This window comes from Arvicanthis niloticus, chromosome 29, assembly GCF_011762505.2.
Source record: "Arvicanthis niloticus isolate mArvNil1 chromosome 29, mArvNil1.pat.X, whole genome shotgun sequence".
Classification (NCBI taxonomy): domain Eukaryota; kingdom Metazoa; phylum Chordata; class Mammalia; order Rodentia; family Muridae; genus Arvicanthis; species Arvicanthis niloticus.
In genome coordinates this window covers 2,447,555-3,600,987 of record NC_133437.1, presented here as the reverse complement: position 1 = coordinate 3,600,987, position 1,153,433 = coordinate 2,447,555, and the positions used below count along the sequence as shown (strand labels likewise).

The window sequence follows — 1,153,433 nt, the reverse complement described above, 5'->3', positions numbered from 1 at the left end:
CTTAGAATATATTCAGAATAACAATGTTTTCATCAAGCTAATGAAACACATAGAAAGGAACATTCTGTCTAATTTTTAACCTAAGTAAAAATATATTAGGTAAACCTTTTACTATTCAATAAAGTAAGAATATATAATGATATAGTCTTTTAATAGAAAACAAACATTGGAAAGAATTTTTTAAAATTATCATTTTTAATTGATATGAACAAATCATGTTAGAGAAAATAGTAATTTCGTTGGTTATACATACTCTATAAGTTTGTTCATTAAAGTCTGTTCCATAAGGTCTATTCCAACATTCATGATATTACCTATAGGGTCAAGCTAACTTGCAATTCAAAGTAGACTGAAAATTTTATATTTTACTAACTTTTATTTGTAAGAAAAATATTTTATTTTTCTAATACAACTACAAATTTTCTCCTACTTTCCATTTCTAGTTAAGACATTGAAAGCTAATATTACAACCTATGCCAGATTTATTGAAAATATGAGGCCATTAAATCCCTTTCAGATTTGAGCACATTTAGATTTTAAAAAATATATTTATTAAAATTAGATCCAATTACATTATATAAAATATGAAAACTACTGAGGCCCAGTTCCAGGAGATCTGACAACTTCTAGACTAACAGGCATATGTATACACGCCTGCACATATATACATAATTAAAAATGAATCTTTAGGAAGCTAAAAGGTATTATACACACACACACACACACACACACACACACACACACGTCTGATAGATTGCACTCGAAAGGTGAGAGTGCCTGGCACCATGTGGAAGCCCATAATCCCAGCACTTGGAATGTGGAGATAGAAAGATTTCATCTTTGAAGTCAGTAAAGGCCATATAGCAAGAGTGTTTCAAAAACCAGAAAACCAAAAAGGTGAAGCTTAAAATGTATTAACTGAATTGGACCTACAGACACAAAACACATCAGAGTGATTAAATAGCTTTGAGAATTAATTCATGTTCAGTTTATAAAATATTCCAATTTATGATATTAAGAATATACTTGAGCAAGCAAACCTTTGCCATTCTGGTTAAAAGGGAGCAGTAAACTGAGCTGGGGCTAGGCACTCCTACAACTTGGTCAAGAAATATATGGCCAAACATCGGACTGAGCACAGGGACCCCAATGGAGGAGTTAAGGGAAGGACTGAAGGAGCTGAAGGCATTTGCAACCCAATAGGAAGAACAACAATATCAACCAACCAGACCCCTCCTCCAGAGCTCCCAGGGACTAAACCACCAAGCAAAGAGTATACAAGGTGGGGATCCATGGCTCCAGCTGGATATGTAGCACAGGATTGCCTTATCAGGCATCACTGGCAGGGGAGCCCTTGGTCCTGTGGAGGCTCGATACCCCAGTGTAGGGAAATGCCAGGGCACTGAGGCAGGAGTGGGTGGGCAGTTGGGGGAGCACCCTCATAGAGGAAGGGGTGGGTAGGGGGGTTGTGGAGGGCAAACTGGGAAGTTTGAAATGTAAATAAATAAAATACCAATGAAAAATAAAATTATCTCAAGGAAAAAAAGAATATACTTCAGAGTACTTTGTATTTAATATAGAGTTCAGTAAGCAGTGTGACAATGACTCGGTTAAACAAAATGCATCTGATACTTACTTATATAATTCAGGTAATGGTGACGTCAGAATTACTAACGTTGTGAAGAGAGTATTGCAATGAGTATGAATTTTAAAAATTTTATGGTTGTTATACTTATGAGGATTCAAAATTTCCTGTCCAGAAGCACAAATTGACCATAACATGTTCTCAGTGCATATTAAGATTGCTGTGATATCAAGTCTGTTGGAAAGAGAGAGAGAAAAGTATCATTTTAAATTAAATAGTGGTTTTGCTAGCCATATACTTCTAATCTGTGTCTCTAATAAGCTTATGTAAGAGTGGAGAGATATGGTTGGATATCAGAGATATCTACATAGATACACCCAAACCAAGAAGCACCAAAACCACCATTGAATGCCTATGGATGGCCATGACATTATGGATGTCCCGTAATGTCGTTACTTTTAGGAATGGCAAGAACTGCAATGGTGTTCTAGCAATGGTTTGAGGTTTGTTTGTTATGATTTAATATTTTTATATTTTTAGAACTTTATAAATAAATGCTGCATGAAAATATTCCTGTACCTCCATCCTGCTCCAATTTCTCCTGTGCTCTCTTTCAAATTTATGATCTCTTCTTTAATACTTGTTACATATAGGAATATTCTTCAAAAAAAGAATACTTGCTTTGTACTATCAGAAATCTCTTCCTGGAGAACAAAAGCTGGTCTTGAAATTTTGTGAGCAAAATAGGAGCTCACACACACACACACGCACGTGCACACACACATGCACCTCCCCCACCCTACCACACACAAACAGAATGTAGGTCAAAACTTGGTAGCGGAATATGTATCCATTTCATCCACATGTAAACCATCAGAAATAAGTCATAAGGTCAAGTAACATGTTCTTCCTGAGAGAGGGAGGGAAGAAGGCATGACAAAGTACAAATTGAAATGCCTATATACTCAGAAATTCCTAAAATTATATTTATTTCTGAAAGAAGACTGCATTATTTATCTTACTCATAAACATTTTACTTCTATTGCTCATATGTTTTTTGTTTAAGTTTTAAGTACATTTTATTGTAATCAACATACATGGATTGTACAATTTTTGAGGTCTAATATATCAACCCATGAATACAACATAAATAGAATATGTAAAATATATATTATATATTAGTAACATGTAACTCATGCATAAATCATATACATGTTATATGGAGACAAGTAGACTATAGTAACTAATGGTAATTATCATCTCAGGAAGCCTTGATTTTAGCTTTATTTACTTGTAATTGTTTATAGTTCTATTCCAAGATAAACACACACACACACACACACACACACACACATACACACACATACACACACACACACACACACATACACACATACACACACACATACACACACATACACACACACACACACACACATACACACATACACACACACACACACACACATACACACACACACACACACATACACACATACACACACACATACACACACATACACACACACACACACACACACACACACACACACACACATATACACACTCACTTTGATTTCTACAATAATACCTTCATATTAACCTTTCAAAATAAAGAAATGAGAAGTTGTAATTCTAAATTTGCATACCACTTTTGTACAATCATTTAGAACATAAGCCAATGTCTCTATAGTACTATTAATTAATTAAATATATAATTTATTTTATGATCTGACAGTAAATTCAAATTTGATTTTTACAAATATCTCATAATGATGGGCCACATAACAGCCAAAAGTGATTTATGGTTCCTTAGAAAGAGAAGATATTCTTTCCTCAAAAAAAAAAAAAAAAAAAAAGAATTTTATATCTATTTTTCAAAGTTCAATTGTTTTTTAAGTTCCATTTTATTTTTTAAACAGTTTGATCACTAAATAATTCAAAACAGCCTTTGCAAAATACTGTATGTATGAAACATTGTTGCAGGACCTAAATGTCTTCAAATCACAGTGTGCTTTACAAGAAGAGGCTCTTAGGAAATGAGCAGTCCTCCTGTGTCGAGGCCCGAGCTGCACCACATTTGGGGGCTAAAATGTTGGAACCTGCACTGCCAAAAGCCTTGGGGGCTAAATTGTTAGAGCCCACACTGCCCCAAACTGCTCCCGTCTGCCGTCTGCGGATAGGGGTTCAATAAGAGAGAGAGAGTGAGGACGGATGCAAGGAATGGAGACCCGACAGTGTGTGATTCAATCTCGTTTATTCTTCAGTCTCTCTTCTTCTCTCCAAGTCCCTAGTTCCAAGACCTAATCCTAGTTCCAGTTGTTAGTCTCTTTCCCAGTTCCAAGTGTCTAATGTCTAATGCCTAGTGTCTAATTCCAAGTTCTTCCTCCAAGTGCCTAATACCAAATAATCTGTTGCTTTCTTCTATCTGCCTCTCACCTATAATGTCTCATTTCTAAGCCACACCTTTAAGTCACGCCTTTAAGTCTTGCCCTTAGGTCTTGTCCTTAAGTCACACACCTTTAAGTCTCACACACCCAAGGGAAAATCCTGGGTATCTAAAACAAGATGTTATCAGAGTGTGCTCAGCTGTTGTAGGCTATTGTAATCAAGTCTCTTATCAGGGTATATGGCTCAAGATGGCTGCAAGGGTGATAGCCGCCTTCTGATGTTCTGATGGCTCCCCGAACTCCTGCCAAAACTAAAGACAAAGGCAAGTCTCTGATGTCTGTGGGACCCTTCTAAACCAGGGTTTGAATCGCATTACACCAAGTGTGTATAAAACAAAAGCCTACTTCTATGTAGCTCACTGTTATTGGTAAGCTCATTTGCATTATATTCACTACCAAAACACTAGAATTAAACTTATATTCAGTCTTTTTATCAAACCTAGTGTCTTTTGCTTCTCATTTTCTACAAATTCCCATTTTCTTCAGTTGGCTTTCAGCAATATAGAGATGGGCAAAAGGGAAAACAAGGGGAAAACCAGGACAATAAACTAGAATATGTTTATTGGGTTTTTTTTATTTTTTTGGTTTTGTGTGTACGTGCGTGTGCGTGGTGTGTGTGTGTGTGCATGCGCACGTGTGTGTTTTGAGGCAGGATTTCTGTGTGTAGCCCTTGATGTCCTGGAGTGCACTTTGTAGACCAGGTTGACCTCAAACTCAATGATCTGCCTGACTCTATCTCCCAAGTGCTGGGATCAAACATGTGCACGACCATGGTGGGTAAGTATGGGTTTAAAACAAAGTAGTTTCTTTACCAAAAATAGTTACTCCGTTGGAAAAGTATAGCAACTAAGTAAATAACCAAAACAAAACAAAATGGAAATGCTAAAATGCCTTGGTTGCCTAGGAGCAGGAGTCAACTTCTTGTCTCCACTGTTGCTTAGTTGCCGATTTCTCTGCTCTAGGGCCTTAATTTGCTCTTATCTTATTGTGTATATTTGACTTAGTCACACATGGGAACATTTCCTACAAGCAAAGGGGCTCACCTGTAACTGTGAGGTGAAGGAGCAGGAATATCATTCAGTTCCAAGTTCTACTTTCCTGCTTAAATGACTCAGATTTAAGAATGGGTACCCTCTCCTCTCAGATATTACAAATGCACTAAACATCCACGTTTTGTCTCGAGCATCAAAACCACATTCTGTTTTACAAGTTGATCTCGAAAACAGTCTCCCTGAAAAGAAGCATCTTTCCTTACCTTATCTGTGCAGTTCTCTTAGGACTGGGGTGGGCCCGGGCATATCTGGAGGCAAGCAGACCCAAGGATTTCTCCAGCAGCTCTGCTAGAATCTCCTGGGCCAGCTTAGGGGGCAGTATGGTCCAGAGATCATGATGCAGAGCCCAGCTGAAGTAATGCCACATCTGGATGGCGAAGGAACATCTTTCCCCCTGGCAAAATCATCACACATTAAACAACAGAGTAACATCTTCCAAAATGTCAGTGTTCTTCCTATGAACCTAATTAGTTCAGGCTGAAAGGAAATCATTGGAGAGTCTGCCATACTAGATGACCAAGAAAGATTTTAGATAAGATGTTAAACATCCCATTGACAAATGAACATATGTTTTATTTCACTTACAAATCAATTATTCTAGTGTAACTCCAGACCACAAGCATTTAACCTATATCTTGATCTACCTGCCTTCTACAATTCACTGTTAAGCATCAGCTTTGTAGCCATTTAACAAGTCATGCTGATTGTCTAAAACAAAACTCTGTTTACATTGTGTATGGGGGGGGGGCATTTTTCTGAGACAATTAGCATTACTGAGTTAATTTTTCAATTCTTTCAGATTCCATGTTGTCATGGGATGGGAGGACTGAAAACAAAAGTGTATTAAATCTTAGGCACATCCCCAAAACCAAGTGTGGTGCTTAACTACTGAAGAGGATGTCACGCTGCTTCATTGATGGTGCTTTGATAATAGTTTATCTAATTTCCACCATTTTTTAAAGCGTAGGCCCATATTACCAGCATTTAAGATTTTTACAAACTTCCGAGGTGTCAAACTCTCATTTTCCCCTAATTCCTCCAGAGAACTTGTCCATGTGCCAGCTTTTGCCTAACCTCAGAAGGAAACCAACAGTGGCCAGGCCAAAGGGGGCAGGCAGTAAGGAGAAGGTAGGGATTCACAAGCAAACACTAATTAGTAACATGCTTTGGGGGATATGTGATTTTGTTTGACCTCAGCCCTTCAAACAGAATCAAAAGATTATCTGAAATAGAAAGAATAGAATAGGTTCTTCAAATTTAATTTGATTATGTTAATATATCAAAACACAAGGCATGCAAATGTCCTATTTCATACCCAAACATGTCTCTTTTGCAATCTGCTGTGTCCACTAGCACTGTTTTCAAATACATGTTATCTGAGAAGTACCTGCTCCCATCTGGTGAGATGGATCTCTCCTTCAACCCAGTGCTGGAGTGGCTGGGGAGGGAGGATTGATGTGAGTTTGAAGCCAGGCTGAGCTACTTAACAAGTTCCAGGCCACTCTGAGTTACAAAATAAAATCCCATCTTAGAAAACAAGCAAAAAGATCCCGCCCTTCTCCTCATCCCAAAGTTATTAGCATCTCATTTCTTCAGATGGCATTATTTTGGCAGTTACATTGATTACCACAACATTGTAGACACTAAAATAATAGTGATTGATTTTCAAATGATAATACAAAAATGAATGGAACTATTATTCTTTCTGTAGGAAACTTAAGTCTTGAAACTATCACAGTTAAGTTCAAACAGAAAGGGACTTTGAGTAAGTGGTTTCTGACTTCCCAATTAGACGAGCTAAAAACTACTTAAAGAATAAAAAACCAAAGCAAACTTAGTTCTCCATTTGGTTTTGTGGTATGTTGTAGAAACTCTTGTCAAACTAAGCAAGGAATCTCAAAGCTTAATTTACTCAGAGCTTCAGAGGTTGTAAAGGAAAGGAACCCTTGAGCCCAGCTAATGCTGGGACAGCTGGTAAGGAAGGTGACTGAGTACCAGTGTGATCAACAAGATTGCCATGATTTTAAAATATAGAAAACCAGTTATAGCTATCCTTTAACACAGATATTTTATTTTCTGATCAAAATGTACTATGTGCATCTTAAAGACTATAAACTGTTTCATGCTTTTGAGGTAGGCTCACCAAAGTGCCCTTTGTTTTAGCAAGTCTTCCAAAACTAATATAATTCAGTATGGGTGTATGAGTGGTGGGGGTTTCATTAAGCTAAGTACGACTTTATTTTTTGACCTGTTTCCCTGCTTGTTGTCATTTCAACAGTATTCTGTAGTAAACATCTGTTTCTGGAAACCCATTACAATGTAAACAGATGTGAGCATTTGCTTAGATGATATATCAGGAATCAGCATCTGGGCTTTATGACAGAAGCCACTCAGCATTATCTCTGAACAGATAATTCTTTACTCTTTGACTATAAGAAAACACAAGTCACTAAAATTAAGCATATGTCAACTATACAGAAAGCTTAATTTTAAACATGCAATCTCAATACCCATTGTACCATCTGAGCAACACTTCAATGGAAAGGGCCTGGCTCTTTGGCTCCTGCAGCCTGACATGATTAGAATATAGAAGTGTGTGTGTCTACTTTACTTGCTATCATAAAACATGAGCAAACATCACTCCCTAGCTTGTAGATTTTTTCCGTTTTCTCTACTTCACTGTGCATGTGGGCATCGGGTTTTTCTGAGGTCCCCGTCCAACCCTTCATTTCCAATTAGCTGTGTATCATCTTGCTTTTCCTAATGTATTCCTTTTCTGCAAATCGGCTGACATGTGGCAGAGGAAGAAGAAAGGAGTCACTAAGCGAGATACAACCATGCCAGGTACAGCACTTGTCAGAACAGTTGAAAACCAGGGCTATTTTCTGAACCATCTTATTTTTGGTAAATAGAAAACGGGGTCACTTTATTTTCCCTCTACACACAAAGAACAAGCAGTAACTCTGCAATTAAATTGTAACTACTGACCATGTAAGTATAAGGAAACTCAAGCACCATGTAATCAGAGAGTAACAGTTTCTGTATTTCTGTTTTTGAAGCTAAAGCCTTGTCATAAGCTCTAAGAGCTGTGTGTTTGTTACATGATAATTTTTTTTTGGAAACATTCAGCAACTCCAATAACAGGTTCTCAGCACACACACTTATTATTTACAGGGAACAACTGTTCTATTCCTTGACTTGCATAAGAGGAAACAAAAAATATCCCGAGTATGTACCAAAATGATATCTATTCCTTGCTGAAAACATCATACAAAATTGTTCGTTAGTACCTGGACATATTGAAACAGTTTGAAACAGGATGGCGCCACTTTGTGTCTCTCTGTTTACCTCAAGGCAAGTAGAGTGCGCAGTGCTGCAGGGAGAGGGGAGACCAATGCTTTCTTTCTTATCTCAGGCTGCCAGCTGTACTGTTGCCCCTCAGTCTCTCACTCTGCTTACTGCTACCACTAATGTTTGAAGTACACTGAGTTTGGAAAATGATGTCTGAATGCTCTGTTTTAATAGCACCTATCATATCTCAGTCACAAAATACTGCCCATGTGGAGGAATGGCAAGAGAGATTGCTTAAAAAAAAAAAAAGAAAAAAAAAAAAAACCACTCTCCTTTTCTAAATATTCCACAGTGGCTCAGTCAATCAAGAAGAATGAAGATCCTAAGATGTCATCAATAAGAAATGTTGCAATGAAAAAGCTAAGAATGACAAGCTGGTCATTGAAACTTTTTAAACCTCAAAAAAAAAAATTAAAGATATATAAATATTTTAGCATTGCATGGAATTAATTTCAAACATTATGTGGTCTACATATAATCTGTGGGATTTAGTGAAAAAAAAAAAAAAAAAAAACTAGTAAAGACCGGCCGTGAAAATTTTAATTAATTCTCAGTTCGGTTGCGTTGGGGGATGACTTGGCTATCATTTGGTAGATGTTTGGGATTTTGAAACAAACTGAATGAAAGTAGTGAAGTACAAAATGTTAAGATGCATCTTAAAATGTGCTCTTAAGAATGAGAAGTAAAAAAAAATAAGCATAAATGTGGCAGTGGTTAATAACAAGGATTTATTAAACAGCATGAAACTACACACCAAGGAAAGGTGCAAGGACACATTAAACCGGTAGCTTTGGAAAAAACACAAAGGATCCAGCCAGCTCTTGTTATCTCTGAGTTGTCATTGAATCTCATTATACCCTGGTTCAGACAGTACTGCAATCCTGCAACTCAAATTAAGTTATTTTTACTTTTAAGCAGAAGGGGAGTTCTGATGTCTAATTTATTTCAGGTTTCTAAAGACAGTGTTTTTCCCAAATACAAATTCAATATTTAAAAAATATTATCCTAACAGGCTTCGTGTTTTAGTAATATGGAGCTCGTGTTTCTAATTAGCCAGAAAGCAGGTAGGCAGTAAAACATATTTGTGTAAAAAGGACGAATAGTAAACTTAACTTCACACCTCATAAAAAGCTTTGTAGTCATCCCAATGGTGGCTCTCAGCATCCTGTAAAATGCTTGTAGCAGAAACTCTGACGCAGTAGTCCGTAACCTGAAACTGTACAGTGTTGATGAATTCCTGATATCGCTGGACAGGCACCAGGAATATGGGTCTGTTCAGAGGGAATGATCAAAGAGACAGAGATTTAAGGCCTGTGCAGTAGGAGGTAACAACCCCCAGCACTACAAATGGTTTTCATTATTAGATATCAATCATTCATTTCCTCCCAAAGCTGAGGGCTGTATCCACATTCACTTTCCAAAAAGAAAAGTGGGGGGGGGGGGCCTGTCTTTGTTTTGCAAGTCCTTTGAAATGTACATCTGCTGTTCTACAAATATGCACTTCAACTGGAGACAAACTGTATTGTCAATACATCATTCAAAACTAAAAGTATTCTTTGTAAGCCTATTATTAGAGATCAGTGCATTATTTAGGCATTAGGTTATCATTGTTACTGGAGAACAACATACACTTGTCAGAATGAACTGTTCCAAAGCTATCACACATCTCATACACACTCTCTTTATTTTTTAAAAATTGTAATTTTGTAGTTGTTAATTATCTTATAAACTGTTTTAGAATAGTCTACTGAAATGAAGTGGTTTCTGCCATATTTTGTTTATAAATTCAAGTATGAATCACAACATCTGATGACTTATGAGAATTAAAGAAATAACATAACTGTATCCTACACTGAGCCAAATTTTTTCACTTTTATCTTCAGCTATTTATATCACACTTCTGTCTTTCATAGCTTAAGAGACTATGAAGCCTGAATAAAAAATATAGACTCGATTCTTGGGTTGCACTGGACTGGCACGTCCACATGCTCATTTCAAGGAGCCGTAGTAGGCTTTACAAAATGCATGTGTAACCAAAAAGACCACTTGATAGCAACCATGGCAATTTTTATCTCTATACAGAAAACATATTGTATTTTTAGACTACTAGTGCATGAGAATTAAGATTGGCAGATGCTCCCTCTTCAAATATTATGGATAGTTTATTACTAAATAGATGTCCTGCAATATGTTTACACTAGGCACAACGACGGATTGAAATCCGTTTATTCACTCTGTCAGCTCCTCCCAGCCTGTCAGATTGGAAGCAGAAGCAAGAAGTGAACATTTCTCGAATGTTTATATGCAGGACAGGAACAAGTTTGATTTTCCTTTTCTATGTGGTCAGTTTAACGTACATTAGGAAAAGTATAGAGTAAAATTCAGTCTTGTCTGCATTGTCATTGCAGAACAATGTGTGCTCTTTTATGCATGTCTCTATTGCCTTTGTTAGTATCTACACATTTGTTTAATATGACCCATATTTGACCTTTGAAACACTTCCTAATAAAGAAAGATGAAAATAATCCACCATGATTATATGCTCCTCACTGACTATTGTCAACATTTAAATTCCGTAAAGTCTGAAGAATGTGTGTTTCCCAAAGCGTGAACATCAACTTCATTTAGACACTCACTTCTTAGTTGTGTCTTTCATCAGATTATCATAGTGCATGAACCTCTGTGAGACATACGCCGCCGAGGACAGGATGATGTGCAGGTTCTTCAGAGGTGCTCTGGAAGGAACCTCCTTGCCTCGCTCCTGCAGTCTTTCCAGGACAGCTGTTGCCACTTTACAACAGGCCTCCACCAGGTTCTCTCTAATTTCCTGAGGAGAATCATCTCGGCATGCCAGGGCCAGTGGAAGCATTGTATCAAGCTTTTCCATGATGTCAGAACAAAACTAGGGAGAAATAAATGTGGCTCTGAGTTATTTGTATTCTGACAGCACTGTGTAATTTATATACAATGGAGCCAAATTCCTAAATAATGAATTTGGCATCAAACATAATGACCCAGCTTTATAACAATCTATTTTTCAGTTGTAGAAAGTTAAATGTTTCATGTCAAATAAGGAAATACCAATATGATGTCTCTCTATATATAACCTTCAAAGCTTATGATCACCAGACAGACATTATGAAAAACTCACAAGCCAGCTTTACATGACAATACTTTTATGTGTAACCATCAGAACTCAAAATAATATGTACTCTTGATATTAAGTTCACATTACTTTTGAATTTCACCTAGTTTTTTTTTTTTTTACTAAATTTCCACATATAAACATATTTTACTAAACAATACATAGAACATCCAGTTTGGCCTAAATAATTCAGAAGCAACAGGAATGATCCCATGTAATCTCTGCATATGGCTAAGGAGCAAGTGTTGCGTCTGTTTTTGCTATTTAATATGTGTCTGATCTCTTTGAAGGGAGAGGGGCTGAAGGCACCCTCTTGCCTCCAGTCATCAGTACTCCCCAGGAAGGGTTATGGAGCCTCGGGGTGACAAAAGGAGATAACACGGGGCTCTTATAGACACCCCACTGACTGCTGAGCTTACAGTGGGTTTACTGCAGAGAGACTCTACCGAATGAACTGCTTTATATCTACTCGGCAGGTTCTGGTGACTTTCAAAAAGGCTACGATAGCCACTCAGGTGGAAAGATTTTTAAAGCTCTCTGTAACACAGTTGGTTCCCTGTTAACCTCTCAAACTTCTCCTGCTTAGCCAGTACTTCCCAACTCACCGAGACCTCTTTTCAGGTGGCCTCGGAATAAACAAAGAGACTCGGGTCCTTTTGGTAGTTCTAGACTATAGATACCAAAGAAAATCAACAGTGTACTTTCCTTATAGGCTGCTTTTACAATCTTCCAAAAAGGAAGAGAATAAACATGAAGTGATGCCTCAGTAGGTGGCAGCAGATAGAAGAGATGTCATCTTATACTTGCCTTGGCGACTCTCTTTGGTTGTTCTTCCTCTGGAAACATGTGACCTTCTGGCCAAGCTTGTGAGACGTTTACAAGGTTTATACTGTAGCTCGCAGCTGAGATCCTTTCAGTTTGCTCCTGTTGGAGAACTTTTGTGGAAAAACCTTCGATGGCTGCTGATATGCTGTGTGCTATGGCAGGAGATACTTCTTTAAATGCATTTCTCCAGCCAAACTCCGGTAAAGCAGCCTGAAATATAAATGTATATAAAATCACATTCATTTAACTTAGGAACAAATTTTTTAATAGTTATAGATATAAAATTAGTACTTTCTTTCAACATATTGAATACAGGTATCCTTTTATACACTCTCAAAACCATTCTTACAACCTGAGAAATATTACCCTGTGAATGAAGCAATATACAAAAACACGTGCATTCTTTACACAGCAATAAACTGACATTTCACTTTAATTCCTCTGTGGATTTAATCAAAAACTCTTTTCAAAATTGGATCTTTTAAGTATAGTTCAATAAAACTGTCTTTAACGAAAGCTGAAAGCTACAGTTAGAGCCTATCACATAAAACAACCTTTAAACTCAATACATTTAATAAACTCTAGATTACATTTTTATAGCCTTTTTATGGTTTATTGTTAACAAGAATTGCAACATAAGTTAGCATTTAATATTCAATCTTTGATTTTTTTTTAACTCTGGATTCCAGATAAGCTAAAAAGAAAAACAGCAATAAAATAAATTTCTCAGAGAAACCACACATAGCATCTTTCTAGGTTTTAACTTGCTTAGAATTTTATTGATTCCCTTCATCCACAAAGGGATAGGCACTACTAGTTTTGTTCCAAGCAATGAGGACTTAAGGTGGTCTGCATTGCCCTGTATGTAGAAAGACCACCGCTGACGCCACAATCAATCTTTTCTTTAGTGTTTTCATGGTATATTTTTATTTTCTAGTCCGTTTTCATATGCAGCTCCTTCACATGGCATATATTTTCTTTTACAGTTTCTATCCAATATAGTTTGACCATATTCTTTCCACCCTACCCCGAGACTCGTCTACCCACTAACTTCATGTTGTTTCTCCAGCTTAAAACAATACAACAACAACAACAAATGAATGTCATATCCTTGGTGACCTAATTGGCTTTCATTACTGTGAGAAAGTACTATGAGCAAATGCAACTGAGGGATGGGAAGGGTTATTTGGCTTAAACATTGCACATACCAATCACAGTTAATCACTGAAGGAAGTCTCAAAAGAAGCTGGAGACAACACAGACACAGAAATCATGAAGGGGTGCTGCATACTGTCTTGCTCGCCACAGCTTGCTCAGCTCAGCTCTGTTCAATCTAGGAACAGAGTTGGCACTGCCCACAGTGGGATGGGTTCTCCAACATCAATCATCAACCAAGAAAATACTTCACAGACTCACCGACAGGTCAACCTGATGAAAAAGTCCTTCAGCTAAAGGTCCCTCTTCACAAATACCTTAGCTTGTGTCAAGTTGACAAAAACTAATTGGTACCCTTAGTTTAATTTTGTTTCAAGTCGTTGTCTCATGTGGAAATATATCTGTGAATATAAATGTCTTCCAAATTTCCCAATATACTCTAGAGTTCTAAATCTATTCATAGTAAGCGGATTAAATCTATGCTTAAGTATCACGCTCCGTTTTAGTGTACCTTGTTTGTAGTAACTTGTCACCTACTCCAGCTACAGAAGACTCTAGGCTAAATAAATGGCTCAGCAGTTGGGAGTGCTTGAATGCTCTTGCAGAGGACCAGAGTTCAGTTCCCAATGCACATCAGGTGACTTCCTACCTCGTTTAACTCCAGTCCCAGTAATCCAGTACCTTGCTTTCTGACCTTCTCTGGCACCTGCACACATGTATACATAACACTCCTGTACTCACATACATACATAGTAAAACTAATAAAAATAATTTTAAGGTAGATCCTGTGCCTTATATGCCTGGTTGAATATTGTTTTTTGATGGTTTCTACGGCCCCTTTAGTCTAAGAGTGCTGAAGTCAGGACTTGTGAAATGGCAAACAGGCTTGCTATGCAAACCTGAAGGCCTCAGCTTGGTGCCTGAAGCCCATGGTTCAAGGAAAGAACAGATGCCTGAACATTGTCCTCTGACCTCCACCTGGCATGTATGCATTTTCACTTGCACGCACACGCATGAACATGCACACATACACATTAATGAGTGAGAATCAATCTGTGAATTATAGATATCAGAATCATTAGCCTAATTTGTTATATGTACATCCAATTCAACAAAATTCTAAAACATTTTTTACAACTATAGAAAATACTAATTATGGTTTATATATACCTCATGAGCCTACAACTCGGTAGTCAAATAACACCTCTTGTTTTACTATAGTTAAAATGTAACGAAACTTTCCTGTCTAAATATTATTTGATCCTCTTTATCAACATAGAGCAGAAAGCAATCTCTTAATTAACCAGTAATTAACCTTATATATGAAGGTCAGAGGACAACTTTCAAGAATCTGGTCTTTCCTTCCACCTGAGATGCAGGCATCAAACTTAGGTCATTGGAGATGGAAAAATTACAGCCTGTGACATAACAGTATGTATTATTTATGATAAAAAATGTTAAAGAAATATACCTCTATAAAAATAAAAAGAAATAAACAAAGGCCCTAGTGTCTTTTCTTGCTTCTTTCTCCATTGAAGCACAAATATTCATTAAAATCTCCCATTTACAGAACATTTTTGGTAAAATTTGCAACTGATGGCTGTCAGTCTCTCCGTCCTTTCTTTTGCTTGTGCAAAGAACTACTCTTTCCTGTGGTAATTGATATGTGATTGTAATCTGCTCCTCCACGTGAATTCCCCTTCCACATATGAGAAACAAAGACCGTAAATCACTGCTCAAAATGAAAACCTGTATGTAGTGAAACCATCTTCTAAAAGTCTGTTTGTTTTCATGAAAGATTGCTTATTTCTCCTCTTCCCATCTGATATTTGGCATCACACACATTCCACTTAAAATAAAGAACATTTGTTAGTTAATCCAAGAAAACCAGGAGGAACTGAGTGCCTTTCTTTTCAGTTCACAAGAGTTAGGAAGTACTAAATCCTATCTTCTATTACCTAATGCTAGACTCATGGTGAGTTTTTCGATGCTCTGTTTCTGTTGAAGCTGTCTGAGCTAGGAAACTGTTATAAGTACAGACGCTGGTCTTTTAAAATATTTACACTGGGTATTACTAAGGATTAAGCGAGAAAGCAGAAACCTCTCAAAGAATTTTAAAAGGAAGTATTTAATGATAACTGTTATGGTTATATGGTATATCAGTGGTTCTCAACCTGTGGGCTCATACACTTTTAGGGTTGCATACCAGATACTTACATTAAAATTCATAACAGAATTGAAATTACAGTTACGAAGTAGCCAAAAATAACTTTGTGGTTGGGGTCACCACAACATGAGGAAGTGTATTAGAAGGTTGCAGCAGTAGGAAGAACCACTGCTTTATAGACACATGTTTGCACAGTGCTCCCAGAAGGTGCTCTTGTTTGGGGAGGCTGTGGAAATGTTAGAAAGTAGGGCACAGATGAACCAAGTAGGTCACTAAAGACATGGCTTTGGTTTGTAATGATTTTGGATGCTTCCTGTCCCACTCTCTGCTCCCAGTTTGTCACAATGACATGAACAGCCACCTCAGGCTCCTGCTGACATGGACTGAACTGCTTCCAGTGTTATGCTCCTCCTATCCCCATGACAAGATTAAATCAGAAACCATAAAACAAGTACATTCTTTCTTCCTTGATTAAGCTCCTTCTGACAGGTATTTTGTTACAGTGATGCAAGGATAACTAACAGCACCTTAGGTGAAGGACTGTTGGAGTGGCTAAGCAGAAACTGTGAAGCACAACTCAGCAGGGAGTCACAATCACACCTAGCACTGCAAAAGCAAAGGTACTGTGCTCTAAGAGACCGAGCCTGTCATCAGAAGCCAAAGTAAGGCACAGCTGCCAAGCGGCGCTATAGTCACATGCAGAATATGGTGTGACCCAAGTGCAACACCAAGAGTCACAACACTGCCTGGGGTTCACACAGGTGAACGGCAGGAAATTACAATTTTCTTCAGAAACTTCTGCACTCCAATACTTTATCAATACTTTTAATTATACAGACATTACTACAATCCAGAAAACAAGACAGCCTGGTAGACATGATTATGTCTTTTCAATGATTATCTGTGGTTTACATTCTCAACATACAGGTCCTGAGCCAATACAGGAACAAAATTTTCTTGACTTCTCTTTTTACAGCATTAAATGAACCTGACTATGCAAGAGAACAATGACCCACATTTGCTTTTGCAGACAGTCTTTTAGCTTGTTAGCTCGTATCACCTGCATGTGTTAATGGACTCTATCATGAGATTCTCATAGCTTTGCCCACAGTGTTTGAATCATGTCCACTGTCCCTCAGCCCTTTTTCCCCTCACTGCACTCACTAGTCTTGTCAAGTCTTGTCTAGTCTAGAATCCACACTTTGAGAGAAAATATCTCTTTGTCTTTCTGAGTCTTGCTCACTCATTTAATATGATAATTTCCTTCCATACAAATTGAGTGAACAAACAAAAGATCAGGTCAAAAGTCGTGTCCTCTCAGCTTACTGTCTTCATTTTCTTATATTTCAAAAACTATATATCTACAATGCACATGCATACTTTTGATTTATTAATGAAGAAATATATTATATACATGCCACATTGTTTTTATCCACCCAACCAACTGACAGATGCCTAGGATGACTCTCTAAGTTGGCGACTGTTAATGGAGACAGAATGAAAATGAGTAAGTAGCTCTCTCTAAAGTGTGGTGACTTAGACTACTCCTTGTGTGTCCCAAAGAGTGGCACAGGAAGCTCACATGGATACATTTATCTTTTTACTTTTTGGAGGCACCTCCACACTGATCTCTATCATGGCCGAACTAACTTATATTCCCACCAACAATTTATACGGATTTTTTTCCCCCAACATCCTTATCAACATCTGTTGTTTAGTTACTTGACAATAATACTTCTGGATTTTTGCCTAAAACTTCTGAGAAAGTTTCTATTAAGATTACTTTGAGGAAAAGAGAAAATGTGGATATTTTGATTCACAATAGACATACAGAAAGGTAATCATGTTATATGTAAATAAAATGTCTCACCTCTTTTACTGGTAATAAAGGCTCTGGTGGATCATTACTTTCCTTTGATATTTGCTTCTCAACCATGACTGCCCTGTTAGATGGCTCCAACATTCCTAAGGAAAGAGACGGATAAAAATACAAAGGCAGTGATTAAAAACAAAGAAGGAAAGAAAGAAAGGAAGGAAGGAAGCAAGGAAGGAAGCAAGGAAGGAAGGAAAACAGGGTTGCAGAGATGGCTAAGTCATTAAGAACACTTAGTGCTCTTTCAGAAAACCCAGGTTCTGTTCCCAGCACCTTCTTCAGGCAGTTCAAAACTGCCTCCAATTCCAGTTCCAGAAATGTGATGCTCTCTCGTCGTTGCCCCGCATGCATCCCAGACATTGCACAAATATGATGCACATACATATACTATGGCATGCACACATACATATCAAACAAATAAATTTCATTTTAAAAAACCAACTATTGTAGATGTAATTCACACATTAATTATACAGAAAAGCACATACACAGTAGATATATACAATAAACATACACATATGTGGATATATAGAGAATATAGTCAGTAAGACATAGGTTGGTGGCAGTATTACAATTATGCAGGCATATACCAGATACAGATTCCATTCACTATACAACTTAATGAAATGTATATGCTAATTATATTACTATTTGACACGCATGCACATAAATTTACACAAAAAGATCCTTTGTCTCAGTGTAGCTGAAATGGAAAGTTCCAGATTCAGTAACTGTCTCAAATAAATAATCTGGTGGGCCTGCAAGATAGTATTGCAAGTAAAGTCCCCTGCCTGATGACTTAAGTTTGGTCCTCACGACCTTATATCACAGAGAGAACAAACACCCATACATGCACAGAAACACACACACAGACAAACAATAAATGTAGCACAAATGCAAAATTACATAAGTTGGCGAGAAACTGAGATACCCAATGTTGACTTTTAGCCTCTACCTGTACATAAAAACATGCACATGTATCTGCACATGTATGTACACAAAAATACATAATACACCATCATCATCAACACCATCATTAAAGAACAAAATGCAAAGAAAAACAACAGTTTATCAGGTGAGAAGGTATGTTCTTAGTAATTACTAACCATGGTTAATTTCAAAAACACAAACACTGAGACAGACATGACATAATCAGTAACTCTTAAAAGGAACTATTTTTTGCAATGTTACATTTTATAATGAAGAAACTTACTCCTTCCCATAGTGGAAGAAGAGACTTTCAAAATGTAGTAAATAAATACAAGAAGAAATCGTTCCACTTTAACATCAAGATTGCATTAATCGTAGTTTGATTAAATGAATAATTTATCACTTACCTTTGTGTGGCTTGGAATTAGCATAGGATGATAAATGACATACTAGACCCCCAGTTTTCTTTAGCCTTTAAGGGATTTTAACAATTATTTTTTCTTTATTTTCTAAGCAAACCACATTGGTGGCTTTTTTCAGTAGAGATCTGACAAATAAATGTATTTAGTAGATGGGTGGTGTTTTCCTCTTTAATGTGGTTCTGTGAATTTAATTATGAATACTTTCTAAAGAATAAAGTTCCCCAGAAAAAAAACATATTCTATTCTGATGAAAGAGTTAATTTCAGCACTTGTGCACCCTGAATGCTAAAGAAACGCCTATTTAAGTAATCACACCTCCATTTCTGTTTGGATAAGTGTCCCCAAATAATGAGCAAGTTAAAACATTAGTTTCTAGTTTCTGGAGCTATTAGGATGTGGTAGATCAGTTAACAGATGAGTCCTAGTGAAAGAAAGGTCACCGAGGCCTGCCCTTGAAGGACAGACTGGATTTCTCCAAGAATAGCAAGTACTTTTAACTACCAAGCTATCCCTCCACCCCCAATGGATTTTCAACATCTTGCGATGATGTTGCATATTTGTTACAAATAAGATATTATATATGTTCACAGTTTCCCTTAGGATTTAGTCTTTATGCTAAATATTTCCGTAGACATTATCAAGTCTGTGACTTCATGTCTCTACTACTAATGTGTCACATGGAATGGTCTCACTGTTCTAAAGCTCTCCCTCTATAATCTATGCACCAGTCTTCCCGTTTCCTGTGAATGCAGATCATTTCAATGTTTATAGGTGTGTCTTTCTGTAGCACTATATAGTTGGAATTACTCAGTGTGTAATCTTTTTAGATTGCCTTCTTTTACTTAGCGATAAGCATCCTTGGTTCCTCCACATGATTTTGTGTCTTAATCATCTTATTTTTAGTTAATGAATAATATTCCATTGTATTGATATACCACATATTGTTTATTGACTCACCTACTGGAGTGTAAACAACTTAACTCAATAAACCAACTTCTAAGTTGCCTTCAAATTCTGGCAGTTATGAATAAAGCTGCCATAAACGTTTGTAGGCAGGCTTTTGTATGGACGTAAGTTTTCAACCCATTTGTATTTTCAACTCATTTTCAACTCATTCACCTGGAAGTGCAATCCTAGATCATATGGTAAGACTATGTTTAGCTTTGTACAACAGCACCGAACTGACTAACAAAGATGCTGTGTCAGTTCACACTCCTAACAGCAATGAATAGAGTTACTTTCGTGCTACATATATGACAGAAAGTGGTATTTTAGCATTTTGGGATTTTAGCTATTCTAATAGGTATATAGTAATATCTTGTTTTAATATGTGTTACCATGGTGATGTACTATTTTGTTGAATCTTTTCATATGCTTAGTCAGTCACCATCTGTCATCTTTGGTAAGATGTCTGTTCAGCTTTTTGATGTATTTTAAAATCAGGTTGTTTGTTGTCTTGTTGAATTTTAAAGGTTCTTCGTATATTTGGATATGAATCCATTATCAAACATGTATTTTGCAATTCTTATTTTTAGTTTGTGGCTTTTCATCTTCTTTGTGAACATGTCCATTTAACAACTATACATAAGAAACTTACCTTCCAGCTAGAGTAGTGCAAGTATCAGACAGTTATATTTCATGGTGACAAATGAAGTACAGAACACCTAAATGTTCATAAGTGAAAATCTAATGAAATTACATATAACAATGGCAAATGCTTCAGCATGGGTAGCAAACATGAATATGATTAGCATACAGATTTCATCAAGTTGTATATTTATAGCAGCTCTGTGTCTTGTATATGCTTTTTTCACTCTAATATTGGCATTGATCTACATCTTACTGAGTATATTCCTTATGTATCCATATATTTATGTGCCTATGTATATGCATCTACTGTGCGTGAAGTTTTCCCACACAGTTAGTTTTAACCTGATTTAATCTGTATATGTCAATTACTTTTACAATGGTTGAGTCTTTTCCGCCTTAAAAATTATTCTTTTGCTTTGTGTGTGTGTGTGTGTGTGTGTGTGTGTGTGTGTGTGTGTGAGAGTGTGTGCATCACATGCATGCAGGGCCTGCCACAGACAGAAGAGGGCAGTGGATTCCCAGGAACTGGAGTTACTAGCTGTTTGAGCTGCTCAAAGTGGGTGCTAGAACCTGTGCTGAAGTCTTCTCGAAGAGAAGAAAGGGCCCATAATGGTGAGCGACTTCTCTAGTTCTACTTGGTTCTTTTATAGTCAATTATCATGAATGAGTTTCCCTCTCTTTGCTCAGAAAATGTTTCTGAATTTTCTTATTTGTTAATAAATAGAATCTTTGTATAGTAATGAAAACAGTTTGTTATTTTAATATAGGAACATATGTAAATGTAGTTGTTTCAACCATAAGTAGACAAGTAGAAAGAACGAAGCAATTTCATCTTGAGTATATATATATATATATATATACATATATATATATATATATATATATCCTTTGGTTTGCTCAAAAACTTTATGGTATGCATAAAGTACTGTTCAAAACCAATTTGTCTGAATACTCCACAGAAGCCCATAAAATTATCTTATTTTAAGAGGTATTTACCCTGGAAGAATAACAGTATTTTGAAGTATAATCTTTGCATATCTGTTTTTGGAAATAACTATCTGCCATTGTTGAGCTGCAGTTTAAATCTTAGGAAAAAAGTTCACTACCTTATATTTAACATTAACTCCAGAATACATTGCATTTTAGTCAATAAACAGAGTGCTCAGATGGTAGAGACCATCTGCTTATCTTCAAGACAAGAAAATATAATGTTCTTAAGCTTTTTTTTTCTTTTGCTGGTGCATAACTGTAGATTGAGTAACTTTCCAGTACTTATATTAATTTTTAAAATATAATACCCCAAAATTAAAAGACCTTTAAGAAGCTTAACTTTAAGTGCAAAGGTAAGCAGGGTCATTTTTAGTCAGAATTCGTAATACTGGGTAAATGCTAATAAAATATTTCATGGAAACAACATTGCAACACTTTTATATTTCTTTGTAATTCAATTGGTCTATTTTAAAACTTGGCAAAATAAAATTCTATGAGTTCTTTGAACAACTGGGGAATTATTGTACCTACTTAAAATATATTTAAAAATTGTGTACACACTTTATTGTCTACTTTTGACTCACCACTTGAAAACATAGTTATCTGCATGAAATCAACAGTGTCCACTAGAAGCATATGCCTAGATTGTGAACCTCAGAAGAGCACAGAGGGTCACAAGAGTGCCAGCTGCTCACCAGCTTCCCCTATAGTGTTCTCTGTGGTCCACTTTACACTTCTGGCTAGTTTGCACACTGTCACTTTGCTTTCTTTCACAGGGACTGGAGGTTGGCAGTACTTCCCTGTGACATCCACTTTCACACCCAAATTGGTCTTCATAGGTTCCCATTGTGCGCTCTTCAAAGCAACTTGCCTTGTTGGCAGCTCCAAGTGGGAAGTACAAGTCTTTCTTTTCTTCCCTGCTCTTTTCTGGCTCACAAGCAACCTCCCACCAAAAGCTGAATCTGTAGAAGAGACTACATCCAAGAGATAATATCATAACAAAGTATGAAGAGAAGCCCAGGTGGCCACCTTGCAAATTTCCAATGTGGAAGCCTTCGACCTCTCTGCCCAAGAAACAGCTAAAGTCCTAGCGTAATGAGCTTTAGAAACCCTAGGAGCCTCTTTACCTTAACTACATACGCCTCCCTAATACAGTCCCTTAACCATAGAGCTAAGGAACGCTTAGAAGCCATTTGACCCCTCTTAAGACCCCCTAAGAGTACAGACAATCTTTCAGAAGATCTGAAATCTTTGATTCTTCTGAGCAAACCCTAAGTGTTCTTCTCACATCCAATTGAAGCAGCCATTGCGCTTTGTCGTTGCCGGGACTAAAGAGAAACGAGGACCAAGAAGCCTCCTGGTTTAGATAAATCTCAGATGCCACCTTTGGAAAAATTGAGGAACTGCCCCGAGAACTACTTAATTCTGAAGGAGCATCAGAAATGCCCCCCCAAAACCAAACCCATAAAATACCGTCACACAAAAGATGAGTGCACTAATGTACAGCCGAACAATGTCCTATCACTTTCTAAACGATGAGGTTAGAAAACCAGCAAATCTTATCAAACAAAAACAAATAAGTACAAATACTAATTTTTTTATTTCTTATAAAAGATTTCTCTTCTATCTACAAAATCTCTTGTTTTTAAAACATCTGGGCAATGGGGGAAAACCTTTGCTTTCTTCAGACTGTTTGGATTGAATAGTCTTACAAGGCCACTTTTTCAAAGCTCAGAAAATGTGTTCCAATGAACAAGCCACGTGGCTTGTCTCTTTACCCTTTGTCATCTTCTAACACAGAATTTCTAGCAAAGCATGTACAACGAGGTACTCTTTGGTTTCTATAGTCACTCAGCTTATCTATGAATCTACTGTGTGTGAAGTTTTCCCACACAGTTAGTTTTAACCTGCTTTAATCTGTATATGTCAATTACTTCTACAATGGTTGAGTCTTTTCCTCCTTAAGATTTATTCTTTTGCTTTGTGTGTGTGTGTTCCAGAGTGTATGTATGTATATCACATAAATGCAGGGATATATATATATATATATATATATATATATATATATATATATATTCTTATGTATCTTTTCTCTCCTGACTTGAGAAGCCAATGCTTTTCATAGGAACTGATTAGCACTGATAAACACAAAGAAATGTAAGTCCCCCCCCCCACACACACACCAATTTCCTTCAAGATCATCCTTTGGAGCCATTTATATAAAGTTGAGTAGAATCAAATCAGTTGTGGTGTTCTTGCATAAAACCCAGCCAAGAATAAACTAAAACTTATGAATTTCAACAACAAAGAATGCATATATCACAGGGGCCTGTGGGACACCTTGGAGGGGGAGGTTGTTTATTGCTAAACCTCACAACCTGAGTTCAATCCTTGGAACCCACATGGTGGAAAGAGAAAACCAATTTCTGAATGTTGTTTTGCTATCTCCATATGTGCATGTACACACACACACACACACACACACACACACACACACACACATTACATAAATGCAATAAACTTTTTGATTCCAAAAAATATTGTTAATTGGGATTACATGCAGGAAAAGAGAGGGTGGTATCATAGATATCACGGGAATTTTAGATGATTGTTTAATAGCATTTCTAGATCATCAACATGAAGTAAAAGTGGAGTAAATTAAAGAAATTTTATTATATTAAACTCATTAATCTATTCATTCCACAAAACTGTGTTAAATATATTCTGAAGGACAAAATTATTTTAAGTGTTTGGGAATTATTAAAAATATTTTTGGAACATAAAAAATATTTTGAAAAAATTTAAAAAATACATATATCAAAGAGATGTTCTATTATTGACATATTTCTTATACCCATCAATCAAAAATTATTTCTAAATATTAAATCTGATAACTCAAAATATGGTTTTAATGTATACTATGGTTAACATAGTATTAAAGTTTTTTATCAGTCATACAGCATTTGGTGACCAATTTTTAGATATTTTGATTTCCCATAACAATTACAATGCTGGCTTCTGAGTGTACAATGTCTCCAAGCCTCAGCAAGGCTCAGCCCTAATCTAATACAGTGGAATAAGCCTTTCTTTTTCTTAAAATTAACAGGTAACATCTCTCCTTCAATTCTTGGTTATTTCAGTTACTACTCTAACAACCTTAGTCATATGCCACTCTAGGAAGACAAAGCCCTTTCTCATAACTGATAAATAGTGCCCAGGGCTGAACTAGGATGAAAACAAGATCATTCCAGGAGAGAGACCTCGACATCCTGAAGTTCTCTCTCTTTATCATCTGAAATGAACTGTATATAGGTAAGTGAGAAAGCATTACCTTCGCTGGGCAGGATGGGTGAGTACCAGTGGGTAATATCAATTCTTTGAGGCCTTAACATATCGCCAATAATTTAGAAGTCTTAGTGATCAAGAATCTCTGAGCCCAAATCAACTTCATTTAGATAACCAGATAGTGTTCTCATTAACACGCAATTAAGTCTATCTACATTTCCAGTTTGACTTATGCTTAAAGCATTTTCTGTCTTATATTCTTGGTAGCATCCTAAGTCGGTATTCCACCCCCTCTTTTTTATGATAAACTGAAGTTTGGTAAAGAGATGATCATAGCTTGTGTCTAATTGGATTATGCACAAGAATTCACATGTGTAAGTCTGACTCCTGGCAGACACTGAACATGGACACTGCCATAGGTAGGACCTTGCACCACCCTTGTAAGGGTCCTCGCCTGAGTCAGTTTCATACGCTTTAGACGTTCTCCAAACTATGAGACAAATAACCCTCCTTCCTTTCTAAATTATCTAGGCTCACCTATTGTGTTACAGCAATAGTAAATGAACGAACATTCACTTTATACCACTTACTTTATATAACACTGTTATCTAATGTTAACCTGAAGGGTAGGAAGCTATTTAACTATGTTCAACACGGCACAAACGTCAACCCCACTATCTTTTCTAAGTTATAAGCCTAAGTAAATGAAGAAATACAAAACTCTACATAGAGAGAGGTTAGAGGGTTCTTTTTCTTAGACTGTGATTTACATGTTGAAAATTTTAGCTAGTTAATTCCTGTTTCCCTCAATTTGTTTTGAAGATGTAGCCATTCCCACAGCCATCTGTGAAAGAGAATTTTGTACATCTTTGAGAATAAAATGAAAACCCATACAAATACACACATGACAACAGAAATGTATATTGATGATTGCCTTTACGTTCTGCTGCTACTGTCAGAACCACCGCTTCAACCTACAAGGTAAAATGCTTTTCAGAGAGATGTTGCTCCAATTAACTTAGAACAAGATACTACAATTGCTTAGAACAATTTATAGTTAGTATTTGTAATAACTCACATTTGTTGATTGGTGATTATAGCCTTCAAACGTCTTATGTATGACTTAGTATGCTAAGCCATTTGATTTTTACAACTCCATTTTACATGTTGGAAACTGAAGTATCTGGCCCTAAAAATAAAGAAAGCTAGTGTACTCATATTAGCCTTCTCTGAGGACAAAAGAGCTAAGCCTTGGGAGACTAGGGATGCTGCGGCCACAGCCAGCTGGCTGGTTGGCAGCAGGAACACGGGGCTACACCACCCAGTCTGCCTTTTACAGGTCAGGCTGTGGTTATTTGGGAAGAGGGCAGGTATAATTTTAGTCAAAGACAATTATACGAATCATATTTAGGATGTGTTTGCCCATTAGAATTAAGGACTCTCAAAATACAAAAAGTAACTGTATACCATGCTAAATATTAATCTAAACAACTTCACAATATACTTCTTTCGAATAACAGTACAGATTTAAAGTGACAGGGAGCAATCAGAGAAAAATGTCCATGCACGCTTAACTGAAGAGCACAGTACCTGGAGAATTCCTGGGCAAAGTACGCAATGAAAGTGTTTCTTCAAACAGCTCCCAAATGTTGTTTTCCAGCTTCTCAAAGGATTCCATTAGCTGTGATAAGAACTTGAGTTCTTCTAAGGATAGTGAAGGGTGTCTTACCTTCTGTGAGCATGCAGGGCTGACTGGGAAGAGAACACAGACACTGTTGGACATTTTACTGATTTCTTTGGCAAGTGTTAGAATAATCTTTTTGATCTTATACACCATAAAATTAAAAAGATGCTTTGTAATTTAGGAAAGCTTGCTCATTAAGAAACGTATATAAAAATCTCCTAGGAGAATCATTTCTTCCAAGAAGCTAGAGAGAAATATTATCTTTGAGGTAATTAAGACAAATAATTAGATTGACTCACAGTTATAAACCAAAACTGATATTTTATATAGTTGTAGCTGTTTTCAGTCTAGCAAATTTTAACTCTGAACATGAGGAAACACCAGACAAAGTCAAAGGACATTCTATAAAATAGATTGTTATTACCTTTCCAAAAAACCCTCAAACTGATACAGTGTAGAAGAGTGGCAAAGGCGCAATGACTGAAGCCGTCATTCAATCAACAGTTTACTTGACTCTAAGGAATATCAATGGGGCAATTTGGGGAAAAATGATAATAATATCCATCATCCAATGCTCTGAAATCATGCTACGTAACTTTTTTATTTCAATTGAACTGTAGCTATGATAGACATAACTATTAATTTGAGGTAATTCTGGCAAATATAAGAATAAATATTTGCCACGTAGTCTTAACTTAAAAAAATAGTTTTGAAGAAAGAGGAAAAGAGAAGATGGCAAAGAGTTAAGAGACGGTCCACAAATGTAGACTTAAGGCAAATTAATCATACTTGTGCATTTGAAGAAAATTGGGAATTTCCCCTGGTATTCAGCTTTCTGAAATCTAAAATATAAAAGGAGAACATTTAAGCAACTCCTCAAACTGTTCTGTGTTCTATTTTGTATCATTAAAAAGAAACAGATCAATGTGTGAAAATGGTTATAAACTATATAACAGCTACATAGTCCATGAGGCCGTGCTTAAAAGTTCCTCTTGTCTGAATAAGTGTGGTGTATACAGTTTATACACACGAATTCAGCTTAAGCAAAGATTGATGGTTTTCCTCATAGCTACAGTGCCAGTCAAATCACACTGCCATTTAATGACAGCAGAAAACACCAGGTATTTAGGAGTAGAGAGAATAACTCCTTACAGGCACCTTTAATTTCAATTTGTTGCTTTTATTTTAGAAACGGATCACCAGATGGTATGTCTGACTATATGATTAAGGATTCAAAAAAAAAAAAAGTCTTTGTTTTAATTCCAGTTCTTAAAATGCATTTATAAGGATTAATTGTAATTAGCAGATTTGTAGTGCTCACCACAATAAGCAGAAACATTTTAGCATAACGCATGAAGGGTGCCAGTCAGAAACTAAGTCGGGAGCCGAGGAATCCATGTGAAAACCAGATTACTTTCCTCACGCGGATTTAGAAGGAAGGCTTCAGAGACTTTACAGGTAATCCATTTCACTTCCGCTAAGAAACTAAGATACTGGCATCAAACTTAATCCTACATAACTTAGTCTTTCAGCGAGTTCCACCCAAAACTCTCATTTCATCCCTGCAGGTAGTCTGAGAATGCTACCTACCGACCCCATCTGTGGAATTGAGTCCTAGTCCTAAAAAGCAAATAAGTATCTATGAGTACCTAAACTCTATATTCATCCGCACATTAACTATAGTCCCACGTATATAAATAAAACCCCATATCCAAAGAGCTCATCTTCTACCTATGATTGTTCTAGAAAGGTACACAGGTACAAGTACACACGCAGTATACGTAACAACACATTTCCCAAAAGCACTGTGCTCAAAGGAAAAGAGAAAGGAACACGGCATGTTCCACATAGTCGAAAACCAATTCCTTATCAGCCTGTGTTGGTGTGTATGTGTGCACGTGTGCGTGTGCATGTGCATTTATGTACATGTACATGGAAACTAGAGGCCAACCTTGGGCACCCTGAGGGAGCTATTTACTCCAGGTAAGAATTCTCTCCCTGGAACTCAGGGTTCCTAGAAGAGGTCTGGGTGTCCAGCTGTCCTTAAAGTCATCAGAGATTTCTTTTACCCTTGGTTTGTTTAAAAGAAGCACAAGGAGCCAGTAACCTTTTAAAGTCCTAAGATCCTTTTGGACCTCTCATAGTTTAAAAACAACTTACAAATTCTTTAAGAATCCTTGGTTTCTGGGTGGTGGGTGGAAGTGGCGTAAGGGGATAAAATCTGAAATGTAAATATAATGCCCAATAAAAAAATTTAAAAAAAAAAAGAATCCTTTCTAATGCTACACTAAGCAAGCCCACTCAACAATGTGATCTGGAATTAAACACTGTTAGACGTTTTTACTTGCATCCAACTGAAGTTTGGAATATTACAAACGATTTCAGAATAGCAAGGAAGCACCCTAAAAAACATCCTCAAGAGGTGAAACCCTATAACTTAATTGCCACTTATCTAAAATCATGTAGGGCCTGTGGATTCTCTATGATAAGGATTTAATCTCACGGCCCAGAGTTACAAGGACCTTGTATTGTACAAACAACAATATCAAAGACAAAGCCATTTTAATTCAATGACTCTTTATATCTTATTAAAGAAGGTCATATAATATGCATGACCTAAATCTAATCATTTTTGTCCCAAAGAAGCAAAGATTACTGAGGAGGTTCACTAATTAATAGTCCTTATTTCCTATCATTCTTAGACCAGAATTCTCCGAAGGGGCATTGTGAAGGCTCTTAATTTATGAGGAAAATAATTCTGTGATAAATTCATTTGGTGAAAGGCCAATTAAAACAAAATTAAGCACAGAGGATGGAAGTGCATTTCCCCAAACTTACTTATTTTCTCCACACTGTCTCACAGGACCAGTGTTCTAATCACCACATGTTACCTTAGGAATTCTATTACTGTGCTTCCAAGCCTCCTCATCACTCACCAGCATAGGACAAGAAATTTGTCTTGTACTGTTCATTATTATTCTCTGTTTTCACCTCACAAATCACCTGTTCAGAAAACTTCATCTGCATAGAACGAGGTGTTGTCCTTTCTAAACTAAGCCAATTTAGCATTTATTTATTCATTTATTAAATTATTGGTTTACTTAATTATTTACATCATAATGAAACAGTTTAGCTTTCAATGAAGCTTACACATACATAATTATACACAAGAACTAATATTCATTAACCAATTCATTAACAATTGAATTGCCAACTAATGCTGACTTAAATAGTCATTGCTTTGTTTACATGAATACCTCAGACATGATATGTACAAGAAATATTGTATCTAACAAACATATTAATATTATAAGGGAAAAATTAAAATATTAATTTAGAACAAGATTATCATCAATGAGCAGTGATTGCAAGTGTTAATAAAGTGCTAGGTGGCTATAATTCCTGTGCTCTGTTACTAATTCATCTCTTAAAACATAATATGAAATCTTATACTTTATTTTTAAACTCATATTATATACTTCTATAATAAGCTACAATTTTTAAAACTGAATGATTTTCAAACTTTTTTGGCCAAGGAACATCAGCCAATATACCAAAAAATCTATTCACTTTAGAGATTTTCAAGGAAAATAGCCCCTGGGCGGCCTTGTGTGATGATGAGTGTTTCTGTGTGCAGTGTGGATTTCTCCTCCCCAGGGAGATCTTTCACTCTGAGTGTGTGTGGCTCATTTTGATAGTATTCTAACCAAACCCTTGTAAACTGTTGCTCTTAATATCATCAAAATACTTTTAAAGAGTCATTTTTGAAAATTAATGAATGTATTCTAAAATTATCTTGTGGAAATTATCCACAAAATCAGTGTGAGGGCTAAAGAAAAATATCTGAGGCTCATGCATGGCTATGAAAGGAAAGAACAGTCCAGGACGCTACTAAACATGTGCAAAAGACAGAGGGAAACACTCAGTACTGCAAATAGCTATGAAAGCATAATCCTAATAATGATGTTTAAAATAATACTAAATGAATTATCATTTGTGGGTTTAGGTGGCACAGGCCTATGAATCACTACACTCCGGGGATGTTGGGAAAGGACTGTAAATTCAAGTTCAAGGTCAGCCTGGTCAATATAGCAAAGCCCTGTCTCAAAACAATAAACAGAATCCTTTGTGTTGGACAATTATTCTCTAGGTATTAGTATACCTAGATTTTGATTTTATGAAGTCGACTGAAGAGGAGATGTACAAAATCACAAATAAGTTTTCATGAAATTCCACTTTATCCATGCTCAAGTTTTTTAAATTAATTTTTAGGTTAGTAGACAAAGTAATGAGTTTCCTTATGGCAGCTCATTTGTTCCCATCCTCCATTATGGCCAATTAGTTGGGAGCAGTGGGGAAGGAGGCTGAATAAGAAGAGAGTACATGCACGCACGCACACACACACACACACACACACACACACACACACACACACACACCTTGTTCCCATCCTCCAATATGGCCAATTAGTTGGGAGCAGTGGGGAAGGAGGCTGAATAAGAAGAGAGTACATGCACGCACACACACACACACACACACACACACACACACACACACACACACACCTTCTTCCCATCCTCCAATATGGCCAATTAGTTGGTAGCAGTGGGGAAGGAGGCTGAATAAGAAGAGAGTACATGCACGCACGCACGCACACACACACACACACACACACACACACACACACACACCTATGAAACTGTCATGGAGAAAACCATTCCTTCCTTTTTTATGCTAACTTAAAACTTAATGTTAAAATGATGTCTTTATTATTTCTGGAAGAAATGTGGTGCAGGTGGAGGAAATTTTGAAAGGAAGGTTTCATGCAGTTGGCATGAACACAGAAAAACTTGGTAGAAGATAGACAGTAGAAGACTATTTTGTGTGAGTGTGTATGAGTGCATGCATATGTGTGTATGAGTGTTTAGGTATTTGTAGAAGTGTGTGTGTGTGTTCATTAACGTAGAGGTGGGAGTAAAATCAGCCTCAGTAATGCTGTCTGTCTCCTTCGATGTCAAGATCCATTGGTTTGGAGCTCGGCAAACAGGCCAGGCTTGCTGGCCAGCACATCGTCCTGTTTCTGCCTCCCCACGGTGGGATTTCAAACCAGTGCAGCCACACTCAGCATTCGTTCTAATGGAACGTGAGTTCTAGTGCTTGGGAGACAAGAATTGCATGGATTAAGCTCGCTTTTTAACTCTTAGCAGAAGTTCTTCAAAGACATTCTCAGAAATAAAAATCTCTCCCTGAGGCTAGAAACTGTCCAATGTTTTCATTTATGTTTCAGGATCCGACACAATCACACATACAAAGTAGAAACTAAAAAGAACTTGCTAGAAATAAAAACAAAAAACAAGAATGAGACCTCATGGGTCCTAGGATATAGATGGATTTGGTTAAAACAAATAAATGTCTTTTTCAAAGCAATAAATAATTCAATTTGTAAATAAAAATGATGGCACTCTATGAAGTCATATAGTATTTATCTGACAAAGGTATCTAAAAATCAATGCAATGCGATATGAAGTAGAGTCCTAAAATTTATTCTAAATATTATTTAATTTTTAATAATTCCTTACAAAACTAACTGGTTATTTAAAACATACTCAAGGTATTCTAGAATTCTTGCCCTAAAATTAAATGTGTGTCTGTGTATACATGTATATATAAAGTATATATTTATATAAGTATATCTGTAAATGCATAGTCATAAGGAATGTAAATTATAGACTACATATTTAAAAGCATTTTTGCTTACTCTCGCATAGACAGAATATTAATCCTGCTGTCTCCTAATAAGATGTAGCACACTGGAAATCAAACTAGAGAAATATTAGGGCTCCTCACATTGATCTGCAACAAGCAGCTTTTGAAAAAATATCAAACTCCAGCTAAATCAGATGAAACCACAGAAATGCAGGTAGTGGCTGAAAGCACATATTATTTTCCAAAACCATTAGCAACAGAATTCTTGTTAATAATAGCATTAAGATACTAGAGAAAAATGAGAAGCCGCAAAATCAGATAATCTGAGGCTGGTGGCTCAGGATAATAGGATGAAAGGCACACATTTCAGTTCTCCCAAGAAGGAACATTAGCCACCCTGTTATTGACTGTAAATGGATCCATTTTCAGTGAGCAGGAATTCTCAGTCCACCAAACAAGTGATGTAAGAAGAGGCGACACGCAAATGCTACTGAAAGTCTTATTATTCTGGATGATATTCATGACAGAATCCAAATGGAATATATTTGTTCCAGTAAAGGAAACTTTTAAACAGTACTATAACAAAATCATTGGGGACTGCACAGGGGCAGAGAAAGAGCAGCACTTTCTGCAGTACCCACGTCCCCTTCTGTGAGCAGGTAGAGCTTGGAGCCCAAAGCTGGGTTCCTTGAAGCTACAGCGGGGAGAAGCAGAATGAAAACACCACTACTCAGAGTTTGAAAAGAACTTTTTGGTCATGACAGTAGCTTGGAATATCACCAAGGACCTGTAGTCAGTCCTTTTTACATGTGCAAACAACAAAGTCCTCCCTCACTGACTTCCCTTCAAGTTTTACTACAAGATCCATTATTGCCAGTTCTTGTATAGTATGACTATTGGAAGTACAGATAGAAACTTAGATATGGAATCTGAGTTCAGAGCCAGGCACCACCTCTGGATAACTGTATGACATTGGAAGAGTTGTTTCATCTCTTTGTGGCTCAGTAGCCTACGAAGCTTAGCTGAGTTATCACAGCAGCTGGAAAGCAGGAAGTGCCATACACTTTACATATTATTGACACCTCCTCTGAATAGCCTGAGCTATGTTTTAGTGCCCAATACATCTGTTTCACCTCACATATACTTTCATTTAATCCGTTACCATGTCACATTGTATGTATCCATTTCTTACAGGGCTCTACCCCTAGACAAATAAACAAATAACAACAGTAGATAAAAGGAGAATTGGTCTTCCCCGGAGATGTGTCACATAATTGATTATCCAGTACTAAGTAGTCAACTCTGAAATCTTATACATAGAAGCAACACTAAACAGATTCGTTTACACATGTGTGTTTGTGTGTGTGCTTTTGTATCAAATAATAAATAAAAGAAGCCATGAATGACAGAGTAAGTGGAGAAGGGACATGGAAGAGGCTGAAGGAAGAAGAGGGAAGGGATAAATTATGTAATTATGGTTTAGTTTTTAAAGAAATTATATTTTATTTAAAATATGCTAATAAAACAGTAATGTTTTATTAGTGTGTATTAATATTGACAAATGTTAATATTCGCAATTCTATTCATATACCTATAATATCATATATCTATAATACACTAATTTTATATGAAATGCTGTGTACCAATCATGTCAATTTATTCCATATTAACTCCCATGTAAAATTTTTAATACAAAAGATTTGAAAGAAATAATTGTAGACATCACATGACATTTCACTCTGACTAAGCACTGCCGTTTAATTTATGGTTACTGTCCTCAAGGAAAGCATTCATGACATTGAGTGATGGTGCCATCCCAGGACCTTCCTTTGCAGATCTACTGTGCCAAAGCGTCACATGCTCTTTTGTTTGTTTATGGCTGTGCGTATTCATCATCGTTTTAGATATCAATGTAGCTTGTACATCTACATTCATGGAAACAATACTTGGCAGATAATTCTAAGAACTAGTGAGATGAGCTATGGATCATTTGATTTTGGCTTCCTAATTAGATCTGTCAGAGTCTTTCAGAGGTTCCCACTATGAAGACTTGGCAGTCACCACTAGTGTCTACTTTTCTTTGCAAGACTAAATTCAGTCCGGCTTTTACCTCATAACCTCCTTCTTGCTGTCCTCAAGTCATAGAAGTAAATGTCTTACTATAAATAAGTAGAGTACTCTCAACAGAGTACTAAAGTGGGCTCTGGGAAGTGAATGCACCAAGATAGAACAACTAACAGACTAATTCTTTCAGGATCCTAGACAAGTGCATTATAGAGCTAAATGGCTACTGATTTCATAGTGGTAAATGACAACTAAAGTGCTCTATTAGGAAAAGACGGAATGTTAACATAGTTCTTACTTGTACTTTCATTACACTCATTCTATTTGTTGTTACGTATGCATGTGTGTGTGTGCTGTTGCTTGTACGTGCACTGTATACATGCTTGAGAGTGCATGTGTAGGCTGGACACCAATGTTGGGTATGTTCCTCTGTCCCTCTCCATCTTGGTTTTTGAGACAGGGTCTCTCTCTGAAACTGCTGTTTATTGATTGGCTAGGATACTTGCCCAGTGATCTCTGGGTTTCTATCTACTTAGCCCTGGGGTTTCTGGTACAAGCTATCACATATGGCTTCTTTGTGAGGTCCTGGGAATTCAAACTTGGGTCCTTAACACTGAGCAGTAGAGCACTTTACCTTGGCCATCTCATCAGCTGCCATATCTTTCTTAGCCTTTACAAGACAGGTGTCAGGGTAAACTTTGCACCCATAGTCAGGACTGGCAGTAGTCACCCAAACAAGTGGATAGAGAGGGTCCTAGTGTTTGAAATCAGTCTTCTCCGCCTATCAAGAGCCTCTGCTTGACAAAGAGGTTTTCTCTCCACCCTTAAGAGTGACCACAGAGCTAATATCACTTTGCTTCACATGGCCAGGAAACTTACCAAAGGGTGGAGACAGAGTCATCTGAAGCCATTCTTGTGTGCCAGTGAGAAAAACTGAAAAGAAGCTGCTTCTATTGTTACCCTTTTACAGTTCTCAGGCGACACTGGCTCCATACACTGTTACCTAAACTTACTGCGTAGTGATAACAAAATTCTCTCACACTCCTCTGGGCCTTCTCTGGCAGGAAAAGTTGGTGTCACATTATCCGGAGAGCAGACTTCTTGCTATTTGACCAGGTGGGACACTCTACCCTGTACTGCACTCTATCTTTCTTGCTTGGTTTGTTTTGTCTAACCAAGGGCAGGAGCAAGAATATCTAATAAGAAATTAGTGTGAGCATCAAAGAACGGTCACATCAAATGCAGCCAATGACCGGACTCTGTCTAGAACAATTCTGGAATATTTTATCTGACTTTTGTTTTAAGGAAGTTTAACTCCCAGATGATCCTTTCAAAGAATACTCTAATAAAAAGACACCTCTAACATAATGAAGTAGATTTTCAATTTAAGTATTGTATGCTAATGGTCTATTATTAATAAAGTATCTCCTTAAATATCCTTTTCTCTGTGTAAAATTTTGCTAGAGTTCAGTTAATTACACCTCTTATCATAGGTGCTACTTTCTCTTATAATGAAAATTTAACCTATAGAAAAAATTTAAATGTTAACAATTCACTTTTACTATAGCCTCAGGTTGTATCTAAGAGTTGATAATTCACTTTTAAAGGGATAATGCCATGGCAGGGAAGTTACATGATCAGTTCTTAATGTAATATGTTAAAATAAATTTTAAAAATTTAGTGTGTGAATAAAAATAATGTCAACATCAAAAGGATGGATTTAAGACCTGACATATTTTCTAATTGAATCATAAGCTTTTAAAAGAGATTAAATAATGTACTTCTTTTATACTAAAAAACAAAGTATAAAATTCTCTTCATACTTCTTTTGGCTAAGGAGAAAATTATAATGCCTATGAAAATATGTTCAAAATTATTCTAAAAAGAGACGACAGCAGCGATTTCAAGTACCCACCTGGGAAGCTGTGCTCATGATCTTATTATTCTGTCAGATGACACAGGCCTTAAAGGTAGGGAGGACATTTCCCAGGTGTGATGGCACGTTGTCTAGGAAGTTTTATAGTTAATTGTACCATTTCAGCTGCCTTTCTCACCTAGAAAACTCTTATGCGGCCGTAAAGGTAAAGGCATATTTCCTTCCAATTTCACATAGGACTTAGGATGTCATCTTTTCCATTGTCTTCCTTGAAAGGCTACAGAAAGCATCTTCTTGTAAGTTTTACCTGGTAATTTAACTAAAATTTGCCTTGTGTCTGCAATGTATGCAACAAGTCACCATGAGATATAGCCCAGGTGTGACAGAGATGTAGCGTAAGACCCAAGAGCAGGGTGGGGTGACTCACATGTACCATGGCTCAGACTATATGCACTATAGCCCCTGTAATAATCTGGCCCATATCCTGGTTTGGAATGTCCTGTTAGAAATACTCACTGTATTTCTCTTTATAAATGGAAAGTCTGAAAACACACAAATGAAGGGGAATATTTTAAAATATTTAAACAATACAAAATTCAAGTTTCACCAAGTGGAGTTTCACTGGAACACATGATATGGTTGTGTTGTTACGATGCCTAATGAACTACAATGGTAAATTCAGCAGTTGAAACAAACTCTATGGCTATAAAAGCCTAACGTATGTACTTTCAACAGCCAGAGGAACTACACATCCATTTTTGCACCTCGACAGTAAGAATGCAAAACTAATTACAGGCTACTTGTTACTCTACATGCAAACGGATGGCTGAAAGGAAGTGAGACACTAAAGAGTAGACAGAAGAATCCACAACTAAAATTACTGAATGCAGGTTACATAGTAAAAACAATACCTAATGTCCTTTCTCACCTTCAAAGCTAACTAAGAACAATGGCTTCCCAGTGAATGACAATGTGAAGAGAGCCTTTGCATAACTCAGCCACAGTGCCAGAGTTCCAGTGAAGAGCAGGCATGTGGGCAGAAGCTGATTTCTCTGGATGTTTTAAATCTGTAAGATCTATTTTAGGGAAATATGAGCAAGATTTGGTCATCAATCAGTGCTAGTGCACACATTATAATTTATACAAAAGCCTTTCTTAAAATACCAAGAGCTAGCAATACTAATAGAAGAAAATTATAGGATAATTACAATGTGTTGAGTATCGTTTCCAGCATCCCAACTCTATTTCCCTTGGTTCCCTGCTCTGCGAGGGAAGTCGTAATCTTAGCATTTATGTCTGAGGCACAAATGAGTCACATAATTTGTGTAAGTATCACGTGCACCAGCCAGGACTTGAAGGAAGGCAGGAGGACCCCACGCTCCATGGTTCACTCAGGTGTGAGCATTCTATGCATCAGAATCAGCAGGAGAGCAACTTAACATGAAGGCTTCCGTGCCTGCTCCCAGAACTTTTAGTTCAGTGAGTCTGAGAGCTGACATGTAACTTTGTCCAAGGGTCCAGCTACTGAGATAAAAACCATACTTCTGCTCAAAAGCCTGTAAATAGCACTGTTGGTAATTGAAGTATCAAACACCTGCTTTCAGGGCTCTTGCTTATTTTTTCCTTAGCCACATATCATAGTTTGTTTTATTTTATTTTATTTTTTTTGTGCCCATTCCTCTTATAATAATGAGCTTATCCCACGGCAGTAGTCTTTGCTGAAACATTCTGAATTGAGGTACAAGGAAGCAGCTAGGGCATGAAGAGGGAATTGCTAAGGAGAATGCAACCCAAAGACTACAGAAGATCTGTGGACAAAGTGGTTACACAGTGTCTCCAAAATAGAATCTCCAGGCTGGATGAATCATCTGTGGTGGTATCTGATACCCTCTTCTGGTGTACTGGAAGACAGCGACAGTGTACTCACATACATAAAGAAAGGAAATATAAAACAGAAACAGAGGAATAGAATCTGTTCCTGTAATAGTGGTGCAGGTCTTAATCCTAACACTTGGGAGCCAGAGGCAGGTGGACCTATGAGTTCCAAGACAGCCTGATCCATAGAGTGAGTTCTGAGGCAGCCACGCTACACAGAGAAACCCTCTCTTGGAGAGATGATAGATAGATAGATAGATAGATAGATAGATAGATAAATAGATAGATAGATAGACAGATATTTAGTTAGATAGATAGATAGGTAGATAGATAGATAGATAGATAGATAGATAGATAGATAGATAGATAGATAGATATACTTTCCTTGATAGTAAGATTTTGGTCCAACTTTTTCTCCTTCCTGGGATTCCTAAAGGACTTTAGGCCTACATAAAACATTTAGTAATTATTTAATACGGTCCTACACTCTTCTCCCAATCTCTGGGTTGCTTTGAGTATTGGTGTGTGCCCATTCCCACACCTACCTAGAGCTGAAAGCACTTAAGATACCCTACAAAATCAAGCACCAACTTGATTTCAAATCTCAGGAGAAAGTTCCTGGGAAAAGTAGTCCAAAGTAGTTTCCACAAATAACATATTAGTAGTTAATCACCACAGAGTAGTTGGAGGTATGTATCAGAATGGGACTGAGCTCCAGGATAGTCCAGGTAGGACTCCAGGCTTGGATGATGAGAGAATCCAGAAGTCTTGAAAAGTAAGGATCCAGCTATCTGATTAATCCTGCCTTTGCCTACATCCCTCACAGTGGCATTTAAGCTTAGAGCCCACACTTGTTTTCCACACTGCAGAAAAGCAGCAGATACCAGGCACAGCTCCTTATCTTGTTCTGTCTCAGAGACGCCAGGACCTGTTCACCCTGCAACTAAAATGGTTTTATTTCATCTTGATCACCCTGAACTGATGTCAGAAAGGACCCCTACCTGTTGAATTATTTTCTTTCCAGAATTCTCCAACTGTTTGTCTGCATAACTCTTGGTAGCTATTCATATATTCATATCTAGATATCAAGAAATAAAATATGGGAGACAGAGATTGTATTCAATTTGGAATCCTCATTCATCTTGGAAAAATATTTTTTAAATGGTAGGGGCTCAATTAATAAATTGATTAGTTGGCTACCCATGTAGACAATTGTACCTCCTGATACTGATTTATTTTAAGAAAATTGTTCAGTTAAAAAATATTCATTGAATTCCTGGCATGTGTTAGTCAGTGGATTGGTTGCTGGAGAAAATAAATAATACTTGCCCTTGAGGTGTTTAGAGTCCATATGGGAAGACAGACCCCTAATTAGATATTTTAATAGAATATGCTAAAAGCATTGAGAAAGGCATATGGAGATGCTGTGGGAACAGGGATTGGGGGCTCTGGCTTGGAGAAAGCTTCCTAGAAGAAATGACACATGAGGCACCATAAAGCACCACAGGGAATAGGGCAAGGAAGGAGTGGGAGAAGACAGGGGTCCATGCTTATTGGGTAATCCCAGAGCTGGCTATCAGTTCAGAGGATGAAATCTAGGGAATGGAGAGAGGCACTGGAAGGCTGAAGAGAAGTGGGGGCTGGCTTTCCAGCACCATGTACCTGCAGCTCTATGGCAACCTTGACAAACAGCCACAGAAAAGCTCTAAACTGGAGAGTACAGTGTGCTTGGCAGATGCCTTACAAGAAAGCAAAAATAAGCACAGGGAATCCAATTAAGAGCAAACTGTCGGAACAGCTCAGATGAGAGGTGATAAGGGCCTAAACCAGGCCTAACTGGCACGCACAAAGCAAAGCAGAGATCGGAAATACTTACGTGGGGATGAAAATTAATAATCGTGATGATTTATTTTGATCATACGAAGTGGGAGATGGAAGGAAAGAAAGACAAGGAGTCATTACAGACTGCTTACTAGGGGCATTGACTTCGGCTGTGGAAAGGAGCAGGGTTAACGGGTGAGAATTATTGGTTACCCGAGAGCTCGGTGAGCCTATGTATCATCCACAAAAGTACAAGAGCAGCGTGTTGGTGCTGACCTAGATGTAGTACATACAGCAACTCAGATACATGTTTAGAATCATGAGGCAAATGGCACCTATGTCCTTTATTATTTCTAAAAGAGTTTCACTTTTCACTACTATTATGCATTTTGAAATTGAAAAAAAAAAGTTGATATAGCATTTCTAGAAACACACATTCAATACTTTAAAGCTAAAATAAAGGACTCTGGAAATATAGCTCAGTTGCTAGAGCGCTTGCCTAGCAATGTATGAATCCATGGCTCCAATCTCCGATGCTGCATGAAACCAGCTATGGTGGCCATGCATACAGGCAAGCACTCCAGAGGGAGGCAGGAGGATCAGAAGTTCAAGGTCATACTTAGCTACAAAGTTGAATGTGAGGCCAGCCTGGGCTACATGAGCCACTTCTTAAAAAAAAAAAAAAAAAGTAATAAAAGACAGGATAAAAAATTAGTGGTACAGGTTAATGATAGAGTACCTGCCTACTGAGTGCAGAGAGCTGGGTTCATAGACTGTGGGAATGATCAATATTCATTTGATATAAAATACATCAAATATTGATCGGCTTGTCATAAAGGTGTTGGTAAACATATTACCATATGACATCAAGTTACCCTGTAACACATTACTGTAGCTACTCATACATATAGGTATATACTTTAAATAAAGATAACAAAACATGTGCCAGATATTATGTGTGGTATCTCTATTAATACAGACATCACAAAGGAGGCTCCATTATCATTTTTATCTTATAGAGTAAATAGCAGATACTCATCGACAAAAAGAAATGTATGAAAGGTCCTATCACTGCTAAATAGAAAAACTGGTATGCAAAACAAGTGTGGCTAGCTCCAAAGCTCCTAAACACAACAAGATTATGCATTTGATATCCTTCCTCACAATGTTCTTGTCCCCTTTGCTCAGGCCTCTTCTGTTGGAAGACAGCAATAGCCTTCATAATCCAGAAGGAGGCATTAGAGCACAGCGATTTAGTGCCTTAGTTCAAAATACTTAATGAATTGACGTTAAAGTGAATTCATGCATTTCTGGGGAAATCCGTGCTTCTGAACAGGGTTTAAAACTCTGTCAGAAATTCGATGCCTCTGAAATATTACTTCAAGAAATTAAACTTTCTAAAATATGAGAAACTAAGAAACTGGGCAAACCCTAATGTTTATCAGTTGACCTATTAAATGATTGAATTATGATACATATAACATATAACTTAAAGCCTGTATAAAATTCATGCAGATGACTCTGAATTGATAAAAAAAAGATATGAAATAGTAATTGCAAAAATAATAGCACAGAAATTTGAAAAATGTATGTGATTAAATGTGGGCTAGCACATAATCCTCTGTTAAGATTACTCTAAGATGCTAGTATTAAGAGGAAAGACACCTGAAAAGATGGCTCAGTGGGTAAGTGCACTATCTGTTCTTCCAGAGGATCAAGGGTTCTATTCTCAACACCAATATTGATGGATAACAACTGTTTATAAGTTCAGTTCCAGGAGGTTAAGTCCTCTCAGGGCCTCGGCAGATGCCAGGCAGAAATACGGTACAACATAAACATACATGGGTAGAAAAAAAATTCATAAATTTTAAATTATAATAATTTAGAGCAAAAAGACTTGTACTTAAAATACACATGTATAAATGTGTATAAATAATTTAGGGTGAAAATATTTATTTTACTTAAATATACACATGCAAATATGTGTATGTTTATATAACAATTGGCAATAGTAGCCATGCTTTGCTTTTAAGAAGAAAAATAATTCTAAATCTAGTGAGCCTATATTTCAAAAGACTACGGGGAATCATATACAGATGTACTGTGGTATACCTATGTTACGGAATACCATGGCGCTGTGGGAAAGACAAGGTTATGCTAACACAGGAAATAGTCATTAAATATTAAATGATAAGTGCACAGTAGAGAAAAACATACTCGGGTTATGTCATTTTAAAAAAAATTACAAAGGTATTTATCATGATTATATGAGAAACTAAAGATTTCTAGCATATGAACAGAATGCTATTAACAGTGATGACCCTGGAGATCTGGAATGGCCAGAAGGAAACAAGGATGTTCACATTTTCCTTCCTGTCTGTTTTATATCTATTTTATAGTGATATATAAAGCAACACAAACAATTCTGAAATTGCAGTTGTGCCCATGGGTTTTTTCAAGTTTAATGGTATAAGAAAGTAGAGAACTTTAAGTATGAATTTCACTTGCTCAGTTTTTCTCCTTCCTCCCATATCTCACGAGTCTCTGTAATCACTCTGCTGAACAAACAAGTTCCTTCTAGCATTTTCTAGAACCATCTAAAGAACATCAACTTCCTCACTTCCTTCTGTTGCTAAATCTGAAGAAACATATCCAAGATGTTCAAATGTTTCATCCTCGCTGACTTTGTAACTTCAGAAGAACGAGTCCAGAAATACTGCTGATAGGAATTTTGGAATTGGTGCTATCTAATCCAGTGGTTCAAGCTGCTTTCTCATGAACATGCAACTTAAATTTTCTTTGGTAAAGTAAGCCTCTGGAAACCACTGCTGCCATACAAATAAGGATGCATGTCCCACCACTAATGTACTTCCTTCCGTGGGTACCACTTCATCATATTACTTCAGTCTCTTGAGTGTCTGCTCATGCCTCCACACTCTTCCTTCTGTCCATAAGCATCTCTACAGAAGACCAATGCACATGGATTCAGAAGGAAATACTGCCTCAGCTTCGGGAACTCATTAGTACCTTGTTAAGAAAAGGAAGTTACTTTGTGTCTTCCAGTCTGATATTTTCTAGGGATTTGCTCAGTTTTCTCAGAGCCAAGCTTCTCCACAACATCCTTTCTATGCCATGGTGAGGATCGAACTCAGGGCCTTAGGCTTCCAAGCTAAGTTCTCTACCACTGAGCTCAGCACTAAACTTTTAATCTTTACTTCAAAATGGCAGGGGAATAGAAAAGCACACTGTGGGAGACGATTTTGCCAACTTGTGCATTAAGGAACATAATGATAAGCATATATCTATAAGGCAAAAGGGCCTAAAGAAGAACGATGCATTTATAAATTGTTCTAATATCAAGAAACATACAGGAAGTGTTAATAGAACCCTAAAATATATTAAGGAAAGCTGTGGGTAGAAATTAGTGTTAGACTGCCAGCCTAGTATATGGCACAGCACTGGGTTTCATTCCCAGCACCACAAGAAAAGAATTTTATTTTATTATTGAAAATAGAGTTAGTCATATGATATATTCTGATTATGGTTCCTCTTCACCCAACTTCTCCCCAATTCCTCCCCCACCAAAATCCACATCCTTCCTTGATCTCTCTCATTAGAAAACAAACAGGCATGGGCCCCAGGAGAAAACTAGAGAAAAATCTTTAATAGGAATTTATTGATATAACTGTATTTATCAAGTATTTTTGATATTATAAGTAACAGAACAGTAGTAATGGAAACAAACAATGAAGGAGAATATTGCATAAGGCTAAATACCCCGTGTACCTTGTCTCAAATGAAGGAATGCCAGTGAATAACACAGTGCTGCAAGGTCATTCTGTCTTCTGTCTTCCATCAAACAAGGTTCAGAAAATAGCTGTTTGAGACATGTTTGTTGATCAAGACTTGAGCTTTGCTAGGTGACATGGGTGTGCTTGAGATGCACTCTTACTTTAGGTTGTCCCAAAGGGCTTATGAGAAGCTAGACAGAAGGCTGTGTCCTTCTTTGTTTCTGCTTCAAAGTGGAGCAAACAATACCAAAACAGCAAACAAACATTCCTAGTTCTGTGAATGATCTCATATAAAAACAAGATTTGCCTCGCAATGTGTAAGTAAATTATGCTGTTTAAAATGTATGAGTCTACTCTTCTGAAGAGACCCCACAAATCCTGAACAAGGGCTGCCTTATTAGAAACCTTATAATCAAAGTTGATATTTGCCATTATATCCATATCTGTCCACCTACCTACTTTATCTATCTATCTATCTATCTATCTATCTATCTATCTATCTATCTATCTCCCTACCTATGTATATACTTATCTATCTACCTACCTATCATATCTATCCACCTACCTCTATTATTGTTCTATTATTTATCGATAAAATAGATATCACTTATGTATCTTCACAGAAATATCAACTTAGTTTTAAGGGCCATTTTTCCTTTTATTTCCTGTTGTTTCTATTTTGCTTTGATACAGTGTTTTCCTCTGTATCCCAGGCTGCCCTGAAAATCACTATGTAGCACAAACTACTCTTGAACTTTAAATAATCCTCCAGCCTCAGTAGGCTTACACACATCGGCCACCATATTCGGCCACAATTTTCAAATTTAGTAAAAATTTATTGTGTAATAACTAAGGATATAAAATATGTATGCACTAGCATTTCACCAATGATGATTAAATGTTCCAATATAAGAGAACAGAGACAACTACTTTCATTTGACAGCTATGTCAAAATTTAGAATCAGTATAAAGATTGCTAAATCTTTTTTAATGACCCCTATTATATTTAAAAAGGCAAAGAATACAACTAAAGACTGACTACAAGTTCTCAGAGAAAAAAGACAAAACTAATGTTATATATGGCCTGTAGTTAACCATGAATACAAGCATAATCATAACTTACCAGAACATTCTAATTTTATTACAAGATTTGAGTTTATAAGTCTTTGCTATTATGTTAAATAACTCAGTCTTATGATATTTAGCATCCCTTTTGGTATATACCAAAATATACTTTTGATTAGTTACCACCAATTAAATATGTGACCCAAGTCACATTTGCTTCATGTTGGAAGATATCCGTTATGCACTAAATACTATTCACTTCACTTACCCTTTGTTAGTGAAAACAACGATTACAGCAAAGATTTGCCTCTAACAATCTTTTTTTTTTTTTAACCTGGCAATTTTCTATGATCCATAGAATACTACGCTATGTAAACCATAGTTGAGTTTCTGAGTGCTAACATGTAAAATCGTGGCTGCACAAAACACGCTTATAATATCAGCTGTGGAAGCAGAGCCAGGAGAATGTCTTGGGGCATGCTGGCCAGACAAGCTAGCTGATTGGTTAGACGTAAGTGTTGCAGAGATATCCTGTCTCAAAAGTAAGGAGGACAGTAATGGAGGAAAGTCCCTGAGTGCATAGTACAGCAGGTCACACCGGAAACTACTCAGTTCTTTAAAGGGCTGCTAGAGATAGGTAACTTTAATGATACAATAACATAGCTGCTAGCTTGATTATTTTAAAAACCAAAACATTTTGACCTGTGATATGAAAATTTCAATGCTGCAGCTTTAAATTTGTATAGTAAATGTTTAAAGTTTGACAGAATATTTAGTATTTGATAACAAAAGTGAGATATACACTCCTATGAGACATTAAAGTGAATAAACACAAATATCAACAGTTAAATCTTTTCCATTATATTGCCTAACTTTGTGCAGAAGCAACAGTAGCATAAAGCTACTTTCCTTTGACAAGGGAAGCTATTGCAAATGATCAATATTGGCTTCTAACTTTTGTCTATGCTTTTCTAATTTGGAGAAAAAAATACTTTATTTTCATGTCATGAGTGAATATAATAATGTTAAATGTTATTTGTTATTTAAAAAATAATTATGTAAAATCACTCTGGAAATCAGTCTGGCGGTTCCTTAGAAAATCGGACATTACCTGAGGACTCTGCTCTACCACTCCTGGGCATACACCCAGAAGATGCTCCAAAATATAACAAGGACATATGTTCCACTGTGTTCATAGAAGCCTTATTTATAATAGCCAGAAGCTGGAAACAACCCAAATGTCCTTCAACAGAGGAATGGATACAGCAAATGTGGTACACTTACACAATGGAGTACTACTCAGCTATTAAAAATAATGAATTCATGAAATTCTTGGGCAAATAGATGGAACTAGAAAATATCATCCTGAGTGAGGTAACCCAATCACAAAAGAATACACATGGTATGCACTCACTGATATGTGGATATTAGCTCAAAAGCTCGCATGACCCAAGTGACAAGACCACATGAAGCTTATGAAGAAGGAAGACCAAAGTGTGGGTGCTTTGTTCCTTCTTAGAAGGAGAAACAAAATACTCATGGGAACAAATATGGAGACAAAGTGTGGGACAGAAACTGAAGGAGGAACCGTCTGGAGACCATTCCATCTGGGTATCCATCCCTTGTGCAGTCACCAAAGGCAAATGCTGATGTGGATGCCAGGAAGTGCATGCTGACAGGAGCCTGATATAGCTGTCTCCTTAGAGGTCTGCCAGAGCCTGACATATACAGAAGCAGATGCTCACAGCTAACCACTGAACTGATCAAGGGGTTTCCAATGGAGGAGCTAGATAGAGAGAAGACTGAAGGAGATGAAAGGGTTTGCAGCCCCATGAGCAGAGTAATAATACCAACCAACCAGAGCTCCCAGGGTCTAAACCACCAACCTGGGAGCTCATAGGGAGGGAACCCATGGCTCCAGCTGTATATGTAGGGGAGGATGGCCTTGTCGGGCATAGGTGGGAAAGGAGGTCCTGGGTCCAGTGAAGGCTGGATGCCCCAGTGTGGGGGAATTTGAGGGCAGGGAGGTGGGAGTGGGTGGGTGGTTGGGGGCACACCCTCATAGAAGCAGGAGGAGGGAAGATGGGATATAGGGTTCCTGGGTGTGGTGGTGAGGAAAGGGGATAACATCTGAAATGTAAATAAAATATCCAATTAAAAATAATTATGGCAGTTATGTTATTCTAGCAATAAAGTGTATATATGTGTTCACCTATGTTCACATGCAAGTGAGCAGGAAGGCCAGAGGCTGATACTGGACTTTTTCCTCAACCACTGTGTTCCTTACTTTTGAGACAGGGTCTCTCACACTCATGTCTAACCAATTGGCTAGCTTATTTGGCTAGTATATCCCAAGGTATCCTCCTGCCTCTGCTTCCATGGCTGGTACTTAAGCATGTATCATGCACCCACATTTTTACACATTAGCGCTCAGAAACTCAATTCAGGTTTCCATGCTTGCATGGCAACACTCCGCCGTCTAGGCCATTTCCCCGGACTCCTAATATTACTTCATCTTTCCTGAGTCCTGAAAGTGTTATTAAGAATTACATTAATAAAGTAGGTTCTCTGTCTACAGAGAAATGATATTTATAAAGAACAGTGTCTTACTACTTTCCAACCAATTATCCAATTAAACCACTACACATTTACGTTACATTGGTGAGTGGAGATTTGTGTAGCATCCACTATGACTGTGCTGATGAAAGGCCCAAGTCTAGACAGTCACATGACAATGATGAAGCTCAGGTGTGTACAGCTTTTGAGGTTTCATATACAGCATCATTGAGTAATTAACGCACAATGACAGAAGATCAAATAAATGATTGAAGACGCAAAACAGAATGTGATGCCAAAGTTCTTTATTATTTCAACAGGGATAAAATGGACAAATTGTAAAACATTGTTCTAATTAAATTGATAAAAGAAATAATGAAAAAGTACAAAATTAGCCAAAATAACAATTTAAAGAGGTGAAATTGTAAAATAGTGGTTAAGAAAACTAAGAAAGAACTGAGATGTAGCCCAATGTTAGAATACTTGTATGTGTACAGCATGTATAATTGGAAGGCCCAGGGTTTTACGTCTAGCACTGCAAAAATTGTTGCAAAAAGATTTTTGGAAAAAAATTTACAAACTCGTACATATATAACATGTATAAAATGATTAAGATGAGAGAAGAAAAAAATCTTCATTAATGGCTTTATCAAATAATTTCAATTTTTCGTGGTTTATAATAATTCAATCAAAGATTTAAATAGTCATGTATTTAAACATACATTTAACAAGAGAAAGGGAGTCTGGTATGGTAGCACATGATGGAATCCAGCATTGAGAGGCTGAGACAGAAGGAAAACTGCAAGTACAAGGCCAACCTGCATTTATAGTGAAAAATGATAAAACAAAACCAAAACAAACAAAACCCAGTAACTCTCAAAGTCTAAACAAAATGTACTAAAAATAACAAAAAATGATAAAATGCTAAGGTTTAATGTTTATCATACAAATGAGAAAGAAAAATTGAAATTAAAATTATAGCAAATCAGATATAAAGTAGTTGCAGAGAAATAAGAACAAGGATTTGTAGCAATTGTGAACTTGGACAATGGAAGGAGTAGTTTGCCCAACAGGGACTGGGGAAATGCACTATTATAAGAAGCAATAATTACCTCAGATCTTGGTGAGACCACTTTGACATGACTCCTCAGCTATTGTAGGATCCTGCATTTATGGCAGCATCTATCTCCCCATCACTCCTGAGTAGTGGGAAACTAGACGGGGTGCTGGATGAGTCTGCGCTTACCAATGAAACATTATTGCATTTTCTAGGCACTAGTCACAAATTGACCTTTTATACTGTGGCATACAATGTTCTTTTTCTTTCTTTGGTAACTGTATTTTTTAACTATCTGTGCAGCTAGATAATAATAACTACTAATTTCCCAAAATTGCAAAAGACAACTTAGTATTTCTGCACAGCAGCTATAAGACACAATATTGCAGAACTGAATTATTACAAACAGTGCCAGCAGTTTTCTACACACAGTACTTAAGATAATAGTAAAAAATCTTCTTCATTACTGCATGCTAGTATTTTTTAACACTATAATTTATATAGGTTACAAAACATGTTCAAATCACACAGATATAACTACTATAGACCTGAGAAGTTATAAAGGGTTCTCAACCAAATCCCTTTGACCCTGTTAATGTCTGTTTCTTTTTAATCTAAGGCAAACATTGTTTGTAGTGTGCATTTGTTAAGTAATATGAAAAGGGGGTGGTAAATCCCCTAACAGTTGTTACAATTCCAGTATTTACCCACAGAGAGTTAAGTGATGTTTACAAAACAGAACAGATGCAGATGCCTACAGAAAGGTAAACAATTGTTGCATGGCTTCCTGCCAGACTCTGAACCAATACATTAAACTCCAAGTGAAGCACATTTCCCCTATGGATTGCACTTATTGCCACTTCATTTCCTATGTGCTGTGTCTCTCTATTGCTGTGGCTGGCACTAAGCTATTTCCAGTTCCTTGCTGACCCCTGAGGCCTGGTGCTACTACACACAGCCATTAGAGAAGGGAATTGCATGTGTCTGACATGGCCTGAAACCAATTATTTGATATTTTCTTCAGAATGATGCCCAACTCTGTTGGGGAATGAGCAATCATAAAATAATTTACCTCCTGATTTAATTTTTTCCTGCACAAATTAGTTGTAGACAGAGCTGACACACAGCTGCCTGTGACATAGCTCTGTCTTATCAAGATGATACTTGGAATGAAACAGCGAGGTCAGAATTGAATAGGTTGGGGAATCCTGCTTTAAAGAGGCATTGACAAGTTTATCAGATATACTGATCACATGTACTCTCTGTTGATTGAAAATGACAGAACCTCACCAAAGTCTCAGAGCAGCAGAGAAAAAGCACAAGGATGCAAGCCTATGAGATGGTTAATGCTTTTAAACACCTGTCTGCCTTCTTGTATGCTTTTGTGGACCATAAATGTCCAGATATAATTTTAAAATATATTAAAATCAAACGCACAATGGTTTGTCTTTGAATAATCTTCAATTTCATATACATGTTTTTATGGGATTCCTGTACATGTGAACATGTGCCTGTATCTGTATGTGTCTTATATTTTTTTCTTTGGCTCTTTTTTTCTCCAGTTTGTGAGTTTTTATTATCCCATTCAAGTGTGTTTATTTATTCATTTTATTATCATTCTTTAGATGTTTCTTGGGTTTGTAGTGAGAGATGAAAAGCTGTAGACCCAGATGGGGGGAGAGGTAGCAGGGAGCTGGGGGGGAGACCATGATAAGATGTTTACGTTGATAAAAAAAAAATCCTTATTTTCAATAAAAGAAAAATAAAAAAAAATGTGGTGGACATTACATCTTCCCAGATGTGCATCACACTTTTACTGTTTTCTTTTAAATAGCTAAAAATAAGGATTATCCATTTTAGCTATCTTCTTATAAATATATTTCATCCATTTTTTTCTTATTAAAATGATGCTGGAAAAACAATGCATAAAACAGCTTCTGGTGTTCTGAAGAAGAAATATAGCCCAGAGGCTTACATCTTTGAACACGTGCTGTGCGGTTGGCAGGGCTGTGTGGCGATACTAGGAAAACTTGAGCCAGGAGATCTCTTGATGGAGGAAATGCACTCTTCGGGTGGACTCAGAACCCATACTCCAGTTCCCTCTCTCTCTCAGCTTCCTGCTGTGCCCCCTGCTTTCCCCACCATTGTGGAATATCATTTCTTAAAAGAAAATAATAATTAAAAATAAAAAGACATAAATGTTAAAGGACATATTCTTCTGTAACTCAAGTCTCTAAAAGTATCTGTCCTAAAAACATAACAGACCTATTGTTTCCATTTTGTATTTTGTTGCTTTTAAATCATATTTTAAAAGGTAAAATATGAGACATCAGTTTTCAGTGAATATGAAAAGCTGGTATAAATTTGCATATATTCAAATGATAAAAAATTATAAAAACAGCACAAGCCTCTCGAAATGCAATGAGATCTACTAAATGAAAAGTTTCAATGAAATCTGTGCTGTCATATCCTGTTCATAAATTCAAGAAAGAATTTTTCTCATATTTATATTTTATATTTTAATTCTGCACTTGATTTTAGCTCTTAAATTTTAAGTGACTATAAGATTTGTCATTTTATCTCAATTCAGGTTCCAGGCACACCTCACTAGTCCAGAGCTTTATAGCACTTCTGATGATGACTATGACAAATGCCTATTCAAAGAATTCAGTCCTCCAAGAGTCAAAGGACTACTGCCTTACTGCATCACAAAAAGAACATTACCAATGACAGTTGCAATTGAAGCCAGTGCAGATTATGGTTAAGAAAGATAAAAGGCAGCATTAAAACATCTTCACAATACAGCTTCCTATGAGAGCAATCGTGTTTGGAAGTAATTTCTGTTTTATTTCAGGAGTGATTACTTCACAAACCTGGGTGCCCATCCAATAATCACACTGTAGTATTCCTTTGGCTAGTAGAAATATGACCACTACAATTAAAATTTAAAGTTTTTCTACCTTGGTGGACAAAAAATTGGCATTTATTCTCAAGTCAGCTTCATCATGACAATGTTCCAGAAATTTAAATAAACCATCAAATTGTGCCACCTTGTATATTCTCTGACCTCCCAGAATCCCAATGACATAATAGCCTCTCCCGGGACTTAGACTTGCAGCTGTCCTAAGCTCCTCTATGCTGTTAAAGAGTGGAGTGAAGTTCACTCTTCTATTTTTATTTTATGCTGAGTTGTCAGTTTAGCTTTGGATTGAGGCAACATACACTACTCTACAACTTAAAATAACTTTTCATGTCCTTACATGTGTGATTTAAATCTCCATTTAAGTAGTATAACCATCAAAATCCTTATGGGTGTTCTGGTAAGAACAGTAGTAAATTTAAAATATATGTGTAGATACAGGGAGTGTGATTCTATTTTAAGAATTTCTGACTGTAAATCCTTGAAGACATTTGAACATTTAGCCCAAAGCTCTGCATTACTCCTCATTTCCAAAAGTGCGGGGAAGACCAGCTCCTTAACTCAGTATAACCAGTTGTTTAACCTTTATAAACGTCTGTGTGGAGAGCCGCCCACACTCAGAAATGTCATTTCAGACAAGCTATTTCAACAGCTTTGGGGGTAAAAGACACAGATTTTCTCTCCTGTGGTCTGAATGCTTGTATTCACAGCCCCTAAGCTCATGCTCTCAATTTTCACTAATGTGATGTAGTGCTTTTATCCACAATCCTAAACTCATAGTCTAAAGTCTGAAGACAAAGGTGGGAGGATTTGTAGGTAGAAACTTTGAAGGGGATTGCAGGAGCATGCCCTAGATACACGATTGCTGTCCTCAGAGACTCAGAAATTTCCTTCCCCCATTTCTCCACAAAAAGAATCAGAAGAGATCTCACTAGAAGTAGCATCTGCTAGACACTTGACCTCAGACTTGCCAGGCTCTGGAACTTCTGACAAATATTTTTTGGTTAAGAACCCTCAACCTCACCCCTAACCCCACCCCAACCTTATCCCATGCCCCACATCTCTGGTGTTTTGCTATCTGTTTGGTGTTGTAATCTGGGTGGACTAAGACATTTTCTAAGGTAAAAATAAGCTGTTGAAGACAGGAATAGAAAACTATTTTCAGGCAGATATGCTTTATATTAAATGTTTGACTTCATAGATGTGAGGCTGACAGCTTATGAATTTTATACTTAACCATATTATAATAAAATGTTAAAATATAATGTATAGTTTAAAATATTATTTCCGTGACAAAGACTGCTATGGAAACAAGCACAATCACCAAAAACGTCAGGCCATTTAAAGTGATTTCTTTCTAAGAAGAAACGTGGGTTCATGTGCATACTAAGTCTCCTTCCTGAATAGGTATTTTAAAGTGTTTCTAGGTCCTAGCCACTGATAGTCTCTAGACCAAAATTCACTTCCTGAAAACCTGGAATGCTAGTTTAACAGTATTTAATGGTGATAATAAACGGCTCAGTGGAAAGAAGAAATGTGTTCATTGAGAGATTCATGATCTATGAACAATTTAACAGACAACAAAACTGAGAACCTAAATGAATCATTACATTCAGAAACTGGGTGTAATAAAATGGATAGTTTTAAGAGGGTAGAACAAAGGCCAGACAGGTTCTATGAGGTTCCATATGCCTTGGCAACTCAGTTCCCACAGAACACGGTGTCCTGGCTTGTGACAGCTCATGTGTATTTGTCCAACATTGTTTTCTGAACACAGAAAAGTTCCAAAATAAGTTTACTTACTTTGTGAATAATTTTATTTGAATTTTCTTTCCAATGATAGTTTTCAATTATTCCCATTCTGCTCTCACAAAAATCAAGAGCAAAACCTTCAGTATTTTAACCTTTGAAACTTTTTAGTTCAGTCCAGATAGCTTTATACCCTACCATAGAGATGTATGCACTGTGTGTTTATTGGTGCTCTAGTCACTCAAGTTCATCAACAGATGATGGAAATCTGGTCCATATATGAACTGGAATATTACTCATCTCTGAAGAAAGATGAAATCACAAAATTTACAGGAAATTCATGACCCTAGAATGTTAAAGTAGGCTCACACAATCTCACAAAGAAAAAAATTGCCTAATTGCCCTCATATGTAGATCCTAGTCTGAATGTACACTTGTATGTATAAACAAATGTACTTGTACATTGAGTATAACATGTAGACAGAGGGAGAAAAGATGACATCAGCCAGGTGATGAGAGAGCACAGACATGAGATCTTTATCTAGTGCTAGGTCAGGATTCTTTTGTGGGTTTTCTTTGTTTCTTGTGTTTTGTGTTTGGTTTTGTTTGTGTCTGTGTGGACGTGGTAGATATGTGTATAAGAATATAATTGATATGGAAATCATAAAATCCTAGGTGAAGATCATTTAGCTTTATAGCTTCTCAGTCTGGGTGTTTGAATGGCTATGTTAATCTAGTCGTGTGATTTTTTTTTATTTGCAAGTATATTACAATAAAGAGGTTTTTATTTTTTAAAAACATTAAATTCTAATAAGGTATACAAATCTCCAAGTGATTCCTCAGAAGAAACCAGGACACAGAATCATTTTTGATCTTCTGTTTATCATAACTGAACATCATAATTTAAAAATGTAACAAATGACACTATCTTTCTACCATTAAGATGAACAATCAGGTATTCCAAAGAGAGGAAGAGAGCAGATAGACAGCTGAAAGAAATTTAGTGTTTGCTCCTTTTTCCTCATGAGGAGCATGCCTACTACTGAAATTCACAGACATCCACTTCGTCTCTCACTGAATGTACTCTCCATCTCGTCTTTTTGTCTCTACAACCTTGAGAGGCTTGAAAGCACTGAGCAGCAAAAGCCAGGACAGAAATTTAGATTACACGCATGAGAAACTAAAGATTTCTGGACAGTAAGATACACATGTTACCTCTGATAACCCACACAGCCCATGCTTCTCATCATACTCATCATAAAGTGATGTTTTCTCTCACGTAGCATTTCCTGAGGTAGTAAAACTTTAGTGTAATAAAACTTTGCTTTTTAAGAAGCTTTGAGATATCCTAGGAGTGGTTCCACTTCTAATTCTAGTAACCTTGCAAAATTGAACATTTTCTAACCACAAAATATTGTCTAAAATTGCTGAACATTATAATTTCTAGTTGTGGAGCAGCAAAAAGAAGATAAAGAAAGAAAGAAAAATGTTCAAGCCTTCTATAAATATAATGTTAACTAACAGTTGCATTAATACATTAATGACAAAATGAATCTCAAACCTGACAACAAATTATCTCAATTTCTTCAGTGTATTAGTTTCTTTTAGCCAAACTTCTGGATTGAATATTGAATCTCAAGTATAAATTGTCTATTTACATCTCTTGGAATAAAATGATTCTCCATTCAGTCACCTTAAAAATTAAAAGGGACATTTTCCTTTTAGTGTAAAACTTTGACAGTTTTTTTCTTTCTAAATCTTTTCCAAATATAAAACCTAATGATGTGGCTTGGCATATCACTACTGTCATAGTTCCAAAATTCACATTGTTTAATTTTGTATGTGGAGAAATGAGTGTACATATACTAATAGAGAGTTTGACTCCCCCAAACCAATGCATAACAAATAGTTAAAATAGGAACTACTCTTCATATTTTAAAAGTACAAAAAACTGTCTCACAAGTCAACTCATTTAATAAGGACAAGAAGTTATATCAGTTAAGAAGAGCAGCTTTGTCATAATCTGTTTGAATATTATAGCAAGGTAATTAACATGTTAACATCTTGGGCTCTGTATCTAGAAAACAGAGATAATACTCAATATTTTAGGAACAACCTAAGAATCAACTTTTCTACCAGTATAGACAGTGGTCAGTGTTGCACATGGTGGGATAAAACAACAGGAAAAAGTGTTTACTGAATGAGTGACTACATATTTGTAGATAGGCATTGCGGAAAATGAAGATGATCAATGAGAAAAAAAATCAACAAAATTTATTTATTTATTTATTTATGTTCTGCAACTCTCATACTTCGATTATTTTTTATAAAATATATTCTAGATTATTTGTGCCTTATCAAAACTGAAGAATTAGAAAAGCCAAGGGTAACTTGCAACATAAAAATTTTACTGTAAATCTCAAAAGATTTTGATTGATCCTTTCTTTTCTTTTTTTTTTTTTTTTCCTTTCTTTTCTAAAGAGTATAAAGAAAAATAAGAGTTAAGTCTAGTTTCCCACTTTGCCTGTAGAGAGGCTCCTCAGAGAATGTCTACTGAGGAGTCATGAACAATATAGAATGGATGAGGCTGCTGGGTAAATCCCTTTTATAGTAAAAAAGGGAAAACAATACTCCTTAGTCCTGTTAATGGCATGGCCAGCTGTGAATATTCTAGAAAACTGAAGAAGGTCCTGGGCATGCATACAAGGACACGGTAGAACAACCCCTCACTCTTATCTTCTTTACACACAGAAAAACTAAGATTACTTAGGCCACCTCAGCTCATCCATCCATCTGCTGTAGTGAAAGAGTCCTAACTGCAAGCTGGTACAACCACTCTGGAAATCAGTCTGGCAGTTCCTCAGTTGGACATACCATTACGAGTGGATCTAGCTATACCACTCCTGGGCATATACCCGGAAGATGCTCCAACATATAACAAGGACACATTCTCCACTATGTTCATAGCAGCCTTATTTATAATAGTCAGAAGCTGGAAAGAACCCAGATGTCCTTCAACAGAGGAATGGATACAAAAAATGTGGTACATTTACACAATGGAGTACTACTCAGCTATTAAAAACAATGAATTTGAGAAATTCTTAGGTAAATGGATGGAACTAGAAATTATCATCCTGAGTGAGTTAACTCAATCACAAAAGAACACACATGGTATTTACTCTCTGATAAGTGGATGTTAGCCCAAAAGCTTGGAATAGCCAAGACTCAACTCACAGACCACATGAAGCTCATGAAGAAGGAAGACCAAGTGTGGATGCTTCAGTCCTACTTAGAAGGAGTAACAAAAATATTCAAGGAAGCAACTATGAAAACAAAGTGTGGGACAGAAACTGAAGGAGGGGCCATCTGGAGACCATTCCACCTGGGTATCCATCCCATGTGCAGTCACCAAAGGTAGACACTGATGTGGATGGCAGGAAGTGCATGCTGACAAGAGCCTGATATAGTTGTCTCCTTAGAGGTCTACCAAAGACTGACACATTCAGAAAGCAACGCTCAGACCACTGATCTGATCAAGGGTCCTCCAATGGAGAAGCTAGAGAGAAGACTGAGGGAGCAGAAAGGGTTTGTGGCCCCATGAGGAGAGCAACAATACCAACCAACCTGAGTTTCCCAAAGTCTAAACCACCAGCCTGGGAGCACATAGGGAGGGACCCATGACTCCAGCTGTTTATGTAGGGGATGATGGCCTCGTCGGGCATAGGTAGGAGAGGAGATTTTTGGTCCCATGAAGAATGAACACTGAGTGGGGGTGGGGGGATATTCGAGGGTGGGGAGGTGGGAGTGGGGGGTAGGTCAGGGCACATTCTCATAGCAGCATGAGGAGGGGGGATAGGATAGGAGGTCCCTTGGTGGTGGGGGAAATGGGGGTAAGGGGATAAAATCTGAAATGTAAATATATCCAATAAAAATAAATTAAAAAAAAAAAAGAAAGAAAGAATCCTAAGACAACTCCAGTCTGATACACTTCAAGTGAGCAACTTGAGCCATGGAAGGCTGCTGTTTTGTTTGTTTTCCCAAGACCTAGTCCTGAGGAATTACTTTTTTACTCACAGAGAAACTAGTAAGTGTTCAGAGTTACTTTTTGTGTGAAATTACTGTCCTTGCTTTCTATCTGTAGCCTTGCAAAAGAAAAACTGACTCTTCTGCAGGCAAAATACAGGTCATTAGTCATCCTTACCATGTGTGATTTAAATAATGCCAGGGAAAAGACATATGCACTTAAGTATACTGAATCCTTATATGGATTTAGGCATACCAAATACTTTCTAATCAACAATACAGAATAATAATTGTGTTCCTAATTCTTGTATGCGGTCCTAATTTCAAATTACCTGTTTGAAAACTCTCCTACAAAAGAAACAACAACAACAACAACAAAAAAAACCCTTCAAGACTAAATGTGAAACAAATGTGGTTATGAGGTAAAAGAGAAGACAAGCATAAATTACCAGAAATACTTTAAGGTGTAAACCCACAGAGAAATTCCACTTCTCACTTCTGCTTGCTGCCCACCTTCCTATAACAACTACAAGGGTAAGAGAGTGACTGCATTTTGCTATTCCTAAGCTTTTCTTAGGGAAAGGCAATTCTCCCAGAAACAGCTATTAAAGGGGTCTTTTACATCTTCTACTGTGACATGCAATGATATATACTGAGTCAGCTAATGTCTCTCTATCCATAGAAAGAACAGATTTGGTTATTCTTGGGGTCAAACTGTAGGCCTCACACTTGTAGAATCAGAAAAAGTTTAGACTTCAAAGGAGTCTTAGGTATTATCTAATGCAATCCTTTCAAAGATTCCAAGGTTAAATAACTTAGCAAATATAAAAAGCAACCTCTTACTTAAGGCAGTTTTGGAACTTTACAAATACTCAGGAGCATGCAAAGACTTTTGAGTCTTTCCTTTACAAGCTAACAAAGACTTTAAGAAGAGCTCAAGTAAGACATGGAGGGAGCTATCAAATTTATTCCACACTTTAAAGCCCCTAATTGTTTATTTCTATATGAAAATACGGAGATTCAACTTAAGTAAAATTTACTACTCAAAATATCTGTCTTCCCCAGATATTTAGAAAAGTGTATTTTAAATGTAGAAGAAATAATATAATTTATAATTAAAATTAATTTCCTTAATAATTCCAAACAGATATAGAAAAATGATTCTCCTGAAATAGGGTATCAAATCTGACCACATGTAAATATGATCTGACCTTCCAAAGAATAAATCTAGTTATAATCAAAATAATAACTTGAAATCTAAAGCTTTCTGGAAACTTTTTATTATGGTCTTCATGACACTCTGTTATGCTTGCAGACAGGAGGATGGCTGTCTTCTGAAAGACTCCACCCAGCAGCTGACTCACACAGATATAGACACTCACAGCCAAACAGTGGATGGAGCTTGAGACTCTCACGGAAAAATAGGAGGAAGGATTGCAGGCCCAAAGAGATAGGAACTGCATAGGAAGACCAACAGAGTCAATTAACTTGGACCCTTGGGGCTCTCAGGGTCTGAACTACCAACCAAAGAACATACACAGACTGGACCTAGACCTTCCCGAAACATAGCAGATGTGCAGCTTGGTCTTCAACTGGGTCTGCCCAACTGCAGCAGGCGCTATTCCAAAAGATGACGCCTGTCTGTACGATATGTTCTAGATGGGCTGCCTTGTCTGGTCTCAATGGGAGAGGAAGAGCCTGCTCTCATGGAGACTTGATATACCAGGGTGGGGGGATACCCGGGGACCCACCCTGTTCAGAGGAGAAGGGGAAGAGGGATGGAGAAAGGATTGTTGAGGCAGGCGAATGAAAGGGAGCCACTGAGTGGGTTGTAAAGTTAATAAGTTAAAAAAATAAAACCAGTAAACATCATAGCATAAACATTTAAGTAATATTTTCCTTATAATATTTGAAGGAAAACTATAAGCATGCAAAATAACAAGATACATCGAAAAGGTCATGGTTCTTAAACTCCTCTGGAAACTTGGTAAATACATGTAAAGACAAGGCCCATGACTGGGTGAAAGAGCAACTGGCCAGCTTGCACGAGGCCCGGGTTAACTCTCCAACACTGCAAAAACAAACAAACAAACAACACCAAGACACAAAACAACACGGCACACTGAATAGCTGAAATGGAGGCTCACATCTCTACTAAAGGTGGAAACAGATAGATTGTAGACATAGAGTTCATGTCCAGCATGGGCTATAGAATGCTCCTGCATAAAAATAATAATAACAATAATAAAAATAAAGATTATCTGCAACGCATTATTTTTTCTGGAAAAGATCACTAACTTATTGTGATTCTAAAGCCTTTATATTAGCATCATTTACTTCAAATAACAACAAGTAACTATAGATGCTCCGAGGAAATGTCATATCTGTGTCAATGTAAAAGACAAACGAAAGTTTTACCAAGATGATCAATTTAACGCTAGGTATAAGCTTAGACAGCAACAAATTTAAATGCCTATCTTGTACGTTATCACCAGAACATCAACAGAGAGAATGCTGGGAGGAAGGAAGGAAGAATAAGGAAGGAGGGAAGGAGAGAGGAAGGGAGGGATGGAGAAAGGAAGTGAGGAAGAGGAGGAAGAAATTATTAAAAACCCGGGAAGCTCCTTTCTATGTAGCTGTGGGCCTATTACCTCAGCAAGTCTCAGTTTCTCCATATAAAATATGAAGAACCATTTAAAAGATTAAATAAGCTAAAATGAATAAAGTACTATACAGTCCTATACATCATGACAAACAATAAACACTTTCTTTGATGCCCAAGAAACAGAAAAAAATAATCCACAGATACTGTGGGAAGAATGTCCATTCTCAACATAAAATCAGAGGCAATGAACAACTCACTAGGACCCAACTATAGAGTACAGTAGTGCACCCACACTGACCATGAGGAGCACATGCTCTTCAATGGCTTTGGTCGTCATAAGGATCCGGAGTCATGCAGACACCAATTTGAATCCTGAATTCACTTTATGACACTGCGGATATTGCTTAACATCTCGATTCGTTTCCTCCGCACTGTTTAATGGAGACGCTAATGGCTTGCACCTTGTCAGGTGGTCAGAAGGACTAAGTATGACAGTACAAGTCCCTATTTGAACCTATACATTTATACTTAAAAACAGTGTTTCTATACTATTCAGCAAAACAGCAATGACTCAAAGACCATACAGCTATACAATTATATTAAAGACAATAATTTCCCACTCAGTCAATCTACATTTTATTCCAAAAGGAATATAAATTATCATTGCTATTCTGAAAGTTATTTGTTAATACACAAATTTTGGTCATTGAAGCAAAATAATTTTGTTCTGAGACAAAACAAACCCATGCTTGTTACACTATAAAGTGCTTCTGATAGGGCGGCAATGACCCATTTGCTTTTCTTACCAATTCAGTGTCTGTCTCAGAATCTTAAATATGGCTTTTGCTAAATGAATCATTTGACATATAGTCAATAAGGCAGAACTAAATGATTTTCAGGTTGTCCACTTGATCAAGAGAGTTTGAAATGTCTATTACTGATAGAACATTTAATTCTATACTTTGAGACACAGTCTGATATGTGTCTCATGGTGGTTGAAAAAAGATATTATACAAAAACAACACCCCTTATATATGAGTCCTCAGTGTGAATACGAATCCTGACTGGGCACAAATAACCCAGTGTGAGTTAGTTTGTGAGTTAAAGATTTTAATTTTGTACATAAATTGGAATAAGAGAGAAAGGGTTCTCCTTAGCATAGTGCCTACTACATGGAAAACACTCACTTAAAAAGTGATTTATACAAAAGTGCAGATAACACCGATGGAGAAGAATCAATGCAATCAGGCTCTGCGAACTACTTCCACCGCTAACATTAGGATAGGCTACATACTTTGCCGCTCAATCACTCTAAGACTCATTAACAATTTGTGTATATTTTCAGCTACATGCTCTTATTTTCCATTATAAACTATATTTAGCCAAGACAAAACTTTTGTACACAAACATTTTATAAGTAGGCAGGATTTTGAAAAAAACATATTTTTAGAAAGCAAGCACAGACATAAAATGCATTTTAAAACTGTTAACAATGAAAATGCAAGTATGTTTGCTTGACAAAGGCTCACAGTGCACGTGAGTCAGATGAGCAGACCTCACTGTCATCCCAGAAACTGATTGACTCATCTATTATACTATGTGGGTATAAAGAAGTAAGTATAATATCCAAAGAAAAGACTAAAATTTTGGGAGAATACTAACTTATTTAAAAAATCATCTATCACATTAATTTTGATCTTCTGGTATTTTATTAAGAAAAATAAGTAAAACTGTGATATAGAAAATGTTAATGATAACAAATTCAAGAACACATAATAATTTATCAAGAGATAATTCTCAAATACTTAAATAATATAGTTTAAGAAAATAAATATCTCTTAGTTTTTATTTTGATTTTTCTCCAGTGGTGAAAAACTAAAACCATAACAAGAAAGTTTATTATAATGTATTTTTATTCTTTAATATTTTAAATAAAATTAAGAATTTTAAGTTTATTTTATTGTTTATGTTGTCATATAAAATAGAGATTTTTAAAATAATTCAAAAAGCAGTATGCCTCCTAAGCAACACAAAAAACTTGTGTGATTAGTATTTATAATTTCTAATTATTAGTATTGGCTAGCTAAATGTAAATTTAGGACCTCTAGTTTTAGTCAGTGTAAATCTAAACCAACTTTGAACAACATTTTGGCTTTGGACGATATAATACAGTAAAATCCATGCTCTTTGGTTGCACATATATTTGTACAAATTTATATTTGTATGCACCCATATATGAGTTTCTTTTATCTAATACTTTCCATTTGCTTTATGCATTCCAGAAAAATAAAACTTCATGTGGTTTACATTTTCAGTACCACTAATAAGTTAAAAAGAGAGGAAACACAACAACACTTATAGACAAAGGAACCATGAGTGGCCAGCTCTTCAGCTCATTTACTCTCTGGCTTAGTTTGCAACGGGATTTAACCAGTTTTCGACAACAGGAAAACCTGAAAGTTAAAGATGTGAAAGGCTAAAGTGAAATCAAACAGAAATGTAAATGTCACTAACCCAAAGCATGCACTGCTCCTCTGTGCTTGCTGCCGCTCTTGCTTGTTTTAACTACAGGAACAGCATTTTCTTTGAACTGCAGCTCAGAAAAATTTTCAAGAATTTTTGTCATTTCTTCTGTAAGTGTGTCCAGGTAAGTTTCATTAATGAAATGCACCACTAATGATGGAGCTAAAATTTCACATAGTACCTTAAAGTCCTCTTTTATCATTGAATATAACGTGAGCACTGTACTTTGGTATCCACATGCAATTCTTTCTAAATCTGTCTCTCCACTGCAGGAAGGAAGGGAGTCTTTCAGAAACGTACCCAGCAGTCTCTTCTGGATGTGTTGGTACTTGACAAGCACTTCTGATTCTGAGTAAAGCAGGAGGAATTGCTTCATACATTGATTTTTCAGTTCAATTTTTTGCTGAGAATTGTTTATCTCATTATATCTTTCTAACCTGTTAACTAAGAATCGCCGAAGATGTAGTCTTACATCATCCCAAATAGACTTTATATCCACAGAGGAGAAATCTTCAACAGAATGTATAGAAGTCCTGGAGAGGTGACAGAAGGTTGTCCCACCCAGAGAGTACAGGAATGAGATGCTTCTTTGACAGGAGAGGTCCCAGAGTAAATCCAGAATCATTTCTTCATGGTTTTCTTCATTATTCAATAAATATTGCTGATAAAAGTAAATTATAATATTGAAATGTGATTAAATCTAAGAATAAAAAAAATAATTTGGACAATTTTATAATTGGTTAAAATTTAGAATGAATATCCTATACTCCTCTATATCTTTTTGTCATACACTTGTGATTGAATCAGTGCTGACAGTAAACATTGTATTAACTTCTGTAGACTGGAGACGGCTGTAAAGTCCAACTGATTATCTGTCTGTTCAGTCACATGCAGCTTTTAGCCCCACTATTCCCTCCAGCCTCAGCTAGAGCAAGGCTGAAGCCTAAACATTTCTAAATACAGACTATAGAATAATACTGATTAAAACGAGTTTCTGAGACAAAATACATTCAAGATCATGTCGTAATTAATTCCTGGAAGACTTTTATGCCTGAGTAAATATACTTCCTATGACTCCCACCCAATACAACCTTTAAGATAATTCTTGAAATGAAATCATTAACTACAGTGGATGCCTAGGGGTTTCTAATAGCTGTCATCCTGAGAAATAAAATTTAATGCACTCTAAGATTTCAACTTTCATTTGAAGTCATTGCTGAGAACCATGTTAAGAAAGATTTTACTTTAAAATTTAACCTGAGAATATTTCTGCTCACTCTGAAGAAATAACTCAAAATAGGATAAAAAAATTTTCAGAAAAGCTCTCCAAAAGGTGATAGAAAATTACTCCTTTAGTCTTTCATGCTGGTAGAAAACAATGGTGGGACAATTAGGAATAATAAAGGAACAAAAAAATTACTTTCTTCTTGGACTCTGAATTGCACACACATTCTCCGTACATGGTGACTTTCCTAATTATATCCATTTCCAGCCAATACCAAAATTAGTTCATATTCTCTAAGTAGAAACAAGCTAATTAGAAAAGAAATGGAAGCAAGGCTCAAGTGGCATAAAAATTAGTTTGGCTTTGGAATTTCTTATTGGTGAAAATACCACAGGTATTATGTGTAACTCAGAAGTGAACAGCTAGACAAATTCCTGGAATTGACTTGCATTCACTCTAAGTACTGCGATGCACATTTAACATGTAAATATTACAGCAGATATGTATTTTATTATATAAACAACTTCTTCCATATATTCTCTGGTTTATTTATAATGAAAACTCTGTGACACTGATATCTCAATACCCTAATAATCTGATTTCTGGATAAGGATATCTGACATGGTACAGAAGAGAACTAGTTTTCAAACATCTTAGGAGTTTTTGGGTGAGGGACAGGATCTAGCATACGCTTGGTTTCATCCTCTCTGTCTCTCATCTCCATACGATCTAGTTCTTTAAAAATTTCTAGAAAGAAAATGTTTTCAGAGGGGCCAGGACCCAGCAGCACTAAGGCAATTAGATGTATCAGTTGTGTTATATTAGCTTTATGTTTATCTAACACAGCTAACAGCTAAATATTGTAAATATTTGATCAATCAAAGAATAGTAGACTACTGAGTTTTAAAATACATGTTTTGGATACATACTTAAATTTAAAAAATAACCTCAGTACAAGTATATTAAGAACCAGTTTCTTACCTAATTAATATTTTTTGTAAAAAAACAGATATATAAAGATGCCATCAAGACCAACACGATAGGAATGTAAAAACTTGATTAGGTAATTTTAATTTGAATCTGTTTTGATAACATGGTTATTTCCTAAAAAAAAATACTTCCTCACACAATTACGTGAAAAGACAAAATAATAACAACCACCACCACCACCACCACCACCACCACCCATAGGTCTTGCAGAAGACAAATGAGTTTGAACAAGACTAAAGTGGCCTTTGCCTTGCAGAAAATGACTTCTGTGTGACAGATTAAAAGATAATTGAAAGCTTTTGTTTTTAATTAAATGAAAACATATTATTGCATCAACATTAGTGAAATCCAATACTCATGGCTCCTAATAGAAATTAAAGGAAAAACTATATCCATATTTATTCTTCAAGGCTCCACCTTCAAGAGATAATGGGTAAAAAGAATTTTTTAAAAGTTTAAGGCTTTAGGGTATACATCTCTCTTTGCCTTCTTTGTATTACTTCATAAGCATGAAAGAGACAACTGTAACAATAATAACTGACAAAAACTATTTTCATCTGACTCTGTCATCCTAAACCATCTACAACCTCAAGATATTTTCACATCTGCCTTGGTCAATGTTTTTGATGTTAAGACAAAAATAGTTCTTTTCTCCCACTAAATTAAATTAAAACCACAGCCACAGAAATTCTGCTTCTTAAAAACTGTGCCGTTTCTATGAGAATCTGTTTTTATAACCTACTCACCCCACAGGTGAGGGTATAATAATAATAATAACTATTTTTGTTGTGGTTAACAAAAAATTTCTCGCAGGTTGGTGTCCAACAAGAATGAACTACATTTGGTAGAAGGAATTGTGTACATTTCTGCTTCAACTGAAACCAAACCCAACCTAACCTAACCTAACCAAACCAAACCAAACCAAACCAAACCAAACCAAACCAAACCAAACCAAACCAAACCCGGTAGTACTGTCAGCTGGGAATGCAGAGGGCAGAAGCTAAAGCCAGCTAACACACACAGTTAAGGGACTCTTGCTGGTTAGGATTTTGAGCAGGGAGAAATTCGGTGCTGGGGCAGAACATAGCATTTATTGAGTGTGAACGTCTTTAGAGAATTACAGATCTCATCAGAGTGCTGCTGCACATCACAGTAACAGTCACCCCGAGCAAGAATATTTAATTTTTATTTCCATACTTTGGTGCTAAATAATTCTTAAAATATGTCAAAGGATTTGATGGGAGAAAAAAGAGGATCAACACAAACAACATAAAAACATTCCCCAAGCCAAAGCCCCTACATAGGACATGCTGACGTTACCAACACAATAAATATTCACATATAGTAACTCATCCAGTTGTGTTCCCGGCTGCCCACTCTATCATAAAACTAATAATTTTTACCATTGTTTTGAGGAAGTTTATCAAATCTCCATGGGGAATGGATGGTGACTGAGATAAATTGTAATTGTAGCTAGTCAGCCATTTGAAGCAGTCACTTGTTGATTGCAGCTGCACACCTGGACAGAGATTGTTCACTTCAGACTGTATTTCTTTAATGCAATGTTCTATACTACAAAAAAGAAAAATAATTGTTTTTGGTAGAATGTAAGCAATATCATCTTACAATATTATATATTCTGAAAGGTTTACATGTTATGTGATTGTATATAATCTAAATCGATAACGTCATATAATACTCATGTGATATTAAAGTAGCAAGAAATGTGTTATTCATTGTAATTCATAGTTGGAACCGGAGTTCAATATTTTTATAGAAATACTGCAATTGGAGAAATATTAAATATCTAACTACTTTGAGATGCAATAGAAGTTCCCTTGCATTAAAATATATCTGAGGCATAAACGTAGTCTATAATAGAACTCTGGATAGTAGATACAAAACAGAGCATATACTTGATGACTGTGGAAATCAGAACCATATATTCTATGCCAAAAGGCACATGTGACACATGGAAGACTTCCATCAATGGAGAAATAAAAAGTCAAGAAGCAGTCACAGAGAGCATGTAATTTATAAGGTCATATACACAACATTAGTGCAGTTAGACACTTCCATGACATTCATCATTCTAAAGCTAAAATATATTTAAAAATACACACAAAAAGGCTGGAAGAAAATAAAAATAAATGTAATAGTAATGATACATGTGTGGTGGTTAGATGAAGTTTAAATCTTATTTTTCTTTATTTTCTAAGTTTATATAGCTCAAAGATCAGTTGCCTTATTTCCAAAAAAGTTTTAAAAATTCTAATTTCTACATATAATTCTTTGCTTATAAATTTTCTGTGGGGCGAAATGGTGAGTTCAGGCAGAGTGCCATCTGTTGCCACATGGATATGACATATGACTTTCTCATAATGGTGGCATATCTAGAATATGAATGATTATAGAAACAGAAGCCTTTAACACTGAACTGACCCAAGTCTGACAGTTGTGCGATTTTCATTTAGTACTATCAAGGAAAAATAGGAAAAGACAAAGTTACTATTTTAAAAGCACAATTTTTACTAATTACAGTTTCCCCATGATAGAACCATGGAGGATTTAGAATAGAAGCCAAGCTCTGTTTATTAAAATCAATTTTAAAAGTCTCTAACTTTATGAGGTGTGGGCTGCCCATAAAAATACACAGTAAAAGTCAGAGCAAAGCTTTTCAGAAGACTTCTGGACATGAGTAAATTTAAATGAAGTCACCTTGAAAAAAATAAAATTCTGAAAATCAAAGAGGTCTTTCATGAAAACAAAGAACTTAAAAGAAAAACAATACCTCCTCTAGTCACAGCCTCAGACTTTCCTGGTGGAATGGTCTTACTCATAAATACCAGTTCTAGATCTGACAAGAGAGTGGCCTGCCTTTTATTCTGGCCAGCATTTCTGTGGACTGAAAACCACAGTGTCTGAGGCATACGCTCCAACTCCAGATACCCTCATCCAAATGATTATTCTCTAGCACCCACACATGCCACACTCAGTACACAGCCCAGCAGTATACTGGAGAACCTGCAGCTGCTCTGCTTTTGTCAGCACTCCACCTCTCAGCTTATCTCCAATATCTGAATCTGGGCAGAGGCCAGGAACTGGTTTCTAAGCAGTGTAAAGCCTCCAGGGTACTGGATATTTTAATAATTTGTCCATACACTGATAAAGGGATTAAACAGTTACATTTCAAAGACCCTCCCTAGGTGCACAGAGCTAAGCTATACTTCCTTTCACTTGATTTTTCTTTCAGTCACCTATAAAATATCTTGTGAATCTGTCATTCACAGACCATGCGTCTTGTTTTAAAAACTCAATTATTTGATTTCATGTCAAATTATTATATAAAAGGCTATTTTCAAGATTTACGCTGCTAGTCGATTATGTAACCTAACAAATCATTATCTTTAATTTAGGTCAAATTTAGACAAAAAATTTAACTTTAAAGATAGTATTTTAAAAGACTATATTTCAAATACTTTCAATTATGCATAGTAATAGATATTAGTCTACGTTTTCTTTAACATATTTTGTTATTTTGAATTAAACATTTTCTAAGTACAGATTACTTCAAATTTCCTTTAGTAGCATAGTCTGCTATAAGAACATTACCAAGATAATTCAATAGTCATACAATACAATACAATAAGCACACTGATTGCTAGGACTCAAACATTAGTACAAAATTTGAAGAGTCTAAAAGTTATTAGACTTGCATCCATAAATGAGCCAATGTTCTGTAATATTAATGTCACAAGAAAAATAAAATGCCAACTATAGGATGATTAAGTGAGGAATGGTCATAAATTTAAAATAGAATTCCACTTACCAATAGGAAAAATGTAACAAACATGATCCTGAGGAGGAGAAACATGTGAAAAGACCCAGTATGGCAATGTTTGTGTAATAACTGGAAAGTGTTTCATACAACGCCATATTGTTCTGGGGCTGCAAACACGGGAACTGGATTTGTGGGGAAAAATACCGAAATGGTTCCCCAATCCTCACTCCAGCAGGGAAAGGAAGGGAGGAGATAACCTGGAGCATGTTAATGGGCTGCACTGATAACATCTTATATTTCACACTGGATACTGAGGAAGTATTTATAACAGTACACCATGTGTCTTCATGTTTCAACATTTCATTTTTATCAATTTATTTATTACTATGGTGTGTGTGTGTACATGTGTGTATGCCAGTTTATATATGTCTCAGAATACATGCGAAAGTCAAACACAATTTTTAGGAATCTTCTTCCACTGTAGGTTCTGTACATAGAACAGAGGTCATCAGACTTACAAAGGAAGAGCTATTGCCTGTTGAGCCATTTTATCAAGACACCTTTTCAACACTTTCTTAATAAAGCTGAATCTTGTGCTTTAATGCCATGATTTAATATCCTTGTTATTAATGTATACAAGTGGGCATATTTCTGAGAGCTGTTCATAAATGAATTCATGAACCACTTTAATGATGCAACACCAAAATGCTTTTCAAAATGTTTCTTTTTAATTTATTTAATATATGTAAGACTACATGACTTTGTGAACAACACACATCTGTGAATCTGTGGAAGGTAGAAGACATCAGATCTCTTGGAACTTGTGATGGTTTATGTATGCTTGGCCCAAGATGTGGTGCCATTAAGAGGTGTGTCCTTGTTGGAGTAGATGTGTCAGCATAGACATGTATTTTTAGACCTTTGTCTTAGCTGCCTGGAAGTCAGTCTTCCACTAGCAGCCTTCAGATGAAGATGTAGAACTCCCAGCTTCTCCTGCACCATGCCTGCCTGGACACTGCCATGCCCCTGCCTTGATGATAATGGACTGAACCTCTGAACCTGTAAGCCAGCCTTAATTAAATATTGGGGGTTAAAAGAACTTTTGAGGTATTTCATTCAACATTCACTTGTAGGTTCCTTAATTGTAAAAAACAGCTTAATTAATGGAGGTATTGTATCTAGTAGACTAAAACTGAATGCTAAATATATATGGTAGGGACTGTAATATATTCTAGAGATACATATAGTATAACACCATTTCGTGTCTAAAGAAATTCTGTTTAGCTAGATAGACAACCTGTTAGTAAGTAACTCTACTCCAGTAAAACTTGGTAAGTAGTGTGTACACTGTGCAAAGGATGCAGGGAGAAAGGAGCCCCGGAGCATGCCTATAAGTAGTATTGAAATAGCTTGTCCTGGTAAAAGATATTACATAAAAGAATACTCAAGTATGAGAAAGAAATTACAACATAAATTCTTAAAACCTAAGCCTGAGCTCTTGTAATGGTTCCTATATCATTTAAAATCCAATCTTTTCAATCAACTTATAAAATCATTAAAAAAGAAAAAAGAAAAGTAAAACTTACAAAAAGAACCTTTTAGACATACGGCTAAAATACATGTATACATAATTTATTTTTAGAATATTTTTCTGTTTTATTAGTTATTTGAGATTTTTGTACAACGTGTTTTAATCATATATAATCCCACCCTCTCCACTCACCCAACTTTGTGTCCTCTTTAAAACACACACACAAACACACACACACACACACACAGAAACATACACACAAAGCACATTTTGTGTTGTTGATATACTTCACTGGAGTGTTGTCAACCTACAAGGCCCCTGTGTGTATGTGGTTTTGTTGTTGTTGTTTTAAACATATAAAGCACATTTTGTGTTGTTCATATACTTCACTAGAGTATGGTCAACCGACCAGAACCCTTAAAGAAATCTGGCTCTCACTTTTTAGTAGCCACCAATTGCCAATAGCTTTCTAGAAAGAGAGGAAACTTTGTTCCTACCTCCTCCAAATGTTCTATACTGAGATTGTATCTGGCTTATGTAGGTTGTCATAACCACTGTGAGTTTATGTGTGCAACAGGCCTCCTGTACCCAGAAAACATTGTTTCCTGAGAAATAAACCCACCTGGATAGCTTCCACAGTGTTGGAAGGTGCTATGCATGTTAGCGAGGACAAAAGTAATCATCAATATTACCCAATCACAATCCTGGCAAGAGATAAGTTGTTAAGAAGTGTGGTACAATGGTGGCAAGGATGTCATGGGAGTAACCACCACTTGCTGTTAGGATTAAGGCCCACTCTCCTTAAGATAAAACCCATAGCTTCAGTATCCTTGGGATCAAGATCCTGTGGGCCATAGGCTCTACAGGAGAACCTACAGCTGCAGCTCGGTTAAGCAGCCATAGTACTAAATTGACTTTAATGACTGATTGTTATACTCATAATTTAATGTACCTGCTAACTCATCAGAGAAACATAGTTTTGCAGGTGATGCCAATTAGCAGAGAATGTTAGGATATTTTTTAAACTTTTATGTTCATAAATGCTATAGAAGGCATGCAGCAAACTCAAAGAAAATTTTGTTTATTTACTTTTATTATATATTTTATATATAATGTATTTTAATACATTTTAAATTAAAAATTGCAATGCTTTTACCCTTTCTTTCCTAACCAGGTTCCCCTTTCATGACCCGCCCCCCCCCCCCCCCACACACACACACTAGGCAACACTAGGATAATTGGCAAAAAATTAAAAAGTAGAAACTATGAATTTAGTCAGAGAAAGTTTAGGTGACCTTGTTGTTTGGGCCTAGCACCTGTGTCAGGAGAGGAGTGTTGGAATGCGCCTGCTCAAAAGAGAGGACACTGTGGCTCTGTGAGGTCTGACAAGTCTTAGTGAGAATCACAGTTGTGGACCTTTCTGTTTTCTCTTCCTGCAGCCTGGTCTTGCTTTGTATGCTGGGAGATTGACAGGGATTCTATCATACAGAGAATGAAGTCCAAACCAGACTGCAAACATAGGCAGTTAAAAAGAAGAGGAAATACTAATTTTATCTTCTTAATATTAACAAGAAATTGCTGGCAGAATTATAATAACAACAGTATTTTTCGAAATGATTTCATATCAAGTAATTTGTCATGGCGACAAAACATGCAAATTGCATGTGTGTGCACATCATCAGATTAATGGCTTTTTCATGAGAAGCCCAAGGTTTGTAGATGATTTAAAGATTTCTTTTGGTTACTTCCTCTCTGTAGACCTGTAAACTAACATGTCAGAAACTCAAATGAAAAATTTACAAGTGAAAATATTAGCAATGTGGAATATAAGTGGGTTTATGGGATCTCTACCTTCTTATGTTAAATTATGTGATACATTTATACAATGCTGGCTCCAAACAGCCTTATCCCATCATATCTCCCACCTCTTGGACTTTCCCAGTTCACAGTGGTGATTTCCAGACATGAAAAGAGTAGACATTTATATCAGTGTCAGCAAAATTGGATTTATGAACTACAAACAAGTATAATTTAAAAACAAAAGAATAAAATAAGATTTTAAAATATAACAGTATGTGTTTAAGTGGGACAGAAATCATTAATGCCATACTATAAGTCCAAAAGAGCTTCTGTACCTTCATATCTAATAAACTAGTAAGTTGAAGTCAGTTCAAAAACCGTTTCAAAGGCTTTATGCAAACTTTTTATTTCACTGTGGGTACAAATCCCAGTATTCATCTACAACAGTTTATTGACACTTTTGTGTTTAAAGTAAGTAACTCATTGCCTCTGACTTCTCTCCTCAAAAGTACAAGACACACAGCTTAGCTCGAGTGGAAATGAAGAAGTTCATGTGAGTATGACCAGAGAGAACGCTTGGTTCTCTTGACAGGTGACAGGTCAGTGACCTGGGCACACAGGTCCATTCTGGTGAATCACTGCTGTGGGAAGGTGAAAGACTCTGTGGCTCATAAAACTTGATGACATTAGGAAGAGGGAAAAGGAACTCACACTTAAGTTGTCAGGGTCACTGTAAGAAATACAGCTCGGGAAATTTAAGTATAAGAAAAAAATAATGTATTTAAGAGGGAGTTACTAATGTCTCTTTTCTTCTAAAAGTAATTTGGGAAACCCACATCATACAGGTGCTCATTACTCATTCACTGTGCACCATCAGGAGATAAACACAACTGTTAAAATACCAAATGCCAAGGGTAGGTAATTCACTACTGACGTGCAAGTGCAGCAAAAAGATTTGTCATGACATACAATTTTCTAAAAGCTATTCTGTTAGGAGGCAATACAGGAGTGCATAAATGATTTACACTCTTGTGCATCATAGTTATTATTCAGTATTTTATTTTTGAAAATATATGTACTCTATACTATTATGTTTATTCTCTAGAGCATAATAAAAACATAATTGAATTTGATGAAAAATAGACGTGATTCTAAATGTAGAATGCAGCACATAGAGTTACCTCCTTCTTTTATCCCTGGTGAAGATCAATGGTCACTTGAGGTTATAGGTTCATTTTTAATATATGGGCAAAAAAAGATATAATGTAAGAATTGTATTCCATACTATACTTTCTCATAAAATCAACAACAAATTTCAACCTGAATAATAATTTATGAATGCAAAAGTTTAATCATTATGATATTCTTAAATATGATTTTACTGATCAAGTGGGAGAAGGAAACTAAATAGAGATTTAGCAAGTAATGAAGTAATACATAACAAAAACATCATTCAAAATTTTGTTTTGATAGGGCCGAAGTTAAAATTATAACTAGCTCTGAAATTTACATAAATAACTTGTTAATCTATTTTATTTAATGTTCTTTTAATTTTCTTAGGTTGAAAAATATATCATATAATAGATAACAAATGTTACATAAATACAATTACATTACATTCTTATAAGTTACTTTATAATAAATATATATACTTAACTATATATATATATATATATATATATATACCTAAGTTTAACTTTACACATGAAATTAAAGAAAAAGATTTCCCTTTTCTTTCCTTTTTCTTAAAGCATTGGACTTAGAAGTTAATTGTAAGTATATATTTCTAACCTTGTTTTGTATCAGGATCTCACTATGTAGTCCCTAGACTTACTGCTATTCTCCTGCCTCTCCCTCCATCGTTCTGGGATTAGAGATATGTATATTCCTTGCTCCAAAATAATTGACAATTTTTAGGCCTTGTTTTCAGCAATTGTGAGCTCACACCATCATTTTATTCTGACACTTTATATTCAATTTTAATATTTAATATTTAAATTTTGCCCTTATCATACAAGTCAAGATTCTAATTTTGAAATATACTAATGAAAATCTGGAGCCAAGCATGATGGATCAAGCGTTTAATCTCAGCACTTGAAAGGCAGTGGCAAGCAGATCTCTGAGTTCAAATCCAGCCTGGTCTACAGAGTGAGTAGAACAGCCAGAACTACACAGAAAAACCCTGCCTCAAAACACTGTCACCACCTCCCATCCCAGAAAAAAAAAATAAATCTGTGATACTGAAATGTTTAAAAAGAATTAATAACAAAGTAATAACTGGAATTCACCTAGTAGTGCTTATATTTTATAACTTCTTAAAGGTAATCAGGTGCTTGAGGAGATGGCTCAGAAAGTACTGTTGGACTCTAAGTATCCAAAACCAAGGGACTCGCTCCCGCAGAGAACCCACAGGCAGGACTCTTGTCATAACATGAGGTTTATTGATACTGGTGCACCAGGACTCTCTTGTATGCAGACAAAAGAGAGAGTCCTGAATCAGAGCTGGGGTCATTTATCTACCAATATTCACAAGGCTCATAAAGGCAGTTTCACCTCTTAATCAATAACTATAAAGGCTGATTTTACATCCTTCTTAAGCTTGGTTTCCTTTCCAGTCTCTGTCCTTATTTACATCTGTATCTCACTCCCAATTTACAACTGTATCTTGCTCCAGGAGAATTCTTTTAAGTGACTGTTTACCCAGGTGTTTTATTGCCTCTATCTTGGGTTTTTTGTTCTTTTGAAATGTTTATTCAAGTCCCTGGGATGCACCCCAGGGGCAGCTAACACTTGAGTGTAAATTGAAACTCTGAGCCCAAGAATCTTTCATGTTGAGACCTAAAATTTCATTTTTACAATTTATTCTCACAGTACCTGTGTTCAGACTACAGCAAAAATGTCAAATTTATCTGTAATCCTAGAGTTTAGGATGTGGGGAGTAGATAAATAGATTCTGGGGCTTTATGGCCAGCAAATATAGTAGAAATGAAAAGCTTAGGTGCACAAGAATAATGACCAGATAAAGACAATTGTGTTCAATTTTGAGAATAGAGTCTAATCAATATCTTTTAAGAAGTTAGTAGTAAGAAAAACATGGCTATATAAAAGATAGTCCTAAACCCGCACTAGATAGTTTGTGTGAAAAAAACATGGAAACACCTTACCTTAAACAGTAGCAGGCATTTCCTTTGAAACAATTTAACTTAAACAATAGCCATAGTTACCTTGGAAACACTTTAACTTAAACAATTGCCATAGTTACCTTGAAAACACCCTAACTTAAACACTAGCAATAGTTACCTTGCAGCATTCTGCTCCATCTGTTCTCCAATGTCACTGAAGATCTGCTTAAACTCCAAATCTCCAGGAAATGAATTTAACAGACATTGCAGGTCAAATGAGTTATGGGAATATTTCTGTAATTCATCCATTCTGTGAAACAAGAAGAAAAACAAGTGATGACAAAATTAGGAATAGGATGCAGGAATGGACACATGCCCTCAAGTTGATACTGCATGAAAACCAATGATTTCAATTTGCAGACTCAGTGAAATAAAGGAGTTTGAGAATTAGGGTAGTATAAAGCTCATTAAGTTTTATTACTTAAATGTCATAATTTTTCAAACTTGTTTGTGACTTGAAAGTTGAAAAATGCATCAAGCCACAGACAGTATAAATATCCTATTGCTTTCCTCAGTATAACAGTATAATTAACCACAGCTAGAATAACCACGCAAGAAGGGTTGCGTAGCTGCAACCACGCGCACCACGCGCCCATCCTGGTCACCACAGACCTGGGAGCTGCACAACCACCTTTCAAGGCTTTATCTACCTTGGGCTTACCTTTACCTCTACGTAGAAAAACAAATGTAATTTTCCAGCAGCCCTCCTACCTAGCATTGATCCACTTACAAAGGAAAAATTAGTGTTCTCCAACAGTCTTATTAGGTATATAAACCATACTTAAGGGTAGGCCCATGCCCAGCAGTAGTCAACAGAAACGAAACTCAATCGTATGTTAGGAGTGGTTTTTTTTTTTTTTTTTTTTTTTCTCTCCTCATAATGCTTTGTCTGGGTAATTTTTTTTTAAGCTTACATGCCTTTTGCTTATATATTGTGGTTTCTGGTTTTGTGTTTTTATGTGATGTTTCTGTGTGCAAATATGGGTGTATCTACATCTGTCTGTGCTTCTTGTGTTTTTTTTTTGGGGGGGGGCTCTTTTGTTTGTGTGTTTGTTTTGTCCTATTTGTTTTTTTTTTTCATTTTATTTTAGCTTAATTTTATTTTTTTAGATGCTTGCTTGTTTGTTAATTTGAGACAAAGAGAGTGGATTTGCAAGGGCGGGGAGTTGGCGAGGATCTGGAATGAGCTGGGTAAAGAAAACTGTAATCAGGATATATTGTATGGAAAAACCACATGTTCTGACTATCAACATTTTAAGCACTCACACATTCTTCATGCATCCATCAAATGTTTGATAGGTGATATGCAGTGTGATAAGGGGCTGAAATGCAGCTGGGTCATGTTACTGTCCTTCCACTTAAGAAATGTTCATTTTAGCAAGAAAAATAATTTTAATTTTAAAACATAAAGGTATATATTTCACAAAAGATTATATTATAAGGCCTGGCGGTGGTGGCGCACACACTTGGGAGGCAGAGGCAGGCGGATTTCTGAGTTTGAGGCCAGCCTGGTCTACAGAGTGAGTTCCAGGACAGCCAGGGCTATACGGCTATACAGAGAAACCCTGCCTCAAAAAACCAAAAAAAAAAAAAAAAAAAAAAAAAAAAAAAAAAAAAAAAAAGATTATATTATAAAAAAGTGCTTTAGGTCAAGTAAATATTAGCATGGGTTAGGTTAAATGTCACAGAGCTGGAATAAACTGTGGACTATTTTAATTGGAAATACCGCTGCAGATTTCTAAAGAATAGGCCCATGTCTAAAAGAAAAAAAACTCAAGAAGCTGTGGAAGAAGCAAGAGGAGAGAATGACAAATTGATTTCTCAAGTACTCTGCTCAAAAAATTATTTAATCACATCTGCTCAGATTTCTCTGATGAAAACTAGTCACATGACCCAACTTGGAAGCAACATGGCGAAGAAGTGCTGCACCGTAGCTGTGCAGCTCACTGCAGGAGTCTCTTTACTACAGGTGATATTATGATTTAGATCTTAAATGTCATTCTCCAGGCACACATATGCTGCTTTATCACTGCTTCCCAGATACCATTCAGTGGATGGCTTTGCTTCACTGACATGGTACCCTCCATGATGGTCTGCCTTGCTTCAGGACCCAAATCACTAGGGCCAGGTAAAAAAATAAACCCTATAAAACTATAGGCTAAAGTAAGTGTTCCTTATAAACTGTCTAACCAAGAACTCTATCATAGCCATTGAAAGTTGACGAACACATGGAGATCATAAAGTTTGCCTTCTATCAGGGCAGTTCTTCTGGTTAATTTCAATACTTCCCTCTTATGTAGTTTTTTTTTTTTTTTTTCAAATCTCAGCATCTTGAACTGCAAGCCATACAGCTGAATGCAGTGAGTCTTGAAAACCTGGTGGTAGTAAGAGAACTCTAAACGTGAAGTGACCAAGCAGGAATGTAAAACCAAATGTCTAAAGTAGCCAGGATCTTTCTGGCAGCATTTGCTGTGCTGCACTGACTCTGGGTTTGAACACACTACAGTTCTCTTTACACCATGCATGCCACCATAGCACCCAGGAAAATGAGCACTCCCTGAAATACTTCAGCTCAGATTTGAGACTACTGTATGTTATCGACTGTAGTCGTTCTTCTGTGTGTTCGAAGTTTTCTCCTGTTAGAGAAACTAAGTAGTTTATTACAAAAAAAGAAAAAAAATTAATACTTTCCTACCGTTCTTCCTTAGCATATACAAATCACCAAATTTTTAAATAATACTGTGCTACAATTTTTTGTTTTATAAATTGATGTTTACGAGACAAAAAGCTGTCTCAGTAAGAAAATGCATGCAGAGAGCCTAGTCTGCTGACCTTTGCTTCATTTCAGGATCCATGTGGTGAAGGAAAAGGGACAACTCCTATAAGCTGACTTTGATTTCATATTCATATGTGACACACACACACACACCAAACAAAAGTAAAAACAAAAATTAAAAAAAAAACCTATAGAATTGCTGACTTGAATTTTTATTTGGGAAGGAAAGGGTAGGGGACCAGCAAGAGGAGAAGACGGTGCAAGAGAAGGATTGACAGTTATATGACATCAGTATATTGAAAGTTGTAAGTACAATAATGGATGTAAATATAGATAGGAAAAAAGTGTCCTCGGAACTACAAAAGAAAACAAAACCAGTGTAGTCTTTTTAAAGAGCACTGGGTTAAGTAGTAATAAACTAAGCTCTTCTTTGACATATACTTTGAAATGTTTATGATGGAAAGGTAAATTTAAAATTAAATAATATGAAGTCATAAGTGCTAATTATAACACCTTACCAAAATTGATGCTATAGTCAAAACATATAGTGAGCATTCATGTTATACAGATCTAATGTTTTGTTTATTTCTTTGTTATATAAAGCTATTAACATTAATCTATGTTGTATTTATAGGATGTAAAGAGTCTAAAACCTATTTTAGGTTAAAATATATTTACATATGTAATAAAGACTAATACAGTCTAATTTTGAGCATCACTCTCTTACTCTTACATGCTCATACAGCTTCCATTCCTGTCCAGCTCTGCTCCCCAGCTGTGCTCTAAGAGTCACTGCAGTTAAAGACTTAGTTATTCAAGACAAGACAACCTGCTAACCACACAACAAAAACCAAAAACAAGATCCTTCTTAAAAAAAAAAAGAGGACTCAGACTTCTGACATCAGTATAGATTAAGAATAGAAATAGACAATTTTCAGTTTAAATCAAGATGTTTCAAAAAAAACAAATGAGCAGATAGGTTAATGATTGTGGAATTAATAATTCTACAAAGAAGTTAAACTTATCTGTAGTCTATTAAATATTATGAGAAAATAATATTTTCTATGTATTTAGGTATATTCCTTTTAAATGTTTAGACTCATCAGCTTAGAGCACAGGCTCTAATCAAGAGTATCCAAATTTGATTCCCAGCACCCATATGGTGGCTCTCAACCACTCATAAATCCTAAGAAACCCCACACCTTTTCTGGCTCCTGTAGGCAACAAGGAGACAGGGCATACATTCAGGCTCAACACATAAAATAATAAAATATTTTTTGAATGTTGGCAAATATGGTTTTTAACATCATACAGACATGTTGATTATAATATCTTATGTGGTACATTTAATAATGGAAGCCTAAAAATGATTAAATAAATTTGTATTCTTTTGATAGATTAACAGCAGATTGGTTTTGTTCCCTTTAGAGGCACTTGCACTGTAGCACAGGTTCCTTGGAATATGCTATGGAGTTCAGGTTGGTCTTGCATTCCTCCTGAAGAATTCTAGCATTCTGAGAGGTGGAATATACAATCATATAAAGCCAGAATACTTTTATAAAAATTTTACTGTGATACATTCGTGCTATGAAAATACTGACTCTTCACAACAAGTGGAACCAAATATTTTAAGGAAGGACTTAATTCTAAAAGGGAGGTCATCTTGCATTTGAAAGTCGAAATCTCCAGTCATGTAGTCACAGATTATTTGGTTAGCGTAAGGATTCTTTTTTATATAAAGAAAAACATTAATCTTAAAAGTTATTCCAAATGAAAATCTTTATTCCAAAATGAAAAACCATTGTCTTCATTTATAAAATTACTATTTTCTGATGAATTTATTCATGACTTTTCATACAGGTTTATATTGTATGTTGAACACCTTCCACAACACTTTAAGACTTAGGAGAAAAAGTGGATAGGAATGAAGTTATAGGATATGATGTAGGTTTTTATCTGTGTTCATAATATACCATATCATATTCATGTTTCTGTGCCTATTCTTATTGGCTTGTTATTGAAAGGCCAGTACTTTGATATAACAAGGAATGAAACATCTTATGCTGGTCAGTGATGAATCCAAAATGGAAAGCATGACTTTTCAACATATACACACTTTGCAATGACATTCTATAATACCGATTTTAAATTTTCATTTGGCATGATCTTTTTTCCATTAATTTAAAATAGTAGTGCTTATTATATCAAACAAGAATAGCAGTCAGTCAATATTAATTGTTGCTTTTTAAGACTGTTAGAATTGTGCTTGAAGACATAACTAAGACGAATATCTGCAGATCACGTTTTAGCTCTGGAAGCATTTTAGCAGCTTCCCAGTGACTATGAGAAAATCTGAGTGCATTATCAACAGTCAGAATGTGCTGTAATAAAACAGTGGGCCAAGCCATACACAATCTAGAAAAGGTTCACATAGTAATGGTGAATCTCACTTGCCCTTTACTGTATTTTAGAATAATAACTACCCCTCTGGGCTACAGTTTTTTTTTCTTTTAACACACAGGATGATAAGAATTCCCATTTTACATTTCTTTTCTGTTTTTTAAAATATTAGCACACAGCTAATATTTTAAGACAAATCAGTAGAGGTTATAGGTGGGAAGAAGACAGAAAAGCGAGCACTGGACAGATCCAGGCTGAAACTGAGAAGGAAGCACAGCAGCCTTGTAACTTTCCCTCTGTGGAAAAGCAGTGAGAAAATTCACAAATCCGGGATCAGTCTGCCAAACAAATGTGCCCACAGTACATGACTGACATAAAATCCTACCATGTCTACCATGTCTACCATGTCTACCATGTCTACCATGTCTACCATGTCTACCACGTCAGCAGCCATGTGCAAAGCAGAATAAAGATTGTAAGGAACATGCAGGGTAATGTACAATGATTAACTGAAAATAACTGTTCCATAGATAGCTAAAGGAGTTTCACATGCTGCATTATACTAAGTTGGAATTAAACCACCATCATTTGATTGAATCCTGGTTCAGCCCATTTCCATGTGACTTTGTGAGTCACTCATCTCTGGAAAGGGAAAGTGTTCATGTTCTTTCTTCTAAAATGACATACATAAATTTTGTAGACTGTAAGGCTTCTAGGTAAAAATTAACTGTATTCTGCTAGTATTTGGAGAAAGTATACATTTTTAAATATCCCAAATCAATTCTTTCAATAAACCCGGCTGCTTAGTTCTTTAATAGTAGTTCTTTAATAGCATTTTCCCTTGAGTTCTTCCTTCCTTCCTTCTTTCCTTCCTTCCTTCCTTCCTTCCTTCCTTCTTTCCTCCCTCCTTTCTTCCCTCTCTCTCTCTTTTTTTTTAAAAGATTTATGTATTTATATTATGTATGTGAGTACACTGTCATTCTCTTCAAACACACCAGAAGAGGAAATTGGATCTTATTACAGATGGTTGTGAGCCACCATATGGTTGCTGGGAATTGAACTCAGGACCTCTGGAAGAGCAGTCAGTGCTCTTAACCACTGAGCCATCTCTCCAGCTCCTCTCTCTTTCTTTTCTTCTTTCTTTCTTTCTTTCTTTCTTTCTTTCTTTCTTTCTTTTCTTGTTTCTTATTTTCTTTCTTTCTTTCCTCCCCCTCCTTCCTTCCCTTCTTCCTTTCTTCCTTTTTTTTTCTTTCTATGAGACAGGTCTCACTCATTGGTTCAAGCAGACCTAGAACTGCTGGGCTCTTGTGACCTTCTTGCCTTACCTTGATGAGCTGAAGCTTCAGGAATTTCCTACTGTGCCCTGATAGCCATTTTGAATAGTCCTTTTCCTTTCCTAGCCAGAAAAATCAGTACTAGAACTATGGCTTAAAACTAATGATGGTGAAGAAGAGTTGTGAGGGGCAAGGCAGACTTTCACCAATACTCTGTACAGCAGGCTGAGTCAGAGTTACTCTGACTCGGCAGATGTCCCACTCAATAAAACGTATTTGAAGTCAACTGACTTTTGGGAGATTTATCTACAAAAAGAGACCACCTCCTAGCATCATATCTGCAGAAACCATTGTATATCTTTGACCTACTTTTCTGCATATCATTTTTTCTTTTACTGGCTCAGTTGAGTTGCTAGACAGATAAAATAAAATAAAATAAAAAAAAATACACTTTGGCCAGGTTATCATGCATAAACCTGGGACAGGTTTTTATTTTGGTGTGGCTATTTTTTAATTTTTCAATTATTCACAAAGTATTCTTATACTCATAGCTCAAGTATGGGTCTGGAATTGTTCTAAGTATTTCATATAGATGAACTCATTGAATTTTAGCATAACTTCAAAGGTTAAATATTATTATAATTCTGAGATTAAAGATGTGAAAAATGAGGCACAGAAAAGTTCATGCAAAGTACAAGGTCATAAGAAGTGAAGGCCCTGGGATCCAGACTACTTTAAAGACTGAAACAATGTGTGAGGAGCGGGTGAGCTTTAGCAAGGAGCAGGTTTGCTGGAACTCTGTTTCTTGGCAGTTTGCACACTGTGCATTTTTCCCTAACTGAGCCACAAGACTGGCTGCTTGAGGTGCACCAATGAGGCATGCCCACGTGGCAGGTGCTGATTGGGACAGGCAGGGGTATAAAACAGATGGCTGTTGAGAGAGATAACAGAAGACCATCTAGAGAGATAGGAGAAGAGCCTCTGAAAGAGAGGAGAGTAGGACCACCCAGAGAGATAACAGAAGACCACCCAGAGAGATAGGAGTAGGGCATCCAGAGAGATAGGAGAAAGGCATCCAGAGAGAGGAGAGATCAGAAAGGCATCCAGAGAGAGGAGAAGACTGAAGGGCATCCAGAGAAAGAGAGATAAGAAAAGGGCTTCCATAAAGAGAGAATGGTTAAGGATCCTGAATAAAACTGCGTTGAGAAGAACTCCGAGTTGTGTCGTCGTTGCGTTGTCCTTCCTGTCTGCTGGCCGGATAGAGAAGTGACAACAATGCTCTAACGATCTTCTGTATAGACTCAAGAGTTTTAAATAATTATTTATCTCCTAGGTGTTTCTTTTTTGCCACTCCCATTTGACAGCTTTCCCCAGCTTAGAACTATCATAAATGTATTATTTATGATGCATTTTATTATATATGATAAATTCATTATACTATACAATAGCAAATTTAAAATAAAAAATTATGAAACAATAAAAAAATTCCTCTAAATGTCAGCTATCCATGAACAGAACTGGTGACAGGTGATGAGTGTTTAGCCAGATAATTACTCATAATAAAGATGTATATGAACATTCTCTGTTGTAAACTTATTTGATTTATAATTTGAATTTATGTGTAAACTTGTGATGACCTTTGCCCAGTGATCATGCATTGTGACACATGTATAAGTGCTGAGGACAAAGGGAGGAGAGCAGTCTCTCTTTTTTTAGCACTCTTTATCCTGCTTTTCTTAGATTCCCTTATCCCCCTTTTCCTTTTTTCTTAGAGAGCTTTCATAGGAAACAATTTAGAACTTAGAAATAAATGCAAAAATCACTTTCATTTGTTCTTTCTTTCTTTTACCTGCATCTATTTTATGCTGAAGTTATTCATGTGCCATGAGCTTTTGTCTCTTCAGTTTCTTCTGGAATATCTTTTCCTTCTGTGCAACCTCCTCTTCTAGCTTTGGAACAATTTGTTCCTTCTCAATGAAGATAATCTCAATGTGGCGGAAGTAGGTCATGTATGGGCTAATCCAGCCATGAGCAATGTGAGTTTGTTGGCACATCCTTGTTCACCTGAATATGTTCAATGACTAGAGAATATACATCTTAACCCTTAAGCTCAGCACTACTCTCTGCATTTTTAAGCATGTGCAGCAAAAATTCAGCATTCTTTTTGGGCCACCATCCCTGTGTCCAGCCCCACTGTTTGACCTGGGTGCATATATCCTCTCTACCAGTATATTGCTGGAATGGCACACAGCTTTTTTAAAATGACATCCTTCAGATACTTGGTGGCTTTGTGAATATGCATACTCTTGATGGTCTGGGCAGTTTCCCGCGTGTTCTTAAAGTGAACATGAAGGTTTGAAACTCTTGATTTGCATGATTTTGTGGGATTTTCTGGGTCAAGAGAGTAGCGAACCATCTTCATAGGTCACCTCAATCACTTTTGAAAGTGTCCCTTTTTTTCCTGCAACTTTACCTATCAGGCTGAAAGGACTGAAAACTGGAGCTGAGCAGTTCCTGCAGAGATGGAACAAAGGCTACATTACTTAATCCCTTATTTTCTTTCCAGTGATTGAAAAAACAGCTGCTGTTTCATGCTGCAAAGGAGGGGAGGACTTCACATCTGGCATCACTGATTCATACCTCTGGATAGAAAACATAATTATTTGGGTTTTTTTCTCCTTTTTCTTTCTGGCATAGAGCTCAAATATTGTGAGGATCTTCCAAATTTCTTTTGTTATTCATGACTGAATTTCTTCCAAAAAGGTGACTCTTGATAGACCTGGAGTAGTTTTCTGAATGGGGCCTATCCATCAGTGGAACAAGTAGGTTGTTACTTCTAGTTCCCATTTCCTCCTATTCTCTTCAGTCTCCAAGGCAGATAAATGTACCTTAAATTGAGTTCAGTCACCCACAGCCAAGTATTTAATCAACCACTCCTATATAATGGCATAGATGTTCAGGGAGCTGTCAAGGTGAATAAGATATCCATGTCTTGAGAAGGTAGCACACCTAGAAAATACATAGAAACTGTGACACAATCCCCATCCTTACATTATTATGGTTATACTCTTTTCATAGCCCATACCAGTGTTGTCGCCTTTTGGATCGTTAGTTACTTTTCTCGATGATACAACAAATTATCCTGTAAACACAACTTAGGGGAAGGGAATCTTTACTTTGGTTTGAGGGAATACGGTCCAACATGGTGAGGAAAGTATAGAGGCTGGAGCATGAAGTAGCATGACATTGCATTCATACCTGGAAAGCAGAAAGAGATGACACTGGTTCTCAGTTCTCTATCTCTAGTTTTATTCAGTCTGGAGCTCCCATTCATAGATGGTACCTGAACACTTGAGTTGGGTTTTCCATATTCAATCACATCTCTCCAGAATAGTATCATAGACATACCCTACCATTGGTGATTTATAGACAATTTTTACCCAGTCTGAAGGAACATTATAAGAACATTTGAATTTGGATGTTGTCTTAGTAAGAGTTTCCATTGCCATAAGAGACACAATGACTAAAGTAACTCTTTAAAGAAAGTTAATTAGGGCTGGCTTACAGTTTCAGAGGTTCAGTCCATTATCATCACAGTGGGAAAAATGGCAGAATCTAGGCAGACTTGGTACTGGAGAAGGAGCTACATCTTGATCTGAAGGCAGCCAGGAGGATGATCTCATCAACACTAGGTAGAGCCTGAGCACAGGATCCTCAAAGCTCACCCCTACAGTGACATGCTTCCTCTAACAGGGCCACTCCACCTCCAATAATGCCACACCTTGTTTTAGAAAATATAGTTCTTCCTCCTGGTTTCATGCTCACAGAAATAAGACTCATACTCAAAATATATTTACAAGAACCTTGGCCATATAGCTAGGCTCTTCTCTGACTAGATATAACTTAAAATAATCCATTTATTCTGGCGCAGATTCTGCCACATAGCTGGTTACTTATGCTCAGATACAATGAGTGCTACTCATCACATCTTCCCAGTGAATCTCCAGCCCTCCTTCCCTCCCCAAATTCATTCCCTCCCGATGTCCCACCTTCTATTTTCTACCTAAGCCATACGCCATAGGTTTTTAATTGACAAATGATACATCTATACAATACACAAGATGTTCTCTCTACAAGGCATCCTAAGAATGCGACTTCCCATGGGACTAAGCGTATTCAAACCACCTCAGCTGTGCAGAGGGATAGGCTACTTGAAAAGACTACCTACAGGTAAATCTGAAATGAGGGAAGTATTTTTTTGTAAGTTAAAATATAATTGCAGGGCTAGAGAGATGGCTCAGCGGTTAAGAACACTGACTGCTCTTCCAGAGGTCCTGTGTTCAATTCCCAGCAACCACATGGTGGCTCAGAACCATCTGTAATGGGGTCTGATGCCCTCTTCTGGTGTGTCTGAAGAGAGCAATGGTATACTCATATGCATAAAATAAATAAATCTTTAAAACAAAACAAAAATATAATTGCAACACATCCCTCCTCTGCTTTTCTTTATCCAACCACCCCCATGAGACTTCTCCCAAATTGCTGACCATTTTTTGTTGCTGTAATATACACACACAAACACACACACATTTATTTATATATGCATAAATATAAGGACAACATATTCACTCTATTTAGTATACTTAGATGAATATGATTTCAGAGCTGACCAATTAGTAGCAGTTAAACTAATTAAAGGGCTCATTCCTGTAGAAGACTGTGTTTTCTTTATTGACTGTAGTACTGTATTTAGGGGTAGGTCCTTCTGAGATTTCTCCCATTCATTTTAGCATGTTTATTGGTGTTGTACTTATTAAGGTCTTGTTTAGGCAGCCATACTGTTAAATTAAAATGGGTATGTGTATACATACACATACATAATTTAAGTAGTTATGTCACTTGTGCTGATAATGATTCCCTTCAAGAGCTATTTTCTTTAAAAAACAAAAACTCCAGAACCAGGTCTGAGAAGCTCCCTCCCAAGTTATTGGACAGGGAAGTTGTAAGGAGCAGGTCCTTTTTTTTTTTTTTTTTTTTTTTTTTTTTTTTTTTTTGTAATAGGAAATTTTTGTAATTTCCTATTACAAAATAGGAAATATTACAAAATATTTTGTAATTTCCTATTACAAAATTTCCTATTACAAAATAATTTCCATTTTTGTAATAGGAAATAAAACAAGTCTGGACAATTCCAGAAAACAAGTTTGGACATGTTTTAAAGTACTATGATAATCAAAGGTTCACCTGCAATGAAGTCATAGCCCAGAGATAACCAGAAGCATCTGGTTATCTGACACACGTTGGCAGTAACCCCAATTCAAGCATAGAAGAGGAGCCCCGGCCGGAGCACTTCATCACACTGGTAGCCATAATTGGCTGGCGTGATCCTCTGTTCAGGCTTCCTCTGCAGCAGAGAGACCAAACATTCCGCTGCACCCGATCATCAAAGCAGCAGCGGAGAGGCCAACGCCCCTATCTTCGTGGTCAAGCACTCTCTGGACCTGAGCTGCTGGAAGCCACAGAATGCTCCTATCTTTGTGGTCAAGCACTCTCTGGATCTAAGCTCCTGGAAACTGCAGTCATAAGGACTCAGGTCATATAATTCATGAATAATGATGTACTTATTCCTATGCTTATTTCTTTGGTAATTAGCAACTTATTACTTGTGTTTATTGTACTGATATTGATAGGGGTAATTCATAGGAAATGTGGCAATACCTCGTTGTTACAATAGCTTTGGCATTGGTGATAATATATTGTTTGCTGTGCATTATTAAAGAACAATTAAATATCAAACTTCCATCTCTGGCACATTCTCTCCCCTCTCATGGAACTGACAATCACACAGTCAATCCTGTATAGGATTCCTGAGTGGAGAGGACCTGTCCCTCCTTTCCCTGCTGGGACCCTAAAACCTTATCACAACCTGCTCGTGACAGATAACATACTGGGCTTGCAACAGAAATCCAAGAAACTCCCAAAATAATATAGGCTAATTGCCATTGCCCAACATTTTCCAGATGTTGAAGGAAATTCACTATTGCTGGAAACACCACACACTTTGAAGACAGAACTAGAGGGTCTGCACTGGATCTGACCTGGAAGCCTGCTCTGTCTAAGGTATCAAACTTAAAAACATACAAACTTAAAAAAAGAAAAGACCCACATAGCAAGATATCCCTACAGGTTCAACAATGGTATTCATAACTTTGTAAAACCCAACAGCTATCTAATTGTCTCAGTAAATAGACAAGATCATGTCTGGTACTGGAAATCATACACTTACTTGGCACTAGTGAGGTTACCAATTTTAAAGAAGAACGTATTTCAACCAATTTATTAAACCAGCATTATTCCTAACTACATTTTATATATTTACCCACAGATAAGTGTAGGTATTACTTGTCATCAAAGAAACTTCTCTGCAACAGATGTAGATCATTATAGAAAACCATTATTGGTTAAAAGACAAAGGAAACTGTTCATAGTGTACTCAGCCCCACTTGCTGTGTCTATAACAATACAAATCCTGCACCTGAAAGTTCAGAGAATATCATGAAGGAGAGCCAGAAAGATTGTAAGAGCCAGAGGACCAGAAAATTGGCTTGAGACTATGTTTCCTCCAAATAACATGAACTAAGGGAAGTCTTAAAGGGACAGGCTGAACTCCAGGCAGTCTATGTTAAAATAAACTTAACTGAATTGCAGGACACCTAATTAGAGTCTACTTTGCTTATGGGCAATTGGATTCTTATTTTATAATTTTATCTGGTAATTTCACTACCCTGAGGGTTCTAAACAACACACAGAACGATTAGTCTCTCTGTTTTGATATATATTTGTATTTTTTTCTACCATAACTCTCTTGGATTGATACCTTAAAACAGTCTCCTAGCTTAGACCACCTTCACTAAGGATGCTTTGAGTAGAAAATTATAGCTATAAAAAATATTTGCCCTATCACGTAGGTATCTCTTAAAGGGAACATATAACTATAGTGACAAATTTATATATTGTGTTTTAACAGAAATAGGCTATCTATAATTGTGAATTAAGTATTTAGATAGGTTTAGACATTTTTAAACATTATTTTTTTAAATATACCTATAGTGAAAAGTCAGAATTTAACACTTAAGCTCTCAAACAAAATTAAATGTAATATCTCCAAACTCTTCTTCTGTTTCCATAAGTAAAAAAAAAAAAAAATTAGAAAGAAATAACTTTAAGGACTTGTTTGATTTAAAAATTCTATGATTTTAATTATGTAGTCTGCTTCAATATTAATATCCTGTTACACAGTCTTGGCAGAATACTTTTAAATGTATAGTTCAGTGGAAGGATGACTCACTGATGGTTATAACAAATTCATAAGAAGCAACTTGAAAGTCTATTTAAAAAGCAATCAGTGAAAATAAGTGTTGGATGTCTTCATGTTAAATCTAAAATTCTTCACTAAACTTGCTTTTTACGTTATTGGCTGCGCAACATATCCCAACAGTGACTATATCATATCAACAAAGTCATCATGATGCAAGCTGCAAATAATAGAGAGTGTCAATGTCAATTTCGCCCTCTCGCACTTGCTTCCCTTCACTTCATCTGATTTTAATAATCCCTGTCAAACCATAAACCGTCGAAATTACGCTCATGACACAGAAGCTTTCAAGAAGCAGACAGAATCTCAACTTTCATTTAGCAACTACAAAAGAAAGCTGTCCAGCTGGACAAATATTATTTCCACACTTGACAATCTCTACAGTTGAACATGCATTTTAATTTGAACTAAACCTGCCAGGAGTTTGATAGAAGCTTCTTGTTTTGTGTAGATTGACTCTTAGGATTACCAGACCGATGACTGTAACTGGGATGAAAGCACTACACCCAGCATTTTTCTGCTGGAAGATAAATCACACATCAAAGCTTAGAAAACAACAAACATATGATTTCTGTGTACAGATTTCTATATTAGGGCCTTTAATCACTAAATGAAATGCAAATGTACCTAACATATTCTTGATAGAGGATTTTGAAATGTAACCATAATAACTAAACTTGAAGGAAGTTAAAATTTTACACATATTTCCCACTGTTAATAGACTCTAAAGAGGAACTGTAAAGTGATTGTTAGTAATCACTTTGGAGAGCTACACTAGATCTTAGTCACAGAATGTTTGCCTAAGGTACACAGTGCCTTGAGTTCAGTCCCCAGCAGTGCAAAAACAAGTCCACCACCATCAATAACAATAATAATTGCTTCAGAAGAGATTCCACTTAAATGTCAACTTACAAGAAAAGTTTTACTTGACAATTAAAAAAAACATTTTTGATAACATAGCAAAATGCCATTCTTTAATAATCAATATGCCTTATATACACAGCAAAAAAAAAAAAAAGTTTTTCAGAAAAAAAACAATCATAGTAAAAATTATCACATTAGAAGCTAGGAAGATGGCGCAGTCTGTAAAGTGCTTGCCAGAACCTATTCAGCATCAACATAAAAAACTGGAGGATTGAGGGGGTTAAGTTTGAGTTGGTACATGCCTGTAGTCTCCATGATGCAAAATGAAGACAGAACAATCCATAGGGCTTGCTTTTAATTGCAGAACCACTGTGTTAATATTTAATATTTTGTTCTACAGCCTTGAAATTTATGTTTTAATTCTACAGTTCAATAGAAACATAGTTAATTCACTGATGGCTAAACCAAATTCATATGAAGCATGTTGTGTTAAGTATTTTATCAGGAGTTTCTACCCTGCCTTAGATAATTCAGTACCAGATAAAAGACACATATTTTATATTTAGGATAAGCCTTCAAAGCACTAGAGCTGGGCAGACATCTAAGCTCTAAGCTATTATGTCTACTTCCCAACTAATAACCCTGAGTTACAATTTGCCATGTTCCTCCTGGGCAACTCTTACTCCAATTGGATAGCCCTCATGGCCATGGTCTCATGATTCATTTACCCAAAAGTATTTCCACCATCTTTTTTTCCTCTCATGATTTTCTCCTATCTCTGACCCCAAGCCCAGGAACCAAAACCATACCTATTTCAGTTCTGCCCAATTACAGACTGTAGCCTTCTTTATTGACCAAGCAGGGATAACTTCCAGAGCAAGGTTACATAGCATTACTTGGTGTAAGTGAGGATCTCCTCCTGCCTGAGGCAACCAGGCCAGTATTTAGCATTACAATACCACGGACCAAACCAATGGTTTTAAATTAAGTAGCAAGGTTTGTAAAACAAAAACTGGTAAATAAGAGAGTTCACTCCTTGGCCTAGACAGAATTTCAGACTAAATATCAACAGAAGCAACTTAAAAGTCTTTTTGGAAGAACTGGCAAGCTCCAGATTAGTGAGAACTCCCAATCCAAAAATAAGGTAGAGAGAATAAGGTAAACACCTGACTTTACCCTTTGAGCTCCAACTGCTTATGAATACACCTGGACATGTACAACACAAACAAATGACAAAAGACTTGAAAAGGAATAATATAGTGTAAAACTATATGAAGAAATATTATCTATTTGAAGTTTAGTTTATCAGACATACTTAAAAGTTTTAAACCATATTTCTGGGAATATTTCAAGGACCAAACTTCTTCTAAACTTGGAGACCACACAAATGTCTCCTGGCATGCTTTCTCTCAACTCTCAACCTGCAAATCTGGATCGTTTTTTACCAATGGCGATTCATTGTCTCTTCTTCCCTAAACTCTATCTTGAACACTGTAAGATGGCCTTAGAAATAACTATGGATAAAAGCCTTGACTCTTTTTGTGGATAGAGGTGCACTCTGGGTCTTCAAAGGCACAAAGGCTTGGCTTGTATGTCCTAATTTTGTTCTGTCTTCTTGCTACTTTAATCTGTGAAAAGGATTCCTAATCAACTCCTCTTGTAAATACAGTAATAACTTAGGGCAGTTTTGTATTAATCTGGTAATTATCTCCCTACAAAGCTGAAAACACTATGGTAAGAAAAGTAGCTAAGATATCTTTGAGAGTTGTAAATATAACATAATGAACAGTTTACCATCCAGTAACTTTTTCTTTTCATTTTCCTAGACAGTTTCAAACAGGCTAGACAAGTCTCAATTTTCTATGTAGCTAAGAATAAGCTTGATCTTACAATCTTTCTGCCTCTACCTTCTGAGTGCTAGGATCAAAAATATTTGTATACTACCTAGTACATATATAGTACTAGGGATTGAATCACAAGCTTTGCAGATGTTGGTTTTGTATTCTTCCAAGTTATCTACATCTCCAGCCACCTGCCAGCTTTCACTACGTTCTGTTTAAGAGTACCAGAACATGCTTGGAAGTAGCCAGCAATTGTCTTAACCTAAGCAAACTAAATTCACTTTGCCTTTTTGAATCATCCCTTTCCCTGAGTCACTTTCTCTCCAGTCACCTTTGATTTCAAGAATAATGGGTCTCATAGATAAATGTGTGAGTAGTCAGAAATAACTACAGCCAGTGGCAATTTCATTATCCTTGAGAAGGCTGCTGGTGACATCCTTAGTTAATAATCAATAGGTCACAGTTTGACAAAGCTGCTTGACCATTATTTGTTGGGACAACTGGTCATATGCATTTGTGGGGGCATGCTTGCACACCCTCTGCAAGCCTAGAACTCTGGCAATATTTAGTTCCTTTTAGTAGCTTCCTATTTTTGTATCTCTTTGGGTCCTATGATTGGACAATTTCATCTACCTCTGTATTATCTGTTATACTCTGTATATTGGAATGCCTGTTCTAACTATTCAACTCTAGAGTGACTAACTCCCTTGGATAAACCAGGGGTATCAGAATCTTAACAAAACTTAATCTTACTATTGTCTTTATCAAACATTTTCTATACCTTGAGGTACATTTGATAGTTAATACTTTCAATACTAACCAATATATTCAAGTCAGAAATGTAACTATCCTATGTCTCAACATTCTCTCATCAACCAAATAGCTATAGCCTTCTATAAACTCCAGCTCTATTATCTGGATTGGTGCAGCACTATCCTTATTCTCCATATTTTTTAGATGATTACTTTCAAACTCATACTTTCTTCTACTACCAGAATGATCTTTTTAAGATAGAAAAAAAAATCATGTTTATAGAGTGATTTTAAGCTTGGATGACTTGGATTCACATAATTATATGAGAAAGAAAAATCAGCGAAAGAGTCAGTTTGTAGAGAGAAAACAGAATACTTATTATTAAATGGCTGGTTAGAAATTATGAAGGTTGGAGAATATTTGAATCCTTCATAAGTAATAGCCTATAAAACCACAGACTGGAATAGTAGAACACTAATTACTCACTATGAAGATCTGATTTACAGCTGTAGCCCTGGGAGAAGGCATGACACCCTAATCTGTCCCAAAAAGAATTAATAGGTAACTATCTAAATATGATTTCAGATATCTTGAATCTTGTAAGATTATTTCTGTATACAAGACTTTCTGAGAAAAGAAAAAGGATCAATGTAGTGGCTATTCCTGGTTGTCAACTTGAGTATATCTGGAATGAACTACAATCCAGAATTGGAAGGGCTCACCTGTGATCCTGATCTTGAGGTTGGGAGATACAAGTTTCTGACCTAGATCTTGATATAGAGATCTTGAGGCATAGTGTCTATGAATCCCAGGAGTCTAAGACAAGGAGATTTCCGAGTTCAAATTCAGCCTGGGACAAAACAAGTCCCAGATCCAGGCGTGGATCTGGGCCTTTAATCTGGGCCACACCTTCTGCTGGAGACCTACATAAGGATATTGGAAGAAGGAAGATTCTCTCTTTTTCACCTGCTTGCCTTGTGGGACTGAGCAACTGCTAGATCCTTGGACTTCCAATCAAAGGGGCTGCTGACCATTATTGGGGAGTTTGGCTACAGACTATAAATCATCAACAAATTCCCTTACTATCTAGAGACTACCCATAAGTTCTTCGACTCTAAGAGAACCCTGACTAACACAATCAACTATCACTGTTTTTTCATAGAGTCATTCCAAGAGACCCTATCCTTCACCTAGACAGGACTATGTTCGTCAGAAGAAGCTACCTGCTCTTAAGACTTCACATGGAACATTAATTCTGCTTGCAGAGGTCTCTTTGGCCACTGTCAACTCTCACCACTTGAGCATGTGCTCTTCTTTAATAAATTCTATCTACATTCTACACTATGATGTAGGTCTCAAGTTATCATGGGGTGTATAAGAACTAAGGAAACTGAGGAGAGTGCAGAGCAAGATAATTGCTATGATTAGATTTTTATACTTAAATCATTTATTCATTCTACATCTTTGAACTTTTCACTATTTTACATTTCCCTATCCTGCAACACTTAAAAACCACCATTCAGTGTCTAGTTCTAGTACTTCAATTACTTTAGATTCTACATGTTAATTAGAACATGTATATTTTGTGAAATGCTTGTTTTCACTTAGCATGATGTCTCTTGCCATTATCCTAATTGACCTAAATTTTTCTGAAAAATTTTTCATTGTGTATATAAAGCACATTGTCTTATATCCACTTATCTGTTGATAAACACTTAGACATGATACTAGTTTAAGTAAAGTATTTATTTTAGGAAAAAAAATTATAGTCTTCAGGATTGGAGGGATGGCTCAGCAGTTATGAATACTGGAAGGTCTTCCAAAGGACCCAGGTTTAACTCTCAGCATGCACATGGCAACTCAGAAATGTTCGTAACTCTAGTTTCAGGGGATCCAACACCCTCTTCTGGCCTCCATGGTCAAAAGGCATACATAGAATACACAAATAAATAAGCAGGCAAAATACTGAAGTATGTTATAAGAGTAATAAATTTAAATATTTTCTAAAAGAGAATTCTAGTCTGATATAAACATGCAGTCAAGCATTTAGGAAGGGGGAAAGAGAGCTCTGGAAGGGAACACTAACTCAAATACAAACAGAACGATAACATAATTTATTAGCTAAACTAGGAATGTTTGAAATTAAAAAGTAGTGCTAGAAACAATTAAAATTTAATTTAAAAGTATATATTAGTATAATAAAACAAATTCTATGATTTAGGTATATTTGTCTACCTATGCAATTATATTAATGATTGCTTTGAAAATAATGTTGCCTTCCAGGAACATGATTGTAATCTTACCACTTGGGAGGTTAAGGCAGGACAATTGTGAGATAAAGGCCAGCGAAAGCTATGCAGGAGTACACTGTCTCAAAATCCCCATATCAAAAAAAAAAAAAAAAAAAAAAAAAAAAAAACAAAAAAAAAAACAAAAAAGGCACAAAACATTGCTTATGATAATGCATATTCCATGACAGGTAAGGAAGGCTTTCTTGTCAGAATGACCTAAGACAGGCTCAGTCTGGTTTATGCAATAAAAAGGGGGAGATGGAGAGAGCTTTTGGGGCTGCCTGGCAGAAATCTGTCATCGGCCAAGGACAAGGAAATGGCCTCCTTGGAAGGAATCTGACATAGGCCAAGGACAAGGAAATGGACTGCAGGCAGGAATCTGACATTGGCCTGGAACAAAGAAGTAGTTTCAGGCAGAAATCTAAATCCTAGGCTAGAACAAAGAAAAAATTTCAGATGGGAATCTAAATCTTATGCTGGAACAAAGAAGTAATTATAGGTAAAAATCTAAATCTTAAGCTAGAACAAAGAAATAGGCTTCAGGTATGAAAACGATTTTGGGCTAGGACAGGGAAGTAGGCTCAGATATTTTGATCATCCTGATAACCCCTTAGAAATAGTGATCACAGGAGTGATCACAGGACTCTGTTTATTGTCATGCATGTTCTTTGATTATCTGGGTTTATTGTCTTCCTTGTACCTGGACTACTTGCATCTATTGTATTGCTAGTTCCTCAACCTAGAACTGACCTTAATACTTGCATGTAATTTAAACAGTATAAAGGCAAAAAGGGAGGAGGAGGGATGGGATAGGGGATTAATGGGTAGGGTGGGGAAGTGGGGAATGGGGAATGGAGTTCTGAAATGTAAATAAATAAAATATCAAATTTTTAAAAAGGCACAAAAGCATTTATTTCTTAAAAACATTGTCTAAAATAAAATAAATGTTTATGTTATTGCAATAAAAGCATATAGACAAATGTTATAGAGATGTATTCATGATATTAATTTATTTTTTGAGTTATTCAGAATCAAACACAAGATTTGCACTTGCTATGCCATCTGTGATGATTGGCATATGCTTGGCCCAGGGAGTGGCAATATTAGACAGTGTAACTTTTTTGGAATAGATTTGTCACTGTGGGCATGAGCTTTAAGACCCTTGTCCTTGCTGCCTAGAAGCCAGTCTTCTTCTAGCAGCCTTCAGATGAAAATGTAGAACTCTTACCTCCACCTGCACCATGCCTGCCTGGATGCCGTCATGTTCCCACCTTGATGATAATGATGAACCTCTGAAACTAGTAGCCAGCCCCAATTAAATGTTGTCCTTTTAAGTACTATTTGTTAAATATATACCACTCCTTGGTTGATATTGTTGTTAAGGAGCTATTATAAAATAAAATGTATTTTTAACAAGCAGTTATAGCTTTCTACTAGATTGAGGCACAAATTAATTTATTAATTAATTTTGTTTCTGGCAATGATTAAGCATATACCTCACACTCAGAAAAGTGTTCTATAGTAGAGGATTGAGGTTGCAGAATTTTTTTTATAAGGGCTAAATTATTACGAAGCCAATTCTGACTCTTCAATAGTAATAACAGAATAATGGTTTATGAATAGATTTAAAAAAAAAACAAAACAAAACAAAAAAAAACCTTGGTATAAAATAGTGATAAGAAGGCATGTTCAATATTAGCCATACTGTTCTGAGTTACTTGTCTAAATGGAAATGTTCAGACCAGAGATAGAGAAGTGTGAAAATTTTTGTGCTGTTTCTCTTGATGCTGCTGATATGACAGAGAACACTTATTGGAGACCACAGTTCAGAAAGAATGTAATCCATTACAGGAAGGAAAGCCTGGCTCCAGAATGGATGGGCCAGTAAACAAGGAAGAGGAAAGCCAATGCTCAGTGCTTGTTTTCTTTCTTCCCCATTTTATTCAGTCTTGAACTCCAGTCTAGGAGACAGAACTGCCAGTCCTCCGGGTGGGTTTTCCTTCCTCACTTAAAACTTCTGGAAGCACTATGAAAAACACACCCAAAATTAGATCTCAGGAATGACCTAGGTATTTCTTAACCCAATGAAGCTGATAACAAAAATAAACCACAACTCATCAATGACATACTACATAGAAGACCAAGATAGACAATAGGATTTCAACTTCTTAGATGATAGCCCACAGGCAAACAAACAAACCCTAAAGAGCTAATGCATGAGTGTTGAAATTTTTTAAAAATTACAAAGCATCACTTACCTGAAACACTGTCTTGACACTTTCTACTTCCTATTTTACTCTGTCCTAGTAATTTTCCCTTTTCTTAAATATTGTCTACCGATTCCAAATATACTTCAACCCCTTGCTTTAGTTCAAGACTTTTGTAGAAAAGAAAATTCTGTCATCATTTTGTAGGATTACCTATAAATATATGACTGATTGACTTAGAAAAGGGGCTCTCTAAGACAAGATGAAAAACAGAGAAGCAAAACAGAAAGCAAAATTGTAAGCATTTGCCTGGGGAGCACGGGCGAGCACGACACCAAGCCGTGGAACATAGAGGAGAAAGCATTTCACTGGGGAGCACTGATGGTTCTGACACCAAGCCATGGAACATAAACAAGGCAGCAGGCTGAGAGGCTGAAAACATTACGAAAGAGGACAATATTACAAAAGACATATCAACCAAAGTTCCCCCTCCTTTTTTCTCCTCAGTAGTGTCTGCCTATTACAATGATTTTCAAAAAGCACAGTCCAAAGCCAACTAAAACTGAATGACTAGAGACACTTGCTAAATACCTAAACACCTGGGCCATCCCAAATGCAGTAAATTAAATGCTTTCAGTTTAGCAACCCAAGCTGGCAGCATAAATCCTCCCCTGGGTATTCTTCTCACCAAGTATTTTTATCCTGATGCTTTTCACAGGTGAGCATGCAAAGCGTTACCCTCCAAGAACACACAGTCCCACCTCCTACTGTTGATGTGCTTCTTCGATGTTGTTAGGTGAGCATTTGCATACCAAACCACTATTCAACCAAGAACTCACGTGATTATGTCTGAATTATGTTCACACAGAAGGAAACAAACCAAGTTCTCTAGCTTCTAGCCTTTAAACAAACATGTCTACTTACCTAATCTTTCTGTATTATTTATAGTAAGAGGTTGGCCAAATGGCCTCATATCATATTATCTTTATCCAGTTTCCACTGACTTTGGTCTGTTATCTTCATACTTTAGCTTCCTGAGGAGCTGAGATAACAGAGCTGTGGCATGAGGCAGGGCACAGAAGCACAGACGCTTAAAACTGTAATATGACATTAACACATTCATTTTCATACAATCACGTATGTGATAGCTACTGGAACGCAGGGCCAAGGGTGACTGACACAGGAAGATTACTGCAGAAAACACATAAACAAAAGTTTGTGGTTTGGACTCAAACAGAAAGTATCTGAGTTTGTGGGTTTGTGATAAGCTTTTCTAAGAAAAAGTATTTGATAACTTATCACAGAAAGAACAACACGTATGAAGTGTGAATATATTCAAGGGTGGGAAGCAGCTGGCTGTGGTGACACACAACACTCAGGAGATGGAAACAGGAGGATCACAAATTTATGGGTAGCCTAAGCTACATAGTAAATTGCCAGCCGCTTTAAAAAAAAAAAAAAAAAAAAAGTAGCTGGAGACAGGAGTTAGTAAGGAGATGGCTCAGTCAGTAAAGTTTCTGCCATAAGTATACAAGGGCTTCAGTTCAGGATGATGGGATGTACACAGGTAAATATATAAAGCTCACTGGCTGGTGTAGTGGTTAGGTTTTTGTCTACTTGACACCAGTGAATTATGTGGGAGGAGGGTGCCTTTACTTGGAGGACTCCATCAGATTGCCCCAGGCAAGTCTGTGAAGCATTTTGATTAATAATTCAAATGGTAGGGGGCTCAGCCCATCATGCCACCCCTAGTCTTCAGTGGCATAAGAAAGCAGGATCAGGAGACCAGGAAAAGGAAACGAGTAAGAGGCATTTCACCATGGTATTTGCCTCAGTGTCTGCTTGTGGGCTTCTTACATTGGCATCTTTCAATGACAAACTAACCTATAAATCAAATAAACCCTTTCTTCCCCAAGTTGCTTTTGGTCATGGTCTTTATCACAGCAATAGAAACTCAACTAAGACAGCTAGCTACCAACACTGACTCAATGGGCTCCAGGCGCAATGAGAGAATCTGTCTGGAAAAAGAAGATAAAGGGCAATCAATCTTGAGGAAGAGCACTGGATGTTGACCCCTGACTACCACACACATACAGTGCACACATGTGCACATGCATAAACCCCACACATACACATAAAGTTGGGAACCACAGATAAGAAAGTGCCAGTTAGTTACAGAACAGAGAAGTGAATCCTTCATGTTGTGCACAGATTTACCCTTACAATCTGTAAAGAATGGCTTTACCTCTCATTTGGTTATAAAAGGTTCCTCAAACTAGAAATCAGAGGTAAGAAAAAACTCAGGCTGTTTGTTTCTAGAAACAACTCTAGGAAATTTTAAGTTTTTAAATTTTTAAAAATTTATGTGAGTATACTGTCCTCAGATGCCATCAGAAGAGGGCATCGATCCCATCACAGATGGTTGTGAGCCACCATGTAGTTGCTAGGAACTGAACTCTCTTGAGAAGAAAAATCAGTGCTTCTAACCACTGAGCTATCTCTCCAGCCCTCAGTGAAATTTTGAATGCTGAAAATTTTACCTAGAAGGAAAGTCCTGTTAATGTTCTGGAATTATTTTATTGTGTTCTTCATACAATTCCTTTCAGATAATTTCAATGTAGGTCATCTCCACTGTGTTTAACTACTAGATCTCTTACTAATGTACCTACAATGACAGCAAATCCACAAATTGGCACAAAGATAGAATTTCAATATCACACTTATCATACTTAAAACTTGAAGATTATTTTAAAAGATAGGTAATAGTCTACATATAAATACAGCACAGCTTAAAGTTGTTTATCCAGTTTGAGTCATTATTGTTAATAATGAAGATACTCAGTAGTTCCAAGAGTTAGTCTTTCTCATACACTCCAATGCGACATGAATACTGTGGGCCTGGCCTCCCATCTAAGCGTATGTACCCCAAACTCTGGAGTGGCATTTCTGTCTAAGTCCATCTGTATTACCTAGAAGCTACTTAAATTTCTCTCTAGCATGTCTACAACTAAAGGAATGCTATCAAGATCACACAAGTCAATCCACAGATTGCACTTTGAAGACTCTGTACCATATAGGAGGAACTCAGAAAGTGTTATCCCTTGGTATTATTGAACAAATATTAAAGTATATATTGCATCCCAATAGAAAGCCATTTTTGGAATCAAATGATCTAACAGAAACACTAAACTCAATGCTATTGTTCTTGTACAAGCAGTCACATCATTTCACACTGAAGGACATTGAATACAAAAGTGAGAGGCACTATGTGGCTTTATTAAATACAGACATCTAATACTTGTATGAATGAATCTGTATGCAGCTAGCTGGGTCTCAGCTATTTAAAGACCACATTTCATTTCTATGTCAGAAGACATTTTACGTAATGCAGGTACATAGTATGTTCCAATTCACTTATTTAAAAAGCTTTCTCTGAATTAGAAATATCTATATTTGCTTTAAAATTAAAATTCCCTCTTGCTGTTTAAGAACTGAGGTTTAGGGAAAAAAAAAAAAAAACCTTCAGAATTGTGGTGATTTAGGAATGATACATGTTAAGAACCAGTGGGTTGAAAATAGTAAAGTTAGGACTGAAATAAAGATAAAATTCCAACCTGAAAAATATCTCAGCATCTATCAGCAGACCTTTCTGTCTCACATGATCACCTTAATGTTTCATGTTTAATAATAATATCCGAAGCAAAAGTTTCCAACATTAAGTCACTAGGCTTAGGAACACAAGAACAGAATTGCAGAATTATACCAACATCATACCTTATTATTTAGTTTCATGTTTTTCTAAAGAAAATACATCTGCAAAACAAAACTTAAAAAGATGCCTAAGCTAACTTTTTTACTTGACATGGCAGGTATTAGCTGTCACTCAGTTCCAGGAAGCAAGAAACTTCACTTCTGTGTGACCTATTTATGCCACTTAGATTTATCAGATGCATTTTTTAATGACCTCAAACTAAAGAAAATGTGAAATCTATTTGAAAACTTGACATTAAGGTTGTGACACCAACCAAAACAACAGGAGAACTTAAAGTTAAACTGACAGAAAATCCCCAAATCAGCCTGTTACCCTCTAATTTAAAACACGGTTGCTTGGTGAAACAGTGATGGCACGTCAGCTGCTTCTTTGAAACTCCCAAATTTTGTCATTTGGTGTTTGTGTCATAACCTTAATATTATTTAAACATACTTTTAAATATCTATTATTTAAAAATATCTTGGAATTGAAGATATTCTAAAGCTTTGAAGAAGCCATCCTCAAAGAACTGCAATTCCTCATGTGCCACTTTTATTAGAAGCAGTGCATAAAACATTGGCTGTTGACAAATCTAATTCATTAAAAGGTGAGACGATGCATTTCCAGTCACTGGCTGGCATCATTATCTGCAGCCCCTTTTATCAATTATTCCTCTTTTCCCTTTGAGTGAACTTGTCAGAGTTCTCTCTCGGAGTCTGAGCACTATGCCTTACAGTGAATGCTTTCAACATGTTTAGACAAGTCACAAGCTAAACAAGCACTGGTATTTTATTTGTAGAAATGAGAAGGAGTAACACAAGGACAGACTATTTCATTCAATGCATTGATTTTTAACTAAAGACTAAGTCAGTTAGTGATGGTTTCATCTCACACAAAAGATTTTAAAACAGACTGTTTGTTTAGAGTAGGGAATTTCAAAGAAAGCAGCAATAAGAGAGACTGTGGCAGTCATCTACACCGGCAGGCAGAAAACTTGGTTTAAAATTGAATTGTGCTTCCCCTGACATCAGACACCAGGTATATCATAAGGCTGACAGCTGGCTGGCATGCTAACTTCCTAAAGAAATACACTAACTGTATTCTGCAAGAGGCCACAAGAATACAACTATAGAAACCTTGAAGGAACTGAGTAGGCAGAATACAAATTATTCAAAATATAAGGAAAAGCATTGCTTACTTAATTTTATTTTAGAACACTCTAAGAATAAGCAGGTCTTTAATCCTAAACAGATTAAAAACAAACAAACAAACAAACAAAAAACCAATTTCCTTGTGAGTTGTGAGTTGTTATCAGAAATGTTCCTTCAGCAGTCTTTTTCAAATCTGTAGTCAGACAATGCTTCATCACTGACACCATGGGGGAGGGGAACACACTCAAAACAAAGCCCTCTACTCTGATAGGAAAATTTCTTTCTTTTTTTTTTTATTGGATATTTTATTTACACTTCACATGCCATCCCCTTTCCCCATTCCCCCCCCCCCCTAGAAAACCCCTATCCCATGCCCCCTTTTCCTTTTTGCATTTATACATTTTTTAAAAAAATGTTAATCAAAGGCTTTATAAGTTTGGTAATGCTCAATCAGAAGTGTAACCCACTACCCAACCCAGACATATCAACTATCTTTGACTGGTGGAGATACGTGAACATCTGCCTCCCTGTCTCCACCCTCTTTCTCTCTCTCATCACCTAGCTTCTCCTCTCCTTCTTCTCCTCCTCTTACTCCTTCTCTTCCTCTCAGTACTCCTCCCACTCTAGCTCCTCCTACACATCACCCTTCCTGCCAAATCAAAACTTTTCTCTCAAAATACAATTAGAGCACAACCACGCCAACTTGTACTAATGAGGTACAAGACAGTCCCAACACCCAGTCCATCATCCTGCCGACCAACCAGAACCTCTGTCATCTATCCCAACCAAAACACTCAGTTCCGAACCTGGCTTTTTCCTTGGCCCCAGAATGAATGTCAGCTGAAGACCATCCACTCAAATCTTTTCTTTCAAGGTAAATAGCCAGGATTGGCTATGAGGCTATAAGTTTTCAACCCCATCAGGAGTTTACTATAATTGTGGGAAGCACAAAGCATAGTTTTCAAACCTTAGCCAATTTATAGAGACCTCTGAACACCTGGACACTCCGTCTACTGCAAAACTTTGGAGCATCCGTTCTTCCGCCTTCTGCCCCAGGATCATCTGACAGACCTTAGTGCTGCATAATTATTAAGGGCTGATCATTCTGTCCAGGCAGATATAATCAGTCGACCAATCTGCAAGTGTGTCCTTTTCTGGACTGTAATCCATCTGTAGATGGAAAGAGGCAACTCCTGTCTGATGGCTGTCTCACCACAACTGGAGTAACTCCAAAGATGCTCAATTTTTTTCTTAGAATTCAATACAGGAAGCTGTCAAGAGCAGACAGGTCTCTAATCAAAATGAACATCAATACAGAAATGTTTGTCACGTTAATTCTGTGGACTTCTGACATTTTGAAAACCAACTATCCAAGCAACGTAATCTGGACTGTTGTCTGTTAACTCCACTCAGCTATTTCTAAATAAAACATAGAAAACACCCTAACAATAAACTCCAAGCCATGAATTTTCTATAGTCCCTTAACTGGTACAATGCCTATGAGAGTAACAATATTCATCTCACTTTTATATCAAAAAGAAGCTCGTGCCAATGAAAACCTTAAAATTTGTAATCAAAGTAAATTGGTGCCATTTAAGAAATTATATCTTCATCTTGATAATAATTGTATAGATTTCTATCAATAGGTTATGGCTATGCAATAAATCCTAGCTAATCCTCTCTATTCCCACAAAACCACTACTTTTCCCTAGAAAGACAGCCCAATATTTATCACCTTAGTCCCCAAGCCCAGGGAATAGGGGCACTGACTCTTCATTAGCTTCTTCAAGCTGATTATGGACATTGAGATATTAGAAGAGGAGTGGGGGGAAGAGTGAATTGATAAGCCTCTGATGCTGTGTCTTCACTGCAGATAGGAAAATTTCTAATTTAATATTATGCCTATAGTTTGAACTCTGAATGAGCTATGTTGGGATAGATAAATAACAGCATGGTGGTTACGGACTACTGAAAAAAGAACCAGAGACCATAGGTACATCATAACAGTGGCACTTAAGCACTTAAAAACTTTACTTTCTAAATACTGATCATGCCTAAAGAACTTCAGTTCAAAGAGATTAAGGTCTAATGATATTCCTGGAGTTGTTAGGGTGACAGCCTGGCACCAGCACCCCAAGAAGTTAGGCTCTACCACTCATCTTCAATAGCTCAAAGAGACAAAGAACAGTAAAAAGCAGAGAAAGATTTAATCACTGTGGTCAAATTGAGATGAGAAACAGAGCAGTCCAGTGGCCCTTGACCCCAAATCCATCCTTCTGGTTCTGACAGTAGGTTTAGGATTAAACAGAAAGCAAGAGGTAAACACAAGCCAGCAGTCTGGGTCAAGGTGTGAGCCCATCTATCTCTGACCAACAATATCCCAGCTCCATCTCTCTTGAAAGGTAGTCTGACAAAGTGTCAGACCGTATGAATTATTTTTTTTCCTGGAGACAAGCTGCCCCTGTGACAAGCACCTGGTCTCATCCTTTCCTTCTCCTAGTAAGACTCCTGGGGAAATTTTAATCACTCAAGGTCTCAGTAGTTTGTTGAAGAAGTGATGTTAAAGGGAAAAGCAAGTATTTATTTCTCTTTAGGATACCTTTGGTCCTGGACCATGGAAAACAGACAATGTGACTCAATTCAACTGTTTTTGCTGTTTAGTTAGTTACCCATTATTCCAGGCAGTTTAATAAAGCCACCTTTTTCTCCCTTTACTAGGCAGTCTTGTTAAAAATAGGTCCTGTCCCTGTCATTTGGTATTTGTGTTACAATATTACTTAGCCATTCTCTAATATAAGCAATTTTTAAAGAGTGTCTATCTCTGTTAAAGATACTCAAGATAATTGAGATTCTTTTAAAATGATTCTGATTAAGTTGATTTATGGGTCTCCCTGAGACTCTGGTCCATGACTACAATTCCCTTGCCTAGGGAGTTTTTGTTCTCACATGTAATTCAGAACATCCTGTGATAGTATTTTAGTCTTTCGATTAAAAGTAAATACTAAGGAATTTAGTGAAATCGCATTGGTCAAATTGAGCAACAGGACAGCACTTAGTTTTTCCCCTATGGGATTGAACCTAGGACATTAAGCATACTAGGCAAGCACCCACCTATTAAGCTGCAACTCCAAACCATGACATTGAGGGTTTTTGTTTTTTTATTTTGGGGGAGGGGGGAGCAGTGGTAGGGAGTTGATGTTTGTTTTTTTTTTTGTTTTTTGTTTTTTTCAAGTCAGGGTTTCTCTTTGCAGTCCTGGCTGTCCTGGAATTCACTCTGTAAACCAGGCTAGCCTTGAACTCACAGATGTCTGCCTGCCTTTACGTCCTGAGTGCTGGTATTAAAGGAGTGCCACCACTGCCAGGCCATATTGAGTTTTCTAAACTATGTGTGTTATATGTCATTTCATGTATTACTTTCAGTGCTTTATTACTTTTCCCATAGGTGTTTCATGTATCTACTGATTGTTAGGTTTATTTATATGCACTTTACATTTTGAAAGTTATAATAATTTTATGTATTTGTCTGATGGTGTGTTTATCCAAAATAAAGCATCCCCGCACCACAGTGGTCATCAAACACAAGTTAATTTGAATCATGTCCAAAAATCTCTTTTTTCCCCTTTATTATGACTTATGCAAAGAAAAGGCCAATCATAAAGGCAAAAGTTAATTTTAATTCATCAACAATAGCCAAGTATTTTTTTCTAGAGGAAAAAAAGTCTACATTTGATATCTGGACAAAATTAAAAATTACCCAAAAGAAATCATAAATAATTAATAGAACATGCACATTTTCCATCAAACTAGAAAAATCAAGAGAAGAAAAAGTCTATCCACAAAACAAGACCAGAAGCAGGACTTCCCACTGTGGTCAAGAGTGATCCACAAATACTCCCCTTGAAAGGAAACTGTAGGGCTCGGCCAACCTGACAAGCAGCTAATAGTTCCACTTAGAATTTACTTGTAATGACATGAAAGTTAAAATACATTTTTTTCCCTTTCAAATAGATTATATTTTAAAACCTTTTAGTTTATTTTTGGTTTTTCGAGAGAAAGGTTTCTCTGAGTAACCATGGTTGTTGTAGGCCAGTCTAACCTCAGTCTCATAAAGACCTACCTGCCTCTGCCTCCTGAGTGCTGGGATTAAAGGCGTGGGCCATAATCATCAACTCTTCTAGGTTATATTTTGTTTATTGAATTTATTTAGCTCATTTTCTTTTAGTATATATTTCATTTCTTTGCCACATTCATATTAAAGCTAACTAAATTCTAGCATTTAATATAAAGAGTTTAAATGATTTTTTAAATTAAAATATAATTTTTGGATAGCAATAGGCTAGCTACTTTTGCTGCCATCAATTACAATTTAGTCAGTGCAAATGTTTATCCAGTTGAGGAAAGACCATTAGGACCAGAAACTTCCCTGCAATGGCCAAAGAGAATTCATTTAACATAACCATGCTGTCAGTGGAAGTAAAGATGCTGGAAGTGGGCAAGTGCAGGCAACTAACAATAACAGTTCTATTAGTCCCAGACCATCATGGTCATAATTGGAACAAATGGGCTTGAGCTTGGCCAAGTTAACCAGCATGAAAAAGGGAGACCAAGGAAGAACAAAGCTTGGATATGGGAAGCAAAGACAGACAAGGAGACAGCAGGAAGTAAAATCTGGTCTGTCTTATATACAGCACTCCTCCATCATTACAGAGATCCACAATGACTTGAGAGATTATAATTACTAACCTAGAAAGCTTAACCACAACTTCTAAACACAGGTGCCATCAAACTCCACAGCACAGGGTGAATCCTAGAAACCAATTGTATAACTAAAAACAAGACTTTAAAAATACAAACATTGCTGGGCAGTGGTGGTGCACACCTTTAATCCTAGCACTTGGGAGGCAGAAGCAGGCGGATTTCTGAGTTCAAGGCCAGCCTGGTCTACAGAGTGAGTTCCAGGACAGTCAGGGCTAAACAGAGAAACCCTGTCTTGAAAAAACAAAACAACAACAAAAAAAAACAAAAAACAAAAAAAACAAAAAAACCAAACATTTATGACCATATAACACTAAGTTTTACACACACACACACACACACACACAGACACACACACATAGTCACAATATATTTATTATAGGGATATTAATTTAAAAATAAAGTGGCAATGAAAATCTTAAGGAGTAAAAAAATTAAAAACAACAACAACAACAACAAAACCCAGAATCTAGAGTTGTGTTACAATATACGACCTAAAATGGGCAGTTTTTAATAAGATATAAAGATAGAAAAAAAAAGCCAGGAGTGATGGATTATTTACTCTCATATCGTTGGTTTAAAATAAAGAGTTTAAAGAAGATATTAAAAATATGTTCTACATGGGCATAATGCCACATACCTTTAATTCTAATACTTGGGAGGCAGAGGCTGAAAGAGCTCTGCTAATTTAGGGCCAGCACTGACTTGTTCATACAGTGAATTCCAGGAGAACCAGAGTTTCACAGTGAGACACTGTTTCAAAAATTTAATAGTATATATTTTTCAATAGAAAACAGATGAGGAAACTGGTAAGTGTGTAGATGGACACCTGTATACCAGCTACTTGGATGGTAGAGGCAGGAGGATTCCAAGTTCTCAGTCAGCATGAGCAAGAGAATGAACAATAAAAATATAGAAATGACCAAATGGAAATCCTGAGAAGAAAGCAACCACAATCAGGGAGGGAGGGACATGGGTGGGGGAGAGAGAGGGGAACATGATCTGGTATTGTGTAGAGGAAAAGGACTGAAATCCCTCAGGACCAGCAGAAAAAAATGGAAACATGCAACCTCTGGAGGTAGGAGGTTGAGAGGACCCTCCAGAATGTACCAGAGACATGGGAGGTGAGAGACTCTCAGAACTCAAAGAGAGGGACTTTAGATGAAATGTCCTACATTGAGGAGAAGAAACTTATAGAGCCCACCTCCAGCAGAAAGACAGGGCATCAAGTGAAGGAGGTGGTTGCCATCCCACAGCCAAAACTCTGACCCATAATTGTTCCTGTTTGAAAGAACTGCAGGGATGGAAATGGAGAGGAGCCTGAGGAAAAGAAGGTCCAGTGACAGTCCCAAAGTGGAATCCAGCTCAGGGGAGGCCCCAAGGCCTGACATTATTACTGAGGCTATGGAGTGCTCACAAAAAGAAACCTATCATGACTGTCCTCTGAAAGACCCAACAAGCAGCTGAAAGAGTCAGATGAAGATATCTGCATACAACCAATGGACAGAAGTTGCTGACCCCTGTGGTTGAATTAGGGGAAAGCTGGAAGAAGCTGAGGAGGAGGGTGACCCTGTAGGAGGACCAGCAGTCTCAATTAACCTGCACCCCCTCGAGATTTCTCAGACACTGGACACATATACAGCAGGAGACTGCCAGGTCTGGGTTTAGTCAGAGAAGATGTGCCTAACCCTCAAGAGACTGGAGGCCCCAGGGGGGTTAGATGTCTGGAGGGGTGGAGGATGGGGATATCCTCATGGAGACAGGGGGCCAGGGAGGAGGTATGGGATGTGGAACAGTTGGTGAACTGGGAGGGGAATAAAATCTGGGGTTTAAAATAAATAAATAAATAAATAAATAAATATTCTGAGGCATACAAAAAAAGAGACTGTCAGAGTAGATACATAAATAAATAAATAAGTCTAACCTTTTGTTATATGTAAAATATACATATTCTACTCAAAGACAGAGGTTTGTTATAAATACAAGAATAAAAATGTTCTAAGTAAAAGACCATGCAAATAATAGCCACAATAGGATTGAGTTCCGGTATTAATAACAAATGAGAGAGCTAATGAGACAGCTTACTCAGTAAGGTACTTGCCACACAAGCATGATCCCATATACCTAGAACCCACAAGAAGAGCCTGGAGCAGTACCTTATGCCTATGATCCCATTTCTGGGGAGATGGAGAGAATATGAGTAGAAAGAAATGGAAGAAGATACCTGATGTTAACCCCTGGTCTCTATAAACTTTTGTACCGACATGTGTACCCCACAGGCAAGCTTTAATAATTACTATTAGAGGTAAGAAGACTATTTTATGATGATATTTTGGTCAGTATCTAAATAACACATAACAATGTGAACAAATAGCCAATATTTGCAAGTTAGAAAACATATTTTTAAATAATTGCTATATTTAAAATAGAAGCTATTGAAAATAGTTTTACTAAATGCAAAACCACAAGTTTGCAGATTTTATGAAAAACAGCTACAATAAGAAACCATAAGAAACCTTCCTAGTTCATTCTGTGATGACAGTATTATCATTATTCTAAATCCTAACACAAGAGAGAGAGAAAACTTCCTCACTGAAAAAGAACTGAGACCAATATGCAAAATTCCTACTTCCAGAAGCTTGATAAAGGAGCCCAGTCCAAGTTAACCATGAAACAGAGAGGAGAAACAATAAAGAGTAACTTAAGTATTTTAAAATAATAAAGAATAATAGAGAAAATCAAATTGAATCTTATTTTCGATGCCATGGATCAAACAGAGTTGTCACAAATCTTAGTGACGTGCTCTGCCACTGAACTGTCACCAACCAGAACTCAACTACATACTTTAAAAGGAAACAAATTCAACAGACCTTTAGAAAAAAAAATAAAGGAAAAATGAAAGAGAAGACTCAAGTTACTAAATCAGGAAAATAAGAAAAAAACTTTAAAAATTGCTACTGATACATAAGTAAAATGTTCACAGGGATTCTAGAAATGATTATAGCATCGCGGTGCATCCTTCAGAGGACATTTATAGTGACAAGTCCTTGTGGTGCAGCACTGAGAGGGTAAATTTTATCCCTTATTAAGTTCGCAACTGCTAGTCTATAGAACTGTATTAAAACAAAACAGGCTTCTTTAATTTTTCATCTAAGTTCTAGGCTATAGGCTTGAATAAAAATACTAAGAACAAACAAATAGATGAATGAACAAGAGGAAGACAGAAAGAAAGAAAGAAAGAAAGAAAGAGAGAGAGAAAGACAGACAGACAGACTAAAAACAAAGTGAAAAATGACATTCCTAAATGTGGTCTACAGACTCCTGAGAGAACCCTGATATTCTTTCAGATGGTCTTAAATGTAAAAAGTATGTCCACTATCCCCACTCCCTATCAACATCGCTCTTTAAACTGAATTGATAAGGCAGGAGAAAGAAATTAAAGAAATACAAATGAACTATCCATATCTGCAGATGGCATAATATTATAATTTAGAGTATTCCAAAATTATACCAGAAAACTTCTGGAAACAATGAATTTAGCAGAGTAGACGTATATAACGTCAACTTGCACAAATCGGTAGTTTTTCTCTATACAGCAAACATACAAAGAAGAGATCATGGACACACGCCCATTCACAATAGCCTCAAAGAAAACAACAACAAAAACCTAAATAGCAATTGAAGGAGTTCTACAATAAAAACTTTAAAAATCTAAAGAAGGAGTTAGAGACAGACTCTAGAAAATAGAAGGATATCCCATGCTAATGGATTGGTAAAATCAAATGCCAAATATGACCATTCGACCAGAATCTATTAATACAGTTAATATAATTCCAATCAAAATGCCCATCTTGTTCTTTGCAAAAATAGAAAAAAAAATATAAAATTCATATGAAACCACCAAAAATCCTGGATAGCTAAAACAATTCTGAAAAAAAAAAGTTGGCAAGACTACAATTTCATATCTTAAGATACAATATACAGCCATAGTAATAAAAGCAATATAGCACTGACACAAAAACAAACAAGAGACCAATGGAACAAAACTGAATGGAAGACTCAAGCATGAGCACATACAACTTCAGCCACTTAATACTTGACTAAGACATCAAAAGCATATGCTGGGAAGGAGAAAGTATTTTCCCATATGGTGCTGAGAAAACTGCATATAGAAAAATTAAACTAAACTCGTATTCATCATTACCTTGCACAAAAACTAACTCTAAATGGATCAAAGACCTAGACTTGAAATCTAAAACACTGAAATTACTACAAGAAAGCATGCACAGTATCCTACATTATACAGGCGTCGGAAGACTTCCAAAATAGGACTCAATATGCCCAAATAGTAAGGCCAACAATTGACAAATGGGACTTCATAAAACTAACAAGCTTCTGCAGAGCTAAAGAAACAATCTGTCAAGTGAAGAGGAATCACATTGAAAGGAAGAGAATCTTTGCCAGCTAAAAATCTGACAGAGGATTTATATCCATAATATATAAAGAATTCAAAACACAAAGAATAGAAACAAATGACTTGTTAATAAAATGTACCTGGGATGAGAATAGAGAATTGTCAAAGGAGGAAAAGGAAGAGGAGAAAGGACAGGAGGAAGAGGAAGAACAGGAGGAGGGGAGAGCCATTGTGCCTAGAAATTAGGAAAATGCAAATCAAAACAACTAAGATTTCATTTTAATCTAGTCAGAATAACAAATATCAACAAAGGAACTGACAATAAATGCTGGAGAGAGTGTGGCATGGGACACACACAAATGTACACACACAGACACACAAACAGCCACACAAACACACACACACATACAAAGACACACACGTGCGCGCGCGCGCGCGCGCGCACACACACACACACACACACACACACACACACACACACACACACACACACCAGGACAGGATGACTTTCATTCACTGTTAGTGGAATTGCAAACTGACACAGCCACTATGAAAATCAGTGTGTAGAATTAAGAATTATGACCCAGCTACCCAGCTACCCAGCTACACTACTCCTAGGCATGTGCCCAAAAGAACTCAGCACCCTACTCTGCAGATGCTTGCTCAGCCATGTTCATTGCTACTATATTCATAACAGTGAGCAAAATGAAAACCCAAATGTTTTACAACAGACAAATGGATAATCAAAATCTGGTACAGGTATACTCTAAAATACTATACAGCTATAAAGAAAAACAAACTCATGAACTTCCCAGGTAAATGGATGGAACTAGAAAAGACCATATTGAGTAAGGCAATCCAGAACCAGAAAGGCAAACTTTGCATTCTCTCCCACTGGAGGCTCCTAGCTCCAAATCCTCAGAAGTGAATACATAGCCTGTATTAACTACAGAAATAGGACAGGAAGAGTGGACATCACTCCATGGCTTGTGGTCCACCTCTTCCACCTTTGCTACACTGCTCACTCAGAATTCTCCTTCTGTCAGTTGTTCTACTTATGAAAAGCTTTACCACTGCATTGAGCGTACCAAGATAGTCTAGAAAATATCCACTGTGTAAGAGAAAATGATGGGCAACCTTAATTTTACTTGGACTTAAACTTCTCTTTGCCATATACCATAAAGTAGCCCAGGTTCCAGGAAGAATCGCACCCTGCTTTCCAGGATTTGTTTCTTCAACATCACACTTGGAATAAATATTAATGCCAAGTTTGTTTAATAAAATTCTTGATGTAGGAGTAAGAATTACTAATTTTATTAATTAAACCTTTGTATATTGTATGCAGTGTCTCAAAATTAAACAAATTAGGCTATCAGTTTGCTAATTATGCTTCAAGAAAAACATCAAGCAGTATTTGTTGTCAAAAAATATCATTTGAACTTATAAAAAATATTAGACTTCTGGAAAATATGTATTTTAAGATGTTCCTGATGAAATTCTTTATGAAATGTATTAAGATTTGGGAGATCAGTATGTCTCACTGAAAACAATTCTTTTCCCCCCAAAAAGTCACTTCTTTATGGAACAGAATCATATGTCTGTAAAATGGTTAATCAAAGCATAAAACAGAGCAAGGAGTTTAGAGCAACAGTAGTCAGCTATGAACTGATGTGTCTCCAGATGCTACACTAAGAAGCTACCACTTGTTTGCCAAATTTTGGGGCAAGGTCAATGCATAATAGTCACAATTATCTGAGCAGACTCTCAGACTACTTTACAACTAACTGTAAATATAAGGCTACATTTTGTTCACTTATTTTAGCTAAAGCAACAGAGCAAAGCATACTGAGAATGGGAGAAGATCTGAAATTTAACTCCCTTTTACTAGGACAGACATTGAATACATTTTTAATACAAAACAATGCAGCTATTTCATTAATTTAATTAATGAAATAATAAAATTAATTACATTAATTTTAATGTTTGCTTGGGAAAATACAAGTTTTCTTTTAAAGGGTATTTTATTAATGATGTGGTATTGAAAGTGTTTCTATAAATACTTCATTTTAATTTATATTACAATAAATATGTAGATAAAGTTCAGTAAAAAAAAAAAAAAGAATTCAAAAAGGACAGGCTCTGGAGATCAACACAAGAATATAAAAAATTTAAGGCCAACTGACACTACAGAGGGAAACCTTGTCTCAAAGCACAACAGGGCTGGGGAAATAGAAGAGTATGTCACAAGAGTGTGAGGGCCTGACTCCTGCTTTATCCTCTATGACCTGAGATTACAGGTATGAGAAGCATCCCTGGCTAAAATTTTATTTTTTGACTACTTGAATGCAGAAATTTAGGTCACAACTTGTTATCCTTCTTGACATCTGCTTCTAGGTAAATTCCAACAATGTGCTTGTAGCACCAGCCACCACATTAAATTATATGTGTCATTTTATTTAATCTCCACAAAGGTACTATAAGGATTATTGTTATCTCTATTTTATGAATAAAGATAACAAGGAAAAAGAAACTAAGGGTTGGGATTTAAATTGGAATCGATATGGCTTCAATTCTTTGTCTCACTTTAAAGCAAAAACTTTAGTTTTTTAAAAAGCAAAACTATACAGACCTTCAATAAAAATTTTAGGGTCATTGGTATATTTTATACATTATCACATTTAACTGAGAAAATCCATAGAGGACCATTTTATTACTATTTGATAGATGGAGAAAGTATGTCTCAAGGTACTTAAGTAACACTTTCAGATAATAATTTAATAAACTTAATATATTATTACTTGGTTCTCTCTGAAATCAACTCTATTATACCGTGTGCCTAATTAAGGAGACAAATACCAGTTTAGTATGTATTATTACTACTTCTTTTATGTGCAGTGTATACCTGGGGTACATTAAGGTCTACCCTTGATCTCTGTATTTTGCTTTGGTGTTAGCCTTTGCAAATCAAATAGTAAAATAGCTGCTTAAACATATTGTTGGAATGGTAGGGGTGTGAGGAGTGAGTGAGTTGAAGTGTGTGACTAGGACACCTGTAAGTAGTGAGGATGTTAAATTCAGAATGCTCATCTGACCTAGAAGCTCCTCTGGCACTTGGTTGAGCCTTTCCACCTCACTACCAACCAAGGTGTGTATATAGGCGGCTTTCAGTCAACCCACAGAATGTGTAGGAGTTTAGAAGACTCTAGGAAACCAAGATGGCTGTCCCACTCATATGTATTGAGGAAAGACTGCCAAACGCTCCATTGTCTTGCTTTGTTTCACTTTTTCTTTTTAAACATGTATGTTCTAAAACAGCATGAAGGTTAGTAATCATTCAAGAACTTAAAAATCTACCCACACACATGCATATAGATACATACACACCACACAAATGCACACACATGATGAACGACGCTTAGATGAAGTCCTGGAATGACGAAAAGCTACTTTATCTCTTTGAATGGTTCAAAAAAAAATTGGCCATACTGAGTGTTTACAGAAAAGAAAACACCATGGGAGGCGACTTTGTGAGCTATGTAAGTAGGGCTGAACTCAGACTAGTATTTTGGTTGTTTATCCTATACAGGAAAACCTGCTTTTTCTTATCTCTTATAAAAATACCAGCCATTCAGCACACAATGCATCTAAAAAGTTTACATTGTATTGTGCATACAATGTGCTTTTTCCATTCATACAAGGTACTATTTAGGTTGATTTTTAGGGAGGATAAGAAGAGTATAAAGAGACTAATACATTACCCTTTACATTTTCTGATTTTTAAGTTTAAATATAATCCAGTCTATAAGTTATATAAAATTAAGTATGAGAGGAGTAGAAAGAGGCTAACATCTTATTACATATACCTTTAAATTGTCTGACTATTAAAATTTAAATATAATTAGTAAAAATTAACACTTTGATACTATTATATTAAATATATATATGTACATATATCCCATGTCATTATTTCTCTTTATTTAATGTTACAAGTGAGTAAATTTAAAAGACAAAAGGTTTTATTACAAAAAAATTTTTTACACTTCAAAATATGTATTTTACTATCACTTAGCAGTAGGGTGTCTAAGTGATGACACATTCCTGAGACTACATAGTATGCAGGCCCTAAAGCTCATCATACAGTAACAAAGTCATTAATATAGGAAATTCATGGAATATCATATAGTAACAAACATAGGAACATACAGTCATTAACAACATATAGTCAAACATATAGTCATTAACACAGGAAGATCATGGAATAAGGAAACAAGTAGGTCACAAGATAAACTGCTGAATATTAAATACTTTTATTTTTAAAGAGCACACACATAAATCTGAAATAATGTAGAAGATATGATGAGTAGGTATCTCTGAGTGGGGTTAAAGAGCAGGCTTTCATTTCCTTATTTTTGGCTTATTTGTTTATGCAAATATTTCTGTGAGAAATTAACCTTCAAGAGAGAAGGAAAAAGAATAAAGGAAAATACATGCCAATTCAACCCAGTACAGGCTGTGGTCGCACACAAAAATCAATGTACATAGTGAAAAGCCTAACATCTTTAACGTGCACACACTGTGTCTAGAGCTGACCTTAAACTCCAACTGCACCTTAGCTTCCACTAGCCTTCACTGCCATAAGTATCCAAATGACTTGTGACTGTTCTCCTTTCTCTACTCTTTCCTTCTTTCCTTGCACAATCCTCACTAAGCCCACACTCCTCCTTATCTTTCTCCATCAAGACTTTCTTCTGTATCCAGGAAGCAAATTCTTTACTCGGCATGCCACTGCCATGGTTTTCAGTAGAAATGTTTGTAAATGGCATCTGTAATAACTATTTCTATATATGACTTCATTTCATAGTATAGTATAAGGAAGGAGATTCTTCATCCTTATCTAATTGATAATGCACAGTTATCTCCATCAATAGTCTTTTAAAGATTTCAAGCACTTGTATGATAGGTATATTGAGTACGTTGTTTACATGTATGTATGTGAGTCACATGAGTGCCTGATGCCTGCAGAGCTCAGAAACAGATGTGGAATCCCCCTTCAATGTGTTACCGGTGGCTCTAAAGTACTAGGAGGCTGCTGGAAACCAAGCTCAGGTGCTCTGTAAGAGCCATCTCTCCAGCACCTGCATCAATCTTACATTGTTAAAAGACTAAGGGAGAATACAAAAATCTCTACTGTTTGAATGTCAACTGTAAGTCAGGCTGAGTGAGCCTTTAGATAGACCAACTTACATGATTTTTGTAGTATTCCTGTGGATCCACCATAAGGAAGCAGAAGCTCACAAAGGTCCCCTGACTGCTTGTGTAGAAGCTGATTTAAAAAAATAAAAAGGCTCATAATTAAAATCCAAAATGCCCAAAACTTGAATCTTGTCCATTTCACTACAAAAGCGTAAGTCCATGTTGCTCCCTGGGGATGACACAGTACACACAAAGGCCCACTGACCAAGGTTTTCTAGTATACTACAACTGCTATCAAGTAATATATTATCTACCCAACAAGGGGGTAAAATACCTTTATAGCCTATAATATATATTATATTGGTAAACTGCCATGTGCTATTTGACCTCATTGAATATGGGCCCTTAGCTCTTGGCCCATACATAACAGCACGCTACTTTTAAGAACAGCTAGAAGGCAAACTTTTTTCTTTTTTCTTTTTGTAATTGGTTATTTTATTTATTCACAGTTCAAATGTTATCCCCTTTCCCAGTTTCAAAAGATGTTACTGTTGTTTCTTTCCTGAACAGTGGGAAAGAGAAGCCAGAAGTTTAGCCCTGGAAAGCTCATCTTGGGAAGATCTAGCTGACTGCCTTGACTTCTCCACTTGGTTCCACTGCATGCTGTGAGGACTCACTTTGCTGATGTTATCTCTATCTGCTGTTATTTGTTGCTTTACTTAGAAGACTTACTCAAGCAGTCGGGACAAGGAACTCCAGCTGACTGCCTTAAAGGGCCTTTCACAGTCAGTTTTAACTACAGGTTTTGAGCACTTAGTCTGATGTTATTTTGCTACATATGTATCTCTTGCTATATATTCTTTTACTTTAGGTTGATAAATGATAAACTTACTCATTCAAATCTGAAAGTACAGCTATCATAGATCATGCTCTGTAACTAACAAAACATATGCATCACAGCTTGGCCAGGGCTAAAACCTAACTGGAGGTGATATGACAATTTTGTTAAAATTACAGCCTGGAGATACATTGGTTCAAATCACAGGTCTGATACTTATTAACTGTCTATGAACTTGGTCAATGTACAAAGCTACTCCTGCCTCAGCTTTATCATCTATATAAGAAGCATAATACTCCTAATACTGTGAGGACTGAAGATCACATTGCAGAGAAGACAGAAGGCAACCATAAATAGTTGACATTTATATGTAACATACACAAATTTATACATATTTATACATAATTTATATATACAGTTATTTATATGTATATTTATTTATTATTAAAATATAGTTATTATTTATATGTATTTATTAAATACATTTATATGTATTTATACACAAATGTGTGTCTGAATAGCTGCTTTTAGAGTTAGCTGGTCATCTAGCATTCATTTACCTTTGGGTTTAAACAATAAAATTGGCCAATGATCAGAATCTATATTATGCACAGCTGAAAATTACATAGGTCAATGAACATAGCCTTTAAATCTTGTAATCACCAAAGTTTACTATGTTTAATTATACTAAAGTACACATTGATTGACTTCTAATGTGATACATTATCAAATGACAGAGATGAGTGAGTTTTGACCTGTGTTCTTTTTGAAAGATTCTCTCTCTCTCCTTCTTTCTCTCCCTCTCTCTCTCACACACCCACAGAGAGAGACAGACAGAGAGACAGAGACAGAGAGAGAGAGACAGAGAGAGAGACAGAGACAGACAGAGAGAGACAGAGAGAGAAATAGTTCACACTCATCACATGTACAGATACCAGCAAAAGCCAGATGACATTGGATCACCTGGTGTTGAAGTTATAGAGCCATTGTAAGCCATCAGATGTGGGTACTGAGAAACAACTCCAGAATTCTAAATAAATAACAAGAACTCTTCCATCTCTACAGCCTGTTTTGTTGTTTGCTTTTGTGTCTTGTTTTGCTTTGTTCTGTTTTTGAGACAGGGTAAGATATAGCTCTGACTGGTCTTGAGGGACTAAGTGACTTTGAACTCCTAATGCTCCTGCACCCATCTTCCAAACACTGGACTTACAAGCACATGTCACCATGACAAATAAATACAGTAACAAGACAAGTTCCAGAGTTGGGAAGGCTGGAATCTCAGTGACAATTTTTTATGTTTATGTTTTGACCTCTCAGTTGCAATATAAAATATGTGCAGAGAGACAAGATTTTTCTTTTGTAAGCACTAACTGGTGAAATTAAACTGCTAGGCAGAAGGCAGAGACACCTGTGAGCATTCATGAAGTGCTATATGAATGTGAGTCACAAATAAGAACAGTGATTTTAAAAAAAAAAAAAGCTAGTTGCAATATGTAAAGAACATAAAATCTCCCTCAAAGTATTTATAGCTGTTTAAGATATAAGTTAAAAAAAATCAATAAGGTGACAATAGTTGTATCACTCAGAAATTATAAAAGTTCAGTGATTGCCCAGCGGTGGTGGCACACGCCTTTAATCCCAGCACTTGGGAGGCAGAGGCAGGCGGATTTCTGAGTTCAAGGCCAGCCTGGTCTACAGAGTGAGTTCCAGGACAGCCAGGGCTACACAGAGAAACCCTGTCTCGAAAAACCAAAAAAAAAAAAAAAAAAAAAAAAAAAAAAAAAGTTCAGTGATTAATCTAACAGGAGGTTAGAAAGATCAACATGCTTTCTTAGTTTTAATCTCAAAAGGCAACGGGGCACTTGTCTGATGCTTCGGGGTCTTTTAATTGAATATATGGCATTTTTCTTTTTTAAAAGATTTGTTTATGCATGTATTTTATGTATATGGTGTCTCTTCTGCATGTACACCTGCACACCAGAAGATGTCATTGACTCCCATGTTACTACAGTTATAGCCAGTTGTGAGCTGCCATGTGGGTGCTGGGAATTGAACGAGTGACCTCTGGAAGAGCAGAGTGCTCTATTAGTCACTGTACCATCTCTCTAGCCCCAATATTGTATTTTTCTTTATGGTAGATTCTAGACCTCTTTTGGGATTGACTGATTTGGAGAAACCAGAAAATTGTGATCAACGAATAACAAGGTGATTAGTGAACTCCCCTGAGAAAACTGCATTAATCAAGAAAGAGTAACATCTTTTGGGTCTTTGAATAAATGAGCATTTTCCCCTGAACTAGGCATTTGTCAGAAGCAATTCCTATTTATAACTTCTCTGGGTAACTCCAAATCTCCACCCAAAATTGTCCTGAATTATTCGCAGTGAAGGAGTTTAAAGTCCTAACCTTCCTTTCTGAAAGTATATCTGATTCTGGATCAATGATTTCCAAAATGTAAAACCTGTATCTAACGCTGATGCATATGCATAGGATTATAAGCATAATACCGTATCAGTAATGCACAGCAATAACAAAAACAGAAGCCATTTTTAACTCAAACCGAAGGAGAAATGTTCAATTAATTGTAAGTCAGGAATGTCCTGTTCCGAATGCAAGCAAAAGACACTGTCTACAGATGCCTGCTTGCTCTCCCAGTGAACTCTCAACTATTTTAGCAGTATTCAGTAATGGGAACATAATGCAACTTTCAAGAATCCAGGGTGACCAAACCCTGCGAATAGGAGACAGTACAAACACTGCCTGATAACTGGCACAGAGCCAGTAGTCTTCGGCCTCGCCTAGGAACACTTGGGGACTCAAGATCGACATCTTTGTTGGAGATAAGTCAAGCGAATGATGACAATAAACCGGATTCCAGGGCCTTGCCAGTCTCAAGGAGGATCAGGCAGCAGAGGAATGGACGGGTCTTTAGGGGCTCAACTCCAGTCCGCTCACTTCTCGGTCCCACCAACACGCGGCAGGTAAGCTGGCTGGCCGAAAACACCAGGCCGAGAAGCGAGGGAAAAGTCACTTACCAGTCTCCGCCTGTGGCGCGAATCCTGCAAGGGCCTGACGCGCCGGCCGGAGCCAAGTTGTCCACATCTCAGACAGTCCTGGCGACCGCTCGAGAGCGTCACTGACAACCACCCGGAAATGGTAAACTGCTTCCGGGGTCGCCGAGCGCGCGGCGGGAAATTATTTCCTAGAACCCAGATTATTGCAGCAGGGAGTGCCACGGTGCGAGTTGTCGCCCCTCCCGCCACCACCGGCGGCACCGCACGAAGAAAACAGCCCAGGAGCTTCTGTCGGCCGGGAAGGTAAAGCGCATCAGCTGGGAAGACGCCATTTACCGCGTTCTCAGGCCGCGCCTGTTATGTCCCGGCTATCCTCGCTGGGCCGCGGAGGCGCTTGGCGCTCGTGTTTTGCACAGCCTTGGTTCCTTCAAGGTGAACCCGGGGCTGGCGCCCGCTCCGGTAACCGAGCCCTCCGACCTCGGCCTGACCGGCCCCGCCAGGCTCAGGCCGCTGCCTAATGCCGGGGCTAGGCCGCTCGCGTCTCCCGTTTCCATAGAACCGCCTAGGATGCCTCACCCCGTCCCAGTTCTTGGACGCCAACAAACCTTAACTTCCGCGAAGGTGGCAGGGATTCCCAGGGCCTGCCTTCCATTAAGAGGAAAATTGAGACAGTCTTTCTCTCGGATGGAATGGTTTTTTTCACACCGAAACGCAAATGAGCTTTTATCTTAGCGGTACTGTAGGCTTTGAACAGCAGCGCGCGCGCACCTTTCCTAAAGGGAGGGTCTGTGTTCCTGGGCTTCCTGAGCATTTAAGACAACTCTAAGTGGTCTTGCAGAAATGTATTCCGCTTCTAAGGTCTGGCTAAATGGGCAAACACTGATTTGCCTTAATACCCCAAATCGGGATTTGGGACCTGTGGTTGATGGAACTTGATTTTAAATTCCCTAAGTTCTTTTGTGATAAATAACTGTCCTTTACAGAGGAGAGAGAGTGAGGAGAGAGAGAGAGAGAGAATATGAGAGAGAGAATGTGAATATTCCTTTGAGACGTTGGAAATGAACTGGATCCACAGTATACAGTTAATATGTTTGTTTCTCTGTCACGCCCCAGGTCTTATGTTGGTTTTCAAGTCATTCCTATGAATGGAATGTTTATTGTTTATTCTAGGTGTTCAGAACATAGCTGCTCATTTGAGTAGCTGTGTGTGAGAAGAAATTTGATTATTTGTAAGTTAACATTAAGAATTTTTCTTTTCACGAGCTAGGATGTTGAAACACTCGAATTTAGATATATCTTATTGTGAGACAGTCTTCAATAAGCAACTAAACTTCTATTAGACCTGTTTTCTAAATCGAGATTTTCTCATGCTTCATTGACTTAGGTGGAGGTCAGTTGTGTGATTTAGAATATTTTTGCTTTTGTAAAGCAGAAAGCTTAGAACATGTTTGTGTATGAAATAGTAGTCTGTTGTAATTCCTTTTCATAATCAAAGTTAAGAGCAGTTAAAATTCCATTCCGTGCATTCACAATTTCCATGGCTGCCTCTTTGATTTTTACGAAACCAATAGTATGGCCTTACTAATTAGATTGTATTTTCCGTTTGTTTCTCAGCTATATTATTCTACAAATCTTTCCACTATTTTAAAAACCATGTTAATATATTCAGTTCTCCGGAAGGTTAAAATGATAAAGCTAAAGGAGACTGAAGAATCTTTCAGAACTGTAGTGGAACATCACCTGTTCTTTTAATCGATTCCGACAAGATTATTTTGAAATTTAAAATATATTATTTTTAATAATATGTATGAAAAATTTCATTAATTGAGCCAAATATGTTTTGAGAGAAAAATAATAGAAACTTTTACCAAAAAGAAAAGTAACTCTTCAAAGTATTGCAGGAAATGTGTGAATATTTTAGATATTGGTATTATGTTTTTGAAAATGATTAATAATTATTTAAACTTCTTTATTTTGTTGCTCTTAAATGTCTCCTTACCCACATAGAAGATTCGTTTTCATGTGGTATTACCTTCCTGTTGTACTGATAGAAAATAGATTGCTTTGTAAAATTGCCTTGTAAAATTGTTTAAGAGAAGTAGATTAAGTCTAAAGTTTAAGCCAGGTTAGCAATGTAGAAATAGCCTTCCACAGTAACAGGCTTATCTTTGAATCTTGGTTTCACTGTTTATACAGATATGAATCCTCAAGGTAGGTTTTATTTATTTTTCTCTGCCCTCAGTACTAGGGATTGACTCAGTATTTATTTTCTTATCTAGCTTAAATTAGGTGTAGTTTCCAGCATTCCTACCAGTATCTTGAATTCTTTATCTGTATTTAGGTAGATTTAGTAGATAAATATCTGAAGTGTGTAGACTTGTAGACCACACTAGGTCCTTAATAAGAATTAACTCAATCATTTTAATTAATTAATCTTAGACTTGTGCTTTTCTTACTGAAAGCTGTCTTTGTGCAGTCTGTTTCCTAGGACTCCGTTAATCCTAAATTGAAAGTTGAGTCCAGCCAGCACCATGCATAGTGTTGGATAGATGGGAATATCTCTACATTTTTCTTCAGTCTCCCGTATTTTTTTCTTACTACAATCACATTTGATAATTCTCTGTTGCCAAATTCTCCATTAAAGGAATTAATGACTGTTCCTTTTTCTAGATTCAAGAATATCTCAGAAATCTCATCACTAGAGACTTGTGGGTTTTTTGTTTTGGTTTGTCTTTTGTGTGTTGCTTGTAGATTGAACCTAGGATCTTACACATGCCACATAGGCACTGTAACGTTGAACTCTATCCTCAATCCCTCTAGACCTCAGTTAAATAATTAGAGTCATGTCTTGGAAAGGTGGAACAGGAAGTAAGATGACTTCTTTCATGTTTATTTTGTGTGTGCATGTGTATATATGTTCCATCTGGGTATTGGGATCAAATCAAGTCTTCATCTTCTTGCCACTAACAGAATATGTTATAAAACAAATTCCAAAGACCTATTGAGTGATACTAGATCAAAGATTTATTTCCTAGGCCAGGATTCCAACAGTCCACCTGAAATTAAACAATTCAGAATCAGCAGAATATTACTCACATAGTGTTAGTCCTAAGATAGGAGTGTATGTATTGTAGTGTTGTAATGTAGCAGCATTGTAAAGCACAACTCCAGGGCTTTGGCCATACTCAATTTCATTGTAATTTTACGTTTAAATTTAATTTTTCAGTTAAATCTTTCAAATTTTGAATTCAAAGCAGTGAAATTAACTGTCCTGGAGACTTGTATATGCTTTCTAAAAGACTGTTCAAATAATCTCCAGTAAAAAAAAGGTTTTAAATCAAAATATTATCTTATAATAAAAACCAAGAGACTGCTAATTTTCAACATGTGATTTTAAAGCAATGGAAAAATAATCAAAAATTAAAGTATATACCCAAATTTTGTTATATGCTTGTTTTTCATACACACACAAAACTTATACAGTGGTATTATAACATAAAGAAATTAGAGATGATTTAAATTACTGTATTCTTGAACTTTTGAAATGTTCTACACTCAGTGTTTGTTGAAATTAAAAAACAAAAGTATGAGAGAGAGAGAGAGAGAGAGAGAGAGAGAGAGAGAGAGAGAGAGAATATGAGCGATTATAAAACACAATAGTGCAGAATAGGAAAGGTTTGCCCTCACTTGTTCCAAGAACTTTGTTAGGCACCTTGGCTTCTCTTTTCTGAAGCAGTGTTTTTAGCCAACTGTTGATTCTACCCTCTCACATACCGGACTTGCCTATCCTGTCGCATAGGGTCTATGCTGACCTCTGTCTTGTGTCATTGTTCTACCTCAGCCTGAAACCTTTGTTTTACTACCTATATTCCTGCCTGATCCTTGTTGTTATTGTTGTTGTTTTGGAGGATTTTTTTTTTGTTTGTTTCTTTGTTTTTGAGACAGGGTCTCACTGTAGCTGTTGTTGGCCTGGAACTCACAATGTAGACCAACAAAGCTGGCTTGAATCAGAGATCCACCTGCCTCTGTCTCCCAAGTGCTGGAGATTAAAGCTATACTCCACCATGCCTGACTGTCTCTTCTTTTCTTTCTAAATTTCCTTTTTAACATATTGTAGCTCCATTCTTCAAACATGTTCCAGTGCTGGCATATTGTAAAGAATTCAAATGTTCTATTTAAAAACATAGGATAGAATATCACAGTAATGAGAACTGTAGGTTTCCTGGTGCTTCTGGCTGACACCAACTGTCAAAGAATTTCAGGCATCAAGGATAGGCGGTGTTAGAGATATTTTAAGAAAGTCCACACCACAGCGACAGTTGCTTGCTATGTATAAAGGACAGCTCTGATCACAGGCACTCTCTCCTTAGTTTTGTGTTTTGTATGGTTCAGGGTAAGTACATTTTAAAGAATTATTAGTAGGAAGTTTTTAAAATATATACTACAAAGAACTTTTTTATAACTAGAAATATAATGATGTAAATTACTTTAAAGAGAAACATTTAGTTACTAAAAATGGTCTCTTTTATGTGATGTTGTCATCTGTGTTGATGCTTGAAGGTTCAGATCTCCCACTCTCGTACCCCCACCTCAGCTGAGGAGATAATGACATCTTTGTAGAAATGTCACTTGTATTAACTGTGGTATGTTATGGATTGTTTATTCTTTCCTGGCATTCAAAGATCTTTAGAAGGAAGCTCCTCCATACTTCAGAGCATACTACCTACAGAAAACGTAACCTTCCTTCAATTGCCTTGCTTATTGATATACATACACACACACATACACACACATATACACACATCCACACACACATACATACATACATACACACACAGACACACAAACACACACAGAGAAAGAGGTGGGGAGTTTAAATCATGGCTTCCTCTCAGAACTAGCTTGAGATCTATAAAAACACTGGTTAAATACCAAGACAATATTTATGGACACATTGAGTTTTACTTGGTTATTTCTGAAACAATGTATCATTTTCTAAATTATTAAAGAGTTTACTTAAATAATTCCTTTGAGTTTATAAAAAGTCCCCTAGTAACAGGCATATGCTATATGATACAAATGTATCTTATTGCATTAAGGACATGTTTGTAGTATTCTCTTTTAAGTCATTGACACATCATGCTGTTTATTGTTCTCTTAATCTTGCAAGATACGGAAGAGCTAGCAAACTAGAGCTCTTATATATAAAATTATCCATAGTCTATATTGCCATGCTTATGTGTGCATAAATTGTCCAATGTAGTCATATATATTTAAAGTCATAGGCCATCTTTGTCATGTAATATGATATTCCAAAACATTACTATGTTATATGAGCCTTTACCTCAGGTAAATAACATAATTACAGAAGACAATTAGATTAGTCTTGCCTTTCTAAAAACAGCTAACTTTGTGCATGTCCACAGTTTATAGTTCTCTGAAAGTTAACTAACACACCTCCTGTTTTTCTGATAAACTTGTGAATAAATGTCTTGTTTTCTGATTTGATTTTAAACGTATTCAAATAGTTTGAATCAGGATATTGTGTTTTATTCACTCTAGTTTCTTTTCCTGATTTTACATGAAAAGTTTCTGTTTCATATTAAGTGTTTTCCAAATAAGAAAATTACTTTAAAAATACTTTTGAGTTTTCTGCTGTTGTATACAGATGGTCTTATTTTCGTTATTATGAGACATTGTTTAGCAGAAAATGTTGACTAAATATATGGAGGTGATTATGGCGATTAAAGTGTATACTAAGGTTTATGGTTAAAAGAAAACCCTGCAAAAAAAAATATATATATATATATACACACACACACATTTTCAATACATTTAAATGCTTTAATAATTTATACCTAAAAACAAAGTATATTAAAATGTCACTTAATTCAAAATTTAAAGTACCAATTACTGATATAAAAAGAATAAAGTATAATAGATGTTCATATTTCTACAGAACATGTTATTTTCATACAGTATAATGTAATATTTAAAGGCAACTTGTTGATAATAGTGTTACAGAAATTTTGTTTTTACTCTCTTTTGATTATAGGAGGTAGGAAGGCATGGGAATTGACTGCAATGTCCCCTTCATAGTAGGCACGTGCTCGGATCCTAAGCTTCACCCTGTCCGTATCCCAATCACAGTTATTCCATAACAGTTTTAATGCCTCATGTTTTTAAGTTCTAAAAACTACTCTGATTTTTTTCCTTTTCATAATTTATTTAAAATAGCCTGGCACCTAGTTTGAAAACTTTTACTTGTAAATACATAAATAAAAATACAATTTGGAAAATATATACTATTTTTAAAAATCATAGCTTTCTCTCATGACTGCCTTTTGAGATCTATAAAAATATTGGTCAAATAGCAAAACAATTGTTATAGGTATATTGAGTTTTACTTGGTTATTTCTAAAACAATGTATCATTTTCTAAACAAAATTTATTAAAAGAATTACTTAAATAATTCCTTTGAATTAATGAAAGCAACTTTCTTCCCTAGTTACAGGCATATGCTGTATAATACAAGTGTATCTTCACTGTGTGGGTTTAGAGGGTTTTGAAATTAAACAATGTTTTTTCTTAAACTACAGTAAAATTCTTTGTAAAATTTATCTATATTGCTAGTCTGTATTATTTGGTATTGCCACTCAAGTTTTACCTATATTAACCTTGAAAATAATTTTTAAACTTAATACAGTAAAAAGATCCTTGCTCAAGGAAATATTTGTGTCTTATTGATCATAGAATTTTATAAATATAATTTTCCATGAAATACATACACATCAATGTACATTTTATAATTGTGTTCTAGCCAGATCAATGTCCTAAAACTTAACATTGAAGCATTGGCTTCGTTTGAAAGTCTCATTCTTAAAGATATTTTATGTTTTGCATCTGGGATTCAGTATTTTAGAGACTGACATTGTATACCTGTTGTCTCCTTACGCAGACAGAGATATAAGAGACAGACAGACAGAAAGATAAGTGGGCATGCATGCTCAAGGAGCTTCTTCCAAGCATGAGTAAAGGTAGAAAAAGGAACTGTAATTGCTTTACCCTAGTTACCCTTTCTCCACTTAGGAACTTTAAGTATGGAAAGAGAAAGTTTAGTCCTAACTCTGTATGATATTTTAAACATAAATAGTTTCAGTCTTAAGCCAGAATGCATTTTAACCTTTGGGTGGTGGTGGGAATAGTGTGTGTATCTGTATTTCTGTGTGCATGCATGTAAATGTGCATACATGTGTCTTTGAGCACATCCTCTCTCGTGTGTGTGTGTGTGTGTGTGTGTGTGTGTGTGTGTGTGTGTACAGTTGTCCTGATGTGTTAGACTTTGGTTCCAGGACTCTCCTCAGGTACCATAATTTCATCATCTAAATCACATAGCCCCTTTCATACTATAAATCCATCTCTCAGGAACTTAAAATACCTAATGTAGTAATAAAATACACGCTATGTAAACAGTTGTTACTTTATTTTGATTCTGGAATAGTGTTGAAAAGAAAAAAAAAAAACCTTTAAATCTTAGTTCAACTTCAAGGTTTTATTCCCCCCAAATATTTTACATCTATATTCTACAAATATGGAACTCATAGGTGTGTGAGGTGAGGTCTTGTTTTAGTCCTTCAAAATAAAATTCTGTAAAACATTCTTCACTTATTCGTTTGTTCAAATTGCTACACTTTTAAAACATTTTTTCTAATGTACATTGATTAAATCCAGGGCCATATTCTTGCTTAGTGTATATACTGTGCTCAACACTTAAAGGTAACTTTTATTTTTCTGAGAAGCAGTTGTTTCTTTGAAAGTTGAGCATAGCAACTATTTATGTTCTGACTATGGTATGAGATCCTGTTCTGCAGATGTTACAACAAACATGTCAGAGAAGACACCTTAAACACAAAGTACTTTGTGAATTGTATTTCATGAGTTGAGGTCCCATGAAAATGAAGTTAAATTAAAACCGTGTAGTTTTTCTGTTTACCTTTTGATAAAATTAGTACACACATCAGAGATATATTGTGCTATATTGACACACACGCATATGAGGGAGACTGTGTGGAGGGTGGGGAGAGAGGAAGAAATTAGAAGGTAGGCTAGAAACAAAAGTCGAAGTCTTTCTGCCTGTCTCTTCAATTATTTAATATAGATACTGTAGAAATGTGAGTTCTGTTAGTAACTATGCTCAGATTTACATAGGCCCCTATTGTGTGAACAGTCACAGTCAATGGTGTGATTTGAGTTCTGTTAGTAACTATGCTCAGATTTACATAGGCCCCTATTGTGTGAACACTCATAGTCAATGGTGTGATTTAAAGGGAAATAATATAATACTGGAGGCTTTCAATGGTGAAAGAATAACAAAAATGCACTTTTAAGGTTTTGAGAAATTAACTTGAAAGTGGTTTTTATTGTAGTAGCTATATTTAACATCATTGTTTACAAGTAAGCTTCACATGTTTAATTCATAATGTTTCATGTTTTTAGTTTCTTTTTAGTACTCATAATAGAGGAAAAATAAGTCAACTTTATGTGTGATATTTAACATCTGCTGTCTTCTGAATGTGTCTGTGCTAGATGGAAGCTGGTGCCCCAAAACATATCATCCAGATGACAGGGTTTAAGATGGAAGAGAAGGAGGCTCTGGTCAGATTGCTTTTAAAACTAGATTGCACTTTTATTAAGAGTGAGGTGAGTACAAAACCTACTAAAATGTTCAACATAGAGTTAAAAAATAAAATACTGACTTAAGAATCGTAAAATGCCCTTTGATAATGTAAGATTAAAAGTTTTTATTAAGAAATTCTCTCTGTAGTAACATTGCTTCACGTGGGTTCTTCCCTCCAGAAATATAAAAATTGTACACACCTTATAGCTGAACGACTGTGCAAGAGTGAGAAGTTTCTAGCAGCTTGTGCAGCAGGCAAGTAGACTCCTTTTCTCTAACGCATGAAAAAACTTAATGTTAGAGAAAGAAGCATTTTAAGTCTCTAGAAATATATTATGCTTATAATATCAGATATGCATATATTATTTTTAAAAAGATTTAGTTGATTTTTGCTTTATTCTGATTAAAATTTTTAACATATGAAATATATATTAAATAGAAATATTTACTTTGTCAAGATTAAGTTTTAGCAATTTAGATGTTTTGTTTAAGAAAACTATTTTAACAGAAAGATTAGGACAAGATGCCCAAACCTTAAAGTGTTAGTAGATCTGAGCCCTGTGTCCCTTTGTTCCCAGCTATCTCATTACAAATAAATGTGGTTCAGTCTTCAAGGTGGCTCTCCCTCAGTCTGTGCTGGGAAGCAGTGTCATCCTACTTTAGTTTTCTGAAATACCCAAGTTGAGATTTGGTTTATTCATCTCACCTTTTCTCACCACTGATATACCCATAGCTTTCTTCTGTGGTAATTGATGGTAATTGATTACAAAAGACACATTTGGATTCATCACTAACCTTTACAAACAAAACTATGCATTATTTCTGATGTTTAAAGATCATTGGTGCCCAGATAAAAAAAAAAAGAATATGTACGCTTCCTATAAAATTCACTCACTCAATAAATTTAGTATGACAATACAGTGAATGTTATTTAAATTAGTAAGTTAAATTAGTAATAATAGTTCAAGTGATGTTATATTTCATATTAAAACTTCAGAGTTCACTTAGTACTACTTAGTATTATGGCGATATAGCGTAGAAAAGATTATATACAATGTTCAGTGAAATTGAAGGCCTCTTGAAATTTATTCTAAAAATAATTTTGGCAGTCTGTCATAATCTCATGTACAAAAAGGATGTCTTTTAGTTGTTATTTGGTCTTTATTGTGTATCATTTACCAGAATTAAAATTCTTTTGTGACAGACAATTCATTTGCTTTCTAGGAAAATGGGTATTAACAAAGGATTACATAATTCACAGTGCCAAAAGTGGCAGATGGCTTGATGAAACAACTTATGAATGGGGATATAAAATTGAAAAAGATTCCCATTATTCACCTCAAATGCAATCTGCACCTAAAAGATGGCGTGAAGAACTGAAACGAACTGGTGCTCCCGGGGCTTTCCACACGTGGAAAGTGGTCCTCCTTGTTAGGGCTGATAAAAGGAGTGACTCTCTTGTAAGGTAAGCTGGATTTCAGAAATTTGAAGCAGTGAATGAATTCTTGTTTCTATGAATACCTTTTAATAGGTATGTTCAATTATTACTTAAAATGAGATACTTAAGGAAAGATATTCTTACAGCTGGGAAATTTATTTTTATTTAATAAATTTTTTGAGAACTTTATACATCAACCCTGCATCTACATCACTGCCACCCATCCACCATTCAACTCCTCTGCACACTTACTCCTGTAATTAATGATCACTCCCTCATTATTCTTACATGTACACACATACACATACATAGTTGCGTATAGAACCCACTGAGTCCATTTAGCATTGTACATATATAATGTACAGTGTACATAGCTTTATCTCAGGTGAGCCACCGTGCCCAAGCATGTGAGTTTCTTAGTAAAACAAAATTTGTTTTGTTGTTATTGTTTTGGTTTCTTAGTATAGCTACATTTTTTATTGGTTATTTTATTTACATTTCATATGTTATCACCCTTCCCTGTTTCCCCTCCACAACCCCCCTAACCCTACCCCCTACTCTCTCCCTCTATGAGGGTGCTCTGCCACTTGCCCACCCACTCCCGCCTCAGCGTCCTAGCATTCCCCTATGCTAGATCATGGACCCTCCACAGCACAAGGGGCTCCTCTCCCACTGATGCCAGATAAGGCCATCCTCTGCTACATTTCCAGCTGAAGCCATGGGTCCCCCATGTGTACTCTGGTTGGTGGTTTAGTCCCAGGGAGCTTTAGGGGGTCAGGTTGGTTGATGATGTTGTTCTTCCTATGGGGTTGCAGTCCCCTTCAGCTCCTTCAGTCCTTCCCTAACTCCTCCGTTGGGGTCCTCATGCTCAGTCCAATGCTTGGCTGCGAGCATTCACATCTGTATTGGTCCAGCTCTGTCAGAGCCTCTCAGGGGACAGCTGTACCAGGCTCCTGTCAGCAAGCCCTTCTTGGCATCAGTGATAGTTTCTGGGTTTGGGGTCTGCAGATGGGGATGGATCCCTAGGTGGGCAGCCTCTGCTCCACTCTTTCTCCCTGCATTACCTTTTTTGACAGGATGAATTCTGTAGTAATATTCTTGAGGTGGGTGGGTGGCCCCATCCCTCAACCGGGGGCCATGCCTATCCTCTGGATATGGTCTCTACAGGTTCTGTCCCCCTTTGTTGGGCATTATAGATGGGGTTTGATAATTCTGTTGGGGTCTGCAGGTTCTACCTGCTTTGTTAGGTATAAATGGATCTTGATTATTCTGATCTCTATTTTAGTTCTGGATATGGTCTCTGCAGGTTCTATCCCTTTGTTGGGTATTATGGATGGATATGGTGTCTACAGGTTCTATCCCTTTGTTGGGTATTATGGATGGATATGGTGTCTGCAGGTTCTGTCCCTTTGTTGGGTATTATGGGTGGATATGGTGTCTACAGGCTCTGTCCCTTTGTTGGGTATTATGGATGGGTCTAGATTAATCTGATCTCTATTTTAGTTCCATGTTATTTCTTTTCTCCAACTCGAGCCAAATAAAAGAAAAAGCACTACTTAGGAATTTTTCATTTTGAAGCATTCTTAAACTTTTGATAGTTTATTTTATTATCACAGAGGCTAGCTTGGGGTTTATATAGTTCTGTCTTTGTGGTTCATACTATCTTCACCATAATTTAATTTCACTTTTAAATATGAAGACTGTTTCTCTGTGAATGTGTGTGTACAGGTGCTTACACCCATGCACCCATTTGCAGAAGAGAACTCACATCTTTCTCATTACTCTTCACTTTATTTTTTGAGATATGTTCTCTCACAGAACCCAACTGATGTGGCTAGGCTCACTGGCTGGACAAGCTCTTGAGTTCCTCTTCTCTCTTTTCTAGTGCTAGACTCATACATGCACACCACTCTGCCTGGATTTTGATATGGGTACTGGAAATCCAAACTCAGTTTCTTATGCTTGTATGATAAATCTTTACCCACCAAGCCATCTCACCATTATTTAAAGGAATATTTTTAAAAGACTTCTGATTGCCTAAACTGTATTTTGAGCTTTTTTCTTTTTTAAAAAAACTCAGGGGTAGAACCTTAAATGTTTTATCTAAATGTATAAGCATTAAGATGCACCCATCTTAAGTACATAGTTAGTGAGTTTGGAGAAATTTATATAGTAATGTTAGCCTAACTATATCAAGATCTTTAAAGTTTAATGGTTTCTTGTATCTTTGTCTTTTAATTCTGGACTACCAACACCAGACAGTCGCTGGTTTCTTTTCTTATTACTGTGCTTTAAATGATTTGAGATTTGTTTGAATGATATACTTATTTAATCTGTCATCATTTGTCTTGTACTATAGTTAGGAGATTTATCATTTGTTAATTTTTTTAAAAAATTACTTCTTTTTCTGTGTTATATTTCACTATATGAATGTATTGCAGCCTATTATTTACTTTTTGATGGGCACCCTATTATTTACTTTTTTTTTTGTCTTTGCTAGTTAGGCTCCTTTTAATATTTGATCCAAATTAGTTATGTAGACATAATTCATTTCTCATAAGAAGTAGCTAGGAATTAAATTGTTTGCTGAAATGGTATGTTTATACTGAACATTACAAAAGGTTTTAAATTGTTTTCTAAAATAGTTGGGTCACATTTGCTTACCCTGGCAGAAGCACTGTGGTAGAGTACAGTTATTTGGACTCCTCTTGGCACTATTGCTCCTCTCAGTGGCTGTGTGTATGATCTGTGTGTAGAACGTGTGTTCTGGGTGGTCATACTCAGTTCTGCCTACCATCATCAACCCAATGTTTTGTTGTTGTAGCTTTATTGTGATCTTGGAATCAGTTAGCTTGAATCTTCAACTTCATATATTTTCTGAAACTTTTTGTAAACCTGGATTTTTAAAATTTCTACATGCTAGAATCAGCATGTGAATTTCAATTAAAAGCCAAGTTGAGGCTTTTACTAGGATTGTGCTTTATCCTTGGTCTTGACTTTGTGACAACTAAGATCTTAACATGGTTGACTGTTCCTGTGTACACACTATGTGTCTAACAGGGACTTTTAATGTCCTGTAGATTATGTTGCTTCTTTGTTAGATCAGATCTTGCTCTGTAGTCCTGGCCTGCCCTGAACTCATGATCCTCCTGGCTCTTCTTTGCAAGTACAGGGAAGTTCTGAAGTATAGTCCTGAGCCACAATACTAAGCATATGTCTTAGATTTCATTGTATAAATTTTACATCTATATTGCTAAATTTATTGCTTGCTGGTTTTGTATTTGGGGTAGCTATTACAAATCACTAAGAGTTTTTTTTTTTTTTTCTGTGTCTATGGTGATTCTTGGCTTTTCTCTTTTATTATTCTATTAAGGTTATTCTGGTAGATTCTTTATTTTAAAAAAATTTAGAGTGTTCAAGTATTTTGCCTCTGTGTGTGTGTATGTGTGTGTGTGTGTGTGTGTGTGTGTGTGTGTGTTTATATAGTGTTTTCAGTACCTTCAGAGGATTAAAGAGGGCATTGATTCTCTAGAACTGAAGTTAAAGACAGTTGTGGGCTGCAATGAGGGAGCATAGGACCAAAACCTGAGTTCCTTGCAAAAGCAATAAAGTGCTCTTAACTACTGAACATTTCTCACCCACACTGATTAGTCCTTAAAACTTAAACCAAATTTGTATTCTTGAAATAAACTGCATCATGATATATTGTTCATTTTCAATATATTACTCATTCTGTTTGCAAATACTTTGTTAGCGTTTTCTGTTTTCATTCTAACAAATGGCTTCACTGCATGTATTTTAAAGTTCATAGCATGTTTAATGATGACTTGTCTTCCATAATAGTAACTGTAAGTGAGGTGACTGAACTTACAATACGTTAGTAGAGAGAAATTTTTCGAGGGAACACACTGCTGGTCTGCCTCCGAGAATAGAGAACAGTTTGGCAGGAAAGTAAGCAAGGCTGTATGACAGTCAACAAGGCATAAGTGTTTGGGTTGATGGAGGCTGTTATGATTAATCTGGAACTAGATACCCTTGCCCAGGTAGTGGACCTTTGGAGTGGATAAGAGAGGTAGGTACTCTTTTTTTCTAGTAAATTTCACCCAGGCCCTGTGTGTGTGTGTGTGTGTGTGTGTGAGTGAAATTGTGCCCACTTATCTTTTTGTCTGTCTGTCTCTTATCTCTCTGTCAGCACTCTCCTATAATTTAAAAACAAGATGTGAGATTTCAGTTACTGATCAAATGCAAAGCCCCTCACTTCTTTCCATGATGGTCATGAACTAATGCTCTGAATTTCCATAAGTGCTTCTCGGACATTTGTGACGCCTCTGTTGGGAATTTTCTGTTTAGTTATATACTCTATTTTTTTATTGGGTTGTTTGGTGCTTTGGAGGTTTGGTTCTTGAGTTCTCTCTATATATTGGATATTGGCCCTCTTTCAGGTGTGTGTGGGGGGTAGGGGGGATTAGTGAATAATTTTTTTCCCAATCTGTAGGTTGCCGATTTGTCCTATTGACTATGTTTTTTGCCTTACAGAAGCTTTTCAGTTTCATGATGTCCCATTTATTAATTCTTGATCTTACACCTGAGTCATTGGAGTTCTATTTAGGAAATGTCCCCCCAATGCCCATGAGTTTGAGGCTCTTTCCCACTTTCTCTTCTATTAGATTCTATTAGTGTATCTGGTTTAATGTTGAGGTCCTTGATCCACTTGGACTTGAACTTTGAACAAGGTGACAAATATGGATCAATTTTCATTTTTCTACATACCAACAGCCAGTTAGACCAGCACCATTTATTGAAGATGCTGTCTTCTTTCCATTGTATGTTTTTAGCTTCTTTGTTAAAGAACAAGTGTCCATAAACATGTGGGTTTATTTCTGGGGCTTCAATTCTATTCCATTGATCGACCTATCTGTCTCTGTACTAATAGTATGCAATCTTTCTCACTATTTCTCTGTAGAAACCAGGTCAGGAATGGATATTCCCGAGAAGTTCTTTTATTGTTAAGAATTGTTTTCGCTATCCTGGATTTTTTTGTATTTCCATATGATACTGAGAATATTTCTTTCCATGTCTTCGAAGAATTGTGTTGGACTTTTGATGGAGATTGCATTGAATCTGTAGATTGCTTTTGATAGGGTGGCCAGTTTTACTATCTTAATCCTACTAATTCATGAGCATAGGAGATCTCTTCATTTTTTGAGGTCTTCGATTTCTTTCTTGACAGACTTGAAGTTCTTATTATACAGACTTTCACTTGTTTGGTTAGAGTTACCCCAAGGTATTTTATATTATTTGTGACTATTGTGAAGGGTGTTGTTTCCCTATTTTCTTCCTCAGACCATTTATCATTTGCATAAAGGAAGATGACTAAAATGTTTTGAGTTAATTTTATATCCAGCCACTTTGATGAAGTTGTTTCTCAGCTGTAGAAGTTCCCTGGTAGAATTTTTGGGGTCCCTTATGAATGCTATCATATCATTTTGCAAATAGTGACACCTTGACTTTTTCTTTGCCAGTTTGTATCCTCTTGATCTTCTTTTGTTGTCTAATTGCTCTGGCTAGGACTTTGAGTACTATACTGAATAGATGAGGAGGCAGTGAGCACCTTGTCTTATCCCTGAATTTAGTGGATTGTTTAAAGTATCTCTCCATTTAATTTGATATGCGCTGTTAATTTGCTATATAGTGCTTTTATTATGTTTAGGTATAGCCCTTGAATTCCTGATCTCCAATACGTTTAACATGAAGTGGTATTATATTTTGTCAAATGCTTTTTCAGCATATAATGAAATGATAATCTGATTTTTTTTCTTTAAATTTGTTTAAATAGTGGATTACGTTAATGGATTTTCTTATATTAAACCATATTGCTTCCCTGGGATGAAGGTTACTTGATCATGGTGAATAACAGTTTTAATGTGCTCTTGGATTCAGTTTGCTAGAATTTTATTGAATATATTTTGCATCTATAGTCTTAAGTGAAATTGGTCTGAAATTCTCTTTCTTTGTTGGGTCTTTGTGTGGTTTAGGTATGAGAGTAATTGTAGCTTCATAAAACGGTTAGGTAGTCTTTCTTCTCTTTTTATTTTATGGACTAGTTTAAGAAGTGTTGGTATTAACTCTTCTTTGAAAGTCTGGTAGATCTCTGCACTAAAATCATCTGGCCCTGGACTTTTTTGTGTTGAGAGGTTTTAAATGACTTCTTTGTTTTCCTTAGGGGATATGGGCCTCTTTAGATAGGTCACCTGCTCTTGATTTAACTTTGGTACATGGTATCTGTCTATGAATTTTCCTTTTAGCACTGCTTTCACTGTGTCCCATAAATTTGGGTATGCTGTGTCATTATTTTCATTGAATTCTAGGAAGTTTTTAATTTCTTTATTTTTTTTTTCCTGACCAAGTTATCATTAAGTATAGAGTTATTCAGTTTCTATGGATATCTGAGTTTTCTTATTATTATTTGTTGTTGTTGTTATTGAAGTTTAGCCTTAGTCAGTGGTGATCTGATAGAATGCATGGGATTATTTCAATCTTCTTGTATCTGTTGAGGTTTGTTTTGTGAGGTCAGTTTTGGAGAAAGTACCGTGAGGTGCTGAGAAGAAGATATATTCTTTTAGGGTGAAATGTTCATTTGAAATCCATTTGGTTCATAACTGCTATTAGATTCACTGTGTCCCTATTTAGTTTTTGTTCCAAAGACCAGTCTATTGGTGAGAGTCTCCCACTATAATTGTTTGGGGTTCAGTGTGTGGTTTTAGCTTCAATAAAGTTTCTTTTATGAATGTGGGTGTCTTTGCATTTGGGGCTTTCTCTTTGTGGATTTTTTTTTTTTTTTTTTTTTTTGATGAAAATGAAATTTCCTTTCCCATCTCTCTTGATAACTTTTTGGTTAAAAGTCTGTTTTATTGGAAATTAGAATGGCTACTCCCGCTTATTTCTTGGAACTGTATGCTTAGAAAACTTTTTTTCCAGCCTTTAATTCTAAGGTAGTGTCTGTCATTGTCATTTAGGTATGTTTTTTGCATACAGCAAAATGCTGGATCCTGCTGTGTGTCAGGTGTGTTAGTCTATGTCTTTTTATTGGGGAATTGAGTCTGTTGATATTGAGGCTGTTAGTTCCTGTTATCTTTGTTGTTATAGGTAACATCATGTGTACTTGATTCTCTCCTTTTGTTTTTCTTGTGAGATAGTTGATATCTTGTTTTTTCTTTGTTGTACTTACCCTCCTTGTGTTGGAGTTTTCCTTCTAGAATCCTATGCAGGTCTGGATTGATAGATGGGTATTGCTTAAATTTGGTTTTGTCATGGAGTATCTTGGTTTCTCCATCTATGATGATTGCTAGTTTTGCTTGTGTTCTCTTAGGATCTGCATGACCGCTGTCCCGGTTACTTTGGCTTTTAGGGTCTCTGTTGAGAAGTGTGGCTTATAGTTCTGATAGGTCTGCCTGTATATGTTACTTGGCCTTTTTTCCTTACAACTTTTAATATTATTTCTTTGTTCTGTGCATTTAGTGTTTTGATTATTATGATATGGGAGCATTTTTTTTTCTGCTCCAATCTGTTTGGTGTTCTATAGGCTTCTTGCACATTTATGGCCATCTTTTTCTTTCAGTTGGGGAACTTTTCTTCTGTGGTTTTGTTGAAGACATTTTCAGGTCCTTTGAGCCGGCAATCTTCACTTTCTTCTTTTCCTGTTATTCTTAGGTTTGGTCTTTTCATTGTGTCCTGGATTTCCTGTATGTTTTAAGTTAGTAGTTTTTTTCTGTTTTGAAATTTCTTTGACCATTTTGTCAATAACTTCTAAGGTATCTTCCCTGCCTGAAATTCTCTCTTCTATCTCTTGTATTGTTGTTGGTGCTTGCATGTGTAGCTCCTGCCCCCTTTCCTAGGTTTTCCATCACCAGGCTTGCCTCCATTTCTGTTTTCTTTATTTGTTTCTACTTCCATTTTTAGGATTTTACACTGCTTTGCTCAAGTCCTGCAACAAGTTTGATTGTGTTACATGACAGTCAAATTCTGTCTTGGATCAACGGCAAGAGAGACCTTCTGGTCTTCCCTGAAATGTTACATCTCAGCTTGTAGACCGATGTGAGATCCTGAACCAAATGTCTTTGGTTCTTCCTAGCTTCTTGGTTTTAAAAGCAATCTCTCTTTTATCATGGTGCATTGCAATAGGGGTTCTAACCAATTCTTTAAAATCAAGTAGGTTTTTTTTTCTACTCTTCACAGAAAAGCAGCCTGTTTTTTTCATCTGACTACAGGCAGAAGCTTTATCATTCTCCAGTAGTCTAGAGGTGTTGGGAGACGACTTTTAGCAGAAAGCAGCTATCAGCTTTGCAGTCATCTTGAGCCATATACCCTGACATGAGACTTGGATTACAATAGCCTACAACAGCTGAGCACACTCTGATAATCTTGGTTTAGATACCCAGGACTTTCCTTGGGTGTGTGAGATTAAAGGTGTGTGAGATTAAAGGTGTGTGACTTAAGAGTGTGACTTGGAGATCAGATTTAGAGACAAGACCTAAGGGCATGACTTAAAGGCAAGACTTAGAGGCATGGCTTAGAAATGAGACATATAAAAGCGAGAGGCAGACAGAAGAGAGATCAGAGAATCAGACACTTTAGAGAGTACAACTTAGAGAACAATTTAGAGGAACAGAGATTCAGACACTAGGAGCAGGAGTAGACATTAGACACTCGGAAGAGAACAATTTGGAGTAACAGAGATTGAGTACAGCTAGGAACTAGGAGGAGTACAACTAGGAACTTGGAACTCAAGACTTGGGACTTGGACTAGGAAGAGAGACTGAAGAATAAACGGGATTGAATCACACTCTGTCTGGTCTCCAGTCTTCCCATCTGTCCTCACTCTCTCTCTTGCTGAACCCCAACCCGTGGACCGGAGCGGCAGCTTGGGCCAGGATACAGTGGCCGCCAAGTGCGGAGTGGAGAGGGCCTCAACATTTTAGGCCGCCCAAAGTGGGCCAGCCTAAGCCCCAACATAGAGGTATTTTCATTATATTTTTTTTAAAAATATGATTTTTGTGCCTATATTTCAGTGGCAGGCAGTAGTAACCAACCCACTCCAGCCACCTAGGATGCTTCTTTTTGATTCGAACTTACCCTTTATCATAACTTACCTTTTTCATGAAAGTCCTGTGACTGAGAATATGTAAGTGAAGACATTTTCTTTTGACAGATTGCCAATGTACTGAACTGTCTCGTGAGCTATAGTTTGCCGGTAAATTTCTTTAAAACTTACCCTATTTGTCATGTTTTCTTCTGTTCTTTTTCTTTTCTTATTTTATTCTGAAAAAGTGAAATAGTTACTGTTCACGGGGCTTATCACTCTTGATTAGCTTAATATCTTGATTCTATCAGGCTCAAGAGAAGGTTGACTCTAGATTATTTGGCTTGTGTTGCTTTCTAGATCCTAAACACAAACAAAAACAGTAATTGGTACTTGAATATATATGTCTATGTGTAATCTTCTAAGTCCTAATGTAAAACTGTTTCTTAATATAAGTTTAAGGGTTTTTTTTCTTTGTTTTGTTTCGATTGGTGAAACAGGATCGTAGTTAAGTCCCAGATTGGCTCAGAATTTATTCATTTCACCTCAGAATGACTTCAAATTTAGTCTCCTTCTGCCTCTTCAAGTTCTGTGATTCTAGTTGTAGTCTACAAAACCTAGCCGATGACCAGACACTTAACGGACTTTTAGTAGAGTCTTAGTATCCTTGAGGTTCACAAGGTTTTCCTTGGAGCTGTATTTTGCCTTCCAGGATGACTGTTTTCTTAAATTTTTTCATTGTTGTTTTAGCTTTGTTGTGACTTGTTTATGTTTCAATATTCATGTTTCATATTATAGGTGTTAACTGTCCATAGTCCTCAGTGGCCTAAAGGAATGACTTTTTTTTTCAAGAAATTTTATTCCTATCCTTAAGGAAGTAATTTGGTGATTGAATGACCTCAATTTTTCTAATGCTTTGCTTTTCTCTCTTTTTTTTTTTTTCTTTCTTTCTTTTTTTTTTAAACATCTACATTTTTATTTAGAGTTTTGGAGGCTGGAAAGGCAAATGTCATTTTACCCAAAAGTTCTCCAAGTGGGATAACCCATGTTATTGCCAGTAATGCAAGAATCAGTGCTGAGAGAGAACAAGAAAACTTTAAGGCTCCATTTTATCCAATTCAGTATTTAGGAGATTTTCTCTTAGAGGTAAGTAAAATAAGTATTAGACATTTTTGAGTTTCTTTTTATGAAGTACCAAATGAATGAAGTGAAGATGTTCCAAGGAATAGGTTCTAAGCTCCCCTTTGGATGCCAAAGTTCAAAGATGCTCTACTCTCAAGCTCTTTATATAAAATAGCATAGAATTTTTATGTCATCTATATCCATTGTTACTGTCTATGTTAAATTGTCTCTATATTATTACAATGCCTGCAAGGATGTAAATACTTCATAACCAGCTATTGTACTCTGTGGAATTATAACTACAAGCCTGTACATGTTCAGGAGAGATTGGACATGATCATTATGTTGAATCCATGGATTTAGACATATAGACTAATGGACTAACTATATTAAAATTGACTTCTAAATTTTGAAAATGTAATAATTAGAAACATGAGAATGGTATATTTTAAGGCATTTATTCTCAATTTTTTAAATAGCCGAAAATATGGGTGTAGATTTGAAATAAGCTTAGGTATAAACTTGTTTTATTTTCAGTTTTTACTTTCAGATAAATGCTTTAGTGATGTATGCTAAAAGTAGTTTGAATTATTTTACTGTCACACTACAATAAGTAGCATAGGATGCATGTCATAAATTTGAGGTAACTGACTCTTGGGAAAGAGAGAAATATTTCTAAGATCTGGAAATAATTTGTTGACCTGTTTCCCCATCTCCCTACTTTGTCGTGTAATACCAATTCTTGAGTTTTTGAACAGGAATCAAACTCCAGAGGGAACTCCTAGTAGATAAGTGCAGATTAGTGGGAGCTTGGGGGTTTGTGAGCGCCATTTAGGAAGAGGCATGCTCCATCCACTGTACCTCACTACAGTGGGTACCATCCCCTGCTAATTGTACAGAATGCCAAAGACCTAGAGTCGTTTTCTTTTTTTCTTTTTTTCTTTTTTTTTTTTTTTTGTTTTTTGTTTTTTGGGTTTTTTTGTTTGTTTGTTTGTTTTTGTTTTTCAAGACAGGGTTTCTCTGTGTAGCTCTGGCTGTCCTGGAACTCACTCTGTAGACCAGGCTGGCCTTGAACTCAGAAATCCGCCTGCCTCTGCCTCCCAAGTGCTGGGATTAAAGGCGTGCGCCACCACCGCCCGGCTAGAGTCATTTTCCAACCCTCCCTTCTCTAATTTTCTTGTATTCAGTCCTTGCTATGTTGTTTTAATTCGATTTCATATGTTTCTGGAGTCAAACTGCTGCTCTTTTTTTTTTTCTAACTTCATACTAACATCAAATTTTTTCTTTTGCACCTAGACTAAATTTCTAATGATATTCTACTTTTGACTTTGTCTTTTCTATAATTATGCCCCAGTAACATTACACAGAACTTACCACATGGATTCTCATTTCAAATTTGTTAGATAAACAAAAATTATTGAAGTTATTTGAATCTTCAGAGAGCACACATAATTCATCTTTCTGTACTCACCTTTTTCTGGCGACAGTATGTCAGAAACTTAGTTTTAGTTCATGGGATGTATCTATTTGAACTATGGAAAAAGTCTTTATCCCTGACAATGATGCCCTAGGAATAAGCATGTGATCAGATCATTGGAAGATAGTAAGAAATATAAGAATTAAAATATTTCTTTTTCATTCTTAAAGAAAAAAGCCACCACAGAATTGCCTTTCTAGGTAATATTATGAAATAATTTTTTACTAGTATTCTTTGATCATGAATAGTTCTAGACTTAAAAAGATAGCAGAATGTTGAGATAGAATCTGGACACCCTAGAGATAGGTGCCTATAATTCCAGAATTCCTGAAGGCTGAAACCCAAAGAATGTAAGTTCCAGGCTAAGCTGAAGAGCAGGACTGTGTTACAGACAAACACAAAGTCTGAACTGCTGGTGATACCTGAGTTTCTGGATTTACGCCAAAACATTTGGCCTTCGTTGCCATTCTATCTGCTGATAATTGTCGAGTTAGTTTCAGTAGTTTTCTAGTACTTGCCACCAATGATTGAAAGTCATTCTTAATTTCTATTTATATCTGAATTACATTTTTCATGAAGATGATTGATTGGAGCACAATATGTAATAATCATACAGTCTTAATATATAATAATATTATAATGTTTAGTTTCTGAAGTATTAAAGAATAGCAAATATGTCAAAATAAGTAGCAGATACCATCTAGTTTATATACCAAGTTTTAAAATTCACCATCTTGTATGTATGTTCTGAATGAGACTGAAGTACATCAAGTCTAAGTAAGAAAAGCACATTGAAATTATGTCTGGGAAAAAATGAGAATGTTTACTTCCAATTCTGTGGCATAGAACGTATTGTATACCTCATATACTTCCTTTAAATATCATCTAAGAGTCATGGGATCACCTTTAAAATGTCATGGAGATTGACTGAATTAAAAATAACAGTCAAAAATACTATTGTGTTTAACATTTTAAAACTTTTAAGAAAGCTACCTGGCAGAATTAGGTTAATATTTAGTCTAAGTAGAAGACTGTTATTGTGCAATGCATTATAGATATGAAATAAGAGCAGATGTCTATCTCTGAGGTACTTTATTATTTAGTAGTGGAGAAAAACATGGAAATTATTAATTTCAATTTTTAGAAAGATATCAATTAGTTAAAAAGAATATGCAAAGTAAAGGAACACAGGGGGCAAAATTAATAATATATGTTAATTGTTGACCTAAGTAAGGTTTTTCAGATAGAAGAATGCTTAAACTTTGGACTGAATACTTAAGAAAACTAAGATCTGGGGAGATGGCTTCGTGGCTACAGTGTGAGGACCTGAGTTCAGGTTCTTTAGAACCCATGTAAAGCCAAACATGGTAGCATACATCTATGATTGCAGGGGAGATGGGTGATGAAGACAAGACTATCCTTTGAAGCCCATGGGCCAGTTAGCCTCTTATACACAACAGCAAACAATAAGAGATACTGTCTCAAACAAGGTGGAAGGTAATGATACCTGATCTTACCTCTATCGTGGCACATGTATAATATACACAATACACACACACACACACACACACACACACACACACACACACACACACACACACATCTTATATACACAAAATTTTTCTTAAAAGAAGGGAATACCAGGAAGCAGACTTTCTGAGTTAAAAAAATTTTTTTTGCCTAGATTTATACTTTACTTGTTCTGTGACATCAAGGAATGATTTGTTCTTTGAAACTAGTATGTTCTTAATGTGTGAAAGTTAAGCCCTAATCTCGCTGTAATTGTGAGAACTGTTAGTACTGCTGCTTTGTGCCAACAGACTGATCACTGTGGACACCATGCTAATTACTTTACACTCCTTCATATTTAAAAGTCTACTTCTATGAGGTTGATTTATAATCATTCCACGTAGAATGGATAAAATTGAGATACAGTGAAGTGAATAAATCACCCAACATCCCATAACTGTCATATTATCAGACTAAAGCAGCACTCAATAAACTTTGTTTCTTTACTAAAATCTATATTCTCAACTTCATTTGCCACACTTCCCATTTGTGGTATTTTTAGGTTTTATTCTGTAACTTTTTCTGTAAGTCGTTAAAAATTATGTAATAGCTTTAAACAAATCCATAAGATAGTTGTTAATGATGAAATCCCCATTTAAGAATCATGGGAACTATGGTTTGTATTGTTGCTCTCCCCATAGGGCCACAAACCTTTTTAGGTCCTTCAGTCTTCTCTTTAACTCCTCCATTGGGAACTCATGATCAGTTCAGTGGTTAGCTGTGAGCATCCACCTCTGTATATGTCAGACTCTAGCAAACCTCTAAGGATATGGCTCCTTTCAAGCTCCTGTTAGCATGTACTTCCTGGCATCCACATCACCGTCTGCCTTTGGTGACTGCACATGGGATGGATACCCAGGTGGAGCAGTCTCCGGACAGCCCCTCCTTCAGTTTCTGTCCCACACTTTGTCTCCATATTGGCTCCCATGAATATTTTGTTAGTCCTTCTAAGAAGGATCAAAGTACCCACACTTTGGTCTTCCTTCTTCATGAGCTTCATGTGGTCTGTGAGTTGTATCTTGGTTATTGCGAGCTTTTGGGCTAATATCCAGTTATCAGTGAGTGCATACCATGTGTGTTCTTTTGTGACTGGGTTATCTCACTCAGGAAGATATTTTCTAGTTCCATCCATTTGCCTAAGAATTTCACAAATTCATTATTTTTAATAGCTGAGTAATATTCCTTTGTGTAAATGTACCACATGTTTTGTATGCATTCCTCTGTTGAAGGACATCTGGGTTCTTTCCTGCTTCTGGCTATTATAAATAAGGCTGCTATGAACATAGTGGAGCATATGTCCTTGTTATATGTTGGAGCATCTTCTGGGTATATGCCCAGGTGTGGTATAGCTGGGTCCTCAGATAGTGCTATATCCAATTTTCTGAGGAACCACCAAACTGATTTCCAGAGTGGTTGTACCAGTTTGCAACCCCACCAACAGTAGAGGAGTGTTTCTCTTTCTACACATCCTCGCCAGCATCTGCTATTAAGCAGAGTTCTTGATCTTAGCCATTCTGACTTATGTGAGGTAGAATCTCAGGGTTGTTTTGATTTGCATTTTTCTGATGTCTAAGAATGTTGAACATTTCTTTAGGTGCTTCTTGGCCATTTGAGTCTCCTCAGTTGAAAATTCTTTGTTTAGCTATGTACCCCACTTTTTAATAGGGTTATTTGGTTGTCTGGAGTCAAATTTCTTGAGTTCTTTATATATATTGGATATTAGCCCTCTATCTGATGTAGGATTGGTAAATATCTTTTCCCAAGCTGTTGGTTACCTTTTGTCCTGTTGACAATGTCATTTACCTTACCAAAACTTTACAATTTTATGAGGTCCCATTTTTCAATTCTTGATCTTAGAGCATAAGCTCTAAGCCATGGTGTTCTGTTCAGGAACTTTTCCCCTGTGTCCAAGTATTCAAGGTACTTCCCCGCCTTCTCTTTTATTAGTTTTAGTGTATCTGGTTTTATATGAAGGGTCTTTATCCATTTGGACTTGAGCTTTGTACAAGGAGATAAGAGTGGATCAATTTGCATTCTACTACATGCTGACATGGTATCTGTCTAGAAAACTGTCCATTTCATGCAGATTTTCCAGTTTTGTTGAGTATAGGCTTTTGTAGTAGGATCTTAAGATTTTTTGAATTTCCTCAGTTTCTGTTGTTATGTCTACCTTTCGGTTCTGTTTTTATTAATTTGGATACTGTCTCTGTGCCCTTTGGTTAGTCTGGCTAACAGTTTATCTATCTTGTTGATTTTCTTAAAGAACCAGCTGCTGGGGTTTTTTTTTGTTTGTTTGTTTGTTTGTTTGTTTGTTTAATACTATTCATAGTTCTTTTTGTTTCTGTTTGGTTGATTTCTGAGTTTGATTATTTCCTGCCTTCTTTTTGTTCTAGAGTTTTCAGGTGTGCTATCAAGTTGTTAGTGTATGTTCTTTCCAGTTTCTTTTTGTGGGCACTTAGAGCTGTGAGTTTTCCTCTTAGCATTGCTTTCATTGTGTCCCATAAGTTTTTGTATGACGAGCCTTCATTTTCATTAAATTCTAAAAAGTCTTTAATTTTTTTCTTTATTTCTTCCCTGACCAAGTCATCATTCAGTAGAGTGTTGTTCAGTTTCCACCTGTATGACATTGTTTTTGTCATTATTAAAGACCTGTGGTGATCTGATAGGATACAAGGGATTATTTCAATCTTTTTGTATCTGCTGAGGCCTGTTTTGTGACCAATTATATGGTCAGTTTTGGAGAAGATACTATGAAGTGCTGAGAAAAAATGGATATTCTTTTGTCTTAGGATGAAATGTTCTGTAGATATCTGTTAAATCCATTTGGTTTATAACTTCTGTTAGTTTCACTATGTCTCTGTTTAGTTTCTGTTTCCATGATCTGTCCATTGCTGAGAGTAGGGTGTTGAAATACCCCACTATTGTTCTGTGAGGTGCCATGTGTGCTTTAAGTTTCTTTTATGTGCGAGCCCTTGCATTTGGAGCATAGATGTTCAGAATTGAGAGTTCATCTTGGTAATTTTTTCCTTTGACGTGTATGAAGTGTCCTTCCTTATCTTTTTTGAAAACCTTTAGTTGAAAGTCAATTTTATTCTATATTAGAATGGCTACCCCAGCTTGTTTCTTGAGGCCATTTGCTTGGAAAATTGTTTTCCATCCTTTTACTCTGAGATAGTGTCTGTCTTTGTCATTGAGGTGTGTTTCCTGTATGCCGCAAAATTCTGGGTCCTAGTTACCCAGTCTGTTAGTCTATGTCTTTTTATTGGAGAATTTAGTCCATTGATATTGAGAGATATTAAGAAAAAATAATTGTTGCTTCCTTGTACTTTTGTTATTAGAGGTGGAATTATGTTTGTGTAGCTATCTTCTTTTGGATTTGCTGGAAGATTAATTTCCTGCTTTTTCTAGGTTATAGTCATCCTCCGTGTGTTGGAGTTTTCCATCTATTGTCATTTGTAGGGCTGGATTTGTGGAAAGATACCATGTAAATTTGGTTTTGTCATGGAATATCTTGGTTTCTCCATCTATAGTGATTTGAGAGTTTTGCTGGGTATAGTAGTCTGGGCTGGCATTTGTGTTCTCTTGGGATCTGTATGATATATGTCCAGGATTTTCTGGCTTTTATAGTCTCTGCTGAGAAATCTAGTGTAATTCTTGTAGGCCTGCCTTTATAAATTACTTGACCTTTTCACTTACTCCTTTTAATATTGTTTTGTTTTGTGTATTTGATGTTTTGATTATTATGTGACGGAAGGAATTTCTTTTCTGGTCTAGTCTATTTGAAGTTCTGTGGGCTTCTTATATGTTCATGGGCATCTCTTAGGTTAGGAAAGTTTTCCTCTGTAATTTTGTTGAAGATGTTTACTGGCCCTTTAAGTTGGGAATCTTCACTCTCTATATCTATACCTGTTATCCTTGGTTTGGCCTTCTCATTGTGTCCTGGATTTCCTGGATGTTTTGGGTTAAGAGCTTTTTGCATCTTGCATTTTCTTTGACAGTTGTGTCAATGTGTCAATGTTTTCCATGGTATCTTCTGCACATGAGATTCTCTCTTCTATCTCTTGTATTCCACTGGTGATGCTTGCGTCTATGACTCCTGATCTCTTTCCTAGGTTTTCTATCTCTAGGGTAGTCTCCCTTTGTGATTTTTGATTGTTTATACTTCCATTTTTAGATCCTGGCTGGTTTTGTTTGATTTCTTCACTTGCTTGGTTGTGTTTTCTTACAATTCTTTAAGGGATTTTTGTGTTTCTTCTTTTAGGGCTTGTACCTGTTTACCTGTATACTCCTGTATTTCTTTAAGGGAGTTGTTTATGTCCTTAAAGCCCTCTATCATCCTCATGGGAAGTGATTTTAAATCTGAATCCTGCCTTTCAGGTGTGATGTGGTGTCCAGGACTTGCTATGTTAGGAGAACTGGGTTCTGATGATGACAGATAACTTTGGTTTCTCTTGCTTATATTCTTGAGCTTGCCTTTCACCATCTGGTTAACTCTAGTGCTACCTGCACTCACTGTCTCTGACTGGAGCCTGTCTTTCCAGTCATCTTGCTTGTGTCAGAACTCCTCAGAGTCCAGATGTCTCTGTGATCCTGTGATCCTGAGCTCCTCGGTAGAAGAGCTGCTCCTGGGACTCAGGCTGCCTCTGGGATCCTGAAATCCTGCTGCTCTGATGGCAGTAGTTTCTCTAGGATGGGTCAGGATATGGTGTCTACATGGGAGCAGATCAGCTAGGAGTCTGCCCCAGCCAAAAAGACCAAGCAAGGGGCAAACTTACTTTCTTTAATGAGCAGCTAGTAATTGCCAATAGTTCTTCAGCTAACCATGGGAACTATGTGTCTACTCCTACCCCAGTATTGAGATAATAGTCTGGCTTGAGCTTGACAGTTGTTTTAGGAGGATTTACTTGACTAAGAAAGTAATATGCAATTATATATTAAGTTGAAGCCCATAAACTATATACAATTGATATGCATTCTAACATTATTACACTTACTTAATGGCCTTAAAAAATTCATCACATACAGAAAGAAATTCAGAGTGATGAAGATTCTCAAATCAGTTCTGGTTGGATCAAATACAACAATCAAGAAAAAAGCAAAGATTTTAAGAAAGACATAGGATTTTTTGAAATCAAAGGTGCTGGAGAGAACATGTATAGAACTCAGGTAAAATGCTATGAGCTAGACATTCTCCGGTTTTTCCTAAAGAATTATAGAAGAGAGCCTGTTCTTGGTAAAAATACTTGAGATCTGAAAGCTAACATATCAACCTATATTTTTAGCCTATAAATTGAGCACATTGGACAATTTGTGTAGGTCTGTGTTTTAGGACTCATAGAAATACTGCATGTGTGCCTGTTGAGTTCCTCACGCATGCCACATTCTCAGCACGTGCTTTATAGAACGTTTCCTCGACTGTGAACACTGTTCATAAGCAACATAAAGTCAGATGTAGAGTTTGCATGCATAGAACAAAAAGTTTAAAGCAAATTATTTTGAATTAACATGGAAAAACAGACAACAGAAAAAACCCAGGAAGACTGCAGCTCTTGTGCAGTATTTCCGACATTAGTGATAAACAACAACAGCAAAAGCATTATTGGTTCTACTGTAGGAAAGAAAATGTTCATTTCATACTATGTTTAATAGGTTTATTTTGTTAGTTTATCAAATCAGTAACTCAGTAATTACTAGTCTAAACTGAAAGACTTTTATGCATAAGAGGCTTTTTAAATAGATGTATCTGAAACATGCATTCTAAATTCATATGAACTGTTTCTACATTTATCGAAGCATGTAAACTAATGAAATTATCACAATTGATACTGTTTTATTAAACAGAAAAAAAAATAGTTATTTTGTAAAAGATAAATTATTAAAATAAATTTAGGAGGACGTACATAAAACTAACAAATTTCTCATATCTAAAACAAAGTAGTTTGTAATACTCAATATTCTAAATTAAATAAGCAAGTTTACTAAGTATATCTGATAACTTATAAAATGTGGCAAACTAATGCATGTTTTCTGGTCCGTTTGTATAAGAAGGATGTATTAAAACTAACTTTACATTTTAAATTTAATCTCATGTGTTTTACAAACCTATTTTCCTGAGTTTTTTTATTGTGACTTCTGTGAGTTGTGTTGAAGCTATATTTAACCCAAAGTATAATTATTTTTATACACATGCAGAATAAAGTGGAAAATCATAATGAAAATGTTAATGATAGACTTATTCTGAGTGAACACCCCCCCAAAAAATTCAGAGACCTAAGAAAAGATATGAAATCTTTTAAAAAGAGAAATACATTCAGAAGACATGGACATGAGAATCAGGTAAAATGTCACAAATTAAAATACTCATTTTATCCTATAGATCCTTTCTAAATTTACCAAATACAATGTGAGTCATGAAATTTTTTGAGAAGTACATGTCCCAAAGTGGTATGAGACATTTATGCAGTGTTTTTTTGAAGGAAACAAAAATGTCTGTTGAGGAACTCACTTAACCTGGGAAAGAATCAGTCTTAGCAAGTTTTAGGACACCTCTGTGTCATTTCCTAACTCTGTCTTTTCCATTTACCCAGAAGTATCCCTTACTTTAGCATTTGTGTTATTTTCCTTGTTTTTCATTTAGTTTTTCTAATTAGGCGAATCCCAAACAGTAGTTAGCTATGACTGTTAATGAATATATATAGGTCAATTTTCATGGACATTTTCCTCACATACATGTTTTGTTATTTGACTATGTTACACTTTTAAACTTCATCCAGTTTTGTGTTCATAAGCATTTGGGTTTCTTTTTTGTTTTGTTTGAGGGGGGCATATTTTGTTGTTTGTTTTGTTTTGATTGGCTGTTTTGAAATTATCAAACAGTTCTGCTGTGAGCAGTGAATATTCTTTTGTGTAACTCTTGGTACAGATGTTCAGGGATTTCTTTGGCTGAGAATGTATTCCTGGGCATGAAGTTATTGATCATAAGGACAATGTATGTCACTTGTTCTTTATGATGCTTGGCTGGTTTCCCAAATATTTTTATTTGTTTGTTTTGGTTTGTTTTTCCACTTGCAAGTGGACGAGCTTTGGTGCATAGAGCACAGCTCTTTTGATTAATATGTTTTAATTATACTTATGTTGTAATCCTGTTTTAACCTATTGGATTTTGTAACAGTTCATTCATGTTCTGGTTTGTTTAATTGTGGTCAAAATACAGAAAGAAACTAAGAAAAAGGATAAAAATATCCAAAGGAGTTACATTTTGAGGAAAAAGAACAAAAAAGAAGGTTATTGCAAATCCGATGATGCCCAGGACACACTTAGAAGTACGTTAAGAAAGCACATGCATTACAGAGACCAGGTGAGACTATAAGGATAGATGGCTTTCGCTTTTCTTTATAACCTAGGCAGGTAATCTGATTCGTAAAGTTGCTTGCTGTATTTAATTCTATATACTTAAGAACAACTCTTGATTTAGTTTAGTATTTATAATTAACTATCTATAGTAAAATAGCTTTTATATGAATATGTAAGGAAATTTGAGCTAATCATGATTCTCAAATTTACGCTTTTTTTTTTATAAATTTAACAAAAGGAAAAGAAATATCTGGAATAGTGGTGAATTTCTTTGTTAATATTTTAAATAATTTTGAAATGTTAAGTACATTTTTCCTTCCTTTTGCTGCCTCCAAACCCTGTCATGTACTGCTCACCTTTCTCTTTCAAGTTCACAACCCCTGTTTTCCCTAATTATTGTACACATATATTATACATACGTGTGTGTGTGTGTGTGTGTGTGACCTAAATATAACCTCTTTCATAGATTGTTACTTATTGCATGTATGCTTTTAGGACTGACATTTTGGCACTGGACAATGTGTGATTTGCCTGGGGAAGCTTTCCCCCATCCAGTTTGGCATATCCATTGGTGCCATTGGTGTCTTCCTTGTTCCAGTCATGTTAGGCAGTCATGTTGGTGAAAGGTTATGGGTGTAGCTTCTGATGCAACTAGGAGACTCAGTCTCACATAAACTCCCTGATCCCCCTGGCTCTAAAATCACCTCCTCTTCCTCTAAGTCCCCTGAGCCTTAGGTGTGTTTTGTAGGTGTATCTATTGTGACGGGACTCTACAATTCTTCATATTGATTGTATGTAGTTTTCTGTAGTGGTCCCTGTCTGTTGCAAAGAGTTTTTTTAATGAGGGATGAAAACTACCCCTGTCTGAGGGTATAAAATTGCTATAGGGATTATGCTGATTTAGTAAATTAATAACCATGACTTCACTAGCACTGAGTAGTTATTTAGGTTTCTAGTACCAGGCACAATATTCCTCTTGTTGAATGGGCCTTACGTCCAATTAGAGAATTATTGGTTCCTACCATAGTATGTGTGCCACTACTGCATCCTTAAGATTATTGTGCCATGCTGTTGTTTGATGTGGTTCATAGCCCTCATAACTGGATAGGACTATTGGTTGCCTCCCTCCTTTTGAAGCTTGCATAGAATTTCTGAAGTGTATGATATCTTCAACAATAGGGATTTACCATCCATCTCTTGGAGAGTACAGATAGCCAAGGGCAATATGAGTAGGCTGTGTCTCCGGGGCATCCCTGGCCATCAACTCAGAAGAGGTCTTTTCATGTCTGCTCTTTTCATTGGGGTTTTTGTTGAGAGTTTCAAGGCTCTTGGAGAAGCACTGTGTAGCTGTTTTTGACAATGGAAAACACCACCAAAATCTCTACAAATGAAAATGTTGTTTCTACTCTTGTTCTTTTCTAGTGGGATACAGAACCATTTATAATAAAATTATTTGTCTTTTAAAGCATATTTTTTAGATAAGGTTTTTCTAAAATATAGCTTTGTTTTACATTCCAACCCAGAATATGTGTATATAGATTGAACCTTCTATAGCCAAAAATCAAAAGCCTCAAATTCTTGAGAATCAAATGCTTCTTAGTGACATATGATGTTGAAAACTTCTGATATAAAGCAGAAAACTATGCCTCACTTCATCTTAAGGGCTAAAGAAAACATGCTAGGTGGACTTAAGTGGTGCATAAAGTCACCGTCAGTTTATGTGTGTATAAGAAGCATCATGAACATAAGTTAATTTTTGTTTCAACTTGGGCTTTATGATAAGTTCAAATGAAATATTCTTTTAGGTGCTAAAGATGTGGCTCAGTGGTCTAGCCCTCGATCCAAAGAAATCACATATGAGTAGCAAGTAATATTTTGCAAAATTTAAGTGGGTTTTTTGTAGTCTTGTATTTTTATGTGTATTAAATACTGTTTTTAGTACAGTATCTAAAGTTCTTTACATGTATGCAGAAAGAAATGAAGAATTCTCTTCTTACTGATTGTGCCGAAGAATCAAAGACCAAGGATATCAAGACAAATGTGGATCTCACTGAAGTAAAAAATGCTTTAAAGAAGCAGATATACAGAGACATATATAGAGCTCAGGTAAGACTTATCACATTAATACTCCTTCTTTAGATTAAGATGTAAGTGACTGGTAAGTATGCTTGAATTAGTTTTTTTACCTCAGAGATTTGGTGTTTAGCGACGACTGTGGTGTGTGACTGGATACTTGTAGTCTGGGGTCTGCGACAGTCTAGTTTGTTGCACTACAACCTTTGTATCTATGATGAGTTAATGAAAGGATTTAAAAGTAAATGACTTTTATTTTTCTTGCTAAAACAGGGGCCTCTCTTTTTCTGTCTTTATACTTCCAGACTAGAAGTCAGACAGTTATCATTCTTGAAATTTATAACTCTATAGTAACAAAATTCAATACATTTTATGGCTTCATGGGCAGTTTATGTATTTTTTTTTTCTGCCAATTACTTGTTTGTATTATTTTCCATTGGTTTGCTTACTGAGGATCTTTGTAGAAGGTTCTTGAATCAGGATGTTACCTTTTTAAATATTTGTTGCAGGTATTTTTCATTACAGTCTTTTCTGAAAATTTACAAGTGCAAATATTTTAAAACAATACAAGTTTTTATGTATGATTGTTGAGAAAACTTGACTCGCTTCTAGACTCTTAGAGAAAATGGACTCTCCCTTATAGTTTTAACTACTAAAGTGCTAAGGACAATAGACAACTTCAGATTTCTAAAGTAAAAATGACATGAAGTTATTTTAATTAAGGAGACAATAGAATTGTTCTGTTCCTGAGAATGCTATTATTCTGAAATGGTGAAAGTTACTAATTTGAGCCAAAATGAGTATCAGATTAATTATAGCTATTAATCTGTTCTTGAATCTGTTTTGAATGTTTGTCTGAGGTTATGTGCTTTGTAAGCTGAAATATATTTTCAACTTAAACAGTTAAAATTTAATTATATGGTTGTTTTGTAGGCTGTCCGATACAACTGCATTAGAGCAGATAAACAGCCAGTATACAATGTAGAGGTAAGGTGCTTGGGGTTGGGTGCTGATTGGGGCAAAAAAGAAATGCTAATTTATTGTTTGTGATCAGAAATGGGTTGGGGAACCATTTTTCTATTGCAAAATATTTTCAACAAAGCTGTCAATAGTGTTGAGAATAATGAAAATGTACATGGTGTTCATGATAGGTGAAATATATATTCTTTTTTCATATTTTATACCTTTTATAAATACTACTTTTGTGTTAAATTCTTGTTCTAACACTTCCAAATATTTTATTTTCTTTATCACTATTCACTCTTTTATTTTCTTTATCACTATTCATTTTTTAAATGGATTGTTTTATTCCAACGTTTATTTAAATGTTTAATTTTGAAACTTAAAAGTCATATTATGACATTTAAATATTGTATGTAACTTTTTCAAAGCTCCACAATCACATATATAAGTTACTAAGTTTAGATATTTCCATTGTTAGAAATATCTTGATCAAGGAGGAATGTATTTTTAAACACTTCAGTTACATTTATATAAATCCATAGAATTGTCTTATGATTCTTTCATAATTGTTACTATAGATCTATAGTACTCTAGATCTGTATTGTATATTTGGTGCAGGGTATCTCAGTAGCTTTGAGCTTGTAAGCTATGTTCTGGCTATTGAACTTCAAAGAATTCACATGACTCTGTCTCCCTAGCACTAGAACTAAAAACATGAACCAATATGGATGGTTTTTTTGTTTTTGTTTTTTTTTTTTTAATATGGGTTCCAGTTATCAAACTTAATATTCTCAAGTTTGGAGACAAGCACTTGATCTGTCAGATTTTTTTTTTAGAGGAATATTTTATCTTACTGAAAAATAATATAACAGCTAATAACATTTTTGCATGTCTTCTAGTTATAAAATACAGTAACTCATTATTTGTTTTAGACCATAAAGGTTTAAAGGTCATGCAACCTGTCAAGTAGTAAAGACAGGAGTCATTTATATTACAGATGAGGGAATGAGAGTCTTTTATTTGGTCAAGATCTGATCTCAGAGTTCAACTTTTCTTCTTTCAGACATAAAATTATTTTTCCTTAGGTTAAAAATACAGAGTTCCCCAGAGGAATATTAAACTTAATTGAGAGCCTCATAGAGGGACAGTTCTTTAAAGAAGCCATTGAAGAGCTTTCCTCCTTACAAGCCCATTATATCCCTCCTGTGTGCCTTCTCCATGCCCTTCTAGAGAATGTTCTGCAGGTAAGGAGACCTTGTGCACTTAGAATTTTTTTTTTTTTGTTTTTTCAAAGAATGCTAAACTTTATGATTTTTTTTCAACCCATTTTTCCAGTTTTTCTATTTTTAACTATATTCAATTACTACTCTGTGTGACTTAGCTTCTTATCATCTCGAAATGTCCAAGAATCCTTTCTCTTGAAAAAGAAAAACCAGGATGGTTAGAATATATTGTATGAAAAAAATATTGTTCAATTTAAAAAGGAAAAGTAAATGTTACCTGATTTTATATTCTGTGTCTATAAAGTAACATAAATGCTGGATGATGGTGATCTAAAATGCTTCTACTAAGAGTCATTTTACTTTTGACGTACAGGCTACGTAACTGTAGTTCATAGGAGTAGTTTTAGTGGCGGCTATGGAAAAGAGGCTTTCTGTCATTTTCAGCAGGGTGCTGGTTTATACCACAGCAGCTATAAATGGTGCTGCAGGAATTTTAAAGATGAGCAAAGCTGGTATATAAGGAGTTTCTACTTTAACTTCCTTTAAAATGATCTTTGGGAACTCCTTCATCACTATCATCATGTGCTACCCTAACAGTAAAGATTTTCTGATGTGTAGTTCACAAGGGTAGGCTAGAATTACTGTTCTAGTTTTAAACTAAATTAACTGATAAAACTATGTTAACTACATTATTTTATTTTTATTTATTTATTTATTTATTTTAAACAATAGGATAACATAGATACATTTTCTGGTCGATACTTTCATATATTATCAGCTCTTCTTCATCTGCATCCTCCTTGGAAGTCACCAGCCATGTTAAGATACTACTTAGAGCTATTTCAGTGTCCAACTTGTATGAAAGGGGCCTGGGCTCTTGTGGAGGTGCTCATCAGGTATGTCATTTGATACGAAGACATTTTGTCTTATAGGTGTTTTACTGTGTTTTAGATACCAATTTTAAAAGTGTCTTCATACTTTTAGAAAAATATGAATGCTTGTGTTTTGTATTGTAAAACTTATAAAAAGGACAAATTGTGTTGATCGTGTTTGTCAATATTTTGTAAATATACTAAGTATATAAAATGGACTCCAAATAATAACAAATTTTAAAGGTTTTCGAAAATCATGAATTTGTGTATTTTTCAAAGAAAAATTATTGAGTATAAGTATTAACGTTTAGTCATCTATCAGTATATGCAATATCTATTTTAGGGGTTTATGTTACTATAAATAGACATTTGATTTTTTTAACCAGGACCTGTTGTTTTCCAGATATGTCATTATTCTATACATGTCATTTCTCTAGGTCTTCCTTTGTTTTCTGAGTGTTTCCAGGACTCTTTTCTATATTCTTTGTTTTAGCTAAACTTATCATTTTGTGATCTCTACTATAAGTTTATTTGATAGTCTTCTTTTATTGGGAAGACTGTTTTATTTATGTATCCACAAATTTCCTTCATATAAGAGAGAAAAGAGAAGGTAGGCAAAAGTTTGGCCTTTGCAAATTTCTTGAGAACACACCCAGGTTTTGTTGCAGAATAATTAGGAAGAAGCTTATCTCAAAGAGTAATGAGTATGGATGAGCTAAGTATTAGTCCTTTTACTAAAAACACTTGAGTCTGAGTCAGCACAGTGCTTCCCACAGTGTCAGGAGCACCTGTGTTCAGTCCACTGAACTGATGTTTGAAAAAGCTGGTATGGCCAGGAACCGGAGGTGCATGCCTTTAATCCTTGCACTGTAGAGGCAGAGGCAGGCAGATCTCTGAGCAGATCTCTGAGTTTGAGTCCAGCCGGTTCTGCAGAATGAGTTTTAGAGACCCAACAAAGAAAGAAAATTTCAGACCATAAATGTCGATGTAAAAATATTCAGTGAAATTCTAGCAAACCAAGTCCAAAAGTACATCAAAAGTGTCATTCACCATAATCAAGCAGGCTTCACCCCAGGGATTGAAGGTTGGATCATTATATGAAAACCCATTAACCTAATCCACTATTTAAACAAACTCAAAGAAAAACTTCATAGTACCATCTCATTAGATGCTGAAAAATCATTTAACAAAATACAACACCATTTCGTGTTAAAAGTATTGGAGAGATCAAGAACCCGAGGCACAATAGTGGATGCACAACAGAGGAATCTTGGATGGCTGAGAAGCATTTAAAGAAATGTTCAAAATCCTTATTCATCAGGGAAATGCAATCAAAACAACCCTGAGATTCCACCTGATACCAGTCAAAATGGCTGAAATCAAAAACTCAGGTGACAGCAGATGTTGGTGAGCATGTGGAGAAAGAGGAACACGCCTCCATTGCTGGAGGGATTGCAGGCTGGTGCAACCACTCTGAAAATCAATTTGGAACTTCCTCAGAAAAATAGAAATAGATCTACCTGGAGACCCAGCTCTACCACTCTTGGGCATATACCCAAAAGACGTCCCACTCTACCACTACAGGGTCACATGTTCTACTAGGTTTATAGCAGCCTTATTTGTGATAGCCAGAAGCTGGAAACCACCTAGATGCCCCTCAATGTAACAATGGATATTTAAAAAAAAAAAAAAAATGTGGTTCATTTACACAGTGGAATACTATTCAGCTATTAAGAAGGAGGGCATCTTGAGTTTTGCAGGCAAATAGGTGGAACTAGAAAATATCATCCTGAGTGAGGTATGACATACCCAAAAGGACATGCGTGGTATGTACTCACTAATAAGTGGATATTAGCCAAAAAATTACAGAATGCCCAGGATACAATCCACAGAACTCAAAAAGGTTACCAAGCCAAAGTGGCCCAAGTGAAGATGCTTCAGTCCCACTTGGGAGGGAGAAGGAAGCAGAAAACAGGAAAGGAGGGACCTGGGTGAGAGAAGGGAAGGGGAGGGGAAAGGGGGAACATGATCAGCTATTGAGCAGAGGGAACAGAAAAGAAGCCCAGAGACCAGCATAATGGAAGAAGACTGGCAACCTAGGGAGGTGGGGTGGGGGCCTCTACAATGTACCAGAGACCTGGGAGTTGAGTGACTGTCAGGACTCAAAGGGAGGGACCTCAGATGAAATCCCCATCAGTGGAGAGAGGGAACTCATGGAGTCCACCTCCAGTAGAAAGACAGGGCATCAAGTGGAGGGATGGGGCTGCCATCCCACATCAAAATTTGTGACCTAGAATTGTTCCTGTTTAAGTGTTCTGAAGAAACCAGACTAGCTTGGGATCCATCTCCAGGGGAAGCTCCAAGGCCTAACACTATTACTGAGGCTATGGTGTGCAGGAGCCTGACATGGCAGTCCTCTGAGAGGCTCAACAAATAGCTGAGTGAGACAGATGCAGATACTTTTACCCAACCATTGGACTGAAGTCAGGGACCCCTGTGGTTGAATTAGGGAAAGGCTAGAAGAAGCTGAGAAGGGCAGCCCTATAGGAAAACCAGCAGTCTCAAACCTGGACCCCCAAAATCTCAGACACTGAGCCACCAACCAGGCAGCTGGTCCAAGACCCCAGACACATACACAGTAGAGGACTGCCTGGTCTGGCCTTAGTGGGAGAAAATTCACCTAACCCTTGTGAGATTTGAGGACCCAGGGAGAGTGAGGAGGCCTGGCAGGCAGGGGCAGGGGTTACATCCTCTTGGAGACAGGAGGGAGGAGGAATGAGGAAAATTGTGGGAGGGTGGACCAGGAGGCGGGCAATGACTGGACTGTAAAAAAATAATAGTAATAAAAGTATAAATACATACTGCAGGGACTGGAAGGATGATGGCTTAGGAGTTTAGACACTTGGCCCACAATCTTCTGTGACTTTACTTCCAGGGGATCCAGTGCCCTTACCTTCCTCTTACCTCCGTGGGCACCAAATACACAGAGAGTTGCACAGGCATACATGCAGGCAGAAACATACACACATAAATTCAAGACATGTTTATTTAACAAGTGCATGCATGCATTATCATAGAACTGTACTAGCCAACGCTTCTTTCAAGTGCACAGGCCAAATTCAGGTGTATAGTAGAACATAGCAATTATTTAAACTTTTGCTGTAAATGATTATGATAGATGATGCAAAAAAAGTATTGAATTTTGAAAACTCTTAACTGTGAAGCCATTTACCCTCCTTATTAAGTAATGGAAATGAGATAATCATGGCTAAGGAAGGATGCTATAGTTAGTATTATAAACTGAAATTATAATGCATAATTTGCATCAAAAGGACTTGATGAAATTCCTGAGTCTTTTTTCTTACCTGAAATGGACAAAGAGAATACTTCAGTTGTTAAAATTTACCTTGAGACCAGAAAAACTGTTGTTGTATTAAGAACTAAACCTTTTAAATTTGTCATGATTTGAATTTAAAGGAAATATTAATAAAATTTTGTTGATCTTAGCTTAAATTTGTTTACGGTTTTATTCAAATTTTAAAGGTCTGAAAAAAGATCTCGTCCCCAAATCATCTAGTAACTTTATTTTTATGAGTTATTTAATTGAGTCCATATTTTTCAGGTCTTGTCTCTTCAATGAAGGTTTCTGCCATCAAATATCAGAAAATATTGGTTCTAAGGTGGTCCATCTCACATTGCTCAAATTTTTCTTTAATTTACTTGAAGGTGAAGTAAAGCATTTAAGTCAAAAGTAAGTGTCTATCACAAACGTCCTTCTGTAGTTCTGCTGTTTGCTGTTTAACTTAGAGAGAGGTTTGTTTCCTTTTTCAGACACAGCCGTGGCAGGGAAGGTTTGCATATGTCTTTTTTTTTACCCCCTTTCTCTTCAGTTCATATTTTCTTACTCTTCTTTTGGTAAAATATGTATTTTGGGAATTTATATTTATTTCTAAATGCTCTATAAAGCCATCAAATATCAGAAAATATGATTCTAAGGTGGTCCATCTTATATTGCTCAAGTTTTTCTTTAATACACTTGAAACTGAAGTATGGCATTGACTATATATTACTGACTTTTATTTAACTTAGATCATTTTCTCTATTGGTATATGTCCATTCATGTGTATGTATATATGGTGACCAGAGGTTCAATCCTGAGAGTGTCTCAGTACTATCCAGGCTGTTTATTGTGACAGGGATCTGTTGTTGTCCAGGAGCTCACAGAGAAGTGACCTATAGGCCCTAAGGACCTGCCTGCCTCCCCCTTTTGAGCACTGAGACTAAGTGGCCTTCACAATGCCTGCTTAAATTGATATACCAAGCCTATGAGGCCACTTTTAATATTTTATCCTTTATTATTGTCTTGTGTTATGTCGTGATAATTATATACTATCACCTTTCTCAAAAATTGGTAACATTCTTGTCTTATCAAAATAAATCTAGTAACTGCCATGATTAAATTGGCCTAATAATTTAATATTTGTTTATATTTTCATTAGGTTATGTGACTGGTCAGATTCTCAGAATCTAAAAGTAACAGAAAAGGCAATTCTTCATGAAATTTTTTGGTCAGGAAGTGAAACTTCAGGACTTTTGACAAAACCAGTAAATATGCTTTTGGAATGGACTATATATTCTCACAAGGAAAAATGCAAGTCTAATGATGTAAGTAGAATTTATATACAAAAGACTAAAGTCTATGGAAAAAACACAGTTAGTGCTCTTTATCTGTGTGTTTCAAAAATATGGATTTACCCAGTACATATAAAGATATTCAGAAAAGGTTTTATCACTACTGAACTTATATAGATTTCTTGTCATTATTAACATTGTGCTATAGTATTCATACACACAACATTTCAATTATATTAGTTACTGCAAGTGATCTATAGAGGATCTGAAGAATTTAGGAGGCTGGAGAGTATATATAGGCATCACAGTATACAGCAGGACTTTCTGCATACCTGCCAGTGATATAGATAATGACACAGAGGCCTTTTAAATATTTTATACCTTAGGCCTGTTCTAGGGCAGTCTCCCAGCTGCTCTAACTTAGCCTGACCAACTAGCCTACTTCTACCTAGTTTCTAGTTCTACCTCTCTGCTCTGCTCTGGTCTGTCCATTCATCTCCATTCCCTCTGTCAAACATATTCTCTCAGCCTTCTCTCTCTCCAGAAGTGCCACCCTCCACTTCCTGGCCAGTTATTGGCTGTCAGCCCTTTTATTACAGCCAATCAGATACAAATCTACATTGTCTTAGGCAAGAGAGGAAGGAATGATACCAAGATCCTGCCCTCATTTAGCTCTCAGCTGGTACAGAATTAACATTGAATATACCAATAATATTGAACGTAAGAGTCTTGAACATCCCTGAAGTTGGGAAACTGTACATTTTGAAATCTATGGTATGTTTATTGGAAGCAATCCAGGGAACAGATACTGGTAGATTTTTGTCCTTTGAAGTAGTGTGTTTTTCCTGTTCCTTTTATAGTTTGAATTTCTCCAAAAAATTTGAGCCCAATACTTTTTGCTATACAATTTATGTACTTGTAACAATCCTTCCTTAGAGGGCAGATTTTTCTTCATCTCTCAATTATGTGTAATATTCAGGAACAGTTATTTGGCCAATATCTTAAAGTCTGTAGTTAGTTATCATTCTAAATGTTTTATTTATGTTTACATTTCTTTTTCTTTCTTTCTTTCTTTTTTTTTTTTTTTTAATGAAAATGGTGCACTGAAAAAGTAGTTCATGCTGTTTTGGAGTATACCACATTAAAAAGTTTAGGTTTTGTTTAAAACTTACTAGATATTGATACTTGCTGAAACTTTTTTTTGTAAATACATTTTTACCTGGCATTGAAATTTATAATTTTATAATTGATTAGAGTACATTACCTATTTTCAGAGTGTCCTGGAACATTAAGTATAAGAAAATATTAAACTGTCTAAAACAAATATAAATGAACTTAAGATTAAGAGCTATGGTAAAGGATATTAAGGAACAATCCATCACCGAGACCTCAGTGGTCCACAGCCCAGCTGCTTGTAGTTGAACTGTATCATTTAAAGTAGGCATACACCTGAAAACACATGCAAGAAAATATACGCACCAAAGTTTGTATTTGGAATATAAATGGAAAATGAAAATATTATAAAATGGCAACCTGTGAGCAAAACAGAAATTCTTTAAAATGTTAAATCTATTTATTAAATATTATAAAATATTTAAAATGTATGACATATTATACTTATCATTCATACTATCCTAGCTGCTCTTATAAACACTATTACACGTTTTTTTCATATTTGTTACTTACAATATCCTAGAAGTAGGATTATTGTTCTTATGATATTATGAGTCACAAAAGCTAAATAAATGTTTCAATTTGAAAAAAAAATTGCATTTTTTTATCTTCAAAACTCAGGCACTGATCTGATCTTTACCGTACTGTCTGTTTTACTTAACTGAATTGGACTATCATCCCCTCTCTCTGCTTCTAAAACTTATGAGCAATTTCTTGTGTCATGTCCATTAGAATGTGAAGGGAAGCAGTCAATCACTTCCCTAAGAAAAAAGTTTGGGAATATGTTTATAGTACTGTAATTACATATAAAATACAGTTATCACATCAGTACTTGTACCTGTACATGTGAATGCATAGTACTGTGTTATAGAAGTGTACCTAGTTATGTGGGGACAGGAGCAGCATGTTTCCCTAGGTCTTAGTCAACGATGAAATGATATTTTTCTGTGTAATTGTAAACGAGATGAATTTAGATAACTTGACAAGGAATGATACCCGTTATATATTTTTATCTGAGGTTGATAGAGGAGGAAAATTGCTGAGTATTTTGTGTAGAACAATGTATGAGAGTATAAAAGAAATAAAGATTATATTTTGAGTGTATCAGAAAACATTAGTTGCCTTTCACAGTAATCTGCCTTTGGTGACTTACTGCCTATTTTTTAATATAAAGTCACACTTTTTAATCGTTCCTTTTATTCTTTCATCTTCTCTAATCTTGAATCATCTTCTTTTTAGTCTCTGTTTCTAATACTTCTATTTAATTACCTTTGGAGTACAATTGACCTTCTTTTCATATATTTAATACTTTAATTGAGGGTGTGATTGTTTTTTAAATAGTGTTTTCTTTTGTTAAGTTTGATTTCTTCTGACATATATAGTACTAAGGATTGAACCCAGGAGCTTCTTTTTATGCAAGCCAAGCAGTCTTACACCAAATAGTCTCACCAGTACTCCAGAGATATATATTCTAAGATTGCAAGTGGATGGTGACTTGTTATTATGAATAAGTTTTGTGTGATTGGCTGTGCTTGTCTGATAATTTCTAATAGGAAGTTATAGTGAAATGTTGTGTTTTTCTGCTTTCCGGAATTTACTGACCATTTCTTTTTGGCCCTGAAGGATATCAGAATGTGTTTTCACGGTACTTTTATAGCATTCTCTGTCACCAACTTGTTCTGTTTGTCAACAACTAGATCTATTTGCTAATTAATTAATTAATTAATTAATTTTGTTACATTTACATTACTTATTTCTGTCCTACATTTTTACAGGGCATTAGAGGTGCTTTTACTTTGTAAGTTTTCTTTATTTTATCAAACAGCTTTGTTTTATATATGGAAATGCCATGCTATGGGTAATTAAGATGTCATAGCTAGCAGTTAGGTAATATATTCTTTCAAGGCAGTAAACAGAGTAGTTTGTAGCGTAGAGAGATCTGGTAGCAAGCTCATCCTTAAAGAGTGAAATTCTGTGTCGTCTCCGGTTTCTTTTAAATAATTCCTCAGATCTGTTTATTAACTATTATTTAAATTTGTTAAACTTACACAATTTATTTCTGTCCTGAATTTTTGTAGAGGGTTTGGGGTGCTTTTCTGTATTTACAGAATTACTCACGTGGTGTTTTCATGACAGTTTTAGGTACTAAGTATTCCAGCTGTGTCTAGTACACTGCTAAACATTTTGACTGCGTTTTTAAGTTTTGTACCTCATAGTTATAGATCTTTTTTATTCCTGCCGTGATATGGTTTTTGTGTTTTTTTAATTCACTAAAAGGTGTCTCACTTTTTTCATGTGAACATTACAATAACAGTTATTTTGTATTTTTACCAGTTTTGCTTATTTCCATGTGTGAAGCCCTTTTTGTTCTTCCTTTGTTATCATTTCCCTGGTCCCCTGTGTTTTCCACTTTTAGTCTTTTATTTTCTCCTCTGTACTAGTTACCATTTACAATGTTTAATTTCTATTTTAATAACTATTTGTAGAAACAGTTTGTCAAAACCCAAAATACCTTTTTTACAGAGAGAGTTCTTTACTTCCTCCAAGAGCCTGAGTGTTCTGCCAGTGAAGGGTTTTCTTATCCCTGTGTCCATATCTGAGGGACTCTGGGTCCAAATGAAAAAGACTCACGTATCTGCAGTATTTGTCATTCACTCTCACTCTCAGAGGCCTGGCCTGTGGTGAATTAAGCCTCTGCCTATGGCCTTTCTCACCAGCTTCCCTTTGCTTACAGAAACCCCAATTCTGTATCTTCGCTGGTCATTTAGGATGTTTAAGACAAAGTTAGCTTGGGTTTGAGTCCTCCTTGGTTTTTATCAAATGTTTACATATCTTGGCATAACATTTCTTGTAACTGTAACTTAATGTTTATTTCAAAAAATGTTTTGTGTATTTTAGCTGACATTTTTGTTTTTCAAAACTGTTTATCAAAATTCCCAAGGCTTTCTTTAACACGATCACTGAATTTTAAAAATAAGAGAAAAATTTTAAGCTGGGCTTAATGGCGTATATCTGAATCCTACTTGGGAGGTAGAAACAAGAAGATCAGGTGTTCAGGTTGTCATCAGTTATATATAAAGTCAGCCTGGGCTTTATATGACACTGTTAAATTCCCTGGGAAGATAATGAACAGATGTCTCCTTACCCCAGATAGGGTACCAACTTCAAATTAAGGTAACTCTTTCACACATGTCTACCTTGACAAACCCATGAGTTTAACTAAGGTTATATGCAGGCGTATGAGTGAGGAGTCACCTACTAGAATATAGGAAGCTTACTAATACAGCCTGGAAGAAAAGCCTCCCCCACCTGTCACTCACACAACTAGGACCTGTGTAGAAACCCTGCAGAAGGGCAGTGTGGGCCACAGTGATACCGCCTTGGAGACGCCCTCCTCTCCTCTGTGAGATGATGGTAATGTCCTGGGAGGGTCTTTGTTCAGGTATCATAGCTATTCACATCTCTAGATGCCACATGACATGTCATGCCCAGAGGACAGAGTTCCTCAATACCCTATTTAAAACAACCTGAAAAAGTAAAATTGCTCCTAGGTATGGCTAGATTTTGGTTACCAAGTAATCCTATTGTGTGACTGTAGCTATGTTTAATTAATTGCACTTTATTTATATATTGCACTTTATTTATATTCTGTTTATGCATATGGGTGTGCACATGCTATAGCACACATACGGAGGTCAGAGGACAACTTGCAGAAGTCCATTTTCCCTTTCTACATTGTAGATAAATGGGGACAGTGTCAGGTTGTTAGGCTGGCTGGCAGATGCCTCTATCCATTAAGCCATGAAACTGGCCCCAAGTATCTGATGTTAAAGATAAATGCCTAGGAATGTAAACTACTCAAACAGATAGAGTTGTCTACAGCTTACTGACAGTCTAGGAAGGACTTATAAACTTATCCTTACAAATTACTGTTTGCCTTTTGCTTTACTTTTTATTCAGTATAATCATTTAGGATAGAAAATATTCCTTATAGAACCACCCCTTTTTATTCCTTTGATTACATAAGTGATATTGTTCCTCTAAAACTGAAAACAATAAAGCTTTTTCACAGTTTTACTAAAGTACAAGTCAACTATAGATAGCTTACTCAGCAAACATATAAGGACATAGAAATAAATTTATACATACGTACTCAAAGGTTTTGTTCAGATTTATAAGTAAACGCAACATATTTGAGAAGCAATCTGCAGCAAATTTTAGTAGCATCATTCCTAATACAAAAACTGGTTTTAAATCTCTCACATTTAAATGTCTTGAACTTACCAACTTACATTTTACTGTAATACCTTTCTGTTGGAATACTTAATTCTAACATTCATTCTTATACTTAATTAAATATTCTTTAGCAATTTCCAGTTTCAAGAATTCTGTGCATGTTCACAGACATCATTTTCTGTACTATAAAGCATTTGTTTCTTGATTTGCTGAGTTGAAGCATTCAATTTAAATCATTAGCTAAACAGAAGTCCTCAGTTATGCTAATATTGTTTTGTCATAATGTCAATCAGCAAGTATTGCCGAGTGGCACAGTGGCAGTGAATTTCATTGTCATTAATCTGAGAAAGCTTTGGGCTTTCCTTGGCAGAGATCAGAGGTGAGCCCAGTCAAGGTTAGGGAGCGAGTGCACATTTATAAAGCTTCGGTGGCTAGTTAGTCCCTCTTTTCTTTGCAATGTCCTTAACTGCTATTTAAGTATAACCCTACAGTTGTACATAGAAGTGGATGTTAGTTTGTATTTAGAGATAACTATTTTAAAATTTAAGTAACTTGCTGACAGCCTCCTAGCCTATCAGGGCCAGCCTTCATTAGAGGCCAGGTTTATTGTATCAGGCTTTCTCATATTTCTAATGCCAGAGTATAAAACAGGAAGAGGCATCCTGCTTGCATTTTTTTCAGCAGAGTAATTTGTCACAGATAGCAGTAGGAGTCAGAAAGAGCCAAAGACCAAGCTGGTAGTTTGTTCTTTGTTACAGTCTAATCAGCTTTGGTAGATTGTGAACTTTAATAAACAGATTCCTTATACTAACAGATAAAGAATTGTATTGACAGAATGTGCAATAATAGAATTTTACGTGTTAGAAAGACATTCTAAGGGTGTGTGTATAATGCAAATCATGTCTTTGTTTCTTTGCTGGTTCTTGGAGTAATTCATACTCTCTTTTTCAGACATTTCAAACATTTCAGTATTCCAAACTGGCCTTTTTTCCCCCTTTGATGGTTTACTTACAGTTTTCTTTTTTTTTCTTTTTTAATTTACTCACTTTACATATTGATCGCTGCCCGCCACCACCACCAAGTCAACCCCTCACATGGCCCCTCCCCCATCTCATCCTCCCTGCAGGGCTAGGCACATCCTCTTCCACTGAGGCCAGACAAGGCAGCCTAGTTATAGGATTGGATTCCATAGAATCCATAGCAACAGCTTTAGGGAGAAAACCTGTTCCAGTTGTTCGGGGACCCACATGAAGATCAAGTTGCACATTGGCTATATATGTATGGGGAGGCCTAGATCCAGCCCAGTTAGTAGTTCAGTCTCTGAGAGCCCCCAAGAGTTCAGATTAGTTGACTCTCTTGGTCTTCCTGTGGAGTTCTTATCCCCTTCTGGGCTCTCAATCCTCCCTCCATCTTCCATAAGAACTCTCTCCAGTGGTTGGTTGTTAGTCTCTGCATCTGTTTCAATCAGGTGCTGAGTGGAGTCTCTCAGAGGACAGCCATGCTAGGCTCCTGTCTGCAAGCATAACAGTATAATTAATAGTATCAGGTTGGTGCTTGCCCATGGGATGGGTCTCAAGTTGGCCTAGTTATTGGTTGGCTATTCCCTCAGTCTCTGCTCCATCCCCACCCCTGCATTTCTTGTAGATGGGCTAAATTTTTGGTGGAAAGTTGTGTGAGCAGGTTGGTGTCCCAATCGCTCCACTGGTCCTACCTGGCTACAGAAAGTGTCCTATTCAGGTTCCACATCATCACTACTATCAGTCTCAGCTAAGGTCACCCCTATTGATTCCTGGGAGCCTCTCCCATCTCAGGTCTCTGGCACATCCTCAAGATGTCCCCCACCCCTGCCAGCTGCAGATTTCCATACATTCTCCTGACCCTATCTGGCCCATTATCTTGTCTCTTCCCACACCTAATCCTGAATCCCCCATTCCCCTCTCCATCTCCTCTCCCACCCACTTCCTTTCCTCCATCTGCCTCCTTCTAAATGAAATTCAATCCATTTCCAAAGCATACATATTCCAGAAACCAGTAGCACTCAGTCAGCAAGATGATTCAGCAGGTAGAGAGGCATTTACCGATAAGCCTATGACCTGAGTTCCATCCCCAATTTCCAAATCAACTCTTGGAAGAGAATCAACTCTTGGAAGTTGTCCTCTGGCAACACCACATTTTCTGTGGCATGCCTTTGCCCTCTCTCCACACACAATAAAAGCATTAAAGAGATGTAATTTCAAATGCTTTAAGGAAAAAAACAGTTGCATTGTTTTCACACTGCCCTGTTTGGTCTTGGCCCTGTTGCTGTATGAATATGCTAGTTAAGAAAATAGTATGAAAGCATCCAAGTCCAGACTTTAAAGTGTCAATTTGTATAGAATTTTACCATCATGGGTACAAAATCGCCATATTCAGCTGACACATAGTAAAATAATTACAGAAATCATTTCTCAAAGTCACTGCAAGAGACCTTTATTCATATCAGTGTCAAGGTAAATTTTACATTAAATATTAATTTTAGGGCTGGAGTGTTAACTCATCAGTTAAGAGTACTTTTTACTTTTGCCAAGTACTCAGGTTCAATTCACAACAGCCCAATGGACTCAGAACCTTCTATAACTCCTGTCACAGGGACTCCACAGGCACCAAGCATGTCCATGGTGCACTTACATACATGCAGGCAAATACTCATATAAATAAAAATAATAAAAAAAGAAATACTAACTTTAAATTGAGATATACATATATATTGATTTATGTAAAATTAAAAGAAAGCCCCAACTAGTTGGTATTTTAGTGCTAGATTGTGATTTCTATATGAGCTTACCTACATAGACTATTTTTACTCAACAGTTTTAGAGTCTGGGGCCTCATATCTGATCCTGAATTATCGTACTTGAGACATATTTTTACATATCAGAATACACTGATTTTTCTCTTCTCTCCTGAGTATTGTCATTACTAGTATTCAGAAAATCATTGTGGTTGAAGTAACATCTTATAATATGTCTATAGACATGGCCAATTTCATAGCCTTTTGCTAACTTGAACGACATGAGAGAACTAAATGTTCAGAGTCACATCTGCAGATCAGCTTTACAAAGAATACAGTTGTTTTCCTGCAATGATTCAAGAGATTGCAGTTAACTCAGTAGTCTCTCAAATCATGTAAAGGGTTATGTTGATACTGCTGTTACAGCCATGCTAGATGCTAACTTCCCATACAACACAGCTGCAACTGTAAGATTTAAATCAAGCTTGAGTCCAGGGAGGAAAAAGTAGCAGTGTTTACATGCATGAATAGGATCAAGCCACATGTTTATTCTAACCCCAAATTATATCACAAGTGCTTTGCTTGTTTTAATTGTCAATTAACCATGCAGTTTAAAAATCTCTTCAGTCAAGTGCTTCAGGATATTTCTCCTAGATGTAATATGCTGCCAGAATGCAGCAAGCTGCCCAGTGGTATCATAAGACACCATGTCTTCACCCCTGCTATTGATCTTGACTCTGGGATTTCCTTCTGTGTCGCTGTTTGACAACACAGATGTATGTACTACTTGAGCATTTGTTTCTCTGGTTTTGCACAGCAAACCAGAAATAGAATTCCTAATTTCCAATGGCTTTTGAAACTCTCTAACATCTTACTCCTCGACACATTATTCTATAACATTTATTTCTTTGGTGTTCCAAAGTCATATGTGTGTGTTTATAAACATAAGTCTTCCTTGTTCTGATGTATTTAATACATGTTCATAATGTTATAAAATGCAATTATACTTTCTGGTTCAGTTTGTTGTTTTTTTTTTTTTAACTGAAAATAAATTCTTCTCCCCTATCATATATCCCAACCAGTTTCCTTTACCTCCACTCCTCCCAGGACCCCTTTACCAACCCTCTCTCCTGGATCTTGCTCTCTGTCTCCCATCGGAAAAGAGTAGGCATCCAAGAGACAAGAACCAAACATAATGAAACAAATACATTAAGAGGCTAGACCAGCTGACCCAACAGAATGAAAAGAGTCCCAAGAGCAGGCAAAAGAGTCAGTGAGCCACCCACTTGCTCGGAAGTCCAACAAAAGTACTCAGCATAATATACAAAGGACCTGGTGCTGATCCATTCATGCCCTGTGCTTGCCACTTATGTCTGGGAGCCTGTGCTCACAAGCTTTGCTCAGTTGATTCACTGGTCCTTGTTCTCCTACTCTCCTTCGTCCTTTCTGCTCTTACAGTCTTTTTGTCCCCTCTTCCATGGCATTCTCTGAGCTCCTGGTGAGGGCATTCAATATAGACCTGAGATGTAGACTGCATAATATCTATAGTGTCTGCTCCCGTCTGCTATGGGAGGAAGCCTCTGATGATGCTTTGATGCAGCACTGACCCCTGGCTATAGTTGGGAATCATGTCATTGTTTTTTTGTAAGTTTGTTTTGGTTTTTTTTGTTCATTTTTGGGTTTTAGATTTTTTGTTTGTTTGTTTTGAATTTTTAGATCAGTCATGTTTGGTTCTGCCATAGGTTTCTGGTTCCTAGCCACCCAAGCAGTGTTGGGCATGGGTTTCCTCTTGTGGAGTTGGGCCTCAAGTCAAATCAGACATATTTGGCCACTCCCACATTTCTGTGCTACTATTGCCTCAGCACATTTTACAAGCAGGACAGGTAGTAGGTCAAGATTTTGTAGCTTGGTTGGTGTCCATGTAATGATTTCCTAATAAAATACCTTCTATGCTTACAAGAAATTTGTCTGCAAGAGCAGAACTAAGTCCACGATTCACTGAGAGTTCAAAATGCATAGGGCTCTAACTCATAAGGCACAATGTGACGACTAAACCCAGCAGTTATAATCTATTCAAATGTAACATTTCTGTGCCTTGGACCGTTACTTAGTGATATTTTCATACATGCAACTTGTGTGGGAAACAAACAATAATATAGGTATTTCAACTAGTTTAATATCAGTTTTGAAAAGTGTTTATATTAAAATATGTTTAAGGGCCTGGAGAGATGGCTCAGTGGCTAAGACCACTGGCTACTCTTACAAAGGTCCTGAGTTCAATTCTCAGCAACCAGATAGGGGCTCACAACCATCTGTAACTGAATGATTTCATCTTCTGGTGTGCATGAAAATGGAGCACTTGTATACATAAAATAAATCTTTTTAAAAAATTTTTTTTAAATACTATTTTCTCACATCTTTAGCCTTATAGCTCATATGACTTTTTTAAATAAAAAAAGAGTAAAACATACTATAAAGTTTTAAATGCTATCTCATAGTTCTCAGAGGAATTTAATATTTAGTATAAAAGTGACAATATGAAAAATTTTTCACACTTTAAACTTGATCTCTATCTCCAAATTATTTCATTTTATTATAATTCAGTAGAACTTAGATTAGTGTATTTTTATAACAGACTTGTTGATTATTTTATTCATTAAATTTGTCTAGTCCTGGTATTTGAAGTAAAACTGATTCTAGCAGAGGCTCAATGGGTAATGTTACTTGCCTTGCAATCCTGAATTCCTGAGTTCAGTCCCTGAAATCCATAGTGGAAAAAGAAAACTAAGTACACAAAGTTGTCCACTGACATCTGCTTGTGCACAGTGGAATGTGCGTGCACACACACACACGCACACACACACACACCATATTGCACATACAATAATATTAAAATTTTTAGAAATACAAATAAGTCTGTATTTGGCTTATCAAAATAACAAATGTGTCTTCTTTCCTATAAGGCGTATATATTCTGCTAAGTAATAGCCACAGAAGCCTTGGATTTCCTCTTGATTTTAATATAAATAGTACCTGAATAAAAGACCTGATAGCTTCAGATAAATTTTCTATTGTTATAAGCTGTGGTTAAAAACTAGAAACCTTGGATTTATTAAACATTTTTTTATATGACGGTTGAATGAAAATTTTTAATCTGGAATCCTAAATACCCACAAATCCAAAAGTTACTGGCCACCATGATTCCACAATTGAAACATTTCATAGCTGACCTCATAAACAGATCTCAAACAAAACAGGTAAAATTACCTCTATAATATGTACAGAAGGTATATATGTACAAATAAGTTTCATATTTGGATTTGTATACCATTCTTAGAGTATTATTTTGTATTTATAGATAACTTCAAACTCAAAATTATCTGAAACCTGAAACAATTAAGAGTCCTAGTGGTTTCAGATGACAGATTGCATCGTTGTGGTGTGTGTTATGAGAGGCCTAGGATAGATGGAGAAGGAGGTCATTTGTTAGTATTCTTCCACTACCAACATATCCTGTATTTTTAGTCATGGACCTCTCAAAATGTAGTAAAAGTAAGCATTAAAAATAGAAAAGTTTTATATTTTTAATGTTTCAATAACATTTTCCCATCTTTATGCTAGGTTTTCAAACATGAACTGTCTTACTTACTGACTGGAATTCTTGGCACAGCAGTGGATTATTGGATCTTCCTTGGTATTCAAATGGGTAGAAATGTGATCCGACATATGTCTGATGACTTAGGAAGTTATATTTCTCTTTCCTGTGATGGTAAGTGTATCTTTGTTATGGTTACATTTTTAATCACTCATTCTGAATATTAGTTTCAAGTAACTTAAGGGGTCTATTCTTCAATGTATATTCTTATGAAGTTTTCTTTGAAATAATACACAGAGACAATATGAAAAGGAGTGAGAAATTCTTCTATAATGTTCCCAAAGTGCTTCAAAAAACTTATAATGTCTAAGCATTTAGACATAATTGAACTTGTATTACATTAAAAAAATTTTAAACATTAGTTTTTGAGAACTTCATGAGTACTGATTTTATTCCATTTCAGTCCCACACACTCCCAGTTAAATTTTCTCCTTTATTGTTATTACATGTATATGTGTATATATGTATAAATATATACATTTATGTGTGTATATGTACATATGTGTGAACATACACACACACATATACACATATGCACACATATATATTTATAAATGCAACCTGCTAAGTCCAAGTCCATTTAGTGTTTTGTGTGTTTGTGTGTGTGTGTGTGTTTGTGTGTGTGTATTTAGGGATGGCCATTTGGAGTTAAATCAGAACTCATCAAATGATAAACAGTCTGAGAAATAGGTTACAACACCCTTCACAATAGTCACAAATAATATAAAATATCTTGGGATAACTCTAACCAAGCAAGCGAAAGATCTGTATGGTAAGAAAGAAATCAAAGACGATCTCAGAAAATGGAGGGATCTCCCATGCTTGGTAGGATTAACATAGTAAAAATGGCCATCCTATCAATAGCAATCTGTAGATTCAACTCAATCTCCATCAAAATTGCAACACAACTCTTCGAAGACATGGAAAGAGCATTTCTTAATTTCATGTGGAAAAACAAAATACTCAGGATAGCATAAACAATTCTTAACAATAAAAGAACTTATAAGGGAATCGCCATCTGTAACATCAAACTGTACTACAGAACAATAGTGATAAAAACTACATGGTATTGGTACAGAGACAGACAGGTCAATCAATGGAATAGAACTGAAGACACATGGACACTTGACCTTTGACAAAGAAGCCAAAAATATACAATGGAAAAAAAGAAAGCATCTTCAATAAATGCTGCTGATCTAACTGGCTGTCTGTATGTATAAACATGAAAATAAATTTATATTTGTCACCTTGAACAAAGCTCAAGTCCAAGTGGATCTTGAAGAAGACTTTCTTAGCAGCTATTAGTTGCCTGTGTTTCTTAATGTAGGAACCTTGTGAGATCACTCCCATCCATGCTGGGATGGCAACTGGTGTTCTCATTGTGCAGGTCTTGTTTAGGGTACCATATTGTTAAGATTTCTTGAATATCTGACGTATAGAGAGGGGAGATACACACACACACACACACACACACACACACAGTCTTAGACGTTCTGAGGTTTCAGGCTCTTACAGTCTTTCTGAACCCTCTTCTATGGTGTTTCCTGAGCCTCTGCCATAGAAGTTATGATGTAAGGGAATTGATTGGGGATGGACTTCTCCCCTACAGATGGTTTTTTTTTTTTTTTTTTTTTTTACTTTTTAAACAATTATGGATTTCTTTGGAAGTCTCTGTTGTTTGGGGCAGAGCTCTTCAATGAGTGATGAGAGCTAGACTTAGTAGTGGATATTAGGTTAGGTATTTTGAATACTCTTGAAGTTGGGTCTGTTGCTATCATAATGCTAAATTCTATACCTGAAGTTCTAGGCCTGCAAGTGAATTCTCTCATTTACAAGGTTTTGTTGTGCAAACCTTGTTCTTTAATTTAAAACTATTGGTTAAATAAAATTGGCTACAGCTAGAGGGATTAGAGGTGGGTGGGTTTGGAGAGGAGGAGAGTGGTGAAGAGGGGAAGGAAGAAGAACTGGGAGGGAGGAGGAAGTTGCCATGGGAGGAGATGGACCACAAGTTTGATGGACAGACTGTTAATTTGTACTACTTAATTATCCTAAACAGTTTGTAATCGCTGCTATTAAAGGGACTGGGAGTAAACCTTGTCTTTTTAAATGAGTTGCATAAGCACAATGCCTATATAAAAGTTGAAACATATATATAGTATGTTGTAACAAAAATAATCGAAAATTTTGTATCAATATACAACAATTTATACCAATGAAAACCTTAAACCTATATTAGTATACAAAATTTTGTACTGATGTCACAAACTATAACCTTGTTTTTGTATTAATATACAAAATTCTATACCAATGTAAGATTATGGCTATAAAATGTTTTTTGGTTTAAGGGTAAATCTACCCCTATTTGTCCAATTTTTTACAATATTTCTATATCCCTGCATTTTCTTACCTAAGAAAGAAAAGGAAGGAAGGAAGGCTGGCAGGCAAGCAGGCAGGCAGGCAGGCAGGCAGGAAGGAAGGACAGATATTCTTGAGTCTAAGCTCCCTATTTTCTTTCCTCCCTGCCCAAAACCATAATTATTTATAATCATCCCTTCAAATAATAACATCTATAATTCATAAAATGACCAAAACCATTCCACCTCAACTTAAGAAACTGAGAACAATGGCCTTCTTACAATTGCTTCCTGCTGAACTGGTGTGAAAAATTCCTTTTTGGGGGGGGGCAATAAATTAGAAAATTGGTTAGTCTTAAGAAAGCTATTTTGCTCATGTATGAATTACTTTACTTTTGCAATTATCCTAATATGCATTTTTAAAAGAACCTCTTATTTTTGGGTCTATTCTTAACAGTATTATGCACAATTTCTATATTCTTCCTGCTCCCCATCATTTACTTTTTGTTTTGAAGTTTCTTATAAAATAAATGGAAGGAAAGATATTATTTAGGCAGTTTGCCAACAGAACTCTTTTCAGCAAGCACCTGAGGAAATATTCTAATCAGATCTAATTTAATCTTTCCCGTCTGCAGAATGAGAAGGTTTCCCTGAGACCTGGCATTTCCTAACTGCATAAATGGCTTCAGAACACCTAGCTGTTCCTTTGCTCCCTGCTTCATACCAGTAGCCTTACATTTCTAACTTCTTAAACTGCCTGCAGTTTAAGAAATGTGAAATTATATAATCCAGATTCTAAATAAGTAGCTGTAATGAAAACTAAACACACACATATGTAGAATTGATTTCTTAGGTTTCAAGTTATGGAATGGTTATGGAATGTTGTCTTAGTTAGGGTTTTTTTTCCACTCTGAAGAGACACCATGACCATGGCACATTTCTTTTCTTCTTCTTTTTTTTTTTTTTTTAAAGAAAAAAAAATCATTTAATTGGGACTTGCTTACAATTTCAGAGATTGAGTCTAATATTGTCACGGAAGGAAACATGGCAACATGCAGGTAGACATGGTGCTAAAGAAGGGGTGAGAGTTCTAAGTCTTGATCCACAGGCAGCACAAGGAGACTGTATGCCAAACTGCAAAGCATAGGAGACCTCAAAACCCACTCCAGCTGTAATACACTGCTTTCATCAAGGCCACGCCTATTCCAACACGGCTAGACCTCCTAACAGTGTCACTCACTCCCTGTGAGCCAAGCAATCACACATAATGTGTCTATGGGACAATTCTTATTCAAACCACCACCATTTAAAGTGTTTTCTTTCTTACATATATTTCTAAAAATGATCCAAATTAATATCTTTCTAAGTATTTTCTCAAGAAAGCTTAGTATTTAATATTTGTCAAGAGACATGTCGTAAGACCGGGCGGTGGTGGCGCACACCTTTAATCCCAGCACTTGGGAGACAGAGGCAGGTGGATTTCTGAGTTCGAGGCCAGCCTGGTCTACAGAGTGAGTTCCAGGACAGCCAGGGCTACACAGAGAAACCCTGTCTCGAAAAAACAAACAAGAGACATGTCGTAAGCAGCTTTTTGTATTCAAAACATAATTGAAGTATTTATCATGGTTTAGAGCAACAGAATTTTCTATGTATTTTAGTAACTAATGTTCTGTTCAAATCTTTATGAAGAATCTTTTGGACGTTATTGTTTCCCAGTTTCTTTTGTTGCTGTTGTTGTTATTTCTCTCTGGTTATTCCCACCTGTTTTGTTTGGGTTTGTTTTGTTTCTATATTTCTTTGCATTATTCTGTAGTTCAATTACTTTCTTTGTATTTTCTGACTCATTAGTAAAGATAGATGATTTTGGCCATTGCATCGTTTTCATTTTAAAAGAGAGATCCACCTTCCCCATTGACATTCAGTATAGTTGCTGAAGGATATAGTAGTTTTATGAGAACTAAGGCAGTATGTATTTCAGAAGTCAGACACAATCCTTTCTTTTTTTCGTTAGTAGATCTCATGGCCATCAGTTCCACATCAAAGCTTTAGTATTGTTTTTTTTTTTTCCACAACACTTCAGACAACTATCTGAAATTTGATTTTATTCTAATTGAAATTCTTTAGAGATTAGCATTACCTGGGGTTTAGAGTTCCCATTCATGTAAAATATCTAAATATCCCTTGCTCTTTAGTCCTAAGAAATTGTAGTAAGAAAACAACCTTACACAAAATAATAATATATAATGGCCGTGTTCCAATAACATTTTGTTTATATTCCATTTGCTGTTCTTTGAGTTAAACCAATTTCTTATGGCTTTGATGGAATAGAAAACATATCACTCCAACAATCTCAGGGTCATACAGATGGCCCTGGCTAAATTGGTGGATGCAGAAAACAAAAGGCAGACATGAGCATATGCTGATGACTGATCGATAGCAGGTAGCTAGTCGGGCTGGGAAGGAACTAAGCATTATATACATATATGACATTGACAGAGGATCGGTTGAATTATAAAATGTGAATTTATATCACAGCATAATTTTTTATATCTCAGAAAACCCTTAATAAACCTTCTTGTGTGCCCTTTTTTATACATGTCAATATATTTTCCTGATATTTTTATAATGTTTTGCTTTTTTAATGTTTTGTGTTAATTTTCCTATTTTGTTCTTTCTATAGTTCAGACTCATTAAATAATCTTTATATTTACTAATTATTTCAGTCAGAATATTTCCACTTCACTCATCCACTCCACAAATTATTTATATTGTAGTAGGAATTCAAGTACACTCTTTATATAATGTAGAAGGGTACAAACAAACGAAAAAAAAAAATGGCCCTCGTTGTTTCAGAACTTTCCAGGAAGTGTTTTGAATGCTGAAATTAGTTTACCATGACCAAGAGTTTTCTCTCAGTCAGGAGACTATCTTTTCACTGTGCTGTACAGAAGCCTTTAATTTCAGAAGGTTCCATTTGTCGATGGTTGCCTTTATTTCCTGAGCAGTCATTTTTACACAGAAAGTCCTTCCGGTGCCTGTATCCTCAGTTTTTGTTTTTTCTCTAACAGTCTAGAGTTTCAAGTCTTTCATTAAGGTGTATGTTCATTTGGAGTTGATGTTTGATATGAGATAAGGATCTAATTTCATTCTTTTACATTATGTATTTAGTTTTTCTGGCGCTAGTTCTTAAAGGCATCAATGTCAAAAACTAGTTGACTATAGGAGCCTAAACTTCTTTCTGGGATTTTTTTTTTTTATTCCATTTATTTATGTATCACAACTTATTTATATCATGCCTTTGTTATTTAATGGAAGCTCTTTTAGTATCCTGTTGATTGATCTCATTCTTTGTCATTCCATTGTGTTATTTTTGCTGCTATTTTTTAACTTTTTATTGATTCTTTGTGTATTTCACCTCATGCACCCAATGCCGTTCATCTCCCTACCCTTCCATATCTGCCCTCTGCCCTTAAAGAAAACAAAGAAAATAAATAAATAAAAATTTAAAAAAGTAAATCTGGCTGCAATATGTCACACAGGTTTGCCCAACAGCTTTACTTTCAAATGTTCAGTACAATGAATCACTGACATGGTTGAGGCCGCTGGCTTCTGCTATACTATCAATACTGAATCCTCACTTGGACTCCTCTCAGATGTCCTTGAGAACCAGCCCCTTCATACACTACAGCAGCTCATAGATGGGGTACACGTTAGGGTGAGCCAACTTATAGCCTTGGTGGTGGTTGCTCAGCCCAGAAACTCTCCTGTTTGTGGCAGCTAGCAAAAGGCGGGACTGGCTACCACCTCCTGGGCTCTTCAGGACTGTTCCTGCTAGAGATGGGGCCAGCTGTCCTACTCTCAAAACCTTGAGCCAGCTCTCCCTTACCAGCAAGGGGTGGGGCCAGTTACCCCATGTTGGGGCAGCTCTACTGTGCTGCCAGGTTACCCCATGTTGGGGCAGCTCTACTGTGCTGCCAGGTGAGATGCAGGGAGAGCCTGCTCTTCTGAATGTATGCTGCTATTTATATAGAAACTGTAGCAGAAAATTAGTATAATTGAATAGATGATATGGGAATTAGCTACCTGATAAAATGATGTTTATTTTTCAAATGCTGGCATATGTACCATAAAAAAATTTGTTTTGAAAAACAAGGAGCAGTGTATGTGTATGATATATAATATAAGTATATATTTATAATTTTAAGTGTTTCATATAAAATGTTTATATAAAACCATCTACAGTGGTTTAAAATTATAACTAAAGTTTATTGGCTTAAGAAATGTCACTCAATTGAGCACAATCCACAGTGAAGATACGGGGAATTGTATAAGATGTACTAATAACTGTTTTCACTTGTTTTTATAGACTTTTCTTCAAAAGAACTAGAGATCTTCATTTGTTCCTTTTCATCTTCCTGGCTTCAGATGTTTGTTGCAGAAGCAATCTTTAAAAAGCTGTGCTTACAGGGCCCCACTGCTGCGTGCTCTGAGCCACTCTCTCTTCAGAAAATAGTAAGCCCTGCCCTACTCAGGGAGTGGGTTGGTTGTTTGTTTTGTTTCTTTTTCTAAGACATTAGTTCATGAGTTCAGTTTAAATTCTTAGTTATTTCTCATAAGTAGACAAAACACAACTTATAAATCTTCCAACACATTAAGGAACTGGGTTTTTTGTTTGTTTGTTTGTTTTGTTTTTTGTCTTTGTTTTTTCTCAAAAATACATTAGTGGGGCACCGGAGAGGTGACTCCATGGTTAAAATCACTTGCTGTTCTTTCAGGGGACCCAACTTCAGTTCCTAGCATGTATGGATCTTCTGACTTTAGGCACACTGGTGTGCACCCACCCACTAAACACACTCACACACACTCTTTAAATACATAATAAAAATAAATCTTTTAAAGGATACATTTAATTATTTGGGGGAAAGAGTATAAAACAGTATTTCTGACTTTTGCCCTAATAAATCTTTTAAAACTACATCCAAAAATCTGTTAAATTTGATATTTGAAAAAGAAAACTTGGAAAGATGTATCCTACATACATATATGTATACATAAGCTGCATCTGTTCTCACTGTTGTGTCTTGGCCATGGTAGACACTAAGTTCTAATGCCTTAGTGCTGCTTCAGTCCACTGTTTGTTGTGATACTGGGCAGAGTGCTTTGCAACAGGACTGGTGGAAGAATACTTCCATTCCTTTTCCCATTTTTTCTGGACTTTGTCTTGAAGAAATCCATTAGTAAAATAGAAATAACAAAATATTTTGACTATAAGTCTTTTAAGTATAAAAATATATAAATCATCAAAAGTTGGATATGAGACTTAATCAAAAGAACTTTCCTAAGTGAGTATTAAAATTGAACTGGAAAGTATAATTATTTTCTAAAAGATCTACAAGATATTGACCAAATAATTACATAAGTAATTACACAGAACTGACAATGTTAATATTTAGTCATGTTTGGAGAAGATCATATAGCAACCTAGTTGTGAAATCAAGAAAATATAACGAGACTCAATAGGAAATTGATGAAGTAATTCCTTTTACTGTCTTTGTAGTTGTGATAATGATATAATATTATTTTGCAACAGATAGATTCTTATTTGCCAGTTTTGGGAAAAATGGACATACATGGGGCTGGAAAGAAGCAGATGCCAAAAAACTTCTGCCAGCGGTCTTGCCTAGAGTCTCAAAGAGCATTACTAATGCTGAATGGTGCAAAACAGAAGCAAGCAGAAAGTCGGCCTGATCTCTTGTAAGTAGTGCTGTTACTACAGCTGCACTTTGTTTTGGAATATGGGCTTTTCTCTGAAATTCCTGGTACTTTACGCTATCCTGGGTATTGTCTACATAAGTTGATTGAAAGAAAACTCAATTTTAGACCTATAGATTCATAAGCACTTTCCTTTTACTATACTGCCAAGACCATACTTCCTTCCTATAAGTGCTTTCTCAAAGAAATGAAACTGTTAATCAAGTCTCTGTTCCATAAGAATGTTGTCTGAAACAGAAAATACTACTCTTTTTTAATAGATAATATAAATAAGGTTTTAGATGCATATGATTTGCTATACTTCCTCAAAATGAGAGTCATCTTCAGTTGGAACTCTGGAGGTCCACTCTCTAACATAACGTTCAGCTTTATTTCCTCTACAAACTCTGGTTTCCTTGGTTTCCTCCTTGCCCATCATTCTACACTCATTACCTGTTTACTGAGCAGTTGGAGATATAGACTGATAAAGTAAAAAGGAATGCATCAAAATTTGCTCTCATGAGGTTGACATCATTTTAAAACTTGGAAATCAGTATGATTGAATGAGTAAGTGGGTTTAAGTTCAAAGCAGGATACATTTTAAAGGAGGAAAAATACTATCTTATGTATGCTGGCATGACTTCCTGAAAAACAAGCTTTTCTTGGTTTCCTTTCTTTTCAGAGAGTTAAATCGTGCTAAATGTTCCTCATCATTGAGAAAATTGAAAAAGAAGTCAGAAGGAGAATTGTCATGTTCCAAGGAGAATTGTCCCTCTTTGGTTACAAAGATGAATTTTCATAAAACTAATCTGAAAGGTACCCCAAATATCTGAATTAACTTATACTAAGAACTTTTCATACTTGTAGTCAGTACTTGGAAATCTCATACATTTGCTTTAATGAATGTTTGAACTTAAATATTGGACTAGGTCCAGGGAATACCTTAATGGATAATATAATATTTTTTGAACTCTCATGTATACAAAAGAACTGGTCATTTAGTAGCTAATGTAATAGAATATTCCTCCCTTTCTCACCCTGCCTTTCCAGATGCTAAGTGATGTGTGAATCTCCCTGAGCTCATTCCAGACTTGCCCTCCTTACTTTGCAATTCCACATCAACCTGTGCTGCTTACAATCAGTGTCTTCTGATTTGAAAGTATAATTCATTCTTCATCTCTTTTCAGTCATAGACATTTTGTGAACAAAGAGTGAGGAGCAGGCTATGTTACATAGCTGTGTTAAGCATATGGGCTCCTTTCTTCTAGGCACTGAGCCCAGACTGAAATGTGTTTGGCGTTTGGTTCTAACTGTACTGCAGCCTAAGTACCTAATGGATGGTATTGCAGGAATGGTGCTGTAAAAATTTTCTCTCATGCTCCTTTTACTTAGATGTCTTGTAACCTGAAAATGTATTATCTACAAGGGATCTCTACTTGGATAAATAAATTGCTAGATTTATAAGTTATTCTGTTTATAAACTATATCATATGTATTAAGTCATGCTGTGGATTAGCTCATGAAAATGGTGACAGCCAAGCTTTTATAATTGTTCCATGGAATAGACATTTTTATTCTGAGCCCATGTAGCTCAAAATATGAAGATTGTTAGATGAAAATTCAGATATTCTCTTCAAAGATCACTGTCTTTTTTTCTTTGTTTTATAGTTTAGAAGTAAAATGAATATGAATGACTTTAGGCTGAACAGCAGGAGTTGGTAGAGGAAGAAAATTGAGAAATGGAGAAAAACTTGAAGAGACTTTGCATGTAGAAGAAATGTTAAGTAGAAGTTGCAGAGATAATCTGTAAAACTGAGTAGTATAAAAACGTGCTGCTTAGTATTTTGTATAATAGGAACAAATAATGCCCATAGTCACTGATAAGTATTTAGCCACTTTTCTTAATGTCAAATTATGACTTAAATATAATCTTAGTTCAAGGAGCAGTGGGGAATGGATAATTTTGGCCAGCAGCAACTTACTCCAGTCCTCCAAGCAAAAACTGCCATTCTATGTGCTGCTGTTGTTCAGCTTTAAATGGTACTTAGAGACTTTTTTCAGCGTGCGTGCGTGCGTGCGTGCGTGCGTGCGTGTGTGTGTGTGTGTGTGTGTGTGTGGTGTTTATATTAAGATTCTCTCATTTCTCCCTCGGTGAGGTTGTCTGTGTGTGTGTGTGTGTGTGTGTGTGTGTGTGTGTGTGTTGTTTATATTAAGATTCTCCCATTTCTCCCTCTGTGAGGTTGTGTGTGTGTGTGTGGTGTTTATATTAAGATTGTCCCATTTCTCCCTCTGTGAGGTTGTGTGTGTGTGTGTGTGTGTGTGTGTGTGTGTGTGTGGTGTTTATATTAAGATTCTCCCATTTCTCCCTCTGTGAGGTTGTAGCCAAGCCAGACAGCCTATTGAGAAGCAGCAAACCATCTGTTAATGGATTTGAAGTTCTGAATTATACTTGAGTATGTAGAGGCACTTGTGCTTAGCCAGAAACATTCATTTGAATTAAGCTATAAATGCCGTATAGGAAAGAGCCATACATGGTAGCGTAGATTCATGAATAAATTTAAGAGAGGGCAGTTGCACTTTAAAACTTTTATTGCTACAAAACCAAGTATTTTTTGGTGTTCTCTGATCATTTGGGGTTTTTATAGCAGGATTGAAGCTTTAAACCTTGAACTGGGAGAGACAGTGCCTGTGTTAAAGCTTTCGTTGTAGCATTTCCTTGCTGAACTGCTGACAGAACAGAAGCTCTGGATTGCTGGGGTTCTTCCCACCCCACCTCTCTTTTTCTCTTTCTTTTCTTTTCTTTTCTTTCTTTCTTTTTTTTTTTTTTTTTTTTAATTCAAGAGATATTTAAACCAGCTGGAAGGGAAACCCCATAAATGATTGTCTGGCATGAGTCCAGACTTTCTAGTTCATGGCCTTTATTATTTTCTTTAGTTGATTCTTGTCTTCTTTGGAATAATCTATTAATTTTTTATGTCAGGGGAAACAGCTCTGCATAGAGTTTGCATAAAAAACCAAGTGGAGAAATTGATTGTTCTTCTCTCTTTGCCAGGAGTAGACATCAATGTTAAAGGTAAGTTCTCAGCGTCTGTGTGCTCTCATTCAGCATCGTACGATTCCTTACACAAAATAGTCTTATATCATGTTAAGAAAAATCAGTTAAGTAAATTTACCAAACGGATTTTAAAAATAGTTACCAGCCAAATTGAGGTAACTCATTATGTGATAATTTAGAACTAATAATATAAAATACTTTAGTAGCAATTCTCTGATCATATTCCAACGTTGATGTTTTAAAATTGCTTTTTATTTATTTTCATTTTTAAGTAGAAATATGATTATACTGAGTTCATTCTCGCCAATACTGTTTTTCATATTATGAAGCTCCTACAGAGTAATCGGAGGGGACTTGTGGAATATCAATACCTTGCAGCCGTCAGTACTTCTTCTGCTGTTTTAAAACTTGCCTTGATTTCTAATTTAGACAATGCTGGCTGGACGCCTTTGCATGAAGCCTGTAACTATGGCAACACAGAGTGTGTCCAGGAAATTTTGCAACGTTGTCCAGAGGTAGATCTGCTCACTCAAGTGGACGGGGTGACTCCTTTGCATGATGCACTGTCAAACGGACATGTAGAAATTGGCAAGCTGCTTCTACAGCGTGGGGGTGAGTGTGTTTGTCTTAAATGGCTTTTGATAAATTATCTAGGTTGTTGATGAATCCCGCGGAGGCAGATAACACTTTATATTTAAAAATCTGTAAGGAAAGATGCTTTTATATTATATAAAATAAAGTATAATGAAAAAGTAAGGACAAAAAGTCTTCTAAAATGTAGCCACCTTGTATTAGTTGTTTTAAGAATCATTTTCTAATATATATACTGTTAAAACCTATTAAGATTTATGTATGAAAGTATATTTTTGCAGTTGAAAGTATTGGTTTTAAATATTCCTTTAACTTAACGTGTATGATATCTTTGTGAACTGATAATTTCCTAAAGCTTGTTAGTAAGTGTGTTCAGTGCTTCTTGTGAGCACTTCGGTTTTCCATTCCTTTTTTATTACATATGTATGTAGTGTGTATGTATGTATAACTGGCTAAGCTAATATTATCTGTATAAGACATTCCTTTATAGAGTATAGAAAAATAGCCTAGGATATTTTCATTCATATTTACCATCAACTGTGTTGAAGTTGGATATTCAGGTGGTGTTAAGTACAGTGCAAGGCTTTTGTGAAGAGAATAACTTAAGCCCCATACCTGTCCACTGCTTTTTCTGATTCTTTCATTTTTAACTTCAGCAACTCCCTTTTTCGTGACATTCTGCATCTGAGCTATTACAAAATTTTGCTTCAAAATATTCAAACTAATTTGTGTCTTAAAAAAGAAACTCTGATAACTAGCTTGTAATATGAAAAACAGAAACATTTGTGTGACTATTGGTTTTGTGTTACTTTAACTTAGATTTTGTGTTTTATGCTATAAATAAAGCATTTCATTCTGCATAAAAACAAAAGACATATTCTCGATGTTTTTTTTTTTTCTGTGAGTATCTAAGAAAGCATGGATATATTACATGATGGCTTGAGAAACTTGGTTATTTATAGTCTTCTTCTGCCCCCTAAAGGCCTAAGTGTGTCTGTTTTACCAACACTGTTTCATAATGTATTTTTAGTTCTTCTACCTTTTCATTTAAATACTGTTAGTTTTATAAACCCAATGCTTTTTTTATTAAGTATTCTGTTGTTTTCTACTCAAAAGATTTAATCTGACATGCAAGCCAATATTCATTTCTGTATCAAATTATGTAAGTGATATAATAAGTATTGTTTAATGGAATCCAGCTGATTAGTATATTATAATATTAGATCAGCTGTGCTGATTTAGCAACAGTGTAGTATGTGGGTTAGTCTCTGATCTAGGAGAGAAAACCCACTTGTACTTAGGTTTGTCAAGATCCATTGGCTAAATTACATCTGTGTTGGTGGTTTGTTTGTTTGTTTGTTTTTCATGTTTGTTTGTGTTAGGTTGTTTATTTGTTGACTTATCTAGTCAGATTCTGAGTTTGAATCTTTATATGGTTTGACATTATCACTATGGCACCTCTATATAATCTATTCATTTCAAGACTTTCAGTCTTGCAAGCAATAATTTCAAGAATATATATTGCTAAAACTTTGTTTACTTCAGGTACTTGTAATGTTTTCCAAACAGAAATAAGTTAGAGTATTTTACTTTTGTTTTGAGATGTTAACAAAATGATAGATAATAAAATTTTCATTTGGAATTCTTTTTTCCCCACAAATTATACATCAGTCATGTAGCCTTTATATGTGTGGTTATAGTCATCATTAAGAGTTTTAGCACTTAGTAATCTATTCTTTCTGATGGTACAATGTGTCATAATGTCTCCTCCTATACTTTCATGTTGCTGCTTACATCTTTATGAGTGACTGCATAAAAGATTACCAGCTGTGATTGACAAGTGTACAGAGCACCACTGTACCTTGTCATGAACGGTTGCTTTGCACCTGTGTCACCCTCTCATACTCAGAGGAGGAACTGGAGTCCTGAGCATTTCAGTACCTTGCAAGTCCTAACTTTATTGGCAGACTTTTTCAGTTTTGGTTTGGTTTTGGCTTTGGTTCGATAGATCAAATATTGAGTTTGATTTAGAAATTTAACTTTGAAGTGTTTATGACTCCCTTGCCTTTGTGGACAGTAAACATTAGAAGGCTAAAGTGAAAATTGCACTGTATCTGTGCAGGGTCCTTATAGTTTTCACATTGCCAGGGTCTTTATTGATTTCACATAGTCAGTAATGGAAAGGAGACAGTTTTTTTTTTTTTCTTCTTACTAAGCTTCTGATTAATGTATTTTATTAATTTTTTCTGAGAGTACTGAAATTCTTGTTCTTAATTAATTGGCAGCAGGTAACGTTTTAAAAGCTGTTTTCACTTATCATATAGACCATGTTTAAGCAGAATTCATTAGTCAGTTGCCTAGAATTTTCAGTTTGTAAACACACCGTTATTGATTTGTATGGGCAGTTGCAATATATGATGTAGGCAGCTAATCAGCAGCAAGCATGATCAACAGAGTCCTGGGAGGCTGTTAGTTTTCTGGGGTGGGGGAAGAAAGCAGCAGTTAACCTAGCAAATAAAAGTGTTTTACTATTAACATTTTACATTTTCTTTTTCACAGGCCCAGAACTCTTACAGCAGAGAAACTCTAAGGGAGAGTTGCCGTTGGATCATGTGTTGTCCCCTAAAGACAAGGAAGAGCTATTTGCCATTACAAATATAGACGATACAGTGGACAACTTTCATGCTAAGACACAGAAGCATTTTTATCACCAACAGCTTGAATTTGGTTCATTTTTACTTAGTAGGATGTTGATTAACTTTTGTTCAATATTTGATTTATCTTCAGAATTCATCGTAGCTTTCAAAGGGTTAGGTCATCTAAATGAGTTGCTTATGGCATGCAGTAGTGATACAGAACCCACAAATGCACATTCTGACTGGTTACTGGATGTTTATGCTAGGAATATAAAGACGTTAAAGAAGCTTCCAAGTGTTCTTAAAGAACTGCCTGAGAATCTAAATGTATGTCCCGGAGTGCATACTGAGGCCTTATTGGTGACACTGGAAATGATGTGTCAGTCAATCACAGACGTGTCATGATTCCAGAAAGTGTGAGTCAGATTTCTGAACATGCAACATACTTTGTCACTTAGTAGATCCATAGCTTATGGGAAAATACTAATTTCAGTTATTCACTGACAGTGAATTTTCATAGCACTTATAAAACATCTACAGATCTAAAATACAGGCTCAAGATTTAACTCAGAAAGATACAATAATAGAATGAAGGAGTTTTGTTTGGTATAAAACGCTTTCACTAATTTTTAAAAAGCAAATTTGTTCTTCAAATATTTATTTATATTGTATATGTAGAAAAGTAACTTAACTTTTTTTTCAAATCAAAATGTTCTTTCCTCTGAGTTATGTAGGTCTTAAAATCATGGCAAGGCTATTCATTCAAATGTATATCTTTATACTTGTAAAAGTTGTTTCTTCTTCATAGGCCAGTGTTTAAGATGCCTTTGCTGTTCTGTGGTTCTAAAATAAACCTTTCTAGGACTTTAAATTGTTTTGTAGTCTTTAGTTTTTAAATACTAAGTGAACAACACAGTTTAACAGTTCAGATCTGCTCTGTGTTGTATGCTAGCAGAGCATGCGTGAAGCAGGGTTTTATTAACTTAAATCTATCGGTGCAAACATTTTGCCGCATACTAAGTTTTACTATTAAAATTTACAAGTAAGTTGGCCGTGGAATAATACATCTGAGGCATTTGAAATTTCAATATGCAGTATGAATTTTCACAGATTATTTCTGGTTTTTTAATATAAACTAATTTTGATATAATATATAAGCTGATTTTTTTATATAAACTAGTAGTTTATAACTTAAAAGACAGATTGTGACTATTAACTTACAAAATTGTAGTTCCTTCACTGGGGAGTAAGTCACATGGGGAAAAATTACAACTTAATTTAGATGTTATATAATTACGCATCCAACAGCAATCAATCTATTCAAGAGGCATACTTCAACTTTGTTTCACAAATGGATCTTTCAATAAGATAGAGGTGGTCAGTATCTTGTTACTGGCTTTATTATAATCCAAATAGACTATTACTTGCTGCCTTAATTCCTCCTCACTAATAAAAATTAAGATTCTTCTGTAAAATTTTACATATACTGTAAGAAATAGCATAAAAACGTGTTTGTTTTTTTTTTTTATTTACTTAATCTGCCAAAGTTTCTGAAAACATGAGTTATTAGTCACTGGGGAGGCTGAGTTGGGGAAATGACTGAGTTTGTGTCAGACTAGACTATGGTATGACCCTGCCAAGAGAAAGAAAAAGGACACAGAGAGACAAAGTGGGAGGAGGGAAGAGCAAAGAAAGGAACCAGAAATAGCTATTTGATCCCACATATGCAGGCAGGAGAGTGAGTAAAACTAACACTAACCTGAGAACAGGCTTTGACTCAGCTAGTGTTGACCTTTGGATAGTTTGTTTTAACCAAATTACAACGACTTTTTTCTGTTTTTGTTTTCTTACATACCAAATGGAAGTGTATATTTATCAACCAGTATTTATGATGCAATATCCAAAAACACTGAGGTGTCTCCAAGATGTCTTCCTGTAAAACACTGATTGTTTCACAAGCACAGGACCCTGTATTCCATGCTGAATGAAAACTGTGGTACATTTTAACTTACAATGAAGCACTTCAACATTCCAGTATTTGTTCTTTTATTTCTTGTATTTGTATTTTAAAAAACATAGTGTTGTCTTAAACCTATCTTAGAGGTCAAAAGGAAGAAGTTGTAAACAAAGTACTGAGTATTAACTTTAAGTTGGAGATTTTCCCTCAGGAGTTCTTTTATTGTCAAGACTTGTTTGTGGGGGACAAAAAGAAGGAAAATGAAGAAGAAAGAAAGAATAATAATAATAATAATAATAATAATAGTTTTGCTATCCTGGGTTTTTTGGTTTTTTAGATGAAATTGAGAACTGCTCTTTCTATGTCTTCGAAGAGTTGTGTTGGAATTTTGATGGAGATTGAGTTGAATCTACAGATTGCTATTGGTAGGATGGCCATTTTTACTATGTTAATCCTACCAAGCATGGGAGATCCCTCCATTTTCTGAGATCGTCTTTGATTTCTTTCTTACCATACAGATCTTTCGCTTGTTTGGTTAGAGTTACCCCAAGATATTTTATATTATTTGTGACTGTTGTGAAGGGTGGTTTTTCTCTGTTCTCTTTCTCAGTCCATTTATCATTTATATAAAGGAAGGCTACTGACTTATGTATTTAAGTGCTGAGTTATGCCGTTCTTCCCTGTGTTTTTCCAGAGTAGATACCACAGCTCCATGGGACTGTAGAGGAGAAAAACAAAAGCAGCGCCCATCCACAGTATCAGTGAAGATCAGAGAGGATTTACTGAGTCGTTAGGATTTGGCTTTCCTCGGGGTGGTTTATTGGCAGTTGTTAGAAGTTGTTTCTGTATCCTTAATTTTAGTTTCACTATACAGAATAAAGTATTCAGTGTATATATTTTCTGTACTTTACTACAAATGACCAGACAAAATTGGTTCTTCTAGTGTGAAACAATGGCAAATATTGTTTTAAATTCAACATTTTTTGAAAAACTAACAAGTGGTGTATTTCCCAAGAGCTGACTACAACAAATGATAAAAAGCTTACCATATGAGAAGGTAAATTAGAATTAAACACATTCGGATGTGTTTTCTTAGATGCTGTGGGAAGAAAATTAGTTTTGTATGTTTCTGGAATTTTTAGTAATTGTATCCTACTGGGTATAATTTTTAAATTGAAATACTGAGTTTGATAGTATAATCATTTGATAAATATTACTGTGGTAATTTATTTTAGAATAAATAGGCACTGGATGGGCTTTTGAAGTCTTAGTGCTCATTCTTAGACAAATATAACTACATTTAATGCTAGAATACTTCCATAAATACTAGAAAACATGTGTGCTTTGCTTGATGGAGTCATAGGAAAATGGATAGCTTTATGTGAAAATAAATTACTGATGGGTCATATAGCCTTGTGCCAGTGGTGAACTCAGTAAGAGCTGTCAGTGCTGCTCCTTAGTTGGTAGGAAAGAGTCTTCAGTGACTGATATGAGGAGCTTACTGCCTCCAACATTTGTTGGCAGGGCGTTCTCACCAATTGTATCTCATACTGAGATGGATAGACCCTACAAAACTCAGAATGATAATTATTTTTGTATCAAATGTGGATTGAGTTAGAAAGGTCAGTTGCAGCCTTATTAGAAAGGACCAGTTTGTGTGAGAACTAGACATAGAATAGTTAACTATTCCATGTAAACCAGATTATGTTATCAGAAAATCCAACTTAGAAGTTAAAATGAATTGCAGAAGGAAGACATATTTTATTACTTCTCTGATACAGGTTTAGAAATTATCAGGTACTAAATTACTTAGAAAAAGTTAAGTTGATTCTGAGCAAACTTTCAGTGCACTGACATTCTACTGAAGGAAGACTTTTAGAGGAATGTTTCATAAGACTTTTTAACATCAATAACAATTAAAGATTACTCTTAAAGTAAAGTCTGATCTTAGAGAATGTATAAAGTTATGCTCCTGACTCTAGCTTGAGAATACAACCATCATAAATATATCACTTTTATTTATTAAGACAAAATGTTATATAAATTGTTGGGGGAAAAATTGGTGAAATTGTTTGAATAAAAACAAGAGATTTACAAATATAAGTGATTAGCTTTCTTTAGATTATGGTCTATTTGGGGTTTTTTATGTTATAAGCTGTTTATGATTACATATATTTGAAATCATTGTAGCTTCTTTTAGAACAGTTATATATAATTTTGATTACAAAGGGATTTACATCAGTATATATGATTTTGATTACAAATGAATTTACATCAGCCTGTTTTTAAAGGCTTGAACTGAGTACAACTCTTCGTACTAAATATGAATGATTTTTTTTAAAATGATAGTTTTGTTGTTGAAGACATAACTATATTTATATCTCTTTAAGATAAATACAGTGAACTCTTTCTGGGTTTTAAAAGTGTGGGCTTATTAATAAAAAGAAACAGTATTATCAGAGTGACTAGTGATCAGTTATTCAGTAATCATAATAAAAGATGTATGTTACTTATATATAACATGGAACATTGGATATGTTGTCTTTAATGCCTTTAACAAGTGTAGGATCAAGAAGGGCTACTTTTTAAGCATCTGTACTTAATTCTGTCCAATTATGATTGAAATATTTTCTCCATTCAAATATTTTTTCCTTGATAAATCTGATCACCTTTTCTCCAAATATTATTAGATTGCAAGTGAACACATAAGTTGTTATTATTGATAGGAAATGGATTAGTACTTTGGACTCTAAGATTTAATTCTTTCAAAATATATTTAGCACTTCCCAACCAGCTTTGAATTTATATCAATCATTCTATCACTTCTTCTTGGTAGATGAACTGAAATGGCCAATGTTTCTCCATTCTTTTGTTCTCCGTCATGTTGTAGGGAAAAATCATTAATCTTAAAATGGTGAAAGAGCTTAGTTTGCTCTCAAGTGTCTTCACAACATCAATATCAGATCCTGAGTGGTTTATGTCTGGGTGCATGGTGAATTTTCTTGGGGGTATATCTATGTTGGGTTTCCCTTAAAAATGAACTTTTCTGGTTTGCATTGTTTATCTTTACAACAGTCATGAAATTACTGGTTATTAAGTAGAATTTTGTAAAATTAAGATGTACATTTTAAAATACTTCATCTAAAAAAGAAAAATTGGAAATTTTAAACCTGAGAAATGAGATGCTGGAAATAATTGAGGAATTTTCTAGCTAAAGGGATGAAAAAAGAAAAACTTTCTAAATGTTGTTGAATATACTGATTGAAATTACTGACTACTCAAGTCAGACAGAAGGTGTATAGACAGATCTTTTATCATGGATAAGCTACGTTCTTGGCTTTTTTTTTTTTTTTTTTTTTTTTTGAGCAGTTTTAATAAGCTAAACCAAGAGAGGGTGTAAAAGTAACTTTTATTCATCAGATGCAATTGTTGTACAGGAGGCTTAGTGCTAAATAAGCTCACCCTTTATAGTTTTTTTCTGAACTCTGGCTAGCTGGTTCAACTCAGCTCTTCTGATTCAAACTCTTCCATGCTGACTGATTCAATCTAGCATCTCTCAGTTTGACACTGAATTGCTCAGTTTGACACTGAATTGCTCTGCTTGACCTCATACTAAATCTGGCAATTTGTTGTAATCTTCTAGCACCTTCTGATTCTCTGGCTTATTCAATCTTCACTTGCAACCTGTCTCTCTAAAACTGTCCCAATGAAATTGCCTGTGCTTCCACAAACTGAACTGCTGCAAACTCAACTGCCAGGAAGTCCACTCCTCTGCACTGCCTCTCAACTGATTTCTCAGTACTGGGACTAAGGGAGTGAGTGTACCAACATACCAAGGTTTTCTGTATCTGGCTGGCCTTGAACTCAGAGATCTGCCTTGCTTCTGTGTCCTATGAATAAAGGCCTGTATGTATTGCAGTCAGAGTAGTCATGTTGATGGATTAAAATTCCTCTTCAAGAGGGTCTAGATGATGTTTTTATAGAGTGTTCTTATGGTTGAAATTCAATAAAAATAAGTGAAGAATAAAAATGCCAGTTAAAAATTATAGTATTTGAAGCAGTCTGTTCAATACGCAGGCTGGACTTAGGGTGTGTGCAGCTTGGTCTTCATGTGGGTCCTGAACAACTGGAACAAGGGCTACCCTAAAAGCTGTTGCCTGTAAGTGGGGTATGTTCTTCCAGCTGGGCTGCCTTGTTTGGCCTCAGTGGGAGGGGATGTACCTAGTCTCACAGAGAATTGAAGTGCCAAGGTAGGGGTATATCCAGGGGGGGCTCCCATTCACTCAGAGGAGAAGTGGAGGGGGATGAGGGGAAAGATTGTAGGAGGGGTTTACCAGGAAGGGGACAGTGAGCAGATGTAAAATGAATAACTTTTAAAAAAGCAAACAACAAAAAATAGTCTGTTCTGACTAGTGTTCAGGTCTTTCTTCAAGGTTAGATAAATCTAATTGTCTCAGCTACAAACACACTTATGTATAGAAATGTAATAGTGAAACTTAATATAATTAATATAATTTAAGGTATTAGTTAAAATTTTGAATTGTTGGGCTGGAGAGATGGCTCAGCAGTTAAGAGCACTGACTGCTCTTCCAGAGGTCCTGAGTTCAATTCCCAGCAACCACATGGTGGCTCACAACCATCTGTAATTGGATCCAATGCCCTCTTCTGGTGCATCTAAAGAGAGTGACAGTGTACTCACATACATAAAATAAATCTTTTTAATTTTTTTTCATTGTCTCTTTTTTTCATCACTTCAGATCTTATAAATTCTCTTTCAAAATACCATTAATTCATGCTGAGATGTCATTGAGAGAAGTGATGTTAGAGGGAGGGAGGGAGGCATCAAAAGCCATTCACCAAAAGTTCTCTAGATGCTTTTTGTTTTCCTTGGCCATTTTAATTTTGTGAGAGGTTTTTTTATTGTTTTTTTGTTGTGGTGTTTGTTGTTGTTGTTTGTTTGTTACAAAGATTTTTTTTCACTAAGCTTTTTTTTTTTTTTTGTAAAATATATTTTACAGTACCAGTACCCACTTACTTTAAAGCAGTGCTCCAAATCGAGTCTTTTTTGTTTTACATTTATTTACTTTGTATGTTTTTGGGGTGGGCTGGGGTGGGGGAGTATGAATGCCATGGATGTTAGAGGCCTATCCATGGGAATCCTTTCAATACTTGGGTCCTTGGATTTGAACTCAGGTCATCAGGTTTGGTGGTGGTGTCTCTACCCACTGAGCACTCTTGCTGGCCCATGAATCTGTTTTGATACCGTTTTAAAGTAAGCTAATTTTAAACTTGCATGTCCTCCATTTAATACATGTATGTAATGTACAGCCTTGAAGTCTGCCATTTTTTTCCAACGCTATGATTGGTGTCATCTGATGCAGAGCTCAGGTAGCTCAGTTGCCCTGTGCATTTCTTTGAGAGTGAATCTGACAACTCAGCTCATCGCCACCTTCAGTCTTAATGCTTCTTAGACTAGATCCTCACTAAAATTCAGTTGAAGATTGCCCATTACTCTTTAGTGGCCTTCTGAAGTGTCTTTCCGTATTTAACACAGAAAAGAGGAAACTGAGACTAAATGATATTTGTTTATTATTGGTTAGAAAATGAAAAAGCAATCAGAAGGCAGATAAACCCAGCAGTCCTACTGAGGATTTTAAGGGTACCTTGTCAGCTTGCTCTAGGGGACATCATAGTTTGTGCTCACTCCTACCCGTAATGAAAAATAGAATAAAATAAAAGACACGTACTGATGACGGTTTGTTATGGTTTGGGGGTTTTTTGTTTGTTTCCTAATATTTAAAGGGTGTTTGTTTGTTTGTTTGTTTGTTTTTGTCTCAGTACAAGGATTGAACCTAGGACCTGGCACCTCCAAGACAAGTATTCTACTATGGAACAATAGTCTCAACCCCTAGACAGCAGCCCCTCCCTTTTTTTTTCTACATCCTATAGGAAAATTATAAATGTCAAAGGACATCAAACAAATGGCATGTAAACTGTTCTTTGGGGAAAGTGCTTCTTTAAATGGGTGAAGGCATTTGATCTTCCCAGTAGGTTCTGTGTGCTTCAGAATTCTATAAACGTAAGAGGCAAAGCAGATCATTCTGTAAATTTGTTTAGAAATTGGGATTAGCTACTTCTATTATGCAAGAGGAATGACAAAAATCACAAATATATCCCCTTGCATTATAGAAAGTAGGAAGTTGTAGTCTGCAAATTTTATCTAGAACAGGCTACAAGTATTTTTGGTTTATAATTACTAGAATCACTACTGCGTAAGGCGGTGTGGAACTTAGTTATATGGGGGAATTTAGTCATAGAGGTTCTATTTCTCTAGTAGCTATAAAAAGATCTACTTGGGAAAAATATTAGCATTTCCTTCGCCTTGGCTCCCTCCTTTATGTGGTCCAACTGTCTCTGTGAACACTAACACTTGACTTTGTCTTCCCATAATGCAGAACATTATGCTTCCCATAATGCAGAACACAATTAACAATTGTTGAAATGATGGTTGCTCTTTTCTGTACAAATTTAGCTTTTCTTCCAAATCTGTCAGCACTTGAACCCAGACAAACCAAAACTCTTTAACGTTATTGAAGTCGACTTGAAGCTAGCCCTAAACCACAAGAGTGAGCCTGAATTATCCCTATGGGACAGGTAGTCTACTGTGGAGCAATAGACTCAACCTCCCTTCCACCAGTGCTCAGGATTTCTTTAACACCAAGGAAGGCCCTGAGTATACTCTGGCATAGCTATTTAACCGAAGCCCCGTCACCTGTTCACTGGAGAGAGCCAAGCAAGCCCTACTGGCTTGTTGCCTCTAAATATTGTTTTCAGCTTAGGCTATGAAAGTGAACAAGTTGAAATTCATTTGAGACCAATTATATGTTTGTCACCTTTTGTTGTTTTGTTGTTGTTTTGTAGAAGTTTTGTTTTTGTTTTCCCCTTTACTTTTAAACCAGAACTCCTGAAATAACACAAACGGAGTCCAGCAAACCTGTTTATTTTATATAAACACTTTGGGCATTATTACTGTGCACTTGCATACTGTTCCAATATAGCGATTTTCTTGGGGTGTTTGAAGCCTCAGATTCAGCTGGAGTAACTTCTGATGTGACTGCCAGTACACAAGCTGCCATTGGATGAATGTGGAAAATGAGCTGTAAAAGCATTTTCACAACAAGAGAACTTTCTGCTGGGTATTGTATTGTTTGTTTCAGTGAGTTTCAGCAATCATCAGTTGAAAGAATTATAAATGAAAGACACTTGACGACAGTTGTGTGTTTTTAATTCAACTGAACAGTTTTTAAGAAGGCTAACTCTAGGTACTTTAATTAGACTAGTGACACATGTCTGTACACAAACAAACATTCCAAACCCCAAAACTTGAACATGCATTAATTTAATAATAGCCAAGTCTTTTTGTCACAAGTATCATACTAGCTGTCTCGTATTTTAAAACCACCAGTCGCCTTATACATTTTTTTAAAGCTGAGTACCAAAATACTATTACAAAAGCATTGTAAGCATTTTTAAGGTTACTTAGTAAGTTTATAAATTTAGTGATAGCCTTTGAATAAGGCTCGCTATATTGCATTGCATTGGCCCATTGCATTGGTTTTGGTATTGGAGATGTTTGAATTTTGAAATCAAAGTGAAAGTTCCTGTGGTCCCTGGATAAAAAGGTTTAGCTGCTTCATTTCAGCACTTAACCCCACCTCTCAAGAACCTCTCAGTTTGAGTCTGACACAGAAGCAAAATGAACTATTAGTTAACAGCATGTTCAAGTGTTCATTACAAAGTAGATGTCTGATTTATCCCAGTTAATGGTGTGGAAGAATTCATTGTTCTTGAGGAAGAAATTAACCTCATCTGCCCCCTCATATATGATCTTACCCCCTCATATATAATCTAAATGACAAGCTGAAACACCCACCAAAGTTCAGCCTGATGAACCAATGGGTTTATTAGGCTTACTTACAGAGCATGGGTGACTCCAAAGCAGCTGCACTGGAAAGCCTTTGCTAGTATAAATGATGGCCCATTGCTGCATACATACAGATCCTTTTCAAGTAAACTGCACCCACCTATATATTCTAGCACTTCTTTAAGGCCACGTGTACTTAGGGCAGAATTGCATCCAAATTGCTGGAATAGCAGGCCCAGAGTCCGTCTACACCCATTTCTTTCATGAAGGGATGTCAACAGCAAGCATGACTGATGGTCTTTTATAAGCAGGTGCAGCTGATCTAAGGAAGATGGTAGTTCTTTTCAACAATGGCTGTAATTTAGAATGTAAATATAAATATAACTCATAGCATCTGTTATTTTTAGCTGTGCAAATAGATTGTTGAACCAAGGTTTTGTCTTTCCAGATAACTTGGAATATTTTCTTCAAAAATCTCATAAAACCAAAGGCATACACTAAAAATGCTTCTGTACAAGAAAATTTAAATCCTACTTGGCATTGTTTCTTTGGACCTATAAATATATTGATTTCTAATAGCAATGAGAACTTAAGGTAACTTTAATGATTCCAGCTAGTTTTCCCTGCTTCATTGGATGCTCACCATGCCAAAGGTTTACACCATTAAAAAAAATTATGCCATAGTTAGGGTTTCAGGAATAGTCCCATTCATACACACACACACACGCACATTCCCCAAGTGAAGTGTCATTAGTGAGTAGATGCACCCAGGACCCACCATGCATCTCTTAGAACAAAAGATTATACATAGAAAGATTTTCTTTTGTATTTAATGCAGTGAATATGTAGTCAACATTACTATTGAACTAAACATCTAAAATCTTACACAATGAAATAATCAAAATTAGTCATCTGTTAATGGTTACATCTACTAGGTACGTCTGTGGTTATAGAATGCCAAGCTTATAGACATTTGAATAGACATTGTCAGTACAGAACATAAATCTCACAAGAATAATCAGAATTTATACCAAACTAATGATCTCATCAATAAACTATGTAGTAGGTCAGCTTCATAATGTATGGTTTTTTAACAGTGATGGAATGCAGATGTACACATGTCATTTTAAACATGATACACTAAATAGAGCATATTGAGGTCAAAGTCTTTCTGTAGAAAGGGAATTTAATTGACATTCTTCCAAGCATAGTGTATAAACATCAAAATAGTCCTATTGTAAGAAATAGTATTTAACAACATATTTCTAAAATAAAAATACTTTAAAATCAGCTATGATGAGATTTAAAGAATCTTTAAAGTGAAATATATTATTTCTGCTTTTCTACATTGTCCCGCACAAGCCCCACCTTTACCTCACCCTGGTTGTTTATTAATAGCAATTAATAAAATAGTGCAAATCATTGTCTGCAGCAGCTTCCACTGAGGCTGGTTCCTCTAACAAATGAAGACATTTTCACCAACCAAAGGATCTCTGCAAAGGAATGTTCCCTTGATAGACCCTGGAATTAGTTTTAGGAATGCAGTTTGAAGTATAGAGTATGGTTAGTGAAACAATTTTAATGGAAACTGCCTTACAAGCAGTTTATTTTACAAAGCAGGTTTTCATGCATTATCAATGATCTTCCTTCATAAATGGTGTAATGAAAACACTGGCCTTTCACTTAGCCAGCTGCATTCTCCTCTCCATTAAAACTCACTAATGACAAAACATTATGCATTGAAGTAAATCAGTAGAGGACACTTAAATATTGCATTTCTTAATACACAAGGGCATAATTTGACACCAAATGCAGTAGGAATTTAGTTTGCTAATATTTTTTTGACAATTGGCTTGATAATTTGTTAAACATAGAGGTATATATAAAAATCCTGATATTCAATCATTTATAAACTTGGCAGTATTTATTTAATATAGTTCTGGAGAGATTTTAAGGTTTTAAATGGAATGATAGAAGGCTTAAAAGTCTTATTCCTAGATTCTCAGATTCTCTTAAAGGGATTGTGTGTATATGCAGACAGAAAAAGTTATGAATGTACCTGTAGCTTAAATTAGACTTAGCCATACATAATTTATTTACACAGGATTGGAAGTCGGGATGTAAGTTAAGTTGAAGTGCAACATTTCCATTATTCAAGCTTTGGGTTTCCCCTGTTTGAAATGTATAAACATAAAAAGAAAAAACACTGATGAATTACTTTTCAGATAAGAAATCGTTACATTACAAAAAAACCTAGAGATCAAATCGGCATTTACGTTTTATGGAGGGTTAACTAGAGCACAATTGAGCATTTCATCTGATATTCTGGTCCTTTCTCTGGTGATTAGAGAAATGTGTATCTTCCAGTTTTATAGCCATTATTTTATTTCATTTTGTTATATTAGTATCTATACTTAACAAGGCCTTCACAATCCACTAACTAAAATCCCTTATCAAGTTGAGTCTGTACAGAAGAAGTATGTTTTCGAAGACATATGTCTTTTGTACACTATTTACAAATGTTCTCGACCATGATAAAAAGGGGAAATAAATAAAAAGCAGAGAGGAAGTGCTGCGGAGGCTGACGAGTTTTTCTTTTATCTTCCCAGCCATGCTGGTCTCCTCGGTGTTGGGTGCTGTCTAGCCAAGGTTGTTTTTCTTCCTTTTATACGGGCTATGAGAATGATCTAGTTTCAGTTCTTGGTACTGCACCTGTTTAAACAGTTCAGAAAAAGACCAGTCACGCGGCCACTTCCTGGCAAAAGAAGGAAAAGCTAAGGATTGAGAGACTGCTTCGGGGCTGGGGAGAGGGCTGCTCTAGAAGCCAAGAGGGAGGCCCAGCTCAACCCCAGCTCAACAGGGGTTAGAGCTAAGTCAAAAGGGAGCTGCTGCCAGAAATTGCCTGCAGCCCTATGGGAACTTTGCTAGCCATGACCATAACACAATACAATGAAAGAAAATCGATCTCTATTTTTGAAGAGCTGAATAATGGGTTTTCTCAGGGTATTGTTGTTGATGGTGATGTTGTTTATTTGTTTGTATATTAAAGTCTTAATTCTCATCTAGCTGAGAGGTTCTCAACCTGTAGGTCGTGACCCCCCAGGGTGGGTCTAATAGTCCTTTCATATATATATCAGATATCCTGCATATCAGACATTTATCTTACAATTCTTAATAGTAGTAAAATTACAGTTAGAAAGTAGCAACAAGATAACTTTTATGGTTGGGGGTCACCACAACAGGAGGAACCGTATTAAAGGTCGAAGCATGAGGACAGTTGCGAACCACTGACCTAACGCATTTTTGTATATATGAAATGAAAACTCAACTGAAACTAATGTAAATTGCTATCACTAAACCTGTCCTCAAGACTGTGATTAAAACCTTTCTTATTTCACTTTGAAACAATTCATTTAGTACATATTAACCCCAAAGTATTTCAAACAATTTGTGAAATAGGTTTTGATATTTCAAATGTAGACATTTCTCCCTCATATAAAATATACATTAACATTGATCTTTAAAATTTATTGAATACATGCAATACACACGAATAATTTAACCACCCATTTTGCTTCTATCATCTCCATCTAAAAATTGTACTTTTTCTGCTTACATCTTGATGATGTCACTTCACTAACTCAGCTGGGCTTGGGTTGAGGCTCTCTTTGTATAAGGGGTTCCTTATGTGATGACTCTCCATCTCCTGCCTTCTATTCTTTATAGGTTTTTCTAGACTAATGCTAGGTTAGTTAAAGTCTTGCCAAAATCTGCAAAGGACTTTATTAACTTTATTAACCTGACTCTTGTGTAACCTTTGACATTCACCCAGAGCCATACTGTACCCAAGAAAGAGCAATAATAACGAAGCATACATACCACTTGTACATCTGAAGGAACTCTGGAAAGGAAGTCAAGCAGTTCATTGTTATCAATTGCATATGGACTCCGAAGCTTTTTTGTAAATTTATTAATTCCTAAAAAAGTGACATTTCAAACATTATTGAGTTCATTGCTGAGTGTGGAGTTAGGCAAAGCACATATCTGGAGAAAGTATTACAGTGATTTGAGCATTAACAACATGCTAACCCTTACCCTTGACAGGATAGCCTAGTATACCACCTCCCTTCAACTTTCCCAACTGAATTGCTGCTTGCTTTTTGTCTTTACACTGTATTGGCTTCTTCCCAGTAGGTGAGATTTGGGGAAAACAAATAGGGCTATCTAGATGGACTTGAGAGTCTTGCCTTATCAGATTCTCAATGTCAAAGTCCCCAGATTTTGCTTTCAGATTTGCTTTAGCCAGAATGACATTTGTGTGCTTACATGTCTGGATTGAGATTGTTAGGTAGTTTCTTGATTTCCTCCGTTGCAAAGGTATATATTTTAGGGGGAGAAGCTGCTGTTGAAAGCAAGCTAAATGTTTACAAGTCACACGACTATGATGATGCTTGGTTTTTGTTTGTTTAAGTTGAAATGAAAAATATTGCCATAAATTTTGGAAAAAAATGTTTTCAGGTTTGCATGAAATCAACACAGTGGAAACAGGAAGAAACCGGGACATCTTAGCTCTCAATGCATTTCTACAGAATGAACTTTTGTCATCTTGTCCTAGTCTCTTTCCAGCTCTGTGAGACTCGTGGCCTGGCTTTCTTGTTAACACTTCAGCAATTACCTAACACTAAAGAAATACATTCTGTATTTTTTCATTTGATGAAACAAGGCTAAAGCACATTCTGTCAAATTATTTTTAAGACAGCTACCCATTGAGGCTACACAAGTTACATAGCCAGATGTCCGCCTTCAGTTTCAGAGAAGTTAGGTAAGGTCAGTTGGGGGGATGGGTTCTTCACCACATGGCAATAGAGATAGTTCTGCAAGTCTGACCTTAGAACCTATGGTTATTCTCTGCCTGAAGGTCACCAATAAAACCAGATCTACATTCAAGGTCAGAGAAATGAATGAAATATTAGGGTTTAATAAACTAGAAAACAAGAATATGGTTTTAATAAATCCTTTGAGTAGGAAGGATGATCACTGAATTTCTGTAAGTGGTGGAAATTTGGAAAGAAAAATATAACCACTACTTCCTCTGCCCTGGGGCCTGGAGATAATACTAGTGTTTATAAAGACTAACAGGGTCTACCCAAGAGGAGAAAAGGAAAAAGAGAACAGGAATCCATCATCATTGTTATTACTTATTATTTTATTTTGTTATTTTATACTTAAGAATGTGTGTGTGAGAGTGTGTGTTTGTGCAACATGGGCCTCTAGGGGTTAAAATAGAGCCTTGTGTCCCTTGGGACTGGAGTTGTAGGCAATTGTGAACCACTGTGTGGGTGTTGGGAAACAAAACTGTGTCTTCTGCAAAATCAGTAAGTGCTCTTAGCTGCCAAGCCATCTCTCTTGCCCCCAAACCAGGAATCTTAAAACTAGATGGAGACTATTGGTCTCAATTCACTTTTCTTCTAGTATATCTCTTTAAAGAATTCTGGGACAAAAAAAAAAAATGAAAAAAAAAAAAAGTCCTCACATGGTCCTGTTATTTACAATATAAGCATTTTTTAATGTTAAGGCCCATGTTTAGTCTTTGTAACTTTTTTAAGTTTAGCAATCTTTGATTCATGCGTTCATTGGTGAGGGGCAAATAGAAAATATTCCTATATGGTGGTGACTCTTAAGGAGTGAAGAGTGAGTTTTCTAAACCAAAAATTTCACCAAGAAAGAAAAAGGAAAAGGAAAATTCTGTTTCAGTTCTACAGAATGGTGACACTGAACACTCCTGAGTGGACACCAAGCACCTCCCGAGTGGGACCCAGGGTCAAAGGGACTGTTGGAAACATGTGGCAAAGTTACATAAATATTAAGAGGAAATCCTTTAAAGCAGACTTTTCTAAAAAGCTTTCTTACTCAGCAGGCTTTTGTTGTTCCTAAGGAGCTTGTAAATGCAAGTCTTTTCCTGAGTTCTAAAAGTGACATTTTAAACAGGCAGCTAGTAACTTGTTTACAGATACTTCCACAAGATAAATACCACAGCAAAAAAGTATATTGTCCTAAATGTACCACATGGTTTAAAGTGCCTTTGTTGGCATTTAAGTGGTGAAAATAAATCAGACAAATCTAGATATCTAGACAAAGTTACACTTTGATATATGGAGAGTCTTTACCAGTACATGTTTATGGTATGGTGGCGGCTGTGGTGACAGATAAGAAAAATGCATTTTCCAGGTGGACCTAAATCCTTACGCTGCTGCGATTTTTAACTGACTGTCTCTTTTCATCATGGAGTACCTACATGACCATAAATACAGAGAACTACTGACAATATAACTCACCGCTTAAAAACAGTTTGTCCTTAGCTGCTAAACAGATGTTTGTGGCAGTTATTGTTTAAAAGCTTACTTACCCCAGACAAGAACAATGTACCTCAGTGGGATGAAGTACAGAATGACCGTGAACACACAGAGGGCTACAATGGCCAGCCAGCTTAAGAACGGGACAGTCCAGTTGAAAGTACTGAATGGAAAAGTGAGAAATCGGTAATGTGAACACTTCACACTTGTAGACAATGCTGAAAAGAAATGTGGTCTCGACTAACAGTCAGAGGGCATAGGGTAGTCATAGCCTGTTCAATTCATGAACATGGGGCCCAGGGAAAGGGTTTTGCCAGAGCCTCACCAGGTTGTCCCAGGAAGTTCACAGTCTAAAGCAATTACACAGCTTGGGTACCTTCCTATATAGTAAAAGTGTTTTTTCTCCTACTAAAACTATTACTTGTGTCTTTTTGATGTTTATACGATATGACGTTTCAGGGCCCACCATTCATTCTCCTAAAAAAGTCCATATTCCCATCTGAGAATACGACACTTACAACAATTGTCTGTAGGTGTGACTGTTAGAGCACTGTGTGAGATTTGAATTTCACAGTTCTTTTTAGGAAGGCTCACTTTCCGTTCTGGGTTGTTTCAAATGGAGCTGGAAATCAGCACAGGTCAGCTGGCTTTATGAACCGTCATTTGCTATCATTGTCCTTGCTTAGAAATGTATGGTTGATTAAGAACTAAAGCCAGTGCTCCTGCTCTTCTCCTTGTGCTTTTAGCACAGGGAAGCATGGTCTGTAGTGAATTTGTGGGATAAGCTGTGAAAAAGAAGTCCAAACCGGAAGCACATGATAGCAGGACAGAGCTGATATGTCTTTATTGTCACCATGCTGCTGCTGACTGATAACAGGAAAGGCTGGGGCACAGAACTTATAAGACAGTATTGGCTGTAAGATGCTGACAGGAACAGATTCTGGAGCAGTGGACAGGAGTTACAGGAAGAACTGACTTGCCATATTGACTCACTCTGTGAACCCAGCAAGCTAATAAAAAGAGTGAGAAGGTAGCAGATTCAGGTGTAGATTAGATGTACATGTGTATCAACATACAGTGTCACATACACTCAGTACAGTACACCCCAAATTTACAGTTTCACACTGCACTTTAGTAATAGGAAATGGGCCAAGGAAAGATTATTAAGAGGCTGAAGGAGAGAAAAGGATATGACTTTGTCTTTAAAATTCTGAGACAGTTGTATGGAGATACATTCAGAGGTGAAAAGAGATGAAGAGTTGAAATTCAGCACCAATGCATAAGTGAACATTCATTAAATAAAAAATAGACAAAATAAAATGCATTACCTTTGTAACATAAACAGACCAGATGATGACTCAAACTTTTGGTTTAAATAATTTAGTCCTTTTAAATTCTTTGTCCAAGGATAGGTCTGCAGAATACTATTGGTCATGAATAATAAATAATAGATATGAAACTCCGAAAGTACAGGCTTATACTGATAAGATCTGCCTTTCTTACACAGTTATTAAAATCTTTATAGGCCAGTCATCAAATAGATGACTAGCATGAGGCCACAGTACATCTGAGCTAACAGCTTCTGTCAATTCACTACTGTATTTTTTAAAAGGAAGTATTTCCTTCAGGAGGTGTGTTTGGGGTCAAGCATGGTGGTGGGTGCTCCTGATCTCATGCTGACACATGCCCACGATTCTGGCACACTTTTGTTGTTTCTCTGGATCAACTATTTCCTAAAATTATTTTTTTAATAGGAGACCCAATCTTGAGTTAATCTGGTTGTCCTTCAAGTCAGGCTTTTTAAAAACTTGTTTTTGTTGAGACAGGCTCTCAATATGTATCTCACAATAAACTCAAACTCATTCTTTCTTGAGATAGAGGCTGGAGAATCGAGTCCTAGGTCATCCTTGGCTACATAGTAAGTTCAAGGCCAGTCTGGTATTCATGAGACACATGAGATTCATGAGACACTCTCTCAAAAGGAAACAAAATGTATTAGTAAAAAATCATGTAAGATTAAGAATATAAATGCCAGCTGGGCATAGTAACATACACCTTTAATCTTAGCATTGGGGAAACAGAGGTAAGTGGATCTCTGTGAGTTCAACACTAGCCTGATCTACATATTTCCAGGAAAGCCAGTGCTACACAATGAGATCCTGACTAAAACATAAAAACAAAAATCCAGTTTCTTTTCTTTGCTTTTTTCCTCTCTCTCTCTCTCTCTCTCTCTCTCTCTCTCTCTCTCTCTCTCTCTCTCTCTCTCTCTCGTGTGTGTGGTGTTCCTCAGTTGTACATCTCAATGATGGGTGTGGTGGTGTGTGCCTTTCATCCCAGCACTTGGGCGACAGACACAGATGGTTCGCTGACTCCCAAGCCAGCCAGAGAGCGACACAGTGAGAATTTGTCTCAACAGTGAAAACAAATACAACACATATACATATAAAACAAAACCAACCTACCAAACGAAACATAAATGGGGCTGAATCATTGGCTCAGTGATAAAGAGCATTTGTTCTTGCCAAGGACCCAGTTTCCATTCTCAGCACCCACATGATGGATTACAACCATCTGCAACTCCAGTCACAGGGTTCCATTGCTCCCTGGGCTTGCCTTAGGCACATACATACACAAAAAGCATAACACTTACAATAAATAAATCTAAAAAATACTTTTAATTTAAAAGAATTCTTTTATAATTCAAAATTTCTATGAGTCTTTTTTTCCTAAGTGATGAAATGTGGATTACTTCTTGATGATATTAAACTTGGTAAAAATATAATTAGACCTCTACAGTACCGATCTATTAGGTCAGATTGTTTTGTTTTTCTACCATGACTTTATTTTTTTTTTAAGAAAAAAAAAGTTAATATGAAAAAAGCATGCTAAAATGCTTTTTAGGACAGTGTCATTTCTTCAAAGCTGCAAGCATGATGTCTTTCCAAAAAAATATGTTTCAAATTTCAGGCAGGAAATTGACAGAACTATCATAAAACCAAGGACTCAGGAAACAAAATAAATTACAGCAACCCTTAACAATAGATCATGCAAGAGTGACTTGTGCCTGACAGAATGCAGCCTGTCATTCTGAGAGTCAAAGAGACACTCCCATAAAAGACCAGGCTTCCCATGCCAGCACCACTTACTTCTTTATCCTTTCCCCAAGGGAAGCCACTTCATCTAGGATGTTCTGGACACTAACACAGACTTCCTGGATTGCATAGATTTTATTTATAAATCCTTTCTTTTCGCCATCCTAAAATGGAATAAAAACAAATTCTGAATGAGTAAAAGGTATGTATTGGTTCTTGCTTTATTCTTCGGACTGTCCTTCTCTTACATTTTTAAGGTTAAGTAAACTTCATCTCTATGAATGGATATTTGGAGACCCTGAAAGTTTGGGGGGGGGGGGGGAAATAACATGAGGAACAATGTAGCAGATGGCTGCAAGTCAAGAAAGTTGAGTTCTATTGCTCTCACCCTGATGGACAGAGACATGGAAGTAGAGCCTTGAGTGCAGGTGGAAAAGGAAGAATTGTCAAACCTGACACAAGACTCACTTAGCAAACCCAGCCTCTCTCCTCTTCACCAACCTCCCTCTCTTTGAAACATGGTCTTATGTAGTCCAGGTTCCGTGGAGCTTATTGTGTAGCTGAGCACGGCTTTAAACCCTTGGTTCTAGTCAACTATGCTAAGTGGTAGGACAACAGGCATGTGCTATCATACCACAAAGTTTTATGTAGAACTGGAGATCAAATGCAGGTTTTGCACATTATGAGTCCAGGGAGCCATCGGACAGGGGAGCCGTCCAGAGGAAGAGTAGGGTCAAGACATGTCCAAACCCCAGAAATATCATCCTGAGATCAGGAAAATTAGGATCACTCCATCCTTCCCCCACTCCACTCCCTTAACTCCCCAATCCCCACTCTACCCCAGGCCTGCATACTCTGGTCTATGCAGCCTGTGCCACTCGAAGGAGGTCATATAGCCTGACAGCTAGGGCGGCCTCCTCCTTAAAAGGTTATGTCCAGCAATATCTGAAGTTCTTCCCTATGCATATGAGGCCCTGGTCAATGATGTACACACTCCCTGAAGATTCTCTACCGACTCCCCAAAGGTTTAAATAAATAGCCTTTGTTCTTCCAATTAAGTAAGCTGTGTCATTGCAGGCTGTCTTCTGAGAGTCTGCTCTCTTTGGTGTCCACTACATTGTTTCTTACCTCACTCTCCCTATCATTATCCACTGGTTTTGATTTCCAGAGGTCATGCCATTACAGGTGGGGAAGCAGGCCAGCCTGGGCATGTCAGTGCATGCTGGGTAAGCACTCTAGTAATTGAACTGCAGGCCAGCTCATACCCAGTTTCTTGACACCACCACTTAGACACATTAACTGTATCTCTATATATGTCCTTGGATATTTTGTTTTCTATTTTCTATTGAAATCAAGGGTGTTCTGAAGAACCCTACCACTGAACTATATCTCTAGACTTGACCAAACAAATACTTCAATGGCATAAACTACTGGGCACAAACAAGAATACCTAGGAACAGTAACAACTGATTTAAAAAAAAATGACTAGTACTGAGATGCATTAAGTGGACACTCCTAGATCAGATACAAACCAATCTTCAAAATAATGTTCAGAGAGTCTACACTCATTTATACTGGTAGACAAAGTTCTAACACATCCTTTTTTGTACATACTTCAACTTGAATCTTGTAATCAAGCAATGCTTGTATACCAAGGAATGGGTAGGAGGAGATTAAGCATAACACGTCCTGTGAATGGTGTGAACCTAGGGAAATGTGCATAGTTTTGTAATTTTAGACCCAGAGGAAGAAATAGTGGTGGCCTTTCACGATGGAATTCAGCTTAGTAGCCTACCACCGCAGACACTTGCCTAGGTTGTTTGGTGGAGACCATCCAACCCTGATTCCATGACTCCATTTCTCCATGCCAACTTGAATGTCTATGGAAATATAGATCCAATTTCATTACTTTAACTTCTTTTGAACACTTGTGTACTATGCCAGAACACTTGAGACCTCATGTGGCAGTTAGTGCTTGCTGAAAGCAGCCAGGAAACTAGGATAATAATGTCATGCTGCACATTTGCATACTGACTTTCATTTTAGAAGGAGAGTCCAAACACTGCACTGTGAATACTTGGCCAGGCCTGATGTTCTGCCATTCTGCCACCTAGAAACCAAGAACAAGTGGATCACAGGTGCAAAGGATTCTTCCAAAGACTTCACAGTACTCTGGGACCAAGGCCATGTGGACCAACTTTCTAACTGATCATAATTGTAGATACCAATAAGAGTTCTTATTTTAAATACAATTTCAGTTGAAGAAATCTTCTACATTAGTCATCTTATGCCAAAAATATTGTCAAAAGACGTAGAAGCCTCATAATATGGGGAGTGATTAGATCCCCAGCATTCTCCATTTATTCTAAAGTCATCCTTTACTGGCCCTGACACACTGAGATACATCAATTTATTATGCTTCTCCCTCTTCATTTAACAAAGCAAAACATGAATTTCACTATGCAATTTTATGTAATTGTACATGTTAGATAAAGTAAATAGGCAGTGGCTCTTTCCACTTGTTCTCAAAGCTGCAAAGTTGACTTGACCCAGAGTGTTTTCTTCAAAGTACCAGATAAATTCTTTCATGTCAGGTAACAAAGTGTTCTAATTAATAACTTATTTATTCTTTATGTAGCAAAAAAAACCCACCCACACACACAAAACAAAACTCTGCAGGAGTGGGGTATGTGTCAGTGTTAGACTACATGTTTACCATATACACATCTCTGGCTTCAATCTCCAGCACAAAAGAAAGAGAAAGAACAAGTTAAATGCAGTGTTCATGTAGAAAAAAAGTCCACTCAGTACAAGGTTCCTATTCAAGGTTATGTGCTGTTCTTTCACGCTAACAATAAAGTACTTTGATATAACCTCACAAAATTATGAAAACAGTACCATATCTGTATTATAATTTAGAATATTGGAAGGGGTTGAATGTACAGATTTATTGCAGGTTCAACCAAACCCTTATGTTTGGAGTAGACAGAAATAGAGAGAATTTGATAAGCTGTTTTTACATTTGCTTGAAAGGTAAATATGTAACTGTAGTCAAGACATTCTTATAAAAGTGGAGAATAATGGGAAAGCATTTTATAGATCAAATATGTAATTAAAATAAGACACAGATATTGAGAGAATGTCGTATACATCATGCTGGGTGCATGCCAGCAATCCCAGCACTCAGGAAGTAGAGGCAGGATGACCAAGAGTACAAAGACATGAGATCCTGTCTCAAAAAAGTGGGATAGGGTTTCATCATATGGAAGGAACTTGTGAATGAGCAAGATAGTTGCCAACAATATTTAGGGAAAATTATGTTTAACCCTATGTTAAGTAAACTCTCAACTCTGTTAGATAATCCAAGTCTCATCAACGTCTACCTCAAATAGTGCTAAATATTCTCAACAAATCAGTTAAAAGTTGAGGCTATACACAGATTATGAAAAGACAATATAGATATTTACTTACATTGATAGGAAAGAATTTTCTAAAAGCAAACATCTAAAAAAAAATCCCCAGAGAAAAAATTTGATAGCAGTGATTTCGTAAAATTAAAAATTCCATCAAAAGTCACCATAAATTTCAAACTTTCAGGCTGGAATACAGCCAGTTCGGTAGTGTGTGCTGTAGTGTATGCTAAGCACACGTGAGGCTCTGGCCTTTGAGCATTACCACAGCATTACCAAAGAGAGGTTTTAAAGGTAAAAAATAGCAACAGATATTTCAAGCAATGAGGTAATGTTCCCAATATGCACACCCAATCACCTCCTGTAAATATTTCCATTGCAGTTTTGTTATAAGTTTAACAAAAAAAATAATAATAATAATTAGCACATGGAATTCTGGAAATCAGAAAACATTTAGTTTTTAATAATGAAATACATATTGTCTATTTCAAATAAGTAGAAAAACTAATATGATATATAAATCCTAATTCTGTCAGTGAAATTTAAATTCCTGCCCAACATTGGAAAAGAAGGAAGGAAAGAAAGAAAGAAAGAACAAAAGAAAGGAAGAGGAAAGGAAGAGAGAAAGAAAGAAGGAAAGAAAGAAGTTAAGGCATGATTTTAATTTGGCTTTTCTATATTTTGTATTTTAATAAGCTTTAAGTAATTTTGAAGAAAAGATACAGATTGTGTTCAGTGAGTGCTATACAATGTTCTCATACACCCAGGTCAATGCTCAAAACAGTATATTTTCTCCACTACAGTATATTTTCTACAGTATATTCTACAGTATATTCTCTACAGTATATTTTCTCCACTGTTCATTAAAAATTGAGGCTCATGGAAAACTGACAGGGCTTGTGCTGGGCTCTCACAGGCCAACTTCAATGTCTTCTCTCCACAATACATTTTATGGCTTTTTTTTATCCTAAGAGGAAGATTTCAATTCCTCTCCAAAGCTCAGTAGGAGAAGTCAGAGGGAGAAAGGAAAATTTTACTCATAGAATCCATAACGCAGCCTTGAGGTTCATCATACAGCTAAATTCTTCAAGAAGAAAGTGAAATCCAAGTTTCATTCAAGGGTAGGAAGTAAAGGCGTGTTAGGAATCACCAGGATAAACATGATCAACATGCTGCAATACAGAATCCATAACAAGACCATGTGTCATTTAGGCCACGAAAAAGGCAATTGTAAATAGTTTCTTTAAAAATTCAAATGGTGATGTTAATAAATAAATAATAAATGGTGGTGATAATTTTTAGATAAGATTCTTTAAAATCAGCTCACATAATTTTCTTTCTTTTCCTAGCACTTTGAGCCCAGTGCCACTCCCATGCCCTGCCATCAAAAGACAAAATAAAACGGGCTTGCCTTAGGTTGGTAAAGTTTTTGGAAGCAAATACATTGTGGTAAAAATCTTTATTGCAAAATCTCTTTCATCAGGTTCTATATTCCTTCACTGTGGTCTCGAGCCAATGAAGTAATTATTCTTTATATACAGTATATGACCCAAAACTGCAATGGGTAATGGAATTGCTCTATGTTGCATTCCAATATTTCATGCGTTCCCCCTAATGTTCAATAGTTTATTAGTAGGGAATAAATTGGTACATTTCTTTTATTGTCATTTTTGCTTTCTTTTATATGCCAGTTTAGATGAAAGAAATACCACAGAGTAGTTAATCATCCAAAGGCTCAGTAGTGACATTGGTTTAAAGAATGATTAATATTTCTTTCAAACCTGTAAAAAAAAAAAAAAATGTTACCCGTAGTAAACACTGAACCTGACAGAAGAGAAAGTGGGGCCACAAAAGGGTTTGCAATCTCATGGGGAGAGCAACAATACTAACCAACCAGAGCTCCCAGGGTCTAAACCACCAGCCTGGGGGCACATAGGGATGGACCCATGGCTCCAGCTGTATATGTAGGGGAGGATGGCCTTGTCAGGCATAGATGGGAGAAGAGGTCTTCGGTCCAGTGAATGCTGGATGCCCCATTGTGGGGGAATTCGAGGTTGAAGAGGTGGGAGTGGGCAGGTGGGTTGGGGAACATCCTCATAGAAGCAGGAGGAGGGAGCATGGGATAGGGGGTTTCTAGGTGGGGGAAATGGAGAAAGGGGATCACATCTGAAATATAAATAAAATATTCAATTTTTAAAAGGGGGAAAAAAGAGAAAGTGGGGAATAGTCTTGAATGTATTGGCACAGGAGACAACTTCTTGAAGAGAACACCAATAAGTATATGTAGGCACTAAAATCAACAATTAATAAATGGGACCCAATGAAACTGAAAAGCTCTGTAAGGCAAAAGACACCATCAAAAGTACAGAATGGCAGCATACAAACTGTGGCTTTTACCAACTCCATATCTGGCAGAGGGCTGATATCCAAAATATATTTTTAAAAAAACTCAAGAAACTAGACATCAACAAACCAAATTGTCCAATTAAAAACTGAGGTACAGACCTAAACAGAAAATTCTCAACAGAGGAACTTCAAATGGCTGAGAAGCACTTAAAGAAATGTTCAACATCCTTATCTATCAAAGAAATTCAAATCAAAACAACTCTGAGATTCCATCTTATAACTGTCAACATGGCTAAGATCAAAGACACAAGTGACAGCTCATGCTCATGACGATGTGGAGCAAGGAAGACACTCCTCTATTGCTGGTGGGAGTGCAAACTTGTACAGACATTTTGGAAATCAACGTGGCAATTTCTCAGAAAATTGGATATAAATCTATCTCAAGACCCAGCTATACCACTTTTGAGCATATACCCAAAGGGTGCTCCATCATACCACAAGAACATTTGCTCAACTGTGTTTATAGTAGCTTTATTTGTAAAAGTCAGAAACTGGAAACAACCTAGATGGCCCTCAAGAAGATTAGGTAAAGAAAATATGATATATTCATACAATAGAGTATTACTCAGCTATTAAAAACAATGACATCATGAAATTTTCTAGCAAATGGATGGATCTATAAAAGAACATGCTGATGCAGGTAACCCAAATTCAGAAAGATAAACATTGTATGTACTCACTTATAAGTGGATATTAGCTGTAAATTAAAGGATAATCATGCTACAATCCACAGACCCAAAGAAGCTAAGTAACAAGGAAGGCTCAAAGAGGGAACACAAAAAACTCACTGAAAAGAGGAAAAAGAATAGGCATCATGGAAAGGTGGGGAGAGGGAACTGGATTAGGGTGGGGGTGAGAACAGGAGATATCAGGTGTAAGGGAGATGGAGGGAGGGAGTACGGGGAGAAACCACTGGAATGGCGGGGCATCTCTAGAGCAAGCTAAGGCAATGGAAACACCCAGAAATCAAAACAGGTGATCCTAGCTAAGACTCCTAGCAATGGATACAGAGTCTGACCTGGCCATCTCCTGTGGAGGGATTGAGATACCAACCCAGCCACAACCAGTCAAAACCTTTGACCTACATTTTCTTTTCTGCCTATAAGATGTGCTAGGGTAAAGGTAGTGCAGAAATTGCAGAAGTGGCTAATCAATGGTCCAGCTTGGGACCTATTCCATCAGAGGAAGCCCACCCCTGACACTTCCCAAAGGGCCAGGAACCAGAAGTTGTATAGCCCAGAGACACATGAAAGAACAAAACACAAATAGAAAAAAAAAGTCAATGAAATGATTCCCAATAATATTCTACTATACTCATAGATTGATGCCCAGCCCCATTCTCATCAGAGAGGCTTCACCCAGCAACGGATGGAAACATTAGATAGAGCTTGGGGAATCCTGACAAGAGTGGAAGAAAGGATTGTAGGAGCAGAGGGGTCACGGACAATAGAAGAAAACCTCCAGAATCAGCTAATCTAGGACTATAGGGGTTTGCAGAGACTGAATTGCCAACCAGGGAGTCTTCACGGGTCTGGCTCTTCACACATACGCTACAATTGTATAATTTGGTTTTCTTGTGGGAGTCCTAAGAGTGGGAGCAGGAGCTGTCTTTGACTCTGTTCCTGTCTTTTGCATCCTTTCCTCTTACTGGGTTGCCCTTTCTAGCCTCAATAAAAGAGAAGGTACCTTATCTCACTACAACTCGATATGCCATTGTTGGTTGACATCCACGGAGGTGACACTTTTATGAAGAGAAATGTAGAAGGACTGGATGGGGGGTGGGGTGGGGGAGAGACTAGGAGAGGAAGGAGAGAAAACTACAGTCAGGATACAAAATAAATAAAATTAAATTAAAACAACAAGAAAAAAACAATTATACCTATAAATCTGAGAACATGATTTAAATTGTATTAACTATTTCTGATCCTATGTAATTTTTAATGTGTGTTTATCAGACCCATAAAATATCAACGACTGTAAAACTTGAATCTTGATTCTCTCAGAAAATTAATGAGATTCTTTCAAAAAAGTAGCTACTTCTTAGCTTTGAGAATTTAACTGGAAGGCTAACCAAAGAATCAACAGTAGCACTTAAATATGTGGCAAATCATACTCACAAACTTGGCAAGTCTTGTTCTGGATGAGGACAGGAAGCCAAAGAGATGGGCAACACGGGTGTGAATACTGGGTCTCACTCCTCATAATGAACTACAATTTGCCTCCGTCCTTAGTGAATTTAGGGATCTGCCCACATGGTCATTGTCAACCTCACTGACATCATAGAATATAAATCTAGTGAACGTCCACCCATGCTGTCCTCATCACAGTAGATGTAAACTAGTTCTAATATACTGTTACAACATTGATTGTACTTTGCTTTCTAGACTTGAGAAAGTGTCTGTCTTGAACTGCAAGAGACATTGATTTATTTTTTTCACCCTTCCAGAATAAATATCTGGTTTTTGCTGTTGTTCATTCCTTTGATACAAAGTAGCCTTATGCTTTACAGCACAATTCGAAATAACACTGTTATACATTTGAACACGAGTTGAAGATTATTGTAAAAGCAACAACTCAGAAAAGAACACCACTTGAGCTGTGCAATATGAAATGGACTTATAGATATCATGCAGTGATGTAAACTTTATGATGGAAGCCAGGAGGGAAAGAAAGAAAAAGGAAAGGAAAAAAGGATGTTAATAGAACAAAAATAAATAGGAAAGAGGGAAACTGAGAAGAGACTAAAGAGGAGGAAGAGAGAAAGAATCTTATGCTGGGTAGCAAACCTGAGGTAGAACTCTGCCCCACACCAGGGCATATGGTCACACTGTTCTTTGAGGAAAGTATGCAGATTAGAATGCCTTCTCAAAAAGCTGCCCATAATCGACTTTTTTTTTCTCCTTTCAAGTTTTGCTATATCACTGTGGCAAAAAGACATTGAAAAGGCTGACATTTGCCAAGACATAACTCGTTTTTCATAAAACTCTTTAGACAAGCATGGGTCTGGGCATTTGGAATGTACTTTATGTTTTGTATGATCCATGCTCTATGCTAAGGGCAGCTTGGTCCCCCACTTTCCACAGTTAATTCAGTAAGATGCCTTTCAGTACTGTACCTCTAACCTATGAAAACTATATTGGATAGGATATAAAGATTGGTTAGGAACACACAAAGAAGGTATCAGATGCTTTTTCCCTGCCAACATTTCCTTCATTTTTAGATATAGAAAACCGTATTTCAGCCCAAAATCTAGAATGCTGAAATGTTCACAGAGAACAGCTTGGCAACTCAAAGTCTCTTGGCGACCGAATCTTAGTTAAGTGTCTTCCTCAGCTCCCACTACAGCGATCTTACCAGGCTTGCTTGTGCCTGGATCTTTTCTATCTGTCTTAAAGCCAAGAGCTCTCTGTCGAGACACTGAGGTGCTCTAAGGCATATTTAAGGTTAGGAGGGTGACTGGAGATGATTTTATATGGTAGTATTTTTTTTCTCCTTAAAAATAAACAGCAGATAGGTATTCCTCTGATTCTTGCTCAGGGCACTACCCCTTAAAGTGTGTTCAATAAGCATTTTTTTTTTCAAAGTGGCTGTAGTGGGAGCTGAGGAAGACAATCAATTTGGTAGTTCCTCAGAAAATTCTGAATAGTTTTACTTCAAGATCCAGCTATACCGCTCCTGGGTATAGTTGCCCCACTATACAACAGGGATACTTGCTCAACTATGTTTATAGCAGCTTTATTCATAATAGTGAGGAACTGGCAACAACCTAGATTAACTGAAGAACAGATAAAGAAAATGTGGCTCACCTACACAATGAAATTATAAACAAAGACATCATGAATTCTGTAGGATGGAACTTGAGAATATTACCCTGAATGAGGTAACCCAGAGCCAGAAAGATACATATGATATGTACTCACTTATAAGTGGACATTAGCCATAAAGTACAGGATAACCATGCTACAATCCACAGACACAAAGAAACTATAATAAGGAGGCTCCAAGGGAAGATATGTGAATCTCACTCAGGAGGGGAAACTAAATGGTCATCAGAGGTTGATGGAAAGAGGGAACTGGATAGGACAGGGGATGAAGAGGGAAACAGGGATGGTGATCAGGTGTGGGGACAGGTGGGGTGGGAGAAGGCTAGGAGTGACAATGAAAATTGATGGGGTCATCTCTGGGACCAGCTGGGGGCCTGGGACTGGGGAGGGGAAACAGGGAATCTATGGGGGAGAACCATAGCTGAGATTCCTACCAGAGTGGGATATAGAGGCTGAAGTGGCCACTTCTTACTGTCAAGTTGGACTTCCAGAGGAAGGAGGGTGACATCAATCCACCCACAAAACCTTCACAATTTGTCTTGCCTATGAGATGTGCAGTAATAAAGATGGAGCTGGAGGGCTCGAGAAGATACAAGAAGACAAGACCTACAGAGTCAACCAACCTGGGCCCGTGGGCTCACAGAGATTGGGCCACCAATCAGAGAGCATATAGGGGCTGGACATAGGCCCTCTACATATTTGTAGCAACTGTAGTCCTTCAAGTGAGTTCTGTGACAAGTGGAATGGGGACTGTCTCAGGCTCTGTTCCCTGTCATTGGATACCCTTCCCCTACTTGGACTGTATGGTTAGGCCTCAGTGGGAGAGGATGTGCCTAGTCCTGCTGGGACTAGATGCCCCAGAGTAGGATGTTACCCAAGGGGAGGCTCCCCCTTCTCTAAGGAAAAGAGGAGAGGGCAATGGGGAGAAGAATTTGTAAGGGTGGGACTGGGAGGAAAGGAGAGAGGAAGGAACTGTAATCAGGATGCAAGGTGAAAAAAGTAAAATAAAATTGGGAAAAAATTCAATATTCACTGAGTTTTCCCAACCAATAAAATTATGTCACTAAACAGTTTTTTTTTTTTAATGTTTCTTTACAATGCTTCATTGAGAAGTTCGTTTCTCCCCATTCTAACTTGAGAGAGGCTTTGCCTTCTGTTTGGCTTTGGATTTAGTTATTATATAATTAATTAATTTCCTTCACATCTGACCACAGTTTCCAGTCTCCTGGGCTTGTTCTCCAAACTCTCCTCCTTGGTTGCTTTCTTGTTTCATCTCCTTCCTATTGCTTTTTGTTCTATTTGTTAGCATTTCATCCAGGTTCTGCCCAACAGTTACCTAGCAACAGTCAGGTATGAGCCTGGCTTGTGATAAAAGGACTCTTTGCCCCCCCCCCCTTCCTCTCCCTCTTTTCCTTTCCCTCCCTCCCTCCCTCCCTCCCTCCCTCCCTCCCTCTCTCTCCCTCTCTTTTCTCTCTTTCTCTCCCTCTCTTTTTCCCTCTCCCTCACTCTCTCTTCCTCTCTTTTCCTTTCCCTCCCTCTTTCCCTTTCTCTGTCCCTCTCTCTTTTCCTTTCCCTCCCTCCCCTCCTCTCTCCTCTCCCTCTCTCCCTCTCCTCTCTTTCTCTCCCCCTCTCTTTCTCTCTCTTCCTCTCTCTCCTCTCTCTGGTCTCTTTCTCTAGTCCCTCCCCCATCTTCTCTCCCCCTTCTCTCCACCCAGCTGGCCTCTTTCCTTCTTTCTCTCTCCTCTCTCTGTCCTTCTCTGTCCCCTTTCTTTCTCTGCCCCCACTTCCTTCTCACTCTCCTTCTCACCCCCCACATAAACTTCGTAAGCCTGGTACCTGGGGGGTGCCTCTTCATGTTCCATATAAGGCACCCCCTCCTGCGGTGTCATGCCCTGGCACTACAAAACTATCACTATTAACCTCCTCTTCCCTTTCTTTTTTCTTTATTTCCCTCCTGGCTTCCATCATGAACCTTAGAGCACCGCCTGATATCTTTAAGTCCACTTCCTCTTGTGTAGCCCAAGTGATATTCTTGTCTGAATTCTTGTTGCTTTACAATATTCTTTAATATCACATGCAAACTAACAACAGTAGTATATCAAATTGTACTGGAAAGCATAAGGATACTTTGTGTCCGAGGAATCAACAACAGCTAAGGACAGATGTTTACTATGGAAGGTAAAATGGTAAGCCAAAGACATTTTAAGCAAGTGCTCTACCAATGAGTTACATCGGATCTAAGGCATCTTTCTTCCATTTTCACACACCCGCCCAATTAAAAATATTTATAAAGCCCTGCACTTAAAGTATTTAAATAAATGAAGATACAACTTATAGAAAGTACACAGGATGAATACCTGAAGCCAAACTTCTTGCAGCTTAGCTCCTGTCACAGAGACCCTGAGGGAGATTTAAACAGCCCTAACCCTGATGATTTAAGAAAATCACTTTTCATGGTCTCACAGGCACTCAAAACATTTTAAGGACTACATACAATGTCAAAGCCTTCGGTTTCTTCTCCTTGCCAGCAGGCAGAATGCACACCTTCCTCTAGAGAACTCCGTCTCAGCTGGCATGGGCCTTAAGCACAAGTCCTGCCTTAAAGACTTGGAATGAACAGAAAGGGTCTGTATCCAGGCCAACTTTGACAGGCGCCAAATAACCAAGTGGGAAAGAAGTATCAAAGGCTACTTTTACCCCTAAGTGCTGAAATAAGAATCTGTGTGCCCCGTGGGCTTTCTATACAGGCCAAATGAACAGATTGAGGAAAACTTGAGAATTCGAAAACACAGGGACTGCCTTTCTCAAACCTCCTTTGAAAGCAAGGGAGGGGGAAGGAGAGAGAAAGAGAAGGCAGGGAGAGGGAGGGAAGGGAAGGGAGAGAGGGAGGGAGAGAGATAAGAATTTTAAACACCCTTTAGCTTGCACATTGACATTTTAAAGATAAGATAGGGAAGGCTGGGAGATACAAACTCGTTGGAAAAGCACGCACTTATAATGCCTGAGGCCCTAGGTTCAATCTCCAAGACCCCCTCCCCAAAGTTAGGGATTAGTAAATTCTCTTAAATAGTAAGAGTGCTAAGATTGCTAAGGCTATTGACCTTTGTCACTCGCTCATTTGAAACCTGGAGGACTCTGCGATTAGGTGGAAACTTTCCTGCTCTTTCTAACATTTCAGTGAAGACAACAGATTGTATCTAAATCTAAATAGCAAACGCGGGCTAGAATTTTTCTATGTTTTTTAATTGATTGAGCCTTTCATAATGCAAATGATATGTTTCAATCAAATATACCTGTATTTTTCTTTCTCACAACTCCTCTCCTACTTCTGCATCACTTTTCCCACGCGACTCTGTGTGTTGTGCCACTTTCTTTTAAAACCCACTGACCCTACTTCCCACTTCCAGGATGTGGCCTCGCAGTGTCTCAGGGCCACATTCCTGGAGAAAACTGACACTTCTTCTTTAAGAAGCCACCAGCTGCTTCAACTAGAGATTTCTTCATGAGTCCTTCTTTCATTCATGCAGAGATTCTGGTTGGCTTGACCTTGGGCACATCTTGTGCATGCAATCACAGTTACTGTGAGCACATGTGAGTGAGGTGCCCTGTCCAGAATCCACTTTCCAGTCATTCAGTGGCTCTGAGGATGTTTGTACCATTGATCTGCAGTGACCCTTGAGCCTTGGGAGCAGGAAGTGTAGTATAGACTTCCCATTTGGAGATGAGCACATTACAGCCTCTTCTTGTCTGTCTATAGGTTGACCAGTTGCATCTCCGTGTTAAACTGCAAAAAGAAGCTTCTCTCAGGAGGGTGCGGACATGCACCAGTCAGAATAATGGTAGCAGGTTATTCCCCAGGGCCTTCAACCTATCCAATTAACAGTGCTAGATATGAGTTCATGAGCTCTTGTGAAACGGATTAAAAATTCCATCAGAAAGTGGTTCTTTGCTCCATAATATTTGTGAGACTATTGCACCGATAGGCATATCTTTCCAGGTTTCTTACTACTGTTAACTCTCAGGGCTCTGGCACGTACTTTTCTCCCCCAGCACATGATTAGTGCCTTCTAGCATTGTGAAAATGAGATGAAATCTTATATCTGACCTACTGAAAAGTTATAAATGCATGTTTATATAGGAAACACAACTTCTTTCAATGATTTGTTTCCTTTTCAAATGTGTGTAGAAGTTCCACTGAGCCAAGAAGGAAACAATGTATCATGTCATTAGCTTATTAAAAGATGACTATATTTTAAATAATGGGGTGTTTCCAAGTTTGGTTCTAATGCTGCCTCCAATATTACCTTAGCTATAGGATCTACACAAAATTATTGACTTCATCTGTAAAATTAAGATAACAATAGGATGTAATTTGTGATTATTATTTTAAAATAAAATTGGTTAATTTGTTTGAAGCATTTACCTCAAACATCTGGAATACAACTAAGGTATTTTGTAACTATTAGTCAGTAATATTATTAATAATTTAAAGAAACTACTACAAAACTAAATAAGGGGCTCAAGAGCTGGCTTAGTGGGTAAAAACATTGGTTCCGCCACTGTGAGAGCCTGAGTTTAGATTCTAGCACCCACATAAAAGACTGGGAGTGGCTACACAATGTGCCTGTAACCATGTAACCTGATCTCTGGTGGGGGTGGTGTGGAGCTTGTTGGCCATCAGCCTAGCTCCAGCTTTAGAAAGAGACCCTGAAGTTCTCTTGCTTTGTTGAGTCTTTGTGAGGTTTAGGTATGAGCATCATTGTGGCTTCATAGAACGAACTGGGTATAGTGTTCTTTCTGTTTCTATTTTATGGAATAGTTTGAAGAGAATTGGTGTTAGGTCTTTTTGAAAGGTCTAATAGAATTCTGCACTAAAACCATCTGGTCCTGGGCTTTTTTTGGTGGGGAGACTTTTAATGACTGCTTCTATTTCTTTAGGTGTTATGGGACTGTTTAGATAGTTTATCTGCTCCTGATTTAACTTTGGTATTTGGGATCTGTCTAGAAAATTGTCCATTTCATCCAGATTTTTCAATTTTGTTGAGTATAGGCTTTTGTAGTAGGATCTGATGATTTTTTTTTTTTAATTTCCTCAGTTTCGGTTGTTATGTCTCCCTTTTCAGTTCTGATTTTATTAATTTGGATACTGTCTCTGTGTCCTCTGGTTAGTCTGGCAAAGGGTTTATCTATCTTGTTGATTTTCTCAAAGAAAAACCAGCTCCTGGTTTTTGTTTTTTGGGTTTTTTGTTTTTTGTTTTTTGGTTTTTTTTTTTTTTTTTGGTTTTTTGTTTGTTTGTTTTTGATACTTTGTATAGTTCTTTTTGTTTCTGTTTGGTTGATTTCAGCCCTGAGTTTGATTATTTCCTGCTGTCTACTTCTTTTTGTATGTTTGCTTCTTTTTGTTTTAGAGCTTTCAGGTGTGTTATCAAGCTGCTGGTGTATGCTGTCTCCAGATTCTTTCTGTAGGTACTTAGAGCTATGAGTTTTCCTCTTAGCACTGCTTTCATTGTGTCCCACAAGTTTTGATATGAAGAGCCTTCATTTTCTAAAAAGTCTTTAATTTCTTTCTTTCTTTCTTCCCTGACCAAGTCATCATTGAGTAGAGCATTGTCTCAATAAGGAATCTGGTGGTAAGGAATATGGTGGTGACTGCAGAGCAAGAAACCAAAGTTCTGCTCTAACCTACAACACATACACACACACACACACACACACACACACAAAGCTCACAACTACACACACATATACTCATATACTCACATACACTTGTAAGCATACCTACACACATTCACATATAACTCCCCCACACACATACACACAAAAACATGCTCACTCACACACAATCACACACACTCACACAAACACACACTCCCAAACACACCCACACATTCACACCCAAATGTCAAATTTTCATAAAAAGAACACTTTTTTTTCCTCTTACAAGCCACTATTTTATGTTGTAGCTTATAGACTTTCAGTTATCCTTAATCACAGTCACCCATGGTGACAGAACCCCTCCCATTTCTACCCTTAGGTGGAAGACCTCTTGCTTGAAGTCTTTCTTGCCACAGTCTTCGGTAAGTCCAGATGTATTACTTTTCACCTGGGATTTGGGGTTTGAAAAATGGCATCTGGATGGAAAGTTCATCTGTTTACAATATTCCTTGTCGGCTGAAAGTTGTATGTCTTCCACAGACCACTGGTCATACTCAGGCAAGACACACACCATTTATCATGTGTATCACATGATTTTGTCTGCCAGGGCTAATCCAAGTCAGATATTGTAAGTGCCAGTAATTTGTTCGACAAGCCTAGTGGCTGAATTAGGAGCAGAATTGTTTCATCTTGAGCAGCATAATCTCTGTTAGCAATCTACTTTGTATTGTTTTTGTTTTCTTTTGTTTCATTTATATGTTGCTGGGAACAGAACCAGGGCTTCATGCATGCTACGCAGGAAGTCTCCCACTGGCTACAGCCCCAGCCCTTTGGCACAGTTGGATTTTTTTTTCTTTTTTTCCTCTTCTTCTTCTTCTTCCTCCTCTTCCTCTTCCTCCTCCTCCTCCCCCTCTTCTTCTTCTTCTTCTTCTTCTTCTTCTTCTTCTTCTTCTTCTTCTTCTTCTTCTTCTTCTTCTTCTTCTTCTTCTTCCTCTTCCTCTTCCTCTTCCTCTTCCTCTTCCTCTTCCTCTTCTTCTTCTTTTTCTTCTTCTTCTTCCTCCTCTTCCTCTTCCTCTTCTTTTCTTTTTCTTTTCTTTTTTTTTTTGCTAAGAGTTTTTCCCTTTCAATAGGTGAAAGGGAGAGACATATGTGTATGCATACACAGAGAGGCAGATGCATGATGTTAGACTTTTTAAATAGATATAAATAAATGAAAACAATCATGTTTTTAAGACTTTATAACTTCTAAAGCATTTGATTTTCAGCTTCCCACTTAAGATGGCAAAAACAGGTGTGTGTCTTGACTTACAGACAAGGAAACCATGGCTGAGAGAAGCTCAGATATCACGATTAGTTGACAATAGTCTCTAACAAGGTCTCAGAATTCAAACTGGGTTTCCTTTGGGCCACTGTTTAAAAGTCAAGGGACATTATAGTATATTGTTTGAGAACTTTACATTCAGCTCTTCCTTAAAACTAATCTCAAGTTATAATGGAATTATGTGAGGAGGAACCCTGTTAGTATTGTAAAAACAATGCTCTTGGTGACACCTCCAAACCAAAGTAAGAGTTACTTTGTGAAATCCAGAGGCTATTTTTCTTTAAAAATATTTTACAAGACTAACTTGTACCTTTTTGAAAAAGCACATCTGTTATAAATTACTCCCTTACAAAAAGAGAGAGAGCCACCATCCTTCCTCCCATCTGAGCTCAAAAGAGATTTGTTGACATGTTGTAAGGCCAGCACAGACAAAACAGCACAGGAAAGAGGAGGCAGTCAGCAGGAGAGGGGTTGGCTTTGAGTAAACTAATTCCACATGCCCCATGAGCTATTAGCTGCTTTTTATTTCCTGCTCTAAAGATCCATAGTGAAAATAATATGAGGTAAAGAAGAGCTGCACTTATTATCCCCCCACCCCCAACAAGATGCTGCATTAGTAAATAGAACATGAGCCACCTTCAGCAAACCAAGGTCCTTACTAAGCCATTTTTCAAACACTATTGGTATTTCCTTTCCAAACAATGATGGCCTGAGACTGGAACCAATTTTATCATTTGCACAGTTACAATTGCCAAGTTTCTGGAAATAATCACCATTTAAATACTGGATAATATTTTTTAAATTAAGCTAACAACAGCCTTATTGCTATTTCATTTCCATGATTTTTTTTTTCTGGATGTTTTCAGTGTTCTGAGAATATGATGTCTAAGGATAGGAGATGTCTAAAGAAAAAAACAGGAAGGAGGCAATGTTGATGTAGTGTTAATGGTCTGACTTGAATACACTAAGCAGGGAAAATAGTTCCCCTCTCTGTTTAGGGCTGTAGGTCTTTTCCTCTTCAATTCTTCACAAGCATCATTAATGGCATAATGTGGAAAGCTAGGAACAGGACTGATCATTTTTTAGACCATATCGAAATCCAGTGATATATCACAAAACACACACAACAGTGGTGGACAAAGAACTGGGCAGATCTGGGGAGAGCTGGACTGTCTTTCTCTATTGATGCCATATGGACCACATACCCGAGTAACAGCCCAGAGTGCTATCACTTGCTGTTGATATATGGGGCGGACCCTACTCCCCAAACTTTTTCTTTACCCAGTAAATCACAAGATCAGGCACATCCTGTGCTTGGAATCCCCAAGAGCACTGACAGCTCATGTTGTTTACTTAGAGGCAACATTTTTGTTTCCTCACTTTTGTAGATGTGGTCTTTAGTTGATTGGAGGGATGGGTCAGAATAATGCACTTTCAGGTAGTTAAGGATTGGATGAGTGGAAAAAAGTGAGGAGGGATAAAATAACATGGCAATCAATTAGAAAAAGTCTCACGGGGACTGCTAGTGGTTTAAGAATATAAAGTTTATCCTTCAGGAATTATTTTAGAAGCCAGATTAAAGTAGGGACTTGTCTACTTGGTGTGATACAATGGAGTGTTTCAACAAGAATTATACAATCTAAGAGCTGCTTACATTAAAAAAAATAGTCCACTTAGGCAGAATATATTAGAAAGGAAACCAGCTTTCACAATAGTCTGAAGGTAGGTGATAGTTAAGAGCAAAGTATACAGATTCATAGTTTAGAAATAAACATGGTATTATCTGGATGCTTGGAAACAAAATCTAAGAGTTACCTACATTATTTGTCTTGGACAAATGGATAAGGAAAGCAGATTTTATTAAGTCAAAGAAGAGAAAGATTACAGTTGAGAAGAGAGCAGACAAAGAGTTGTATTTGGATCATGAAGTAGTAGTAAGATATCTGTTGGACAGCCAGTATTTGATACCATTTTGACAGACATGTGTCAGAACAGGAGGTATACTTTTGAGAGTCCTTGCTATTTAAAAACCACAGTATAATGGGAATTGAGGGAGGGAGGCAGGACATAGAGTTCTGGGTCCAAATAGAACTTTCTCTGTTAAGTCTGTGGGAGGAAACCAGAGGTGGGGAAGAAAAATTAGAAAAACGACAAGAGTGAACCATAAAGAAACAACTGAAGAAAATGAAGGATAGCCTTGAGAAAGGTGTCAGTAGATCTGGCACAGAGGCACTGTGATCTTAACAAGAGTAATCCAGCCCAGGGGTGGGGTTGAAGCTTTGGATTTTTGGATTAGGGGATGTGTAAGAGTGCAAAGTAGACTCATTCACTGTAGACACCTAAAGTAGACTCACTGTAGACACTTCTCAGACAGCCTTGCTTAGAAGAGTTGCCAAGAAATAAATGAGGACAGAGTTCAAGAGTATATATGTGGAATCCAGATAGTCCTTCTCCTCCTCCTCCTCCTCCTCCTCCTCCTCCTCCTCCTCCTCCTCCTCCTCCTCCTCCTCCGTCTTCAAGATCAGAAGTGGTTAAAAAAATCTGATGAGAATATAGCTCGGGCAGTGCACTTGTATAACATGTTCAGAGTTCAGGGATCAATCCATCTTTCTGTCTGTCTGAAATAGCAGGAAATACTATTGTAATCAAGACATTTATCTTAGCCTAACTCTTTGAGATTAAATTTTGCCTAGGACCATCTAGAACACACTTATGTAATGTTGAATAGTTCTAACATAGAAAAGAAGATATATAACAGAAAAGATGCACAAAACTTGACGTGCTTGCAAATGGTTGGGGCAAAGAGAAGTAAGGATATATCTTGTTCAGTGATCAATGGGAAGAGAAGAAAACAGATTTCATAAAGTAGGTCTTATCTTTAATGACAAGAAGACATCATCACTTGGGAATTCTAATTGCTTCTATTTTTTTTCAGTAATATGGAAGGGAAAAATCATTAGCAGGATCCAGGCTGGTTTTGAAGTTAGTGAAGACAGCAACAGATAGGAAACTATTAACTGGGGAACACCATATTCCTTCTAAGGCTGTTTATAGGCTCAGGAAAGTGATTTATATCAATACTGCATTGCCCTACTCATTATTAATTTTGCATTTTTAGTGTCTTCTGATGCCATAATAACATTAAGTTTTATTCATCTTACCTAACCAGTCTGTCATTTAAATCACATCTTATAAAGCTTAAAAGGTAATGCTTTATTGTAAAAAGTTTAAGTCAATGTTGGGTTCAACAGACAAGGAGTTGCTTCCACATGGAAGGAAAACCCCTTTCTCAATGAAAATTCTCTATCTCTTTCTTTTTTTGCCCCAGAAGTCCAGAGACACCCTCACCAAACATCCAGCAGACATCACATAAGACCAAGAAAATAGGGCTGGAGAGATGGTTCAGACATTAAGAGCACTGACTGCTCTTCTATAATTCCTGAGTTTAATTCCCAGCAACCACATGATGGCTCATAACCACCTATAATGAGATCTTGTACCCTCTTCTGGCATGCAGACATGCAGGCAGAACACTGTTTACATAATAAATAAATAAAACTTAAGAAGTGTAGCTATTACCTGTCATCAAAGAAACTTCTCTGCAACAGATATAGATCATTATAGAAAACCATTATTGGTTAAAACACAAAGAAAATTGGTCATAGTGATATGTCCCAGATGATATATGTCTATACAAATCCAAAAATAGTCATAAGAAGCAGATGAAGAGAGGGCACTGGAAGAGAAGGGGATGGGGAGAGAAACAGGGAGTTTCAGGATTAGGTATTGGGTAGGACAGGAGAGATGGCTAGATGGCCATGAAAATGAATGTAAATCTACAACTGATAGGGATGAGGAGGTGGGAGGATCTCTAGGACAAAGCAGAGACCTGGGAAAAGGGAGGTGTCCAGGAATCAATGGGGGTAACTTTCGATAAGACTCACTACATTGGAGATCTAGAACTTGAAGAGGCCACCTCCTGTAGCCAGACAGAGACCCAAGGGAGAGATAGAGACACCAACCCACCCACAAAACTTTCAACTCAAAATTTATGTCACGCCCCACTTGACCAGCAAGGAAGACGCAAACAACCAGATCTTTCTCAACATCCTTTATTGTAGAAGCGCTTCATCATTCTTCCAGGAAACCCTGAGTGCCCAGGGCGAGCTGCTTATATACCCTCAGCCCTGGGCGGGGAAAGCGCGTGGAGGTACGCGATTGGTCAGGATTGCAGTGCCTCATTAGCATATCCCACTCGGGAGGGGTTGGCGCCAAAACTGAGTTGGCCCAAGGGTGATTGCATGCACAGTGCACTTGTTTACCAGTAGATCATACCAGAAGCCAGCGCCATCTTGACCAGCCGAGTCGGGTCGGCGGCCTACATCTCCCCCTTTTTTGCTTATTGCAAACCCTGAGTCACAGAACGGGTGCATGATAGTTGCCCTATGAGTGTAGTTGTACAGTGAGGGAAAGCAGAGGCCTGATCCCCTGTGCAAAATGAGATATTATAATGGGTTTCTTCTCTTGTCGTTGTGCAATGAGTAATACTTCCCATACCCATCTCAATGCCTTTTGACGGGGAAAGGGAACCTCCTCCCTGGGGCGCCCGGGCCAGCGTGCACAGCCGTCCATGCGCGGAGAGGAGGTTTTGGCATCAAACCTTTGTGCAATCAGGCATACTTTTGGGAAATCTATCCACACTCGTGGAACATTCCCTGTGGAGTACCCACTCGAAAACACCTCAAACTGCCAGTAGTGTACTCCTTATGGGCTCGTATCTGCTCATAATTCCTTTAGGGTTGCAAGCCAAACATGGGGAAGTTCACCATCCTCGATAGTGGCCAAGGCTTGGTAGACTACGGTTTTGTGCCTGCCATGGTCTCTTTTTAGTTTACAAAGAAGCCACATGCAAAAGATGCAACCGGCCAACACCACGGCCCCACAAATAAAGACACCCGCCCACTCTTTAAGATGAAACACAGCTCCAGTGATCCACGCAGCAAGTCCACTGGTGAGACTAGAGTCTAAGCAAGTGGAGTTCACTGTCACAACGGCTATCTGCAACCTCCTCATCAAACTTTCAAAGTCCACCAACCAATTACCTATCAAAAAACTGGAGAGCTGACAAGACAGATTAGCAGCTTGAGTATAGTTTTGATATTGAACAGCAGTAACACACAGTCCAGCATATTTCCATTCACACCCAATTTGTCCCAACTGCCATAGTGCATCCACCTGCTCTTGACCACAAGGTCAATTCTTTGATTGACCAGTATGAGTCCTCCTTTTAGTTGGACATTTAAGGATGCTTGTGACTCAAAGGCAGCAGCTGTATTGGTGGATAAGTTATTAAGGACTTCAGCGGTTTGTACTGTGCGACTCATTGCCACAACAGCAATGGGAAACTTCCAATGGAGATTATATAGCTTGTGGAAGTGAGAACAACTCCCTCTACTTATACCATAAAGGACTTTCTAAGATTTTGTCAACTTTTAAGTTTGATACAGTTAAGAGTGTGTTAGACAAAGACCGGAAAAAAGATGACATGAATGAATTTGTCAGTGCCGTGTGTTGGCGGGCACTGTCAGATGGGGAGTCCAATGTGCTGATTGCTGCTAGCAGCCAGGGTACAATTAAGGTGCTAGAATTGGTATAAAGAGTTTCCTGATGTCATTGTGTTTGATCCTCCCAAAAGCCATCTGCAGCTGATGCTGAGAAGAAAAAGAAATGGCATGTGATGTCTCTCTCAGCATCATTTGGATGTGTTCTGAGTACCTTTTCCCTCCTTTATGCCTTTGGGACATTGGGAATATCCAGAGAATTCTCCGCCATCAGTGTAACTATGAACTTTGCTGTTGGCAGTGTGGCTATCTAATTTTTGTGATAGGGAAACTTATCACTCTCCCAGCACATGCTATAAAAGCAATCAAGATTACTGCAAACTAGTTGGCTCCTATAAAGCTGAGTAGTATTACTAACAATAAACACAAAAGGTGCCCTAACACAAACAGGAGTAGGACTAAAGGTAATATTTCTTCCAAACCCCTTTCCTTCAACTGTGTCATAAAAGGATGGTTCATAATCAATGTCTTCAGCAGTCACCTGCACACCCAAGGAGGTGGAATAAGAAAAATTTTGTACTCCATGAGATCTGCCCCCAATCATAACAAAGGGTGACAGATCTGTGCAGCTACCATTCACTCCACAAAGCAGCCACACATCAAAAGGATTAGCAGGCATAGCTATCCTGCCAAGTAAAATTAAGGCCAGCATAGGTGGCATTAAAACTTGTACCAATATCTGGTGAAAAGGTAAAAGAAAATTCTTTTTTGTTTTATGCTAATAAGTATGATGCTCCGCTGCAGAGCGACCAGTTACATCAAGTTGTAAAAAAGTTTAAGTAAAAAAAGCAAGAGAATTACGTTCTCTCGGGGTAAGGCCATGGCCAAATCCCCATTTTGTTTTAAAAAATATTTTTTAAGAGTACGATGGGCTCTTTCCACCATATCCTGACCTTGTGGATTATATGGTAATCTATGTTTTATAGACACTTGCATTTGTTGACAAAAAAGTTTAAAGGAAGCAGCTGCATAGCCAGGGCCATTATCAGTTTTTATTGCTTGGGGTTTTCCCCTCACTGCCCATGTTTCTAAGCAATGAAGAATGACATTCTTTGCTTTTTCCCCTGACAAGGGGGAAGCAAAAATAAGGCCTGAACAAGTATCTACAGATACAAGAACATATTTTAATTTTCTAAATTCTGAAAAATGTGTTACATCCATTTGCCATAACCGTAAAGGCAGCAATCTCTTTGGATTCACTCCCACCGGACAGGAACAATGAATAGTGTTGGAAGCAATCAGTCTATCCCCAGTATGTCTATCAGTGCCAGCAGCCAAAGCAGCAGTGTTAATAGTCTTCCAGATGCATCGGATGACAAGAGTAAGCTAGACATGATGGAGGGAGACCATGCAGTGATGTCTAACAGTTCTGTCATCCACTTAAAACCTGAGGAGGAAAATTACCAAGAAGGAGATCCTAGAACAAGAGCATCCGATCCGCAGTCTCCACCTCAAGTGTCTCGTCATAAGTCACATTATCGTAATAGAGAACACTTTGCAACTATACGAACAGCATCACTGGTTACAAGACAGATGCAAGAACATGAGCAAGACTCTGAACTTAGAGAACAGATGTCTGGTTATAAGCGGATGAGGCGACAGTATCAAAAACAGCTGATGACTCTGGAAATTTTATACTTCATTTGCAATGTTTTAGCATTAACATGAAAAGTCTTATGAAATTGGGTGGCTAGCGCTACTGGGGAATCAAGAATACTAGTAAAATAAACTCTCTGTGTGTAGCCATATCAACTTCATTACTAGCAGCACTAACAGGCCCAGGTAAGCCTGTATGGGCTCTCACATGCTGCACAAAAAAGGAAATTTACGTTCCCATATCAATTTTTGCAATATTGTTAACAAATTATAAATAGGACTGGTCAATTTTATCTTATCAGTAGCTTCTAACATCTTTCAAACATTTACCACATACAGAGAATCTGATATTAAATTAAAAGGTTCTTTAAATTTATCAAAAACTTCTATTACAATTTTTAACTCTATAATTTGAGGAAAGGCAGGAGCAAATTGAATCACCACAGGATTATCAGTATTAAATGTATATGATCCATATCCAGTTTTAGAACCATCAGTATATATAACAGAAGCACCAATTAAAGGCTACTTTTAGTCATTTTTGGAAAAACAATAAGATGGAACTCAAAAAATTGTATCAATGGATGCTGAGGATAATGATTATCAAATTCTCCAGCATATCCACATTTTAATATTGCCTAATCATCTATGGTAGCACACAGAACCTGCAATTGATTATTATTAAAAGGTATTATAATTTTAGATAGCTCCATACCAAAATGTTGCAAACACTGTTGCACACCTTCCAAAGCTAATATTGCAACAGCAGTAGGATAATATTCAATAGTTCTGGTTATTGATATTTTAGCATGAATCCATTTTAATGGCCCATGCTGCCACAACACAGCAGTGGGTTGAAATTTTGTCTTAAAAATTATTAATAAAATAATATCCATGGGTTGACACCGCCGCAGGGATGACTTTGCCAGCTCCTTTTCTACTATCTTTAAAACTTCTCACCCCTCGAGGGTTGACTCTCTGGGCAAAAAGACTCTCCATTCTCCCCACCTCCTCCTCTGTCAGGCTCAACATACGGAGGCGGTGCAGCAAGCTGCAGGCGAGAGGGAGGGGTAGACTGGGTGGAGTCCTGCCCACCAAAAGTGTGACCACCTCTTCCTTCTTCTTTCTGTTTTGAACTGTTAGAGACTCCATTTTTGGCTAACAAAGCTTCCAAATTTTCTATTTTTTTTCTATCTCCTCTTCTCTTCTGACCCAGAGCTATCCTGATTCCAAGCAAAATCTAGATCTTTTCCCAATTTGTCCCAGCTTGCCAGTGTTAAATGGTCTGAGACCGTAAATAAGGGAGCAATCATATCTACTCCTTGTAAAAAGGTTGTAAATACTCCACTCTTCTTATTTAACCCTTTCGTCTCCAGCAACTCCTGAAAAGCTACAAGAAGCAGCTGAGACTGAGAGTTTCCTATGCTTTTACTCTATTTTCTATTGTTCCGTTCCCGGAAACTACCCCGCCCCCCCCCCCCCCCCCCCCCCCCCGTCGCTTTATCGCTGACTTCTAAATCTCCGATAAACTTCGGACTTCCAAATCTCTACTATACCGTGGACTTCCAAATCTCCGCTGTACCGTGGACTTCCAAATCTCCACTATACCTCGGACTTACCGGTACCACTGCTTCTAAGGTGAAGAGTTCTGGATCCGCGAGAATTTCTCCTCGGGTCCCCTGTTCCTGGGTTTCTTCTTTCCTAGGTTTCTTCTCGTTCCAGTGTTTCAGCACCACTTGTCGCACCCCACTGGACCAGCAAGGAAGACGCAAACAACTGCATCCTTCTCAACAGCCTTTATCGTAGAAGCGCTTCATCGTTCTTCCAGGGAACCCCGAGTGCCCAGGGCGAGCTGCTTATATACCCTCAGCCCTGGGTGGGGGTTGGGGGAAGCGCGTGGAGGTACGTGATTGGTCAGGATTGCAGTGCTTCATTAGCATACCCTGCTCGGTAGGGGGCGATTGGTCAGGATTGCAGTGCCTCATTAGCATATCCCACTCAGGAGGGGTTGGCCCAAAACTGAGTTGGCCCAAGGGTGATCACATGTGCAGTGCACTTGTTTACCAAAATAGATCATACCAGAAGCCGGTGCCATCTTGACCAGCTGAGTCGGGTCTGCGGCCTACAAATTTATCCTGTCTACAGGAAATGCAGAGGCCAGGGATAGAGTAGAGATTGAAGAAATGGCCAACCAGTAACTGACCCACCTTGAGTCCCATCCCAAGGGCAAGTACCAATCCCTAAAATTATTAATGATACTCTGCCATACTTGCAGATAGGAGCATATTGTTCTCTGAGATGCTCCACCCAGCATCTGACTCAGACAGATGCAGACACCCACAGCCAAATAGTAGATGTATCTTGGAGAGTCTTATGGAAGAATAGGAGGAAGGATTACAGCCCCAAAGGGGGTAAGAACTCCACAGGAAGACTAACAGAGTCAACTAACCTGGACCCTTGGGGCTCTTAGAGACTGAACCACCAACTAAGGAACAAACATTGACTGGACCAAGACCTCCCCACATAGGTGTAGCAGATGGTCAGTTTGGTCTTCAAGTGGGTCCAGGAACAACTTGAGCGGGGGTGGGGGGGATATCCAAAAAGCTGTTGCCTGTACATGGGATATGTTCTTGTAGCTGGGCTTCCTTGCTTGGACTTAGGAGGAAAGGAAGCATTTAGCCTCAGAGAGACTTGAAGTGCCAAGTAGAGAGGATACTCAGGGGTTCCTACCTGTTCACAGGAAAAGGGGCAGGGGAATGGGGGAAGGATTGTAGGGGGAGTGACAAGGAGGGGACAGTTAGTGTAATGTGAAGTGAATAAGTAAAAATATAGTGAAATTAAATAAAAAAATAACAAGAAAGTAGGGTTCTATATTTTCCCCTTTCTTAACATTTTATTTCTTTTTATTCTTGGCTCTTTTTCTAAGGAGAACAAAACTGGTTACTTCCCAGAGCTTCAAGGTAAGATCCTATTGCTGAAGACAGCACACACTTTGGACTCAGAATTTGGAGGAATTGAGCTGGAATTGGCATAGAAACCTTCTTCTAAGGGCTAGCTCTCATTGTATCAGGAGATATGGAAGCAAAGGTAGAACAGCAATTAACAGTTCCATGGAGCCTACAAACCACAACAATGACCAGAATGGCAAGCTATTCCAAAAGGTGCAATTGTGGTCCTTGTATCCTAGTGGTAACCTAGCTGAACAATTGTGGTCCTTATATCCTAGTGGTAACCTAGCTGCACAGCAGGAGGGAATTCATGCCTGGTTAGCCATCTGCTCATGGCTGAAAAAGCCACAGAATCTCAGAAGACCCTACTACTCCCACTTTCCCAAACAAGCATCATTCCTAACTTAATTTTAAGTCTTTACATTCACAGATAAGTGTTATCTTTCATCCAATATTAAAACAGAATTATGGTCTCCGTGTACTTCACTTTGAAGTACACAGAGACCATAGCAGAAATAAACCACTGCTCAAAATACAGAGAAAAGATGAGCAATGGCTCAGTGGAAACAGTTACAACATATCCACTACTGTCTAAGGCTCAAGGAACATCATAAAATAGGGGGAAAAAAGATTCTCCCATACACCTCCACCCTCCCTGTCTCCTATGACTATTTTATTCCCCTTTCTAAGCAAGATTGAAGCATCCTTGCTTGGGCCTTCCTTGTTGTTTAGCTTTTTAGGGTCTATGGGGTATATCATGGGTATTCTGAGCTTTGGGGCTAATATCCACTTATCAGTGAGTACAATCCATGCATGTCCATTTGGGTCTGAGTTACCTCACTCAGGATGATATTTTCTAGTTCCATCCATGTGCCTGCAAAGTTCATGATGTCCTTGTTTTAAAATCTGAAGACAAACCAGTAGCCAGGCAGGACCCCCCAGTAGAGCAATGGGGACACCAACCTACCCACAAAACTTTCAACCCAAAATTTGTCCTGTCTAAAAGAGATTCAAATCCACAGATGGAGCAAAGGCTGAGGGAATGGTCAACCAATGACTAGCCTTGCTTGAGACCCATCCCGGAGGTGGGGAGCAACCTGACACTATTAATTCTACTCTGTTGTGCATGACTGTCCTCTGAGAGGATCCACCCAGCAGTTGACTGAAACAAAGGCAAAGACCTACAGCTAATCATTGGACAGAGGTCAGGGATTTTTGTGGAGGAGTTAGGGGGAAGATTGAAGGCCCTACAGGGGCTAGAAACTCCAGAGGTAAACCAACAGAGTCAATTAGCCTGGACTCTTGGGATCACTCAGAGACTGAACCATCAACCAAAGAGCATGCACAGGCTAGACCAAGGCTCCAGGCATGTATGTAGCAGTTGTGCAGCTCAGTCTTCAATTGGGTCCCCCAACAACTGGAGTTGGGCTCTCCCTAAAGCTGTTGGCTGCCTGTTGAATGCATTTCCCAATAGGACTGCCTTTTCTGGACTCAGTGGGAGAGAATGCACCTAGGCCTAAAGAGACTTGATGTGCCAGGGTAGGGGGATACCTAGGAAGGGCCCTACCCCATCAAAGTAGAAGGAAAGGGGATATGACGGAGGGATTGTGTGAGGGAAGGACACAAAGGTGAGGGAAACATTTGGGATGTAATAAATAAATAAATTATAAATAAATAAATAAATAATTCCTTGCCTCCTGTCATTATTATGCACTCAAACATCAAGTTGACATGCCTTTGGAATACGATAAATGTGAGGATGTTTAGTTTTAGAACTTGCTATTTGAGAAGCTATGGATATTATTTAGTTAGTGAATGCTTATCTTCCATGCAGGAGGCCCTGAGTTTGATCACCAGTATCAAGTAAAGCAGGTATGGCAGCATGCACCTGTAATTATAGCACTCAGTGGATAGATGCCAGGGAGTGGCAGTTCAAGGTCATCCCTGATTACACACCTAGTTCTAGGCCAGCCTGGATACATTGGCCAAAATTAAAATAAAATAATGAGATTCTGACTCCAGACTCACAAAAATTATTAGATGATTATTTTACTTGGAATTATTACAGAATTCTCAACATACTCTTGCTATATACTTGTGCAAAATAACATTTTTAAAATTAATTTTTATTGGATATTTTATTTACATTTCAGATGTTATCCCCTTTCTCCATTCCCTCCCCCCATAAATCCCTTATCCCACCCCCTACCCCTTCTATGAGGATGTGCCCTACACACCCACCCACTCCCACCTCTCCACCCTCAAATTCCCCCACACTGGGGCATCCATCCTTTACAGGACCAAGGACCTCCTCTCCTGCCTATGCCAGACAAGGCCATCATCCCCTACATATACAGCTGGAGCCATGGGTCCCTCCCTCTGTGCTCCCAGACTGGTGGTTTAGACCCTGGGAGTTCTGATTGGTTGGTATTGTTGCTCTCCCCATGGGGCCACAACCTCGTTTACTTCCTTCAGTCTTCTCTCTAACTCCTCCATTGGGAACCCCATAATCAGCTCAATGATTAGCTGTGAACATCCATCTCTGTATATGTCAGGCTCTGGCAGACCTCTAAAGAGACAGCTAAATCAGGCCCCTGTCAGTGTGTACTCCCTGGTGTCCACATCAGTTCCTGCCTTTGGTGACTGCTCATGGGATGGATACCCAGGTGGGGCAGTCTCTGGATGGCCCCTCTTTCAGTTTCTGTCCCAAACTTTGTCTTCATATTTGCTCCCATGCGTATTTTGTTACTCCTTCTAAGAAGGAATGAAACACCTACACTTTGGTCTTCCTCCTTCATGTGGTCTGTGTGTTGTATTCATGTGGTCTGTGGTCTTGGGTATTGAGAGCTTTTGGGCTAATACAGACTTACCAGTGAGTGCATATCATGTGTGTTCTTTTGTGATTGGGTTACCTCACTCAGAATGATGTGAAGTAACATTTTTAAGATTCTATACATCCTGAAGTTTCAAATATTCAGCGAAGACTTAGTTCCTTATGTAAAATAATAATATCTATTTCATTATTATGCAAATTTGCTAGTCTTTTAATCAATGATAAAATTATAAATATAACAAAGACTTGTTTTAAAATATATTTCTTCAGCACTTATTACTGGTAAACGGTTAGTTTTTATTTTTATACATATGTCATATATTTATGTGCTTTGGGTTACATAAAAATTTATCAGGAAAATCTTTAACCACTCTTGAGCTACATAAACAGATGAGATACCTTCACATACCTACATTCAAAAAGCAAGGAAAGACACTTCAAAAGAGAAATTGTGTAGCAACCAGAGAGGATGGTTTACCAGTCCCTCTCTTTGAGAATATATTCTAGAAAGACAAAGTCAAGTCTTTTGGTGTCCCTTCTTGCACAGTTAAATAAATCATTGTATACTTAGAACTGTTCAAGATTGCCTTGAAGCTAATCTGGTGTATTATTGTAAAAGAGTCCTCTGTTTGACTTAGAGTAAGATTTATAACTGTTGCATATTGTCTTCTCATGAGTATTATTATTGTTACAGAATTGTCATTGTAGTAACTACTAGATTATGGACTACAACAAATACTGAATTTTCTTACCGAATTTTTGATGTGTCTATGATGTCAGATATATACAAGCATTTAAATACCTGCTTATGATGCTCCCTGATTATAAGCTTGAAAATCACAACAACCTTCCCTCTCTCAAATACCATGTAGAGTAATTGAAATTGTTTTGAACTTTCTGTTTCTGTGACTTTGTGAATTACATATTTTATCTGAGTCAAACTGCTGCTTGTGCAGAAATACAAATAAACCGGTATTCTCTAGACAGAGATATCACTTGGGGGAACAAAAGACAGTGCAATAAATTGATATTTTTAATTTACTTATTATATTAAACCAAATATCAAAATTATTGTTCTTTTTCTGCAATATTTTATTTTTTATATTTATATGTAAATATATGTACACCTCTGCATATGTATGTGCATGTACATATGCAAGGAGACCAGAAGAGGGTGCTAGATTCTCTGGCACTGGGATTGTGAGCCCCCTGCCATAGGTGTTGGGAACTAAACTCAAGTCCTCTGTAAGAACCAACAAATACCCTTAGCCACTGCACTATCTCTCCAGACCTTGGATTTTAATGTTTGTTTCTCTTTTTGAAAGTCATTTAAATATTTCTCTGGTGATTAGACATATTTCATTCAACTTATCAGGGATGCTGCCCAAAATTCAATTTAAAATATAGCATTATGTAAGGTCATTTTGTGAAGATCCGCCATCTAAGACACTTTTACTTTACTTCCCTCCAAGACACTGCGGTCACACTTGTAGGTTCCTAAGTAACTTTAAAAGACACTACTGTCACACTCTTGGAAGGGTTTGACATCACAGATTTTTTTTTTTAATGTTACTGAATTAGGTATGATTTTCATCTTATCCACCCCAAGCTTCCTTCTTACTGCTCCATTGGCTTTGTAATTTAACTGACTTTACTCAAATCATTCAGATGTCTCACTGTAGACTAAACATGTCTGTTGCCCCCACTGGGAGATGGGAGGACACATTGAAATATAATCACCAATGTGAAAACATTTGCGGAACTAGTGTTTAGGAGATGATTGCTCCTGAGCATTTTCCCCCATGAAGGGGATTAGTGTCTGCATATGAGACATCTCCAGAGCCCTCCACTCCACAGCGTTAGATAAAGACACTACAAAATATGATGGCCCAGAAAAGGGGCTCTTATCAGACATTGGATCTTTAGGCATCTATTTTGATTTTGGGATTCCTGGAATTTTCCAGGACTGTGAGAAATAAAATTCTGTCATAACAGCCCAAACAGACCAAGACTTTTGCAAAATTAGCCAAACAATCCAAGTATGGCTTAGAAGGAGAATTTTTGAGACAAAGTCTGTATAACCCAATCCTCAGTTTACAGTGTTCTTGTTTCAGCTTCTGAAATGCAAGGATTACAAAACCATGGCACTGCGTCCAACTATAAAGTTATATGTGCAAAGTATACATATGTTATTTAAAGTTAAAATTTTCATAGTTATCTTTTTATTCTAAATGGGATAAATATGATCATTTCCCATCTACTTTATTACACATGAAAGCTAGTTGTTAGGCAGTTTAGACTACATGTCGGGAAATTATAAAAAATCATTTTGTAAAACTGGCATCTAAAAATATCAATGTAGTTGATACTAGAGCACAAGGAAGGACAGAGAGCTGTCCTTCAAAAGTGTAGCTCTCTCTCGTGTACCTGAATTGCAAATGATGAGAGAATTCTGGGAATAGAAACTGAATATATAAAGGCTTTATATGAATATCCAAACCCATCTTAATGTGTTAAATTTTCTTAGGCATAGAAACAGGACCTTCCTTGGCCTAGAATAAACTCCTAAGGTTGACAAATCAGGTCTACATGTGTTTATTTTGTTTCATCAATGCAGTGTAGGTGCTAATTACTGAGTGGCAGGCAGATACAGATCCACCCAGGAAACATTCCATACAAAAGGAAACATTAGTAGGATTAAGTTAAGTGCTTGATTACGAAATAAGCCCTTTCCCAGTTTCTAAAGCGATATTTTCCTCCATACTCAGGACACAGTGATACACGTGAAAGAAACAGAAAGATGAGAGAGCCATTCTTAAAGCCACCCTGATAGCTATGTCAGCCACTAAGCCTTAACCCTTTATGTACATTAGGGACACATCTCACAAGTGACACTTCAAAGGCCATTCTATCAAGCCTTACTTTACAGACAGAGTCACAGAGGGCTGTGGAGATGGCTCAGCGAGCGAGAAACTGATCTTAGAGCTGTCTGTAGTTAATACAGAACAAGATCAGTTCAAATGTTACGGAAAATATTTTAACTGCCATATAACTGTTTGCTCAAACAATTCTAAATACAAGTTCTGTGATTTCTTGAATCTGCAGAGTGATAGTGTAATCAGCATTCAAGTTATTCCCCATGCACCCCTCCAATGTTCACTAGATATATCAGTTGGCGCTTGCATACAGCCTGCACCATCCATCCCAGAATTTCCGCGAGCAATACTGATCAGATTGCAATACTCACTGGTACTCATTAAAATAGCTACTCATTCCTCGCTAGATGAGCCTGGCTCGAAGACTATGAATCTTTTAGGATGCAGTCTTTTTGCACTGATACCACTTCCCAACCATAAAATAGCAACTTCATTGTGGAAAATGAAAATAAAAAGAATTAGCAAGGGAAAAATCAACACTGTCTCCTGCTAATGCCTCTGATTCCATCACTCCAGTCTCCTTTCTATTTATTAATTTTTGTATAAGTTTTAACTGAACGATAGCTATATGTCAAGGATAATTTCAGAGGCTGAAATTCAGTGAAGTACTGGGCCTTTATCTGGAATCATAGCTATTGAATATACACTTGCTACATTTACAAAGGAGAAAACAATACACACACAAGTGCCCATATTTCTTGTTTTTAGCTACTAAATGCTGAATATTCTATTGATTTTCTTCTTTATCATTAAAAAACACTGCAAAGAACATCATCGTGAAAGAGCACCTGGCAAAAAGGATTCACATGTTTAAAAAAAAAGTATAAAAATAAAAAACAGGGTTTAAGAATTTAGATACTGCATGCTCAGGTTGGAATAGAAAAGCCCTCCCCCCTTTTCTCCCCAGTTTCCAGAAGTTTGTTTCCCTCCCTAGTCACAATGACTGTTCCCCAATGCTGTAATATATCCTTAGAGTTAATTCTGAACATACAGAACTAGTTAGTTCAGAACAACAGATACATATGCTTAGAAATATGTGTGTGTTGTTTTATTTCACTGTTTTCTTTCCCTAAGAAGGCTCAGATACTAGCATACCTAGCATCTCTATGCCATTTTCCAAAATTAATGTTAAGCTGTTAGTTGCACAATGGCTGGCGGTTATAGGTGTCCCCAAATTTAATCAACCACTTTTCTTGTAATGAATCTTTAAATTCTTTAATAACTTTTTATGATTACAAAAAAAAAAAAAAAAAAAAAGAATGACGGTTCACACATGGGCATCTGTAGGCTACCTGTGTCTTCAGGATAAACTATTTGTGAATGGAACTGCTTGGCCAAAGGATTTGGTTTGTAGTTTGTGTGCCTATTGCCAAGTTGCCTTCCAAGAGAGATTCTACAGTTTCCACTCCTGCTGGGTGACATGAAGGTATCCGTTTCTTAGCCAGTCTACACCATGGATATGTGTCTTATCTGCCATGTGTTTTTAATAATAATTGGAGACTCACACTAGCTGCTTAGGAAACTTAAGGGTTAGGTTTTAGACTTGACTTCATTTTCTCCTTGTTTTGATGTACATGGATTATGCACTTATTTTAGAGAGGCAGATAGTCTGATTCTCGATATATATAGAAATGGATAAAACTGTTGAACATTACACAATACAGGGAAGTTGTGAGTGATTTCCAAACTTCTAATAGACTAAAATTTTCCCAGTTTATTGGCAATTTTCAGCAAGACTGCTATACTGAAGGTCCCACTCTGTAAAAATGTTTGAATACATATTCTTATTTTCCTACTTTGAATGTATTCTCAAGCAGGAAATTTTCAAAAATTAGAAGACAGCACGGCATTCCAGTGAAACACACAAGTGCATCAGCCAGGTAGCCTGGTGTCCAGACCGTGGTTCTGGCTCACTGCATCAACCCTGCTATCTGTGTCCTCTTTAGTGCCTTGCCTAGTGTAGCTTCCTTTTCTCCTTCAAGGGCACCTGTTTGAACCCAGAGCTACAGGTAAATGGTACACTATAGGCAAATGCCACATCACCAAGCTTCACCTCCCCAAACTGAACTTAAGCCTTTATAAATTATGATTAGAGAAGTTGGTTATTGGACAGATTAAACTGAATGTAATAATTATACTATCATTTATACTATCACTATGACAACATTATCCCAAATTCAAATAACCTGTGTAATTATAACATAGATGCATAACCATGTTTATGTAGATAAATCTAAGCAATATAAATATAGGTTATTTCTAGAATTTAGCAAAGTACAAATCATAATCTGGTTGAATATAGAGAGATTAATGCCAAATTTCTATGCCTCTTGAATACACACATCCACACACACATAAACACACATGCAAACATGCATGCACACGCATGCATACACACACACTTGCACATGCATGTGTGTACACACACATACACCCTTGCATACACACATGTTTTCAATGATATATGACAGTAAAGTAGACATGAAAGTTCTTTGAATCAGTCTCAGGGCGTCATAGTAGTAAACTCTGATTTAAAAAAAAAAAAAAAGGAGTCGTAACTGATGAGCAGAGACTGTATGAAGAGACTGAGTTAATTTCTGATGAGCAGAAAATGGATTAATTCACTGTGCGTCTATTCTGTGTTTGGTAGTATAACAGGCACAGTAACACAGTAATCACAAAAACAGGCACAGACCCTGCTTCTATGATGTGTGGAGCTAACGGTGCAAATAACATGGCTTCACTGGAATGCCTAGCAGCAAATAAAGGAAGATGAGTGTGATACCTAATTATTGCTATCACCTATATTACCTACCAGAGATCAGAGATCTAGGAGAAATGGGCTCTAATCCAGAGGTATTATAATAAAACATCATTTTCAAATGCAAGCTTCCAAATGATTTGATGTCATTTATTAGCAAAGACACTTGCTACTAGTTAACACCAAGTCTTCCAGAGTGGGTATTAAATAGGAAACAATAGAATAACATAGAGACTCCCATAGGAGTTTTATTTAGATAGTTCCAATTTTGCACACAGGTCCTTTTATAGTTGAAATTTCCAATGAGTAAAATTGCAGTTTCTTTTACTAACTAGAGTTGTGTTATAAGGTTATATTTCACTAATAGAAAGTCTAATTTGATTTAATTAGAATGTGAACACTTGAATTCTCAAAATTAGATACATCCCATTTGATAGAAGAGAAACTGACAATTTCAAGCTGTGAATAATGCACGTTCCCCACCTAGTGGCACTTGTGGTAAACTGCGGGCACATTACAGTATATTTGGATAATTTAATTCATAGATAATACTGGAAGATTTATGGATAGTTTCAATTATTTAAATAATTTGTGATGTTTTGCATCTCCTGTTACTCCACTCCAATTCCTACTGTACTAGATCAGATAGCTTCCATGGTATCTTGGTATCTTGCCATTGTGGTACTAGCCTGATTGAGTTCTCCAGTACCTGTATAACACTGAAATCTATGCCATTCTCATGGGTGTTTGAAGCATGGAGATGGTGTGGTAGTGACCTGCCAGTGGGAACTTAGCGGGCTGGGTGGTGAGATTCTGGAGCTCTGGAGCTCTGGTTGGTGTTGAGCTCAATGTGGTAACATGGTGGCTGAGCCAGGAGCCGGATGTCTCTCTCTTTTTTTTAATACCTCCTGTTACAATTCTATCTAAGAAGTATGGAGTAAGTTTGTTTATGACACATCCTACAGAATACCTGGATCCAGTGCAAATGCTTCCTTTCAAATTTATCGAACATGCTGGAGGCTGACAAGAAGTGTGTGACCACTCTGAGAACACAATGTAGGTCCTAGGCCTGTGATGATCTCTCTACCTGACGTCCCCTGCTGCTGCTCTGCCACCAGGATAGTTCCTGCTCATTTTCCAAGCTCGTTGCACATAAGAAGCCTTCCCTGACTGTTAGCTGATTCATCTTTCCTTGCATTCAGTTCCAAAAATGACAGTTGCCAGAGACAGCTCCCCTGTTAATTTGTGTTGTCCTCTTAATTGGTCCATTGTGTCTACAGACTAGCAGATGATTTCTCTGATGAGAGAAAGGGAGGGATGTGGGAAAACCTCTGAGAATAGCTATTGTCTTTATTTATTTGAAACTGCCCTTTCTATCTTCACTGCTCTCACTCAGAGAAGAACACAAATTACAGCTGTCCTTGCAGCTGCATCCACCAGTCCAGTGTCTGTGAACATCTCCTCACTCTCATCCTTTGTTTGCAGATGTCTTGCATGTGGCTTCTGGTCCCTATGTCATCCTTCCCAACTTACAACACGTGTCCTTCTCAGCAGAAGTTATAGCTTTGTGTTCATGCATCTGCATAATCACAGGAGGAAAGGCAGCATGCTATGTTCTAGTAATTTAGGTCAAAGAACACTTCCTCATTGACTGCCTCAGTATTTTAGGTGAAAACTGGGCTTATTCAATTCAGTTTTGCAGGTCAGTTGTAAGTGACTAATGAATGCTTTCAGAGGTCACTATCTGTCTTCAGAACACACCAGTCCTAAGTTGGTAACCTTCTACTCTGAAGAGAGAAACTTGCTGCTTCATAAACTTATTAAACAAAAATGTGATTTGATCAGCAAAGATATGGACCCATGAAATCAACGTTTGTTCACATAGATGCCATCTTTCTGTTTCTGATTAAAACTACTTCAGTGATAACTTGTGAGCCTAGGCATTCATTCATTCATTTGAGTCCTTAATGGCGTGATGTTGTAATAAGAACACGTGTTGGTCTTAACAAGATGAATAACACAAGGAATGCATGCCTAGCAAACTGGTATCTCACACGTCTGTTGTAACCCTGTAGTCACAAGCCTATAATGAGATCGTAATGTTCTTTAATTTGGAAGAGGGTTTAAGATAGTTTGAAGTAAATTTGTATAAGGTTCAAATCTTCATCATGTAAACTACCACAGCAACTATATTACCAGACACAGTATTTTCTTGAATTGTACACATATTCAAAGTGTATGTACATATACATTTCAAGAAATAAAATTTGTGTTGACTTATCATTCTTAAAAAATAACTTTCTCCACACATGTCCATTTATCTCTAGACAAACAGCCAGTGAAAATATGATTTGCCAAGGATTTGAATTTGTGCATCTACAGGCTGCATATTCTTACAATAAAAAGTAGAAAAAAAACTACTTACATGCCTTCAGTTATCTTTGTTGAATTTGATTTCTCAGATACAAATAACCAAACTCTCTCAATGTAAGTCTGACACTGGTAATGAATATGTTTCAGATGCCAACAGGAAAGTGTACTACCGTTGCAATTAAATGCAAATGTTTTGAGTGCAGGCAATATTAAAGTCAAGTTTAAGCCACTGAATGAGAAAATTTAGAAGTTAAGTGGCTCAAAAGGAGTAATTTAAACCCGCTGAGTCAGGGTTTCCCAGGGAACAAGCCGTCCCTTGGGAATAAATCTGGTGTAGTTATAAGCAATAGGGACTCTGTCTGTTAGGTTTCATAATTTTAATATGAATGGAAATGCTATTCTCCACACTTTGGCAATTTTATATGAGGTATACGAGCTTCATTCTGAGAGCCTCTGTCTGTGTTTATTTAGTCAGTCAGTACCTACTATGTGTGTAGTGATCCAGAGGGCATGCTGGACTGTCCTCACTATGTGCACAGTGTTTCAGAGCAGATGCTGGACTCTTGTGTCCTCACTATGTGCACAGTAATCCAGAGCAGACGCTGGACGTCTGCGCCCTGAAGATATTTAACAGACTCCACATATAAACATCTGCACAAACATACAGAAGAGACTTTGATCAAAGGAGTCGCTGGCCAGGGCAGCAGGATTAAATAAAAGAGAATCCTGGAGGTGAGAACACAGGATGAAGAACCACATAAGTTATTGTGTGAGGATGAGGTGCTGAAGTGATGATTAAAGCCAACAGTCTATATCAAGGAGTACCCAGATAAAAGGAACCCCCCAGGTGCTTTAATGACCCAGGGCACTTGCTTAGCTATGTAGGTAGCATTGACTCCTCCTTCAAGTATAGTTTGTTTATTATTTATCTTCAAGCTATGTTAAAATGTAAAAGAACCCCATGAAGTAAATTAAGAATATCATGTCAAAAACATATAATTCTATAGACATGTTACATGTAATATGTGGCTTTTATAGACCATTTCACACGGTAACTGTAATAAATGAAATTCACAAATTAAGGAAATGACGATACATTGCAGTGTAACTGGGCGGATGGACCTGGCTTGGAGGCACTTTGATTTCCAGTGTTTAATCATGCCTGCTTTTGATAAGTAGAACCATTCAATGTTTTTATTATACCAACATGCTAAGTTCAAGAAGGGATATTATGTAATACCGACCACACATGACACCTCCTTCATGGGGTTCTGATTCTGCTTACTGCTCTATTTAAAATTAACTTGCACTGAAGAGGAAGCTTCTTCAGTGCTCTAATTCTAGTTGAGAAGCGAGAGAAGTCAACACCACAAAGTCTGGCACCTACTGCAGTAGTGAAGGTGGGAATTACTAAACGTCACCTGCATGATCAGTAAAACATCCGAGTGGTAAATGCTCACATGTCTTGAACTTGAATTCCATTCTGAGGTTTCCTCTTGTGACTCTGCATGAATCTATCCTCTCTAAGTCTGATTCTTTGGAAAGATCATTGTTAGCAGTAAACCTTGTTTCTCAGGAATATTGTAAGGCTCAGATGCACGATTCTGTTATAATGTCTACATCAGTATTTGTCCCAGAAGAATATTTATTAAATGTGGGCCCTATTTCATTTTTCAATGATATCACAAAAGCTTTGAAATTTAAGATCACGTCTTGACTATCATCAAGGCAAATGTAAGAACAAATTTTCTGCAAAGAGGATACTACAGGAAGAAATCTGCCACAGGCCAACGACAGAAAATAACAGAGAAGAGAGTCAACTGGCCCCATTCCACCAGCAGTTTGAGCATTCTGCAGGTTTCTTCCCATTTGGAGCTTAGCAATGCTTGCCTTGCGTTTTCCTTAAGAAGCTAGCATTGAGCTGGGGACTTGGATGGTTCAGTCTTGGGTCACACTCAGGACCTCTCTATGGGATTGTAAAGCTCACCCGGGATGGTGGTAGGAAGAGAATTGTGAGCTATAAACCAAATTTCTGCCTGTGAATTCCACTCAAAAGAGGAAAGCATTAGGAACTGCCAAAACCTCTTGGTATTGCCAATGCGCTGGCAACAAAACATTTCTGACTGAGCTGTTTGAATTTAACATTGAGTTTTTTACATTTATTCAGAAATGTAAAGAGAAATATATTAAATTACCTGTAACTTTGATTAATTTGAGGGTGTCATGCTTCTATTACTTACTTTATTTCAGATTAAAGAAACTTCAACAGAGATCATTCTTTTACTTCCTTAAAGCATACCTGCTTCAGGCAACACTCCATTCACTGAAGCCAAAGTGAACATCAGTTGTTCAGCCAGTGGGCTTGATTGGAGAGGTACAAAGCTTAATTATGCGCCCCCCCCCCCACCAAAGGATCAGGATAGTAAACAAATTCTTAGGACACTATCTGGTAAGTTTTATAATAGAGGCTGAGAGGGACAGGGAAGGGACTAACTGGAGAAAAGGAAGTCTTCATAGGAGAGAAAAAAATGATTTTTCCCATGTACTGAAACAGGAGCATCAAACAGAAACAATGCAATTTGATGCCAAAAGAAAAACCTGTGGTCATTCGCTAGTTCCTCATTCTGGCTTGTTTACAAATAAGACTAAATTAGAAATGACTACACTAAAACTAATTGTAAATCTGGATGTGACGAAGTATTAAATGTTGAATGTACTAGAAAGCCTATACATTTAACGCTATCCAATTCAACAGAAATACAGTGGGAATTCTGTAATATGCCAAGCATGGTTTAGATGCTAAGGAGAGAGAAAACACAGCAGAGAAGACAGAATTTACAGAGAACAGACTTGCAGGCTCAGTAAGGAGAGATACAATAAAAGAATGTGAAAAATGTTTTATGATGGCATGCCAATAAAGGGCTATCATGAACCAATATCTGCACAGGCCAGGCTGAGTGAAAACAGGCCCCACAGAGAGGCAGCATTCACAGCTCCACTTCCCTAGGCATGGCCATGTGAAGGCAAGACCAGAACATTCTATTTTTCCAGAGAAACAGCATTAATATATATTTTATATAAGCAAGCTTTCTTAGTTTATGAATATTGTTTTAAAATCCTATTCATAACTAAAATCAACTCCCGTGTTATTAGTTTGTAGCCTCTGTGTTTTAAAAAATACATGAAGAATGGTTTTGAAATAGAGACAGTGTGTGGCAAAGCTGGGATGAGGGTTCGAGCACTAGATGCTATCTATTTGTGCTATGCAAACTCAGTAAAGTTCCTTGAATGTCTACAAGAAAGTCCTCTCTAGGGAATGGCATGTGGTTGCCTACTGTCAAATAGCCTTGGAAACAGACATGCGAGTAACCTTATATGGACTCAACAGGCTATGCTTCAGAATATATATGTATTTATATACAGATACGTATGTGCATGTAATAACAACTAATGAAACTGGAGACCGTGAGTTTGAAGGACACTGGAGACAGGTATATAGGAGACTTCGGAAAAGAGAAGGGGAAGGAAGCTGTAATTAAAAGGGAAAACGCTCTGAATATCAGGTTTGTGATCTTTATACTGGGATTAAAGGCGTGCCTGCTGTGCATGAGCCAGGGCCTTGTGATGGATGCTACACAAGCACTCTACCTTTAGGCTACATCTTGTATTACTTAGAGAACTGGTTCCTAGGATTTCATCGGCAGAGATGGCTTAGATAGTATTCCAGATATATAGAGAAAAATATACAGACACTAAACAGAGAAAGTTCTCATCTCAAAGTTCCTTTGTTTGGCTGGAACACAGCCATGAAGAAAGTGTGTACAGCTGAGTGTCAGCACGTCAGGCAGTGACCCAGGCTCTGGGGCTCTTGAGTGTTATCCTACAGGAGGTTTTTAAGTAAAAGAATACCAGATCAGGGCTGTTGCTTTTCTTGTGGCCCTCCATTAATGCTTACAGAAAGCTTACTGTCCCAGAGATTGTATTACAGGTTTTTTTTTGGATGCAATCATGAACAAAGCAGACAAACTAGTCAATAATCTATTGAAATTGTAAGCTAGAGATGTGAGAACAGATTTGAACTAACATGCAATACTTTAGAGTTGCAGGCACTAACAGGCAGCGCATTGCTAGTGCCCAGCAAGATGTTGTGAGGCTCTGATTTCAGACAGGGATAGAGAGATGATCAATGGAAGAAGAATCAAGAGATGCACGAACTTTTGTAGGAGACAAAAGCCATTTAGGACACTGTTATAACTTGAGCTTTTGAACTGGAGGGAAAGAGCAATAATGATTCATTAGCAGAAACACTCACTTGCTTATTATAGTAGGTTAAATCTATCCTGCTATCGTTTTTTGTAAATGGCCTGTTGATGGATCTATCATGATAACTTTTTAGGCAAAAAAAATTGTTTCTGAAGCGGTTAGGCTTATTATCTGGAGGTACTTCACTGTCCTATCATATGCAGAAATATCAAGATTAAACTGTGTTCAGTTCCCAAAATAACAAAGGCATTACTAGCTAGGTAAAAATTTGTTTAAGGCCCCCAATCTCACAGAACCCAAAGGAAGTGGGCCTCCCAGGAACTCTAACCAGGGCAGTATCTTAGGTAAGGCAAAAGCAACACCTGCCCCAAACAGGGAGTAACTGGGACCCACTAGGACCCAGAAATTCACTCCTGGCCTGGTTCCTTCCAGATGGATGCAGTGAAGACACAGCGTCAGAGGCTTATCAACTTACTCTTTCCCCTACCCCTCTTCTAATATCTCAATGCCCATAATCAGCTTAAAGAAGTTAATGAAGAGTCGGCGCCCCTATTCCCTAAGCTTGGGGACTGAGGTGGCTAATATTGGGCTGTCTTTCTAGGGAAAAGTAGTGGTTTTGTTGGAACACGGAGGACTAGTTAGGATTTATTGCATAGTCATAACCTATCAGTATAAATATGTATAATTGTTACTAAGATGAAGTTATAATTTCTTAAATGGTACAAAATTTACTTTCATTTCAAATTTAAGGTTTTCATTGGTACAAGTCTTATTGATATAAAAGTGAGATGAGTATTGCTACTATCATAGGCATTGCGCCAGTATAACACATTTAAGAATACAAGGCTTAGACCCAGTCCTTCTTTAACTTTTTTAACTGATTTGAGATGGTTAGCCTGTGATTTAAGGGCCTATAGAAAATCCATGGCTCTGAGTTAATTGTTAGGGTGTTTTCTATATTTTATTTAGAAAAAGCTGAGAGGAGTTAACAGACAACAGTCCAGATTGCCTTACATGGATAGTTGGTTTTCAAAATGTCAGAAGTCCACAGAATTGATGTTACAAACATTTCTGTATTAATATTCATTTTGATTAAAGACTGTCTGCTCTTGACAGCTTCCTGTCCTGGATTCTAAGAAGAAATTGAGCATCTTTGGAGTTACTCCAGTTGTGGTGAGACAGCCAATAATTCTAGGCAAGAATTGCCTCTTTTTATCTACAGACAAATTACTGTCCAGAAAAGGACACACTTGCAGAATAGTCGACTGATTATATCTGCCAAGACAGAGTAATCAGCCCTTAATAATTCTGCATCACTAGGTCTGTCAGATGATCCTTGGCCAGAAGGCTGAAGATCGGATGCTCTAACATTTTGTAGTATAGGGACTGTCCAGGTGTTCAGCAGTCTCTATAAATTGGCTAAGTTTTAGAAGCTATGCTTTGTGCTTCCCATAATTTCAGTTAACTCAGTCATTCTGGATTTCTGACAGGGTTGAAGACTTATAGTGTTATAGCCAATCCTGGCTATTTACTTTGAGAAAAATGATTTGAGAGGATGGTTTTCAGATGACATTCACTCTAAAACCAAGAAAAAAGCCAGGATCAGAACTAAGCCTTTTAGTTAGGAGAGATGACAGAGGTTCTGATTCGTCAACAAAATGATGGACTGGGTATTAGGTCTATCTTGTGCCTTACTGACACAAATTGGTATAGTTATGCTCTAATTGTATTTTAAGAGAAAAGTTTTATTTTAACAGGAAGGTTGATATGTAGAAAGATCTAAGGTGTGGGGAGTAAGGAGAGGAAGAGGAGGAGTAAGAAGAAAAGGAGGAGAAGGAGAGGAGAAGCTAGGAGACGAGGGAGGGGGCACATGGGGCTGGATGTTCGTGTGTCTTTACCAGTCAAAGCTAGTTGCTATATCTAGGTTTGTTATTGGGTTACACTTCTGATTGTATGGACATCTTGTTATTGAGCATTACCAAACTTATTAAGCCTTTGATCAACATTAAAAGAAAATTGTATAAGAGCAAAAAGGAGGAGGGGGAATGGGATAAAGGTTTTCTAGGGAGGCAAAATGGGGGAAGGGGATGGCATCTGAAATGTAAATAAAATATCCAATGAAAAAATAAATAAATAAAATTTGTTATAAGATGCCAGAGAATGGGTAGGAAGACTCCAGATAAATCTTATGTTTCTACTGCATAGAATAAAAATATTCTCCAGTCAAGTCTCATACCATGGGTTTCTGACTCTGCTAACCTTAATACAGTGTTGTTTGAGAGTAATTTGGGGTTTAAATTTGAGAGCTTGGCTCGATAGCCACTTGTTCTGCAAAAACATACATAAATGACTACCCAAAATTGGTACATTATAATACACTAGATCAGTAGTTCTTAACCTGTGGATCCCAAACTTTTTTGGAGAGGGTCAAACAACCCTTTCACAGGGGCCACATATCAGATATCCTATATAGCAGATATTTACACTAAAATTTATAAAATAGCAAAACTAACATTATGAAGCAATAGCAAATATAAGTTTATGGTTGGGGTCACCACAACAAAAAATGGTAACAGTATGAGGTTGAGAACCACTGCACTAGATGGACATTTGATAGTTTTCCCAGAGTGCTCTATGGTACAGGTGTGAGATGGAAAAAAGAGTTGAGCTGGCTTTACCAACAACAAACTGTCATCTTTGTTGGTTTTGTTTCTGTATTTATTCTAAATGAAAAGTAAGAGGGAGAGAGAGTGAAACGGGGGGATTCTTCTGAGCTCATATTCTCATCTCCTTATAGAGAGTAGGGATATGGAGTAAAGGGGAGGCTCAGGTGATCCAAAAAGCAGGTGGAGAAAAGGAAGCATTTTATTTTTCTCCATCCTCATCTGAAGATTCTCAGTCATTAGTTAATTTTAGCCTTGAATATTATAAATACGTGACTATGATTGAAACATGTATCAGAACAGGTAAGGAAGGATTTTTGAACATTCTTAACAGAGAGATGATCAATATTTGAAGTGACTGATAATCCAGTTGCCCTGATTTCATTTCTATACATTGTATGCACACATTAAAATACTAAAATGCAAATACTAAAATTGTTAGCTCAGTGCTTGACACATAACAGGTGCTCAACGGGCAGTTGCTAAAGAAGTAAACAGTTGAGAAATGAATGCTTATGTGTGCAAGTGAACAATAGCGTCTACTTTATTCAATTCTTTCTTTTTTCTTTTTTTTTAAAAAAGCATTTTGCTATTACAAACAACACTTCCACCTAAAATAATTTAGGTATCAGAGTCTTTTCTTTCCATGTGGTAGGAAGTTTAAAAGCTTAAAGTTTAAAGTTTAAAAGGATGGCTACTAATGTTGATTAAGATGTTCAAGATCTCATTTGGGCTCTAAAACTTAATATTTTTCTACCAGGCATTTGTTTATTGCCTTTGGTAGGGATATGGCTGTACTAGCTGGCAGCATTACATTAAAAGACGAAGAAAGATAGATTAAAAAGAGGAAGAATGGAGCCAGCCAGATCTGTTCTCCTTTTACCCAGACAGTAAAGATTTTTTTGCATACTCCTCTTGGGAAAATACCCTTTCAACATTTCAGTCAGAATTATACTGGATGGCCATCCGCAGACACTGTGAAACTTTTAAAAATGAATTTTAAGGCCAGAATTGTTACTATCATGTATATAGTCAGTCTTCCAGTGCCAAGGCAGAAAAAACATTTTAAAGGATAAATGGGAAGGCAATTAGCAGTATCAGCCACGTTTGGCTGTGTGGCTCTCAGTCTACATAAGTAAATTCCTCTCGGCTCTGTATCCATTCACTAGCTACCTATTTTCCAATCAGATTACAGGCAAAACACAAATTTTATGCATCCCCCCTAACTTTTACACACGGTCCCTCAATAGGTGTTATTGCACATCTTAATACTATAATTTTTAAAGTACATGTAAAATGATGCTTTTAAGGTAGTTAAAGAAAAAAAAAACACTAGTTCACTTTTACATTTGTGCATTACTGTGACTCAGTTTCATATACACTAGATAGAGTAGACTTAAGATGTTTCAAAAGGGAATCAGGACAAATACAAACAATAAACTGAAAACATTTTTATAATTGTAATGACAGCACAGGTAAAACTAAAATTTACATATTTAATGTGCAGCCGATTTTCTCTTTCTTTGGACTCAAACACATTTTGTATCAGAGACATGTGTATTATCCTACTGGTAACAAGTTTCAAGGCTAGAAAACTTGAGTGGGCATCAGTGCAGCTGACAAACTTTCTGTCTTCCTTGTACCAGGCCAGAAAAAGCATCTCACAATTTGGTTCCAACTAACGTTTTCTTTTGAGAAACATTATTCCTGTGTTACCTGGGTTGTCCACAACATGTAATCCTTCTAATACAGTTTTCTGAGTGCTGAGATTCTAGGTGTGGACTAGGACACCAACCTTTTTAACCATGTCACTCAAAATTCTTGAATAAGAATATTTTTTCTCTGGAAAATTCTGCTCACTGCCCCTTCAATGTTTCTCTGTTTTCATTCACCCCTTGACCTGGAGTATTCACTTCTTTACTTGCCTTGTTTGAATTTGACTTAAGCTTCGATTGCTGGCTCAGCTATAAACAAGATTACATGGTGAACATTATTTAGCTGAAATCAAAGTTTGCCTGTGACAAACTGTCTGTTAGCATTATTACTCCAGCTGTCCCTGGGTCCCAGGTGTGACTAGCCATTCTTTTCATCTCCTGCAATACTTACTTAGTGGTGCATTGCAATGGCAGCCACTCTTCATAAGAAGAAGCCTGTACGATTTGGACCACTGATTCTGCTCACTATTTGGTTAACACTATATATTTTCTAAAATTTACTACATAAGAAATTAGAACTATCATCAGATCCTTATTATTTTAGAGGATTGTTTCATCGTTTTTGCATTCAAGAGAACATGGGACATCGACCTTCTTAGAAAGTTACCAATCCAGGAATCAGTGATTTGGAGGACGGGGTGGGGCCCAAGGATACATACTTTATGTGTTAGGCTTCCTTAGCCATCCAGCTTTTGCAGTTATTAGTTACCTCTGGCACACAAAGCGTGAAACCAGTACCAGGTCCTAAATGAGAAACTGGGATCAGGCCAACAAGACAGCTCAAAGGATAAAATTGCTGCCACACATGATGACCTCAGTTTGATTTCTGAAATCCTCAAAGTGGAAGGAGATGAATGACTCCCTCAATTTGTCCTCTCACTTCCTCTATACCTGTACATCACACACACACACACACACACACCACTATACTACACACCCTACACACTGCAAACAAACTATAATGAAAATGTTTACAAATCAGATGTAGTTATGTTCTAAAACTTCACTCACACAAACACAAACATAACTTGGTTCATGAACTATAGTTTTTTGACCTTTGTTCATAGATTGTTCGTGAGAGGCAAAGCTACATGGTCCAACCATGGCAACCAAGGCAGATCTAGAATCCAGGTCTTCAAATTGAGTGTTGTTGGTATTTAACTGCTTAATGAATTGGGATAATTTCTCTGTAATTAATGAGCTTTTGAAACTAAAAGGCAGTAATGAGATGCTCCATGAATGACACTATTTTAGCTCAGATGACTGGAGTCATGGGATTTACTGTGGGTTTCATTCTATTCAATTTACCTGAAGTAAGTGGAGTTTTAAAATGTAATATATACTACATATATACATACATATATACTACATATGTATATATATACATATATATGTAAATATATGTATACATACATATATATGCTCTGCTATACAGAGAGAGAGAGAAAGAGAGAGAGAGAGCTTACAAGCTAATGTCTCCCTATGGTTTTTTCAAACATATCTATCCCCATTCTCTCTCTCTCTCTCTCTCTCTCTCTCTCTCTCTCTCTCTCTCTCTCACACACACACACACACACACACACACCTTTCCCTATTCCAATTACTCCCCTCCACCCCATTCTCTCTCTTTCAATCTTTGCAGTATCCTTCTCTCTAGGGCACCTTCTTTTTCCTTCTGCCATGAGCCCTTTCTACTTTCCTGGCTTCTGTAGCTATTCTGGGTTATATACTAAAACCTAAGGGTTTGGAGCTATAAGAGAGAATGTGGTGTTTGTCTTTGTCTGTCTGCATTACCTAACGCAGTATATTTCCCAGTTCATGGAATTTGAAGTCAGTTTTCTTATTTACTTCCTGATGAGCATTTTGAAGACTAGATAAACACATACCAGGGTGACATGTATAGTGAGTACTCAGTTTTGTTTGTTGAAAGAAACAGGTTTTGTGTCTCAACACTACCTACATGTTATCAGGTCTATAGACCCTCAGCAGGATTGCTTGGGTTAGTTGTGACTACACATGATGAACTGCCAGGTTTCTGAAGTGCCCTGCTGTTTTACACAGGTTATTTCCTTTATAGTTATTGGACAAAGACCTGTGATTACTTGAGCATTTAGCTTGTGCTCTAAAAGAAAAAAAAAAAAGCTCTGCATCATTGATTTAAATTTTTGTATAGAATAAAATTTCTGCAGGGCAACCTGCTATTCAATGATAATGTTCCTTTTACTAATAGCCCTGGGAACCATGGGAAATGTAGCCAACCTTCCCACACACATTTACATCTTGAGCATTGGTATCAGAACTCTAAGCCTTTCTGTATTTCTGGACTCTGTGTGGATACTATGAATTTCAGGACTAAATTAAGCTAGATATACTGTAGCACGGTCCAGCTCTGAAACAAACAAGAAATTAGAGAGGCAAAATAGACCTAATATATTTTAACCTTCTGGGTAAAAAGAAGATGTTGCCTTCACTGTACACACTGGACAAACCTCTGAAGCCTGGTCAACCCATGTATTACTGCTCCACAAAATCAGAAGGCCAAAAGATGAGCCAATGCTTTAAGGTCAAGAAATATTGTTATTTTTCATATCAGCTGCAATTGTGGCCCCAGGGCTTTCTCATCCTTGACACATGTTTTGACCCAAGGTTATGTTTGGAATATGAGCATCCATGTTATTAGGTTATGTGTGTTCTATTTAAACACTTAGATCAACTTTGAAAGAACAGCAGAATCCTCACTAGCCCGTACATTTTTGGTAGTCTTCCCTTCATCAAGGGAACAAAAGTATGACTTGCTATGGTTGGTTGGGTATCTTATGGCTAACGCTACTTATGATTTCAGATACTGGTAGCCCTGTGCCCTGAAACTTTCATCATGAAAAAATTATTTTAGTCAAGTAATGGGATAAGAGCTTGTTTCTTCAGATTTGAAAATCTTTAATATTTATCCTAAAAACCCATCAGGTGGTCTGCTGCTGGGTATAATGAAGATGCTTTAGGCCACGAGTTCTCAGCATATAGTATCAATGCTGTACAGGAAGGACCGGCAGTCCATCCAGTCTACAGTTAAGAAAATTGGATATGGAAAAGGGAAACCATTCATGATCATTTAGCTAGCAAATTACAGAGCATGAAATTACACGGAAGAAGATACTTGGACAGTACCTTCATAAAACAAACAAATAACAAAGTCTCTATATTTAGTAGAAAATGTACTAGATGAGAAGGAAGACACAGGAAATATCATATTCTGGTTATTTGTTCTACAGATCACTGCTATCACAGAATATCTGGTGCTATTGGCTATGACAGAGCAGTTGTAGCGGAGGTACCAGACACAACCACCCATAACTGGATGTCATCCGTGTTCTTCTCAGGAGTTACCGAAATCTATTTGTTTCTAATGTAATGCTATTTAAGTATAGCTGAAGCCCTGCATTCTTAGTGGTTTAAGTCAGTTATCTGGGGACAAAAGAAATTAGGGCTTATACCCATTCTTTCCTTTCCTTATTTGACACTCACTGTGGTTGTTTGAATGAGAATGACCCTCACCTCCACACCCACATGCAATAGGCTTATAAAGCTTAAGTATTCATGAACTGTTGGAAGGATTAGGAGATATGTCCTTGTTGGGGTAGGTATTCTTGTTGGAGGAGATACGTTATTGGGCTTTAAGGTTTCAAAGCCCAAGCCAGGCCTGGTCTCTGTCTCTCTGTCTGACTGTCTCTGTCTCTCTCCCTGCCTGCTGCCTTTGTATCAGGATGCAGCTTTTTTTGTATCAGGAGTATCTCCTCTGATAGCCCTGGGTATTCCCTAACCCTGACATATCAAGTCTCTGCTGGGCTAAAGGCATTCTCTCCTTTTGAGACCAGACAAGGCAGCCTAGCTAGAAGAACCTATCTCATGGATAGGAAAGCACTCTAGTTTTAAGCTCACAGAACTTGCAGTTATTTTTACAGCAAAACCTACCCTATCCTGAATGATTTGCTTTTACACAAAGTTTTCATGCCTACTTCAAAGCACTGGCATGGCAAGCACAGGGGACTAGGATGAGGATGCCTGGCAGCCAGATAATAGGAAATACCCAAATTTTTCTAAAAAGATTAAATATAGTATCCAAAGGGAAAGTCCAGGCTTAAGGCTGCTTAGGAGTCTCTGAAACAGAGGTGCTTGTAACTAACTCAAATTATTCAGAGTATCCCAGAAGCCTTGTTCTTCCCACTTGCTCCTAGACATGATTTCTACCTACCTTCAGAACAATTTAGACATTTTGACTACTTTGGTAAAACCAAAGCCGCTAGTCATATCATAATATTTAATTTCCTGACAGATATGATGAAAGTCAGTAGATCATCCAAGGGCTTTTACTTCCTTTTCTTTCGTTCTCCTAGCAATGCTCAAAATGAGTGACACGGGGTGTTAGGAACTTAAACAGAAAGAAACTGGAGTCTATGACAGTGATGACGTAATCACGTTGCAAGTTATAGTGTTTAGTTCAGCATACCAAATCACAGTTTAATTCCAGAGTTTTATCTACAGAGCCCAGGCATGTACGATAGTGTATGAGATAAAAACAAGGAAAGATGGAAGGCTGAGGAAAAACCAAGAAAGCTTAAATATAGGTGCCCTTGAAAGACTAACAGAAGTGACCTGGGTAATGTAAATGACAGTTCCTTAAGATATTACAGGGGCTTACAGCCCTGAACTTCAGGATGCCAAGAGCCCTTGCTTCAGGAACCTGTTTCTCCCACTTGCTGGGATGAGAGGATCAAGTGCCCAGAAAAAACACACACAGTGTAGAGCTCTTACAGCTGTGGAGGGAAGAATGACTAAGACGGTCGCAAAGCAGAGTTCTCCTCATGGCGTGTTTCCTTCACTGTGCACAAGGCTGCAATGAGGAAGGCAGAGGGTGAAAGGAATCACTTGACAACTTGTCTTTTGTTTCAGGATCTGTTTGCCAGATAAAATAAACCACCATCCACTTCACACCTATCTGTATAAAATATTCAAAATAGCTTCTTCAAATAATTCACCTGGCCAAAGCAATGTCTGTGGGCCTGGCGGGAGACTTTATAAATAATTTTTTGATTAAATTTCATTCAAAATGATATCAGGGTTTCAGTGATGGCAAGATTATAAGGTGAAGACTCTGGATTTTCTTGGGAAAGGGTAATTCTGTTTTGCAACAAACCTAGCCTATTCTGTTAGTCCCACCCAGTGAGAGTGCTGCTTGGTCCTGTGTTCAGACCCTTGGGATAGACATGACTCTCATGTATGTGTCAGTTCTGAAGTTAAGAATCAAAAAGATAGGCTACTTTACACACCCAAAGATTTACCAAGTTAAAACAGTATCTGTAACACCATTCCCTTCTCCTGCACAGAAGCCATGGGATGAGGAATATGAACTTTAACATGGTGCCTAGATTCTGAAAACTGCAGATGGGTTTTTGTGGGATGTGTGTGTTGTTGCACATGGTGCCTAGATTCTGAAGATTACAGATGGATTTTTCGTGGGATGTGTGTATCTGCTGCCTGTTTGTCTGAGACAATATCACATAGTTTACGAAACCTGGAACTTGCTGTGTATTTAAAACTGACCATTAAAGACCAATTTTGTTTGTCTAGGTCTCCTAAGTATGTCTACCCTCATACACAGCTGTTTTGTTTGTTTGTTGTTTTCTTGACTGATGCTTGTTTTTAATTTTTTAAAACTTATCTGAGTAGGTAAAAAATAAAATATAGCCCTTCATAAACATAAAAACAACAACACAAAAAAACCTCCAACAAAGCAAAATAGGCCATAAAGCAGAGAGTTAACATCATTTATTTGTTCTCCAAACTGGGATAGAAAGTCAAACATCATGCTATTAACAATTTCAACCAGATAACAGGCATAAACTGGGTTTGTACTCCAAACTAGGAACTATGCTCATCCATGTTCTTTCTGTAACTATTATGGGCTGGAAGGTTGTTTAGGACTTAGATGTCATCCCAGTAAAAAATGTTCACTCAACCTTAAAGCCTGGTGGTTGCTATGGATATCTTAGCACAGGGAAGGTTTTATGAGCCTTGAGAATTTGGTTGAGAGACTCGCTGTGTGGATAGAAAAGGTTGAAGTCTTAGTCACAATTACTTGACTAGAAGTGACCCCATAGAAGAAGAGCACACAACAGTGACGTTTATCCACAGCAATCGCAGAGCCCCCGTTCATACACTGCTTCTCAGAGACCAGGAGTATGGCCAGCAAGCAAAGTTCGTTTGCTCCTTATCCTCCAGTTTTTGGAAAACACCCTTTACACAAGCTGTGAGCTCTGTCCTCAAGCAGTCTTTAGAAACCACTAGTGATTAGTACTCTACAATTTTCTATTGCTTTCTTCTGGAGGAGGGAGGAGACTCCACGATCCTTGTAGAACAGAGGAGAATGGGTTATACGTGTTCACGACTCAGTGCACGCAAAGAAATCAGTATATAAAGAGTGTTAGTGTGTAGGAGCTAAATGGTTAGAAAGGGTTTTGAGCAAATTTTATTTCTTTCTTTGCCTTTAAGGATGCCTGTGGCTCAACGGTGCCATTGCCCACAAGTTCAGTGGTGCTGTTGTTCAGACTGAAGTAGCTCTCCACTCTCATACAACCCCAAACGCAGTGTTCAGTTGACGAACACATACAAATGCTCTCAGGTCTGTAAAATCCCAAACATTTGAACTGTCTTAAACTATGAAGACAGATAAGAATGTTCATACAAAAGAATCTAGATCTTCACAAGATAACTTCTCTGCTAGAAATTATATGTGTGTAGGCCTCTGCTGCTTCTAGGTACAGATGCTGTGCATGGAATGGAAGAAAAGTGTGATTGGTGTGCAGGCTCTCAAGAGAAGAGCATCATCAAAGGAAACATTGAAATAATTACTAAATATGTGTATAAAAAGAGGCACAGTAATAGTTACAGGGGAAGGAAAAGAGAAGGAAAGGGAGAAAGAAATCAGTCTTAGATGATTATAAAATATATCTTATTTACCTGAGAGATTTAAGGTGTATTGGCTATGCTTTTAAAAACTGGTCTTAATTACCCCAGAGACCAGAATTCTATATGAGATAAATATGTTTTTAGATAGTTTTCTAAAATATGTATAATTTACTCAAGGAAAGGAGGACTGTGTTCTCTGGAGCCAATCTACTCTCACAGGTAAATACGAATTTAAGTAGATTCCTAAGCAGTGTATTATCTACAGCTGCTGATGGAGTGGAATACCTATGAAGAAGCTGGCAAGGTCCGTCAGTTAAGCACATAATAAAAATGTATTGAAAAAATGCATCATTTTCTCAGTGGACTATAATTGGCTATGCATAATAAAAAGTCTTATTTTCAAAATATATTCTGCATCCACAGAGTTTTAAATCTCAATAACTGTGTTATTTTTAAAACCAGAATGCTAAGCAGTATTAGTGAGAGTGGCAGAGGAGCCACACGGTAGACGGCATTCTCCAGTTTACAGCTCTTTTTGACATCTCTTTCCCTCCCAGTTTTTTTTCGAAAGTACATGTCACCTAAAGGTGAGACAGTAAAGACGATGGAGAAACAAAAATGCAGCTTTCCATCCTTGTCTGATTGATGCTTTCTGACATTCTATAAGTACAATTAACATTAAACATATTTTCCATTTTTTATATATATGTAGAATTTTTTCTATAGCCAAACAATAAAAATGAGAAAAACACAGAAAATTGAAGTCAATAGTATCCTAATTACCTAGCTATGTTATTTATATTTGGTTTGGTTTGAATTCTCCCCTGTCCCGCTGACTAAGTGACGTCCCAGTACATTATTCTCCAAGTTCATTAATTCAATTTCACATCAATTATATGCTCTGGTTATATACAGCTCTATATGAAGCCAGATGTGATGGCACATCCTTCTAATCTCAGCACTCAGAAGCAGGTGGCTCTCTGTGAGTTCTAAGCCAATAAGAGCTACACAGTAGGACGTACATACACACACATACATGTATACATATGTACATATGTATATGTAAAGAGAAATAAGAGACTTATCTCTCTATGGATGTAAATGGACTGAAAGTGAATGGATAGAAAAGGATATTCCATGTAAGTGGAAAAAATAAATCAAGAATTGATGTGCCTTTCGGAGTAATTTTAACAGATGAAAATAAATTGTAAAACGACATCCTACGTTTGAATTTCCAGATGTGTATATTTAATTTGGAGCATCTATTGTGATCAGGAAGCTGGGAAGGGCCTATAGTAGAAATGAGGGGACGCATTCTTCAGCGGTAAGGGGATGGCTAAACACATGTGAAAGTAGAGGAGTCATACTGAGGGTTAAAGATTTTGTGTGGATATGAGTCAGGGAATAGCTAATGGCAGGATAGAAGGCAGGTTAACCGAAACTAAGAATGTGTGAAGAAGCCTGTGAAAGCTTACTGCTTGGTAAGCTTTTATTATTATTATTTTTTTGTCTTAAAATAAAATTGAATGTAGGTGCCCTGCTTTTGTGGATCATTCTTGGGTTATCAAATGCATATCTCTGTGACAGGTGTGGTATGCATCCCTACAAGTTATTGGTAAGGAAGAGTCACTTGGTTCTCCAAACACGAGCTGTTGTTACTGGTCTCTGTCCATCACAAACTAGGTGGAAAAAAGGCGAGTGCTGAAGACACATTTGCTTGCATCACATAGACAAAACAGCTGGACCTGACCTAGAACCTTCTTTCCTGCTAGTTAGCTTCATAGTGGTAAAATGGACGCAGGCTACTGGAGGAGAAAAATCATCAGCTCACTTTCCCAGTGATGGGCTTGGCATGCCACCATACCAACCTGCCGGGTAAGATACACATCCGATAGTGACATGGCTCTTACGGGGATATGTAACTGTTCTCTGCTCAGATTCGATGTCTGTTTCATATGAAGGAGTTCATGTCTGGTACTGTGAACCTGGTTGAAAGCCTATGGCTGGGGAATTACAGATCCTAGGTAGGAAAATCTACCTCTGATGTTTTGATAACCAGACATGTGTCAAACCATCTTCTACTTTTTTTTTTTTTTTTTGTTTTTTTTGTTTTTTTTGTTTTTTTTGTTTTTTTGAGACAGGGTTTCTCTGTGTAGTCTTGGCTATCCTGGAACTCACTCTGTAGACCAGGCTGGCCTCGAACTCAGAAATCCGCCTGTCTCTGCCTCCCAAGTGCTGGGATTAAAGGCGTGCACCACCACCGCCCGGCCCATCTTCTACTTTTAATGTGAATTTATGAATGGTGCCGTCATCCTTAGTTAGGGAAGCTTCTTTTCTTTTTGTAGAGGGCAGCAGTCAATGCAAGGGTGAATAAGTGGCTGCTGAATGTGCAGCCCTCAATGAGATATCGACACTAATTCCTACAATGCTCAGAGAACATCACTGAGGAGAGGGCAGAAAGCACGCAAGAGCCAGAGGATGGGCAGGAGTACAGCAAATAATGTCTGACCTGATTCTGCAGTTGCACTTACAAACTAAAATCAGTCGTGAGGACCTGCACAAAACCTCCAGACCTCAGTGAGATCAGTGCAATCAATTAGTTCGCCATGGATAGGACATCGCCACATGAGGCTTCACCTCTAGCTGAGCAAGTCTTGGCAAGTGATGGCTGCTGGGGGAGCCATTTTTATTGGCAATATGGCTACACAGCACTAATTGCACTCAGTGAGTTAACTAGAAGGTAGCAGGACAGTTGGTGGGGGGGGGGGAGTCATGTACTGGGAAGAGTAGGAGGAATTGGAGGAGGGATTTGGAGGTGGATAATATCAACATATATTGTATAATAAGTGTAGAACTGTCAAAGAATATATATACATATTTTTAAGGAGACAGGAATTTTATGACAATAAAGGGATGAATTTATCAAGAACACGTGAAATTAGATATATTTATGTACTCAATACCAAACCTCCCTAACATATAAAGCAAGTATTATCTATAAAGGAGAAGATAAATACAATGCAGGAATAGCTGAGGAACTAGGTGCTCACTCTCAATCATGAACAAAGCATGCAGACCAAAAAAATCAACAAAGGGCTACTGAGACCCAGTAGACCCAGGAGACATGTATGGAACATTCCATCCTCGCTTGTTGCATTACACAGGTTCCTTTGCACCTGTCCTTTGTTGTTTCTCTGTGTTGAACTTAGGGGATTTGCTGCATGCACTGCACTGTCATTGCCTACCACACCCTCCTGTTCTGAGTCACTAGCCCAATTGAAGCTGTCACAACTGTTTGAAGATTTTTATGTTCAGCTTGTATGTTCATCATTTTTTTTTGTTATTCTTTTAATTCTCCACCTTTCTCAAGAGCCCTCCATTCAAGCTTTCATGCTCACAACAGGTGGCCATTCTTTCTTTCCCCTTTGTAGTGCTTCCTCAATACACCCTCACAGTCACTCCTTCTGTTCTTCCTCCCATGCCCTCTCACTTCTTTTGAAATCTTCAACTTTACCACTTTCTCTCCCAGCTCTATATTATCTCTTCACTGGTGTCTGAAAAAATTGTATGAGCTCTCTATCTCCAATACAAGTGCCAACTCCTTCCTTATCTTTCTTCCTCCCCCTTCTCTGACCCATTCAGAGTCAGACTGTCGTGCCTAACAGCTGCCTCTGGTTTGCCATTCTGCTCTCAGTGTGCTAGGAAACAAGTCCTTATGGCCACAGACAATCTCAGTATGAGTGTTCACGACATTTTCATCTCAGTGCTCATCTTCCATGACCATATTTAATTCTGGTGAAATCTCTCAAAGCTCTTGATTTCTACACCAGGGAATCATTCTACTTCTTACCTTATCTGAAAGTTTCTCTTCCACGGTACATTCCATCATCCTCGCTTGGTTCCATCATCCTCCCTTGGTTCCATCATCCTCCCTTGGTTCCATCATCCTCCCTTGGTTCAATCATCCTCCCTTGGTTCCATCATCCTCCCTTGGTTCCATCATTCCCTATTGGTTCAATCATTCCCTACTTGGTTTCATCAAAGAGGCATTCTCCACACACCTGTCCTGGGCTCTCTTCTCCACAAACATGTCCTGGCTCACTTCATCACACACCTGTCTTGGGCTTTCTTTTCCACACACCTATCCTGGGCTCTCTTCTCCACACACCTGTCCTGGCTCTCTTCACTACATATCAGTCCCAGGCCCTCTTCTTCACTCACAGGTACTGGGGTCTCTTCTTCTAGTCTCAATACCCTCTTCTTCAGTAACTTTCTTTTTAAAGGCTATTTCTGAAATTTAAGTCCATGGCTAAAACTCATTCTTTAAACTTCTGATTCCTATTTCTAACATCTGCAAGCAAACTCAGTTCGATGGCCTGATGACATTTTGAACTCAACATGTTAGAAACTGAAGTAATTTCCTTCACCTCTAAAACCTATCCCTATTCGGAACTGTTCTCTCTCTTAAGAACACGACCTAACATGGGCATTGGTGGGATAACATCACGAATGAAGTGGGATAGGAATGACTGTTAGAGAGAATCCAATGCTGCAGGTTTCACCCTCCAGCAGTCGTGGCTACAATCACACTTAGGAGAAGTATATATGTGTTAAAAGAATAATATAAAAATAGTGACACAGTGAAGATCATAAACCACCATGCAACAAGGTAGTTGGAATTATCATAAGACAGAGAAGTCTGAGTCGCTATTATTCACTCATTTGTCAGATAATAAAATGTGTAATTTTTGTGTATGCATCATATGTATTTCAGTACTTAGCTCTGACCACATACATTTATAATGTTTGTGTGAAGGTGATTCATATGAAACCCACAAAAACTAGGCCATAATTCTGATAAAATTAGCAAATCTCTACAGATAAGGGCTATCTCTAAAGCGTGTGTCCCAAAATTTTTAATTGTACTAATTCCCTCCAAAAAGATATCAAGTAGAGTTCTCAATACCAGGTGGGGTTAAGATTCTGATTTTGTGACATCTTTCATGTAGAAAACCAAACCCAATCCCACCAGATTCAGAAGTTAGCTTCCACTTGGAAATGCTACCTACACTTTTAAGTATGTCAGTATTTATCCACTTAATGTAGGAGAAATTGAAGGCCAACAAAGAACATGCCTGCACTTAATTTCAAGTGACAGCAAATACAGTACATTAAAGGTTTAATACTATACACATGGTAGTTATATAAATAGTAGCATTAAAAGGGGTTACAACATCACTGAGACATTTTAAATCTAAAACACTTAAAAAGCACATTTGCAGTACAAAGTTATCTGAAATTATTTTAATTGGTCTCAAGAAGGCTTCAGATTAAAGATGGGCTTTGGCTTTTTCTCATTATAAAGGGAAACACAAATGAATGCTTTTTTAGGCAGGCTAATATCATTTCCAGGGAAACTACCACATAACCTGTGCTACTTAAAAGCCATTAACTACCAGTGAATGTTATTTTCTCGTTTTATGTAAATTTTGTTTCCTTAAAGGTTTTAGTTCTAATAAATATAGCTGGTACAAAAATCTCTTTTTGCATTCATTACCAAGAAACTTTGGCAAAAGGGGAGTACAAAGTTAAAGACACAGAACACTTTTAACTATTGAAGTTTTTTTCAACTGATATGAAAAATAATCCAGTTACATTCTTTAGCTCAGCTGCTTACAAATAACTTATCTTGAAAAAAAATCAAGTAAATCTGTCAGTTATGAAAGTTTATTTTCCATGTGTTATTTAGAGATAAGCCAGCCTATACTACTAGATTTCCAGAGACATTAATTGTGCATGAATTCTGATCTGATTTGGTATTACATGGTGCAAAAGCTGACACATTTTCTCTAATAGACCCCGTTAGGATGGAAAGAAACACCAAGCATAAAACCTGAAGACCTTGATTTAGAAATGATTTGACTTTGAGGATAGCTAGATGTGAAAAAGAGTTCTCAACTACCCCAGTCCCCAAAGGTTGCGGCAAGCAAACCTAATGTCTAGGTGTTTACTCTGGTGGATGGTTAGTCAATACAATCTTACATTATTGGATTGCCCTACCTGTATGTTTATTATATTGCCTGCATGTTTCACATGTGGAAACAGAAAGAGCACAGATACGATATCCTCATTCCCAAATCACCACTGATTATACTTGGCTGAGACATTAGAAACCAATGTAGGCATTTATGCCTTTAGTATGTAAAATGTTTGTTTTAGTACCAATATGATAGTGCCTCACTACAGCAAAGACATAGTCATTCCAGCAGTCATTAAATTCCAGTACAAATAGTGCTCACTAGTAGTTAATGGCATTTAGAGAGGCCTTGGGAGAGCTGCACATTCCTCTGACAGCAAAAGTTTCAGGGATATCGTAATCTTTTCAATCCTCTGTGGATTATTCTTGAACAAATTAGTAAAATGCCAGATATAAACTGCTGTCAGTTTCAAATTGTATTTTCTTTCTTTAAATAAAATAATTACTATGTGTATGGACAGAGGTCAGAAGACAACTAGATAAAATCAGTTTTCAGCTTCTACCACATGGTTCTTGGGGATTGAACCTAGGTCATCATGTGTTTACCTGCAGAACTATCTTGCTAGCCCCAAATTACATTTTTTTTTTCTAAAAATCAGAAGTTATTGTTTTTAAAAGAAGGAAGATTCTACAGTCTCTTCTTCTTTGGCATTTTATTTTTGGGGAGCCAATCCAGTTAGGTAAATCCTGGCTTACAGGATTGCACACTGGCAATCCCCTTTCTCTATCAGTAGAGGACAGTGATTGTTTAAGGTTTATATAGAAGACCTGTAAACAATCCTTTGTAAGTCATAACCCATAACTAGCAACTAACTTTGAGGGAGAGGTCAGCTAGAAGGAGGATATTTGCGTGGGATCCTACAGGCTAGATGATTCTTCAGTATCTCAGTAGAGAACGGGAAACCAATAGTTCAGTAAATATTCAGCTGCTGCTTGTAAGCCCAAACCAAAACAGAAACATATGTGAGATGATAAATGTGAGATGATAAATGTGAGATGAGATGAGGATGCCTGCTCATTTGAAGGTGCATTGTCTGTATTTTGGAGATAACCTAACCCCTTCTTGATAATAAGTCTCCAAGTAGGATATTGATTAGACTCTGATTGCTTGAAAATTATGGCTGATTTTATCTCCCAAAGATACTTATACAATTTCTCCCATCTCACAAGTTCTTACATAATATGACATTTGTATTTGTTATTGAGAGATCAAATGGGACAACCTACCAGTGACCATGTCTCCAAAGCGTAAGACATCTTCCTTTCCTCAGCAGCTGGTACTCATGAGTAGGATCTGAGTGGCCCATACCCCATCCATGCTGGAAATTTTACTGGCTTAGCTTTATGCATACCCAAGTGCACATGGGTGTCAGGGGCAGCCCTGCTTATACACTGAAGGCCTAAAATCAGCCATAGGTCAAAAATCAGCAATAGGCCTGACATACATACCTGCTAACACTTGGTCTCTGTGGAAAAACACTGAAACAGCTATAAGATATTGTAAACAGGCAGCTTTGGTGGAAATTTACCAGCCTGGATGAGAACAAGTAGTCATAGATCTTATGGATAGTCATAGTCCTTGGGGTAGCCTTGGTGGATAGTACCACCTTAGATAAGGACAAGTGAATCATAGGCGGAGTCATAGTGATCTGTCCCCTGAATCTTCACCCAGCTGATACCCTGAACACCTACGCTCCTGCATCATCCCTTTCCCCACATCCTGTCTTTTTGTGTATATAACCCCTGTGTGAAAAAGTAAAAATTATGATTTGATCAAACTATAGACAAATCATCATTCTTTGTGTTCGCCTGTTTTTCCCCCATCTTCTCTTTCAGGTGACCTCCTCAGACCCCTGTTTAATGCCCTGCTGGATGGGGCACATGGGCAGCACTAACTAGACACAGGAGGTTATCAATAACAATGAAAAAAAGTAGGACATGAAGTTATGTAACCTTATACATAACAAGTTCCCAGCTTCTGTTTGCTTTGACACAGGGTTTTAAGCCCGTATGTCTTTACGGTCCACACAGTAATGCTATGGAGGCTTTAGACGTGGTGTCTTGATGGATTCGGATGCTAGGTTTTGCATCATCTTGAACACTTTCCATTGATTTGATGAAAACATTCAAAATCCTCTCCTTACTTATTTTGACGACTACAGTGCTGTTAAGTACAAGTAGCTTCAGCAACAGAATCCTTCATTCCTTGATAGGAAGACTAATGGCTACGAAGATCTCTTTTTAAAGCATAAATTTAATACAAAGATCCCAACTTTAAGATTATCTTTGAGGACATTCTGGGGGATCCATAGAACCCATAGCCAGCGCTAGCACACCCTGTCCCCCTCTCGCCCCTCCTGCAGTCTGAGGCCTGCGGGTAAGTGCACCCAGGAGCCCCCCAGACACATTCTGGGGGATCCATAGAACACATAGCCAGCGCTAGCACGCCCCTTCCGCCGCTCGCCCCTCCTCCAGTCTGAGGCCTGCGGGTAAGTGCACCCAGGAGCCCCCCAGACACATTCTGGGGGATCCATAGAACACATAGCCAGCGCTAGCACGCCCTGTCCACCGCTCGCCCCTCCTGCAGTCTGAGGCCTGCGGGTAAGTGCACCCAGGAGCCCCCCAGACACATTCTGGGGGATCCATAGAACACATAGCCAGCGCTAGCACGCCCCTTCCCCTGCTTGCCCCTCTTGCAGTCTGAGGCCTGCGGATAAGTGCACCCAGGAGTCCCCCAGACACATTCTGGGGGATCCATAGAACCCATAGCCAGCACTAGCACGCTCCTTCTGCTGCTCGCCCCCCCTCCGGTCTGAGGCCTGCACGGTCTGAGTCCCAGACCAGACCTCTACCAGGTCTGCAGTTGTGTGGACCCCGGATTCCACCTGAGACATACTGGAAGGTCCGCTCAACCCAGAGCCACAGAGGAACAACTGAACTCAGAGTGTCAGACAACATACCCTGAGATATCCAAGAGGAGACACTGCACCCAGAACAGCAGACATCTAGCTGGACTGCTACCTTGGAGGCACCATATCCTGAGGCATCCTAGAGATACCACTGTAATCAGGGCAGCTGGAAAAAAACCACAAAGACATCTGGACTCCTAGAAGACCAAACAAAAGCGAGACAACTGGAAAGACAGGCTTCAATCAGAGACAGAAGTACAGGTAGCACTAGAATTAACCAGATGGCAAAAGGCAGGCGCAAGAACGTAAGCAACAGAAACCAAAGTTACATGGCATCATCAGAACCCAGTTCCCCCATCATAGCAAGCCCTGAACACCCCATCACACCAGAAAAGCAGGATTCAGAATTAAAATCACTTCTCATGATGATGATAGAGGACTTTAAGAAAGACATAAATAACACTCTCAAAGAACAGATAGAAACCCTTAGAGAGGAAACACAAAAATCCCTTAAGGAATTACAAGAAAATGCAACCAAACAGGAGAAGGAATTAAACAAAACCATGCAGGATCTAAAAACGGAAGTAGAAACAATAAAGAAATCACAAAGGGAGAACACCCTGGAGATAGAAAACTTAAAAAAACGATCAGGAGTCATAGATACAAGTATTACCAACAGAATACAAGAGATGGAAGAGAGAATCTCATGTGCAGAAGATACCATGGAAAACATAGACACAACTGTCAAAGAAAATGCAAAATACAAAAAGCTACTAACCCAAAATATACAAGAAATCCAAGACACAATGAGAAGGCCAAACCTAAGGATAATAGGAATAGATGAGGGGGAAGACTCCCAACTTAAAGGACCAGTAAATATTCTCAACAAAATTATAGAGGAAAACTTCCCTAACCTAAAGAAAGAGATGTCCATAAATATACAAGAAGCCTACAGAACTCCAAATAGTTTAGACCAGAAAAGAAATACTTCCCGCCACATAATAGTCAAAACATCAAATGTACAAAACAAAGAAAAAATACTAAAAGCAGTAAGGGAAAAAGGCAAAGTAACATATAAAGGCAGACCTATAAGAATTACACCAGACTTCTCACCAGAGACCATAAAAGCCAGAAGATCCTGGACTGATATCATACAGACCCTAAAAGAACATAAATGTCAGCCCAGACTACTATACCCAGCAAAACTGTCAATCATTATTGATGGAGAAACCAAAATATTCCATGACAAATCCAAATTTACACAGTATCTCAACACAAACCCAGCACTTCAAAGGATAATTGGTGGAAAACTCCATCACAAGGAGGGAAACTACAACCTGGAAAAAGCAGGAAAGTAATCTTCCAAAAACCGTAAAAGAAGGTAGCTACACATACATATCCCCACTGCCAATAACAAAAATAACAGGAAACAACACTCATTTTTCCTTAATATCTCTTAATATCAATGGACTCAATTCTCCAGTAAAAAGACATAGACTATCAGACTGGATACGTAAACAGGACCCAACATTTTGCTGCATTCAGGAAACGCACCTCTGTGGAAAGGACAGACACTACCTCAGAGTAAAAGGTTGGAAAACAATCTACCAAGCAAATGGTCCCAAGAAACAAGCTGGAGTAGCGATTCTAATATCAAATAAAATCAGTTTTCAACCAGAAGTAATCAAAAAAGATAAAGAAGGACACTTCATATTCATCAAAGGAAAAATGTACCAAGAGGAACTTGCAATTCTCAACATCTATGCCCCAAATGTAAGGGCACCCACATACATAAAAGACACTTTACTAAAACTTAAAGCATACATTGCACCCTATACAATAATAGTGGGAGATTTCAACACCCCACTCTCAGCTATGGACAGGTCATGGAAACAGAAACTAAATCGAGACACAATGAAACTAACAGAAGTTATGAACCAATTGGACTTAACTGACATCTATAGAACATTTCACCCTAAAACAAAAGAATACACCTTCTTCTCAGCACCTCATGGTACCTTCTCGAAAATAGACCATATAATTGGTCACAAAACAGGCCTCAACAGATACAAAAAGATTGAAATAATCCCCAGCACCTTATCAGACCACCATGGATTAAGACTTGTCTTTGACATGGACAAAAACATCAGAAAACCGACATACACTTGGCAATTGAACAATGCTCTACTCAATGACAACTTGGTCAAGGAAGAAATTAAGAAAGAAATTAAAGACTTTTTAGATTTAAATGAAAATGAGGACACATCATATCAAAACATGTGGGACTCATTGAAAGCAGTACTAAGAGGAAAAATCATAGCTCTAAGTGCTCACAAAAAGAAAGTGGAAAGAGCATACATCAACAACTTGACAGCAAACCTGAAAGCATTAGAACAAAAAGAAGCTAGTATACCCAAGAGGAGTAGACGGCAGGAAATAATCAAACTCAGGGCTGAAATCAACCAAGTCGAAACAAAAAGAACTATACAAAATATCAACAAAACCAGGAGCTGGTTCTTTGAGAAAATCAACAAGATAGACAAACCCTTAGCCAGACTAACCAAAGGGTGCAGAGACAGCACTCAAATTAATAAAATCAGAACTGAAAAGGGAGACATAACAACAGAAACAGAGGAAATTTAAAAAATTATCAGATCCTACTACAAAGGCCTATACTCAACAAAATTGGAAAATCTGGAGGAAATGGACAATTTTCTAGATAAATACCAGGTACCAAAGTTAAACGAGGAGCAGATAAACCACCTAAACAGTCCCATAACGCCTAAAGAAATAGACACAGTCATTAAAAATCTTCCCACCAAAAAATGTCCGGGGCCAGATGGTTTCAGTGCAGAATTCTTTCAGACCTTCAAGGAAGACCTAATACCAATCCTCTTCAAGTTATTCCATCGAATAGAAACAGAAGGAACACTACCCAATTCATTCTATGAAGCTACCATTACACTCATACCTAAACCACAGAAAGACCCAACAAAGAAAGAGAACTACAGACCAATCTCTCTTATGAATATTGATGCAAAAATACTCAATAAAATTCTCGCAAACCGAATCCAACAACACATCAAAACAATTATCCATCAAGATCAAGTAGGCTTTATCCCAGGAATGCAGGGATGGTTCAATATTCGGAAATCCATCAATGTAATCCACTACATAAATAAACTCAGAGAGAAAAACCACATGGTCATATCACTAGATGCTGAGAAAGCATTTGACAAAATTCAGCATCCCTTCATGTTAAAAGTCTTGGAAAGATCAGGAATACAAGGCCCATATCTAAACATAGTAAAAGCAATATACAGCAAGCCAGTAGCCAACATCAAACTAAATGGAGAGAAACTGGAAGCAATCCCACTAAGATCAGGGACTAGGCAAGGCTGCCCACTCTCACCTTACCTATTCAATATAGTACTGGAAGTCTTAGCTAGAGCAATTAGACAACAAAAGGAAGTCAAAGGGATACAAATAGGAAAGGAAGAAGTCAAAATTTCACTATTTGCGGATGACATGATAGTATACTTAAGTGAACCTAAAACTTCCACCAGAGAACTCCTAAACCTGATAAACAACTTTAGCAATGTGGCTGGATATAAAATCAACTCAAACAAATCAGTAGCCTTCCTCTACTCAAAGGATAAACAGGCAGAGAAAGAAATCAGGGAAATGACACCCTTCACAATAGCCACGAATAAAATAAATTATCTTGGAGTGAATCTAACAAAGCAAGTGAAAGATCTGTATGACAAGAACTTCAAGTCTCTGAAGAAAGAAATTGAAGAACATCTCAGAAGATGGAAAGATCTCCCATGCTCCTGGATTGGCAAGATTAATTTAGTAAAAATGGCTATCCTGCCAAAAGCAATCTACAGATTCAATGCAATACCCATCAAAATTCCAAATCAATTCTTCATAGAGATAGAAAAAGCAATTTACACATTCATTTGGAATAACAAAAAACCTAGGATAGCGAGAACTATTCTCAACAATAAAAGAACCTCTGGGGGAATCACCATTCCGGACCTTAAACTGTACTACAGAGCAGTAGTGATAAAAACTGCTTGGTATTGGTACAGAGACAGAAAGGACAATCAATGGAACAGAATTGAAGACCCAGAAATGAACCCGCATACCTATGGTCACTTGATATTTGACAAGGGAGCTAAATTCATCCAGTGGAAAAAGGACAGCATTTTCAACAAGTGGTGCTGGCTCAACTGGAGGTCAACATGTAGAAGAATGCAAATTAATCCATTCTTATCTCCTTGCACAAAGCTCAACTCCAAGTGGATAAAGGACCTTCACATAAAGCCAGGTACACTGAAAATATTAGAAGAGAAGTTGGGGAAGACCCTCGAATACCTAGGCACAGGGGAAAAGTTCCTGAACAGAACACCAATGGCTTATGCTCTAAGATCAAGAATCGACAAATGGGACCTCATCAAATTGCAAAGCTTCTGTAAGGCAAAGGACACTGTCAACAAGACAAAATGGCAACCAACAGATTGGGAAAAGATCATTACCAATCCTACATCTGATAGGGGGCTAATATCTAATATTTACAAAGAACTCAAGAAATTAGACGCCAAACAACAAAATAACCCCATTAAAAAATGGGGTACAGAGCTAAACAAAGAATTCTCAACTGAGGAAACTCAAATGGCCGAGAAGCACCTTAAGAAATGCTCAACATCCTTAGTCATCAGGGAAATGCAAATCAAAACAACACTGAGATAACACCTCACACCAGTCAGAATGGCTAAGATCAAAAACTCAGGTGATAGTAGATGCTGGCGAGGATGTGAAGAAAGAGGAACACTCCTGCATTGTTGGTGGGGTTGCAAGCTGGTACAACCACTTTGGAAGTCAGTCTGGCGGTTCCTCAGAAAATTGGACATAGCACTACCTGAGGACCCAGCTATACCACTTCTGGGTATATACCCAGAAAATGCCTCAACAAATAACAAAGACATATGCTCCACTATGTTCATAGCAGCCCTATTTATAATAGCCAGAAGCTGGAAAGAACCCAGATGCCCTTCAACAGAGGAATGGATACAAAAAATGTGGTACATTTACACAATGGAATATTACTCAGCTATTAAAAATAATGAATTCGAGAAATTCTTAGGTAAATCTAGAAAATGTCATCCTGAGTGAGGTAACCCAATCACAAAAGAACACATATGGTATTTACTCACTGATAAGCGGAGATTAGCCCAAAAGTTTGAAACAACAAAGATTCAACTACCAGAAGACACGAAGCTCATGAAGAAGAAAGAACAAGTGAGGATGCCTAGGTCTTTCTTAGAAGGAGTAACTAAATAACCAAGGGAGCAAATATGGAGACACAGTGTGAGTCAGAACCATAAGGGGGGGTTGTAGGGAGACCATTGTGTCTGGGTATTCATTCCATAGGCAGTCACCAAAAATAGACGCTGATAGGGATGTCAGGATGGGAAAGCTGACAGCAGCCTGATAAGGCTGTCTCCTTAGAGGTCTCTCAGAGTCGGACATACCCAGAGACAGATACCCACAGCTATCCATTAATCTGATCAAAGTTCCCAATGGAGGAGTTAGAGAGTAAATTGAGGGAACCGTGAACCATACGGGCTGGTGGCCCTGTGAGGAGAGCAAGAATACCAACCAGCCAGAGCTCCCCAGGGTCTAAACCACCAGCCCAGGTGCACATAGGGAGAGACACATGACTCCAGCTGTATATGTAGGGGAGGATGGCCCTGTTGGGCATAGGTGGGAGACAAGATCATTGGTACCCTGAAGGCTGAGCACTGAGGGGGGGGGAATCTGAGGGTGGGGAGGGAGGCTGGGGGTAGGTGGGTAACACCTTCATAGAGGCAGGAGGAGGGAGGATGGGATAAGGGGTTCCTGGGTGGTGGGGGAAATATGGTAAGGGAATAAAATTTGAAATGTAAATATTATATCCAATAAAAGAGGGGAAAAATAGAAAAGCGGTTAGAACCAACATTCTTAATAAAATGTCAGCCCTCTTTAAAAAAAAAAAACTATCTTGATACTAAAATTTGTTTTGAGAATTGTATATTGCAGAATGATCAGCCTTGGTGTATCTACTCAACAAGCAAGCTGGGCAGACCTGCTCAAACCTCTGAGGTCCGTGAATTCCATCTGGAGGCAGCGAAGACACAGCATCAGAGGATTGTCAACTTGCTCTCCCCCCCCCACTCCTCTTCTAATATCTCAACGCCCATAATCAGCTTGAAGAAGCTAATGATGAGTCAGCGCCCCTATTCCCTGGGCATGGGGACTAAGGTGGTAAATGTTGGGCTGTCTCCCTAGGGAAAAGTAGTGGTTTTGTTGGAATAGAGAGGATTAGCTAGGGTTTATTGCATAGCCATAACCTATTAGTAGAAATCTGTATAATTAATATCAAGATGAAGATATAAATTCTTAAATGGCACCAATTTACTTTGTTTACAAATTTTAAGGTTTTCATTGGCATGAGCTTCTTAGTGATATAAGAGTGAGATGAATATTGTTACTCTCATAGGCATTGTACCAGTATAACACACTTAGGAATACAAAGCTTAGACCCAGTCCTTCTTTAACTTTTTTAACTGATTTGAGATGGTCAGCCTGTGAGTTAAGGGACTATAGCAAATTCATGACTTGGAGTTTATTATAAGGGTGTTCTCTATGTTTTATTTAGAAATAGCTGAGTGGAGTTAACAGGCAACAGTCCAGATTACCTTACATGGATAGCTGGTTTTCAAAACATCAGAAATCCTTAGAATTGACATGACAAACATTTCAGTATTAATGTTCATTTTCATTAGAGACCTGTCTGCTCCGGACAGCTTCCTATGTTAAACTCTAAGAAGAAATTGAGCATCCTTGGAGTTACTCCAGTTGTGGTGAGACAGCCACTAGGCAAGAATTGCCACTTTCCTTCTACAGACAAATTACTGTCCAGAAAAGGACAGACTTGCAGAATAGTCGACTGATTATATCTGCCTAGACAGAGTAATCAGCCCTTAATAATTCTGCAGCACTAAGGTCTGTCAGATGATCCTGGGCCAGAAGGCAGAAGAACAGATGCTCCAATGTTTTGAAATAGAGCGAGTGTCCAGGTGTTCAGAGGTCTCTATAAATTGGCTAAGTTTTAGAAGCTATGCTTTGTGCTTCCCACAATTATAGTCAACTCAGTCATTCTGGATTTCTGATGGGGTTGAAAACTTATAGCTATTTACTTTGAGAGAAAAGATCTGAGTGTATGGTCATCAGCTGACATTCATCCTAAAGCCAAGGAAAAAGCCAGGTTCAGAACTAAGTGTTTTAGTTAGGATAGATGACAGAGGTGCTGGTTAGTCAACAAAAGGATGGACTGGGTATTAGGACTATCTTGTACCTCACTGGTACAAATAGGCATAATTATGCTCTAATTGTATTTTGAGAAAAAAGTTTCCTTTTAACAGGAAGGGTGATGTGTAGGAGGAGCTAAGGTGGGAGGAGTACTGAGAGGAAGAAAAGGAGTAAGAAGAGGAGAAGAAGAAGGAGAGGAGAAGCTAGGTGATGAAAGAGAGATAGAGGGGGGAGACAGGGAAGCAGATGTTCATGTATCTCCACCAGTCAAAGATAGTTGATATATCTAGGTTGGGTATTGGGTTACACCTCTGATTGAACAATACCAAACCTATAAAGCCTATGATTAACATTTCTTAAAAAAATGTATAAATGCAAAATGAAAAGGGGGCATGGGATAGGGGTTTTCTAAGGGGGGGGGGATGGGGAAACGGGATGGTATCTGAAGTGTAAATGAAAGATCTAAAAAAAAAAAGATTATCTTTGAGGACAAATACTTTGCAGATAGTTTAAAAACCCCATGGATGATGAACAAGGCTTCCAGAATCTGAGATGTACATTGACAGTGTCGTGCCCTGATTTTATTTTCCATTATACTGTATAGACATTAATTTTTTATGCTATACTTTTTAGTGCATTTGAGTGAATCTTTGAGACATAAACACTACTATGTGCTGACAAGTATGAGAAGTTAGCCTCTTTATTATTATTAACATTGTGATTTTATTGTGACATTTTTCTTACTGTATAATTATAATTTTTTTGCTTACATCCCTTAAAAATGGCTCCACAAGGGCTCATATTATGCCGGAAATCTAGTCCTCCTAGGCATGTGTCCTTTAATCACTAATTGTGGGTTAAAATATCACTTTTCAACCCTCTCTCTCTCCCTTTCTCTCTTTCCGCATGCACTCGGGCACACACACATTCACACAGACACAAGCACACACATGCACACACTCACAGTTCAATCTGTATCTAAATTTGTATTTGGGGGTTTTGTAAAGTGAAAAGGTTGGTCTGTGTATTTACAAGGAAAAATATTTAACTCCCTTTATGAGACTTTCCATTTTTTTAAATTCCACGTTGTAAGGTTGGAGAAAGGGCTGAGCGGACAAACTGCTTGGCCTGCAAGCATGAACATCAGAGTTTGGAGTCCCAGAACTCTCGTAAAAGCCAGACAGCTATGGTGACACCTTAATCCTAACACAGGTAATCTCTGGATCAAGCTATCTAGCTGTAGTAAGAAGAATCAGTAAGCTCCAGAGTCACAGGAGACTCTAACACAGTAGGTAAAGTGGGGAATGATTGAGGCGGATGCCTACCATCAACTTTGGGCACCCATCTGTACACCAGCACACATTCAGCTATTCCCACTCACTAGAACATGCATATCTGATTCATACACCCTCCCCACCCCCATGAATTCCATGTTCTTCAAACTGTAGTCTGAGGTTATAGACAGATACACAGTTATATGAGGTGGGATGTTGGGGCTGCTACTTAGAGTAAGTTGCTGTAACAAAAACCTCACAAGACTTGGAGACTTACGAAAGCAAGGTTATCTGTTGCACACAACCCACCTCTCTACCACTTGTGCACTACCTTTCACCACCTGTCCATCACTTTTACATCACCTGTCCATCACCTTTCACCACCTGTTCATCACCTGTCCACAATCTGTGTATTACCTTTGCACAACCCATCTTTCACCTGTCCATCAACCGTCTACCATCTGTCTACCACCTATCCATCAGAGCTGGCTTCTTGTTATCTTTATTCCCTGACTTGGGAAAAAGAGTAGCATCCATCTTGTGAGTTCCGGCTTTATTGCAGAATGAAAAGAAAGATGGCAGGCCCAAGTACGGCATGTGTCAGCCACAATAAGTCACGCAGCCAAGCCTGACATCAGTGCATGGGAATGTAAAGTGCAATCTCCCAGAGGGGCTACTGAATGTAGAAATATGCACAATAGCACCACAACCACTCAGGTCTCTCTAATAGTTTCTTGATGAGTCTCTAGGAAAACACCCACTTATGCATGAGCATCTGTCATGCAGCTTTGTTTACTCTGACTGTATCTTAAGTTGGGAAATTCTGAGAAAAACCCCAGAACCTTTAGAATTTCATATTTACTGGTTCGCAATTAATCATGGAGTCATGGACTATACAAGTGGTAGTGTATCTTTTGTGCAACAGAATTCTAGACCGCAAGAGCACAGAATTAATCAGCTGGAGTAGCTTCAACTGCCTACTTTGAAAATTTATTAAATAGCAGATATCATTTCCTTCATATTAAAGCCAGTCATTGTTTTTTGAAGATAGGTTTTGTTGTAGCACAGGGTAACCCACAGCATACTCTGTAGATGATGACCTAGATCCCCAAATCCTCCTGACTCCACCTCGGAAGCTCTGAGATTAAAGACACATGCCACCATGCTGATTTTTTTTTTAATTTTAATTTTATTATTTTTGTATGTGGTGCTGAGGAACAAATCTACAGTTTCCTACAAGCACTACCAACTGAGACACACCAACAGCACCAAGCAAGTCAGTCTTTAGAGACTGAGATTTTACCTAGCTTTGGATATGCCTGGGGAGTGGGGGGGAAAGACACGCAATGAACTCTTTTTTGTAAAGCAATGCTATCACCAAAGAAATCAACTGACATGTTACTGAAATTTTTTGGTGCCGCTGTTCATTTCCTGAAGTTGTGTCATCACCAAATACTCCCAATACTACTGAATCTTGAACTTTTCATTAATAGTTCCTTTTGAATGTTTCTATGACAATGGATGTCTGTAAAGTGTATAGGCATTTGTATAGGTAATTCTTATGGGCAAGTGCTTACCATCAAGGGAGAATTCATACTTTGTAAACTCTTTTTTAGAATTTGCAGAGTCAATGTCTTTAACGAGGTAGAGATTTTCTTTGCCAAACAAACTTTGAGGCAGAATAAAAACCTTGGCACCACGGGCTCAGTTGGAGCATCTGTGATGCTTGGCAACACATCTGGTTCTATGCTTTGGTGAAGAGACATTCTTCTCATCTCAACATGCAGTGGTGTCAGCCGGTGTCAACGACTCTGCCAGCAGTCCCAAAAAATCGTGTCTGTTTTTCTGTACATTGTCAACCTCCTAAGAGCCAGGGCTGACACACTGCTATTTTAAGATTTTTTTTTTTTTTTTTTTTTTTTTTTGTCAAGAAATAGGAGTGGAAGACGAGGTTTGTTGCTGCAATAGCTAGCTTTCCTGAGGACTTGCCTTAAAGTATTCATTGGCCTTCAAATGAAAAGTTCTGCTTTTCTGAGGCAAAAGAAATTCAGCTATCACAGATTGGAAATAATTCCATTCATAATTAGTGCATGAGAATTCTTACCAAGTTTTCTAGGCAAAAATTTCCACTTTAATTCTTCTGACCTGCCTATCACTCTAGGAAAACCCACCAGGGCCAGATAACTGACCCAGTCTTTTAAGTCTTATATCAGCAAACCTGAAGAAGAGTTAGCCTGGTTGTCAGCATATTTACATATGGGAGTCCGAGAGAACTGGAATCTCTAGGTAACTCCTGAAACTCCAGTTCTACCTCCAGTGATTTAACCTCTCTAATTCTTTTATGAAACAACGAAACAGTAACAATGCTTTTGAGAAGGTGACAGCATTGAACACAGTATGAATTTCATAGAATTTTGACAAATTCTAACTGTCCCTAATTCTTATGTACTAAGACCACTGAAGCTTCTGTTCTGTTTGTCATTATTTTCTTTTGTAAAATTAGCTCTTCTAGAACTTTCTGCCACAAACCTAAAAAGGCCATAGTTAAAGTGAATACCCATGGCAACAAAACAGAACGAGCATCAGACTTTTGGTAGAAACTTGAACTGGATATAATTAGAATTTTACTTAAAAACTTGCATTTTCTTATGTATTTAAGAAACAGACATTAATGTTAAAAGGAAATTTGTGAGAATAGGAGATGGGAGGTTATAAGAAAATGTGTACTTTTTATACAATAATATTTCCATGGTTGAAAATGATGTGAAATCTCTCTCTCTCTTTTAATAGAGAATAAGTCTATATATTTTTTAATATTCTCAAAGGTCTTGTTACCTAAATGTGGGATTGCACACTGCCCCAGTGCTCTCTAGGATAAACTACTTTTAAAAAGTACCATTGTGGATTCCCGTGCCTCACACTCACGCCCATAGAAGCAGCACTAACTAGACTATTAAGTTACCAAAAAAACCAAACCAAACCAAACCAAACCAAAACAAAAAAACCAGATGTGAAGTTTGGAAGGAGATGTGTTGAAAATATGGAGGAAACTAAAGGGGAAGAAATGAGGACTGAGTATCATTGTATACATGTGTGAAATTCTCAAAAATAAAGAAAAAAAAAAAAAAACCACTTCTTTGCCAGTTTAATTTGTAAGGTCCTAGGTAGAAGCTACACTCTACAGATGGAAAAGAACTCACTGTTGTTTGGGAATAATTTTTTTTTTTTTTTTGAAATAAAGCTTTAGGCAATTTGGTTAAAAATGGTGCTTTTAAAAAATTCTTTCTCATTTCCATATTGAATAAATAACTGAACAGTCTCATTGACCAAGTCAATAAAGAAAAGCTAGAAACTTACATTTATTGCTTTACAATAGTGTATTCTCACTGAAGTAGGGAAAACACAGTTGGAGGTAGCTGAAATAGCTATCAGAATGAATTATCATAAACTTAGTAGCTGAAAACAAATTTATTGCCTTATATTTCTGTAGTTCAAAAGTCCAAAATGGGTCTCATGAGTCAAAAATCAAGCTGTGGGCAAGGCGCTGGGGTATGGTCCCTGTACGTCCTCACTGCAGCTTCTGCAGACTGCCTACGTTGTTTTTGGCTTGTGGTCCCTTCTCACACTCAAAGGCAGCCACAGTCAATATGTGTTTGATTGATTCAGTGCTCAGGTCTTGACCACTTATTTCCCAGGGGGAAGCACTTGCTTCTCTACAGTTGTTTGCTGGTCCACAGGGTCTCCTCTGGTGGCGCAGCACGCACTACAGCAGCATGCTGTCCGGTTATAGATTCAGAGCCTGTATTCCCTGCCCCTGTAAACAGGCTTTCAGGTCTTCTCAGTGGCACTGAGAACAGAGACTGGGAGACAGCTTGACTTTAGAAAAGCTTGGATCCCATGCCACCTGTCACACAGCTGGGGAAACTCAACCCTCAAATGCTCCAGCCGTTCCAACCACAGCTTTCTTCTCCCTGTGAAGGCCTGGAGCTCGGCCACAGCTGTACAAGTGGCTGCCACCTGCCATTGCTCTGATGACCTCTTCCACTTTTAAGGGCCCTTGTGATTCTATGGAGTCTACTCAAATCCCAAGGATAGATAATCTCACTCCTTTAAGGTCAAGTGATTGGCAGGCTTCTTATCTGTTATAATCATTCCCTTAGTGCTGTGTGATACTCACACCCATACTTTTCAGGGATTTGGCAGGAAGAACATGTTTTGTCTTGTTTCACCTACCTTCACATATCAACATACTCTGTCCCTCCTCTCCAACCTCTCCCAGCTCAGCCATGTCAGTGGGGAGAGCTAGCCATGCAGCATCCATCAGGATGTGAGGTCTGAACCTAAGTGGCTGCAAGCTGCAACGACACAGCCCTCACTGTTCTGTGTAGAGACTGAAGGAGGGAATCTGAGCGGATCTGTAACTGTACAGCTAATGTTGTCTCTTCCCTGGGAAAGGTCGTAAAGCAAAGTGAGGGCGCCAGAGTTGGGACGGGAGAAAACAGCTTGCTCATTAGTCCTGGCTGTGCTGTTTACTTCCTGTGTTGCCTGTGCCTCTCACTTATGTTTGGCCGAGTCCATTTCCTCAATTCAACTTTAACTGTTTTACACTGCTGGAGTTCAGGCCTGGGGCCTTTTGCACACTAGGCAAGTACTCCATCAGAACTATAGTGACAGCCCTCAGTATTAGGACTGGGAAACAAGGAGACTGAACTAGATTATTTCTTAGTTATCCTTGAGGTTTAATGTCACTATGGCTCTAGATGAGGTTGAAACTCTTGAGGATTTGAGGTCATCAGCCCAGTGGGGTTATAATCCTCAAGGTCCCCCCCCAAACTGCAAAGAAGCCTTCCCTACATTTTTTTGCTTCCCCAGAACAAGAGAAGGAGAAAAAGTGGGCTTTCCCCCATGAGAAGTCCTCTGCTTGCCCAGTGAACCCTTACTACAAATTGAATTTGATAACCTGCAGGCTGGACACATTGCACTCTATTTTATAATAAATGCATATTCTGTAATACTTTTATTCCTATGCCCTTTGCAAGTACAGATCTAGGCTGATAGCTTCCCTTGCTTATTACTGTATGACAGCTGCTGTCCAATCTGGCAGGAGATCTAGTCAATGAACACAAACATTGTTCCACTTTTACTATAGACCATGGGCAGGTCTACTCAGCTGGCAGAATCTGAATTCTAAGACTGAAGCCATGGTTCTCACCTTCTTTTCTATATATCAGGCTTAACCCCCACTCCTTGTTTAGGGGTGGTATCGGCTAACGAGTATGATGAAATAGTTACTGCCACAATTAAGCCATATTTCATGATATAATCTTCTTTAAGAACAAGAAGTTATCTTTGGTGGGCCTGATATAAATATGTGAGCCCTTAAGTGGCTCAGAAGTGTGGGGACCCGAGGGAGATTCTCAGTGATGCATTTAAAGACAGCTGGCTAGTAGGAGCAGAAAGAAAATCAAAGCAAGGATTCCAGTTGTACAGCTATAAGGAACTGATTGTACCAACAGGCTGAATCATCCTTTGAAGTGGATTCTTTCCTAAATCCTGCAGATGATAACACAGTCTGACTGGTTCCTAGGAGTCTGCCTGTGAGCAGAGAATCCAGCTGCCTGTAATTCCATATACAACAGCACAGCAACCACACATTGTCTTATACCTTAAAGTTTGTGTTACTTTGTTATACAGAAATGGAAAATGAATAAAGGATTACAATTGTATCCCAGTTGAATGTGATTTAGGATTCCTTAAAAAGAGAATTTCCTGTCCCCTCTCATTCTGCTTTTCTCTACAGCCTCTATTGGCTCCCTCACCATGAAGTTATTTCACTGAATGTAACTGGAAAATGCAATTTTGTCAGATTAAAATCTCCTCTCATATCACTTAGAATTATCTCTTTCTTTCCTCCCTCACTGCTGGTTTAAGATGCAGAGATGTATGAATCTTGGGCACAGTGTACACATGTTTGGGTTGGAGAATCAAACCAGAAGATACAGATTTCAAGAATTAAAGCAGCAATCTGTACATGCTGAAGTGACTCAAATATGTTTCATTCATTGCATCTAGCTATCTGGAAACAAGGAGCCATGACAAAACAGCTAAAGAAAAGGGAGAAGCTGTGCAGGCATAAATGCCTGAACACTTTCATATCTTTCATCAATAAACATTACTAGAATGTAATGCATTTGAATTCCTGTTTTTCCTGTGGGAACCCAGCAGTCTGACTTCTCCTTACCGATACCTCGGCTGGATCTTATTACCAGTGTAGGGTACACTGTGGGGAGCGTGCTGAAACTTCTTAAAGTACAAAAGAGGATTGCCCTTGGTTAGTTAGATGTCTGGGTTATGCAGATTGGCCCCTGAATGACTGTATATGATGCACTGTGAACACCATTATATGCTTGTTGATAGCAACACCTAGGAAATATAGTTAAACCTCATTTTGCTTATAGTCTATAAGAGAAAGGAATTGGTGTTAGGTTAAAAAACATATCAGCCTAGAGCTTTGCAGTTGAGGGTTGAAAGAACGCTCTATGGGAAAAGTATGTCTCATGCTTAATTCAGAAAATAATGTTGTCTCCAGTACAACTCAACTCTGCTCTAACACCATGCAGCTAAGTGAAAATATTGGAAGGCAGTGACTCACATGCCAGGTCCACCATTTAAAACTGATATTTTCTGCATTGTGAAAACCAAGGAACTGGATTAAGAGAGTGGCCATTTAAATATAAATTTGAGCTGACGTAGACAATGAACTTTATAATGAAGGGGCTCGTCTGTGGCTGTAACTCTCCCTGAATAAAGAAGACCGATTTAATCAAAAGGTAGTACAACAGCAAAAACTTAAAAGTCACAATTGAGAAAAGCTTCAAAATTTGGTGATACAGGTGAACTACAATCGAGCTTTTACCAATTTTTATCAATGTCTTTCCAGGTACTACAGCCAACACTAAAGAAAAACTATTGCAAAGCCACTATGTCAAGTAATTACACATCACTTCACATAATATATCTTTATGGGTTTCAGCTTCTTGGAGCTATATCTTTTCTATGTGTGTAATTATGCTGCGGGGAAAAAATAACTACATGCTCAAATGAAATAACGGGCCTCAGCGTATGACTACAGGATCTTGTCAGGTAGCCAGCGACGTGCCCTTTCATTGTGAGTGACTAATGTCAATGCTGTTCTAAAGAAAGACACTTTTCATAATCACCCAACAATTCGCTAAGTGAAAGCACGTGCACAGGCTTAGGAAAAGCCTGCCAGGGGTCTCTGCTGAATGGGAAGCAGGTGCTCACAGTGTGTGCCACATAATACCCCATTTACCCCCAAGTCCAAAGGTTACAGGACTAATAGCTGCCTTGTGGTAATCAGGAAAAGCAAGACACTGGCCTGGCGAAACATCTGGGACATATTTTATATACTTGCAACATATGCTTCAGGTTCAATTAAAGTGAGGCTTCGGCATATGTATTAATTTCTTTACTTTTATCCTATAAGAGAACCCACTGACCTGACCTCACTATTATGCCATATGAGAAAACAGTGAACTAATGAGAGCTACAGGCCAGTACCTGTTCTCATGGTGAAAAACACACTTGTCTCATGAAATTTCATTACGCATGACTCAACACACAAGCTTTAAGTGAAGGAACCAATGAAAATCTTAGAATAGGAACTGACTTTTCTCCCATTCCGACACACTGATAGCTAAACTCACAATGTAGACTTCTGTGAGAACCAAGCCAAGGGACAGAAGCTGGGGAAAGATTCTTGCAGGATCTGTCCTTCTACTTTTCTCATAACAAAGGCTTTACATTTCAAGATGCCTTGTCTAAGAGAACTTAGAAGTCTACTTCACATAACTATAGTTGAGATTTTAGGTTCTTTTCAGTTTAGACATGATGCTCAGGCTATCAATTTCTGTATGGTTTGAAAAAAACAGGAGAGAAGGACCTCATTCTTATAGCCCATTCAAATAAAGGGAGGGGCTATGAACAACAGCCAGTGCATCACGAAAACATACTACTTGTCCACATCAACTACAGACAAATTCAGTTGAATTCACACAGTAATTGAAGCCTTCACTTTCAGTCTACTTTGGTAACTAGATCTGAAACTGTGTGAGAACTAGGGTGTCAACTGCAGACAGCCAACCTCTAGCTCACTGTACATACAGCACCTGAGAGTTGGTACTTCCATCTAGATGTGTTCAATCATCTGTGTTTTGGCAAGCTGCTTAACTAGGGATGTCTATTTGTTGACTACACCTAAGATCTCTATTTAAAAAAAAAATGAACAAGAAAAGAGAGAGACATACAACATTAACAAACTGTCTAAAAAATATGGAGTTGGCTTTCAGCAGGGAGATACAAAAGTAGTAGACTTCACTGGGGGTTTCTATTTATTAGCATTTCTAGGGAAATGCCTGCTGCTGGGATGGATCTTTATGGTGGCTTTAATAATAAAGCAGCAACAAGCAAGGGAGAATGGCCATAAATGGATGGCAGCTCAGTCTTTATCAGCACACAAGTGATGATTCAGAGCTGGCATGTTGAGTTACAGTACAGGCTCTCCACGGCTCTACAACTGACCTTAACAATAAATCAGGCCAGTTATTGCCAGGGGTGTTTGTTCATGTTATTTAACTTTAAAACAAAGCGTGTATGTGGCGTGTGTGTGTGTGTGTGTGTGTGTGTGTGTGTGTTTACAGACAAGAGACTTTGTTAGCTTCATTTTGGTCATGATGCTGATGACTAAATGTTGTACAGGAGAAAAATTTCACATAAAGACTCTATCAATGTAAAAGCATTCGCAGCAGCATGAGTGTGAAGCCGGGTGTGAGCATGTGTGTTTTCCTTCCCCTGCAAGCATCAAACATTAGTCAGGAAACAATGATCATTCGTGAGGTGAAGTATTCAGTGTGACTTTTTTTCACTTTTGACACTTGCAATGCTTGCTTCTAACACAAGTTCTTATTCCAGAATATAACTGTACATCTTTTATGGAATCAAAGGTCAAGGGCATAAACTCAGATGCACTGTTTTCTTCCTTCAAAAACATAATTTCTTTATGTGGTCAGTTTGGGGCAGAGATCAAAATCTGGTTTTGTATACCAAATAATGTGTAAGTAATTCATATTTCCTTCCCTGGCTCCTGGTCTCATCTTAAGATATATTAAGTTTTAGATCTACAAATGCCCAGAGATCACAGTGTCAGAGAGTTCCTATCCAGCTTGCCGGAGAGAGCTCTTCTCCTAAACGTAGCCACTGCTGTGGTGGTACAAGGTCATGCTAATTCCTCCCTTTCCCCAAGGAACCACCAACCTAAACAACCTAGAAATTAGCTGCTGTTTACTGAGCTCTCCATCCCTAAGGCAACTAGCAAATAAAATTCAAGTCTCTCCAAAGGACTTTCCTGATAGAGGAGGCGTGGGCCATTACAGATCCAGGCAGGACAGTGAGCCCAGGGCTATTTAAATGTCCACCCAAGCATATCAGACACATGTTCTTTTGATAAGCAATTCTTCAAAAACTAGAGATGACAATTCCCATATCCAACTCACGCAGGCTACTACTTTTTCACACTTGCCTCCTTCCCCCAAAGCACAGGCTGATTTGTAACATTCAAGATAGGACACATTTTTGCCCTTCAAAAACAGTTGTCACCGCCGTGATCTTCACAATAGCTATCAAGTTCCAGACAAGCTGACTTTTTTTTTTTTTAAACTGGCAGAAAAATATCTGACCCAGCTCTGGACAAAAGCAGAGAGGATTTATAGCCATCTCTTCCTCTTTGCTGCATGCAGTGGCATTGTTAGGATGATAAACAGCACTGTCCAATTTTCTGGACTCAAAACACTTCAACTCCTTTTGTAACTGTCTGTGAAAACAGTGTCATGTCTGCAACTCCCACCCCCAGGTACCCAGCACTGGGGAAGATAATTACCTTGTCATCTCTGTCATCTTCTTCCTCCTCGCCCTCCAGCATGTCTTCCACTACCTGCAGACAGAAACACACGTTTGTTTTTCTGCTCTTAGAGGAGAGGATTTTGTTCTGTCGTTTTGAGCCCTTTGAAAATTTTAGTAACCATTGAAACACATGCTCTGAGTGGAGAAGCTTCATCTGGAGAGGACGATGATGCAAGTGCCCAGCCTTTAATTGATTAAAGCCATGGAAGAGGAACTGGGTGAGGAGAAACCTACGCTGGAAGGTTTGGTGTCAGAAGCTGAAGCATGCCAGAGGAGAACTACTATGCATTTGCAGGTTGCTCTAAGTCATGAAATTCCCTTTCTAAACACCGAGCAGGTTAACTGAGAGTCAGGCATTGTAAACACCGAGCAGGTTAACTGAGAAGGAGACAGCTCCTCTATTTCTAACTTACTTTCTTTGCCCAAGTATAAAATAAAAATTTATTTGTATTAATTGATTCACACTTGGGGGTCTGTGGCACAAAACTAACAATGAATGTCTTTAATGGTCCCAATTTTAATTCTGATGTATAAAATCAACTTGAGTGATTGGCTCTTAGCCCTACTTTTTGATTTTATAGATTACCTGAAATAGCCTTTTTAATTCTTTGTGATTTTTTTTTATCCAAGGTTCATGAATATATATTACAATTATAAATATATTATATAGTTAAGTATGAATAATAAATATAGCTTACATTGGTAAATATATATACTTTAAAATTTTATTTTCATTTTATTTTATTGCCTGGGTATTTAACCTATATCTACCACTTGCATGCCTGCTGCCCTTGGAGGCCAGAAGAGAGTTTCAGATTCCCTGGGAATGGAGTTGCAGATGATTGCGAACTGCCATGTGGCTGCTGGGGACCAAATCTGGGTCCTTGGAAGAGCAGCCAGTGCTCTTGACCTCTACGCCATCTCTCTAGCCCCACTATACATACTTTTAAATGGGAAAGTTGTTTTGGATTTGACAAACACTTTTTATTTTCTTTGCTTAATATATAATTACAGACTTAATAAATGTAGCTTCATGAGGCAGATGACCTTCAGAGGGTTTGAAAACTGTAAGGTTGCCAGGCGGTGGTGGCGCACGCCTTTAATCCCAGCACTTGGGAGGCAGAGGCAGGTGGATTTCTGAGTTCGAGGCCAGCCTGGTCTACAGAGTGAGTTCCAGGACAGCCAGGGCTACACAGAGAAACCCTGTCTCGAAAAACCAAAAAAAAAAAAAAAAAAGAAAAAAAAAGAAAAAAAAGAAAAAGAAAAAGAAAAAAGAAAACTGTAAGGTTACCCAGTAATTTCCAGATCTTCCTGGGATACAGAGAGAGTCTCTGCCTTAAAAAACAAGCAAACTAGAATTTCACATTTCAAATAAATATTTTTCTCACAATAACATGCACATGTGTGTGTGCCCTCTGTAGAAACTAAAAATAGAAAACCATGAGGTGTTTTTCAGGTGGGCCTCAGAGAACTGTAATTATGTAGAACGTACATTCTTTATCAGTTCTAATTCTTATGATGCATTTAACAACAGAGTCTGACTACCTGAAAATAGAACTACTTGAAACGCAGTTATCAAGGGCTTTGAAGTTTCTCTCACCAAGCTTTTGATGATGGCAGCACCAAGTCCTTCTTTTGTGTGACTCTTTCATACAAACAGAAATAGATTCTGAGTGAAAATGACAATAGTCCAGACTATGCTGGAGAACTGTGTGAAGAAGACCCTGTGCTATTCCCAGGCACATTTATCAAGCCGTTTAAAAGCCTTCTGGGACTTTAATGAATAATCCAAACACCAGTTTCCAGTTCTCATGGACCAGTATATAATTAAAGACATCTGAAATCACAAAATTGTTCCTCATTTATTATCACACTTCATATTCTTTTGTTAAAAAGTAGGACTGTGGCTTTCTTCTCAAACAGTGAGTACCTTAGAAGGGTTCCCAGAAGCATGATGTGCTGCTTGTCATATCTGTTGAGAAGGTCTGTCTTTGGACAACATGCAACCCATCCAGCCCACGCAAGGAATATGTGCTTGCGATATTCTTTAACTATATGCAAACAACTCTTTAGAATTCGTCATAAACACCTGGCCCAAGGTGTATAGTATAGGTAATGTGTGAATTAAAAGATGAGGAAGCATACAAAGACTCCATCAATATTCACACGAACCCTGTAGAACTAAAGGAGGGGCTATCAGATAAGCCTTCATGTGGACTTTTGAGTTTTTACCAGTTTAAAGCATTTACATTATACATAGGGACACAACAGTGACAATTGTGGTGATATATGATAGGATGTTCAAATTGATTATTTGTGATACAGGTTAGGTTTCATCAAGAGAAGTCACTGATCCTCATGAGAGTTTTTTAAAAAATGACTTTATCCCACAAATAAAGAAATAAAGTTATCTTATAAAAATTTAGGTTTAAATAAAGGACTTTTTTGTTTCTTTCTGTTTTGCTAAAGTTGGCCTTGAAGAGTCATATAAAATATAAAGTGAAAATAAACTCAAACAATATTTGAGTTAGTAACGAACAAAATGTATTGTAGGGTTGGGATTGGTTGCCTAGTGTGTGTAATCCGGTATTCAGTAGTCAGCACCAGATACAAACTGTCTCCTGTGTCTCGTCTCTACAACACTCACCATCCTGCCTCACTCCCGGAAGGCAAATGTGACAGATTATGTTTTGCATATTGCAAGCTACATAGCAGTTGTTCAAGAAATATTTCTGGTCAGATAAATAGATAAATTCATCATCTGGCTGTCATATCCATTGGCTTGTTTTTCTTTTGCTAGTGTCTGTCACCTCTCCTGCCTCAGCCTCTCAAATACTGGAATTGCAGTGTAGCATCTACCCTTCATTTCACAGAGCTGACCTAGCTCTCATGAAAGATTTATGTCTAACCAGTGATGTAAATGAGAGAAATACTTTGGAAGTGTTGCTTAAAGAAGCACCCATCTGCATCTAACTGTAAGGATCCAGGGATCCTCACTGTCAAATTAACTTCCACAATGTCTAAATATGATTAAACTCTAAAACAAACCACTTGGCTAACTTATACATTTTACAAATGATATTATATTCAAGTGTGACTTGAGGAGGTCTACAGAATTGGGCTCTTCTTTTGTGAAGCCCAAACTGTTATTACCCTGCCCGAGTGCTATATGCAATTGCTCTACAAATGTGTAACCAGATCCCCCAACACAACCATTTGCTTCTACATTTGGCAGAAGAGTGTCGTGTTGAGAGAGGCCTTTGTGCTGTGTACTATCGAGGACTTCTCTCCTCTGTTGCCTTTGATTGTCACAACACAGACATGTACACATAAAGATTGATAACACAGATGATGGCTTCCTACTGATTTCTATCTATCGCTCCAGAATGTACCCCACCAGTATATGTTCAGGTGAAGTTTAAAATGCTTTGGAAACTAATGTTGAAAAGAACCCCATCCCACAGGGCTGGTTAAGGATCCAGTGAGCTCATGCAATTCCTGTACCAAAATAAGTTTTCAAAAAGGTTAGCTAATAATGAAAACAAAATGTCAATATTTCTTTAACATTAACTTTGAAAATTAAATTATATCCTTTTTTCCCTCTATTCTGATTGACATAAAATTCTGTTTGGTGTTTTCACTGACCCTATGAAACACATATTTGGTATACCATGAGCATAAATGAAGTTTCTAAATTGAGCAACGGTGGACTTCATGACTGATTTTCCAGGCACTAATGACTAGTGAAACAAGTGGACAGCTCTGAGTGTGCGTGCAACTTATAAGCAGGGCTGTGCGATAAGACATGCTGCCTAACATAAGGAGCACAGAAACAGCAAGTTGAGCTAAAAATCTAAACTGTGTGCCACTAAAGTGCATTTAACTGTGATGCAAAACTGTAGCTTTCCCAGAGACCTCAAACAGCACCTGCTGTTTCAAAGGAGCGCTGGAGTTTTAATGCTTAACTGAGGAAGACAAATAGAAAACAAAAATCCTTGCCTCAAATGCCAGCTCTGTCCTCTTCAAAGAGACACAAGGAAGCGCTATACAGTTCATTGTTTAAGTATCCAAAGTTAAGTAGTACAAAATTTGTCAGCAATAATTTAATTACTAAATACACACACAAACACACACATACAGGTAGGGCTGGGGAAAGAGAGAGAAGAAGGGAAGGAGGGGAAAAAGGAAGGGAGGGAAGGAGAGAGAGAGAGAGAGAGAGAGAGAGAGAGAGAGAGAGAGAGAGAGAGAGAGAGAGAGAGATATCTCCTTTAAGGGAAAAAAGAAGAAATGCATTTGTTAGAAAAGATACATTTAATAAGTTAGATTTTCCTCTTTTTTCTTAAAGGGATTCTCTAACATAGGCTCTAGAATTCTTTTTTTCCCCAATCGTGCATTCTGATACCTTGCTTGAAAGCAAGTACTATTAATCAAACAAAGGAAGGGCACTAGGGAAATCAGAAAGATGTAATGCAAGCAGTTAAAAGTGACACGACCTTCTGTAACTTCGCTCGTCACAGACTTACAAGCCCCGCACTGGAGGAAGGTCTGGAAGGAGAGTGATGCTCAGTACTATTCCTTGAATGTAATACTAATAAAGATGACATTCAACAAAACACACCCGGGCAGCCTCACACACAGTGTGCCAGTTACATTAAAGTCAAAGAACAAGTAGATACCATTATTTAAAAAAGCATAGTATTTCTTTTTTCATGTCCAATATCTGGTGAACATTTGCCATTAACATATAAAATTTAATATGTGGCTGTACATTTGTTAAAAAAAAAAAAAAGTCTTTTCAAAAGAGAACCAAGTTGTATCTATAGAATCTCTATGTCTTAATTAGTTGAAAGGGCGTTCTTTAGAGTTTGTGCTTTCCCTTGTAACACAGTGCATGGGATATTTTATAAATTGTAAGAAAACAAAATTCCATCTGGCTGAATTGTTAAGGATCCTGGTGACAGGAATAAAAGTGCACGTAGACGGTTCTGAAGCACACGGAGAGAGGCTAGAAAGCAGTGGATTTGGTAACTCCATCATTAAGATCACCATGGGCTGGTAGTTACTAGTATTACATTGTAATACCAACTTACGGTGTATGCAACTAAGGCCACGAAAGGACATTTAAAGGTTCTTAAAATTATGAAACAAGAAAAATTATGATTTTCTTAGGAATACTGTCTTTCCCTTATTTAAAACCCTTAAAAAAGCAAAAGAAACTGGCTTATATTAACCTTACTGGCATTAGACACATGGAGCCCTAAATTGCTCCCAACGTCTATGCTGGCAGAAAACTGTTCCTTGTGTGTTTATGTTTCCTTAAAGACAATCTTTGAATCAAATGTGTGGTTTGCTAGGTTCAGAAACAATAGTTACACATGTCAAATGTTTTGATTCCAACAATACATATATATCATATTTAAAGAAATCACCGTGGCCACATGCACAATGGCAATGTGAAATATTAAAATAAGAGCATTGTCACAAGTGTTGAATTTAATTCCATATTTGAAATTTCCAATGGGTATAGATGCGTGTCCTTGAAAACACCCAGAGCATGTACCCATCTCTAGTGCAGAGAGTGACATGCTAGGAGAGAGGAGAATGTTTCACCACGCCTAGATTTTGTTTGCATCAAACAAATGCATAAATCCAGCCGAGCATGCACTACTCTGTTAAGGAACTTATCACAGGTATAAGTGCAATAGGAAATTATGGGATGTCTAGAAATTGAGAAAATGCATGTAACCACTCAAATGATTTTGAGTTTGAGAGCCCCAGAGTTCTGGTTGAAGATTTCTGTCATCAGCTAGATTAGTATAGATGTGCTTGGGCAGACTTTCTTTCACGGTTGGACCTGTTCCCTTCAAACCTTTTGAGAAGTAACATTTACAGAACGAATGTAACAAGTAAACTACATATATAATTTATTACTTGTTTGTAAAATAATAAGGTTTACAAACATGTCTGGAGTACCCTGTACTCCAAATACTTCCCAAAGCACACGGATGTAGGATGGCTTCCAGTGTGAATCACGCTATTACAAATTTGACCTTGAAGCATTTCAGCTACAGCAGTTATCAAGACAACTGGGGCACGAGATGCAATAATAACTGGTGTGATAGGTTGCAGTGAAGCTGAGTGTATTGTAATACAAACGAAGGCAGACTAGAAAGAAAAACATTAGCACTCATTGCTAAAAGACTTCCTGATTTTTTAACAGAGACTCAAAGACAATTATTTCATGGAGAATGCATTTCCATGGCTCCTTTTGGGAAGTGCCATGTTGTAATTTAGTCTGGGTCTTAATAGTAAGATGGCTTTAATGCGCCCATCAGAGGCTGTTGATTCATGCCACTGATTATGTACAGCCTGCACTCTGCATCATCAACAGCATCCTTATTTGCAGTATAATATGCTTTGCTGGAAGGCACAAGGACAGTAAATTTCTTTGACTGTCCAAAAAGATGTAACCTTTCATTTTTTTTTCTTTTCATGATTTTTATTGGATATTTTATTTACATTTCAGATGTAATCCCGTTTCCTCTTCACCCAGGAACCCCCTATCCCATCCTCCTGCTTCTATGAGGATATGCCCTCACCCACCCACCCACCAACTGTTACCTCCCCACCCACAATTTGCCCCACACTGGGGCATCCAGCCTTCACTGGACCAAGGACTTCCTCACCCACCTATGCCTGACAAGGCCATCCTCCCAATATATACACAGCTGGAGCCATGGGCCTCTCCCTATGTACTCCTAGGCTGATGGTTTAGACCCTGGGAGTTTTGTTTGGTTGGTGTTGCTCTCCTCATGGGGACACAAAGCCTTTCAGCTCCTTCAGTCTTCTCTCTAACTCCTCCATTGGGAAACCCTTGATCAGTTCAGTGGTTAGCTGTGAGCATCTGCCTCTGAATATGTCAGAATCTGGCAGACCTCTAAGAAGACAGCTATATCAGGCTCTTGTCAGCATGCACTTCCTGGCATCCACATCAGTGTCTACCTTTGGTGACTGCACAAGGGATGGATACCCAGGTGGAGCAGTCTCTGGATGGCCCCTCCTTCAGTTTCTGCCTCATGCTTTGTCTCCATATTTGTTTCCATGAATATTTTGTTACCTCTTCTAAGAAGTGCCAAAGCACCCACACTTCGGTCTTCCTTGTTCATGAGCTTCATGTGATCTGTGAGTTGTATCTTGGTTATTGAGAGCTTTTGGGCTAATACCAATTATCAGTGAGTGCATACCATGTGTGTTCTTTTGTGATTGGGTTACCCCACTCAGGTATTTTCTAGGTCCATCATTTATCTAAGAATTTCTCGAATTCGTTGTTTTTAATACCTGAGTAATATTCCATTGTGTAAATGTACCACATTTTTGTATACATTCCTCTGTTGAAGGACATCTGGGTTCTTTCCAGTTTCTGTCCATTATAAATAAGGCTGCTATGAACATAGTGGAGCATGTGTCCTTGTTATATGTTGGAGCATCTTCTGGGTATATGCCCAACCTTTCATTTTCTTAAATGTCACTTTAACTTAATGTGCAGAGAAACCTTTCCACTGAGAAATGCTAAACAATAAATAATACAAATTCTATATTCAACATAAACATCTTAAATAAATATCTCTTCATATTTCCTTCCTGGATTCTTATATGTTTGTCCTTACACAGAGCACTATGAGAATTCTAGGGTTTATTTGAACTATGTCTCCATCTAAAGGACTCACAATGTATTGTAGGTTTTGCTTGCCAAAAAAAAAAAACCCCTCAAATAAATAAAAACCAAAACATTGGTGTCATTAGGATATTGTGTGTTAATTCAGCTGAGCAAGATCGCAGGATTACCATTAAACTGTAACACACTATTTAAAATGATATTTTCTTTGAAGTATTATTATTTGTCAAAGTACAATAATGTATAAAAAGGCCAAATATTTTGAATTATTTAATGTGGTTTTCAAGTATGATTAAAAGTGAAGTCATTATAAGTCTGTTTTAAAAAACAGTATTTTTATTTTAGTTTTTTAAAATTTTTATTGGATATTTATTATATTGGTTTTCATTTCAGATGTAATCCCCTTTTCCCATTTCTCTCCCACCCAGGAACCCCTTAACCCATTCACCCTCCTCCTGCTTCTATGAGGATATGCCTCCACCCACCCACCCACTCTCACCTCCCCACCCAAGATTTCCCCCACACTGGGGCATCCAGCCTTCACTGGACCAAGGACTTCCTCACCCAACTATGGGGGACAATGCCATCCTCCCCTACATATACAGCTGGGGCCATGGGTTCCTCCCTATGTGCTCCCAGGCTGATGGTTTAGACCCTGGGAGCTCTGGTTGGTTGATATTGTTGCTCTCCCCATGAGGCCACAAACCCTTTCAGCAACTTCAGTCTTCTCTCTCACTCTTCCTTTGGGAACCCCATGATCAGCTCAATGGTTAGCTGTGAGCACCTGCCTCTGTATATGTCAGGCTCTGGCAGACCTCTAAGAAGACAGCTATATCAGGCTCCTGTCAGCATGCACTTCCTGGCATCCACATCAGTGTCTACCTTTGGTGACTGCACAAGGGATGGATACCCAGATTAAACAGTTTCTGGATGGCCTCTCCTTCAGTTTCTGCCCCACATTTTGTCTCCATATTTGCTTCCATGAGTATTTTGTTACTTTTAAGAAGTGCCAAAGCACCCACACTTTGGTCTTCCTCGTTCATGAGCTTCATGTGGTCTGTGAGTTGTATCTTGGTTATTGAGAGCTTTTGGGCTAATACCACTTATCAGTGAGTGCATACCATGTGTATTCTTGTGTGATTGGGTTACCTCAAAGTAAAATACTTTGTTCATAAGTAATAAAGAGTTCCTATAAAAGAGTCGTTTTAACAGTAAACCTCAATGTTAAAATCTAAAGTTTCCCTCCACAACCCACCACTTTAACAAGAAAGACTCTGAAATTTTTGGATTTGGAGACAACCTTAGTAAGTTTTATGCCTTTGGGATGCCTCATGCAAGCTCCTCTGTGTTATTTAACAGCACTGCAATGAAGAAGAAAGGTTTGCATGATGCCTGCTACAGTGCACACCCTGACACCTTCACCCTTGCTCTGACTCCATCAGATACGGTCGAGAACACCACTAAAGCTGCACTAGGCCATTTCTGTTTTAAGCAAATGTGTAATTTCGCATATAGTAGCACAGATAGATACTACTCACTTGGTCTTTATAAAGAAAACATTTGCAAATAAACCATTTCTCTTGGTGCTTAATATTGCCAACCTTTTGGATCTACTGAGCCCTTGGGAGAGTGTCGACTTTAAGCAGTGTGCTGAGTCATGGGTAGAGCTGGTGGGATGGGTTGTGGGTTCAGATATTGAGTTTTTCTTTTTTATGATTTTCACCTACAATGTTCTGAAAACTGAGAACATTATGTTAGAATATTTGACTTTAAAAATGAAGCATGTTGCTGTAAAAATCACAGTCCCAAGTCTTCAGTCCTTAGCTTACGTATTTTTCTACAAGCAATGATAAAATATTTTAAATCTTTGTGTGTGTGTGTGTGTGTGTGTGTGTGTGTGTGTGTGTGTGTGTGTGTGAAGAGAATCATCTTCACAAAAGAAAGCTCTAGTGAGGCTTTTGGATCGGAAAGAATATTGTCTGTGATTGACGAAATTCAGTATAAAAGCTGGAGTTTAAAGAATGTTGCTACCTGGTAATACCCATGAGCTTCCTGCAGTAGGTTAGAGCTTGCTCCATAGCCTTGCCGAGCCTGGCTGCTGCAGTCATCATTTCTACTTTATGTAGTGTACTATGTGATTGTTAAATTAGTGCACAATGCATTTATAATATTTATGGTACCAACATTTAGTTAAATAACCTTTACGTAAGATTTATGTCGATTTTTTATTTCTCATTTAATGGCAAATTATGAAGAGCATGTTTCATAAAGATAATTCTCAATTTAAATTCATCAGTCCATTAAATATTAAAATTATGTTTCTGATGCAATCGAGAACAAATTTGTCCAGCTTCAGTGATTATTTGCACTCATAAAAATTAGGCTTGATTAATAAAATTTAAATGCTTGATTAAGTTGACATTTTCATGTTCCGTTGTGATTTATTAAAATTGTCCCTGTCTCCAGGCATGGTGTGGTACCTTTTACATTCTCCTATCCGACACGTCCTCTGTGAGGTTGTTAGGAAAGGAGATTTTAGTGGACCTCCTCATGGTTTCAGAGATGTCCCATGTTATCTGTGCTGTCTGTCTGCCTTTGTGTGCATAGTGCAGATGGACAGAGCAATAGTCCGGAGATAGTTCTTTCTGATGTAACCAGAAAAGTAGCATATATTTATAGCACTCTATGAAAATCTATTTCTAAGAACCTTTAATCTGCTGGAGATTTTCTTCACTCAAATTTCATCATATGTTCTAATTTTTATCATTTGATGCTTTTTACTGATATTGATATATACTTTTTAAATCTTTGAAGTACCCCCCCCCACACACACACATACACACACACCCATACACAACAGGCTGATTGGCCACACAGGTGGTCTTACATTGCCTACACATTTGAAACTAAAATTTGTGTAATGATTCTGTGGAAAAGACATTTTTTAGAAAGTCTTATTATACATCCTGGCTGACCTGAAATTCACGAAGTACCACAAGGTGGCCTTAAACTTAGGGTAGTTCTGGGAGTACAGGTATGTACTTCCATGCCCAATAAAAACCATCCTTTTCAATGGAACTTAGAAGGTAACATTTCAAGAGGGTTGCTGGCTCCTGTGGCATCTAAACCACACTTGATACAATGGTACCCTGTGACATACAAGGTAAGGTGACTAGTGGACATTTACTGAGCCCTTACTATGTGCTCGACACATTGTGTCGGCTCATAAATCTCTGGAGGAACAACAATGTAACTATTGCCTTTATTGCCCTGGCAGAAAAATTAAGGTGTAGAGCAATTTTGAATACATTTGTGTAACTAAGAAGTAGAGAGTTTGGAATTTAATTCTTGGATTTGTTGTTTGTTTGTTTGGCCATTGACAATATAAACAACACACTGTTTGGGAAAGGTGTATAGTAAACTTTTCGTAAAAGCAACAGTAGCAGAACACTCAGCTATTTTTGAAGTGATGATATGTAATTGTTATTTTCCTTTTCTTATACAATTAAATATATTCAGTAACAACTGATTGATAGTGTCCTCAAAAGTGTAATTTCAGTTTGGCTACTATCATACTATTCATGTCCCATATATGAGAGGGTAGAAAATTTTAAAGGTTGTATGTCACTGACAAATTTACCTCACACAACACTTAACATATACAATATTCAAGGCAATTATTGTCCTAGTAATATTGTTGATTCATAAGCATCTTCTACAAGCTGATAGACATACCATTTGCTGTTCACCTTTGGTTTTTTTTAATGAAGGTGTTCTTGGTACCTTCCTGAATCAGAGGCAATAAGCATCAACCAGCACATGGCTCAGTTGCTAAGGCATCCACTATATAAGCGTGAGGGTCTGAGTTTAGACTCCCCAGCATGTAAACACTGAGTGATATGGAAGATATTTGTATCACCAGTGCTTGAGCATGGGCATAAAGAACAGAGACAAGTAGATCCCTGAAGCTCATTGGCCAGCCAGCCTCACTGAATCTATGAGCTTCAAGTTCTATGAGAGAGAATGTCTGAAAAAAATAAAGGCAGAGAGCGACCCATGTCAGCTTGCAGTCTTCACACAGGTATGTACATAACCACCCCCATGCACATGTGCACACTGCATACACCACACTCAGTCTCACACACAACATACCACCAGAAAGTGCCAATCCAGATACATGAACTCTTCCACCAAGACCACCCAACTTTTTGCTGTTGTTTTTCTTTTTCTCATTCATTCATTCATTCATTCATTCACTTTACATCCCTATCCTGATGGGTATGCTTAGTCCTGTAGTGACTTAATATGCCAGGGTTGGGTGATACCTGGGGCAGGGGGACTTCCCCCTTTGCAGAGGAGAAGAGGCGAGAAAATGGGAAAGGAGCTTTGGGAGCTTTGGGATGGGGGACTGGGAGGAAGGAATATTGGGATGTAAGGTGAATAAATAAATAAGAAAAAATAGAAAATAGACTGTGTTCAGAGAAAGACAGAACTGAATATTAGTTATATTAGAGAAGACTTGTTGATCAAGAGTACATAGGAAGAGGGGACAAAAAAGCCAAGATAGAATCTGAGTCCTTAAGGGTTTGTAGAGAAGTTAGGACAAGACACACCGGCTTTAAAAGCTACCTCAAATGTCTTATGCATTATTGAAATCTGCAAGTTAATGAGAATTAGAACTATATGACAAAGTCATGGCAAAGGAGTGGACCATAGTGAAATCACCCACAGTGGTGTTACCCAGCAACCAACTCTACTAACCCCCGGGTGCGGTTCATTTCTGTTTACTTTTTGTGTACACTGTAATATACTTTACCGAATTGCGATCACACAGTTCATCCTGTTTTGCAGTATGTTTATGTCACTACGTGGGCTATACTAAATCAGTTGTTTATAGACAGTGTTCCTAGAGCAGCTTATGTGAATAGAGGTATACATCCTAATGGTTCAGAAAAGTTATTAATTTACATTCTGATCGCAGCTCGCCCCCCCCACAAGACCCTCCCCCACATTTTCCCCTCCTTTATACCTGTGAGAAGGCGAGGTCCCTCTTGGGGAACCAACCCACCCTGGCAACTCTAGTCACTGCAGAACTGGCAACATCCTCTCCCACTGAGGCCAGACAAGGCAGGCCAGTCAGGGAAGCAGGATTCACAGGGCAGGTGCTTTTGGTTTTTTTTTTTTTTTTTTTTTCATTAATTTATTTATTCGCTTTACATTGTGATCACAGGTCTCACTTCTTCCTATCCTCCCAATCCTACTCTCCCATCCTCCTCCTCCCCTTCCTTTCTCAGAGCACCTACTACAGGTTATAGTAAGGAGTAGAGTGTAATAGAAAGAAGTAACCCCAGGCCAGGAGTGAGCAAGTGGTCTCCATCTCACCTCCTTTATTGCAATAGAATTTGGTGACTAGGAAAAGGACAGGCAAAATCATCCAGAAACAATGAGAAAGGCTGATGGGCATAGGTGATCCATCCTGAGAGCCGAGAAATGAGTCAGTACCCTTTGTTTTTTTTTTTGTCCCTGGCACCTCATTCCTCAATTAAAGAAGACAAAAGTAGAAAAACTGGCCTTTTGAAGTACAGGTGGTTTGTTTGTTTGTTTGTTTTAAATAAGCTTACATGAGAGAAAAACAACAAGAATGAGACACTGAAGAACCACAGAAATACTGCGTTCTTTCTGCCCCGAGAGGGTCTAAGTGGCTCTGGAGACCTGGCACTCCAGTTGCTGTCTAGGGCTCCAGCCCTTTGTGGAGGTAATGCCTTCAGCTGTCCTTCAGTGGTCAACATACTTTGGTGAAGCCAGAGCTGGCTTTCAGGGAAGAACTTGTTCTCTAAGAAGAGTAAGTGCCTCTGCTTTATTACATTGGCAGGAACTAGAGAAGGCAGGAACAGTTCAGGCAGGTGGGAGGGGCTAAAATATCACACCAACGACATCTTTTTCAGACAACTCCTACTAACTTTAAACTCTTAAATCTCGTCAGAATCTGATAGATTTAACGCAAGAACCATGCTTCCCCGCAAGGAGATCTTTAGAAAATTGCCTTTTAAAAATAGAAGTTATTTCCTTAACATCTTTTTCTGTATAAACGTACATGTCACGTACAGATAACACTCATCTCTCAGCATTCTGCAGTTTTATCTTTCCAATTTTAAGTTCAGCTGCAGTTGGAGAATAGAGTAAAAGAGCTGTAAGTGGAAGAAATATTAAAGGTAAATACGGAGTCAGTGAGTGACGAGGGCGGTCTGCTCAGGAGCGGGGAGCAGAGACCAACTGGGGAGATCTCTGGCCCTGGTGTCTTCACACAGGCAGGGCACGCATGCTCATTCCGCCTCACCTGAAATGTTCAAGTGCTTGACTTAGCTGACTGCTCACCCAGTATGTCACAAACTGTCTCAGGAGAGAGACACAACAAGGTCATCTTTGATCATTAATGCCTAATTAAAAAAAAATTTTTTTTTGTAAATTTATACAATTTTTGACTGGGGAAAGGTAAAGTATTTGTTTATATATCAAACATTTTTATTTTGAGGTTTTTCTATGTGTCTCAGGTTAACACAGAACTCACAGCAATCTACCTCAGCCTCCTGAGTGCTGGAATTACAGATATGTACCACAATGTCTGGGGTTATGAGTTTGTTTGTTTGTTTTTATTTTATTTTATTTTTGCAACTATTGTGCTGCTCTGTCTGCGAGGTCTTCCTGTGTGATAGGACTGTGTCAACCATCACAAAATAGAGCGAGAGAAAGTGAACCAATCATTGCAAGTGGTGAGATGTTCCTTTTTCTCATTGTGCTGTTTGCTGATTTGGTTTTGAGGTCTCTAAGAGTAGCCACAAGCCACCGAAGGTACTCACCAGAAGAGCTCTTTGTGGGGAAGACACGTAGACACATGCATGACCAGGGTGCATGTAAGGCTCAGATGTGTCAGCAGGTGGACACATTGATAGGGCGAGATAAAATTCATAAAACAAGCCAGGTGGTGGTGGCGCATGCCTTTAATACCAGCACTTGGGAGGTAGAAGCAGGCAGATTTCTGAGTTCGAGGCCAGCCTGGTCTACATAGTGAGTTCCAGGACAGCCAGGGCCACACAGAGAAACCCTGTCTCAAAAAACCAAAAAAAAAAAAAAAAAAAAAAAAAAAAAAAAAAAAAAAAAAAATCATATAACAAAAGAAATTTCTACCTAAGGTTTCAGGGACACCCAGAGCCATGGGACACTTCTTATCTATAGCCTGCTTTGTACATCTTCCGCACAGAGCATTCCACCAAAGTAACCTGCTCTGCTAAAATCACCTTGTTTTGCTTGTTTCCTCACCTACCAAAGGACGAGGCATCATTCATCTTCCTCCCTTCCTTTGTTTCTTTAAAGGATATGGTGGGGGGCGGGGAGGGGCTGCTGCACATTCCAGGGCACATGTGTAAAGGTCAAGGGACAACCTCTGGTGTTGGACCTTGGCTTCCAGCCTGTTTGAGGCAGGGTTTCTTTTTTTTTTTTTTTTTTTTTTTTTTTTTTGGTTTTTAGAGACAGGGTTTCTCTGTATAGCCTTGGCTGACCTGGAACTCACTCTGTAGACCAGGCTGGCCTCGAACTCAGAAATCCGGAGGCAGGGTTTCTTTAATTGTCATTGGGTACAGCCAGTTTTCTGGCCAGCCAGCTCTGGAGCTTCTCTAGTCCCATGGCCCATCTCACTGTTAGAGCACTGCACTCACAGATGCTCACATGGGATTTTACATCAATTCTGAGGACTCAAAGCCTGGGACTCATGGCTGCACAGTGATTCTTCACCCCCTGGGCCAGCTCTTTAGCCCTTCTTTGTGCCTCCCTGTCTATGTCATGGAGATCGAGGAGTTGCACAAGCAACAGAAGAAAAGCCTGAAGCTATGGCTTAGACAAATCCTTCTCATAAGGAGGCTTCCAAGTCATCCTACAGGACATTAGGGAGCCACCAACATAGTACAGTTGTCACAATTAGGTTTTCATTTCAGGTGATATTCTTCCTCCTGGTCTTCAGGTTAAAAACAAAAAACAAACAAACAAAAAACAAAACAAAACCATGACACAATTTGGATACAGTTGCCAGATAATAGGGCATTCTAAAAAATTAGAATTTTATTAGAAGCTTTATTGTTGCCTGAAATTCTGAGTTGATCAGTCATCTGTGACTTTTAAAGACATATTTATTTATGTGTATGTGTGTATGCCTATGTGAGTTTATGCACGCCATGTGCATGCAGGAGCATGAAGAGGCCGGGAAAGGGTGTCAGCTCCCATGGAATTGAAGTAACCAGTACTTGTGACTGAACCCTAGTCCCCTGCATAAATAGTAAGTACCCTTATCCGCTGAACCATCTCTCCAGTCCAGGTCGTGGGCATTTTATTTGCTAAATGTGTCACTCACGACTGTGGGATAAATCCTTTGGTCTTGAGGGTTGGAATGTGAGGTAAATCTGGCCAAGAGAAGGTCTAATCATTTTCTGAGAAAGAGAAGTGATAATACGGTAATGGGGTTAGCCAGAGAGGGCAGCTGGAATGAGTGGAAAGCATGTGGCCATATTCAATTCCTGATGCAGTGATAAACACCCGTGAGCTACAGTACTGCTCTACACAGTTGGTGGACTCTCTGACGGTGGTAGGGGAGGTACTTTTCCATGGCATCTAATTAGTTCTTACTTTCAACCTCCTTATGCTCTGGATTACTTTAGGAACTGAAGGTCTGATCCTTTCATGGTTTTCCTCAGATTATTGCAAGCTGCTAACCTTCTGAAAAAGTTGAGAAAATTGTGGTTGAAATAAGCACTAAAGAAAAGAGTGATCATCCATTTTTAGATTTGTTTAGAGCCTGCATGACTCAGAGCCGCTTCTGTTAAGAGCACTGAATATGTGGTCTTTTTTGGTACAGAGATGCAAACACAGAAGACTTGTGGTCTAAGTTAGTTTCTGCAAATGATGAAAGTCTATTGAAGTAGAATAAGTAGAATTTAATATAAAAACAGGTCCTCTCCTCTCTCAGCTTGGCTTTGCACAGCCCCTTTCCATCCTCTTTGCTCACTTAAGACATATATTCAAGTGTTCCACAAAGGGCTGCTTTTCTAGACAGGAGCACTGGCAGAAAACATTTAAAAAAAAAAAAAAAAAAACGTGTTCATCTGGCAGGGATTCAGGACAGACCAAACGTTTCTGTGGTGAGCATTCCAAATTTCCAAACAGTATGACAGCAGGTCTTTCCTTACAAGTTTTGTTTCTAGAGGTAAGTATTCTGGTTTTAAGTGGATCTGAAAACAAATTCAGTACTATTCAAGAAGAGAGAAGAGCCTAATGCTCTGTCACTGGGAGGAACTGACTGAACATTCCAGTATTTACTAGTGCTTTAACAAGGCAGACTTTGTCTCAATTTATGCACAGTCATTCCATGAGTCAGAGTGATTTCATTGATCTGCTCCACTCTTTGGGCTTTTTCATGCCACCATTGATTACCAACCGAGACTGCTGTGTAGGAGGCATATCACGACATGGAGATGAATGTTCTTTTAAAGAGTAATTTAAAAATCCTGCTGGAAGCCTGTCCATGTGCCGACACATCTCAAGACTTTACTCACAGCCGTGGAGGAGGTTGCTCAGCCTTCACTGCAAATGAAGGGAGACCAAGTTTGCTCACCTGAGTGACTAGAGAGCTACACCTCAGGCCACAAACATGTTCAAAATTAATGGTGACGTCTGGACTGGAGCAGATGTCTGGTCTCAGCCCTTGAGAAGTCACAGAGAAATAGCGAGAAATATGAAAGCAATCTGGGGCATCAGGGGTTCTGCGGAATGTCCTGGATACCTAAAGAGGTCTCCTGGAGGAAGATTTGCCCAAGTACACACTACAAAAAACAGCCATGGCTTCAGAAAATATCAGCCTTGGTTTCACCACACACTGACTCTGGAGTTCATTGTTGATCTTGCCTTTCTAGTTCCTTACTTATAAATTAGTAATAAAAGCATTGAGAACAATTCATTTGATATAATCATTATAGAGAATGAGATGAAGTGATGTCTCCAAAAGGCTCACCAAGATACCTAATGCATAAAATTTGCTTCATAAATATCTGCTCCACTTCTCTGAATTAACAGTGAGCTGTGGGGTGGGAGTCAATGAATGTTCTTTATCAATGTGTATTCTTTGAGGTAGAGTTAGCATGTCTGTCTCTGTTAGAACTCATGAGAGAAACTTGCCCCAGGGAAAAGTGAGATGTACCAAAATTCAGCCTAAAAAGGAAGCATAACTGTGGTTAAGAACACAAATGCTATGTGCTTTTGGGTAAGTTATTTAACTGTCTCTCTGTGGGTAAACTAGAAATAATGATACCCACAGAGTGTGTCATAGACAATTGATTCCAGGATCTATTCATTTCCTTTGATCTCTGGGGCCTGGTCCCTTTTCCTAAAGAGGGTTCATGTGGCTGTGCTTATTACACAGAACTATTTCCCCTTCATTGTTACAGATGAAGGAGGGCGATGGAGGTTCAGGAAAACCCAACCCAATCAGCTTGTTCTCTAGAAAGATGACTCAGTCAGACAGCATCTATGAAGGCTTCATATGGCATGTGGGGTGCACTGAGAGCTCAGTAATTTTAAAATTCCAAATCAAGAGTATTGTCTGGTGTCAGCTCTTCAATGGATGACATTTTTGTCTGTAGTGCCTGTAGCTGGGATATGTGGTACCAGGCCAATAGGCAGGACGGGAAGAATTTTCCTGAGCTTTTGGAGTGACAGCTCAAAGCAAGAAAGGGATGGCAGTTCTATCTTTATATCCTTTCATGCCAGGGACATTTCTGAAGGAAGCATGTATTAAAGCAGCTTCTCTGGAAAAGCTGAACAACTCTACTGGAAATTTTCACCTTATGGTCCCAGACTATGTGAATTAAGACCCAATGTTGCTTATTTTTAACAACTCTGACTGGGAAATAGCACGGGCAAGATGCCATTTTTAACACACCTCTTCTAATGGGCTCCCTCTGAGGCCGCAGATTCACCCTCACAAGTGGCTATCTGCTCAGCCAGCCCTTAACAGGCTTTGCTTATTAAATATAGCTAAATGTACTAGGCAAGGTCAGATCCCCTTTCTTGTTTAAGCACTATTTGGGAAAACAGGTAGGGGCTTGGTTTTGGTGAGGAGTAACAAATAATAAACACACGAGGAAGCCCTGTTGGATATCAATCTCAACTATCAGTCAGCATGTTGAAGAGAAAACTATTACCCATCTATGTACTTCATATGTTTTGAAATTAGTATTTACCTTTGTCTCTTTCTGACATTGATCTAGAAGTCATTTTAATTTATTTGTCTTTTTTGTCTTCATCCTAATTAAAATTTTAAGATATCTTCTTCATGGCAGAATCTCTCTCTCTGTCTCTCCCTCCTTCCCTCCTTTCCTCTATCCCTCCCTCCTTCCCTCCCTCCCTTCCTTTCTCCGTCCCTCCCTCCTTCTCCTTCTCTCCAGAAAGTTTCTGGGTTTAAAGTCAGTCAACAGTGTAATTAATTCAACCCAGAGGTCCTATGTATTTTTCCCATGTGCTGAAAGCTTTAGCAAGGGATATATATATATATATATATCTCAGTACGGACTCAGGGTGAAATGACATTCGTCCCAAACCACATAGAAGATTGGTCACAGCATGGCAAGGCCTACAAGCCCTTGTCCTATACACACACACACACACACACACACACACACACACACACACACACACACACAGGATCTGTATAATCCAGGTCTTCTTTCAAGAGAAAAAAGCAGTCAAAATACACAGCTGGGTATGCCAGAAAAATATAATTAGACAAATTGGATTTAAGCATTATGTAAGGTCTCAACTGAGCCAGTGAATGAGAAGCTCAAAGAAACCTTGTGATTGCTTCCTCCTTCCCTGGGAAGAATAGAACATGTGGATATATGTGTTCTGGGCAATTAAAAGGCAATCCCTAGGTGTTATAGAGTGTAGCTGACGTTTCAAATGGGTTAAGCTACAGAATGTCTGGCAGTGGTTGTGCTGGAGAACAAGATGTTGTCCAGGGCCAAAAGAGAGAAACTGTAAGAATAAATGTGCTTGAAAGGGAGATCTGGAAAGTCCCGTTTTAGACTTGTATCTTGTAAAAGACAAAGGGCAGTTTAAAAGTCCATTGTGCAATTCAAATTTATCTATTACATAATTGTTCTATAGACTTACAAAAGTTTTAGATAATTTTTAGTACCAAAGACAAATTACACATTACAGTTTTCCCTCCAGCAGTAGACTTCTCCACACAAGGCAAATATGTTCAGAAAAAAAAAAATAATGGAGTCTAGCATTTAAAAATTTTTTCAGAAAAAATTCTCAAATCAATGACTAACTCTTTAAGATAATTGTAATTTCTCCCATAAGACATAGAAACTAAAACTATATTGCTACTTTTCGTATCTGCTAATAATCTTGTTTGTAAATATGTCTCAAGACAGCTGAAGGAAAAGCAGGTTCAAGAAGATGCTCCAATGAGCTCGGGTAAGTTTGCTAGCACTGCAGTGACTGGACCAAACCGAAGAGGAACAGACCTGACCAGGGGCAATGCACAGGCCCTTATCAGGCCATTGCATCTTGTCTCACACGTTCTAACAACTTTAAAAAATGTCACAGGGTAGGGAGGGCAGTTTTAGCTTAGTGATCCTGGGATTAAATCAGAAGTCTTTAAGTCAGGATCATAATATACCTGACTCAAAAACACATACTGTGGGTGTTAGTAAAGAGTTACCAAATTAAGGTATTTAATATACTTTCCAGACTAAGAGCCATCAACTTTCCCTTCCAATGAAGTTTACACAGAGAACTGTCTTAAGTAGAGAACATTAACTTGGTCTGATGACTAACAAGCCTATGACATTATCTCTTAATGCAGGATTTCTTAAAACATAAAAGGAGAAGGAGGATGGAAAAATTAAAGGTTTGACGTAACAGCATTAATAACTTTATATCTCAGCTCAATACCAAGGTGATCATTCTGGAAACAGGTGGATATCATGTACTGTGTTAAGAGCAAAGAGTTAAGTTTGATCTTACAAAACCTTCCTCCAACGCTGAATATTTACAGCCGAGTTTTTCGTTTATAAGACTACCTTCAACATCATCTCATCACAGAGACTGGGAAGAAGAAAAGCACAGGAGGAATTGTGGAGACTTACTGTGTCCCGTTGCCTGTTATCTTTCCCGGATAGTATTAGGAAGTAGTTCCATGTCAATAGTAACAGCAGCAGCAGTGGTATCATGTAAAGCTCAAAGTTCCAGACAACAAGGAGAAAGAGCTGCAGGGGGAGAAAAGAGAGAAAAGACAAGAGTCAGCTCTGAATTTCCTTGGGTAGATTATCATTTACACTCATCTCAAAAACACACAGACCAAAAGCTTCAGAAGAGGAAAACAAAGCCCTATTGGCTTATTAAGCATTTGGCTAAAAGCAAATCTGACTGATCGAAAGTCACTGGCAAGATTTTTGTGTTATTTAATTGCTGTGAAGGAAAACTTGATATCATTATTTTATCAAAAGCAATTTTATTTTTCCTTTTCCACTAAAATTATTGTTAGATTAGACAGAATAAAGGTTTTTTCCTTTCCTTTTTTTTCTTTTCTTTCTTTATTTCAATTTTTTTTTTCAGCTAAATGAGCTTCACTGTGTTATCAGAATAGCCTGGTCTGTCTGTCTTAATCACAAAGAATGAATCACCATTTTAACATCAGGGGTATTCTTTTCACAAATCTCACTTGGATAATACAATAGAATAAGCATAATAGGCAGATGAAAATACCATGCCTATACCACTAAACCCCAAAGATTTCACATCACGAAAAAGGCACCACTTCCAACAAGTGTTAACAAAAAGTTGGCTAATCATTCTGTATTACACAGAAAGTCAAACATTTGCAAAGGAATGTGAAGAACAATTTTGGCAAAGAAAATTTCAACATGCCTGTTTGTATTAGTTTTTAACACCACCTATTTGAAAAAAAAAAGCCTATTTTTAGTTGTAAGACAAATGTCAGAGAGAGAACTTGGGGGTGACAGACAGAGCCATTCTCTACACATCTACATTGTAAAACAACAGGATTTGAGACTTCACTGTGACTCAGCCACCCCCTCACCAGCCTTAGGTTGTCAACAGATCATCCAGATCCTTTGGGCCTGTGGCTCATGCTATCAGACTAAGGTCACCTTAAACCAGCTTGGATGGAGAGCAAGATTCCTACCTAAGTGTAAGGCTGAGGTGCTGTGTGACCTTTCTGTAACTTCTATATCGTGGTTTTAATTTCTTCCTCCACAAAATGAGAACAATAAAGCATCACATTAGAGTCTCGAGAACCATGTAATTAACACAGTGCTTGGAATGTGGGCAAATACACATGCTTATCTTTACTGTGCCCATGTAATTGATGCTCAGAAAGTTAACTAAATTTTGGCTGGAAATCAGAACATCAGCTGCCTACTAAGATGTAGGTGAGCAGTAGTATAAGTGGAAACTTCAGTCAACTGGTCAGGGTAACACACACAGCTTGCGTTTCATAGACCATGAATTAGAAGTCGTATGACACTAATGTCAGGAGCAATGCTACCTGAGGCTTTCCTAGTCAGTATCCATCTAGGCCCTATTGAGATAGCTGACAGGAACACCCACCTGTGAGCCACAGAACTCAGGCTCCAGACTTTGCCTCTGTTTTCACATGTAAAAGGAGATCTATAAACATAATCACCTCTAACATCCCTGTTCTAAGACCTAGACGACCTCTTGGTATTACTTCAGTGGATGAGTAAAGGGAAACAGAAGTTTCTGGAAACAGAAGGTCCTCTGTACAAAATGAACTCACAGTGGTTGCAAGAACATGCACAAAACCTGTGCAAGCACAAGGTAGACCAAATCTCATTTAGGAGTGGGGAGCTGGGCAGGAAATCCCACCCCTCACTGTGGCCTGTTGGCAAATGTTAGCATCTAGGAGAGGGAAAGACAGCTTTCTCTAAAAGTGTAGCATCAGATGGGTTGGCCACACGCCAGTGGAAGAGCACACATTGGGAAGCAGAAATTAGTCTTGAAGATTTTTGGCATTTTCAGTGTACAAAGTTGGGTAAGCAGGTAAGTCCGAGATTGAGGGAGAAAGGGAAAATATGATCAAAGCACTGTAAGACACTCTCAGAAAACTATCAAAAAGTGTACAGTATTTTGAGAATTGTGTATTTTACTACATTTCTGATAGTCATATATCAAATGGACACCAATAAGCATAAATAAACATTCAGTAACCTGATAAATGCATTTTGGTTATTGTTACGTGGCAACAATAGATTTGAATTCCAAAATGAGAACCATTTCAAATACTTCAATGCATGAAACAGGAGATTTTTTTTTTTTATTTCCAACAGAAATGTAGGAAGATTTCTAGAAAAAAAGAAAAATCTTTCCATTTAATTTTTGAAATTTATAAATGTGTACAAATATATGATTTATAATGAAGGTTTAGGACTTTTAAAAAACAGATTTCTTTATTTAATTTATATGAGTACATTGTACTGTGTATCATATCCCATTGGAGATGGTTGTGAGCTACCATGTGGTTGCTGGGAATTGAACTCAGGACCTCTGGAAGAGCAGTCCACTGAGCCATCTCTCTAGCCCCAATGCTTAGGATTATTAAATGTGCTTTTGGAAAGATAATTTTTCAGGAAATAAAAGTGAGATAAATTTAATAGGCAACAACTCATGCAAAGGGAAAATTACTTTTTTTTTTTTTTTTTTTTTTTTTTTGGTTTTTTGAGACAGGGTTTTTCTGTATAGCCCTGTCCTGGAACTCACTCTGTAGACCAGGCTGTCCTCGAACTCAGAAATCTACCTGTCTATGCCTCCCAAGTGCTGAGATTAAAGGTGTGCGCCACCACTGCCCGGCTGGGGAAATTACTTTTGATTATAGCCCATATAACTTCTTGGTACATTCATTGTAACATTCAGGTAACCACTAGAATGTAAGCTGCTTAAGGGTAAACATTTTCTTTTGTTTTATATCTGGATCTTAAAATATGAAGTGGGGCGAATTAAGTGTTCAATGCCTAAACATTTACTTCCAATCAGAGTAAATGGATCCAAGACCACTCCCAAATTATCCAGCAATTTAATTATTTGTAATAATAAAAGTACCATAGAAACACTGCAAGAAATTAGCTATCTTGAGGAAAATACACCCGCAGTTATAAAGTGAGACGCTTCTAGAGATTTCTCTCTTTGGCAAATATGTCCTTTAGCATAGTCTGCCCAGAGAAGACTCTCCTTCTGTCCTGCTGTGCTGTTGTGATATACTGTTGTGGGGCCTTAGTCTTTCCCTTTGGCCCTCCTCACACCCTTTTCAGAGGGCAGTCACTCCCTTCAGCTGGTTCTGCCTCTGTGATGGTTTGTATATGCTTTGCCCAGGGAGTGGCACTATTAGAAGGGCTGGCCCTGTTGGAGTAGGTGTGGCCTTGTTGGAATTGGTGTGTCACTATGGGCATGGGCTTTAAGAGCCTCATCATAACTTCCTGAAATTCAGTCTTCTGCTTGCAGCCTTCAAATGAAGACGTAGAACTCTCAGCTCCTCCTGCACCATGCCTGCCTGGATGCTGCCATGTTCCCGCCTTCATGATAATGGACTAAACCTCTGAACCTATAAGCCAGCCCCAATTAAATATTGTCCTTTATTAGAGTTGCCTTGGTCATGGTGTCTGTTCACAGCAGTAAAACTCTAACTAAGACAGCCCCTATGGCTGGGACTCAAATCATTCTGTTGCTAAATACGCTCTACTTGAATAGTGTCAAACTGATGAGGAGACATATTCTGTTTTGTAATGTTTGATCATTGATATTTCAGTGACTGCATTGCTTCAAGCTTCTTTCAACACCATGGTAGTCTTCCAACATCACCAGTTGCGTCAAGTGTTTGTAAGAAGATGTACTTTGCGCATATTTTTTTTAGCTGTAAACATCTTTCTCTCCTCATGTGCAAACGAACTCATCTTTCTTGAAATACTGCATCAAAACCAACATAACACTTGTTATGCATTTATATGGTGTCCAATGTGTTCCGAGTATATGGTCTCCAGAGCATAGGTCAGGGGAAGGCAGAGTAAACAAAAATCAAGAAAGGAATTATATTCACTTTAGAGATGTTTACAATGGAAGAATTGTCTTGTTTCTTACTGTCTGTGCACTAGGAATCTACTCCTTTTGTAAATGTGCAAGCATCTCCCATGTTTAAAAGAAAGTTCCAGTCAGGTCTTAGGAGAAACAAGGCTCCTGGGAAACCCAAAGACAAGAGGACACTGGCTCTGTCCTTGGTCCTGACTACAATTTTTCACAGGTTTGAGAGTGGGCAAAAGCAATACAATAATGAAATGGAAGAAGAAATTAAGAAATAAAAAATACATTCTCGAAGAAGGAGAGGAGAAGCTAGGTGATGAGAGAGAGAAAGAGAAAGAGAGGGGGGATCACATGTCTCCACCAGTCAAAGATAGTTGATATATCTAGGTTGGGTATTGGGTTACACTTCTGATTGAGCATTACCAAACTTATAAAGCCTTTGATTAACATTTTTTTTTTTTTTTTGGTTTTTTCGAGACAGGGTTTCTCTGAGTAGTCTGGCTGTCCTGGAACTCACTCTGTAGACCAGGCTGGCCTCGAACTCAGAAATCCGCCTGCCTCTGCCTCCCAAGTGCTGGGATTAAAGGCGTGCGCCACCACTGCCCTGCTTTGATTAACATTTTTAAAAAGAATATAAAAGCAAAAAGGAAAACGGGGCATGGGATAGGGGTTTTCTGGGGGGGGGGGGAATGGAGAAAGGGGATGGCATCTGAAATGTAAATAAAATATCCAATAAAAAAAATACATTCTCGCTGTGCAGTGGTGGCGCACGCCTTTAATCCTAGCACTTGGGAGGCAGAGGCAGGAGGATTTCTGAGTTCGAGGCCAGCCTGGACTACAGAGTGAGTTCCAGGACAGCCAGAGCTGCACGGAGAAACCCTGTCTCAAAAAAATATATATATATACATCCTCAACACACATAAAACTACAAATCTAAATCATACGGTGTTGGACTTATCCTGACCTCACTGCCTTTTCCTTCTATGGAACATAGAAAGCGGACCGCAAGGTCCCCAGTTTCAACATTACATCAGGCAAAAATGAAGTTTGTGTAGTATTTAACTTTATTCAATTCCATCACTTAGGAATGCTTTCCTAGTTTCTGCCCCCATTACCCAGTTTGTAGCACTTCCTTTGCATCCCCAGATCTTATTCCCAGCACCTACAGTTTAACTTGGGCTTTTGGCATTTCACATCCTTAAACTGCATGCCTTCATTTCCACACAAAACACCTAATCCTACATTAGCTGTCCTTGCTCATTAGAACTGAAAATGCTTCAAGTATTTCATTTTCTTCTTTAAACTATAGGTTTAAAATGACAGGTTGCAGTTTATAGTTAGAATTCCATAGTAGAAAGTCTTAAGAGATATTTGTCAAAATGATAACAGCACTTCCAACCCACAGGCAGAAAAGGATACTAAATCCAGGCAGCGGGGGTCATGCCTATAATTCTAGCACTTGGAAGCTAGAGGCAGGAAGATAGGTAGTTGAATGTCCTCTAGCTACATAGCAAGTTTGAGACTAGCCTGAACTACATGAGAACCTGTCTCAAAAATTGACAAACAAACTGAGAATTCTGTGCATTGCCCTCTATGTAGGAAGTATGCTAGAAGTTCTTTTCCGCCTGGCCTTGCACTGTCAGCTATGACCATATTCCCAAGGAGCAAGGAGAGATGTGAGAGGTGATGGAAACAGCATAGATATTCACACCATACTCAGAGGCAGCCAAGAGCCCTCCTTACTCGCTCTAGGGCCTTGAACAGGTATTGGATTTCTTTTACTTTTCTCATTTGGAGGATAGAAATTCTACCACTTCCTTTGTGGATTTGAAATGGAATTCACCTAAGACATGGCACCTAAGGGTACTTAGTAAGCAGAACATATTGGGTCTTACTACATATCAATTTTTGGTCCTTCTTGCAGCTTGTCATTTTTCCTATGTCACTCACAGTTTATTATGGTTTCCAGAGTGAACACTATGAAGAAGCCACGGCAGCAATGAATTTAGTGCTTTTACGTTTAATTTCTGATCATCACGTGCAGTAATGTCCCAAATTTGTTCATATCTCTTTGTATCCATGACTTCTGTGATGTCCATTCACATTAAGACTAGGATGCAAACATCTTTTGTTTTATGGTTCAAAACAGAGTATCAGAGTAGAAGCCAAAAAATGATCTAACATTGGCACCTGGATCAGGTCAACTGGAAGTCAGATGGCACAGAGGAGCAAAGCTATGCCCATGGAGTTCACCTGAGTGCCTGATCCAGTGTGCTGACCTAAAAACACATATAATACAATGCAATGACAAGTTGTTGGTGCTTTAATTTTGGAATTCTGAAACCATGTATGAGGAGCAAGGCCAGCTGTCTCCAAGGAGACAGTGTATTATGATAAAATATGACTTTCAATAGAAACTCATAAAAGGGGTTTTAGTTCAATTTCTGACATAGGATCTTGAGAAAGTCAGTTATTGTCTCCTAGTTTACATTGGCCTGTTTCATATGATAGCTTTTGGGAGCAAATGAGGCAATGTATGTATAATAATTAACCTTGATTGTCAACTTGACATGATTCAGAACCACCTAGAAGACAAACCTCTGAGTGTGTCTATGAGGAGATTTCAGAGAGGTTTACATGAGGTAAGAAGATCCACCTGAATGTGAGGGACACTTTCCAGAGCCTGGGAGCCTTGCCTGCATCAAGAGAAGAAAGTGCACAGAACACCAGCTTGCATCTCTCTGCATCCTGACTGCAGGCACCATGTGACTACCTGCTGCCAGACACTTCTCAGTACAAGTAAGAAAGCTGTCCCTTTAAACTGGGAGCTATAACAAATGCTTCCTCCATAGTGTTGCCTGGTATTTTGTTACAGCAACAAGAAAATTAATTAGTACAGTGTATAAATGCAAGCATTATCAGCTTAATCTGCTCAATGCTTTTATATTTAAATTGTTAAATAAAATAATATAGACACATACACCTAGACTTGATAAACAAATAAACAAAATCAAAACAACAACAACAAAGACTATCCTCACCAATGAAGAAAGGTATCAGTCACTACATTAAGGACTTGACTTTTTAGAAAGGATATTGATTTTGATTCCAATTCTTTCTCTCTCTCTCTCTCTCCCTCTCTCTCCTTCCCTCCCCACCCCCTCTCTCTGTGTATGTATTGCTAAAAGTTATTTCTGAAAAACACATGAACTACACAAAAATCCTGCAAGTGGACACTATAACTGTTAATTGGGTGGGTGGTGTTCCTTGGAGGATGTGTGTATTGTGTGTGGAGGTATTTCTTGATGGTATTTGCATTAAACAGAGATATTATAAATTTTTACTAGTATTACAAGAAAAATCTAGAGTGTATACATACTTTTTTACTAGTAAACTACACAAAACACACGTCCCATTTTGAGAAATTTAAAGAGAAAACAAATAGGTTTTAAATGCGTTTTCTAAATTTTGTATATGTGTGAATGTTCATGTGTATGTATGTGTATTATGTGTACGAGTGTATGTATATGTGAATATATGTGTGTGCATTGTGTGTGACTGTGTATGTGTGCGAGTGTGTTCATGCAGTATGTGTATGTGTGATGTGTGTGCATATGTGTATATGTGCATGTGTGTCCATGCATGCATGTATGAGTGTGTATGTATGCACGTATTTATGAGTGCATGTATGAATAAATGCTTGGATGTTTGTCTGAGTGTGTATGTATGTGAGTATATGTATATGTTACGTGCATGTGTATGTATGAATGTATGTGTGCATGCATGCATGTGCACCTGTGTGTGTGAACATGAATATGTAGAGGATAGAGTACAACTTGGGGGAATTTGTTCTATTCTACCCTGAGGATTCTGGGAATGGACCCTGGGACATCAGGCTTGGCAGCAAGCTCCTTTAACCTCTAACGACTTTTAAAAATGTCACGTCTCCCTTGTAAGAAGAGACCTTGGTTTGAACTAACAATTGCATGAATATTAACTTATGTCTATACTACACTTTCATTTGCCAATTCAGTTATCATTTATATAAACCATGGTTTCCAGCCTACAATATCAGCATCATCATCCCAAAGCACAGATCTCCAGTATCTACTTGGGTCAGATTTTAGAAGCATTCTAAATATTAATCATAACTATTCAGAATGGCTTTTGTATTCTTAATTTACTGAAAGAAAAATAAAGTGATTTGTTCTAACAGGTGATCTGTATGATGTTATGTGGAATGAACTTTAGGAGAGATGCCATGAGTTGTAAAGATTATTCATATAGGGAGAATCCAAGGCTCAGGCCTTTGAGGTCTGACAGAAGGCACCTTCTACTGTGTGGCAGAGACAAGCACTCTGGCTCCGAGTCCAGCACTTTCTCAAAAAGTCCCACAGACTCTGAGGAAGAGCTGTGCGGCAAGGCTGAGGCTTTGAAGATGTCAATCACTCAGTGTGGACTCTATATGCTGTTCCTCCTCCCTCCTTTGTTCTGGGATAACCGCTTTTTGTATCAGCATGAAGAAAGAGAATGGCAGTTCTTAGGTGTTGTGGGAAAGGTTTGGTAAGGCAAACACGTTAGAAACTAATGGTGGAATTGAGGCACCTGAGGCCGGCCCATTCTTCCCTTTTTCCCACTCTCCTTCGGATCTGAATAATCAAAAGGTGGCTATTCACAAGGTTTCTATTAAATGGATTTTTGTCCCTCCAAAATATTTAGAGAAGGTTAGCAAGGTGGCAGCAATGGCAAAGACCGGAAACTGAATGAGCCAATTATATTTTAGAGACTAAAATAAGAAAGGCTCCCATTTCTGCATGAAGATTAAACAAACAAAGAACTTTGTTCTACTGAAATCCCAGCTGAAGGCAAATCAAGCATCTCCCTACATTAAACAAGGCAAATTATATCAAGTCAAGTGAATGACTCTGAACATTAAGACTGTATAGCAACACCACTTCTGCACAGGGCCTGATGTGCCTGACTTTTATTTCTATGAGCTACGAGTCCCAGACAGGACTAAGCTGTTCACACCATGTTACCAACTGATGCCTGCACTGCAGTGCAGGGGAAGACCTGGTTGTCCCATGATCATTTGGTGCCACCATGACAGTACTCCTGGGGGAGCCCGCTTCAAAAAAATCATTTAAGCTGGAATATTGAATATCCTATTCTTTTGCAAACTACAGTATATTTTAAAAAGAAATCTCATCCAAAATGATTCACACTTCCTACTGTTCAGGAAGAAAGCTTGCCCTTTCAGACTACCAGCTGTGGGTCGTTAGCTCTCCCGTGATGAGATGTTTTTGATGAGTATTTTTCTTTCTAATTAAGAGATGAGATTCTCTATTTGACTATCTCTTCAGAAAGAAGTGGGAAAAATCATTCTGCCTATATGGAATGTCTGTCTCTAACAAAACAATTAATTATTTCAAGTCCTTTCTAGAAAATCCTTTCCCTCTAATTTTAATTCACTTTCCTTCCTAACTTAACAAACATTGACACTTAGGTCATTAGAGTATCAGCTCACTTCTGCCCAATCTTTATATTCTAATGTTTTCCTCAGCACTCAAAAATACAGAGGGCAAAATGTAAAACTTACAAAATGCCTATATGCTTATAAGAATTAATCCAGACAACTCTTTATATTTTAATGGACAACTTTTGGCATGAGAATATTTCTTCATGTGAGAGAAAACGAAAAAGATAAATATTGGAAGATATTCCTTAAGGCAATAATTTTTTTAAAAAAGAACTTCAATGTTCTTATACATGTATTTAATTCTATTTTTAAAACTGACGATATAATGAACAACAAAACCAGTTTCATCTCTACCAGCAAAACCAGTGTTAAACACGAAAGTTAGAGTCATGTAAAGTGGCTTCTAAAACACTTCACTTTTCCTTTTGAAGTAACTTGCATCAGACTTGCTAAGGAGAAAATCCTGGTTTAGAAGCATGATGAAACGGTGCAGCTAGAACGTGGCATGTTTGTGAGTTGGTCCATCAGTTGCCTCCTTCAGCTCTTGCAACTGGGAAAGAAAAGAGGAAAGGAAGGAGGGAGGGCTGACTGTCTAAAGCTTAGGTCACTGGATGACACTTTCTTTGGCCAGGGCATTTTAGAAACATGTGGGCTGATTTTGGTTAGCAATGACAGAAATAGCACAGCAGTGTTAGTGCACCAGGCAGTCCTATGGATCACCGGAAAATGGTGGGAAGGAAGGTCTCACCCAATGAAGGATTTTCCTTCCCAAAATACTGACAGTATTCCCTCTGGAGAAACATTGCCAGTTATTGTGTGGGCTAAGTATAGTCTATGACTAACTTAAGAATATATTCTCTCTCTCTCTCTCTCTCTCTCTCTCTCTCTCTCTCTCTCTCTCTCTCTCTCTGTGTGTGTGTGTGTGTGTGTGTGTGTGTGTGTGTGTGTGTGTGTTTGTATGTGTATGCACATGAGTGTGAGTGCACATTCATGTGTGCATGTATGAATAACTCAGCCTGGAACTCGAAGCTAATAATAGCTTCAAGAGTAAGAGCTGTGTGACAATGCTGTGAAGAGAGAGTTAGCATAACGTGCACTACTGCAGTGTTTTTATCTTGAATTTGTGGTGTCTATGTGTAGTAATGTTTTCATACTGGTTCAGTGCTAAGATGATGGTGTGACTTATGACTTTAGATTCAGGGATTGAGAGGAGAAGAGAAAAACTGTCCTTGCTCATCAGCCTTTGCATAAAATGTTCTCTTCTGTTGGTGTTTAGTTATTTATTTAAAATAATCAAGATAAAAACCAAGGGTAAGCCCCAAGGCTCATCCACTCTCCCTTAAGTCCAGAACTTCCCCTTCACCAGACTCTTCTGAATTTACTCTTCTGGGAAGAGGTTAGTTTGGCCTTGAGTGGAAAGATTAAGACACCACTTGCCTGAGGTCTTCGTTTCCTGTCAGGTCCACTGGAACCTTTTACACTGTTTGTATTTCTCAAGGGAGACAACAGGCAAAGGAAACCGACAAGCTCTGCTGTAACCATAGCCTTTGGGGTGGCTTGAAGGTGTGATGGACTCTTTTGAAGAGAAGCTTTGTTTTTATTTGCTTTACTTATTCTGTGATCTGAATAGTAACTGGAAATGGGTAATTCCTGGAGACCTACAGAATGCCCTCCACCTTGTCTTGCTGCTTCCTGTGAACATGGGGGACCTTGATTCTGAGAAGAGTGCCATGTTCATGAGAAGAGAACTGTAGCCTTCTCATCACAGTTATTTTAGACTAGTTTAGGCCTGATACCAGACTAATAAGACTTCCATTGTTTTGCATGGCATGGATATTTTATGGGTTTGGAGAAAAATTCTACATGCACCATCTATAAAATGATTCCTACTACTCATTAGACAAATGTGTCAGGAGAGTCAACTGACTTACTTCTATTTATAAAACTGAGTATTGATCATTATGAGTGGGAAAAAAGAGAGAAGTTGGTTGACTTGTTGGTAAGCTCAGATTAAATGTGTGTATGGTAATTTGGTTTGTTTTTACTGATAGCAGTAGAAAAATGCTGTTTGTTTAGATCTACTTGGATTATTTAGATATACAGGCTAAAAAGCCCCAAATCCTGATTTTGTGAAATAATTAGCGCTGAGCTTTTGACACTGCTGTCTAAAACTCAAGGTCAATATATATATAATTTATGCTTTTTCTAAAGTATAACCCAACTTCGTCTATCAGAGGGATATGTGACAGCTGGTTAGGACTCTCATCTGAAGACATGTCACATGTCACATATAAACCATAGAAAGAGTCTGCAACAAAAAGCACCCAAGCAGTCTCAGAAAGAGTGCTGTCAAATGATGGGCACACAGCATGCTGCTTCTGGATGGACATATTACACCCATAGAAGCTGGAAGCCACGAGGTTTTATGGTTATTATGTAGTTTTTTTCCAACTTATAAGTCATACTGATGTTTTGTCAAAGTCCAAAATTTTTATCAAAGTCCAAAATAAAAAGCCCTGGCTCTACTTTGAGAATGCTAACAACTCCAGTGGGTAAGCCAGAAGTATGTCCAATTTGAACATCACATCAATCACACATGCATAAATGATAATCTTGAGCATTTAATGTGAGTCAAAGTTTGGATGTAGAATGAAAGTGACAAATGTTTATAGATTCTGGGTAATGTTGATCCTTGGGGATCATGAAGAGTTAGTACCCCAGTCCCTGGTTCATGAGGTCTGCCACAGTATCAAACAGACTCATTTTCACCTTTGTTAGCCACAGAAGTTTGGCAGTCAAAACCAGGCTGCAGGAAAATGATGGTATGTTCATGTACATAGTTTAAAATGGCCAAAGATAGATAACTAAGAAGGTATACCCTTATTTCACACCTGAAGGTTTATGTTATGAAGTAAGTTACTCCAAACACTAAAACAAATTAAGAATCAATGTTAAAACAAACACTTTGGCTTTACTTAAGAATAAAGGGTTAAATTCAGAATGGTCCTTATCTATGCATTAAAGGGTTTCATGGGTCCTTGAAGAAATAGTTAGATCAAAGAGAGATGGCCTATCACAGATTAATGAGCTTCAGATAGGCTGGTCTTTCTTAGTCTTTCTCAACTCCAGTTTTGATTTAGTTGAGCATTTTCTAGCTGTCTCTTTAAATCCCCAATGCCAGGGAAACTGTCCTTTCATCTTCACAATAATCAAATGATTAAATCATGTTTTGAGAACACTTCTTATCTGGTAAGTTCTTAACCTACTAGAGAGCAAAATGATCGTCTTAAACGTGCACATGAATTTAAGGATAATCTCCAGGTAGTTCACCTCCCCTCTGTGTTTCTAAGGTTTCAGAAGTGCTGTGAAGAGTCATAGTACTCAAACACAGCCAATTATCTCTTAAAGATTTAAAGAAACGAATCAGCTGCCATCACCATTTGTGAAGCAGGTTGTTGGTCAATCCCTCTTCTTGTGTATGTAAATGCTGTGTCTAGGTACATACATTCTCCACCAATGTTTGCTGATGTACAAAATGTTCAATCTATCCTATGCTCAAAATTTGGCTCTGAAGCTATCTCCGTCATGAACAGGTACAATATTTAAGGCAACAGCTGGCACTTCAGTTGCTCATGGGAGGAAACTCCCTCTGTTCTATACACAGTGCCAGGAAGTAGGATACAGTGCTAACGAGCCAAACACGTGTTCATGAAGTCTGTGATACGCGTTACTTTAAAAATTAAACCTGCAGTCTTTATCTTCTTTTTTCCTAACTCATCGAACAGGAATGCCTTTAAAACAGCAGATGATCACTTGTGGTAGCCCCCTTCAGTAGCTGATTGCAAATGAGGAGCACTCAGCCAGGTTTTGTGCCATTCCGACTCATTTCTACTCAAATGATTTCATTCTGATTTATTCAACTTATCCCGACTGTCTTTCCTGGGCTACTGATTTCTGATCTCTCTTTTTCATCCTTCTTAGTACACTTTTCAGTTTATTGTTAATTAGTCACTCTCCGTGCTTAATGTCATCATTCCACTCCTAAAATTACACAGTCAAAGTCAGGGGGGAAAGTGTTTTTAAATTCTAACCCTCTTAAATAGATTTAAGACCTAATAATATCATATATTCCAGCTATCTTACCAGCTTCTAAAGCTTCATCTCCCATTCTGTCTTATAATTTTCTAATTTTCTCCTTCACTGGTCTCATTCCCCCAATCTTTCTGTTCTGGAAAAACTTCAAGAGTTATGTTTAGCAGCTCTAGCTATGTCTGAACATTCCTCTTTGCAATTCAAATAATCCTCCTCGGCTGACTCTCACAGGCTTCGTACTCCATTCCATCTTTTAGCCTTGCTGCGTAATGTTTACTGATGAATGTCTTTCTCTCATTGCTTAACAGATCCTAGTGGTCCTGTTACCACGTGGGAAGCCAAAAGGTTTGAACACTATGAACACATCTCTTTTGGCTATTTTCTATACCTCTAAACATTTTCTTAAACATAGTGGTACTTGTGTTTCAATGGTAACAGAAGTTATCAGAGAACACTAGTTTAGACAGCAAGCAAGCTGAACTCCAACTGTTCAAACAGCCTGACTTTTACAGTAAAGGGAGAGGCCCACGGCCAAGACCACTGAGATGAGCAGGTATTTTTAGTTCACTTGTAGGCCAGCTCTAATGTAATTCTGAAGTGTTTTCTTCAAACCGAATCCGACTTTTTCAGGGCTGTCCAAATCTGTTTTCTTTTATAGCAAGTACAAATTCTCGGAGCAAAGGAAGCACGCGTATCATTTGCTGTGCCTCTGCACGGCCATGGTGTTGATGCCCAATGGCTCAATTTAGTCCGCCAAACAGATGAGTGCATTGTAATTAGCTCTTGTCAAAGTGCTAGAAATACAAAAATGATTTCCAGTGTAATAAAACTTATAAAAAGACAAATCTTTTCTATCATTTCCAGCTAAAATAGTTCCTGTAATGGCTTATAGCATTATATCCCATAGTTCTAAAAGAAGGCCACTGTGTTCTCGGGGAAGATTTCACTTCACTGACATGAGGATGCTGACACACATTATCTTTCAGGCATTTTTGTTGTTGGAGTTGATTGCCTGGACAATCCCATTCGTATGACTGACCTGTCATGATTGGACACATTCTGTGGAGACACACAGTGCAGATATGTGATTCTCAACCAACATTCATGTCTCTCTGTTTTTCAATAAACATTTTTTAGACTTTTACAATAAGTGTATTACTATGATGAATTTTACTCATAATTAGCAATTGCAGAATATTAAACAAGAAAGGATATTTATTGATCAGTACTATTTTAGGGGTATCTTGGGTGTCAAACTCTTGCATAACAATCATTAGTGTCTTGCTGGTGATTTACTTTGGATATTCATTGTCAGAGCAGGAGCCTGCCCTGCTTAATCTTTAGTCATAAGGAAAATTTTACAGCACACTGATACCAAACATCGTCTCAAAGAAAAATACAGTGTTCAATAAATAGGTAACTATTTTAAAAAGTGAGTATAAATCTCAACCAGGAAATGGTACAGCACGCAACTCTTAGGTTATAAGCTAAAGGTTATTCCCTTTTTCATGCCCCCTAGCCTTACCCAGAGATGGAAACATTTACTTGTAGAAATAGGTAGGGGGCATAAATGAGTCTTTATTTAAAACCCATAAATCGCTATATTCTAAAGTTAATAAAATGGATGATAGAAATAAACCTCTAAAAGAAAATACTCAGGACAGAAAAGAAAGAATTCATAGATACAGCTTTGAAAGCAGGAAAGAATTTATAGAGTATCTAAAGCCATTTCTCTGTCTTTATTTCCCTCTCCACTTCTCCCTCTTCTCTCTCTCATATATATGTATATGTATGTATACATATTTAATATGTATAACATGTATATAGTATGTATTATGTATTATATAAAATATATAGTATACATAAGTATATGTTTAAACATGTTACTAAAAAAGTATATGTATAAGTACATAAAAGATATTCAACATCATTAAACTAAAGAAATATACAATGAGATGCTATTCAAAGCCATTAATTTGGCTATAATCAAACAAACTCACAAGTATATGGTAAAGATATAGAGAAATTACAATCCTCATACCTAGTTGATAGAGATGTGTAATCATGAGCCACTGTGGAAGCAATTAGGTAATTTCTTAAATGTAAATTAATGATACCAACTAACAATTCTACTCTTATGTATCTGTCCTTGAAACCTGAACATATCAGGCCTTGGATTTGCCCATGACTGTTCACAGAAGCTTGATTCATAACAGTCTCCAAACAGAAACAGTGAAGATGCTTATCACGCTAAATGTGTAGTCAGAAACGCACATTCCACACACAGCCCACTAGTCCATGACTGCACGAATGGACATGCACTTGCTCCTTCAATGTCATGGACCCAGAAACAAATGCTAAGTAAAAGGAGTCAGATAAGAACACATGAGCCATTTGTTTAAAATGTTTAGAAAAGGCAAATTACTCTAGATAGAAACAAAAGAATAGTGGCCAGGCATTGGAAGTGGGAATAGAGTATGACTGTAACCAGGCAAGATGTATCCTTTTGAAGTGATAATTTTTAATTATGTATTTTTATTTTATGTGTATGTGTGTTTCACCTGCATATGGGTACATGTATTCTCTCTCCCCCTCCCTCTGTGTGTTTGTGTGTGTGTGTGTGTGTGGTATTTATGGGGGGGGCAAAGAGGGCAGTCATGGGCTCTCTGGAACTGGCATTATAGAGCGTTGTGAGCTAGCTGTGGAAATTGGGAACTGAACCTGGTTTTCCAAAAGAGAAGCAAATGCTCTTAATTGACAAGCCATGTCTGCAGCTAGCCCCATGAAACTATAAATTTTATTCAGCTAAATCTCCATACATAATTGAGAGAATGTAGGCTGAAGTAACAAATGGCCACAAGTCTTGGTGTGTCTTGCCAGCCCTCTCAGAATATCTAAAATGCTAGTTGATGACATTATTATTTTTTTTTAAGGATTCTCAGGGGCCTTGTTCCTCACTTGAGTTCAGAGGAATATCAGAGAGACTGCTGGCGGACAGCTAAAGCAAATACCCATATCAGCCATTGCTAATTATAACCTGAAAAGTAAATTCTACAGGCAGATGAAGAAATGTAGCCATACAATGATCCCACTGCAGCTGATCTGTGTATGGCTGCCTCCTCACTCCCTGCAAAGTGTTATCATCTTTGAACAAACAACACAACACAACACAGCAAGTTTTCTCCATCCATGGCTGAGAATCGGAAACACCGCCACCATAAAACTGACCAGAAAAACTTAGCCAGAAATGTGAAAAGAATCAGAAAAAATAAAAAGAATCACTTAATTTAACATCTTGGAAGAAACTAGGTCAAAGAAAACAACAGGACCACAACTCTTGTTACAACAGGGAGGCAAGCTGGTAAGGTCACCTTCTCTGTCCAGAAGCCAGTACTCCAGTGACCACGGTGGCAATGTGATGTTTTTTTACATTGTAATCATGTTAGGGGACCATTTAATTTGAGTATAGAGTTGGAATTTTGTTGCAGTTTCTATTACTAAGTCACCTGGAGTACCACCTATCAGGAAATAAAACTAGCCCCTATATCCACCCACAAATAGAGTGGAAAGACTTGTTAAAGGGGATTTGTTTTCTTTTTCTGGTCAGCAACAGTCAGCAACTCCCTTTGGTTGGCTGGGCTTGTTTTTCTCAGTATATTGCACCAAGAAAAATAGAAGTGAAAACTGCTGAACACAGCAGGGCGAGTGAAATGAATCTGAGAACTGCTTCAAACCGTTTTTATGTGAGCACTTCTAAAACTAAGATAATCCTGTATTTTCCAATAACAACTAGAAAGTGATTCTTGCAGCCCTCTCACTCCACAATACAGCTTAATATGTGTATTTATAAGTTAACTAGACATCAGGCATAGAAAAGCAAGGTGAGCCTGGCAGATTTCCTCCTGTTTCTACATCCATTTTCTCTACCAATTGCTACAACCTACATGGGCTCTGTGCTCCACTGTCAATTTACTTGGAGATATCCTGTCTCCCAGGGAGACAGGTGTGGCTTTGTCCTGCATGGCAGAATCAGCTCCCCTCTAACCAGCTCCTCGTTGAGGGAACCCTTTGCTGCTTGCATTCAGGTCTATGTCTATGTGAAAGGTTACTACCCTTTCACTCTAACAAAGACTGGAACAACCAGATTCTGTGGTTGCTAGTGTGAGGATGGGATGATGTGTTTGTTCACTGGGTTTAGCTCAGTTTTGGGGAGGCACATAGGGATGCCTGGCTCTTAAGTATCAAAAGAATGCTGGCTCCAAGCCTTGTTTTCACCTTGGCATCAGTTGAAGTCAGAGAAAAAGAAAACGAATTCTGTCTGACTTGTTTTAGAAATAAGGCAACTGACACAAATTGGGAGGAGCCAGCAGAAGATGACTTAAACAAGCTGTGTGGCATTTTCTATGATTCCTCACATAAAGTAATGGCATGGAGCTATTCTGTCCTTTATCATATAAAAAAATGTCATCAATAATCATAGACCTGTTTCAGGTTATATAGGTATGTACAAATATGTTTACTAGGTGTACACTAGATGTGTTTATGTGGGTATAAAATATATGTATACAATATCTGTATAAACTTTTATTTAACTGTTCTATAGGTTGTACATATCCATAAATATTAAATAATTATCCATGGGACACTTTCTTTTAATTATAGAGAGGAAATATCAATTAAATATGATAAAAAAAGTTCAGAAATTATTACTGATGATTAGTTTGAGTTGCTTCCAGAGAAATAATTACATAATTTTATATAGGATTAATGCTAATATTATGAATGTATTTAAAGAATTTTATGAATGGAAAATAAATAAGGTTTGAATATGAAGTTGAACTTGAATAAGCTTAGTTACTTTCTTCTTACAGATTTATTTTTTATTCATGTTTGTGCATATCTGTGTCAATGTGTGTAGGTGGGCCAAGGCTCCCAGGAAGCATTGGGTCCTCTAAAGATAGTGCTAAAAGAGTGAGCTGTCCAAGGTGGGTGCTGAGACCCACAGTCAAGTCCTCTGCAAGAGAAGCATGTGCTCTTAACCACTGAGCTGTCTCTTGACCCACAGCCACATGAAATCATCTTAATTAAAGTTATTATTATAGAGAAATAATTATATTTCTTTCTATGCTCCAGTGGACAATTCAACGTTAGTCCTCTTATCAACATTAGATATACTTTTATTCCCATATTACATACAGGAAAAACTGAGTTTAACATGGTGTGTTGCAATAGCAATAATTCTAATTCTCTGCCTCCAAGTATTAATTCCAAAAATAAGGTGGTTTAAAAGAAGCACTATTTTAAACAACATCTATGCTCTTTCATCTAGATCATGTGGGAAGACACTAAGTATATATTGTAAGGGTTGTAAACTTTAAAAGAACATTATTATATGATTTAAGGGTACCATTTTATTCATTGAGCTTAAGAACGTCTCTTTCTTCATTCAAAGTCCTTGTCAAAGATAAAAGGTGTCAACATTAGACATGTTCGTGTGAGAAGGAGAATCATTGTTCTCTGAAGGTGAGCACTAGTAGGTGACCCATGCTCCAGTACATGGCTGCATGCCCATGCACATGTCCACAGCACAAACTGGACTTAGAGGTTATGAGAAAGAGAGAAAGAGAGATGAGAAATGAGAAAGAGAAGATGTGGAGCTGGAAGGAGGGTCTCACAATGTGGGCTGCAGGGACAAACAGAAGATGGGTAAGATGATATTTCATTGTATATATGTATGAAATTCTCAAAGAGTTAAAAGTTACAATAATATGTGTTATTGATAACTTGTTCTGAAAACGTGCAAGAAAGAAGTTCTGCATCTTACTAAAAACCTTGATCTTCTCAAACTCTCAAAACTCACTGTGTTGGCATAAACCAAAATGTTTCTGGAGGACTCCACAAAAATGACTGAAACTTGCTACATCATACCTAGTTATCTTTTGACAGTTAAAAACTTTTAGCTCCTGATACCCTGCTAATTTTCTAAAATAGCATAATGCTCATTTTGAGGCATCTTTAGTTCTTGCTTTGTTTCTTTATCCTTTTTAGTTTTAGGTTTTGATTTTTGTTTTTGTTGCTGTTTTGTTTTGTTTTTTTGTTTTTCACTATTGCAGATTGAAGCCAGCCTCTTACACATCTTCTCAGCATCCCTGGGTTTTTTTAAAATTTTATTTAATTCAGGAGCTCACTAAGTTTACCAGGCTATCCTCAATCTCATATTCTTTTGTCTCAACTTGTCTCCAAAGTAGTTGGATTAAAAGTTCAATCTTAAAGGCTTACATTTCAATTCTAGGCAAACTCTGGTCATATGTGTCTGATATCTGCCACCCCAGAACATTCGCTGTAGTGTAATGAGTGGCGTTACACAACAGAAAATCTGCCCACTACTTCATTGTTATTATTTTTGTAAAATTTACAACCAAAAATACATGACATCCACTGCCCTTCTTAAGAACCATTGATTCATCAGCTTTCAGCAGTCTTTTGTGTTGGTCTCTGTCTTAGTTAGGGTTTTACTACTGTGAACAGGCACCATGACCAAGGCAAGTCTTAAAAGGACAACATTTAATCAAGGCTAGCTTACAGGTTCAGAAGTTCAGTCCATTATCATCAAGGTGGGAACATGGCAGCATCCAGGCAGGCATGTGCAGGAGGAGCTGAGAGTTCTACATCTTTATCTGAAGGCCGTTAGCAGAATACTCACTTCCAGGCAACTAAGATGAAAGAGTTCAAAGGCCACACCCACAGTGACATACCTACTCTAAGAGGGCCACACCTTCTAACAGAGTCACTCCCTGGGCAGAGCATATATAAACTATAACTCTCTCTAAATCCTTCAGCCTCTTCAGTGACTATGCCTGGTGTAAGTTCCATCTCTGGCTCCTGCTAGGTAGAACCTTGTTAACCTTGGCCTGGTTAACATGAGTGTGGGTTCAAGAAAGGGCAAGTCAGAGCAAAGCAGGTTTAGCTCCCCATCTGCGGCGTTACATTCTCAAAGAGAATCTCTATTTTATCTCATCAACAGCAAGAAGAATAGAATCTTGGCGGGTGTTCAATGTCAGTTATGGAAATCCTGCCTAAAGATGAAGCTATTCTAGAGGAAAAACATTCTAATAAACCAAATTATGGCGGAATCACTGAGCCTTCAGAACCAGACAAGCATGAAATATAATTTGGCCTATATTATAGATAGTAACAAGACAATTTAAACATTTCAGTGTAAATCTTAGGTTTTTGAAAAGTATAAAATTTATCAGTCACCTTTGTCCTCTACTAGACACACTTAGAATCTCTGGCAGAGGAGTCCCGGAATCTGTACTTTACTTACTCTGGTGTTGCTGGTGATCACCTGATATGGGAGACCATCATGAGCAAGTGCCAAAGGTTTTCACACTTTCCAACCTCATCCTCTGTGCTAGTACAGTTCACACACGATAGGCTTCCTACTACTGAAGTCTACAAAAGCAACACGGATGGCATCACCTCTACCCTGTGTTTAATAAAGGACAGGTGCCAGGCATAGTGACACATTCCATCCACTTGATAGGTTGATGTAAGAGGATTTGGAAGTTTGTGGCCAGCCTGTGCAAATTAGCGAGTTCTTGTCTCAACAAAAATGCAAAAGGACTGGAGATGAAGCTCTGTGGTAGACATTTGCCTAGAGTCTGCAAACACTTGCTGGCTTTAATCTCCAGAACCAGAATTTTTAAAATAGATGGGAGTGGGAGGAGCTATTTCAATTATGTGTGAAAGACTTCAATGAAAGGAAGTCTCCTCCTTTGTTCCTTCTTAATACCCTCCTGGAAATTTAAAACTGCTGTCGCTTACCCCATGAATATTCTGGAAAATATGAGGACGCCTTTCCTAGTACCTGTTTATGTAGGGCAGTTAGCTCAACGACTAGATAAAATTGAGTTTTGAATAGAACACTCAAGTTCTTCCCAAATTCAATAATCTCGTTATCTTAGAGCATTCAAGTAAACCACGCAGACATAACTGAGTCTCCACGTTACACATTAAAATTTCAGAAAAGGGCTTATCTTTCAGACAGCATGCCTGACTTCTTTCCTTTATGAAAAAATGGGTAGGGATGATGCCCACAATGCTGCCTTGATAGACAAACTGTCATCTGGGGAGCTTCTGGGGCTTTGTGTGAACTCTATCACCTATTCCATAACAGCCCCTGTCAGAACTGAGAACTCAAACGCCAAGGGGGTAAGTAAACCAAGTTCTTCAAGTGGGGTAATTCAGGTTAGGATCCCAACCCTTTCTCAGCTTTATGAAGTGTGAGAATTTCCTTTAAGTTCACTATTCTATGTTCAGTTGGCTCCCTAGAGGCTCCTCCCAAGAAGACAGTTATTCAGAATAAACTTCTACAATAACAAAAACCTTCAGGAAGATGTTCCTGCTATCACATCTACCTAAGGGCAGACTCTGTTCCTGATGGGATGTTCATCTATTTTAAATTATTGTTTACAATTTTTAAATTATATTGTGTGTGCATGCATGTGTGCATGTGTGTGTATGTATGTATATGTGTTCAAGTATGTGCATATATGTGTGTGTGTGTAGGTCATAAAGCCACTTGCATAAGTGATTTCACTCTTGGCACTATGAAGGTCTGGGGCTTTGGTGATGAACTTAGGTTAAACAGCTTGGCAGCATGTGCACTTAGTGAACCATATAGCTAGCCCTTCATCTAAGAAATCTCTAAGAGTATAAAGACTGTCTATGCTTCCTGCCCTATTCCTCAGAAGTGACTGTAAACTTCTGAAGTCATCAACTTTATTACATCATTAGGCAATCTGAGTTAGTTTTCCCCAATAGCAAGTGAGCCTTTCCAAGCCCAAATTCAATGCAAGGGGCAAATGGATTGAAGGCATAGTGTTTTATCACTAATTATTGTGCCTCTAAGAAGAAGGATTTACAAACAGTATGCTTAGAGATAGTTCATTCTGGACCTTTTCAAAAGGGACAGGTCTGGAGTAACACTCCCTAGTGTTCTCTGGAGTTTGTTAGCTAAGGCTCCCATTGTACCTGCCTGTTGTGTCATCTCGCATTTGGGTACGTGGGAAAGTTGTTTTGATGAATAAGAATTCCCACTGGTTTCACACCATCCCACACTTCTTCTTCTTAACTTGTACCTTAATGACTTGTCACTATTGACTGAGCTCAAAGCTTGCCAAAGAAAACATTAAAAACACTCCTTTGTGAATTAACACAGAGGCTTTATTCTCACAAAGTAGGTGTGATTTAAAAAAATAAATAAATAAAACCAACTATTTTACCGCTGAAAAAGTATTAAAACATAAAGACTAAAATTAATCATTCTAAATTCCAAAGAGTGAAGTTTGGCGGTGCTGATATCCTCCCCTGACTTACAGCCAGTCACTCCGAGCAAGAAAATGCAGCCGGTATTGGAACTTTGGGGAGGATGCCCTGGAAAGCATACAGTTGCTAATTTCTTGTTTGTACTACAGAGACCTTCATCACTCTCAGCACAGAGAGTTTTATGGTGTCCTCCTTAAGATTTTTGCAGGCTAAAATAATCACACTAATGCTCTTTGGCATCGAATTTAGATGTTTGAAAAAAATCTTGCTCTCATTTGCTCAGCCCATGTCCATGTGGAGGCGAGGTGGCATTTCACAGACTTCTGTTGTGCTTAGGCTTCTCAACTTTTAAAAGAGTTGTCAACTGTATTCCCACCTCAGCTGAGGCTTAAGGCATGGTCTGTCCCTAGTTGGCAACAGACTATCTACATTCTAAGTACTTGCCAAAAGAGGGTACCACTGATTGCCTGCTGCCCATTGCCTATCAAACATCACTTGGGAGGAATGATATTTATGGAATACTGCCTGAAGGAAATACATTCTTTTTTTAGATTTTCTAAATTTTATTTGGGGATTTGGACAAACCGTTTGAGAGAAACATGATTTGATCTATGACTTTGTCACCTGAGAATAAATAATTGCTTGTGGCCATTTACCAAGCACTGAAATAGATGTTGTGCATAGTATTAGTGACAATATTTATAATGGCCATGCACATAAAGGGTTAATGCATCTGTTCTCCAGATCAGAATACTTCATATCATCATAGTATCACCTTAAGGCCAAAGAGAAAAAAAAAACCCAGCATTTTACATAGTTCAGACTAAAATTTTCTGGCTCTAAATTCTGTGTGTGGAGCTGGAGTCACTTTTATTCCCTTGATGAGCTGCATTTTGGTGGTACAGTCTCTTATAGCAGTAGTCTCTTATTGGGGATGTCAAAAGACAGCCTTCTGTGAAAAGTACATCACACTAAATTCTGCATACAGATCATATTGTATAGTATCAGGGTGTGAAAGCACTTGAAGGAGAGTTTTTATGATTTTAGATAGGAAATAGTTGAGTTTATATTGAGCAGTCAATGACTTGATATTTAAAAAAAAAGTTAAGATGTATGTCAATGCTCCCGATAGCTTCTTTTCTCTTTGCTCAGTGTTCCAGGAGCCCAGAGCCCAGAGTCTTTCTGTTCACTGTTTCAGCTCTGAATTCATGAGCCACCTTCATCACCAGATTGTCACCTTCCTGTTCTCTAGCCATTAGTGTTATTCCTTTCTTACATGTAACTCCATATGTTTTTGTAAATTGTTCCCATTATTCTTATGGTTTTCCAATAAAGAAAAGCCAAATACAAACTGGATACATATTTAAAATGTAATATGTTAGAGAAACTGTGTCTAAAGGCACAAAATTAAATCTTCTTTAAAAAAATAATTATAATTTGTAATAGTTGAAAGTGTTGTTCTAAGAAACTTGCATGTCAACTTAAATTCATGCAGCAGAACTAGGCTTCTGGCTGGCCCTAGAACCTCAGCTGTTAACTACCATGAATGTCTTTACCTTCATTTTGTGTTATTTAACAGAAGGAGATATATGTAATAGGATGAAAATAAAGGAGACATTGTGAGAGGACAGAGGGAAGATTCCTAACAGGAAGGATGGGAGCCAGCAGGAACAGAGGAAAGGGCCTGAAAGAGTGAAGAGGGGACTGGACAGAGGTGACCTACACTCACAAGAGCCTCAGAAGTGCATACTTACTTCAAACTCTACAGTGAGTTTTCTTACATTTGAGAGGAATTTTATCCATATCTAAATGCAAACTCATTATGCTAAGCTTTTAGGCTTCTACTGTTGCCCTACTCCTTTAGGCTCTTATGTTTTAGAATTATTAAGTCTTGGGAGAAAAATGACATCATGGTTAAAGCTTATGTTTAACAACATCAAGAGTTTGGCAGCCAAAGTATATGACTTGAAACTGAAAATGGATCCCCAGGCAGAACTATTAACAGGCTGGCAAGCCACGGACCAGAAAGATCCTGCACAGAGCCTTACCAACCTAAGGCAGAAGTGCACTGCTTTTGATAATGCATCTTCCAAGACAGGTAAGGAAGGCACTCTTGTCAGAACAACCTAAGGCAGGCTCTGTCTGGTTTATGCAATAAAAAAGGGTAAGATGTGGAGAGCTTTGGGGGCTGCCTGGCAGGAATCTGACATTGGCCAAGGACAAGGAAATGGGCTGCTTGCCAGGAATCTGACATAGGCCAAGGACAAGGAAATGGACTGCAGGCAGGAATCTGACATTAGGCTAGAATGAAGAAGTAACTTCAGGCAGGAATCTAAATCTTAGCCTAGGACAAAGAATTAATTGCAGGGAGGAATCTAAATCTTAAGCTAGAGCAAAGAAGTAGGCTTCCAGCATGAAAATGACTTTGGGCTAAGGCAGGGAAGTAAGTTCAGATATTTTGGTCATACTGATAATCCCTTAGAAACAGTAGTCACAGGAGTGATCACAGGACTGTTTGTTTATTGTCCTGCATGTTCTTTGACTATCTGGGTTTATTGTATTGTTGTTCTTTGACTATTTGCATCTATTGTATTCCTAGTTCCTTAACTTAAAACTGACCTTAATACTTGCATGTAATTTAAATGGTATAAAAGCAAAAAAGGAGGAGAAGGGAAGTTGGGAAAGGGGATAACATCTAAAATGTAAATAAATAAAATATCAAATTAAAGAAAGAGAGTACTTTCTGCTCTTTCAGAGGCCCAGGGATAGATTACCAGCACACACACAGTAACTAACAACTATCTTTGACTCTAGTTTGGGGAATCTGATATACTTTCTGGCCTTTACAGGCACCAAGCATGCATGTTATACTCATATATACTTGCAGGCAAAACACTCATATAAATAATATAAAAATAAATAAATCTTGAGAATGGTTTAGTCTGGATTCATGCATTTTCTCAGTGGAAATAATTTGTTACTTAATTCTTTTAAGTACTAATAAAATATAAGAAATTTCTTACTATCAATAATATTCAGGCTAGAAAGAAGGAAATGGTAAATTACAAAAAAGAAATATTTCTATGTCTATGAAGTCTTTACTGATCACAGAATAAGCTTCCTTAATGAACCAGCTGATGCTTGATTAGAGTATTAGATATGTTTAAAGAAATGGAGCAGTCCCAAGGGTTCTACAGTTTCTGTGGTGTTCCTAATTAATTCCACTTTGAGGTAATTATTTGTCAGCTGCTTTATGGAAATAAAAGACCTGCAACTCTCTATACAATGCTTGAGAGCTGTTTTATACTGCAATTGTTCCTCACACAAGCCATTTGCTCTGAACTAGATTAGGAGAAAATACAATGAAATTTTTTCAAAAGGAGGAGGAGAAAGAGGAGGAGGAGGAGGAGGAGGAGAAGGAAAAGGAGAAAGAGAAGGAGAAGAAAAGAAGGAGGAGAAGAAGAAGAAGAAGAAGAAGAAGAAGAAGAAGAAGAAGAAGAAGAAGAAGAAGAAGAAGAAGAAAAAGAAGAACAAGAAGAAGAAGAAGAAGAAGAAGAAGAAGAAGAAGAAGAAGAAGAAGAAGAAGAAGAAGAAGAAGAAGAAGAAGAAGAAGAAGAAAAGAAGGAGAAGAAGAAAAGAAGGAGAAGGAAAAGGAGAAAAGGAGAAGGAGAAGGAGAAAAGGAGAAGGAGAAGGAGAAGAGAAGGAGAAGGAGAAAAGGAGAAGGAGGAGGAGGAGGAAGAGGAGGAGGAGGAGGAGGAGGAGAAGGAAGAAGAAGAAGAAGAAGAAGAAGAAGAAGAAGAAGAAGAAGAAGAAGAAGAAGAAGAAGAAGAAGAAGAAGAAGAAGAAGAAGAAGTTGTTTTGATAAAGAAGCCAGAAATACACACCAGTAAAAGAAGGCAGCATCTTCAATACAAATGATGCTGGTAAACCTGTATGGCTCCATGTAGAAAAGTCCAAATAGGTCCATACTTATCCCCCTTCTTAAAACTAACTCCAGTGGATCAAAGATCTCAACATAAAATCATATACACTGGACCTAAAAGAAGAGATGGCAGCCTTGAATGCACTGGCCCATGAGAAGAATTTCTGAAGAGAATACCAATAGCCATTAAGATTAACAATTAACAAATGGGACCTCATAAAACTGAGAAGTTAGAACCTAAAGGAAGGACAGTGTCATTTGGACAAAGCAGCAACCTATAAAAAAAGGAAAGATTTTTACCAACTACACATCCAGTAGAGGCTAATATCCAAAATATATAAAGAACTAAATAACTAGATGACAAGGAAAAAAAGCAATTTATAACTGGAGTACAAGTCTAAACATTCTCAAAAAAAAGAAACTCAGTGGAAAAAGATTTTGATCAACTATATATATGATAAAGAGCTATTATCCAAAATATATAAAGAACTTTTAAAAACTAGATATCAAAACAATTGAAACTTGAGTACAGATCTAAACAGAATTCTCAAAAGAGAAAATTCAAATGGCTCAGAAGCATTTAAAGAAATGTTCAGCATCCTTAGTCATCAGTGAAATGCAAATCAAAAGGGCTGTGAGATTTCATCATCTACTGGTCAGAATGGCTAAGATCAATAAAGCAAATGACAGCTCATGATGGTGAGGATGTGGCGTAAGTGGAGCACTCCTCCATTGGTGATGGGAGTGCAAACATGATAGCCACTGTGGAAACTGATATGGCAGTTCTTCAGAATTGAGAATCCATCTACCTCAAGATGCAGCTATACCACTCTTCAATATATACCCAAAGGATGCTTCGTCCTACTATGGAAACACTTGCTCATATTCATTGCCATTCTATTGGCATTCTATTCATAATAGCCAGAAATGAAAAATAATTTAGATGTCTATCAACAGAAAAATTAATAAAGTAAACAAGGCACATTTGCACAATGGAATATTACTCAGTCATTAAAAAAACAGTGAAATGATGAACTTTGCAGGTGAATAGATGGAACTAAAAAAACATCATCCAGAATAAGATATCCCAGACACAGAAAAATACATATGGCATATATTCATTTATATTTCTATAATAACCAAGTTATAATCTGTAAAGTCACAGAGGTTAGTTAGGTATAGAGTCAAGGACTAGAAAAGACAGGTAGATCATAGTAGGAAAGGGAAATAGAATAGTTATAGGTTAATAGGCTGCAGCAGGAGGACCAAGTGTGTGGATGACAGAGAAGACGGGGATGAGGGATGGAGTATGGGGGAGCGCAATGACAGTTAAAATAACAGTCATTTGAGGGGGTAGTAAAAAAACCTAATGCAGTAGAGGCTTCCTAAAATATATACATGTACAAAGACAATCTAAATGAAATCATCAAATAATGGGGCAGACAGAGCCCCAGTGGGTCATCTCTATTCGTCAAATAAAGATTCTTGTACTGGGATTGAGTTACACTGAATAGAGTTGTTGTCCAAAGGGGTCCCATGGGAGCCCCAAACAGTCCATTCTGTTGTCAAGACTATATAAGTTGCTCTTCAACTAACTCAAGGCAAGACCCCACTGCTGAAGATAGTACCTCCCACAACCCATTGAACATGGCGAAGTAGAGCTGGTGCCTAAGTAGAACTGTCACCTCTGCTTGCTAGCATTTTTGGTACTGGACAGTGCTGTGCACTCTACTGAAAGAGAAACGTAACATCCCCACCTAGCTACAAACCCTTGGATCAATTATATTGTTCTTGCCACTCAACAGTAGCACAAAACTTATGGGAGTGACCACAACCGATATCCAATATCTGATTTGATATTGATTTGAGGCCCACACCACAAGATAGAGTACATAATTGACACTGCTTGGTGACCAAGAACCTGAGACCTGAAATCCCAGGGATATTGTAAAAACAAATACTACTATTAACAATAAAATGACTTAATGACATCCTGCTATACTTATAAATCAGTGTCTTGCTCAGCCATCATCAGAGAAGTTTCATCCTGCAGTAGATGGGAACAAATAGAGACATAGAGCCAGACATTATGCAGAGAGTGAGAGACCTTGGAGCACACAGCCTTAAATGGGATGTCCCCATCAAATCTCTCCCCTCAGGGACCAGGGAACATACTGAAGAGAAGGCAGAAAGAGTTTAAGAGCCAGAGAGGATGGATGACACCAGGAAATAATACCCACTAAATCAATATGATCAAAGCTCATATGAACTCACAGAGACTGAGGCAGCATGCACAGAACCTGCACAAGTTTGTACCAGGTCCTTAGGCTTCCAGTTCAGTGTTTCAGTGGGTGTGAATGAGTGAGTCTCCATTTCTTATGCCTTCCCTTGGAATCTTTTCCTTTCATTTGTTTCTTTTGTCCAATTCCAATGTTTTAGTTTTATCTTAGGATGTCCACTCCTACGATGAAACTCCATGACTAAAAGCGAGCAGGGAAGAAAGCATTTATTTGACTTCACACTTCTACATAGTTCATCACTGAAGGAAGTCAGGACAGGATCTTATACAGGGGAGGGGCCTGGAGGCAGAAGCTGATGCAAAGGCCATGCAGGGATGCTGCTTACTGGCTTGTTCCTCATGGCTTCCTCAGCCTACTTGCTTATAAAATCTGGAACCACCAGCCCAGGGATGGCACTACCCCAAATGGGCTGGGCCCTCCCCTGTCAATCACTAATTAAGACAATGCCTTACAGGCTTGCCTATATCCCCACTATATAGGGAGCATTTTTTAAATTGAAATTTCAGATGGATTTAACTTGTGTTAAGTTGACATAAAACTTTCCAGCAAATTGTATTATATTTAAAAAAAAATAAAAGTTAAATTCTTGAAAAGAAAAAGGAAGGAGAAAGGAAAGGAAAGACAGGTTTGCATATCATTCTCACTTTCTCTGCATGAAGACAGAGCTAGCCCCTCCTTAACTTCATAGCTTTATTTCCTCCTATGGTTGTTTTTGCTGGGGAAATATGTCTGCAATTTGTTTGATTAACAAGTTAAGCATTTAGATCTCACTCCATGAACTGCTTTATAAAAGTGTATTTGACTTATTTGACTCTGTTAACAATTTATCCTTGACTCTTCTTCAGTGATTTGACATAGGCTTTTTCATCTTGCTTTGGGCTATCTGAACTCTCCTCCCTCCCCCTCCCCCTCCCCCTCCCCCTCCCCTCCCCTCTTCCTCCCCCTTCCCCTCCCCCTCCCCTTCCCCCTCTTCCTCCCCCTTCCCCTTCTATTCTCCCTCCCTCTCCCCTTCTCCTCCTTTAGAATGATTTCATGATAAGTGGTCCTGTTCTGAACAACACCTTAAGTTTGAGCTGTCCTGTTGGTCCCTGTACTTACTAAGCCTGGATTTATTGTAGGCCCTTGTAGTGCAATTTTTGACACACCATTAAGCTCCCTTTTCATTGGGAGCCTAAGGGTACATTCAGGCTCACTGAGAAGAACACGCCTAAATAACAGTTAAAACATGTGTCATGAGCTGCAAAGGGCTTGTTTGCCAGCAGGGCAAACAGTTCATTGCAGCTCACGCAGTACCTTGCAACAGGGTGGAGAGAGATAATGAGATAACCACATACCACAAGTGAGTTGTTCATCTTAGTCTTCAAGCATCTAAGAACAGAGTTATCTCAGCAAGATGCTGCACCCCAGAGAGATATAAATACCTTTCAGAAAGGTAAAGAGAACAGCCAAAGAAAACAAATCCCCAAAATAGAATAAAAAAAACAGAGCTGTGAACAGTTTTTTAGAAACAAAATTTCATCTAGAAATTGAATAAGGTCAATTGTTCTCTGCGTTTTCCCCCAATGTTTTACTTTAATTGTATGCAGATTTATTCTAATGTTATGATGTGAATCAACCTGTGTAGCTATAATAATAAAGGCAATGTCAACGCCTCATCAAATAGTCACACTGTTTCTTTCATCCTAAACACTGTGTCTTCCTTATACAACACCAAAGTACTATGAAAATTATTTATACAAATAAATGGAGTTATCGAAAGACTTGAAAAGATATAATCATTATGTTTAATATGGCCCAATTATGTGTTAATTTCTTTGTTTTAATTATTTGCATAGTTTTAATAAAGGAATTGCTAGGAGGAGGAACTATTTCTATTTTTAATGGGAAAAAATTGTTTTTAAGAATGAAAACAAAGATAATTAGGTATTCAATTAGAGGCTTACTAATATGTGTATGTGCCTAAGTTATTGCAAGTATTATGACTCCATTTACGCTATCAAAACTTTCCTTTCTGAAAAGTTACTTTTCCCATTTTTCTTGTGTATTAATATCACTGCTGCTCATCAAGTGCCAAAATAGAGGTTTAAAAGTTCCCCAGATTATCTACAGAAGAAAAACCGGGGAGAGTGATGACAAGCATGCTCTTTCAAGATGCAGCTTCCGAATACATAATAACTTAAGAAAGTGAGAAAAAAAATAGAGTTATCAAGAAAAGAGAGAACTCTCCTACATTCAACACAGCAAATCAGCAAATTTCTTCAGGGAAAGACATCAAATTTGAAAGACGTCAATACATCTCTGCTGTCACCAAACTGTTATTTGTGCTCAGGCACCAGCTGGATTTGTGTATGTGCGTGCATAATCTCTTTCTCACCACTGATGTCATCATTAAAGCTGTGCAAGAGTTTTGATTTTTCTCTTTGCACAATCTTCATGGGGGAAGACTTGGACATCATAGTAAAAGTTTGTGACAAGTTTGTAAAAGGAAGAAGTGCAGGTGTGAGGTAGTGGTGTTCCACCTCTGTAAACCTAGTAAGCTCTCCTCTGACTACTCCTCTGCTTCTTCAATCCCCACTAAAGAATGCATGCAGGCTGACTGCAGAGAAACAGAGCTCTGTGAGACCAAGGACATTTTCTGTTGTCTAAATAACATCCCCTGTGACTGAACTGTCCCTTTTGAATGCTGGAGTATTTTCTAGAGGTTTAATATGTACGTAGTAGTATTTCTTTCCATAATATTCAGATAGATATTAAACCACAGAACCTGAATGTCAAGGTCCTGTTTGTGTTACTGTAAACACACAAAGTTTCTGAAAATTTCAACATACTAAGACTTTTTTAGGACTCTGTTTATGTAATCTGCCAGCCACAGTGAATTAATTCGCAGACCAGGAGGCAATAACCAGGAACATTAAGCAGCACCTTGCCATGAGGAAGAGAAGACTGCATGGCATTCTGGAGGCAGCTGACAGCTGAGGTGGGGACTGTGTGGAGGGCATCAGTGAGTGGGGCCTCTTCCCATGTCACTAACATGGCTGTTCTCAGTAGCCATTTACTGGCTGGGTAGTTCTGTAGGTCAGAAAACGTATACTTTCTAATTTCTCATTTTTTTTTCAGTTTATCCAGAAACATCTAACTTATATCAAGATAAAATATCTTTGTTAGACCTAAGACCTGGACTGGAGAGTATGAGGAGTAGGTTTTCTTAACTAACTTCCTTATCTAGGCATTTATGAGTATACAGACTTGAATTCAGTGCTGGGTGGGACTTGGATAGAGAAGCCAACTGGTTATTGTTAAGTGTTGCTGGTTACCAACTGAGCTGGTTTGGTGATAGCTTTCTTTTGTGCTTGTTTGAGATGCTGCTAAGGACTACAATCTAGGCTGCATCCATGCAAGGCAAAAACTCAGTGAGCTGCTGAGCTGCACTCCCAGCCACTCTCCCCTGATATATATATATATCTTCATATATATATATCTTCATATACATATACATATACATATACATATACATATACATATATATATATATATCTTCTTTCTAAATCATGCAACATAGGTAGGTATTAGCTTCCCCGTTCCAAAGAAGGAGGTGGCTGAAGGCCAGTGTATGTCTGCATTTTGTCAGCGAGACCTGCCAAAAGAATACAGAAGACTAACAGACCCTCAAGGACTTACTTACTAGCCTGGAAAAGAAAACACACACATAGGACCAATTGAATACATAAAACACAATGCAGTGTTGTAGCGCAGTAGAATAAATGCTAAAGACAGAAAGCACTTAAGGGGTTGAAAGTTTTCATTACTCCACTCCTTCACCCTTCTCTCTTGTGTATTTCTGGTTACTATGGAGGCTGAAATCAACTCAGACTCGTTATAAAGACACTCTGGGTTGAGAGTTAATGCAGGAAGGTTTATACTGTGAGATACTTCGTCCTTGGTAATTTTAGGATTTCATAGGCTGAGCCTTTGTGTTTGGAATAGATTTAAAAGACCCACCCGACTGCTCATGGTTTTGTCCTAAGTAGCAACATTAGTTCTTATAAAGACTGGAGCTGATAAAATGTGCAATTTCCCATTTATACCATCGTTGCTTTTCTTAGACAAAAGGGTAAGATAAGGAAGGTAATTACTAGATTCTGCTCTGCAATTTCAAAAATCACAGACTTAAAAATTGTGAGGCCATTTGAATCCCAGAAGGAAAAGAGGTTTGATTGAGAACATGTTCTGCTGCACCCAGGATCATTAGGATGCCAATCTTCTATGTAGCAGCAAAGTCTGTTATTGAATCCTGACTTTCTATGGGTCTACAGAAGTGACGGATCCACTGTGGGGGTGGGAGCTGGGCAATCAGGGACAAAGGTTAGAAACACAGAGAGCTTGCACAGCATGCGTGGATAGGTACTCATGATCTAGAAGTTACAGTCCTCAGGGGATTACTGTACTTCTCTGTCCCTTGGTCTCGTCATCTGTGGGGTGAAGCAGTAGAGTAACTACTATTTGAAATTGCCACGGGAGTGAATCAGTAACTATTTGCAGCCTGTAGCACTAAGCCTGGAATAGGTTGAGCAATTGATAAAGTCTGAAACAAAGGGCTCAAATGGGATCTCTGCAGAGCTGGTCTCTGCCGCTGGTTTTCCTTAAGTATTTCTCATGTCAAAGGGAGAAAAGGGGGGATAGCCGAACTCTAAAGCCCTCCAGGTGAATGATGGACAAGTGACTGGGGCCTTTGTTCCTTCTTGGAGCAGAATGAGCCTTCTCAAGGGCTCCCAAGTCAGACTCCTTCTAATGTTCATGGAAGGATATATATATATATATATATATATATATATATATATATATATATATATTCCACCTGATGCTTGTGAGGAGTCAGAGAAGCTGACATCCCAGGCTCAGCTCTTGGACAAGTCTTTGGCAATGGAATTCAAACATTCCATTACACATCACCACATGCTGGAAGGCAGTGGTTTGGGAACTGGGTCATATGCAGCACATATACTCTTCCTTTTTTTTGGAAATATACCTGTTTCTGGAATTTGATTTGGCTCCTAAATCAAACAGACCTCCAAGTGCTCTGAAACAAAATCAACCTAAAATTATCCACTTATCTACAGTTACATTTAGGCCATATGGTCTAAGTTGTCCAAATGCCACAGAAGCAACAGCAGTACCTGTTATCAGACTGCACTTACCCAGCATCTCTCCTGCCAGGATGTTATGTAAGTGATAAAAGTTTGATTAAGGCAGAGATGTTAGCCCTAACTGCAGAGGGCAGTGCTAACTGTTGTGTTGTGGTTCAATCCCTTTTGCTGTGAGGAGCTGCAGAAGACTGTCTTGATGTCTTCTCTATGAGAAGCCTTATTAACTACTATGCTCACTGCTCTGGCGACAGAAGAAAATGACTGAGATGTCATTTCCTGAAATTCCTGTAAAATGCAGATGTCTTGGAAGTAGGGGCATTTCTGCATATTACCAGCAGCCTTCACACATCTGAATTTAAAATTCCCTATCAGTTTACCATATCTTTTTCTTGGTATCCTGTACTATGTCAGATATATAAAGAATTATCAGTAAATATATTAAATACATAATTATCTTTTTCAAGGCAGAGTTCTGCAGTGTAGATGTGTGGAGCAGATGTGCTGAGCTGAACATAGAAAATCAAGATGCTTTAGGGCAGAAAGGATGCTGAGCCAGAGGGAGACATAGACAGGTTGGGCTGAAAAAAATCCTGACAGGTGTTAGTGTTAAATTCTCTAGTAAAGGGTGGTTTCACATAAACCACCATCTAAATATTACCTCATGTTTAATGTCTCTGAAATTATGTAGGCTAGAATGTTGTGTAGATGTATGCTTTTTTTAAACTTACAAACCAACAGACTCAGGAATTATTTGACCAACCATGCCAAGGGCTAAATGCTAGGATATGGAGACAGATAGTTTCTTCAAATGCCATTCCTACACTCAGTGAATGTCCACTGAGATGCAAAGCCTTGGGGTTGACAAGATGTCTTAGTGGGATAGGGCACTTGTTGCTAAGCCCAATCACCTAAGTTTGACCTCTGGGATTCACATAGTGGAAGGAGAGAAACAAATCATACAAGCTGTTCTGTGCACTCTAACTATATACCATGGTACACATGCATATACACACATGTACACAATATACACATATACACACATGTACACAATATACACATATACACACATGTACACAACACATGTACACAATATACACATATACACACATGTACACAAAATGAAGTGAATGAATGGATAGATAAATAATATAAAAACCAGACCACATGAAGCTCATCAGCAAGGAAAACCAAAGTATGACTGCTTTGGCCCTTCTTAGAAGGGGTAACAAAATACTCATGGGAGCAAATATGGAGACAAATCGTGGGGCAGAAACTGAAGGAGGGACCGTCCAGAGACTGCTCCACCTGGGTATCCATCCCTTGTGCAGTCACCAAAGGTAGACACTGACGTGAATACCAGGAAGTGCATGCTGACAGGAGCCTGATATAGCTGTCTCCTTAGAGGTCTGCCAGAGCCTGAAATATACAGAGGCAGATGCTCACAGCTAACCATTGAGCTGATCATGGGGTTCCCAATGGGAAAGTGAGAGAGAAGACTGAAGGAGCTGAAAGGATTTGCAGCCCCATGGGGAGAGCAACAATATCAACCAACCAGAGCTCCCAGGGTCTAAACCACCAGCGTGGGAAAACATAGGAAGGGACCCATGGCCGAAGCTGTATATGTATGGGAGGATGACATTGTCATGCATAGGTGGGTGAGGAAGTCTTTGGTCCAGTGAAGGCTGGACGTCCCAGTGTGGAAGAAATCGTGGGTGGGGAGGTGGGAGTGGTTGGGTAGGTGGGGGCACATCCTCATAGAAGCAAGAGGATGGTGGATGGGATAGGAGGTTTCTGGTGGGGGGGAAATGGGGAAAAGGGATTACATCTGAAATGTAAATAAAATATTCAATAAAAAATTTTTAAAAATTAAAAAAATTAAAAATAAACAAAACAAAACAAAATTAAATTGAACTGCAAAAGCTCAAAATTCAACCTGATAAAGTGTGTCCTGGCTTTTCTACAATCCTGGTCTTTTACAATCAGTATCTCTAGTTAAAACTATCACAGTTGGTAATCTAGAATATTTATAAACAACTATTGTCACATCCTTAGGAAAACATCACATTACCTTCAGATGTGGCTTTCATGTTAACCAGAGAACAAGGGACATTTAGCCATCACAAAAGTATTTTCCAGAAACTGAGTTTTCACACTGGAAAAGTAACAGCACACAGTGCTGGAACAGGGGTTTGCTAAGGGCATGCATGGATACAGCTGAATGACACTGGGAATGCTGTGTTTTTGTAGTGATGTTGAAAAGAGTGTAAGCAATGTGTAAAAAATTTCAGAACACAATAGACAACTCATAGATATTTTAAAATAATATAAGGGAATATAAAATAAATTTCTTGCCCACCATAGCTCCCTTCAGAATGACATTCCCCAACCCAAGAGATCCATCCAGCCTTCCTCTCTGGGGATTTTTTGCGGCTGAAGATGGGCTATCCAGGAAATAAGGACAGCAATACCAACCACTGAATTCAAGCCTCGGTCTGGCACTGCTTAATCTTATGATCTCTTCAGATCTTTGATTTCTCCTTTTGAAAAAAAATACTAAAAATAAAAGTACCTTTTACAACAGATGATTACAAAGATCACATGATAACATTTGCAACAGCCTGGTATATAATATATGTTCAATAAATATTCATTCCCCTTAATTTCAAGAAATGAATTCACAAATAAAATGGTAAGCTTTTTATATTCTCAGTTGTGTATCTAATTATGTCCTCTGGTAGTAATTGGGGATCTAGAGTGATGACCTCAGGCAAGCCCTAGAACTGTGGCTGCTTGTGATGCCACAGGGGACACAAGGGGTGAAACCTGTGAAACAGTCCTGGAATCTCACGTCCTACAAAAGTACAAAGTGACACCATGTGAAATTCAGACAGTGTCACTGAAAGGAAATCCTGCTTTCTCCATATCTCATAGGAAGGGAAAATTCTTGGACCCTTGTAAGTCTGACAATGGAAGAGGAAAATGGGAATCAGCTCTTAAAGATGAAACTGTGTTCATGGAAACAGACAAAATTAAGAAGACTGAAATATGCAGAGAGGAATAGAGAGGGGATAGATCACCTTCCCTTCTTGCTTTTTCATTCCTATGCTGTAACATAGGAGGCCTTAAAGGCACTAGGAGAACACAGTTCTGACTAGAGAAGGGCTTACAAGGAGATGAGGATTCCACGCCCCTCCTGCGACCTCTGTGTTGGGACCTTTAGCCTCCTCCATTGATTCCCACGCCATCATCCTCCCAACATAACATCTGTGCCTTCTCCTCATCTCTCACTTTGTGTTAGGAGAAAAAATAGCATCATGTTTTGCTCTAGCAACTGAATTGACAGCGGTTTTTGAGAGCTATCGAGTGATTTCAGCTCCCAGGGCTTGGATTCCATACTCATGAAGGAGTCCCATCAAGGTCTCACAAGGTCTCTGCTGCGGAGGTACACTGCTAACAGACAGTAGTATTAATTCTGCAACAGTACCCACCTATCCAGAGTGGTCCCTGAAGGGTTCAAGTTGCATTTGAATACTAAGCAAGATGCTTTAACAGAGCATCTGTGTTTATTTTAGGTGGAATTTTTTGGTATGCGTTTTTTTTTTTAAAAGGGATTATTGATAGAGAGCACAACCTTTAGTTTGGGACTTTTCACATAAAACAGCTAAATACCTGGCACAGAGTAGTACCCACAATGAGAAGTATCTTTGACATGAGAGGACCACCAGAGACAATAAGGTTCAGAGATGGCTGCCTGGCCTGTATCCTAGACTTAATGGCAAGTACTAGACCGGCTTTACTTGTATCCTTTTAAGATTGGCAACCAAGTTCAGCAGGGCATGGAGGTTCAGAGACACAACCCCAGATGCCTCTGGGGTGGTGGGGGAACAGCATGCAAAGAGAAGACTTAATGTATAGGCAGCCTCAGATATAATAATGTCAAATGATAATGTCAGTCACAAACTGATGGTCACTCATAGAGATTGGCACTTAGATTGGAGAGCTCTTAGGAGTTGTATTTTTCCCATTAAAAAACAGCTGAAAAAACAATACTGATTTTCTATGCCATTTCTATGCATCATCTCACAGTGGCATAACCCCCACCACAAATGCTGTAAAATTGTATGCAGTATAGATTTGTTTACCAGGTCTTTCCCCATCTATTTTTCAGTAGCTGATTAGTCTCCCTGGGATGTAGACACATCTCTTATCAAGAGCTGCTTGGCTCTTTCCTGTCTTCACATACGCATTCCAATATACACACTTCTTATAATAAATATGCATATATATACACACACACACAACCATTTTATGCATATATGTTTCCTGTACTATATTCAAAGATACATTCCAAATGGCATATATATGCACTCTTATTCATATAGGAATCCAACTGGATTCCCAGAGGGAAATGTGGAACACATTGTTAAAATGTCTGTCATCCATGTAAGAGAAGCAGAAATGCACTGGCCATTAAATTTGCATACAGCCCCAAGCACAGAGGTTCCTGCATGTGCACCGTTCTACTGTTCTTGATGATGGGCATATCTGACAGGAAGATTCTGTCAAGATTAGCTCAGGAAAAACACCCCCAAGGAGATAATTTGAAGACATACTGAGAATTTTCCTCAATACATGAAAATAAACATGAAATTCTCAGACTCTCTGCACATCGAAGCGTTCCCACCACCACTCCATCCCACACCAGGGGATAATCTACTGGCGCTAATTAACACACAGCCATAGCCAACGCTGTTAGAAGTGGTTGCCACTCAGGATTGATTTAATTGCTGTGGTGCTTAAAAGGGACCAGAGAAGGTTTGGATGTTAAGTGTGAGAGGGAATGAAGAAAAAATAAAGTGTAAAAACAGCTGCAAAATCAAAAGGTGCCAAGCCCCCCCCCCCCAAAGACATTAGGGAGCATACGGAGAAAGCACTGGGATCCTGGTAAAGAAAGTCTCTCAATTATGTTTCCTTTTATATCAAAAGAATGCTCTCATACAAGGCCTATAAATTGTGCTTTGAAGAAGAGCATATTTTACTTCATAAACAACACATTCTCCACAAACTGCTAGCATATGGATTATACTACCCAAAAACAGCAACCCTGGCTTCATGTCCATGCCTTAGTTTATCTTTCTGATTAATCTTTCTGATTAACAACATTAAGAGAAGGTCATCAATGAAGAAAGGACTTCATATGATTCCTTTTAAGCGGTTTTGCAAACAATGAATGTAGAACAAGCCTGTTTAGAAAAACATAACCGTTATGAAGGCCATTTTATGAATAAGGATCATTCCTAATACTCCATAATAGAAGATCAAACTTGTTAAATAATGCTTTTAATAAGTATTTATTTTCATTACAATTTAGAAACAAAAAAGAAGAAAAAAGATTAGTTAAAAAAACTTTAAGTCAGATGTTGTGAAAAATGTTGAATTAGAATTGTTTTCCCTTATAAAAGAATTTAGTAAATTATAACAGCATAAAAAGGATTGCAGAAGCTTCTCTTGATAGACATGGTGTTTATTAAATAGGCTAAGTTTACTGGCACAGACCTGTAATCCCAGATGCTTGGGCAGCTCAACAGCAGGATTGTAACTTCAAGGCCAAACTGGGCAACTTGGTAAGAGAAATATAATCTCAAAATAATTGTTTTTAAATTGCTAGGAATATAATTCAGTGCTACAGTGTTTGTTTTGCATGCATAAAGTCTTGACCTCAATTCTAATACCAAATAAGCAATTCCATATGCAAAAATCTATGAATTATATTTTTATGTTTATACTAGGCAACAAGGTGTACAAAATGTGTTAACATTGATCACTTACTGTATACAAAGACTTACAAGCTGTCTACCACATCAAATCACTATGGAAAGCTGGTCTGTATCTTTTTAGATTCAAATTCAGGAAGGAAGACAGGACAAATAACAGAACGACAAACAGATTAGTCACTCAATGGTGGGTGGTTGACACTTGGGCGCATTGCTGAGAATTATGATATAAGTATGCAAACATAATACTGCAATCCATCTATAATGTCTGCCATGAGAAAGGACATCAGAGGTGGTAGCAGCACGCATTTCCTAGCTCTGGCCTAGAAGGTGAGATACACCATGGAATGCAAGAAGCACTCCACAGAGAAAGTAAAGTTCAGATGTCAGGCTGGGGCTACATAATGGACTGCACTTTCTCCCAGGATTGATCCCCATTGGAGAGTTTGCTTTAGATACTTTTAAAAGGTTTGAGGCCATTTTGTTGCACTTCCTTAAGTAGGTTTTACATTGCATTCTGTAAAAAGTAAGAACTCCAACAAAACACTCAACAGTAAAATGTAGTAAGATATAGAAGTTCAGAAGAACCATGTACGCACAAGAGACTGGCTTGAACTTGATACAGAGAAGCAGAGATTGTGGCTTCTGAGAATTTGCAATCCAATCTCAGCATCTGAACTTAACCAGTCAACTGATTTATTAGGTGGAAGCAAAAGTCAATTTCTTGCAAAAATAAAGCCTAATATTAAACACAAAATGTTATCTGAAAGCATCTGACTAGTCAAATATAAGTAGAATATACAGTAAATACCAAGAGGGACTGTGAACAATCACGATGGTTCACTTCCTATACCCTGCTTCAAACTGTGTCTTCATGGCTCCCTGTCAATGCTGCTGTTAGTGAGGCTTTGGGCAGGGCAGCATCTATTATTAAGGAAGGGGTTGGAAAGGAAAAAAAAGTTTAAAAATGTCCACCAAATTTTGATAATGAACGTGATCTTTTATATTTATCCATTTTGTTAATGTCTATAGCTATCCTTATCTGGCATGAGAGCCTTAAAAGCTAGGCACCAAGAGCCTACTTTCCCTCTTGGGTCTGAGGAAGCTAAGAAGCATGCAAGAGACAGTGGAAGAAGATGGATTGAAGGGTGTCAGGATGTCAGCTGTAGCAAAATCCTGGCAGCTCCCCAGCTGCCAGTTGTAGACATACTTTCTGAACTGCCTTCACTCACAAGCTTCACTTTATACTGACGAGAAAAATAAGATTTACCTTTCTCTCCTCCTCCACACTGACTGCTGGTATCTTTCCATCTTTTGAAGTCCTAGCTCCGTCTCCTTCTTACTTTTAATTTAGTTCCTCCTATTGCAATTTGTTATAAGTCTTTTTTGTGGAAGGAATCCAGTTGGGCTTGTTAGACTCCGTTCACATTAACATAACAAGAGAGGAGATGGATTTTATTCTCCACACCAATGCCCTATCCAAGACCCATGAAGGAACTATTGAGGGGCAGAACCAATGCATTCACCGCCGCCCCCCCCGCCCTTGTGTGTATGTGTGTGTGTGTGTGTGTGTGTGTGTGTGTGTGTGTGTGGTCTGTGTCTGTCTGTCTCTGTGTCTCTTTGTGTGTTTTTTCTAAAGCAACCTTGGTAATATTAACAAATCTGTAGTAGAGCAGATGGCAGAAGATCTGTGGTTTTCAAATTGTGGTCCCAAGACAACCACAAATCATACCACTTCTGAAATGGCTAGATGTGCAAACTCTTAAGTTTTGATCTTTTCTCAATAATACAAAGAATTGAACACCAAAGCCCAGATTATTAGGTTTTAAGAATCTTCCTCGTAATTCCAAAATTACACTAGGGTTTAATAACCTAGGTCTTAGCCAACCACCATCTTTGTATTCTTGGTCCACCAACTTCACTTGGTAAGTGTACTTTAGAGATTGAGTTAACCTGGCTTGAGAAAGATCTCTAATAAGACAGCAAATGATGATGAACGCTGCTCTATAAACTAACACAAAGTCCTGTGTACTGGCCAATTAAATGCCTTTGATGACCTTAATAATCAAAAAAAGCAATGGTTCATTTTTCAGAAGCCAACTCCACTTATTATTATTATTTTTTTAGGTATTATAAGATGAAGTTGATTTTCCTATGGGTGTTTGTCAGCTCTAGATATTTTTCTATATTTTAATTTCTATTTTAATATTTTCTCATTTCTAGAGAAAATTAAAAAATAAAGGATAAAGCCCTAATGTTTTTTTTAGTTCAAAGATATATTCTTGATATTCCTCTGAATATAGGATATAAGAGGATTGATAGAAAACAAAGATAGATTCTTTGCTTTTTGCCACTTTTTTAACACATGAAGAGGTTTCTGGCAATTAAAAAAAAAACCAAACCAAACCAAAACAAAACAAAAAAAACAAAGAAAAAACCGTTATTGACCACCATTACAAGGCAGCAATATGTGTATTTGCACATACACAATGAGCTGGGGTAAATTAGAGAGAGGGAGAAATATCATCCCCAGGAGGTCAAGTTCATCACCCCACAGGGTCAATCCCCAGTGTGCTGATGCCCCCGATGTGGTTGTAACAGAGGAAGCTCTGTTGCTTCCTGCAATCATTCTAGTACCATGAGAACCCGGTTACAAAAGATCACAAGGCCACCTGCTCAAGCACCTGCTTCTCTACCCTTCAAGATGTCTGCAAGTTCAGCTTCATTCAGCTCAGATAAGACCAGACTCCTGAAACCACAGGTCATTGACTCTGTGGCATCTTAGTATTAGCCTTGGTTTCAGGAGGGGTTAGTGAGAGGGAGGAGGGAAGACCTGTTTCTATACAAATAAAGACTACATTTGTCTATATTTGTAGCAAGCAGGAATACCCTTCAAAGTTGAAAAGATCACACTAAAAACATTTAAAACCATGCCTGAATTTACTTATAACCAACACAGAAATCAATTATACTTAAAAAGATTTTGGGGGGTAGGTCATTGAATCTTCCAGACAGAAAGCCTTGGGAAAATAAGCATGTAACACATACAATGTGTAGTTAAGACGTCTGTCTATCTTCCAACCCATGCTTCCCCGTCTCCATAGCCCTGGGGCTTTCTATACTAGAAATGTCATTTCTATTTAACCACCGAGGATGGGAGTGTTTGCCTCAATCAGCTCAGGTAACACTGATCCCTGGGATCAGAGGCTCCCCCATCACAGTTGGGAAATGTTCGTGTTCTCAAAGCTGCACTCTGACTTTGGCAGGTATGTCTTGATGTGATCATGAGGGGTTAGAATGCAGCCCCAATCATCATGAAGTGTTTGTGGTGACTACACTATTTTCATGCTTCAAAAAAGTGATTGCAGTTTTATCATCTAATGTGGTAGTTAATGCCATACAGCCCCTAGAAATATAGGATAATTTCGACAAAATCAGTACCACAGACTGCTCTGGTGCTTAACACTTGAAACTGAAAATCTCAGCAGTTTCCAAGCAAAGGTCATTTTCTCTCCACTTAAGAACAGTTTCCCTATTCAAAAGTATTTTCAGTGAGAAACGAAGCCAAGCTTTACTCCATGAAATCAACAGGTCCTTTTTATACACAGACATGGGTCTTTATGGTTTGGAAACTGATTTTTAAAAAATTCATGGAATTAAACCTTCTTTGGTGTGAGGCATACTTTTGTGATAAGAATTTTGTGTATAAGATCAATCTATCTCCATTCTCAGTAAGATGTGACATATAAAGTTGTTATTACTACTTCCTTAGTAGACATTTGAATAGCAATAATATGGAATAGAAATATTCTGGAACTGATAATAACAAGTTTGAGAGCTAAGAAAATGTTTTCTGGTGTTGTTTATAGACACGTGCCTTTCCTCTGGAATGCTTTCTCATCATTCATCAAACTCCTACTTATACTATGAAACCCAACTCACTTGCCTCCTGTTCTATGCAAACCTACCTCTATCTCTGCTTCACATGATCAGGCCATCAACTTGGAATCCCAATTTAGAACAGAATTTAGTGGACACAGCCAATACACTGAGAAGGGAATGAAGCTGCAAAAGTATTTCCAGTTTTGGCAAACAGCCCTCTCGGTAAGACAGCTTATTAATCTAAAGTAAACCCAAAGCTACGATTCTAAAACATCATGCACTGTTTTCAACTCATGAATTAGAAATAAAGGTATACTCTTGATACAGAATACATGCTCTGCACTGCTTGAATTAATATACTTCTGTCAATCGTTCTCAAATATTGCTTCAACGAGAAGGAAATTACCTTTCATATATCTGTACACATACGTACTTAATTACATATCCTTACAAATACATATACACTTTATGACATATGTAATTTACTTTATATTAACTATCTATGAAACTAGTATAATAGTAAGGCATGTCTTTTAATCGCTGACTTGTCTTTATAGAAGTGGTTGCTCAGGTCTCAGCTGTTAACAGCAGCAAGAAGGTAACAGCAGTCTCATCATATGGGAGAACGTGCCTGATTTCAGGAGCACTGTTCTCATCTTTTCTGCTAAGTACTTCAGTGTTCTGCTATCATTTGGAAGATTTGTAAGTTTGTTTTAATCTCAGGGACGACGGTGTGAGGCCGCAAGTATCATGCCCCGGCTTTCTGATTTCCAAGACTCCAGGTTACTGTTCCCAACCACTCACTGTCTCCAGCCCACTTGGTGTCATGACGCCAAATAAAACCACTTTCTCATAAGAACCTGAACTTTAAGGCCAAACAATTGGATACTAAACCTGCAGGTCACAGTTTCAAGACTACAGACCATTGTTGAAGTCTGGGATTTATGGAAATAGCTCTGCCTGCCTTTACAGTAATGAAACAAGCTTTTCTGGCTGAACTAAATGAGTCGCTGAAGAGCTTTTTGTGGTGCAAGACTGCTCTCTACAGGCCATGCTGCAGAATGACATAAAAGGCAATCTGTGGAGGCAGAGGAAGTAAACAATTTAATGAACAGTACGAAACTTATTTGCTTGCAGAAGGCAAGCTTAGAAGTATGTAAAGATTTCATAACACACACGGGGATTTGCAAAGTACTTTCTGATTTAAAGCTAGAATTGAGTCTTAGGGTTTTACATTGTTTCCCATTTCCTATGGCGTTTTATCTTCAGACAAATGTAAATTGCTTTTCTGATAAAGAAAATATTCTCTCTCAATAATGTAACCTAACATATCCCAATCTGTATGGATTACTTACATGGATTCCATAGAGAATCTATATTAATAATCTTCTCTTCAGTGCAGTGATCACAATGTTTAATGGTTTCAGGCAACCTGATGAGGTGGCAGAGGGAAGAAAAAGGAGTGCTTCATGCTAAACTCTCCCCAGCTCACTCAAATTTGTGCAATATGCCATATATAATATTTAGAATAATTCAGTTTTAATTTCTAAGCTGCATTTCTTCATTAGGAATTGGCCAACTGCCTTGATTATAAAGCTCAGGTGGTCATCTGTTTTGGAATAAAATTCTGTGATTTCATAGGAGACTATATCAAATTAACAGTATATTCTCAGAAACTTTTAAGACATGTGACATTTTTGAAATGCAGAGCATGGTTCAGAAATGCAGATCTATACCTCCGATTATGAGAAATGTATTTAAAAATATTTCCCTTCAATTATAAAGAACCTCAAGTCTATTTTAAAATGTAATAATTATGAATATTATGGTTGAAATGCATCAACATTCTGTCACCCATATGTACAAATAAACATATCCCAGTGTCACTCCACATGTTATAAATGATGCCAATAAAACATGAAAAAGGTAGAGTGAATCCTCCTGAATTGTGTTAGAGTTGCCACCTAACATTGTCAGCGTAAGTCAGACAAGCCCACAGAACTTCACTGCTTCTATTTATAAAGCTCAAACCCTGCTTACCAGGGAAGTTCCACACAGCCTTAATTTTAAACACAATTTAGAACACATGCAAGTTGTGTAAAAAGTACAGTGTGAACACTGGATCATGTTTGAGGGATGCAATACTAAGTACAATACATCTTTGAAACAGTCATAATTAATTAATTAGACAAGATTCATTCGGTAAAAGCCCAAAGAAATAGAAAACTTCCAGGAAGATTAATTTGCTAGTAAAATACGCACTCTAGTTTGTTCTGATTTGCAGATAGCTGTATGGTGTTCAGAATTTCCTTCTCCTGAAGCATGAATTCCAAGTTATTACATGGAGGAATGTATGAGCCAGTGACACGGGCGTGAGCAGTGAAGGTGTTAAGTTGCAGAGTCCCATCTCGTATCAGGCTTCCTAGAGTAAATGCTGCATATATGGTATTTAATTGTATGTAGTCATAATCTGTAATATAATTATGAAATGATTAAATGATCTCAATTTTATTTTAATTAAATAGCTAATCTTTATATTGGAAGCGGGTCTCTATAATTACATTGTTCAAGAGAAATTTTATAAAACTGAGGACAAAGTCATAATTTTCAAAAGAAGATTCATAACAAGTTTTCTAGGAATTGAATATTTAATGCACCTAAAAATACTTTTCTTCTTGAATAGTTCTCTAAATTTGATTGTTACTTCTGCAACTGATTCATCCTGTGTTCAGTCAGTATGACTGAGGGTAGAATTTCTAAGAATATTCAGGATATGTGAAAGAATTATTAATTAAAAGTTTAAAAAGCTTTTTAATATTGTTCTCTTAGGCAGGCTACATGTTTAAGTCCTCTTATTATTTTTACCTGGCTCATATAAATGAATGTGTGGAGTCTTACTTCTCCATCACACAAGTAAAAGCCCCAACAGAGGCATTCCTGACTGACTGCAGGAGGCTTTACTAACAAGACGTAAGCCTGAATGAGGAAAACTATATTACAATCGGCAGTTCTATCCTAAGGCTGACAAATCAAGGAAAATGATCAATCACTGGACATTATTCTGGTAATGTTGGTAGCAAGGTAGCCTGGTATGCTGTGTGTCATTCAAACATGTGCTTTGTCTGGGAAAATTGTCCATGCATGTAACAATACCATTTTTCTCAGCTTACAGAATTCTACTCGATGCTTTCTTTTTTATTTGCTATATTTTATCTTTTCATGCTACAAAGAATAACTTCTAAAACCAAATTCATGTTAGTGGCATGGATTTTAGATCTATCATGTGTGTCTGCAGCAAGGGCTACTTTTAAATTTATATTATAGTCTTTGCAAAGCTTACCAGCAACATGCTTTTAGAAGATGCCAGCCACTCAACTGCACTAAAACCACTCTGTTACAAAGGTGCAGTGATCTTTGGCATCATTCACTATTTTCAAAGCCATAAAAGAACAGATAATAAATATATGACTCACAAATGATCAATTATGAAAACAACCTTGTTCACTAATATAAAAAGATGGATCACTTGTCACAAACCAATAAAGGCTATTGTTTGTAAACCCAATATTTGATTTCTATCATTTATATTAGGGAACTTAAAATGATTTTTAAACCACATTACTGTTTGAAAAAAATGTTATAAAGTTGAACATGGGTACTTGGTAGGAAAAAAAAAATATGTAATCAGTCATCCTTGAAATAACTGATATTTTTCATCAAAGCCAGCATATAAGTCTAAATTTCAGAGATTTGGTCCACAAGGTTGGTGCACTGAGATGGTGACCTATCGCATTTCAGAGAAAAAAAGCACAACAGAAAAGTTAGCAGGGCCCAAATGCTTCCCTCTTCCTTTGGGTATCTTTCTGATGTGAACGTTCAAGTTTGCTCCCATGGGGCCTCCGTATGCAGAGAAAGCTCAGTGCTAGCCATCTACATAGATTACTCCACTGTGGTAAGGTGGTTCTGTTTGCTCTTACAGAATAGCGCAATGAGGCTTTTTATATTTATAATCAATTCATTTCCCTGTTGCTTCATGTTAATCACATCAATCATTTTCTAAATGAAATATTTTTCTAGATGTTATTCATACTTCGTAACATGAAATGTTATTCCATATTAATCATTTTCTAAATGAAAAAAGATGTATAATGTTCACCAAGATGAGCACCCCTGAGAGTATCTAGGACCAGAAGGTCCTGACCTTGTGCTGTCTGAGGGCTACTCCATCACTTTGTGTGCTCTCTACTATCTCATTGTAGATTTTCTTACACCTTTGGTATAAAACGACTTAAATGTCTAAGAAAACCAGAAACACATTATCCACAAAGCTATTGATAAATGTGCGTTATTTATTTAAGGATGATTATATTCCTATCCTTAGATAACAGATTTAATCAGCAGATTATGTTGCTGAAACTTTGAGAGTGATTACAAAGAAAAGTTCAATGGTAATGAACACAAGTAAGCTTCAGTGACATGTGGCAGATACAAGTCGAGGTAGCTAGGACCACAATGTAGACAGTGGGCCAATAGGATGGGCATGTCAGGTGACTATCCAGTGGGAGCTGGAAGAATAGGAGAATGCTTAACAGCAGAGGCAGCCACATGCTAGAGATAGTTTTCTGGACTGCATGTGTCCTTTCAAAAGATTTCACTTCCTTCTGCCATACACAGACATTATGTAACAAACAGAAAAGAGAGTGAGCCAAGGAGTTACAGATATCTACCTATATAAGCCAAAACATAGTAAGGACAATTAAGTAATGAACCCCTAATAATTTCCCAAATTTGTTTTGGGAGGAGTCACAAACATTGCTTGAGGCAAGCCTTATGAATGGACTTTGATATATTCCTCTGTGGCCATGGAAAAGAACTGAAAATAAGATTGAAGAATGGGAAAACTGAGATAGCTGTTCTATTATAGAACCTACTAGTTAAGTTTTCAACAGGAAATGTGCTAATTGACGAGGTTGGAGTTTAGAATATGTATATGCTAAAAATGTTTGCAAACATAGTTCTGTCTGATGCCCATGGTCAACTGCAAAGCTGTAAAGTTGGGTGTTCCCATGACAGCCATAGAGCTCGCAGTGTGAGGACAATCAGGAACTCAAGTGATCAGCTGGAGGAATGAGTGTCCCCCAATAATAAGTATACACCCCTGTTTTGATCCTGAGAGACCCGGAGGCACGGCAGCTGAAGCATGGCTTCTTGTCTCCTACTTATAGTGTTCATGTTACTTTGAGCCCTAGTAAAGCTAAGCCAGACTCTTGAGAAGAGTCTAAGGTTATGAATTTGTTGTTGTATATGAGTAAAACAGCCTATGCACTCCAAGTAGGGCTGTGTCCAGGGTTCAAGCTCATGAGAAATGCTCCTATTTCTATAGCTTTTGGATAGGGCCACTCTCTAAATTCTATACAATAATTAAAAGAAAACATTGGTGTTTTATCATCTAAAATTTTAATCACTCCCTTCACTTCCCAATGTTAGTAGAAGTTAAAATTCAAAACAGGTGCTTTGTGCTAAAGCTGTAACCAAAACATTCTGATAACACCGCCCTCGGAAATATAATGGTTACACAGCCACTGGATAGCTTTTAACAAACCCCTATTTTCTTCTTTCTGCTCCATACAATGTGTTGTCTATTTGCACCCATTCAGGACTAAATTACAGATAAAGTTACAGCAAATTTGTTTTCTCAAAAAAGCAGTCAGCCCTAATATCCCCTGAGTAATAAAAGCCTTGTCTTTCATTCAGAACCAGAACTGGCATAATTTTCTCCAAGAAACAAACTCTACTTCCTGCGACAATGGACCTGTTCTTAAAATTCTGAATGGGATACAGCTCAATTTGCAGGTGTTCAGGTCTAAAGGTAAAAGGGCATTTGACCTCCCGGCTGGTGATTGTTGCTGTGGTAGGTAACTTCAGTCTGCTAGTTATAGCATTTTATCAGATAAGCTGCCAGAGTTTTCAGCTCTGAATTACTGAGGTAGGCTCAAGTGAATCAATAATTTATACAGATATCTCTCATTCATTCTGATGGTATAAAGATACATACTAACAGCCTGCTGTCGCCACAGAACAAAGCCAGAGAGACATCATTTCAAAAGAAACCCATTTATCTATGTGAACAAAAACTATTATGTAATAAAAAAAAAACTTAATGGCTTATTAATTTTATTTTTCAACTGTGTTAGTGATCAGGGTGATGAATATGAACCTCAGTAAGGTCAGGCTGGCAAGTATGGAGACAATGTTTAAAATTTTCAGCATCAATTTTTAGGTAGAATATCTGGCCTACCGACATAATATAAACTACCAGAAAATATCTATGTACCGAAGATCATTGGAGGAAACTGTTTAAATTCTTCAAATATTTCCTTACTGAATTTCAATATAAATTACTTTCTAAACATGAGAATTAAATATATTTAGGGGCAATACACTAAGAGTATTGTTATTTGTTAATATAGCCTTATGCCATTAATCATTACCTGGGGAAAATTATATAGCGTTTTATACACTAATACTATGACATTTTTATTAACTCATAATCCCTGTGCTAACAGTGCCGCACTAAACAAGTAATGATTAAGAACGCAGCAAATATTAAAAATGCCTACTTTAAAATTCTTCAATCATGTTAAAGGAAACACCCGAGCTCCAATAACGAAAGCAAAACCCAAAACAGTCTGCCTACGTGTAAGACCATCGTCTGCAACTTCTGCTTATTATAATTCAGATTAAGAGAGTTTGTAATCTAAAAACATTATAAAATATCTCTTAGCAAATTTAATTGTAAACCAATTGCTTCCTGACAGATTTGAAATTGTTTTTGGAGATAAGAGGGACCAGAAACTGGCCCCTTGCCCGCTTTACCTCTTCTAGTTCAAGGTTGGACATGTGTTTGCCTGGATACAGGAACTGATTCTAGCTTAAGAACGCTGTGCACAAAATTAATCAAGGCAACAGATTTGAAAAGAAGGAGGGTAATGACCTGAAGTAACACTCAGGTATGGACATTTTGCTTCCTTAGAAGAAACTGTTTTCTCTTTTCCTTCCCATGGTCCTCATCCCTGACCTTGGTAAATACAAGAGATAATAAAGTCTGAAAAAAGAAAAAAAGAAAGAACATGTAAGAGAGAAGGAGAAGAAAAGAAAGGAGGTAGAGGAGGAAGGGAAAGGGATTGAAATAGAGACAAAGGGGATGGAGGGAGAGAGAGACGGGAGAGAGACACAGAGAGACTGAGAGACAGAGAGACAGAGAGACACGGAAATCTTACTACCCTCTACCTGAACTTATTCTTTTACATGCAGTTTAGGAGAACTGCATGTACTCAATTAACATCTCTGCCCTCTACGAAAAGAGAAGTCAGAGAAAAAAAAGAGGAAATACTGTTTTTTGATTGTTAAGACAAAGAAGAGAGATGCCCCCCTCCTCCTGTGATGCTGGCTGCACCGACTCTTTCTCAGTTCATCTGATCTGATGGTCTTCCTCTTACGCTGTTACAGCTGTAACTTCAAGTTTGTCACTGAAGTCACCTGAGCCAGCCCTCCACATAGCTTTATTGTGTGTGCCTAAAAATGAGAAGCCTTTTAATGGTGACTGAAATGCACCTTGAACAGAAAAGACTGGATTTATGGCTTGTTGCTATGTCTGGTAGTGGATTAAAACACTGATAAATGACATTTTCAGTTTACAATATATTTTATTTCCTCATTACTTAAATTTAGACTGCACTGCCTTGTCAATTATAAATAAGAGTCAGATATTCTTAACTTTGCCACTGATACTGTTTTGTAGGACAAGCCAAGCCATGGACACACATGGTGGGATGCTTTTCCTTGTGAATCGTCCCTATTTTTATGGCCAGTGTAGAAAACATTCCCATATTTTTAATTACTTTTCCATAGTGATACAAATTTGTAATACTATAGGCCTCAGAAACAAAACCCTGTGTTGTGCCTATGAAAGGTAGTCCAGTCTAATTTATCCATGGGCCTCTCTACTTAAGAACTTCAAAGCTTTAATTTAGCTGTATTCACTTCAGTAACTCCAATAACTTAGCACACCAAGTTTATAACAAACACTGCTTCACACACTCTATACCATAGATCTTAAAAATGTACCCAGAATTGTATTTCAGTTCTGCCACTAATTCATAAGGAAAACATAATATTACATTATACTGTTTAATGTTATGTGGAAAAATTAATATAATTCAAAGAAAATTTGGAAAGACGGTAATACAAGAAGTGTCCACTTTTATTGTTGTTAATTCAGTACCAGGACCTTGTACATGCTGGGCAAACACGGATCACAAAGTTGGTCTCTAGAGTAATTGATTATTCAAGGGATTAAAGTACACATAGCTTTTTCCTAGAATTTATTAAGTCTAATGTAAAGTTAAGCCACGGAAAGTTTTATTTAACCACCATTATGTCAAGGTTTGTCTGGGTACTTTGAGCTATGTACTCAATTCAAAGACATTTTATACTTGAAACAAGTGAAATAAAGTTCAGCAAGTCTCTCTCTCTCCCTCTCTTTCTCTCTCTCTTCTTCCCTCTCTTCCTCCCTCACTCCCTCCCTTCCTTCCTTCTTAGAGACAAAATAATAATACTTCTTGTCTCCACTGTGCCTGAAACACAAGTGAACGCTCAGGGTTGTTTGTTATTGCATTTACACCTCTACTCCTAGTGTCGTGCAAGCTCAATTAATTAGAAAGTTCACCGAAGTGTGGAGTTCGCACATGACTTACATTGAGTGCTCATTTACTACAACAAGTACACAATTTCCTTTCACCCGATGCATTCCTTTACTGCAAATGCCAAAGTCTGGGGTCCAATTTTATACCCCAAGACTTCCAGAGGCCAATGCCAAACACCAGTTTGTCCTTAATCAAGGACAATTTCACTTGTAAACTTCACTTTCCATCTTTTTATTGCTGCTGTCTTTGAAACTATCAATACTATCAGTGAGGAGCTTTGACATTGCTGATTTGCCTCTTTGCATGGTCAGCTTCTGCACTGTAAAATCATCTCCAAGTCCCCTGCCATATGGAACATTCAGTGGTTTCATTACTTTGTTGACAGCCCATCTACTCTTTACATTTGAAAGCCCCTTGCCCTTGCCATGATGAAGCCTACTATTCTGAGGATGGGATCAGAGTGGATGTGTTCCTGGCACCTTCTGCATAGAGATCTGAGTCTCTACTTTCTCCATGTGGTGCCTCCATTCTTCGAAGGGATCAGTAAACTTGCTTACTACTGTGCCACAATGGAGAAACATGTTCCAAGGTTCAAGAACCTATCTCACAGAACACATTTTTCTGTTTGGATTTAGGAAGCGTACATTAAGGCATTTAACTACATACCAGCTAAGATCTGGGATGCTTATGATCTGTGTATTTGAAAGATTGGAGAAATAGTATAAAACCAGTTAGTAGATTAGAAATACTCTAAATACAAGCTTCCTGGTGGAAGTACATTGTAAGTCTTTGTAGTGGAAGAACTAAACTCTCGATAAAAGGTGTAAGCAAGGTATGTACTAATCTAAGACTCTAAATATTGCTGCCTACCTAGGAAATGAAACTGTGGCCACATGAATTGAACAGTTTTTCCCGAGAATCAGCTATTACTTTACTACTATAACTTCAAAATAAATCATTCTTTGATGGACTTTTGCTGCACTAATTTCTAGATAATTAGTGGATTACATTTATTCCTAATAACCTGTATTCCAAAGCTCTCTCCTACTATGAGAAATTGTTAAATCTGCCAGCATTTTATAGCACAACTACATGAAACATTCCTGCCCCAAACACTTCAGACTCACTGGTTTCCTTGAAGGAGCTATATAGTAAGTACACTAACTATAGAAAATATAGTATGATTTGTGTTTAGTGGCATGGAATCAAAAATACATATTGTTGAGAAATTGCTATGATGGGATTTTAGTTTAATGGTGAACACATTTGCCATAAAGAATAGGCCAGAGAAGACTATCATAACTATTTTTAAATGATTTTCCTTTTCCTTCACCTTTCCCCCCACCTTTCCACAGGATAACTTCATAAAATCTGCTTTTAAAATCACTTGAGAATACAGAGGGCTCAGGTCAGTCAATGTGCCATAGAAGCGTGAGAACCTGAGATCATAGAGAAATTAGGATGCAAAGAACATCTGTAATTCCAATGCTGAGGTGGCTGGAGAAGGTAGATCATCGGAGCTTTCTGACCCACCACTTCAGCCAATAGGCGAGCCCCAGGTTCAATGAAAGCTCTTATCTCAAAAACACAAACAAACAAACACATAAAGAACAACTAAGAAATACAATGAGTATTGATAGACTTCTCCTGTTGATGGACTTAGTAAAGGGTGAAGAGAGCTGGGATGTGGAAGAGAATCCTGTGTGAGTTTGTATGGGGCATGAACACATTTTTCAAAATGAAACAAATCTTTCTGTAAAATGAACTCTAATGTAGTCAGTTATTTAGTGTAGGTGACACAAATGCCGTCTCCAGGCTGGTTTGCATCATATATAAAGTATGGAAGTGCAAGTGTGGCTTTATCATCAACACCAAAACATAACCACAGTTAAGGAGGACTGAGAAGACCATGAGTATTGACCCTGGGTGCCACAGAAGTTAAGCTCCCTAAGCCCTTGTTGGGACATCTCATCTGCTCTTGATAGGGCCAGAACAACCTTAGATGTTAAAACTATTTCTAAATTCTGACAAATTGATGTTTACCTTTAATTTCTCTTGTTTAATCTCTTTAAGATGATATGAAAAAAAGTAAAACACCCAAGACCAAATAAAAGCTGAGTTTTGCCACTCTTTCCCTTGAAATAAGGGCGGACTTCCATTTTAATCCAAATATCAATATAAGATTTGATATACTTCCTGTGTCACCCTCTTCATTCTCCTCTGATTTTCTCTGCATTTCTCTTAGAGATGCTGATGGCAGCTGTGAACACCTTTCCTCTCTATGATCTCTATGTGACCTCTTGCTGATTGGAGGGCCTGTGATCACAATAGCAGCTGCTGATGCAATACAGGCTCAACCCACAGCTCTTACTGTGGCAAAGGCGGCCTGGCTCTTATTATTATGTTCAAAGGTGGTCAAATGATGGCAAAAGCAGCGACAACAAAGTAAGAACAAGTTCATCTGCCACACTGTATGCTCGGTTTTTACTTAGTAAATGATGTTCCCAAAATTCTTCCACATGCCCTCCCAAGGAGTCAGAGAAGTTGGAGAAGGAATTGAACTTTAATTTGCTAATGTTTGCTTTATGTAAAAGGGTGTGGAACCACAGGGAGGGTTAACTTCCTGACTAAAGTGAATTAGAGTCTTTCTCTGCTGTGATTTACCACCACGTGGAAGAGGTATTACTGTTGCTTTATCAAGTGAACTAACTCATGTAATTAGTTCATTATTTTCAATATTTTTCTTTGGAAAATATATTAAGTAATAATGGATTGTAATGTAAATGGACTGCTGATCTCCTCAGCAAATGTGTCCCTCAATTTAACTTAGCTTGACAGTGTGCAGAAATTTTTAGAGGAAAAAAATGTTGATTTAGGAATCTGGAGAGAAACAAACATTCCTTATTCATTATTTAAAATATTTTACGATTGGTAGTCAGCACAGTTGTAAACTAAGTAGTTTTAAAGGATCTCATAATTAATACAGGGTGAAGTGGGACAATACCCAAACAGGAAAGCAAAGCACCCTGGGAGAGTGAGCTTTGGCATGTGTGCTCCACCAGCCCAGCCGTGAAGCTCTGCGAAGGAGAACTCTTGTACTTGCTTCTGCTGGAACTTTGTAGTTAATGTTTACTTATGTTACAGAACGTCAGTGTATACTTTGGCAAAGGTGACATGGTTTTACTATTCTTACCCACAAAATAAGGCTTTCTGAGATGACAGCAGGGCACTCTTCACCTTGTAGGATAAAGGAGGCAGAGCTGACATCACCAAAAGCCTGTGGATAATCTGCCTTTACAATTCAGTTCCTGCTGTTGTACACATAAAACTAAAAGTAGGAGGAATACACTTTTCAAAGCACAACAGACCCAAGATTTAAGTGATGAAAAGGCACAAGCCCCATTCAAAAAGAAGGAAGCATGGATCTGACCAAATGCTGGGTTACATATTATATATAACACTCCAAAACAAAGGGTCAGTGACTGCATGTGGATGGGTCTGCTTCCTCAGACAGTATCAGAGGATGGGCGCTGTTCCCTTATTATTGGTTTCCTAGCTTCTTAAGACTTAGGCTTGGCTTTAGCTAATGGTGATTAATCCTGAAACTACATATTCTAAATGATTGCTTTTCCAGGATGTTCTTGCAACTGTAAAAATTTACACACAATGTTTGTGAAGGAAAACTTAACTTGTAACTTTTTGTATGACCAAGGGTGATAACTGAGGAAGAATTCTTGCCAGGAGTTGAGATAAGGTTGGGGGGAAGGTGGGGATAAATATTTTGAATATCAATTTTCAATATGAATTTTGCTTTCAGCCTGTTAGAAATTTCTTACTGTCAACATTTTTGACTCTGTAAAAGAAAATGCAAGCAGCTTTAGAGGGATGTAATTCCCTAAATCAATGACGTTCTAGGCAAGTGTTTTCCTTCACACATTAGTGAAAAAAAGTTTAACATAATTTAAAATTTATATAAATTATAGGTATTGTTTTCTAAATTGTATAAATTTACTGCAGGAGAAACATGTGCTATGAATGGTGAGTGAAACAACTTAAAAAATTAGATATATAATTTACAAAAACTTTATGAGCACACAGACAGCAGCACCAACTGTGTTCATGAGCACATACACACACACAACACACAGCAGCAGCACCAACTGTGTTCATGAGCACAAACACACACATATATACACATAGCAGCAGCACGGACTGTGTTCATGAGCACACACACACACACACACACACCACAGCAGCAGCACCGACTGTGTTCATGAGCACATGCACACACACACACACACACACACACACACACACACACACACAGCACCAACTGTGTTCATGAGCACACACACAGACACACACACAGACACACCACACAGCAGCAGCACCGACTGTGTTCATGAGCACATGCATACACACACACACACACACACACCACAGCAGCAGCACCGACTGTGTTCATGAGCACACACACAGACACACACACCCACACCCACCCACACACACACACACACCAGCAGCAGCAGCAGTGTATTATATTCAGTGACGCTTCTTTCTTTGCTTTTCAGGGCTTCTTTGTGGGGAAAGTAACAAAATGTGTGCCTGAAACAGTTCTTTTTTTCCTCTGGTTCTAACGAAATAATTGTAGTAACAAAAGTACTTCTATAAAAATAAATAGAAAATTTCCATAATTTTGTTGGTGTGGTATGACTGATGTCTGTTATATTCATCAAATGGAATTTCAGCTGTAAGTGTGAGGCGCTTTTCCCCAGATTCAGTGAGTGATTCTGCATCCTCTCCTGTGTATGCTAAGACTTGGACTTCAAGTGATGCATGGTGCCTGTCTTTTCACATCTGTATTTCCTGTTGACTAATGTGGCCTTCTCAGTCCTTAACCATGAAGGCCACTTCTAAAGCTTTTATAGCTTGTAATAATTGTTAGAAAAAAAATTAAGTTGTTGAATATTCACAGACTTTCTCTACAGGAAGCATGTAGCTAAGCTTGCTGATGGCCTCTTGTCTTCAGGACAATGAGGACAAGGTCAGGTCCTCTTCTTATCTTGTGGTTTATTCATTTCTATGCATGTATCATCCCCGTTTGTTCTCTCTATTTCTACAATGGCCCAGGGTTTCTAAGGAAACCTGGGGTCCCATGTCTTCCTTTACAAAAACATATTGACTGAAGATGGAACACAAACTGTCCCAAAGCAAAAGGGAGCGAGCATTTACAGATGCCAGAAAGGGGTGAACAATGATCCAGAGTCTTTGATGAGTTAGTATATATAGAATTCTATTTACACACACACACAGAGAGAGAGAGAGAGAGAGAGAGAGAGAGAGAGAGAGAGAGAGAGAGAGAGAAGAAGAAGGAGGAGGAGGAGGAGGAGGAGGAGGAGGAGGAGGAGGAGGAGGAGGAGGAGGAGGAGAAAGAAGAAGAAGAAGAAGAAGAAGAAGAAGAAGAAGAAGAAGAAGAAGAAGAAGAAGAAGAAGAAGAAGAAGAAGAAGAAGAAGAAGGGGCAGGAGCAGAAAAACCTAGGGCCAGAATCCAGAGTCTTATGAGAAAGCCTGCTGGAGTTGGTCAGGAGAGAGAGTCAAAGCTAGTAGCTCCTCAGATATGAGCAGAAACAAAGGTATTTTATGGCCAATGGTTATACATTCAAACACACCATTTTGTAGTATGCTATGAGAAGCTGATATCTTGTCATAATTCATGCTCGTTGTTCCTCTAAGTAATATATATCTTTCCCGTTACTTATTCTGTGTGAAATTGTTCTTTAAAGGCAAGAGGACATTTTTGATAATGCACATCTTAAGACTTTTCATTAAAGTCGCAAATTTAAATTCTACCTTTTTGTGCACTCTGACATTTTTTGTCTGGCATTTTCATTAATTTTGCGACATACATAAATGTAGCTGAAATGTTAACTGATCAATACTTTGTCTCTCTCGTGGAGCACCAGGGGTTCATTCCCCAGGGACCACACAGCCGAACAGAAATTAAATGTGTAAAATATCAAATGTTAATGTTAAACACAGCCGCACTTACTCTATAATGACAGAAAAGGCTAAAACAATTCCAAATGGACAGATGGTACCACAAATTATCTACAATCACATTTAAAGATGAAAGTTTGTCCTGTAAAATAATTCTCTGACGCACACTGAAGTGTGTCCTTTTACTGATAGCTCAGTTTTCCAATTATTTTTGTGCTCATTACAGTGAGAAATGACAGTACTGAAAGGAACGAATATATTCTCTCTTTTTCAACCTCCCTCCCTCCCTCCATCCTTCCCTCCCTCCCTCTCTCTCTCCTTTCTTTTTTTTTTTTTCCTTTTTGCACTCACTGACTTCTACAAGAACACAAATGTCTGGTCAAGAGCCTGTTGAAAATTAGTTCAACTTACGTGACATTTCTAGGTCTGCTATAGCTGATTCCTAAGTTTAAGCACCATACATAACAGTGCTGTCTTAGAAAAATAATATTCACCAGAAAATTTAAAACCCTAAGTTAGAGCGCTCAGAAACAAGGCTTTTCCCAGAAGCCTGTGTGCTTTCCTTTTGCTATCCTTTCCCCACTGATTTCATCTCTGTTGCCTGCAACAGCAGCAACAGAGGCAGTGCTGGGGGCTGTGGCTGTGGCCTGCGTTTGCACGTTCATTGACACTGAGATGCAAAATATGATTGTTTTCTTCCATTCGACATCACTGTTCTGCTGTTGTTTGTGTTTGTTTGTTTGTTTGTTTATTGGTGAATTGAGTTAGAAGAAAAGACCAAAATGTAATAGAAAAAAATTATTTAAACATTAAAAAGCTTTCTGATTTGGGCCTAAACTAAGCTACTTAATGATACAAACCCATGCCCTCCACAAGGCAGTGGCAGTTAGGAAAAATTGGGCCAAATGGAACCAAAATTATAACAATAGAGCCACGCGCTTTCAACAGGGCATGATGGGAACGATGTATCTGTAACAATGGGCCTGCTTCTGCTCATCTCATGGGAATCAGTTCTTTTCAATCAATTGTCCTAATAAGTCTCTGCTTATGCAATGGCAACTTTGAAACATCTTGTTTTTAAATACCTCAATTTACTCTCTATAATATGGCTAAAAATCTTTCACAAGGTATTTTTCTGAATTATGTTACCATTAAAAGATATACATTCTAAAGTCTTTTATAGAAAAGAATATCTACCATGCTGCATAAGGCAAGGCACTTTTATGTGCCTCAGTTTCTTCATCTACATACTAGGAGAATGATAGACTCTACATTATGGAGTTGTTGAAAACATTAAATTCTTAGTGAAAGAGTATTTTTATGTATTATATATAAACAAAAATTCCTTGGCACATAAGGAGTACCTGATAAATACTAATTTTTATTCATTTGAATTTTTTTATATCACAGTTCAATCTATGCTTAAGTAGATTATTGGTAAGAGAAGTAATTGATAACACAGTTTTGGGTTCTTAAAGAAATTATAGAGAAATTGCTTTGATGGTATTAACATGTTCTTATCATGATTTAATAATCAGATTTATTATAGCAACCCCTAATTTATTTGGTTTGTTTTTCCACATAAGAAAAATGTTCAGGTTGGCAGCCTCACTGAAAAGTTTTAGCTGGCCATTTATTCTGGAAGCTCACTAACTGCTTCCCAGCAGCCTTCAGGTGACAGGAGGGTCCACGAAGGCAGCCCGTTCTCATCCCTGATGTTGCCCAGTTGGAGTCTACACAAAGGAAGTGTGGTTTCCTGATTCATTACTTCAATCACATTCAATAAAGTATAATTACTTTTTTTTCCCGATAAAATGGTTAATATTGTTTCTTTACATTCTGTCACGTGCTTTCATGCCTCATTTTCGGCGTTAGTTTGTTTCCTGCCTTTATTATCCTACTGTGTTTTCTGGGCAAACCTCCTGCATTTGGCTTGTGTTTTCTAGGACTGAATCTGTTACAAACCGGTTATTGGCCAAGGCAGACACTGCCCTTTCTGCACTGTGTTCTTTCCTTCCGGTGTGATCACTGGGAGTAAGGTTACATGCAGGTGCCTGTTTCTCAGAGTTTTAGTGACTTCTCTTTTAAGAAGCAAAACAAGATTGTGAAAAAGCACTACCATCTTGAATTAATTTTACAAGTGACCTTTGGAATCTAGAAAAAGTTTATGAAGACTCAGAAAACATGCTGCAAAGAACAATCCACATGCTCCTGAGTACATTGTGTAATTGTATACATTTCCATGATTTTAAATTTCACAAACAGCCATGGAGGGTGGAGTTAAAGATCGTCAATTGAAAATAGCAGCAGACATTTTCAATAAAGTTTTATTGTTATTATAAGGCATCGTAGAACCCGAAAGTAATGATTTAAAGTATATGTAGAAATTCTCTATCATTTTACTTAAAATCATAATGCCTCTGTGCTAATGGACAATTAGAACACCCCAATATGTCTATTATGTGAGCAGTATTAAAAAAAATACAGAGAAAAGTTTTGTTTTTGTTTTTTTTAAACAATGGTGATGGCAGTCACTTTCTTTCAGGAGATAAAGTGTCTATGGGAAGCAGGCTGCTAACTTCCTGGTAACTTATAGCACAAAGGGACATATGCAGTCTTTGTTCCTGCCATTAATGAAAGTTCCATGCCGGGGCTGAGGAGACAGAGCTTAAGAACTGAAAGCACACATTCATTTGAATGGCAACACCAAAAATTTGGTTGTTCCTCTAATTACGGCCTTCTAATTACATACTCATGTCACATTTTACAAAACTGGCAGCTAAAGGAAGCATAAGGTGCGTATTTCCTACCAATCACAAAATAAAATAAAAAAATTTCAGAAGATGGACTTCACTGAACAAGCAACAACAGCATGACGGTCCTGGCCAGCCTGAGAGCAAGAAGTCTTTTTAGATTTTTCTGCCACTGCCAGCTGGTCTTGCCATCAGTTCTTATAAAATAATCGGTGTAAAAGGGTATGGGATGAACCTTGTAAGGAGACTATTTGTGTCGATTACATTATCACTATGACCTTTTAAAAACTAGAAACCAAGAAACTTCTCTTAAGTAGGTCACATCTATTTCAGCTTGACTCACATAGTAAAGTCTTAGCAGCCAGCATTCCGCCATCAGAGATGGTCCTATTTTGACAAAATACTTACAGAATGAATAATGCCACGATGAGGATGGTCAAGGCTGTTCCCACTATCATTATTTTACACAGAGAACTTTTTTTTGGCTTTCCTATTGGGATCTAGAATTGTACAATATGCAACATTTTACTTTATAAGTGTCAGAGAAAATTATAGTTTGGCTGAGATGTCTTGTGTTCCGGAAATCTGAGGAATATATTCTTGGATTCAGACCTTGAACAATCCATCAGGTTCCTGCCCACAGCAAATCTGTCCAGTCAATTCTCAAAATAGGAGTTTTTAAATGGCTCTATCAACATAACTGTTACTATAGCCACAGAGACTTGGAGCTAAGATTACTGAATCTGATGAATAACAATGGACAAGTAATACAGTGTGATCATACCACAAAAGCAGCAAGACTCCTTGGGGGTGAATCCCAATCAAAGCAACTATTAACGTAGTATGCAGCGTTTACAAGCACCATGACACAACGTTTTGTTCTGATAAAGTTTCTTAGAAGCAGCTGTAAAGAAAATGAAAAGAATATTAGAATTTATAAGATGGAAAATGATCAAATATACTGTATGGTTCTTCAAGCTCACGGTCATTTAGAAAGGATCCAGAAAGGAAATAAGGTCACAGAGACCTACCAAGCTATTTGGCTCACCAGTTAAAGAAAACGAAGTGTCAATAGAAAGTGAGCAAAGAACTAAAAGGGGAAACAAAATTTTGTAGCTAAATATATATTGAAAAATGGTGTTTTCAAATAAGCTGGTATGTTTGCTCATGAGACAAAAAATCTTCTATTTGCAAAATGAAAATTTTTTTATTGAATATTCTACTTACTTACATTTCAGGTTTTATCCCTTTTCCCCATTCCAAAATGCAGATCCTCATTCATTTTTGAACTCTTTGTTTTAAGATCAGCTAAACATTTATATTCCAGAATGGTTTAAAGTGAATTGGCTACCTTAGAATATTTTGGTTTAATTGTCAGGAAATGCTTGCTTATGCTGCTTATTACAGAAAACACCATGATTTTAAAAGGTTTGGGTTTTTTTTTTTCCATTTAGCAGGATTGCTCCTGTCTGAGAATCAGCCCTCCCTACACATTAAATACACCCTACATTTTTTTCATTATTTTTCTATGATTTTAGACTTAGAAAACTTTTATAGTAACCAAGTATGTTGGAAAAATCTCTTGTTAGAAAAAGTGTGTATAATGACTGATGAAATTTAAAACAACAGAATCTATAGTCTGACTTCAACAGTAAAACGAATGTTCACAAACTTGATAATGGTTTCATAAAATTACATACAAAAACAGACAATTAAACTAATCCTGCATCTGCAAATTAATATATTCCTATCCTAAATACATTTCAGTATCAATCTGTTATTTTAAGGAAACAGCCATGTAAAATTAACTGAGGTCAAATGACAATATATTTTCACACAAGTGTAAAATATATGTGTAAAAATACATGCACGCATGTGCAAGGCAGTTATAGCACATTTATAAAACTGAAATCCTGCTCAGGCAGAATTGGCTTGTGGATTTTCCTTCTCGGATTCTAGTACTTTTCTAAGGAACAATTTTTATTATCGTTGTCTATAAATATGGAGAAATATAATGTTGTTTTACATTTATATAGACATTACATTTGTAACACACATTGTTTAACACCAAAAGTCTCATTTTGTGGCAAATTCATTTGATTAAAAATAAAAATACTTGAAAGTTTCTGGTGGAACGGAAAATTACCCACTATTTCATAGTAAATGTAAGATTAGTAACGTTATAGCCATAATAAGCACTTTTAATTTTAGCTCTGTAAAGTGTATTAAACATTTTTTTAAAGGGGGTAGGTATCACTTTTTTTTTTTTAACTAGATACTAAAGTAAATTTAAAGTTACTATTGATAAATAGCAAAGCTTACATTATAACAGCTTCATAAAAGAAATATGAGAGTTCCTGAGTTTTTCTATTAGTAGAAAATGTCAGTGAAACTTCACTTCTAGCTGATTGTTGTTAAAATCTAATTAAAAGATGGCCCCTCACTGAATCAGAGGGAAGCGCTTTATTCACTCTGCACACCTGCATCATACCTGTGGGTGGTCTGTGTGCATATCTGAACCTCAGGCTGTGGTGGTCTCAGTCACACACTCCATGACAATCAAATCGTACTTTATGTGCCAAATGACCATTCCCTGGCTAATGTATAAGAACATGTCCATCAGATGCTGGACTTACCGTATCCCTTTTCCTTTCTCACCACCCCCAGTTAATGTATTATTTTGGTTTTGCCCTTGCTTGATCTTTTTAAGAAAAGAAGAGAGAAAAAGAAAGAATAATAATAATTTTTAAAAAGCCATTTTCACTGTGTAGATAATGAAAATTTCCATGGACATCCCCCACTCCAGATGTCCAAGGTTTATTTGAATTTACTTAGATGTTTTACAGATATACAATCAGTTCTTCCCAGAGGGATTGGTTTTTCTTTGGTTTTTACCTGTTTAGAGAGTCTGTTTTCCTCTTCAATGTACTTCCGTTCTTTGGGAATTAATGTTCGTAAGCTGGCTTTCACCTATGCATCAACACATGTATCTGTTATGGGTTCATATATTACAACTGTTTACAAGTTTTGCGCTCAGTTCAATTTGCAATAATTTCTAAAGTTTCAAAGTCCTGGCTGCTGTGCTCATAAAATATAAATGTATACAGTTGCATATGCATGCGCGTCCCTCTCTCAAGCAGGCAGGCAAGCAGCAGCCAAGCACTCGGCGGCAGCAGCAGCAGCAGCAGGTCCCACTGTAACAGAAAGTGTGGGTGTGCCAGGCAGTGCCAGAAGCATATTCTCCAGGATACATCAAGGTTTAGAGAAAATGAGGAATGACAGAAATTCTCTACAAATCAGGAACAAAAGCTTTCATGAAACTGAACTCTTTAGCAGTACAAAAAAGCCAAAGTTAAGACTTACAGCATTAAAAATCACATCTATTTCAAGATAGATGACCCCCTTTGTTGGCCCTGTCAGCTGCTTGTTTTTCAAGACGTAGGCTTTCTGTTCACCATTTTGAATCTGCGGGAAAAGGACATGACAGCCGTCTGTCTCGTGGTCTCCACTGAATACACTCCCCCAGTGACCTTTGACCCCCAGCTGCTGAAACTGACAGAGAACCCAAAACAACTGTGGCAATTCTGACAAGTACCTGTTCATTACCAGGATCAAGTCTGTCAAGAAAAATTAACTATCATGGGATTCAACATGGCCGTGCATTGAGTATGTTAAAATTTTTAGTGTTCTTATTACAGACCTTGGTTGAGAAATGACAGACATAGAGCTGAGTTTTTTTTTCCCCCCTTGAGCAAAAGCAACACAGAAGACTGTACCAGGTGAATAAAACTTACAGACAGCAATGGTATGGCGACTCTGCCCAGAAAGTCGGCGCTGCGATCACGATCTTCATCATAAACTGTCACTTCAAGAACTGAATGGATGTCTTTAACGTTGCTGCATAATAAACACACCCAAGGAAAAAAGGAGACTTCATTAGTATGAAGCAAAGCTAGATCTTTTTGAAATTTGAAATAGTACCAGTTGTTTTCTGTATCTTTATTTTTATGTGTATTACTTGCATAAAATCAGACATGTCTCAGGCAAAGTAGAAGCTGATAAAATTTCCCATAATACATCTAAGATGACAACGCCAAGGGTCATATCATCTGGAACTTTGAAGACTATTGTAAGTCTCAGTTATATTCCTAATGACTTATCATTTTTGATCTGGATATGCAAATAATAAATTACAAGAAAAAAATTGTTAAGTAGCCCTGGCAATCTTTAGGCTTTTTTGTCTCTTCTCATTACAGCAGTAAATCATGCAATATCATAGCTCTTACATAAAACATTACAAGGTTTGATATCAGGGGGAATCACAATAGATTTTTGAGCTATTATTATTTTTATAATAATATGACATGTCTATGTTTTTAAAGTTCTCACTAATATACTTACTAAGTTTCTATTAGTTTCATAGCAAAACACAGAAAACAGAATAGAGAAAACGTAGCATTCATAAGTATAATACTATCCTTGGATTTAAAAATGAAGTACTATTCCAGTAAATGCCAAAGATAACAATGATAATCAAAGACTATGTGGGTTCTTCACATTTTGTTTCAAGAAAAATAAGTGTCAATTGTTGGCAGCATTTATTTTTTGATCAAACTGTTTACCAAGAAAATATGAATTAAGAGAAAACAAAAAGAATATATTCATTATTAAAACACCACAACCACACATGCAAAGAAGCTTTATCAGGGAACAATCAATTAATCGCTTTGATAATAATCAAACCTATTCATTCAATTATGCGTTCTAGAGAAAACAGTGCTTAGTTCTCTTAGGAGTGTCAGCCGTCTGCCTGGGCTTTCATCTCTCATAAAAATGTGGAATTCCTCAAAAATAAATTGGTCAGATAATTGAAGCTGATTAGTTACTGGCTCTTAAGCAGAGACATTATAAGGAATTAATGAGGAATTTAGCAGTTTTTCATGTACAAGACATAAAACCATGTTGAAAATCTGTTAAGTACTTGTGTTTGGAGAGTTTTCTTTTGTGGAGTCCATTCTCTACAGTTCAACTTTAAAAGGGGACAAGAGGCTACTATAATACAGCATGCACAGTTCTTACACCATGGAAAAGATTTACAAACTTTTTAAAACAAAAGGGAAATTAACTCAGAGGTTGTTTTGAGATCTCGGACAATGGTTAATGTCCTTATTGTGCTGAAATGAAACAAGCCCATACTAAGCATCTGTCAAGTTCCCGACTGGATTGTTTGCTGATTTCAGAGATGGAACAAATAGAGCTTTGTCCTTCTTGGTGTCAATGCAATTGGGAAGGTTTTCAATAGAAAGAATAAAAGGAAGAAGAAGTATGCAGATTCATTGAGCAAAACCTTAGTCAGGCCACATAAAAAGCACAGTGGAATAAAGTCTAGTGAAAACAAAAAAGGATGTCCCCCTTTCCCAAGTTTCATTCTCCAGAGGCAGGGGGTTTGAAAATCCACAATTAGCAAAGGCAGGGTAGATGTGCTGAGTTGTGAAGCAGAGAAAGTACATGCGCATGCGCGCGCGCGCACACACACACACACACACACACACACACACACACACACACAGGTCTCAGGGTGAACAATATTTCCATAGCGATTCTAAAATAAGCACAATAGTTACTTACAATGTGAACACTTTGTTCCACTCAGGATTGAGGTTTTTGTACACAGTATGTGTTAGCAGCCGGTCATTGTTCAATTCTACTACGCAAAACGGGTCACTTTTACCTGTAAGAGATTTGGAGTGATATAAAAAACATTTAAACCACCTGCATTGATGGTAGCATGATCACATCTGTTATAATCCCAGTCCTCCCCAAAAGGCTTATAATAAACAACAAATTATAAAGCTTACAGGTTAACAGGAATCTCATTAAACACAGATGTAACTAGATATTAGCAATTGCTATGATTTATAGGGGTTTTAGAACTTGGTACCAAAGTATATAGCTTGACTTTTGATCTTTAAAACCAATACAATAACTGTTTTGAGGAAGTGTGGTGTGCCCACCCTATGTGCATTCTTTGGGTCTATTATGGTCATTTTAACTATTCAGTCAATTTAATTTTAAGTCATACTTTTGAACTTACATGATTTATTAATAACCTATCAAAAGAATTTTGAAAAATGTTTACTGTGAAAAAACAGCTATTTTGCCAAGTGACCCCACTTTAATCTGCTTCTGGCTCAGTGACTTTCCCCTGACATATCTATGGGATTCACAAAAATGTAAATTAGGGCCCATGAGGCTGAATAAGTTTGCTGTTTGGAACTTGACATCATCAGGAAATCTTCATGTTAAAGAATGACACTTCTTTTTCTTAATGTTCTCTGGAAATAAAGGACTTCAAAGTTATCCACTCTTCGTAACTCTGCTGTGCCATACTCAAATCATGCACTCCACAGTTACATTTTGGGGTTTCCTTGTTATTTCTGTCATACTCTGTCTTGTCTTACAAGTCGTAGAGTCAGTGGCTCTGAGAGTGGCGTGAACAGTGTTAGAGCAGCGAGTCCTGCACTTGATACCTTATACAAATGACAAATGGGATCAATATTTACACAACGCTAGCCACAGGTCATATCTTTTAAACTACAGTATTGATTTAGACTACATGAGAGGTTAATGTGCATATTATTAACTTTAATGATAAAGAACAATTGTTTTAAATGCATTGTGAACTGAAACCACAGTAGTTTACACTTCTGTGGAAGCTTAAATATCATTCAAATTTTTCAATTAATTTTTAATGGGAAAGAATTTATTAGCTACCAGGGACAGAGAAGCTGTATATTCCTATACAGGAATATATTTATTTTTCATAGGATGATACTTAAATGAGAGATACAAGATTTAACTCACCTTTAATTTATCAATTTTAGACTGAAAAAGATTTAGTATATATGTGTTAAATCAGTAGTCTCATAATTGCACAATTTAACATTATGGTAGTGTTGTCAATTTGGCATCTTCAAGATGCTTTTCAGAAAATAATGGAGAACTGGTTTTCTTTATTGTCTGGTGAAAACTTGACTCCATGCTTTGTTTTTTGCTGCCCTGGTTTGTAGATCCTGGCTCTTACCTCCACCGCTCTCATCTCCAACTCCTGCACCATCAGAGGTAGCGTTGAGAATATCTTGTTCATTAAAACATATTATAATCAGTTTCATTTGGCCCTTTAACAGCAATTTTCTTTCACACAATTCTGATGCCAGTGTACAAAGGGAGCCATAAAAGGCTTTTGGGAAATATTTATATGCAAACTTCTAGGCAAGATTTTCTCCAATAATAATGCCACATCTTAGTCATCAGCAGGTTACACACATAGGGCAATTTATGTAATTTTGATTACAGATTCATACAGTTAGCAAATCTTCATTCATTTGTTGTAATAAGTATTGTATTTGCTAGAGAAATAGCAATGTATAAAACAATTGGAATAACCCCCGTGCTCATAGATTTTGGATTGAGAAGATGACTCCATTCAGTGTGTTTCAAGTGATAAATACAAAATCTCAAGGTACTGAAGAATGTCTTGCTGGAAAGATGACATAGAAACAAGTTAATGAAAGAGGCAACGAAGGGAGGAGCTGTGCTTGGCCTAGAGGAGTAGATACTGAAAGGCAGAGAAGCAGCTGTCTGCTTTGCTGGCAACACCCAGGAAGGCAGAGCGACTGAGGAAGTAGATTGGGAATGTGTATACTAGATGGCAGGCAGGGATAAGGAAAGCGGCAGGCCTCTCAACAAAGTGCTACTCACTCCTATAGGAGAGGCTTTGAGTTGAGGAATGGTATGAGCTGATGCTATCTGAAGAATAAGGTAGAACACGCAATGGGAGCACCAGGGAGACCAGTGAGAGTCAGTCCAGTGATCCAGGTGCTAAACAGCGACTGGATTCTGAGTGTTGTTTGAAAACAGAGGCATCATAATTTTACCAATGTCAGCATTGAACTCTCTAATATGTCTTTATATCTAATACAATATTGAATGTGATATTACTTGCAGATGGAAAACAGTTCACCAAGTTTAGCTCAGCCACATTTGATTTGGGATTGTGGGTAGAAAAAGCAGTCATCAACAAATCTTATTTCTAGTCTCTTTATCTCTAGAATCTGAAAGGAGAAAGAAGAGAGTGTTTAACTACAACCAACTAAAGAATGTTGAGAATGGGAGGAATAGTCTTCCCCAAGGAAGAACACTCCAATTGCTTGTTGGATACCAAACAATAATATACCAAAGTAGAACTGTATAGACTGACTAGGTTGTATTTAGGTATCTTTTTATAGTATAAGAAATTGATGCAATGTCAAGTGTTGGAACACTATTAATTTTCACTGACTTGGAAAGTTCCTTTCTAATGCTGTGTGTTCAAGGGCAAGTACAAACTACCATCAGTTTCAATAACAGCAAAGTACAGTACCAAATTCCATCCATTCAGAATGAATAAGCATGCACTATAGGTTTATTTTTAAAGAACTAGTTACAAGCAGTGTGCTGATTTGGCTTGCTAAATGCTGCTTTAAAATGCTGGCCTTTCGGCTCCTTAACTTCTCAGGCTTGATTATTACCACTTAAGCTAGTAGAAACAACCAGAGAAACACTAGAGGTGAACCAAATCATCAATTCTCTAATAATAATTACTCACTTTTCATCTTTTTTATCATTCTATTATGCCTTGTAAAGCATTTCTCTGCTTGCTGGCAGTACCTGAGTGTGGAGCCTCTGGGATACAGTACTGATGTAACAATATTTTGCAAAGTACATGTTGTTCTTCAGTAACACATGGCTAGAAGTGCAAGAAGTGTAGTCAGAAGCCAATGTTGAAATGTATTTTTACTTCTCTTTCCTAACCAAAAATCTTAATGTATGGATTATAGAATCTCTTATATACCTTTTGTTCACTTTTGTTCTAAGTCCAAGGCAGACCTATGGAGTACTAATAGTCTTTTTCAAAATATTAACTTCTAGTATTTTGGTGACAAAAATATTGATTGCATTCCTTAGAAATGTAATAAGCCAAAGACCTTGGAACTGATGGGAGACAGACATTTCAGCAGTGCTGTGTGGTAGACATGGTGTTGATTGTTTCAGCCACAGTGACAGCACAAAATCTTGCCTTCCTTGAGAACATGCAATTTCCAATGTTGACAATTTTCTAAAGAGACCTGGGAATGCCTTCTGAAGTATTCATTACTTATTGAGTGCCTGCTCTGCTCACCCCAGAATTATAAGTATGATTAAGACATAGCCGATCTCTCAAGGCATGCACAGTTTAGTAGACATGATAGACACGTAAATGTGTAATCATTATGCAGCATGGCAAGCTCTGGAATAAAGGTACAGGAAGAGTGCGGGAGGAGCGATGAGAAGGAAGCACACAATTTTGTAATTATGGGACAGGAAGAGGAAGAGGAAGCAGCACTTTCCCAGGGAAGCAGACCTCATGATCTGTGATAATCGGGCAGGTTTGCCACCAGCTTTTTAAAAAGTAAAGAACCATCACAAAAGTGAACTTCATGACTATTTATAATCAGGAATATGCTGTTAAATTGATTCACATATCTTTTTTAATGATGTCTCTATTACCTAAAAACCTACAAATGAATAACATAACTCATAAAGAGACGCTTTAAACTAGCTTGCTTGGATAGTTGTCCATAATCTAGTTAAAGGCTAAAATCCATTCCTTTTTCTATGGAATTTTAATAAGAAAAGGAATCTCCCAAGTGAATTAACACGAGGGTGTCTTTTACCCCTTATCATAAAACTAAATTGGCCAAAGACTTCAAAGTACATATTCCATTACTTCATTTTTTAAAAAATAAATCCATTTTATAACAACAACAACAACAACAACAAAGAGAGATAAGGAATGTCTCCAGTAGGCATCTTTCCTGAGAATCTTCAAAACTACACCACGTGTTAATAAAGTGGCTTCAATGGCTAATTTTCACTTTTGTGAGCACTTCTAGAGAAGTGTGGGAAAGTCTACACTGTTCAGTTGCTATCTGTTTTGTGTCACATTGTGACTTCAGTTTGCCGAAACTAGTAGTCTGAGTATTAAAGTCACCAAATGATATTGAGACATTCCTGCTTCCAGAGCAGGGCAGGATTTCTGATCTATCAGTGGTGGGCTTTGTCCATGGTCATTTAACTGCTGAAGTAGCATGGTTTGCTAGACGTAGTGTGTGACAGAAAATGTGGGGGTGGGGAGGACACAGTGATCATCTCTTTGTAGTCATGTCTTTGAAACCACGGAAGGCGTTTAGTAGCATGGACAACAATTCATACCCATAGGGAGGGAGCTTTTATTTTGAGCCTACCTTGCATTTATTAAGCACCTTGGTCTAATTTCCTCAGTTGCTACATATTGCAATGACTATATTTTAATCTTAAAAATGTATAATCAAGGTTGCCATCTGTCCTTTCTGCAAACTTGAATTTCAATAATGACATGTAACAGTGTCATAGCTGAGGGAATTCCACAGGGTCTCTTGGAACAAAAAGCAACGTATGTTGAGATTTCGTCCAATCTTTTTCTTAGCACTGGAGATGGAGCTTTGACCCTAGGCATTCTCATCAACTGACCTAAACATATTTTAAGCATCTGATTGGTAGAATCACATTAACTGGAACTCTTTAGTAGGTCCCCTCGGGGCTTCATCTGGAACTGAGTATTAATAACAGGGTTTCTCCTTTCTCTCTAAGTTATGAAGCAGGCAACTTTCATTGTGGTAAGGAAATTGACACTCTAGAGTTATGGCTGTCAATCTATTAGACGTAATATACCTTTTTCCTACTATAAATTTTATAATGCTCTTTTAACTATCATAAAATAAAAGTGGAGCAATATGATCTTGAAATTTAACTATTGCAAAAGAATAATAAATAGAATTTGGTTCACAATAAAACCATACACTGAGCTATTAAACAAATATTTATTGAATTTCTATTATGTGCCAACAAGGGGAGAGGAAGTTCTTTTTCTTCTTAATTCAATTGTATAATGGATAGAGCAATGAAGGCAATTAGTGAATATAAATAATTAGAAGGCTGTATGATGATGTGCTAAGGAGTGATACAAGTTAATGGAAACAGGAAAATAAAGAATACTGTGTTAGACGGGTATGGAAGAGAATCACAATGTATAGATATCATTCAGTACTTGTAGTGAGACTGTGAAGATGAGGTTTGGGTAAAGAATTGAAAGAACTGGAGAAGAGCCACATGGACACATGAGAAAAGTTGCCTTGAACATCAAAGTTTTTAGAACAAAAGCTTGACGAACTATGAGTTTATAGCATGGTTAATATAAGATGTCAAATGAGTAGGGACAGCAACTGTGAACACACTGCTCTTCAGCGTGTATTATGTAATAGCAGTCATTCCAAAGCTTGACTAAATCATGGTTTTCGATCTAAATATACATGAGGCAAGACATGGAATAATCTTCATCATATAAACTTGTGTAAACTTTTGTACGATATTCAGCATTTTCAGCTCCAGGCTATTAAAACATGAAAAGTGTTTCCCAAAATTGCTTCAAATAAAATTCACTCAACAATGCCATGAACATTCACAGGACAGCATTACCTTCTTATTAATTGGGAATCATGGCCCTTCAGTAACATTTCTTATATAATTTGGTCATAGGAATTTTTCAAAAGTATTGAAGATCTCAAAAGTATTTTAATGTATGGCATAACTATTAAAATTACTGCTCTAGAGATGTAGAAAGAGACAATAAAAGATTATTAACTCAAATGTGGATAACAATAACAAACCCATGTGATGTAAACACACATCACATGGAAAGAGATCTAAAGTCTGCATTTAATGCAGACTTTAGAAAAGTATATTGTGGGAGAAAGTATATATATAGAAAAGTATATATATGGGAGAAAGATTATGTATGAAACTGAGGGACAGGAAGGAAAGGGGATGGTGGGGGAGACAGAAGAACATGATCGTGTATGGGGTGGGGGAGAAGGACTGAAATCCCTGAGGGCCAGCAGAAAGAATGAAAACAGGCAACCTCGGGAGGTAGGAGGTTGGGGGGACCCTCCAGAATGTACCAGAGGCCTGGGAGATGAGAGACACTCAAAACTCAAAGGGAGGGACTTTAGATGAAATGCCCTACATTGGGGAGAGGGAACTTGTAGAGCCCACCTCCAGCAGAAAGACGGGCATCAGGTGAGGATGGGGTTGCCATCCCACAGCCAAAACTCTGACCCACAAGTGTTCCTGTCTGAAAGAACTGCAGAGATGAAAATGGAGAGGAACCCGAGGAAAAGAAGTTTCACTGACAGGCTCAAAGTGGGATCTGGCTCAAGGGGAGGCTCCAAGACCTGACACTATTACAGAGGATATGGAATGCTCACAAAAAGGGACCTATCATGACCACACTCCAGAAAACCCAACAAGCAGCTGAAAGAGTCAGATGCAGATATTTGCACCCAACCAATGGACAGAAGCTGCTGACCCTTGTGGTTGAATCAGGGGAAAGCTGGAAGAAGCTGAGGAGGACCAGCAGTCTCAATTAACCTGGACCCCTGAGATTTCTCAGACACTGGAACACCAACAAGGCAGCATACATCAGCTGATATGAGGCCACCAACACATACACAGCAGAGGACTGCTGGGTCTGGTTTCAGTCAGAGAAGGTGCACCTAACCCTCAAGAGACTGCAGGCCCCAGGGAGTTTAGAGGTCTGGTGGGTTGGGGGAGGAGGAGGTATGGGATGTGGAACAGTCGGAAGGTGGACTGAGAGGGGAATAAAAATCTCGAGTTTAAAAAAAAGTTGAGTGACATATTAGCACTGTTATAGAAAGAGTTTTGTCATCATACATCTCTAAAAGTATCTTGGAGATTTCCAGAAATTACTGGACCACACTTCGGACAAAACTAAGAGCAGTGGACACCTATGTTATGTTGCTCTTAACTCTGTAATCTCCTTGCAGTCTAGAAGGAGAAGGAGAAGAGTGTCACAGGACTTCCTGGAGCTACATGCAGTGTTGAATGCAACACTGAACCGTTCTGATAGACTCCAAAAGTTTGGAATCTATAACCAAAGAACAGCAAGGTAAACATAAAAATTGAGAAACAGGAACACAAAGAAAAGGACCATGAATTTATACAATTTAAAAATGCGTACAGAAAATTATGCATGAGCACTTACAAGCTTACATTACATAGAAAACCTCCATTTTAAAATTTATTTTGATATAACATTATATGCATGATGTTTATTTTAAAAGCATAGAATCATATAAGTTACTTCATCTATAATAAGTATAAAATACATTAAACTCTTTGTGGTAGCCTTCCTAAATATTTCAGGACCTCTATTACTTAGACTCTTCTGCACAAATTATGGCATTTCAGATTAGCTTCTCTAGAAGTAAATTAATTAGCTACAAAGACCTTTTATAATGCAATAAAACCATTTAAACTTTAAAAAATTAGCATAGTATTAGGAGATTAAGCTTTTAAAAAACACTCTCTCAATCAAAGGAAACACAAATGAAAATTATCACTGTCAAGTCTGCTCTTACAATGTTTTTGTATTCTTCTAAAAAGCTCATTCCGGACTGTTATTTGCCTTGTAACGATTACCTCAGAATCTGAAGGTAATAGTGGTAATATGACACCTTATGGAAAAATTACAAATCTCATCCTGGTAAGCAGGAGTCATCCAGACTTGCTTCAATAATTTCAATGACAGAGAATTTTTTTCTTCACTGGAATTTCTGATTCATTTTAGAATTGTAATTTTTGGAAAATATTTATTTATGTGGAGAATAAAATTATGTATCTATGACTCTTATATTTAATTTATCTTCTGTAGCAACTTTAAAATCCAATTAAAATGATAGGTATAAAATAAGGGTACAGCCTTTGTCAGGCAACTTGTGACCTCCTGTGTAGGATCTATGGTTGGCTGAGCATTAATTCTAACCATCTTGTAGATGCTATTCCTGTGCTACACAGAGGCCTTGAAGCCAAGAATGGTATTTCTAGGCTCTCTTGCAGATATATATATATATATATATATATATATATATATATATGTATACATATGTTTATGTATGTGTAATTTATGTTGTGTGAACCAAGTATACATGCCTAAGATTAGGTACTAGAATTCAGTTAACTGTAACCATGTAGAGTTCATCTTGGTTTTGAGAACAATGGGTATGAGCTAAATTGGCTGTTACCAGTTTGTAACTTGTTAATGTGTTAGGAGAAACCATTTCTCATTCTTCTATAAGACATCAATGCTAATCTCTGCAGAAGAAGAGCAGAGTCTATGTTCATAGATACTTTCTGCCACTCAAAGAGTCTCTGACTCACTCTAAACTAAATCCCCTTCTGATTACATTTTGCTTATATATTATGGATTTCTATTTTATTTTATGAGTGTTTTATATATGTGAATGTGAGTATCTCAGTGTCTGTATGTTTTCTGTTTTTTTATTGGATATTTTATTTATTTACAATACAGATGTTATCCCTTTTCTCTATCTCCCCTCCCTAGAACCCCCTATCCCATCCACTCTCCTCTTTTATGCTTTTATATCATTTTGATAATATGCATGTATTAAGGTCAGTTCTAAGTTGAGGGTCTAGCAATGCAATAGATGCAAATAGTCAAGGAACAAGCAATACAATAAACACTGTATGCTCCCATGATCACTGTTTCTATGGGCTTATCAGGATGACCAAAGTATCAGAGCCTTCTTCCCTGTCCTAGCCCAAGGTCATTTTCATGTCTGAAGCCTATTTCCTCATTCTACCCTAAAATTTAGATTCCTGTCTGAAATTACTTCTTTGTTCTAGCCTAACATCCGATTCCTGCATGAAGCCTACTTCCTTGTCCTTGGCCCATGTCAGATTCTTGCCAAGCAGCCCCAAGGGCTCTGCGCCTCTCCTCCCTTTTTTATTTCATTAACAAGACTGAGCATGTCTTAGGGGAATGCCTTCCTTACCCACCATGGAATATGCATTATCAAAAGCAATGCACTTCTGTCTTAGGTTGGTAAGGCTCTGTGCAGAATCTTACCTGTCCTTGGCTTGCCAGCCTGTTAATTTAATAACTCTGTCTGGGGGTCAATTTTCAGGTTCAAGCCATGTACTTGGCTGTCAACATGTTGATGTTGTTAAAGAAAAGCTTTAACACAATATGCAGAAATAAAAGTATTTCCAGGACAAAAAGGGCTAATATGATCAAGCTAAATATGCCATTTTTGAAGCTTGACCAAAATAGAAATACTGACCTCAGGCCATGGGTAATTTTATCTGCAGTATCTACCACATCAATGCTCAGCAGAGCAGCATTCTTGAAATTCATAAGCTCTTCTGTATGTTTTCTTTTTCTCCTTGTTTGTTTTATTTAATTGAGGTTTCTTTGTATTATTGTTGTTATTAATTATTATCATTATTATTGATACTTGTTTGTTTTCTAATGGGAAAGAAAGAAAGAAGAAAAGAGAAAGAAAGAAGGAAAGAGAAAGAAAGAAAGAAAGAAAGAAAGAAAGAAAGAAAGAAAGAAGAGAAGAGAAAGAAAGAAGAGAAAAGAAAGAAAGAGTACAGATTTGGTGGGTTTAGAGATCTGGGAGAATTTGGAGGAGGGAAACTGTAATCACAATATATTGTATGAAAACAAATGTGTTTTCAATAAAATAAAATAAATTTGCTAGAAAGAAGGCTCTTTGGGCATGAACCTTGACAACTTCTACCTGGCTAGCTCCTATCTATACTTTCCCTAGGATAGAGCTTTAAACTATAAAACAATGAGAGCCCCCACCTTCCCACCAGTGTCTGTCTTCTGCAGTGTAGTTTTGAAGTAGTCTTAACATGGGGACCCAGATGCATTGTTGCTCTTCTGTTTATGCAGTGTGTGTGTGTGTGTGTGTGTGTGTGTGTGTGTGTGTGTGTGTGTGAAAGACAGAGACAGAGACAGAGAGAATTGGCTGTCTGTGAGAGTTTTACAATCTCTACTCTTCAGCTTTCAAAATTATAAAAAACTGGGGTAACAATACTTTTTATTCATGTTATTGTGAGATTCATTCTGATAATCTTTCTGCCAAATTCAAAGTATGTTACATGATAGAGGCTCAAAAATTTTAGTTATTATTATTGTTATTAGTATCATTATCTTGAATCAATTGACATCATTATAAATCCCAAGATTAAAGTATATTTCCGTTGAAAATGCACCGTAATCAGTCTGTCAATGTTCTTTTTGATGAATAACTTTGACAATGAAGTACATTCTCAATATTTGACTTGCACAATAACAAGGGATAATAAATGTATAATTCATTTTTTATGCTTAAACCTAGGTGTAAGCCTTAAATATTTTTGTATTTTCTACCATTAAAGCAAAAAATTCCTATTTTTAATCATTTAAGACTTTATATTTATATTTTGATGTTTATTTTATTGAATAAACTATATTACTTGAGTTTGTAAATACATACACACAACACAAACTTTAACAGTATAAAGTAATATAGCAACATATGTGTTTATATACATATATGTATATATATATAGAGAGAGACATATAAAAATGTTTATGATATTTTTTGTATGTGTATTTTAGTCTTATATAAATGAATCAACTTGCCCTCCTGGCAAATTTGATAACCAAGCAGTCAATTATATTATCAGAGTTATTGACAATAGTAAATAAACAGTGTGGACCAAAGACAGAGCCATGAATTCTCCTCACAGTATCCCCATTGACATCAATCCTTACATCACTCTCTTGGGCTTGACTGTTCAGTGATTTAGGATTTTAACTATAGGATGATACAAGTCAAGTATTTCTGTAGTAAATGCTTCTCTCTTTTCCCCCTTAGAAACTCTCATAAATTCAGATCTTCTCTGCAGTGTTTCTTAGATCCATTGTTCTAAGAAGTGAATGTCTTATTTATATAACTATAGTGTAGTGTAACAAAAATTTAAAGCCTAGTTTAATTTAAAATGACTACAGCATCCTGCGCCTTCCTTAGCTCTGAAGGAGACCCCGAGGCCGGCTTTACAGCCGTGTCAGCTCTTCTCTCCTTCTTTACTCAAAGGATCATTTTGTAATCTTGGTTCCACAGAACCTGATTAATTATTTTACACTATTTCTCCCCCCTTTTTTCCCATTGATAGGGGGGCCACCACTTTCTCAGCACAGAGTCCTTCACCTCTAGAGCATATCAAGCCCAGTTGTTAATCTCTTTGTGATCCTACCTATCCTTCCAGAGCAGAATCTCCTAACCATGTGACCTGCATATCAATCGTACATGATTTCTGTAATTCCATTTGTAACACTGGCTCAGACGCAGGCTGGTCCAGCATTCGTGCTAAACTATGCCTTCCCTTTACGTTTTTAACATATATTTGATAAGAATGGCTTAGTGTTAAAATAATACTTTCTAATTTCTGTATTTACAGTCTGAATTTTTAAAAAATGCAATACTAAAAGAAAAGCAAGTTTTCTGGTGAGTAAAGTGTGTGACATAAAGGGACAAGAGTCCTCGCTGCTGCTGTCTCTGCGAAGCTTTTGCTGTCTAGTCTCATTCTTAGCAAATATCTGAAGAACATTAATGCATTTATCTCATGTGAGTTTGCACATAGTTCTATTCTCTAAATCATGCATATTATCATAACAAGGATGCCACCTTTTGATGCTTTATGAATTGGATAAAATATTTAATCAAAGTATACTGCTAAAGAACTTAGAAAGCAAATGAAGACATTAACTTATATTGTGAGAATAAAGCATACTTTGGGAACAGTTCAAATTTTTTGATATTTATTTTTTGTTTCAACAAATATAATCTTTAGATAGTAAATATTGGCAATACCTTCATGTATTTCTTTTAGCTGTAAACTATTTTACTCTCGTCTTTTATCTTGTCCACTTAGTGGGATGATGCAGATTTTAAAGGCTGCATATTTTCTCTTAGATTTCATCATAGATTTTAACTAATGATCACAAAATGTAAGATTATGCTTATCAGACACCCTCAGTATTATTACATGACAAAGACAACTACAGGTCCATGCTGCTAAAACTCACACTGCTACCATGCCACAGGGGAAAAAAATCCGACCCCTCCTTTCAGCAAGACAACAGGACTTGGAAAGGCATTTGATGCAACCACTACATATATTCTGTACAATTTGTTAAATGAACTCACAAGTTACTTTTTAAGGAGACTGTATTATTTAAAGGCAGTCTAATATATAAATATATATTATATATACAATACACATTATATATATAATATATCTATATACCTGCATGCTACTATTTCTCCAATTCGCCATAATACATTCCGCGAACTGACTTGCTTTTTCTTCTCTACAGCCTGCCTTTTCATTTTCTTTTTCTGAATAGACCCATAATGTTCAGGGAAAATACCAAGAATAATAAATCCCAATCTCTGCATAAAATATACCTTCGTGACACACTCAAGCTGGAAATCACAGGAACCAATAAAAATGCAGGCAGCTACTGATAATGAGGTCAGAAATACAAATAAATTTACTTTTAATGAAGACTGGAGGCACAGTAATCAAAGTGTTAAAATTCATTTCATGCATATCTCATTTGCTTCTTAGCTGATATTTACCACGCAATTCTGTGAGAAAGTAGAGGCCCAAGATGCTCCAGATAAATGGCTCAATTAATTGTACAGAGGTAGACCTCTTTGAGCCGCGCCAGAGCCGTGAGCTCTTTATTAAAAGCACTTTTCTGTAGCCCCTAACCTTGTTCCTTGACTCCTCTCTGGTTTCCAATTTAAACAAGTCCCCATGCGGCCTGCTCTAAAGGGCTTTGTCTCCCTGTCATTGTTAAGAGAGCGGAGGCATCCAGGAAGTGTGAAATCAGACCTCATGAGTTGAACGGTTCCCCAGGGAACGCTGGACTGCGCAGAAGGTCAAAGTCATGGGCCGGACCGTCTAAAAGTGTCTGATCGCCGGTCTGTGACACAGCAAGTTGGGGGTAGGGGCTAGACTGAAGAGGATTGCAATTGAACACATCTTAATTAAAGCCCACAGACAGCAAAACAAAATGTTTTCTAGGCAGCCTGTCAAATGGGGCTTAAATTTAGCTCTGCTAATGAATCTGAGCTGCTCACTGCTATTTTGTAAAATAATAAGACTCTCATCTCAGAGGCTGATAAAAAAAAAAAAAAAACTGTAGCGTGTCTTTTTCTGCTGTTTTGTTACTTAAATATTTTTCAACAATGAAGACAGTTTTCCAAAAGGAAAACATGGAAAAAGTCTATGCAGATAAAGGGGGCCCTAAACATTTCTCTTTAATAACTACTTGTTTTCTAGACTACAAGGCTGACGTGCTACAAATCTTTTATGAATAGTTTAGTTTAGGAGGAAATGTTCAATTAATGGGACAGTTTCAATGACTATGAATCATAAATCCTCTCTCCTCCTCCTCCTATTACTTCCTGAAAGAGATAGCATATTCATTTGCAAAGTCAGTTCACCAGAGATAGGACATTTCTGTGTAGGCACTCTTTAACACAGTGGCAAGGCAGAGCAGCTTCTGAAAGGTTCTCCCAAATCACTGTTTCTGAAGCTGATGGGCTGGTATCCCTGGAGAGGCTGTGCCTCTTCCTCGGGAGCAAAACAAAAAACCCCACAAACAATAACAACCAAACCTCCTACAACCCCGATAAAATGAGGAGGGATGTGGAGCCACCACAGCCCAGGGCCAGGCTGAGAGGGGGGCTACTGAGCAGAACTCACAACCTGGAGCAAGTGGGGGGAAGGGCTGGGGAAGAGAGCTCTCTGCTTTTGAAACTTGAAAGAACTCATCACCAGGTTTAAAGATAACTCACTAAATTTTCTTTAAAGAAAGCATCACTCAATACAGAAGCCACGAAATGCTCTGGTCCAAGTAGAAAGAAATCAGGCTCTACTTCATTAAGAACAAACAATGATCCATAGCTAGAAAAGAACAATTTCATTTCCCATCACACAGACACATGCACGCACACACACACACACACACACACACACACACACACACAGAGAGAGAGAGACACACACACAGAGACACACACACACACACAGACACACACACACACACACACACACAGAGAGAGAGAGAGAGAGAGAGAGAGAGAGAGAGAGAGAGACAGACAGACAGACAGACAGACAGACAGACATTCTGGTCTCATAATCTGGCCAGTTTTAGGGAACATGTGATTTCATGTTGAAAATGTTATTCCCCAGTAAACAGGACCAGACAACCTCTGATTTTGCAAACAGTAACCCCTCATTGGATAGCTTATAGTGAATACATTGTAATTAGAAGTATTTTCAGTTACTCAACCTTTTTCCCTTAAAAGAATTTAGTGCACCAAGGTTTCAAACCCTAGTGCCACTTTCTCAGGCTGTGAAAGGCTGTCCACAATTTGACTGAAATTTCAATCCACTCTTGTGCTGTGCTCAATGTGTGCATATGTGTGGGAGCTGTAAATTGAGGCCTTAACCACCAGAGTTAATCTCTTTTTTTAAATCTGTATTAACCTTAATGATTTGAAGTGCACTGGCCAACACTGGGCTATTGAGACAGAAGAAAAAAGTCCCCTTGACTATCAATAGTTTATTAGGGGCTTAACTGAAGTGACCTACTGTAGTCGTGTTCTGCCGAACACAGCTATAGGCTTTTTGTGGAAAGTGAAGGAATTGAGGGTTTCATTAAAAAGTAATTTGTGCTTTCTCCTCACTCATTCAAAGAGAGTCTCAATTGCCCTTTATTCACGGAGTTAATACAGTATCACAATGTTTCTCAATGAATGTGTTGTAACAAAAGAAAAATTTTACATTTTTGAAAGGAAAAAATTCTTTGTAACTGTAGGAAGATTGATGGCTACCTAAGAGATTACGGAATCTTTCTTTCCTGTGCTCATTTAATGTTGGAATATTAATTAAAATTGTGCTCAAGTTATGTGACTGTATGCTGTAATAATTAAGAGCAATTACAAATATGTGAAAGTTGGTCACGTACGTATACGTTTTGTCTTGTTAGGTTTGTTTAAAAAGAAGTATTCTGAAGCCAAATATCTTCTAACTATAGCTTTATTTATACCTCATCAGAAAATATTCCTGGCTTAACATAGAGAATTACTCATGACTTTAAAATCCCCTACAATATTGTAGATCAGTGGTTCTCAACCTGTGGGTCACAGCCCTCTTGGCAAACCTCTATTTCCAAAATATTTATATTACAATTCATAACAGTAGCAAACTTACAGTTATGAAGTAGCAATGAAAATAATTTTATGGATGGGGGTCACCACAGCATAAAGAATTGTATTAAAGGGTCTTAGCATTAGGATGGTTGAGAGCCAGGACTCTAGATGGATGCTCCCTTGAAGACTTGAAGATGGGAAAATACATTTCATCCTGTCTCTTTCCTTTTGTTTCACACTGGCTGTCATGAACCTCTAAGATGGACATCAACTTTTAGAAATTCTATAAACAAAAGACAAAGCACACGAAGAGCTTATTTGTGCCCAAAACTCTTTATAATTTCAGAATTAAGATTATTTTAATTAATAGTGTATCCAGACAATTTTTACTTAAAGAGATGGCCCATAATTTTTGCCACCATCAGAAATGTCATAAAACCCACAAAAGGTCAAAGGGTGAACAAGGTCAAGACTAAATTATCCATTTGCCCCTGAATAGTTCAACATCTCTCTTGTTCAATCCAGAGCCCATTAGATTATAAGGTCAGCCTGGAATGAGGAATCATTAGATTTATATCCTTAAAACTGAAGGAAAAAAATTGAGATTCAGTTATTCAGGAGTCCTCAAATTAATGTTCACTTTATCAAATAAAATTATATTTCATTGAATCTCCAGTGGAAAGGCTATTGTTATTCACATTGACTTATATAGAACCATTAGGAAAGAAATATCTCTATTTTTTCCAACTTTGAAAGTACATGTACTTTAACTTCCATGGTGGCATACAGGCCAAGTAGGTTAACCTAGTTTGCATATTCATGAAGTTTTAAAATCAATGACAGCTTCTAAGAGGAGACAAACTTATACAACTGCATTCAGCTTGAATAATGTCAGGTAGTCAGCACTGGAAATAAAGGGAATATGAATCATTCCATAAAAAATTATTGTGCAGATTAATTCACTGTTAACTGTACAGGAAACCAAGTCTTAAGAAAGAAAATGAATAAACTCGCCATTCGTGAGCTCTTTATCACTAACAGCTGAGGCAGCTCACACTCAGAGACCACAGCTACCCCAGTGCCAGTGTTCTCAGGCTTCCACTTATGTTTTGTAAAGTGCTTCCGTCTTCAGTTAAAGGTGAGTTGGTGATCATCTTTTCAAAGAAATGTTGAATCCCTAAATATTTATTTCTTCCACATATTATACTCATATGATGATATACAAATACTAAAATTTTAAATACTAAAATTTTAAATATTGCTACTTTGAAATAAACCGGCTGTTTAATTTTGGGAGGAATTATCTTTTTATCTGTTTTCAGTTCTACTGAATGAATTAAAGGACACAGAGATTGGCAGACAGTTGTATGGTAAGAAAAGTATAGTATTTGCTTCAAATAAGTCTCTAAGGGTCATTGCACTTAACATTTAGAATTATGTACTCATTACTACAGATAATAAGCCAATGTTTTCTAGCACAGTGAAATTTCCATGGGACTGGCAAGTCAGTCCTATCTTATTATCCTGTTTGAGATAGATAACTCAGGTCCCACAAACATCTCTCATATCCTTATTGAATTACATGACAAATCAATGACCACGGCCACATACAGAGTACTTAACTCTGCAGCTCCATGATGTAAAGGCCACCATCTCATTTGTCACTATGTTGAACACACAGTGATATTAAAGCTAGGGAAGACACAAGACTGGTTTTGCTATTCTTACACATCTGTGTCCTGGGTGAAAAGTAACGTATCAGCCAAGTTTAGATACATAATTATTTTTGTAGTATGCTGAAGAAATTTGGGTAACTAGAAAATTATAGCAGCAACCCGAAAATTAAGCATTCATAATAATTACTGAGGACTCCATTACTGACCTTTGTAGTGAATGATGCAACAGGTTCCACGTGTGTTTGGCTTACAAGTACTTGTGCAGTGAGAGAAGCTGGTGACACTTGACAGAACATGGTTCTGTGTTTGCTCATTATGCAGAAATGAAAATCCCTGGACATATCAATTTTGCTATAGCGATTAAACTTTGGGAGGGCAATAATTCAGAAGTTATTTTGACTTTTTGTTATTTATTCTTAGTGTATCATATTGTGTCTAAAATATAGAACTGTGTAGGCAAGTGGGGGTTATCAAGTCTTTTGTGAGATCAAGTCTGAATTTTTCTATTTAAACCATTGACTTCAATGACTCACTCAGATAACATTCAGAGCTGGGTTGTTCTATCACACAAACATGGCCTACTTTTTGATATATACAATAGGAGAATTGCACCATTTCCTACCTGTGACATCTGCAGCCATCAAACCTTCTGCTCTGATGACTTTCACCTGGAGAAATCCCACGTCTTTTAGGTTGTTAAATATCCTCAGTGGACTCTGAAAAACCCAAACATGGGCGTTAGGGGAAAAAAAATAAAACAAAAGAAGTCTCAAAAAAATACGCTTAGAAAACACTAAGTTCTCTCAGCAAAGAATCATTTGTATCTTTCTAATAAAAATTATACTTCTTGTGTCAGGAATATACACATATGCATGTGAGAACACGCATTCGCGTGCATGGTCATGTACATGCACATACAATTATGTAATTAGTGATAAATAATTTTTTGAAATAAAAATACCACAATTACTACCTATAAATAACCCTCAGCAGATGCTGAACAATGAGTGTCAAAGCAGATCTCTTCAATGGCTTCTCTCAGTGTCTTCAACTAGAGCACCTCAAAAAAAAAAAAATCTCTCATCTGTAAATGAAGATTTACAGATGAAAGATTATAATATCTTAACTGATTGGTTACATGACACTCTTCAGACATAGGCAAGTTATTGAGAAAGTTAATACTAAACAAATCATTTTTCTACCATTTTATTTTTAGTGTTCAGATGAGGGATAAGTTATCAAAAGACTTTGGAAATAGTTCCAAGATTTACCATTTTTTAAAACCTTTAAGGGAGACATTTTAAAAAATAAATCAAGTTAAAAATAAAATAAATTCAAAGGTAGTGAGGAACTTCTCTTAAGTTTATATTTGTATTTGCTGTAATGTAATTGTAAAAGTTTTGACAGAACCAGATGATAAAAAATCTAATTTACTTCACAAATTGATTGTGATATCTTAATAAGCATAGTACCTGAAGAAAGTGAAGGGGGAACGCTAACATAAAATGACCTAGGATTCTAAAGAATGAATAAATGCAACAGAACTCTAGAACATTAGTATGCATTTTGTTTATATTTCATTTTGTTTGTCCTCTGGTAAGGCCACTGCCCCTAATGAGCACATTAAAGGTACTAACTTCCTCAGCTCCTTTAAAATGTCTCATCACAACATAGTCTAACATGCTTCTGCATGAAAAACTTATCTATCGAAATGGTGCTAGAATAAAAGCAGTCTCGTTAGTGTATTACTCGTGTAGGATACACGCAAACTGAAGCTTCTACAATACGAACTTTATCAGTCCTGGATGGCTAGTCATTATTTACACTGAAGCTATGCCCTTGGCATTCTGAGAGGAAGAAAGACAGATAAATGTGTAATCTCATAGCATGACTTTCTAAAACAGTGCTCAGTACAAAGATTACCTCTTAATCTCTGCTAGAAACAACTGTTTATCACCAAAACTTTATTTAAAAGGCTCATTTGGCTGGATTTAGTTTAAACACATTTGTGTCTCTTTTTAAATCCCTACAAATAAAATGTTTATCAACGGGGACTTTAGGCAACAGAGCTAAGGTCCTGAGGTTTCCAGGTAATGCTGTGTCCTATAGCACTGATAAAGTTGGCCCAGGGTGTTATCTCAGAGCTCACTCAATACATTAAACCCATGAGGAATTCTTCCCTAATGACAGGGAATAGTTTCATGGAAAGGGTTTGGCACTTTAATTTTTCCATGAGCAATTCAAACCAGATTTCATTGTGACTAAAACCAATATCATCAGTCAGAGTCATTTCACTCTGGGATGCTGATGGGACAGACACAGACACACTGACTGGGGCTTCAGTTCTGAGCCCCAGGTTCACATTTAGAAGGAGGGGTGATTAGAGTCTGAAGGTTTCATTCTCCCAGTCACCTGACATTTGACAATTTATTGAAATTTTTACTGTTTAGGCCAGTGACACATAGATTATAATAAGAATTCAAAGAAAAAGCAAATAAATATTAGTTTAAAAATTAATTTTATGAAAAGCTCTATCAAAGGTTATTCCCACATAGTTATTTATGGATATTTTAGGAGGCCTCAAAACCTGTATGGCTTTTGAAGCTAGAAATTTCCATAGCAGAGGAATCCATGATTTGCTGTGAATCCTTTCAGCCCTCAATAGATGGGAAAAGATTGAAGTGCTCTGGAGAGGAGCCTCTTTATTTTTTTAATGAAAGGCTGTATAATATATTTTCTCTATGGCTGCAGCAGCTGTCAGAGAGAGCATCGTGGTTCAGCTCTATTACGGGAGAGGCAATACCCCATCCTATGGCACAGAGATGCTCTGAGGGGCCAGAGCTGATTGACAGCTTGTCACCATGACGTCTTATTCCATCTCTGTTATGGAGAAAATTAATGTCACAGCACCAGCCTTATGACTTGCTGTCATCTTAGAGCCGCTCACCTTTTATCAATGCTCTAAATAACATTTCAAGCCCAGCGTCTCACAGTGGACAATCCGGTCAAGGGACATTAAATCAGATGACTGTGAAATGTCATAATAAAAATGGAATGCTAACAACTTCTTCTCTAAACCAGCTCCTCTGGTTTTTAAACTGTGACAAGGAGGAGCAGGGGTTCAGCAAACCCGTTCTGAAAAGGTCAAACAGCAGCTCTTGGACTACTACCCATTACTACCCGCCCCTACTGACCTTCCCTCTTCCCCTCCCAGCAAAGGCGAAAAGAACACGAAAATGGAATTAGCCACCTTTTCAGAACGTGCTGATCAAATAGTAGCTCACACAGCAATGTCTGTTTAATTTGTGGGGTTTCCCTGCTGAGCAATGACAAGATTCTCTAGAGCTGTTGAATATCAGAGTGGGGCAATTCATCACCCTCCCTACCGTGACTAGTACCAAATCTAAATGAAGTCAAGTTCTTAAGTTTAACCTTAACTTTAAATATGTATGCACAAGTACACACACACACACACACACACACACACACACACACACCATGTACATTTTAAAAGAAAAACACAGATATAATTTACTGAATAAGTGATCTCCTCTACATGTTTCCTCAAAACAAGGAATTTTTTAGACCTCATATGAAATCCATTCATTTCATGAAACATAAAGTATAAAATCCTTTAAAGCTGCCAAGATGTTGCTCTTTGTCCTTGTAGTGCAGCGAGTTAGTGCAATGCACTAATATAGCGCATGCGCTCGCCCTTCTGCATTACAGCTTCTTAGCAAGTGTGTCTCTAGAGGGAAAGGAAGACCTGTGCCTGAAATCTGGGATTACAAAAAAGCATAGTCAAACATGTTTTATCTTTTAAAGCACTGGGCCAGAATATAACACAAAAATTAGCTGGGATGTCAAGCATCTTCCATTTCATTGAAATAAGTAGCATTTCGGAAAAAGATGGAAAACAAAAGTATTCACATTCTGAATGGAAATAGCCGATTAAAGTAAATCTATTCAACAACAACAATCAATAATAGGTAGATTACTTCTAATTATGCAGACAGCACTATCATTTTTATACATGGATGGTATCAAAATAGTGATCCAGTAACCACAAACTGGAAATGCCCAGATGAATTTTCATGTTAATATGCCAATTAATTCCTTCACAGTAGTTTTAATTCAGACAGCTCATTTCCTGAAACTAAGGAATATATTTTAGTAGAGTATCAAAATGCGAAATCATTTTCATAATTGCAATTATATATTAGAAGACACTACACAAAAACTTAGGCTCTTAGGTGGTTTAAAAATACACACTCTTTAGCCCTGCTAAGTCACCTCTATTAAACTGTTTATGGTAATACTGTTGGTGGATGAGTCGTGCAAGCATTAGCAGACAGCTGATTCAGTGGAGATAGCCAGAATAAATTTGCTGAGGCGGACATCCTGCTAATCTGTTTGAAGAATATTGTACAGCCTTAGTACCAGCACTTCATGTTATCTGCACAGCCTGATAAGGTACATCTTTATTAAATTCACTTGGTAAAAGGATGTCAGTCAGCAAATAGGAATATTTTTTAAAAAGCCATTCTTTGTTAGTCAGAGCTTGGTTTCATGGCTGAGTGTCTAGAGGAGCCGTCTAAACACCTGGCAGTGCTGTACAATACGAGCTTTGTGATTTTAAGTGGAAAAGCTTTCCCCTAACTTCATGGGTACCGAGCCGTCATTGAGAGACAATGGTGGAGCAAGAGCTCCTCTCTCTGTTCATTCAAGACAACTACATGGTGGAAAAGGCATCCTGAAAGTTTAGAAGATTGGACTATGTGAAGGAGGTAAGATTTGAGAAGGGTGATCATTTACTGGCTGTTTATTCCATCCTTCCACCCCACTCTCAATCAGAGGAAAGGAGGCTACCTTTTAGTTGCATTTCACAGTGACTTTTTAAGTTGAAGGGGTGAAGTTAGGCTTTTCTCGCAAACATCACTTGTGGATATTCTCCAGTCTCCAACCTCTCAGTATGCCAGTAACCTCATTTTAGATTTAGAAAGACACGTCTCCTTTGCAATTACACTGAACCAAGGGTTAATATTAAAGGGATGTATAAATTTGAGTTTCCTTTATGGATATATATATATTTTCATACATATGAAATTATATATATATGATTATAGATATGATAAAAATCACAAAGTAGAACCTTAGAATCCAGAATATGCTCTGCAATGTATTCTGGAGATGACCAAGCTATAGACATAAATGGGCAATGCCCACTTTAGCTCCTGCAGAGCTGCATGGCATCTTCAGGAGCTTGCCTTCTGCCCCTCAAACACCTCCTCTGAAATCTCCTTGTCAGTCTGGGTCTACTGTTTACGACCTCATGTAGTAACACTTGGTCTGAAAGAAAGATCATTCATACGTACATATCTCTTTAATATCTCTTCCCGCTCCTTCTGGTCCTCCATGGAGTTGACAGAGAGGTCAGAGATACTGACTGTAGCTGAGGCTGTCAGAGTGACAAGCAGAACCAGGTGGCCCTCACCCTCTTCCAGCTGTAATTCCAGCTTGTGTGTTTGCTCCCTACTGAGGGACGACAGGTCAACCTGGCACCTAGAAACAAATGTTTTGAATTAGCAAGTGGCAGTTTTCACCACATCAAACAGAAATGGGTTTGTTGGAGCCCTGTGAAAGATAAAGCGATAGAAATACCATCTGGACCAGTGGAAGAAAATCAACTGATTTTCTTCACAAAATTCAGGTCTTGGCTATTATAGAGCTGTTAACTTTTTATTTCCTGTAAGACACAGACTTCAATGAAGTTGCATTATTATATCCTCTGATACCTGATTCATGAATTGGTGGAATTAGTCGAACCAATGCAAGCTGAAGTGAACTACCAAAAGCCTGAGTTGCTATGCCACTATTTCTATTATGGCTGATCCTCTTCCCAATTCATAAATGTCATTGAAAATCAAATAGAACATTTACTATAAAGAGGTGAAGTTTTACATTTTGCAAATCACACTCACAGTACACTAACTAAATCTAAGTATTTCCTGCCAGGGTAGCATAAAGTGGCAAGACATGTTGCATGTGCTGGTGTTTAAGTTAAAATACCTTGCACCTTGCATTGTTTTCATAAACATGCCAATTGATTTTGAGGAGGCAGATAATATAGTGACTATAAGCCTACTAACCTGAGAGAATGGGGGCGACAGGAAAAAAGAAAAGACATTTCAGACAACAAACAGGGCTGGTAAGATTGCTTAGTGGGTGAAGTTGCTGTCTGCTAAGTTTGGACATCTGAGTTCCAACTCTGGGACCCACATGGTGGAAGGAGTGAACCAATTCCCACAGATTATCCTTTAACTCATGTACTGTGACACATACCAAAAACTTTATTGAAAATTAATAAACAGCTAATCATCAAAGTATATGTTCTCAATATATCATAAATGAGATGAGCACCTATCAGGAAGAGATAAAATTATAAAATTCTTATTTCTTTTTATTTTCACTCCAGCATTTATTTTTGTCTTAAAATTGTTTTAAAATAATAGTATACTATTTAACGTCTTCAAAGATTGTACCTGAGTTCAAATGTGTCTCTTAAGAGATTTTAAAATATGAATCAAAGTCTGACATTCAGTTTTTTTGTGTGTACAACATTAACAATGACTATGACTAGACACAAGGCATGTGCTAAATGTTATTATTAAGAGAGTTTGTAATTAGTTTGTAACACTTCTGGGGAGACACCTTCCAAATGCTAGAATAGGTACCAGAAACCTCACAATACTGATAATACAGCATTCAATTCAAAGAAATATCACTAATTCTTTTTAATGGTATATATATATATATCTCAAATGTCTTATCTAACATTCTAATTGAAATTAGAATGAAGTTCTTAATAACATCCAGAGTAACTTGAAAGCTAAAACACATCAATAAATAATAATCACTCAAAAAAAAGCAATCAAAAAGGAGAAAAGAAAATAATTTCACTGATCTCTCCAGCACTGGGCACATTGTCTAGACATAGTGCCTTACTGAATGTGAAGAACTGTCTGGCTTGGGTCAGGAGGAGAACACTAGTTAACTGAATGGGGATTGTGATCAGGACAGAATGCTGGCTGAGTACACTTGGGACCAAGAAGGCTCTTTCATTCACTTCATTTTTCTTTTGTCCCCCACCCAAACCCCAGTTAAGTTTAATCTCGTACTTCCCAGGCCCATCCTTCTATAGTCTTGCAAAGGATGCTGCATTGCCACACACTGAAAGGCACAGGAACAAACCACCTGCACAGCTCCCTCCCAAACTCACAGCCATGCATGTGCAGTGTGAAGATTATGCTTTCTCTCTTTCAGAGTTGGAGAAAGTGCTCTCAAGATAATCTGCTCAAAATATAATCTCAAGATAAATTGCATACTGGCAACTTTCAAATGGAATCAGATCCATAGATTTACTGTGTGTGTGTTATGCCAAATAAAAGTTTAATTTTAAATGTAATAATGTTTAATATAGGACAAATATTCCCTGAATTAGTGAATGCCACCAGCTCTGCCCGTTGCTAAGCCACTTGCTCTACCTATTCCAGTAGGTAGTAAGGATGTGCAAGTCCTGCAATCTGCTACTTGCCAATGAAAAACCAAGAGGCGGGAAAGCTTCATGACATAAAAAGAGACACAGTTAGGATCTAAGCCAGAATCAGTCCCTGGCCCCCTGAAATGAAAGATTTAATCATCCACCTCTACAAAATTGTCACCAAATAACCACATTTTTGGAGGGAAGTGTGCAGTTAGTGTTCCTCAGAGATGGCCAGACATTTTGGTTATAGAAAACATCTCAGTTTCTAAGTATAGAATTGTGTTGTTCTTATTTCTATGTTTTAAGCATCATATAAATCAGGGAAGCAAGCTACAAGTTGAGTTCTTATAAGACAAGAACATTTCACAAATTTAAATTTAAAAATAATGACACTAGTAAAATTTAAGCAAGATAAATTTAGAGAAATACATTTGTTTTCTGCATCAACTAAAACTTCAATATTGAGTATGTGTCAGGCAGTGGAAGGGTATCCTGGTTCTTGAGTTGTGGGTTTGGCCACGCCCCCAGAACCCAGGCTCCTGCGGTTTAATCTCCATTCAACCTGTACTCTTCAGTCACCTACACAGGCCTCAGGCCCTAGAGAGATTTACATATTAATGAGGTACCTGAAGGCCAGAGGGTGGAGCCAATTAAGCATTCCTCCCCAGCCCCTCTCCACTCTTCCCCTCCCTATTTAACTCAGGACTGCCCTGGGTTTGGGGGGGATGGTGCATCCAGATCCATCTACATCTGCCATGACATTAAAGCCTGTAAAACCCCATGGACTTCCTTGGGTGTTAGGGCCTCGCCGTGAGGAGCCGTGGAGAGGCCTTTAGTGAGCAGCCGGGCCTAACTTCCAGCTGGAGGAACCCAGAGCATTCCCAGCCAACTACCCACAGCCTGGCGTGAGGAACCCTGCTGTTCTCCAGCCATTTTTTCCCCCCACAAGAAAAAATGCTCATAGGAAGAGTTAAAGTATTCATGTGTATTATTTCTGCATTTTGACTCTCCAGATTTCAATATAAAGAAAAATAATATTCTGCACATGAGACTGTTAAATGGCTTCCGGGTGTCCATTGCAGCTATTGGGCTTCCTATTTATCTAAATTTTTGCCCAGCATACGATCCCATTTTAACTGTCTGTTTGTTTATTTATTTATTTATTTATTTATTCTACAACTTAGCCAAGCTGTCTTGTTAACGTGAAGATAAAGTTTGTATTACAGCTTCATTGCTGAGTATCCAATCAGATGACTGCTGGGATTGAATGTAGCAAAAGAATTTTCTGTTTCTTTTCAGCTTTTGAACAAATATGTACAACGACAGAACCCTTGTGGCATAGTCTACGGCCCTGTGAGTATAGTACTAATTGGTGTGAGATGAAGAGCCTGTGTTTGGTTCACCTCTACTGATGTGTCCCTCACAAAGGAAGGGACTCATCAGAGACTAACTATAGAAGGAAGGGATTATCCAGGGGACCCAGGCATAAAAATGAAGATGCAAAATTATTTTTTTTTAAAAAGTATTAATATAAATTCATGAACTCTAAAAATACTTTGTCAGAGATGAAGAGGCCAGAGTCACAGTTCCTTACTCCCAGCCCTGTTTCCCACTAATTAGTTGTATGACCTTTTCCAAGACAACTTTCCCCCTTGAATTTCACTTTTCTCATCAGCAGCTATGAGCTAATTGAACTGACGAACTCTCAATTTTCAGAGTCCCCAGTCTCAGGATTTGTGATAACTCTATCCATGTTTACACTTGTGTCTTTTCTGCTTTGCAATTCTACAAACTAAAACTTAAAAGGGCGTGCTTATAAATAATGAAATACTATTTCTTCCCTGTCTTTACCTCTCTCCCTCCCCCTTTCTCGCTTTCTTTCTTTGATTTGTGCCCCCAGTCATTTCTTTCTCTCACCCACACACTGACTCACTACCACTACCAAGTGCCCACGGGTCAGATCCTCTTAGATTTTAGGGGTTGCCTATTTTAAAACTAGGTTTTCATATCTTTATTTTAGAACACTGAATACCACCAACTTGGTGGTATGGTAAACAAGGTTATTGGACTTCAGAGCAGATTACCAAAGAGTCAGAAAGCTGAACTGAAAAACCCACTTGTATTAAAATATTAAGCAAATCATTTAAGCTCTTTGTGCTTCATATTTACTTTACTTTTTTTATTTTATTATTTTATTTTGAGACAGGGTATCTATATGTAGTTATGGGTAGCTTAAAACTTGTTATATAGACCAGACTGCCTGAAACTCACAGAGATCTACCAGCTTTTGCATCCCGAGAGAATGCTGGGGGTAAGGTAAGCACCATCACACCCAGCTCAGCATTACTTATCAAACAGAAATTCGAGGGAAAATGCATTCTTTTAGCTAGAGTTGTAAGAGCAGAAAACCCACAGACACTCTGAGAAGTTACAGTTAATTGCTTTCTTGTTACACTACTGCCTTCACTTTAGTTTGCACTCTGAACTATCTGCACCCACACCCAACTCACCAATTTTTCAGTCAATCAATTAATATAATAGTCAAAGCAGAATTAACACTGAGGGAAACTTCAGAGACATATTGCTGCATTCCAAAAATTAGAATATTGGGGTTCAGAGATCAAAGAGCTGAGATCATGTTTCCTAACATCTATATCAGAACTTGAATATATAACATATATACATTTAGATTTGTTAAACATATGAGAGAATGATTACTCATCTTAATTAAATAGCATTTCCCTAAGAATTAAAAGAGGAAACTGGGCTCATGGAGTATTTTTTTCTCCATGTTTTGCCTCTGCTGCACTTGAATTGATGACAATTTCTTCCCAATCTGACAATCCTGTGATCAGTACACTAGGTGTGTTGGAATGAGCCTCCAGGGGTACAACGAGTAGGTGGTGGAGCTCTTTGAAGTCACTTTTTACTAAAATATAATAGCCTAGGATTCCCTGATAATGGGTATACACACTGATCTGGGTGGCATGAACACCAAACAGTAGCTGGAAAAGACATGAAAGGCATCAGACAATGCTTGTGCGCACTGAACACCAACCAGTTCATGCAGACCCTGGTAAGGGGATTCAAGAGTTATATAATCTAGTTTTTAACTAAACTAATCCTCATAAAATGCACAAATGGTTTTAAAATACCCCTGCAAATAACTGTGGACTGAAGATAATACTAACTGAGTATGCATAGGAGAGCATCTATGATGAAACCCTAGAGTGAGGACACTTCCACTTCCAGTCAGTCAGTGTTAGACACTGTGAGCCATGTTTCACTGCGGGTGTACACTCAGCCAAAACAATCTGACTTACCAGGTAGAACATTCGCAATAGAAATTTATATAAATTTCTTTAACAATGAATTTCAAGGTGTAGATTATACCCTAAAGTACTGGCTAGATATTTTGAAGCCATCATGATTAGCAAGATATTTAAAAATGAACCTTCAGAAGAGGAAGAGAAGCCTCTAGGATTTCCTCTTGGATGGAGGGAAGGTATTTGAAAAACAACAACAACAACAACAGTTTTGCACACTTTTTAAAAAACCCAATTTACAGTTAGGTTATACAAAGCTTTAAAAAAAAGGTCTTAATATATGAGATCTACTTTATATTACTATAATAGTCTATAAAATACCACAAATTCTTCTGTTATGAATCACTACGGATCATACTTCTTTAGAATGTTTACAATGGAATAATTCAGCATGGAACCACTGATGTGCTTCTTAGTTACCTCTATTGCCAACATTAAATGAGAAATAACATGGCTGAATTTCCATTGTCCAATGTTACAAGGGTTCAGCTGTGTTGGGGAGATCTTTCTATTAGAACATACTTCTGTAAACTTGCAAACTTCCTTATTCTTAAATGTAAATTACTGAATTGACATATAATTTCAACATGTCCATAAAGATTCAATATGTGGAACCAAGAAATGGTCCTGGAAACCTTGCCCATTCTGTAGGAAATGTTGAAATGAGTACAAATTCAAAACTTTCTGAAGAAAATAATAACTCATCAACAAATGATTAAAATCAATTTCAATGCTATCTGTAATCCTAAGGAAATATCTTAGTACATAAACCCTCAGGAAATCAGAAAACACGGTGATTAAAAAAATAATTATTTTACAATTTTCTGTCTCTCCATCTCTGTGTTTTCCTGTTAACAATGCAGTGTGGTTTTCCCTGCCTCATTTTTGTAGGAAGCCAGGGTCTTTGTAGTTTTGCTGTCACAAATAAATGCCCCATATCAGAATCACGGAGTATTGAATATTTAAATGCATTGGTCTTACACTTCAAGGTCAAAGGCTGCTTTCCTCCGTTGCCATGCTATGGCAGGACACACGTCTACCTCAGATTCCATTTTTGTTCTTTTTAAAATTATAGAGTTGTTTCGTGTTATATAATTGGGAAACTCATTCTTTGCCTAGAACTTGCCTGTCTAGAGTAAGTTTTCTGTTATATATCATTTAATAAAACTTTTCTTAGACTTCAACTTTCTACTCAAGCTTACACTGGTCTCTTTGTTGTACTAGGGAGTACTACCACCAACATCCTGATAACATTCAATGAATAACTAACAATTAGATAGCCTAAAATACATATATCCCCAAACCAATGCCACTTTAAAGATATATAGACATTTTGCACACTAATAAATAATACCATAAACCTTGCCATATTGGATCACAGATAACTCCAACTGAATAAACTTGCATGCTACAGGATTTGCTTATTCTGCATGTTCATGAAAGCAGCTTGGTCTCCGACAGCCCTTGATCTTGGCAATTTACCTCAGCTGTCAGCGACCAATTTGTTCAGATTAATGCTCTGCTTAAAAGTGTAACAATCATGAGGATTTATTAGCTGATTACCGTAAAGGTGGAAGTCTGTTTTGCCTGCCAAAACACAGGTGACTGGAAAGTTAACGAATGACATGTAGAGTAACATTATTTCATCTTCCCCCGAAATCTGTAGTTCAACAACAGGTAAGATTTGTTGTTCAAACTTGCAGAATGATGAGCATTGTCTAAATTGGTTTACTAACTACTTATTTTATTTTTATTTATTTTAAAGGCGTCTAGAAAACATGCTGAATACAAACTGTGATGATCTGAAGGTGAGCTTTAGAGTCAGGAGAGTTGGATTTGTACCCTGAAGCGGTCACTCAACCTGCATAATCATTGAGAAGCCTCTGAACCAACTTTGGCTTTGCTCTTTGTATCAGCGCAATTGGCACGATATACACTTTCCTTCTATGCCCTCATGTCGAGCTGCATTATACATCTACAAGCTTTCAAATATTTATCATTATCATTGCTAATCTCTGTTCTTGGTGAATGTACTTCTACGTAAACAAAAAACAACAAAATGTGTAAACTCCCTCCCATGTATCACAATGATGAAAATTGTGAATACAACAGGTCTAGAAAAAGTCAGCAGCTAGCCCATACATAATGTCATGAAGAAGCCACAGCTAGCCCATACATAATGTCATGAAGAAGCCAACAATTGCCCATACATAATGTCATGAAGAAGCCAACAGCTAGTCCATATGTTGAATGTCATGTTGAATGACAATATACTTGGAGTTATCTCTGAAGAATCTGTAAATGCTAACTTTCAAGTTTTTATTCAATCATTGTGCTGAACATCTGAGTCAGAACGATCATGCAGAAGGAAGAAATGAAAGCAAGTTGCCACGATTTACATACAATCTGATCTTATTTCTAGAATATCTCAAAGCCCCAAAACCCACCAAAACCCATTAGAGCAATAAAACATTTTTCAGCACTGCAGGATCCAAAATCAATAGATAAATATTTTTAATATTGCTGTCCATCAATATCAAATTACCTGAAAGAATAGAAAGAAAACAAACCAATTAGCTATAATAGTAAACTACTCAAAAATAAAGCAAGCCAATTTAGAATAAAAGCATGGAAAGGCATGTGCATTTGATTGGATTGAAATACACCATATTGTTAAAATTTCCATGCTATTCAAAGTGATCTCCAGATGCAATATAGTTTTTATGAGGATATGAGCAACATTCCACAAAAGCTAGCATTTTAAAGCAAACAAATGGCCAAACTTATTATACTACCTGGCTTCCAAATATACCAATGAGTGACACTTACACAAATGGACTGGAATTCAGAGTCTAGAGTCCTAAAGCAAGATATCCACAACCAAAGATGTTCAGCAAACATGTTAGAAATACAGAGCAGAGCACAGGCAGACTCTTCAAGGAATTGTCTTGGAAAAATTGGATATCCACATGCAGAAACCAGACCATGATATTTACCAGTGTACCAACCAACACAAAAACAGAGTAAAGCCTTTTAACAGAAGACCTAAAGCCACAAAGCCATTGAGAGAAAAGAAATACATAAATACTCAGATTCTTTACTCTCATGCTTAATGCAGTGTTTCATACAGTATTTATTTAGTAGACCCGAAAAGTATTCATCCACTCATGGATAAACAACATATAACACATACTTAGAGTAGAATATTATTTTTCCCCTAAAATAATAAAATCCTGTTTTTAATACTAGAATTTTCCAAAAAAAAGTCAAGAAGCATGGAATCTATCATTTATGGGTACACAGATACAACAGGAGGTCATTGCACTGAGTAAACTAATGCACACATAAAACAGTAGTTAGGGCCGTGGTCTCACTGACATAGGATCTAAAAAAGGCTGACTTTACAAAAGCTGCAAGTAGATTAGAGGATTAGAGGTTCAAGAGGTTTGGATGAACAGAGGGAGGGATGATGAGGAAAGGCTGACTGGTCAGTGTAAGGCTCAGCCAATAGAGGCTGGTGTGAGTTCTGGTGTGCTGTGATACAATAGCGTGGCTTTAGTTAACACTATTGGGTGTGTGTGGCAGAACCTTCACCTAATGAATAAAGATTTCAAGGGACCAATCACTGGGTGAGTGGGCGGGACTTTTGGGTCAGAGAAAGATATTTCATTTTGGATGGGAGAGAGCGTGGAGCCACAATGTAGGTAGACGGAGGCAGTCGATTTAAGTCGTGATCCTGATGGATTTAACATAGAATAGCTTAAAAAATTAGGATGATAGTTGCTGCACCCAGCGATTGTGTTACCTATTGATTCTAAACTAAGATTGTGTAGTGTTTTCCTTCACAAGGCGACTCAACTGGGTTGAGAAAGGTACCGTAGCAGGGCACCCCAGCCACAGGAGTTTGGAAGCATCGGGCATGCATGGCTGTGGTCTGCCATGGGAACTTAGTGAGCTGGGTAGAGAGATTTCAGAGCTGAGTCAGAGAGTCTGCCGGGCTGAGAACAGGCCGGCCTGTCTGTCTGTGCCATGCCAATGGTAGTGTGGATTATAATGTAATTTTTCATGAAATAGGTGTGTCTATATTTATAATGTTACATGAGAGGATAGTGAATGTTTCTACCAACCATTAATGCACGAAGATTAGAAACGTTTGCCTTAATTTAAACATTGCGCTATATATATCTTAAATACCACATGATACCCTAAAAATAAGTACGACTTCATATGTCAATTAAAATGTTGTAGTGAAAGAATCTTGATAAATGTATAGACTAATTTTTCTTCTAACTATATTAGCTTACTATTTTAAGCATGAGTCCTGTCATACACTCTAACTCAGTAAATTTTGTCTTTAGTATAATACAACTACCTCTTTTGACAACTGCATTTGGAGTTTGTGCCTTCCACCAGGTCATGTTCATAGAGACAATATAGTAACAGTGGGCATCAGATCATTCTTTATTTAAAAAATGAATAATCATAATTTCCAATGTTAAATCGAGCTTTAATTGTTTGCATTCTAATTAAAGAATTTTTATTGATATGTGCCACACACTTTCTGATGCTGCCACAGTAAACAGACATTCAAATATCCCTCCTGTCATGGAATTTGCATTCTGGTACAGCAAAAGTGGATGATCAAATAGAACAAGGAAGATACACAGTGTGGTGGCTATGTCTAATGTATAAAACATTAGCAGATTAAGAGAAAGGGAATATTAGGTGAACAGAGCTTATCAGACTTACAACAGTGCAAAAGCAAGGCAGGCAGGTGTCTTAAAGAAAGGGTGTCACAGACGAGGAAATGTCTGGTGTGCTTTGGAAACAGTATGGTGTCCATTCTGGTGGGAGAGTAGAGGAGGAAGAAGGGCAGCATTTCAGTGCAGAGGTATGGGACCACATCATACAGAGCTCCATAGTTCATAAGAAGGACTTTGCTTCTACTCAGACCATTCGTGGGAAACAACTGAAGAGCTCTGAAGAGGGGTGTTAAATTATTATTATTATTATTATTTTTTGGTACTGGAGAGATGGGTACAATATATAAAGGTGTTTGCTGTGCACCTGGGGGACCCACGTTCAATCCCTGGAACACACGTACAGACGGGAGGAGAAAACAGACCCCCAGTGTTGGCCTCTGAATTTGACATGTGTGCTGTGGCATACGAACACACATAAACCTGCATCACATAACATGCATACAAATATATTAAATAAAAGTCTTAACTGTTCCTTATAACCCACACCCTACTGAAGTTGCAGTAATCTCTACCACTCTTTGAGCCTTTACAAAACAGCTAACAGCAACAACAACAAGGTAGATATGGAAAAGTGAATTAAGAAAATAAACCCACATAGAAGTCTAGGAGCAAAAGGAAGGGATCAGAAGACAGGGTTTGGGCCAAGTCCAACAACCTTGTTCTGCCTGAGCACGCTATTATACTCTTGATAGACTTAGGAAGCATCTGACTGTAACCCCAGTTATGTGTTCCAAGAACCTGAAGGTTTAGGTAGCCAAGGCAGCCCTTCAAGGATCCCCTTAGTAGCCGGGCGGTGGTGGCGCACGCCTTTAATCCCAGCACTTGGGAGGCAGAGGCAGGCAGATTTCTGAGTTTGAGGCCAGCCTGGTCTACAGAATGAGCTTCAGGACAGCCAGGGCTACACAGAGAAACCCTGTCTCAAAAAAACCAAACCAAAAACAAAACAAAACAAAACAAAAAAACCAAGGAGCCCCTTAGTAAAGAACAGCAAATGGATTTCAAACCATAGAGCTTAAGTGATTTACATTACCCAAGCTGCCAAGGAAGGGGCAGGAAGAGGTTCAACTGATTGTACATTTGAAAAGAAATAAAACCTTATTAAACTAAAAAAACCCATGAATTTGGTTACTGCTTTGGGCCAGGCTGTTAGACAAGAAGACCAGAATGGGGTGGCTGCTGCCATGGTCTGCATGAAAGCAAGTGGTTGTCAACCTGGACGTGCAGTGACAAGTGTGATGAGAGCCCCCAAAGATCCATGTGCTGAAGGCTCCTCTCACTGCCTAATGATATGGGAGTGCATATAGATTCTTTAAGACGTGAGTCACATAAGAGGTGAGTCACATGGAAGATCTTGATGTCATCTAGGTTGCAACCTGGATGAAAGACTGGACTGCTGGTGTGTTTGATGAACATGAGAAAAAAATGATAAAAAGGTGACTCTGATATTTTCAGTATTAGCAAGAAACAAAGGAAAATCTTGAAAAAAGAGATTTCGAGCATTGGGAGTCAGGGGCTAACTTGGGGGTGTCTACACTGAAGCAACATCTGAATTACTCAAAGAGTAAGTTGGCTATCAGAATCTGGGGCCGAAAGAATAGTGGAGTGACTAGCACCTTTGTAGTTCTCAGACTGCAGGTGGCGCAGGAAGCACAGGGAAAGTGCTCACTGGAGAAGCAAGTGCGGGCAGAGAAAATTCTGATATGCATTTGCTCGAGAGCTATAGTTCAAAAGGGACAAGGACAAGAAAGTGAAAAGGGGTATCCAGAGCAGGAGGAAATATGGCCTCTTGGGAGTCAGGTGAAAAATATTTTCCAAGGTATGGAAGCCATCAGCTAGTTCCCGCTCTGCTACAGGGCTTGGTGAGGTGGCTACTGGGCTACCTGACTTGGGGTTTACAGATGGCCTGATGGAAGCAGCTGTTGGGGCAGAAGCCTGACCTCAGGAATCCCAGTGAGAATGGAGGGAGGAAGCAGTTTTTACTGCTAAAATATATATGCTTCACCACCCCAGGCTTGACCCCATTTTGATAGTCAACCTTGCTTCCATTATGATCAAACTAACCTTACCATTAAGTTTACATTTATAAAACATAGTTTCAAAAAATATGTGGCCCAGCATTTAAAAGAAACAGCAAACAAACAAACAAAGAAATAGAATAGTCCAAGCCCCAAAGCAAGGTGGGGTGAGGGAGACGTGGCCTCCTCTCTGCCAAGCCTGTTTTCCATTGAGGAGGAAGGGAAAGGACTGCGCAATTTACAATAAAATGCCTGTGACATTTTACAATATCCAATGTTGGAAATTCTTCCCAAAGAAAGAAATCCATAAACAATGACTTGTCAGTATGAAATAAAATGGAAAAGGGCAAACGAGAACCCCATGTAGGCAATAGTCAGAGCGGGAGCCAGTGGGTTGTAGAGCGCAATACCCCTCATTCTGGAAAGTAATGAATGAGCAGGTTCCACTTTTATTATCTGATTACAAGACAGGAACTGTTTCTGTAAACTATGAAAAGAAGTGAGTGTTCATGCAGCAGCTAGATTCTAACTTCCCAAAGAGAAAGCTACAGTCAGACACACAGCCAGAGAGGAGTGATTCTGAGAGTCGCAGACATAGACTATGACTTAAACTGAAGGGAGGCACCAAAGTAAACAAAATAACTGAGCAAACTCTGACAGTAATATTTTTCTAAGGGGCACAGTGTAACAAAGATTCTTGCTTTCAAAAGGACTGAAGTATATAATGTGATTTCCGACTACAGTGGTGCCCCCCTTTGTTTACATGTAAGGCTTTAACAGAAACTTAGCTTCATCTTCTGTTTCACAAGCATAAGGTGAAAACTATTGCTTAGATAGCTTTGTCAGAACCACTTAAATAAAAACGAAGAGCATAGTATGTTGGGTTGGATTCCTGTTTTTACTTTTAGACTAAAATTCCCTTTACTCTGGGAATGTGTGAATTCTCTTTGGATTGTAAATTCAGTGACTTGGAATTCCTGTGAACAACAGTGAAGAATGATTCTTTAAAACAACAAAGCCCTCTGCACGCCATGCTTTTTTCAACGCTGGCAACTTTCCACACATTTTGCTGCAATGCACATATGCAACTGTCAAAAAAAATATAAAAACAGGCTTTATAATCAGAACACAATTCCTATCATTCAAGTGTTCGACCCAAATAAACTTAACTTTGTAGAGAAATGTCACAGAACCTCAGAAAAGCTTTTGCTGTGTTGTCAGATTAACATGGATCTGCCTCACTTGCGTTCTTCCTTTTTTAAAATTCTGTAACTCTTTACAGATTTATGAACTCCTAAGAGATTACAGGGATCTTCATAGAGAGTTGTAGGAAATAATGCATTTTATGGTCACAATATGCTTTGAGAAAACAAACATTATCACAGATCACTTTTCAGCCTTGAATGTGTTCTTTGTTCCTCTAAGTGTCTCATATCAGATGACATTCCTCTTTTCCAACTCCCATAACTTTTGTGCACAATAATTCTGACATCTGGAGAAAATTTCTGGATATTAATTTGAAATCGCCTGTCCATCAACTAGGCAAAGCTGCCACCTACTGGTCATTCTTTGAATCTATGCTTTTCAGTTCTAGGCAGTGCTGTAATGATTAGCCGGTGATTGTCGTGTTTCCCCCTTGTTCCAAAACCTTCTGCATCTTGAAGAGTATTAAAAAATAGTTATGGGTGTGGTTGTTTTTGAAATATCAAGGCTTCTCTGTACCCAACGCTGCCAGGAAATCTGCTGGGAAGGAGACATCCGTTTGACTTGCCCTCTGCAGTTGGTGAGGAAGGAGGTATCAAATGCTACTAGCCTTTGGGGTTTCTGTTGAGGAATCCACACGCTAGCAAAAATAAAAGAATTCTAGAAAAAAAATAAGGCCCCTTCTTTCAAAACTGTAAACATCATTGACAACAACCAAATTTAAAGAAAACATTATTTCAACAGAAACTTTCCATCTCTAAGGTAAATAAAACAGCAGTTTGCACAAACCTTCCAATAAAGTCATCTCTTTTCCCAGCATCTTTGTCCCAGGCAGTGATGTCCATGATCCCGCCTCTTTCTTCATAGAGATGGAAATCAAATTGCTCCCTCCACTGAGGGTTCAACGTTTTGGGCATAATCTGAAAAGCAAAAGCGTTATTGTATTATCAATAGTAGTATTTAACAATCAATTTGAGACACTGTAGAAAGTCTTATTAAGGACAGTAGTTCATGCAGCCAAAGCTTCCAGCATGTACATGTATGTCATCTTTGTTGCTCAGTAGACTTTTATGGATGTGTCCAGAGAAATCAGAAGTAGGCCCTTGACTATCTTACACAACATATGCAAAACATGAAATACAAAGAAAAGGTAGCCTGTCCATAAAATAACTCATTCACATACTGAAATTTATTCAGTCACAGTTTCTGTCTAAAGGAAGAACACATGGTCAGTTATCTGGTAATAAAAGAAAATAAAAATTCCCAGAATTCCTCTTTCCCCTTACTCCTCATGCACATAAAAAGTTCATGAAAAGCAGACAGTGGGCTGTGTGGGAGTGGAAGTAGATTTGAGGCAGCTCAGCACATTTTGCCTTTAGTATTTAATATCACTGTGCTATCATTCCACTTCACGCACAGGGAAATGGCACACGTGTGCTCTTTATGTTGCATGAACAACAGGACTGTAATTTTGTGATTTCAAGACTTCAGAGAAGATACCTAGTAAACCAATAAACTAAGTTACCGATATTAATGTGCTATAAATTCCATTTAGCATTTGGTTAGGCTGAACTCATATTTGTTTCTTTTGTCATTCTTTTTTTTTTTAAAATGTCAAACATAGTGGCCTTTCCTCTTTTTAGTGTACGGCAGGCAGATCTTTAGATGTGAAGAGTTTGAAAACAATGATGCATGTGTATGCAAGATAATGCAAATGAATCACAACTTAAAAGTTCATAATCTGAAATTAATATGCAAGAAATCATGGACAGAAGGATCAAACAGAGACACATGTCCTTAGTGGGGTTTATATTTCATATCTAAAGAGCAGAATTATAAAACTAAGCCCTAGTATAACATGCAAATTGTGTTAAGAGAAAACAGAAGTGGCCATTGATACCTATCTTTGGAACTAGTAGCTGTTTTAAAATTTGTTTGTAAGCTCCTGGTGACCAGACAGAGATGGCAGCAGATTGGAGCTATGATAATTCAAATGTCCACTGCAGCTTAGTTGACCTTCTATGGCATTTTGGAATGTAGTCCAGTTTTTAAAATCTGGCCATGAACAGATTAAGTTTTCAGTGTTTGCCATTAGGATTGTCTTTCCCATATACCTTTTTTTCCAGTTAAAAGTTATATCTAAAATTTCCATGTGGGCCTCCAGAAGATTACCCAACAGCCTGGGAGCAATACCCCTGCCTGTTAATGAGTCAGTTTTGTGATACTTTGAATTAAGTTCAGTACTGATAAAGACTTTCTGTGTTAGAAGGGAACTAGACAGTGTGTTGACCCCCGAAATCTATGCAGATGAGTCCACTAAAGACAAAGATCTTTTACAGAAATGAAATGTGATCTTTATGTAATTCAAGATGGATGGGAGCGCTCATCCCAAGCCGTCTGTTAATGCTAGCTGTAAAAACTGAGAGCTGTGAAAACTACACATACCAAGATGTAGTCCTGGACAGCAAGTCCTACTATTTCTTAATATATCACTACTAAGAAAAAGCTGTTACTCTACATAAATTACTACTGCCACTAGTCTCCCTCCGTCTATTTTTAGCATTTTGAGGGTACACAGGATCACAGCAGTGCTACACCCTTTCTATGTCTATTATACATTTATTTAATAGTTTCAATATCTTGCTTAGGTAGGCATTATTTTAGCTCTGTTTCTGCAGTGCTACTGCTCATGCCTCATAGCAACAGCAGGGATTTGGCTCTTTGTTTCCTAAAAACATTTAAATGTCCTGGATATAACATGGACATCGCAGTCATGAACACATGGTAGGTGGGGGTCAGTTTGGGAAGAATAAATGCTTGGCAGGAGTGGGAGGGGAGAAAGAAGAGAAGCGAATTATAATTGTAATGTATTTGATACAACTATAATATAAAATTTAAACGTTATTATAAGATTAACTAAAATGTGGAACAATTTTTAAAAACTCCTTTGGTCTCTATTGGTCAAAGTCAGATTGAATAAAATGACTGAGAGTAATTTGAAAGACTCTCACTGTATGGGAAATAATGCATGTATCAGGGCTGGTCTACATCAACACCCTCATTCCTCTCTGTGAACAGATATGTTATGCTCTTTTTGGAGTATTATTGTTTTTTTTTTTTCTCTTACATCTCACAAATGTGCTGAGAGCTGGTTTCTGTGTGCTAAATGAAGACACAGAGGGAGAAGAGCAGAGTGGTTCACTCCAGGCCACGTGGCACCCAGGCCGTCAGACAGCTTTGCTTTCAGACATCTTCCGAAGTTCTCATTTCAAAAGGCAGCCAACGTTCACATCGCCTAAAGTCTGGCCAGTCACTGGTCAGAATGTTAGGAACAGAGCTAGGAGCACAGATGGATGCAGACTTACCTTGCTCTTGTACTTCTGATGGCCAAGCCGGAACTTCACATACGGATCACTCAACCCATTGGAGTCCATTGCTTTGAGGTCTCGACCCTCAATCAAGGTGATGCTGACTATTCCTCTCCACAGATGTGATTTCCTGTGCTGGTCTGACAGTCGTAAACTTTGGGTCTGAAACTTTGGCAAAGAAGAAATAAGTTAGCTTACCGTGTTTTAAACTGTAATCTCTGAGTTGGCCTGGCTCTTTTTCCTGGTATAGTTTTCAAAGTAGATGTTAGTCAACTATTATGGTTAAAAGAAAAAATAATTTATGGAGTATTATGTATTAGTTATAAAATTATTAACAGATTATGAATCATCAGCTCCTGTTATGTTGAGGAGTGTCCAAGCACCGCAGACTCTCATCTCCTCAAATTTAAAGACAGAGATATGCCTGTGTCAAAACGAGACAAATGAAATGAGACCACAGCTATGCTGCTCTATTTAATTTTAAATGTTTTAACTTTTAGGAGTTATTTTTCTACGTTAGAGATGGATTCTTATTATGACTTAAGCTAAAAGGTTAGTTGAAAGTAAGCCTTAGAAAAATTTAAAACTGTCTTATTATTTTAGGGGACAAATGAGTTTTTAGAGAACCACTTAAGGGACCACAGAACACAAGACTTTAGCTCACCAGAAATCTTGTTTTACTCTTAAACTTGCATCACAAACATTTACAATTATTTTTAAGTTAAAAATGTGATTTATATTGGTATGCATCTAATGTTTTCTTCATTCTGCTGTTTGAACACACTCTTGCTAATAATTTCTGATATGCTCAATTATAAATCACAATATTCAGACCAGTAAACAAATTAAAACATTTTTAAATTATTGATTCTACTAAAATATCTATGCAATTTAAAAAACCTGAATAGCAAGCACTTAAAGCAATCTGGAGAAAGACTAGTAACAGTAGTAACATGTTCTATTGCCGTCACCATCAAGAGATGCCACAGAATTACTGCTTCTGTTGCTAAGTCTCACTTTTAGCTGTTTCATGAAGAAATTCCACTTTCCACAGGTAAGTTATAGGTTAGCTCGATTTGACGTTAATTCCCCTCTACATCAACTTGATGAACGTACAGCTTGCCTCATCCATTCTCCTCCCATTTAGACCTGCAGAGTTTTTCTATACCATAGTAATACATTTTTACGTGTGATCACAAAAAGTCATGTATTTTGAGGTGCATTTATCAGAAAAATAAAAACTTGAGTTCTTCAAAAGACAATGGTTCTCGTGTTGGCACTATTTCAATGGAAATCTTCGTAAACAACATAGTATACTTTCTCAACAGCAACTTTTAGGCACGATGCTGTCTCTGCCTTATTACCATCAACCCACACCTCACCAGTGAGCCTCAAAGGCAGTGTTTACATGACTCTGGAAGGACGAGGGAAGTCTCAGAAAGTGCGTCAGATTCCACAGAACTCCTCTGCCTCCATCTGTTCCACACACTGGGTTTCTACACTGGATTTTGTTTGAACAAAGCATTTCTTAAAACGGTTGTTTAGAATTCATTGCAGCAAACAATAGTTAAGGATTTTCATTTGTTTGCTTTGGGGTAGTATTGCCGGGTCAATTGATTAGCTGTCGTAGTGCTGAGGACTGAACCTGGGACCTCTTGCATGTAGGCAAGCACTCTACCACAGAACTACCTTGTCACTGGGTTGTGATTGAACAGTTGATGTTGAGATTGTGCAACAGCAGCACTCAGAGTCTGTTCTAAACTTTGGCTGTGAAAGCTTGGCTGGGAACGATGACTGGTCAAGGAGGACAAGTATTACAGCAGGTAGGAAGGCAATCTTGTTAGTAAAGACCACGTGGAAATAGCTGCTGATTCACACAGAGCTTCACATTTTAAAAGAAAGTGTGTTTATCTCCACTGTAGTGTTTGGCTTCAATTCAAAATTTGTATAAATGCCAGGCCTCAGTCCCTGTTTACTGATGTGTAATTGAGGCACAGAGTGTTGAGCTACTAAATGGTGGATGTAGGACTAGAATCCTGGATTTCTGGGTTTTAATCTTGATATTTTCCCAAAATAAGTGTTTAGTATAGACATAGTCTTACCTGCTTAAAGATAATAATGATTTAAATATAAGAACACAAAACCATACTCTCCAGTTAAGTGGGTTGTTGATACAGAGGTAACTTTCTAGTGGAGGGTTTCTACATGGTGAATTCAGGAAATCAGGTCACATACTTTATCACATGGGTGCATACATAACCATGACAGACATTGTACTAAACTACATGTTCCTCTACATACTCTTCAGAACGCATGTCCATGACAGACATTGTGCCGATGTATGTGTTCCTCTACAAACTCCCCAGAGCAGATGAGATCACACTCACAGTCAAAGTGACATGGGGCACAATCTTGGCTGTACATTGTTATGAATAATGTTGAGACAGTTTCTTCATAGTAGGACACCTGAAGTTATTCTCCTTCCTGTTTCTTTCTCTCTTTTTTTTTTCTTCATAGAACACAAATACATGAGAAAGGAAAAGCATGGTTTCCATAGAGGAGATGCCAAATGCCACCATTATGAAGAAATGCTTTCTTAGAAGCTAGAAGGCTCTTTCCTAAGCAACACAGGGAACAGAGGAGGAGGAGGAGGAGGAGGAGGAGGAGGAGGAGGAGGAGGAGGAACAAACTTTGCAAGAAACAGGTAACACAGTGGGAACTGTTGTTAACACAGTTAACACAGCGGGAGATTTTTAAGAGATCTTCAATAACTGTTGTTCAAAATGGCACATTTCATACAAGGAACTCTATAATTCACCAGAGATCTAATTGAGTAAGTTCATAATTTGAGTAAACAGTATAGTCATTAAGCAAATACATAATTTTCGCTATGAAGTGTAGAAAGTTAATAACAGCACAAGGTAAAGGAGGAACATGTCAGGTTAGACAGTCAATACTAGCAAAAGAATGGCACTGGGCACATTCGGTCTTTCCCAGCTGTGGGTTTCTTTCCATACATGCCATTAATGACTGACTGAAAATATTCAAAAACCACTTTTGTATTGAACATATGTAGAACTTTTCTTGTTATTACTCTTAAACAAAGCAGTACATCGCATTTATGTATAGCATCCATTACTTTAAATAATCTGGAAAGATTTAAAGTGTGGACATGCGTGGTTTACTCTAAAGGCTATACCAGCTTGGTCTCTGGACTTGATTCAAGTTCACAGTAAGTAGCTGAAATGGCTTCCCCACCTAACTGCCATACAGTGAGACGACTATAATCACATCTTTCTAGGAATTTCTCTGTGATTTTGCCATTTGACCCGTTTCTTGGATTTATTTTTCTTGTATTTGGTATTCAGAACTGTTATCTAAGGTACTGTGTAGGTAACGAACACTCTTTAGTGTGCGTGTAGTAGGAACATATACAAAATATGTTCCATAAATCACAGCAGCCTCACTTTCCAGGAGTAGTCATTCATTCTGGCTTTTCTTAAAATACAGGGTTCCAGGGAACTCCTTAAATGGGTATTGATGAGCTGAACTCCACAGCTAAACATCCTGAAACCTAGTAGTACCCCAGATGTCTCCTGGTACCTTTGGCCACGTGTTCTTTAGTAACACCCAACATAGACGTCCCATGGCACCTCTGGCCACTTCTCTGCTTCAGAAATGTGCTGTTTCTATAAAGCACATATATAACTGTGTGGTCCATGGAGCAGGGGCATCAGTGCTACCTGGAAATGTATCCAAAATTCAAAGTCTTTGGTCGTTTCATAGGGCAGTGGCATCAGATATTCTGAGAGCTGGGCTTGGCACCAGTTTAATAGGAGCAGCAGGTGATTCTAATATATGTTCAACTTTGAGAGATCCTATTTTAAACATTATATCATTCACATGTACACTGGCCCTCACCTGTGTCATAACACCTATTATTAATTAATATAATCATAACTATTATCCACTTTCTGGCATGGATATTACTTATACTTTTTAAAGTCTTTTGTGGTGCTTTTATGGATACTTCTCAAGAAAACAGCTTATTCTGAAGATTTGAACAATTAAGAGAACTGGGTGCCTATTAAATAATTATAAAAATTTTATTTGTTATATCCCTTTGTTAATATATTCCTCATAGAATGTGTCTAAACAATATGCATTTATTGGGGTACGAATAATCATTTAACCAAAACTATTTACTGAGAAACTAATGGGACGAAGTGATGAATCTATGGTTGCCCTCACCAGGCTACACTGAGTAGTTGGCTATTTAAAGTGTCATTCTCAGATAAGTACTTGTTAAATCAGAATTATATTTGGCAAAGAAAGAATACGGGAAAAAATAAGAAGATGATATAGCGCAGCTTGAAAGCCAACATCTATGACAACTGGTGAAGGAAATAACCCTTCAGCTTTTAAACCATAGGTCGCAGATTTTAGCAGTAAAATCATTTAAAGTCACCTGCCTGATCTGTGAGTCTGATAAAGACATGTGCTCTATAGTGATTCTCCTATCTAGCAGTATCTGAGGACCACTCTCATCAGCTACAGTCATCCAATTTTAGAACTAATGTAGACTATCAACATGTCAGAAAACACTGTGAATTTCAAAGTGTGAAGGAATTCGTTAATATGTAGCTTTAGCAAGAATCTAAGATGAATTAGTTGGCACCTTAAAGATTATATTAGTTTACTTTTATTAGTTTTTTTTAAATATCAAGAAGATAATCCCTTTTGATGTGTCTAAAATGTTTGTATAGGAAGTGGTTTCAATACAGGACCTCAGCCTCAAAATACAGATGTTGCTTAAGATAAGATAGGATAAGATAAGATAAGATAAGAGCAAGCCAGTGGAATGGTTTGTGGAACTCACGCATGCATTTTGACAATAAGGCCTCTGAAGCTCTATCTGCAGAAGCCCAGCGCAGGGACATGGCTGCTCCTCAGCTGGATTGGAATAAATAGCCAGAGGTCTAAATACGCTTGTTTTGAACAGCATGTAAAATTAATTTTCAAAACATATGTCCTTAATTCTCTGCAATTCTCATACACTTCATTGTAGTGCCATGAAGCTGAGCACTGATCCAATGTAGAGTGTCTAGCTGTGACTTGTTAGTGGGGCGACACTGCCTGGTAAGTATCACAGGGCGATGGAGCCTGCGTAATGGTTTCAGTGATCTGTTAATAGATATATCACAGAGAATTCCCCACCCCCCAAATCTGACGCCATAAAATTTTGGAGATTTTTTTTTTCTAACTTGAAAACAGAGACAGACTCAAGAAATAGAAATGTTCTATGGGCAACAATAATCAATTGTGCTTTCATATCTGTGGTAAATCTAATAAAAAATTAAAAGTATCTAAATTAGTGGAGGTTTGTCCCCCCACCCCTTTTTGGTGCTTTGACACTCACAAAAGCAACCAAAGGAAACAGAAGAGCCGAAGAGATCACTTCGCTCAGGACATCATGGGTAAACAATGGAAAGCAGGGTCAAGAGACGCTGACCTGAGGAGGGGCTCTGGAGGGAAAGTGCCAGGGTGGGGCAGCAGGGATACATTTAAGGTTCCAACAATTGCTTGAAAGGGTTTCTGAGCAACAACAAGTGAGGAGAGGAGAGCTTCCTCGGTATTTCACCACAGGGAGGATGACGGAATCAGGACAGTCTGAAACCTGGGTTAGATCACATTGAAAAGCAAGCTTAGTGAACACCACTGGACGCTGGAGTCTCATGCCCTATGTTTCATGACATGCATCCCTTTGAAGGTAAAACAACCGAAGAACAAAGAGGCTAAAATTCCAAATGTGTAGAGATTGCCAAGTCTGAGATTTTAATTTGAAATTGCTTACCTGCCATCCTCACTCTCCCTCCCTCACTTTCCCCCTTTCCTTCCCCCTCTAAAGATGGAGCCTAAAAAGTTTATGACTCGAAAAGATTTATTGTTACAGGTTTTCAATTAGCGTTGGGTTTCAGGTAGATGAAATATAATCTGATTGCTGAGAAAGGCCAATTAGAGGCTTAAAGGGAATACGTTATCTGGCACTTAAGTGCATGTTATTTGGTAAAACAGATGAATATTTTCTATTTGCATTGTCCTCAAAAGCCTACCAGTAAGGTATGCTCTACCATACAAATTGCATACATATCTATAGTCTCATTCTATTTAATAAGAGCTACGAAGTACATTACTTAAAATACCAAATAGTAGCAGGATACATCCTCATCTGTATCCAGATGGAAAGAAAAGAATCAAACCAATCTGTGTAGACGTAGCAGATGACTGAGCAAACAGTCTAGTCTGCTCTCTGGAATGGACAGATGACCCTTGGCTTTTGTTACTTTGATTGTACTACCTGTGTAAATCCTAATCCTTCCAAATAAGACCCAGGCCCTGCATGACTGGAGAGAACGGCATGGCTGGCACGCTTAGATGAGCCTCATGTAGGGTCAGCTCTTTTCTGTATTTTTCAGCACAGAGGCACCACATGCTTTTATTTAATCAAATAATCCACAGGCCACAACAAAGAAAAGATAATGCCAGCCTAGGACGACTGTTTCATGTTGCAAAAACTAGGCAGTGGGGCAATTATTACCTCAATCCCTGATGCGGGGGCATGCTCTACCCTTGCCTTTTCCTATGCAGTTTATTCCAGTGACTAGCAGCTGGATGTTCAGGTCCAACAAACAGATTGGTTCTTTAGTCATCATCCCCTCAAAGCCCCCAGTGCTTTGTGTAGCCTGGCACAAAATGTCTTCCCAATAATAAAGCTCCAACCCCCTTTTTGATGATTTACAGCTACTGGAAACCTCAGAGGAACTCCTGGAATTCATCCTTCAATTTTCTCTCATTGCTTCTTGATACAATATATGGTGCCAGGAAGTTTATTATAATTAAGGTATCCTAACTATCCACTATAAATTTGTGGCCAAATAGATCTCAAACCTCTATTGTGATGTTAAAGGTACATCTCAACAGAAAATAGTCACATATATTTTAACTATATTTTAATATTATTATTTATTATAATATTATTTATTATAATATTATATATTTCAATATTAAAACATCTATGCATATTTACCAATGATACAGGAAAGGACAATAATAGCCCTTGATTTGACCCACTAGACTTTTCTTTTAAAGCTTTAAATTAAAATTTATAAATATTTCAAGAGTCTTATTTTCCTGTCTGATAGAAATGATCTATGGCCCTTTCTGAGGGGCCATATAATATATACTTGAGGTTTTCATGATGTAAGTTCAGGAGCATATGGTCACCTTCTTCACTTACATAGTCAACATCTCTTCCCCTTTGCTGCAGTTTTTTTTTTTAACCTGATTACACTACTGCTTGACCTGACTAGAAGGCATGCCCTGATGTCACTCTGCATTGACCATAAGGCACACCCTGATGATGTCACTCTTGGCTGACAATAAGGCTCTTCCTGATGATGTCACTCTGCACTGATCATAAGGAAGACCCTGATGATGTCACTGTACTGACCATAAAGCCTGCCTTAATGTCATTTTGCCCTGACCATAAGGCATGCCCTGATATCACTTCGTCCTGACCAAAAGGCATACACTGGTGGTACTCTAACCTGTTCTGTTTTTTGTACATGCTCTTCTTTGTCTGTTATAAATCTGTCTTCCATTTTTATGTTTGTCTTAGCAGATTCCTGTTCTTTCCATTAAAAAAATTAATTGTTAATCTACTCTGGTGCTTTCATTGAATCTGTTTTTTTTTCTAATTAACTCCCATATGAGAATCTAGATATTTGTTAAGTGGAGAGGGCTGAGAAGAAACAGAAGCATATTTGAAAGAAATGTCTATAGACATTTACCTTCATTGGAAACTAATGTTAATAATAAAATTCTGACTTACTTAGAATAACCTGATTTGACTTCCCATAATTTTTATTATTTTCAAGAGAAGCATGGTATGTTTCTATGTTCACTGTCCTGAGATCCACTGTCCCATTGAATTCTAAATACTATGCTTTTGGGTAATTATAATTCCTCTGTGTCACTTTTGCCTTTTATTTTCTTTCAAGAAAGGTTGGATATAAGTAGGACTGATATTGCAGTTAAGCTCCTCTGGGATTTAGATCTATTCAATGTAACAAACTTGTCACCTTCCGAACATACATATTGATCCTTATATAACATAAATGATAAAGTTTCTTTCTTCACAAAACACATATACATTCTTTTTTCTTTCTTTTACTAATCTCCTGTGAAAGTTAGTGTGTGTGTGTGTGTGTGTGTGCGCGCGCGCGCACGCGCGCACACGCGTACATGCGCATGCGTATGAGCATGTGAGAATGTGCATGTGACTACAATCCCTATAAAGGAGAGAATTAGGGTTGGGTCTCCTAAAACTGCTGTTACTAGTGGCTTCGATCCATGTTATTTGGGCACTGGGACCCAAACATTGATTTTATGCAAAAGAGCCTTCACTTCAGCCTTTATTTTATTAATTTATTTATTAATAATTATTTTTTGAGATTATAACTAGACCATTTCCCCCTTCCTTTCCTCCTCCATAACCTCCCATGTATTTTTATGCTCTCCCAAACTCATGGCCTCTTTTTCTTAGTTGTTGTTGTGTGTCTGCATGCATCTGCATGCATATAAATATACCTAAATACATAAATACAACCTTCTCCGTCTCTATAGTGTTACTTGTATGTAGGTTTTCAAGGCTGACCATTTGGTATTGGATAACTCTTGGTGACTTTTCCCTGAGGAAGACTATTTCTCCAGCTCTCAGCATTTCTTAATTGCCTATAGTTCTTTGTCTAGAGTTTGCCTAGTGAGCCTAACCTGTCCACATTAGTTTGCCTGCTGAGTCCGTCCTTGCTTAGGCGGCCACATTAGTTAGACTTCTGGCATTTCTAGGAGATACAATCTCACAGAAAACTCTCCAACCCTCTAGCTCCTGTGATCTTCTGCCCCTTCTGCAGAGAACCCTGAACCTTCTGTATTGGAATTGTGCTATACAGGAATCATTTTAAACTAAGTTCTACAACTTGGCATTTTGATTGGTTGTAGTTTTCTGTAATGGTCTCCATCTGTTGCAAAGAGAAAAGATTTTTGTTCGGAGGTGGGTGGGATTCTTTTGTTAAGGATAACTATACTTACCTGGCTAGATCCTGAAGATGACTGTTTTTTACTAACTTTAAAGTTACAAGTGAATGAGTTTTATAGAAGCATTTTCATATTTAACACTCCATGTAAAGGTTTTACATTAATATCAAGAGTGTTTTTGCATAAACATTTCTAGGGAAAACATTCCTTCATATGTATCCCAAAATGTTCTTGAAAATATCAATACTTTACAGACAGGGAGGGATATCTGGGTCCAGTTATCAGAACGACTTCTGATGTAAATATGTGAGATATTTCTCATCCTAACCGACTTGATTTCTGATTATCAGGTTTTATAGATGGGATACCAAACAAGCAATGCTTCAGTAAATAAGTGACTAGTTTGCACGGCATTTTCTTGGTCAGCAACTCAAATGGAAGCCCTGATGATACTTGTTCTTCAAAACATTTATATCTATGCATCCAGAAAGAGAAAAATATTGGTCCTGGTCACAGCTTCTGTGTTCTTCAGGGAAATGACATCACTGCTCTGGGCCCCATTTCCTCATTGGTAGAATAAATGTCCCTTAAAAGAGTTTGCCTTTTGTTCAATTAATCTGCCACCCACTTCGTGTGCTGTGCCCAGAAGAGACATCATCCTGGGTGCCAAAAAGCTATTATTTAAACCTACATGCTTGTTGTTCTGAAATCAGATACTCCAAGAAATGAAGGGATGTTATTGAGGAACATTAAGAGAAGAAAGAACAGAAGCAAACAGAAAGCACCGGTAAGTGGAAAACTAATTGGGGAAGAACAACACAAAAGGATGCTGAAAGATCCTCTTGGACAGAACATGAAAGAGGCAGCAATTACAGAGTTGGTTCTAGCGGTGCATCTTGACTTTAAATTACTTTTCCGTGTTTGCATCACAGAAAACAAACTCAACACGGTGAGTGTCCCAAAGTCTGCTCTCATATAAGCAAAGTCTTATTCCATTTAAGGATTCAAAAGAGGCCAGCCTCTATATTCCTGGACCATACATGAGCACAGAAGAGGAACAATGATTATTTTGGGAAATGTACAGAGTAATTTTAGTCAAGGCAGCTTCAGTAAGGACAACAGGAAGGAAGCAGCATACTTTAGTCACTCATACAAGCTCACAACAATAAAAGGCTGCAAAATGATGCATGTGTTGGAGCAGACAGGGATGAGTAGATGAGGCTTAGAGTGGCTCACTGGTCATTGCCTAAGTTAACATAGAACTCAACATCTGCTGAAGAGACACTGCCACAAATCTTAAAATTTTGAAGGGAAAATGCACTTTTTAAATACCAATACTTTGAAACCAAGAAAGGAAAACAGCAAAGATTTAAGAATGTAACAAATTCACTGCAATGTCTACTGCTACAAAAATCATGGGCTAAATGTTTTTTTTAATGAAAGAAAATTTAGACACAGAGATAAACACATAGAGAGAATGTTGTGTGAGGTCTAGAATGATATCACCATCAAAAAGCTCCAGAAATCTAGGAGAAAACAGTCCCCAAAGAAGCACAGCCCTACTCACATACTGATTTGTAACCTTGCCCCAGATCAGTGAGGTGACATAGTCTGCAGTGTAAGCATCATGGACAGTTAATATAAAGGGTGAGAATGGAATCCTGTTTTGTGATTTTAAAAAAAAATCCACTTAAATAGCAGCAGGAAGGACAAAGTTAATAAGTTCAGAATTAAAGATGGAGAATAGAAGATAGAAATGAAACCCAAAGGTTTGGGAAATAACAGCATAGACAGATTTAAAAAAATCTCACTGAGATGAGACATAGTCCTGGGCATGAGAGAAGAGCTTCTGGAAGTTTCATGTTGATGCTTTGGGCACAGGCTTACAGGGATAGTATTAGAGGATACTAACAATAAACTAGTAACTAAATGTTGCACATAGTGCAGTTACGGAAGAGACACAAGTGGATAACAAAGCTCGTGATGAACTCGCAAAAGATTAAATTCTGATGGTATTTCAAGCAAATCCTGTGAAAATTTTATATTATTTTCATTCAAATCAAAAGGAGACTTAATGTTGAAAAAGCCTCATATCTTTCAAAGAAATACTAATGGGTATTTGCTGTAGATATGCTAGTCATGTTGTTTGTGATCTCTGTAATAAAAGAAATAGCAATGACTTTTCTGAATATCTCTTAGATATGTTGTTTATGGTCACTTTAATAAGAGTATACTTTTTATGAACAGAAATGGAGCAGAAAAGCAGCCCATCTTCCAGAGTGAAACAAAGAACCTCTATTCACTTTCTATAGTGAACCATATATTCCTGGAAGGGGGTCTGTAGCTGTAGTGCTTAAAACCTGAAGAAACTTGTCCCTGAAAAAAAACAGATTCAAAGGCATGCTTTCAAAACTACAAGATTCTCAGTATTTTTAAAGCAAAGAAATAGAGGACTTGATGAGATGGCTTCAAATTAAGTCAGTAAAGAAGGAAAGTGAAAACATCTATCTATCAGATGCAGATTTAAGAGCCCGCATTCTGAGTTTACATTCAATTCTCCAAATAACTATCCAGAACAAAAACTCGTGAATATTAATGTTGAAGTATTTTAACATTACCCTCCAAAAGAAAGACTGCACAGAGAAGTGGGATCCAAACACTTCATTTTCTGAGAGTTCCTAAAAACAAACAAATATTTAGCTAAATTTTGAGATGTTTTCAAAAATACTTAATTATTATCAAAATCTAAACAAAGCAAATCAATGTAAACTGAAAGGCAAGAATTGTACATCCAGACATGTTACGTATTAGGAAAGTATATGTTCTTCTCTGACTACAGCACTCTGTCTTCTCATTACCTATAGTGGTGAAGACAAAGTGGGAGGAGACTTCTGTATTTTAGTGCACACTTACCTCTTTGTTCTTAATGCTCATTAATATCCCTCAGTCTGATGTTTCATGACAGAAAACATAAGTAGTGAAACACACTGAAAGATTTAAAATGAAGTAGATATTGTTTCTTTTGGCAAAACAAATGTGCTAATCATAGTCCAAGAGGTTGTTTGAAAATACAGAAGCAGACATCTTACTGATAAAACATATATCTAGTTCAATTCTGTTCAAAATTTCTTAAGTTCCCTAGTATGATACAATAAATGCAATGCAATTTATTTCATTAATTTGAGTTCTAAGCTACATCATCAGCCCTAATTACGTTTGAAACAGGTTTACATTACTTTGACTTTGAACTATACAGTTTTATATTCTGATCCCGAGTATCAGGTATAATGAAGTCATGGGTTATTGATAAGAGTTTTAGGATAGTTCAGTCCTGACATCATGAAGAGGAAGAAATCTCACAATGCTATTTTTACTGTTATTTTGTGATAACAACTAAGATTATAGTGGTCCAGCATCTTATATTTATGTACAAGGAACAATAAATATCAATAAGAAATAACCAAGTAGTATTTAGTTAAAGCCTTAGTTTTACCAAACATGAAAACATAAATTAGAAAATAAGTTTAACAAATATGTTTTTGAGTTTTTATCAAATTGAATAATGAAAATTAGACAGAAATGCTTCACAAATGTATTTCCTAACACAACAAGTTATGATTTGCCAAACTGCACTGCTCATGGCAGAAATCACCAGAAAAAGATTTTCCATCTAAAATAGCACAAAATTAGTTATAAAGGATTATTTGTTTATATTTACATTTTATAGTTTTCATGTGACACTCTATCACAGTAGAATCTAAGCAACCAAAAAAATCCTTTAAAAAGTACACTTACATTTCAACTACCATCTTTCTTGATACCATATTTTTAAAAGATTATGATAAATCTTATGTTGCATATCAATCCTTATTTATTTATTTATTTATTTATTTATTTATATACTTAGTGTGTATATGTGTGTTGTGTCAGGAGTCAGTATTTTCCTGTCATCTTTCAAGAAAAAGTGGTTTTGTTGGAATGGGGAGAAATAGCTAGGATTTATTGCATAGCCATAACCTACTGGTAGAAATACGTATAATTGTTATGAAGATGCAGTTATAATTTCTTAAATGGTACAAAATTTACTTTGATTTCAAATTTAAGGTTTTCATTGGTATGAGCTTCTTATTGATATAAAAGTGAGATTAATATTGTTACTGTCATAAGCATTGTGCCTGTATAACACATTTAGGAATACAAGGCTTAGACCCAGTCCTTCTTTAACTTTTCTAACTGATTTGAGATGGTTAGCCTGTAAGTTAAGGGCCTATTGCAAATTCATGGCTCTGAGTTTATTGTTAGGGTGTTCTCTATATTTTTGTTTAGAAATAGCTGAGAGGAGTTAACAGGCAACAGTCCAGATTGCCTTACATGGATAATTGGTTTTCAAAAAGTCAGAAGTCCACAGAATTGATGTTACAAACATTTCTGTATTAATGTTCATTTTGATTAGAGACCTGTCTGCTCCTGACAGCTTCCTGTCTTGTATTCTAAGAAGAAATTGGGTAACTCTTCGGAGTTACTCCAGTTGTGGTGAGACAGCCACTAGGCAAGAATTGCCTCTTTCCATCTACAGACAAATTACTGTCCAGAAAAGGACACACTTGTGGAATAGTTGGCTGATTATATCTGCCAAGACAGAGTAATCAGCCTTTAATAATTCTGCATCACTATGTCTGTCAGATGATCCTGGGCCAGAAGGCTGAAGATCAGATGCTCCAATGTTTTGTAGTATAGGGACTGTCCAGGTGTTCAGTGGTCTCTATAAATTGGCTAAGTTTTAGAAGCTATGCTTTGTGCTTCCCATAATTTCAGTTAACTCAGTCATTCTGGATTTCTGATGGGGTTGAAGACTTATAATCTCATAGCTAATCCTGGCTATTTTACTTTGAGAGAAAAGATTTGAGAGGATGGTTTTTAGCTGACATTCATTCTGAAGCCAAGAAAAAAGCCAGGTTCAGAACTAAGCCTTTTAGTTAGGAGAGATGACACGTTCTGTTTAGTCAACAAAATGATGGACTGGGTATTTTGTCTATCTTGTACCTTACTGACACAAATTTGTTGGGGTCCACACTAGCCCCACGTTCGGGCGGCCAAAGAAATGTCTCATCCCGAGCAAAATGTTGAGGCCCAGGCCGACCCACATTTGGGCGGCCACTGTATCCCGGCCCAAGCTGCCGCTCCAGTCGGGGTTCAGCAAGAGTGAGAGTGAGGACAGACTTGAAGAATGCAGACCAGACAGAGTGTAATTCAATCCCATTTATTCTTCAGTCTAAGTCCTAAGTCTTGAGTTCCTAGTGCCTAGTGCCTAGCTCCTAGTCCCTCCAAGTTCCAAGTTACTTCTTCCAAGTTCTCTTCCAAGTGCCTGCTACCTGTCTTCTCTCTGCTGTGTCTGGTTCTCTCTAGAGCCAAGTGTCTTCTACCTAATGTCAAGTAATCTGTTACTTTCTCTGTCTGCCTCTATCCTTTTATATGTCTCACTTCTAAGTCACGCCTCTAAGGCACACCTATAATCATGCCCTTAGGTCTTGTCTCTAAATCTGATCTCTAGGTCACTCTTAAATCACACACCTTTAATCTCACACACCTTTAATCTCATGCACCTTTAATCTCAAGGTATCTAAACCAAGATTATCGGAGTGTGCTCAGCTGTTGTAGGCTATTGTAATCCAAGTCACATGTCATGGTATATGGCTCAAGATGGCTGCATAGCTGATAGCCGCTTTCTGCTAAAAGTTGGCCCCCAACACAAATTGGTATAGTTATGATCTAATTGTATTTTGAGAGAAAATTATTCTTTTAACAGGAATGGTCATATGTAGGAGGAGTAAAGAGAGGGAGAGGAGGAGGAGAAGGACAGGAGGCATGGAGGACATGGAGGCAGATGTTCATGTGTCTCCGCCAGTCAAAGATAGTTGATATTTCTAGGTTGGGTATTGGGTTACACTTCTGATTGTATGGGCATCTTGTTATTGAGCATTACCAAACTTATAAAGCCTTTGATTAACATTTACAAAAATGTATAAAAGCAAAAAGTAGAAGGGGGGATGGGATAGGGGTTTTCTAGGGAAGGGAAATGGGGAAAGGGGATGGCATCTCAAATGTAAATAAAATATCCAATAAAAAATAAATTTAAAAAAATCAATAAAAAGATTATGATAAATCTTATATTGCAGATCAATTATTTATTTATTTATTTATTTATTTATTTATTTATTTAGTGTGTGTGTGTTGTGTCAGGAGTCAGTATTTTCCTGTCATCTTGCAAGACTTAGGAATTGATATCTGGTCATAAGGCCTAGAGGAAAGTGCTTTTATCCTTGAACTATCTCTTTTGCTCATTATCTTATTATTTAACTTAAAGAATCTTCTGGATTTTAGAGAAGTTGAATGCTTTCGTTTTAATGGTTATTTCTCCTCACTTTGATTTATAAATATTTAAGACAATGATCAGTTGATGAGCATGTGAAACACATGTTATGTATCACATTGCAATATCATATTTGAACAATGAAGTCTTGGACCCTAACTGTATAAGTAGTTTTACACTATATAAGTTGAGGTAGTATCAAAAATTATATATCCAAGTAAGTTTCAGTCTTAAGGCATGTGTTAACTAAATGGAGGTGAAAGATTTATCCTTAAATCTACCACAAAGCAAATATTTCAAAGTAGCATTAAGTTATATAAAGTTTTAGGTAGTGTCATGTGACCGACTGAAGCTGTACTAAGATTAAACTTTCTAGTCTTCCTCAGCTAAAAGCAGAAGTGTTTACTTAGTTGTTTTTGGCTTAGTATACAAAGAAAAAAAGGTATTCATAAATTTGATAGTTAGGGTATTTTAATGCTGAAGACTTAGGATTGAAAATCAAACCTACTCGATATACTTAGACCCAGCCTAGTCCCCAGGCTCTACTTTTTATGCCATGCCTAGTTATTTCTATCACTCATCAGCTACAATTTATAGTTCATTTTACAACCCACATTCTTATGTAAATTTTGGCCTTTATTTCAAGTGAAACAGTTTAATTTCCATGTGGCTTCTAGTGCCACTTATTGCTCTGAATTAATATGAAATTTACAATAGACCAACCCAGGAGTAGTTAATAATATTGTAACAACAATACCAACAAAAACAATAACAAAAAATAATGATAACAGCAACAACGTTAAGAGCGACAAAAATAATTGTCAACACTAATAACAGTAAAAAATAATAACAATAAAAACAATAAATGCAACAATAAAAATAACAACAATCAGAATAATAAGCATGACCTCAGTAACAATCGCGGCAGCAGTAACAACAAAATGCTGTGGTGATGACGAGTTCTAAATGAAAATACAGAGTTTAATTTGGAGAGAACAAACCCATTGTGAACTCTGGAGAAACAGCACTTCGGTGTCCACCAAGACAAGAGACCGCAAAGCAAGGGAAAGCAGCATTAGGAAAGAGATAAATTATAAATCTACGTGGAAAAAAACGGAACAAACAGTAAAAGACAGTCATCAGAATTATCCTGAGTGATAATGGTTGAACTGCTTCTATTGAGATTTCTCATTTATCATCTTATCAAGAACCATTGTAAACATTACAAGGAGTTAGTCTATTTTTCCTTCTAAGTATTTTTGCACTATAAGTAAATTTCTCCTCAAAGATGAAAAATAAAACTGCAAATGTAAAAATTATATTTTTAAAATAAAAAAATACAGTTTTTTTATAAAATGAAAGTAAAGTGCATGTTTTCCTTAAAAAAATAACTGTGATGCTAATTTTCAAACTGTACATAAAATAAATCACGAAAAAACTTCTTAAAATTTTGTTATCGGAGTGAGGATTAATAAGCAATCTTTTATCTAAAGTGACATTTTAAAATTAGATCAGTATACAGTTTTTAAGCTCAAGAGCTGGAGAAATGGCTCAGATGTTAAAAGCACTAGCTGCTTTTATAGAGTTCCTGAGTTCAATTCCCAGCAACCTCCCAGGTGGTGGCCTACAACCACCTATAAGGAGATTTGATGCTATCTACTGCTGTGTCTGAAGAAGTACAGCTATAGTATACTCTACATGAAATAAATAAATCTTTTAAAAAGGCATAATTTATTTTATAATGTGGGAACCCTTCAAAAATCAAAATAATCATAAAAAATTAATTTGGATCTGTAACCCGAAAATTCAAGGGTTAGAGTCAAGTCAGCCATCTAGATTATGTGAACCTGTCTTAATATCTACAAGCACAATTTCTTCTCATAGGTGCTATTTTGGGCATTTAAGTGACTGAAAAAAATATTTCATATGCAAATCAGTTGCACAAAGCTTCCTGGTCAGAAAAATCATGAAAATCAGAAAAAAATATTTCATATGCAAATCAGTTGCACAAAGCTTCCTGGTCAAAAAAAAGATGCTTCCATCTTAGCCAAAATAAATAAACAAACAAACAAATAAATAATAAAATATAGAATATTGACTAAGTGTTTGAGTAACCATGTCAACTAAGCTTTTGTAAATAAAGTCCTTATAAAATATGAATTATTTGAGTATTTAAAGTACTTAAAATGAATAAATCCATTTTTCTATCTAACATCTATCTTTCTATCTACCATCTGTCCATCTGTCTATCCATCCACCTACCTACAAACTTATCACCTTCTATTATGATGTAACACATATCTATGTGGCAACTTTCTACTCCATTAATCTGCTGTATTAATTTCCCCTCTTTAATCAGCTCAGGAAGGATCATGGGGAAACTGGTTGGCATTCTGTTGACACATCCATGAAGCAAAGGTCAATTGGCAATCATGTAATAAACATCTTAGACTTGAGATGCAAGCTTGTTTGGTTCCATCTTGTGCTCAGGATTACATTTTATTCCTTGACTTTATACTAGATCATCCACATTTACTCGAGAAAGAGCCACAAAAGCACTCAAATAAATATAATGTCATGGTTATAGCAAATCTCTACCATTATGAATTAATGTACATAAAATCTAATTTTATGCCTATGATAAAATATTGTAAAGACATCAAAGAAATCATTTCAATATAAGATCTAACCATGTACTTTGAAGAATAATCAAATATGCTAATATATATTTATAAAATAAACAGTAAATCTAACAACCAATTTCCAAATACATGCTGTATAATAGCTTATACTCTTTATTGCTGTTCACCATTTGCTTACTGTTGCATTTTAAAATCTCAGAACAATCAATTCTGAATATTATTTTATAATATTTCTAAAAAGAGTTGGGAATAAAAATTTTGCCTAAGTAAAAATTTTAAATAAATGTTTGCTTCCTTAAAAACATTACTCACTCACAGGTGAGTCTCCTACCAATAGTTGTCATTTTTATAACTTGGTCTTCTTCTTTAAAATCACCTGTTTATCAGCATATGAGGTCTTAGTAGAGAAGCTGATAGTAGTTAACTAGTATCTTTTTCATTATGTCCAACTATGTGTGATACTTGAAAATGTGTTCATCTGTTTCTGCCCCCTTACTTAAAGCATTTACAAGTCACTGGTGCATTTTTAATATGTCATGCAAGGTGCCAGTTTAACTATGCTCTGCAGTTTTACAGTGCTCAATGTTCCCTAGTTTAAATTAAAGATATCTTTGCCAGAAGTCTTATTAAAATTTCTTCATTCAACCAATGGATAAAGTGTTTCATGTTTCATTAAGATCATGCTAAGTGATTATAATAAAATCTTTATAAGAAGATATATTGATAAAAGAGATGTAGACTGTCAAATAACAGATATAGTAATGAGATATCACCACAATAATCTACAATATTAAATTATTATATATTATATTATACATTATATAATATATTATATATAATATGTTATATATTATATATTATATTATATATAATTATATTATATGTTATATATAATTATATACTATGTTATATATAATTATATATTATATTATATATTATGTTATCCAAAGATCAAAATCTTAAAGAAAAAAATAAAAAATTGTTAGTTAAGATTTTGACATGTATATCTTTATATGATTACACTGTAATTTTCTTTTCTTTTAAATATTTTTTGTTTTATTCCTTGAAATTTGTTTTATTCCTTGAAAATTTCACATATGCAGCAATGTATTTTGATCATTATGAACTCCCACCAACTTCCTACATTCAGCTGCTCCCAGAACCCACCAACAAATGTCCTTTCTAACTAATTGTCTTGTTTTTGGTTTGCTTGTTTGATTTTTTACATAATATCTCATAAATTCCACTTACTGTTGGCCATATATGCAAGTGTGTGGCCAGTCACTGGGTTATGGGCAACCTATCAGAAGCCATGTACACTAAGAAAAGTGAATCTCACTCAGAAGTCATCAACTGTCATTAGCAATTCAGGTAGAGGTGAGGCCACTGCCATAATATTTTTTAGATAATTGAAGTAATTTATTGAGAACATGTATGATTTTTACATAAGATAAGCTCTTGCAGTGTAGCTGACTTGAAACCATGATTCCACCTTATCCACAAAGCCTAGCAGTACCTTGCTTATTATTATACATACTAACCACAGATAAACTATAAACTCTCTCTTCTGGGTTAGAACATGGGTACATGCAGCACTGAATAAACTTCAACCCACATGAGAGAGACAGTTATTTCACTATTTCATTTTCATTTTTTGGTTTGACCATATAATATACATCTTTTAACCTCATAGAATTTTCTTGATGAATAATTTAACCTTAAATGAATTATCAATGATAGGCTTCTTCTAAAAAATAAAGTACTGAACAACTCAAAGCATTAAAATTTCTCTGGAAAAATGTATTTTGTCACATAAATGTAGTTCTTTGACCTGGATAATTACCTACTTGTCTGAGTTTAGGAAGACACTGGTTTTCTTTTCTTCTTAAAATAACACGTGTATTCCGGATAATTGTAATAGAGAATTTACACTGGGCATGATGGAAAGTGGAGTTGGTAGACATGAGTATAGGTGGATGTTACAGTACCCAGAAAAGAAGATATTTCAGGATTTACTATTTACTGATTTGTATTCAATTAAAATCTGGCCCATATTTCTACATATTGCTCTGCACAGGTCCATGTAGGTACATTTTTCCTACTTGTTATAATGTGATAACAGCTGTACTCACAAAGATAAAGAAACTTTTCTTAAACAACATTTGTGATGCCTATGTCCTCAGGAACATGGCTTTATTCTTCAATACTAAAAACTGTCTCACAACATGTGAGTAGCACAGATATTTCCATGAGAGAATTTATTACAGGCAAATCTGTGTTAGTCAAACATGAATTAAAAACTCATCACAAAAATCTTACTAATGTATTGAGTGTACAAGAGGATTTAGATAGGTGTTTGGAACAATGGATTGATGCTCTTTATCCTATTCAAATTATTGGAAGGAGGTTCAGAGTTTAAGAGTCAGAAGCCATCTTGAGTGTCATGTCAAATACCAACGGATTTGTGTTACTTCTAAAATTTATAATGATAGTCATTATAATTAGGAAAAAGTTTAAAGACACTTGCAGGGCATTTGGCATAATTCTAACACCTCTCTGGATGTTTTAACTTTGCATAGTGATATTATAAATTTAAAGAATGCTGCTCTGCTGAGCTTTGATGCTACAAATACTGCTGATAAAATTACTCATGGCCTGAGGTCAGTTTTTCCATTTTGGTCAAGCTTCAAGAATGGCATATATAGCTTGATCATGCCAGCCCCTTTTGTCCTGGGAATACTTTTATTCCTGCTTGTTGTGCTAAAGCTTGTCATTAGCAACATCAATATGTTGGCAGCCAAAGTACATGGCTTTAAATTAAAAATGGACCTTCAGACAGAGTTATAAATTTAAAAAGCTGGCAAGCCAAGGATTGGTAAGATTCTGCACAGAGCCTTACCAACCTAAGACAGAAGTGCATTGCTTTTGATAATGCATATCCCACAATGAGTAAGGAAGGCATTCTTGGCAGAACAACCTAAGACAGGCCAGTCTTGTTTATTAAATAAAAAGGGGGAGATGTGGAGAGCTTTTGGGGCTGCCTGGCAGGAATCTGACATTAGGCTAGAACAAAGAAGTAATTTCAGGCACGAATCTAAATATTAGGCTAGAACAAAGAAGTAGGCTTCAGGCATGAAAATAACTTTGGACTAGGACAGGTAAGTAGGCTCAGATATTTTGGTCATTTTGATAAGCCCCAAGAAACAATGATCACTGGACTTTGTTGATTGACTTGCTTGTTTTTTGACTATTTGTGTTTATTGTCTTGCATGTTCTTGACTATTTGCATCTATTGTATTGCTAGTTCCTCAACTCCCCCCACCCCCCCACACACAAAAAAACCCATAAAATAAAGATACTGAAATGACCAGTGGATATTTAGATGATGGGAAACTCTATGAGCTATTTCACTTTTTATATAAGGGAGATGTTTGCATGACAAAAGGTTGATCAGCTTATTACTCTCCTGTCTATATCTGTATTTAGATTATTTCTGAAAGAAACCAAGACAAGGCCGAAAAGCTCTGAGCCACAGATAACTGTAAATAGCAATGTCTGGCTATGTGCAAATCTTTACTGGGAACGTTTGACTCTCAGATTTTTCTTTTCTTTCTTTTTTTTGGCACCCTTGGTACTCAAAGACAAGCTTCATACTAAAGACCTGCTGAGGAAAAGGGATTTCATTTGTGTAAACTGAGACTGCAGAGAAGAGAATGATCTTTATCTATAGGAAAATACAATGGTGAACATAGTACAAAATATAAAAATAACTAACTACTAAAAATATCAATATTTGTATTTAAGTATAGTTCAAGCATATTCTTTTTAAAAACAAAAGCAGAATTCTCCTTACTAAGATACAGATTTTAAGGGGAAGAGTTAGAAGGAGAGTATATTTCAGTAAGGCAGCAACATATCCTAAACTCACCTACCCTGAACACTTACCCCCCTTAGTTCTCAGAAGCAGCTCACTGGAGGAATGGATTCAGTGATGGTATCAATTTGGGGATGTGTAAAGACCAATGAAGTAAGTAATAACTAGAAATGTAAAGTTTTCCATGGACTTTTCAAATATAACAGTATCTAATGAATATGAAATGTTTTAGGGCATAGTAAAAATTTGAATGAATTACCAAGTACTCATTATATTCTCATAAGAAAAAAAAAAACAAATGAAATGAGTGAACTGATTCTAACTCAGTTGACATTTGAATTTCTATAAAAATATACAAAATTTTTAAAATCCCTTAGTAGAGGAGGAGGGATGGGATAGGGAGTTAATGGGGGGGGGGAAGGGGGGATAGAGAAAGGGAAGAACATCTGAAATGTAAATAAATAAAATATCAAATAAAAAATGAAAAAAAACCCTTAGCCTAATATTAACACTTGTACAAAATATAACCTGTCAAATACTCAAGAGAGTGCTGAATTAGACACAGGCATTTTGCATCTCTAGTGGCAAACTTTCAAAGTTTAAATTAATAATTAATTATAAACCACTAAGAATTTTAAGTATAAAATAATGGAAATAATATATTTATTATTCATTTAAATTTGTGTAGATTCAAGGAAATTATATGGATTTATTTGTACTTTATCATTAAGATTATTTTAAAGAAATTGAATGTCTTAGACTCTATCATCTATCTATCTATTTATCTATCTAACGATCTACCTACCTACCTATCTACCTATCTACCTGAATTATGTTAGAATGGGTCTTCCTCTTCAGCCCATGCTGGCCTTTTACTTTCTTCCTTCAGCCTTTTAAGTGCTGAAATCTCAGGTGCCTATCAATATACACAGTCAAAAACAACACTTCTATTCTCTCTGTCATATTCCAAGAAAATAGATTATTCATACTAATTTGTGCCAAATACTTTATAATATCCAGCCTGTTTAAACTCATTTGAAAGAGGTAATGCTGCTAACTGTTCATAGGTTAGCAGGGTTTTACACAAATATATCATCATAGAAACACAGGATGAGGAAAATCTTATGTATATTTTAAAATCACCAATCTTTTAATATATTATTAATTGTAAAACACAGTTACAAAGACAAACAATACAACATTTCTTTCAAAGTCTTTGAAGCTTTATTTTGCTTAATGAGACCACAGTGCATTCTCAAAAATATTCAGCAACTTTCTCCAATATGTGCCTTTTGAGTCCTGGTCTTTTGATAAATTATCTCTTGGCTATCAGCAGTGTAAGAACTTAAAAGTAGCTTACTTTACATAAGAAATACATCACAAACCAGATTAAGACACCATAGAAAATCTAAAACAATACTTATTATATATATTTTCTTAATTCCCAAAGAAAAGGAAAATGATGAAGTTGAATAACAACTTAAGTAACAGCATGATTTGATCAGAATGGAAGAAAGATTGCCAGTGTTCCAGGGTCTAAAAAAATCAGAACTATTAAAAGCAATATTGACCTTTTAAGTAAAAATTTGAATAAATGTCATTTTACCAAGGAAATCTGATTTGTTTGAAAGCATAGTCATATTAAAGTTCAGTTTCATCTTGATATTTATGTTCAAGAGTGGTGCCATTAACAAAGGTACTAAAAGCTTAGTATGTGCCTTACTTATTTTAAGAGGTATATAGAAAGCTCAGGATATTCCTGGAGCCTCCATGCCTCTTGTTCTGGAAGTCATATGAGGTACTGAGGGAGAACTGTCCTCAAAGTGCCATGACAAAAGGACTTGTGAGTTTAGAAAGCCCATACTCAATTTTCTATGAAACAAAACAAAACAAAACAGAATGTTTCATGGCCCTCTAGAGTTGTCCCTGCCTCAGTAAATCACTTCCATTCTGGAGCAGAGTGATTTTGTAGACCCTGTTGTGCACATAGTAGAGACTGGATACTGCGAATGAGGCTGGAGAGTGACTGGAGAGCAGTAGGAGAATGGTCTGAGTGCTCGGGACCAGTGAGGTTTCTATTGACTTAGAAAGCATCGCATGATTTGATTAAAGATTATGGGGAGGAAAAAAAGAGCAGCTAGCAATGATGAAACTTTGTGGTACAGCTTGGAAGGGGATGAGACAGATTTGGAAAAGCAGCTAACAGTCTTCTCAACAAGGAAAGCTGAAGATCACATGCTAAGAATTACCTTACTGGATCTTTTCCAACTCTTCCTCATTAGCATTGTCTGTAAATGAAATAAAGCATTTCATTATCTTTCATCCAGACCTGAACAGAACAGCCATTGTTTTTAAGGGGAAGTGTAATATTAATCGGTCCTTTTAATAAAAAAAAAAAAAAAAAAAAACCATTTCCAGCAACAACTAGACAAGAGGAGACTGCTTCACATACATATATGCATTAGAGAGAGAGAGAGAGAGAGAGAGAGAGAGAGAGAGAGAGAGAGAGAGAGAGAGAGTTTAACATTCAAGCAGCCTTTCTGGTGAGAGTTCACATGCATTATTCTTTGTATGAGGAAATGACACCGTGTATTTTAAATATAATGGATGGCTTGTAATTGGAGTTAGTTAATTCTGAATTAGAAGTACAAATTGAGTTTCATGAAATTGTCCCATTTGGAGGTGAGGATTTAGAATACACTTCAACCTACATCCAAAGCTGTTGCTTTGGCCACATTTTAGAAACACTTATGCATTTAGTTAATTATTAACTGTATGGTTGTCTATAATGTTTCCAACTCAGAAAAGGCTAGTTAATTTTTTTTTTTTTACTAAAATGTACTCTCTATAATATACTGTTTAAGTGATAGTGAGAGGTCAGTTTGGCTAAATGCTTTACTTAACCTTCTGGAGAGTTGTATGAGTGCTTAACATCATTGGTCTCTTGCTTTTGCATAAAGTAAAGCATTAAACCTCCCTCAAATTTAAATAATTCTTCTATTTACTATTAAGCATTTCCCTTTAAGTACCTAGACGCAAACCTTCCTCTTTGTCCTACCATGTCTTATGATTGTCTTTAAGACAGATGACAAGGAAAGTGGGGAATATTTAAGGAAAAACTTGCTCTGTCTATGTTAGGGAACTGCATCAATGCCGTCACTTTCATCAGAACTCCTTATGAAGAAGATCCACTCTAGAAAGCATTCATGCCTGATAAAAATAGAGGATAGAAAGTACTTTCACATAACGTCACACCATCTTTGACCTAATGGGGAGGGAATGGAAGGAGGGAAGAGAATTATGTAGCAACTTTAGAATAGAAAATAGAAGAATCATAACATTCCCAAAGACAGTGCTACATTTCTTCTAATTTTGTCTTCATAAAGTCCATTGACCAAAACATGAGGGAGTTACAGATTTCCAAATGTTATAAAATCCCACTCCCTGGTTTCCAGCAGACTCAGGAAACAGCAAAGTCCTGTTATTAAGACTACGAGAAAAAAAAAGGCTACAAGAAAGCTAATTTTTTCTAAGTGCTAAGGTACAATTCATTTTGAAGCAATACATTCAACCACTAGATTAAAGAGATAGACATTGTAGACACTAAATAAACACTTGATATTGATGTTACATGGTGATTATTATCATAACCTGATGATCACTAATAATAATAACACAATCACCACCTTCATATGATTGGTGGTCATCTGCAACAAAACTCTCCAGCAGTTAGGTGTATCCACAAGAGCCCCCAGTCAAGAGTTCAATAACAAAGGTTCAACTTCCTCAGAAAATAGAGTGTCAACGTATTTGAACATGGCAATTTGAAGACAATATTTTGAGTCAAAAAAGAGTGAAGTCAATTAGAATAAAGAGAAAAGTTTAAAATGTCTTAGCTAGTGGTCATTTGTTAGCATCATTAAACATCTAAGGATCCTATAAAATCCATTCTGAAAGAAGTCTTAGGCTATCAAGGGGGTGGGTACATTAAGAAGGATAGACTTCGGCTAAAAAAAAAAATACCTCAATTAAGTAGTCCAGTAGAAAAGTTAAAAAATAAATGAACTTAATAAACTAACTACTGACATTGCCATCTTTACAAGCTACTAAAGAAGATGGGCTGTTTGGGTGATGTTAAGGATAAAAGACCAAGTACATTTTAGAAATGCAAGGTTTATATTTTGCTCCATGATTGTAACTTCAGCTGAGAAACATATGAGTTAGGGTTTGAGGGTGCCAGTCTTTCCAGTTCTTTATTAGCAACTCAGCCTTTCTTGAAGCCACATAAGGATAAGTGGCATAAGAATATGGCCAATGATAGGACTGTAGAAGCAATTGCTTCTAAAAGACTTAAAATATAATTTTTAACTTCCTTTTGTTGTTATGATTTTATGTTTAGATTATCCTGCTAATATACATTTAAAAAGCACAGAACAGATAGTATACATAGTATCTTATAAAATGTACATGTTTAACAGTTCATAACTAGATATGTCTTCAAACATTGTATAAAAGTTATAAGACATATCAAAATTAAACCAAAGTATAAAAATTGTTTTTAACTCAGACAAGGCCACATTAGTATCAATTCACATGTTTCTGAGGACTTTCCAATTTTCAACCTTATTCAAGCAATCTGTAGATCTATGTTATCTAAGAGAGTGTGTAACACAAATTAACTCACTTTTATGTCACAAATTCTCCAATGAAGAAAGCTGTGTATTGAACTCTGCTAAGAAAAGAGCCAGAAAGAACTCAAACACACTGTCAAACAAAAATACCACGGGACACAAATGTATGCATTACACACTTTTTCAGATTCAAGACAGGCCATGCAGTCAAAACAGAAACAACAGTTGTGCCATGCAGTACAGCCACATGGTGCCATGGAGGCTTTTGTTTCTTGTACACACAATGCTGAAGACTCACAAGTAGAAATATACATATATGTTCATATCTGGAAATTTTAAAAAATACACTCAATCATGTACTCAATGCAGAAGATTTTAATATTGACAATGATGAAATACATTTGCTCGTTGTCCTTCTACACATCTTCAATTGCTGTAATTAGATGTTGTGTTATCAGAGTCCTAGTAAGTAGGACAATAGGTTATTCAACCTATTCTTTAGTTTGGCTGATTCTTAGAAGTGACAATCCATACAAAAAAAATTATCTCAGCTGCATTATTCATGGAGTGCACTGTCACTATGTAATGGTGCAAATGGAACTCACAAAATAAATGAAATCTTAGTGCTTTTTAACACTAAATCACATGGACTTCCAGTTCTTCTGTGCCTAGTTTTATCACACTGTATTATTGTTAATATTCTATTCCCTACTTGATTATTGGGACATACTTGTTAAGGCTTTGGAAACTCATCTCATCAATTTTCCCTTTTAATTCATGTAAAATATTTAGCAAAGTTTTATAAACATAGAGATAATAAATGTGTGGTTGTTGACCTAAAGCCTCTATCCCAAAAGCCTAAACTAAATTATTTCTGAGATAATAAGCAAAGAGAACAGACATTTTCCTCTCGTGTTATTGTGTATGGAGGAGCAACCGCCCCCTGGTCCCCTCCAGGGATGCGACAAAGGCTATGACACATTCCATCACTAATATTTTAGTTTGAATTTTTTCTGAATAAAAGTTGTTCCTGGGCAATTTGTGAAAGTTCATCATTCCATTTCCACAGCAGTGGCATGATCTATATTTACAATAGGAAAATTAAAGTTGAAGATACATTAGATCTCTGATTATTCTTAAACAAGAAATGTCAAATGTGTCCCAGATCATACTTTGCTAATACTAGGTATATTACCCAAGGAAGAAAAGAATATGTCATGTAGTCAGAGTCTCTGAGAAGAGTAATAGAGCAATCATTAAAACACTAATTTTAAGATTCTACCAAAGGAAATTAGACCATTATTTAATCATGATATAAAGGTATTTGTAACAACTTCAAGTATTTCAATATTAAACTTAGAATAAAATCAACATGACAATACTTCCTCCTTATAAGAAATTAAACATCCACTAGATATAGGGTGCTAGACTAGGTTTTGAGAGGTGTCTTCACAAGAACATTTTGCAGACTTACACATATTCTATTATATATAACAGATAGTAATAAATGCACCATATACATACACCCTTCTTCCCGAGAAAAGCATATAGGTTGGAGGTTAGCTGAAATAAAGGCATACTTTCAGCAACAGAGATGACACTGGTGATGGTTGGGCCTGAAGGGTGAACTGTGGAGGAGTTTGTGCGACTGGAAGTTATAAATGAGAGAACATATAATGTCTGTTGGAATGCTGCTGTTGGTTTGTAAATATTGTAGGAATAGATGTAGATCACTGAATTGTTAAGGGGATAAGGGACTTAAAGAACTTTGGGAGAAATGAAAAGCATTTTTTTTTCTTTTAAATTCTTATATAAATTACATGTGTTTATAAACCCTGGATGCTTATATAACATGTATGCATCATTGCTCAAATCAGCATATCTATCTCTGCAAGCATTTACCATTTAGTGGAAATACATAAAATCCTTTCTCTTTTCCCTCTAAAATATTTAGTATGTTATTGGTCTCTGTAGTCATCCTACTGTGTACCAGCACATCCAAAGTACTTGCCTCAAACTGTATCCTACTCATTGAACAATATTTGCCCATCCTTTTCCCCCATCAGTTGGTTCCATTTTCATGTAATCAGCAATCTACCACCCAGTCCTATGAGATGAACTTTGTTGATTGATTATGTGCTCTTTATCTAATTTATTGTTCAGTTCCATCTGCATTGATGTAAAGGATAGGGCTTCATACTCTTTGGAGCTGGCTACTTATTCCATTGTAATTCTTTAAAAAAAAAATAGATGTTGACTTGTGATTTTGTTCAGAATCTCAAATTTTAGAAAGTACTATCGATAAACATAACTGATATAAAGAGTTTGAAAAGGCATCAATAGAACAAATAAAATAGGCCAAATAGAAAGCAAACCCTCAAACATTTCTATATTTATAGGAATACTTAGAAACTCATATTTCTATATATTATAGGATATTAGAGTAGCTGGAATACCAGATCCGAGTAGAATTTTCCATTTTCCGTATTTTAGTTGTCTGTGCATCCTAACTTGCTCCTCTACTGCTAAGCACCTAATTGCTGTTGATTACAACCATGAGGATAGCTAGGATAGCCACTGGGCTCACTGTCCTCTCTCCCGCCTTGGGTGTGACCAAGTTCAGCATGAGAAGTACAGGAGTGCTCCTAGCCATGACTGACCTGGTCATCTCTAGAGGTATTCCTTAGCTCTGCCTGAGTCATTTGTTTCTCTAAGGAGAAGAAGGACTAGGGGGGATTGATAACAGCATTGAAGGATGCGCCATCTCCTACATGGGCAATAGAACGATCCAGCACAGATGCAGGCTCTGAACATAGAAGTCCTGGAGTAAGGCTGTGAATGAGGAACACCTGACAGCAAGGACATCCCTGAGTCAAAGTAATTTGAGTTATGGTAATAACATGACAGTTTTTGGGAGAAAATCTTTGTGTCAAAGGTGAATTTGACTGGACATAAACAATGAAGAGGAAGGAAAAGGAGACAAATTAAATGGTATTTTGACAAATAACTTTTCCATACTCATTTGATTTCCTTCTCATTCATATGTAAGAAGTCACCGATGGTCACCTCTTGTTTGCTATTTTTTTTCTAATTAGAAATATATTGTGCCTGTGATGTCAATTTGAGCCTGTCGAGGGAGGTCTTCTCAAGGACTGTGGAAAATAAGTAATGTGAGAAGTATCCTTGTCAATGCTCACACTTCCCTCTCAGTCAGAGGAACTCAATAGTTACTTTGTTATCTTGGTGACTAATTCTATCCCTTAAGCTCTCAGGTTGATCCTTAGAAAGTATTCTTTTCTATCCATTATCAAATCTCCCAAATAACCAGACCAGCAACCACATCAACTAAGTCTTCGGTAATTCTGCAAATTACCAAATTTGCAGGGTGGTCTGGTGATACACAGGACTTTGAGGTAGTTATTTTCATCTATGAAGTGCTGCCCTGAATTAAATTAGCAAGAAAACAAACACAGGATTAGTGTATCACCACACTTTCTTGACTCGTTTTATCCTCTTACAGGCAAACCTGCCAATCCCCTTCCACATCATGTTTGAGGTCTCCTACTTAGAGCCTCATCACCTTTCGATAGGTTTCAAGTCTCCTAATCTGTCTCCATGCAGCCATCCTCATCCCTTTAAAGCATTTTCTACAATGTATGAGAGAAGGTTTTTTCCCCCAGGCAAATACAATCATGTCATTTTCCCTTTGCAGACCTTGCCATAATTCCTCATTGATATTTGCATAAAGTTCACAAATCTTACCATGGACAACAGGCCCTCCACAGTTTAGGCATCTCTCTTCGACATTGTAGCATGCAGCATGTTTCTCTCTCTCTCTCTCTCTCTCTCTCTCTCTCTCTCTCTCTCTCTCTCTCTCTCTCTCTCCTTCTTTGGCCATGGGGTCTTTGTGTGTGCTCCTTCCTCTTCCTGAGCTTGCTTCCTTTTGGTTCTTATTTTATTTCTTACCTCAGCATTGACTTGACTTCCTTAAAGATTCTTAGACCCACACAAATAGGAACAAATTTCCTGGTTTTGTTGTCTTATAAGTTTGTCTTCATTTCATAACACTAAACTAGTTGTCATTTTCTGTTTCTCTCAGTGAATCACTGGACACAATTTCTAATGTGTCTTAAATATCAGCACAGGAGCTGCCTTACCATAGGCTTCTTGTGAGCACATGAATTATTTAAATAAAGTACAAAATGAAAAATTTTAAATGTTCTCCTAATTATGGACTGGAAATCTAGAATTTACTTCCTGGTTTGTGCTACTGGTGACTTCTAACTGATGGGCTTACTCTGTAAGTGATAGGATTATTTGAACAAGCTTTCCCTCAGGTGCCCCTCCAAACGCACATGAGTACTTATCTGCACCACACCACACTCCACCTACAGCTGGTGCTATGTACACTCAGCCACACTGTGTTCTCGCAGCAGGTACTATGTAGAAAGATTTTCCTACACATAAGGTTTTTAAGTAACATACATGGACTTATATAACAATTGTTTAATTTTTAAGGACTGAAAGAAATTCTCCTTAAAGTGATAATTTTTTTTTGGTGATTTAAAATTTAAGGAATATAAGTGTTACAGAAAGAGTATTTGGGGTAATCTCTAACAATTTTATCTACTACAAAAAGGTGTCCAAGCTATAGTATTTTCCAGGTGTAAAAATTAATATTGAGTCTAACAAACTATCTCTGGCAAGTTGTGGCAGAAAGTATACTGACACGCATACTGATATGGATCACACCTGATATTTGTTCAGGTTTCTTCAATAGTGTGGAAGTCACACTTCCTCTGCAGCCCTGGTTTATCTCTCATAGCAGCATGGTGTACAAGTGAGTATAAACAGCTAGTGCGGAGATATGGAAATTATCACTATGGAAACCCACCGAGAACATGAAGAGGCCACACTTATCCAGTAAACAAACACCAGAGAGCAGAAACTCTGTTATAATTTCACCTTATTTTCCTTGTCATGACCTATTTGGCAATACAGTCAAAATAGTCTTGGATATCTCCATGTGAAATTCCAAATATTCAATTCACTAATCAGTGTATTCCCTGAAAGAATACTAATATTTGACTACATTATAACATGCCTGAAATTGATTGCTAAAACTATAAAGGGGGTAAAAAAATCTATTTATTTACAACAAGAGGTTCTGATCTGGAGCGTGGGTCAGGGAATTTGAGATGAAGACACAATAAGCATGGATGAGTGATATACAGGATACTCACAGAAACCAAGAACAGGCTAGAATTCCCTGTGCATCTCTTCTTTATTATTACTTCTGTATCCCAAGGGGACTCTGAGCACATGAGCAAGTAGGACCAAAAAGAACTTTTACTGTGCCCAGGGATCAGGGAGACTTACCACATCCCTGGGTTCACCTTCCTTAGGCGTAAGGGTGACTGACAGCAAAATGATTCCAAGATCATGGTCGGGATAATGGGGGTCTTTCAGAGTTAAGGTGACATCTGTGGACCTGTGATATGAAACATTTAGATTAGGAGTAGTCATTGAGTACATAATTCCAAAATTATCTTAATCAATAATTCATTAAGAAAATTTTTACTCTTTTTATTTTTCTTAGTACAGTTTCTGTTGTTATCAAAATACTGCCATTGTATTCAATTCATCCAGTAAGCTGCATGCCCACGGAGGTGCTCGAGCTCATTGGGTAAATTTCTTCACATTATGAGGTTCTAGAAAGTTGCTGAAAGAAATAACACTATTCAAAGTTCTCTGAATCCCTTTCCATGATCTGTAAACTCACAGGGTGAAGTCCAGCTGTTTTCCATATATCTAAGCCCGGCAACTGAATGAAGGTCTTAGTTTTATAGCTTCTTATTGAGCAGGGATATATTTAAAATAAACAGAAAAGTGTGAGAAGAGAAAGTGTATAAAACGTAATTTGCTGTCGGGTGCCCTTTGACGGCATTAGGGGAAGGAGCTAAAATGGGCACAGATGTTGGATGGATGCAGGTCAAAACATTGACAATCTCTGGCCTTGTGACTTTCTAACTATGCTGGATGCTGAAGCTGACGGCTTCTTGGGACTTAACACTTTCTTGCTTATTCTGTGACTGATAACTGCTGGCTTCTTTTTTCTTTTACTCTCTATGGTTTATTTTACTACTTAACTCTATCTTACTGTTTTCTGCTTAAAAAAAAAAAAAAAAAAAAAAAAAAAAAAAACAAAACCTTTCCTTTTTGTTGTTCTATGCTTCATTAAGAGCTGAGGAAACTTAACTCTTTGTCTCTCTCTTATTTACTTTATAAATGTCTGTGCTTGATTAGCACAGAACACTTAACTCTTGCTTACTTTATAAATCTCTGTGCTTGATTATACACTTAAGTCTTACTTTAATATTCTGTGCTTATTAAGGACTAGAAAACTTAAGTCTTACTAAGTTACTCTGATGCCAGAAGCTGCAGGTCTCTGGGGAATTAACATGTGTTGTTTATGCAGGGGACTAAGTAAAGGATTAGCTGTTGAGGCTTCTTTTTCTCTTGCCTGGAATCCTTAATGGCCAGGAGAGCAGGATGCTTGGAGCAAGGAAACTTTTATTGAACTAGGAGAAGAGAGTCACACTAACAAAAGGGAAAATACGTATAAACACACATACATTCCTGCACATACACTCATAAATCTTCATACACTCTCGTTGTGTATCATACTTGTTAGCATTTTGTCTAAGATCTGCCCCACAGTTACCTGGGCTAAGTATGCCTGACTCACTATAAAAGGGGCTGCTCGTCCTCTCTGCTCTCTCTTGCTCTTGGCTTCTTGCTTCCCACTCTGTTCTCTAGCTCCTTTCCCCTTCTCTCCCTATTCCCTTCCCCCCTCTCTTTCCAAGTGCTCATGGCCAGCTTCTATTCTCTCTCTCTCTCTCTCTCTCTCTCTCTCTCTCTCTCTCTCTCTGTCTCTCTCTCTCTCTCTCTCTCTCTCTCTCTCTTTCCATCTCTACTATCTTCTCAACTCCCCTCCTCATGCCCTGAATAAACATTATTCTATGCTTCTATGCTATACTAGTGTCTCAGGGGGAAGGGTTGCCTCAGCATGGGCCCTTCCCCCATACCTGACTACATACACCAAACATATTCTCTCTCCCTTATCTTTTTATAAATAAAACAATACTTACACACACACACACACACACACACACACACACACACCTGTGTTTATATATGGTACATGTATTTTGTGGAAAGGACAAAAACCTCCAAAAGCAGGTTTCATTGAGCAAGCACCAGCACAGAAAGAACTCATTCATTTTGGATGAAAAATAAGCCTCAACCGTTATTGCATGAAGTAAAAGCTTCTTACGTTTCATTGCTAAATGAATTAAGAAACCAGTCTCATTACTATAAAAGCCTGCCTGCTGCCTTCTACTCTCCCTGCAGCTCCTTCTCATTCTCTTTTTCTCTTCCTGCCTACTTAATTCTGCTCTATTCTTCATCTGCTCAGCTCTCATCTCTGTAAAGCTTCTATTTTACTTCTACTCTCTCCTCGTTCTTCTTCTGCCCTCTACCTTCTGCTTTAGTTTCTAATTTTCTTTCTGCATTCTGTGTTCTGCTTATTCAAGTCATAGTTTCTCATTTTGTACTTTCCCAGGAAGCATGATCACATGGTATTCCAAATATCAAAAGTTTATCAGAAGTTTAAACGTAAGTTCAAATCATAAATTGAATAAGAAGTTTGCAACAGAGATGTTTACATGTGTTTTCATTCATGATCTGTCACTAGATCAACAGGTTCATTGAGAATCTAAAACTGTTAGCATTTTGTCTAGGCTCCACCCAACAGTTACCTGGCAACAGCCAGGTGTGCCTGACTCACTATAAAAGGGGCTGTTTGCCCCCTCCTCCCTCTCTCTCTCTCTCTCTCTCTCTCTCTCTCTCTCTCTCTCTCTCTCTCTCTCCTTCTTGCTTTCACTCTGTCCTCTCGTCCCTTTCTGAGTGCTCATAGTCAGCCTCTGCTTCCCTACTCTCTCTTCTCTCTCTCTCTGTCTCTCTCTCTCTGTCTCTGTCTCTCTCTCTCCCTTCCTCTCTCTCCCCTACTTTCTCATCTCTCCTCCCCATGCCCTGAATAAACTCGATTCTATGCTATACTGTGGCTGGTCCCTCAGGGGGAAGAGATACCTCATCATGGGCCCATGGAGACACCTCCTTTCCCCACACTGATGACACCTCCACCAAAACATATTCCTTCTTCCCTTATCTTTATATAAAATACAACAAAAATAATTCTTATGTCTAATGAAACATTGAAGTTTTATTTAGATAAACCTAATCAATATTTTATCTTCTGTTCTTGCACCTACAATAAATAATTCCTTCCTCTTTCAACCTTTAGTTAACTGTTTTATGGCACAAAGGAATATATTCCTAAATAGTAAATCTTTATGCTTGCTTTCCATCTAGGGCAATTAGCTTGTGACACGTGAAGACTTACAAAGTCCCAATTACAGCTTTCATATTACACAAAGGCTTAACTGCCGTCTTCATTATAAAGGGCTTAATAGTTATTAGAATAATTTTAGGAATTATTATAGCATCATTATTAAGAATTAAGAAACCATCTATTTGTCTGTATAGCATCACTACAAGATAGTACATCTTTGTTGATCTGCAGAAAATATGTCCAATAGGGTGGGCTAATGTCCAGGGATTGTTAGATTAATTTAATAATGATAGGAAAGGCATATCATTATCAGAAATCAATCCTGAGTTCTGCCCTTTGGGCCTTGCCTACAACAGTTCAATCATTGCAGTTCCAGAGCAAACCATCTCTGGAGAATCACCTGCTAGGCTTAGATGGCTCCCGACAACTTGTCTCATATTTTATAAATATGTATTAAGGCAACATGTAATAATTAAGAAAAACAGCTGATATCCAAAATAATGATTTTAGTTTGGGATTGTGCAAGCCTATGGCCAAAACAATTTCTCAATTTGAAATAACATAGAAACATTACTTAGAATTGAACAATAAGGATTTAGATTTAGATTAAATTTCGATTTGGATTTAGATGAGCATTCCTGATGAAGAAAGAATGAGGAAATTTGTAAGACCCCAAAGGCCTGTCATGCCCTGGCTGAGACTTTCCGTGTGCTGCTGTCTGCAGAGTAACATTCTGCAGTTTTTCTAAGAACAAAACACCCTGTTGAAGGATGATGCCCAGGAAGGAAATTTACACTTCACATCCTATTGCCCCCCAGTTGAGTTCCTGTTTTCCTGAGTTTGTGTTTTTTCCTTCCCTGGCTTGGTATATATATTGAACCTGCCCAGTAAAGGCATTGGCATTCTCTCATAACAGATGGCCCAAGTCTGAGTCTTTCTTTAATTCCCGAGGCCTATGCCCGAGCTTGGTACCATGGGCAATGCCAGAGCTGTCAGAAATTAGTATTATACACAATTACTTTTAAGAAATAAAGAAAATAAACTTTTAACTTAATGCATAGGTAACATCTTGCTTACCTGTTTTAATTAATATTGAACAGACAGGGTTTATTATGAATCACCACAAACCAGTTCCTGTAGATCACAGAGTACCAAACTAAAGAATCATGGGATGTTAGGCAACGAAGCATCATTTCTTGTTTTCTCATTCTTTCACTTGTTTCTTGCATTAACAAAGAGTGCTAACAACATATTAAATCTCTTACAATGTGCTGGTTTCTCATAACAACAGAGATCAAAACTAAGGTGATTCCCGTGTCCACAGAATTTTACTACAATTTAGTTCTGGTACTATGAAGAGACATTTGGGTTATGTATGGTCCAAGTGAAAATTTTCAGTCCTTTCTGCCTATCAGGTTTTTTGTTTGTGTGCATGCATGAATGCTTGCATGTGTGTGTGTGTGTGTGTGTGTGTGTGTGTGTGTGTGTGTGTATACATATTCTTGAAATTCACCTCAGAAGAATCCGTGAATGAGGGTGCAGATTAGAAGTCTATCTGTGTCTGAAGTGCTCCACCAAATGCTTTTTCACACACCCTAGGTTTGTCCCTTGGGCCTTGCCTCCAAGGGTTCATTCATTGTAGTTCTGCAGCAAGCCATCTCTGGAAAATCACCTGTTAGTCTTAGTCTTTGTTAGATGGCTCCTGACAACTTGCTTTATATTTTATAGTATATATTAATGCAACATATAGTAATTAAAAAACCAGCTGATATCCAAAATAATGTGAACATCATGATAGCAAACAGTTTATCACATCATTTTAATACTTTAAGGTATGACATATGAAAGACGTGAGCCACTTTGTAGTGTCAGATATTTAACTGAACTGTACACAATCTGTCCTCAAATTGTTTTCAACATTAATTTAGCTATCAGTAATCATTACAATTTGGTAGCAACAAATTGTCTTTTTTACTTATTTATGCATATATGTGCATATATGTGTGTTTGTGTGTATATGTATCAGCAAGATGATGGTGGTGGTGCTGGAATACAATTGTGAGTATAGTAGAGGCTATGGGCAGATATTAGGTATAGGCTATGGGCAGATATTAGGTATAGGCTATGGGCAGATATTAGGTATAGGCTATGGGCAGATATTAGGTATAGGCTATGGGCAGATATTAGGTATCTTCTTTAGTCATACTCCAACTTAATTATTTGAGCCAAAGTTCCTCACTGGACCTATAATGAGGTCTCTCGACACTTTTTCTAGGCTGGCGGGCTCGCCAGTGAGCACCAGGAATCTATCTACCTGTTTCTAGTTCTCCAGTGTTGGGATTATAATTGTACATCATTGTTCCCAACTTGTTCTATAGATTCTAGAGATCAAAATTCTGGCCTTTGTGCTTATATAACAAACACTGTACTGCCTGAGTCATATCCCAACATCAGCTTGTCTTTCTAAATAAACGTGTATTTGGCATCATATTGTATCAATGCAGTATATGCATATTTGGGGTTATAATTTAATTGGGTTTCTTTAAGTGATTCCTTTGATATTATAGAACAGTTTAATCTTGACATATAAATAAATGGGAAGAAAAATTAAGGAATTCCTATAAGGAATGCATATCAAATTGATTTTAAAAAATAGAGGCTGGAGAGATGGCTTAGTAGTTAAGAACAATGACCGCTCTTCCAGAGTTCCTGAGTTCAATTCCCAGCAACCACATGGTGGCTCACAACCATCTGTAATGTGATCTCTTCTGGTATGTCTGAAGACAGTGTACTCATACAGTGTACTCATACATATAAAATAAATAACAAATAATTCTTTTAAAAAATGTTCATGCTGGAGTGATTACAGTTCCAGATCTTAAGATAAACTACACAGCCATAGCAATTAAAACTAATTTGGCAGTCCTCCCAAACAGATATGTAGGCCAGTGGAACAAAATTGAAGACATAACATGAACACATATAACAGCAGTCACTTAATATTTGACAAAAACAGAAAAGTCATAAACTTGGAAAAAAGAAAACATCTTCCAAAAATAGTGCTGAGAAAATAGGATGGTGAGATGGAAGGTGCCCAGTGGGCAACAATACCAGCAGAACTCTATACTGACTGTGCTTTCCACTTCATACTAGCCAACTCAATAAGGATGCATAGTAATAGTCTGACTTTTGAGAGTTACCTGTTTAACTCCAACTGTGTGAGATCCAGAAAGGCTGAGCCCATAAAGTCGTCTTGCAGTCCAAAATCATAGTCAAATACCTAAGGGGCCAAAGAGACAAAGCATTTTAAAATAATTTTGGAAAACATTTAAATGAAACATACTGATTATAAAAACTGGTTATCCCTTCTACCCAAAGAACTGATATATATTTTTTAATTTTTGATTTTTTTATAGAGTTAGAGTTTCATAAAACATTCAAGTAAATTACATTTTATTTAATATTATTTATTGTATCATTCTATTTGTATTAGCAATAGAAGTTTTACAAAAGGTGTAACAAAATTAATGAAATATAATAAACATTTTAACATATTGAACTCACAGCTTAAAATATTTCTTATTATCATAGAAAAGATATCTTGAAGCCTAGGGCCAACGTAATTTAGTGTGAGTCTCAACAAATATATCTTTTGTATTGGCCTATGGATGGTTAAAAATGACTCCAATTTATTATTCATATGTTTTAAGGTCATTAAAGATAAATTCTTTGGTATTATAAAATATTTTAATCTTAACATGAAAATAAATAAGGATACAGATATTATGGTATCCTTGTTTTGTAAAGTTATATTAAGGATATATCAAATTAACCTTTTTTTCCAAACAATTATTTGAAACAATGCTAATTAAAAATGAAAATGAAAAAAAGAAAGAATGAGAATGTTTCTTTCAATGTCCATAAAATCCATATATTTAAATGCTAAGATAGTCAAAAAATACATAGATAGGCACAGTTCAATGATGAGTGTTAAAAGATACTAGTTACAGGGACATGTGTGGCTACTGCATAAAAGAAGAACAGAACAATCTCTAAGAAGATGTTTTGTTTATAGAACTGATTGAAAAGAAAAACAAGTGTCACACTGATATAGGAATGATGCTCAAGTCAGAGGAAACAACAAGAGGAGGACTAATGTGTTTAATGATCAACAAGAAGCCAATGACATTAAGTCAATATGAGACATGAGACGCTTAGGAAATGGATGGTTAGAGAGCTATCTCAATCCTTAGGCAGTTAAGACCCTTCTAAAAAACTATGTAAAGGAGAATTGCCTAACTTCTGACTATTTGGTGAGTTTCTAGCTCATTTATTCTCTCGGCTGATGCTGACTGTACAGTTCAGTGTGCTGGGTAATAGAGTAAAAACTGAGGAGAGGGTGGCAGTGAAGCAAAAATAACATAACTAATACTGATAGTTTAGTGAGGGAGACAAATGTTCAGCATGAAACGTATAGGTGATTTGTGACTATACATTTTTATGTGCTTTAAACAAGGCAACAACAGCAACAAAAAATAACAGTGTGGGAAATTGAAGAAAGCATGTAAAATCAAACAAGCCATAAAGCTACTCAGAGAAGTTTAGAGCTATGTTGCCTAATTTTTTTTAAATAGAAAATGTTTGAGTGATGGGCGGTGGTGGCGCACGCCTTTAATCCCAGAACTTGGGAGGCAGAGGCAGGCGGATTTCTGAGTTTGAGGCCAGCCTGGTCTACAGAGTGAGTTCCAGGACAGCCAGAGCTACACAGAGAAACCCTGTCTGGAAAAAAAAAACAAAACAAAAAAATGTTTGAGCACTGGAATACATACAAAAGAATAAGTCTCGGAATGGATGACCCAGACTTAGGATATGAGACTGTGAGTCAGAAAGGATTAGCAGCCCAGCGTAACAGCCAGCTCAGTAAAGGGGAGCTTAGTCTTGAGTCCATTAGTTTTTTCACCTAGTGCAGATGTGCTTCAACTAAAAACAACACAGCCAAATGTGCAAGAAACATATTTCCAAACAAAAAGATAAATACTTTGCAGTACAAAAGGATTCTCAGATTTGAAGAGTCACAGGGGAATTTATTTAAGTGGTTAGAACATCCCTGATATCTCTTTTATTATTCAAATTGCAATCATTTGATTTATATACAAACTTTCGGGGTGTATATATTGTAGAAAGCACAGTACTTCTGCAGCAGATACTCTTAATCAATTACACTTCCTGGATTCTGTGATCTGCTCTGAGGCATATTATATGAACACACAGCATATCTTTAGCATAGGATATGCTATCTACTTGCAGGTGGCCACAGTAGTGCTTTTATAACATACAAACATTAGGATAATTCCTTCTGAAACCTCATAATTATTATTTCTCAAGCACATAGGATTGTGGACAAGATAAGTGACATAGAAGATGGAAAACAATATAGTTAGTGACTTGTTATATATAGACAATGTAGAGAGTTATTAGGCTTTCTTCCAAACAAAACATAAACATGGGAAAAATGTAAGCATTTATTATTGAAATCATTAGCTTTGATACTTGGTTCTAAGTTCTACAAATTTATTTGACAGAGGGAGTATCTTCAAATAGAGCATAAAAGATAGAATAAAGTAGAAAAAGTATGTCCCGGTACAGCATTAAATCACAATGTTACTCAGCAATTATTGGAAGTTAGGTCCTGTTCTAAATTTTTAAGCAAATTTCACAGTTCAGTTAGCAAGATATTGAAAATTTTTATCATCAAATCTGAGGGCTAGGAAAAAACAAAACTCAAATCTTGTTTTGAATTCCAAAGATGGAATGTATTTAAACTCAACATGTATAACTTGGGCAGGCAACCCTGAGGGAAACATTGGGAATTAAACATAGATGATTCCATAGGACCTTGTCTATCGAGGCACCTCTATTCTATGAGCTGAAGACATTATGTGTCATTAGGTAGAATCTGGTTTGATTGATTAAAACAATAAGTATTTTACAATGGAGAATAAATTTATTTTATATCTCAATTCAATTATCAACCATGAAAAATTGCTCAGAGTGTGATTCAGTGAAAGTTCTTTTGAACACCAGTCATAAAACCCAACACACTTGTCAGTGTGTATTTGTCAGTTCAAGTGACCAAATGTTCATAAGTAATTATGGCTTCAGGAAAAAATTAGACTTGAAAGTTCAAATAATTTATATCTTTATCCATTTATTTATTTAAAAAATAGAGTGAATTATTACAGTGGGCCAAGTTCTAATCTATGCCTTGCTTGTTTCTTGACTTAGAACTAACCTTATTCTGTGCATGTACTTAGAATGGTATAAAAGCAGCTTGGGAAAAAATTGTTTCAGTACTTGCTGGCGTCATACTATAGTGCTGTCTAGTTGTCTTTTCTTTCTTTAATCCTCACTCTCTCCCTCAAGATCTTCTTGACTGACTGAGCAGGCTTGGTCATCAGCCATTTAAGTTGATGTTGGCTATAGGCTTGCTGTAAAATTTCCCTTATTGTGTTATGGTATGTTCTTTGTATCCCTACTCTCTTCAAGATTTTTATCATGAAGGAATGTTAGAATTTGCTACAGACTTTTCAACATCCATTTTTTCTTTTAGATGTTTGTTCATATAGTGGATTACATTGATGGATTTTCCTATGTTGAATGATCCCTACATCTCTGTGATGAAGCCTACTTGGTTATGGTGAATGATCTTTTTGATGTGTTCTTGGATTTAGTTTGTGAGTATTTTATGAAGTATCTTTGCATCTATTTTCATAAGGGAAATTGGTCTGTAATTCTCTTTCCTTGTTTAATCTTAGTGTGGCTTGGGTATCAGGGTAACAGTGACCTTATAAAGTGAGTTTGAGGATGTTCCTTCTGTTTCTACTTTGTGAAATCATTTTAGGAGTCCTGGTGCTAAGTTTTCTCTGAAAGTCTGGTTAAATTCTATGGTAAAATCATCTGGTCCTGGTCTGGGTTTGGTTGGAAAACTTTTAATGACTGCTTCTATTTTGGGGGGGCGGGGGTTATAGGTCTATTAAAATTATTTATCTGATCTTGATTTAACCTTGGTAATTGGTATCTATCAATAAAATTATCAATTTTTTTTTTAGATTTTTTTCAATTTTATAGAGTACAGGTTTCAAAAGAATGATCTAATGATTCTTTGGATTTCCTTTGGATAACGTCCTTCTTTTCCTTTCTGATTTTGTCTAGTTGGATATTCTCTCTTTGTATTTTAGTTAGTTTGGATAAAGGTTTGTCTACCTGTTGATTTTTCTCAAAGAACCAACTCTCTGTTTCATTGATTTTTCGTTTCTATTTTATTGATTTTAGCCCACAGTTTTATTATTTCCTGTTGTCTACTCCTCTTGGGTGTGCTTTCTTCTTTTTGTTCTGAAGCCCTCAGGTATGTTGTTAAGTTGCTAGTAAGAGATCTCTCCTATTTTATGAAGGTACTTAGTGCTATGAACTTTCCTCTTAATACCGCTTCCCTTGTATCCCATAAGTTTGGGTATGTTGTGTAGTAATTTTTATTGAACTATAAAAAGTTTTCAATTTTTTTCTTTATGTCTGTCATGACCCATTTTTGTATAGTAGAAAATTGCAGTCTTTTCTGTTTTTCTGTTGTTTTTGAAATCCAGCTTTCATTCACAGTAGTCTAATAGGATTCAGGGAGTTATTTCATATATATATATATATATATATATATATATATATATATATATTCTGTTAAAACTTGCTTTGTAACTTAGTATGTGGTTATTTTGGAGAAAGGTCTGTGAGGTGGTAAGAAGAAGGTATATTCTTTTGTGTTTGAGTAAGATGTTCTGTAGATAACTGTTAGGTCCATATGGTTTATAATATCTGTTAGCTCCAATATTTCTCTATTTAGTTTTACCTAATGTATATCATCTGCATGCTCATGGCCTACAGAGACCAGAAGAGGGCATTGGATACCCTGGAACTAGTTGTGAAACACCACGTGGATGCAAACTCATGTCCTCTGGAAGAGCAGCCGTTTCTCCAGCCCTGTTCCAATTATTTCAAACCAAAACAATTTTATACCATTTCTTTCTGTAAAGTTGAGATGAATTATTTATTGTCTTGCTTTGAGCCTAATAGCATATCTATTTTGAAATATGACTTTTGATAATTGATTTTGTGTATATGTATAGGGAATACTCTTCCTTGAGCACAAACAACAAAAACCCCACAATGTCTAATATAATTTTGATAAATCCATTTGTGGCCTTGGAGACCTATATGATTTTTATTGACACATTTTATTGACCACAGACTGATCTTTCCTTCCCTTCATTCTTCACAGTCACCCCTTGTTGTCCCCTCAGAGCAGAATCTCTTCCCAAGCCATTCATTTTCTATCTCTTTATAATGAAAGCTATGTTCTCCTTTTGCTTCGGGAGAGTGAGGAGCAGAGAGACATGCCTCTGACAGTGGAGCATGTCTCCTGTGGCGACACAGGTGGAGAAAGGCTGCCATCTGTGTAATGAGTACTCTGCACCACACAGTGTATGTTAAGACATAGTTCACTAATTCTAGTTCATTGATTTTCTCTCACCAATGTCCACTTCAGGAAATCTTTATGCAAAATATGTCTACTTTTCTCATGAAGAATTCTAGGAACCTATTGATTGTAAGCTTTTCAGGATTTTCCTTTCATTGCTACCATAAATTGAGTTACTATTATTTTACTTTATTTTAACTAATTAATTTCTTTATTCACTTTACATCCCAATCATTCTCCCAGTTCCCCTGTCACACAGTCCTTCCCCCTATCCCCTTTGCCTTATCCTCTGTAAGGTTGGAAGATCCGCCCCGGCCCATGGATCCTCCCACCCTGGCACATCAAATCTCTGTAGAGCTAGGTTCATCCTCTCCCACTGATACCATGGAAAGCAGCCCAGTTAGGGGAGTGTATCCTATGGACAGGCAACAGCTTTAGGGATGGCCGCGGCTCCAGTTGTTGGGAAATCTACATGTAGATCATGCTGCACATCTGCTACCTAAAGTTACTGGTATTTTAATAACATCTTGTTTAGTTATGTTTCCTCTCGGTGGCGTATTCTTATATTCTACTGTGTTCTAGTTTGGTTTTTCTGTGTGATAACACCATGACTACCTTGGGGGAGAAAATAAGTTTTATTTCAGTTACTTATCTATATCACAATTTGTTGCTTAGGGAGGTACGGAAGCAGGAACCATGGAAGGAAGTTGGTCAGTCACCTATTCTCTGGCTCCCTTCCTTACACAGACCAACCTGCTGTGCTTAATACTACCCAGAGTGGGATGGGCCTTCTCAAAACAATCACACATCAAGATAATTGCTTACAAACATTGACACAGACAATCTGATTAGGGAAAACTTCAGCTGTGGTTTCCTCTTTCTAAGTAGATCTGGATGGTGTGAAGGTGACATGGAGGGAGTCGACTGGAAACTATACATTAGGGACCCATGAAGGAGGGAAATGGGCACCAGCATATAGCAACTATATGAGACTATGAGACTTGGGGCTCATCTGGCAGGAACGATAATTTAAAGAAAAGAGTAGTTTGTGCCCTCTGGTGGCAAACGTAGAGAAAGGATTGTACACCGAGTAGACATTCAGAACACAGGCACAGTGAAACATATGCATCTAGAAATAGACGAAAGGGAATCCAGGTATCAAAACGAAATAAGGAAACACGGCTTTTTCATGGCTGAGGTTGTGATTCTTTAGTTCCTTAAGAACATCTTTAAATTTTTGACTTTCTACAACCAAATCAGATGAGAGAAAAGCCTCTTTTTATCATGTCTGGAGGTAATAAAGTACTTCCCCCTCATTCTCATTATCTTTGCCCTTTTCATTTGTAGAAGAAAAGACCTTGTTTATAACTAGGAAGGATAAGTTTTAAAACAGCATAATTTATTTTCTTCTCAGTGCCCCTGATAAGATATTTATTTTTTAAAAATCTAAAAGTCAAAAAGGTAAGACACCCACATCACCCCACTATACAGGGGGGTGGCTGAAGCCACTGTGATGATCAATTATATGATGGAGAGATGGGAAAGACGGAAAAACAGCAGTGTGTGCCCGCTCTGGAAAGAGGTAGAACTGGAGATGGGATGCTGGGGCCAGTGAGAGAGAGGGCTGAAGTCCACACACTGAGCAGTAGGTTCTGTGGGATAATGTACAACATCCTGGAGCTTATAAAGACACAAACTCATCCTGGAACATGTCTCCTGGCTGCAGTAGGATTGTCCTAGCTCTGAACAATGACTGAAGCCAAAGAGAAGAAAGATACCCTTTCTGGATTGGACCTCCTCAAAGGACAACAGTGGTCTGTGATGCCGTTAGAAGCCATATTGGAGTCTGTGGTCCAGGCTATTGCCCTAGGCCACAATGAAGTCTGAGGTCCATGTGGACTTACACAGTCTGTGCCACTGCCTGATGCCTTCATGATATCCTGGAGCTTTGCTGCCTACAGTGGCCATGTTGATGTAAGTAGCATATGTAGCCACGTGAGCCCATAACTAGGCCTGAGATCAGTGCAGCTGCTGAGGGCCATGGGTAGACAGAGGGTCCAGATACAGATAAAGGCTATGTTGATATATGTAGCCCATGTTACCACTGAAGGCCATGCTGGTGTCTGTGGTCTAGGTGCTGCCTGAAGGCATGTTGATGTCAGAGGGCCATGCTGAGCTGGCTCTAATGCAGGCTTAGACCCAGCACTTTGAGTTGGCTCACCCCAATATCTATCCCATCTATGAGCTGCCAGAGTGCATGAAGGACCAGTCCTGAGGGATCATAGCTGTAGGATCTGTGGCTAACAGCAGGATACCCAAGAGGAGTCTCAGCAAGGGTCCAGTATTAATGTGTAGCAGAGGCTTGAGACCTTAAACCAGACTAATAACTCATTGCAATGAACATTTCCAAGTAATGCTGTTTGGCAAAAGAAATACTGCAGGGCTCACAGCAGCTCCCAATGCCACTATGAGGAATGAATTTGTGATAGAGCAACAGGAAAGACGGAGAAGTAAGTGCATGGCAGACGTGGAGATGCAACACTGTGACAGATGTGAGAGGCTACAGTTTATAGAGGGGTCAGTGAGATTTTTTTCTAATTCTTAATTTTTTTTAATTTTTAATGTTTTATTGGATATTTTATGTATTTACAATACAGATGTCATCCCCTTTCTCCACTCCCCCGTCCCAAATGCCCTATCGTATCCCCCTCCTCCTTTTTGCTTTTACACCATTTTAATAACATGCATACATTAAGAATAGGGAAGTAGGCTCAGATACTTTGGTCATCCTGATAAGCCCTTAGAAACAGTATTCACAGGAGTGTTCACATAAATGGGTTTAATGCTTGTTCTTTGACTATTTGTGTTTATTGTCTTATTTGTTCCTTGACTGTTTGCATCTATTATATTGCTAGACCCTCAACCTAGAACTGATCTTAATTTTTAATTTTCTTTTGGTGCAGAAGCTAAAAGGCTACCCTGGGGCATGGGAGATAGTTGTCAGTAAAACACTTATCATGTAAGCACAAGGACCTAAATTCAGATCCTCAAAGCCTGTGTGGAGAAAAAGCTGGTTTACCTTGCATGGGCAACACAGTGAATCTAGTCCTGATTGCAAAGGCACAGATGAGCCAGCCCTGGGTTGGTGAGAGCAGGGTGAGCTGGCCCAGCCCCTCAGAAGCTTCAGTACTTAGGAGAGTACATCCTGCACTTTGACTGGGCAGCACAGTGGAGCTGGCTCTGGAGGTGTGGGTGCAGGTGAGTCAGCCCCGAGGGCATGGGAGCAGGACAGCTGACCCTGCCTCCTGCCAATGGCAGCACTGGGTGTCCTAGCTGGAGCAGTCCACCCAAAATTTATATCTTCAAATGGTTAAGACTTATGGGCCAGTCTTACTGATCCAAAGCTGCAGGCTCTCCATGACATAAGGCAACAACACAATAATTGGTCTGAGACCCAATAAGGATCCAACACTGATGGTGTCACAGAAGCCAGAGATCTTAACTAGACCAATGGCTCATTGCAATGAACAGCAGCGAGTGAAGATGTGTGGACAGAGGGATGTACTGTGGGACACATGGTGACATGCTACAGATTCCACGATGATGTGTTTTCTATGCTTTTTGGGTTTTTCTGTTTGTGAATATGTATTTCTTTTATTTGGGGGGAAGTTGCAAGGGTGAGGGGCAGATATGAAGGGTCAGGGAGATGAGGGGGGCGAATGGTTCAAAACTCACAAAGAATCAGTAAATAGTTTTAAAAAGATGGAGAGCAAACACGCTAGTTCATGACCTGTGGTTGCCACATAAGTTGTATGTACACATTCATGGATTTGACAGCCACATACATGTGCCCATATGAGCCCCATCATTTCCTTTTAATAAAAACTTGGCTTAATTCTTCTTGATTGGCTTAAACTGAAACTTCAATAGATGTCCACAGACTAAATGAATCCAGAGAACTATGAGTGGGAGTCTGAAGACTGTAGGGCACACAGACATACACACTCCTAAAATAATCAACTAACTTTAAATAGAGGAAAAGAAAAACCTCTCCCAAATTATTTGGTATTTATAGAATAAACAACTTGAGTATATATAGTAAGTTTCTTTATTATACAGTGGATTTCTCTTCAATTACTACTTTCTTGATACCTTTTTGCCCCATAAGGTTTCTTTCTGTACTTAACATGTACAATATTCTTCCCCAGTGCCAAAATTTTTGGGGTTTGTTGTTGTTCTTTAGAGATAGGCCTTTGTAATTGTTCTTGATAGTCTAGAGCTCACTATGTAAACAAGTCTGGCCTCAAACTTGCAGTGATCCTCCTGTTCCTGCCTCCCAAGTGCCACCATGCCCACCCATCCCACTGTCTTGCCTACAGATCTTCCCCCCTCCCCTCATTTGGACTATGGTATTCTTTTCTGGTGAAGCATATGGTCTTTGCATTTGGGCTTACTTTCAATATGATTCTTGCTCATTTTTGGTAGGTGAGGTAGAAGTTTTTGGTTGTGTCATGTGATGCAGACTCACGTGGTGTATTGCTGAGGCAAGACCTGTGGGAGGACACATGATGTTTGGAGACAATATAAATAGGACTTAATGGACAGTAATGGGGCACTTGCATGGCAAGCCTTGCAGTGCTTCAATGGTTCCACATCTTCGCTAATCTTCACTTTGTTGAGAGAGGCACAGCAGAGAACTTCTGGTGTCCTGGCTGATTCTGGTCTCTCCCACTTACTTGTGCTGATTTGTCAGAGGTGTTGCTGTTTCTGCTGGCTCTTGCCACCTATTCTTGTTTGATGTCCTGACACTAATCAACTGGACTGTTGGTGTCCTAATAACGGAGATTGGAATCACCCCCCAAAACTACTTCTAAACAGGTCCGTATCCCCTTGTCCTATTTACCATCATTTCTCCCTTACCTTTGGGCAGTGATCTAGAATGGGGTGTCAAAGCATTTAAAAACCCTTATTAAGAGTAGGTTTTAAAAATCTAACTGTACAAGTAGATTCTTCATCAGGACTCTGCAGTGAGTCTTCTTTTGTGGTATAGAGAGATCTTTGATTATTTTGAAACTTGGTTCAAGTCTACATTGAACATTGTGAGCATAGGAAGGTTTAGTCACCATGAAGGAAATTAATCTGTACCAAGCATTACACAATTCACTTAACTAATGGCAAGTAGTTTAATATCTAATGCAGAGCTGTCCCAATGCCCACTAGGAGCAAGTTCGAACTATTGTTTGTTTACATGAAGCAGAAAGATTCCAGGAATTTTTCTAAGGCCTAATCCATTAACTTCATTGTAGGTCATACATGGTCCCCTGAGCTGGAAAGAAAGAAGAGTCCTCATTCTGGCTGTGCCAGATCTCATTCATGAGAAGCAATGGGACTTTTTGATACCATTACAAGCCTTAAGTTTCTTTTCTTTATATTTTTATTAATTTAATTTTATTAATTTTATTATTTTAGTTTTTTGCTAAACTATTGGATGTGTACCCGCTCATGTGTGTGTATGTGTATGGTGTACACATGCCCATATTTGTGTCTGTAGAGGCCAAAAGTTGACATCAAGGAGAATCTTCTTTAATTCTCTCTATTGTATGTATGTATGTATGTATGTATGTATGTATGTATGTGCGTATGTATTCTGTCCATCCATATGTATCCATGTCTTGGAGATTTTTTTTTCATTGCACCTGCAGCTTGATGTTTTGGCTAGATTGGCTGGCTAGTGATCTCTGGGGATCTGCCTGTCTCCATCCCCATGCACTGAGGTTACCAATGCATGAAGCCACTTCTGGCTTTTTATGTGGGGTCTGGCAACCCCAGTTAAAGTCATCTTGCTTGGAGAACAAGTGCTAAGTTTTGTTAAAAGCAAAGTAGCCTTGTTTGCTTTTGTTGTTGTTGTTTGTTTCTTAAGTGTTTATCTTTATTATCTACCACCAAAGGAACCCCAGGAACTTTCTCCGAGTAATGGCCTTTAGATACAACCATGAAAGTAGGCCAGAGCTGCTAGGCAGGGAAGAGGGCATGTCACTTGGGTTAACAGGTGCCAGCACTGCTAGATTTTGGTCAGTGAACAAATGTGACCTCCTCTATACACATTTCAAGAAGGAAGCTGCCAGACCAGTGAGTTCTGCTACCTTAAACTTGAAATCTGAACCACAGCTCTGCCAGGAGACTGAGATTAGCACTGGTCTGTGAATCTACTAATTCAACATCAGCACAATGCTGTCTATTGTTTTGTGCAACGTTGATATGCATATATTCATAATATTTGGTTAAACAGAAGCTTTGAACACAGCAGGGAAAGTAACATTTTGTGAAAGGACTTCCCAATTTTGGAAAAAAATTATTTTACTGGATGAATCTATCCTATAGTGAGAAGAGAAAGCTGCAGCTAAAGAAACTTGCTGTATTTTCCTGTGCTCCTAAACTACAATAGATCAGTTGACAGGACGAATCAGGGGATGGGTTTCAAGTCCTCCTAAATGTCTACCCACAGAAATGTTCCAAATCAATGTGCTCACCCCCACAACACACACACACACACACACACACACACACACACACACACACACATTTACTGTCTCTTCTCACCTTGGATGAAACTTGTTAGCAATAGTCATTGGAAAAAAGTCTCTTCAGAGACATGAGGAAACAACCATTAACAAACAAAGATTTCTGTGTCGTATTTCATAGTGGAAAAGCAAAGAAATGGCTCACCTTGATGTATAGTGGCTCTCTAAGATGGTCAATGAGCACGCAAGCCTTTTCCTCCCAAACAGGATTGAGGTTCTTGTGGATAATTTTACTTCTAAAAACTTCTTTTCTTCCAATTTTAAACTTCACATATGGATCACTTGTCCCTGTTGAAGAAACACATGATCCACATGAGTCATGCCTCTCTATGGGAGCAAAATAGCTGCTCACTGCAACACCAAAAGAATTAAAGGGAAAATGTTAATGGAGATCTATTACACAGGGAAGGGAGGGAAACTTCCCTAAGTACTGAAGTAAGACCAAATCATCATGTGTTACTACTTTCCTTTCTGAGCACAACCCTGCAAACTTGCCCTGGCTTCTTAGGACCAGGACTGCTTTCATGGTGGCAGAACTGATTTCCATTTGACAGCAGGAGCTGAGGGCTCCCCTTCTCCTGCTTCCTCACCAGGGAGAACAGTTGTTTGCTTTCTTAATGATAGCCATTTACCTCACCTCAGCAAGACAGGAGATTTACTGTCTCGCTTTCCACTTTCCTGATTGCAGCAGCTAAGAATGCTGAGCTACTTTTCACATACATTATGTCCAGTTGCAGTTGAACTGTTGAGCATTTTCTATCCTTGTCATTAAAACTCGCTTTACTGATTAGGTTGATTTTGTTTCTTTGTGATATATATATATATATATATATATATATATATATATATATTCCATTACATATGTCAGTAGCAAAAAAGATTAGGCTGTCAACTCATTCATTTACTTGTTCCTCTGATGTGAGCAATTTTAACATCATGTAATCCTAACTGTCAATTCTTGGTTTATTTTCTGAGCATGGAATTTCCACAAAAACAAATGAAATAAAAAATAGAAGGTAGAGATAACCTTTAATATAGAACTATATAGAATACTTACTGAACATGTTTAAGACCTTAGACTCAGTATCCACTCTGAAAAATAATAAATAAACAAAATCCTAAAAATAGAACTACCAAAGCACACAGGTAGTTCCTGGGCATATATCCAAAAGACTCTAATGAAACACACCATAGAGACAGAAACTGTATATCCATGTTTACTGTAGCAATGTTCACAGTAGCCGCTGTATGAAAGTGACCATAAAAGGATACATAAAGATAATGAGGTATATATTCGTGATGAAGTATTATCTAATTTAAAAAAAAACTTATATTCCTTGCAAGAAATGGTTGCAAATGTAGACCATCACATTAAAGTAAGCAAGCCAGCATCAGAAAAAATAAAAATCATGTGTAGATCCCATATTGTATTGATGCATCAAATTATTTATTTGAAAATGGCATTAAAGAAGAAATAAGACTGTCTATGGAAAAAAAGTGGATTGGTGGGAAGGGAAGGGTGGAGAAGGAAGAAGTGTGAAGGGTGAGTATGATCAGAGTACATGGTACACTTGATTGACATTGTCTTTATGAAGTCTATTACAATATGCAATAAGTATAAGTGCCAATATGAACAAAAAATCAACATGATTGAATGATGGAAATGTAAGTCTGAGTCCATCTATAAATCAGAGCTTAACTGACATTTCTCTTGGTCTCATCTAATCTGCTATAAAAAGAAGAATCAATGATATTGACCAATTTAACTAGTTTTATAGACTCAAACACTGTCAACATTTTATACTCATATAAAACCTTAGGGGAAAATGAGTTTCAATGTTGGTTTCCCAGCATGCTTAGCATATATTCTCACCCTTAGACGTACAATTTTGAATACCAGGAAGTCATGGCAGTCTTGGGGACCACAGGGAAAAAGTATGAGGGAGTGATTTGCTTTGGTTGCAAATTATCAAGTTAGCTAGTATAATCACTGAGAGATGAGAGAATCAGGAGGCTTCTAACTCCATAAATAATCAGTGTGTGTGTGTGTGTGAGATGTTAAAGGAAATCAGAAATAGCAAGTCAATTGCTTATAATATACAACTAGCGGTTTGATTCTAATTGCCTATGGTTTTTTTTTTTTCTACTGTGCCCACAGGAGAGAAAGGTCTTTACATACTTACATATATACTGTGATATTTCTTAGTGGGGCATGACGCTGACATGATGAACAATCTTGACTGAACTGTTCATGCAATTATTAAAGATTTATAGAGATTCATTGATATCCTCAAGTAGAATTTCCAGTGTATAACAATCTCCACAATTAGGAAATAGTTCTTTATATCTCCCTTATGTTAAAGTTTGACTTAATTTTTACTGGTTGGACCAAATTGAAGCTCCTCCAGTTGGTGTCTGAAGACTGTATGTCTTAAAGAAAATTAAGGTGTATAAACATCACCTAAGTGCTACACATTATAACTACAATGCTGGCCTTTTAAATCTCCTTCTCAATGCTCATATCCCTTCTCAAGGCTTTACTTGTCAAAGAAACACAAAATGCTTATGCTACACATTGAGAACTGCCTGTTGACTTGCACTTCCTTGTTTCATCCCTCTGAGCTTGTATAGCCCCAAATATCTATGATTCTAACACTTGGGAGGTAGAAGCATGAAGATCAGGAGTTTAAGGCATTCTGCATCTACAGCAAGTTCAAGGGAACCTGGATTACATGAGAGAGACTTTCAAAAATTCTGTATTTGACCCCCAGATATAATCATTGTTTTGTAATGTAAATATTGGTCTAGTAATATGGCATGATATCAAACTATATTCTTTAGGGGAGTCAATGCAACAAAATGTTAAAAGTTAAAATGGCTATTACTAATATGATGGTTCCTAATTATCTACTGAGGACCCAGAGAGGTATAGGCATTGTAGCCCATATATGAAGGACTATTAAAATCCATGACTCATTTCCTTAGTGTTGCCCCAGAGCTTAAGCAAAAAGATTAAAATTGAAAAACAATGCAGTATGTGCATGACAGAGATAAAGATATTTATGTGAGAGAGAATTGTATATAGATAATTTAATCTGTTTGACTGAGGATACTATGGTAAAGATATTATATTAGAAACATTTGCTATACCCGAAAGAGGCAAGAGATTAATGTCTTGAATGCATAAGAATGTTTTTAAATTTATAAATAAAAAACGGACTCCTACAGGAAATTAAGTTATTTTAAGAAGGTAATTTGCAAAGAGAAAGCCCCCTTATAGTCAAACCTTAATAAATAGTCAAATGAATAAATTAAAATAGTCAACAAAACAAGTAGGATCTGGAGGGATTTCTCAGTTGTTAAGAGTGCTGTTGGACTTGCAGAAAATCCCAGCATCCACATGTTGGCTCACAACCATCTGCAATTCTAGTTCCAGGGGTTCCAATGTCATCTTCTGGCTTTTGTAGATATTATGCACACATACAATACATGTATGCAAGCAACCCGCAGTTGTTAGCTTTTGTCATTTCATTAACTGCCAGTGGGCGTGGATGGGGGTCAAAGAAGCTTTTTGTCCACTGTTGGTAGGCATTTGCATGGCCATTGTAGAATACAGTGTAGAAAGGACTCGAAAATGAAATATAGGCTCAGGTGATAGCTCAGTCAGTAACTAACTTGCTTATTTTGCAATCATTTCTCGGAGTTCAACCCTTGAGAAACTTCATTTAAAAAGACATGTGTAGTAGCTTATAATCCCAATATGGGAAAGGTACAGACCAACAAGTCCCTGGACTCACTGGCCAGCCAGTTTAACCTTGTTGGTCCAGAGCCAGTGAGAGACCCTGCCTCAAAAAAAGATGGCGACAGAACTTGAGGAAAAATAACAGAAGTTGTCCTCTATCCTACACACACACACACACACACACACACACACACACACACACAGGAACTATCAAATGATCCAGCAATCACTCTGATATCTACACAGGAGATGAAATCCACATGGTGAAGAGACACCTGCATCCCCATGTTCTCTGCAGCTCCCCTCCCAATAATAGCCAAGATGGAAAAAAAAAACTGTCTTCAACTGATGACTACATACTGTAACTATAGTAGATATACACAGTGCATTACCATCCAGTCGTGAAACCCTATCATTTGTGACAGCACAGATATGTTAAGTGAAATAAGCCAGGCAGGCCTTAAAAGACAAACACTGCATGCTCTTCCGTGTAAACTCTAACAAAGCCCATCATACAAAGTTGAGACTTATTAAGGTTACCAGAGATTACAAATAGCAGTAGGGTGGGGCATGAGAAAAGACTGGTCAGTGGGCACTGCGGTAGAAATACAAGAAGTTCTGGCCAGCTACTTCACTGTAGGGAGAATGCAGACATCACAGTACCACAGTACTACCTCAAGCCAGAAGAAAGGGTTTTGAGATGTTTACCATAACGAAATGATGAATGTTGGGCTAGTGAGATGGTCAGCAGTTATAAGCACTTACTGTCCTAACTGAGGACCTGGGTTTGATTCTCAGTGCCCACATGGTGGATACCAACTACCCATAATTCCAGTTTCTGGCAACTCAATGCCTCTCTGACCTCCTCAAGCACAAGCACACATGTGGTATAAATACATGCATGCAGGCAAAACACTCATATACATGAAATTGTTAAAAATATGAAAACGTTTTTAAAATAATAAAACTTTATAATAAATATACATATCATAATTATTATACAATGTAATGTGTCCTATTAATATGAACATCTTGTTTTTATATAACAGTTAAAATAAAAGTTTAATGCATAGAGTCCCTATCTCCCATTCTCTGTGAAAAATAAAACCTCAACTTAAATGAATGCCAATGAGACAGATGGTCTACCCTCTTGGGCCAATCTTCCCTAAAGTTCTATGGTTTATTTTCACCAACTCACTGGGGCATTAAAATTCTCCTGTCTTTGTCTCAGTGGAAATGAACTCAGTTTATCTGCCCTATTGTAAAAGTATCAGTCCTTATTGTAATAGTCTTGAATAAAATGTTCCTCACTCTTTTTAAGAAATCTTTATGTATGTTTTCCCCTCACCAAGCCACAGTGTGGTATAATTTATGCATATTGCTCCAGATGGTCAAAGATGTGGGATCTGTCTGTCTGTCTGTCTGTCTGTCTGTCTTCATATGCAATATCCTTGCAATCCGTTTTGTATAATCAGATTTTGCTTTTGACTTGCACATGAGAGTAAATAGACCAAGCCTTGATTTTAGTGAATAGGGATATGAAGACTAGGTTTCTTCTTGTGCCTCCACCATCATCGCCATGAGAAAAACATAGCTGGTCAGAGTCCTATGGGGTACCGGAGCCTAAAGCATTCTAGTATCTTAGTCTAAAGCAGACTGCTGAGTTAACCCACAGTCCACAAATAAACATTAAATGCCTGCTCCTGCACATAAGTGATGCTCTGTGCTTATCCATAACTATGTTGACTTACAAAAACCTCAGGGTTATGTGCTGGCTTCCACACATGGGTTTCCTTGAGTATGTGGCCTCCGTTCTAGAGTGAGTTCTAATTATAGCTAAAGTCTCAGTATGATAGCTGTATCTAGTCCTGCTGAGGATGTGGACAGATGGAAGTCACTGTGTTCTGCTGATGGAAGGACAAAATGTTTTAGCAATTTTAGAAGTAAATATCTAGGAGTCTTAGGCATTTTCTCTGTCTCATGACTCAGCAATTCCTTTTCTGAGTAATTTTCCTTTTTAATTTTTATTATGAGTGTACACATGTGCACAGAGGGCAGTGGATAACTTTAAGCAGGAAGAGTTCTCTTCTACCACCTGTGTCTCAGAGATCAAATTCAGGTAGAAGCTTCATGGCAAGAAACTTCTCCTACTGAATGATCTTGTGAGCCCTATTTCAGGTGACTCTGATTTGGCTACAAAAGGAGTAACAAATTTGTTGTGTAAACTATGCCAGTGTCTGTCTGTCTATCTATCTATCTATCTATCTATCTATCTATCTATCTATCTATCACCTGTCTTTATGTCTATCTATCTGTCTATCTATCTATCTATCTATCTATTACCTGTCTTTCTCTCTATCTGTCTATCTGTCTGTCTGTCTATCTATGTATCTATCTATCTATCTATCTATCTATGTATCTATAACCTGTCTTTCTGTCTTTTTGTCTGTCTATCTATCTATCTATCTATCTATCTAATTATTTATTTTGATGAGTGACAAAATATTTGAAAAATTAGGTGATTATTACTCATTGCTTTTATCTATATTTAAGAACAAATAGATTGTCTATAGATAGATAGATAGATAGATAGATAGATAGATAGATAGATAGATAGATATAGTCCCTGTAACTAGTTGGTTACAAGACTATATTCAAGTTCTTTACAAATATTTTCATTGGAGCAATATGCATCATCCCTAGAGTACTTATACTTATAATATTATAAATATTCATGATATTATACCATTGTAAGGACTAATGACAAGAATGACCATATATTTTAAGTATAAGTACAATCTTGTTCAATATTTCTGGTCTGTACTTGATTGAATCAATAATACAACTAGCATATACAATGGCATCAGAAGTCAACTGTGGAGGGTAGGCTTGAAGTCAGGCTGGGGTTCAAATTAAAAATCTTCTTGCTAGCTAATACTTGTCTTGACTCCCTCAGCCTTAGTAAGACGGAAATAAGGTAGCCTAACTGAGAAGGCTTCTAAGAGAATTAAGTAGACTATAATACAAACTGAGTACTTAAAATAGTGCCTTAATATCTAACTTATGATAAGCACTCAATAAATGATAGTTGTTACTAGTATTATTTAATGAACACCAATACTAATAATAGCCTTATATTTATTGTAAAATGGAAGTCAATGTCTTCATTTTTTTTACCTTTATTTTGGCATTGTCCCTAGTGCAAAGCAGTAAGAATTTTAATACCCAAAATTCTGTTCTTTAAGTATGTAGTAAAAGGATTAAGAAACCACTGTATCTTTGCAGAGTGTTCACTGGAGGCAGAAGCTGGGAGGGTAAGTTAGAAGAGAAGTAAACAGCCTACAGAAATCCCACAGCAAGCCAACGCATCCGTTTGATATGCGTTCAGAGTCCTACAATCTCCCAGTAGCTCATATGCTCAACTTGTCCTGTCCTTTCTATAGATCCCTCCGCCTTCCTCCAAACTCAAATTCTTTGCTCTAAATATACAGGCACCACCCATGTTGAATGTCTACTGGACTTCTAATGATCTTAGTAGTTCAATTTTGAACTCCCTTTCATTCTACAGAACTGCAAAACTTGCAGCTTCTGACTTGGTGGTTTTTCTGAAAAAAAGCCTTTGCCATAACTTGGCTACACGATGCCTCTAATAACTTGTTTGCAGAAGCCAGCGTGCCCATCACTCCTGTCCCTGCCTTCAGTCCTGTATCACCCTCTTCTGAGTTCCTCCGCTGGGAAGAGTGCTTCCCAGTGCTCTTTGCTAGATCTCATTTCGGGAGTGTTTTCTTCATGTACTTCATGTTTCCTTGCATCCTCATGGCTCCAATCTCAAATATGTCATAGTGGCTATCACATTTATAGTTGGAATCTCTTTTCCTGCTATCTTTGTCCATCTCTGCCTGCATTTTAAATAGAGAAGCCAATGCTAAATGTCCAAAACTTAGCTCTTAATTTTCTTTTCCATCTTTTCTGGGCTTCTCCATTTTACTCAATGCCTTTATTATTGTTGTTATTGTAATAATCATCATCGTTATAGTCGTTGTCACTGCTATTGGAAATTTCTCAAGTGTATAATTGAAAACCATTCTTAAAATCTCCACTTCATTATATGGCTTCCTGTTCAGTATCTCTACTTCTGGCTCCACAAAGAAAACCTGATTAATTTTTTTGAAACTATACCATGATCTCATCTCTTTTGATTACCCTCTGGTTGAATAGTCATGAAGGATTCTGCTACAGCAGTTAAGTGACCTTCTCATATCTACTGTGATATAGTTTCTCCATTAAAGGTCAACCCCGACTGATCTTTAAAACTACTAACAGCTCTTTCAAACTTTGATTAACATATCTCAACTGCTTTCGGTTCTCTCCCTGTTGCTGCAACAGAACACACTTAAACTACATAGCTCATGAACACAGAAACTGATCTCAAACTTCTCTAAAGAGAACCCACATCTAGTCACCAGTGTTTCAGCATCTGGAGCTATCAGATCCACACATGTCAAATCACGTGGCAGATCAAGGCATCTCCTTGTGCTTCTTCTGTAAAGGTTCTAATATTACTTAGGAAACTCCCCCTGATCAAGTATCCATCTTTCCATTCTCCTTTTCACTAGAGTAAGGTCTTAACATTTGAATTTTGAAGAGCACAGGATACTCATATCATAGCAATCTCACAGGAAGATCTGTGAAGCAGTCTGTAGGAAAAGCACCACGTCTGTAGCATCATCTCAGGCTTCTTAGCATGTTCCAACGGCCTTATTACTACAAAATACTTCTATGTAGCCCAGAACTCAATGTGCAGCTGAGGAGGACTCTGGACTTCTGATAATCCTAAACTCCAGGTCCCAAGTGCAGGGATTACAGGTGTGCACTATCTCTTCTGTGCACCTGTGGGGGGGGGTGTGGTGTGTGTGTGTGTGTGCGCGCACACACACGCGCGTGCCCATAAGCTTACCTCCTTCAAGGCCTTCAACTTCCTCTCCTCTTTTCTCTTTGCCTGACTGATGCTTTCTGATTCTTCAAATTCATTTAAGAAATACCTTCCTCAATGTCCCAGCTGAATGAAGTTTCAATTCACATGTGTTATGGAAGATAAATCTGTATGTCCACATTTCTAATTTGAATATCTTCTTGGTTACTGTGTGCTTTTTTGCCATTGGATAAAGTCCATATGAGGGCCAGGATTGTGCTGCATGACAGTGTCTGGGGAAAAATTGATACTCCAACATTTATTTCTCTGTATTTTTAATTTTAGCATTTGCCAATATATTTAACCATTTGAAAAATATAAAATTTATCCCACACTTGAGAATGTAATGTATGATATATAAAACTCAACAGACCACAAAACATCACCATTATCCTCAAGCCCATGACATATCCACCACTTTCCAAAGCTTGCTCCAGTCCAGTTTCTATGATTATTTGTGGTAAAGACATATAAAATAATTTTTCCTTTCCTTGAAGCATTTAAAAATACAAAACAGTATGCTTAGCGACAAGCACTGTGCTGTGTACAGTTCCGCCGTGTACAGTTACGAAGTGTACAGTTCCGCCGTGTACAGTTACGAAGTGTACAGTTCCGCCGTGTACAGTTACGAAGTGTACAGTTACACTGTGTACAGTTCCGCTGTGTACAATTAATCTCAGCAACTATTGAATATCGCTTCGTCATCCCCTGATAATGACCATAATGTAGTCAACCGTTAAGTGATTGACAGGCATTAATCAATCAATCACTTGTGATTTCAGTATGCAGAATGGGGGAATCTTATTCTCTCCAACTCAGTGCAGTAAAACCTTCATACACAGGGCGCTCATCATCTATGTTTGGAAGTCTAGTATGAGGCTCAACGCAGCAAAACACTGTTAGTGGTATCAACAGCTACTATAGTTTTCAGATAAACTCTACAGTCAAGCACATGTAGAACATGATGCTTTAGAAGAAAGTGTCATGTCCCAGTCTGTAAGGCTTGGGCCCCTTATGATCTGTGCTGTCAAAAAGGGGAGTGATAGGAGTTAATTTTTCTGGGATGCATCTTTTGGAACTTACAATTACTGGATAACTCTTGAGAAAATGAAAGCTTGTTCAGTCTTATAATGGATTTTTACAGGACGTGGGAAGTTATTTTCTACAGACTTTCCAGCTATTAAGTCTTCTTGCATTTTGGAATTTCAAGTAATTCCAAGCTAATAATTGACAGTAAGCCCAAAGAAGGGATACGATAGTGAAGAAGGAAGAGGAGGAAGAGGAGGAGGAGGAGGAGGAAGAGGAGGAGGAAGAGGAGGAGGAGGAGGAAGGGCAGGGGAAGGAAGAGTAGAAAAAAGTAATGAAAACAATAATAATAATAATAATAATAATAATAATAATAATAATAAATAGTGTATTTTACATCTCAAAAAAAATGACTAAAGCCCATTATTTTGGTGTAATATTTCATTAAACCACAAGGTGGCAGTCATAGTTACCAAATTCGTGTCCAGTCTGCTTCCGTTGTTAAAACCAACTCAGTGTGGCTATACTTCATGCCTCTGAATTCCAAGCTTTTTCTAGCAAGATATGCTTGATTATTATCATCTGTATCAAAAGCATCATTAAAATAGCTTACGGTGATGACAAAGTGACAGTGGCAGAGAATATGGAGACTAAATCCAGACTGCCTTTCCTATTATATCCAATAGCACACTGCTGTCAGAACTTCTGTTTCAGGATTTGCTTTTAGAAACATTAATTTTATTTTAAAATTATAAATATATGATTTAAAAATTGTAGAGTAGTCTAGACCTAGAAAATGCCTATTGCCTCTTTCTGAACTCCATGATCCATTTTTTTAAAGACAATCAACAGTTTCTATGCTTTCTCATTATAAAGAAAAGTTTACACACCCCTGTCCTTTTAAAATCCAGAACACTGATGAAAACTACAATATTTTAAAAATTATTTACATTTAAAGTAGCTTAACACAAAATTAACTTGCTCTGAGAGGACCCACATCTACATAGCAATAAAATCACCATGCACAAGAAGGCAAATTCTCTTCCCTGAAAACAGTATTTAAAGGCATTTAAATTTTAAACAGCATCTAATCACAACAGCTTTGGCTTTCATTCTCAGGGACTAATTAGATTTCTGGTTAACAAGTTTAAATCATTATTATTCCAAACTTTGTATGTAATAAACTATAAATAGCTCCTCGTACTCTGGGGACCCATAAAGATTTAATGATGCCATGCCCACTTGAACATCACGCAGCTCACTCTCTGCCTAGCACATGAGTGATGGAAAGGGTGGGAAAGAAAAGGGGGAAGGAGAGTTCAGGAGTAGAAACCTACATTCCCATCTTCTAGAAGGTATCCAGTCTTATTACACTTCAAACAGTTTGTTATCTTTATCACCCAAACACATTGGAAAATGTGTGCTTGTATAAGTGGGGCTTCACACCTGAAAGAGGCTATACAAACAGTGACACTCAAACGCTCATGGTAGCAGACGGGTTTAGATGCATTCCTTTTCATCAGTGATTGTTGCAGTTTCTAAAATATTCAATTTATGTGCCAATTCATCACCTCCACATCCTGTTTCCTTCATGTGGTCTTTGGAGAGGATGATTCCTGACACTAGCAATGCATGGACAGGCTAAATAAGTGAATACACTGAAGCCTAAAGACGTGCTATTTAATGACAGAAGATTTCAGGTAGTAAAAATGAACAGAAAAATGGCACATTAACTTTTTCTAAAGACTTGCTTATTTTTATTTTACATGTATAAGGGCTTGCCTCCATGTGAGTATACTATATTCTAGCAAGAACCTTGCAGAGCCCTAGGATGTCAGAGCCCCTGGACCACTAGTAACAGACAGTTGTGAGCCACCATGTGGATGCTGGGCACCAAACTCAGGTCATGTGCAAGAGTATCCAGTGCTCTGAACCTCTGAGCTATCTCTGCAATTCTGATATTAGCATTTTTGAGGAACATGAATATTGCCAAGACTTAAAATTTAAAAGTATAGAGATCACTATGAGATAAATTAGACATTGTACTATAATACAATACAGTAGATATGTGCCTGGCTTGTATGCTTACTGTAAATATAAAGGTTATATATGTCTTTTATCTGGGAACTAAGTGGTGAAAGGTGGGAAAGGAACCCTAGATTGGGATTTCTATAACAAAATGTCTACAACATAGCAGTGCCTCATTGGGGCAAAAACTCCCTTTAAAAAATTTAAATTAATTTCGGATTCCCAAACAAAAAACATGTGCTCCCTTTTAAGATGAAGATAAAAGAAAAATTGGTTTCTTAGCCATGAAGGTTTTTCCCCCCAATCTACTTGGGTTCCAAACTAGGGAAAATGTGTGCTAATTTGACATGCATAATTCTGGGGTTCATAAACTAAGACACAGCTACGCACACTCCTAAACCGAACCAAACAACACAACAAGTGTCGGGTTTGGATTCAAGCCTGGGGTCTGCTGAAATCCTGCTCTATCCTGCCTTAGAGATACAGCTTAATCGTACAGACGCTAAAAGCCCCTGCTATGCAATGAAACAAAGTCCTACTGCTCAGAGGGCAAAAGCAAGTCTGCATGCCTCCCATAATCAAAAAGTTATAGAAAATTAATATGTCAACTCTACCTGAAGCAACTGATTTCTTTCAACACGAGCTTTATGGAAATACTGGGACTGTTTTGGCCTAACACATGACACATATATGTCAGCTTGAAAATAGGCTTATATGGTAAATAGAATTGAAATGAAGTTAACATTTTTTAAAAAGGACATTAATTTAATTTATATAAAGAAGAGGGGGATATAAGTCTATTTATCCTCAGAAATATTAATCTCAAAGGAAGGGAGAAATAAATAGAAATTTATATAAATGTTTTTAAGGATAGAAAGTAAAAATAAATAAAAAATTGATATAAATGTTTTAAGGATACAGGGATGAATAAATAAATCCAGGCCTTCAATCTTACTGCTTCAAAGGCAATGACAGTTAGGTTTCTTATGAGTCTAAAGCCAGTCTAATCTATAAACAAATGCAGGCCACCTCAGGCTACACATTAAAACTCTATCTCGATAAATAATAATTGTTGTTAAGTGTTTTAAGTATTTTAATTATTAAAATAATGGTGGCTATAACTTCAGTAGTTATAATGGCATTACAAACCTTCTATTTGAGAGGTCAAGATAGAGCAGACCTAAATAAAAAAGAGGCTGCTAAATTGATCAGTCTATACTTCTGATGACTTCGATTTGCTGGCCAAGAACGTGCTATTTTCAGAGAGAGGCTCTGTATTTGTGTTAACAGAAAAAGAAAGGCTCTGGATTCCTTCCAAAGTAATAAGGAGCATAGAGAGAAATGTTGTGGGTTGTTCTAATGCTGTTTGAGCAGTGGAGGAGAAAGGTAGGATGTGAGGTCTTTGACATGGATGCAGGGAGAGAGAGGAGAATGAGAAGGGAAGGAGAAGGGGAAAGAAGAGAAGGAGAAAGCCATGATGGAGCAGAACCATGTGGCCAGGAGAAACCACTAATAGCAAAGGGTCTTATAGCTGAAAAATAAATTAGTATAGTGCTAGATCTGCCTAATCTAGGCACACACCTTATAATTATAATAACTGGATTGTGTGTTTTTATATGGGTTTATTGGGGTTGGAAATTCTGGCAACAAAAAAGACACCCCCCCCGTCCCCCGGTGAAAATCTTGGCTGCAGATAGGAAGAAAAAAATACAAAAGACCAAACAGGACAGGTAACATGAACTGGCTGAGACATAAAAATGTTTTTAGCCAAAACTTGAGTTATACATAACTCAATGAATCTTGTCGACTACATTGTCCTTAAAATTCATCATGCCATCCTTTCATATAGCATGAAGATTTACATGCAATTTGGTTATTGACTAAACTCACCTGCTCAGACAAGGAGCAAACCATTCATCCTTAACTGAGCTGCACGCCTTGCACATTCCATACAAATATCTTTATGAAACTAATTATAGGTTGTAAGGTTTATATATTACAGAATAAAGCACCAAGAGTACAGCCCTGACAAGATTTTCCCCCGGGAGGCTAAAATGACTGGCTGTTCCACCATCCTGCCTGATGCTGCCTCTACTAATGCTGTTTCCAGAGACTTGCTTTCAGAAGGGCTTCAGAAAGGGCCACTAATCCCCAACAACCTCAGTTCATGCACCATTTTCCAATCAGGACTTCAGTTAAGCCCTAAACTTTCTCAACTTGGACAGAAAAATAATGCCAGCTTGCTTTATTTTGATTTAACCATTTTTCCAATTTCCTTTTGGGCCCCAAACAGAAATTCTTCTTCTCAATTCAGCAGAAAGCAATTATAAGATAAACCATTATTCTAATTCCTTAAATTGTGATGGATGGTTTGGGTTATTTTATAAATTATAGATATGTTGTCATTTTAAGAGATAATTTACAAATATAAAAATTATAGATTTGGCCATAGAGAAATAGAGAGCATAGACTCAGGGCGTTCTATCTTTCCTTTCCTCTCTTTCCTAGGTAAAGAGAAGAGGGTTAAAAAGAAAAAAGGGGATATAATAATGATACAAGAAATTAGACATGTAAGGATGGGTTACTAAATCTACCATTAAACGAAAGCATTTTATAGTCATAATCTTATATTGATAGAGGTCTTTATATTTTGATGCAGAATTAAGGTTATATTTTGTATACTGATATAGTTTTAAGGTTTTTGTTGGTGTAAATCTTGTATATTGATGCAATATTTAAGATTAATTTTGTTACTCTTACATAGGTATTGTGCCTCTGCAGCTCATTCGGAAAACAGGGCTTAGTCCCAGTCCTTTTATCATCTGCTATTATAAACTGTTTAGGATAATTGAATAATGCAAGTCATCAGTCAAACTCATAGTCATGTTACATACTGGACTGGATTATCACAGAAATATACATCCTGGGTTGTAACAATAATGGGTAGCTGGAGACAGTCATTCTTTACTTGTTCAGATATGCTGTGAATATATAAATATATACGGTCTTCAAAAGACTCAAAGATCCAAAGAATATGGCATTTACGGTTCTTTCATTATTAAAAGGTCTTTTGACTATGGAACATGTCTGCTCCTAACACATCAATACTCAAATTCCACATCAAAGAAGATGCGCATTAATACCTGCACGAGCAGACGCTTCAACTGTGGCAAGCTGGCCACTGGGCAAGAAATGCCCTAACTTTATCTGCAGACAAAATGCTGTCCAAAAACATACACAAACAACAAACAAATAAAAAACAAAACAACAACAATAACAACAACAGATGCACGATAATTAACTGCTAAGATCTGCCAAGACAGAGTAAGCTAGTTCTTTATAATTCCTGCTTCACTTAAGGTGTGTCAGATGATCTGGGCCAGAAGGCTGAAGGCAGATGCTCCAGCATTATGGGAAATACTGGGGACTGTCCAGGTAGTCAGCTGTCTCTGCCAATTGTCTGCCAAATTTTGGAAGCTGCATTCCTGCACATCTTGCATACTCAAATATTTATTTCTTTTCAAATTTCTGATGGAGTTGATGAGATAGTTATGATCTCACAGTGAAACAAGTTTTTTGGGGGGTTTTCAAAAGATGCTGTAGGTCTAAAGATGATTTTAAGACGGTAATACAAGGTAAAATGGAAAAGGATTTAGGTGTAGAATTGTAAACTCATTAAATTAGGATAGGTGATAACACACTTTATCTAAATTGCCAAATAAAATGGACTGGCCTGTTAAGTGTATATCATACCTTATTATTTTCATAGTTGCCATGATTGTATTCATTTCATGTCTGAGAGAAAATGAGCATTTTACTGGACTAAAAAAAGGAGAAATGTTGCAGGTTGGTCTTTTACTGTTACTGTGATGCTAAGTGTGGCATCTAAGATAAGAGAGTCTGCACACAGACCCAAGAGACCTATGTGACCTTGTCCCCAACTTATTTCTCATTAATGAATAAAGATGCTGATAGCCAATAGCTGGGAAGAAGAGACAAACAGAGTTTAGGGTTCCTGGGCTTGAGGGTTGGAGGATACCACGATGGAGAGAAGAAGGTAAGGGATGGTGGAGACGTTGCCATGGGTTGGTGAGTCATGCAAACATGGCCCATACCACTGGCCAATTGGAGTTAAGAGCAGCCCAGATGAAACATAGTAAGTAATAACTTGAGGTTGTCAATAGGAGAAGCATAGAGGGTAGAGACCGGCCCAGCTCTTGTGCTGTTTAAGGCTTATTGCAAATATAAAAGTTATGTGTCTTTTATCCAGGAATTTAATGGTCAAAGGTAGGGTAGAAATCCCAGATTGGGATTAAAATTTTTTATAACAATTATCATTAAAATACTTTTAAAAACTTGTTTCTAAAATTCATTACCCTTTCTCCTTTTGGAGTAAATAATGCACGCAGTTGGCTTTTTTGTTTTGGTTTTTTGTTTTTCACTGTTCTAGGTTTATTTGGTGTTTTGTTGGCATGACACTTGAGTGGTTGGTTCCATCATCCATATGCAGACCTTACATTTTCACATAATATTGCAATGTACATTACAGACATATATAATACATAAAACATCCTGTAGGACACTTAGGCACAAGATATGCATAATGGACTTACACACTGGAGCCAGGTTATGACTAACTGGGAACTCGTTGGCCGAGGCATGTTTGGTGAGAGTGCGCATGGCAGCAACGCAGCAGGCTCACAGGGCTATCGAAGCCTGCACACAGTTGGCAGTGTGTCTTGGAGACAGTGGGACTCTCACACTAACCAGGTTATCACTACACAAGTACCACTTGGCAGCAGAGTAGAGCTGTGGGAACTGAGATTTTATTTCCCCCAGACCACCTCAACACAATTGTACTAAACACAGCTCAGATGACAAGTGTGTCGTCTCCATAGAAACCCTGCGGCAGCCTGGACAGTGAGATGCTAGGACACTGGAAAGACTTTAGAACTGCAGCTTCTTCTGGATTCCCCAGAGGGTATCTGCACTCTTCTTCAGGCGGGGCCTCTTCCTCAGGAGTCAGTGTCACCTTCACAACATCCGAGATTCCATTTTATCCCAGGCTATGTGGGACACGGAGGAAGACATCAACATTGATTCCATAGAGACCCTTAATCATGGTGGAAACGAGATGCTCCCGCCTAAGGTTCTTCATTATGCTCTCGGCCAAGTCTGCCACAGAGACGCCAATGGCCCAGGACGTGTAACCTTTCAGCTTGATCACCTCATATGCACTGTCAACCACCTGCTTGTGAACATCCTTCCACTGCTCCTTGTCTGCATCAGTGCCCAGTTCTGGGTTCAGAGACTTCAGGGAGACGCCAGCAATGTTCACACCGCTCCACACAGGCACACTGAAGTAGCCATGCTCTCCCAGGACCCACCCGTGACAGCTCAGCGCGTAAACTCCCAGCCTTTTTCCCATCAGGTCACGGAACCGAGCTGAAGCCAGACTGCAACCACTTCCAATAACTTGGCTTTTGGGAAAGCCATTGATTTTCCAAGCCACGTAGGTCAACATATCCACGGGATTTGAGACAACAAGCAGCTTGCAGTGTGGACTGTACTTCACAATGTTGGGAATGATGAACTTGAAGATGTTCACGTTTCCCTGGACCAGATTGAGCTGGCTCTCTCCCTCTTGCTGACAGCCCCCACTGTGATAATGACCAGCTTGGAGTTCACAGTTACAGAATAGTCTTTGCTAGAGACAATTTTTGGTGGTCTAAGAAAAAGGCTGCCATGCTGGAGGTCCATCATCTCTCCCTTTAGCTTGTCTTCTATGACATCAACAAGGGCAAGCTCATCTGCCAAGTCCTTCATTAAGATACTGATAGCACAAGCCATGCCAACAGCACCAACCCCAACAACTGTAATCTTGTTCTGGGGGTGGGGATGGGGCTGTTCTTCCTTAAGAAGATTTACAATCAGCTGGTCCTTGAGGGTTGTCATCTTGGACTTTGAATCTTTTGAGACCGCTAGTGCACAAAGGGGGGTGGGGTGGGGGGGGGATGGGCACGTAGCATCAGCGTGGCCTGGGCTCGGCGACAAGTGGCTCCAGCCTTGTTTTTGTTTTTTAATTGGGGAGAGTATTATTTGTCAAACATGTTCATCTTGGAAATATCATCAAACCTCTACTAAAAATAAGTTAACTCTTAGAAGACAAGCAAAACTTGACAAGAAATATTTATTTCTTAAATTTCCAACAAAATGTTTTGAGAGATTAGATATTTCTTGTGTCACACAGACTCATTCTTTATGGGTGTTTCTTTTCTTTCTTTCTTTCTTTCTTTCTTTCTTTCTTTTCTTTTCTTTTCTTTTCTTTTAAAATTTATTTATTTGTTTGTTTGTTTATTTATTTATTTATTATGCAAGTACACTGTCACTGTCTTCGGACACACCAGAAAAAGGGCATCAGATCTCAATTACAGATGGTTGTGAGCCACCATGTGATTCCTGGTAATTGAACTCAGGACATCTGGAAGAGCAGTCAGTCCTTTTAACCGCTGAGCCACCTCTCCAGCTCGGATGTTTCCATAATATAATTATGTACTCAGGGTTTTTGATTCATACTCTCTAGTTTACAAACTTAGTGGAATCACTAGTTCTGTTACTATGTTTTCCACAGAATAAAATGCAATTCCTAACATACAAGATAAAAATGGTTTGAGACAGAAAAAGCCTGAGCCTAAAGTCTTCTCCAGCCAACCAGAATGCCTGCTTGAGAAACAAACTTGTATTCCTCTTCAGTCATTAAGTATTAGGGGATCTGCTCATGCTCACAATTCAGCTTACCATAATCATTGTATATTCTTAAGCACTGTGGGTTCGAATTATTATAATACTTGATAATGGGCCTGCATCCTTCGACTGTAATTCATACAATACTTTTTGAATACATCCTTAGTATCATAACCTCTTAATCCTTCTCCAGATTATTCTAAGTATCTCTTCAAATAAATTCTCTAAAAGCTACTAGGATCATTTACAACACACTCAAGCCAAGATACTTTACTCTTTTGGACTGGACTTTCCTCTGTCTCCCATATCCAGAAGTACTTGTGTGGGCACACTCAGGTCCCATAACTCTAGCTCAGAGTCAGTTTTCATAATTTATTTTTATCTTATGTGCATTGGTGTTTTGCTTCCCTCTATGCCTGCATGAGGGAGTCAGAAACCCTGGAATTGGAGTTACAGAGAGCTGTGAGCTGCCATGTGGGTGCTGGGAATTGAACCCAGGTTCTCTGGAAGAACAGGCAGTGCTCTTAACCACTGAACCACCTCTTCAGCCCCAGAGTCCGTTTTCAAAGCTTCCCTCTGTCCAAGAAATTTTGCCCAAACAGCATTGCATGTGTACTGTTTTATATATCTACTGTAAGGGCTTCCAGTCTTAATTCAAAGCCCATTCCACAGTTTTTTTTTTTTTTAATTTCAGAACTACATTGATGAGTTTTATCAGGATACATGATCAACTTATCACAACCTGGTGTGGCCTTGGGTTCAATCTCCAGTAGTTAAAAAGCAAAACTGAGTTTTGTTACTAGAGGCTTTGCTTATACTCATAATCCTGTTTGAACTTTCAGTTCATTTATTAAAACTGTTGTAAAGCAGCTTTTCACAAGGCCACACATGGGCACTGAGGTTCTATCTTACAAACAGTAAAGGTAGAATCAAAGTTTAAAAAGGAAAAAAGGAGTTGAAAAGATCCGGACATGGTCCTTTCACCCAGTCCTTTCTGCTGGGACAAACTGCTAGTCAGTCTGTTCCCCTGAAGACACCATATCCTTCCTGAGCCATCCCAGAAGATCCTGCTCTCAGAGCAGTCAGACAACTGACACCACAGCCTGAGGCATCTCAGATCTGCTGCACAGAGGGCAACTGAGCAACTGATCACCAGTTTGTCTGTTCCCCTGAGGATACCACAGCTTGAAGGCATCCCTGGGGCTCCTGTGTACACAGAGCAATTGGGAAACAGACACCACAGTCTGAAGACTTCCTGGAGGCGCTATAGCATTCAGGGTAACTGACCTGACAGACTGAAAGCCTCCCTGGAGTTCTGTTGCACACAGGGAAACAGAAACCACAGTCCATAGGGCTCCTGGAGAACATCTTCACACAGGACAACAGCTTGACTGCTCCTCTGAAGACTCAACAGTCTGAAGGCCTCCCAGGAGATCTGCTGCAGCCAGGGCAACAGATCAGCAGCTTCTCTGCCTCTTTGAAGAGCACCCAGTTGGAAGACCCCATGAGTGGTCTGCTACAGCCAGGGCTGCAGGGCTACTGGGAGACCTGAAGCAACACAGGAACAAAAGAGCCAGACTCCAGACAGAGTCACCCAGACCAGCAAACATCAGGGGTAACCAGATGGCAAGAGGCAAGTGCAAGACCATAAGCAAAAGAAGCCAATATACGTGGGCATCATCAGAACCCAATTCTCCCACCACAGCTAGCCCTGAATATAGCAACACACCTGAAAATTAGGAAGCTGACATAAAATTCTATCTCATGAAGATAATAGAGTCCTTTAACGAGGATATAAATAACTCACGGAAAGAAATACAGGAAAACATAGATAAACAGGTAGAAGCCCTTAAAGAGGAAACAAATAAATCCCCTAACGAAATACAAGAAACACAATCAAAAAGGTGAAGGAATTGAATAAAGCAGTCCAAGACCTAAAAGTGGAAGTGGAAGCAGAAACATGCATGTTCTCATGCAAAAGAAAAGAAGTCAACATTTTTAATGTTTAATGCTTTATTACTGTTGTTTTATGTAAACCAAAGCCCATAAGGACATGCTTCTGCACTGTTTTCTAAAATTTTAGGGACTTTGGTTCTGCATAAACATTAAAATCTGGCAATTTCATACCTGTATACAATGCTATGAACAGGTTTACCCCAGTTGCCCTCTCTTACCTGCCTCCCACTCCTGACTGCTTCATTTTTCTCAGCTAGACACTTCTTATTTTGTGGTCAAGCTTTATCCTATGCCATACTTTAAAAAAAAAAAAAAAAAAGACTAAAACTGACCCAAGACTTAGGCTCTCAAGACTGAGACTAAGCTGTCTGGGAAAGAAGATAAAAAGCATTGCAATCCTGGCCCTGGCAATGTTGTCCTGGATATAGCACAGAAAATAAAAGTCAAAATACACAAGTGGAACTACATTAAACTGAACCATTTTCTGTACCACAAGAGATACAATGAATAGAATAAAAAGTCTACAGAATTGAAGAAGACACCTTTTGTTGTGGTGCGAATGCATAATGTGAGTTTTACTTCCTTACAAAATTTCTAAGTTTGTATACATTCTCATTAATTATTGATACATTACAGTACAGTATATGCAACACATTCTGATTAAAAAACCAAATTTTTTCTGCCCAGCCTTGGAACACAGTTGTTACTCTTCTCTGACATTTGTAAACTATATATCAGATAAGGAGGAAACATTTTAAGAAATAAGGAATTTCCACCAGTTGGTGACAACCACTAACAATGCTATATTTTAACCAGCTAAATATTTAAATAGAAATATTTCCAAATAAGACACACAAATATGTAAAGATATATACCAACTCAAACATGATTAAACATCGGAAAACCATAAATCTAAAGCACAATGAAGAACTACATTACCAGGATCAGGAGAGCTACCAACAACTATTGGCTGAAACCCTAGAACTTCGAGGGCAGGAATGAAGACAGTGAAGTACTGTGGAAAACAACATAAAGGCAACAAAAAAGACATAGGAAGAAGAAGAAAGGAAAGAGGAGGGAGAGAAGCAAGAGGAGACAATATAAAAATATGGCCTAACAATCTCATTTGGAATAACTGGCAATGAGTAATTGAAGAAATATCAACCCATGGTCAATGCAGTACTACATGCCATAGCCAAGACATGAAAACAACCCAGGTGAAAGGTGAGTGGAGAAAGAAACGTGGCATGTATTTGCAATACTATATTATTTAGTTTTTTACAGGAAACATGGAAGCATGTTTCCACACACTTCATGAATATGAGATAGTTATTGTTAAGTAACGTCACTGAATCAGAGAGGAGTACAACTGTGTCCCAAGGCTGGGCAGCAGAAGCTTGGATTTTTAATCAGAATGTGTGGCATATACTGTACTGTAGTGTGTCAATAATTAATGAGAATGTATACAAACTTAGAAATTTGGTAAGGAAGTAAAACTCACATTAGGCATTCGCACCACAACAAAAGGTGTCAAAGTGAAGGAACACTGGATGTGTTGTTCAGCACATGGAAGCTTCCTCAGTTGTTGACTACACAGACTTAGCTCAGTCAACTCTTGACCTCACACTGGTAGTTGGAAATACAAAAGCTTCCCAACTCTGAAAAGAGAGACATCTATAACATTCAGACATTGTCTTGAGGGACACGACTAAAGAGTAACTTTATATAGGGTGAGGTAGCTGCCAAAGAGGAGAGTGGACAGAGGGGCTCTTCCCAAGTAGTGCTGGCACTCCAGGGTTGTTATGGATACGGAACTGCTCTAACACCTCTATCTTCAATGTTCTCATGTTCACTGGTGAGACAGCAGGCATACTTGTAATCCACAAGGCTATAGTTAACTTGACAAAGAATTTCTTTCTAAAAGAATCTATACACACCCCAGGCCAAGGCTCAGTAATAACACTCAAGAGGGGTGAAAAGATCTCAGCTGTTGGGAGAAAACTTTGGCGAAAGAGTATCTTCTGTACATGTTAGAGTGATAGATCATGAACCCACTGAAGCTGTACAGGGCCTGATAGATTGGGAAAGGCTCATAAGACCCTGTGGTGGTCTAAATGAGATATTCCTTACAGCCTCAAGCATTTTAAAAGTTGGTCCTCAGCTGTTTGTCAGTCACAGGCAGGTAAGTGGAATAGATTCAGTCATTATTTTATATCATTCAGAATTGGATGGAAAAAAAATTCACATGCCCTTACTACAAAGAAATGATAAATGTTTGAGACAACAGGAGGTGGGCGAAACCAACCAACCCTAGCTTCTTTTTACAACTATGGATCAAAACTGGCCTCCTTTCTCCCAACATAGACTGCACAGGCAAGAGCAGGATGAAGTCTTTCTTCTGCTCAATCTCTTACTCACAGGGTTTCTGTGCTTTGTTGTTTATAGTCACCAAAACTAAGTCAAAATAGATTTCCCTGTTCTGTGAAAAAGCAAAGGAAACACTTAAATTCTTTAAAAAAGAAACTTTGTTAATATTTAGTTTTAAAACTTCTTTCAAGACCAATTTTTAAAATATCTAAAGTGGTCAAGTTTATTTAAATAACTTCTTTACTGAAATTATGATTTCGAGGGCTTAAAATCATGCGTAGCTTGTCATTGGAATTCATCACATTTAGAGCAGTATTGAGATGACTTTCAGATAGACCGCTGGTTATTTCATGTACTTTAATAAGAATATCAAAATTAAAAGTCCAATTATGTGTATTACTCATCCTTGCATTCAGCAAAAGTTAATACTGCCTGAATAATCATATAGAAACAAAAAGATCTAAAAAATTAAAATAAAGATTTCAGCTATTAAACTCAGTGGTATGTGACAGATGGCTACATAAATTATAGATGCAGCATGAATCCTTCCAGATCATCATTTCAAAATTAAATCCAATATTTGCTAGCACATATGCTAAATGCTGTGGTATACCTTGATTCTGGATACTCCGAGCTAGAGTATATGTTTATGTAGCTAATCTACTTCCTATGCATCTTTAGAGTTTTGAAAAGGTAACTAGTCACCCTTGCAAATATGTGTCGCCTAAATATACCCAAACATTAGTACAAGTATACACCTGAGTTTCTAATAATGAATGCTATATACTGACATACCTAGTGCTTTCCAAGGAGGAAATTCTTAACAATTCACTTCTCCAAATCAGCAATTAAAGAGAGGGTCATTTGTGAAGATTCTTGTTGCTGTTTTACATAGTAATAATCATATCTCAGTAATAATCTAGGACAGTTCCCTCCCCTCCAGGATCTTCATATATATTTTTTCTGTCTTTTTTTTTTTTTGAGGAAAGTCATTGCACCTGGAATAAAAGATCTTATTGTTCAGATTTGCATTCCCCTGATGATAAGAGATATAGAGCCCATCTACCTTTAAGAAATATCTATTTAGATAATTGTCCATTTTAAAACCAGATTGTTGACTGCTGGGTTATTTGAGTTCCTTATGCTCCCAGTATTAGCCATTTGCTGGATAGCAACCTGCAAGTATTTTTTCCATTTTGTAATTTACCTATTTCTTTTGGAGACTGTTTGTTTGTGGTGTAAAAGCGTATGGTTAGATACAATCTCATTTGTCAATTTCTGTTAATAATTGTGCTTTGAAGGTCATATAAAAATATTTTCCAAGACCTGTGTTTTGAAGCATTTCCTCCAAAAGAAAGGAAACAAATATGTCCAAGAAGTGTCTCAAATTCCACATCTATCAAAGAATTATTTCTAGGACATACAATCAGAGACAGAGAAACAAATACTGTGTATTGTTGTGAGATATTTAATCACACTGTAAACCCTGAGATTGTATTATTTACTGAAAAAAACCTGTTTCTAGTTGTGATGTGGTGCAGTCTATGGCACACACCTTTAATCCTTCTGGCTGTAATACAGGTGTGCCTTTAGGATACACCTTTAATCCCAAACAATAAAGGTGAAGTTAGTTTGCAGAAGGAAGCACCCATGTTTGGAAGTGATGTTCAATTGAGTGGCAGACAAAGTGATGAATCAGAAAAAGATCGGACAGGATATTCCTGACTCTCATGGGAAGAGAGAGGAAGAGGAAGCTACTTAAGAGAAAACAGAACACACACACACACACACACACACACACACACACACACACACACACGTGTGTGTGCGTGTGTGTGTGTGTGTGTGTGTGAGAGAGAGAGAGAGAGAGAGAGAGAGAGAGAGAGAGAGAGAGGAAGAAGCAGGTAGTTTTACCAGGATAGTTGTACAAAGACAGGTTGAAGAGAGAATAAGCTAGACACAGGTGAAGACAGAACTAGCTCGAGAGTGAGGAGGAGCCAGAAGATCAGAAAAGATTGCCCAAGTTAGTATAAGATCAAGCAGACCAATTCAGTAAGAAGCTGAGAGAAGTCAGATTAAATTAGTTAGCTTGGAGAGGAGTTTGAGTCAGAACATCTGAGTCACATCAGCCAGTTACAGCTCAAAAAGAACAAGAAAGGGTTAGCTTATTCAATAGTAAGTCTCAGAGGCTGAAAACATTCTAGACCTAAATTAGATTGTTCAAAGGCGAGAATCTTCCAGTACTATGCCTAGGTTAGTAGATGGAGAAAGTAAGCTTCGGTAGCCACAATTACTTCAGTGGAATAAAAGTAACATTTATAGCATATTAATACTTACATGTGGGAGTTAAAGAAGATGGTATCATAGAAGCAGAATATAGAATAATTGTCAGCAGAAGTTGTCATACGGAGATAGCAGATGGATTAAGGACAGTTGATAGGTACAAAGGTATGATTAAATAGGATGAGTTCTCTAACATTTTATATAGTAAGGAAGCTATGATGAATAGTGTCTAATTTTATATTTAAGATGAGCTAATAGAAAAGACTTTGAATGTTCCCAGTATAAAACTGTGATAGGATTGGGAGTGTATTTCAAGAGCAGACTGCTTGTCTAACATGCATATTTGATCATTAAACTCATTAAGAAACCTGAAAAACAAGTGAGATAATCATTTGAATGAAAATGTACTAGTTACATTCCTAATTGGTGTGGTGGGCTGAGGTTTAAGGGCTATGTTCAATCGCATGAGGGAAGTTATGGTGGCAAGCTCTACATCTAGGGAAAGGAGTTTAGGGAAGAGGCTGTTGTTACATCTGGAAGTTTGGGAAACTGAAAGTAGGGCCAGGATGCAACACAAGGCAGACTCTCATGACCTGTTTCCTCCTATGAGCCTCCTGTTTCCCCAACCCCTTCAATGTTCTACATCATGGCAAAAAAGCACCAGTATCTGGGACTGAATAGTCAAACACAGAAGCCTGTAGATATAGTCAAAGGTTATATACATTTTATAATCAAGAAAGAAGACAAGGAAAGCAAATGTAACACCTACAATGTAACCAAAATACTTGAAGAACAATGAAAAAAAAAAGAAACAAATTTCACATGTTATGCTAAAAACAGTTAATAAGTGTTTAATGTGACAAGTGACTTCAAAACTTGCAATTATCTTGCTAAAGGGTATGTCTACACAGCAGATACAGTGTAGTGGGAGGTGTTGTGAGTCCTTGTTCTCTACACCAACGTAGTATTGCCTGGAACCTGCTGCTGGTAGCTGAATGAGTCTGCATCTGTAAATGGAATAAAATGCTGTAGAACAAACCTAAATGCTACACCTTCCAACCGTCCTACTCTCTCATCTTCCACTATTGATGGTTTATTTTGTTGTCAAGGAAGACAAAATGCTTACCTATTGTAAGATATGTTCTACTTTTCTCAGTGAATGAAGTCTCCAGCTGGCAGAATTTCCATTTTCTGCAACATATTCTTATATCTAGCAATATTTCCTGGATGTCAATTAAATGTTAGGCACTGGGAATTCAGCAGTATATAAGGCCGAAATTGTTCCCATGGGGCTTTCATTCCAGTGGAGAGAACTAGGTAACAAACATATTAGCATATAATATGCTGTGTGGTGATAAGTACATGGTGTAACATACTGTCTGGCAAAGGAGAAAGGATATTGGCATAAAGGGGGTACAGATAAGGAGAGAGAGCCTTGACTCTAGGTAAACATTTAAAGGGGGAACGGACTAGCCTAACTGTCCTCTGAGAGGTTCCATCCAGCAACTGACAGAACAAATAAAGATACACAGCCAAACATTAGCGGACAGTGAGGATCTTGGGGAAGAGTCAGGGGAAGGATTAAGGGACCCGGAGGGATAGGGTCTCCACAAGAAGACCAGTAGAGTCGATTAACCTAGACCTGTGGGGGCTCCCAGAGACTGAATCACCAACCAAAGCGCATACATGGGTCCCCCCTACACACATACACCTGATATGTAGCTTGGCCCTATGAGGGTCCCACAACAAATGGGCTGTCCCTGACTCTGTTGCCTGCATGTGGATCCTTTTCCCTATCCAGACTTCTTTGTCTTGCCTCAGTGGTAGATGATGTGCCTAGTCCTTCAGTGACTTGATGTGCCAGGGTGGGTTAGAACCCAGGGTCCTCTCCCTTCCCACAGGAGAAGAGGGGCTGTGTGAAGGGGATATTGGGAGGAAGGGGGCTGCAATCAGGATGCAAAGTGAATAGATAAATTAATGTAAAAAAGAAAAAGAAACAGAAGGAGAACTGAAGTGAAGAGGAAGAGGAAGCATTCCTGACAGAGATAGCAACAAATGCAGAAGCCCCAGGGAACTCTGGACCAGAAGACTCTGGAGGACTGCCCCCAGGGAATTCCTGAGCAGAAGACTCTGAAGGACTGCCAGGAGAGTTGCAAGAGATGAAGTCAGAGCTCTGTGGGCCAACAGATCATACTGTGGATTTTCATTCAGTAACAACTTGGTTTGTTTGATTCTAGTGAATTGAAATAGAAGAGAAAGTGAATAATTTAAGAAGAATTTTTAAGAATGCCCTTTCTGTTATCAAGTTATCATTTTTTTGATTAGGAAATATATCAATAATAAATAAAATATTCTCGAATCTCTTAAATATACAAACTAATTGGCTTAAAATATTTTGAGAAAGTCAATTTAAAGACTGATAATGGGGTCTGGATAGGTTGTTCAGTGTTTAGGACCTCTTGCTAGTCTTCGAGAGGACCCGGGTTCAGTTCCCAGCCCCTATGTCCAGCAGTTCACAACATGTATAACTCCATATTCAGGCAAAAGTACTTATATGCACATAGGCACATACAAACCCTCACACATAAGTAAAAATAAAAATAATAGACGTTTAAAAAAGAAAGAAAAATGTGATGACAACAAATAAAATGAATAAATAAATGCTGACAATGCATATGAAATGAGCATGGGTCTTTATACTACCACCTTGTATCTGCAACACAGTCTTCATCATGTTGTGAGATGTTTACACAGAACATTACAAAATATAAAATGTGTTAACAATATCCTATGGCTCTGCTATTACCTTATTTATCTTGATAGTGTTACAATGACATCAGATGTGATTTTACAATATTTATACCAAAAATAACACATTTAACTCAAGAATTATTTACTTAGTATTAGGATTTAATGGAATCAAATGAGATAGCTATTATTTATAGCTGATGATAAATATCCTTCTGTTGTAATAGCCAGAATTCTAAAATGTATCCCCAATATTAGTCACCCAGTCCCTGACTGAGGAAGTGAGGAGGTACCATGTTCTTGATTGTGTTCCTTGGATAGCAAAGCAGGTGTTACAGTAGATATATTTAAAGTCAGAAAGACCAGTAGACACTGAACGGATCAAAAAGAACATGGAGAAATGACTCAGTGGTTAGGAACACTGGATGCTCTTGCAGAAAAGGTGGGATTTGGTTACCAGGACTCACATAATGGCTCAAAACCATCTCCAACTCCACAGGTACTTAATTCACACTGTGCACAGATACTCATGCAGACAAAACATTAACCTGAGATAAAAATAAATAAGCACTTTAAAAATGTGGAAAGGGTGGGTCTTATGTAATCCAACTTCCTCAAAAAGCACAGCTGTTTTTCTACCAGGCATCTGACAGAAAGGATAAGAGGTGAGTCTTGAGGTGGTCTAAAAGGCTGCCAAAGTCCTCAAGATGGAGAAGGACACATGCAATGAACTCCAGACTACTCGGTGGGAGCTTAAATCAACTTTTGTCTGACAACAGCAAGAACATAATACCTTATTGAGGTATTTATCACAGTAACTACAGCAGAAATGAATCCTGAAAATATCAAATGCATATGGATGAGAAGATGAGATCTCTGGGCTCCAGGTAAGTGTAGCCTAGACAATACTATATCCAAAGCAGGAAACCCAGCTCAACTGTGCCCATATTCACAGTCATTAGGAAACATGAGCCATTAAGTTATTGTCTGAAGCTGTTCTGCTTATGGAAATTTGCCACAAAGGAACACAATAGCAATAACTTACCTAGAACATGGTTTAGTTGGAAAAATAAGAACGAATCAGGAAAGGGCCTTAGTATAAGTGGGTTCTTACGAAACTCATCAGAGTATTGGTTTAAAAAGTTGTCTAGCATCCTACAACAATCTAGAAACCACTGTGGTTTACAGCAGAGTAAAATATATTACTCTTTTGCAAAGCAGTACAGAAGCATGTACTTCAGATCCAATAAAGCAAGTCTACCACACTGTGTATCTATGGCATAAAGTCCTTGCTTTGAAAGATGAGCACATGGGTAGACAACTGGTTGGCCTCTGTCAAAATTTAACAGAGCTCAGATTACTTTATGTCATGAATATATGATTGCTCCACAGAGCAAGTCAGATAATCTCTTTCATCAACATTCTTTCAAACTTGACCTGTGTTTACTTCTAGACTCTAGACATGGAACCAAAAGGAGGTATCCTTATCTACTTAATAGTCTCTCAAGTACTTAGATCATGTTATTAGTATCTTCCACAACCCTGGCACATTACCTAGCCTTCACCCTCTCCCAAGTCTTCTCCCGAGTCATTTTTTCACAGTACCTTATTTGGTCTGGACTCATTTTGTACTGTTAGAGAGCCTTTAATTTTCAATAAAGAACATACTCATAAACAAAAAGCTATTCAGCAAAGAAGCAAACAGCATATTTAAAGTGGAGAGCTAAAGTAGATGCGGGGACACCCCTTCGATCCCAGCTCACAAGAGACAGACAAGAAGACTAAGAGTTTGAGGGCCAGCAATATAGTGAGATCCTATCTCAGAAAAGGAAGAGGAGAGGAAAGAACGAAGAAGGATGGAGGAAGAAGCAAACAAAGACAAAGAAGCAGAGGAAAGAATGAATTTACATACACTCAAGCAGAATGAGTATCATTTTAGGGTGGCTATGAAAACAGTGCTGGTTGAAGTGGAAAATGTGTCTTGTGACTGAGAAATTAAACCACTCAGCAGAGCATACGGAGTCAGTCAACAGTTAGGAATGTCACACTGAAGAATTGTAGAGTAACCAAAACAACACAAAGGAAGTGATGTAAGTGGAGATCTAAGACCAACAATGAAAGCTAAAAATGCCTTCTTTACATTAGACATCAAAAACTAAATGATAAATACACATGATCAGGTGCATACATGTGGGTACCCATGGTCATGTGAATGAATATACATGGTCATATGGTCATGTGGATATACACAGTCATGTAAATACTTGTAGTTTTGTGGGTATCCATGGTCACATGGAAATGCATGGTCACATGGGTACATACGGTCACAAAGATACACCTGATTACATGGGTACCCATGTTTCCATGGATACATATGGTCAGGCAAAACAACCATCTCCTAAAGTGGTTAGATGGGTTCTCTTTCCATTTCTTTCAGTTTAGTCTTAAATACAAATTTTCAAACTGTAAACTTAAAGTATTACTGAACCTTTTGTTTACTACAAAGATAAGTGACCTAAAATACACAAGATAATTAAACGACAAATTAAAATATAACATTTTAGTACTTAATACTCTCCTACTGACATTTTCTTTTATAAATAAAAGACTTGCAAAGAGAGTTTTTAACACAGATGATTAAGCCATTAATCAGTGTTCTTTTATAATCTATTTCATGTGAATTCTGCTATAAATATATTATTATACAAAAAATTATGCACCATGTTACAAAACTACTTGAAATCTTTCAGTAGTAAAATTCTTTCCGTATAAGATTTTCAAATTCGGCTGGAGACACATATTTTTTTCTGGGCTACAACTCAAAATGGGGAGAGTTGGAGCTTCAGACTCCCTTACACACTCAGAGACAACTTGACTCCCAGGAACTCTGACACAACCAGGCTCACAGAATCCAGTCAGAGATAGCAAGGCCAGTTAATACGTGCGATAGCCAGATGGCAAGAGGCAAGCTCAAGAACATGAACAGCAGAAACTAATGCCATTTGGCACCATTTAGAACCCAGTTATCCCACCATAGCAAGCCCTGGATACCCTAACACACCTGAAAAGCAAGACTCCGACCTAAAATCCCATCTTATGAAGATGATAGAGAACTTTAAGGAAGACATAAATAACTCCCTTAAAGAAATACAGGAGAACACAGATAAAGAGATAGAAGCACTTAAGGAGGAAACACATATATGCCTTAAAGAAATACAGGAAAACACAGTCAAATAGGTAAAGGAATTGAACAAAATCACCCAGGATCTAAAAATGGAAATAGAAACAATAAAGAAATCACAAAGGAAGGCAACCCTGGAGATGGGAAACTTAGGAAAGAGATCAGGAGTTATAGATGCAAGTATCAACAACAGAATATAAGAGACAGAAGAGAGAATATCAGGCGTAGAAAAATACCATTAAAGATACTGACACAACAGTCAAAGAAAATTCAAAGTGTAAAAAGCTCTTAACCCCAAACATCCAGGAAATTCAGGATGCAATGAAAAGAACAAATGTAAGAATAATAGGAATAGATGAGAGCCCAAGGCAAAGGGCCAGGAGACATCTTTAACAAAATCATAGACGAAAACTTCCCTAACCTAAAGAAAGACTAAGACTGGTCTTCAATAACAACCAAACCAAAAGAAATCCCACATACTCATGGAAACTGAATAACTCTCTACTCACTGATAACTTGGTCAGGGATGAAAGAAAGAAGGAAATTGAAGTCTTTCTAGAATTTAATAAAATGAAAGCATAGCATGCTCAAATTTATGGGACACAGTAAAAGCACTGCTAAGAGGAAAATTCATGCCATTGAGTACTTCATAAAGAAATTAGAGAGATCGTGCACTAGGAACACACACACACACACACACACACACACACACACACACACACACACACAAACCCAAATACACCCAAGAGGAGTATATGGCAGGAAATAATCAAAATCAGAACTGAAATCAACAAATTAGAAACAAAGATAACTATACGAAGAAACAACAAAACTAAGACCTGGTTCTTTGAGAAAATCAACAAAATAAACAAACCCTTAGCAAAACTAACTAAAGGGCCCAGAGACAGTATCCCAATTAACAAAATCAGAGATGAAAATGGAAATATAACAACAGAAATTTTAAAATATCACTGGAGCCTATTACAAAGCCTATACTCAACAGATTTAGAAGAAATGGATGATTTTCTAGACCGATATCAGATATCAAAATATCAAAATTAAGTCAGGACCATATAAACTATCTAAACACTACTATAACCCCTAAAGAAATAGAAGCAGTCATCAAAAGTCTTCCTACAAAAAAAAAAAAAAAAAAGCCCAGTTCTAGATGGTTTTAGTAAAGATCCTTCAAAGAAGATCTAATACCAATACTTCTTAAACTATTCCACAAAACAGAAAGAGATGGAATACTACCTAAGTCATTCTGTGAAGCCACAGTTTCACTAATACCTAAGCCACACAAAGACCCAACATAGAAAGAGGACTTTTTCTATGTAATACAGACCAATTTTACTTATGAATACCAATGCAAAAATACTCAATAAAATTTTTGCCAATTGAATCTAATACATCAAAATGATCATTCACCATGATCAAGTAGGCTTCATCCCCAGGATGCAGGGATGGTTCAATATATAAAATTCCATCAATGTAATCTACTATATAAACAAACTCAAAGAAAAAAAATAACATGATCATTTCATTAGATGCTGAGCCTTTGACAAAATACAATATCCATTCATGTTAAAAGTCTTAGGAATGAATACAAAAAATGTGGTACATTTACACAATGGAGTATTACTCAGCTATTAAAAACAATGAATTCGAGAAATTCTTAGGTAAATGGATGGAACTAGAAAATATCATCCTGAGTGAGGTAACCCAATTACAAAAGAACACACATGGTATTCACTCACTGATAATTGGATATTAGACCAAAAGCTTGAAATAGCCAAGATTCAATTCACAGACCACATGAAGCTCATGAAGAAGGAAGACCAAGTGTGGATTCCTCAGTCCTACTTAGGAGGAGTAACAAAATATCCACCTGGGTATCCATCCCATGTGCAGTCACCAAAGGTAGACGCTGATGTGGATGTCAGGAAGTGCATGCTGACAAGAGCCTGATATAGCTGTCTCCTTAGAGGTCTGCCAGAGTCTGACATATTCAGAGGCAGATGCTCACAGCTAACCATTGATCTGATCAAGGGTTTCCCAATGGAGGAGTTAGAGAGAAGACTAAAGGAGCTGAAAGGGTTTGCGGTCCCATGAGAAGAGCAACAACACCAACCAACCAGAGCTCCCAAGGGTCTAAACCACCAGCCTGGGAGCACATAGAGAGGGACCTATGATTCCATCTGTATATGTAGGGGAGGATGGCCTTGTCAGGCATAGGTGGGAGAGGAGATCCTTGGTCCCATGAAGGCTGAACACCAAGTGTGTGGGGGGAATTCGAGGGTGGGTAGGTGGGAATGGGTGGGTAGGTGGGGGCACATCCTCATAAAAGCAAAAGGAGGAGGGATGGGATAGGGGGTTCCTGGGTGGTGGGGGGAATTGGGTAAGGGGGTAAAATCTGAAATGTAAATATAATATCCAATAAAAAAAATCACCTCTTCAAAAAAAGTCTTAGAAACAGAAATTCAACCCACACACCTAAACATCATAAAAGTAATATACAGCAAACCAACAACCAACATCAAATTAAATGGAGAGAAATATAAAGCAATACCACTAAAATCAGGGACAAGGCTGCCCACTCTCTCCCTATTTATTCAATATAGTACTCAAAGATCTACCTAGAGCAATTAGACAACAAAAGGAAATCAAAGTAATACAAATTGCAAAGAAAGACTGACACCAGTATTTGCAGATTACATGATAGTATACATAAAAATTCTACCAGAGAATTCCTCCAACTGATAAACAACTTCAGCAAAGTGGCTGGATATAAAATTAACTCAAACAAATCATTAGTCTTCTTCTCCATAAAGGATAAATGGGTTGAGAAAAAATTAGTTAAACAACATGTTTCACAATAGTCACAAATAATATAAAATGCCTTGGTTTGAATCTAACCAAGCAAATGAAAAATCTGTATGATAAGAACTTCAAGTCTCTGAAGAAAGAAATTGAAGAAGATCTCAGAAGATAGAAAGATCTCCCATGCTCATAAATTGGTAGGATTAACAAAGTAAAAATGACCATTTTACCAAAAGCAATCTATGGATACAGTGAAATTCCCATCAAAATTACATCTCATTTATTCACAGAGATAGAAGAGCAATTCTCAACTTCATCTGGAATAACAATTAACCCAAGATAGCAAAAACAATTCTCAACAATAAAAGAACTTCGGAGGGAATCAGCATCCCTGACCTCAAGTTATACTACAAAGCAATAGTGATAAAAACCACAAGGTATTGGTATAGAGACAGACAGGTAGATCAGTGGAATAGAAATAAACCCACACACCTCTGGTCACCTGGTCTTTGACAAAGAAGTCAAAACCATCTAGTGGAGAAAAGACAGCATTTTCAACAAATAATGCTGGTTTACTGGGGGTCTGCATGTAGAATAATGTAAATTGTTCTATTTTTGTGTCCTTGTACAAAGCTCAAGTCCAAGTGGATTGAGGACATGCACATAAAAACAGGTATGCTGAATCTAATAGAAGAGAAAGAACCTTGAACACATCGGCACAGGCAGAAATTTCCTGAACTCAACACCAATGGCTCAGGCTCTAAGATCAACAATTGACAAATGGAACCTCTTGAAACTGAAAACCTTCTGTAAGTCAAAGTACTCTATCAATAAGACAAAAATGGCAACCTACAGATTAGGAAAAGATCTTTTACCAGCTCTACATCCAATACGGAGCTTATATCCAAAAGATACAAAGAACTCAAGAAGTTAGACTCCAGAAAATCAAATAACTCAATTAAAAATCGGGCACAAAGCTAAGCAAAGAATCCCCAATGGCTGAGAAGCAACTAAAGAAACGCTCAACTTCCTTAGTTATCAGGAACACGCAAATCAAAATTATCCTTAGATTCCACCTTACACCAATCAGAATGGCTAAAATAAAAAACTCAAGCGACAGCAGATGCTGGTGAGGATGTGGAGAAAAAGGAACACTCCTCCATTGCTGGTGAAATCACAAGCTGGTACAACCACTTTGCAAATCAATCTGGAGGTTCCTTGGGAAATTGGAAATAGTGATACCTGAAGACCCAGCTAAAACACTACTGGGTATTTACCTAAAAGATGTTCCAATATTTAACAAGGACACATGCTCCACTATGTTCATAGCAGTGTTACTTATAATAGCCAGAAGCTGGAAACAACTCAGATGTCCCTCAGTTGAAGAATAGATACAGAAAATGCAGTACATGTACACAATGAAATACTACTCAGATAATAAAAATGATGACTACACGAATTCTGCAGGCAAATGGATAGAACTAGAAAATATCATCCTGAGTGAGGTAAGACAGCCCAAAGGAACTTACATGGTATGTACTCACTTATAAGGGAATATTAGTCCAAAATCTCTGAATACTCATGATATAACTCAAAAACCATATGATGCTTAACAAGCAGGAAGGTCATAGTTTGAATGCTTTAATCCTACTTAGAAGGAAGAGCGAAATAATCATGGGAGGCAGAGGCAGGGATGGATCTGGGTGGGACAGGGGAGGGAGAAGGGGGAGGAAAAAAAAAAGAGGGCCAGGACCAAATATGAGAAGAGACAGGAGAGAAGTCCAGAGAGCCAGGAAAATGAATAGAAATAAGAGGTAGTGGGGGTTGGAGAACTTGAAGAACCGCTAGAAAGACCCAGAAACAAGGGATGTGAGAGCGTCCCAGGACCCAATCGGGATGACATTAGCCGAAATACCCAACAGTGGAGAGAGAGAACCTGAAGAGACCACCTCCAGTAGATATAAATGCCCTCCACCCCATGGAGGGATCGAGCCACTTACCCATCTAAAAATTTTTAACCCATAATTGTCCTTGACTAAAGGAAACGCAGGGACAAAAATGGATCAGGGGCCATCCAGATACTGCCCCATCTTGGGATCCATTCCCTCCACAGACACCAAACCCAGACACTATTGCTGATGCCAAGTTGTGCTTACAGACAGGAGCCTGGTATAACTGTCCTTTGAGAGGCTCTGCCAGCACCTGACTAAGACAGGTGCAGACACTCAACACCAACCATTGGACTGAGCCCTGGGACCCAAATAGAAGAGTTTGGAGAAGGAGCTGAAGGTGATTGCAACCCCCCCCCCCATAGGTTGAAAAACAGGATCAATTAACCAGACCCCTCAAAGATCTCAGGGACCAAATTGCCAACCAAAGAGTACACATGGGCCGGTCCATGGATGTACAGATGTAGCAGAGGATTGTCTCATCAGTGGGAGGGGAGGCTTGATGCCCCAGAGATCCCCAGGGATGCTAGAGGGGTGAGGTGGAGTGGGTGAGTGGTTGGGGGAACAGGCTCTGAGAAGCAAAGGAGAGAAGGATGGGGTGGGGATTTGTGGAGGGGAGACTGGGAAGGGGGATAACATTTAAAATGTAAGCAAATAAAATGATTAATTAGAAAGTCTAAATTCTTCTAACAATGGAAGTATCAATGCAAAGATTTTGGTTTAGGACATTTCACAAAAGCTGTCGTCTTCATTGCTAGTGAGAGCCTATAATTCAGGCACCAGAAAAGTCTGTTAAGTGGCCAGACCAATGCCCCCACACTTAGACACTGAGTAATATACTACTCCTGGATGACATAAGCTAGGAAGACCCTTTAACAGTTAATACTTGGCATCTACTTCTCTCAGTGCAGCTGCTAGGTGAATACAGATGGCACAGCACTGCTAAGGGGACCCATGGTTTGAAGTCCTAATCATTCTGCTTTAAATTTTATTTTTTCTCAAAATGAGAGTCTACATTTTGCTTTTCTTTTGTTTGAATATCCACACCTGTAAGGGCTGTTTAGAGGTCCAGTCAGAATCTCAAATGGCCTGCTCAGATATCTGTCAACAAACCCCCCCCCCCGGTTAAGGGATGATCAGTTCACTAGAAATGCCTCCAGTTCTCAAGCTTTTTATTAAAGGAAAGAATTCCCATGTAGGCCCAAGTCCTATTCCCCAATATCCTTTTATCAATTTGTGAATGTTACCAAGTTATTTCCCAAGTTCTGTTATAATCTTAAAACATGTAGGGTATGTCTGCCTTTTATAAATCTCTCTCTATAGCTAGAATGAAAAATTTAAAGTCCAAAAATAAAAATGGTTTAGAGAGGTACAGGATGTGACTATCACTGTTACTATGGGTTGCCTTTTTTCCCCTCACCCACCTGGAAGGATGGTTTGCTTGTATCTCTTCCTTCTGCAGTCATAAAATAACTACTATCCACTTTTCAACTCTTTGAAGCAAAGTGCGTACACTGGCTTATCATCTTCCCATTGTCTCATGTGAGCGCTCTATCAAAAATGTGCCCGGGTGTATTTGTGGATATTACTTTGATTCAAATGGCTAATACATGCTAGGCGTTGTGCTTGTCAATTTACATGCTTCACTAAACTAGGGTTTTATTCTATTACTGTATTCTATATCGCAATATTCTGTAATGCGTTACACTTCTAATTATTAACATCACTGTCATCAGAATTGTTATCAACCATGGGCTTTGTTACACTGTTGTTTTCTAACTCTCCAGTTGTGTTAGAGTCTCTTTGCAATCAGCCATATGTTGGACATTACAGAATAAGTGCTAAGTGGACACACATAGGAAATTATTTTCTTCATGACTTCTTGTGATCCTTTTTATGTGTCTGGTATTTCAAGTTTCTGTGTCTTATATAAAACAAGTCTGGAAAAGGCAAAGCTATAGCTTTGAAAGGGAATACAAACGGAAAAGTAGAAGACGGTTTAGGTTGGCATGGAGGGACCATTTCAAAGCAACGCATCACTAGAAGGAACTTAATAATAAAGTGATTTATCTTAGACCTTGAGACTAACTCAGATACCAACTTACACCTACAGCATCACCTGACTGCTGAATGTACAAATACAGAAACAACTGTATCACTAGGTCCTGTTGGTACTACAGGGTTTTCAATCAGTCAAGTCCTTGATGCCCCCCAGGTTAATCTTCTATCACACATGCCATGACTTATATTACTCAGTGTTGGGAGAGGTTTCAAGTGTTTATTCCGTTAGCTTTTGCCCTCCACATGCAATTTATATTCTGTCCAAAATAATTATGTAAATCTTAGAAAGCACAAATATCTTATGTCCTCTGTGTGATTAGAAACAGATCCCAACAGCAAGCATCCTGTGCACTGTGAATACGCTCCATGAAAGCAAGAAAGATATCTCACCTTCCAAACTCTAACATTCTCTGAGGCCAAGGAGACACTTAACACCTACATTTCAGTTTGCTTTCTTCAATATCTCATTATAAATTTATTAAAGTGGGTTTTGCCAAGCTGAAGAGAATCAAGTTTTCAGGATTTTAAAAGCATTGAAAGTTCGTGATGTTCACTCTTGAGATAAAGATCTTTAAAAACACCTTCATGTCAGACAGAGTTAATGGCATTTTTATGCTGGGATGAATTACTTGGCTTCTCAGAACAGCAGTATACCATCCGAGAGTCATTTCTATCTTGTTTAATATCTCCATTCCCATTTATAAAAGGCACACTTCATTTCTATTATACCCAAAGACTGAAACTTCATGAAATAATGAATGTTTTCTAAATCTTAAAGTTTAAATGAGATGAAAAATGCTCATTTCCTTACAATCTTGCTCATTTGATTCATAAACAATGACTTTGAGGAGTTGATATTTTGTTCTCAATTTTCTTTCTTCCTTCCTTCCTTCCTTCCTTCCTTCCTTCCTTCCTTCCTTCCTTCCTTCCTTCCTTCCTTCCTTCCTTTTTGGTGGGAGAGCAGGTTTTACAAAATAGCCCAGGCTAGCCTGGAACTTGCAACCTTCCTACTTCAGCCCTCCCACTTCTAATATTGTAATTGTGTGCCAACTTGCCTAGATGCTGGGTGATTTTTGAAAACAATTTGGATTCTGAAATCCTCCCTGTGTCATTTCACTTGCTGTTCTGTAGTTTGGGATAAGTAAGGAAAAAAATAAGGTTTTATCAGTTCGGTCTAACATCTCAAAAGCAAACTTTAAAAGCATTGTGTCGAATATTTGAAACAACTAGACAATCTGGAAAGAAAGGCAGTGTTCCCCTGTGCTTTTACTCTCTGACGACTTAGACTCTGGGCTGACCCAAAGTTAATGACAAAAGCTACAGGGGGGCAGAGCTATTAGTCAGTGAACTGCAAAGACAAGAAAAGGTTGTGTCACATTCCTGAACAAGAGCTAAACCTTCCTACAGGTTCCATCTCTAGCTTACTTGTTCAGTGAGGTAGGTTTATGGCTCCAAACAATCTGAGAGCACTAACTGATCCTCCTCCTCGTTTTGTTCTGTCTATAAAATGTTATCCTAATTCATGGTCAACACAGCTGCAGTGGAAACAACTTAGGTTTTGCTTCCCTGATTTTTTTTTAATAAAAATATTCTTAATACTCTTATTTGTCCTTGTTGCTGGAAGTTGTGAGCCTTTAAAGGGTTTACTTGATTAAATAAGGCCCATTGAAGGCCACCTTCTTCTAACTGACTTGGGGGGACATTTATTGTGTATATAAAAGAAGCACAGGCAGCCACTAGAGTGACATCCTCACAATTCACTCTGTCTTCTCTGAGGGCTCAGTATATGAGGACTTGGGTCATTAGGAATCATTTTAGAATTCTGCCTACACCACAAATCTTAAATCCACTTTTATTTGGGTGATTTATTACAGTCTATCTTCTAGACCTCAATATAGAGTCCCCAGGTAGACACTCAGGCCACAGATAATCAAAGAATTATGTTGGTTTGGCCAGGGCTCTCTCCACAGAGAATTCTCAAAATACTTCCTACCACATTTCCTTCAATTACACTGAACTTAATAAAAATGTGTAGAGTTTTTTCTTCCTTGGGCTCTGACATCTAAAACGTAATTGTAAATCAAAAGCCTAGAAAGGAAAGCCTCATACATTGAAAATCTGTATATACAGATTTTAAGTATATGTTATAGCATGTACTCTTCAACCACAATAGACCTACAATGTTTTGTCTTTATTTACAAATTTTAAAATAGTTCCTTATTTTCTTGTGAAAAATTAAATACTCCATTTTTCTGCATAGTGGTCGCCTATGTTAGAATAACAGCAAGCCATTTGAGATGTTGCCTTTTCACTTTATTAACATTTTGGACATGTGATTGAGGAAAAAGCAAAAGCCATCCACTTTTGCTATAGGATCTATCATTTGTAACAGCAGAGAATACGTGTGTTTATCAATACTATTGTCTCAAAATAGCAAAACTGAGAGCAGAAAAAGAAAGCAATTTCCAATCACTTAAAATAGTCCAAAGTATTAACTGTTTTACCTAGCTTTACTTCTCTGGCAGGCTTGAGACCAGAAACTGATTTCTTTTCAGGAATGTAAAGTATACAAAAAAGCAATTCTGAAATGATTCACAGATGATCATCATGCTATTTAAAGAAAACAGGAGCTTCATGCTTAAACAATCAGGCTCCAAACTGTAGGTATTGTCTTCAAAGTCAGAAGAATAGTTGCTTTTTTCCAGCCTTCAGCATCCTGCTCTTCTTTCTATGTAAGAAGATGGGCTGGTGCGTTGGAGTACAAAGTACAGAGACACAATGAGAAGGCTGTCAACAACATCAGTCACCTGTTAGGGCTAAAACAGAGATCTGCTGAAGAAGCACACAGGCAGAGAGACTCAGAAGAGAAAAGAGAATGCCAGAGCTCATCAGAATCTATAATACACACTAAAAATAATGGGATGGAAAAGACCCTTGCAGCTGTCATTTAGATAAATATTTGTTCATTTTTAAATCAACCATGTTTAGTTTCTATCATGCTAATAATGTTTCCAGATGGGGCATGCATGAATCTTAGCACCCAGGAGGCAGGGGTGGGCAGATCCCTGTGAGTTCTAAGGCAGAGTGAGTTCTAGGACAGCCAAGGTAACACAGAGAAACCTTGTCTTGACAGACCAAAAAAGAAATAGAAAGAGTTGGAGAAAGAGGAGGAAGAGGAGGAGGAGGAGGTAAAGGAAGAAGTAAAGTAGGAAGCAGAGGAATAGGAGATGGTGGTGAAGGAGGAGGAGGAGGTGAAGGAGGAGGTGAAGGAGGAAGTGAAGGGGGGTGTAATAGGAGGGACACTTGGCACATTGCACAAGACTTTACAAACAGGGTCCTATTTACTCCCTGAACAGCTCATTCCTAGGAAGGGCATATTTTGTGATGCCCAGGTTGCAGATGGGATTAGTTTTTGTCTCCCTGATGACAAACCTGTGCTGTGGCAGTTTTATCCCCCTAAACCACTGGCTTTCTAAATCTATTCCTTTCTCTCATGCTGTTAACTTTCAGTGGCCAGAACTTGCTTGGCCCTGTGCCTGAGCCGGGCCATGGCAGCAAAACCTTGGAAGCAGCATTTAGTTGAAAGGAACTGGGTAGTGTTGAATAACGCATGCTTCTGGTTATCACAGAGAAAGTCTACACCAAGTTCAAGAGGACCACTTCATTTCCTCACACTGCAGCATCTCTGTCTCTTCCAGTCTCCTCCTTATTCTTACCATGGCTTCCTGGGATTGTCTGCCAAAGAAACTCACATTAGCATAGTAGAGATTTTTCTAGTGCTTGAAAACTGATTACTTTCTTCTATGACAGTAATAAAGTATTATTAAAAACAACTAAAATTTCAGAATTATCAGTACTCCTTGAAAAAGACATTTATTTTACTTTTATAATTATACTCACAGACTTTCTTTTTAATAAAGAGAAAGCAAAGGTTTTCCACTTTAACTAGCAATTCTCCTCTACCAATTTTATTCAATAAGTGGTAAGTTCTTGCTGCATAAGAATTTTAGAGAACTCACATGCACAATTTTGTAGTTATTGCCTCTGACTACATTTTGCTATAATAACTATTCAGAATTACAAACCACTTAGCTACATCTTAAAGATCTTAATGAATAGCAAATTGGTAATTCTTTAACTATAAAGAGACTTTCACTTCAATTTACAATTATAGAGTATTGTCACACATTAACAATGCATAGAATCCATGCTTGGCAGCAACGGAGAGCAGTGTGTGGAGATGTACATGAGGAGTTACAAGCTCTGCAGACCGAGGATGCCCCTTTGTCTCAACCAGTTTCCTTCTAAGGCTGAGAGCCCAGAGCTACAACCGTATTTCTAAAGGGTAATGAAGACCTAGAAACTTGTCCTCTGTCCCAAAGATACAATTTGTGTTCATTAGGAAGACAAAGTTTCTCTCCCTTTCTCAACAGAGGAAAAGTGACTCATCTGTGCAGCACTTGCTACAGACACACACTGACAGCTGCACTGTTGTGACCCCTCCCCTGCAGTATGGCTCTCTGTCAGTACAGCTGACAGAGTTCCCAGCATCTCCAGCGGGAGGGGAGAGAGTGGGCCTGGGAGATTGACACTAGAAATAGCAACGCTTCTTTTTTGATCTGGAAACCAAGCCCATACTTGCAGTTAGGGAAAATAAGAAAATTAAAGATATCAATAAAATATTCTTGGGGTTCAACTTTCTATTTAATCTAGAGGGACCCTTTTCATCTACAAAATTCACTTCTGGCACATGCTTATAACTAAGTTGTTTTCAACCACAGTTCTTTTAGGAGCTTAAGGGATTGTGTGTTTCATGGGGAACACCAAAGCTGAGCAAATGACAGTTGGATACTGGTTACTGAAAGTAAATAAGAACACTCGGCATTCCTTTCATTTTTTTTTTTTTTTAATTTTTTCCTTTCCACTTTAAAAACATGTGACCTGGACTGGAGAAATGGGCCAGTATTTAAGAATGCTAGCTGTTCTTGTAGAGGACCTGAGTTCAGTTCCCAACACTCATGTGTGCTCCCAAACATACAGACATATATGTACTTGCATAAACATAATGTTAAGAATGTGAGCCAGCAGACTTTAAAGGTATGTCAGATGGAGATTATGAGTTCAGAACTGTCATATCAGCCTTGTGAACATCTAAAAGGACTCACGTTCTCTGATATGTCTTTTCATTTTATCTTAGACCTGAGGCAGTGAATCAGATGTAAGGTCCAAGTGAGAGTCAGAGGACCTTGGTATTCCAGGGAGCCCAGGTTGACATTTATAGATTACTCTATAAATTACTCTAGACCCAAGGGATTCTGTGGTTTGTGCTATATTTGTGGAGCAACCTTGTAGCTGTTCACTGCCTTACTGTAGAGAAAGTCACTCTAGGAAAGCAAGTCTGGGGAGCAGGTGATCTTTCACTGAGCTCTTCTGGCGGCCCCTGAGCTTTTTCTCTTTTACCTGTGCTTTATTTGCATGGTTTCATTTACTTCTCAGTTAAAATTGACATGGCAATTGGCACAGTGACTTTCTGCTTGTCCACATGTGGTTGCAAGCAGTTGTTTACAGTGTGGAGTTTGTGTATGAAAGTGTGTGTATGGTTCTTAGAAAAGCTTTTTCATCAGTAATTCTCAAACTTTAAAATACATCAGAATCAGCAAAAAGGTTTTAAAATACAGATGAACGGTATTTTTTCTAGAGAGTATGATTTCATGGTTCTGGGGTAGAAATTTCAAATTTGTAAGTTCTGCTGAACTGAAAATCATTGCTGTGTGGGACAATTTTCCTCAGAGAGCTCACTGAATATAGGGTTAGTATGTATTGTATAAAACATCCAATTAAATGAGTAAAATCTACTTAAAAGAAGATTGAATGGATTCCTAATTGTACAAGAATGAAGAGAGAAAGGGACGGACATCCTCCCTGGGTCAGCTTGGGGAGGGTAGGTAAAAATTTTATAGGGCAAGAAGCAATTGGGCAATTTTGTCACCAGACTAAAAAGAGATGTCCTCCAATTATGCTGAAAAAGCTATGCCTGAACTATATCAGGAGAGCTATCCCTAAATTATGCTAAGAGATCTGTCCTAAGCTATGTTAAAAGAGCTGTCTCTAAACTATGCTGAAAGCCATACCTAAACTATGCCGAGAGAATTTACTTCTTGACAAAGTTACCTTCCTATGACCACAGAGAGAAGCTGACAAGATTATATACTCTCCCAAATAGAATAGAGTTCATGTTTTTATTAGTCCTGAGATTAATAGGTGCATATAAATTTAGAATAGAGAGCTATGCACACACACACACACACACACACACACACACACACACACACACGGGCAAAGGGAAAAGTGCTTTAAAGGGGAATAATAGCATTTAATTAATTACTGTCTAGGTTACTAAGATAAGGTGAAGGACAAAAGATATGCTAATAATCTGTCCTCAAGAAATCCTCTTAAGACTGTAGATCCAAATTTAAAGGCATTCTTACAATGGCCAATTAACAGTAATTATGAAATATCCATTAGAATCAGTTAGGTATCCCAAAGGGCAGAAAGAGAGTAGAGAGAGATATAGAGAGATAGAGAGAGAGAGAGAGAGAGAGAGAGAGAGAGAGAGAGAGAGAGAGAGAGAGGGAGAGAGAGAGAGAGACAGAGAGACAGAGAGAGAGAGAGACAGAGAGAGAGAGAGAAATCTAGGGTGTCTAGAGTCCCTTTAATGCTCAGCACACACCTGGCATGTCTGGTGGCAGCAGGTGATGACATAAGCAGTTGCTAGGTCCCGAAGAGCACGCTGGCCAGTGAAATCAGCCTGTGTACTAACACCATCTTCTTGACTTAGATATTTCAAATACATGTGATAAGTTCCTGGGCTACCGTTACAATTGCAGTTGGTGTCCTCCATCAGAGAGCCCACCCCATCCCAGTTTTCTATATTTCTACCTGTGTGACTGTCTTTTATTCATTCCCTCTTTACCCTAGTCAGGATTCTAGAACTAAGCTATGCTGAGTGTGGCACTAACTGCTCAGAAAACAATGTATATTTGTTTTATATAGTACCTAAGGGACCGCCAGTTACACTACAAATTTAAGAATGGATGAATGGAAACATGTAGAACCCAATTGAAACAAAAAATGTACTTTTGTTTTTTTTTAAAGTAAGATTATTTCATAATCAGGCAGTTAGGTGCTAGATTGGATTTCCTGAGAAAACCTTTAGAGTGCTGTTACTGTAGCGTTTAATACCAGCTGGGTTCTGTTGCTGGGAAAACTAATTTTCTTTCTGTGATTCTCCACTAACTCCGAGGATTGAAGTAATTAATGTGGAATATATGTTTGGTATTTTAACTAAAGTAGTGACAATGTAAAGACACCTGGTTGTTACATACAAGTTTTCTTTCATAGATTTAGTTTTCTGTGAATGGTATGGGTTTGCAGCAAAGCTGGGTGGCAAGTACAGAGTTCTACACACCTATTTTGACAAGCATACCTGCTCCCCCACTAACTGCCCCCTAAAAATGACATGTGTGACAGTCAGTGAAACCTTGGCACCTCTTAATCACAAAAGTACTCAGCTTACATTAGGATTCACTGAGTATTGTTTGTGTATTTAGAAATCTGTGAATGTTTACAGTATAAATATTCAAGTTATAAAACTAAATATCAATGTAGTAAAGCTGTCTTATGTATTTTAAAATTCATTGTAATTAATCTAAAATGTATCATTTATCATGTTTCATGCACATATCTATATGTTAATATATACCAGTGGTTCTCAATCTTCCTAATGCCTCAACCCTTTAATACAGTTCCTCGTGTTGTAGTGACCCCCAACCAGGTATTCTGTAAAATCAATAATTCATCTAAACAGCATTATTTCATGAAAGTTCATCTTTATGCTGATATGCAGGGAATATACTCAATAGGGTGAGCTAATGCCCAGGGGTTGCTAAATTAACTTAATAATGACAGAAAAGCTATACCAGCTGCAAGGAACAATCCTGAGATGAAGTCTCTTCAGGACATTGCCTCATAGAGTTCACCCACCACAGACCATGTAAAAATGGTGGCTCACCTCCAGGAAGGCCATCTGCTAGCCTTAGCCTATCCTGGATGGCTCCTAACACCATATGATCATGAAATATGGCTTTCTGGATTGTGTAAAAGTAAAAGCAAATGAAACATTCAGTATATTCTGACATTTCTGTATAAGTAACCTGTAGTCTTTGCTATCCTGCCCACTGTAACTCGAGTTAGATGAATGGCAGAGTTGACCTCATGGCAGAATGACCTAGACAGATTTTAGTTTTACAATCAGTTGGAGATGGCTTTGGCACTACATTAGTGATGACTAGAAAGCTTTGGACATCTGATAGTATCTTCACTTATCCATAGCATACTGCTTCCTTCAGGGTAATCATCACCTCATTTGCAGGCAGTTGCCTGTGTGTTCAATTCCATTAGGAAATATTGTTCTCCTCCATTCTGCTGTCGGTAATAATGTAACTAGAAGTATCAGTCTGTCACTGACTGCAGCTTTCTGTCTCACCTCATTGTCTGCTTAAAGGCTCCTGCTGTTGCATGCAGGAAAGGGAGAGTTCTCATTGGAAGCAAGCAGTCTCAGACCTTCATGAAAAGGCTGCTGAAGCAATTGGTACACTTTCTAAATGTGATCTGAAGGTTGGGTAAGTGTGCTCAAGAGCAAATGACTTTATGAAAGACCAGCAACAAAGAAACAAGACTGTGACCATGAAGAGACATCTCACTAGGGTTGGTTTCAAATATTATGCTTATTATGCTTCAGTTGTTTATTTTAAAAAGCATATAATAAAGCCTATTTGTTTTGGCTCTATTATTAACCCTAAATTAGTACCAGTTAGAATCGATGCCTTCTCTTAAAATAATCTTAATCAATACTTAGGGGCCGGGCAGTGGTGGTGCATGCCTTTAATCCCAGCACTTGGGAGGCAGAGGCAGGCAGATTTCTGAGTTCGAGGCCAGCCTGGTCTACAGAGTGAGTTCCAGGACAGCCAGGGCTATACAGAGAAACCCTGTCTCGAAAAAACCAAAAAAAAACCCCAAAAAAAACCAAAAAAAAAAAAAAAAAAAAAAAAAAAAAAAAAAAAAAACCTTAGGTTTGGCTGTATCACATATTCATACCAAAATGTTAATTTATTCTTATTTGAGGTACTATGCCAATTGACATTTACATTTTTATGGAAATCACATTTTTGTACCTTTTCTGTAATAACCCAGTTTCAAGCAACATCGGGCTAATTCCTGAGAGCATTTCTTCATAGAAAAAAATAGATTAAAAACCTAGGAGTGTATAAAATTTCCCTCATGTTTCTCTACCAGGAAGAAACATACCTTTTAAGATGGAAAACCATAAATGAAAATACTATGCCCAGGCAAATTTAATGACTGTTAAGACCTAGGTAAAATATTAAATCCTAGATAGAATGTTAGGGCTGAGGTAAAATGTTAAGGCTGAGGTAACAGTTACCTGGCTAGCCTGTCATTATAAGGAAACTTTCTTATATGTTTCTGTTGATACTAGAAAACTTTCTAGAGCCAAGGTTGATTACCTAGCTCCTGACAATAATAATGTCTCTGCTAGTTAGAACCCTATGATATTCTTTTAAGATGAAGTAAGCTTTAAAACCACCCTTTGTTAACAACAGCTAATTTAAATTATACTTATTCAAATTAAATTAGTATATAATCAAATACTGTCCCACCAACATATTATTGGCAATGGCTATGTAGTTGAATGAAAGATACATGATATATATTGATTATGTATAAAGGACACAGCACACTATCAGATATTTTACATGGGACTTTCCCTCAGTCTTTATACATTTCATAAAAATGTAGATATTTGTAGAGTTTCAATAAAATTGGCATAAAAGTTGCTCCTCCCTTTCACTTTGATATAATTAATAAAGCTAATTCATAACCACAACACAGAAAGAAAGAACACATTAGGGGGTAACTATTTAATCAGGTGCTGTTATACTGTGCTTCTTCTGTAAATAATGCCCATCTCTTCGGGGAGCTGATAAAATGCCTGCTCTACAGACGAAGGAGTCCCAGATAGGTTTGCATTGGTCAAGATCTTACCTCCTGGAGGACTTTGAGGAATCCTAACGAGAGGTTTACTCTGTACGAAGGGCCGTAAGAGAAGCCTGGCGGAGTGCCACTGGACCCTTTTCTCTGGTTCATATTAAACAATGCCAAGACCAGTGCTAAATGCTCCCAGAACAACAGGCAAATGAATGATATTAAATTCTCATGGTCTAGCAATTGTATGGACAGTTTTACCAATAGGCAATCAATTGGTATTTATATACCACTAAGTGGTATCTATAAAAATAAAACATTAAAATGAATAAACTGTATGTCTATTAGTTAATTGTCACTGTTGTGGATAAATATCCAACAAACCAGTTTAATGTAGAAAAGTTTATCTTGGCTCACTGTTCCAGAGGTTTTGGTTCATAGTTACTTTGTGTGGTAGTTCCAAGGACTGTGTATGAGGCAAGGAATCACAGTGTAGAGCAGGCAGGAGAGTGAAGTGACTCACCTCAGAGTCAACAGGAGATAGAAAGTAAGAAAGATGCTTGTAACAATAACACATGCCCCTGTAACCAACCTCCTCCAACTCTGAAAGTTTCTACTAGTTCCCAAGACATCACATTCTGATTCTATCAAATTAATCCATTCACTAAGTCACAGTTCTCACAACCAATCACATGGCAAAAGCTCCCTCTGAACGTCACACTGGAATTCCAAGGATTGAACACAAGCACCTGATTTGGGGGTGGTTTCACAGGCCTATATCCCCAGCAATCAGGAGGCTAAAGGAAGATTTTTGAGTTCAAGGCCCCACTAGACTATATAGTGGGGGCTGTCTCAAACATCAACTTTCAAAAACAAACAAACAAACAAACAAACAAATAAATAAACAAACAGAAACTTTCCAGTAAAGAACAACAACAAAACACACACACACACACACACACACACACACACACACTCACGAACCTTCCCAGGTACTTATTCAAACCATTTTCAGAAGCATGATAGTTTGCAATTATGAATATGTATGTTTGTCTGTATGTACACATAACAAATATATATGAAATTCAAGATCACAGACTATGAAATCTTGAAATTTGCAGTTGTAAATGGAACTGAAGGCCACTGTATTAAGTAAAATAATCTGGCCACGTTCTTACTCATTTGTAACTACCACTAAGTCAATCTTGTAGGAAAAGATGGACTGCAGTTGTGGTCACTGAACACTGGGATAGGCCAGGGGAAGACGGATAAGAACAAGAGGAACCAGAAACAGAATGGTGGAAAGCACCCTTGGCCCCAAATACTAGTTAAAAACAACCTCTGATTTATTTCAGAATGCCAAGCCTATTAAATTAGCAACCAATTACCAATTAGAAAGTGAAAATCATTAAAGAGGTGGAAATCATTATACTGACTTATTCATTACACATTATATAAATGAACTGATTAACATGATTACTCCATAAAAATATACAAGTAAGATATTTAAAAATACAAGGTCATTATGAAATGGTAGGACCTTGATTAAAGGAACAAGATCAACACATAGGTGAATTATGTCTGTGACACATAAACCACACTATATCCTCTATGTCCAAACTCCAGAAGATGAAAGGGAAGGGAATTGCTATTAACAGATTTACTGATCTAAATTGCTCTTTATTTACTCACAGTACAAACAGCCTGCTTAGAACATATCACGTTCAATTATGACACATGACAGTATGGATGTCTCAGGCAAAAAGTTTATATCATGAAAAGTCCAAGCTAATTAAATTTTAAATGGTGTCTTTATAAAAGTCGAACGGAACAAGATAAAATGACAATCATTTTTTCAGAACAACAATAAATACTTTCAGTATTTTGCCTTAGATATTACAGTATTTACATTAAACTTGCCTACATTTCTGTTCACTAAACCCGGACCTTATCATTAAAGGAGAAAGGCTGTACTCCTCACTCAAAGTCACACAGCTAAGAAAATGTGCAGCTTATTTCTTAACTTAGGCATGGAATATAGTGAGAATTCTGGAATTTTGGTTTCTTTAAAAAACACAGAAATAGCCGGGTGGTGGTGGGACATGCCTGTGATCAGAGCACTCGAGGGGGAGAGGCAGAGGCAGAGGCAAGTGGATCTCAGTAAGTTTGAGGCCACCCTGGTCTACAGAGTGAGTTCCAAGACAGCCAGAGCTAAAACAGAGAAACCTATGGGGCAAGTAGAACCAGACATAGACTGGGAAGGTTGAGTGGGTTCAAAAGCGCCGGAACCCTCAGACCTGAGGACAGTAGGAGTTTCGCCTACTCCCAACCAGGGATCCTGTCATGAAGCACAACCTCCATGAGAAGATCGTGACCACTGCTCACTTAGCACAGAGTTCTCCATGCCAGTGAGGTATCTACAAAGGCCAGTCCAGAGGGTTTAACCAATAAGCTTCCCTTCCTGGACATTCCTTCCTGCAAAAGGTATTTAATCCCTGGTTCACACCGAGTAAGGCATACATACCCATTTTCTATGATGAACAATGACTAAACAGTATGGACAAGCAAGGACTGTTTCTCCTCCATTGGGGAAGCCTTCCTCATACAGCGCCTCGCTGCCTAAGTTTCATGCAGAAGGCCCCTCTCCGTTCTCAGACACTCACCTCTAGAGCTAACCTAGAGCTTCCCCTCTCCGGGCCCTGCTTAATCACAGGCCCATTGGCTCCCTTTGTTCCCAACTCCACATGGTTTCCAGTGGTGACTGGATGCTCAGGAGTTTGGGAACATCTGCCTCAGCCTCAGCCTGCCTCATTTCTCATCTGGGCTTGGGCCCCTCACTTAGGCTGTGTTCTCTCTCCCACCCCTGAGTGGTGCATCATCACTTCCCACAAGCCTGTTACCCAATGGCAGAGTAGAGTAAAATGCAGCCTAGCACTCTGCATGGTCTGCCTGAGCAGAGTTCACACACCCCCAGAGAAGACACAGAACAGGGAACCACAGAAACCCCGGGTCAACAAAAACAAAGCAAAGTAAAACAACTCCCTCGATAAAACCATAGAAATAGTATAAGAATGTGCATAAGAATGTGTTTTCATTTTAATCCCAGATGCAGGAGTATGAAGCTGCCTTAGAATGTTGGCTTACCATGATTCGCCTTATTCTCTAGTAAAAGCATGGTTTTGCCGGTTGTAGATAATGTCTGTGATCCTATGATGTTTAGAAAGAATTTTGGAAAATTTTCAGAAGGTGGATAAATGTGAGGGCCCCAATTGGCAGGGTCATCATTGTTGTTGGTCAGTTAGAGAGGTTGGTTTTCATTTGTTAATAGCCATGGACAAAGAAGAAACTACAGGAAAGAAGTTAGATTCATGGACTTTCTTATTTTCTCCCTCCCCTCTATCCTTGCTTCTCTCCTATGTGGTTTTAAGGGGCAAAGCCTGTGTTGGGGGATAAAGGGTAGGAAAAAGAAGAACCCACAAAGTAGAAAAGACCAGCTACTTATAGCACCTCATATGGCTTGAAAGTCAAGGATAAAAAAAATACTAAATATTTGATTTCATAAATGCTGTAGAGAATTATTTTTCAAGATGCCAGTAACAATGTATTACAACTGCTACTGCTAGGATTTCCCTAGCTTTTCTTGCCCTGTTTGAGCTCCAGCCTTGATTTTTCTCGGTGGTGGGCTGTGCTTGAGTCATGTACATTAAATAACCCTTTTTTCCCCTCCTAATTGCTTTTGGTCATGTTCTTTATCACAGCAATAGACTGCAAATAGGACAGCAGTTATGAGAACTTGCTACTTGTACAGAGAACTATAGTTCAGTCCCTGGCAGCCACATCAAGCTTCTACACTAATTACAGCTACAGGGAATCTGATACTCTCTCTAAGTCCATAATAACCCTCATGAACTTTCAAAAAAAACCATAAACATACACATATATTAATAAAACACCATATACACACAGACAAGCATGCACAGGCACACAGATGTCCACATGTTTGCACACACATGTATGCACACACATGCACACACACACACACACACACACACAGTTAAAATGATTTCCAAGTAAAGAAAAGTGACTGGGTTAGACTGAAATTAGCGTTTTATAAATATATGGTATATTTTTCTTCACTGCTAAGTACTTCAACCCATAGCATTACCATTCTCTTGAACCTTGTTAATTCAATACTCTAAGAAAGACAGTACTATGTACACATGAAATCTGGACTGGGAACCATGATGAAACAGGGTATGGTAGGACAGAGAATCTAGATTTAAATGTGTATTTAGTATATTTTACATGTTATTCAAGAAAGGGTAATAGGATGTACGCTGGCACACTGTTGAAAATGTAATAATGAAATCCAACATTCTGTATAATGAATATACATTATCAATTCTAAAAAGAGGGATAGGAGAAAGACTACACAGTGTCTTAAGAGTAGGGACCACTATGGCCAAACAGATGGCAACCTATGATGAAAGAGTTTTCCAAGATTATACATTTATAAGTATGTTGACCCTTTGACACAAATGCCCACAGCCATGGCGTGCATCCTTGGTGCATCTTATCGAAAGAAAGTGCTGCCTACACATTGTATCACTGCCAACGGCAACTACCTGTACATTGTAACTTGGCCAAGACAGCCTGCTCCATAGTTATATCTGGAAGTAAACTTTTGCATACAATTTTAGTGCACACTAATAGTTTCTACCAGGAAATGCTGTGACAGTGATGTCCTTAAATGGTGGCTTATTATTTGCATCTTTCATTGTATATTTGTCCACCGGAATTCTACCATCAAAAAAGCTGTCTTCCTCTGCCTCCTCCTCACATACTCAGTCACTCATTTACTACTATGGTAGGTAAATGTCCTCCTATGTTCAGACACTGTCAGCATCATTAACACTGTTCTGAAATAGTCTCACTCGAAGTCATTACTTGTTTCTTTGAAGTGGCTCCTGTGTTTATCATCCTGCTAGCAATTTTTTTCAAAAAATAGAATACTTTACTTTTTGTCAGTACAAAATGTCCCAAGCTCATCTTGTATTTTTTTCTAACTAGATCTGTAATCAATCATTTCTCCAAAAGTCCTGATCATTTGCATTAGAGAAATTATATTTAGGAACAAAGATTTAGACTGTTAGTGTGTTAATTACATATTGTTGTGGTTGTTGCTGTTATTGTTGTTGCTACACCTGCCATTGTTTCTTAGCCTCCTTAGCAGACAGATGCAGAACACACAAACACACATGTAACCATTTTTATGTATCTCAACACACACATAATAATCCAAACTGATATATGTGGCATATCAGGATTTAGGCTAGCTTTTCCCTTTTCTCTATTTAAACATCATTTTTCCAACAGTGAAATTTTTAGGTCTCAGTATCTGAAGCATATTTACTTATTTGCTATCTGGCTCTTGGCATGTTTATATATTGCAGGCTTGGCATACTTTCAAAGCTGACAGCCATGCTCTGGAGCACATTTCTGCACAGTGCTCTTGATCTTGATGTTTTGGTCGTCAGTCCAGGGAGAACTGTACTGGAAGAAGAATTTACTTGGAGAAACGTTCCTTTCTCCTCACCTGATCGCTGTCATCTCTATTCTTGCTAACTGTTCTCACTTACATCACTTATGGTGGGACTCTTACCAATCTCATTAGTGTCCGACTTTTTCTTCCTGTATTTCTTTTGTGCAAATTAGTAGACTATGCCTGATTTGTTACAGCTCTTTACTTCTCACAAGACAGGTTGCATTCGACTGACACCTTTTTTTAAGTTTTGCTACACAAAGTTAACAATTTATCTTGTAAAATTTCCACATTAACTTCTAGGCCTCTCTCTCTCTCTCTCTCTCTCTCTCTCTCTCTCTCTCTCTCTCTCTCTCACACACACACACACACACACACACACACACACACGCACACACACAATTATAGGCTATCCTCTTGTGTGGATGATCTATAGTTCCTTCAACTATTCACCTACCTGAGGGCTTAATGTTGTTTCAATAATTATATAACTATAAATAACGCTACAATTATAGCCATGTGACTATGTGTTCAACAATGTTAGAAACAGACCTGTGATTAAAAGGTTGATATTATTTCCTGGTCTGATTCTATTTTAGATCAAATGACTCAATTTAATTTGAGATCACTTGGAATAATAAAAATGTCCTATAAAATGCTAACTGTATATTATTTATCTCAGTTTGTTTATCTTGGGTACCACTTCTGAGGTGGTCTGCTTCAATAAACATTTCTCTTTAGCTTCTAGAGCAGATGTTTTATTCTAAAAAAGTTTCCTGTGTCTACTTACATTTTAAGGTGTCTACTTGTGAAAAATAATTATTACATTAAATAATTTATCACTCAGAGACAAGGGATAACTATGAGTGCATGTATTCCTAATCTAGTTTTTTTGACTTCCTAAGTGTAGATATCAATTGAGGTGCAGATGCAAAAGCATCAAATCATCAGGAGTCTCATCATTTGATGGTGAGCGAGCACAGGCTTAGGGACTATCCCTCATATAGATTGGTGCCATCACATCTCAACTTAGTTTCCAGAAAGTGTGGGATTCCCAGGTCTCTGGAGTCTGTCATCCCTGCACAGCAGGTAGTGAACATTATCTCAGGCTGCTACCCAGTCTACTGGTCTCTTTCCATGATTCTGCCTCTATTCTGGGTCTAGAAAGCTCTTGTGTGGCCCAGACTAATTCATCAAGAAATTGCCTAGGAATTTGAAATCTGAGAACTAAAATGTACTGGCTGCCTTTCCCTTTGAGCTGCTATAAATTTCTGTTATTTCACCAGGAAGACATCCAACTGAGCTTCAGACAGCTGCTGATTAAGGTCTGCAAATTTTCAGGAGATGTTTCAAATCTTGCTCTCACAGCAGACTGAACTGAGCAACTTCAGGTGCCAAAGAACCTGTTCTAACAAAAGCTAATTTCTGACACAGTGTCTAATGTAAACATATGCAATTATATGTCACCTATGTAATTGTATGCCTCGTCTATGTACATGTATGTTCACCTATGTAAATATATGTCTAGTTTATGTAAATGCATGCCTTATTTGCATAAATTATCACTTAAACATTATGTAAATGTAGAATATGTATAAACCCATATATGTATAAATATAATGTATATATATATACATATAATGTATATGTCATATTGTTTGTAATTATAATACAGTATACACTGTAATATATAAACCTGTATAAATGTAGACTGACTTACATAAGTCTGTTTCATCTGTGTAAAAGTACACTTCACTTGTGCAAATGTATGCCTTGTCCACATAAATGATGTCTATCTCACTCATGTTAATATATATACATTATTGACATAAGTGTACCCCTTACCTATGTAAATGTATACTCACATACATAAATGTATGCTTTGCTTATGTAAGGATTTGTTTTACCTGTATAAATTTATGTTCCGTTATGTAAATGTATGCTCAACTATGTATGTGTGCATATGTATATGTATATCAATTATGCAAATGCATAACATACCTATGTTAGTGTACCCATTATCTTTGTAAATGTATGCCCTCCTACACACATGCATATCTTCCCTATGTGAATGTATGTTCACTTATGCACATGTATATCTCACCTATTTGAATGATTGTGTAAGACATGGCAGGAGCCTCACCAACTGGGTCAGAATGTGGAACCCATATCCTCCATTGTCAGAGGAGTCAAGTCACATATAAAGCATGTCTCTGAATTTCAAACATCTGTATTACAGTTAAGGTTTTAAAACATAGGCAATCATGAAGAAAAGAAACTCTGTCAGAAGCACATAGAGAAAGCTTTGAACAATACTGTTCTTAACTTTTTACCTCCTCGATCACGGGCAGCTAAACTTTGACCCCTTCTTAGTGTGATATCCAACTGGTACATTCCGGGATCAGCCAAAGGGACATCTGCATTACTGGTTCCAACTGTACTTATTTTCTGTAAAATAAGAAATACAGAAAGTACTAAGCTTATTTTCTTTGTTCTAACTTTTCCAATGGGAGACTGCATGAAGTTTAAAACAAAATTACAAGAATTAGCCAATGGAATCAACCAAATCACATACAGTTTTCTAAAGGATTTAAAATTCATGAAAGGTTTTAGACTCAAAATGAAAGCATAACAGGAACATAAATGTCCTATTTTTAACTCTGTTTACAGCTATTGATTTCAGTATGAAAAACATTGCCTATGGAAGATTACATAATTCATTTTAAGGAAAATTAACACAGAAATAGTGTGTAAAGTTAAAAGTGAATGACAAATGGAAAATGAAGATGTGCAAAAGAGGTTGCCTTATACACAACTGAAAAATTAAAAATGAAAGGATTTATTCTGGTGATTGTATTGACTCATTCATTTATGCAAAAGGTCTCCTGCTGGTGGATTATACACTTCTATCGTACATCCAACATAAAATATGATATAATTATATAGACATAAACTCTCCTAGCATTTTGACAGTATTTGCAAGAAACAAATTCTCATTGAAGCTCAATTTATAATGCTTCTCTCTTTGGAATCAAAGTGTGCATGCTATTTACAGACTCAGAGTTTTCAGTAGGGTTGTCTAACGGAATATTTTAAACAACAATGCTTAGCAAAAATTGTACACTTTATATTTTGTAGTTTCAGCTAGCTTGTATACAGCAGAACTTACTTTCTTCCCAGGTTTGAGATTACTTAAGATTCTCATTTCTTTTCTGATTAAAAGGGAATGTTCTTTCATTTTAAAACTTGCATGGGTAAGAAAGAACAGTAGTGAGCAATCTGCCTCCCAGCACCACAATTCACAAGAAGAGCAATTATAAAGCAGTGTCAAAAAATTTTACTGAGCTATAATTCACATACTGCAAAGTCACCCTTTAGTTGAATCAGTGCTTTATTTGAGGTTTTAAGATCTGGGTAGAAAGCCTTCATTTTGGAACAATTATCACTTAAAAGGTGCACTGTTACTTTGATTGACACCTGAACTCATCATCTCTCCTCTGGTAACAATGAAAAGAATTCATTTTGTTCCCATAATATCCTTGCCTCCATAAAGGGTAGCTGCAGTCCCCAGGCCCCCAGGCTGGGAATTTCGAGCCATCTTTGACTTCTTCATTTGCCTCCCACGCACACCCAAATAGCTGCTAAATCTCAAGCGTTCTTCTGCACCACATCTCTCAGATGCCTTTTCTTGTAATTCCTACAAGGACTAACACAAGGTCTGCCTATCAAATGGCAGACCCGTGATGACCTACATTAACAGTCTGGGATATGAACTTCCATAAACTTTCAAACCATACTCAAGTATACACGAAGACACATGGTGTCTCACATACGTGGCAGGTTTAGTTTTCAGCTTGAACAATGTTAGCATAAGTTTTCTATTGTTCACAGTTTATTTAAGAAAAATATTACAGGTACTTTTTGATCAATAAATCAGTATTTCTCTCCCCCTCCCTCTCTCCCTCTTCTCATGCCTTCCTCCATTCTCTTCTCTTCTGTACTTGTTCAAAGCCCTTCTCACTTCTTGATGTGTAATTAATAAAGAAAATTTTTATCATTTTCTGGCATAAAAGAGAATGATTTGATCTTCATGTATTATCGAAATTATTAGTGAAATGAGGCAGTCCATGTAGCTCTCACTCCATCCTATTATCATTTTATATATTTTGGTTTTACAGTAAAAACATTTAATAAAATTTCAAATTATAATTCAGTATTACTATCAAGCTACATAGTCATTGTTTCTACATATTGGGTCTCTGTACGTATTCCTCTAATAACTGAAGGTTTTTATGTTTTGTTCAACTTTCCCCCCTTTCCCTTGACCCTGCACATGGTAATCATTTTTTTTTTTATTTTCTTGTAAAAAAATTTTTTTGTTTTGTTCCTCCTGGTGTGTCCCTGTCTTCGATCTGTGCACACGTTGTATGTGACATCAGTCTACTGAGTAGTTAAAGCTGTTTTATCCCCTCTGTAATTTCTGTTTCATAATTTCTTAATTTAACATACCATCATAATTATTTTCATGGTTAAAGACATTCTAACAATTTTTATTGTCATGTAGTTCGTTAAACTATCACAAATAAAATTTAAATATACTCTATGAAATGGAAACTTTTCTCTATTGAACATAATATTTTATTAACTCTTGGAGAATCATACATAATCCATTTTGAAAATATTCACCCTCTACTTGTTCCCTAACTTCCAGATCCACTCATTATCTCTTCATCTCTCCATCTCCATACGCTCTTTTACTTAAATACCTCACTAAGTACAATCTGTGCTGCCCATGTACTCTTGGGTATAGGGCCATCTACTGGAGCGTGGTTGGCAGCCAGTACCTGTAAATTTCCATTAGTTCTCACATACACTTGTCTCTACATGTGATTCTCCTCTAAGGTTTATTTCTGTGTTCATTCCAAATCATTTGCATAAAAGACTTTGAATTCTAATACTTGTGCATGAATCGTCACACTTGTCTAAATGTGTCTTAGTGGTCTTTGCATTTTTATTCTTTCTAGCTTTGCTGGGCCAGCTAGCTGGGGTTGACTGGACAACTTCTTTCTTCTCTCACAGAAGCCATGTGACTTGCCTTTCTTTCAGCTTTCTTATTTAAGTAATAAGACTACATTAATAACAATACATTGTAGGTTTGAATATCCATAAAATATTAAAAATAGCATCTGACATATAGTAATCACTCAAAGACATTGAGGTTATTAGTTTTACATGAAAAATAAAAGCCTGATATTCTGATAACCTGTGTTGAATTTCTACATCGATATGAGAAAGGTTTATAATTTCATGAATTACATACTCTCGAGGGAAATATAACTTTTCAGTTCCTTTAGGTCCTGTTTTTTGACCTTTAATAACACAATATTATTTTCTTCATATTGATTCTACCTCTATCTAATTTTATTCTTGTATGTTCACAAGGTTTTTTCTTCTCTATTATAAATGAAATGATTTTTTTTCCAATTTCCATCTTGATCAGGATATTTCTGATCTAATGAACACATGTTCTTTTGTATAGTGATTTTTATCTCCTTTCCTTCTGCAACTCATGTGTACAAAAAAAATCTCCTGCATATAATGTATTATGTGATTTATTCTTCTTTTGTAATATTTTAGTTTTTTTTTAATATTGTTGCTTTTCTAAAATGCTGTTTAAAATAGAAATTTTGGGCACTTCTGAATTACATCTGATTTTTAAAAATAATTTTAAAATGTTTTAGGTTATAGCACCACATCATTCCCCCTCCCCTGCCTGCCCTTTAGTCTTTCATGTATTTCTAGCATGTTACTGATAACATGATGCTCATTAAATTTAAGGTTTTTATTCTACTCTAAATTTACTTGGGTTTTTTTAAATTGACTGAAAAATTTTACAATAAATTTATTCCAACTTTTTGGCTGGTAATTTTTCTAATATTGAATCATCACTATATTGGAAGAATAAACTCTACTTGCCCTTGTGAGTGTATCTGCTTCTCGACAGTCTTGATTACGTCCAAAACCATGAGCTGTACCCAGTGTACTTGCATGTGACCGTTAGTCTTAATCAAGCCTTCCCAGCCTCCACATCATAAGTCAAGCTGGCTTTATAAGTGTGCCTTTGACTGTTGTCTCTCCCAAATTCTAGCCTATTTTTCTGTTAATAGATTAGGACTTACTTGTTTACTTTCCACTGTTATATGGCATCTCAAATTCCAATTCTGTCATTTTTAGATTGTGAAATTCTAATATACAGATCTGGAGTGTCTAAGGATGAACTGAGAGTGAGTTACAATGGAAGCTTCAGGGGTATATTCTTCAAGGACACAGCATCAAGCTGGACTTAGAAAACCACGTAGCTCTTCAACCAAGTTTGCTGACCCACAGACAGTTTCTTGCTTTCTTTTTTCACTAGCATCTGGCTTAACGCCTTTTTCCTTGAGGAACCTAACTATGCCCTTGTTGCTAACACAGTGCTTCAGGCATCTTTACACTTTATGAAAATGGAATTTAATCTATCAAGGAACTATATGGAAATTAGATTGAAACACGGAGGTACTTAGCCTTTAGAACAGGACCAATTACAAAGGGGAAGATAATCTGAGGAAGCCTCATAGAGACGACAGGTTCAGGAACTAAAATTATGGAGAAGATTTTGACAAATGACTATGTGGAAGAGTGAAGAAAACCAACCTGAGCCCAAGACTGAGTAACTTAAAAAGTGCGTAAATGCTCTGATACACAGTGAGCAGTCCTGGAATATGATGGTACCACACTGAGAATTTCAGCCCATTAATAAAAATAAGCTTTGATAGACTTTTGAAGAGAGATGGATCAAAGTGAATCAAAATTATAACAGATCCATATAACAGATGGATCAAAATTCTGTGGACATAGACATTATTTTAAAATGCTTGTAACGGTGCAGTTGAAGTCACAAGAGTGTGATCTGGCCAATGCTCACACAAACAAAGATGGATCTGAGAGATATGGAAAAGAAGCAGTCAGCTGAATTTGCCAACTGACACAATGTGGCAGATGTGGAAAGCAGATGGATGAGTCATGCAGAAGTCTGGCTGAGTTCCTGGAAGGATGGAATGGAGTGGTGAAAGATAGAAATCAAGGGAGTAGCACTGTACAAGCCTATAGGGTAATGCCTCTCTAGGTCCACTTGAGTTTCTGAGGTCCTTCTTCCATAGAGCTGGGATGCTATTGGAGCCTGATGTGGTGGCCTAGATCAATCATGCTACTTGAGGACAGTGGTCATAAGGTATGAGCTGGACTTCCCTGAGGAGGTAACACCCACACATGACGACAGTGTCCTAAGCTATGAGCTGTACTTCCCATTCTTCTGTCTAATAAATTCTGTCACCTGTAAGCTAGGCCTGCTTTAATTGGGGCTGGCTTACAGGTTCAGAGGTTCAGTCCATTATCATCAAGGTAAGAACATGGCAGTGTTCAGACAGACTTGGGGCTGAAGCAGCTGAGAGTTCCACTTCGTGTTCTATTGCAGCTAGGAGAAGACTGGCTTCCAGGCAGCCAGAATGAGGGTTTTAAAGCCCATGCCCACAGTGACACACCTACTCCAAGGCCACACCTCCTGATACTGCCACACCCTAGGCCATGCATATACAAACCACCACAATCACCTTAGGTTTTCCTAGCTGATTGACTCAGTAAATTTCCCCTACAATTTAAGTGAGGGAAGCTGTAGTTTTGGTTCCTTGCAACCCAAAACATCACATGATGGAATAAAAACTCTATCTGGTTTCTTTTGCATATAAAATCCAAGAAGGGGCTGGGGAGAAGGCTCAACCTGTAAGGACACTTGCTGCTACACTAACATGAAAAGCTTAATTCAAATGCCCAGCTTCTGCATAGAAAGTATGGCTTTGGTGCACATGTCTGTAACTAGTGCTGTTGGGGCAATGACAGGAGCATCACTGGGGCTTAGTGATCGATCAATCACCAGGCCAGCTCCAGGTTCACTGAGAGACACTGTCTCAAAGGCAGAAAGTGATGAACCAAGGCCCCCAATGTCTTCTTCTGTCCTCCATACAGACATGTATGAAGCACAGTGAAGTGTCTGATAACTGTTAAACACATACTGACTGGATGAATGAACCAAGACAAGGCTGTGATTCAGTAAACATTTCAGAAGTAGCTCTCAAGGAGAGGTGAACAGAAGTCTCAGTGTGTTCTGAAGTGACTCAGGTATTTACGACTTAGAGCTTGAGTCTGCAACAGCATCAATAAAAGATATCTGGGGAAAACAGTTATATAAAGCCAAACAGAGTCAAAGTAAGTCAAAAGCCTTACTACAGATATGGGATTTATGATTAATATTCAAACACATATATAACTGCAAAAATATGATTACACAGGAAGTTTTTTATAATTAAAGCTCTCAAAACAACCTGATGTTAGAGTGTTCACCACATATTTCAGAAAAAGTATAATGGTTTAAAATATTACTCAAGTTAGAATGCCTGATTTTGAATCCTGTGTCTGACATGTTCCAGCTATGAGATCCTAAGAAAATGACTCAAATTTGTCTTTTCTAACTTTTTGAGATTATAATATAAATACATAATTTCCCCTTTCTCTTTCTTCCCTTTCAAATCTGCCCCAATACCCCTCATTGCTATCTTTCAAATTCATGGGCTTTTATTCATTAGTAGTTGTTACATGCATATGCTGTGACATTATACATATATACATATACATAAACATATACATATACAACCTGCTCAGTCTGTATAATGTCTCTTGCATGTATATTTCAGAGCTGACCATCTGGGAATAGATAGATAGCATCAACTGATACATCTACAAAATGACTCCCAAAACTAGGATACATAGATGGTACAGAATAGAGGCTCAATCTTTATATATCACAGCATTGCCTTTTATGAAATGGGGGTAAGACTAGGTCATCCTTCATTGGGATTTAAACATTTAGTGAGGTGATTATCATATAGTACTCATAACTGTGCAAAGATTTCATATGTACATAAAAATGTTCTTTTTCTATCTTCCAAAATGTTGGAGAAGTTTGCATTGAAAAAAGGATCAATTGAGAGCATACCTGTCAGCAATAGTGTTCTATGAACCAACTCCATAAGGATCCATGAAACTCTGACAGAGGTGCCATAATTTCCTAAGGTATGAGCTGGACTTACCTGAGGAGGTAAGTAACACACACACTCTGTCCTCCAGTCACACATGTATGAAGCACACAAATGCACACACACACAACAACCTAAGAAATGTTTATTCTTTCTACTCTAATTTGTAGATACTTTGAAACTGAAAATTAGCTAGAAAATAGAAAATAAAAACTGTACTTTTACAAAAATTCATACTCTTATATTATATGGTGAAATTCTGACAGATTAAAATGGAAATCACTAAGTGAATTATACATTTGAAACCACGCTGTAATTTTCATGCCCCAAATATTTATTCTAACACTTATTTATCTAAAACTTTACATCAAAATAGAAGTGGCGGTTGTAGTTAAAAAGTATTTTAAAGTTCTCATCAGTCATTTATTACTTCCAGTAGTTGGTTGGTCATATTTCACTTCTTGTCTGACCACTGAGAACAGATGCTATCAAGCAGTTCCAGTAGGTTGACCTTTTGTAGAGGTCATGTGCAAATATGCCCAGTTAAACAGTTTGGAAGTTTTATTATTTATTCATGTTTACTTCTCAAGCAATTTTAAACTACCTTAATATATCACCCTTCTTAGCATTAATCACAATTGCTTCCCTCTCCCTCCAAATCGTCTCTGCACTGACCCATCCCAGAGCCTCTCATTCTGCATCTCTACAAAGCACTGTTTCCACTGAGTGTTCTTTTTAAACCAGCAGGCAAAGACCTGAGTATCCTTCCCCACTCAGACTCAGATTCTAACTCTTGACTCCGCTACCCCACTTAGCTTCTGTCTTTTTCGTTTTTATAGTTAAGGAAAATAAAGAAACTGGGCGTGGAAATGTTACAAATTGCAGGCAAGGAATTGTAAGCTATTATATCTTCAATATTATTGATCTACCACATTAGTGAAATGAGCAGTTTCTGTGCTTCCATGTTTATTAGGAGCCTACTGTCTAGTGACACGTTTCTTAGGTACTGCGTATGCATATTCTCGACTCCTTTTCCCTTTAATTGGTTGGCATTTGCTCTTTGTGAATCAGTAACGGATGTGCTAAAGGATGTGGCTTGTGTGGCTGGAACCAGATATCAGGAAGCCCATCTCTGTAGCCTCGAGGACTGTCTCACTGCAGATCATGTCATGTGCACATCCAGAAGGGCTGTCTCCTGCAGAAGTTCAGTAGATCTTTCTAGTATGGCACAGCAGAGTTTGCTGTTTCAAGAAGATTGTGGTGGAGTGGGATTTCCTCTCATTCTTTGCACATGGGTGGGAGATTTATGGTATAGGAGAGGCAGTGCCAATCAAAGTATTTTGTTCTCATTGGCGAAGGGGGCACCTTGTAGAGTGAATTTCAGGGATAAAATGCACTGATTTTACTCAAAAGTATAGTCACAGTGAGTGAAAATTATACTCCCAGGAGAGAAAACTGAGGGAAAACAGGGGGGTGAATTCCTACTGTATGTAGAAGGCAGCTAGTGTTCTGCTATATGCTGCCTCTGGAACAAAGCAAAACTATTTCCACAGTTAGCAGAGAAAGAGCTCTCTTCAGGGAGTCAGAAGAGCGTGATCCCACTGATCTTCATGCTCCCGACACGGTCTCAGTGCATAAATTCCTAAAGTATTGGTGACACCCATTCTCTCTGTCTGCTAGTGGCCTGACTTCTAAGTCACATGACCAGCTGTTTATTTGACCTCTCCGATCCAATGCCTCATGGTCAAGTCAAATGTCCAGATCACATACACGCGTGATCATTTTAGAAACATTTTTGTTTCTAAGCTGCTTTCCACTCAGACCTTTCTCTTTTAATTCAAGAAAAGCATATACTACCCAGAGCAACACAAGTCTTCCTTTCCCCCAAACTTCTCATGAGACCCAACAACAAATCCATTGTGATTCTTTCAAGTCATGCATTAACCTTATCCCTTTTACAAGCCTGTCACCACTCCCTGAGTCACAGCACGAATCATCTCTAACCTGCATGATGATACGGGTCTTCTGTTTTCCTTCTGCTCCTGTTTCTCTATATCTCAGCCTCTCAGAAGCAACTGACATCTTATTACAGATGGAAGTGACTGACTCTCCTGCTTAAAAGCATTCACTGGACTTCTACGCATTGAAATCCCCTTATTACAGTTTGCAAAGCCTGGGACAATAATACCATTGCCTTCTTCCGTTTACCCCCTCCCGCCCCCCCCCCCCCCCCAGCTTGCACAAGAGCTTCGCTGGCCTTGTGCAAGTTTCCTGAGTGTGTTAAACTCTTGCCCCATAGATTTAACAGCTGATAGTTTATTTGGTTCCTCTTTTCCAGGGCATGTAGGTGGGTAGGCTCTTTCCATTCTTCAGCTGTCAGCTTCTGTTGCTTCTCAAGGAGCCTTCCATTGTCACCATCAGAATACACCACAAAGATATAAAGTCTAAAAACATGGTCAACTCATAAAGAATGTGTTTTCAACCCTGGTGAGTTACATGAAGGAAACAGCAGATTGTTGTTACTTACTGGCTGGTATTAAGGTTTGGATGATGATAATTTCATTTCATTTGAAAGGTTAATATGCCACTACTACAATTCCTTAGAAGACACACAGAAATCTTAAACAAAGCTCTGGTCAGTTAAATAAATGTGAAATCTAAATCAGTTCTAACAGCTAATTTCACAGTTTGGCTGGTTCCCTGAACCTGAAGAGATAAGCTTCTTAGAAATAAATGTTTCCATTATATCAACACTTGGTTGTTGCATTATTATGCTAGTCACCTCCCTATTAATAAATACTATTCTTCAGTTTTTGTCAAGCCATAGAAGGAAATGGCAAAATATCCAAGGACTAAAGGATGAATGAATGAAGCAGAAATGAATGAATGAATGAATGAATGAATGAAGCAGAAATGATAACCGAATCCATGGCTTTCAGCTTAAGACATGAGTTTTATGTTTCCTCACAGGAATTCTAAAGGATAATTAGGAGTTCTCAGGGCCATTTCTCAAAGGAAATTTCCTCTCTGTTCTTACAGTCCTTTGCTAGTCCTCAGGTCCGTGCAGATAGTTACACTAAACGCTGTACTATGACAATACTTACCAGTACTGACTGCATTTTCAGCAGTACAGCTACTAGACTGGACTCCTAGAGACCAGAGCTATGACTGACACCTCTTTGCATATACCCTGCTAAGGGGTACATAATCAAGTTGCAGTTCAGGAAGTCTAGATTCATGTTGAATATTTATGATCAAACATAGTATTTCAAAAAAAAAATTTCTACTGGAAGATATTTTTGACAGCAATTATTTTTATCTATTGCCCATTCCTTTATGTTGTAGTAAGTCTCCAAACCCAATAAGCCTCTGTAAAAAATACACAACTTAGTTACACTATGTATAAGCTGTATGCCCAGATTGGGCAGATTTACAACTACACTACGCTATGAGATCTCTTGTTACTTGAGGCTTCTTTGGGCCACATAGTTTTGTTTTATCTTCCTTCCACCTCCTCTTCCTCTGTCTTTCTCCATCTTCCCCATCCTCCTCTCTTCTCCCACTCTCTAAAATGTCCAGCCCCACCTTTCCATTCCACTGCCCAATCACGGCTCTAACCTTTATTTGACCAGGTAAAATGTGAAGAAGGTTCACATGAAATATGCAATCCACTCCTCATTTGGGCAGCCCCTCTTGAGGAAGCAGAATTAACATCAGAATACAGACAGCACCAGGGCAACCCACAAACTTTATGTATCTAGAAATGTGCATGCTGGGTACTCTAGAACTATTACATGAATAAATAAAGAGTATATAGATAACCAAAGATGTTCATGGTCTCTAAATCCCAAAGGCCTGCGAGAAACTGTTCCACAGATGATACCTTTGTGGGCTGGTTGCTTTCCCAATCTCCATCCCCGTGTGCACACGATAACAGATATAAGTACCAGCTGAAATGTGCCTACATAGATTCTGAGATTCAGAAGCACATGGTGTTTTTGGCCTTGACTTATTTTTAGTTCTTAAGCCTGAACTGGGTTTCTAAGGCCTGAAGGACAGATCAATGAATGCTAGCCTTCATCTGAGCCCCCAGGATGATGTCTTGCAGTTGTAGAGGAGGCACAGGTCGCATAACTTTCTCTTTAAGAGTCCTCCATAAGAGTAGAGAGTAACTCATGCATCATGGTTCTTTTGATGATCACCTCTTCAACTCTGTTATGTCCAAATGAATGGTATGAAATAAACAGAACTTAAACATCAATGTTGAAACACCAGCCACAGAAGTGTTTTTTTTTATTCTGCAGAAAATATGTCTAATGTGGTTACAAAGTGATCCCTGGTCCAATGGTAACCTCTGTGACATATGTGTCTTCACAGGGCTTCGCATCGCCCCAGCGAAGTGCTCCATGGGGCACTACTCAGGCTCATGGCACTGTTTGCCTGGCTGTTCCCTGGTTGAATGTTTCTCCCTGGTTTATACTGTGAAATGTCGTCACTCCCTTAAGCTCCTTACTTGTAGCATATGTTGTGACATAACTACATGACAACTACTAAAATATTGTGTGACCACACTAATAAGAATGAGCAACTCTAACAATACAGCTTTTTGAATAAACTGTAGAAATTCTTATAACTCAATAATTTAATACAAGTGTTTAAGAATGAAAAAATTAAGAGGGTACTACATTATATCCTCTGTCCTCCTCTGAACAACATTTTTAGATTCGTCTTATGAAGTTAAAATGGTGACTTTTAAAGAATCTAAATATGTTCAAGCTATTCACAATATTATTATCAGGTAAATAAATTCTGAGTATCTGTATGTCTATCCATCCTTTATTTTCCTTTTCTCCAACATTTAACTGTTTTCCATCCATCAATCAATTATTCCTTTCATTCACCATCAGACTACTAAATAGCCCTTGTATTGGGCTAGGAAGTGGATACACCAACATGAAGAAAGACATGTCCCCATCCCACTCTGGATTTCATAAATTTAGAGCTATGTCTAAGAAGATATGAATCAAAATATTGTTTAATCAGAAAATAACTTTAAAAGAAACACTCTCATAATGACAGCATTTAAAATACAGAGAGCCTATCTACTTGGGCTTGGATAACACAACTGACTAACATAACTGGGAGCATAACTGTTTTTCCCCTTAAAGCATCAGACAAAGGGATAGAATTGTTGCTTTAAACAATATATTCAGGAGTGATGATGTGAATAACTTACTAATATACTTTAATCTTTATCATTCATTAGTAATAATTGCTCTCCTTAACTAAAGATGACAAAAATAACTTCATTTAGATAAAATTTTTACAAGAAAAGTATTATTTTGGCTGATAATATTTATTAGAATTTGTACCCAAAGGAAGAATAATGTAGAGAACTCTCAATAGAGAATTCTCAATAATGTATTGAGAATTTCATTGTTACTGAGATTAATTTCACAAAGAATATATGTCCACTGTTGTCATCCAAGAACACCAAGAAACTCTGGTAAATGTTACAGACTCTTGTCAAAATGTCATGTATCTCTCCTGACTGTGAACAGGAAGCCCCTAATGTAGATAAATCATTGTCAGGACAGTTGGCCACCACACAAAACACATTCTGTTTTTCAACTTACTAAGAAACTAACAGGACACCAAAACAAACAAACAAACAAACCAACAAAAATCTGGACATACTAAGCATAAGGTTTAGACTTGCTAGGTTGGAGACTTAAGGCCCATGGGTGTCAAGTGAATAGTTGATGGGACAAATCTTGTAATTAAGAGGAATCTCAGGAAATATAACAAATGGACTTCTGAGCTTTGTTTCATGTTTTCTAAAGGGGTGGACTGTACCCTGTGAGATCATTTTCCTCCTTACAATGAGAACAAAGGCAAAGCCAGCATCAAGCACTATGCAAAGAATTTTTGCTGAGGGCTTGCTTGATTTTGCTTCCGGAAAAATTCCACTACAGCCATCAATCAGAAAGAGAAGAATGCAGCCAAGATTGTAACATAATGGGAAGAGTGAATGCATCGAGGTAGACTGGATTCCAAAAGACACCGATCAAGGCTCCAAAGCTGTGGCACTGGCATTGTGCTCACTCTTATCATTTAGTTAATGGCATCTCCTTTAATTAAAGAGTGATACTTTTGAATTTCCATTTTTACTTCCTTCATCAGCATCAAGCCCATTACCTCAGGGTGCTGCTTATTTCTCTATAAAACAAAACAAATGCCAGCAAGGCAAACTGGTCCCAGCACTTCCCAGTGAGGCTCAAGCTAGCAAGGCACCCTGGCTTCAGACTTCTCAGTGAGTCTCCCAGCATTTTCTTCCTCAGGAGCAGCTCTCTTTCAAAGAGGATAATCTCCAGTTTAGTGCCAAAATTCCTTCCAGGAGCTTTGAATTACTGCCCACCAATAAGAGCAAAGTTGGTAGAAGAAGAAGCCTGAGATGAACAAATCAAAATCTGGACTATAATGATGGCTAAAATATCCAAAAATTAAAATAAGTTACATTACATGGGAAAATGAGAAACAGGATAAAGTCACAAAAACTAAAATGCTGATATGCAAGCTATCAGTTATGAAAGAAGTCTATTCTGAGGAAAGAGACAATTCACATTCCATAGTTAGATGTTTCTTTTTGGTAAAAAGAATTGTTTAGCTAAACCAAGGTCACACTGGAATAAGATACCCCATAATCCTGGAAGACTTCCCTCTTGATAGGAATGAGAAAGTCTGAACACCAGGACATGCTCACAAGAACACCTTGTGGATGTTGAGAGGTGTGCTGTCATGAGCCCACTGAACTACAGAGGCTGGGAGAGGTTTGGGGAAGACTCAGCAGCATCCACCAGAATACTTAGACATTACACTTCCAGTCTCAAAGCTGTAAGACTCTATGTTTCTATTGTTCAAGCCACCTCATCTGTGATACATTATTGGGTCAGCTCCAGGAGATTGCTGTGTTTACGAAGTCAACATTTTCTTGCCTTTATTTTTTACATACTTGTTTAAACTTGTTTTTCAGGTACTCTGGAATTGAACCCTGAGCCAATTATTTGACAAAGGCCTTATATATACCCTCATCTGTCTTACTCCGGCCCATCAAGGCCAGAGCCTTTGTGCCTTCTCATTATCTCATACCCTTGAACATGGGTCCTAGTTGTTACAGGCTTTAGCAAGGTTCATAAATCCAAGAGGGATCACCTGTTGTGAATCTTCTGCCAATGATTTTGTCTACTATCTTGGGATATCCATGTTAGCATTCTTCCAGGAGCCTCTTCTTGAGCCAGGATAAAGAACCCTCCAACTCTGACTACCAAAGATGTCTTGAGCTCTTGTCTATGAAGGATGGTGCATGAGCTAGTACTCTTAACCATTTCTTACCTTTGTCCAAATCTTATTTTAAAAAAGGATAAGGTGCACATCTGAAATCTGTGATTTGCTAATGATTTTAAAATTACAAATTGGAAAAGTGAGGAAATAAATTGCAAGAAGGTAGCCTATATAGCCAATGCATTTGCATGTAATGTTGAGGTAAACTTTGACTGAAATTTGGGGAAATTGGGAAAATGGTTTTTTCAGTGTCATCCTGTGATATATCGTAATGCACACTGGCAATTTATGGGTAAGCCTCACTGTAGAGTCTGATTACTTCTAAATAATTTAAATAAGCTATTTTTAAAGTGTGGCTTTAAAAAATCAATTTCTTTAACTTGTTTCTAAACTGCTGTCTTGGGCTTTAACTTAATGCTACCAAGTAATTCAGATTTGGTAGAGAACTCAATCCTTCTTGGAGAGAATATATACATATATATAATATATAATAAACACACAATATATAGTAAATATATTATATATTAAAATCTAAATTTTTATGTAATTTAAAAACATTGGTAGTTGACTAAATCTCCAAATACTCTCCCATGATTTTGTAGTTTCACAAGTTAGATTCTGATCCCAACCTTAAGGTGCAAATCTGACATTCTTTAGTTATTTCAACAGTCATCTGTCTCCAGAAGGTATGGCACTGCAGTGTAAAGGATTGAGGTTCCAATGCACAAAGAATGCTTGCAGCCAGTTTGCTTAAGACCCCCAGGTTAAATTTATGATGGCAGGCTGCAGTTTTAACATATTATTTTTAAATGCATAATTTTAGCCATGCTTGTTTAATAAAAGAAGGCAAGAGGAAAATGTCCAGTTAAACCTGAGTTTTAGTGGTTGGAGAAAAAAATCCCATGCATGTGCATCTTCTCTTAGATTCTTCCATTCAACACTTAATTTAAAAACTAATATTTCAGCAAGAAAGCATTTTATAGCTCTTTGTTTACCTTTGAAATTTATTGTAATACAGTAAAATATGCCAAAGAAATACTTTCAGTACTAAATACCTCTATTCATTATTTTAAAATGGAGTTATTTTCAAACACAAAGCAATATTGTGAACGTTCCACATTTTAGATGCATATCAATGAAGTAAAACAATGCTTTGGAGAAGTGAGGATCAAAGTTAGAAATGAAAGGTTATTTTTAGATACTGCCAAGAGTGTATGAAGCAAGAACATTTCTTCATGGTTTGGAATAAGCAAACTTCCAGACTCTTAAAAAGAAAAGCTTCTCAGTCCCTATAAAGTCATGCACTTCAAAGCAGACACTAAATCAAAGAGGTAAGATATGGAAATGTCAATGAATGTGTGTTCACATAGAAATGGAAGACTATGGCTAGATAAAGATCACGACCTCCAGTGTTGTGGCTAGCAATGAGGAGTGAACACTCTCACCCAGAGCAGCTAACTCCTCTAACCCAAGCTCACAGGAATGAATCACTGAAGACCCAACTCTGCAGTGTGGGCTAAGGCTAAGCACCAGACCATTTACACAGGCACTAACACAGATTTTTGTGCCAGAAAAAAAAAGTAGAAATGAAAGGAAAAGTACAGCCGAGCTTAATGAGAACCGGCTAGGTACCAAACAGTACCTTGTCTCACAAATCCCAGCACAATCTTTTAAACTGATACATGATACAGTTCTGCTGTACACCATCAACAAAAGAGATTGAAGATCATCCAGGATCACAAACATCATTAAATAAGACTACACTGAAGACCAAAAATGCTATGAGGCACTGAACAGAAGTCAACTGTCTTTTACACCAATGATTAAATTTACCAGCAAGAAAACATTTTTAAAGGAACATGTGTTCCACAGCATGAATTTCCATCAGCCTTTGAGATTTAGATCATTCTAATATACATGGTCAGAGGATACTGGGTTCTATTTTGGTTTGCTTTGGGGAATTTTAGAAACTTAAAGCTTGATATGATCTTTTTTATTTTATATTATAACATTCTCAAAAAATACAACACAGTAGAAGAAAAATTGAGAATTGTAAAGGCTCCAAAACCCAGGGGGCCTGGCTAGCTCATTAAGTTTAATAGTGGAGAAAGAACTTGTTTCCATTTCTCCAGGACCCAGACTCAGTACGACAAAGCTACAGAATAATACAAAATCATCTTGAAGCAGAGACTAGAAACCAGGAATATTACCTTGTTGGAAACATTTAAAAGAACAGACTGACCGAAGTACAATCATTAGTATCAATTCTGTGCAAGCCATTGCATTAGATTCTGAAGATGGTACAAAGAATGAAAGAAACAAAGATCCTCCCATCTCTAACTGGATCCATGGGGATCAGGCATCATTCACTTGGGGGAAACAATCAGGATACGATACAGTGAGCTCCTATGTTTTACTCAGTCCTTAAAGATTCATTCCTGGTCGACATTAATTTTTGATATACCGCAATTTACGAAGGGGACAGTTCTCACTCAGTCATTAACTGTCGATCAAATCTCTGCTGTATAAAGAACAACATACTGGGTATTAATGGAAATGATCAAGTAAAAGACACACTGTGAGAGACCCGACCGTTAACCTGAGGTCAACATGTATCCAGGGAAAAACAAATTTGCAGTGAATTTACTTTTGCCGCCATTTCATAAATACATAAATATTTTAGAATAGTAAGTGTGCTGCTTAAAAACAGGGAGATCCCTTCCAGTCTGGGCCAGAGCACTGAGCAGATCTTGGGTGGCAGCTCTGTCCTCAACCTCCAAGAACCCAAAGGAAGCAGGGATCCCAGGCGCTCGAACTCAGGCAGTATCTTAGAATACACAGCCTTGGTGTATCTACTCATCAAGCATACTGAGCAGACCTGCCCAAACCTCTGATGTCCTGGAATTCCATCTGGATTCAGTGAAGACACAGCATCAGAGGCTTATCAACTTACTCTCCCCCCCACCCCTCTTCTAAAATCTCAACGCCCTTAATCAGCTTGAAGAAGTTAAAGAAGAGTCAGTGCCCCTATTCCCTGAGCTTGGGGACTAATGTGGTTAATAATGGTCTGTCTTTCTAGAGACAAGTAGTGGTTTTGTTGGAACAGGGGGGATTAGCTAGGACTTATTGCATAGCCATAACCTATTGGTAGAAATCTGTATAATTATTATCAAGATGAAGTTATAATTTCTTAAATGGTACAAAATTTACTTTGATTTCAAATTTAAGGTTTTCATTGGTACGAGCCTCTTATTGATATAAAAGTGAGATGAATATTGATACGCTCATGGGCATTGTGCCTGTATAACACCTTTAGGAATACAATGCCTAGACCCAGCCCTTTTTTAACCTTTTTAACTGATTTGGGACGGTTAACCTATGAGTTAAGGGACTATAGCAAATTCATATTTTTGAGTTTATTGTTAGGGTGTTTCCCATATTTTATTTAGAAATAGCTGAGAGGAGTGAACAGACAACAGTCCAGGTTACCTTACATGGATAGTTGGTTTTCAAAACATCAGAAGTCCATAGAACTGACGCTACAAATATTTATATACTAATGTTCATATTGATTAGAGACCTGTCTGCTCCTGACAGCTTCCTGTCGTGGATTCTAAGAAGAAATTGAGCATCCTTGGAGTTACTCCAGTTGTGTGGTAACAGCCACTAGGCAAGAATTGCCTCTCTCCATCTACAGACAAATTACTGTCCAGAAAAGGACACACATGCAGAATAGTCGACTGATTATATCTGCCTAGACAGAGTAATCAGTCCTTAATAATCCTACATCACCAAGGTCTGTCAGATGATTCTGGGCCAGAAGGCTGAAGATTTGATGCTCCAACGTTCGGTAGTATAGGGGCTTCTCAGGTGTTCAGAGGTCTCTATAAATTGGCTAAGTTTTAGAAGCTATGCTTTGTGCTTCCCACAATTATAGTTAACTCAGTCATTCTGGATTTCTGATGGGGTTGAAAACTTACAGCTATTTACCATAAGAGAAAAGATTTGAGTGGATGGTCGTCAGCTGACATTCATCCTAAAGCCAGGTTCAGAACTAAATGTTTTAGTTAGGATAAATGACAGAGGTGCTGGTTAGTCAACAAAAGGATGGACGGGGTATTAGGACTATCTTGTACCTCACTGGTACAAATTGGCATAATTATGCTCTAATTGTATTTTGAGAGAAAAGTTTCATTTTAACAGGAAGGGTGATGTGTAGGAGGAGCTAAAGTAGGAGGAGTACTGAGAGGAAGAAAAGGAATAAGAAGAGGAGAAGGAGGAGAGGAGAAGCTAGGTGATGAAAGAGAGAAAGAGGGGGGAGACAGGGAGGCAGATATTCATGCATCTCCACCAGTCAAAGATAGTTGTTATATCTAGGTTGGTCAGTGGGTTACACCTCTGATTGAACAATTCCAAACTTATAACGCTTATGATTAACATTATTTTAAAAAAATGTATAAATGCAAAAAGGAAAAGGGGGCATGGGATAGGGGTTTTCTAAGGGGGGGGAATGGGGAAAGGGGATGGCATCTGAAGTGTAAATAAAATATCTAATAAAAAAATAAAAATAAATAAAAACATAAAAAAAAAAAAAACCAGGGAGATCCTCCTGAGTCTCTTCATTGTGGAAATATCAGAGTTCATTTATACAAACTCAGGCGGCACCAATGCCATTAGCTGACAGGACGTCATTAGGCCATCATTGTACGTTTGGACCAGTGATAGTGCAAACATCAATATGAAGTACAAGGATAGTGTTTGTTTCTTTGATATATCTAAATGAGTAGTTTTTAATTGATACACGAGTCTATGGGTGCCAGGGGATTAGTTTCTGTCGGTTTGAAAAATTAAATTTACAATGGAGTGTTAATATTTTGTAAATATTTTTTAAAGATTTATTTATTTATTTATTTATTTATTTATTTATTTATTATACAGTGTTCTGCCTGCATTTATGCCTTCATGCCAGAAGAGGGCATCAGCCTCCGTTACACATGGTTGTGAGCCACCATGTGGTTTCTGGGAATTGAACTCAAGACCTCTGGAAGAGCAAACAGTGCTCTTAACCTCTGAGACACCTCTCCAACCCATGAGTATTTTTAACTTCATTTACTAAACCCTTTTTGTAATGCTACTTTTGAATTAAATAATATCATTGCTAACTTTTACTTCCTGTAACATATTTATAAGTGGGTAATTAATAACTCCAGAAGTATTGAATATTGAAAACATTGTTCACAGTAGTAATAATTTACTGGATATTACATGCCATGCACTTTCCAATGTTTCTAAAATATTGCCTGATTTAATCTTTATAAGTAATTGTATATAAAGATAAGAAGAATAAATAACCTCTTTCAGGCTGCATAAAAAAGTTAAGTTTGTGTTTGAGCCCAGAAAATCTGACTAAAAGTATATTTTCCAAGTGCTGTTCTGAGCTTCTGTGAATTTCTAAGTAACATGGTTTGGTAGTGTCCTGGCTTTGAGATATGACACATATGCACTATCATATCCTACAGTGTTTTCCGATACTTAAAAGATCAGGTTTCACTTTTCCAAGCTGTGAAGTTGGATTGAGACAATCCAACTAGAGGAAAGTACTGACTCAATACACTCGCTTGAAGAATGCTCTTAATTAAAATCTCATCAATGCATCTTTCAAAATGTTCTCATTGCAAGCATGTTTCACTATCTTTGGTGATATTGTGGCTATCTATGCACATGGTTAAGAGGAAGATACTGTGGACAATCAGATCACAGCAGTCGGTGACCTGGAAATTATATCTCACAGGTTCTTCACCTACATAAGACTCACACATATAAAACCTAGGTCATTGTGAGATCTCAGGGCCACATTTCAAAATAGGAAAAATAAATGTGGTAGTTTCCAAATTTAAGTCTTAAAACTTTATGTGTAACATAGATATTCTTTTTCCCTTAGCATTTCTGTTCTTAACTCCATAATTGCCACCACTAAGTGTGGCAAAGAAGTATATGGACATAATGGCCAGGGTTACAGAGGAAGGGTAGGAGGAGCATCAGTGCCGATATCTTAAACATGATCAAACATAAGGACAGCAAGAGTTGGCTACCTCCTTACTCCAAACCTGGGATCATAAAGTCAGCTCTCCCAACATCAACCCTAGAAAAAAAATGTATCACCCTGACAGTTGTCAAGCGTCACCCCTTGTTTGACAGTATAAGATACCCCTCAACCCTACAGCTCCTGAGGATGTACATGATTTATCTTCTAATATCACTGCCCTGGCCAATGGTGTACGGTCATATAAACCTTATCCCAGAAACCCTGGCCATCAACCCAGAGAATAAATATCTCTTCCTCTCCCTAATAAAGGAACCAGTTCTCTGGAGCTGTTTCCAGATGTGATCATTGCCAACTGAGATCCTGCACTACACCAATCCACACTGGGTTAAGCTCTCCTTCCTCCAGTCCAGCTCTGTGTGTAACAGGTCTGGCTACCTCAGGAAGAAGTGGACATGAGGCAGCATAGAAACTGATCTTTTCTGAACTTTTGCATTGTTGTTGACAACTGGCATAGAAACACCAACACAGGCTCCAGATTCCAAATCTTGCCTTGATGGTAATAATTCCTCAATTCCAATCTTCTTATTCTAGTGCTTCCACTAGAAGGGAAACACACACACAAACACACACACATACACACATATACACATACACACACACACACACACAAACTCTCTCATACAAACATGCACATTATCAACTAGTATTAAAGAAATAACTGTATGAAAAATAAATTCCAGATAAACTGATCATATGATTTTACTTAACTTAAATAAAAATGTATAATATTAATATTTAAAGATACACATATACTTATATAAGATATTACAAAGAGATTAAAAAACATGTTAGGTTTGTGGTCATTCCAACTGAGCAGAAAGGAGAGAAACATGTTGTTCTTTATACTTTCTGAACTTTAAAAGTATCTTAAAATACTGCGCCTTGAGAGATTGCAGGTGTGGCTGCCATGTCACAAGTCCGTGAGTAGGTAGCAGAGAGGGATTGCAGGTGTGGTTGCCATGTCACAAGTCCGTGAGTAGGCAGCAGAGAAGAGCAAGACTGTGTCTACACTCAGTGTTCTGACCTCTGAAGATCTGAGCAGTTAGTAGCCCAACACTCCCTGAAAAAAAGTGAGCCTTAGTCAACATTAGAGGGCCTGGACAGAGAAGCCTGAGATGACCACTATTTTGGTTCTGTGCAATCCTGGGGATGAGGGGCACACCATGCCCAAGATGACCCCTGCCTGGTGCCGTAATGCATGAGTGGGGCATAGCACTCCAGAGGTTTCCACTCCTGAGATGACCCCAAACATTCACAGATCCCAGGAGTCACTAAGAAAAGCAAGTAAGCGTGGAGACATGGAAGAGAAAGAGAAACAGGAAGATGTGGGCACAATGAAGAGAGGCAGAACTAACGACTCAAGGGCATTGAGGAACAGCCTGATGTGAGAAGTTGGTGATGTTACCTGGCAACCATGGTGGGTCCTGGCCTGGGTTGCCACTGGGGGCCACATTTGGGCTTGTGGCACTGCAGCAGGGAAAATCTGTTACCACCAAAGGCCAAGCAGATGTCACTGGTCTGGACTGCTGCCCCGGGACATTTTAATGTCTGAGGGTTATGCAGAACTAGCCCTAACCCTTGCCTGGGCATCGTGGAAGAGCTGGCTGTGGTAGCATGACAGCGAGGGAGCTGACCTTGCCCTCACCAGCTCCAGTACTCAGGAGATCAGCTCCAATACGTGGCAGAAGTTGCAAGTTTGTGGACCAGAGAATATGAGTGTGGGAAAGATGGTTCTGCTGTCTGGCAGTGTGGGCAAGAAAGAAGAACTCTCCTCTCTCTTCCCTGCTCACCACCTAAAGCAGGAGGGAAGCCTGGACACAGGACCAAGAGAACAGAAGAGCTGGCCCTTCCCTTCGTCAGCTGTAACACTCAGAAGAACAGGTCCTGTACCTAACATGGATAGTACAATATTGGTGATCCTGGTGGTGAGGGCATGGGCAAGCCTGCACTGAGAGCAACAGTGTGGGAGATCTGGCCCTGCAACTGCAACCAGTCTGCTTGTCACATGGGTGAGACACCCTCCCTTACTTCTTGTTACCTACAGCAGGCAGGAAAGCTGGCCCTGTAGTTATTATGAAGGGCTTCAGCGTGGAAGAGCTGGCAGGGTCAGCGCTCGGGAGAGTAGGCCCTGCACCTCTATTGTGCATCATAGTAGAGCTGGCCCATATCTGGGGTTGCAGGTAAGCCATCCCTGAGGGCATGAGCAAGGAAGAGCTCTTGTTTGCTGTGCAGTGGCACTGGTGAGATTCCCTCCCCTCCTTTTTGCCCTTGCCACCTGAGACAAGCAAGAGAGCTGGCTCCACCAGGGTCATGAGAGCAGGAGAGCAAGCCCTGCACTCTGCCTGGCAGTGGGGTTGGTCCTGAATCTGCGGATTCAAGTAAGTCATCTCTGAGGGTATGAGCACAGGAGACCTGGCTTTGCTGCCCCTCTTGTGTACCTCACCACCTACGGCAGGCAGGAGAGCTGCTCCAGGGTCACGAGAGAGGGAGAACTGTCCATGTCTCTCACCAGCTGCTACACTTGGAAAGTGGGACCTGCACCTCACCTGGGGAACAGAGTAGAGCTGGCCCTGGTTGTGGTAGCTTCTGCTGAGCTGGGCGTGAGAGTGGGAGAGCCTGCAGGTGGTGTGAACAAAATGATATAAGGTCTGACATACTATAAGCTGTGACATACTATGGCTTCTATAATGAGATTTTTTTCTCTTTTTGCAGGGAGGTTAAAAGCATAGAGGGTGGGTACAAAAGAAGAAAGAGATCAATGGGATTGGGGTGCATAATGTGATTCACAGAAAACTAACAAAAAGTTTTTTTTAAACTCTTAAAATAGCCTTTTGGCTGTGGCTGACACCTAGCTGATCTGCTCCCCTGAAGACACCATAGCCTGAGACATCCTAGAAGAGCCACTGCACTCAGGAGCAAGGGGTAAGAACCCTCTCCAACTACCCTATGCACCAGAACTACAACTGGAAGCCTGGAGAACTCAGGACCAATCAGCCACCCAAACCCAGCCCCTCCAGATTACCACTTCCTTTCCACCCCTTGCTCGGTCCTTTTGGCTAGTGCAGACACCTCGCTGCTCTGCTGCTGTGAAGACACCATAACCTGAGACATGCTAGAGGAACCACTGCACGCAGAGCAGCAGGATTTCAGGATTCCAGAGTTTGCCTGAGTCCCAGAAGTTCTTCCACCAAGTAGCTCAGGATCACGGGATCACAAAGACATCTAAACCCTGAGGAGTTCTGACACAAGCAAGATGACTGAAAAGACAGGCTTCAGTCAGAGACAGTGAGTGCAAGTAGCCCTAGAGTTAACCACATGGCAAAAGGCAAGGACAAGAACATAATTAATAGAAACAGAAGTTACTTGGCATCATAAGAAACCAGTTCTCCCACTAGGGCAAGCCCTGGACACCACATCACACTGGAAAAGCAGGATTCAGAATTAAAATCACTTCTCATGATGATGATAGAGGACTTTAAGAAGGACATAAATAACTCCCTTAAAGAAGTACAGGAAAACACAGGTAAACTGGTAGAAGCCCTTAAAGAGGAAACACAAAAATCCCTTAAAGAATTGCAAGAAAACATAACCAAACAGGTGAAGGAATTAAACAAAGCCATCCAGGATCTAAAAATGGAAGTAGAAAGAATAAAGAAATCTAAAAGGGAGACTACCCTGGAGATAGAAAACTTAGGAAAGCGATCAGGAGTCACTGATGCAAGCATCACCAACAGAATACAAGAGACAGAAGAGAGAATCTCATGTGCAGAAGATACCATGGAAAACATTGACACAACTGTCAAAGAAAATGAAAAAATGCAGAAAGCTCCTAACCCAAAATATCCAGGAAATCCAGGACACAATGAAAAGACCAAACCTAAGGATAATAGGTATAGATGAGAGTGAAGATTCCCAACTTAAAGGGCCAGTGAATATCTTCAACAAAATTATAGAGGAAAACTTTCCTAACCTAAAGAAAGAGATGTTCATGAACACAAAAGAAACCTACAGAACTCCAAATAGACTAGACCAGAAAAGAAATTCCTCCCATCCCATAATAATCAAAACATCAAATGCACAAAACAAAGAAAAAATACTAAAAGCAGTAAGGGAAACAGGTCAAGTAATATATAAAGTAACATATAAAAAGGCAGACCTACAAGAATTACACCAGACTTCTCACCAGAGACTATAAAAGCCAGAAGATCCTGGACTGATATCATATAGACCCTAGGAGAACACAAATGCCAGCCCAGACTACTATACCCAGCAAAACTCTCAATCACTACTGATGGAGAAACCAAGATATTCCATGACAAAACCAAATTTACACAATATCTTTCCACAAATCCAGCACTTCAAAGGATAATTGATGGAAAACTCCAACACAAGGAGGGAAACTACAACCTAGAAAAAGCAAGGAAGTAATCTTCCAACAACCCCAAAAGAAGATAGCTACACAAACATAATTCCACCTGTAATGACACAAATAACAGGAAACAACAATCATTTTTCCTAAATATCTCTTAATATCAATGGACTCAATTCTCCAATAAAAAGACGTAGACTATCAGACTAGATACATAAACAGGACCCAGCATTTTCCTGCATACAGGAAATGCACCTCAGTGACAAAGACAGACACTACGTCAGAGTAAAAGAATAGAAAACAATTTTCCAAACAAATGGTCCCAAAAAACAAGCTGGAGTAGCCCTTCTAATATCAAAGAAAATCAACTTTCAACCAAAAGTAACCAAAAAACATAAGGAAGGATATTTCATACTCATCAAAGGAAAAATGTACCAAGATGAACTCTCAATTCTGAACATCTATGCTCCAAATGCAAGGGCACCCACATACATAAAAGAAACTTTACTAAAGCTCAAAGCAAACATTGTACCTCACACAATAATAGTGGGAGATTTCAACACCCCACTCTCAGCTATGGACAGATTATGGAAACAGAAACTAAACAGAGACACAATGAAATTAACAGAATTTATGAACCACATAGATTTAACAGATATCTATAGAACATTTCATCCTAAAACAAAAGAATATACCTTTTCCTCAGCACCCCATGGTACCTTCTCCAAAATAGACCATATAATTGGTCACAAAACAGGTCTCAAAATAGATACAAAAAGATTGAAATACTCTCTTGCATCCTATCAGATCACTATGAACTAAGGCTGGTCTTTAATAATGACAAAAACAATAGAATAATAATAAAATCAGAACTGAAAAGGGAGACATAACAACAGATACTGAGGAAATTTAAAAAATCATCAGATCCTACTACAAAGGCCTATACTCAACAAAACTGGAAAATCTGGATGAAATTGACAATTTTCTAGACAGATACCAGGTACCAGGGTTAAATCCAGAGCAAATAAACCATCTAAATAGTCCCATAACCCGTAAAGAAATAGCATTAACAGTCTCCCCACCAAAAAATGCCCAGGACTACATGGTTTTTAGTACAGCATTCTATCTGACCTTCAAGGAAAACTAAATGCCAATTCTTTTCAAACTATTCAACAGAACAGAAACAGAAGGAACAATACCCAATTCATTCTATGAAGCTACAATCACACTCATACCTAAACCTCACAAAGACCCAACAAAGAAAGAGAACTACAGACCAGTCTCTCTTATGAATATTGATGCAAAAATACTCAATAAAATTCTCACAAACCAAATCCAAGAACACATCAAAACAATCATCCATCATGATCAAGTAGGCTTTATCCCAGGAATGCAGGGATGTTTCAATATTCAACAATCCTTCAATGTAATCCACTATGTAAACAAAATCAAAGAAAAAAAACCATGATCATCCAACTAGATGTTGAGAAAGGATTTGACAAAATGCAACATCCCTTCAAGTTAAAAGTCTTGGAAAGATCAGGAATTCAAGGCCCATACCTAAACATAGTAAAAGCAATATACAGAAAACCAGTAGCCAACATCAAACCAAATGGAGAGAAACTTGAAGCAATCCCACTAGATCAGGGACTAGACAAGGCTGCCCACTCTCACCCTACCTATTCAATATAGTACTGGAAGTCCTAGCTAGAGCAATTAGACAACAAAAGGAAGTCAAAATGATACAAATAGGGAAGAAAAAAGTCAAAATTTCACGATTTGCAGATGATATGATAGTATACTTAAGTGACCCTAAAACTTCCACCAGAGAACTCCTAAGTCTGATGAACAACTTCAGCAAATTGTCTGGATATAAAATCAACTCAAACAAATCAGTAGCCTTCCTCTACTCAAAGGATAAACAGGCTGAGAAAGAAATTAGGGAAATGACACCCTTCACAATAGTCACAAATAATATAAAATACCTTGAATCTAACCAAGCAAGTGAAAGATCTGTATGACAAGAACTTCAAGTCTCTGAAGAAAGAAATCAAAGAAGATCTCATAAAATGGAAAGATCTCCCATGCTCATAGATTGGCAGGATTAATAATAAAAATGGCCATCTTGCCAAAAGCAATCTACAGATTTAGTGCAATCCCCATCAAAATTCCAAATCAATTCTTCATAGAGATAGAAAGAGCAATTTGCAAATTCATTTGTAATAACAAAAAAAACAAGTCTAATACAAGAATAATGAGAACTATTCTGAACAATAAAAGAACTTCTGATGGAATTACCATCCCTGACCTCAAATTGTACTACAGAGCAATAGTTATAAAAACAGCATGGTATTTGTACAGAGTCAGGCAGGAAGATCAATGGAATAGAATTGAAGATCCAGAAATGAACCCACACACCTATGATCACTTGATCTTTGACAAAGGCGCTAAAACCATCCAGTGAATAAAGGACAGCATTTTCAACACATAGTGCTGGTTCTACTGGAGGTCAGCATGTAGAAGAATGCAAATTAATCCATTCTTATCTCCCGTACAAAGCTCAAGTCCAAGTGGAAAAAGGACCTTCACATAAAACCAGATACACTGAAACTAATAGAAGAGAAGGTGGGGAAGACCCTCGAATACCTAGGCACAGGGGAAAAGTTCCTGAACAGAAAACCAATGGCTTATTCTCTAAGCTCAAGAATTGACAATGGGATTTCTTAAATTGCAAAGCTTCTGTAAGGCAAAGGACACTATCAATAGGACAAAACAGCAACCCACAGATTGGGAAAAGATCTTTATCTATCCTACATTCGATAGAGCTAGTATCCAATATATATAAAGAACTCAAGATATTAGACTCCAGACAACCAAATAACCCTATTTAAAAATGGGGTACAGAGCTAAACAAAGAATTCTCAACTGAGGAAACTTGAATGGCTGAGAAGCACCCAAAGAAATGTTCAACATCCTTAGTCAATAGGGAAATGCAAATCAAAACAACCCTGAGATTCCACCTTACACAAGTCAGAATGGCTAAGATAAAAAAAACTCAGGTGATAGTAGATGCTGGTGAGGATGTGGAGAAAGAGGAACATTCCTCCATTGTTGGTGGGATTGCAAGATGGTACAACCACTCTGGAAATCAGTCTGGCAGTTCCTCAGAAAATTGGATGTAGTATTACCTGAGGACCCAGCTATACCACTTTTGGGCATATACCCAGAAGATGCACCAACATATAACAAAGACATGTGCTCCACTATGTTCATAGCACCCTTATTTATAATAGCCAGAAGCTGGAAAGAACCCAGATGTCCTTCAACAGAGGAATGGATACAAAATGTGGTACATTTACACAATGGAATATTACTCAGCTATTAAAAACAATGAATGAATTCGAGAAATTCTTTGGTAAATGGATGGAACTAGAAAATATCCTCCTGAGTGAAGTGACCCAATCACAAAAGAACACACATGGTATTCACTAACTGATAATTAGATATTAGCCCAGAAGATTGAAATACCCAAGATTTAACTCATAGACCACAAGAAGCTCATCAAGAAGGAAGACTAAGTGTGCGTGCTTCAGTCCTTCTTAGAAGGAGTAAAAAAATACTCAAGGGAGCAATTATGGAGACAAAGTGTGGGGTAGAAACTGAAGGAGGGGCCATCTGGAGACCATTCCACCTGGGTATCTATCCCATGTGCAGTCACCAAAGGTAGAGGCTGATATAGATGTCAGGAAATGCATGCTGACAGGAGCCTGACAGCTATAGCTGTCTCCTTAGAGGTCTGCCAGTCTGACATATTCAGAGGCAGATGCTCACAGCTAACCATTGAACTGATCAAGGGGTTCCCAATGGAGGAGTTAGAGAGAAGACTTAAGGGGCTGAAAGAGTCTGCGGCCCCATGAGGAGAGCAACAATACCAACCAACCAGAGCTCCCCAGGGTCTAAACCACCAGCCTGGGAGAACATAGGAATAAAACCATGGCTCCAGCTGTATATGTAGGGGAAGATGGCCTTGTTGGACATAGATGGGAGAGGAGATCCTTGGTCTCATGGAGGCTAGACACCGAGTGTCGGGGAATTCAAGGGTGGGGAGGTGGGAGTAGTGGGGCAGGTGAGGGCACATCCTCATAGAAGCAGGAGGAGCGGGGATGGGATAGGTGGTTCCTGGGCATGGGTGGTATTTAGTAAGGGGATAACATCTGAAATGTAAAGAAAATATTATATATATGTGCATATAATATGTGTATATATAATATATATGTATATAATATATACATATATGCATATAATATGTGTATATACATAATATATATGTATATAATATATACATATATGCATATAATATGTGTATATACATAATATATATGTATATAATATATACATATATATAATATGTATACACACATATATGTATATATATAATATTTTCTTTATATATATGCACATAATATGTGTATATACATAATATATATGTATATAATATATATACATATATATTATGTATACACACACACACACATATATATATATATATATATATATATATATATAAAATATTTTCTTTACATTTCAGATGTTATCCCCTTACTAAATACCTCCCATGCCCAGGAACCACCTATCCCATCCCCCCTCCTCCTGCTTCTATGAGGATGTGCCCTCATAGAAGGGAGATATATATATATAAGTGATATATATATAAGTGATATATATATAAGTGATATATATATATATAGTGATATATATATAAGTGATATATATATCACTGATATATATATCACTTATCTCATGTCAGCTGTGTGTAGCAGATAAGAACGAAGTACTTTGTAGTGATGTAATGCTAGAGTTTGACCGGCTAGAGTATGACTGCCCCTTGTAGCTAATAAAAGCAGAGACTGGCAGCAAGCAGAGATATTAATGCTGCAAGAGTGAAGACTGTTGTACTGTCTTGCTTTTGGACCACTGAACGAGCCTCCTTGGCTGCATAAAGATGAAAGATCCAGAGGGAGGAGCTGCCACCTGAGACATGCCATGGACAGATTGTGAGTATTACCTTCAAGCTTCTCTGCTCCTTGCTTCGGAATCAGGAATAAGAATTCGATGCTTGAAGCCACAGATGTGGTGACCCAAGGACAGGGAAACACTGTCTGAGTTACACAAGACTTGTTTGCAATAAGAAAACCAAAAACTCCTGATAGGAAGAACTGGGGAATGCACTCAGGATGTCCATGCAACCTGGGAAACTCTCCCTCAGCCAGTTTCTTTTTCTTAATTGTTCTTAATCCATAAAACGATAGTGTCATTGAAAGATTTGTTTAGCAGATTGCATGTGGTCACATTCGGAACTCCCAGAAATCGTACTTATTTTATGTCCCCGTTAACCATGGAGCACCTCTGGGCCCACCAGAGGAAGACTTACTTTGTATGTTAGCAAATCAAGTTTGTTCCCACTTGCCTGTTACCATATTCCCACTATATAAGGAACCAGTTAGACAGGCAATTCATTACATAACCTCCATGTTTGCAGCCTATTTAAACAAAGGCAGCCATTATCAATATAGTCTCTGCAAAGCTCTCTCTGATCATACGTGATGGCAAACCTGCAAAAGCCTTGCTCCGTGGAGACTGGTATGGAGCTGAATCTCCCATGCCACCCCATGGTCCAAAACAGGAGAAGCATATTGTACTAGTCAATTAGTAAAACTATTTTTAGAGCAAAGCCTGTTCCAACCTAATGCTTATATTACGTGGAAACCCCTGCAGTCATGATTTCACAAGTGCAAAAGGTGTAACCTTCCACCAGGACTGGAGAGGCTAACCAAGATTAGAACACTATCCAAGCTTTGCCAAAGTGAGTATTACAGAAAATGCAACACATGACTCTGGTACCCCTGGCATGCATTCCCCTGTGAGTCCCTGCACATAACCCTGAGTGCCATTTGGATTCAGGGGACGGAATGTAGCGAGCCTGTAAATAAGAAGTAAGAATAGGGCAGTGTTGGATTTTACAGCGAGGAGCAGCCAGCTCATGCCAGCTATGTGTAGTAGATAAGCATGAAGCAAGTTCTATGTAGTGCTGCAATGCTAAAGTGTGATTGGATAGTGTGTCTGTCCCTTGTCGTTAATAAAAGCAGAGGCTTGCAGCAGGCAGGCAGGTCTTGATGCTGTGACAATGAAGACCATTGTGCTGTCTTGCTCTCCAACCATAGGACCACTGAAAGTGCTACCCTAGCTGCGTCCACATGGAGAATCCACAGGAAAGGAGCAGCTGCCTGAGACAGACTGATTTTGAGCCTTGCTTTTGAGCCTCTCTGTCACTTGATTCTCAGTCAGGTACTGCACACATGCCTGTCATTGTAGTGAAAAAACCTTGAGATCAAATGGTAAAAAAAAAATAAAGTCTTAAAATAGTAATAATAATATGAACTTTTATATATGCTACAATTATGTCTCTAATGGTAAAATATAACACTTTAAACACGGATTTTAAAAACAATAAATTAGAGGTTAAAATTAATTGACAAAAAGGTCATGTTTTTGAAAACTCTGCCTTGGACTGCACTGTGATGCAATGAGAGAAGGAAGCATTTAGCACTAAAGCAGTCAGAGTGTTAGTTTCACTTCCATTGCTGTGACAAGAAGCCACTTCGGAGCTTATTGGGCTTAAAATTATAGGTTATTGTCTCCCACTGATGGAAGTGAAGGCAGGAAGTACTCACATGGCACCTACAATCAAGAACAGAGAGAAACACACACCACTCTTACAGTTCAGGCTCTAGCCCATGATGGTGCCACCCACTGACAGGGTCGGTCTCCCACTTTAAGTCGCAGCCACCTACAGAGAAGCCCACAGGCCAATATGATCTGCATACTGTGTTAGTGAGATTCTTTTCCAAGGCAATTCTACAGTCTGTGGCAAATTGACAGCTTTGTTTACCATATGTAATAACTCCCATTGCCCAGACCCATGGTGGTGCTAGCAACAGCGTGTAATTCAGTAAGGCACAATGAAAGTGTGAGTGAATTTGTTGGGAAGAAATTGGTGTTCAATGGGAGAGGAGGGTATTGGAAAGTGTAATGAAGGGCTACATATGATCAAAATACATTATGTTACATGTATAAAATTATCAAGGAATAAAAATGTTGGATTTTGTTAATCCCTTGAGTGAAGACTCAGGGCTATGAGGAAGACATGAGCATAGAGCAGAAAACATCAATGATTGGATTTCAGCCCTGCACCACACACTCCTTCGAGACCTTTGTCATCTAGTCATTCTAGAGCATCTTCTACACCAATAAATAAGGATTCCTATAAATCCACTAACTACTTTTTATGGCTGTGGTGAGGTCACATGAGACACTATTTGGGAAAGCACTTCAGATCTGTTGGCTACTCTCATACTTAAAACACACTACACCAATACAATAAATAAAGAACCAATTAATTTTGACCTCTGATTTATTGTTTTTTAAAATCCCTGTATTTAAAGTGTTGTTTTACCATTAGAGATGTAATTGTAACATATACAAAAGTTTGTATTTATTATTATTATTATACTTTTAAAAATACTTTTTATTGGTTCTTTGTGACTGAAATAAAAATAAACACAAGGGCTGAGAAGAAAGATTTCCATTAGAAAGATTGTGGGAGTTTTCTGTTTGTATCTTTTGTTGCAGATCTTCCTGCAACCCACTGTTTTCTTTTTCTTGCTTTCCTCTTAGCCAAAGGATAACCCCCAAACTAGGTTTCCAGGAGATGGGACGAGCAACATGAGAATCCATAGATTCTGGCCCATAGATGCTAGTCTACTCAACAATGCAATTCATCCGAAAATTGTGGGCCAGAACTTCTACACCCCTCACAGAATCCTAGAGGGTTGAGAAGCTGTAGCCCTGCTGGTGACTGCATTTGTATACATGACTTGAATGAATACCATCCCTTGAAATATGGAGAAATCTCCACTGTATCCATTTTACGTAAGTTATATCATAGGAAGTTTAATCTTCCCCAGATCAGAGTGGAAGGAGGAGGCAATGGGGACAAGTCAACACGTGACTCGTAATGATACTCAGGGGAGGGAACTTGAACATCATGAAGATGCTTTATATTTCGAGAAAGCTTTTTACCTTCACTTGGAGTCAAATTCTTCATACCCTCTCATAAGGGAATATGTTTTCCAAGCAAGGGAAATAAAGAAGTGAGACACTATTCTATTCTGTGAACCCTGGTGAGAAGAAATGTTATTCAGAAGCAACAAATTAGGGCACTGGAAAAGGAGGTAGGGGACATAAACCCCTGACAGTCTTTGATGGAACAGGAAAGACACACAAAGAATCTCTTGAAATGTGAAGTGCATGTATCAGATATCAGACCCTAAAGGCCTCGACCATCTTCTCACACCTCCAACTGCTCGCTACTTCTCTACATTTAACCTCGGAGGCTCTTGGTCTACAGCCATGTTTCTTTTAATCTCAAAATGAGATTACCGTCCCCTTGGAATAGCTGTCCCAGGCACTTGCCATCAAGATGGTGCCTAGTCACCCTGTTATTGAGGAAAGTGAAAAAAACACTGGACCCCTGTGTCTGCAGGACTTGTCTCACCCTCTGGGTAACTGGCTCTTGGTGGCTTACCAGTATACTTGATAACTGCTTGCTTAAACAAATTTATGGGTCTCATAGGACACTGTGCATATTCTGCACAACTATTTCTGATAAAAATGCATCCCTAGTAAACATGTTTTCAGACTATTATTCTTAAATGTGAAAATGAAAAAAAATTAAATAAATAACTGGCCACTTGTGTAGGTGCTTTGAGATTAAATAAAACAACCAAGAGGTACTTTCTCTCTCTCTCTCTCTCTCTCTCTCTCTCTCTCTCTCTCTCTCTCTCTCTCTCTCTCTCTGCTCTAATTAAAATATCCTTGCCCAATTTGGAAGTTGGTGGATCTACCTAGTAACTATTAAAGCAGAATTTGAAGACAACCAGTCCTTAGCTCTGTGTTTGTTTCTATGCCTTTAATTCCCAGAAAGAGATCATTGGGTCTTTGTTATCTTTCTCACACTATGACAACTCCATGTGGTTAGCATGAGGATAGGCTGGTCATGAGTGATGGAGTGATACAGTCTAGCCACACTGACTCTCTTATACACCAAGCATAGAGAAATGAAGGACTGAAAAGGCACAGGCAGTGATTACACGTTAAGGAAGAGAAGAATCCAAGAAAGTCACAACTGCAAAGAGAACTCTGACAATCAGTGGGGAGATTTAAAAGTCAGGCGTGCAAAAGGCGTCTCTGCTTGCATGCCTGTGTCTATGGCATTTCTGTTTCTGACATACCTGACATACCTTCTGACTTTCATGACCCTCCCAGGATTATTGTTTTCTATATCAACATATATTGAATACTGTTTTAGTGAGAAGCATTGCATTGATTTATTTTTGGCTTTTTACTGTCCAATTTAACAGGCATAAAGCACCAGGGGGCAGTTTTATGACACCATTTGGTTCATGAAGGAAGAATCACTATGGAAAATGCCTTGATGTTGAACAACTGCAGGTAAGGTAAGGGGCGGGGACCAGGCTTGCCTCCCTGGCTTACTGCAGAGCAAGGGTTCTCACTTCCTTATCACAGCAATGTTGTTTTCTGAGTAGGGACTCAAGGCTCAACTTGAATTCATTACTGAATCCAAGCTGAAAGTTAGTAACTTCAGGTGAAACCAAAGGAAGCAGTAGACATGTGATTTGCTTGTGATTTGCCTGTGATTTACATGCCAGGATGGCCATTTCAGATAATTTAATCAGTGAGTGCCACTTCATCACAATATTTGATCAGTGCTATTTGTGACAATGGCTAATTCGTTTCACCCTCCGATGAAATTAAAATTGTGCTTATGTATGTAATTTTCTATGTATGTCATATCTTTATAATCTAAAAATACTTTTTTATGTTTATAATCTGAAAGTATTTTTTTCTAGAAGCAACAACATGCCAAGGAAACAAGACATGGTTAATATGTTGATGGACTATTTAGGTCCCAGTGTATGGTGGTTCTCAACTCTTGGCTGGCAGTACTTGCCCTTAGGGTCATAGCCAATTGCAGTTCGATTGATGCTGAGAGAAACTTTCCTTCTCTCCACAGACTTTCCAGAGGGCTTTCAAATACCATCCAAATGGCATACCGTGCACCATGGCATCGCTCCAGTGCTTCCTTGTAATACAGACCCAGAAACTGATATGTAACTCTTTTTTGTTACATTTTACTTGTTTTAAGTATTTGCATCTGTGAGTGCCGATGGAATACATGTGCAAGTGAGGGAACAATCTGTGGGACTTCCTTTCTTCTTCCATAATTTGGGTCCAAGGGATAAGACCTCAGCTCACCAGGCTTGGCAGCAGGAACATTTACTGGCTGAGCCATTTCTCTAGCTCCTAGAGAAGGCAGAGGCAGGTGGATCTCTGTAGGTTTGAGTGCGGCTTGGTCTACAGAGTGAGTTCCAGGACTATATAGAGAGAACTATCTCAAAAACAAAAATTAAAAAAAGAAGAAAGGTTTAAAATTTTAGAGTCCTAGCTTCCCTGTGAAAATTAAAAAATGACACTTTGCCAGAGAGGCTAACTCCATGACAAGCCTCACTTTTCGAGGTAGTTTGTGGTAAACATTTATTTAGTCTGTGTTTTTAGAGAAGATCAACTTGTTTAATACAGGATGCTCACTCATGGTCATTGCAATTTTTAGCATGGAATGTTTACATAATAGTCTCTGAAAATACATGATGTGTTACTCAGTTCAAGGACAACAATACAAACTACTATACTGACCACATCCCTCCCTTATCTCATTCTATCTTGGGAGGTAGGGACATAGAAGGGTGAGGAAAAATGTCATTACAGGGAAACATCACAGTGAGATCAAATCGTGAGTATGTCTGCCAGGTAACCGGATGCCTGAATAGTTCATTTCCATATTGTAGCACCTATGTTAACTAAGTCTAATTGTTAAATTGGAAAGATGAAAGCACCAAGAGTTGTTTATATGTGTATGTATTTACAGACTCCAGGGCTATCCAGATAACCCAAAAGAAATGAGACTGATGATAAATAACAACCAATGGTGTTTTATAGAAGAATAGCTAGGCACTGAGAAAATACATTCACATGTAAAGCGTGTATCAAGCATGAGGGCTGAAGTGTGATCCCAGAACTTCATAACAAGCCTGGCTCATTGATACATGCTTGCAATCCCAGATTTTGGGGTGGGAGAGACTGGTGAATCTCTGGCGCTCACGGTCAGATACCCTAGATGAATCAGGGGATCCTAAGTTGCAGGCAGCTACAGTCTCTCTCACAAAACAAGATAGTTTGTTTTCTATAGAGAGAGAGAGAGAGAGAGAGAGAGAGAGAGAGAGAGAGAGAGAGAGAGACATGCAGTTGGGTGAGTGGGAAGACAGGGAAGTGCTTGGGGAGGGGAAACTGTGAACAAAATATATTGTATAAATTTTTTTCAATAAAAAATAGAAATGAAATCTGAGCAAGAAAAAAAAAAGTAGAAGCCCGAGAAAGAATGATGGCTGAGGTTGTGTTTTTGTCTCCCTGTGAACATAAATAAAGATGAACATATACACATACATGAGCATGTACACACACACACACCACCCACACACCACACACACACACCACACACACCACACACACACACACACACACACACACCACACATACACCACACACACACCACACACACACCACACACACACCACACACACACCACACACACACACCACACACACACACACCACACACACATACCACACACACACACCACACACACCACACACACACACACCACACACACACACACACCACACACACACACACCACACACACCACACACACACCACACTCACCACACACACACCACACACACCACACACACACACACAGAATTTCCTACAGGCTCATACCCACTCTCTGCATACACAGAAAATGAAGTAAAGTTGTCCCTGACAGGCTGAGAAGACAGCTCAGTGGCAAAAGTACTGGCCAAACAGGCCTAATGACTTGAGTTCAATCTCCAGAAGGCACAGAAAGCCAGATCTGGAGCTTGCATCTGTAATGCTGACACTTCTTCAGTGAAGTCTTAGGTGGTGACAAAAGACTTCCCAGATGTTCATGGGCCAACTAGCCTGAAGTACACAGAGCAGCAGAAATGGGGGAGACTTGCCTCAACATGGGGAGAAAAGAGAAGCATCTGCCAAAAGCTGTCTTCTGAATATGCACATGTACATCATGGGATGCATGTATGCCACCCCCCACACACATCAAGCACACATTTCACACATATATTAAATGTATATCACACACAACACAGATATACACACATCAAACATACACATCACATACACATCACACACACACTTACTTCACACATACAAAACACACACCCACATTCACACCCACATCATATACATGCACATCACACACAGATATCATATATACACATCTTTCTCTCAAACACACATACATATACACCACAGATATACCACACAAGCATTGTATACACATATCACACAGAGACATCACATACATATACATTACACACAAAAAATAATCATAATAATTAAAACTTTAAAAGATTAATATCATTAATATCACACAAACCTAGTGAGATAAAGACAGAAGAGAGCTCAATAACACTAAAAGTCTTAAATGGATACCATATTTTATAACAAAACATTAAAAGGTTTCCCTTTGGTTTTGAGAACAACAACCTACTTCCATGACTTTAATTCAATATGATTCACAAGTCATGAAGAAAGCAAAGATTGAAACAAAATGCAATGTTATAAATATTGATCTAATTATCATATTAATTCTATGACAAATTCAAAATAAATTTGAATATCGTAACTTAAAATTGTTGTACAGAATATATTCATTGTATTTATTAACTGACAACATGTATTTATTAATCTACAAAATACATTTTATGTATTTTTTACTTCTTAAAGATTGAATTATTTAATTTATGTGTATGAGTGTTTTGCCTGCATGTGTACCATGCATGTCTGGTGCCCCAAGAGGTCAGAGAAGTCAGATCCCAGGAACTGGAGTACAGGTGGCTATGGGTCATGACATGAGTGCTAGAACCAAACTCAAGTCCCCTACAAAACCAGCAGTGCTCTTACCACTGACCAGTCTTTCTAGACCTCTATTCTTAAACATTTGTTTTGAAAAAGCTTCAGTTTATTTATTTTTTATTTGCCTATAATTCTGGGGTCTCCCATGACAGCAGGTCACCAGTGAATGCTACGTATAACAAAAGCTGACAAGAAGCACCTTTAGGTCAATCCAACTTTTAAAAGCACTGCTTTCTTTCCTCTTATTAATATTTTTTAGTAGAATAACAGGAAAGTCTAATCTCCATACCAATCTCTTCACTGATACATGGCAGATATAAAAATCCCTTGTTTTGTGGGTTAATTTTTTGTATCATCTAACAACCTGAGACACTTGGTAAATCTCTCAAGACTTCATCTGCCTGTGTTCTATGCCATCATCTTTGCTCTTGTCAGAAGCTCTCTTAGTGTCTGTTTGCATTTGCACTGAGTAGAAAAGGTTCCCATATCTAATTAAGCATTGGGCTAGAACATTTTGGTAATCATTTCTGTTTACTGCATTTGTCTGTGCTTTTCCATGTCACAGTTTCTGGTTCTGAGAAAGAAATTCTAAACACTTCACTGGCTGTTTGCACATAAAACACTATTTAATATCAACCATAGCTTTTTCATATAAATAAAAGCAAATTAGACTTAGCTCCAGGGGAAGCTAGTGATAGACTAGCATGTACCTCTTCTCTCTTTTTCTGACAGAAATCTTGAAACAATAGAACAGCCTGTACTACAGGCACAATTAAAGCAGATGTTCTCAGTCTTCATTTTCATTGCTAATTTTGACAGCAGAAAAAAATGTGCTTGTCTTTTGTGCACTCACCTATTTTCTCTCAAATGTGCCCTATTTTTCTCCTCACCCACCATGACTGCTCAGAAAGCCAGTAGGAGGTGATGGTGGGTAAGAGTACAGTAGGAAGAACTCTGTGAGCTTCTCATTAGGTCAGCAAATGGAAACTCGATAAGAAACTATTCAGAAGATAAACTTAAAGTCTAGATAGTGCAAGAACTTTTATCTATTTCTAACATGAAAAAGATTTTATCTTTCAGTAGCTTATAAGGTCTTCCATGACAAAAGTCACTCACATTGCATATATTAAATATAGTAAACAATTTACAATTACTTTTCTTTGCCAATGCAGCATTAGAGAATATAGTAGCATTTAAATAAAACAGTTCAACATAGAAAAACATACCACACTTTGATAATGAGGGCCAGGTAACACGCCTGCAAGACAGAAGCTACTGTTTTGTTGGTTGTGTGTCTAAAATCTGAAAGCATGCTGGATCAATAAGGGTACCATTCCCCAAGTGTGCTCTTCTAGAAACCCTGCTCTGTGACTCCTCACTGCTTAAGGTGTTTCCAAGAGAGAAGCAGGTCACCAACTGTGATATTTAATATTCACTTTCCAATTGACTTGATTCGGAACCATCTGAGATGCACACCCCTGGGCACACCTGGGAAGACATTTATAGAGACTTCAGTGGAGAAAAAAGAGATGTCCTGAATGGGGGTGTCAGGATAATACAGGATGGGGTAGCAGAACGGGTACAATGGTGAAAGTGAATCGAATATCAATGTGCATCCCTTTAGGTTTCTGCACTGTGAACACAGTGTGGCCAGGTCCTCACCATGGCCTCTGCACCAGCTCCTGCCTCCAGGTTTCAGCCCTGTGTGAGTTCCTGTCCTGAATTCCTTTGGTGACAAATGGCGATGAGGAAGTGTGAGCCAAATAAACTCTTTCCTCCCAGGTGGGTTTAGTTATGTTATCTCAACATATCCAGTCGCCCTAATGCAGACACAGCCCTTTTCTCCCTTTGTTAGCTCCTTGTTAGGAATTTTGTCACAGTAACAAGACAAGTAATATACCATCTTTCCCCTCAGAGCTCCCAGCAGCTTGGATACCCCAAACCTTAAAAACTACAAAGCAGAGAGGAAGATTTCTATTTCCTGTGGTGGAGTACACCCACTTCTCACCCACACCAAAGTAGCCTGTGGAGGTAAGAGTTCACTTCTTACACATCTCCCTGACAAAGGATCCAGGTAGGGCCCAAGAGGCTACAGTCTTAAGCCTCCTCTGCTCTGCTGCTGTTCCGTTATCATACACTTCAGACTGCTTCACACTCTAGGAGGAATGGATTAAACTAGAATGACAAGCACAGCCTCCCTGCTCCCTGCTACCCAAGCACCACTGACCAGTGAGTGGCTTGGCAGAAATACCTGCTTTCCCAGGGAGCAAGAGACTGTAATTTCATCTACTACCCACAAGGTAGGGCCATCTGAGGTAAGAGGCCTGGTGACAGGGTTAAATTGGCAGAGCTGGAGTATAGTGTGAGAAATCACCTGGTATTGACTCCATCACTCTGTGAGTGAGCACGCACCTAGGAAGCACAAAGATGAGTGTTGCTGTGTAGGCTTCCATCCCTGCACTCATGACCGGTGCTCTGAGGAAGGAGGAATGCACATGAGAGGCTACTTAGGCTACACAGTGTATTCTAGCTTATTCTAGACTACATAGCATGATTTTATCTCAAAAACTGTTGAGGCCCAAGTTCTCTGACCATGCTTTGGAGCTACTGTGTTGCAGACCGTTCTGCCTCACACTTGGGGACCAAAATGTCCCAGCCTGCTCTGTTGCTCCCGTCCGAGGGTCAGGGCCTAGCAAGAGATTCGAAGAATGGAGACAAGACAGGGTGTGTGATAAAGTCTCAAGTCTCGTCAGGGCCTAGCAAGAGATTCGAAGAATGGAGACAAGACAGGGTGTGTGATAAAGTCTCAAGTCTCGTTTATTGTCTCTCTCATTGTCTCCCTCCTTATCTCTTATTGTCTCACTTCATATCTCTCTCTCATTGTCTCTCCTTTTCTCTCTTGTCTCTCCTCTTATTGTCTCTCTCATTGAAGGGAAGTCTGGGGTATTTATAGGCTTTTGCCACGTGCCTTGTAGGCGCGTGGATACCACGTGCCTTGCAGGTGTGGATATGACATAAGCCTTACAGGCGTGTATAGCGTGGTTAGCACGTGCACTGTGCGCCTTGCAGGCGTGGATAGCACATGTGCCTTATAGGTGTGTATGGCGTGGATAGCACGTGGATACCATGTTTGCCTTGCAGCTGGGGGCACTAAACAGCAAAACAAGATATGTGGGATATCAGAGTGTGCTTCAGCTGTTGTAGGCTGTTGAAAAACAAGTCTCTTGTCAGGGTATATGGCTAGAGATGGCTGCAAAGCTGATAGCCACTTTCTGCTACGAGTCGGCTCCCAACAAAAAACAAAAGAAAAGCAAACAAAAAACAAGCAAGCAAGCAAGCAAGCAAATAAAACCAGAGTTTGAGATGGAAGGAGAAAATAAAGAAGTAGGAACTGAAAAGCCTTTGAAGCAGATAAAACTCAGTTTGATCCTAGCTGGGGATGCGTGGGCAAGGCCTGGATAGTTAAGATGCCCAGGGAAGGAACAAACCAGAGTATGGCCCACCACTGGGAAGACAGGAATGTCATGTACAAGAGAAAGCCTATTGGCTTGGAATTCCAGATGAATGTATACACACCCAGTGGAAGCTGGGAACTAGAGCCAAACAAAGGGGGACTAGAACTCAAGAGAGGAGAGGGACAAGGTACACATCTCTGCAGAGAAATACTGAATGAAGCAGAAATCCATGCACAGAGAACACTCAGAGCCAACCAGAAAGACCGAGAGCCACGGGGATCCTCAGCTAACCTCAGCTGAACCTACACCTCACCAAGGCAGCGCCAGAGGCAGGACCTGCAGCCTGTGAGCTGCAGTCTCACAGGCTAACAACCCCGTACTGCACCTTCTGTGCTAGGCACTGTGCTAGACATATCACATTCATTTCCTCTACTTTTTTTTACTAGTTCCCAAATAATTGGTAAACCAAAATTAACTCTACATAATTCTGGCCTCGGGTTAAAGGTGCTTTCTCATAGAAGACTTCCCTGAAGCTGACCACCAGCTTCTCTGTCATACCCTGGATTGTCTTCTACTTTGCCATGTGTTGAAAGGACAGCATAAACCCCATTTGTCTCCATTTAAGGACCAGGCCTGTTTGGGGGTGGGAAAGACCATAAAGCATGAGTTCTAGAACAGACCATAGGTCCCAGAGACCAGGCCATAAGACATAGCTCCAGGAACAGACCAAAAAATCCAGAACAAGTTCATAAAACCCCCTCCCAAAGAACAGCCTGGGGATAATCACAAAAATGGGGAAATATCTTTTCACAGAACGGGCCATCTGTGCTGGGTACATCTCATTCTATGGTTAAACATTTATGACATAAAAATGCAAACCACTGACCACCTGTGACCCCCTAGCACCCACCAATGACATTTCAGATTGCCTACTTCTAAAGAGTTCCTGGTACAAAGGCCATTTCAGAGAATGGTTGCACCTGCATGCTGGTTGCTTTTGCCAAATAACCTCTCTGTCTTTGCACACTATCGAGTCTGGGGTCTTACCTCAGCAATTTTCAGACCATTACAGTGTCACTCAGTCTACCTTACAATTCGTTATTTTTGAGGATGAACTATGTCCATTCTGGGCTCCTGACAGCACATAAACTCTTGAATAAGCATTTCTGCACCCTTGAATACCAGGAGGGGAAGGGCTGTAAACGGATGGTGCGTGTGAGGCTCAGACACTGTGGATGGAAGCTTTGCTCTCTGGAAAGGTGGCCAATGCAGACTAGAATTTCTAAAAGTCGGGATGGCAGAATGACGTCACCATGACCATGCAAATGAGCTTTTCTTAAGCCATAACACTGACTAGGGTTTTATTAAAATCTGGCAATCACAGAGGTGAGATGATATATTTTACTCCTCTGCTGGCGTCTGAGAAACTGATAAGGTAGAAATATGTACATATAAAAGTCATTCTATTTGTACTCTTTTCCATAATTCACATGATAGAAAACTAAAGAAATGTCAATAAATCCAAGAGATTTTAATGCAGCTATTCATTATACTCCTCTCCTCCCTCTTTCTCCTCTCTCTCCTCTCTCTCTCTTTCTTTCTCTCTCTCTGTGCATGCGCGTGTGTGTGTCTATGTGTGTGTGCGTGAGGGCGTGTGAGTGTGTGTGCGTGCACGGGTGTGTCTGTGTGTGTGTGCACGTCTGCGTGTGTGCACGTGTGCGTGTGTGCGTGTGTGTGTGTGTGTGTGTCTGTTTGTGTGTGTGTCTGTGTGTCTGTGTTTACTGACACATCAGTTGGCAGATTGATGCTTTACTTCTAGACTCATCTTTGCCATCCAGGAGTAAACCATTCAAGCTGTTCCTGTTTCCCAGCAAAAGCAGGACTAAGCAGCATCCTGTCAATTCTGCAGGACACCACTTCCTACCCTACTAACCTTAGCTGGTAAACACTCAGGATCTTGTAGCAAGATTCCAGCAAATCACTCTGCTTGTCAGATTTTCCCTGCGCATTGCAAGCTTTTCCTCTTCTTTTTCTCGACTGTCTAACATGAATTGATGGCACCACAGATTACTAGACTAGCATGTGCTTGAATTATGATCATGGGCAAAGAGTTGAGGACAGATATTGAGGACACCTCCTGTTTATTCCATCGAGAGGATTTGCGTTCTCACTTTGGGTAGAGAAAGCTAATGTAAAACAAACAAATAAAACAACACGGCAAAACAACATTTCTCAAGGTCACATATCATGTGTGAACTAGAAGATTGGAGGTGCTCTTTTTTTCCCCCTGTTGCACTGGAGATCCACCCCAGGGTGTCTAACATTTGCTTACATCCCCAAGTATGTCTGGGCTTAAGCCCAGTTCTAGTTGAGAATGTGAACTGTACTGATGCCCATGCCACATGGATTTCTCTTCCTATTAACTCCACTATGGGGGCCACACACAGCCTTTTCCCACCAGTCTAGCCTTTCTCTACAGCTGATCCTCTTCATTTTCAGAGAGACCATGTTAATTCCCTCTGAAACACTCCCACTCCTAGGAACATGACAAAGCTATGCCTTGTCAGTACAACCTTGGTTTCCTCGTGCATTTAAGCCCAACTCACGGCGTAAGTTCCACTTGATGCTGATGCTTTGAGGCTCAGGACATTGAGGGAAAACTGCATATTGTGTCTCTTTCTCTGCTCCCCGCCCCGGCACCTCTGCTAGCCACACACAATTCTTACCCTGGTTGCTGAGGGGAAACCTGGCTGAGCACATCTCCCACAGGCAGTGCTTTGTGAGGCCTCCTGCAGAAATCTTTCTCTACCCGTATCTTCCTAAATGGCTATGCTCACACTCCAATGGTTTCCTCAAGTTAATGAGAAGACGTCAGTGTTATGTGCTGGGCCGTAGGATAACAACGTGTACGCCGTGAGTGCTTTCCTGAAAATGTGTATCCTTGACCTCTACTCCCATCCCAGTGGATTCGAATCCCAGAGGCACAGGTCTGAGCATATGGAGGCTGAACAGACTCAGAGGGTAACTTGTACAGCGATACAAGCTGAAGATTTGCCCTATAAGGAATGTCTCAGCATGGTCCACCCAGAACCATAGAGAACTTGTTTGTTGAAGACAGACTCACAGCAATGCCCGTGGCTGATGAAGCTTTGCCACTTTCTCAATAACTGCGGTTGGTTACTACAGGGCATTGCTTAGTCATGGCTGCCACTCATTTGCTGAGGTGACTTGAAGGGCTGAGTATGTATTGTTTACTAACAGAACTTTAGCATTTATGAACTTTTCTGTTGGTTTGAATGCACATCGATTTTTAGGATAAGAAGAATTGGAAGAGGTAACAAAGTATAACAAGTCTTTAATGTAAGAGATTGGTTAAACATGAACTTTTTTGATGAAAAAATGTGTTCACAGTACTAAGTAAATAAGCCAATGGCATACCTTCAGGCATGAGAAAATATTTCTATGTGGAAGTTGACATATATTTTTTCCAGGGCTAGAGAGATGCCTCACTTGTTGCTCTTGCAAAGAACCAAGATTCTGTTCCTAGCACCCATGTGTCAGTACTGTACAACCCTCTGAATCTCACTTACAGAGGATCTGATGTCCTGTTCTGGCTTTTGCAGGTACCAGGCAGAATGATGCAAATAAAACACCCATACACATAAAAATAAAGCAAGTAAATCTTTTAAAACTGTATTTCTTCTTGTTATACTTTCTTACCTCTTCCAATTCTTCATATTCTAAATATATATACACATGTATACATAAGTATATATACATATATGTGTGTGTATATACATACACATACATTTACATATTGTTTTCACCTCCCAAAACCCACAAAATAATTATTTATTGGTTAAAAGTAAGTTGTTCCAAGGTGTGGACAATTAACACTGTAGTAAAAAGTGAAACTTTGGAGCACCATTTAAATGCTAAATTAGATGATGCTGGTCTTGATGATTGACAGAGCAAAATAACCACAAGGTTAGCTGAGAACCCTGTGTTCAGTTGGGGAGCTGGCTGTGTTCTGCTGTGCTCTGGGGAGCTGGATGCACAGCCTTAAGAAACTCATTTGACTGGCCTACAGCAAACTTATCTTCACTTGCAAAATGAGAAAACACGGCTAGCTTTTCTCCAAGGCACTTTTAATTTTTTAGTTCAAAATTTTGTGAGTATGAATTGCTCACTATTCAGGTCAAGTAAAATATTATGGAAATTTTATGGCTGGCTTAATATGTGGAACCACATTTTTATACGTTATCTTAAAATAAAACTGATACTTGGGGGCTGGAGAGATGGCTCCGCGGTTAAGAGCACTGACTGCTCTTCCGAAGGTCCTGAGTTCAATTCCCAGAGAGAGGGAGACTCATCCACTGCTGTTGGGGTTCTAAACTGATGTATTCACTATGGAAACCATCATGAAGGTGTCTGAAGAATCTAAAGATAGAAATGACTGTATGACTCAGCTATAGCACGGTAGGGCACATGCCCCTAAACCCGTGTCCTACACCAAAGAGAGCCCTGCACATCTCCATTGTCTGTCACAACAGTCATAAAGGCTAAGAAATAGAAGCAGTATGGACTTCCATCAGCAGACAAACAGATGATGAAAGTTTGATGCATAGACACAATAGGATTTTATTCAACTGAAAGGAACACACTGTTTCTAAGATAGAGAAATTACTTCCAAAGAAAAACAAGCTGCAGGAAGCAAATGCACTTCCATATTACAAAGTACTTACACACCAAGGAAGGGAATGTTTTCCCAAAGTAACTGTGGGACGTTTTGTTTATAACCAAGGAAAAGAAAACCCGTCTGGTGATTACGTGCTGATTGAGATGATTTTTTTTTTCTTTTTGTTTATAATGCTTGCTTGGTTGAAAGCCAAATATCCAATTTTCCCAATAGAGTCATCTCCATTGTCTACACTTGGATCTATTTAGTTGTGCTTGGTCAAATATTTTTACAGGAAAAAAAAATTGTTTCCCCCTGTCCCTTGGAAAACTTGAAACAATAAGTCTCTTAATACATTTTCTGAAATGTATTTCTGCATGATTTCCTAGCTCAAGCCCCTAGTCACCATCATCATTGGGAGAGTGTTCTTTGTGCCAAATGAATTTGATTGTAAAGCCTCCTATTTTGAGCACTCTAGTGAGATGTTTGTGAGCAGGGAGGTTTCTGCTCGCAGATTTTGAAACAAATGTGTTTTTGCCAGTCACTGAAAATGATTTTTAATATTGTTCCTCAGCCTGCTTTTATTTGTAAGGCCTTCCAATACTTTAAATCATGGTTTGCACTTTCTGTGCCATATGGATAAAAAGACAGAGCTGAAAAAGAACCCCTGAACAATGCCATTCTAGCATTCACTGAAAGGATCAGGAGTATGTGCACATACAGACACAACAGGGATTTTTCCCTAAGAGCCAAAAACAAGCTTTTCAGGTGACTTAATAATATACCACAGTTTCTGCCAATCCCCCATCTAAAAGCACAATTTTCATATCACTTAGAAGAATGGATGACTTTTGCTAGTTCCAAGCATATTTGCACCAATGCTAACCACATCTTACTTGACTCACCAAACAACTTCAACTTATCCCCGCCTATGATGCCCTGTCACTTAGAAGAAAGGTGTACACATCACAAACACGATTAGATGCACTAACATTATTTGTTCTCTTTGCATCTCTGTATCATTTTCTACCACTCAATCCAAATTCCTGACATCAAGACAGTTGGGCTGGTATCTTGCTCTGAATACTGACTACCCAGACTTAATGCCATCCTTTGTATGATGTTAGGGACAAGTGACTCGATTTGTATATGCTTCACCTTTCCTGGCTGTAAAAAGGGAGTAAAATTATAATAGTGCCCGTGACTATAAGGCGGTTATAAGAATAAACTGGACAACTAGTAAAAGGCTTTTATCATTACCTCATCATCATCACCTTGAAAAGAAACACCTGTAAATCAAAGGCTGTAGAGCTTGCATGGCTGTGTTCAGTGCCCTGTAAAATGTCATAGATAAATATTACTAAAGCCTTCCCACTACTGTAATGACTCAAGCAAAGGGATACCAATGCCTAATTCATGAGTCTCTGCTAAATTAAGGTGGGGTTAAAACTCAGCAGGGCATCTCCAGAGTTTATTTGTGCTTATAGCAAATGCACATTCAATGCAATGCTTGGTGCTTATAACAAAGATGACTATGAACCCTTCCATTAGGATCAAACTGCTGCACTGACCTTGAAATTCCCTGGATTACTAATCAATATTTTGTAAACACCTACAGTCGATAAGTGTGATAAAACAAAAATTAAAAATATAAGAACTTGGGGCTTTCCCAAAAGCTGTTGCCTATACATGGGATATGTTCTTCTAGCTGGGATGCTTTGTCTGGTCGTAGTAGGAGAGGATGTGCCTAGCCTTACAGAGACTTGATGTGCCAGGCTGGGGGAATACCTGGTGGGCCCTACCTGCTCAGAGATGAAGGAAAGGAGGGATGGGGGAAGGATTGTGGGAGGGAGTGACCGGGAGGGGGACAGTGGGCAGGATGTAAAGTAAATAAGTAAAACTACACACACACACACACACACACACACACACACACACACACACACACTGTATATGGACTTCATTGCCACCTGCAAAACAAGAGGGTGTCAGCCTTGCAAACAAGTACTGACTTCTTTCTGTCTCTTCTATTCGAGGTCTCCTTCCTTAGACCCCATATCCTCCAGTGCATGGAAACAACAAAGGTAAGACCTCGTGCCTTTTTTTCCCCCCTTCGTCTCCTAGCCACATAGCTGCTCCTTCACACGGGTTTTGAAATCAATGCAAACATGAACCTGGTTGTAAAGCACTGCCTGGCCATATTCACATAATAGCATCACAATCAATTCCATCCACCTGCTGAAGCTGCAACATTGCTGGCCAGTCCAGGAGTGTAACTCACACTCTTCACTCACGTTTTCTATGAAAAGAAATGGTCTTTATGCTTTGAATTCTTAGAAACATGAAATAACCTTTAAAGGAAATTCTTAAGGAACTGCTTTCTACTCTTATGAATGGACTTTTAGAGCTAAAATTTCTTTTTAAAAAATCTCTTGTATTCACTGGTACAGTGATGACACTTCGATAATTATGAAAGTCATAATTTCCTCTAGCCATTGACCTTAATAAGAGATCCGTAAATATAAACTACCTGCACTTATTTTAACAGAAATGGTTGAAAGTGTATTAGTATATTCATTCATTCATTCATTCATTCATTCATAGAAGTTTTCTTTGTCTCTTTTTTCAAAGGCAAGACTTTGGAGAAAATATCATTTTGTAGCCCTTTTCAACGAAGGCAGCAAACAGCTTACTGCATCATTCACAACTTTAAAAGCTAAAACATGCAGTAACACTGGTTAAGCATCTTTATTTTCATGGACTAAATATTGGAATACTTGTACTGTAGAAATCACTAAGAAATATTGAGTTTTGATGACCATCCTATAGACCTAGGCCTTGTAAGATCAGATAGAATAGTCCTCAGTACACAAAGCTTGAGTGTAGAGAGAGCACTGAGTTCTCTGAAACCCTGTGAAGAATAGCTTCTTAGAAGCATGATTAGCAGGGTTTCAAGATTATGATGATGATGATGATGATGATGATGATGATGATGATGATGTTATTTTTACTTTAAAGGGCTGAGCTGAATAGCCCTTTGCAAGTTCAAGACCAGCCTGGACTCCATAGTGAGACATTAGCTCAACTACAACTAAACACGACAAGCATGGCAGTCCAGCACAACAGTGTGTAGGGGAAACAACTGGTAACTCCCTTTGTTTCTTGGCTATCAGGCACACAGAAAGACCCAGATTTACACCTTTGCTCAGATCCTTACTGGATGAAAGTAGGTGCCTTCTTCACGCTCACTAACAGTAACCCCGACTTTCTGAAGTGAAATTTGAGATGTCAAAGCTCCTATGCTATGACTGCATATCCCTCTGGCGATGGTATGTGAGTGTACTTAAGCAGCTCCGTGTGATCACGACTGTAATTTTCAGGGTAAAATGGAGGAGATTATTACTCATGTTTTACACCACATATGCTGCCTTTGTCCTTCCACAGGATTCAGTAGAGATAATAGAATCTAATGTGTCATCTGTAAGGATAAAATCGTCAGGAATCAGAAGGATCATGCTGTATATTGTTTCCTATGCTTTGGTTCTTTATTAAGAACATCTCAAGGTCTTATTAAAAGAAAAAAATAAGAGGGAAAACACACTTGGTATCTCATGACTTAGTTTCCAGTACAGACAAAGCATATATTGATTTTAGTTGAAAACACTTAATTGCCACTCAATAAACATTATTTTGAGAGTGACTTTCCTAGTGTTATTTGAAATTTGAAAAGCCACTGGGACTTAAAATTGGGGGATCTTCTTTCCCTAGAGCTTAACTTTGCAATATATTTTACATAATTTGGATATTAACAAGAAAAATTAATTTACAAATTGGAAAGAAACGAGACCTTCGTTTTTAAGTAAAGTGCTGATTATCTTTGGCATCTCAAACTCCTCTACTTTAATAAAACACAGAAACAACCCCTTAGAAATGCATGGATTGTTTATTTCAGAGATCTAGGGGCTTCCTCATGCCGGAACCCTGCACAATCGTTCAGGCTGGTTTTGCCCATGTCTTTTTCACCCATTTCTTCAACTAAATCAGCATGTGGGTTGAGAAATGAAATATTATCTTGTTTGTGTGTGATGTTTGTACCACTGACACACTCCTCGGCAGAGGAAGGGAGCCAGGAAAACAGCGAAAGAACAGGCACGAGAAAGGATGAGGGGAACCACCATGCCTCCTGTGGTCGGCCACCTCAGGCACAAGCTGTAAAACACTGCTGGGAAAGGGCATATTATAAACTGTGGCTCTGATAACATCACATCAGCCTGAGTTCCCATTCACACCAAGGGTCTGGCCACTGTAATCCACACTGAGAACTCAGAAGCAAGGCAAAGCACAATTAATTAGATATTCTTTTGCTTTAATTCCGTGTATTTTGTTACACTCCTTTAATTGAATTGCTTCCAGTATACTGTTTGATAAACTAGAATATCTCCCCCCTTGTCCAAGTTAAAAAAAATAGAGTATAATATATATTCTAGCACCAAAATATTCTATTTATCACATGTATCATGATTTGGGAATATATGGTTTTTGCTTTTTTTTTTTCTTCAATATTTAAGGTCCCGAATGTTCTCATAGTGGAACCATTTTCTAATAGAGCTTTTGTTCTCAAGTGCTCCTTTGAATATGCTTGAAAGTTAAAATAAATTTAGTTCATCCTCTAAAAAAGAGGAAAGCCCATTTTCCTTCCATAAACTCATTAACCCTTTGACCTTTGCAAAACTATTAATTATTGACTATATTTCTAGTGAAAAGTAACCTCTATGTTTTAGATAGAATCTAGCAGTTTTTTAGTGTATTTAAATTTGAACAGAAATGAAGAATTCCTAAGCATGACAGTGAGTCAATTAGGAAGAAAGTATTTATAATACCAACTGTCATTAGTACATTAAGAACTCAACTCATTACTATCCTACAAATTTATAGCTAGAGCTCTCAAAATCAAATTAGCTGCTTCTTCCATGTCAAATGAAGTTAATGGCTTTAAATATAAGCATCTAAAGTTAAACGACACAAAAATGCCTGTCCTAAATTCTACATTTGATGTCATTTTCTTGAATCAGTCAGTTATCTGATTCAAAAGAATTGTTATCTTTAATCCCAACCTCTTAGCTTAAACAAAGCTATCAGTCATTTTCTACACACATTTCTCTACGCACCAACCTGTACCATGATTGTCTCACAACATGGATGCTGTGGGAAACAAGCTCACATATGTTTTAAAACAAACAGTCCAACCTGAAGTTCCTAAGCCCACAGCCTCTCACTTAGGTTCAAGTCCACACATGGCAGGACAAGAGGCTATTGCTACCTTTACATTTAATTTTTCAGTTACTGAGACCTTCTTTTTATGCCAGTAGAGAACGATAATCATTTAGGGAAAAAAATGCAAAGTTGTATTTATTTGAATATTAATTTGATATAACCTTTAATAGAAACAAGATAACAAAATGAAAAAAGACCCCCCCCCAAGCTGAACAATAATCATTTAGGGAAAAAAAATGCAAAGCTTTATTTATTTGAATATTAATTTGATATAACCTTTAATAGAAACCACATGATAACAAAATGGAAAAAGACTCCCAAACTGATATCCTGAAATAACTAATTCTTAAAAACAGCCTAAAGCGATGTAAGGCTAACAGAGTCTCAACATTTCCAAGGTTCTGCCTTTTTCATAAACAAATTCCAAGAGAACACTGATCTTTTAAATTGGGTCTCCCATAAGTGAGATACATTCTAAGCCCAAAATACAAACATCAGACACATAGATACCATGCCCAGTATTCAGGGAGAGGACATTTTCTGAGGCACAATCCTAAAACTGCCACACGCATTTCAAGCTGCCACAACCCAAAGAGTAAATCCAAATCTTGCACTTACCTTATGACAAACGAGTGGTAAATTGCAGAAACTTTTCAGCCTGTAGCTATCTAGCATAATGCTTGAGAAATGAACAAATCATCTTTCACCCTGTGCAGAGTTGCATTTCCAGACTTGGCTTTCTTCACAGAACACAGCCGCCGCGAGTGTCTGTTCACCTCCAGGGGAGAGCAACAGCCTCTCAGCACTGAGCACTTGCTGCTCTGAACTGCAGAGACTTAGAGTGAAAGTAGGAGGGACCAGTGAGGTTTAAATACCACCCATTGCTTCAGATTCACAGGATATGACTCAATGCCCAAATCAGTAAGAGGAGAATTTCCCTTTGCAAACTGTTAGTGCAAATTACATAAATAACATCATTTCTGGAAACCTACAATTTTTACAAACTACATATATCTTTATTTACCTTTTTTGTAATCAACCTCATCCATGAAAAAAGCCACAGTAAAAAATGAGAATCATATCACACATGGTACAAAGAAAATATTTGCTGGCTCTTTGCAGTAAACTGATTTAATATTATTAAAGATGTGTGAACTTGACATTTACCAAAGAGGTTTTGTGTGTGTGTGTGTGTGTGTGTGTGTGTGTGTATTCTTAATAATCTTAAATATGTATGTATATATACTTATACATAAATATACAAATATATACATATATATTTATACATATAATGTATAACAAGGATCATTCTCACATAATGCATATTCTCACACAGTACAGTTGTTTGTTGTGATCAGTTTGTCTGCATTAGTAATAAATTCTAAGTAGCCAATAATGTGTCAGTTTTGCATTAAGGACAGAAACCAATAAAGTACTTCTCATGGTATCATTTGATCCCTCTACCTTATTCCTCCACGTCTTTCACTGTCTTCTGTCTGTCTGCTATATGAGTCTGGATCCGTGCCTGCATAAATGCTGTGTTGTGAATCTGTCCCTGTGTCTGTCTTGGGTGAGTGCCTGTCTGTGTTTCTGGGATCTTCCCAATATGCTCATAAGAGTTCAAGCTATCCTCTTCTCATCCTTGGTGCTCCAAAATGCTTCACTGATGCATTAATGTTCCTCACACAGCCTCACTTGTTTCTCACACAAGACTCCAAGATGCATAAATGTAATGTATTCAAGATTCTTCACATGAGGCAGCACAGTGTAGACAGCCTGAATGCATTAATACTTCTTGGTGTCACTTGACCAAGAATGAGCCCAGATTTGAATTCACTACTTTGTTCTCCCCGTTTCTTCTATCATCCCTGTCTGTTTGTTGGGTATGGATTTGTGCTTGCCTAAGGCTCTCTCTGTCCATGTCTGAGTCCCTAACAAAGAGTTTTGCTTCCTCTTTTACTGAACAGCACAGAAAGTGCTGAAAAGGATACACTTTGCAAAAATCTTTAGCAGAGGTTTATAAGGTATTAAGTCACTGATTCCAACTGACCTAAATTAAAAAAAAAAAACAATACTACAAACATAATTTATTACCAAGCAATATCTATATGCTGCCTTCAACATTTATAATGGATATTTATTTAGTAAGACAGCTTTCAACCTAATATTTTCTGTTTTCAGCAAATGAGTATCATCACACATGTACAAATTATACATGTGTTACTCTTGGGTCAAGGGAATAGAAGAGTGTATAGTTTAAGGTGGTAGCTGTACATTAGCTTAAATTGCTTACATGGGAAATCTAAGGCAAGTAAAGTTGTTTGTTACATTGTTCACTTAAAGGCAGGTTAAACAGATGGGCTGAGTGCACAGTAGGACAGCAGTCCTAAGTCTCAGGTGACCTCAAGGCGTATAATTAATTGTCTATAAGGTCCAGAGAAAGTACTAGCTGCCCTGAATGTAAGAGACATCTGAATGGGAATGCATTGCCATAGTTTCTAGTACTCTGCCAAAGATTGATACTAAGCATAGCTAGGCACTGTGGCATTAATCTGAATCTTAGGATTTCCATTTATCCTGTCTGCAAAAGCATAAAATCAGCATGTTCTATGTACACAGCTATAGCACTAGACTCAAGGGTGAGTATATGATCTATCAATGAAAACCAGCCTCTTCCCTTTCACTGATACAAAGAAAGACGATGATTTTTATAGAATCTAAGCCTAGACCTGCTGGTTGTCATATTTGGTGAAAGATATGATGCTGTCTAAAGTAAGCCAAGCAAAAGAAAAACCAAAGGTAAAAACATAAAGGACAGATCTCTGATGCCACCACCACAGCCACCACCACAGGCACAACACAGCTGCCACCAAAGCCACCACCACAGCCATCACCACAGCAGCCACCATAGCACCACCACAACCACCACCACCACAGCTGCCACCACAGCCACCACCACAGCCACCATCACAGCGCCACCACGGTGCCACCACAGTCACCACCACAGCCGCCATCACAACCACCACCACATCATCACCACAGCCACCACCACAGCTGCCACCACAGCCACCACCACAGCACCACGACAGCCACCATCACAACCACCACCATAGCCACCATCACAGTTGCCTCCACCACAGTCACAATAGCCATCACAGCCATCACCACAGTCACCGCAGCCATCATAGCCACCACAGCCACAACCACCATAGCCACCACCGCAGCCACCACAGCCACCACAGCTACCTCAGCCGCCACCACAGCTAACATAGACGCCACCACAGCTACCATAGACGCCACCACAGCTACCATAGACGCCACCACAGCCACCACTGCCACATTTCCCATATCTTGCCCTGCATTAAGTCATGTTCTCTCTCTGCAGCAAAGATGGACATAGTAGACTATTCAGAGTGGAATTGTCTATAATACGAAAGGCTTTGCCATGGGTCATGAACAGTGAAATAGTTAAATTAATAAGGGGTTAATCTGAGTAGTACTGCATACTAAGAAATAGTATGTACTTATTTTGTTCTTAATAATCAGGCTCTATAGATACACTATAGGCAAAGTTCCTTTAAGTGTTAAATGAAATCAACAAGCTACAGCAAAATTCATAGTCTCATCTATGAGACAAATTCTTATGCAAATTGATAGACACAGTCTGTCTACAGGACTTCGTATCAATTTTGAACAGGTAACTATGTCCAAAAAGAAGATTTAAAGGGAATGATAGGAAGCTGTCAGGAATCCAATCCATTTGCTTAGTTTTTTATCTATTAAATAAGTCATATAAAATAAAAATTAATCAATGTATCCTATAGGCAACTTGAGAACATGTTACTTTAAAATGTAATTTAACGTTTTAACTTACATATATTACAGCATTATACTCACTTTAAATGGACTCTCCTTTGTTATTTTTCAAAACAGTATACATAAATCAAAGAGCTCTTCTCTGGACCAACGTCCAATTTTTATGAGCCCCAGTTTATGTTTTCTCTGATTTTTCCATCTGGCTAAAGGGTATGCCAAAGTCATAACAGAGGCACAAACAGGACAGAGAGACAGAAACAGACAGCTGGGTACATTAGACTCTCCAGTGTGTCTGCCCACGTTTGCCAACATCTTTGATTTTTCTGTTGGCCTCCTGTAAGAGATTTTACTGGCTTCATATAATGTGGCTTGGATAAATACAAAAACACTCCAGCCTCCATAGTAATATCTCTTATATTAATATTCGTTAGGTTACAATGAATAAGATGGCATATAAAGTGATTTGGTGAAATTTTTCTTCGTTTCTGAATTGAATGCAGCAACTACGTTCCTAATTAACACAAAATTTAACACTTTGGTTGCTTTTAGGGCTTGTTCTAGTACTCAAATATCTTTGAGAATATCCACAATGTCTCATGCTTCACTTCCTTACATGTCTACAACACTCCCTTATTAAAGTTTACATAGTAAAAATGCTTAAGAGTCCAATGAGGCAGTAGAAGGCCTTATGACTTTTATTAGGGGAAATTTTGTTTTAGAAGCAGAGTGTCCTTTAGCCCAGGCTTGATAAGACTGGGAAGTTGCTATTTACCATCCTCACATCTCCTAAGGACTGAGTTTCCAGATATGTGGCACCATGCCCATGATTTGTGTGTTGTTTGAAGCAGAGCCTCACTGGGTTGGTGAGGATGGCCAGGAAGGAACTCATTAGACAACCCATATTAGTTTACAACTCAAATCTCCTTCCCCTAGCCTTGTGAGTGCTGGTGTTGCAGGCGAATGCCACCACATTTGCTTGGTTTCCCTTTGACTCATGAGAACAGCAAGGAATGAATTTTTGCAGAGTTGACAAGTTGATATAAATATTGTTCTGTTTTATTCTTAAAGCACTTCTAATTGCTTAAATCTTCTATGTAAACTGCGAATATTCTCTTGCCTCCACCTAAATTCTTGACATTATGCCAAATTTGGTTAAGATTTTCTGGAAGAAATAAAATACCATGGGTCTGTTTTCAATAGTACTCACTTCTGTCTATTCAAAAAAATATATTCTTTTGAAACTATCAGAGGACAAAGTAGAGAGAATGCTTCAAGATACAGACACAGGTAAGGACTCTGTGAATAGACTCCAAACACCCAGGAGATAAGATCAGTATTTGACAATTGGGATTTCATAAAAATAAACAGTTTTCTCAAAGCAAAAGATATACTACCTGAGAAGATAATCTCATCAGGAGAGATAGTTTTATACATGCAAGTCATTGTGTTATCAAATTAAACATATCACTTCTTCACGTCAAAAATCTTTCAAAATGTGTTTTCCAAGCTTTTTGGAACACATAGTACACAATTCTACCTATGTTCATCCTGCCATTCAATAACACACCAGAACTTCTACAAATGGTAGAAAGCCAGCAATCTCTCTTTCTCTTCTTATAGTGTGACTCATCTCACGCCATGGTTCTGCCTTCATGACCTGTTCTGAATGCTATTTTTTTCCCTTAAACATTCATTCTCTACCACCATAGAGGTTTAGGCTTCAGCATAGAAATTTGGAGTGTGAGGACACAGAAATTAATTCATTAAACTGTTCTTGTTTTCTTTCCTCAGAGATCTTCAATTGTTGTTTGCAAGAACTAACTTTTACTCCTCCTGTTTCTTACCTCTCACTTTATTACAACTCTCCACCACAGGGTCTCAACCACCACAGAGATGCCCACAACACAAAGGTCACTGATGACATTGACAAATATGTCAGGTACATATTTCAAGATTTTAAGTTTCATTTTTATATTCTTTATACATCATATGGTTTACATAAGTATATTTTAAATATAATATTTTAATAATCCTTTGAGAGTTTTGTATTATATATACTTCATATATTTTATGTATATGGAGAGAGATATCATCTTCATTTCCGCTGCTGCTCCAACTCCTCCAGAATCCACCCCACCTGCCTACCACCAAGTTCATGTTCTCTCTCTCTCTCTCTCTCTCTCTCTCTCACACACACACACACACACACACACACACACACACACACACACACACACACACACACACACATGAAGTTCAACTTGTGCTGCCCATATACACCAGTGTGTAGGGTCATCCATTAGAGCATGGTTGACCTGCCAGGGATTGCATTCTTAAAGAAAACTGACTCTCCGTTCCCCAGAAGACATTGACTGTCCATGTCTTCTCAGTTATGGATGGAAGCTCACAAATCCCTTTTTATTCCATGCTATAAGGCTGACCGGTTTGATCCTGTGCATGTCATACGCAGACATCCACAGATGCTGTGAGTTCACATGTGCAACATTCCTTGTTATGTCCAAAAGATGTTGTTTAACTCTGGTCCCTTCCAACATCTGGCTCTTACAATGGGAGTGTAGGTCAAAGGACATGGTAGGAGGAAAGTAGCTAACACTAATAATAATGTCTGAAAAAAGTCCATATGGAAACCTACTATACACACACACACACACACACACACACATATATATATCCAATTAAAAAAATTTTATACTCTATATACAGTCTAAATAATAAATAGGATAAAATAATATGTATATATACATTATAAATAGTAAATATTATATATATATCCAATTAAAATTTTTATACCCTATTTACTATTTAGAATGTATTCTAAATACAAAAATAGTAAATAAGGTATAAAATTTTTTAGTTGGAGTTATCCTACACAGGGTGTCATATTCATCCCAGAAACCATAGGTTGTGTCAAATCCCAGTACCAGGTGTGGGATACCCTCATCAAGTTATAGGTCAGAGGTATCCTTGAGACCCCCAAAACAACACAGGCTTACTGCATTTGCCTTTGGTTATCCACCAGAACTTTATTATAAAGCACAGGACACAGAGAAGTCAAGTTGGTACTAACCAGGCATCTTCATCCATGCTTGCTAGCTTTCACTGTACCCTAGTAGGTGCTATAAAGGCTGAGCAGGGAAGGGACATCAACACCAATGTTACCTAGCTGTTCACCTTGTGAACTATAATGTTACAAAAATGGCTCAAATGTTACGGGGTAACCGATTGTGCTCTGATTGGGCATAAGGCCAGCACCACTAGTGGAAACTCACACTAAGTCTTCATGATTGGGGAGCCTGTGGACAACAGAAGTAAACCAATTACTATTATTTTGCCAAATAGACATAGGATCAAACTACTCCCTAAATTTCAATCTACATATCCATAGATAAATGTTTCTCTCTGACTCCTTCAAGGAAATTTCCTTGGTTGATGTAGAATCTCAAAACTGGCCAAAGTGCAGAATAAAGGCGGCAATGGAGGTCTTGCCCTAAGGCTAAGGGATCATAGTGGGAAAAGGGCAGAGGGACATGCAGATATTTTATACAAGAACACAATGTACTTAGAGCTTTCTCTCCTATATGTGTCCCTGATCTCAACCCTTTCTGATCCTTTCAGTCCCCTTGGTTTACCAAGGAAGTGTTGCCCTCTTTCATGTCATATATGATTTTCTGTTCTCTATATAAAATCAAGGAATTACAAAGAAGATGATTAAAATACGCAGATTTGTTTTCTCTAAAACTGACTTAATTTCATTAACATGACTATCTCCAAATGTGTCTTATTTTGTTCTTTGTTATATCTGAAAGTTTTCCATTGTGTTTATGTAGTACAATTCCCTTGCTATCATTTATTGATAGACATCTCAGTTGGTTCCATAACTTAAGTTATTGGGAATATTGCAATAAGTAATGGTGTTCTGCTTATCTCTATGAAATACTGATTTGGAGTCCTTTGGAAAAATACCCAGGAATAATACAGGTGGGTCTTTTGACAGATCTAGGTTTAGATTTTGAGCAGTATCCATAATTATTTCTCTAGTGCCTGGGTAGTTTATCTTTCCACCAGCAGCAGAAGCAGGTTCCCTTGTCTATTTCTTTATGAGCACGTAAGTCCATTCCTAGGGCACCTACATCCATACTTTGTCCCCATCCCTGCCAGTGAGGGTGGAAATATTTATGTTCTAATGACTGCCAATTTGACTGGGATGAAATATAATCTCAATGCAGTTTTATGCTTTCAAAACTTACTTATTATCTTGCATGAGTATGTGTGTGCGTGCTGCTCTCTCTCTGCAATGCCTGTTGGACACATGCTATTTAGAATTGGGCCTAAAATGGCTGATCAATCCTGGTTGTAGAAATATGTATTTCTTCTAACAGGCCTCTGTAGCACACTACTTATCTCTGGTGTATTTTGGAAGCAGCAATCTCTTTGCTAAGTTTTACTCGATGTGACTTAATATCTATTAACAAATTTTTATAACATCAATTCTATTACTTTGAGGCTTCTACAATAATACATAAGAATGGGTAGCCATTTATCCTTTAGTGTCTTCTTCCATGTTTTAAAATTTTACTTTCCTACAGAAAATGTATGAGATGGTTTTCTTGGATTCTTTCTGAGTATGAGAACTTGTCTTATGAAAAGCTCAATCTGTCATCACAAAGCACCTGTCTGTGCCCCATACTGTGTGTTAGAGTACAGACATGAAACAGCTCATGCAATCACTACATTTATTCTGCAATTAAAGGAAGCACTGTAACAGAACTGATAATAATGATGAAACTGATGCTGATGAAGAAGTGACCACCTGCCAGAGACTATGTTAACACATTCACGCTTAAACAATAGATGAAAGCGGATACAGAAGAGTATTCTTACATGAACAAGTATACATCTATACATACTCTTGGTACAGAGAGAGGTAATATAACTTAGATCCCCACATGTCATTAAAAATGGTCATATTTGATGTAGCATAGACCCATGAGATATACTAGACCTGGGAAAGATTTATATTTTCTTACCAAGACCTACTTATATCACTCGGAAATAAGTCCTTTATTAAGAAGATTAATAGCAAATACAGGGAAAGACAGGCTATTAATTTGAAAATAAACCATTTCCCTGAGGGACAAGTACCTTTTAAAATAAAACTTTACTTTGTTTTTAAGTGTGTGTGTGTGTGTGTGTGTGTGTGTGTGTGTGTGTGTGTAGCTGAGTGTGGGAGTTCAGAATCCCAGAATAGGGCTTTGGATCCCCTGGAGCTGGTGTTATAAGTGGTTATGTTGTAAGCCTAACATGGATGCTGGGACTTGAATTTGGGGCCTTTACCATAGCAGTGCATGCTCCTAACTACTGAACCACTTCTCAGGCTCTCTGCAAGTTCAGTTTTACAGTTAGTGAGCCAATTAGTTTCTCTATTCATTACAGAAAACAGTATTTCATAAAAACTGTAGCTCTCTGGACTTAACAAATGTACATATACCCTGCTATATCAGATTATTAATAATTCACAACTGAAGTTAAGAATAGGCTCTTGTTAACTGAAACAAATCACATAATAAAATATGTTTGTAGATAATGCATGCAACTAAATCACTTGTAAATGCAGATGTGGACATTAGAATTCTCTGAGAGCAGATTATAGAGCCTCAAAAAAGTCAAGAAAATGAGAATCCTTAATATTCTTTGGCCTGGAGGGAAAAGGGGCTTTTGAGCTAAAAATAGCTCCCAGTGACCATCACACCATTTATTTCCCAGGGAAAGTTTGAAAGGCATCTTACTTCCTTGAGGCTATGAGGTTTACACTTCAGCCTTCATGGCACCGTAACCCTCCAGGACTTACAGACACAAATGTGTTTTTCCTACTTGGATGTGACAGTGAAGTAGATCTGAAAATAAGAAAATAAGTCTTACATTTGAGAATTAAACTATGAAATAAAACTGTAATAGGTCAAAACATTGAAAAACAGCTGCAATTTCAATTGTCAGAGTAATACAAACTCAAATGCCTAGAGGCACACACATTAACAAGAGGTAATGTAGACAAGTGAGTGCCCCAGAACCAGAGGGGATTATGGAGGCCTGAATAGATGGCAGGAATCAAGTCTCATTGAAAGAAGACAGTTTCAAATCAGTTCCTGCATGGCTAACCTCATGTGTGAAGGAGTCAAGTCTCTGGATTTTAAAGGAAAGACTAAAAATATGTTACATCAATAGTTATATAGTTAAAACAGCCCCTCTGAAGTATAAGATACACTAAAGCTTTTAAAGAGCAGGTGTATCCACAGACAGTCTGTAACTTTAGGTGTGGTAATCACATGCTGTCTTACCTATCAAGCAGGTACAGGTTGTGTAGGCAAAGACATAATAAAGACTAGTATGAGAAGCCCATAGCTATTCAAATGCTGAATAGGGCATTTAAATCTGGCGGTATTCCCTTCCATTTTTTTCTGGATATTTTGCCATGTTTTTGTTTTTTAATTATGTTTTTATTGAATATTTTATTTACATTTCAAATGTTACCCTCTTAACCCATTTCCCTGCCCCCCTTCCTATCCCACCTTCTATCCTCCTGCTTTTATGAGGATGTGCCCCAACTCACCCACCCAACCACTCCCACATATTTTTAGTCTTTCTTTTAAAAATCCAGAGATTTGACTTTTTCACACATGAGGTTAGCCATGCAGGAACTGATTTGAAACTGTCTTCTTTCAATGAGACTTGATTCCTGCCATCTATTCAGGCCTCCATAATCCCCTCTGGTTCTGGGGCACTCACTTGTCTACATTACCTCTTGTTAATGTGTGTGCCTCTAGGCATTTGAGTTTGTATTACTCCGACAATTGAAATTGCATCTGTTTTTCAATGTTTTGACCTATTATAGTTTTATTTTATCCCTACCCTCAAATTCTTCCATTCGAATTCGGTGTCCAGCCTTCATGGGATCAAAGATCTCTCCCGCCTATGCCTGACAAGGCCATTCTCCCCTACATATACAGATAGAGTCATGGGTCCCTCCCTATGTGCTCCCAGGCTGGTGGTTTGGACCCTGGCAACTCTGGTTGGTTGGTATTGTTGCTCTCCTCATGGGGCCACAAACCCTTTCAGCTCCTTTAGCTCCTTCTCTCTAACTCCTCCATTGGGAACCCCATGATCAGCTCAATGGTTAGCTGTGAGCATCCACCTCTGAGTATGTTAGACTCCAGCAGACCTCTAAGGAGACAGCTATATAAGGCTCTTGTCAGCCTGCACTTCCTGCCATCCACATTAGTGTCTACCTTTGGTGACTGCTCACGGGATGGATACCCAGGTGGAATGTTCTCCAGACGGCCCCTCCTGTGGGGAGCTGACAGAAGGCGGCTATCATCCTTGCAGCCATCTTGAGCCATATACCCTGACAGGAGACTTGTTTACAATAGCCTACAACAGCTGAGCACACTCTGATAACATCTTGTTTTAGATACCCAGGATTTTCCCTTGGGTGTGTGAGACTTAAAGGTATGATTTAGAGCCGAGACTTACAGATGTGACTTAAGGTTGTAACTTAAAGACAAGACTTGAGGGCGTGACTTAAAGGCATGGCTTAGAAGTGAAACATATAAAAGGCAAGAGGCAGACAGAAGAAATTATTAGACACTTGAGACTTGGAAAGAGAATTAGGAATTAGACACTTGTACTAGAGACTCAAGACTTAGAATTTGGAAGAGAACTTGGAACTGGGAAAGAGACTAGCAACTTAGAACGAAGAGAAGGACTTGAGACTTATTACAGCTGGGACTAAAATTAGGACCTGATGCTTGGTGCTAGAAACTAGGGTCTTGGAACTAGAGAATTGGAGAGAAGAGAGACTGAAGAATAAAGGGGATTGAATCACACTCTGTCTGGTCTCCATTCTTCGCGTCTGTCCTCACTCTCTTTCTTGCTGAACCCTGACCCGTGGACCAGAGCAGCTTGGGGCAGTGCAGGCTCTAACAACTTAGCATCCAAAGCTTTTGGCAGTGTGGGTTCCAACATTGTCAGAGCGGTCCGCAACACTTTGGCACCCAACGCAGGGCAGTGCGGTCTAGCAACATCCCTCCTTCAGTTTCTGTCCCACATTTTGTCTCCATATTTGCTCCCTTGAGTATTTTGTTACTCCTTCTAAGAAGTTCTTAATGTGAACCTGCATTTCTAAACCTGTGAGTCCAAGAACAACCTGCACTTTTGATCCCATGCTAACCACGCTTATTTATGATTCAGAAGTCTGGCATCTTCTCTAGGATGACTTCAAGCAGAACTTGTTTAACACTCAAGGGACTTGAGGAACAACATAACAACAACCTCCCATTATGAATTAAGAAGAGAACAGGTTGGTTAGAGACGTGTGTCTACAGGTGGAACACCTCCAGCAGTTTCACTTGAATAGATGAACACTTGGAATTTTAATTTTGACCATGAGAGTTGTCAACTTTGTTCCTTCCAGTCCAGCTTGAGTGGAAAGCTGAGCTCTAAAGAGTGATGATTTGTGTGTGTGGTTTGGGGGCCAACTTGATTGTGGCTAGTGTAAAACTTCCTAATGCAAGTAATACTACAAAGCCCATTGTAGTCTTGCTTGATCTACTTTATATCTTTTTTATAGTTTTTTTTAAATTTATTTTTATTGAATATTATATTTACATTTCAAATTTTAATCCCCTTACCCCCTTACACCCACCACTCAGGAACCTCCTATCTCAACCCCCCTCCTAATGCTTCTATGAGGATGTGGCCCCAACTACCCCCTACTCCCATTTCCCCACCCTCAAATTCCCCCAAGTTCCCCCCCCCACTAAGTGTTCATCCTTCATGGGGCCAAGAATCTCTCCTCCCACCTATGCCCTACAAGTCCATCCTCCCCTTCATGTATAGATGGAGTCATGGGTCCCTCCCTATGGGCTCCCAGGCTGATGGTTTAGACTCTGGGGAGCTCTGGTTGGTTGGTATTGTTGCTCTCCCTCATGGGGCCACAAACCCTTTCAGTTCCTTCAGTCTTCTCTCTAACTTCTCCACTGGGAGACCCTTGATCACATCAGTGGTTAGCTATGAGCATATGCCTCTGAATGTGTCAGCCTCTGGCAGACGTCTAAGGAGACAGTTATATCAGGTTCTTGTCAGCATGCATTTTCTGCCATCCATATCAGTGTCTACTTTTGGTGACTGTACGTGGGACGATACCCAGGTGGAATGGTCTCCAGATGGCCCCTCCTTCAGTTTCTGTCCCTCACTTTGTGTCCATATTTGCTCCCTTGAGTATTTTTGTTACTCCTTCTAAGTAGGACCGAGGCATCCGCACTTGGTCTTCCTTCTTCATGAGCCTCATGTGGTCTGTAAGTTGAGTCTTAACTATTCCAAGCTTTTGGGTTAACAACCACTTATCAGTGAGTAAATACCATGTGTGTTCTTTTGTGATTGGGTTAACTCACTCGGGATGATAATATCTAGTTCTATCCATTTACCTAAGAATTTCTCGAATTCATTATTTTTAATAGCTGAGTAATTCTCCATCGTGTAAATGTACCACATTTTTTGTATCTATTTTTCTGTTGAAGGACATCTGGGTTCTTTCCAGCTTCTGGCTATTATAAATAAGGCTGCTATGAACATAGTGGAGCATATGTCCTTCTTATATGTTGGAGCATCTTCTGCTCAGGAGTGGTATAGCTGGATCCTGAGGTAATGCTATGTCCAATTTTCTGAGGAACCATCAGACTGATTTCCAGAGTGGTTGTACCAGCTTGCGAACCAACCAACAATGCAGGAGTGTTCCTCTTTCTTCACATCCTCACCAGCATCTACTATCACCTGAGTTTTTGATCTTAGCCATTCTGACTGGTGTGAGGTGGTATCTCAGGGCTGTTTTGATTTGCATTTCCCTGATGACTAAGGATGTTGAGCATTTCTTAAGGTGCTTCTCAGCCATTGGAGTTTCCTCAGTCAAGAATTCTTTGTTTAGCTCTGTAACCCACTTTTATAGGGTTATTTGGTTGTCTGGAGTATAATTTATTGAGTTCTTTGTATCTATTCGATATTAGCCCTCTATCAGATCTAAGAATGGCAAAGATTTTTTCCCAATCTGTTGGTTGCAGTTTTGTCTTATTGACACTGTCCTTTGCCTTACAGAAGCTTTGCAATTTGATGAGGTCCCATTTGTCAGTTCTTGATCTTAGAGCATAAGCCATTGGTGTTCTGTTCAGAAACTTTTCCCTTGTGCCTAGGTATTCGAGGGTCTTCCCCAACTTCTCTTCTGTTAGTTTCAGTGTATCTGGTTTTATGTAAAGGTCCTTTATCCACTGGGACTGAGCTTTGTACAAGGAGATAAGAATCGATTAATTTGCATCCTTCTACATGCTGACCTCTAGTTAAACCAGCACCATTTGCTGAAAAATGCTGTCCTTTTTCCACTGGATGGTTTAGCACCTTTGTCAAAGATCAAGTGCTAATAGGTGTGTGGGTTCATTTTTGGATCTTCAATTCTATTCCATTGATCATCCTGTCTGTCTCTTTACCAATACCATGCAATTTTTATCATTATTGCTCCATAGTACAGTTTGAGGTCAGGGATGGTGATTCCCCCAGAAACTCTTTTATTGTTGAGAATAGTTCTTGCTATCCTGGGTTTTTTGTTCTTCCAAATGAATTTGCAAGTTTCTCTTTCTATCTCTATGAAGAAATGATTTGGGATTTTGATGAGGATTCCATTGAATCTGTAGATTGCTTTTGGCAAGATGGCCATTTTTACTAAATTAATCCTGCCAATCCAGGAGCATGGGAGATATTTCCATCTTCTGAGATCTTCTTCGATTTCTTTCTTCAGAGACTTGAAGTTCTTGTCATACAGATCTATTACTTGCTTGGTTAGATTCACTCTAAGGTATTTTATATTATTTGTGACTGTTGTGAAGAGTGTCCTTTCCCTAATTTCTTTCTCAGCCTGTTTATCCTTCAAATAAAGGAAGGCTACTGATTTGTTTGAGTTGATTTTATATCCAGCCACTTTACTGAAGTTGTTTACCAGGTTTAGGAGTTCTCTGGTGGAAGTTTTAGGGTTACTTAAGTATACTATCATATCATCTGCAAATAGTGAAATTTTGACTTCTTCCTTTTCTATTTTATCCCTTTGACTTCCTTTTGTTGTCTAATTGCTCTAGCTAGGACTTCCAGTACTATATTGAATAGGTAGGGAGAGAGTGGGCAGCCTTGTCTAGTCCCTGATCTTAGTGGGATTGCTTCAAGTATCTCTCCATTTAGTTTGAAGTTGGCTACTGGCTTGCTGTATATTGTTTTTACTATGTTTAGGTATGGGCCTTGAATTCCTGATCTTTCCAAGACTTTTAACATGAAGGGATGTTGAATTTTGTCAAATGCTTTCTCAGCATCTAGTGAGATGATCATGTGTTTTTTTCCTTTGAGTTTAATTATGTAGTGGATTACATTGATGGAATTTACTGAATATTGAACCATCCCTGCATTCCTGGGATAAAGCCTACTTGATCATGATGGATGATTGCTTTGATGTGTTCTTGGATTCGGTTTGTGAGAATTTTATTGAGTATTTTTGCATCAATATTCATAAGGGAGATTGGTCTGTAGTTTTCTTTCTTTGCTGGATCTTTGTGAGGTTTAGATATGAGCATAATTGTAGCTTCATAGAACGAATTGGGTAGTGTTCCTTCTGTTTCTATTCTGTGGAATAGTTTGAAGAGAATTGGTATTAGGTCTTCCTGGAAAGTCTGATAAACTTCTGCACTAAAACCATCTTTCCCCTGCCTTTTTTTCGTGGGGAGACTTTTAATGACTGCTGTGATTTCCTTAGGGGTTATGGGACTGTTTGGATGGTTTATCTGTTCCTGATTTAACTTTAGTACCTGGTATCTGTCTAGAAAATTGTCCATTTCATCCAGATTTCCCAATTTTGTTGAGCATTGGCCTTTGTAGTAGGATCTGACATTTTTTTTAATTTCCTCAGTTTCTGTTGTTATGTCTCCCTTTTGAGTTCTGATTTTATTAATTTGAATACTGTCTCTATGCCATTTGGTTAGTCTGGCTAAGGGTTTATCTATCTTGTTGATTTTCTCAAAGAACCAGCTCCTGGTTTTGTTGATATTTTGTATAGTTCTTTCTGTTTGTACTTGGTTGATTTTAGCCCTGAGTTTGACTATTTCCTGCCATCTACTCCTCTTTTGTATATTAGGGTTTTTTTTTGTTTTTTTTTTGTTGTTTGTTCTAATGATTTCAGGTGTGCTGTCAAGTTTTTAGTGTATGCCCTTTCCAGTTTCTTTTCATAAGCACTTAGAACCATGAGTTTTTTTTCTTAGTACTTCTTGTATGGAGTCTCACAAGTTTTGGTATGATGTGTCTTCATTTTCATTAAATTCTAAAAAGTCTTTAATTTATTTCTTTATTTCTTCCTTGACCAAGTCATCATTGAGTAGACCATTGTTCAGTTTCCACATGTATGTGCGCTTTCCATGGTTTTGTCATTATTAAAGACCAGCCTTAGTCCATGGTGGTCTGATAGGATACAAGGGATTATTTCAATCTTTTTGTATCTGTTGAGGCCTGTATGGTGACCAATTATATGTTCTATTTTGGAGAAGGTATTATACAGTACTGAGAAAAAGGTATATTCTTTTGTTTTAGGATGAAATGTTCTATAGATATCAGTTAAGTCCAATTGGTTCATAACTTCCATTAGTTTCATTGTGTCTCAATTTAGTTTTTGTTTTCATGATCTGTCCATTGCTGAGAATGGGATGTTGAAATCTCCCAGTGTTAAAAATTGTGTGAGGTGTAATGTATGCTTTGAGCTTTAGTAAAGTTTCTTTTATGTGTGTGGGTGCCCTTGCATTTGGGGCATAGATGTTCAGAATTGAGAGTTCATCTTGGTACATTTTTCCTTTGATGAATATGAAGTGTCCTTCCTTATCTTTTTTGATTACTTTTGGTTGAAAATCGATTTTATTTGATATTAGAATCGCTACTCCAGCTTGTTTCTTGAGACCATTTGCTTGGAAGATTGTTTTCTATCCTTTTACTCTGAGGTAGTGTCTGTCTTTTTCACAGATGTGCAATTCTTGTATGCAGCAAAATGCTGGGTCATGTTTATGTATCCAGTCTGGTAGTCTATGTCTTTTTTTTTTTTTTTTTTTTTTTTTTTTTTTTTTTTGAGAATTGAGTCCATTGATATTAAGAGATATTAAGGAAAAATGAATGTTGATTCCTGTTATTTTTTGTTATTGGAGGTAGAATTATATTTGTGTAGCTATCTTCTTTTGGGGTTGTTGGAAGATTACTTTCTTGCTTTTTCTAGGTTGTACTTTCCCTCCTTGTGTTGGAGTTTTCCACCAAATATTTTTTGAAGTGCTGGATTTGTGGTAAGATATTGTGTAAATTTGGTTTTGTCATGGAATATCTTGGTTTGTCCATCAATATTGATTGAGAGTTTTGCTGGATATAGTAGTCTGGGCTGGCATTTGTGTTCTCTTAGGGTCTGTATGATATCAGTCCAGGCTCTTCTGACTTTATAGTCTCTGGTGAGAAGTCTGGTGTAATTCTTGTAAGTCTGCCTTTATATGTTACTTTACCTTTTTCCCTTACTGTGTTTAGTATTTTTTCTTTGTTTTGTACATTTAGTGTTTTGATTATTATGCGGCAGGAGGTATTTCTTTTCTGGTCTAGACTATTTGGAGTTCTGTAGGCTTCTTTTATATTTATGGACATCTCTTTCTTTAGGTTAGGAAAGCTTTCCTCTATAATTTTGTTGAAGATATTTACTGGCCCTTGAAGTTAGGAATCTTCACTCTCATCTATACCTATTATCCTTAGGTTTGGCCTTCTCAGTGTGTCCTGGATTTCCGGGATGTTTTGGGTTAGGAGCTTTTTGTATTTTGCATTTTCTTTGATGGTTGTGTCAATGTTTTCCATGGTATTTTCTGCACATGAGATTCTCTCTTCCATCTCTTGTATTCTGTTAGTGATACTTGTGTCTATGACTCTTGATCTTTTCCCTAGGTTTTCTATCTCCAGGGTAGTCTCCCTTTTAGATTTCTTTATTGTTTCTACTTCCATTTTTAGATCCTGGATGGTTTTGTTTAATTCCTTCACCTGTTTGGTTGTGTTTTCCTGCAATTCTTTAAGAGATTTTTGTGTTTCCGCTTTAAGGGCTTCTACCTGTCTACCTGTGTTCTTCTTAAATTCTTTGAGAGTGTTATTTATGTCTTTCTTAAAGTGCTTTATCATCATCATGAGAAGTGATTTTAATTCTGAAACCTGCTTTTCCGGTGTGATGGGGTGTTCAGGGATTGCTATGATGGGAGAACTGGGTTCTGATGATGCCATGTAACTTTGGATTCTGTTGCTTACATTCTTGTGCTTGCCTTTACCCATCTGGTTAACTCTAGTGCTACCTGCACTCTTGTTTCTGACTGGAGCCTGCCTTTCCAGTTGTTTTGCTTGTGTCTGAACTCCTCAGGGTCCAGATATCTCTGTGATCCTTTAATCCTGAGCTCCAGCTGCTCTGAGTACAGTGGCTCCTCTAGGATGTCTCAGGATATGGTGTCTCCACCATAGCAGACCAGCTAGGTGTCTGCTGCTCTGGGTGCAGTGTCTCCTCTAGGATATCTCAGGATAAGGGGTCCACTGCTCTGAGTGCAGTGGCTCCTCTAGGATGTCTCGGAATACAGTGTCCACACAGGAGCAGCCCAGGTGGGTGTCTGCTTCAGGCAGCAGGCTCAGGCGAGGGGTTGAAGGTGAGTGGTATTCCACAGGGGCAGGGTTTGTGTGTCTGCTGGAACCTGCGCAGTCCCTGCACCCAGTTGTAGCTCTGGGGTGGGCGTAGGGCAGTGTGTGAGTGTTCTTACCTGCCACTCTGGGTTCAGTGGTCCTTCTAGCATGTTTCATGATATGGTGTCCACACAGGAGCTGACCAGGAGGGTGTCTGCTCCAGGCAGAAGGCCCAGTCGAGGAGTGGAAGGGGAGTGGTATATTCTACTTTATATCTTATCTACCTGCCTTGGGGCATGCATTTTAGAGATTCCTTAGCCAAGTTTCAAGATGTTCAAAAATGACCTGGAAATGGAAAGTTAAGAATTAAGCCTAAGTCTTCAAGAACACGGTCCCAAGGCTCACAGAAATTGTGTATTTGTAAGCACATCATAGTACTATGTGCTTAGCAGAGACTTTCCTACAAATTCTCCTGGGAGCCTGCAAATCTAGCACTTACTGGAAGCAGTTGTTCCATCTCATGGGAAGAAAACGGATGTCTAAACAGGTTAGTCAGAGCTGTCCAACTCTGCACCACCTCATTGGCCTGTGTCAGAGCCCTCCCACTCTGTACCACCTCATTGGCCAGTTTCAGAGCCCTCGCATTCTGTACCACCTCATTGGCCTGTGTCAGAACCCTCCCACTCTGTAGCACTTCACTGGCCACTGTCAGAGCTCTCCCACTCTGTACCACCTCATTATCATACTTTATTTCACTTTTAATTTTTTTCTTTTACTATCAAATAAGCACTTTGTATTTAAATGTCAAAGGTTATTATAGCTATTTTGCTAATCCTGTCTCCTTGACATTACCTACAATAATGTTATGAAATGAGTACTTGGATGCCCCATTCTGATAAGAAAGCTGAGGCAAGAAGAAAAAGAACTTGTCTAAAACTGTATAGCCAGTAGATGGCATGAGGGCTAGGACTCCAAAAGATAGGTTCACCGTGCTCCTCCATATAATGTTTTTACACAGACGTGAAATGGTTGCCATTTTAAATATTAATTGCAGTCTTTCTGTAAGTAATTTTTCAGAAGGATGAATAGAAACACTAGGGAAAGAAATATTCTTATTATACATCAATTAGGAACCTGCAATTCTTCTGGATTTAAGAACTGTGGGTAACCACCCATAAAACAAGCACAAGCCTGCAGGCAATTATGCTCAGGGGATGTAGCTGAGGAAGATGATAAATCCACATCAGCATCACTTTTCCCTCACTCCTCCAGCGAGAAAGAGAGGAACATTTTTTTTTATTTCACACTTTATTCTGTAATGATTAGAATACACTTGAAAAATTTACAATGAAGCAAAAATTCCAAAGTAATTTAAAAGTCATTTTCTTCTAGAACCAGGGAAGTTTAATCTCACAGTAAAAATGCCTTGAATATAAAGATATGGGCACTTCCCACTTTAAACCAAATTTTCTATTATACTTCAGCTATCAGAGCCATAAATTCTTGGCTTTTATGAAGAAAGATACTTCAGTACTAGTTTGGTAAAAATAACACTTTCTGACTCATACTGTAAATGTACTACTAATATTTTCTACTTGTGCAGTGAGGAAACTTTTCCTGGTTCCTAGACCACAAACACCATCCAATCAGGTCTAACCCAGGGTTCCTAAGGTCTCCTCCACTAAAAACAAAAACAAAAAAACAAAAAACAAAACCTACCACCTGCTGGTTTCCCTTCAGTAAGGCTTAGGACATCAGTTGCTTCCAGAAGCCTTTCTGTTAGAAATACAGCTTGCCTCAGAGCTGTGTAATAAAGGATGATGGCCACAGTACATTTCCACTGCTTTGATAGAACACTTTACAAAAGCAACCTAGGCAGAAGGGAGTTTACTTTGGTTTACACTGCAGAGGAAATACAAACTTCATTTTTTCTGCCCACTACAAACCTCCCATTATTGTTTAACACAATTAATCTGGTTATCAAAGCACAGGTTACTTTTCTAGGTGTGTGTTTTTCTTGGTCCAGCATCATCTATTTTTGTGATCATCTTTTTTCCCATCCCCCATGCTGCTCCCACTCTTCCTTTCATTCCTGTCATATTAAAAAGCAGTTTAGATGACTTAAAACAAACGTGCAACCCAATGGTATTAAGGCATCATGTTTTAACTGATGGAAATATGTGTGGAGATCCACAGGCAAACATTAGGTGAAGCAAGGGGAATCCTGCAGAAGAGGGGAAAAGATTGCGGGAGCCAGAACAGTTAAAGACACCACAAGAAAACCCACAGAATCAACTAACTGAACCCATGGTGGCTCACAGAGACTGAAACAACCAGCACAGAGTCTGCATGGGTCTGACCTAGGCCTGCTGCATATGGTTATGTAGCTTGTTCATCTTGCAGGACTCCTAACAGTTGAAGCTGGACTGTCTCTGACTCTTTTGCCTGCCTTTGGGACCCTTTTCCTCTTACTGGGTTGTGCTGACCAGCTAAGAATAAATTCCTTAGATTTGTTAGCCCGGTGCTTTATTTTAAAGAAGTTATATACTAGTAACATTGGCAAATGAAATAGAAGTTGTATTTTATGTATACTCTTCAATAATTCTCTAGTTTCTCCTTCTCACTCCTCGGTGTGGGTTTTCCTGACCACTACATGCTGCTGTTTCAGAATCAGTCTCAAGCTCTGCTTCTCTTGCAAGAAGCCAGGAAATCTGAAGCTCTATGTGAGGTGTTTGGGAGACAAAAACATATAAGAATCTGAGAAGGTCAATTGCCTATCAGAGGGCACTCTGCTCATCTGTTCTATGGGAACATGTAAAATATGTAAAAAAACAAACAAACAAACAAAAACAAAAAACAAAAACAAAAACAAACAAACAAAACAAAACAAAAAAACATAGTGCCCTAATGCTTTGACTGTCCATACTCAGCTCAGTCTAAATTGACATTTGCTTTGTATTCTCACGGTAAAATTCTATCCATGACTATGGTATTAATTACTACCCCTATGTTAATACTCCTATATCTCTATCTCTGCCTCAAATAAGAAATGTATCTATACATACATTGAAACTCCCTGGGCCCTCTAAACTGGGCATTAAGGATTCAAAATTTACTAATAAACAGTTGTTATCTTTAGCCAGATAGATGTAAGCTATTTCCTAGACATCTGGAGCTAGGCCTGGCTGGAATTCTGTTTATCAGCAACATTACTCCACACTGCTCTACTACTAACAAACTTACCTCGGACTTCCTTATTTCTATGGAATGACCAAATCAAATAGACAGGATTAAACCAGAACCCTTCTCTTACCACAAGACCTAATCAGTCACCAGGGTCTGTACTTTCCATGAACTATAATCCCTCTCACTCTCATGGCCCATGTCAGGTCCTTCATACTTCCCCGCATGTTATTTCCTCCATGAATGATAACAGTTTTTACAAACGTGTCTGGTATTTTATGATGCACTTGGAGAGATGGCATTGTCTTTCCCTCCCCTTTGAAACCAATTTGAATTTTGTTACTCTTCTGACTGATAAAGGTTGACAGAAACACTGCTACATGTTTCCCAGGGCTTGATCTTACAATGTTCTGTAGCTACTGCCTTGTTTACTGAAATGACCATTATGGAGGATCCTAGAGACCAGAGAATGTAAGAGGCACTCTAGACAGGCCATCAGGAGCTTTCCTAGCTTGTCCCACAACATTCAAGCCCAGGTTCCATCTGAATTCAACTGTCTGAAGAACAGTGAACTAGGGCTTTCTGGGAAAGTTTTCACATACTCCTGATTCCCCAGATTAAGAGCAATGTCCACTGTAGCTTTGAGCCTCTAAATTACAGGTGATGTGTTACAAAGCAGTAGGACTGAAACAGAAGTGAGGTCTACTGTAAGAAAAAACTAGGGGACTTATGTCATTAATTTTGGGACAGGCAGGGAGGGGGCATGCAAAGGATTCCCAGGAGTGCCAGCAGATGTTAGCAGGACTTTGTTGCAGGTACCCAAGGATTTCCAGGGCTCAAAAGAAAGTCATAAAAAGTTCAGGAGACTGGAAGGAAAGGGCTACTTATTATACCTGGCAACACTCACTGGTGGGAGCATGTGACTTAGACATTTACCAAAAGAACTTAGTCAGTCTGGGGGCACTTTTATGTGTTTGTTTCTGTGTTCTTCTTCTGTCTATTGTTAAATAAAAAGGAAAGACAGTGGGCTACAAAGCAAGGTTGCTAGGTTTAAAACACAAAGAGACGGTTCTTTACTGCCAGCTTCTTTAGACAACAAACTATTCTCAACATCAGAAACAGTCTTAAGCCAACGATTTCAACCAACCATTCTTAAGGCTTTTTACTAAAATTCTCAGAAAAATCTAAGCCAGTATCTCTTCTAATTATTTACATTGGCAAGAGACACCCCCCTCCCGCAAGATATTTAGGAATATGCATCACAAACTCTCTTAATTAAATCTTGGGGTATCTAAGTAACTAGGCAATTAATCCATCTTACGATCAGTTAAAGTAGAAAAGGACTCATTGAAAGGGTGTTAGTGGGTGGGGACTTAAAAAACACCACCAGATATTTTAGAAAATGTTTAAGAAACAGTTAAACCTTTCTTAAATATGAAAATTGTTAAGGAGTCAAGTGCAAGAACCATCATACTGTATTAAGGAGGAAAAGGAACAAAATGGAAACTACATGGTGTTCTATGAGTAAGGAGGCTGAGAAGGATATTTAGGGGCACACTTAGGGATGCTGTGTTCATGCTCTTTTTAAGTGAAATGTAAAGGCTGACTCAAAGGCTAAAGTTTAGGAGTCAGAACTGTGGGGATAGCAGCTCCCCATTTATGCCCTGCTCATGAGAGCTGGGAATGAAAGAGGACTAACTGGCAATATCTCTCCTGGTCAGTCCCTCAGGAGCTGGACCCAACATCCTGTTCCCTGGGAACCTTGGACCATAAATTTTAAAACACTAAATTTTAATATGACAAACATGATCCTATGTGAATTTGAAGCTAGTTTCAAATGCTGGTACAGCCTCCACCTAGTTCTTCTGAGAGTTGTTTTTAGAATTCAGCTGCCATGTCATAGGGAACTCAAGAGTGCATGTGAAAGCCTATATGGAGAACCTGGTCCTCAGCCTAAGGCACAAGCTGAGCCCTGCTAGTGAACAGACCAACTAGCAAGAGACTCAAACAGACAGTTCTGAAGAGAATAGGCTTGTGTGGAGAAGAGGCCAGTTGTTCTCTAGCCTCACCCAGCAAAGTAAATGATTGATATTGTCGAGTTTTCAGGCTATGGTATCATGCAGCAGTAGACAAAGTGATTGACACTGTCAGGTTCCCAGGCTATGATATCATGCAGCAGTAGACAAAGTGATTGACACTGTCGGGTTCCCAGGCTATGGTATCAGGCAGAGGTAGACAATATTTCTCATTTTCCTTATCTCCTGTCTTCTACTTCCTCTTTGTTCTTTGTGAATTTTTAGAAGACAAATCTGCTCAAGTCATATTCTAGACCTCACCCTTCCCCATTGACTCTCCACCATAAAACTTTTAAGTATTTTGAGATTGTGAAAAATTTCTAATGCATTAAAAATTTTTCAGGAAAATAGGTAATCAAATTATTGACTCATAAAATGTGAATTCTGTGAATCTGAATTACCAAATTAACAATATCGCTGATTTCCCTTTAAGAGAGCCTTTTTTTTCAAATTTTGAAATAGTAGTACTCACAAGCTTCATCCATGCTAACAACAGGCATGAGTAAGGGCCACACAGCGAGAAAATAGCATGTCTTCTCAGAAGCCACAGGTGAACTGTTTGGCCTACAGTTTAATCATCTGAATTTTAAAATGCAAATAAATCTCTGCTTTGCTATTTCTATAAGACATAGAATTCTAAGCAATTTCCCAATTCTAGCAATGCCATAGGCTAAGTTCTAGCAATTTATAACTTTTCTGTTATAACAATGTCATCTGTCTCTTATTCCTGAATGTTTCGTCATTGATCATGTCATATATAATTCCTAAACGTCTCCCCATCCCAAACTAAACAAAAACACAAAACAGAACAGAACAAAATGTGATGCTTTCACCTTTTTGTATTTTTTTTCCCCTCTCTTTTAGTGATATTTGATATTTAGTGATTAGGGCAGACTATTCTGTTATTTGTGTCACAGATTTCTTACAGACTTCTCTTCCAGGGAGTTTAAAGTACTTAGCTTAGGTTTATGGAGGCATTGTTTGTTTCAGCAACCCCTTCTATGCACTGTGAGGGAAAAGAACAATTGGGAGGGAAAGGTGAAAGGTGAGAACCAGAGCATGTGCACTGCACCAGAGCCAGGAGGGCCTTGGCACGGGAGCTATGTTCTACTTTACAGTCAGCCATGGAGACAAAGGTGTCATGGCTTTTATGTTTTCAGGCACTTTGTATCATTGAGACCAAATAAAATTACAGAAGCAAAAAGAATTTCAGTATTTCTGTAATGGAAATTTTTTTTTCTTGAAAGTTAAGAGTCTTAAAAGAAGTGAAAAAGAGGAAGAGACTATGTAAGTGAACCAATGCCCTTTTGTCATTAATTTTTGACAGGAAGGCAAAGAATTTCAATGGATTCCTAATGGGCAGTAAGTGGATATTAATTATTTCATTAGACTGCTGGACAAAACTAAAACTTTTCTCATTCTCGGGTAGACAGGAAGGAAATCTTCAATGGTTTCTTGACTTTGATATAATTACATAGTCATGAAGGAAATAAAACTTTTATGATCAATATAGCTTCAGCTAATGATGGACAGATTTCTAAAAGGATTGTCTTCCCATCAAAAATTATTCTAAAATATATACAATGTGTTTAATATTGTTTTGATTAATTAAAATAAAAATTCAAGCTACGCTCTGTGACTCCTCTTTGTCTTTGTATTTTATGCATGTGTACATAATATACATTTGTATCTAATACATATGTAAATGTATTTTACATAATTTCTGCAGTAGCCACATGTGACTGATACTTCACCATGACAGTATATAATTTTCCAGTAATTTTTAGGATGATAGCAATTTATGTTCAATAATATATATTATGAAAGGTGTTTAAAATGCAAATCAGAAAAATAAATACTGCTTGCCATATCACCTTTTGCAAATAACTAATGTTAACATATTTTTGTCCTTAACATGTATTTATGACCACTCCTAAATGTTATGTAGAGTGAAAAATTATAAAGAGCATTTTGTGAAATATATGCAGGCTTTTTCTTTGCCCTTAGACCTGAGCAAAAAAAGTGCAGGTTCCAGAAAGTGGAACTGGATGTAAGATTTCAGGCCTTCACTGCCCTGGGATACATTCAGGGAAGAGCAACATTCCTCAAGCCTCAGAGTGGGGAAGGCCCAAAACAAGAAGACACATTCCTGACCACAGAGAAAGATGCAAGTCATCTGGGTGGTTCCAAGAACTAGCTAACTTTCCACTGTTCTTGGTTACCCCTCCCCCCTTGACGTCTTCCCAGTGTTAAAGCCTGCCGATGTTCAAAATTTGTAAAACAACCAATCATGTGTAACTGCGCAAAAATGCAACCAATCATGTGTAACCACTTGAAAATTCCTCCCTTTCTCCACCCCATGCCCCCTCAGCTTGCTGGCCTTTTGTCAAATTTTGTTCCTGCATAGACAAGCAGTTTGACCACAGGCTAGCCAACTCTCCCCAATAAACCTCTGCTGATTGCATCCAGGTATGGTGTCTTGCAATTTTTGGGTGGCCGTGATTTCCTGAGACTTGAGTAAGGGTCTCCCAAGTTTGGGGGTCTTCAGTTAGATCCTTGTTTAAAATGGAGATAACAGAAGCTCATCATTCCTAGAAGGATGGATAGGAAATAAGCCTGTGAAGTAATAACAAATGATGGAAAGTTCTACCAAGAAAATAAAACAGGTTGATATGAAATGGAGAGAGTGGGTGACTCAGGAGGCTGGGAGTGAGCTGCCCAAGAAGGGCTATCACTGAGACAAAGAAACTCTGCAGAGGCATAGCAGATCACAAGGAAACCAGCAGCAAGATCTAGGGGAAGAGTTTCTAACCACACCAGAAACAAAGATTAGCATACATTAAAGGCCTAGAGAGAAGCCAGTGTTTGGTGTTACAGAGACAGAAATAAGGCCAGCATTTTTAGAGGTGAGTAAACAGATTAAAGAGGAAAACACGCTCTGACCCTGGAGGGTCTTGGAAACAATGGGAAGAAGATTGTATTTTATTTTGGTAGTTTTCACACAGGAGTCACATGATTTCATCCAGAAAGAAATGCTGTATGCAGACAGAATTCTAGAAAACACAATAGCAAAGGGAAATGTAACTGTTGAGATGTGCTGCAGAGCTTCAGGTTCCCTGAGTGAGGGAAATGTAACTGTTGAGAGGTTGCTGCAGAGCTTCAGGTTCCTTGAGTGGAGGAAAGATAAGATTCAGGAAGACTTGGTGCAGTGGCTTGATCTGATGCTGCTTGTTTTCAATGCTAAATACTGATTCCTCAAGATTTGGTTGCCCCCACCGGCATCAGATCCTCATGAACTTGAAGTGATGCCATGTGAACCGTCTCCCCAATTTAATTGATCAATAAAAGGCAAGAGCCTGTGATTGGGCAGTGGAGGGAGAAAGGTGGAACTGGAGGTTTGAATGAGGGGGTTGCAGAGAGGGAGGGAGGGAGGGAGGGAGGGAGGGAGGGAGGGAGGGAGGGAGGGAGGGAGGAGGGTTGAGGGGAAACAGACGAAGCTGCCATGGACCAAAACTACATGGCCAGGAGAAACGGCAAGTAACAAGGGAGTCTATAGATGGGGAATAACTTAACATAGCCCTGAATCTCCTGAATCTAGGCTATGACTTGTAAATAAAATACCTGGGTTGTATGTTTTTTATATGGGCTTCTTAGGATTATAAATTCCATCTACAACTTGGGGTAGTGGTGACTTAATCCATCTAAATATATGAAAATAATAAAAATATGAAGAAAGAACTGATCAAAATGAACTTGTGTTTGTGTTATAAAGAACTGGAGGAACTGTAGTTCTGTTTACAGATTGGGTAAAGACTGTAATAAGCCCCTTGCAGTGATTCTGACCCTGACACAGTGCCAGGCCTCAGCTGTCACCAAGACTCCCCCAGTCTTGCATCTTTATGACTTCAAAACCAGTACAACGCAGATGACACTTCTTTGACAAGTTCTGTTCCCATTTGGAGAGGTAGTCCAATAACCCCCTTGGACCACAGGTGTATTAACTCTTGTGTACTGACCCTGAGTAGCCTTTCCTGTTATCCCAATGAGCCACAGGGGGATTCATTTCAGTGGTGTCTATCTCTCTGACAATCACAACATGGAATGCTTCAGCCACCACACCAGATCCATCAACATACACAGATTCTTAGTCAAGCAGCACAAAGTAGCCTCTAACTCAATCCCTGACAGTCCTTGTTGCTTTCAGAAACATCACAAGTTGCGCTTCTGCTGCCCTCATTTCTCATACCATTACCAACTCCCTAAAGAATGGCCCATTAAGGTCTCTTCATATTACTAAAATGCTTTCTAGACCAAAGTGCCAAACTCGTTCATAGAACAGTCTGAAGGTTAAAAGCCATATGGTCAGGTTTATCACAATGACCTCACTTTCCATGATAGAAACTTCGATTCTAGTTTAATTGTTAGAATGAAACACTCTAATTTGTCAACTTAGGGAAGAAAGAGTTTACCTTAGGTCATAACTCCATATTACAGTCCATCGTAGAAGGGAAGTCAGACAGCAATAACGTGAGACAGCTGGCCACATCATTCCCACAGTCAAGAACAGAAGAGCAATAAATGCACACATGACCACTTGTTTCCTTGCTTGACATTATCTCATCTTCTCCAATCTTTTGAAAATAATTTTTTATTCATTCTTTGAAAATGTAACACAACCATTTCTCCCTCTGCTCCAACTCTCAAGACCTTCCCAATACAACTCCCTCATAATTTCCTGTCCTTTCTTTAAATTAAATTAACTAATTACTTAACTTATTAACAACCTAAGTTCAGTTAGTGATACCCACTTGTGCATAGGTTTAAAGTTGAGTTATGAGCAACTTATAAGAGCTCCCTCCGGAAATAAAGTGACACTCCCTGCCCCAGCAGCTGTCAACTGCCAATAGCAGGACACCTTGCCTAGAGAATGGTGCCACCCAAAGTGGTCTTGGTCTTCCCACATGAATTTACTTAATTAAGGCAGTACCCCACAAACACAGGTTATGTCAAGTTGATAACTAAAGCTAATCATCACAGTTAAGTTTTCTCATTTACTTAAAAATTCTTTTCATATTATGGCTATTAATTTTTTTCATTTTTTATTCGATATTTTATTTATTTACATTTCAGACGTCATCCCCTTTTCCCCATCTCCCCCATTAATCCCCTACCCCATCCCTCCTCCTCCTTTTTTACCTTTATACTGTTTAAATTAATGCAGTTCTAGGTTGAGGAACTAACAATACAATAGATACAAATACAAAGAACAAGCAAGAAAATAAACCCAGATAGTCAAAGAACACTCACGACAATAAACAGAGTTTCATGATTACTCCTGTGATCACTATTTCTAAGGGTTTATCAGAATGGCCAAAATATCTGAGCCTACTTCCCTGTTCTAGCCCAAAGTCATTTTCATGCCTGAAGCCTACTTCTTTGTTCTAGCTTAAGATTTAGATTTCTGCCTATAATTACTTCTTTGTTCTAGCCTACGATTTAGATTCCTATCTGAAATTTCTTCTTTGTTTTAGCCTAGGATTTAGATTTCTACCTGAAATTACTATTTTGTTCCAGCCCAATGTCAGACTCCTGTCTGAAATTTCTTCTTTGTTCTAGCCTAGGATTTATATTTCTGCCTGAAATTACTTCTTTATTCCAGACTAATGTCAGATTCCTGCCTGTGGTCCACTTCCTTGTCTTTGACTTATGTCAGATTCCTTCTATGCAGCCCATTTCCTTGTCCTTGGCCTATGTCAGATTCATTCCAAGCAGCCCATTTCCTTGTCCTTGGCCAATGACAGATTCCTGCCAGGCAGCCCCAAAAGCTCTCCACATCTTCCCCTTTTTATTGCATAAGCCAGACTGAAACTGTCGTAGGTCATTCTGACAAGAATGCCTTCCTTACCTATTATGGAATATGCATTATCAAAAGCAATGCACTTCTGTCTTGGGTTGGTAAGTTTCTATGCAGAATTTTACCCATCCTTGGCTTGCTAGCCTGTTAAATTAATAACTCTGTCTGAGGGTCCATTTTCAGTTTCAAGTCATGTACTTTGGCTGCCAACCTGTTGATGTAGTTAGAGACAAACTTTAACAGGATGGTCAGGAATAAAACTATTACCAGGACAAGAAGGACTAGCATGATCAAGCTATAAATGCCATTCCTGAGGTTTGATCAAAATGGAAATACTGACCTTAGGCCAGGGATAATTGTATCAGCATTATCTGCAGCATCAAAGCTCAACAGAGCAGCATTCTTTAAATTCATAATTTCACTATGCAAAGTTAAAACACCCAGAGGAGGCATTAGGATTATGCCAAATACCCTACTGGTGTCTTTAAACTTTTTTCTAATTATAATGTCAATCATTGTAAATTTTAGAAGTAACACTACTCCAATGATATTTGTCATGACACTTGAGATGGCTCCTAACTCTTTGAACCCTGAACCTCCTTCAGATAATTTGAATAGGATATGGAGCATCAATCCATTGTTCCAGACACCTGTATAAATCCTTTTGTATACTCAATACATTAGTAACATTTTATTGCTAGAGGGTTAACAAAACTAGTTGTCTTAACTCCTTGTGTCAATGCTATTGCAGAAGCAGTGGTGCTAGCTATTAATGGAATTAAAGCTGTTATACCAGCAATAATCAAGCCTGTTACCCTCTTGCTTCTGCTTAAAGCCTAACTCACTTCTTCTAGCACTTTCAAGCTTTTTTCAGAGAATCAAGGTTTTCTAATACTCAGGACAGTAAGACAAAAGCTGGTTGTAAGATCCCTGTAACAGACATGCCAGGTTTCAACACACTAACACAATTAGAAAGTATATAGTCAATGCAACTTACAATAAATACTGTAGAAGAAACAAAACCAATTTTAGCTTGAAAATTAAAAGAGCCTTAAAACATATACTAACCATTGTTTGAAATCCAGATCCTGTCCCAACTTTATCTCTTGCTATTGTAACATCATAGAGACATCATGCAGCTAACTTCCAAATATGTCTCTGAAAATGTCCAGATCCAGCCTTCCAAATGAAGACTGTTATTTCCAATACTGGATTGATTTCTAGACCAGTACATGATTGAGTCCAAATAGCTTGTATTTAAGAAAAATACAAAAAACATTATAATTTCTCTTTTTTGATTCTTTGTCCCACAAGGTCTAAAAACTCGAGGAAAGGCAGCTTGCCCCATCTAGGATACAGGCAAGCAAAGATGGGTCAGGAACATATGTCCAATACAGCTCAAGACAGTCACCCTTGTCAGGGCACTCAGCAAGCTCACACATCAGCATCATTGTCTCAGCAACAGCATGTCTCATCAGTCATTCTGGCAGCCACCATGCTCCTATAGCATCCTGCAGAAAAACAACACAAACATGCTGTCTTCCCCATATTAGATACCTGGTCAGGACCATGCCATATGCCTCTAAGTGGATCCTTCCTTTTCATTTAGGCATAAGTATGCCTAGTTGAAGGATGCCATAGACACTCAGCAGAAAGTTCCTAAACAAATAAAATATCCAATGGGGGGGGGGGGGAAAAACAGATAATTGATCTGGCAATTTCAGTCAAGCAGTCAAGACTTTTTGTCAACAATTAATTTCCCAGAATTCCTTATAATCTTCAAAGACAAGGTATTGTGGAAGAGGCCCATGAAACTTTAAAACAATATCTTCATAAAATAAAAAAGGGAGCGCATATACCCAAATACCACAAATTTATTTAAGTCATACTCTTTTTATTTTAAATTTAAAAATATGGCTATTAATTCTTAATCTCTATATAATCCAGATTTTTTATTTAGCCTTTTTCAGTGTTTTCTAATGCACAAAGATATTTTTCATATAATGAAGTTTACCACCATTTTCTTTGTTGTCTATAGTACTTTCCCAGTTAAACAGTCATCCATTTTGACCCTGAAATTTTACCATTTCAACCCATTTGATACTAAATTAAGCATTCATTAAGTAAGTCTGTTTTCCATTGTTGTGACAAAATGCCTAGAAAAATTAAACCAAAGGAATACATTTTATTTGGATTCAAAGTTTTTAATTATTAGTCCATGATCAACTGGTTCAGTTATTTTTAGGCCTGAAATAAGGTAGACTACCATGCAGAAGAAATGTGGTGGGAAAAGTTATTTATCTCATGTTGGCCAGAAAGCAAAGAGAGCAAGAGAAAAGAGCAAGGGATAAAAATCACATCTCTGATGGTGTACTGCCTCCATCACCACCCTACCTCCCACCCCCACAGTTTGTACTACCCCAAATAGCCTGTTAAACTACAAGTCAATACACTGATGAATTAGAGCCCTCATGGTCCAATGTCCTGCCAGAGGCATGCCTCTGAGCATGGCTGCACGGGGATCAAGCCTTTAATGCATGCATTTGGGGGTAGGGGACATATGTGATATTTAAACCATTATGTTCCTGACATGGGGCTTCTGTGAACTTGTATTCTAGATACTGTACACGGCAGGCACTAAGCATACTTTGGACACAAAATGTTCCTAACATGGTAGAGGGACAGAACGTACAGAGGTGTTCTAAAAGATGCATTAATAAGTGATGTATTCTTTCTGTCATTTTCAGGATTCTTGTGCAGAAATACATTCTGCTGGCCATAAGTTCTACAAAGAGAAAGAAATAGAAAACCTAAATTATTCACAAGCTGGGGGAAAAACTTAAACTGTGACACGCCCCACTAAAGACCAAATGCTACCTTCAGTGGATGCTAAAATTGGGTGACTTTATAAATAGTGCTGTACTTTATCCACTCGACCGTGTGCTTTCTAAAGGTGGGAAGTGCAGTTTTCCTTCCTCACCACTCATAACAGCACAATAACAGCCCTAACAGAATATTAAGAATGACATGAGAGATGATCAAGACCCAGAATAAGGGCTGGGATGATGAATTCTTCAAGAAGAAATAAGATGGCAAGGTCTTAAAAACTGAGCAAAAGCCACCAGATGATGTCCTAAGGCTTGAAGTGTATACTGTACATACAGAGGAAAGTAGGTGCAGAAGGTGTCTTGGTTAGTTTTTGTCAACTTGACAGAAGCTGGAGTGGCATGAGAAGAGAAGCCTTAAATTGACAAATGCCTCCATTAGACTATAGACAACTCTGTGGGGCATTTCATTGATTCATGGTTGATATGGGATGGCACGGCCCGGTAGAGGGAGTACTACCCCTGGGCAGGTAGTTCTGGGTAATGTCAGAAGCAGGCTGAGCAAGCGATTAAAATCAAGCAGTAACCTCTGGAGCAGGATTAGAGGAGCACAGAAGAAAGTCTCTGCAAGGAGAAATAGGAGAAAGGCACAGGAGCAGGTATCGAGATGGGAAAGGGGAGGACCCAGGGGCCCTATAAAATACCCAAGGCACCACTGTTTAACAGACTTCCAGCTTTAGCCTTCTCCCATCCAGAATGTATACAGTTATTACTTTTTTTTTCTCTAGAGCTTGATCTCTGTCTTTTGTTTAATCCTACATGCCAGGGAACAAAATTGGCAATCCCTTAGACAACTGCTGTTACTCTCATTATACCTCCACGGTCCTGCTTCAGTTCCTGCTTTCAGGATTGTGCCTTGGGTTCCCACTCTGACTTCCCTTCATGACTGCATGCTATAAGGTAAGTTAAACCTTTTCTTCCTGATGCTTTCAGTCATGGTAATTATCACACTGGTAGAGATCTAGACAGAAGACAGAGCTTGGAGTCCCTTCCAAAGACAGAGTTGGAAACACATTGCTCCCTGTCAGTATGAGAACGGGATCAAGATCTGTGGGTGTAAAGGGTTGGAAGTATCAGTCCTCTGAGGGAAGCAGAAAGAAATGTGCAAGGACTTAAAAATAAAGTATAAATGGCATGCTGGATACAATACGACCCAGTCTATTTCTGCGAGCTCCAGTCTCTCTGCTGCTCTCCTCCATTATATCAGAGTACCTGCCATTTCTGCTCTTCCATCATTTTTTTTATAATTACCCAACATGAACTCTTTAAGGTACAAATTATCAATGGAATAATATAGTTATTTATATTATATAATTGGCCCCACCAAAATTAAATCAAAAAAGACTACATGCTTACTTACACTAACCTCAGTTCCAAGCCCTAAAAGTGAAACTTAGCAACTTTTCTCAACATATAGTCTGCCTAAACCCAATAGTTAGACAACCAACTAGGGCTCATATGAAACCCTCAAAACTTTTAAGAAGAAACTCCAACACCAGATGGTTCATAGCTACTATCATGGGTGATGAAGCTGTACTCAGCTTAGCTGCGTCTTAGTGTTTACCACACCACACACGTGCCATGACTGTCTTCAATGTGTCACTGCTCCGTCAACATCTCTCATAAGAACATTCATGCTAGAAGTGCCATGAACTTTCTTACACAGAAGGATGAAGTCATTAGAGGTATCAAATCTCTGGCTAGATTGGGAAAGGCTACCCATCATCTTCTGCATCACTCCTCCCTGGCTTGTGAAGAGCCTCTCTCCTCAACCACACATTTAAATAAACAAGGCTAAGACAAAATTGCATGTGTCCTCAGGTGACTAACATCCCTTGATTACCTCCAAACACATTTGTCACTGAAATAAAATGCATTCAGGGCTACATATTTATGTGCCCTACTTGGTACGTTCACCATGTGGACATGGTGCCTAAGACTAGATTTATACCGGTCCACAGGACGAAATCTGTATACTGAATGAGTCCCATACTTAGGATGACTTCTGAATGGAAGCTATACCAGCAGCCTGGAGCTACTCAGAAAAATGTAGAGCTGGGATTTGAACCATGAAAGCCTGAAAGTTAGTCTCTTTGAGCAAGTCTCTTAAACACCATATCCCACACCAGAAAAAGGTTTGTCACACAAGAATCCTAAAACACATACTAATGTTTACTGTGAGTTACATCATTATTTTTAATGCTTGATTATGTATATAAATATAGATATGCATACAGATATTAATATAGATGTATATATTAAAACCATAATTGATTTCTATGTAATAGAGTCATAAAATATAGGTCACATAAATATAAAAAAAAATGGATAAAATATAACCAAACAAGAAATGCGATTTAAACATATGTTCTAAATATATTTAGAAACAGAAGGATAGTCAAACTCTGGGCTTTTGTCTCTTATGGCCCTTTGTTTTGCTTTGGTAAATTTTGATGCAATATGACCACAAATATAGTCCACAAATGGGAGTCTGAATTGGAACTTTCACAGACAATAAAAGAAGAAATGTCCAGATGAAAATTTAGAGAATCTCAAGTATCCTTTAAAGAAATATTTTGAAAATTAAATAATAATAAAATATAATTATATTAAGGAATGGTGAGACCTTTATTCCTTAGGAGACAGACCTAGCATTACGCACTCAGTGTCATTCATTATCCTTAACTATGTCTTGATCCGTTCATGTGTGAATGTAAATGATAACATATAGGTTACAATTTAACCTTTACAAGCAAGATTTTGTATAAAACCTGAGTCTCTTGATTATTAAATCAATTGGGTGACAAAACTCTTCCCCATGTGTTACTATTTTAATTAATATGTGGACATTTGGAAAATTAACATTTAACTAAAAATTTAAATAAATAAGCAGGTTTATGCCTGTAGACCCTGTACATAGGAGTAGAAGCAGCAAGATCAAAAGTTCAAAGCCATTCTTAGCTACTTAAGAGAGTTCCAGGCCAGCCTGGGCCTCAATCTCAAACAAAAATACACAAGTTTGATAAAACAGTGTTTAGTCTATCATGGTTACTGAATGCTTATTTAAATTCAAATAATTCATTTAAAGGAACAAGTAATTTTATTCAAATAAAAATTCTTTAAAGGATAGTAATCTTTTCTGAGAAATAAAAATTTTTTATAACATACAGCTATGGAATATTGTTATACATCTCTAAGTAATAAAAACAAATTTATTGGGGTTTTTCTAGTTCTTAGTGGTATGGCTTCTTAAATGTTTTTTGGCAGTGCTTTAGACTGAATGTAGAGCCTTGTGTATGTCTAATAGGTACTTTGTCACTGAATAAAGCATATCCCTGAACAGACTTACCAGAATATTTCTTAAAATTATATTATAGCCTACTATGCAAAACCTTTTTTTAACTTTGCTAACTAATAATTTTTGGAAAAATTCATACATGGTATATACAATATGCCTAGAATTCCCCAGATGTTGGGGAAACAACAACATGGTCAACAGGAGATGGTGTATAAGAATTACCAGAAGGTACATAAGAATCCCAGGAGACAGTACAGAAGAATCACCAGGAAATGGAAGAATCACTAAAGTTCTCAGCACACTTCATACTGAGGACTAAAGGAGAATGGGAAGCAGTCTGTTTTCAAAGGTGTCTGCAGCTTTCAGCTTCTTCTTGGCCAGAGCTTACACAACTGGAACAGCAGCTGTAAGAAGACTGAGCTGACTCCTAAACAGACATTCTCAATGCAGTCATTATTATTAGGGCCCATTTATCTACCTTATCTTGGGAAACCCGGGGTCTACAAAACTATTTAAAGGAATGAATTAACATGTAAAAATTTATAACACAAAACTGCATACACTAAATAAGAAACCAGGAATTTTTGCCTTTTGCATGGGAACTTGAGCATGGATTTTTAAAAAAAATCTCCATAATATCGCCATACCCCAGGGATCCTCAAAAGGAATGGAATATTATAGAAGCTTCTGCCTAAAGGACAGACTCCTGGGAGTGTGTTAAGAGGCAAGCATGTGATGCTCTTGCACAGAAGGACAGAAAGACAGGATAGACTAAATACAACCTGTGCTGGCAGGTCTCCATTCTGGCGGGACTCATCTTTAAGATAATAGGAACTCAATGTCCAAAGGCGTAACACCAAATCAAATATAACGATTAAGCCTTCTACACTAAAAATACATAGTACAGTTTTCTCATCATTTATAGCCTAACCTAACTCCAACTAGCAGCTTGAACCTTTTAGTGGTCCTTGAAAATGCCTAGTCTATCAGGAAAAACAGTCCAAGAAAGCTAATCTAATATCAAACAGAGTTTTGCATTTGTGATCTGATGTGGCATCAGGGTAGGGATCCAGCATTCTCCTTCATAAAGCACATGATTTAGGTAGACATAACCATTGGTGACCTGTTCCTCTTTTTATTATTTATTTATTTATTTATTTATTTATTTATTTATTTTTACTAACAGAAAGGTATGGATTCAGGGAGAGAAGGTCACTGGAGCCAGATGCTGAGATGCAAAGTCTCAGACAGATACTTGCACACAAGAGCTATCAACCTCTAACCTTTCTGGAGGAGTAACTCCAAGTAACCAAATCTATAGTCTCTTGGAGTTGTCTCTGTGTCCACCAGCATGGTTTCTACCACTGAGCAGAAGAACAGAGTTCAGCAGAGAGAAAGCACTCCAAATGAACAAGGCCACTTGAGCTGGTTTGTGCTGATTATCCTATTGCTTGAAAATCAAAGAACTATGCTTAGGTTTTTGTGTGTTTCGATTTAGCACATGTTAGTTGAAGACTAGTGGGTGTCAGATGTGATGCCAAGTTCTAGAGTTCTAAGGATTCGGAGATATGAATGAAACAGCATTTCTCATCTCCTGGGAACTGTGAACTTGACAGAAAGCCTAAGGCAAGGCTGGTCAGATGTTGTAGTTTAAGCAGCTCATGGCCCTACTCACTGTCCCTGAACAGTCACCGTGATGGTTAAAGAAGGGAAACCACATTACTAAACATGCATAAAATACAGTGACCTGGATGTTCCCACCGACCTTTGAGAATTTATTCAATGAGAAGGAAAATGTTTTTTTTCCTGATAGAAAATGCTTTACATGGAACCCACTGTCCTGAAAATAGCAATGTGAAAATTAATTTGTGGTTTATTTGGCTGAGCACTAATTATGATGTAGGTAAACAAATGAACTCAGAGACAGCATGAAACACAGCAAAAATAATTGAGCAGTGCGGCTTGGTAATTCCAGGTCTTGAATAATTTACTTTGAAGCCATTAGTCAGTACTCATTTTCAATCTGAAAATACCCAAGGAAGCAGCTCACTTTTCCAAACGGAAACATATTAGTTCATGCTGTGAATCAGGTGTCTGGGATCTGGGGTGGGGGAAGAGCACTGAAGTTCCTGAGGGCATCTGCTCTTAATAAATGAAGAACTGGCCAATATTGGTAATGGCAGATGTGGCAGGGCACACCTTTGATCCCAGAAGTAAGAAGGCAGAGGCAGGTGCATCTCTGAGTTCCAGGGCAGCGTGGTCTATAAAGTTAGTTTTGGGACAGCTAAAGCTTCATAGAAAAGCCTTATCTCCAAAAACAAAGAAAAGAACTGCATGACAACACCCTTCATATTATAAAAAGCATCAAAAAAGGGTATTTCCCCCAAATCTTATATTAGTATCATTCACCATTTACAAATAAAAGTAATTACAAAATACCTTACAGATAGTTATAGAAATATTATAATGAACCCACTATTTTATATGATTAATATACATTATTAAAGAGAATAAGTATTTTAATGCACATTTTATTGCAAACATTATTAGAGTATATCATAATTAAGAGATAGAATAAGAATCGTATATGGTATTTTGGAAACAAAACTGGCCTAGCATGGTACAACATGCCTTTAATACCAGAACATTGGAGACAGGCAGATTCGTCTCTGTGAGTTCAAGGTCAGCTTTCTTTACACAATGAATTCCAGCCCAGCCTATCTTAAAACAAGCAGCCAAACAAAAACACACACACAAAAAAAAATAAATATAAATTAATCAATAAAACTGGTAGAATACTACGGCTGTAGAAAGAAAGAAATGCAAGAATCTCACTTTTCTTAACTAGTAGAAGCTATCATACCCAAGTTCTGTGTGTTCCAAGCCCTCTCAACTTAGAAAGCTCTCAAATTCTAAGACTCTCCCCTTTCTTTGTTCAAATACTGATCATTCACAATCCTAAAGCAGGGGGTACTCATTCACTGGTGTATGATTTCAAAAATAATTTCCTTTGGCTGGGACATGGCTAGGAACACTTTGGGTTTCATATTCTGGGTACTACTACTGGGGAACAAGGTGACACACCTACCATCATAGGGATTTAGTTTTCAACACTGAACATAGTTTTCAACACTGTACTTGAATGTAGACTACAGTGAAAAAGCAAGGTCTCCGTGCTCTGAGCTCTTTTTCCTTCTATGCAGCAAGATTCTCATTTTCCCACATTCTCCTAATAACAAGAGCATGGCTTACCTAGGCTGCCTGAATGGAAGGGAAGTTCTCACTCTCTTCAAATGCTTTCTTGTTTCAGGTGAGGTTGGAAGAGCAACCAGCCATTTAAAAGGACCAGATGCAAAGCAAGAACTTCCGCTGAATTGGAGAAGCTGAGCTTCCTGCTGGGTCCCAGGCCTTAAACACCTTCTTAACTAACCAGAAGAAATCATTCAAAGCAACTCTCAGCAAGGTGTTAATGACTGCTAGCCAGTCAGTGTATTGTGTTCCAGCCTCACATATAAGCCAGTATAAAATGTCTTTAAAGCAGTAACTACAAAACAAAAGGGTTGGAGTATTATTATAAAATATCAGAGTTATAGCAACTTGTATTGTATCGTCCAAATCAAACCATCTTCTTAGCATTTATTGAATTTGTCATAAGGAAGTAGGCCTTACTACAGCTATTAAATCACCTGCCTCAGATACATTTCCTTGTGGCAACAATTCATACTATTATTATCTATGTGTCATAAAACTCTTCAGAACTCACTATTCTAGTCAGGGTTACTATTCTTGTGATAAAACATCATGACTTAAAGCAAGTTAGGGAGGAAAGGGTTTATTTGGTTTATAGTTCCAAAGCACTGTTCAACATTGAAGGAAATCAGGACAGTCACTTGAGCAGGGCAGGAACCTGGAGGCAGGAGCTTATGCAGAGGCCACAGAGGAGTACTGCTTGCTAGTTTTGCTCCTTATGGCTTGGTCAGCCTGCTTTCTTAGAGAACCCAGGTCTACAAGGCTAGGAGTAGCACTACCCACAATGAATTGGGCCCTTCCCCATCAATCACTAATTAAGAAAATACTCTGCAGGGTTGCCTACAATCCAATCTTGTAGGCAGATTCTCAGTTGAGGTTGCTTCCTCTCATATGACTATAAAATATATGAAGTTGCATAAAACTAGCCAGCATACTCAAAAATCCATCGTATCTCATAGATGCCAATACATATTTGTAATGAGGACTGGGCCTAGATTGAAAATAATCCAAAAGAATTAACACGGTCTTGAAAAGATGAAGATCTAGAAAAAAAATGCACAACAATGGATAGCTATCTGTTGTTCAGTCCTATTATATACCAGGTGCTAAATTTCAATTAAAGCAATATTTAATATGTCACACAAAGAAAGTGCAAAAGAAAAAGTGGTATAAAGGAGCAGTAAGATTGCTTCTACTGTGATAGCAGACAATGGCTGGCACATGAGCACATCTGGCAGAGATGAGCTCAGGCAGTGCACTTGCAAGTTTTCCCCAAGTCTGGCACTAATGTGCAGGAGGATCAAAGACACACTTCCACAGAACTGACTAGTAAGGGTTCACTCAACACCTAAGCAACCTTACACTACAGAACAATGTACCCTTTAAGCAAAAGTCTGGAAGAGTATCTATGTAATGATAAGAACTATATAAAGTAGTCGAGATAATTGTTGAGAAAAAAATGAGAGTGAGAGAAAGAAAATTCTCCAAGCTAGAAGATAATTACAAAATTATGTAATTTATGCTTTATGTGGATTTCACACATACATTCTCCAAGCTAGAAGATAATTACAAAATTATCTAATTTATGCTTTATGTGGATTTCACACACACATTCTCAGAATATAAATTCTCTAAAGAAAGAAACGTATTGACCACCAGTAAAGTGCTTGTTAAATTAGCAACTTTCATGTCACTCCTTATATAATGAACTACTATGCAGACTCTAGTCTGTGCTACAGTTAGGAAAGTAGAGACTTAGTAAGATTTTATAATGATGAAGAACCAGAGCTGGACAGTAAAGCAGAGAACAAGGAAGTTAACCAGAGACAGAATGAGGTCAGAACACAGCCTACTGACTAGCAGAGGAGCTTTTTTTCCTAAGTGTCAACCCTGCAGCCCTAAAACGAAGAGTTCTGTAGTTACTTTCTGCTGTAAATTCATCCTTCTATCAGAAGATAGTTTCCCTATGTCAATACTGTATTGGCTTAAATGTTTGCAAACAAGCTATGCAAGTCAGCAGTAATTTTGCATAAGTTCCTATTTCCTTTTAAAGGGGCTATGCAAAATTAAATTTAAAAAGAGTTGATAGATTGGCTTGAATCACAGACTCACTGGACAGAACCATTCCCAGACTTTGCCTATAATAAAAACAACCAATGCACAGAAGCTACTAAGCATCCTTTCCAACATCTTTGTTATCTCTCATGTTATTTACAAACACCCTGCTACATAATGTGTTTTCCCCAAAGCACTACCTATTTGCAAAACAAATTACGAGAAGATTCTTCACAACACTTTCTGATCTGACACAATCAATTGTCATTGTGGAGAGAGCATTATTTCTAACAGAATGCAGAGCTCTTTGCATTAACACAGATACAAGATGGCTGTCCACTTGCACCACTTCTTAACACTTAGTCAATTACGAGCAAAGACGGATGAACAGAAGCTATGCTTTCTCTGTTCATTGTCTTTCTTTTTTTCTCTCTGAGTACTGAGACCTCAAGAGCTGCTGCAAATTGCACAATCCCTAAAAGGAAAGAACTCAGATTCTAGGAAAATTCAACTCATGGTGGATGTTGTATGAGAAATAAGACCGCAGTGCATTAACCACCAGAAGTTTGGGTTTTACTTTTTATCACCATTGGAAAGACCCCCAATTAACACACTGGCTTTATTAGTTCTGACTATGGCATATAATATATAATTTTATATCTAAATTTCCCCATTGTCTATCATGCTCCCAAGACACAGTCCTGTTCTATGACAGAACTAACTATGCCAACATTCAGGATTTCTTGTCATCAAGGAAGCATTGAAAAGAACTTTATATTCTACCAATATTGTGGGTGATAACGCTTACCGTAAGTGTACCTGACTTCCTATTTCTGCCATAAATTACATCTCTGTAAGTTCATGAAATTCAAGGGTATTTCCATTGGACACCTTTTATTAAGATGCTAGCAAAAACAGTCCTCTTTCCAAATATTAAGCTCCCTGTGACAGGATCCATTATTTTGTAAAATGAAAAAGAAAAATGCATCAAGTCTAAAATGAGTGTGAAAGATTCTTTTGGAGACACGTTACAATCTGCTGTAAACAAAGTCCTCAAGCACAGTCCACTTTCCAGGGCTCTGATTGCAAGTAGCATTGTGGTCTCAGTACCAACCCTTGTGCATGGTCTAAATCTGCCATAGCAAGAAAGCTGAACCATCCTCTAATCTGAATGTTTGTGTTCAGCATCTACATTACATTTCCTTAAATTGTGACTTCTAAAAATTAAATACATAGAAGAAATCACCATGCATTTTAACCTGGGACTGAACTGGAGAAATGTAGCATGAAGGTAAGCAACCCTCACTGGTCCCCTGAAGAAGAATAACTAGGAAATAAGTGTAGAGTACAGAGTCCCACCAAGGTTTGTTTTTGATGCTTTGTTTGTTTGCTTTAAAACAAAAATACAACTTGTGGCAGACAGAATGGCCAGGTTTCCTACCTTCATGCTTCACATAAAAATCTATTTCCGGCGCAACCTGTGGTTGTTAAATACCAGATGCTGTTTCCATAGCTCGGATTTTTGACTCATAAAATGTTTAACACATCTTAATTTTTCATTAAACTCATCAAATAATAAAGTTAGAGTGATAAAAAGAGTTTCACTGCAGACAGAACTTTTAATTTAAAACCCTACACACACACACACCATTAAAAAGGATTATTGCTGTGATGAACCACCATGACAAAAAGCAACTTGGGGAGCAATGGGTTTATCTCACTTATACTTTCTCTTTGCAGCTTATCATAGAAGGAAGTCAGGACAGAATCTCAGACAGGACCTAAATGCAGGAGGTGATACAGAGGCCATGGAAAGATGCTTACTGGCCTGCTTCCCATGGCTTGCTCAGCCTGCTCTCTTATAGAACCCAGGACCACCAGCCCAGGGATGACACCACACATATAAGAACAGATATTTTGCTTTTTGACGTCCACATATCGTTCCTAATTAAAATCAATTACATAAAGTTATGTAATTTTGAAAGCAGAATGTACATTTAGACTTTCAGTGGTTTTTATGAAGTCCTATGCAGAGTTAACCATTAAAACAGCACAGTAATGTCAATGCTTACAAATGTAAACCTTAGGAGCTGGGAATGTAGCTTAGTTGGTAGAGTGCTTGCACAACATCCATGACATCCCAAGCATGGCATAAAAATCAGATCAAGTAGTAGAGGCGTGAGGATCCGAAACTCATACTCATTCTCAGTGCTACACAGTATCTGAGGCAAGCCTGATTCACACTATCGGCTCTCTTGTCTCCTGAATTTTACAAAAAGGAATCTCTCCCTCTGCATTTTAAATTCCCATTGCCTTCTCTTGCTGCAGAAATTATTGAGTTCCTCCGGAGAAAAGGAGTTAGAACTCAGAGTAAGATGTTCATCTACAGCTATCAAAAAAAAAATTTAGATTTTGATAAAATTGGGATGTTTTTAACAAAACCATAAATAATACACAAATAAGTATATTCTGAGACATTATTGGATGTTTTGTACATATGAAAGACATTTGCAAGGGGGAATATATACACACACACACACACACACACACACACAAATGTATGACCATATTGGCATCGGCATATCTAACCGTGAGCCTAGAGATGCCACAAGGACTCTGGAGGATGAACATCTTTAGAGAACAGCCATTGTGGCACAGTTAGGATCTCAGAAACATGAGGATTTAGTCAAACTTATTCTTCTGAGTTTTTACCCAACTGGTTCCAGGTGACTAGTGTTCTCTTCTTCAGAAAAGGTTCCGATGTGAACTGTAGGTGGGTGTGGTGGGGAACACGAGCTGACAGATCTGTGTGGGAAGGTGCACACTGTCAGACTAGCTTCACAAAATTGGCAAAGTACTTTATAAAATGGAAAAATCTGACTCAAAAGGTGTATAGATTCAACAAAAACTCAAATGAATGCTGTAAAATGTTCCTGTCACCTTAAAAGCTACTCTCAACTTATGATTCACCATCTCGTTCTAACATAAAATTCCATTTTCATATCGTCTGCACCATACAGCTGGCTGGAAGGCATGTAGCAACCCAGTGCCTGTGCTCAGTACACTATCTCTCGTTTTCACAGGGGTTTGGGTACTTGTTAAAAACTGACCATGCAGACCCAAATTAGCACTCCAAATAAAATTCAGTTAAATTTGCACAGATATGTTACAAATATGCTAACACCCTTCTTCTGTCATCAATTGACACCCAAAAGACTAAAATTGGATTTTTGCAGAAGCAGGTAGATGCAAGGAGCAAGCTTTCAGAGATAGGGGATTACATCAGTGGCCTACTGTGATCATATGATGCCAATCTCCAACATAGAGACAGAAATCTATTGGGTTTGGTTCTAGGAAAAACTGTAATACAATTGCCTATTAGATTTAGCTTCTAAGATGCAATACTCACTTGACTTTATGAAAACTTATAATCCTGCATTTTGATATTTTGTCTCCTTTTTTAAAAGTCCTACGATATCTGTTCTTTCTGTTGTGCATTTATGAAGCACATCCTAAAGAAGGCAGAGTGACATCATAGTCTGTATGGGAAAGCAAAAGTATAATTCCTGGTTTTAGCATATGCATACTATATAAACTCCCATGACTAAATGACCCCACTCTAATGTATTTTGCAATGATTAAACCACTTAGTCAAATTGTTCAGTAAAATATAATAAAAATCTCAAAGATTCTTATATTATTTGATGACTTTGATCTTTGTGTATCTTTTTATTTTCTTTTGTTAGAACTTAATAGTGTTTTCATCTGGGTATCAGATAGCACTTTACCTGAAGCAGACTGTAGTTAAACCATGGGACCACTTTTGACTGTCCTTCAAGAGCAATAGCAATCAAGACCCAGCTCACTAGACTTTCATCCTTAAGTAACAAAACATCCTAAAATGTCAAGGCATATCTCAGCATGGTACACACAAAGAGAAAGTTGGGCCATTGCATCAGAACCACATTAGAAGATAAAACAACTCTCCCCCTTAGAGTGCTTTAAACACGAGTAAGCCAAATTTGAATTCTATGGTTCTGTCCCCATGGCTTCTGTCTTTCTGTAAAAAGTCAGTATCAGCTTAGGGAAAGACCATTTTCTCAGCACAAAGGAGATTTATTTGCCCCAGAGGGACAGAGGGCAAGGAATAAGAGACAAAGACAGGGGATGGAGGAAGAAACCAAGGAAGGTGGACAGGAGTACTTATTCTGAGGGACAAAGGACTGCCCCTGGAAGAGAGGAAATACTGCCCTGCCCATAGGAAAAACAAAGTTTATAAAGGTAAAAGGGGAAACCCTGTGTCAGGATCAAATATTTGATTTAAATTGGCCATGTTCATTAGGTGAGCCAATGAAGGCTTTTGATTGCTGGACTTCAAGACTTTGATAGCTGGATCTTGATACTAAGTCTCAGGAGGAGGAGGTGGCCAAGTAAAGGAATAGACCTTGGTGACTAGATTTAAAAATACAATCTAATGGTTTTTAAGAAGGCAGAGGGTGGGGAGGGTCAGAGAGAAGGGTGAGGCTGGCCAGAGCCATGCTCACCAAGCTGGAGCTGCCCAGAGCCCCTTCACTTTCTGTAGTGAATGTCTTCGTGCTATAGTTGTTGAACAGCACAGAAAACATGATATTAAAAAAAAAAAAAGAAATGAGGAATTTCTTGTCCTAACCAATTTTTATCAGATTTTAAAAGAAAAGAATTTACTGAATCTGACTGATCCAAAAACCACAAACAGGTATAATGTACCTCTAATCAAATCACTGCTTTCAAGAGGTTGTATTTAAATTCGTTCCCTTCCCTCATCTCTTTGTCTCTGTCTCTCTGTCTCTGTCTGTCTCTCTGTCTCTCTGTCTCTCTGTCTCTCTGTCTCTCTGTCTCTCTCTCTCTCTCTCTGTCTCTCTGTCTCTCTGTCTCTCTGTCTCTCTGTCTCTCTGTCTCTGTCTCTCTCTCTCTGTCTCTCGTTGGGGTCAGAGGCATGAAAGAATGTGTAATTTAAGATTAAACTTATGCATTTAGCTTAGGTTGCAAAAACTAAGAGATAGTTACAAGGGAAGTCTAAGGCATATTTACATACATACATACATACATACATACATACATACATTTACAAGTCCATAACGTAATTACAAAAAGCAGATTAAACTTAAACAGACTGAGTATACAGTAGGGAAACAGACTGAGTACATAGTTTTAAATATTCTCAAGGCATATTATTAACATGGTTACAAGATCAATCAAAGTCTCCGTTGCTGAAGGCAGCGGTATATAAAGAAAAATCTATTCCCACAGAACATTACTTTGTGCAGATGGGGAATAGCATCTACCCATTATTAGAAGAGTACCATTGTATAAATCTTGGTCCTTGTTTCTGCCAGCCTAATTACCTTTTTAATTAATGGAGTTCTTAATTAAACAAGTATGAATTTGTGATCTAGATGAATCAAAAATCAGTGAGATTGAGCTCTGCTGGAACAATTTTAACCACACAGACTGTCATATTGAAGGCAGCATACAGAGTGATGACCTTCTAATTGTTATGTTCCCTAATTAACCTATGCTATCTTTCTCTGTGTCTACTCTTTCAACTCCACTCCCCATGCCTTAAATAAACTTTATTTTATACTATACTATACTGTCCTGTGGCTGGTACCTCAGGGGAAAGAGATGCCTCAGCATGGGCCTGCAGAGGCAACTCCTCCCCTACACCATACCAGTAGTGCCTCCACCAAATATATTTCTTCTCCTCTATCTTTTTATAAAACACAATGGCAAGATTCTGGGACATTAAGCCACATTACTCAGAACAACACAAAACTTAAAACTTGTTTATTTCTGGATTTTCTGTTTGATAATTTTGTATTTCAGTAGACTACACGGAACCACACAAACTGAAACTACACAAAGCTAAAATGGAGACAGGGGAGATATTATTGCTACAAGAATTTAAAGAGGTTACCAAAAATATGCATACTAAATTTTCTTCTGTGTCTCTCTTACATTTTTATTTGTTTGCTTGTTTGTTTTTCAAGACAGGGTTTCTCTGTGTGGCCTTGGCTGTCGTAGAACTAGCTCTGTAGACCAAGCTGGCCTCAAACTCAGAGATTTGCCTGCCTCTCAAGTGCTGAAATTAAAGGCATGTACCACCATGCTCAGCTTGCCTGTTTAAATTTTCTTTTTTTTTTTTTCTTTTTTTTTTGCTTAAGATTTATTTATGTATGTGAGTACACTGTTTCTGTCTTCAGACACCCAGAAGAGGGCATAGGATCTCATTACAGGTGGTTGTGAACCACCATGTGACTGCTAGGAATTGAACTCAGGACCTCTTGAAAGAGCAATCAGTGCTCTTAACCACTGAGCCATCTCTACAGCCTCGCCTGTTTAAATTTTTAAAATTAAAAAAAGAGGGCCAGAAAGATGTCTCAGGAAATATAGACAACTTGCCACAGTAGCTGTTTGAGCTGAGTTTGAGCCCCCAAACCTATGCACTATGTAAAACTTGGAAGGACCATTTCTATAAAGTCATGATCTGGCCATTCAAAGATCTACCTCCTCCCTCTCTTCCTCTCCCTCTCCCTCTCTGTCTCCCTGTTCCCTCCCCCTCCCCATCTCTTTCTCTTTCATACATGGACATACACACAGATACACACACAAACACACACACATGCACAGTATATGAATTGATCATCCAAGAACAAATATAGGCAACCCTGAAAAAATATATACAATGAGCAGTGTACAGATTATGCAGTGTGTGTATGCATGTAACAATTTTAAAAGGGGGATAAATTTGAAAGAGAATGATGAGGCTTCTTATGGGAGGGTTTTGTGGGAGGAAAGGGAAGGGGAAATGACACAATTACACGGTAATTTCAAAAATAAATAATAATAAAATAAAAATCTTTAAAAAATAACCTAAAGCCCTCTGTATGTATCTCTCTTTTTTTTTTATGTTTATGTCTCTCCCTCACATTTCTGTTTATAGAACAGTTGATTAATGCAATAAATTGAGCCTTTGTTTTGTTTGCTTCACTTCTAGCATGGGCTTTATACATGTGGGGGAGTGAAGAACGAGAAGAGGTCCTAATGAAGCCAACAGTGTACTGCCTGGAGAGCAGCAGAACTGAGTGAGATCAGCAGAGGAATAAGCTAGCTATACAGTTAAAGGCACAGGAGGTAACTGGAGTCATTAGCTGTGGACACTTTAGTGTTTCTCCATTGACTGTGGTGGGGTTTCAAAAGTTATATTTGAGATATTTATATTGTTCTTAGCTTTCATCACAGGATGAAACATGCTGTAACTAAAAGCCTTAGGACAGAGGAAGACCAGGATAAAATATGCCTACATTTCTTTTAGGTACTCATTCTGTGTGCTTTTTGTTTTGTTTTTAAGACAAAGTCTCACAACCACAAGGCTCAGAATGGCCTCAAACATAATCCTTCTGTCTATAGGTTTTGAGATCTGAGATTGTAAGTGTGTACAACCATGCCCAACTTAACATGTAAGCTTCTCTAGTTTGTCCAATCCTATGTGGCCATCCAAATTACATGTACATATATTCAAGCAACACTAAATAAACCCAACAGGTTATACTCATACACACACACACACACACATACACACACATATATATATATGTGTATATATATACACACATATATATACACATATATACATATATATACATATATATGTATATATACATACATATACATACATATATATAACAATAATCAAAAAAAAGAAGTCATGAAGTTGAAAGGGATTGGAAGAATATATAATCTGAATTTTTAAAGGTGGCTTTTTTTATGTCAAGACAGAGTAGAGTACATAAGAACTCTACCTGTTGGGGTAATTTTTAGAAATATAGTGAACAAATTCTTCATCCAGACTTCGGTAAATATTAATGCCATTTAGATGGCACATAAAGTATCTATGAAGAGTCAGTTGCAAAGAAACTGACATTAAATTTAAAGATTGTCCTTTAATAGCTGGCATACCACTGAAAGAGACAAAATGATTGCTACTCATGAATTTCTTCATTTTTATCAGTTCATTTAGCATATTTATTGAATGGCAAGTAGGACACTCGGGAGTGACAGATCCTTAACAACCAATGTCACAGGCCCGGAAGCGAGCAGGCCTGTCACAGTGCAGGCAGATCTTCTAAAGTGATGAGCCTTAGTCCTCAGCTGCTGAGTGGAGAGAGGATCTGGGAAGCCCTGGAGATGTCTCAGGACAGGAGGAAGTGGTGAAATCCATGGGACACTTGAAATTGCCTCCATTTACCAACAAGTGAGGAAGTACTGAAACATTTTAACAAACAAATAAGGTCTTATTGAAGCATGGGGAGGTGTACTGACCTCATAACTAGCGGGAAGGATTGTGGGATAGAAGAGAGTGTAAGCAGAAGAATTAGAAAAAGAAGCTCTTCAAACATCTAAACACGGCTACCTGGAAGCTCAATCTCTAATAGAAGGAGACTTCAGTTTTTACTTGAAAATCAAATAGAACAGCACAAAAACATTAGGATGGAAATAACCCAGATGAGGCCTAGAAGCAGTAGATACAGAAGAATATGAGCAAAGCTTGATGTTTGAAGAGAGCCAGAACCATAGTAGATCACTGGGACTTTATAAAGGACCGCAAGGCTGCAGAGCCAGGCCAGAGGCCATGCTCAGTTGCTGAAGTTCAGAACAGAAGTCCACAGGAGGGAGTTAAGCAAGCAATACCGTGCTCCACTGTGCTTTTAGACATTTCATTCCAGGCATGTGTAGCAGGGATGGTTTGTGAAAGAAAAGGCTGAAGGCTAGAAGGTTAGAAACGGGGATGAAACCTCTGTAAAATAACTTCTTCAAGTTTCCCCTCAGATGGGAAAATGTAGTATTTCCATATAGCCCAGAAATTTCACTCTCAGGTATATGCCCAAGAGAAATTAAAAAAAAAAAGTGCCTAAATATGAATTTAGGAAGGCTCAAACTTACTTCACTTGGAAAATTAAGTAACACCCAAACTTATAAAACACAAGTAAAGTCAGCTGGTGGTTTCTTCTAAAGATCAAAGACGCCACATTATTATCCATGAGAGGCTGGAGTAAGTGCCAGCTTAGAAACATCACAGGCACAGTAGAAAGCTATCACTAGAAAAACAAATCAAATACTCTACCTTGTATTTTCCACCTCGCAACTACCAACACTTCTTTACACTATGGAACTGATCATGTCTGCCAAGTGTACAAAGTAATTGTAAGTCCCTTCTCTTTGGTAGTTCCTGACTCTGGTACCTCTCTGGCTCCAAAAAGAAGTGAGCCAACTCTCTCAGACCTATGTATACATATCTTACTGGTTCGATTTCTTTTCAGGGCCCTAACCACCTGTCGGGGAAACTGTGAGGTAGATGAGGTGAGATGGGCTGCCAATAGTAAACCTCGAAGTAAGAAACAGTGTTCTATTTCCACCCCAAGACACATAAAACAAAGTAGTAACAGCAAGGGCTAACACATGTCTGCTGATGGAAACATGACATTCATTTTGTTATATAATAACAAGTAACATAGGTACCTCAGACTCTGCTTATTGCTCAGGGTATTAAGAGTGGCTACAACAGTGTTGCAAGTGGAGTGGCTAGTGCCAACAGAATTTTTTTTCTTGGTCTGAAATATAGAAGTCAGAAATCTGGGGACAGTGGGTTTCTTTCCTCTCCTCTCTTCTGTAAGCTTGTATGCAGGCATTTTCCCTGTGCCATCCCATGCTCCTCCATTGTGCATATTCACACCCCAGCTTCCTCTTCGAAGGTCATCAGTCATGGTGGACCTAAATTCACAAAAACCGGCAAAACGGTGCCACTGTAATGTGCTTGAAAGATTTTTATTTCCAAATACAGTCATCCTATAAGATATTCCAGAGGGGCAGGGCTTCCAGAAATGAGCTAGAAATCAAAATTGGCTGAATTTAAGGTTAGAAACTATCTTTCAAACTATTTTGTTGCTTGAAAACTTGAGGAAGACTTCTGACTTTTTGTTTTGTCTTGTTTTTGTTAAAATTATTTTTTGGCACTGCTAGGAATAATTCAAATTGATTTTGAAGTTCTCAGTGTTAGAGTTATCTCTAAGACAAAGGGAGCTCTTCCTTTCTTACACTCCTGTATAACTAACTCTCCTGTCCAAGGTACTACCTAAGGAGCAAGAGGAAGGTCAAGTCAAGGCCAGGAAAAACAGTTATCATTAAAGTCAGGCTAGGTTCCTGAAGACATGAAACCAGGAATTTAATTAAAAACTAGACTGACTTTGAGGACTTACCACTTCATCACTTGCTCCTAGAATTCTGGGAGTTCTAGAACCCGGAATTTAGATTAACTAGTGGTAAAGGTTGTTATCATAAATTAGAACCAGATTGGCTTTCAAAAGGGCCAGGCTTTTTACTAACATCTAAAAGCAAATCTCATTCTTAGCATGTTTAGATCGCATTCTGGGGTTTGTACTTTCCTAATCATTCTTTACTATAAATTTACCCTTTTTCTTCAGAGTTAAAACTTATAATAAATATATGTGTTACTTTTCAGATACTATTTTTTGTACTACACTAAAATATGAAGTCTTAAGATAGAAATTGTTTTATTCATTGATATATATCAAGCTGCTATATATTGATATATATTATATATCAATATATATCAAGCTGCTATTGATATAGACTACAGCTGCTCTCAGAGTAGACACTAAGTTAAAAATATTTTAGTAGACACTAAGATAATAAAAAATATTTAGGGTGTGTGTGTGTGTGTGTGTGTGTGTGAAATAATGAAAACAGAGGGGATGAGTTTGAAAGAGAATAAGAGAGTCTTTTATGGAAGGGAGAGGAGTGCAGAAAGAGAAAAATAATACGATTTTATTATAATCTCAAAAGTTATAAGAAGTAATAAAACAGAAAAATAACTTAAATATCTTTCTCTCTCCTTTTTGTCCTTTTTCTCTCATCTTTCTCTTAAAAAGATTGATTTATGCAGTAATTGGAGCATCTGTTTTGTTTTGCTTTGACTCCTATCTTTTTCTTAATATGTGTAAGAAAGTAAATAAAAATAAATAAATAAATAAATAGAAGAAGCAAAGAAGCAAGTGAGAAATAAAAAAGAAAGGAACACTCTCCTATCTGGATGGCAGCAGAATTGCACGGGGTCAGTGGGGGAGTCATATAAAGGCACAGGAGGTAACTGAAGACATTAGCTAAGTGTTCCTCCCAGTTATTGATTATATTAATAATGGTGACTATGCTTGAGTTGTGAAAGAATGAATATGTCTTATTAGCTAAATGGATTCTTGAGCATACACTTTAGAACTTATATAAAATATATTTTAACAGTCACCCTAGAGAATACTGTACTCTCTCTAGTTATATAATTATTTAGAATTTCCTGGGAATAAACCTTCTCTTGCGGTCTGATTTTGTAGCACTTAACACAGCTATTGGTTCTTCACTGGGTGACTATTTGATTCATATTTATCTCCATGATACTGCAAGTAACACAAGGTCAGAAATTGGGGGTCTCACTTACCACAGTTCTTCAAGGCCCAGTTGCTGAGCCCTGTACAAGGAAGCACTCAATACATTGACTGATCTGTCATTCACTTATCCAGTTATGTATCTCCCCTCTCCTCCCTCTCCCCTCTCCCCTCTCCCCTCTCCCCTCTCCCCTCTCCCCTCTCCCCCCTCCCCCCTCTCTCCCCTCTCCCCCCTCCCCCTCCCTCTCCCCTCCCCCTCCCTCTCCCCTCTCCTCCCCTCTCCCCCCTCCTCCCCCTCTCCCCCTCCCCCTCCCCTCCCCCTCTCCTCCCTCTCCCTCTCCCTCTCCCTCTCCCTCTCCCTCTCTCCCTCTCTCCCTCTCTCCCTCTCTCCCTCCCTCTCCCTCTCCCTCTCCCTCTCCCTCTCCCTCTCCCTCTCCCTCTCCCTCCCCCTCCCCCTCCCCCTTCCCTCTCCCCTCTCCCCTCCCCCTCCCTCTTCCCTCTCCTCCCTCCCCCCTCTCCCCCTCCCCCTCCCCCTCTCCTCCCTCTCCCTCTCCTCCTTCTCCCTCTCCCTCTCTCCCTCTCTCCCTCTCTCTCCCTCTCCTCCCTCTCCCCCTCCCCCTCCCTCTCCCCTCTCCCCCTCTCCCCTCCCCCTCTCCCCCTCTCCCCTCCCCCTCCCCTTCCCCCTCCCTTTCCCCCCCCTCTGTGTGTGTGTGTGTGTGTGTGTGTGTGTGAAACCATCTTGGCAGGAGTATCAGACTATTCAAATGTTGCAGTGGTAGTTTCATGCTCAGAGAAGGAACCTGGCTCTCAGAAAAAAAAGGTTTTATACAATTCTGAGAACTTGTCAAACCACATTGCAAAGCAAATGGATCCAAGACACTGATGAACCCATGATGGCTGATGTCACATGTTGTTCAGGACCACCAAGCTATACATACCTCTTGCTTTCCATTTAAATCTAAACCTCCTGTCAGGATACTGGGAAGATGGATCTCTTTGTTCCTCTTCCCAATGTAGTTTTATCAAATAAACTCCATTCCTAGCTTTTCACCTTTAATTTGTCTCTCACATTGGCCATTGAGTATGAGCTTAGTTTATTAGAGCTGCCAGGACGCAGGCTCTGCACCCGAACAATCCCCTCATAGTTGTGAATTTTCACCAGGCTCCTTGTTTGTTGGTGGAACTTGTATGAAAATCACCATACCTAGTTACTTGGTCCCCCCTAAAAGCATTCTGACTTAAAGATTTGATTCTGTATATTAAATTTCTTATTGGAGAACCAGTATAATAAATGCTCACTAGAATATTGTATCTTATAATGCTTACAAATATTTGTAAATCATCTGTTGCCCACAGTTAAGGTCTGTGTCATAAGTTTCTCTTAGAAGAAGAGAAATGGTCGGTCATTCAGATAAATTTCTGTGATTTCTACTTTTCTCAGCTACCAAGAAGGTGAGGCCAAGTCGGTCTCCTTTTAAACAAAGTTAGTATATATGTGGCATTCATTCATCTGTTTCTCATTTGAATCAATTTTTGTTACATTTTAATTATATTTGGTCTGAATGTTTTAATACTATAAGACACTTTGAATTTATTAATTAAATAAGACTGGAATTAAACATTAGATACTTTTCCAGTGTTAAATATTTGGATAATTTTTGAAAATTAATGTTTTTGAAACTCCAATTTTCAAAATATCTTATTAAATATATCTCACTGAAGAGATTTGAAGCTTTAATTGCCTTCAGTTCTTGTTGGGAGCCGACTTTTAGCAGAAAGCGGCTAGATCATCTTTGCAGCCATCTGGAACCATATACCCTGATAAATTTGGTTTTCAATAGCCTACAACAGCTGAAGCACACTCTGATATCCCACATAGCTTGTTTTGCTGTTTACTGCCCCCCAGCTGCAAGGCGCACGTGGTAGCCACGCCTGCAAGGCATGTGGTTCATGTGCTGTCCACGCTAGTCATGCCTGTAAGGCTTACATCATATCAACACCTGCAAGGCATGTGGTATCCACGCGCCTACAAGGCACGTGGCAAAAGCGTATAAATACAAGGCACGTGGCAAAAGCGTATAAATACCTCAGAATCCCCTTCAATAAAAGAGACTTGGTAAGAGACTTGATCACACCCTGTCTTGTCTCCATTCTTCGCGTCTCCTGCCCCAAGAGCCCCACTCTCTCTCTTGACCAGAGCACTTAGCCCCAAAGCGTTGAGGCAGAGTATGGGCTGCAACAAGTTCTGATATGTACAATGTAACATTTTATAGTTAAGTGTTTGGTTTCAGACCCTTGAACAAGGGACTGAGATGCATATTTTACATATCAAAGCAGACCTGGCCTCCAGGTTCTCTCAGCATCCCTCAGTCCCTGTCTGGCATACCCTGACCCCTGCCCACAACTTGAACTTTCCAGGTAAGGAATGGGATACAATTCCTCTAGAGACTCTTCCCTATATAATCCAGACATTTTTGTTCTCTCTCTCTCTCTCTCTCTCTCTCTCTCTCTCTCTCTCTCTCTCTCTCTCTCCCTCCCTCCCTCCCTCCCTCCCTCCCTCCCTCCCTCCTTCCATCCCTCCCTCCCTCCTTCCCTTTCTCTCTTTCTCTCTCTCTTTCTCCCTCCATCTCCTCCTCTTACTTCTTCTCCTTCCTTTCTTCTCTCTCTATGTGTGTGTCCTTTCTCCTCCCCCTAAACCCCTCTCTCCAAGATCACTCTCCTGCCCTCAATACTTGGGGCCAGTGAACTCACACAGGAGCAGCTTCCCAATAAACCTGCCTTTAATATATTTTAATCTGGCTTGAACTGACTCTTTTCACTGGCAGAAAAATAAACTCTCAGTAAGATTATATATAAAGTAACAGCATTTAATGAATCAGTATTACACAAATCAGGCCATTTAGTGGTTTAAAACAATAACCTTCCTTCCTATCTCAGAATTCAGTGGGTTGGTCATTTTGGCTGGGTTCAGCTGAGTAGTTTCTTTTCTGACCTCATCTATGCCTTTTCAAGCTGCTGGCCTTTCAGGTATAGCTAGATAGTCTCAGAAGGTTTCACACTATGTGTTGTTGGATAGCATTGAACTGCCAGGCTCTCACAGTTAGCTAGGGATTCTTTGTGAAAATACTTGTTCTGAATCCAGCCATGAAAACAATCCCTGTGCTAAAGCATTTGTCAGCACTACATGTGCAATACTTGACTTATGTCTATTGGTCAAGGCAAGGCATGTGTTCAGGCTCATTGATTAAGTAGGCTTGATTAAGTGGAAGCTGTTACTGTCATGATTTACTACAGAGTACAATAAATTCATTAAAACAACCATCCTTTCTTCAAAGTGCTACTGTAGTCACTGCTGTTGGCCAAATAAGACCACAGTTACGGTTTATTATGACCTCAGTGTTATAATGTTTTCATAAGATTTTGCTTTAGCTTTGCCTGGTGGCAAAATTAGACTTTCCTTTTTATTCAAAGTTAGAAAATAAGGTCAGGCTCAGACACGGAGGTGTATGAAAATCAATATTTCATTATATCAAATATAGTTTCCATATTCAGAGGGAAAAATAAAACTGAAGGAAAATATATTTATTTGTAAAGGAAATATTGATAATGTCTGTAACTATGAAAATATAGGAAATAATGATAATAATACTAACATTTCTCAAACTTTCGTGTAAAGACTAGGAATATACAGAGCACAAAAACATACATTATGGTGGTAAGTTAAATACAATGATAATTATAGCTTATTGTTTTTAACTCAAAATGTCCTATGAAAGAAACATAGTTCCAAAACTGAACACTGTAGTCCTCTGGTTCAATAAAGCATACTATCAGACAGTGATGCTGTTTCAGACCATTTTACCAAGTATCAAATACTCTGAAGAAGAACATAGATATTCAGAGACAGCCTGATCTTCCACTTGGAAATTTACAATTAGAGTGTCTCTGAATACAGTTGAAGCGGATACCCAAAGTCTGTCCTCAAACTACCTTGCTACCTTCACAGTACACTGGAGAGTCATTCACATTCACTGACAATCATCTCTGAGCCTCAACATCCCCTCCTCCTTTTCCAAGCAGATCCGATCTTTTGAAGATCCAGTGAAATATGTTTCTTCTAAGCACTCTTCGCTAAAATCCCCAAGTGCAGATGCGTGCTCCGAGTCTGGCCACAGAACTTTGTCTTTTATGAAATTGCTGCTAGCCCTCGGAGTGGTTTCCTAGGAGCTAGCTTTCCACATCCTAGGTGAGTTCAAGTTAGGTATCACACTTCCCCAAGTGGGCCACCAACACTCAATTACAGAAAGACCAATTAGGATGAGATCAAGGAAGAAAGCATTAATCCTGAGATTCGCTGGAGAAAGCCAATCCATCATTTTGGGCCAAATTTAAAGCAAGCTTTATTAAATATTAAATATTAACCAAAAGATGGATTTGGTCAGTTCCATTCTCTGGAATTTCCCAGCTAATGGCCTTGAGCCAGGTGCTGCAGGGGCTTTTAAGGACAAACCTGTAGGCCACTATACTTTTCCATGAGGCTTTGTCATTTTCCAGGAACTATAATTACCAGAAGTCTTGGAAGTTACCTGTTTCCTAGGCTGGTGAGGGCTTTCAGATCATGACACTGTTCTAAAGAAGTGTCATAATGGCAGAACACCAACTTAGTCACATTTACAGAGATGAATGCTCTATGCTTTTAGTGGTTTCCTCTCTAAAATGCCTTATTCGATAAACCACTTTAAATGGAGACTTTGTATAGTCAAAGCTTGTTGAACCTGTAGGGCCTCTAACAGTCCTCTTGCCAAAGGAATCACCTTCTGGGCAAGCATCAGCTCTTCAGAGAAATGCTTTGGCAGTACACCAGAGCAGCCGTGCCTCTTGTCCTGCCCCCGACTAGCTGTTCCTATGACATCACTCCTTGGATTTAGCACAGTGTATTGTCATATTTACTATATTTTGATCACAAAAGTATGAGGCAGACTGTGCACATAATTGGACAGGCACTTATTAACTAGTGGTAATATATCTGAATACTCATTATTTGTTATATATGTTTTTGAGTCTACACTTATATCAATTTGTAATAACACAGACATGAACTACTTGCAGACGTGCCAGTATGATTTAAACTTTCATTATTCAATATTTTAAAATATGTCTTAGCTGCATCAGGTAGTTGGAGTTGTCTTTCAAGCAGTCCTTAAGATCAATTAGTTAAAAAAAAAAAAAGGCTCAAGTCTTAGGAATGCCAATGTTAATTGGTAGGTTAATGCTAATAGCAAGAGCCTCTGCTTCTCAAAGCAAAGAGCTCAAGCATCGTCTGTATTATTCCCAAGCACTCTGCAATCTAGGAGGCTTTGTTTGAATATAGGCAGCATGAGGAAGTAGCTTGGAGATTTACAGATATTTGCATGGTTTTTTTCTGGCAAATGCAAATTGCTTAAGAAAATGAAAAAAAAAAATCTATACACTGCACCATGTCTAAACACAGATGAGCACAGGTGAGAGCAACTTCGCCTGCCGGGCCCTGTGCAGCATGCTGGGCCCTGCGCTGTGCCTCTCATATCAGGGAGGAGTGCCTTCCTTTCTCATTCTGACTTCTCATACAAAATGATTTCAGTCAAAGAAACCGACCTTAACTCCTCAGCTTTTAATTAACTCTTGAAAAGTTAATTTTAAAAGGATAGATGAAGCTCCAAGCGGACAGGAAGATATGCACTATTCATGAGCGGTTAGTTCTATTGTTAGCTGCTTATTCTGGAATACATGCCAAGGTGTACAGAATTATGGATCACACAGGTCATTCGCGCAAGGACAGCATCAGGTAGTATTAACCCTCTGTCTCACCAACCTGAGAAGGCCAAAAAATTGAAAAAAAGTTTTGTCTCAAGATCTAATGTCCAGCTTGACATCAACCACACAATCAGCAACTAAATAGTTAATGAAGAAAAGAAAGCTGCAGTCATTCCACAGCTGTAGGCTTTTTACTTAAATGATGACCATAGAAGCATGAAATTTAAGATCACCACATTTTAATGATGAATGTTTAATTTAATACTAAAAGAGACCTTTACAGTTAACATGCCAAATTCATGCCGAATACTGAAAACTCATTAACAAAAAGCTAAACATGGCAGGTTTAGAAGGAGAAAGGGAGAAATGTAATTATATTGTAATCTTCAAAAATGTTTTCAAAACATGTTAAAAGAAGAGGGGAAACTTTCGCCCATTTAGTGTCCTCTTGTCTCTGTGTTACCAGATCCAGCCACATTTTGAAACTGCAGGAAAGGTTTTCCATTTCTAGAGAAAATGAACAGGTGCAGGGTGCATTGCTTGCTTTCATGTTGTGATAAAATACTGGATGAAGGCGAATTAAGAAAAAAAAAGAATTAATTTTTGTCTCATGGTTTCAGAGGGGTCAGATCAAGATTGCTTGGCCCCAGGTAATTATGTGAAATTTCATGGGCAGCAGAATAATGCAGTGAAAGACAGATGCTCACACCACAGGAGACAAGAAACAGAGAGAGACTGAAAGTGGCTGGAAAACGTAAGCCAAAAACCTGCCCCTCGTGGCCTACTTGCTCCATGTAAAACCCACTCCTCAAGTTTCCAAAAACAGCTCCTGCAACTGGAGAGGAGGTTCAGTACATGAGCCTTTTAATGGGGCCCTGCACACTCAGTCCATAGCCATGGCTGTTAGTGGGGCCCTGCACACTCAGTCTATAGCCATGGCTGTTAGTGGGGCCCTGCACACTCAGTCCACAGCCACAAGTTTCAATGGTCATTTGGTTTTCATTTTTAAAATATATAAATTTGGAGCAAAGTAGAAAAAAGGGTTGTTTTCTTGCCATCTCTTTCAACTTGTTTGCTTTCAGATATTCCTGCTATCATCCTTGTAAATGGGCTAGAACTTTGCCCTAGTGTTTGCCCTGGCTCAGTTAGAGACAGGAATAAGGTGAGTAGTAGTAACATATTCACAGATTCTTTGTCACTCATTCAGATTGATTTGCCGTTCCAATTTCCCTCATCGCTTCCTTTTATTATGCAATTAGCTGTTTAACAACACTAACGTGGATATCCTGAAGGCTGTGTACAAAATTAACTTCAATTATTTTCAAATACAGAGTTTAGCACAGTCACAGTCCCTAGAAAGATATCACATGACTGTGGTAATTCTCCAAGTTAGCAAGAGCCATGCCTTATCGTGTATGCCCATTGTTATTACTAATTCAAACTGGCAGCCAAGACAAGAAACTAACAGGAAACACAATAACTTTTTACAATAGAGTTTATAATTAGGACTCAAAACATAAGATTTCTACAGAAAAAAAAAAAATTCCCTGGCAGGATCAAACATTTCATTCCAGTCTGAGCCCTGTCACCTTTCCCTGACAACCTATGCAAATGAAGTCTCCAATTCCCAGAAAGCTAAAAGTTATAACTGTGTTTCCCATTCTTCCAGTCACTGTGGGAGGAAAAAAAAAAGGAGAGAAATGCATTAAGAGCAGGCAGTGTGTGTTAGTTGTTTTAAAAAGTCCGACCTAAGTTCAGAACAAACCACTCCAGACCACACGGTTCCAAGGGGGAGAAGGTTTATTCAGGAGATAGGGCAAAGGTGGGGAGAAGAAGGTGGAAAGGTAAGAGAGAAGAGAAGTAGAGGCCGGCCATGACCACGTGGAGAGAGAGGAAGGTGGGGGAGGGGACAGAGAGGCAAGAGGGTAAGAGAGAAAGAGAATAAGATGAAGAGAGTGAGGAGGGGGCAAGCAGCCCCTTTTATAGTGGATCAGGCCTACCTGGCGGTTGCCAGGTAACTGTGGGGAGGAGCATACCTGGCTGTTGCCAGGTAACTGGGGAGGTGGAGTTTAGACAGAATACTAACAGTATAGACCCAGAATCCAGTCATGAATGCTAATGTATAAGGGAAACCCCTGTTTAAACACATAAAACTTAACAAAATCTCGTTTGCAAGTCTGTCAGAGTCTATCAGCATAGAACAGAGGTGCTGAAGAGACCTCGTTGGCCGCTGACCACAGCTACTATAGAACATGCACATTACACTCACTGTGGATCACATGAGACTGAAGCGTATGTGATAGCATGAAATAGTACTTAAAGAAAAACAAGAAGACACCCCTGCCCCAGCAATGGGGCAAGAGACACCTTGTTGCTGGTGGTGTTCTTACATCAGTCAGAGCAGATGGCAGTCCTTTGTTCATCCTAGCTTGATGTCTGGCTTAGTGGCCAAAACTCTCTTATGCCTAGGACACATAAAAGTCAAATCAAATCAAATCCAGGCAGCATACTGCAGAAGGAGAAAGACAGAGACCTAGCAACTGCCATGCCACCCCAGGCCTGTGCATGGCATAGATGGAAGCCCAATAGCCCCTGTGGCCAGCCTTCATTGGGAGCCACCACAATGTGGGAGTATGTGGTGGTCAGATGGGAGAGAAAGAGAAGTGGGGCAACTTGAGCATTATGAAGAGAGATGGAACTGGAGACTCAAAGGTGGAGAGGACTAGCCTGTTTTGAGTGGCCAACCCTGACACTCGAGGCCATGGTCAGGGCCCCACCCCAAGCTGCCACTGATGGCCATGCTCTCCATAGCTACAAAGCAGCAGGGGTTGCTGTCCATGTCTGTGGCTCATATTACAACCTGAGAGCATGGGAATGTCCCTGGGTCAGGGACTACATGAATGTCCAGGGGCTGTGCAGAGCTGGTCCCACCCTTTCCTGGCTGCTGAGCTATTGAGAGCTGGCCGTGAGCCTTGCCCAGTCAACACAGTGGAGATGGTTGTACAGGTAAGCTAGCTGAGAGTTCGTGAGTGTGGCAGAGCTGACCCTGTCACTTGTGTGCTGTGTGGCACAGGCACAGAGGTGATGCCACCTCCAGCAGTCAGGAAAGCTGCCCACAGGGCTAGCTTTGGAATGCTAGCCCTGTTCTTCATTAACTTTGGCACTTCGGAGAGCAGGCGCGCTGAACCTTGCCTCGTCAGCACTGTAGTACTGGCCTTGGTCAAGGGGGAGTGGGTGAGCCATCCTCGAGGCCAGAGCAAGAAAAAAATGGCCCCAGTACTAGTCTGCTGTGAGGTGGTGTGGGGCGCAGGTGTGATTCCCACCCCCCACCTGCAGCAATGGGGAGAACTGGACCTGGGGTCAAGAGAGCAGGTGATCTGGCCCTGCCCCCACTGGCTGCAGAGGAAAACGGGGCCCAGAACCTTGACTGGGCAGCACAGTGGAGCTGGCTTTGGTAGAGGGGGTGCAGATAAGCCAGCCCCAGGGGCATGAGATCAAGAGAGCTGCCCCTGTGTCCTGTATTGAGTGGCTTCACCAGAGCAGTGTTGGAGAGCTCAACCTGTGGTGTTGATAAGGGACAGTTGAGTGAGCTGACCAACTAAGCTATCACCCAGACCCAGATTCAAGCCTCTGAATTGTCCTACCCCCAAATCTATAGCATTCACAAACAGGATGTGCTAAAATCCTGCTGACCCAAAGCTGCAGAATCTCACAACACAGGGCAATACCAGGATAACCAAGAGAAGTCCTGATGAGGATCCACTATTGAGGGTGTCACAGAAGCCAGAGACCTCGAACCAGACCAGTGACTCATTGTCTGTGATTACAGCTTCCACAATGAAATGTTTCCTATGCTTTGTTGATATGTTGTTGTCTGCTTGCTTGTGTGTTTTTTATTTTGTGAGGGATGTTGCAAGGGTGAAGTTTGGATATTAGGAACAGGGAGATGAGCAGTGTGTGATGTGAAACTCACAAAGAATCAATAAAAAGGTTTTACAGAATAAGGGTTAGAAATGTAGCTCATTGGAAGAGCATGCATGAAGCTCTGGGTTCAATCCTCAGCACCTCTAGAAAAGAAGGAAAGAGGAGGAGGGGCACTAAGAAGAGTGAGCTGGAGGAAATGCAGTTAGAACATGCTTGTTTAGCCAAGAACAACTTTAGTTCAATACACAGAGCTCATTAAAAAAAAAAAAAGTGGTCATAGTTGTGGACTCTTATAATCCCTATGCTGAGTCCTGATGTGTGAGCTCCAAAAGCGGAAAGACCCTCTCACCTCTACCATACACACAGACAGACACACACACACACACACACACACACACACACACACACACACGCATGTGCATGCGCACACACACATACACACACATGCACGCATGCACACAAGCACACACATGCACATGAAGAGAAGAGAGAGTGAAGAAGGAATGGAGGGATGGAGGGAGGGATGGAGGGAGGGAGGGAGGGAGGGAGGGAGGGAGGGAGGAAGAAAGAGAGAGAATAAGAGAGACTGCCTTTGTTATACTCTTGTCCCCTCTCTCTTCCTCTCTCCCTCCTCTCTCTATGCTGCTCTTTTAAGTCACCTCTCTTTCCTGTGATATTTGTTTGTTTGTTTGTTTGTGTGAGGGGGGAGGGAGGGAGGGAGGAAGAGAGGAAGAACAATGTAAGGGAAACAGAACCTAACCATGTAGCAGTTGTGGAATAATTGGAATCAAGGAAAACTAAAAGCTACTGTTTCAAAGATAAGGATGAGTGTGGAAGAAAAAAATAAAACAATCAACCCCAATGTATAAACATTACTTTCCCTAATGACAAGGAAATTAAAATTCTAAAAAGAAAAGGCAGAAGGCTAAATGCCAGAAAAGTACCAAAAATAAGGATTTCTAAGAAGCACCTTCATCTCTGTGTCAAGTATGATTATCCCTTGCCACAGGACACCACCCACTATATCACTTGAGATGGGATGCAGTTCAATCTCCTTGTATTGATTCTTCAGAGGAAGAGATCCATTCTCACAGAAACACAGATGCTGTAACAGAAAACAAAACAACAACAACAACAACAAAACCTTTTGGCTTTCCACAAGTTTCAAATCCCCCTATTAGAAACACAATTGCTCCAAACTGGTAGAAGGAAATCTGCAACACAAAGAGCTAATCTTCCATGCATGGGGAAAATCCTGCAACACAAAGAATGAAAGATGCCACACAGAGAGAAAGTATCCAGGAAACAGAAATTTAGCTCCTTTGGCAACACAAATCATATTGATTTCTGATGGAAGTTTCTAAAAATAAACTTTCACTTCTATGAGCTGTTTTACTAGCCTTTTGCTGACAGCTACAACGTTAGAAACCATCTGTACCTTATTCATTAATGAAATAATTATGTCTCTACTTTCTACATTCTTTTACTTTCTCTTGGCATTAGACTATGACTTTTGTTTACCATTAGATTATAATTCTACTAGCTTCTAGCAGAATTACCTCTCTAATAAATTGGTGAATTTGATCATCTTAGGGAATGATAACTCAATTTTATACCATGGTATCATTCACCCAAGTACTTTTGAATTAAATAAAGTCTTAAAACTAAGAACACACATACCTTATAAACAAATTAAATATCTTTGTTTAAATACATCTCTAATAGGAAATATGGTTATCCTGTCTTTTGTAATACTGTAGAGTGAAAAATTATAAAGGCCATCTTATGAAATATGTGTAAATTTTTCGCCTTAGACCTTGGGCAGAAAAGCACCTGCCAGCAGGTTTGGGTCCATCTAATTAGTTACAGAGGAGGGGGGAGTTACAGTACAAAGGTCTGTTAAGAACATCCCAGAAACTGACTGGCCAAGGGAAGAACTACACCCTGCCCCATGGTACGGCCTACTAGTGTTCAAAAGAGGTAAAACAACCAATCCTGTGCACCCGCACGAAAGTTCGCTTTTTCCCTACCCCGCCCATATATAAGCGCTATGCCCCTGAGCCACGAGGTCAGTCCCTCTATCCCCTATGTGAGATATGGGGATATGGGCTGGCCCAGAGCTCTGATTTAATAAACCACCTCATGTGCTTTACAGCAAGACGGTCTCTCGTGTGTCCTTTGGGTGCGTGCTATCCTGTGACTTAAGTGGACTCCTTTCTGGGGAGTCCCGGACCTTTCAATACTACAAGGGTATCAGAAATAAAAATTATTTAGCACTTCTCATAATAAAATAAAAGGAACATTCACGTTCAATGTCTATTTCCTATGTTTGGGAATGTATGTGTGTGTGTGTGTGTGTGTGCGTACACACTTACATTGATGTTAAGCAAATATCATTGTAGTAGGATGACTGTCATATGTTAGCTTCTGAAAGAACCATTAATTCATAGATTGGAGACAAAGAAGTACTCAGTCATGAACCGAGCCAGCACAGGTTCACTAGCACTGCCTCCCATCTATGCAATACTGATTTCCACTCTAACACACCTGCTTCCTTATTGGCCTTTCCGTCTGACTTGATGTCTAAAAAGAAAAGGTCCCACTACTTTCCATCTGTTTAAACTCTTAAACAAAATTCCTTTTCATAGACCAGTAGTGAGCATTTCTTTTGTATTTCAACCTTTGGCTGTACTTCTTTTTAACCATCGAAGACACTATTTCCAGCACTGTATCTGACCAGGATCTTAAAATCCTTCCTCTTCCTCCACCTCCTCTTCCCCCTTTTTTTTTTTTTTTTTTTTCCTCACCCCTCTCAGTCTCACTCTCGGATTCTCTGTCTCTGTCTGTCTGTCTGTCTCTGCTCTTTCTAGTGCCTAGCAACATTCTATGGCCTCCTCTAGAGATAGCCAGCAGTTTTAAATGCGAACGTGTAAGCTTTACTGCTGAATATTCTGAGCTATAGCCAAAGATAAAACATGGCCATTTATCTTCCCTGTATACTGAACAGTTTGCTGGAGAGTGGCTGGAGGTGGGGTGTAGTGTTGCATTACAAATGCAATTTTATCCAGCCTTTTGAATTTGAAATAACTTAATTTAGTCAAGTTAGTAACTAAGGAAAAGTGGAGCTACGCCTAAAAGTCACATGTGCTTTCCATCATGGCCCTGGTATGTATCAGTGAAAATTTAGAACTGAGAGATAAGATGATTTGGATCTATTCCTCGATTAAATCTGATCACGGGGATCATTCGAGATTCTATTTCACTATTTTTGTATCTTCCCTTCTGCATGCAATGGACATGGGCTTGGGTGAGAAGCTTTAGGCCTTGCAAACTGAAAGTCAATAACCAAAAAAAAAATGGATTCCATGTCTTGGAGCTAATATCACTTTTACACCCTGAGACTTCACTCTCGGATTTTTGTTTTGTTTTTGCAAGTTCTCTAAAGGATCCAAAGGATATCTAGTGTAATTCTCCCATCCCAAAACTAGGAAATAGTAACAAATAAAGGAGAGAGTATTAATCCTACGAACCAAATAGGTTTGAATCCAGACATATTCAGTTTCATTAATGAGCCTTATTAATTATTAAATTACTAAATCACTAGGCTTGATGGATTATCAAACATTCTCGCAGAGCAGAACAGATGAGGTAAAATAACTGCTGGCCTGATTCTTTATTTATAATGTGTGTGGAATTTGCCAAAGCCGGAAAAAGTGAACACATAGTGAATTAAATACAGGGAGAAACACCAGCATATGCTTTGTGAACAGTTGGCTCAGCTGCCTAGTTCATGGCTATAGTCACCAAAGACAACAACTTGGTCCAAAGTGGCCTCTGTCCAGACAGAACATACACTTTTCTTACCTTGAAAGGGGCCAAGACACAGAGCAGGTGTATCTATATATGATTTTATAAATCCCATTTTGATTTAGGAGGAAAAGAAAACAATAAAATTTTCCCTGACCAACAGTATATCGTTATATTAATCACTGTAGATATACAAGAAACGCAATAAACCCAAACTGAGCCTATACCAGTGCAGCTAATAGACTCGTCAGGTCAAATGTAGAAGGAATAAAGGTGTATGCACTGCAGGTTGGAGTATGTAATTCTGATACTTCTCAAATTGATCTTCTAATCTGTGTGTTGCTACAAAGGAGTGAGAACAAATATTACTACCACTTATGACATCTAAAAGTCAGTGTAGTGGTGCAAGTACACTACCTTAAGTAAAATGAGTAAGTCCTTACATCACTTTGGGGTGCAGTTTCTGAGGAGAGAACAAGGGGCAATGAGCCAAAAGATTCTAGCATAAAAGGAAACGAAAACTCTCCTTTGCCAGGAATGTCTGCAGGACTGTGAAGCCTCCTAGGACAGCCATTGTTTGTAAGTGTTTGGCATTGTCTAGGAGGTACTTTATTGGTTTATTTTGTTTTTCCTACCCCCAAAAGTTACCTGTGCTCATCTAGAATTAAACGCCTTTATGGCACTTCTAAAAATAAATAATAAGAAGAAAGCATAGTTTTATTTCTCTTCTCTCAAAATCATGCCCTAAAGAAATGCCTAGCAATTTTGCAGTGAAAGATTTTTTTTGATAAAATGATACTGATATAATGATAGAATACAATTCCCATTTACCTATACATAACCTGAATTCCAAACAATGGTGTGTAGACAAGAACCCTGGAGCAGTTGGCTGTGGTGATGTTGCTTTCCTTTGTCAGTGATGTGTTTAAGTTCATGTCATACTTCACAATTCAACAAATAACATGCGTAATTCCATGTCCTGCCTGAGTGGCGAACTTGTAAGTGCTCAGGTCTGAGCTGTGTGTAGACCTTCAAGATTTAAAGAAATGCAATAAAAAAATGCAAGGTACACAAGTATCAATATGAAACTTTGTGACAAACTATACCTAAGGCCAACAGCCCACTCTCACACCCTGGTTTTTCCTGCTAGCTATCAACTCGTGTCATATATATTTCCATCTTTGTGAAGTCAAGAAATGGAATGAGATGAATGGTGAGGGCCAGGAAAGGCAGAAAATCTAGCAGACAACATGATCACACATTTACAGGCTAATTAAGAATGGTTCACCTTAAGCCAACTAACAGACTAACATCTTCAGAATGAAGTACAGAATTTCAGCTAAAACTAGAAATGGACCAGGACAGGGAGGTTCTGCAGAGTGACAACACATGCTAATGTAATCTTACAAGAAAGCCTGGAACAGGTCTTCCACATCTATGTGGACTCTTTTTTAAAAATAAGTGAAATAGCAACCAAAAAAAAAAACTAATAAAAAATGGAGCAATTAAAATATCATAAATGTTTGAGATTTGTGTCTTTCAGGTGGTGCATGTCTTTAGTCTGAGGACTCAGGAGGCAAAGCTAGGCAGATCTCTGTAAGTTCAGGGCCAGCCTGGTCTACAAAGCAAGTTCTAAGGCTACACAGAGAAATGTCTCTTGTTTCAAAACAAAAAACCCAAAACCAAAAAACCAAAAAACAAAAACACCAAAAAAAACCCCAACAAAACAGAAAGATTTTGTGTCTTTAATTAGAATGCTAAATACTAGAATAAGAAGATCTTGGTGAATAAACCTTCCAGTGCGTTGTCTTTCTGATGCTTTCTAAGAATAACCCTTACCTGATGTGCTAGTAGAGAAGTTTCCTTCTTCAATCCTTCTAACAGGCGTCAGCGTGTGAGCCTGAATGCTTTCTAAGAATAACCCTTACCTGATGTGCTAGTAGAGAAGTTTCCTTCTTCAATCCTTCTAACAGGCGTCAGCGTGTGAGCCTGAGAGGAATGACGCGGAGGGGCTACACTCGGCAGCTACTGCTGCTGCTAGGCTGGATGCCTCACTTTGGTTTATTTTGTTTTGTTCTTGCTCTTGTTTTGAAATAGGATCTTTCTACAGAGCTCAGCTAAGCCTTGAACTTGTGGCAATTCTCCTGCCTCTGTTTCCTAAATGTTGGGATAGATGTGAACCCATGGTGAGTCTGTCTATTGTTCATAGAAAGCTGTGGAGTTAGAAATGAATATGAGCACACACAAAGCAGACAGTATGCGAATGTAAAACCCACTAATTATTACTGACGAAATCAAGATTCCACTTTTAAGCCTTTTTCTTAACAGGAAGAAATTTGTTATTTAGAGATCTATACGTCTCGTGTAATTTATCTAGTACAATGATTAGAACAATTAGAAAACATTGAATTAGTAGTATATAAAGACACAGGGGAAAGCTGTTGAGCTGATACTAAAGGCATACTGTAGAATACTATAATGATCAAAAAGCAGAGAACTGAACTTATCCATAGAAACTAACACATGATGTAACAAACTAAGAGAGATTCTTGGCAAGATCCCCAGATTCCTGCTTATTCCTGCTTACCTATACTCTCTGAGTATCAAAATCCTCTGGATGTACATTTAAACTCATATATATATAATAAAGCAAAGGAATCATTTTATATATTATTTTATATTTATATATAAATATATATTTTTATTTAAATATTTATAAATAAATATAAAATAAAATATATAATGATTCCTTTGCTTTATAGTAGAAAATAGAAAATGAATTTAAGGTGGAAAATCTTTATTGCATTCTAATTCCTTAGTTCTTAAATGTGTTTAATGTTGAGCCCCCACACAGAACCTGAAACAAAGACAGAGGCTGTTAATACCATATACAAAGAAAGTAACGGAGAAGCAGAAACCTAGAATCAGAACCTTGTAGCTGTGGAAGACCAGCATGCAATAGCTGTGGTGATACAATAGCCGTGGTGAGGCAGGATTCTATCATGCCCTGGAGACTGCCACCCTTGTGGCTGACACTCTTCCCTTGAGTGTGAAAGAGACCTATAACAAGGGTAGGACAGGTAATTGCTCAGGTTCCACTGCATGGCAGCAGAGATGAGCCAGTTACCCTCTTGATTAGATTCTTCGTATGTAGACTGAAGAGAACTTTCTCACCAGCTTTGAAGGTGAAAGCTTCATACTATGTGCTAACCATGTGGCTCAGACCTGGGGTACCCCTAAGAACTGAGGCAGCCACAGGCCAGTGACTGACAAGAAAAGAGTCACAAAGAACTGAATTCTGCCAACGGCGTGAATAGCTTGAAAGAGAACCATGTGCTCCAGACAAGAATCACGGGGATTCCATCATGGCCTGCTAAAGCTGAGTCCTAAAAGCAGGGGCCTGACTCAGCCACTGAGTACTCAAATGTGACATACTTATGCTATTTCAAGTTGACAGGTTGATGGCAACTTCTTACTAGGCACAAAGAACTTTTGACAAACAAACACCCACTTTCCATGGCATTTGGGAAACTATTTGGGAAACCTCTGTTATGGGTTTTAATTGTACTAGATTTGCCTAGGATGGGTAAGTTTCGATAAAAGCCACAGTCTTGTTTCCTAATGCAAACCGGTCTTGCTCAAAAACATATTTTGTTTTGCTCTAGAGGTTTACAAATTCTCATTAGCTTCTCATTCTTCACAGCCACCATGATGATGGCTTAGAACAAAAGAAAGTGGATTAAATGATTCACTGAAGAAGATTTTCCTATGCAGGTTCCAAGATGAAAAATCTGAGCTTTTTCCTGCAGTAGTAAGTGCTTATACAAGACACAAAAGTTTTGTACCTTGGCATCATGGCTCAGACCTAATCTCAGCACTTGGATGGTAATTTGGATAGGCCAAAAGGAAATTTACAGTGCTTTATTTAATGGAAAATTCAGAATAGTTTCAATTTTAGAAGGAAAAAAACCCCATATGCTAGTATTGTTAAGATTCATGGTAAGAATGAATCTTCTATTCATAAGGTTTAAGGAAGGAAGAAGAAAGCCTGCCAATTTTGTTATAACATCTCAAACTGCATGAGGTTGATAATAGCTAAGCTATCAAGAAAAAGATATTCATTAATAAATGAATTGTATGTACATGAAGGCAAACACAGCCTATGTAGGGTCCAGCATTTTCTCGTGGTCTAGGCATTAGCCACAGAACTTCGAACTTACTATCTACAGATGATGAGAAACTACTACTGTTCAGAAAGCCTGGAAGTTGATTCTACAAACACACATTCCTTTGAACATAAATTATAACAACCCTTTTTTAATGTTTTGAAAATGTAAATATACTCCACTGATTTTTATAACTATGTGTTATTCTTCTGTAACAGATATTAACTTGAGATTTTAATCACAGAACATTTTTGATGCGTTTCACTTCCCTTTGTGGTTTCATATAGCACAGCACTATAAAAACATGTGATACACACAGCTCAAGTATAAGGGCCAGAGTTCTGATCCCTAGCACCGCACATAGAAACTGAGCTAGGCATAGCAGCTTATACCTGTAATCCCAGCACAGGTAGGCAGAGACAAGACGACTCTGTACCTTGCTGACCAGCCATATTCTCTGATGGAGACTCCAGTTTCAATGAGGCATTCTATCTCTAAGCATAATGTGGAAGCAATAAAAGAAGACACACCACTGACTTGGGCTTTTGTGCATCCATATGGACATATATATTCACATACATACATATAAACACTAGCATAAAAAAACCTCACATTCCTAGAGTCCACATTAACATTAAAACAAAATGAGGTAAAGACAGGGTCACACTGTGTAGCCCAGACTGACATCAGAATAATGGCAATCCTCTTACTTGAGATTCCCAAGTGCTAGATTCACTATCATGCTTGGAAAAACAATAGAACAGTTTTAAATGCTTCTGGCAGCATTTTAGACTACAAGGCATAGTTTTGTAAAATTATAGTCTGATATTTACATTTTAATGATAGTATCACCAAAGAGCCAGAATAAATAAATAAATAAATAAATAAATAAATAAATAAGAGCAAAGACTAGCAAGACTAGTGTCACAGTCTTTCAAAAGAATTTAATTTGGTTAAAAAGCATAAGTAATATTTGATTGACAATTAAATTCAAAGGAGAATTCAATCAATATTTTCTCTGAATCTTTGAGCTTTCAGTGAACTATGAAAGCTTTGTGGTCAAGCAAGCAAGATGATTACATAAACTATAAGTAGTGAGGCAAAGTCAGATGGCACTAGGTAGATATGCTGTGTTGCATAAGAAATTGTGAGAATCTAAAATAAAATATAAATATTGGGGCCAGTGAGAGCAGGGAGGGAAAATAGATAATAGAGACTGATAAGAACCACCAACAGTCTGCTTGACTGATAGAACTACTAATTTCTAACAGGATGACCAACCTAGATTCCTCTCCTGCTGGCAATTAATTACATTGCTAGGACATTTACCATGTTCTGAGAGCTCCAAAGTTCCATCCTCAGACACCAAGAGGCAGATTTAAAACCCAATGCATGGAAGGCTTGAGTAACCTGCCCAGGATCACAAATCAGAAAGTGACAGGGATGGGACTTGAACCCAGCCTGTCTGGTTTCACAGTCAGTGCTCTTAAATGACTCTTTTATAGTGTTATATAGAGAAAAATATGGAGGTGGGACAATTTTAGAATGAGTCCATTTAGCTAGTTGGAACAATACAATTGTTGCCATAGACCTCGGCCCCTCTGCATGGTCCTTGGGGTAAAGAGTCAAGGACACAGATTCCAGGAGTCAGGTGTGAATCAGAAGCAGACTCATTTATTGCAGGATCGAGGTGTGCATTTATGCCCTCTACCCATGCCCCATTGGTCTACGACATCTTGATCCATGTAGTTGTCACCATCTGATTGATTGTTCTGGTCATGTACTCTGTGGTCATTTGTCTCCATGTGCCAGGCAGATCTTAAGGTTCTAAAATGCGAATGAAGCTGTTACACATGTGTGAGCCATTATGTGCCGCCAGTTAGGATATGATCAATCATTCCCCCTATAGACAATGATTCTCTAAGATGATGTTAGGTATGAGAGGCTAAGCAGGCAGCTGGATTATCAGTCTGAAGATCTGGTTGAAGACTGGAAGTCATTAGGATACAGGTACTTTGCTGCTACTTATGCAAAGAAGATACTTTACAAGAATGTGTATAGTTTTAAATGGGCTAAGATCACACTGATGATATTTCAGGGAAGAAAATTCATTGTGTTCACCATATGTTCTAATTAATTGCAATGTAAACTGTATTTATACTGTAGGCTTGTATGCATCTCATTGTAAGCAGAATTTCACCCCTTCAAGGTAGGGAGTTGCCTCTTCATTTGTAGAGGTAATAAAGCAGCTTTTTAAAAAATTTAACTAATTACCCAAGATTTTCCTACTCACCTTTGCTGGTCTTAATAATGTAACAAGAGGAGAAAAGTGTGCTGTCAGTCCAGGTTTGTAAAGGCTGGGAGGTACAGTCAAGCTGCCTCCTATATGACCACATTTATAAAATTCTATTAGATCAGTAAGAGTCTGTCCAACAGGTTTAAAGGGTTTTCCAAAGCAGATGCATTGCAAGCAGACATGTCACTCACAGTATCAGCAGAATGCCTGATGCATCATGGCACTGTGAAAGCTGAAGACAAGCAATTGGTAGCACAGGAGGCTTGAAGATTGCTCCCTGCTTTAGGTATGTATGACCTGCTTCACTGTACCTGCCAGAATCTGTGTCAGCAACACCATTAGCCCATGAGCGAAAGACATCACTAACTCTTTTGCTTTTCCTTGGAGTTACATAAAACCTGAGAGCTTCATCTCTCAGTACTTTCCGGCTCTCAGCAATATACAATGTTGACAGGAATTGGGATTAAATTCTACATCCAATTGTTAAACTGGAAAGAAATATAACAAATATGATCCTTGAAGAAGGTCATGTAATCGAGAGACTTGGGTGTTTATTTTGTTGACTTAAAAATGTGTTTAAAACCCAAATATTGCGTATCAAACTGTATTTTCTTTATATGTGAATTTACCTAAAATATTTCCCCGTATTTTGACTTAAACTTCTGAAATTTGTATTTATTTTTAAGGAGTTTCCTATTTAGAAACAGAAACAAAGAAACAGAGTGATTCTTAATTAGATGGCCAGTTAATGCCAAGACCTGGTGCAATGCCTGCCTCCCAGGAAAGGACCACCAGCTGCTAGACGAACAAAGCCAGGTGTCAAACTGGGTGACATATTCTGTGACCTTCTGGGTTACCTAGATAATGTTTGTTAAATGTTTTGTGGCCCTTGCTTGGCATAAGTTTGACATTAATATCCATTTTTTATTATGGAAGCATTATAAACCTTCTTTCAGTCCATATTTGATGACAAAGTTCCTATAGTTTCGAGTGACAGCAACAACACTGCAGTCTGGAAGGTGCTGTTGTTATATGAAGCAGTGATTTGGCTCTCAGCAGAGAGAGGTGTCATAGCATTGGGAGGGCTACGCTTTCCTCTCCATTTTTCTATAAATACAAGAATCTTTCAGATGGGAAGGAGGTGAACATAAGAAATCCAGTATGACAAGGACCTGTAGTGTTAATGTGATTGAGGCACACTAATCACATTGGGGGCCTTGGCTTTCTCTTTAAAGAAAAGGAATTTAATAAAATGTCAGCTACAGTCACAGATATTTTTTAATAAGTTTAAATACGGCTCAGGATTACATGCTTTCATTTTAGAAAGGGGTTTCTTTTAAAATTTTAGTTTGTGTTAAGGAGCTTTAGTTAAAGCACTGCAGTGCTTGTCATTCAGACATCCCCTAGCTGATAAGTATTTGAGAGTCTTTGCATTCATCTATTGCTTGTTTGGACATCTGAGTTCATACATGATTTTGTGGTTACACAGTCAAGGAGGAGCTACAGTTATGGTATACAGCTATGGTATATTACAGCTATGATATAATAAACACAGCTATGATATAATAAAGCCATGGTATTTAGCTATGGTATAATGTGGCTGTGGTGCAATATTGCTATGGTATAATACACCTACAGTATATATTTATGGCGTAATATAACTAAGGCAATACAGATATGGTATAATGCAATTATAATCCACAAATTCTGTAGAAAATTTTTTTTTGGAAATAACTGTGTCTTTTACCAATATATTTTCATGACGTTAACTTAGCAAACACTCACTTGTACTTCTTAGGAAAATTATTCATTTGTGACAAAGGAGATACTCCATTTTGAATAACTTGCCTTGAAAGCATGACAGCCTCAGTTAGGTCCCCAGTGCACATTTAAAAAGCAAATAGACAAGTTGGGCACAATGGCTCAGCACTGAGAAGGCAGAGACAGAAGAAATACACAGTGCTTAGTGGCCAGAAGACCCTATTCTAATGAGAGACCTTGACTCAGACACAGAAGCGAAAACATTGACAGTCCCCTACAAAGTATAGATGGACGCACAAAAGGACGTTCCAAACACAATGACTTGCCAAGGAGGGAAGGTGAACTGTTAACAAGTGGAACCTCATAAAACTAAAGTCTTCTGTGTGACTAAGAAAACAATTAACTAAAGAAGCCTACAGACCCGGAGAGAGTCTTTGCCAACTGTACATCTGACAACGGAATAATATCCAATACACAAAGAACTCAAAAAAAAAAAAAAAAGTCAAAAAAATGACTCAATTAAAAAACGGGCTAGCAATCAGGGTTCATCATCTTTAATGACTGACAAACATGATGTTAAAGTGTACTGCTGGGGCTGCAGATATGGCTCAGGGGTAAGAGCACTTAGCATTCTTGCAGTGGGCCTGGGTTTGTTGCTAAACACCCACATTTGTGTCCCACAACCATCTGTAGCTCCAGCTTTGGGAACTTCGATCCCTACTCTGACCATGAGGGTACTAGGCATCCATTGGTGCACAAACATACATGTAGACATGTGGCGGTTTGAATGAGAATGGCTCCATAGACTCATATATGCGAACTTTGGTCTACAGTTATGGAAACTGGTTGCTTTGAGGTTTCTTCTCCAGCATTCCCTATCCATCTCTGCCTTGGGGTTGTTGTTACAACTGCTCCAGCACCAGCCTGCTAATCACTGCTATGCTCCCTACTACGAGAGTTATGAATTCACCCTCTGAACTGTAATCAAGTCTACAGTTTCATTGTAAGTGGCCTTGGTTACAGTGCTTTGTTACAGCAACAAAGAAGTCACTACAACAAGAGAAAACACACAAAATCTAAAATTCTAAAAAGAAAAGTTTTAATAAAATATACTACCATATTAAATGATTAATAGATTCATTATATACTATCTGTCTAAAATTCAAATTCATCCAGGCATCTTGCACGATTAGTGGCTTAATTTTTGTCCCCCTTAATTCTTCTATGTAAAAGAAATTAATCAGGGTGGTGTTGGTTTCTGACACAATGCTCCTTGGTGTCTAATGTGGGTGCTTATAGTGGACAGGCTATATATTCTCCACAGTCATCAAAGACCCAGGCTCATCCTCCTTATATTTTGGCAAAGGGATTTTAGAAGGACTCACCTACATCCAGCTGATAGGAGAAAGAGAAATATTGTAATTTGGGTCTTGAATGACTTCCATGGGTTCATGTGTTAGACTTGATGATCAGAGTGGTAGCAATGATAGGTGAAGTGACTCTAGGAACTAGGGCCTAGAGTGGGGTCTTTAGGCCACTGGAACAAGAAGAAACTGTAGGAGCTTTGTTCTTCCTCTTCTCTTTTCTTCTTTCTGGATGTGTTAGGTCTCAAACCCTGAGACAAATAGCCTAGGTGTTTACTTTTACAAATCAAAGTAGACCTGGCTGCCAGGTTTCCCCTGAATCTCTCAGATCATGTTACAGGCCCTTCTGGCTGACATACCTCATCCCTTACTCTAAACTTCTCCAGCCCAGGAGCTGGGTAGCCCCCTTTGCAGCTGTCCTTCTCTATATAATCCAGACAATTTGCCAATGCCAGGCTCATGGCCCAGGCTACCCTTCATGGTTGGCAGCTCCTCTTCCCTCTTTTCTCTCCATTTTCCTCATATGTCTATGACTCAGTCTGGTCATGTTTATTCTAGACTCTCCCAGATAGCCCTGCCTCTGACCACACTCCCTTTTATCTACAATAAACCTTCTTCTCCACTATTTGTTTGTTTGTGTTTGTTTCCCATGCAAGGTCAGTCACTTTGCCCTTCGTATACTTTTACCATGATGTACTGACAGTCAAGATGGAAACTTCCAAAGATGGACAAAAATAAACATTTTCTCTTCTTCTTTGTAAGTTAATTATCTCAGTTTTTAGTGTATCAGAAATCTAATGAGCACATATCTGCCTCTTCCCTGCCATGGCCCAGTCATAATGGCTTTCATCCATAGGACATTGGTGTTTACAGCACTCTGTCTAGATTCAGCAAGGACTGGGGAAATTGATCCATTGATGGGTAGAGACTTACCACCCATAGTCAAGTCTACAAAAAGAAAGGGAATGTGTCACTTTTGGAGTAATGTTCATCGTTTGTACTTCACCATAGAACCAAAGAATAATGACCCCATAGCAACAGAGTAATGACCCCATAGTAACTAATGACCCCATAGAAACAGAGTAATGATCCCATAGCAACAGAGTAATGACCCCATAGAAACAGAGTAATGACCCCATAGAAACAGAGTAATGATCCCATAGCAACAGAGTAATGACCCCATAGAAACAGAGTAATGACCCCATAGAAACAGAGTAATGATCCCATAGCAACAGAGTAATGACCTCATAGAAACAGAGTAATGACTCCATACCAACAGAGTAATGACCCCATGCCAATTTTACTTTGTCCTTTGGTGTAATTAAGTAATTAATTGGTAATTAAGTACTAATATCTTGAAACCCTCAATCTTTGTATAATGTCTGATATCTATAGAAACACAATTGGCCTAGTTGGTGAATCTTGGTTTTAGATTCTAGGATGAGGAGCTGAGGTATATATGTGATTTACCAAACAGACCTGGCCTCCAGGTTCTTCCAGAATCGCTCAGTCTCTACCTGGCATAACCTGACCCCCAACTCTGAACTTTCCAGCCCAGCCCTTTCCCCAAAGGCTCTTGTCTATACAATTCAAATATTTTGGTCTTCCCCTGTCTCTTCTCCTCCCTCTCTTCTTTCTCTGTGCATACTTTCTCTTTCTCTTCTCCCTCTCCATCCTCCACTCCTGGTAACCTCCCTGGCCTTGGTCCTTAGGGCCAGTGAACTTTGGCTTAAAATGCCTCATTTCACCAGCAGAGAAATAATTTACCAGGTGGTTTGCATAATGACATTTTTCCTGGTACTAAAAACCTGTCATAATGCATCCAAACAAATTTATATCAAACTTATATCATGAGAATAAAGTTCACAAACATGAGCATCTTTGAAAAATCCTTGTGCTAGGTACATATAAAATCAGAAGTCACATATGACTTAGCATTCTTCAGAGGATCTTCCAGTCTGCTGTGAAGACCTCCAGGAGACAAATTCTACTCTGGAATGTCACAGTCCTGAAGTCTGCCTGAACCTCAGCAAGAAAGGAATACCAATCATGCTCTATGTTACCCTGTCCAGGCCTCAAGATTCTTGCTTTCTTGGACATAGCTGATCTGAGTTAAAAGAAAAGTCAAAATTTTGAAATCTTGGATTTGGTCAATATACCTCCTGTGTCTGTCCATCTTGGACAGCTACCTATTAAACCACAGTCTTCTGCATTATGCATTTGCACTACTGCTAGATTTACCTCTCCTGTAGGACCTGTGATAACCTTGGAGAACATCCTCCTGTGGTAACCGGGCTCCTAATCAATGGGAACATTTTACATGCCTGCTTCGGTGGCTAGGAGAGCTGATGTGCTCTGTGACCAGCACTGGAACCTGGGGTCCCAGGGCTGCTTTAAAGAGAACATTTTTCTGACACATTTGAAATGACCGAAGGCTGATTCTTACTTCCTGTGGTCCCATATACAGGTGAAAATTGCTCAGACAACTTAGAGATCTGGCTTTCCACACTTTTCCCCCACAGGGAAAATGGACTTAAAAGTGTTTCCTTTTTACACTACCATCCAATTTACCTCCCTGTTTTCCTCCTTTCTAAGAGCTTTAAATGCAGCCCCCAGCACAGAAGCCTAAGCATAGGTGTTAAGATGAAAACATCCCTGCACGCAGCAAAGCAGCGAGAATCCCAGCATTTTGCATGAAAACATTTAGGAGCATCTTACATCATTCCATGGTAACTCTTGCTTTTTTTATCAACAGTAATTCCAATTACTCTAAAACTCTTTCCAGCACTGGCAGGGTTCTTAAAAGTATAGTGTTCTGTTCTCCCAAAACAGCAGAGTGCTAACAACCCTCTCTCTGGACTCCCTCCCAGACACACATCACTTTCTTCACAGTGAGCATTTATTTGACACCAGCATCTGTGCTATCTGGAGGACTGTAGAGATTTACTCAGAAGAGAGCATAGGGGGTTGTGGTTCATAATTCTCTCAGAACACACACTGGCTGACTGGAAAAGGTAGCAACAGAGGGGAGCTATGGTGTTTCATGTGTGTCATCCTTTCCATGTGCTCTGTGTCAAAAACTCAGTATTACTCAAGAGGAAAAGGATGAAGACAGACGAGAAGGAGGAGGAGAAGAAGATAATGAAACAGCTACCACCAACACCCTGGAATATACAGCATCAATTTTGGACCTACAGATGACTTAAGAATATTAGAACTTGGCAGTGCCCTGAGCTGTACAAGAATAATTAGCTACAGACATTGCTTAATGCTTATATTCAGAAAGCATGAAGTGAATTACATTAGCAATGGATATGGCAAGTGGAAGCAACAGACAAATGTCATTAAAAGTGAAATGAATCTTAAGAAAGAAGATATAACAGACAATAGAATGAAAAGCATGAACTTTGCACCTAAGGCACTAAGCCTAAAGGGAGTGACTACAAAAGACTCGTCTCAGACACGAACATCATCTCGATGCTCAGAATTAAGCTTACATTGCTCATCTTGGTAAACAAAAAAAAAAAAAAAAAAAAAAAACCAAAAAAAAAAAAAAACAATATTTACAGTTTCAATTCCATGTTTTCCTCTGTTTTGTCTTCTGTCCTATACCTGGCCTATAGAACAGTTTACAGTGTTATAAACTCACACACATAGACAGGTATCTAAGCAAAATTTCAGTGCTTAAACATGAATACACATATGGGGATCTTCAAGCATTTAGAGAGAGTTAACAACATGACAGAGACTCAAAATAAGCAAATGATGAATATTAATTATGCAGATAATAGAAAGGGTGTTTTAAAAATAAGAATTTTTTTTCAGAGAGAGAGATAAGAATCAAAGGCAAGATTCCAATAAAGAAGATAATCAGAGCACAAAAAAGCATAGCAGAAAATTAAGAAGAAAAAAGAGACAGAAATTAAAATCAAGCCGGTCTGGGCCTGAGCACTGAGCAGATCCTGGGCAGCAGCTCTGACCCCAATCTCTAAGAACCCAGAGGAAGCAGGCCTCCCAGGAGCTCTGACCCAGGCAGTATCTTCGGTAAGCAGACAGCAACGCCCACCCCAAACAGGGAGTACCTGGGGCCTACTAGGACCCAGGAAGACACCCCTGGCCAGGAGCACTGGTTCTTTCCTGTGTGCGCCTGAGCACTTACCAGATTTGGGCCCCAGCTCTTACCCCAGTAGTAACATCCACCACACATAGTTCTGATAAAACCAAAATAATAGGAAAGACAGGCTCTGACAGGGCAGGTAGCACTAAGGAGATCCAGATGGTGAAAGGCAAGCACAAGAACATAAGTATCAGCAACCCAGGGTACTTGGCATCAGTAGAACCTAGTTCTCCCACACAAGAAAGTCCTCAATTCCCCATATTACTAGGAAAGCAAGATTCAGATTTAATATCACTTCTAATGATGATGATAGAGGACTTTAAGAAGGACATAAATAACACTCTCAAAGAATTTGAGGAAAACACAGGTAAACACAGGTAGAAGCCCTTAAAGAGGAAACACAAAAATCCCTTAAAGAACTACAAGAGAACACCAACAAACAAGTGAAGGAATTGAACAAAACCATCCAGGACATAAAAATGGAAGTAGAAACAATAAAGAAATCACAAAGGCAGACTCCCCTGGAGGTAGAAAACCTAGGAAAGAAACCAGGAGTCATAGATGCAAGCATCACCAACAGAATACATGAGATAGAAGAGAGAATCTCAGGTGCAGAAGATACCATAGAAACTATTGACACAACTGTCAAAGAAAATGTGAAATGCAAAAAGCTCTTAACATAAAATATCCAGGAAATCCAGGACACAATGAGAAGACCAAACCTAAGGATAATAGGTATAGATGAGAGTGAAGATTCCCAACTTAAAGGGCCAATAAATATCTTCAACAAAATTATAGAAAAAAAAAACTTCCCTAAAGAACGAGATGCCCATAAACATATAAGACGCCTATAGAACTCCAAATAGACTAGACCAGAAAAGAAATACCTCCCATTACATAATAATCAAAACACCAAGTGCACAAAACAAAGAAAGAATATTAAATGCAGTAAGGGACAAAGGCCAAGTAACATATAAAGGCAGACCTATCAGAATTACACCAGACTTCTCACCAGATACTATAAAAGCTAGAAGATCCTGGACAGATGTCATACAGACCCTAAGAGAACACAAATGCCAGCCTAGGCTACTATACCCAGCAAAACTCTCAATTACCATAGATGGAGAAACCAAGATATTCCATGACAAAGCCAAATTTACACAATATCTTTCCACAAACCCAGCATTACAAAAGATAATGGTAGGAAAGCTCCAATACAGGGAGGGAAATTATACTCTAGAAAGAACAAGAAAGTAATCCTCTTCCAACAAATCCAAAAGAAGATAGCCACACAAAGATAATTTCACCTCTAATAACAAAAATAACAAGAAGCAACAATCACTGTTCCTTAATATCTCTTAACATCAATGGACTCAATTCCCCAATTAAAAGACAGACTAATGGACTGGATACATAAACAGGACCCAGCAGTTTGCTGCATATAGGAAACCCACCTCAGTGACAAAGACAGACTCTACCTTAGAGTAAACGGCTGGGAAACAATTTTTCAAGCAAATGGTCCTAAGAAACAAGCTGTAGTAGCCATTCTAAAATCTCCAGCCTGCGAACACAAAGGGAGGGACTCATGGCTCCACCTGTATAGGTAGTTGAGGGTGGCCTTGCCAGGCACCAGTGAAAGTAGACAGCCTTGGTACCTGAAAGTTGGATTCCCTAGTGTTGGGGAATTTCAAGAGCAGGGAGGCAGGAATGGGAGGATGGTGGGAGCCCACCCTCATAGTAATTGGAGGAGGAGTGATGGGGTAAGGAGTTAGGCATCAGTGGAAGTGAAGGACCTTGGTGCCTAAAAGTTTGAATTTCACCGTGTTGGGGAATTTGAGATCATGGAAGGCGGGAAATGGGAGGATGGTGGGATCACACCCTTATAGAAACTCCCAGAATTATATGGATTAGACATGACAGAGACAGGCTGCCAGAAGACTAGATTCCAGAACTCAAACAAAAAATTATCTTGATACTAAAATTTGTTTTGAGAATTGTATATTGCAGAATACACAGACTTGGTGTATCTACTAATCAAGCAAGGTGAGCAGACCTGCTCAAACCTCTGATGTCCTGGAATTCCAGCTGGATGCAGTGAAGACAGAGTCAGAGGCTTATCAATTTACTTTTCCCCCTGCCCCTCTTCTAGTATCTCAACACCCATAACCAGCTTGAAGAAGTTAATGAAGCATTGGCACCCCTATTCCCTGGGCTTGGGGACTGAGGTGGCTAATATTGGGCTGTCTTTCTAGGGAAAAGTAGTGGTTTTGTTGGATCATGGAGGATTAGCTAAGATTTATTGCATAGCCATAACCTATTGGTAGAAATATGTATAATTGTTATTAAGATGAAGTTATAATTTCTTAAATGGTACAAAATTTTCTTTGATTTCAAATTTAAGGTTTTCATTGGTATGAGCTTCTTACTGATATAAAAGTGAGATTAATATTGTTACTCTCATAGGCATTGTGCCTATATAACACATTTAGAAATACAAGGCTTAGACCCAGTCCTCCTTTAACTTTTCTAACTGATTTGAGATGGTTAGCCTGTGAGTTAAGGGCCTATAGCAAATTCATGGCTCTGAGTTTATTGTTAGGGTGTTTTCTATATTTTATTTAGAAATAGCTAACAGGGGTTAACAGACAACAGTCCAGATTACCTTACATGGATAGTTGGTTTTCAAAACATCAGGAGTCCACAGAATTGACGTTACAAACATTTCTGTATTAATGTTCATTTTGATTAGAGACCTGTCTGCTCCTGACAGCTTCCTGTCTTGGATTCTAAGAAAAAATTGAGAATCTTTGGAGTTACTCCAGTGGTGAGACAGCCACTAGGCAAGAATTGCCTTTTTCCATCTATAGACAAATTACTGTCCAGAAAGGACACACTTGAGGAATAGTTGAGTGATTATATCTGCCAATACAGAGTAATCAGCCCTTAATAATTCTGCATCACTAGGTCTGTCAGATGATCCTGGGCCAGAAGGCTGAAGATCAGATGCTCCAGTGTTTTGTAGTATAGGGACTGTCCAGGTGTTCACCGGTCTCTATAAATTGGATAAGTTTTAGAAGCTATGTTTTGTGCTTCCCATAATTTCAGTTAAGTCAGTCATTCTGGATTTCTGATGGGGTTGAAAACTTATAGTCTCATAGCCAATTCTGATTATTTACTTTGAGAGAAAAGATTTGAGAGGATGGTTTTCAGCTGACATTCATTCTAAAGCCAAGAAAAAAATCCAGGCTCAGAACCAAGTGTTTTAGTTAGGAGAAATGACAGAGGTTCTGGTTAGTCAACAAAACGACGGACTGTGTATTAGGTCTATCTTGTACCTTACTGGTACAAATTGGTATACTCTAATTGTATTTTGAGAGAAAAGTTATGCTCTACTTGTATTTTGAGAGAAAAGTTTTATTTTAACAGGAAGGGTGATATGTAGTAGGAGCTAATTTGGGAGGAGTATGGGGAGGAAGAGGAAGAGTAAGGAGAAAAGAAGGAGAGGAGGAGCTAGGTGAAGAGAGAGAGAAGGGGGGGGGAACATGGAGGCGGATGTTCACATGTCTCTGCCAGCTAAAGATAGTTGATATATCTAGGTTGGGCATTAGGTTACACTTCCAATTGAGCATTACCAAACTTATAAAGCCTTTGATTAACATTAAAAAAATTGTATAAAAGCAAAAGGGAAAAAAGGGCATGGGATAGGGGTTTTCTGGGGAGGGGAAATGGGGAAAGGGAATGGCATCTGACATGTAAATAAAATATCCAATAAAAAATAAATTAAAAAAATAAATAAATGATGGATTTTAATTTAAAAAAAGAAATTAAAATCAAATCAGTTACAGAACTTAAAGATGATGCCAAGGCAATCTTTCATAAAATAGCTAAAAAGATGACTGATAGGAAGAAAATTAAAAGCTCAATCATAAAATCCCAGCAGCCCATTTTTAGTTTCCAGGATGCTGTGCTCTATCAGCACAGAACCATGAAGCCTCAAGGAAGGGGCAATATGATAAATTACAGAATAAATCAGTGAGTGTTCCCAAAAGCACACAGGTAATGACAGGACCAAGGGAAGAAAACCAACACTCCCCAAAATAAAGAATGTATATCTTCTAAAGAGTTCATCAAATATTTAGAAAAAACAGAACATTCTTTATCACAAAATTACAAAATCCTAACCCTACAGTAAATTGAAATGATGAGAACATTTCAGAGAAATATTGTTAATCCTGACATTCTCAGGAGGGGAAAATGACCAAGTCTCTCTGGTTGTCCAAATTAAAGCAAGCTGTATTTGGGTGCTCCCTGGGTTGCTCAGCTGGCTGTCTCTCCCTATTGCAGGGTTTGAGAGCACAGCCCCCACTGACCTCCTGAAGAAATGGGAAGAAGAAGAAAGGCAAGGAATCTGGAAATGGGAGTTACAAGCAGTTTACATCAGACCAGTATGTTATCTTGATTGCAAATTGAAGCACTAATTAACAGGGGCATAACACAGGACAAAGAGGGACTTGTTAGTTGGGATTTAGCACACAACAAACAGTATATTTTTTTAAACTGTATTAGCTGTAAACAGAACTCTTAACCTACAAGGTGTATTTCCTGCTTTGGTTTTCCATTAATTTGCAAGGCATTTGTTCCTGTTTGGTCTTACACCAACCTGTGAGGTTTTGGCCTTGCAATATTAATATATATATATATATATATATATATATATATATATATATATATATATATATATTAATATATATATATATTTGAAATATATATATATATATATATATATATATATATATATATATATATATTTCAAACATTAAAAGAAGCAATTTCTTTACCTAATACTGTTAGCCAAACTGTTAGAGTGGGTTTAAAAGAAAGTGTTTCAAGTAGAGAAAAGCTTAGGTCCAGGCATGTTAGTACATACCCTTAATCTCAGGATTTAAGAGACAGAGGCATGAAGATCTCTGAGTTCAAGGTCAATCTATAGAGCAAGTTCCAGGACAGCTTAGGCAATGAAGGAGTTAGAAAACAGAAAGCTGGTGATGATGTAACAGAATAAGGAGGGGGCGTATTCCAGCCCCAGAAAGCAGCAGAACTTAGTGGCTTTGGCCTTGCAGTTCTGGGGTTACTGGGACAATTGATGCTGGTGAGCTGGAGCTAAGAAATTAGCAGTGACTAAGAAGAGATCAGCATCACAGAGGTGAAAATCTTCTGGGAAGTGTTTTTTGAAAGCACGAAGAAGCTGTGTTTCAGAGAAAGCCAAGGTTGTACTTTGTGCTGCAACTGCATTTGGTAATGTATAAAAGTCACCCAGGTGGTTTTGAAGGCAAAAAGGGGCAGGGGTCATGAAGAGCGGCTGAGCACTGTGAGAAGCCAGGGAAAACCACTGATAAAGGTACAGCCTCAGTTGCAGGTGATAGCCTCAGACTGAAGGGGTCATGCAAAGAATATGGCACCATACAGGGAGCCTATGAGAGGCTATTGGTGAAGCCTAGTTGCAGCAAAAAACCCCAGTGTATTGGAGATGCTAGTATTATGGGATGACCACGAAGAACAGCAGCAGCAGTGGAGTAGAGTCAACCTGAGCATAAAGTGTTATAGAGGACAGAGCTAGAGAAGTGATCCAAGGCTGTTGAAGATCATGTGTGGATCCCAGACATTGGAACAAGAAGCTGTAATGTTGAAGCTGCCTTGTAGACTCCAGGGATGTTAGAGATGCCATAGCACTGGAATAGGTGCTATGGAATACTGCTAACAGGGAGTGGAAGGAGCCAAGGAGAAAGAAGTTTGTTATAGTCAACAAAGATGAAAAGAAGATCTGAAGAGTGCTTTGACACTCATCAGACACAGAGATGCAGAGTTTGGAGTTTTTCCTTCTGGCTTTTGGTCTTGCTTTAGGGATTACAGTAAAGTGATTGGATGAATCTCAGAAAAGACTTTGAACTTTGGACTTTTAACATTCTTGAGACTGTTAAAGACTATAAGACTTTTGAATTTCGATTAAATGTATTTTACATTATGCTGTGGTTAAGTATGGCCCACATAGACTCGTGTGTTTAAACAAGCCTATGGGAGCCAGGGAATGGAATGTGGTGGTTTGAATATGCTTGGCCCAGGGAGATTAGCCTTGTTGGAGTAAGTGTGGCCTTATTGAAAGAAGTGTGTCACTTTGGGGGTGGGCTTTGAGATCTTCTTCCTAGCTGCCTGGAAGACAGTAGTCTTCTCCTAGCTGCCATTGAATCAAGAGGCAGAATTCTGATCTTCTTCTCTAGCACTGTGTCTGCCTGGACTGTGCCATGCTTCCTGCAATGATGATAATGAACTGAGCCTCTGGAAGTGTAAGCCAGCCCCAATTAAATGTTGTCCTTCATAAGAGTTGCCCTGATCATGATAACTCTTCACAGCAATGGAAACCCTAACATACACACAGATAAATGGAGTCCTCTCTCTTCATCAAAGATACTTCTCTTTGCAACAGAAAGCCATAACCAATCAAAATGCACAGCTGTAAAGCCCAATCCCAATGGATATGTTTACAGAACATCTACTGAACCTAAGACTCAGGTAACACTGCAGAAGAGGGGATAGTATGATTATAAGAGCCAGAGGATCAGGGAGACCAATGAGCTTTCAACCTAAATAAATAAATAAATAAGTAAATAGATTTATAGACAACTAAAAAATTCTAAAAGTAGGAGAAATTCTCTTCACCAGGGGAGAGCATATCAATTGATTATCCAATGTTCCATGCTCAACCCTGAAAACATATATACAAGTAATATTAGACAATAGGAGGTTGGAGTTATATACTTAGGAAAATGTATACACATATGTATATAACCACGACTAATTAAAAAGAGGTCATAAATTTATGAGCAAGAAGGAACATGTGAGAGAGTTTAGAGGGAGGAAAGGGGAAATGATAATGTGATATAAAAGGATAGCATGTACCCAAGTTTACCATGTGCACACACATGCACCCACACACACACACACACATTTGCAGCTCCACACAAAAGTAATTAAATACATAGTCTTATTAAGACAAGAAATTCAGAATTTTATTTTCAGTCATATAGCACTGTTCATAACCATCCTAGCCTGGGAATAACCCAAATGTCCATCAAGAGAAAGAGCCATAGCATATTACTCAGAGGGCAATGGCTGTCAACTGCTACGTGCCTCTGGTGGGCTTGATTACTTTGTTTGGTTGTTGTTGCTGTCTCAGAAAGAGGGTAACACTACTGTAGCCCAGGCTGGTCTGAGATTCTCTACAAAGATGAGGCTGGTCTCAAGTTTACAGTAGTCCTCTTGCTTATGCCTCTCAAATGCCACCTTCCTATTCCCACTCTCTTCCCACACCCTCCCCCTCTCTCCACCCACAGTGTTTCTAATGCAAACACTCCACACACCACAGCCTAAAGGGAAAATGTGGTCAGGATTCACACATCTCTTGTGTTTATAGTTTCTGAGATGACATTAAATTCTGATGCCCATGCACTGGGAACCTTCAGTTAGGATGCAGGATGTCAACTCTAAGAAATTCTACTGCCATCCTAATATGAAAAAGAGGAAGGGAGGGCAGGGAAAGAAGTGGGGGTGAATCTTTTAAATGAAAAACCTAAGAAATAGCGTTTCATTTTCTGGGGTCAGTTATGTGATTTAAAGAATTAATTCTCCACTGTTAAAACCATTATATGAAAATATTTCAACACTTCATATACACTAAGCTCTTATTAGTCACTTACATTGCAGAACTATTGATATTTGTGTTTCCTCTCACACAGGTAGGACAACAAATCAACTAAGTTGTTCATTTTGATTTTGTAACCTAGGAAATAGCTGAATTGTAGAAGCCAGAAGTCCACTGCTATTACTAACTGGTTTCCCAGGGTCATTACTGCAAAAATGGGGTAAAAGAATATTTCCTTTTCTATCTTTTGACAAGGCTGTTGGGAGAAATAAATAAATTAATGAACATGCCTAATATTACATATAATACACAAATGTTTGATATGTATTTGGAAAGACTTGACAGAAGAGATAGATTTATTATGCAGATACTTGATAAAGCTTGAAAATTAAACTTTGTTTCAACAAAACAACGTAACAAAAATATATAAGGTAGCTCTGTGCAAGTAAAACCTTTGACACTCCAGCAGGGCTGAGAATAAATCTGCGTATTTGTATACTTTATAATAATGATAGGAAACTACAGACACACATGCGCTCATGTACACACTCTCACACACAAACACACACACACCTAATTCAACTAAATGACTCCATCCCCGCACATAAGTTCTTAAAACCTTTTTATAGTTTATTCAATACTGAAAACCAAATTCTGATAGATAAAAACAATTAGAAATTCATCATCTACATATTTCCTATATCTCCCATTTTACTCTATTAAACCATAAATAAAATCTATGTATAAAATAAAACAGGCAGAGAATTCTACTCAAATAACTGTCAATGACTGACAGTGAAAATATCTATGTTTAGACTGAAACTTAAAGCTTTGAAGCACTCATTAAGTTCAAAATGGGCGTTTCAGTACCACTGATAGAAACACAACACTGTCTGCACTGATGATCACACATCTCCACAGATAAGTCTGAGAATGATGCTTCTGGTCAGGGTCTTGATTCCACCTAAAGAAGTAAGCCACATTATTTTATTTTCTACCAGTTTGCCTTGGGGCTCTCATGCATGAGGACCACTGAGTTACAATCCTGTGTTTCACAGGTTCCAAACTTTCTAAGAAGATAAAAATAAGAAGCACACTGACTGGTTCAAAAACATTTTTCTGTAATTCTTTCAAGGGTTAGATGGTCAGCCCTTAGGAAAAGTGCATTACTATCATTGCTCCACAATCCTTTTGTCTTCTACCCTTTTACTTAAACAAACAAATGAAAACACTTCCCTGGGAATGAATATCAAAGACACAGGTGTTCTTTCTCTGGAGCTATTTTAAGATTAAAGCTGATTTTTTTTTTCAGTCTTACCTCCAAACCCTCCAAGAGCTAATCAATATGCAACAAGTCAGTGTCCCAGATGCATGACCAGTATTTTATATCTTAGATGTACCCACAGTTTTCAATAGTTTTCTCTGTTGAAAAAAAAAAATGCTTCCAACTACTGCTGTTACCCAAGGTTCTATAAAAGAGAGAATTACTTGTGGAAGGCAAATATGTATCAAGTTACCTTAGGAAAGTGATTAAACTATAAGTTCATGACATGGAATGAATACACTAGGGGTGGATACATACTAAACATTTCCAAAATACAGCAATTCAAATTTTCCTTTTCATTTTCCCCTGGATGCTAGGAAGCTGGGTCAAATTTAAGTAAGCTTTAATGTTAATTAAAATTATCTTAGGTTTACAAACACTTTATACAACTTATAAAAACATTTAAAACCATGTGCCATCAAATAAGATAGATATTTCACACGTTTCCACTTGGAGGGCCTCTCCTGAGGGTTTTATCTAAAGGCTATCAGAGATCTGACAGCACAGTAGCTGCTGATATTCACAGAAAACATTTATAACGGACTTATGCAGTTCCGTGTGTCCCTCCCAGGCTCCCCACCAGCAGGAACTCATCAAGAGTGTGTCTGCTGTCTACCAATGAAATCTGGCTATAAAGCTAAACTCCAGGTGGGGCAGGGTGAGAAAGTTCAAAACAAAGTGCTACCTGAGGCAAAATTCGCCACATTTCACCTCACTTCTCCCAACTATGCACAGTGCTTATGAAATGTGATTAAGCAAGAAATATATACTCCATTAAAAAGGACATGTTTTTGAAATTCTTATGACACAATGCTGAAGGGTAAGCAGACCTAAGGAAATGTAAAGTCAAATGACCACAGTGGTGAACAAGCCAGAGGCAAAGGCTTCCACACTTCATCTCTCCTAGGTTTCCCCTACTGTGTGAATCTCTAATTACAGCAGCCTTATTTCTACCTGAAGAAAAGTACAATTTTGTGAGCCCATTGTGGCTTAGTATGATAGATTTTCATGCTACTTTATATTCCCAGAGGATTTCCATCTTACTGCAGCCTTGTTTCAAAATAGACTACAGTCCCATAGAAAAGCATGATCATGAACCCAACAGACAGATCAAATGCCCTGGAAAGCCAGGGTGACTAAGAAAAACAAATTTATTCTGATGGCTATCCAACCCCTTTATCAGCAAGCTCACTGAAAAGGTTTTAATATTAGGTAACCTCTAGGTGGAGTGTTTTGTTCTGGCACTTCCTTTTGAACCATGGGTTTAGACTACACACAAGGAGCAGACTAAGAATAACAACTTGAGGGGTAGAAAGATGTCTCAGTGGATAAGAGCTTCATTAAAGAGAAGAGCTCAGTGGACAGGTCCTTCTTCCAAAGGACCTGAGTTCAATTCCCAGCACCCCCACATAAGCAGGTCACAATTGTCTTTAACTCCAGTTCGAGGGGATCTAACACGCTCACACAGATAAACTACCAATGCATGTGAAATAAAATTAAATAATAAAAAATTCCCAACATGATTGGTATTTATAAAAATAAGAAAAAGAAATGGCCAAGGAGCTCTGACATACAGGATCACAGGATCACAGGATCACAGGATCACAGGATCACAGGATCACAGGATCACAGAGACAGCTGGACTCTGAGGAGTCCAGCTCTGACACAACCAAGGAAACAGGAAAGACAGGCTCCTAGTCAGAGACTAGTGAGTACAGGGAGCACTAGAGATAACATGATGGCAAAAGGCAAGCACAAGAACGTAAGCAACGCAGGCCGGGCAGTGGTGGCGCACGCCGGGCAGTGGTGGCGCACGCCTTTAATCCCAGCACTTGGGAGGCAGAGGCAGGTGGATTTCTGAGTTTGAGGCCAGCCTGGTCTACAGAGTGAGTTCCAGGACAGCCAGGGCTACACAGAGAAACCCTGTCTTGAGAAACCAAAAAAAGAAAAGAAAAGAGAAAAAGAAAGAATGTAAGCAATGGAAACTAAGGCTATTGGCATCATCAGGACTTGGTTCACCCAACACAGCAAGTCCTGGATACCTCATCACACAAGAAACACAAGATTCAGATTTAAAATCACTTCTCATGATGATGATAGAGGACTTTAAGAAGGATATAAATAACTCCCTTAAAGAAATACAGGAGAGCACAGGTAAACAGGTAGAAGCCATTAAAGAGGAAATGAAAAATCCCTTAAAGAATTACAGGAAAACACAACCAAACAGAGGAAGGAATTGAACAAAACCATTCAGGACATAAAAATGGAGGTAGAAACAATAAAGAAATCACAAAGAGAGAATACCCTGGAGATAAGAATCCTAGGAAAGAGATCAGGGGTCATAGATGCAAGCATCACCAACAGAATACAAGAGATAGAAGAAAAAATCTCAGGGTGCAGAAGATGCCATAGAAAATATTGACACAACTGTCAAAGAAAATGCAAAATGCAAAAAGTTCTTAACACAAAACATTTAGATGGGTGGAGGCATACCCTCATAGAAGCAGTGTGTGTGGGGGCAGGATAGGGAGTTCCTGAGGTGTGGGGGAGTTCCTGAGGTGTGAGAGAGTTCCTGAGGTGAGGGGAGGGGAAAGAGGATAACATCTGAAATGTAAATAAGTAGAATATCCAATAAAAAAGAAAGAAAAAAGAAAAAGAAATAGCCGGCTTCATTAAAGCCTAGCTATATAATTTTTTTTTCTTTCAGGATAGTAAGATAAATTTTAACTTACATAATTATTAAATAAACAAAACTGTAATAGCCACCATCATTAAGCTGATTTGATGTACGAGAAATGTAGGGACCAAAGACTGTTGGTCATGTGTTTAATTACAGCAATGGGAAGATAGAGGCTTCTGAGTTTGAGGCCTGCTTGCTCTACAGAGCAAGCTCCAGGACAACAAAGAAACCCTTCTCTATAAGAAACCCTTCTTGAAAGATCAAAAAATAGAAAAGAAAGGAGAAAAAAGAGAAATAAAAAGAAAGGAACATCACCAAGGGCTGAAGACATAGTATTGAAGGCAAGCAGCCTGACCTATGCATGCTGTATTATCCCTGGGAATCGGGAACTTGAAGCTGTGTCAAAGCATGAGCAGACAGGAATGATATACTTGGTACCTATGGACTAATATGACACAAAACCACATCAGAGGCCATTTCCCAATACTGAAACTCTTTCCTCAACTAGAAATTTCCACTTTAGAAATTTGTGTTTAAAATATGTCTGTGAGATGCAAATATTTGTTTTCAACTAAAATCATTGAGGTAACCACCAGGGCTCTCTGACGGTCACGTAAAGTACAACTTTATGTCCAGAATGATATCTTAACTAAAGCTCCACCTAGAGCTTCCTCTAACCTGGGCTGAGGACAGAGGCAGAAAGAGATGCATGCAGCAGTACCTTTCAAACACATAAAACAGCACCCACAACAACACAGACCTGTGAACAAGGGGAGTACTGACCAGAGGAGACCAGAGTGATAATGAAGGAAAGAAAAGCACGCCTGGAAGGCTTTGAGGTTCGTGGTAGAGGTCTTGGCAATGAGAAACTTCTGGAGAACTTTCGGAGAAAGATCAAGAGACAAAGGTGGGCTGGTTGATTTAGCACCAGAAGGATGCGGAATCCAGCCAAGCCTAATAGGCCTTTGTCCTGAGATGGGTGATGGCGGGCAGCCAAGCACAAGAGGGGGCAGGAGAACCTCTCAGCCCATCCTTATGCACATACCAGGAAGTCTGAAAGATTGGTAGCAGGAACTGGGTCCTTACTTAGGGTGTTTTTGGGAAAGGCTTACATATGCAGCAGCCTCAAGTTTTGCTTCAGAGTCAACTTGACCATAGAAGGCAATTACACACAGTGTTTGCTACCACACTCAGAGGCTCAGAGGGGTTGTGAGAATAAGTTTCCCGATTACCTTCACTTTACTAAACCAGCATACTTTTTAATTGCTTCCTAAATATGTTTCCTTATACCATTGTGCATGTGAGTAAGTGTGTGTGTGTATGTGTGTGTGTGTGTGTGTGTGTGTAGCTCTCACTCATCGTCAAAGGATATTCATTCAGACCACTACAGAAACATACAACTGCTGCAAGTGCAGAGGCCTACTGATCCTAGAGTGCCCATTCCTACTCAACATGTCTACAACACAATTCTTAGAGCTAAGGCTCAAGGAACACTGTGGAAAATGGATCAGAAAGATTGGAGCCAGAGGACCAGAAAACCTGTTGTGAGAGTGTGTCTCTTAAAGATGACACAGAAACCACACCCATGATACCACAACAGTATGGCTACCTAAACAAGAGCTGGATGAAGGCAACAGCAATACACATGACATATGGAGAGGGAAATCTCATGGGGCCTCATTCCTAGATAAAACACTACAGGAAACTAAGGACAACTGAAAAGGGAAGAATTAGTAGTCTCCAGGGGTGAGCTCCCTAATTAGTTATCAATATTGAGCAGTCAGTCTGGAGTTCATATACACACAGCAACACTAAATATACCCGGTAGTTGTAAACACACACACACACACACACACACACACACACACACCAATAATGATAAAAAGAAACAGAGGCTATAAATTTGAGGGAAGGCATTGAAGGTGTTGGATGGAGGGGAGAAAAAGAAGGTAGAAATTATGTAATTATATTTAAATTTTTTAAGAAAAAATTAAACAAAAATAGAAAAAGTCTCTTCTTGCAAAGGAATGAAGCAACATTTCACATCTATTTCTAAAGAGGTTAGGCAAGATGGCAGCAAGATAGATAGGAAGTGAGGGCAACACTATTGCAATAAAAGGAAAAGATGCACGTTCAGTGGCAATGGGTAGTACAGACAATGGTGCTCACAGAGCAGATGTTGATAGCCTGTATTTTTCCAGAGAAAAATGTGAAATCAAATGATGCACCTGAAATTGAGAAGAAACAGAGGGAGCATAAAGTGTTTCAGAAGCAGACAGCACACTGAGTGTCAGTTGACTGCCAGATACTATAAAATGGTGTGATTTGAATCCAAATGCCCACAAATGCAGCACTGGAGCAGTTTAGAACCTGAACATGGGAGAGGGCTCATACATAACTAGGCTAAAAGCAGGTAATGAGTCCTCAACTCAGAACTCAAAAGCATCGGGGTACCTCTTGGTGAAAAAAATATATTTTTGTATAGTAGAATGTGTATTGATTCCCAAAAGAGAATTAAAAGCCATTCCTCTAATACATTCCAGATTGTAGATGTCCTCATAAACTTATTTTATTAAATAGAAGTTCTTCAGAAAAGGATAAAGCTAGCTGTTACATTGTAATACAAAAAAAAATAGTCTAACTTATTTTCCTTATGTTTGGTCTCCTACCTTGAAATCTGGACACTGAGCCAAATAGGAGACCACTGAGCTCAGCATGCCAGCTCATTCCTGGATATTTTCATCATAATTAAGACTAAGTGCTATAACCTCTGCCAAACCTTAAGTGGCTATGCAGAGAAATATATTGGAAACAGGACCATATTTTGCAGTGAGTTCCTAAGTTCATGCTGAATAATTAAAAGAGCTACAGCTAGATGCAAGCTGATCAAGTCACATATTCTCTGTGTTGGAAAATAAAGATGGATCTTTGATTCCATTTTACTGCAAAAATAACACTTAAATTTTACTTGATCTTATTAAGAGTTTTTTCATAGTCTGTGTTAAAATAATAATATTAGTTATACCAGCTGTTGGCATTTCATTATTTATTCTGAGCCACTAATAGAGAAATTAAAGATAATTTTGTCCAAATTTTTGTCCAAATAATGCTTTAAAAATCTATATTTTGAATTTACAGAAAAGGAAGCCAAGCCCTGTGTATCTTTAGCAAGCCCTCCCCCCCCCCAAATACACACAGCTGGGAGTTGAAGAAATAAAATTTTAACTAGATCTGCCTGACATCTTTAACACTAGCCTCTCAAGCAAAGTGCCACCAAATGAGAATGCAAGGGTGAATATGTTGTGTTCAGCCTACAGGGATACCACATGGATGGGGAGAAAAGAAAGAAGAAACAGACAGTATACAAATAAGAATGATATGAGGGGAGTATATAAGAGAATACCACAGGGTAATATTCTGGGATGAATATTAAGAGCAGGTACTTTGCATGGAGTCCCAGAATGGAGAGCTTGGCAGGTGGGAACTGCTGCAGAAAGCTGGAGTGGAAAAAGTATCCAACCATGGAAGAAACCTCGTATTTGCTTATTGAGTCTACTGTGAATGTCATGAAGTGAGTCGTGGAATTACCATGATAAAGAATTACACTAGTCCTAACAGTCGCTTTTCAAAATAAACTCAATAAAACTTTTCCCCAGCTTATTTAGGTTTCCGTAAGGATTGTTCTCAATATGTTCAGTGGGAAATATTTTTTTAATTTTTAAAAAAATTTTTTTTTAAAAGAAGATTATCAAACCAGTGTGTTGTGCTGGTGTATGTTAGCTTCATATGTTTTAGTACTTGGCCATCAGCTGATGGAAATGTTTGGGAAGAATGGGAGGTGTGGCTTTGATGGAGAAGGTGTGTCATTGCTGAAAGCTCTCAGCTACTGCTCCAGGGCCATGCCTACCTGTTTGCTGACATGCTCCCCACCATGATGGTCATGGACTCTCACCCTCTGCAACTGTGAGACCCAAACTAAGTGTTTTCTATTATAGGTTGCCTTGGTTACGGTGTTTTGTTACAGCAATAGAAAATTAACTAAAACAGAAATTGGCAGCAGAAATGCAATATTCATGTTACAGGCCTATCCACGTTATTTTTTTTTTTTCAGAAGAATGTGGAAGACTGTGGCACTTTGCACTAGGAAAGTGGTTGAATGCTATAATCAACAATAAACAGTCCATCCTAGGAGGTGCTTGAAAGACAATGATTCTAAGAACAATATGGACCAAGGAGGCTCAGTTCAAGAAGTTACAGAGGGGAACAGTAGTATTAGTAACTGGGAGATCATTCTTATAATATTTTTGGCAAAGAATGTGGCTACTTTATGCCCTTGTTCCAAGAGCCTTCCTGAGGCTAAAATGAAGAGTCTGGGTCTAATTTCCTTGCCCTTATTAAAGGTATTATTCAGGTTACTAAGCAATTAAAAATAATATAATAATAAGATCCAGTCATCACTCCACTGGATATATAATCAAAGAAAATGAAACCAATATATCAAAGAAACATTTACCTGCCCATGTTAGTTGCAACTGTCCATCTGGGGAGAGAAATAAGGAATGTTACCACAATGGAACACTATTTGACTTAACAAGTAAATGCTGAGAATGAAGAATATTCTATTAAATTAAATAAACTAGGCACAAAAAGACAAGTGCCACATGATCTTACTTATGTGAAGAATCCAAAAACATTGACCTCAAAGAAATCTCTGTGTAATGGTAGTTATCAGCACCTAATGGGAAGGAAAAGATCAAGAAGGAAAATGCTGAGCAAAGATGCACAATCACCTTGAGGGAAAAAAATACATATAAAAAACATATTTTATATAACATAATGCCTCTAAAATGTAATGTTTCCATGTTATCACACAGACTTCCTACTGTGCTAAAATTTAGGGTAGCTTTTATTGAAATGGTAGGTGTTAGACCTCTGAACTGGAACACCTTCCAGTGGAATCAAGGCAATTACATTTTAACATACTCACTGGTGAATCTGTCACACACCAAAATTTCACATAAGGAGCAAGACAAAAGCCTGCCCCTATCATTGAGCTTGTACTTGTGTGTTTCACTAAGGGTGAATTCTTCGGACCTTCAGTGCAGTACAGCATAAGAGCTTGTTAAAAAGGCACACCAGACCTTACACAAGGCATCACACCAGATATCACACCAGACTTCACACAATGCATCACACCAGACTTCACATCAGACATCACATGAGGCATCACAACAGACTTCACACCAGACTTCACACCAGACATCACACAAGGCATCACAGCAGACATTACACAAGGTATCACACCAGGAATCACACCAGACCTCACACCAGACATCACACAATGCCTGCTAAATCAGAACTGAGGTTTGCAAGATCCCTTGTTGATTCAGGTTACATTAAAGCTTGAGAGGCACTGCCATATGCTGTTTTTTTCATAATTAAAATTTAATGTTTAAATTATAAAGATAATCCTTTAAAGTACCAAAATATAGAAAGGGGACAGGTTTTCACCCTGATAGTTTCCTCAGTTTCATTCCCTAGGAAGCATAAAACAGGGGGTTATTTTATTGTAGGTCATCATAATTATATTTTTCTGATGGCTAAATTATTGCTATTCTATAATATTAAGAAGAGAAATTTGATTTATACTTGCGACATTTCTTATAAATAAGCCATTTTCTCTGAAGGTTCTTTGAGTATAGAAATTCTCCTGGGAATATGCCAATGAATTTTTTCTGTATTGGGTGTGTTGTGTTCATTTATCAATTCCTACTGGATTCTTTAAATATCAACAAGTAATCCTGTTTAAGCTTACAAAACTTTCCCTTTGTTTCATTGCTTCTTTCCCCTGCTTTTTTGTTCCTATTCTTTGAAATTGAAACCCTAGACAAATTGTTCCATAATCATGACTAGATAGTTTACATTTTGATAAACTTGAATACATTCCACTTCATTGTCTAAGGAGCCTGAAAGTGTTGAGTCACTGAGTTTATGTTTTGGGTCCATAACCACACTTGCTCTCAAGCCTTTCATTCTATCGATGTGTTTCTATAGAAAGCTGAATGGTGGTTACCTAAAGATATCTACTCAGAACCCAAAACTGTGAGATTGCTTTCTAATAAGGGTATTCATTGGTGTAATTGAGACTAGGATTCTTTAAATGAGATCACTATGTATGGGCTACAGTAGATGGTGACTGAATAGCAAGTTCTTATGAGCAAAGAGAAGCAGACATTCCAGCACAGGGGATGCCACTGAAGATGGAGACATGTGTCACTGTGGTACATCTTCTAGTCAAGGGTGTCAAAGTCTTTTAGTGGCCATAAAGATGTGGGAAGACATGAGGTAGATGCTCCCAAGGGCTTAGAGAAGGAACAAACACTGCTGACAACTCGAACTCTTACTATAACAAACCCTAGGTAGTTTCAGCCACCACCAGGTTTGTGGTCATTTCCATAGGAGTCCTGAGAAATTATTAATTCCTGTGAGGATTTTTTCTAGATTCTTACTTCATCTAATTCAGACATTTAATTTATTTTACTAACTACACATTTAACTTTCAGATTATTCTCTCAATTTATTTTATCATATCAAGTTCATCTGATTCTATGTATAGGCTAAACTTCAGAATCTCTCAGATATAGTAATTTTAATTTTTAATTGTTTTTGTTTCCTAAGATATATTTTTGGTAAGAAAAAATTTCTATTTGTACCTCTTTCATGATTTTAATCTTTCCTCAAGTACATAGTAATATCTTGTGACCATTTATGTTTATGAATAATAACCTATACCAGTTATTGTAAAAAGCAGACTGAACTTTCTCTGAGATTCTCTGTGTTTGTTTTTCTGGCTCTTTAATGAATGCAGCATGCCCATGCTGTGTTTATATGTTACAGTGAAGAGAATCTAATATACAACATACTCAGGCTTTCAATCTGAACTAGAAAACATTATACTTTTTTTCTAAAAACTTCAAATGCATGAATAATATATTTCAATTTTACTTATATATCTTATAAATTAGCATAGATACATATTATTTAAGAAAGTCCACTAGATTAGGATGTAAATGAATGTATAAGTAAAAAAAAAAAATCCAGCAAAACAGTTAAATTCTCTGAATAAAGGGAAAATCTAATAGTTTTACTATTTGACAAAAAAATCTGAAGCAAAATTGCAACTTAATAACTCTGTAGAAATCATCAATTCTCAGACCTCATTTAACATGCCATCTCGACAAAAGATTCACTTCAGTGCATGGGAGAATCCACATTCCCTTCTCAGTTGACAGAATGTCCCACATTTACTATTGAGACAGGCATTTAAACTGGTCTTAAAGAATGAGGAAGAATTCCCCACATTTGTGTAGAAAAGAAAGGTCAGCACATCACTCCTGATTGAGCCAGGAAAAGAAACAGCCAGAGAGTCAAACTAAAAAGAAGTGAGCTCCTAACAAAGCTCCTCCTTCTCACCCTATGGTCAGGAACAAGACAAGATGTATGTCTGCTCTCTTCCTTCCATTCAGCTTTTACTGTAGGCTTTTGTCAGGGACACAAATGAAAATGAATAAAATAAAGTACCCAGATGGGAAAGAACTTAGATAATCTCTGTTTGCAAATGACATGATATTGAATACAGACAATCTGAAGGAATTGCTGCAAGACAATTAGAACAAATAAGTTCAACAAAATTGCAAGATACAACATTAATATGGAAAATCTAACTGTATTCCTAGATAGACACAATGAGAATACTTCAAAGAGCCTGAAATTGAAAAAATAAAAACTTATCAAAACAAGAACAAATTGTACACTTTGAAAACTGTATAATGTTGTTGAAAGAAATTATGTAAGCCTAAATAAACAGGATATCCCATCTTCAGGAATCAGAAGCATTAATGCCACTAATATAAAATCATTCCCCAAGCTTGATTCTACATAATCATTATCAAAATCTCATTTCTAAACTTTTTGTGAAACTGTAAGAAACCCAAACACCAAAGGTAATTTAGAGAAAGAACAAGAAATTTGAAGACCTTGTACTTCACAAATATTAAAAATTTGTCACAAAGTGTTAATAATTATGGTGTTTAGAATTGAAAATCTCTAAATCCTCACATTTATGGCCAATTAAATTTTTGTACTGGTGTGTCAGGAAAATTCAAAGGTAAAAGTAGTCTTTCTAAACATGGTCCTGGGAAAACTAATTATCCACATAAAATTAATGACTCTAAAGTACAGTTTAAAATTGGTTTAGGAAAGTGGCAGTTGCAGGTTCTCTTATAAGGTCTATATAATTTTTAAACACATTCTTAACGTCACATAATATAAATATTTATACCCAACAGATAAGGATAGCTCTCACTAATTGTGCTGGTTAGTGTTTTGTCAACTTGACACAAGCTATAGCCATTTGGGAATAGAAAATGTCAACTGGGAAAATGTCACCTGTAGGCAAGACGGTGGGGCATTTTCTTGGATTAATAAATGATATGGGAGGATGTTGGGAATTTGTTCTAATGCTTTGTCTTAATTTGTCCCCCCCCCCCAAAATTAGGAATCTGCATGTCCAAATGCTGAAGGTCACTGTCCCCAAAATGCTTTTTGATTGATCAATAAAAAGCCAATGGCCAATGGCTGGGCAGGATGAAAGAGGTGGGACTTCTAGGTTCCTGGGAGAAGGCAGGGAAGAGAGAGGGCTTTCCATGAGAAGGGGTAGGATGGAGCATGCTGGGAAGGAACAGGAGGGAGAAATAGCCAAAAATGTAGGTACAAAAAGGTAAGCATCCCCCTGAAGAACTTTCCAGAAGCATCTTGGGCAGCAAAGATAGAGGACTGCCCAGAATGAGCCAGGGCAGCAAAAAGAAAATATAGATTTAGGAGGTGTTACATCAGAAATGCCAGAGAAGAGTGTTTGCTGACTGCTGGGAGTTTTAGAAGTGCCCAACCATCAAGGCATATCAAAATTAAGGTGATATGCATTTTTCATTTGCAAATCCAGAGGGCTCTAGTGGGTGGCTAGAAGCACAACCTGCCAGGAGAATGGAGTAGATTAACTAATTCACTGCTACAGGAAGACCCAGCTCACTGGTACAGTCTAAAGTGGTCAGCCCAAAACACACATATACACAACCAATATAACTAAATGGACTCAGCAGGCGCTGTGTGTTGCTGCTTGTATTATGTTAATTTGGGCCCCCAAAATTGTTTGCATGAGAATCTGCAGTAAGCACATCAAGACTGTGAACCTAGTTGTTTCTGATTGGTAAATAAAGGTGCCGACAGCCAATGGCTGGGAAGGGCAGACAGAGGCAGGATTAGGATTTCAGGGCAAGCAACCAAGGGAGAAAGAAGGAAGAGATCTGACATATCTGGATAAGGAGAGGAAAGACACCATGCCTGGGAAGATGCAGGACAGAAAGCATAGTTGACACATTGGGGGTGGGGGGCAAACCAAGAGGGCTGCACATGTGGGTCCAGGGCAGCCAAGATGGAATATAGGATTTAGTAAGTAATAACTTGGGACTGTCGGAGGGAGGTGGATTAGCAACCTAGAGGTTAGGAAGTGGCCCATCCATTGAGCTGTTTTAGGCATATCAAACTATAAAGGCTGTGTGTGTGTTTCATTTGGGAAGCCAGAACATTGAGGCAGGTAGTAAGGGACATGCTGCTAGCAGATCAATTTAAGTATTTAATTTAATCAGGTACTACTACAGGTGTGTGTGTGTGTGTGTGTGTGTGTGTGTGTGTGTGTGTGTAAAGTAATTAAAGAAGAGGTCATGAATCTGAGAGGGAGTTGGGGAGACAATGACAGCTGGAGTAGCAATAAGAAGGGGTGGAAATGAAGCAAAGTAGTTTTCTAGTTTTTCTGTAATAGAATTTTCAAAAAACAAAAAAATGTAAAGTTTTGAATGAAAACACTAAAAATAGATTTTGTGCTTGTAAGAGCAACATTTCTGACTATCCTTAGAATAAAGCATAGGTGAAAGCCCTCGTGACTTTGGATTTGGTCTTGTATACAACTCCACATATCCCAAAAGAGATAAAACCTGGCCTTCATCCAATTCAAAATCCTTTATGCTCCAAAGATTTTATCATGAAAGTGAAAAGAAATTCACTGGGTAGAGAAAAGTGTAAATTGTTAGAAATATGGGTCAGGAATGGGGATGACACAAAATGACTCTCCAGGTGTGAGTTCTATTAGGAGAGATGGGGTCATGATCATGAAGGCCACGATTGGGTCTCGAGGAGAAAGAACATTACAAAGGGACAGTACGTAGATCAAATCAGACAGAGCGAATGGAGCCTAAAGAGTAAGAGACACATTCCTTCAAAATCATAAGAGGAACAAGATTAAAACAAAAGCTTAGACAGGCAGTAGTGGTGCACATCTTTATCCCAGCACTAGGGAGGTAGAGGCAGGCAGATCTCTGAGTTCAAGGTCACCCTGGTCTACAAAGGAGTTCCAGGACAGCCAGGGCTACAGGGAGAAACTTTATCTCAAAAAACCAAACATACAAACAAAACCCAGAGAGAGAGAAAGAGAGACAGAGAGAGACAGAGAGACAGAGAGACAGAGAGAATGCTTAAAGTAAAAAAGTAAAAGAAAGATGGCTATCACGGCAGGATGATGGGTGTAGGACATGGGGAAAGTCCAGGAAAATTCCCAAAGGAAAATAGGTGACTTTTATATACTTTTATGGCTAGAGGGAATTTTCACACCCCACGGTATGAAAACCGTCTGGAACCTTTCTATCACAAAGAGCACTGTAGACCTAAGTACTTGAAAGGTTCACAAATGAGAACCTGGGAAGCTTTTCTCTGTCCCAGAGATAAAGAGGAGCAGAGACTGGGACAGAGGCACAGCAGGAAGGAAGTGTGGTTAGCTTTCTCTTAGCTGTGCAATCTGGTCGTTTAAAGTGACTAGTGTGGGAATGAGTGTACCCTTCTTTGAATGAACATTCATAACATGAGTACAGCCAGGTCACAGATCCCAGTACCTCAAACTCCTGGAAATGACAAGGCTTTCCCTGGGTCTGAGCACACTATGTGACACTATGACACTAGGTATCCTGTCAAGATTACCTACGCTATCTCCTTATTCGGCTGCACATAATAACCCACGTCCTCCTTCTTAGTCAGCTGTGCATAATCAACACGCTGAGTTTCCAGGCTACTCCTGCATCAGAATCCGACCACAGAGTCCTCCAGTCCCACCTTTCTTTACACGTGAGTCATTGCTTCATTCCCTACTGCCTCAATCAAATCAACCCCAAAGCCATGCAAGTTACCACAAACCAGAGTTTTAAAAGCCTGGCCCATGATGTAATACAGATTATACTTTATGAAGGACTTACATCTAGAATGGGTAAAGAATATTTACAAATGAATGATTAAAACTAAATGACAAAAGACAAATGAACCAATAAAAATATAAACCGACATTTCTCAGAGGACATGTAAATGGCTGAAATCACCTGAAAAGAAACACAAACTAATTTTCATCATGAAATGCAAATGAATACTTCAGTGAGATTGTAACACTTACTAATATGTTGTCATCAAGAAGACAAGTGATAAATATGTTGTCAAGATCCTCTTTCTCTGTTGGTGAAGTTGGCTTATCTGCTTCTTATCTGATTATCTGAGGGTTCCACAAAACCTTAAACACAGAATTACATCATCTAGTGATTCCACTAGTAACTATGTAGCTGTGGTGGTTAATATAGTCAATTTGACAGCATCAAAGAGACAAGCCTCTGGGCCTTATGTAGAATATGGTAGGACCTGACCATTCCTATGAGGGGATTTTCTTGATTAGGTTAACTGGGAAGACCCCTTCTAATAGTGGGCAGCACTGTTTCCTAGGGTAGGATCTTGGACTTTATATAAAGGCAAAAGCTAGCTGAGCAAGACTATTCACTGCTGTCTGCTTCCTGACTGTGGGTGAAAGGTGACCAGCTGGGCTTCACCTCCCGACACCACCACTGCCATAAAGGAGTGATCGCCTGGAAGCATGACAGAATAAACCTTCTCTACCTCAGATTGTTTGTCAGCTTTTTGTTGTTGTTGCAGAAACAGGCAAAGCAGCTAACCCAATACCCAAGAGAAAGAAAAGCACGTGCAAAAATGACAGAAGCTCAAAACAGTATCACTCTGACGGGAAAACTTGCAATAACTCAATGATTTTCAACTGATAAAATAAGTAAACTGTGGACTACTACTTGGTGACAAAAATTAAGTGCTAGGGCTGGAGAGATAGCTCAGCGGTGATGAGTACTGGCTCCAGAGAATGGGTTTGGTGCCCAGCATCCACAGTGACTTGGAACTGTCTGTAACTCCAGTTCCAGGGAGCCAACACCCTCATCTGACCTCCTTTGGGTACCAGACACATATATGGAAAACAAGTCTGATACTTTTTCTGTGCCCTGCTCTCTTTTTTGGTGTTTGGTTTATTGTTTTCTTACTTCTTATTCATCATTCAAAGGTATTCAGATGCAGGACTGGTTAAGTTTCATCTCCTGTACATGTATAGCCTGTGCATGTGAGTTAAACCTCTAAAACCCAATTTTCTTATTGTGCTACTTGTACATTATATATTTCAGAGATTATTTACAAAGCTCATGCATGCATGATCATTTCATAGATTATTAAATAAAATCTGTACAAATATTGCTGTTACAACGTCTTTATGATTAAATGCTGAATACATAATTACCAAGTGCTAATGTGTTTCTTATAGCTTTACCACATGGTTCTGTTTTTCTTTGTTTGGATGGCTGTAACATGACTACATGTTTTATATTGTAGAGGAATATCCTGTTTTGACCTGTTCAATCCTTCCTAGAAAAGCCATTTTCCAGGAAGTCATTCATTTTTATTCTCTCCAAATGAAAGGTTCTAGTTACATTTTTGTTACTATGCTAAACATAACGATGAAAAGCAACTTAGGGAAAGAAGTTCTTGTTTCATCATGTAATTTCAGGTCACAGTTCATCATTAAAGGAAGCCAAAGCAGGAAACTGAGGCAGAAACCTTGACATACTACTAACTGAACCAGAGAACATAAAGGAATGATGTTTACTGGTTTGCTTTTTGCCTCATGCTCAACTAGTTTTCTTATATGACATTGGACCACCCACACAGGAGTGGTACTGGCCATTGTTGGCTGGGCCTTCCTCTACCCATTAGCAATCAAGAAAATTCTCTGCCCCTTCTGCCCCCCACACACAACTTGCCCACTGGCCAACCTGATGAAAGCACGTCTTCATGTGAGGTTCTTTCTTCCAAGTTTGTCAAGTTGACAACCAAGATCAGCCAGCACAAAGATGTTTTGTTCATCTATGTAGTAATTACATTCTTGAAAGTTCCCAGGGCTCCTTTAATGGAGAGCCAATGAATTCCCAGTTGGTAAATCTACTTTTGCAACCTGTAACATTCTGCTCTATTTGTCATTTGTTTGTTTACAGTTTCTTCTCATGTCCCTGCCCTCTGTTGGCTCCTCTTGCCTTTCTTCATTTGCAATCATTCCATATGCATCTGTTTGCTTCAATTTAAGGAAGACACTTCCTATAGCTAGCCTTTATGGTGATTATTTTGACCATACCTTTTGATTTGAATGCTCCACAAAACTCATCAATCCTCACCATCCTATAGCATGACCAAATGTGAATGTTTTATTCAGTGTCGTCTTCCAGTATTTGCATCACCACTACACTTCTAGCTACTAGGTAAACTATCAAAAGGTGTCATTGATAATCTCCTTCTCCTTTTCCTTAGCCAGTCACCAGAATCCATCTGTATTACTCATAGGCCACTCTAACTGTCTCAACTTGGGCCATCATCTCTGGGCTCTCCATGTCTTCTATGTGTCTGGCCCTTTTGTATTCCCTTTCTCCTTCTTCCTTTCCTGCTTCTTTTTGTTGATATCAGTTGTTAATTTCATATATCATTTTTCCTCTCCTCTACTTTCTCAAATAACTACAACTTGAGAGTGGCTACATTTTAATTTCTATGAGACCACCACATCACATACTTACAACTGGAAATTTTCTGCTCTTGTCTTAACTGTCTTTTCAGTTCCTATTCTCACATTGTTCTTTCTAAAAAATGTTCCTTATAACATCACCTCCATGTCAATGCCTCAGTGAAAATCTATGCTATTTTCCTTTTTTTTTTTTTGTAAAACTATTGCATCTATTTTCCCCATTTACCTTACAGTGTAATATCCCCCACTAGATTACAATCTTTTCCATTCCACACAGCTTTTAGCATATAAACACAACACAAATATTTAATGCATCTTACCATTACATACTAAAAAGCATTTCACATTTAAAAATGTAAAACATTGCACTAACAGGTGGCATAGGGCATTATACTACATCAGACTGACTTCAGGAGAAAAGGAAGTATATTTTTACCTCACTGCTAGATAACGAGCTTAGCATAGAAGCTATAAGAAATCAAGCATATCTTAATAGAAACGTTGGAGATTAAATTATAGCAATAGAATAAACAAAGCAATTGATTCATGCTTTATTGCAGTACCACAAAATAAGTCTATCCACTCTTCTTCCAGACTTTCAGATAATGAGCACTCGTTCAATACAGCAGTCACAATGAGTGTGAGTTCAGCACAGCAGTCACAGTGAGTGTGAGTTCAGCACAGCAGTCACAGTGAGTGTGAGTTCAGTACAGCAGTCACAGTGAGTGTGAGTTCAGTCAGCAGTCACAGTGAGTGTGAGTTCAGCACAGCAGTCACAGTGAGTGTGAGTTCAGTCAGCAGTCACAGTGAGTGTGAGTTCAGCACAGCAGTCACAGTGAGTGTGAGTTCAGCACAGCAGTCACAGTGAGTGTGAGTTCAGTCAGCAGTCACAGTGAGTGTGAGTTCAGCACAGCAGTCACAGTGAGTGTGAGTTCAGTCAGCAGTCACAGTGAGTGTGAGTTCAGCACAGCAGTCACAGTGAGTGTGAGTTCAGCACAGCAGTCACAGTGAGTGTGAGTTCAGTCAGCAGTCACAGTGAGTGTGAGTTCAGCACGGCAGTCACAGTGAGTGTGAGTTCAGCACAGCAGTCACAGTGAGTGTGAGTTCAGCACAGCAGTCACAAGCTATAGGGGCAGAGGAAGGGCCCAGGCCAGCTCTGACCAGTGGTCAATGTTATTATTATGCTCTAGAAACCAGTTTTTCACCCACATTCTGAGAGCTGTTTTCTAAACTTGACTGCAAATATTAATTTAGGCTTTTCTGTTTTTTTTCTACTTTGGTGCTAAAAAGAAATTTTTTAAAGAAACAACAAAACGGGGTCAGGAAAAATAGCTAATTTTTGTCCCAACAGTGCAAGAAATCATCTTAAGCGTGCGTAAAAGTGAAAGCACAAACATTAAACACAAATGTCCTACCCAGAAATGCTTGACTTCCAACTGCAGCGAGCTTCGTTTAGAGAAGCAGCGAGAGAGGCGAGCACTGAGTTCCCTGTGGATTGAGTCTTTCAGAAAAACCCAAACCCTCTCCTAATCAGTGATATTATAAATAACTGTTTAGGGAAACTGAAAAAAACTCTCTTGAAAATGTAAAAACACATAACACAAATATCCATAGCACTGATCCATGCCCAGGACATCGCTGTCATGCAGTCCATGACTTTGGAATCGATGAATGCTTGGATGACGTCTTTTAATAACTCACAACCAGAAGGAAGGAGAGCGATCCTCCAATGATGCTGACCGGGTTCACAGAAACTTCCCTCTAAGTCACATGGAATCCACTGCCTTTAAGCTTACCCTTGTGCTTAGTGCTTTCACACATGCTTGATACATAAATCATTCATTTTCCACTTTCCATAAAGTAGCAGCTACAATGTTGCATGAATAATTCAAAGGTTTCATTTAGAGAATTATTATATTCAATTATTAATTAATTATTAGATTATTAAATCCCTCAACGTTAATGTTTTCGTGGCTCATTGAGAACACTGGCTCGAACAAAAACCATATAAACAAAACAAAGCACATAGTACAAATACTGAACTATTATTTATGTCTCACGTTCCACCCCTAAAGAACGTCATTATGATAATTTGTGGCTAGAAAATCACAGCAGATTTTAACTTGAATCAAAGCTCTCAATCTCTCCACTCAAATTCTTTCAAGCTGTAAACACACATCACAGTACAAGCTGGGTACAGTGCTAAACCAGATGTTGGCGAGAGGAGATAATAGTCCCTGGTCTCAAAGTAAATGGACTGAACTATTACATTCTGTATTCAAACAACCCACTTGTATCACATGCAAAAAAAAGCCCACATATATCTTGATGCAAAGTCAGCATGAAAATTAATCAACACCCAAGAGTCTGGGAAGCAGAAAACAGATTGCACTCACGTAGAGACGCTAGAACTATAGCCAGAAAAGCACTTGTAGTATATAATTAACAATTCTTGTAAAGCTCCCAAACCGGAAACTTATAGTTTTCATTAGTAGAGTTATTCCCTAGCAACTAGATTTTCTGAAATTCATTTTTTTTCTCTCTTGAAAAATATGCTTGGAGAAGAAAATAATAAACTATCAAAACCAGATGATTCCAGCTGTAGTAAATAGCAACTTTTATACATGCTGTATCAAGTCCTCCTAACGGACATGCTTTCTGATTCCACAACCAGTAGAATGCTTATAACTGATGTGTTCAGAGTTCACACCAATTAGACCACCAAAGATCACTCCATCAGGCAGCAGCATCAGATCACCTCAGGATCATTGGACAGATTGATCTGAAGGTGGCAGTGTGGAGCCTGGATTACAGCTAGTGATAGCATTCTGTGTAAACTCCACCCTACAGCTACCTGGACAGCCAGGTAGGCCTGGCCCACTATAAAAAGGGCTGCTTGCCCCCTCCTCCCTCTCTTGCTCTCCGTCCCCTCCCCTACTTCCCCCTCTCCTCCCTCTCTCCCTCTCTCCCCCCTCCCTCCTCTTCCCCCCTCTCTCTTCCTCTCTCCCCCTCTCCCCCTCCCCCTTTCCCCCTCTCCCTCCTCTCTCTCCCTCCCTCTTCTTCCCCCCCTCTCTCTCTCTTTCTCCCTCTCCCTCCCTCTCCCTCCCTTTCCATTTCCATCTCCCTCCTTCTCCCTCCCTTTCCGTTTCCCTCTCCCTCCCTCTCCCTCCCTTTCCGTTTCCCTCTCCCTCCCTCCCTCTCCTCCTCCTCCTCCTCCCTCTCTCTTTCTCTCTCTCTGCCTCTACTACCCTCCTGGCTCCCCTCCCCATGCCCTAAATAAACTCTACTCTATACTATACCCGGTGTGTGGCTGGTCCTCCCATGGGCCTGCTGAGACATCCCCTTCCCCCGCACCTCTCCACACACCCACAGAACATATTCTCTTTATCTCTTTATCTTTTTAGAAACACATCAGCTAGTGCTCAGTAAACAGTGATTCCTCGGCCCTTTAATAAAATAAGCAGAACATGATAGAAGGAAATTAGTGAAGTGATTGGGTGAAAAAGGAGGATTCTCTTCATTCTACAAGTCCCCATCCTTTGTAAACATTATGCTCTGCATCCATCCTGCTTTCAAGCTTTAACCTTCAGATGCTACCTAGAGCCTCTCATCCGCACATCTTGTTGCCTTCTCATCTAGGACATGAAGCCCTGCTAATATTCTAGGTCAGGAATTCTCAACTTTCCTAATGCGGTGACCCTTTAATAGGCTTCCTCATGCTGTGGTGGTCCACAGCCAGGGAGTTATTTTTGTTGCTGCTTCATATCTGTAATTTTGCTAACTGGTATGAATTGTAATAAAAATATCTGTGTTTTCTGATAATTTTTGGTAACCCCTGTAAAAGGGTTGTTCAACCCCCAAAGGGGTCGCAACCCACAGTTTGAAAACCACTGTTCTAAACTATAGAGTCCTTGAGGTTTCTATACACTCACACTACAGCACCTCACCTACCTCACCTTTCGAAGGGTCTATGACTCAAACATAGATGTGGGTTAACAGATGCCTGATGGAACATGTCATCATAGCTCAGATTTAAACAAGCCCTTTCCTGGGAAAGTTCTATGTTCCTACTACAGAGAGAACTTTCGTAAGATAAAGCAAAATTATTAAGTCCTCAGTGATGGAATTTCCTTTGACATTTGCAGGGGTCCCTTCTCTTCTATTATGTATCTTAGAAAATTTCTTGAATCAACTGTGGTAGCAACAGCTTTTCTGTGATCTACACTTGCTTAGCAGCACCCCTGGGCCCACTATAACAAACCATCTACGGCCATGTTTAGCTCACAGGTTTTTTTCATCCAGCAGATGAAGGAAGTGTGGTGTTATTTGTGACCAAACCAAAAAATATACACATAGTTACAGTCTCCATAACTATGTTATGGCCTTTTACTGAGCCTTTCAGAAGAAGCCCTAAAGAAGATTCTTGATTTATCAAGAAATGCACCTATATCTCTTTCCTCTCCTGTGTTACTAACGCATTTTTGTGTGGGTAGGCTGGTAGAACTGATGGGACTTAGTTTTAGCAGACTAAGATAATGGGCAATAACATCAGAGGCTATAGAAATTTTCGATTTTAAAAGAGTTCAGGTTTGGAAAGATTGTTCAAAAATCAAAGCACTTGCCAAGCAAATATGAAGGCCAAGTTCAGATACCCAGAAACTCAAAGGAATGCCTGACTGTAAGGACAGGCCCAGAAGACAAAGAGAAGGGATCCCTAAAGCAAACTGGATAGCAAGACTAACCTTATTGGTGATCTCTGGGTTTTATTGCTTTAATGAATAACATAGAAGAGCAATCAAGAATGATTCTGGATATCAATGTCAGGTCTTCTCATGCATGCAGATACACCAGTTCTTTTGTTAGAGACTGCTTATAGACTCAGAGGAGTTAAAGAAGAAGCCCTGCAAACATTGCAGGTCTTCCTGGAAGGAAAGGTCAGGTCCACTGAAACCTCTGGAGACCGGAAACATAGATGCCTCTGAAGTGGTAGACTTCAGAGTAGTAGTGTAAGAATAAATTGTAAAAATGAAATTTTAGGTCTCAACGTTAGAGTTTCTTAGGTTCAGAGTTTCAATTTACACTCAAGTGTTAGCTGCCCCTGGGGTGCATTCCAAGGGCTTGAATAAACATTTCAAAGGCACAAAAGACCCAAGATAGAGGCAATAAAACACCTGGGTAAACGGGAAGTCACTTGAAAGGAATTCTCCCAGGAGCAAGATACAGATGTAAATTAGGATAATTGGGATGGGGGCTAGATGGAAACCAGGCTTGGGAACGGATGTTTGATATATCCAATCATATGTAACCGCACCAAACTTTCCCGCTCTCCCCAACCCCTACCCATAAATATCCCAAGTTTCCTGGGCTAGTGGTTGGAATCTCTATCTCCTGCGTGAGATATATTCCGGCCCGAGGACCTTCGTCATTAAACCTCCTCTGCAATTGCATCAAGATGGTTTCTCGTGTGTCCTTGGGTTCGTGCAGGTCCGGACTTGGGTGAGGGTCCCCTTTTGGGGGTCTTACAGTAGTTAGTAGTAGGTAGTTTAGACTTTCCCTAAACTTGTTTCCATGGCTGTATCTGGAGACTATTCCTGAATTGAGGTCATCCTTCCCTGCTCATCACTTTGATCTACCTATAAGTTTCTCTATCAGTGGCCCCATTTTTTACACAGGCTGGTGATTTTGCTCCTGTCAGCTAAATTTTTCTTGAAAATATTTCACTTAAATTCTTGAGAAAATATATTTGCATCACATTCAGATGCTACAATGAGCTTGCTCTGTCTGAAATGGTCGAGGGAGAAAGAGGGAGACACTCTGAGAAACGAATGTGTCTGCTTAAGTCTGACCCTTTCATGAGAGGTAGGAGAAGAGGCCACTTTTAAGTGTCAATGAGAAAAGCAAATGGAACTGAACCTGACTCTGTAAATGTACTTGTGTGTTAAAGACCAGCCTCAGATTGGATGGGCTACATAGGAATGGAGGTAGTATATTAAGTAGCTATGGGTGAAGGAAAAGTCTGAGACAAATTTCTTTGCTATCCATTTTCTTAGCATAAGTTGTAGAGATTAACCTGATTTAATATAGATTGATTCATGCTTTCCCCCCAAATTCTACATAAGAATCAAATGTAAGTATCCCACACAGCTCCCTCTTTACAATGTACTTTGCAAAGAAGTAGTTATAAAAAAAAAAAATCCAAATGTTTTAGCTCACACAACACTAACCACCTAACTGTTTCTTTGCCCATAGCCATAACCCCACACCCATATGGAACATGATTGTTTCCCTATTGGGGCTTTGACCCTATCATTCCTTTTGCTTGGAATTCATATGCTACATTCTACTCAAAAATGTAGCTAAATCTCAAAATCAATCCCCCCAAGAAGACCTCCTCCCCAATTCAATTAACTGCTATCACTCTGGTACTGTGACGTTTGTTATAAACACTTTGTCATGGTAAACTGACAGAGACTGTGATCAGCAGTTTCCTTTTCCAGTAAAGAAAGCGTTACATAAAAGCTGTTAAAGACTGTAAACACCCTGTGTCAATGCCCTTTCTATTCAGATGACTCTTGAAATGCTCTGGCACGACTGGGAGCTACAATACTGCCAGGAATTCCTGCTAGGATGCATCTACGGAAGCCTGGGCTTTGCTCCAAGGACCAGGGTGGAAAAGTCTCCATCTGCCTTTCCAGAGAATTATTAAAGATAATAAGAACTGCAAGGATATTCACCTGAGACTATTTCTTGAATTACATGTGCTATTGGCATTTCTCCAGCTTAGAGGGCAGTGAGTCTCTCAAGCCTAACAGGTTTACCTGACATGCTTACCTGAATTTCCTCTAAGGTTTAAGTGGAGTCCATGAGATGTTAAAGGCATTAGATACCACAACACTCCCCAAAGCAGCCACGTATCAGAGATAAAGGTCTCACACAAGTGAAAGGTCAGAATTTTAAATGCTTTTAATAAGCATGTTGTCGTTTCTAGTTGAATACCTACAAAGGTCCTTTAGGCTGGGGGGTCATCTGGCAGCAAACAAACATATACTTAGTATGTTTTGATCTAAACTGTGATACTGCCCTCTCCTGACTTACATGCCAAGTTCCTTAAAGATGTCATCGGTAAATTACTATCATTAGCAATGTACAAAAGTACAGCTAGTGTCATCTTGCCCAAGACTGCCTCTAGAACAAAAAGATGAAGTAGAAAGGAGGTTTCAACTCTATTTAGATGTCATTTTTTATTACTACCCAGAGGGCACAGGACTCCAGCAGATGCTGAAGGGCATGCAGCATCCTACTAGAATCCACAGAAGACATGTACAGTAAAGGAGCCAGAGTGGCACATCTGATGCACCATCACAAATGCTATGTGTAAACTTTTAAAAGACTTATTAATCACACACTCCAGCACAGTCATGTTTCCTGGTATTGTTTCCAAATATTCTCAGCCTATACTGTAAATAGCAACTTTTCTTTCTTCGAATTTAATGTTGACATTATTTTTAGTTTGTTCATGTCTTTGCTTTCATCGGAGTTTCTATAATTTTCTTCCCTGTGGAGAAGAAAATAAAATTTCTAAATTTAGAATGGTAACAAAGGAGGTAAAGTCTACATTAGAGATCTTGATATATCTTTACCAAAGTCTAATCAGAACCACAGATACAACCAGGGAGTTCTCTGTTCCAGCGAGGATAATTTTTTATATTTGCTATACAAAGAGATAAAGGACAAAGCTTTCAAGGCAGTTGGTCCCGGCTGATTATGGGACTTGGGGTCATAATCTGTAATTCAATCTCCATATCTTCTGACAATCCATGCCACAATTAATCTGCTGTGATTAACGGGAACAATTAGCTGTGAACTGGAGAGTTCACAAGGATTATGTCTAAAGAAGTTGTGAGGCTTGGTAATAATATCATAAATACTATTTTACAAATACTTTTACTTTTAAAAGTACTATTTTAAAAAGTACTTTTGAGTATACCAAACAATAGTGGTGAAATGAATGCCTTCTGTAGTAACCACATTCAGTGTGGTCATTCTACCAGGCTGTAGGGAGATGGCTGGGGTCAGATAGCGCACTCTAGAAACCAAATCAAGCAAGCCACTGAACAGCAGCAGCACAATTGACAGAATGATCAGGATTTGGGGCATTATATGGGACCCCTGGCTCCCTGGCCTCAGACAGTGACCTGGAGGACAGAGGCACATGATAGCTCTTTAACACAAGTGAACATCAGGCAAAAGGAATAAACTAATGTCAGAAGAGAGAGTGACCCCAAGAGTTTCTAGTCCCTAACACTAGGTTGCCCTGAACTGGGACAGAAATAAGAGAAAAGTAAGGATGAAAAGAACTTGAAAAGGTCCAAGTAAATTATTGAACATGGTCTAAGCATGGAGCCCTGTGAGGGGACCTCTGAGTGCTTTCAAGAACACTCCAAAAAACAAGACCAGAGTCTTGTAACCTCAGTTTCCTTAAAAACACAGAATTATCCTTGGAATGTGTTTCTTGCCCTTCTCAGATGTAGTGGATAGGAGTGGTTTACATGACAACTACCTATTGTTATTTGTTTGTATGCCTCAATGGAAAAACATAATTCTTGGAAAACATAATTTAATAGAAAAACATAAGTCACAGGCTTGTCCTTGTGATTGTGTACGGCTTGAACCCATGAGAACTTTATTTGTGGGACTTTTTTTTCCACCCTTAGAGTATAAATCGTCTGATGCCCCTAATAAAGTTCAGTCTTGCATTAGACTTTAGACTCCCTTGTTTATCGGCTCCATTCTCCCACCACATCTTGAACAGGGACAGTAGATGTGTGACCAAACAGGTTGAAAGGGAAAATCTGTGATCAACAGTGGAATTGATTAGGAGTAGGATTCGTGTTATATTCCATATGGCATAGTCTATTTTAGATACATAGTAAGACAGACAAGGAAGAGAGAAAAAGTGGAAGACAGAAAATAGGTTATCTGATTCTTTTTCCTAATTTGTTTTGGAATATTTCTCAAAGCATGGGATGCTTCCATAGGTGGTCAGGGACACCATTTTAGATAGTTACATTGCACTAAAAACTTTAAAATCTGGGATGCCAGTTTTAACTGATATATCTACAACACAGCCTGCACACCTAATACTCAGGAAACCTTGCAGAAGAGAGATCAGAAAGAGTGTAATTGTCAGAGGCCCAGAAAATCTGCTTTTGTGTTTCCTAGAGACATCAAAGAAGCTATCTATCCTAAGACATCTCAACAACGCTTGCTAAGGAAGTCCTGAACAATGACAACACCAATAGACATACTATGTGGAAAACAGAACTCCCATAGGGACCCACCCCTAAACAAAGAACTCTAGGCAACTAAGGAGTACAGAGAGAGGGAAAATCAGTCTTTCCCAGAGATAAGCCATTCTAAGTGGTCAACCCTAAACAGATTCATAGAAGGAGCAAGGGAACTAGAGGAAAAAGGAAGTGGGAAATAATGAAATTATAATTTTAAAGTTACAAGTAAACAAATTTAATAAAATCTCTAAAATCGGGTTGTAATGAGGGTTTTTCATGTTGAAGTTTTAATAACAAAGAGAAGAATTCCAGTTTGATATGATTGAATGAGCAAGTTCTCTCTATTTGTGTTTAAATTGAAGATAGATCTCTGGGTACTGAGCCTCTAGGCAACAGTAGAAGCTATGTATCATTTTGGGGTTTTGTTCTGTTAATTTCTATAGCTTCTATTTTAAGAAAGGATACTGATTTCCTAATCTCCTTTTAAAATTATTTAAATTACAAAGTTGAGTTGACCTAAAAGAAAACCACTGGGTGAAATAATAAAGATTCATGTGTATGTGTTAAAATATTAGTATTTGGAACTAGGGAGGTAGTACTCACTGCACATGTGTGAGGGCCTGAGTTCAGATTCCCAGCACCCATGTAAAACCCAGGCATGGAGGCTTGCGTCTATAAGTCACAGTGATGGGTAGGGTAGAATATCTGGAGAGCCCATATAGTTGAAATGGCAAGTTCCACTTTCACAGTGACACAAGCTCAAAGAAATAATGTGAAGGTGGTAAAGGAAGAACCCAGTGTTCACATCTGGCCTACACACATGCCCACATGGGTGAGCATGCACATACACATATGCATTCAGAGCTACAATGCTTATGTACACAGACAAGTGTGAATCCTCCTGCTTGCCTTGCAGTCCAGCATGCCATGCCATCCTAAGGTCTCACTGTTACTCAGTGCAGTGCAGACAGTGGAGACCAAAGCAGCTGTTACCCTTTCCAAACCATTTCAAGTCTATGTCCAAAAGCCACAATAGTCACCTAAGGCAATATCAAAAACCTAGTAGTTTTCTGTTTCCTGGTCAGCAATTTAAAAGCAAATAAAGAGTGAACTTTCCCAAAATCTGTCATAAAAATATTGTTGAGGGAAATGCCTATAACTGTTCTGTGTTTATTCAAACCAGAAACAAAAATGGGTCTATGTAGCAGAGGATGGCCTTATCATCAATGGGAGGAGAGGCCCTTGGTCCTGTGAAGGCTCAATGCCCCAGTTTAGGAAAATGCTAAGGTGGTGAGGCAGGAGTGGGTGGGGGGTAGGACAGAAGCAGGGGGAAGGGGGTGGGATAGGCAGTTTTTGGAGGGGAAACTGGGAAGGGGAAAACATTTAAATATAAATAAATAAAATAACCAATAAAAAATTAAAAGGCGGGGGGGTGGGGGTGGGAGGCTTGGGCAAAGTTAAAGTTTCTTAATTAACTATAAATTCCACTGAGTAGACAGTAAACCTGATCATAGAAGAGGTTTTTATCATGTTTGACAAAGCACAACCTAATTGCTTTGAAAACCATTATTTTTTTTTTACTTATTGATGTATATGTGTGTGAGCATATGTGTTATGTATGTGTGCATGCAAGAGCCTGCAGAGATCAGAAGAGCTTCAGAACCCCCGGAACCAATGTTACAGGCAGCTGTGAGCTGCCAAGTAGGTGCTCAGAACAGAACCCGGGTCCTTTGTAAGAGCAACAAGAAGAGCAACAAGATCCACAGAGCCACCTCTCTGGGCCCCAGTACAGCCTACTTTAAAAAAAAGTGTAAAATGCTCAAAATCAGTAATGAAGATTGATCCACTCTTCCTTACTTAGTCTGCAGGTCTCTGGACACATGCACAGACATTTTATTAAAAAAAAAAAAAACAAACCATAATTTTGCATGTTTTTAAGAGAGACCCTGGTAACTTTTTAAATCATCCTTGATAATTCACGTTATCTGATTCTTTTCTTTCTCCTTCTAGTATTTTAAACATTGAGACATGGCAGACAGCCAATATATATTAATTACTGCGAATTGGCTAAAAGCCAGAAAAGTCAGAGGAAGCCTTGAGGCAGAGAGGAAACAAAAAGGTGAAACTCATTTATCAAGGACATGAAACCACCCCCACCATTTCCCCTCTTACAACCTCCCGGAGCTACAGTGATTCAGACCAAGGGCACCTAGTTTCAGTCCCAAGGCTGAAGAAGTCCACGATCCTGAACTCTTTCTCCTACAGAGAAACCATGCTAATGTTGAGATCCTCTCTAACTATACAACTGTTTGCTTCATATGTATGTCACTATTTAATACAATGCCTCCTACAAATGCAATTGCAGCTTCCTGGGAAAGTGGTATGTAAATAAAGTATTATTGCCATAACATTTCCCCTAATGATCCAGCCAGAAAATAAATAGCTAGCTGATTCACAGATTGCATTGAACAGAGAAGTGTTGAAATCACTTCACCAAAGAGAGAATTATACAAAAAAGGTATAGTATGGTTAAAATAGGAGCAAAGCATTTTTTAACCTTGTGGAAATAAGTGTGTGTGTGTGTGTGTGTGTGTGTGTGTGTGTGTACATGTGCACACGTGTGTGTGTGTGTGTGTACGCACACGTGCACGTGTGGGTATATGTGTGAGCATGCACATGTGTGATTGTGTGTGTATGTGTGTACACAGCAGAAAGTCATGAGTGTGTGTGGAGGCCAGAGGGCAATTTGCTGGAGTCAGTTCTCTTCATGTGGGTCTTAGAATCAAACTCAGGATGCCAGGCTTGGTGGCAGACACCTTCACCTACTGAGCCAGCTTGCTGGCTCCAAAATGAAACTTTCCAAATGCCAAAATATGTTGTCCAGCATAGACGTTACAAAGCAGAATAATTTGTATCCCTTAAAACCACTAACATACCAAGATGATTTGAAGAGAAACTGCTGTTCTTAAAAATATTTTTGTCATAAATGGGGTGGGGTGAGAAACTAACATGAGACATTTTAAAATGTCAGTAAGAAGTTCATGTTTGTATGTTTCTAATAACTAAATAACATAAAATTCCATTTGGAGTTTCTTGCAAGTCAACTGTTCGCATCCTTAACAGTTTATGAGCTTAAATTTGTTTCTCCTAGACAGAGCCATCTATCCACTCAGATTTTACATATGGATAGAAACAGAAATAAAGCTTCTTGCTGGACATTCTAGTTGACTTTGAGTTTTTCTTCTGCTTCCAAGGATGACTAACAGGGCACATGTGCACATGTGGTTAGAGATACAGTCTGCAGTAACAGTGAGAGCACAGCACATACATCACTGCCATGCTTCTATCAGATGTGCTCCAGCCTCTACAAATTTTACACCCATCTTTGATATTAAATCGCTTCAGGCTTAAAACACAGTCTTCTCTGGCATTCACGGCACCTATGAGTGGTTTCACTGTTTAGGTGACGCGGGACGTTTGCTGAGCGTGTGATCTCCATGAGCCCAATGGAACAGTGGTTCTCAATGTTCCTGATGCTGTGACTCTAATACACTTCTTCATGACCAACAACTATAAAGTTATTACCTACTCTATAACTTGTAATTCTGCTACTGATGGAAATATCTGATATGCAGGATATCTGATATGTGACCCTTGTGAAAGGGTCGTTCAACTCCTAGAAGTGTCCCCACAGACACATTGAGAATCTCTGCTTTAGAAGTTGTTTTCCCAGAGTTACAGCACCAGAACCCAAACCTGTCAGGCTCTACCCTAGTCTCTTTTATACAGAAATCAAGAAAATATTTTTCCAGGTTGTATGGCTGGCAATTGTAGACACAAATTTTTCTGTTTGAGCTATTATGGGCTTTTTAATGTTTCTGAACAGTGAGAGAACAGTGTGCAGGATGTGTGTGTGTATGTGTGTGTGGGTGTGGGTGTGTGCGTGGGTGTCAACTGAATTAGCACAACTGATAATAATAAATGTATTTCCATGATCAATGAAAACTACAGTATTAGCTTATATTACATTCCTTGAAAAAAGCTGTCTACCCTTTTGTGACTTAAATACAAACACAAAGATGCTATATTTGGGGATTCTTATTGAAAATTAAATAACTAACAATCAATCATCAATAATACCAATGATATTCTTTTAGCAAAATGTGTCTTGTTCAATCCCTGCTAGAATATCATGTGAAAATAGTTAAACAGGGTACCTTGAAAAGTGTTTTTTGGATAACATTAGCATTTAAATTGGTGAGCTTTGAGTAAGTGGATTGCCCTCTGTAATTTGGGGTGGGTAGAACCCATGCTATCCATTGAAGACCTAAATGGAAAGAAAAGATCTCCCTCACTGAGCAAGAGGCCTTCTGTGGACTTTGTCAACATCACTGACTTTACTGGATTTCAGCCTACTTGTCCAGACTAGTTTTTTTTTTTTTTTTTTAATTTTCCAGTTTCCATATCAGAGTGATATAATTCCTTTTAACTCTCTTTCGAAATACATATGGACAGTGCCTGACTTGCAATGGTTCATCCTTTTTCACTTTTACACAGGTACAGAGTAATGTGTATCCTGAAGAAACTGGACTTCAGACTTGAATCCTTGACTAGTGGTGTTTGGTGTGATGTTTCCTAGTTAGCGATGAGTAACAGCTCTCGGGCAGCTCCCCAGCATCGTGAGAATAAAGACTGTGAGTGCTACAGCATTACAACGCTATTGTTCAAGAGCCTTGACTAGTTAGTACATGGTGTCAAAATACCCACTTATGTAAAGTGATCTGTAGCATTAAAGTAATTAGAGACCTTTAAAATATAAAGACATAGATAGGTAGATAGATAGATAGATACATGGATGGATGGATAGATAGATAGATAGATAGAGCCTAAAACACTCAAAATTTTTCTCACTAAAGTGGTTGTTTTAACTAGTCCTAAAATTCTGTCTTTAAGTTAAAAGACTACGCAATGGAAAGACAGAAAGCATTAAAGTTTACTTTTAATAATTTCATCCGCATCTTGTATTTTGTAATAGCAGCAATTGAGAAATAACAAACTGTAAAGGCACAGTTGAATTATTGCAAGCTGAAGGAAAACAAGACATTTCATAGGAGTTAACCATATTCAAAGAAATTTTGTTGAATAAACAGCTGATAATCAACATTCTGTTTCTAACCAAGAACTGCTACTAATATAACTTTTTTTTTCAAAGACAATCAAGATTTTAACTCCAATACTTAGGAGATCAGAAAGGAGGACTGTTGTGAGTTTCGGGCCAGCTTGGTCTCACTCTATAGAGTGAGACTTTGTTTAAAAACAACACAAAATAAGAAAAACAAAAAACAACAACAAAAAAAAAAACATCGCAGACTCTAAGGGAATGTGTTTACCCCCGGCAGTCTCCAAGTGGACTTGTGGGGCCTCGTCCCCACTGGTGGACGCTTGTCTAACACAGTTTCTTTCTTTCCAGATTGATTTTAAAATCAAATCCTATACACATATGTTTGGTAAGTGAACGGAGGCGATGACACGTAACAAAAGCAGACAGCTCAGTCATTACAAACAAAGAAACCTAAGGCCATAAAATAACTTGAATAACTCATGAAATGTTCTTCTCGCACAGGTCCCATAGCAGAAATAAAGCTGAAAGCTGGCTGGAAGACCAAGACCTGCCTAGACTCCCATATGCACGGGAGGAGAACCTTAGAAGGAGTCTGACTGGTCGTACACACTACCCTGTGTCCATCTGGCCACCTCAGGGATGTAGCTTACGTTGTTTCTTGCTCTTCCTACAAAACTGAGCCTATTGCTTCCTCAAGACTGTTGATTATTGTGGTGGTTTAATGGGAATGGCCCTTATAGGCATGCATATATAAATGTATATATATGTGTATATATACACATATATATATACTTAGTCCTCAGTTGGTGAACTGTGTAAGGATTAGGAGCTATGGCCTTGATGGAGGAGGCACGTCATTGGGGTTGGCTCTGAGGTTTCAAAAGCCCATGTCAACCAAGCCCGGCCCCTCCACCATCTCTCTCTTTTGATTGCTCTGGCTGCTGCCTGTAGGTCAGCATGTAAAGCTCTCAGCTACTGCTCCAGCCAGCATCATTCCTGTCTGATTTCCACTGTGATGATCATGAACTAGCTCTCCAAGACTGTAAGTATACACCCAATTAAATGTGTGTTTTTTTATAAGAGTTGCCTTGGTCATGATGTCTCCTCACAGCAATAGAACAGTGACTAAGACACATACTATACCCTGGAGGGGATCACATTCTTCCAGGCCATGCCTTCCTATTCTCACACTAGGTTTCCTGAACAAACTTATCACAAAGCATGCCTATCAGAAGGTCAGATTCAATGGAATCCAGTCTAAAATGTAAGTTCATGTTGGGAGGCATCTGTGTCAAAACAGATAGCTGTTTTCTTCCATTCACAGGTGAGAGGAGAATTATATGAATAGTCTCTATAGAGATTATTGGCTATCTTCATTCATGTGTGATGTTATCACTGAGCTATATCCACACCTGCCAGGCACTAATCTATTAATCTCCATGACAATTTCATGAGAACTACTAACTACTTATTATCTCTATGTTTTAGGCCAAAAGGTTTAAGCAACTTGTTCAAGTTCACGGAGCTAATAAATGGTGGGCCCATGAATCAGAACTTGCTCCTGAATGGAACATACATCAGAACCTGTTCCTGGATGGAACATATGTCAGAACCCGTTCTTGGATGGAGCATACATACATCAGAGCCTGCTTCTGAATGAAACATACATCAGAACCTGTTCCTGGATGGAACATATGTCAAAATCTGCTCCTTGATGAAGCATACAAAAGACCCTGCTCCTGAATGGAATATGCGTCAGAACCTGTTCCTGAATGCCAACAAAGGCAGTTACAGGCTTTTGGTGGAAATAGCAACTAAACTTCAAAATTAAACTCGTCAGTTTCAGAACTTATAAAAAGGAAAGATGTCTTTGTTTCTCAGCTAAGTGTGCAAAAATAGCTGACTGGCAGTCTCATTCTAGAGGAATAATGAGTTCTTACATGCTACATTTCCTCTGTCTTCTCTGTAGACTCAACCTACTATTAATAGCACTGACAATCTACTCATTGGCTGCTATTTTAAAGCTTTCTGAAAACATTGCAGCCACCAGATAATTCATTGCCTGCATTCAGAGTCAGCAATAAAGGTAGAGGTTTGGCTAGTTAGTTCATCCACTTTCCCACCACACATTTTTCAAGGCAAGTGTGACATCTCCCAACTGCAAAGTAGAGATGGTTGTGGACCTGGGATTTGACACCATCAAAGAAAGTTTAAGGTATCAGATCTGAATGGGTTAGCTGTCCACAACTATGCACACCCTCCTCCCATAGGTAACAACAAAAGCTTTAAAACATAATACATGCATAGATGCATACTGATGTATGTGTGTTTTCAAGTTGCTGAATTGTCACTTACCAATCTTCTAAGAAGTAGTAAATGTTCCAAGTTCAAGTGGGAAAGAATATGTCTCCTTCTGTCTTCACATTAGATTCCATAGGGACTACTGCTGGCTGCTGGCTTCTAATGTCCTTCTTGTGTTCATAGATTGGGGAGGTCCTGCTTCCTCTTCATTGTCTTAGTCATAGTTCGATCTCCCAGCCTTTCCTCTTCTCCCTTTCTTCCCCTCACCTCTCCGATCTAACTGTCATCTAGATTCTAGGTGATGTATATTGATTTTTTTTAAATTTCCTCTGTTTCTGTTGTTTTGTCTCCCTTTTCAGTTCTGATTTGATTAATTTGGATACAGTCTCTGTGCCCTTTGGTTATTCTGGCTAAATGTTTATCTATCTTGTTGATTTTCTCGAAGAACCGGCTCCTGGTTTTGTTGATATTTTATATAGTTCTTTCTGTTTCTACATGGTTGATTTCAGCCCTGAGTTTGATTATTTCCTGCCGTCTACTCCTCTTGGGTGTATTTGCTTCTTTTTGTTCTTGAGCTTTCAGGTGTGCTGTCAAGTTGCTACTGTATGCTCTCTCCAGTTTCTTTTTATAAGCACTTAGAGCTATGATTTTTTTTCCTCTTAGTACTGCTTTCATGGAGTCCCACAAGTTTTGGTATGATGTGTCCTCATTTTCATTAAATTCTAAAAAGTCTTTAATTTCTCTCTTCATTTCTTCCTTGATCAAATCATCATCAAGTAGAGCGTTGTTCAGTTTCCACATGTATGTGGGCTTTCCGTTGGTTTTGTCATTATTAAAGACCAGCCTTAGTCCATGGTGGTCTGATAGGGTGCAAGGGATTATTTTAATTTTTTTGTATCTGTTGGGGCCTGTTTTGTGACCAATCATATGGTCAGTTTTGGAGAAGGTAATGTGAGGTGCTGAGAAAAAGGTATATTCCTTTGTTTTAGTATAAAATTTTCTATAGATATCAGTTAAATTTATTTGGTTCATAACTTCTGTTAGTTTCATTGTGTCTCTGTTTAGTTTCTGTTTACATGATATTTCCATTGCTGAGAGTTGGGTGTTGAAATCCCCCACTATTATTGTGTGAGGTGCAATGTATTCTTTGAGCTTTAATAAAGTTTCTTTTATGTATGTGGGTGCCCTTGCATTTGGGGCATAGATGTTCAGAATTGAGAGTTCCTCTTGGTACATTTTTCCTTTGATGAAGATGAAGTGTCCTTCCTTATCTTTTTTGATTACTTTTGGTTGAAAATCGGTTTTATTTGATATTAGAGTTGCTGCTCTAGCTTGTTTCTTGGGACCATTTGCTTGGAAGATTGTTTTCCATCCTTTTACTCTGAGGTAGTGTCTGGTGTTTTTTTTTTTTTTTTTCCACAGAGGTGCATTTCCTATATGCAGCATAATTCTGGGTCCTGTTTGTGTATCCAGTCTGATAGTCTATGTCTTTTTATTGGAGAATTGAGTCCATTGATATTAAGAGATATTAAGGAAAAGATATTAAGGATTGTTGCTTCCTGTTATTTTTGTTATTAGAGGTGGAATTATGTTTGTGTAACTATCTTCTTTTGGGGTTGTTGGAAGATACTTTCTTGCTTTTTCTAGGTTGTAGTTTCCCTCCTTATGTTGGAGTTTTCCATCAATTATCCTTTGAAGTGCTGGATTTGTGGGAAGATATTGTACAAATTTGGTTTTGTCATGGAATATCTTGGTTTCTCCATTAGTAGTGATTGAGAGTTTTGCTGGGCATAGTAGTCTGGGCTGGTATTTGTGTTCTCTTAGGGTCTGTATTATATCAGTCCAGGATCTTCTGGCTTTTATATTCTCTGGTGAGAAGTCTGGTGTAATTCTGACAGGTCTGCCTTTATATGTTACTTTACCTTTTTCCATTACTGCTTTTAGTATTTTTTCTTTGTTTTGTACATTTGATGTTTTGATTATTATGTGACAGGAGGTATTTCTTTTCTGGTCTAGTATATTTGGAGTTCTGTAGGCTTCTTGTATACTTATGGACACCTCCTTCTTTAGGTTAGGGAAGTTTTCCTCTATAATTGTTGAATATAAATGTTGAAGATATTTACTGGCCCTTGAAGTTGAGAAATTTCACTCTCATCTATACCTATTATCCTTAGGTTTGGCCTTCTCATTGTGTCCTGGATTTTGGAAGTTTTGGGTTAGAAGCTTTTTACATTTTGCATTTTCTTTGACAGTTGTGACAATGTTTTCCATGGTATCTTCTGCACCTGAGAGTCTCTCTTCTGTCTCTTGTATTCTGTTGGTGATGCTTGACTCTATGACTCCTAATCTCTTTCCTAGGTTTTCTATCTCTAGGGTATTCTTCCTTTGAGATTTCTTTATTGTTTTTACTTCCATTTTAAATCCTGGATGGTTTTGTTTAATTCCTTCACCTGTTTGGTTGTGTTTTCTTGCAATTCTTTAAGGGATTTTTGTGTTTCCTCTTTAATGTCTTCTACCTGTTTACCTGTGTTCTCCTCAAATTCTTTGAGTGTTATTTATGTCCTTCTTAAAGTCTTCTATCATCATCATCAGAAGTGATTTTAATTCTGAATCCTGCTTTTCTGGTGTGATGTGGTGTCCAGGGCTTGCTATGGTGGGAGAACTGGGTTCTGATGATACCAAGTAACTTTGGTTTTTGTTACTTACGTTCTTACACTTGCCTTTTGCCATCTGGTTAACTCTAGTGCTACCTGCACTCACTGTCTCTGACTGGAGGTTGCCTTTCCAGTTATCTTGCTTGTGTCAGAACTCCTCAGAGTCCAGATGTCTCGATCCTGTGATCCTGTGATCCTGTGATCCTGTGATCCTGTGATCCTGTGATCCTGTGATCCTGTGATCCTGTGATCCTGTGATCCTGTGATCCTGTGATCCTGTGATCCTGAGCTCCAGCTGCTCTGAGTACAGTGGCTCCTCTAGGATGTCTCAGGATATGGTGTCTTCACAGGAGCAGACCAGCTAGGTGTCTGCCCCAGCCACAAGAACCTGGAAATGAAGTGGTATTCCGCAGGGGCGAGGTTTGGGTGCCTGGTGGGTCCTGAGCGCCCCTGCTCCCAGTTGTAGCTCTGGGGCATAGGGTAGTGGGCAATTGTTCTTACCTGCTGCTCTGAGTTCAGTTGCTCCTCTAGGATGTCTTGGGATATGGTTTCTTCATGGGAGCAGACCAGCTAGGTGTCTGCCCCAGCCACAAGGACCAGGCGAGGGGCTTTATTGTTATTTTTTAATTCCACTTTTTTAATCAGTTCTCAGACCCACATCATTTAAATACAAATTTAATTGTACTTAATTGAATTGATTTTATGTAATTTAATTGTACAAATTTAATTGATAGGAGCAGCCCATAATCTTTATGTCATCTCTTCTTGTCTTGGACAAGCATTACATTGAAATAACACCAAAAAATATCTTATGAGCTATCTGTTTGGCAAAATGACATGAAGAGAAGTGTGTATGACACATACAGACATTTTATTCATTGGATTGGAAGTCAGCTGGCAGCTTTGCATCTGCTGAAAAGTCAAGAGATTAGACTCTAAATAAGACAATGAAAAGGAAGCTGAACCACCCCTATAACCTATATGCACAGGAAGGAAATCCAGAAGGCAGCAGCCAGCACTAGCTAGTCCATATGGAATCTAAATGCACTCAGTATGAACTAGTGATCTTCTACCCTGCCACTCCTGCAGAAATCCTTTATTTTTATTCATTTTTGCTCCTGTTGAAAGGAAATGCAGGGACAAAAAGTCCATTCCATCTGCAGACACCAAACTCAGACACTACTGAAGATGCAAAGGAGAACTTGCTGACAGGAACCTGGTATAGCTGTCTCTTGAGAGGCTCTGCCAGAGCCTGACAAATACAGAGGCAGATGCTCGCAGCCAACAATCAGACTGACCACAGGGCCCCAATAGGAAGTAAAACAATATCAACCAACTAGACCCCCAGAGCTCCCAGGGACTAAACTACCAACCAAAGAGTACACATACAGGGGCCCATGTTGGGTGGGCGGGAGGGGGAATGTAAGGCTTGTGGAGGGAAAACTGGGAAGGGGGATAACATTTGAAATGTAAGTAAATAAGATAACCAATAAAAAAATTTTAAAAAAATAATAATTACTATATAAAAAAGAAGCAATAAATTGCTGGGTTTCATTGTCTAGTGTCCATGGGGTCTTATTAACTTTTATAAATTAGAGATTTTCTTTCCCTTTTGTGAAAATGTTTACCTTTAAAATAAAGACATACCTTTTCAGAACAAAATTCCAACCTAAAAAACATGCTTTTGCATAGTAGTTACAGTTCAAAATATTCTCATATCAATATGAGATTGAAACAAAAGAAAAACTAATTTAATGTCATTTAAATTATCATTCTCCAAGACAAATGACAAAACAGCTATGAAAGTTCAGACAAACAGCAGACTAAAAATGTATAATGAGAGTTCAGGCCACTCATGGATGAGGTTAGCAAGTGCAGGGGAGAAGGGATAGTACAGGCAGGCCTCTAAGACACCTTCCTTCCTGCCTGCCTGCCTATGTCTGTGCCAACCTGTGTCTGCACCTGCCTGCCTACCTGTGGCTACCTGTGTCTATACCTGCTTGCCTGCCTGCCTGCCTGTTTGTGCCTGTGTCTGTGCCTGCCTGCCTGAGTCTATACCTGCCTGTTTGCCTGTGCTTGCTTGCTATGCCTGTCTGCCTACATGTGCCCCTCTCTGCCTGTCTGCCTGTCTGCCTGCCTGTGCCTTCCTTTGCCTATCTACCTCCGTGTGTCTGCCTGCACATGCCTTCCTGACTTCCTGTCTATGCCTGCCAGCCTATGTCGGCCTATATGTGCCTGCCTGCCTCTCATGCAAACATACTGAGCCCATGTCTTGGAATCCAGTGAAACAAATTTAATCAGATTCATTTAATAAGTTTAAGGGGGAAAAAAAAAGCAAGAAATTAACACTTTATAAACAGGAGGGCTCCATCTCAGAAAACTTGATTCTGCCTAATTTCATATGGAAATTCTGATTTATTCTGTAGCACTGTATTTTTCCCCTCCTCAGCTCTTTTCTCGCTGTCTTACCCCCAAACATGTAAAGCAGAGGGGAATTAGTGGGTTGATAACATAACAGTACTTTAAAGTTTTGTCCTGAAGAATTGTTGATGAAAGTAAACCTTGCTATGGTAGAGATGGTGTATTAGATCTGGTATATGTAGAAGGCGAGCAGACCACTAGATACTTAGAAGTAATAATTAGACTATGGTTGTATACCTGCCCAAAGATGGAGAGCCTCATGGAAGGACCTGTAACAAACGTACTAGGAGATTACCTTATATTAACACTATCAAATAACAAATCTTTGTTTCAACAAAAGGGTATAAAAGACTTAGCAAAGTGTGAAAATGCAAGACGTATAAGGTAAAAAAAAAAATGCATGTTTCAAGAGCTCGAAAAAATGCAAGACCAAATTATTTCTCTTTCAAATACATACTTAAAACATATTGCACATAAGATATCATGGAAAGCACTTTGCAGCTGCCTCTACTCCCTAAGTGTTACAGTGGAGTGAGGCAGACAAGATAAGCAGGCATTAGAAATATGGAAGACATTATGGAAATTACAGAATAATAAAGAAACAAGATATAAAATATAGAAACTATAAGATTACAGAAATTGTTATTATGGGAGTTGAAGCAAGGGGCTAAAAAATGGAGAGACTGTAAACATCCAGCTTTTGCAACAGCATGCACAAGGTCTATGCAAGCTCAAGCCAGACATGATCCCAACATGCAGAGCAAAGATAGGCATGAAGTTCTAACCCTGTATGAGGAGCTGTTGACAACTGGTGGGAGAGGGAGAGCTGACTCACGTTAAGGGGGTAGCCCCTGGTGGGAGGACATATATCCAATAGCATATGGCCCACATCAGTTGTATGTACTGGGGAAATAAAAGGGACCAAAGCTGGGTGGCTAGGGAAGCAAGAGCAGACTAGATCTCAGAGGAGCTGGGGGAGTCGGGCAAATACAATCAAAATGTAGTAAATGAAATTCTCAAAAAAAAATTAAGAAAAAAGAAAGAAATTATGTTGATCTAGTCTTTTGAATAATAAGAAAGATTTAAACATAATTTTTAAAATATTTCCAATGGAACATGCTAGAAGAAGAGAAGAGGAGGAAGAAGAAGAGGAAGAGGAGGAAGAAGAAGAGGAAGAGGAGGAAGACAACAACCAAACCACCACCACAATAACAGCAAGCAATTGAGCTTGTTATTAGGCTAAAAATCAAACCTCAAGCTGTGTGTTAGAGAGGGGAGCAGACAGTGGAAAACAGACACCCAGCTCCGGACTCTGATGGGCTTCAAAAGAATGGGATCCAAGAAGCCCAGGAAATGTAGAGGATACTAAGAACTGACAAATAACACGGCAGGCAAGTTTGCCAGACATAAGCACAGAAAAAGACTTACAAAACTATAATCAGATTCAGTGTAGAGCTCTGGGAATCTCGCTTGGAGTCTAGGTTTCATCTGAATGGCTGCTAGATAGTCATGAGAGTGAAGAGATAATGGGATTTGAGAGTCAGTCACTTACCCCTTGAACACTGATGAGTCACACATTCTATATGGTGGAATCAATTGATTAGTTCTCAACTAAAATCTTCAACAATGCCTCTGCAGTCACTCCTGTAAGCTACATCTCGAAGCATTTGCACATCCTTTCTCTGAGTCTTATTCTGCCTCACTGATAAGACATATGATTGGGCAGGGTTACTGGCGATCCTGTGGAAAGCCTGTCGAAGGCTGAAGCTGAAGGACACAGCACCTGGGAAGGCTTGCTTCCTCAGGAGGGAAGGCCTAGAGAAGTGGGTCCTGCATATCCGTCTCCCTCTCTCTCCCAATACATTCACCACGCTCTATTCACCACATGCTAGTCATTGTCCCCCTGCCATTAAAAGGGAAAGCAGCAGGATCTGCAGGTCTGAGCCAAGACTGCTGGTAGCAGACACAATCACATGGCATGTGCAACAGCTTATAGACAGGCAGATGCCCTTTTAACATTTAAAATGCACTTACCTAGAACTTCCCACATGACAATCACTGTTCAGCATGTGTGAGAATGCGTATGATAACATCTAACTCCTCTGATTATGCAGTACAGTATGTCTTACTATGGAGTCAGTCCATAGCACAGTTGGAGAAAGGAAAATAGAGCTTGCCCAAGGTCTGTACATTTCAGGTTGAGAAGAAACTAGGCATGTTTCTCCAGAGAAAATGCTTTCAGCTACACCTAATTGGGGTCTGGCTTATACTTTCAGAAGGTTACTTCATAACCATCACAGTGGAAAGCATGGCAGCAGACAGGTATGGGACTGGAGAAGAAGCTGAGACCTAGATTCTGATCTACATGCAGAGCAACACTGAGCCTGGTGCCGGCTTCTGAAACCTGAAAGCCCACCTCCGGGAACACACCTCCTCCATCAAGGCCACACCTCTTATAACAACGCCACACCTCTTAATCCTTCCCAACAGTTCACAAATGGGAACTAAGCATGCAAATAAATGTTGTGAGCACCAGTTTCATTCAAACTACCACACAGCCTGGGTAAGAGGATGGACTCACAGTACCAGAATTTCCAGATCCTGACCATAAATGTACTCAAATCTCACTCCCTAATCCGCATATGTACAAAAACACAGTTTCTAAAAACTTAATTTTTCCCTTAAGGAGTGAACTTGATGCCAACTGACACTGTCAGCTGTAAGAACATCCCCACATACCTTTTTCTAAGCTGAAATTCTATATTTAATCTTCATAATTTCTCATTGACATGTGATGAAAAACTCTTGCCATAACTTGGATTTTAATGTCACTTGGAAATGTTGATCTTAACAGAAGCAAACTTTCCAACTGTTTGGTAAAGGGAAATCGGTGGAGGAAATAGATGTCCGGACTCTGCTTCTAAAGAAACTTAACTGATGACATAATATGTTCTCTTAGGAATTTTATTTATCTTTGCACATAGTAGGCAATCACACATTTCCTAAATGTCATTTAAAGACTAAAATAAGCATAATTCAAAAACGGGAGTAGGGCTAAGGGTTTAACTCAGCAATATTGAGTTTACTTAGCACAAAGGTCTAGGGTTGATCTCCAACAAAAATAAATAAAGCCCCTCCTAAAACCGATATTGACCTATGGCCACTTACTTAACGCATAGAAGCTCTACACAACTACACTTTTCACATGCCCTGGTACCCCTTTCAATGTGAAGAGATTCTATTTAGCTCACAGCTCTATCAATCTGTGCACTGTGTCAAAGTCTTAGAGGAGTTTGTTTAAAATGCACATATATGTGTTCTACCCCAGATATCACTATAGTGAGAATTGTAAGCTGACCCTCCCATATCCACCTCATGGTCTTCATGTTACTCCCATTATTATAATAAAATATGTGGTATGGCAAATGGGATTCTCATTGTAGTTAAGCTTATTAATCTCTTGGCTTTTCGATTATCTAAGTGCATCTAACCTAATTACATGCACACTCTAAAATCAGTTTCCCCAACTAGGAGCAGTTAGGGAAGTGAGAGGAATCCAACATGGGAGGGATTGGATGTGAAAGAGGAGTCTGATGTTTCAGTGACTGTAGCAGCCCGAGCTACTCCACGTTTGGGGGGGCCAAAAATGTCGAGGATCACTCTGTCAGTTTTGGAACCTGCACTATTACTGTTAGAGCCCACACTGCCCCAAGCTGCTCAGGTCTGCAGGTCAGGGTTCAGCAAGAGAGTGAGGATGGACGAGGAATGGAGACCAGACAGAGTGTGATTCAATCCCGTTTTTTCTTCAGTCTCTCTTCTTCTCTCCAAGTCCCTAGTCTTGAATTCCTAGTCCCTAGTGCCTCCAAGTTTCAAGTTTCTTCTTCCAAGTGCTAACTGCCTAATGTCTAATTCTCTTTGCCTAATACTTTATAATTTTTCCAACTCCAAGTCTCAAGTGTTCTTCTTCCAAGTGCCTAATACCTAATAATCATCTGTTGTACTGAACTCTCCTGTCTGCCTCTCGCCTTTTATATGTCTCACTTCTAAGCCACGCCCTTAAGTCACACCCTTAGGTCTTATCTCTAAATCTGATTTCTAAGTCACGCTCTTAAGTCCCACACCTTTAAGTCTCACACACCCAAGGAAAAATCCTGGGTGTGTGAAAAACAAGATGTTATCAGAGTGTGCTCAGCTGTTGTAGGCTATTGTAATCTCTTATCAGGGTATATGGCTCAAGATGTTTGCAAGGATGATATCCACCTTCTGTCGGCTCCCCACAAGTGACCACACAGCAAAAACCCTGAAAGTGTTCTCTAGGGTTCAGCGTAGTCCTTGGGTCATAGCTACCAAGACATGGCTCCTGATTCTCACAACCTTGAGATCATCAGTTCTACCACCAGTAGTTTGAGCTTGCACACAAGTTAATATGCTTAACAAGCCTTTACCGTATGGACAGACTTCAGCCCAGCCAGAAGTAAACAGTGAACCTAGACTTCCCCCAGGAAGCTGATCTGAGCCACAGCTCACTATGTGACTATAAAGTACTGAATAGACATGGTTTTATACTACTATGTTTTGGTATCATTACTCAGTTACAGAAAACTGATATACATACTGAAAAAGCTCTCTGAAAACTGCTATTTGTATAATCGATACACTTCCAATTAACTTTATATAAAGTATAGTTTAAAACTAAGTCATAAGAATGTGGTCACAAAAAATGGAATAAATTGACTGTACTTTTGGACTTACAAGTCTCAAAAGTTGTGACCATTTGAATAAAGTTCTTAGATAATTCCATGATAATGACCTTTCCTGTTATCAACATGATAAGAGAAAGGCTGCATGTCCTTTAGCTTACCTTCTGGCAAGGCTAAATTACCCTCCAGCCCCCTTTCTTTCACATAAACTGATTCTATAAACTGATTCTATTTCGTATAAACTGATTCTACCCTCAGATCTTTAGGGAACTTATGCATAACACATATCAATAACAAGAACCATGAGCAATTCCACGATCTTGTCTGAAATTCTAAAAACAATTCTAAATTCTTTTTCATGTGATCTAAGTTGGATTTCTCATCTCAGATCTAAGAAAATATAATTATCAGCCAAGCAACTTCATCCTTTTACCTGGGTTTCTCTTCTCACATTTTGGAAAATGTGCTTATCAGTGAAGCACCTTGTGCTATGCTCTGCTACTTACAGCCTTCAAGGACAGCTGGCAGTGAAGTGCCTAGCGCCAAGATGTCAGCTGTAGTTAGTATACATAGAGAGTGCTTTGTAGTCTGTTAATAAGTGGATAAAAGGATGGCATGCCATTTAATTTTAACCAAAAATTCCAAGGCTGAAGACTGTTGAACAATCATGGGCCTCCCTCCTCAGTAAAAAGGAAAATTTATAAAGCTACCATTTATCTAATTCCTAAAACTCTCTTTCTCTCTCTCACACACACACAGACACATATACACACAGAGAGAGACACACAGAGACACACATATACACACAGAGAAACACACATAGATACAGACAGAAAGACACACAGACATACACACACAGACATATATAGATACATACATACAGACACACACACACAGATAACACACAGATACACACACATACACACACAGAGAGACACACATAGATACAGACAGACACATACACACACACTCAGAGAGAGACATACACACACAGACATACACAAACATACACAGAGAGACACACATAGATACAGACAGACACACACATACAGACATACATACATACACACACATACACACAGAGAGAGACATACATAGATACAGACAGACAACACACACACACACAAATTGCTCCCATTTATCTCCATTCTAAAAGTCACACACACAAAATGGATGTGGCATTCATATTAAAAATCTTTTGGGCAATCCATGCTCTCCCATCAGCCTTAGAGATACCAACCACAGGCATATATAATACACAATACACACAGAAATGCAGTAGAACCTGGTATCCAAAATTGCTATCCAAACTTCCGAAGGACAGAAGCAACAACAGTACAACCTTGCTATGCTTCTTATGAACTACAACAATGACCAGCATGGCACAATAACTTAACCCTAAGGGTACAATAGCAGTGCCCATATCTTGGCAGTAACCAGCGGTTCTCTTATTGGACGTAAGGGCCGCTCAATGACAGGGATATCACACCTGATACTGGAAGCCTAGCCTACTTGGACTCATGAGGTTGTAGATGTGGAGCACACACTACTCCCAACTCTTCCATGACTATGCTTCAGTTCTTGCCTCCAGATTCCTTCCTTGACTTCCTATGATGGTGGACTCTGATATGGAAGTGGAAGAAAAAGAAGGAAGGAAAAGAAAAAATCCCTTTCTCCTTCCGTTGCCATGTAGGATTTCTATTTCTGTGATAAGACACAGTGACATACCACTTTACTAAACAGAAATAATTCCTAGCTGAATTCAATTCTAAACATTTATCCTTATCCTAATAGATATATGTAGCTTTCACCCTTAGCACAGATCATTATAGAAAACTACAAGCGATCAACATATCGAAGCCTGTGTGGTACCCAGCCCTGACTAATCCATCTACAACACAACTCCTACACCTAAGGCTCAGGGAACATTTTAGAGGAAGCAGAAAGTTAAAAAGCTGGAGTTTTAGGATATCTGCTATAAGATTGCATCTTCTAGAATTGACAGAGAAGTTACATCCATGAAGTCTCAATAACATGGCTATCTGAACAGAGAGAACACCAACAGGCATGCTAATACAGAAGAGGAAAATCTCATGGGACCCTAATCCTAGATCAAGAACTATAAACAACTAGCAATTCTAAGAGTGGGAGAGTCTCCAGAGTGATTACTGGATACCAAGTGGGTAACACATTATATGCACTGAGCAGATTGTATTAATATATTTAGACGAGAAGAACAGAGGCCATGAATTTGTAAGAGAACAAGGCAAGGTAGCATGAAGGGGGCTGTAGGGAGAAAAGGGAAAGTGATGTAATCATATTTTACTTTTTAAAACTCCCTCACTATTTAAGATTTAAGATGGCCCTCCCCTCTCCCTGTCCTGAGACAGGGAAGTCCTGGCTATCCCAGAACTCTCATTGTAGATTAGGCTGGCTTCAAACTCACAGAGATCTTTCTGCCTCTGCCTCTGCCTCTGCCTCCCAACTGCTAGCATTAAAGGTGTGACCACCAATACTTCTTACTGAAGCCATTTTTCATAGCGTTACAATGTCCTAAGAGTTCTTACAGTCAGGACCAGGGGCTTCTGATACTTCTCATAACTCATAAGCTGTTTCTTCTCAGAAGATGTCTCCTCAGCTCCATGTATACATACTTACACAATAGGTATGTGGATCCAAAATTCACTGATAACAAATCAAACAATTGCATTTTAAAACAGTTACTTGGTATACATAATTTTACCATTAATTAAAGATGAAAGTGAATTTGCATGCTAATGAGATGGATGCATTTGTTCCTTTTTGCATAAAAAATTAAATCTTGGTTGAATATTTGATACTGTAGAATGTTGAGCACCTTCAATATTTTTCAGAGTTAACCAATATTTTGATCTTATATTCATTTGCTGTTGAGAACACCACTTCACATGAATATTATAAAGATCTCTTTTCTCCACAATTAAATCATTGTTCCTATACTTTGTATGTACATTAAAAACTTCAATTCATAATATAAAATGTTCTCAAATCTAAAATGAAGAGTTTCAGGTAGTTTTTTTCTTGGCATTTTCCAGTAATCTGCACGTGTGTGTGTGTGTGTGTGTGTGTGTGTGGTGTGTGTGTGTGTGTGTGATGTGCTCACCAAGGCTACAGTGAAGTCACATAATTGTACACACGTTAGCACTGTCAAAAACACCCTGTACTCATTATGTATTGGTTTTGAATTAATTTTTTGTTATTGTGCGTTCAGAAACCTTTTACTGTTGCTAATTTTTTTCAAATCTTCACATTCAGTTTTGGGATTTTAATGAAGAATTTTAGAGCTGTGGTCTCAGCCACTTTCCATGAATTAACAATTAATTAACATTCCCACAAAGGTGATTCTCTCTCCTTTCCTCCCTCCATGCCTCTCTCTCCCCCATCCCTCTTTGGCCCCTGCCTCTCTCAGATTACAATGTGATTATATTTCTCCTTCCAAACCCTCCCATATAACCCTTCAACTCTCCATCAGACCCCTGGCCTCTGTTCCCCTAATTGTTACGTTATGCATACATGTTTATGAAGAGATATTCTTAAATATAGCCCGCTAATCTGTACAATGTGACTTGTGCATATATTTTCAAGGCTGACTTTTGCCACTGTCCAGTGATGGTGTGCTCTTCCCTGGGGAGGCCTCCACTCATGCCCCCCATTCTTTTCTGTGGTAGTTATCTTAGGCACCTCACTCATTGTAGCCTGTTCCTTAAACCCTGATCCCCCAAAACTGACAGAGCAGCATTATATCAGACCAAAACCACAAAATCTAGACATATCCATGGCACAGACAGTGTAGAGGAAGACTTCCTGCCATTTCTCAATCTCTGAACACTTCCCCAGAACCAAAAAACATCATAACAAAGATTAGACTGACACTCTCCTTAAATATCTGCCGAGAGTAGCTGCATAATAGGCCATTAGGAATATGAGGTAGATTCAAACTACCCTGGAGCTTACCTAGGAGATACCAACTATCGTCAGATAACCTTGGTGTGGCCATAAGGAATTGTCCCTGCTTCTCTGGGTGTGACTGAGGTAGGGAGGCCCATGCAAGGCTCCCTTCTGCCCCTCCTTCTTATGAGGTGGATATGTCTAGTATCCCTTGAGAAGTGACTACTTAGACAACAAGTTCTGTTCACTGAAGATTAAACTATCTTCATAAAAACCTGTAAATTTTAACATCTTTAAAACCTGAATAGCTTTGGGAAAGAACCTCCTTTGGTGGGCAGAGTTAAAAAGACCACCCTGAGATTATCACAAGACCATGACATTACCGAACCATAGGTAATGGTTACCTACCACACCGTGAAATATTTCTGATCGTAGTTGGGCCTCTTTTGTTGAGTTACCTGCAGGCTGTGCAGTGTGCTCCAAGTTCCCAGCTTTGTGACTTATTCCCCATGCTGGGCTTTGGTGATGCAGCTGTCTTTGAGTCGTTTCTGCTCCTGTATGCAACCCCTCACCCATATCCTGTAAGCAAATCCAACAAGACTCACGTGTTCACTGAGCTGGACCTGATGCATACTTTGGTCTGTCATTTGGTTCCCTATTTGGGGTGAGTAGGTGTTTGCTCAGAGCTCCCCGAGAATATTGTCACCTATCTCCAACTACCTTAACCAGCTCTGGGCTATTTCAGATCTCTGAATCCTGGTTAATCCACTGCCCTACAACACAGTTACCAGGAGATACACACATTCAAGCACACACGGGCACATCACATCGTCATCAGCCACAGTCCCTTCCACACTCCCAGAAAGATTCACCGCTGTACCTCTGTGACTTCACTTTGCATGTAGCAGTAATAGAAGTTTCCATCTTTGAGGGCATTTATGGAAAGCATTGTGGCTATGGTAACCATACTCTTGGGCATCAAGCCATATCCTGAAACAGGTTTCTCAAATGAGGAAGGATATCTTGGTCTCAAAGTCCCACTATTGTATAAATGTAAAATATGATCCCTAGAAAAGACATATGAAATCTCACTGAGCCCTCCAGTGGTAAAATTATGAAAATGTTATGAACATCCAGAAGCCCTAGAGAGCTAAAGCCATGGAAACTAGAAAAGCCTTTTAAAATCTACTCACTGTTCTCTGTGGTCTGTTTATTTTCATATTTATAGATTTTAATATGGCGTTTAGTTAAATGTGGTGCCCTAAGACATGGCTAGTGGCTACAGTTCTGACTGTGTGCATTATCAGAACTGTGGAAAAAAAACATGAATAAACAATAGGCCTTTCCAGACATCTGCAGTAAGACCAAATGACTTGCTGTAAAGAGTAGTTGTTCGGGCTTTTAAATTCTCTAAGGCTCTTCTTTGTACATCCCTGGTCATTTCATGTACAGATTGTTGACAGTGTTGTCTCATGCCTTTACAGACAAGGTACAAGGAGGGAAATGATTGGAGCACTGAGAGTTTATAACAGTGGGACGTTAATGTAGATGGGAAGGTGGTCAGGAAAGATCCTCTTTTGTTGAAAAAGTGGTGTTTAAGACAGAACTGAAAGGGGAGGAATTATCTAGGAAACACCACATGGGGAGGAGAAGGGAGCTTCACAGAGCCGTTCAGCATGCATGGGAATCTGAGGTGATGCAGTCATATGTACCATGACCTCACAACCAGAAGGAGACAAGAGTAGAGGCTCCTTCTGGACCTGCTGAACAGCCTTCCTTTGGTCTGTTGCTTACATCATTTTCCTATTCCCCGGGCGAATCCCAGCACAGAAGCCATTGTGATATCACTGGAAATCCTGTAATTCCTTTGCCATAGCTCAGGCCCAGTGTGCTCCCTGTAATCTCACGCCCTGCTCTCTGCTCATTCATTCACCCACCCAAGGTCCACTGGCCTACTCTGAGCGCATCCCTAGTTAGCTGCCAGGCCAATTGCTCTGGCTCTTCCTGCTCCACACACATCTCTTTACACATCAGGAAGGGCCAGTCCTAGTGCTTTGTTTCTCAAGAAACCTCTTCATCTACCAACCTAGTGCTTCAAATCTCCAAACTCCAGGATTCTACCTGCTCCTTACCACTTCCCCAAGGGTAGTCTCATTGCCTAACTGACGGTTTTCCACCACTTGTTCCTAGTCCCATCCATTGTATCTATACCTGTCTCCCCCATGCTTGCCTGACCACACTAGACACATGTCCTAGCTCTTGCCTCACTGGCCACATGCTCCTAGCCCAACCCCCAGTGAAACTCAATAGCATAAGGCATGAACATTCTCTCAATTCACCACAAGCCTGCCTCTCTTGTTTCTCACTGTACCACAGCTTGCTCCTCCTCACTGCTTAGACAACATCTTAGACTCCCTTCAAATCCAATCGTCATCAATAGTGCTAACTTTGAAACAGTATGAGTTTCCTTATTTCTTTTTTAATGTTTCCATTTATTTATTCAGTGAGTGCTCTGCTGCATGAACACCTGTATGCCAGCAGAGGGCAGCAGATCCCCTTATAAATGGTTGTGAGCCACTATGTGGTTGCTGGGAATTGAACTCTGGACCCTCTGGAAGAAGAGCCAGTGCTCTTAACATCTGACTCATCTCTGCAGCCTTGAGTTTCCTTATTTCTTCACTATCAGTAGCTCCTTGATACTCTATTCTGTCAGGTGTGACAGCCACTCAGCCCACTACTAAATAGTGCAGACTGAGCAGCCACATCACTCTAGATCTCAAGAGAGGCCTAAATATGGCCCAGTTCCTCTGCAGTCTCACCGCAGTCCCAGCTCCACCCTCTACACTCTGTCACATCTGAAGTGTGACCATCTTTTACACCACCACACCTTTACTGCTGAAGTTCCACTCACCTTCCAGGAATGGAAAGAACTTGCCCAAGCCCAAAAAGAATTCATATCTGTAGCTAATTGCCAAATTGACACAATCTAGAATCACCTGAAGCAAGAGCACGAGTGCGAACTTATCTGGACAGGGTTGGCCTGGGGGCAGGTCTGTGAGAGTCTCCAGGTCTCCTCAATTGATGTGGGAAGACCCAGCCTGAAAGTGAGTGGCACCGTTCCTGGGTTTGAGCCCAGAACTGTATAAGAGTAGAGAAACTAAGCTGAGCAGTGTGTGTGTATGTGTTGATTTCCCTCTGCTCTCGACTGTGAATGTGACGTAATTCACTGCTCATTTCTACTGCTGTGATGCACCCACAGTGAAAGGCTAACGCCTACAACTGTGGGCTAAAGAACCCTTTCTCCTCTACGCTGATTTTGGTCAGAGTGTTTTATCACAGCAATAGAAGATCTACCTACGACAAGAGTTCACCTACCCCTTAGAGCATCTGTTCACCCCTGTAGGGACCAAGGTCTATAGTTCACATGAAACCCAACTATGGCTAAACTAGATTTGCCATAACAAGTGGATTTATGGACTGCAGAAGCAACTGCAAAACTTTGTCAGCTGTGTTAATGTTAATTCTTGGCTTCTTCCACATTAAAAATCACTTTACACATTTTCTCTGGATTTCCCTGTGGTAGTCATGCTGCAAGGCTACTCTGCTAAGCCTGGCCACCGCTGATAGATCTGCTCAGCGCCTTACTTTTCTTCTTCACACCTGACAGATGCTTTAGTCTTCCCAAATGAGGCGACTGCTCACAGATCCTGCTGTTATTGTGCAGTGTTCCCCCAAGGAGAGTCTGTCCTCTGTCGTGAAGAACTCTGCAGACTATAATTTATCATCTCAGCTTTATTCTTCCTTTACACTGTATATATTTTTTCTGTCTAACTTTTTAACTTTATAATCACATTTATCCAAAGCATATATGTTCTTCATAAAGTCGCCAGCTCACAGTGTCATCCCTCATATGTGTCCAATCTGTCCATCTATTCCTTTTTCACTTACAAGTTTTGGCATTTAACATTCAAGATGAAAACATAAAGATATTGTCATCTCAAGTTATATTTCTAGTGTTTACCTACATTTACAAGTAAGATTCAAGGTCAGGAGATTGAACACAATGGTATGGCATTTACCTAGCAAATACCAGGGAGATTCAACCCCAGCCAAATACAAAAGAGAAACATAGACAATTGCAAAGGTGTAAACTATGGACAGCTTTACACTCACACCTCTTCCCTAAAATTCAGGGAAGAATTTTAAATGTAATAGCATTTACATGTAATAGCCTGTAATCCCTGAAGTTTGTAATTTACTCTTCTGGTAAACTTCATTAAGTATGCATTAATATTAGCTGCTGCTCCATGTACTACCATGAACCGTGAGATCTGGCTCTATCAGTAAAAGGAAATTTTAATTAACTAACTATCTTTTACTTATTACCAGCCTTCAAATTTAATAAGCATTACCACTATTGTGCCTGCAGTGTTGGCATCAGCCTAGCCACACCAGGAAGAAAGCAGGACAATGTGTCATTGCGACTCAGCCTCTCCCCTTTCCTGCTCCCTCTCTCTCTCTACCTCTCCTCTCTCCTGTCTCTCTGTGTCTCTCCTCTCCTTCTCTATCTTCTTTCTCTCCCTCTCCCTCTCTCTCCTATCTCTGTGTATGTCTCTCCGTCCCTCTCCCTCTTCCTTTACCTCTCCCTCTCTCTGTCTCTGTGTTTCTCTCCCTATCCTCCATCTCTCTCTTCCTCTCTCATTCCCTCTCCTCCCTCCCTCTCTCTCTCCCTCTCCTCCCTGTCTCTCTTTCTCCTCCCTCTCTCCCTCTCTCTCCCTCTACTCTCTCTCTCCCTCCCTCTTCCTCTACTCCCTTCCTCCCTCTCCCTCTACTCCCTCCTCTCTCTCCCTCTACTCTCTCTCTCCCTCCGTCTTCCTCTACTCCCTTCCTCCCTCTCCCTCTACTCCCTCCTCTCTCTCCCTCTACTCCCCCCTCTCTCCTGTCTCTGTGTGTTTCCCTCCTCTCTCTCTCTCTCTCTCTCTCTCTCTCTCTCTCTCTCTCTCTCTCCAAACTGAGGATAACACCACTATTTTTGGAGCATTAAGAAGCCTGCACAGGCTGATAACTGTGCAGCTCATTTCCCTGTTTCCTGACACTAGAGCAGACTGAAGAATACAAAGAACTAGGGAGTTCTATGAAAGCACAAGGTCAAAAGTTTTACACCCAGGAAAACTTAGGTGACTTATCCTATCAGGCCTACTCTACACCCCAGTGCTGCCCCCACTCTAGCCTCTAAGAACAATCCCAAGCCAATGGGCGGGGGGTGGGGGGGAGTAGAGGCTGAGTTGCAAAGCCACATTATCAGGGCCTCTCAAAACACATTATTCTCACATTAGACAAGAAGCAAGTTCATCAAGTGTACATTTTAATTTGCTCAGAGCTTCCTTACAACACAAGTCTTTAGCAGCAGCCTCTGTCCTCATTCACTTTAAGTTCTGAGGAAACTGAAATCCTTCTGTTTTAGTAGCTGTGAAGCTCCACTTGGACAGCAAATTATAGCTTCTTTCTACCAGCAGCAGTAGTCGTCACACACCTACGTGCTACTATGTAGAAAGTCTTTCCCTTTCTGGGGAAGACTTAAAGTGCAACTACTACAAAGACAAACAGTCAGGAAAGCTAGGAAGGCACTTACTTACCAAAAAGGGAAACTCAACCACTGTCTCTCATTGTGTGGAAATAGGCAGAGAAAATAGAAGGACAGACTGAGTATAAATGTGCAGAGCGGAGACACCTCCATGAATCAACGCCTACATCAGGGCTGCGAGGGAGGGAGGGAGGGAGAGGTCCCGAGAGAAGAGCGATCCCATTTCAGTCAAACGCAGCTGCACTGGCACATTTAACATGCACAAACCTCAGGCAAATCTTACCTAAGCAATGAACAGATTCATCTTCAAACCTCAAGAGCTAAGGTTTCCTAATTTATTGTATTATTCCTCTTTTATTTTATTCTCAGTTCCCATATATATCACAGGAGGCATCACTTAAAAGAAAGAAGAGAATCGGTACCATGACAGCTCTGAACTTAGAGCTGGATTCTGTCTTGGAACTAGGATTCTGTGAGTTCAGTAATGACTTCATATCCAGAAGACGCTGCTTTTCTCTGGTTATCTCTGCCCTCTGACTCATAGTCTTTTGCCTCTTATTCTGAGATGGACCCTGAGCCTTGAGAGGGGCTGAGAAGTAGATAGTTTGAAAAAAATTAGTGCAATATTATTGTCACACAATAACTTTCATGTCTTTAACTGTGCAGCTGATGGGCATCAAACAGTACATGCCTGCAAAGCCATCGGGCCACCAAGACAAAAACTCTTCAATGGCTCCAGAAAGCTCCTTTGTCCACATTTTGTTCTCTCACCAGCCTCAGCCACTTCCCTGGACTGATCTGTTTTGTTACCACTGATTTAGTTTCTGTTTGCCAGTTTTATATATGAAGATCATACATAATGAAACATATATGTACCTATGTAATATATAACATATACATTTTATTACATATAACATTCGCACTACATATATTATAGAGTATATACATGCTACTATACGCAGCAAAACTCTCAATTACCATAGATGGAGAAAACAAGATATTCTATGACTAAAACCAAATTTATGCAATATCTTTCCACAAACCCAGCATTACAAAGGATAATAGCAAGAAAGCTCCAATACAAGGAGGGAAATTATACCCTAGAAAGAACAAGAAAGTAATGCTCTTCCAACAAATCCAAAAGAAGATAGCCACACAAAGATAATTTCACCTCTAATAACAAAAATAACAGGAAGCAACAATCACTGCTCCTTAATATCTCTTAACATCAATGGACTCAATTCCTCAATTAAAAGACATAGGCTAATGGACTGGATACATAAACAGGACCCAGCATTTTGCTGCAAACAGGAAACCCACCTCAGTACAAAGACAGACTCTACCTTAGAGTAAACGGCTGGAAAACAATTTTTCAAGCAAATGGTCCTAAGAAACAAGCTGTAGTAGCTATTCTAAAATCTCTAGCCTGAGAACACAAAGGGAGGGACTCATGGCTCCACCTGTATAGGTAGTTGAGGGTGGCCTTGCCAGACATCAGTGGAAATGGACAGCCTTGGTACCTGAAAGTTGGATTCCCTAGTGTTGGGGAATTTCAAGAGCAGGGAGGCAGGAATGGGAGGATGGTGGGAGCCCACCCTCATAGTAATTGGAAGAGGGGTGATGGGGTAAGGGGTTAGGCATCAGTGGAAGTAGAAGGCCTTGGTGCCTGAAAGTTTGGATTCCCTAGCATTTGGGAATTCGAGAGCAGGGAGGCTGGAATGGAAGGATGGTGCGATCACACCCTCATAGAAACTCCTAGAAATATATGGATTAGACATGACAGAGGCAGGCCGCCAGAAGACTAGATTCCAGAATTCAAACAAACAATTATCTTGATACTAAAATTTGTTTTAAGAATTGTATATTGGAGAATACACAGCCTTGGTGTATCTACTCATCAAGCAAGGTGAGCAGACCTGCTAGAACCTTTGATGTCCTGGAATTCCAGCTGGATGCAGTGAAGACACAGCGTCAGAGGCTTATCAATTTACTCTTCCGCCTACCCCTCTTCTAATATCTCAACACCCATAATCAGCTTGAAGAAGTTAATGAAGAGTCGGTGCCCCTATTCCCTGGGCTTGGGGACTGAGGTGGCTAATATTGGGCTGTCTTTCTAGGGAAAAGTAGTGGTTTTGTTGGATCATGGAGGATTAGCTAAGATTTATTGCATAGCCATAATCTATTGGTAGAAATATGTATAATTGTTATTAAGATGAAGTTATAATTTCTTAAATGGTACAAAATTTACTTTGATTTTAAATTTAAGGTTTTCATTGGTATGAGCTTCTATATTGATATAAAAGTGAGATGAATATTGTTACTCTCATAGGCATTGTACCTGTATAACACATTTAGGAATACAAGGACTTAGACCCAGTCCTTCTTTAACTTTTTTAACTGATTTGAGATGGTTAACCTGTGAGTTAAGGGCCTATAGCAAATTCTTGGCTCTGAGTTTATTGTTAGGGTGTTTTCTATATTTTATTTAGAAATAGCTGAGAGGAGTTAACAGACAACAGTCCAGAATGCCTTACATGTATAGTTGGTTTTCAAAATGTCAGAAGTCCACAGAATTGACATTACAAACATTTCTGTATTAATGTTCATTTTGATTAGAGACCTGTCTGCTCCTAACAGCTTCCTGTCTTAGATTCTAAGAAGAAATTGAGCATCCTTGGAGTTACTCCAGTTGTGGTGAGACAGCCACTAGGCAAGAATTGCCTCTTTCCATCTAAAGACAAATTACTGTCCAGAAAAGGACACATTTGCGGAATAGTTGACTGATTATATCTGCCTAGACAGAGTAATCAGCCCTTAATAATTCTGCAGCACTAAGGTCTGTCAGATGATCCTGGGCCAGAAGGCTGAAGATCGAATGCTCCAACGTTTTGTAGTAGAGGGACTGTCCAGGTGTTCAGCAGTCTCTATAAATTGGCTAAGTTTTAGAAACTATGCTTTGTGCTTCCCATAATTTCAGTTAACTCAGTCATTCTGGATTTCTGATGGGGTTGAAAACTTATAGTCTCATAGCCAATCCTGGCTTTTTACTGTGAGAGAAAAAATTTGAGAGGATGGTTTTCAGCTGACATTCATTCTAAAGCCAAGAATAAAAGCCAGGTTCAGAACTAGTCTTTTAGTTAGGAGGGATGACAGAGGTTCTGGTTAGTCAACAAAATGATGGATTGGGTATTAGGTCTATCTTGTGCCTTACTGGCACAAATTGGTATAGTTATGCTCTAACTGTATTTTAAGAGAAAAGTTTTATTTTAACAGGAAGGGTGATATGTAGGAGGAGCTAAGGTGGGAGGAGTAAGAAGAGGAAGAGGAGGAGTAAGGAGAGGAGGAGAAGGAGAGGAGGAACTAGGTGATGAGGGGGGGACATGGAGGCGGATGTTCAAGTGTGTCCACCAGTCAAAGATAAATGATATATCTAGGTTGGGTATTGGGTTACACTTCTGATTGTATGGGCATCTTGTTATTGAGCATTGCCAAACTTATAAAGCCTTTGATTAACCTTTAAAAAAAATTGTACAAAAGCAAGAAGGAGAAGGGGGTATGGGATAGGAGTTTTCTAGGGGGGGAAATGGGGAAAGGAGATGGCATCTGAAATGTAAATAAAATATCCAATAAAAAATTTTAAAAAGAAGGAAGTAAGGAAAGAAAGAAAGAAAAGAAAACAAACAAACAAACAAACAAATCAGCTTTTCAAAGATGCTAGCCACTGGAAAATTCCCAGAATCCAGCTAAATCTTCAAGGATAAGAGCTTTCATGGCACCTTTTTCTTTGACAAATCTCCTGTACATATAAAAATAAATCAGTAATAAAATAAATAATCTGACTGCTTATACAATATCAGCCTCCACAGGGCTGGAGGGATGGCTTAGTAGTAGAAACACTTGTTATTCTTCCAAAGACCTAAGTTTAGTTTCCAGCACCCACATCAGGTGCCTCTATAAATCCATGTCCAGGGTATCTGATAGGTATTTCTGGTCTCTGTAGGCTCTCTCTCTCTCTCTCTCTCTCTCTCTCTCTCTCTCTCTCTCTCTCTCTCACACACACACAACACACACACACACACATACACACACACACACGAAAGAAAGAAAGAAAGAAAGAAAGAAAGAAAGAAAGAAAGAAAGAAAGATTTTAAAAATACTAGAAAAATAAGACAAAGCTATCTCCACAAGAATGTTTTTGACGCCTTGTAAAAATTATAATTTTTATTAAATATATGTGAATAAGCAAAAAAATAAAATATAGACAAAGTATGGAGACCTTGACCTTCTTTTTTTGTTATGAGAGTAATTTTTTGTTGTGAGAATAATTGTGAGAGTTGTTGTGAGAATAATTTTTGTTGTGAGAGTAATTGTGAGAGGAAAATTTGGCTTTGCTAGAAATCTGTCTAATGAAACACAACCTAAGTAACGAATATATCACATTCACAAAAAAAAAAAAATCTCTGATAAGAAAAGGTGAAGTGAGCTGAATACTGAGCAAGGAAAATATAACTATAAAAATGAGATGTAAGTTGTTCAGCTCAGGACATTAGACAACCTACATTTCTGATTCATGAAGAAGGAATACAAATGAAGTGAATTCAGGATTCTGCTCTTCTGGTAGTAGCATTATCAAAAGGCCAGGCCAAGCTTAAGAGGGTGTGACAATAGAGGCCAGAGCTTCAGGGGGATGAGGAGAGAAGCCTGCCACTTGTCATTATGAAGTTATCACAAGCCTGTAGCCACACTGCAAATGTGAGATTCCCAGAGACCATCTGCTGACTGAAAGCAAGGTCACAAGGCTGCCTGTCAAATCCAAGTACAGAAATCATGCTTGAAATTTGTGTTTGTTTGCCTTCAAGCTCGAGATAATAAATAGATGGGAGAAACTAGATAAAATCATAACATGTCACGTCCCACATGTCAACAGGGCTAATTTAATTTTAAGGACTCCGAACTGTGGAAAATACAGTTTGATTCTGATGAGAACTTGGCAGTCTACCTACTAAACAACACACCTATGCAGACGGGCACTTTATGTACACTCAAAGTTGGTTTGACAAATAGTTTGCAAGCTGAGACCAATGCTGACTAATGTATAAATCTTTCAGGAAAAGCATTCCTGGCCCAAGTGGCAAGATGAAAATCTTCAGCTCATTCACAGCATGTAAGAGAAGGTGACAACGGAGCCCACAGAGCACATGCAAAGACAAGGCAGGGAAAATACACATGATACACTAATCTCCTAAGTGTGTGTTATCCCAATAACTGACTTGGACATACAAGACTTTATTTCTCAAATATTCACCTTTACTCATACCTGGATAACAAGTTTATCCATAAACTTCTAAACTTATTACCAGAGGAGGGCGACTACTTGGTATAATTTGGAGATTTAAATCTTGTAACCTCTGATTACAAAAAGCTTAATAATCCCACACAAAACAATAAAAGGACCGTTACAAGCCCAAATAATAAAAAATTGCCTATGGCACAACTAAGCAGTGCACTGCAAACACAAGCAATATACATATATCTTTACTGCACTGGCCTTCCTTGCAGAATAAATCTCTGCTTTTCCCCCAAAGAATTTGCAAAGTGTTGCTAATCGAGCAACAAATCCCTGTCACAGTATGGCATATCATTAGAATACAATAAAGACATTAGTACTAACAGAAAGTATGCAAATCTGTTCTAACATGAAAAGAAAGGACGATTAGCTCTCCTGGAAAGAAGAATTTTCCATATTAGTGCATATGAAAATTGTGATAGATGAACAGAGGGTGTCAGAGGACACTTCACACTTGCTAGTCTTAAAAGCACAAATCAGCTTTGTAGTAGCAGATAGTCAACTGTGAAGTCTGCAGAACTTTATATATTATTTATTCGTATTGTATGTGCTTTGGTGTTCCACCAGTATATATGCCTGTATGAGGGTGCCAGATGCCCTGCAGCTGGAGTTACAGAGAGCTACACGTGGGTCCTCTGGAAGAGCACCCGGCTCTTACCTGCTGAGTCCTCACTCCAGCCCCATGTTTGCAGCCTTTGTGACAGCTAAATATACCTGTTTTCATATTAACTTTTCATTGAATCAGAATGAATTCCTAGATTTTAAAAAAGCAATTCAGATAAATTTATTACTGCTGAAAAACCTAGTCAACAAAAATGTCAATAGTTTAGTATTCCAAACCACACCACCAAGTGTTTCTTTCATTCATTAAAAACTAACAAGGCTCCAAATATCACCCTTCTTTACTGAGTTTTTATCAACACCACACCCATGGCTACAGTTTTCATAGCTACTTCTCCATCAGCTAAGTACAGTTAACCAGAAATGATGAGAATGATGTTGACAGCAGTAATCACAGCATAAGTATTTCCTAAGGATTTACTATCCACCACCCACTGTTCTAAGAGCTTTATGTGCATTTAATCCTCAGGGTAACTTGATGAAATAATTACTACAATTATCTCATTTTCCAAATAAGAAATACAGAAATGGAGAGATTAATTATCTACCTAAAATCACACACCAAATAAGTAGCAAATCAGAACTCCATTCCGTACCAACTGGCTCACAAACCATACCTACCCACAAGTTTAATAATTAATGAAGCACTTCATCTCTTCTGACGATCCACAGGTGGGACATGAGCATACACTGCAATAATGTGTTCAAAGTATGAGAGAGGACAGGTAAAGTTTTTAATAAGAAATAAAGACAATAAAAATGCAGTTCAAGACCCACAGCATTATAAGTGCCAAATTAATGATCTTTATGCTGGCACAGGCATCCGAAAGGCAGAAAGGAGACGGTCTGCTGTGGGCCTCTGCACTCAGCAGTTCTGGGATTATTTCTTTCATTTTTGAGATTATGATGCATTACATCATTTCTCCCTTCTCTTTCCTCCCTTCAAACACGTCCTTTGCTTTCTTTGAAACTTATGTCTCTCTTTTCATTAATTGTTGTTACATGCATCTATTCCTAAACATAACCTACTCAGCCTCTATGATGTTACCAGTATGTATGACTATTCAGTCTGTATGATGTTACTTATGTGTGTGCTTTCAGGGCTGGCCACCTGGAATTGCATAGCTAATTGCTGTGCTCTTCCCTGGGAAAGACTATTTCTCTCACTCTTGGCATTCCTCAGTTGTCTGGAATTATTTGCGTAGTGTTGAGGCCTACTAGGCTTTCCCACTCCATTTTAGCATGTGTACCATTATTGTCCTAAGGATATATTAGTGATGCACATACCTTGGTGATAACCAACAGCTCCTTAGTTAGGCTTAGGACCCTTTCAACTAGGCAGAAAGCATGTCTCTGGAACTGGAAAAGTAGCCTCCTACTCAGAGACAGTAAAGCCATGGGTCTTAGAGAAGAACGGGTAGCTCTCAGTTTCCTCAGTGAGCATCATCTCTCACTACACTCTCAACATTTATCCTCATACCGACAGAGAAATGTAGTCCCCGCCCCCTATCAAGAAAACTTTTCTTTGCAACAGACATAGACAACCACAAAAAAACCACAACCAATCAAAATGTAAAGTGACGGAGCCCAGTCCCCGTTTTGTGACTGAGCTAAGCTACTGGCCGCTGAGCACTGTGCCACTAACTTGTATAACCATTATAATGTTTATCAATAACTTTGTTCAAATGTGGGTTATAATCCATTAGTGTATAGTGAAATTGAAAAATAAAGTCTGTTGCAAAGGAAAGATAGAATGGAAAATGTCAGTAGAGATTATCTGAATACATGTCTTGAAACTCTTGTATTTTTAAGTATGTATGACTGTGAATGTGAGTATAAAATCTGGCATAAAAAGCACTTCCTGATAAGCATATGACCAATAAAAGTGTGAAAGCTATTGTTCTTAAAAACAATAGGGTGGTGGGTTATTAGATAAATTAGAAGCTCTGGTTATTCCAGAGATTTACCCAACAGTGAATGAGTCGCTCTCCCTATACAGTAAACTCAAGGTACGCAAACATGCTAGTAGCCCCCATATACAAACCCAATGCCCCAGACACAACCAGTCTTCAGTAAGCAGCTAAATAAGAAGGAAATTAAAGAAAATAGCTACAGAAAAGGTAGAGAAGTTAGAATTTGCTTATATTTGAAAAAAATGGTAGGACTTGTATAACTTCAAAAAAGTAAGGACGATGATTAGAATGTATTCTCCAACCTCTTGTCCAAAAAATAAAAAAGGACTTCGAAAGAACAAAAACACCAAACTTTCTACTTCATAAGGAAATGAATGGCCTTTCAAACCCAGATGGTCCCCACATTCACTGACCTACTGCCACTTGTGTGGCTCATGAGGTCATAGGTTTGAGCCTGAGGCTAGGAAGTACACTGAAGGAGTCAGGATGTGCTAAGGAGGGGGTGTTTCTGACCACCGTGGCCAGACTAACAGTCTGAGGAAGACAAGAAAGTAGCTTGGTTTAACATGACTAAGTAGCCAGTGATTGGTTCAAGTTTCTGGAGTCTGACCCCCAAGTAGTTTATTTTAGGTATATTTAAGCACAGTAAAATTTGGTGAATATTTTTTGATGATAACTAACTCAATCCCATGTGCTCAATAGACCTTAAGACATGACTACACTTTGTAAAGTACATGTGACATCTTCCATAGAAATAGGTTCTATAAATTGACAAACATATAATATGGGTGTGTTTAAGACTGATGTTGTCTCAGCAACACAGATAACACAAAGTTTACTGGGCTAACAACGATGTCTGCTCCTAGCCTTCTCGGTGGAAAATGGGTTCTATGTCTCTACCTTTGAAGAGAGAAAGCTGTGTGTCTAACAACCTGGTTCTCCTAGTGTTTCTATATGAGCACAAGGACCTCCATGCCTCCCACATGCTGAGGTCATCATTTTCTTAGAAAACATAAAATTAGGAATTGTGATTCATGCTTTGTGTTTTACACAGCAGACTAGAGAACAAACGGACCAATATTACTTTAAAAGGAGGGTCAAGTGAACTAGAAATTGGAAAAGAATGCTAATTCCCAGTCCTTCTCTGAGGCCTGAACTTCTCAAGGATACTTCCCGGTCAGCATTTGGCATTCAGTCAAAGGCCAGCACATCTGGAGCCTAGGACCCTGATGTCTATTCAAAATCAAAGGTGCTCTTAAAAGGCCAGAAAACACTTGGAAGTCTGATGCTCAGACATGTTCACAAAAGGCCACATGGAAAAAGAAAAATATTTCATAATAAAATCAAATCTTAGCAATTTTTATCTACGAATTCTCCTCTACAGAAGACACTAGAAGGAAAACTTCAGTTGAAAGAGGTTAACTCTACTTCAAAGGACACAATGAATAAAAAAAAAAAATCCCAGAATAGCACATCAAAAGAGGTGGAAAATACCCATAACACCACAACAACATAAAAAGTATCAATAAACATTGCTTATAAATAACTCTATGTTAGTTGTCCCAATTCCCCCAATAGAAAGACACAGACTAACAGAATGGATCTGAAAACAGGATTCATCATTCTCCTGTACCCAAGAATCCAGTTTCAACCTGTGGGTCATGACTTCTTGGGGGCCCAAATGACCCTTTCACAGGGGTCATCTAAGACCATAGAAAAACATATTTTCAATGGGCTTAAAAACTGAGGCACTTCTCTGTCTCCAGGAGATATACACACATATGAGTACCCAGCATGCTGACGTCATGCCAATCCCATTACATATACCCCAAACAAATGCACAGATTGGAGTCATAGTGTCCTTATGTGGAGCAGTCACATATGTGTAGAAAAGCAGTTACCGTGTTGAAAGCAGCAGTATTGGAGGTAAAAATAACAAGTCATAGATTATATTTACTGGGTAAATAGAAAATCATATATTGTAAAATCATCAAGAACTGCAAAAAACATGGTGTTTGTGTGTTATGAGTGTGTGTGTATGAGTGTGTATCTGTGAGAGTGTGTGTGTGTGTGTGTGTGTGTGTACACCACGGATACTCAATTTGGGTACTAAACGGTCTTTTTATACTCAGCTGTGGCTGATGTAAATACTGCCCCCTTGTGACAATAACCTGTCTGAAATAGAATGATAAATCATAGGAAAGTTTAATAGACTGTGTTGACTGAACTATGCCATGTATCATTTTTGTATTATTACAGCTATTGTTTTTATATTATTCATTAGAAAACAATCCCATGATAACGGATCACATAGAGAACGTTATGAAAAAAATCCATAGTATTTTTGCAGTATGGATTATTCTCAATGATTACACCAGGAACTGAGAAACCACAATGTGTTACTTGTTGTCAAGTTTTGACAGCAGAATATATGAAGCCACACAAACTCAAACACCATGTTCATAGCAAGTATTCCTGCTCTGTGGGTAAGGATACCAACTATTTTCGAAGCAAAGCTGACAGCTTCAGAAAAGCCAGACTCAACACTGGCAGCAAGTATCACAGACACCACAGCGGCCACAGAAGCTTCTTATTTGGTGGCATTTGGTGGCATTTGGTGGCATTTGGAATCACCAGAGCTATGAAACATGACACTATTGCTGGGAATTTGCTATTGTCAGAAGTCAAAGACATTGAGTTATAATCTATAAATGAATTTGTTACGCCATTCAGTGCAGTTTCCTTATCGAATGACACTGTCCACAGAAGAGTAGCTGACATGTCTGCTGATATTCTTGATCAGGAAATTAAATCTGCCCCACTTGCAATATTCGGTATCCAGCTTCTTGATGAGTCTCCAGGCATTGCAAAGCGTTCACAGTCACTCCTTAACAGGAGGTAAACGATGGTGACTTTAAAGACTTGAGAGTCTTGTTTTTGCAAACCTCTTGAAACAACAACTACTGTACATTATGTATTAGGCACAGTTGGCTTATTTCTGAAAGAGCATAAGATTGATTTGGGGGGGGGGAAGCTTCATGGTGTTTGCACAGATGCATATGGTGCTCCAGCTATGCTATAATGTCGATCTGGACTTTAACGTTTGGTACTGAATGAGTCACCAAAAGTCATCAGCAAATAGTACCAAAGAAGATGCTGCCACAAGAGTTACAAGAAGTAATGAAAAGTGTCATAAAGTCTGTCAATTTTGTTTGTTCCTTTGTGGGGTTTTTTTTTTTTCCTGAAACAGGGTTTTTCTGTGCAGCCCTGGCTGTCCTGGAACTCACTCTATAGACCAGGCTGGCTTCAAACTCACAGAAACCACCAGCCTCTGCCTCCAGAGTGCTGAGATTAAAGGTATGCACCACCACTAGCCAGCATGATTCTTTCAATTTTGTAAAGTTGAGCACTTTTAAACCATAGAGTGTTTAAACTGTGCTAGCCTGTGATGACCACCAGTCAGGTGCTAGGCAGGCCTGGAGAGCAGACCCTGCTGAAGATGGCCCACTGCCACAGTGCAGAAATGGGCATAGCACTCCTGAAACTGCTCCTGAGAAGATCTCAGACACTCAGAGACCGTGGGTGTCACTAAGAGGAGAAAGAAAGTGGTGGGGAAATGGAAGAAAAACTGAAGGACGTGGGTACAAAGAAGAGAGGCAGAACTGGAGACTTGAGGGTAGTGAGGATCAGCCTGATGTGAGTAGCTGATGATGCCACCTGGGACCATGTCCAGTCCTGTGCTCCCACCGGGGAACAAGTCTGCTCTGTGGCTCTGTATCAGCAGAAGTCTATTACCACCAAAAGACCACCAGGTGGAAGTCTCTGGTCTGGGCTTCGACCCAGGGGCATGTTGGTATCTGAGGGCTGTTCAGAACTGGAACCAGTCCTTGCTTGGGTATCTTGGGAGAGCTAGCCCTGGGGCATAAGAGCAGGAGATCTGACCCTGCCCTCAGCCAGCTGCAGTACAAGGCAATAACAAGACATCCAAGAGGAGTCCCAGTGAGGTTCCAGTATTGATACAGTAGCAGAAGCCAGAGACTTCATATCAGACCAAGTCAGTGTGATCAACATTCGCAAGCAAAAATTATGGATAAGAGAACATACTGTGGGGCACACTGTGACACAGTACAGCTTCTACCATGAGATTATTTTTTCTCTGTTGGGGCTTGCAATGCTGGAGGGTGGGTACCTGGTGGGAAGATTAGGATACATGATGTGAAATTAACAAAGAACTAATAAAAAGTTTAATAAAAAAAAAAACCTCAAAGCTTTTCCACTTAAATAAGGAATAAATTAAGGAATCTCAATTTCTCCATACCTACTCTCTACCGTAACTGAAGCCTTACCTGGAGCCAAGAGTATACAAATAGGAGAGGAGCAAAGGAGAAGGCTACAAAATGAACATATAAAAATCAGTAGCTTTCCTCTATACAAACAACAAAAAGACTGAGAAGGAAAATCCAGGACATACTATCATTTACAGTGGTCTCAAATAACAACAGCTTGAAAACAATGGGTGAAAGATTTGTTTAATAAAAACTTTAAGATGTTGAAAAAGACAGCAGAGGATGAAAAATGTACGTGGGATCTGTAAGTTAATGTTGGGTCTTGGACGAGGTAACTCCATTTAACCTGTTACCTTCAGTCACGTAGGACACAGGTAGAGGGCATGATTAACAAGTCTCTACCTCCAGAGATTTAAATATTAATGAATTATCAAAAGGCCAGGGGCATAGCTAATTAAGTTATTCCCTCCCCTTTTTCCTTCCCTATAAAATGAGACTCCCCTGGCCTTTGGCAGGGGAAGCGCATACCACCTACATCCATTTACCATGCCATGAACAATAAAAGCTTTGGAAAACCGGACTCCATGTGTAGCCTGATCTGCCTGACCTGCCTGATCTGTCACCGCCAGGTTCCCAGCCTTTGGAAACTTGAGCCGCCCACCGCCAGCCCGCGCGCGGTGGCTGTATCAATGTAGGATCCTCCGCTGGCAGAGTGGGAAGCCGCCAAACTCCCTCTTCCCCCCGCCCGCGAGATTTCTTCCCCACAAGTTAATATTGTGGAAATGGCCATTTTACCAGAAGCCATCTACAGACTCAGTGTTCTACCCATCAAAAAGTTTTCCAACACAATTCTTCATCAAAATTGAAAAAAATACTCTCCAACTTTATAAGAAAACACACATAAAAAAAAACAGAATATCTAAAATAGTCTTCAATAATAAAAGAACTATTATAAGTGCTGCTAGCCAAGATTTCGAGTTTATTACAGAGTTATAGTAACAAAAACAGCATTCTATTAGTATAAAATATAAACATTAATCAGTGGAATCAAAGGCTCAGGCATAAGTGCACAACTGATTTCTCTCTCTCTCACACACACACACGTAGAAGAACTTTTATGAAATAAGAAAGGATGAGTAGCAGAGAAACTATGTATGTATGAAAACATCATCATGAAGCCCATCATCTTATTGAACAAACATACAGTATAAAAACATAGAGCATACAAGTTGTCAAACAATAAAATACAATTTAAAACGTAGTCTGTAAAATTCTAGCTATGACATATATATCCATTACATATATCAGCTATGCAAATAGAATTTTCCAGAAAATTCAAGGGACTAAATCAAGTGAAAATTGATTTGTTTTTTATGAAACTGAAACTTATTTCTTTTTAGATTTTTATAGTACTAAAACATCCAGAAAAATATTAAAATCCAAAAGTTCCCAAACCCATCAATAAATGAAAAATTTACATTTTTCTTTCCTATTTTATGAACTTCTATTTACAGAGAGAATATACTTTTTAATACTTATTGAGGTAATGATGGAATATTTGTTGTAGCTATTTCTAATTATTAGAAATTTAAATACTTTTCAATTTTTCATGAATTGTTTGCACAGCAGTGAAAAATTCTCCATGTGTTTTAGATTACATGTGTGATCTTGTGCCTGCAGTAGCTACCCAGAAGCCCATCCTGTTCTTTCTTTTTTTTTTTAAAGTTAAAAAGTACTTACTGACAATAGCCAACTCAAAGCAACTGAAATCCAGAAATACTGGGGAAATTTTACTGAGGTAAATCACATTAAGAAAAATATACATAAAGAAAAACTTCCAGAAAGGATGCAAAAAATAATGGAAAGAAAAAAACCAGAAGTTCCACTGAACTTCCTGTCTTGCCCATTATTCATTTATTCAATAAATAAATAAATATCTGAGCAACTGCTGGGCATCAGACAAGGTGCTGCTTGCAAGGGCATGTAGGCAGCGGACACCCTTGACTAAGGGACACAGATGATTCCTATTGTGGTATGAATGAGAAAGGCCTCCATAGGTTCGAATATTTGAATGAGTGGAACTGCTGGAAATGATTAGAAGGATTAGGGGATGTTTTCTTTGGGGTAGGTGTGAGAAAAAGTTTGTCACTTAGGGGTGGGCTTTGAGCTTTCAAAAGCCCATGACAAGCCCAGTCTGGCTGTCACTTTCATGGCCTGCAGATCAAGATATGGCTCTCAGTGACTGCTCCAGCACCTGCCTGCATGGTGCCACACCCCCCATGATAATAATGGATTAACCTCTGTAACTGTAAAGCAAGCCCACTGTTACACACTTCCTCTTATCAGAGTTGCCTTGAATATGGTGTCTATTCACAGCAATAGAACAGTGGCTAACACAACTCCCTTAATTCATAGAAGTCATGTTTGATATCTACAGGCCATTTTTTGGTCTTTGCATAGAAAATTATATGAGGAGCTATGAGGAGCTTTAGTTTTCTATGGTTACTTTGGGTGCTCTGATAGTAGCTTTCTGCAGCCTTGATCTCCAGACACAGTGTGATCTCACAGCTGAAAGAAAAGAGGACTCTCCTCACTAGTGTTTGGTGGCCTTTTTATAAATGCTGTTGTTTAATGATTTTGTTGTTAGTATTGTGAATCTCCACTTAACTTCACTGTACTCTGGTGGCACCTAACGCTCAACTTCTGTGTCATATCTGCTTCTTCATATGCCCATGGATGTTATTTCAAACCTGGCTGTAACCCTGACAACAAAACTTCCCTTGATTGTTTCAAAATGTCCATCTGTCACCAAGCTCTTCACAACTGTTGCCACTGTTTCCATGACATTTAACTGTGTCTGTCTGAGTTCTTAGCAATCCAGAATTTATCTACAATGTGGTATGACCTGTTTATGGACCTGGTGGTGAAATTCCCCTGAGACATGTAGAATCCTCCATTTGTAAAACTGCAGTGAGATTTCTAAAACTCCAAACTGAGATGAGAATTAAGCCTTTATAAACCTGTCACACAGTTATTGACCCCTGGAGGACACAGCTTTGTAGGGGCTATTTCCTGAGATCAAATGTAGATAGTTTCCTGTGGCCAATGGCAATTTCCCGTGGAAGCATAATATCAGTGAAGCCACCATGTCCCACAGTGAACAGCCAAGAGATGGCTATGTACCAGCACAGGAGGATGTGAACAGAGCATACAACTAGCATCCGACTGAAGGTCATGTCTCAGCAAGTCTGTGCCTTCACAAGTTCATCTTATTTGAGAGAAATATAGATTTAAACATAAATGCTATGATTCAATCTTCTGGGAGCACATAATTTATTTTGAGTCCAAAATGGCTAGTGGAAGAAGACCCTTCTACTTCCAGCTCTAACTTCCTATAGGATAGGGATTCTGGAAAACAAACAAGCAAACCTTTAAAGATGCCCCCAAAGAAAGCTAAGCATGGTGACCCTAGCAATTGGTCTGTTGAGGCAGGTGAACAAAAGTCCAAAGCCTCAACTCTGTATTATTAAGTTCAAGACCACCCTGGGCTACGTAAGACCTTGTTTCAAAACAAACAATCAAATAAAAAAGATACCCAAGGCTTTAATATTCTCAATTATTCACCTGTTTTTACAACATGAAGAGAAACTAAATATAAAACATAAATAATATTAAGTGCATAGACTCCTAAATCAGTACCCAGCACAAAAAACCAAAGCAGGGCTGTGTGAATGGCTGGTAGCTGGAACAATCACAAACTGAGTTAGAACATTTATATTTGGAGCACTTTTGTTTATCTGCTTGAGACTTAAAAAGTAACATTTCTATAAAGCAGCTGTAGCAATGCAGGAAATACTCAGGCGCGCAAAATATTTAAAACTAGTTTTACTGGGCTCCTAATATATTCTTTTAACAAGATGAAATAGTACAACACTTCACTAAATACGTAAAATTGAGTATGAGGACATCTTATGTCATACCATTCAACTGTATCTAATCATTTGAAAATTAAGACCTTTGCTTCCTTATGAGGAAGTTGTATAGTACTCAGCTCTACTTCACTTTCATAAAGTAACAAAGTATCCAGCATGTACAAGACACACACAAAGCAAAGAAAATAACCACAAACGAACCTTTTGAGACCTTTCACTTGAAGACGTGATGCAGAGAAATGGTGTAAAAGAGAACTTATCTAGGAAGCACAGGCAGCCCCTGACTTCCTGAACTGGGGAGGGTCCAGGGACAAGTTAGACTGCTATCTTCTCACAGCTTCATTTGCCCAAGGAAGCAACAGCAAATGGTAACAGCACGGGTCACGGTGTAGAAACAGCCTATGTGGGAGCAAAGTTGCCTAGAACATTCCTGGAGAAAAAAAGGAGTTGAGGAGATAAGACAAAGAGCCTTGGACCCAGTCTCCTGGCCTCTCCAGATGTGAGTCACCACCACCCTCCCATGAAGCCCAATCCAGGAAGACTTGAACTCCATCTTCTGCAAAGGAAGAGTATTAATGATGCCACTCCTGATAGCTGGGCTCTGATCTGTCCATCTAATAAGACTTCTCAAATGTACCCCTTATCATGACAGAAATGACAGTGTGCTCTCTTCACTCCCGAGCCTCAGCCAGCTGGTAGGACACATGCAGACACCCCAGGCCCAGGCCAGTGTGCTGGGTCCAGCACACCAGGCATTCCTCTCCAGGTCTGCATTCCATCTCCTCTCAGGGACCTTCTTCTAGATTGCTACCACAAGCAGAGACCCAGGTTTAGAGTTAGGCCTGACTAAGCCTGAGGTTAGTTCATTTGTTTTAAGGAAGTAATTACATTTCCATCTGTCAGTGCCCAGAGCACAGACGCTCAGATCCACACCCCACTAAATCATCTTGTCTCTCGGGTTTGAAAACTCTTCATTTTACCAATGCCCCTTTTCCACACATGTGAGCTTCCATATTTCCTAGCAAATTTATTTCTAAGGAGTCTATGTAATAGTAATGAGCAGACAGCTGTATGAGAACAAATCCATTGCAGTGGCAGAACTGGACCAGACAGTATTTAAAAATGAGGTAATTAAGCCTCTGTATTTACCTCCTGAGAAAAGGAATGTTTCCGGTTTTATCATCAGCAGGACATCTCTGCTGTGTATAAGATGAACAATCTCTGGATAGTAGGAGACTGAAGTCCCCAGAAGAGATGTTGCAATTCCCTGTGTACATGACTCTGCAAATGCTGCTGTCCGCAAGGCTTGCTGACAAGGCCTTCTTAGATGTCACATCCTCCAATAAAGGAATCTCACTTGTATAGCTCTCAAACTCCCCAAAACAGTTGTTATGTAAAAATATAAAAGAAGGAACCAAGAATGACCTTCTAGAAAACAGGATTCTCAACTAAAACAAAAACAAAAAACTCCAATTGTGGTCAGACTAGGGATCCCTCTGTTGGTCTGTTCCATAAAAACGTACAGTGGACTGATGTCTTCTGTTTCGTGAGCACATTGCATGTCTTCTTCAGAACTAGTTAATATATCTTTGTAAGGACGAATCTATCAAGTGTGGGTGTGTAACCGCTGCTTAATTAGTTACTTTAGGTCTTAGTCAGGGTTTGTACTCCTGCACAAAACGTCATGACCAAGAAGCAAGATGGGGAGGAAAGGCTTTATTCAGCTTCCACTTCCACATTGCTGTTCACTGCCAAAGGAAATCAGGACTGGAACTCACACAGGGTAAGAATTTGGAGGCAGGAGCTGATGCAGAGGCCATGGAGAAATGCTGCTTTCTGGCTTACTTCCCCTGGTTTGATCAACTTGCTTTCTTATAGAACCCAGGATGACCAGCCAAAGGATGGCACCACCCACAATGGGCCAAGTCTTCCCCCCTTGATCAGTAATTGAGAAAATGCCTTACAGCTGGATCTCATGGAAGCATTTCTTCAAGGGAGGCTCCTTTCTATGTGATAACTCCAGCTTGTGTCAAGTTGACACACAAAACCAGCCAGTACACTTTATTTTGAGGTGCTGGTGATTGAAATCCAGGTTCAATACATGCTAAGCAAGGACTCCACCGCCAGGTGGTAAACCAAGCCACTCCCTTTTTATGAGCTGAGGTTTAGTTAAGTTGCCCAAAGAAGCCTTGAATTCAGGATCCTGCTGTTTTAGCCTCTGCAGAAACTAGTGTTAAAGCCCTGAGGCACCAGATGGGCTATGTTTGAGTCTTAGCATGTTAATAGAGCTATCGTTTTATTTTTTAATTTCATACATCTCTACCCCAATACAACCACCCCTCCATCCACTCTTCCAAGAACACTCCCATCTCCCCCTCTTCCAGATCCACTGCTCCTGTTTCCCTTCAGAAAAGAGCAGGCCTCCCAGTGATATCAACCAAACATGTCATAACTAGATACAATAAAACTGGGCACAAACCCCCAGATCAAGGCTGGATGAGGCAACCAAGCAGGACAGAAAGGATCACAAGAGCAGGCAAAAGAGCAAGAGATACCCCAACTCCCACTGTAATGGAACTCGTAATTTTATGAGAATTACCAGTGATTTCCTTTCAACACTGAGGTACCAAATGAGGATTCTGGACTCTGTGGAATGGAAGTCATGATCTTCTTTCAAGAAAGAATGATACACAATTTTCATGTTGTTTTTCTTATGGAGGCTATATCACATTTATTAATTTATGAAAAGAATCTCTGTAACCAAATAAGGAGAATTACTACTATCCTAGTTCTTTCCCTTCCCTGTTTGAAAAGTGCAGTGCTATATAACTCCAGTAAAATAGTAAAAGACAAAACCAACCAAACAAACAAACATAAATAAATAAATAAATAAACAAACTGCATTCCATTCTCCCAATGTGAAATACACATAGATAAGTTATATAAGTTATTAGCACCCTATTAACTTGGGCATGGCTTCTACCATTGGTACATTTATTTATTTATTTATTTATTTATATATCTTTTTATTGTATATTTCCTTTATTTACATTTCAAATGCTATCCCTTTTCCCGGTTACCCCCCCCAGAAGCCTCCTATCCCATCCCGCCTCCCCCACTTCTATGAGGGTGTTCCCCCCCCACACCCACCCACTCCTGCCTCCTTGCCCTGGCATTCCCCTACACTTGGGCATCAAGCCTTCACAGGACCAAGGGCCTCTCCTCCCATTGATGCTCGACAAGACCATCCTCTGCTACATGTGCAGCTAAATGGCACTTCCTACCCCAGATGGCAGTCACGCCTGGGTGTTAGGGAGCCTGTGTTGTCTGATTGCTGGTCATCACACCAGTTGGCCAAGAAGAACACAGCACACAGATTGGCAGGCTGGGCACTGCTGATACAATTTATGAGCAGTCAACAGGACCTGCTGGAATGCACTCCCTTGGGTATTTGTAAAGTGGTGGGCAGGGTGGCTCATGCTGCCACTTAAGGTTTGGTTGATTTGCAAACTGTAGTCTCTATGAAGCATTGTTATGTCCCCTCTTCCCTTGCTACAGCATTGTTGAGTAAATGTGATAGTGAGCTCTTATATACCTCAAGGTTTCCTTTTCTAGATGGGAGTATTCCTGAAAATCAGCTTCATAAATGAAAATATGAGCCATATATAAGAATACAAAAGTTAAACCTTACGTCTGAGAAAACAGACAAAAGATCATAAAACCTGTCTCCTTCACTGTGCTTTAGAGCACTCCATCCAATCTCTCCAAAATTATGTTGATAAAACTTAGTTTTTCCTTTTATTGAAAACAGATATCTTTCCTCACGTGATATGTCCTGATTAACAGTTTTCCTCCCAATATTCTTTCCAGGTGCTCCCCTCCCATCTGGAGCCACTCCCTTCCTCTCTCTCATTAGAAAACAAACAGGCTTCTATGGAACGATAATAATAACATACGACATAAGGATAAAATTAAATTGGGAAGAAAAGAAACACACAGAAGAAAAAGAGCCCAAGAGAAGACACAAGAATCAGAGACCAGTTTATTCACAGTCAAGACTCACACAAAAACACGAAACCAGAGGCCATAATATATACACAAAAGACCTATAGGGTAAAAAGAGAGAAAATTTTATATACACACACATGATTTTAAATATATATGTTAATTAAGATAAAATTAATTTAAAAACTAAGAAATCACATGGCATTATGAGACAAGGACCCTCCAAAGATGCCAAACAACAGTGACGTTAAAGTCTGACCCTCCTCACAGAACCTCTTGCCAAAGTTCTTCCTTTCCTTTATGCTAACTTCAGGAGAAACGCTGAAATCATATTTAAAATAATAATAAAAACACCGTTTTCATGTTTCATAGCTCTAACACTTGGATCACTGAGCTAAATCCAATCTCCGGGTCCTCCTAGGCTATGAAATGCGCTGTCTGAGAGAATCTGTCCCCTAGGCACTGGACATCAGATGGCCATCTCTGCCTCTGTCTGCTCTCCATACAGCTTTTCCAGGTGGAGGGAGATTCGCATCTACTTAGGTTTCTACTTGTTTTATACCAAGTTCTAAATATCAGACTCTAATTAGAAAAGCAGGCCCCGCCTACTTCTACAAAACAATTCTACACGTACAGATTATAAAACCTGTCTCCTTCACTGTGCTGTGTGAGTAGGACACAATTTTCAAACCAGAGTCATGAGCTTTCCTGAAGCCCAGCCAAACATCTGGACTCACTAATGCTTGAATACTTATGGAAATCTAAAATCTGTCCACAATTGAAAAAGCTCTGGTCTCTGCCAACAATTATCCATCTCCCAATCAATCCATGTTCACCGAATTCCAGCTGCCCAGGCAATCCTTAAGTAGTTTCTATTACTACTCTTCGACGCAGAACCTTCATCTACAATTACTTATTTCTCCTCCTCCCTCACATCTGACCAAGTCCTACTCATATTCCACATTTCACTAAAAAATCTTACTTCTCCAAAACATTCCTCATTTGGGCAAACCTTCTTCTCTGAAGATTATGCTGGGAGCTTTCACAATACATCAGTATAGGTTTTGCCTTCAGAATAAGTTATCACAACTGTAATTGGTACCGATTCTTTGAGATGTAGTAGATGTTTCTACTATATCCTAAGCACTATAAGAGCAGAAACTAGTCTTGTCTATTTAGCAAAGTATTACCAAGATGCTATACCTAACACCAGTTAGACATTTCATAAATATTTGTGGAAAGGGAAGAGATTGCTAAAAACCATTGTTACTGGATTGAATAATCTTTCAGCTATATATATTTATATCTAGGACTAATCCACAACATAAAACATTTAAACTAAATTGTTTTTCTAATTCCAAGACATCAAGAAAGTCGTAGCTAATGTGATAATACTCATGAGCAGGCTGAGCAGCTGCTCCGTGTTGACGAAAGCCACATAATACAATAACTAGACTTCTGAGTTTTGTCACCAGCCACGTAAGTTCAAATCCACACTGTACTCTGAGAAGCTGGGATAGCTTGAGGAATTTCCTCTCCATTGATTCATATGAAATGAAGCTAAAAGCTTCCGCACACTGCCTTCTCCATGTGACTACAAATCTTCAAGAAAGAACTAGATACTCAGAAAACTACATTATTTTCTGTGCAGACAAGGAAACTGCTACACTGGCAGCTTCACTCTCATAGGGCTTAACAGTGGCATCTGAGCTCACCAGAGTGGGCTGAAAACTTGAGCCTCTTAACTGAGCCTGAAAAGAAATAAATCAACCCATCTTCATTTATTAGATACTTTTCTCCAACAAACAATGCCCCATTCTCTAAACTGTGTCTCCAAAACAATGCAGTGAGACATGTTGGCTTTCCTGTGGTAAAAAGAGGTCAGGCTCTACCATGAGCAACAGACTGGGGACAGTCCTGAACTTGGTTCTGGTGCAGTGATGCAGCCTCACTGATGGTAGTATACTGGTATCCCTAGAGACAATGGCTTTGGTAGCTACAAGATGGCTACCGATACCCAAGCTCTGCTGCTTCACAGCTGCCAATCACAATTCATCCTCAGCGGAACTCCAGGAAGGCAGGGCCACAAGGCAGGAACTGCAGACAGGAAGCTATGGGTAGGACCTCGTAGACAGGACCTACAGGCAGGACCCTGCAAGCAGGACTTAGTCAGGATCCTGTAGGCAGAATCTAAAACTTCCTTGCCATGGCTTGCTCAGGACCACCTGCCCATGGATGCACTGTTCACAATAGACTGGGCCCTCCCATATTGATCACTGACCAAGAAATTCATATGCGAAATTAGTTCATATCAACTTTCTAGTACACATGCAAATAATACTTGTCATTCTGCTTGAAATTCATATTAGCCATATAGTCCTTAAAAGTAAGAAGTAATTTTTAAAATACAAAGAAATTCACTTATAAATGTGTCACTCGGGCATGATTAATTTCAGAAATAATTAAAAGGACAAGAGTAACATCATATAAGCAATATCTTCCAAATCAGTGTGGCAGTATTAACAGAAGACAGAGCTTTCTGTGGTCACCACCACAGCCTGTGTCTGCTGTTCTAGACCATATCTTCCTAAGTCAGTGCCTCACTGGCCCTTACTTTCAGGCTCCAAAGGAGAAGCCTCCCTTAGTTATATGAATGCATCTTTATAATCCTAATATTATTAGCTTTCCTTTAATTAGACATTAATCCAGGGATTCACCAGAATACATCCTTATTTCATCTATAAGAATAATTTTGTGAGGTAAAGCCACATCAATCTTGAAAATGCTGTTCGGACATATTAGTTGCTGTGGCATCTGAGTTTGAAAGGATTGGAGAATCATCCAGTGAGCTGTCCACTGTGATGCCGTGCACGTCCCCACAGGAGAATGATGGCTACTGATGAAAGGCTTTCCTTACACATCACTTTACAGCTGGAGTTCCCATTTTCTTTGTGAAAACACCCCTTACTAAACCACAAACATGGTTTTTTCCTCTTTAAATGAACTAGTCCATGTAGTTGTGCTTAGAGCAGAAAAACCATTTGAGATTTCGTACTGTGCAATGACAGAGGAAGATCAGCTCCAAGGACCCTACTGGTGCCCTGCTGCCTTAGCTACTGTATGTAAAAGATGAGGTGTAGGAGGGTGAACTGAATTAAAAAATGTTTGTGCAAATTTCATTTGTCATAGCGATAAAAAAAAGTCACAGGAAGCAACTATTTAAACTTCACCACGAAACAACAGGAAAACAGACTCATTGCCTTGGCCTTCTTTCCCCTGCCTGTTCCTCAAGTGCAAAAGAGAAGTGAAAGAGTTGACAGGCAAGCTGGCAAGAAGACAGGGAAGGGAGAAAAGTTCAGTAGAGTAAGCCTGGAGGAACACGAGGGATGCACAGAGATCCCTCTGCAACGCCCTTCCTCATTCCTGACAAAGGCTAATTAGGAAAGACTTGGAGACAGTGAATGTCAGATAGGGAGGGGTAAGTATGAAATCCTCTACCAAACCCCATCTCTTGAAAAACGCAGTCACAGGACATGGGGCACGGGAAACTGCCATGTTCTGGTCCCTTCCCATCTCTCCCATTCCCCTAAGTCGTACTCCTTATTCCCCATAAAGGAAGTGAGGAAATCAGAAAACCATCAATAATGCCATGTATGTGAAGCAGGACAGGATTGGGCCAAGTCACCATCAAGGCTAGATCCAGGCACAACATGTGAGATTTGGTCACTATCACAAAAAAGAAAATCACAAAAAAGAAAATCTTGTCATTTGTTGCGAAACAGACAGGACACTGCATGACACGTGCATGAGACACACATAACAGATGGGACATTGCATGATATACATTCGTGAGACATGCACACCACCACTGACAAGTGAACCGCTTCAGATCTCATTCACATGTTGAGTCGTAGAAGAGTTAACTCATAGAGTTGAGAGCAGAGTGGTGGTTACAGAAGGGTGAGGGAGAAGGAGGGTAGAGGTGACCTGGCTAATGGGTCAAAGCTACCATTATATAGGCATTCTAGTGTTGTACAGTTCAATAGGGCAACTGACTATAGTTAGAATAACTTCCTGACACCCCAAAAGAGATGTGTTCCCAACACAAAGCCATGATCTACATTCACAGTGATGGACCTGCTAATTGCTTTGCTTGATCGGTACACATTGTTGGGGGAGATTTCACATTTTTTTTGTAGGTACACATATGCACAACATGTATGTCAGAGAACAACTTGACAGAATAAGTTATTTCCTTCACAATGTGGATTCCAGGGATGGAATTCAAGTGGTCAGGCATAGCAGGTACCTTTACTGGCTGAGCCATCTCAATCAGTATACATTGTTTACATCCATCAGATTTATCACACACACACAGAGACACACACATATATACATATATATGTATATATATCATTATTACATATTGAATTAATTAAAATTTTAAATAAGAAACAGTTATAATTAAGAAAATGAAACAAATGCAAAAAAGTAAAAGCCAACAAAGGAATGGGGTCCAGTGTAATCAGCACCTGCTCTTAGGCTCACTGGTGCCGAGGGCCCATGAGCCTGGAAAGAGCTCTGTGGTGACACAGGACCAGTCTCCAAGATCTATTCTGATCTCCAAAATACGTGTGGAGAATAGTAAGAATTCTAATTTGATGCATTGAAAATACTATACAAAGGCAGTTATGAAAACGCTGAATTATTCTTTTATCAAAAGCTATTTTACATCTTTATACAGGAACAAGAGCCAAGTATGGCTTGAGGGTCTAGAAAAATATTATAGCTGTGTTGAGAGAAACCCTATTGGTATGTTTTAGAAACTGGCCATTTGCCTTTAACTGAGATGATATTTTAGCATGCTCCACTCACACACCATGACTAAGAATAAAATTTTTCAAGAGAGCTTTTGCATTCAAAACTCCTTAACTGTGACTGTTTTCCCAAATATTTTGCCAATCTGACCATGAGGCACCTTGAGAATTCAAGTGACTAGAACATTTATAGAATTTTCTTGCTTTCCTGACTTTGTAAACAGCGTACGCTTTGACGCTTAGCACTCGTATTGCTTAATAGATTAGAGAATGGTAATCACTTCATCTGAAAGGCCCCCAAATACCTATCAAACACAGGGTCTAGGAAGCCAGACGCGGTAGAAATGCCTCTAATCTCTGAAGCAAGTTCCTGGCCAGTTCACAGGAGCCCCATGGCAAGACTGCCTCAGAAAACACAGGAGGAAAACAAAAACAGGAACTACTGTAGTCTGGAGAGGGCAGGCTGGTTACTGCTCAGGGGCCATGAGAACTCATGGCTAACTCAGCCATTCTGCATGAATGCAAACTCAAAACTCCTTTCTCCTCCCCAAAACACTTTTCAATACAAGCATTTCTAAAGTGAACAAAGATAAACAAAATTTCAAGTAAAGGAAGAAGTGTGCTGGCATGTTAACCCTTTGTGTCCTGAAGTTCAAACATGTCTGCTCGCTCGCTCTCTCTCTTTTATTTTCTTATTAATACAGTGTTTGTCTTCTCTCTGTCAAACCCTGAGCCAAGCACTTCCCCCAGACTTCTTGGGGAGGTACAGAAAAAGGAACATACAGGGCAGACGAGACGCGAAAGAACTATGGGAGGTCAAAGTGGAGACGGCTGTTTCGCATGACGAAGAGGATGAGAAAGGCCACCATTAGGCAAAAGAGCCCCATGGCCTCTGAGAGGGCAAAGCCCAGACTCGCATAGGAAAAGAGTTGTTGCTTCAGAGAAGGGTTCCTTGCATAGCCAATGATGAGACTCCCAAAAACAGTACCAATCCCTGCCCCTGAGCCAGCCACCCCAACTGTAGCAGCCCCAGCTCCAATGAACTTGGCAGCTGTGTCGATGTCCTTTGAAATGGCGCTGGTTTGGAAGCTGCGGCTAGGGATAAGTGAGGTCAGAGGCCGCCGGACTGCGAAGCGGCTGAGGCTCTCATCTGTTGGCATCTGTGTTCACTTCAACTCCACTGCAGACAGCGGACGACTCAGCAGCTGAGACGTGCTCCTGATTAGGGAGCGGTAGAGAGGAACTTGGAGCAGCGCGCTCGTGCCTTGGCCCCTCACTCCTGAAAATGTGTGTCTTCTCTCTCAGATCCTTCCCTCTTCCATCCTTTGGAAAACAACTCCTGCTCTCACGGAGTCTCCACTTCTTCCAGCCTCACTCTTCTCACTCTTCTTAGGGTGACCCACAGCCTCACCTGTTCAACACTTCCAGGACTCCGTCTGTGCTGAAGAACTCATGCATCTCCCCACCATCCAGCCAGCCTTCCTTTCTTCCTTCACCCACTTCCCTACCTCAAGCCCTGACGCTATTGATCTAGTCTCCAGATCTACTGATCTAGTTCTTCTATACATAAGACACGTGAGCTCCTCTGTGCCTCTACAGATACACTTTCACCATCCCCGTGTCCAAATCCCAATCACACTGCAAAACAAGGAAGAGTAGACCATTTTCCAAATGCTGCCCCCAAGCCTACAATCTTCCTGTCTTCTTACATCGTATGCCTCTGTCCATTTACAATGGATGAGGGATCCATCTTCTGCCTTTAGACTAAGTGAGGTGACTTCCTACTGCTCTGTAAAAACTACACTAAACCTTAAGGACTTTATGCCATAAGTTATACCCACCTTCTCTGTTATGCTCAAACTCTGCCTCTCCACAGGCTCATCAACCAAAATAAGCGATATCCATGAAACAACACTTTCCAATGACAGAGCCTTCCAACGTTATTTTTTTTATCCACACGACCACTTTCCTTGAATGAGCCTAATTTTTTTTCACTATTGCTGTGACCATATCCCTTTTTTCATGTGCACTTCACCCCACTGGATTCTGAGCTTCATTCTAATACTTAATTCTCCTGGCTGGTACACTCCAGGGAACTCCTGATAAGCTTGAAGCACAATGTATTCAAACCTACTTTGTTCCAGACAATTTGTACCAAGCACCAGTGTGGTATCAGTGGAGGGGAGAAGTAAGCCATGAGCTCTCTTTGCTGAAAGTTGAAACGGGTGGGTAAATTTAGACACGATATATAGTTGATTTGGCCTGTGATTGTTTTGAAAATATATGAACAGCCAAAAAGCTCAGGAATCTAAAACTTTGCACAAAAACTTGAGCTTTTCATTCTTACTAAGTGATGTGTTTATAAAGAGGTAAAGAGAAGGGAGATATGTTCTATGGAGGTGTGGTGAGGTATGGAGGAACTGGGTGCCTCAGTGGGCCCATGCCAAGGCATCCCTTCTCCCTGTGGGACCAGCCACACACGACGGATAGTATAGAATAGAGTTTATTCAGGGCATGCGAAGGAGAGTTAAAGAGGGTAGTAGAGGCAGAGAAAGAGAGAGTAAAACAGTAGAGGAGTAGAGGCCAGCCATGAGCTCATGAACATGTGGAGAGAAAGGGAGAAAAGGAATGGGGAGAGAGGGGGAAGGGAAGAGAAGAAGGAAAGGACAAGGGGACAGAGTGGGAACAAGAAGGCAAGAGATCAAGAGAGTGAGGAGGGGGCAAGCAGCCCCTTTAATAGTAGATCAGACCTACCTGGCTGTTGCCAGGTAACTGTCGGGTGGAGCTTAGACAGAATGCTAACACCAAGGAATGGGAAAACTGTCATTTCTGCCTTGGGTGACAAGGACAGCTGAATAGGGAACAAACATGAGCTCTCTCGTTTAACATGGAGTGACCACGTTCTTTGCACACTATCCTTGCTTCCATAGCCTTGTGGACATAAGAGTTTGGAGTTTTGAGATCTTTCCTGTAAATCAATACTGACCAATAGAAATAAAAATTTAAAAAGACAAGTGAAATTGACTTTAATATTTTATTTAACTTAAACCAAATATTGGATCATACAATCAATAAAAAAAAAAAAAAAGCTTAGTGCTGATACATTTCACATTGCTTTCTTTGCAGTAAGCCTTTAGGATTAGGTGCGAACACTGTTGTAGACTTACAGAGCAATCTGAATGATTTCCAGAGTTCAACAGGCAAATGTGATGGGAGGAACCATCAGTAACCATTAAATGCTGCAGACTTTCCGGAGGGAGGCTTTGCTGTCCTTAGTTAGGTTCATAAACACATAGGAATCACTGTGGGTATCAATGACCTCTACCTGACCTCTACTTCACGTATCAAGCATTCAACCATTTTAAAAGGTGGCAGAATCGGCTAGTGAGAATAAGACTGACAGTCAAATTTGAAATTTTACTCTCAGTTGTGGTTGAAAAGTTGTACATTTCTAAAAGAGAGACAGTTTTCTAATGGTGAGTATGGGATGGGTACAAGAGGAGACTGTTGAGTACGGACAGGAAACTCAGAGAGGGCTCGGGAAGAGTAACAGAAGCAAGCAAGTCTGAGCAGAGCTCACTATTCAGAGATTAGCTGAAGGTTGAGCAGCAGGAATCAGGAATGCAGACATGAAGCAGCACTGCCAGAGGCCAGAGACTCAGATGAGTAAGCAGCTGCCACAAGTTAGTGACAGCACCAGGAGATACTCCCTGAGCCATGACAGAGCCACCATTCAGTAGGATCATGGACTGACTCCCTCATGTCTAAAGAACCATCAGAAGAAAGAGGACTATCCAGTATATCTGCCGTGTGTAAAAGGACTTGGCTTCAGAGAGGCAAGTACTCCATTGCACAGTAAAGTAATTCTGAAGTTTTTCCAGAGACCTAATCACTGAATAGCTTCAGCCTATCCATTAATCTCTTCCTTCAGGAAACCGTTCCCCTGGACTGCTGTACAATACTAATTCATAGGTCAGCTGTGTGCATTAAGGGCTGCCAAACTATCCCGGTGTGGTGGTGCTAGTGAGAGCATGGGAAGTAGCTGAGGCTTCAGCAAACTAAATTCCGATTGCTCCAAATAAAGAGGATGATGATCAAAGGGAGTGAGAGTAGGAAGATGCCATGACCTTTAAAATATCCAAAGGACCACACATCTATTACAATTGTTTACATTTACATGGGAATGAGAAACAAAACCCGGGAACCTAGGCATACTATTCACTCTTCATTAACTTAGGGTTTGTAAACAGCTCACACTATGTTCCCAAAGGTGGTGGGACCTCACTGTGCACAATGACCCACTCTTTTCATTCTTTTCCAAGAAGTGAGGGTAGCATGTCTTATTCTTTACATTCATATATTAATTCTGTTTTCTTCCTTCACGTGTTCACTTATGCTTCCATAATAACGAGTACACACTTACTAAAACTTACTCAATTTCTTTATGACTGAAATTGTGGTATCACCAGTACTACCTCAATTGTCTTGCCTTTTTTTTTTTTTTTTTTTTTTTTTGACCATTGCAAGTGAAATACTTTTCATATCAAACAAAATGAGAACTGGCAAAGCCCCATTCGTTTGTTTTCTGCCATAAATTTCTTTGCAATGGCAGAACCTACAAACCTCAGGCTGCTAACAACCACAAACAGTGGCTGCAGCTCAGACCAGCCTCATGTATCTAAACACTTCCCTTTGCAGGTTTCTCAGTCCAGCAATTTTCCAGGGACTGAAGCTACCCTACATAAGGTTGGAGGGACACTGTGGGTCCTTGTAGTTGAAAACAGCACTGAGGTCAGAGCAACTTCAGGGACCTCCAGATTGGAGCCTCCTCCTCTGACTCTGAAGCCACATCCCACCTCAGCTTTCTTCATAAAATTACACTAATAAAACTGCTTTAAGGAGATTGATTTTTAACACTGTTTGATTTCTCAGTGGGGTTAGTCATCTAGATTAGGAATTACCATTTTAAAATCTGTACCTTCCCCAAGATTAAGCTATGTTCTTTGAAGCAATATTTAAAATACCTGACAAAACCTTAACCCAAGTAATATTTAATATAAGCTACTAAAAAGCTAAATGTGCTTTACCTATAGACTTGAAAACATTCTCCACCATTTTGTCTTACATGTGTTGGGTTTCTCCTCTACGTAAGCAATTTCAATAAAATTTTACTTTAAAAAGAAAAAAATGCAATAAAGGTTTAACATTTATAAACACTACATGCTTTCATCTAAAAATTCCAACGTGCTCCTTCCTCGGTTCTTCTCAAAATACTTTCTGATTCTAGCAAAATATAAATTTAGTAACTCATCAAGACAGAATACATAAAATTGGCATATTTTTGATGGGCACACAAACTGAGAAGGCATCTTTCCCAACTGTGGTATAGAAAATGGAAGGCACCTGGTATGACACTATGGCCCAAAGTGTGAATGAGAATCAGCAGAAAGGAAGGGTCTTTCTTTCATCCTTCCTTCCTTCTTTCCTTCTTCCTTCCCTCCCTTGCTTTTTCTCTTCCTCCCTCCCTTCCGCCCTCCCTCCATTCATTTCTTCCTCTTTTTCTTTCCCTCTTAATGTCAAAGCAGAACTTTAAAATAATATAGGAGAAGGCACTGTTACACTGTTAGTGTTACAGAAGAGCTGAGAAGGCCACTTGGGACGCAGGAGACGGCAGTTTGCTCATCTAATCCGTGTACATGTGGCTTCTAAATCTTTCCCCCAGCAGTCCAAAGTGATTTTTTTTTTTTTTTTTTTTTTTTTACTTTTGCTTAACATCTGTTGTTGGGGCCTCCTGCAGTGCTGGAGGTGGAGAAGTGGGGAGTGTGTTGGAGAACGTGGCTGATGCCAGGAACAAGCAGAAAAGACGCAAATTTTCAAGAATTTGCCCGATTTTACAATGAGCTGTACAATGGTAATCTGGACACTGGATAATAGCTGCTTTCACTGTCTTATCTCCTGTGTGCTTCCTCCTATGCTGGTGACCAGTAAACAAAGTTCCCTGTGCTAGCTCCTCCCCATGACAGGTGTTCTGGAGACAGAAAAGCCCCCCCTCCCCCCACCTCCCACCCCAGACACATTTGAAAAGGCAGGATCTAAAGACCAAAGCCTGCCCTGGGCACCTTAATGAATTCAGTTCCAGGTTTCAATTCCCATTCTTCTCTTTCCTCTTTGGAGGTAGATCCAGCTCCTTTTGGTTGAAGAAAAAGGTATTTAAAAGACTATAGACTATTCTCTTCATTGATCAGAGGATTGATGAAGCATACCTGTATGCCATTTCAGAGGACATTTTCCAGTACTCAGAGAGCAAAGCCTCATGAAAAGGAGAGGCTGGGGACACGCCTATACCTGGCCATCCCCATAGAGCTGTTTGCTCTGCCTACCTTCCACTGTCCACTCATTAATATTTTTTTTTTTACCTTTACTTCAAATGTTAAAGCATTCCTCTAAGATCTATATTGAAATACTGGTTCCTTACAGTGAAAAGCTTCTTTAGAAATATAAACATGGGACTTTCAAATGTAGTAAAATGTGCAACACTGCATCCGAGACCAAATTAGAAATTAATACAGATGATGTATTATAAAATTGTGGTGTGATGGTGGGGGGGGTTACAAAAACATGTAGGCTTGTATGCCTGTACTATTAAACAGATCAAAGTCATCCCAAAACTCAAGGTTTAGAAGTTCACGGAAGAAGATCCTGGGAAAAGATTGTGAACACTGACAAGCACACATCTATCTGTGTTGCTTACTAACACACACTATCCTGGAAAAGTCACTTAACTTCTTTGGGCTTTAGCTTCTAATCCATAAACTGACAAAAACTTCTCCAGCACTGCAGTGAGTGTTGTGCAGTGTGATGCTGCAGAGTGCCCAACACGGGATGAAAGCACACACACGTTATATCGGCATGCACTCCAAAACAGCTTAGATCGTTCCTACACAAAAGTCATACTCATGTTTTTAAAGAAAAGTCGATAGTTTCAAAAGTGTCTTGATTTTTTTAAACAGTGGATTGAGGCATCCACAAAGATTAATTCTGCACTCCATTTTGTGCTTTGAAAATATCTTAGTTCAATGGGCTGCAAAATAGCTTCATAAATTAACTTTCACTGTAACATGGTAGGTACCTTCCAAAATTATTCTATTATTATGTGTTGCTCTAAAAGTTAGAAAAGATAAAATATCAAATCAATCTCTCAGCATTAAAATAAACGTGCACTAGGATATATAGAAACTCAAAAGTGTCTCCTTTAACTCCCAGGATTAGTACACTATTTCTGCTTGTCAATTTGACCACATCTGGAATTAACCAGAATGCCAAATGACTGGGCACACCTGTGAAGATCTTTTCTTAATTAAATTCTTTGAAGTGGGAAGACCCAGCTCTGAGCCAGATCTTAGATGTGGGGAGATACACCTTTAATCCAGATCTTTGAGATGGGAAAATCCACCTTAATCAGAACCACACCTTCTGTTGGCAGCCCCTATAAGGACAAGGAAGAAGGAAGCCAGATCTCTTTCTGATTGCTCGCTCTCGCTCTCATGCTCGCTCTTGCTCGCACATCCATTCCTTTATCAGAGCCTACTTCTTCAGGATTTTGTCATATACTGTAGACAGCTGAGACATCCAACCTCTCGAACTGAACAACTACTGGATTCTTGGGCCTTCTGTTAGCCATTGTTGGAGTAGCTGGGTCACAGCCTGTAAGCCATTCAAGCCCCTTTATTCATCCTATAAGTTCTGTCCAATACATACACTTAATTTTCAATCACCTTAAAAACGCTTTCACTTTACTTTTGAAATTAAAAAAAAAAAAAAAAAGAAAGAAGGAGTTCTATTTAGGTCTGTTTAAGACAATAAAGGATGAAGTTGTTCGGGCCTTCTCTGTTAATGGTGCCTACCTAATCTGATATGATAAGCTTTGTCTGGAACATCAAGTGTTCGCTAGACAGAAAAAATTAATTGACTGATTCCTAGCCTACTTTCCCCCAGAAACTGCACTTTAAAAGTAGTAGATAAGCTATACAGTTTTTCTGAGCTCTTCTTGTTTCATGTAACCGAGGAGTAAAACTTTCAGTTTTGGTCGAATATTTCTTTCTGGCTAGCTATTTTTCTACTTAAAGTTTTAACGAGTACCATTCACTTAACATGATCAGAATTGCAGGGATGGGAGTGTCATAAGCTAAGCGGTACTAGAAGAAAACAATTACTTTAGCTCCCTCATAGAACTGAATATTTGAAATGTGATAGACATTTACAAAAGAAAAGTTTCCCTCTTAAAAGTAGGAGTAAGCACAGCCCCTGTTGGCTTAGAACTTGTATTGAAACAATGAAAAAACGCTTGTCTTCTTAGTCAACAGGATGTGTAGAATGTTTTAGAGGCACGTGCTTCCGGTGACTACCAACTTTACAGCCATGGGAACATATCTGCTTTACTAACTCCGATCCTGCAGCCCTCCCACTCCTGACCCCAGAGGCAGTAATTCACCTGCAGTAGAAAGTTTCAAGAAGAGAATACCAAGAAGTTAGCAAATTAATGCAATTAAATCCCCATCTAAGCCGTAACTCACCTTTCTGCATTCCTATGTCCAGTGCTAGCCATTTGTCTCAGACAGTGCTCCATCGGACAGTTGAGATTTCCTTTCGTAAATTGGGGGGTGGGGGGGGATGTTAGCTTTTTCTTATCAAAGAAGAAAAATAAAAGGCTTCTTTGGGCATCTTGCAGGATGCCTCCAAAAAGCAGCCAAGCCACCTTGAAACTTTTCTTTAGCCGTGTGTTAAGCTACCTAAAGTGCTTTTGGCCACAGGTGTCATTCCTATCAAAATCAAGTCAGGGTTCAAGTCTGAACTGTTACTACTAAACCCCAGCGAAATGTCTTTGCTCGGTTTCAGCTAGTTAGTAGTCAGCGCGCGCGCGCACACACACACACACACACACACACACACACTCACTCACTCACACGCACGGACACACACACACACACAGAGGCCACCAAGGCAGCCTGGAGCTGGAGGCGTGGCCCGCACGCTCGCCGGGCGGCCGGCCACCTGACACTCACCTGGCTGCAGCCGCTCTCTTCCCCTTTCTGCTGAGCCTTCGACTCCGCGGGACCCCGGGCCGGTTCTGCAGGAGGTAGCGCCGCCGGTTCCAGCAATTGCTCCAGGCACGCGGTTCCAGGCAGAGAAGAGCTCTTTTGGTGGCACAGGTGCACCCCACGGCCCCCGCGCAGTGTGCCCTCATCTTGGACGCGGTCCCCCCTCGGGGGCGGTTGGGGAGAAGAGGACAGGGAGGATGAGGCGGAAGAAGAATGAGCTGAGTCCGGAGAGCGTCCGCCAGGAGGCGTTACTCCGGCTGAACCCCCGGCTGTCGAGGACCCCTTAGCCACGGGCAGCAGATGCTCGCGTAGGCGGCGGCGCAGCGTGGACCCCTGCTCGGCTCTGCCCGCTCTGCCCGGCTCCAGGGGCTCCGGTGAGGAGCAGCACAGGTTGGGCTGCGAGGAGGAGAACACTCGGTCCAGCACTTGCTTCCGCTTCTTGAAGCCGCTCCACCTGCTGCCAGTACTCCCCACACCGGCCAGGGCGTCCTGCGTGGTCCTCGGGGGCGGCGGGGACGGGGTCGGAGTGGCCGCAGTGCGGCGCTCGGGGCCCCCAGCGCGCCCGCCTCCGCCGCCCTTGCCCTTGCCCACCCCCAGCTGCAGGTTCTTCCAGAGCCGGGCCTGGAAGGAGGGGGACGCGGCCGGCTCGGGATCGCCAGCCGCGGCAGCCCGGGGCTCCATCCTCCAAGCCCCGCACCTCCTCTCCCCTCCGACTGCTTCTCCTCTTCCTTCTCCGGCTGCGCCTCCTCCGGGAGAGTGGAGGCGGCGGCGGCGGCGGCGGCGGCCAGCGCAGCAGCACAAGCCGGGAGCGTCCAGCGGCTTCAGGCCAGCTCAGAGCAAAGCGGTTGCGGCCGAGGCCCTCCCGCCGCGGGGAGCCGCCGCCTCTGCCCGCCTCACCTGCGGGGGCCCGAGCTGGAGCCGTCACCGAGAGCCCGCGGTGTCTGCAAAGTTTCCAGCTCGGAACTCCGATGCTCCAGACCACTGAGCGCCCCCGGGCCGCACCCTGGCTCCCCCTCGGCGCCCGCAGGAGCTCGGAAAGCTGCAGGCGGCCGGCGCGGGCTTCCAGCTGCACTGGGGACCACACCCGCGCCCTCAGGCCAGCACCTGTCAGCGGCAGAGGCGGCCGTCCCCAAACTGGGCGCGCACGCGGCTCACACGACAGGGCGCGTCCTGCCGTAGACGTCGGGGACCAGCAGCCTTGGCTAAGCCACCCAGGACCATCCTCCAGCTACTGGGTGGGAGGGCAGGCAAGAGCCGGGTGGAGCTGCGTGGGGCCGGGAGCCTCCTTGACCTGAGTGTGGATCTACAGTCGCACACGCAGCTTGCTTTAGAACGGACGAACCTTGCTTGAGCCGATCAGATGAAGTGCATCCGAGTGGAGTGCACCTCCGCGCCCCTGGTGGGTCCCCCAGGGAACCGAGCAAACACGCTGAGGGCAGCAAACCTTTCCAAAAGCTGAGGCCAAATAAGGCTGCCTTCGTCTGGTTGGGCATCCCGGGCTCAAGAGGAGAGTTGACTTCTGTCTTGACTTCATCACCATCCACCCTCCATGCTCTTTGTTTGTGTGTGGTGACTTTCCTTATAATCAGGAACAGTTCCCAGAACTTGGTAATAAAGCTAACCCTTAAAGTAAGTCTCAGGGGCGTTTCACTTGGACAGAGATGGGAAGGTGCTTACTGCCTGTGACCCTATTCTGAGCTCGCTCGGACTTGTTCTTTTCACTCAAGCAAATTTTTTTTTTTTTTAGTTATTGCTTTCAATTTGTTGGAAAACTGATCAAATGAGAAAGGTCGTCTAGATTTTGCGTCTCCCCAAATCTATGCATCTAGGGTCTTCTGACTCTACTAGGTCTTTCCTAAAAGGCAGGTCTCTTCTAAAGTGCTTGAGTTGGGTCCAGGAGAGTAAGACAATGAATAGACTTTTTAACAGTGAATAGCCTAGAGAGATAATAATGTGGGTTACTATAATATAGAACATCTCATTAAATTTGAGTTTCACACAAATCATAATATTCTTAGTATATGCACATTCCACATATTCCAGGGAACAAAGACGAAAAGTTTCTAGTTATTGTTTATCCAAAGTCTTATTTTACTATCTTATACTTTTGCTGAATCTAACAAGCTTGTATTAGTGTAGAAAAACCAAAGAAGTCAGTTTGAGATGATACTATAAGGGGACAAAGAGCCAGCTATTGAAAACTATATACAGTGTTCCAGGCAGAAAAGACGGCAGAAGCCATAGCCCTGAGGGAGCAGGCAGCTTAAAGAGGCTTAAAGATTGTCCCAAAGAGAGTGAAAAAGGTGGGCAGGGCTGGTCCATTTGGAAATGCACAGTCTTCATAGGGTTCATCCCATTGAGGAATTTGAAATTCTGGCAAATTCAATTGGGAACCATTTGAGTGCATGCAACTCATGCACTCCAGGATAGCTATAAATATACCCAACTTAAAAGAACTTTTAAAGTTGGTTGCATGGTTCCTAGCATCAACTTTGCAGGTTACAATGGTGTGTCCCATGTCTGCTAGAATATTTTTAGACATGGAAATAATATGATTTACTATACTTCCTGGTGTCCTGTATATAATTAGGATTTCTGTTCCAAGTTTATGAATATCATGGATTGGGGGAAAGGCAACTGGTTAATTAAAGATTTTATATAGGTATTCACATAATATTCTTCACATAATATTCTTGAGATAAGATTGAAAGAAACTCTGGTTTCTATGAGGTATCAGTTGAGCAAATGAAGGTGCTAGGAAGTTCCCACTGAATACTGATGGGCCACACCTGGGTACTGACTGAGTCAATGGCTACATGAGTCTCCACATGAAATAGAAATGAAAACAGCCACATTCACATACGTGTGCGTGTGTGTGTGTTTATGTATGTATGGATGTGTGTGATGTGTGTGTGTGATGTATGTGTGTGATGTGTGTGTTTATGTATGCATGGATGTGTGTGTGATGTGTGTGTTTATGTATGCATGGATGTGTGTGTGATGTGTGTGTGATGTGTGTGTGTTTATGTATGGATGTGTGTGATGTGTGTGGTGTGTGTGTGTGTGTCTGTGTGTGTGTGTGTGTGTGTGTGTGTACATAAAAACTGATGAAATCAGACTGAGATCAGTGAGTTTTAACAACTGCAATTCCCTAGTCTTGCTTTGTCCTTCAGATGCCGATGACAGCATTGGATGTAATTGAATGATGTTCACAAGGGAACACAGTACATTTGAAACTGCATCTGAGTACTTCAGAATATAAAGTATATCTTAAAAGAAAAAAAGTGAAACTTTTTTTTTTACTGCTAAGAGTTTTTATACTTTGATAAACCATTGAAAGTTCTCCTTTGGAGTTGTAATTGAACCGTCAAGGGCTGCTTCTTTCTGGCAGCTCTGTTCTCACCAGCACCCAGTCATCCCAGAATCAGTCCAGAAGGTTCTGAGGAACAAGTGAGGGGTCAGGCAAAACTGCTAAGGCAGAGTCCGCACTAGGTTAGGAGCCTGGATTCCAGGGCTGCCTGAAAAGTGATGAGGATTTCTCTGCACAGTGAGAACAGCCAGTCCCATTGGCTGTTTTAGAAGCATCCTGTCCCCATGAAAGCCCTATTACTATCATTTTATTTATTTCCATTTCATTAAGAAGACAGGAGGTAGAGATGGAAGTAGAGAGGAGGAGGAACAGGAGGAGGAGGAATCAATAATGATAGTAATAATAACAACAGCTGCCACTTACCAGAACTGTCACATTGTAGCCCGTAGACAACTCTACACAATATAAAGTGGTTACTTTATATTGTCGGCCTTTAAATAATATACTTAATTGGATGTTATGGGTTTTTTTCTATTTTCTCTTTTATCTAATTGTATCTTTACTTATAGTGGAGAAGATTAGGCAGTTCATGGTTGCTGAGGACGGAGTCACTCTCCTTTCCGAACATAGCTACTGTTGAGCCTAGGTAAAGTGTTAAGGCATAGGTAACTGTTTTCTGGCTAGCCTACCTTAATAAGGAAACTTGCTCACGTTTCTGCTGTTTCTAGGAAACTTTCTCATTCCCAAGCTGATCACATATTCTGTTATTTTCTGTGCCTTGGAAACCAATCACGATAGAAATCAGTAGAACTGTTTTGTATAGTTAGCCATAATAAGCTTGGACCCAAACTAACCACCCAAGAGTACTTCTTGCACCTAGGTATAAGCTTTGATGGTATAACCTGCCCTTGAGATGGACCCCAGTATAAGAGAGACACCTTCACTAATATAAGAAACTATTTGGAATAAGACTTTCATTTGGAGTAGTGGCCAAGTAAAGTTAAAATTCCCAAGACCTCCCTGGAAACTGGCAGAAAAAAAAAGAACATATATGTGGGCTATGACATCCTGGATGACATAAAGACATGAATGTTGGACAAGTCCCATCTTGGTAGACAAGTTAAAGGCAAGTCCACTGCCAGCATTGAATATCACAACCAATAGAAGCAGGATAATTATACAACAGAGACACAGTCCTAAGAAAATCCCTCTATCCTTAAATGCTGATTGGTGGCATAACTTGACACAGATTTTTATAGATCTGAGGCTTTAAAGGCCCTGTAAGACCTTAATTCGGGGGTCACAGTACAGTTGCTAAATCTGGACCATGGCTCTGGTTGATCAGTTCAGGCAGCATGCTCAATAAACTATCCCTGTCTGATTATGATTGGTGTTTGTGTGATTTGTGAGGTCCAAATTCCTGGACCCCAACAGTTACTAGTATGTTGCCCATACTCCAGTGGTTAGCTTTACATCCATGCACATGTAGACAGCAGTAGGGATTAGGGAGTTTGTGATGGTTTGTACATGCTTGGCCCAGGGAGTGGCATTATTTTGAGGTATGGCCTTGTTGGAGTAGGTGTGTCACTGTGGGCATGGGCTTTGAGAACCTCTTCCTAGGTGCCTGGAAGTCAGTCTTCCACTAGCAGCCTTCAGATGAAGAGGTAGAACTCTCAGCTCTGTCTACAGAATACCTGCCTAGATGCTGCCATGCTCCCCACTTGATGATAATGGACAGAACCTCTGAACCTGTAAGCTAGCCCCAATTAAATGTTGTCCTTTATAAGACTTGCCTTGGTCATGGTGTCTGTTCACAGCAGTAAAACCCTAACTAAGACAGAGTTATATTAATAAGAGGGTTTTATTTTAAGAAGATGAAATTGAGATAATGACATAGTGGAAGGCACTAGGGGGAGCTGGAGGGAGATGGTGGTGGAAGACTATAATTAAAATATATTGTATAAGTATGTAAAACTTTGAAAGGATACACTTAAAATATTTTTTTAAAAATACTTCAAGATTGAATTCTGAAATTTTATGTATATATATATGTGTATGTGCGTGTATATATATATACGTATATATATATGTATATATATGTATAAATATACGTATATATCTATATATATGTATATATATGTATACATACACACATATATATATATATATATATATATATATATATATATATATATATTCCAGAATAACACTTACCTAGAAATATAAATTTTTTCACATGGTTTAAAAGTGCATATGTAACTTTCTGAAGTACCTGAGCAGATTATAAAATGCCCCTGTCCTACAGCCTGAACATTATATACGGCCTTATTATATTTAGGAGATGATACTAGCAAAAAATTCAATAACACAAACAGAAAATGATGGGTTCTATGCATAGAGTGTTTGTTGAACAAGCACGAGGACCTGAGTTCAGATCCCCAGCACTCATGAAAATCCCGATGTGGCAACAAGTACCTGTAATTCCAGAGCCACGCAGTCTTGCCAGTCAGTAAGCTTCTGTTTCAGTGAGAGACATTTCTAGAAGGTGAAAAGCAATAGAGAAAAATACCTAAAGTCAACCTCTGACTTCTACATGGGCATGCTCAACTGCAGGCACATGCGCGTGCACACCAGGTGTATGTGCACACATACACCACAAACAATGAAATAGAAAAGGAATGGCATACATTGACCCTTGGTGAAATACAGGGGAGGAGAGAATAATTCTTAAATACCCAATAGAGATGTTTGATGTCGATGAAGATGTTTGGTATCATCCCTGAGACTTCATCTAAGCTATGATCTATTCCGGGCCCCTTCTGAATCCCCTTCACCCGCGAAAGAGGCAGTGTTCGGGTAGTTACCACAGTGAGGCTTTATTCTCGTATCAGCAGAAGCGGAAGACCCCAGGCCCTGGAAAGGCACTGCTATATGTACCCTAGAGTGGTGTGTTCACTTCTGATTGGCTGTTCACTCATTACCCATATTACGCCCCAGGATGGGCAGTGACTTTGGCAGGCTTTTGCCTTTTGCACCTGCACAGTTAGTTGTTTACTTGTGGGAGCACAGGATGCCTACGCCATCTTGTAATGGCGAATGCTGTCAAGCTCACCGAGGCTCCTAACAATGATCTATTGTAGGTCAGAGAATACACAGAGAAAAAGCCTGTCTTTGGGGGGAGAAAACAGCAAAATATAGGCTGCATAGAAAGACTTCAATGGCTTTTGGTATTGATTTTATTATTGCATTTTAAATGTTGATAGGACATTTGTTCTGGAGTATCATTAAATGAGCATATGCATCCAATCTGGATGGGAGACTTGGAATGTACTTCAAGAAAAGAACCAAGTACAACTCTAAAGGAGTGTTTTGGTGTGTTTTTTTTTTTTTTCTAGGAAGAGAGTATTCATTGTAAAGAGGCTGAGGCAGAAACATATTCCTCTTGAGGTAGGAGCTTTAGGAAGAGAAGATGCTGCAGTAATGGCTCAGGGCTCAACTTCGTAGGACTCCACACAGCAATGAGGCATTTAGGAAAAGGTGAAATGGGAAGTTGTCATAGGCTGTTGAGTAGTTTCTCTCTAAGCCCAACTGCGTTTAAGAGGCTGCTTGTGGCATCTGTACTGACAGTAGAGTTGAGGCTTGGGGCACCTTCAAGATTAGACAAGGATGACTTTGACTGAGGTAGAGGGGAATAAGGTGAACACAGTTATGGTCTAGTTCAGTGGTTCTCAACCTGTGGATCGAAATCACTTGGGGTTAGGTGAGCAGGTGGTCAGCTCTTTCACATGGTTTGCCTAAGGCTGTCTGGAAACAAAGGTATTTACATTATGATTCTAACTGTAGCAAAATTACTGTTATGAGTAGCAGCAAGAATAATTTTATGTTTTGGGGCCACCACAACATGAAGAGTATTAAAGAGTCCCAGCATTAGGAAGGTTGAGAACCATTGTTGTTTGGGGCTTGTTCTAATGCTTTGATTTAATCAGGAATCTGCCTGTCCAAATGCTGAAGGTCCTTGTCACCAGTTGGTTTTTGATTGATCAATAAAGATGCCAGCGGCCAATGGCTGGGCAAAGGGAGACATGGCGGGGCCTATGAAATTGCATGGGCTAGGAACTGGGAAAAAGGAGACTGGGAATTGCCATAACTTGGGAGAGAGAGACGGATGGATGTAGTAGCTGCAGGAGACAGAGCCAAACAGCCATGTGAGATTTTAGGCAAGTGGCCACTGGCCAATTTCCTGCTTGGGCCTAGTGTATCAGGAGGAAGTGCCCAGCCTTTGAGTAGCCAAGTCATTTCAAAAATAAGTTAATGTGTTTGTCTTTCATTCACAGATCTAAAGAGCTAGTGGGTGGGTGACTGAACGTATGCAGTCCACCAGGAGCATAAGCAGAGTGACTCAAACTCATGCCACGAATTATTCTAGATGCATATTTAGAAGCATCTGGTAGGATTTTCCAGTTTAGACGTGAGGTAATCAACCATAGTTCTGAGTTTTTGCATTGCTCACTGTCTATAACTCTCCAAGCAATACCATTTCGTAGATAGAGATCCTAAGTCTGGGTGTTTCATAGGACTTGTCAGACCACTCTGAGTAATTACCAGAGCCAACAACGGAAATTCCCAGGCCCATGGGATTCTAAAGCCATGTGGTTTGATGAACTTTGAAACAATGCATATATGAAACAAACAAACAACAGAGGGAAGCCTCAAAAATTAAACTGACTCATGCCCTTGTCCTAGGTAAGCAACCAGGCCACCTTGAATAAAATCACATACTCAGTAAGACCAAAGACATAAATCCAAGCATAACAAACAGCATTCTGAGGCTAATTGAATTTAGGGCCTCTTTAAATGGCACTTAAGGAACCATCTTGTCAGAGGAGCCCTGGCTGTGGTCCCAGCTCCCATCACTGGGCACCATGCCTTTAAACCTCTATTTTCACTCCCAGTGGTCTATTGCCCACCTAGCACCTTCTGAGGCCCCAATCCACAGACAAATGTAAGCATCACTACTGATGTTTTGGATGCGAGCCTTAGACTTTAGTGGCTGAGCTATGTCTACAGCCCATAGTCAGCGTTCTGGATGGGCCTAGCCTGCTAAAAGAGACACTTGATAATCACTTTCTGACCATAAGCAAGAAAAGCTGACAGGCTGAGTAGTTCTGTTTCTCATGGGAAAAGCCCACCTTATAGGACAGATGCATTTTGAACCTTTCAAAACCAAATAACTCATGCCCCGCGATTTGTCACTTTAAGATGGCTGCTTACTATACAATAACTCAACAAAATGAACTCATGTCTGAATATAAACTAATTCCTGCTTTTTCCTTCCATTGAAGTTTTCTCAGCAGAAGCCTTACATGTAGTTGAATGTTTAACCTCATAAGAGCTATTTCTATATTTTCTATTTAACCTAAGACAATTCACATTTTCTTCTTGATTAACATGATTTTTAAAAACAATTTCTAGAATCCTACACACAGTAAACACTGAAATTTTATATAGGCAGTTCTTTGAAATGTCTATATGGTTAGAAGTAGGAAGGACTTAAAATTGTATTTGCATAATTTTAAATTAAAAAATCAATTGTTCACTTCCAAGAAGGGACTAAGTGAAAACTAACCCATCTCCACTTTCAACCTGACTTCTACATGAAATCAGAAGACATGAGTGCCTGCCTGTGCATTGTCAACAAGTGTTCTGTAACTGCAGACAGTTCTTGGGGGGTCTCATAGCTTTTAATTCATAAAGAAGTTACTATCTATCTGTTAGGTGACTTTTCCTGGGGAGATGTACCAAATGTGTATTCATCTGATAAAGTATGGTTAACAGATCAGTAACATGATTCCTACAAGTCTAGCTTAGTGAACTGAAATGTTTACTGGGGCTACTTACAGAAGTATGGGTTAGGCAAAAGCAGCTGCACTGCTGGAAAACCCACCACGACACAGGTGTTGACTCACAAAAATGACCGGTTTCCTTTCTAACAACTGTTTACTGCTTTTTCTATTCTTGGAGGGTAACTCTGTGAAGCTTGAAAATTTCTGAATTTTCTTGAATCCTGTAATTTTCATGAACTTCCTGAGTCTTATTCGTTCTTCTAAAAGTGCTTTGATTTTAAGTAAATAGCTGCACTATAGTTCTAGTGTCCTTTTCAGTTAGAACATAGTCCATTTACTTGTTCCTAGTCTGGTTTTCTACTTGAATACTATGTAAAGGAAGTTAGCAACAAGGTGCACATGTAAATAATCACGTAGAGATGTTTGCCGTGGTGCTGAAGCTGTGGGGAACGGCTCCTGTTCCACAGGCCTCATTCACAGTGTAAGAATGTCCATGTCTTGACCTACTTTCCACTCCTTGATCTGAAGCAGCTCTCAACAGTTGCTGGTAACTGAATATCATTGATCATAACTTCTGACAAAGCAGGTCAAGGAAAACAACTTGCAGGCATGAATTCTGTATCTCCTCCAAGTTTATCACTTCTGTAGTGCTCAGCTTGAAAACGTGGCTTTTGAAAGCTTCCTTTTCTCCAGTGCCTCCTTTCCCTGTGATTTCTCCCTAAACAATCCCCAAACATTTGAATCCTCACCACTAAGTGAACTTCTTGGAGAACCTGAAATCAAAAAAAAAATTAAATTGATATTTCAATTTCTAATTAATGACTTTCCCAAATTGACCATTCTATGAAAGTAAAAGTAACATTTTCCAGCAAGATTCCTTTAGGTCAAATAATTCTCTTATAAAGGACTATACAGAGTTCATCCCACACATCTGAAAAAATATCACACACACACACCCTTGAAGATCAGGCTATCAGTCTGTGATTTATTTCCACTGCTCTCCAAGAATAGAAAACAGAGTGGACATCTCAGCTTCTTTACCTTTGAAAAGTTAACTCCACTAACCTTAATCATACTTCCCTCTTACAGACATGTGGCCCTCTTTACTGGTATATTGAGATTAAATTCAATGACTGTCAATTAATTCATAACCAGAAATTTATTTACAAAGTATAGAAGCCCATCACCTAAACCTATCATGACTTTTTGTTTATTTCAAGATGGGAGTTTCCCTGTGTAACCCTGGCTGTCCTGGAATTTGCTTTGTATACCAGGTTAGCCTCGAACTCAGAGATCTATCTGCTTCTGCATCCGGATTGCTGGGAGTAAAGGTGTGCACCACCATGCCAGTGACTCTACGTTAGCACTACATTCATGCTAGGAGGTCAGTTGTGGCTCCAGCCGTGACATTCTGGCTGGTAACCAGAAAGAAAGAAAGAGAGGGGGGAAGGAAGGAAGGAAGAAAGGGAAGGGAAGGAAGAAAGAGAGAGGAAGGGGTGGAGAAAGAGTAAGTGAACCCCTTTCTTTAAAGCTACTCCCTAACTCAAGAATATTTCAGGAGTTAGAATTCAGGCACATGGCTTTGCTGTGCCTTAATTTTGAAATAAGTCAAAATAATACATTTATTCTAGTGTGTCATGGGTCAGCCAATAATTTGAGTTTTGTTTTTGATGAAGAAGAGGATACATAATGAAGGACAAAAAGCCACTATGGCATAGAGAAGTGATCATTTGAGGGAGTCTTTTCACAGAAGAAGAAGAAGAAGAAGAAGAAGAAGAAGAAGAAGAAGAAGAAGAAGAAGAAGAAGAAGAAGAAGAAGAGGAAGAGGAGGAGGAGGAGGAGGAGGAGGAGGAGGAGGAGGAGGAGGAGGAGGAGGAGGAGGAGGAGGAGGAGGAGGAGGAGGAGGAAGAGGAAGAAGAGAAAGGGAGGGGAGGGGGGAGGGGAGGAGGGGGAGGGGGAAGAGGAAGAGGAGGAGAAGAAGTCTCTTTCCTTTACCTACATATTTTAATGTTTACTATATTGCCTGTGTCCTGACACCCATCTTGTTTGTGACACTGGAGATGAAGCCCACATCACAAGATGAGAAGAGAGATGGAAACAATGTCAGTTCTCAATGGTATCATGATGTTTCAGATCAGTCAACTTAGAGGCTTTCCTTAATTCTGATGCTATTATCATATCAGTATCTCTTTACTGTCAATTAAAAATTAATTTATAAAAATTTTAAACCATATTTTATTGAGCTTTCTGTTAATTTCTACTGATGTCTTGAGATAGTCCCACAAACTTAGCTGCATATAACAATAGCCCCCAAGCAACAAATTTACTGTGTTTAGTATTATAATGGCAGATACATATCACTGTACATATGTCTGATCTAATAGCATGTATAATACCAGGAGCAAGTGTTAATGTAAAGCACTGGCACTAGCTAAATTATAGTGATGTGTAGGTTCACAAATTATAGTAGACATAGTTGGTGATGGTGATCAAGGGAATGCATTAGGACAATGGGGTATGGGAATCCTCTGTGCCTTTCACCCCGAGGTTCTTTTATTTAGTTAGCTTCAGTACAACTGCTCCAAAAATAGTCTGATTTTTAAAAATATACACTTATTAGCTCACAGTGTCTGTGAGTCAGAAGTCTGGGCACAGAATAACATGACTGCTTCTCAGCATCAGGCTCCAGAAATCAGAAATCAAAGTGATGCAGGACTGTGCTCCCTTCTGGAAAGTATGGCAGAGTCTAGTCCTAGATCAATCAGATTGAGTTAAGTTGCATAGCCGACATCTCCATCTCACACTTTGTTCCTAACACCCTGAGACCACCTGCATGGTTTTGTTCATAGTCTACACTTCCTTTCTTCAAAGCCAACAGCAGTAACATAGATCAAATCCTTGTTACGCTTCCAGTCTTTCAGACTGCATACCCTTCTGCTCGCCTCCCTCACTGACTCTTCATCTAGATTCATGAAGTTGTATTTCAACTAACTAGACAACTCAGGGTACTGTTTAGATTGCTTGTCTAGGAGCTGCCACGGCTGTACAGGCCCTTCCCAGCTGTACCAACACTGATGCACAACAGAATACGTAGAGAGAAAGATGTTGACGGTTGGGATGTAACGGCCATCTGTAACCAGAGCAGCTGTGATGACCCACGAGACCTGAGGTTCCAGCCTCTCACTATGTCTTGCTTTCAGGTTACAAGATGACAGTTACATATGTGGTCTTGGGAAGAGCACTATATACACAGAAAAAGAAAGGCTGGCTAAGGTTGGGTACTCCAGGGAGCTTCAATGTGCCATCTCTCATCCATCTGGGGTGGGACATTTCAGTGGAGAAGCGGCTCAAGAATCATACGTGTTCCTGTGACATGAGCCACTCGGTTCCTGTTGAACTTGGATACAGTCACATTCTATAGTGTCTGTTTTATCAGATGTGAATAGGCCTTTCTGTGCATCTCCCCAGGAAAACATCCCACAACAGAAGCACATTTTTTGAATTATGGTTTTCACCAGGATCTTACCCCCCATAGCGTCCTGACTGAGACATTCTGGTAGAGACTGAGAATGAATGCACCTCCCTGTTGGCTCTTTCACTGTGGGGTATTGAAGCTGGTGGAACTGGCTCATTGTGACACAGTAACAGTATTAGGATAGGCCAATATTAGTTGGTAATAACAACACTGACAGACTGACCTGAGAATCAGTGCCAACCTTTCTTGTTTGCTGCTATTTTGAATCTGTGTATTTGCTACTTTCATTCTCCCTGTTCCCTTATTTTCACCTAAAGCTATAGCTTTTGAAAACCCCACTTATAACCAGCTTTGGGGTTCTGTCACACTCAACCACATAAGGCATACACCTTTTTCAAATGTGGCAAATTATTTTGTTAAAAAGCATACCTGTAGTATTGACTTCAAGGAAGTCAATAAACTTAAAACTTTAGCTGTCTTCTAGAAAGTCCTATTTTTAAAAATACCTATCCCCCCAAAAAGAAAATATAATAGCTGCCTAAAAAATACAGGCAGGAGAAGTAATGCTTCAGAGCTTTACTCTCAGATGCTTGTCACCCCCACCCCCACCCCCACCCCGACCTCCATCATAAGCACTGGCTCAGGAGTGGACGTTAGAGCAGAGCAATGACTTACATGGAAGCCAGTGTGGGAACTTGGGGAAATAAACCAGGTATAAATGTCTTCTACGCAGAGAATGACTTTCTGTAAAGCCCTATTCAAACAGATACATTTCTTAGAGCTCACTATCCTGCAATCCATCTGCCAAGTTTGCTTTTGACTGCAGCGCTGTCCACCGTTCAGCCTCTGAAATCTGGTCATGGAGCTGTGACGGGAGCCAGCTTTGCTTGCCACTTTTGACAGTGACGGAGAAACAAAAAGTGTCATAAAGTCAGAAGTGAAACCAGCAGGAACATCTTTTAGGAGACTTTAGGTTTGGGCTGTCCTTTCCCCTGCCACTCTTTTTTTTTTTTTTTTTTCATTCAATTCTGTAATCAAATAGATTGGATCCAACAACAATTTAACCATGATCATGGCTTATGTCTGTGATAGTGCAGAGGATAATAATGTGCACACCAAAGATCGTCAGGCAGGACAGCAACCCCCAAGTACTCTCAGCTGGGCTAAGAAACCAGTTTAAAGCAACAAAATTGTCTCCAAAAGAAGCAAAACTATATTCACAGTTGACTTGGACTGTCATCTATGAACAAGACTTCTAAGCATGAATGAGGTTGGGTAAATGCCAAGAGATCTTATGAGTGTACTGGGCTCAAGGATTAGTGCACCTGTACAAAAAATAACTGCTTTTGTTTTTATAATTAATATGTTTTTCCTTTAAATTAACTCCACTCAACCAGCAGATAGTGGCAAAAAATTAGTGTAATAACCAATTTAATTTTAACACTCGTTATGGTTTAATTATTTAGACATTCCTTTAGGAGTGCATATGCTTCTCTTGGGTCAAATATCCTTTAATTAGTCTACTTTTCCCAAGAAGGCAACAGAATAGGGGATGACAAATGTGATCTTAATATATTCTTAGAATCATAAAGGGACCTATGACTGAGGACAGTGGCCTCTGCCCCTACCAGTCTGGGAAGATATCTCTTGCCAGCCTGGTTTGCCTGACAATGTTCAAAAGGAAAATCATGGTGGTCTCCCTCTCCCTCCCCTGTATCAGAGCTCAGCTACTTCTGGGTGCACATCCTCTCCCTGGATGCTGCTTGTTCCTGCCCCTTAAAAAAAAAACTATATCTCTTTTCTTATCCTGGCTCAGTTTCCCTTAATAAGTCACTGCTATAAGATCAATTAGGCTCACTGATTCTCAACTCCAAATTACGACACAAGAAGTAAGATTCAATCAGAAAAATAAATTCATGGACCTCTTCCTGCCAGCCATAGAGCACCACCAGGTTTTCTTAGTGTGGCTGCATCCTAAATGGTTTTGTACCTGAGAAAAAATAATTCTCATATTCTCTCTCTCTCTCTCTCTCTCTCTCTCTCTCTCTCTCTCTCTCTCTCTCTCTCTCTCTTCCTCTCTCTCTCTCTCCCTCTCTCTCTCTCCTTCCCTCCCTCCCCCTCCCCCTCCCCCTCCTATATTCCTCCTCATTCCCTATAACCTTCAAAGCTGCCCCTTTGCTGTCTAAAAAGATAGATTAACTCTCCAGGGTCACCTCAAGAAACATGATACTGGGCTAGAGAGGTGGCTCAAAGGTTAAGAGCGCCGACTGCTCTTCCAAAGGTCCTGAGTTCAATTCCCAGCAACCACATGGTAGCTCACAACCACCAATGATGGGTTCTGATGCCCTCTACTGGTGTGTCTGAAGACAGCAACAGTATATTTACATATATAAAATAAATAAAAATCTTTTTTAAAAAAGAAACATGATACCTCAGATATTGATATTGTTTTCTAAGACATGGCAAAGGTTAGCGCACAGGATCATGGAATGTGTTCTTGGTATCTGAGGTGATTCTTAGCACATGTTCTGGATATCAGAGACCCTTTCAGATAGCATTTCAATTTGCCTAAAAATATCAAAACACTTGAGGTTGGATAAATCTGTAAAGAATTTTATCTTGTTTCTAGAGATCCCAAATCAGGAGGCCTCATCTGATGAGTTTATCGTTTTTTGCTGGCACAGTTCCAAGGTGGCATAGGGCATCACAGCAAGACACTACAGGCACGTGTGCAATCTCTTTTTCTTGTGAAGCCATCAGAGCTCCATCTAATAACCTCACCTCATTTCTATCACAGTCGAAATAAATTTTCTCCCTATAAATACTTCACAATGGAGACTACATTCTAGCACATGAATCCTCAATGTCATACTCAAACCATATCGAAACAAGCACAAAGGTCAAAGCTATTATGCTAGGAACATTGTTTCTACTTCCAGAGAGTACAAAGCATAGCTGATTTAATGAAGATTTTCAGACTCAGCTCTTGACAATTTGAAAAAAAAAAAAAAGAGAGATAACAATTTTCATAACATCTTCAATGACTTTGTTAAGAAGGCAATTTTTCCCCGAGGGAACCCTCTTTTGATACCAGTTTCTAAAAACTCCTTTGGCCTTTCCTGATCTTCCCACTTCCTCAATAACAATGACCTTCACTGGCTCACACCAACCACAGACAAACAGTGTCATATTCATGAAGGCAAAAGAGAAACTTGGGTTATATATTTGAAACCCCTGTCATGATCACTGTCAAGAATACAAACTCCTCATACTATACAATAACTGGACAACTAAAGTGGTGTTCTCATGTGTATTAATACACTGTGGCCACACCTCCTCTCTTGCTTCTCCTGTACCTTCTCCCTCTTTTCCCTTACACATTCTTAATGGTAACCCTTTTACTTTTATGTCTTCATGTCTCCCTGGTCTCCACATATGAAAGAAGACATGAGATGCTTGTCTTTGTGAGACTGGCTTATTTAATTTAAGATGATAATCTCTAGTTCCACACATTTTTCTGCAAGTAACATATGTTCATTTCTCTTGAGGCACAGCCTCATTGTCTATACCACAGTATGTTTACTCATTCATCTGCTGATGGCCAGATGGAAACCTAGGCTGTTCCAAAACTCTGTTATTGTGACTAATGCAGTAAAAAATGGCTATGCAAGTGTCTCTCTGGTTAGCTTTGATATATGGCCAGAAGTGGTGTGACTGAATGACATGGTAGCTCTAGTTCAGAACCTCCAGACTACCTGCCAGAGCAGCTCAAGACTCTGCATTCCAGCTGGTAGTGAGCAAAACTTTGCATCTTGCCAGCACTTGAGTCTGCTTTTGTGATGGATAGCCACTCTGATTGAGCTGATATAAAATCTCATTGTAGTTTTGATTTACAGTGCTTTGAGAGCATAAGATTCTCAGCCTTTTTCATGTATTTATTGCTCATTTGCATTTTTTCATTAGAAAAAATGCTGATCACTTAGTTTGTTCTCTTATTGATTAAACTACTTTCTCTTTGGTACTTTAAAAAAAATTTTTTTACATACTCTGGATATTTCCCTCCTCAGCTAAGCAGGTGCAGATGATTTTCCTCTATTCTGTAGCTTGTGTATGCAATCTGCTCATTGTATCGTTTGTTGTATAGGTTTTGTTTTGTTCTTTTTTGTTTGTTTTGTTTGTCTGTTCATTGGGTTGGTTGATTGGTTGTTTTTGTTGGTTGGTTTCTTAAAACAGGGTTTCTTTGTGTAGACTTAGCTATCCTGTAACTCAATATGTAAACCAGGCTGGCCTCGAACTTGTAAATATTGATGTTTCATTTCTTCACACAAAACTATGGTTATCCATTCATTTCAGTTTAAATATTTTAGATAATTTAAAATCTGTAGTAGAGCTTGTTTTCTGAAGCTGGAAGGCCCCTGTTTGGATATCGCATTGATTACTTGCATTTATACTACTTAGAATTGAACACAAGTCCTCACACTAAACAAATAAACATTCTTCCACCATTCTACCTCCTCAGCCCCTGAATAAATTCTTTGCTTGTTATTTATCTTTCACATTGTTGAAACATTTCTCCTTTCCCTGTCTTCCCTTCAAACCCTTCCCACTCTCCTTCAAATCCATGGCCTCTTCCTCAATTGTTCTTGCATGTGTACGTGTGTGTGTGTGTGTGTATGTGTGTGTGCATGCGTGTATGTGCATGTGTGTATGCATATGTTTGCATGTGTGTGCACGTGTGTATGTGTGTATGTATGTGTGTGCAAGAGTGCATGTGTGTGCATGTGTGTACATATATACATATATAAATATATATACATATATACATACATATATAAATATATACATACATATGTACATACATATACACATATACACATATACACATATACACATACACACATACACACATACACACATACATATATACATATATACATCATATATACATATATACATATATGCATATATACATATATACATATATACATATATACATATATACATATATACATATATATTCCCAAATAACCTGTTGAGGCCATAATGTGTTACCTGCATATTTTCTGGGCATGACAGCTTAACACCTAAGAACCAGTTGGTGTGATCTTCCCAGCTCTGGAACTGTGGGTCACTTCTCCCCTTTAGAAGTTTGCCTTCTAGCACCATAAAAACTGGCCCTCGGAGAGTGGACACTAAAGTTGTTTCAGTTCAGTGGCCTTTGGCCTGTTTTTAAAGTCTGAGGGGATCTTCAGCAATAAGGTCTTACCTTCCTCCTCTGGTAGATGACCAAAGGAAGCTGTAATAGGCTGTATGTTTGGGGGGCTATTAGACAGCCTTTCCCAACAACTCAAAAGATGGCTTCTCATGTCTCATTGGGGTTTAAACAGGCAGACACTGACTTTTGGAGGAAGCACTGTCAGCTCTGCTCCCTAAATGGCCCTTTTCCCCATTTCTCTCATTACGTAATTTGTGCCTTGCTATTCCTCTCTCTATTGCTCTCAATCCCCACGTCCTGCCAACGGTCCATTTTACCTTAGTGCTTTTATAGCTACTATAGACTGTGCTCACATCTGAAGGTTTGGAGTTAGAAGCCTCCAATAAGAGAGAATGTGTGGTTTTTGTCATTTTGGATTGGAGGTATCTCACCCAATATCATCTCAAGTTCCACCTATTTACCTGCAGAGTTTGTCATTTCATTTCTCTTTAGAGCAGGAGTACATGTAACACATCTCAATTATTCACTCATTAGGTGAGGTACATAGAGGCTGTTTCTATGTCCTGGCTACTGTGAATGCAGCAGCAGTGCCATCACAGCAGGAGTCTGTGGAGCATGATCTGAGTCCTTTGGGAATATGTCAAAGAGTGGTACCTGTGGTAGATTTGTGCTTAGCATGTCTGAGAATTATCCACACTGAATTACACAGTGGCTCTACCAGTTTGCAATTCCACCAACAGTGATGGAGGGTTTGCTCCTCCCACCTCGCACTCCACCCCACCATACATCCCCTCCAGCGTTTGATGTTGGATGTTCCAGTGATCCTTGTCATTCTGCCTCAAAGTTGTTTTCACTGCATTTTCCTAATTCCTAGGGATGTGACAGGTTTTTTTTTGTTTTTTTTTTGAGATATTTCATGTCCATTCTTTTTTTCTTCCTATAAGAATGCTTTATTTAGGTCACACTCATTTTTCAAACGGGTCATTTGGTTTTGTTGACTCTGTTTTCTTAAAGTTCTTTGTATATTCTGAATATTAAGCCTCTGTCATGTGAATAGCCAGACAAGATCGTCTTCCACCCTGCGGGCTTCCGCTTTACTCAGCTGATTGGTTCTTCGGGTCTGAAGAAGATTTTAAGTTTCGTTTGGCCCCACTTGTCAATCATCGGTTTTAATTCTTGAGCAAATGCACTGTATTCAAGAAGTCATGTTTGAAAGGAAAAGGTTTTTTCCAGGTATAATTTATGTATAATCTAATGAAAGACCTTGAGAGATCAAGGTACAGCGAACCTGCGGTGGCTCAGCCCTTAAGGCATCTGCCCGCAGAGGGTGCGGGTCTCTCTTGGCGCGTGTTCGAATCCCGCCCGCTCCCCCGCTCCTGCCGCCTGCCTCCTCCCGAGTCTGCGGGGGTTGGGGGAGGGGAAGGCCTTTAATCCCAGCACTTGGGAGGCAGACTCCCGAGTCTGCGGGGGTTGGGGGAGGGGAAGGCCTTTAATCCCAGCACTTGGGAGGCAGAGGCAGGCGGATTTCTAAGTTCGAGGCCAGCCTGGTCTACAGAGTGAGTTCCAGGACAGCCAGGGCTACACAGAGAAACCCTGTCTGGGGGGGAGGGGGGGGGGAAGAGAGAGAGAGAGAGAGAGAGAGAGAGAGAGAGAGAGAGAGAGAGAGAGAGAGAGAGAGATCAAGGTACTTAGTATATGATAATTTATCACAACAGCAAAAGAAAGCTAATATAAGCAGTGGTGGATTCAACAGCTGTAACCAGTCCCTGCCAAATCGGTGACAAGACAAAGAAGATAAACAAAAGCGAGTACATGTCTCCATTCTTGTGATTTCTAAAAGGCTAAAAGATGAAAGTAAAGTGATATGCTTTGCTAGTAAACTGCCAAAAGTAAGATATTAATATTCAACATAATTAATAATGGGACTATAAAATGGAACAATTGCCAGCAAGTGGGAGGCAAACTATCTTTCAAATAGAAAACTTCTGGGGCTGTTCTGGACAATTATTTCTCAGATACGACGATTCATTCACGTGCATATTATTCACTATGTGCATACATCTGCACTTTTCTAAACATAAAAGGCTAGGGTTGAGGTGAAAGCACATGAGCGGTGCTAGGAATACGCAGAATACACTGCACCCTTGGTAATCTATATGCAGCCTTTAAAAAAGGAAAACTGCTCTGGCAGTATGTGCCTTTAAACACGGCACCGAGGAGACAGAAGCAGGTGGATCTCTGTGATCTTGAGACCAACGTGATGTCATACATATTGCTGGTTTCAGGACAACCAGAGGTACATAATTCAGAGACCTCATTAAATGAATGAATAAATAAATAGATAGATAAATAAACAAACAAATAAATAAATATGTATGTTCTGTTACTGTTTTAGTCACTGTTCTACCACTTTCAAAAGAGCCCATTACCAAGGTAATTTTTATAAAGAAAACATTTAATAGCTCACTAATACTCCATTGTGTAAATGTACCACATTTCTGTATCCATTTCTCTGTTGAAGGACATCTGGGTTCTTTCCAGCTTCTGGCTATTATAAATAAGGCACCTATGAACATAGTGGAGCATGTGTTCTTGTTATATGTTGGAGCATCTTCTGGGTATGTGCCCAGGAGTGGTATAGCTGGGTCCTCAGGTAATGCTATGTCCAATTTTTTTGAGGAACAGCCAGACTGATTTCTAGAGTGATTGTACCAGCTTGCAACCCCACCAACAATGGTGGGATTTCTCCACATTCTTGCCAGCATTTACTATCACCTGAGTTTTTGATCTTAGCCATTCTGACTGATGTGAGGTGGAATCTCGGGGTTGTTTTGATTTGCATTTCCCTGATGACTAAGGATATTGAACATTTCTTAAGGTGCTTCTCGGCCACTCGAGTTTCCTCAGTTGAGAATTCTTTGTTTAGCTCTGTACCCATTTTTTACTAGGGTTATTTGGTTGTCTGGAGTCTAATTTCTTGAGTTCTTTGTATATATTGGATATTAGCCCTCTATCAGATGTAGGATTGGTAATGATCTTTTCCCAATCTGTTGGTTGCTGTCTTGTCTTATTGACAATGTCCTTTGCCTTACAGAAGCTTTGCAATTTTATGAGGTCCCATTTGTCAAATCTTGATCTTAGAGCATAAGCTGTTCGTGTTCTGTTCAGAAACTTTTCCCCTGTGCCCAAGTATTCAAGGTTCTTCCCCACCTTCTCTTCTATTAATTTCTGTATATCTGGTTTTATGTGAAGGTCCTTCATCCACTTGGAGCTTTGTACAAAAAGATAAGAATGGGTCGATTTGCATTCTTCTGCATGTTGAGCCAGCACCATTTGTTGAAAATGCTGTACTTTTTCCACTGGATGGTTTTAGCTCCTTTGTCAAAGATCAAGTGACCATAGGTGTGTGGGTTCATTTCTGGGTCTTCAGTTCTATTCCATTGATCTTCCTGCCTGTCTCTGTACCAATACCTTGTGGTTTTTATCACTACTGCTCTGTAGTGCAGCTTTAGGTCAGGGTGATTCCCCCAGAAGTTCTTTTATTGTCCAGAATAGATCTCGATATCCTGGGTTTTTTGTTATTCCAAATGAATTTGCAAATTGCTTTTACTATCTCTATAAAGAATTGAATTGTATTTTAATGGGGATTGCATTGAATCTGTAGATTGCTTTTGGCAAGATGGCCATTTTTACTATATTAATCCTGCTAATCCACGGGCATGGGAGATCTTTCCTTCTTCTGAGATTGGGAAAAGATCTTTACCAATCCTACATCTGATAGAGGGCTAATATCCAATATATACAAAGAACTCAATTAGAACTCAAAATTAGACTCCAGACAACCAAATAACCCTATTAAAAATGGGGTACAGAACTAAACAAAGAATTCTCAACTGAGGAAACTTGAATGGCTGAGAGGCACCTAAACAAATGTTCAATATCCTTAGTCATCAGGGAAATGCAAATCAAAACAACCCTGAGATTCCACCTCACACCAGTCAGAATGGCCAAGACCAAAAACTCAGGTGATAGTAGATGCTGGCAAAAATGTGGAGAAAGTGGAACACTCCTCCATTGTTGGTGGGATTGCAAGCTGGTACAACCACTATGAAAATCAGTTTGGTGGTTCCTCAGAAAATTGGACATAGCATTACCTGAGGATCCAGCTATAGCACTCCTGGGCATACACCCAGAAGATGCTCTAACATATAACAAAGACACATGCTCTACTATGTTCATAGTAGCCTTATTTATAATAGTCAGAAGCTGGAAAGAACCCAGTTGTCCTTCAACAAAGAAAAAGATACAGAAAATGTGGTACATTTACACAATGAAATAATCCTCAGCTATTAAAAACAATGAATTCGAGAAATTCTTAGGTAAATGGATGGAACTAGAAAATATTATCCTGAGTGGGGTAACCCAATCACAAAAGAACACACATGGTATGCACTCACTGATAATTGGATATTAGCTCAGAATCTTGAAATAGCCAAGATTCAACTCACAGACCACATGAAGCTCATGAAGAAGGAAGACCAAAGTGTGGGTGCTTTGGCCCTTCTTAGAAGGAGTAACAAAATACTCATGGGAGCAAATATGGAGACAAAGCGTGGGACAGAAACTGAAGGAGGGGCCATCCAGAGACTGCTCCACCTGGGTATCCATCCCTTGTGCAGTCACCAAAGGTAGATGCTGATGTGGATGCCAGGAAGTGCATGCTGACAGGAGCCTGAATAGCTCCTTAGAGGTCTGCCAAAGCCTGAAATATACAGAGGTGGATGCTCACAGCTAACCATTAAACTGATCATGGGGTTCCCAATGTAGGAGTTAGAGAGAAGACTGAAGGAGCTGAAAGAGTTATAGGCCCCATGGGGAGAGCAACAATACCAACCAACCAGAGCTCCCAGGGTCCAAACCACCAGCCTGGGAGCACATAGGGAGGGACCCATGACTCCAAATGTGTATATAGGGGAGGATGACATTGTGAGGCATAGGTGGATGATAAAGTCCTTGGTCCAGTGAAGGCTGGACTCTCCAGTGTGGGGGAACTCCAGTGGGGAGGTGGGAGTGGGAGGGTGGGTGGGGGCATATCTTTATAGAAGCAGGAGGAGGGGGGATGGGATAAAGAGTTCCTGGGTGGGGGAGGGGGTTAATGGGGAAAGAGGATTACACCTGAAATGTAAATAAAATATGCAATAAAAAAATTTAAAGAAAAGATTAGGGTTTCTGGGGTATACTATTGGGATATCAGAAGATGGAAGAAAATTATATCAGTTTAATTCTTTAGCTTGTGGTCCCTTTGTTTGTAATGTAAATTTCATCAATCTAAATCAACAAATGTTCCCAGGCTGTTCCCAAACTCCTTGTCTGTCCCAAACTCCATTAGTAATGATTAGTGCCCCTTCACACTTGAAGGACAATTATTCTTCCTTTGCTCTTCCTGAAAAACACTGTACACTTCAAAGTAAATTACAATTGCCTGAGCAAATAGCATTAACTGCTAAATTTATCTGAATAATCTAAAGTAGCTAAAAGAAAATACATGTTTCTAAGCTCTTAGAAGCTGGTTTCTCAAGACTTCAGCAAAGCATTTTAAGGTAGTGAGAAAGGTCCCCAGAAGTGATAACAAGATATGTGTCACCATAGCTGTGGCATTTATTCTATACTAATAGGATTTTACTTCAATTAAGTGTGAGATAAAAATAACGTAAACCCAACATATTAGACAGGATCATTAAATGTCTCCTGGTTTGCTTCTTGTCTTTAATAAATTAGTGCTGTGATGCTTTTAATAGGCCAGGTTGGCTACCAACAGGCCAGAGAAGAGTTATTGAGTCTCAGAGACAGTGGAACATTCTCCAGACTAGTCCAATATACAGCAAGAGGCAAGCTGAAAAGCAGCATCTGCAGCCCTACCTGGCAGGGCCCGGTCAGGCAGAAGTCATCTGTCTTTGTTCAGGGTGATACAAACGTGTGCGCACTCACATTCTTCTCTCTATATTTTAAGAATAGAGCTAAAATAGAAGACATACTAATCAGTTTAAATAATACTCAGTTTTGGTCTTTTGAAAATAAAAATAGTAGGAACAACAGGGGCTCACGGTGACTCAGTGTAAGAATAGATTTCATTAATGCCTTGCTTGGGTACTGCAAACCTACACTCTGCCAGGTCGTGCCTGGATTTTTTCAGTCCTGGCAAGAAAGTCTCAACACTTGTGAGCCCTTGTTCTTTGATTTTTTTTTTTTTCCTGTAAGATTTTAAGTAAATGAACTTTGAGTTTTCCCATGGCTGCACAGTTTGCCTTATACTGAAGACGTGCCTAAAAATATTATGTTTATATTTTGGAGTTATCTATTTTTTAAAAAATAGAATATATTTTTATCCTTGATTTTTTCTATTTAATAATCCAAGGTTGAGAATTGTACCTCCCTACAGGAGCATTCCTCTGACTTAAGACCAAATAATCACTTCAGTATCCTCTTTCAGATGGTTATATATACATATTAAATGATATATTCTTAAACCTTAATGATATTTTTTAAGTCTCTTAATTAGGACACAAAGTTTATAATACATTATATTTTAACCCAATGTCTATATTTTCCTCAGACAGCAAATAGAAAATTTGTTGTGTCAAACCTTCTTGGTTGTGTTTTGTCCTCCCAGAACTGCTCTCTGTCAGTGCTGAGTGGTGCCCTGTCTACTCACACCTGTGAAAAGGCACTCCTGAGAGAAAGAGAGTGGCAGCCTCCTTCAGGCCAGAGGCCCTGCGGGTGCTGAGCAGCATAGAGGGAGCTGGGGCCTGTTGAGTGTGTGTGTGTGTGTGTGTGTGTGTGTGTGTGTGTGTGTGTGTGTGTAGGGCAGGGTGTTTACCTTGTTAGCTGTCAAGCTATCTGTCCCCTCATTGCCCCTGCAGCACTGACTGACTGAAGGCAGCCGCCTCCCTGTTACCTGAGTGGGAGGAAGCTGCCTATTAATTTAGGAAAACTGCTTTTTTAAAACTGAAAATTTTTTGTTATGAGGAAGATGTAAGCCATTCATAAGTAACTCTGTTTCATTGTTTTATTTGAACATGAAATGTATATATTATGTTAAAGTATTATAGATATTTTAAAACTATAAACAAGGTTCTGTTTCCACTCCAAAGAGAAGTGATCCATTTTACTGAAACAGCACAGTCTCCATTTTCAGCAATTCACCTTCTGCTTGAAGCTCTAAACCAGAATCAAGATCCCCATGAGATGCTCTGCCTCAAAGGCTAGAAAGTTGGCTCAGCAGTTTAGAGCACTGGATTCTCTTTCAGAAGACCTAGGTTCAGTCCCCAGCACTCACATGGTGGCTCACATCTGAAATTCCAGTTTCCATAGATAGACACAGTGCACAGACATAACATGCCAGCAAACATCTATGCACATGAAAATAAACTCAAGAAAAAGATGTTTCTCTCCTTTTGGGTTTTCAAACTAAAGCAAGAAGACAAGAAATTGTCCCAAGAAACCTAAGAACCTTCCTCCTCCTCCTCCTCCTCCTCCTCCTCCTCCTCCTCCTCCTCCTCCTCCTCCTCCTCTTCCTCCTTCTCCTCCTCCTCCTTCTTCCTCATGCCACTTATAATAGAATGAAGTAAACGTTCTTTTTGCATTGGTCAATGCAGAAACTCACACTGTACTATGCAGAGAATAAGAGTCAATAGTGTTTAGCCATAAATGTGACATCTGTATCATTCCCTTCCCCACAAGGCTTAGGGACCATGACAGGGGGAGATGTTGTAAGAGCCAGAGGTTGGGAGGATTGGGGCAAAACAGTATTTTCAGGACCTCTGTTCCTCTAAGCTAACAGCAGCCGTGGGTGCTGTTCAAGGCCTCCACAAGATGTTTTTCAAACATCCTTGGACCACTTACCATTCCAGAACCCCTGCCTTCTTCTCATGTGATTAGCAGGCATCTGAAAAATCTCTGTGAGTTTTTTTATTCAAAGAAATTTTGTAATTAAAGTTTCCTGGAGTGGTTGTAGGTTCTTTTATATGGCTAAAAATAAAAAAAAGATAATATTGCTGTTTGGAAGCTTAATGAAATGACTATACTTATCCTTTTTTTAATAACATTTATTCCTTTTTATGATAATATACAAGGGGATGTGTACAAACTCATTAATTTCTATATTTCTATGAGCCTTGATTTTTCTCACCTCTATCACATGGTTGTTCTGAAGATTAAGTGCAAAACCTAGCAAAACACTAGCCAAATGGTAGCTGTTAGTATTATTAATCAACGTTAGCCACCATCTAAAGTCAGAAGCTGACTCTGCAGGCTGAAGACGCTGCTATACTGTAGCAGGCGCTTCTTGATTCTGCCGGATGCCACGTTCTCTGGCAAATACAATGTAGAAATATTAAGCAAATCTTCACATAGAGCTAAAAATATTCTTCCCACCCCCTGCATCCCTCCACTAACAGTAAGAGATGGCATTTTCTATCTCACTAGCTCGTGTTGTTTACTTTGTTCTTGCCGAGAGAACAGAGCTGGACAGGAGCCCAGCGATGTGCTACACGCTTCTGCAATACGTTGCCTGCCATATTTCTGCTCAGAATAAACTGCAGTCAGTTTTACAAGGATCCTAATTTCCCAGAGAAGCAAAAGTTGGTCTATAGATAATCTGAAATCACTTCAGTTGACAAATGAATAAATATTAATGAAATGCCTTTGTCTAAGAGACAACTGGAAGAGTAAATATCACCACAAGGTGAACTTGAATCAGACTCCGTCAATCTACTCCTTGTTCCAAGTTAATCCTCATAGCAAAGTGAACCCTAGGTTTTTCTGAATAAAACATTTCTACCTTCTCTTCTCCACATCTCTGCTCCCTCCTTCCACCCTCTCTCCTTCACTATCTTTTTCTTGTTTGTCTTTTTTCCAAGTCACAAAATCATTCCTACTCTTTAAAAAAAAAGGTGACCAGAGATTATTTCAATTTTGTGCCAGCTGGAAAGCCACCTGCTTCGTGCTTTGTGTGAATAATCTCAATTATTCTCCCCAACACAATGACATCGATATTTCACCATTTAAAAGGAATAACATTAATGTTCAGAGCAGCTAATGCGCTTGAAGGTGGCCATACAATCAGCAAGTAAAAAAAAAGTAAAAAGACAAAATTCAAATCTAGGCCAATCCTGTCTTGACTCTTATGCTTTTAACCACTAAATATCTTCTTCCTTCATATGACTGCCAGCTCATAAGGTCACGCTACTTAGTCATGTTCAGTGTGAAATTGCAAACACTCTGAAATATCTAAATTGCATATTTTCTCAATAAACTGAGAATACTGCAACATCTCTATTGAACATAACAATGGTTAGTCATTTTGACAGATTTAATAGCTTATACAATGACTGTGGCAATACATGAGCAATTAAATATTCCAAGCTCCTATTACAAAGTTCCCTTCTCTGCAAACTCTATCTCCCACCCTCTGTTAGTCAGCACCTCTGTTTAGCATTTGAGGTCCTGTACAGCCTGACTCCAGGTCGAGACACTGTAGCTTCATTTTCCACTGGGTTCTCACAAGTTTATTACCTCCTGACCAAGTGAAATCAAAGTACCCCTTATATGGCATGTCTGAATTCATAGTAAAAAAAAAAAGTAAATGCTTCTGCAATATAAGGGACAAACATTGACCTCCATGTGATACCACTTCACTCAAACTAGGAGGCTTATAATTTTGAAAAGTGGAAGACAGAAAGTGTTGACAAAAATGTAGAGAAGTCAAAACTCTAGGGCTTTGCTGCTGAGAATATGAAACGGTCCCTCCACTGAGAACAGTGGTGGAAGTTGGGCAGTTTCTCAGAAGTTGAATATGGAACTATCACATGATCCAGCAATTCAGATCCTAGGCATATGTTCAGGAGAATGCAAAGCACAGACTTGAAAAGACATTTGAAGATGATTCATGTTCATCTCTCCCAGTATACAGAAGATGGAGACAGTCCAAGTGACCATTAACATATGAACATAGATAATCAAAGATGGTACATACAAACAAGGAAGTATTTATTCAGCTATAAAAAGGAAAGAATTTGATGTTTATATATAACTCAACATGTATAAATCTTGAAAACATTATGCTTAGGGAAATAGGCCAGACACAGAAGAGCAGATACTGTATGTTCTGAAGTGCCTAACATTAGAAAATTCATATATATATAAAGTAAAAATAAGTTACGAGGTCTCTAGGGAATGGAAAGTGGGCATGATGGTTGGTTTTGTTCAACTTGACACAAATGTAAACATATCGAGGAAGGGGGTTTCTTAATTGAGAAAATGCCTCCAGAAAATTGGCCTGCAGGGAAGTCTGTAGTTCATTTTCTTGATTAATAATTGATGTAGGAGGGGCCAGATCATGAGGAATAGCACTTCTGGGCCAGTGATCCTGAATGATATAAGAAAACAAACTGAGCAAACTACAGGAAGCAGGACAGGAAGCAGGGTTCCTTTAAGGTTTCTGTTTCAGTTACTGCCTCCAGGTTCCTGTCTGCTTGAGTTCCTGCCTCGGACTTCCTCAGCAATGGACTGTTACTGGAAGTGTAAGGTGAAATAAACCCTTTCTCCCCAGGTTGCTTTTGTCATGGTGCTTTATCACAGCCAATAGAAAACCTAACACAAGAGGATTTTGTTCACTGGATGCATAATTTTTTTAGGGATGCTGACAACTTTTAAGCATGAAATTGAACTATACACTTAAAATGGCTAAAATTATAAGATTTTAATTAAAAAGAAATAGAAATTCAGAGATTATATTAATATGTTTATACATTTATATGTAGATGTAACAATAATAGTCAAAAAGCCGTCATCTTGAGAGGAAGAAAGGAAGAATTTGAGGGGAGTTGAAGGGAGGACAGAGAAGGGGGAGGTGATATAATGGTATTGTAAGTTTTAAAACTCAATTAAAAATTTTAATAGCATGTGTGAATCTAGTCACTGGTAAATTTTTGAAAATGAATGGGCTTGAAAATAAACAGTAAGAAAGAGAGTGAGAGAGAGCTCTGGGAAGCCTCCACGGCTGAATGAGAGTCCTCTAACATCTCTGATTTCTTTTAGCTTCTTGGACCATCAAGTTTCTCTCCACCTCAGAGCCTTTGCACACTTCTTCCTTTCTGCCTAATGTTCTCTTCCAAGTTCACCCTCAGTACAAGTTCTCAACTGAAATCATCCATGGTGGAGATGCCTTCCTGCCCAGACTTGTGTAACCACTGGGCCACCTTTTTCCATCAGGTTTGTGTCCCTCTTCACCTCTGAAAGTATTTTCTTAGACTCAGTCTTATTTTGGCAAATATTTCACTTGTTGCTTTCCTCAGTTTTCATATGCTCTCCTACTGAACCATAAGCACTCTGAGGTGAGTAGCAGGCTACAGTTGTGGCATCTCTTAGAGAATGACTCCCGATAGGAAGTTAAGGCAATTTGTCATTTCTAAAGACTGAACCATTTCCTCTATATGATTCTACCATAGTCTAACTTGGGAAACAAACAGGAAGACTGACTAATTCTATGGCTGTCTTAATGTTATCTAATTGCATAGTCCCAACATTTATGACTTTAATAAAAAATCTTAGCTACAGGTAATACATAAATGTTATTCTATGCAATTATTGCTTTGGTCATTCTCTCTTTCAAATTATTGAAGGAAACCAATGTTTTAGGATTAAATAGAAATAATTAAATATAGAAGAAAATAAAGCTTAATATACAGGTGATAGGTTTGGGTTTTGTTTGTCAGCTTGACAAAAGCTAGAAGTATCGGGGAAGAAGAAAGTGGATTTCTGAGTTCGAGGCCAGTCTGGTCTACAGAGTGAGTTCCAGGACAGCCAGGGCTATACAGAGAAACCCTGTCTTGAAAAAAAAAAAAAAAAATTATCGGGAAAGAGAAAATAGGGAAACGTTTTAATTTAAAAAATATGTCCCAACTAGATTGCCCTTTAATCAAATCTGTAAGGTGTTTTCTTAATTAGTGATAGATATAGGATATACCCAGCCCTTCATGGGTAGTGCCATCTGCCCTGGAGGATGTATATAAGAGAGCAGAGTGAGCAAGCAATGGACAGCAAGCCAAGAAGCAGCACTCCTCCATGGCCTCGGCATCAGCTCCTGCTTCCAGGTTTCTTCTGCCTTGAGCTCCTACCCTGATTTCCTTGAATATGGACTATGATGTGAAACTGTAAATGTGAAATAAACCCTTTTCTTCCCTAAGTTGCTTTCACTCAAGGCATTTATTACAGCAATAGAAACCCTAACAAAAACACTTAAGCTTAGATGTTTTAATCTAATATTTTATTAAGCATGTAGGAAAAGTCACCATTATAAAAGCACATGAGAAGATGCTAACATCTCTTTGCAAATCAAAAGCACAAGAAAGTGTTCATTAGAATGGCTAGTAAGGTGCTGGTGAAGAGAGGACAGAGGAACAAAAGATGGGTAAGGGCAAGAAAGGAGAGATGAATAAGGGGAAAGGGAAGAAAAGGAGGGAGAAAGGGGTGAAAGAAAAAGAAACCGGGCTATATTTGTGTCATTAAAACTCTAAGTAGAATGAGTTACATAATGTGTAGTTAGGAATTGAGTGAAAATAAATTTTCAGTTTTATGAATTTTGAGAAATTTATAAAACTGACCACAGTACACCAAAAAATAAAAAACAAAACAAACAAACAAAAAAACAAAACCAAAACAAAAAACCCCAGCCAATGCACTTTTTTAAATGTACACTCCTGAGCAGCACTGTGCACTGGCCCTCAAGCCTGACCTCACCACTAATCGCTGTGTGTAGACCTCCACTCGTTCCCACCAGCCTTGCTTTAGTTGATTAGTCAATGCTAAAGACTAAAGACCTTCGTGCAACCTGGGAGGATCCATAGGGAAGAACATAGTGAACTTTCACCCTTCCGGATCCAATAATCAATGAAAAGATTTGTCATACATACCAAATCCAGTAGCAATTAACTTCTATAAAGTGGATTTTTTTTTCATTGAAATTTCCAGTCATCTGAGCTTAGTAAGAACGATGCTAATTCTCCAGGAGCCAATGTAGACATCGGTGGAATAAAGATGCCAGGGAAGATGCTGAAGAGTTTCATGTTTGCATTGCTGCACTTCTTTATCTATCGCTATTGTTCACTGAGTGCTAGTTCAGGCTATAAGGTCTTTCAAATATACTAACCCAAGTGTTCTCGTCTGGAAGCTGAAGGGCAGGAAAGGTGTGATGCAAACGCGTCCGACTTTTGAAGCTAGAAGATTCATATTAAAATCTTACCCCATGTCCTTCTGGCTGGTGAGTGAATCATTTAAACGTATTCCTTCATGATCTCCATTCACAAAACCATGATCTGTTCTTACTGGACAGGGGTATGCTAAAGACACAACATTTCTGAAAGAAAGTTGTCAGGGTCACAGTTAAATGTAGTGCTCCTGATGGTGGTGGTGGTATTTCTAGCTAAGAGAACACCATTGTTTCTGTTCCCACAGGAAAGATGATGGAAAAGAACACCCATATTCCACTTACCTCGCACATATCTTATGTCACAAAGGTTTGCTCCTCAAATAAAAGGTAACTTATAAGGGAAAAGTGAAGTGAGTTCACTATATGGACAGTAAATACTAATGAAATACACGTGTTAAAATATTAATTCATGTCCCCATTTTAATTCTAATTGCTTCTACTAACATAAACCTTCCTTGCAGCTAATAATTATGATTTGAAATCACTGAGGATTTTAAAGGGTGCTCAGTTGTTGGGAGCCGCAGTGAGCGTGACAACATTCGCCATTACAAGATGGCACGGGCATCCTGTCCTCCCACTAGTAAACAATTAACTGCGCAGGTGCAAAAGGCAGAAAGCGCGCCAAAGTCACTGCCCATCCCGGGGCGTAATATGGGGTGATGAGTGAACAGCCAATCAGAAGTGAACACGCCACTAGGGCACATATAGCAGTGCCTTTCCCGGGCTTTGGGTTTTTCTGCTTCTGCTTATACAAGAAGTAAAGCCTCGTTGTAGTAACCACCCGAACACTGCCTCACGTGTCCTTTTTCGCGGGCGAAGGGGACACAGAGGGGCTCGGAACACTCACTGTCAGCATGTGTTGTAAGAATTCATTTTTAACATAGAGATCATGGTAATGATAACTATAAAACATGCCATCCATTTAAAAGTTTACAAAAGCTACTGTGAATCTAAAGTAGAAATCTGTCCCTATATTTTGTCTGGCTTTGTGCCCACCTATTCCAGGAAGGGCAGAACACAAAATTCTAACATTGGAAATTAAAATTCTCTTTATAAAAAGAATTTAATTGTATAGTTCTTTTGACCCTCTTTAGAAATTTGATTCTAAGACCAAGTTGTGTTTAATACAACCTGAATTCAAGGCCCGCCTGGTCTACAGAGTGAGTACTAGGACAACCAGAGAAACCCTGCCTCGAAGATTGATTCTATAAATGGCTTCTTTTGTATAAAGTTTTTTTTTTATTGTAGAAAACAAAAATAGTTGATGTTCAGTGAGTGAATTGTCAGATAACTAACATTTGTGGCACTTGAATTTTTTTTTTTCTTCACACACTTCTAGGCTACCTATGACAAGTGTTTCTTACTCCTGTTATAAGAACATAGATAACAGATTATATAAGAATCATTTTTCTCACAGTAGTGAACCTAGCAAATGCATTTATGCCCAGCCCTTGACTTTCTAAGCCTGGTAAAATGACCAGTCTTGGGTGTCATCCCACAAAAATGGAAAGAAAACCAAAGCAACAGTGCATGCATGGTCAGCAACTGGTAAACTTTCACCTGCCTTGAGAACACTGAATCCTAACCCTACACTGAAAAACTGGGTTAACATCACAGCCCCTCCCAAAGTGTCAGGAATAAATAGCATCAGGCATCACTGGCACAAAGGAAGTCACCCAAATGACAGGGAGGCTACAGGAAAGTCTGTAGAGGACATCAGGGTCCTGATCTTGAGCCCCATTCTGCATGGGCCAGTGGCTGTCCATTTCTACACTAGCAGACTGCAGATTGAGCCTCTAGGAAAGCAATGCCCAGACTTTGAGTTAAGAGGCACGAAGCACAGTGAAAAGGAAGGCTACACGTTACAATCAGTAAAAAAAAAAAAAAAAAATGGGAATTGCTGAAAATGTGGGACCCAAGGCCACATCCATCCAGTACACAGAACAATGGCAGTCAAAAGATTAGAGAATTTTCTAATGACTCACCAACCAGGAGACCCAGCGCTCCCCTTCCTGGTCACCTTCCTTAAGCCCTATGGCTGCTTGCTGGGGAGCACCATCCTCTCCTGCCTCCTCACCCCTCACACTGGCTTGATTTACACTCCTTACTAGGGACTCTCTAGCTATCACATGTGACCCAGACCCTTCCAGCTGCCTGACTGGAACCATGCAGCCCTATCCAGCCATCCACACTGCCGAGGGAAATTTGTTCCAAACTTCTAGGGGATCACTGACCAGTCAGACCAGCCTAATTAGTAAGCCCCAAGTTTCAGGAAGAGACTATCTGAGAAATCAAAGAGGATACAGAAATGCATCAGTGTTTGTTTTGGATGCATGCATGAAAACTGGAGTTTGGATTCCCAGAGCTCATGTAAAAGCCAGGCAGTATGTGGTATCTACTTGGACTCCTAGCAATTGGGAAGAGATGGGGGTAGGGTGCCTAGGGCAAGCTAAACAGCTAGGTAAGTAATCACCAGCTAGCTCCAGGTTCCATGAGAGACCGTGCCTCAACAAGTGGTGAGCCATCAAGGGAAACACTTAATGTTTTCCTAATGTCTCTTAATACCTCCACCAACAAATGCACATACATGCATACACATATGTGAATGCACACATACTACAAACTTATGACACAAAAAATTTAAAGGACACATAGGTAAGCAGCTCCTGAGAAATGATACACACAGTTAACTTCTGACCGTCACATACATGCACATACATGTGAGTGCACATACATGTGAACACACACATACACACAAATATACACATGGATAAGGGGAGAAAATTAGGTTTGCTTAGGTTTGAGTTAATAATAAGCCAGCCAAATAAACAAAATAAAAATACAACTAACTCTAGTGAAATTTAAGAAAAATGTAACCAAAATACATCATATGGTTTACCTGTGAACAGCACTGACTACTCATACTGACCTTAATACTGGACAATGTTCTAACTAAAAGTATAGTACAGTCTCAGGAAGCTAGAACAACAAGAAAAGTGTGTGAGTCGGGTGTGTAAGATGTGGTATTTATGAGAAGGGACAGCTTAAATAGAACTAAGCCATGTCTTTTATAGTGGCGAAAACCTGGCAAGTAAGTCACATAAGAATACATTGTAACTTAAAACAACCAGGTAAAAAGATGTAATGTTGGAACAGAAATGATAGACACAGGAAGGGTTGAGGCTTTTCCTGCCTATTCCCAGGAGACTAGCTGACAGTGTATAGTGTACCTGTATATAGTTAGGATTTCTAAAACAATAAAAATATTTTAAAATAAAATTATTTTAAAAGCTTTATGAATATCTATTTACTACTAGAACAAAGGTTCCACCTTAGCTATCATTTTACCTCACTCTAATTTACTCACAAAAATGCTGACTAGGAGTTTAAATCAAGGCTGGTCTCAGTAGAATGAATTCACATGGTCTTGTCTACTTGGGGTATATATCCCTATGCAGTTCTCCAAGTTTATTCGATGAATTTAAAAAAAAATTGACACATAATTGGTAACAAAAAATTAATGTAACTCCTTATTGTAAATACCTACTGGTTTTAACCTGTCCTGATGCACTGACTGGCTTTCATCCCACTAGAACAAAACAACAAATTAAATACAGAGCCTTCTCACTGTGGTCTCAGGCTGACCATGTGAGTGAAGAGGACCCATGATTTCTCTCTGATCTTTATTAATTCAGGTCTGAGAAAAGTGCTCCATCTCCCTTCTTTTCAGATTATCACCCAACTGGGCATTTTCTACTCTGTCCTCATAACAATCCATACCACTCCAAACAATTATTACTTTATAGTTAGTTAGCTGACACACAAGCATATCAAATAACATAACCAAGAATACATGACTAGAAAACAATGGCTTCAAGTCCTGGCAACCTGATTCTTTTTTCCATCTTTTGACCCCTTCTCTGTCATAGGAGATATTTGTACAGTATTTCACTACCTACCTATTCATGTCCACTTGATTGGCTGAACACTCTAGGAGAAGGGACCCAGACCCTCTGTCCGTATGACCTTGGAGGACTCTATCCCCGGGGCTGGAGGTGGAACATGTGACCCAAGTCTGACCAACCAAAGCACAGCCTCACCCTTTGTTTAGTGATTGTTTAGTGTTGACTGACCTGTGATTTTCCAGGGACTGACTTGAGCTTTCCAGTCTCGGTGACTTAGGCATTTCTCTAGGGCCATTAGAAAGTTTCTTGCTCTTTCTGCCTAGACTGAATCTGTAGTAATGTGAAAGTGTGACTCTCACAGTCACCTTGCCCACCAGCATGTGGATTCCCATGCAAAAGCCTCAGTAGAAGAAACCAATTATGAAATGAAAGTCCCTGATATGTGAGACAAAGCCTTCATTGCAGTGGCACTAGACTACATACTGATTCCCAAAATACTGCAAGGTTTACTGACACGCCTTTGTATCCTTAAGGCCCGTAATCTTGTTATAAACATGGGAGGTAATTGGTGTGGGTGTTTGAATAGGTTTAGTGCCCACAGATATATGTACTTTAATGTTTAACCCACGGGAAGTAACATTGTTAGAAGGTGTGGTCTTGTTGGAGTAGGTGAGGCATAGCCTTGTTGGAGGAAGTGTGTCACTGAAGGGGCGGGCTTTGAGGTTTTCTATGCTCAAGCTCCTCCCAGTGTGGAAGAGAGTCTCCTCTTGGCTCCCTTTGGGTCAAGATGTAGAACTCTTGGCTCCTCCAGTACCATGTCTGCTTGCATGTTCAGATGCTTCCTGTCATGATCATAATGGATTGAACTTCTGAAACTGTAAGCCAGCCCCAATTAAATGTTTACCTTAATACAAGTTGCCTTGGTCATGGTGTCTCTTCACAGCAATGAAACTCTAATGAGGACAATTGGTTAGTTTCTACTGAACTTACTTATTTAAGCCCTAGATACAGAATTATTCTTAGGAGTTGCAATTACTTGAACAGCTAAATTGTCTATTATAGCTGAGGCATTTAGGATCAGATTTCTGTCATTAACAATTAAGGTCCTACCTGAGTAGCCATCCCTCTAGGTAAGTCCACCTCTTTATTCTGAAGACTCACCAGTCACCCTTCTAGAAAAACTATACCCACTATCTAACATAGTATCCCTCCAAAAAACAAACAAACAAACAAACAAAACCAAACACTGTGCCACTGTGCACTTGGATGGCTTGATTCAAAAGCACAAGTATTTCCCTCACTGGTTGCTGTAGACAAATAACCCAACCATAGCTCACATTCTGCCTTCTTCTCTATAGCAGGGGTCTCACATCATCTGGAGACTAAAGATCTAGTTAGGACCAGAAGATGCACCAGGAATCAGGCCCCCTCCAAACTCTGTGCCTGCGGATGCACAGTGCCAACTCACCTTAACTCGAAGCCTCTGGAACAACAGGAAATGCATTTCCATTGTTTATGTTACCTGGCTTGTTTATTTTTCCCCTAAAAAGATTAAGGTGCTGACAGAGGAGTAAATATTGTGTAATGGGAATAAACCCATCTTTAATTTGTAGCAGTTTTTGAAACTCCCTGTGAAAGCTTGGTAAAAGAAGGCAGGGTGGGACTTGGTACAGAGGAGCACAAAACAACCGTAGGCAGTGCAGGAAAGAGAATCTCTCTTGACTCACTCCAAACCTTCATACTAGCATTTTCCTAGGAGTTCCTTAGCATGTTTTGCTACTGCCCTTTGGCTAAATCATTTTCATAAATTCTAAACAGTGTGGGATCTCCACATCCTTAATGCGAAGCATAGAGTACACAAATGCACCAACAGTTTGGGGAGATCATGTGGCGGACCCCAATTTAAATGTTTTTAACCCAGACTTCTCAGGCTTGCCAGAAGAATCCTTTGTGTGCCATCACAACACATAAAAAAATTTCTCCAAATTAGCATTTGGGATGCTGGTCCATGCATCCTTTCACCTATTAGCCTCCATGGTCACGAACTTGGCTTCTACATTTTGCTGCCTGCTCGTCCTGCTTCTTTCTGAGGTCAGCATTCAGCTATACGATGGTCTCAGGCTTCCTGAAGTGTTCCAGTACAGTGTACTACTTTGCTTGCTTGCTTACTTCCAACTGACTTTGTTGTTTTTATTTAATTGTCCAATCAGTAATGTCATCATCTTTAGACTAATCAGAGCGTTGCTTTGGGTTTCCTATTGGAATATTGAATATCAGTGTTTAAATCCAGACAGTTTACAGATACTAACAGAAAAGCCTACTCAAAGGTATTATCTCACATTTAGAGAAAAGAATTTTCTGTTTTAAACTTTTCCCCCAAGTGTTAAATTTTTTCTAGTGGAAAGTTAAGACATTTGAATTTGTTACAGGAAAAGGAGAAAGGCAGCAAAGTACAGACAATGGAGGAGGGCAGGAAGCTAGGATGTGAGAGAGCCAGTGTAAGCTACATGTTGTTCATCACATCTCTTCTCCTTTATCCAGCACTCTTATCGGACTTCACCAAGAACACTAATGTTTCCTCTTGTCCTGTGCCCTCAGACCCCTTCTTTCTCTGACAGATTCCTCACTCCAGTGTTGATTCCTCATTCTTTGTTGTTGCTGCTGTTCTTTGAGAATTTCACACCATGTATTCCAATCATATTCACCCTTCTCTTCCAACTCCTCTCAGATCCTTCCATTCCCTTCATGACAAATTTTGTATCCTCTTCAAAAAATGAAGTCCAATTTGTACTGCCCATATATTCTTGGATGTGTGCCCTTTCATTTGAATATGGTAGACTTATGAAGGGCTATTTGCTTGGAGAAAACTGGCTTTCCCTCTCCCAGCAAGTATCAGTCACCAGTGGTTTTTCAACTAGAGTTGGGACTTCCTACCTACCGCCCATCTCCACACTGGGCTTTGGTCTGGCATGGTCTGGCATGAATTTACATGAGTTTTGTGTGTACTATTTGAATTGCTGTAAGTTTACATGTTCAGATGCCCTGTTATGCCCAGAAGACACTGTATCATTACTTCTTGCTCATACGCACTTTCCAGCCACTTTTCTGAAGCAATTACTGAGCCTTGGGGTGAGTATTCTGTAGCCTCTATCACCATCTACTGCAAATAGAGATTTCTCTGATGAAGGTTGAGAGATGTATCAATCTTTGAGGGTAATGATAAGTCAGTAGAAATTGGTTTAATACTATGTTACTTAGCAAAATAGTAGTATCAGGGTCTCCCTTATAGTCAATGACTTGTCTGATCATAGGTTCTTGGCATGATAATGGTGCCGGGCATGGATTTAATCTTATGGAGGAGGACTTAAATCAAATCAGAACATAATTGGCTATTCCCATGATCTTTATGCCACTATGCCACCAATGAAGGTGTCTTTCAAGGCCAGTCATTATTGTAGTTTGCAGGGTTCATAGCTGGGTATAACGGATGATTACTTTTGTCTTCTGAATGTATTCACAGTACCTTCTAGCACTAAAAGCTAGCCAATAGGGATGAAGCTTCTAGGTAGGTGCCGGCTTCATTTGTCTATGTTCTATGACTCAAGTATGTGGTATGTCTTCAATAATAGGGTTTTTCCTTCATCCTCACCATCATTAATAAAACAGAAAGGGGTACTGCTCAATTCTGGGCCTGGTAGTTAGACAGCTTGTGCTTCTTCCTTTTAAAAAGCTGCTACTGTGCATAAAATGTGAGTCCTCTAAGACCACTACTGTACAAACAAACCCAATTGAGCACACACTAGGTGTGAATATCATAAATTAAAATATGCTGGCGTTTGTTTTTTTTGGCAACTAAGTGTCGGGTGTTTGTTCTCAACAATGGATAACTATAACAATGTAACAATACTTTCTACTTGCCTTTTAGTTTCTTCTCTCACTCCTTTACCTATTTGAAGATGACCTTAACTCATTTCAAACAAAAATATGGCTCCCATAGTTTTCTCTGGCAGTGTGAAGATAGCACATGGCAGAAGCAATTGTGGTGAACAGGATTGGTGAACTAAATTGGATACAGGCCTTAATGGAGAATCACATGTGAGGGCAATTCAATTGCGTGCATCCTTAAGACTAAAAAGAGGTAAACAGGAGAGGCTCATCTTCCCTAAACTGAAAGAAGCGTCAGAACAGGGAAGACTGACAGCCTCTGGAATCCAGACAAAGCAAAGAAACAGATTCTCTCTCCTGCCACCTCCAGAGAAAAAATGTGGCTTGCTGTGTCTTTATTTCTGTTCTGTGGGACCCAAGTCAATCAGAGTTATGCTCCTCAGTGATTTAAAAAATATTTGGATTAAGCTTATAGCACGTAATGGAAGGAGTCACAAGACAGTCTGTTCAAGATTAGTCTGGACAATGTAGCAAGACCCTTCATCAAAAAACAGCAGCAAGATAAATGGGGAAATGGGGTGGGAAGGGGAGGGAAGAAAAGTAATGAAGAGGGAGAAAAAAATGAATATAGATTTCAAGGTTTAAATCTTGATCATCCTATAGGACTTCGGGAAAGTTGCCCTTTTTGTTCATATTTCTTAGTATGCAAGATAAAAATAGTAGCGCAATCTAAATGAGAACTAAATTGGATACAGGCCTTAATACCCCAAATAACACCAGATGCACAATAAGTGTTCAGTTGGTGTCTTGACATCACTGTTGGCATTTATTACTTTTATCTTTGGTTTTTATCACACATCTGCTCTTCCCCTCTCAGTTTGGAGAGCCCAAGAAAAATCCTTAGTGAGCATGCTAACATCCTTATTACTCAGTCACCTTCTGAGGATGCTATGTCTTCAGCCTTGAACAGCTAACTCATCTTGCTTGTTTTTAACTCACTAGAACAAGCTGTACTAACACAGTTCCTAAAGAGAATTTTCTTACTTCTTGACAACTTAATTATAGTGCTCCTAGCTGGTGACTTTGCATTTGAAACCAAGACCTTGAAATAAACACAGTCATTTTAGCTCTTGATGCCACCACATGAAAGTTAATTCTCTGATCCCCTTGTCTTGTGGGCTGTTGAGCACAGCATAGAAAGAGGCACTACCTGCCTGGGATCCATTACAGATTTCAGCAGTTTTCAAGCTTTTAATTCCTTTTGAAGTATATTGTGTTTGATATACTGAATGTGCTTACAGTACAGCTGGCTCTTTTTATTTAGAGAATATAAAAGCCTTGCAATATTTGATTATTGGAAAGAACTTTACTTTTTTTAAAAAATATGTCAGAAGGAAAAAGATTTTAATGCATAAAATATATAGTCCTTTTATTTTTAACTTGGGGGTCCTCCACAAATCACCAGCCGTGTACTAGTCTGAACTAGGCCACCTGCATGCTATCAAGGGTTAGCAATAGGAAGAATCTCTTCTAGTCTCTTGATAACAATGTCCACAATATACTGTCCATGAGCACTGTTGAAGAGAGAGCCTGTAGCAATGTTCTACAGCTTTGTTAGCTTCAGCATTGGGCTGAAGAGACAGGATTAAGCACCCTTGCTTGCCATTCATTTTTACTTCTTCTCTCTTTCTAAAAATTCATAGTCTTTGCAGAACCCTAGGCAATATGATACTTTCTCAAAAGCCAAGCCATATATTACTTAAATATATGTGCATGAACTGATTTTTTTAAGCTCCAAAAAATATAAGACAGTGTCACCTCTGGGGGACGTGGGAGGAGGGTTTTAAAAATACTTGAAGTCAAGGGAGTCAGCCTTCTGCAGACTTCATGTCTAATAGAGTGTTAAATGGTCAAAATGCAAGATCCTAGACCTAGTTCCATCACTTACTCACTATATGATCTATGCATGTAGATTCTTTCTTTTAAATAATATTTAAACTACATAGTCTTTCTTTTTAAAAAAAACATGTTTCAGAATGTTCACATATTGTCTATCTCTCTGGGCTTTTTGGGTGTGTGTCTAATAGTATTATATATGAAAACAGTCTGAAAAGCTGGGTGCTGTACTAAAGTTGGGTATTACCAAATGCATTCTTACTTATTCAAAGTGTGTAAATTTTGCAATAAACATTCATAAAAGGGTGTGTGCCTCTAATTCAACAAAAATGAGGTGGTCATCTTTGAAATGAAATGAAAAAAGAGGATAGGTGGTCATGCAGAAAGGCCTAGGTTCAGGTTCGTTATCATGGCTCGGCTTGTTATTATGTTTATTTCTTTGGACTTCAACTTATTCACCTGCAAAGGTGGCTAACACTCATAGGTCCACTGGGTTGTTGAAAAGATTGAACTACTACATCAGAGTCAAAAAATAACTCTCTGCTAGTAAAGATGGAAACGGGTGTAGGAATTATGAAGGAATATATGGTCACATCTATCCCATGCGGTGAATATACTTTAAACCAACAACTGCACTATAAGAAATTTATTATACTGAGAGTCTCATAATTAAGAAATTACAGCATGTGGATTACATTACATTCCATTACAAAATTTTAATTATAGAGGCTAAGAAATGAGTTGAATAAAATGATAAACTATTTTTTTAAATCACATTATACAATCAAAAGTTATGATGTAAAAAGATTGTTATATATATCTGCAGAGCAATCCTCAAGGTTCAGTGAAGAGCAAGATAAATACAGAAGACCATGCGGCACATGATCACCTATGTTTAGCTTTTAAGAAAAAAGGACTCAGTTTTAGTATGCATTGAAAATGAAGTCAATTAAGTAATCCAGTAATACAGTGTCCCATCAATAATGCCTAAGGAGGGAGTGTGGTGGGTGTGGGAGCACCCTCCTGATGCATGCCCTGGATCTCTCATCCCCCCTGTGTATACCCTAGTACTTCCTACCCTCCCTGCACACACGCAACTCTTTACCCAGTCATTTCAAATATTCAATTTTGTAATTGAAATAAGGTAAATGGAAAATCTGCTAGTTTTTTTTAAATCCATACTTCCTATTGTCACCAGTTACTAATTTCAGTAGATTCCAGTTTTCAAAACAGTGGTTGATTTCAAATCCCAAGTGGGTTAAAGAGCACAAGAAATGAGAGAACAAGCTTGAAACATCTTTGTGCTTTTCAACGGGGCACTGAAAATGCTTTCCTGCAGGACCTGAGCCAAGGCACTCTGATTTCAGCCTCCTCATTGTCCCTGACCACTACAGTCACCTTGGAGTAGCAAAAAGAAAGTCCTCATTGCAGTGTCAAGAGAAAAAACATTCCAGGAAAGTGGGAAGGCTGGCAAGGGATGGTCTGAATACTACATACTTGGGAAGATAGAGTAATTTGACTTTATTGCATTTCTAATGTTATTTCAAATTTTCTATATAACTAAAGTGATCTCCTTTCATTACTACCTGTCTTCTTTAATCTCTCCTGTTACCTTACCTAAACCACATTTTATTGGGGGCAGGGGTATATGCATGCATACATGCTTATGCACTTGCTCTCACATGTGTGTTTGCAGGGATGCATGTGGTGGGTAGTCAGGATTTTGGCAATAGGTTTCTTCTATTATTGTTTGCCGTATTTATTGGGACAAGGTCCCTTCACTGAACCAGGACATCACCCATTTAATTTGGCTAGCCTGGTTGGCCATCAGGGTCTGGGGATCCACCTTTCTCCACCTCCCTCCAGTACTGGCATTCCTGGTGTATGTTGCTAAGCCCAGCTTTTATGTGGGTTTTGGAGATTGAAACTGATTATTCACTGAACATCCACTGAACCATTTCAGAGTTTATTTGGAGTCTTAATATACTGGAATGGTGCCCAATGTGATGGTAACAACGTCTAATCCCACAATTCAGAAGCAGATTGCTGTGACTTGGAGGCTAGCCTGGTCTATATAGTGAGTTCCAAGACAGTCATAGATGAATAGTAAGACCCTGCCAACTCTGTGTGTGTGTGTGTGTGTGTGGTGTTATCATGAAAACACTTATGAGGATACAAAGATGCACACAATGAACCAGTGAAAAACAAAATGATAACTGAGGACAAGCCTGTGACAGGTGGAACATTCAGTGTCCCAATAGGAGGAACAATAGCTGGGTCACCAAGATTGACTGTGGCCATGCTTGACCTGTGAAGGCTTCATAAAGGAACAAATATTGTTGGATGTTAAAGGATTTGGACAATGAACTGTCCAAAGAAGAGTCAAGGGTGTCCTAGGTGGAAGAGGCAACGTGATCAAAGCACAGTGGGTAGAGGATCCAAGCAGCACTCTCCAAACTGCTGTGTGCCTGAGGCAATGTTTCCAAAACTGAGGACCTTGTAATGTTAGAAATGGAAACTTTAGTTAATGCAAGGAAAAGGGTTTTATGCCATATAGTCAGAAACTACATATACTGGCTTGTTTTGTGTGTCAACTTGACTCAAGCTGGAGTTATCACAGAAAAAAAGAGCCTTTCTTGAAGAAATGTCTCCATGAGAGCCAGCTGTAAGACATTTTCTCAATTCGTGAACAAGGGTGGGAGGGCCCATTGTGGGTGGTGCCATCCCTGGGCTGGTAGTCCTGGGTTCTATAAGAAAGCAAGCTGACCAAGACAGGGAGCAAGCCAGTAAGTAACATCCTTCCATGGCCTCTGCATCAGCTCCTGCTTCCTGACCTGCTTGAGTTCCAGTCCTCACTTCCTTTGGTGATGAACAGCAATGTGGAAATGTAAGCTGAATAAACTCTTTTCTCCCCCAACTTGCTTCTTGTTCATGATGTCTGTGCAGGAATAAAAACCCTGACTAAGACACTACACATGAGAAGAGATACCACACTTAACTCCAACAGAGAGTAAGGAAACCTACACAAGCAGCTTCTGCTTCTGCTTCTGCTTCTGTTTCTGTTTCTGCTTCTGCTTCTGCTTCTGCTTCTGCTTCTGCTTCTGCTTCTGCTTCTGCTTCTGCTTCTGCTTCTGCTTCTGCTTCTGCTTTGCTTCTGCTTTGCTTCTGCTCCTTATGCTTGCTTCTGCTTCTGTTTCTTCTGCTTCTGCTTCTGCTTCTGCTTCTGCTTCTGCTTCTGCTTCTGCTTCTGCTTCTGCTTCTGCTTCTGCTTCTGCTTCTGCTTCTGCTTCTGCTTCTGCTTCTGCTTCTGCTTCAGAACCTTGGGTTCCTATGGAAGCTCCAACACCCTTGGCATGTATGTTCAAGAACCAAGGACATTTTGTGGAGAGCAGGAATCTGTTTTGTACTATTCTCCTGTCTTCTGCTACCTCAGTGTTCCTTTGCCCACCTCATCTTATCATTTTCTCTGTCCCCCACCATCTTCTTTCAATATGTAACTGTCTCTGTGTCCAGATCACCTCTTTTGATAAGGACAGCAATCATATTGGATCAGAGCCCATCCTAATGATCCTATTTTAAATTGGTTACTCTTGGAGACACTGTTTCCAAATAAGATCCCATTCTGAAATACTGAAAGATTTAAAAACATGGAGAGAACAAGTCCAGTAGTAATAAAAGAGCTACAAGAATGACCAATATCCACACTGCACAGGCTTTGAGAATCTGTCTGTCCTTGCTTCAGTTCATTTAAGTAGAAATGTGCCACTTTATAGTTTTGCTGCCTTGAGCGTGTCATGTTACCTGCTGTAATTAGCTTTTTTTAAATTTATAAATGAGTAGATATGTTAACATAGATAGGTAGTTACAAATTATTTTTATTTTGTGAACTATTGTGTTTTCAAAGGACAAAAGGAAATAAAACAGAAGGCTTGAAAGTTAATTTTGTCAAATGAGGGCAGGACCAGCTGATCTGTTGCCAGCTCCTTCCTCCTGGGCACACAGCTATGCTGTATTTCCAGCTGTTAGTTGACCACATGGTGAGTTTTAGCAGTATAACAGGAAGAAATTAATATCTGCTTCCAGCCCCGTCCAATAAAAACATCCCTTCTGCAAGCTTCTTTTTCTGTGATTAACTCCTAAATGGAAATGAATTCAGGATTTAAGTGAGCACAGAGCCACAGTATCCTGATACTGAGGCTAATTCTGGTCCCCCACTGAACACAAGGGACACTGTCAATATTCAGCCTCTACTAGAGGAGCACACCAATGTATTGGGCTAATCCATTTGATGTTTGAGTACTATGGCAGTCATTATTTTGTGATATACTCCAAATACAGACATTGAAAATTACCACCTTATATCTCAAAGGACAAAGAACATATATCAAAAATCTACAAAGAATACAATTGTAGAAACAGGAACACTGCTTCCAGTTGAATAGATAACTTAAAATATACGCACTTACCTTGATTTGTTAATTTATTTATTTCCTCACAAACGAGTGTTAATGGAACATCTAGTCTCAGAGGTGAATGACTCTACACTCAAGTCAGTGGCAGGTCAGATTCTTGTTCTCAGACAGGGTTCTCGAGCCTCTCTTGGGCTGGTAGCTGGGCTGCCTCTTCTGTGTTGCTTTATTCCAGCCAGCTCATTCTTCGTGGTGACTACATTTCCCTAGTATGGTCATATCTCCAAGTACAGGGAACAAGAGCAAAGGTCACTCTTATTTCTCCTGGAAATTTTTAGGGTGAGATATGACCAGATCAGCTTGAGTCGTGTGCCCAAATCCAACAGAGTGCTACAGACAGACAGGCAGACAATGTGGGTCAGGAGGACAGGCTACAGTCACACCCAGCATTATAGACAGGCAGGCAATGTGGGTCAGGAGGACAGGCTACAATCACACCCAGAAGCAGTTTCACCAAGGAACTGTGCATGTTTTGCTGTCCAGAAAGGAGATGGGACCTATGAGCTCACAAGAGCAGAAACCCTGTTGTATAATGATCTTTAGGGTACAATTAAACTGCAGGAGCTTAAATGTAGCAAGGATTCTGCCTAACTCCTCATATAATTAGTCACGAGAGAAGCACTGGTGCACAATAAAACAGTTTGAAGATAAAAGACAAGTGAATGATAATCAGGCATCCAACATGACTCAAATAAATGAGCTTTCATTTACATGCAGATGTCAAATTCTGGAAGTTCAGCAAACTTATTAGTTTAAAATGTGAACTCTCTTTATTAGAATCAAATAGGAATAAATGAGATAAATTTGGGGTACTTAATTTTTTTACTTTTCTGTCTTTCATAATATTTTGTGCACCATTAGCATTAGCTATGTGAGCAGATACTTAGAGGCAGCCAGCACCTAGTATTATGGGAGCTGTGATCTTCCTGCTGCAATCTCATGGACTTTCTCCTTCTTAGTACTTAAATAGTTAAATGTTCAGACCAGTACAGTGTCTCAGACTTTCAGTGTTTATCTAGATCTGTACTGTCAGACCTGTCTCTTTTACTCTAATTATAACAGCACACGGGATTTACTTTCCCATTTCCAACAATCTAGTTAAGATTGCGTAAGATGCAGCCCAGCAGACATCTTTCAGAAATAATTGAACAATGAAGAATTTTCAGGTCCCGGTCTTATCATTGATTCAGTCAAGTCCTTCAAGATGGCTTCTCAATGCCTTTGTAAGTTAAGCTTGCCTCTGAATTATCTATCTACACTCTTCCCTCTTAAGCCAATCTGAGGATGAGCACCCATCTTTATGGATCTAAATCTCCATGCAAGAATGTGCTGTCAGTTTTTCCATCAAAGGAGAAAAAAAAACCCACACTCCTACACTTCCAATTACTGTTGGAATGCTTTCTAACACACATGTCAAACTTCTGTTTGGGAAATGATGTATTTGCATTAATTAGGAGGATTATTAATTGGAAAGACAAAGTTTAAGGTTTTTTTTTCTTTACTAGAGAGAATTAATACGTTGTTATTATCAAACATCAAAGATTTCAGTCATTAATTTTTTAACAACTTACTGTTAAAAAAGTGTTAAAAGCACTTACTGATTTCCCAATTTCAGTCATTACAACCTAGGTACAGAGGTATTTAACCTTCTGCCATTATGACATGACACAGTGATCTATCTACAAAGGAGTGGGGCCACATTCAAGAATAGCTATTCAAGGACTAGCATGGCCCACAGAGCACAGCTTGAGCACACCTGATAGGAGCTGGGGATGTGACACTAAGGCAAACAGATTCAATCCTGCTCTTACACAGAGGCCATGGGCAGGGAGTACAAATACATAGACTGCCAACAGGAATGTGATAGTGTGAAAAATGCTGCCAAAGGAGTCAACTGGATCAAAGGTGGAGAGTTACAGACAGCCACAGAGAAGGCGCTTTCTGAGGATGCAACCGCTGAGATGAGATCAACATGGAGAGCAATGTGGACACACTGTCCACCTGGACTGAGAAGACCTTCTAGGCAGAAGAAAAAACATATATGCACAAATTCAGAGGCTACACAATGTTCCTCCATGCTGCAGAAAGGATACCAGTGTGGCTAGACCATTGTTTCCAATTAGTATCACAGTTAAGCCCAATTCAGAGGCTTAGTATCTTAAACTTAATGTTTACTATCTTAGACCAAATGTTTTGAACCTAATGTATTATTTGAGCTTACTGGATAATAAACTATTAAGCAACTTTTATACTGGCTAAGTTTTTTTTTTTTTTTTTTTTTTTTACATGTACTTGGGGAGTTTTCAGTTCTCTTAAAGAATCATTAACTTTGGGAAAACTCTAGAGGTTCATTGTGACAGTTAACATATTGAAAGCATCAACTACCACTCCAGTGATGAGAAAGAGTTAACACACTTCCCTAAATACCCATGTTGTTGCCAAAAAATCCATTATGCCTGAGAAAATCTGGCTGGCTATTTGTAGCCATCTGGTATTTAAAGTAAAACCCACTGTGAAGAACTGGCTACAGTTTTTTGAAAACATAGAAACCAATCTTGATTTCAACACAACCATGAGTCTCATGTCCATTTAACAAAGCTGGGCTAGTCTTTGATTTTTGATGACTGTTTTTAATCATATTTCAAACTGTCTAACAAAATGTCATGAAGAAAGATTGAGAGAACAGCACTTGACTGTGTCTTTTGAGCTCGGCGGGATGCTAGCATGGGCTCCATCTGCTTCCTAAAAGCATGGGGCCACTGGGAACAAGCCAACCTAAAGAGGACAGAACGTTGACTGCGGTTGCAGCTCCGATTCAGTTCTATGGCAGAAAGAAAGAGGGTCTCCCTTAGCAGGGAACAAAATAGTCCTGGTGAGGGTCTCTAACTTCAGAACAACTGAGGTGTAAGCTCCAGGGCTCTATTCATGGACTCAGACTTCACTTCCTTAGTGAACAAAGGAATTTCTCCAGCTTCACCTTTAGCAAGGGTAGAGAGAGGTATAACGACTTATCTGTTTGGAGCACTAAGTAAAAAAATAAATGTAAAGTGAATGAAAGTTTTCTCTTTCACTATTCATTTGAATTAGCAAGTAGTCTACACAACGACCTGAAATGTAACTCCATGTCCTTAAGGCAATCTGGCAGATACGGAGGGCCATAAAAGGCCAAGAACCCAGGAGACTTGTCTTCTACCTGTTCCTCCCAACAACCACCCCATGTTTGCTAGATGGAGTGGTCAGGAGGAAAGGAAGCCCTAATGTCCTCACTGGTGATCCCCCTCCCCCATCCCCTTCCCCAGAGTTTTACACCCTCTTAAGAAAACGCTTAACAAACACTAACTTGACCTTCTTACTTCTGTGTCTTCTCTCCTAGATTCCTAGGTTGGAAATAAACTTCCAGCAATTCTCCTTTTTCTAAATGTATAGGGATCTCCTCTAGATTTCTCTTCCTGACATGGCAACCACAAGCTCTGAAAGACAAAGGATAGTAGCTTCCTTTCACAAAGTAAGGAAGCATGGCAAATGATTTTAGATGTTCACCACTTGATGGCGCTATTTCCTATTCATAACCTAGCAACAGCTGTCAAGCTTAGACTCTTGACATAAAATGCTCTCTTAAAATGTCAGATTTTCTTCAAAGGAGGATCATGAAACTTGAGATATTATTTCAAAGCATCAGTTAGAAATAATAATACCAAAGCATTTGTAGATCACTTTTATTGATGAGCACACTTTCCTCAACCTTTAATAATGAGCCTGGAGTCATGTCAGAGCTAGTCCCACGTCTCTACTATTAGAGCACTCTGTTCCCAGACAGCATCAACAGGAAGCCTCCAGTGAGGTAGTGCTCTTCCAACTGCTTCCTAAGTCTTCTTGGCCTACCCCAAGGTTTTGCCATTGGTATATTGATGATTATCAGAAAGCCCTCCCAAGAGAATCTGCCCAAGGATTGGTCTTATGTCAAAGGAATCGCCTGAGTGTATGGCAGCATCAGAGAGCTACTCACACATGTGCTAAAGTCCCTGTCTGACTGACTTCACCTCTTGCCAATCTACCCTTCACTCTTTAGTCTCCCCTTTCTTGGCTGTCTTTCAATTCTTCGTATGCAACATATTTTTTTCCAAGCCCCTGAGCACCTGCTGCTCTTTCTAATTGCAATGCCTTTACCCAACTGGCTACATACATTGTACAGATTGAGGCAAAGGCAAAACACAGGTATTCTTTTTCAGAAGGCAAGATGTAAGAGCCAAGGGACCAGAATGCCTGCTGCAGACAGTGTCTTCTAGACATGACAAGGAGGACAAGAGGCCTCACTCACTTCAATTTCAATGATATAGTTACCTAAACAAGACCTAATGATAACATCAGTCAAACACAGTCAACATGCCAATGTGGGTGGAGAAATTTCACAAGACCCAACGTCTAGACGAAGATCTACAAGCAATCAGTAACTGCTCAGAGAATCAGTTTTCTCCAGACACGGGACTTCATAGGTTATCCAATCCTAAATGGTAAATTCTAAAACATTAAGTGGACTCAACAGAGAGAGGGAGAGAGAAGAGAGAGCGAGAGAGAGAGAGAATTTGTGAATTCTTAAATGAGGATATCAGAGCTTTATACAAAGCAGATGACTCTACTGGACACGGGACCCTGTGAACACCCAGATCTCTCCCGCAAGATAGCAGGTTCCTGCTTTTGTTTCTGCCCTCAAGTTAGCCAGCTCACTATCACCAAACCCATCCCTTCTAGTCCCCTTCCAACTACCATTTTCAAAAGTCTAGCTCCCCCTTCAACTTTTATAAAGCATCTTATGTAAGCTCTGTAAGCGGAGCAGCCTATGTCTTCCTTGGGCTCTGGGGATTTGGAGTCTCAAGCTATCTGTAATGTACAGACAAGCTGAAAGTGTGGTGCATGGTGGGTTAGCTCAGACAAGCAGTAGCCCGGTGCATAATGGGTTAGCTCAGACAAGCAGCCAGCATGGTGCATGATGGGTTAGCTTGTTCCCGTGCTTTCAGCCTAAAGATACTGAAATAGGACTGGACTCATCAGAAAGCAAGCAGGAGCCTATAAGGGTAATGGATGCTTGAGTAAAATCAGCACATAGCTATTCTTTTCTGAGGAACTGCCTCTTTGTTCCCTCGGATAAGCCTTGCTTTGTAGAATTGCTTAATGGCTTTTATGATTTCTGAACTAGACAAATATTCATATTTGAATTGTATAAAGGAAACATCCCAGGCACTCTATGAGCTATATTTAGGAGACAGATAGGTTTTTATGACATCTCCTGGATGTCTCTCAGGGAGATTGAATAAAGAGTGTTCAGACTCTAGATGCTCCACAATACAGTTCTTATATGAGTCCCCAGTCTTAGGATGGATCCCGTAAGTGACAGGGCAAAATCCCCAAAGACTGTTCCTGCTTCTGACACCATCTACAGGAGCGGCAGATCCAGTGCCCTGCAAGCACACCCCCATGACAGCCCTTCTTTCTTTGTGGTTCTGGGCATCAAACTTAGTGTTGTAGGCAGGTACATTGGTTCCCCCTGCACACCTCAACAACTAGCTATATACTGAGTTCTTAAAGGCATTGTATTTTCTTTCTGCCAAAACATAAATCTGAGTAAAATTTAAGCATAGGCTTTTTCCTTAAAGGCATCTCACTACTTTTAAAATTCTATAGAATCCTTTGTGTTCATTCAGCGGTTTTATAGTCTTTATAGAATAGTTTATTCCCATAAAGAAAGAAATATTCTAAGTCAGTTCTCAATTCCATGGGTTTTTCCAGTCAATTCAAACCCCAAAGACACACACACAAACACACACACACAAACATTCTCAGAGAGGGGGCGGGGCTAACACAGAGGTAGAGATGGTTTAAATGGCCAGTATTCTTTACTGGTTACATTTCTAACTCACAATCCTGCTTCATTGGTGCTTTTTCAGGATTATTCCACAATCAAGTCAGTATGTCTGTTTCAAACTCTAAAGTGACTTGGGTCCGCCAGGCAGTCTACTTGCAGTGCTCCTCTGCAGCGCTCCTCTGCAGTGCTCCTCTGCAGTGCTCCTCTGCAGCGCTCCTCTGCAGCGCTCCTCTGCAGTGACCCCGACAACTGCTTAGTTCCACCAGTCAGCCGCTGCTGCCAGGGATCCTGCTGTATCGCCAGCATGTTGCTGTTAGTTGACAACATTTTTGTCTGACTTCTGCTAAAATTAACCTCACTTGGAATACAGTCTTTGTGCTTCATCAGTATAATTACTGGCCTAGAGTGCCTTCCTAAAGCTGTTGTTTATCATGATTCATGCAGCAGAAAATATACAACTTGGGTTTTGAGAGCCCAGAAATGCCAATTCAATACTGTGAGATTAAAAATTTAAAAAAAAAATGAGTATTAAAACCTCAATAGAACGGAAGGTTCCTCCACTCTTAAGGAATGACTGTTTTGGTGAAGGACATACATCTATATGCTGACACATCTCCTTTCCGTAACACTCAGTGAACATCCATGTCATGGCTCAACCTGGCCAGGTAAACTACAGCATGGATAAGCCACACACAACGGCTCTATGAGGGACTGCTGCAGGTATTGTCTCAGGAGTGACCAACCATAAGTCCCAGGGCTCCTCTGGTGTCAGGCTGTGGAAGGGTATCCTGGTTCTTGGGCTGTGGGTGTTCAGCCACGCCCCCAGAACCCAGGTTCCCTATTCGAGGTCTAATCTCCATTCAACCAGCACGTTTCAGTCAGGGCACAGGTGGAGTGTGTGATTAACAGGTCTCCACCTCCAGAGATTAAAATATTAATGAGTTATCTAAAGGCCGGGGTGCATAGCTAATTAAATTATTCCCTCCCCTTTTCCCCCTCCCTATAAAAGCCAGGCTCCCCTGGCTTTTGGGGGAGAATGAGAACCATCTACACCCATTCACCACACCATGGACAATAAAAGCTTTGGAAAACTCCTGGACTCCACGTGTCTCCTGGAACCCTGAACCTTCCAGATGCAGCCAGCGGCCAGCCCGTGGTAGCTGTGTGAATATGGGACCCTTCACCGGCAGTGTGGGAAGCCCGCCCGGTCCCTGCCGGCTGGCCCTCGTGACTTTGTTCCCGCCGCTGGACTCCCCGCGAGTTTTTTTTCCCACACTCTGGATGCTTTCTTTCCTGCCAAGTGGCTAGTGTCACCATTAGTTCCTTGTTCCTCAAGCTTCATGTCCATAGTCGATGTGCTACATATGACTAAAATCCTAATTTAAAAAAAAAAATGTAACATTCCCCAGGGAAGAAAACCTAAATTTTTTCCTTTCTTCTTCACAACATCAAGTTCACAGCATCAAGTTCTTCACAGCTTCTTCACAGCATCAAGTTTAGCTTTAGACAACCATGTGAACCTACTTATACATTACAATCACCTATGAAACATAGACAACACATAACTGAGAAGGCTCCACCTTAAACCAACTGAGTCAGAATGCCCCATGCAGGCATCATGCTACTATTTTTGATTAGTTTACAGTGTGCCATGTAACTTGGTTCCAGTTACAAAGCTAGAGGGTTCCAGTTTGAGGGTGAAATGGTGAAGAGAAAGAAAGGACTATTGCATCATGTGAAGACACAGCTGTGCACACTGATGAACTCCACCGAGAAAAGGGGACTAAGAAGGGCCGTACATGACAGTGCTTGCTAGCTGTGAGGAAGACATGATGCACTCCTTTAGGTCACAGTTTCTGTTCTTGATAACAAGGAAGAAAAGACAAGGCCCCAGTCTTCTTGTCTGGAGTTGGAAGCATCTCCAAAACAATGATTGTTGGGATAGACTCAAACAGGGCCAAACAGTTAGTTGTCAGTGCCAGGCCCACTAATATAAATATTGGAAAAGAACTCTCTTGCCACTGAGATTATGAAGTTTTTAAGATGAAAACAGAAAAAGGAGCCTTCCTTGAGTAAGTGCCTCCATGAGAAGACATTTTCTCAATCAGTGATCAGCAGGGGAGGGTCCACTGTGGATGGTGCCATCCCTGGGCTGGTGGTCTCAGGTTCTATAAGAAAGGAGGCTGAGCTAGACAGGGGAAGCAAGCCGGTGAGTAACATCCCTCCGTGGTCTCTGCATCAGCTCCTGCTTTCTGACCTGCTTGAGTTCCAGTCCTGACTTCCTTTGGTGATGAACAGCAATGTGAAAGTGTAAGCTGAATAAACTCTTTCCTCCCCAACTTGCTTCTTGGTCATGATATTGTGCAGGAATAGAAATCCTGACTGAGACAATCTATAACAACAACAACCACAACAACAACAATTCTGAACAGTAGACAGGTATCGAAGCCAGTATAAATCAAGAAAACTCTCTGGTTTCAGGGACAGATGTATCCCTGTATACCTAGTTATTCAATCAAGACAAAGTTTACTATAAGCTACAGGAAGTAAACTGAGATTCTCCAGGTGAGATTCTCCGAAGTTAATATGTTAGTAATATAAGTAAATGTAAGTAAACCACAAGTTGTATATTTTAATGATGTTTCTAATTTTTAAAAAGTCTAATTGAATTAATTTGAACTAGATTAATGAAAATATTAGTGAATATAGCCCCCACATCTAACTTCCTAAGAGACCACAATGCAACAGTATAGTTTAACTGAAAGCATAGTTTTTTTTTTTTTTTTTAAAAAACTTACTCTAATAAATTGAGTTTATGTATATACTGTACCCTGGTAACATTCCTTGAAGCTGCTCAGATCAGCATATCAATAATTTTTAAGACCTGATTCTATTCTATGGCAAATAAAGACATATATTCAATGTTGATGACAGGATACAGAATAACTTTGAATTTTATAATAACAATTATGAAAATATTTGTCACCTTAGCCATGTCTATTAAACACGTAATGGCTGATCCAAGTCTCTTTTATTGATTTAACATGTCTTCACAATTTCACACATACATAATACGTTTTGCTTACTCTTACTTCCATCTTCTATTTCTTTCTCACCCTGTCACCCACTTCTTCCTAAGGCCCCTTTCCCACATTAATGCCTTCTGGGTTGTTCTGTGATGCTTTGATTTTATCTCATGACTGTGTAGTTGGTTCCATTACTTTGGAACTATCCATTTGAACCTGGTGGGTTCATTGTTTGGTATGCAACAAAAAGCAATCCATCAGCACCTAGAGGGATAGGAACCTGTGAGCCCCTCCTCCTTCCATGATGGGCCTAGTCTTGTACAGACCAATGCAGGCAACCTCAGTTGCTATAAGCTAGTGTTTACAATGACTCTTTTATATCCTGAGGATAACATCTCATATCTTTTCTTCATCTTCCAGCTCCTACATTCATTTTGTTCTTTTTTTCTGCAATATTCTCTGAGCCTTAGAAGGTGTCTTAGACAGAATTACTATTGCTGTGGTGAAACACCATGATGAAAAAGCAAGTTGAGGAGGAAAGGGTTAATTTGGCTTACACTTCCATATCATTGTTCATCATTGAAGAAAGCTAAGACAGGAACATGGAGGCAAGAGCTGATGCCCAACTTGCTCCCCATGGGTCCCCTGCTTTCTTTTAGAACCCAAGATCACCAACCCAGGAATGGCCCCATTCATGATGGGCTGGTTTCTCCCATATCAATCACTAATTAAGAAAATTCTTTACATGTTTGCCTTGAGTCCAGTCTTATAAAGGCATTTTCTCAATCAAGGTTCCCTCTCAGATTACTCTGGCCTGTGTCAAATCGACACAATCCTCCTCCTCCTCTTCCTCTTCCTCTTCCTCTTCTTCTTCCTCCTCCTCCTCCTCCTCCTTCCTCTTCCTCTTCTTCCTCCTCCTCCTCCTCCTCCTCCTTCCTCTTCCTCTTCCTCCTCCTCCTCCTTCCTCTTCCTCTTATTCCTCCTCCTCTTCTTCTTCCTCTTCTTCATCATCATCATCTTCATCCCTGTGCTAGGTATAAATTGCTTTCTTAAGTGTCGGTGGTAAAAGAGGCCCCAGAAACCCACAAAACAACACAGACCATTGACATTCCTCTTGGTTGCTCACCAGAGCAATAGGATAAGACCCTATTGCCCCAAACAGCACACACTCTGGTCACTGGATAGAGAGAAAGCAAGCTGGCACTGAGTTGGGAGTTTCCTTCCTGCTGACAAGCTCTCATCATAGCAGGAGATAGCATGCAGGGTACTGGGTATGATAAGGCATCAGTGCCCTCACCTAGTTGTGAACCCTATAATCTATGAATGACAACCTGCTAGGCAAGATGTGCCCGCTGGCACAACTGATAATGGAGTAACAACTAACTGCTGTTGGATTGTATATGAGACCTGCTTCACAGAAGGGAGTACATGCCTGTTGCTGTAAACCCAGTATGACCTCCAAAGTTATAGTTTAAGTAAAAAGTTTGGAAGATTGTGATGGTTTGAATAAAAATGAACCCCAAAGGCCCATAGGGAATGGCACTATTAGGAGGTGTGACCTTCTTGGAGATAGTATGTCACTGTGGGAGTAGACTTTGAAGTCTCAGGTGCTCAAACTCTGCCCTGTATGTCTCATAGTCTCCTGCTGCCTGCAAATCAAGATGTAGAACTCTCAGTTCCCTCTGTAGCACCATGTCTACTTGCATGCTGCCATGTTTCTCACCATGACAATAATCGACTCAATCTATGAAATGTAAACCAGTTCTAATGAAATATTTTCCTTTATAAGAGTTGCTATGGTCATGATGTCTCTTCACAGCAATAAACTCCTAACCAAGACAGAAGTTGGTACCAGGGAGCAGTTCTGATGCTATGATCTTGTTCCAAAATTGGCTCTTGATCTGTCAGTAAAGAAAGCTGTTAGGCCAATTGCTGGACAAAAGGGACAGGCAGGACTTCCAGGTCTGGGAAGGGAGAGAGGGGAGAAAGAGAGAGAGAGACAGAGATAGACACACAGAGAGAGACAGAGAGAAGGGCAGAGGGAGGGAGGGAAGAAGAAAGAGAGGAAGGGAGGGAGGGAGGGAGGCAGGGAGAGAAAGAGGGGGTGGGGCAAGGAAGGAGAAGGAGTTTGCCAAGCTTTGGAGAGAGAAGAACTGGACAGCCATGTGAGATCTCGAAATAGAGTAGCCATATAGGCTACTCCTACAGGAGGGTAGTGGGGTGGGGGGGAGGGGGGCAAGGGGTGGGGATGTTTAGCAACTGAAGTTTAGAGCAGGTAGAGAGACTGAGATAAGCAGGTCAGGCAGGAGATGTTAGCACCCAGCTGTAGTGTCCAAAGACAAGTTAAAATTGAACAACTGTGTGTCTGTGACTTTTATCTAAGGATTCAATGGACGCCAGGAACTGGTAGCAAGGTTACCTCCCAGAGCTAAAGGAGGGAAGAATGTAAAACTATACACAACACCAGGGGACTGGGGTATTGCTGTGATAGGCCTGAACATGCTTTTGTTTGAAGGAATGTGGATTTGGGACTATGGATTAGAAAAGCAGTTGAATATTCTAAGGTGAGGCTTAATGGGCCATACTAGGAAGACAATGGTGGTGAGGGTGATTAGAACTGTAAAGGCCCCTCTCAAGAGGTTTGAGGAAAAGATTTTTAGTATGTAGCCGAGAGACTATTCTTGTGATATTTGGGTGAAGAATGTGGTTGCTTTCTGCCCTTGTCCCAAAAAATCTGACTGAGGTTAAATTGAACAGTTTAATAAACTGAATTAATTGTGTTTGCAGAGGAAATCTCAAGACAACCTAGTATCAACTCTGTAGCGTGGTTTCTAATGTTTAGTTTTATGCAGATCTATAATGAAAAGAAGTGAGCTAAGCAAGGGAAAACGGAAAATGCAGAATTGAGGAGAAAAGGAGGCATGAGGAAGTGGAATGGAGCTAAATTCTGTGTTCAAGGAGATGAACAAATTAAAAGAAAACCTTGAAATTAAAAAGAATAAAGGGAGTGGTAACCTCAGGGCAAGGTCCCACTGAGCTAAACTTTCACCTTGTAAAAAATAATTACAGAGCAGCATAAATCTGGGTGTGGTAGGATACACCTTTAATCCCAACACTCAGAAGTCAGAGGCCAGTGAATCTCTATGTTCAAGACCAGCCTGGTCTACAGTGCAAGTTCCAGAACAGCCAACCTTAGGCAGTGAAAGAAACCATCAAAACCAGAAAGCTGGTAATGATGCAACTGAACCCGGGAGCCAAGCTCCAGCCCCAGCAAGCAGCGAAACTTGGCAGCTTTGGACTTTAGCATCAACATAGAAGAAAAAGATTATGGATTTTCTCTCATGACTAAGGAAAGCTGCTGATTCCAGGAATGTGTCAGGAGTGTCCCTGTGTGGATGGGAGAACTTAAATAGAATAAGAGTGGTGATTCTAGAGAGGCTACTTCATGAAGCTGTAAAACCTGGATTGCCTTGAAGACCCCCTCGGGACACCTGACTAGGAAGGCTACTAACAGGGAGTGGAAACAGTCCAAAAGAAAGAAATGTGTTGCTGTTAGTCAACAAAATGGTGGACTGGGTATTAGGTCTATTGAAGAATGAAAAATTATAAAAATCATTTTTATAGAATATATACATATATAGATGCCTTTTAAGTTCTTTTAGGGACATGGAAAATTTTCTCTGAAACAAGCCAGGCCAGTTGCCAGGAACTAGGCTGTAAGGAGTGAAAGTCATTCAGGTGGTAAAAACACAATGACAGGGCTGTGGCTTTACAGCTGGAGCTAGTGAGAATACAAGGTAGGGCAGTGACTTGGTGAAACCACATTTTTGAGAAAATGATTGTACTGGGTAATTTCCATGGCCATTAACCTTTTAGGGTGGGTTTCTTTGGAATGTATCACTATTCTTATGTTATGTATCCTTGGCAACCTCTCACCCCCTCCCCACTCCCCTGGTTTGTGATTTTGCTCTTTAAAAGACCCCATACCCATCACTCAGGGCCAAACCTTGCTTGCTCTTGAGAGAGAGCTTGCAGTTTGACTGCCAGCCTATTTCCCTAATAAAGCCTCTGCCATTTGCATCCAGGTATGGTGTCTTGCGAGAGTTCTTGGTACTTGAGTAAGGGTCTCCCTAATTTGGGGGTCTTCACTATCTTGCACCTTACTGACATAAATTGGTATAGTTATGGTCTAACTGTATTTTGAGAGAAAAGTTTTATTTTAACAGGAAGGGTGATATGTAGGAGGAGCTAAGGTGGGAGGAGTAAGGAGAGGAGGAGTAAGGAGAAGAGGAGGAGAAGGAGAGGAGGAGCTAGGTGATGAGAGAGAAAGAGAGAGGGGGGCCAGACATGGAGGCAGATGTTCACATGTCTCCGCCAGTCAAAGATAGTTGATATATCTAGGTTGGGTATTAGATTACACTTCTGATTGATACGGAGCATTATCAAATTTATAAAGCCATTGGTTAACATTTAAAAAATTGTATAAAAGCAAAAAGGAGAAGGGGGTATGAGATTATGGGTTTTCTAGGGAGGGGAGATGGGGAAAGGGGATGGCATCTGAAATGTAAATAAAATATCCAATAATTTTTGCAGTACTTTGCATATACCAAAAAAAAATCATTCCACCATGGAGCCACATTGTTGACTTGACTGTTGACTACTTAATATATTTTCAGTCATCTGAGTTTCTTTGAGGAGGGGGAGTTTTGTTCAGTTCTCTTGCCCTTTTACTTTTGTAGTAGTGAATTTGAATTTTTACATATTATTAACTTGAATCCTGAATAATCAAAAGAGACACATTTAGACCTAATCAATATAAGAACCTCCAATTTTCAGAAAAATTTCAGAGAAAAATCCTCAATTCTTATAGAGCAAATAAGAAAACATATGTAATTTAGCATCCTCTAAAAAAGAAAACTTTACTGTATTTTTCTAAATGTTATTTGACTATAAATCTTCAGAGTGAAGATTAATAAACACGGACCGAATAAATACAAAAAAAAAAAAAGAAAGAAAGAAATGTGTTGCTGGCAACAAAGATGAAAGAAGTTGGAGATCTGAAGAGTGATTTGACATCAGACATGGAGATGCAGAGTTTGGAGTTTGTCCAGCTGGTTTCCTCACTTGCTTTGGTCCAGTATTTCCTCACTGTGCTCCTTTTTAGAATAGTCATGTCTGTCTGTGCCTTTGTATATGGGAAGTATGTCATCTGGTGTTTCATTTTAACTTTATAGGGAATTATAGTTAAGAGATTGCATGAATCTCAGAAGAGAATTTGAACTTTAAACTTTTAAACAGTGCTGATAGCTGATGATAGACTAAGGAACTTTGAAGTTGAACTAAACACATTTTGCATTATGACATGGCTATAAGCCTATGGGGACCAGGGAGTAAAATGTGGTAGTTGGAATAAAAGTGGCCCTTGTAGTTTTATAGGGAGTGGCACTAGTAAATGTGGCCTTGCTGGAGTAGGTATGGCTTTTTTGGAGGAAGTGGGTCACTAGGGCATGGGCTTTTTAGGTCTTAGAATCTCAGAAGCCTGGGTCCAGTGGGTCTCTTCCTGCTGCCTGCAGATCTAGATGTAAAACTCTCAGCTACCTCTCCAGCACCATGTCTGTCTGCATGCTGACCTGCTTCCCACCATGATGAAAATGGACTATATCCATTACAATTATAGTGGATAATTTTAAGCCAGCCTAATTAAATATTTTCTGTTATAAGAGTTGTGGTCATGGTGTTTCATCACACCAATAAAGCCCTAACTACAACAAAGGTCTTAAACCTTAGGTGAACCAAACTTCTGAGGTTTAGATAAATTGACATGGCCTCAAACTGCAGTAGATAAATGTCGCTCTTAGTCTTAATCAGAAAAGTTTGTCTTTCCAGTGAGAGCAGTGGCTGAATAGACATGGCTACTTAAGATGCTTAGAATAAATGATGGTTTCGTGCTCAGTATAAACAAGCCTCTCTAAGGCTCAGGGAAGTCCTGTTTAATTTTTACTACATTTATTTTACTTTGTGTGTACTGTGTGCGTGCGTGCGTGCGTGTATGCATGCGTGAGTGCATGTGTGTGTGTGTGTGTATGTGTGTTAGTATTTATGTACATATAACTTGCATATGTGCAGAAGTCCCAGGACAACATTTCAAGAGTTGGTTCTCTCTCCTTCTACTGTATATATTCCAGACAGCAAATTCAAGTCATCTGGCTTGTGCTTTGATGGCCAGTGCTTTTACCTGCTGAATCATCTCATCAGCCCCTGATTTAAGTACAAATGTCATGTGCCATTCTGACTGGTTTTGGTCCTTCATGAATAATTGCTAGTTTGGGATAAGAAATTTATCAACTTCAGTTATGCTTTCTAACCTGAGCTGATTTAATTTCATAGACTAATAGTCAAACTCACCTGATGATGTTTTCATCAAAAAGCAAGTAATATTTAGAGACAAGACCTATGGCTACTTAGAGAAAAATACAAGATTAAGACCAAATGTCATGATTCTTATACATAAGGCTGAATTATGACGTAAGGGTGCCCCAGGTCAAAATGATTATCAGTTCTTCATCTTACTTGATATTCTTTAAAACTCTTGAACATTCAATGAGAAGTAACTGCCCATGAGTTTTTCCCAATAACTGACCACTTGGTTGCATACTATGATTGTTTATTAATTTCAACTTGAAGGTGGTGCTTTCTTCACCAGGTGAGAGAACAAAACCTCATCAATTATGCGAAAGCTTATATACAAAACAGAAGTAAATAGTGCCATAATTCTGGCATATTTCAAATGAATCTCAACACAGCTTATAACAGCTATCGAGTTTACCAACTATCTCATCCTGCCTTAGCACACAGCCCCGGTTTGAAGCATATCTTTAGACTGTACTTTGGTGGCTGGTGTTCCCAGGCCATGGATGTATTTCAGTTAGTGCATTTCTCTCATATTTTACTTCCTAAGAAAGGTACCTTCTGCCACTAACCCACAAGGAGACTGTAGATCTCTGCTTCAAAAATCTTCCTAGTTCCTTCTGTTCAAATCTGACATCTATCTTCTATTCCATTTCATGGAGTCAATGAGACCATGTCAGGTAATCAACTTGAATATTTTTCTAGATTGAAGCCAGATACTATTCCTATGTTTCATAATTTAGAGACACATATCTTCTCCAAGGTCCCCACTGAAGTCTATTTCTTTTGACTTCACCCTGATCTTAGGTTTCCAATGAAGTCATCCCCACAAATGTTCTTAGATTTCCAGGAACTAGTCCCTATTCATCCTTGGTTAGATAAACTGTGTTGGAATCACATAACCAATTTTTGGATATCTACTTGGGAAGCCCCACAGGATATTCCTCTCACAGCTCATACTGTGATCTGATACCTGTCACCAAAGGGTTCAGCCAAAACTTCCAGTTCAGTTTTCTGGTCCCAGGAAGGATTACTATAGCTATTCAATAGGTGCTTCAAGGCCTAAGGAAGTCCTTTGGATATAACAGTGGCATATTCCTTACTAGATATTTCTGAATGACTCTTCATTCTGTCTTGTCTACAGAATAATTAGGTCCTGACCACCATGTTCTTTATTCTTCGATCACTGAGGTAACATGTCTATTTGGGAAAACAAGACAAACAACACTGTTTTGACTCATGTCAGCAGCCATAATGGGACAAGCTAATAATTAGCAGAAGATCATCCTGAAATACTTACCTCGAATTATTATATAATCTGTGATGAGTGTGCCCCATTAGCAAGGCTGTAGTGGATGTAATTTTAGGAAAGATTCTGCTATTAATATGCTTCTCCTATTATTATTATTATTAAACATATGTAACAATCACTAAGCAATAGCACACCCCTTTGGAGCAGATCTCTGCAGATCCACAAAGATGTACTGTCTTATAGTGATACTATATAGACAAATAGATGACTTCTTAAGTCTTAATGATGATCCTATAAGAATTCCTAAAATTATATCAATGATTATTAAGCTCTTTTATAATGGGACTGCTATTAGATCCCTCATGCAGAGTCAAAACTGCAATGAGAACTCTGGCAGTCTCCCGAGCATTATCACTTAATTGCCCCAAGAGAGGTAGTAACCAGACTTTCTCCAGCTCAGAGCACATGTCAAGAAGTTGTAAAACAATTAACCAAGGGTCACTAAAAGGAAATTAATGATTTATTATAGGTACCAGGACAGAAGAGAAAATATTGCCTGGGTTTATCTATACAAAACTTCACTAATTTCTTAAGTTATAGTTTCAAACTTTCAGCGAACCTGTGGAGCTAGACAGGTGATGAATGTCTAGCCAGATAATTACTCCTAATGGATATTCATGTAAATATTCTGTGTTGTAAACTTCTATTTCAATTTATGATTTGAATTTTGGTGTGAACTTGTGATGAACCTTGTAACATGTGACCATGTACTCTGAAAGATGTATAAGTTCTGAGGACAAAGAGATGAGAGTTAGTTAGAATAGTGAGTTAGATAGTTGAAGAGTTAGAATAGTTAGATATAGAGTTAGAATAGAGAGTTAGAATAGAAGATAGAATAGAGTTTTTCCCTTTTCCCAAGTAGAATAGAAGTTTTCTCCTTTCCCCACTTAGGACCTTTCCACCTTTCCCCTCAGATAGCTTTCATAGGATACTTTTTACACTTAATAAACTCTATAGCAACTTTTCTAAGTGTCTTTTCTTCCTGTGACCTCAGACTAGCAGATATAAGTTAGAGCCCAGCAGTTCCTGCTGAGATAGAACAAAGGCCACATTGTCTAATCCTCTGCTGTTAGGCTACAGGTGTTAATCACCTAAGCCTGCAATATCTTACCCTCAGAAGAAGTTTTTGGGACTTTTTAGAAGTTATCACCAGCACTCCAGTACAGGCCAGAGAGCCAGAAAGCTCTGAGATCCTCAGACTTTAAAGCCATCACCAGAGTCCTACTCTGTGCCCCTGCAGCTACCCTCTCAGAGCCAGGCTGCCCCCCTGCAGACTCATTCTGAAGACAGAATCATCATGGGCTCCTGACATGCCTTTCTCGCTTACCTATATGAAATGATGTAAGATTCATCCCCTCAAGTGCCCTACACACTGCAGATGGAAAAGGTGCCCACATTCAGCAGCCACTGAGCCACTACTAATAAAGCCAAGCTTACTGCCCTGCTATGGGCTTTGGCAACATAAGTAAGAGTTTTTACCTTTTGTACAGGAGCAGATAAACTTGTGGTGTGAAGTTAGAGGAAGCATGGTATAGTTCAATTACTTACAGAATTTCATCAGTCATCCTGGAAGGCACTTCTGAAATAATATATTTTATTTTAAAATATCAATACTGGCTGTCATAAGGAACACTGTTTTTAAAAAGTCACTCACATCTCATTATGATTAAAAATAGATCAACCTCATTTCCACCACTATACTTTGTATCATTCATATATGCTTGTTTAAATAGCTGGGTAGAGAAAAGAAGAGAAATAAATCACTCATTCTTTTAAAACAAGAATAAAGTAAATTAAGATATTTGGGCTCTGTTTTCTCTCTAAAGAAAAGAGAATGAGAGGAGCTGAGATTTCTGGGCCAAACCCCAAAGTTAATTTCTGCTGTTTCCACAACCTTCCCATGCACCTACATTTGTTCTTTAAATTCGTGGCCTCTATTTCTTTAGTTGTTGTTTTACACACACACACACACACACACACACACACACAAATACAACTTGCTCAGTGTATAATTTCAGAGATCACTTGGTACTGGATAACAAACATAACCAACTGGCATGTGGGGTTCTTCCCTGGGGAAGACTATTTCTCCTATTCTAAGCATTCCCCAGTTGCCATGGTTATGTTTGTCTAGGGTTAAGACATCAACAGCACCAATGGATATGCTAAGATGGAAGGGGTAATGCCACTGGATTCATATGGTGGTGCTTTAATCCCAGCACTTGAGAGGTAAATATAGGCATCTCTGAGTGTGGTATCTACTTAGTTCGAGGCTAGGGCTATATAGTGAGACACTGTCTTTTAGAGTAGGTTAGGTCTATCTGCCTGTTGCCAGGTAGCTGTGGAGAGGAGCATACTTGGCTGTTGCCAGATTACTGTGGGGTGGAGTTTAGACAGAATGCTAACAATAGGAGTTACTCTAGAGGTAAACCTCTGAAGCATTTCTGAAAATGTCAGTCACTATTTCTTTGAGATGATTACAACTGTTTCTTAATTGAAAAAATAGCAGTTGATGTGTTTATAAAAAGACAAAGAGATATAGCATATGTTCTATGGGTGTGTAGTGAGGTATGGGGGAAGGGAATGTCTCAGCAGGCCCTTGCCAAGGCATCCCTTCCCCTGAGGGACCAGCCACAATACAGTATAGTATAGACTAGAGTTTATTCAGGGCATGGGGAGGGGAGTTAAGAAGATAGTAGAGGTCAAGAGAAGCAGAGAAAGAGAGAGAGTAGAGAAGTAGAGGCTGGCCATGAGCACATGGAGAGAGGGGGGAAGGGAAGGAGGAAGGGACCAAGAGGGCAAGAGAGAAGCAAGAAGCAAGAGAGCAGGAGATCAAGAGAGGGAGGAGGGGGCAAGCAGCCCCTTTTATAGTGGGCCAAGTCCACCTGGCTGTGTAAGGCTCGGGAAGCCCCCAAAGGGGACCCCACTCGAGTCACAGGATGGCGCGCACCCAAAGGACACACAGAAGACCAACTTGCTGCAAGAACACGAGGTAGTTTAATGGCGGAACATTCTGGGCCGACACATGTCTCAATGTAGGAGACAGGGGCATCGACCTCGTGGCTCCAGGGTTTAGGGTTAATATAAGCTCAGGGTGGGGAAAAGGAGAAACTTTCGCACGGGTGCACACAATTGGTTGTTTTCCAATTTTTGAACATCTGGCCAAACCGGTCCATGGGGGCGGGGAGCAGTTCCTGCAGGCGGTTGTTTATCTCTTATCTTCATTCCTGGGATGGCTCAGTAGCCCATTGTCCTGTAACTCTGCATTCTTTGTTTACAGATTAACTGGCCTCTGGTTGGCAAACCAAAGGGGCAACTTTAGCTACTCGGCCAGGGAGAAAGAATCTATAATATCTGTTTTTCATGGGACCCATAAAATTTTCTTTTAGCTGTTGCTAAGTAACTGTGGGAGGAGTATACCTGGCTGTTTCCAGGTAACTGTGGTGGTGACCTTTAGATAGGATGCTAACAGCAGTTTCTATAAATTTGGGAAAACAGATGTTTTAATAGATTGACATGGAAAGTGTGGAAGTATAACCCTAACAAGTATAACCCTAACAAGCCCACATAAAGACACACACTCTAGGTATTTTATTTACCGGGCATAAACCTAGATTGGACAGATTTAGAGCTCTACCAATTTATTTTCCAGCTTGCTGTTTCTCCTGGCCACGTGGTCCATGCTGGCTTCCTCCACCTCCATCTTTTCCCCCTCCTCCTTTCCCTCTCCCTCCTCCACTGCCCAATCACAAGCTCTAACTTTTTATTGGCCAGTTAAAATGGGGAGAAGGTTCATCTAGGACCATTTTCTGTAAGTGAGGATCAGCTCCTGGGGGAGGGGCATGTGGGGGGAGAGGGCACAAGGTGGGGGGTGGGGGGGAAGGGGGAGATTCCATCTTGAGAAACCAGTATTTAGCATTAGAATGCAAGCAGCATCAGATCAACTCACTACAGTAGTGTGTTTTCCACCTTTTTGACCACAAACTTTGCTTTCAAGGGAAAAGGATTATATGGCCCATTGAAGACTTTGAAGCCATAAAATCAGTGTCCAAAGAAAATTGTCCTTTTATTCTCTGTAGCTCTTGACCCTCAGGGTTTGTTTGTTTGTTTGTTTGTTTGTTTTTGTTCCACCCTTATTAGCAAACTTCTTGTCAAGTCTCCATAATTTAAACATCTTCAGCTCTATACCCATCCTGTATTTACATAAGCACTTCAGATCCATGTATTTCAAAGGCCTTATCTATAGACTTTTGTAAATTTTTATAATTCTCAAACAAAAATGTAGCTTCTCTTAAAAGTTAACATTGCCTGATTTGATCCATGACACTACCTTACCTCTGGCATGGTCCCCAGCTTCCTTTCCTGGCACATATAGTGTGACTTAAAATCAGTAGAAGATTCATCAGATGATTTTATTAATTTTATAATTACTTGTAATTTTATTTATTCTTACTGTGGTGGAGGAGGGGAGGATTAAAGGAAACCAACTCTAGAAATTCAACTTTACTTCCACCACTGAAGAGCCTAGTCCTGATCCCTGTATCTCTGTCTCTGAAGCCAGACCCCAGCGCTGTTGGTCTCCTAACACATTATTCACTGTGGAGAAATATTGGAACAATGACCTGAAACCTCAGTAAAAACATCTACTCCTTCTTTCTCTGGATTGCTCTGACATTGGGAGGAAGTTAAACCTACTATAAATATCCTATTTGTCTAGCCTTTTTTTTTGAAGGGTTGTGGTCAAAAATATGTATTTATAAGCACAAATTCCTTAAGGTCTCTAGTGTCCAATGTTGCATTAGATTCTTCAGGATGAAGGCTCCACTGAGGAGTTTTCTACATCATTAGTGCAAGAGCTAGAAAGTCTTAAGCAAAGTAAGACTGGTAACCTTGTTCTCTGTCAAACTGTCTTTGGCCATATTATTTCCAAGTAAGAACAGAGTAGAATCTGCATTAACAGAACCTCCTTGCACATATTTCCTGCTTGAAAGTTCCTGTCTCAACAGGATCTACTATAACCAACTGGTTATTGTTATCTCTGGTGTTCTCTAAGGCTTCCCCGTATATGTCCATTGAGTGTTGCTTGCAAAATATACTACTTTGGCTTACCAGGTCTTTCATCATGCCTTATTAGCTTCTCATGTGATTCAGAGAGTGAGCCAGAGTTTTGTATTCTCTGAAATCTGGACAGAGTCATCTCAGTTAGATGCTGTATAAGATTCAGCTCACTGCCATAAGACCTGGCTTTCCATTATGTACTTGCTTGTGATTAATGAGTTGGGTAAATCTTCTTAGTCTGTAGAGTTTATTCTAGAAATATACTGCTGACTCATAACTATCTGAGCCCATTTTTCCCACTTATGCAGAGATATGTGTGTTCAATCAAACGGTATTTACAGACTAGAGAAAGCAGAACATACACATGTCAACTACTCTCCATCAATTTTTTCTCCTTTTTAGCAAATCTCTGAGACTTACACAAGAAAACAGATGTACTGCAAGGGCAAAGCTCCAAAAACACAAGTCACAATACTTCAGTAAGCAAGAAGGAGAATTTTCAGAGTTATCAGGAGTTGTCAGAGGGAAAAATTGAAATAGATTCAGATCCAACACTGCTTGGAGGTGAGCATGCAAAAAAGACAAGATCAGGTGGGCAGTAGTGGCGCACACCTTTAATCCCAGCACTTGGGAGGCAGAGGCAGGCGGATTTCTGAGTTCTAGGCCAGCCTTGTCTACAGAGTAAGTTCCAGGACAGCCAGGGCTACACAGAGAAACCCTGTCTGAAAAAAAAAAAAAAAAAAAAAAGACAAGATCAGTGGCTTTTCATGAAAAGAAGTGATACATTTAGATTTTTTAAATAAGTGTTCTCAAACACCTCAGCCACACTTCTAGCCCACCATCCAAAGGCAGGGAGAAAAGATGGTAAACAGGACAAGGACCTCTTTAGAAGTAGTTCTTTGGGGTGATTCCAATCTCTGCTTATCAGGATAACTGCAGTTCAGTTCAGTAGTGTCAGGATACTAACAGTCCACTTCAAAAACTGTCACCAAACATGAATCAGTAACAGCAGCATGATCCAGCAGAAACAGCCAGGCCTCTATGAAATCACCATGGAGTCGGTCAAAGCAACAGGACCAGCTGGAGCTCCAGGACTTCTCTGCTGTGCCCCTCTCAATGAAGTGAAGATCAGCGAAGATGGAAGGTCAATGAATTGTTGCACAGCTAGTTAGCAATCACTCTCTCCAAACATCATGTGTTCTCTTATGGGTCTTGCTTCAGCAAACCATCATGTGAGTCTACATCACATGACACAACCAAAAATTTCCACATCATATTCTTTTTTTGTTTAAAAGTTGTCCTTTTCCCTAAGATTAACAATCTATATACAATAAAAATAATTATAAGGACTATTAAGACTAGAACTTTACATCATATTGTAAATCAACAGCATATGTAAAATACAGTTTAACAAAACAACCTTGCTTCTGGTTTGAACCTGAGCACTGAGCAGATCCTGGGCAGCAGCTCTGCACCCAATCTCACAAAACCCAGAGGAAGCAAGGCTCGAAGAAGCTCTAACTCATGCAGTATCTTAGGTAAGGAGACAGCAACACCTGCCCCAAACAGGGAGTAACTGGGACCCACTAGGACCCAAGAATTCACTCCTGGCCCAGATAACTGGTTTCTTTCTGTCTGCTCTGAGCAATAAGAAGATCTTGGGCCTCAGCTCTAACCCCAGCAGCAACACCCACCCCAAACAGTTCTCACACAACCAAGATAAAAGGAAAGATAGGCTCCAGTCAGACATAAAAAGTCCAGGACACAGTGAGAAGACCAAACCTAAGGATGCTAGGTACAGATGAGAGTGAAGACTCCCAACATAAAGGGCCAATAAATATCTTCAACAAAATTATAGAAGAAAATTTCTTTAACCTAAAGAATGAGATGCCCATAAACATACAAGAAGCCTATAGAATGTCAAATAGGCTAGACCAGAAAAGAAATACCTCCCATCACATAATAATCAAAACACCAAATGTACAAAACAAAGAAAAATATTAAATGCAGTAAGGGAAAAAGGCCAAGTAACATATAAAGGCAGACCTATCAGAATTACACCAGACTTCTCACCAGACACTATAAAAGCAAGAAGATCCTGGACAGATGTCATACAGATCCTAAGAGAACACAAATGCCAGCCCAGGCTATTATACCCAGCAAAACTCTCAATTACCATAGAGAAACCAAGATATTCCACGACAAAACAAAATTTACACAATATCTTTCCACAAACCCAGCACTTCAAAGGATAATAGTAAGAAAGCTTCAATTAAAAGAGGGAAATTATACCCTAGAAAGAGCAAGAAAGCCAGACGGTGGTGGCTCACACCTTTAATCCCAGAACTTGGGAGACAGAGGCAGGCAGATTTCTGAGTTCGAGGCCAGCCTGGTCTACAGAGTGAGTTCCAGGATAGCCAGGGCTACACAGAGAAATCCTGTCTCAAAAAACAAAAAACAAAAAGAGAAAGAAAGAGCAAGAAAGTAATCCTCTTCCAACAGATCCAAAAGAAGATAGCCACACAAACAATGCCACCACTAACAACAAAAATAACAAGAAGCAACAATCTCCTCTCCTTAATATCTTTTAACATCAATGGACTCAGTTCCCCAATTAAAAGACATAGGCTGATGGACTGGATATGTAAACAAGACCCAGCATTTTGCTGCATACAGGAAACACACGTAGGTGACAAAGACAGACATACTGAGTAAAAGGCTGGAAAACAATTTTTCAAGCAAATGGTCCTAAGAAACAAGCTGGAGTAGCCATTCTAATATCAAATAAAAATCAACATTTAACTTAAAGCTATCAAAAAGTATAAGGAAGGACATTTCATACTCGTCAAAGGAAAAGTCAACCAACATGAACTCTTAATGCTGAACATCTATGCGCCAAATGAAAGGGTACCCACACTCGTAAAAGAAACTCAAAGCACACATTGTAGCTCACACAATAATAGTGGGAGACTTCAACACCCCACTCTCAACAATGGACAGATCATAGAAACATAAACTAAACAGAGATACAGTGAAACAAACAGAAGTTGTGAACCAAATGGATTTAACAAATATCTATAGAACATTTCACCCTAAAACAAAAGAATATACCTTTTTCTCAGCACCTCATGGTACCTTCTCCAAAACAGACCATAAAACTGGTCACAAAACAGGCCTCAACAGATACAAAAAATTGAAATAATCCCATGCATCCTAACAGATAACCATGGACTAAGGCTGGTCTTCAATAATGACAAAAACAATGGAAAGCCCACATTCATGTGGAAACTGAACAACACTCTACTTGGTGATAATATGGTCAGAGAAGAAAGAAAGAAAAGAAAGGAAGGAAGGAAGGAAGGAAGGAAGGAAGGAAGGAAGAAAGAAAGAAAGAAAGACTTTTTAGAATTTAATGAAAATGAAGACACATCATACCAAAACTTATGGGACACAATGAAAGCAGTGCTAAGAAGAAAACTCATAGCTCTAAGTATTTACAAAAAGAAACTGAAGAGAGCATACACTAGCAGCTTGACAAAACACCTAAAAGCTCTAGAACAAAAAGAAGCAAATACACCCAAGAAGCATAGACAGCAGGAAATAATCACACTCAGGGCTGAAATCAACCCAGTAGAAACAAAAAGAACTATACAAAGAATCAATAAAACCGGGAGCTGGTTCTTTGAGAACATCAACAAGATAGATAAACCTTTAGCCAGACTAACCAAAGGGCACAGAGTCAGTATCCAAATTAATAAAATCAGAACTGAGAAGGGAGACATAACAACAGAAACTGAGGAAATTTAAAAAAAAAAATCAGATCCTACTACAAAAGCCTATACTCAACAAAACTGGAAAATCTGGATAAAATGGACAATTTTCTAGACAAATACCAGTTACCAATGTTAAATCAGGAGCAGATAAACCATCTAAACAGTCCCATAACCCCAAAAGAAATAGAAGCCGTCATTAAAATCTCCCCACCAAAAAAAAAAAAAAAAAAGTGCTGGACCAGACAGTTTTAGTGAAGAGTTCCATCAGACCTTCAAAGAAGGCTTAATACCAATTCTCTATAAATTGTTCCAAAAAATAGAAACAGAAGGAAAACTAACCAATTCATTCTATGAAGCTACAATTATGCTTATACCTAAACCTCACAAAGACACAATAAAGAAAGAGAACTTAAGACCAATCTCACTTATGAATATCAATGCAAAGGTACTCAATAAAATTCTCACAAACCGAATCCAAGAACACATCAAATCAATTATCCATCATGATCAAGTTGGCTTTATCCAACCCTGGAATACAGGGTTAGTTCAATGTGAGGAAATACATCAATGTAATCCACTATATAAACAAACTCAAAGAAAAAAAAAACACATGATCATCTCACTATATGCTGAGAAAGTATTTGACAAAATTCAACATCCCTTCATGTTAAAAGTCTTGGAAAGATCAGGAATTCAAGACCCATACCTAAACATAGTAAAAGCAATATACAGCAAACCAGTAGCCAACATCAAACTAAATGAAGAGAAACTTGAAGCAATCCCACTAAGATCAGGGACTAGACAAGGCTGCCCACTCTCACCCTACCTATTCAATATAGTACTGGAAGTCCTAGCTAGAGCAATTAGGCAACAAAAGGAGTTGAAAGGGATACAAATTGGAATGGAAGAAGTTAAAATTTCACTATTTGCAGATGACATGATAGTATACTTAAGTGACCCTAAAACTTCCACCAGAGAACTCCTAAACCTGATAAACAACTTTAGCAAAGTGACTGGATATAAAATCAACTCAAACAAATCAGTAGTCTTTCTCCACCCAAAAGATAAACAGGGTGAGAAACAAATTATGGAAGCGACACCCTTCACAATAGTCACAAATAATATAAAATACCTTGAAGTAAATCTAACCAAGCAAGTAAAAGTCCTGTATAGCAAGAACTTCAAGCCCCTGAAGAAGAAAATCAAAGCAGATCTCAGAAGATGGAAAGATCTCCCATGCTCATGGATTGGCAGGATTAATATAGTAAAAATTGCCATCTTGCAGAAAGCAATATGTAGATTTAATGCAATCCCCATCAAAATTTCCACTCAATTCTTCACAGAGATAGAATGAGCAATCCTCAAATTCATTTGGAATAAAAAAAAAAAACCAGGATAGCAAAAACTACTCTCAACAATAAAAGAACTTCTGGGGGAATCACCATCCCTCACTTCAAGCTGTACTACAAAGCAGTAGTGATTAAAAAAAACAAAAACAAAAACTGCATGGTATTAAAACAGAGACATGCAGGAAGATCAATGGAATAAAATAGAAAACCCAGAAATAAACCACCCATACCTATGGTCACTTGATCTTTGACAAAGGAGCTAAAGCTGTCCTGTGGGGAGAAAAAACAGCGTTTTCAACAAATAGTGCAGGTTCAACTGGAGGTCAGCATGTAAAAGAACGCAAATTGACCCATTCTTATCTCCTTGTACAAAGCTCAAGTCCAAGTGGATCAAGAACCTCCACATAAAGCCAACTACACTGAAACTAATAGAAGAGAAAATGAGAAAAAGCCTCAAACACATGGGCACAGGGGAAAAGTTCCTGAACTTTTCAACCAATGGCCCTAAAATCAAGAACTGACAAATGGGACCTCATAAAACTACAAAGCTTCTGTAAAGCAAAAGACACTGTCAATAGGACAAAGCAGCAACCCACAGATTGGGAAAAGATCTTTACCAATCCTACATCTGAGAGAGGGCTAATATCCAAGGTATACAAAGAACTGATGAAATTAGACTCTAGACAATCAAATAACCCTATTAAAAATGGGATACAGAGCTAAACAAAAAATTCTCAACTGAGGAAACTTGAATGGTGGAGAAGCACCTAAAGAAGTGTTCAGCATCCTTAGTCATCAGGGAAATACAAATCAAAACAACCCTGAGATTCCACCTCACAACAGTCAAAAATGGCTAAGATAAAAAAAACACAGGTGACAGCAGATGTTGGCAAGGATGTGGAGAAAAAGAAACACTCCTCCATTGTTGTTGGGATTATAAGCTGGTACAACCACTCTGGAAATCAGTCTGGTAGTACCTCAGAAAATTGAACATATTGTTACCTGAGGAGTGGTTACCCAGCTATACCACTCCTGAGCATATACCCAAAAGATGTTTCAACATACAATAGGGACATATGTTCCACTATGTTTATAGCAACCTTATTTACAAGAGCCAGAAGCTAGAAAAAAAAACAGATGTCCTTCAACAGAGGAATGGATATAGGAAATGTGGTACATTAACAAAATGGAGTACTACTTAGCTATTAAAAACAATAAGTTCATTAATTTTTAGGCAAATAGATGGAACTGGAAAATATCATCCTGAGTGAGGTAACCCAATCACAAAAGAACACACATGGTATGCACTCACTGATAATTGGATATTAGCTCAAAAGATCACAATACCTAAGATAGACCATATGAAACTCAAGAAGAAGGAACACCAAAGTGTGGGTGCTTTGGTCCTTCTTAGAAGGAGTATCAAAATACTCAACCAGAGCTCCCAAGGTCTAAACCTCCAGCCTGAGAACACAAAGGGAGTATAGGTATAGGTAGTTGAGGGTGGCCACATCAGTAGAAGTGGAGTGACGTGGTCCCTGAAAGTTTGGATTCCCTAGTGTTGGGGAATTTAAGAGCAGGGAGGCAGGAATAGGAGGATGGTGGGAGCATACCCTCACAGAAATAGGAGGAGGGGGGATGGGATAAAGTGTTTTGGGGGGAGGAATGGGAGAGGAGATAACATTGAAAGGTAAATAAATAAAATATCCAATTTAAAAAAAACAGATAATGGGTCTGGCATTGTAGTTGAGCAGTCGAGACTTTTTGTCAACAATTTATTACAGGGATTTCATATCATCCTCAAGGACAAGGTGTAGTGGAAGAGGCCCATGAAACTTTAAAAAGATTGGTGAGGCATACTGTTGCTGAGATGAAGAATGATGCCAACCTTTGAGCTTGCTGAGTGCCCTGACAAGGGTGACTGGGGAGCTGTATTGGACATATATTCCTGACCCACCTTCACTTGACTATATCCCAGATGGGACAACCTGCCTTGCCTCAAGTTTTTAGACCTCGTGGGATAGAGAACTGAAAAGAAAAACTATGTCTCTTGTATTCTTCTTAAAGGTGCCTAGCTAATAGGACTCAATCATGTATTGGTCTAGAAATCAATCCAATATGGGAAATAACAGTCTACTTTTGGAAGACTGGATCTGGACTTTGTCAGGAACATATTTGGAAGCTAGCTGTAGCTTGCTATGATGTTAGGATAGCAAGAGATAATGTTGGGACAAGATCTGGATTTTAAACAAGGGTTAGTGCATGTTTTAAGGCTCTTTTAATTGTCAAGCCAAAATTGGTTTTGTCTCTTCTACAGCATTTATTGAAAGTTGCACTGACTATATAATTTCCAATTATGTTAGTGTGTTGAAACCTGGCATGTCTGTTACAGGAGTCTATCAACCAGCTTTTGTCTCACTGCCCCAAGTATGAGAAAACCTTGATTCTCTTTTAAAAAGCCTGAAAATGCTGGAAGAAGTGAGTTAGGCTTTAAGCAGAAGCAAGAGGGTAGCAGGCTTGATTATTGCTGGTATAACAGCTTTAATTCCATTAATAGCTAGCACCACTGCTTCTGCAATAGCATTGACACAAGAAGTTAAGACAACTATTTTTGTTAACTATCTAGCAAAAATGTTACTAATGTATTGAGTATACAAAAGGAATATATATATTCAAGGATTCAGGAGTTAGGAGCTATCCCAAGTGTCATGACAAATATTATTGGAGTAGTGTTACCTTTGAAATTCACAATGATTGTCATTATAATTAGAAAAGTTTAAAGACACCTGTAGGATATTTGGCATAATCCTAACACCTCTCTGGGTGTGTTAACTTTGTATAATGAGATTATGAATTTAAAGAATGCTGCTCTGTTGACCTTTGATGCTTCAGATAATGCCAATAAAATTAACCATGGCCTGAGCTCAGTATTTCCATTTTGGACAAACCTTAGGAATGGCATATATAGCTTGATCAGGCTAGCCCTTCTTGTCCTGGGAATACTTTTATTCCTGCCCATTGTGTTAAAGCTTATCTTTAACAACATCAACATGTTGGCAACCAAAGTACATGGCTTAAACCTGAAAATGGACCCCCCCACCCCCAGACAAAGCTATTAAATTAACAGGCTGGCAAGCCAAGGACAGGTAAGATTTTGCACAGAACCTCACCAACCTAAGACAGAAGTACATTGCCTTTGTTAATGCATATTCCATGATGGGTAAGGAAGGCATTCTTGTCAGAACGACCTAAGACAGGCTCAGTCTTGTTAATGAAATAAAAAAGGGGGAGAGGTAGAGAGTCTTTGGGGCTGCTTGGCAAGAATCTGACATGGGCCAAGGACAAGGAAAGGGGCTGTTTGGCAGGAATATGACATTGGGCAATGACAAGGAAGTAGGCTTCAAGCAGTAATCTGACATTAGACTAGAACAAAGAAGTAATGTCAGGTAGGAGTCTAAATTGTAGCCTACAACAAAGAAGTAATCTCAGGCAGGAACCTAAATATTAGACTAGAACAAAAAAGTAATTTCAGACAGGATTCTAAATTTTAGGCTAGAACAAGGAAGTATGCTTCAGAAATGAAAATGACCTTGGTCTAGGATAGAGAAGTAGGCTGAGATACTTTGGTCATCCTGATAAGCCTTTAGAAATAGTGATCATGGGAGTGTTCACTTAAATTGGTTTAATGCCTTGCTTTTTCTTTGACTATTTTTGTTTGTTGTATTGCTTGCTCCTCGACTATTTGCATCTATTGTATTGCTAGACCCTCAACCTAGAACTGACCTTAATGCATGCATGTAATCAAAATGGTATAAAAGCATAAAGGAAGAGGGGGTATAAAATAGGGGGTTCTAGGGAGGGGAAATGGGGAAAGGGGATGACATTGCAAATAAATAAAATATCCAATAAAAAACCTTATATTTCTACTAATATACAATGTAATTAATATATAATATACAATAAATGCAATAATTTAAATAAAACAACCTTAAATTTCTATCAATATACAATAAAAATAAAACAATCTTAAATTCCTATCAGTATACAATAATTCAAACAAAACCTTAAATTTCTATCAATATACAATAAAAACAAAACAACCTTAAATTCCTAGCAATATACAATAAAAATAAAACAACTTTAAATTCCTATCAGTATACAATAATTCAAACAGAACAATCTTAAATCTCTATTAATATACAATAATTTAAACCTATTACCCTAGATAATGATAACCATAACACATTAAATAACCAAAATCACGCACCCCAATTTAAGAGATCAGGATGGCTGTCTTCTTATAATTGCTTCCTGCTGAACTGGCATGAAGAATTCTTGTTTGGACCCTAATGGGGTGGGGATGGAAGGATGGTTAACCTGAAAAAAACAAAACAAAATAAAGTAAAACTAGCTGCAGCATTTGTTGCCCAGTCTCTGTCTTAATACAGTCTCTGTGTTATCTGTCCAGTCTCTGTGTTGCCTGTCATGTCTATGTGTTGTCCAGTCTCTGTGTGATCAATCATTTGGTCTAGCCCTTTGGAAGTTGATGTCCATGCATATTTTGAAGACATCAGTAACTGAGAAGTCTGTAAAAATGTATCATCTGAACTTATTTCCTTTGAGAAGGCATTCATGTCTCAGGAAATTGGTTTTTCCTGGTCAGATCTAATGTCAACACATCCTTAGAGTATATTGGTAGGCCTAGTTCCTCAGTTTTTTTTCAATAGCCCAATGTCTCTCAATTGCTGCTGTTCCTTTTTTCACCAACATTAGGAAAATTTAAAGTTAACAAAAATTATTTAGTCTGTCCCTGGGGGTTTATACTCTCCCTTTTTGTTTCTGTTTTTGTTTTTCTTTTAAGGCATGATTAGCTCTTTCTATAATTGCTTGTCCTGTGAAATTGTGTGGTATACCAGTAACATGCTTTATATTGTAATATGGAAAGAATTATTTCCTCTTATTGGATGCATATGTGGAAGCATTGTCAGTTTTAATTTGTGCAGGAAAACCCATAATTGCCATTATTTCCATTAAGTGTGTAATTACACAATCAGCCTTTTCAGAACTTAAAGCAATTGCCCATTGATATCCTGAGTACCTGTCAATTGTACAATATATATATATCTTTGTTTTCCAAATTCTGCAAAATGGAAAACATTCATCTGCCAGATGTCATTTATTTTGGTACCCTTAGGGTTGCAACCAGTAGGTCATGGAATTTGATTATATAGAGAACATGCTGGATTTTTCATTATTTTTTCTTTGGCTTGTTGCCAACTGATAGAAAATTTTTCTTTAAACATTTATCATTAATATGATATTTCTCATAAAAATTTGAGGCCTCTAACACATTTCCTCTTATTAATTGATCAATTTCATCATTTCCTTGAGCTAATGGATCTGGCAAGCCTGTATAAGATCTGAATAATATACAATGGATGGTTTCTACTTCTGATGGTTTGTTGCAATTATATAAATAACAAGGTTAATTCTGAGTTATAAGGTACAAATTCAGTAGTCTCTATATACAAAACGATTCTTTCTGCACATAAAGTAATGATGTTAAGAGACTCAGGATATTGGTTGTCTATAATAATACCATAAAGGTTGCATAGAATTGACATTTGAACTGATATATACAGACTTTTGAGCACCTTGTTTATTTTTTGTCTGATTTAGAACCTGCCATCCCCATCTTGTTCACATTCATATAGAATGTAGGTGCCTCTGGAACTGGTATTCTTTTTACAATACATGGAAGAATCCAATTAGTTGTTTTTTTATAAACTATACATTTGCTTTTTGGATATTAGTTATTAATTTCATCCAAGTAGTTACTACAAGCTCTTTGCCAATTTCATTGATCACACATAATGACATAATCTTGGTGATTGTAAGAGGTACTACAATTTCAGCCAGATCTGTTCCTGACAATTGAGATGATCTTATTCTACCTTTTATAATTAATTCAGAAATTTTTTCTATATATGTCTTCAAATTTTTACTTTGTGAGCTTAAAAAAATCCATTCCATAATACTATCTTCCCTTTGCATAATGAGCCCGATAGGAGAATGAATTGAAGACAAAATGAGCAAAATACAATCAAGTTTAGAATCAGTTTGATCCACATATGCACCTTGCAGTCTTTGTTCTACACCAGTTAAGACATTTTCTGCTTCAGCTGTTATTCATCTTGGACTGTTTAAATTTAAATCTCCTTGTAATGTTTGAAACAAAATACTTAACATATATGTACCTAATTCAATATTAGGTCTCAGCTAGTTAATATCTCTCATTAATTTTTGAAAATTGTTAAGTGTCTGAAATTAGTCCCTATGAATTTATACCTTTTGTTGTCAATTTTTTTGTTTATTGATTATATAGTCCAAATAACTAAGTGAATCTCATCTTTGTATTTTTTCTAGAGCAATCTGTAACCCCCAGTATGGCAGATTTCCTTGTGTTACCTTATACATATTCTCAAAAACATCTTTGTCAGAATCAGCCAATGAAATGTGATTTATATAATGATAAGTAATATATTGAGAGAATTGCTTATAAATTATTTCTAGTGGTTATTGCACAAAATACTGACGTAAAAGTGGACTATTTAATATTCCCTGTGGAAGTACCTCCCAGTGGTATCTCTTCAGTGAAAGACTACCATTCAAAGTAAGTAATGAGAAAGCAAATCTTTCTGTATCCTGTTCATGCAAGGGTATTGTGAAAAAGAAGTCTTTCAAAACAATTATTATTATAGGCTATAATCTCAGTAACAAAGAAGGTAAAGAAAGTTCAGGCTGTAAAGGACTCATTGGTTGAATTACTTTAATTGCTTTTAAATCCATTATCATCCTTCACTTTCTTTCTTTCTTTTTTTTTTTTTTTTCTTACAACAAACATTGAGAAATTCCATGGGCTGGGAGACTCTTTTATATGCTGAGCCTCCAGTTATTCTTTTACCAGTTGTTCAAGCACCTGCAATTTTTCTTTTGTTATAGGCCACTTCTCTAGCTACACAGGTCTGTTTGTTAAGCATTTGAGGTGCAAGGCTGTTGGTATGTCAGCAGTTCTCCCTTATATAAATTTGAAAATTTGATCCCTGTGTTGTCCTGTTTTGGGATCATGGGCACAGCTTGTGATGTTTCTGGATCACCTCTATCAATTCCTTCTCCGGGAGCATCGGCCATATCACACTTAATTTCCTCATTTGATATTCCCGGAATTGCAAAATTCTTAACTTGTGTACCCCATTGTTGTAAAAGATCCCTTCTTCCTAAATTTATGGGTATACTGGCCACATAAGGTTTCAATTTGCCTGATTTCCCGTCTGGTCCCACACAGTTAATCCATCGAACACTTTGTCTTATTTCTCATAATTTACCAATTCCTAAAAACTGTGTGTAAACCTTCTAAAGTGGCCAATCTGGATTCCAAGACTTTTAAGAAAGTATACTAACATCAGCTTCTGTATCTACCAAGTCTTCTATTTCAATACCATTCATTTGTACCACTAATTTAGGTCTTCTATCATTGACCATAGTTTGTCAGAACACACATTTATCCGGTACTCCCAAAAGCTCCTGTCATTTCTAGTGGAACAGCCTTGCCATTAATGTAAGGAAACAACAATAGTTGAACAATTCTATTCCCTGCATCAATTTGCATCTCCTTTCTCACATATGCCACAATTCTAATTCTTCCCATCTACTATACTAGGATCCATAATAAATTCTTGAGAAGTTAACCCACTTCTTCCCAAGATTATTTCTTCTTTTCCTGAGGGTAAAGGACCATATATACATCAGAGATTATCTTATAACATTTAACTTTGGGGACTAGGGTAAAAGGCATATCTGTGGCCAGATCCGAAGCTTCAATCCCTTCTGCAGCATGTATAAGATCATAAATACTTAATTTTGATTTTCTTGCCTGCTTGGTATCAACTGGCTAACCAAAAGAAGATGGCTCATATTTTTTGCTGCAGGGCCTTTGAGATGACAGTATTCACAATTTCAAAGGCAAATAGTTCTATCAATGACTGTCTGTTTTTAGGGTCTGATATAGTTCTATTTACAACTGAACCCGATTTTTGTAAGAAATAAGTGAATGCTTCTGCAGGTCCTTGTGTTACCTTTGTAAATGAGGTAGACTGTTTCCTCTGGCTTCTCAATCATATCCCAGGCTCCTAAAGCCACAACACAACATTTTTCAATTATGCCATCATCAGATAGGATCTGTTCTTGTAAATCAGCTTCACCAAGCAGTTAATCTTTAGTACATGTATCCACCTTACTATATTATGTTGCTCTATTTCTGTGGTGTTGAGCCTCCACCATGACAAGCATTGTAATTGTTATCCAGCTTCTAGTACAGCTGACACCAATTTCTTCCAGTCTTGGGGGAAAACCCTAGTATGCATAGCACAAGCACTTAACAACATTTCTTTAACAAATGGAGAATGCAAGCAGTACAATACAATAACTTCTTTAAAATGCTTTGAATCTAGCATTTCTATCAGATGCCAGGTCAATTCACTATAGCCAGGACCACCATCGTTAGCAGGCATACACTGCACAAAGCCTGGGGAGGCTCAAGGTGCCTGTGTAGCCCCAAGCAAATCTTTTCTTAGTGCACTTGGCTAAGCACTATCTTCTTGTGCCATTTCCTGCACTTCCCAGCCCCTAGTTTTATGGACATGCTCTGGGCACCTGGAAGTCAAAGTGTATGGCACAGGGAAAGGTGGCAGTTTACCTTCTGGCATATTTTGTAACCCTTTTTTAATCACATACTACTATTCCCAGTCTCAGACACCAAGCCTGAACCCTGTTGTTCTCCTCCCACTGATTCTTTCTGCAGCCCAAGCACTTCCACTTCCATCTGCAAACTCTCTCTGTGCTAATCCAACTCTGCAGTCTTCTCTAACATAAGAGAATTGTCAGCTTTCCCTTGAATCTTTTTCAAAATAGTATACATAAAGACCATAAAGTAAAACCAGAAAAGTCCCCCTGGGAACCAGGTAAGAGACCATCCAGCAGCTGTGGCTACTATTTTATCAAGTTCTTTAAAGAACATTGCTAAGCCCCTCATAACCTGCCTTTTCTTTTACCACATTCAAAGTAAAAATTATTATGATTATGCCTAAATCATGTTGAGTGTCACCTGTAGGCTTACATTTTTCAAAAACTACTTTAATAAGGCTTCTCAAATGCTTTGACCTCCCACCGCCTTACTAGTCCACCATCCAAAGGTAGGGGAAAACTGTGGTAAAGAGGACAAGAGGATGTGGCCTTGTTTAGAAGTAGTTCTTTGGGGGCAACTCCAATCTCCGCATGTCAGGATACCAGCAGTCCAGTTCAGTGGTTTCAGGATACCAACAGTCCAGTTCAAAAGTGTCACCAATCATGAATCAGCAGTGGCAGCATGATCCAGCAGAAACCACGAGGCCTCCACTGAATGGCCTGAGTCAGCAGAGTGACTAGAACCAGCTGGAATACCAGCAGTTCTCTGTCATACCTCTCTCAATGAAGTGAAAATCAGTGAAGACTCAAGACCACTGAAGCATTGCATAGCTAGCTATGCAAGTGGACATTCACTATCTCTTGAGTCCTACTTATACTCTCTCCAAACATCATGTGCCCTCTGACAGGTCTGCTTCAGCAAAACGTCACATGAGTCTTCATCATATGACACAAACAGAAATTTTCATTTCATGGTATAACCTTAGGAAGTAGGACCTAGCACGAGGAATTCGGGTCATTGGGAACATGCCCATCTGCCTACTTTCTTTATCCTTTTTTGTTGAGGCCCACACTGCCTGGCTTGGGGGCCACTGTGTCCTGGCCCTAGCTGCTGCTCCAGTCTGTGGGTCAGGGTCTAGCAAGCGAGAGAGAGAGTGGGAATGAAAGGGAAAGAGATGTGGAGAATGCAGACAAGACAGAGGGTCTGATCAAGTCTCATTTATTGAAGGGAAATCTGGGGTATTTATATGCTTTGCCACATGCCTTGCAGGCATGGATACCGTGTGCACCTTACAGGCGTGGATACCACGTGCACAGTGTGCCTTGCAGCTGGGGACACTAAACAGCAAAACAAGTTATGTGGGATAAACAAGATGTTTATCATAGTGTGCTCAGCTGTTGTAGGCTATTGAAAACAAGTCTCTTGTCAGGGTATATGGCTCAAGATAGCTGCAAAAATGATAGCCACTTTCTGCTAGGAATCAGCTCCCAAAAGGTCCCCCTTTTAAGTTTTTTTCAAAAGGGAAGGCTGGGAAAACTTATGGAAACTATGCCTGTCTTAGGTTGGAACAAAGGACACCAGTCTCCCTTTTCCATCTTTGGATACTCAACAGCCATTGGTTGAGCTCCTGTCATAGGATGGTGAGGCCTCCCAGTTAGGGGCAAGGGTCTTGATGTATTCTCTTACCCATCATTGACTATCCAGCTTAGTGCATAAATTAGAGGTTAATCCTCAGCAGTCTTGATGACAGAGGTTTTAGAGTCCCCTACTTCCAGCCTGTAATAATGGACCTGTATGGGTTTCATTTGAACAGCGTCTATCTGTTGTCATACAAAAGCCATCAGTCTGTTGAACAGCATGAACCTGAGAGACAAGAGACTTAACAATGCCTGAATAGTCAATATAAAAGCAACACTCTTTTTAAAGGATACCTCACTACATCATAAAGTGGGGAACCAAGAGTCCAATAGAGCCACCCTGGCTGCATTAAAAATTTCCCAAGTCAGATTTGCTGGTTGATCTGTTCCAGTTTGAAGGCCTTCATGTTTTCTGCAAAGAAAAAAAAATACGCTTCTCAGGGGGTTTCTCCTCCCTGGATTTGTTATTGTTGTCTATTTTTTTTAATCAGTCTCTCTGGAAGCCAGCATGCAGCATCTGCCATTTGGGAATATATGCAGACAGAACCTCTTTCCCAGATAAGCACTGGATCTGACCCATTCTAGGTTCCAGCTAATGGGTCTTTCCAGAGGACTGTTGCAAATTTCTTTTTGGTATCAGGATGCCAGAATCTATCTGCAGCAGATTTTCCTTCAGACTTCATTAGGGCTGCACATAATCAATTCCAACTGGGATAACAGATCTCGGCCCCAGAGATTAATGGGAAGGCCTAAGATTACATAGGGTTGTATATTTCCTGTATTTACTTCTTTATCTTTCCTAATCAGCACCTTAGAGCTTTGTTGTGGGTTTTGACTTTGGCCAATACCCCTTAGATTGGTTAAGGTTATTGTCAGAGGCCAGGTGGAGGGCCAATCACTTTGTTTGATGATAGTCACATTAGCTCCTGTATCAACCAAGCCTTGGAATGCCTTTCCATTCAGCCATAGTATCATCATAGGTTTTTGTTTAACTATAGGCTGTACCCAGTATGCATCAGAGAAACCAAAGCCTTGATCCCCTCTCTTAGGACTCTTATATTTGTGATTAGTAGGAAACAATGAAAGTAACAATAGCTGAGATATCCTTCTTCTTGTAGGTATGGTTACTATATTCTGTATTGCCTTGGCCATTACCTTAATTTCACCTTGATAATCATTGTCTATAACTCCAGGAAAAATTTGTAGCCCCTGCATAGTAGCACTGCTTCTTCCCACTATCAGGCCAAACACATTTGGATAATACAGTGGTCCAAACACTCCAGTGGGTAAGGCCTGAGGTCCCATTTCTGGGGTTAATGGTGGAAATGAGGTTCAGTCCTGCACTTCCTGGTGTTGCTCACCTAAGTTCAGAAAGGGATTCGTGTTTGCTGGTATGAAACTGACTGCTCCATAAGCCTGTTTTGGCTTGTGTTGGTTTGGGGCCTGGAGCTGGCTCCTGTTCTCATTTCCCTGATTATGGGAAATGGTGTTTCCTTGTGCTGTCTCTGTTTTGTACCTACATTCACTAGCCCAATGCCTTCCACATTTACAAAGTGGACAGAACTCAGGCTGTTTTCTGGGCTGTCTCTGGGTTAACTCATTTTCTGCCTTGCAATCAATCTCTTGCAAAGTGTCCAGGCTTGCCACATTTAAAACAGGCCTTTTTGTCTTTACTTGCCAAAAAAATCTCTTACTGATTGTCCTTGCATGGCAGCCACCATAGCTAAGCCCTGTTGGTAGGAGAAACCTATGTCAGAACAGAGTCTGATATACTGTAAGGTCTGTCTTTTTCCTATAGGGCCTAATGGCTGCTTGGCAGGCAAGATTGGCATTTTCATATGCAAGCTGTTTCACATAATCTACACCTGCCTCTGCATTACCAAAAATCCTCCCTGCTGTTGTCATTAATCGATGAACAAAATCAGAAAATCATTCATCAGGCCCTTGTCTGACTACTGTCAAAGATGCACCAGGGTCTCCCTTTAGCGGGAGTTTATGCCAAGCCTTCATGGTTGAATTTTGAATTTGAGCGAATAAGCCTGGGTCAAATTGCATTTGGTTATCACTAGAAGCAAATTGCCTATCTCCTACTAAGGCATCAAAGTACCAACCATTGCCTGCCTGAATGTTTCTCCTAGCTGTTTCTTTACAATTCTCATGATACTTCGATTTCCAAATAAGATGGTTATCACCGCTAAGAACTGCTCTCACTAAAGTATTCCAGTCACCAGGAGTCAGCCACTCCTCTGTGAAAGACTCTAAAATTGCAAGAGTAAAGGGAGCAGTGGCACCATATTGTGATATTGCATTTTTTAATCCTTTAATTATTTGAAAATTAAACCCTGTGTGATGTCTCCAAGCAACCCCTTGAGCATCTCTGGTCTTGGATACAGGGAAAGCCTCAGCATCTCCCTCCTCTGGCTGATCTGTGGCTAAACTAAAGCTAGAGGATAGGGACCATCTTTGGACTCTGGGTTGAGAACCCAGGGGATTTTTGCAGTTGGCCTCTCAAGACCTCTTCCCTGTCTTTAATTTTTGTAGCTGATTACTCAAGTCCTGATACTCTTCCTCTAACTTTATTTGTTGTTTAAGAAGAGAATTTTTTTGTTTAAGGAGAGAGATTTTGTCTTGTAACTCCTTTCTAGGATCTACAACCACCATCCCCATAGGGGGAGCATTTGGAGGTCAAAGTGCATAGGGAGGGGACCTTTGGGAAGAGGGCCATTCAGGGTCATAATATTTGACTGCCTCTTCCTCTAGGTCAGCACAATCTGCTCACCAACCTTTGGTTGTATTTTGGATTCTAATTTTGGATATATACATTTTTTTATTTTGAACATGAAAGACAGCTTCAAACAACAAAACAAAAGCAGACAATTAACACATGTGAGCAGCAAACAAAACAAAAACAGAGAGTTGATTCAGGCTGACTGATTTCTTGCCCCATTTTCATTACTATGACTTACCTTTCTCGAGGAGGCAGATTCCCAGCAACCACCTTTGTTTCACCTCTGAATTCTCAGCAGACCCTTCTTCCAGTAATGCCCTTCACTGGGTCTCTCATTCTCACTGCCTCACGTTGAGCACTATTGTGGTGAGGCCCACACTGCCCAGCTTGGTGACCACTGTGTCCCAACCCAAGCTGCTGCTCCAGTGTGCAGTTCAGGGTCTAGCAAGAGAGAGAGTGGGAATGAAGGGGAAAGAGACACGAAGAATGGAGACAAGACAGAGGGTCTGATCAAGTCTCATTTATTGAAGGGAAGTCTGGGGTATTTATATGCTTTGCCATATGCCTCGTAGTCGTGGATACCACGTGCGCCTTTTAGGTATGGATATCATGTGCCTTGCAGGCATGGATACCACGTGTGCCTTGCAGCTGGGGGCACTAAACAGCAAAACAAGGTATATGGGAAAAACAAGATGTTTATCAGAGTGTGCTCAGCTGTTGTAGGCTGTTGAAAACAAGTCTCTTGTCAGGGTATATGGCTCAAGATGGCTGCAAAAATGATAGCTGCTTTCTGCTAGGAGTCAGCTCCCAACACTTTTTCTCTCTCTTCTTGCATCCTGATCACCATAGGATAAGAGGGGTGCTCTAGTATGTACCCATGTCACGATCTACATCCTGAAGACAAATCTAGAGCAAAAGAACCAGTTGATAATGAACTGGAACCTCTGAAGCAGTAAGCTCACATAAAAGTTACCTCCTTCTAAATGCAATGTCTGGGTGGAAACAGGAGGCAGAAGCTCACATGTGCCTGAAAATCTATCTGTCCACAAGAAACTTCAGTTTGGCAGACTCACCATTGTCTCCACCAGACATTTCTCCCAGATACTCTAATTACCTAACTTGATGGTGATTTATTATACAACTTCTCTTTTTACCTATGTGATACTTGCTGGCTGTTATTTTTAATTCTACTTGTTGTTTGGGTTTGAATATGAACTGTCCTTCATAGGCACACATGTTTGAACGTTTGATCTCCAACTAGTAGCACTAATGGTAAAGACTGTGGAACTTTGATAAGATAAAGTCTTTCTGAAGAAATTGAGTTGCTGAGAGTTAAACAGACCTTGAGATGTGAGCCAGCTCTCTGCTCATGCCACATGTCTTCCTCTACTGTTGCCATGTTTCCTACCATGATGCACTATATCCCTCTGGAACTATAAGCCAAAATAAGCCTTTATCCATCAAGTTGCTTTTGTTGATATATTTTATCAAGAAAGTAAATAAAATACTTACTATATAGTTGGTAAACTCACTCATTCAAAGCATGTAGCTATCAGAGGTCATTCTCCATACAGAACAGTCAAAATGCTGTTCACTCTTTCCAAGTATCTAATGATTCTCAAAAATAGACTTTTAGTTGTAAATAGTAAGAAGAAATTAAAAGGTAAAGGTTTCAGTGGAGGTGAGAGACAATGTTGACTAGAACTGTTCTTTCCCAGGCTGATCACACACTCACCCAGATGCTCCCAAACACCCATCCTTGCAATCCTCAGATCAGTTCCCTGTCAAACACTTTTTATAGCTTCTGAATTTCCCAGCTTCCTTGCTTTGACTGACTGAATGAAAACCAGAAGGACTACACCTTTTCAGCTACTTAGTTTTATCAAATAAAGATCACACATGATCTAAAGCATTGCTGCCTTTACCATGTGTTGGAAGGCAAGGTCTTGGTAAAAGCATACAGCTTCAAGAAGGCCAAATGCTGTGTTGGTGGAAAGAATGAAGTTGTCTGAATTGCTAATTTTATAGTCCAGATTTCACTATTTCTAACTAAGAGTCTTTTGACATGTTTTGCAATATATAACCATTGCTTCAAGTGTAGTTTATTGTTTACCTTGATTAAAGTAAACTGAATAAAAGGCCTAATTAAGTTCTGACCAAATCTTCCTAGAGACTATTAAAGTTAAAGAGTTATTTAAATCAGAATTAATGCTCTTTTATTAACTTGTAGAAATCTCTCTGCCTGACCTACATTCAATAAACTATTGAAAGACAGAAAGAGAGAGGGAGACAAAGGGAGAGGGAGAGACAAACAGTGGAAGAGAGAGAGAGAGAGAGAGAGAGAGAGAGAGAGAGAGAGAGAGAGAGAGAGATTGAGCACATAAACATGACACTTAATCAAGAACTACCTCCTTTGGTGTCATTTGCTAACACCTTGAAGAGGCTTCTGGAAGAGCAAAGAACTACTTCTGTGACAGATGACGATATAATGTAAGCATCTGTCATGATAGTTCCTTGAGTGACGATATAGCCTGTGAACTGCAAAGTTATTGTTTCCTGTGCTAATGGGCCTGGAACACAAATCATCTAAGTTACATATCCTTAAAAGGAATGAATACTTGGGTAATGAAAAACAATGCTGTCACCAAAAAAGAAAAATAAAGTTTAAGTATACAGAGATTAAATCAATAAAATGTATTGTCTTATAAACTTTCCAGAGTTATCTATGGCAGATAACCATGGATTAAAGCTGGATTTCAACAACAGAAATCCTACTAACACATGGAAACTGAACAACTCTCTATTCAATGGGTTACAGCAGAAAGAAACCAGACTTCCTAGAACTCATTGATAATGAATGCACAAACCCAAACTTATGGACACAATAAAAGCAATGACAAGAGAAAAATTCATAGCACTAAGTGTCTATATAAAAATTTGAAGAGTTCTCATACTAGCAACTCAAAAGCACACCTGAAAACTCTAGAACAAACTGAAGAAATCACACTCAAGACGAGTAGATAGCAGGAAATAGTCAAGTGAGAGGCTGAAATCAATAAAATAGAAACAAAGAGAACAATATAAAGAATCAATGAAACAAAGAGTTAGTTCTTTGAGAAAAGCAATAAGAGCAACAAAAACTTATCCAGATTAACTAGAAGGCAGAGATCGAGAATATCCAAATTAACAAGAGGAGAAACAAAAAGGGGGATGCAACAGCAGACACGGAGGAATCAGGAGAATCAAAAGGACATACTTTAAAAACCTATACGTCACCAAAAATCCAAATGAAATCTAAAAAACTAAACAAGAGTCTTGATAGATAGCACTTGCAAAAGTTTAAGATCAAATAAGCAGTTTAAACAGACCTATAACTCCCCGGGGAAATAGAAGCAGTCATTTAAAAATCTCCTAATCCGACTCAGGGTCAGATGGGTTTAATGCTGAAGTCTACCAAGTGTTGAAAGAAGAGCTAATAAAACTAGTCCTCAAATTATTCCACAGAAAAGAAACAAAGAAACATCAAATTCATTCTATGAGGCTACAGTCATCCTGATACCCAAACCACACAAAGACTCAACAAAGAAAAATAATTTCAGCCTAATTTTCCCCGCAAACATCAGTGCAAAAATACTCAATAAAGCTCTTCCTGTAAGCAGCCAGAGGTGACCCGTGAAGATGGTTCGCTACTCTCTTGACCCAGAAAACCCCACAAAATCCTGCAAATCACAAGGTTCAAACCTTCGAGTTCACTTTAAGAACACCCGGGAAACTGCCCAGTCCATCAAGGGTATGCATAATCACAAAGCTACCAAATACCTAAAGGATATCACTATAAACAAACTATGTGTGCCATTGTGTTGGTAGAATGGTGGAGTTGGTAGGTGTGCCCAGGTCAAACAGTGGGGCTGGAGACAGGGATGGTAGCCCCCCAAAAAAGTGCAGTATTTTTGCTGCACATGCTTAAAAATGCAGAGAGTAATGTTGAACTTAAGGGTTTAGAGATATATTCTCTAGTCACTAAACACATCCAGGTGAACAAGGCACCTAAGATCCACCGACGAAGCTACAGAGCTCATGGACAGATTAACCCATACATTGAGCTCCCCCTGCCACATTGAGATGATCCTCACTGAGAAGGGACAGATTGTTCCAAAGCCAGAAGAAGAGGTTGCAGAGAAGAAAAAGATATCTCAGAAGAAACTGAAGAAACAAAAACTCATGGCACGGGAATAAATTCAGCATAAAATAAATGCCGATAAAGTAAAAACAAAATACCCAATAAAATACTTACAAAATAAATTTAACAACACATCAAAAAAATCTCCACCATGATCAAGTAGGCTTCACCCAGAGATGCATATGAAAATCTGTCAATGTAATCCACCATATAAACAAACTGAAAGAAAAACAACATGATTATCTCATTTAAAAAGCATTTGATAAAATCCAACACCTTTTCATGATAAAAATATTGAGACATCAAGGATACAAGGGACATACTTCAACATAATAAAGGTGATTTAGAACAAGTGAATAGACAACATTAAATTAGAGAGAAACTCAAAATGATTTCACTAAAATCAGGAACAGGGCTGTCTACTCTCTCCATATATATCAATATAGTGCTTGAAGTTCTAGCTAGAGCAATAACATAACTAAAAGAGATCAAAGGGACACAAATTGGAAAGGAAGAAGTCAAAGTACTTGCAGATAATATTATAGTATACATAAGTGACCCTAAAAATTCTACCAGGAATTCCTATAGCTAATAAAAACTTTCAGCAAAGTGGCTGGATGGATTTAAGATTAACTGAAAAACAAAAACCAGTCGCCCTCCCCCCCTTTATACAAAAGATAAACAGGCTGAGAAAGAAATCAGGGAAACAATACCCTTCGTTATAGCTACAAATGATATAACATATCTAGGTGTAACTCTAACCAAACGAGTCAAAGACCTATATGACAAGAACTTCAAGACTTTGAAGAAAGAAACTGGAGAAGATCTCAGAAGATGGAAAGATTTCCCATGGTCCTGGATCAGAAGGGTTAACATAGTAAAATGGCCATCTGACTAAAAGCAATCTACAAATTCAATGAAATCCTCATCTAAATTCCAACACAATTCTTTATAGACCTTGATAAAACAATACTCAACTTCATAAGGAAAAACAACCATAAAAACAGAATAGCTAAAACAATCGTGTACAATAAAAGAACTTTCAGCAGCAGCATAAGCTCGGATTTCAAGCTTTACTACAGTGGGAATAAAATCTCCATAGTGTTGGCATAAAAACAGACAGGATGGTCCATGAGATCAAAGACCTAGACTTAAATCCACACACCTATGAACATCTGATTGGACAAAGAAGCCAAAATAATATACTGAAAAGAAGAAAGCAACTTCAACAAATAGTGCTGGTCTAAGTTGGTATCCACATGCAAAAGAATGCAAATTGATCTGTATCTATTGCCCGCGTACAAAACTCAAATCCAACAGTCACAGACCTCAACATAAATCCGGATACGCTAAATCTGACAGAAGCAAAAGTGGAGAATATGTTTGAACTCATTGGCACAAGAGACAACTTCTTGAACAGAACAACAACAGCTCAGATACTAAGATCAACAGTTAATAAATGGGACTTCATGAACCTGAAAGTTTCTGCAAGACAAAGGACACTATCAATAAAACAAGCCTACAGAATCAGAAAGGATGTTCATCAACCCTACATCATACATCTGGCTAATCTTGAAAATATTGTAGCGGGAAAAGTAAAAAAGGCACTATCCCACACTATGGCCAGCTATTCTCTGGCCCCTGTGATCTTGCCACCTCCATGGCTAGCTCCATACAGCAACTGCTCATCTCCAGGTTCTCTTGCTGCAGATTCTGCTCACATTCTCAATCCCGGTAAAATCAAAACTCTAGAGGTTTGTAATTTATCAACCAGGTTTATATTAGTAAATTCTCAACCCACAAAACGCCCACACGATGAACTCAAAACTCAATCGATATAAATACAAGCTACATACCTAGATGGGGCAAACACATCCTACTTATTATTAATCATCTATCTAAAAAACATGGCTCCCAGCACTGTGTGGTTCTGGCTCTTCTTCCTCTCCTATAGATTCCATCTTGTCTCCTCCTCTCCTTCCCTTTCTCTCTCTCTCTCTCTCTGTACCTCGGTATTCATCTCTAAAATTCTCAGCCTACTTTCAGCTTATCTTTTGCCTGCCCTCACCTGCATATAGACAGTAATCCACAAAATATATATAAAGAACTCATGAAGTTAGACACCAACAAACCAAATAACCCATTTAAAACTGGGGTGTGGCCCACGCTGGCCTCGAACTCGTGATCCTCCTGCCTCTGCCTCCTTCAGCAAATCCTGCTCCAACGTTTTGAAGTAGAGCGAGTGTCCAGGTGTTCAGAGGTCTCTATAAATTGGCTAAGTTTTAGAAGCTATGCTTTGTGCTTCCCACAATTATAGTCAACTCAGTCATTCTGGATTTCTGATGGGGTTGAAAACTTATAGCTATTTACTTTGAGAGAAAAGATCTGAGTGTATGGTCATCAGCTGACATTCATCCTAAAGCCAAGGAAAAAGCCAGGTTCAGAACTAAGTGTTTTAGTTAGGATAGATGACAGAGGTGCTGGTTAGTCAACAAAAGGATGGACTGGGTATTAGGACTATCTTGTACCTCACTGGTACAAATTGGCATAATTATGCTCTAATTGTATTTTGAGAGAAAAGTTTCCTTTTAACAGGAAGGGTGATGTGTAGGAGGAGCTAAGGTGGGAGAAGTACTGAGAGGAAGAAAAGGAGTAAGAAGAGGAGAAGAAGAAGGAGAGGAGAAGCTAGGTGATGAAAGAGAGAAAGAGGGGGGAGACAGGGAAGCAGATGTTCATGTATCTCCACCAGTCAAAGATAGTTGATATATCTAGGTTGGGTAGTGGGTTACACCTCTGATTGAACAATACCAAACTTATAAAGCCTATGATTAACATTTCTTAAAAAAATGTATAAATGCAAAAAGGAAAAGGGGGCATGGGATAGGGGTTTTCTAAGGGGGGGGATGGGGAAACGGGATGGTATCTGAAGTGTAAATGAAAGATCTAATAAAAAAAAAGAGAGAGAGTTTAAATTTGGAAAAAAAAAACTGGGGTGTGGAGATAAACAGAGAATTCTCAACAAAGGAATCTCTAATGGCTGAGAAACACTTAAAGAAATGTTCAACACCCTTTGCCATCAGGAAACTGCAAATCAAAATGACTCTGAGATTTCATCTTACACCTACCAGAATGGCTAAGATAAAAAAAAAAAAAAAGTGATAGCTCATGCTCATGCTCACGAGGATATTAAGCAAAGGGAACACTCCTTCATTGATGGTGGGAATACAAACTTGTACAGCCACTTTGGAAATCAATGACTAGATTTCAGAAAATTGGGAATAGTTCTACCTCAAGACCCAGCTATACCACTTCCTGGTCAAAGGATGCTTCATCCTATCACAAGGACACTTGCTCAGCTATGGTCATAACACCTTTACTTGTAATAGTCAGAAAATAAAAACAACTCAGATGTCCCTCAAACAAAAGATGGATTTTTAAAAAGTGGTACATTTACACAATGTAGTATGATTCAGTTGTTAAAAAAAAATCATTAAATTTGCAGGCAAATGAATGGAACTAGAAAAAAAAAAAAAAAACTTTTGAGTAAGATAACTCAGATCCAGAAAGACAAGACATGGTGTGCACTCACAAGTGGATATTATTAGCTCTAACGTAAAGGGTAACCAAGCTGCAATCTGTAGGTCTCCCTTCTCCCTGGACAAGACTTCCAGTTAGAGGGATTAGCATACCAGTCTAGCCACAGAACCTTCCACTCGCAATTTGTCCCACCTACAAGATGTTCTGGGTTAAAAGTGGCACAGAAATTGTGGGAGTGGCCAATCAACGATTGGTCCAGCTCGAGACCCATTCCATGAGACGACACTCACCCCTGACACTGGCTGGAGTGTCAGGAATCAGGGACTGGATAGCTCAGAGACCTAGGATAGAACCAAACAAGACTGGCAAAATAGCCAAGAATCAATGAAATGTTCCCTAGTGATATTCTGCTATAGTTGAAGACAGGAGCTCAGCATAAACATCATCAGAGAGGCTCCATCCAGGAACTGATGGGAACAGAGACCCAGATCCAAATATCATGGAGAGCATGGGGAATCGTGTGGAAGAGCAGAAGAATTATCTTAGGCTCCAGAGAGGCCAAGGGCACCACAAGAAAACCTTCAGAATCAACTATCCTGGCCCATGGGCTCACAGAGACTGAACTAACCAGAGAGCCTGTATAGGTCTGATCTAGGCCTTCTGCATATATGTTAGTTGTATGGCTTGATTGATGTTCTTGTGGGACTCCCAACAGTGGGAGTGGGGCTGTTTCTGACTCTTTTGTCTGCTTGTGGGACCCTTTTCCTCCCACTGGAATGCCTAGTCCAGCCTTAATAGGCAGGGAGGAGCCTAGTCTTATTGTAACTTGGTATGCCTTTTTTGGTTGATATACATGGGAGGCTTGCCTTTTTCTGAAGGGAAATGGTGGCATGGGTGGAGAACGAGAGGAGAGGAATTAAAAACATTTTTAAGTATTGTCTTAACATTTTATTTGTGTACGCTTTACCTAAAATCAAATGCACCCATTCTAAAAATACAATTCCAAGACATTAAATGAGTAGTGCATACTGATGTAAACACTGTCAATCAAGATACAGAACATCCTCTCACTCCGAGAAGATCCACTGTGCCCTATCAGCGCCATGGGAGGAGGATGTTATTAAGTAACGTGTTTTTATGAGAGTCACATGAACTGCCATAAACAGCATTTAGGTCTTTGAGTCTTCACACAGAAGCAGGTACCACTTCCCTAGGATATGATTAGCAGAGACGAGGAGACAACACACTAATGAGTCTGTTGCCACGGAGTTTCCAAGACAAGCTAGCATTTGAAGAGTGACATCCCCTCAGGCGTGGGAGTGCGAGAGAAAGGGGTATATCAATCCGCCTGGCATATTCTGAAAATATAAAGGTCTCCTACTAAGGGAAAGGGTAGCTAATTAACATTAGTGAGAGTGCCCAGGGAAGGAAGAAACAAAAATAGAAAGGAGGGATCACTAAAAACATATGCTGTTTGTTCATTTGCATAAAATTACATATGTATGTTTATATTTACATACAGGTTGAATATACAATTTAAAACACAAATATTATAGGCACCCCGGTGCTCTGAGTTGTTTTTTTTTTTAAACTTACTGAATCCTCCTTAAACCGTGTTTTAATTCGCAGTAAATACTTTTTCTTCCTTAAAAATTAAAAACAAAGTGATGGAAATGAGGATGCGTTTTGGAGTGAAAAGTACTTTTCCAGTGTAAAGCAAGCATTCTCTCCCTAAGTGTGGCCCTGCAGCCTCTCTATGGACCAGTAACACACGACAGGGAGTCCCTGCCACTGCTTTCTAGTGCAAGTAGAGAACTGGGAAAGACACAAATCAGAAGCTAAGTCAGATTTCCTGATCCTAAGTCCAGTGGAATTTGTGAGAGGGTTTTCAAAACATCAGGAACAGCCTCCCGCCCCCACCCCACCTCAAGACACCAGTAGCAAAGTCTTTTGCCATTTGTACTTCAAATTTTGAGATGAGTTGAAAATGGAAATTATGATGTTAAAAAAAAAAAGCACCAATCTCTTACGTTATTAATGATACTGTTATGCTTGCAAACAGGTAACCAAGCCAGCTCAGTCAGTCGACAGATTCTCCTGTGCAGGAGTGAGGATTAAAAGAGATTGCCGGGTGGTGGTGGCGCACGCCTTTAATCTCAGCACTTGGGAGGCAGAGGCAGGTGGATTTCTGAGTTTGAGGCCAGCCTGGTCTACAGAGTGAGTTCCAGGACAGCCAGGACTACACAGAGAAACCCTGTCTCGCAAAACCAAAAAAAAAAAAAAAAAAAAAAAAAAAGAAAGAAAAAAAAAAGAAAAGAAAAGAGACAATTAGACAATATTGCAGCATGACCCCAGCTAGTCCTGAGGCTGAGGGCTGAGGTGGGTTTATTTTTCCCAATTTGCTTTTAAACCATTTTAATTACATGCAAGTATTTAGGTCAGTTCTAGGTTGAGGAGCAAGCAATACAATACATGCAAATAATCAAGGAACAAGCAAGGCAATAAGCAAAGTCCTGTGATCACTGTTTCTAAGGGCTTGTCAGGATGACCAAAATATCTGTGCCTTCCCTGTCCTAGCCCAAAGTCATATTCATGCCTGAAGCCTACTTCTTTGTTCTAGCCTAAGACTTAGATTCCTGACTGAAATTACTTTTCTATTTTAGCCTAAAATTACATTCGTGCCTGAACCTACTTCCTTGTCATGGCCAAATGTCAGATTCCTGCCAAGTGGCCCCAAAAGCTCTCCACAAAAAGGAGCCTAAGGTAACTGTCCTCTGAAGAGCTCTACCTAGCAACTGACTGAAACAGATGCAGAGACCCACATTGTTGAGACTGCTATAGACTATGGAGACTTTGGAATTTAGACTAAATGTACCATTTTGTTATGCAATGGCTAGGAATGACCCCCATAAACTCCTGTGTTTGAACAAACTTATGGGTGCCAAAGAGTAGAATTCGATGGTTTGTATATTCTTGGCCTAGGGAGTGGCACTATTAGAAGGTGTGGCCTTGTTGGAGTAGGTGTCACTATCGGCATGAGCTTTAATACCCTCATCTTAGCTGACTGGAAGCCAGTCTTCTCCTAGAAGCCTTCAGATGAAGATGTAGAACTCTCAGCTCCTCCTGCACCATGCCTGCCTGGACTCTGCCATGCTCCTGCCTTGATGATCATGGACTGAACCTCTGAACCTGTAAGCCAGCCCCAATTAAATGTTGTCACGTATAAGACTTGCCTTGATCATGGTGTCTGTTCACAGCAGAAAAACTTTATATAAAACATAAGTATATATGTATATATATACATATATATGTATATATATGTAAAGAACAATAAATGGTATATGGTGTTTCATATGCCAAGGTAACTATTGAAATTATAATATCTTTTGTATCATAAATATGTATATTACAATTATTAATAAACAGTTTTAGTAGTTGTCAGAATTAAGTCACACTGAAGTAATACATTTAACATTCTCTAGTATTGAATATTGAGGTTGTCACAATTTTTTACTAAACACTGTGACTAATATAATTAAATTTATTTCCCTATAGAAAAATATTTTTTATGTAACTTAGATAGACAATTACTGAATTCAAACATAAAACTCATATGTCTCTTGTATATTTACAGTTTTCTTTATAAAAATATAATAATTCTATCCTGTAGTATGACAATCCTCATAAGCCCATGATTTCCTTAGAAAGCACATGAGGAATGGTTTTCGTTAATGTAGCATTCTTCTCATCACAAAAAAATTTGGCCACAATTCAAACACTCAAAAATAGAAAAGTAGCTAAGCAACAGTATGTTAATCAATAAACATACTTAAAGCCACCGTTAAAGCCACAGTTCTAAAAATATGCAATAGCAGGCAAAGGGCCAGAATATTGTATATGCAATCCTGATTACATACATGCATATTATATGTATTCTTGTCTTATACTATGTATATATGTATGTGTGTGTTTGTAGAAAAAAGCTAGGAAGAAATATGTTGAATGTGTGCATCTTCCACTACCCTTCGTCCCTTAATATATGCCCCAAAATGGCCCCTTTCTGGTGTCTGGTCGTCTACAGCTGCTCCCAATAAAAGACACACATCTACTAATTCAATACTAGTATCCACATCTGAGTAAGAAATCATTAAGTGAAAAATTCCTACTCGGACTTTCTGGGTCTGAGTGACCTCACACATATAATGTTTTACAGTTTCATACATTTACTTGCCAATTTCATTTCTCTCTACAGCTGAATAAAATTCCACTGTGTATAACTGCCACATTTTCATTATAGAATTTCAATTCTGATATGAGATATATATATATATATATATATATATATATATATATATATATATATGATCATTTTATGCATTTAATTTTGTACCTGGGCTTTTTTCACTTAACCTTAGTGATATGCCATATGATGAAGTTATATGTTGTCAAATAAAAATCCCATTGTCATATGTGGGCTACTTCCTTTCAAGTTGCTGGTTAGAGGTTCCCAAAGACACAATAGAAGTAAATTGTATTCATGTGTAACACTCTTAAGGAATAAAGAGTATAATAAAAAGTAGCTCATAATTTTTAAAAAGTTATTGTGTACAGTGCTTATTCCAAAAGAGATCACTTCAAAACTCAAAACAACGAAGAGTATTGCTGCTGTTCCTGGTTGCCCATCAGAACTTAACAGTAAGACCTATTGTTGTTGATACATCACACATTGACTCATAGGATATAAAGAAGTCAAGAAGTTTCCTTTGTGTTGGCTAGCTTTCATACTATCAAAAGGTGCTGTGCTAGCTATTGGGGGAGAAAACTCATCAACAGCTTTACCCAGTTGTGAACATTGCAAGCTACAATAATGACTGGTCTGGCCAGATATGCTCATGGGCAAAACAGTGTCCATCCACTTTCTGATTAGATTCAAAGCCCACTGGACAGGAGGAAACTCAATCCTTGAACTGTAAATCTGGCTGAGAATATGAGGATAGGCCTAAGAGTGAACTTACTATTTTGCTAAGTAGACATACCATCAAACTGCTTTCTAAACATGTCTCTATGCATATAGACTAGCACAGCTCTTGACTCACAACAAAGAACTGAATTTGTACAGCGAATCACAGTCAATACAGAGACTTACAACTAGTCAAAATGCAGAGAAGAGGTCTCAGCAGAATTCTTGTCCATAAATGAGATACCTATATAACACTCCTTCCCCAAAGACTCAGAAAACATAGTTAAAGAGGGGGCAGAAAGTTTGTAGCAGCCAGAGGTTCGGGAGGACTAGGTGAAATAGCATCTTCTGAACTTAGCAGAACTCTACACCCATGAACTTCAAGAAGTTATGGTTGCCTGCATACGACATGTACAAAATCAAGCCAATCAGTATGCCCCATGAATAGAGGAAGGTCACATTAGCCGCATCCCTAGCTCTTGACAACTGATAGTTGTGAAGGGCAGGTCAGTTTTCTTTTGAGTTGTGGTCCCTAGTAGACTGACCATGCTCCAGGGGATGGGCCCACACCCTCTCACACGTGGGTAGTAATAATTGGACTCAGTGGGTTAAAAAAAAATGAGAAGAAATGAAGTTGAGGGGGCATGATGAGGAAGGTTGCAGTGAATCTGATAGAGTTGAACAGTGAAGAGTGAATACACCAGAAATACATTGTATGCATATATGGAATTCTCAAAGAATAAATAATATTTAATAAAATAATGTGTAAAGTGATTTTTCAAAGACAGTCACTTCAATTAACCTCTTCTTAGTATAAATTTAGTATAAATGTTAGTATAAATTTTTACATATTTAAGATATTAATCTTTCTGTAAGCTCTATGATATCATAATTATGTATTCATGTAAAATTACACATGCATGCATATAAACAAAAATAAATATAACATTTAAAATATAGTGGAAATTATGTGTTTCAGTCCCCCCAAGTCATTTTGAAGTAACATTATCTTTTACTGTCCAATATATTTTTTTAATACTTTTGTGTTAGGAGAATAGAGCCACTATGTGACTCACAGAAATTCCTCTGACAATGTGTCTTGAGACACTTGAGAAGAGCTGTCATCCCAGAATCTCAGATATTCTTAGCTATAAGTAATTTAATCAGGTTATACAATAACAGTTTTATACAAGAAAAATATACATAATTGAATTTTCTACATTTATTATACTTTTGCATTCTTCACTTAATTTTTAGCTAATTTTTGGGGGAAAATGGTCCTTTACTATGAAGTAAAAGCAGAGGTCCTATGTTTGCTCATGTTTACAGCTCATGAGTCTCTTTTTAAGCATTGCTCCAGTGTATCAGAACACTAATGCACACACACAAAGTGCCTTGCATACTGAAGACACTAAGCAAGACACTTCACTTTTCCCAAACTTGTCCTTTGTGGCTTAGTCTAGATGTTTCTATACCTATACAAATCAAAGTATTTATGTGTAAAAAGATCAAAATGAAACCCCAAAGTATTTTTTTTTTAATTTTGGGAAAAAGTCAATCAAATTTCTAGGGAAAAATGAATTGTTAAATTTATTTTTACTATAATTTTTAAAGTAGTGCGTCATGCTAGATGAGAGCTGTACAAAGGTGATGCACTGGAACTCATACAAGATAAGGGATCATGGGGATGAGAGCTGTACAAGGTGATGCACTGGAACTCATACAAGGTAAGGGATCATGGGGATGAGAGCTGTACAAGGTGATGCACTGGAACTCATACAAGGTAAGGGATCATGGACATGAGAGCTGTACAAAGGTGATGCTCTGGAACTCATACAAGGTAAGGGATCATGGGCATGAGAGCTGTACAAAGGTGATGCTCTGGAACTCTTCAAGGTAAGGGGTCATGGAACTGGAGACAGATGGCTCAGTGGCTACCAGTAGAGTTGCTCTTGCAGAGAGCCCAGGTTTAGTTACCAAACTGATTGCGACTTACCAACCCGCTATAACCCCATTCCAGAGGATCTTAGGTCTTCTTCCGGCCTCCGTGGATGAAGCACGTGCCACACGCACAGATGTAAATATAAGCAAAATAACCGAGCATAAAATAAAAATAAAAAGATCTTTTTTAAAAGATGAGAAAGTGTGGCCATAAAGATATGTCCTAATAAATGTAAAAGATCCTAAATAAAATGGAAATTGTATTTTAAAATTTAGATTCTTCAATCACATTGAAATATATGGAAAACTTTGATAATTATTTGTCTTAAGAAATTTTTTTAAACATAAGAGTTGTTCATGCTATTGGCAAAAAAAGATATGTGAAATAACTAAGAAGGCCATGAGGACATGTTTCTGGTCCTCATCCCATTTTTCTTGTTGCTTATGCATTCTTCCATGTACGTTCATCCTCATATGAATGTACAATGAAACAATGGAATCATGATAAGCATTTTATTATACGTAATTATTTTCATTATCATAACAAGCATTACCTTTATTCATTATTGCTTTATGCTTTGTATTCTTTTGTAACTATCTCATTGTTTTAAAATTAAATTGTCTTTGATAAGTGAAAAAAGAGATATGTCCTGAAACTAGTGTTCCTTGGAAAGGGAGGGTTATCCAGGGATACATCTTACAGAGACTAAAATCTCATGAGTTTTAATGATGGACACAGAGGTATTCCAAAGCACAAGAACATTCCCCAGGGCTTTTATTGCACTTTCTATTGGTAAGATGTGTACATAAAATATTAAAATCTGTCCTAAAGCCATTTGGCTAAATGTAGAGGAGTCTGGGGCCAAAAGTGCATCATTGATTTCAAAACTAGAATCTATTTGTATGCTTTTCAACCAGCGATCTATGGTGACCTTGAAACACAACTGTGTTTTAAGCTCAATGGCTGGGACCAACAATCTTATGATTCAACAAAAACAAGTTCCTGAAGTTCCTGGGGCCAGCAAGTTGGGAGGGCTGCCCACTTCCAGCTTGGCCCTTGGGCTGCCACTGTCAGGGATAATTGACTTGGAAATTTCAGCCAGACTACTGGATCCAGAGGCATGTGTGGTACATCTATGATTTCAGCTAGACTCTATATTCACTCCTGTACCCAGTGTCATTGAGACGTTATAAACTAACTTACAAAGAAGCACAGGCTTCCTTGTCACTCCAATAAAGGCCTATGGGTCTGGCAGCCTGTGGCAAAGACACTACTCCAGTGGTCTGGGTGTGGATCTGTAGTTTCCAAACCTTTGCAATGCATTCCCTATTGTGTGGGATTTGTTAACTCCTAGGTTTTGGTTTAATACTGCATGCAAATGAAAATCTGTGTGGCCACTAAGTGCTAGACTTAACTAAAAATGTTCAATGTGGTTCCCCTGAGAAGGTTTTCTCCTGGGCATTTTTATTTTCTCACAGGAAATTCTATATTTCAGTGCATTATTTAATCAAAAGATTCAGTGGATGTTATAGTCAAAGCCAAATAGAGTCTAGGGGAAAGTAGAGACAGCAGTGGGGATTTCCCACAGTAGCTTGACTACAATCAAGTGTTTGGAAGAGAAGCTTTTTGTTCCAAAAACAAAAACAAAAAACAAAAACAAAAGAAGAAAGAAAGAAAGACAGAAAGAAGAAAGAAAGTAAGTAAGAGAAAAGAGGAGAGAAGAAGAGAAAAGAAAAGGAAAAAAGATGAGAAAAGACTCAGAAAGCAGGGAACTGAAAAAGAGCCTGGAAGGAGAAGGAGTACCCCAGATAAACAGTAAGTAGGGATAAGAACAAATTGCTAGCTGACACCTGAGGACAGAGAGAGTGGCTTGGCTCCGGGAGAAAGGGACTGGACTGGGGCCAGGGGTGGGGGTGGGGGCAGGTAATTAAGACCTGCAGAGGGTATTTCAAAAGCAGAGAGCATTTCCAGCCCAGGCCAGAGTTTCTGAAAATTCACTCAAACGCAGGATCTAAAAAACGCAAAGGAATGTTTAGATTGATGCTTTCCAGGAACATGCAGCAAAGGATACCAAAGTCGTCTCATGACCAAAATGACCTTCTCTGGCAGCTTCTTTCATACCATTATAGAAGCTCCTCCCTTGAGGTTTTCAATGTGTGTGACCCTTGGATGTCTGACAGTAAGCTTCTGTTAAAACTCCTGAGCTGGTACCTATGTCCCTGTAGTTTTAGAATTCTTTTGCACATTTGCACACTAATGGTTCAGCTGCCTAAGACCTTGTCCCTTATCAGGTACAAAGCCTATGCTGGAGGGGTAGGTCGTTTCTTATGGACAGCAGGAGAAAGTTGGGCAGGGATAGAACGGGACAAGCAAGATGATGGTGGGGAAAGAAGTCTTCTCTCTCCCTAGTTGTCAGTGGTAGGGGCTATGCAATAAAAGCTCACCCCTCCACCCTCGCCGTTGCTGCATGTGCACACACACACACAAACATACATACACACACACACACACACACACATACAGGTTCCTTGGAACTACTTTGCTTTGTTGGAGAGAAAATTCAATCAATATTTGTTTCCTGTTTTTAATTTAACACATTTTTTAAGTCAACACATAAAATTTCCTAAAACTCTGTGACAAAAATACCAATTCAATCATTATATGATTGAAATTTTAAAATGAAATAAAAGTCATGATCCCGGAGCTAATAGATATGTATGGTTTGTCTGCATTTCATAACCACTTGTATTTTCAGCATTGTCTATTAAACAATGATGCCCCTGAACAACAGTCTGAACTTTCTCCCTCATAGGATTATGAATTGACTTTAAGGAAAGATGTGTTATTTTTCACTTAATTAAAGTGCCAGCCCTTTTACAAGTCACACCACACCTGATTTCTGCACTTCGTAATTCCTCTGTAGAATTCTCTCATTGTCTTCTGGACTTAATTTATTCAACTAAACATTTTTTAGAGTCTGTGTATATATTTAATTTTGACACATCATTTAGTATAAGTCTTCGGGTTTCCTCCTCAGCACTGTAAAATAATTATTTAGTTTAACATATTTAGGAAGCGCCTACTACATGCCAGATACCATGTTAGCCTCCAAAGCAAGGCAATGGACCAAATTGGAAGGTGGTGTGTTCTATGAAGCTTAGATTATCACACAGTAAATGATCAGTATATGCTAAAAGATAGATCATAGATATAGATGATAGATAGACAGACAGACAGACAGACAGACAGACAGACAGACAGATATACATGGATGATAGATGATAGATAGATAGATAGATGCTAGGTAGATAGAAGATAGACAGATATCATTTCTAGCAAGAAATAATAATAGAAAGTGTTTATGTAAAGGAAACTATGATTTTAGATAGCCAGAGAATCCCTGCCCAAGAAAGTAACATTTAATATAAACCAGAAGAAAGTCCAAGGCTTAGCAGAGAGTTTTCCTAGAGAAAGTGCATTCAAGAGGCAAGTGAAGGTTAAATACCCTACTGGAATAGTCAAGAGTCATAAGGTGACCATTGTGGCTAGAGGAAAGTAAACTAGGGGCAGAGCTGAGAGCCACAGGCAGTGGAGAGGCAGTGGAGTGGTGGAATGTAGGGAAGTTCCATGCTTTACTGACAGCAACATGAGAAGCCATATCTCTATTTCTAAGAAATTCATATACTGGATTACCATATTATTATATGAATTATTACTTGAAAAATCAAAATTGTACGATTTACTCAGGTTGCCCCTTGTAGACATATTGCTGCATAGTAAATATGGTAAGACTGCTTTGAGAATTTTATTTTACTCCAGACAATGGCTAAGATTAGTTTTTAAAAAGTACCAAGACATGCTCGTGGATGTGGGGAAATGTAAACATCACTGAGTGCTGGTGGGAGTAGAAACTGAGGCAGACACTGTTGGAAGCTGCACGAAGATTGCTCAATATGGTGAAAATATCTACCATGTGATCTAGCTGTACTACTCGTGGGCACATTCCGAAAAGGCTATATCCTACTACAGACATACTTGTTCATCCATGTTTACCGATACACTGTTCACAATAGTCAGGAAAGGAAAACAATTTAGATGTCCATCAACTGATGAGTGGATTATCAAAATATGGTACATTTACACCATGAAATATCAGTCACCTGATAGGAAAAATGAAACCATAAAATTAACAGGTTAAGTAGATGGAACTGGAAGCAAGTTCACATCCTGAATGAGTTTGGGGGTTTGGATGAAATTTCTGCCGGAGTCTGGATGATTTAAATACTTGCTCCTCAATTGATGACACTGTTTGGGGAGGCTTAGGAGGTGTGGCCTTGCGGGAGGAAGTATGTCCGTGGGACAGGCTTTGAAGTTTAAAAGCCTTGTGGCATTCTCAGCCTTCTGCTTGCGATCCAAGACATGAGCTCTCAGTTGTCCCTGCTTCCATTCCTGCCTGTAGCCATGCTTCCCACCATCATGGGGATGGACCCTGTGCCTCTGAAACTCTAAACCCAAATAAACGCTTCATTCCGGAGCTGTCTTGGTAATGGTGTTTTATTGAAGCAATAGGAAAGTAACTCATAGGCAGAAAAAGCAAACACTGCAATTGTTTCTTATATGTGTATGCAATTGTTGATTCTTCAGATATGTGTGAACTGGAATATTCATTGAGGCTAGAAAACTAGTAAGGGGATATGGGAGAAGAGAAAAAATTTCAAAGCAGGGAGAACATAATGATAAAAAGAGGAAAAGGAAACAGAAAATACTAAATGTGGGTGGGGATGTGCGAGCGGGGTAGAGGAAGGAATATGGGAAACACTAACATAAAGACCCTTTTAAAAAGCCATATAGAAACTAACTACTGTTGAAACTTCCTAAGATTAGTACATAAACATAAATAAAAAGAGTTTAAAAGGAGTAACTTTATAACAAGAGTACAATACCCAACTAGACACCACATGCTATCCCAGTACCAGGAATGGGTTGTCTCTTTTGCTGAGTTGTCGGCTGGTGAAGTCCCATAGACCCCAAAACATTACAGGCTACTGCTATTGCTCTTGGTTACTCTCTCTAGAACTGCATTCTTGAAGCATAGAACATGGAGAAATCAAGCTTGGTACAGTCCTCGAAGCTTCACCCGTATTGGTTAGCTTTCATAGTGCTGGAAGATGCTATGCACAGAACTAGGGGAACAAAGGAGTCATTAATCTTACCCAGCTGCGAACTTTGCGTGCTATAACAATGGCTCTCCTGGAAAGACATGCTCACTGATATGATACTGGTATGAATATCTTGAAAGTAACCAGCTACTTTTTTGATTGAATTTGATTGAATAAAATGGTATCCATACTTGGCATCATTTTCAGGGCCTAAAACTTGTAGCTAGATAGGTCATAGGCCTGAGGAGAAAACCTAGTACTATTATTCTACTAAATGGACATAATATTAAAATGACTCCTAATGACTTACTGCTATACCTGTAGGTCAGTGCATCTCTCAGCTCTCATCAAAGAAGCTTCTTTTTGTAGTAGACGGCATTAAAACAGAGATCTACAACTGAGAACATGTAGAGAATAAGAGACTATGGAGTATTCATCTCTAATTGAGACATAAAAGTCATGCCCCTCCCAACAAGGCTTCTGGATCTTTGTAGAGGAAAGGGGTAAAAAACGATTATAAAAGTCAGAAGTTGTGGATAATTAAAAGTAAAAGTGTTTTCTGTACATACTACAATAGTTACACATATGAACTCACAGATGATTATGACACCTGTGACAGCACATGTACCAACTCAAGCCAGACAAAGTTCCAGCATGTGGGGGTAGGTGGGCACAAAGTTCTACCCCTAGTAAGATCTATTGGCATTTGGAGCTGCTAAGAGTAAAAAAGCCATTTTCTTTAAGAATGTGAGCCTGGGTAGGTCAAGCACACTCTAGAGCAGGCCTGATCCCACGAGTATTTGAGCACCAGAAACTGGACTTGGTGGGGGGGTGGGGGTGGATCTCAAGGAATTGAAAATCAGGGTGAATGTGATCTAAACACATTGTATAAAATTCTCAAAGAATTAATAAAAATATTTTTAAAAAAGATTATCCTCCAATGAATAGCTAAAAGAATTGATACCAAAGGAAGAATTAAACACTCTGCTAGGTGATCCATATGTTCTTACAACTAGAGAAGTCATTTCACTCCAGGGGAACCAAAATATACTTTTACAAATCTACTTGCTAAAATGTCAACTCTCTGCTTTTCTTTGGTTTTAAACACAGAGAACCCTTTTAGCAAGGAAGACAAACCTCCACACATTACCAGAATTCTATTGAATGTGTCCTGCGTGGGGTTGGGGGCGTGAACACAAGACTAACGTTTAAGAAACTTGGGAGCTGGTCGGCTTCATCACTGACTCATGTTGCTTATTTAACACCACTGAACTTCTTTGTAATTTTATTTGCAATATTTATATAGTCATATTACCTTTCTTATCATATGAATCATGAGATGGACCATGAGGAATAATTTATAAATATTAAATAGTAAACAGAGATCAGAGGTTATTTTAAGACCAAAGTAGGTAAAATCAGAATACCAAAGAAAAGACACAAGGCCCAGAGAAATACTCCAGATCCAAATGGATCTCCCTAAGAGGGGTTGCCTAGTTTTGCTAAGACACCTCCTGGAGACAAAAGGGAAAAGGTGAAGGAAGTTGAAGAGTTGTCCAGTAATAGCTGCTGGTTTAGGCCCAGGTGGAGAAAGGCTAGATCAGCTGAGGACGTAGCAGATGCCCAGATCTGCATGCCCACATACACTGCTTATGTCAGTTAAACATAGTTACACCTTTCTCAATACTTTTTGACTCTGACCATCAAAAAACCATTTTAGTAGATTTACTTTGTTAAAATAGTCCCTGGTATGTACCTGAGAAATCATAGCAAATAAAAATGTAGTGGGACTGGCAATCCCTAAGGCAAGCAGGGCACATAGTTTCATCTTGGATGATCCTAGACACTTATCACCCCAACTCAAGAGTATTTCTTTACATACTTATTGACTATCAGAATATAGTCATTTAAAAAACAGTTTAGATGGAACTTGAAGATTTTGGGGTTTGTACTCTAATTTATAATTTTACTAACTCTAAATTAGCAAGAGTCATAGATCATTGATGTCTAGGAGGGATTTCACATGCACAGGTCAGAAGTCAATGGTGTGTGTGTGTGTGTGTGTGTGTGTGTGTGTGTGTGTGTGTGTGTGTTAGTTAAACATATTCATTGTTCTATGAAGAAATCAGACATGTATATCTAGAGTCCAGATCAGTTAAACTATCCATTTCAGTGGGGGCTCTTTTCTCTAGCCAAATACCATGGGTTAAACAATGAGTTTAACTAAGTTTGGTTGTACATTTCTAAGTTTGGTTGTGTTTCCAGGATTCTGGAGACTGAGGCAGTAGGATCATGAGTTCAAGGCCAGCCTACGCTACATATCAAGTAAAAGACTATCTTAGGGGAAAAAAAAAAAACTAATTTAAGGAGAGAAATAATCCAAAAAGATTGGAGGACAAGATCAGATTCAGTTGGTTTTTTGTTGTTGTTTGGTTGGTTTTTTTCCTGGAGCAGATCTTGCTTGAAACTATTTCTTAAATAAATGCCTTGCTAAATAATAACTAGTAATATTTACCTTTCAGTGGCTTAATACTCAGATGAGAACTATAAGTATGCAATTAGCTTTAATGTAATAATATATATTGCATTTAATCAGACACTTGATGGGACCACTATTGGTTCATCTTAGGGAAGAAACAGCTAAAGCTTAAAGAGGTGGTACATATTTTCCCATAGTGCATAAGGTGTCAGGGTTTCAAGCCACTCTCTTGAAATCCAGAACCATCTCACTTGATGCTGGATAAAAGAGTAACTGAGCTGGGGACATAGTCTGCTTGTAAACCTGTTCTAAGTTTCAAAGCTTAGCTTAGCAGGATATAATATTGGAGCCAAAATCATGGGCTGTCTTTATCTCTGGATCACACTGTATTGTTTACCATCCCACAAACTCAGAACTGTAATTTGAATAGTAGCCTAGTCAGTAGCTTCATTTCTATATATGAAAGCTAAGCAAATAATAACACATATGAATTCCGATTTTAAAACTGAGAAAAAAACATTCTGAAACTAAATAGTTCACTTCACTTTGAAATTACTGAATAAAGTTTTCTTCTAAGCCAAAACCCAGTATTTACTTAACTCCTGCCCCAGGCCATCTGCCATTGCTACTCAGCTGCCCATGGTGTTCCCCGCATGGCCTCAAGGAGTTAGCTTCGTTAACAAGCACAGGTAGACAAAGATTAAGGGATAAAGTAGTAGTTTTCCTTTTCTTCTTTCCTGCTTCTAACTTGATGGACACTGTGTTCTCATCAAACTCTGCAACTAGATCTCGTGTAGCGTTTGAAATCCTGGGTTACTTTTCATTCAATGAGACAAAGTGAATAAGCAATTGGAATCGAGGAGCCCCTAACCAGAAAAACCTCATAAATCCTAACGAGTTCAGTACTTGAGGTATGAGAGGGACCCCACTGACATCACAGATCCCTCCAAGTCACAATGCTCCACAACTGCCCTTAGAGAGATGTTTCAGAAGCATGAAGGTTGCAGTTTGGATGGACTCAGGAATCCTTAGTATTTTGGCTTTTTAAGAAGGAAAAACATAATTCTATCCCCTTTAAAAAATAAAAAGCAAGTCAACAAACAATAATAATAATAAAGCTGGAAAATCAACTTTATGAGTTCAGGTATCGACCTACAGACAACCCAGTCTTTAAATTTCTCATATTTCCCTCTTACATTTCTTACACTATATAAACAAAGTAAAAAAAAAAAAATCTCATAGGCCCTCAACTCTTCTCTTGGACACAATTAGCTGTATCTCCCAATATTTTAGTCAAAGCTAAATGCTTTTGGAAGTGCCTGTGGAAATATGTTCTGCTCATCAGCTAGAGATGTGATTCTGGCAGGTGAGGGAACTGGGGTGGAGGAGGGGAAAGACAAGTGTCAGCAAGTTGGAAGCCTCTCTAACTTTTGACACCTATTTAGAAACTAGCTTCAAATCTTAAAATGCCACCAATGCAAAAAATTCACTTGCCATAGTTCCTAATCCGATTCTGCATTCTGGTTGCCTAGATACAGATGTAAACAAAAGTGCCTCTCTGCCTGCGGAAGAACAGCCTGATCCACCTGATGGCCCCCTTCCTGGCTCAGTCAGTGACCAAGAAAAGAAAGCAAGTACTTTCAGATATTTATACTAAGAGTGGACTACTTTTGTTCAGTTGCTCTGAAGCTGGGGGTTGTTTAGAGCTTGAAGGAATCCCAGAAGAATGACTGTTTTCCTGCAGTCCCTGTTGTTCTGCCTTGATAAAGTGACAGAGCAGTGAGGTTACCATACAAATCTGTTTCTAAATATCGTAACTGGACTAATTTTTAATATGGGTCTAAGTTTTTTAATTTCATAATGATTTATTATGATAAAGATTCTTTAAGAAAAAGAATAGTTATATGCAATGTTTCCTTTTTCAGTATTTCTCATACTTTGCATTAATGATAAAGACCATGCAAAGCAAATTGTGTTTTGGACTTTGGTAGGTCTAATAACACCTGAGCAGTATACACAGTCTCTTCTTATGGAAAAAGGTACCAGAAAGCCAGTATGACATCAAGCACTGGCTTTAAGTTTCTCTGTTAGATTGGATGGTTGTTTAACCTCAGTTTCCTCTTAGAGAAAATAGGTTAGTTAGGCCTTGCTTTTCTTGTGCACTCCAGTTAACTTCTTAAGCATTCACAAGCAACCAGGCTTGGTGTATAATGATCACATGATCCATTGCTTCCCCAGTCCTCAAGTTCTTCACCTATAAAAAAATCACCTTAAATTAATTAGTTAAAGGAACTTTTATCACATATGATGAAAACAATGAAACTGATCTCATAGCGTTATTAGAACAACAAAATCACTGTATATGAAAGGATTCCATTGGATAAGAATTAAAATATTTTAAAATGCATTGTGAACAGTTGAAAATTAACTTATGCAAAAATCCAATAAATAAGAAAGTTATTCATGAAATAATTTTTACATACAACCAAATTTTAGTGTCTAAGAATACATTAAAAAATCATATATATATATATATATATATATATATATATATATATTTCCCCCAAAGTAAAAGTGATGAGAATATGCAAGTAATTCATTTCCTTTGGACACACTCATTCCACAAATATTTACCCAGCATTATTGGTTATTAAATGCAGAAGTTAAAGACCACCCTGTTGATGAGGAAATACTAAGGCCAGACTCCCACTGACCTTGGGGTTCATTGGAGTGGTGAGAACATGATACGTTTTCTTGATAAGTTCAGGACTCAGAGCATTTGCAGTAAGAAACAGTAGTGAGAAGATGTGTTAGGGTAGAAATCTCGTCAGGTCCCCTAGGGATACTGGTTTCTAGAACACAGATTTGTGTTCAGGCACCAGAGTATTCTCTAGGGCAGTGGTTTTCAACCTTCCTAAATGCTGTAAACCTTTACTATAGTTCCTCATGTCCTGGTGACCCCCAACCATAAAATTATTTCATTGCAATTTCATAACTATAATTTTGATACTGTTATGAATTGTAATGTAAATATTTGATATACAAGATATCTGCTATGTGACTTCCAAAGGAGTTATGACTCACAGTCTGAGAAACACTGCTGTAGAGAAAGTCTGAGCTAGGGCACATCTAACCTCTTGCAGACTCTAATTCACATTATGTTCAGGGACACTGCACTCTCTTAGAAGCTCACCAGCCTATTGTGATAGCCTCCTGCCAACTGTGCTGGATCAAACCAACATGGCCACTACAAATTTGCTTGATAATAGAGTTGCTTGGTTTTCAAATTTTAGTTTTTCTTTTCTTTTTTTTTTTTTTTTTTTGAGGAGGGGGATTTCCAATTAAGTATCTTTGCTCTAATCCAGGAAATGGTTGATTTCATTAAACAAGCTAAAGAACTAATTTCTGAATATTTTCTTAAACTTTGAATAATTTCTTAATATTTTATTCTGTTGTTTTATTATGCAGTGATATAACCCAAGTAAAGTATCCAACAAACGTATCTTGCCTAATTTGTTAACTGAAGAAGAATATCACTTACATTCCCCTCACTGTCTCCACTTGCTGTGTTTTTAAACTTTAAACAGTATATTAGACCTTTAGTTGTTTTCCATATACGGAAATAGTGAAAATATTTGGTATCTTTTTTCCTCATAGAAATGTTAGCAAATTATCAACCTTTGCAAGGAAACAAGACCTTCTAGAAGTAGAAAAATAGTAAAATAGAGATTTCCAGCTAAGTGTTCATATAACCAACTTGTTTCATGCTACTAAATTATACATGTAGCTGATCTATGCTTTTATTTCATATCTACCACAGTCTGATATCTAGGGTTTTTAGAATATAAAATTACTTAGACTAACTAGTAGATTGACTTAGAATGTATGGGGCTTTTTTTGAAAATTAGCTGGTTTCCCTAGGAAATTACTGTGTCAGGCACAACTCATTGTCCTTTCAAAATCCAGTCAGTAATCGCTGGAGCTGTGATCTAGCAGTTTCATCTAGGAATGATGTGTGACTTTACCTTGTAAAACCTTTCCTGATGTGTTAGCAGACCTATGAGGCAAACTTCCTTAGGAGTGCCCCAAAACCTAATTTCAGTTTCAATCAGTATCAATGTAAGCATGATATAGGTAAACTGTGGTATAGATTTTATTTAAAATCAAAATATTTATTTAAAGACAAGATGTTTGAAGAATAGCCTACCACAGCGTCACAGGATACATTTTGAATTTGTCACCTCTGTTTTAGGTAAGATTATCTCCAGCCAAAATGTCAACTAAGAATGCTACAGACCTAGTTGAATATGTTGACAAGTAAGTCTATAGGCTAAGTCTATTTTCTGCATTTAATGACTCAGTAGACATTAGAATGGCTGAATGAAACCTTTGAAATCATGTAAGTAGCTCTCTGCACTCAGAAAAGCCTGAACAACCTCAGACAGACAAAGCTCACTGTTTCTAAACATATGGTGCTACCTTCTCTTTAAGTGACTTCATAAACTCCTGCAGATCTGTACGGGAAATAATATAACTGGGGCCGGAAGTGACACAGCACTTCCGGGGAAATAACACAAGTGGTAAATAACTATAACTTTCAAATTAAGCCAAGCAGATCCATTGACACTGTGACATCGAAACAAAGCAACAACAACAACAACAAAAAAACAAAAACAGGAAACTTGAGACATTTTAATTTTAAGAAAAACATTGACTTTTTTAAAAAATCAAATTCCACTACTTACAATGCTATACTTGGAGCCCATTGGAGTGGTCCACAGAAATTGGACATCTCTGGTTCTTAGGACACAGCAACTGATAGATGCATATTGTTCAGAATACCCCAGAATTCTGTGTTTTAGAAGTGGAACACTGCATCCAGGTTGGAGCTGTCTTCTCTTCATGAAAGGGCTGCTGTCTGGACTCCCACTAAGAGCTTCAAAGCAGTTTTGTCTTGGCACTTGCACTATAGCTCTCAACTCGGGATTTGGGAAACATAGTTCTTTCTTTTCATTTACAAAAACTAGAAGTTCCTGGTGTCTACTGCAGCTTTAAAATAATCCAGATTCTATAATATGCACTCTAACTACAGGAGAGATATGACCAAATAAACAAAATGAGTCGACGGGAAGAAGCATCGTAAATAGTACTGATTTTTAAAGTCATCTTTGACAATGAAAATTATGAAATTTTAAATTCTACTTTTTATTGCAATATTTACAGTTAAGCATTCCCCTGTTCTCAGACAAATAAATTTAGTTCATTTCTGGACTCCAGTGTTCCAGCTCTTTTCACGCTTTGCATACCCTGCAATTGCTCACACGAGTATGGACGTACACTTTGGGAGGGTAGGGATCCAAAAAGGAGAAATTATTTTTCTTAGTGTTTTTTTTATTGGATATTTTATTTATTTACATTTCATATGTTATCCCCTTTCCCTGTTTTCCCTAGAAACCCCTTTCTTAGTGTTTTAAAGTGTGCTGTTTAGATAAATGAACTAGGAACAATGAATGGAGTGTTCCCAGAATTAGTTAAATGCCGTGTTAGCTAACTTTAGCATCCTAGAAAAAGCAGAGTTGCTTCCACCTGTCTGCACGGGACAAATAGGAATTAGAAATCATTACTCTAACCTACTGAGACAATTCCATTTGGAAGGCAGAGTGACCTACATTCCAGGAGATATGAGAATAAACTCCTGGGAAAGGATAACAACCTTAAATTTTAAAACATGATCTTTCATTTCAGCACAACAAAAGGTTAATTACATTCATGTATGTATGCACTTTATATGTATATGTGTGAGAGCATGTGTGTCATTGTGCACATGCAGAGGCCAGAGGACAACCTTTGGGAGTTTGGTTCTGTCCTTGCATGTGTGGGTTCCAGGTCACCAGGCTTGGCAGCAAACACCTTTATGTGCTGCTTTATGTGTTATCTCATCCAGTTGCATTTCAGCAAAGTTAAGACAAATATTGCCTACTCCAGCATTCATATCTACCCCTGTTCACACTCACAGTCCCACCTCTCAATGCCTAATGTATTTACTACCTGAGATGGTTAGATCTACGGTGCTCTTCCCTTCTATTCTCTCACACCGCAACCTCAAACACAGGGGCTCTGGAACCTTGTGCTTTTTAATAACCCTGCAGTAGTCTATCATAGTGTACCAACTATCAATTTTTGATGAACTGTAGCTGACAGATCTAATAGAGGAGAAGGCAGGTGGCAGGGGCAGGGGACTGAATTGCATGAGCTATACTAACAGAAGTGCTTATGGGATGCTGACTAGCAGGAAAACAAAGTGACATTCAGACACTGCAACGATCACTGCAGAATTTTGAATTGACATATTTACTAAAACAAACTCAACTTTTCTTTCTTTAAATAACTGTATCCCAAAAAAATCACCAACTGGCAACAAATGTGCTGAAATACAAATGAGGTACCTTGGCAAGTGAAAGCCATTGTCCACTCATTAAACCACCTTAGATGCATTACATAGCTTCAGGGATTCATTCTTACAGACATTTATCAATATGTTTAACGGAAGTACTCAAAAAAATGTACTAATAAGCCCCCCCCCCCAAAGCAAAACTTGAGTTACAAAAGAGATCATACCTAGCCTATGAAAAAGTTCAGCTTAGAGAAAGGCATATTGAAGAGGCTGGCCAACTGACTGTTCATGGAGGCTTTTCTTGGCCCATCAATTGTAGTAAAACCCATATAATTATCTATATGTGTTAAATGTTAGGCCATATTAATAATACGTGTGTGAGGCAGCAGAATGTTTGCAAATACTTATAGGATAATGGTGAAGGTGTCTTCCCATTAAAGACAGCAAATAGTTCTAATGTGCATATTAGTTTGCTAATCCACAATGAGCAGACAAGCTGACTTTATGACCCTGTACATACGCTCATTTAAACTTAATGAACTGAAGGGTACCAAAGTCTTGTTTCTTATTGTCTTTCTCCTGCTGGTAGAACACACACCAGTGGAGTCCAGGGCTTCCATAGTGAACCCTTGAGTCCACAGCCGCTCAACTGGCTGTAATCGAGAAAGCCCCCTTTCCTTCTCTAGTCAGTTTCTGCCTTCTGTGTAAGAGAGTAGGTTTCCAGGTGATCAAAGATGAGCTCTTGATACTTTTCAATTAATTCTGCTCATGATTTTCATCTACATCTTCCTATGTAATAAACTAGGTGGTAGAATTTTTAGAACACATGTTATCCTCTCACAGGATTTAATTTTCAATGGAAATTAAATTGTGCTAATGAATTTCTTATTTTTATTTAATTGGCTATCCTTCAAGGGGAGAATTTTTTTTTTTTCATCATGGATTCAAATGCTTTCTGAGGTCCCTTTTAATCCTTCAGAAGCTGGTTATTATTTACTTACTAGTATATGCAAGCTCAGGGCTAGGCACTTACAAAGTCACCAGTGAGCAAATTAGACAAAGATCTCCACTTTCAAGTACCTTTGATTTCAGAGAAGGTAGAGGCACAGATTGCTGGTAAGCCTACCAGGACAATTTTTGCTTACAGGTTAGCATTTAAGCAGACCAGATACGGGCAGGCAAACACCTGGGTAAGGATGAAATTTGTCAGGCAGAAATCAGAGGAGGTGAAGATGGTTGGAGTAAGAAGGCTAGAAACATAAACATATGTTGATAATATCAGATATATGGACTCCCCAGTCTTGCCTAAGGTGAAAATTCAGTTTCCTAAATTAAAAGGAGGCATGAGAAACAAAGTTGACAGTGAACAGTTCCCGACTTACTGTCACAGTATATGTCAACAACTCCCTTGAGAGTACCTTTTGGGAGACGGGTCTGGATGCTAGTCAGACAGTATTTAAACCTGAAATACATAAAATGTTCAATGCATCAAATAAGACAATGAAAGATATAAAATCATAAAAGAATGCCTGTCACTGTTTTAAGAAGACCTGGTAATAACTGTCTTCAGACCCTGTTTGCCACATTCTCACAAGGAGAATGCTTAATAGCCATTATATCAGAATGTGACCTTCTTTGAAAGTAGGGTCATTGCAAATATTGCTAAGATAAGGTCACTGTGGAGTGAGAATAACGTCTGCTTGTGAGAATGTGGCATCCAGAGTTTAAAGACAGTCATTAGCAGGTCTTCTTAGGACAGGGACAGACCTTCTTCTTCTTCTTCTTCTTCTTCTTCTTCTTCTTCTTCTTCTTCTTCTTCTTCTTCTTCTTCTTCTTCTTCTCCTCCTCCTCCTCCTCCTCCTCCTCTTCCTCCTCCTCCTCCTCCTCTCCTCCTCCTCCTCCTCCTCCTCCTCCTCCTCCTCCTCCTCTCCTCCTCCTCTTCTTCTTCTTCTTCTTCTTCTTCTTCTTCTTCTTCTTCTTCTTCTTCTTCTTCTTCTTCTCCTTTTTTTACTTATTCACTTTACATCCCACTCACTGCCCCCCGTCTTGGTCACCCACTCCCAACAATCCTTCCCCTGTCCCCCTTTCCCTTCTCCTCTGAGTGGGTGGGAGGCCCCTGGGAATCTCCTTCACTCTGGCACTTTAAGTTTCTTCAAGGCTAGGTGCTTCCTCTCCTACTGTGGGCACACAGGGCAGCCCATCTCGTAGAACATATCCCACATACAGGAAACAGCTTTGGGATAGCCTCCACCCTACCCCTACTCCAGTTGTTTGGGACCTTCATGAAGGCCAGGCTGCATATCTCTTACATATATTCTGGGAGGCCTAGGTCTAGCCCATGTATGTTTTTTAGTTGGTGGTTCAAACTCTGAGAGCCCCACGGGTCCAGGTTAGTTGACTCTGTTGGTCTTCTTGTGAATTTCCAATCCCCTCCAGGGCCCCCAATCCTTCCTCCTATTTTCCCATGAGAGTCTCCTAAGCTCCATCCACTGTTTGGCTGTGGGTGTCTGCACTGGTATGAGTCAGCAGCTACTGGGTAGAGTCTCTCAGAGGACAACATGCTCCTGTTCACAAGTGTAGGAGTATTATTAATAGTGTGAGTGATTGGTGTTTGCCCATGGGATGGGTTCTAAGTTGGGCTGATTATTAGTTGACCATTCCCTCGGTCTCAGCTTCATCCCCATGGTGACAGGCATCCTTTAATAATGTGATTCTCTGTGCTTGTTACCATGTGAAGAAGACAGATCACTCACATCATGATACATGAGAATGGAAGGCGAGGCTCTGTTGCTAAGTTTTGGATGGGGCATGGCAGACTGTCCTGTCATTACATAAGGCAGTCTTTGGTTCTTTGTAATCTGCCCATATTCATCTTTGCTTATGATGGGCAAGTTTCTGGTGATGAGTGGGCACAGCCACACACATCATGTGCTAGTCACAAAGACCCCAAAACCCATCAGAGCAAGGCTGCTCAGAAGAAACCCAGTTATTTCAGCCTCAGGAGAGTCTCAGTTTCTGCCATGTCTCTGAAACATCAAATAAAAGACCGCACTGGAGCACCGAGCAAAGTCCATCCCTGTTCCCTAGAGAGACTTAGTGAGGCTTCATCAGGAAGAGCTGTGAACAAGCCATAAAAGGGGACCAGAGGAAAGCTACATGGTATTGGAAGCAAAGTCCACACTCAGAAGTGTGCAATGGAGCATGCACACCACACACACACACACACACACACACACACACACACACCCCTTCTCTGAGGGTGGCACATAGGCACTAGAAAGAGGTTTTAAATGCCTAGACAATGCTACAGCAAGGGAGGAAAGATGAAGAAGCATGGCAAGATATTTCTCAGCTAAGACACTGTAGGCTCCTTGCAGGCAGGTCCAGGTGAGAGGAGAGTGGTCCCAGAACCCGCTGGGTCTCTCTGGGGCTGAATGGGATGCTGAGTATCAATGGCCCAAAAGAAACATGCCACTGGGAATCTTGTCTAAGCAGGAACTCAACTTTATTGCATCAGCTTCTTGCTTATATAAACTCAGAGCATAGGGAGGGGGATTTTTGGTGGAGTGAGATGACATAGGAGGCAGAGAAGGGTGACTGAGGGTATGGGGTGACTGACAGGGCCAATTGCAAAGCTTTACGTTAGCAATGGAGGGACAGAGGCAGGGCCAAACAGGTCTTGCTGAGTCACCCCGGTACAGAAGTGACTAAGACAGGTCTCAAAACTCGAGCCAGGCCTAGGCTCTCCCACAAGGCCTCAGAAACTCGAGCCAGTCGGGGGTTTGTCCTCAAGGTCCAAACCAGGGCCAAAATGGGGCCCAACAAGACACTATTAACTTTCAAGTTTCAGAAAAAGTTTGTGTGACAAATGGCACTGTGAAGTTGAAATAAAATTAAAATATAGTTCTATGAGTGATGCGTTAGCTCTAAAGACTCTCTAGAAATCAGATTCAACTAATTCAACTCCTTTATGTCTACTGTGCTAAGCTCTCCCTTCCAACAGCTTACCACCAATATTAATGTACCAGGACTGCCATGGTCACCAACACTCTGTTGATGCTGAACAAAAATGTGTATCTCACAACCTTGGAAGCTAGAAGGCCAAAGACACAGAGTTAGCAGATTTGTTTCCTAAGTCCCGAGGGCAGATCTGTTGCAAGCTTTCCACATGCTCTTGGCACTTCCTGGTTTACAGATGTTTCACTTCTCTGCCTCTCTCTCTCTCTGTGTCTCTCTGTCTCTCTCTCTCTCTCTCTCCACATTCCCTCTGTGTCTTTCACTGAGCCATCTTCATGTAAGAATAACAGCCATATTGGGTCAAGGCCTCTGATACTCAACTTAGTATTCATCTTGTGATAAATATTAATACTCTCAATGATGAATTCATCTTAGCAATGTTTGCAATGCTCCTACTTGCAAATGAAGTCACATTCTGATATAAAGGCTATTAAGACTTCAACATATATTTTGTGGGTCATATTTTGTGTGTAGCCCATAGTGCTACACAAAAACTACAAGAATTTGAGCTCAGGTCTTTCAATTTGATATATAATGTTTTTCATACCAAAGTCACATAGACATACATGTTATTTACAGAGAGGGGGGTGGAGGATGTCTTGATAGTGCTACAAACTCTATGTGAACTTCAAATATCTTCAGCCACTATTGCTGCTGGCATACATTTTATTTGTATGTGTAATCCAGACATCCACCCTGCTTCTGCACAACCATGGCTTTTGCGCAGAACCTTTACCAACTCTCACGAGAAATGATCCCATCGCACTAATATGCTATTAATTTTTCAATCGTCTTCAAACCTCATGGAATATGAGACATTCACATCTTAGTGTACATAGCTTTTCACTGGAAAGCTCCACAACAGTCTCCCTAGTCTCTTCTGGGCTGTGCCACTATTTGGAATTGTCTTTTCCAGTCATGTCTCCATGCAGACTCTGTCCTGGCCCAACCCTATCAGTCCTGGTTGTCTGTCTGGACTCTACCCCAAATTTGCATTGCCTGTCTCACCCCTCAAAATACTCAGGTATTTTACTTACTTTAAACTCTGCAACAGAAGCTTGCTTCCACAACTCCCAAGTCCACCAGTTAAGTGGTTAGAGACAAGCAATGGAGAGCCTATAGCAGGTTACAGACAAGCAAAGGAGAGCTTAGAGTTGGTTCTGAACTGACAAGAAATGCAGAAACTATACCAAATACTTATTTCTAACTCACCATTTTCACAAGCTCATAGAATTATTCTTGTAAGCCATCAGAATAGTGGCTACATTTTTACATTACATTTTCTTAAAGATGCTATAAACTCAGAATATAACTAATCCTTAAAGTTGATCTCATGAAAATGTAGAAAAATCTTCTCAGTGTGGCTTTATTGTATTCAGAAGAGGATTTAAGTTCTCATGTTTTTGTCTCTGGCTTTTACAGGTTTCCAAACTGGTTATCCGAGGTTCCTAAGTAAATTTAGTGCTGTCTTCACAGGGACAGAATAGGCAGCAAAGCGAGGGACATGTACCAGAGTCTCTGCCAGCCACTGCACAGCTGGTGGAAGTCACACTAACTCGCAGTGAAGCAGAACTCAAGAGTCTGGGGAAAATCTGTTCAGATTCAGCTACAGTCAGTGATATGTGCAAAGTCTCTCTGGAGAGGCCCCCAGGATTTTTTTATCCTGTAGTTAGCAACTCCATCTGGATACATCTGTAATATTCAATTACTTCTTCCCTTCCAAGATTAAATTTAATACAAGATCGCATTAATGTAACATATCATTAAGAGTTAGCTGGTTTATTTGTTTGTGTTTTTATAAAACCAGGATAGTCACACCTTGCCAGTGAAAGTTCTGAGATTATGTCCCCTTTGGGAGTAACCTGGTGATTTGAATAATAGTACTATTAGGAATTTCCTTTACATTAAAATATTCATGAATTTGTTCTTCTGATTATCGCACAAATAAGAAAAGAACTTTCCTTATAGAAATGGTCACTGTCAGAAAAAAAGCAAGGCCTTTGTTATCTGAAAATCCTGTGACTAAAACTAACAAATAGTGAGCATTCTTAACAAGCATGATAATTATGCTCTAGGTGACAGAAAGCCTTAGGCATGACAAGAAACCTTCCAGACAGCTGTCTAGAGAGAAAATACCTGTCAAATAAGCCTGAAAAACTACAGGAAACGAAGAACTGTAGCCCAGCACTTGCACGTCTTTAGGAGTCTCCATGGTGCAAGCAAACACATTTGCATAGCAGTATGTGCCGTCTCAGTAGAGGCTGCAGTAACATGCCCTATAGAGTAGAAATACAGCTCAGTCAGCTCTGACAGAAAGGGCCAGAGACAGGTGAGTTGAGGGGTGGCCCTTCTCCGGAGTCCATCTGCTAGGAAAGGTCTGCTTCTGCATGCTCTCTATAGGAACATTTTCATCACAGCTTATCGTATCTCCCAAGAAGAGGTCACGTGGGTCCCTTAGAGACCAGGACTATAGCTCACTTGTGTGGCACTGGTTGGTCTAACACCTGCTATAGGCTTCTCACTATTACACCACTCATAACCAAACAGCAGACCACGCCTGTTGGCGGTTTGAAGATCCAGCAACTGCAACCCTCGGTTTTGAAGGAATGATGGAGCCTGTATTTCACCCTCGGACTATTGTGATTTCCAACTTGCCAGCATGTTTCTGAATGTCTACAGGACATACGAGCTCATGTTTCATGCTTCAGCAATTCATTTTATATCCTGACTTCTTATATTCTCGGCTCACACCCCAACACTGCGGTGCTCAATCTTTGGGGAACATTTGAAGCATGTAAGTGCTTTCCTTATACATACATGATGGCTCTCCTGACTCACTCCAACATTGTTTTAATAGGTCTGTGATGGAACCAACAAATCTGTATTTTAATAATCTCCCTGTCCTTGCATATCACCAATTCAAATGTCTTTACAAGAAGCACTGAATTACACCAGGTCACAGAGTGAATATTTAGTACATTCTTAGTAAGTGCTATATGCTTATTTGTATGTAAGTCACTAATATAGGAGCTGGCAAGATGGTTTACCAGCAGGCGAAGGATTGGCTACCAGGAATCCTAACCACGTAACTTGGATCCCCAGGACCGCCACACATGTACTATAGCCCTCATATTCTCTCTCTCTCTCTCTCTCTCTCTCTCTCTCTCTCTCTCTCTTTCTTTCTCTCTCTCTCTCTCCCTCTCTCTCTCTCTCACACACACACACACTAAATTAATAATAATGTAATTTTTAAGTCACTAGATACAGAAACATTGCTTTTACCTGCACATAACAGAAACCCCAAACAAAAAGGCTTGAATATAAAAGGCATAAATTAGCCTATATAATGACAGCAATGAAATCGAGAGTTTGCTTACTTTGGTGGCCTAACAAAATCATCAAGCAGCCAGGTGTTTTCTGTCCTTTGTCCAGAGTTTCCTTTTGTTTTGTGCTCATAAGTTCAACAGTTCCATGCACCACACAGCATGAACACAGAAGAAAAGGATGTTTCCTTATGTTCATCCTCCCCCTTGAGGTCAAGATCCTCGAAGCAAATTTTCTTTCCTAGAATTGTTTCACATGTTTCTACCCAAACCTCAAATACCTCAGCCTAAAAGAATGAGGCCAACATAGAGGACACAAGGAACAGGCACATGAACTACATTGCAAAGAAGCATGTGACGGTCTTGAGGAATGTACTCAACAATGTCCGAAATGATGAAAACACCTAAGAAAATAATCTTAGTGGGGTGCTTGATAGTATCATTTATAAGCATCTGTCTGAAACTGAAAACTAGAGAGAACTTTTTTTTTTTTTTTTTGGCAACCCAGGTAGCAGATTGCCTAATGACCTCAAAAAGCATTAGCTCAAAGAAGTTAATGAGCAAATCACTGCTAGGCTACACAACCCCATCAGCAGCCCTGGCATCTCCTCCCACTCTGTCTCTGACACACACCTGATACAGGGGAGTACTGTCGGTGTGGTACAGTTTTAGAGGAATGCGCATATATTCCATTTGGTAATTTTCCAGGAGAACATTTTGAGTCCAATGAGTAGTAGGTTGAATCTGACTAATGAAAGCCCTTAGCACAGCCTTCTTCTTTCTCTTGGATGTACAGGCAATAGGAAGGAACAGTGCTGCCCGAGCCAGGGCTGTTTTATTTTGCTCTGGACTGACCTGCAACTTTATAGTTTTCTACTGAGCCTTAACAGAACATGGAAATTAGTCAACTATAATTACTTAATCTCCTACTATGTACCATGTGTCCTTCTCGGTGGTGAAGATACTGTGGAAAGTAAGAGGATTCATTTCTAGTGACAGAGGACAGACAATAAATGAAGTGGCTGGAGAGAGAGATTGTTGCTTTGCAGAGGACCCACACTCAATTCCAAGCACCCATATGACAGCCAACAACCATCTGTAACTTCAGTTCCAGAAGATCCAACACTCTTCTGGCCTCCACAAACACTCCATATACATGGTGCACAGCCATACATGAAGGCAAACATGTTCATACACATAAAATAAAAATAAAAATATCTGTGTTTAAAAGAAAAAAGGTAAGCCCAATGAAAGGTAAGTAAGATAAGTTTATGAAGTTTTTTGGAGAAGATGAACTGTGGTATCATGATAGTAACTGAGCAGAAAGGAGTCCGAACTCGGAAAACTGGTGTTAAAACCTAGCTATGGCCAGGAGCAGCCATTCAATATCTGTACAAAATCACATGCAGCAGAAGGATCTGGAGGTGGCATGGCTCTCAGTGAAAAAGATAGCTTGTGTCAGAGGAAACCCAGGAAAACCAGGGATGATAGGAATTGGGTAAGAGATATGATCGGGGTTCTTACTCTCTGAGAATAGAAAGGCAAGATGGGGGGAATTTTAAGTGGGTAAGTGCTGTCATTTACAGTTTAGACAAAAAATCACCCTAGGGGCTGAGAAGATCAACTAGTGGGCCCCAGAGGTCAGATTCCCAGCACCCACAACAAATGAAAGCCAGGTGTGGTGTCAGAAGTCTGTAATCCCAGGGCTGGAACACACAGATCCAGGAAGTTTGTTATGGGTTCAGATCTAAGGCATACCTAATGAGATTTTCATGTTCTTGTGTCTCTGAACAATGAATTAGACAAGTGAATCATGACAGAAATAAAAAGAGAAAATAGTATTCCCACCAGTGGAAGGTAAAAGACACATGTGCCTGCTGAATTCTGGTCCTTTGTAGATTGTTTACATATGATCTACCTTCTTTTTTTTTGTATCACAGACATGCTTTGTTTATTACATATAGTCCTGGTGAGACAAGATTTTCATATGCTTCATATATTTGTCATATGTCTGTCTCATACAATAAGCCTAGAGGTGGGAAACACAGGCAACCTCTGTCCGACCCTCTGTCAGCTGTCTTGGTTGTAAGACTGAACCAGTGAAAACCACTGACATGCTCTCTCAGGGAGGGAGGAAGAGAGGGAGGGAGGGAGGGAGGGAGGGAGGGAGAGAGAGAGAGAGAGAGAGAGAGAGAGAGAGAGAGAGAGAATCTGGAAGAGTCCAGAGCAGAGAGAAAAAGAAGCAGAAGAATGTAGCTGACAGGAGAGGAACCTGTGGAGTGGTTATGGGTAGATGAGAAGGGCCAGAATGCTAGTGTGGACTTTGAAACCAGATATGTGGGAACAGATACTGAAGGAGTCTGGAGGCTAACGTGGGCTTTGATTGTAAGCACACGTGTAGTCAAGGGAATCAGTTCTCTCTAGCAGGCCGACTCCCATTTTTCTGGTTCCTGAGAATTGCTGCTCCTATAGTCCGGCTTGAGCAGAGCAAAAACTGTCATCTCAAGGTGACCCACGGCCTTTTAGGGGAATCGGGGTTCCTTTAGGACCTGGCAGGAGTCACATTAGTTCTTGATGTTGTTCTTCTTTTAAAGTTTCGAGTTCTCAAGATGGCTAATGCTGTTTGTGGCCCCTGAAGCCCCATCTAGAGCCAAGAATAGAATTCTGTGGTCTAGGGGCAGCCTCACCAGTGATTCTGCAGTTGCTAGGACTCCTGGGCAGAAGGGAAGACATTTTCCATTAAACCAATGCTGTTCCAGAGATTCCAGATTCCTCCAAATCATATGCCAGGCCCTAGGCCTCTAGTCAACGGCAGGAAACATCCAGGATTGGATAGAGCTGAGGTTGACAATGAGATAAAATAGAGGCTCAGGTGGACAGTAGGGTAGAGTGGGGTCAAGATGGATAATTCAGTTCTTTTCTATGTAAGTGATGTTTGTGAGAATGTCAGCATATAACCTCTGCTCAGACCACAGTATCTGCAACAGCTTCTTCTCCCCCTTTCATAGATACCTACTGTAAGTAAGCATCTTACACTGTAAATCTCTGGCTGACAGACAATTCCAGTAGAGTGCCTATAAGCACCTGGTATCTATAAGGTTGCTGGGAAATGTGGTCTGGTTAACCCCTAGCTCAAACTCAACAATGCTGAAAATGTCTTCTCTCCATAACACATATGCATGCACAAATAAGACACACATCACATCATCTGATCACACTGTCCTCCCCAAATTGGCAACTATCGATAAATTTTCAGATAACATCCAATGCCAATGCTCTATTTCTAGATACATCTCAGTCTAACCAATGGGATATATATATATATATATATATATATATATATATATTAATGATAGTGATATATATATATATATATATATATCACTATCTCATTTATTTTTCCCTACATCTAGTATTTTTAATTGCAAGTTTGATTAAAGAAATCATTGTTCACTAAACACAGATTAGAACCTGTAAAATAACTGCATTTCCCAAGTTCATTTTCAATTTCTCTAACTTCTGGATGCTTAACCTCTATGATGCTTGTCCTCCCCTTGTATCCAGAACCACCGCCTTAATCTCAGGCCACCAATGCTTCAGATACATCAACGTCACTGTTTCTTATCTACTGCCATGTAACAAAGTCTGTCAAAATACAGCAGCATAAAACACCAAATACTTCCCCACAGTTTCTGTGGATTGGCAGTGTAGAGTGGCTTCCTAGGTGATTTGGGCGCAGCTGGCCTCACAAGGTTATAGACGGCTGTTATCCAAAGGCTGGGAGATCTCTCTTAAAGTGCATAATCTCACTAGCACATTGCTAGAGGAGGCCCTCGGTTCCAGGCTGCCTGCTTCATCAGTCTTTTCACAGTCACATAAACTGTTTTGAAATCACAAAATCTGTCCATACGCCATAGTTGCAACCAGTGAGAGACAGGGTGCCATGATGAATCCTCCAGGATGCTCTCATTTTAAAAAGGAAGGCTAGACAAGCTCACCTAGTAAGCATCTTAATGTTTTTGTGCTCTTCTTCTGTTTGAAAGATAGACATAGTACGTCAAGGTGGTACAAGTACCTTCAGGCTGCAGGTAAATGTAGACTCCATGGTGGTGAGGGCTCCAAGGAGCCAGCCTATGCCACTGCTGGGCCAGCCCCCTCTAGACCTCTGCTTACACAGCCCAGATCCCTATTTGCTTATGTCGTTTTTTGGAGTACCTACCATGCACACCTGTATACAGCACTAGCTAATTTCTGAAGTCTTCAGAACTCATCAGTGCTCACACTGAAATACACTTTTCTAATGAGTGCTCTTGTAGAAGCTCTGTGTGTTAAACTAAGTCCCAAGGAAAAAAGGCTCTCTTACTGGACCCCAGCAAAATGAATGTCCCCAGGAAATTTAATAGTATTGCAAACTAGTTGAATGTTAACATAATTCTTCTACGTAAATTTAATGAAATTGTAGTCTTTAAAGAGGTCAGAAATCCTCAAGAGTGTGGGCAATGACCTGTACTCAGGGATAAAATAATCAAGTGCATTGGCCATGTGTCTAGAATGACATCAGGCAGTTATTTATCTATTCTATAAGTCAGCAAGAGAAAGATATTGTATACAATGTTGTCCAATTTTGTTTGGCTATAAAATTCTTTTGGGGTGGCCATTTTACTTATTTCAAGACAAATCTTTATAGAAACTCTGTAAACAGTCATGTATTGTGTGTGTGTGTGTGTGTGTGTGAGAGAGAGAGAGAGAGAGAGAGAGAGAGAGAGAGAGAGAGAGAGAGAGAGGAGAGAATGTGTTGGACAGAGGTATCTTTCTCAATATTCCTCCTGTATATATATATATATATATATATATATATATATAGAGAGAGAGAGAGAGAGAGAGAGAGAGAGAGAGAGAGAGAGAGTCTCTCACTGAACACAGAGCTCATCAAGTTGGCTAAGCTTGCTGGGATCTACCTGCCTCTATTCCCCCAGGGCCAAAGTCACAGGTGTACCCTGCTGTGCCTGGTCTTGTGTGGGGGTTCTAGGGATATGGACTCATATACTCATGCTTGCACAGCTGGCATTTTACCTACTGGGTGATCTCCCAGGTCCTCAGTTTGGCATTTTTAAAGTTATATATAAGAACTTAGTATTTTTTTAGGTTTAAATAGAATTTGTATACAAGGGTATATAAAGACATATGTCATTGAAGAAGGCTTCTCTCGTCTTCCTTAATTCCTTAATTCCTTTCCAACTATTACCATTTTGGATTTACAATTTGTCATCACTGTATATGAAATAACTCCAGCTTAAGAACTATGAGAAGATACAATTCCAAGGCATAGTCTCATCTATTCCTTAGATGTGACACAAATCAAGCATTTGAATATTGTAAAGGACACAGGAAAGAGAACAAAAAAGTAGCAGTAAGAAAATGAGTTCAGGTTCCTAGTGTCTTGCTTTGAATGAAAACAGCTCCCATAGACTCATATACACTTAGTCCCCAGCTGATAAACTGCTTAGAAAAGATTAGGGCAGTGGTTCTCAACCTTTGGCAATCCCATTTGGGCTGCATATCAGATATCCTGCACATCAGATATTTACATTAAGATTTATAACAGTAGCAAAATTACAGTTAGGAAGGAGAAACAAAATAATTTTATTGTTGGGAGTCACCTCAATATGAGGAACTGTATTAAAAGGTTGCAGGATTAGGAAGGTTGAGAACCACTGGATTAAGAGGTGTAATTTTGAGGTTTCAAAAGCATACACTGGGCCCAATTTCTCTGCCTGCGGCTTGTGAATCAGGATGTAAAGCTCTCAGCTACTTCACACCTGCACACTGCCACACTCCCCACCATGATGATAATGAACTGAACCTCTGACACTGTGAGCAAGAGAACAATTAAATGCTTTCTTTTGTTGTCTTGGCCATGGTGTTTTTCTAGCAATTGAACAGTGACTAAGACAGACCTGTGCTCACTCTTATAACACTATGCTGTGTCCTTCTTCTGACCAGGGCTTGCCCCTTTCTGCCTGCCATGCCAAGCAACCAGACAAGTCAGCTAGAAGACAGGCTGAATAACCAGGAGCGCACCATAGCCTTTCTCCTTGAGCAGGCCTTCCGCATCAAGGAGGACATCTCGGCTTGCCTCCAGGGAAGCCAGGGCTTTCGAAAAGAAGAATCTCTTGCCAGGAAGTTACTAGAAAGTCACATACAGACCATCACCAGCATCGTCAAGAAACTCAACCAAAACATTGAGGTACATCTGTTTCCATGTTTTGCCATCACCACCCAACAAAGAATTCTGATCATCAAAATCATGTTCAGTTAGAAATGTGCTGCTGCTGCCCCAGAGAAAGAGTTAGACGTTGGACAGTTCCCTATGGTCAAAAGTAATGAAAACAAAACTTTCTTAGAAAATACTGTACAACTCTTTTTTGAGACAGTAAAGAAAATGGTTTGATATGCCAAATACTGTGCTCAGGGGTTTTATTAGTCTAGGTCTGTAAGGCTGACATAAGTTGAAGTAGAGGTTTGTGTATGCATCAACAAAATGAACCCTACAATGGCCTGCCGCTCAGTCTTGTCTTCTTTCTGGCCATGCCAGCATCCCCGCTAGGCATTGCTATTCACTGTGGTCAGACTGTCTTCCTGGAGACAGCCCTATGAATGTTCTGTATTTTCTTGAAGTTCCTGAGCAAATGCTCCCCTGTTCGATAGCACTTTCCTCACACCGGAATCATCCCCTCCCCGTCTCAATCCTTTCAGCATCCCTTAAACTTTATTTTTATCCATAGCTGTCACAACTTAGTGTGAGACTATATGTCTGTTTGTTTTCCTTCCATGTGGCTTAGATGTGGTTTAGTTCACTGCTAAGTCACACATCAGGCCAAAAAAAATGCATTTTGTTTTGTTTTTGAGACAGGAATTCTCTGGGAAGCTTTGTCTAAAAGTGATTTTTAATATGTTAAAAAAATATAAAGTTTCTTATCAAAGAAAATACCTACATTAAATAAAACACATGTCAATTAACAGGCCTTTTGTTCATAGTTCTGAGCGTATTCACATATCACGAGTCTACACAGATAGCTTTGGGCAAGGGATCCAGAGAGTGCACTTCAGGCAAAAGTTCAGAACTTGTGTAGCCATGAAACCTGACAACAATGTCCTGTGCTGTGCTTCCCCTCATCAAATACCAGGGAAATTTTGGGACAGGTTTTTTTTTTTTTTTAATAGAAAGAAAACCAGACAGCACACATGGGGTTAACTCAGTACAGTGGTTCATGAGCTCGTGTAAGTTTGATCGTTGTGTGTAGGTCTAGTGGACTTCACAATGCAACCGAGAGGATGGAGAAAATGTAAAACACCCCATGAAGTCATAAAACTGAATGTGTGAACACTGTTTCCATTCCTCCCACGTTGACACACGCCTGTAACCTCAGCAGCTGGAGGCAAGATACAGGGGAATCACACGCTCCAGGACAGCCTGTGCTACATTGTGAGACCTTGTCTTGCAAAATCAAAAGCTGAAGGTATAGTTTGGTGGTAGAACACTTGCCTAGCATGTGCAGGTCTTGACACTGATCCCCAGGACCACAAAAAATGCATTCAAAGTTTTAAGATAATCTAATTAAATATTGCAAAGCAGAAACTACTAGGCTAGCATTGGTTAAAAAGAAAAAAAGAAAAAAAGAAAGGAAGAAAAGAAACCTCAGTTAAAGAACATTATGGATGCTATTCCAGTATTTTAAAGGAAGCTGGACTCATCAGCCCAGCTAGTCCATTTGCATTTTGTACCTAAAAAGATACTGAAATATGAAATAATACTTAACTCAATTCCTTGAAAGAGTTGGTGGAGGGGTATCTCACCACAACTGCAGCAGCAGAGTGAGTAGCTTGGCCCTTTTAAAAGTCAAATAGATTTTTTGAGACATGCTGACCTCAAACCTGTGACTCTTGGCCTTTGCATTCCAAATACTGGGGTTACAGGCATGTACCACCAAACCTAGACAAACAAAAGGTTTCTAACCAGGAATTCACTGTAAGTTTTAAAATTAAATTATTTTTAACTCAGTAAAGGAAATTTTTATGCTTTATTTCAGGGAATTTTCCCTAGTTACTAAAAGCAATGTTTCTTCATCATAATTTATTTGGAAGTTCAGGAAGAAAATTTGAAACCTGGGAAAATATTCTCCCAATCCTACCAGCAAATGGCTGTGTCTACAAACACCCAGAGAAACTCCCTCTAGTCTTTCCAAGCATCCCACTTAGGAGACAGACTATCAATTCAACACAATCTTTAGCATAAAGTAAACTCACATCACAAAAATCTCTTTACATAAGTATATAGATCATGCTTAATTATTTTCTTAATATTGAAATATCCTTGTGTATAGAGTTACTCCTACAATATATATTCTTGGAAATGGAATTAGTCGGGTGTCGACACTATAAAACCTCCTGATATACGTTGCTAAACTGGCTTCCGAAGCACTGCACTAATTTACACTCCATTAGTGTTATGTGACATGTTTTACACTGAGCCAACATTGAGATTTATTATTTCAGTCCTTGCTGATGTACAGAAATGAAGTGCTGGGTTGTTTTATTTTTCTTGAAGATGTTAAATCCACTTGTTAATCTGCCTATGATAATTTGTATTTCCTCTGTCATTTGCTAATATATCTTTGGGGGGTTTAGCACTTTTTAATTATGTTCAATATGATAAGCTCTTTTATATAGTAAAGATGGTAGCCTGGGGCACATTATTAAACATTTAACAATAAGCTCTCCATATGCCCTGGGCCTGCTTGACTCCATTTTTGTTATTAGTATTTCCACTATGATTTCAACCAACCATCATGGTGCCCCAGCACACAAAGATGAAAAGACCTGTGCAGTCCAGCCTCACACAGAGGCACATGCTGGCTTCCTGACATCAGTGAAACCCTTGGCAATGACATTTGTCATGTCTCCTTGTGCTTTTATAGCTTAATTGTTTTAAAAGTGCATTTACATGGTTTTATATAAAGGTAAACATTTAAGTATTCTACATTGCAACTAAAAAGTAGTTTTTGTCATGATCCTACCCTAATGTGCAACACACACACAGACACATACACACACCCTACAAACATCCACCTCCCCCCACACACCCTACATACATCCACATTACACCCACACCCACACACACCCTATACACATCCACCCCTTCAGACACACCCTACACACACACATACACCTTACAAACATTCACCCCTACACACCCTACACACATCCACCTCCTACACACACACACACACACACACACACACACACATGCACACATGTATGCACACATGAACACCCATGTCTCAGTGTAACTATCTCTTTCCCAGGGTTACAAAATACATTGCTATGTGACAGTACAGGACAATGCTACATTATCCTAAAATTGCAATATGTCTTGCTACACTGATTTAGTTTGTTTTGTCCTAGAAAATACTCCATACTGAGCAGAGCTGGTTCCCTTATCTCTGTTGTTAGTTGGTTGGTTGGTTGGTTGGTTGGTTGGTTGGTTGGTTGGTTGATTTTTTTTGAGGCAGTCTCACTATGTCACACTGACTGTTCTAGAACTCTCTATGTAGACCAAGCTGGCTGCAAACTCACAGGAATCTCCCTGCCTTTGCCTCCAGAGCGTTGGGATTCAGGCTGGATTAAAGGTATACACACCACACCTGGCTCATCTCTGGTCTTTGCTGAAGGAGAAGCAATTCAAAAGACAACACCAAAATGCTTTAATGCTTACCTTTAAAAACATACACACTATTTTATTAAATTTTTAGTTTCATACATACAATCAATTTTTATTCACTCACATTTCTCCCCACACATCTTTCCTTATCTACTCCCCTTCCTTGTCTCACCCCAACATTTCAACCCCCTTTTTAAAAAGTTTGAACCCTATTCGAGTCCAGTTTGTGCTGCCCATATACTCAAGGGCATGTGGTGACCACAGCCTTACAGAAACTGATCATCCTTCTCCAGAGGCTTCCTCTAGTCCATGTCTGATGTTCAGGTTTTCTGTGCTCCTAGATTGTCCCAATCCACCAGCTTCAGAAATGGGGAAAATCTGTTTATAGAAAGTCTTTTCCATTCCTAGCGCTCACTTTTTAAAAACTCCTTTTGACTTGTAAAGTTCATCATATTTAAGCACAGTTCAGGCATTTTTCAGATGTAACCAAACTCGAACTTGTTTTTTTTTTTCCCAAAGTACTGTGCCTTTTTTCTCAACTAAACATTTTGTCAGCATCCACTGAAGTTGTCAACTAAAACATGATTTTACTAGATAGGCATATTTTTTATTTTAAGTTAATAGCTACAAATTGGTGTAAGATGCTTTTAAACCTACTATTTCCTGCACACCAACTTGCCACTACAGGGAAATGACAGGCTACACTTGAGATGTGACTGCTAGGAATAAAATCTGAAGGCACATATAACACAAGTCTTTTATAATCACTATAAAATATACAGTAGACCCTCTGCAAAATGATGTCTAGTTTGGGTTTTGTCTCCTCCATTGTTTGGTAACTCTGTTTACACTTTTTTCCTATGTGTGTACATTTTAAGAAGCTTCCAGTCTACTAGGTTTCCATATGAGCCTCAGATGGCCCTTGGTGTTATTTGCCCCACCCCCAAATTTTCTTCCTAACCCTTTTTGCCTCCTTCTTCCTATCTAACACTCCTGTGCCAGTCTCTGCCACATCTCTCCATAACTATACACTTTCTCTTCCTTGAGAGGTTTTCCAAGACTCCCTAGACCCTTTCTTTATCCCTAAACTGGGTTATATGGATTGTCACGTGCCTAATGAATATTTAAAAGCTACTCTCCACATATAAGAGAATACGTATATACGTGTCTTTTGGGGGCTGAGTTGGTTCCATCTATGTACCTGATAATTTCATGATTTTGTTTTTTATTTAGCACCTGAACAATATTCCATTTTGTAAAGGTACCACATATTCACTATCCATTCATTGAGGCTGTTTCCTCTTTCTGGCTATTATGAATAAAGGAGCAAAGAACATGGATGAGCAAGTGTCTCTGTGGTAGAATGTAGAGTTCTTTGGGTACATGCCCAAGACTGATATAGCTGGATCTTGAGGTGAAGAACTGCCGTACTGACTTACATAGTCAATGCCAATATTTTTAAATTGAGAGATTCCACATAAAGCCTGGCTTTCTGGCTAGTGTTCAAAAATTAGTGAGAGCTCATTTGCCCCTGGCAGCATTCAACTGAAACTGCATCAGTTTCCCTCATTTAAAGCAAGATTCAATCCTTCCTTCCCTCTTTCTCCTCCTCCTCCTCCTCCTCCTCCTCCTCCTCCTCCTCCTCCTCCTCCTCCTCCTCCTCCTCCTCTTCCTCCTCTCTCTCTCTCTCCCTCTCTCTCTCTCTCTCTCTCTCCCATCCCTCTCCCTCTCATCCCATCTGTTTAACTAGTTTGATATGGATTTTATAGAGTTCCCTTATCATGAGTATTTGGAGATTAATGATGGTCTTATCCCCAAATTACAGCTCCTAGAAGACCAAATAAGAATCCGAGATCAGGTGGCCACAGGAACTAACTTTGCAGTGCAGGATCTAAACATCAAACACATACAAGGAGTTGGAGACCTTCGGGGAAGAGTAGCCAGGTAAGAAGCATGTTTAACTCAGGTTTGTCAGCTAGCCGTTGGCTACTGGATAGCTCTCCGAATTGTACGTTTTATAAAGTGAACCATCAATTTACATCAAGCTAAGTAGGTAACCTGTAATTGAGAAAGTGTCTCATAAAGTTGAAAAATCTGATGCTTGCTATCAGTTCCATGAACCCTTACATAGAATACTCATTTTTTTTCCTACTGGAAGTTACCAGAGTCTTGTCTTTATAGCCTTCTGCCGCCCAGATGCCAACAGTTATACTCAGAACACCCACATAAAGACAAAATCACTACCTGTGGTAGTGATTTTATTTTATTTTTATTTTATTTCCAAGAAACAAAGTGCTTAAAGTATGCAGTGATTACATACAAATCAACCAAACAGAAAAAGGTTTGATGATAATATCTTTTATAATATCTTCTCAGTAGCTCTTCACTGCCCACCAGGCAAAACCAGCTCTGTCAACAGCTTGCCAGCAATGAGCATAATACTGTCCTAAAAGCCTGGTGTCCCGCGGCAATGTTCAAACCAGACTGAGCAGAAGAGGCCGCTCAAGGAGGCAAGACTCAGGACAGGCTCTGAAGTATTTGTAGTAATAAGCCAAGAGAGGTGGGAAAGACACTTCACACACGAGGGAAATGTGTGGAGAAGAGTAAAGGGAAGGTCTGCTGCGCAGGTCCCAAGTCTGCTCATGGAAAGAGTGTTCCAGTTATGATATTTTGGCATACGCATTCAAGGAAAGATGGGAGATAATGCCAAAGATAACAATACAAACTGAAAATGAGGAACCTTGTGGGCCAAAGTAATGTGTTTGAACTTCATATGACAGGCTATAAATAGCTGTAAGAGGATTTTAGATAAGGTAATGGCATTCTAATCATAACTGAATTGGTGGTGCAAATAGAAAGAGGGTATAGAAATTAGAGGCATTCTATAGCAGCATCTCAGGGTAAAGGTGGGTAGGGCCTGAACTAAGTCATTAGCCATGGCTGTTCAGTGCAGAGACAGACATGGGAAAATAGAATCTATAGGATTGCTACATGAATCAACATTAATTAGGATGGAGCAATACATGTCAAAGTTTTTAGGAAACACCCAAAATTTTGATCTGGGATCTGGTTAAATACCTGCCAGCCCCCCATTACTCAGCAGAGGAACAAATTATGACATGAGAGGCAGGTGAGACAAATAAGTAGAAGTTGCCTTAGTCTCAAAAATGTCCCATCTGAGCAGCCTGTAGGGTCTTAGGCAATAAGCAAGGTAGCTCACAGGGGAAGCTGGAGGGGTAGAAGTAGGGGAGGAGGCCTGGATTTTTGTTGTCCTCCAACACAAATAACTTAGTGGTACTAGAAAAGAGTCTAGAGTTCTGAAGTGTTGCTCCCCTAAATATTCAATACTGTTTAGGTTATTAATAAATAATTCTTATGCTTAGGAAGTCATCAGAGAACAATTAACTGATAATCCAGAGACTTAGTAAATAAATACAATATTACATATCATTCTTTACTTATTAGATGATATCTGATACATGCAAAAAATTTTAGATTTGGGTGGGTTATACAAAAACATAAGATAAACAGGAATGAACCTATGGCCTTACTTAATATTTCTTTTTGAAAAACCTAAGCAACAAATACTTCCTTTTGAATGAAATATGATTTGGTTCAGTTTGGTAGTGTACTGATAACATTTAAATGGTTGTTATTTCTTTCTTATAAATTCTATTTTGTATATAAGGCAAAGAACAAAATGATTCACAGTAGCTAAGGGCCTGGGAGATGGTCCAGTGGGTACAAGTGTTTTCAGAGTAAGCCTGGAGACCTAAATTCAATCCCCAAACCCAGAGTGGAAGGGGAAAGTGATTTTTTAATCTTCACAGGTGAGGGTTGGCACATGTCATACTGACACACACACATACACACACACACACAGAGTGAGCGAGCGAGAGAGAGAGACACACACACACATATACACACACTGACATATACACACAACAGTTTTTTAAAAAGTAACTCAGAGATCAAAATCAAAAGAACAACAACAAGAAGATGTGATGTTCTTTTTCCTTTGCTCCAATTCAATTTATTTTAAAATATTTTTTGGTGCAGGAGTCAATCCCAGGACTGTTCCCAGTCCTAACTGGACTAACTGTGGTTAGTCCAAGACTAACCACATTCTCTATCTACTACTGAGCTCTGTTCCTCTCCATCGCCCTCTTCCTCTCTTCCTTTATGTCTTTGTTTCTTTATGTCTTTTGTTTCTCTCTGTGTCTCTCTCCATGTGTTGAGACAGAATCCTGCTGGATTACGAAGAAGAGCTGAAACTACTAATTTCCCACTTGCTCCTCTCAAGAACCTGGATGTACAAGTTCTTGCCAGTACTGCCACCATCTCCAATACTTTCCAAGCCTTCATCCTCAATCTTATGTAGTTCCCTCAGGGCAAGGTCTTGTTTCTCCTTGAAATGTCTAATATCTGTGGCAAACTCTGAAGTTATTTGGTTATCTGAGACGATCTCTGGCTAGAATTTGTCAGACTTAGATTTGCCCTCCCTCTCCTGCCTCTTTTCTGTGTTTTTTTTTGCCAGAAAAAGAATGACTACTAGACAAGCCAAGGCATCTTAATTATTGCCTTTCAGTGCAGTAATTTAAATTCTAATTAGCATTTTGCCATAAGAGAAATTAAGTTAATTATTTTAACATAATTCTTAGCAAGCACTTTACTGTTTCATAAATCACCCCTAATATTTAAGTTAATACTTAATAATTAAAGTTCTAATTCCTTGGATTTTCACTTCTCCCCCACCCCAATATATTGGTAGTTTAAAAGCTCATACTTCCTTTGAAGTGAGTTTCTCACTGTGGCACCGCCTCCCTTTGATATCTCTCCTCCAGCAGATTGATCTTGAGTACAAAACAGATAAAGATGAGTGTGCATGGAGCCCCCACAGGGAGGGTCATAGCTTACAATGTGTAGCAGCAGCAGCAGCCAGGAGCCAACCCATCGCCATGCTTGCTTCATTAGGACTACAAAGCAAACTTGTATTTTAAAAAATGACAAGCCATGTTGATTTATGATTAAAAGCAATAATCATGTACATTTAGAATAAAAGTTGAGAGAGAGCACTTCTGTCTATACAGGACAGAATGAAGACAATTTGCTCACTTCTCCTTCAAGATATCTCAGTGCTAACAGAAAAAAAAAACTTAAAAGGAAAAAATCTTTCACTTTTAATATAATGTGGAGTTTGTCACAGGTGTTGGTTAGTGGTTTTCTCCTAACTAAAGAATTCTTTGCTGGATGGGTGGATGGATGGATGGATAAATGGATGGATAGAGAGTAGATAGATAGATAGATAGATACATAGATAGATAGATAGATAGATGATAGATAGACCAACAGACAGACAGATAGCTAGACAAAAAGGCTGAAGAATATACTTCATGATCAGAATTACCAGAAATAGAAATCAAGACAAACCAAAAGTCTTCCAGTTTCAAAGAAATTGAGAGAAATGAGAAATTTGTGAATTTATATGTGACCCTGTCCAAAGGTGACACATAAATTCTTTTCTCACATAAATCTGCAATGAAGTTATTCTTCTCTTTAAAATGTGAACCCATTAACAGGAGAGATACCAGCGAGTTTTAGACTTCTAAAACAGAAAAGGATGTGTTCCTCTTCCCAAGGCCTTGGGAAGCTTAATCACAACACTTTTAAATCTCTGTATCAAAAGCAAAGGGTTATGGGACAGTTCTCTAAAGACATCCAGCTTTGTCTCTAGAGAGAGTAGGGAGAGGCAGGGTCAGGTCCCACTGTACAGGACTCACATGTGGAAGATACCTTACTAAGATCCATGAGATGCTCGAAGCAGCTTGATTTTACTCCTATATTATTTGTAATTTTCTTAGTTATTTACTCTATGGCAAAGTGTGACTTAATAAATTAAACCCAGTGATAGAGTAAAATAAATTTTTAACTATAACTATGTAGTTAAGTTACATGAATGTAGAATGTTCCCAAGGAGAATGGAGAGCTACCTACCAGATTTGGATGGAAGACAGAAAGTCTTAGCCAAGTCACCTTTCCACAGACGAGGAGATGGGCTCCATCAGAAGAAGGTACATCTTAGACCTTCTAGACAAATAAGAATGGAAGAAAAATACTATCTTAAGTCATTCTTCCATGTATATGACAACAGACAGCTTCCTTTAAAATCTTAAGTATCCATGTACACTTGAGCTCTCCTATTAAAATCAGAAAAAAAAAAAATCTGACCAACCAAGAAATAACTAAAGGAACAATGGGATGGTGGTGCCATGCTGTGTAATGAAAATGCAATAATTGTAAAAATTCCAGTTAGACAACACAATTCAAGTACCATACAATTTGACATTTTAGAAGAGCAAAATGTTTACAGAAATGCCAAAGGAGCAGATATATAAATTTATTTCATCTCCCCACCACCTCGGGGCAGTATGGACAACAGACACTCTCTACAGTTGAAATGGCAAGTGTAAAAAGCCAGCAATTCCAGTCTACTATGGCTTTTGAAGTAACTTATTTTAGAAATAAATATCTCCTGTAGTAAGAGAGTACACAGCCAGCACTCATATCTGTGGGTTATATGTCTACAGAGGCAGCCAGCCACAGACAACCTGGTAAAATTATTCTAGAAAGGGGTGGACACAAAGAACAAGCCCAGGGAATAGAAAGCACTGCTCTCAGAAGCCTCTGGTCAACCTTGAATTTCAGCATATATAGTATTAGGGCCATTGTTAGATAGATAAATAAAGTTGCCACTCCCATGTCAATGTTCTCAGAGTGCCAAGAACTGTCTAAATAATTCACACTCATCACCCCCTTTCTGTCCTTAAATAGCTTTGGTAAGTAATACTATTGGGAGAGCTACTTAGAGTCCTGGAGGTTGAGCAGGGGACATGCACACATTTGCTAATGGGTCTAGCATCTCCTAGTACTGTGGGGTAAAAATTATGCATCAGTTACAATACATCAGTTTAGCATCATTGGCCCCTGAATGACTTCATTTTCAGTGTAGAAAATCAAAACTCGTTAAGTGTTAAGAAACTCATTTCAGATCACAAATCTAAGAAGTAGCAGAGGTAAGGCTCAAAGCTTGGTCTATTTGACACCAGCTTCTTAAGTCAACAGCCTACCTTGAGCACACCAGCTTTCCCAGAGGGTGGCAGAAGAGGACAGGAAGTAGTGGAAGCAGCAGCAACTCCTGCGTAGTCTTGTGGGTTGCATGGTCTCAACCCATGGATTCACATGAGAGCATTCACTCTAACAAATCAACAACTGAGCTGCCATTACAACAACTGTTGATTCTCTTCACAACTCTGTACAGCAGTGTTTTGACCATGACATAGGTGTATAGCATATTGTTCTTGTTCTTGATCAGACTGGCTCCTAATTTTGTCTCCCACAGCCTCCTATATACCAACCATAGCCTCTCATCACAGAATGCTAGGCAAGATTACTACCTTAACTTTTGGTTCCAAAGGTCTTTTAAAAATTCAGTTCTGGGGTTTACAAACTATTAGTGGTCCGAAGATATTTATATTATTTGGCATGACTAGTAAATGGCTTGCATTTGTTACTTTATAGAATGACAACTGTCTGAGAGGGTTGTGGAGCTCAGCCTTACAGAAGAGCAGTGTCTTGGTCCTCTGTCCTCACATTCATTCGAACAGGAGCAACAGCTGAAACTGATCCTTAAGGCAGCAGCTAACAACTCCAAGAGACACAGTAGAGAGATGGGCGGTTCTGTGTTTTCTTCTCTGCCATTCTCTCTCTCTCTCTCTCTCTCTCTCTCTCTCTCTCTCTCTCTCTCTCTCTCTCTCTCTCTCTCTCTCCAGAATTCCCTCCCTAAAACACTCAGTGCTGCCTAAGGACCAATGTACATTCAGGTGGCCTTGTGAATTGCCATTGTTCCATGAGGCAACACCAATTTGAGACCAGTCCAGGAAGAGAAGCTTTGTTAGAAGCTGAGAGAATTGGACATTGGTTTCTGAGGATAGAGTAGAAAATTTTGTTTGATTAAGACACTTTTTTCTAGCCAAAAGGAAATTGGCAGTTGGCAGCTGAGAAAGGAAAGTAGATTCAGAACTTGATAGAGAAAAGAAAAAAAAGTACCATAATTGCCTAACCATAGGTTACCCAGACACCAAAATCTATAGAATCTATATAAATCATATAGAATCTATAGAAATCATCCAGTTTAGCCAGGCATGGTGGTACATTTCAGCACAGAGGAGGCAAGGCATTTATATATGTTAGTTCAGGGCCAGCCTGGTCTACATAGCAAGTTTCAGGCCAGCCAGAGGTACACAGTAATACCTTGCTGTGTGTTTGTGTGTGCGTGTATTTGTGTGTGTGAGAGAGAGAGAGCAAGAATGAGAGAGAGAAAAGAAAGAAAGAAAGAAAGAAAGAAAGAAAGAAAGAAAGAGAAAGAGAGAAAGAAAGAAAAGAAAAAAAGGAAAAAAGAAAATAAGATAAAAAAGAAAGGAATGATGGAAGGAAGGAAAGGAAAATAAAAGACAATTTTGCGAAGCTGAAATTCAGTTTCCGTCCACTCACCATCGTGTTCCCACAGTAACCCAGTGCTGTGACTGAGCCAGTGTGACCAAGCTAGCATCTCCCAGTCTCTTCATGCCCCTTCTCATATCTGCCAACAACATGTGATTCAAAGACCTGGAGAAATTTCGTGTCAAGTGAATGCCTAGATCCTACTGTAGATTTTAGAGTTTTTAAGCCTGCTGATCTCACACAGATTTCCATCTTGACCCTAGGTGTGATTCGAGCATTGTGAAGCTTTCCGGCGACATCCAGTTCATCAGGCACGAGTGCCGACAGATTGAGAAATCCGTTCAAGAACTTGTTTCTGCCCTAGAAACCATTTCTAAGAACTTGGATGTGAAGGTGACTGGCAAGAGAGAGGATATGTAGGGCATTATAAGCTACTACCAAGCAGCACTGTAATAGCTCATCAAAGGCCTACACCAAAAAGAGAACCCTTTACCTTGAAAGATTTAACATGAAGCTTATTCATATACATTATTAGTTCAGATAGTTGAACCAGCAAATATTTAATGAGCGCCTCTTGTGTCCCAGCACAGGCTTCCATTGTGAGCATGGGTTGCTTCCATCACTGCTAAATTCACTCACTTTCTGGCTCCCTGTAACACTGTAGAGCTCAGGATTACACACAAAAGCAGTTCTCATGGAAACTGTTATTACTAAAGGCCCAACATTCATGTCACTGGTAAGGTCACATGTCTATTTAAACATTGTGGTGGGTTAGATATGCCTAGTACCTGGGCTTTTGGACTCACCCTTTGGCCCAGTGATGCTGAGCTATCTGCAAATCACTACTGACTAGATTTGTTCATGTCCTGTCAGTGGGTGACACATTCATTCTTGTTCTTAGGAAAACTGTGGTTGCAGAATGGGTTTTCTCACTGATACTTGTTATTATTCCAGACCCTTTGAGAGGCAAATATAAGAAAGAAATTGGATGAGCAAAATACTCACTAAGGAGACATCTGTGAGGAATGCTGGGAGAGAGCTGGGTGAGACAGGGAAATAGAAATCTGACTTCTTTGGCACAGACAGGGAAGGAAGGACTCCATGGGATGCCATGAAGAACATGTCATCAAGTTTTATGAGTGAAAAGTACCCATGTGAGGAGTGGCACTCCTCATGCTGGGACTGAGGGTGTGGAAAGGATGATCAGGTCACACACAACACTACTGCTTTTAAGCCCAGTGATTGAGGCTTTGGGCCAAGTATGACTCTCATAGCTGTCAGAGGTACGTGAGACACTAGAATTACAAAACACTTCTGTACTCACATGGCCAGACCTTGGTTTCTTCAAATGCACCCTGTTCTATCAGTTTCCACTTAGCACAGTGCAGACACATAGCCTATGCTTTTTTTTTTTACATTTGGATCAGTTTGAAATGCCCTTCAGTTCATAGTGATTACTTGCTTATTCACTGATGCTGGGAAAGGATGAGCCAGTGCTAGTTGTGAGCATCATGGGCTGGCACATACATCTATCAAGTATCCTTGTGTGAGGGTTAGGGCATGACTTAAGCTGTAGTAGTGTTTCTTTTATAAACTGGTATGCCCTTGTTTTGAGGATATAGAATGTTGACCTCTGATATCAAGAGATTTCAGTGAGAAATGATTGTTGATTTCTGTTTCTTCATTGGTGGTGGTAGTAATGGTGTGTTTATGTTTCCCTTCCTTTGGTTTTGCTGATGTGAGATTATTTTCTGCATTTTTGTGAGTGTAGCTAACTTCCTTAGTTTGGATTTGTTCTTATAGTACCTTCTGTAGGACCAGATTTGTAGATTGATATTGTTTAAATTTGACTTTATTATAGAATATCTTATATTCTAAATTTATATGTTACTTGGCCATTTTTCCTTATAGCTTTTAGTATTCTTCCTTTGTTCTGTATGTTTAGTGTTTTTATAATTATTTGGAGAGGGGACTTTCTTTTCTAGTCTACTGTATTTGTTGTTTGTATGTTTCTTGTACTTTTACAGGCACCTCATTCTTTAGGTTAGAAAATTTTTTTCTATGTTTTTTTTTTTTTGAAAATATTTTCTAGGTTTTTGAGATTCTTCTCCTTCCTCTAGTCCAATTATTTGTAGCATTGGTCTTTTCATAGTTTCCCAAGCTTCCTGGATGTTTTATATAAGGAGTATCTTAGATTTAATATTTTCTTTGATAGGTGCTTCCATTTCTTCTATGGTATTTTCAATGACTGAGATTCTCTCTTCTATCTCATGTACTATGTTGGTGAAGCTTGCCTCTGTAGTTCCTGTTCAAATTCCTAAAAGTTTTCATTTCCAGATTTCCCTCAGTTTCTGTTTTCTTTATTGCTTCTATGTTCACTTTCAGGTCTTTTTGTTTGTTGGTTGGTTTGTTTTTGTTTGTTTGGTTTGTTTTTCGAGACAGGGTTTCTCTGTGTAGCCCTGGCTATCCTGGAGCTCACTATGTAGACCAGGCTGGCCTCGAACTCAGAAATCCGCCTGCCTCTGCCTCCCAAGTGCTGGGATTAAAGGCGTGCACCACCACCGCCCGGCTCACTTTCAGGTCTTGAAGAGTTTCATTTGTTTCCTTCAGTTGTCTTTTTTCATTTCCTCCAATTTATTCACTTCCTCCAATTGTTTGTTGTGTTTTTCCTGGATTTCTATAAGGGATTTATTTATTTTTTCATTAATGATAGTTGTCATCTTCATAAAGTTGGTTTTAAAGTCATTGTCTTGTTCTTTCAGCTATGTTAGCATATTCAGGACCTGCTGTGGTGGGATAGCTGGACTCTGATGTTACTCTGGCTGTTCTTATGTTTTTTATGCTGGTGTCTAGGCATCTGGGTTTGAGGTGCTTATAGGTCTAGGTATTGATTTCTGGGTTTGTCTTGGTTGTGTGATAGTTTTATTCCTTGGTTTCTGTATCCTCTTTAGATTTTCAGAGAGTGTATTCGGTTGAGTGTTGCCTATTTTACTTGTCTGCTAGGCTGGTATGTTCACAGGAATGGTGGTGAGGGTTGGAGGGACACTTGCTGGCTAGTTGAAGGCTACAGGGAGAAGAGACAACGGAGAGAATGTACAGGAGGCATGGGCTGAGGGTGGGGAAAAGCTGCCCCTGGTGTTCTGTTCCAGTGCTAAGATCAACATGAGAATTGTGTCTGGGATAACAGAAGGATGAGGAAGGTCCAAGAGCAGCCTGGTCTTCTGGCAGGTGAATTGTTTTCTAACGCAAGACATGCTCTGGACTTCTTCAGAAAGGAAGTCTTAGCGCAAAAGTGCTGGAGGCTTTGCTCTCTCTCTCACACACACACATCTTTACTTTTATTAGGTAATGCAGCTCTTAGGAAAGATAGAGGCCTCTACTTCTGAGCACACCTCAAATTTAAAGATGGTCCAAGGAGATTATCAGCATGAAATGAACCTCTTGGAATTCAAGTAAGTAAATAGATGATTTCTAATCTTGTTAAGTGAGTGTCAAAGAGTTTTGTATAATAAAAACCCCAGCAATAAATAAAACCTATTCCAGAAATTTGAGCCTGGACAATAAATAAAATAGCAGATAAGTCCAGGGGACATTCCACACTGAGATAATTTATACAATGTCCAAAAGGAATAAATGTGAACACGAATTTAAATACAAAATTTGTATTATTTAAATTTAAAATGTTAAGTTATTAGATTTATTTATGGAAGCATGTTTGGCAGTCATAGGAGGACTTGTCTCCTTCCAACATGTGGGTCCCAGGGTTCATGTCAGGTCATCAGGCTTGGTGCCAATCACCTTTACTCTCTGAGTCATCTCACCAGCCCATGCATATTAATATTGCTGTTTCCTTTGTGTATCAGCTGATATACAGAACTCCTTCTCACACTTCCTATAGTGTAACCTTAATTTATTACCAATTTTACATTAAAACGTATTAGTATAAAGTTTTACTGAGCACAGTTGATTACCAAAGATGATCTGATACTCTTTAGCATCATTTTGCTTTATTTGCACTTCCTCCGTGGCTTTGCATTCACTGATTTCCATTAACCTTTCTGAAACTGGGCTCTACCTTTCCAAACTTAATTTTCCCCTACTGAAGAAGAAAGTAAGAAAGAGGACTGAACAAATGTTTGGATGACTGCCGCCATTCTCAAGGTTTCCTTTTTTGTTTAAATGACCACTGTGTTCCAGAAATACAGCAGAAAGAAACTTAGATGCTATGATCTTAGCATTTCTTGTATCTTGCTCTTTTCCCTCTCTGTCCCACAGCACCTGAGAAATACCATGCTTTCTTCATTCTCCTCACCTCTTCTCAATTCTCACTGACCACAAGAGACAACGTAATACTTGTACCTCAGAGTCACTAAGCTCACAAAGCACAGTATGATATAATGTGTACTTTAGTCATAGTAAAGTGGAAAGTGTATGTGTCCAAAAAGATGATAAATAAATTATTGCTAAATTTTGGAGATATGGATTTCTCAAGTAAAGGGAGCATATCAATTTTTTTATATTTAGGGCAACATTTTCAGATTATGACATTCCTGTCCAATGAGATCACTCAGTAAGCAGCTGCATGATTGATTTAATTAATCCCTTACTTTTGGATTAAGATAAAACATATTCCAAGGGAAAGTGAAAATGCAAACATTTTAAGATATACAATTTAAACTGTAAGCTTTTTCGGGTACCATGAAATTTAGCATAGAGGCCCCTATAAAAAAAAGCTAAAATATAACTATCATATGACCCCGCCATACCACTCTTGAGAGTATACATCTGAAGCATACTCAGGCCACCACAGAGACATGTGCACATTGGTGATGTCACTGTTTTCTTTACAACTAAAAATGCAATGAGATTAGAAGTCCATCAATATATGGAAGGGTAAAGAAAATGTAGGACATACTCAGTAGAATTTCCTTCAGTCAAACAGAAAAAGTGAAATCATGAAATTTATGGCGAAGTGGACTTGAAGATAATTATGTTAAGTGAAATAAGACACTCTCAGAAAGACAAATATTTCATGTTTTCTGTTATGTGTGGAACCTAGGGCTGGAGAGATGGCTCAGCCATTAAAAGCTAGGCTCACAACCAAAATATGTAGAATCTAAGTGAATGTGTGCATGTGCATGTATATATGTGGTATGTTCAGATCAGAAAGTAGAAAGGGAGCAATGATAGAAAGGAAAAGATGTTCACATAAGAGAGAGAGAGAGAGAGAGAGAGAGAGAGAGAGAGAGAGAGAGAGAGAAGATAATGGAATCTCTGTTGTAATAGTTTCTATATGCTCTGACTAGGGAGTAGTATTAGAAGGTGTGGCCCTGTTGGAGTAGGTGTGTCATTGTGGGTGTTGGCTTTAAGACCCTAGTCCTAGCTGCCTGGAAGTTAATATTCCACTAGCAAATTTCAGATGAAGATGTAGAACCCTCAGCTCCTCCCGCACCATGCCTTCCTGGATGCTGCCATGTTCCTGCCTTGATGATAATGGACTGAACCTCTGAACCTGTAAGCCAGCCTCAATTAAATGTCTTTTATAAGAGTTGCCTTGGGCATGGTGTCTGTTCATAGCAGTAAAACCCTAAGACACCTGTGATGTAAAAATAGAAGACTATTGGGGGGGGGGGGGGAGAAGGAGACCATTAAGAGAGTAGAGAAGAAGAGGGAAGGACAGGCATAAATAAGAACAGTATGCCTTTAATCCCCACACTGGAGGAAAGCAGGGACAGGAGAGATGGTGGGGGCAGAGGAAGATGAATGTCTTGAGTTTGAGGCCAACTTGGTTTATACAGACAGTTCCAGGTTGACCAAGGCTACAAAGAGAAACCCTGTCTTGACACAAAACAAAAAGAACAAATCATAATGACATTTAAGCACAGAAATTTAATTTTAATTAGCACAAGATAATAATTTCTAGGTCAAAGAGTATATTTTTTAAAAGAACTTTATTATAAGGAGCTTACCATGTGTGTTCTTTTGTGATTGGGTTACCTCATTCAGGATGATATTTTCTAGTTCCATCCATTTACCTAAGAGTTTCTCGAATTCATTATTTTTAATAGCTGAGTAATATTCCATTGTGTAAATGTACCACATTTTTTTTGTATCCATTCCTCTGTTGAAGGGCATCTGGGTTCTTTCCAGCTTCTGGCTATTATAAATAAGGCTGCTATGAACATAGTGGAGCATATGTCTTTATTATATGTTGGGGCATTTTCTGGGTATATGCCCAGGAGTGGTATAGCTGGGTCCTCAGGTAGTGCTATGTCCAGTTTTCTGAGGAACCACCAGACTGACTTCCAGAGTGCTTGTACCAGCTTGTAACCTCACCAACAATGGAGGAGTGTTCCTCTTTCTTCACATCCTTGCCTGCATCTGCTATCACCTGAATTTTTGATCTTAGCCATTCTGACTGGTGTGAGGTAGAATCTCAGGGTTGTTTTGATTTGCATTTCCCTGATGACTAAAGATGTTGAGCATTTCTTAAGGTGCTTCTCGGCCATTTGTGTCTCCTCAGTTGAGAATTCTTTGTTTAGCTCTGTACCCCATTGTTTAATGGGGTTATTTTGTTGTTTGGCATCTAATTTCTTGAGTTCTTTGTATATATTGAATATTAGCCCTCTATTGGATCTAGGATTGGTAATGATCTTTTCCCAATCTGTTGGTTGCCGTTTTGTCCTATTGACAGTGTCCTTTGCCTTACAGAAGCTTTGCAATTTGATGAGGTCCCATTTGTCAATTCTTGATCTTAGCGCATAAGCCATTGGTGTTCTGTTCAGGAACTTTTCCCCTGTGCCGAGGTATTCGAGGGTCTTCCCCAACTTCTCTTCTATTACTTTCAGTGTATCTGGCTTTATGTGAAGGTCCTTTATCCACTTGGACTTGAGCTTTGTACAAGGGGATAAGGATGGATTAATTTGCATTCTTCTACATGCTGACCTCCAGTTGAGCCAGCACCACTTGGTGAAAATGCTGTCCTTTTTCCACTGGATGGTTTTAGCTCCCTTGTCAAACATCAAGTGGACCATAGGTGTGCAGGTTCATTTCTGGATCTTCAATTCTATTCCATTGATCTTCCTGCCTGTCTCTGTACCAATACCATGCAGTTTTTATCACTACTACTCTGTAGTACAGTTTGAGGTCAGGGATGGTGATTCCCCCAGAAGTTCTTTTATTGTTGAGAATAGTTCTCACTATCCTAGGTTTTTTGTTATTCCAAATGAATTTGAAAATTGCTTTTACTATCTCTATTAGTTCTATAATCTATAGAATTTGGGTAAATCATGTCCATGATCACAGAAAGAATTCTAAGCAAAGATTTACACAAATTTATTTTACTTTTTCTTCAAAAAAAATGCATTTCTGTTTTAACATATCAGCAGATATAATCTGATTTCCAATGTTAATAGGAAAGTCATTCTCTGATCAAAGACTGGCCTTGTAATAAAAAGGTCAAAATAGTAATTGTATTTATGGCTTTATTTTAATTTCAGAAATTCAATTAGCAACACACCTTTCCAGAAGATGTTACTTGAGTATAGTTAGTGTTTTCTTGTTCAGAGAGATATTCATACTGTATATGTGATAAGGGAACAGATGCTTGCATTCATTACAAGCAAAGGTGAGCCTAGAGTCGCAGTTCACAGTTGGAAAATTATACATTTCCTGGGACTTACTGTCCCTATATACCATAACAATTAATACTTCCTCCCACAAAAAAAGAGATGAAAGTCAAAACATATTAGGTTTCTAAATAGCTTGACAAGTTTTTTTCTGTCCATTTGTATTTTACCTTTTAATTTATAATCTTTATTATTAAAATGAACTTGCAAATAAGTAAAAATAAAGCACACCAACATTAACCAGATCCAAAGTCTACACATCTCAGTGGACTGCAGCACAGTTAGAATAGTCTAGCGGAAGGGAAGCTGTGGGACTGTAATCAAACTTCTGCTCTCACAGTGTTGAGTGTACTTTATACACTTACCTACTACCAAAACCAAAAATTCTATGACAGTATCTAGAAAGTAGATGCTCCATGACAGAACTAATAAAACGATTAGCTTTGTACAGTATTTCATTGCTTGTGTCTATAACCTTCAGTTTGTTCTTCCTCATCCCCATGTATTTATATTTTTGCTCTTCTTTCTTTATATTGTGCTGTACCCATATATACATTTGTTTACATATATGCATATATTATTGGCTAGATTCTGCATATGGGAGAGAACACAACGTTTATTTCTTTTGAGACTGTGTAACTTTCCTTAATAATATATATTCTAAGTCCATCAATCTTCCTGCAAAAATTTTAACTTCATTTTTTAGAGCACTGATGTGTGAGTATAGCACAATATAACTAGGGTTATTTTATTGTTACTGTTTACTGCAGTGGGTTTCTATATAGCCTCTTAAATGTCCTTCACCTCCATGCATCTCTCATTACTGTCTCCCTTCTCACCAGATCTTCCCATTCTTGTCTTTCTCCATTCTCCTCCAAAGATCTATTCCACCCACAAAATCTATTCTACTTACCCTCCAGGAGAGATCCATGTATCTGGCCTAGCCCTCTCCTCTATGCTTAGCCTCCCTGGGTTTATAAACCATAGCTTGGTTATCATTTATTTGATAGTGAATTTCCATGTAAAAGTGAATACATACCATATTTTTCTTTCTGGATTTGGTATATCTCACTCAATATGATTTTTTTCTAGTTCCACCCATTTGCTTACAAATTTCATGATTTTTTTTAAACATCTGAGTAACACTCCATTGTGCAAAATGGACCACATTTTTGTTATCCTTCTGTTGAAGGGCATCTAGATTGCTAGATCTTATGAAGACAACAGCGCAAACATGGTTGAGTAAGTGTCATTGTGAAAGGGTCCCTGCAGGTGTCATGGCAGGCAGAGAAACATCCACAAAGAGGTGAGAATGAAAACTTGGTTCAGCATGACTTGTCCTGGATTAAACTTTGGGAGTCTGGTGACAGGTGATTTATTGCCAGTGTATTTAAATGCAGTTCAATTTGGAAAACAGTTTCCTGGTGTAATATAATTCCCAATGTACAAGACACGATTCCATCAAACTTAACTCAGAGTACTTTGCTGAAAGTGTTTATCAGCTGCAGAGATTTCTAACTCCTACATCTGTCGCGTCATACAACAGCGTTGGATTTTGTCAAAGGCTTTTTCAGCATCTAATAAGATGATTGTGTGATTTCCTTCATTCACTTTGTTTATATGATGGATTATATTATTGATTTCTGTATATTGAAATCTCTGAGATGAAGCCTACTTGATTATGGTGGATGATCCTTTTGAAATGATTTTGAACTTGGTTTGCAAGTATTTTACTGAGTATCTTTGCATCTATGTTTATAAACAAAACTGACCTGTAATTTTCTTTCTTTGTTAAGTCTCTGTATGTTACCACAAAGTATCACAGGGTAACTTGTCAGGAGCCATCTAGAATAAGTTAAGGTAAGCCGGTGGTCTTCCTGGAGGTGACCCACTGTTTTTGCATAGTCTGTGATGGGTGAGCTCGATGGCAAGGTTCCAAAGAGACTTCATCTCAGGATTGCTTCTTGTAGCTGATATGCCTTTCCTGTCAGTATTAATTAATATAACAATCCCCATGCATTAGCTTACCCTATAATCAAGTTTTATACAGATCAACATAAAGATGAACTTTCATGGATTAATGCTATTTAGTGAATTAATGATTCTATAGAATTCCTGATTTGATTCAAATAATTTCAGGAACAAAGTTTTTAGAGATGGTTTTAGTTGTTCTGCTAGAAAGATGTAATAAAGTTATAAGCAAAAATAAAATGTGCCCACTCATATAGTAAGTAAAGGCTGCATAATAAGAAATACAATGACCTTTCAAAATTATACTAAAAAGAGAAATAGGCTTGGGACAAACTTGTGTTCAAGGAAAAATATTTAGGTCAAAGGATAAAGTCACAGGTATGCACTATGATAAGGCAAGGCCATGAAAAAAAAACTGTTGCTTTGAACTTATAATGAGCACATAGAATGAAACACTGCTTTGAATAGTATCAACATTCCTCTGTAACTCCCATTCCATGTAACATTTTATCTCTGAGTTAATCTTTTCAAGAACTTTTTGTCTAAGAAGGTATAAAAAGACCAGAGGAAAAAAATAAAGTTGTTGGTTGGATCGTTTGCTTGGGAATCTCTGTCCCATCCATTCATTTATCTATCCATCCAAATGTATATGCCTGTTTGTCTGTACTATGTATATGCGTAGGTACATGGGTATGAATGTAAGCATGCATAAGTACTTAGGGAGTTGACTGAGACAAACAGTAGGGCCCAGCCAGAGTGTGGGTGCATGAATGTATATGTGTCTGTGCATATTTGCCTGTATAAAGGATCTTAATTCTTTTCTTTTCTTTTCTTTTCTTTTCTTTTCTTTTCTTTTCTTTTCTTTTCTTTTCCTTTCCTTTCTCTCTGGGTCACAAAAAGTTAACTAGCCTGGAAAGAGAAGGGAGTGATAGCAATAAAGTTTTTTACTTAGTTCCTCACTGCTAGGCAATGGGTGTTAGTCACCCAAGCCAGTGATTTTTAACCACAGAATAAGGAAGAAAGTTTTTAGGATTTTTTTAGAAGTTATCAGCAATCATTCAGTATAGTTAAAGAGCTAGCAGGCCAGAGACCATCAGTTTTTAAAGCTACCTCTATGTTCAACTCTACATCCTGCTTCAAACCATTCCAGGCCAGCTGGCTCCTGGCAGTAACTGTGGCCTCATAGAAAAAATTGGGCAATGTTTCTTCTGTTTCTATTTTGTGGAGTTATTTGAGGAGTATTGACATTAACTCTTTTTTGAAAGTCTGATAGAATTCTGTGCTAAAGTCTTTAGGTGCTGGGCCAAACTTGGAGATCTTAAAGACGGCTTTTATTCCACTAGGGTTACAGGTCTGTTTAAATTCTTGATCTGCTCTTGATTTAACTCTGGCAAGTGCTATCTATCAAGAAAATTACACATTTTTTAGATTTCATTTAGATTTTTGGTGGAGTATAGGTTTTTGAAATATGTCCTTATGATTCTCTGGATTTCCTTGTGTCTACTGTTATGTTCCCCATTTTCTTTCTCATTTTGTTAATTTGGATATTCTCTGCCTTTTAGTTAATTTGGATAAGGTTTTTTTTTAATTTTTTTATTAGATATTTTATTTACACTTCAGATGCCATCCCTTTTCCCCATTCCCCCCCCTTAGAAAGCCCCTATCCCATGCCCCCTTTTCCTTTTTGCATTTATACATTTTTAAAAATAATGTTAATCATAAGCGTTATAAGTTTGGAATTGTTCAATCAGAGGTGTAACCCACTACCCAACCTAGATATAACAACTATCTTTGACTGGTGGAGATACATGAATATCTGCCTCCCTGTCTCCCCCCTCTTTCTCTCTTTCATCACCTAGCTTCTCCTCTCCTTCTTCTTCTCCTCTTCTTACTCCTTTTCTTCCTCTCAGTACTCCTCCTACCTTAGCTCCTCCTACACATCACCCTTCCTGTTAAAATGAAACTTTTCTCTCAAAATACAATTAGAGCATAATTATGCCAATTTGTACCAGTGAGGTACAAGATAGTCCTAATACGCCGTCCATCCTTTTGTTGACTAACCAGTACCTCTGTCATCTATCCTAACTAGAACATTTAGTTCTGAACCTGGCTTTAGGATGAATGTCAGCTGACGACCATCCACTCAAATCTTTTCTCTTAAGGTAAATAGCTATAAGTTTTCAACCCCGTCAGAAATCCAGAATGACTGAGTTAACTATAATTGTGGGAAGCACAAAGCATAGCTTCTAAAACTTAGCCAATTTATAGAGACCTCTGAACACCTGAAAAGCCCCTATACTACCGAACGTTGGAGCATCAAATCTTCAGCCTTCTGGCCCAGAATCATCTGACAGACCTTGGTGATGCAGGATTATTAAGGACTGATTACTCTGTCTAGGCAGATATAATCAGTCGACTATTCTGCATGTGTGTCCTTTTCTGGACAGTAATTTGTCTGTAGATGGAGAGAGGCAATTCTTGCCTAGTGGCTGTTACCACACAACTGGAGTAACTCCAAGGATGCTCAATTTCTTCTTAGAATCCACGACAGGAAGCTGTCAGGAGCAGACAGGTCTCTAATCAAAATGAACATTAATATATAAATATTTGTAGTGTCAGTTCTATGGACTTCTGATGTTTTGAAAACCAACTATCCATGTAAGGTAACCTGGACTGTTGTCTGTTCACTCCTCTCAGCTATTTCTAAATAAAATATGGAAAACACCCTAACAATAAACTCAAAAATATGAATTTGCTATAGTCCCTTAACTCATAGGTTAACCTTCCCAAATCAGTTAAAAAAGTTAAAAAAGGGCTGGGTCTAGGCATTGTATTCCTAAATGTGTTATACAGGCACAATGCCCATGAGCGTATCAATATTCATCTCATTTTTATATTAATAAGAGGCTCGTATCAATGAAAACCTTAAATTTGAGATCAAAGTAAATTTTGTACCATTTAAGAAATTATAACTTCATCTTGATAATAATTATACAGATTTCTACCAATAGGTTATGGCTATGCAATAAGTCCTAGCTAATCCCCCCTGTTCCAACAAAACCACTACTTGTCCCTAGAAAGACAGACCATTATTAACCACATTAGTCCCCAAGCTCAGGGAATAGGGGCGCTGACTCTTCTTTAACTTCTTCAAGCTGATTAAGGGCGTTGAGATTTTAGAAGAGGGGTGGGGGGAAGAGTAAGTTGATAAGCCTCTGATGCTGTGTTTTCACTGAATCCAGATGGAATTCCAGGACATCAGAGGTTTGGGCAGGTCTGCTCAGTATGCTTGATGAGTAGATACACCAAGGCTGTGTATTCTGCAATATACAATTCTCAGAACAAGTTTTAGGATCAAGAAAAAAAAAAATTTCCCACCCCCAGGGGGCTGACATTTTTTTTTTAAAGATGTTGGTTCTGAAGACTTTTTTTTTTCTGCTTGTTAAAATTGGTTGTAGTATTTACGTTTCAGATTTTATCCCCTTAGCCTACTTCCTCCCACCACCCAGAAACCTCCTATCCCATCCCCCTCCTCATGCTTCTATGAGGCAGTGACCGCACCTACCCCCCCTCACTATCCCCTCCCCGCCCTCACATCCCCCCCCCCCACTGTGTGTTCATTTTTTTTCCTATGGGACCAAGAAACTCCTCTCCCACCTATGTCCGAGAAGGCCATCCTCCCCTACATATACCTCTGGAGTCTTGGGTCCCTCCCTATGTGTTCCCAGGCTGGTGGTTTAGACCCTGGGGGGCTCTGGTTGTTTGGTATTGTTGCTTTCCACCTGGGGTCAATAACCCTTTCTGCTCCTTCAGTCCTCTCACTAAGTTCTCCATTGGGAAACCCCTGATCATATCAGTGGTTAATTGTGAACATTGCCCTCTGAGTGTGTTAGTCTTTGGCTGACCTCTAAGGAGACAGCTATATCATGTTCCTCACATTATGCACTTCTAGCCATCCACAACAGTGTTTAGATTAGGTGGCTGTACATGGGATGAATACCCAGGTGGAAAGGTCTCCTGATGGCCCCTCCTTCAGTTTCTGTTCCATGTTTTGTTTCCCTATTTGCTCCCTTGAGCATTTTTGTTTCTTGTTCTAAGTAGAACCAAGGCATCCCCTCTTGGTCTTCCTTCTTCATGAGCTTCATGTGGTCTGTGGGTTGAGTCTTCGCTAATCCAAGCTTTTGGGCTAACATCCGTGGAGATATGTTTGTGTAACTATCTTCTTTTGGGGTTTTTGGAAGATTACTTTCTTGCTTTTTCTAGGTTGTAGTTTCCCTCCTTGTGTTGGAGTTTTCCACCAATTATCCTTTGAAGTGCTAGATTTGTGTTGAGATACTGTGTAAATTTGGATTTGTCATGGAATATTTTGGTTTCTCCATCAATAATGATTGACAGTTTTGCTGGGTATAGTAGTCTGGGCTGGCATTTGTGTTCTCTTAGGGTCTGTATGATGTCGGTCCAGGATCTTCTGGCTTTTATGGTCTCTGGTGAGAAGTCTGGTGTAATTCTTATAGGTCTGCCTTTATATGTTACTTTGCCTTTTTCCCTTACTGCTTTTAGTATTTTTTCTTTGTTTTGTACATTTGATGTTTTGACTATTATGTAGCTGGAAGTATTTCTTTTCTGGTCTAAACTATTTGGAGTTCTGTAAGCTTCTTCTATATTTATGGATATCTCTTTCTTTAGGTTAGGGAATTTTCCTCTATAATTTTGTTGAGGATATTTACTGGTCCTTTTAGTTGGGAGTCTTCCCCTCATCTATACCTATTATCCTTAGGTTTGGCCTTCTCATTGTGTCTTGGATTTCTTGTATATTTTGGGTTAGTAGCTTTTTGTATTTTGCATTTTCTTTGACAGTTGTGTCAATGTTTTCCATGGTATCTTCTGCACATGAGATTCTCTCTTCCATCTCATGTATTATGTTGGTGATACTTGTGTGTATGACTCCTGATCTTTTTAGGTTTTCTATCTCCAGGGTATTGTCCCTTTGTGATTTCTTTATTGTTTCTACTTCCATTTTTAGATCCTGCATGGTTCTGTTTAATTCCTTTTCCCGTTTGGTTGCATTTTCTTGCAATTCCTTAAGGGATTTTTGTGTTTCCTCTTTAAGGGTTTCTATCTGTCTACCAGTGCTCTCCTTAAGTTCGTTGAGAGTGTTATTTATGTCTTTCTTAAAGCCCTCTATCATCATCATGAGAAGTGATTTTAATTCTGATTCCTGCTTTTCTGGTGTGATGGGGTGTTCAGGGCTTGCTCTGATGGGGGAGCTGGGTTCTGATGATGCCATGTAACTTTGTTTTCTGTTGCTTACATTCTTGCTCTTGCCTTTTGCCATCTGGTTAACTCTAATGCTGCCTGTACTTGCTGTCTCTGACTGAAGCCTGTCTTTCTAGTTATCTAGATTGTGTCTGATCTCCTAGGGGTCCAGATGTCTCTGTGATCTTTTCCAGCTGCACTGATTACAGTGGTACCTCTAGGATGCCTCAGGATATGGTGCCTCCAAGGTAGTAGTCCAGCTAGGTGTCTGCTGTTCTGTGTGCAGTGTCTCCTCTAGAATATCTCAGGATATGTTGTCTGAAGCTCTGAGTTCATTTGTTCCTCTGTGGCTCTGGATTGAGTGGACCTTCCAGTATGTCTAAGGTGGAATCTGGGGTCCACACAACAGCAGACCTGGCAGAGGTCTGATCCAGGCCTCAGATCTGAGAACTAGTTTCTAAGACACTGTCCAAGTTAGAGTGCCTGGGATCCCTGCTTCTTCTGGGTTCTTGGAGGTTGGGGACAGAGCTACCACCCAAGATCTTCTCAGTGCTCTGGCCCAGACCGGAAGGAACCCTTGGATAAGGTTTTTTAATCTTACTGCTTTTCTCAAAGAACCAACTCTGTTTCATTGACTTTTTGTATTATTCTAGTTATCTCTGTGTTATTGATTTCAGCCCTGAGTTTGATTATTTCTTGCTGTCTATTCCTCTTGTGTGTGATTTCTTTTTTGTTCTAGAGACTTCAGGTATGCAATTAAGTTGCTAATATGAGTGAATGAGTGGTGGTGCAGCGGCTTAGGTGCCAGCCTCCAGAGGGCGACCCCATGCCATTTGCTCTCTCTCTCTCCTGGTTCAAATCCCGCTTTCCCTGTGTTACTCGGCCCGAGTCTCATGGGGAAAAAAAGTTGCTACTATGAGATCTCTCCAGTTGTTTATATAGCACTTAGTGCTATGAACTTTCCTCTTAGCTTAGAGAAAATTCTGAGAAGCATTTGGAGAAAATACTTGGAGGTACTGAGAAAAGGGTATATTTTGTGTGTGTGGGGGGGTGTGGAATGTTCTGTAAACATCTGTCCCATTTGATTTATAATGCCTGTTTGTGCCAACATTTCTCTGTTTAGTTTTTATCTATTGATGAGAGTTGGGTATTAAAGTCTACCAATATCGAGGTGTAAATGTCCACATGTGATTTAAGCTTTAGTAATCTTTCTTTTACAAATGTAGCTGCCCTTGTGCTTAAGGCATAAATGATAAGAATTGAAATGTCAGTCTGGTTGATTTTTTTTCATTTGATGAGTATGAAGTGTTCTTTCCTATCTCTTCTGGTTAGGTTTGGTTTGAAGTCTATTTTGTTAGATAGTGGCTTTTTTCTTAGGTTCATTTGTTTAGAATATACTTTTCCAACCATTTACCCTAAAATAGTGTTTGTCTTTGATGTTGAGGTATGTTTTTGGATGCAGCAGAAGGATGGGGTCATGTTTTTACATCCATTCTGTTATTCTATGTCTTTTTTATTAGGGAATTGAAGCCATTGAGACTTGGAATTACAAATGACAAATGATTGTTAATATCTGTTATTGTGTTAGTGGTGATGTGTGTGTGTGTGTGTGTGTGTGTGTGTGTGTGTGTGTGTCTTCCTTTGACTTGGGACATCTGGGAATATTTCCTGTGTTTTTAATTGATGTAATTAATCTCCTTAGGTTGGAGCTTTCCATTTAACACCCTCTGTAGGACTAGATTTATAGATAAATATGGCTTAAGTTTCATTTTTTATGGAATATCTTATTTTCTTCATTTATGGTGATTAAAATTTTTACTTCATATAGTAGTCTGGGCACCCATCTGTGGTCTCTTAGAGTCTACAACACATCTGTCAACACCCTTCTGGATTTTAGAGTCTTTCCTTCTTAAGGACTTCTATCATCTTCATATAGTTGGTTTTAAGATCTTTTTCTTGTGTTTCAGTTGTGTTGGAGTATTCAGGCCCTGCTTTGGTTGGACTCTGGGAGAGAAATATTGCCCTAGCTATTATTGACTATGTTCTTACACTGGTGTCTAGGCAGCTAAGTTTAAGTTATAGATCTAGTTGCTGATTTCTGAATTTGAGTTTGTTGTGTAGGAGTTTTTTCCCTTGGTTTCCATTTCTGATCTGGATTTTCAGAGAGTGTGATGGCCTTTTTCCTGGCCATTGATGTGTTCAAAGAGAGTACCTGCTGGAGTTGGAGACTGGAATTCTGGGATGAGTTGAGGAATTAAGGTTGGAGAAGGTGTTTGAGATCCAGGGTGGATGGGATCAGAAAATAAAGGGAGTCTGGAGCAGGTTTTCTGCTCCAGATCTGGAGGTGAGAGGGGGACTGGATCTGGAGGAGTGGAAGTAGACCCACCATCGGTCAGCCTACTTGGCTTCCTGGCAGGAGCAAGCTGTGGATTAGCAGAGCGTTCAGGCCAATTTCTTTGATAAACACATGCGAAAATTCTTAACAAAACATTTGTAAATAGAATTCAAAACATATCTAGAAGATTGCACATTATGACCAAGTGGGCTTCATCCCAGAAAGGCAAGAAACACATGTAAGTCAACAAATGTAATACACCATGTAAACAACCCTAAGGACAAAATCTACACAACTATTTCAATTGCTTCTAACGGGGCATTTGGCAAAGTTCTGCATGCTTCTGTGATAAAAGTTCTGGGAACAGCAGAAATAGATGGAACATACCTCAAATAATAAAGGCCACAAACCTGCAGCCATCATTATATTAAATGGAGACAAATTAAGAACATTTTCTCTAAGATCAGAAATGATACAAAGATGCTCATCCATTCTCCCCTGTCTTGTTTGATATGGTGCTCAAAGTCTTAGCTACAGCAATCAGATAAGCGAAATACATAAAGGGACAATAATAGTAAGGAAGGGACCTAAAAATATCACTATTTACAGAGACATGATTCCTTACTGAGGAAACCCTATTGAGTCTACTAGAAAAGGTTTGGACCTTATAACAAACACAGTAAGGTTCTTGCAAGATACAGAATCAGTATATATTTAAAACAAAACAAAACAAAACAAAATGACCCTTCATATATACTAATAGGCAACTCTCTGAAAAAAATTAGAAAAATATTCCATTAAAATTTATATTTTGAGGGAAAGTTGGCTTGTTTTTATTTTTTTAATTCTAACAGAAAGATGGTGTAAGATCTGTTACTCTAATTTGTCTTACAGGATTCTCGGGTTCTGTCTAATGTGGGCTCCATGGGAATTCTGGGTTTAAATCCTGCCTTGACAACAAAACTGAAAATCACACCCATTTTAAAAATTAAAACAATCTAAAACAAATGAAGTAATTAAAGTACTGTATGTGCCTATTCTTAGGCCTTTCCTATTTTGCCAAGCAGAATAAAACCCAAGATTTCCATGGGGCCCACATTGACAGAATTTGAGTATCCTGTGAGGCATATTAAAGCAATATATTTTATACCATTTTCAACACAGTTGATTCACGCTTCTATCTATTCCTACTTATAAGCAGGCAGCTAGTCAAAGCACTGAGTTCCAATGCAATTACAATGGGCAGGAAAAATCCTGACACATCCCCCCCTAGACCAAATATTACCATTCTGCTAAAGAAACAAAGCAATATAGCGAAAGGACTCTAGATGATCTTCTACCACCCATAGATCAATACCTAAGACAGCCATCATCAAAGAAATTTCTTCTTCAGTAAGATGAAAACTAACACAGAGACCCTCAACTAGGTAATATACAGAGTGAGAGACCTTGCACACTTAGTCCTAAATGGGATTTCTTCACTGAACCTCTCAACTCAGGGTCAGAAAACTATATGGAAGAAGTAGAAAGACTGTAAGAGCCAGAGGGAATGAAAGACACTGAGGAAACAGTATCTTCCAGATACAATAGGAATGACATACATATTAACTCACAGATACTATGTCAGCATGCACAAGGCCTACACAGGTTCAATTCAGACAGGGTCCCAGCACTGAAAAGGGAAGTAGACACAGCTCCCATCCCTAACCAAGAAGCTATCTCCAATTGACAACCACTTGCAAAGAAAAAATGAGTTGTTCTCCATTGGAGAAAACTTATTGGATGCATTATCTACATGTAAGTGTAGGCCCTGTGCCCAGCATTAAAAGGCCAACAAAAAAAAAAAAAAAAAAAAGCAGTGTGTTAGAATTAGTCCAAAAGCTTGAAATAGCCAAGATTCAACTCACAGACCACGTGAAGCTCATGAAGAAAGAAGATCAAGTGTGGATGCCTCAGTCCTACTTACAAGGAGTAACAAAATACTCAAGGGAGCAAATATGGAGACAAAGTGTGGGACAGAAACTGAAGGAGGGGCTTTCTGGACACCATTCCACCTGGGTATCCATCCCATGTGCAGTCACCAAAGGTGGACACTGATGTGGATGTCAGGAAAAGCATGCTGACAAGAGCCTGATATAGCTGTCTCCTTAGAGGTCTGCCAAAGTCTGACATATTCAGATGCAGATGCTCACAGCTAACCACTGATCTGATCAAGGGGTTCCCAATGGAGAAGTTAGAGAGAAGACTGAAGGAGCTGAAAGGGTTTTCAGCCCCATCAGGAGAGCAACAACACCAACCAACCAGACTCTAAACCACCAGCCTGGGAGCACATAGGGCAGGGCGGGACCCATGACTCCATCTGTACATGTAGGGGAGGATGGCCTTGTTGGGCATAGGTGGGAGAGGAGATCCTTGGTCCTATGAAGGCTGGACACCAAGTGGGGGGTGGAATTAGAGGGTGGGGAGGTGGGAGTGGAGGGGTAGGTGGGGGCACATCCTCATAGAAGCAGGCGAAGGGGGGATGGGATAGGAGGTTCCTGGGTGGTATGGGGAATGGAGTAAGGGGATAAAATCTAAAATGTAAATATAATATCCAATAAAACAATAGAATTTTCTCCCATATTGCGTTGATTGAGCATTTTGTTTTGTTTTTGTTTTCATGGCCTTTTGCTTGTATTTTATGGTTTCCAATTTTGTGTTTTTGTGGAATGTATGTGTGTGTGTGTGTGTGTGTGTGTGTGTGTATTTCTTGTGCATGAAAGGGTTATAGGATTGTTTGTTGTTGTTTTGTTTTGCTTGCTTGATGCCTGTTTGAGAGAGGGGGCCAAGAAATTGGGTGGAAGGAAAGGTGGGGAGGATTTGGGAGGTGTTGGAGGAAGGAATCAGGATTTATTTTATGGCATTTCTTTTTTAATTTAAAATATTTCCTCCCAAGATTAAGTATTTAAGAAAATATCTAACTAAAGAAATGAAAGACTTTTACAACAAAAATTTCAAGATATTGAAAAAGGAAATCACAGCAGATATTAAATGATAGAAAACTATTTCATGCTCTGGGTAGGTAGAATTAATATTATAAAAATGTCTATACTACCCAAACCAATGTTAAACATATTCATACTCAAAACTTCCATGCCACATTTCACATGTATAGGACAAACAATACAAGAATTCATATGGAACCACAAACACACACACACACCACACAAATTGCCAAAGCTATCCTAGGGAATGAAAACAGTGTTGAGATATTATACTGCCTGACCTCAAATAATACTACATAGAGTTATAGTAATTAAGACAGCTTGGTTCTGATATTAAAAATGGACCAACACACAACTGCAATAGAAAAGAGAACCTAGACATAAAATGGCAAAGCTATACCCATTTAACTTTTGACAAATGAGGCCTGGTGGTTTGAATGAGGATGGCCCAAGAGCTCAGATGTCTGAATACTTGGTCTGCAGTTAGTGGAACTGTTTGGGACAGATTAGAAGGTGTGGCATTGTTACAGAAAGCATGTCACTAGGCATGGGCTTTGAGGTTTCAAAAGCCCACACCAGGCCCCCCTGGACCTACCCCCCCTCCCCGACCATGGATCATGATGTGACTCTTAGCTACTGCTCCAGTACCATGTGTGCCACCATGATGCCCCCTAAAATAATAATAATGGCCTAACCCTCTGAAACTGTAAGCAAGCCAATTAAATACATTTTTTAAATAAGGGATGTGTTGGCCATGGTGTTTCTTGATAACAGTAAAACAGTGAAGATATCAGCAAGTGGATGTCACATTAGGTAAAGGGTCCTCTTTCTCAGGGTCAGAAAAGGGACTTCTGCTAAAACGGTGTTACTCAACAGAGAAGTAAGTCTGAATGAATGAAAAGCAGGAACAACCAAAGAAGTAGTCCACAAAGAGGGAATGTTGGCCCCAATGACGCTATGCACACACACTCATTGAACTTATTTGTCTGAGGGCTAACAGCAATTAGACATATGCACAGGTGACTGGGAATCATGACACTGTTAAGAACAAGGAAATAAAAAAGATTTCATGTTCTTCAATGAAACTCAGCTGAATTAAGATATACTTTTTGTGTCAAAAACTAATGTGAGAAAATTTAGATGTGATGAAGATCAGACTTTAATTATCTCACTTTCTCCATTTCTTGCCTTTGTGATGCAAGTCAGAGTTTGTCACCTTTAACATTACTGATGGCTTGGTTGCATGACCTTGGCTGTATGCCTCAGGAGGATGCGCAGAAGCAGCCATAGTCCCTGCACACTAAATGCCAATAGTGCCTCCCAGTGTTGACAATGAAAATTGTCTTCAGACATTACTCAATGTCCTCTGCAGTTTACAACCACTGGTCTATGTAGAAATTATTTTATAGCACCCATTTCAAGGTGGTTGTTTCTCCTTTTCCTTCCATCCCACTTCTCTCTTTTGTTTTGAGACAACATCTCAGTCTACAACCCTGTCTAGTCTACAGTTTAATAAGTAGACCTTGCCTTGACCTTGTGAAGGTGCCTTGACCTGCATCTGCAGGCAAGTGCTAGGATTATAGTTGTATAGGATTACAGCTAAGGCACTCAGCTGAAATTCCCATTTTTAAAATTATGAATACAAATACTTTTCATGACACCCAGAAAGATATACATATGTGCCATGTGTCCCTCACATCTTAAGTGACTTCAAAGGATTAATAACATAATTTGTACCTGTCAGAAGAATATCAGAGCAATTATTGCTTTGTCAACACTATGTATTGAGAAGGATTTTATCATCAGTGACAAGACATATCATTCCTGTTGGTCTAATATTATGGACTGTTCCAAATGGAAATTTGAAACTGCCATCTTAGTGACCACTCACACATCTCCACACTTCTCTCTCCTCAGATCTACATCTCTGTCAATTCAAATATAATTCCTCTTTGTGCCACTGAGCCACTCCACAGTGACATTTTATATTAATTCTGCCTGTTTACAATACTTTTAACCACTGAAACAACATTCACTCCCACTTGTTAAAATCTTCTGTTATATAACAATCTTATACTTCATGACAGCCAGCAGTCCCTTTCTGCACATTCTTCACTTCAGGGTTGGTTTTTTGGGTTCTTCGTTTTGCCATGATAGTAACTTGGCACATAGCCATCCACTCAGATCTACCGTGGCAGAGGAGATGGTTCTGATAATTTTCCCAGGGCACACACTATCCAAAGCCAAACCTTAGATACCTTCCTCTTATGACATAGTCAGTCCCTTTTGCTCTTCTCTTTACTTCAGGTGGATCTTGTAAAGCAAAGGCCAGCAAACTCAAGCAGCTGAGTCTGACTAAAGATGATGTACTTTATACTTTTGAATAAAATTTTTAAAAAATTATATTGCATGTGTAGCCATCCAGTGGCCACAGACGAACTGGGTTCACCTGAAAGAAGGGCTGGAAATAAAAAAGAGATGGAGAAACATGGATAACATGCATTTCTATATGCGAAAGCTATCAGTAAGCTTACCACACACCTGCCACCATGTATGTTTGCATTCTGAGGTACACAAAGGACTGCTGACAGTGGCTGGCCCGGACTCCAGCTGAGAGCAGGACCAACACCTCCCAAGAGGTCTCATAAGTACTTGCTCAGGCCCAGGGACATTATCCTTCTGTATCTTTACGATGCTAAATTTTTAAATTTATTAATTGTATTTAAATTTACATTTATTTATAGATTTATTGAATTCACTTATTAAATTTTTTTCCTTAGATTTAACTCACTTTCTACAAATATATTTGAAGAAGTTGAAAACAATCAAAAATGGACAGAAAACCAGTTTATCAAGTACAGAAAAGACCACCTGAGCCACATGAATGAATGTCTGAAGGTCGTGCAGGAAAAGCTGGTAAGGCACTATCATTTCATGAGGTTAACAGTAGTGCATGGTGGCTGCCCCCAGTCTTGACAATAATCTCTGTTGAGTGGGAGAGTGCTTGTATTGTAATACCTCTGCAGGAGTCCAGTGCCTGCCTCTGGTTCAGGAATCTCCTCTCCAGATGTGGGAACCTACATTTCCTAAAATATGCTCTCCTTGTTCCAAAATAATTTGAAGAAATTTTCCTTTTCAAGAAGAGGAGGAGGAGGAAGAGGAGGAAGAAGAGAGGCAGCAGCAGTAGCCTCAGCAGCAACAACAAAGCACTCTCAGCCCAAACCGAAGCATCTTTTTTGGGGTCCTCTGTTAGGAATCTGGGGCTCTAGACAAGTTTCATAGGTGACACTTGACCTCATGGCAGTTTGAAAGCTTCTGGAAGACAAGAAATCTGCCCTATTTGAGATGTATTACTAGATGCGAAGTTATTTGTCATTGTTGTTTTGTTTTGTTTTGTTTTGAGATAGGATTTTACTATGTAGCTCTGGTTGTAGAACTTGCTATGCAGCTCAGGCAGCCTGGAGTTCCCAGAGATCTGCCTGTTTCTCTCTACCTCCTGAATGCTCAGATTAAAGGTGTGTGCCACCATGCCTGGCATAGATCCAAAGTTTTAAGAACTCTTTTCTTGATCATACCATGTGAAGCAAGTCTCAGTCTTCAGAGTGAGGCTGACATGGCATATGAGAAACACACCTATGTGTGGGCTTCTTTCTCTCATTGCTGCTGGAACCCCAAGTTCTCCAAGAAGGGTCATGGTCATAATGGTAGCCTGTGGCTGCCTGCCATGCAAATTGTACAAATAAGATGTCTTGAGAACTTCATTGAGTGGGACTGCCAGCAACACAGTAAACAATGTCTCTAGCCCATACCTGAGTCTACATATAACTGAACAAGGTAGAGGCCAAAAGCTGGACAGAAACAACTGCTGTGGCCATCAAAGCCTGTATAGTTACATTCATGGCTGTCAAGTGAGCTTGCAAGTTCTTCAACTCCCAAAGTACTCAAAGCCCTCTACCACTTATAAGCAGTAGTGGGTGAGCCTGGGTCATCATGAGAGGAAGAGAGAGACTGAATCCACCATTCCTAAAGCAAGCAGCAGGAAATAGAATCACAGGAGACATGGCATTTGGGCCCAGTCCCTCCTCCCTGATTCTCTGTGGAAAGCCTTAGGTCTAAGGCTGTCGCTGCACCCACACTCACACCCTAGAATCACTTGGGAGCATTTCTACTGTATTAATTCTTGAGTTCCATCATACACCAATTAAATCAGAACTCCTAGAGGAGGGATATGACCTAGGGGATTAAAAAAAAAACCAAAAAACGAAATAAAACAAAACAAAAAACCCAGCCTGGAGTAGAAAGTCACCATTTTCATTGATTGGGGTCCACATGGAGATTTGAGGTTCTATAGAGTGAAGATTAGTTACAACGCTTAGGAGCACATCCAAGGAGATTAGAGAACGTGCTGCCTGTTATCTTCCTTGGTGATATTTCTTTAAACATCAGACTAAAATTCCAAGCCTTCCAGGTATGTCAGCAATAGCAGCCCCTCTACATAATGTGTAGTGTTACAAAAGAAACGACAAAGTCAAACTAAGCAATTGACTCTCACACTTAGCAGCACAGTTAGAGACACACAATGTTCATGTTCTCCAGGAGAAAAACAGTCCTTTCTTTAAACTGAAGCATAACTCCATTCTGCTGCTCTGGTTTGGAGTGTTATCACATGATCGATCTCTCTCTCTCTCTCTCTCTCTCTCTCTCTCTCTCTCTCTCTCTCTCGTTTTTAAATTTATTTTAAGGAAAAGTCCGAGAATAAGATGGAAGAAAAAATGCTTCAACTTTCAAGCAAGTTGGAGAATTTTATTAATTCCCAGAAACAGGAGGCAGAAGTAAACAAAGCAAAGGCCATAGAAAATAAAGTGTTCAAGAAAATGAGCCAAATAGAGAAGCGGATCTGGGGGGAACTAGAGAAAATGCAAAACGACTATCAATCAGGTGAGCAAAGAACACATGGCCTTCCCTTTCTTTCTCTCCCTCCCTTCCCCTCTCCTTCTGTTTTCAAGTGTCTATTTTCAGCGGGTCTGGTCGTTAGTGACATCATCATGCATTTAACCTGGCTTCCCTAAACATCTTATAGGAGGTTCGCATAATACTGAAGGTAGTTTTGTCAGTAGATGGTCTTCGTTTCCACCTGCCTGTGTCTCATGCCTGCCATTGCGGTGAGATGCTTTACTTACTATGATTTGGGGATCATAAATCTGCAAGATGGCAAGTTCTTGGGCTCACAAAGACCTGACTTGCAGCTCCATTATGAACTTGAGAGACTAAGTCAAATGGCCTTCTCATTGAATTGCAGGTAGTGGTGCTAGACAGATGTCAGCCTGGCAACTTGACCTTTAGAAGTGAGGAAGAGATGAATTAGCAGAGTCCTTGTAATGACTGCTTTTCTTCTTAGGAGGCTAAAGGTGGCAGTGTCCAGCTGAGCTGACTTCAAAGAGGATTGATTTGAAAGGCTCATCTTACTCAAAGAGAAGGAAAAGGAATGGGGCTGTGGAGCAGCCATCTGTCTTGAGTCAGAATTCTGAAGAATGCAAGGCTCCTTTATTAGAGAAAGCTCTAGTCTGTGTTGTGTTCTCCAGGGTTTAGAAAAATATATGTAGATTCCACAAAATTGGTCCCACAGCGATGCACTGGAGGCACCTCCTTCCACCCAGTGTTCTTGGTACATAAGTGAATGTGCTACCTAAAGAAAGTAACCCTCACAGCCCCACCTCCTACAGCCATAGCCCCACCTCCTACAGCCATAGCCCCACCTCCTACAGCCATAGCCCCACCTCCTACAGCCAGAGTCCCACCTCCTACAGCCATAGCCCCACCTCCTACAGCCATAGCCCCACCTCCTACAGCCATAGCCCTACCTCTTACAGCCATAGTCCCACCTCCTACAGCCATAGTCCTACTTCCTACAGCCATAGTCCCACCTCCTACAGCCATAACCACACCTCCTACAGCCAAGTTAAAATAGTGAACTTTGTGACAGAAATCATATCACAGACTCAAATAACTCCTCCAACAAGGAACCTTCTTCCGATTTCATTTCAGTACCTGTTTCCTATTTAACTATGTTCATTGTTGCTTAGGATGAGTTGAAGAGAATTTTTCAGCCTTAGTTTTTATTTTACTAAGGGCGGGGGGGGGGGTAGCAAAGAGAGACTACAAATGAGTACTCCTTTACGCTTTGAATAAAAAGATGTTAATAAACAACTATGTGGAAGACCTTGGAATGTAGGCTCTGAGCTTGTGGCCTGACAGACCTGTGGTCATGAGGTACGACGAGACATGAGAACAGATAGGAAGCTCCAAGAGAGACGAGGGCAACAGGCAGTCACTCTTTAGCTCCTCCAAGCTGCTTACTTGTTAAAGGAGTAACAAGAATTTTTTTGAAGCCCACGAATCTTTTCTCAAAGCCTACAGAGAGAAGAAAATATTTTAAACTTCCTCTGAAAGAATTATTTTGCTAGCCAGTATTTTTAAAGAGAGAGGAAAGAAAAGTTTTCAATATAAAGCCAGATCCAGCTAAGCTACTATGAGCTAATTCATCTGTGTATTTTTAGATTTGTCTTAATGGAATTTAATGGTCTTTGAATTAAAGGTTGATCAATTACGGATGTACTGGTGAAGAGCACATTAGGGGGCGGGGAGAGCCAGTGCATTGTTCTAGTACACGTGTTCTCCTTTCTCTTCTAGGATTTAAATCGATCCATGACTCCCTCAATTCTCTCCAGCAAATACAGAAAACAAAAATGGATTTAGAGAAACATAAAGTACAGAAAGACCTAAAGAAATTACAGCGTAAAATAGTGGAACTCCAAGAAGTGTAACTTTGAAGGCACTTTCTTTTCCAGCAGCTGGTGCAACGGTTTGTTGGGAAAAGTTTTGAAGAAGAAAATTAATATCTTTAGGATACTACTTCTGGTGTTTCCTATCACCTCTAAAGGAAATCGACATTTCAGGGGAGAAAACACACAATAAATCAAAAAGCTTCATGATGCCTTTATTTTCTTAATGAAAAATTAAGAAATTTGTTTTCATGCATGCTTTGTTATATTTTTATTTGCCCACAAGTAAAAAAAGCATAATCTGTATCATGTACCTGATAAATAAAATAAGTTCGGGTATATAGCAGACCCACTAGATGACTGATTATGTTTGGAAATAACAACCACTATGTGGTTACAATTCATTACTAACATGAATTTTGTCCGTTATTATAAAGCATATCTCATTTTAAAAAAATCTCATTTAGCATTAGCATTTGAGATCAAAATAGCTTATAGATTCATGAAATATTTCATAAACTCTAAGGGCAACATTTGTGGGACATATACATCAGACGGATAATTTATACTTTCTGACCCAGAAAATTCTCTTTTCTAACAATACCTATGTCTATAGTAAGTCTTACTTATGCATATTTAAGATGTATTGGCATTATACTCAATATGTGTCAAAATTGTACTAACCCCTGCAAAATAAAATTATATACTAGCTTTCACTGAAAAGAACCCACAATATTTGGCCTAGATGCTTATCAGATATAACTCAAAAATATTGGTTTCCTATAAAACTAAAACACACAGCTTAAATATAGAGCTGTTATAGTTTCATTTCTGTTCATGTGATAAGACACCCTAACAAAAAGCAACTTTAAGGGAGAAAGGATTTATTTGGCTTACAATTCACTGAAGAGAAATCAAGCAGCAGGACTTTGAAGCAGCTTGTCCTATCACATCCATAGTTAGGAACAGAGAGAAATAAATGAATAAATATTTCTCATGCTTACTTGTGTTCAGCTGTCTCCACTCTTCTACAGTTCATGACCTGCCTAAGGAATGTTATCACCCATAGTGGGCATGGTCTTCCCAGATCCATTAATTTAAAACATCTCCATACAAATACATCCACATGCCATCTAAACTACAGATAATTTCTCACTGAGTTGCTCTTCCCAGATAAGTCCTGGTTGTGTCAAGTTGACACTTGAAGCTAATCATTATGGGAACTATTAGCATAAGGCATTCTTACTTGATGGTACACTGTTTGTGTTGGAATGAGGACTAATTTCTACCCACAGGTTTTATAAACCTGACAAGTGAACCCATTACCAGATTTAGGAACCTTCTTTGTTTTGTAGATTTCTAAAAATAGTAACAATTTCTCCCAAAATAAAGCAATTTTAACACCCAAATATTTCCCCTACACCCACCTTGCTAATTTTTTAATCATGTAAAATATCTCTATTTACTCTTATTAGTGTATACATGGCACACCATTAGCTCTGTAACTGGAGGGAATTTCACAGTAGATTTAAGAGTTCGAAATAGAAAAGTGTGTAATCAAATTTCATGCTGAGGATCAAGAGCTGATACTCCAAGTCATCACAAATGTTTGTAAATCAGCAAGAAAATAATATATTCAAAATTTTATTTTCAAAATGGTCACAGGATATGACTAGGTAAGTGACAGAAAATTATAATAACAATGGAAGGATGAACAATGGCCAACTTCGCTCTCAAAAAATCAAGGAAACTCAGATACCATCTTTAGGTTGGCAGACAGTGAGTTAGTTGATAATACTTCATGAACATGTGCAAGAAAGGAAGTAAAGCTCTCGTTGAGCACTGGTGAGCCTATAAACTGGTATCATGAATTAGACAGCAATTTGAAACCATCTACTAAATATTCCCCTCTTTTACCTTAATTTCGTTACTCTCTATCATGTTCTGACCCTACATAATTACAACTCCAAACCTGTTGTATAATACACAAAAAGCTCCTCAAAGCCTTGTAAAGACACATCCAAGACTTATACTCACGAGGGATTCTAAAGCTGAAGAAACTTTGATGGTTACACAACAATTTAACCTCTGTTCAGGGGACCCTGGAGGACTGGACTTGCATTATCCCATTTAAGTTCACTCAAAAGTTTTGTCAGCATGAATGAGCTTCCCTTTTGAGAGAAGGTCAAGGCAGAGGCATGGCACTTATTCCATCTCAAATGCTTTTGCTTAATGATTTAGGAAATGTGGAGCTCCTCTCCCCACAGACACAGGCTAATGCTGGAACACTGGAACTCTGGGATCACATGCAGAATATACGATGAAGTAGCTCATGTGCTTTATGTATACTCACACCATTTACACAGTCGCAGACAGTGTAAGTCCTGCTGCCTCCCAGCATTTGCTTTCCCTGTATTAGAACCTGTTCTTGGAAAATATTCTGGAAATCTTTTGACATTAGTTGTAGCAGTGACATGTTGGACATAGGATCAAAGCACGGGGTGAGAAAACTTTGACTACATCAAATAAAAGGTTTCCACATAGCAAGACAACAAAACGGAGGGACAGTATAAGGGAAGGGGAGACACAGAGATGGCTCAGTGGATGAGAATATCTGCTGAACAAATATAAAGACCTGTGTTGAGATTCCAGCACCCACATAAAAAGTTGGCATGTCCATGCCGGCATCTGCGGGAGCCAAGGAAGATCACTGGAGCAAGCTGGCACCAGTATAACCCCCAGGTTCAGTGAAAGACCCTGTCTCAAGTGAAAAAGGTGAACAGAGGTAGGATATTTGATGTCCTCCTCTAGCCTTAAATGTCTACACAAGTACATGAACACACACACACACACACACACACACACACACATAGCTGTAGAAAATATGGTTGTCCTTTCCCATCATGATGATCCATACATGTTGAACTCACGTAAAATCACATAGCATTTGAAGACCTATGCAAATTCTTATATCTTATTTGTTCGTACACTGCACCTCGCTACTAAAGTTGTAGTCTACTAGGTTCAGATAGTTCCTCTGAGCAAAATGGAGGACTCCCATTTCTTACATGGGCTTCCTCTTCTCTGCCTGATCTGGGGAACCCGACCCCCAATCTTCTACCTGAGGAATTTCACATGGTCCTTGGCAACTTCCTCTTTCCTAATAAGAATCTGCCTAGCCAGGGAGATAAATGGAATAGAATTGAAGACCCAGAAATGAACACACACACCTATGGTCACTTGATCTTTGACAAAGGAGCTAAAACCATCCAGTGGAAAAAGGACAGCATTTACAACAAATGGTGCTGGTTCAACTGGAGGTCAGCATGTAGAAGAATGAAAATTGATCCATACTTATCTCCTTGTACAGAGCTCAAGTCCAAGTGGATAAAGGACCTTCACATAAAACCAGATACACTGAAACTAATAGAAGAGAAGGTAGGGAAGACCCTTGAATACCTAGGCACAGGGGAAAAGTTCCTGAACAGAACACCAATGGCTTATGCTCTAAGATCAAGAACTGACAAATGGGACCTCATAAAATTGCAAAGCTTCTGTAAGGCAAAGGACACTGTCAATAGGAAAAAATGGCAACCAACAGATTGGGAAAAGATCTTTACCAATCCTACATCCAATAGAGGGCTAATCTCCAATATATACAAAGAACTTAAGAAATTAAACTACAAACAAACAACCCTATTAGAAAATGGGGTACAGAGTTAAACAAAGAATTCTCAACTGAGGAAACTGGAATGGTAGAGAAGAACCTAAAGAAATGTTCAACATCCTTAGTCATCAGGGAAATGCAAATCAAAAAAACCCGAGATACCACCTCACACTAGTCAGAGTGGCTAAGATCAAAAACTCAGGTGACAGCAGATGCTGGCGGATGTAGAGAAAGAGGAACACCTTCCATTGTTGGTAGGATTGTAAGCTGGTACAACTACTCTGGAAATCAGTCTGGCAGTTCCTCAGAAAATTGGACATAGCATTACCTGAGGACCCAGCTATACCACTCCTGAGCATATACCCAGAAGATGTTCCAACATATAACAAGGACATATGCTCCACTATGTTCAAAGGAGCCTTATTTATAATAGCCAGAAGCTGGAAAGAACCCAGATGTCCTTCAACAGAAGAATGGATACAAAAAAATGTGGTACATTCACACAATGGAGCATTACTCAGCTATTAAAAACTCATTAATTAAATTCATTAAAAATTCATTAATTTGTAAAATTCTTAGGCAAATGAATAAAACTAGAAAATATCATCCTGAGTGAGGTAACCCCATCACAAAAGAACACACATGGTATGTACTCACTGATAAGTGAGTGGATATTAGCCCAAAAGCTCACAATACCCAAGATACAACTCACAGACCACATGAAACTCATGAAGAAGGAAGATCAAAGTGTGGGTGTTTCAGTCCTTCTTAGAAGGGGGAACAAAATATTCATGAGAGCAAATATGGAGACAAAATGTAGGACAGAAACTGAAGGAGGGGCTGGCTGTCTGAAAACTGTTCCATCTGGGTATCCATCCCATTTGCAGTCATCAAAGGTAGATGTTGATGAGGATGCCAGGAAGTACATGCTGACAGAAGCCTGATATAGCTGTCTCCTTAGAGGTCTGACAGAGCCTGACATATACATAGGAGGATGCTCACAGCTAACCATTGAACTGATCATGAGGTTCTCAGTGGAGGAGTTAGAGAAAAGACTGAAGGTGCTGAAATGATTTGAGGCCCCATGGGGATACCAACAATACCAACCAACCAGAGCTCCCAGGGTCTAAACCACCAGCCTGGCAGCACATAGGGAGGGACCCAAGGCTCCAGCTTTATCTGTAGGGGAGGATGGCCTTGTTGGGCATAGGCGGGAGAGGAGGTCCTTGGTCCCATGTAGGCTGGATGCCCCAGTGTGGGGGAATTCAAGGGTGGGTGGGTGGGGGCATATCCTCATAGAAGCAGGAGGAAAGGGGATGGGATAGGGGGTTTCTGGGTGGGGGAGAATGGGGAAAGGGGATAACATCTGAAATGTAAATAAAATATTCAATACAAAAACATAAAAAAATAAAGAGCAACATTTACAAAAAAAAAATCTGCCTAGCAAGTACATGGGATTCCTAGAATGGCTCTCCATACGAATGAAGCATTCATAGTTCTTTAAACTCGAGCCAATGAAACTTCACCTTAAGAAGAAAATACCTTCCCACTCTTCAAGGTTCATATATAGACCTTGTCCACCCCAAATAAAGGTATGTGCACAAGCTAAGATCACGTAAGAGAGCTCGCTTCATTAACATTGTCAGAGAAGCCTCTTCCCACTGCAGGCCTGGGACTCACTCCCAGCCAGACCAGAATCCTGCAGACCCCACCTATTCTGGTTCCAGCCTGGTGTGCAGCAATGCCTGGACACACTGAGAGAGAGGAACAGAGGATGTGGAACCACAGGAGGAACCCCGGCACAAATATCCCATTCATAAGTTGGAGTGACCCCAAGTTTTCAAGCAGGCTTCACAAACACTCCACAATTCAGCCACCTCCCTTGCTATCCATGTTTTTTAAACCTCACTAGACTACTGCCATGTCAGAATGTCAGTGCTATATCGTTTTGCTAAACCTTTTCTTCTACTGACATGGGCAGCAGGGATGATAAGAAAAAGAAGTACATGGTCTATACAGTTCAAGTCTTAAAATACTTTTTACGGATGGTTGAGTCTACAGATGAATTGCCTGCAAACACAGAAAGGCAGACTTCATGTATTAACGAAATATCTAATTGGCGGCTAATATCTGGCTCTTAAGGAAGTAACACTATATGGAAATAATTACATTTGCAAATGCATGGGCACATGGGCACGGCTGTGATGGGAGCTAATTCGAGTGGAGTAGAGTGAGCCCAGTCTGGAGGACAAGAGACTACATCCATGAACATCAAGAAGTTCAGTATAGTCAGAGCCTAGCGTGTGTCCTGCGAGATGGGGAAGGGGGGGGGGGCCTGCAGGAAGTGGGTAGAGAAAGAGAGAGCTTTAGAACATTGAGGGTGTGTGTGGGGCTCAACCACAAAGGACTTAGTAATTCATGTTGAGAAATGGGGCTTTAACCCAAGGGCCCATAGTAGGCCCCAAGTGATTTACATAGAAGAGTATTTGAGATCTGTACTTGAGATTCCTTTGCCTGGAATATGCAGAACAGACAGAGAGGAGGAAGCACAGTTGGGCTGAAAGAGAAATGACACAGCAGGACAAGGTCTATGTGTCCAGTGGTTAAGGAGGAAAATGGGGCCCGGATAAAAATCGAGACTCTGAATTTAGCTTTGGGCGTCACTTAGCAAAGGTTACTACTGGAGTTATGAGTGGGAAAGTCTTGCCTGAGTGTGAGTACCATGGGCCTAGGGGCATGGATACTGTAAGAGGAAGTAGGTGAACACTGACTGTGAAGGAATAGGCATGCCCAGGTAAGGATGTAATCAGCAGTGGAGGAGAAGCAGTGTGGTAGGCAAGAGGCTGTGACTGCAGATGAAGGTCTTGGTCTCTGCCTGCAGATGGTGGCAGTGATTCATTACCATGCTACTGTCCTTGCTGCACCTGCTAAAGATGACCCACCCTCCAATGTAAGTTTGTAAGCACAGAATGACAACTTAAATGTTTTCTTGATTCCTCTTCTATTTCATAAGGAGAAGAAAGAATTCATAAAGAATGCATGTCTTTTCAAACACAGAGAGAATGATGAGTTCTTCAGAGAGGCAGGGCTGCTGAAAGGAAACAGGGGAGATAGATCGCCTGCACCTTGTCCCACAATGCATTTCTCTCTCTCTCTCTCTCTGGGAGACCAGAGTCACACATGCTTGTGGAAAGGGTTAACATTATGTTAGATCTTGTTACAGAGTCATGTCATTATCTGACTCTTTGGTAGAATATAGCTATTTCATTTTCAGAAGGTATATGTACACACGACAAATTTGAATCTGAAATGATGATTGACCACTACCTCATGAGCCAGGTCCACTTCAACAGTCTTAAAAAGGAATGAGGGGTGGGGTGGGGGAAATCTACTAGTTGTCAGAGAATCTGAGGAATGTTGAATGCTACAAACACCAAATTTAATCCTGTGCCACAATCACCACTGGGTGGTTTTGGATTTGTTCTGTAATTTTGGTTTCCTTATTGTCAAATAGGATGGTAATACTGCACCTGCCTTGAAGTTTACTGAAAGATGAGAGGGAACATATACCAGGTATTAAGAACTGCTCAAGGAAGTCTAAATGGATTCATATCAGATGCTAATCACAACAGAGAGATAGAGCAGGTCAGGTCAGGTTACTAGACGGAGCCAGGATATGAACCCACCAGTCCAGAGAACTTGGTCTAAACAGCAGTTTGTATTTTTTTTTTAAACACAAGCAGATCACCTTAGAGTCTGACCTAGTGAAGACTAGACATTTACTATTAATAAACAGAGCATTTGACTTTCCTAAGAAAAGATGAGGTCCGTGGTACTCTTTATATAGCCCAGATTTCAGATCATTATCTAAAAATATTTGTGCTTAAAAGATTTAGTATGAATGAAAAAAATACTTCTGCTTTTACTAATTCTAGCAAAGGAGAGATGCAGAGAGAAAGAAAATAGACATTTCTTCTGGATGTTCTACTGACAACGAAACTATTTCCTAGTTAGAAGAAGCATTATATACATTATTTCCATAAGCAGATTATGTCAATCTGCAAGACATCCCGTTTCCTCCCTTAACAAACTCTATCAAAAGGAACAAAATAGCTCTTATGCCAAGCAGCAGCTAGCAGATGCTTCATCAGAAGAGTTATACATTGTGTTCATATGACACGTGTCCAGGAATAGAGTTCAAACGGGTAACACCTACATGGTACTGGACAAACCCACACTTCTGCAACTCAACCACCCCTGAATCATGGACTTTTTTTTTAAATTTTTGTCTGTCTTATACAGTCCACCACTTAAGTCTTTTAAATAAAAGATTTGCATACATTGATGACACCAACACAATATCTTCAAGAAATGTAGGATGGGCAAATAGAAGAATAATGAGAAAAGGAACATACACATACGATTTTATCAGCTACCTCCTCTGAAGGGATAGTTGGCACTGTAGTGCAAAGACCACCCAAACCACTCAAGTGTTTCGGTACTACAATATGAGGCTCAAAAAAAAAAAAAAATTGGTAGATTTAGGAATAAGTTAGAAAAACACAGAGAAGAACAAAGTCTATGAGGTCAGCAAGGATTAAATGAAACAACTCGCTCACTTTGGCCTTGGTTTTCTATGAGGTTCAGAACTGAGCCTATATTCTCTATGGCTACAAACACTCACATTTACTTAGTGGTTGCTCTGGAAGGGCATGGCTTTCCTCTTCATGTTCCACTCTAAAAGTCAGGTCGTCCCAAATGGTTAGGATACATTCTTAATACAACTTGTTAAGATAACAAAGGCAGACTCTCACCCCGCCCCCTTCACCCTCCTACATTTCTTTGAATTACAGCAGTGAAGAGAAAGAGACAATACAAATGATTTTTAGGTAGATTCGACTTGCGTAAGCAGACACGTTTAAAAGCGAACCTCTCTGATCCTTTCTGTTCTGACTCTAAAGTAGGAAAATGTATCACACAAAATGATGTGAGATTAAAAGAATGAGTTTGGCACGCAGTGGGTATTCAATCTATTTCTCCCTATGGGTTCTTGGGTACTGAAAGCCTAGTGGGAAATAGCTAATGCAAAACAGGTGTGTCTGAGCACAAACACTCGTGGCTGGAGCACACGACTGGCTAGTATGTCAAGATACTGTATCTTATTTTGATTTTTCCAGAAGCTACTTGACTAGCACAAAAAAACTTAATACTGGCTAGTTCTTAATATTTATATATTATTCAGCATTTCTTGTTGTGACTAGGAGTCTAGAGAGCTTCCTTTAGAAGAGCCTTTCAGTCACATGTATAGATAGCCCTTGTCCTGAGGCTGAAGTGTACTCCATCTCCCGGTAGCTGCTTATTGTTAGATCCAAAGTGTGCCCCTCCCCCCAAAGATGGCGGCACTGCTGACAATGTCTTCAATGACAAAATGGAATCAGCTCGGGCTTGTCCTGACCAGATAAACAGAAGGATCACTAGCAGTAAAATCTACTCAGCATTCTTCAGAAACATTATGAAACAGGTTCCTGTCTGTCAGGATAAGCCATTATTTTCTTATCCTCATGCACCTACATCCAACTACCTCCAGCAGGGGCAGCTGGTTTCCAATGAACACAAACAGACCAAAGTCCCCATGCTAGCTCCTAGGGTATTCTGGCCCGCACCCTACTCCCCAGTTCTCTGACTCCCAGGCTGTTCTGGCTCACACGCCTCCCCCCACCACTACCTGTCCCCTTAAAACTGCAAGGCTCACTCCCCATTTGTTGTTCTCTATTTTTTGAGAGAAAGTCAGACAGTTTGGATCCACAATAAACCTTTCTTTCTATCTGTCTATGGAGTGGTTCCATTTGATTTCATTGTATCTTGCTTACATGTATCAATAAAAACTTGTCTCTCAGCCGGTGTTTCCCACCCCACCCCCTTTTGAAACTTCCTCTCCTTCTTTCTCCATGAAAAACCATCTGTTCCATCTGTGTTCTTCCTTGTGCCCAGACAAATTTGTGTCAAAAACATAAGAGAAATTAGCACTTCCAGAAATGTCCGTACTCAGGACACTCTGTAGTGCAGACTGAAGATGAGAGCCCCGTCTTTTCCTCACTGTCACCTGGCTTCATCCGAATTTCCAAACTTCTGAGCTCCATGTTTACAAAAACGATCTCTACTTTTATTTTCTAAAAACATTAAATAGTGCAGATCACTTCAATCTTTTAAACTAGTGTATTGAAGTCTTCCAAAATAGTTACCACTGCCTAGTATACAGAATGTTTTTCTATATAGAGATCAAACAATGACTAACTTTTTTGTGATCAAAGGGAGAGAATGACATTGAAAATGTAGGGGCTTAAAGAGTTAAGCTATTTAAGATTTACAAAACAATGTGAATGTTCTATTTAATCTGTGTGAGCCTGTTAAAAGCACAACCTGTTTTGGCATATTGCAAGAGCGAGCACATTCAACCACTCATGGATGGCAGCTTCTATGAAGCATCCTGTGAGTGACGACAACTTTCCTTCCTAGTCTCAGATCCAAGACCATTCCCCTACCTATTTCTGCCTTATAATAAAGGGCTTCTCTTCTAAGGTTTATAGGCACAGGGGTTGTAGCAACAGTTTATCCTAGTACTTTGTTTCACTCATTTTGGCTTGGAAAATGTCAGTGCCCTCATTAGAGTAATAGAATGTCACCATTAACAATGAATCCATGAAATTCTTAGGCAAATGGATGGAACTAGAAAATATCATCCTGAGTGAGGTAACCCAATCACCAAAGAACACACATGGTATGCACTCACTGATAAGTGGATATTAGCCCAAAAGCTCGGAATACCCAAGATACAATTCAGAGACCACATGAACCTCCAGAAGAAGAAACACCCAAGTGTGGATGCTTAGGTCCTTAGAACGGGGAACAAAATACTCACAGGAGGAAATACAAAGACAAAGTGTGGAGTAGAGACTGAAGGAAAGGTCATCCAGAGACTGCCCCACCTGGAGATCCATCCCATATACAGTCACCAAACCTAGACACTATTATGGATGCCAAGAAGTACTTGCTGACAGAAGCCTGATATAGCTGTCTCCTGAGAAGCTCTGCCAGAGCCTGACAAATACAGAGGCCAAAGTTTACAGCCAACCACTGGACTGAGCACAGGGTCCCCAATGGAGGAGTTAGAGAAAGAACAGAAGGAGCCGAGGGGTTTGCAACCTCATAGAAAGAACAATATCAACCAACCATACCTCTCCACCCCCAGAGCTCCCAGGGACTAAACTACCAACCAAAGAGTATACATGGAGGGACCCATAGCTCCAGCTGCATACGTAGCAGAGGATGGCCTTGTCGGGCATCCATGGAAGGAGAAGCCCTTTGCCCTGTGTGAAAGCTCAATGCCCAGTGTAGGGGAATGCCAGGGCGGGGAGGCAGGAGTGGGTGGATGGATGGGTAGGGGAGCACCCTTATAGAAGCAGGAGGAGAGGGGATGGGATGGGGCTTCTGGGGTGCGGGGAACCTGGAAAGAGGATAACATTTGAAATGTAAATAAAGAAAATATCCAATTTAAAAAAAAAAGAAGTCTAGCTAAGACCCAGAATTTATAAATTCATAGGCAATTCAAAGGCCAAAAAAGAAGACATGTATAGTTACAAACCTAGTCAATAATAAAACATGCTTTAAAAATGAGAATTTCGTAGTGCATACAATGTGTTTTGATCATATTCTCCCACCACTGTCTCCCCTAACTCCTCCCAGATACACTCTTCACACTGCCCTCTACAGAAACCATAGGAAGGATGCCCCAGGACCAAATTCTCAGCTCAAAGGAAATTTGTTTGCCCTAGAGGGACAAAGGGCAGGGAATAAGAGACAAGGGCAGAAAGCAGAGGACTGGGGAGAAGGGAAGAGAAACAAGGGAGATGGGGAAGGAATATTTGTCCTGGAGGGACAAAGAACTGATTCTGGATAGAGAGGAGGCCCCGGGGCAAATGGCAGTTTATAAAGAGAAAAGGGGAAACCTTGTGTTAGGATGAGGTGTTTAATTTTGACTGAATGTTAATTAGGTGAGCCAACAGTAGTCTTTTGGTTGTTGGACTTTAATACTTTGATACCTGGACCTTGGTGGTCAGCCTTGGGTGGAGGAAGTGGCCCATAAGGGAATAAAGCTTGGTTGCTAGCTTTAGGAAGATAATGAATGGCTTTAACAGAGAGGAGACGGGTAAAAGGCAAAATCTGTCAGTGCCACGTTTGCCATGCTTGAGCCTGCTAGAGCCTTTCAGCCATCAACTGTCACCAGCACCTCAGCTAGAGTGGAGGCTTGTGAACTGTTACTGACTAAGCTGAGGTGACTCTGCCTAGCTCAGCCACCATGTTTTGCAGCCAGAGGCCACGTGCTTGCCGCAGCTAGAAACGGGCTGCCACCCATGAGACGCCAGCATGGGAGATAGTGCTGCCAATCTTCCATGCTGTCTCTGCAAGGCTGGGCATTGCCCAGACCATCCCACCATCCACACGGTACCCAGTATGAATGAAACTCTAATGCTTAATCAAAGGCTTTATATGTTTGGTAATGCTCAATAACAATATGCCCATACAACTAGAAGTGTTTCCCAATTAGCTAACCTAAATATAAGTTGTTACCCACGGCTGCTCTCCATATCTGCCTGGCTCTTCATCCTCCTACCTCTCTGCTCTCTCTGCTCCTCCTCTTCCTTTTCCTCTCCTTACTCCTCCCACCTTAGCTCTTCCTACAGTGAACCCCTCCTTCCCCCTTGCTGGCCTGCTGACTGGCTAGATTGTGCACAGGCAGCCACAGCTGCTGTGAGTTCATGAGTGCAGTGGTCCTGCCACGTCCAGAAGATACTAGTATGCTCAGGTCTTCCCAGACCTCCGGCTCTTGCTATCTTTTGGCTTTCTCTCCCAAAATGGCCCTGCTCCTTGGGAAGAGAGTGTGATATGTTCTGTCTGTGCCAGAGTAATCCGCATACTTATTCTCTGTATTTTGACCAGTTTTGTGAGTTTCCGCATTAATGCTTGTTCACTGAAATTTCTCTGGTGAGTTCTGCAATCTGTACTAATCTATAGATATAGAATAAGAAGTTAGAGGGCAGTTTGACATATAGCAAAAAAGTGCTAGTAGGTTCATCCCTTTGGTTTCAATCCATGAGATGATTTCTGGCTAGAATTATAGTATCCCCTGTGGAGTGGTTCTTAAGTACAATCAGAAAGTGGTTGGTCACGCCAATAAAAATTGTGATAGAATTGCACCCATGGCTGTATCTTGCCATACCTGTCATTATTGTATGTCACGGGCATCACAAATGAGTAAGACTATTGATGATTTTCCCTCAGCAGCCTACCTAGCACCTTCCAGCACTATAAAAACTAGCCAGGAAACCTGTTCAGTACCACCTGGAATTCTCTAAGTCTCTTGATCAAGAGTGCTGTGTCTTCAACAATACCATCATGTCATGTGGTTCTGCTGGACAAACAAGAGCACTGGCAATAGTTCTGCACTGTTTGGGGGTATCCAGGACCCTCTGACCAACAATTTGAAGGGAGGACTTTCACATCTGGCAGCTGAGTTTGTTATCTGGCAACCTACGGCTTCTGGGAGATGCATTATCCCTTATGTAGGGTAACTCCAATCAAATCCTTTATATGAAAACTCGTACGTATGTGTATTTGGAAGTGTTTATGAAAATTACTTCTGTGTGCACAGTGATGTGTGTATAGGGGGCACATGCTGTAGTGTACCTGTGGTGCTCACAGTGTTAAGTACCTTGCTATTCAGGGAGCAGTCCCCATGACTGGATGGCTTGATGAGCCTGGTGAATGGGCACCCCTCTTCTTAGCAGCACTCCATCTCTGCCTTTGTCTGGAGTGTCCCTGAACACAGGTGGCTGGCCTTGTCTGAAAAGTCACTCAGCACACACATCCCACTTTGGCTTCCTGCCTGCATGATAATTCAGTGTTGTATTATAACCAATCAGCCCTTCCTGTTCACTTGATGTTATTATCAATTAACCTTTTCCACCCATACCCATAAAAAAAGCCCTCATATAACCTATCCCCAAAACGATGAAATAGACTCATTTCATTGCACCAGTCACCAGGGGTCATTCTGTCTATACTCACAGCTGCCTGAACCCTGCTCTGTCTCTGCTCCCTTCATCCTCTTAGGCTGGTGGCCAACAGCCTCCAGGGAGAAAGGCAGGACACATCAAAGGATAACTTTGAGGAGTTGGTTCTTTCCATTCAACACAAGTTTCACAAATGTAACCGAAGTTGTCAGGTTATATGAGTATAATTTATTGCATTTAAAAACGAGAATTAGATAGAACTACTTATTGGTAAGGCTAGTTCACTTAATATAATAATTTCCTGACTCACTCATTTGCCTGCAAACTTCACTTTTCCTTACAGCCAATGTGTATACGTGCCACACCGCCCTGTCCTTTTACTTGCTTACAGACATCTAGGCTGATTCAGCTTCCTTGCTGTTATGAATAGCAACAATGGGTATTTCTCCAGGAAATTTTTCTATTTCAAAATATTCTAAAATAAAAAGTAGTATTTACGAACATATAAATAGTTTAAAAAGTATTTGGACAAGGTAGGAATTAAAACATTGCTCTAAAACTCTGTAATCCCTGCCCATAGAGGATTGCAGGTGTCTCATGTGCATCATCAGGTGACAGAAAACAGAGGTTATGACTATGTTCAGTGTTATGACATATGAACAACTGAATGATTAGTAGTCTAACACTCCCTGGGAAAAATAAAAGGAACCTGAGATGACTACCAGTCCAGTCCAGCACCTTGCAAGCAAGCCAGAGACTATAAGAAACTTGCCTTGGCCCCAGGTAGGAGTGAGCCCAAGACAGATAACCCTTGAATGGGACCCAGGCAAGAAGCCAGCTTGAGACAACCACTAGTCCAGTGCCATGGGGCAACCCTTCCCCTAAACAGAGACACAGACACACACAGACACACACAGACACACAAACACACACACACACACACACACACACACACACACACACACACACACACACACACACACTGTAGCCAGGATGGGAGAACTGGCCCCCACTATTTTGTCTGCCATGTGGTGACATGTGAGGAGAGATGCACAGTTTCTCTGCCATGCTTGCCCTTGCTACCTACAGCAGGCAAGAGAGCTGACACTGAGGTCATCAGAATGGGAGAGCTGATGCTGCCCCTCACCTGCTGCAGCACTTGAGAGCGGGCCCTGCACCTACCTGGGCAACACAGTAGAGCTGGCTCTGGATGTGGAGGTTGAAGGTGAACCAGCTCCAAGGGTGTGAGCAGGGGAGATCTGGCCCTGCTTCTTGTCTGCTAGGCAGAGGTGTGGACAAGGGAGAAATTCCCTTCTCTCTTCTCTCATCCCACACCATCTATGGCAGTCAGGAGAGTAGAACTCTCTGGGCAGCAGGGTGGAGCTGGCCCTGGTTGTGGGCATGGCAGGGGAGCCTGCAGGCTCGGCAGCTCAGATACCTCTCAGGCCCAGATACTTCTCCAGGGCTTTGAACTGGCCCACACAACATCTTCCCCATCACGAACTACTGGAGTGCATGAAAGGGCCAGCCCTCAGAAACAAAGCTGCAGGATCTCCACGACACAGGGCGACAACAGGATATCTCAGAGAAGTCCCAGTGAGGATACCCCAGGGAAGTCCCAGTGAGGATCCCAGAGAAGTCCCAGTGGAAGCCAGAGCCTTCCTTATAAGGATCAACAAGTCAATGCAATGAACACTTGCAAGCAAAGGAATGCGGACAAAAGGGTATATATACTGTGGGGTACACGGTGACACAACAGTTTCCACAATGAGTCTTTTCTTCTCTGTTGCTGGAGAGGTTTCAAGGGACTGGGAGGAGGGGATGAGTGGGATTGGGGTGCATGATATGAAATTCATGAAGAACCAATAAAGTTATTTTTTTAAAACTCTCTAATCAACAAAAGAAAGTTAAATATTACCACACAAAAAACTATACCACATGATAGCTCAAAACCATGAGTGGTGTTTTATGGGTATTTTCTACACTAAAAAGGGGTCACATGTTGTAAACGATAGTGTAAGTATTTAATCAACAGTAGTTAAATGGGTAAAGAAAAGCAATAACAGAAAACACATTATAATTCTAAAATCAAATGTAGGAATAACAATGAAATACTGAATATTAGTCCTTGAAATTAGCTTTAATTCATTTTTCCACAGCTTTATGATGTTGATATGTTTCAAAGCTTTAAGAATGTTGTTTAACACCACTATTAAAGAAGAGGGTAAATGATCCCAAGTTTGGTACAAAATAACCTGCATGTGTACATTCTAAATGCAAATAAAAATGAACTGAAGGAATATTAAAGGCATTTTTTTACTACCCTGATTTGCAGAAAACTCAGGGTCCTGGAAGCCAGAATTGGCAAAAGAATCCAAAGGTCGTTACTTGAATTTGGGCTAGCGCGAAGGCTGCACACACAGTGAGTGATCCTCAGTATACAAATCTTAAGTGAATACATTCTCTAAACCAAAAACGGGCCACATAATCTAAATGGGGAAGGAAATAACCTTGTGAATCAGACGATACCCCCAGAAAGCAGGTGGATGGCAGGGACCATGTCTAATACAGGCAGATGGCAGCAGCCTAGCCAGGAGAAGACAGAAGGACGTGGGCACTGAGCTGTACAGTGCCTTCTCTGGCACACACATATAGCTGCCTTGGGGTCAGGCTGTACACGCTGGATCAGCTTACCAGGAGGATCAGGGACAAACAACCAGATGATCCTTTGTGTTCAGATCTGTGCAAGTGTTAGACCTCCTGAGGCTCCATCAGAATGCTGAGTTCTGGGCCCTCCTACCCTAAGGTTTCTGATTGAATAACTGTCAATGATTATAATGTTCCACCACAAATGGAAAATTCCAGGTTATAGTTCTGTCTAAGAGAATAACCTCTGACATACAATTTAATTAAAGAATATTACCAATTCATAGGATTTCACAAAATAATACAATGAGCCTGCTGGCTGAGAAAAAAACCCCATACAAAATTAATTATACTGCCACATACCACTGTACAATAAATGTTTATATCTGAAAAAAAAATTTATTGAGGCAAGATTTCACTATGCAATTCTGGCTGGCCTGGAACTTTCTACATAAACCAGGCTAATCTCAAATTCAGAGATTTGCATGCCTCTGCTCCCAAGTACTGGTAATTAAAGGCATGCACTACCATGCCCACTGGAATATTTAAAATCACAATCCAAAGTGAGAGACATATAGGTTATTTAAATATATAAATTACACTTTGAAAAAAATAGGTAACTCTGCTTTTAAGTTTTAAAACCTGAAACTTAAAAACTATATTTCATATTAATAATATGAAAAAATAAGACACTGATTTTTGTTTTATTTCAAGTCATGTCTTTTCATCATGAGCAAAAAAATTTGCATGAGTAATTAAATATCATCAGCATTATTTCCCCCAACTGTTCCATTAATGTGTTCTTAAATGCAACCATATAACTGAGCGCTCTGAACTTTACAAGTGTATTCATCAGCAACCATATAACTGAGCGTTCTGAACTTTACAAGTGTATTCATCAGCAGTCAAAGCCTTACAAACATTCATATTATGCTTCATTGATAGGATCTGAGATGGAACTAGCAAGACAGAGTACAAGAACATGTGGATTTCACCAAGACTTGGTCTGAAGAATTCTGGGATTTAAAAAGAAAAGAAAGAAAATTACTTTTTCATATTATTTGTAAAATGGCTACAAAGGTTTTATTGTAAGAGGCAACCTCCAAAAAGCACCCCATTATATCATGCAAATGTAAAAAGTAACAGTCTGTGCCAGGAGATAGTGAGGCATCCTTTAATCCCAGCACTAGGGAAGCAGAGGCAGGGGGATCTCCAAATTCAAGGCCAGCCTGGTCTACAGAGGGAATTCCAGGGCAGCCAGGGCTACACAGAGAAACTATGTCTCGTAAACAAAGAAACAAACAAATACTGGTTTATAATTAACTGTTCAATAAATAAGTAGGAATCAGGGTATTAACTTTCCTTATGGACCAAGTCAGAGGTTTCTTTCAGATTAAAAGCAGATCGAGGGTTTACTGGAAAGTTACACCCCTAACTTTAGAACTTTAGTGTCTCTAGATTTAAAAAAAAAGAAAAAAGGAGGGAAAGCAATGGATGATCAAAACTGTAGCTTTAAATTTCTTTGTTTGTTTCTTTATTCTTTTCAAGATGGGATTTCATTGTGCATAGATGGCTGGCCTGGAACTCTATGTAGACCAGGATTGCCTAGAACTCACAGAGATCTACCTACCTGTGCCTCTCAAGTGAGGGATTAAATTGGTGCCGCACCACACCCAGCTGATACAACTATAATTTTGAAATATGCTGTTCTGGTGAGAACTCTTGATTCACTGCCTCATCTATAAGAGTTTTCTTTGGTTCCTTACTTAAGTCTCACAGCCCATGATCACTGTGCCGACAGCTTTTGATTCAGTTCCAACATTCTTTTATCACCATGAGTCTCCGCATTCCTCACCAACACCTGTGTGAAATCATAAAGAAGTTGGGGATGCAATTTTTAAAGCGTAATCCTGACTACGTGATGCAACTGTCCATTTTTGCTGTAATGAACTACTCAGCTAAAGTCAGCATGTAAGCACGGTGTATTAGTAAAACTACAATACCCTGACTGCTCTAATGATCAGTTGTGCACAAAATCAAGGGCACTGCTTACACCTCTGTCACCCAGGACCCTGACCCCCACATGCCTGCTTTTTGCAGGGCTGTCTAAACGGCAGCACCTGTTCAAAGCCATGGTGTAAGAGCTAAGGTCTAGGTTTCAGGTTTTGTCAGGAGGCTTGTCTTAGTTCCCCCAACTCTACCCGATCATTCAGTTGTTTTCTGTTTGTCTGTTGTCAAGCACTACAAGAAGTGCTGTACTAGCAAACTCATAAGACAGTGACAGCAATTTCAAGATTCTGCCTGATGACACAGAACTCTCTGGTCAGACGACTGACTGCATTTGTAATGGTATAGCCAGTGGCATTAGGTGAGCTAGCTGGGACAGTGCTGGAGACCTTGCCCTGGTGGTGTGGGTACAGGAGAGCTGGCGGGCTGACCAGCTCAGCTACCACGCAGGCCCAGATCCAGGGCTTTGAGTTGGTCCACCCAACATCTACCTCATCTATGAAGTGCTGAAGCATGTGAGGGGCCAGTATTGATAGTACAGCAGAAGCCAGAGGCCTTGAACCAGACCAGAGACTCATGGCAACAACCATCTGCAAGTGAAGAATTGTGGACGAAAGGGTACACACTGTGGGACGCAGTGACACGCTGTGGTTTCCACCATGAGATTTGTTTGTTTGTTTTGGGGTGTTTTCTTTTTTTAGGGAGGAAAGTTGCAGGGGTGGAGGGCAGGTACAAAGGGACAGGGATATATGTGGGACTGGGTTACATGATGTGAAACTCATAAAGAATCAATAAAAAGTTCAATAAAATAAGAAAAAGAAAACCCATAAAACTATGCTGATTTGTCAGAGGCTTATCAACTTACTCTTCCCCCCACCCCTCTTCTAATATCTCAACGCCCGTAATCAGCTTGAAGAAATTAAAGAAGAGTCAGCACTCCTATTCCCTGGGCTTGGGGACTAATGTGGTTAATAATGGTCTGTCTTTCTAGGGAAAAGTAGTGGTTTTGTTGGAACAGGGAGGATTAGCTAGGACTCATTGCATAGCCATAACCTATTGGTAGAAATCTGTATAATTATTATCAAGATAAAGTTATAATTTCTTAAATGGTACAAAATTTACTTTGATTTCAAATTTAAGGTTTCCATTGGTACGAGCTTCTTATTAATATAAAAGTGAGATGAATATTGATAAAAAAAACTATGCTGATAAGTAGGCATGTATGTGAGGCTAACTTTTCATTGGCTGTATTTTAGCACAGAAAATTAAAAAAATCTAAACTTGTCACCTATGGTTACTATGCAATTATTTATTTTCTTTAAATGACTAAGAGAAAGTTTATTCTAGAGCAAAATAGGGGTGGCCATTCAAGGGAACACAGATTTAGGTCACCTTAAATTTCATGCTCCTACATGGCTAACAATTTCATGGTATTTTTACAGTAACAGAACAAAGAAAGTCATATATCAAAACACTTGTAAAGAACATTGATGGAAGTCTATTTACTATTACATGTGTGGGGTGGGAGGATTTTGGATCCATCACAAGAAACTCAGGTAGTCTGCTTTCCCTTGCACCACGGGTAGCAGGGATCAAAGTCAGGCATTCACAGAGACCCAGAGCATCTCACTAGCGCTTCCTGCAGGTCTTTAAACACAGATCACAACTGGCCTTGACAGAAGAGTTTTAAAGCAATGCCTTTTGCCATCCGAGTTAGACAGTAGTTTGGACTTTGGACTCCAAGATAGCTATTCTCAAAGAAAACTTCGTATGACTTCCTATTTAATCTACACTGAACTAGTTTTAAGCATAGCTTAATATCTTAGTTTTTCATGCCAAAAAATCTTAACTTTCAAGATGGGAATTTTAAAACAAATGCATGTACAACACTAAGTACAGTTTTACCTTCAAACCATGTATACGACTCTTTCTGTACTACCGATGCAGCATTAACTGTAGTATTTTTTGCCAACAAACTTGATATTCATCTTTTACAATTTCAATAATAATACAATTAAGTTTGAAAAGATAACTAATATTTGAAGTAACGTTAACAGCTTACATCAATCAGCTCATGGTCATCTTTTGCATAGAGGTGTCTTAAGAGGTACCAACGAGCAGTTGATACAATTGAGCTGGGGTATCCGGTCTGGTACACTACTCTTTCCAAAAGCCGCCGTGTCTCTCTAGAAGAAGGACATGTACAATTACTTCAAGCATTTAAATTATTATGGAGATCTTACGTACTAGTCTCATACACACATTACCTTTCTCGTTTGTTTAAATATCTTAACTGATTACTTTATGATGTTTACTCTGATAAGAACAGTAACAGCTATTATTTATTAAATGTTTACTATGACTATGCACAAAGCTCTATGGCATTTAGTCACACTTAGTATCATATTTAGTCATACTTAATATCACAGTCTTATTGCTGCTTTTATTCCTACTGCAGACATGCAAATTAAAGTTCATTCAAAATACAGTCAGAAGACCCCAAATTATATGAACGTCTCTGGGTGTTTTCAACCTGTGATCTTTGTGACAAAAAATTTTGCAGAAAAATCAGCCAGGAACATGCCTGAAGCTGAGCTCTAAGGAGGAGAAGGTAGAAGGAAGACTCACAGGTCCATGGCCACCTGGGCTACACAATAAGACCTTATCTTAAAAGTCCACAGTGAGAAAAAGTTCTTAAACAAGTAACCAACCAACCAACTAACCAGCCAACAGCAGTCATGATCTATAACAAACAAGAATGTTTATTACTGGTACAAGAAGCCACATGAGGAGAAGCAAGCATTTAGTGTTTTCAAGGATATGTTCAACATGTGAACTCAACTCACATAATTACAAAATGATTTACAGTTATGTTCTGATTTTTTTCTCTTCTATCTTACTAACATTTATGACTCTCAAAACTCCTTAGTGGTAGAAATAACACAAAATAACTAGCTTCAGAACTGCTAAGCAAAACAATCACAAAAATAGCAATTGGATTGAGCAGGAACTCAGGAAGTTGTTTCTGGAAAAGTCCATGTACTGTGTTACATCATAAGCACAGTTTCTTCCTTGAGGGCATATTTAGGGTCTAATTTTTGGAAATGCTATCAGTGATAAGTATGGCAGGGTCACGTGAGGGCTAGTGTTCTCATGTCCCTCATGTGCTTCAGCAGGAATGGCTCACTCAGAAGTTTACAGACAGAACATTAATCAGTGAAGCTGCATGCCCACCCAGTGCACACAATACCCCCTCTGCAGGTGAGTATTGTAAATAAAATTGGTGAATCTTACAGAATTGAGGGGTCTTAATTCATTCTTCAGTCTTATTTTGTGTGGTGTGGCTTTTTGAAGGGAGCATGTTTATAGACATTGAATTCTATTTCTATAAACCTATTCTATATTCTGTGTCAGCAATATTTATTTCTAAGTCATTGGTTTATAAATAGTTGACTTATGAGGACGAGATGTTATTTTTAAAATTTTTTACACATTTTCCCCTATGTATATGACATCTAAGTAATGTTCCTCACATTTGTCATCTCCATGCCCAGCCTCTAACAAATAATAAAGTTTTGTTTTAGTCTGAACAGCCTTTGACTTTTCTAGACATGAAAGCACATATTTACAAATAGGCTTATCTTTTCAACATTTGTTCATTTTTTCCAGCTTGTTAAATTAGCAAGTTTTTTATTAATATAACCTTGAGCCAGAACCACTGTGATTTTGTCTGCTTCTAGAATCCACATTACGTTATATCCTAAAATAGAAAAAAAAATTAAAAATCTCAAGGGCATCGTCACATAAAACTCTGACATGCCAAACCTGTCATATTTATATCTATGCACCATTTTTTGTTAAATAAATAAGAAATGTTTTATTCTTCACTGTAATAGAGAATGAGATGTTCCTAAAGTAGAGACGTAATATTCCCAAAGCTTGGTATACTAGTTTATTTCATTATAAATCTTCCCTCGACCATTTCCTAGGAGGCTTAGTAATCACCGAGAATTTCCAAGCAAACAAGAAGCACAGATGTCTAATACCTTGCTCCCATCTTACGGCTGAACTGTAACAATGCTTGCAAGAAGACAGCCAGCGGACTAAAGCAAATCTTCAAGGCCTCACTTGTGGCTTCTTGAACCAAGGATGACCAGTGATCACCTGAAACATTAGCCTAAAAAATGCAAAATAAACATTAACTCTAAGTTTTAACATGTTCACTTTAAAAATGTATTGGTCCCGCACTGAGAAGAGAAAGTGGACATGAATGAGCTCCTACCCCTAACCCAGATGCTATCTCCATCTGCTTGCTAAGGAAACTTCCCTGGGTACACTACCCACACTTCAGGGCAGCCACATGTCCAGGAGTAGAAGGCTACAACAGGAATTCAATGGTGTTTTCATAGACTTTTTGTTTCATGTTGCTTCGTTTGAACTTTTTTTTTTTTTTTTTTTTTTTTTTTTTTTGTTACTGGTATTTTGCCTGGAAATTATGGCTTCTAATTTTGTGTTCTTATGAGTTTTATTTGTGTGTGTTGTGTGTCTGAGTTTCTTGTGCTTTTTCTTTTAATTCTAGTTTGTTTTACTTGCCTGTTTCTTTTCTTTCTTTTTTTAATCTTTTTTTTAAACAGTCATTATCCCCCTCCCAGTCTGCCCTCTGACTGTTCCTCATCCCATTAATCCTCCCCTGTCTTCAAGAGGATGTCCCCACCCCCAACCCTACCCTGCCAGGCCTCCCCACTCCCTGGGGTCACAAATCTCTTGAGGGTTTGGTGCATCTTCTCCCATTGAGGACAGACCAGGCAGTCCTCTGTTGTGTATGTGTCAGGGCCTCATATCAGCTTATATATGCTGCCTAGTTGGTGGCTCAGTGTCTGAGAGATCTCAGGGTTCAGGTTAGTTGACACTTCTGATCTTCCACACATAGTATATATCCTGATTCTTAAACATATATAGAATACATAAGTGCTCAAATAGGATTATAGTAAATAAATTGTTCTGCAGGCTCTTCACTCTCATGTACATGTTATCTTTAAGAATTTTCCCTACTGGCAATAAGACTTTTTGGTTAATATTATGTAAAATTGGCATCAGAAAATAGGATATCAAGTCATAGGTCCCCAGAAATACCTTGAGGAATGTCAAATTGAATTAAGAAAAAAAAAGTTACATTCTGGCATCTTTGTCACAAAAAGTAACAGACTTGAATGCTTAAGATACCAAGAATACACTTGCTATAAATTCAACTTCTAAAATTACAATCTTAGAATGTCTCTAAACAATTTTGAAATTCTGTTGTATCTGTGGGTCCCTATTGCTCTATGTTTCTCTAGAGCTTAAGGTACAGTCTACAAGAGACCACAGCAAAAGACAATGAAACGATAGGGAAACGCCACAGAGTATCACTGTGAAAGGTTCCATAATTAAAAAGAAAAGGGTTTTGTGAAGGAATCACGTTTTCATGATCACAATTACAACATGCCTACCATGCACACTTCCAAGGCAAGAAGGGCTAGCTTCAACAGACTTGAGAGCTTCCCACTCCAGTTGCCCTGCTGGGATGCCACTTGGAGACTCTTTCTGTAACACATCTCTGCAGCACCCATCATTCCTTGAGACTGATATACCTGGGCCAACCACTAAGAAACAGAAGACAGATGTATAACATCTGAAATTAGTACAGAGTCTACATTCCCTAAACAATCAATAAACTCTAATGAACTTAAATTTTTAATTCAATTATTGGTATGTCCCATGTCACCCAAAAGAAGGAGGGTAGCTACTGTTTAATCTGCTAGCAATCCTTGTATAGTCCTATCAAGCTGAAGTCTAAATGTCTCCAAAGATGGTAAGTCAAGAGCACCAAATGCAGAAAAAAAAAAAAAAAAAAGATAAACTATGTAAATACCAATCAAAAGAAAGTTTGTGTAGCGGTAGCACTATCCAACAATGCAGTCTTTGCAACAGCACACGGACAGAGTAAGCTAATACTGTCACAATATTCCTTCCATATAAGCACTTCTACATCTGCAAATACCCAACACCAGAGAATTCACGAGAAAAGGCTGACAGAAACCATAGTAGACACGGTCCCAAGAACAGGTGATTTTTAACTTGCCTACTTTCAACATTCATATTAAGAAACGCACACACACAAACACACACAAAGTAAAATAAAAATTCAACGTGTCCACAAAAGATACCAACAACAACAAGCTTGGTTACACTACCTACTTAAAGATACAAACATGACAAGCTTGGTTATACTACCTACTTAAAAGATACAAGCAATGATAAGCTGGGTTTACACTACTTAATTAAAAGATTAATTAACAACTACAGAACACATGTTTTACAATGACACATGTGGGATTTACCAAATATGTCTTTATGTTGGGTTATAAAACAAATCTTGGGTATTGCAAGCTTTTGGGCTAATATCCAATTATCAGTGAGTGCATACCATGTGTGTTCTTTTCTAATTGGGTTACGTCACTCACGATGACATTTTCTAGTTCCATCCATTTGCCTAAGAATTTCATGAATTCATTGTACAATACTCCAGTGTGTAAATGTACCACATTTTCTGTATCCATTCCTCTGTTGAAGGACACCTGGGTCCTTTCCAGTTTCTGGCTATTATAAATAAAGCTGCTATGAACATAGTGGAGCATATGTCCTTATTGTATGTTGGAGCATCTTCTGGGTATATACCCAGGAGTGGTATAGCTGGGTCCTCAGGTAATGCTATGTCCAGTTTTCTGAGGAACAGCCAGACTGATTTCCAGAGTGGTTGTACCAGCTTGCAATCCCACCAACAATGAAGGAGTGTTCCTCTTTCTCTACATCCTCGCCTGCATCTGCTATCACCTGAGTTTTTGATCTTAGCCATTCTGACTAGTGTGAGGTGGTATCTCAGGGTTGTTTTGATTTGCATTTCCCTGATGACTAAAGATGCTGAACAGTTCTTTAGGTGCTTCTCAACCATTCCAGTTTTTTCAGTTGAGAATTCTTTGTTTAGCTCTATACCCCATTTTCTAATAGGATTGTTTGGAGTTTAATTTCTTGAGTTCTTTGTATATTTTGGATATTAGCCCTCTATCGGATGTAGAATTGGTAAAGATCTTTTCCCAAATCTGTTTGTTGGTTGCCATTTTGTCCTACTGACAGTGTCCTTTGCCTTACAGAAGCTTTGCAATTTTATGAGGTCCCATTTATCAATTCCTGATCTTAGAGCATAAGCCATTGGTGTTCTGTTCAGAAACTTTTCCCCTGTGCCTAAGTATTCAAGGGTCTTCCCTACCTTCTCTTTTATTAGTTTCAGTGTATCTGGTTTTACGTGAAGGTCCTTTATCCACTTGGACTTGAGCTCTGTACAAGGAGATACGTGTGGATCAATTTGCATTCTTCTACATGCTGACCTCCAGTTGAGCCAGCACCACTTGTTGAAAATGCTGACCTTTTTCCACTGGATGGTTTTAGCTCCTTTGTCAAAAATCAAGTGACCATAGGTGTGTGTTCATTTCTGGGTCTTCAATTCTATTCCATTGATCTCCCTGCCTGTCTCTGTACCAATACCATGCAGTTTTTATCACTACTGCTCTGTAGTACAGCTTTAGGTCAGGGATGGTGATTCCTCCAGAGGTTCCTTTGTTCTTCAGAATAGTTTTAGCTGTCATGGGTTTTTTGTTATTCCAAATGAATTTGTAAATTGCTCTGTCTATCTCTATGAAGAATTGAGTTGGAATTTTGATGGGGATTGCATTGAATCTGTAGATTGCTTTCCGTAAGATGGCCAGTTTTACTATATTAATCCTGCCAATCCATGAGCATGGGAGATCTTTAGTCTAAAAGCTCGAAATACCCAAGATACTCATAGACCACATGAAGCTCATGAACGAGGAAGACCAAAAGGTGGGTGCTTTGGTCCTTCTTAGAAGGAATAACAAAATACTCGTGGGAGCAAATATGGAGACAAAGTGTGGGACAGAAACTGAAAGAAGGGGCATTTGGAGACTGCTCCACTTGGGTATCCATCCCATTTACAGTCATCAAAGACAGACATTGATGTGGCCAGGAAATACATGCTAACAGGAGCCTGATATAGCTGTCCCCAGAGCCTGACATATACATAGGAGGATGCTCACAGGTAACCACTGAACTGATCATGGGGTTCCCAATGGAGGAGTTAGAGAGAAGACTGAAAGAGCTGAAGGGGTTTGTGGCCCCATGAGGAGAGCAACAATACCAACCAACCAGAGGTCCCAGGGTCTAAACCACCAGTCTGGGAGCACATATGGAGGGACACATGACTCCAGCTGTATATGTAGGGGAGGATAGCCTGGTCGGGTATAGGTGGGAGAGGAAGCCCTTGGTCCCATGAAGGCTGGATGCTCTAGTGTGGGGGAATTCGAAGGTGGGGAGGTGGGAGTGGATGGGTGGGTGGGGGCATATCCTCATAGAAGCAGGAGGAAGGGAGATGGGATACAGGGTTTCTGGGTCGGGGGGAATGGGGAAAGGAGATAACATCTGAAATGTAAATAAAATATTTAATAAAAAATTAATTTAAAAACTAAAACAAATCTAAAGCCAGACACATTGGCTAATGCCAGCTGAAACAGGAGGAGCACAAGATCCAGGACAACCTGGGCGACTAGTGAGCCCCTATTTCAAAAATCTATCACAGAGACTACATTTTAACAAATACCACCAGCCTGAAATCATAAAATTATGATCTAACTAAACAGAATTATGCTTGAAATTATTAACAGAAAAATATCTAGTATATTCTTATATTAAAAATTTTCAAAGATGCTTCAAACAAATTCCAATGATAAACAGCATTTTGAAACAAATGACAATGAAAATGCTACACTAGAATGCAAATTAGACAGCAGGCAAGGCACTCGAGATGCAGGTAAAGGCTAGACTTCAAAACTGAGCCAGGCAGGCATAATGGTCCACTGATAATCCCAGTGTCCAAGAAATGGAGACAAACACAGCAAGCTGGCATGTCTGGCCAAAATGGTGAGCTCTGGATTGGGTAAGAGACACAGAACAATTGAGAAAGACAACCAATATCAATGTCAGGTCTCTACATTCATGCATGCGCTCACGCATACACACACACACACACACACACCTGCATACTGTGAATACACATAACTACTAGAAAGAAAAAAAACCTTCACATGTTAGAATAACAAAATTCTGCCTCATGAACTTATGGCAGGAAAAGCAAATCAACAGATTAAGATGAAATCAAATACAATGAAGAAACAGAAAAGGGAAAAAATTAGGAACATGAAAAGGAAAGCATAACTAAAGACCAACACAGCAGGACATTAGTTTTCAGAAAATAAAAAACAAAGAATTAGGACCACCTATAAAAATATTTAGCAATTAACTTGCAGGAATGAAAACTATAGGCAAGTAAAACACCCTCAAATAGAAATAATTTACTGTGTGTGTGTGTGTGTGTGTGTATTCATGTGGGGGAGGGATACACACTCAGAAACAGAGATTAACTATCAGGTGTCTTCCACAATCACTTTCCCCCTCCCCTGCGGAGCCAGACCAATGACTGGCTGGACTGGGTGGGAATCCAGGCTCAAATCTCATGGTTGCACAGCAAGCATGTAACTCACTGAGCCACCTTCCCAGCTCAAGATTCACTCACTCTAAAGAAACAAACAAAAAACTCCCACTAACCTCAAAATCTGCTTAATCAAATTATGATTCATCAATATTAAAAGTTGGCATAAAATAGCATTCCAACAGGAGCCACAGATGGGATTATATATATATATATATATATATATATATATATATATATATATATATATATGATATTAACTAATAGAATGCAATTACATTTGTAAAAGTTGATGAATTCCAGTGACTCATAAGTAATTCACTTATCTTATTAATCTCCTTAAAAAGCCAATTTAAAGCTTACAGAAATGTGCTTCAAAGAGAGTATTTGAAAGATCCGTAGCATCTGAGAAGCTGCACAGCATCTTTAGTCATCAGGTAAATGAGAGTTCGAACAACCAAAACATACTATTACTTACATATCTAACAAAATATGAGGAAAAGAACAATCTAGCAACATCAGCACATGAAATGTTCAATCAAGTATAAACCAACACACACATAGAAAAATATGACACTTGTTCCATTACACACAATAACTCAAAATAACAACAAAAGGAGATGAAGAAACACTCTGGCTGCACGAAAGAACAAAAGATTTCTCCCATAAATAATATTAAATTAAAATAAATTCAAATAAGTACTCCATTTTTATGAAGTTCAAAAAACTAGTTAAAGCTAAATAGAAATGACAAAAGTTAGAAGCACAGCTTCTCTTTTAGCTTTAAAGAGTGCAGATGCATTGAGGTTTGGTCTTTTGCTATCTACTGTAATGCTAAATACTGACCCACAAGGCCTGGCTGCCCCTTAGGTGCTCTTCCTGCAGGATGGCACCTTAGCCAGGTGGGTCTGGGCCTGCCATCCTTTCTTTTGATGCAGGGTAAAGCAGGAGGAGTCTCTCCGATGGCCCTAATCTCTATCATAATCAGAACCTCTTCTAGCAAATGCCTTGGCTATAACATTAAGCTTTCTAGGGTTCCTTTTCTCTCCAAATTGTTCATTTTTTATTTCTTTCTGTCCACTTGCTCTTTTTCTTTGTAGACCTGCAAGGAGTAATATTAGTAATAACCATTCCACTGACTCAACATTATATAATATTAAAATGCTCTGCATTAATGAAATTAGTTGACTAATTTTTTATGTGCCTCCTGAAACTTCTCAGGACATGGGCAAAAGGCAGCTGGATACTTAGCAAAAATGTAACTGAATGATCACTAGCCCAGTTGCTAAGACTGTTCCCCTCAGAAATCTCCCTTATCCTCTGCTGCTGGGAAATGCCACTCAGATTTCACATTCTGTTATTTCACATGAATAGCATCTTTAGCTGCACTCATGTTCAAGCGTGTGGATCAAACCCCACCTGAGTGTAGTGTGTTATCTTTCTTGTGCTGTTGGGTATAAATGCTAAGGTTCTATTATGAATTTCCTCGTGGATGCTAGAACGGACACTGCTCAGTTCTTTTCTGTTCTTGGAATGTCTCTGGTTTTTGAACTGGAATAAATCTGGATTCATGGATTATATTCAAAAGCATTTTCATGAAAATCTTGAGCAGAACTGGTGCTGTTTCTTCCTTAAATGTCCATTGCATCCGTTTCAGCATGTCTACCTGCCAGGCTCCTACTAGAATGGCCCTGTATGCTCTACTTGTAGCATTGAACAACTTTTCTAGCTCTGAAGTCCCAACATCTTCCATATTCCTTTTCAAAATCCATGATCAGCTTCTGTAAAGCAATTGCCCACACTCTGGTACCAATGTCTGTATTAGTTACTTTCTGTTCTTGTGCTAAAACACCATGACCCAAACTGACTTTTGGAGTAGATTTTATTTTGGTGTGCAGTCTCAGAAAGATAGACTGCAGTATGGCAGGGAAGGTGGCAGCTAGATGCAGAAATGGCAACAGGAACAGGAAGCAGAACGAGCAAGCCAGAAATGAGCCGAGGCCACATACTCCCAAAGCCAACCCCTGAGACACATTTCTTCCCGAAAGGCCACATTTTTCAAACATCTCCAAATAGTGCCATCGACAAGAGACCAAGCCTTCAAAAGAGACACTTTCATTCAAACCACCCTAGAGCTGTGAGCCAATATGTTGCTTTTATTACATAATCGGTTAAAGAAGCAAGAAAAATAACTAAGACAGTGGCCTTACTAAAAAAAATGAACATGTAGTTCAGTTATATCAACTCAAAGTAAAAGACAGGGTTCTGCCATTGTTTTCAACTGAGGAAATTTACAATAAAAAATTAAGAATGTCTTAAAACATTATAAAAACAGATTATAAACTAATGTTAAATTTGCAAAATACTCATCAGATTTGGAAACTGGCAAATACAGCCTGATAGCAAGACGTAACTAGAGATGGAGGCGATTCCTCAGCTAGCATCGCAGCGTACTGGGATAAGCAGAGAGCTCACCTGCCATGCCGGGACGGAGGCTGAGTTGGACATGACTGCTTTTTGCAGTTCTTCCAGAACAGCATCTGGGAGGGGCTTCTGTGACTCCAGGAGTGATTTACACTGAACTTGTCTCAACAGTAAGATAACAGCTGGCTGATCAGGGTTACTTTTTAAATTCTAAAAATTAAATCCCAAAGAGAAACGTTATCAAACAGCCTCTAAGCTGAAATAAATAAAAGGCAATTACACTGTGATCCATGCTAGGAGATTTCATTCCCCTGGGAATACCAAAGCATACATATACCATATACGTAAATAATCTTTCACGTGAGTAATAGTGTTGTGGTGCTTGAGTCACTGCATTTAGCTTTCATTGTTGGGAGCCGTAGTGAGTATGTCAGTATCCGCCATTCCAAGATGGCGCGGACATCGTGTCCTCCCACTAGTAAACAATTAACTGGGCAGCTGCAAAGGCAGAAAGCCCGCCAAAGTCACTGGCCAATCCCAAGGCGTAATATTGCATAATGAGTGAACAGCCAATCAGAAGTGAATACGTCACTCTAGGGTGTATTTAAGCGGTGCCTCTTCCTGTCTTCAGCCCTTCCGCGTCTTTTCACGTTTGCTGATACAGAGTAAAGCCTCGCTGTGGTGATACCCGAATTCTGCCTCTCGTGTTTCTCTCCCACGGGCGAGGGGGGACACGGGAGGTGCGCGCAACATTTAATATGCCCTGTTGAGTCAGTTTATTCTCAGCTGCTATACTAAGGTTCTGAATGTAAACTCACCCAAGAAATGTAAAACGTGAAGGTTACCACTCCTTCAGTGGAACATCCCATACTGTACGATTAATGTAACATTTGTATTTACTTATGAAGTATAGTGTCACAACTTAGTACATATATTATGATCATAACAGAATAATTAGAATTTTCATCTCAAGTGTCAGCTTGGTAGGTTGGCAAACTTCCAACTCTTCTGTGCTGCCTCTCTTCAGAGAATACTTATCTTTTTTTTTTTTTTTTCATTAGATCACAGTCCAACATACATATAAAGTGTATTTGAAGGCTTTATCCTAAGAGAGACTAAAACTATAAAATGAAAAGGACAGACTCATAAAACATTCCTCATTCTAGCAGAGAAAACATTACAACTGCTAAGTTATGCTTAATCAGCATCCACAATATAATTAATACACTCTCCTGGACTTAGAGCAGATAGAATCATTCACATGAAAGAGAAAATATATTATTCTGCTTTTCAAAGAATTGAAGGACAAAAGGGATCATGAAAGACCATTTTTATCTCTCTGTAAAATTGGTTTCTCTTTCAACAACCATTTCTAAGAGAACAACATACTCGCTCTGGTATTTATGAGCCATAAGCATTCAGAAAAAAGCCATATTTAAAACTCTTTTTTTTAAGTAGGTCCATGAAACCTTTAACTGATTAACTGATTGAATAAATATTTATTGAGTCACTCTATGTGGTAGGAAAGATGCTAACAATCTACCCATAAAACCTGCCATCAGAGAGCCACACAGTCCTAGCCCATGGTGATGAAAAAAGAGGCTCCAATTACCAATCAGCAATGTCCAGTCATTCTACTGCTTCAGAATTTGGAAAAGTGAACACATTCTTGAGACCAGTATTCTAAAGGGAGTAACCAGAAAGCAAAGGAATAATACCTTAAGCAAAATAAACAGTCTATACAGAGTCCAGGCGAGGGTTGGGAAGACAGCTCAGTGATTAAGAGAGCATACTGTCCTTGTTGAGGACTGGAGTTCTATTCCCACACCTATACAATGCAGCTCATAACTGCCTATAATTCCAGCACCAGGATATATGATACCTCATGACCTCCTCATACACTGATATACATACACACACACACGAGTAATAAATAAAAAAATATTTCTTTTGCAAAGAGACTATGAGGGTTTTAGAAGCAGTACAGTAGTAGCAATACATTTGTAGCTGCTGAGAGCTTCTGGGAAAATACTTAACATTCTTAAAAAATGAATTCTCTCACTCATAAAAAGGTTGACAATCATAAACATGTACATCACCGATTGTTGTAAAACCCAGAAAAAAATCATGCTAAATAGAAGGACTGACGTGCAATAAGCAGCCAATGAATGCTGCTTGTTATCACCAACACCCTACACTCGATAAGTACTATGTGCTAGAAGTTTTACTTAAGACAAAAAAGCATGAATTTCAATGTATAACTCCACAATAGTACCTTAGTGCACAGAGATTCAGCTTCAGATATTTTTCCTGTGTCAATCAGACCAGTGACAGCTTGTGAGAAAGACCACTTTTCAAGTGACTGGTTGTAATTTTGTAAAATTTCTTTGTCCTTAACTGTAAAACAAAAAAGAGATCAATGCTACTACCTTCTGGTATGTATAAGGTGCTCTCAAGGGGAGGAGCATTTGCTAACAATTTTCACAGGTACACTTTACATACTTTTTTTTAGAGATGGTCTATATAGTCCAGGCTGACCTCAAACTCACATTTCTGGAATCCCATAATTACCACTATACCCACTGCCTGACCACCAGAATACCATAGATTTACTATGAATACTTCTGATTGATATTTTAAGTATATATGCTATATAAAACAATGAAAATTCACTGAAAAACAATGAGCAATTTCTATGGTATAACTAAAGTAAAAGCAGCTGCATCCATTCTAAAGAATTCCAACTTCCACGATGGCAGACAAACATCACAGATGAGGTAGAACACAAGGCCACCATTAGCAAAAGCCTTCTCCCACAGTTTTTCATTCTATTGATTCCTCTTTGTCTTATCTTCCATATTCCTATCTTATCTTTGCCATTTCTTTATGCATCTTACTTTGGGCTTAACTTATCTTTTGTTTTTAGATTCCTAAGACAGTAGCTGACATCATTAATGTGAGGGAAGTTGTTCTCCATTCCCAGTGTAACCATTCAATATGATGAAACTCCTCCAAGCGTGCTTTAGTCCGACACACTATGCAAATTTTAACTCACTTAAAACTATTTAATAATGTTCCTTGGGACTTGTTATTTGGTCTAGGTTATTAGGAAGTATGCTATTTTGTGGGGAGCCGACAGAAGGCGGCTATCATCCTTGCAGCCATCTTGAGCCATATACCCTGACAAGAGACTTGATTACAATAGCCTACATGTAATCTGATAACATCTTGCTTTAGATACCCAGGATTTTTTTTTAATTAATTTATTTATTTTGTGTAAGTACACTGTAGCTGTCTTCAGACACCCATATGAGGGCATCAGATCTCATTATGGATGGTTGTGAGCCACCATGTGGTTGCTGGGATTTGAACTCATGACCTCTGGAAGAGCAGTCAGTACTCTTAACCACTGAGCCATCTCACCAGCTCGATACCCAGGATTTTCCCTTGGGTGTGTGAGACTTAAAGGTGTGTGACTTAAAGGCGTGACTTAGATATCAGATTTAGAGACAAGACCTAAGGGCATGACTTAAAGGTGTGACTGAAAGGCGTGGCTTAGAAGTGAGACATATAAAAGGCAGAGGCAGACAGAAGAAATTATCATTAAGTATTAGGCACTTGGAGTAGGCACTTGAGACTCGAGACAGGCAACGATTAGCACTTGGAGAAAGAACTTGGAACTGGGAAAGAGACTAGCAACTAGAACTAGGAATTAGGACCTGAGACTTGGAACTAGGAACTAGGGACTAGGAACTCAAGACTTGGGACTTGGACTAGGAAGAGAGACTGAAGAATAAACAGGAGTGAATCACGCTCTGTCTGGTCTCCATTCTTCATATCCATTCTCACTCTCTCTCTTGCTGAACCCCGACCCGAGGACTGGAGCAGCTTGGGGCAGTGCAGGCTCTAACAGTTTAGCCCCCAAGGCCTTTGGCAGTGCGGGTTTCAACATTGATAGAGCGGTCCCCAAACATTTTGGCCCCCAAACGTGGGGCAGCTCGGGCCGCAACACTATTTAGTTTCCAAATATTTAAGAATTTCCCAGTTAATAGTCTGTTATTTACTGGCAAAAAATGGGGAACTTAATTAGCTTTCCACTAAAGGCTTCCTGTGTAGAAGATAAAAAATAGCCAGTTCAAGCCCACCATAGACAGCCTATTCTGCCAGTGAGGGCAAAAAGGGCAGACTGAGAAGTGTGATGCTCACAGATTACAGTCACAGGCTCACCGAGACGGAGACCACCTCCTCACAGGGCCACGGAATGCACCTTACCACCACACCACCAAAGGCTTACTGTAGCTACATTAACCAGGACAAGGCTATAAAGGAAAAGAGATTCAAGTATAAAAGATAAATTTTTTATAACAGAGCAAGCTTCAGGACTGGAGTCAATACTGCAGGGATGCCGGAATACAGCAGGAACGCTAGAGAAACAGCTATAGTTAATATGATAAAAACTTCCATTAATTAAGCAGACAACAGACAACAAGAAATGAGCAATGTAAACTCTGAAAAACTCAGAAACAACAAAAGATAGAAATGAAAACTGTAAACAGAACCAAGTGTTCATGACAGGATTGCTGAGAAAACACTTTCTGAACTTCAGGTATCTCCACTGAAATCACTCAAACAGTAAGGCAAAGAGAAAAACATAATGCATGTACTAGAAGGGGTTTACAAGAACCATGGGACAACTACAAAAGACCTAAGTTTGCCTAATAGAGTTGCAGAAGAAGCAAGAGCAGGGAACATATTTGAACCATGATGGCTTTTAACGTCCCCAAATTAACACTGGATACAAGCACCAGCCAGGAAGCACAGAGGACATGGAGAAAGATGAACACCCAACAGAAACAAACCCCCAAAACTACATCCAGCTATGTTATCTTCAAACCTTAGAAAATCAAAGATAAAAAAACTCCACCAAGAAGCTGGAGAGGGAAAGGAAGATAAGACCATATCCAACATCTCTTCAGAAACTGTAGAAAAAGAGAATACACCAAAATATTTAGTTTTATTTAACAAAGGAGAAAGGGATTAGAATTCTGCACCCTGAAAATTTATCCTTTAAAAATTAAAAAAGAAGTCATCTTCTTTTTCGATTTCTTTCTTGAGAGACTTGAAGTTCTTGTCATACAGATCTTTCCCTTGTTTGATTAGTTACCCCAAGATATTTTATATTATTTGTGACTACTGTGGAGGGTGTTTCTCTAATGTCTTTCTCAGCCCGCTAATCATTTGTATAAAGAAAGATTACTGATTTACTTGAGTAAATTTTATATCCTACCACTTTGCTGAAGTTGTTTATCAACTGAAGAAGTTCTCTGGTTGAATTTTTCAGGTTGCTTACATATCATCTGCAAATACTGATACCTTGACTTCTTCTTTGCCAATTTTAACCCCTTGATCTCCTTTTGTTGTCTTATTGCTCTAGCTAGAACTTCGAGGACTATATTGAATGGATATGGGGAGAGTGGACAGCCTTGTCTAGTCCCTGATTTTAATGGGATTGCTTCAAGTATCTCTCCATTTAATTTGATATTGGCTGTTGGTTTGCTGTATATTGCTTTTATTATGTTTAGATAAGAGCCTTGAATTCTTGATCTCTCCAATACTTTTACCATGAAGGGGTGTTGTATTTTGTCAAATGCCTTTTCAGCATCTAATGAGATGATCATGTGATTTTTTTTTTCTTTGAGTTTGTTTATATAGTGGAGAGATCTCCCATGTTCATGGACTGGTAGAATTAACATAGTAAAAATGGCAATTCTACCAAAAGAAATCTATAGATTCAATGCAAACTCTATCAAAATCCCAACACAACTCTTCAAAGATATGGAAAATGGAAAAAGCAATTCTCAAATTCATCTGGAAAACAAAAACAGAATAGTGAAAACAATTCTTAATAATAATAAAAAAAAAACTTTGGGGGAATCAGCATCCCTGACCTCAAGCTGTACTACAGAGCAATAATAAAAAAACAGCAGGGTAATGGTACAGAGACAGACAGGTTGAGCAATGGAATAGAATTGAATACCCAGAAATAAAACTACACACTTAGAAACATTTGATTTTTGACAAAGAAGCCAAAAATAAACGTTGGAAAAAAGAGCACATCTTTAATAAATGGTGCTGGTCTAACTGGCTGTCTCTATGTAGAAAATTGAAAACATATGCATATTTGTCACCTTGCACAAAGCTCAAGTCCAAGGGGATCAAGGACCTCAATCAGATACATTCAATCTAATAGAAGAGAAAGTGGGAAAGAGCCATGAACTCATTAGCACAGGGGACAGTTCCTAAACAGAACTCCAATAGCTCAGGCTCTAAGATCAAGAATTGATGCATGAGACCGCATGAAACTGGAAAGCTTCATAAGGCAAGGGACATAGTCAATAGGACAAATCAACAACCTACAGATAGGAAAAAAATCTGCACTAACCCTACATCCTATAGAGGGCTAATATCCAAAATACACAAAGAACTCAAGAAGCTAACATCCAAATACCAAACAACCCAATCAAAAAATGGGGTATAGAACTAAACAGAATTTATAACAGAAGAATCTCAAATGGCTGAGAAATACTTAAAAAAATGTTCAACATCCTTAATCATCAGGGAAATGCAAATCAAAACAACCCTGAGATTCCACCTCACACCAGTCAGAATGATTAAAATAAAAAAACTCAGGTGACAGCAAATGCTGGTGAGGAAGTGGAGAAAAGGGAAAACTTTTCCATTGCTGCTGGGATTGCAAACTGGTACAACCACTCTGGAACTCAATCTGGAGGTTCCTCAGAAAATGAGAAATAGATCTATCTGAAGACCGAGCTACACCACTTTTGGGCATATAACCAAAAGATGCCCCACCGTGCCACAGGGGCACGTGTTCCAGTATGTTCATAGTGGCCTTATCCGTGATAGCCAGAAGAATGAAACAACCCACAATGGAAGAATGAATATAGAAAATGTGGTTCGTTTACACAATGGAATACTACTTCAGCAAATGAATGGAACTAGAAAATATCCTGGGAAAATATCCTCAGATCCAAAAGAACATGCATGGTATGTACTCGCTAATAACTGTATATTGGCCAAAATAGTATAGAATACTGAAGACACAACCCAAAGGACTCAAGAAGGTTAACAAGCTGAAGGGCTCAAGTGAGGATACTTCAATCTCACTTGAGGTGGAGAAGAAAGCAATCTCAGGAGGCAAAGAGAGGGAAGGACCTGGGTGGGAGAGGAAACAGTGAGGGGAAGGGAAAAACAGGATCAGGTAGTATGTGTGTTTCATGGGGAGGGGGAACAGAACTAAAGCCCTGAGGGGCAGCAGAAAAAATGGAAACAGGCAACCTCAGGAGGTAGGAGGTGGGGGACCCTCTAGACTGTACCAGAGACTTGGTCGGTGAAAGACTCTCAGGACTGAAAGTGGGGGGGACCTTGGAGGAAGTGCTCTACAGTGGGGAGGGGGAGCTTGTAGAGTCTACCTCCAGTGGAAGGATATGAATGGGAATGCTATCCCACAGTCAAAAGCTCTGACCCAGAGCTGAAGGAACTGCAAGGACAAAAACTGATAAAAGCATGAGAGAACGGAGGTCCAGTGACAGGCCCAAACTGGGATCCATTCAAGGGGAAGCCCAGGGCTCTGACACTGTTACTGACACTGTTACTGATGCTATGGTGTGCTTGTAGACGGGAGCCTAGCACATCTGCCCTCTGAGAGGCCCAACAAGCAGCTGAAAGAATCAGATGAAGATACTAGAACCCAGGCAATGGACAGAAGCCAGGGAAAAGCTGAATTAAGGAAAAGCTGGAAAAAGCTGAGGAGGCCGCCCCGTGGGATGACCAGCAGTCTCAACTAACCTGGACCCCTGAGATCTCTCAGACACTGAGCCATCAACCAGGCAGCATAAACCAGCTGATATGAGGCCTCTGACAGATGTACAGCAGAGAACAGCCTGGTCTGGCCTTTGTGAGAGAAGATGGACCTAACCCTAGAGAGATGAGGCCCCAGGGAGTGGGGAGGCCTGGTGGGGTGGATTGGGGGTGGGAGGGTGTTGGGGGTTGGGACATCCTCTTGGAGATAGGTAGTGGTGGGGGTGAGAAAAGAGGTATGGGATGGGGAGCGTGGGGGGTGCAAACTGGGAGGGGTGAAGTCTGGACTGTAAAAAAGGATTAAACAATAAAAACAGATTTTTAAAAAAAGAAAAACACGAAAAAATTAAAAAGAAATACTTTCTCAAACAAAAATTGAATAACTACCTTGCAAGAATGTGAAATGAAAATTCTTTCATATAGGAAGTGATAAAAGTCATTTATCAAAACTCATCAGAGTTACATAAAGAGTATCAGAAAGAATTTGTATTTTTATTTGATTTAACATGTAGCAATTAACTGAAAATAATAGCAACAATGTCATTCAGTCATGTTTAAGAAAATAAAATTTGTAACTTTTTGATAACTGTGAATACTGACTTTGTATGTGTCCTTGATTTACTCAAGGTGGAAACTGAATTAAAGCTTCTATGCAAATGCTTTTTACAAGTTACTTGAAACAGGAATGTTGCAGGACTCTGGAATAAGCACTACCACACCAGTGAGAGGAGAAGAGAGGACTATGACCAAAGCCAGGATAGCTCCCGAGAGGCCTCAATCCTGCATCTAGTTACATTCTCATTTTATCCTCTAAAATACAAGGTGGGTGGATGGGCAAACAAGCAGGATTTTACAGAAGCATTCATGGCAGTCAGCAGGTTAAGGGCAACAATCCAATGTTTCGGCTATTTCTCCAGGCCATTATATCTCAGCTGGAAATTTATGTCATGCTTGGCAAATAAACTGTACAAACAGTGCTTCAAGTAAATCATAAATAAATCAATGAACTGGTATCCATTTTTCAACCTTATTCTACTTCAGAATGGAGAATGGGAAGGCAGGGTAAAGGAGGGAGTATGTGCAGGGATAACTAGCACTATCAGAAGGACGGGAAGGCAGGGTAAAGGAGGGAATATGTGCAGGGATAACTAGCACTATCAGAAGGATGGGAAGGCAGGGTAAAGGAGGGAGTATGTGCAGAGATAAGTAGCACTATCAGAAGGATGGGAAGGCAGGGTAAAGGAGGGAGTATGTGCAGGGATAAGTAGCACTATCAAGGTTTTGAAAAGCCACATGGAAACCAAGTACTGTAGAAGACTCCTAACATAAGAGCAATTGACATGAGCTACCATGTAATGAGGAAGAGAATGCCCCAACCCTAGCATCAGCCATCACTGCTGCATCAGTGCATCTTACAGGCCGCTTGTTATTGTAGGCTACAGGGTCTGTAGCTGGGTGAGACTGATGGTCACTTTCTTCCTCTGGTAATGTGAACAGTACTTCCTTCCCAGCACTGTGAGTGTTAGACAGTAGAGGTAAACATTCTAGCTGGACAACAGCTCCATTTCTCCATGTTTGATGACAATGTAAGTGAGTAGTGTCTTCAGCAATAAGGCCCTGCTGTCATCTTGCTGTCAGTGGATAACAAATCTTATGGGAGTGACTCACCACTTGTCAGAGATTGGATTTAAGGCCCACTCCATGAAATGGAATCCATACCTGATACTATTAATAAGTAAACCCAAGAGTAGATATGTTGTGAGTCCTAGGGGTAGATAGGACTACTCACTATTAATTGACAAGAGCCATCTAAGAGAAGCTAAAAACCAGAAGGGGATCTTCCTGAGATAGATAGTTCCACCATGGACTAAAATCTGTGATGGATTTGCTTCTTTAGGCAAGGCCAAGGAGATTACATATGAGGAGAGATTTCTGCTATTAATATGTTTTCCTGTTGCTATTAAATATGTAACAATTACTAGGTATTAGCCCATCCTTTTGAGCAGATTTCTGCAGACCTATGAAGATATACAATCTTGAAGTGATGCTATTGAGACAAATAGATGATGATTCCATAGAATTCCAGATTTGATTAAAATAATTTTAGGAAGAAAGTTTCTAGAGATGGTTTTAGTTGCTAGAAAAATAGAATACAGTTAGAATCAAGACAAGAATGTATCAACTCCTCAGAATAGTAAGTAAAGACTGCATAGTAAGAAATACAATGAACTTTCATAATTACACTAAAAAGAGACATAGATATGGGACAATTTTGTGTTCAAGGAAAAACATTTAGGTCCAAGGATAAAGCCACAGATGTGCACTACGATAAGGCAAGGCCATGGAAAAAACTGTTGCTTTGAACTTATAATGAACATATAAAATGAATCACTGCTTTGAATAATATCAACATTCCTCTGTAACTCCCATTCCATGTAACTGATTTTCTAAAGAACTTTTTGTCTAAGAAGGTATAAAAAGCAGAGAAAAGAAAAAGATGTTGGTGGAATGGTTTGGCTTCAGAATTTTGCCCCATCCATTCATCCACCTATCCATCTATCCAAACATGTATGTCTGTTTGTGTATATATATATATATATATATATATATATATATATATATATATATATGCATGTGTATATGCATGTAAGAATGCATGAATAATTGAGGAGTTGATTGGGACAGACGGATGAGTAAATGAATGTTTGAACGTATATATGTCTGTGCATATTTGCCTGTATAAAGCATCTTAATTCTTTTTCTTTCCTTACTCTCCGGTACACAAAGAGTTAACCACCTTAGTCAGAGAGGCTTCCATTGACTCACCAAAGACTGGAGCACCAGCAAAAAGTCCTTTTATTTAATCCCCTGCTGCTTTACTTTGAGGTGCTAAATGCTAGAGACTTGCAGTTTCTGGCCTCAGGCAAAGTAACTTAGACTTAAGACAGGTAAATGTTTTTATTATAGAAAAGGCAACCCAAAATATCTCACAAGACCAAGTCTTGCCCCCTTGGCTACCTTCAAGAGAGAAACAGCCAGGGGCTGGCCCCACTGGCAATTAATATACTATATTAATAACATAATCTACTACTACTACTACTCTGCTAAATGTACAATTCAACCAAGTGACTCCTAATGATATCACTATCTTCATAGATCAGTGTGTGTCATTCAACCCTCACTAGAGAAGCGTGAAGAAACACCGAGACTCACAAGTGGACAATGTACAGACAGTAAGAGACCTTGGAGCACTCAGCTTTTAATGAGATGTCCTTATCAAACCCCTACCCTCAAGGATCAGAGATAATTGCTAAAGGGGACACAAAAGATTCTAAAACCTAGAGGCAGTAGGTGGCATAAAGAAAAAGTGTCTTCCAAACAAGATAGGGCTAACACAAATATGAATTCACAGTGACTGTAACAGCATGCACAAGACCTACACAAACGTAAGTCAGACCAAAATCACAGGGCAGATAAGGAGAAGTAGGCACAAAGTCTCTCTGCAACTGATATGTACGATAAGAACCATTTTCTCTAGTGACATTGGCTATACCAACCACACTCCAAGGTAGGCCTCATGCTCAGAAGCTGACCACGACAAAATAGACTCCATGGTTTTTGTTTTGTTTTCCTTTTTGTTATTGTTGTTTGGTGTTTTTTCCCCCTTTTTATTTTTATTTTATTTTCTTGTTTTCTTTGTTTTGTTTTTTGAGAGAGAAAGAACATGAAGTTGGGTGGGGAGGTCGGGAGGGGGAATTTGGAAGGACTTAGGTGAGGGAAAAGAATATAATGAAAATATACTGTGTGAAATTTAAAAAATTTAAATGTAAATATGAAAAATAAAACTTACGTGAAGCAGAAACAGCAGACTGCAATGCCAAGTGCAAATCTACCCTCTTTGGCTGAGTGTTACGGAGCAAAGCCAGTTTATCATCTGCATGGCAGGCTGCCATCAGCCCAGCCCAGACAGCAGGGTCATCTAAACAAGAAATACAGTTCAAAGCCTTGTTCATATCAACATGTTGCTGCAAAACTATCATAAATAAAAGCTTTTATCTTTCCAATAAAGTTAATTATGTTTTTAAAAAATTTCATGACCTTAAAGGAAAGCTAACTTGTTTGTCAAAAACAAACTAGTGTATTTAACCTTCAAGATTTGTAAATTTTCTGAACATCTCATAGAGGTACTAGTTGAATAAGTTCCTGTCTGTCCCATGGCTGGTTGGCTCAATCCCTAAATTACTGTTTTAATATGGAGAGTGCAATTGCATACACTCACCAGCCACGGAGGACAAGTTTCAAGGAGACACTCATTTTTATTCCTCTGTTCCTGTTTGAAAATCTTAGTTTAAGGATAAACAAGTGAACACATTTTGGTTTTGGTTTTAGTTTTGGTTTTGGTTTTTGGTTCGTAAGAAAAGTGAAACTCAGAGGAAAAACTCAACACTGAACCTATGTTCTACCAGGAAAGTATGAAAGAAACTCAAGGTGCCAAGTGGATGCTGCATGTAACTGTCTGACTGACACTACATTTCATAGGTGAAACAAAAGTATAAAACTCTGCTTTGTAACCCTAAAAATGTGACCTTCTAACCCTCTAACATTTCCAGGAGTAACAGTTGAAACACACTGGGGCGGTAATGTTTGACTTCTCTTTACCTGTTTGGTCAACAGCCTAAATATGGCACAGCCTGCTAGAATTAACAATAGCTCACTAAGGTGAGGCTACACATTTCTAACAGTTACCAAACCTATCAATCAGTCTGGTTAACTTGATAGGATTTAGAATCATCATGGAAACACTCCTCTGGGTGTGTCTATGAAGGTGTTTCCAGACATATCTTCTTGAAAAAAGATCTACCCTGAATGCAGCAGAGCCATTGTGTGTTCTAGTCCAAAAGAAAGAGAGATGAGTGGCAACTTCCATCTTTCTCTACTTCCTGACTGAAATGGAACATGATGGTGGCTTCTCCCCGCCACCGTGCCTTGCCCATCTTGTTAGATTGCTTGGACTCTCAAATCATGACCCAAAATAAACCCTCCTTCCTTAAGTTGTTTTGTCAAGTATTGTCATAGACATAGGAAAAGTAACAATACTATACAAAATGCATCCCAACAGTCCAGAGTTAATCACACACAAAAAATATATTAAGTAATTTAATAGGTATAAATAAACTGTACTAGGCTAGACTGATGGAAAATTGAAATAAAATAGCCTGAAAATGTCATTCATATTTTTTGTAACAGACAATCAAGTATCTGTACAGGAACATTCTCATCAGTTTGTTAAACAATTGATACAATCAACAAGAGTCACAGTCAGATAATCAAGTAATAGGAAAAACTATAAAATATAGTTTTATAATTTTTTATGTCATAAAAACACAAACTTTCTTCTTTTAACCTACAAATGAAAATTTGATGACATCCAGATTAATACAGTGGGTAATCTATTCACCTGGAGAAAGGAAGGCTGCCTTCTGAATGGTCTTCAGAGCAGCACTTTTTCCATCCTCTGCTGTACTGTTTCCCATGGCCAACTGGTTCACTGCAGTATACAACAAGGCCTTCTACATAAGAAGACAAGGAGGCATGTTCATCAACTCTCTTCACAGACCCCTCTTTTCAAAAGTAAAAGGCCTGTATTTAGTATGATACAAACCCTAAAGCAATGAGGAGTATTTTCTGACTCATTAATACCATTTAACAAGTTAAATATTTCACTTGTATGAGAGTAAAAACAAACCTTTCCATGACTCGAATCCAGAATATGAGCCGCAGTGCCAGCTACAGCACCTCCCTACAACAAAACATATTATTTAGACGAATGCAAAGCTTTTCATGAAACAGTAAGGCTAATAAAATCTTCCCTGCAAATCATTTGAGAAATTCAGTTTTCAGCAAATTTATACTTGTAAATTCTGTAAATATCAATATATTATTAGAGCTTTAAGAAATAAAATCTGTCTACTTTGATCATTTCACTTTTGTTATTATAATACTAGAAGTTCAAAAGTAAGATGATTTTGTAGGGAAGCCAAGTAAATGCAAGTGCTGCCTAACAACATAAACATACTGAAAGAAAGAATGGCAGAAAGGAAGATGGAGAATAGCAAACACAAATCACTCCTGGAAAATATCTAGCTGTAAATCAACAGACAAAGTGATAATAAAAATGTGATAGATCTCAGAAAGAAAGAAAAAACATATTCTCCCGTGTATGTGTATCCTAGCCTGCAATGTACACATGTGTATGTAAGCGTATGTACATGTGTGTACAGTAGACCACATAAAAGGGAGAAGCTGGATGCTATGAGACCTGAAAGAGGACAGAACACAGGAGAAGGACCCATGAGCAGGAAGAAAAGCAAAAAGCTAACTGTTTTATAGTTTCACTCTGCCATTGCATTTTCACGTTTTTGTGGTATATGAGTGCACAAAAATGTAATTAAAATTGAAGGAGTATGTGCTGGCTGGTTTTATGTCAACCTGACACAAGCTAGAGTCATCTGGGAGGAGGGAGCCTCAAGTAAGAAAATGCCACCATAAGATCAGGCCACAGGCAAGCCTCCTTCCTTCCTTCCTTCCTTCCTTCCTTCCTTCCTTCCTTCCTTCCTTCCTTCCTTCCTTCCTTCTTTCTTTCTTTCTTTCTTTCTTTCTTTCTTTCTTTCTTTCTTTCATTTTTCAGCATGACCCTTGCCAGTTCTGAGGCTGAAGACTGAGGCGGGTTTATTTTTTCCCAATCTGATTTTATATCATTTTAATTACATGCAACTAATAAGGTCAAGCTGTACAATAAACACAAATAGTCAAGGAACAAGTAAGGCAATAAACAAAGTCCCACAATCACTCCCGTGATCACTGTTTCTAAGGGCTTATCAGGATGACCAAAATATCTGAGCCTACTTCCCTGTCCTAGCCCAAAGTCATATTCATGCCTGAAGCCTACTTCTTTGTTCTAGCCTAAAAATTAAAATCCTACTTGAATGTACTTCCCTGTTCTAGCCTAAAATTAGATTCCTGCCAAGCGGCCCATTTCCTTGTCCTTGGCCAATGTCAGATTCCTGCCAAGCAGCCCCAAAAGCTCTCCACATCTCTCCCTTTTTTTATTTCATAAACAAAACTGTGCCTGTCTTAGGTCATTCTGACAAGAACACCTTCCTTACCTGTCGTGGAATATGCATTATCAAAAGCAATGCATTTCTGTCTTAGGTTGGTAAAGCTCTGTGCAGAATCTTACTGGTCCTTGGCTTGCCAGCCTGTTTAATTAATAACTCTAACTGAGCCTAATTTTAGTTTCAAGCAACGTATTTTGGCTGCCAACATGTTGATGTTGTTAGAGGCAAGTTTTAACACAATGGGCAGGAATAAAAGTATTCCCAGGACAAAAAAAAAAGAGCTAGTACAATCAAGCTATATATGCCATTCTTGAAGTTTGACCAAGAATGAAATAGTGACCTCAGGCCATGAATAATTTTACCAGCAATATCAGCAGTATCAAAGCTCAGTGGAGCAGCATTCTTTAAATTCATAATCTCAGTATGCAAAGTTAAAACATCCAGAGAGGTATTGAAATTATAGTGAGGGTTGGGGGAGGGCCCAGTTAGCCCACTGTGGGTGGTCCCATCCTTGGACTAGTGATTCTGGCTTTTGTAAGAAAGCAGGCTGAGCAAGCCACAAGGAATAAGACAGTAAAGAGCACCTCTCCTTGACCTCTGCATCAGCTCCTGCCTTCAGGTTCCTTCACTGCTTGAGTTCCTGTTCTGACTTCCTTTTCAATACTTAAAAACAAAGAAAGAAAACAGGATTCTTCAAACCTCTATAGTCCTTAATACTAAAAAAGAAAAAAAAAAAAAACCTAAAAAATTTAAATTCAACTATTGAATACTTTAACCCCCCCCCCCAAAAAAAAAGTGAATTAGAATGATGATTTTGCCAGATATGAGGATTGGTTTCATCACATGTATTTTACACCTTAGATTTTTATATCACATGTACTGGGCTTCACATACAGAATGCTGAAATAAAGTTTTAGAGGTATGTGAATATAAAACAAAGGAGGATTAAGAAAAAGTCAGCATAGCGGATTGTGAAGATTCCAGAGTTAGAGTGGATTGAAAACCAACAGTAACCATGATTTTACACAAGTTGCTTAACCTCAAGCTTCCCTCTATCAAAAGTGAATAGTCACTACAGAAACTTTATACTACTGTTTAACATACATACCCAAGTGTACCAGAGTGACTCTCGAACAATAAACAGTTCATTCAGTGCTCAATGCATCCTATCAAAACAGCTAAAAGCCCACTACCCAAATGGTCTATGAATCAGGAGCATGAGCATCGCCTGGCGGCTGTAAGAAACACAGGCTCTCAGCACTGTCTCAGCCTTGCTCAATTACAGCCTGTATGTAATACTACTAGGTGATGCCACCATACGGCCTGTGAATGTCTGAGAAGCACTGGGATAAAATGTTTTAAAACATATTCCTAAAAGTACTGAATAACTGACAAGCTATTAAGGATTTATCAAGCTCAAACTGAAAGTTAAAAGGGGCAGAATCTAGAGACAGAAAGATCATTTATGCCATTTGCAGATCCAATACTGAGGCTCATCTGATGCCCTCTTCTGGTGTGTCTTTAGACAGCAACAGTGTACTCATATAAATAAAATAAATAAATCTTTTTAAAGAAAGAAAAATGCTGTATTTTAAAAATACATTTAAGATGGGTGTGATGGCCGATGCCATTGATTCCAGCACTCAAAAAAGAAAGGTAGGCAGACTCTGTAAGTCTGAACTCAGCCTAGTCAACATAGGAAATTCTAGGCCAGCCAGAGTTACAAGAGAAGCATGTGCTCTCTCTGTCTCTGTCTCTCTGTCTCTCTGTCTCTGTGTAGGGGGTCTCTCTCTGTGCATATATATTTAACACACCACTGGCTACTTGTCAGACTTTTAGGCAGTACTCACCTTTGCACTCCGCTGGGTGTACTGAGCAACGATTCGAGATAGCAAAGACCAAAGAGCAGGGTCAGCAGGGTTACTAGAAAGGACATAAAAATGCTCGCCGTAAGGATGGGACTTACTTTAACTACAAAAAGCACAGCAAATATTTTAAGTTTACAGTGTTTAGACACCTAAGCAAGTTCATATTAATTGCCCATATTTAATTGAAAATACCTTAAACTTTAGAAAACAAACTATACTGTTTCCTATACACTAAGAGTTCTTATGTTCTTAAAACATGAAGGAAAACAGTATCATGGTGACAAAATTACAAAACAAATAAAAACAGGAAACATAGCATGTGTGTTCAGAAGAACTACAAAGAACTTTAAAGGCGGAGGACGAACTTCATTACACAGCAGGAGGATGGAACTCTAAGAGAAATAGTTCATAAGGAAGACACTTCATGTTAAGTTTTTGAGTCCAGCCAGAGAGATGGCTCAGTGGGTAACCTGACTGTGACTGAGGCTCTCAGCCTTTCTAATGTTGCAACCCTGCCATACAATTCCTCATGGTGCAGTGGCCCCCAGTAAAAAAATTATTTTGTTGCTACTTTACATTACTGTAAATTTGGTGTTGTTGTGAGTATTAATTTAAACATTTTTGAAGACGGAGGTTTGCCAAATTGGTTGTGAGCCATAGGTTGAAAACCTCTGATGTATGAGACCCTTAACCATATGGGAACCATATGGTTAACCACATGAGCTAGGAGAGAAGTGAACCCCACAAATTGTCCTCCCATTCTCACAAGTACATGCTACTTGTGTGTACCCCACTCACCCGCCTCAAAAATAAACGTACCCAATCGGCAAAGGTTATTAATATGAATAAATGAAGAAATAAAAAGAAATTAGAGCTACAACATATTAAATAAAAATAATTCCTGTTAAATATCATTTTGGCTTTTGTTGTTGTTGTTGTTTGTGTATTTGTTTTGGTTTGTTTTGGTTTGGTGAGTCAAGGTCTCTTTGAATAGCTTTGGCTGCCCTGGAACTCTTTCTGTAGACTAGGCTGGCCTCAAACTCACAAGAGACCAGCCTAGTCTACCTATATGTGTTGATATAGATCAGTTAATGAACTGACAATATTACAAACTTAGAAATTACAGACTTTATACCAAAATAAGTAAAGCTTCTCCCCCCCCAAAAAAAAGAAAAAAAAAAAAAAGAAAAAGAAAAAACAAAAATTTATCAACTGACCAAAATAACAAGCAGTTATTTTGATTTCCAAAACAAGATGCTTATTTCATTCTATCATCATAATAAAGCCTAAAAGTTGAACACAATGACATCAAGTACAATCAGTCCCCAAACGCAGACTCACCTGTGCACAGCCTTGGCTGCTTGTCTTTGCACTGCCACACTGCGGCCCTGGAGTGCGTACACTGCTGACGTCAGAAGGCACCTGTGATAATCGTTCTTGTGTTTGATATGCTTGAGTAACTCATTCAGTGCTGCTTTTGACAGTGTGGCATCCTGCATTGCCAACCCTAGAGCACACAGTGCTTGAAGACTTTCTGCAGTTGGTTCCTTTAAAATAGAGCTATAAATCAGAAGACACAGATTAGAGACTCCAGCACTCTGCTTTACTCCCCAGATTGAACAAAGGAGGTGGACAAAGTGTCTCTGTGGACAAAGTGTCAGGAAAGCACTACCGTCCCACAGTAGTGGCAGGGACCACAAACACCAGAAACACCAGGTTTTAGTACACCACGGGTCTGGTGGGTGGCAGGTAGCAGGAGGCTCTCCCTGACAAAGGAGGTAGAGCTGAGAGACTAAGTTCCTGGGTCTCCTCAGAACAGAACCTGACCTTGCATAGTCCTAGTTTAAGAAGAAAGGAGACCCAGGGCCCACTAGGGCTGGCACTGGAGAATGGGTTCTCAGCCCTTTTCAGCAAAGCCACACAGAATTGTAACTGGAAGCGATTTTCAGAAGGTCTTATCAATTTCCCTCACTGCTCAGAGGGTCAGAAACCTCTCCATTTTTGTGTATACAGGTTCCAAGGGCCTCTTCATATCATGGCACATCATACAGTCAAGAATACTGCAGGCCAGGGAAGAGATTTCCAGTGTAACAGATGTTCCTCCCTAGGGGACTGAGGGACAGCTATTGAGGCAATGTGTTCCTTGCTACAGAATCCAACCAGAGCTTCTATGTGTGGTAGTGGAATTAGAAATTTCCTGAAGTGAGGAGGGACCTTCTGTCCTATGAGGATCTGTACCACTCAGAAGACCAGCAAACCTCATTGGTAAGCACTTTCCAACAGCCTGTGTTAACTATCTACTGCTCCTGGAGAATTACAGCCAACTTTCTAAAACAAAACAAGCAAACTTCAAGAACTCAACAAGTACTGTATAAATAACTCCATTATCACAGGTTCTCATTTTAGCTTGTTCTGGAATCAGAAGTATGTTCAGTCTACAGGTATCTTTGAAGACACTTAAAATGAATCTTTTTTTTTTTTTTCTCTTTCAGATTAACTTGAAGAGGAAGGGAGGAGGGAAGAGAGCCTCTTTGAGAATTTCGGCAACCGAACAGAGAGTCATCTCATGATTCCTTTTACTAAAGATTTATGGTCCATGTGGTCAATTATTCTTAAAAATAAATAAGCAATATTAATCAGATACAAAGCTGATACAAAAATTAAGCCATGATATTTAACTCCACCCATGACTGTCAATTTAGAACAAGGCAAGACCAATTCCTTCTATGTTTCTAAAAGTTTCTAAAACATTTAAAACTTATTTTACATTGTTCAAATCTTATCTCAAAGACTTTAAGGATCCGACTGGGAGGTGATAAAGCCAGCTATACATACCATTTGAAGAGTAACGACTTGGCTGTATTCATTTTTCCTTGTTTATATTCCGTTATTGCCATAGCTGTCAAGATGTGAGCTTTGTCTTGCTCTGATTTACAAACAGCCAAGGCTTTCTCATAGGCTGACAGAGAAGAGGACAAGAAGCAAAATATAAAAGCAATTCTAACAAACAAAAACACAGCACTTTCCCCTTCCTAATCTCACTTTTCAAAACACATCTAACAGAAATTCCTTCTTCTTTGTTCTCTTGTTTTCAAGCTGACAGAATAAAACCTACCATGGTTTGGCTATTCCAAAGTAACTCTTAGGACACCTTTATGTTTGTTAGGTGACAATCCCCACCTTCTGCCTGTAGAATGTACTTTGAGGTTTTAGTCACCTTAGGTAGAAAAGGAGACTTGGGAACATGAGTCTCTGATCACATTCCTAGTACAGGTTATCATCTTCAACAACCATGTATAAGTGCAATTTATACACGGTGGCAGAGCCCATATATATCAAAACTTCCTCAGTTATAATTTTTAGAGAAATAAAAATATATTATTAACAAAACCTGAAGCTTTTGCTTATCAAAAAATTTTATTTAAGCAGTATAGGAGAGTATCTGTTTTCAATTGCTAACTTACATATCAACCATAAAGACCTGTGCCTTTATGAATGACCAATGGACATTCAGTTTAAATTATTCATTAGGATTATTCATCATCATCCCACACTGATGAGATGACGTATCCCACACTATTGAGATGACATCTGAGCAATGCTTTTATGGCTCCTGACTCCTGGTCAGATCTTAGTAAACAATGCCAGCCCACAGCCAGAGAGCCAGCTTAGCAGTTAAGAGCATTGGCTGCTCCTCTCCCAGAGAATCAAAGTTCAATTCCCAGCTCACAACTCTGTAACACAAGTTGCTCTCTTCTGGCCTCCAAGGACATTAGGCACCCAATCATGAACTACCATATGTAAATCTATACATATACATTTTAAAATTGTTAACTAAAATCCCAACCACAATCCTAGTATCGTTATTTCTCTGAAACAGCTTCAGGTAACAAGAATACTTGCCTGTGCTGCTTTCCTTGTACAGGCCCTTCATAAACAACGCGAGTGCAAACCCTATGATGTCCTCGAGCTCTGCAAGGGGCGTGGACTTAAAGGCCTGCATGGCTTTATCACAGTCACCAATGGAGCTGACAAGGAAGCACAAGTGACTTTTAAGATTAAAATGTTAATTTTGATTTTACAAAAGTATATAGACTTATTCACTCAACTACATTTAATGACTTATCTACATGTCTTTTTTATACTAATTTGGCAAATAAAATGCATTAGTTCTCAAGTTGTTGAAAAGAATCAAAGTAGAAGGCACACACAGGTAGAGTGGATCTGACTGCATATTTGTTCCTTGTAATTATATGTGAAAATGAATGGCCCTGCAAAACTCAAGCTACTCTCTTAAATGCTTTGTTCTTTTCTTAACAAACATTACTTAAATCCCATTGTAAGAACAACTTTAGGTTGGCTTTTATTTTTTAAAAATAAATCTAATTTTTACACTTACTATGCTAGTTAAATATTATCCTAAGAGTATGGATCTAGATTCTTCAGTAAATAATAAATATTTAGTCAAGAGTTAAAACCTACCCTTCCTGTAAACTATTTACCCATACACTGATCCTTTGGATGGCATATTGAAACAATAAAATTCCAAAAAAATGTATTGTTCTGTGTTTCAATATATAGTCAGAAAACCTAACATGCATTAGGGATCATAACAGTGAAACAGCTGGCTGTTTATCTTCCATGAAGTCACGGAAGGTCACCTGCCATCAACTAAAGATACCTTTCTTTTATGTATATGTGTGTCTATCTGTGTGAGTCTATGTCACACACATGTAGGCCAAAGAGGGCATCAGATCCCTAGAAGCTTAAGTTACAGGTGGTTGCAAGGTGCCTCACATAGGTGCTGGAAACCAACTCAGGTCCTCTGGAGGAACAGCGAGCTGACTCTCCCACCCCAAGGGTTATCTAAAGTATTATTTCTGAGACTCTTCTGGTATTTAGCACTATAATCCAAAAGTGGTATTTTAATCCTTAAAGCTATAAATGGAAGTTAAAAATTCAGGCAACCTTTGCTTTGAATATTAGTTTTATAAAGATGAAAAATATAAAAGATAAAATTTAAAAGAAGGCTATCCTTTGATATAGTTTATTTGTAAATATGTACATACGTGTTTCTTTAAATGAAAATTTTCAGAAATGTTTAGGGAGAAAAGAGTAAGGAAGAGGAGGATGGGAACACCAGCGTTACAACTTTGTCTCTGAAATGGAAACTTGAAGCAAACTGACAGAATATTAACGGGTTACATATGAGTGGTGGCTACTCATCATGGTAGCTTCTTGTGTACCATAAGCCTCTGTGTTCAAGACATTTCAAAATAAAACCAAATAGGGGCTACAGAGATGCAGAGCAGCTGTCACAGAAGACCCACGTCAGTGCCTAGCACCCACACTGGGCAGCTCAGGACCATCTGTTAACTAACTCAGGTTACAAGGGCTTCAAACCTTTTCTGGCACCTCTGGGCATCAGACACACATGTTTCACATACATACATACATATACATACATACATATACATACATACATACATTCATATACACACATGAAATATAAATGAATAGATCTTTTTTAAAAGAAAATAGATGGCCAATTTTCTATAGAAGCTAAAATTTTCTTCAAAGATATTTAGTCTATATGAAATATCAAACCGAAGAAGATGAAATGCTAGTTTCTTATTCTAGGTATCCTCTGCTTCAACAAAACCCTGAAATTAACAGAGTTAATTCTACCAACTACTAAAATATAACAGTGTTAAAAACTTAACAGGCAACCAGCAAAATTCCCCATAAATGGACTTGCCTAAGTTATAGTGGGGACAGGAAGAACTGGCTACCTCATGCCTCCATGTACAAACCAAGCTTCAATTTAATGTACTTCAAACTAGACCATTCAAATTTAGGGCAACTCTACATCTAAGAAATCATACGAGTCACAAACCCTCTCCTTAGCCATCTGTGCTCTAGGTAGGGACTCTAGCCTCGACCCCCTAAGGCAACTGTCTGCCTGTCCTTCCCAGTCAGAAGACTTAGAGAATCTAAGGGAAGCCTAGCTTGCTTCATTGTCCTGAATCTCTGGACACTAGTACTATATCAAAGGAGCTCCTAGACCATAATACTTATTACCAATTTAAATATTTAGCCAATCCGAATAAACCCAATTCTCCAACTAGTCAAGTAGGCTTCTAATAGAGAACTAGTCCTCTAGCCGGTCCATAAGACATGGGCTCCAACAGTCACTTCACAAGGCGTACGCAGGCTACTTTTTAAGAGCACAGAAAGATGAACACATTCTGGCACTTGGAATGAGGTATCCTAGTGCTCTGGATACTAGTCTTCACATCTGTAGAGACAAGATTTTCCCCAAGATACAGATTCACAGAATTACTGAGGTAAAAGAGCCTTACCATAACAATCTGCCCCAGTTTCTTACTGTAACATTGTAAGTATGTTGGTCTTCAGCAGAATTTAACAGTGCAGTTGCCCTTAAAAAGAAAAAGGTATTTTGAATTCTGTATGTGCAACATTTTGTTTTACACATTCCTCCTGAGCTATATATCACATAGAGATTCATGCTCGTTTGTTTCAATTCTGCAAATTCTTTACTGCTATTAATGACCACTTATTCACATTTCAGAAAGTTGATACCACAGAGAAACTTAAATATATTTAAATTTTACAATGTCAGTAAAATTAATCTACTTATTCTTTTTTCCCAAAATAAACCCATTTATCATTGCATGTGAGTAATAAATATTCTAAAATTTGTAATCCAAACACAGCCACTGACCATGTCCATGTTATATTTTGATACACCGATATTTACAGAAGACACTCTTGAGAATATTTATGTAGGAAGGCAGAAATACTGAATGCTTTCATGTGGTCTGAGGCTGCCCACACAGAAACACTAAAACACAATGAATTAAGAGAAAAAAGAGAGGTCCACCTGGGCTTAGGATATATTCACCAGGAGCTAAAGCCAACATGCTCTTCTCCCACTGGGTTCTCTGTAGGCAAGGAAAGAAATGTACTAAAAGCTAATTTTTATTTTGTATATTTTATTCTTTTGTAGTCATTCAAAAGTTTTATTTATTTATTTTTATTTTTTAATTTTTGGGGTTCTTTTGTTTTGTTTTTTTTATTGGATATTTTATTTACATTTCCGATGCAATCCCCTTTACCCATTTCCACCCCAAGCAGGAACCCACTAGGACATCCCCCATCCTCCTGCTTCTATGAGGATGTGCCCCCACCCACCCTCCCACTCCCGAATCCCCAACCACAAATCGCCCACACTGGGGCATCCAGCCTTCACTGCACCAAAGACTTCCTCTCCCACGCATGCCCCACAATGCCATCCTCCCCTACAGATAAAGCTGGAGCCATGGGTGCTCCCTATGTTTTCCCAGGCTGGTGGTTTAGACCCTGGGAGCTCTGATTGGTTGGTATTTTTGCTCTCCCCATGGGTCCTCAAACCCTTCCAGCTCCTTCAGTCTTCTCTCTAACTCCTCCATTGGGAACCCCTTGATCAGTTCAATGGTTAGCTGTGAGCATCCACCTCTGAATATGTCAGGCTCTGTCAGACCTCTAAGAAGACAGCTATATCAGGCTCCTGTCAGCATGCACTTCCTGGCATCCACATCAGCCATCAGTGACTGTCCTTGGTGACTGCACAAGGGATGAATACCAAGGTGGAGCAATCTTCTGACTGACTCTTCTTCAATTTCTGTCCCACGCTTTGTCTCCATATTTGCTCCCATGAGTATTTTGTTACTCCTTCTAAGGGCCAAAACACCCACTTTGGTCTTCCTTCTTCATGAGCTTCATGTGGTCTATGAGTTGTATCTTGGATATTGTGAGCTTTTGGGCTAATAGCCAGTTATCAGTGAGTGCATACTATGTGTGTTCTTTTGTGATTGGGTTACCTCACTCAGGATGATACTTTCTAGTTCCATCCATTTCCCTAAGAATTTCTCAAATACATTATTTTTAATAGCTAAATAATATTCCATTGTGTAAATGTACCACATTTTCTGTATCCATTCCTCTGTTGAAGGACATCTGGGTTCTTTCCAGATTCTGGCTATTATAAATAAGGTTGCAATGAACATAGTAGAGCATATGTCCTTGTTATATGTTGGAGCATCTTCTGGGTATATGCTCAGGAGTGGTATAGCTGGGCCTCAGGTAATGCTATGTCCAATTTTCTGATTTCCAGAGTGGTTGTACCAGCTTGCAACCCCACCAACAATGGAGGAGTGTTCCTCTTTCTCCACATCCTCACCAGCATCTGCTATAACCTGAGTTTTTGATCTTAGCCATTCTGACTGGTGTGAGGCAGAATCTCAGGGTTGTTTTGATTTGCATTTCCCTAATGACTAAAGATACTGAACATTTCTTTAGGTGCTTCTCAGCCATTCAAGATTCCTCAGTTGGGAATTCTTTGTTTAGCTCTGCACCCATTTTTTATAATATGGTTATTTGGTTGTCTGAAGTCTAATTTCTTGAGTTCTTTGTATATATTGAATATTAGCCCTCTATTGGATGTAGGATTGTTAAAGAACTTTTACCAACTCTGTTGGTTGCCATTTTGTCCTATTGACAATGTTCTTTTGCCTTACAGAAGCTTTGCAATTTTATGAGGTCCCATTTGTCAATTCTTGATCTTAGAGCATAAGCCATTGGTGTTCTGTTCAGGAACTTTTCCTCTGTGCCTAGGTATTCAAGGGTCTTTCTCACTTTCTCTTCTATTAGTTTCAGTGTATCTGGCTTTATGTGAAGGTCCTTTATCCACTTGGACTAGAGCTCTATACAAAGAGATAAGAGTGGATTAATTTGCATTCTTCTACATGCTGACCTCCAGTTGAACCAGCACCACTTGTTGAAAATGCTGTCCTTTTTCCACTGGATGGTTTTAGCTCCTTTGTCAAAGATCAGGTGACTATAGGTGTGTGGGTTCATTTCTGGATCTTCAATTCTATTCCACTGATCTTCCTGCCTGTCTCTGTACCAATGCCATGCAGTTTTTATCACTATTGCTCTGTAGTACAGTTTGAGGTCAGGGATGGTGATTCCCCCAGAAGTTCTTTTATTGTTGAGAATAGTTCTCCCTATCCTGGGTTGTTATTCCAAATGAATTTGCAAATTGCTCTTTCTATCTCTATGATAATTGATTTGGATTTTTGGTGGGGACTTCATTGAATCTGTAGATTGCTTTTGGCAAGATGGCCATTTTTACTATATTAATCCTGCCAATCCATGAGCATGGGAGATCTTTCCATCTTCTGAGATCTTCTTTGATTTCTTTCTTCAGAGACTTGAAGTTCTTGTCATACAGATCTTTCACTTGTTTGGTTAGATTCACACCAAGGTATTTTATATTATCAGTGACTACTGTGAACGGTGAGGACATACCATACCAAAACTTGTGGGACTCCATGAAAGCAGTGCTAAGAGGAAAACTCATAGATATAAGTGCCTACAAAGAGAAACCGGAGAGAGCATACACTAACAACTTGACAGCACACCTGAAAGCTCTAGAACAAAAAGTAGCAAATACACCCAAGACAGTAGACGGCAGGAAATAATCAAACTCAGGGCTTAAATCAACCAAGTAGAAACACAAAGAACTATACAAAATATCAACAAAACCAGTAGCTAGTTCTTTGAGAAAATCAACAAGATAGATAAACAATAGCCAGACTAACCAAAGGGCACAGAGACAGTATCCAAATTAATAAAATCACCACTGAAAAGGGAGACATAACAACAGAAACTGAGTCAATTCAAAAAATCATCAGATCCTACCACAAGAGTGTATTCTCAACAAAACTGGAAAATCTGGATGAAATAGACAATTTTCTAGACAGATACCAGGTACCAAAGTTGAATCAGGAGCAGATAAATCATCTAAAGAGTCTCATAACCCCTAAAGAAATAGCAGCCATCATTAAAAGTCTCCCCAACAACAACAAAAAAAAAAAAAAGAAAGAAAGAAAGAAAGAAAGAAAGAAAGAAAGAAAGAAAGAAAAAAAGAAAAAAAAAAAAAAAAAAAAAAACAAACCCAGGACCAGATGGCTTTAGTGCAGAATTCTATCAGACTTTCCAGTAAGACCTAATACCAATTCTCTTCAAACTATTCCACAGAATAGAAACAGAAGAAACACTACCCAATTCGTTCTATGAAGCCACAATCATGCTCATACCTAAACCACACAAAAACGGAACAAAGAAAGAAAACTTCAGACCAGTGTCCCTTATGAATATTGATGCAAAAATACTCAACAAAATCCTCACAAGCTGAATCCAAGAACACATCAAAACAATCATCCATCATGATCAAGTAGACTTTATCCAAGGCATGTAGGGATGGTTCAATATTCGGAAACCCATCAACGTAATGTACTATAAAAACAAACTCAAAGAAAAAAAAAACACATGATCATCTCACTAGATGCTGAGAAAGTATTTGACAAAATTCAACATCTATTCATAGTAAAAGTCTTGGAAAGATCAAGAATTCAAGGCCCATACCTAAACATAGTAAAAACAATATACAGCAAGCCAGTAGCCAACATCAAACTAAATGGAGAGAAACTTGAAGCAATCCCACTAAGATCAGGGACTAGACAAGGCTGCCCACTCTCACCCTACCTATTCAATATAGTACTGGAAGTCCTAGCCAGAGCAATTAGACAACAAAAGGAAGTCAAAGGGATACAAATAGCAAAGGAAGAATCAAAATTTCACTATTTGCAGATGATGTGATAATATACTTAAGTGACCCTAAAACTTCCACCAGAGAACTCCTAAAACTGATAAACAACTTCAGCAAAGTGGCTGGATATAAAATCAACTCAAACAAATCAGTAGCCTTCCTCTACTCAAAGGATAAGCAGGCTGAGAAAGAAATTTTATTTTTTTTTAATGATTTCTTTTTTTTTTTCTCTCTTTAAAGAGGATCTACCAGGATAAATATCAAAAAAGTTTTTTTTTTTAATGTACTTGATGTTGCATGAAAAACAATTTGCTCAAGAAGCATAAAATGCTACAAAGATTAAAAGTACATTTCTGGTTGAATTTATGTACTATTTATGCTCCAAGCCTCAAATATCACAACACATAATACAGTCGCTGTGGTCAGTCAAAAAGGAGTGGTATGATGATGTCAGAGTCAGCAATGTCTACAGTAACAAGGGTACAGTAAAAAAAAGTAGCAAGCACCGTAAGCTGTCTGCTTTTATGTGTTAACTGTTATACTTTATATTGTATTTACCCTAAGTTTACTGACATTGTAAGAAGAAAATTGTGGTGTTTTGTTTTCTTTTTTTTTTTTTTTTTTTTTTTTAGTAAACCTTCCATCAACTGAAAAAAATAACTTCATTGTATAGCCTCTAGTACCATCTAGTGATTACTCCTTTGAACTGCATGTGAGTCCACAAAAGGATGTAGTTAAGAATTTGGGATACTTCATCACACATGATCAGACATCTTCTGAATATGCACTTACATCTGAAACAGTAGTGTGCCTTAAAGCTAGGCAGTCAGCTGTTAGTAATTATTCAGTAGTTACTCATGACATGAATAGTCATTTTCATGCTGACCTAAGCTTATAAAGAAAACAGTTTGTTTCATTTCCTACTGGTCTCCAGGATAGTCATTACACTCTAAAACATGGGTTTGTTTGTGAAATATAGCAAACTACTTCTGCTGGGGAGTACTTGCTGTCACTCCATCTAAAATGCATCTTCCCATCTCTCTGACCCTGCATCGTATTATAATTCTTCCTTAGTAACCATTAGTCCCAGATATTATTCGCTTATTGAGAATCTCCCACTGAGGAGTTCCATGAGAACAGGCCTTCTGTTTAATTCCCTGCTACATTTTCCATGCCAAGGACACTGCTTGGCACACAGTATTCAACAAACATTTATTTACAGAAAAAAAAATATGTAATAGATAATAAGGTAAGTCAAGCAAATATTCATGTTGTTATTTCCTGTGTGACTACAGGAGATAGATTTTTAAAAAACATACTCTATGAGGATTTGTTTTGTGCCCTGATCTATGACCCACCCCCTAGCCAATGGAACCCAAAATACAGCTGAAACCTTGGAACTGCATCTTTCCACCTTCCACAAGGTAATACAATGAAGACCAGGAAAGAAGACAAAAATTGCATTAGTTCTTTTGTCAAGAGACTAAACATTAAAAGCACTGACGACATGGTGAGTGACGACTGTGGAGACGACCTACCTTTGGTAAGCCTCTGCTGCTTCCCTTTTCAACTGCAGATGCTCATTTAAATAACCCAACATGGTGAAAGCTGGAGCGTAATTTGGAATTCGTTCTGGAAATTCAAAAATATCTTTAATTTGTATATTCATGCTGACTATATTCACAAAAATAACAGTTAAATTCTTTTTTGTTTCAATATTTGTTCAGAGACTATCTACGGAGATTGATGGCTTTATTAAGAATAATCATCTAATTTATCTTGACTATACCAGTGATCATTGATAATTCTTCTAAATCACTAAATAATATTGAAGAATTATATGAAGACTCTAGTTAAGTCCTTGGAACACACAGCTCTAACTGAGATGTCGCTATCAAATCCCTCCCCTCAGAGCACAGGGAACCCAGCAGAAGAGGAGGAAAGAGGAAAGAGTCTAAGGGTCTAAGGGCCAGAGGGGATGGAGGACACCAGAACAAGGACCTCTGAATCAACTAAGCAAGGCTCATATGAACTTGCAGAGGATGAAGCAGCAAGCACAGGATCTTAGTGGGTCACAGACACACACACACACACACACACACACACACACACACACACACACACACATGTATATACCAGCTATTAGATTAGTGCCTCTTGGGGCTCCTTTCCTTCTGTTGTGTTGCTTTGTCCAGCCTCAATGTGAAAGTTTTTGTTTTATCTTAATATATTTTCTCTTGTCATGTTTGGTTAAAAATTAAAAACCTTAAAATAAGATTATTTGAAATATAACCCATTAAAACTAGTTCTGACATTATATTCAGGAGTTTTATAATTTTTTATTAGTTCTTATAGAATTTCATACTTGGGGGAGCTAACCAATTAACCCTCTTATGATTTAATTTACCTATGATTTTCTCTTAGCAGTTCTATTCCAAATTATATATTGTAAAAAAAATAATAATAATAATTCAGTACTTCACATCAGGAGCACTTTCAATGTAGTATTTTCCAATTTTAATGTTGAAAGTGCATTGCATAAGACAAAGAACTCATTACCTTATCTAGTTTACGTAAGGTAGTACTGAAGACACATTTGCATATCCACTATGTTGTTTAATGACATACAAGGCAAATAAGAGTTTTGCATACTGGGTGGAATTTTAACATCAGAGGAAAAGGTGAAAATCATACTCAAAGTCATTCTCTGAATCCCTCAGGTCACTCCACAAGATCACAGTACCATCGGAAAGAGTTGCAAGCTCCATATGCCATGCTACATGAACTCTATCAGACAGACGGGGATGGTCTGCACATGCTCATCAGCATCTCAACGTTCTACAGATACTAAGTTAGTGTTTCTGGCCATGCACACAGGATTTACACAAGTCTATGAAAATAGCTCAGCGGTTTAAGAACCAAATGTGCACATCTCTTAGAAAATTTTGTTCATCACTGTAGACATCTGCACTTTATTGATATACGACTTTTTTGTTTTTTTATTTAATTTACTTATATTATTTATTGGATATTCTATTTACATTTCAAATATGATCCCTTTTCCCCATTACCCCCCCCAAGCAGGAACCCACTAGGACATCCCCCCTCCTCCTGCTTCTATGAGGATGTGCCCCCACCCACCCTCCCACTCCCAACTCCCCAACCACAAATTTCCCCTCACTGGGGCATCCAGCCTTCACTGCACCAAAGACTTCCTCTCCCACCTATGCTCCACAATGGGTGCTTCCTATGTGCTCCCAGTCTGGGGGTTTAGACCCTGGAAGCTCTGGTTGGTTGGTATTGTTGCTCTCCCCATGGGTCCTCAAACCCTTCCAGCTCCTTCAGTCTTCTCTCTCACTCCTCCATTGGGAACCCCATGATCAGTTCAATGGTTAGCTATGAGCATCTACCTCTGAATATGTCAGGCTCTGTCAGACCTCTCAAAAGACAGCTATATCAGGCTCCTGTCAGCATGCACTTCCTGGCATCCACATCAGCCATCAGTGACTGTCCTTGGTGACTGCACAAGGGATGAATACCAAGGTGGAGCAATCTTCTGACTGACTCTTCTTCAATTTCTGTCCCACGCTTTGTCTCCATATTTGCTCCCCTGAGTATTTTGTTACTCCTTCTAAGAAGGGCCAAAGCACCCAAACTTTGGTCTTCTTTCTTCATGAGCTTCATGTGGTCTTTGAGTTGTATCTTGGATTTTGTGAGCTTTTGGGCTAATATTCAATTATCAATGAGTACATACTATGTGTGTTCTTTTGTGATTGGGTTACCTCACTCAGGATGATACTTTCTAGTTCCATCCATTTGCCTAAGAATTTCTCAAATACATTATTTTTAATAGCTGAGTAATACTCCATTGTGTAAATGTACCACATTTTCTGTATCCATTCCTCTGTTGAAGGACATCTGGGTTCTTTCCAGTTTCTGGCTATTATAAATAAGGCTGCTATGAACATAGTGGAGCATATGTCCTTGTTATATGTTGGAGCATCTTCTGGGTATATGCTCAGGAGTGGTATAGCTGGGTCCTCAGGTAATGCTGTGTCCAATTTTCTGATTTCCAGAGTGGTTGTACCAGCTTGCAATCCCACCAACAATGGAGGAGTGTTCCTCTTTCTCCACATCCTCACCAGCATCTGCTATAACCTGAGTTTTTGATCTTAGCCATTCTGACTGGTGTGAGGCAGAATCTCAGGGTAGTTTTGATTTGCATTTCCCTGATGACTAAGGATATTGAACATTTCTTTAGGTGCTTCTCAGCCATTCAAGATTCCTCAGTTGGGAATTCTTTGTTTAGCTCTGCACCCATTTTTTATAATATGGTTATTTGGTTGTCTGAAGTCTAAATTCTTGAGTTCTTTGTATATATTGAATATTTGCCCTCTATCGGATGTAGGATTGTTAAAGAACTTTTACCAACTCTGTTGGTTGCCATTTTGTCCTATTGACAATGTTCTTTTGCCTTACAGAAGCTTTGCAATTTTATGAGGTCCCATTTGTCAATTCTTGATCTTAGAGCATAAGCCATTGGTGTTCTGTTCAGGAACTTTTCCTCTGTGCCTAGGTATTCAAGGGTCTTTCTCACTTTCTCTTCTATTAGTTTCAGTGTATCTGGCTTTATGTGAAGGTCCTTTATCCACTTGGACTAGAGCTCTGTACAAGGAGATAAGAGTGGATTAATTTGCATTCTTCTACATGCTGACCTCCAGTTGAACCAGCACCACTTGTTGAAAATGCTGTCCTTTTTCCACTGGATGGTTTTAGCTCCTTTGTCAAAGATCAGGTGACCATAGGTGTGTGGGTTCATTTCTGGATCTTCAATTCTATTCCACTGATCTTCCTGCCTGTCTCTGTACCAATGCCATGCAGTTTTTATCACTATTGCTCTGTAGTACAGTTTGAAGTCAGGGATGGTGTTTCCCCCAGAAGTTCTTTTATTGTTGAGAATAGTTCTCGCTATCCTGGGTTATTTGTTATTCCAAATGAATTTGCAAATTGCTCTTTCTATCTCTATGATAATTGATTTGGATTTTTGATGGGGACTGCATTGAATCTATAGATTGCTTTTGGCAAGATGGCCATTCCATGAGCATGAGCAATCCATGAGATCTTTCCATCTTCCATCTTCTGAGACCTTCTTCAATTTCTTTCTTCAGGGACTTGAAGTTCTTGTCATACAGATTTTTCACTTGCTTAGTAAGATTCACATCAAGGTATTTTATATTCTTTGTGACTATTGTGAAGGGTGTCATTTCCCTAATTTCTTTCTCAGCCTGTTTAACCTTAGAGTAGAGGAAGGCTATCTCACTTGTTTGAGTTGATTTTATATCTAGCCCCTTTGCTCCTGATTTAACTTTGGTACCTGGTATCTGTCTAGAAAATTGTCCATTTCATCCACAGTTTCCAGTTTTGTTGAGTATACGCTCTTGTAGAAGGATCTGATGATTTTTTGAATTGACTCGGTTTCTGTTGTTATGTCTCCCTTTTCAGTTGTGATTTTATTAATTTGGATACTGTCTCTGTGCCCTCTGGTTTGTATTACTAAGGGTTTATCTATCTTGTTGATTTTCTCAAAGAACCAGCTCCTGGTTTTGTTGATATTTTGTATAGTTCTTTTTGTTTCTACTTCGTTGATTTCAGCCCTGATTTTGATTATTAGCTTCTTTTTGTTCTAGAGTTTTCAGGTGTGCTGTCAAGTTGTTACTGTATGCTCTCCCCAGTTTCTTTTTGTAGGCACTTAGAAACTTGAGTTTTCCTCTTAGTACTGCTTTCAGTGAGTCGCACAAGTTTTGGTATGATGTGTCCTCATTTTCATTAAATTCTAAAAAGTCTTTAATTTCTTTCTTTATTTTTTCCTTGACCAAGTCATCATTGAGTAGAGTGTTGTGCAGTTTCCATGTGTATGTGGGCTTTCCATTGTTTTTGTTATTATTGAAGACCATCTGTAGTCCATGGTGGTCTGATAGGATGCAAGGGATTATTTCAATCTTTTCATTTCTGTTGAGGCCTGTTTTGTGACCAATTATATGGTCTATTTTGCAGAAGGTACCATGAAGTGCTGAGGAAAAGGTATATTTTTTTGTTTTTGGATGAAATGTTCTATAGATATCTGTTAAATCCATTTGGTTTGTAACGTCTGTTAATTTCACTGTGTCCCTGTTTAGTTTCTGTGTCCATGATCTGTCCATTGCTGAGAGTAGGGTGTTGAAATACCCCACTATTATTGTGTGAGGTGCAGTGAATGCTTCGAGCTTTATTAAAGTTTCTTTTATGTATGTGGGAGCCCTTGTTTGAAGCATAGATGTTCAGAATTGTTCAGAGTTCATCTTGTAGATTTTTCCTTTGATAAGTATAAACTGTCCTTCCTTAACTTTTTTGATTACATTTGGTTGAAAGTCAATTTTATTTAATATTAGAATGGCTACTCCAGCTTGTTTCTTGGGACCATTTGCTTGGAAAATTGTTTTCTGTCCTTTTACTCTGAGGTAGTCTTTGTCACTGAGGTGCATTTCCTGTATGCAGAAAATTCTGGTCCTGGATAGTTTGATAGTCTATGTCTTTTTATTAGGAAATTGAGTCCATTGATGTTACGAGATATTAAGAAAAAATAATTGTTGCTTCCTGTTATTTTTATTATTAGAGGTGGAATCATGTTTGTGTAGCTATCTTCTTTTGGGGTTGTTGGAAGATTATTTTCTTGCTTTTTCTAGGTTGTAGTTTTCCTCCTTGTGTTGGAGTTTTCCATCTGTTATCCTTTTAAGTGCTGGATTTGTGAGAATGTATCGTGTAAATTTGGATTTTTCATGGAATATTTTGATTTCTCCATCAATAGTGATTGAGAGTTTTGCTAGGTACAGTAGTCTGGGCTGGCATTTGTGTTTTTTCGGGTCTGTATGATATCAATCCAGGATCTTCTGGCATTTATAGTCTCTGGTGAGAACTCTGGTGTAATTCTTATAAGTCTGCCTTTATATGTTACTTTACCTTTTTCCCTTACTGCTCTTAATATTTTTTCCATTTTGTGCATTTGATGTTTTGACTATTATGTGACAAGAGGAATTTCTTTTCTGGTCTAGTTTATTTGGACTTCTGTAGATTTCTTATATCTTCATAGACATCCCTTTCTTTAGGTTAGGGAAGTTTTCCTCTATAATTTTGTTGAAGATATTTACTGGCCCTTTAAGTTGGGAATCTTCACCCTCATCTATACCTATTATCCTTAAGTTTTGGTCTTCTCATTGTATCCTGGATTTCCTGGATGTTTTGGGTTAGGAGCTTTTTGCATTTTGCATTTTCTTTGACAGTTGTGTCAATGTTTTCCATGGTATCTTCTGCACCTGAGATTCTCCCTTCTATCTCTTGTATTCTGTTGGTGATGCTTGTGTCTATGACTCTTGATCTCTTTCCTAGGTTTTCTATCTCCAGGGTAGTCTCCCTTTGAGATTTCTTTATTGTTTCTACTTCCATTTTTAGATCCTGAATGGTTTTGTTTTATTCCTTCACCTGTTTGGTTGTGTTTTCTTGCAATTGTTTAAAGGATTTTTATGTTTTCTCTTTAATGTCTTCTACCTGTTTACCTGTGTTCTCCTGTACTTCTTAAAGTCCTCTATCATCATCATGAGAACTAATTTTAATTCTGAATCCTGCTTTTCCAGTGTGATGGGGTGTCCAGGGCTTGCTATGGTGGGAGAACTGGCTTCTGATGATGCCAAGTAACTTTGGTTTCTGTTGCTTATATTCTTATGCTTGCCTTTTGCCATATGGTTAACTCTAGTGTTACCTGCACTCACTGTGTCTAACTGGAGCCTGTCTTTCCAGTTATCTTGCTTGTGTCAGAACTCCTCAGAGTCCAGATGTCTCTTTGATCCTGTGATCCTGAGCTCCTGGGTGGAAGAACTCCTGGGACTCAGGCTGCCTCTGGGATCCTGAAATCCTGCTGCTCTGAGTGCAGTGGTTCTTCTAGGATGGGTCAGGATATGGTGTCTACATGGGAGCAGACCAGCTAGGTGTCTGCCCCAGCCAAAAGCTAGATTTACCTCTTTGTGTAAAACTTTAAGTTGTTTTAAAATAAAGAAAGTGGTGAATAAGATTTCTGAGTTAACGCCTCCTTATCTCTGGGGACTTAGCAGTGTCCTTCCTATCAGCACACTGCAATAGATGACAATGTCCCAATGTGCTGATGCCTCTAAACGCATTACCCTCTGCACATACTAAAAGCACAAGAGAACTGACTGTCAGTACTTAGGTAGAACCCTTTTCTCTCCTGTGTTTGATTTCATGTTATTCTGCTGCTGCTTTCTATTGTGACTGTTTCTGCCAAGTGCTCAACCTAATACTGTGTAGCACCTGTGTCTCTGAAACCCTAAGTAGCAGGTACTTTCTCTTTCATATCACAGGTAAAATTCAGTTGTACAGTCTGCCTAAAGGACCCAGTAGTAGTGAGTACTAAGTGAAGTAAAGATAAAAAGCTGAGTGATGGTTTTATTTTAAAGACAAAGGAAACTATTACCAGGTAAAGCTAATAAACTTTACTACTCTGTCAATTTGCTAGATCTAAGTGTATTTTTCCCAACATTTTACAGGATAATTAGGAGCTGACAGGAAAAGGTGATTGCCCCTGGGTATGGGTTCAGTATCTCCTATATATTATCTTTTCTAATCTCCTAACTATAACTATGAAACTTGGGAATTGTGATCTTTCTCTCAAAAGATGAAGTATAAGCTAAGGAAAGCAAAATATCTGGTGCCCACACTGAAATGGACTACACAGGAAAGACGGCAGCAGCCACTCAGAACCATTAACCTTCAGCACACTTCCTTTAGTCCAAGGACATCTTCAGTCAGGAATAAAGGGGGTTAATCACTTTTTCAAAGTCATTACTTTAATTTAACAATTGTACTCCTTCCAAGTAGCAACAAAAAGTCAAGTTAGCAGCTGAATAACATTAATATTTAACATAGGATGAGTAAAATAAAATTTAAAAAGTCATTTCATTAGTGCGATATTGCACCATATGCAATAGGTGTCTTACCTACATATTTACACAGAACGCCCTGTGCCGCGGGGACAGCATTCATCTGGAGGATGTTGTACTGGTATAGCTCTGTTTCTCTGTTGCTTTTGTCTTGTAATGTTGTACAAACCCAATATGCATAACCTATTGCTCCTTCAGTCTTAAAAAAAAAATCCAATTGAACTTAGAATAATAAATATTTCATTAAAACTAAGAAATAAAATAGCATACTTCAATAACAATAGCATCATAGCCTAGTCTCCCTTAAGTGCCTTTAACAAAAGATGCCATGGGAGGAAAATGGCTGAGATCAACTTAAAATAGCTTCTCTAATCCTGAGGAGAATCAAATACAATAAAGGGTAAAGAACAGAGGCTTGCCAGATGGGCTGGTTTTCCTTCTCAGAGCATTTCTACAGGTTAACAAAACTAACTCAATGTATTCCCAGAGTCTAGTTATCAACTAGAGCCATCATGCCCGTTTTTTTTAATAATTTCAATTTCTTTTCAACATTACTCTTATTATATGTAATAAATCTCAATGTTGGGGCTGGAGACACAGCACAGTGGTTAAGAGCACTGGTTGGTCTTCCACAAGACCCAGATAATTCGCAGCACCCACATGATAGCTCACAACTGTCTGTAACATCAGCCCCAGGCCCTCCAATGCCCTCCTCTGGCCTCCAAGGACACCAGGCACACACTTGGTACTCAGACATACATGCAGGCAAAGCACCCATAAACAGAAAAATGAATCAATAAATGTAATCTCACTGTCATTTTTTCATCAGCTTTAACACTGAAGATAAAAACAAGTATCTCTTGTAAAGACAGTTTATCTATATTAAGACAGAGTAAAAACAACAGCTATCATTAACATTTTATACCACTTTATACCACTATGCCACTATTTACTTTGTTTCTTTCACTTTTTATTTCTGGTTTTGTTTTTTTAAGACAGGATTTAATGTAGCTCAGGCTGATTTCACACATGCTCTGTAGCTGAAAATGACCTTGAATTCCTGCTCCTCCTGCCTCCCGCTTCTGAGGGCCACTATTCCCAGTCTCTACTCATCTTGTTAAATGGGTAATATCTGCCCAAAAAGAACATTCACATTCTTACATGCATACTGAGCTCTGTAGTGTGCCTGAAGAGATCCATGGTATCATAACTTCCAACTCTCTCTGCAATAAGAGCCTATTAAAAGAATTTTTAAAAGGTTTTAATTAATTTAAAAGAAATAAAAATGATGATAATAAATGGTTCAGATATTTACAAGGTATGCTTCAAAACAAAGTTGAGTTTCACTTCCATGCTACCATTTTAACTAAGCCTGTGAGTGGTATCCTGAGATAAATATTTTAGAGAACAAAGTACTTTCAAATTATTAAACATTTAACATGTAGGCAACTAAGCCAGTATTAATCTAGAGTAACACAACACACCCTGGAACAATCTCATCATAACACTGACATCCAGCAGAAACACAAATCCCATTGCTCCCTGTCCAATAACTGACACAGAGGACAGCACAAAACGCCCTGCTCCCATGTGCTACTGCACTTAATGAGGACGGGAAACTGGAAATCGCCCCACTATCTCTGCTTGCATCAGATAACTTTCAATTAGACTATTGTTGCTGAACCATTTAGCAATTCATTATAATTCAGACAAGCCATCTAGTCACCCCCAATACTATTTTTTAAGTGATATAATCAAAATAAAATAATCAGTGACAGATCCAAACTATTAACAACCTGATTCTATCTGGCAGTACAAAAATCTAAACTTGGTCAAAGAGAAAATACTCATAAGTGCACATCCAAATGTGAAGATTTTATAGAAATTTAGAAAAAAATAACCATAATAATCTTTGTAAATATGAATCATCTTTGCAAATGCAAGCTTATAAATAGTTAATAGGCAAACTAATAATCACATTTATGAAATTTAAAGTTTAATAACTGCCAGCTGGGTCACAATATTTATGACATCTGAGTTTAAATGTCTATATCTTTAAAGAGTATAACAATAGCCACACCTCAAAGAATTGACAACAGAGAAAGTAAAATATTGTATTCAAAGGCATTAGCACAATGATTGGCATGCAATGAGTTTTTAAATGCTACAAGTAATGTTATCAACATTAGCACTAATAGGAGGTTATCGCATATTGATAAGCTTGTTAATGACTGTATATTGTACCTGTCCAATCCAGCACAATAAATAAGATGGATCAAGGGACTGAGCCATTTTGAATGCTTCATGGGCTTGCTAGGCAAAAAAAAAAAAAGCAAAAAATATCACATCAAGCAATTTCAATGGTTTAAAAAGCATAAAGTAAGAAAATTCAAACCTGTCATAAATATAAATACAAAATTTTATTATTAAAGCACAATTAGAATTCAGTGTTATAGCTACACAGTCTTAGAATAATGTTGTGCCTCTACAGGTGAAGAGCTCTGGTCCCCTGTAGAATGATACTCTAGGTCTCTATCTTTATCTGGATCTCAGTCTCTGTCTCCTTGTCTGCAGAACTTTCATGTGCTAACTATGTAAAATAAATGATTAAATAGGGCTGACTCCAGTCGCCCTTACTGAGGGAATAACACATACAACCAATGAAGCTGAACATATGACCTGTTCCTAGAAAGCGAGATTAACAACATAATTCTATAATAGGCAGGCAAGAAATGTTAAAGAAGTTCCTCTCTTGGACAGTAAGTTCATATGTTCCCTGCTCCCTGCTTTAAAAACAACAACAACACACTTATTCCATATTGCTTTCTGCTGTTTCAGGATATTCTGTGTGGTGTCAGGAAACACCTTTTTTAAGAAGAAAGCTCATGAATGACTGTGTCCAGGAGACATGAGACTCAACCTAGAGCCTTGCCCACACCAAGTGTGTTTTCTTTCACTGAGCTACAGCTAGAACACCTTCACATATGTCAAAATCTAATTTAAGAATTTACTTCAATTTACAATCTTACAAAGCTGATCACTGTTGCAGTGTGTAACTAGATAGAATCACTCACTTAAAAGAATATTACAGAATTTTTTTTTTCTGTCCAAGAACTGGATTTAGCACACTGACTACACTAAGAAACAGTAGAATGTGGCACTATCCCTAGACTTGTGAAGGCTTCCCACATATGGCCTGTAACATGATTCCGCTCCATTATAACAGGAACTCCACTCCATTGGCTCAACTGGGAGGAATTCCACTGGGATATTTAAAGGTAATAACATTTCCTAAAACCAAAATCTAAATTACAACATCAATGGTTAAATTTAAGATAGTAAAAAAAAAAAAATACTAATTGTCTCTCTTATCTTCTTCACTCACCCAGCCTAAACATGCCATACAAACAACATCTCTTATATGTGGGCTGTTACCAAATGAATTCATAAGAGAATTGTTTGCATCTATAAAAACTACCTAACAAGGCAGAAGTAAGAGGACAGCTACTACACAGTGAGTTCAAGGCTCATGTGGACTACACAGAAAGATGCTGTCTCACGGGGGGAAAGTTTCATATAACTATAAAATGAGAAGTTTCATGAGTTTCAAGGAAAAAATTATTCAACATAATAAACTAAAAGCCACCAATTAACTAGGATATTTGACATACTGGATAGGTAATACATATAGGATTTCTTTACAACTGATAATTATACCTCGATGTTTTCAGTCGCAAGGTATAACACTCCTAAGTTGGTCCATGCGGCGGCATTCTAAAAGACATTTAAAAACAAACAAGTCTCATTGAGAGAAGCTTCTTTTACAGTGGGCAGTAGTTAATACAGACTCATAGCTGTGAGCACGGTAGGATGTGGTACTAGCCCTAGACTTGTGAAGGCTTCAGTGGTCAGCCCGAAACAGGATATCTATAGGACACCCTCCAAGGCTCAGGAAACGTGTCAGAGGACAGCAAAAGGAATCTAAGAGCTGGAGGATGGGAGGGGCTGCTCAGTCTTCTGAACAAGGCAACAATGGCTGCTGCACTCATAAAATCACAGTAGCTATGGTTGCCTGCACAAGATCTGTACAAGACTGAGTACATCAGCATCCTGTAGAAAAAGGCCTCCCAGTCTCCATTAGCCATTAGCTCCCTAGCTGGGGGTGGAGCTCAATAAACTCAAGTCTAACGGAGAACAGGAGGCCTTTTTCTACTGTGGTGTAGCTACTGTCCATACTCCACAAATAACCCCACATCCATGTTCATACAAGCAATCCAATTAAACTCAGTAGTTCATGTAAAGAAGAGAAAGAAGGAGGGGGAGGAGGAGGAAAAGAAAAAGGAAATGATGACAAAATGAAACTAGAACAGGAGCTTGGGAATGAAGGGGTCAGTGGAGGAGGGAGGAGGGTTAGAGCATGGGGAGCTGGATATTTCCACAGCATCTTTTGTATGTGTACAAAACTAGCAACGAATAAATTAAAGTCAACATTATCCTTACAATCACGCACAAGTACACACACACACACACACACACACACACACTCAATAAATAAGTATAATTTTTTAAAGTGAGAGAGACCCTTCCTCAACACAGAGGAAGGTGAGGACCAACTTCATCTCAAAGTAACCCTCCGATATCTACAGGCATACATGCACACACAAAATGAATTAATTTTAAAAGCAAATTAATACATCAAATTTTGCGATTCTATTTGTAGACACGCAGAGCACTCACAATTTGTTCTGCCTGGATTGATTTGATGAAACAGTGCTGAGCAAGAGCATAATTCCCAACTCCTGAAACATAGAGAACTTAATGTAACTGAACTTTGTTGCTTGAAAACAAACATCGTGTAAAAAAAAAAAAAAAAGTGTAACTCAATTCTCACCACGGTAACATGCAACCACACCAAGAGCGTTCCAGTATAAGTGATTATTACTGTCCAGCCTCACCGCCTTTTTCAGACACTAAAAAGAAGTGAAATTAAATTATTTCTTGAATATTAGCATTTATATAAATAAAATGTAGTTTAATGTTTAAATAAAGTATTAATAACATCTTTCATTAAATCACTTGGGTTTTAGTTCATAAAAAACTTCTCATACATGCAAAGATTTCTCCAGTAGCTCAGTAAGATCATCCGTGCTGCTGCCCATTTCTGCTAGATGTTGTGCTTGACGGTAATAATTAATTCCAAGATCACACCATGTATTAGATGTAGACATCAATTTTAATGCACGACCATAACACCTGCAGAAGAATACAAATAAATAGTATGGCGTTTTTAAAAATCTAGTGTTCAAATTCAACTGTAATACCAATGACGGGTAATCTCTGTAAATCACCTTCCTCCAAGACACAGGAGCTCATCTTTCTTTAAGACTTCTTGTCCCTTCTGCTGGCCGAGAAGGGCTCCTAAGACATGAACATGCACTTTAGATGGTGAAACAGGGTGCAGACAGGTGCAGGCATCTCCCACGAGCTTCCAAAGGCAAGATACATCAGGTCGATGCTGCAGGGCCCTGCCAGACAAACAAAAGCTTTCAAAATTGTGACCAAAAGCCTGTCTCTCAGGACTCTGTATCCTTAGAACTATATACAGTCCTGACTGAGGGCAGTGTCAGGCTCTGCATATGTCTCACTGGTCACTTAACAGAACTGGAAAAAAGGCAAGGTGGGAGGGACTGATTATTTTATATGGAAGAAAATTATGCATTTTTTCACCATAATTGTTAAAAGCAGCAGAAACCAAATACATCATTGGCAGCACTCAAGGACTAGTGTAGGGCAGTTCTGTTATTGTTGTTTCAGTTCAGTGTTAGTATTAGGGTTTTAAAGTGTGCTTTTTTGTCTTTTTATCAATAACTAAGTCAATGACTTTGTTATAAGATCCCCAGACTTTCAACTTCCCTTCAAAAGACTGGAAAATGTATTGACTATATCTGTACTGACTATATTTGGTGGTAACAAAGGATTTTTGCTGACTACAAAATAACAAAACTCCAACCAGGAAAACATAAAGTCTTCATTCAGAAGCAATTAAGAGTCTAATTTCTTGAGTTCTTTGTACATATAATATATATATAATATATAATATAATATATATTATATTATACATATAATATATAATATAATATATATTATATTATACATATAATATATAATAACCCTATTAAGAAATGGGGTACAGAGCTAAACAAAGACTTCTCAACTGAGGAAACCTGAATGGCTGAGAAGCACTTAAAGAAATGTTCAATATCCTTAGTCAACAGGGAAATGTAAATCAAAACAACCCTGAGATTCCACCTCACACCAGTCAGAATGGCTAACGTCAAAAACTCAGGTGATAGTGGATGCTGGAGAGGATGTAGAGAAAGAGGAACATTCCATCACTATTGGTGGGATTGCAAGCTGGTACAACCACTCTGTATGTCAGTCTGGCCGTTCCTCAGAAAATTGGACATAAGCACTTGGGAGGCAGAGGCAGGCGGATTTCTGAGTTCGAGGCCAGCCTTGTCTACAGAGTGAGTTCCAGGACAGCCAGGGCTACAGAGAAACCCTGTCTCAAAAAACCAAAAGGAAAATTGGACATAGCATTACCTGTGGAACCAGCTATAACACTCCTGGGCATATACCCAGAAGATGCTCCAACATATAACAAGGACATATGCTTCACTTTGTTCATAGCAGCCTTATTTATGATAGCCACAAGCTGGAAAAATCCAGATGTCCTTCAACAGAGGAATGGATGCAGAAAATATGGTACATTTACACAATGGAATATTAGTCAGCTATTAAAACGATGGATTTGAGAAATTCTTAGGCAAATGGATGGAGCTAGAAAATATCATCCTGAGTGAGGTAACCCAATCACAAAAGAACACACACGGTATGCACTCACTGATAATTAGATATTAGCCCAAAAGCTCGCAATATCTAAGATACAACTCACAGACCACATGAAGCTCATGAAGAAGGAAGACCAAAGTGTGGGTGCTTTGGCCCTTCTTAGAAGGAGTAACAAAATACTCATGGGAGCAAATATGGAGACAAAGCATGGGATAGAAACTGAAAAGGGGGCAGACCAGAGACTGCTCCACCTGGGTATCCACCCTTTGTGCAGTTACCAAAGGTAGACACTGATGTGAATGCCAGGAAGTGCATGCTGACAGGAGCCTGATATAGCTGTCTCCTTAGTGGTCTGCCAGAGCCTGAAATATACAGAGATGGGTGCTCACAGCTAACCATTGAACTGATCATGGGGTTCCCAAAGGAGTGAGAGAGAAGACTGAAGGATCTGAAAGGGTTTGCAGCCCCATGGGAGAGCAACAATACCAACCAACCAGAGCTCCCAGGGTCTAAACCACCAGCCTGGGAGCACATAGGGAGGGACCCATGGCTCCAGATGTGTATGTAGGGGAGGATGACAGGGTCAGGTATAGGTGGGTGAGGAAGTCCTTGGTCCAGTGAAGGCTGGACACCCCAGTGTGGGGCAAATCATGGTTGGGGAGGTGGGAGTGGGAGGGTGAGTGGAGGCACATCCTCATAGAAGCAGGAGGAGGGGGGATGAGATAGGGGGTTGCTGGGTGGGGCGGAGATGGGGAAAGGGGTAACATCTGAAATGTAAATGAAATATCCAATAAAAAAAAAAAGAAGCAAGTAAGAGCAGCCTGAAGAAAGACTCAAAAAGGAAACAGAGGCATTAGGAGAGATGTGAACAGCTAGTTCCTTACAGAATGGAAAGAATCAGAGCCACATGTTGAGCTACACATTTCTCTCCTCCCTTCTCAGAGCATCTCAGTTTAGGGCAAATCCCAATACCGAGCTACTACAAACTGCTGTGTCACAAGCAGATGGAGAAGCAGACGGAGACTTGTCAGGACCCATTTCCCAGGTCTTCCTGAGAAACATCAAGCCAGTCACCCAGCCCAACTCCTGTGAGACTCAGGAGGAAAGATAGTATTTCTACGTTTCTTTAAACATCTTAGTAATTTTTCTAAAGTTGACACATGAAAGGAGAGAAAAGAAAAAAGTAATATTCTATTTTTAAACAATAACACTGATTATTATTGTTGTTGTTACTATTATTATTATTATTTTGGTTATCTTATTTATTTACATTACAAATGTTGTCCCTTTCTTGATCTTCCCTCCAGAAATCCCCATCTTATCCCCCTCCGCTCTGCCTCCAAGATGGCAGTCACCCACCCACCCTCTCCAGCCTTGTCACTCTAGCACCTCCCTATGCCGGGGCACAAACTGCCATAGAATCAAGGGCCTCTTAACAGCTCAAACTCATGTCTTTTCAGCTTTAATTCTTTGAAAAAAAAAAAAAAAAAAAAACTAAGTTTCAAACTCAGCTCAGTGGAATAGCTGCTCTTGAGGTGTTCCTGAGACTTTGAAGTTGCTCTCCTCTTGCCTTTGCTCCTCAAGTGGCTTAGATGACAGGCACCACAGCAGTGTGCCCAGGATGATCTGTAAATTTGGTGTTACCTCTGTATGCGTGTGTGTGTTCATCTTACTGCAGAGGCCAACAGGCATCCTGCAGGCATCCTGCTCTATCTCTCTCTGTCATATTTTCTGACACATGGCAGATGGCCTCACTGAACCTGGAGCCAGGCTGGCACCCAGTAAGACTTAGTGCTTGTTGGGCTCGACCTCCCAAAACAGCAGAGTTAGAGGCACACGTGAAGACAAGGCCAGCCTTAGTGCTGCGGATTGAAACTCAGGTACTCATGCTTGCCCAGCAACTGCTCTTACCTGAGAGCCATCTCCCTGACCCCTAACTAGTATGTGGACTTTTTAAAGTCATCTAACACAAACAATACGTTGCACTTGTATAATATTCTAGATTTAAAATTTCCAGGTTCTTTAGAAATTATTAGATACACCACTTTAGTCTTAGAGCTAGCTTCTTTCCAGGATTATTGGGAAAGCTTGTTTGTTTGTTTGTTTTTGGGGGGGGGTTATCTTCAGTCCATCTAGAAGCTGAAACAGACCCTACTCCTACTGATGAGTGTAAAGCATACTCCACATTTGAAGCCCCACGCCTCTATGATTTGCAGCAGACAGCCACCATGTCAGAGCCAGGAAAGAGAGAGAGCTCTAAGACACTGACAGTAGTGGCTGCTGGATCCCTCCTTTCTGCAGCATGGCAGCCACCACAAAGAGCACAAGATGTCTCTTTCTCCACATGGAAAATTAATTCAGTTTGTATGCTACAGAATTAATTGGCTAGTCTGTTATTCTTTGTGTTTAACAGTCTGAATAGCTATATGCTATATCTAGCAGCACAGGCATAAAATTATATTCTGAATTTAGCTTTATTATACTACCAAGCAAGTGAGAGTGCTAAAGAAAGATGGTACTAACCGGGTGAAATACCCCAGCGCTTGTTCCACATAGTCCACAGCTTTTCCGTCCAGAAAATCCACTAAGGCCGCCTTCCCCAGCATCAGGTGGCACTCACCCAAACCTGCAGTCAGGTGACGTTGTGTACCATAAAAATATACAAAACAAACACTCAGAATCAACTTGAGATAAACCTGTTGTTCTTTTAAGAACATTTCCCAGAAAACAAGGCAGTGTTATTTTATAAAATTATTTCTAAATACAATCTTGATACATTTAGAAAATAGCAGCCTTATTTATAATAGCCAGAAGCTGGAAAAAATCCAGATGTCCTTCAACAGAGGAATGGATACAGAAAATGTGGTACATTTACACAATGGAATACTACTCAGCTATTAAAAACAATGAATCTGAGAAATTCTTAGGCAAATGAATGGAACTAGAAAATATCATCCTGAGTAAGGTAACCCAATCACAAAAGAACACACATGGTATGCACTCACTGATAAGTGGATATTAGCCCAAAAGCTCACAATACCCAAGATACAACTCACAAACAACATAAAGCTCATTAAGAAGAAAAAGCAAAGTGTGGGTGCTTTGTTCCTTCTTAGGAGTAACAAAATATTCATGGGATCAAATATGGAGACAAAGTGTGGGACAGAAACTTAAGGAGAGGCCATCTGGAGACTGCTCCACCTGGGTATCCATCCTATGTGCAGTCACCAAAGGCAGATGCTGATGTGGATGCCAGAAAGTACATGCTGACAAGAGCTTGATATAGCTGTCTCCTTAGAGGCTTGACAGAGCCCGACATATACAGAGGCGGATGCTCACAGCTAACCACTGAACTAATCATGAGGTTCCCAATGGAAGAATTAGAGAAAAGACTGATGGAGCTGAAGGGGTTTGTGGCCCCATGGGGAGAGCAACACCACCAACCAACCAAAACTCCCAGGGTCTAAACCACCATCCTGGGAGAACATAGGGAGGGACCCATAGCCCCAGCTGTATACATAGGGGAGGATGGTCTTGTCCGGCATAGGTGGGAGAGGAGGTCCTTGGTCCAGTGAAGGCTGGATGTCCCAGTGTGGGGAAATTTGAGGGTGAGAAAGTGGGAGTGGCTGGCTGGGTGGAAACACATCCTCAGGAGGAGGGGGGATGAGATAGGGGGTTTCTGGTGGGGGGAATGGGGAAAGGAGATAACATCTGAAATGTAAATAAAATGTCCAATAAAAAATTAATTAAAAAAACCTCAAATGTCAAGGTTCTCTTGCAATAAAAGAAGCACTAAAACTCACAGGAAGTTATCTGTACAGAGTTGCCTTGACTACAGATGCCGGCTTAAAAACAGTATTTGACCTTTTGTATTAAAATCTGTGTAGAAACTATACAGTAAAAATTAAATGAAATAGTAAGTTCCTCATGTGCCAGGAAATATTTTATAAATGTATGATTTTTCTTTCTTTAAAGAAAAGATTTATACATGGAAAAAGGGAAAGGAGTGAGAAGAAAAAAGACAAGTGATTCCAGCTGCAAACCAACACAGGAGGTCAAGGAGAGCCACTGAAATTAAAGGCTTGTTATGAACGGGTAACATATGCTCAAAAACTTAAATAGCTACTATAAAATCATTTTTAAATAATGATTAAGATACTCTGGGAATATAGAAATACCAAAACATAGAGTGGTGGTTTAAATGAAAATGCCCCCAGAGGCTTATAGGGAGTGAGACTATTAGGAGGTATGGCCTTATTGGGGGGCAGTGTGCCACTGGGAGTGGGCTCTGTGGTTTTAGATGTTGAAGCCAGGCCCTGAGATCCAGATATAGAGGTCTCAGTTATTTTTCAGCACTGTGGTCTGCATGCCACCATGCTTTTCCATGACGACAATGCACTAAAGTTCTCAGTTGTAAGCCTGCCCCAATGAAATGTTTTCTTTATAAGAGACTGCTCTTCACAGCAATAGAAACCTAACTAGGACACATAGTATCAGAGAGATTTGTTTGGAAGATATATTTGGGGTCCAATAGCTTTTGTTCTGTTTGTCTAAAAGTTAAACCTCTACCATATTACCATTTATGAACTGTTGAGGAAATAAAACTTGATCGTTTGATAATCAAATCAAATAATCAAATCAAGAAATTCTTAATAAGAAATTTTTGTCAGATACTTGCTATTGACTATATTATTTTCAATGTATTTAATACAGGAAGGTAGAAAATTACTTGGGGGTTTTATAGTTCAATATTATTAAAAATTTTTTAAAAAGGAAGTTTTGAAAAGAAATTACCTTTTAAGGCAGGCACATAATCTTCTTTCTTTTTAATGATCAGCTGATACTGTGAAATGGCCTCTGAATATCTGCCGAGGATTTGCTGTATCGCTGCCACTTTAAACACACTGTATGTAGAGTCTGGGTTGAGCTCACTGGCTCTTGTGAAAGACTTCAAGGCTGTTGTGTAGCCACCTCTGCTCAAGTACGCCTCTCCTAATGACTCCCAGCAATTGCAGTCCTTTGGGTCTGCCCTTAATGCTGCCTGTAAACTTAAGCATTTGAGAAACAGTGAGAGAACTGTAGGAGACAGAACTGTGCCCACATCTAAAGAACTATACAAGCTAAGCAGTGCGATCACATCGTCCGTATGTCCTCTGATTTGCAAGCGTGGTACTTAAAACAGTCCTCTCTCTCTCTTTTACAATGTGAAGGTTTAACAGTAAGAAGACTTTCTAAAGCAACCTTTAAAAAATAAGAACAAAATGTTCTTTTGGGAAAATGCGGACCATGATGTCTTTTTCTTTATTCTCTGACAGAACTCCAGTTTTCTAACCTACCAGGACAAGTAGACGTCTCGGTTTGCCTGTCAGTCTGTCAGCCTATCAGGCCTCCTACTGAAAACAGGACTAAAAGGAATGCTTATACTTCTAATCATTGCATTCTTATAAAAAAAAAATCTGAATATTTACATTCTAAAAAACTAACATACATCACAAATGACTTATCTTCACTTAATATTTTTACCCTGAAATACAGTTCAAACCAAATGACTAAAATCAACTGCATATGAGCCTCTCCAAAACACCCTTCAAGCTGCCAAGGTCCACCTTGCCTTAGCCAACAAGTATGAGTGTAACAGCAGAGAGAGCTCATCTTTTATTACTGAAATGTCACACGGGGGACCTACTGCATCATGATGCCAACAAAGACTTAACTAACTCCTCAACCAAGTACATGCCTTGACCACTTTAAATTCTACTGCCCTGCAAACAAAAAGCACCCTGTTAATCATAAACATTGTGTTATGTTTTTCTCAAAATGCATCTTGGTAATAGGCTACTTATAAAGGTCATGTGGTTAGCAAAGAAATTTAAACAAGCACTACACTGTTTAATGTAAACACAGTAAAAAGCCTTACTCAGACACTGCTTGAGAATGTTGACCGGCTTTCAAATAGTACAGTCCTCTCCTCAGCCACGCCCACTTCGCTGCTCCGGCACTTGCCTTCTGAGTTACTGCTGTCAAGATAGCTAAAGCAGTTTCCTAATGACAAAATATCAATGTCAGGGACACCAAATATGAAAATACAGAACAATTATACACAAGATATAGACACATTTTCAGTTCTTATTTCTAGTTTTTTAATTTACAATGAAATATGTAAACTAATTATAATAACAAATGGGAAGTCAGGAAGTTAACTAGAGCAGAAGGACCTGAGGCTAGATCTGCAGATCTCATGTGAAAGCTAGGGGCAGGGAGTGCTGCCATCACCCCAGCAGTGCCAAACGGGGATGGGGACCAGATGGAGCCCTGAAGCTCACTGGCAGGTTAGCCTGGCAGAACCAGTGAGCTTCAGGTTCAGTGAACAGTCTACTCTCAAAAATTAAAAAGAGTAAGTCTATCAAGGAAAGACACCTAACAATGACCTCAAGCCAATACACTCATGCACATACCCATGAATGCCAACAATCCATGTTCACACCATGTAAAAGCACACATGGAAAACTGACAAGTAATTCAGTATCTATCTACCAATGAAAAGAAAAATGTAGTTTATAAGCAAGTGCAAAGATATTTCTATTTTACCTATAAAGAAAAAGAAAAACTAATAATAACTTTCAAGTAAATATAATATAAAAAACCATTCCCATTTATATGCTGGGAAGAGACAAAAGTCATGAGACAGACCGTGTCTTCAAGCTCCACGCTCAGGTCAACTGCAGCAGCCCCAGACTCAGCATCACTGTCATCTAAGTCAAACGCTTTCCTGTAACACCCTCGGGCTCTGGTTATGTCTCCAGCCACATCTCGGTAATAATGGCCTAGGTAGCAGAAAACTTTACCCATGTGTGCATCCAGTCTCGCAGCCTTGGAAATAAACATCAACAATGTGGTGTTAAAAGTTTGTCTCAATGCATATAGTATATATGCACTGATACAGCACACTGATTAAAGAAAAGAAACTATTTTACTGAAAGTATAGAATTATGCCAAACAATCCCTTAGTGTGAATTTAAAACAGAAGCAGAAGCTGGCCCACATTGCCTACAGAAAATAGACACAATAAACAAACCGTTCTTTAGTAAAACAAATGTAAAATTTAAAGCCATTGTCAAATTACTATGCTCTCCTGAGAAGATCAGAATTTAAGACATACATGTTAAACGTCTATAAAAACAGGAAGCTAAAATTCTAGACTCGTGGACCACAAACTACAAAGTTATCATCAGCTAAAACAGTGTTTCTTCCACAGTCCCCACGGCTAGACTTCTGTAACATAGCTCTCTGAAACAGACACTTTTATACTTTCAGGATTTAAATTTTTACTTAGAAAAACCCACAGAATACTCTCACAAAACCTCTTCTATGAGACAAGAAACGCAAAAAGATACTCCAGTAACTAGTCATGTTAAATAACTAATCTAACACCATTTGAGTGCTTAACAAATCTCCACTCTAACAGAAACATTTAGCAGTAGTTTACCTTCAGGAAGTGGGTAAGAGCCTTTGTTCTGTCTTTTCTTGTCTCCTCACCCATGAACCAGTATGTCAGCCCAAGCTGGTAATGATACTCGGCAACTTCCGCATCTTTCTCAAGCGCTCTCTGGAAACTAAATCACCAAAGGGAAGTGAAGACAAGTATGTTTGCATATGTATTGTTTGCATGTGTGTATGTGTGTGTTTGTGTATGTATATGTGAGTGTATGTGTGTGTGCACATATGTGTGTGAGTGTGTGTAAAACATAAAGGACTCCAAAATGTGTGTGTGTGTGTGTGTGTGTGTGTGTGTGTGTGTGTGTAAAATTTAAGAGACTCCAAAATAAAACAATCAAGTTAGATGATTCAAGAAATGCAAATGTAGGAGCTAGAGACGGCTCAGGGTTAAGAGTACCTGATGTTTTTCCAGAGGACCGGGAAAACCATCCAGTACCAACATGGATGCCCAAAACTGTCTATGTAACTACAGGTTCAGGGCATCTGACACCATAATCTGAACTATGCAGATACCTGGCACACATTTATACAGGCAATACACCCACATGCATAAAATAAATGAACAAAAAAAAAAGAAAAATCCCAAATCTAAAACATGTCCCGACTCCAGAATTTAGACTATAACAAGCAAAAAATTATGTTATTGAAGAAGAGCTTTTAAGAAGCACAAATATTACATGGGCTAACTAAGCGTATGATGAGCTAATTACATCAGAAATTCATTACAGAAAAATGTATAGTTCCTGTGCTACAAGTGAAATTAAACGCACATGCACACATGCATGTGCCACAGAAATCTAAACTTAGACCTTCACCAGGCCCATTTCGAGTTTTTGAGAGAAAGGAGGACATCACTGGAGCACAGTCTTACCTCGTTTCTGCTTTCACATAGTCCTTCTTAGTAAAGTGAACCTGGGCCTCAAGAGCGTGAGCCTCAGCTAGATCAGGGTAAGAGGCTACAAGGTCTTCCATGATCTGTGGAGGAGACACTTGTCAATTCCATAGCCATTCAAAACAAATGGGGATTGGAGAGGTGGCTCATGGGTTAAGAGTGCTGGCTGTTCTGCCAGAGTCCCAGGTTCAATCTCCAGCACCCACACGGTGGCTGATAACCATCAGGAATCCCATGCTCTTTCTTGACCTCTGAGGGACCCAGGCACAAACATGGTGCAAGGAAATACCCAAACACACACAAAAAAAATATAATATTTTTAAGTGGCTTTTGAGTTTTATTTCTTAGTTGAGTGTTTTGTTTAGTTTTTTTTTTTTTAATTTTATATTTAATTTTGCTCTATTTCTGGCTCTTGGGACCAAATTTAGGGCCTTAAACTTTGTAGACAAACACTGTACCATTGAAGTAAATCCCAAAATCCTCTTTTAGACATCAAATAGTGTTTCACTTGAATGAAATGCACCAACCTTTGTAGCCTTGTCTATAGCACCTGTGTTCAGACAGGCCAGGCCTTGGAGAACCAGCAGTCCTGGGGTATTATCTACATCAGAAACCTAGATGGAAAACAATGGATATCGGTTACAAATCTCTCCAAACAGCTTGGCATGTTTGTTCTACTTAAAGAAGAACCACAGAAGAACAAGGTGTGACAAGATATAGTCAGAAGATAGACCCATTACTATCCAGATTTTCAGTGTTTACCATTCAATTGCAGAAACTTCAAATGCCCAAGAAAGTTAAGGATAGCAGACTTGCATTACTTGCTATCCAGCTACAGAATTATAAACTCAGATGTGTTGTCTTCCCATGAAAGTATCCACCCTTTGCCATACTCCTCAGACGAATTTAAAACAAATGTCAGGTATCATAACTTCTCGTCTGTGATAGTTCAGCACACACACTTAAGATAAAGTCATTTGTAAATGGCAACCTCACTACCATTCTCAGATCCAAAGTCAACTAACTGTATGGCTCTCTCAGCATCAGATTTCCTAGTTGCATCATGAAGGATTTGAGAGACTTACTTTAGTCAAAATTCAACTAAGGTACATATATTTCAATTAGATGATAGTTCTTTTAAGTAACTTTTAAAATACAGGGTCTCCTTCTATTTTTCTGCTTTCTTCCCTACAATTTAACTGTGACAATACAGACCATCTGCCATAGTGTTACAATGTTACATTTGTATAAGGCTACTTTTATGACATTCTCACTGATCCCTGTGTCAACACATAGGGCTGGACACCTGACCTGATACGGGTCTGATGCTCTGGTGATAATGTGCTATTTGCTGTGGTTGTGTTAGACCATCTTTTTATCTGTGGAAGCCACAGATCCTCAGCACCTACATGTCTTTATTCACTGGAGATTATAAAATGAAGATTTCTAGTCTATCATAGCACTTCTCCTTATCACACACAATACTTAAAACAAGAGAAAGTTCCCCTATCTGTCTGGCTGTCTTGAGGAGCAGTTCATAGAGACGCATGACTAATGCTTTCACACTTTACAGTGTGTTCCTTAGCATCAGCCAATGATCTGTTTTCAAAAAAACACATCACTATTTTTGATTTTTTTTTTCTTTGTGGTAGCGTCACACACACTGCAACTTAAACATATTTAAACATGGTTTCCCCTCAGGACATTCATTGTTGCCCTTGGTGGCCAGCTAGGGTCCCATCTCATTTGTGTGGTTCTTTTATAGTTTCTTTGCTTTCTAGCATGACATGATGTTTTGCGCTCAACAGATTTTCTGTTTCAGATATGGGCTCTTACAGTTTTTAAAGGAACACTCCATTATATTTTTTGAAAGAGTGGGAAAGGCATTGAAAAACTATCTATAAAGCATCTACACAAGATACATACTTAGGATCGACAGGGAGAGTATAAGATGCTAGGTTTTCTGAGACGTAGGTCTCAGTGTAGCTCAGGATGGCCTGGAATTCATAATGTATCACAGGCTGGCCTTGAAATCATGACCATCCTTCTGCCTGAGCCTCTGTGCTGGAGTACCAGCCATGAACCACCACATCCTGATACTTAAAAGAGTTCTTGAAGGAGGCCAATGGCTGATGTCACTTTAAAGAAATGATATAGACTGCAAAATCCTTTGAAATACACAAAGCACTTATTAAAAAAAAAAAAAAAACTCACAATAACTAATATATCTGCCAAAGCACTAAAATTCATGATCTCCCACTGTGTTCTCACTATCACCTGCCCACTGTGTTCTCTCACTAAGAAATTTCAGTTCCCTCCTTTAAAAACAAATCAATGTCTGTGGATGAGGCAAACACTACAGTTTTGAACATGAAGCTATTAAGTCATCAATTGATCAATAATCTATAAAATATTTTCTAAAGAAAAAAGTTAAAGTCCTAAATTGTTAATAAGCAAGTAGTGCTTTTTCAAAAGGACAGAAACGAGATGGGAAAACAGGCACCAAAACAAAGTCTTCACGAGAAGTACTGAAGTATTTAACCAGAAGGCACACAAACAGCAAGGCGTTTCAAGAGTATGAAAGGTAGATACTAAATTTGTGTCTGTAACTCAAAATGTATGGTGGTAAACATGTGGACAGGAGAGAAAGCTGGTACCCAGTACCTGGAAGCTGAAGCTGAAAGGGAAGACTCAGACTACGTACCTGATCAAGGGTACGAACTGCCTCCTCCGAAGATGCACAATCTGAGAGTTTAAGCAAAGCCTCTGCTTTCAGACGAAGACAAAGATTCTTCTGATGAAGACTGCCACCTGATGCACCGAGGTTATCTATGGTCTTCAGAGCTGACAAGATTAAGGACATAGGACTCGAGCTCCAGCAATTTAGTTTGCTTGCTTTTTAAGAACGGCATGGGGCCAGTGAGACAGCCTAAAAGACAACGGTGCTTGCCCAGCCTGACAGCTTTACTGCAGTGCCCGTGACCACGTGGTAAGAGAGACAGAGCTCTCCAAGTTATCCTATGACTTGTACACTTATGTTATATAGCATGTGTCCATGTATACATGCACACATACAAAGAAAGGAAGGAGGGAAGGAAGGGAGGGAGGGAGGGAGGGAAGGGAAGGGAAGGGAAGGGAAGGGAAGGGAAGGGAAGGAAGGAAGGAAGGAAGGAAGGAAGGAAGGAAGGAAAAAAGAAAGGAGGGAGGGAGGGAGGGAGGGAAGGAGGGAAGGAGGGAAGGAAGAAAGAAAGAAAAAAGAAAGGAAGGAGGGAGGGAAGGAGGGAAGGAAGAAAGAAAGAAAAAAGAAAGGAAGGAGGGAGGGAGGGAGGGAAGGAAGGAAGGAAGGAAGGAAGGAAGGAAGGAAGGAAGGAAAGAAGGAAGGAAAGAAGGCAGGCAGGCAGGCAGGCGGGCTAAAACAGAACTTTTATATATCGGTTCTGCAGTTAAGAACACTGGCTGCTGTTCCAAAAGGCCTAGGTCTGATTTCCAGCACCCACAGGGCAGTTCACAATCATCTACAGCTCCTGTTCCAGGGGACCCCATGCCCCTCCTTCTGCCCTCCACAACCGATGCATGAAATGGCGCATAGACATACATGCAAACTTCCCCATACACATAACAAAATCAATCTTAAAAATGTAAGATTTTCTTTAAAAACAAAACCATAACACACTGCGCATACTGTGAGCAAAATTCCTAATATATATACACATATAATTATTTAATATAGAGATAGAAATGAATAATTCAAACACAAATAAACTCCCAGATTCTTCTAGGAAAGACCTGAATTTGAAACTAAACACATGAATTTAAGACCTCTATCTTCATATGGTATGCAATAAAATTGAAGACGTTGAAGAGTAACGATGGCTACTAGACCTCTGCAGCTAGCAAATTCAGGGCAGTGGAAGAGCAGAGAAGATGAATTAGAATCCACTGTCAAATAAATGCAGAAGTTTGTCAGCTAACTAGGTCAAGAACAAAGAATTATCTCTCATCTATATCTATGACATTAAGAATCATGAAACTTCTAACCATACCAGAAAGTTCCTTGTTGAAAAGGCCTAACATCCATACCTAAGCCCGCACCTTAAAGATATACTAGCAGACATGTATACAAATAAATATACTACCAGACATGCATACAGATTTAGCATTGGTTTCTCTTCCTTGGTGCAATTTAAATCAACCACAAATTTAAGATGAAAAAAAAAAAAAAAAGTCCATCATGGTAACAATAGTATCTTTCTCAAGTTCAACCAAAACAAACAGCATTTGTTGGTCCCCCTTATGTACAAACACAAAGTCCATCAAGAATACCTTGATTGCAAGAAAGAATAGCTTCCTTAGGTCTGTGCATTTTGACTTGGGCTTCTGCTAGATGATACCACCCAGCTATGCAGAGAGGGCTTTCCTTCAAGCCTAGAAGGATGAGGTAATCACAGATACCATGGGTTCCAGGAATCAGACTCAAGTCCACACATGCACAAGCACTTCCTGACTGATCTACCTCCCTAGCCCCAACTGTCTAAAACCACCAATCAGAATACAGCATTTCTGTGCTTAGAGCTTCCATGGACTCCTGCTGTCCTCAGCATGCCATGTCAGCTTGGTAACAATGCTGCTAGGCCACACTCAGCTTCACTTCCTGTCCTTTCCCACGCCCGGACTCCATCCTCAAGCCTTACAGACCTACCCTGAGCAAGCGTTCTTTGCTCTGTCAGTCCTCAAATGCACTCCTTGACCTCACTGTCTCTTCCCCCAAACACAGGTCATCAACTTTCCTCATTCTGTCAGGCATATCTCGGCCTGAATGTAAGTTTATCCAAAACACACCTAGGATGATTAAGCTAAGCCTCTCTACTTCTACGGCTTCCTCAAAGTTTCTATATTGTACAAAGGAAATCACTATGACACATAAAGTTGAACTTTTCCACACTCTTACATTGAAAATTTGAAATTCAAACCTAAGAAGCAGGCTCTAGAGTGAGTGTGTGTGTGTGTGTGTGTGTGTGTGTGTGTGTGTGTGTGTGTGAGGCTAATAGTCCCTATGGACTGATTACCTATACGCCATATTAAATGCTACACACTGTATATTCATTACCTTCTGTTAGATGACTAACAGCATCTTCATACTTCTTGTCTTGTAAAGCTATAATGCCTAAACCAATAAGGCCTGGACCACTTTTTGAATTCATTTCCACTAGTTTACAACAATACTGGTGTCCCTCATCCGTCAGGCTCCCTGAAAGGAAAAAAATAAGCATTATGAGCATGCATATATACATACATGTGTGAGCATACACATATATATGCATGTGTGAGCATATGCATATATACATACATATATGCACACACACAGACATCACATTTTTAACTGCCAATATCTATATACATAAATGTCACACTTCATACATATGTTACAAAGTCCTGACTTAAGGAACTAAAAACATAAATAAGCAGCAAATACAGAAAATATGAATGCCTCATTAACACATTTAAACACTGGAAGTAAAACTATTTTACAAATAAATTCTGAAACTGATCTCATGATCAAAGGTTTCAGAGGAGAAGCCTATGGCTCCTGGTACATAAACTGTGCCAGAGCCATGGCTTGCCAGGTCTCTCCCCTGTTCAATTCTCAGCAGTTAACTAAGTACTTACACAAAAGAAACAGAGTACCTTACTAGGTCCCTGAGGCAAGAATTCATAGCCAGAGGCACAGCAGCGGACTCTGGTGGGCATCTTCTGCATCCTACTATCGTTAGATGCTGCACTAGACTTACAACACTGAGTGAAGACTCTGTCACAGTCTCCTCAGGTTTACACATTCAGCAATATACCACACACATTTTTTTAATCAAATGATTTTTGCCTATATAATAATATGTATTAATTATCCAATGCTGTAATAACCTTTATTTTAGTAAAACAATTTAGGTTAAAAAATATGTATTTTGGTATAGTTTCATTCCAATTTCTAGAAATTCATACCAAAAAGAAATAAAAAGTGTGATTTATTTTTATACTTAATGAGGAGCATTCAACACCTTAATAAATTGTTTAATCATACAGGAAAGTTCTTAGGAAGTAACTAAAACAAAACAATACACGCGGGGAACAAATAAATATAATTAGTAGTTTTAAAAAGCTGCTGTTTTAACATCTATTGTCAAATAACATCCCCAAACAATATATGGAATCACTGACTCAATCACAGATAGTCAAAGTAAATGATTAGCATAATACAATTATATTTCAATATAATGCATTTCAAATGCATATCAATAAATAATCTGTAAGTAGTTACATACTGATTTAGAACTCCAAAATTAGCATAAAAATAAACATTCATGATAGCTAAAAAAATTAAAAATTAAAATTAAGATTTAATTTAAAAATTTTTAAAGTTTTTTTAAAAAGCACAATATGATAAAATATAAAACCAAACTGGAAGAAATATCACTTTGATTACTTATTTATTATGTTTCCAAGCATGACTTTCTTTCTGTCAAGGCCACCTCACTATTGTCTCTACAAATATGAATTCCGAACACCGACGCTCTTAGTGCCAAGCCCTCAATATCCTCCTTTGCAACGCTGTGGCTAAACACGTGTTCTCCCTTGAGCTGTCTCCCTGGGCCCCAGAACACTAGATCATAAGCCTCAATGAAGCTGTTTTCTGCTTGAATTTAAAGAGCCAAGAGCCTTGTCTTCTTCTATTTCAGCTACAAGGCCAAACAAATCAAGACAGTCATTTAGCATACACACAAAAAAAAAATCCTTTCAACAAATGGCAACTAGGAAAGTTATTCAAACTCTGTTACATGAAGCTTGACAAATGAGTCATATTGAAAATGAGTCTTGAGGCTCAACACACAAAGCAAGACCAAAAATGACAGAATATATTCATCCTTGTGGGAAAGAACACAGTGATTAACTGCTATGAGGTGGCAAATTGGGGTAATCCTAAAGTACTCTGTGGAGGAAGGGTGTGCCGGCTTTTAGCGGACGTCCAATTTCTAGAAGCTCTACATTTTCAGAATATACAGTTTGGCTCAGGATGATGAAAAGAGAAACCATGCATAACTCTGCACTGTCCTGTAATAACTATTCATTTCACTCCCAGAATAATCATTTTCCTTGGAATGTAATCACAACTGGAGTGCTTCATCCCACAGAGTATTAGAACAACTCACTAGAACATGAATTCTCTGGGTCTTACCACACATATGAGCATCTAACCGTCCCCCGCTAGTCCCTTTCCATTCTACGGATACCCACCCACAAATGCTCTTCAGGAATACTTTTTTTGTTTTGTTTTGTTTTGTTTTGTTTTGTTTTGTTTTGTTTTGTTGAGACTGAGTCTTATGCAGCCCAGGCTGGCCTCAACCTTGGTATGCAGATTAATTCCTGTTCCTTCCTCACCCTTCCAAGTGCTGAGATTATAGGCATGCACTACCATACTCAGCTTTTAAATCAATGTTTTCTCATCAGTCAGAACAATCCTTTCACTATATCTTTATTATCACACACACATACACACAACACACAAGCTTGCACACACTCAGCCACCCCCTATTCCCCGCAAACCTCCATCTTAAGATAAAGCCAAGATGCCAGGCAGTGGTGGCGCACGCCTTTAATCCCAGCACTTGGGAGGCAGAGACAGGCGGATTTCTGAGTTCAAGGCCAGCCTGGTCTACAGAGTGAGTTCCAGGGCAGCCAGGGCTACACAGAGAAACCCTGTCTCGAAAAACCAAAAAAAAAAAAGAAAGAAAAAAAAGAAAAACATGACATGTATTTCCTTGTGCTGACAGCTGCCTTCTCCATCTTGTCTTCCAAGAGCTTAACACAGCATTTGTCATGTTCAGTCGACCCTTCTTGCAGTGGTCCAGAGGGAAGACATCACTGTAATCCTCTTCCTGCCCCTCTGAAAGCCTGCTGCCCCATCACAGGCTTCCCTTTCTCTGCTTTTCCCATAAATGCATTTAGTAAAGGGTTCCATGGAAAGTCGGTTGGATGGTGTTTGCTGGGGCAAACACGTTTTGTTAAAGTTGTCACGGGTGTGAAAAGCTAAGGCCAACTCATGGAAGAACATTTGCTGAAGCAGACAAAGGAGAGAGGATGTTCTGCTATAGCAAGCACGTAAAAGGACATGTGAAGAAGGATTCTTTGTTAATGACGCTCTTGGCCCACCTTACATTGCATAGTGTACTGCAGTGTCTTGCCACTTCCATGGACTGCTGAGATACATGTGCCTCAGCACATGCAGAGGCCAGCCCTGTGGAGGACACGTGATGACTGGAGGGCATGAATAGGACTCCACAAAGTGACAAAGAGAGAGCTTGGTTTGCTGGCACAGCTAGCTGGACAACCCTCGTGGGTCTCGCGTCTTCACTGATCTTTACTTCCCTGAGAGGCACAGCTAATAACTTCTCTTGGTGTTCCTGTTGGTCCCTCCTGCTGACTGGAGCCTAGGCTGAGGCCTGGCTGTCTCTGCTAGGTCTGTTGCTAACCTGACTCTACTGAACTGGACTGCTGGTATCTGTGAAGTGTTTGCAAGTGGATCGAGCTACCACTGCTGAACTGCCGATTTCCAGACAACACAGACAGGAGTTGCTCCAAAGAACCTTTCTAAGCAGGTCCACTTCCCTCTCCCCCTCCCCTGTATCCTTTCTTTTTCACTACCTCTGGTGGGTGATGGGCTACAAAGAAAGTTAAAGCATTTAAGAACCATCATTAAAAACAGGTTTTGAAAAATTAAAGTTACAGTAAAGTTGCTCAATTCCTTTTCTTCTTAAACTTCTAACTACTTCAATTTTCTCCATCATTGTTTCAATTCAATTACTTTTATTTAAAGGCCTTAATACTACTTTTCTTAGCTATAAAATCAGTTACTCAGTCTATCATTAACAGTCTACAACATATTCTTTTCTGAAATATTCTCTCCTGTCTTCCCTCTTCTTGATCTCATCCTTTTCTTCCCCTTCTCCAGCCAGACAGCACTGCCCAAGAACCATCCTCAGTCTTTTGCACCTCAGTCTTCTCTGGTGTCAGCTGCTCCATTTTACTTTCCTACAAATGATTTCCAAGCTACATGCATAGCTTTAATTTGTAGATTTCACATTTATAAACAACTGATGGGCTTTGGCTATTTTGAAAATAATGTTGCCCTTTCCTGTAAGACGTTGAAGACGTTTTTCCATTCATCTTTCCTTTCTATTACCACATCGTATTTTCCACTCGTGTTTCCTCTGTATCATGACATCATATTCCAAGATCATTTACTCACCCCTGATGTCAGTTTGTTTGATCACTCTAGTCTACCGAAGACCATCCTAAACTTTATTAGTTTAAGCCTCTGTACTTCATAAAGTAATTCACCCTGATACTTTTGGTGCTTTTTCATGATAATTAAAAATACTTCCTTTGAAAATAAAAAAAAAGATCTCCTTACTTGTTGGTGGAAAGTCCATCTGTTTTCATACAGACCAGGAGAACTTGAGGAAGGGTAACAAAGGAGAGAAGAAATAGGCAGAAGCCTGCCCAGAGATCTCCCTCAGTTACCTCCAGAACTCAGCCATATTTCCTACTATGACACATGTGAGTCACTCATACAAAATGTTCTATGTATTCACCAATTTTGCATCCATGTAAAAAAGATTCACTGTACTAGGAGAGCACTGCAATAATCCAGTTACCAGCACATGACTGCGGTGCTGCTGTGGTGCTATTTCCAGCACACACCAAGACACACATTCCATCTTGAGCACTCTAGTTCACTTACAGACCAACAGCTCATGATACTGAAGACGTTTTAAAAACAGACTATCACTATGGCATTAACATCAACACTGTGAAGCTCAGTGTTCCGACAAACCATCCTCATAGCACTCAATATAACCCAACCTATGCAGTCAGAGAGGTTTCAGTTATTCCTTCTATATCTAGTGCCACAACTCTACACCTGACATCTGGACTGTCGGACTTGCTCCATCTAATGTCAGAGAAAATTCAAGACATCCTTCAAGTCCCATCACCAAAAGGACCTCACTGAATGAAGAATAAATAAATAATTAAATAATAAAAGAACTTCACTGATCAATCAGTAGCTTTTTAACCCATAAATGCTAAATCACTCTACTTTCCTGTATTTGTCAGACTATCTGTAAATAGCAACATTACACAACTGTATTTCTTTTATGTCCAGAAACACCAACATAATGTTTTATACATAAAAAGCAGTGCTTAATTAATTCCAATATCAAACTTATATAATCACACATCTCTAGGAAGCAATATAGAAACCTTACCTGAGTCAATTAAGTACAAACAAATCACTTCTAGTGGGTATTGTACGGCAGGATAGATAGTTATCATTCCTTCACAGGCCTTCTTCAACCTAGTCGTCTCATGAGGAAACTTGAAAATATAAAACCATAATAAAGTGAATGCCACTAGCAGGAAAGCATATGGACGAACATTTGCATAACTAGAAATGCATGAATGTCACTTACTTTAGACAAACACTGAATGAAGTTCCTATAAAGTACTTGGTGATCTTCATTGGGAATGTTATCTGCTAAGTCCAGTGCATTCTCAAATGCAGTTAAAAGCTGAAACAAACCAAGAAGCTATTAGGTAGCATACTTAAAGAAAAATGTGGTAAGCACTAAGATGAACTAAAACTCCTTTATCAGAACTAAACCTTCAACTGTCTGGACCTCATAATTCTTCTGTTTGGTTGGTTGGTCAGTTTTGTAAGGCAGAGGGTCTGTCATCCTAGTAAACCTTGAACTTACGGAAATCCTCGTACCTCAGCCTCCCAACCACAGGGGTCACAGAAGGAGCCGCCACTGCCTGATTGGTCCTGACAGTGCCAGTCACCTGCGTAGGTGTCTCCAACCCAAGCACCCCCAAGTCACTCTTTATAAAAGCACTTGCAGTCACATCCATAACGTTTCTTAATCCAATCAAATTGATAAGATTGGTCATCACAATCAGGCCCTACTATCTCATTACCTCAAAATTTCATTGTCAGCAATTATAAATATAAATGGTATAAAAATAAGTAAAATTTAACTGTTCAAATAAGAGTAAATAAGAGTGATGATCTCACCATAAAGGAAATTCAACCTAAAATTATTTATCATAATTAGATTTTTCAAATAACAAAGCAAGTATTCCAAATAGAAAAATACATGACAATTTTTCATCCCTTATCTTTTTAACTATTTATCTGTTTAATACCTAGAAATAAATTCTTAAGTCTATTACTAAGGAGAGAGAAAAAAGAGCTCTAGAGAGAATAGCAATGTGCAGGTGTCGTGAGGGGAAACAGAAAAAACAGGGCAGGGGCTTTGATTAGGGAGGGAGAGAGAAAATGAGGAGGAGGGAGGAAACATTAACAAAACAAATTATTTTTTATTTATCCAAAATTACATATAGTACATATAAATATATACATATAGAGTTTAAATGAAGCTAAGCTGACACTATTCCCCCCTCAAAAGCCATATGCTAAATAAAATCCTAATAACAGGTGTGATAAACTCCCTTTCAGTGTGGCACTACAGGACATTGCCATTGTCCTTGGCTGCCTCTCAGAGGCTAAAGGTAAGTCCCTGCTGTTGAAGACACCATGCACTTTGGACACAAAACTTGGAAGATGAGAGCTTGATCTGACTTGAAATATCTTCCCTGAATGCTAACTTTCATAGTCCTGGTAGTTGCCAAAGGGAGAAAGTCAACCAATAGTCCTACCCAACTACTGAAGCCTAGGAACCCCAACAACAAACCTGGCAAGATATCCTAAAGATGCAATGGTGGCATCATACTTTGCTGATAACCAACATCTGCCTAACTGGACTTAAGGGCTGCTCAACAGGAGTGAAACCACACCTAGTACTGGAAACCTAGCAGACTACTCAAGGCTAGTGGAGTATGGATCTTAGAACTAGCACAGCTCACTATCTACAAAATACATGTAGTGTAACCCTCACTTGAGAAGCTTCTCTTTGTAACAGAGACCACGATTAGAGAGAACCACAATTGGTCAAAATGCAGAGAACAGCTGACCTTGGAGTGCCCAGCCTAAAGAGATACATCTCTTATCACAACTTCTGCATCTGAGGCTCAGAGAAACTTGCTGAGGGGAGGACAGAAAGATTTAAGAGCCAGAGAACTAGGAAATCTGCTGTGAAACTGTGTTTTATAGACATTACAGGGAAGCACATCTATGACACCTCAGTGATATGGCTGCTGAGACAAGACTCAAGCAAGGAAAACACCATGTTAACATGGAAGGGGGAAGTCTCATGGGCCCCCATCCCTAGTCAAACAACTACAGGTGACAATTGCTGAGAGAAGTAGGCTTCCCCAGGGTGGTGTCCCAATTAACCAATTAACCAATTCAACACCAAGTGGTCAGTCCTTGAAATCATAATCATGCATGCAACACTGAACAGACTTAGGTATAAATGTGTGTATGTGTGTATGTATCCTGTAAGATTTAACATCTATGCATATATATGTATACACATACATATACATATATACACATACATACATACATACATACATACACACACAAGAGGCCAGGAATTTCAGAGAAGTTTGGGGGGTAGCATGGAGGGGTTGGAGTAAAGAAAGAAAAGGAGAAAAATGTTGCAATTATTTGTTTTTTAAAAAGGACTATGAAAAGCATAGGAGGTAAGGAGAAAGAATAAAAGATGATTGGGTATGATCAATGAATGTTTTTATGTATGAATGCCATAAATATGCATGATTAATAATACATGTTTATTAAAAATCATTAGATATTATAATATACTTCTGTAACCCTTAGCATACAGAAGACTGAGGCAGGAGGATCAAGAATTCCAAGTTAGCCTAGGCTGCAATGATGAGACACTGTCTCAAAATCAAAAACAAAACAAAGAAGCAAACAACAAAAAATGGGGGGGGGTGTATATGTGCATACATGTATATGTGTGTGTGTGTGTGTGTGTGTGTGTGTGTGTGTGTGTGTGTGTCTGTGTGTGTTAACTGGAGACAGAGTAGCTTAGTGCTCAAGAATGTGCAGGACCCTAGATTCAATTGCTAGCACAGAGAGAAAAAAAAGAGGGAGAAATAACAGGGGGCAAAAGGAGAGAAGAAATGAAAAAGGAAGAGAAGCAAGAAGGAAGAAGAGTGAAATGGGGAAAGAAGAGGGGAAGGGAATGGTAAGAGTGGAGATAGGGACAAAAAAAAGACACAGGAGAACACATAAACTCATGAGTTTAGGACCAGTCTAGATAACATAGTAAGATACTACTTTTTTTTTAAATATATTATCTTCCATAAAGTATAAATAAATCAAAAATATACTTAAATGATCTTGGTATGTTTGATACTCTGTTAACTTACAGTATTTTAAGAAATATAGTAATGCTACATTATGTAGATAGAGGTTAAGAGAAATTGATGAGCTACCCAATTTGTCACTACTAAATTTCTTCCACAACTGCTTACACAGATAAGTCATTATTATTGTGTGTTATAATTTGGACCTAAGCATCTTTAAAAGCCATGAGTTGAGGGTTTTGTCACCAGCCTGTAATGTTCTTGGTAGGTGGCAGAAGCTTCAGAAAGTGAGGCCCAGTGAACAGAAGGAAGGTCTCCCTGGAGGAGGTATGAGACCCCAGCCCTTCCTTTAGCTCTTTCTGTCCTAGCCAGCACATGTGAACAGCTCTGTTCTGCATGGGCTCCTGACCTTGCAGTTCTGATCTGCATGGACTCCTGACCTTGCTGCAGCTCTGATCTGCATGGACTCCTGACCTTGCAGCTCTGATCTGCATGGACTCCTGACCTTGCTGCAGCTCTGATCTGCATGGGCTCCTGACCTTGCTGCAGCTCTGATCTGCATGGGCTCCTGACCTTGCTGCAGCTCTGATCTGCATGGGCTCCTGACCTTGCTGCAGCTCTGATCTGCAAGGGCTCCTGACCTTGCTGCAGCTCTGATCTGCATGGGCTCCTGACCTTGCTGCAGCTCTGATCTGCATGGACTCCTGACCTTGCTGCAGCTCTGATCTGCATGGACTCCTGACCTTGCTGCAGCTCTGATCTGCATGAACTCCTGACCTTGCTGCAGCTCTGATCTGCATGGACTCCTGACCTTGCTGCAGCTCTGATCTGCATGGGCTCCTGACCTTGCTGCAGCTCTGATCTGCATGGGCTCCTGACCTTGCTGCAGCTCTGATCTGCATGGGCTCCTGACCTTGCTGCAGCTCTGATCTGCATGGGCTCCTGACCTTGCTGCAGCTCTGATCTGCATGGGCTTCTGACCTTGCTGCAGCTCTGATCTGCATGGGCTCCTGACCTTGCTGCAGCTCTGATCTGCATGGGCTCCTGACCTTGCTGCAGCTCTGATCTGCATGGGCTCCTGACCTTGCTGCAGCTCTGATCTGCAAGGGCTCCTGACCTTGCTGCAGCTCTGATCTGCATGGACTCCTGACCTTGCTGCAGCTCTGATCTGCATGGGCTCCTGACCTTGCTGCAGCTCTGATCTGCAAGGGCTCCTGACCTTGCTGCAGCTCTGATCTGCATGGGCTCCTGACCTTGCAGCTCTGATCTGCATGGACTCCTCACCTTGCTGCAGCTCTGATCTGCATGGGCTCCTGACCTTGCTGCAGCTCTGATCTGCATGGACTCCTCACCTTGCTGGCCTGCCATGCTGTACACACAAAGCAGCAGGCAGATGGTCAGTACACTTTCAATCTCTGAAGCTGTGAGCTGTAATCCCTTTCCTCCTTTTAAGTGGGTTTCCTACACACACATTTAATCTTGGGCCCTTTGGGGACTGCCTGGCATAGAGTACATTCTCAACATTATTTTCTAAACAAAAGAACAAATTACCAAATAGACAAATAAACATATAAAACACGTTTTCATTGTGTGCAGCTTGTAACTATTATTTTAAACTGCACTCAATTTAACAAGCATACATTGAGTCGCTATTTACTACAATAAGAAATTAAGTTCTACTAAACTTACTAATAAAATATGTAAGAGATATTCCCAACTACGGTTTAAAACTAATGTTTTATGCTTTAAAAATCCTTTCAATGACTTGGAAATCAATATACTAAAAAAGAACATTATCTAATATGATCTGACTGTATGCACAAATATTCCAATTGAATTATTAAGTAATTATTAAGTAATTCGGCACCCTTAGTAAACAGGTATGAGGAGTAACAGCAACAAAGTACAGCTCTGTAGAAGTGACAGCAGTTTTGTGAAAGTCAGGTTTTACATCTTTTCCTTTCTACAGTGACTAACTTAATGATCTATTGTGGATTCTTAGGAAAACAAGGGCCTGAAACTCCAATATTCTAAGACCCAAGTCTACCCCTTCACACGACATGGGACAGTAAGCAAAGGTTTCTAATTTTACCATCAACAAGAACCTCTAGGAATTGCAAGCCGAGCATGCACAGAGCTCACTGTGCCAAGACACAGGACTTTCCTGTGTCACTTCATTGTGCTTCCACTTTCTAACTTGAATTAGGTTGTGAACTTTCATGACATAGACCCTGAGAATCAAACCAGCCAATACCATCTGCTGGGTCTCATTATTCTGATCTTCTATATTCTCAGCCAGCAACTGACTCAATTTTCTCCACAGTTCATAAAGCTCTTGTCTGTCTGCTCCATCTTCCTGCCGTGTCTTTATCAATCTACACCATGTCCGAGCCACCTGGTGAGAAGGAGATTGAAATAGTTATGTCACCATAAACTGAAAATGTCAAACCTAACAACCAAAATTATTTCATCTATTAACATGTAAAAACAGCAAAAGTATTACACCCCATCCTGTATGAACTCTGACCAAAAAAAGAAAAGGAAAAGTTGACTGGGCAAATTTCTAGAAGCCCTCTATCAGAAATATCACTAAGACACAAGACAGATGACTACATCCCCAACCCCCACAACTTAGAAGGTAACAATATGGCTCACTAAGTTCCACAGGTACACTACTTAGGAAACTAGTCTTAAAGTTAGGATATCCTAAATTTAAATTGTAATTCAGTTTCCAAAGCATTGTAACGTATTTCTCAAACTTTTGATATCGTACTGTATCTTAATTTTTAACTTTCATTAAAGCTACATGAAAGCCTTCTTCTAACATTTTACATGCAGTAGCTCAGAAGTCACTAGCCCACCTCTAGGTGTTTCTGCTCCTGGTGATACAGATCCACGAGTTTCTTACACACGTCACACCACTTCTGTCTGTCAACACTTGGGTTCAGAGAAAAGGAAAAAGAAATTTTAATTTGATAGCAGAAACCAAAGACTTAAAAGCCTGAAACAATTGATACTTCAGTATTATTTTATACAACAAGCCTAAAGATCATCTTTCATTATCTTGACCATAAATTTTAAAATTCCAAATTGAGTCAATCATCTTAATAGTCTTTTCAGTCTATTTCAACCACAAAAAAAAAAAAAAAAGGTGTGATAAACTTCTGGAAGAAAATTGTTTCTGAATTCTCAGTAAATGTTTATAGTCCTCCTACCTCTGTGGTAGTTATTTCTGGTTGTCAAGTGAACTACATCTGGAATTAACTAAAGACCAAGTCACTAGGTACAGCTGGGAGGGATTTTTCTTGACTGAATCATTTGAGGTGGGAAGACCCACCTTAAAATCTGGACCACATCTTCCGGTGGCAGTCAACACAAAGGACTTAAAAGAAGGAAGCTGCTTTTGTCTCCTTTCCCTCTGGCAAGTCCTTTCCTTCACTGGCAGTACAGCCTACTTCTTTGAAATTCCTAAGTTTGCTAAAGACCATTTGAGACATCCAGCCTCAAGGACCAAACTATTATTGGATTCATGGACTTTCCACTGTTGGACCACAGCCTGTCAGCCACTCTAATAAATCTATTTAGATATGCAGATTCTTTCTATCCATTTTCTTACTCTAGAGAGGCCTATCTAACACACTTCAATGAATAGAACTATTCTAATTCAAACTTGTAAAGAAACTAGCCTTTCCCCACATATTCCTACCTTTCATAGAGATCCAACAGCTTTTGGTAAACACCAGGTAAATCATCCTTAGCATTTATGTGATTACACTTCTCATACAAACTTGCTAGCCCCTAAAACAGGAAGTGGTAATGATCATTCTTAGCAAAATCTCATAACGTTACGAAATTCATTTATTGTGTGAAATAATGTACTAGCATCTACAAATTAGCATAGTTTACAGATGAAATGTGTGTGGAATTATCCTCCAAGTAAACTAAAGGTGGAAGGGAGACTTTATAGTATATTTAAAAATAATCTCCTAGATAGGAAGTTAGTGACAAACAGTATCCTTGTCATCTAAACCTCTAACTTGCAATTTAGAAAATTTGATTTTGCTCATGAGGCAAGTTTAAGTACTTCTTTTAACACTGGAACCTACATTTTGAAAACTGTAAAACAAGCGCTTGCCCTGTAGTACAAGAAAGAAAGCGTGTCTCCATACCTGCCAAGCGAGTATCTGCTCTGGTTCTAGCTCAGCAGCTTTCTTATAGGCACCCTGGGCCTGCTCGGGCTGGTCTAGCTCAGCTGCAGCAACGCCAATAAAAACCCAGGCATTATAGTTATTTTTCTCTTGTTTTAACACTGTCTGATAAAAAAAAAATTAAGAGTAAGTCATTACATTTTGGAAAACTAGTTAACAAACAACAAAACAATAGTCTGTTATGAATTGGGACACTAGATCTGCCACCAACAGGGCAACCTTAGAATCGTAGCTAGCCAGGCACTATAAATGAAAAACGATAAAGGGTTTGGAAAATGAGGCGTTTTTATGTAAAGTGCCCAAGAGATCTTGATACATACATCAAATGCCTTGCCCACCCACGAGAACAGTAATGCTCAGCCGCATTCCTGTCTCCGGCAGCACCTCATCGTATTTTCTTTTCCATAATAATATTTTCCCATATTAAAGATGAATTCTTCATGGCACTTATAAGTCAGTTCACCCTAATGTCAATATACCAAGCACGTTCAAATACACAATGGAGTAAATGATTAAATAACACTAGCCATCTAGAACAAAGGTTTATAGAGATGATGCTTTCAGAAATAAAAGTACCTGCTAAAGTGAAGTAAATAGTTTAAGTCAACAATTAGTATGTTCTAGAGAGAGAGAGGAAAAAAAAAAAAGAACCAGTAGCCTTTCAAGGTTTTTCATATTCTATGGAAAATCACCTTTCTATGAGTTGAACCTCTCCATTTGGGCTTCTGTGTATTTACACGCCTGCAGCAGTGTGTCACCAGTGTACAAGCTGCACTCCAGCCAACAACGCTGCCTCCTACAAACGTCAACCAGGTGTCTGCCAAAGTGAAACCTAACACTAGGGCTTGTTTTGCTTATGTTCTGAACACTAAGTACAACTGGTAGCATATAACTGCTTGTCAACTGACACAGCTTCATGTCAACTACCAACCACTAATTACTGTCTGACTAGAACCATCAGAGCTTCAGTATCTGAGATACATTTTAAAGGAAATAATCGCATACAAAAGAAGTGTGGTGAAAACAGAAAAGTCTGAGAGAACACAGAGAGAAAAGTACCTAACTGTATGCACACAACCTGGAGCCAGCTTCTCCAAAGGCAAAGCTCTATGAGACAGAACCACAGCAAATACACTCTTGGGTAGTTTTTTAGTGTTAACCAATTCTGGGTTACCAGAGATAAGAGAAATCTGCCATTGCTTTATACTCCACTATAAATTATAAGCTACCTGATGAAATTCATGTCAAAATTTTACAAATACCGACAGAATACCATGCTAAGTAAGGCAACAGGAACATGGGCCAGCCAAATGGCTCGGTGAGTCACCCAGGCTTACGGAATTAAGTTCAGTCCCTGAAACTCAACACAAAGGTATTGGCTCCACAAAGTTGTTCTCCGATCTCCACAAGTATATGCCCCATACCATGCACACATGCATCACACACACTAATAATAATATTAGTAACAGTAATAACTATGTGGACACACAAGCATATGAGCATTATCAGATAAGCTCCATGCTGAAGGAAATGGTTCCTCTTATCTCACTCCACACATATTACATCCTCCATCTGAACAAACTGTTCATCTTTTGTATCAGATTACTTCCATCATGGCTTCATATGTCTACTAACCTCAGTCATGAATATATTTTTATGAATATTCCTCTTACATTCAGAGAGGCTGGTACCTTGGCTGAATATCACAACCAAGTAAATAATAAACCCTGAGGCCACTAAAGAATTAGAATCAAATCAGGTGTAGTGACACACACTTAGTATCTCAGCACTCGGGTGGCAGAGGCAAGCGGATCTCTGTGAGTTCAAGGCCAGTCTGGTCTACAAAGAGAGTTCCAAGGGCAGACAAGCCTACACAGAGAGACCCTGTCTCAAAACAAACAAAACTAAACAAAGCAAAACAAAACAAAAATCCTGCTGTGTACTTAGCCTGTTTAGCCTGCCTTTAAGAGTACAATGTAACAAACAACCTTACCCTATTACACAGCTTTAATTTTAAATAGCATTTTCTTTCATGCTCCTTATTCAAAGAGTAATGCATGTTTGTCTATATGTGCACTATGATAAACATTTGCTGAAAACAGCAGACAGGTCAAAAGTATCCTTAAACCAATACCCGCCATACACACTGGAAGTCACGTGGACATAAGTAGTAAGTCTGTTGAGGCTTCACTGTCACGGTTGCTTTCCTAAGTGCTCCGGACCAGTGAAGTTCAGTCCCTTGCAAAACTCTGCTAACGAATGCCTTCCCTTTGTGATGCTTTCTATGCTGATCCAGTAAGGCTTAGCAAAGCCCTTTGTGAGGAACAAACTCCTGAGACAGCATTCAGGCAGGCACAGACTGAGACTCATACATCAGACAACTCTGAAACTATAGACAGATGGGTCACAGGGAGAGAAGCAGGGAGTCAAAATTGGGCTTGTTCTTGGCCAAAGTACTCCGCGAGGAACTGCTTTGATTTCTTCCTGTTAAGTGCGCCAGTGTGCTCTGGTGCCTCTGAGGCAACCTCTAATTTGTTATTGTAATGATCTCATTGTAACAGCTCTGGACCTCAGACCCTCTCCTTCCTACTCCTGTGGCTTCATTCTTCATTGCCGCACCTCCTCCAGCCTCCCATTCCTGCCTCCTCTGCCTTTCTCCCCATCACTCTTACCACCCAGAACTGACCCCCATCTCATCAGTCACAGATTTCACTTAGCACAGATCTTCAAATGAGCCCTTATGCCACCAGAACATAGAAGCCATCAGAGAAAAAGACTCTTATTTTCCCATCGCCAAATGGAGCCTTGTATGTATCTGCACCTATGTTTTTCCTGCTAAAACAGAAAAGGAACTAAAGGCCTCCTCTAATGATCTGGGCTGCACCCTGTTACCTCCCTAAGGACTTCTTGTCTACCGCCATCCTCTCTCTAGCAGAGTCAATGTCTCTTTAACAGGAACATTCCCATGAGCACACAAGAAAGCTTTAGAATCTTGATTCTTCTATCCACTGGTCAGATAGAATTTAGTATGTCAATACCTTAAAATAATGAAAATGTTCAGTAGGCAAGGTGGCCCAAAGGTTAAGGTTCCTGCTATCAAATCTAATGATTTGAGTTCAAGCCCCATGACCCACAGGATAGAAGGAGAAAAGTGAGTCCTACAACTTGCCCTCTGACCTCCACAAGCATAATCCACATAACAGACACATTTTAAAATATAGTACAAGCATAATAATAATAACAACAATAATAATAATAACAATGCTCAGGTATAGTGGCATTCCATAATGCAAGGCACTTATGATACTTCTGCCTTTGAAAACAGTGCTTTGATAATTTATCAATCAAGAATATTATGTGCAGCAATAGAAGCCCACCCCACTGATAAGGAAAGATGAGTTCAACTGCTCTACAGGTTCTACCACTTGACTGAATGTGTACAATAAAAGACTTACACCTACAAATAACCCATAAATTGATAATGTATTTGACTGTCCAAGAAACAACTACCCTTTACCTTGCAATGTTTCAAAGCTTCTTTGTACTCTTTGTTTCTGATTGCATCTCTTGCACTTTTTAGAGCAGTCTTCACTTCTTTGCTGGACATTCTATCAAGACAAGAAGCTGCAGTGAATCTACAAGAGTATCTCCCTAATGATAAGAGTCTCAGTAAACTTAACCATCTGAAAAAGAAAAATCTAATTCCTTCTCTCTGGAGTATGCTTTCCCTCCTGCTATACACACAGTTCATTCCCTCAATTCTTCAGATTTCTGTTCAAATGTCTCCTCACGTTGGACCACTTGCTGGGCAAGCTTCCTAAGATTTTAATCCTTCTCTTTCCTACTTAAAATCACTAATATCCCCGTATTAGTCCTTCCCTTGCTTTATTTTACTTCCAAGTACTAACACATCTCCTGTACCATATATTCTACATCTCTACTCTATTACGTGTTTCCTCATCCCAGCAGAATCTAAGTTCTGTATAAATAGGGTTTTGTCTGTTTTTGTTTTTCTATCTCTAGGACTTAGCCTGACAAATTCAAGTGACCAATAAATACATGTTAAATGCGGCTGTATTAGAATTATACTCACTCTCCACACATTTAGCTAAAATACAGATGATCCTATAAACCAAGATCTAGAATATATAGTAATCCCAAGCCAATTTTAAAAGCAAGATTCAATAAAACTCAAGGAGTTCAAGGTCAACCCCTGCTACATAGCAAGTTCAAAGCCAACCTTCCCTACATGAAACTTTATACAGTAATTTAAATTTTAAAAGTTATTTTAAAATTTTTAAACATATTTTACTTTATAGGCAAAGTATTTCATTTAATATTAAAGTACATTAATTTAATTTTGTCTATTTAATTTAATTTTGCCCATGTTAATATTTTATAAGTTACTGACTTACCCAAACCAAATGCAATCACAATGTTTTTTTAATCATACAATTCTTAAAAGAAAGAAACATTTGCATTTTCTGCTGACTTGACCACTTTCTAATCTCATCATAAAGATAAAACAAAGGTAAATACTAAGCAGCTACAGACTTCAGATATTCAGAGTAACAAATCCCACAGTATACTCCCATAGTATTTAAATACAGTAAAGGAACAGAGTAACTATTCTCCCACAGTAAGTACACTAAAATATTTCACAAGCATAGTACATGGACACAATCCATTAACATAGGACATGAACACAGTAGATTAATGTTACACTAATATAGTACACAAAACTGTATATGAACACAGTACATTAACACTTTATGCAAAGACAATACACTAACACTGTACATACACTACATTAACACAATACACCAACACAGACATTAACACGACACACTAATGAAGTACTCTAACAATGTATACCAACAAAGCATATTAACACTCATGGAGCATACTAATGTCATACACCAACACAATACACTAATGTAGTATATTAACACTATACACAAACAGTACATTAATGCAGAATAATACTATACACAAACACAGTACACTAACAGTATACTAACACTTTACACAAACACAGTACACAATCATTGTACACTAACACAATACACTCATGCCATACACTAACAGTATACACAAATACAGTACACTATTACAATACACTAACATAGTACACTAATTTAATACACTAATATAACACACTAACATGTAACACTAATATAGAACACTAACATATTACACTAATGTAATACACCAACATACTACACTAATGCACTACATTAATACAGTATACACTAACACGCTACACTGATGCAGTGCACTAACATGGTATACTAACATAGTATACTAAAACAATATACTAACAGAATTATTACCAGTACATTCTATCCAAACTGAAATGCACAAGAATGAAACAAAAGAAATCTATGAGATTAGAGTTAGAGGCTTGAAGATAAGGTTGTTTTAACTTAAGAAAGCTAACATTCAGTATAACATAAAAATTATGACACTGTAAAATCGGTTTATCTGTGATATATTCAGATTTCTCAAATATAATGTAACATCTTGTTGCAATAATTACTTAATTACAAATCATATCATATCATCTTTGAATGACTAGCTTACCTGAGAGTATCTTAGAGGTGAACCAGAGAAAAAGTGTTTTTAGTTTATGAGTCTTGATGACAGCAGTTAACAAAGTTTAGCACTGATTTCACACTTTTCTTAAGCCACGTCCCTCTGCAAGGTAACCTGTAGACAATAAATAAATAAATAAATAAATAAATAAATAAATAAAAATTAGGATAACTGACCCAGATAAACAGAGAGATCCAAGTAAAAATTAAACTAAAGGCCTTAGGTGGAAGCATAAACAAGAAAGAAACAACAGACAATCTCCACATGGGCTCTAAGCTCTCCAATGCGAGACAAAATACAAAAGGCCCTGTTTCCCTAAAGAATACAATCTAAATCAGGAGAAACATCTTCGACTTCATATGAACCCTGAGAGAACCAAATGCCAGACTAACAGTGAGACAGGCAGGTACAGTAGGAGTTTAGAGAAGACACACTGTGTGAAGTAATACATAACTACTAAGAGAAGACAGGCCGAAACAATGGAGAAGAAAGAGCATCCATCAAGTCAGAGACATTGCATAAGGAGAAAAGAGAGAACAGGAGAATAAGAAAAGGAAGCAAGACAGAATGAGAAAATCACACTTAATAGGCCACAGTAGATACACCAAATATCAGAAGCAGATTAGGGTTAAGTAGAGCAGCTGATGATTACAGGTCTGGAGAGTCAGGCAGACAAGCTTAGACTAAGGACAGCTAGAAAGCATCAGAGACTACATCACATCTGGAGCCCACTAGAAATGCACACTTTCTCATGATAACAGCTGCTGTATTCAGTACCTTCCATATCTACCTACTTCCAAATGTAATTCTTTACACTGAAATGGAATCATCTACTCTCTTTCCATTCCTTCTTTGCTTAGCCATAGGATGCTGCAGGCTCTCAGGTACTCCTTTCTCCTAACACATATGTACATGAATGCATATATGTGCATGCATGTAAGTTTCAAACACAAAGTAATTTGTTCCTGAAAGTAACTATTTTTAAATAGGACGGGAAGAGGCCCATTAACTATTTTTTTAAATAAACATTAGAAAACTGACTGCCCGTGACTTAGCACGCTGCTCCCCTCGTACCTGTTACCAGGCCTCCATCCTCCTCCTGAACTGAATGTCAAGTTCTTCCTTACCCATTTTTCACCTAAATTAAGTAAACACAAGCATGAGATAGTGATATTCAACACACAAATCCTTCTACATTTTTTAAAAATTAAATTCACCATGACCATAACTTAAAACATGAAAAATCAACCTATATGGTTTTCAGTCTTTCATCTTTCAGAGAGCCACTAATCTTCACCTACAAATTTCTGAACTGGTTTAAATCAGGACTTAAGCTGTTCCAATCATGTCTCCTTTTCACCTGCAAAATGTTATGCAACCCTGAGTACAGAGGCCTAGAAACAAAGGTATACAATCAATATGACAGCAAACATAAAGAAATTTATTTTAAAACAATTATTTGGTATGCATATAATTAAAGAACAAAGAAATTTGTATAATAGTGAAATGCATAAAGAAATCCTCGCTTGCAGTTTTTTTCCTTTATAACCCCCTTCACCTAGAGCTGGGGGTCACTCTCCTTCCTGTTCCATCAGGAAGGTTTGTAGGCCAAGCTCGAGCTTAAGTAAAGGCTCTCATGTGCTTACATCAGAGTTGTGGTCCCTGGTGGTATCTTGGGGGTCTCGTGAACTGGGCATAATATCGTAGGGGCTTGTCTGCGATTCCCCAGCAGATCCCCGGGATCCCCAACCCAGAGAGTCTAGTGCAGGGCGATGAGTATTCAGTATTTCTGTATTGTCTTTGTGTCTCTATTCTCAACTTTTGTTTCTTGAAAATGCCTGAGTAGCCGGGCGGTGGGCGGTGGTGGCGCACGCCTTTAATCCCAGCACTTGGGAGGCAGAGGCAGGCAGATCTCTGAGTTCGAGGCCAGCCTGATCTACAGAGTGAGTTCCAGGACAGCCAGGGCTACGCAGAGAAACCCTATCTCGAAAAACCAAAAAAAAAAAAAAAAAGAAAAGAAAAGAAAATTCCTGTGTCTAAGTAAGTGGCTAAGAGGGGACAAGCTGGAGGGTCAGAGCAACAGGAAGCAGGAAGACATTCCTGACTCCAAAGGTGAATCAGTCACCCGTTGGGCGTGGGGAGGGGGTAGAAACTTTTGGTAGAAGAAGAGGACCCTCACCATCAGTTACTTTCCTCCTCGTGCTGCCTTCAATTTGCCTTCAATTTCCAAGGCATGAGTCTGTGAGTCCGAGTGTTTGGATTCACTTCTGATTGCAGTCGCTAAGCAGCTACGTCATGCGTGTTTGTTTGTCTACTGTGTTCCTTGTGGTATTTGGTTTCTATCTGTACTGGACTTTGATGGATGCTACGGGACAGACTGATTCTCACCCTCTTGATATCGCTTTAGCTCATTTAAGGAAGTTAGGGCCAGATGTGAGAAAAGGGAAAATGACCACTTACTGCAGCTTGAGGTGGCTAACTTTTGATGTTGGATGGCCACCAGACAGGGCTCTTTCATCTCCCCACTATGTCACCAGTGGCATCAGCTTTTGGGTTGGGAGGGGGACTCGTACAGGGCATGAGAAGTAGATGCACTGTGTTCCTTGACATTAGGCTGAAGAGATGGCTCCGAGGTTAAAAAACACTGACTTGTCTTCCAGAGGTACTGAGTTCAATTCCCAGCAATCACTTGGTGACTCCCTTTTTTTCTCAGGACAGACCCTTTTATGGCTCACACAGGCTTATCTCCCTTCCCCTCCCCCTCTGCTGAGCTCAGGCACAGTGCACACTGACATCCAGGGTCTTTAGAAGGTCTAAGGCTGGGGCCTCCGGCAGCCCTAACCAGGCTTGCCCTGAGTTGGGAGGTGAGTTCCCAGAGAGCAGGGCTCTGCGCCTGGACAGACTGGACAGGAGAGGCCCCAAGCGGGCAGATGTATCTCACCAGAGCTTGGAACAGACTCCTGGTCACTTATTTTGTTCAGTAAATGGCTACCCTTCTTGCCAGGTGAAGTGCTCACTCCCTGTCTGATCAGATGTGGTCTCTGAGTTGTAAAGAGAGAGTCTTCACTGACACTATCCTGCCACACTCAGCCCACTGAGAAGCAACAACCACTCCCTTCCATGCGCTTTGGGCACTCAGTGCAGTCGCCTATCCAAAGCTCTTAAAGGTTCTTTTCACCACAGACAGAAGCCAAGAAACTGGCTCCTGGCCCCATGGGGAACCCACTCAGACTGGGACTTCAACATGATGGAAGACAGAAAGCATCTCCAGATTCACCACCAGGCTCTTTCAGCAGGTCTCAACAATAATTTGGCCAAGGTTTAGATATGATATTAGACAAGAAACTGATAAAAGTCCAATGGCATTTCTTAAATGGGTCATGAAGGCTATATGTGTAAGGCTATGTAAGGCTATACACACATGGACCCTGAGAAAACAAAGTTTTCTACCAGGCTAGCATGGTAGCCCTGGCTTTCACTAATTAGTGCTGCACATTAAGAAGAAGTTACAGGGACATAAAAGATTTAAAAAAAAAAAAAGTCATTGAGGGATTCTAATGGAAGTTACAGAGAGACACAGAGAGAGAAAGAGAGAGGGGGGGAGAGAGGGAGGGAGAGAGAAACAAAAAAAGTACAGATCAAGACAGGAAAGATAGTAAATAGAGGTTTGGCTAGAGTCCTTCTAGCCAGCAAAGCCTCAGATCCAAGAGAAAAGAAATGCCAGTCTTCAACAGACTGCTGGAGAAAGAGTAGCTAAAGGAATCTTAACCCAAACTCTAGGACCATGGAAACAGCCAGAGACTTATTTATCAAACTGGACCCAATGACAACAGGATGGCCACCTTGCCTACATATTATTGTAGCCACAAGACTGTTGGTCAAAGATGCAGATAAATTAACTTTGGAACAGAACTGGATCATGATTACCCACCCACACCCCCCACCCCATGCAATTGAAAGGGTACTCAAGCAGCCTTCTGATTGAGGGCTCAGTAGTGTTTACATGATTCACTATCAGTATCAGACTTTATTAATCAACCCTGGCTAAGTTATTTTCCAGCCGCCTGTTTCTCTGAACACTGAGACTCTCCTACCCCATCCTGACTTAGACTGCCCACTCCACCAATGTAGTGAGGTTCTGGTCCAGGTACACAGTACTCAACCTGACTTGAGGGACTCTCCTCTGTTGAAGGCAGAACAGACCTGGTTTACGGACAGAGCAGCTTCATCCATGAGGGTCAGAGGAGAGCAGAGCGGTGGTGACTACAAAAATGGAGGTGATCTGGATTCAGTCTCTTCCTCCAGGCACTTCAGCTCAAAGGGCCAAGCTAGTAACATTAACACAAGCCCTTGTCATGGGGAAAAAACTGGCTGTTAACATCTATACATCCAGCCAGCCAGCCAGACATGTATTTTCAACTGCTTATGTACATGGAGCCATTTACCAAAAACAAGAGCTCCTAACAGCAGAACTGTCAAAAATAACGAGGAAATTATACAGTGTCTTAAAGCCCTCTGGCTGTAATAATAATAATAATAATAATAATAATAATAATAATAATAATAATAATAATAATAATAATTCATTGCTGAGGGCACCAAAAAGGAACAGTACCAATGGCTAGGCTAGAGGTATGACCTGGCTGACAAGGCTGCTAAGGAGATAGCCTTCCTGGAAACAGCCATCTCTGGACTGACCACTGTTCTACCTGAACCACCCAGAACAACTGATATACACAGAAGAAAAAATTAAATAGGCTAATGGAGATCAACTAAAGACAAGCTAACATTACCCACCTCTTCAACAAGAACCATTCTCAGGAAGCTCCACAGAGTCACTCACATGGGAGTGAGATGAATGGCGGATGCAGTTGAGACCATCTAAGGTGACTTTCAAAGATATACAGGGCACTCCTGAGGATATAGTGACAAGCTATAAAGCTTGTCAACTGACCAAAACTCCCAGCAACCCCAAACATCCAGGTTCCTGACTGTGAGATATGAGGCTGGAGGCCTAGTAGGAAAGTTAATTTTACAGAGGTCAAGCTCGAAAGATGCGGCTACAAGTCTCTGCTGGTATTTGTGGACACTTTTCCCAGATGGACAGAGGACTTCCCAGCTAAGGCTGAGACAACAATGGTAATGGCCAAGAAACTGCTGGAGGATATCTTACCCAGATACAGATTTCCTCATATGATAGGGTCCAACAATGGAACAGCATTTGTGTCCAAGGTATGTCAGGATGTAGCAAAATCCATTGGGGCAGACTGAAAATTACATTATACATACTGACCCCAAAGTTCAGGGCAGGTAAAAAAAAAATAGATAAAATGTTAAAAGAGACCTTAATAAATTAGCCTTGGAGACTGGTGGAGACTGGATGATGCTCCTTCCCTTTGCCTTACATCAGGTAAGGAATTCTCCTTGCCAGATAAGACCCTCTGATTGTATATGGTAGCCCAGCCCCCGATATACCCAGCCTACAGTTGGCAGCCACTGCAGAACTAGAATATGATGATTTCATATTGAGGGTCAGAGCTACCCAATGGTCTAAATTATGTGCCCTCTATAAAGCAGGCCTGGTTCCAGAACCGCACAAATCAAGGAGAATGGGTCTCTGTGAGATTTCGCCAAGGCATACTTAAACCCAGGTAAAAAGGACCTTACATCACCCTGTTGACCCCACCAACTGCCATCAAAGTAGATAAAATCACCACCTGGGTACACTACACTCAATCCAGACCTGCCATTTCACTCTCCCCAAAAGAAGACTACCTGACTCCAGCTGTTCTGAAATAGAGGGTTCAAAAGGACACCAATCCCCTCAAGGTAATGTTGACTCAGTCTGAGTCCTGAGTCTGTTGTCCTACTAACTGTATGTACTGTGTGTATTCCATCACCCCCTTTATGAAGACATTGGGTTAAGAACTGAATATGATGTTTCTGAAAGGGATTCTACATGTAGACGGTCACAAAAAGGTCCAGCACTAACCTTCCAGACTATATTTGGACAGGGTATCTGACTGGAAAAGTCCCCTTGTCACATCAACCCCTCTGCAATCAGATCATTCCCATAGTGCATTCCAAATGGATTATTCTCCCAGAACAGGCACAGTGGGCCTGTTCAACAGGACTCATTCCTTGCATGGATAGGGTGGTTCTTAATTCTTCTACCCCTGATGGATTCTATATTTTGGTTCAATTAGTGCCCCATATAACCTATTATTCAGAGAAAATGGTATTGAGAGCCTTAGTAAGACAAATTGAGAGAGGCCTTATGAGACAAAAGAGAAAACCTGTCTCTTTGACTTTAACATTAATTCTAGGGGCAGGGCTAGCCGGGGCCAGCACTGGGATAGCTGTGCTAACATTACAAGAAAAAAAGTTATAACAGTTTAAAGACAGACAAAAATGAAGACATCTAACAATGTAGATTCTCTTGCTGAAGTGGTGTTATAAAAGAGGCAGAAATTAGACTTAGTCTTCCTACAACAAGGAGAGCTATATGGCACCTTACATGAGAAATGCTGCTTTTATGTTAGCCATTGTAGTCATTCGTAAGTCATCAACTAAGGTGAGAGAAAGCCTGGACAGGTATCAGAGGGGAAAAAAAGATCTAAAAGTTGATACCTTTCACTATTTGATTCCTTCCCCTGGTTAACAACTCTCATTTCCACCTTCATGAGACCATTAGTTATCCTTTTACTTCTCCTTACCTTTAGATCATGTATCATAAACAAGCTTTTACAATATACAAAACGGAGATTGGGGACTATTAAATTAATGATAATGAGATCTTACTATCAACAAATTAACACAAATAATCCTCAAGGAGCCCAAGATTGGCCTCCAAAGCAACTAGTAGATGGGGAAATGAAGGAGCTGAGGTAGCAGAATAAACTCCATTTTGTTTTCAAGACTCCATTCTAAGTTAACTTGCCGTTAGAGAGGCATGGCCAATGAAGAGGCAAAAAACCAAGAAGACAGAATCCATTTGTCCTCCAAACTCCATTGTCAACTCAAAGCTGTTGTCTTTGGAGAAAGCTACTGTCTAGAAAGCTACTATCTGCTGTCTTTGAAATGATATGGCCCTTGTCCTTGGACTCTGGGAAAGAGACCAGCATTCCTTTACCCTCTCATGTAATGTCAAGGCTTAGAAACCCCTGCTTCCGGGGTTTTTTTTTTTTTTTTTTTTTCCCTTTATAACCCCCTTCACCTAGAGCTGGGGGTCACTTTCCTTCCTGTTCCATCAGGAAGGTTTGTAGGCCAAGCTCTAGCTTAAATAAAGACTTTCATGTGCTTGTATCAGAGTTGTGGCCCCTGGTGGTCTCTTGTGAACTGGGCATAACAACAGTATCTTCAACAACCTTCAGAATTTTCAAAATCACTATTTTGATTTTAGAATATCAATGATAAGAACACTCCTCTCCATACATACACAGCAGACAGTGGCAGAAGCAACAATAGGGTCATTTCAGAACTGTTGGAAATCCTGTCCTCATCCCAAACTCAAAATAATATGGTTACCTAAACAAGACCTGAGAATCACAGTGCCGGCTGAAATCCCAGTATGAATGCTGCAAATCGCAGAAAGCCCCACCTCTATCTAGATGAGCTGTAGGCAATTAATGACTGCTCAGAGAGATCTGAGAACACTAATCGGTTATCCAATACCTAAAACATATGCATATGAGCAACAATAAATTGACTCAGCAGGTTGTGTTTACATATTCATTTCTATATGTGTATACATGTGTGTATAACAATAATAATTAAAAACAAGTTATGAATTTAACAGGACCTAATTGTAGGAAAACATGCAAAGCACCAGAAAGATTTGGGAAAATGATGTAAATACGGTACACGTAATTTTTTAATTAAAAAAATAAACTCGACCCATCTGCAGCCTCATTCCTCGCTCTCTGAAGAGGTGATCTTCTTACCTGTTTAACTCACAACTATCATCAAACTTGAGTAGATCCTCTTCAAATCAGCTATTACACAAGTACTAATAATAAAGCTTGAGGTACTCCTGGGCTACTCAACAAAAACATATGCGAATTTTTAATTGTCCTATGGAGATGTGTGCTCCTTGCCAACTGAGTACCCAAAAGCAAGGCTCATATTATTTGTAGCCCCTTATGTAATCCATCTGTTGGCTAGTTTTATGACAACTTGACTGAAGCTAAAGTCATCTGAGAGGAGGCAATCTCAAATGCCTCTAAAGACTAGGCTGCAGGCAAGCTTGTTGAGTATTTTCTTAATTGGTGATTGATGGGGGGAAAGCCCAATCCATAGTAGGTGGGACAACACCTGGGCTGGTGGTACTAGGTTTTGTAGAAAGCAGGCTGAGCAAGCCACGGGGAGCAAGCCAGTAAGCAGCACTCCTCCATGCCCTCTGCATCAGCTCCAGCCTCCAGGTTCTAGCCTTGTTTGAGTTCCAGTCCTGACTTCCTTTGATGATGAAATGTGATGTGGAAGTGTAAGCCAAATAAACCCTTTCCTGCCCAGATTGCTTTGGTCATGGTGTTTCATCACAGTACTAGTGACTCTAACTATGACACAATCTTGTTGAGTAGTACACAGAAAATACATGACTAACGATCTAGCTTCCAAAGTCTAGATCAGAAAAAGACACGTGTCAATACTCACATTACTCTTTTGGAGAGCCCTCCAGTATTCTAACTTGTGAATCTTGCTTCTCCCAACTATTCAGTCTGCTTGCTCTTACTTCTGCCTAGTCTCATGTTACTCATAACAAGGCCAAGTTGAAGTGTTAAGCATACAACCTGCGCCATACCAAATTCACACCAGTCCTGTCCTGTAACATTTCTGACCTATATCAGCATGGTGCAGGAAATCTGTGGCTACCATACAGATCTCAGTGTCCCATCACAATGTATACTGGAATCTTAAAGCCTCTGGAAAATCCAAATACCCCAAAACAGCTGAATGTAGAAACTCTAAACTCTGTCATCACAGAACTCTCAGCTCAGTGAAAGTGAGCTGACACTTTGAAAACACTAGCATGCTCCAGAAAATAGATGGGGATATTACTGCTTTGGGGAGGGGAGGGGATTGTAGATTTTTATTATTATTATTATTCAACTATTACCCATCCTTTTTAATGCCTTTTCTAGTCTTAGACTTTTACAAGTATGTATCTCTATGTCTCCCAAAACTGACTGGAAGTTCTTTGGGAAATTCTGTTACTTTGGATATTAAAAGCCTTGCAGAAGACCATAAGCTAGATCCAGACTGTTCAACCAAACACTTCTCTAACTTCTTAAGAATAGAATATTTTTCCTAAAGCAACCTGTTCCTAACACAGAAATCACTAGTTGATGATATAAACCTAGACATACAGAGATCTGAGATTGTTGTGGGATAATTGTGACCTGCTGTGTTATATAGAAATTTCTTTCAAATTAAAACATCCCATCCTGGTGGCAGACTGCTTAAGACTCAAAAAATAAAGTTTATAAGGCTCAAGAAATAAACAACTTACAAGTCTCAAAAAGCACCTGAAACTGACATCTTCCTCTGGGTTCCTTTCCCAAGGTAAAATAAGCAGTAACAAAATGAAGAGCAGGATACTCTGCAAGTAGCTGAGCTATTAACAGGTTATACAGGGAGCTTCCAGAACACAGCCTTCATGAATCATCACCCATGTTGCAATGGCTTTTCAGTGATGCAGCTACCTTTGAGTCATCCATATTCCCCTAAGTAGCCCCACACCCATGCTCCATAAGTAAGTCCAAGAAGCTCATCAGTTCAGCTTGCTTGTTCATGTTTCCACAAGAAAAGTCAAAAGTACCCCAAAATTCATTTATCATACATCAAAGAACTTCAGAATACAACAGTAGCTGCAAAGCACAAAGGCAATGGAGACTAACTGAGGTTACAGAGGAAGAGCCCAACCCAATCTGCCATACTTCACAGAAGAGATCTGAACATACCAAGATGCAAAAACACAAAGGTCAGATCAGGCAGCATACAGTGAGAAGTTGACCATCTAAAGCCAGTAACACTGGCCTCAGAAGAAACCATACTTAACAATTCTTTGATTTTGGACTTCTAAACTCCAGAATTTTGAGAAAATAGGTTTCTGTTGTGGTATTTTATTATATCAGCCCTTGTGAACTAAACCACAGGCCCTAACCTGAATACTACTTAACCACATGAACACATGCACACATAAAAAGATCCTTTGCTCACACAGTAACTCGGTGATTAACAACAATGTCTATGTTCAGAATGCATAAAACAATGAAGAGATGCTGCCGGGGCCTGGCAGGCCACGCCTTGAATCCCAGCACCTGGGAGGCAGAAGCAGGTAGATTCTTTGTGAGTTCAAGGCCAGTCTGGTCTAAAAAGTGAGTTCCAGGACAACCAGGGTTTGTTACATAGAGAAACTCTTGTCTCAAAAAAACCAAAAAAGGAAAAAGAAAAATTAAGATGTACAACATTTTCTTTATCCATTCTTTAGTTGGGGGACATCTGGGCTATTATAAATAAAGCTGTTATGAACATCGTAAAGCATGCGTCCTTGTGGGCTGGGGGAACCATTCTTTGATTATATACCCAGGAGTGGCACAGCTGGATCTTGAGGTAGAACTATGCACAATTTTCTGAGACAATACCAAATTTATTTCCAAAGTGACTGCACAAGTTTGTACTCCCATCAGCAACCACATCCCCTGGTTCCACATCCTCACCAGCATGTGCTGTCGCTCAAGTTTTTGATCTTAGCCATTCTGATGGGTTGTTTTGATTTGGATTTCCTGAAAACTACGGATGTTGAACTTATCTTTAAGTATTCCTCAGCCATTAGAAATTCCTCTGTTGAGACCCACAGTTTGTCCTGCCTCACAGTTTGTCCTGCCTACCAGATGTGCAGGAGTAAAGATAAAGCAGAAACTGAGGGAATGACCACAAAATGACTGATCCATATATACACCATGAGAGAGACCACCCCTGACACTATTAATGATATTCAGCTACACTTGCCAACAGGAGCCTAGCACAACTGTCATCAGAGCGGCTTCATCACCCAGCAACTGATGGAAACAGATGCAGAGACTCACAACCAAAGAGTAGGCAGAGCTCATAGAATACTGTGGAAGGGTGGGAGAAAGGATTATAGGAATCAGAGGGGTCAAGGACACAAGAAAACCTACAGAATCAATTAACCTGGGCCCATAAGGGGCCCACGGAGACTAAACCCCCAACCAAAGAGCATGCACGGGACAGACCCAGGTCCTTAGCACATACGTGACAGTTGCACAGCTTGGTCTTGGTGTGGTAGTCCTAAAGTAGGAGCAGGGGCTATCTCTTAGTCTGTGGCCTGCCTGTAGATCCCTTTCCCCTAACTGGGCTGCCTCATCTAGCCTCAAGAGAAGATGGACCTAGTCCTGCTGCAATTTGATATACCAAGGTCTGTTGACAATCATGGGAGGTCTCCTCTTTTCTGATGTTAAAGGAAGGGGTGGGGAGAGGAGAGAGGAGAGTGGGGAGGGGAAGCTGCAGTAGAGATGTACAGTAAAATAATTAATTAAACTAAAAAGGTTAAGATTCCAGGAAAAAAAAAAAAAAACAGTAAAGCAAAGTGCAGTAAAGTGAGAACTAGCTGATGACTAACTAGTTAGTAAGACTGAGAAGACTACTATTAGAGAAGAAACGGGAAGACGGGCTTTTACCCATGTAGAATCAAAGTATAATAAATTAATGAGTGGCTAAAAGCTGACTGACTTCAGCTCAAAATCAGAACTTTTAATACTTAAACCTCCACAAGTGTAGAACAAGCTGTTCAATGTAAGGTTTCCCACCAGGGAAGATGAAGCATGGGCTGGACAAGCCAACAGGCAGGACCATTATAGGTCCCTCTTAATGTCAGATGAAAAGTACTAGAAACCTCGTCAGTTGTAGCAGCACTTTGAAACCGGGTCCCTTAAATACCTGTCTCACCAACCCACTGCAGTACCTGCTGTCACTGACACAACAATTACAGAAAGAAGAAAAGGATGTGCTTCTGCCCTCAGAACAAGGGCCTGCAGAAACAAAGCCTTCAAGGATGACTAGTGTTCAAAGAATCATTACTATGCAAAAAAAAAAAAAAAGTAATTTTTATAAACTAAGCGCCAGTTGATATTGTTTCTGTAAAGTATGTTCTACATTCCAAATTAACTCAACACAATTCTGGGGAGCGTTCCCCGTTTAGGAGGCAATCTACGTAGATAAGCTTTCTCACCCTTGCAAAGTTATTTAACCTCTGTCTGTTTCCCCATCTGCAAAGTAGTCCAAATGAAGACTAAGAGTGTATTCCACATAAAAGCGTGCTACACAGTAAATCGTAACAGAACGCTAAGCACATACCGCTCTGCATTAGATGTGTAAGGTATTTTCTTTATTACAATTAATCTGTACAAAACGCTGCCAGATACGAGAGTTGAGATTTTAAATAAATAGCACTACTCTTCCTTTTCCTGCCAGAAAATCAAAACAACTGGTGTAATGTACAATTATATATACCTGAAACTTATCAGTGAAGAATTTGACTTGGAGATAGAAACGTGCTTCTTCCAGAATTCTCCAAAGGAATCTAGCAATCAAAAAAGGAACAGTTGATTACTCTATGCCCAACAATGTTACTACAAGTATACGTCAATTAACCGCACACTTCACACAGCCCGCATCTGTTCCTTTTAGAACCGGTTCCTTCCCCCTCCCCCCACCCCTTTTGCTACTCCAAAGACAAAGAACACCTAAGCTTTTCCTTATCTGGAACCTGAAACTTATTAGGCCCGCTCTTCACCCCATACGAGCACAATCCTTACAGCCCGGCAAAAAGCAGCAATACAATGAGGCAGACTGCATGACTAGGATCCCGAATCGCCGCAGAGATTAAAACCACTATCCAGACCACACCTGAGGTGACCCAGCCTAAGGTCCCATAGGAGCATAGCCCCATCCAATTTAAATGACAGAATCACTGCCACCTCATCACCGCCAAGTTCACTATGTCAGGGAACATTCAGGCCCAAACAAAAGGAAGACAACCTTTAACATCGCGCCCATGCCCAATCCTTTCTCCCCCTAAATACCACTTCAACTGCCTTTAGATGTCAACTTCTGCCAAAACCGAAAGCAAACAGAACCCACCTGGGTATATGGGACTGCCACACAGTACAAGTCTGGACAACGCATGCGCACTTCCCCAGGCATCGCTTGAGTGAGAACTGGCAGAGCTATCATTAGCTCGAAATTTGATTAAAACGGTCTTTACATGGGCTGAGCGCGATTCCTTTCCTGCGCATGCGCCTGCTCTTGGCCTGATGGGAGTTGTAGTTTCTCGGTGCGACTTATAGTTAAACTTTCGTATTTGGAACCCAAACTACTAGTTTTAGAGTCCGGTCTCAGCTCATAACTGGAGAGCAGGCCATAGGAGACTGGCTCAGCGGCCGCTTCTGAACGTCCAGGCCAGCGATGCTGCTGCTGTTGGTGTCAATGGTCGCGGCGTTGGCGCTCGCGGCACCGGCCCCCGGAACACAGGAGAAAAGGCTGCAAGTGGCCCAGGCGCCCAACGTGGTGCTAGTCGCCAGTGACTCCTTCGTAAGTACCCAGAGGACGGAACACTGACATTGCCCACAGCCTGAGGAGAAACGTCACAGGGAACAGGACCCTGGGGTTGAGAGGTTCCCGCATGCGCACAGCTGCAGCACACTTGTGCACACCAGTAAAGTAGTAGTAAGAAGCGGGTCTCTAACTCATGGGCTCTAGCAGTCCTGCCTCAACCTCACCAGCAAAGAGTACACCTGTTCACCACCGGAACAAATTAAGCATTTTTTTTTTTGCCATTATTAATATTTAGCCAATATCCAAGTTCAATTCAGTTTGAAGGAAAACGCATTGTGCACTTCCATAAAACTGTATTCGTTTTCCAGAGTCACATGTCAGTCGCCTACATTTACAAAACTTAGTGCTTGGTTGAGAAATGAAGGAAACTTAACTTTATTCTCTAGACCAGCAATTCTCAACCTGTGGGTCTCGATCCCTTGGGAGGGTCGAGTGACCCTTTTGCAGGAATGAATGACCTAAGACCATTGGAAATATCAGATATTTACATTACAATTCATAACTAACAAAATTACAGTTATGAAGTAACAACGAAAATAATTTTATGATTGGGGGAGTATAATTAACTGTTGCCGCTTTAAAAGGTTGAGAACCACTAATCTAGACATGTTATAATTGTGTTAGCACTGATTTAAATGTTAGTTGTTATAATTAAATCTACTTTCTTATATATTAAAGAAATTATATATGTATGCATAATTTTAAATTTGAATTAAATTCATATGGAAAACGAAAGGCCCTCGAGTTGGGAGAAAAAAAACATGAAAAAGAAGACTGATTTTTAAAAACTTTTAAAAGATTTATTTATTATGTATACAATGTTCAGCCTGCATGTACACCTGCTCACCAAAAGGGGGCACCAGACCTCATTATAGATGGTTGCGAGCCACCTTGTGGTTGCTAGGAATTGAACTCAGGACCTTTGGAAAAGCAGCCATGCTCTTAACCTCTGAGCCATCTCTCCATCCCTAAATAAATAAACAAATAAAATTTAAAATAAAAACTTATGACAAAGCTACAATAATCACAATAGTATTTTTCAGGCAGAGAGATAAATATTCAGACCAGTAGAATAGATTTAAGAGTCCAGAAATAGCCGGGCGGTGGTGGCGCACGCCTTTAATCCCAGCACTTGGGAGGCAGCGGCAGGTGGATTTCTGAGTTCGAGGCCAGCCTGATCTACAGAGTGAGTTCCAGGACAGCCAGAGCTATACAGAAAAACCCTATCTTGAAAAACCAAAAAAATAAAAATAAAGTTTCATAAACAAGTAGTGCTGGAAAATTAAATATACACACGGAAAGGAATAGAGTTGGGTCCTGCCTTCCACCATGTGTAAAAATGAATCAATGATTTAAATGTAAAAGCTAAGGCTATAAAACTCCTTCAAGACAATGAAAGTCTAAATTGTTATAATCATGGATTAGGCAATTTAAAATGAGCCAAGGATTTGAAAAGACATTCTGCATAGAATATACACAGATCGCCAACAAGCCTATAATAAGAAGCTTAGATCCATTAATCATTAGGAAATGTAGATCAAACCAATTGATCCCCATAAGGATAGCCAGAATCAAAAGGCATAAAAATAGGAGGAAGTTACGTGAGAAGATACGGGAAGAGCCAAGGAAAGGGAGGAGGCATTGTGTAAGTAGATATGATCGAAGTGTGAAACTGTTGTTATTGGCCTGTTACTTTTTACAGTTAATATATAAGTTCTTCAGTACACACACACACACACCATAAACAATAACAAAATAACACACCAAAAACAATGTGGTCAGTGTGTAGATGTGGTCAGCATGTACATGTGGTCAGCGTGTACATGTGGTCAGTGTGTACATGTGGTCAGCGTGTACATGTGGTCAGCGTGTAGATGTGGTCAGTGTGTAGATGTGGTCAGCGTGTAGATGTGGTCAGTGTGTAAATGTGGTCAGTGTGTAGATGTGGTAGTATTATTCAGCAACGAAAAAGGAGATCCAGAACTCATGCTTGTTACAATGTGGCTGAACCTAGGAAGCCGTGTTCTCAGAAGAAATGATGACAGACTATAATTTATATGAATCCATTTATATGAAATGTCCAAAGAAAGCAGCTATGGAAACAGACAGCATGTTAGTACTTGCCTCAGCTTTAAAGGAGTCCAGGGTGAAGGCTAAGGGTTCTTCTGAGAATGATGTAAGTGTTCTAAATGACTTTCTGGCTACACTAAAAACCTTTGAGTCGCACATTTTTAATATGTAAGTTGTATATAAATTATATCTGTATAAAAAGCACTTCTGCATGGGCCTTAGAGGACACGGGGACCCCCTGCACCCCTACTTCCATTCACACTGCATCTCCCCACTGCACCCCTGCTTCCACACACAGTTCACCTCCCCACTGTACCCCTGCTTCCACACACAGTGCACCTCCCCACTGCACCCCTGCTTCCACACACAGTGCACCTCCCCACTGCACCCCTGCTTCCACACACAGTGCACCTCCCCACTGCACCCCTGCTTCCACACACAGTGCACCTCCCCACTGCACCCCTGCTTCCACACACAGTGCACCTCCCCACTGCACCCCTGCTTCCACACACAGTGCACCTCCCCACTGCACCCCTGCTTCCACACACAGTGCACCTCCCCACTGCACCCCTGCTTCCACACACAGTGCACCTCCCCACTGCACCCCTGCTTCCACACACAGTGCACCTCCCCACTGCACCCCTGCTTCCACACACAGTGCACCTCCCCACTGCACCCCTGCTTCCACACACAGTGCACCTCCCCACTGCACCCCTGCTTCCACACACAGTGCACCTCCCCACTGCACCCCTGCTTCCACACACAGTGCACCTCCCCACTGCACCCCTGCTTCCACACACAGTGCACCTCCCCACTGCACCCCTGCTTCCACACACAGTGCACCTCCCCACTGCACCCCTGCTTCCACACACAGTGCACCTCCCCACTGCACCCCTGCTTCCACACACAGTGCACCTCCCCACTGCACCCCTGCTTCCACACACAGTGCACCTCCCCACTACACCCCTGCTTCCACACACAGTTCACCTCCCCACTGCACCCCTGCTTCCACACACAGTGCACCTCCCCCCTGCACCGCTGCTGCCACACACAGTGTACTACCACTGTTGCAGCCACACAGGTTCTCATTTGATGAGGTTTCAGAAGGAAATAGTGTGACAGAAATGTAGACTGCGGAATCTCCCAAGAATATAACTTGGCCTAAAAGGCGCACAAGATGCTAAGGCCTCGCCATAGCAGATAAGTCATTTTTTGACTCTTTAATAGGATGATGCTTTTCCTAGTTGGCTTTAATTGTCAATTTGACATTGCCTAAAGTTATCCAAGAGGAAAGCTTCACTTGAGACATCGCCTAGAACACTAGATCACACTGACCTATGAGCATGTGCGGGAAATCTTAATCAGCATTTCTGTTCTTGTGATAAAGCATTGTAACTGAACACGTGCTGGGGAGAAGGGTTTGTTTCATCTTTGAAGTGTCAGGTCACACTCCATCCAGTCAGGCCTGGAACTTAAGGCAGGAACTGAAGCAGAAGTCACGAAGGAAGACTGCTTACTTACTGGCTTTGCTCCTTGTGGCTTCCTGAGTCAGCTTTCTTATACAACCCAGGATCACCTGGCCAGGAGTAGCACTGCCCACAATTAGGTGAACCTTCCCACACCAATCATTAATTAATCCCATATTAATCAAGAAAATGCCCCCACAGACTTGCCCACCAGCAATCTGATAGAGGTGTTTTCTCATCTGAGGGAAAATGCCCCACAGACTTGCCCACAGGCAATCTGATAGAGGCGTTTTTTTCATCTGAGGTTCTACTTCCCAAATAGCTCCAGCTTGTGTCAAGTTAAAAAGGAAGAAAAGGGAGATTGTCTTGATTATTCACTGATACAGGAGAGCAGGGAATGTTGTGGGCATCACTGTCTGGCAGCTTAAGTGGTTCTGGGCTACATAAGAACACTAACTGAGCATAAGACTGTGAGTGACCTAAGCAGAAACCAAGCCGGCAAACTGTTCTACTCCGTGTTCTACTCCTTAAAATCTGACTTAATTCCTGCCCCAACTTCTTTCAATGATGGACTGTAGTCAGAACTAATAAATCTTTCTTCCGAAAGTTGCTCTGAGTCATGGTTATGTTTGTGACAACAACAGAATCAAACTAGAACAATGCTTATAATCTAAGCTTTTCCTTTGATCCTCCTTGGCCCAGAATGAAAAGGAACTAAATGCCATGTCATAATTCAGAAACAGCAATCAGAATTTATTGAAATTTATAGCTATATGTGGGATGCAGCTCACATGAGACTTGTCTCACATGCACAAAGCCCTGGGTTCAATTCCCAGCACCACACAAAGAGGGTGTAGTAATGGATGCCCGTGATCCCAACACTCAGGAGGTGGAGTCTGGGAATCAGAAGTTCAAGGTCATGATGGCAAGTCGGAGGCTGCCTGAGATGAGACCCTGTTTCAAAGGAAAAGGTATATATGCATACATATACACAAATACACACATATAATTCATATAAGTAATAAAATGTAGAGGTTTGAACAGGTATGGCCCCCATAGACTAATGTGTTTGAAAGTTTGGCCTATGGGAAATGACACTATTAGGAGATATAGCCTTGTTGGAGTAGATGTGACCATGTCGGAGGAAGTGTGTCACTGTGGGTATGAGCTTTGAGGTCTGCTATGCTCAAGCTACACCCAGTGTAGAATCCAGTCTCTTCCTGGCAACCTTCAGATCAAGATGTAGAACTCTCAGCTCCATCTCCAACACCATGCTGGCCTGTATTCTACCACGCTTCCTACCATGACAATAATGGACTAAATCTCTGAAACTGTCAGCCAATCCCAATTAACTGGTTTTTTTTTTTTTTTTTTTTTTTTTTTTTTTTTTTTTTTTTTTTTTTTTTTTTTTTTTTTTTTAATAAGAGTTGCCTTGGTCATGGTGTCTCTTCACAGTAATGAAACCCTGAGACATCAAAGTTAATTTGCTACTTTTTTTTAAATCTCTGTTACAGGGTGTAAGTTTCATGGATATGAAACTCTATTTTAACTCACAATTGTATATTCTTAGCTCTTGCAAGATGCCTGATACATAAACACACAGTCAAGCACTTAATGTTTATTAATATAATTTTAAAATTATTTCATCATTCTCCAAAAGAACTTTCCAAGAAGCTCTTTAACTTAATATATGTAAATGGATTTGAGCATAATGCTTTCGGTTTTTATTTGAGCACCGCATCCTTACTAACATACCTCTGTCGTTGCTTTTTATTCTTTTTGAGATTTTGAATAAACATGCTGAAGTCTTTTGGGTTGTGAATTTTGTGTTTAAAATGAAAGGAAATGGTTTTTTTTTTTTTAACTTAATCAGCAGTGGTTGAATTTCTTTATTTCAGGATGGAAGACTAACATTTCAACCAGGAAGTCAGGTAGTAAAACTTCCCTTCATTAACTTCATGAGAGCACATGGCACCACCTTCTTAAATGCCTACACTAACTCTCCCATCTGCTGTCCATCGCGTGCAGGTATGAATGTGCCTTTAATTTGCCTAATGTTAATGGAAAGAATCAGACCCCTAAAAAGTACATTCATGTTCAAAATATCATATGCAGAAACCTATCATAAAGTCATATTTCATACCTAATAAAAAATACATTGGTGTAACTGGTGTGTTCCAAGATAAGTGTTGAATGTTGGGCTCATTTGAGTTTCTATCTTGTTTTCCTGAAGAAAGACTTTTTTTTTTTTTTTTGCCTGGGATGCTGTCTTGTTCCATTTCATTCTTTCACTAGACTATCAAAGCAGATGAATAGACACTCATGAGTCAGAGAGCTCTGGTTCCAAGGGAGTCTTTCAGTGAGGGTTTCAGAAGGACTGGAACTCATCCCACAAAGGAGTCGGCAATCTCTCTGGAAGATCCTTCACGGGAAGAACCTCTATTCGTGTTTATCTAAAGTTTTCAAATTATTTTACATTGTATACTTCATCTCTTTCTCCTCTGTTCCAACTTACATCTATCACCAAACTGAGTGCTAATAACCTTGTTAACAAATAGGCATAGTTTTAGTGGTAAGCATGTCAATGACCATAAGCCATAAGTTTAGAAAAATGAACATTTGCTTTTAAGACTATTGTCTGAAAGTTTCTCTCCTATGCCTCTGTCCATGTGGTCTGTGGTTATCTGTCAGGAACAGTTTCTCTAGGAGCCATAGAGATCATGAGTAAAAATGTGTTTGCTAATTTCTATACTGTGTTGAATAGAATGAACCCTGAGCTAGGGTAAGGTGATTCTAAACCTCAGTGAACCCTGCAAAGGAAGTAACCCCGTTTCCCCAACCACAGAATGTTAAGTGTGCTACATTCCCCCACCGCAAACATGGTTGTCAATTGGAATAGTAAATGAAAAGGTGGTTAATGAACTCTGAAGTTCTCACAAAAATAGTTTTCCTAGGAAAAGCATATGACAAGGAATGATAGTGATACAAATGATTATTTTATTCTTACTGTAGTTGGTAATATTCTTCTCTTATTTATAAGTAATCCTCCTGATTCCATGAGCATGGTTATTATTAATAGCCCAATTGCAGAAGAAAACTAAAACAAAAAGGTTGAATAACATCAGAGAACATACCGGAACTATGGTTACTGGGATTCACACCCGACCTCTCAGACAGTATTTTCTTAGATCAGAAAAGAGGGGCTTGGAGTATGGCTCACTTTCTAAAGTGCTTCCCCCGTGGTCATGAGACCTGAGCTTGAGTACCCAGCACCCATGTATTTACAGCAACAGTAATAAGCTGAGTGTGACAGTGCATGCATGTAATGCCACCACTCACAGGAAAGTTCCTGGGGCTTGTGGCCAGCCAAGCCAAGATTCAGTGAGCTGGTGGAAGGAGGGAGGGAGAGGGAGAGAGGGAAGGAGGGAGGGAGGGAGGGAGGGAGGGAGGGAGATGCTTTTTCTCAGAGACTATTTAGGAAGACACCTAGACATGCACATGCATATACACAGAAAAGAAGGCCTATCCAGTCTACTGTGTCTGAACACAGAATGAGAAAAGGAAAAGAAACATTTATTAAACATTTAGAAAATGAAAGGGAACATATAGCATCCTTTTTTTCTCTTCTCTTCTCTTCTCTTCTCTTCTCTTCTCTTCTCTTCTCTTCTCTTCTCTTCTTAGAAACACCTAGCAAAAAGATACTTAATAGGAAAGCCCCTGAGGATATAAGGGAATCAAGGTCTACAATGGTCCGTGCACTAACTTACGGTTTCAAAAATTAGAAAAAAAAAATACTTACAGATACCTTTTATGACTAAAAAAGTACTAACAATGTTCAAGCCATAAATACAACAAATCCAGCCATAAATACAACAAATACCTTAATCAACCTAATCTCTAGGTCTTAGTGGGTCTATATGAAGAATAGATATGCTAACTCCTTGCAGGGTTTTAAGTGAAGAAGCAATGAGGACTGTCTGTGAACAGCTAGCTGGTGGGGTTTCTTATTCCAGATCACAGACTGTAGAACAGCCAGCCACACTGTCTGAGTAATTCCTTTAAAACTTGAATTGTTAAATTTTACCATCATCAGTCTTTTCTTTCATTTTTACATTTTTTTACTTTTTATGCTTTTTCGGTTTTTTATCTTTATTTTATTTTATTTTTATTCTTTTATTTCTCTTTTTTTAACCCCCAGCAATGTGGAGTGGCCTCTTCACTCACTTAACAGAATCTTGGAATAATTTTAAGGGTCTGGATCCAAATTACACAACATGGATGGACATCATGGAGATGCATGGTTATCAGACACAGAAGTTTGGAAAACTAGACTATACTTCAGGACATCATTCCATTAGGTAAAAATTAAATTAACCCCACGCCATCCCCTTTCGCACATTCACGAGCTTTTTTTTTTTTTTACCACTTACTTTACTACAAGGCTGAAATTAAATCTCTTAAGCCCTCAATTATGCCAATTTGACTAAAACTTAACTTTCTTTAATCTTCTTAAAATATTAAAGTTGCTAATATTTTGTTGTATTTTTCTTTTGTAAAACATTGACAGTGAGATTCAATCATCCTCCCTTGGGCCCTCCTATTTCTTTGGATTTGTGGATTATAGCCTGGTTATCCCGTACATTATACCTAATGTCCGCTTATAAGTGAGTACATATCATATGTGTCTTTATGGATCTGGGTTACCTCATTCAGAATGATATTTTCTAGTTCTATCCATTTGCCTGCAAATTCATGATGTTCTTCTTTTTAATAGCTGAATAGTATTTCATGGTATAGATGTACCATATTTTCTTTATCTATTCTTCAGTTGAGGCACATCTAGGTTATATCCTGTTTCTGGCTATTATGAATAAAGCTGCTATAAACATAGTTGAGCAAGTGTCCTTATAGTTTAGTGTGGCATCTTTGGGGTTTATGCCCAGGATACAGCTGAGTCTTGGGGTAGAACTATTCCCAGTTATCTGAGAAACCACCAAATTGATTTCCAGCATAGTTGTACAAGTTTGTGCTCCCACCAGCAATGGAGGAGTGTTCCCTTTGCGTGATATCCTTGCCAGCATGTGCTGTTTTGATCTCAGCCATTCTGACAAGTGTAAGATGGAATCTCGGAGTCTTTTGGATTTGCAGTTCCCTGATGACTAAGGACACTGTAATTTTCTTTAAGTGCTTCTTGGCCATTAGTAAGAGATTCCTCTGTTGATAATTCTCTGTTTAGTTCTTTATTCCATTTTTAATTGGGTTATTTGGTTTGTTGATGTCTTATTTCTTGAATTTTTTTTATTTATTTTGGACATTAATCCCTCTGTTGGATGTAGAGTTGGTAAAAATCTTTTCCCATCCTGTAGGCTACAGTTTGTCCTATTATTGTCTATTGTCTGCAGTTTCACAAGGTCCCACTTATTAATTGTTGATCTTAGTGCCTGACTATTGGCCAGTGTGTTCAAGGCAGTTCTTTACTCTCTCCTCTGATAGATTTAGTGTGTCCAGCTTTATGTTGAGGTCTTTGATCCGCTCGGACTTGAGGATTTTTTTTCTTCTTTTTTTTTTTTGGATATTTTATTTATTTACAGTACAGATGTCACCCCCTTTCCCCATTTCCCCTCCCTTAGAACCCCCTATCCTATACCCCCTCCTCCTTTATGCTTTTATACCATTTTGATTACATGCATGATATAAGGTCAGTTCTAGGTTGAGGGTCTAGCAATACAATAGATGCAAATAGTCGAGGAACAAGCAATACAATAAACACAAATAGTCAAAGAAAAAGCAAGGCATCAAGCCCAGTTAAGTGAACACTCCCGTGATCACTATTTCTAAAGGCCTATCAAGATGACCGAAGTATCTGAGCCTACTTTCCTATCCTAGCCCAAGGTCATTTTCATGTTGGACTTGTGTTTTATGCAGGGTAGTAGATATGGAAATATTTGCATTCTTCTACAAGTAGACATCCAGTTAGACCACCATCATTTGTTGAAGATGCTTTTATTTTTCTCTTGTATCGTCTCTTTGTCAAATATCAACTGTCCATTAAGTATGCTGGTTTATTTCTGGGTTTTCAATTCTATTCCATTGATTGACCTGTCTGTCATAAATTGCTCTGTAGTACAACTTAAAATCAGGAATGGTTATAACTCGAGAAGTTCTTTTATTGTACAGAATTGTTTTAGCTATCCTGGATTTTCATTTTTCTATATGAACTTGAGAATTTCTCTTCCAAGGTCTGTAAAGAATTGTGTTGGAATTGTGATGGGGATTGCATTGAATCTGTAGATTGCTTTTGGTAAGATGACAGTTTTTACTATGTTAATCCTGCCAATCCATAAGCATGGGAGATCTTTCTATCTTCTGAGGTCTTCTTCAGTTTTTTTCTTCAGAGACTTGAAGTTCTTTTCATACAGGTCTTTCACTTGCTTGGTTAGAGTTACACCAAGATATTTTATATTGTTTATGGCTATTGGGAAAGGTATTATATCCCTTATTTCTTCCTCAGCCTGGTTATTATTAATATAAAGGAGGTCTACTGATTTATTTTTTTTTAATTAATTGTATCCAGCCACTTCAAAGAAAGTGTTTATCAGCTGTAGAAGTTCTCTGGTATAATCTGGGGGGACATTTATATACTCATATCATCTGTAAATAGTCATACTTTGACTTCTACCTTTCCAATTTATATCCCCTTGATCTCCTTTAGTTGTCTTATTGCTCTAACTAGATCTTCAAGTTCTATGTTGAGTAGATAGGTAGAGCGTGGGTAGCCTTGTCTTGCCCCTGAATTTAGTAGAATTGATTTGAGTTTCTCTCCATTTAATTTAATGTTGGTTTTTGGCTTGCTGTATATTGCTGTATATTGCTTTTATTATATTTAGATATGGGTGTTGTATCCCTGATACCTCCAATGCTTTTAAGATGAAGGGGTATTGGATTTTGTCAAAGGGGTTTTCAGTATCTAATGAGATGATCATGTGATTTTCTTTCAGTTTGTTTATATGGTGGATTACATTGATGGATTTGCATATATTGAACCATCCTTGCATCCCTGGGTTGAAGCCTATTTGATCCAGGCTGATGATGTTGTAGATGTGTTCCTGGATTCAGTTTGCAGCTATTTTATTATGTATTTTTGCATCAGTGTTCATAAGTAAAATCAGTCTGAAGTTCTCTTTCTTCCTTAAGTCTTTGTGTGGTTTAGTTACCAGGGTGACCATGGCCTCATAGAATGATTTTGGTAGTGTTTCTTCTGTTTCTGTTTCTGTTTTGTGGAATAGTTTGAGGCGAATTGAAAGACCCCAAAAGGGGACTCTCACCCAAGTCCGGACCTGCACGAACCCAAGAAACCATCTTGATGCAATTGCAGAGGAGGTTTAATGACAAGGGCCCTCGGGCCGAAACATATCTCACACAGGAGATAGAGATTCCGACCCCCAGCCCAGGAAACTTGGGATATTTATGGGTAGGGGTTGGGGAGGGCGGGGAAAGTTTGGCGCAGTTACATATGATTGGATATTTTAAACATCCGTTCCCAAGCCTGGTTTCCATCTAGCCCCCATCCCAAGTATCCTAATTTACATCTGTATCTTGCTCCTGGGAGAATTCCTTTCAAGTGACTTCCTTTTACCCAGGTGTTTTGTTGCCTCTATCTTGGGTCTTTTGTGCCTTTGAAATGTTTATTCAAGCCCTTGGAATGCACCCCAGGGACAGCTAACACTTGAGTGTAAATTGAAACTCTGAACCTAGGAAACTTTCACGTTGAGACCTAAAATTTCATTTTTACAATTTATTCTCACAGTATCAGTTTTAGATCTTCTTTGAAAATCTGGTAGAATTCTGCACTAAAACTGTAAGACTCCCCACCCACCCTTGGCCAGTGGTACTTACTTCACAAGATGCCCCCAGTGAGATACCAAGATGCAGATTGATGCAAAAGCAAGAGGTTTATTTTCCAGCACACTGAGTTAACCTTCAATTAGTCCCTTAAGGCGAGTTACTAGAATGCAGCCCTGAATGGCTATTACAAGCAGTTTTTGTACTTTTTAGGGGCACAGGTTACATCAGCAAGGTTACAGTTCAAACACATTGGCTAAGCATATTGGCCTCTAAATCTATTGGCTAGCAAGCATGGCACACACACAGTGAACTCTACCTGGGACTTTCCAGATGACTATTAGTACGTTCTTAGAATTTTTTACTCAAGAATGTTCTTGTGGGTGGAGAAAGGAACTTGGCCTAGCCTTGAGCCTAGGCGGGAGAGGGCAGCTGTAAGGAGAGTATGGAACTAGAAAAGGCCCTTGGGGTCCCTCAAAGCCTGCTGGTTCAGGGCTTGCTTTGTTTGTTTGTTTGTTTGTTTGGAAGGTATTTAATGACTGCTTGGATTTCCAAAGGGGTTATAGGACTATTTATTTAGTTTTCCAGCCCTTGATTTAACTTTGGTAAGAGGCATCTGACTAGAAAATTATCCAATTATTCCTTTAGAATTTTTTCCTTTCCAATTTTGTGGAGTAAAGGCTTTTGAAGTAAGACCTAATTTTTTTTTTAATTTCCTTAGTGTCTGTTGTTATGTCTTCTTTTGCATTTCTAATTTTGTTGATCTGTATACTGTCTCTGTCTTGTAGTTAGTTTGGCTAAGGGTTTGTCTATCTTACTGATTTTCTCTAAGAACTATCTCTTGGTTTCATTAATTTATTTATTTTTTGTATTGTTCTCATTGTTCCTGATTGATTTCAGCCCTGAGTTTGATTATTTCCTGCCATCTACTCCTCTTGGATGTGTTTACTTTTTTTTTCTAGAGCTTTCAGATGTACTTTTAAATTGCTAGTGTGAGAAATCTCCAATATGTTTATAAAGGCACTCAGTGCTATGTACCTTTCTCTTAGCACTGCTTCCATTGTATCCTATAAGTTTGGATATATTATGCCTTCATTTTCATTGAATTCTAGAAAGCCTTTAATGTTTTTTGCTTAGGTCTTCCCTGACCCAGTGATCGTTAAGTAAAAAGTTGTTCAGTCTGCAAGGGTTTGCAGGCTTTCTGTTGTTGTTGAAGTCCCGTTTTAACCTACGGTGATCTGACAAGATACAAGGAGTTATTTCAGTTTTCTTATATCTGTTTAAGGCTTACTTGTAACTGACTGTATGCTCAATTTTGTAGAAGGTTTTTTGTGGTGCTAAGAGGAAGGAAGGTATATTCTTTTGTGTTTGGGTGAAATGTTCTGTCAATATCTGTTAGGTCCATTTGATTTATAATGCCAGTTAATTTTATTATTTCTCTGTTTAGTTTCTGTTTCAGTCACCTCTCCATCGGTGAGACTGGGTGTTGAAGTCTCCCACTGTTAATGTATGAGGTTTAGTGTGTGATTTAAGCTTCAGTAAAATTTCTTTTATGAATGTGGGTACCCTTGCGTTTGGAGCATAGATGTTTAGAATTGAGAAGTCATCTTGGTGAATTTTTCATTTGGTAAGTATGAAGCGTCCTTCCCCATCTCTCCTGATTAATTTTTGCTGAAAGTCTTTTTTTTTTATAAAATATTAGCATATTTACTCTAGCTTGTTTCTTGGGTCCATTTGCTTGGAAATGGCCCTTTATTCTGAGGTAATGTCTTATCTTTGCTGTTGAGGTGTTGTGGATAGCCCTGGTGCTGTTTGTATTTTGATGCTAATTCAGCTTCCTGGGAGAGGCTGCCGGGGATGAGGTGTGAATCAAGCATCTGGACTTCATATGACCCTTCTAATGAATAAAGAAACTAGTCACTGACTGGGTCAGAGAGAAGAGGCAGGAGAGAGATAAGGTGTTTTTGGACTGGGACAGTGGGAGGTGACAATGTAGATAGCAGAGATGCCATTTCAGGTATCAGATCTGTCTGGATCTGCTACTGAAAGACAACCCCCCCCCTCAAGGGGACCCTCACCCAAGTCCGGGCCTGCACACCCCCCAAGGACACACGAGAGACCTTCTTGATGCAATTGCAGAGGAGGTTTAATGATGAGGGCCCTCGGGCCGGAACATATCTCACGCAGGAGATAGAGGTTCCGACCCAGAACCCAGGAAGCTTGGGATATTTATGGGTAGGGGTTGGGGAGAGCGGGAAAATTTGGCGCGCTTACGTATGATTGGATATTTCAAACATCAATCATTTGAGCTGGCCAGATGACTAGTTACTTTTGACCATGAAACCTCAGACCTCCCAGAAAGGGAGGGAGAGAGGAGTAAACACCAGATAGCCCATTACTCACTTGGGCTTGTTTGGACTTGTCTGGGCACGCCCTTGCATGCCTTTATTTTTGGTCACCCTGCCCCTGCAGGGGCTTAATATTTTTAGTCATAATAAAAATATTATTAATATATTAATGATTTTATAGTCATAATAAAATATTATTAATATATTAATGATTTTATAGTCATAATAAAAATATTATTTATTATTATTATTTTGTACCTGACAGGTACAAAGCAGGGACCACAAAACTCAGAACACTGACCACCCTCTGCCACCCTGAAATTCCAGTGCCTAATGAATAATTCTGTTTATCTCATCTCTACCTATTATGATTTTGTTATCTGACATGATGTAGAGTGAAAAATTATAAAGGCCATTTTATGAAATATGTGTAGATTTTTCGCCTTACAGAACGCAGAACTGAAAATAAGATTTCAGGCCTTCACATTCCAGGTGAAGGACACTTGCTGGATTACATTCCCCAAGCCTTGCCCAAGGCAGGAAGGCATTCCTGACTACAGATAAAGATGCTGCCACCTAGGTGGGGCTATAGCCGGAAAATAGTTCATCTGAAATAGTTGGTAAATGGCAGGATAGGACACAATAGCATGGTAAAAACCACATTTTTGAGAAGAATGAGTGTGCAGTGATTTTCACATGACTCTAGATCATTTGGGCTAGATTCTCTGAAATGTTCCACTGTTCTTGGTTACCCCTCCCTTGGTCTTCCCAGTGCTATGTTCAAAATTTGTAAAACAACCAATCATGTGTAAGCACTCGAAAATGCAACCATTCATGTGTAAGCGCGCGAAAATGCCTTCCTTCCCCAACCCCATGCTATAAAAGACCCTTTAACCCACCACTCTGGGCCAAAATCCTGCTCTTAGAGCTAAAGAGCTTGTCGTTTTGACCACCGGCTCTTCCCCTAATAAACCTCTGCTGATTGCATCCAGGTATGGTTTCTTGTGATTTTTGGGTGGTCGTGATCTAAGACTTGAGGAAGGGTCTTCCGAGTATGGGAGTCTTCAATGATATTTGTTATATTTTTAGATGGCTTCTCTATAATAAGGTTATTCTTAAGAAGAATAGGCATCTTAGTAGTTTCCCTTAGAACTCCCCATTTTACTGTTTTTAAATTTTAGTATTCAGACGAATGGTACATTGTCCTGGGTATACTCTCAGCATCATCTTTACAATACTTCCAATGACTCAGGTTGTTGCTTTGCTTTATTTGTGGTATTGAAACCCAGGCCTGGCCAGGCAGTGATGGCACACGCCTTTAATCCCAGCACTTGGGAGGCAGAGGCAGATGGATTTCTGAGTTCGAGGCCAGCCTGGCCTACAGAGTGAGTTCCAGGACAGCCAGGGCTACACAGAGCAACCCTGTCTCGAAAAACAAAAATAAAAAAAGAAAGGAAGGAAGGAAGGAAGGAAGGAAGGAAGGAAGGAAGAAAGGAAAAAAGGAAGAAAGGAAGAAAGGAAGAAACGAAACCCAGGCCTCACACATGCTAAGCAAACTCAGCTAAATCCCAGCCTACCCACAATTCCTACCTTCAGTCTCATAAAACACAGAAGTAATACTTCTGAGCCTGTAAACAAGTCTTAGGGGTTTTAAATTTTTATTCCTAACGTAATATAATGAGTTTAACTATATATGGTAAACTTTACCTCCTACTTTAGGAACTTCAAGTTCATTTAAAACCTGTTATATAGTCTTCACTATTTCCTTAATGACATGTGTATTTATGCCCTATTATGCCATTTTGAATTTGATAAACTCCAAAAACGTATACCATCAGTAGATACAAATGAAGAACAGGAAGGAGTAATGTCTTAACAAAGACACCAAGCTAGGTACAAACAAACCATTTGGAGGGCATAAGAGGAACCAGAATTCCTGTAAAACAAAACAGAGAGGTGAGGCTCTAAAATTACATTAAAGGACTTGACTGATAGGCCAAAGGAGCTGTCAGAAAATAAAGTCTATGGCTCATCAGATAGGTTGGATTTGAGAATCTCTGGAAATATTTTGCTCTCTAAAAGTAATAATAAACTTTAAATCATTCCTTTGTACTCTTCATACTAGAACCTACTTTTTCTTTTTTTTCTTTTTTTTTTTTCTTTTGTTTTGTTTTGTTTTGTTTGTTTGTTTTTTCGAGACAGGGTTTCTCTGTGTAGCCCTGGCTGTCCTGGAGCTCACTCTGTAGACCAGGCTCAGAAATCCGCCTGCCTCTGCCCCTCAAGTGCTGGGATTAAAGGCGTGTGCCACCACTGCCCGGCTAGAACCTACTTTTTATTCTCTATTAGAGTCCCATACTGATTTCTAGTGAATTGTTTTGTTTTGTTGGTTTGGTTTTGCAAGACAGCAAAAACCTGGCTCTCCTGGAACTCAATCTGTAGATGAGACTAGACTCAAACTCAGAGATCCACCTGCCTCTGCCTCCCAAATGCTGGAAATAAAGGCATGCACCACTATGCCTGTAAGGCTAGTTCTTGAGAGTCTATTTAATTTTTTTACTTCTGCATGTTCATACGATCAGGACATATACATACTCACATGCCACGGCACATGTTGGGTCAGAGGACAACTTTCAAGATTCAGTTCTCATGTATCATGTTCATTCTGAAGAATGAACTTGGATCCTCACGCCTGTGCGGCACGCACTTTTGTCTGCTGAGCCATCTGCCATCCCCACTCCCCATGTCATTTATTGGTTGATCTAATTTGCTCTCCCTTTAGGGTGCCCTGATTTATTCTTTGCATCTTTCCATTTGTCAATTTTTTTTTTAACTACATTGCACGGTAGTTACCATGAATAATAGTATTCTTTTAGTACCTCTTTCCAAAAAGAAGCTAGAAATGTTAAAATTTCAAAAATAAGGTGTATACAGAATATGAGAATTCTTAGACTTTTTACAATTTCAAAGCAAGGTTAAAATATGTCAAGGTGTATATGTAAACTAGCAGTCCTAGTAACAAAAGTAGTAGCAGACGAATTCTTCACAGTACAATCTTATCAACCTCCCAGCATCATAGACACACCATTTTGTGCCTTTTAGGAGTCTTTTTGAAAATTGAATGGGATTAACAGTTTTTATAATTTCTCACACACACACTCACACACACACACACACACCAATGGTATTAGTTGGCAGTGTGTTAGTTCTCTGAATATGATAATTATTTTTTTATTAAGTTCCTTGCTTTACTTTGGTTTTTGTAAGTACTGGGGATCCAACACAAAACCTCATACATGCTAGAAAAGTGTTTTCTACACAGACCATTCACCATTCATGAAATTCTTTTAAGTTGGGAGAATATTCACTTGAACCCACCTACACAATATTGGGTTTAGATGCATTGATGAAGAATCAGATTATCAGTCTATGATCAGGTCTGTCACGCACTTCTCTCAAGTCATGGAACTAGGAAATAATTTTGAATCCAGCACAGATTTTGTTTTGTTTTGTTTTGTTTTGTTTTGTTTTGTTTTGTTTTCGAGACAGGGTTTCTCTGTGTAGCCCTGGCTGTCCTGGAACTCACTCTGTAGACCAGGCTGGCCTCGAACTCAGAAATCCTCCTTCCAGCACAGATTTAATGGCCTCAGTGTCAGGCACTGATGGTACTAAATCTTCAACAACATTCATCATCACGTGATTTCTCTGGTCTTCTCTGGGCCTTGGTTTTTGTTTTGCTTTATAACTGTGTCACTTTCAGCCGTGGCCCCACTTGGTTCTGGCTCCATGTCCTGTGTGACCGTCTCCATAAGAGATGCTTTATGGACATAGTTGGATTTGTTTTTTCTTGCACAATTAAAGGTCTGTAAAGTATTATAAATCCAACTCAAACTTCATGCCAGAATTTTCATAATTGGTGGCCAGGTTAAGAACATAGAGATTTAGTCTCTGATATAAAAATATTAAACTAAGATCAAATGTGACGTTTAGACATAATGAGAAAAAAAAAGTGTTCAATATGGAATGGTACATTTTTTTCTAATATAAAATTTATAGGATTGGTTTAAAAAAATTGCAAGGGCATTTGATGAACTATCATTTTTCTATATAAAAGAGTTATTGTAGCTTCGACAGTTTTAACCAAACAGTATGAAGGAGGGGAACCACCAGAACTATGGAAATCTAAGCCAAGAGGCTTCGTAGAAGAGGAAGCCACATCGTTACTTCATATTGAATAAAAATTTATTTCTCATAATCGATCGTAATGTGTGATTTTTTTTTCTCAGAAGTACTTTTTACTATGTAAATTAATTCTTGGTACCTGTGAACCATACCTAATGTTAACAGCAGGAGAGTTGGCACAGAAGAGCCAACCAGCAATGGCACACAGGAAATTCATACAGTGATTAGTTGGCAGTGTGTTAGCTAATTTTATTTTCCATTTGTGTTAGCAAGGAGTAAATCACAGTTTAGTAAAAGATAAGAATAAAGTCAAATTTTAGAGCTGTCTATGATGATAAAGCTGGGCTAAAATTAAATTAATTTGAACACTTTTACCATTAAGAGGGAGTTTTATCATGTTAGTGGGATTTCCATTGCTATTCCTGAGAGAGATCAACTTTTAACATGGGAAGATTTGACTTGAGCTTTCAGAAGCATAAGTCCATGGTTCACTGGCTCTGTTGTCTTGGGTCTATGATGAAGCAGATGATCATGGCAGGAATGTGCAGAAGGGAACACACATTTACATCACAGAGGCCAGGAACAGAAAAAGAGAGGAAAGAGACAAGGTCTCCGTGTTTCATGAGCATCCCCCTGTGGCCTCACGTGCGCTCTCTAGGGTCTGCTTCAGAAAGGGGAAAAGATACAGCCAGCTAGGCTTAACAGTTTTTATAATTTCACCCCCAAAAAAATGGTATTAATAAAGTTAATCAACAAAAAGGCGAATGATCTTCCTTGGCTCTAGGTTCATGCCTGACTATTTGATGTTAAAACACGGGGCTAACTATCGTAAGGACTCAGCATGCTGCAAATGCTTGCCCACACCTGCGCCATTCCAAAGATGAGCAGCTAGTTCCATTGCTTTACCCATTTGTTTCTTAGTAATCTCTCAGTAATGTTCCCTGTAGAATACTGCTAATTTACCAAGGACGTTCTTTGCTTCCTCATATCCACACACAGTGTGCTGCTTCCCTTGAGCTTCTGGGGCTCTACTCTGAACACCAGTGATGTTACGCATCTGATATAGGAGCAGTGCTTTGCATGGCGTAAACAAAAGACTGAGAAGCTAATGCCATATGCTTTATAGTATGGTGAATTTTTCCCAGAAAATCCAATTTTGGAGTCTCACATCTGTTAGAATTAGAATTTTTTAGGTGTAATTCTGCTAAAATTCAACTGTTTGATATTTTTATTCAAGTATATTAACTATGTACTATCAAATATTTTTACTGTCGCTGCTTCAATTTCTTTGTTTACCTTCAATGATCAAGTAGTGGGGGGGGGGAGGGAGAGGAAAACTTTTTATTTGCCCTCATTATCCATGGGCCATTGGTCATTTTCTGGTCTGAGATTTCTTCTGAGTATTATGTTTATATTAACATTATATTAACATGAAATATAATTTTGCTGGAGTTATTATCTAGATTCTTGAAAAATATTTCTGATCTGACAGAGCACTTTAAAGGCACTTATTAATGGACACTATAAAACCAGTTTCCTGGCTGTGCTGACTGTGCTCCATAAGAAGTATCAGCTTCACAGACCTGGACAGTTCTCACAGATAACTCTAGCTTGTGTCACATTGACTAAGACCAGCCAGCACAAGTAAACATCTTTCTCTTAAAAAAAAAAAAAAATTAACTATTCTAAGTAATTTGTCTTAATCTTAGCACAAATGAATATTCATTTGTTTTCCATAGCTCTTAAATCTGTAATACTCAACAACTTTTTAACTGCGATGTGATACAGTTATCTAAACACTTCCATAAGGGAGTCTTAAAACCATCTCCCCTGTTGCTTTTCGACGTTTGTTCAGCCAGTTTCTAAGGTTGCGTGAATGTTTTCTGACACGCTTGTCTTCTTACACCCTCAGTAACCGTGTAGAAGCATGGACAAGAGAAGTTCCGTTCTTGCTCCGACAAGAAGGCAGGCCCGTCGTTAATCTTATCCCTGATAAGTATAGAAGGAGAGTGATGGCCAAGGATTGGCAGAATACAGAGAAAGCTATCAGTTGGCTAAGACAGGTTAACTACACCAAACCATTTGTTCTTTACTTGGGATTGAATTTGCCACACCCTTACCCTTCACCATCTTCAGGAGAAAATTTTGGCGCTTCTACATTTCACACTTCTCTTTACTGGCTTGAAAAGGTAAGTATTCCATGTGTGCTCATTCTTACTTTTATTATTTTTATGAAAAAATTAGGAACTTATACTTTTAAACTAAGCCAGTAATGAATTAGTTCAGAGGATAATATTTTTGAGATCAAATGTTAGAGCTTGTTAACTGTATAGATGTACGTGTCAGCCAGGCGGTGGTGGCGCACGCCTTTGATCCCAGCACTTGGGAGGCAGAGGCAGGCGGATTTCTGAGTTCGAGGTCAGCCTGGTCTACAGAGTGAGTTCCAGGACAGCCAGGGCTACGCAGAGAAACCCTGTCTCGAAAAAAAAAAAAAAAGATGTACATGTGATATGTCTATAAAAACGAACTAAAAGACATTATCTTTGGAATGCAGGCAGGCAGACCTCACTTCCCCCAGTTCAGGATGGTAAAAATAACCATGTAGAATGAAACTACAAAAAAAAAAAAAAAAAAAAAAAAAAAAAAAAAAACCTCAATCTGAATTGTCAAAGAAAAAGATTATCATTTTTTTCTAGAAATGTTAAAAACATCTGTCAAAATATTTAAAATTTTGCTTTGGGTTGTCAATAAAAATAGAAATAGCAAAATGTGTTACATAGTACAGTGTGCTGAAAACAGAAGTGCGTAGGCTGGGTGTCGTGAAAAGCACACTAGGTACAGTGTGAGCAGGGCCAGCCTTCCGCTGTGCAGCTGATCTGTAGTGTGAGCAGGGCCAGCCTTCCCCTGTGCAGCTGATCTGATCTGTAGTGTGAGCAGGGCCAGCCTTCCGCTGTGCAGCTGATCTGTAGTGTGAGCAGGACCAGCCTTCCCCTGTGCAGCTGATCTGTAGTGTGAACAGGGCCAGCCTTCCCCTGTGCAGCTGATCTGTAGTGTGAGCAGGGCCTGCCTTCCCCTGTGCAGCTGATCTGATCTGTAGTGTGAGCAGGGCCAGCCTTCCCCTGTGCAGCTGATCTGTAGTGTGAGCAGGACCAGCCTTCCCCTGTGCAGCTGATCTGATCTGCAGCAAGCATCTTCTCTTGGCTTGGCAAATTGTCATATTTCTCTCTCCATTTGGATCACCTTTCTATATTTTACTTTTTGGCTTTCAATGTAGATATATCTGCAATAGTTCTTTTAAAGTGAACATTTTTACCAGTGCCTCTCCTGTTTTAATCTCGATCCTTTTCAGACTGGTTTACCTGCTTAAATAGGAGTCCCATCCCTAAGTTCTTCTGAATGTGAATCTGGATTCTTTGGAATGGCAGCACTGTCAGCATCCAAGACCAGCCTTTCTCCTATAATTTCATATGTGTGTGATCTGAATTTACTCCAGTCTTAGTGTGTTTCCTTTCTTTGGTGAATAGTCATCCTTATTGAGTCTTCTTTCATTCCACTTTTGTGAAGTGTCTTGTGGAGTTATCACTGGGAGACAAATATATTCTCCTATTAACCTTTGAGGAAAGCCAGGGAAAATCCCAAGTACCCCTGCTCCACATAGTGTAAGTAAGTTTTACTCAGCCCATTCCTAACTCAGAGGATCGTCAGGCTGCAGAGCCATTCTTTCCAACCATTCTGTGTATGAAACATTTTCAAGTTCACCACAGATACTCATTGGAAGAAAGGGATATTCTGACTTTTCTTCTTCCTTTTCAGGTAGCTTATGATGCAATCAAAATCCCAAAGTGGTTGGCTTTGTCACAAATGCACCCTGTGGATTATTATTCCTCCTATACAAAAAACTGCACTGGAAAGTTTACTGGAAATGAAATTAAGAGCATTAGAGCATTTTATTATGCTATGTGTGCTGAGACAGATGCCATGCTGGGTAGGTGGTATAATTAATAAGCAATTTCATGAAGAAAATATTTTTTCAACAAATTGTGATTGTGCTAGTTGGGGCTTGCAGGAGCTTCCTCAGATATTTCTTAAAGCAGTTGCTTAGAGACCTCTAAGACTTAGAACTTTGAGACTCTTGACTTAACAAAAATATGTTAATAACAGAATAAAGGGGCCTTCCTATTTTAATTATTCATAAGTTCTCAGATTTGTTCATATATAATAAAGAGGAGTCATAGAAAGCTGTTTTCTACTTGAAGCAAAATACAGTTGGCCTTAAACAGGTCTGTACTTTGCTGAACACAGGCATGTGGCAGGTATTTTCAAGAGATGAAGAGTTTGACATTCCAAACACTGATGGAGAGGAATCAATTCAGTGATTTGTGACCACGAACTCCTTCTGTGGAACCTGAGGATTTGCTGAATAGTCCTCAGAAGCCCAGTGGATAGACACATAGAGGAATTTAGAGTAGAAAATCTCTAACTTTTTTCAAGCATGTTAATTTCTTACACAAGCTTTGTATCATTAGGTGTCAAGTAATAATTTTATGTAAAGTTAGAAAAAAATCACCTGCTGATAAAAGTTGTATATGAAATTATTTCTCTAAAATCATTCATATGTATTAAAGTGAGAAAATTCCAATACAAATCTTATGATTACTGGGAATGTCAATCTTGGGAGTGAGGCAGATGGTAGGTTAAGGTGTCGTAGAGAGAGCTTGGCACTAATGTTTGCTTCACCATATCATTTTAAACATGTTTAAAATGCATTCTAGAAGCTGGCAGTATAGCATAGTGGTTGAGAGTAACTGCTGCTCTTGTAGAAGACCCATGGGTCAATCTATAGTTCCAAAAACATTCTGTTTTTAATGTTAAGCCAGTGTAAACAGAGGTCCATGTCTGTTTTCTGTATTCTTCTCACTCAGAAAGATCAACAGATGTCTAATCAGCATGTACATAGTATCCTAGAAGAAAACGTTAATACCTGCAAACAAATTCATTCCCCCTTGACCATTTAGAGTCAGGCTTTCCCACAGCTCAGAGCTATTTCCTCTGATGACTATAGTCATTGGGTTTCCTGACACGCAGGCTCAAAGGCATCTCTGACAAGCCTGCCTCAGTAAGATGACTGTGGAAGGGTTCTTGCTGTGGCGAGAGCGCTGTTTCCAGTTCCTACTGAAGAAACCTTGTGTTTAAAAATAACTGCTTTGATGGCAAGTTATTTTCACAACATTGTTTCACTTACTTTGCTATATTTTGGGATAAAGCACAATTACATTGGGGAAGTGTGGACAGCACCTCTTGCTACACACCAAAACGCTCTGAGAATAACCGTTACCCAGTGTTGTTAGAAGTACTCACTGAGTAAATAGTATGAGGCAGAAAGAAAAAAGGAAGGCATATGGATATATTATTTACATAATCAATGTAAATATGAAAAAAGTACCAAGGACTTTCCAAGTTCTCTCTCTCTCTCTCTCTCTCTCTGTGTGTGTGTGTGTGTGTGTGTGTGAAAGAGAGAGAGAGAGAGAGAGAGAGAGAGAGAGAGAGAGAGAGAGAGAGAGATGGGGTGGGGGCTGTCAGGGGTTCATGTTGCCCAGATTAACCTTGAATCTACTATGTAGCAGAGGCTGGCCTTGAATTCCTGATTCTTCTTCTGCTGTCTCCCAAGTATTAGCATTATTACACACAACCACACCTGGCTCTAAGTTCTCCCTCATTAGAACAGTAAGACAGTAATATTTTAAGTGTTTCTTTAGCCACAACTCTGTCTGACAGTTGAGTTGTATTTCATTGATATTTGCTGACATTAGGGAGTGTCTAGTCATCTGCATCTTCAAATTGCTTTCACAAGTTTTCAAGTGCATCTTCTCAAGGGAAATAGTGTGTTCTCAATGCCGCTGTAGGGAGTGAGACAGACCAGTTCCTAGGTGTCGTCACAGCAAAGAAAACTAGCAGGTGCTCAGAGGTAAGCAGACTGTGGCAAAGATGATATGAATAGTGGAAGGTGCAGATGAAAGGAAATGGTGAATTTTCTCATTTTAATTTACATAGAAATAATTTTGTAAAAATAATTTCATCTACAGCTTTCATCAGCAAATGATTTTTTTTCTAACTTTACATTTACTTTTTTTTTTTCTTCTAATACAGTATCTGGGATAGATACTTCCGAGGAGATGGCTTGTGAGTCAAAAACTGAGGAAAAAGTCAGCCATGTAAATAGCAAAAAAGACAGATGAAGCAGAAAATATAAAGGCCCTGGGATGGAGAAATAATTGTAATGCCTTAAGTTAATGTGTTATTTCTTATTTAGAGAGGTGAATAAGATTTTAAATATACCTTATATTTTTAACCTTATATGCTTTATAATGTATACTTTTTAATGCCTATACATTAAGAAAGAAGTACACAGAAAGAATGTTATTTCTTAACAGTATTCAGCATAGTGCCCAACTCAGTACCTGATAGCTCAGGGTTCATTAGACAAACATAGTGCAGCCAGCAAGACGGAGCAGTAAAGAGCTTGTCACCGAGCACATGGAGGAAGGAAAGAACTACCTCCCAAAGTTGTCCTCTGACCTCTGCCCTGATGCTATGGCTCATGTATGCACACAGATGGGCATACATACAGACAAACTCCAGGGTTTATATTACTGCGGTTGTAAACAAACCATAAGGAGCTTGGAGAACAAGTGATTGGATATGGAGGAGCAGAAAATGTAAGTGTTGTGTTCATTCCCTCGGAGGCCAGATGTGAATGTAGCTTTTATTTGTCAGATGCTGTCTCAAAGGCTTACTGCTGAATAAGCTCACCCTTTCTACCTCTTTCTGAATTCTGGCTAGCTGGATCAACTCGGTTGTTCTAACTCAAACTCCTCTCCAAGCTGGCTGATTCAATTGGGTCTTCTTTCAGCTTCTCACTGAATTTGTTCTGCTTGGGCTCAAATTAACTCTGGAAGTCTGTTATAATCTTCTGGGTCCTTCTCATTCTCTGGCTCATTCTGTCTTCACCTTCAGCCTGTCTGTGTAAAACTGTGCTCCTCTCTCTCTCTCTCTCTCTCTCTCTCTCTCTCTCTCTCTCTCTCTCTCTCTCTCTCTGAGCGTGTGTGTGTGTCTTTCTCTCTGCTACTCTTTTTTTCTCTTTTTTATTATTTTTTTCTGCTACTCTTTTAACTCATCTTTTTTTCCTGTGTTATTTTTGTGAGAGTTGGGTACATCCTATGTCTGACTGATTCTGTCAGATCTTTCCCTGATTCATCACTTTGCCTGCCTCTGAATCAGACAGAACTTTCAAATATAATTGCTTTCTTCTAGAAACTAATCTCACCTACATTATTAAGGATTAAAAGTAAGGGCATGTCTATATTTCAGCCAGAGGGATTAAAGGTGTACGTTAAGAACATATCTGTATTCCACCTAGATTACATTGACCTAGGTCTTTGTATATGGTTCCTCACTCAGGGAGCCATATTGCTGGATCACAATTCCTCACAAGAGAAGGCTTCACCAGCTAATACTTGAGCTTGCTCATAAAGAAGGGTGAAAACATGACAGAAGTATAGAAGAACGGGCATTCACACAGAGGCAAAAAGCACAGTCTAATACACTTGTCAGACTAGGACAACTAGATTTACCAAATAGTTGAGGATGCTAAGTATAGAGAACTTAAGATGAGGAACTTGTGTGTCCTGCTAAAGAAGTAGACATAGGGAAGCTGCAGAAGGTCTAAGCCCAAGGACACACTACTCTGAACATGCCTAATATTATCTGAAGTTTTAATTAGACATGTGCAAAGACCGGGTTATCAGATCTTTTAGAAACAGGGTATCCATTAAGTGTACAAGGAACACGATTGAGGGGAAAGAGGAGTGGGGTGGGGTTGAGGGGGAGACCTGATTAGTAAGCAGTTCCTTAACTCTGTAGATCATTGGACCTCAACTCCGACTGAGCCTACAATATGTGTATTTAATATAGACTTTTGCATCCCAAAATTCAGAATCTACCAAAATGAAGATAATTTTTTTTCTTTATTGTGATTGTCATAATTCCAGTGAAGAGCAGCTTCCAAGTCAAGGAGACAAGAGTGTTCTCAGAATGTTACTGTTCGGTAAACTGAGTCTTGGCTTGTGTTGTCTGTATAGCTCACCCTTCCTTAAGGGTGGGATATCCGTAACTCTAAGTCAGCCTTAGGAACAGAAAAGGGCAGGTACATGAGGGGCTAGGACCAAACGTAGCAGTGAAGTTCTGAGTGCTTAACCCCTGTTAGTGTGCAGAAATTCTGGGTCAGTAGTGGTAGCCATCTTTATCAACATCTGAGTCATGTACAGTAGTGACTCCAGACTTGCCTGTCTTTCCTCACTTGAGGCACTAAAAGGAAGAAGCCCCCTAGCCTCGGGTTTCTCTGACAGGAACATAAAACTCAGGACAGCACGACATCAGGTAAAGCAGCTGAACAGGTGATCAGATAGATAACTGTCTGTCCTCCTTCCTCTCTCCAGTCTGCCAGCTGAGGAGAAAGCATGTGCAAACTGTAGGTTTTATTCAAGATGGTAAGAAATAGCCCAACAAACTTGGTCCAGTTGTGTGATGAACCAAAACACAAATTAAACTAGTTTTTCTTGGTGTTTATGGTAGGTGAGATTATTTTGGCTCTTCGCCAATTAGATCTTCTGCAGAAAACCATTGTTGTATACACTTCAGACCACGGGGAGATGGCTATGGAACACCGCCAGTTCTATAAAATGAGCATGTATGAAGCTAGTGTCCATGTTCCTTTTTTGATGATGGGACCAGGAATTAAGGCCAACCTACAAGTACCATCTGTTGTTTCTCTTGTGGATATTTACCCTACTATGCTTGGTAAGTACTGTGGTTGTATTTGTAATACTGAGGAAAAAAAAAAAAAAAAACACAAGCTAAGTATTCTGAACCCTCCTGTCTTGAGCATCTCAGACACAGAGTCAGAGTCGTTCTGTGAAAGGCAAGGATGATGACCCACAGATCTATGGCCTTCACCCACTTCAGACATATTCTCTTCAGATGATTCACAATCAGAATATGACTATAACTTTATTTTATTTATTTATATACAACATTCAACTTTCTACCACCACCTCCCTAAAATATAAGTATTTTCACTATGGAATCTTTTATCCACTTTTTACAGGGTGTATTGGTTACTTTTCTTTTACTTAGATAAAGCACCTTGGCCAAGCCTACTTTTAAAAGAAAGCATTTAATTGGTTTATTTTTTCAGAGGGTGAGAGTTTTGATGGTAGACCATAAACAATAGTATAGCGGCAGGAACAGCTGAGACATCTCGATCCACATCCATGAGGCAGAGAGAACACACTGGGTGCGTTTCTGTCAGAGAACACCTGAGGTGAAACATAGAACTCAGGACAGCAAGACATCAGGTAAAGAAGCTGAACAGATGATCTAATAGATACTTTCCTCTTTCTTTTGAAACTTCAAAGCCTGCCCCCAGTGACATACCTCCTCCAACAAAGCTATACCTTCCCCCTCCTCCCCTCCCCTTGTGTAGCCCTGGCTGTCCTGGAACTCACGCTATAGACCAGGCTGGCCTCATATAAAGTAATTTTGACTGAGGGCCCTTGTTCTCAAATTTCAAACTAGCTAATGTTCACCAAGACTGAACGTTTAAGATAGATTATATCTATTATAATAGATAATATTATAATACCTCTTGCAGAAATGAGGAAGCACTCAGAGGAATTACCAGCTCACTCAGGGTAGCATGATCATGGAGCCAGCACCTCAGTCTAGGAAGTTAGGTTGCAAATCCATATATGATCTCTAGTCTGCAACCCTTAGTGATGGGAAAATATAAATGATGTTTCTGAATATTCAGATAACTCCAAAAAGAGTTAACATAAGAACAAACAAACAAACAAAAAAAAAAACATTTTTCTTTTGTTTTGAAGACATTGCTGGGATCGCTCCGCCTCCAAACTTGAGTGGATACTCCTTGTTGACACTGTTGTCAAATACATCTGCAAATGAACAGGCCTTCAAAGTCCACCATCCACCTTGGATTCTGAGTGAATTCCACGGATGCAATGCAAATGCTTCCACCTACATGCTTCGAACAGGCCGTTGGAAGTACATAGCCTACTCTGATGGTGCTTCGGTGCCGCCTCAGCTCTTCGGTAAGCTCCTTGATACAGATTAAGGGCACCACGTGCTTGAGAGGGTCAGTAATTGTTTTTTCAAATACATGAATACCTGTTGCTTCTCAAGCTGGTACGGGCTACAATAGGCCGCTCCAGTCGCATGGTTTAGAGTAAGTGTTAATTTAGATCTAGTCTCAGTTCGTAAAACCCACATATACTCTAGTCTGTGCTGGTGGTGGTTTGAGCTGTCAGAAGAGGAGCATCTGCCTCGCACATCAGCACCTGAAACCAGAGCCAGCACAGATCTGCTATCCAGATCTCATTCAACCATGTTTCCTAGAGTGACCTTTCATGCCTGTTCTTTCTCCATCACCGGTCAACATTCTCATTACACCTAAGTTTCATCGATTCCAGATGATTAATGCCTAGCTCTTTGGAAGTCAACACAGTCTCACTACATCATTTAATGTCACCACAGTGCTATGAGATTCCACCCTTCTCTTTGCTTTACAGAGAAGCAAGCCTGGGGATCAGAAAAAGTCTGACAAATATGCAGGTCCTCAGAACTAGGAAGTCATAAAACTAAAAGTTCAGCATAGGTTCCCAAGCTCGTCCACCCTGTGAAAACGTCATCATCTAGCTTTGCTCTCTGTGAAGTCATTTTAAACAGCATTTTTTAGTTTATTGTTTTTCTTATCTTTTCTCCCCATGTTGTACATAAAATAGGGTCAAGGCCATTGTTAATATTTACTGCTTCCTAAGTTTGAATCCTAGTTTCAAATATAAAAATTATTAATTGGAAATAATTCTTTAGATGCCAAACATCCTTAAGTTTTAAGGACCAGGGTACCTGGCTCCCAACAGAGAAACTCATGTACATTCGATGTAGCTGTTAAATGAAATCTGCAGAGCTCCTACATCTGGCTCAGCAAACCTAAGCCCCTCAGAACAGCCACTGCAGCTCAGTGCCATGTAATCAACCTGTCTTTCACAACAGCTAATCCAAGGGGTCTCACATCTTAGCACCTGTCTGTAATGAGTCCCCCTCTATTTGACCATTGACAAAAAGTGATGTTACAATCTGTTGTCTGTTTCTGGTTTCTGATTTCTTCACCCTTTCTTGGCTTGAAAACCTTCCTCCTCCCTCTCTTCTGCCTCTTCCTCCCATATCAGCTCATCATGGTACTTTGTCTGTTTTTAAGTAGATATTTAACTCATTAATGAACTACTAAAGAAAATTCAATGGCATCTTTATAGTTGTTGAAATTTTTGGCTTTAAAACATATTCTGCGATGGCCAAATATGACTGAGGAGTCAATAGGTGCACCGATCATGACATGATTCCCTAGCATTTATCCATGGACTACTCTTTCCTGAAGAGATGCTATATTTGGTCAACTGGCAAAATTACATCTGCCTTCAGCCATCTCCTGGCCAGTGTGCTCAATAGGCCCGTAAAAACAAAAGCCTTTTATTAGTAAAACACCATTAAATGTCATATTTTATGGATCTCTGAGGTTTTCAAAGACCATGTATCTACACTATATCTAAATTGTTTGTTTCTAGCTTAACTTTGAAAACATCTGTAGAAAGCTAAATGATGCTTAATTCTATAATTAACTAAACTAGTACCTAACATGACCATAAGTTTGATTGACTAACTCTTAACTTGCATTTTTTATTTATCCGAAACCATTGGTAAAGCAATTTTCAAAAGGATTTAACATTGCATGTTTAAGAAATAGGTGCAATACCTTAAACAAGAGTTGAAACATATAGACTTTTAAGAAAACAGCAATTGAGGCGCTCTATGATGTAGGATCTCCTGGGCTACTTGTCTTCTTTGGTATCTGTTCCTTTCACTCTGCAAGCATATAAGCTTTCAAAGGTAATATATATACATCTTTATATTAGCACATGTATGGAATGTGCAATATCCACAATTCAGCTAAAGATGATTCTCTGCTCTATGCTTGAATAGGAGAAAGGCATCAAACTTTATAAATCCATTTTGGCAGTAAACAGAATCTGGATTCTTAACTCATTATATTGCATCTCTGTGCACTAACATCTAATTTTTCAAGCCTTTGTGGATTTTTCTCATCTGGAACTACTTTTTTTTCTACAGTTGTTGTAGGCTCTAGATTGGATTCTTCTGAAAATTCTTTATTCTGATCTAAAGAATCCTCCCATCTCTGTTCTGTGTCCTCCAACCTAGCATTTGTTTAGTCTTCTCATTCTCTAAATCTGCTTTATTGTGATTTTTCTTAAAGAAAATATATAAAACCGGAATCATTACTGAACATATAGTTAATTTTGTGTTGACAGTCAAGACAAAACTATATGGGATCCAAATGCCTTTTTATATAGTGTTTTTCATTTTTTTGGTATGGAAAATATCTTTAATGTCTCTCTCTCCTTTTGGGGGGGACTATAGTTTTTAGTTGTCTTTCTCCTTTCTTTAGAAACTTTATTTTTCTCTCTCCTTTATTTGGAGACTTTATTTTCTATGTGCATTTACTTATTTCTATTATTGTTCTCTAAGCTTAATTATCTTTTTCTGCATTTGATTTTCTCTAAACTCTTTCCTCTGAGGGATTTTTTTTTAATGTTATTTAATTCTCTCTTTAAGGATTTTATTTTATTATTTTCAAACTAAGTATTTGTTTCTTTTATTGTTTCAAACTTACACATTACCAGTTCAGAATCTGAGGATTTTCAGTATCTCCAGAGCTTTAACAAAATGTTCCTTCTGTCCTTCTGTGTGTCTGCAGGCTCCTTGGGCCAGCATGGGACTATGGCAGCGCAGGCTCCTTGGGCCAGCACGGGACTATGGCAGCTACCTCTGCACCCTCAGCTGACCTACTACTGGCTGAGATGAGCCTATCTCCCTCAGCTCTGGGATGTTTTCACCGTGAGGACTGCCATGAGGCTCTAGTTCCCCCCTTCCTGCCCCCTGCTCACAGGCCTCTGCTCACTATCTCTTAAAGGGATTTAGCTTCCCTCCCAGCTAGGAAACTGTTCTGGAAGGTATTTGCTTGCACCTTCACCTTGGAGCTTTTCTAATGCCTGAATCTTTTGTTCTAAGCTTGGATGTTCAGCTAGGTTTGGATGATATGTCCCCCATTGGCGCCATTTGTAACCACACTTTTCACCATGCCCCAGTTCCCAAATAACAACTCTGAGCCTTAATTGGTTATAATAAATGCCTAGGCCACGAGCTTGGGCTTGTTCCCTGACTAGCTTATAACCTATATGTCCTGTTTTTTTTCTATTTTATGTGTGCCACAAGCCTGGTTACCTGTCAACAGTTTCATGTGTCCTTCAGAGTCCCAGTGGTGAATCCACCTACCTCTGACTCTTTCCCAGAATTCCTATCTTTCTCTGCCAGTGTCCGACTTTCTAGTCCTGCCTCGGCTCATCTGCCATCAAGGAGTGCACATAGGAAAAGGAGTGGGGTGGCAGAATGATTCCATTAGGATATATGCTCATTCATCAACAAGAGTGTTCACACTTAGTATATTATCCATGACCATGCCTTGCTTCACAACCACTGACCTAAAACATAATGAGTTATTATGAGATGCAATGTTAAGAGAGCATGGTTATGAATGTGGTATGCTGCTAATGTGAATGCATACTGCCCATCTTACACCAAGAAGAAGGGAAATGAAAATAAATCTTTTTTATTGGATATTTTATTTATTTACATTCCAGATGTCATCCCTTTTCCCCATTTCCCCTCCCTAGAACCTATTTGATCCCCCCTCCTCCTTTTTTGCTTTTATACCATTTGAATTACATACAAGTATTAAGGTCAGTTCTAGGTTGAGGGACTAGCAATACAATAGATGCAAATAGTCAAGAAACAAGCAAGACAATAAACACAAATACAAAATAAATGTTAATATATTATCTATCACAATGATATTCTAACAAAACTATTTTAGTTATTTAGTTATTTCTTTTCTTTCAGATCTTTCCTTGGATCCAGATGAGCTAACAAACATTGCTACAGAATTTCCAGAAATTACTTATTCTTTGGACCAGAAGCTTCGTTCTATTATAAACTACCCTGAAGTGTCTGCTTCTGTCCATCGATATAATAAAGAGCAGTTTATCATGTGGAAACAAAGCGTAGGGCAAAATTACTCAAACGTTATAGCACACCTTAGGTGGCATCAAGATTGGCAAAAAGATCCAAGGAAGTATGAAAATGCAATCCAACGGTGGCTTGCAGCCCATTCCAGTCCAGTAGTTAGTAGCCCACAGCAATTCACCAGGGGCTCTCAGCCCACTCTTCTCCAGTCCTCCAGTGGCTCACAGCTCACTCTTCTCCAGTCCTCCAGTGGCTCTCAGCCCACTCTTCTCCAGTCCTCCAGTGGCTCACAGCCCACTCTTCTCCAGTCCACCAGTGGCTCTCAGCCCACTCCTCTCCAGTCCACCAGTGGCTCACAGCCCACTCCTCTCTAGTCCACCAGTGGCTCACAGCCCACTCTTCTCCAGTCCACCAGTGGCTCACAGCCCACTCCTCTCCAGTCCACCAGTGGCTCACAGCCCACTCTTCTCCAGTAACAATAAACAATAATAATCTCAAGCTATATATGAATGTGTTGGTAAGTATTAAACTGAAAGTCTTAGCAATTGCCAATTTTACTTACTTTCAAAATACTTACTATATCTTAAGTGCCAATGACTACAGAACTCATATTTTCAAAACTAGTTATACTGAGTCCTTATTGTTGCAGACCTCTGACAGTTTAACATCAGTTTTCAAGAACAGAAGCAAACATTCTTGTTGTTTCCCTGCATAATACAGAATATGAGATATTTTAACAGCCATCAGTTATTATTTATAAATCATGTTTCATGACTTACTAGGTTTTTAATGAAACTCTGGATGTATTTGATGTGTTAGAACTATTTAATGGGACATAGACTCTGGATATATTTGATTTTATTTTTTTGTTGTTGTTGTTTAGAAAAGGAAAAGAAAAAAAGAATATGAAGCTCCCTTCCTTTCTTGGTCAGCTCCCTCCAGAGGGCAATCACAATGACCTTGCTTGTATCCTTTTGTGGGCAAGCTATACGTTAGTCACCAACCAAATGAATATATTCTTTACATATACACGCAGGCATACACACAGTTGATCATGTGCTATATAGTGTTTCTTCTGGCATATTGTGTTCTGGCTGTTATTTTCTAGTTCCAATTAACAATAGATGTTGAGAAGTAAAACTGCTAAACCAGAATCTATAAAAATTTCTGTAGATTTTCCCAAGCTGCTTCTAACAGTTGGCATTCCCACCAATAGGTAGCAAATATTTTATTTTTATTTATTGTGAGTACTGACATTTTTTCATAGGTCTAATAACCACTAGAATTTGCATCAGAATGACCTTCCCTATGTCTATTGGCCGTTTTCTCTATAGGTTGTTAGGATTGTTTTTCTGTTACACGCATGCTTTTAGATATTAGCCTTTTGAAAAGCAAAAGAGAATAAAAGACTAGAGAGATTGTTCCGTGGTTCAAAGCACTTGCTTCGTCAGAGGACTAATATCCAATTATTGGCACCCACACGGTAGCTCACAAGTTGCATATGGCCCTAATCCAGGGGAGACAATGCTCTTTTCTGGCCTCCAACGGAGCCCGGCAAGCATGTAGTGCACAGACTAAATTAAGGCAAGACACTCTTTCACATAAAATTTAAAAAATAGTAAACAAATTTAAAAGAAAAATACTGGAAATAATATTTTTTCTAGTTTGTCTTTTGATATCAACCTGGAGGAAATTTATAATTTCTTATAACATATACATAAATCTTTGTACCAAATAAATATTATGATTTTTTAAAATTAAAATATTCTTTAAAAGGTTTTTAAATCTTTATTTTCTGGCTTTTAGAATCTGTATCCTATTTAGAATGTTCTTCGCTCTGATGCTCACAAAGTTTTGATTTTAGCCCTTAGATCTTTGATCCATGTAGACCATTTTACATATTAAAGATCTAACTTTAGTTTTCAGTGTTGCTGTTTTGCTTAATTTTATTTAGCGGCTAAGAGACTGGCCTTTTATTGGGTTGACTGTGCCTTCTCCTACTGTACTCCACTATATAATATCTTAGGTTGATCATCATCTTTTTCTCCACTCATCTGATTGATCACATTGGGGTCTCACCCATGAGCATGTCCTTTCTGAGTCTTCTGCCTCATACATGTAGACGGCCTGTTACTCTGAGGCCCAGTGCCACATGTAGTAGTCTCTTTTGTCCCAGCTACTCTTGTTTAATTTTTCCATACAAATTTGGACTAATTATCAAAATCAATAATTCTTTTTTTTTTTCTTTTCATTTTTTGTTGTTTGTTTGGTTTGTTTCTCGAGACAGGGTTTCTGTATACGGCTGTGGCTGTCCTGGAACCCGACTTTTTAGATTAGAATGGCTTTAAACTCAAGAGATCTGTCTGCCGCTGCCTTAGGGTCTGCTTAAAAATCCTTTTGAATAAGGTAATTAAATTAAATTCTAATTTAGAGAGAATGAAGTTTTTAAGGACAGTCATTCAGAACATAGTCTACTTTTTCTCTTTGTTTACCCCTTGGCATAGAGACTAGCCTGGGCTACTAAGACCTTGTATAAAAAGGAAAAACTAGCCCCCATTCACAAGGATGCCTGAGCACTGTCTCACTACTATGTCTGTAAAGCCCTCCTGTCAGATCCCAATGTGAAGCTAATGTGAATTTATTCCTAGTTGTTACATTATTCTGTTTTGTTGTGGAGCAGAGAAGACTGGTTAGACATGGGTTTAAGCCAATATCAGGCAGGCACCTACACAGGGTGTTCAAAATCCCAATATAGCTCCAAGCCTCAGGGTACGCTTTTAAGTGCCAAAAATCATGTCCTAGGTTGGCATGCTTCAGTTAACAAGAACAGAAGCTGAAAAGTAAGGTGAATACTGAAGACCCCCCATACTCGGGAGACCCTTTCTCAAGTCTCCGGAAATCACGACCACCCAAAGATCACAAGAAACCATACCTGGATGCAATCAGCAGAGGCTTTATTAGGGAAATTAGCCGGCGGTCAAAACTACAAGCTCTTTAGCTCCAAGAGCAAGGTTTTGACCCCGAGTGGTGGGTTAAAGGGTCTTTTATAGCATGGGGTGGGGGAAGGAAGGCATTTTTGCGCACTTACACATGAATGGTTGCATTTTCGCGCGGTTACACGTGATTGGTTGTTTTACAAATTTTGAACATAGCACTAGGAAGACCAAGGGAGGGCTAACCAAGAACAGTGGAACATTTCAGAGGAATCTAGCCCAAATGATCTAGAGTCATGTGAAAATCACTCTGCACACTCATTCTTCTCAAAAATGTGGTTTTTACCATGCCATTGTGCCCTATCCTGCCATTTCAGATTAACTATCTTCCGGCTATAGCCCCACCTAGGTGGCAGCATCTTTATCTGTAGTCAGGAATGCCTTCCTGCCTTGGGCCTCTCCCACCCATAGGTGGGCCTATTGTTTGAGGCTTGGTTCACATTCACCTGGAATGTGTCCTGGGGTGGTGAAAATCTTACATTCAGTTCCTCGTTCTGGAACTTACATTCTTGTTCAGGTATAGGATAAAGGAAAAGCCTGTATATATAATTTTTCACTCTACAAATACGTTTGAGGCTTTCTGAGAACTATGGACTTTAATGGATTAGCCTTAGTTTTAGCTTTGGAAGATGGTGCTGGTGAGTGTTACAGCCTAAATGGTTCTACCATCACGGAAGTTGTGCTAAGGTCTCCGAACCTTCTAAGCCTGGGGCCTGTTCAGCTTCTACTTCAACAGACCATCCTTTATCTCACTCTTTTTTATTGTCTATGCAAACTCTGTGTATTCCTTTTATACTGAAACTTCCTACTGTTTACATTCACTTTTCCTTTTTTAATTTAAATTTTATTGTTATTTATTATTTTTTGAATGTGTATATAATATTTGCGAGTATGTGTGTGGAGGCCAGAATGTCTTCTGGGATCTATCTCAAGGGGAGGACACTTACTGGTGCTATGATGTACTTACAGACAGGAGCCTAGCATGGTTTTCCTCCAAGAGGCCCAACAAGTAGCTGACTGAGACAGAAGCAGATACTTACACCCAGTCAGTCTGAAGTCAGGGACCCCTGTGGTTAAATTAGGGAAAGGCTGGGAGAAACTAAGAAGGAAGGTGAGCCCATAAGAAGACCAGCAGTCTCAACTAACCCGGACCCCTGAGATTTCTCAGACACTGAGCCACCAACCAAACAGCATACACTAGCTGGTCCAAGGTTCCCCCGACATATACACAACAGAGGACTGCCTGGTCTGGCCTCAGTGAAAGAAGATGCACCTTGAGAGACTTGAAGCCACAGGGAATGGGGAGGACTGGCGGGGTATGTGGGGGTGTGGGGACATCCTCTTGGAGACAGGGGATGAGGAACTATCAAAGGGCAGAACAGGAGGGGGATAACACCTGGGCTGTGAAAAAAAAAAAAGATTAATGATAATATTTTTTAAAAATAGAAGGAGGAGGAAGATGTGGGGGAGAAGGCCAGGGCCAGCTAGCTCATCCTATGGTTCTGCATGGCCACAACTAACTCTGGCAACGAGAGCAGCAGTAGTTGCCATTTCCCCTGGAAAACAAATGTTTTTTAAAAATCGATATTTTATCAATTCTTTCTAAAATTCAATGGAATAAACTTTCAGTGGTAGAATTTTGCTATGTAGTTCATGAGAACATTCCAACACAAACTGTAGAATTACTCTGAGAAATAATTGAACTGACATTCGGTAAGACAGTCACGGGCTGCCAGGTACTGCTCAGAAATGAAAGGCTGGAGGGCGTGGTACCCAGAAACTCTCCATTGTAGCCATCGGTCCTCTTCCTTCATGTTCTAGCAAAGAAAGACATCAGCATCCACCCCCGCAGACCTTACTGGGCTCTTCTATATGATAGTGGCACCAAAGGCATGAAAGCATCTGATGTGATACATTTATACTCAAGACCAGAACTTTGCTCAAAAGTTCTAATATGCATTATATAGGCACTGATTCGTCAACTGGACGCACAGTGACTGATTAATATCTGCCACGTATTAGGACCATTATGAGGTGCTGGATGGATGGATAATGAAAATAATAAATGTCTTCATCCAACATGATAGACCTTAGAAAACGAGATTCCTACAGCAATCAGAATGATATGTATCCTATCAAGTCCTCCTAACTCGTGCATCTGTAGGTTTCAAACATTACCACAGCCTGGGAAGCGACAGACACCCACACCTCCCTGGCCCAAGCCCAGGAAGTACAGGAAATCTACTTTCACCATGATTAATGTGATGGGTGCACAAAGACAAATTGATGCTTCCAACGGGAAAACTGAAATTTGTTTGTGAAGTGAAGCTAAAAGTGGCAGCATTAAATCTAAACCATTTCCTGTGAGCTGGGTTTCTTTTTTAAAAATTGGCCGCCGTATCGTTTTTTCTTAGTCACCTTTTCTCTGGGCTTATTGGAGGCGTAGTCCCTCCTAGCAACCTCCCATCTGCTGGAAAACAGAATCAGGAGAAAGAGGAGCCCGCGTGACCCATTCCTCGCTGGAAGAAAATACTAGGGGACTCAATGCATGAACCACCATTTGTATAAAAACCAGTTAGTGCCCTCTTCAGACTGACAAAATGAGTTTCGCATCACTGAGAGGAGAGAGCAGCTGCCATCCCCTGATTCTAGTAAAGAGAGTATTGGAAAGCATCTGCAGACCTCTCTGTTCCTAATTGCCAGGCAACTGGAAGGCTCTTAGTTCTCTCCAATTAAACCGCTCTCGCTGCAGGCAGAGGAAGGTGAGCGCTATCAAAGGCTCACCTAATAACTCTGCTCAAACAGCTGTTAGTACTGTTAGGGTTGGGTGTAGTCCTGTGGTAGACTGCTTGTCCAGCGGGGTCGGAAGTGGGAGAAATAGAGAACCCTGCTTGGTTTCTTGTGTTCTTGTATTTCTCAAGCTAGTGCAGACACGTGGCATTACAAAATGTGTTTTGTTTTTCTTTCTTTTTTAACCAAAAGTAGTATTTGTATTTTTCCCCCTCTTAGCAATCACACAATTAATTGTTGGGAGAGGGGCTACTATCTCAGTCGGGAACTTTCTATCTCTTAACTGGTTCTGGGTTAACATTAATTAGCCTTTGCAGTGGTCACATACACAATTTTCTATCTGGCTATATGCCACAGGACAAGATTTCCAGCGCCTAGAGGTTCACAGATCCGGCTGAGGGAGGCGGCTGCATGGATTACAAGATGCTCTGCTGGGATTGGGGGAGGGGGCGAAAAGCGGAGAAGGTGGAGAAGAGGGATCATGTGTGTTCCTCGAATGTACAACCCACATTTGAGTGACAAATACCGAGGACAACCTACAAAAACAACTAAGCGCAAACCCACCCACATCCATCTCGCCCTGGATGTGTGCTTTTTCAACTAACTTTGGGAAGTCGCAGACACCCAGCGGTGTGGCCCGCGCCACCACTCCTACACTTTAGCATTTGAAGTATTATCTCTCAGCGGTATCTCTCTTCCTTCCGGATTAAGGATGGAAGATCCCTTCAGCTCCTCAACTCTGTCTCTGGCGTCCAACCTCTCCGTACCCATTCGGCCGACTTGGGGTCTCAACCTGACTTCTGGGCAGGGAGCCTCTGTCCCGGGACCACAGCCGCCTCCACGTGGGCCACCCAGCCACCGAATCCATCTGATCTTCTTGGGGATCATCCTGATGGCCGCGGTAGCTGGCAACACTACGGTGCTCTACCGCCTGTGCGGCGGTAGCAGCAGACCCTGGCCGGGTCCCAAGCGTCGCAAGATGGACTTCCTGCTTGTGCAGCTAGCAGCGGCTGATCTGTATGCGAGTGGAGGCACCGCGCTGTCCCAGCTGGCTTGGGAGCTGCTGGGCGACCCGCGACCGGCTCTGGGCGACTTGGCTTGCCGACTTTCCCATCTGCTGCAAGCATCGGGGCGGGGCGCCTCCGCCCACCTGGTGGCTCTCATTGCCATGGAGCGCCAGCTCTCAGTGCGCCGTCCTCAGGGCCCGCAGCTGCCCGCACGCGCCCTGGCTGCACTGAGCTGGCTGCTGGCTCTGCTGCTGGCGCTGCCGCCGACCTTCGTGGTGCGCTGGGACGTTCCTTCTTCTTCAACCGCCAGCGCCTGGCCGGGGGAGCATCGCTGCGGGGGCATCTTCGCGCCCCTGCCGCGCTGGCACCTGCAGGTCTACACGCTCTATGAGGCTTTCGTGGGCTTCGCGGCGCCAGTCGCTATCTTGGGTGTCTCTTGCGGCCACCTGCTGTGTATCTGGTGGCAGCGCGGGTCTCAGGCTCCTGTGGCTGGGATGCCCTGGTCGCCCAATATGACCCGTGCCTCCTTGCCCAGTGCGCTGCCCCGAGCCAAGGTGCAAAGCTTGAAAATGAGCCTGGCGCTGGCACTGCTCTTCGTGGGCTGTGACCTGCCCTACTTCGCCGCTCGCTTGGCAGCCGCCTGGTCATCAGGGCCCACGGGTGACTGGGAGGGAGAGAGCCTGGTGGCAGCGATGCGTGTCGTAGAGGTGGCCAACAGCGCTGTCAACCCTTTCGTCTACCTTTTCTTCCAGGCGGGAGACTGCGGTCTCTGGCGGCGGCTCCGGAGGCGCCCAGGAGTTCTGTGCTGCCTGCGGGAGGAAGAAGCGGATATCGGCGAAAGGGCTTGGGACCACCAGGCACTCCACCGCCATCGCTGGCCCCACCCTCATTATCACCACGCTCGGCGAGAGGAGCGGAACCAGGGCTTCCTGCGCCCTCCCCCGCCACGCCCCAGACCGCTGCCCTGCTCCTGTGAAAGTGCCTTCTAGGAGCTGCTGCACAGACAGGTCGTTTGTCACTGTGGCACAACCTTCAGACAACACAGGGTATAAGTGGTCTGCCTAAATCACCAAGAGTGGAACTGTCTGCAGGAACCACTGAAGTTGCCTGCATCCTGTATGCCACAGTTATTTCCTTCTAATAAGGACATGGTTTTCACTTCCGGTTAGTTTTCTTCCCTCTGGTTCCTATCATAATGTCCATTCTGAGGAAAGTTGTAAAAAAAAAAAAACAAAAACAAAAAAACCACACAACAACAACAACTGAGTTCCAGAGTTAGTATTTTTGCAATTCTCTTTTATATCCCCACTGTATTCTAGATAAGCCCATTCATTTTAACTAAATTGCCAAATTTCCATTCATTGCTATTATGTTTTCAGTGATTTTTGAATTGTGCTTAAATCAAGTGCATCTTTAGGGAACAGCAAATTTGCTGTTCCTTCCAAGAGGAAAATCTCCGTAATGCTCTTCCTGGGGAGATCTGGAGTCCTGCTAGCCGCCCTGTAGGAGAGAAATCCTGTCACTTTAGCAGCAGAGCATTTGAAAAATAAAAGCATTTCCCATCTAGCTGCTAGAACTCTTTTTTTTTTTATCATGGTAATGTGTTTTCTGGGAAGAAAATGGGTGTGGCTTTTATTTCCAGTCTAACTTCCACATCAATAAAAACTGAGGGTACAGGAGAACATAAGCTTCTTTTAGTCCTTTCCGAGCATGCCTGTGTTCTGTTAGACAGAGCTATCGTGCCCAGCTATTGTGCCTAGCTTCTGAGTCTGTCTATATTAAACTCCTAAGGGCAGTCTTGAGGCAAAGTGTCAAGTCGATATGCCAGGATGGGACTCACTTTTCCAGTGCTCCGAGATCTGCAGGAGAAAGCTGAGTCCAGCCTGTGTTAAACAGTTTTTAAAACTGTTTAAAAACAAACCCAAACAGGTGTAGTAGGTAGAGCATAGTGTTCTGTGAATAGTCGTCCTGCCAGCGATCCCAGCACCCAGGCAGGAGCATTGTTTTGAATTTGAGGCCAATATCGACTAAGTAGTGAATTCTAGAATAACTTGGACTACACTGTTAGACTGTCTTAAACAAACAAAACAATGTCTAGCTATTCATGTGAGTCAAAGAGGATTAAATCAGGGAACAGTTGATCCATGACCACCTCCTCTTAACTCTTCTTGCTTCTGGGGGAAGTCACGGCATTTCTGAGCACGATACCATGTGCCCAGCAACATCCTGACCTGAGAACTCACAGCTTTCACACAGTAAGTGTGCCACTAAGAGGCAGAAGGTAAGGGACTGGCTAAAGCAATTACACAAGTGATAATCTCTGAGACCTGTGTTTTGTTCGTGGTTATACGTCTACAACATGTGATACATAGGAGCCACTCAAGGCAGACTTGTGGCATAATTTAGCAAGAGCAGGCATAGGTAGGATACATAAAAGATAAGCTAAAGGAAATCTTCATTCCTCCAGAATACTTTTTCTTAGTGGATACACCAGTTCAGCCCATAGTAGGTCCTAACAGAAGGAACCCAGGTCTCTCTTCCTTTGTACCACTTGGATGTTTGGAGCCTGGAGGTTGGCATCATCTTCCGCTGAGGGGCTAGCTTATCTAGCTGAGAGCTGCCAAGAAATGGCAGGTGTGATACAGCAGCTACTCAAGGTACACTTATCCTGCTTGCTCAACCCAGCAACAACCCAGGGGTTGTTACTTAAGTATACTATCATATCATCTGCAAATAGTGAAATTTTGACTTCTTCCTTTCCTATTTGTATCCCTTTGACTTCCATTTGTTGTCCAATGGACTAGGACTAGGACTTCCAGTACTATATTGAATAGGTAGGGTAAGAGTGGGCAGCCTTGCCTAGTCCCTGATCTTAGTGGGATTGCTCCAAGTTTCTCTCCATTTAGTTTGATGTTGGCTACTGGCTTGCTGTATATTGCTTTTACTATGTTTAGGTATGGACCTTGAATTCCTAATCTTTCCAAGACTTTTAACATGAAGGGATGTTGAATTTTGTCAAATGCTTTCTCAACATGTAGTGAGATGATCATGTGGTTTTTTTCTCTTTGAGTTTATTTATGTAGTGGATTACATTGATGGACTTCTGAATATTGAACCATCCCTGCATTCCTGGGATAAAGCCTACTTGATCATGATGGATGATTGTTTTGATGTGTTCTTGGATTCAGTTTGGGAGAATTTTATTGAGTATTTTTGCATCAATATTCATAAGAGATTGGTCTGTAGTTCTCTTTCATTGTTGGGTCTTTGTGAGGTTTAGGCATGAATGTAATTGTAGCTTCATAGAATGAATTGGGTATTGTTCCTTCTGTTTCTAACATAGTAAAAGCAATATAAAGCAAGCCAGTAGCCAACATCAAACCAAATGGAGAGAAACTTGAAGCAATCCCACTAAGATCAGGGACTAGACAAGGCTGCCCACTCTCACCCTACCTATTCAATATAGTACTGGAAGTCCTAGCCAGAGCAATTAGACAACAAAAGGAAGTCAAAGAAATACAAATAGGAAAGGAAGAAGTCAAAATTTCACTATTTGCAGATGATATGATAGTATACTTAAGTGACCCTAAAACTTCCACCAGAGAACTCCTAAACCCGATTTAAAAAAAAAAAAAAAAAAAAAACAACTTCAGCAAAGTGGCTGGATATAAAATTAACTCAAACAAATCAGTAGCCTTCTTCTACTCAAAGGATAAACAGGCTAAGAAAGAAATTAGGGAAATGACACCCTTCACAATAGTCACAAATAATATAAAATATCTTGAAGTGAATCTAACCAAGCAAGTAAAAGATCTGTATGACAAGAACTTCAACTCTCTGAAGAAAAAAAAAAATCAAAGAAGATCTCAGAAGATGGAAAGATCTCCCATGCTCCTGGATTGGCAGGATTAATTTAGTAAAAATTGCCCCTTGCAGAAAGCAATCTACAGATTCAATACAATCCCCATCAAAATTCCAAATCAATTCTTCATAGAGATAGAAAGAGCAATTTGCAAATTCATTTGGAATAACAAAAAACCCAGGATATCTAGAACTATTCTCAACAATAAAAAGAACTTCTGGGGGAATCACCATCCCTGACCTCAAACTGTACTACAGAGCAATAGTGATATAAACTGCATGGTATTGGTACAGAGTCAGGCAGGAAGATCAATGGAATAGAATTGAAGATCCAGAAATGAACCCATACACCTATGGTCACTTGATCTTTGACAAAGGAGCTAAAACCATCCAGTGGAAAAAGGACAGCATTTTCAACAAATGGTGCTGGCTCAACTGGCGGTCAGCATGTAGAAGAATGCAAATTGATCCATTCATATCTCCTTGTACAAAGCTCAAGTCCAAATGGATAAAGGACCTTCACATAAAGCCAGATACACTGAAACTAATAAAAGAGAAGTTGGGGAAGACCCTCGAATACCTAGGCACAGGGGAAAAGTTCCTGAACAGAACACTAATGGTTTATGCTCTAAGATCAAGAATTGACAAATGGGACCTCATCAAATTGCAAAGCTTCTGTAAGGCAAAGGACACTGTCAATAAGACAAAAAGGCAACCAACAGATTGGGAAAAGATCTTAACCAATCTTACATCTGATAGAGGGCTAATATCCAATATATATAAAGAACTCAAGAAATTATAATCCAGATAACCAAATAACCCTATTTAAAAATGGGGTACAGAGCTAAACAAAGAATTCTCAACTGAAGAAACTCGAATGGCCGAGAAGCACCTTAAGAAATGCTCAACATCCTTACTCATCAGGAAAATGCAAATCAAAACAACCCTGAGATACCACCTCACACCAGTCAGAATGGCTAAGATCAAAAACTCAGGTGATAGTAGATGCTGGCAAGGATGTGGAGAAAGAGGAACACTCCTCCATTGTTGGTGGGACTGCAAGCTTGTACAACCACTCTGGAAATCAGTCTGGCAGTTCCTCAGAAAATTGGACATAGCATTACCTGAGGACCCAGCTATACCACTCCTGGGCACATACCCAGAAGATGTTCCAACATATAACAAGGACATATGCTCCACTATGTTCATAGCAGCCTTATTTTAAATGGCCAGAAGCTGGAAAGAACCCAGATGTCCTTCAACAAAAGAATGGATACAGAAAATGTGGTACATCTACACAATGGAGTATTACTCAGCTATTAAAAATCATGAATTCGAGAAATTCTTAGGTAAATGGATGGAACTAGAAAAATATCATCCTGAGTGAGGTAACCCAATCACAAATGAACACACATGGTATTTACTCACCATTAAGCGGATATTAGCCCAAAAGCTTGTAATAGCCAAGATTCAACTCACAGACCACATGAAGCTCATGAAGAAGGAAGACCAAGAAGGGATGCCTCAGTTCTACTTAGAACGAGTAACAAAAATACTCAAGGGAGCAAATATGGAGACAAAGTGTGGGACAGAAACTGAAGGAGGGGCCATCTGGAGACCATTCCACCTGGGTGTCTATCCTATGTACAATCACCAAAGGTAGATGTTGATGTAGATGTCAGGAAGTGCATGCTGACAGGAGCCTGATATGGCTGTCTCCTTAGAGGTCTGCCAGAGTCTGATATATTCAGAGGCAGATGCTCACAGTTAACCACTGATCTGATCAAGGGTTCCCCAATGGAGAAGTTAGAGAGAAGACTGAAGGAGCTGAAAGGGTTGGTGGCTCCATGAGGAGAGCAACAATACCAACCAACCAGAGCTCCCCAGGGTCTAAACCATCAGCCTGGGAGCACATAGGGAGGGACCCATGACTCCATCTGTATATGTAGGGGAGGATGGCCTTGTCGGGCATAGGTGGAAGAGGAGATCTTTGGTCCCATGAAGGCTGAACACTGAGTGGATGTTGAGGGTGGTGAGGTGGGAGTGGGGGGTAGGTGGGGGATACATCCTCATAGAAGCAGGAGGAGGGGGGTGGAATAGGAGGTTCCTGGGTGGTGGCTGGATGGGGTAAGAGGATAAAATCTGAAATGTAAATATAATGTCCAATAAAAAAAAAAAGAAAGAAAGAAAGTACACAACCAGTGACTAGTTACAAATCTTATGTAAACATTGAATAGCTTGTTTTATCCATGAAGGAAAAATGAAATTTTTAATGATGTTTTTTCCTAAGTTATTTTTTTACAAAGCATGGAAGAATTTAGAAAACATGATTTTTCCTTCTATTCCTTAAAAATATTCTCACTGGATCATGGGAAACTTTTATAGTAAAAATAAACGTTCTGATAAAAGTAATCAAACTTGGAACGGTGTAATTTAGTTTCAAGAGGACAATATTCCAAGTCAGAAGAGCCAGGTTTGGCTGCCATTCACATAGCAGCAAAGTGAGCTTAAGCAGCTTGCTTTACCTTTTATTCTTTATTTGGTAAATGCTATGCACCCAGGCCTCAGCCACCATTTCAGCTTCTTCCAGCTAGCTCTAAATTTGTGGTTTCTCCATAATTCAGTAAATGTAAAGTGCTACACTAAGTGAGAGTGGGGAAGCCTTGGTTTCTTTCTTCAGATTCTTGTTATTTTCTAACATGGGAATAGGGGATAAAAATTCAGTTGACTATTATACGACAGAAGCAAAAGATATTGGGGCACCATGACGAAAGATGATGCCCCTTAATGGTACTTCATATGTTCATAGCAGCCTTATTTATAATAGACAGAAGCTGGAAAGAATCCAGATGTCCTTCAACAGAGGAATGGATACAAAAAATGTGGTACATTTACACAATGGAATACTACTCAGCTATTAAAAATAATGAATTCAAGAAATTCTTAGGTAAATGGATGGAACTAGAAAATATCATCCTGAGTGAGGTAACCCAATCACAAAAGAACACACATGGTATTTACTCACTGATAAGTGGAGATTAGCCCAAAATTTGAAACAACAAAGATTCAACTACCAGACGACATGAAGCTCATGAAGAAGAAAGAACAAGTGAGGATGCCTAGGTCTTTCTTAGAAGGAGTAACTAAATACTCAAGGGAGCAAATATGGAGACAAAGTGTGGGACAGAATCTGAAGGGGGCGTTGTAGGGAGACCATTCCATCTGGGTATTCATTCTATGGGCAGTCACCAAAAATAGACGCTGATATGGATGTCAGGATGGGAAAGCTGACAGCAGCCTGATAAGGCTGTCTCCTTAGAGGTCCCCCAGAGGCTGACATACCCAGAGACAGATACTAGCAGCTAGCCATTAATTTGATCAAAGGTTCCCAATGGAGAACTTAGAGAGTAAACTGAAGGAGCCTTAAAGGCTGGTGGCCCCATGAGGAGAGCAACACTACCAACCAGCCAGAGCTCCCCAGGGTCTAAACCACCAGCCTAGGAGCACATATGGAGAGACACATGACTCCAGCTGTATATGTAGGGGAGGATGGCCTTGTTGGGCGTAGGTGGGAGACAAGGTCATTGGTACCTTGAAGGCTGAGCACTGAGGGGGGGGAATCTGAGGGTGGGGAGAGGTGGGTAAACACCCTCATAGAAGCAGGAGGAGGGGGATGGGATACGGGGTTCCTGGGTGGTGAGGGAAATGCGGTAAGGGGATAAAATTTGAAATGTAATATTATATCCAATAAAAGAGGGGGGAAAACAGAAAAGCAGTTAGAACCAACATTCTTAATAAAATGTCAGTCCTCTTTAAAAAAAACTATCTTGATACTAAAATTTGTTTTGAGAATTGTATATCGCAGAATGATCAGCCTTGGTGTATCTACTCAACAAGCAAGCTGAGCAGACCTGCTCAAACCTCTGAGGTCCGGGAATTCCATCTGGAGGCAGTGAAGACACAGCATCAGAGGATTGTCAATTTGCTCTTCCCCCGACTCCTCTTCTAATATCTCAACGCCCATAATCAGCTTGAAGAAGCTAATGAAGAGTCAGCGCCCCTATTCCCTGGGATTGGGGACTAAGGTGGTAAATGTTGGACTGTCTTTCTAGGGAAAAGTAGTGGTTTTGTGGGAATAGAGAGGATTAGCTAGGGATTAATTGCATAGCCATACCTATTAATAGAAATCTGTATAATTAGTATCAAGATGAAGATATAAATTCTTAAATGGCACCAATTTACTTTGATTACAAATTTTAAGGTTTTCATTGGCATGAGCTTCTTAGTGATATAAGAGTGAGATAAATATTGTTACTCTCATAGGCATTGTACCAGTATAATACATTTAGGAATACAAAGCTTAGACCCAGTCCGTCTTTAACTTTTTAAAAACTGATTTGAGAAGGTCAGCCTGTGAGTTAAGGGACTATAGCAAATTCATGACTTGGAGTTTATTATAAGGGTGTTCTCTATGTTTTATTTAGAAATAGCTGAGTGGAGTTAACAGGCAACAGTCCAGATTACCTTACATGGATAGTTGGTTTTCAAAACATCAGAAATCCTTAGAATTGACATCACAAACATTTCTGTATTAATCTTCATTTTCATTAGAGACCTGTCTGCTCCGGACAGCTTCCTATATTGAATTCTAAGAAGAAATTGAGCATCCTTGGAGTTACTCCAGTTGTGGTGAGACAGCCACTAGGCAAGAATTGCCTCTTTCCTTCTACAGACAAATTACTGTCCAGAAAAGGACACACTTGCAGAATAGTCAACTGATTCTATCTGCCTAGACAGAGTAATCAGCCCTTAATAATTCTGCAGCACTAAGGTCTGTCAGATGATCCTGGGCCAGAAGGCAGAAGAACAGATGCTCCAACGTTTTGAAGTAGAGTGAGTGTCCAGGTGTTCAGAGGTCTCTATAAATTGGCTAAGTTTTAGAAGCTACGCTTTGTGCTTCCCACAATTATAGTTAACTCAGTCATTCTGGATTTCTGACGGGGTTGAAAACTTATAGCTATTTACCTTGAGAGACAAGATTTGAGTGGATGGTCGGCAGCTGACATTCATCCTGAATCCAGGTTCAGAACTAAATGTTTTAGTTAGGATAGATGACAGAGGTGCTGGTTAGTCAACAAAAGGATGGACTGGGTATTAGGACTATCTTGTACCTCACTGGTACAAATTGGCATAATTATGCTCTAATTGTATTTTGAGAGAAAAATTTCATTTTAACAGGAAGGGTGATGTGTAGGAGGAGCTAAGGTGGGAGGAGTACTGAGAGCAAGAAAAGGAGTAAGAAGAGGAGAAGAAGAAGGAGAGGAGAAGCTAGGTGATGAAAGAGAGAAAGAGGGGGGAGACAGGGAGGCAGATGTTCATTTATCTCCACCAATCAAAGATAGTTGTTATATCTAGGTTGGGTAGTGGGTTACACGTCTGATTGAACAATACCAAACTTATAAAGCCTATGATTAACATTTTTTTAAAAAATGTATAAATGCAAAAAGGAAAAGGGGGCATGGGGTAAGGGTTTTCTAAGGGGGGGGGGAATGGGGAAAGGGGATGGCATCTGAAGTGTAAATAAAAGATCTAATAAAAAAATAAACTTTAGTTCTTAATATTATTGTAATAGTTACAATTTATTAAGTAGTTTCCACAAAACAGGCATTGTGCTTGGCATTTCACAAGCACCAACTCAGGAAAACCCCACAACAAGCTGGAAGGCACATCCTGTCATCGCCTACAGTCAAGGAACCGGAGAGAAAGAGAAATTGTCCACAGCCAGACAGCTTTTAAGTGACAAAGCTTATCTCTTCGCTGCTGTTTTCCTCTGAAAATGTGATAAATAAAAATGGGGGGGGTTGTTTGTTCATTTAAACCTTGCTTTGCAATAATACATGGCATCAGGAAAAAGCTGGAGGGAAGATGTTAGGTATAGAAAAACCAAAACAGCATTAAATTCTGACTTGCTATCTAAGGAACAAAATTATATTTTGGACAAACAGCATATGATCACCAGGAATTCTCATCATCTCAGCTTCTAAACAAGTCAAGAACTCATTTGCAGCAAATGAAGAAGCATTCCACTTGAGTCTATCAAATCTACTCTTCTCATGCCTGCTCAGCCAAAGACCACATCTCTCAACCCTCTTTGCTTCTAGATACGGCAAGTGACTCAGTTCCCTGGATGGACTGTGTTAGGAGTAACATCTGTGCCTTCTAGGCATGGGCCCTGCCATGTGCTTTCTTTTTCCAAAGTGGCCACAACTCTTTGTGGGACAGTGACTCGGGATCATCCATGAAGATAAGGAAACTGATGAACTGCATTCACCTTATGGTAAGTCATCTTATAGTAAAGACAAACCAGGTTCATGCCTGTTTATGACTAAACTTCTGTTTTTCAAGGATTGTGCTATGCCCCACCTATAGCCTTAACTACAAATTGTTCTGTATCTCCTGCTCTAGGAATGGCAATAATGTCTTTGATTCAGGAGTTCATTATGATTAACTTGTTATGCTTATGTTCTGTTTCTGTAACCCTTCCTATTTTGTGAAACAAATCCCCCACTTGGAAACCTCCTACTCCTGAGCTACAAAAACCTTGTCTTTCTCATGTCCAGGGTTTCTCTTCAAAATGCTGATAGAGAATGAAACAGTTAGCTGGCCAGACCCAGTGTAGATCTAAAATAAAACTTGCTTTAACTAAATAATCATGGATTTGGTCTTTCTCCTTACAGTTTTCAGGTTTAAAAGAAACATTCTGGAACATGGCAGAGCACCAATAGGAATGCAATCTGGATCTTTTAGAATCTTGTAGTACAGAGGCAGGCCAGCTTAGGCTGAGGATAATATGAGACTGTACATCTGTCATCCTTAAACCACTGCATTTAGTGAGTTTTTGTTACAATAGATAAGCTTTCCCTTTACATAATAGTCTAAGGTTCTACTAAATTAGATAAAGATATGGCCCATCCTTCAGTTTTCTGCTCCAGGAGCTCTCTTCGTTCCCAGGCCATGCTAGTGTGAATTACATGAACACAGAGTTACACTATGACACTCCTTAGGGGCTTAAGGATGATCTAGAGCTTGACTTGTGGCTATAGCCAAATGGCATCTATGGAGGAATTTGTTCTATTTACCTTAAAGGATGTCCCTTAATGTCAGAAGAGACTTTGTATCCATCTAAGACTGTTAAAGAAATCTCATTCACAGTACAAGAGCAGTGGTAAGACACAGCAAGCTGTGGTACCCATTTTTAACCCCCATGCCTTTCCTGTCTTGCTAGCAGAAGCTGGTTTTATTCAGGATCAACATGTTCACATGCTGTTGCTGAGTAACAAAATACCTCAAACCTTATGGCATAAAATAACCATTATTTGATTATGTTCATGGATTTCAGAGCTGGAGTTCAGAGCAAGTACACCAGAATGACTTGTCTGTGTAGAACTTCATCTTGGAAGGAAGAAATGGAAGAGGCTGTAATCACCTAAGAGTTTCTAACTTTTTACAAAAAGCACTGTGGATACTCAAAAGCTGGGCTCATCAGGATCTACTGACTAGGGTACTCACATGTTCTTCCAAGTGGCCTCAAGAGAGCCAGAGCCAGATTAATCAGACTCACAAAGATGGCATCCTAGTGACAGAGTAGAAGCAATATGTTGTATCACTGCCTCAGAACCCAGGCAGCATCTATCTCTGTGTCCTACTGATCAAAGCAGTCACACACCTGCCAGATGAATAGAGAAGTGAATACAAATCAATTCTTCTCATAGAAGGAGTGACAGAAAGGCTATGGTACTGCCATCATGTTGCCATGCCAGCCTTCAAGTAAAAAGGCTGTGTCCCAGTCAAGGAGGTGGCTAAACCATTGCTATGGTTTATATATGGCTTGAGTGTATCTCCCAAAAAGCCATGTACACAATGGTTGTTTGGATATGTTATGACCTTCAGCTAACATTTCACTTAGAAGTTGTACTTAAGAAAAATATAGGAAACATTCCTAGTATCTTCTTTATAACCATTTAGGAACTGTTTAACAACAAACACTCCAACTGGAATAAGATAAAAGTCCTTGAAATTAGGAAGTCCAAGAACACACAATAGTTTTGGGAAGAGCTGGATGGATCCTGATGCAGAAAATACATCACCAGAAACATCTGTTCTTCCTGTCAGCTCTCCCTTTCTTAGATTGTCTCATTCTGAGTCTCTGACCCCATAAAAACTAAGGGCTTTCTAACAACATACCGTTGAGTGCAACCAATGGAAAGACACTGTCTTATATTAATTAAGACCAGCAAGAATTAAAGGACCAACCTTACTCACTTGGACATGTGACAAAACTTGGATTATGTACACATGCTTTTTTAAGGATGATGAATATCAGGCCTTCCTAGGGCTTCTGGTGGGAGAGTTGATCTGCATTATTGCACTTGAGCTAATACTAAACAAAGGATCTGGGTAATGAATAATAGATAGACATTCGATGTGCAAGTTTCTCGCTTTGCCATTCTGACTGCTGTGTTAACTGCATTCAACTGACTCTTCATCCACAGACTTTAAAAATACATTTGAATTTCTAAAACAACTTTTATTTTTTAATTAGCATTTTATATTATTGTATATCTACTATATTTATATATTATATGTTATTATATATTTATATAATATATAAGTAATATGTACACATATATAAGTATATTATATGTAAATATAGTATCATATATTTAAAATGTAAATACCAAAACCTTACCCTATGCAAAAACGTTCTAGAGTATACTCCTCTGTGATAATGCTGTGGCCCTGACATTATGAGAAGAAAGAAGTATTTCAGAGTCGTATGTTTGGAACATTATGTTAAAGAGATTTTGCTTCTATTTAAGTTTTTATTATAAAATACACAAAAACACTGAGAGTGTAATACAAAAGAACACCCACATATTCAGCACTGAATTGCAACATTTGTTAGCATTTGCTGTGTTTGCTTTTGTGTTCATGTCTCTGACAGGGATAAACTGGAACTCTTGCAGGCACCATGAGCTCATCTCACGACACTTTGCCTCTGCCTCTGAGTACACAACTGCTGATATATTCTTACATAACTCTAAAAGCATAATTGGGCTCAAGAAAATTAGCAAGAAGTTTTCCTAATAACTGTTACTTTTTATTGAATCTTTGTGAGTTTCACATCATGTACCCCAGTGCCACTTATCTCCCCATCCCCTGGAATCTGCCCTTGCAACTCCATCTAAAAGAAAATAAAAACCAAAATAAACCAACAAAACAAAGCATAGAAAACATCTCATGTGCTCTGTAGTGTGTCACAGCGTGTCCCACAGAATAACACTGTCCACATATCTTCACTTGCAAAGGTTCATTGCAATGAAGTCATTGGTATGGTTTGAAGCCTCTGGCTTCTGTGACACCATCAATACTGGATTCTCCCAATTACCCTGTAGTTGCTCTGCATTATGGAGATTCTGGAGCTTTGGATCTGCAGGACTGGCCCTTTCAAGAGCTCCAGCAGTTCATAGGTGAGGTAGATGTTGATGTAACTCATAGCCAGGATCTGTGCCTGGGTGGTAGCTGAGCTGGTCGACCTGCCAGCTCTTCCACACGTACACCACCAGGGCAAACTTTCCAGTACATCCTAGTTAGATCACCCAATGCTGCAGCTGGCAAGGCATGAGGCCAGCTCACCTGAGTGAGCACACTGTGCTGCCCAGGAGAGGTAGAGCCAGCTCTTCAGAGTGTTGAAGCCACTGAGGAAAGAGTCATCTCTGCATAGCCACTGGATATCCGTATGGTCTCTAACAGCAGCCCAGACCAGGGACATCTGCAATAGTCTTCTGTGGTAATATGAACCAGGGACAGCAACACTGCCCCCTGCTGCTGCATGGCCACAGACCCAGATATGGCCCTTGGAGCAGCATAGACTGGGACTCCACCATGGAGGCAGGGCAGGCCACTCAGCACAGGCCACTCCTCTCCACCTTCTTGTCTCCAGCTCCACTTCTCTTCATAATACTCAAACTGTTCCACTCTCTTTCTCTCGAATCTGCTGACCACATTCTTGCACATTGTAGTGGCTTCTGCTGCAGGTGACCCATGAGGCTGGCTGGTGGCCTCTAGGTGTCTTCCACTCCCTCAAGCCATGACTAGTAACTTTTATACTCAGTTCACAGACACATGTTCTCTGTTTTTGTCAGTATAGCTTGAATTTTTTCCCTTTGAATTAAAATCTAGTTGCAATCCATCCACTTAATTTTACTGTTTTGTTCAAAAAAAATCTTTTGACCTCTTTAAAAAAAAAAAATACTGTATATTTAAAGGAACTAGTTATCTTGTGAGTCTTTAAAAAAAATCTTCCTTTATATTGACCTATTTTGTATGCGTGTGTGTGTGTGTGTCTGTGTGTAGGTGTTTGTACGTAGGCACTTATACCGTGTACAAAGGACATCTTTCAGGAGTTGGCTCTCCTTTCACCATGCAAGTTGAAGATACAGAATTAAGTTGATCAGGCTTCATAATAAACACCCACTAACCCATCTCACTAAGCCACCTGCACATTCATTTGTTGCTAAAACATCAGCTTTTACCTTGGCATGGGTATACCAGACAAGTCATTTAGTTAACAGTGGGAATATCTATAAAGCATATGAACATATCTTACTAAAAACTACATTTGTATCAAATTCATCCTCCCCTCAGGCTAAACCCCAAAGCCAATGGCAAAAGGAAAAGAGACAGTGAATCTCTTGAAACTAAATTATTACTTTAACAGATTTTACAAAGATATTCTACCTCTATTATTTCTATTTCTTCCCCCTCCACCCACATTTTAAACAATTCAGTCCTAAAACCAGAAGATGAGAAAAAGCCAGGTGGACACTATCTTAGCTGGGGACCTGAGGTGAAGAACCATAGTGTTTCATAGTAGCCTGAGAAGGTGGATGGCAATGTTGTTGCACAATGAGGCAAACTGATGAGGCAAGAAAGGACAAAGGGCTTAAAACTCATCTCTGTTTTAGTCAACCAGGAGGAAAGATCAGACAAGCTCAATGTTGTTTAGCATAGTAGCTCATACCTCTAAACTCAGTACTTAAGAGGCAGAGGCATGAGAGCAGTTCTTGTCTCAAAAAGGAGGAGAGAGGGAGAAGTCACCCATGTCATAAATGTTAAGAAAACACTGAGGAAATTGTCTTGCTGGAAAATCAGGCTTCCCTTTCAGGGCTTCTACTTTTATTAATAAAAGAATTTTAAAATGAATTTAGAAGCTGCTTAGGCTTGTGGCTGGCGAAAAGAAAGAAAAGAAAAAGCTATTGTATTTTGAATTAGAACTTGGGCGGCAGGGGTGGGTTTAACAAGTACTGTGGCAGACATGAACAAAGCAGGCTCACGCAGAAGGACTTGTGGGAAGTAAAAGCATATTGTTTTTATTAAATACGTAATTTTTCTTTTCAACATTCTTATCAGGTTTTCCATGGGATGAGTCTCTGGACAGGTGGCAGGCAGGCAGGCCCAGCTGGATTCAGTTTAACACAAGAGACGGGAGTAAGTAATGTCTTAATCTTCAGAGCAAATCAGAGTCCAATGTTTCTACTCAAGGCCAAATGTAGAACTCAGAATTTATTCTTTTGACCATGAGAAAATAGCTTTCCCTTGATGGGCCTCTGCAGAGTCCTCATATGTCTCCCTCTTCATGTGGTATTTTAAGTCTGGAGGAGCAGTTGTGATATTTTCCTTTCTAGTGTTACCAGGGAAATAGAAGGTAAGAGTCTGAAACTGTCCATGAGAGAGGGCATCCATCTTCAATGGCCTCCAAGATTGTTAATTCCTTTAACATTCTCCCTAAGAGCTGAAACTGAAATGATTTAAGAGATGGTTGAAATTGGAGTCTAGAAGGTTTTAGGGCTGATGGTGGGCCTTAGGTGGTCATGGGAACTCAGATAGTTGGAATTAGGTTGTAGAAGGAGCATCCAAGCGTAGACAGACTGTGAACAAAGGGAGATAAAATTAAGCTGGCACCTGAATGCACAAGGTCCAGAAACTCTGTCATCACTACTAAGAGTCTAACGGCTATAACTCTTTCCCGCCCCCAAAACCCTGAGATCCAACTTCAAGGCTGTTCACCAAAAGGAGTGGGCATCTGGACTGTTCCTGCTCACATTTAACTTCCAGGAAGCTGTGTGAAAGTAGACAAAAAATTAAAAAGCGAGCAAGCAAACAAACAAGCAAACAAGACTTGTAATTAGAGCACCCAAATACCACTTCTGGCATTTCTGGCTTCCAGTCAAGACAGAACAAAGAACATATCTGACAAAGGACAAAAGTAGAACTGCTTGTCTTCAAGGTCTCTGCCTGGCTGGTTCATTAATTTAATCTTAAGGAACATGACATGCAAATATAGTTTTGGTTTTGAACTGGGTTTAAGAATTAGATGATAGGAAGGAATCTTGGCTAACTTCCTGATTTTATGATGTAGAAAATATCTTTGTGTTCAGGAAATGCATACTAAACACTGGGGACTCTACCCTGGAAAGGGCCCAGGCATGGAGGAAGCTTGAAGTCTGAGTTCTCTTAACATCTACTTGTAATAGAAGTACATGTTATTCTACCCACTGTTGTGTAAACTCCAGTGTACTGAAAGACAGCCTTTGTATAGTCTCATCTTACCTGTGCCTGGTCTCTTAAGGTCTTTGTCTTTTTTGGTCTTTCTTCATTTGCTGAATAGATGACAGACACTCTGGGCACTGCTCAAGGTCAGGAAGCAGCAGCAGCAGCTTATATTTAGAGGCCCTTTACTGGAACTCCTTAGCTCTGTGTGGATTTGCTAAGCCAGGCTTCTTACTGAAGACTCACTACAGACCCAGTGCAAAACCCCTGGTAAACTCCTGTGTTTCTCCCTCTCCTATTGAGAGCTGTGTATTTTTTGGGGGGTGAGGGTGGGGGGTGGATGGGGTGGGGAGACAGGGTTTCTCTGTATAGCCCGGGCTGTCCTGGAACTCACTCTGTAGGCCAGGCAGGCTGGCCTCGAACTCAGAAATCTGTCTCTGCCTCCCAAATGCTGGGATTAAAGGCGTGTGCCACCACTGCCCAGCAGGAGCTGTGTATTCATTGCTGAATGTTAGGTCACACATGTTGGTCACAAATGATACCAGAAGGAATGAGAAATGTTTCACCTGTTCACTTTTGATGTATGTGGCTGAGTGGCTGCTGTTTCTCTCTCTCTCTCTTGCAGGTGAAATGTGTATATGCCTGCAAGAAACGCTAGAGTGAGGTTTGTTCTTTCAAAAGGACCGATGTAAGGAAGTGTCTACTTGCATATTTAAATTTAATTCTAGAGGCTGTTAGCAAGAATCTTTAAATACATATTTAACCCATCCCAATTGAGATGTTTATGATTCAATAAAGCTTATATTGTTCTCTTTCCTTCTATTCTCAGTTGGTTCTCTCAGGCAGAAGAGAAAGTTGGTACGGTTTTCTTAAAGTGCAACACAAATAAAAGGCAACATCTACAAGGTACTCTCAGTAACTAAAAGATGAAGGACCGTTAACCCAAGTGGACTTTCAGAAGTAGAACTGAACAAAACTGGTTCTGGCTTAGCTGTGAGGATGATGTCAGGGGACAAAGGAGCCTTCTCGTGAGTGGTCAGAGAGTGTTCTTAATACAAGCAATGAAAGCACAGAAATGTATGCAATGTGCCTACTAAAGAAAGCCTGCTAGAGAATTGGCACTCAGAATTTTTAATGGAATCCATAAATGTGCACTTCATTGTCCCCTCTGTCTCCATACGTAACAGTATTCTTCTGGGCTTATGATAGAGACCTAGGTATTCTTAGCATAATATCCCTTTACAGAGGTAACCAGAGATGGCTGTTCCTAAAAAAAGTTCATCTTGCTAGAGCTTCACTCTTGGTTGTTGTTTTGGAAGTTTCCAAGCTGAAAACTAATATTTTAATTTTGATCATAATGGAATTGCATATAATTATGAGATATCAGATTAGACTATGCCAAATTACAATCATAAACAATCCCAAATTTTCAGTCCCTGTGGTGATTACTCCATTGTCCATTTGATTAGACTGAGAAACACCTACTAGATTAGTAGAGTCTACCGGCAGGACAATCTCTGAGACAGTCTTGAAATCCTGGGATCATGATGGTAGGACCTAAAGAGTTGATGAAGCTATAATAAGAGACCATGCTGGGAAATGAGTGAAGGAAGCATGTTTCTGGCATGTGCATATTATTGTTACTCCTCACTGAATTCCCCTCCTCTCTGATTGCCATCTGCCAAATACTAAGGAACAATCTCTGTAACATAGGCTTATTGTCACACCCCTGGTGGCCATGCACTATGCACTGAACCTTCTGAAGTCAGAGCTAAAACAGAGCCTTCCTTCCTCCTGTCTTTCCTCTCGTCCTTCTTCCCCTTTCCTCTCTCCCTCTCCCCCTCCCTCCTTCTCTCCCTTCTTTCTTTCCTTCCTTCCTTCCTTCTTTGCTTCTTCCCTCCCTTCTTCTCTTCCTCCCTTCCTCACCATATTGTTCTGTTGGATATTTTGTCATAACAGGCAGAAAACTAACCAATCTGGTTTCTCCGTACAACAAAAGTTCATTTTTCATCAAAATCACAGGTCTTTCAAAGTTTGATGGAAGTTGGTGAATTGCAGCATGGGTCAGAATGAAGAAACATGCAATCTTTGTTACCTAGAGTTACTTAGGGACCCAGGTTAGTGGGGCTCCTAAATCTGTAATGTCTGTCCTTTATTCTTGTAACAGGTGAAGGGGCGACTGCCAAGGTCTCCTAATAAGCTTTTCTCTTTTAGTCTAGGGATACACACTGCATTTTCAGCCACAACTGTAAGATCAGCTTGTAAGCAGGGCTGTGAGTGTATGAGATTCTGAGTGAACATCACTGTTTCTGTCATGATACCTGGGGGAAATGTGAAGTGTGAGGAAAAGATAATGGTTTGGGAATCACAGTTGATGTGATACATTGAAGTATACTATGGAGGTTTGAAGGAGAATACCCCCATAGGCTCATATATTTGATTACTTGGTCCCTGGTTGTTAAAACTACTTAAGAAGGATTAGGAATTGTGGTCTTGTTTGAGATGTGTCACTAGAGGAGTGGGTTGAGCTTTGAGGTTTCAAAAGACTTAGAACAATGAGAGATTCCTAGTGTCCCCTCCTACTCTCAGATCAAGATACTACCTCTCAACCTCCTGCCTCCACCCCTTTGCACCTGCATTGTGAACTTCACCCTCTAAAACTGTAAGCCAAATTAAATGTGTTCATTTATAACCTGGCTTGGTCTTGGGTGTTTTATACAGAATAGGAAAGTAACGCAGTAGGACAGACACGCTAATTTTGTGTGTGTCTGTGTGGTTTGCATCACAAGAGAGCTAGCATCAATATTTTGTTTTAAGTTTGTAGAAAATCCAGACTGGTGAATATTCTTCAAATCTCCCTGTAGTAGCACTCAGCCTCTTCCAGCTCACAAAACTAATGACCATAGTGTTTAAGTTCTCTAAGGGGAGGGGGTGTGGTACCTGAAAACTCTGCTTAAAAGCAGCCTGCTACTCAGTACAGAGGGCTTGAACTCCCCTAAGTTCAGAAGAGACACTTGAAACTGCCCCAGAATACAGGGTACAGAGGTAAAGCCACTGTGCTCTGCTTTCACAAGCACCACTGGGTGTCACTAGCAGACTAAAGCTAGAAACACTGGAGAGTAAAAACAACCAAAACAAAAAACAAAAAACAAAAAACCAACCCACTGAGATGGGGAAAAAATGTAAATCATATCCAAGAAGTAGAAAGTGCCTCAAGATGGCCATAGGTACCAGTTAGAGGGAGCAGTAGGAGTCTTGAATTCTACTCAGCTGTAAAGACTTTTACACAGACTTAAGGGGTGTGCTATTGCCTGGTGCATATGACAGTGTACACATGATTTTGAGTGATCATATCTGTGCACCTGGGAAGCAGAGAGAGGTGACTCTCCATTATAGCTTTCCAAGCATTTACTATTAATACTTTCATAAAGATAAAAGACAAATTTGTTTTTATATAGGTGTGTTTACTAAAGTGTTGAGTTAGAACAGATTGAAGGACAATGGATCTAAAATATGTATCCCTTTAAAAATGTCAGATTATGAACTGATGAAATGGCTCAGTGGTTAAGAACACTCACTGATCTTCTGGGGGACCTGGGTTCAATTCCTGATCCCAACATCTGTAACTAGAATCCCAAGAAACTAAATGTTCTCTTTGGCCTCTTCAGTAATCAGGAACACATGTGGTGGTGCATGTACTGACATACATGTAGACAAAGGATATATATATATATATATATATATATATATATATATATATAATGAATTTAAAAATGTAAAATGTCAGATTAGGCTAAGCAAAAGAAAACTTTTCATTTCTAACTGAAAATTTTATTTAATCATTTGGTGACACAAACTGAATGTGTGCTCCATGTGTCTCAAACAGAACTGGGGACAGGGGCTAGAGAGAGGGTACATCTTCTAGGAGCTCATGCAGAAGACTTAACACACACATGGCAGCTTACAACCACTTGTAGTTCCAATTTCAGAAGCTCTAATACTCTCTTCTGACCTCTGAGGGTGCTTACATGCATGTGGGATATATATATATATATATACACACATACACACACAAGCACACAAACAGACACATAAAATAAATATTTTCAGAAATTAAGACTGCTGGTAGATAAAGCAAATATTATTTCAATTTTTTATACTTTTGAAAGTGATAATTACCCAGTGTTTGATCAATGGCGAAAAGGAACATTGTGGTGGTTTGAATATGCTTGGCTCTGGATTGGCACTATTAGGAGGTGTGGCCTTGTTGGAGTGGGTGTGGCCTTGTTGGAGGAAGTGTGCCTTTGTAGATGTGGCCTTTAAGACCCTTGTTCTAGTTGACCCTTCTCCTGTCCAGCTTTGGATGAAGATGTAGAACTTTCAGCTCCTCCAGATCCTTATCTGCCTGGACACTGCCATGTTCCTGCCTTGATGATAATAGACTGAAATTCTGAACCTGTAAACTAGCCCCAGTTAAGTGTTCTTTATAAGATTTCCTTGGTCATAGTGTCTGTTCACAACAGTAAAACCCTAACCAAGACAAACATTGTTCTATAAAATATTACTGGTTATCCTAAAATTATATAGTGAACAGAATAGTATAAAGAAAACTAACACTAGCTATTATTCTGGGCTTCTCTGTTTTATTTATTGTTGTTTTGTTTATTCTGTAAATATTTTGATGAGCCAGATATAGCAGCACACACCTGTTCCGAGCCCCTCCGTGTCCCCTTCGCCCTCGAAAGAGACACGTGAGGCAGTGTTCGGGTGGTTACCACAGCGAGGCTTTATTCTTGTATCAGCAGAAGCGGAAAAGACCCCAAGCCCGGAAAAGGCACTGCTATATGTACCCTAGAGTGGCGTGTTCACTTCTGATTGGCTGTTCACTCATCACCCCATATTATGCCCCGGGATGGGCAGTGACTTTGGCGCGCTTTTTGCCTTTTGCACCTGCGTAGTTAGTTGTTTACTTGTGGGAGGACAGAATGCCCGAGCCATCTTCTAATGGCCAATGCTATCACGCTCACACGGCTCCTAACACACACCTGTAAGTGCTGTGACTTGAAAGACCTTGGAGGGTAATTTGAGAGAATCACTTGAGCTCACAAGTCTGAGACCAACCTAGATAACATAGCAAAACTTTATCTTGAAAGAAAAAAAAATATGCAACACACCAGGATAAATGAATGAGTCTCAGGCTCCCTTGTCCTTTGGGATACTGAAATCACTATGTTAGTATGTTAAATACAAGTTTCAATGTCCAATTTGGGGTTCACAGTGGAATCATTTTGAAAATTAAAAATATATTGAATCTCTTCTAAGATGTTTACTTGATTGATCTAGTATACTGGGCAAAGTTGTTTTTGCTTTTTGGTGGGTTTTTTTGTTTGTTTGTTTGTTTGTTTTTAATTCCTAGGCACATCTAAAGCCTAGCCAAGGTTATAAGCTATTGCATCAAAGAATCATTGGTTTTACAAATCTTTATTACTCTGTGTGAGCAGAAACATTCATGCTACTGCATACTTTGTGGAGTCAGTTCCTTCATCATTCCATGGACTCTGGGCTACAACTCAGGCTGCCAGGTTTACAAGCACCCTTACTCCATTGCCCTCCTGGCCCCCCTTTTTAAAATGGGGTCTCTGTGCTGCCCAACACTTGTGATCAAGTGATCCACCTCAGCCCCCACAGTAGCTGGCTTTACAAGTGCTTGCCATGTACCGGTTTACAGAGAACGCTTGCAAATCTATAAGACTCATTTAGCGTAGCTTTCACCTCTAAGCAGAAGAATGAGAAATTCTTTTTTGTTGTTGTTTTTGTTTGTTTGGTTGGTTGGTTTTTGGTTTTTCGATACAGGGTTTTTCTATGTAGCCCTGGCTGTCCTGGAACTCACTCTGTAGACCAGGCTGGCCTCAAACTCAGAAATCTGCTGGCCTCTGCCTCACAAATGCTGGGATTAAAGGCATGTGCCACCACTGCCCCGCAGAATGAGGAATCCTTTTTTTTTTTTTTTTTTTTTTTTTTTTTTGTTTTATTTACATTTCAGATGCCATCCCCTTTCCACATTTCCCCTCCCTAGAAAACCCCTATTCCATACCCCCTTCTCCTTTTTGCTTTTATACAATTTTTTTAATGTTAACCAATGGCTTTATAAGTTTGGTAATGCTCAATATCAATCAGAAGTGTAACCTAATACCCAACCTAGATATATCAACTATCTTTGACTGGCAGAGACATTTGAACATCTGCCTCCATGTCCCCTCCCCCCTTTCTCTCTTTCATCACCTAGCTCCTCCTCTCCTTCTCTTCCTCCTTTCCCTACTCCTCCTCTTCCTCTCCTTACCCCTCCCACCTTAGCTCCTACATATCACCCTTTCTGTTAAAATAAAACTTGTCTCTCAAAATACAATTAGAGAATAATTATACAAATTTGTGTCAGTAAGGTGCATGATAGACCCAGTCCATCACTTTGTTAACTAAGCAGAACCTCTGTCATCTCTCTTAACTAAAAGACTTAGTTCTGAATCTGGCTTTTTTTTTTTTTCTTGGCTTTAGAATGAATGTCAGCTGAAAACCATCCTCTCAAATCTTTTCTCTCAAAGTAAATAGCTAGGATTGACTATGAGACTATAAGTTTTCAACCCTGTCAGAAATCCAGAATGACTGAGTTAACTGAAATTATGGGAAGCACAAAGCATAGCTTCTAAAACATAGCCAATTTATAGAGACCATTGAACACATGGACAGTCCCTATATTACAGAATGTTGGAGCATCTGATCTTCAGCCTTCTGGCCCAGGATCATCTGACAGACCTAGTGATGCAGAAGTATTAAGGGCTGATTACTCTGTCTTGTCAGATATAATCAGTCGACTACAGAATGAGGAATTCTTATTGTGTTGCTTTTAATATAATACCCAAATCGAAGTAGGTAGTTAAAAAAATTGAAAGTGAAAACATACCCTCTCTCTCCCCTTAAATCTAATTTTTAAAAGCTTTAGTATACACATATACTTAACCTATTTGTATCTCAAGCGGTAATTTACTTGTGTTAAAGAGATTAAAGAGCACATATCACACACGGAATTGGACCTTTGGGTATGCAGTATATGACTGTAAAGTTTCCTGTGTTCTAGGTATTATTTCACGTAGGCATGAGATTGCTGGGTACATTTAAAATTTGGATAAATTTAGAGTGAGACCAATAATCGTTCTTAAAAAAAGAGAAAATGACGCCACTTAGGGTGGAAGACCAGGGTAGGACAGTTGTCACTCTCAAACCAACTCATAGCCCGCCTGAGTTAGGGGGTGGGGTGGCGTGGGGAGCCAGTACTTCCTGACACGTAATCCTTGCTCCGCCCCCTCAGAAACTCGCCAGACGCAGGCGCCTGACGCAGGGGCTGCCGAGCCGGGTGTAGAGGGCGGGGCAAGGACCCCAGCGTTGTAGGTTGGGTTCTCGCGGTGCGGGAACTGGGGGGGAGGGGTTGGGGGCGGAGCTTCTGGTATGCTACTTCCGGTCGGCCACCGGCCGGGCCTGGACTTCCTGCAGCGTGTCGGAGCTGGGAGCGTTTGATCCCTGGGCTGGCGTTCCGCAATGGCTCTGCCTTCGGAAACAGCCTCAGTGAACTGTTCACCTTGAACAGTTGGGCTGCAACCGGGACCTGCAGCCATTTAGATACGCTTTCCCCGCACTTGTGCACGTAAACTATGAAACGAATCCTTCTGATGTCGCATGCACCGCGAGTGTTTTTCTGGGATGGCCGTCGGGACTGCTCCTGCTTGCAGTGCTGCTGTCCCTGGCGCCGCTCAGTCTAGCGGCTGCGGGCTGTCTTAGCAAATAAAGCTGGTGTTAGAACTGCGGAAGCCACGGGGGTGGCTACCAACCTAGCGTTTCCTGTGGTTGCACCCAGCTGAATGTCGTAGAGCAGCATTAACGTGGTTTTCATCTGCACACTCTATGATCAAGGACAGGCCTCTTAGGAAGCATTCCGGGATTCAGACCCAGGTGAAACTCCTTGTCATCTTCAATACCAGACACTGGCAGTAATTTGGTTAGCTGCATGGCTACATCACATTGGGCAAGTGTTTTCCTTTAAATATTTGTGAACACAATCTTGTGCATTAGCCTCCCTAGATTTAAATTCGGAACCATCTTTTCTGATACCCGTATGCATTGCAAATATAAAGCTCTCTATACATTTTTGCTGAACGGTTTTTATGGCTGTCAAGATGATTTTCTTTCAGGCCACATTTTTTTTTTCCTTTACAAGTTGTTGGCTGCTAATTACATAAAAGCTAAACTAAGCAACATATGAGTTTACGAATATTTAATTTTGTGAGGAGGAACGAACATTTACATGTGAAAGTGTCCAAGCAGTAGTCAAATGTAGCTAGTCATATGTATTTATTATCATCAGACTGCTACTGACTAAAGCATTTCCCTTCCCCAAGCCTAAAAGCAAGAGTGTCACCCTAGAGATAAGCATTGTGATAATGTGTGGGACAAGTCCCCACTCTTGGTAAGAACCCCTTAGTCATTGCTCAAGAGGAGTGACACTTGAGTGTGAGTACCTTTAATTTCATGTCTTTTGTCTCCAGTGACTGTATACTTGAGTAAATTGTCTACATTAGAAAGGTGTTTAAAACTGCTGGGCCATCCACTTACCTAAAACAAGTAGTTTTATATAGAATTCTCACTTTAAGAAACCTAATTTTAGGGATCTAAAAACAGTTTGTTTGTTTTTTTAAGACAATGGTAGAGCAGAACTACATTTTTAAAAGAAGGAAATTATCTATTCCTCAAACTGGGTAGTTGTCTGATTTATGTTTTGTTTAGTTAAAGGAATCTGTTTATCTTAGTTCTATTGTACACATGGTGACTGTGGTTAATGCTGTTTTGTATTCTTGAAAAACTTAAGTGCATGTAAAATGTTCTTATCACAATATGTTAGTTATGTGTAGCAACTCGCTTTTCAATAACCTAGATTTAATCATTCTACGGTGTATGTGTATGTCTGGTTGTATTGCTGTAACTACATACAATTTTATGTCAGTGCAAAAAAGCTACACTCTTTAAAAAGATTCTACTTTTTTTTTTTTTTAAATAGAAGAACTATATGTAGGCATATTAGGCATGCCTGAACAGTTTGTCAGAGTAACAAAATTTAAATTCTTAAAGGTGAACACATGAACTCATTGTCTGAATGGATTGTAATATTTGCAGTATTTAATTAAGAACAATATGTGTGTTAATTTTAAATAATTATCACATACCATGAATGATACAAAAGGAAAGCTATAATTTGACAAGTAATACTTTCCTAAGCATGTACAAGGCTCTAATCATATTTCTCTGAAACTGTTATCAGTAGACAGAGCCCTCTCTGTTCCTTCTTTATCAGCTCCTTCAGAGTTCTCTACAGTTTTCTTGGTTGGAGGCAAGCCTTGTAAATGTGTTCTGTTCAAATACTGAAATTTGAGGGAAGTTTGTATTTGCTTTTATTTGTTTGCTTGTCGGGAGTGGTTAACTTTGATAGTCTACATTTATTGGATTTTTGTTAGTTTTTGGTGTGTGCTGGGGGTGGCTAACTTCTTATCTAGTACTAAGTTTTGATACAAGATATACAAAATTCTGAAAGAATTGATTCTTTATATATGTTCAGGTAAATGCTCTAATACAAACCCCTACTTTGTCTTGAGTTTACAACCAAGACATAAAGTAGTATTCAACTTAAATACTACAAAGAATAGCTTTAAATATAAGAATTAACAACGATTTTAAGAATATTTTTATTACTTTTGCTTTTCTCTTTAGTTTAATCCTATAAATACATATTCATAGGGGCTGGAGAGATCCCTCAGCAGTTAAGAGTACTTGCTGCTCTTCCAGAGGACAGGGACTCAATTCCCAGCACCCACATGGTGATTTAAAACTGTAATTCCAGTTCTCAGGGATCTGATACCCTCTTCCAGCCTTTTATGACACCTGACATGCACATGGTGTGCAGACATATATGCAGGCAAAATATCAAGACTAATAATTAAAACTGAAAGCTTACGTTCACACTTTAAAATGAGTACATTTCTTCTGCTGTACAGCATTTCATTGAATGGATATACAAATTATTCATCTCACTACTAATGGTCTGTGTTGTTTCCTATCCTTTGTTGGTGTAGTCATTCTTCCTGCGTTCCTCAAATGGGATATGGGGTCAAGACTGTTCAGCTTTCCTGGGTGATGCCCTGCTTGCTGCATCATCATTAACTTATGTCATCACAGGTGGTTATGCTATAGTCTTACCAATCTCCCGTCATTTTTTTGCCAGTCTGCTGGATGGAAATATTCTAGCTTGGGATTTGCTTTCTATTTTCTTTCACTTTCCGGATGCAGTTAAACATATTCACATGTGACCATTGGACAGGAGGAATTCCTCATCTGTGAACTGTTTGGTCATGTCTTCTGTCCATGTTTTTTCTTTGCTTATTTGGCATTTCTCACTGTCCATAGGAATTCTTCATATATTCTGCATCTTATTTTGTAGGCAAATTTAATATGATTTCTTTCCTTCTACTTCACCCTATTTCCCTTCTCTCTACTTGTTTGTTTCATTGTTTTCTTATCATTTGGTTTTGAGTTCTTTCTGTGAAATCTGATAAGGCTGTAGATCCACCTTTGAAAGTGGTGACGCACGCCTTTAATCCCAGCACTTGGGAGGCAGAGGCAGGCGGATTTCTGAGTTCGAGGCCAGCCTGGTCTACAGAGTGAGTTCCAGGACAGCCAGGACTACACAGAGAAACCCTGTCTCAAAAAACAAACAAACAAACAAAAAAAGTGAATGTTCCCATTAGAAATTTGTATGCTTGACCAAATCAAAGTCAAACCGGATAACCAGACAAACAGGAAGTTCCAGCTTCCTGTCAACCACAAATAACCTCCCCCCACCCCCCAATGATGGTAATGTCCCCTTTACCCTTTCTTTTAAGATAGAGTCTTACTATATATCTCTGGCCAGTCTGGAACTCACTATGTAGACCAGTCTAGCCTTGAACTCAGAGGCTGGGATTAAAGATGTATGCCACCACAACTGGCCCCTTGCTTTTTTGGTCAAAATTATTTTCGCTATTCTATTGTGGAATAATTTTTTAAAACAGCATATATCTTAGTTTTTCATGTAACAGTTGTCTTAATTTGGGTTTTATTGCTGTGCAGAAACACCATGACCACAGCAAATATAAAAGAAAATATTTAATTGGGGCTGGCTTACATGTAGTTCAGAAGTTTAATCCATTATCATGGTGGGAAACATGGCAGCATACAGTCAGACATGGTGCCGAAAAAGGAGCTGAGAGTTCTACATCTTCATCCACAAGCAACAAGAAGGAACTCCCACATTAGGCCTAGTTTGAGCAGATATGAGACCTCAAAGCTCATCTCCACAGTGACACACTTCCTCTAACAAGGCCACACCTATGCCAACAAGGATACACCTCCTAATAGTACCACTCCTTAAGGAGCAAGCATTCAAGCACATGAGTCTATGGGACCATTCCTGTTCAAACCATCACAACAGTTAAATGCTAAGTTAAGCCTCCCCCCTCCCCACGTGGTAGGATAGATGCTATGTCTGCCCATTCTTTACCACTGAGCTGCATCCCAGCCCAACTAGGTTAATTAGAGCAATGGTTGGCTGTGAATTCCACAGTAGTTCCTTTTTTATTTTTTATTTTATTTATTTATTTATTTATTTTTTTGGTTTTTCAAGACAGGGTTTCTCTGTGTAGCCCTGGCTGTCCTGGACTCACTCTGTAGACCAGGCTGGCCTTGAACTCAGAAATCAGCCTGTCTCTGCCTCCCAAGAGCTGGGATTAAAGGCATGCGCCACCACCGCCCGGCTGAATTCCCTTTTTTAAAGCTCCCTTCTAATAAACTCACTAAGGGTTTTATCCCTAAGTAAATGTTTTCTGTTTTTATAAACTTGCTTTTAAATGAGTCATAGTTTTTACTTCCTAACATTGTAAGGTTTATGGGTTAGAGCTATATAATCTAGGGTCAAGTTCTCCTTTAAACAAGTTAGATACGTGGGTACATATACACAAAATGTCAACCTCAATCTGAAATTATCCAATATGATAGCTTCCTGTTTGGCCAAGTAAGAGGTGAGCTAAGTTCTTATGAATGTGGCAGTATCAGTGTAGTTTAGAAGGTATTTTCAATTTTAGACAACTGTATATTTTTAATGCCAAGAGTATTTCATAGTACACTTCTTAGTGTGTTTAATAGCAGTTTCTGCTGATAATTTTTTTTTTTTTTTTTTGGTTTTTCAAGACAGGGTTTCTCTGTGTAGCCCTGGCTGTCCTGGAACTCACTCTGTAGACCAGGCTGGCCTCGAACTCAGAAATCCGCCTGCCTCTGCCTCCCAAGTGCTGGGATTAAAGGCATGCGCCACCACCGCCCGGCTTTGCTGAAAATATGTGACGTAATTTTTACTTCATTTCCTTTCCATATGTAATTCTTTATCTTACATAAGGCAAAGTTGTAAGCCTCATACTGTAATGACAAATTGTAAGCAGCAGACCTGACGGCTGGCTAAAGGCACCGCAGGTCTGTCGGCTTGGTAAAGCGGCACCGCAGACTAAAAGCGGCTGCCTGCTTTGAAAAGGCTGCCAGCTGAGGGAAGCAGCGCCCCCGCCTCAAAGCAGCTGACAGCGCTGCAGTTTTGACTGGCATTCGCGCATCAGCTGCTCTGAGGCGCAATCCAAGATGGCGGCTGCTTAGGCTCTGGTAGAACTATCAGGAATTTGACTCCAGCCCCTCCTGAACGGGGCATGGAAATGAGGTACCACTAGGGTACCACGAACCTGGCCAATCACCCCTCCCGGTTGGGGTATGCTAATGAGTATGCTAATGAGGCATTGCAGATTGACCAATCAGACACCTCCATGTGCTTTGCCACGCCCAGTGCTGGGGGTATATAAGAAGCCCATTCTGGTCATTCGAGGTCTCTCCCAAGAAATCTAAAAGAGGGCTTCCAATAAAGGTTGTTGAGAAGGATCCCGTTTGTCGCATCTTCCTTGCTGGACAAGCAGGGCGTGACAACAAATTCATACAATTATAAAATTGACAGGGGCTAAAGCAGTGGCTCAGTGGTTTAAGTGCACTGGCTGTTCTTCCAGAGGACCCAGGTTTGATTTTCAGCCCCCATGTGGTTCATGCAGTCCTCTGTAGCTCCAGCTCCAGGGATCTGATACTGTCCTAAAGCACCAGCCCAGTATGAAGATGAGGTGCACGAACACATGCAAGCAAAACACCCATTCATATAACTTTTTAAAAGAGGGAATCAAAAATAACTGAAGTAAAACTTAGGATTGCTTCAAAACTTTAGAATTATTTCATTTGGATTTAGAAGGTTATGTCCAATGTAAACTTATTTTGAGGTTTTTTAAGATGATCAAAGAATTATTGGGTATTGAAAGCACACACATAGCATTTAGTGCTAGAGAGAGAGATAGCTTAGTTGTTAAAGTTCTTACCATGTCCACACAGAGCTCCGAATTTGATCCCAAGCACTGCATAATCCTGGTGTGGTAGCTAAGGCCTGTAACAGGGACATGGAGGCAGAAAGATCAGGAACAGGAGACCTGATTTAGACACATGAGACCTGTTTGAAAAACAAGTACACCTTATAAACATCTGTAACTTTGCATCTTGAAGAACATCTGTTGAGTGGACATAATAGCTATTTTTGAGGGTGGGTCATAGCTATAGCATTTGAGACTGTCTCTATGAATAATATTGAGTAATTTCTTAGTCCTGATTTTTTTCTTCACATTTTAATTAACTTCTACATTTGGCCCAAAGAGTGAAATGCCAGACAAAACTTAGAAATTTAGGCAAAAGAGACCTAAAATGACTATGTTATATATAGATATAAACCTTTAGTTAGATTATAACCAATATTTGGCTTTTGGGAGGTATTAAAAAATAAGTCAGTTTACAAAAGGGGGGGGCGGGATAGTTTGAGCTTTTTGCTAACAACCAGTTTTAGAACAATGCAGCTTTGGGTTTTTTCATTATATTATTTAGTGATTTTTGTCTCATTGACTGCCTTTATTACTTACCTGTATTTCAGGCAGGTGAAATCATAAAGAATGAATTAGTTGCATGCAGTCATTAGGTGCGGCCTTCCCTCTCTGTGCTGGTCTTGCCTCTCGGTGTCTTCCACCTGTCCTGTAAATGGGAGGGGCTTTAGGTATTGGTTACTCCTCCCACATCAGAAACATTCTGGCTCTGGTGCTTTGCTGCCTGTAGCAACTTTCTATCATCTGTGCTTTTATACCAGTTCTGTTACCATTTGTTTTCCAGAGAGCCTGGAGCACTGTTTTTACCATGTAAAACTTCACTTAGTGACTTCCCAGTGCTAGAAGTGTCTCCTCTCTCTCTCCCCATCGGTGCTCTACAACTAGTTTTACCTCTAGCCAAATGTGTTAGCCAGTCTTGCACATTGTTTTCCAGTTTATATTTGGTTCCTCAGGTTAACCAAGTTTGCTCTTTCTTCAGTATGGAATTCTCCTCACACATCAGGCTTGTTTTAGTGTAGGGGCTTCAACTTGATTATCTCAGTGAGTCTACAGTCCATTCTTTGCAAAATGTCCTCACCCAGTCACTTTCTTTCACAGGTTACCCAGTATAATTTCATCATGTTTACTTTAATGTGTCACTCATATTTATATATTCATTATCAAGCATGCCATGTAGGACACAGTCCTTGAGAGGGCAGAAGGCTTGCATGTCCTAACTCCCAGAGTGCCACCATATAGTCATTGATCAGAAAGCCATTTAATTCCTTTATTATGTAAGAAAATTCAAGGTTTATGACAGATGTGACAGTGTCATGGTAACATCTAATCACAGCCATTCACAACACCAACAGAGAGGCTTCTTGAGGAATGACCAGGGTGGTATCTTCAAAAGCCACACACAGAATTACAAATCAGCTATCTTCAAATTCTCTTTCAAAGTTTTCTCCTGATTAGAAATTAATATTTTATGAATGCTTTCTAATCAATGACTATGTGGTGGCACTCTGGGAGTTAGGACATGTAAGCCTTCTGCCCTCTCAAGGACTGTGTCCTACATGGCATGCTTGATAATGAATATATAAATAGTACTAGTCCAGGTACCTACAGGACCCTGTACTTTAACATTTTAGCATTTTCTGTTAGTGGATGAGCTTGCTTTGTGAAGTCACATAAGGGTCCTGAAACCCCAACAATGATGTGTCAAGATGGCTCTTCTCACATAAAGTCAGCAGAGTGTATAGTCTTAGGGTATACATGAGCCACTGAGGTAAAAAAAAAAAAAAAAAAAAAAAAAGGCTGAATTCTAAGAAAAAAAGTTCATGACCTGTAATCTTCTTGTATAAGTTAATCAAAGGGGGGGAAATCATCTTAGTGTCTGTTTGTGAATATAGAACAATCTGTTCGTACTTCCCTTGTACAGAGTAGTTACCTAGTTGGATACACAAAAGTTGGCTATGTGTTCACGCACTTCAAGTGAGCCACTTCGTCAGGGCATCCACGGGACTCCTTTAGCAGAGTAAGACAGTTCAGAGAACAACTGGATATTAAGGCATGAAAGTGCAATGAAGCTTTAGTCTCTTCAGGCTTATGTATCTGCTCCAAAATTCCCTTTTTAAGTATTGAAAGTAACCCATGTCTTCCCTGACAGTGGGGAGTCTTCCTTGGTTTGGTGGATGTTAGGACCCTAAGTCAAGGTAAAGATGAATAAATATTTTGTTCTATACAGCTATAGAAAAATACATTCATTAATTTCAAGAGATCGAGACTAGAAAGGAACACTTACAGTGTTTTCCTTCTTCTTTTTCCCCCTCTTCTCTTCTCCTTGCATCCCTTCCTCTCCACATTAAATAGCATGGACTCTGAAAGCTCTGAACAAGATGAGGAAAAAAAGAAATATACTTCCGTCTGTGTTGGCAGAGAAGAGGACATTAGAAAATCAGAAAGAATGACAGCTGTTGTCCATGACAGAGAAGTGGTCATTTTCTACCACAAAGGGGAATATCACGCCATGGACATTCGCTGCTACCGTGAGATTTGTTTCCATTTATAGAATTTGTACTTGTTTATCACAAAACTATCAAAATCCAATTTAGTGACTTAGATATATCAATTCCTTTTCAGATTCTGGAGGGCCCTTACACTTAGGAGAAATTGAGGTATGTAAAATTAAATTTACTCTAAAACAAACTCAAATTTTTTCTATATTCTTATTTTATTCTTTATTCAAAGATTGATAATTTCATTCAATTCCACTTTAGTGCTTTCAAGATGATTGTCATTATTCTTACCTATTTATAGCTTAAAATATAAAGAAAACCATTTTCTAGATGAATAACAAGTATGTCCTTTGAACTAACAAATATTCTCTTACCTACTCTGTGAATATAATTGCACAAATGTTTAATTATATACAGGAAAAGCTTGTTGCAATATCATTATAATGAAAAATTTAAGATCATTTAAGATTTTTTATTAATATAAAAAAACATATAACACAGCCATGCCTTGGAACATTGTGCACCCATTAAATTAATGAAGCGGGCCTATCTGTGCTGATGTGGAGGGATATTAACTGTGTTTGTGAATATTAAGAGCAAATGGAGTAGTTCCAATGAGTTTGCATTTCTAAAACATTCATTCTTATATATTGTATACTTTGAATTTTGTATGTATTTCCAATATAATAAAGGGTATTATCCAATATAATATTATAATAATAATATTCAATAAAATAAAAGGTTTTCAAAGTATTTGAGAAAAACCAACTTTTGAAATAGTGCCTGAAGAATTTGGGGAAATTACCTTCACTTTTTTATACTCCGAAACTAGTTATCTAATTTCTGTCTTCCATTTGTTTGCTTGTTTTGTATTGTTTGCTTTGTTTTGTTTAATTGCTATAAAATACAAGCCTGCATGGTAACCATATATGCTCCTGTTCCAAATATAGGGCACGAATTTGTTATGATTATATCAGCCAGGTGGTGGTGGCACACGCCTTTGATCCCAGAACTTGGGAGGCAGAGGCAGGCAGATTTCTGAGTTCGAGGCCAGCCTGGTCTACAGAGTGAGTTCCAGGACAGCCAGGGGTACACAGAGAAACCATGTCTCGGAAAAAAAAAAAAAAAGAAAGAAAAAGAAAAAAGTCACTATTTGCTGCTACCTCTATGGGAACCTGTATTAGGAACCGTCAGGGTCTGGTGTAATGGGCTGTAAGCACATGTTGTTGAGAATGCTATAGAATTGTCTCTAGCATTGTCAGCTATAAAGAACTTACCACTCAGTATGTGAGCCACAGCCCAGCACTCTTGGCATGTTGGAGCCTCTTAGACATACATAACCCTAGTCCTCCAGTGCTTACTGAATTTAAACAGGCAGCTGTCTTTAATGCAGAGCCAGGTGCTGCCCGTGTTCTTTAAGGCTTGGCAGCATTTCATTGGGACATTAAAAGTGCAGATCACAAATTGCTTGTCTATTACCCTTGCATGCATGCCATTAGTAATGCCTAGGCATTATAATTCTTCTGGAAGCTAGTGAAAATTCCTCTGGAGGCACTAGAAGCCCTGCCCCCTTTCTGCCAACGAAGTGACATTAATGTAGATATCTACCCGCTATGAGGCATGAGGTCTTCCCAGCTAGGTCTCCCTTGCTGGGGCTCCAGCTCACCAAGTTCTAGCTACAGAAGGGGCTTGATTGTCCTCTGATTAGGTTTGCTTTGTGGTGAATAACGTGTAGGTAGGAGGGGGAGACAAGGCCTTCTGTCCATTTGTTGTGTTTATCTACTTATTTGTGTGTGGGAGCAGCCTCCACAAGGCTATCTGTGGGTTTCTGGGGCTGAAATCACAGCGTGCCTTCACCCACAGAGCTCTCTCAGTGGCAGACTCCTTTTTGTTTGTGAGACACTCTTAAGTCCAGGCTGGCTTAAAGCTCGAGAGCCTCTTGCCTCAGCTCACTGGTACATGCTGCTCCTCTTAGTGCTGCTCTATAGCTTAGTTCTCCTGTGTTAAATTATTAAATCTGTTATCTTTTCCCCTCCAGGATTTCAATGGACAGTCATGTATAGTTTGTCCCTGGCATAAATACAAAATCACTTTGGCAACAGGAGAAGGATTATACCAGTCTATAAATCCTAAAGACCCATCAGCAAAACCCAAGTGGTGCTCCAAAGGAGTCAAGCAAAGGATTCATAATGTGACGGTGGATAATGGCAATATTTATGTGACCCTTTCTAAGGAACCTTTTAAATGTGACTCTGATTATTATGCCACTGGAGAATTCAAAGTGATTCAGAGTTCTTCCTGATAAAAAATGTACAGCAGCAAAAAAAAAAAAAAAAAAAAAAAATGTGTGTATGTTTGAAAATATTTTAAAGTAAAATATTTGTTTCAGTACCAAAGATCCAAAGATGGATTTTTTTTTTTTTTTTTCCGATATAGGTACATGTGTCCTGTCAGGGCTGGAGAGGCGGGCCAGTGGCTAAGAGCTCTTGCTGTTCTTTCAGAACACCTGAATTCAGTCCCTAGCACTCATATCAAGTTGGCTCAAAGCCCCCTGTGATCTGTGACGCCCCCTCCAAGGGATCTGATGCCGTCTTCTGATCTCTGTGGGTACCTGCACATACAAGTCATTTACACATAAAAATAAAAGGTATTTTTTAAAGTCTTAAATTTGAGAAGCTTAAAAGCACATTTACTTTAGTATGATTTCAGCCCTCCCCCCTTAGATCAACAGAATCCATTCCGTCTTTCTCAGGATAAGTACTGATTGGAATCTGTACGCTATCAGCCGGAGATGATCAGTTTAAGAAGCATAAAAGTAACTTAGAGTAAACACAGTTGATAACAGATAAAGCAGAAAACAGCAGGAAAAATATAAATGGGGCAAAGACATGCTTTCCCGATCACAGCATGTTTTATTTTGGAAAGTTTTCATAATTCAGACTCAGTCAGTTCCCAGCAGCCCTCTGTTCCCCTTGCGTTGCTGTGTTCACAGATCGCTGACTTCCTGTACTTAATTATGGTTTTTACAATTTTAAAGGTAAAATTTAAACACACTGAGATCCTTGAATTTTAATTGTGTATTATACTTTTGCTTACAAATGTTTAGCACATATTTTACATGTTAAAACTGTCACTGCCGGGTGGTGGTGGCGCATGCCTTTAATCCCAGCACTTGGGAGGCAGAGGCAGGCGGATTTCTGAGTTCGAGGCCAGCCTGGTCTACAGAGTGAGTTCCAGGACAGCCAGGGCTACACAGAGAAACCCTGTCTCGGAAAAAAAAACAAAAAACCAAAAAACTGTCACCAATAATTGAGGCAAATATATATGTTTAACTTAAAAATGAGAAATTTAAAGCTATTTGTGGTGTTACACACCACTAATTCCAGCATTCTGAGGCAGAGGTAGAAGGATCTCTGTGAGTTAGAGGCTAACCTGGTCTACGCAGCGAGCTTTAGGCAGCCAGCACTACATAGTGAGAGCCTATCAAGAAGGGGGCTGGGGAGTGCTATATGTGAAGACCCAGTAAAACTTAGCTTGACCTGTCTCTTATAAGGGCTGATTCTTGACATTAAAAAGCCACACACAGTGACATCCTAGCCAAGACATATGTGGAGTCTCTGAGTCATCAAACCAAAGAACATTACATACATGACACTTACAAATCAAGTTTAAAAGAATTTTAGAGAACATTGTGTATGTGTGTACGGTTTCCCATAAATGTGTAGACAGCAGAGGCTACTGTATTTGTTCCTCAGAGTTTACAAGCAGGGTTGATGTTCTCTTGGTATACCCTGTTTTAGTACATCAGTTAGTTGTGGCTAGTGCTGTTCTGGCTGCCTGGGACCCATATCATACTTGTTATTCAGGAGTTAGAGCCACACCCTGGGGGTCTGTCATGCCGAATTTAGCACTCTGCAAAATGTAAATGGGGCCAGAAAGGATATGTAGGTTATGAATTCAGCATGAAGACTGTTAAAAATACAACCAAATCTCAAAAGCATAGGAATTTTCATGATGTGGGGTGGATTAAGGACTTAACATTTTAAAGAGCTGTTGATTGGTTGTTGTAAAGATCAACGAGAGGCCTGGAGATGGCTCAGTGCTGCGAGCACTGCTCCCTTTGAGAGGACTGCGATTTGATTCCCAGCACCCACAGTGCTTATCCCTTTTGCTGTACAGTAGTACTTCACCTTTTCTTTGGGGATATGGGTTACATGACAGAAGATATTTGTTACTTATTTCTAAAAATGCTAATAAGCTAGGCTTGAGCTTTTTCAACAATGTTTACACCAGCAGTTAGTTAGTTACTCATGGGATTCAGAAAATGTGTTGTCTCTGAGGGGAGTTCATACCAACCTATTATTTCTTGAATGGCCACAAAATCTTATGATGGATTAGAATGTAAAGTGCCTCGAAGAAACTAAAGTCATTCCTTTAGGCAAGAACTAGGGTCTTGGTTTATAGAGGCAAGTACAGCAGCACTTCTGTCAGGAGCCGGTACAGTGATGACTAATATAGACTAGGTTTCCTGTTCTTAATCTGTGTCTTTAAATTTGAAAATGAAAGTGGTCACTTTGCCAGGTCCAATGGCATTAGCCCTATAGTCCTGGCTTCTCGGGGCTGAGGAAGAAGGGTCATTTGATCCAGGAATTCAGAGTTAGAATGAGGATGTAGCCAAACTCCATTATTAAAGAACAACTCCCACCTTATAACATCCCATCCTAACATACAGAAAGAATCTCATCAGATTCGCAAGTAACATTTTGTTTTTACAAATTTATGGTATCTATAAAGGTCACGTCCTTCATAACTTCACAAGTCAGTTATAAGGTCATCACAGTCTCTGAAAAAGATGTGTACCATTTTTTAAAGTTTTTGTCTGCCTGTATGTATGTGCACCACACTTACCTGGTGTGGGCGGAAGCCAGAAGAGAGTGTTAGATCCCCAGTGACTGCAGTTTACAAAGTTGTGAGCTACCATGCGGATGCTAAGAACCAAATCTTGGTTCTCTGTAAGAGCAGCAAGTGCTCATAACTGTTGGGTCATCTTTTCCTGCACCAAAATAACATTTTGTTATGGAAATTTCTTTTCCAGATGAACATTCAAAACACTTCTTAAATAAAAATATAAATGAATTATGAGCACATCCATATTATAAACACAGTGTAAGTTCTAACAACACATTATGAATTTCTTATTAAAATTACTGAATGGTCAGGGCTGGGAAGATAGCTCAGTAGTTAAGAGATGTTCTGCTTTTCTAGAGGACTTGGTTCACTTTCCAGCATCCATGCTCTGGAGATCTGATACTGTCTTCTGACCTGTACAAGTGCACATATACATATGAGAAGTAAAATGAAAAACACTGGATAGCCATACATTGTACATCAAGATTCATTTTATTTTCTGTGCCATATAAATACGAGAGGATGATGTCATAGTTTTCCCTGCTCTATCCCTTCTTAAAAGAGCATTCAACTTATGTAAACTGGTCTTCTGGTATGTCTGACGAAATCACTTGTGGATAGATAATGATTGAGCTCTCTAAAGTGGTATTTGTGTCTGTATTTCTCATTCATTCAGTTCAGCCGATTGGTCAAACACGGAATGTAAAACCTGGATCTTGTTACTTTGCTTGTTGGCAGGAGGCTTGGGTTGATCTAAAAGGTTTTCTGGCTTCTCTGGCAATGACCTGTAAGGTTTTGCTTTGATTTCACCTTCAGAAAACATGGGCTGCGGGAGCACAGGCTCAGAGAAGGCTTTCCGAAAACTCTCGCTGTCTCTATTTTGCCTTATGGATTCTTCTTCCTGGAAAATCTTCTTTATTTTTGCCAGCACAGCATTAACACAGACCGCCTGTACCAAAATCCAAAACAAAATAAAACAAAAATGTTGAAAAATAATTTCCTTTTAAAGTACTAACAACCACAGACAAAAACCAATGTGTCTAACATAGTCAATCTACATGTTCTAATATAGAAAGCCCTTCCTTTAAGGAAACCCTGACTCATGGCAAGTGGTAGATTGATTCCTTATCCTAAATATGGAAAAGTGTTTAAATAAAACATGCATAAAAAAACTTCAGAAGTGAGAAATGCCACAAGTTAAATCTTTCAACTTTACATCACCAGTGATGCGGACGACAGACACAAGGGGTGAAGGACAGCAGCTATTCCAAGGAGCTAAACGGAACTACGCTAGTTTGCCTTGCAGGAGAACTGCCTCAAGATGACATGAGGACAGTAAACACTCAGGGCTTCCTTTCTCTCCTTCAGATTTCAAAGCATTTTACGTTTCTCATGGAACTTTACTGTAGCAGCATGTTGCTTATGTGCTCTTCCGTGGCAGCATCACAGTGATGCTCCATGCATGTATATTGCATTGCATCTTAATCTTGCCCTCTGCATCCTCACCAGTCCTTTGCCCGTCCCTAGTAGTCCTTCTGCTAGCTTATGTCTTTTTAAAAGTCATTCACATTTTCACACAATCAAATAAAACATACTATATTTTTCTTTGTGTCTTTTGTATTCTCCTAAATGACCTCAAGTTCCGTTCTTTCAATTTTTTTCCCCAAATGTTATAATTTCATTTCACAGGCTTCCTTTGCATTGATATAGATGAGCGTGACATTTTTGTCTTAATTCTATTTAATACTGTATTAAATGTATTGGTTTACAAATGTAGATCCATCTTAACATCCCTGAGATGAAATTGACAATTACGATGATGTTTTTAATATACATTTCAATTTGCAAGTATATTACTAAGGATTTTTTATTCACCTAATCAATTTCAAAGATAATCAAGTATTATCAAAGATTGTATTGTCCTATAGTTTTTGCTTCCCTCCCTTTTCTTCCTTTCTCATTTTTTTTAGATGTGTAAACCATGTATTAATGGCTTAAAATGTTTTTAAAAAGTGTTTTGTGTGTTGATTAAAAGAATGTGTGTTTTGCTACTGTTGTATAGAATATTCTGTAGACATTTATTAAATCATTGACCTTTAGTGTATTTAACTCTAGTGTTTCTTTGTCCCGATGATCTGTGTGCTGGTGAGAGCAGGGATACTGAAGTCACCCACTAGGATTGACACAGTAGTCTTGTAGTATTAGCTCTCCGTGTATGCTATGCAGTATTTGTTTACCAAGATTGAGTGATCCAACCTTCAATGTGTATGGATTTAAAACCATTACATCTCATTGGATTATTCCTCTTATGGTTTGGATATGAAATGTTCTCTACAGGCTCGTAGGCTGAAAGCTTGGTCCCAGATAATAGACCTGTTTTGGGAGGTGCTAGGAATTTTAGGTGATGGGTACTTCCTATAGTAAGTATTTTGTTGGAAACATATTCTAGGGGTTATACCTTGCCTTGTCTATATCTCCTCCTCGTGCTTCTTCTCTGACATTAAATGATCAGCTTCTGCTACCTGCCTCTACTGCCATGCTTTGGCTCCAAAGTTCTGACTGAAAGTTCTGACACCATGAGCCAAAATCAACATTTCCTTCTTTATTTTATTTATTTATTTATTTATTTATTTATTTATTTATTTATTTATTGGTTTTCCGAGACAGGGTTTCTCTGTGTAGCCCTGGCTGTCCTGGAACTCACTCTATAGACCAGGCTGGCCTCGAACTCAGAAATTCACCTGCCTCTGCCTCCCAAGTACTGGGATTAAAAGCATGTGCCACCACTGCCCAGCTACATTTTCTTCTTTAAACTTGTTTCTTTCAGTTACTTGTTTCAGTGTTGAAAAGCTGCCTAGTATAGTTCCTTTTGTTGATATATAGTGATCTTGTTTTTAATCTTTTCTGAACATTTTGGCTTGATGTGTGCTTTTTTTTTTAATTTAAATATAAGATTCTCCTGCTTGGGTTTTTTTAATTTAATTTTTTAGAATATAATTTTCTGGTATTTCATTTTAGTTTTTGTATGACTTTGTGAGGGATGTGAGTTTCTTGCATGCAGCATTTATTGGAGCTTATTTTATACTCCAATAAATCACTTTAAAATTTTGTGTGTGTATGTATGCTTATTATGTGTATGTGTGGTATGTATATGTGCACATGTGCATAGAGTTGTGAGTATTTTGGGTATCTTCCTCAATCACTTTCCACCTTGTCTTTTGACTTAGCAGTTCCCCTAAGCTGGCTTGCAATAGACTCCAGAGATTCACTTGTCCCTCTTCACCCATCAACCAATGATCAGGTTCTTGCTGTGTTCTGACATACACAGTTGTTTTGTATATATAGGGATCCAAACATTTCATTTCTGTCAGTTCTACTTGGTTCTAAATCCTTCTTGCACTGGGCACATATGGCAAGTTTTCTGCTGTTATTTCACTTACAATAAGTTTCTCTGTGTCTTTTATAACTTAGCTCATTGATCACTGCTAGTTATTCATAAATGTATTCTAACTATGTCAGTTTTTAACCATTTATATTCTCCATGACTTATCTTTTGTTCACTTTGTCTTTTGTATCTGATACTATTGCCAGTTGACCTTGTTTACTGGTGAGGCGTGAATAAATTTTCCTTTTCTTAGTTTGGTTCTTTTTCTGAATTTCATTTTATTGCTTATATAGGTTTGCTTATTTTATTCAGCTTTTCATTTGTATTCAAACTCATTCTGAAAAACAGTCTTTTGAATTCTTTGGCATTTATATACCTCAGTATCTTTGGGTTCACTTATAAACTGTCAGAGGAGTGGTGCTGCCTTATTTTCTTCATAGTTCTTGTATTTCTACATTCAGATTTGTACATCTACTAGAATGGATATCTTTTCTACATCATGCAGGGTTGTTTTGTTTTGTTTTGTTTTTGGTTTTGTTTTTGTTTTTTGAGATAGGGTTTCTCTGTGTAGCCCTGGCTGTCCTGGAACTCACTATGTAGACCAGGCTGGCTTGAACTCAGAAATCTACCTGCCTCTGCCTCCCAAGTGCGGGGTATTCTTTTTTTTACTGGATATTTTATTTATTTACATTTCAGATGTCATCCTTTTTCTCCATTTCCCTTTCCTAGAAACTCCCTATCCCATCCCCCCTCCTCCTTATTGCTTTTATATCATTTGAATTACATGCAAGTATTAAGGTCAGTTCTAGATTGAGGAACTAGCAATGCAATAGATGCAAATAGTCAAGGATCAAGCAAGACAATAAACACAATAGTCAAAGAACAAGCAAGGTATTAAACCCAATTACGGGAACACTCCCATGATCACTGTTTCTAAGGGCTTATCAGGATGACCAAAATATCTGAGCCTACTTCCCTGAGCTAGCTCAAGGTCATTTTCTTGTCTGAAGCCTACTTCTTTGTTGTAGCCTAAGATTTAGATTCCTGCCTGAAATTACTTCTTTGTTCTAGTCTAATGTCAGATTCCTCCCAAGCAGCCTACTTCCTTGTCCTTGGCCAATGTCAGATTGCAAGGGTCTTCTTAATGAGAAGCCTTCTCCTGAGAGTTCTGTATGAACTATCACTCAAAGATGAAAATATTCACAGTAGAAACAGGAAAACAAACCTTCTGGACATAGAAACACAACAAGCAAATAAACAAAACAGCAATACCATCACCAGTAAGAAAGAGTCAGAAATAATACAGAATAAACTAAAGAGAGCTAAGAGCAGTAAGACATTTTAAAATCCAATTAAAAGAAAAAGTAAAATTAGATGCAAGATAAAAATAATGTAAGAAAAGAAAACACTAAAAATTTCCTCCTAGCTGAGGTCCATGGATTGAGAAAGTTACCTTCTTGGTCCTCTCTTCTGCCAAGTGTGATTGGTGGGGAACGGGGATAGTCAGACACAGGTAAGGCCTGTGGTCATTAAATTTCCCACCTAATAGGCAGAGCTGTACACAGGTTGAGCCTTGTTCTGCACTGCCTTGCATTTTCTACTTGGCTTGGGCAAGGATATGCCTGTGGCAGAGCCGTATTCATAGCAAAGGCTTTCAGTATGCATGCTAAAAAAGCCATGATGCCTCAGCAGTGGTAATGGGGCTGGGTGGGCACTCCTCTCTTGAAGTTTGGTTCCACATGAAGCCCAACAATCTTTGATAGGTGAATGCTCTCTTACTCCAGATGCCCTCCGTCTCTATCTCCCAGGGCACTGGCAAATGTCCAAGCCAAAGTGTGTCTTTAGAGGGAATGTGGGAAACAAACAGACTATTGACCTCTGACTGGTGATAGGGCAGTGTGGGGGTGGGGAGAACCCTGTGGGAAGTGAAACATCTACTGCTCTTTCTTTCTCTGAGCACTTCCAACCCTGTTCTTACACTAAAGCATTTGCTCTTCTTCCCACAGGGGAAGGTGCCACCAACCACTATGCCCTGCAGTTTACACTCTCCACTGCCTCTGAATTTTGACCATTCTGTGTAGTCTGAAATCCAGAGCAGTTTAGTCTTTTAACAGTGCCCTTCTAACAGTGAATCCTGGCTCCAAACTCTAAGTCCGAGCAATGAGCCCCCTGAAGAACAAATCACAATACTGGACATGTAAGGCTTGCATGAACTATGGGTTTCTCCACTGCTAAGACAGGCTGATGGTATCACCGTGACTGTCTGCACTTGGCCTTATTGGGTATTCTGGCATTCAGACCTCCCCTCAGCCCTGCTGGGGGCCAACATTGGAGTTTCCAATTGTTTTGTGCTTTTCTCTGAGTTGCCTTGCTGACCATCTTGATTCCTACAGCTTTTCCCTTTTTCTTTCCTTAATATATACTTTTTTGTTCTGACTCTTCACATTTGCAGAGTCATGCAAAGGACTCCTCTGTTCAACCATCTTCCTACAGAAGGCATCAGTGCAGTGCATTGAATGTAGATTCAGTTCTAATTCTCTGGAAGGGTTGAGGCCTCTGGCTGTTCTCCTGTCTCCTGACTCTCCTGCTCCCCACTGTAAAAAACAACAACACATGCTCTCTGTGTTCCCTTCAGCTTTGACCCTGCCTCTTCTACCTCTTGCTTGCTGAGATTACAGGCTTGCTCAACCATGCCTGATTTATATATTCATATATGTATTGCCTGAAACCAAACTTAAGGCTTTTGTGCACACTAGACAAGAACCCTACTCCCTGAGCTGCATTATACTCCCAGCCCGTCCTGCCCAATCTAGAAGCAGCTAGTCAACTTACACACACACACACACACACACACACACACACACACACCAGCTGTTTGGATTTTAATTTGAACTGCATTAAATGTATAGGCTGTAGGGAAAGTTTAATACTATTATATGTGTAATATGATAAAAGTTAAAAGTTAACAAATATATAACTATGATGAAATCATAAAAATTGTTGAGAGAAATTTCAAAAGGCCAAAGTAAACAAAGGATATGCCATGTTCATAGATTAGAAGGATTTACCCTACCAGTTATAAAGACATTTTTATGAAGGTCCAGATTCACAGGGACAGACAAAACAGCTAGACAGAGTTTATAAACAGGCCTACATACAAAGAAACTTGACATGTGACAATAAAGTTTCTGGTAAGTGAGGGTTAACTAGGTACCATTGGGATAAGTGTGTATCATACCAATTTCCACATGGATTATAAATCTATAAGTGAAAGGCAAAATAATATAGCTTCTAGACTATAACAGGTGAGAGTGTTCTCATCATCTTGGGTATAGGTCAGAATTTATTTAAACAGGAAAAAAAACTCCACAATATAAAGGAAAGTGTTAGTAAGGTAATCTACATTAGAATTAAGAAATTGTACTTTAAAAGATTCTGCTATCCAAGTAAAAAGACGAGTCATAGGATGAAAAAAAATGAAATTTACCTATATGATATCAAACAAGAATATCTTGAAATATATTTTCAAAGCAAAATCAATAACTTAGAGAGTTAGACATCTCTCAGAAAAATAAAAGACTAGTGTTAGATGACACCATAGATACAGTGCCATCTTCAGTAAGGCATGGAATACATTTATTTCTACAATCTGGCAGTTAACTTACCAAATAAATTAGTGCTGCATAAGAAGCATACATTATGCTAGTCAAGGCAGTTTTTGCTGGAAAAGAAATGATTTCAAACAAAGAACCTTTTCTGACCTGCAAAAACAAAAAGTTCGTTAAAATAAAAATTTCAAGATCTCAATGTTCTATTTCACAATATTATCCTGGGAATTTAAATTTTTTACCTAATGAAAGTTGGCTCTATTTTAGCTATCTGTGCTTTTTCACATTGTGAAGATATATCAGTTCCTGCTTCCCCTTTTAACAAGAAGATGCTTCCTTTTACTAATTAAAAACCTGTGACAAATCTATACAAATCTGAAGTCTCTATTTCTGAAACCTGAAGAATTCCAATGTTTACCTGTGAAATGTGCTCGCTAGGAGGTGCTCCCTAAATATTAGAAAAATTCTTTGTCTTATTCTAATACTCATGTAATCATTCTTTACTAAATTCTTCACAACCTCAATTAAGCAAACAGCAATCAAAATACTAAGCATTTCCTGGAGATGAATGACCTGCTTGGAAATGTTAATCATGGGGCTGCAGCAGGCAGCCATGACCTTAGATGATCATTAAGCTGCAGGCAAGTCTCCACTCATACCCAGCCTGCTGCCCTGAAGGGTTTATGCTAATAGTGAATTTGCCTCTCACATGTTTCTGGTTTCTGGTAGCAGATGTTGCCTTAAACTATCCGTGTAACATATTCAGTTTAAGGGGCTCATTTCTATGAGCCACCTCTGTTGCTTTGAACAGGCTATGAAATGAGGGCCTTAGGATAAATATTTGCTTCTTTCCAACAGTGAAGTGGCAGTTAGCCATGCTTCTTGGAAGAGCCAAGCCATCCAGCAGCTTCAGTGACTGTCCAATGGAAGGGCTGTAACTAATAAAATCATAGAAATGCACAGTGGATAGTGCATACATGCTAAGAACAGTGTGTGCATTGCCCTTAAAAATTATTTATAATGCTGAGACTGGAGCTTCAGCTCAGTGGGAGAGTGCTTGCCTGGCATACACCAGTTTTGAGTTATTCCCCAGCGTCACCACAAAACAAAATAAAATTTTGATTTTATCCACACATAGGATCATGTGCACAGCAATTTGAGGTCAGCCTGGGCAGTATAGGAAAATCTCATTTTGCAAAGGTTACTTACACTATCGTCCTTTTCCTTCCCCCTAAAAAGCCAAAATGATTACTGACAGCAGAAAGGTTAGGAAAATGAAATCTAACCAATAATATATTCTGCAATCTTTAAGAGCATGCTTCTGAAGTGTATATAACAACATTTTATTGAATAAACACTTCATTCATTACCGGTATCATGAATGTTCACTTTGTAAGCTGACATGGCAGTTCAGTACAGGCTGATTGTCACAGTTCTCAGACCAGCCTGGAAAGTACAGGACAACCCTAGCTCAAATAAAACAGCAACAAAGGCAATATTTTTGTTTTGTTTTGTTTTGTTTGTTTTTGGAGACAGGGTTTCTCTGTGTAGTCCTGGCTGTCCTGGAACTCACTCTGTAGACCAGGCTAGCCTCAAACTCAGAAATTCACCTGCCTCTGCCTCCCAAGTGCTGGGATTAAAGGCGTGTGCCACCACCGCCCAGCGGCAATATTCTTTATAAACAGTCGGTTTTATCCTCAAAACTGTAAGACTTTTGGGTCTTTTCCAGTTTAAATTTAAGTTTAAAAGAATCCCACTGTCCCAGGACATATCCCAGGAGGGGCACATTCCTTAGTCGGAGGACACTTGCTGGATTAACATTCAGAAGAGGAAGGGAGAGGCTGATTAACATTTCTCAAACCATAGGGAAGAGAACCCACCTATGGGTGGGGGAAGGCCCAGAGCACAGAGACACATCCAGGATTGGAGGTGGTCAGGAAGAAAGTTATGTGTGAATCTGAGTCTTCTATAGACCGGACCTGAGAAGGTCAGCCTCTGTGGCCCTTTGTGGTTGCCCTCGTGTACTCTGTATAAAAACTTGCCGGCATTCGAGAGAGTCCTGGTGCACCAGTATCATTAAACCTCATATTGTTGCAGCGAATCCTCTGTTCTTGTGTGATTCTGGGGAAGCGTGTCCCCTGGTTTGGATCTTAGAATCCAACATTCCAACAAAACCACCTCATAAAGATGGCATTTTTGTCTTTCCCATTCCACAGAGAGCCAGGGGAAAGGAGACAGAACTGACCCTCCTGCGGCGACATAGCTGCTGAAAGTAAAGTTAGGCTTCAGCAAGGAATGACATCCCAGGTCTAACCCTAATCAGACCAGTAGGCTGTGCTGCTGGAAGGCTCTGCTCATCTGAGTGAAAATGGGTCAAGGTTTTGCTAGGAAGACAAGAACATGCTTACACTACTCAGTGGAACTCCTGTACACAGGTAGTACTAACTGACATGACAGACATTGGTATCTCATGGCATATAAGAATGAGATTAAAGCTGTATGCCTAGTAAATGGGTTAAACTCTAAAGAAAAGTGAGCCAAACTAATCAACTGGTGGGAGTCAAGAAAATGGACTCCTTCCTTACAGGGATGAGATCAGTGCTGAGAAAGGGATGAGATTTTCGGAGCTTGGCTACCATAAATAGTGTTCAATGAGTTATACATTCAATGGTGTTCACACTTTTTGATTATATAACTGTCGGGCCTTGGACGGGTATCCTGGTTCTTGGGTTGGCGTGCGACCCCAAGACAGCAGGTGTTTGGCCACACACCCAGAACCCAGGGCCCTGACACACATCTAAACTCCATTTTACCTTCCCAGTTCAGTCAGTAAGACACAGGTAGAGGGTGTGACTAACAAGCCTCCGCCTTGAGAGATTTACATATTAATGAGTTACCTAAAGAGGGGGGGAGATGGGGGGCGTAGCTAATTAAGTTATTTCCTCCCCTCCTCCCCCTCCCTATTTAAGCCAGCCTTCCCCTGGCTTTTGGGGGGCGCAAACCATCTAGACCCATCCACCGTGCCATGACAATAAAACTTCAGAAATCCCTTTTGGAACCCACCTTTGCCCGTGTGGAAGACTTCCCCCGAGGCACAGACCCTCATCGTGAATGTGGGACCTGCCAGGGTGGAAAGCCAGCGAGCTAATCCCACAGCTGGGGCCCAACGTGAGGCTTGAACCCAGGACCCTGAGATTAATGCTCTACCAACTGAGCTAGCAGGGCTGAGAATGAGCCCCATGTGGTTGATGTGCACCAGGTTGCACTGCCTGCGTTTCTAAGTGAGCTGATGGCTGATGCCCCGCAGCACTCTGCTTGGCTTGCCCCAGGGGGTCGCTTCTTGGCAGCCTAACAGTGACTACTGGGGGAAGTCTACACACAAGTACACACAGCAGTCTCTGCCCACGGTCCAGGGGACATTCCCCTAGGCTGAAGGATAAGGAACCGTACGTGGCCTAGGAAACAGGCCTTCAGAGTGACAAAAGTGAGTCAAACTAATCTCTACTGGTGGGAGTCAAGAAAATGGACTCCATCCTTACAGGGATGAGATCAGTGCTGAGGAAGGGATGAGATTTTCGGGGCTTGGCTACCATAAATAGTGTCCAATTTATGAAAATTCATTGAGTTATTCAACGGTTTTCACACTTTTTGATTATATAACTATGTTTTAATTTAGAATTTAAGAATTCTATCTATCTTTTATGTATAAAAATACCACTAGCTTTTTAGAAAAAAATTGGCAGAAATACACTAAAATTATAATAGCTTTTGTTTGACTAGTATCAACTTTGTATCGTTTTTTAGAACACTTCTTGTATGCCAGCTTTTTTCTAATAGTGTTCCTAGCAGTGTTTTAATCTGTACAAAATCTGTGAAGTAGACGCACAGGTTCAGAAAGATTAGCTGCTTCTGTACTGTCCCAGCTAAGTTGAAAAAGCGCAGGGTATTGTGTTGTAAAATGTCTAAACTGTAAGTGTGCTCAATACCCTGCATGTTTCACTTTGGCTGACTGCTGCTACTTCTGAATGAAGAACAAAACTGGCCACCAGTATTTCCTTGGCTCTTAGGGATTTATGGACTGCAGAAACAAATAATAGGCCAAGAGGCCTCTTAGCTAAAAGCGAGGGAGTGTAACATGAACTGTTGGCCACACCAACACCCAGACATAGGAATCGGTGCCTTCTTAGTGCTTATAATTAATGCTGTCTGCTTCTGTAATAAATCATTTTCAGAGGAAATATATTTCCTCTAATTTTGGCTACTCTCTCTATAAGTTGAGGTGGAAAATGTCTCAGAGTCCCTGGCTAAAGAATCTTTGGGAAATGAGTCAAAGGCTGCATTTTCTTTTTTCCCAGAAACATGCACAGGAATGACGGCATGCTTTTGAACCTGACTGTATGGCTACAGGACACAAGCATGCAGGTAAAGAGCAGGGAAAAGAAAAGCAGATATACCCCCAACAAGATACCTCTTTGTAGAGGAAAAGACTCATTTGTGTGCATGGGGGAAGGTCTATGTGGGATGAATAGAAAGTCTCATATAACAAAATAAAAGAGGTATCTGTGTAAGAAATCATACTTTGTTTCACTACACACTTCCCCAATTTATTCTCTCATCCAAAAGTAATTAAAATGATTAGTTTCAAAATGTATTCTGTTGATGATGCCTGTTACACCTGTGAGTAATTAATTCTATATATTGCCTAAGGATTACTGGTCTCAGTATCTTATTGCTTTCGATTTCTGTAACATCCCCATAGGAAATATATTTCCTTCAAAATTTATGTGGCTCACATGCTTTGGTGGTTTGAATAAGGATGGCCCTCGTAGGCTTATATATTTGTATAATTAGCCATCAGGGAGTGGTCCTTTCTGAGAAGGAATAGGTGTGGCCTTGTTGGAGGAAGTGTGTCACTGGGATGAGCTTTGAGGTTTCAAGAGACCATGCCAGGCTGTTTCTCTCTCTTGGCCTGAAGGTCAGTATATAGTTACACAGCCATGCCTTTGCGTAACTCACCACAGAATTCTAGCACTCCACAGTACGGAAAGCTTTGGTGAGCACCTTGTGGAACATTATTCCCGAGAAAGCTTTTATTCAAATGGTCCAGTAGAGGTCAGATGCCCTAACTTTTTGGCCAGCTTGAGTGGTATGTCTTTGAGAAGTTCTCTTTTTGAGAAAATGTCCTTTTTCCCCAGGTCTGAATCATACCTCCTAGGTTAGTGTTGGAGCAGGCCCATCAAGTACCCACAGAGGTCCTGATATTTGTACCTTAAGCTCTTAAAAGTACTGCAGCCTGAAGGGTGCAGGGAAAGGTGGTGGTGGTGGTGCTGGGGGTCTGTTTTTAGAAAGCTTACCTCAAACTGAAAAAAAAAAAGGCATGAGTTCAGTTGGCTTGAATAAAATATCTGGGAAGTATAGGGCTTCAGGGTCACTCAGGGCTTGCCCCCGTTTTACCTTGTGCCTCCCATAATGCCCACACACAATACAAACAGTCATCTCATCTTGACCCAGAAAGAACTCTTAATTCTGGGGCCCCACATTGATTGGCCTTCCAGAATCAACAGCTATGTCTGGAGCTGATGTGTCTTGGCTGAAGGCAGCATTTAAGCTGATTATCTAGGTCACAGCAGCAAAAGCAGCTGCAGGCTTTGCTCAGCCAGGCAGCTGGGTGGGCACACCGCTCCCAAGTACTGGTGCTAGGGATGTCAGAAACCTCCAGAAAATTCTCTACTCAGAGTTTTCCATTTCTGAGACTTAACATCATTAGCTACTCTCCTATCACTGCAGTCTTAGCTCTGCAGAACCTGGAAGAACTTGAGAAGAAACGTGACTCAGCATCCCTCTGTCCTTATAGTCAGATGCAAAGGAAATTTCCAACAAGATAGCAATGGAAAAGCCAAACTCCAACTTCTATACTTGACTCATGACTGGCCACTGCAGTTCTTTAAGTAATCAGTATGGATTGGGTCTTTGGGCACCTCATGTATGTATTTTAAAGGCTAAGAAATACATGCTCCAGATTTATTCAAAAGACCCAGGAGTCTGTCTTAGGGGATCTGGATCCATATCCTCTCTCTGCTCATCCTAAGGAAATGGTAACTGTAAGTTTAATCTTAGCTCTCCCTGCACTGCATCAAATGACTCAAATATTACTGTAGTGATTGTCAATGTCCTAATGAAAATGCTTCTCTGTTTCCATGTTTTACAGGAAAACAATCTGTTTCACTGGTATTTCATATTAATAAAAGAATTTAGATAGAACTAAATTGTTCCAGGTTGAAAAAAAAAATGCTTCTTTCTATCATTTACCACTTTCAAATCAGAGACCCAACAGAGCACTTGAAGACAATCTTTAGCTATGTATGAAACACAGCTTCAAACTGGTTAAAGGCCATCTACTTTTCCCATGGCCATGTTTACTTAAAGTGATATTTCTCCGGGAGGTCACACAGCTTATTCCTTTAAACATTAATTCCAGCTCTCACAGCCGTGAAGCTCTCCACCATAAAGCTTTGCCTGGAAGCAGCTGGGAAAATGGACCGTGGGTTGTTAAGAATGAACATAGCTTCTCCATGCTATGACTAAGCGGTACCCAGTGTGGGGAGACACACTCAGCACACTAGCACCATGGGGACACTGTCCACAGAGCAGCCCTTCCCATGCTTCACATCTCACGCAGCCCTTTGTCACGCCTTTGACTCTCTGGCCTAATGTTCACATTCATGGTTCTCTATATGCCTTCACTGAGCCTTCAGGTTCTCAAGCTGCCTGCCTCTTCTGGATCCCTTCCACAGACTACTTTGCACCATTGGGTCATTCACTTGCTACATTCGGCTGACAGTATCTATATGTGTACCTGTTAGCTCCATGAGGCAATGATGAAATAACCTCTGAATGCCTGGTACCTAAACTAGTGATTTTATATATCAGGTTTCAATAAATGTTTGCTGAATTAATTAAAAGGCTAAGTTATACTTTACCTTTACTTCCCAAAAGAAATGTAGGCATTTTATATTAAATTGTAAAAGAAGATGGTAAGTAGGGCTGAGAGAAAGATGGGTCCAGTAACATGTCAGGCAGAGCCAATGTGGAAATATTCACACAAACCGCTGAGAAATTCCATTCAAAATTAAAGCCCCAAGACTTCATGTAAGGTCAAGTCTATAAAAAAGAAAGATAAATCCATGTGCCAAGAAGAAAGAAGGAATGGCTTGAGTAGCTTGTGAGCTTTTATCTCGGGCACTCTGGGTCCTTACTGGACCACCAGATGAGTTTTAATACCCAGCAGTATTTGAGGTTTGATGAACACAAGGTGGATGAAAGAATTTGCTGAGCTGAGCTGCAGTTTCAAGGACACTGAGACTCACACCAGGAGAGGAGGAAGCTGCTCCCCACCTGGGGCTGGCATTTTCTTTTTGGGACAATGCCTTAAAGAGCTGTCTGAGATTCTCAGGATGGTGCAGAAAAGCCTAGACTGGAAATGCTTGAAGGCAGATTGTCCATATGCCCCTGAGGCACTAGCAAAATTCCACCTTTTGACTAATATGAACTCTGCTGGGGAAATTCCAGTTAAATATAATCATAAGACATAAGGAAATAGTAGCTACTAGTACTTCAAAGTATAATCATTTAAAAGACCATACACACATAAATATGTTCAGGATTATTGGAAAAATTTAAAGGGAGAAAGCTCTCTAAGACTTGAAAAGGGGGGGGGGGGAACAAAACAAAAACAAAAAAGAACAAACAGAATCCTCAGAGGAAGAACCCATAGTTCTTTTCAAAGTCCTTATGTGGGGCAAGAAGGAGACAGTAAATTCGATAACATGCTTGCCATACAAGCATAAAGCCTTGGGTTTAAAGATGTAAGTCTTGGTGGTATACACTTGTAATACCAGTGCTGGGAACTGAGAGGGGATGATCCTGGGTTCTCTGCAGGCTTAGTGATAGACTGTCTCTAACAATTCAGTGGAGAGAAATTGAGGAAGATTCTTGATGTCAACTTTGGCCTCTATACACAGACAGCCACCTATACATACATACATACATACATACATACACATGCATACAAAAGAAATTAATATGTTTTAAGTTTAAGACACACTGAATAGGTAGAATATCATTTTGGACATTGCCAATTACTCAAGTTGCTTTAAAGAAAAGAGAAAGAGCCTAGCCCATGGTATACACCTTTAATCCCAGAATTTGGGAGGCTGAGGCAGGTGGATCTCTGTGAGATTGAGGTCATCCTAGTCTACAGAGCAAGCCCTGGGCCATCCAGAGCTGCATAAAGAGACTCAGGGTGGGGTGCACAGAAATAAAGATGCATAGAGTAAAAAGAGAGGGTGGGGTGTAGCTCAGTGATGGGGTGCTTGCTGACATGCACATGGTCCTTGTTTCTATTCTCAACACTACTATAAAGGAAAAAATACAATAAAATTAAAATGTATTCAATAGGCATGTCAGAAAAAGAGTTTATAGAAACTGACAAAGACACAATATTTGAACAAATTTTAGCTGAGGCTTTTCAAGAGTTGAATTAGTTATTATCAGATTGAGGATTCAGAATTTTCTCAAGAAAGCTCACCCTTCCTGAAGTATAGTTTGAGTTAGTAAGAGCTGAAAATTTCTCCTGGAGATATACACAGAAAAAAAATCTCATGTATATGGACAGGGAGACATCTGTAAGCATGTTCACCAGAGCACTGTAAAAGAAAGGAATTGGAAATTAAATTGTTCATCCTCCCAGTAACAAACTCTTGTTTAGTTTTCCTTAAGTTTTCAGGATAAGTAACAGTATAATGTAATCTATGTGAATGTTAAGCATACACAATAATACTTTATAAATAAATATATCTAAATGTAATAAAAAATTACATATAGAGATGTTCACTTCATCTTCATGCTGATCACCTCTGTGAGAAAGACAGAGAAAGGGCTAGGATGTGTGGATGTGGGTTTTTGTTTGTTTTTTTGTTTTTGTTTTTTTTTTTTTTTATAAAGGGCCATTCTGAGGACAATGGACATGCATTAGGACTTGCTTATGGTTGTGTGGGACTTCTGATAAACTACTTTTTGACTCTTGTCCATTCACTCAGCCTCAAAACAAGCTTCTAGAGTAAGTTAATACAGACAGTTTAGATATGTATCTCAGACTCCCATTGTCAGTCAAATATATTGTGATTTTTAGGTTTTAGTGGATAAAAAGAAACACACAGTTTAGCTTGAATGCAAAGACAGTATTTTCTGCAACTAAACTTATATGAGTACAGAGAGATTATTCTCCAGGGATCTCTTATATCCCTATACAAACTGTCTTCTGAGCAAGGGACATGTTTGAATATCAAGTAGCTTTAGAAGCTACAACAAATGCATTTCTGTAGAGAGATCTATAGATGAACCCCCCAATATGTCAGAGGGCACCCAAGATAATGCCTTCTCCCTTTTGCTGTGCAGACACATTCCAGAGTAACAGATACCCAGCCCCCTTAGAGGAAAAGTTGAGCAGGCATTTCAATGTCATTCCAAAGTCCTCTCCTGATACAGCATTAAATATGTACAGTTAATAATAAAAGACCCTTATTGCATCATCGCATAGAAGGAATCAAAAGTAGGAACCAACACAAAATGTTGCTCTGGCTAATGCTTTTACCATGAATCCAATCTGTCGTGGAATGGTTTTAATGCTATTTGTGTTAATTTGGCTCCCAAAATTACACGGGAACCTATTTGTCTGCCAATGAGATGCTAAGGGTCCCTGCCCCCAGTTGGCTTTGATTGGTGAAATAAAGTTGCCAGTGGCCAATGACTGAGCAGAAAGAGAGAGCAGCCGAGATGAAATATAGATTTTAGTAAGAAATAATTCAGGAATATCAGAGGGGAGAGTGTGTTTACCATGGGGAGGATTGGAAGTGCCCAGTCATTGTCCTGCTTAGGGTATCCTAAAAATAAGGCTCTCTCTCTCTCTCTCTCTCTCTCTCTCTCTCTCTCTCTCTCTCTCTCTCTCTCTGTGTGTGTCTACAAAAGGAAAATGTGGTAGCTTAAAAGCAATGTAAAATTTCAGATCTTTTGCAGCTTTGATTTTTGTAGAAATGCAACAACAACAAAAAAATAACCTAATTTGTAGGAAATACTTGAGAAATATCTCAAAAGACATTTCACAACAACACTATAAAGACTGTGGTTTGGGGGCTGCAGTGCTCAGCTGTTGAGAGCACTTGTTGCTCTTCCAAAGGACCTGGTTTCAATTCTCAGCACCTACATAGAGGCTTACAGTTGTTTGTAATTTCAGTTCCAGAAGATCTGTTGTCCTCTTTTGGCCTTCATTGGCATTGGGCATTCATGTGACACACAGACATTACATACAGGCAAAACAAAGATTAGATAAAATAAAAATAATTTTTAAAAAAAATAATTTTTTAAGCCTATGGTTTTAACAAAACACAGAGAAGGAATGGCAAGGCAAAACATTAGCTTTCAAAGGACATTGAAGAAGGAATTAAGATACCGGGCGGTGGTGGCGCACGCCTTTAATCCCAGCACTTGGGAGGCAGAGGCAGGCAGATTTCTGAGTTCGAGGCCAGCCTGGTCTACAGAGTGAGTTCCAGGACAGCCAGGGCTATACAGAGAAACCCTGTCTCAGAAAAACAAAACAAAACAAAACAAAAAAACAAAAAAAAAAAGAAGGAATTAAGATAATATTCAGATATTTTTCAATGTTATAAAGATAAGGAACATGGCTTGGATTTTTAAAGAATTCACTGGTTAGCAAATGTAAATTTTTCTGAAAATATTCTTAGCTATCAAGTATTGTAAAGAAACCTTTTATAAATTCTGTTCTTGGGTGATGAATAATTGAAGTATTTGAATTTTTTTCAAACGTAAACCTTTAATTAAAGATTGACTCCAATGTTGTGAAATGGTTGTTGATTCTGGCTATCCAGCATCCATTCTGTCTGAGGTCCTGCTCTTCCCACTCCACTTTGAGGTCATATGGTCTCCATTGGCCTCTGACCCCCACCACTAAAGAGGGAGCAGGGAACCTGTCTTAGGCCATCTGATGTAGCCCACTTCCCTGGTCTAAAGGCAAGCACTGAGATGTAAGGCAGCCTCTGCCAGTGAACCTGTTCTGCCAGGAACACTGGCTCCAGGACCTGGTTTTCTGCCATAATTACTTGAGCCTGGAAGGATGAAGATCCCCAAGCAGTTACAGGTCATGTTGGATAATCTAGGAGTGCAATGAATGTTGAGAGAAGAATGAAGATATGCAGAGGAAGAGAGTAGGCATTGCTTTACTATCTATGCAGCTATGTCTGGGTGGTTTGTATAAGCTAACAGTCTTCTTTTTTGGCTTAACCCATTTTGAGGATGGTTCTCTCCTTTCAGTCAAAGTGTTCACACTGATACACCCAGGGTTGAGATGCTGGCTCTGTAAGATTCTGAGTCTTCCTACAGAACAATTCCAGATGCTCTGAATATCATCCATATTGCAGTATCCAAAGTACTGTGTCATAAAGTTTAAAAAATTTTCAGGCCTGAAAACGTTTTAACAACAACAACCAAAAAAATATCACAGAAGCTCCATGAAGCCATGCAGAAAAAAACGTAATTAGAAAAAAACATAAATATCAGTGAGTACACCTGAGTAAGTTTATAGCTGAATACACTCAACTACCATACCAAAGGTTATTTTGAAAACCTAACAATATTCTGACAGTAAGGTGCAAAACATAACCACATTGAAAATTCATTATAGAATTCCTTTTAGGTTTGACACAAATAGTCAGTGCTTATACTTACTTTGAACTATTTGAGGATTTATTTATTTATTTATGTGAGTACACTGTCACTGTCTTCAGATACACCAGAAGAGAGCACCAGATCTCATTATAGACAGTTGTGAGCCACCATGTGGTTGCTGGGAATTGAACTCAGGACCTCTGGAAGAAGTCAGTGCTCTTAATCACTGAGCCATCTCTCCAGCCCCACTTTGAACTATTTGAAATGGACAAGTTTATACAGCTCAAGTAAATAAGAAGGTACAAAAAGTCCACATCATTTTCCCCTTCAGATTCAAACGAGAAGCTGTACTAGATTCAGTTCCCTTATCCAACTTTATCTGTTTCAAATGAAGGACCCCCAAACCACTACAGTGTTATTTTTAATTTAAAGAAGTTTCAACATGCTAGTTATTCTTTCACAATTCTGTCCGATATTGTGTACTTTGATCATAATCCCCCATTTTTCTGTCGTCCCTTTCCCTCGATCATTGACACCTTCTTTCTCTCAACAAATCTCTTCCAACTTTCATACCTTTCGTAGGGGGAAGTGTGACCTTTTATTGGGGTACTTGAATAAACATAGGTTTGGGGCAATTTACCTGTGCCTGTCCCACTCAAGGAAAAGCACTTGTCCTTTGTTGGCAGCCAGTAAGTGTCTATAGCCTTAGGAGCCCTTCCCAGTGGTGATGGAGTATCATTGGGCTCAACCCAGCGGAAGTAGGTAGCCACTGCCGCGGCGAGCGCGTGGGTGCAACTGGTATGCCTTGTCTAGAAGATGGGTTTTCACTGCATTTCTTCCAGTCTTCTGTCCCGCCCCCGTGATGTTTCCTGAGCCTTGACAGGGGTGATACAGATGTCTAGGGCGGAGCACTCTATGGTCAGTTATTTCCAACACTTGGGTCAGCTATGAATCCTTAGAAAGATTCCTCTGCTCGTGTAGACGTAGCCTGTGCTTACCTGTATGCTGTTCAGGGGTTGCCTTGCTCCATTCACTTCTCTCAGCAGCCGGTGAGAGATGTTCCTCAGTTCCAAGAGTCTGCATGCCAGCTGAGGCTGCAGCAGCTTGGCCACTGACTTGGAGGAACTGGATATCCTGTTCAACCCTTTAATTAACGTTCCACGGTTGATCTTGGCTAAAGCGAGGGCCATTCTCACCTTAGATGTTTTCTGCACTGGATCATTTTTCTGCAGGGAGGGGAAAAAACCTTTGAAAAGAATCCAATATAGGATTCCCTGACACATTATTAGAATCTGCATGTAACAGAAACTGAGTATACACTTACATTGTATACATTGTATACTGTGCCTTACATTTTCTCAGTCCAACAATTATACCTCATAAATTCACGAATACCCATAACTAAAGCTATGTAGGAACACGTTCATTTTTCCTTACAATAATATCAAGAATTGAATAAACCAAAGGATAGAATATTTTCATCTTCTTTCTGGGTTTATGCTGTTGTTGTTTGTTTTTTGAAACAGGGTCGCACTATGTTGTCCTGGTTGACCTTAAATTTTCTATGTAGACCAGGTTGACAAACTCATAGAGCTGTGCCCATCACTACCTGCCTGAGTGCTGGGATTAAAGGCATGTACTACCACTGTGCCTGAGTGGGGAGAGAGGTGTGTGTGGTGTTTTTACGTTGATGTTAGAAGTTGCTGTAAAAAACATGATTCTCTCTCACACCTTCTTTGCCTCTTTCTTTCTTTCTTTCTTTCTTTCTTCCTTCCTTCCTTCCTTCCTTCCTTCCTTCCTTCCTTTCTTTCTTTCTTCCTTCCTTCCTTCCCAGTACTTGGGATCGAACCCAGGGTCCTGTCCACGCTAAGCAGACGCTTTACCCGTGAGCTGTGTCTTAGCTCTCTGTTTAGTCTTACACTGACACAAGATCTCATAAGTTGTGTAGGCTGCATGTGAACTCATGCTGTGACCCAGTCAGGCCTTGTATTTGGCAATCCTCCTGACTTAGCCTCCTGTTTACCTAGGACTATACTCCTATGCTTCCAGGCTCCACTGTAAACAATAATTCTTATCCAAGGATTACTCAATATCTGAAGCACTCATGCAACAGTACTTATTTTAAATGCTACAAATGAGTGAACCGGCGGTGGCGCAGCCCGTAAGGCGTCCGCCTGCAGAGGGCACGGGTCTCTCTCTCTCTCTCTCTCTCTCTCTCTCTCTCTCTCTCTCTCTCTCTCTCTCTCTCTCTCTCTCTCTCTCTCTCTCCCCCCCCCCCCCCGTGTGTGTTCGAATCCCGCTCGCTCCCGCCCACCTCCGGGAGGCAGAGGCAGGCGGATTTCTGAGTTCCAGGCCAGCCTGGTCTACAGAGTGAGTTCCAGGACAGCCAGGGCTACACAGAGAAATCCCCGTCTCGGAAAACAAACAAACAAACGAACAAAAAAAAAAACAAAAAACAAAAAAAATTAAATGCTACAAATGTTTTCACGAGTTTACTTTAAAGTGTTTTAGTCATAAGCCAGAGCCTATGTGATGTGTAGAAAGGATTTAAAGGAAACTAAAATGGCTAACACACAGGTCTATTGTAGGTCTAAGAAAACCTTATGTCAAAACTTCATAAATTCTAGTAATTTCTAACAAACCTGTCGTAGCATTATCAAAGCATATAACGTGTGGTTTCTTCTGTATTCTACCAGTAGTTTACCACAGAGAAACTGCACAGAATGTGGTTAGGCTGCATCCAGACAACAGACAGGCAGTTTCATCATTAATCTAAGCAGTCAGGCGTCATCTGGCCATCACTTAGGAAACACTGGTTAAGCACCGGCTACAAAGTCTGCAATATTTTGCTAAACCTAAATATACACAAACAAAATGTCTGATAAAATATCTAAATTGTTTTGTCTTGTCTGTAGTAAGCATCACGTGTCTGCCTAAGAGCTAACATTTTATATATTTATTTTAAAAATAAATATACATCATGTGATTTTAGTATTTTTCTTACTGTTCAGAATTTCTGGCCCATCCGTGAGGATGGATTTTTGCCCTGGTTTTGGTGTTCTGATGTGGATTGTTCTGTTAACTTTTTCCGAAAAGTCCCATAGGTGGGTGGTCTTAGTCTCCCAGGCAACAGCTACAGTAGCTAGTGCCATCTAGACAGTGGGCTGACAAAACTGCTAACCTCCCAAGCCACGTAGAGAAAAGCAACCTAAAAGCAGAGTGAGCAAGACAGTGGGAAGACACAGTCACGTGACATGGCTTTCTTCTTGGGCCATGACTGAAGGACAGCTAGGGAAGCCTTGCAGCCTACCCTGTTGACGCTCTGATGGATGCTGGTTCGTTTCTCTGGTGTGGTGCTGTACCTGCCCTTTTCTTCTCTCCCTCTGGGGGGACTTGGCTCTAGCTTTACCTTACTTGTGATTACAATTTATAAATGTTCTTCCTTACAGTAATTATTAAGAGTAGTCAGCCACATTGGCAGGACAATCAGGCGTGGGACACGGGAAGTTTCACCTTACAAACTTTGTCTCCTTTTCCAGTGATCAGTGTGTGGGGACTCTCCCATGTGGACAGTTGTGAAAGGATCATCTTCTACAGATTCCTCTTCTGATTTAGTGTCTCTACGGGATCTTTTACTTTCTTCTGGCTTTTTCTGAGACACAGTCTTGCTAAGAATCTGGCCTTAGACTCATTATATGGCCCTGACAAGACCCTCTTTCCTCTGCCCTTGTGTGCTGGCATGCACCGTCACGCCTCCAGTTCTTTACTAGACCGTGGCTTGCAGACACTGGTTGTCCCCATCTGTTTCTTTTAAGCAAATTGATTTATTCCGAATCAATCATTCCAACTCCCCTTCTACATTTTCTTTCTTGTTTTTTGTCTTTTTATAAGAACAAGGTTAATTGTCATTGATAATTCGGTCAAATTTCATGTAGGGCTCACATAATTTAGGTTGATCAAAACATGACATTTGTTAAAAATAGTATTATTTCATGCCTGCATCACAATAATGGCATATTCAGCTGCTGTGGTTTAAATATGCTTGGCCTAAGGAGTGGCACTACTAGGAGGTGTGGTCTTATCGGAGTAGGTGTGGCCTTGTTGGAGGAAGTGTGTCACTCTGGGGGTGGGCTTTGAGACTTTCCTCTTAGCCATGTGGGAGCCAGTTTTTCTCCTGGCTGCTGTCAGATCAAGATGCAGAACTCTCAGCTCTGCCCACACCACGCCTGCATGGACACTGCCATGTTCCTGCCTTGATGATAATGGACTGAACCGCTGAACCTGTAAGCCAGCCCCAATTAAATGTTGTCCTTTATAAGAGTTGCCTTGGTCGTGGTGTCTCTTCACAGCAATGGAAACTGTAAGACAGAAGTCATCATGAGACCTAGTTGTCTCTAAAGCTTAGTTGTTACAGTTTGATGCTGAGCTGCCCTGCACACACCTATTTAAATGCTTCCTTTAAAACAAGACAAAAGAAAACAGAAACAAACAAAACCTTTCCCATATAACTTTCAAGGACTTGTTACTTCCAATAACACAATGTTCTAGGCAACTTTTAATTTCCCTCTCACAAACCATGGAATTGGCAGTTTCTCGAGAAGATATTTTTCTTGCCTCACAAGAAAATGATGTAGGAAAGCCAACCATGGCAGATTGATGCAGGTGTGGTTCTCTCCTGTACTATGTGAAAGAAAAAGCATCAGGGAGAAGCACCCACCTATAGACCTCAGAGGTGGACAGACATGCTTATGATTTCCCAGAGGTAAACAAGCTTCTTTATCATTTCTAACAAGGAAAAAGGGGGGAGGGGAGGTTCTTCATTCTCCACTGCCAGGCATTTCCCCCCTTTTTTCTGTTGCCTATTCTATGTTGTTTGTTAAGCAAATCATGTGGGGGGGTGGTTAAATATTGATCCTATATGTGGTTTTCATGCCTGTTTGCTGGTTTTCTCTTAGACTCTTAGCCAAAGCATCTCAGATCTGGTTACCAGTGCAAGGTGGATGGTCCTTTAGAGACTGACTGTCCTCTGAGCAAGGTGGGTGCTCCTTTAGAGACAGACTGCCCTCTGAGCAAGGTGCGTGCTCCTTTGCAGCTTGAGCATCATCTGTGCAGTTCACTGCTGCCAGAAAATCAATCACCCACCAAACCCCTGGAGGCTCAGAGGTTGCTAAAGGAACCGTTGCTTCAGTCACTAAGATGGGTTCTGGAACTGTGCTCCAGATTTCTGAATTGCCCTTCTCCACTAGAATACATTCTTGGCCTTGCCCCTCCCATTTCTCAGGTCCTTCCCATATGTTTGTTGTCTGTAGTTTTAACACTGAACTCTCATTTCTATACCACAGCAATTACTATCCTCTCTATAAAACCAGCCTGTCAGTACAGCTTACTCAATTCTTCCTTTGCATAGTCCCAGAATCTGGCCCTTCCCTCCTACCCCTCCCCTATTCTAGTGTTCTAAGACACCACCATCATCTCTTTTGCAAGTTAGTGAATAGCCACCTGGACAGTTCCTTTCTTCCAGTTGTGCTTACCCTCATTATTTCAACTGCATAAAGCTGACGGACACAGTTAAAACCCATGTCAGTATCTTAGTTAGGTTTTTACTTCTGTGAACGGACACCATGACTAAGGCAAATCTTATAAACAACAACATTTAATTAGGGCTGTCTTACAGGTTCAGAGGTTCAGTCCAGTATCATCAAGGTGGGAGCACGGCAGCATCTAGGCGGGTATCGTGCAGGAGGAGCTAAGAGTTCTACATCTTCATCTGTCTGGCTTCCAGACAGCTAGAATGAGGTTCTTAAAGCCCACACCCACAATGCCATGCCTACTCCCAAAAGGCCACACCTACTCGACAGGACCATACCTTCTAATAGTGCCACTTCCTAGGCTGAGCAAATAAAACCCATCACATTCCACTTCCTGGCCCCCACAGGCTTGTTCAAACACATGAGTCTATGGGGGCCATATCTAGCCACAGCATAATAAAAAAGGACATTTAGTCCAACTTCCAAAGCCCCCATAGTCTATAGCAATATCAACAATGTTAAAAGTCCAAAGTTCAGAGTCTCTTCTGAGATCCATCCAATCGCTTACTTGTAATCCCAAACCAAGACAGGAAACCAACTGGACAAACTCCAAACTCTGCATCTTCATGTCTGATGTCAAAGCAGTTTTCAGATCTCCAACTCCTTTTTCATCTTTGTTGACTGCAACAAGCTTCTTTTCCTGGGCTGGTTCTATTCCCTATTAGCAACGTTCTTCAGGAAATATCCTATGACTCTGGCATCTTGAAAATCTTGGCGTCTCCAAGGCAGCTTCAATGTTAAAGCTTCTTGTTTCAGTGTCTGGGATGCACACATGATCTTCTGGGCTCCCCCAGAGGGCTAGCATCACTTCTCCAGCTCTGCCCGCTGTATAGCACTCTAACCTCAGGTTGATCCATTCTACTGATGCTGCTTTTCTTGGTGATTAGCCCATGGTACTGGCACTTCCAATACACCTCGGTCTTCTGTTGTAACTAGGCTTCATCAATAGCCTCTCATAGGCTCTCTTCATGGTGCCAAGCCTCAAATCCTTTGCATGACTCTTTCAGTCCTGGTCAGTCAACTACAACTGAGGCTGCACCTTCACCAATGGCCTTCCATGGCCTCTCACAGTGCCAAGCCTCAGCTGTTTTCATGACCCCTTCATGCCTTCAAACCAGTACCACCTGGGTGACATATTATCAAGTACAGCTGCAGTACAAGTTACAGCCTTGGCTATCCCTGAAACACAACTTCTTTGTGCTCCCAGAAAACACTTCCCAAATTTCACCTTAGTGATGCTGGTCTCTTCTTAATCACTGCTAATTTCTTAGCTCCAGCTAACCAGCATTAATTATCCCAGTAGTCCCTTCTATTTTTCACTCTAAAGCCAGAGTCACACATTCAAAGCTACCCAGTTCTTCTGCTTCCTGTGGCTGGAATATGACCTCCCTTATTATCTTACCAGCTTTTTGTTTTCCAACTCCCTAGTTGCCTAAGCTTGGCTGTCCTGCAACTGGCTCTGTAGATTGACCTTGAACTCAGATCTTCATGCCTGTCTCATGGGATTAAAGGTGTGTATCAGCACTTCTGAATTTAAACTTTTCTTCGCCTAGAACTTGCTCTGTCCCAGACTAGCCTGGAACTCAGAGATCTGTTTGCCTGTATCTCCTGGAATTAAAGGTGTGTATCATCATGCCTGGATCTAAATTTAGCTGGGTAGGATCTCCTAAATCCCACTCCTGTAATCTGCTATCTCCTAGAACACAGGATTAGGCTCCATTTCTCTTCCTGGTGCCCCTTTAATACTCGAACCATATATTTTATAGTTTTTCTTTCTCAGCTTGCTATGTTTGTTTAAGATGTTCTTCATAAAACTTAATCAGAGAACGAAGTCTATGATGGGCTTTTCTGAGAGTTCCTTTGTTAATGCAATTAATCTGAGTCTCTTCACCTTAGCCTCAGGCAGACTCTTCAGACAAGGGCATAAAGCCACATTCTTCACCAAAATACCACAGAGATAGTCTCTTGGCCACATATTGAAATTCTCCACTGAAACCTGTTGGTCCAGGTCTGCACAATTCAAATCACTCTCAGTAACAAAGTCTTCCATATTTCTACTAGGAGAGCTCATTAAGCCCCATTTAAAGCATTCCCCTCTTTCCAAATCCAAAGTCCCCAAATCCACATTCTTCCAAACAAAAGCATGGTCAAGCCTATCACACCAATATCCCAGTCCCTGGTACCAACTTCTGTCTTAGTTAGGGTTTTACTGCTGTGAACAGACACTATGACCAAAGCAAGTCTTATAAATAAGGACAACATTTAATTGGGGCTGGCTTATAGGTTCAGAGGTTCAGTCCATTATCATCAATACAAAAACATGGCAGCATCCAGGCAGGCATGGTACCCCTAAAGGCTCAGGTGAGATCTCTTTTCCTTCTACACACAGCCTGTGCTTTGTACATGCCACACATGGGTGGGTTTGTGTAAGTTAGCAAAGAAAATGGTGAAAAAAGAGCCATGGATTTCAAAGTGGGCAAAAGCTGTCACTGTGTTCTTCCATAAATGGCCTGAGTCTCATAAGCCAATAAATTAGGTGCTAGAAACAGGACATAGAGCTTTCTTTAGGGAGATGGCAACTATGTATCTGAATAGAAATAAATCATGGTCTTGGATCTGGTAATAATGATGCCATCAGAAGATAGACAAAGATGAAAGGGGGTATAAAGAAACCGAATTCTGTTCCCCTATCTGGGCTACCTTGTCTGGCCTTGGTATGAGAGGATGTGCATAGTCCTGTGGTGACTTGATGTGCCATGGTGGGCTGATACCCAGGGGGACCTCCCCTTCTCAGAGGAGAAGGTAAGGGCTATTGGGGGATGGGTATCTGAGGGGGTAACTTGGAGGAGGCAGGGCTGCAATCAGGATCTAAAGAAACAAATGGGGGTGGGAGGGATAACACTTGAAACGTAAATAAGTAGAATATCCAATAAAAAAATACATTAAAAAAGAAAAGAAACATATTAATGAAAAACTGCAAACTTTTTGGTTGAACAAAGTCTCAATGTTTCTAATCTTAATAATGGAAGAAGCACATTTTGGAAAAGTAACAACAGGGCACTTCTATCATGTCTCTAGCTCAGAGGACTCCCCTTGAGGCTTGTTCAATAATTGTTGCCACTACCATCCACTTTACCATCCACTGTAAGCATTTACATCCTAAGTCCACTATGGACACCTGTCCATCTCTCCTCTTACAACCCCAAACTATGGCCAAGAAAAGTTTCCAGTGTTTCAAAACACTTTATACCAAGTCCAGGGAATGCAAAGAGGAGAGGTAACTAGACTTTAAATGAAAGATCTGGAACTACTAAATTTGGTTTGCCCCCTGGAGTCTTCAAGCCTTAGTTTTGTCCTGCTCAGCCAGCCAACACCTGTACACTGCTTAACTACTGCTCACCTGGGAACCCACACTTCATATTCCTTTTCCCCCAAATGAAGAAGGGTTATTTTCTTTGTTAGTCTACATTCAGATCATTAAGCTAAGTGGCTCAAATTTACAACTCAAGTGCATGGATTAAACACAATGTGTTATATCCCTTGAATCAAAATTCAACTAAAATAATTTTGTTATATTCTATCTCTCTGTTCTTCACATAGTCACCTATCCTACTTAATAGAATGATTATTCTTCCAGCCATTCAAGAAATGCAGACTCTTCCTTGACTCCTGCACAGCCCCACACTGTCAACTTTATGATATATTGAATATACCTCCAGTCTTTATATTCCCAATATTCTTGGCAGCAATTTATAACAGAATCTTACTAGAAACTTTGCCACTATTAAGAAAAAAAATCACTAGAGAAATAACTTGTTTCTCTTGTGTGTACTTGTGTATGTGTGTGACACATGCACATATCTGTGTTCATGTATGCATGGGGAAACCAAAGGAGGGTTTCCTGTGTCTTCTATCATCCTCTACCTTGTATTTTGAGTCAGGTCTGTCACTGAACCTTTTTCTTTCAGCTAGGCTGACTAGCCAGTGGGATCCCAGGATCCAGCTGTCTTTACTGGCAGTGCTGGGTTTACAGGCACATGCAGACATACCTGGATTTTATATGAGTACCAGAGGTTCAAACCCTTGCTGCCACAGCAAGGGATCTGACTCACTCAACTCTCTCTAGCCCTAACAACCTTTTTCAGTGTCAAAATTGGATGCCATTTCCATTCTCAAAATCATCTCTGTCATATGTTTGTATTATACTTAAGACAAAGATTAGCCTGTTTTGTTGTATGACATCCAAGATCTTTATATTCTGGGTCCAGATTAAATTAATAATACCTTATTAACTTTACCATTACAACCCTGTCTTCATTACATTAAACCCACTGGCAAGGAACTGTGGGGTTTTTTTTTTTTTTTTTTTTGTATTTTTGTTTTGGTTTTGTTTTGGTTTTTTTACTGTCTCTATATCCTTTTCTTCCAGTCCCAGGTGATAGAGGGGTAATTTGGTAAATATTCAACAGTTGTTTATCTCAAGAAGTGGCTAAGAAATGCTGTTGGAGCTCTAACACCTTTTCTATGAAATGCACAGACATGTTGTTCAAGGGTGCTTTTTGTATATTTGTTTAAACTTTCTGGTTTGCACTAAACACTTGACACTGTCACAAGTCTGGCTTTTACAGTGTCATATAAAGTGTATTATACATCAAAGGAGATACTTAGAATAATTAGGTTAGAAAAGACACTGACTTTTTTTTAAGCGTCTTCAAAATTCCCTCTGCCTCCAGTTTCAATAGTTTATCTTTTTTCAAATCCTTTTTGGAACAGAGACTTTAAAAATACAGTGTATGCATATTTTATATAAATTGGTAGATATTGGTACTTTCTTTTCATATTAACATATATTTACATATTAACACACACTAACATATTTACACTGTATCATTTTAGTATTAGTTTATCTGTTATATGTTTGTATTCAATTAATTGCATTAGATTTTAGTGAAGCATTTCTAACTATTTTACAATTTTACATTAAGTAAATTTTAAGTAAACCACATTGTCAGTTTCTGGATGAAAGACCTGCAGATTTTTAATATAATGACAAAATGATCATCTTTAATCATAATTAATCTATCTCACTCACTTCCTGGTCTATCTCTAGGACTTTTCTCAGGAAATAAAATTTGAAATTGGTTTTTCTGTAGACAAATTAGTATTTTTTTAAACTTTACTTACTGATCTCAGCATTAATGATTTGTATAATACAAATAATAACATATTTTGTCTTTTTTTTTGAAGCTCATAAATCACATTACCTGGTTAGACTGTGATAATCTTAGGATGGTCGGGAGATCATCTTTAAACTCATCTATAAGGTCCATGATTGCCTTCTGGAGCCCCTCAACTAAGAAAAGGAGAAATTAGGAAAAACATCCTATGACATTTGCAGGCATATGAAACACTGGCCCTCCTCCCAGGGAACCAGGAACACAGGGAAACCTGTAGAATTTGTTCCCAGTTGTGCCCATGTCCATAGCCCCAGTTACAGTACGAGCAGACATACGTCTTCCAGAGAAGTTCTTCACCACCTGTCCACAGATCCACCCAATAGGTCTGACTTCCATGATGAGCCGTAACTTGGTTCCAAGTGTTTAGTGAGCTGTAGGCCTGGTATAGTGTGTCTTCCACTCAGACCAGCAAGAACAGAACCTGGTCCACTGCTGGGGTTCTTTGTTACTACACAATGGAACCTCTGAGAACTTGTTACAGAACCTTCTGAAATAACTGTATTGGTGGGAGGAAGAATGTGTTTGGAGGCAAGAGGGGAAAAGTGAGGAACCTGAAAAATGAATCACATTAGGAAATTCTATATTACAGATTGAGTTTTGTCCTAAATTCTATAGTGATACTTAAATTAATGGATCACCTGAAAACAAAACTCTCTTTGAAGGGAGTTGAAATGTGGTTTAAAAGAAATACTTCATATACAGTATTAAGCACACAGAGATACACACAGACTCTCTCTCTCTCTCTCTTTCTCTCTCTCTCTCTCTCTCTCTCTCTCACACACACACACACACACACACACATACACATGCAAATTCACATACACACACATACTGTGGCTATTCACTTAAGTGGCAGGGAAGGCAGTGACCTCCCTTTTTAAACTTTGCATACTTTGTAAACTTTGTAAACCCTCAAGGCAGGAATGTGACCAGTGCCTGGCCTGAGGAGCTCCAGGCCCCTTCCCTAGGTCTCTCTTACTGGCAAACTGGGGTTCTAGCCTCTGAAACTATGGCAAAGGTCTTCTCCAACCCCTCAATATGACCCTTCTCAGATTAGGCTAATTTTAGGTGAAGAGCCTGAACAGGAAAAACCACCTGCTCAGGAATTGAAATTCCACCAATCCTCACTCTGAAAATCTCTGTTCTAGAAAGCTCTGCCTCTTAAGAAACCCTAAATAAAAGTTGTGTCTCTTCAGTTCCCGGCTGTCCACTCACAGTGTAAGGGTCCAAAATTCACTGAAGAAAGACCCCAGACTCATATAATATGTAAAAACAAGAGCATTTATTCTGCAGAAACAACTAGCATGCTAGGGTCACCATTGTTTCAGAATGGTGATGCAGACAAAGGCATTCAAGTTCCTTTTATAACAGAACTGCTTAATTGCTTCTGAGATAACAACAGACTTCTAAAACCTAGAGCACATTCCAAGGGGTTATAAAAAACATTATTGAAGGTCATAACAAAGATTACACCAAAGGTGAAAAGACAGAAGATAAATATTGACTGGGTTTATCTATATAAAACTCCAAGGACAGCTTAGTTATGGTTTTTAAATTTCCATAAATCTGTAAGCTAGTAACAAATGAAGAATGTTAGCCAGATAATTACTCCTAGTGGATATGCATATAATTTTCTGTTATAAACCTTGTATTCAATTTATGACCTGAATGTATGTGCAAACTTGTAATGAACTTTTTACCATGCAATCACACACTTAGAAAGTACAATTGCTGAGAACAAAGGGCAGAGACAGGCCTCCCTTCCCTAGAGCTTCTTGCTGTTTTACTATGAGCTGTTAAACCAGAAACTGCAGCTTCTTGCCTCAAAGCAACCCTGACAGGCAGATCAGCTGCAGAAGTAAAGTACCTTACACCTAGGATGGGGAGCAAATGGTTTATGGCCTAGTTTCTGAATGGAGACAAAATGGGATAAAAAGGACCCTTCATCAGGAGTAAAGACAGCCACCCCTGGATTTATCCCTTCACATCCTAGACGCTCCTAATAAATCTCTTTTATGAGTTTTGTTGCCTGAGGTGACACTCATGGGAAACCAAGAAACAGTGAAGAGAAGAAGGGAAGAAGTGAAGTGGTGGACTGGTGCTGAAGCTCCTCAGCTCCTCACCTCAGCTGGGGATCCCCCCACCCCCCGGAAGCAGCACCACTTCTGCAGAGTAGGCTTTTTCTCAGAGCTATGTGGCTCTGATGTCTGATATGCTTCCACATCATGATATGATATCCCTTCCTATCTCAGACCTGTGCGGTTCCTGGGCTTCTGAGTCCCAGGACACCTTCCCATCTGAGCAGGAAAGCCAATGCATACTTAGTCACTCACACACTCACTCACACACTCTCATAACACTCATATTCATACACACTCATATACTCTCTCTCCTTCTCTGATCCCTCGCCCCTTCCCTCCCTCCCTTTCTCTGTCTCTGTCTGTCTGTCTGTCTCTCTCTCTCTCTCTCTCTCTCTCTCTCTCTCTCTCTCTCACACACACACACACACACACACACACACACACACACACACTGTTGAAAGAGAGAAATCCTTGTGCCAAGGAAACTTACATTCAGTTAGAAATAGAAACAAGTCATATTCTGTTTCCTGAGAACCTAGAACAATAATTCCTTTCATTAATGACTTGCTCATATTTTGAGATGAATGTTTCGTTTCTGTATTCCCCAGTACCTGGAAAGGTGAACAACGTATGATATAAATCATTTCTCTAATTTAAAAGTAGACTTATGGCCTGGAATGATATCTTAGCAGTTCAAAGTGCTGGCTGCTTTCCAAGGGACATGGGTCTGAATCCTAGCACCCACAGAGTGGTTCACAATGTTGGGTGCCAATATATTGAATTAATTTTTTAAGATTTATGTATTTATTTTATGCATATGAGTACACTGTAGATGCCTTCAGACACACCAGAAACGGGTATTGGATCCCATTACAGATGTTTGTGAGTCATGATGTGGTTGCTGGGAATTGAACTCTGGACCTCTAGAAAAGTAGTCAGTGCTTTTAACTGCCAAGCCATCTCTCCAGCCCCTGTTGTATTAATATTTAATCTCAATCGGGTTTCAACTTGGCCTTGATCATTCAGTTTGCAGATAAAATACACACAACCTTTATATTTATAATAAGTTGTTTAAAGCAGTAGAGTTGGGCATATGTCTACTTTCCTGGCTATTAATGTCTACTTCCCTAAATAACCCTGAGTTATGACTTGATATGTTCCACCTGGGCTGTTCTTAACTCCAACTGGCCAGCCCTCATGACCAAAGTTTCATGACTCACCTACTCCATGGTGTCTTCTCCTCTCTCTACCTTCTCCTCTTCCCCTCTTGGTCCTGATGAGACTCACAGCCAAGAAGTCAAAATTCCACCTACCTCTCTTCTGCCACTGTCGGAATCTTTAGTCAACCAATAGTTTTAAAATAAGGAGCAAAGTCACATAGCATTATGTTGGGGATTGGTTCTAATGCTTTGATTTAATCAGCAATCTGGATGTCCTTGTCCTCAACTGGTTTTTGATCGATTCATGAAGATGCCAGTGGCTAATGGCTGAGCAAAGGGATACAGGGCAGGAAGGAGTGCCAAAGGCATTTCAAAATTAACTCTCTCTCTGTGTGTGTGTGTGTGTGTGTGTGTGTGTGTGTGTGTGTGTTCCATTCACAAATCCAGATAGCTCCCAGGTGAGTGCGTGCATGTGACCTGCTAGGAGCCAAAGTGATGTAGCTTAAACTCACTGCTATAGCATTTCTTTGTGTATGTTCAGATTCTCTCTCCCTGGAGGCAGCTTTGTGGTTGCCTTGAGGAGCCAGTATTTAGCATTACAGTACATAGCAAAAGTCCAAACTTCAACAACAACCATTTATAATTCCAATTAAGGAGATCCAATAACCTCTTCTGGACTCCATGGGCACCAGGTAAACACAGGGTACATTTACATGCATGCAGGCAAAATATTCCACATGTAATATAATTTTAAAAAGTTCTTCCCATCATTATCAATTTTAAACAAATATTAAACAATTTATTTGTTTTACTTATTATTTTTTAGTTTATAATACAATTTCTTCCTTCCCTTTTTCCCTCCTAATCTTTCCTACATACCATGCCCCACTCTTCTTCAAATTGTTTTTCTAATTGTTTTCAAATTGTTTCACTAATTGTTTTTGCATGCATATGTATACACACACACCAAATATAATATATATAAATACATATTATATATATAAATATATGTATATATGTCTCTCTCTCTCTCTCTCTCTCTCTCTCTCTCTCTATATATATATATATATATATATATCTTGCTCAGTCTGTATACTGTTACTTATACATTGTACATATGTTTTCAGGGCTGACCATTTGGCACTGGACAACTAATTGGTGTGCCCTTTTTGGGAGAAAACTAGCTCTCCCACTCCCAGCATTCCTTAGTTGACATTGTTCTTTGTGTAGGGTTGAGGTCTTATTGAGTTTTCCTTGTCCACACGTTCATGTCCATTGGTGTCCTCCTTGTTCAGCTCAAGTTTGAGCAGTCATGTTGGTGAGACTTTATGGGTATTGCATCTGACATTGCTAGGAGACACACTTCATTAAACTCCCTGATTCGTTGGCTCTTACAATGTTTCTACCACTCCTTTACAATGTTCCCTGGGCCTTAGTTGTAAGAATTTTTGTAACTGTATCCAGTGGGTCAAGGCTTTATGACTCTGACCTTTTGTGTGTGTGTGTGGTTTTCTGTAGACCTTTCCATCTGTTGGAGAAGTTTCCCTGAGCAAGGATGAAGACTCCACTTATCTGTGGGTATAAGAAATGTTTATAGATTGTTGCTAGGGGTTGTGCTGGTTTAGTAAAGTGATGGTTATAGACTCTTCCAATAACTATGACTTTACTAGCTCTGAGTAGTTGGCTAGATTTCTAGTACTAAGCATGTTTTTTTTCTTGTCAGTGGATCTAAAATTTAATTACAGAGCTGTTGGATATCTTCAAACTATGTGTGCCATTACTGCATTCTTAGATTTATTTTGGCATGCTGGTCATTAATGTTGCTCATAGCTGTGTGAGACTGTTGGTTGCCTCTGTACTTTGGAAGCTGCATGGTGCCTTCTGGTACCATGAAAACTAGTCTCCAGAGAGGCGGCATTCATGTCAGTTAACCAATTTCTTTCTTCTCTTTAAGTAAAGAAAAGTACATGCCCCTAGAGATATTGCAGTAGTGGCTGTTGTGTGGCATATGTGTCTGTAGGTGACAGAGGAGAGAGGCTATGTCTATGCTCAGTGTTCTGACCTGTGAACGTCTGAATGATTATTTGCCTAACATTCCCTATAAAAGAGAGCTGGAGACGACCACCAGTCTGGGGCTGTGCAGACCCAGATGGGCTCCCAGGGCAGAAAGCAAGCTGAAGACTAGAAGAACTTACCCTGGGACTACAACTCCCAGGTGGGAGTGAGCCCAGAACAACCACCAGCCCCATGCCATGGGGCAAGGGCAGTGAGCTAGACTAGGTTGACCACTAGTCCAGCACTGCAAAAGTTTGGAGAGGCAGACCATGCCTGAGATGGCCCCTGCCAAGTAGCATAATGCAGAGGTGGGGCACCATACTCCTTAGACCATTCCTGTGATGACCCCAGACAGTCAGAGATCCCAGGCTCCACTAAGAGGAAGAAGTAAGTAGTGGAAAAATAGATGAGAAAGAGAAACAGGGATGTGAGCACAATGAAGAAAGCAGATCTAGAGATTTGAGGGTAGGTAGAAAAGCCTATTGTGAATAGTTGATAATGTCACCTGGGACTATGGTGGCATCCTGGCCTATGCTGTCACTGGAGGCCATGTCTGGGTCCATACCCCTGCTTTAGCAGGGATCTGTTACCACCAAAAGCCAAGAAGATGTCCCTGGTAGGGCTGCTGCCCAGGGATGTGTTGGATGTGTTGATGTCTGAGGGCTGTGCGGGTATGGCTCCACCCCTTACCTGGCCCTGGAATGTGAGAGCTATGAAGTGCTGAACCAACCCCTAGCAAGCTGCAGTGCCTGAGAGAGCTGGTGCACATAGCCCAGGAGTGGCCATGGTATGGGAGTTGTGGGTGAGCCTGTCCTGAGGGTATGAATGTGGGCAAGTTGGCCCTGCCACTTGTTTCCCATGGGGTGGCATGGATGAGGGGCAGATGCCCTCATTCCTCCTTCTCTCTTGCCACCTGCAGCAGGTGGCAGACCTGGTCCTGGGGTCATGACAGCAGGAGAGCTGGCCCTGCCCCTTCTGTGCTACAACGCTTGGGAGAGTGGGCCCTGCACCTTGCCTGAGCAGGACTCTAAAGCTGGCCCTGGATATGAAGTGGTGCCGGTGAACCACTCCAGGGCCATGAGAGTGGGAGAGCCTTCCCAACTTCTCACTGGCTGTAGCCCTCTGGAGAGTGGGCCCTGTATCTCTCCTGGGCAGTACAGCAGAGTTCCTGACTCCTTGGGTGCAGATGAGCCAGTCCCATCAGCATGAGAGCAAGAGATTGGCTCTGTCCCTTACTGGTATTGGGTCAGCCAGAGTGGGGCTTTGAATTGGCGCACCCCAACATCTACCCCATCTATGAACTGCTAGAGTGCATGAAGGGGCAAGTCCTATAGAGCCAAAGATACAGGATCTCCATGACAAAAGGCAATGACAGGACATCTCAGAGGAGTTCCAATAAGGTTCCAGTATTGATAGTATAGCAGAAGCCAGAGGTCTGGTACCAGACCAACAAGTCAATGAACATTTTCAAGCAAAGAGGTATAGGGTGGTGGGCTGTGAGAGGCAGCTGGGTACCTGGTCAAGCACATGCTTTGAATACCAGGGACCCTCAGGTATGATAGGAGTTTGACGTTGCTCCTGGGGCCCCTAGTTCTTTTCATATAGCCATAGCCCTTCCTAAAGAGAGATTTGTGGCCATCGGTCACATAGTACAGGTAGAGTGTGTGACTACAGGCCTCAGAACCTCAAGATATCTCCATATTTATGAGATACCTAAAGGCCAGAGGGCATAGCCAATTAAGCATTCCTTCCCAGACCCTCCTCCCTGCAAAAGGTATTTAACCTCAGGCCCACCCTGAGAATATGGGGTATAGCTTCATCCAGTTTCTGCCATGACACTAAACATTTTGAGATCATGGACTACCTGTCTTCTTTGGGACCTGCCAGGGTAAACCGTGGAGAAGGTCTTCAACTACCCGCCAACGACCTCTCTACATTCCAGCAATGGAGACCCAGCCAAGACCCAGTCAAGCGAGTCGCAGTGACCAAGAGTCTCTCTTCCCCGTGAGACGAGATGTTGCTGGAGCTTGTCTCCCTTGCCCCATCAGCTGCAGATCGATCCAGCCCATACATACACCACCCCTGCCTGAAAGCCCAAGGGCTTGGAACCAATTGGTCCCCGGCTGCCTTGGCCCCAGCAACCCAAGAGCTCCGGCCTCTGCAGGGGTCCTCAGACTGTGTTCTGCAGCACCATGGAGCAGAGCCCTGAGGCTTTCCATAGCCCAACATCCACCAGGTGGAGCATGGAGTGAACTCAGTTGAATTCCCGTGCCATGGCCACAGACCCATGGGGGGCAGCAGACATGCAGGACCCACAACTCAACCCACAGGACCCATGCCTGTGAGCACGCTATAACCCAACAAAACAGTATACTGTAGGACACACTGTGACATACTACATTGTTCCACAGTGAGATTTATTTTTCTCTCTGTTGGGGGGGGGTGTTGTAAGGGTGAAGCTCAGGTATGGTGAGGGGGTGATGAGTGGGATTGGGGTGCATGATGCTTCATAGCAGGGATTCATATTTTCAAGCTTTGTCTAATTAAAGACCCACAGGAAATTGCAAAAATAGCCAAGATCTTAATTACCTTTGACCCAGTTTTTACCAATAATGACATCTTATAAACCATAGTACAACAGCAAATCCTGAACCATGGTGCTGGTATGAATCACTAAGTTCACTGAGATTCCAAGCAGATTTATGTGCACTTATTTGTGAAAATGTGTGTGTCATTCAATACCATGCTCTCACACATCTAGAATTATGTAACTCTGCATCCTTATTCATTAAAATCATGTTTTTCATTCTAGTTACTTCTGTTTCATAGAGAAGCCATAGCACTTGATGTCTAAAACATTACCAATTGTCATTTGCATGTTTACATTTGTACTTAATTACAAATTACTGTTACCATAGCTACTACAACCTCATAGCTACTAAAATGCTTCTTTGCTTCTTGTTAGCATGTTGTTAGACGCTCAACTGATAGAAGAACATTGATTTGCCTTTCAGAGAACTAAAGTCAACTGACAAAATTATATTTCTTTTTCAATGGATTTTATACATTTTGTTCACTTAGAAGCCTTATTGAAATAACCTTCAAAATTGTAATTTATTAAAATATTTTTGTATTTTACTGATACTATTTCATACTACAAAAGTCAATTGTAGCAAAAGCCATTCTTTGACTGAATGTATTGATCCATACTTTTCTGAGACTTTGATCTGTGTTGACTACTCCCAATGTTATCAGCACAATGAAACTTGCAATGTTTAAAGTTCTTTCTGACCATGATGGTCAACGACTCCCAAATGATAACTCCCAGGTCCCTCAACATCTCGACACAAAGTAGAAACATGTGGCAACTGCAACAGTATTTTGAGTTAGGGTCAGTCTTTTGCCTTAACAGGCCAGTGACCTGGGAGGCACAGGAAACCCTTGTTTTGTTGTAGTAAATAACACCCTGCAAGCTTGGAAGTCTTAACATCATCACAGGCGGCTGCTTCCTCAAAGGTCTTGCAAACTTTATGCTATAGGAGAAGAAATCAATTACTAACAAAAATAACTTCTGTGTTTTAATGAAAATGTTACCCCACTATTTTTAATAACAAAACAAAATATTATTGTTTTGGCAGCACTTATCAATTACCCATGAGCTTCATTCCGATTGAATTAAGTCAAGATGCATAATGCTCCCTTGTGAGCCAGGCAAAGAAACATCTGGGTAGAGAGAAAATAATACTGGACCAGTTGCCAAGTATTTGTAAACTATGTTCTCTCCCCAAAATCTGTAATTAATTCAAATAGCAAGAGGTTTTGGTTTTTTGTTGTTGTTGTTGTTTTTTTTTTTTTTTTTTTTTGTTTTTTTTTTTTTTTTTCTTGCTTGAAAGTATGTTAGAAGATTCCCAGGAGTCAAATAAATGACAGTAAATATTTTGGGGCTGAGAAAGTTCTACTTTGTGAAGCTTGCCTGAACTACATACTTTGAACAATTGTTAACATTCATAGCTTGACAGATTGCACGCTTTTACACATCAATAAAAACACACAGCCAGAATAAAGCTTGAGTTCTAATTCAGTAATGTTCAAGGAGAAGACAAAAAGCAGATTAAAGCACTCATGATATTACATTTTATAGGTGTGTGTGTGTGTGTGTGTGTGTGTGTGTGTGTGTGTGTGATGACATGCATGCCACACTGAGTGTGTGTAGATTGGAAGGTTTTTCCTTCCACAATGTTGGTCCCAGAGACAGAACTCAGGTCATAGCTTAGCATCAAGCATCTTTATCCAGTAAGCCATCTTGATAATCACATGAGGTAACTTTTACTGAACAAAGTTAGTGAAGTATCTTAGTTCATATTCTGTTACTTGAAGTGACACCATGACCAAGGCAACTCTAATAAAAGAAAGCATTTAATTGGGGCCTTGCTTACAGCTAGAGGATTAGCCCATAATCATCATGGCAGGAAACAGAGAGGCAAGGTGCTGGGGCAGTAGCTGAGGACTGCACCTCCTCAGCGACAGGTAGAAAGATGAGGAGAGGGCTGGTTTGGGCTTTTGAAACCTCAAAGCCCACTTCCAGTGACACATCTTCTCCAACAACTTCTTCTCCTAATCCTTCCTAAACAGTTCATCAACTGGTGACCAAACATGTAAATACATGGGCCTATGGGCTGGGAAGAAGAATTCTCATTCGAACCACCTCATGAAAAATATTCAAATCCTTAAAAGATTTTTAGTAGCTGTACCATTTTAAATTATGCTAATAATTGTATATCATGATAGCATGATTCTCTCAAGGGAAAACTTAGAAACACATAGTATTTGCTTTGAGTCAACAGATTTAGTAGGCAGAGGAAAAAGAAAGAGACACACATCTTTCTAAGAGATAAAATTAGCACGTTTAAAAACATAATGGTAAAGAAAAAAAAACGCTTATATTTTATGGTATTGTCAACATTTTAACAGAGAGCCTGGCTCCTTCTGAAGATCTACAGTGGGTTTGTTCTCATTTGTCAGAATAAGAACCGCACCTCAAAGCATTCAAGTGCTACAATACATCTTGAACACTGCTTTCTGGTCAGTTCCAGGATCCCTCTCGGAGGCAAACAAGCCTTTTACTGATGTGCACAGGTGTTGGACATCTACCTGTCTTTCCCAGCTGCAGGGGGCAGAAAGCAAATAAAAACCATGGCTGGCTGACTAAAATATAGGCCTTTTGAACATGTTCAGCCCAGTCACCCTGTTTCTCAATAGAGAGCCCACACTGTGAAACACTTAACATTACATACTTAATTTATTTCCTCAACATTTGTTATAAAGCATCATCTGTATTAAATTAATCCTTCACCAGCAATTAGTTTTGTTGTTTAAAAAATGTTTGTTGACATGTTTTTTTCACTGGTGAGTCCCCTAGCATAGCAAAATAAAATGAAACATAAAACCTCCTAATTTTTATTTATCATTCGAAAAATATTTTATTTAATATCCACACAGGCATATGATGTTTTTGGATCAAATGTACCCCCCCCATTTTCTCCTCTCTAATTCTTTACCTACTACCTACACTTTTCCCTCCCCATTTCATATTCTCTGTCTCTCTCTTTCCCTCCCTCCCTTTTCCCTTTTTTTCTCCTCAAAACTACTGAGTCGAATTAGTGTTGCCTGTACATGCACAAGTATGGGAGACTCTACTGGAGCATGGGCAGCCTCTCAGGAACTGCATCTCTGAAGAAAACTCCCTTCCCTCCCCAAGCAGCCCTCAGTTGCCTATGTCTCCTCAGAAGAGTGGACCTTTATGAGTCCCTCTGTCATGCATGCTGAGATTTTTAACTGGTTTGATCTTGTAGGTTCATGTGTACCCCTACAGTGTCCTAGCTCAAGAATACCATTCGCTGCCAACATCTACTTCCTCTGGCTCTCACAGTCCTTCCATCCCCTCTTCTAAAATGACCCCCGAATCTTGCAGGAAGGGGTGTGATGCAGATTTAGAGACGAGCACCTCACAGTCTCTTTGTATCATCTACTGTAAAAAGAAGGAAGCTTGTCTTATGAGTGCTGATAGACATACTGATCTATGGGCATAAGGATAAGAACTTACGGGAATATTCATTACTATGTTCCCTTAAGAGTACCATGCTTCCTTTTAACCATAGGCTTTTGGTGCAGTTAACTGTATAAGGCATGTGTGCCATTTTGTGAAGCAAGCTTTCAATATAATCTGAAAGTAGCTGCTTACTCCTATAACATTTGCACCACTATTTCACCCGTGAGCACGTCTTGCCAGATCAGTTATTACCGTAGCTCACCAGGCTAACAACTGGGTAGAATAGTTCGTGATGTTTCTGCCCTGATAGTATGTATAGTACTTTCCAGCATTGTGAAAGCTACTCAGTAGAGATGAAGTTTCCCGGTCAGTACGAGGGTGTCTCTCCACGTCCTATGACTCAGATATGTGGCATATTCAGCCATAAGCTCTTATTGTCAAGTTCTGGAAGGTAACAAGCATGTTGGCAATAGCCTGTAATGTTTGGGAAGGTGGCCTGTAGAATCCCACTGGCCAACAACTTGAAAAGAAGTAAGTCATACCTGACGTTGGACTTTTAACTTGATAGCCTGTGGAGTCTGGGGCAGGCATTGTTTTCCTGCTCCAGGGTAATGTATTTGAACTTCTTTTAAACACGTCTATGTGTAGGCATATATTTTAGGAAGATTCTATGGTAGTGAATTTCCATATGGCATTTTCAGAATGCTTGTAGTGTAAGTTATTATCTTCCAAACTCTCTCCTTTTCCCTGACCTCCCATTGAGCATTTCCTATTCCGTCACTCCACCTTGCCCCTTCACACCATATGAAATCTATCCTCCTTTCCTTGAAACACCCCTTGGCCCCTTACTTAGTTTCTTGTCTTCTAGGAGTACTCCAATTTAAACACACACACACACACACACACACACACACACACCACATGTACCTATGCACTCACGCAGGCACAAATGGACACACACTCTTATAGATTCACAGCCAACATCCATGACTATGCAAAGTTTTGTGTTTGCCCAGCTGGGTTTCAGGCTTGCTTTGGTCCAATATTTCCTCATTCTCTTTCCTTTCCTGTGGAATGGTAGTGTATATCCTGTGCCATGATACGTTGGAAGTAAGTACTCTGCTTTTTTCATTTTGATTTTACCTGAGGTTAAAGTTAAGTAATTATCATGAATATCAGAGACTTTGAACTGTGAACTTGTGTTGAGACTGTGATAATCTATGGAGACACTTAAAGTTGGACTAAATGCTTTTCGAATTATGACGTGGCTATAAGCCTATCGTAACCAGAAAGTGGGATGTGGTAGTTTGAATGAAAATGGCCCCAATAGGCTCACAGGGAGTCACATTATTTGAAAGGATTATTGGTGTAGCCTTGTTAAGGTATGGCCTTGTTGGAAGAAGTGTGTCAGTCACTGTGGTGGGCTTTGAAGTTTCAGAAGCTCAAGCCAGGCTCAGTAGCTTCCTGCCTGCAGCTCCTGTCCAGCACCATGTCTGCCTGCATGCTGGCATGCTGCCATGCTGCCAGCTATGCTACTCTATGGTCTGAGACGATCAAGTCTTCAGTTTTATGGCCCAATGTCTTTAAACAATCTTTTTTTTCTCTCTTGTACACTCAGGTATGGTTCTTTTTACTGGGAACCCCCGATTGTATCAGTTCACGACAAAGTCAATCAGCTGACCTCTAGAGACTCTTTAAAGAAGGTAATTAGGGATGAAAAGTGTCCTATCTCAGCCGGCTCCTTCTGAGGTCTGCATCAACTGAACTCTCTGGATGTCCAGGCCAGAGCAGAAACAGATGGGTCCTGTAAATCTAGACTCCAAGCATGCAGAGCAGGATGTAGCAGAGGAGAAGCAAAGACAGATATGAATTTTCAAAGGAAACCTGACTATTATCATGATGGTGATTACCTCTAGAAGGATGGGAAAGTCCATTTAGAACGGATGTAGAGGAGGATAGAGTTATTTCCTTGATCTGAATGGTAGACACAATAATTATTCATTAAACTATATACTAATGTAAAATTTTATAGATGAACACAATGTTGAATAGTAGGAATTCTTAAAGAATTTTAATTTTCAATAGTAATAATTTTTCATGAGAGCAAGTTTGCAACATTTAAAATGCTGAAAACATGTGGTAGGAAAGCGTGGACATCTTGGCAAGTTAAAGAAATAAATATCTTTGAACTAAAAGGAATTTTGTTTTTCTTTTATTTAAGGCTACTTCTACTTAAAAAGAAGGGAAAGAATAATAGCCAGAGACTTGGTATATTACTTGGCTTTTCGTGACTGTAACTGACTATTTAAGGCAGGGTAAATACTTTATAAAAGAAACTTTGTGTGACAGTCAGAATTGACTATGGCAGCTTGCTTGATAAGCTATAGAATCACACATGAGGCAAGCCCCTGGGGATTCCTGTGAAGGAGTTTCTTGATTAGGTTGATTGAAATGGAACCTAAATTAAGTGTCCCTTCTGGTGCCAGCCTAGATACAAGAAAAGTCTGAGGGGAAAGGTTTTGTATCTCCTGCTTGTCATCACCCTGCTAGTAAGTTTGTCTATGGTGGTGATAGTGTTCCTGCTGCTACTGCATCTCTGCCATCCTTTATTAACATTAGAACACCAATTCTTCGGCCTTCTTACATGAGGCAAAGATGAGTAGCTCTTCAGGAATCCTCCAGGCCTTCAGTGCCATATTGGTACTTCTGAGTTTCAGCCTTACGAACTGAAGCCCTAACAGGTTCATGCCTTCTTCACTGTAAAGATCATCATTGTTGGACTTCTTAGACCACATGGTATAAGTCAATCTAAGAAATCCTCTTTTAATATATATTCACTCTATTAGTTCTGTTCTACAGAACTCTGACTAACACTGTCAGCATACAGTTCTAATGATCAAAGGACAATGTACCAGCACTGATTGAACTGTGGTGAGGACGCTGTGGTAGATGGGAAATGGCATCGACCATAGTAGGAACAAATATGGGAAGAAGAGACCATCACCCCAAAACATCTTCTACGACCCAAATGATCTAATCTTTGTAATTAGGACATGAACCTTTGAGAAGCACATGTATTCCAACCCATAGCACCAGGGGAAAGGGGACTTGAGAGGTAAATGTTAATTATACAGGAGAACAGAACATAGCAACCACAAAAGGGAAAGCACACAGCACTCTCACTCAGATCAAGTTATCTATCAGAAGATAAGAGATTTGCACTGGTCAGCTTTGTACTTCGATAAAACTAGAGACAGGATACTTAGGCAATATGAGTGGTGGTGGTGATGGTGGATACAGTTTACTCACAGTGTGTGGGCATCTAAAATCCCAAGTCAGTAGATATTCCTTATTTAGCCCCTGGTAAGAATGGCAAGTGGACACAGTGGGAGAGCATGCCAAAGCACACCACGGGATCATAAGCCTAAAGCAGACACAAGCTGGGTTTCAACAATAGCCTTTGACAGTATGTTCCCACATACCCAAGACTGTCACATAGATAAACCCCCCTCTTTTCTTTCCTACTGTTTATTGAAACAAAATATATTCTGCTCATACTTTTCCCCTCTAATCAGCTTCTTCTCTCTTTAAAAAGGAAATAAAACAACAAAAATATAAGAAATACCACACAGGCACACACACACACACACACACACACACACACACACACACACACACACACACACGGAGAGAGAGAGAGAAGGAGAGAGAGAGAGAAACAGAGAGAGAGAGAAACAGAGAGAGACAGAGACAGACAGAGAGAGACAGAGAGAGACAGAGAGCAGAAACCAAAATATACAAGCAAAAGACCAATGCAAAAAAGAAAGAAAAAGTCAAAGCAAAGCAAGATGAGACAGAAAAATTCAAAATATCACTGGGTTAGGTCTGTGTTAGTCAACTACTGCTGAGTGTGTGGCCTGACTGAAGGCCTGATTAATACAGCAGGTGAGACCTGAGTGGAGAAAACTGATGTTCCTTTGCTAACAGGTATCAATGGCAGATAGCTTCTTGGTGAGGGCGGGGAGCCAGTGTCTGCTTCTCCCTCTATCTGGCTTACACCTGTGCTGCCACAGTCTCTGTGAGTTCACATATGCATCAGTCCTGTTGTTTCTAGAGGGAAACTCTTTTCTTAAGATTCCCATGTCACTTGGGAGGCAGAGGCAGGCGGATTTCTGAGTCCGAGGCCAGCCTGGTCTACAAAGTGAGTTCCAGGACAGCCAGGGCTACACAGAGAAACCCTGTCTCGAAAAACCAAAGATCCACAGCACCTTCTAATAATCTATATAGCACTAATATGATCCTGGGGCCAACCCTTTTCATATAGACACTCAGAGACTTTCACACAACCTTCACACAACAGAAGGATTCATACTGCATTGACTGCAGGAGGAAAGGGGTATAGGTAG

The 1,153,433-nt window shown here is 38.8% G+C and overlaps 9 protein-coding genes, 3 non-coding genes and 3 pseudogenes across 54 annotated transcripts in view; 9 read left to right on the top strand and 6 right to left on the bottom strand.

Moving 5' to 3' along the window:
• The window catches only part of Kiaa0825 (KIAA0825 ortholog), a 393,509-nt gene extending 273,814 nt beyond the window's left edge, over positions 1 to 119,695 (bottom strand). For 3 of the 7 annotated variants that reach the window (XM_076927050.1, XM_076927055.1, XM_076927054.1), the window contains exons 1-12: positions 119,561 to 119,692; positions 115,741 to 115,819; positions 74,763 to 74,894; positions 65,754 to 65,922; positions 62,127 to 62,796; positions 26,411 to 26,572; positions 17,601 to 17,695; positions 12,391 to 12,618; positions 11,075 to 11,340; positions 9,559 to 9,709; positions 5,291 to 5,481; positions 1,637 to 1,819 (exon numbers count right to left, since the gene is read on the bottom strand). In XM_076927050.1, the coding sequence (XP_076783165.1) occupies positions 1,637 to 1,819; positions 5,291 to 5,481; positions 9,559 to 9,709; positions 11,075 to 11,340; positions 12,391 to 12,618; positions 17,601 to 17,695; positions 26,411 to 26,572; positions 62,127 to 62,796; positions 65,754 to 65,922; positions 74,763 to 74,893 (2,246 nt within the window). In that variant the 5' untranslated portion in view covers position 74,894; positions 115,741 to 115,819; positions 119,561 to 119,692. Of the gene's footprint in view, positions 1 to 1,636; positions 1,820 to 5,290; positions 5,482 to 9,558; positions 9,710 to 11,074; positions 11,341 to 12,390; positions 12,619 to 17,600; positions 17,696 to 26,410; positions 26,573 to 62,126; positions 62,797 to 65,753; positions 65,923 to 74,762; positions 74,898 to 82,943; positions 83,063 to 115,740; positions 115,820 to 119,560 lie in introns of those variants that run through there. The other 4 variants (XM_076927051.1, XM_076927052.1, XM_076927053.1 and 1 more) reach the window with 4 other exon arrangements.
• Positions 119,696 to 119,702: 7 nt separating this feature from the next.
• Slf1 (SMC5/6 complex localization factor 1) lies at positions 119,703 to 187,109 on the top strand. 5 transcript variants are annotated; one of them, XM_076927058.1, is made up of 21 exons: positions 119,703 to 119,842; positions 128,126 to 128,239; positions 128,396 to 128,471; positions 129,441 to 129,681; positions 139,717 to 139,879; positions 147,927 to 148,067; positions 149,094 to 149,237; positions 150,115 to 150,258; positions 152,226 to 152,360; positions 153,261 to 153,314; positions 154,376 to 154,534; positions 155,246 to 155,409; positions 159,008 to 159,136; positions 159,885 to 160,050; positions 171,818 to 171,965; positions 178,572 to 178,717; positions 179,796 to 179,959; positions 180,639 to 180,772; positions 182,937 to 183,029; positions 183,441 to 183,623; positions 186,162 to 187,109. In XM_076927058.1, the coding sequence occupies exons 2-21, from the start codon at positions 128,126 to 128,128 to the stop codon at positions 186,641 to 186,643; spliced, it is 3,180 nt and encodes a 1,059-aa protein (XP_076783173.1). In that variant the 5' UTR covers positions 119,703 to 119,842; the 3' UTR covers positions 186,644 to 187,109. The 5 variants fall into 5 exon arrangements, with proteins under 5 accessions (XP_076783173.1, XP_076783176.1, XP_076783172.1 ...); XM_076927057.1 differs by lacking the exon at positions 119,703 to 119,842 and adding an exon at positions 120,279 to 120,397; XM_076927059.1 differs by lacking the exon at positions 119,703 to 119,842 and adding an exon at positions 123,886 to 123,932.
• Positions 187,110 to 196,928: 9,819 nt separating this feature from the next.
• Mctp1 (multiple C2 and transmembrane domain containing 1) lies at positions 196,929 to 747,283 on the bottom strand. 9 transcript variants are annotated; one of them, XM_076927043.1, is made up of 22 exons: positions 571,468 to 571,675; positions 519,681 to 519,795; positions 464,012 to 464,154; positions 451,962 to 452,041; positions 445,728 to 445,839; positions 440,402 to 440,449; positions 437,967 to 438,005; positions 413,733 to 413,903; positions 411,157 to 411,287; positions 396,893 to 397,079; positions 392,140 to 392,233; positions 374,249 to 374,351; positions 372,415 to 372,517; positions 371,984 to 372,085; positions 371,516 to 371,590; positions 369,405 to 369,524; positions 307,278 to 307,397; positions 286,384 to 286,437; positions 205,619 to 205,728; positions 202,526 to 202,635; positions 199,999 to 200,096; positions 196,932 to 198,831 (listed from the first exon to the last, which is right to left on the bottom strand). In XM_076927043.1, the coding sequence occupies exons 1-22, from the start codon at positions 571,522 to 571,524 to the stop codon at positions 198,760 to 198,762; spliced, it is 2,244 nt and encodes a 747-aa protein (XP_076783158.1). In that variant the 5' UTR covers positions 571,525 to 571,675; the 3' UTR covers positions 196,932 to 198,759. The 9 variants fall into 9 exon arrangements, with proteins under 9 accessions (XP_076783159.1, XP_076783158.1, XP_076783161.1 ...); XM_076927047.1 differs by having other exon boundaries at positions 196,951 to 198,831; positions 199,999 to 200,020; XM_076927042.1 differs by lacking the exons at positions 440,402 to 440,449; positions 571,468 to 571,675 and adding exons at positions 425,450 to 425,509; positions 528,480 to 528,580 and having other exon boundaries at positions 198,623 to 198,831.
• On the bottom strand, positions 480,567 to 481,620 carry LOC143440340 (L-lactate dehydrogenase A chain pseudogene; annotated as a pseudogene).
• On the top strand, positions 540,851 to 540,980 carry LOC143440524 (small nucleolar RNA SNORA17). The gene has a single exon (XR_013108172.1). It is a non-coding gene; the product is annotated as a small nucleolar RNA SNORA17 (small nucleolar RNA).
• Positions 631,660 to 631,796, top strand: LOC143440512 (small nucleolar RNA SNORA48). The gene has a single exon (XR_013108164.1). It is a non-coding gene; the product is annotated as a small nucleolar RNA SNORA48 (small nucleolar RNA).
• On the bottom strand, positions 738,164 to 745,940 carry LOC143440312 (ATP synthase F(0) complex subunit C2, mitochondrial pseudogene; annotated as a pseudogene).
• Positions 747,284 to 854,851: 107,568 nt separating the features above from the next.
• On the top strand, positions 854,852 to 913,516 carry Fam81b (family with sequence similarity 81 member B). Of its 2 annotated transcripts, XM_076927039.1 has the most exons (10): positions 854,852 to 855,015; positions 855,404 to 855,501; positions 858,124 to 858,188; positions 873,609 to 873,852; positions 879,152 to 879,270; positions 886,089 to 886,218; positions 889,171 to 889,277; positions 908,780 to 908,915; positions 910,742 to 910,937; positions 912,690 to 913,516. In XM_076927039.1, the coding sequence occupies exons 1-10, from the start codon at positions 855,006 to 855,008 to the stop codon at positions 912,821 to 912,823; spliced, it is 1,239 nt and encodes a 412-aa protein (XP_076783154.1). In that variant the 5' UTR covers positions 854,852 to 855,005; the 3' UTR covers positions 912,824 to 913,516. The 2 variants fall into 2 exon arrangements, with proteins under 2 accessions (XP_076783154.1, XP_076783155.1); XM_076927040.1 differs by lacking the exons at positions 854,852 to 855,015; positions 858,124 to 858,188 and having other exon boundaries at positions 855,399 to 855,501.
• Positions 913,517 to 927,087: 13,571 nt separating this feature from the next.
• Positions 927,088 to 927,205, top strand: LOC143440522 (small nucleolar RNA SNORA17; annotated as a pseudogene).
• A 1,254-nt stretch (positions 927,206 to 928,459) lies between these two features.
• Skic3 (SKI3 subunit of superkiller complex) lies at positions 928,460 to 1,031,413 on the bottom strand. 12 transcript variants are annotated; one of them, XM_076927028.1, is made up of 46 exons: positions 1,031,275 to 1,031,413; positions 1,030,645 to 1,030,714; positions 1,022,317 to 1,022,441; positions 1,019,188 to 1,019,251; positions 1,018,102 to 1,018,227; positions 1,016,036 to 1,016,126; positions 1,012,480 to 1,012,623; positions 1,012,017 to 1,012,108; positions 1,011,172 to 1,011,247; positions 1,010,565 to 1,010,705; positions 1,005,484 to 1,005,582; positions 1,005,280 to 1,005,388; positions 1,000,068 to 1,000,208; positions 999,284 to 999,385; positions 997,665 to 997,804; positions 995,488 to 995,574; positions 994,940 to 995,043; positions 994,058 to 994,184; positions 993,262 to 993,441; positions 992,489 to 992,613; positions 991,366 to 991,619; positions 989,095 to 989,197; positions 985,068 to 985,244; positions 984,828 to 984,972; positions 984,611 to 984,689; positions 984,457 to 984,518; positions 983,437 to 983,493; positions 981,964 to 982,032; positions 980,881 to 980,955; positions 979,777 to 979,918; positions 972,271 to 972,364; positions 966,420 to 966,497; positions 963,961 to 964,085; positions 962,893 to 963,016; positions 961,399 to 961,617; positions 960,040 to 960,112; positions 956,818 to 956,871; positions 956,530 to 956,641; positions 954,922 to 955,050; positions 945,469 to 945,590; positions 943,245 to 943,403; positions 936,661 to 936,813; positions 935,218 to 935,348; positions 933,234 to 933,357; positions 930,931 to 931,025; positions 928,460 to 930,180 (listed from the first exon to the last, which is right to left on the bottom strand). In XM_076927028.1, exons 6-45 carry the CDS (start codon positions 1,016,123 to 1,016,125, stop codon positions 930,951 to 930,953), a joined length of 4,692 nt encoding a protein of 1,563 aa, XP_076783143.1. In that variant the 5' UTR covers position 1,016,126; positions 1,018,102 to 1,018,227; positions 1,019,188 to 1,019,251; positions 1,022,317 to 1,022,441; positions 1,030,645 to 1,030,714; positions 1,031,275 to 1,031,413; the 3' UTR covers positions 928,460 to 930,180; positions 930,931 to 930,950. The 12 variants fall into 12 exon arrangements, with proteins under 12 accessions (XP_076783143.1, XP_076783142.1, XP_076783141.1 ...); XM_076927027.1 differs by lacking the exon at positions 1,022,317 to 1,022,441 and adding an exon at positions 1,017,841 to 1,017,869; XM_076927026.1 differs by lacking the exon at positions 1,022,317 to 1,022,441 and adding an exon at positions 1,017,852 to 1,017,869.
• Positions 1,031,414 to 1,031,585: 172 nt separating this feature from the next.
• Positions 1,031,586 to 1,065,800, top strand: Arsk (arylsulfatase family member K). Of its 4 annotated transcripts, none has more exons than XR_013108079.1 (9): positions 1,031,586 to 1,031,724; positions 1,037,183 to 1,037,312; positions 1,039,483 to 1,039,642; positions 1,051,566 to 1,051,842; positions 1,053,467 to 1,053,638; positions 1,058,285 to 1,058,509; positions 1,059,595 to 1,059,819; positions 1,063,760 to 1,064,399; positions 1,064,766 to 1,065,800. XR_013108079.1 is itself a non-coding variant. In XM_076927037.1 (9 exons), the coding sequence occupies exons 1-9, from the start codon at positions 1,031,599 to 1,031,601 to the stop codon at positions 1,064,595 to 1,064,597; spliced, it is 1,890 nt and encodes a 629-aa protein (XP_076783152.1). In that variant the 5' UTR covers positions 1,031,586 to 1,031,598; the 3' UTR covers positions 1,064,598 to 1,065,800. The 4 variants fall into 4 exon arrangements, 3 of the variants coding, with proteins under 3 accessions (XP_076783152.1, XP_076783150.1, XP_076783151.1); XM_076927037.1 differs by having other exon boundaries at positions 1,063,760 to 1,064,044; positions 1,064,308 to 1,065,800; XM_076927035.1 differs by lacking the exon at positions 1,064,766 to 1,065,800 and having other exon boundaries at positions 1,063,760 to 1,064,477.
• An 880-nt stretch (positions 1,065,801 to 1,066,680) lies between these two features.
• Gpr150 (G protein-coupled receptor 150) lies at positions 1,066,681 to 1,072,238 on the top strand. Its single transcript, XM_076927038.1, has one exon. The coding sequence runs from the start codon at positions 1,070,378 to 1,070,380 to the stop codon at positions 1,071,659 to 1,071,661; it is 1,284 nt and encodes a 427-aa protein (XP_076783153.1). The 5' UTR covers positions 1,066,681 to 1,070,377; the 3' UTR covers positions 1,071,662 to 1,072,238.
• Positions 1,072,239 to 1,094,648: 22,410 nt separating this feature from the next.
• Positions 1,094,649 to 1,109,075, top strand: Rfesd (Rieske Fe-S domain containing). 3 transcript variants are annotated; one of them, XM_076927020.1, is made up of 4 exons: positions 1,094,649 to 1,095,146; positions 1,103,072 to 1,103,247; positions 1,103,342 to 1,103,376; positions 1,105,256 to 1,109,075. In XM_076927020.1, exons 2-4 carry the CDS (start codon positions 1,103,073 to 1,103,075, stop codon positions 1,105,517 to 1,105,519), a joined length of 474 nt encoding a protein of 157 aa, XP_076783135.1. In that variant the 5' UTR covers positions 1,094,649 to 1,095,146; position 1,103,072; the 3' UTR covers positions 1,105,520 to 1,109,075. The 3 variants fall into 3 exon arrangements, with proteins under 3 accessions (XP_076783135.1, XP_076783136.1, XP_076783137.1); XM_076927021.1 differs by having other exon boundaries at positions 1,094,649 to 1,095,219; XM_076927022.1 differs by lacking the exon at positions 1,094,649 to 1,095,146 and adding an exon at positions 1,095,501 to 1,095,704.
• On the bottom strand, positions 1,108,599 to 1,141,232 carry Spata9 (spermatogenesis associated 9). 8 transcript variants are annotated; one of them, XM_076927012.1, is made up of 7 exons: positions 1,140,984 to 1,141,231; positions 1,140,254 to 1,140,374; positions 1,137,958 to 1,138,233; positions 1,137,710 to 1,137,798; positions 1,127,856 to 1,128,083; positions 1,115,176 to 1,115,271; positions 1,108,599 to 1,109,074 (listed from the first exon to the last, which is right to left on the bottom strand). In XM_076927012.1, exons 3-7 carry the CDS (start codon positions 1,138,016 to 1,138,018, stop codon positions 1,108,790 to 1,108,792), a joined length of 759 nt encoding a protein of 252 aa, XP_076783127.1. In that variant the 5' UTR covers positions 1,138,019 to 1,138,233; positions 1,140,254 to 1,140,374; positions 1,140,984 to 1,141,231; the 3' UTR covers positions 1,108,599 to 1,108,789. The 8 variants fall into 8 exon arrangements, with proteins under 8 accessions (XP_076783127.1, XP_076783130.1, XP_076783128.1 ...); XM_076927015.1 differs by having other exon boundaries at positions 1,137,958 to 1,138,178; XM_076927013.1 differs by having other exon boundaries at positions 1,140,254 to 1,140,298.
• Positions 1,141,233 to 1,142,889: 1,657 nt separating this feature from the next.
• LOC143440519 (small nucleolar RNA SNORA17) lies at positions 1,142,890 to 1,143,019 on the top strand. The gene has a single exon (XR_013108169.1). It is a non-coding gene; the product is annotated as a small nucleolar RNA SNORA17 (small nucleolar RNA).
• Positions 1,143,020 to 1,153,433: the final 10,414 nt, after the last annotated feature.

Excerpts from the sequence above, each read along its gene's own strand:
- Spata9 (XM_076927012.1), bottom strand. The coding sequence starts at position 1,138,018 with ATGGAAGTCAGACCTATTGGGTGGATCTGTGGACAGGTGGTGAAGAAC. Across the intron at positions 1,137,799-1,137,957 it reads GAAGAACTTCTCTGGAAGAC|TTGAGGGGCTCCAGAAGGCA; the intron begins GTATGTCTGCTC and ends TCCTTTTCTTAG. Across the intron at positions 1,115,272-1,127,855 it reads AACCCCTGAACAGCATACAG|GTCAGAAAAGGTTCTTTGTT; the intron begins GTAAGCACAGGC and ends TTGTTTTTGCAG.
- Rfesd (XM_076927020.1), top strand. The coding sequence starts at position 1,103,073 with ATGGACTCTGAAAGCTCTGAACAAGATGAGGAAAAAAAGAAATATACT. Across the intron at positions 1,103,248-1,103,341 it reads CATGGACATTCGCTGCTACC|ATTCTGGAGGGCCCTTACAC; the intron begins GTGAGATTTGTT and ends ATTCCTTTTCAG. Across the intron at positions 1,103,377-1,105,255 it reads TACACTTAGGAGAAATTGAG|GATTTCAATGGACAGTCATG; the intron begins GTATGTAAAATT and ends TTTCCCCTCCAG.
- Gpr150 (XM_076927038.1), top strand. The coding sequence starts at position 1,070,378 with ATGGAAGATCCCTTCAGCTCCTCAACTCTGTCTCTGGCGTCCAACCTC.
- Arsk (XM_076927037.1), top strand. The coding sequence starts at position 1,031,599 with ATGCTGCTGCTGTTGGTGTCAATGGTCGCGGCGTTGGCGCTCGCGGCA. Across the intron at positions 1,031,725-1,037,182 it reads TAGTCGCCAGTGACTCCTTC|GATGGAAGACTAACATTTCA; the intron begins GTAAGTACCCAG and ends TCTTTATTTCAG. Across the intron at positions 1,039,643-1,051,565 it reads TCAGGACATCATTCCATTAG|TAACCGTGTAGAAGCATGGA; the intron begins GTAAAAATTAAA and ends TTACACCCTCAG.
- Slf1 (XM_076927057.1), top strand. Across the intron at positions 148,068-149,093 it reads AGAACATGTATAGAACTCAG|AATAAAGTGGAAAATCATAA; the intron begins GTAAAATGCTAT and ends ATACACATGCAG. Across the intron at positions 183,030-183,440 it reads AGTAGACATCAATGTTAAAG|ACAATGCTGGCTGGACGCCT; the intron begins GTAAGTTCTCAG and ends TTTCTAATTTAG.
- Skic3 (XM_076927028.1), bottom strand. The coding sequence starts at position 1,016,125 with ATGTCCAGCAAAGAAGTGAAGACTGCTCTAAAAAGTGCAAGAGATGCA. Across the intron at positions 966,498-972,270 it reads GCAGCAGAGGCTTACCAAAG|GGCAACTGCACTGTTAAATT; the intron begins GTAGGTCGTCTC and ends TTTCTTTTTAAG. Across the intron at positions 936,814-943,244 it reads CCTCCGTCCCGGCATGGCAG|TGGTTGGCCCAGGTATATCA; the intron begins GTGAGCTCTCTG and ends TCTGTTTCTTAG.
- Fam81b (XM_076927039.1), top strand. Across the intron at positions 886,219-889,170 it reads CTAAGAACTTGGATGTGAAG|GTAATGCAGCTCTTAGGAAA; the intron begins GTGACTGGCAAG and ends TACTTTTATTAG. Across the intron at positions 908,916-910,741 it reads AGGTCGTGCAGGAAAAGCTG|GAAAAGTCCGAGAATAAGAT; the intron begins GTAAGGCACTAT and ends ATTTATTTTAAG.
- Mctp1 (XM_076927041.1), bottom strand. The coding sequence starts at position 747,136 with ATGGAGCCCCGGGCTGCCGCGGCTGGCGATCCCGAGCCGGCCGCGTCC. Across the intron at positions 371,591-371,983 it reads TAGATGTGATTTTTAATGCT|GTGAAAGCCAGCTTACGAAC; the intron begins GTAAGTCTTAAC and ends GTTGATGCATAG. Across the intron at positions 198,832-199,998 it reads TTCCTTCAGATGTACAAGTG|GTGCAGTACCAAGAACTGAA; the intron begins GTATGTATGCTT and ends CTGTTTAAACAG.